Source organism: Cydia fagiglandana, chromosome 23 (assembly GCF_963556715.1).
Source record: "Cydia fagiglandana chromosome 23, ilCydFagi1.1, whole genome shotgun sequence".
In the NCBI taxonomy this organism is placed as follows: domain Eukaryota; kingdom Metazoa; phylum Arthropoda; class Insecta; order Lepidoptera; family Tortricidae; genus Cydia; species Cydia fagiglandana.
In genome coordinates, this window is record NC_085954.1 from 12012275 (window position 1) to 13165707 (window position 1153433).

The 1153433-nt window shown below is 38.2% G+C and overlaps 14 protein-coding genes, 6 long non-coding RNA genes and 3 other non-coding genes across 33 annotated transcripts; 14 read left to right on the plus strand and 9 right to left on the minus strand.

The window, feature by feature from the left end:
• Positions 1-69784: 69784 nt before the first annotated feature.
• LOC134675781 (superoxide-generating NADPH oxidase heavy chain subunit C-like) lies at positions 69785-82694 on the plus strand. The gene is made up of 5 exons (XM_063534086.1): positions 69785-69926; positions 73416-73569; positions 80040-80138; positions 80836-80916; positions 81529-82694. Exons 1-5 carry the CDS (start codon positions 69793-69795, stop codon positions 82609-82611), a joined length of 1551 nt encoding a protein of 516 aa, XP_063390156.1. The 5' UTR covers positions 69785-69792; the 3' UTR covers positions 82612-82694.
• Positions 82695-95766: 13072 nt separating this feature from the next.
• Positions 95767-96496, plus strand: LOC134676033 (uncharacterized). Its single transcript, XM_063534345.1, has one exon. It carries the CDS (start codon positions 95910-95912, stop codon positions 96477-96479), a length of 570 nt encoding a protein of 189 aa, XP_063390415.1. The 5' UTR covers positions 95767-95909; the 3' UTR covers positions 96480-96496.
• Positions 96497-103873: 7377 nt separating this feature from the next.
• On the plus strand, positions 103874-106028 carry LOC134675827 (uncharacterized). The gene is made up of 2 exons (XM_063534122.1): positions 103874-104990; positions 105266-106028. The coding sequence occupies exons 1-2, from the start codon at positions 103911-103913 to the stop codon at positions 106004-106006; spliced, it is 1821 nt and encodes a 606-aa protein (XP_063390192.1). The 5' UTR covers positions 103874-103910; the 3' UTR covers positions 106007-106028.
• Positions 106029-106515: 487 nt separating this feature from the next.
• On the plus strand, positions 106516-109325 carry LOC134675826 (probable serine/threonine-protein kinase clkA). The gene is made up of 2 exons (XM_063534121.1): positions 106516-106637; positions 107079-109325. Exons 1-2 carry the CDS (start codon positions 106581-106583, stop codon positions 109203-109205), a joined length of 2184 nt encoding a protein of 727 aa, XP_063390191.1. The 5' UTR covers positions 106516-106580; the 3' UTR covers positions 109206-109325.
• Positions 109326-113307: 3982 nt separating this feature from the next.
• LOC134675869 (probable ATP-dependent RNA helicase DHX35) lies at positions 113308-181972 on the plus strand. The gene is made up of 16 exons (XM_063534193.1): positions 113308-113509; positions 113832-114097; positions 129968-130132; positions 132030-132110; positions 133062-133121; positions 133583-133748; positions 135122-135219; positions 136684-136930; positions 163176-163317; positions 165769-165888; positions 167130-167296; positions 177964-178091; positions 178965-179111; positions 180134-180224; positions 181066-181216; positions 181845-181972. The coding sequence occupies exons 1-16, from the start codon at positions 113476-113478 to the stop codon at positions 181957-181959; spliced, it is 2178 nt and encodes a 725-aa protein (XP_063390263.1). The 5' UTR covers positions 113308-113475; the 3' UTR covers positions 181960-181972.
• LOC134675890 (ceramide phosphoethanolamine synthase) lies at positions 115371-120354 on the plus strand. The gene has a single exon (XM_063534225.1). It carries the CDS (start codon positions 115942-115944, stop codon positions 117061-117063), a length of 1122 nt encoding a protein of 373 aa, XP_063390295.1. The 5' UTR covers positions 115371-115941; the 3' UTR covers positions 117064-120354.
• Positions 181973-188676: 6704 nt separating the features above from the next.
• On the plus strand, positions 188677-190489 carry LOC134675990 (uncharacterized). Its single transcript, XR_010099855.1, has 3 exons — positions 188677-188814; positions 189322-189332; positions 190409-190489. It is a non-coding gene; the product is annotated as an uncharacterized LOC134675990 (long non-coding RNA).
• Positions 190490-226645: 36156 nt separating this feature from the next.
• Positions 226646-226718, minus strand: Trnak-cuu (transfer RNA lysine (anticodon CUU)). Its single transcript has one exon. It is a non-coding gene; the product is annotated as a tRNA-Lys (tRNA).
• Positions 226719-244797: 18079 nt separating this feature from the next.
• LOC134675913 (uncharacterized) lies at positions 244798-261822 on the plus strand. The gene is made up of 4 exons (XM_063534258.1): positions 244798-244915; positions 253148-253273; positions 258558-258682; positions 261697-261822. The coding sequence occupies exons 1-4, from the start codon at positions 244889-244891 to the stop codon at positions 261701-261703; spliced, it is 285 nt and encodes a 94-aa protein (XP_063390328.1). The 5' UTR covers positions 244798-244888; the 3' UTR covers positions 261704-261822.
• An 8000-nt stretch (positions 261823-269822) lies between these two features.
• On the minus strand, positions 269823-934828 carry LOC134675839 (hemicentin-2). Of its 8 annotated transcripts, none has more exons than XM_063534133.1 (28): positions 934671-934828; positions 864992-865096; positions 603822-603993; positions 502923-503077; positions 400904-401083; positions 359437-359586; positions 340945-341102; positions 297693-297843; positions 296853-296964; positions 293266-293444; positions 292176-292352; positions 288877-289017; positions 288308-288416; positions 287620-287777; positions 287073-287131; positions 286482-286664; positions 285760-285892; positions 284665-284749; positions 283954-284159; positions 283315-283397; positions 281935-282112; positions 281177-281194; positions 280467-280601; positions 279585-279618; positions 277429-278180; positions 276534-276632; positions 275882-275991; positions 269823-271287 (listed from the first exon to the last, which is right to left on the minus strand). In XM_063534133.1, exons 2-28 carry the CDS (start codon positions 865047-865049, stop codon positions 271126-271128), a joined length of 4137 nt encoding a protein of 1378 aa, XP_063390203.1. In that variant the 5' UTR covers positions 865050-865096; positions 934671-934828; the 3' UTR covers positions 269823-271125. The 8 variants fall into 8 exon arrangements, 5 of the variants coding, with proteins under 5 accessions (XP_063390203.1, XP_063390204.1, XP_063390205.1 ...); XR_010099811.1 differs by lacking the exons at positions 276534-276632; positions 277429-278180; positions 279585-279618 and adding exons at positions 272378-272428; positions 273086-273820; positions 273931-275121 and having other exon boundaries at positions 271215-271287; XR_010099812.1 differs by lacking the exons at positions 276534-276632; positions 277429-278180; positions 279585-279618; positions 280467-280601 and adding exons at positions 272378-272428; positions 273086-273820; positions 273931-275121 and having other exon boundaries at positions 271215-271287.
• On the plus strand, positions 369427-371604 carry LOC134675957 (uncharacterized). The gene is made up of 3 exons (XR_010099829.1): positions 369427-369619; positions 371377-371433; positions 371531-371604. It is a non-coding gene; the product is annotated as an uncharacterized LOC134675957 (long non-coding RNA).
• On the plus strand, positions 467828-469188 carry LOC134676005 (uncharacterized). Its single transcript, XR_010099860.1, has 3 exons — positions 467828-467982; positions 468659-468716; positions 469063-469188. It is a non-coding gene; the product is annotated as an uncharacterized LOC134676005 (long non-coding RNA).
• Trnad-auc (transfer RNA aspartic acid (anticodon AUC)) lies at positions 600277-600349 on the minus strand. The gene has a single exon. It is a non-coding gene; the product is annotated as a tRNA-Asp (tRNA).
• LOC134675979 (uncharacterized) lies at positions 719086-730078 on the plus strand. The gene is made up of 2 exons (XR_010099850.1): positions 719086-719225; positions 729915-730078. It is a non-coding gene; the product is annotated as an uncharacterized LOC134675979 (long non-coding RNA).
• LOC134675970 (uncharacterized) lies at positions 762281-905236 on the plus strand. Its single transcript, XR_010099841.1, has 2 exons — positions 762281-762528; positions 905165-905236. It is a non-coding gene; the product is annotated as an uncharacterized LOC134675970 (long non-coding RNA).
• Positions 805937-806009, minus strand: Trnag-acc (transfer RNA glycine (anticodon ACC)). Its single transcript has one exon. It is a non-coding gene; the product is annotated as a tRNA-Gly (tRNA).
• On the minus strand, positions 841623-843677 carry LOC134675822 (uncharacterized). The gene is made up of 2 exons (XM_063534119.1): positions 842246-843677; positions 841623-841725 (listed from the first exon to the last, which is right to left on the minus strand). The coding sequence occupies exons 1-2, from the start codon at positions 843428-843430 to the stop codon at positions 841645-841647; spliced, it is 1266 nt and encodes a 421-aa protein (XP_063390189.1). The 5' UTR covers positions 843431-843677; the 3' UTR covers positions 841623-841644.
• LOC134675823 (uncharacterized) lies at positions 843729-845587 on the minus strand. Its single transcript, XM_063534120.1, has 2 exons — positions 844735-845587; positions 843729-844315 (listed from the first exon to the last, which is right to left on the minus strand). Exons 1-2 carry the CDS (start codon positions 845036-845038, stop codon positions 844014-844016), a joined length of 606 nt encoding a protein of 201 aa, XP_063390190.1. The 5' UTR covers positions 845039-845587; the 3' UTR covers positions 843729-844013.
• A 61393-nt stretch (positions 934829-996221) lies between the features above and the next one.
• Positions 996222-1000353, minus strand: LOC134675998 (uncharacterized). The gene is made up of 3 exons (XM_063534308.1): positions 1000238-1000353; positions 996875-997464; positions 996222-996372 (listed from the first exon to the last, which is right to left on the minus strand). The coding sequence occupies exons 1-3, from the start codon at positions 1000238-1000240 to the stop codon at positions 996222-996224; spliced, it is 744 nt and encodes a 247-aa protein (XP_063390378.1). The 5' UTR covers positions 1000241-1000353.
• A 57880-nt stretch (positions 1000354-1058233) lies between these two features.
• On the plus strand, positions 1058234-1064463 carry LOC134675731 (uncharacterized). Its single transcript, XM_063534041.1, has 5 exons — positions 1058234-1058487; positions 1058765-1059432; positions 1060391-1060516; positions 1063994-1064083; positions 1064296-1064463. The coding sequence occupies exons 1-5, from the start codon at positions 1058439-1058441 to the stop codon at positions 1064461-1064463; spliced, it is 1101 nt and encodes a 366-aa protein (XP_063390111.1). The 5' UTR covers positions 1058234-1058438.
• A 728-nt stretch (positions 1064464-1065191) lies between these two features.
• LOC134675953 (uncharacterized) lies at positions 1065192-1065893 on the minus strand. The gene is made up of 2 exons (XR_010099825.1): positions 1065544-1065893; positions 1065192-1065435 (listed from the first exon to the last, which is right to left on the minus strand). It is a non-coding gene; the product is annotated as an uncharacterized LOC134675953 (long non-coding RNA).
• A 5604-nt stretch (positions 1065894-1071497) lies between these two features.
• LOC134676010 (serine/arginine-rich splicing factor 4) lies at positions 1071498-1083028 on the minus strand. 2 transcript variants are annotated; one of them, XM_063534321.1, is made up of 12 exons: positions 1082850-1083028; positions 1082257-1082288; positions 1080123-1080945; positions 1079676-1080036; positions 1079199-1079266; positions 1078440-1078590; positions 1076110-1076311; positions 1075674-1075841; positions 1075117-1075279; positions 1074394-1074538; positions 1074003-1074114; positions 1071498-1073616 (listed from the first exon to the last, which is right to left on the minus strand). In XM_063534321.1, exons 1-12 carry the CDS (start codon positions 1082863-1082865, stop codon positions 1073491-1073493), a joined length of 2367 nt encoding a protein of 788 aa, XP_063390391.1. In that variant the 5' UTR covers positions 1082866-1083028; the 3' UTR covers positions 1071498-1073490. The 2 variants fall into 2 exon arrangements, with proteins under 2 accessions (XP_063390391.1, XP_063390390.1); XM_063534320.1 differs by having other exon boundaries at positions 1071498-1073612; positions 1073999-1074114; positions 1082850-1083027.
• Positions 1083029-1083426: 398 nt separating this feature from the next.
• On the plus strand, positions 1083427-1093129 carry LOC134675812 (syntaxin-17). 3 transcript variants are annotated; one of them, XM_063534107.1, is made up of 7 exons: positions 1083427-1083660; positions 1084278-1084473; positions 1085988-1086041; positions 1086480-1086661; positions 1087101-1087303; positions 1087745-1087922; positions 1091034-1093129. In XM_063534107.1, exons 1-7 carry the CDS (start codon positions 1083541-1083543, stop codon positions 1091079-1091081), a joined length of 981 nt encoding a protein of 326 aa, XP_063390177.1. In that variant the 5' UTR covers positions 1083427-1083540; the 3' UTR covers positions 1091082-1093129. The 3 variants fall into 3 exon arrangements, with proteins under 3 accessions (XP_063390177.1, XP_063390178.1, XP_063390179.1); XM_063534108.1 differs by having other exon boundaries at positions 1087104-1087303; XM_063534109.1 differs by lacking the exon at positions 1085988-1086041.
• Positions 1093130-1153433: the final 60304 nt, after the last annotated feature.

A 1153433-nucleotide genomic window follows, 5' to 3' on the forward strand; every position in this document is an offset into this window, starting at 1 on the left:
AACGTACAAAATTGGAAACTATCTCTCCGCCAAATAGTATCGAAACCTGACAAAAAAAAAGTCGTCCGAAAAATGCCCCGATAACGAAAACAAAATTATGACTACTGTTACATTTTACTGTAATACCCATCCCATGTCCGGTGCTTCTGTGCCCTATGAAATAAATTATTTTCTTCTAAAATTTAAAAGTTGACATACTTATTTCGTGTAAACTCGGCATAAAGCACATGGACGCATAAAGCTCGGTATTCACGTAAAACGGAGGTGACATAAACCCGCGGATGCGTCGCGAAAATGCATACTGAATGGATGGGGAATGTCAATGCATTGCCATTTTGTTGATGCAAGTATTTGCATTTAAACTTACACTGGAGGCGTGTTCTGATTGTAATAAGGGGATATGAATTTGGTTAGGATCTTTGTCATAGAATCTTCTTCTTGATCGGGACACTCTTGACAGAGCGGTCGTGGTCATCATTGGAAGTCTCCCTTTGTGACACGTTTGACGGCTCGCCTCCACTCCTCCCTGACGGCTGCGCGTTATGTGTGTGTCATAGAATATGCCAGTGTTAAAAAACCGGGCAAGTGCGAGTCGGACTCGCGCACGAAGGGTTCCGTACCACAATGCAAAAAAAAACAATAAAAAAAGCAAAACAAAAACGGTCACCCATCCAAGTACTGACCACGCCCGACGTTGCTTAACTTTGGTCAAAAATCACGTTTGTTGTATGGGAGCCCCATTTAAATCTTTATTTTATTCTGTTTTTAGTATTTGTTGTTATAGCGGCAACAGAAATACATCATCTCTGAAAATTTCAACTGTCTAGCTATCACGGTTCGTGAGATACAGCCTTATGACAGACGGACGGACGGACGGACGGACGGACAGCGAAGTCTTAGTAATAGGGTCCCGTTTTACCCTTTGGGTACGGAACCCTAAAAATGGCATTTGTGTTGTGTCGCGTGTGTGGCCGTGTCCGAACCAGAGCATCCGGCGCATCTTTTTCTATGGTAAGCATCACGTCATCACCTGTCATGTCACAGAAAAGTAAGCGCCGGAAGCTCCGGCCCGGACGCGGCCCGGTCTAACGTGAGTCATCCTTTGCTGCCACGATTATGACGTACATTCCGTCACTAATTTTATTTCATTTATTTAATCTTTATTTCACATAATAAAACACATTGCTCAAAAGGCGAACTTAATGCCATAAGGCATTATCTACCAGTCAACCTATGGGCAAAGCAAGCAATTTTTCAAGGAAATGGACAGATACAACGGCCGCAACAGTAAAGGTCCATTTCCGACGACAGCAGCACTACCATTCATTTTACTATGGAAATTGACAATAACACCGACGCGCTCGTGCTACTAGTGCAGCTGCGGTCAGAAATGGAATGTTACCTTTATGCAGCAGTTGCAGTCGACATCCGAACGTCACCTTTACGTGTAGAACGTTAAAAATAATTTATTTAATTACATACAATATTTATACAGTGGTACTACTAAACGAAATTAATAACTAGCTTATCTAATGGCTCCTCTACACGATGGGCCAGCGCCGGCCACTCCAAGGGACGCATTTATGCGTTAGAGGGAGCAAGTGATATTGCTATCTCATTCTACCGCATGGCTGCGTCCCTTGGAGTGGCCGGCGTTGGCCCATCGTGTAGAGGAGCCATAAAGTATATCCCTGAGGTATTGCACCAAGAATGCTGACGGCATTTCCTCGCTGTATCGTGTAGATATATCTGCTACCCATGTCCCTAACGTTTGCAGAACAAAACACACTTAATCCTTTCCCAACTCTCCCGTGACAATTGTCCAGTAAGAATTAGAACAAATAACTAACTTATATCCAACTTTCAATACTTTTCCAATAAGTTCCCTTTATCTGGAAACTCGCAGGCGATTTTTGCACAGAGAACGTAACATTACAGAAGCGGGACTTGAAATATGGTATTATGAATTATGATAACTCTTTTAAACGATAGACCCAACTGCTTTGGGCAATTTTTATGCCATAAAGGATGACTCACACAAGAACCGTCCGGGTTCGAGCCGACGCGTCCGTCACATCGGTTCTATAACGGGTGGAAGTGATCCATAACAGTTTCTATAGAAAACGAAGAGTCGGTCGACTTGGCCCGGACCCGGATCGTTCTTGAGTGAGTCATCTTTAATCCTGACAATCCAGATACTAGTTGTGTTTGAGATTGAGAAAAAAGAAAGGTCAAATAAACATCAAGTTGTTAAAGTGAGTTAGAAAACGAGTAGAGTTATACTAAGAAAAGACTGCAGCGATTTTAATAGCCCACTCAGTGCAAGTGTTATTTGCATGTCATAATTTCATAGAAGTTTGACGTTTAAAATGACACTTGCACTGCGTGGGCTATCAAAATCACTGCAGACTTTTCTCAGATTCTAAGATTAACGTGAGAAGGTGTCAATCATACGTCCACAAACGCCAAATGAAAAGAATAAATTATGCATATTATCGGGCGATTCGTCTATTATATTCAAACAGTCCCACTTCTGTAGACCTACCTTTTCTGTGGCCATCCAGAACATCCAGAATAATTATATTAATGTTAGTTTTATTGCGTCTACGTGCCACGACCCTCTAAGTGTAGCTATGTCTGCTTTTCATTCATAGAGTACAAGCCAACTTGGTAGCGACGAAGTGTGGCAGCGCCACTAAACGTAATATTATTCAAAATTAATTGTTGACACAATTTCTAGTTCTACAGTTTTTTACTAAACGTAATTACTTTTAACTTCATCGGAAACCGGAAAGTAGCTATACGGCTACCATCAGTTTGGCATTAACATAAACGCTATCGTGAACGTAATTTACTTTCTATATATCTCTTTCGCACTAATATGTCAGTACGAGCGAGATGCATAGAAAGTAAATTACGTTCACGATAGCGTTTATGTCAATGCCAAACTGATGGTAGCCGTAAATAAAAGCTTGTAATTAAGACCTTTCTTGCAAAACTTAACGTAGGTCAAAATTGCGCATTTCTATTTAAAGTTGTATTAAAGATTAAGAAAGATAGTTTAAAGGATGACTCACGCTAGACCGGGCCGTGCCCGGGCCGAGGCGTTCGACATATCATCTATGACGGCTGATCGGCGATCACGTGGTACTTTCCATAGAAAACGAAGCCCCGGCCCGGTCTAGCGTGACTAGGGTTGCCATACGTCCGGATTTGTTCGGACATGTCCGGATTTTAGACCCTTTGTCCGGATTGCGGCCGGACCTGGCAACTGTCCGGATTTTTAGGAATGACCTTATAAAAAAATATGTTTACGTGATATACTGCGTAACGAATGCGATGCGGGTCGGGCGGAGGGAAAGGTAGATCCACGATACAGTACACCGCAGAAAGCAGCGCGCCGCCGCCGGGGCGTCGTTAAAGCTACGCCAAATCACTGCTACAAGAAATGTCCGGATTTTTTGGGTGATGTCCGGATTTTTATCAGGACATTTAATTCTTCCATATGGCAACCCTAAGCGTGAGTCGTCCTAAAGTATAGAACTAGGCAATTTGCTCAAAGCTATCTTTTTATTTAGAGAACGAGCCGACGTTTCGCCGTGCCGTGGTAAGACAGACGTGAATGAGAAATGGCGATGCGTTTACACTGTCCGACACGATTTAGCCCGACAATGGCATAAATATTACTGCAATGTTCTGCCGCCAGAGTGCAGCACTAAGCTAGCTAGTAAACCATTGAGTAACTTATACATACTGTGCCTTAAACTGTTTTTTCCCTATTATTTTTACAAGCTTTTATTTAGTTTCACCTGACCGTTGTCTGTCTGTGTGTAATCAAATCTTGCAAGTTAAATTTGATCCACTTCCCGGTTTCCGATTGAGCTGAAATTTTGCATACATACGTAAGTCGAGTGACAATGCAATATTATGGTGTCATCGAGCTGATCTGATCATGGAGACCGGAGGTGGCCATAGGAACTATGTGATAAAACAACGAAACCTAATTGTGTTTGGGGTTTTTAGAATTGTCTAGATGAGTATTAGTTTGTCATAAGAAAAGTACAGTCAGCGATAAAAGCTTGTACCAAAAATGAAATATTTGCCAAAAAACTTGTTTATACTCATAATTTTCCTAAAAAATAATCGTCGTGTCGTGGAATCTAAAGGCGCACCAACATTAGGCAGATTAAAATTGCCTTTTTTCGCTGACAGAGCTCTGATGTGCAGATAACAATATTGCTGTTCGGGAAAATAAGCTGTATAAAAACAACAACGAAATAATAAAGGATTCAAATTGTTAGACACCCTAAAATTCATATTGCGTTGAGTTTGCTAAACAAATGTTGGTTTTTTTTCACGTGATATTTGCTTTTTAACATCAAGAAGGAAATTTCATGACATTTACCAAGATTGCTAAGCGTTATAACTATTTAATTGTGCAAGTAATTATAGAATTAAAAGAAAATATTGTGGTGGGTTGGTGTCATTGGTAGCACCAAAGAGAATAGATAGTATAGAGGGGTCCAAGCGCACATATTATTTTCAAAGAACTGTGCAAAATGCTGGTCGATACCACCGGTGACCAGAGAGCTGGCAGCTTTCACTCGCAGCGCATCAGTATTGCGATTCAGCGAGAGAATGCTGCCAGCATATTTGGCACAATGCCGCGGGGGCCTTTTTTAGATTTATTTTAATTTAGATTAGTTTAGTTTTTAATTTTAGATAGTAGGTAATTAGGTCAGGAAATGAATGCTCAAAAAACGTTGTAGAGGGAAATGCTAGGAACACAATTTTTGACTCCGTAACTTTGTTTAGACTAGTTAGGAGGTGAACATATCAAAAGTCCCCGGCTGTAGCCCCGGTGCTGCGGGGTAGAGGGGGGTAAGAAGGTCGAATTTTTCGGTTTTTCATTGATATCTTGGAAACTTTGCATCTTAGCGACATGACTAGTAAGACAAACTGAAAGCTCATAAAATTAGTTACAAGTTTTATCTAGTCAAGTTTTTCGATATCTTGAAAAGTTTTTGAGATACCCGCTCGTGAAAGTTTATTTAGGGATTTTAATTTTATCTTGATATCTACATCAGTGATGCTGTTAGGCCATGTTTGGTATCATTTTCGTATAAATCGGGGGTGCTGAATTCATTTATGGTATCACATTGACACTATTCCGAAGTAAAACCAAAATTAAAAAAAAATATATTTTAAAAAATCCCACTTCACGCTTAAACCGCTGAACCAATTTCGTTGAAATTTTGTATAGAAATAGTTTCAGTCTCGACACAGGACATAGGATGGTTTTTAAAACCAAAAGCATCTTTTGAGGATGTGAAAAGTGGGGTGGAAGTTTGTATGAGGAGTCAATAACCGCTGAACCGGTTTAGGTGAAATTTAGGATGGTATACATCTGTTATTTAGATGAAAATGATACCTAACATGACTTCAAACTTTACCTTAAGCAGTATTTACCTCGGGAATTCAGTTTCGTCGACGAAGTTGATTTCCCCCCATACTCCATTTCACAACTTTAAAGGATGATTATTGAGATAAAAAGTATCTTATGTCCTATCTTGGGACTCGAAATATCTGTATACCAAATTACAATTAAATCGGTTGAGCGGTTTAAGCGTGAAGAGGAATTTAAAAAAAAAGGTATTTGTTTAAAGTTTATATGTTTTTTCTAAGGAATGGTGTCAATGTGATACCAAAAATGAATTCAGCACCCCCGATTTATACGAAAATGATACCAAACACGGCCTAGCAGCTTCACTAATGTAGATATCAAGATAAAATTTGAAAGCCCTAAATAAACTTTCAAGAGCGGATATCTCAAAAACTATTCAAGATATCGAAAATCTTGACTGAATAAAACTTGTAACAAATTTTATCAGCTTTTGGTTTGTCTCAGTAGTCATGTCGCTAAGACGCAAAGTTTCCAAGATATTAGTGAAAAACCGAAAAATGAGACCTTCTTTCCCCCCTCTCCCCCCTAGCACCGGGGCTACGGCCGGGGACTTTTGATATGTTCACCTCCTAACTAGTCCAAACAAAGTTACGGAGTCAAAAATTGTGTTCCTAGCATTTCCCTCTATAACTTCTTATTTCTTGGCCTAAATGTAGTTTACAATTTTGTTTAATTTATTGTGTTATAATAAAATTATACATTTTTCTTTAGGTAATAAACAAACTAATGATAACGTTAAAAAAAATTGTTTTATTAAAATGTAAAACCGTGCACACCTCATTTATTAGATAGGATAAGGAAATAGATATACTCCATTGTTAACTCTTTGTTACCTAAATAAAACCGATAGGGGTGGAAGAAAATAAATCGTAAGGGCAATAAGGGAGCAATAATCCCCCTACCGAGAAAAAAACATTTTAGATACAAATCACTTGCTTTGTTCCGTTTGGGGATGTAGAGGTGTCGATAGTTCAAAAGTTCATCTATATCGACATTGTTTACATGGTAAGTAATATGAAGCTGTAGGTTGTAGGTTCATCCATAACTCAAAAAGTTCAACATTAAATAAATGTAGGTATTTCTTCTGCTTCTTCTCAAAAACAAATATCCATGATAACATTAATATATAACACACTAAGTATATGCCTTTACCGTAATTCGGACCATAGACCTCCAAAACCCCGAGCGTGACGAGCGTTCGCGTTTTTAGGGTTCCGTACCCAAAGGGTAAAAACGGGACCCTATTACTAAGACTCCGCTGTCCGTCCGTCCGTCCGTCCGTCTGTCACCAGGCTGTATCTCACGAACCGTGATAGCTAGACAGTTGAAATTTTCACAGATGATGTATTTCTGTTGGCGCTATAACGACAAATACTAAAAACAAAATAAAATAGTTATTTACGATACAAGTGCGAAAAAGAGTAAATTCGAAACGAGTGGCGATAAATTAAAACACGACCGAAGGGAGTGTTTTAAATCGACACGAGTTGCGAATTACCTATTCGCACGTGTATCGTACAACGTTTTACAGTACATATGGCCCTTTAAACTTTTGACATACACACGAAAAGTGCTATTTTACGCACTAGTGCGGGAAAATAGGGCCATATGTACTGTAATAAATATTTAAGAGGGGCCATACAACAAACGTGATTTTTTTGTCGTTTTTTGCGTAATGGTACGGAAAACTTCGTGCGCGAGTCCGACTCGCACTTGGCCGGTTTTTATTATCGATATCGTTGGACCACTGCTCGAATCTATGCAGCGCAGGTAGCTGACGCTGCTGATTACTACAATATTTATTACACCCACACATGTAGGTATAAATATGTTGGCAACCGATCGTAAAATCTGCCAGATTACACCGTAAAGGGGCCCACTGATTAACAGTCCGCCGGACGGTATCGGCCTGTCAGTTATTCGGAACTGTCTAAAGTGTCTAACTGACAGGCCGATATCGTCCGGCGTACTGTAAATCAATGGGCCCCTTCACGTTTGACGCCAAATTCTGTCTGCGTGTCTGTCTGTGGCATTGTAGCTTGTGGCGTTTTTACGTGAGTTTCCTTGCGGTGGTTCTTAATAGCTATGTTCGATAAAAATTGATGCAGTAGTTTGAAGAATATCAGCTCTTTTCCAAAATTAGGTAAAATTGTTTTATTTTAGTTATCTTATGCCAGTGGTTCCTAACCTGGGGGTAATTACCTTCGTGGGGGTAAAACTGGTATTTTGCGGGGGTAATAAGCTGACCTAATATAACAATACAACAAACGTACATGTTTTATTTTTTATTACCATTGGGAGGAGGGGTAAAATCAGGTTCCCTAACTAGTCATAGGGGTGACCGGACTGAAAAGGTTAGGAACCACTGTCTTAGGCGATAATTCTCTACTGCAATCAATAACACGTATACTAGACATAAAAAACCGGCCAAGTGCGAGTCGGACTCAACGTTCCAAGGGTTCCGTACATTACCCAATTATTAACAGTGCCTATTATTATTAGAGATGCAACGGATAGTTGTTTGGCCGGATACCGGATACCGGATATTCGGCCTGACCATCAGCCGAATATCCGGTATCCGGCCGCCGGATATTCGACCAGCGGAACTATACCTACATTTCGGTTTTTCAGGTGCGCATTCTGCAGGTTTGACCTGTTTCCTAGTGAACGTTCGCGCGGACTCATTTCTAGGTTCGAAATGAGTGCGCGTGCAAAACAATGGATTTATTAAATTGTTTCAAAATAATAAACAAGTACGATTAGGACCGTGTCTGTTTCTTAAATCCAATTTGTTTACTCCGAAATCAAGTAAATTTACTAACCGGTATCCGGCCGGATAGTAGGTCACTATCCGGTATCCGGCCGGATAGTAGGTCACTATCCGGTATCCGGCCGGATAGTAGGTCACTATCCGGTATCCGGCCGGATAGTAAAATAATGGCCGGATAGGCCGGATACCGGATAGTAACCGGATATCCGGTGCATCTCTAATTATTATAGAAGACATAAAATAAGCGCCTACAAAAAGCTAAATAGCAAAAGTTTCCAACAACAGCGCGAACATTTCTCGGATGCACGCTCAAAGGACAAAGATGATCGAGTCGAGGGAGCGTCGGCAAAAAAACCTCAGTCCTCGTGCTACGGGACCTACCAACAACGCAGGGTCAGCAGAGTCATCCTAGATAATAAATGAGACGTTCCACGGCAAAAGGTACCTTATGGCGGCTTGCGCTTACGTCGCATAGCGCCGCAATAATATTGGAGCTGCGTTAAAAAAACGTAAGCGCCAACCCCCATAAGGTACCTTTACCCGTGGGACGTCACAAATGTCCTTAGAGAAAATATTTTTGTTTAAACCTCGTGCTTTGAAACCCTCGCAACACTCAAGATTCCATTTTTCAACCACTCGTTACGCTCGTAATCCAATTTTAGAATCTTTCGCTAGCTCGGGTATCAATATTAGCACGAGCGGTTAAACAACAACTTTGCCCCCTTGAAAACAAATAACTATTATTTAGGCATTCACAATTACTTAGCAGTGGCGCTAGTGTGCACGTTGATGGGCTCTTAAGTTTCCAATCATCTTTCCGCGTCTATTTGCAATGGTGTTAGGATAGTTTTCCTTTCATTCACTCTTTTTAGCACCTCATTCATTATCCTGTCTCTCCAACTAATGCCTTCCATACGCCTCCAGCACCACATTTCAAATGCCTCCATTACTACTACTACTACTAGACTTCAACAAGGTACGATACGGATAATTTAAAGATATTTGTAAGATAGATATGTCAAATTTGACGTTTCCGTGATTCTGGAGGTCCTCTTGAACGATTTCGACAAGTTATGACTTAGATATCGAAGTCACATCTAGTCGATATCTAATGTGGATCTAGTTGATCTCTAAATCGTCTCAAGATCTTGTGATTATCTCGAAATCCGAATAGGCCTATCTTTCTATGAAATGTGTATACTTATTTATAAACGGTGTTGAAAATCTTCAAGAAAGAAACTTTTTCTTTATTTCAGTGTTAAAACACATTTCTGCTGACGCTTCAACAAATATTGTCGATATTGTCTCGTGTCAGACAAATATTAGTTCGTTAGGTTCGTTAGTGCATCCGGTCTTGGACACGACGTCTATACACGTCGTCAATATACGTCATATGACGTCCGTGTTTTATCACTTTTGTTGTTGTAATTGAGAAAAGTGTAAAAAAATAGTCACTTGTTGCACAAGGGGGTAAAGTTGTTGTTTAACCCCTCGTGCTAATACAGTGAAACTTGGTTATGTGGGACCTGGATAAGAGGGAAACCTCCATAGCTGGGACTCATGGTTTCACTGTATATACACAAGCAAGCGAAAGATTCCAAAATTGAACCAAGTGTAATACTTAAGGGGCCCACAGATTACCAGTTCGCCGGACGATATCAGCCTGTCAGTTGTTCGGAGCTGTCAAATTTTTCTTCTAACTGACAGGCCGATATCGTCCGGCGGACTGGCAATCAGTGGGCCCCTTTAGCGAGTGGTTTATGAGTGAAATATTTCAAATGAGCGTTACAATGGTTAAACAAACTTTGTTATGAAAAAAAATGTGAACAGTCAGCAGCAGAAGTTGCTAAGCGGGCGAGGTTTTCAAAATTATACCTTGACACACTCATAAAAGAATAATCTCTTAGCCATAAAGTTGCGTCAAGATCATTTTGAACAACTCGCCCGCTTAGCAACTTCTGCCGCTAACTGGACCAACGCGAGGAAAATGATAACTATAAAACATCAAATCAAATCCAAATGAACGGTATTAAATATTTATCATTCAAAATCATAACTTAAAAAGTTTAAAGTCAATTCAAACAGCAAACACGAGAAAACAACTGAAGATCAAATTACTTTGCCCCTCTTGTGAATAAAATGCAACTTTCTCTTCAATTTTTGAATTATAAAGAGAGCCTTTCCGAGCTGGTGTGGAGAAAAACATTTTTTTTGTTTTTCGCTTCCCTCAGACGGGCCGTGTGCTTCTTTGCCACCGATGTGGTATAAAAAAGGTAAAACTGACTGCCCGATTCGAACTTTAAGATACGTCAATTAATAGATTTAGAAACGATATGGAGTAGATGTGTCAGTGTCAAAAGTGACGTTTGTTGTTTGAAGAAACGTCACATTTGACACTGACATATCTAATCCATATCGTTTCTAGTTCTATTAACTGACGTATCTTAAAGTTCGTATCGGTCCGTGAGATGCTTCAAATACCTCGTTTGACTCCAACTTACTATTTTTAACGTCAGCAAATCTGTAAATATAAAGCCGACCACTGACTAACAGGCTGCCGGACGGTATCGGCCTGTCAGTTAGAACAAAAATTTGACAGTTCCGAACAACTGACCGGCCGATATCGTCCGGCGGACTGTTAGTCAGTGGTCGGCTTAAGGAAACTCATCATTTTCCTCGGGTTGTCCCGGCATTTTTGCCACGGCTCATGGGAGCCTGGGGTCCACTGGACAACTAATCCCGAGAATTGGCGTAGGCACTAGTTTTTACGAAAGCGACAGTGCCATCTAACCTTCCAACCCAGAGGGTAAACTAGGCCTTATTGGGATTAGTCCGGTTTCCTCACGATGTTTTCCTTCACCGAAAAGCGACTGGTAAATATCAAATGATATTTCGTACAATAAGTTCCGAAAAGCTCATTGGTACGAGCCGGGGCCGGGGTTTGAACCCGCGACCTCCGGATTGAAAGTCGCTCGCTCTGACCGCTAGGCCACCAGCGCTTTGTAAATATAAGGAACCTACAGCCAACATTCTAGGTCTGAAAAGACAATATTTCAGCGATTATGTGATTGCGAACAATATGGTTTTGAGCTGAGTCTTACACGAGATCGCACTTAGCTCGCGATTGAAAAGGGTTTGAGATTAGATGGGAATTATTATAGATACGGCACAGTATCGTAAATAGAGACGCACCGGATATCCGGTTACTATCCGGTATCCGGCCATTATGTTACTATCCGGCCGGATACCGGATAGTGACCTACTATCCGGCAGGATACCGGATAGTAACATTGCTTGATTTCGGAGTAAACAAATTCGATTTAAGAAACAGACACGGTCATAATCGTACTTGTTTATTATTTTAAAACAATTTAATAATTCCAATGACTGCATGCGCACTCATTTTGAACCTAGAAAAACCGAAATGTAGGTATAGTTCCGCTGGCCGAATATCCGGCGGCCGGATACCGGGTATTCGGCAGATGATCTAGCCGAATATCCGGTATCCGGCCAAATAACTATCCGTTGGGTCTCTAATCGTAAAACGAGGTGGCTTTAGGAAAATTTGGGGTTACTTAGATAGTTTTAAAACCGCCATAAAATTACCATTATTCATTATGTACTGAAACTGTTCATTTAACTAGTTAGATTACTATATATTAATATTCACCTACTGTCAAAAACGTCGCATAAAAATTATATTATGGCTTAAAAAAATTTCAAATCGCCCTTACATTTGAAAGCCACCCAGTTTTACGGTAGGTATGTTAGTTTTAGCGCTAACTTAGTTTTAAAATGAGGCTGGTATTTGGAATTTTAATACGTTTTTATCAATGTAAACGCCGTAAGAAATTCATACAGCAATTTATTATCAAGTGAGACTAAAGCCCATCGTTGGTCGATCTCTATAGTTCGTTTTTTTAGCATTAGAAAGAACTTGCAAGAAGATAAGCAATCATGACATGTCTTTTAATTGAAAAACGCTTCTTAAAAATCAGTAACTATGACTAACGAAAGCAAAAGAATATAAATCGTATTAGATTAATAATTGTTACATATTTGCCGTGAGTTATTTTTTAAACGTGTTTTTCAATGAAAAGACACATCAAGAATGTTTACCTAATTTCTAATGCTAAAAAAAAAACAAAGTATAAAACAAGGCCCTAGCCGCATCTAACCCTTAACTCCATCTACCGCTGGTAAAGAAATCATGAATTTCCAATAAGCGTCCACATGCACTTATGGACCTACCACAGTCATAAATATGTACACACATCTCCACATTATTACACTGACATAAAGCATAAGGGTGTATATATGTTTTTGATCGTGTGTGTCCGAAATCGACAAGACGGAAGTGAACTTGACAGGTTCAGATATGGGTTGACGGTCAAAATGTCATATTATTGTAAGGGTCTATTTGATATGTAAGCAAGAGCAATGTAAATTTGTATAGAAATATCCTAAAAGAGCGTTTCTTTTATTTTTTGCCATTTTTAGGGTTCCGTACCTCAAAAGGAAAAAACGGAACCCTTATAGGATCCTTCGTGCGTCTGTCTGTCCGTCCGTCTGTCACAGCCAATTTGCTCCGAAACTACTAGACCAATTTAGTTGAAATTTGGTACACATATGTAAGTCCGTGACCCAAAGACGGATATGTAACGTCAACAAATGAATTTTAAACATAGGGGCTACTTTTGGGGGATAAACCATAAAATTAAAAATCAAAGTTTTGCAAACTATGTCGTGTTACATATCAAACGAAAGAGCTCATTGTGAGAATCTCAAATATATTTTTTTTATAAATTTACGATAAAAATTCTAGAAGTTATTCAAGAAAATAGACAAAAAATGACCATTCCCCCCCCTCTATCTCCGAAACTACTAAGTCTAAAACTCTGAAAAAAATACACAAAATAGTCCTTTTCCTAAAGATGACAGGAAAACCTATTAGAAATCTAGAGTCAAGCGTGAGTCGGATTTAAGAACAAAAATGCGGTTTAGGTTTTTTAGGGACACAGCCGCAATGGTTTAAGTGAAACGTGATGTATTAGAGTTCTAGACAGCTATTGCGAAGGCCCTAGGCCAAAATCCGCATAAGGCCGAAGACCCGAAGCGTCCCGAAGAGACGTGCCTTTAGCTTCAAGCGTGAGTCGGACTTAAGATAAAAAATGCGACTAAGCTGTATCTGGCACACAGCCGCAATGTTACTTGTAGTACTGATTGATTAGGTTACTAGGTATTGTCACGTGTTTTAAAAAGCACTATACATGGTGGCCAAAAAATAAACTAAGTGTATTTCCGTTGCCGACGTGCAACCCCGAAATCGCAAAGAAAAATTTGGCTGTTTCATACGTTTTGACTGGTCCGTTTTCTATGGGAGGATACATTTCTTTTCGCGATTTCGGGTCCCATAGTAAATGTTGCTCAGTAGGTAGGTATAATCCCAATACCTCCCTGGTTACGGCAATGTACTTATTTTTTGGCCACCCTGTAGGTATTATCTCTCTTCGGCCTTTGCTTTTAAAACACTTGCGGAAGTTGTAGGAAACGCGACCCATTGGACGCTCCGAGTTTCAGCCCTACGCGAAGCTCGGTCTTCAGTCTTCGCATTTAGACACTTGTACTATTGTTCGGCATTTAATTTCCTATCTAGAAGCTACTTTGCATATTTGCAGAGATATAAGCCACCACGCCAGAAAACTTCATGTTACATGTGTTGAAAACTTGATTGACTCATTCGGGTTTTTCAAGGCGTTTTACTGACGTCACGTTACACGTACAAAAATTTTTTTGAAAATTGTGTGATGTACGGAACCCTTGAAACGCGAGTCCGACTCGCACTTGACCAGTTTTTATATATTGTGCCCTTTTTTGCCACTTTTGTGTTATTTCTAGTCAGGATCGCGAGCCCTTTTTCATCCTTATAGGAGAAAAAAACTTTCCTAAAATTTCCATACATTTTTCAAACTTTCCTTTTTGTTACCGCCGTACAAAGTATATGTGGATATGGTAACACAATAGGAAAAAACCCTGGGACATTTTTATCCCATCAGGATCGAAAGAGCTCGTGATTCTGAGTAGAAATAACACAAAAGTGGCAAAAAAAGTCACATTATATAAAAATGGCAAAAAAATAAAAGAAACGCTCAAAATGTCGTTGCTTATCATGAAAAGTGGTATAAAACAAAATGCAATGCCATTCGATTTTAAATCTTACCAGTAAAAGATAGAATATTAAATGCAATAGCATTTCATTTTGAGTTGTGCCACTATTCATGATAAGCAACGATGTGTCTATTCTATTGAATATCAATAGCACGAGGAGGTAAACAATCCCTTGTAAACATATCTATAATAACTATTAACTCATAATACCGCCAACCGCAAAATATATAGGTTAGTTTTCCGTAAAGTATAGAGTCGGATCAAAAAAAGTTTGCAGTGTATTTGATAGCCCACGCAGTGCAAGTGTCATAATTTCATAGAAATTTGGTGCTTAAAATACACGTGCACTGCGTGGGCTATCAAATCCGCTGCAGACTTTTCATGGAGTGACTCTACCTAAATTATATTATATCTATATATATAAATGCAAGTGTCCTGACTGACTGATTCATCAACGCAGAGCCGAAACTACAAAAGTTAGAAAGTTGAAATTTTCACACCAGATTACGTTTATAAAGTGTACAAGAGATAAGAAGCGATTTTGAGAAATTCAACCCCTAGGGGGGTAAAAAAGGGGATGAAAGTTTGTATGGGGTTCAAGTTTTATATTAAGCTAGGAATTTGAAACTTCGTAAAAAGATATATTATTAAAATACAAGAAAACTAATTTCAGCGTTTTTGAAATTTCATCCCCTAAGGTGGTGAAAAGGGGTTGAAAGTTTGTATGGATATCAAATATTTTTTCGAACGCGGGACTTGAATCTTTGTATTTGGGAATATTATTAGAAGACAGGAAAAGTAATTTCAGCGTTTTGTAAAATTCATCCCCTAACAGGGTTAAAAAGGGGTTGAAAATTTTAATCCATTACAAATGCTTTGAAACTTCGTAGAAAGGCATAATAGCCGATTACAAAAAAAAGTGATTGCAACGTTTTTGGAAATTCAACCCCTAAGGGGGTTAAAAAGGGGATGAAATTTCGTCTTCGGGTGCAAATTTTATTTTAAGCTAGGATCTTGAAACTTTGTAAAAAAAGTATCAAATTCAAATACAAGAAAACTAATTTCAGCGTTTTAGAAAATTCATCCCCCAAGGTGGTGAAAAAGGGGTTGAAAGTTTGTATGGATATCAAATAATTTTTCGAGCGCAGGACTTGAATCTTTGTATTTAGGGATATTATTAGAAGACAATAAAAGTAATTTCAGCGTTTTGTAAAATTCATCCCCTAGCAGGGTTAAAAAGGGGATGAAAGTTTGTATGGGGTTAAAGTTTTCTTTTGAGCTACGAATTTGAAAACTTCGTAAAAAGATGTATTATTAAAATACAAGAAAACTAATTTTAGCGTTTTTGAAAATTCAACCCCTAAGGTGGGGAAAAAGGGGTTGAAAGTTTGTATGGATATCAAACATTTTTTCGAGTGGTGGACTTGAATCTTTGTATTTAGAGATATTTATTTTATTTTTTTATTTATTTAGAAATTTAATTCAGGCAACAAGGCCCATATTACAAATACCTTACAGACTAACATACATAATGTATTTTATAAACTTAAAACTAAACACTATTTAGTCGACAAAACGGCGTGGCTCCGTTGCATCGGCTGCTCTTGTGTCGGATTCGGCAGTTTGCCCCGGAACCTCCGAAACACGACACCTTTCGGCCAGAAGTCGGCGCACCCGATGGTCCCCTGCAATGGTCGCGGCACGCGCACCACAAAAGAGTTGAAGTGCACGTAGTGGCGCGATCGAAGCTGGAACACCCTCAGCGTGTAGCCGGTCTTCTGGTGTACATACTCCACCACTTCAGCAGCCGTGGCGGTGTAATGCAAGCGCGATACGTACAGCGCCTTACTCGGTGTAGCAATCCGCAAGCCAGAATTAGCCGGTTCGGCGGTACCACACTGAGTCTTACGAGGCGCCGTGTGCGCCTTCTTCTTTCTTGATACCAGTGTGAAATCCTCCTCATCCATACTGGCAACAGGGAGCTTCTCCTTGGGAGCCGCTCGATCAGTACCCTTTACAGGTACACTAACCCAGTTCGATGCGACTTTCGGACCGGCGACGACATCCGCGTAAACACGATGACGTGATTTGGAGGAGGCGGGGGGAGGGCGCGCGCGCGGGAGGCTCGCGGGCGGCAACACAGCTGATGCGACACATTTTACAGTGTCAGCAACATGCAAACTGACTGACTCGGCGCTCGTGGCTTGCCGGTCATCGCACTTGAAATTCGACGCCGCCGACCGAGTAAGGGCACTGTTTCGCAAACTGATGACTTCGTTGCGTAACTCGGTTATAGTGACCTGGGCCGCATCAAACCTCAAAATGACATCTGCTAGACTTGTTTTAAGGGCCACGATTTCCTTCAACAAGCAGCTAACGTCGACATGATCCGGAATATAGGACGGCAGGCTGGAGGCACCCGTCGTCGCAAACTCCGGAATCCGGTCTTCATTCTCCCTCAGAACGTTTATGATGTTCTCTAGGGTCGGGTAGGTAGGTAGGTAGGGGGTAGGGTATATTATTAGAAGACAGGCAAAGTAATTTTAGCGTTTTGTAAAATTCATCCCCTAACAGGGTTAAAAAGGGGTTGAAAGTTTGAATCCATTACAAATGGTTTTGAAACTTCTTAGAAAGGCATAATAGCCGATTACAAAAAAAAGCGATTGCAACGTTTTTGGAGTTTCAACCCCTAAGGGGGTTAAAAAGGGGATGGAAGTTCGTCTGCGGGTGCAAATTTTATTTTAAGCAAGGAACTTGAAACTTTGTACAAACGTTTTAAATTAAAATACAAGAAAACTCATTTCAGCGTTTTTGAAAATCCATCCCCTAAGGTGGTGAAAAAGGGGTTGAAAGTTTGTATGGATATCAAACATTTTTTCGAGCGCGGGACTTGAATCTTTGTATTTGGGGATACTATTAGAAGACAATAAAAGTAATTTCAGCGTTTTGTAAAATTCATCCCCTAACAGGGTTAAAATGGGTTTAAAAGTTTAAATCCATTACAAATGCTTTGAAAATTCTTAGAAAGGCATAATAGCCGATTACAGAAAAAAAGTAATTGCAACGTTCTTGGAAATTCAACCCCTAAGGGGGTTAAAAAGGGGATGAAAGTTCGTCTTCAGGTGCAAATTTTATTTGAAGCTAGGAACTTGAAACTTTGTAAAAAGGTATTATATTAAAATACAAGAAAACTAATTTCAGCGTTTTTGAAAATTCATCCCTATGGTGGTGAAAACGGGGTTGAAAGTTTGTATGGATATTATGCATTTTTTCGAGCGCGGGATTTGAATCTTTGTATTTGGGGATATTATTAGAAGACAATAAAAGTGATTTCAGTGATTTGTAAAATTCATCCCCTAACAGGGTTAAAATGGGGTTCAAAGTTTGAATCCATTACAAATGCTTTGAAACTTCTTAGAAAGTCATAATAGCCGATTACAAAAAAAAGTAATTGTAACGTTTTTGGACATTCAATCCCTAAGGGGGCTAAAAAGGGGATGAAAATTCGTCTTGGGGTGTAAATTTAATTTTAATCTAGGAACTTTGACTTTTTGGAAAAAAAGGTAATAAATTAAAAAACATGAAAACTAATTCAAGCATTTTTGAAAATCATCCCCCAAGGTGGTGAGAAAGGGGTTGAAAGTTTGTATGGAGATCAGATATTTTGTGAGTGCGGAATGCGGAACTTGAATCTTTGTATAAGGGCATAGGTACCTATTATGAGAATACAAGAAAAGTAATTTCAGCAACCAACATCAAAATCCACTTGACTTAAAACTTCATACAACTTGCTAAAAAAGAAAAGTACTTAATTTCCTTAATTTCAACATTGCTTGGATATGAAAATTATAGGTACTAAAGATGTAAAATGTTGAAGATAAGATTCCACGCGGACGAAGTCGCGGGCAACAGCTAGTAGGTATTATATGGTTAGTGTTTGTTTATATTTTATTTACCGGTCGGTACATTCAATGTCATTATTATACGGATTATCATCATTCTGAGTGTAATCAAGGCCCTTGTCCGCATTGCTGCAATTTCCCTAGGGTCTCTATTTGACAATCACAAACTATCACAAATGGACAAATGGGATTAAACTGGGATAACCAGATGCACGTACCAAATAGATATACAGGGTGGCTAAAAAATAATGCATTCCTGTTGCCAGGGAGGTTTTGGGATTATACTGAGCAACTTTTACTATAGGACCAACCCTGAAATCGAGAAAAAACAATTTGGCTGTTTCATACATTTTGGCTGGTCCATTTTCTATGGGAGGGTAATTTTCATTCGCGATTTTGTTGTTGGTCCCATAGTAAAAGTTACTCAGTATAATCCCAAAGCCTCCCTGGCAACGGGAATGCAGTTATTTTTTAGCCACCTGCCCACCGTGTACAGAAAACGAAGTGTCCTCTCGGACCCGGGCCGTACTAACGCGAGTCATCCTTTAAGGACCCCCCCACATCTAGCGTCTTTCGAGCGTCGGCGTCTACAACTCTATGGCCGCTGCTCGACGCAACGTCGACGCAACTGCGCAGCGACGTCATTTTCCATAGCGCTGACCAGACGCCGACACTCGAAAGACGCCAGATGTGGGGGGGCCCTAAATGGTAAACCAATAATCCATATATTTCAAGTCAGTTGACAAGTAATAGCCCATTCCTGCACAAGTATAATAATAAAGCTGATTACGCGAATAAAAAAAGAATTATACCTGACAAGTATTCACGTAAGGCCATTCCATTTCATTTGCGACCATATTTCATTGAAATTGCAGGAAATAGTCCTGAAATAATAGGGCAGTGGGCCGTAAAATGGCCTATTCCTAATAGTAATCCTTTATTTTCTTTTGAAAGGACGCTATTTATAAGCTTACATTGATTAATCAGTGTGAAGATAATTCGTAAGTTTGATTCATTAGAATCAAAGCGCTTATGGCCTAGCGGCCCTAGCGGTAAGAGCGTGCGACTTTTAATCCGGAGGTCGCGGGTTCAAACCCCGGCTCGTACTAATGAGTTTCTCGGAACTTATGTACGAAATATTTTATCATTTGATACTTACCAGTTGCTTTTCGGTGAAGGAAAAAAATCGTGAAGAAACCGTATCAATAAGGCCTAGTTTCCGCTCAGGGTTGGAAGGTCAGCTTTCGTAAAAACTAGTGCCTAACGTCAAATCATGAGATTAGTTGTCAAGCGGACCCCAGGCTCCCATAAGCCGTGGCAAAATACCGGAATAACGCGAGGAAGAAGAAAAAGATATATGTAGAATTAATGTACCTACCTAAAGATAAATTAATTAAAAAACGCAACTTTTCCGACGCTTGTGTAACCGACTGTACTTTCCCTGCATGTCTCGCATTAAGTGGTTGACGGCTATAAACGAGAGGGAAATATGTGCTTGCTCGTTCCCACATGCCATAATAAAATTATTTAGGGAGGGTACAGATTACTTTCGTACATGTAGATTCACCAGTTTGACAAGAATAAAAATAGGACTAATGAAATTTTGATAGATATGTTTTGGGGTTTATAAGGGTGTGTTATCAGTTATAAGGGAGGTGAAACAACGGCGTATTCCCATTTATCCCCACCTCATGTATGACGGCGGTCACGCGAGGGGACAAATGGACATACACCAAACAAACTGGTAATTACGGGTAGAAGAATAAAATTGAGGAGAAAATATACCTACATTTTTCCTCACGCTTGGGGTGTAAGCTCTAACGCTACGTCTTACGTAGGCGAACAACGCGCGAACGCGGCGCGGCGCGGCGCGGCGAAAGCGGCCGCCGCCGCGCCGCGCCGCGCCGCGCCGCCTGACATTCGCGTGCAAATCGCGCCGCGCCGCGTTCGCAACGAGATCGCTTACGTAGGACACTTCTATGGGCATCAAAGGATTGATTTCGCCGCGCCGCGCCGCGCCGCGTTCGCGCGTTGTTCGCCTACGTAAGACGTAGCGTAACTGCCTAAAACTTCTTCAAGTATCTGAATGGCGAAGACCAAAAGCCGACTTTTCTTGAAAATAGTACTTTGAAGAAAATATCGTGCAGAAAGAGAATTAGGTGTTTACACTTTTCTCATATTTTGTTTCTCTAAAGGGGCCCACTGATTAACAGTCGGCCGGACGGTATCGGCCTGTCAGTTAGAACAAAATTTTGACAGTTCCGAACAACTGACAGGCCGATACCGTCCGGCGGACTGTTAATCAGTGGGCCCCTTAAGTATACAATGAAAAAAAATATGTTGTTGTCGTGTTTTTATTAATTAACAACAGAGAATTAAACAAACATAAAACTTAGTGCGAAAACCTAAATAAGGCCCAATTCGCCGTCAACAGGCAAGATGCCATAAGGCTGGCCGTATCTCCTTACTACCTAAATGGCGATACTTACGCGCTGTGCGAACTATAGACCGACCGCTTAAATGAGTCCTCGCCTGCGCGGTACGGGGGCGACGGGGTAGGACGACTAAGGGTGGCGGTAAAGGTGCGGGCGGGCGCCATCCCATTGGCCGCCAGAAGGCTGTATTAGACGCGTCGACAAATCTTTATACAGCCCACCTGTTTTTCAAGAGTGGCATATCTTTCCTAGCCTAATTAATCTACGCTAGCAGTTTTTATTTGTTTGCCAAGTCTCCAAGTATACTTGGCGACGATGCCAACTGTTAATGTCCTATTCTGTTAGCACATGCTTTTGAGTGTCCTACAATGGTGTAAAGGGAATAACGAGGGTAGCGAAGAATTCTAGTCTGAGAGCAGCGCGTCACTACTGTCAAATGTAAATAATTCTGGATAAAATGCTTGATGTTTCCAGCAGCAATGCAGTTAGCAATAATGCAGGTGTAGTCAGAATTCGAACAGTACCTTTAATTAGGTTGTCCATCGCAATCCAACGCGGCAACTCAGCGAGCGCGATGGGCACCTTTGCGTCGGGGGCAGCCCGGGACGAGCTTCAGTAGGCAATTTATTTTATACTTATTAGTTAGTTTAGTTTTTAATTAGTTTTATGTTTAGTTTACCTTTAAGTCCATATATCTAAAGGCGACTGCACAAATGTAGGTAAGTACTCTTATTCAACTAAAGCTCTTAAGGAGCTTTTCACTGCACTGTTTTTGTTTCAGTTCCTTAAGCTTATTACTACTAAGTAGTACAAGTGCGGATAGAGTCCCTCGCTTCGTTTGAGATTCAATTTGAGAACGCTTTTCTGTTTTATATATACTGTATCTTTAGGTATTTAAATAAAAGTAAACAAACAATTTGTACATTCGGGTAGTTAGTAGTTAGTACATTTAGCGCCACTTGCATTCCACTAACCCCGGGTTAACCGGTTAAACCTAAACATGGTTACCAGTACAATTTGACACTAAAGCCCACTTGCACCATTCCACTGATCCGGGGTTAACCGGTTAAACCTGGAATTACCATGGTTACCAGTACAAATTGACATTAGGTTATCGGTTTAACCGATTAACCCCGGGTTAGTAGGATGGTGCAAGTGGGCCTAAGTTAACGGTTTAACCGCTTAACCTCGGGTTAGTGGGATGGTGTAAATTGCCCTTACTCGTATTGTTTAACTAACTAAATACAAAATCGCCTGAATTAATGACTGAAAAACCTGACTTTAACCTACATTATTTGATCATGTAATGTTTTCATCTACCCTCAACTGGCTTAAGGAACCATTTGAGGGTAGATTTTGTTTACTTTTATTTAAATACCTCGAGATACAGAGATAGAAACAGCATGGCGCTAATACTTACCCTTAAGGCTTCGTCGCACAGGCGCGTTTACCGGGCAGGGCGTGAGCAGGGCGCGCCGCTTTTCATACCGGGTGTGGCCTGTAATATGAGCAATAACTTTAAATATTGGCTGTACTCTTCATACTGAGCAACATTCGTTCAGCGAGTTTTAAAAATCATTTTTAAAACTTGTTAAACAAAAGTGTCACCGTTTGAGGAGTACAATCTATGTTTTAATTATTTATTTATTTTTTTTTTATTTTTTTTTTATTTATTCAGAAAACGCTTAAATTTAGGTATTACATGAGACAACAGAACTAATTTATTATTAAACGTCACTGAAAAGGTCTCCACTCAGCGTAATGTCAAGATACCATCTAAAGATCTCGACGCTGGTCTTCCGTGGAAACCCTTACGAGAGAGCGCAACTATATGCTAAAGTACAAATTTTATATAAGTGTAAAGTAAATTTATTAAAGCTCTAATTATTATTCAATTAAAAACTAAAGTAAAACTAAAATAACAACCTACGGTACCTAAACAGTCATTCATTTGGTTTCGTTTATCTGGCATACAAGGTGAAATAAATTATTTAGCAGGCGTTCGTTCTAGTAGGGATGTCACAGTAGTAATAGGAGTATATATACCCAATAATTATATTTTTTGTAAGATTAAAATGTGTTTTTTGAATTTACATTTAAATGAACCAATTGATGGCGAGTTCCTTATAGGTGGAGGTATATTGTTCCAGCACTTCGTGGCAGAGTATTTAAAACTGCCACGAAATGCTGCGGTGCAATGTCTAGGGCAAAGAAGACGTATGGCTCCCCTAATATGGCGTTGTGAAAAAGTTAACTTTTCATAGAGGTAGGGGGGCGTCATGGATTTTATAATGCCAAAGAGCATGCAAGCAAAATGCAGCGACCGCCGCGATTCCATATTCATTAACCCACTATTATTTAAATAAGGAGTTACATGGGTTCGAGGTGGGATATTAAAACAAAAACGTGCACATGCGTTCTGCACCCGCTGCAATAGCTTTTTTGTTTGGTACAATAGACATCCACCTATAACAATATCAGCATAGTTAAGTTTTGACAGAATCAAAGATTCACATAGAGATATTCTTACGTCAGTACTTAAATATCTACGTACACTATATAATATCTTAAGTCTATAAAAACATACTCTAGAGATCTCCAATACGTGGTTGTGAAATCTAAGTTTGCCGTCCATGAGCACACCCAAATTCCTTGCTTCCGTTACATGCTCAATACAGTCAGCTCCAATTTTAATCAGAGGGTTGTGGTTGCACATTTTACGCCTTTGCTGCTCAGCACCAAGCACAAGGAATTTTGACTTTGCTGGGTTTAAGACTAGACTGTTTTTGGTGGACCACTGAACTATTCGTCTCAAATCGTCATTGATTTTTTCCACTGCACATGAAGTATCATTTGGCTTACAAGATAAGTATAATTGAATATCGTCAGCATAAATGTGATACGCACAGTTTTTAATAACTTTCACTATATCCGCGCTATACAGTATATACAGAATAGGACCCAATATTGAACCTTGCGGCACGCCACGGGAGACTAAAGAAGCATCAGACACTTGAAAGTTACCATTCTCACTAATTAATTGTACTCTCTGCCCGCGACCGCTTAAATAACTGGAAAACCATTGTAGTGCCTTGATGTCAAAGCCATAATAGGCTAACTTGGAAATAAGTAAATTGTGATCGATGGTGTCGAACGCACGTGAAAAATCGAGCAAAACCATGAATGATCCTTTTCCAGCGTCAACATCAGTCAAGATGTCATCCACAACGTCAAGCAAGGCAGTTGATGTACTACGCCCAGCTCTAAAACCAGATTGCTTCGATGGCAATATAGAGTTAGCTTCTAGAAACTCAGTCACTTGTTGGCTAACTACTTTTTCTATAATTTTCGACAAGTAAGGAAGAATACTAATTGGCCGGAGATCTTTGTAGTCGGTTGGATTGCTAATTTTAGGAATGGGTTTAATAAGAGCTTCCTTCCAGGCTTCAGGAAATATTCCTGATTGTATCGATTGATTTATTATGGCTGTGATGACTGAAAGGGTGCGTGGAAGCGTCAACAGAATCATGTCACGCGTGATGCCGTCAGATCCCTGGGAGTTAGAAGAGATTTTGAGAATAATTTTTGACACTATGTTTTCATCCACTGGCTTTAGACTAAGCTAAAACGGTTATATTCAAAAAATGTGAGGTCTGAAATTGTGACATTTGTAGTCGGAGTATTAAGAAAATGATTATTGATTGAATTAGGATCATTAAACTGACTAGAGAAGCTGTAGTCTTTTTTGTTAAAGTCAACAATACTTTGCTTTATATTTTTCCATAACTTACGAGAGTCTTTACTTTGTGCATTAATTTTGCTATTAAAATATGCTTGTTTCTCTGTAAACATGGCATGGTTAACAATACTTTTTAATTCTTTGTAATATAACTTGTGTGATTCCTGACCAGTGGCGCGGCATCTAGCGTGTGCTTTATCTCTAAGTTTTATCATATCCTTCACTGTGTGCGTTATCCAAGGATAGCTATTATTTTTTAAATGAATCTTTTTGACAGGAGCAAATATATCAAATATGTGCCTAAGATATACGTTAAAAGATTCAAGTGATTCATTAACATTATCACATATAAGTCGTTCCCAAGCAATTGAGACGACAAGCGCATTAAAATCGTCGAGCGGGATATGTTTTAGTGGCCGACAAAAGATCCAAGTGGGAGATGGCTTAGGTTTTTTGACTTGCAAGTTGCATGTGATGAATGCGTGAGCACTTAAATCAGGGACATGATCAATACACACATTAGACAGCTTGTAATTACTACATATAACATCTATAAGGGTCTCCGAGTGGTCAGTAATGTGAGTAGGGTGAGTGACATATTGATTGAAATTAAAGTAATGCAGAAATTCCGAGAGTTTTTTAGTATTTGTATCATTAGGCGAGAGCACATCGATATTAAAATCACCCATTATAATTATATGATCAAATTCGTAGAAAGCACCAACAGACTCTGTCATGGCGTCGAAGAACGTGTCTACGTTGAGCCAAGGCGGGCGGTACGCAGTACCTATGGCAAACCTAAGTCCATTAAGTTTTATACTTAACCACATTTGTTCTACTAAAGGTGCGTGGGGATGATCAAGTTTACGCGCATAGATACCGCGACGAATGTAAAAGCCGACTCCGCCGCCGCGCGAGCGCACCTCGGCCGGGCGCGGCACGTGCCGCAACCGGTACCCCGCGGGGGCAGGCGCGCGGGCCTCCTCACCTGCCCGCAACCAGGTCTCGTTGATCGCCATTATATCCACTGAGTGTCGTTCAAGAGCTACAATAAACTCCTCATGGCGTGTCCCAAGTGAGCCAGGGTTTAATAAGCCAATGGTCACATATTTATTGTTGATTATGAATTGCAGAACAAATGCGAACGAAATCTCAATGTACTTACAATTTATTAATTTCTTTTTTAATACGCTTAAATGATGACTGTTTAGGAAAACCTTTTGAATTATGTTGGTAACATTCATATTAACATGCAGCTTCAATAAAACATTATAAGTGCAAAAATAAAAATCAACATGAACTAAATATTTCATTAGATATGCTGTTTGAAACATGTGAATATTACTAAACAAAAACATTTGTCTACGAAATATTATTTTAACAGATTGTACACATCTTAACAGATTTAAATAATTTATAGAAATTTTATTAATAAACAAACGCAGCTTCATGTAAACATAATTAAGAATACATAACCCATTTATAAAAACATCATATAAATAATTCATTAGGCATAAGATTAAGTCAAAACAATACTGAAACATTGCAACTGAAATCAGGAAAGATAATGCAAACATTATTGTATTTATGTAACTATTATTTATCTTTCTGGGAACAATAAAGCCATAAATGCTACACAATGGGGTTGTTGGATGGTATCGAAAAAACACGGTCCAAATCACTCTCAGTCCGAATCCGATACACTCTCGACGATTCAGACTTTCTTACATAGATCCTCCCATCTTTACTCCAAATGAAGCGCCACTGCTCGGAGCGCCCTCTCTCACGAGCCTTGCCAAATAAAATCCGGTTTTTCCTGGTAAGACGGTCATGCACATTAAACTTTGATGCAGTGTGGTCAGGTAGGCCGATTCCCTCGGTGGTAGCACCGCGCCGTACTCGCGCAGCCTTGAGTAGCGCGTCCCGGACCGCGCGGCGCGCCAGCCGCACCACGAGCGGGCGCGGGCGCGGGCGCGCTGACTCCGGGCCCGCCGCCTGCGCCGCGTCCCGTACCGGGCCGGCCCTCTCCACACTCACTACATCACACTCCTCCAATGGGACCCCGATCTTTTTCGCAGTAGCCAAGACAATGTGCACGGCCGACTCTTCCTTAAACTCCGGGATTCCAGAAATCTCGAGGTCATTAGAGAGTGCAGCCTGGTCCCTATCGTTTAATTCAGTCTCCAGCCGGGTGACTGAATCTTGCAGCGCTTGAATACCGGGGCTTTGATTTGATTCACATTTTGCCAGTTTAGACTTTAGGTCTACATTCTCCAATTCAAGGGCTTTCACTTTTTCATTGACACAATTGATATTTTGTTGTAGCCCTTTTATTTCAACCGTTAATGAGTTAACGTCTGACCTTAAACTATCAATTTTAATATTAAAATTACTATTGAGCTCCTTTCTAAACTCTGCAAATTTGAGTTCCAAAAGTGCCGCAAAAGCACTGTATGGAATATTATTTTCGACATCCCCATCGTGACGCTGTACCACTTCACGATTTCCAAACGCGAATGAGTCATTTCCAAGATCCAACAATGACGCGTCGCACGACATGTCTGCCTGCTGGGACTCCGAAAGCAGCTCGTTGCGGATTTGGGGACCAAACTGATTAAGGGCCCGAACTGGTGTGTGGTCTGCGCCCCTTCTACGAGATGTGACATTATTGCAAGAAGGGCACTCCATTCCCTTTTCAACTGTACTTGTTTCTCCCTATATTCCGCGCTTGTAATGTTTACGCATTTATAATGATAATTGCTTTTACAGAAAATGCACACAATAAGTTCCGTATCACTAACAGCGAAAGGGCAGGCTGAGCAATTCATTGTATAAGTTTATTTGAAATTTAGACGAAATCAAAAAAAGCAAAACAAATGTTGGTAGATGTTAATGTTCACTGGTAAATGTTAGCACAGTAAACTCGACGTTAAAACTATTAGGAAAATGTTCATTACTGGACTAGGCCACTAATAGAACAACTTTAGCGGGTGTTATCACAAAGGTCTTAAGAGCCGCGGCAGTTCATACAACCATCCGCGTTTGAGTCACTGATGCATATGTTACCAACACTTTCTTGAATGCAAACCGTTTTTTTACCACAATCCTTTATTTATTTGCCTTATAGCACTATTATTCACTGTTCTGTCTTTAACTTTATATGATAACTAAGTAACAAAGTGTTCCCTTTAGAGTTTGACCACAAATATATCACCAAAACTTAAGTAATTACATTTTAATTAATTTAAAATCGCACAGCAATTCATAAACAGTATTGAGCGTTGCGCGCCCTCTCGCGGATGTATTTGCTCATGTTACAGGCCAGACCCGGTATAAAACGCTAACGCCCCGGAATACGCGCCTGTGTGACGGAACCTTAACCCACATTCTTCTATAAAATAACATAAAAATTAAATAACAACATAATAAATAACATAAATTTGACGTTTGGAAAGCATTTACACCTCCAAATCTGATTATTGTTTTCTGATTTCTGATATTGGGGACCGTTCACATCTCCAAATTTAATGTATTATTACTCTAAAGACTATAATATGAAAGAGGTCGCTATACAACGACAATTGTTATTTATTTAGTAAACGATAGAGTTTTTTAATTAAATATCTGGGAGACCAAGTGTTCCTCGGGAAACATAAAAAAACTCAAAAATGCGCGTTTTCTCAGAGATAAGACCTAACTAGATCGATTTATCGCCCCCGAAAACCACCCTATAGCAAATTTCATCGAAATCGTTAGAGCCGTTTCCGAGATACCCGAGTGGTAGACCACTTTCTTGGCTGACCGTACTACGGGCCTACAGTACTGCCGGTAGCCGATGACCTTGGGAAAATATTAGTTATCTATAAATTCTCGTGTTTATCCAACGTGCAGGAAGGAAAACAAGACCATAATTAAATTATAAACTGAAATAAATGTCATATACTAAGAAAAAGTGACCAAGGCCTCCAGTGCTCCAGGCTGGAATCGAACCAGCGTCTTCTGCTATCGCGGCAGGTGCCTGAACCACTCGGCCACCGGGCCACAGCGGCATCAGTCAAATTTTTCCAAGTATATGCACTTCTTACTGAAGGCTTGTGGCGCCCCCTGGCCATCTCTAAGGTGGAACAGCCACGATAGCAGATTGGAGTTGGAAGGGGTACACCTCGACGGACTTTCTCTGATCAGATCGGGGAAATCCTGAAGAAAGGCCAGGTCAAGAGCACGCTAAACCGGCGAGCGTAAATGAGGAATGTTATGAAAGTGAAGGAAGCGAAAGAGGTATGTCAGGATCGTAGCAAGTGGAAATCCGTGGTCTCTACCCCTCCGGGAAATAGGCGTGATTATATATTATGTAGGTATGTATGTAGATAGATAGATTATACAGTTGTACTTCATGTAATACTAACTATTTAACGCAGAATATCGGTACGGATACGGTACGGGGTGGTACAGTCTACCAGAAAATGGTTTTAATCAGAATTACAGCTCACAAAGCAAATCTAATTTCGGAAGCGCCGCGACTTCCACAAAATGCGGTTTGCCGAGCAAGCGGTCGGGGCGCGAGCAGGGTGATAAGCGGAGCGGGAGCGGTTTCACAAGCGGAGCGGAAGCGATTTTATTTTGTTTCTCCAATGGATTACACGGGCTTATTAATCCCGGTCTTTTGATAGGCTTGCGTGGGGTTATAGATCCAACACGTAGAGCCCCTTTTGAGAGCTTTAATGTCATGTAGAACTCGATTTTATTTTATTTTATTTATTTTAAACATACCACCACTTTTGTACCACTCGCCTTCGAGATAACGGCGTGTTGGGGGTCTGACGCCATAGCTTTTATAAGGGAGGTGGGACGTAGAATTAGGGAGAGGACCTCTGATGCTCGCGCGGGTTCGTACCTGGTGCAAAGGCTGGCCATCGCTATCCAACGTGGTAACGCGGCAAGTATCATGGGCACCTTTGCACCCGGTACAACTTGCGGAGGTCTTTTAGATTAAATTTTTTCAATATTTAGATATATTTAAGTTATATTTGTATGATTTTATGTACCATTAACCTTTTGTATAATAAATAAATTATTATGTTAAACATTATTGCATATAAAAAAGTACAAAGGACGGACTTAATGCCTTGTGGCATTCTCTACCAGTCAACCATAGGGCCAAACAGAAGAATGTCAAGGTGGTTGCAGTGATTTTAAGAAGCTTTTTATAGATTTCGGACTCTTTAATAAATTATGAATATTATTCGGTAACTGTTTCTTTATAATTTCTCAAAAAAACTCTTACACGAGGTAATTCGAACACATACTCGTTGCTTATCATGAATAATGACACAAAACAAAATGAAATGCCATTCGATTTTAAATCTTACCAGTAAAAGATAGAATATTAAATGCAATAGCATTTAATTTTGAGTTGTGCCACTGTTAATGATAAGCGTCGAATTACATTATGATATCTCGGTGTCAAATTAATGAAAATTTTACTAACAAACTTAATACAAACTTGTATAGAGACGTGATGACAGAAGGGGAGAGATAATAAGATAATTTATGGGGTCGTGACGTCACACAACCACAGGGCGACTATCTACGTTTGAGTTACAGATATAGTGCATAATTATTTTCCATCGTATTTTCACGGAAACGTACGAACGTGTATTGCTATTTCAGTCAGTCTCGGTACAAAAAGTACTGAGGTTGACTGAACTAGCATGACAAATACGGACGTTTCCGATAAAATCCTCCTTCTTCAACCTAGTGTTTTCCCGGCCTAGCGCCAGGGTCTGCTTTCCTGTTCAATCTTCTCCCCTTCTCGAGAAAATACGATGGAAATAGTACATTGTGCAACGTGGGGGGGAAAGTGAATTTTTGGAGACGAGGGTTTTCATTCCCGACAGCCTCCGGCTGCCTTCAGTACACCTGCATGAAATAAGATAGATATAGATATTCCGCCAATTCGCACTAAGCGCTTTGCTTCTACTTTCCTTATGCGCACTGCCAAGGAATGGAATTCCTTGCCGGCGTCTATATTTCCGTGCTCTTATAACCCGGCAACCTTCAAATCAAGAGTGAACAGGCACCTTCTGGGCGAGCTCGCTCCATCGTAGGCCACGTCTACGCCTCGGCTAGTCTGTGGCCATGAGTAAACCCATGCATAATAATAAAAAAAAAAAAAGGTCTTTTTCGAGCAAGTATGATGGAAACAATCATGCACTACATCAGTACCATTAATTCGCTCCGCTCATGAGTACAGTCGCACCCATAATGTTGTCCTTACATTTCTTATTCAATGTCGATGAAGTTGAATATTACATTTATTTAAATCATTTTGTAATTTGCATAGGGAAACACTCGCTTTAACAGGGTGTCTTTAAAGTGAACCGTGAACTAGTAGTAGTTTAGTTTGTTATAGCTTTTCTTGTTAACTGTAATAAGATATTAAGGATATATGGCAAGGATTACATCGAGTACCAATATTATCGTGGGATCCACGCATACCGCGACCCATACCACGAAATATTGACGCGTATCGTGGCAAGGATTATAATTAAGTACCAATATAATCGTGGGATCCACGCATACCGCGACCCATATCACGAAATATTGACGCGTATCGTGGCAAGGATCATCAAGTACCAATATTATCGTGGGATCCGTCTATCGCGATCCATATCACGACATATTGATGCATATCACAGCAAAACCTATTTTAAATCTCATGGATGGTTTCTATGTATTTAAATGTTTGTATATTAAAATATTCAATAGCATAATTTGATTTGTTCCCAAAACTAAGTCTTATCGACAACATCGACATGTCCCATCCCTAGTTAAAGCAAAGACGGGACGAGTTAGATCTCAAAGTGCGGAATTTTGACTCGCTGCAAACCTAATATTACTCGCAGTTGGGACTTGAAGGACCTTATAAGATAGGATATACTTACATGTGTCAGGTCTGACTGGCAGATGTGTCTGACAAGGTAAGCAAAACCCCTCTCTTTCTCTTATGTACAGTCAGCGTCGTATAGTAGGTAGCATCCAAAGTATTCAAATAGTTCGGTACAACATATAATTTGTATGGCGTACCGAACTATTTGAATACTTTGGATGCTACCTACTATATACCTACTATTTGAATACTTTGGATGCTACCTACTATATAGTAGGTAGCATCCATAGTATTCAAATAGTACAACAACACTTACTTACTTACTTAGTACTTTGGATGCTACCTACTAATATATACCTACTATTTGAATACTTTGGATGCTACCTACTATATAGTAGGTAGCATCCATAGTATTCAAATAGTACAACAACACTTACTTACTTACTTAGTACTTTGGATGCTACCTACTAATATATACCTACTATTTGAATACTATGGATGCTACCTACTATATAGTAGGTATATAGAAGGTAGCATCCAAAGTATTCAAATAGTTCGGTACAACATATAATTTGTATGGCGTACCGAACTATTTGAATACTTTGGATGCCACCTACCTACTATATGACGCTGACTGTACGGTCGAAAGTATTACGGCGCGATTCGGGAAATGAATTAGAGATTCAATAGATTATGTGTCGTTCCACGACAAAAGGTACCTTACGGCGGCCGCAATAATATTGAAGTTAATAATAGCGTAAGCGCCAACCGCCATAAGGTACCTTTTGCCGTGGAACGTCACACATCTTTACTATTTCATATCTAGTGAATCTCTAATTCATTTCCCGTATCGCGCCGTTAATTTATGATCCATTTCGTACCTTGTCACAGTGACAATCAACATGAAAGTCGCTAGACCTCATTACGTTAGAGACAATTAAGGGGCCACTGATGTTCAGTCCGTCGAACGGTATCGGCCTGTCAGTTGTTCGGAACTGTCAAAATTTTGTTCTAACTGACAGGCCGATACCGTCCGGCGGACAGTTAATCGGTGGGCCCCTAGTGTAGGTGTAGGCACTACTAAAACCTTCCTCGCGTTATCCCGGCATTTAGCTACGGCTCTTGGGAGCCTGGGGTCCGCTTGACAACTAATCCCAAGAATTGACGTAGGCGCTAGTTTTTACGAAAGCCATTGCCATCTGATCTTTCAACCCAGAGGGGATAGGCCTTATCGGGATTAGTCCGGTTTCCTCACGATGTTTTCCTTCACCGAAAAGCAACATAAAATAATATCAAATGATATTTCGTACATAAGTTCCGAAAAACTCATGGGTTTGAACCCGCGACCTTCGGATTGAAAGTCGCACGCTCTTACCACTTTAGGCCACCAGCGCTTCACTCTACCAAAGAGAATAGAGTGTATAGAGACGGATTGGTAAAGTAAATTGTGTAGCCACTGTAAATTTACTGCCATCTTTCGACAGAAGATAAAACTGTTAGAACGCCAATTGACTTTGATCCTTATTATTTCACTGATGTATTAACTTATTAAATATTAATATTAACGCCATCTACTCGACTATAGGCCAAAGGTATGGTGCAATCTTTTCGAGCGATATATGGCATCATAACCTTCAGCCTACTCTCTAGTAGATGGCGTTAATATTAATATTTAACAAGCTAACCCATATCAGTGAAAGAATAATGGTCAAAGTCAAATGGCGTTCTAACGGTTATACTTGTCTGTCGAAAGATGGCAGTAAATGTACTGTAGCTGTAATTTACCATGACCACAGAATAATTAATAGTACTACCGTACAGAAAGGAAACTTCCTACAAAAACGAAGTTTGACAGCGGTTCAGGGTCGAATCATGCTGTCCCTTTCTAATATATGGCACTATCCCTTTCGGCTATCTAGGGTTGTCAAAAATCAAGTGATTATCTTATCTGTGGTCGTGCACGCATAAGGAAGTCAAGTGGTGCCAACCCTAATAATTGCTTGGAGCAATGCTGAGCCGAGCGGAGCCGAGTTTGACCGAAGTCAGGAGTTTCGCACCCCTGCCATGACAGTAACTCTCTGTTTCAAATTCTCTTTGACCCTACTTTGTAAACGCACGAAATAAATTTTATCTCCGACGACAAGAAAAAAGGGTGGCATCAATCTTAAAAAGACATTACTTAGTGAACTGTCCCATTAGGCGGACTTAAGGATGTCCGGCGATTTGTTACGGCACACTTTAATTCTATTGCCCAAATTAATGGGGGGGAATTAACTCGACGGTGATGACTGTACTTAGCTTTCACTTAACTGAGCCAAATATCTAAGTGATATTATAAACGCGAAAGTTACTTAATTTCATTTTATTTTTTTCTTTAACAAAAATACATTGTGTTAGAAAACTTATGAACTAATTACATACTTATAATTTAATTACACTAAGTAATTGTGGGACATGTCAGCAAATAAATAAATATGTTTTCAAAAATAAAATTAAACAATCAAATAACAAGTGAAAACATATATATGGTGCAAAAACATGCCAAAAAACAATAAATAAAAATAACTTAAAATTACAAATATACTAAATACAAATTATTCTAAAATAAAATAAAACTAAACTAAACTAAATCTAAAAAAGGCCACTGCGACAAGGTCCCCAACATGCTAGCTGCGTTACCCCGCTGAACTGCCAGACTAAAGCGTTGAGCGAGGTAACTGCCAGCTCTTGGGTCCCTAGTTGCGTCCCTGAGTCTCTTTGAAAGGTCTCCAAAGAGACTCACGGCTCGATTCGGAAAATGAAATAGATCTCTACTAGACGTCAACGAGTTACGATATGGGTAATTTAAAGATATTTGTGAGATAGATATGTCAAATTTGACGTTTCCGCGATTCTGGAGGTCCTCTTGAACGATTTCGACAAGTTATGACTTAGATATCCAAGTCACATCTAGTCGATATCTAATGTAAATCTAGTTGATCTCTATATCGTTTCTAGATCTTGTGATTATCTCGTTTCCCGAATACGCGTGTCAGAGCGCTAGGACCCCACGGACCCAGGTTTTGATTTAGGAAATCATCATTCTACGCACAGTATTTGAGAATTTATCAGTACTGCTAATTGACAATAGATGTCTCCGTTTGTCTTGTAAAGAACGCAGGAAACAATCTGCAGAAAAGACAAGCCGGAAATAACTTCCTTCCCGGCCGGTTAAACTCAGATTCAGTTTAATACTTTCCTAATGCTGTTGGAACCCTTTGTTCGGAGTTGTGTTGCTTATGAGATAAACTGGCAAAGGAAAGGTTTAAATGAGGTTATAGTTTGACGTAACACGTGTTTACAGGAACAAAGTACAGTCAGCAGCAGAAGTTGCTAGGCGGGCGAGGTGTTCTAAATTACCTTGACACGCTCTTATTCTCTTAACAATGAAGTCGCGTCAAGATCATTTTGAACACCTGGCCCGCTTAGAAACTTCTGCTACTGACGGTACAGCCTCAAAGAACCTAGTAATCCTTGAAGTGGCAGAAACCTGCGATCATATATAACTAAGGATACCGCCTTTAGGAACATTACCGTTCAAATTCTCGGGCCAAATTAGCACACATACACAATTACGCCTACATTCAAATAAGACGACGCGTTTACAGAGCCTGTAATCAAAGCTGGTAAACGAAATAATAGTCATCTTTATTACACTAATGGTACATAGCTAAGTGTAGATGAAATGCATATAATGTCAATAACTACCAATCAGCGACATTAATCCGCTAATAACCTTCTTGCTGTACGTACTGGCCGCTTAGAGTTCGCGGTTCATATTTGATTAGAATATGACTTGGACAGGGATAGGTTTATGCCATACAGTGAAGAACCAGTCAAATAATTCACGTATAATAATTTAATGCAGATTAAAATATAACTAAGGTTGCCTCCAGAAACTCGCGAACTAAATTGACAGGTCAATGTGCACAAATGATACCACAGTTTGGCCAGTGCTGTTCGTATCGATATCTTCAAAAAAGTTTGAATTAGAGAATATCGCGAGAATTCACCGCTAGCGGCGCTACTGTTGCGCGGTCAGTTAAAATGTATCTGTAAGTAATTTAAATTATTTTACAAATGTTACTTGGTATTTCGAAAATTGTGCAATTTTATAGTAATAAATACAGGAATATTGGATAAACATATTGTAGGTAACTAAATAAATATTTTATTATATTTATTTTATTTTATTTGTTAGGAAAACTTACAGCTAGAGTAACAAGTTGTAGGTGATAACATAGAAACAGTGATTTTGGCTCAAAATACAAATAAGGCCGACCCAGAAGGGAAAATAAGATTAGATCAGAATTTAAATACAGTTAGATCAAAAAAGTCTGCAGCGATTTTAATAGCCCACGCAGTGTAAGTATTGTTTTAAACTTCTATTAAAATTATGACGTATTAAATAACAGTTGCACTGCGTGGGCTATCAAAATCGCTGCAGACTTTTCTTGGTCTAACTTTAATTATCGATCAATCTCATCTACCGGTCACATTGTATAAAATTAAATCACCAATTTTAGATTTATGGCGACAACCGCGAGCTCTTGATATAAACAACTTGCCCCCAAACCTGCATATTAAGAGCCAACAGGAGTGGTCATATCTCCATACAAACGTACTCGACTGTTTCCTCCGTGGGTTTTGATGCTAGACCAATGATTTGTCGGACCGTTTTGCTTTTTTTGTTTTTTAAGGCGCTAGAGCCTTTCAAAAATGAACTCTTTGACTATGCCGCAATGAGAGACGTAGTATTCAAAACGGATATCAATTAGCCAAAAAAGTAAATAATTTCATAATCATTTAGATTTCCAAATTTGGTTATGATTGGTTAAGTTTTGGAGGAGGAAACAGTCGAGTACAAAGCCTCGATTTTAGAGATTTTTAAGCAGGATTTTTCGCCTTGTCCTTATCGCACTAGTTATAGGAGCCGCTTCCGTTAGCGAGATGTGTATATTTACCTAAAATCAGCTCCTGTTTCGTCTTAACATTGGAATTTGTCAGTTTCACATCCGCACCTCCTGATTTGATTGGTAACGACACAATCTTACAATCGAATCAACCACTTTTCTCGTCACATTCATACAAGTCGAAATCGTTTGTGACCCCTTTATAATTAATTATCACATGGGTAGTAAGTGCATCTTACTTATCGATATCATTTTATCGACATATACCCCTGACTATTTTTTCTTTACTATTCCTGGTATCATTTTATTTGTCAAACTTATGTCAATTTAGTTCGCGAGTTTCTGGAGGCAACTGTAGTTAAAATGTTGTTATGACATGAAAGACTAACTCAACATAAGTAAATATATCATTGTTGTATAAATGTATTCCGCTATGATAAGTATTTTGTATATTTTATTATCAATCTGCATGGCAGTGCGAAGTCACGTTCAGGTATAGTCTGTCCGTTTTTCTAAGATCAAGTACGCCAAAGTAAATGTATGGCGAGCTTGATCTTAGAAATAGGACTGGCTATACATGGGTACACGAATCGGGTCAAAAATATTTGAACGGGCGGAGGCCCAATAAATCCCCACTTTCAGTTCAGAATATTTTATATGTATATAGCCGGTCAAGCAAGTTTGTCAGTAGAAAAAGGTGCAAAATTAAAATTTTGTATAGGACCACATCCGTTCGCGCGCTTACATTTTCTAAATTTGCCGCTCTTATAATATTTTAAACTTTCGCGTTTTGAACACATATTAACTCACATTATACGAAACGAAACTGATATACGTCGGTAAATCAAGGTAATTGAATATAATTCGCGTTAGACCCGTCTATAATGTGAGTTAATATGTTTGCCGCTCTTTTCTACTGACGGAAATGGCTTGAGAGAGAACCTACATAAATGTGACAGTAAAGGGTGGATTCAAATGATCAACATGTTCAGATAATGTGTGTATTTGTTAAATTAATTCAGTGAAAGCATGATAGGAAAAATGTATCTACATATAGGAGACCGGGTATGATTATCTCACGGGTTATATCTCATGAATAGAACATATTCTAGATATCTTGCCAGGCATCCGCTCAATTTCATGTCTCTCTAATTGGACAGCTTTTTTCCATAGTTCTCTGCGAATAGCATCTTGTGGGAATCTGAATGGAAAGTAATGTAAAATGACAATACCAAATTTGATTATTAATTTGAAATAACTAGGTAGTTTTTTTATAGCTCCATCTCATGAAATAAAAAAGGAAAATACAAATCTGTAAGAAGGAATTTATTACTACATTTATAATTATATAGAAAATACCTAAACCAAACACAAGTTAATAAAATAGTCTACTTCATTTAGCATAACACCATCCCTATTATCCTCGCAATTTAAAAAGTCGTATGTTGTTATGAAAGTCGTATGCAGTTGTTACGTTTTAGCTTAGCACGGTAGTATTGAAAACAAATCGTCATGTTTTTTCCGAATTCTACTGAAGTTATCTGTTTACTACAAGTGAAAAGTGATTCCACTGGCCTTGGTATGAACTAAAATAACTTCTGCACCACTTCACGACACATGAATATATTTTTAATTACAAAAAAACGTTGTTTTTATAAATCAATTTAGCCATTTGTCACGGACTGTCATCTCGGTCGTACTGAGATTGCCAATCGAGCAGTTTGTAAGTACCGCCTATCGCGGGGTAGTTTGCGTTGGGTCATAATTGAGCGGACAGAATACTTCCATGTATAGCATTTCGCTGGCAGAAACGGGGTACCGGACAATTTACGTCATTTAAATATGCAATTTGATTAATTAAAATAAAGTCGAAATTCCAACAACTCAAAAATGACGTATGCCACTTGAAAAGAGCCACATGACCCTAGCCGCTTCCATACAATCGATGTTACCCTACGACATTTTGATATAACATGAAATTTAATAACTAACATAGGTACCTATACAGTGTGGAAAGATAAGTCAGACCCTGGAGGGAAACTACCTTAAATCCTTAAGCTGGCTCATTTTACTTAAAGGAGACATTCCATTATTTTTTAAAAGTAACAATACTAGGTACATTCAAAGATTTTTCTTTTTTTCTTCAATTTGGCTTGTCTGAAAAATCTTGAGTACTAAATATTAGATTTTATGGATATTTTATACGACAGCCGAGTGTAAGACCTAATGTTTCTTGGAGAATTGTTGCCATTAACATTAACTGGATCGACTAGTAGAATATAATTGTAAATGTTTATTTTTTGGAATTTTTACTCGGTTCGAGTCCCGGGCGAGGCAAGCGAGTTTTAGAAAATCTTTGAATGCACATTTGTTTCTTTTTAAAAATAAAGGAATGTCTCCTTAAAGTAAAATGAGCCAGCTTAAGGATTTAAGGTAGTTTCCCTCCAGGGCCCGACTTATCTTTCCACACTGTATATCTGTCTGGTATTAGTTGCTGGATGCAAAGAAATTAGAACGACTTTTAGAGCATTTTAATAAACGGAGGCGCCTTTAAGAGCTTAGGTACCCCTCTGCCGAAAACCTAGCACAATTGTGCAAACTTTTGTACTGAAGTTTATATGACATGGTTATTTGTACGTTACGTACAAGCTCCAAACGTACAAATCATGTACAAATAGCCATACATTTGACGTGTCCCTCCGCCGCAAAAATCGGCAGACTGTTTTATACAGAAAATGACAGCCAAGGCGTCTCCAGTTACTAAATGCTCTAAGGTCAAGTTACGTCAAACAGACGCTTCGCAAGTACCTAATATTATTACTTAAACCAAAAAGAATAAATAGTATAGAGGGGTCCTGTCTTAGTAAATTTTGTAGTCACAGTAAATTTACTGCCATCTATCGACACATGACTAAAACTCAAAATGACACGTATAAAATTATCAAAAAAATGTATAAATATGGATAAATGATTTAATTATTTTTATATCATTTTGATCCATGTTCATTCACTGATATCTACGTGTTAAAATTGTTAAATATGAAACGGTGTCGTCACGCCATCTAGCCGAGCATAGGCTAATGATGTGTGCGACATCTATTGGGAACGACTTTTTCTTGATTTCCGAGGCACGTTTTTTCTTTAGACTTTATTCGTCTTATACGAAGTTACATATATCTTTGCTTAAACGTAATAAAGGTATTCACGTCTGGCCCACAACTGAAAATAGTTACTGTTGCTACTTAAGTATGGAAAGCGCAACGTTCCGCCATTTTGTAACAGGTAAGAGAAATTCAAGATGGCAGCTTATTTCGGAAGATTGCGGCTCCATAACCATAGTGCTTAAGTCAAAAGGAAGGAATGCCTGGATAAAATCTAGCCTTTGAAATATACCAGCTAACACGGCGCGCATACATATACATAAATATAGTATATCTTGCAGGATACGACAGTAAATGTTGAAAGAACAGTAGTGCAATCGTAACTTAATTTAGTACAGTCACAATCTAAATTGCTCTACATACAGAGTTATACAGAGTGGCCAAAAATAAGTGCATTCCCGTTGCCAGTGTTTTGGGATTATACTAAGCAACTTTTGCTATAGGACTAACCCCGAATCGCGAAAAATACCCTCCCATAGAAAATGGACCAGCCAAAACGTATGAAACCGTACAAACTTTTATTGCGCTCTCAGGATTGGTCCCATAGTAAAAGTTGCTCAGTATAATCCCAAAACCTCCTGGCAACCCGGTGTCAAATTGTACCGGTAACCATGGGAATTTGGTAACTCCAGGTTTAACCGGTTAACCTGGATTAGTGGGTTGGTACAAGTCGCCCTAAGGGATGTAGCCAAGTTGACTATCGTATATCGACAAGCTCCAATGAAAAGTTAGAAAAAAATTATCGGGATATCAGAAAACGAAAAAACGGGTTCATTGCCTCCTAGCCTATAGTCAGTAGGTAATTCGCCAGTAACTGGCCACCTGTTAGTAACTGACCACCCTACACTACAAATGAATTCTATTCACCTATAAACAGAATTCATTTTTGGATAATAAATTAATTCTGTTTATATGTGAATAGAATTTGTTTTTAGTTTAGGGTGGCCTGTTATTGACCAGTGGCCAGTTACTGGTGAATTACCCTACTATAATGTGTATCTGGTGTAAATACCAAAAATATCGTTCAAAATGTCGTCTCTTGAAGTACATTTTCCTACTGTTTACATGCTTTACACTGCACCACAGTTCGGGCGTCAAGTGCATATATTAACTCGCTCGGTTCACATGCAGAGCTTGTTGCCCCCCCCCCCCTTTCCCCCACAGCTTGGGGGGATAGCTCCCAGTTTTAGGTGCTAGGTGAATCATATGCCAACCTACTGAAAATATCTCTCAAGGACAATCGAAATATCCATATTAAAATATTAAGTAACTCTTTTAATACGTTGCCTTTGAATTTATTTCGTTTTAAAAATGTAATATAAACAAAAAAACAATTATAAACTAAAATTAAAAACTACAATAAATCTACAGCTAAAATAACTACTAAACTAAAATAACCTATAAATAAAAAACTGGCTCCAACTCTGTGCCTTGGGGCAGGGTGCCAAGAAGGCTGGCGGCATTGCCGCGCTGGACGGCAATGCCAATGCGTTGCGCAAGGTAGGAGCCGGCCCTCTTGTCACCCGTTGCCTCCACAAGGCGCTTCGCCAGCTCGGCGAATATTATGCCGTGGGCGCCAGAGCCCCACGGCCCTAGGGTTTCCACCCCAAACGGCATATTTGCGCCGCTTGAGGTGTTCAGCCGCGTTGGCGGCCGCACCAGCTCTGTTAGATGTTCCTGGAAGATGGGACTGCGCAAGGGTATCCACGCATGTGGCATCCCAAACCAAAGGCCGTCCCATCTTCCAGGGCACGAGGGTCATGCCGTCCGGTCTTTTCCCATCATCGCGAGCCAAACCAGACGGTTCCAGAACCGCCGGCACCCCCGCCGTGACAAGAGCTCGGCGGAGGATGTCGTTTAGGCTCGCGTGTCGTGAAAGACGGCCGACACTTCTCGCACAAGACAGACCGTGGACACCAAAACGCGTCACGTTTGCACCACACTGGCACAGATGAGGAGCCACACAAGCCACCCCCAAGCGCAAACACAAAGAAATCCTGAAGGTGTTCGTAGAGAGAAGTGTGCCCAGGTTCTTTGATGGCAGGGCCTGCAACCATGAGCCTGATTCCCATTTCGTCGCAGCTAGGAGACGAGCGCGCTCTGGGGTGCTGGTAGACGTTTCGTACAGATTATCCCGTACCAGCAGACAGAGCGGCTCGTCCCATTGGTGTTGCGAATGGCGAGTGATGGGCAAGTCTGCGTTAGGGCAGGCCGTTTTCCAGCTGTCGATAGCCTCCGGCAGGAAAGGGACGTCGAAATTTATAAGGGGGTCAGTTTTTAGGATTTTTATATTTTTATTTACTCTTTTAATTGTTTTTGACTGTATGTGTATGTGTTTCTCTTCTTCTTTTTGAGTTTCCAAAAGTCCCGCTTGGCGCGCTTCAAAATCACATAACAAAATACACATCGACGAACGCCCGTCACGCTATCGAATGAAATTTACACTAGGGGTTCTGAAAGGGAAATATTACTTTAAGCTTTTAATTAGGAAAGTGAAATAGAAATCAAAATAAATATTTTACACAATCATCATAATACGTGTTATAGTTGCACCAAACAAAGTCTGCAGCGGATTTGATAGCCCACGCAGCGTAAGTGTTATTTATACGTCATAATTTCATAGAAGTTTGACGTTTAAAATGACACTTGTACAGCGTGGCCTATTCAAAATCGCTGCAGACTTTTTACGGTCTGACTTTATCAATTTTACTTATCTAACGCATGCGATTTGAGTTTGTTGTGGGACTAAACAAATTGATTTGTGTCAACTTGTCCCATGATATTTATTAATGTAATGAATTATTTTGCCTCACTATCAGGACAAGAAGTATATTTCCGGAACGGAATAGATTCCCTCCTTGTCTGTAGGGGTCAAACAGATCACTGTGTTGACCCGTAGCCACCCTTTACTACAAAAATATGCATGCTTTTACCAAAATATATTATTATACCTGCATTTTTATAGTAGGAGGAAAGTTGTTCCTACATATATTCAGACTTTAAGTGCTACTACTACTAGTACTATTATAAAAGTTTTTATTTAGGACCGTGCGCGTTGGAGGGTCTGCCATCTTGTGGCCTGAATCGGAAACTTATGTGCACATGTACATTGCCGAAGCAAGTGCTACCATCTACCGTTCTCGTCGGTACGTTTCCTTGTGCATAGGTTCTGTCATCTTGTGGGCTACATCGGAAGCATAAACAACACATTTACGCCTCGCGCCTAAAATCTGACGGCCCCTATGCTGCCCCCTATAGTTCATGCACGGGGCCTATAGCGGATCAGATCAAACGTCCGATTTTCAAGCCGGAGGTCGCGGGTTCAAATCCTGGCGGGTTCAAATGTACGGAATATCATTTGATACTTATTTACCACTAGCTTTTCAGTGAAGGAAAGCATCGTGAAGAAACTGCATGAGATGTGCGCCAATCGTGCGTGATGATGGCTCCTCTACACGATGGGCCAACGCCGGCCACTCCAAGGGAAGCAGCCATGCGGTAGAATGAGATAGCAATATCACTTGCTCCCTCTAACACATAAATGCGTCCCTTGGAGTGGCCGGCGCTGGGCCATCGTGTAGAAGATGTGCGCCAATTGTGCGTGATATGCACGCCAATCACCAATACGATCGTCAAGATCTTTTCATTTCTCATGCTCTGAAAGAGGGTAATTGTTGTTCTAAAAGCTGTCAGAAAGTGATACGTTCCTGCACTAGAACATTTTAGGTTCCAAGTACGATTTTGTTATTTTTTTACGATAAGCAATTGAAATTTGGGTAGCGCTGTTGGTTTTCCATGTACTAAAATAAAATAAATAAATGGATTTGTTATATATTTAACTCCCCATTCCATAAATAACAATACTTTTGCCTAAATTGTTAATTGAAAATACCCTCAAAAATACTATAAAAATGTATATACCTACTTAGTCATGTTTTTAATAAAACACATCCATTTTACTTTCCTCGCATTCGAAATGAAAAGTAGAGTGTTTAACTCGGGTGAAAGGCATCATTTGATCCATTGGTTAACAATCTACTATATCAAAATCAATTCAAAACTACAATAAGTTGTCAAGTCGAAATCTGGCTCGAGCAAATATTTGATAATTATATAAAGTTGGCAACTTCGGCGCTTAGCGAAGTTAGACTAAGTACTAGTGCTTAGAGCTGAAAATAGGTTTTACTAGCGTGCAAATGTACTTGGTAAATAGCTTAACGTTGTAGTTTAACGGGGCGGTTGATTTTAGCAATAATAATCCCCTTTGTCAGTATAGAAACGGTATTAGAAACTTTATTATTTAGTTTGATTCATCTGCTTGTTATCAAAGAGAATAGATAGTATAGAGGGCTATTGCCATAGTAAATTTTGTAGCCACGGTACATTTACTGCCATCTATCGACACACGATTAAAACTTAAAATAAAATTGCAAATGTATAGATTAATCAAAATATGTATACGGATAAATGATTTTTGATTTTTATTGTTCCATACTGACCTTTCTTTCTCTGATATGTGTTAAAATTGTTAAATATCAAACGGTGTCGTCAACGCCATCTAGCCGAGAATAGGCCAAAGGTAATGGCGCCATCTATTCGAGAATGACTTTTTCTTGATTTCCGAGGCACGTTTTTTTCTTAGACTTTATTTATTTTATACGGAGTTACATATATCTTTGTTGTTATAATAAGTATACATATATGGGAGCTTCTTGCTCAGAAAACATAAAAAAACTCAGAATGCGCGTTTTCCCAGAGATAAGACCTAGTCTCGTAGATCGAATTTTCGCCCCCGAAAACCCCCATATAGCTTTCATCGAAATCATTAAATCCGTTTCCGAGATCCCCGAAATATATAAATGAATATATATTATTATGTGTACAAGAATTGTTCCTTTAAAGGTATAAGATATTAAGTATAATAATATTTACTTTCCTAGCCTAGACGGACTAGACTAGAGTTTATCGTGAACATACAAACACACAAACAGACAAACGCGGCGGGGGACTTTGTTTCATAAGGTCAAAGAGAATAGATAGTATAGAGGGCTATTGCCAAAGTAAATTTTGTAGTCACGGTACATTTACTGCCATCTATCGACACACGATTAAAACTTGAAATCAAATAAAAAATGTATAAATTAATCAAAATATGTTTACGGATAAATGATTTTTAATTTTTATTGTTCCATACTGACCCATGTTCTTTCACTGATATGTGTTAAAATTGTTAAATATCAAACGGTGTCGTCAACGCCATCTAGCCGAGAATAGGCCAAAGATGTGTGCGCCATCTATTCGAGAACGACTTTTTCTTGATTTCCGAGGCACTTTTTTTTCTTAGACTTTATCTATCTTATACGGAGTTATATATATCTCTGATAAGGTGTAGTGATAGTGATATGTCGACTATGTCCATCATTGTTTTTGTCCACGATCGTAAACACAGGTCGTATCTTTACCTCATTTACCTCAACTTTACACAAATGACTAAACCGTAAGGCGGTACTCACATTCTGCCCTGCTTATCGCATGTGCAGTACTTGCACGAAAAACATCGTTTAAATAAAGAACTTATTCAAAGAGAACAAGATAAACAATTGCATGTCTTTTCAACTGCGATTACTGCATATGTTGTTAGCACGGCAGCATTGGAATGTTGAATAACTTCCTATGGGCACAGAATAAATAACAGTACCTATATGTAAGGGAAACGTTAACCACAAATACTGGAAAACAAGTATTTAAACACTTGCAAAATTTTTAATTTTTACCATAAATAGGTATATATATAGTATCAACATATATTTACAATATTTACATAGGTAGGTAATTAATAAGTTTTCGACAAACCCTAATGTCACCTGCATAGTCCCTAGGATGGCTGCATTTCTACGCTGTATGGTTACGCAAATATCAAAAATACCAAAATCGCCATAATCCAAATTTTTCTTCTTCCTCGCGTTATCCCGGCATTTTGCCACGGCTCATGGGAGCCTGGGGTCCCTTTACAACTAATCCCAAGAATTGACGTAGGCGCTAGTTTTTACTAAAGCGACTGCCATCTGACCTTCCAACCCGGATGGGAAACTAGGCCTTGTTGGGGTTAGTCCGGTTTCCTCACGATATTATCTCCACCGAAGAGCAACTGGTAAATATCAAATGATATTTCGTACATAAGTTCCGATAAACTCATTGGTACGAGCTGAGGTTAGAATTGAACCCGCGACCTCCGAATTGAATGTCGCACGCTCTTACCACTAGGCCACCATAATCCAAATCATCTCCTAAAAGTCTCAAGAATGGTGCCGTTAAAAAAAATACGGTCGAATTGATAACCTCCTCCTTTTTTTTGAAGTCGGTCAATTATTAGGTAAGTACGCGAGCGTAGGTAACGGGCGAAAAGGTTGAGGGAGGCAACGGGCGACCCCCGCGCGGGCAGCTTTCTCGCGTAGAGAATTGCCATCGCAATCCAGCGCGGGAACGCTGCCTGCGTGTTGGGCACCCTCCCGAAGGCACCAAATTTTGATAGGTATTTTTAATTTTTAGTTTTAGTTATTTTAATTGTAGTTAGTTTTAGTTTTATATTCCTGTGTTTATGTATTTTACTAATTTAAATTTAAGTAAGGACCTGCATATTGTTGTCCTGCCAATGTGAAGAGTGTGAAGGCGTCTTTAAATTAAAACATGTAAACAACTTCACATTATATGAAGTAAAATTCACTCATTAAAAAGGACAATGGTCAAAGTTTGGAATTTACGACGGGACGGAATCATAAGCAGTTAAAATATTTACTGTGCTGTTAAGTTGCAATCTGATCGGGACCAACAATATATTTACAACAATAGACCTCCAGAGCTCCAAAAGAGCTTATCTGGGGCGACCAATTGAGAGACGTCCGGTCGGAAGGCCTAGGTACAGATGGATCGACGAGGTCCAGAAAGACCTGTTGGCATGCAAGCGGCTGAATCGCGTCAGATCGCACAGGAAAGGAATGGCGCAATCTAGTGTCGGAGGCCAAGATCCACTTCGGGTCCCTGAGCCAGCGAAGTAAGTAAGTAAGTAAGTAATAGACCTCTAGAGATTCAAGTTATTTTTCACCACACCAGCTGGTAAAAGCCCTCTTGACTGTTCAAAAACTGGGTGAGAAAGTTGCATTTAATCTAATGGCTCCTCTACACGATGGGCCAACGCCGGCCACTCCAAGGGACGCAGCCATGCGGTAGAATGAGATAGCAATATCACTTGCTCCCTCTAACGCATAAATGCGTCCCTTGGAGTGGCCGGCGTTGGCCCATCGTGTAGAGGAGCCATAAAATACCCAAATTATTACGGCGCCCTGTGGACGACCTCTGCCCTATTTATTTATGGGACATAGGACAATAAATCAAGTAAGTCAACTGTATAGTGTCCAAAGCTTTATTAAAATTCGAAATGCGTCACATACTTCAAATATTACATATAAGTACCATCAATACAACTAATCCTATTAGAAATTAAAACTTATACTTAATCATTCAATTAATAAATTACATTAAAATTAACTTGAAACGAAACTAAATTAAAACTAAGTTACCAACGTCACAACTAAGAACTTATCCAACAAACAGTCCCGGCACACCAACACTCGGACGGCTTCCAAAGTAGATCCCAAGCTGGATTAAACCAGTAACACCCAGTTGCATTGACATTTAACCAGCGCCTCGCGGCGAGTGTAAACACGGGGAAATTATTTAAATTATTGTTTATTCGATACGCTGCAGCATTTCTTATATAAGCTGGAAGTGGCTTCAGTTGCAATGTAAACCGTAGTTGTTATGCAAAAGGGGTGCGGATTACTTGGTGGCCGGGCAGGAACAGGAGAGTAATGTGCCTAGGTGAGTAATACCACGCGTGTAGTCTTGTATAGTAATCAATCACCTTTATTTCATAATGCATCCTTTTATACACGTAGTTTGTCGCTGATACAAGCAATATGCGTTAATGTCGCAGTAAACCAAAACGTTACTGTTAAACACGGAAAGTGGACATTTGCCACATTACACAGTGAATACATGTTTTCTATACAGTTTTTAACGTGTAGCCATTTTAGTACTATGCAACTTTTACTAACTCCAAAAATGTTTTCAGACTCACACGTTACACAGTCTGGTTCATCGAATTCACTGCGTGATGATTGATTTGAAAAATCGGCAAAGTTGCAGGCGGAGCGAAATCAGTCTAAATGACACGTCGAACAGGCAATCTTGTGCGTGTATTTCCTTCAATTATTACTTGTTTGACGCCAACTGGTACTAGAAATGTGAGTTATGTTAGGTTAGAAGAACTGCGACCTTCAAAGAAACCAACTGCTACTAGAAAAGTGGGTTAGGTTAGGTTAGAACTGCGACCTTCACAGAAAACAACTGCTACTAGATAAGTAGATTAGGTTAGGTTAGAAGAACTGCGACCTTTATAAAAACAAACTGCTATCTATACAAGCGGGTTAGGTTAGGTTAGAACTGCGACCTGCACTAGACAAGTGAACTGCAAATGAATTTTCAAATCAAATGAACTTTTTTTCTCCTATGAGGATGAAAAGGGCTCGCAATTCTGACTAGAGTCGGTCCAAAACTAGAGTCAGACTCTAGAAATAAAACAAAAGTGGCAAAAAAGGTCACGAAAAAATTGCAAATAATAATATGGTTGTCTGTAATGTCGGTTTACGGACGATAATTTTGCGTGATAACGACATAACAAAACATTACCATTACATTACGTATCTGGAGGCGATTCTGGAGATACTCTTGACCGATTTCCACAGGATATCTTACTCTATCTAACATAAAAGTGACATTGGTTGCCTGTATTGCGCTGCAAAAGAGAACTAGTTGATATCTAAACTATAACGTATCTAGAATGGATCTAGTACGTGTCGTCTCTTGTGAATATCTTGAAGTTCGAATACGGCAGGTTATCACGTCAAAACGCTCACTTTTGGCTAATAAACATGAAGCCACATCCAGTAAAACACCTTTAGGTTGTCATTATGCGGCGCCACGCGCGCCTCCTAAACAGTATCTCGCGGATATTTTTGCAGCTCTTTATACGATACACGCGAAACGGCGTGTACCTAATAACAAAAGAATCTTTACTGTACTTACATTATGTATAGAACCCAGATGGGTAGACGAGTTGTTCAAAAACATCTAAGTACGTAAGAGCCCATCCATATGTAAACTAATTACAGACATAGATATACCTCATGTCATTGTATGTACAATAGGGTAAAAATAAAGCACCAGATAATTATTAGAAAAAAGGCAGACAGGAGTTATTTTTAAACACAAGTTCTATTTATTAAATCGTATAGAAATATAAAAAGTAGGTGAGTTGACCGTGACGTCACGATGTAATGTTTCATATATTAAATTCCATATTAGCCAATCGTTTTGACAGTTTGACTAGTATAATTGAGTCATTCTATGTAATCAATGTATGGGAAAATGAAACAAATTAATATAGTTTTCAAACCTGTGTGACGTGATACATCTAGGTGTACTGTTTAAAATTCACCACTCTCCCCCCCCCTCCACCTGACGCTCGACCCCCCCCCACCTTGAAATGTGTCCCCGTTGGTAGTTTTTTGGCATTCTCACGAAAGCTATAATAGATATCAAAAAAGTGTCAAGGACAGAATTAATCCTCATTAAATTTAGAACAAAAATGGTCTTATGTGTTTTATTATAAGTTGGACGGTATTCAAGCTATAAGTACTTGTATAACCTTAAAATAACAAAATAACCATACTAGTATGACGAAATGCAGAATATCTTCAAAACGGCTAGACCGATTTTAATAAAATATACCAAAAAAGTCACCGCAGTGAAGCCAGCTATCAAACAAAAGAAACTACATCAAAATCGGTTCATCCGTTTCGGCGTTACGAAGTCACAGGTAAACACAGAAATACAATTTTTTTTTAACTGCACCCAATAATTTTGTAAACCGATTAATTTTGATCAATTATTTTAATGAGATCATGTCCCTTGAAGTTTTAGCTTTACGAAAAGTTAAAAAACATGGAAAACGGCCCAGTATTTTTCAAATTATCGGCATTTTCCCGATTTGTGAGTGGTTTCGTGTTATCACGCGCACGAGTTGCCCTTGACCCCTATAAAACGGGGGGTAAGGGAGGGGTTGTTATCAGTCACTTATCAGAAGTTGACCGGTACACATATCCGCATATTTTCCCGTAAAGAAGACCTGTGAAAAATGGAAACCACTGAAGCTGAAGTCCGCCAAGTCGTCCAGCTCAGCTCCTGCAAGAGGGGCGTAGCCAACGTTCAGTAGCCGCCACGCTGAATTTAAGTCAATCTACAGTTTGCAGAGTTTACCAGAGGTTCCAACGGACTGGATCCTTTACTTCAAGACCAAGAAGCGGCCGCAAAAAGTGTACATCAGAGAGGGACGACCGCTTCATTGTCACAACATCTCTCCGAGATCGACACCTGACAAGCGTTGCCATCCAGCAGCGTCTGCGTGAGATACGAGGAGTGGCTGCAGTGGCTGAGTGGACAATAAGAAGAAGACTTGAGAAAGCGAACTTGACACCCAGGAGGCCTGCAACGGGGCCCAGATTGCTGGCGCGACACCGTACAGCCCGAAGAGAGTTTGCAGAAAATCATATGGACTGGACCATTGAGCAATGGACCGCAGTTCTCTTCTCGGACGTGTGCAGAATATGCTTGAATGGATGTGACCGAAGAGGAAGAGTCTACAGAAGGCCAGAAGAACGGTTCGCCCAATGTTGCTTCTCCAAAAGTCGCGCCACGGCCCCCGCCAGGCACGAAAACTAGCTCTGTTCGCGCGTCGTAGGAAGTTCGTCCCAGAACATCACGGATCCACCGCCATAGGCGACCCTTTCGGAGTAGCAACATTGGGCGAACCGTTCTTCTGGCCTTCTGTAGACTCTTCCTCTTCGGTCACATCCATTCAAGCATATTCTGCACACGTCCGAGAAGAGAACTGGGGTCCATTGCTCAATGGTCCAGTCCATATGATTTTCTGCAAACTCTCTTCGGGCTGTACGGTGTCGCGCCAGCAATCTGGGCCCCGTTGCAGGCCTCCTGGGTGTCAAGTTCGCTTTCTTAAGTCTTCTTCTTATTGTCCACTCACTGGCAGCCACTCCTCGTATCTCACGCAGACGCTGCTGGATGGCAACGCTTGTCAGGTGTCGATCTCGGAGAGATGTTGTGACAATGAAGCGGTCGTCCCTCTCTGATGTACACTTTTTGCGGCCGCTTCTTGGTCTTGAAGTAAAGGATCCAGTCCGTTGGAATCTCTGGTAAACTCTGCAAACTGAAGATTGACTTAAATTCAGCGTGGCGGCTACTGAACGTTGGCTACGCCCCTCTTGCAGGAGCTGAGCTGGACGACTTGGCGGACTTCAGCTTCAGTGGTTTCCATTTTTCACAGGTCTTCTTTACGGGAAAATATGCGGATATGTGTACCGGTCAACTTCTGATAAGTGACTGATAACAACCCCTCCCTTACCCCCCGTTCTATAGGGGTCAAGGGCAACTTGTGCGCGTGATAACACGAAACCACTCACAAATCGGGAAAATGCCGATAATTTGAAAAATACTGGGCCGTTTTCCATGTTTTTTAACTTTTCGTAAAGCTAAAACTTCAAGGGACATGATCTCATTAAAATAATTGATCAAAATTATTCGGTTTACAAAATTATTGGGTGCAGTTGAAAAAAAATTGTATTTCTGTGTTTACCTGTGACTTCGTAACGCCGAAACGGATGAACCGATTTTGATGTAGTTTCTTTTGTTTGATAGCTGGCTTCACTGCGGTGACTTTTTTGGTATATTTTATTAAAATCGGTCTAGCCGTTTTGAAGATATTCTGCATTTCGTCATACTAGTATGGTTATTTTGTTATTTTAAGGTTATACAAGTACTTATAGCTTGAATACCGTCCAACTTATAATAAAACACATAAGACCATTTTTGTTCTAAATTTAATGAGGATTAATTCTGTCCTTGACACTTTTTTGATATCTATTATAGTTTTCGTGAGAATGCCAAAAAACTACCAACGGGGACACATTTCAAGGTGGGGGGGGGTCGAGCGTCAGGTGGAGGGGGGGGAGAGTGGTGCATTTTAAACAGTACACCTAGACGTATCACGTCACACAGGTTTGAAAACTATATTAATTTGTTTGTCTCAAAACATATAATGACTGTATTAAGTAGGAAAATACCCTCTTGTACACTATGAACAGTCACCACACGGGATTGTTAGGTATGTCATTTAGGGTTCATGCTAAATTGTAAATCCTATAATTTGTATACCATACAGTCTTATGTAAAACAATTCGTATATAATATAATATCTTTCTTTAAAAATGTAGTTCATAATAAAAATCTATTACCCAACTGACAAGTCATGAACTCGTGACTCGTGACTACGCTACCCCGGTTCCAGTTCCGGACGCCATCTTTTGTTACGATAACTTACAAAACCATCTCAACTCTATACAAACCTAGTACTGACTTAGGACTTTTTGAAAATTAGTTATGCTTCATTGTTTTACTTTTGAAAGGACGTAAGTGCGGCGGTTTGAACAAGATTATAGGATGTTTTGAAAATGAACTAGTTTATTGTTCACTGCGGAAATTGGTTATTATTGAGTTTTCACGATTTTGACGGATTTGCAGTGTTTTTGGGAAAGGATGTCAACGAGACGTAATCTTGCTGATCTAGAGTGAATAAACTTTTATACAGGATGTAAATTTAGTCACCTGAAATAATTGAATATATAGGTCATACTGGGCAACTTTTACTATGAGACCAACCCCGAAATCGCGGAAAAAATATTTACCCACCCGTAGAAAATGGACCAGCCAAAATGTATGAAGCAGTCAAAATTTTTTTCGCAAATCGGGGTTGGTTCCCTGGACAGATTTAGAGGAAAGCAAAAAAACGGTTTAATTACTGGATTACAGCACCTAAAGTAATTTCAATATTAGTGGGTAATTAAACTTTTTTTTGCGTAAGTATAGTCAGCCAAGAAAGTGGTCTACCACTTTTTGACTCTATCAATCAGATGATAGAGTCGAAAAGTGGTAGACCACTTTCTTGGCTGACTGTACCTCTAAATTTGTCCATGAGTGTAGTTCTTATAGTTCGTTTTTTTAGCATTAGAAATAAGGTAAACAATCTTGATGGGTCTTTTAATTGAAAAACAAAGTTTAAAAATAAGTTACGGCAAATATGTAACATTTATGAATCTAATACGATCGTTTAATATTCTTCTGCTTTCATAAGTAATAGCTTTGATTTTAAAAAAACGTTTTCTCAATTAAAAGTCATGTCAACATCGCTTACCTTCTTGCAAGTTCTTTCTAATGCTAAAAAAACGAACTATAGTGCCTAAAAAATAACTGCATTCCCGTTACCAGGGAGGGATTATACTTACTGAGCAACTTTTCCTATGGGACCAACCCCGAAATAGCGGGTAAAAAGTTTGGGTGATTCATACTTTTTGGCTGGTCCAATTTCTATGGGAGGGTCAATTATTTTTCACGATTTCGGGGTTGGTCCCATAGTAAAAGTTGCTCAGTATAATCCCAATACCTCTCTGGCAACGGGAATATGCCTACTGAAATACCGGGTGTGGCCTGTAACATGAGCAAAAAATTAAACTGTAGGCTGTACTCCTCATACTGACCAACATTTGTTCAGCAACTTTTAAAAATAACTTGTGGTTTGATTTTTAATACACTTTTAAGTTTATTCTAAGACGCAATGTATTGCGAATTTTGTTATGTTTAAGGTGTGACAAGTAACGTCAATCACAATGATATGGCGTGGCGATGGCGTCCATTGAAGATAATATTTATTTTGTATGAAAAATAGGGAGTCTAAATAATTCATAATTTTTAAAAGTTGTTGAACAAAAGTGTCACCGTTTGAGGAGTACAATCTATGTTTTAATTATTTGCTCGTGTTACAGGCCACACCCGGTATAATAATAAAAACTCACACCTATGTTCTTAAATTAGTGCAGACATAATTTAATAACTATACCATTACGAAAAGAAATCGCACAAAGAACCTAACAAAGTAACTTATAGAACTTTGTCAAACTTATCCCGCATTCGCGGTCGAACTATTGCGACGACAATAAGCGAGAATTTAATACGACACGGTTCCAAAAGTTATAATGGGTCTCACTTTCTATGAAAACATTGTGATAAAATAAGTTGTGGGGAGCGTTGGACGTCATTTCCTTAGTAACCGTACGGCTTAGGACTTGTGTTCTTAAAAAAAATAGTTCTATTTTTGAATTTGACTATCGATTAAAAGTTAGTTCTATTTTTGAATTTGACAGTTGTTCGATTGCATAGTGTTGTGAAGTTATGTGATTTGAACTGTTATCGGTTTTTTGACTCGGTGATTGAACTTTTTTTGGTAAGTGTTTTGAGTTTTTGTTACTTAGTTACTGTGCTGCAAAATAAATAAATAAAATAACTTTTATAATTCTTAATTAAAGAAAAACTTATTGTGTCAAAAGGAGCCTTACTGATATAGGTAAATAATGCATTTTTAACTCATAGGTGTAAACCTTCGGTCACAGCAAATAAAAACACCTCTACACTGAAAAGTAGGTCCAAAACTTAAACTTACCATTTATTTACCAATTTATTCATAAAACATTAGAAGACTCAATAGAGTAGAATTTAGTTCAATTGTATTTTTCTTTCCTAAAAATACATAAGTCAAAATGACTGACTAAGACAAACAATTAATTGTTTGCTATTAATAGCTAATTTTATTAAGGTTAGTTATTAGTATATACTTTATTTATAGATAACATCCATGATACAGAAAAAATTTTTTTTGATAAACACGCAAATAAATGCCCTTACCAGGATTCGAACCCTGAAACCTCCTGCTTCGTAAGGCACGGTCACTACCGATTAAATAGACTAGGAGTCTAGGTTTTTAAAATCTAACTAGCAGTTTGCTATTATGTTTAATACTATTAATTACCTAGCATGACCTAGATAGAGCTTCATTGAATATTAACTTTAACTTAATAAAGGTAATTAAATTTTCTCACGGGTTTGACAGCATAATAAAGTTTTGCAAGCTATGTGAACTATGTCTAATTTAATAACCTTATGTATATTATTTCACACTTAGCTTATGTAAGCTGCGATTTGATCCGTAGTCGTTTTTGTGTTTGTCATGTCGTTAAAAAGTGAAAATGAAGACTATATTATAAAAAAATATTATAAATAAGTTTTTGGCAAAAATGACATTTTTGGTACAAGCTTTTATCGCTGACTGTACTTTTCTTACGACAGACAACTAATACTCATCGAGACAATTCTAAAAACCCCAAACACAATTAGGTTGCGTTGTTTCATCACAGAGTTCCTATGGCCGACTCCTGTCTCCATCATCAGATCAGCTCGATGCTACCATAATATTGCATTGTCATGCGATTTATACATGCATGCAAAATTTCAGCTCAATCGGAAACCAGGAAGTGGATCAAATTTAACTTGCAAGATTTGATTACACATAGACAGACAGACAACGGTCACGTGAAACTAAAAAAAAGTTTGTAATAAAATATTATTGCCTTATTTTTTTCATTAACTTCAAAAAGACCACGATTCAACTTATAACTTCTTGAGAGCACTCGTACAATTTTTTTACAATGTTGCTTCTAGGTCTCAGAAGGATAGAACTCCCGTGAGAGTCATTTATATGTTGACACTATTTAAAAGCGGTATGAAGAAAATCTTCGAGTTTGGTTTTAAAACAGTTTTAATATTATAGGCCCAACATTCCTAGGGTTGCAAATAGAAACCAAAACAACATTTTCATATTTATGGAAAAAAAACATGAAAAAAAACCTGGCACCATGGTTTTTTTTCTCAATTACGTTTTTTTTTCAGATGAACAAAAATATGCCACAATAACGGTTTTTTCGTGATTTATTTATATAATATTTATATATATACAAAAAAATTTTGGGGAATCCCTGAATTCCCCGATGCGGCGACGAAAGGCGTTGGCGTTGCCAACAGTAAATTGCGATAACTACCACTACAGATTTCATTTATGTTGTTATTAATCAAAGTTGTTAAATAAATTGGTTTAATGGTTAACATAAAGTCTAAAACAAGTAAAAGAACCGTATAAAAGTATTAACTGCCTTGAAAATTTTGAGATTTCATACTTTTGAAAAAAACGTACTCCAGAAAAAAAACGGTTATTTTCACGGTTTTCTTTCATGTTTTTTTTTTCAATTCAGAAAAAAAATCGTTTTCATTTACAACCCTAAACATTCCACATATTACATTGGAATTGCTGCAACCCACCAAATGCATAAAAAAAAATTTTAAAAACCTTAATAATATAAGCGTTATGGTTTATAAGCGCGTTACAATCATCAATTAGCTGTTGACCGTTAGTCTCAATCTGTCATTTTGACTTACGTATTTATAGGAAAGGGATCAAACCTTATTGAGACTTGTAAAGTTTTATTAATAAAAGGGTAAAATGTCTTCATGGTTCTTATACACAATGGGCCCGATTCGGATTTTGAAATAGACATCTATTACATATATTTTAGACATCACCAAGATACGATAACGATATGTTTAAGACCTAATCTGTCAAATTTGACATTTGCGCGATTCTGGAGATACTCTTGAACGATTTCCACAGGATATGACTTAGAGATCCAATTCACATCTAATAGATACCTTACTCTACCTAACGTAAAAGTGACATTGGTTGCCAGAATTGCGCTGCCAAAGAGAACTAGTTGATATCTAAACTATAACGTATCTAGAATGGATCTAGTACGTGTCGTCTTTTGTGAATATCTTGAAGTTCGAATACGGCAGAATGCCAGTTTCTTCTCACGTTTAAGTGTGATGTAACTAAGTATTATTATGTTAATTTACAAAGTAGTATTTAGCTGGTTCTCACAATTAATTACTAGTAAACGAACAATACCGTGAGCATGCATTCATTTTGATTTAATTTATCGCTACAAGATAATTAATTGCGTGTTGTTGACCATACTTTAGCTTTACTTTTGTCAATAATTAGCTTAAATAAGTATTTTTTTATTTTATTTTAATATTTATAGGTTATTTGTTTATCCTACTATTACTCTCGTCAAGTTAAAGACCTCGCGAACCCTTATGGCTCTGCCATTGTGAATAATTTTCAAGCTTTAATCGACAATAATTTTCACATTTACCCCCCAAAAGTGGCCCCTATGTTTAAAATTTATTTATTTACGTTACATGTGCGTCTTTGGGTCACAATTGGGTTTTGGCTTGGATATGTGTACCAAATTTCAACTTAATTGGTCTATTAGTTTCGGAGAAAATAGGCTGTGACATACGGACAGACAGACAGACAGACAAACAGACGCACGAGTGATCCTATAAGGGTTCCGTTTTTTTTCCTTTTGAGGTACGGAACCCTAAAAAACACATAATAATTATCGAACCTGTTTACAAAATTTCACGAGCATCGGTTGATAGCCAGACAGACATACTTGTGGCTACTTTCTCCACATATCTAAAAAATTCACCTTAGTCCGTTTATTATAAGACACAGGCGGTTTTTAACAAAAAAAACCGATATCAGCTAAAACCGCAGTGTCCCATCACTATCACTAATGATAAACCGAACTACCGCGTGCCGGCCGCATGTTTGACAACCAACTCGAAACCACTGGACCGATTTCGATGCGGTTTTCATTGACGTGCAGTTTTGTTAAACCTACACTTAGTTTGGGGATGAATGTAGTAAATTGTTTAATTAAAGTGTGGTAGAAGCCGTAATGTGTTTTTTTTTCTATGAACTTTTTATCGTGTAGGTATCCATACTCTACAGATGTGTCGGATTCGGACGGACAAAATTTCGGAATCATCGCATATTTTTAAATAGGAATCGAATTTTTCCATTTCTAAAAAGAATGCTTCCATTGCTTCCTGTGAAATTTTCGTGGAATTCCCGTAGACTTTTCCTACTTTTTGGAAAAGTTTGTGCTACTTGCACATTTCTAATCCATACAATAGCAGTGTCACTTGTTTGACTTGACCATGGGCAGCTTTGAACTTAGGGTCTCTATTGTTTCCCATAAAGTTTTAAGTCATCATGTTTGTCCGCATTTTCGTTAGTCATAATTTGGTTTTTCTCAGAAACTTTTCAGGATTGCCATAAAACAAACCTAACCTAACCTACCTTAGGATAACCTTAAAATCCTGGTAAGTTAACGGTATCAGTTTTAGGGCTAATGATAATCGGACAATCATTACATTATCCTTTGTCCTTCTTTCTCGCGTTATCCCGGCGTTAGCTTGACAACTAATCCCATGATTTGACGTAGGCACTAGTTTTTACGAAAGCGACTGCCATCTGACCTTCCAACCCAGAGGGGAAACTAGGCCTTATTGGGATTAGTCCGGTTTCCTTCACCGAAAAGTGACTGGCAAATATCAAATGATATTTCGTACATAAGTTCCGAAAAACTCATTGGTACGAGCCGGGGTTTGAACCCGCGACCTCCGGATTGCAAGTCGCACGCTCTTACCGCTAGGCCACCAGCGCTTCTCATTACATTATAACTTTCAATAATTATGTCAAACAAAGGGATCCCTTTAACTTATCATGAAATAAAGTAATCAAATCAGCAATCAGCAATTAATACAGTAAAATGTGATTACCTACAAGAAAATTAGTAGGTAGGTACTAGTTACAATCAACACACAATCAAGACAGGTCACCATTAAATTTGAGGTTACCCCATGACCCAAGTTTTCACACGATAACAATTACACGGTGTATGCTCGGTGTATAGATATATGGCACAGATAGGGAAATTTGTTTTGCAACGGTGATGCAAGTGGAAAGCACGGTGTATATTGAATGAGCAGTATTTTGACTTTATTAATACTTGACATAAGTATTAGACAGACGTACTTATTAATAAATACTTACTTTTACTTTTCCTAGTCGATTTGAGTGTCCCACTGCGGGGCTCTCTCCTTAATTTTCACGACTCCCGATTTGGTGCTTCCTCCGGCCAGTTGTTCAGGAAGCTGACCAGGTCATCTCGCCATTTCTGTTTTGGCCTACCGCGGCCACGTTAATATAGTCACACCAATAAAAGTCTGCAGCGGATCTGATAGCCCACGCAGTGTAAGTGTTATTTATACGTCATAATTTCATAGAAGTTTGACGTTTAAAATGACACTTACACTGTGTGGGCTATCAAAATCGCTGCAGACTTTTTACGGTCTAACTATAAATACATTTCTTGATATTGTTTGAGGTATACGGGAATGAGGGGGGTTATGTTGTGAGGAATGATAAAACGTGTTTTTAATTTTGTCGCATTGCGTAGTTATGTTTGTCCCTTGTTGTTAAAATGACCTTAGAGACGGACGACTCGGATGTCGGACCAAGCTATCTTTGCATGCTATTTCCTATGACAAAGAGTGGCGATGTCATCATTAATGTCAAAATGGCTATGAAAATATAACGTGGCACTACCTCACTTGGTTCTGTTCAAATCCGTGCAAATTTAGCTTCAATTCTAAGGTATCTAAAAGATTTCGAAACGTAGTTGTTTTTCTATTATACACTTATACAGGATACAGATCTTTATTCATAAAAGCAAATTTTACAGGTCACATTTTAATCATTTTATACATATTTAGAAAAAAAAAAACATATGTTCGCTAATTAAATTAATTATGTCATAACATTATTTTAAACAAAAACATTAAGTACTTATTAATAAAATGTACTTTGATCTAGGTAGGTAGATTTTGTTTTATTATTTTTAGTGGGCCTAGTCATAATACTGCATACAATTACATTGACTGTCACTGTGTAGTAGTGGAGTGGCTTGCCCCGCGGCGATGCATGGGTTGTGCTTTTGTGTTGTATTGTTACGGGGTACGGACAGACATACAGACGCACAAACGGATATCGCATTGGTCATGATTAAAAGGTGTTCGTAAATGTGTGTGAGACAAGTTGTGTTAGAAATTTGACATTAGATTTTGTTCGTTCCTAGTGTGGCGCCTAGGTATAGATTTAGATAGGTAAGTACCTACACTACACTAGCTTTAAACGTCAGTAATTTAAAACGTAAAAAAACCGGCCAAGTGCGAGTCGGACTCGCGTTTCCAGGGTTCCGTACATAAGTCCGACTCACGCTTGACTGCACATTTCTAATAGGTTTTCCTGTCATGTATAGGTAAAGAACTATTATGTGTATTTTTTTCATAATTTTAGACCCAGTAGTTTCGGAGATAAAGGGGGGGAATGGTAATTTTTTGGCTATTTTCTTAAATAACTTCGAATCTATGTATATTAAAATTATAAAAAAAATATGTCCATCTTTGGGTCACTAATTTACATATGTGTACCAAATTTCAACTTAATTGGTCCAGTAGTTTCCGAGAAAATAGGCTGTGACAGACGGACAGACAGACAGACGCACGAGTGATCCTATAAGGGTTCCGTTTTTTCCTTTTGAGGTACGGAACCCTAATTAAGAAGTGAAAAGTAACTTCCTTTTAAAACCGGCTTCTTTTTCAACTCGTACAGTCGCCATCAATATTATCGGAGCGGCCAACGTGTTCACAATATCTGACCACGTAACGCCCTGACAATAAAGGCATGTTCAGATATCTGTGAGCGCCTTAGCCGCTCCGATATATCTGACGATGGCCTAAATTACAATCCCATACTTTTTATATAATTATTACGCTGATTTCCGGCACCTACCAATGAAAATATAGTCTGGCAAACCAATTTGTCAGGAGAATGAGACGCAAATACAACATGTGTTTTTCGATCGACCCTTCGCGCTTGCAATCGTCGAATGTGTCGCTTCTTTCTTTTACAGAAAAATAGCTTAAAAAAAATTAATGTTTTAACTCTCTGAAAAGTCCATGGATTCTCTCTCACTAATTTTTACTTTTATTATAGCTATAATAATTTATGTTGGATTCCTAACACAGATTCCTGGACAGTCGCCATCAGATATATCGGAGCGGCCAAGGTGCTCACAAATATCTGAACACGCCTCTATTGTCAGGGCGTTAGAGTGCGTGTTCAGATATTGTGAACACCTTGGCCGCTCCGATATATCTGATGGCGACTGTACATAATTTTAACACCCTGTATCTATAGGTATACTCGTATATAATAATGTACACAATAAACATGAGTAGTATTACAGATATTAGATCTGACATTTCACTGACGGACCTTATAAAGGGCCGACCTCGGGCTAGGTCACAGATCATTCGCCTACTAGATGAAACATGTAATACTCGCGGTTACCACGCGTTGACACTCCCTAAGGTACCCATGAGAGCTTCCACCACTAATAGGGAATAGTACGCAAAACTGCGTAGGGGGCGCCATTACAATCCATCACAATCTGGGGGTCTACCGCGAAACAAGAAAATCGAAATTTCGTTATCTAACCTCTCTAGAACTCTTGCATATTCGACCGATAAAGAGGCAGATAACTAAATTTCGATTTTCGCGTTTCTCGGTGGGCCCTTGTTTCAAACCGCCTTGATGCATCAATGTCATATTTTATTGTCTATGAAAATTTGTCAAAAAACAGTTTAAGGCACAGTATGTACAAAAGTTACTCTATAGTTTACTAGCCAGTTTAGTGCTGCACATTAAGGCTCTATGACCCTAATACTATTTTTCAAAATTATATTACTCGGCGTGCAACTCGCGCATAGATACTTATACAATTTACAGAAAAGTTAAGTCTCAATCTCTGACAGGATAGGTTATTGCAAATCGTACATAAAACTGCTGTGAAACAATTTAATTAATCTTTATGTACAATACAATTTAATTAACCCTGTTCTACATTATTATAATATTTACATATTCAATACAATAAAATAATAACAATTTTATGTGCAAAAGTACCCATCACACTAGCCGCGTTGCCACGTTGAACAACCTTTGTACCACAATATACAACTAAAATAATGCCTATGTTTTATGAAACGGAGTCTACGGGTGATGTTCTAAAGTCTATGGTCTAAGTTTATGGTGTTAGCCCGGATAGAACATTTGACCTTTTTGACATGGGTCACTTTAGCAATCTAATAGGTAATTCTTACACAACACAGTCAAGAGTTTGGAACTACTTAGGTAGGTAGGTACCTACCTAACACATTTTTAACATGTTTAAGCTGAACTGGAGACCTTCGCTCTTGCTCGAGCAAATAGTTATTTACGATTCAAGTGCCGAAAAGAGGAAATTCGAAACGAATGGCGATAAATTAAAACACGACCGAAAGTGTTTTAAATCGACACGAGTTGCGAATTACCTATTCGCACGTGTATCGTACAACGTTTTACAGTACATGTGGCCCTTTAAACTCTTGACATACGCACGAAAAGTGCTATTTTACGCACTAGTGCGGGAAAATAGGACCATAATGTACTGTAAAAGATTTTTTTTAAATATGTAGGTAATCCCTCCCTCGGGTCTAAAAAATGTCTCCTCTTTTTAGAGCTCCATACCCAAAGGTTAAAAACGGGACCGTTTGTCTGTCACCAGCCGGTATCTCATGAACCGTGATAGCTAGACAGTTAAAATTTTCACAGATGATGTATTTCTGTTGCCGCTATAACAACAACTACTAAAAAGTACGGAACCCACGGTGGGCGAGTCTGACTTGCCCTTGACCGGTTTTTTTAGTTTTACCTACAGCTCTCAGAGCCGCTAGACTTAGACCAAAAAAAGTCTGCAGCGATTTTGATACCCCACGCAGTGCAAGTTATTTTAAACGTCAAACTTCTATGAAATTATGACGTGCACTTGTGTAAATAATTTTAAACGTCAAACTTCTATGAAATGATGACGTGTAAATAACACTTGTGTAAATAATTTTAAACGTCAAACTTCTATGAAATTATGACATGTAAATAACACTTACACTGCGTGGGCTATCGAAATCGCTGCAGACTTTTCTTGGTCTAACTCTAGTGTTTAAATGTTTATCCAGAATAAAACAGCTAAACAAAAGCTTCTCTAGCAGCTTGTTCAGAACAATGTTAAGCAACTTTTAACTCCGGTGGAGTTATTCGAAGCAACTCGCAGGTAAGGCTTGTAACTATTTAAACTTTTATATGAATTAGCTAGGTATTTACTTGACTTATATAAAGGTGCTTATATAAAGGAGCGCTGGTGGCCTAGCGGTAAGAGCGTGCGACTTGCAATCCGGAGGTCGCGGGTTCAAACACTTCAAACCCCGGCTCGTACCAATGAGTTTTTCGGAACTTATGTACGAAATATCATTTGATATTTTACCAGTCGCTTTTCGGTGAAGGAAAACATCGTGAGGAAACCTGCATACATCTGCGAAGAAATTCAAAGGTGTATGTGAAGTCCCCAATCCGCATTGGGCTAGCGTGGGGACTATAGCCCAAGCCCTCTCGCGCTCGAGAGGAGGCCTGTGCCCAGCAGTGGGACGTATATAGGCTGAGATGATGATGATGATATAAAGGTGTTTCGTAAAAGATAAGGATGCATTTATGTTGAAGTAGAATATTGTATATATAGATATAAGATGACATGTAAAAGAATTTACAGAATAAACGTTTTGATTGATTGATTTGGTAGGTATTTTATTATACTTATAGCTATATAATATGTAGCTCATAACGAGGACCTTACACGAGAGCACGCGTTGGCGGACCGATGCAGACAATCTTAGACTTGAAGTATTTTACTTACAACCTACTTGGTTCGTATGAATTAGTGACATAATTAGAAGAAAGCTATAACTCCCTAGGGAAAAAAGCCATAACTCCCCAGGGAGTTATAGTTTTTTTTCACAATCCATAACTCCCGCGGGATCAATGCCTTTGGCCTTCAGTACACCTGCATGAAATAAGATTTTTCTCGAGCAAATGTGCTGAAAACAATTTTTTTTATACCTCTACTCAACTTATTGTGTGCGTGACCTCTCCTTACAGTATCAAAGGTATCTCTAGTAAAACACAAAAGCATCAGCCGTAATGTTTGACCCCAAATCCATAGACTACAAAAAATGGGTCACGCAAATCCACCATTTCCCAAGAGACAATAGCGCGAGCAAGATGTACATAGACTACCTCCGATACACTCCGCATTATGAATTAAAAGAACCGGGTATTTAGCAGAGTCACAGAATAAATAATAGTACTAGGTACAGAAGACTCACTCTCTAACAAAACGCGTCTGTCACGATCAGCACAGATATGGCCGGTAGGTGGCGACAGCGCCACGCGCGGCTTATGGCAAACCCCAAAATTGGGGTCGAACCGATGTACTTTTAGCTATCTGTAGCAAAGCGACGAAATCGCGGAGTGAGGCACGCCTGGCAGAGTTACTGGAGTCTGATAGTTAAAACACTATTTTTCGCGCTGAATATTATTATTCATCATATTATTAATGCAAGTGACACAGAAATATGTACAAAAATATAAACATCCCGTTAATATACTATTTAAAAATTAAATTAAAGGTACAAAAAGGTTATTTTATGGCTGGAGGCATTCTTTACCGTTCAACAAATATGCAATACAGAGATTTAAAGTAACGGTTTATACAACACCCGGGAAAATTAAGAACTACAAGCTATTTACATACAGTCCACTGTCCAGTAATTGTTGGACAACATTCTAACCATCGACGGCACTTTATGTCTACACGATGGGCCAACGCCGGCCACTCCAAGGGACGCATTTATGCGTTAGAGAGAGCAAGTGATATTGCTATCTCATTCTACCGCATGGCTGCGTCCCTTGGAGTGGCCGGCGTTAGCCCATCGTGTAGAGGAGCCATTAGGGTCTATAAAATGGATAGGTTTAGTAACAGTTTTGTGGTTTTCGAGATATGTAATCGAAATTTTCATGGCACCTCATTTAACTTGAATAACCGACTTGTTTGTAGAAACCACCACCACTACGTGTTTGGCCACCATAAAGCTCGAATACATTATTATTTTGCTTGTATTAGAGCTTTATGGTGGCCAAAATATTTTTTCAATCACATCATATTTTTTTTGTAGGAGCGCCTATACAATATGCAATGATCGAACCATTTTACATGCACCGTCTACCGTACAAGTGATCTGTCGTGTGCTACTCTGCAGCGGCGCCACCATAATGAATACCAATGAATTATATGGTGAAATGATGTACCTAAGAGGTACATCACGTACCTATAATGTGTATGACTGTACCTGTGATAGAAAACGAAATAATCGGCATTGAAAGTGGCGCCGCTGGGGAGCATACTCCCCAGCGGCGCCACACAGTACTCATAGATAGAAATGATATTAGCTATTTTTTTCTTATGTAAATTGATGTACTAATGCTGTTTATTACGTACCTATTGAAAAAAATAATTATTTTGCATTGATTAGTGATTTTATTTACATTTTAATTCCGCGTTCCGCCTAAACGGTATGAGTTGTAAGAGAGGCGCGCGGGTGAGCGAGATGGAGATAGAAATTCTTCCCGCGGGACCGCGCTCCCGCGGCCCGCTCCGATTTTCTATACTAAAATTTTTTTTTATTGCTTTCTACTTCTGTATTACGTTGTATTTTTTTATATTTAAAAGTATATAATTAAATTACATTTTCTGTATGATATTTGCAGATAAAAATTCTATGTTGTTTCATTGCGATTTTCAGTAGTCGGATTTTAGTTTTTTTGAACTTATTTTTATCAATAATATTTAGATGTTTGCTTTCGTTATGTTTATGTGTCTGTAAAAAGAAAAGTAGTTATTTGTTTTACGAGGGGGTAAAGTTGTTGTTTAACCTCTCGCGCTAATATTGGTAGGTACCCGAGCAAGCGAAAGGTTCCAAAAGTATACAGGGTGATCAATCCAAATGGGTCAGTATGGAGAAGTCAGAAACTATGAGAGATAGCGAAATCTATTCTTAGGAACCATGGCTTCGATTTTAGATTTAATAATAATGGCATTCAATTTTTTTTTAAATCTATCATAGATAACCGGGATTCGAACCAGGGGCCGATTTTTGAATTTCGACCGCACGACTTCGTGTATTTCGTTCAATAATATCTCCGCTACTAGGCATTTAAATTCTACTAATCGAATTGAAAATGAGTGGTCAATACCACTTGATTCCGAATTTCTATCGCTCGTATTTCAAAAATTAGCGTTTCACCGTTTTCCACAGATTTTCGAGTGACGAAATCGAACGATCGGAATTCAAAAATCGCCTTCCTGGTCAATATTCTTTATGTAATCGCGTGTAGTATTAGTTTGTATGGCACCTTTTAAACGATGCGTGACAGGTGGGGGTAGGGTTACCAGATGACAGGAATTTTCCTGACATGTCAGGAATTTTGGCCTTTTGTCAGGAATGGGGACGGAACACGAAAATTTCAGGATTTTTTTGAATTGGTAGACTTTTTTAACAAGCTTTTATTAGGTCGACCTGTATGTAACTAACTATGTAATGGAATCTAAGGTAACTAATTTAACCATCTTCCAAGGATCGTAGCGTCATGAAAATTGGCAGCTGTATGTAGTTGTGATGACAATACAATAATATGGTACTGTCGAACTGATCTGATGATGGAGACAGGAGGTGGCCATAGGAACTCTCGACCTGTATGTAACTATGTAATGGAATCTAAGGTAACTAATTTAACCATCTTCCAAGGGTCGTAGCGTCATGAAAATTGGCAGCTGTATGTAGTTCTGATCACAATACAATATTATGGTACTGTCGAACAGATCTGATGATGGAGACAGGAGGTGGCCATAGGAACTCTGTGATGAAACAATGCAACCTAATTGTGTTAGGGGTTTTCAGAATTGTCTCGATGAGTATTAGTTGTCGGTCGTAAGAAAAGTACAGTCAGCGAAAAAAGCTTGTACCAAAAATAAATTTTTTGCCAAAAACTTATTTATAAAGTACCTTATAAAGTACCAAAAATAATAAATGAGATCCATTCAACTTATCAATAAATACGTAATTATGAATTAACAAATCTTTACTCAAGCATATAGGTACATACATATATGTTTTAGAATATTCGCATTTGCATCTTAAAGATAGTAAGAAGTATCCTCTGTCTCTATGATTTAAAATAATGTAGGTAAAATACCTTGTTTAGACCCCCCCCCCTCCGTCGTTGTTGTCAAAAATATGAATGTCAGGAAAAATATTCGGAAATCAGGAATTTTGTCAGGAAATTCTAAATTTGTATCTGGTAACCCTAGGTGGGGGGTGCTCGACCAAATATCATAGAGGGCCCCGAGACAAAACAAACTACATTAAAAAAAATCAAAATGGCTGACTTTTTTTAATTTTTTTAAGTTGTTCCGAGCGCGCTGAGATTTGGCATGCCGCGAGCCTGGGGGCCCAAGATTACCAAGTAAAAACATTTTTTTGGAAAAATGTAAAATGGCGGCGGACACGGGCTAAGCTAAATTTCCAAGTAGGTTAAGCGAGCCCGAAGGGCGAGCTTCAGGCCGGGAGGCCGAAGGCCGACCCCGGCAGAAGGCCGAAGGCCCGGAGCCTCCACCCCGACTCCCAAAACGCGACTCCCAATAGGAAAAGTGTTGGGTCGTGTTTAAGCTCCAACTTCCCCCTCTCGTGTGACGCTTCGAGCCTTCGGCCCTACGCGGAGCTCGGCCTTCGGCCTTCGCAAGCCTCGACGCTTCGCCGTTGGGCATTCGGCCCGCCGGCTTCGCTCATCAAGACAGTTGACTTGGTAGAACGCTTGGAAGCACCGCATTCACGCAGCTCGGCCTTCGGCCTCGCGTTTTGGGAGTCGGGGTGGAGGCTCCGGGCCTTCGGCCTTCTGCCGGGGTCGGCCTTCGGCCTCCCGGCCTGAAGCTCGCCCTTCGGGCTCGCTTAACCTACTTGGAAATTTAGCTTAGCCCGTGTGCGCCGCCATTTTACATTTTTCCAAAAAAATGTTTTTACTTGGTAATCTTGGGCCCCCCGGCTCGCCGCATGCCAAATCTCAGCGCGCTCGGACCAACTTGAAAAAATTCAAAAAGTCGGCCATTTTGAATTTTTTACAATGTAGTTTGTTTTGTCTCGGGGCCCTCTATGATATTTGGTCGAGCACTCCCCACCTGTCACGCATCGTTTAAAAGTTGCCATACAAACAAACAACAAGAATATTGACCAGGTTCGAATCCCGGTTATCTATGATAGATTTAAAAAAAATTGAATGCCATTATTATTAAATCTAAAATCGAAGCCATGGTTCCTAAGAACAGATTTCGCTATCTCTCATAGTTTCTGACTTCTCCATACTGACCCATTTGAATTGATCACCCTGTATACTTTTGGAACCTTTCGCTTGCTCGGGTACCTACCAATATTAGCGCGAGAGGTTAAACAACAACTTTGCCCCCTCGTAAAACAAATAACTACTTTTCTTTTTACAGACACATAAACATAACGAAAGCAAACATCTAAATATTATTGATAAAAATAAGTTCAAAAAAACTAAAATCCGACTACTGAAAATCGCAATGAAACAACATAGAATTTTTATCTGCAAATATCATACAGAAAATGTAATTTAATTATATACTTTTAAATATAAAAAAATACAACGTAATACAGAAGTAGAAAGCAATAAAAAAAAATTTTAGTATAGAAAATCGGAGCGGGCCGCGGGAGCGCGGTCCCGCGGGAAGAATTTCTATCTCCATCTCGCTCACCCGCGCGCCTCTCTTACAACTCATACCGTTTAGGCGGAACGCGGAATTAAAATGTAAATAAAATCACTAATCAATGCAAAATAATTATTTTTTTCAATAGGTACGTAATAAACAGCATTAGTACATCAATTTACATAAGAAAAAAATAGCTAATATCATTTCTATCTATGAGTACTGTGTGGCGCCGCTGGGGAGCATACTCCCCAGCGGCGCCACTTTCAATGCCGATTATTTCGTTTTCTATCACTGGTACAGTCATACACATTATAGGTACCTGATGTACCTCTTAGGTACATCATTTCACCATATAATTCATTGGTATTCATTATGGTGGCGCCGCTGCAGAGTAGCACACGATCTGTCGGCAATGTCGGCCAACTAGACAATGGATGCAATCAAGATATAAAGAATTTTAATTTTTATTGGGCGCCGGCGTTTTTGATTGGGTATTGAAAATCTGCCTGTATTGTTTTTTTAACTCTGTAAAAAAAAAGGAGGAATTGATTCAGTGATATTTTTACCCCTAACAGGAAGATTTTTTGACCGACTTCAAAATTCTTAAAGTAATGTTTGCGAAGAAATGCATTTCTTATTTCTCTCAATCCCATTTTCCCCCATTGTAAGGCAGACTTCCTGTGTGACGTAGTCTGCCTGTGACCGCGAACGTAACGTCACGTTCGAAACGTCAGGCCATAAATGTGACGTTATCCATTAAAAGACTGGCAGAAGACCTCAAACGCCGCAAATATCCCCTTGGCAGTAGTTATATTTTTGAGGCGTTTGGGGTCGAAACGCTGGGGCCTTGGGGGCCAAGCGCGCGCCGTATATACAGGGCCTTAGCGGAGCGCCTTATAGATGCCGCAGGAGACCAGAGGGCTGGCCAGTATTTTGCTCAACGCATAAGTATTGCCATACAACGTGGCAATGCGGCCAGCCTTCTGGGCACACTGCCCATCGGCAGTGACCTGGGGGACGTTTTTTATTTATAGGCTTTTTATTTTAAGTTTATTTAGTTTAGAGATAGTTTGTATTATTATTTGTAAGCTAATTTAATGTTTTATATTTACTTAATTATTTGTGAATTAAAATTCGAGGTAATTAAAAGCATAGATGTAAGTAAATTGAGGTAGATATGGTACCAGGCGCACGATCGTGAGCCATTAAATATAGGTTCCGGAACCTATATTTAGTTAGTCGTATGGGTGACGCCAACCTGTCAAGTTGTCAAAATCGTTGGATCAAATTTTAGTTTTGTCAACTATGAACGTCACCCGTCTACATAAATAAAAGGTCATTGATTAAAAGGGACCTTATTGTCGATGGCGCTTACGCCATTATTATCGATGCTCCGATATAAATACAATACCGCGCGACGCTGTGCGGCGTAAGCACCATCGACAATAAGGTCCCTTTTCATGGATAATGCCCCAAATAAACGTAAGTTCTACGCGATTAAGTCCCGTATTAGTTATAAAAGTATACATGAAATATGAACTTTTTTTTTCAGAACATGTCCCGTCTTCTCCTCCTCGCCCTACTGTCGAGAGTAGGTGCGGAGGTCTCCACGCCGTCCAGCCTGCTTGGACCCCGGCACTTCAATTATCACCCTTTTGAACAGTACCTCAAAGAGGTCAAGCCTACCAAGTAAGTACGTAGGTACTGGCAGGCGTGGCTCACTCCGCGATTTCGTCGCTTTGCTACAGGTAGCTAAAAGTACATCCGTTCCTAATTTTGGGGAAAGCCATAAGCCGCGCGTGGCGCTGTCGCCACCTAGCCATATCTGTGATGATCGTGACAGACGCGTTTTGTTAGAGAGTGAGAGTGAGTCTTCTGTACCTAGTCATCATCATCATCATCATCTCAGCCATAAGACGTCCACTGCTGAACATAGGCCTCCCCCTTGGACCTCCATTCGTACCGGTTAGAAGCCACCCGCATCCAGCGTCTTCCGGCGGCTTTAACAAGGTCGTCCGTCCATCTTGTGGGTGGACGTCCTACGCTGCGTTTGCTAGTCCGTGGTCTCCACTCGAGCACTTTTCGACCCCATCGGCCATCTTCTCTGCGCGCAATGTGGCCTGCCCATTGCCACTTCAGCTTGCTAATCCGGTGAGCTGTACCTAGTACTATTATTTATTCTGTACTGGTAGTAAAATGCTCTAGTGCAGAATCGTATAATTTTCTGTTCACTTCTTAGAACGACCCACTTTCAAAGCATGAGAAATGAAAAAAGAAACCCGGCCAAGTGCGAATCGGGCTCGCGCACAAAGGGTTCCGTACGAAAAATTGGCAAAAAAAATCACTTTGGTTGTATGTGAGCCCAACTTTAATATTTATTTTATTTTGTTTTTAGTATTTGTTGTTATAACGGCAACAGAAATACATCGTCTGTGAAAATTTCAACTACCTAGCTACAACGGTTCATGAGATACAGCTTGGTGACAGACAGACGGACAGACGGACAGCCGAGTCTTAGTAATAGGGTCCCGTTTTGACCCTTTGGGTACGGAACCCTAAAAACCGTCCAAAATAGACAAAACATTTTTATTCTAAATGACCATCTGCCGTATTCAAACTTCAAGATATTCACAAGACACGTACTAGATCCATTCTAGATACGTTATAGTTTAGATATCAATTAGTTCTCTTTTGCAGCGCAATTCGGGCAACCAATGTCACTTTTACGTTAGATAGAGTAAGATATCTATTAGATGTCAATTGGATCTCTAAGTCATATCCTGTGGAAATCGTTCAAGACTATCTCCAGAATCGCGCAAATATCAAATTTGACAGGTTAGATCTTAAATATATCGTTATCGTATCTTGGTGATGTCTAAAAGATGTCTAATCGATGTCTATTTTAAAATCCGAATCGGGCCCCATATCACAAGTATTACCCTAACGATAACTGCAAATATTTGAGATGCAAACTATTACATCCGACTGCGAAAAGGAGGTTAATGTCAGTGACAGCGTAAAATCTTAATTTAGCCTGTAACCGCCCATACGTCAAACCTTGCCAAGCAAAATGGAATTTTATTTTGTCAACACAAAGTTCAAATTAGAATGGAACAGGAGACCTTTTTATAGGTCTCTGGGCGGCTAGAGGTTAATTCAAAATGGCGATCATATGTAGACCAAGTATTATTGTTATATCTTTTCGTCACGGGTATATAATAATAATTTGTATGTCTGTAGAATGCGGATGTAATAATTTTTAAGAAGTATAATTTCAAGCTTTAATTTTTAAGGTCAAAAAAGTTGTAGTTACGTTAGAACTTTTCTTCACTATGTAGGGTAATTCGCCAGTAACTGGCCACCCGTTAGTAACTGGCCACCCTAAACTAAAAATTAATTGTATTCACCTATAAACAGAATTAATGTTAGTATAAGGTGACTAGTTATTGAAGGCTGGCCAGATTGAAACCGTATACTAAAATTAATTATGTTTATAGGTGAATAGCTATGCAATGTTTATGTTATGTTAGGCTATGGTTGACTGGTAGAGAATGCCATTTGGCAATAAGTCCGCCATTTGCACATTGTTGTATAAATTTTGTGCAATAACGTTTAAATAAATAAACAGCATTCATTTTTAGTTTAGACTGGCCAGTTATTGGCCGGTGGCTAGTTACTGGCGAATTACCCTATAATTTGATTGAGTTTAACAACAACATTACCCCCTTGTAAAACAAATAACTGTTTTTTGCCTTTCGTTAATGTTCTACAATTATAAATAACAAAACCCCTAGTGTAAATTTCATTCGATAGCGTGACGAGCGTTCGCGTTTGCGTTATGTCTATTTTTATATGGGAATTTGAACAGCGCGCCCAGCGGGACGTTTTGGAAACTCAAAATCCCATACAAAATGACGTAACGCAAACGAGTACGTCACGTCACGCTATCAAATCTAAAAGCAAAGTTCAAAAAAAAACCGGGCAAGTGCGAGTCGGACTCGTGCACGAAGGGTTCCGTACCATAATGCAAAAAAAAAAAAAAAGAAGCAAAAAAAACGGTCACCCATCCAAGTATTGACCACTCCCGACGTTGCTTAACTTTGGTCAAAAATCACGTTTGTTGTATGGGAGCCCCATTAAAATCTTTATTTTATTCTGTTTTTAGTATTTGTTGTTATAGTTAGCGGCAACAGAAATACATCATCTGTGAAAATTTCAACTGTCTAGCTATCACGGTTCGTGAGATACAGCCTGGTGACAGACAGACGGACAGACGGACGGACAGCGAAGTCTTAGTAATAGGGTCCCGTTTTACCCTTTGGGTACGGAACTCTAAAAAAGAACTGACGACGCAACATCCATGTGTAACCATTTCGAGCTATGAAATTCACCCTAGGAGCACAGTTCTTAATGTATTCGTCACATCTCATATTGTACAATAAGTGCAACCTCCTTTGAGATGTCAATAAAGTCCAAATTGCCACATTTAAACACATAACAGAATACAATAGTGGTAAACTTGAGTTTGCCTCAGGCCTCAGGCGTACTTAGACAAAGGCTACATAGTTTAAGTTAAACCGGGGCTTAACCTACCGTTTACTAGGAACACAGCATCCCTACTAGGTATATATATACTGACGAGCTAGCGTAGTCAGTAGAAAAAGATGCGAAATTCAAAATTTGTATGAAGCTTCCTCTACACGATGGGCCATCATACTGGCCCACTAAGATGAGCCAGCGTGTAGAGAGGGTAATGGCGTCGGATGGCTTATGGCGTGGCCGGATGGCGATAGGATGACCACGGTGTTGGTTTTTCGTCCGCACATCACATGGTAGTGGGCCAGCGATGGTTCGTACACTTCGTACGCATCTATATACACGTGGCCCATTCCATAGTGCGTGCTCTTAACTATCGCATGGCTATTTCGCTGGTCCGGCGCTGGGCCATCGTGTAGAGGAGCAATAACCATCGCATGGCCATCTCGCTGGTCCAGGGCTGGGCCATTGTGTAGTAAAGAACGTAGCTGCTATTGACGGAGTGAAGCGCGCTGTCAATGATTTGATTTTTTTTTTTATTGTGGCGCCATCTATTTAAAGATTTTTGACGGACACTTTTTGATACATGGAGATTGTTCTCCATCTCTAGCCTCCATACTTCTAACTACATTTCTTCCACAGACAAGGCCCAGTCGTCTTCCCCAACGACGCCCCCCCACCCCCGCGGCCCCCCCTGATCGTGACGTCACGGCCGATCACCGAGTCCATAGCCAGAAGCGAGCTGAACAACTCTGTGGCCGAGCAAAGCCGGGTGCATTACCAATATGACTACGAGGTAAGACCTTAAAAGTCATTTTAATACCAAGCCTCTGTCAGGCGTGGCTCACTCAGCGATTTCGTCGCTTTGCTACAGGTAGCTAAAAGTACATCCATTCCACACCAATTTTGGTGGGTAGCCATAAGCCGCGAGTGGCGCTGTCGCCACCTAGCGGCCCTGATCGTAACAAAAGCGCTTTGTTAGAGAGTGAGTCTTCTGTACCTAGTACTTACTATTATTTATTCTGTGCCTCTGCCATACAGTCAAACGTCACTTTTGACACTGACAGGTCGGTATCGTACCGCTGTGACTTCTTATAAGGATTATTCGAATCGGGCCGAAAGTTACGCTCTCATTTAAAATCATCATCATCATCATCATCATCATCAGGCTATATTAGTCCACTGCTGGACATAGCCCTCCCCTAAAGAGCGCCATAGCGCCCTGTCTTCAGCTTGCCGCATCCAGCATCTGCCTGCAGTCTTTCGCAGATCGTCATCCCACCTGGCCGAAGGGCGTCCTACACTACGTTTGCCGAGTCGCGGTCTCCACTCAAGAACACGTTTCCCCCAGCGGTTGTCGGTTCTTCGTGCGATATGGCCAGCCCACTGCCACTTCAGCTTGCTAATTCTTTGAGCTATGTCGATAACTTTGGTTCTCTGTCGAATGTATTCGTTACGAATCTTATCCTTCAGAGAAACTCCGAGCATAGCTCTCTCCATAGCTCGCTGAGCGACTTTGAACTGGTGGACCAACCCTACCGTGAGTGTCCATGTCTCGGCTCCGTAGGTCATGACGGGTAGGACGCACTGATTGAAAACTTTTGTTTTCAAGCATTGCGGTATGGATGACGAGAAGACTCGGCGTAGTTTCCCAAACGCTGCCCAGCCCAGCTGGATCCTCCTCTTGGCCTCCTTCTCGAAATTGTTTTTACCTAACTGTAGAATCTGCCCGAGGTAAGTATATTCCGAAACGATTTCGAGAAGGTGGCCATTTACGACTATCGGTATTGGATCAATGTGGCCATTGATCATGACTTTAGTTTTATCCAAATTCATGCCAAGACCGATGCGTCGCGAGGCCGCAGCTAGGCTGTCCAGCATCCGGTTCAGCTCCTCTAGCGACTCCGCCACTATGACTATGTCATCTGCGAATCGTAGGTGTGAGATGTAGTCGCCGTTTATGTTAATGACCTTACCTTTCCAGTCCAGCGTCTTAAACATATCTTCCAACGCGCTTGTGAACAGTTTCGGGGATATAACATCCCCCTGTCTCACCCCTCTGCGCAATTGGATAGGTTTAGACTGCTGACCCTGTACTTGGACACTCATGGTGGCGGCTTCGTAGAGACATCTCAACACCTCGATATAACGATAGTCTATTTGGCATCGCTGTAAGGATTCCAGAACAGCCCAGGTCTCGACAGAGTCAAAGGCCTTCTCATAGTCCACAAAGGCTAGACACAGGGGCTGATTATATTCTTCGCGCTTTTGTATAATCTGCCTCACTGTGTGAATGTGGTCTATGGTGCCATATCCTCCGCGAAACCCTGCCTGCTCTGGCGGCTGGAACTCGTCGAGTCTCCTGGCGAGACGGTTTGTGACCACTCGTGAGAACAGCTTATAGACGTGACTCAGGAGCGAGATGGGTCTGTAATTTTTAAGGAGGGTTTTGTCCCCCTTCTTAAAAAAGAGCACCACCAAACTCCCGCTCCACGCCTTTGGAGTTCTCCCACTGTGAAGGACGGCGTTGAAGAGGTTCTGTAATTCCTGTATAACAGGGGTTCCTCCAGCTTTCAAAAGCTCTGATGTTATTCCGTCCTCACCGGGGGCTTTTCCATTTTTAAGCTGCCTCAGAGCTAACACGATCTCGTCTTGACTGATGTCTGGCAGTTCGTCGGTGTAATGGCGTGTCAGGGTGGCTCTGGAATCATGATCGTCTCGTTGGGAATGAGGGGCATGTGCAGCATATAACCGGCCATAGAAATCCTCAATCTCGGCGGAGATCTCCGGCTTCGACAATACGGTCCTCCCGTCGCGAGTTTTAAGCTTCGTCAGGTGGCTCCTGCCAAGCTGCTGAGTGAATACTTTGGACCCTCGGTTTTGCTCTATCGCCTCTTCAATGAGGCGTGTATTGGAGCTCCGAAGGTCGCGCCGTACCATCTTCGCTATTCGCTTGTTCAGCTCTGACGTCTCCGACGAAGTCGCTTGGGTAGTTTCCCGTCTTTTTGTCATCAATCCGAGGGTCTCAGCCGAGAGTTTGGATTACTTGCCAGTCTGCTGCGTTCTGCAGAATTTGACGCCCTCGTCCCTCAGAGTTTCGATCAGATTATGTAGGGTCTCGTCTCATTTAAAAACGATATATTATTTTCAAATGGCATGTAATTGGACATGAACATTCAAGACATTCAAGTACTTTCTCCTCCTCCCCTCCTTAAGTCGTTCCCTGATTGCTGAGGATCGTGGATTGAAAGATTGAGGAAGGAAGGTGGATTCAAGTACTTAAGTAACATAATTAATAGAGATGCACCGGATATTCGATTACTATCCGGTATCCGGCCTATCCGGCCACCATTTTAACATCCGACCGAAAAAACTGTGACGGTCATAATCGTACTCGTTTATTATTTTAGAACAATTTAAACATTCCACTCACTTACACGCGCACTCATTTCGAACCGAAAAATGAGTTCGCGCGAACTTTCACTACGAAACAGGTCAAAAACTGCACAATGTGCCCCTGAAAAACCGAAATGTATTTGAAATACTTCCGCCGGCCGAATATTCGGCGGCCGGGATACCGAAATATTCGGCCGATGGTCAGGCCGAATATCCGGTAGGTATCCGGCCAAAGCTTTGTACCAGACAAAGATATTTGTTACGTAAATGTGTATGCTAAACTTCATGGATCTACCCAATTTAAGCATGTCGTCTTAAAATAAGTGCGTAACTTCGATTGTATGAGAGCGGCATTTTGGCGGCGGGTTCGTGTGACTCTTAACTTAAAACCAATGAAGACGTAATAGCCATGTCCTGGCTGTCAAATTGAGGAGTTAAATCGGCCCCTTGATTTCACGTGGCAAATGAGATTACTTACTTACTGCCGTGGCGCAGCGACCCGAAGTGGATCTTGGCCTCTGACACTAAGAAACGCCATGCTTCTCTGTCTAGCGCCGTTTCTGTCCAATCGACGGCACCGAGCTCGTTCAGATCTTTCACGACCTCATCGCACCAGCGATACCTAGGACGCCCAACCGGTCGTCGACCATCCGGACGGCCCGAGTACGCTCTCCAAACCGCTCGATCTTCACCCATACAGACCACGTGCCCGAGCCATCGGAGTCTTGAGGCAAATGAGATTGAACCAACTAATCCTAATACGCAAAGAAATCGCAACAAATGTAACGTTCAGCGCTTGATCGATAGCATTTGTAATTACAAACAATGGCGTTAATACAAGCAGGTGCGTACAATGCGAGGCGATCAATCATTGAGCAGATGGAAAAAACACACGAAACTCTCCTTGGGTGGGGCCATAAACTTAGAGGGCAGCGGGGCGGGGAGACGAGCGGAGTGGGAGCACGAAAGGTAGTGTGAAAAGTTGCAAACTGACAAGGACACTTTTTTGACATTTGACAGCTAGTGTGGAGGGCAATGTACGCCTTCGTACATTATGCAGTAGAGTCTGTAGAGAAGAGTCGTGAAATATAAGGGAACCAATACATTCTATGACTCATACGCACAGACTCTAACACAGGTTTTCAAAAATTGAAATTAGACAATGCGAGGCGATCAATCATTGAGCAGATGGAAAAAAGAAAAAACACACGAAACGCTCCTTGGGTGGGGCCACCAAAGCGGAGAGGAGAGTAGCGGAAGCACGAAGAATAGTGTGCAAACTCAGGAGAACAACTTTTTCTATGGGACCAACCCCCCGAAATCCCAAATAAAATTGGCCTTCACATAGAAAACGTCGACATCCACTCGACCAAAATGTATGAAACAACCAAAAAATGTTTGTGATTTTGGAGTTGGTCCCATAGAAAAAATTGTTCAGTACGGCTTATACCTAATCACCTCGCACAATATGGCTAACGGTCCAAAAATTACCCTGTATAAATGTTAGTTTGTGAGGTATGTATCTTTGGGCCTTCTTCTTCTCTGTCGTATCGCTCTTGACAGAGCGGTCGTGGTCACGTTGAGGCGTCCGCATCGGTAGTAGAGGCGGACACAGCTCTTCGCACGATCTCCCGCCATCTCTCCCTGTTGGCAGACTGTCTGGCACAGTCAGATACGCGGTTTCCCACTGCGGATTTTATTTTGGTCAGTCCAGCGCATAGGTGACCTTTGGGCCTTAGTTGCCTGAAAATAAATGCTTTGATTGATTGGTTGATAATTCCCGAATCTCTTCCCGCTGGCCTCGTGGCCCGACACAGCCTCTTGCTAAGCAGCAAGTCACCATGAACGGCCCACATCACAAGCATTGTTCCGTAAAACACACGTTTTTGTGCGCCTGGGAACCGGGCTAAGATACGTGAGATATTGTGCTTATGTACATACATGTATATTTTTATTTTTCTGGGTATATAAATAAGTAGTGGCGAACATGGACACAAATATACTTAGGCCCACTTGCACCATTCCGCTAACCCGGGATTAACCATTTAAACCATTAACCCAGTGTCAAATTGTACTGTATTCCTGTAGACCTCATTTTATTAAGCACCAGATCCTCACCCTTGCCTCGATGTACATCTTTGAAACAAGCAAATTTGTCAGAAAACACATCAATCTTTATACACCACTAATAGACAATAGAAGAAACAACCGCAATTTACACAAACTAGAATTGCCTTTTTCCTCATTAAACCTTGTCACGTCTAGCCCTCATTTTATGTGTATCAAAATTTATAATAAACCCGAATTCTCTGAAAAACTTAGAAAATCACAAATTATTCAATAACAAGTTAAAAATCTTCCTTATCAATAAGTGCTTTTATAGTCTAAAAGATTACTTTAATGAAAAATATGATTAAAATGATCTCATAATATGTAACGAAAATTGTTAAGCCAGTAGTTTTAAGTTAACTCTATTCTAGGTATAAATATGTTGCTGTGTCCTTACAGGGCGTCACTTAAACTAACCCAATAATATGTACCACCTTTATATATGGTTTGTGATATGCAATAAATGATTCTATTCTATTCTATTCTACTGGTAACCATGGTAGCTTCAGGTTTAACCGGTTAACCCGGGTTAGTGAATGGTGCAAGTGGCCTTTAAGTATTAAAATTTTTAATACGTAATAGAATCGGATCCCTTACCACCTTGCAATTCGTCTGCCAATTTCGGTCAAACTCAAAACCATGTTCAAGTCGTTCCTGTGGACATACCCAAAAGTTAAGGGCTGTAAAGGTTAATTTTCTTGTTTAACCCTTATCTGCGTGAAAGGGTAGGTACTCCTTTTGTTTGGATAAGTATGATAAAATCATTACTTACATACCCACAAGTTGTTAACTATTGCCCACAGGAAAAATATACAATTCGGATGAACTCACAAGTTCCCTTAACTTTTGGGTATGTCCACATGAAATACCAGAACATGGTTTTGGGTTTCACCCACTGGGGGTCTCAATGTAAAGGCAAGCTTCACGTATCTTTATGCCACATTTAACCGTATTCAGTTTACTGCATTTAATAGAGAAAACAACTTACTTACCTACTTGGCTGGCGCGATGACCCATAAATGTCTTGGCCTCCGACAAAAGAGCACGCCACTTTGCTCGGTCCAGAGCGGTATCACACCAGCTTTCACCGACGTCGAGCTCACGGAGATCGGCCTCCACTCTATCTGCCCAACGATATTTGGGATGACCAACAGGACGGCGTCCAGGTGGTCGACCCAGGGACCCAAGTAGTTTTGTTTGCCCGATCTTTACCTATTCTTTTCCATACTCTAAGCGACCCGAATCTTGCCATACAATTTAATAAAAAAAAAACCTCGAGGCGGCCAAGCCAGCGGAGACGATGCGCTTTAGTCTCACCTATTATATTCGGCTCGGCTTTTAGATACAACAAAAGTACAAAAAAACCGGGCAAGTGCGAGTCGGACTCGCGCACGAAGGGTTCCATACCATAATGCAAAATAAAAAGCAAAAAAAAACGGTCACCCATCCAAGTACTGACCACTCCCGACGTTGCTTAACTTTGGTCAAAAATCACGTTTGTTGTATGGGAGCCCCATTTAAATCTTTATTTTATTCTGTTTTTAGTATTTGTTGTTATAGCGGCAACAGAAATACATCATCTGTGATCAACTGTCTAGGTATCACGGTTCGTGAGATACAGCCTGGTGAGAGACGGACGGACGCACGGACGGACGGACGGACAGCGAAGTCTTAGTAATAGGGTCCCGTTTTACCCTTTGGGTACGGAACCCTAAAAATTAAACTAAATTAAGATAATAATTTTTATTTATTTTTCATTAGGAGCAACCCACCCTGCCGCCAATCTACAGGGCGATATCAGACCACGCCAACAAGAATCTACGACAGCTACAGAAAATACCTTCTCACAGTAATTACAAGGTATCTTATCTTATCTTATTTTACCTTATGATTTCCGGGGGTCCTTACGGATACACTTCGACCCATAAGGAATTACAGAGTTTATCATTGCAGTTGGATATTGACATAATGGAAAATATTTTTGCATAATTTGATGTATATTTAACTATAGCTATTTTGAGCCCCTACGTTTGACTTTTTCAATTTTTTTATTATTGTAAAAATTAAGAGCGAAAAACATATTTCATATACAATTTTTTAAATACTCCTAACTGTCATATTACTCAAAAATTCGAAAAACAACAAACGTAGGGGCATAGTTGTGGTTGATATAGAGTCAGACCAAGAAAAGTCTGCAGATAGCCCACGCAGTGCAAGTATTACTTTAAACGTCAAACTTCTATGAAATTATGACGTATAAATAACACTGGCACTGCGAGGGCTATCAAAATCGCTGCAGACTTTTCGTGACTTAACTCTACAACCAATTGTGTCAAAATATTTAAAAAAATGTTTATATCCAGAGAGGGAAATGAGGACTACGTTTCTGAAAAAGCGATTTCGCGCGGGCCCTCCACTTTCGTTCCACTAGCCGCCCAGACATCAAAACTGGCCAATACAAATGCAATTTTTATTTGTCAAAATAAAGATTAATTAGACAGACCTTTTTATAGGCCTCTTGGCGTCTAGAGGTTAAGTCGGTTAAAATCATGATAATTTTCAGATCAAGGAACCGGATTACTCGAGACAATACGAAAGCAATAACGTGAACGATGACGACAACAATGATTATAATCAAGTAAGTTTCAAATTCTGGATTTCTGTAATAGTTATTTTGTTACTGATGGACAAAGACCTCCCCTGCCAAGAAACTATGGACCTTATGGGCTATAATGCCCGCGCTAAATACAAACACCTTTTAAATTTATTTGCAGATTTATGTAGGTTTCCGCGTGATATTTATATAGTTATACATATAAGTTACAACCACGACCAGTATTTTGCAATCAATATAATTGTAAAACAGAAATAACAAAAAGTTTTACATGAGTAGTAGTAAAAGGCTCAAAAACAACACTTTATAGGTATCACAATAAAACATAGGAAAGCCTTATGTAAGGCTGAATTCATAGTATTTCCTCCCATTTATAATATTTCCTACCACAATTTTAATTAGACCTAATTTCTTCATAATTTTTGGAAAAAGATATAGCAATTCAATTTTTTTGTTAATTTAACACTTAACGATACTTATCGATAAAATATGTAGTACGTACGTGTCGAAACGATGGAATTAAAGGGAAAGAAATTAAATACAATGGAGTTTCTATACATAGGTACTATTTGTAGAACTGGAATTCTTCACTTAATCAACTAATTCTATATTAAATCATGATTTCATCGGTTCCAGGCTCAAAACTACGCGTTCTCCTACATAGTACGAGATCATAAAACCGGAGATGACTTCTCCCATTCACAACAGAGCAGCGGTTCAGCCACCAACGGAGAGTACCGGGTTCGACTCCCCGACGGGCGCATGCAAATCGTCTCATACACGGCCGATGAAAACGGGTACAAAGCTGATGTTAGATACGACGATGAAAAAAATGGAAACATGGATTATAGAAATTATAACGGCAATCCTAAATCCAATCATGATTATGTCAGCAATCAGAAACCTATTGGAAATAGTGATTATATAAATTATAACAATCATGATCAAAAACATAATTATGCAAACAATCAGAGACATTATGATAGTAAAAATGATTTCGACAGGAATTATATTGATAATTATATTAATAATGTAGATTATAACGCTCATTATGATGTCAATAATGTTAAAAGAGTTAATGATATAGATAATAATTATAATGTAGATACAAAACCAGTGACAGAAAATCATGAATCTAAAGAAGATTATCAATATAATGATCCACAATCTAAAGAGTATTATGCTAATGATTATTCATTAGAATATGATGATAAGTATAACAACTACGATCCTCATAAAAGCAAATTCACTGCTTTTTCTGGACCTAAAAATCCCAAATTTGTACCTAAAAAGACTTACAGCACTGCATCTACAGTCGTACCTTCATATGAAGAATTAAAACCACTTTTCATTCAAAAAAAGCCATTTAAATCACCGTCAAATAATGAGTATTTATACTCGAAAATACCTATTGAAATTAGCGTACCGTCCACAACACCTAGTCCGTACTTCGACGCAACAACAGAAAGAGTAGTAATAATAGGTACAACGAAACCTAATTTGTACACAAATATTAGGAGTAGTATAGCTCCAAGTTTTATACCTGTTACTCCTATTCCAAAATACGCGAGTCCTGTAGTGACAACGCCTAAAGGCTTTTTGGCGTCTACCATCGCTTCTTTTGTGAATTTGAAGAAGAATATTGACTTTACGGGAGCGAAACCAGTTTTGACTAATACTTTTATTGATAAGATTAATAGGTATTTAAGTTATAAGTAACTAAGCGTTTGAAATTGTGACGTTAGGTACCTATGAAAAGGGACCTTATTGTCGATGGCGCTTATGCCATTATTAACGATTCTCCGATATCCGCGTAACGCTGTGCGGCGTAAGCGCCATCGACAATTTGGTCCCTTTTCATAGATAAGTCCCCAAATAATTATGTTGAGAGTTAAACTAAAAAGTATTTATACTTAGTATTTTTACAAAAATACTTGATGGTTTTTACCACTGAAGCTTTCAGTATTACCAAATAAAAATAATTCATCAATGTCATCAAAAAAAGCTAAGTTACCATTTTCTAAGTCTATATTTTATACTGTAAATAAATTATAACTATTTTAAGAGATAAAATAAAATGAATGAACAAAACATTGTTGTCATTTACTCACCTGTGTCAAAAGGTAAAATATTGTTAAGTATATTATTAATTATGCAAATTGATGGCATATCATATACAACAGTCATTTGTTTTACAAGGGGGCAAAGTAAAATTGCTGTTTAACTCCGCTCTCTGCTCGCGTATAATATATATTGATACGAGTACCTACCCGAGTAAGCGAAAAATTCCAAAATTGAACCACGAGCATAGTGATTCGAAAAGTGGAACCTTAAAGGGTTGCCATACGTCCCGGTACGCCGGGACATGTACGGGATGTGACGCATTTACTGCCATGGGGCGTGGCCTAGGAACAAACTTGTATGACGGTGGACGCACATGTGCGTCGGGGGCAGTGAATGTGTTAAGTTAGGCTTTCAACTTTGCTACCAAATGAAACTAATAATTTTTCACCACAAACGCAATTAAAATATTAGCTATAAAACATTACAAAGCAAACCCATATGATCGCTTGTAAATATTTATCAATCAAAATCATCATTTCATAGTCTATTCTACCAGCCACCGCGTGGAAACAACCACAATTTGCATCAGATTACTTTACCACTCATGTGGATAAAATACAACTTTATCATTTTTTGAAGTTAGCCTTTAGAGTTAGCCCAAGAAAAATCCCCAAATCAAAAAATGTCTTGTTGTTATTCTAGAATACTGGGTGGTGTTTTTTGGGTTACCTCTTTTAAATACCTTGGGCACTTGGTAACCGACGATTTCCGTGATGACGCTGATATCGAGAGGGAGCGGAGGGCCTTGGCCGTGAGGGCCAATATGATAGCTCGCAGGTTCAGCCGGTGTACAGCGCAAGTAAAAATAACATTATTTCGAGCGTTCTGTACATCGCTGTACACCTGCAGCCTGTGGACTCGATACACGCAAAGGGCTTTTAATGCCATGCGCGTACAATATAATGACGCGTTCAGGGTACTGTTGCGGCTGCCTCGGTACTGCAGTGCGTCCGGCATGTTCGCTGATGCTCATGTGGACGGATTCCACGCGACACTGCGCAAGCGCTGCGCCGCGACGCTCCGCAGGGTGCGCGACAGCCGCCACAGTCTCCTGGCCGTCGTGGCTGGCAGATGGGACAGTGGCCTGATAAGGCACTGGTCCTCTCTGCATTTGTCTTTAGTACCTAAGATAGTCATTTAAGTTATTATTTTTAAGTTAACCTTAGCTATAAGTTTTAAATTGTTAAGATGTACTAACAAAATATGGACCATGTTTGTCTGAAATAAACGCATTTTATTTTATTTATTTATTTTAATAGCTGTAATTTAATAGTTTTTAATTCAAGATATATACTAAATATACTAAATATTATACTAAAAAGTAAGGAAAGTTCTCCCCGTTACGTCGTGAGGCACGAAGCTCTATGTCAGATAAGACGCGGCTGTCGATTATTGCCTACGATTCTTTAGAGCTGCCCCTGTATCGATAACTTAATAATACAGGGTCACATTATTGAGAACGTGCGAAGTTGGTGGCGCTGATCGTCACAAACAGAGGTAATCTTATGGAATGTCCGACATTAGTACTAGCGACAGCCGCTTGAACTAATTTTACTCCATAAGATTTAACGTAGAAATTCCGACAAAATGAGGGCAGCACCAGTCTTGCACATAGCGAATAGATCAGCAGTACAACACATTTTGAAAAAAATATGTGGTAAGGATACTGGTGCTCGACGCGGTCCCCTGCAGTACATGTCATATTGAAACTTAAGTCATTGTAAATAGAGGTGACAGCAAGGTGTCATCTATTGGGCATTAGCATGTCGAGCACTAGTGCGTTTATGTTACTCTTTTTTGATTTTTTTTTGTTTGTATGTAAATTCTACGATAAGGTGTAAAAGTGCCCATGTGGCCTATTTGCTGAATAAATATTGATGTTTGATGTTATGTGCGCCGTCTGACTGCAAATTCACGCACGTCTGCGATGGCACAATATGCCACTGTTTGCGTTCACTTGCCTCGCAACTCACCGAGCAAAACTATCGATAATTTGAAGACACAGTGCGCAGAGGCCACGAAAGTTTGGAAAAACGATTGGAAACACCGAAGCCAGAAGATCACGCGGTCGTTCACCAATAAGATGGACCGATCAAGTTAAAGACTCGTCATCCTCTGCTTTCTACACGGTCGTCAAAGGCGCGTTGGACAGAAACCGGTGGAGACAGATCATCCGCTCCAGATGCAACCCTGATACTGACCACGATCCTCAGACATGAGGGGCCGATTTTAAAGATATTTCATTCATGTTCCGCATAAAAAAATACATTATTAAATAGGTATTGAGTAATGTACGGAATCCTTGAAACGAGAGTCCGACTCGCACTTGACCGGTTTTTAGGATTCCTGGGAGAGTGTTTTTACCAACAAGGTAAATATCGATATCGATAGTTTGCATGTCCCCAGGGGAGCGAGGGCCTCGCTACTGCTGCATCTCGAGTACTGCTGAATCTGCTGGCCGCGAGCCAACGACGGTAGCAGTGGGACAGTGTTTTTTTATTTACAGAGTATATCGATATCGATAGTTTGCATGTCCCCTCCCTACTGCTGCATCTCGTGTACTGCTGAGTCTGCTGGCCGCGAGCCAACGACGGTAGTACCTAGTGGGACAGTGTGTTTTTTCAACAAAGGGGTTTTATAATCAACTAGCTATGATAATGGTAGAAAATAACGAAGTTATGCTTGTTTTGAATTAAGAAAGTAGAGTCAGACCAAGTTAAGTCTGCAACGATTTTGATAGAACACGCAGTGCAAGTGTTATTTTAAACGTCAAACTTCTATGAAATTATGGCGAACAAGATGAGCCGGCGAACTTTGTTTCACCTATATCTATCTATTTTTTTCGCAGTCTAGATTTTTTGAACTGACACTCCTCCTGACAATAACAAATACAATAAAAAAAAGAATTGCCGAAATTGCTGAAATAGAAGATAAATAACATTTGCACAGCGTGTGCTATCAAAATCGTAATAAAATTAATTCGTATTTTCCTAGCGATGGTTATTTTTTTCAAATTTCAAAAATTCAAAATTACACTAATTTAAAACTTTCACGATTATTAAACATTATCAAACTGCACAACGGGACTTAATCGCGTATTTAAGTTTTAAGACTTCGGAGAAGACTCCGAGACCACGGGGACAACGCCGTCCTGGAAACGTCTGAGGTAAATCTTAAAACTTAAATACGCGATTAAGTCCCGTTGTGCAGTTTGATAATTCAAAATTATTTATTTGGTATCTAGGTGGATTTATACATACAATAATTTGTGGTGGATACCTCCTGTTAAGTATGCAATACTTGTGTTAGGAGATACCGCTCCTTCCAAACGGATGGTGGTGACTAATAATTTTAAGTCCCACTCAGTAGCAAAGATTGTTTTAATCGTCATTACCAGAGAAACGATCCTCTACTATCCTCTTAATATCGCACATTACATTGAAAAAAGGTGGTTCTGGCGGTCGGCATAAATATTATTGAGCGCTTCGTTGTACCAGATATTATTGCAGACTGTAGGTACAAATTGGAATAGAACGAATATACCCCCAAATCATATACAGCCCATCTTGAGCATATTCTGAATTACGTAGTCCGCATACGAACTAAGCTGTCCAAGTTAACTACAGGGTGTTTCAAATTAGATAAATAAATATTATAGGACAATTTTACACAGATCAACCTAGTCTCACAGTAAGCTCAATAAGGCTTGTGTTGTGGGTATAGACGTATACGTATATGCATAGAAAACATCCATAACTCAGGAGCAAATACTTTAATATTAAAAATGTGAATCAGAATTAACTTACTTTTCGGTTCAACGTGGCAACGCGGCGAGCGTGATGGGCTCCTTTGCATCTGGAGGGACTCGGAACGAATTGTGTGAATAGTTTTGTTAGTTATTAGTTTAGGTTAAGAACTTACTTTTACTGATCGAACAAAAGCGAACGTATTCCTTTTTAGCTTGGACATAAATGCTTTCGTATAATATATCCTTTTCCGTTGTTCTCCTCTAAAAGTCGTACCTATTATTCAAACAATTCACGTGAAATTTGGTGACAGGTTTGTTAATTACTTACATAGATATTAATGTCCGACCTCCGGATTGAAGGTCGCGCTCTCGCCGCTAGGCGCTAAGCCACAAGCGCTTAGGGGTCATCCATTAATTACATCACACGTTTAGGGGGAGGGAGGGGGTCAAGAAAATGTGACATATTGTGACATGGGGGACCCCCCGGAGACACAAACTTTATGACGTCACTTTAACTTAATCAGTAACCGAAAATTTATTTATTTTATTCGCTGTACATTTATTTAAATAACAAGTTTTTAAAACGATAATCGTTTTTATTCGTTTAATTTTCTTTCCTAAGCAGTTTTGGGTTATAAAATTACTAATATTTGTATCGTCAAAAATATTTTGATAAAATGTTAATAATACTTAGGTACTTACTTAATTCGATTTGGCGATTTCGTAGAAAAAATGTGACGTCACACGGGGGAGGGGTTTGCCAAATGTGACCAAGTGTGACAAGGAGGGGGGGAGGGGTCAAAAAACCTAGAAATTCGTGTGACGTAATTAATGGATGACCCCTTATAATAAAATGTGAATAATAATAATTTAGGTAATTTATTTTCCTTCAGGATCGTTCTTGGCGCACCCCGTACAGTGGTGCTGTAGGTATACATGCAGGAAATTGCAGTTGCACCGACTTTGATCTAAGTTGGCCGGACTCGCGAGCCGAGCTAAATATCCTAAACTAATGCGGGACACATTGCCTGTTAAAACACATAACATACCTATGAAGAATGCCACAGAATAAATAATAGTACAAGGTACATAAGACTCACTCTCTAACAAAACGCGTCTGTTATACGGTCAGGACAGGTATGGCCGCTAGGTGGCGACAGCGCTACGCGCGGCTTATGGCTAGCCACCAAAATTGGTGTAGAACGGATGTACTTTTAGCTACCTGTAGCAAAGCGACGAAATCGCGGAGGCTCCCATGAGCCGTGGCAAAGCCGGTATTTTTTACATAGCTTGTATACAGTGACAGCTGTCATAATTTTTTTTTGTGAACTATATTATAACGCATTAAAATGTAGAACATAATCCTATAAAATGACTGTACTTACCAGGATCTTCATTTCCTCTTGATTAAGAGTGCTGTCCGTCCGTCTGTCCGTGTGTCCGTCACCGGCTCCTGAAGTTTAACTTGCTCTACAAAAACGTTAGGAATATGCAGTTTTACACTCAACTTTAACAATTTACAGCCACTTAGAGTTTAGAAGTTAAAAGTAAGACAGCCATCGTCTTTACTAACCTGAAAAATCTTTAGGACCTCGGAGCCTTGGGTTCATAATGAGGTCTACAAAAAAAATATATTACTTAAGTAAATTTTTATACAGTGTGGAAAAAGTTATGGGCCCTGGAGGGAAAGTGCCTTAAAACCTTAAGTTAGCTCATTTTACTTAAACGAAACATTCTTTTATTTTAAAAAAGAAATAAAACTGCATTAAATGAGTTTTTGTTTCGCTTGTTTCTCCCGGGAATCGAACCGACTAAACATTCCAAAAAATAAACACTCGCAATTTCAATCTACTAGTAGAAACATTAGGTCTTACACTCGTCTGTCGTACAAAATATTTTTTACAAGCAAAATAGAAAAAAAATAGAACAAATAAATATAAATAAATAAATATGAATGCAGTTTTGTTTCTTTTTAAAAATACAATAATGTTTCCTTTAAGTAAAATGAGGTACCTAACTTAAGATTTTAAGGCGTGCCCCTTTTTTTTCACCCTGTATAAAAAATAAGAACATGGGCACTTAATTCAATAAGTAATTATTTCCCAAAGTAATTATTTTAATAATTACTACTTCACTACTATTACTACTAATTTACAATTATTAATATTAAGTATAACGAGCCATTTTTAATTTCAAAAGTCACGTTTTCGCTAAAGGCAAGTGGCCATTTTACTTTTCAAAATGGCTGCCCGTGAATATAACCGTTATTTCTTATAAGACAAGGCGTCGTTATGCGAATTAACTCTTTCTTATAATGGTATGATTAAACTTAATGTTATTAAAGTTTTTAAAACTATGTAGGTAAACAGTTCGCTGCAGAGATAGTTAACCGCCAAACAAACAAACTGTGCATAAGTTGTTTTTTAGGGTTCCGTACCCAAAGGGTAAAACGGGACCCTATTACTAAGACTTCGCTGTCCGTCCGTCCGTCCATCCGTCCGTCCGTCCGTCCGTCCGTCTGTCACCAGGCTGTATCTCACGAACCGTGATAGCTAGACAGTTGAAATTTTCACAGATGATATATTTCTGTTGCCGCTATAACAACAAATACTAAAAACAGAATAAAATAAAGATTTAAATGGGGCTCCCATACAACAAACGTGATTTTTGACCAAAGTTAAGCAACGTCGGGAGTGGTCAGTACTTGGATGGGTGACCGTTTTTTTTTTTGCTTTTTTTTTGTTTTTTTTTGCATTGCGGTACGGAACCCCTCGTGCGCGATTCCGACTCGCACTTGCCCGGTTTTTTTTAAGTTGAGAATTTATTTCTTTCACCGGGATCTTTGGAGCCTAATGAGTACTATAAGCCAAAATAACCCGAGAGTGTTTCTATAGGTTCGAATCCCAGTGATTTATTAAGTAGACTTCCTAGATGGATATTATTGATATATATATTCAATTTAATAAATATCCTACGTGTTTACTTACCTGCGTACACATACACCTACACATTAAGTACTTCTGTGTATATAAAAGGTAAGTACCTACGTTAGTTTTTTTTTAAGCTAAATTAACAAAAAGGTAGTTCAGACATTTGAAGAGAGACAATAGGTAGGTACATATTAACTTCACTCTCCAACGTCAGGCGTGGCTCACTCCGCGATTTCGTCGCTTTGCTACAGGTAGCTAAAAGTACATCCGTTCGACCACAATTTTGGGGTTTGCCATAAGCCGTGCGTGGCGCTGTCGCCACCTAGCGGCCATATCTGTGCTGATCGTGACAGACGCGTTTTGTTAGAGAGTGAGTCTTCTGTACCTAGGACTATTATTTATTCTGTGCCAACGTTCTATTTAAATTGAAGCATATTAGGCAAGCATAGAGATACCTGATAGAAAGGGAATACTGGAATACAATAGTGTACCTACATATCTTTTTCACCATCAAAATCCTTTCCATCTGGTAGCAATAAACTGGTTGTAATGTGGATGTCGTGGTCATGGCCAAATCTAGAAATTGATCCTTAATGAAATGCCATTATAGAATTATCATGATAAATTATGATTTATTTACGTTAGGTTTGCCTTTTTCATGATGCAAAAAACACATCATTTCATGAAATCATTGCCACATCATGAAACGCATTGTAAGATATGGCCACGGCATGGTGGACATAAATAGTTATTTGTTTTACAAGGGGTAAAGTTGTTGTTTAACCGCTCGTGCTAATATTGATACTCGAGGAAGCGAAAGATTCGAAAAATGGAATCTTGAGCGTTGCGAGGGTTTCAAAGCACGAAGATTAAACAATATTTGCCCCCGAGTGAAACACAACATTTTTCACCACGCCAGCCTGAAGCAAATATTAAATGTAAAATATCAATCAAAATCAAACCTAATCAAATCCAAATGAATGGTATTAAATAGTTATCATCCAAAATCATAATTTAAAAGTAAATTCTACCAGCAAACATAAGAAAACAACTCAAAATTTGCATTTGATTACTTTACCTCACATGTGAATAAAATGCAACTTTGCTATCAGGTTTTGAAGTGCAAAGTAAGCCTTTCCAAGCTGGTGTGGTGAAAATAAAATTAAAACATAACATCAGCGCCTGCCAAAATCCTCATAGCAATAACGCCGTCCTGAGAATTTGCCCGCGGGCCGCGTCAAAATCATAATTAACACAAATGAACCGATCCGGAACAAGCTAAAACTTTGATCCGTTTACTTACGTTTACATCGGTTAAGGACAGATCGATAATCACTAATTATCAACTAATTATCAAGTAACGCGAATTTGGAGAGGTTTAAATTAAATTGTTACTTTGAGCACAGATAAACAATAGTAGGTACTTACTAGGTACTTACAGAGGGGATACCGCCAAAACCGAAATTCGCAAATTGCGGGGATCTTTCTCTTTTACTCCAATGAAGGCGTAGTTAGCGCGACAGAGAAAAATGCCCGCAATTTGCGAACTTCGATTTTCGCGGTTATAGCCCAGAAGATTCACTCTCTAACAAAACGCGTCTGAAACGATTAGGACAGATATGACCGCTAGGTGGCGACAGCGCCACGCGCGGCTTATGGCTAGCCACCAAAATTGGTGTAGGACGGATGTACTTGTCGGTAACTACCTGTTGTAAAGCTACGAAATCGCGGAGTGAGCCACGACTGCTTTGAGGAACCTATATTGACCGTGCGCCTGATTCCAGTCCAGTTTAACTGTAATATGTAATGTAACTTTAAATGTAACGAGTTTAAATACGATAGCATCTTCCAAACTAAAAGTCATACGAACCCGCCGCCGAAAAGCCGCTCCCATACAATCGCACATACGCTCAATTAAAACGACATGCTTAAATTCAAAATTACACGAATTAACATTATAAGAAACTTGGTATAAACATTAATGTAAAATACACGTACGTAGTTTGGTAATATGATAGAAATATGATTACATATGAATCTGTGTCTGTGTCTCACGGAAGTTTTGTTATTAAAATATGATTACATACTCATATTTAATTACACAAACGGGTCTACCGCGATATACTTTCATTATTTTACCTGTAATCCCGAATACGTCTTTCCGTGAGCAGCACAGCTGGTGCGATTCAGCTGAAACGTCGGAATTTAAGGTCAAAACAATGAAAGTATATCGCGGTAGACCCGTTTGTGCAATTAAATATGTGTACAAAACGCGAGAGTTTAAAGTGTTACATATAGTCAGACCGTAAAAAGTCTGCAGCGATTTTGATAGCACGCAGTGCAAGTGTCATTTTAAACGTCAAACTTCTATGAAATTATGACGCATACATAACACTTACACTGCGCGTGGGCTATCAAATCCGCTGCAGATTTTGTTTGGTTTGTCGTTTACTAAAGAAGAGCAACAAAAGTTTATATGACAGGTCTCACAGGTAATACTACTTATGCAACTCAACGGAGTAAACTTCCTATAATGTTTAGTTTCCAATTTTTTTGTCAAGTTGGCATCATTAGCAGAATACAACTAAAAGCCGTAACAGACTACCGCACCGAACCGCGACCTTGATATGTATAGATGGTCAAGCCAATCTTGTCAGTAGAAAAAGGCGCGAAATTCAAATTTTCTATGAGACGCTATCCCTTCGCGCCTACATTTTTCAAATTTGCCGCCTTTTTCTACTGACAAGATCTGCTTGACCAAGTATATATCGATAGTGTGTAAGGTGGTCGCCGTACATGCGTTAAGGACGCAGCTATAAGCTAGAGCGAGAAAGAGATATTTTAATCGCACCAAGTCTGTTACGGCTTTTAGAACACCTTATAAGTCTTCTAAAGACGTTGCAACAATAAGTTTGCCGCTTTTACCTACTGAAGGAAATAGGTTTAAACTAAGTATACCGTTAAAAGTAAAATGAAATAAAATCACGCCAATTTAGTATGCTAATTGCAAGAGAGTATTAGACTAACAAAAAACATTGCCCGTACCTTTAAGTCCTAACGGGCTATTTTTAGGACAAAGTTTCAGTAATTACGGCCTAGCGTCTTTCTTATCTTCTAATTAGTTTTGGACCCCATTCCTGGATCAGAAATTTTAAATTGGATTGGTTCTAGATTTTTATCATAGATTTAGGCAGACGTTATCCCTTGAACGTAGAAAAAAATCACAATCACATTCTTTATTAAGACCGCTCCACACTCGAGTTCGCGCCTTCGCGCGGCGATTCGCGCACGAGTGTGAAGCGGGCTTTAGGTACATTAATAGCCTGTCAAACGCATCCGATTTTGACAGTTTGGGAACGTATCAAAATCGCATACAATTATCTGTAAAGTCTATATTCCCATTATCTAACATCCAAATTTGAACTCAAACAGACGTGTGGCTCTATTACCTACCAGGCCAATTCGAGTTTCGTTTATTCGATCCGTTTCCGTTATGATATTGATTTATCAGTATTTCTTTAACAAAACTGTCCCTTTTGACACGGACAGTTCATAATCATATCGGAAACAGATCGAATAACTGGAACTCGAATTGGCCCACGTCAATGACAGCCGGAAACAAACGGATGCTAACATCGAATTGTATTTGTTTGTAATTACCATGCCTTTGTGCCGCGCAATTGCGAATTTGACAAATTAAGTACGTTGAGAACGTTTATTACTGATTGGGTGTATGCGCGACAGTGCTCGCTTGGCTGCTATGAAAATTAATATACGGCCTGAAAGTAAGCAAATGCTGTTGCTCATGGATACCTGCAACACCAAAGGGCTTGCAAGTACGCTGCTGTCCTCTAGATGGGAGATATGGAGTAGAGGAGATATTATCTTAGGTTTAAAAAGTCAAATAAGTAATAATAGGTATATTCGCTTTAAGTTCCCCTACCACAGTTCACATAGTTAACAAAGCGTTTAAAATAGATTTTAATCATCATATTATTATGACAGACCATACATATCCATAACAAACTACTTATCTTACTTATCTATTTAGTTATCTCCGAAACTACTGGGCCTAAAATTTAAAACACACAAAATAGTTCTTTACCTATAGATAACAGGAAAACCTATTACAAATGTGCAGACAAGCGTGACTCGGGCTTATGTACGGAACTTAGAAACGCGAGTCCGACTAGCACTTGGCCGATTTTTTTGTTTTACACGCCTCATAAGGGAAATACTTCTACAGACAAAGTTGACTTGCCATACTACAAATACAGAGTTCAGACAGTGAGAATGTATACATATTATTATCTATTCTGTGGAAGGGACGTGTGCGGTGGGTATCGAACGCGGCAATTATGCAAACTGTCTGCCCTCGCTTATTTGTCGAGTGTTTTCTTGAGTGCCTAGGGGTGGCTGTGTCGATATCGCTCTAATTAGATGTTATCGATATTTTCAATTCAAGGTTGTCTTTTTTTCGATGTGGCGCGCGCACAGCTCTTGTGAGCAAGGACCCCGCTAAGGATACGGGCGAGCCTTGCTCATATGCATATCTGTCGCCAGTTTTCCCTTAGTCGCCATACACGACACCCACGGGACGAGATGGGGTGGTGCTATTATTTTCTGATGCCGGCACCACACGGCACTTTCAATTCAAGGTGCCTGACGAAGCCTGCGTTGCGGATGTAAAATAATTATAGTTACTGATTCACTCTCTAACAAACGCGTCTGTTACGATCACGACAGATATCGCCGCTAGGTGGCGACAGCGCCACGCGCGGCTTATGGCTAGCCACCAAAATTGGTGTGGAATGGATGTACTTGTAGCTACCTGTTGCAAAGAGACAAAATCGCGGAGTGAGCCAAGCCTGTTAGAGTGAATAAAAGTATGTAAGTCAAAATAACGAGTTGTCAATCAACATTGTTTAGACTATACTGAACTGTTGCCATATAAATTATAAATGAGAATATTAGCGCCCTCTTGACAATGATCATGTTATTCCTGGTCAGGCTGGTTGCTTTATATTAGCAAAATAAATAAATAGAAATTATAGAAAAACATCGCTTCAAAGAGTGCCCGGGATTTTTAATCATGGCAACCAAGTCGTCAAGAATGTAATTCTCCGTTATCAATTCCACAGCCGCATTTTTAAAGCTCTCAGTTACAAGAAGTAGTAGTAGAATCAAACCAAACTAACTCTGCATTGCATCTGCACACGGCGATTTGGACAAAGTGTGGCAGTGTCATAATTAATGGGAAAATATGAAATTTATTATGAGATTATGACACTCGGTACTCCTTCGCTTTATTCTGTTCAAATTCGGTGTAAATTTGTAAAGTTAGCTTAGACTGACTCTAATCGCCTGTCGCTATTTCTCAAGTGCGTGTCGAACGCTTTTTTGCCAACTTTTAACATGTATAAACTTTATAAAATGGGTTCAGATATCGACAAAGTCCCCTCACTACAGTTCGATGGGGCCGCATCGGAACGGCCGCTGTTCTAAGACTCGTTATCTCATCTCATTGTGATCGCGATCGCTTGTTTCTCTTAACAAGATCCATGAATTACTTCCTTAGACGCGTATCCTATTCAATCATGTTTCTTTATGTTGCGCCTTATTCCAAGTAGATACAGTTGAAATTTCAATGTTGTAAACATGACGTATTCTGCCAGGAATACATTTTTCGTTATAAATAATTGGAGTAAAATGTAAGAAGTGATCATTTTAATTAGGATAGGAATAATAGTTATACATTTGGTACTTGGCATTTATTGCCCAAGTTGTAAAAACAATGGCAAAACGAAACCTAATAAAAGAAATGGCAAATGTAATGATTTATCAATACATCTGACAATGACGTAGCTATAGTAAAATAGAATACAACTCATGTTAACTTGTAACTTTATACTTTGTGCATTTCCGACTGACCAATGATTTCTCACATATCGTTTGACAGATCGCAATGATAAATTGTAGTCATCTGTAAACCGCTTAAGTCATGTCAAGACTGCCAACATTATTGATTTTTATCGATCAGGCCTTGGGCCTTATTATGGTTACGTTATCTGTGGTAAACTCAATTTTGACGTTTGAGGCAGGCAAAACTTTCAATTTTAAAATAAATTTTAAATGTAAATATGCCGGTTTTCAGATGTTATGAGTGATTAATAGTGTTATTCTAGTTATAAATAATTTATTTGTTGAATATTATCATGGCTGCAGCTATTATAAATGGTGTAAACGAGCTGCAACGAAACCCGTTAAAGTTATACATACAAGACATCTATCGGGCCTCAAGATCTGAGCACAACAAGTATATATACGAAATTTTCGGGTTAAAATTCAAGAACGTGATGCTACATGGAGTTGTGACTGCTGTTTATAATACTAACGCTTCAAAAACGACCACTAACTTCGATTTAACCGATCCGACAGGCTGCGTTTCGGTGTATTACGATAGCACGAAGAATAATTTGAATATACCTTTGCCGTCATATAAAAAGTTGATACAGGACTTCGCAGATGCTTCGAGAAGGGGAGACGACAATACTATGGTTATGGGTAGATTATTAAATAGCATAGAGAAGAAAAAAACTAGTCCAATATTTTTTTCAACAGGAGACTGTATTAGTGTTGTCGGTGATATTTTTCTTGATGATTTAAAGAACACTAGAATGATTTCAGCGTATGAATGTAGATTAACTTCCATGGAACGGGATCTAGTGTGGTTAGAAGAACTTAGGTATTTGTATGAGAAGTTTTATTTATGGAAAAATGAATAAAAGTGTTTGTATGAAAATGTATTTCATTTACATATTAACTGACATTTTACTTGTACAGCTACTGGATGATATAAACAAACCCCATTATCAATGCTGCAATTCATTGAAAATCAAACTGTTGCCACAGAATACTAATAGAAATAGAAATAGAAACAGAAATAGGTTAATAGTATGTACTATGGTATAAAAAGGAAACTTCCTACAAAACCAAAGTTTGACAGTGGGTCAGGGTCGAATCATGCGGTCCCTTTCTTATGTATGGTACTATCCCTTTCAGCTATTTAAGGTTGGTTCAAGTAATTATCTTATCTGTGATCGTACACTCAAAGGGATGTCAAGTTGTATCAACCCTAAATAAGTTAATAACTGCTCGGAGCAATGCTGAGCTGAACGGATCCAAAAATGCCCGATAGGAAGAGTTTTGAAGAGACTGCTGTCACTGCAACAATCACCTGTCAAGATGCTGTGGCCAATGGTGATGATGAAGTATCTACCGTCGGGAACCCTATTTTCACCGTTGGTTGGTTATGCCAGTACCTCTAGCATTCCACAGTCTCAATACTAGTACAAAAAACCTTTAAATCATTATTATATGGAAAAGATATACTTTTGCTTACTTTACTTTTTAGAAGAAAACTTTCTGCCACCCTTTTATAAATAAATATTATAGGACATTATTACACAAATTGACTTAAGTCATAAAGTGACACAAATTGTCATAAGTAAGTTAATTGATCCTTTGTTGGTCTTAAATTAATTTAATTTAAGTAATCCACATCCACAACTCAAGCTCAATAAGGCTGTTGTAGGTACCATCACCCACACTGTTAACTGTACAATGAAATTATAAACGTTAGGACCGCTAGGTTCATATTTTGAAGGCAAAACTCATTTTGTACCTTGACTTTTAACAAGTATTTTACTCAGAACCTAATTGGTCCTTTAGAGTTAGTATAAAAATACTACATAAACCAATACAGTCTGTGTTGGAACATCGTTAACCAGTTTACCGACGGTACAGCGCCATCTAGCACAGAATTTGAACAACGAATAGTAGAAACATCCTTTAGTTTACTACCGACATCTGGCTCACGATTTGGCAACTCAGAACAGGACAGAGGGCCTGCGGACACCGAAGTTTGCAAATTGCGGGCATCTTTCACTTTTACCAAAGCTTTTACTCCAATAGGGAGTATTACTGCAATGTTCTGTCGCCAGAGCGCAGCACTAGTGCACATACTAAACCATAGAGTAACGTAATCATGTAATCATATAGGCCTTAACTTAAAGTGGTATTCACACTATCGCACCGCACCGCGACCTTGGTGCGTCGCATCCATAGGTGAGAGCGAGAAATAAAGATCTCTTCCTCGCTCTCATTTATGGGTGCGACGCACCAAGGTCGCGGTGCGGTGCTATCGCACTACCACCAGTGTGTTACCACTTTTAAGGCCCCATTCGCACGGCAGCTTTTTCAACGCGCGTTAAAAAAGCATTTGTATGACACAAATGGATAGCCATGTATGTAAGTATTCACACAACAGCGGTGGCGCTTTTTATCAAGCGTTTTAAGTCGAATTTAGAGTAGGGTTGCCATAAGTGTGGGGGCTCAGACCGGGACATTTAAAGAAAACCGGCCAAGTGCGAGTCGGACTCGCCTTCCACGGAACCCTTACATTACACAATTTTCAACAATGTATATGTGACGTCCCACGGTCAAAGGTACCTTATGGCGGGTATGGAGTTATGCATACCCCAGTAATCTACAATAAATAAGCTATCGATAACACAAAAGATCAACCTCCTAAGTTGCGTAGTTACAGAGATATGATTTTTTGAAAATAATGTTGTGAAATGAGCAACTTTACGATAGAGAAGTTTTAAGTTTAGCCGCCTAAAAAACTATGTTCCTGAAGTAAGTTACATAGTTGACTACAAATAATAATACCTTATATATCTGAGATTTAAAAAATGTTGCGACTTGTTCTGTAATGCAAATAGAAACCTTTGATATCGACTGATTTATGTGTATACTAACCAGTCTCTTGAAAATAAAGTTTTATTTCATTTTCACGATTGATTGCAATGAGCTCTCAAGATTTAAATTTTATCTATTAGAAAACGACACTGAGAGACAGTTTAAGCAAAAAACAATACCGATTTAGAGGTGAAAATGTATTTTCTGACTTTTTCATGTAAAATCAGAAAATTGAATATTTTTACTTTTAATGTAACACACAATCAATTTTTCTGAGCACATATGAAAGAAATTCTATCATTCGAATGAAATAAATCCTAAAACCCCAACTAAATACTATATTTAACCCCTTATGCCACTTTAAACTTACATAACAATAACAGTATTTGCTCCATACATTTACGAAAAGGTACCTTATGGAAATAAATCTAATAATACATCACTACAAAACATCAATCACATTGAAGCTTTTATCTTTTATGAATAGAAAATATTAATTTACATTAAACTGCCACAAATTTAATTGGTTCTTCGTCATAATAATCTTAAAAAAGACCAATAATTTGTATGTAATGAAAAGGTACCTTGTGGTTAAGTTACATGATGAGGCATGATGATGATGGAACAGTTAGGATAAACTAATAATATTTTGGGGTAAAGATGTTATTAATCGTCTATTTCTTATCAATAATATATTTTGGTTGCCATTGAAGACAAGCGGCATTGAGGTTCAATGACCTTAGATATTCCATAAGGTAATGCGTCGGGTATTGGCATTTTTCAGCAAACCAATGGCTGATTTATTGCATGCGACTAAACCAAATGAAGATTATTCTAGTTAAGAAAGACTTGACGAGAGTAACTTTAGTATAATAGCAGGCTACTTGGATTTATAATGTCGGTCGATGTACGGTTATAATATTTGCTAGGCGCCCCAACCAGAACTGAAATTATCAAATTAGTTTTGCAGAATGCTAATACAGTTCTCTACCAAACTTCTTTTCCCGTATTGACTAGTTTTTTTGGAAATTTTCAACCTTTTTTCCATAAGGTACCTTTTTACTAAACTCTGAGAAGACGTTACTAGGCTTATAACTAACTTATAACAAAAATAAAAACAGGTAAACAAACGTTACGCATTAAGGTTTGAGATCACACAATAAAAAAAAATTGAGCATTTTTTCACCTCTTTACAAAACATTTCATATCTCCGAAACTAGAAACCCTCATAAGGTACCTTTTCCCGTGGAACGTCACATATTTTGATGTGAAACGTGAGTGAAATGTTAAAAAAAGACCCGTAAGGGACGATCAAAAACTAAGTAATAAGTCCGACGCACGCTTGACTGCATATTTCTAATAGGTTTTTCTGTCATCTACTTATAGGTAAGGAACTATTTAGTATTTTTTTTTAATTTTAGTAGTTTCGGAGATAAAGAGGGGAAGTGGTCATTTTTTGTCTATTTACTTAAATTACTTCTAAACTATTAATCTTAAAATTTTTAATAAAATACATATGTTTGAGATTCCCACAGCTCTATCACTTGATATACAGTGAAACCTGGTTAATTGGCACCTGGATAAATGGAAAACCTCTATAATTGCAACCAAAAGTCCGGTCCCGGTCCCTTGAGACCAAAAGGCCTCTATAATTGAAATTTTGGAACCTCTATAATTGCAATTTAGATTTTAGTGCTTTTCGTAATTTTGCCTCCGTAATTGACCACATCGCAACTTAAGACCTCTATAATTGACACTGTGCTAAAATATCAGTTATTTTGGCTCTTGTTTTTACCTCTATTATTGAAACGAGTCTTACTTATTACCTCTGTAATTGAAATAATGTAGTTGTAGACAGCAGAAACAATATTTTAATAGCAATGATCATTTTATTTATATCTCCATCCAGAATTTAATTTATTTATTGCGTATCTATCACAGCCTGTAGTAGGTGAAATAGATTTTATCAATAAAAAACAAAGTATTCTTTTTACATTCTAATAAAACTTTCTTCTACAATTCAAGGGAATTTTTTAAACTCAAATAATAAGAAAATATAGTGGTAATTAATATAGTGTAAAAGTGCAAGTATAGACAGAAGTAATATAGGTATAGACCAGAAACCCAGAACGTAAGCGTGTAAATATACTTTAAATGGTCATTTGCGCCTCCATAAAAGAAATTTGTCAGAACGCAACCTCTATTAATGAAAACCTCTATAATTGACACAACGATTTTTTGAACCTCGTTAATTGACACGACCTGCTTAAATGAAAAACCTGGTTAATTGACAAAAACTGGCCGGTCCCTTGAGATTGCAATTATCCAGGTTCCACTGTATAACACCATATAGTTTGCAATACTTTGTTTATTAACTGTCTCATTTACCCCCCAATAAGTGCCCCCTATGTTTAAAATTCATTTTATTTACGTTACATGTCCGTCTTCGGGTTATAGATTGACATAATATATGTGTACCAAATTAAACATTAACTGTCACAAATAATGTAGGTACCTAAATGAAAACGCGAGCGAAGCGAGCGCGAAATTTTTTCGAGATAATAGTAGGTAGATATTTAGGATTTCGTACTTCAAAAGGAAAAAAACGGTGCCCATATAGGATCACTTTGTTGACCGTCCGGCCGTCTGTCTGTCTCAATGCCCCCTACTAAATAACTATGATTTTATAAACCGGGACAATTTGCTTATGGGCCGGGACACCGGGACATCATGCTTCAAACCAGGACATGTCCCGGCGTACCGGGACGTATGGCAACCCTAATTTAGAGTGTGGACAGATTAAAGCGCTTTTTTAACGCGCGTTGAAGAAGCTATCGTGCGAATGGGGGCTAAACAGTTCTTTGACAAGTTTTTACTATGACGGGCCTTTACAGGTGGCCTACCGCGAAACGCGAAAATCGAAATTTCGTTATCTGCCTCTCTATCGATCCAATAGACCAGAGTAAAAGAGATAGAGAGGCAAAAACTGAACTTTCGATTGTCTTGTTTCACGGTACGCCATGTGATTGAGCTAGTGACGCTCTCTACGCAGAGTTTTGCTTAATATTCCCTATTACGGCGTAACTAGAGTGACAGAGAAAGATGCCCGCAATAAGGGACCGTGCGCGTTGGAGGGTCTGCAATCTTGTGGCCTGAATCGGAAACATATGTGCACATGTACATTACGAAAGCAAGTGCTTCCATCTACCGTTTGCCCGATGTGAGGAGTGCCCCACTGACGATACACACATGCACTTGCATGCACGATAGTCATGGCGTTCAAATGGTTAAAAACTAATAGTATTTTCTTTAGCCTCCCGCCGCCCATACGTCAAACCTTGCCAAGCAAAATGAAATTTTATTTTGTCAACACAAAGTTCAAATTAGAATGGAACAGGAGACCTATAAAAAGGTCTCTGGGCGGCTAGAGGTTAGTAGGTAACTACATCTTATTTTATTATAATTTACCGTTATAATACGGGTCATAGGCGTCATTGATTACGCTTTACGCAGTTTATTCAATTTAACCGCTAAATCGATTTAAAATACGGATTTTATGGATTCGCACCCTGAAGGTAAAAGAGAATTTTTAGTTATCATTATCCTTAAAAGTCTAAATATTTTTTTGTACTCCATATAATTATGCTAAGCTCCATTACATAGCTTTTTGTGCTTAGAGTCGGACCAAGAAAATTCTGCAGCGGATTTGATAGCTTGCGCAGTGCAAGTATCATTTACTTATGCTGCTTATGCATCACAATTTCATAGAAGTTTGACGTTTACTGGCACTGCGTGTGCTGTCAAAATCTCTGTAGACTTTTCTTGGTCTAACTCTATTTTGATTTCGATAAACTTGAATTTTGATGTTCACGAAAAATGCTTAGTGACAAGACAAGTGTATGATCTATGATAATGTACCGTTAGCAGAAAAACCTTTGTGAATAACTTTTTTATTCATTTATTTTTTTACTGTCTTGCATATGTAAGTAATGTAAGTATGGTAGTAGCTAAATATATTTTCGGGTTAATGTTCACAATAGTTACAATACTTACTACAATAATTTTAATATTTAACACACAAATAAATAGTCTAAAACGACTAAGGGCCACTTCCACTAAACCACTGCAATTAGCCACTGGAGTTAACCGTTAACACAGGGTTATATTGTACTGGTAAATCCGGGTTTAACCGGTTAACCCCGAGTTACGCTGCGTCTTACGTAAGCGAACAACTGGCAAGTTTATCTTCAGGTAAATATTAAAATAAAACAATATATTATTATTTTTTATGGTCTATATAAATATTGTTTTAAATATCATTTCACTGACACGATTTAACGCTATAAGGGCATGTTTTTATCAAATTGGAAATAATCTAGATTCCATGGTTTCTGTACTAGAACGAATCGCACAGATCTATAAAGCTATAAATACATTGTGTATAGTTCAGTTCTGAGTTTTTAAAACCAGATTTATATATATTGCTTCACACAAATATATTTAAAATGAAGGCGATATTCTTTATCTTAGTCGCTGTTCTGTGGTATAGCGTGGAGGTAATTTTGATCATGATTTTATACTAAATTATAAAATTTAAGTCAACTCTGAGTTAAATGCGTCACTTGAGGTAAATGCGTTTTTTAAAGATATTTTGTAAATGGAATATTTTAGAGCTATTGCAACCCTTTATGTTCGAAGAACGATCACTGAACTTTTAATGTAGATGGCTATAATAGTCATAAAATGTTCCGTTTAGAAACTTTAGAAGATATCGTATATTTATCGCATTTCCCCCAAGTGACGTATTTACCCCGGTAGACTTAGTGTTCAATTCGCCGATATTTTGTTTTTGATATCTTGTTTTTTTTTGTACCTACAAATTAGCAGACTGTTATATGGTTTGGATTTTTTGGTTTTAAAGGTAGACTAATATAGTAAGAGGCCTTTTGTAAAAAGTAATTAAATAGTGCATCTGCATTTACACTTGAATAAGATGAAAATATAATCTGGTCTAGAGTTAAACCAAGAAAAGTCTGCAACGATTTTATAGCACACGCAGTGCAAGTGTTATTTTAAACGTCAAACTTCTATGACATTATGACGTATAAATAACATTTGCACTGCGTACGCTATCAAAATCGACTTTTCTGGGTCTTACTCTATAAAGTATTCGGTTGTTATTTAAATTGTTTTGTATTATTCAGAGCGCCAAGATCCGGGCAACTCGCAGGCAATGGATCCAATATCAGCCACCGAACCAAAATATTATTCCTGTCCAAAACCAATACAACTGGAAGTATTCGAACCAAAAATTCCCGCATAACCAGAACAGTAACCTCGTATCCAGCTATGTTGACCCGCTTGGTGATCGATTTAATATGTATGGAGTTGACAAAGGAAATATTGAAGCATATAACGCTTATTTAAACAGACTATTAGCGAATCGAGGACAAATGTATCAAATTGGGCCTGGCTCTGCCCAGGCAGCTTGGTGGATAACTAGACCTGGTGGAATAATTGGACAATCTGGATATCAAAACAAGCTAAATTCTTTTGGAACACCTACTGTTTACAAAAACATGGTGGGAACACGTACTTTTTATAAAAACTTGGTCAATGGAGAACATGATCTCAATCTATCTATTAATCAAAATGATAACTCTGAAGGTAGGGGACAAGATGGTTACGATATTGGCATGCGCGTCAATAGTGCACCAAACACTGAACAAGTTCACTATTCAGTAAATCACAATATCCAAAATGATGATAATGGTAATACTTTTTTAGCCAAAAGTGGTGTAGATGGGAACCAAAAAGCTCAATTTAATATCAAAAACGAAGAAAGTGGCTCAATATCTTCAGTTCCTGATCATGATGCGATGACTTTAACTGATGTAGATGTTATAGATCAAAATAATTTAGACGTTGCTCACGAAGCTTCACTACAAGATGTTGTGAGTGAAGTTAGTACTGATAACGTAGAAAATACCAGTAACAATATTTTAACTGAAGATCAAACCCTAAACTGGGCTGACGAAACACACAGTGACCATACAGTGACGGTTAGTGGCTGGAACAGTGATAATGTCAAAAATGATTTGACTTCTCTCGATAATGAAGATATTATCACAGATGTTGAGGCCGACATCAAAGACAATACTGACACAGAGAGTATGATGACTGAAAAGCTTATTTCAACAGGCGACAAGAGTCCTGATAGAAGTGGACTTAACGTGGCCGATGCTCGTCTTCAAAAACAATTGAAAGAAGTTAGTACAAACATAGACGTCGCCACTCAATTAAATTATGGGAGTCCTCTTCCTTCTCGGAACTTATATCCTGTAAATCAAAATAATCTTAACTGGGAAACCAAATCATCTTTCCTTGTGAACGGACCGAAACCTCGCGTCTATCCCAGTGGTTTTCCCACAATGAATCTAAAACCTAATGTCTATCCCTCCGGCTTGCCACCAAACCAACAACATATGATTGGATACAATATGCCATGGATTGGTTTTTACGGAAATTATCAAGTAAGTATTTGAAAAGAAGATTTTAGTCATTTAATGTTCAAAGACACACTTGGTCTATTAATAATTACGAATACATACGATGTTTAAACATTTCAAAATTTTCAAGGTTAAGTATTTGTTTATTTTAGCGAGTGTTTTTTTGACCAATGGTTAAGTGTTTTATCATAATATATTGTCAGGCCCTGGTTACTACCTTTAATCTATCTGGCTTGGCAATAAATGTCTGGTATATCGTGGGTATATCTATATATAAAACATGAATTACCTTTTTTCAGCGACCACACCCTACTTATCCATACTTTACACCAAGGAATGTTGAATGGATTATACCTTCACGAGAAAATATTGCAACAGAACAAGTATATAACCTTGTTTCACGTATATGCTTAAATCCAAATACAAATGTTAAACCAGGATATGAAATATTTACACGCAACTTACCTCGAAATATGTACGAAAACATACCACCTCAGAATTTGGATATCGAATACAAACTGTATGAAAGACGTCCCGTTGATTATGATTATGCCGACGGTGCTTTACAACCAAACCTTTACAAAAAGTTCCCATTTTTATATCAAAGACCACTAAAAGTTATTAATTTTCCGGGACAATTTAATAGATACATACAAAGGCCTTATGGTACACGAGAGCTAAAAATCGAATCAACAATTTTGAGACCAAATGAAGCTGCATCAAATGATCCTAACATGATAGACTTTACACACCCCGAACTCCAAATTGTGAAAAACAATTATGTTGCTAAACATGATTTTGATACAACAAATCAAATTGAATCTTTGCTAACAATGAATTCCAAAAATATGGTGCGGGATGGAGATAACACTCCAGAGGCTTCGGAAAAGTATGTTAGTCAAATGATAGTAGATATAGCAACTGACTTGGTAAAATTCCCTTCATCTAAATGTCACAGTGAAAATGTGGCAAAATTATTAGAAGGAATAAAATATATTGTTGATGCCTTAAAAGTAGAGCAGTGTGAAATAACACATTAATGATTACTGGAGCAGAAGAATAAATCTTTACTTTCGTCGCAGATAAAATTTAAGGACATATATATAATTATTTTTCTTAAGAAAATTATAATAAAGGAGTATTTTTAGTCTACTTTTTATTGCCTGTAAAATAATATTTAAAAATCATTTGAAGTTTCATTGCATTAAATAAAAAATAAAATACTTTTATTTTCATTTTAAATTTAGCGCACTGGATAAATTGTGTAGATTATTACTCTTCAAAATGTTCATGTAGCAATATAGTTATATAAATCGATTATATAGAATTCTGAGAATAATTAATACAGTAAATTATAATATATTTACAGGAAATGATAATCAAACCGACGCAATTCAAAACTTACGTTTAGAACTGAACTATGATTTTCGGCATTAAAGTTCCTATTTGAGTAATCGCTTAATTTTTTATAAACACTTACTGTTAACTGTTCCTAAGTGCTACAATATTGACCGTAAAATCCGATTTCACGGCATATAATGTGACATTGTGTTTCTATTAATTCTCGCCTGAAGTATTTATACGGCTGAGGTGTAAGGATGCAGTATTTGCAATATGTGGCTTTGGGTAGGTTTCTATTTGATATCAGCAGTTGTGACAGCTCAGAATACCGTAAGTATTTAAACTAATTTTCATCAAGTATATGTATACGATACTACAAGTTTTAAAGTGGTGAATTTTTCCTTTAAATGGACAAATTACTGTAAGTATCTAAATACCATATATTAAAAAGTCAATCTTATGCCTACGGCAATTCTTATGGCCCCTCTATACGATGGACCAGCGCCGACCACTCCAAGGGACGCATTTATGTCCCAGTTGAACACGTCTCATGTTCCTGCATAGAAGGATATAGGTATCATAAGCAGGGGGAGGGGAACAAATGTATCAGACTATTCAGACTTTATATTAGTCTACTATATATAGTCGTCTATCTATCATATAAGTATTATAAAATATATAAACCATATTTGTGTAAGATTATCCCATAATTATTATTTACTAGTTACCTCAGCATCTAAAGTGATTATGACAGTACATTTTATTCCACAGGTTCTTTCTGCTAAAGAAAACAAATTGCCAAATAATACCAAATGTGATGAGGTGTTACTTAAACTCTGGACGATATTTGCTAACCAGTTATATGAAAATGGAGGTGCTGTGATAGTTCCAAGTCGAGATCATATAATATACGCTTTAACATTGATCAAGAAATCTATATTAGATAAAGAAGACGGTGAAAATGTAGATGTTAAAGAAAAATTGTTTCTTCGTGAAGCAGAACTAGCGAAATACAAAGGAGTTTACTTATACGACAATCGGCCTTTACAAGCTTTGCTTGATCAAGAATTGATTACAAATGCGAATCAAAATGTTGGAGTCCAATCGTCGCAGTATAATCTTAACAGTCCTGTATATACTAATCAATTAATTGGATTAAATCCTATCGTGAAAGATTCTACCAGAAATCGTGATGAAAATTTTGCCAATACGATAGGTCAGCAGTCTGACCTAAATACGATTGACTCAAATAAAATACTTCACGCAGTTCAACTCACGAAGGAGACAAATCATCTTCTTGGGAGCGATTATACAGCTGACTTAGATCATGTAAAGGGGGTTGCTGATAAAATGAACAAATTATACGAATCAAGCAATGAGTATAAATATAGTTTGAAGTCTCAGCAACCTCTTCGTAATCTTAATGAGAATTATGTAGCCGCCAGCGTAGGGGTAGTGGATACTCCTTGGGTGTCATCTTTTTATTCTAAGCCTGCTGTCGTGCAAGCTAGCTATGTAGCACAAAGTCACTCACATACAAATAACATCAATCATGATCGCGATATTAGCCAGCCGAATATCTTGTATAATATACCGACACAAGACAGGCACAATAACGCTGTTAACCAATCCTATACATTAATCGCGAATGCAATGCAATCGAATGCAAATGGATTTAAAAACGCTATACTAAACCCAGAATCTACAAATCAATTCAATTTTGTCAATGCTAAATACCACCCTAATCCTGCTCATTTTGGTGAAGCAACGAAAAAAGTATTACCAAGTAATCCTCTTATAACTAGTAAGGCATATGCCCAAACGTTTGTTGCCCCTATGCTAAAATATAACATGCATAAATATCCTTATTACCAAAATAAAAATGTAGGACAAATCCTGCAATATACACCTCAAAACATGGCTCAATTTTCAGACGTCATTCCAATAAAAACAAATGTAAACCAACGACTGTATGTACCAAATAACCGTTTAAATTACAATGTCTACTCTTCACTAAACCCTTACTCTTCGAAAAACCGGAATTATCTTCTAAGTAATGCATATAAACAAAGTCAAAATCAACCCTACATTTATATTCCCTATACTAATAAATATAACCCTGTAGTTGCAGTAAGGCCAAATAATACAAACGTGAATAATGTCTTTCAACAATCAGGTATGAATACACAGAATAGTATCTATACAATGCAAAACTACTTAAAACAGAACTCTCCCAACAGTGCTTTAAGTAATACAATCATACATAACATTCCACACCTTCAAACTGTCAATGAAAACGCAGTTAATAGACCTTCACCACTCTACACGTATATCACGAGGTATTTTAATAATAACAAACTTAACACACAACAAACTTTAAATTACTACAACGATCAAATGGTTATCGATAAGCTGGCAAATTGGATTAGTGGAACGAATTCAGCGAAATTAAATTCAAATATCGACGCTGATGCTGAGATAGAACTGACGTACAAAGTGAATAATCCACCTCCTTCATACCGCCCATCGGTTTACTACGTTAAATTCCGAATGCCATACAATGCATTTGCTAAACACTTAGCTGAATTATTAAAAATGCAGAACTTAAGATCAGCTTCAACAAACACAGATTTGTACAATGATTTGGCGTCACAATACAATGCTACAGTAATACCAACAGATATTGGAATGGATGGAATTCCCGAAGATACAAAAACTCCGGAAGAAAAGTTTTTAGTTAGAGCGAGATACATCCAACCGGATGAATCAGGTAATGACAATTCAAACTCAGTAGATATTATTAATTTGGTCAGAGAAGCAGAACCGATTAATGCAAATGTTGAGAATCCTATTAACAATGTAGAAAGTAATGACCAAATGCCATTGCAAGGTGTGTAATGCCAGTTATGCAGAAAAGAACTAGTGCGATTGTCTCGATTCCTATAGTTATTGAAGAAATTGTCAACGAATTGAATAAAATACGCCATGCTGACTAATAATTTATAGATATCGTGTTTACGGACATGGACACCTGTATATCGTCATCTGTATAATGTCTCGAAGATGATGTTATTCTTCTCAATATTACGTATTTATACTATTTATTTTGTTTTATTATTAAAATACATAAATTAACGATGTATTTATTTTTTACATGCTTATTTTCACTTCCAATATGTTACCCCTAATCCTGAGTTATGCTACATTTACACGCTTGGCAAGTTTCGACAAGCATCCTCAATCACAAGCGTGTGAACGGGGTGTTTGGCTTGGCTTACGTGAGCTTGTCGCCGATCCTCGGGGCCAATGTCAGTTTTTGATGGCTCCTCTACACGATGGGCTAGTGCCGGCCACTCCAAGGGACACAGCCATGCGATAGAATGAGATAGCAATATCACTTGCTCCCTCTAACGTATACATGCGTCCCTTGGAGTGGCCGGCGTTGGCCCGTTGTGTAGTGGAGCCCTGAAACAGATCACGTTGTCCGGAATACAAAAACGCATTTGCAAGCGTGTACAATTGTAAATAGCATTCAAGCGTTTGTGCTGGCTTGAGGTGAGTATTAAAGCCGTAACAGACTACCGCACCGCACCGCGACCTTGGTGTGCAAGGTGGTCGCCGTACATGCGTTAAGGAGTTAGTTATAATTTAGAGCGAGAAAGAGATATTTTGTGCGGTAGTCTGTTCATCATCATCATCATCTCAGCCATAAGACGTCGACTGCTGAACATAGGCCTCCCCCTTGGGGGGGGGTGAATGCCATAATCGCCACGCTTGGCAGGCGGGTTGGCGATCGCAGTCGAGTACACCGAATTTGAGGGACGCTGCTGCCCGTCCACCGGTGGTCTTGGACGTGGTTTAAGGACATACCCTGGTCCTGGACGCAGTTTAAGGACATACCCGGGTCCGGGGGTTGGTAGTCTGTTATGGCTTTTATATTCTTTAACTTAGGTAAACGTTTGCCAAATCTCGGCAAGAGTCAGACCTAGATAACTCTAACAATTTTTTTTACAGCCCAGACTTTGCAATTTGACGTAACCCTTGAACAGTCATTATCAAAATCTCTACAGACTTATTTTATTTAGTGTAACTCTAACGCTACGTCTTACGTAGGCGAACAACGCGCGAACGCGGCGCGGCGCGGCGCGGCGAAATCAATCCTTTGATGCCCATAGAAGTGTCCTACGTAAGCGATCTCGTTGCGAACGCGGTGCGGCGCGATTTGCACGCGAATGTCAGGCGGCGCGGCGCGGCGCGGCTAGGGCATGCTCCCGGGAATTCCCGGTTCTCATATTCCCGGGAATTCCCGGTTCTCATATTCCCGGGAATTCCCGGTTCTCATATTCCCGGGAATTCCCGGGAATTTTATGGTGTCAAAAGAACCGGTACTGAAGACCCGGTACCGGTACTTCCCGGTTCTCATCATATGACTATTTATTCCCATTTCAATAGTAGTAATGTTTTAGTACTTTAGCTCAGGACATTATATAACATTTAATAATGGTGCTATGAAATGGGGGACCCAAATAACCCGACAACTAACCTAGTAAAGTAGGCATTCGTGCCGTCATAGTGCTGAGTGCATCGACTACGCTACGGCCGTGTGGCTCGGCCCAGGCGGAGGCAATGTGTGCCGGTAATTTCGTAAAATAGGTTGAAACGCCAATTAAGTCTTTGTTTATAATAAAATAAGTCATTTATTAATTCTTACGCAATTATTCATATGAAAATAAGTCATTCATAAAGATTGTACGCTAACAGAAACAATTTCTTAAAAGTAATCAAAAGATGCCTTGAGAACCGGGAAGAACCGGGAATCCCGGTTCCGGCAATGCCCAGAACCGGGAAATGAAATTCTTGGTACCGGGACCGGTACTGCATGCCCTAGGCGCGGCGCGGCGGCGGCCGCTTTCGCCGCGCCGCGCCGCGCCGCGTTCGCGCGTTGTTCGCCTACGTAAGACGTAGCGTAAATGTAGCATCAAGGGTTTCATGTATATTCGATCCCACCAAAAACATAAATGTAAAAAAGGAGAGCCAAGTTCAATACAAAAATTATGCTTGGCTGTGGGGCTCGCCGCAAAAAGAATGGAGATCTAAATGAGTGCCACTGCCAAGTTCTATGCAAATTTCAAATATGTATTTATAGGAACAAAATAACATTATAAACAAGTATTAAACTCTATTTCTTTGCTTTATTGGATACCTATAACAATTGCTGTTATTTAAAAAATGTGAGATCTTAAAGTAGGTTAGATTTGACTTGGCCAGTTTTCATTATATCAATCATTTTATATATATTGTAATTCTGATAAAACCTCGCCAAGCCAAATCTAACCTACTTTAAGATCTCACATTTTTTTAAATAACAGCAATTGTTATAGGTATCCAATAAAGCAAAGAAATAGAGTTTAATACTTGTTTATAATGTTATTTTGTTCCTATAAATACATATTTGAAATTTGCATAGAACTTGGCAGTGGCACTCATTTAGATCTCCATTCTTTTTGCGGCGAGCCCCACAGCCAAGCATAATTTTTGTATTGAACTTGGCTCTCCTTTTTTACATTTATGTTTTTGGTGGGATATCAATACTTTTTGTAAAGAAAACTAGGCAGGTATTGAGATTTAATGTTTTTTCTTGTGTTTCCGCTGTATGGTTTTTACTTCTGTTCTTTGTATAATTATGTGGTGCCGCGCGCCGCCGACGACACACCGTTGGCCGGTTGTTTAGAGCGTATTACAAGTTTTTTGTATGGGGACACCACTTATTTTTTGACTAAACTTTATTTTAATATAGCAAATATAATAATACATATATTGGGGTAGTTTCAAATATCTGCTTGTAGGTAACGGTTCCAACGCTACAATAAAAAAATATTTTTTTGTATGGGGACCCCCCCTATTTTTTAACTTTTTTTTATTTTTAGATTTTTTCCTACGCTTACACACAATAACCGAGCTGGATTCCAAATTTCATCCTTCTAGGTCATCTGGAAGTAGGTTAGGTTTAGGTACTTATATGTCAGTCCCAATAAAAAATGTTTTTTTTGTATGGGGACCCCCCCTATTTTTAAACTTTATTTTATTTTTGGATTTTTTCCTACGGTTACACATAATAACCGAGCTGGATTCCAAATGTCATCCTTCTAGGTCATCTGGAAGTAGGTTAGGTTTAGGTACTTATATGTCAGTCCCAATAAAAAGTGGTTTTTTTGTATGGGGACCCCCCCTATTTTTTAACTTTGTTTTATTTTTAGATTTTTTCCTACGGTTACACACAATAACCAAGCTGGATTCCAAATTTCATCCTTCTAGGTCATCTGGAAGTAGGTTAGGTTTAGGTACTATAAGTCATAAGTCAGTCTTAAAATTTACGACTTTTTGACCTTCATACCTTTATAACCGTTTGAGCTAGCTTCATGAAATTTGGGCTTCTAGATATCCTTATGGATATAATTAAACACACGTAGTTTTATGTGTTTACGTCAAAGATGTTTTGAGTTATAGAAGGGTCAAAAGTGGCACCAAGTGGTTCGTGTAATATTACACTCGGCGCTGGCTAGCCAGTTCCTTTGCTTGAACTTGGCTTGACACGCTGCCGCGTGTCTAGATTTAATTTAAGATTCACATTTTTGTTGACGCTACTATACTATAAAAATATCCCTCCGCCAATCAAATGTCATTGATCTATTTGTACAATTGAAAAAAAAAGTAAAGCGTTCCGATGTATGGCATTTTTCTAATATTATTTATCAATTTATGCTTTTATTTATGCTTAAGATATCTAGCACTATTTTTTAAAGACTTTTTGCTTTTATGTATCTTACCAATACTTCAATACCATTGTATTGAATCACAATTTGATTGCAATTCATATGAATTTGATATGAATCTTCAAGCTTCAAGTTTTAGTGCATTGCGTAAAGTGAAACTTACGTAGCTACTGACATTATTGACATTGACAGTTGCTTGGCTTCGTGATCGTGACATTCGTGACAGCGTCATAGCGTCCGAAAGATAACCAGATTGTGATCATTATGAATTGTTTTCAATCTCAATGAACAAACTGTGTTATTTATGTGTTAAAATACAATTAGAAACGTAATAACTAAGTAACTAAATAAAGTGTTCATACTCACAAGTTATAAATCTAACGTTCATCTTAAAAATGTTGTCTGGTAGACCTCGATTCATAAAACCGGGTAAGTAATTGTATTTTAGTGTTATTTTAATCATAACTATCATATAATTTGCCAGTGTACACGAAACCGATTACGTTTAACATGATTTTTGCAAATCGTGCCAATTTTTTTGGTTTTAATCTATGATTCAAAACATCACATTTTAGTCTTTCCAACTCAAAATGAGTCTTAGAACAACGCGTTAAATAGGTTTTCTGTAAATCAAAATCAGACTTTAATCTCTAAAGACACTAAAACACTATAGTAGACTGAGAAACAAAATTTTTTAACAAAACAACAGTCACTTTGAGGTTATGTTTACTTTTTAATTTTCGAATTCCAGGCAATGACCCGCTCTATCCAGCCAGAAACAAAGATGGCGGAGTAGAAATACTGATAAACCCAAACACAGACTCTGCTCTGACCACAGATAGTGATGCGAAGACTAATTTTGTGTATAACCGGTATCATCATCTACCGTTGACCAGTCAGAGGCAGAAGCTGCCGGTGTTCCAGTATAGGAACCACATATTGTATTTGTTGGAGAAGTATCAGACTTTGATACTTATCGGAGAAACTGGTTGTGGGAAGTCAACACAAGTGCCGCAGGTAAGTGATTTAAATATTTTTCTTGCAATGATGTATATAGTTTTTTGGTTGCTATCACTGGAGCATAGACAGTGGCGGATTTGCAGTGTTGGCAGCCTTAGGCCCAGGCCCTGTAGTAAGTACTAGCGGCCTCTTTCTTAGTACCCACCATACTTAGAGCATTTAATGACTGGAGTCGCCTTTAAGAGCTTACCCCTCTGCCGAAAACTTTGCACAATTGTGTAAACTTTTGTATGGACTGACATGGCTATGGCTATTTGTATGTTACGTAGAAATCATGTAGAAATAGCAATACATTTGATGTCCCATCCCCCGCAAAAATCGGCAGACTGTTTTGAACAGAAAATGACAGCCATGACGTCTTCAGTTACTAAATGCTCTAAGCCACCTATCTTCTCTTCTTCCTGGCGTTATCCCGGCATTTTGCCACGGCTCATGGGAGCCTGGGGTCCGCTTGACAACTAATCCCATGATTTGACGTAGGCACTAGTTTTTACGAAAGCGACTGCCATTTGACCTTCCAACCCAGAGGGGAAACTAGGCCTTGTTGGGATTAGTCCGGTTTACTCACGATGTTTTCCTTCACCGAAAAGCGACTGGCAAATATCAAATGATATTTCGTACATAAGTTCCGAAAAACTCATTGGTACGAGCCGGGGTTTGAACCCGCGACCTCCGGATTGAAAGTCGAACGCTCTTACCGCTAGGCCACCAGCACTTCTCTAAGCCACCTATACGTAGATAAATTGCCGAGTGTCACCCCTTAAATCTTGTCGCTCTAGGCTTGGGCCTACTAACTAAAATTTTCATCATAATACACTAGAACTTTATAATAAATGGCCCTAAATACTACCACAATTTTTTGAGGTTAATTAATAAAATTAAGCAAGTCTATAAAAATGTTGCGCTTCATTACTTAAATTAATTAACTCGGCAATCTTCCATCACGTCAACTTATCTAAACAAAAATGTTAATTTAATTAACTTTTCTTTAATTTATAGCACCAGCACCATCAACATTAATAATTATCAACTGTACTCTTATTAATTACATTGGTTATGAGTTGATAGCATAACCATAACATCTGTAACACAAATACAATAATGACATAAGTAATTGAAAAACATTTGTTAGTAATTATTAATATTCCAATTGTTATTAAGAACCGCCAGTTGCTTCAAGCTCATCCATATAAATGTGAACTATTCTTAGATATAATTATTATTAACATCGAGGTCTCTCTATACTGGTATTGCGCTCAGATAGAGGAATTCAGGGTCTACGCTCGATAAAAACTAGCCAATGCAAAATACACTCTATCCCGTTCTAAATGAGTTCAGTTTCCCAATGACACGCATAACAAAAACAGGCATAAAAGCTCGTCAAGTCAAACTGCGTTCTATTCCGTTTTAACAAGGTTCATTTTAAATGTTGGTAATAAATTTTGGCGGGAACGCTCGATGGCCGCCATGTTTGTTTTCACGTCATTCCGCCTAGCGGTACCGCTGCGCGCGCACGACGCACGGATCCCATAAAAACGGGAACGCGAAATATCGCGATGTCGATTTTAAAAACAAAGTAATTAGAAACGCGGTGATGGAACGTTTGTGTTTCTTAAAAACAATGCTTGCTTGATAAACAAAGATCGTGTTCTTTAGTGGGAGACTTAAAAAATGTGCAGTGATGTAAACATGTGTGGAAATCGATATTTTCGATAAGTTTTAAGGCGGAATTTTAACAGTTCTCATGCAGATGTTTTGAATTCGGACTCCGAAATAGCTGACCCGATTAACGCCAACGCGTGATGTTATAGCGAAGCTATATTATAAAATTGACATTGAAAATGATGTGGCCTTCTTCAACAGCCAGCAAAGTGCTCACTTTGCTCCTCCTAGTGACTTTTATATACTGCATCTGTATGGACACGTTCCTGTTTCTACGCATACAGAATTATAGGCTAGATATTTTTGGAAATGTACCGGAGAACAGCAGTGAGAGCTCGACGTTTAAATCGATATTAAAGGATGCGAATTATGAAGATGTTCTATGGGTTCCATGCAGTATAAATCCATTATGTCACCCAACGGTCAAAGCGTTGATGATAGATCATATAAACCATTATATCTACGGACCTTTTTGTTCTCTAGTCGACATAGCGCTTGGGATCTCAAAACGCTGGCTATTCCTGACTCCGAACATGATTTCGTTTTTCCACGTTTTCGTGGCTTTGATCGGAGCGAAACTTTTAACCTGCCAGAGTTTAGCTGCACGACGATTCGCAGTTGTTTTATTCCAAATTCGAATGTTTTTAGACGACCTTGACGGTCATGTAGCTAGAGAAAGAAAGAATATAAAAGGAGAGCGGACTGAGGTTGGGACTGCCGGTTTCTGGATCGACGGAATCTGTGATTTATTAGGAGTTATCGCTATGATGGTCGGTATATTGGTGTTTCTTAAAAATAATCCACCTAGAAGAGGTTACAGAGACACTCCTGTAAGCACATTGCCTTACCACCAGCTAAAAGAGATAAACACAAGCGAAGATTTAGAAAAGGATCATACGGCGGAGATCGGAATTTCATATAAAACAAAAGTGACTTATCAAAGGATAATTCAAGTTATTGGACTGTTTTCTGGTCAAATGCTGCTATCGTCTCTCGCTTGGAACCGTTATATAGACATTTATCAAGAATTATTGGAGAATAATGCTGAATATGACTTGATAAGACGAGAAACTATGTTCAGATCTGGCTTGTTCTTCTTCGCGACAAGTTTATGGCGGATTGTGAACCCGCATAGCTATCTACATCTCCTTTCTTTAGCTGTTTTCTGTGATAAAACTTGGCCTTTTCTAAAAGTGGTACACTACAGTGGCTACGTCTGTCTGGTGGTGGCTGTGGGTACTTCAGAATACTTGGTCGACACCATACAGTCTTTCGTGCTCAATGGAGCAGATGGGTTATGAATGTTATGATTGATTAGGATTTAAGGTTAACGTGATTGCCAAATATGTAATTAAGGTTAGTTAGAGATCGCTGTTTGATCTATTGAATATATTTGAAAAGTATTGTTTAAGCAAAGGGTACGACTTATTTGGTTGTCAACAATACGCAATAGATCGCTTCGGGTCGATATCGATAAGCTTTTAATTATTCTTGGAAGAGTCTCGAAGAAACAGTGTCCTACTGGGAAAATACTCTTTTTGTCCACTTAGTCCGATATTGAGAAATCTCCTTATGAGAGTTCACCAAAAATTTAGTATATCGTCATTTTTGACAACTGACAGTGGTACCCTTTTTTCTGAGAACAACACGTTTCTTTGAAACTGGCGAAAAAACGCTTCTTCACAAAGGTTTCTCTTTAAAATTATATCTATAGATTTCCTCATGTACTTAGGTATTATAACACTTTCATGACAAAATACTTATATTAGACACAAGTGTCAATCATCAGTCATCACAATGAAATTCAATTAATAATAATCAGGAAAAAAATACTGTATCCATCCTGTCATGGTTAAGGAATCGGAGAGTCTATCGCGAAAACGAACAAACGAAATTTCGTTATACTCATTTGCCTCTACCGCTCGAATATGCAAGAGTGTCTAAGGGCCGACAGTCGCTATCGGAGGGGCCAAGGTTCTCAGAAATATCGGAACATTCACTCTAACGTCTTGACAATAGAGGCGTGATCAGATATTTGTGAGCACCCTGGCCGCCCCGATATATCCGATGGCGAATGTACAGATGGACTGCAACCCAATTGCAACTTGTATTGGAACTGCACGGCAACTGCAACGTCGGCGTTATTCCCATACAAGTTGCAGTCGGGTTGCAGTTCGTAGCCCTTATCTGACCATCTGTTTTGTGAACTTTACTTCTTTGCGATAAGATTTACAAATTATCAGTTATATTAACGGTGGTACCTACATATGTAAGTAGTGCATAATCATTTTCCTTCGTATTTTCACGGAAACGTACGAACGTGTCTTGCTATATCAGTCAGTCTCGGTACCAAAAGTACTGAGGTTGACTGAAGTAGCATGACAAATACGCACGTTTCTGAGAAAATACGAAGGAAAACAATAATGCACTATATCTGTATTTGTATTGATAACTGCATTATAATCGCTGATAATTATAATCTTTTATTTTCGGAAATCAACGATTTCGGGTATTATTATCATCGATAAAAATCGCGTTTAACATTAGGACTTGCAAAACCAATTTCAGATTGTGGTGTAGTGTATAAAAGGTGTAGCAATAACGGAGCAGTTTGTTTTATGCGATCTATACCTGTGTTACCATCAGAAATCGTAAATTTTATAGCATTTTCGGTCAACGGAGTGGTATAAGTATAAACTATTTCAGCCCTAATGATTAATCATAGTCTAATAAAACATGGTCTGCTCTTCCCAGAGTGACACAAGCCTACGTCACAATAACATTGCCACTTTATATAGAAACGAAACTCTGCGTAGGGGGCGCCACTACCACAATCGATCACAATCTGCGGGTCTACCGCGAAACAATAAAATCGAAAATTCGTTATCTGACCTCTCTATCACGCTTGCATATTTGAGCGATTAAGAGGCAGATAACTGAATTTTGATTTTCGCGTTTTCCCGTAGGTCCATGTCAACAAACCGCCTTGAAGCGTCAATTTCATATTTTATTGTCTGTGAAAACTTATCTAAAACAGTTTAAGGCACAGTACGTATAAGTTACTCTACTATGGTTTACTAACTTAGTGCTGCACTCTGGCGGCACAACATTGCAGTAATACCCCCTATTCCACTCCACCACTCCGCTGCACCAAAAATGCTATCAAATTTACGATGTCTGATGGTTATCATACGAGTATAAATCTCTGTCGCTTCTTTCCGCCGTCGTTCTATGCGACATTTCCATGTTCACCACTTGGATGCTTGGCAGTCCTCAACTGTGCATTTCTAGCAAAAACTTCCTCACATATAGCGCCTTGACAATAGAGGCTCAGATATTTATGATAACCTCGGCCGCTCCGATATATCTGAATGCGACTGTGCAATAAATATTTCAACTTCCTTATTCCTCCATAATAAATAAATCAAATAAATAAATAAAAAGTAATTTATTTTCGCAAAACATAGAGTAACAGAAAAAAACAAGGATAAAAAAAAAAGACACAATAAGCACATAAGTCCAATAATAATAGTTCCGTTTGACCAACTTTACCGATAGTTGATCAGGTACCGTGACCGATGTGGCCTTAAGATAGTCACGTTGGGACGTCTGGTTTTTATCAGCCCTTGACCGATTGACATTTTGTTGTGACAATGGAACAATTTACACTATCCGTTCAGTCTTATTCACACTTTGTTCCTAAATTCCGGTCTAAATTTATAGTTCGTTTTTAGGGTTCCGTACCCAAAGGGTAAAACGGGACCCTATTACTAAGACTCTGCTGTCCGTCCGTCCGTCAGTCTGTCACCAGGCTGTATCTCACGAACCGTTGAAATTTTACAGATGATGTATTTCTGTTGCCGCTATAACAACAAATACTAAAAACAGAATACAATAAAGATTTAAGTGATACTGATCCCATACAACGAACGTGATTTTTGACCGAGTTAAGCAACGTCGGGGCGGGGTCAGTACTTGGATGGGTGACCGTTTTTTTTTTGCATTGTGGTACGGAACCCTTCATGCGCGAGTCCGACTCGCACTTGCCCGGTTTTTTTTTAGCATTAGAAAGAGCTTGAAAGAAGGTAAGCGATCTTGACATGTCTTTTTACTATTGTAGAGAACTAGCCAACCGCCCCGGCTCGGCTTCGCACGGGTCCCTAACAAATTAAACACCTAAACCTTCCTCATGAATCACTCTATTTATGTAGGTGAAACATGAAAATCCGTTCAGCAGTTTTCGAGTTTAACGCGAACATATAAACAGACAGACGCGGCGGGGCACTATGTTTCATAAGGTGTAGTGATAGGCCCTGACTCTAAATGACTGACCATCGATGAACCTTAACGTCTTAACGATAAGGTTGAATTGTGTTAACAATGGACGTACCATGAACGTGTAGGCATTAGTTGTTGCAATCAAGTGTTATCTGCAACACCCGACACCCACTTTTACGTTCCATTGTCATTTATCGCTTCCTCTGATTTCATACATACATACATACATTTAAAACGCTCATAAAGGCTTTGTGGCGCCTTATTACAAAAGGCATAAGGGCTATCGATGTACAGTTAATAGTGTGGGCCATAGTACATACTAGAGATGCACCGGATATCCGGTTACTATCCGGTACCGGCCTATCCGGCCATTATTTTACTATCCGGCCGGATACCGGATAGTGACCTGCTATCCGGCCGGATACCGGATAGTAACATTGCTTGATTTCGGAGTAAACAAATTGGATTTAAGAAACGGACATGGTCATAATCGTACGTGTTTATTATTTTAAAACAATTTAATCATTCCACTGACTTGCACGCGCACTCATTTCGAACCTAGAAATGAGTCCGCGCGAACGTTTACTAGGTAACAGGTCAAACCTGCGAATGCGCACCTGAAAAACCGAAATGTAGGTATAGTTCCGCCGGCCGAATATCCGGCGGCCGGATACCGGACAATCGGCCAGTGTCCAGGCCGGATATCCGGTATCCGGTATCCGGCCAAACAACTATCCGTTGCATCTCTAGTACATACAGTGAGCATCAAGAGTAGCGAACGATATATTATGCAATTTAGAGCTTTAGGCCTCATTTAGACGGTGCGAGAACTCGCATGCGAGTTTCATTACATAGCGGTTTTTGGTCGGTCGGTTGAATTGGACGTAACCAACAGTCCGCAATGTAACTAAAATCGCATGCGGGTTCGCGCGCCGTCTAAATCAGCCCTTAGAGAGGCAGGTAACGAAATGTTGAATTTCGTTTTTTGCGGTAGGCCCTCCAAATACAAATACTTATTTACTTATATCTCTACAGTTTGCGTACAAAACAGTTGCACAATCTAAATTGTTTTACATCTAGGAACAAGATTTATAGAGACACATCTCTTTGTATGGTAAATTATTAGATAAATGATTACTATTGATACATTTATTACTCATTGAATTAATTACTCTAGTCCAAAAGTTCTATTTTTTTATACAAATGACTTATATCCACTTAATCTCGTAAGGGGTCATCCATTAATTACGTCACACCAATTTCTAGGTTTTTTGAAATAAATTTTCGGCTACTGATGAAGTTAAAGTGACGTCACAAAGTTTGTGTTTTCACCCCTCCCCCATGTCACAATATGTCACATTTTCTTGACCCCCTCCCACCCCCTAAACGTGTGACGTAGTTAATGGATGACCCCTAATAACATCACGCGATATCTAAAAATATCGATTCAGATAACTCCGTGTGTGGGCGATACTTTATTTTAATAGATTGATACATTTATTGCTAAATATAAAACAGTTCCGTTGTAGTTTCGTTATAGGAATGGATCTGTAGCCACTGTAGATGGCGCGAGAGCATGCGATTTTAATTATATTGCGGTATTTGATCGGTCACTAATGTCACGAGAATGTCACTATATAATGTACCACTAATATAGTCCGCAATGTAACTAAAATCGCAAGACGGGAATCGCAATCGCGCGCCGTTTAAAAGATCCTTTAAGGGGCCCACTGATTAACAGTCCGCCGGAGGGTTTCGGCCTGTCAGTTAGAAAAATTTTGACAGTTCCGAACAATTGACAGGCTGATACCGTCCGGCGGACTGTTAATCAGTGGGCCTCTTTAGTGTAGGTACCATCGCCCACACTGTTAACTGTCCGTCTATAAACCTTATTACAAAAGGCATAAAGTCCACCGATGGACAGTTTTGAGCGTTGCTGTGTGTAGGCGAGGGGACGCCCCTAAACTCAAGGTGTAGCGTTTCTTCATAAAACAAATAACGCAGAAACGTGACTAAGGTTGGCCGGTTCCATGAATTCACTTCACAGTATTTGCTCTGTTGGTCTCATGATGCCTGTTTAGTCATTTTACCTACTGTCAATAACCTTTTGTTCGACGTAACGAGGAACCTTATTTAACTAGGAGCGATGTGTCCATAACTGGTACCTGTCAGATTAGACTGTCCGCTACTGGTGCCGACAACTTAGTTTAAGAACGGAAGAAATTTTGTCCCGTTCCGATAAGTTTCTCTTAAAAATGTATTTACCTACGGCAATAATGCAAAAACAAAAATGTCCACATTATTTTGAGTGCCAGTTACCTATTCCGCACACGTGTACAACTTTTAAAACATGTCAAGCGATATTACATACTTTAATTATTAGGTATCTACATGAAGGCGGAAATATAATTATTTTTATCATATTAATTCGGCTGACATCTGCGCGTTTGTCTAGTAATTTGGGTCGATCATGAAAAAAATGTAGGTACTGTAAGTCAATAGAATAAAGAATCTTAAACATTCAGTTTCTGACCCTGAAAATATAAACAATAACCCGCTTATTCATAAAAGTTCACGGGCCTGAAAGCGAATCTTCGGACGAAACATGATTTGTATGCCGAAACCGCGGACGCACGCTACCGAAAACAGGGCTGCCAGTACATAAATCTTGATTATGCGATCCTGTGCCCGCAATTATACGAAATTCGATTGCATTATACGAGTACAAAAAAAAACTATTATTTTAAATCGATTTTTTAATAAATGGTGAATTTCGGTTTTTGGGGTAAGCCCCCAAATTGCGGGGATCTTTCTCTTTTACTCCAATGAGAGCGTAATAAGAGTGACAGAGAAAGATGCCCGCAATTTGCGCACTTGGATTTTCGCGGTTATAGCCCGCGTTGACGTGTATTTAAGTAGTTGCCGTTCCATTAAATCGTATAACAGTATTGGCACACTGTTTTTTGAAGCATTGACAGTAGTTTAACATCGGTGTTTTTTTCGTATCCAATTATACCGATTGACCAACTATACGACATGTATACGAAAATAATTTCATTATACGAATTTCGTAGCCTATTATACGATCTGCCAGCCCTGCCGAAAACACAGTTTCAGTGCGGCCGAAATGTTCGGCAGTTTTTTTGACCGAAATCGAGCCTTGAGCTGAAACATGATATTTAAGTAGAAACTTCAATCGAACACTACTTCAAATGTTGCTGTTATAAATGTGAATTGTGAGTGAGTCAGGAACGCTAGTGATATTCGACTGATTTTGGCGTAATTAGGGAATGTTAAGAAAGTTATGTTGAAAAGCAGTTAGAAATGTGCTGAAAAGAAATAATATAGATAGACGAATAGCTAGGAATACAGAGCAGCCCAAAAATCTGTTGACAAAGATGATTAATTGTGCATAATTGCATATTGTTGATGATTTTAACAAACGTTAGCGTTTGTTTATTAAAATACGATTAAAACCAAAGAAGAATATTTTGGAGATAGGGTATCGTCGTCCTCCCATTGGGTCGTCCCATTAGTTTTTCGTGAAGTTCTTAAATTAAATAGTCGCTATTCTGCTTTTGTCACCTATTCTACGTTCGTCACAATCGCCGGTGGCTTTCAATGTAGAATGCGTGACGAAAGCAGAATAGGACTAATTTAAGAACTTGACGAAAAACGAATGGGACGACCCAAGACGATACCGGAGATATAGTACAGTCATTATAGATTTTGACCCGTGAATAATTAGTTCTTGGATTTTTTTTTCGTAGGTCCCTCGGGGGGGTCACTGGGAGTGTAAATTCAAAAAGTAGGCTGAATCAGGCTCCTGCGTATATTCGAAAAATGGTTTTTTTTCCAAAAAAACGGTTTTTCTTCAATAACTCGGTCATTTTTGATTTTACAGTAAAACCGTAAGGACAAAAATTGTAGGAAATTTGATTCTCTACAAGTTAGTCCAGTCATTATATCCAAAAAACCGACCCTTCCCGTGAATAATCAGTTCTTGGATTTTTTTCGTACGTCCCTCGGGGGAATCGCTGGGAGTGTAAATTCAAAAAGTAGACTGAATCAGAGTCCTGTGTATATTCGAAAAACGGTTTTTCTTGAATAACTCGGGTCATTTTGATTTTACAGTAAAACCGTGAGGACAAAAATTTTAGAAAATTTGATTCTCTACAAGTTTGTTTCCCTTCATTTATGCCGTAAAGCATGGAACATAGGAGATAATGATAATATTTTGAATTTGTCGCGTTTTTCAGGTTTAATTTCTAAAATATAGATTTCGGGGGAAAAAACGTGTGAACCAAAATTGTTCAGAATTTGATTCTCTACAAGTTTAGTCCTCTTCATTTATGTCGTAAAGTTGAAAATAAACGAGATGTTGAAAATATTTTGAATTTGTCGCTTTTTTCAAATTTTATTTCCAAACTATCGATTCTAGAAGAAAAATTGTGAGGACCAAACTTGTAGAGAATCAAATTTTCTAAAATTGTTGTCCTCACGGTTTTACTGTAAAATCAAAAATGATCCGAGTTATTCAAGAAAAACCGTTTTTCGAATATACACAGGACCCTGATTCAGTCTACTTTTTGAATTTACACTCCCAGTGATTCCCCCGAGGGACGTACGAAAAAAATCCAAGAACTGATTATTCACGGGAAGGGACGGTTTTTGGATATAATGACTGGACTCACTTGTAGAGAATCAAATTTCCTACAATTTTTGTCCTTACGGTTTTACTGTAAAATCAAAAATGACCGAGTTATTGAAGAAAAACCGTTTTTTTGGAAAAAAAAACCATTTTTCGAATATACGCAGGAGCCTGATTCAGCCTACTTTTTGAATTTACACTCCCAGTGAACCCCCCGAGGGACCTACGAAAAAAAAATCCAAGAACTAATTATTCACGGGTAGGGTCGGTTTTTTGGATATAATGACTGTACTAATAGGTAATAGGTGCTTACGCGCGTTTTGGTTCAGTTAAATGATCGTAGTTTTTATTTTTTCAATTACTTTTAGTAAAATACGTGTAGGGTAAGAAATAGTACATTTCGATGCTAGTGCGGAAGGTATGTCATTACTTCACGAGTACCGAGATATCGGGACTAAGACTCGGGACGAGTGAAGAATGACATTTCCGCACGTGTATCGAACGACGTTTTTTAATACAGTTGCGAAAAAATAAGAAAAACATTGTTAATCGTACACTAAACAAAAATGGTAACAGTGACAGCTCGGTTAGACGTCGTCTTTAAGTATAATTATTATATCTATGGGCGTTTGGCAGCTATTCCGTTCCATTCAGTCAACTTATTAAGAACGGAATTTTCAATATTGAATATTAAAAAATAAACGTGTTATAATGATGAAGAGGTAAGTAATTAAATATGAAATATGTAATATTTTTCGTATTCTTACATTAACGGTAGGTTTTTATGCTGATTACGACGTTTAAAGGAAACTAATATTAACACTCATCAATAAGTAGTCGTGAATTGGAACAGTATAAATTTAAAAAAATTGGAAATGTAAAAAGCACTAGTTCGAGATAACCAACTTTCCGCACGCTAAACAGCTACGTAAAGTAGCACTTTTTGAGCAACTGTATTAAAAAATACCATTAAAAAAAATTTGACAATATATTTTCGGGCCAACGTCTATACACTCTAAACCCAAACATTGAGATGTTGGTTTTATGAGTTATGACTTATGAGTGAATGATATTTTGTTAGACATTTTTTCCTGCATTCGTATATTCTAAACTAAACGCAGTATTTCAAGTTTTTAAACTTATCTTAACGGTTCAGAACATAATGTTAAGTTAAAATAAAATAATATATATGTCCAAAAACAATTCTATTAGATAGACATACCTAGGGTAATTCGTCAATTACTGGCCATTGTTTAATGACTGGCCACCTCATACTAAAACTGAATTCATTAAAGTATAAGGTGGCTAGTTATTTAGGGGTTGATGCCAATTAATTCAGTTTATAGGTGAATAGAATTAATTTTAATTTAATATATAATAAGGTGGCCAGTTGTTAGCCGGTGGCCAGTAATTGACGAATTACTCTATATACTATAAAAATCATATTATTTAAGATGTTAAAATAGCTAGACTATGATGGATGGTTGTGTATGGCAAATTCTAAAAATTAAATTTTGGGTTAATTTGTTACATGTTATAAAAAAATATTCTTCAAATTGCATATTTATTTTATATGTATAAATAAATTTATCCTGGAAATTTAGGACACTGATTTTTGTTATGTTGATTGTATAAGTCATTTCTGCTAATCTATTGCTGACTGTACTATTATTTTTTATAATAAATAATATACTTATGAATATGAATGTTGCCCAAAAATGTTTGTAAATATAAATGTTTATTAACTGTTAGCATTTTTAAATGAATAACAAAATTATTTCAAATCATTTGTCAATTTATTAATTATATCAAATTATATCTCATCGTCGTTATAAAATATTGAGACTTATTACTTTTAAGTTAGTTTTTATGACATAATTAATTATTTGTATGTTACCCTGTGATTTAATTGATGTTTTCAAGCAGTTTAAATTTATAAATAGTGTTGATTTATAAAAAGTAAATTTGTCTGATGCTTCAAACATGTTGTTTAATTCATTATTTGTGACGTTATCTATTAAAAGGGACCTTGTTGTCGATGGCGCTTACGCCATTATTATCGATGCTCTGATATAAATACAATGCCGCGCGACGCTGTGCGGCGTAAGCGCCATCGACAATAAGGTCCCTTTTCATGGACAGAGATGGGCATTAATCGATTAACTTTTTAGTTAACTAATCAATCGATTAAAAATATCAATCGTCATTTTTTAATCGCGATTAATTTAGTTGCGATTAAATTAGTTGTGAGAATGTACAACTAACAACTAAATTAGTTTTAGTTTCAATCGACTAAATTTCACGGTTAAATCTATATTAAAACTATGTCACTACCCTTGCCATCTTCAGCATCTGTCGAGAGAGTTTTTTCATATGCCACAATGATGAATCTCCCTAAATAAAATAGGCTCTCAGATCATCTATTTGAAGAAAGAGTAGTATTGAAAACGAACTTAAAAAAGTAAACATATTCTATAGATTATTTTACTCGTGTTGTATTTGTTGTGAGTACTCTAATTTTTAAGTACATTTATATGATTATATTTATGAGCAAATTTTGATTATGTAGTTTATTATATGCAGAGCTTGATATATTGTATTGAATGTTATACTTTATATATAATGGGTAAAGAAAGTACATAGTAAAAAAATATTTACCAATGATTATATCCTTTATTTTTAAACCTATCACAATATTGGAAATGTGTCTGTTTTATTAATTATAAACATTTTTTTTATATTACTCACTGATTAAATTTATATTACTTATATTACTCACTGATTAAATAATAAGTAAATGTCACAAATGCAAAACATACTTCGCAAATTTTAATTGAGCATGCATAATGTTATGATGTATGTACAAACATGTTGATTATTTATAAGCTTTTTTGATTTTTTGATACTTTTTGCTTTGAATGTTTCATATACAAAGTTTGATTTATTATAACTGTGTTTTTTAATGTTTTATATCATAACATATGATATGAACATTTTATCGTATATAGAACGTTGATTTGATATTTTTTTTATTTTAATTATTATTTTTACGATTGACATTGATTAACAACAAAATACAAAGTTTTATTTATAAAATTGTGTTTTAAGTGTCAATGCACAAAGTACCCAATCTTTATTTACCCTTAGATAAGAGAAATTTTACACTCCATAAAAATGGTCAAAATATCGCAAGTAACACATGTGCTATTTCATTTTTATACATGCGTTAATAAGTCCTAATCTGCTGGCTGTCAACATAGCCATACCGAGGTTTTCCATTTAATTTGCTTCTAACATTAGTCGCGGAAAAAATAGTCTAACTAATTAGTCGATTACAAAAATTAGTTGTCCGTAATCAATCGGCAACTAATTTAGTTGCAACTAAATTAGTTGCACTCTATACAACTACGATTGATCAGTCGTCGTTTTCAATCGTCAGTCGCAATTAATTCTTTTAGTCTTAATCGTAAATCGTTAGTCGATTACATTTTGCCCATCTCTGTTCATGGATAATGCCCCATTTCTTCTTCCTCGCGTTATCCTGGCATTTTCCCACGGCTCATGGGAGCCGCTTGACAACTAATCCCAAGAATTGACTTAGGAATTAGTTTTTACGAAAGTGACTGCCATCTGACGTTCAAACCCAGAGGGGAAACTAGGCCGGTTTCTTCACGATGATGCTTTCCTTCATCGAAAAGCAATTGGTAAATATCAAATGATATTTCGTATAGGTATAAGTCCGAAAAACTCATTGGTACGAGCCGGGGTTTGAACCCGACATAATCTTATTATTTAGGGTTCCGTACCCAAAGGGTAAAACGGGACCCTATTACAAAGACTCTGCTGTCCGTCCGTCCGTCCGTCCGTCTGTCACCAGGCTGTATCTCACGAACCGTGATAGCTAGACAGTTGAAATTTTCACAGATGATGTATTTCTGTTGCCGCTATAACAACAAATACTAAAATCAGAATAAAATAAAGATTTAAGTGGGGCTCCCATACAACAAACGTGATTTTTCACCGAAGTTAAGCAACGTCGGGCGGGGTCAGTAACGTACTTGGATGGGTGACCGTTTTTTCTTTTGCCTTTTTTTGCATTATGGCACGGAACCCTACGTGCGCGAGTCCGACTCGCACTTTCCCGGTTTTTACTGTCACTGTCTATTTGATTTCGCGTCAAGATTCAAATCCGCGACCTCAGAAAAGTCGAACGCCTAAATCAGTCGGCCACGACGCCGACGTTTATTACGCAACTATAATCATGGGAAATAAACACAATACCACCCACAATGTTAAGGTTGGTATTCCATGCACCTGTCCAATATCTCAACCGATTCGTTGCGTGTTCTATTTTCGAAAACTTGGCTGTGGCGCGGAACAATCATTTCGTGATGGCTCTTCTACACGATGGGCCAGCGCCGGCCACTCCTAGGGACGCATTTATGCGTTAGAGGGAGCAAGTGATATTGCTATCTCATTCTACCGCATGGCTGCGTCTCTTGGAGTGGCCGGCGTTGGCCCATCGTGTAGAGGAGCCGTGACACGGCATCCATGCCATGCGCCAAAGAATAAATATGATGACACTCCTCCCGTGTCATACCTACGCCACACGTAAAAAACAATTGATGACTCGGCAGGCGTGTCATCAGCACCGAATCGATTTCCAATGTGCATTGAGTCTCACTCTCTCACTAAGCAAAATGTGAGATGCAAATGCAAATACACATTGGACAAAGAAATTGGATAGGTGGAATACCACCTAAAATACCTGTCCGCCCTCGGAATACCCAACTGGCGTGAAGTGGCGCAGAATAGGGCAGAATGGCGCTCTCTTGTGTCAGAGGCCAAGGTCCTCTTAGGGTCACTGAGCCTTTGAAGTGTTAGCAGTTCTAGTCTATGTCTATAGAAATTATTCAGCATGGGAAAATGGACACGCGACACTATTAAACTTTTATGTGACATTTGACAGCGGGCATGCTTGATAATATCTAAATTATATGCTTTACATTGCATGGTAGTATTAACGAAATTAATGGGTTGTGGTTTGCGGTATCCGTGACCTTGGAAGAGAATTGTTTATTTTATTAGAAATATATGGTTGGTTGGTGTACCTAATACAGTCAGCAGCAATAGTTGCTAAGCGGGCCAGGTGTTCATAATGATCTTGACACTTTTGACTTTATTATTAAGAGAATAAGAGCGTGTCAAGCTCATTTTGAACAACTCGCCCGCTTAGGACCTTCTGCTGCTGACTGTACCATTTTTTTATGTGACAGTACCTCCACGAGATCGGTCATAAAGTGGTAGTAACGCAACCACGGGTAGCGGCCGCGGCGTCACTCGCGGCCAGGGTGGCAGAAGAAGTTGGCGAGCCGCTGGGCGAGTCCGTCGGGTATGCGGCCGGCATGACTAGTCTGCGCTCATCACATTCTGGCATTATGGTAAGTTTATTCGAGGCCTTTTAAAGGCCGAGGCCGACGGTCGAGTTTCGACGGTCGGGCTCAAGGCCCGGGGCGTCCTTGCGTCCAGCGCTAAAGTGTGCGAGAGCTACCTATGTAGGGGAAAAATCGAGTTCTAACTTCGTCTCAGATCACTGTCAGATGCTCTGCGTTCGCAATTTGACTGTCTGTATTAAAATGTAATGTCGGTTGTAGCGTCGGGGGCTAATCCAGTAGTCTAGCGCAAAATGTGTCACTGAAAAGAAAAGATTGATGTGCATCTTTCGTACGCTGTGAAATACTTCACTCGTTTAGTTCACTAGCTTAGTTTAGTTCAGTAGCTCAACACAAATCCATCTATATCAACTGTACTGGTTTCATTTCCCTCATTCGCGGATATATTGAGCTGAATGAAGAATTTGATAGATAATTTCATTCAATATGAATCAGTGGAGGTACTGTATCCTCCACGAGATCGGTCATAAAGTGGTTGTAACGCAACCACGGGTAGCGGCCGCGGCGTCACTCGCGGCCAGGGTGGCAGAAGAAATTGGCGAGCCGCTGGGCGAGTCCGTCGGGTATGCGGCCGGCATGACTAGTCTGCGCTCACCACATTCTGGCATTGTGGTAAGTTTATTCGAGGCCTTTTAAAGGCCGAGGCCGACGGTCGAATAAGTCGAGTTTCGACGGTCGGGCTCAAGGCCCGGTGCGTCCTTGCGTCCAGCGCTAAAGTGTGCGAGGCCCAAGACCGAACTACTTATGTAGGGGAAAAATCGAGTTCTAACTTCGTCTCAGACCACAGTCAGATGCGCTGCGTTCGCAATTTGACTGTCTGTATTAAAATGTAATATCGGTTGTAGCGTTGGGGGCTAATCCAGTAGTCTTGCGCAAAATGTGTCACTGAAAAGAAAAGATTGATGTGTATCTTTCGTACGCTGTGAAATACTTCACTCTTTTAGTTCACTAGCTTAGTTTGGTTCAGTAGCTCAACACAAATCCATCTATATCAACTGTACTGGTTTCATTTCCCTCATTCGCGGATATATTGAGCTGAATGAAGAATTTGATAGATAATTTCATTCAATATGAATCAGTGGAGGTACTGTAACCTCCACGAGATCGGACATAAAGTGGTTGTAACGCAACCACGGGTAGCGGCCGCGGCGTCACTCGCGGCCAGGGTGGCAGAAGAAATTGGCGAGCCGCTGGGCGAGTCCGTCGGGTATGCGGCCGGCATGACTAGTCTGCGCTCACCACATTCTGGCATTGTGGTAAGGTTTATTCGAGGCCTTTTAAAGGCCGAGGCCACGGTCGAGTTTCGACGGTCGGGCTCAAGGCCCGGGGCGTCCTTGCGTCCAGCGCTAAAGTGTGCGAGGCCCAAGACCGAACTACTTATGTAGGGGAAAAATCGAGTTCTAACTTCGTCTCAGACCACAGTCAGATGCGCTGCGTTCGCAATTTGACTGTCTGTATTAAAATGTAATGTCGGTTGTAGCGTTGGGGGCTAATCCAGTAGTCTAGCGCAAAATGTGTCACTGAAAAGAAATGATTGATGTGCGTCTTTCGTACGCTGTGAAGTTTGTATGTATGTATGTCACTTTATTACATATAAACAGGTTTACATAAAACGGACAAAAACAAAACAAAGATAAAAATGTTATGTACAAAGGCGAATTTATAGGGATAAATTCCTCCATAAATCCCTTTTAGGGAAAAGGGATCTCTCTAAAGAAGAGAGAAGTACTAAGAAAGGAAAAAAGGAAGGAAGAGGGAAGTACTTCACTCTTTTAGTTCACTAGTTCAGTTTAGTTCAGTAGCTCAACAGATCCATCAACTGTAGGTACTGGTTTCATTTCTCTCATTCGCATTTGATTCATTCATTTTCATATCTTGTTTTCAGTTCATGACAGAGGGTGTGCTGCTTCGAGAAATGTTCGCGTCTCCACTTTTGATGCAGTATTCAGTTGTTGTTTTGGACGAGGTAAGACATATATGTCGGCGGCCGATCGTAAGATCAGGCATATCGTGAAACGTGAAAATCTTTGACTCATTCTCTGAATCGACGGAGCCCCGCGCGGGGCTCCTATTTCTGGGCAGTTTGCCCTTCGGGCATATGAAGCAACCTAACGAAATTGGTTTAATGTGACTATCGTCAAAACATTACACAGGAACATAACGATCTGCCTAATCTTAAAGATCGGCCGCCGACATGTACATACATACGGACTTGTACAGATAGTCACCTGCAATAATACGTTAAGGTAACAGTCCATTTCCAACGACAGCTGGACTACTGTTGCGACGTTACTGACATTAATTGTCTTGTCATTCATTTTACTATATGGAAATTGACAATAACATCGACGTGTCGGAGCAGTAATGCAGCTGCGGTCAGAAATGGAATGTTACCTTTACTCTGCGACGGCTGAAACGGTCGTGTTTGAAAATTCGCCACTATTTTTCGCACTTGTACCGTAAATAACAATTATACGACTGTTTATAAAAAACTTATCATAATATTCATGACAAAGCATAATAATATTATTATTATAGTTATTATATGAGATCATCTATTATAACGATGAATTGATCAATTTAATAATATTATTTTAATTGCCTTCTCATAGACACAAACTTAATTGAAGTGCGCACATAGAGTTAAGCCAAGAAAAGTCTGCAGCGATTTTGATAGCCCACGCAGTGCAAGTGTTATTTTAAACGTCAAATTTCTATGACGTATAAATAACACTGGCACTGCGAGGGCTATCAAAATCGCTGCAGACTTTTCTTGGTCTAACTCTAGCCTCGTAAGGACCGGAGCAATGTTGTGCATTTGAATTACGCTTTTTTAAATACACACCTAAAGATATAGACTATATAGTCCTACATACATACATACATTTATTTCAGTACCATTTTCTATGATTTTCAGGTCCACGAAAGATCGCAAATGACAGACGTGCTGATGGGACTGCTCAAGAAAATAGCCAAAGTAAGTTTTTGGTAATTTTTAAAAATTTAATGGGTGTCCATTAATTACGTGAAATGTTCAATGGGGTTAGGAGAGGGGGGTCTCGGCAAATATCACGTAATTTTTGGGGTTCCGTACCCAAAAGGTATTGTCTATAAAGGGTATATTTTTAGGGTTCCGTACATCAAAAGGAAAACACGGAACCCTTATAGGATCACTTGTGCGTCTGTCTGTCCGACCATTATCTCTGAAACTACTGGTTCTAAAATTTTGAAAAAATACGCAAAATAGTTCTTTACCTATAGATGACAGGAAAACCTATTAGAAATGTGCAGTTAAGCGTGAGTCGGACTTAATGTACGGAACCCTTGAAACGCGATTCCGACTCGCACTTGGCCGGTTTTCTATTATTTTATTGCCAAAAATTATTCTCTAATCGTCGAAAAACGGGAATAATCCCAACGCGCGTAAATATTTTTCAGAAACGGAGAAACCTGAAGATCGTCGTGTCATCCGCCACCATGGATGCTGAATTCCTGAAGGATTTCTTCAATCTGACAGACAAGAGAGAGAGGGAGAAACCTTCCACATCTGTCATCATGTCTATGCAGGGCCGGACGCACCCTATTGACGTGTTTTATACTCAAGGTAAAATAGAGTTAGACCAAGAAAAGTCTGCAGCGATTTTGATAGCCTACGCAGTGCAAGTGTTATTTATACGTAATAATGTCATAGAAGCTTGACATTTAAAATAACACTTGCACTGCGTGGTATTTATACGAGGCAGTGCTAGTGTTATTTATACGAAGCAGTGCAAGTGTTATTTATACGTCATAATTTCATAGAAGTTTGACGTTTGAAATAACACTTGCACCGCGTGTTATTTATACGAGGCAGTGCAAGCAAGTGTTATTTATGCGTCATAATATCATGGAAGTTTGACGTTTAAAATAACACTTGCACTGCTGACAATCTGCTGAAAATCGCTGCAGACTTTTCTTGGTCTAACTCTGACAAGCTAAACCTGTGGCGTCTCTGTCACTGGCATCGTCGTACCACAAGATTCTACCAGATGGCGTTAGCATTTCATACGTCGCGCTTAAAGTTTGACGTTAAAATAACACTTGCACTGAGTGTGCTATCAAAATCGTGGCAGACTTGTCTTGGTCTCATTCTACGATCTCCTTCGAAAAAAAATTACCCGCTTGATTAAAGAAGATACAGAGTGAAAAGGACAACCACTTCTCCATACAAACGTACGTAAAATATTTTTACATATAATATAATAATAATATAATAATTCAGCCTATATACGTCCCACTGCTGGGCACAGGCCTCCTCTCGAGCGCGAGAGGGCTTGGGCTATAGTCCCCACGCTAGCCCAATGCGGATTGGGGACTTCACATACACCTTTGAATTTCTTCGCAGATGTAAGCAGGTTTCCTCACGATGTTTTCCTTCACCGAAAAGCTAGTGGTAAATTTCAAATGATATTTCGTACATAAGTTCCGAAAAACTCATTGGTACGAGCCAGGGTTTGAACCCGCGACCTCCAGATTGCAAGTCGCACGCTCTTACCGCTAGGCCATCCGCGCTTTTTTACATAATTTGATGTAAATTATCCACAGCTTTGCCCCTTCGTCTTTTTTTCCATTTATAGGGTTCCGTAGCCAAAGGGTAAAAACTGGACCCTATTACTAAGACTCCACCGTCAGTCTGTTTGTCTGCCTGTCTGTTTGTCACCAGGCTGTATCTCACGAACCGTGATAGCTAGGCAGTTGAAATTTTCACAGATGATGTATTTCTGTTGCCGCTATAACAACAAATACTAAAAATAGAATAAAATAAATAGGTAAATAAGTGGGGCTCACGGCTCACATACAACAAACGTGATTTTTTTGCCGTTTTTTGCGTACCTAATGGTACGGAACCCTTCGTGCGCGAGTCCGACTCGCACTTGGCCGGTTTTTTTTAATATAATTGGGAATTTTTACTTTAAATCTAAACCTGTAACGTTTCAGATCCGGTACCAGACTACGTGAAAGCCACAGTAGATACGGTCATCAAGATACACGAAAACGAACCTTTTGGTGATATACTAGCATTTCTCACTTCACAGGTAAATAAATATTATCATCAATTCATAACTTCTTCCGTAGTCAAGTAAAACTTTGCGGAAATCCATACTAATATTATACATTTGTATCTGTCTGTCTGTTACCTCTTCACGCTTAAACCGCTGAACGGATTTAGTTTAAGTTTGGCATAGTGATAGATTGAGTCCCGGGGAAGGACATAGGATAGTTTTCAAAGCGGAAATCATCCCTAAAGAGAGTGTAATTGAGAGAGTTAATACATTGCCTGATAATTGGTGTAGGCAATTAAGCTTATCAAATTGAATGATTGCTATTACACTTTATCCAGGCGCTATACTTTAGCTTCTGTTACTGATTCTACGTAGACGAAGTCGCGGGCAAAAGCTAGTTTCGATAAATTATCCTATACCAGACGTGGCACTTTCCGTGATTTCGTCGCGTCGCTACAAGTACATGCGGCCCACACCAATGTTGGTGTCTAGCAGTAGTAGTTGCCGCGCACCGCTACGGAACGGACGCCTCCTCGCGCTTGCGCCACCTAGCGGTCACATCTGTCGTAATAGACGCGTTTTGTTAGAGAGTAAACCTTCTGTACCTAGCATTAAATGTACTTTGACGATATTCCTCTAGTTTAAATTCTCTTTGAACTCTAGTGACTGTGATCTGTAGACCTAGCGCCATTTCGTAAAAAATCTAAAAACTATCGTGAAAATTTCTCGAGAATCGGTTGAGAAATGCTGTAGAGGAGAACAGACGGACAGACAAGCAATAGTTATTTGTACAACAAGAGATCAAAGTTTGATATTTCTTCGAGTGCTTATTTTGAGTCCCGTGCAAGCGAAAGATTCTATAATAGATTCACGAGCGTAGCGAGTGAATCTAATTTAGAATCTTGAGCGTAGTAAGGGATTCAAAAGCGCACGAGATGTAAATAACTTTGATCTCGTGTAGTACACAAAATTTTTCACCCTAAGCAGTGAGAACATACCTAGAGGGACAGAGATAATAGAACCCAAGTATATCGAACTTGTATTAGACCCCGCATGTTGAAATGACATTTGACTATAAAAGTCACTTGAATGACATTTTGTCTCACTCAGTGAGCAAAATGCGATTTTGCTCACTCATACTGTCCCACTAAGTGAGCAAAATACGATTTTGCTCACTGAGTGAGACAAAATGACTCAGTGAGCAAAATCGCATTTTGCTCACTGTTTTTAAGAAGCAAAGTACCCTTGTTCGAGCTGCTGAGGTGAAAACAATTTTGCCCAAACCGAAACAGAGACCTTTTTGAAAACTGAAATAAATGTCATATACTAAGAAATAGTGACCAATGCCTCCAGTGCCCCTGGCTGGAATCGAACCAGCGTCCTCTGCTATAGCGGCAGGTGCCTGTGCCATTCGGCCACCGGGCCACAGACAGACAGACAGACCGGTGTAGAGACCGTTTTGCTTGGTCAATTAATGTGATTCCTTTAAAATTCCAGGAAGAAATACTAACAGCATTAGAAACATTACAACTATACGCAGAACAGAACAACGAGAAAAACAAATACAGGAAACAGTTCCCGAGCGGCGTACAGGCGGCGAATTTATCCGTTCTACCAATGTACGGCAGTCTGCCACACTACAGGCAGATCAAAGTGTTTCAAATGGCAGACAAGAATGTTAGAAAAGTGGTCTTAGCGACTAATATAGCGGAAACTAGCGTCACTATACCCGGGATTGTTTACGGTGAGTTTTACATTAATTCTGTATTAAATAGAATTTATCCGTTCTACCAATGTACGGCAGTCTGCCACGCTACAGGCAGATCAAAGTGTTTCAAATGGCAGACAAGAATGTCAGAAAAGTGGTCTTAGCGACTAATATAGCGGAAACTAGCGTCACTATACCCGGGATTGTTTACGGTGAGTTTTACATTAATTCTGTATTAAATAGAATTTATCCGTTCTACCAATGTATGACAGTCTGCCACACTACAGGCAGATCAAAGTGTTTCAAATGGCAGACAAGAATGTCAGAAAAGTGGTCTTAGCGACTAACATAGCGGAAACTAGCGTCACTATACCCGGGATTGTTTATGGTGAGTTTTACATTAATTCTGTATTAAATAGAATTTATCAGTACTACCAATGTATGGCAGTCTGCCACACTACAGGCAGATCAAAGTGTTTCAAATGGCGGACAAAAATGTTAGAAAAGTGGTCTTAGCGACTAATATAGCGGAAACTAGCGTCACTATACCCGGGATTGTTTACGGTGAGTTTTACATTAATTCTGTATTAAATAGAATTTATCCGTTCTACCAATGTACGGCAGTCTGCCACACTACAGGCAGATCAAAGTGTTTCAAATGGCAGACAAGAATGACAGAAAAGTGGTCTTAGCGACTAATATAGCGGAAACTAGCGTCACTATACCCGGGATCGTTTATGGTGAGTTTTACATTAATTCTGTATTAAATAGAATTTATCCGTTCTACCAATGTACGGCAGTCTGCCACACTACAGGCAGATCAAAGTGTTTCAAATGGCGGACAAGAATGTCAGAAAAGTGGTCTTAGCGACTAACATAGCGGAAACCAGCGTCACTATACCCGGGATCGTTTACGGTGAGTTTTACATTAATTCTGTATTAAATAGAATTGATCCATTCTACCAATGTATGGCAGTCTGCCACACTACAGGCAGATCAAAGTGTTTCAAATGGCAGACAAGAATGTCAGAAAAGTGGTCTTAGCGACTAACATAGCGGAAACCAGCGTCACTATACCCGGGATTGTTTACGGTGAGTTTTACATTAATTCTGTATTAAATAGAATTTATCAGTACTACCAATGTATGGCAGTCTGCCGCACTACAGGCAGATCAAAGTGTTTCAAATGGTGGACAAGAATGTTAGAAAAGTTGTCTTAGCGACTAATATAGCGGAAACTAGCGTCACTATACCCGGGATTGTTTACGGTGAGTTTTACATTAATTCTGTATTAAATAGAATTTATCCGTTCTACCAATGTATGGCAGTCTGCCACACTACAGGCAGATCAAAGTGTTTCAAATGGCAGAAAACAATGTCAGAAAAGTGGTCTTAGCGACTAATATAGCGGAAACTAGCGTCACTATACCCGGGATCGTTTACGGTGAGTTTTACATTAATTCTGTATTAAATAGAATTTATCCGTTCTACCAATGTACGGCAGTCTGCCACACTACAGGCAGATCAAAGTGTTTCAAATGGCAGACAAAAACGTTAGAAAAATGGTCTTAGGGTGGTATTCCATCTGTTCAATATTTCGACTGGGGCCTCAAAACAGAAACGGCCGTTTTAACTTTGGAGGCATAGATTGACGAATCCAGCAACATAAAAACTAGTTTGATGTATTCAAAAGGTACTGAAATACACAATACAGAACTTAGCGGCCCCATTTTTAGGGTTCCGTACCCAAAGGTTAAACGGGACCCTATTACTAAGACTTCGCTGTCCGTCCGTCCGTCCGTCCGTCCGTCCGTCCGTCTGTCTGTCTGTCACCAGGCTGTATTTCACGAACCGTGATAGCTAGACAGTTGAAATTTTCACAGATGATGTATTTCTGTTGCCGCTATAACAACAAATACTAAAAACAGAATAAAATGAAGATTTAAGTGGGGCTCCCATACAACAAACGTGATTTTTGACCAAAGTTAAGCAACGTCGGGCGTGGTCAGTACTTGGATGGGTGACCGTTTTCTTTTTGCATTTTTTTCCGTTTTTTTTTTTGCTTTATGGTACGGAACCTTTTGTGCGCGAGTCCGACTCGCACTTGCCCGGTTTTTTAAATACATGTTGTAAAATTTAAATAATCACGATTAATTAGCAGTGGCGCTAGTGTGCACGTTGATGGGCTCTTAAGACGAAAGACGAAAGTGGACGGTTTTCCATACAAACGTATTTAATCCTCATTTTCCTCTCTGGATATGCATGCAAATTTTCAGCTTCATTGGAAACCGGGAAGTGGGTCAAATTTAACTTGCAAGATTTGACCCGTACAAACATAGTTAGATAGTTACAGTCAGCAGCAGAAATTGATAGGCGGGCGAGGTGTTCAAAATTATCTTGACACGCCCGTATACTCTTAACAATAAAGTCACGTCAAGATCATTTTGAACACCTGGCCCGCTTAGCAACTTCTGCTGCTGACTGTACATACGTTGCAAATTATTAAAGCTTGTAAAAACACTTAGCCATAACACAGATATATATAACTTCGTATAAGATAAATAAAGTCTAAGAAAAAAACGTGCCTCGGATGTGGAGAAAAAGTCATTCTCGAATAGATGGCGCCATTATAATTTATACCTTTGGCCTATTCTCGGCTAGATGGCGTTGACGACACCGTTTGATATTTAACAATTTTAACACATATCAGTGAAAGAACATGGGTCAGTATGGAACAATAAAAATTAAAAATAATTTATCCGTAAACATATTTTGGTTAATTTATACATTTTCAATTTTATTTTAAGTTTTAATCGTGTGGCGATAGATGGCAGTAAATGTACCGTGACTACAATATTGACAATGACAGGACCCCTCTATACTATCTATTCTTTTTGGCCATACTATAATAAACAACATCAAATTGACATTGTTTCCAAAAATTTAAAGATCTTAATCATAGCATTAATTTAGGTTAAACAAAATAAACTACAAACAATACATTTCTGTGGTGATAACTTGTTCGCTAGTTTGTTTTCGGTACAGCGACATCTAACGGCAGAGTGGTGAAACAGTAATAACAAAATATTTTGGATAATTTATGATTAAGAGGAATGGCGACGCTTCTCCATACACACGTAGTCCCCATTTATTCACTTTTTGTAAGCGACGCCCCTTTTTTGGTACTCGCCATTATTTAATTATAACACAGGGTACAGAAATCTCCGCTAGATGTCGCTGTATCGTCGTGAAACTAGCGAACGATGAGACTACACAGACTTTACTAGTTCTATAGGAGCCAAGATAGTTGTATCTATCATTTATCCGCTTTTAAATGTCATTAATTCACTTTTTGTAAGCGACGTCCCTTTTTTGGTACTCGCCATTATTTAACTATAACACTAGGGCAGGGGGCCGATTTTTGAAATTCGACCGCTCGATTTCGTGTATTTCGTTCAATAATATCTCCAATAGTAGGCATTTAAATTCTACTAATAGAATCGAAAACGAGTGGTCAATACCACTCGATTCCCAAATTCTATTCTATCGGTCGTATTTCAAAAATTAGTATTTCGCCGTTTTCGACCGATTGTCGAGTGACGAAATCGAGTGATCGAAATTCAAAAATCGGCCCCCAGGCGTGACTCACTCCGCGATTTCGGATTTCGTCGCTTTGCTACAGGTAGCTAAAAGTGCATCCGTTCGGCCCCAATTTTGGGGTTTGCCATAAGCCGCGCGTGGCGCTGTCGCCACCTAGCGGCCATATCTGTGCTGATCGTAACAGACGCGTTTTGTTAGAGTGAGTCTTCTGTACCTAGTACTATTATTTATTCTATGACTAGGGGTACAGAAATCTCCGCTAGATGTCGCTGTATCGGCGTGAAACTAGCGAACGATGGGTCGACACAGACTGTACCAGTTATATAGGAGCCAAGCTAGTTGTATCTATCCGCTTTTGAATGTCATAAATCCACTTTTTGTAAGCGATGTCCCTTTTTTGGTGCACGCCTACATTTAACTAATATTAGGGTTCCGTATCCAAAGGGTGAAACGGGACCCTATTACTAAGACTGCTGTCCGTCGGTCCGTCCGTCCGTCAGTCCGTCTGTCACCAGGCTGTATCTCACGAACCGTGATAGACAGTTGAAATTTTCACAGATGATGTATTTCTGTTGCCGCTATAACAACAAATACTAAAAACAGAATAAAATAAAGATTTAAGTGGGGCTCCCATACAACAAACGTGATTTTTGACCGAAGTTAAGCAACGTCGGGCGGGGTCAGTACTTGGATGGGTGACCTTTTTTTTTTTTGCATTATGGTACGGAACCCTTCGTGCGCGAGTCCGACTCGCGCTTGCCCGGTTATTAAGGAGAAGCGGTGGTGGCCGAGTGGATATGATGTCCGACTTTCGATCCCGAAGTCGCGGGTTCAAATCCTGGCTCGTACTAATGAGTTTTTCGGAACTTATGTACAAATATCATTTGATATTTACCACTAGCTTTTCGGTGAAGGAAAACTTCGTGAGGAAACTTGCATACGTCTGCGAAGAAATTCAAAAGGTGTATAAGTCCCCAATCCGCATTGAGATAGCGTGGGGACTACTAGGGACAGGCGTGGCTCACTCCGCGATTTCGTCGCTTTGCAGCAGGTAGCTACAAGTACATCCGTTCCTCACCAATTGTGGTGGCTAGCCATAAGCCGCGCGTGGCGCTGTCGCCACCTAGCGGCCATATCTGTGCTAATCGTAACAGACGCGTTTTGTTAGAGAGTGAGTCTTCTGTACCTAGTAGGTACAGAAAGCTCCGCTAGATGTCGCTATACCGGCGGGAAACTAGCGAACAATGGGTCGACACAGATCATACTAGTTTTAGTAAAAGTATAGTTACTGATGTTGCATAACTAATACATAAAGTAAAATAAAGTATTTTTGTAAGCGTAGCAATGTTTTTGCGTTCGCCTTTTATTTAAAAATGCATATTATAACGATTAAAATTAACATTTTCACCACACCAGCTCGGAAAGTCTTACAATGCACTTCAAAAACTAATAGCAAAGTTGCATTTTATTCACACGTGAGGCAAAGTAATCAAATGCAAATTTTGAGTTGTTTTCTTATGTTTGCTTGAAGAATTGACTTTTAAATGATGACTTTGGATGATAAATATTTAATAACATTTATTTGGATTTGATTTTGTTTGATATTTTACATTCAATATTTGCTTCGGATTGGTGTGGTGAAAATTTTTGTGTTTCACTCGGGGCAAATTTTGTTTAACCCTCGTGCTTTGAAACCCTCACAACGCTCAAGATTCCATTTTTCAAACCACTCGCTACGCTCGTGGTTCAATTTTGGAATCTTTCGCTTGCTCGGGTATCAATATTAGCACGAGCGGTTAAACAACAACTTTGCCCCCGAGTGAAACAAATAACTATTATATCTGTCGTTCACGACATTATTCGCTTCGAGTGCGATAATGTTAAATAATTACATAGAGTTAGACCAAGAAAAGTGTACATTGACAATAGAGGCGTGTTCAGATATTTATGACGGCCTTGGCCGATCCGATGTATCTGATGGCGACCATATCATGCCGACAGTTGCCGCTGGGCCGGATAGATGTCGCTGTATCGGCGGGAAACTAGCGAACGATGGAACAATATAGATTAAACTAGATCCACAGGAGTTTGGTTTACAATTGATATCCCGCTTCTGAATTGTTAAGAATTTTTGAAAGCGACGCCCTTTTTGGCGTTCGCGTGAATCGGATATAATAATAATAGTTTTTTTGATTTTACAAGGGGGCAAAATTGTTTAACCGCTCGTGCTAATATTGATACCCGAGCAAGCGAAATATTTCAAAATTTCTGCCATCTTGTGGGCTACTTAGGAAGCATAAACGACACATTTACGCCTCGCGTCAAAAATCTGACGGCTTCTGTGCTGCCCCCTATAGTTCATGCACGATTGCACGCCCCCTACTTATCACAATTTGCGTTCGCTTGGTCAATTAATTCAGAAGCCACCGCTAGATGTCGCTGTACGAGCGGGAAACTAGCTAACGATGGGTCCACACAGATTTTACTAGTTCTGTAGGAGGTCGATTTCCTTTAGGGTTTACATCCCGCTTTTAAAGTTTTTTGAAAATTTTTGATAGCGGCGCTAAATTAATCTAAAAACATCTACCCGAGCGTTGAATAGGGTCTCCTTGCCTGTTGCAGCTCTGAAAAATTTGATGTTTTCAACCAAAAGGTACCACAGTGTCGTGTCGGTTGTTAAAGGCCTGTGCACATCAACTTGCGTGTGCGTGACGTGCGCGTGCGCTAAAATGTTGGAGCCGCTCACGCAAGCGGTGTGCCGTCTCTCATAAGGATCTGTATACTACAACGCTGCACGCGCACGTGCACGTCACGCACACGCAGCCGGTGTGCACAGATCTTTATCCACAATCGGTTGTTGATTCCAAATTGAGGCCATAATGGAAATAGCGCCTTATTGACAACCGAAAGTACCCTTTTGGTTGAGAATGACACAACTGCTTTGTATGTCCGGATATACTCCTCTGCAGGTCATTTCTACTACGAAAATAATAGTCGTTTTGGTACTAAAACTGATGGAGTGAGCACTCTATGTATTTTTTCTCTATGGTTATACATAAACTAGTGATTAGTGTAGTTTGTTATTGATTTCAGAAACCTCCGCTAGATGGCGCCGTACCAGCGACAAACTAGCGAACGATGTTTGCACATAGATTGCACTAGTTCTATAGGTCAGTTTGCTTTGCGGGTTTCTTACCACTTCTGATATATAAGGATTTTTGGAAGCTGCATCCTTTTTTATGCTAGCTATCACAGAATAAAAATAATGGTACTACAGGGTGTAGTGACCATGGGACTTTAAATCCACTCGATTCTACTGGTTAAACTGAGCTACTTTTATTATGGCACCAATCCAGAAATCCCGAATTTCCTTTTTAATTTTTCATACATGTTAGCTGATCAGATGTCGACGTTTTCTATGGAAAAGCCAAAAAAAATCCCGATTTTAGGGTTAGTCCCATAGTAAAAGTAGCTCAGTTTAGCGAGTAAAATCAAGCCCTGGATTTAAAGCCCTATGGTCAGATACATACTGTATAGGTACAGAAGTCTCACTCTAACATAACGCGTCTGCTACGATCAGGATAGCAGCATACGAGTTTGTTATTGATTTCAGAAACCTCCGCTAGATGGCGCTGTACCAGCGACAAACTAGCGAACGCTGGTTGTACATAGATTGCACTAGTTCTGTAGGAGGTCAGCTTGCTTTGCGGGTTCTATCCCACTTCTGATTTGTAAGGATTTTTGGAAGCTGCATCCTTTCTGATGCTAGCTGATATCACAATAAATAATAGCAGAAATATATATAACTCCGTATAAGATAAATAAAGTCTAAGAAAAAAACGTGCCTCGGACGGCCAAGAAAAAGTCATTTTCGAATAGATGGCGCCATTACTTTTGGGCAATTCTCGGCTAGCTGGCGGTAACGACACCGTTTGGTATTTAACAATTTTAACACATATCAGTGAAAGAACATGGGTCAGTATGGAACAATAAAAATTAAGAATCATTTATCCGTAAACATATTTTGATTATTTTATACATTTTCAATTTTATTTTAAGTTTTAATCGTGTGTCGATACGTGGCAGTAAATGTACCGTGACTACAAAATTGACAATGACAGGACCCCTCTATACTATCTATTCTTTTTGATAATAGTACTAGGTACAGAAGACTCACTATCTAATAAAACGCGTCTGTTACGATCGGATAGATATGGCCGCTAGGTGGCGACAGCACCACGCGCGGCTTACGGCACATTCTCTCATTTTACGGTACATCCGTTCCACACCAAAAATGGTGTGATCGTGTGGAACGGATGTACCCACAGAACATATTAAAGAGGTTAGAATGGCTATCGCGCGCGGTTAGTATCGGAACCGTTCCTCTCCACATTTACTAACACTCGCGCAACGGTAGTCAAAACTAACTAGCGCCTTGTGTGCGTGGTGAATGGATACGCCTTTTTAGGGTTCCGTAGCCAAATGGCAAAAAACGGAACCCTTATAGATTCATTATCAAACTGCACAACGGGACTTAATCGCGTATTTAAGTTTTAAGATTTACCTCCGACGTTTCGAGGACGGCCTTATAGATTCGTCATGTCTGTCTGTCTGTCTGTCTGTCTGTCTGTCCGTCCGTTTGTCACAGCCACTTATTTCCGAAACTATAAGCACTATACTATTAAAACTTGGTAAGTATATGTATTCTGTGAACCGCATACGGAATACTAAATTTAAGCTATGATATGCATGTTAATATTTAAAAACACAGTGTATAATGCCATACGATAAATAAATAACCGCATTAAGATTTTCATATAGAAATAGAAAAAGACACTTAAATTTTTAGGGTTCCCCATATATAGAACTGAAACTCGAAATTTTTTTTTTCATCAAACCCATACGTGTGGGGTATCTATGGATAGGTCTTCAAAAATGATATTGAGGTTTCTAATATCATTTTCTTCTAAACTGAATAGTTTGCGCGAGAGACACTTCCAAAGTGATAAAATGTGTGTCCCCCCTGTAATTTCTAAAATAAGAGAATGATAAAACTAAAAAAAATATATGATGTACATTACCATGCAAACTTCCACCGAAAATTGGTTTGAACAAGATTTGGTAAGTAATTTTTTTTTTAATACGTCATAAACCGTAAACCGCAATTTTATTATGTTACTTGCTGTTACGGAACCCTTCATGGGCGAGTCCGACTCGCACTTGGCCGATTTTTAGACAGATTTGATGTCTGGCTTCTTAATCTGAAGGTTATTGTGGCGCAGAAAGGCATGTTTACTTCGTTTTCGGTCAGCGCGGGCGGGTAGCGTGCGAGCGTTTGCTCAAAACCGGCGGCGACACGCACCCTGCTCGCATCGCCATTCTAACTTGTTCTGTGGATGTTACAAAGCGATGAAATCGCGGAGTGAGCCACGCCTGCTGTAGCTACATAATTTACCATGACAGTAACTCTCTATTTCAAATTCTCTTTGCTAGTGTTTAGTGTAGTTTGTTAATCCATTGATTTCAGAATCCTTCGCTAGATGGCGCTGTACCAGCGACAAACTAGCGAACGATGGTTGTACATAGATTGTACTAGTTCTGTAGGAGGTCAGTTTGGTTTATGGATGAAATCCTATTGTTTAGGAGTTTTTGGAAGCTGCGTCCTTTTTGATGCTAGCTAATATCAAAGAGAATTTGAAATAGAGGCGGATTGTCAAAGTACATTATGTAGCCACAGTAAATTTACTGCCATCTATCTACAGAAGATTATAACTGTTAGAACGCCATTCGACTTTGATCCTTATTCTTTCACTGATGTTTGTGTTCATTTGTTAAATATTTAAATTAACGCCATCTACCCGACACTAAGCCAAAAGTATGGTGCAATATTTTCGAGCGATGACGCCATAACTCTCTCTCGAGTAGATGGCGTTAATATTAAAATTTAACAAGTTAACACGGATCAGTGAAAGAATAATGATCAAAGTCAAAAGGCGTTCTAACAGTCTGTCTTCTGTCGAAAGATGGCAGTAAATGTACTGTAGCTACATAATTTACCATAACAGTAACTTTCTATTTCAAATTCTTTTTGCTAGTGTTTATCAAAAAGAATAGATAGTATAGAGGGGTCCTGTCATTGTCAATTTTGTAGTCACGGTACATTTACTGCCATCTATAGACACACGATTAAAACTTAAAATAAAATTGAAAATGTATAAATTAATCAAAATATGTTTACGGATAAATGATTCTTAACTTTTATTGTTCCATACTGACCCATGTTCTTTCACTGATATGTGTTAAAATTGTTAAATACCAAACGGTGTCGTTAACGCCATCTAGCCGAGAATAGGCCAAAGGTAATGACGCCATCTATTCAAGAATGACTTTTCCTTGGCCGTCGAGGCACGTTTTTTTCTTAGACTTTATTTATCTTATACGGCTGTGTTTAGTGTAGTTTGTTATAGATTTCAGAAACCTCCGCTAGATGGCGCTGTACCAGCGACAAACTAGCGAACGATGGTTGCACATAGATTGCACTAGTTCTATAGGAGGTCAGTTTGCTTTATGGGTTCAATCCCACTTCTGATTATGTATGATATTTATGTATAGGGACCGTGCGAGTTGGAGGGTCTGCCGTCTGCCATCTTGTGGCCTGAATCGGAAACAATGTACATATGTACATTGCCAAAGCAAGTGCTACCATCTACCGCGTATTTTCAATGAAAATTGAATGCAAATACCGCTTTTTAGGGTTCCGTACCCAAAGGGTAAAACGGGACCCTATTACTAAGACTTCGCTGTCTGTCACCAGGCTGTATCTCACGAACCGTGATAGCAAGACAGTTGAAATTTTCACAGATGATGTATTTCTGTTGCCGCTATAACAACAAATACTAAAAACAGAATAAAATAAAGATTTAAATGGGGCTCCCATACAAGAAACGTGATTTTTGACCAAAGTTAAGCAACGTCGGGAGTGGTCAGTACTTGGATGGGTGACCGTTTTTTTTTTTGCTTTTTTTTGTTTTTTTTTTGCATTATGGTACGGAACCCTTCGTGCGCGAGTCCGACTCGCACTTGCCCGGTTTTTTAGCTTAGGAGGGCAGCTCTAGTCGGTACTTTACTTGTGCATAGTAGGTTCTGCCATCTTGTGGGCTACATCGGAAGCATAAACGACACATTTACGCTTCGCGCCAGAAATCTGACAGCTATGCCTTTATCATTCTCAATCTTTCATCGTCGCTCGGTTAATTAGTTTAGAATGATCCGTTAGATGGCGCTGTACCAGCGGGAAACTAGCGAACGATGGTTGTACATAGATAGTACTAGTTCTGTAGGAGGTCAATTTACTTTGTTCGTGAGGATTGTTATCCCACTTCTTATGAAAGAAAAATTTTTTGAATGCGACGTCCTTTCTGATGCTCGCTTAATTTTTAACAGAACGTTTAATTTTTAGGGTTCCGTACCCAAAGGGTAAAACGGGACCCTATTACTAAGACTCTGCTGTCCGTCTGTCACCAGGCTGTATCTCACGAACCGTGATAGCTAGACAGTTGAAATTTTCACAGATGATGTATTTCTGTTGCCGCTAGAACAACAAATACTAAAACCAGAATAAAATAAAGATTTTCATCCTCAAGCCTTCATCATCGCTCGGTTAATAGTCTAGATTTGTAGAATGATCCGTTAGATGTCGCTGTACGAGCGACAAACTAGCGAACGATGGTTGTACATAGATTGTATTAGTTCTGTAGGAGGTCAGTTTAGTTTTGAAGATTCCACTTCAGCACCTCTAGCACATCTTGCATCCGCGACTTAGACCGCGACTCGAGTCGCCATTCCCGCGGCTGTCAAATCTGTCGATTTCCGTAGCATGACTTGTACCCGCGACTGCAACAGCCGCGTAGAGAACTCAAAGTCGCGGCGCGACTCGTCAGTGTTACCCGGCGAAATCAAAGTCTAAACAAATCGATATTTGCAAGTGGCAACACTGAATCGGAAACCAGGGATGCGCTAAATCATTCGTTCTTTGGTGGTAAAAAATCTGGTTTTTTGTCGATGGTTAAGTTTTTCCTGTCAAAGTCAAGGAACTTCCAAATTTTGTCAACATTTAATTACGGGAAAAATATGAAAAAAAGGTAAGTAATAGAGCCTTGTATACTTAATATTGATAATATTCCTTAAAATATATATTGTTTAAAAATTTCTGTTTAATAAACTTTTGAAATAAAATATTTTTGTAAGTAACTGTACTTAATGGAATTGCTATTATTGGTTTTGTTCTCATATTCCTGTTGTAAATAGTGTTTTTTTTTTCAGAATAAGTTCAGCATTATCCTAGAGTTCCTAGACACGATTGATATCCCAGCACCCAAAGGAAAATATTGTTAACAGGAACGTGTCAACGGGACCCGAAGTGGCGAGTCAGGAAAAGAAACACACTAGGCAAGCTTGTAGGTTTCAAACGCGGAGCTGTCTCCTTTTCTAAATTAACTAAGATCTGAGAAGCGCTTTCTTAGCTTTAAGAACACCACCGAGGAAGTGAACTATTAATAATAACCCTAATGGTTATGGCATACCTATCTAAGCTGCCGCAGTAACTCTCAAATAAGTTTCATATAGTTTTTCTTGTGCCAATAATGGATGGCATGTGTGTGTACTGTGTAACTGTTTATGATTTGACAAATTGATATGAAAAGCTTATTTCATAGTTCTCGATGAAGTCATGACCATATTTTATTGTTTTGTTTACAATACAAACCAATTTTCTTTCCAGGGTGATATTTAATTACGCCGCATGTCGAAGAAAAAGGAAGAGAGAAAATACTTTTCAAGGGTAATAAAGAAGATTCTTACAATTTCTCTATTGTGGTTCTAGATGTTAATTAGGTTTAATAATAAGAAGTCGAATATTGCAAGAATATATAAGGCAAATCAATATACTATTAATTTTAATATTGTATTTTCTCTCCTGTATTTTTACCTGAAAAGAAACAAAAATAAAGTAGGCAGGTACCTAGAACTCCTAGAAGCCATGATTAGCTCCCCAAGGCCTACTTCATACCTAATGCTGACAACAACGTATCGTATCATGATCGTATCAGGCCCTGTCAAACATGAAGAGAAACATCTAGAACACGGGTATGATCTAGAGGAGTTTCAATATGGTAGACCATATGATAACCGTACCTATGCTACGCAGACTATGACATGAGCGTAACGACTCCTTCAAAATATTGTTGGTCGGCTCGGTCCAGTCACGTCACGGTATGGTGTTGGCAGGGGATGGAATGGTTTAGCGGGTGATGACTGATAATATTTCATACAAAGCATGATTTTGAGCCGGACATGATCCTGTTATAGCCACGTATTACATCATTCTGTTACAGTACGATGCTGCGGGCACAGGCCACATGTAGGTATTTTTTGTTGAAGTCGAGGAAGGTTCCAAACGGTAAGAGATTTACCTAAATAGTAAGAGATTGTTGAAATTAGACATCTAACCGTGATCCTAAATATTACTACTAAGACTAAGGCTTACTTAATAAGTTGGATAGTTTGTTTTGAACATTTGTACCTACCCACCTCATCGGCTTCGTTTATGTACAAGCAAGCGGGCTCCGTTGTTAGGTTGATGAAAGTTTTGTATAAGGAAGTCTTAGGATTACTTTTATAAACTTACGAACATGAATTGAAATTTAAAAATCCTACATATGTAGCTATTTACTTAATTGAGTACCTACAAGCTAGCTGTTTGAAATTAAAGTTGTAAACATGATGGGTGTGTTGTGGTACTTGTAGGTATCACCGTGCATAATCATCGATATAAGAGTGCGTAAAGCGCATTTAGTGATTGTTCCACACTTCCTTATTCCTTAGGGCAATAAGTAATTATACAAATTACATTATTACATAATATATGAAACTTGTTTTTAAGTTATAATTATCATGAGTTTAGTTAAAAAAGTACAAGCAAACCACCCGCGAGAGCGAGTCGCGTTATAAAGTCGCGTAGACTTCGACTCGCGGATTGACATAAAGACGAGAGAATATTTTGTCTCTAAATAGGCAGTTGTGCTACGGATTTTAGTTCAAAGTCGCGATCGTTGTCATTTTCTGACAGTGACACCTGATCGCGAGTTTGTCGCGGCTCTCGCGCGTGAGTTGTGCTGCCAACACGCGACAAGCCGCCAAGTCGCGCCGATCTGTCACTTCTCGCGCCTGTCGCGGCCAGTTGTGCTAGAGGTGCTGATGTCGGAAAAATTTTTTGAATGCGACGTCCTTTCTGATGCTCGCTATCATATGAAAAAAATAGTTTTCACCACACCGGCTCGGAAAGGCTTACTTTGCACTTCAAAAAGTGATAGCAAAGTTGCATTTTATTCACATTTTTTTTTCTTATGTTTGCTGGTAGTATTGACTTTTAAATGATGATTTTGGATGATAAATATTTAATAACATTCATTTGGATTTGATTTTGTTTGATATTTTACATTTAATATTTGCTTCGGGTTGGTGTGGTGAAAAAAATTGTGTTTGACTCGGGGGCACATTTTGTTTAACCCTCGTGCTTTGAAACGCTCGCAACGCTCAAGATTCCATTTTTCGAACCACTCGCTACGCTCGTGGTTCAATTTTGGAATCTTTCGCTTGCTCGGGTATCAATATTAGCACGAGCGACTAAACAACAACTTTGCCCCCTTGTAAAACAAATAACTATTATTTTTGCCCTTTTCGACGATTTTATTAATATATTTATAACTTCTGCCCGCGACTTAATTTGAGTAAAATGATGATGATCATCATCATCATTCTCGCGTTGTCCCGGCATTTTGCCGCGGCTCATGGGAGCCTTGGGGTCTGTCTGAAATTAATCCCAGGAATTGGCGTAAGCACTAGTTTTTATGAAAGTGACTGCCATTTGACTTTCCAACGCGAGGGTAAATTAGACCTAGGGATTAGTCTGGTTTCCTCAGAAATTGGCGTAGGCACTAGTTTTTACGAAAGTGAGTAAAGTGATGATGATCATCATCATCATTCTCGCATTGTCCCGGCATTTTGCCGCGGCTCATGGGAGCCTTGGGGTCTGTCTGAAACTAATCCCAGGAAATGGCGTAGGCACTAGTTTTTACGAAAGTGACTGTCATCTGACTTTCCAACGCGAGGGTAAACTAGGCCTAGGGCTTAGTCTGGTTTCCTGACGGTGTTTTCCTTCGCCGAAAAGTGACTGGTAACTATCAAATGATATTTCGTACATAGGGTAATTCGCCAGTAATTGGCCATCGGCCAATAACTAGCCACCCTAAACTAAAAATGAATTCTATTCACTTATAAACATAATTCATTTTAGTATAACGTTTCACTAACTAGCCAGCTTTTTTGTGTTGTTAGGTTATATTTAATTCGACTTTTCATATTCTTTCTTTGCGCCGCCTACCGTATATTCTTATTCTTTGTTTGCTTTGTCTCCGATACCCCAAAGGTTCTCTGAAAGAGATCCCTCTTAAGCGATAAGACCGCCTGTTGTTACCTCTATTGTATTTGTTTATGTTATTGTACATTTATTGTAAACCACGTGTATGTGAGGTGTGCAATAATACTACATTGTGCAACATGAGGCGTAAGTTATTGCAAACGAGAGTAAGTTAAATCGCGACGGCTTGCCGGAGCGATTTATAGACTCGAGTTTGCAATATTATTACGCCCCGAGTTACACACAATGTTATTCATCACACTTGCGATACAAAAATTAAGTATAAAGACAAAAAACTGTTAATTATGGCACTAGAAACTTCGTAACTCCCTAGGGAGAACGCTTTTTCTATAACTCCCGCTAAACCTGCGTGCAATTCCACATTTACTGAGCGAGTGTGATGAAATAGTACATTGTGCAACATGGGGCGTAAGTTGAATATTGCAAACGAGAGTAAGTTAAATCGCGACGGCTTGCTGGAGCGATTTATAGACTCGAGTTTGCAATATTGTTACGCCCCGAGTTACACACAATGTTTTTCATCACACTTGCGATACAAAAATTAAGTATAAAGACAAAAAACAGTTAATTATGGCACTAGAAACTTCATAACTCGCTAGGGAGAACGCTTTTTCTATAACTCCCGCTAAACCTGCGTGCAATTTCACATTTGTGTTGTATTGTATTGTATTGATAAAAACATAAAAAAATTATCCTATGTCTGTCTCGGGCTTCATATCAGCCAACTTTCACCAAAATCGGTTTAGCTGTTTAAATGTTACCAAAATTTAGTTAGAATATTACCTCTCTTAAAGTATTTGATATAGTTCGTGCAATACCTACTCTTTTTGATTGATCAAAACCAAACTTGAAAAACCTAGACCACTTTGCCTAACTTACAGGCCTTTCAAAAACATTGACCTTGATAAGCTAGATGCGGACTTGGGGTGTGTGAGGTGGGACTTGGTGTCGCAATTAGATGATATTCATGCGATGGTTGCAGCCAATCTGTCATTTTTGTTTTTGACTGCCATGCTCCTTTTAAGTCTATTATTGTTAAAGGGTCTTCTTACCCCTGGATCACTGATACGATTAAGCTCATGATGCGGTTAAGAGACAGGGCAGCAGCTGATTACCACAAAAACCGGACTGAGAGTAAAAAGAAGTATTACAAGGACCTTAAATCGATTCTAAACAAAGCTTTATTCAATGAGAAGTTAACATACATAAATCATAACATAAATAAATAAATAAATAAATAAATATTATAGGACATTTTTACACAAATTGACTAAGCCCCACGGTAAGCTAAAGAAGGCTTGTGTTGTGGGTACTCAGACAACGATATTTTTAATATATAAATACTTAAATACATAGAAAACAACCATGACTCAGGAACAAATATCTGTATCATAATATACAAATAAATGCCCTTACCAGGATTCGAACCCGGGACCATCGGCTTCATAGGCAGGGTCACTACCCACTAGGCCAGACCGGTCGTCAAATAAATAATAAAATTCATAATTCCAAGATACTATGGAAAAGTCTAAAATCTACCCTGCTACCAATTAAAAACACAGAAATACCTTCATACTTCAATGATCCTACCACTATAAACAAACATTTTTTAACATTACCAAGTACATCAAGATTGCCCATATCTATATTGACTTACCTTGAGTACCACAGGTTTTGTGACTCTATTTTCCATTTAGAAACTATTAGCTCAGAGCAAATGTTAAAAATTGTTCGAAATTTAAAGTCGAATGCCGAGGGATCTGACGGTGTTAACCTAAAAATGCTTGTTTTGACTCTACCACACACTACTGATTTGCTTACTAAAATAATTAATACCTCAATTTTGACATCTACATTTCCTAATGTCTGGAAGCTGGCTATTGTGCAACCACTGCCAAAAACCTCTAATCCGTCTGAGCTTAGAGACCTTAGACCAATCAGCATTTTACCCTGCATATCAAAAATATTGGAAAAGGCTGTGTGCACTCAGCTCACTAAGTATCTTGAGGCCAACAATATACTTCCAGATGTTCAGTCAGGTTTCCGAAGGGGTAGAAGTACAACTACAGCTTTACTGGATGTTACAGATAGTATACTGTGCTCGCAAGATAAGGGCATGTGCACTCTGTTGGTTCTACTTGATTTTTCTAGGGCTTTTGACAGCCTAAATATTGATCTTCTTCTGTCAAAATTGACATATTATGGTTTTGATAGCAAAACTGTAAGATGGTTTGATAGTTACCTTAATATGCGCAGCCAATATGTAAAAATTAAATGTGATGGTTCTACATCCACCTCAGATCCTATTGAATTAACAAGGGGAGTCCCCCAAGGCTCTATCCTTGGCCCGATCCTATTTATTTTATACTCTGCTGACATCTCTGTACATCTCATGCAAACCACCTTATATTGATGATGCTATAGCTAAACTCAACTCTGATCTCAGTAATATTGCATCATGGGCTTCAGATAACTGCCTGCTACTTAACCCGAACAAAACGAAATATCTAATCTTTGGAAGCAAACACCAGTTGGCTGGTTTAACTCCTACTTTGAAAGTCACATTATTAGACGAGCCGATCGAGCAAGTCTATGAGGCTCGGAACCTGGGTCTTTTGATGGATAGTGGCCTTCGCTTTGAGAAGCATACTTCTGATGTAGTAAGGAGGTGTTTTTACAAACTAAAAGTGTTGTACAAAATTAGACCTTTCATCAATGAAATACTGCGTGTTAGGTTAGTTGAGTCACTTATTTTATCAAAATTAAATTATTTGGATGCGGTATTTGGTATTTGCGGTTTTTGCGGTAAGGCGCGAGTAGGGTCCAACCTGAAATATGCGGCAGATTCCTGCAGCTGACCTGTCTCCACACGTATTGGCTCGCCTTTCCTGTGGCATAAGACAATGAAGCCGAGAGGGTAATGCAGGTGCTGGGCATCCCTGCGTTTCCTTAATTCCGTCCCAGGCGGTGTAATGTATGTTACACCATAAATCGTCTGCAATAGACGTAAAGGCCAATGATGTGATTTGGACCAAGACTTCTTTGTAAATCCAAAAGACTTATACAACGTGTCCAAAACGCCTGTGCTCGCTTCTGTTTCTGCATTCCATTGCGGGGCCACGTATCACCTTTCCTTTATCAGCACAACATTCTAAAAATGCACCACCGCCGTAAGCTGCACCTTGCTTCTTTGCTCTTTGGTGTAATAAACCTTCAGGCTCCTACTTATTTGTACGAGAAGCTGTCCATTTCCGAGTCACGCGGGGGTCGGCGATCTGCGACTCAACTTCTAACTCATAGACACACATCAGCAGCCTTCCGCGGCAGTTTTCGTTACGCAGCCACTAAGTGTTGGAACAACATCCCTCCTCCTATTAGGAACCTGCAAAGCATTCACAGTTTTAAATCAACTTTAAAAAAGTTTATGCTCGAACACCAATTAAACGAAGAGTGCCTCAAACTTGAGACTAGCTACATTTAAGCACCCTTGACGCATTCCTAGTATTACTGCTTTTCGTCTCTTCTACAACCGCCACTCATTTTAACTGTCATATTAACTGTAATTTTAGTTTTATTATATAATATTATAGTCATAATGTGTTCTTTTATAATTTAGACGTAATAGTCCATGGCCCCGACGGAAGACCAGCGCTAGCCTTTAGGCTAGCACCTGCTGAGTCGGGACCATTTCGTGACCATGGTAGTATTACCTGTTGTTTTATCTATAAGTTTTGTCAAGAATAAAAACATTCTATTCTATTCTAAAATATTACTTTGCTAATCCGCGAAAAGATAACGTGCTAGTCAATCAGTGCTAACCCGTTATACTTACTTGCGTAGTTTTTACATGCAATTGATTAAAATATGAATATTAATTTCTTTTTGATTAAATTATCTGTTTGAAAGATATACTTGGTCAAGCAGATCGTGTCAATAGAAAAAGGCGGCAAATATGAAAAATGTAGGCGCGAAGGGATATCGTCTCATACAAAATTTTCGCGCCTTTTTCTACTGACAAGATTTGCTTAACCATCTGTATATTCTGAATAAAGTTCATTTTATTTAGCGAGTATCCAAGGATGTCGCTTACAAAAATTATTCAATTTGTTGGTTGACATTCTTTTTAAGACGCTCTTGTTTAATAAGTCGCTTACACTAGTACGATCTGTGTCCGCACATCGTTAGCCAGTTTCCCGCCGTTACAGCGACATCTAGCGCTAAGTTTGGACAATGTTTTTCAGATTAGGGTATATTATTGCAATGTTTTGCCGCCAGATTGCAGCACTACCGAGTCTAGTAAATTCTGTACGGTGAAATTGTACAGAATAGGCAGAGATATATATAACTCCGTATAAGATAAATAAAGTCTAAGATAAAAACGTGCCTTGGACGGCCAAAAAAAAGTCATTCTCGAATAGATGGCGCCATTACCTTTGGCCTATTCTCGGCTAAATGGCGGTAACGACACCGTTTGGTATTTAACAATTTTAACACATATCAGTGAAAGAACATGGGTCAGCATGGAACAATAAAAATTAAGAATCATTTATCCGTACACATATTTTGATTATTTTATACATTTTCATTTTTATTTTAAGTTTTAATCGTGTGTCGATAGATGGCAGTAAATGTACCGTGACTACAAAATTGACAATGACAGGACCCCTCTATACTATCTATTCTTTTTGGAATAGGGAATTATGTATGTATGTATAGTTATCCACCGTTTATCAAAATCTGTCAAAAAATTGAAAAATTACAGTAATAATAATATAGCCGGTCAAACGGTTTGTCAAAGGTACGAAATTAAAATTTTGTATGGGACGATTACCCTTCGCGCCTACATTTGCCGCTTTTTAGGGTTCCGTACCCAAAGGGTAAAACGGGACCCTATTACTAAGACTTCGCTGTCCGTCCGTCCGTCCGTCCGTCCGTCTGTCCGTCTGTCTGTCACCAGGCTGTATCTCACGAACCGTAATAGCTAGACAGTTGAAATTTTCACAGATGATGTATTTCTGTTGCCGCTATAACAACAAATACTAAAAACAGAATAAAACAAAGATTTAAATGGGGCTCCCATACAACAAACGTGATTTTTGACCAAAGTTAAGCAACGTCGGGAGTGGTCAGTACTTGGATGGGTGACCGTTTTTTTTTGCATTAATTATGGTACGGAACCCTTCGTGCGCGAGTCCGACTCGTACTTGCCCGGTTTTTTCTACTGACGGTAAGGTAGAAGACTAGAAGTACTAGTGCTCGACGCTGCACTAGTATTCGACATGGGCACTTTATGTCAAAGTAGTAAATGTTAAATTTGAACGGCGAAGATTTTTCTGTAAGTATTCAAATTTAATCCTTGTTAAAATGGCTTGGCAGACTATAAATAAGGGTTGGCAATATCGAAAAGAATAGATAGTATAGAGGAGTCCTGTCATTGTAAACTTTGTAGTCACTGTAAATTTACTGCCATCTATCGACACACGACTATAACTCAAAATAAACACGTATAAAATTATCAAAAAAAAAATATATATGGATAAATGATTTTATTATTTTTATATTGTTTTGACCCATGCTCATTCACTGATATCTATGTGTTAAAATTGTTAAATATGAAACGGTGTCGTCACGCCATCTAGCCGAGAATAGGCTAAACTAAAGGTGTGTGCGCCATCTATCCGAGAATGACTATTTCTTGATTTCCGAGCCACGTTTTTTCCTTAGACTTTATTCATCTTATACGAAGTTACATAGAGTCAGACCGTGAAAAGTCTGCAGCGATTTTGATAGCCCACGCAGTGCAAGTGTTATTTTAAACGTCAAACTTCTATGAAATGATGACGTATAAATAACACTTACACTGCGTGGGCTATCAAATCCGCTGTAGACTTTTCTTGATGCGACTATAATAGGCATGTTGACATGAATCGCGAATATATAACATGTTATGTTTTTACCATAGCAGGGAATATTAGAATGCTGAAAATCATATTTTGCAAGTGTAACTATGCTTAATAAATTAATTAAAAATAATCAAAAGTATTTAAAATAATGCCCAGTATCACGTGACTGCAAACGCCAATCGGAGCGCGTGACGTAATGACATGAGAATCACCACAGACTAGTCGTCAAACCTGACCGTAATCCATATGACACCGCCAAAGAGTTTGGATGTTCAAAAACTGTATGTATTTTTTATTTCGACAATAGACATTTATTACGTACAAAAAATATTATTACATGATATAAAAATATATATTTATAGCGATGGGCGAGTCGAGTTATCTGATTCGAATAATCCGAATCAACCTACAGATGAGTTGATTCGAATCAAGACTATTGGCAATCCGAATCAACTCGGCCACTAAACTGACTGGTAACTTGGTATCCGATCCGCTGACTCGGCGAATGAATCGCCAATTCACCAACTCTCCGAGCCGAGTCAACGCTACGCTAAGGCCATTCAAAAATAAATCTTAATTCGATAGCCCGAAGGTTCTTTTTACAACAACTGCCGCTTGATTCGCCGTTTCAATCCGAGTTGACTGGTACTGTGACCATTCAAAAATAAACCTTAATTCCGTAGCCCGAAGGTTCTTTTTACAACAACTGCCGCTTGATTCGCCATCCCGAGTCGAGTTCACTGGTAGTATGGCCATTGAAAAATAAACCTTAATTCGGTGTCCTGAAGGTTCTGTTTACAACAACTGCCGCTTGACTCGTTTGCGGCTCCGCGGCCCGTGACCTTGTCGCGAACCACGCAAACCGTCGAGTCGAGTCAGTTCGAATTTCAACTCGGATCAGTGGCCGAATCGATTCGAATGATTCGAATCGAAAAAAAGTGGACTCGTCACATCGCTATATATTTATTTGTTATTAAATAAATATAATGTTATATAATATGATATTTCACCAAAATCTTTTTAATTATTTGGCTGAATGGAACTATCATCGCCATGTTGGCTGTCGGAAACAAAAAAAATAAAATTTAAAAAGTTATATCTGGGCCCACTATATTTGCGCTCACAATTTTAGTTGTATCATAATAATTCATTTTAAATTGTAACCGTAAGTGTTTTTGTGTGAAATCAGTTATTGTGATTCATTTTTGAAATGGTTTTATCATCGCTGAACGTAATATGTATACATATAGTTCGCAAGTAACAATATCATTCAAGTCAAAATCCGTAACTGCAACGTAAGTATCATGTAACAAATATTTGTTTTATACTCTAGGGTCTTGATTGTTGTTCTTTTACACATAGGCACTGCATAAGACATGTACAACTTGTTATTCATAATTTTAGCTTATATATTTACGTAATAGTGAACTTTTGGAAAGAGAGATAAATTAAATACTACAGCTTTTGTTCTACGCTAGGACTGACATTTTCGCAGCAGTTTGTTTATTTATCTGTCCGTGACGTCACGTGACAACTTGGAGCGTTCAGGCTCAAACTTTAAACACTAAACTAATTGAGCTCTATTTAGTCTATTTAGTATTTAAAATTAATATATAAAAATTTTAATTTTTTTTTGTAATATTTACGTGTCTCTATAAAATGAATACAGTTCTAGAAACTTGTCAACATGCCTATTATGTCTTTGATTCTTGTTAAAATGGCTTGGCGGACTATAAATAAGAGCGATCATAAAAAAAAAAATGTCGCTTTCAAAAATATTTTGCGTCGAAGACGCCTTATGGCATTCAGTCGGTGAACTGAATGCTGAGAAATTCTTGGCTCACTAGGTACATTCTGTGTCTACACATCGTTGGCTAGTTTCCCGCCGTTACAGCGACATCTAGCGTGGGATTTGGACAACAACCCCCTTTGAACGCAGACAATGATGAGAGCTTATGGGCTCCTCTACACGATCGGCCAGCGCCGGCCACTCCCAGCTACGCATTTATGCGTTAGAGGGAGCAAGTGATATTGCTATCTGATTCTACCGCATGTCTGCGTCCCTTGGAGTGGCGAGCGCTGGCCCATCGTGTAGAGGAGCCATTAGGGTTGTACTGGTACTGGTATTCCACCTGTCCAATAATATATTTGTCCAATGTGTATTTGGGGCAATTTTTATATTTCCCTACTTTTCGTTTTTACGCGCTTACACGCGCATTACTTTTCCACACATTTGGTCTACCGTATTACGGCGAGATTCGGGAAATGAATTAGAGGTTCACAAGATATGACTGAATTAGAGGTTCACTTGCTCCCTCTAACGCATAAATGTGGTAACCTCTGACTTGAAAGATGATGCCGATATTGAGCGAGAACGGAGGGCGTTGTCTGTTAGGGCAAACATGGTGGCCCGCAGGTTCGCTCGTTGCTCTGCTGAAGTTAAGGTAACTCTCTTTAGAGCCTTTTGTACAACTTTTTACACGAGCAGCCTGTGGATCTCTTATACGCAGAAACAGTACAACGCCCTCCGTGTACAGTACAACAATGCCTTCAGGATGATGATGGGGCTGTCTCGCTACTGCAGCGCATCGGGGATGTTTGCTGAAGCTAGGGTAGACTGTTTCTACACCACAATGCGGAAGCGGTGCACATCCCTGTCGCGTAGGGTGCGGGACGGCTCTAACATTATCCTGAGGGCATTTGCGTCAAGGTTTGACTGTCAGTACATAAACCATTGTAATATGATACATGTACTGACAGGCAAGCCAATATACTGTATGTAGAAAGTCTGTGATGTCCTGTATATATACTAACCTTAGTTGTAGGAACATTAATTTAATGATTTCACACTGTTACTAACACATGTAATGTATTAATGTAATGTAATGTTATAATTTAATTTAATTTTAATTTTAATTTTAATTTTAATTTTAATTTTGATTATGATTTTAATGTTAATTTTGATTTTATTTATTTTAATTTTAATTTTATATGGACCTGGTCTGAAATAAAGAATATTCATTCATTCATTCATTCAATAAATGCGTCCCCCAGACTGGCCCACGCTGACCCATTGTGTACAGGGGCCTTAATATTGTTTGCGCTCAAAGGGCGTTGTTGTCCAAATCCCACGCTAGATGTCGCTGTACCGGCGGGAAACTAGCCAACGATGTGTAAACACAGAATGTACCTACTGAGCCACGAATTTCTTACCAACTGCCATAAGGCGTCTACGACGCTGAATATTTTTTTAAAAAGCGACGCCTATTTAATTAAGCTCGCTTTTATCTACCGTCGGCAAAGAGAATAAAGTCTATAAAGACGCGGATTGTCAAAGTAGATTATGTAGCATCTGTAAATTTACTGCCATCTTTCGACAGAAGATTAAAACTCTTAGAACGCTATTTGACTTTGATCCTTATTCTTTCGCTGATATGTGTTAACTTATTAAATATTGATATTCACGCCATCTACTCGACTATATGCCAAAGGTATAGTTCCATGTTTTCGAGCGATGGCGCCACAACCTTCAGCCTATGCTCGAGTAGATGGCGTGATAATTAAAATTTAAAAAGTTAACACATATCAGTTAAACAATAAGGATCGAAGTCAAATGGCGTTCAAACAGTGTTAATCTTCTGTCGAAAGATGGCAGTAAATGTACTGTAGCTCCATTGGTTTGAAAGGGACGACACTAAAAAGTTGCCACTTTTTAATTTCTACTCTTTTTAGGGTTCCGTACCCAAAGGGTAAAACGGGACCCTATTACTAAGACTTCGCTGTCCGTCCGTCCGTCCGTCCGTCCGTCTGTCACCAGGCTGTATCTCACGAACCGTGATGGCTAGACTGTTGAAATTTTCACAGATGATGTATTTCTGTTGCCGCAATAACAACAAATACTAAAACAGAATAAAATAAAGATTTAAATGGGTCTCCCATACAACAAACGTGATTTTTGACCAAAGTTAAGCAAGTTAAGCAAAGTTGGTCAGTACTTGGATGGGTGACCGTTTTCTTTTTGCTTTTTTTTGTTTTTTTTTTTGCATTATGGTACGGAACCCTTCGTGCGCGAGTCCGACTCGCACTTGCCCGGTTTTTTCCAAGCTGTAGATGAGATGTGATATGAATAGGGAGAGAGATGAGTACGTTTTTCATACGAAACGTATACTCGCTGTATTTCCTTTGTATTAAAATATTTAGCAAGAAAAGCAACAGGGGGTATTATTGCTATGTTCTGCCGCCAGAGTGCAGCTCTAAGTTATTTAGTAAACCATAGAGTAACTTATACATACTGTGCCTTAAACTGTATTCTGACAAAATTTCACAGACAATAAAATATGACATGATAGTTAACAAGGGTATCGTCTTGGGTCGTCCCATTCGTTTTTCGTCAAATTCTTAAATTAGTCCTATTCTGCTTTTATTACTCATTCTACATTCGTCACAATCGTCGGTGGCTTTCAATGTAGAATGAGTGACGAAAGCAGAATAGGACTAATTTAAGAACTTGACGAAAAACGAATGGGACGACCCAAGACGATACCTTAACAAGGGCCTACCCGCAAACGCGAAAATCTAAATTTAGTTATCTGCCTCTTTATCGCTCGAATCTGCAAGAGTAATCGAGAGGTTAGATAACGAAGTTCGATTTTCGCGTTTCCCGACAGACCCCCAGATTGTGATGGATTGTGGCAGTAGCGCCCCCTACGCAGATAATCGCGCAATATTCCCTATTGGGCCGTGTGTTGTTTTCGCATAATAAATATTTGATTGTTAATTTGACGACCGGTCTGGCCTAGTGGGTAGTGACCCTGCCTGTGAAGCCGATGGTCCCGGGTTCGAATCCTGTTAAGGGCATTTATTTGTGTGATGACACAGATATTTGTTTCTGAGTCATGGTTGTTTTCTATTATGTATTTATACATTATATAGGTATATATCGTTGTCTGAGTACCCACAACACAAGCCTTCTTGAGCTTACTGTTGGACTTAGTCAATCTGTGTAAGAATGTCCTAAAATATTTGTTTCAACATCATCATCATCATCTCAGCCATAAGACGTCCACTGCTGAACATAAGCCTCCCCCTTTTTTGGGGGGTGAATGCCATAATCGCCACGCTTGGCAGGCGGGTTGGCGATCGCAGTCGAGTACACCGAATTTGAGGGACGCTGCTGCCCGTCCACCGGTGGTCTTGGACGTAGTTTAAGGACATACCCGGGTCCACATACCCGTTACATAAATATTTACGTATATAAATATTTATTTATTGTTAATTTCAGTGATCGACTGCGGTTTCCACAAGCTGCCATACTTCGACCCGTCGGTCGGCGTCGAGAGTCTGTGCGTTTGTCCGTTGTCGCGCGACAATGCGCGACAACGCGCCGGCCGCGCGGGGCGCACGCAGAGGGGCAAGTGTTATAGGTAGGCAATAAATAGTGATAGTGACCATTCTTGGACCAAAACTTATGATTTTTTTGAGTAAGTTTATGGACCCAAAGAAAGTAACAACCTGACAAAAGTACTGATACTGCAAGCATTCAAAAAAATATCTATGTTTCATTATATCTTATAAAATTTTATATCTCGCTATCTCGGCATTATGCCACGGCTCATGGGAGCCTGGGGTCCGCTTGACATCTAATCCCAAGAATTGACGTAAGCACTAGTTTTTACGAAAGTGACTGCCATCTGACCTTTCAACCCAGAGGGGAAAGTAAGCCTTATTTGGATAGCCCGGTTTCCTCATCATGTTTTCCTTCACCGAAAAGCTACTGGTAAATATCAAGTGATATTTCGTACATAAGTTCCGAGAAACTAATTTTTATTTTTATAAAAGTAAATTATTAACTTATGGTTTTCGACTCGATCACAAAACTCCCAACTCGCCCGAGAATTGCTAAAACTCCATTATTTATTTATCGTATGGCGGTTACACACTGGTTAAAATATATACAAATATTACAGGAAGTATTCAAAATTTACAATTATGCAGATATAGACTCGCATTCTTCGTTAGATTTTTGAAATCTTCAGCGGGTCCGTTGTATTTGGTGATGGGGCACTCGAACACCATGTGGTGTATAGTCTGTTCCGCATTTCCACACTCGCACGCCGCCGACTCGCTCCATCCCCACTTGTGCCAAAGGTACGAACAATTGCCGAACCCAGTCCTCAGGCGGTTCAGTTTGCACCATATTTGTCGGCTTTCATTAAACCCAAAGGGCCGCTCATCTGTGCTAAATTCATAGAGGATGTTGTTTAATTTGGCTTGCTGGGCTTCCCATTCCTTCAACCACGCTTGGCTATCTTTCCATGTCGGGCTATGTGTGTGAAAGGATTTAGCTGGAGGGTTTCGGGACTTAAGTCGGGTGTTTTTGAGGCCACTTAGGTCTTCATGGATGGGCAGCAGAGTGTTACCGGACATTTTAGTGAATTCCCGTGCTAGACATTTTTGACGGCGGATGTCCGGTGGTGCAATGTTGCTGAGGGCCGGTAACCAGCAGGTGGGTGTTGGTATGATGCAGCCCGTGATAATCCTCATTGTGTGATTCAGCTCAACGTCTATTCTGGCCACGTGTGCGCTGTTCAGCCATACGGGTGCACAGTATTCCGCCGTCGAGTAAACGAGGGCCATGGCAGTAGTCTTTAGGCAGGCAGCGCTGGCACCCCATGTTGTTCCCGTAAGCTTCTGGACTATGTTGTTTCTAGTCTTCAGTTTTCCAGACAGCTTATCAAGGTGGTTTTTGAACGTCAAACTTCTGTCGAAGGTTATGCCGAGATATTTTGGACAAAAAAACTCTCTCTCACTCCATTAGGGCCGATTTACTAGACGGCGCGCGAACTTGCGATTTTAGTTTCATTGACGACTATTGGTTACGATATATATATGGATGGTGTTTAGCAAAAATGAGTCATCCCACATCCATTTTGCAATGAAATGTCAACTTTAAGCGTCAGTATTTTAGGTTGACATCTTATTGAAAAATTAATGTGGGTTGACACATTATTGCGTATCAGCATCCATATATGTATATATCAATGTAATCATACTCGCATGCGAGTTCTCGCACCGTCTAAATGAGCCCTTAAACTCCTAATTAGGGTTCCGTACCCAAAAGGTAAAACGGGACCCTATTACTAAGACTTCGCTGTCCGTCCATCCGTCCGTCCGTCCGTCCGTCCGTCTGTCTGTCACCAGGCTGTATCTCACGAACCGTGATAGCTAGACAGTTGAAATTTTCACAGATGATGTATTTCTGTTGCCGCTATAACAACAAATACTAAAAACAGAATAAAATAAAGATTTAAATGGGGCTCCCATACAACAAACGTGATTTTTGACCAAAGTTAAGCAAGTTAAGCAAAGTTGGTCAGTACTTGGATGGGTGACCGTGTTTTTTAGGGTTCCGTACCCAAAGGGTAAAACGGGACCCTATTACTAAGACTTCGCTGTCCGTCCGTCCGTCCGTCCGTCCGTCTGTCACCAGGCTGTATCTCACGAACCGTGATAGCTAGACAGTTGAAATTTTCACAGATGATGTATTTCTGTTGCCGCTATAACAACAAATACTAAAAACAGAATAAAATAAAGATTTAAATGGGGCTCCCATACAACAAACGTGATTTATGACCAAAGTTAAGCAACGTCGGGAGGGGTCAGTACTTGGATGGGTGACCGTTTTTTATTTTGCTTTTTTTTCGTTTTTTTTTTTGCATTATGGTACGGAACCCTTCGTGCGCGAGTCCGACTCGCACTTGCCCGGTTTTATTGCATTTTTTTCCGTTTTTGTTTCCATTGTGGTACGGAACCCTTCGTGCGCGAGTCCGACTCGCACTTGCCCGGTTTTTTATTTTATTTTATTTTCTTTTAAGATTATACACAGAGGCGGAATTTGATAAGCTACCTGCCAGCGTTCCACCGGAGATATCAAGAAGTGATCTGTCATCCGTACTGCTGCAGCTTAAAGCTCTCGGCATACATAATTTACTCAGGTACATAATATACTAGCTTTTGCCCGCGACTTCGTCTGCGTGGAGTTAGTAATTTGGGTAGCTTTAGCTTTTATACAATCTGCTTTCTATCGATTCACCATACAAACTTCCACCCCCCTTTTCACCCCCTTAAAGGGTGATATCTGTGATAAAAACTACCCTATGGGGTTATTCATAAATTACGTCATTTTCGATTAGGGGGGAGGTCAAAAATCGTCAGAAATCGATGACGTAATTTATGGACAGCCCCTATGTCCTTCCTCGGGACTCAAACTATCCCCATACCAAATTTCAACTAAATCGGTTCAGCGGTTTAAGCGTGAAGAAGTAACAGACAGACTTCCTTTTACAATAGTAGTATGGATTACATTACATATAATTGACAGCCGAGGCGAAGTCGAGGTCTCCAAGCATGTGAGCTGAGGCTTTCTTATTTACCGAGGTGTGTATACTATATTTCGGCTCGTGGAAAATCTATCTGTATATTGTCTACGGTTACGATTAGTTGTCCAGGGGAATAATAACACTTAAATTCCTGAATGCGATTTAAATTTGATAAACTACCTGCCAGCGTTCCACCGGAGATATCGAGAAGTGATCTGTCATCCGTACTGTTGCAGCTTAAAGCTCTCGGCATACATAATTTACTCAGGTTTACAACAATAGTTATTTACGATACAAGTGCGGAAAAGAGGATATTCGAATTGTTGATCGAATTGCGAATTACATATTCGAAAATGTATCGTACAACGTAGGGTCCTTTAAACTTTTGACATACGCACGGAAAGTGGTCTTTCCCGCTCTACTGCGGGAAAATAGGACCATGTGTACAGTAATAGTATTAGGTACTTATATTTCATACCTAGGGCAGTATAGTAAGAAATGTCTAAGATCGGTTTTGTTTGACATAAAGTTATGACTTTTAACTTTTTGGGAAACAATAGAGACCCGTCTCAGATCATGTAATTGAGAGCCGAGGCGAAGTCGAGGTCAACAAACATGTGAGGCTTTCTTATTTATTGGCCGTGTCGTGTATATGTAATATATTTCTGCTATTAGAAGCATGTATTAGAACTATTAAGAAGTATTAGAGAGTAAATAACGGTAATTTTTATTTATAAATAATAAGTTTTTTAAGCGTTTTTCAATAAAAAGTGTCAAGATCGTGTAGTATTCACTAATACCAACACTTACCCTTTTATTTATTCATACAATTTATAACCTTAACTCCTTGTTTTAAGGTTCACATTCCCAACGCCGCCGCCAGCTAAAAGTCTACTCTCCGGTCTAGAAACACTCTACGCTTTAAAAGCAATAGACCAAGATGGGAACCTGACACCTTCGCTAGGAGAGAATATGGCGGAGTTACCATTAAGACCCATGTGCGCTAAAATGCTGTGTAATAGCGGTAAGTTACCCACTGTAACAGCAGTAAGTTACAAGAGCAATAGATAAAGATGGGAACCTGACACCTTCGCTAGGAGAGAATATGGCAGAGTTACCATTAAGACCCATGTGCACTAAAATGCTGTGTAATAGTGGTAAGTTACCCACTGTAACAGCAGTAAGTTACAAGAGCAATAGACAAAGATGGGAACCTGACACCTTCGCTAGGAGAGAATATGGCAGAGTTACGATTAAGACCCATGTGCGCTAAAATGCTGTGTAACAGCGGTAAGTTACCCACTGTGATAGCAGTAGGTTACAAGAGCAATAGACAAAGATGGGAACTTAACACCTTCGCTAGGAGAGAATATGGCCGAGTTACCATTAAGACCCATGTGCGCTATGATGCTGTGTAATAGCGGTAAGTTACCCACTGTAACAGCAGTAAGTTACAAGAGCAATGGATAAAGATGGGAACCTGACACGTTCGCTAGGAGAGAATATGGCAGAGTTACCATTAAGACCCATGTGCGCTAAGATGCTGTGTAACAGCGGTAAGTTACCCACTGTAACAGCAGTAAGTTACAAGAGCAATAGATAAAGATGGGAACCTGACACCTTCGGTAGGAGAGAATATGGCAGAGTTACCATTAAGACCCATGTGCGCTAAGATGCTGTGTAACAGCGGTAAGTTACCCACTGTAACAGCAGTAAGTTACAAGAGCAATAGATAAAGATGGGAACCTGACACCTTCGCTAGGAGAGAATATGGCAGAGTTACCATTAAGACCCATGTGCGCTAAGATGCTGTGTAACAGCGGTAAGTTACCCACTGTAACAGCAGTAAGTTACAAGAGCAATAGATAAAGATGGGAACCTGACACCTTCGGTAGGAGAGAATATGGCAGAGTTACCATTAAGACCCATGTGCGCTAAAATGCTGTGTAATAGCGGTAAGTTACCCACTGTAACAGCAGTAAGTTACAAGAGCAATAGACAAAGATGGGAACTTAACACCTTCGCTAGGAGAGAATATGGCAGAGTTACCAATAAGACCCATGTGCGCTAAAATGCTGTGTAACAGCGGTAAGTTACCCACTGTAACAGCAGTAAGTTACAAGAGCAACAGACAAAGATGGGAACTTAACACCTTCGCTAGGAGAGAATATGGCAGAGTTACCATTAAGACCCATGTGCGCTAAAATGCTGTGTAACAGCGGTAAGTTACCCACTGTAACAGCAGTAAGTTACAAGAGCAATGGACAAAGATGGGAACTTAACACCTTCGCTAGGAGAGAATATGGCAGAGTTATCATTAAGACCCATGTGCGCTATGATGCTGTGTAATAGCGGTAAGTTTTATATTGTAACAGCAGTAAGTTACAAGAGCAATAGATAAAGATGGGAACCTGACACCTTCGCTAGGAGAGAATATGGCAGAGTTACCATTAAGACCGATGTGCGCTAAGATGCTGTGTAATAGCGGTAAGTTACCCACTGTAACAGCGGTAAGTTACAAGAGCAATAGATAAAGATGGGAACCTGACACCTTCGGTAGGAGAGAATATGGCAGAGTTACCATTAAGACCCATGTGCGCTAAAATGCTGTGTAATAGCGGTAAGTTACCCACTGTAACAGCAGTAAGTTACAAGAGCAATAGATAAAGATGGGAACCTGACACCTTCGGTAGGGGATAATATGGCGGACTTACCATTAAGACCCAAATGCGTTGAGATGAGATGATGTGTAACAACGGTAAGTTGCATATTGTAACAGTGATGAATTACACAATGTAACAGCAGTAAGTTACAAACTAACAGAGAGGGTATGTTGCTAACTGTAACAACGGCAAGACCAATATTACAGGGTTCTATATTTTATTGTTTTGATATTTCGACAATATCTAGGTTTGCCCTAGCTAAGTATACTTACATTGACATTTTTTTTTGTGACATTGTTTTATTTATTTATTGTATGTTCTTTTATGTTTTTATCGAACAGAAATATGAACATTGTCATAGTGCCATTTAAGTTGAATTTCAACTATGTTGAAAATGTAATGGCTCCTCTACACGATGGGCCAGCGCCGGCCACTCCAAGGGACGCAGCCATGCGGTAGAATGAGATAGCAATATCACTTGCTCCTTATGCGTTCTTTGGAGTGGCCTGCGTTGGCCCATCGTGTAGAGGAGCCATTACATAGAACCCTGTAATATTGTGAAAGCGATTAGCTAAAAACTAATAGAGATAAACATAGTAAGTCCGTCCAATGGCGCCCAACGCTATATTTTATATGACGTCAAAGGACATATACAAAAATGAACATAATAACTTAATAACAATTTTATAGGATGGAAACTTAGATTGTCTCTATATACTAGTACATTATATATAAAATATATAATGAAATATATAATGACGTCAAAAAAGACATCATTCGCAAAAATTAAAAAAAAAACGATGTACTGTCAGACTATCATTCACGGAATTGTCAATTAAAGCGAGTTTTCTCCTTACAACTAGTACATTCTGCAGAGCAACATCGTTCGCCAGTTTCCCGGTGGTACAGCGACATCTAGCGAGACATTGGTACAAGAGTTTATTAGATTTGATGGGCTGATGGCGCGAAAAATAAAGCACCACACAAGTCGTATAGGGAACGTCGGTCAATTCTCCAACAACGCAAAATTAACTCTATTTCCTAAGACATTAGGTTCAAATTTTGGATTTTTCATTTGTATGGCTGGGCCTTGGCGGGATACAGTGAGTCCGTCCATGTCGTCCGATTATATGACGTCAAAGGACATCATATATACAAAAATTTTACATAGAAATAAATTTATCGAATTAAAAATGAATACTGTCTCTATACACTAGTATATTCCATAGAGTAACATCGTTCGCCAGTTTCCTTGGTGTACAGCGACATCTAGCGAGACATTGGTACAAGAGTTTATTAGATCTGATGGCGCGAATGCTAAAGCCACAGAATAAAATAGTACTATAGTTCGTTTTTTTAGCATTAGAAAGAACTTGAAAGAAGGTAAGCGATCTTGGCATGTCTTTTAATTGAAAAACGCTTTTTAAAAATCAATAACTATTACTTATGAAAGCAGAAGAATATAAACGATCGTATTAGATTCATAATTGTTACATATTTGCCGTAACTTAGTTTTAAAATGTGTTTTTCAATTAAAAGACACATCAAGATTGTTTACCTAATTTCTAATGCTAAAAAAACGAAGTATAGGTACAGAAGACTTACTCTCTAACAAAACGCGTCTGTTACGATCAGCACAGATATGGCCGCTAGGTGGCGACAGCGCAACGCGCGGCTTATGGCTAGCCACCAAAATTGGTGTGGAATGAATGTACTTGTAGCTACCTGTAGCAAAGCGACGAAATCGCGAAGTAAGCCACGCCTGCTAAAGCGCACAAGTTGTATAGGGACCATAGAAGGTAGGATCCTATAGAAGTGGTATACGCGTGCCTCCGTGAGGGACAAAACATACGCAACGCGACAATATTAAAAACACGTTTAAAAAACAATCTACTTAATTCGGTCGGGTTATTGGTTGCCCACCATAAACCATACTAAATTTATGGTGAGGAACAAACAAAAGCGAGACTGTGACAAAGACAAGCAATAATACGGCTTTCTCTGCTACTCCTACTGAAAGTTCCGTAAGTGCATCTCGTTCGGTCGTTTGGCCCCTCCCCCGTGTCATCTCTATATTATTGTACCTCTATGATAGGGACCGTGCGCGTTGGAGAGTCTGCCATCTTGTGGCGTGAATCGGAAACATATGGGCATTGCCAAAGCAAGTGCTGCCATCTACCGTTCTCGTACGTTTTTTGTGTGCATAGTAGGTTCTGCCATCTTGTGATTATTGATAAGGCCGTGTTGTACAGTCAGCAGCAGAAGTTGCTAAGCGGGCCAGGTGTTCAAAATGATCTTGACGCGACTTTATTGTTAAGAGAATAAGAGTGTGTCAAGGTAATTTTGAACACCTCGCCCGCTTAGCAACTTCTGCTGCTGACTGTACGGTTGCGTTCGTGGCCCACAAATTATGCGTGGCCCAGAAAATATATACTTTTTGTAATACGTGTGTATGAAATGTAGTTTTTGTTTGCCATGAATAAATGAAAATTCTTATTCTTATTATGCCTCATATGGCCTCGCGCCAAAAATGTGAAGGCTCCTGTGCTGCCCCCTATAGTTCATGCGCGCTCTCTCTGTAGGAGGGTGTAAAAAATAAGCTGTGTTACTAAAAGCAAAGAGAATAGATAGTATAGAGGGCTATTGCCAAAGTAAATTTTGTAGTCACGGTACATTTACTGCCATCTATCGACACACGATTAAAACTTAAAATAAAATTGAAAATGTATAAATTAATCAAAATATGTTTACGGATAAATGATTTTTAATTTTTATTGTTCCATACTGACCCATGTTCTTTCACTGATATGTGTTAAAATTAATAAATATCAAACGGTGTCGTCAACGCCATCTAGCCGAGAATAGGCCAACGGTGTGTGCGCCATCTATTCGAGAATGACTTTTTCTTGATTTCCGAGGCACGTTTATTTCTTAGTCTTTATTTATCTTAAAGTGACATTCCATTTCCAACTGCAGCTGAAATACTGTTCATTTTCTATGGAAATTGACACTGACAGCGACGCGTTTCCATAGTAAAATGAACAGTATTGCAGCTGCAGTTGGAAATGGAATGTCACTCTTATACGGAGTTAAATATATCCCTGCTAAAAGTGAAAAATAAATATTCTAATGTTTTACATGTATTAATGTCAGTAAGGGTGGTATTCCATCTGTCAAATATCTTGGTCTATTTATTTTTAAACACTTGTCAAATGATGATATTTACTGAAAAACTACTTTTTGCAGCCTATTTCCATTGCAAGTTATAAAAAACGAAGCAATTTTTATTCGCGGTCCACCCACCTAGTAAACTCTTGTTGTACCAATGTCTCGCTAGATGTCGCTGTACCAACGGGAAACTAGCGAACGGATGTAGACAGAATATACTTGATGACCACAGAATATACTTGTTGTTAGGTAACAATTGAAAGGCAGTTTAGCTATTCTAACAGTATTTTTGGATATGATGTCATTGGTTTTTTTGACGTCATGTTAAATATAAGCACAGATAATAGGGTATTTTCCTACTAGTCAAATCAGTTACTTTTTTAGAACTGTCAAATATATGAAACATTACATCGTGACGTCACGGTCAACTCACCTGGCCTATTCATAAATTCACGGAAATTGAGGAAGTAGAGCATTTCAAATTCCTAGTTGTTATTCTAGATAACTATATCAACTGGAAAACTCACATCGCATGCGTTAAAACTAAAATATCTCAGTTTAATGTTCAGTCTCAGTCAAAAAAGTTAATAAATAGGGGGGTCCCCATACAAATTTCTTTTTTATTGTGACTGACATATAGTACCTAAATCTAACCTACTTCCAGATGACCTAGAAAGATGAAATTTGGAATCCAGCTCGGTAATTGTGTGTAAGCGTAGGAAAAAATCTGAAAATAAAAAAAGTTAAAAAATAGGGGGGGGGTCCCCATACAAAAAACCCGTAATACGCGCTAAACAACCGGCCAACAGTGTGTCGTTGGCGGCGCGCGGCACCACATAATTAATACAAAGAACAGAAGTAAAAAACATGCAGCGGAAACACAAGAAAAAACATTAAATCTCAATACCTGCCTAGTTTTCTTTACAAAAAGTATTGATATCCCATCAAAAACATAAATGTAAAAAAGGAGAGCCAAGTTCGATACAAAAATTATGCTTGGCTGTGGGGTTCGCCGCAAAAAGAATGGAGATCTAAATGAGTGCCAAGTTCTATGCAAAATCCAAATATGTATTTATAGGAACAAAATAACATTATAAACAAGTATTAAATTCTATTTCTTTGCTTTATTGGATACCTATAACAATTGCTGTTATTTTAAAGGAAATGTGAGATCTTAAAGTAGGTTAGATTTGGCTTGGCCAGTTTTGATCAGAATTACAAAATATATATGTTGAATAACTTTATAAAATGACTGATGTAATGAAAACTGGCCAAGTCAAATCTAACCTGCTTTAAGATCTCGCATTTTTTTTAAATAACAGCAATTGTTATAGGTATCCAATAAAGCAAAGAAATAGAGTTTAATACTTGTTTATAATGTTATTTTGTTCCTATAAATACATATTTGGATTTTGCATAGAACTTGGCACTCATTTAGATCTCCATTCTTTTTGCGGCGAACCCCACAGCCAAGCATAATTTTTGTATCGAACTTGGCTCTCCTTTTTTACATTTATGTTTTTGATGGGATGTAAATATTATAAATCTTAGTTTAAGGAAATGTTTGTCATACCCTTTTAGGGTCCATGAGGTACTTACTTGTATAAATGTTGTAACATCTCTTGTTGTAATCATGGTGCAATAATAAATGATTGATTGATTGATTGATTGATACGTCATTTCAAATTGGGGGGGGGGGGAGAGAACTGGACATCGGATGATGGTATGGTAGCATGACGTAGGAGGAAACGGGGTCATTCGACGCATGATGTTTGCATGATTTTAGGGGGTGGGGGGTCAAAAATCGTGTTGAGTAGCTGAATTACATTGGCGTTGGGCGAGCGTTGTAAGATAATTAGGATATTTATTAAGTTGAGAATAAAAACGCGATTTCCCCTAAATGAAATACTTTTCCGAAAATTTTCACTTAAATTGTCTACGATCCGAAAAAAAGTTTCACTTGCATCGTGGTTTCATAAAACCACACAATTAGGTACTTTTTAGGGTTCCGTACCCAAAGGGTAAAACGGGACCCTATTACTAAAACTCCGCTGTCCGTCCATCCGTCCGTCTGTCACCAGGCTGTATCACACGAACCGTGATAGCTAGACAGTTGAAATTTTCACAGATGTATTTCTGTTGCCGCTATAACAACAAATACTAAAAAGTACGGAACCCTCGGTGGGCGAGTCCGACTCGCACTTGTCCGGTTTTTTTACACCCATTCTATACACATAACTTGTTTGGTACGCGCCGAACCCACCTAATAAACTCTTGTACCAATGTCTCGCTAGATGTCGCTGTACCAACAGGAAACTGGCGAACGATGTTACTCTACAGTATGTACATACTAGTTGTAAGGAGTAAACTCGCTTTAGTTGACAGTCCGCTGAATGCCAGAACGTCGTTTTTTTTTTAATTTTTGCAAATGATGTCCTTTTTTGACGTCATTAAATATTTCGTATGAATAGAGTCGCCCCAAGAAAAGTCTGCAGTGGATTTGACAGCCCACGCAGTGCAAGTGTTATTTATACGTCATAATTTTATAGAAGTTTGACGTTTAAAATAAGACCTGCACTGCGTGGGCTATCAAATCCGCTGCAGACTCTTCTTGGTCTGACTCTATAAATGCGCGTGTCCTGACCTGACAGACTGACTCATCAACGCAGAGCCGAAACTACATTAGCCAGAAAGTTGAAAGGAGTTCATCGATTTTGGGTCCGGAGGAAAATCCATCGCGTATACAGTACAGACTAATACAGTAGTTATACAGGGTGATTCATGAGACGTGAGCAGGACTAATGCTGCACACTCAGTAACTGATAATTGATCGATCACCGTCGTATTTAGGTGAAACAACCACACTTTTTCCTATTTTTCAACTTTTTGGTGAGGGCAAATTTAATTCTCTACAATTATGGTCACCCTACAAGACCTAATTAATAAACATAAAACCTCTTTTACGAAGAAAATAAAATGTCAAACCTGAGTGAGATAAGAGTTTTCAAAAGTAACCAGGCCCCTGTTTCACCAACGCGACAGGTGCGACGAATTGTAAAATCACTGTTGCTGACGTCACAGGCATCCATGGGCCACGGTTACCGCTTACCACCGGGCGGGCCGTATTCCTGTTTGCCACCATCATTGTATAATTAAAAAAAACTTTATGATATCGGAAAAAAACAGATATTTCTCTTGCTAAGTTTATGACAATTGTCACAAGAAACACTACAATTGTCACGATATTCCGACATATAACTCATTACCTGTCAAGAATTACCTACAATTCTTCTAAATCTTTGACAATTGTCAGAAACTTCGCAGGAGAAATATCTGTTTTTTTCCGATAGAATAAAGTTTTTTTACATAATACAATGATGGTGGCAAACAGGAATACGGCCCGCCCGATGATAAGTGGTAATCGTAGCCCATGGATGCCTGTGACGTCAGCAACAGTGATTTTACAATTCGCCGCACCTGTCACCGATGTGAAATTGGGGCCTGACCGTGATGATAGTGATGACATTCAATTTGACACAGAATATCGATAGTTTAGTATTCTAATGTTAGGGTGACCATCCATGTCGTAAAGAAATTATTAACTTTTTTTTTCAACACGATTAGAAAATTAACGTTATCCTCACTAATACTGATAGGAAACAGTTGCTTATAATTTACGAAATGCGCAGTATAAGTCCTGCTCACGTCTCCTGAATCACCCTGTATATGTCGCAGTCAAAAGTGTGAACTGGTCAAAAGAACTTTTAACCGACAAAAACAGGCAAAACTGCTTTTGACTGAGCATGTTGGTCAAAAGTAGTTTTACCTGAAAATCATTGGTTAATAGTAATCCCACCAAAAACATTCTGTAAAAAACTAGCCAAGTCTCGATGGAGCTGCTTGTTTATCTCTAAAAAGTAATGAAATCTAGACAAAGTCGTGCCAAGTCTAAGGTTCCTTACTGCGATTTCTTTATTATTATAGTTAATGTTGTGTGACTTGGCCGTTGAAGGGTACACAAGGGTACAAAACCAGGTGCTCCATGACACCATTGCACCAATCTGCCATTGCACCAAAAAGAAGTGTTTGTTTCAGGCTCGCCCATACATAAGTATTATTGAAATACGCAGCTTTATCAAGCCTACAATTGACTGGTTATTGAATCAACGTTTTCCAAGTGGCAATTTTCCATCGTCAATGGGTAGCGGTTCTGGCGACAGATTGGTGCAATGGTGTCATGGAGCACCTGGTTTTGTACCCTTGTGTACCCTTCAACGGCCAAGTCACACAACATTAACTATAATAATAAAGAAATCGCAGTAAGGAACCTTAGACTTGGCACGACTTTGTCTAGATTTCATTACTTTTTAGAGATAAACAAGCAGCTCCATCGAGACTTGGCTAGTTTTTTACAGAATGTTTTTGGTGGGATTTCACTTCTTTTTGTAGAAACCCCCTGGCACTGATTAAAATAACCGACTTGGTTTCACATTACATCTCAAAACTTTTTTGTAGTAAAAGCGTTGCGAGACTTGCACCTTTTTACATGTAATGTTTTTGATGGGATCTCATCTCTTTTTGTAGGCAGTCCTTCTTTTCGGGTACTCATACCCATACTATGTATACACATATCATAACTAAACATATCTTCATTCATACTCACATCGTACATCGTAGTGTACCTTTACTTTACTTTACCTACTATTTGTAGGAACTGCAACAGTAACTTTGTAATATCATATATTTATATGGGATTACAAACTTACTTATGCAGTTCTTAGATCTTTAAAACGTGACTGATATTGTAATATTTTTAGGTTTTCCCTTTATGTGGCCATTAAACCCTAACTCTGTACCAAATTTCAGCTCTCTGAGTTTATGGGAAGTACTAGTTCTATTCTGATGATCATGAGTGAGTTTCATAAATGCGAAACTTTGCTTTCGCTTAACTTCGGAACTAAATGACCTACAGACTTGAAATTTTGGATTTTAAGTATGTGATTATAGCTTACTGGATGACCAAAATTTCTGCGTTCTGGTCTTATCCAGAGGTTCTCAAATAGGGGCCTGAAAATGCGGCGAAATGGTTCCAGTAAAGGATGGTACGGCAGTGTTTGCTTCGCGCTCGACTTGGCGGGGGCACTGCCGTGCCCCCCGATTGTGACTGTTACTATCAGTCAAAAGTACTCGCAGAGATAGGTAGGTTAGGGTTATTTTTTTTGCTACGCCCAAAAAACGAAACTGTTCCCAGAGATAGGTAGGTTAGGGTTATTTTTTTTTGCTACGCCTTAAAAACTAAACTGTTGCCAGAAATAGGTATGATTTTCAGGTAAAACTACTTTTGACCTACATGCTCAGTCAAAAGCAGTTTTGCCTGTTTTTGTCGTTTAAAAGTTCTTTTGACCAGTTCACACTTTTGACTGCAACATATACAATTATACATAGGTACGCATTTTATTACGGAAAAATATATAATATTGGGTGAGGAGGTCTTTGTAGTTCAGATGGCAGACTGGGCTAGCGATCCAGTGGTCGCGGGTTCAAGTCCCAACCAAGACAGTGATTGTTAGGGTTCCGTACCCAAAGGGTAAAACGGCTCCCTATTATTAGGGTTCCGTACCCAAAGGGTAAAACGGCTCCCTATTACTAAGACTCCGCTGTCCGTCCTTCCGTCCGTCTGTCACTAGGCTGTATCTCACGAACCGTGATAGCTAGACAGTTGAGATTTTCACAGATTATGTATTTCTGTTGCCGCTATAACAACAAATACTGAAAAGTACGGAACCCTCGGTGGGCGAGTCCGACTCGCACTTGTCCGGTTTTTTTTAAATTTAATTTTGTTTAATGTATTCCCTTTCAGGTGAATACGGTTGCGTTGAGGAGGCGTTGTCGATCGCTTGCATGCTTCAAGTAGAGGGCGTCTTGACGAAGAGTGCGACGGGCAAGGACAACATTGCGGCTAGGATGTCTAGGAGAAATAACTTCGAGGTGCGGATTATTGTTTAATACAGGATCATTTTTGGATCGTTAGCTATATGAATACGGTTGCGTTGAGGAGGCGTTGTAGATCGCTTGCATGCTTCAAGTAGATGGCGTCTTCACGAAGAGTGCGACGGGCAAGGACAACATTGCGGCTAGGATGTCTAGGAGAAATAACTTTGAGGTGCGTATTATCTACAGCCTAGGAACTAATACGAGCCCGAGAAAGGCAAAGGACGAGATGTGGTGCTGGAGGCGTATGTTGAGGATACCTTGAACCGCCATGCGCACCAAACTATCGATCCTTTCACATCTTCGTGTCCGAACTCGCCTATCCACAGTCTGCCAGCAGCGCATACTGTCCTACTTCGGCCACATAATGAGGAGGGGAGATGAAAGCCTTGAAAAGATCATTGTTGGAAACACGGAGGGCAAACGAAGCCGAGGACGATCTCCAACAAGATGGAGCGATCAATTAAAAGGGGCCCCGGCTGTAACCAACTTGCTCGGTTGTCAGAGACGCGATGAACAGGCACCGTTGGAGGCAGATCATAAAAACCAGGTGTGGAGCATCCACATCCACCGATGACCACGATCCTCAGTCATGAGGGAGCGACCACAGAGAGAGAGAGTAACTAATATGGCTCAGCGACCCAAAGAGGGTCTTGGCTAGGGAATGCAAATCGGTTATTTTTGTATGGAAATAATCGGTTTTTAACCGAAACCGCGGTTATTTCCATACAAAAAATAACCGATTTGCATTCCTTAGTCTTGGCCTCCGAAACGAGAGCACGCCACTTTTTCCGATACCGCGCCGTTTCCTGCCAATTGATCAATTTAATTAACTTTTTCAATAATCGGCATTTTTTTCCGCTATTTCAGGTAGCCGAGGGCGATATAATAATGTACTTAAACGTTTTCGATTCTTACATGAAAGTGAAAAGCTCGATACAAGACGAGAAACGGTCGAAAAAGGCGTGCAGAGAATGGTGTCAAAAGATGTATGTCAACCACCGCGTTATGGAGAAGGTACGCAAACATTACCATACTTATAGTTCGTTTTTTGTAGCATTAGAAATAAGGTAAACAATCTTGATGATGATGAGTCTTTTAATTGAAAAACACATTTTAAAAATAAGTTACATCAAATGTGTAACAATTATGAACCTAATACGATCATTTATATTCTTCTGCTTTCATAAGTAATAGTTTTTGATTTTTAAAAAAGCGTTTTTCAATTAAAAGACATTTCAAGATCGCTCACCTTCTTGCAAGTTCTTTCTAATGCTAAAAAAAACGAACTATAGTTGGTTTAAAAACTCGCTTACAGAATATAAAGGAGAAAGTGTGTCTGTCTGTCTGTTACCTCTTCACGCTTAAGCCGCTGAACGGATTTAGTTGAAATTTGGTATAGAGATAGTTTGAGTCCCGGGGAAGGACATAGGATAGTTTTTATGTCTGAAATCATCCCTGAAGAGAGTGCAAAGGGGGGTGCAATTGAAAGAGTGAATGCATTGCCTAATAATTGAAGTAAGCATTGCTATTAGCATAGCAGACGAAGTCGCGGGCAAAAGCTAGTATAGTATATTACCTACACGCCTAAAGGCTCGGCCACTGCGCGACTAGCGGTGGCGGCAACCAAAGGTCCGATGGCTGTGTCTCGCTCCAACCTAAGGCTACCGGGCGCTACCAGGCGATTTGTCAAAAAACTGATTAATATTCTGTTATAAACTGAAATAAATGTGTATATGAACTAAGAAAAAGTGACCAAGGCCTCCAGTGCCCCAGGCTGGAATCGAACCAACGTCCTCTGCTATCGCGGCAGGTGCCTGTGTATAAAATATTTTCTGAAAATAATTTAATTTGGGGTTATCTATATAGGAAAAGGGACCTTATTAACGACCTTACGCCATTATTAACGGTGCTCCGATATAAATACAATGCCGCGCGATGCTGTGCGGCGTAAGCGCCATCGACAATAAGGTCCCTTTTCCTAGATAACATCACATTTGTTCTTATGGTATAATATACTGTTGTTTATATATTTTCAGGCCTGCGACATTAGAGACAGCTTGGAAAAAATAATAAAGAGAAAGTTTGAGATTCAAAATAAAACGTTCGATGGACCAGACTTAGGAACAGGTGTGATTTTTTTTTTCTTTATTTTAATTGGAAACTGATCATTGTGAACCAAGCGACAACAAAGAAGCGCTGATGGCCTAGCGGTAAGAGCGTGTGTGAACTTTCAATCCGGAGGTCGCGGGTTCAAACCCCGGCTCGTACCAATGAGTTTTTCGGAACTTATGTACGAAATATCATTTGATATTTGCCAGTCGCTTTTCGGTGAAGGGAAACATCGTGAGGAAACCAGACTAATTCTAATAATGCCTAGTTTCCCCTCTGGGTTGGAAGGTCAGATGGCAGTCGCTTTCTTAAAAACTAGTGCCTACGTCAAATCTTGGGATTAGTTGTCAAGCGGACCCCAGGCTCCCATGAGCCGTGCCAAAATGCCGGGATAACGCGAGGAAGAAGAAGATCATTGTCAACCATTGAGAAATATAAGTAAGGAAAGAGTGGGAACTCCATACCTATCTACTCCTCTCATACCTCATACCTAGGGTTACCAGATGACAGTAATTTTCCTGACATGTCAGGAATTTTGGCCTTTTGTCAGGAATGGGGACGGAACACGAAAATGTCAGGAATTGTTTGAATTGATAGATAAGTACGTTTTTATGTACTTAAATAAATACAAATAATAAATTTAATAAAACTTTAATTAATAAAACGCGGCTATCGGCACAATCGGGTGGCCATGGCTAGTGGCTAGATCCCCCCCCCCCCGCCACCCGTCGTCAAAAAATATGAATGTCAGGAAGAATATTCGGAAATCCGGTATTTTGTCAGGAAATTCTGAATTTGTATCTGGTAACCCTACTCAAACCTCAATACTCCTCACTATGATCGCAAATTTTTTTTCCAGGGAAATGTCAAAGGATAATGAAGTGCATGCTATCCGGATTCTTCCCCCAGGCGGCGCACCTGAGCACAGACTCCACATACAGAGGTGTCAGAGGCGCTACATTACACATCAGCCCAGACAGCTGTCTGTTCAGAGTGCAGCAGCCGTCGTGGTGAGTGCTGTGACCATACTGTACTTTCATACAAATAAGTTTACCAAATATCACGTTAGATGGCGTTGTAACGGGCGCGGCGATTGCTACATCGCGCTTACGACATTTTTATTAGGATTGTATATAAGGGTTGGGAATTATTTTCATTACATTGGGTTGGTGACTGGTGTTCATAGTCATTCGTCAGTCGTATAAAGGAACCTTCTAGAAGCTACAGGGGGGGTACAGTAAGTGACTCATTACTGAAGTAACAGCTATAGGAACCGTGCGCGTTAAAGGGTCTGCCATCTTGTGGCCTGAATCGGAAACTTATGGACATTGCCAAAGCAAGTGCCGTCATCTACCGTTCTCGTCAGTACGTTTCCTTGTGCATAGTAGGTTCTGCCAGCAAGTGGGCTACATCGGAAGCATAAACGTCACATTTACGCCTCGCGTCAAAAATTTGACGTCTCCTATGCTGCCCCCTATAGTTCATGCACGGGGCCTAATAGTTCACTTGAATGTCATTTTGTCTCACTCGGTAAGCAAAATCACATTTTGCTCACTGTTTCTAAGCATTAAAGTAACCTTACTCAAGCTGCTGAGGTAAAACAGTGATTTTTCTCACAAAATACTTGTTTGTATACAGGGTGGTGATTGCAAGCGTCCAGAGCACGGGCGACAAGACATACATGCGAGATATGATGACGATAAACAAGGACTGGCTGATAGAAACAGCCCCGCATTATTATAAACAAACGTAATATTATTATACTATATTATAAATAAATAAATAATAATTATGCGACATTTTTTTTACACAATTTGACTAAGCCCAACGGTAAGCTCAAGAAGGCTTGTGTTGTGGGTACTCAGACAACGATATATATAATAATATATAAATACTTAAATAAAATACATAGAAAAACAACCATGACTCAGGGACAAATATCTGTGTCATCACACAAATAAATGCCCTTGCCGGGATTCGAACCCGGGACCATCGGCTTCATAGGCAGGGTCACTACCCACTAGGCCAGACCGGCCGTCAATATAAGAATATGTACATAGTTTTATTACGACTATCTGGGAGACCGAACTTGGCTCGGCAAACATAAAAACCGGGCATGTGCGAGTCGGACTCGCGCACGAAGGGTTCCGTACCATAATGAAAAAAAAAAACAAAAAAAAAACGGCAAGTACTGACCACTCCCGACGTTGCTTTACTTTGGTCAAAAATCACGTTTGTTGTATGGGAGCCCCATTTAAATCTTTATTTTATTCTGTTTTTAGTATTTGTTGTTATAGCAGCAACATACATCATCTGTGAAAATTTCAACTGTCTAGCTATCACGGTTCGTGAGATACAGCCTGGTGACAGACGGACAGCGAAGTCTTAGTAATAGGGTCCCGTTTTACCCTTTGGGTACGGAACCCCAAAAAACGTTTTCCCAGAGATAAGACCTTGCTAGATCGATTTTTTGCCATTTAACAAATTTAACACATATCAGTGAAAAAATAAGGATCAAAGTCAAATGGCGTACTAAAAGTGTTAAACAATTGTCTCGTTAGATGGCAGTAAATGTGCTGACTACATAATACTTTGACAATATTCACCTATTTCAGATTCTCTTTGGATATAGGGGTGGTATTCCACCTACCCGATTTCTTTGTCCAATGTCATTGCGTCCCGCTCTCTCATTGAGCAAAATTGTGAGACGCATACACATTGGACAAATATATTGGACAATTGGAATATCACCCTAAGTCTGAAATAATTATTTATTTTACTATGCAAATGGCGCTGTAGGTAATTCTAGCGTATGGTAACTAAAATAAGGATACGTTATTTTACTTCTTACGTCACGCAGGCCTATTCGAACGTAAAATGATATCAGAATGGTACCTATCTAACTGATGTCATTCAGTTATCGTGGATTTTGTTCGTACTCGGGCCGCACGATAACTTAAATAACATGATTTTATTTGATAACGAAACAAAATGGTTCAAATTCTGATGTCGTGTACGTTCGAAATTCGAATTGGGTACTTTCCTCTACTTAAAATAAATTATTTCACACCGTGCACGAAATAAAGCACCAGATAATTATTAGAAAAACATAGATAACAGTTATTTTTAAACATATAGGTATGAAAAGTAGGTTAGTTGACTGTGACGTCACTACGCTCACTACACAAGTTTTCATATAAATTCCATAATTAGCAAATCGTTTTGACAGTTCTAAAAAAGAAGCTGATTTGACTACTCGGAGAGTAGCCAATAGACTTGTTAGACTGAACTAGACGGCACTCATTTTGTTCTCTGACAATCAAAAAGAATAGATAGTATAGAGGGGTCCTGTCATTGTCAATTTTGTAGTCACGGTACATTTACTGCCATCTATCGACACACGACTAAAGCTTAAAATAAAATTGAAGATGTATAAAATAATCAAAATATGTTTACGGATAAATGATTCTTAATTTTTATTGTTCCATACTGACCCATGTTCTTTCACTGATATGTGTTAAAATTGTTAAATACCAAACGGTGTCGTTAACGCCATCTAGCCGACAATAGGCCAAAGGTAATGGCGCCATCTATTCGAGAATGACTTTTTCTTGGCCGTCCGAGGCACGTTTTTTTCTTAGACTTTATTTATCTTATACGGAGTTATATATATCTCTGCTGACAATCCACCTAATAAACTCTTGTACCAATATCTCGCTAGATGTCGCTGTACCGCCGGGAAACTAGCGAACGATGTTACTCTACAGAATGTACATCCTTTAGAAGGAGACAAAGCTGTTCTAGTAATTAACAAAATTAAGTTTTTTTTTATAAATTTTTGAATCACGACGTCATTGTTTTGTTTTGACGTCGTGTCGGAAAAGTAAGTGCTGATGTCAAACGTCAAGATTTGACAACTAAGGCATGCCAATGGGGTTGGCCGGTCAAACTGTTTAGCAGATGGCGCTAGCATAGTTTGCCCTGCCAATCCCTAGAACTGTGTCAGTTTTTTTAATGGAATTGTATGCCCTGGATGCCCTTTAAGCTAAATCTCAAGAAAAAGGGGCAAGCTATGATGGCGCCATCTATGCAAACCTTTGACAGTCAACCCCATTCGAAATTTTGTTTGAAAAAGTTCGCCACACGCGAGTTTTTAAAAAATTGATTTATTTATTTTTTCACCCTAATTTTCAAGTAAAATAAAAAAACAGGTCACAAAATGCTGTTCCTCATTGAAATTTAGCTTATAATTTTCGAGTAAAATGGCTGTGATGTTACATACTGCTGTCCGTGTGTTACGGAGACACGGGCAGACAGACGGACATGGTGAAATTATAGGGGTTCCAGTTTTACCGTTTTGGAACCCTAAAAACAGCTTATAGCTAACACCCTTCCATATGACTTGACAAATTTATTTGTCCAATATTGCGTCTCACATTTTACTTAATGAGAGAGTGAGACGCAATGACATTGGACAGGTGGAATACCACCCATAGCTTTCGCGTCATCACCCAATAAACTCTTGTACCAATGTCTCGCTAGATGGCGCTGTACTACGGAGAAACTAGCGAACGATGTTACTCTAAAGGAGTACATCATTTATAGTAAGGAGACAAGACCATATCGTTAGTTATTTATTTACCTTGAATAATTATTGAATCCCGATGTCATTTTTGACGTCGTGTTGTAAAAGTGCTGATGTCAAACGTCAAGATTTGACAACTAAAACTTGCCAATAGCGACCCTATCGTATCGTCGGTCAAAGTGTTTAGCAGATGGCGCCAGCATAGCTTGCCTGCCAATCCCTAGAACTGTGTCAGTTTTTTAAATGGAATTTTATGCCCTGGATGGATGTTCTTTAAGCAAAATCTCATAGAAAGAGGGGCAAGCTATGATGGCGCCATCTATGCAAACCTTTGCCAGTAAACACATCCGATATTTTGTTTTATAAAAAAATTTGCCACACGTTAATTTAAAAAAAATTGGATATTAAATATAAATATTACTTTTTTTACCTTAATTTTTAAGTGAAATAACTTTTAACTTAGTAGCAGGTCACAAAATGCAATTTCTTATAATTTTCGAGTAAAATGGTTGTGATGTGACATACGGCTATCCGTATGTCACGGACAGACAGACGGAGATGATAAAATTATAGGGGTTCCATTTTTACCATTTTGGAACCCTAAACCAGCTTATAGCTAACACCCTTTCTCTATTCATGTAACTTGACAAATTTCTTTGTCCAATATTGCGTCTCACATTTTGCTTAATGAGAGAGTGAGACGCAATGACATTGGACAGGTGGAATACGACCCATAGCTCTCACGCCAACGTCACCTAATAAACTCTTGTACCAATGTCCCGCTAGATGTCGCTGTACTACGGAGAAACTAGCGAACGATGTTACTCTACAGAATGTACTAGTTGTAAGGAGAAATCTCGTTTTATTTAGTACTGACAGTACGTCGTTTTTTTTTCAATTTTTGCGAATGATGTCCATTTTGACGTCGTTATTAGAGATGCAACGGATACTACGATGGCAACGTCACCTAATAAAATCTTGTACCAATGTCTCGCTAGATGGCGCTGTGCTACGGAGAAACTAGCGAACGATATTACTCTACAGAATATACTAGTTGTATAGAGACACAACATGACTTATGGATATTAATATTACTTACTATTTTTTGGAATACGATGCCATATTGATGGACGTCGTAATAGAGTCACACCAAGGAAGTCTGAAGCGGATTTGATAGCCCACGCAGTAAGTGTTATTTTAAATGTCAAACTTAATAAAATTATGACATTTATGACGTGTTAATAAAATTTGCACTGCGTGGGCTATCAAATCCGCTGCAGAGTTTTCTTGGTCCGACTCTATAATGAAAGCTATGTCACAGAATAAATAATAGTATAGTCGTTCGATTTGTAGCTGGCCCCGAATACTAGGTACAGAAGGTTCACTCTCTAATAAAACGCATCTATTACGACAGATGTGACCGCTAGGTGGCGCAAGCGTGAGCAGGCGTACGTTCCGTAGCGGTGGCGGTGCGCGGCAACTACTGGTGTGGCCAGGCGTGGCTCACTCCGCGATTTCGTCGCTTTACAACAGGTAGTTACAAGTACATCCGTTCCACCCCAATTTTGGTGGCTAGCCATAAGCCGCGTGTGGCGCTGTCGCCACCTAGCGGCCATACCTGTCCTGGGGGGCGATTTTTGAATTTCGACCGCTTGATTTCGTGTTTTTCATTTAATAATATCTCTAAGGCTTTTAAATTCTAGGCATTTAAAATTCTACTAATAGAATTGAAAACGAGTGGTCAATACCACTCGATTCCCAATTTATATCGCTCGGATTTCAAAAATTAGCATTTTACCGGTTTCGACCGATTTTCGAGTGACGAAATCGAACGATCGAAATTCAAAAATCGGCCTCCTGATCGTAACACGCCATGTCAATCGTCCAGATGTTATTTAAAAATCGAATTAGACCCTTAAACCACTTAGAGTCAGGCCAATCTAACTCTGCGGCGATTTTGATAGCGGTTGTTTAAAATGTCATAATTCCATAGAAATCTGACATTTAACACTCGCACAGTCTGTGATATCATGATAGATAGATAGATAGATAGATAAAAACTTTATTCCAAAACATTATCGTGACAAAAAAAAAATTGAACTTATGATAAGAATAAAACTAAAACTTATGTCTAAGTACTATACTAAACTAATTACTAACTACATACTAGAATTTTTTTTTTGTCACGACTGTGTAGTCGCGAAAAGGCGCCGACTCAGCATGTGCTGTAGCATTGCTGCCACAGCGCTGGTATTCTGCCGGAACCTAGCAGTGCGCGCGATGATGCAGAGTTAGCTCGGTCTGACTCCATAATAATTATTTAACATTATTATTATAACGAATGAAGCGCGTTGTTGTCCAAATCATTCACTAGATGTCGCTGTACCGACAGGAAACTAGCGAACGAGTTAACATCATAAAATGTACTACTAGATTCCGATAACTATTGTGAGGCAGACGAAAGTTTTGCGTTTTGTTAATAATTTTTGGAAACGACAATATTGACGTCGTTTTAGTGGTGCTGTTGTGTTGTAAGATGTTATATTGTTTGACAAGGATAACATGATAAACACTGTCATGTTGTCCCTGTCACACAATGTTTTTATAACACAGCCGATGTGGGAGCACCATTAGAGTTTAATGGTGAGATGAGTTTTAATTAGTTATTTTGTCTCACTCGGGGGCAAAGTTGTTGTTTAACCGCTCGTGCTAATATTGATACCCGAGCAAGCTAAGGATTCCAAAATTGAAAAATGGAATCTGGAGCGTTGCGAGGGTTTCAAAGCACGAGGGTTAATCGAAATTTGCCTCAGAGTGAAACAAAATTTTTCACCACACCAACACGAAGAAAATATTAAATGTAAAATATAAAGTCCTAATTTAGGAACGCAAACTGTCTAATTTTCCGAAAAACAAAAAGAATTATTAGGTAATTGGTCATTAAATGTACCGTTCTGTCATAATTTCATAATTAAGTACCTACACAAGCCAATATGAATCGTTAATGTTTTCAAATTGATTTGATATGGTTTGCGTTAAATCAATAACCAATTAATAGGAAATTAGCGGTACACGACATATGCTTTCCATACATACAAACAATTTGATATGGCTATACAATTCATTAATGAATCAGAATTGTGACGTTTTCGGAAAAACATAGAGCATATTTGGTTGTATTATAAAGATTATAATAATAAATATATGGGGACATCTTACACAGATCATCCTAGCCCCAAACTAAGCAAATCTTGTACTATGGCTGCTAGGCGACGATAAACATAATTATATAGATAAATGCATACTTATATACATAGAAAACACCCATGACTCACGAACAAATATTTGTGCGGACATACCTTTTCATGTATGATGCGTGAATGTACAAATTATTCTGAGAAAAATGAGCCCAAGAAGTCAATATGTGACGTCCCACGGGAAAAGGTAGCTTATGGCGGTTGGCGCTTACGCTATTATTAACGCCGCTCCAATATTATTGCGGCGCTATGCGACGTAAGCGCCAGCCACCATAAGGTACCTTTTGTCGTGGAACGTCACATATTTTGAAGACACGAATGAAATGTACATTTTTGGAAAACGCTCATTGTACGAAATATCATTTGATATATACCAGTCGCTTTTCAGTGAAGGAAAACATTGTGAGGAAACTGGACTAATCCCAATAAGGTCTAGTTTACCCTCTGGGTTGGAAGGTCAGATGACGATGAGTCGCTTTCGTAAAAACTGCCTACGCCAATTCTTGGGATTAATTGCCAAGCGGACCCCAGGCTCGCATGAGCCGTGGCAAAATGCCGGGATAACGCGAGGAAGAAGAAGAGATAATTAACCGAATACAATATAACACCTACATTTATTTTCAGTTTCCGAATAAATCTTCAGATTATGTGCGTGCTTATATAAATCAAACATGGCCGCTGTACGCCATTTTGGATTAAACTATCGCTCGCAATGCGTCGAGCTATAGTCGTCGCCATGGCGCTGGCGGTTGTCGCGGTAGTACGGGTGTGTACATTGACTATTAAGGGCGGTAAACAAGAATTTACGAACGAGTGTGAATTGAAGTCCGAAGGCGAGGACTTAATTAACACGATTCCTGCACCGCCCGTGATATTCACGTTTTTCATCAATTGTGAGGAGAAAAAGGAAAAATAAAACTTCTGCCTAATTTAGGACGTACATTACAGCCCTAGGTAATTTAGGATTTGTGAACCGTATTGCCTACGTGTATAACACCTTTTGCGGACAAGTGTGATGCAAATTTCATTTAAGTATGTTCAGGTTAAGTTGAAAGTGGGACGAAGGGCATGCATTTCGGAATACACCGGTATTCCGAAATGCATGCTCGAAAGGTATGCTCGAACCGATTTTACGATATTTTAATACGTCGAAATATCGGAATTCCATAATTAAAAAAAGAGTAGAAATATGTTTTAACATTTTAATAGTCCAGTATTGGTCTAAATAAATAATATTGTTACATAATATAATATACCATTTTTTTCATTGTAGTGTGCAGATTCGTAAGTTACATTAATATTTTTTTACACTTATATATACCTACTTATAAATATCTGTGTCGGACCGTTTGCTTTTTCTGATATTTTTGTTTTTTAAAGCGCTAGAGCCCTTCAAAAATGGCCAAAATGGCCTCATTGACTATGCCGCAATGAGAGGCGTAGTATTCAAAACTGATATCAATTCGCCAAAAAAAGCAAAACGGTTCGACACAGATAATTTCATAATCATTTAGATTTCCAAATTTGGTTACGATTGGATAAGTTTTGGAGGAGGAAACAGTCGAATACGAAACCTCGATTTTTGAGATTTTTACGCAGGGTTTTTCGCCTTGTCCTTATCGCACTAGTTTTAGGAGCCGCTTTCGTTAGCGAAACGGGTATATTTATCTAAAATATTTAAAACTCAGCTCCTGTTTCGTCTTAAGAATTAGAATAAAAAAGCTCGTTTGTGAAAAGTTTTTGTTTTTTACTAAAAGTCACTGACTTATCAAACCGCCCTCGTATGTTGAAATTATTTAGGTACAAACAAGATATACAACAGTGGTATTACTGAAATAAATTAATAACTAGCTTAAATCTAAAAGAGGTCCGTAAAGCATTGTTCCAAGGATGATGGCGTTTCCTCGCTGTATCGCAATGCTTCGCCCGATTCGAACTTTAAGATACGTCAATTAATAGATCTAGAAACGATGTGTCAGTGTCAAAAGTGACGTTTTTGATTGAAGAAACGCCACATTTGACACTGACATATCTAATCCATATCGTTTCTAGATCTATTAATTGACGTATCTTAAAGTTGGAATCTAGCCGTGATACGTTGTGCGAGGTAAGCCAGCCGCCAGCTCTTCGGTCACCGTTACGTCAACCAGAGCGGCTACCGCGAAAACCGAAATTCGCAAATTGCGGAGATCTTTCTCTTTTACTCCAACGAAGGCGTAATTAGAGTGACAGAGAAAAATCCCCGCAATTTGCGAACTTCGATTTTCGCGGTTATAGCCCAGACGCTTCGCGATTTCTGCGAACAACTTATGCGCGCTGGGACCCCATGTTAAAATTAATGTGTAATTGATTGTTCACAGGCCCCAGAAAGATGCGAATATGACACTATCTGACTCAAAAATCATAAAATCTGGTAGTAGAAACAAACGGTAAGTTTTCGAGGATGTTTATGTGCAATAAAGTGACATACATACATACATACATTTTGAAAGAGAATGTTTTAAAATGCACTGTTTTCATACAATACTGATGCATAGCTTTTTTAGTTATAAATTAGTATTACGTAACAGTATACACATCACAAAAAAAAAACTAAAAACAGATGCTTCTATAGATCTATTAACTAAGTCCTAATATATGACTTACCCTCGTATTCATAAAACTTTACGGGCCCGATTTAGGTAGTTATTATTTATCGTATGGCATATGTATATTATGTATGTCACTGGATTATCCAACGTTTAATTTTATAGTATGTAATCAATTTTGTATTTTTAGAGTTCCGTACAGTCAGCAGCAATATTTGCTAAGCGGGCGAGGTGTTCAATATGATCTTTTGGATCTTCTTTTCGATTTTGAACACCTCGCCCGCTTTGCAACTTCTGCTGCTGACTGTACCTCAAAAGGAAAAAACGGAACCCTTAAAGGATCACTCGTTCGTCTGTCTATCTGTGCATCAGTCACAGCCTATAGAAAATAAATAGCCAAAAAATGACCATCTCCCCCCCTTTATTTCCGAAACTACTGGGTCTAAAATAAAAAAAAATACACAAAATAGTTCTTTACCTATGGATGTCAGGAAAACCTATTAGAAATGTGCAGTCAAGCGTGAATCGTTCTTAATGTACGGAACCTTTGAGACGCGAGTCCAACTCGCACTTGGCCTGTTTTGTATTTTGTATTTGTACTTAATGTTTTTTTGTTAAAGACAAATAGTGCAGCCCTATGAGGACTCCTTTAAATGGTGAGTAGTAATAATAACCTCTAATATTAATACTTAACAGTGGCACTATTATTACCAGAGGGATTTACAAGTGTCACAGAGAGGCAACACGTTGAACGTGGTTCGCGGTAGACACTCAGGCGTGGCTCACTCCGCGATTTCGTCGAGTCGCTACAAGTACATGCGGCCCACACCAATGTTGGTGTCTAGCAGTAGTAGTTGCCGCGCGCCGCCACGGAACGGGCGCCTGCTCGCGCTTGCGCCACCTAGCGGTCATATCTGTCGTAATAGACGCGTTTTGTTAGAGAGTGAACCTTCTGTACCTATGACAGTACCTGCATTGAATAAATGATTATGATTACTATTATTTATTCTGTGATATTACTAGGCCGGGAAATAGGCAATTGCTGGCCGGGTTTGATATGAAGGACCGAGCGAGCGAGGCCATCTTATGACCACAAGGCCATAAGGCCAATAATTCCTATCCCGGCCGAGGTATTTATTATGTACAATGCGTTTCTAAAAAAATGCACAAGAATACAACCTAAAAATCAATAACAACCACGGCGCTCGCTTATGGTCATTTATTTTTGCCGGCCTAAGAATATTGTTCGAAAATCCATTGACGGCGGGCCTCGTTCAAGCGTACGCAATCGTTGTTTCGCAGTCTAGCATACTGTTTGAGAAAGTAAAAATTAATATTTAAAATATAATTATAATATAATTTTTCAGGCTTCTAAAGTAAGTATTACAACGTACATTATTGTAATTCAACAACTAAGTTATTTCTTGTCATATAGCTATGAACAATTAGATTTTTTATATACCAAATACCTAACGAGAGCCAATATGAATCTGAGGGCCTACCGCGAACATCGAACTTCGTAAATTGCGGGCATCTTTCTCTGTCACTCTAATTTATACACTCCATATTTTATTGTAATGTATGAAGAAAAGAGTTTTTTGTAAATTAAAAATAAGTTTTTTTTTGTTACAGAGAAAAGGAGTAAGTACCTACTTCCAACAAATCTAATTTCCCGGCCTAATAATTTATATATTTACCAGCAAAATTTTCTTATTTTGTTTCTTGATAAAATTCGTTTTATATAATCTTAATAAACTGTTAACAGTTGTTTTTATAATTTACAGGAAGTAAGTATAGACATGAGATAAAGTTTATATTTCAGGTTTAAATAAGAAAGAAAATAACTGTATTTTTTGGAACAGGCGAACCAAACGATCTTTTTTTTTATTATGAATGGGCTTACTCATGGCTACAGACTAGCCGAGCGTAGCGAGCGTAGTGAGGCGTAGACGTGGCCTACGATGGAGCGAGCTCGCCCAATCTTATTTAAATCTCCTCCTGCAAGGCAAGAGAGAGTGAGATGATAACAACCGCCTATATTACTCTCTCACTCTAGCAGATTATAAATACCTTCTTCTTCTGGACTCTCTATTAAGGTTTTAAACTAAACGACATTTTTACTGTTACAGGGAAAATCAGTAAGTACAAAATGTAAACAAAAATACTTTGGGGGCTCTATATTTATTCTAAAGGGTCCCACAGATTACCAGTTCGCCGGACGATATCAGCCTGTCAGTTGTTCGGAACTGTCACCTTTTGCGTTTAACTGACTGGCTGATATCGTCCGGCGAACGGGTAATCTGTGGGCCCTTTTACGTCTTGATGTATGTATCTTCCTAAGGCCCAGCGATACATATGAAAAATCCAAAATTTGAACCTTAAGTGTAGGAAATAGAGTGAATTCAAATCATTTATTTACAAACAAAATATATATACAGTGGTACAACTAAACGAAATTAATAACTAGCTTAAATCTAAAATAGGCCCCTGAGGCATTGTACCAAGGATGCTGGCGGCATTTCCCCGCTGTATCGCAATACAGCCGGCCTAGCCAAGGTTACAATCGCTATCGCTTCGACAACGAAAAGTATAATGTCTCTCTATCACTCATCCATAGTAGTGCGACAGTGACAGTTGCATTTCGATCGCTATGGAGCGTAAGCGCGATCGGCATCTTGGCTACGCGGCCTGATACGTTGTGCGAGGTAGTCGCCAGCTCTTCGGTCACCAGTTACGTCAACCAGACGCTTCGCGATTTCTGCGAACAACTTACGCGCGCTGGGACCCCATGGACCTAGAGTTTCAACTCCAAATGGTTGATTGATGAAATAGAGTTGATTTTGCGTTGTTGGAAAATATAACGAAACAAAGCAAAAGCGATTCTGTTCCAATTGAATAGGATTTAAATTTCATCGAACTGAAGAGGTACTATACTTAGGTAGGACGTTGGGCCTTGGGAGGGTATGATTGTATTTCTCAAACATGCATGGAAATGTCATTATGTTCGAGATATCTACTACGACAGGTGAAGTTTTGAGAGCTTTAGTAAGACATGCAGGCAATAGATTTTCATACAACATGGCAAGGTGGATTCGAGGTGTGTGTCACGTAAACTAGCGTCATACAGACTTATCTAGGTGTATAGTTTGTTTATAGCATTTTTAGCATTAAAAAGAACTTCGCAGAAGTAAGCTTGTGGCTCCAAATCCGACACTTATAGCGGTAATAATACATATAATAGTAAATTATATGTATTGACCATGCTACATTAGATAATTCAATAATTATTAACAATTAAAGAGCCTGATAAAAACTGCACGCTTGCTTCTGTGGAGTTCTTTCTAATGCTAAAAAAACGAACTATAATACCAACCCGTTAAGATTGGTGTATCTCCTGCAGTTAAAAAAATACTAAATATTTCTTGAATAATTACCACATAACTAATATAACTACCTACATATGTAATTGATAATCTTATAGAAATTTTAAAATCCTAATTTTTTTTATGTATATTTTACAGACAGTGAGTATTTTTTATAGTATGTTTTAGTAGTAAATCGTCCTTTTACAGGATGTACCTATAGAAAATCTAATAAAGGTTTTTTTAAACGATTTAATATCACATTCATTCCTGCTAAGTTAAAACTATTTTTTACTGTTGCAGACAAAAAAAGTACGTACACCAAAAAATAAAGTTTTCTTAAAAAATAGTTTGAAATGCAATGTAAATAATTACCACGTAACTATAGGTATGAACCTACCTAATTATAGTTTTATTTGAATTAATGATTATAAACTATAGCATTATCTACGTTTTACAGGCAGCTGTAAGTACTATTTCTTGTTATAATAACAGTGTTTTATAGGTATATTAGTAGTTTAAAATACTTTATACGTGAGAAAAAAATGTTTTTTTTTATTTTTTGCCGAGTGTCCCACATCACATGTTTGTGAAAATGTTTTTTATGAATTTATTTTTTCTAATAAATTTACCCAAAGGTTGAGAATTTATTTCACTTTGTCAAATAAATAAGATCAATCATAAATCTTTTTCATTTTCCAGGAAACTATGTCTGCGCAATAGCCCAAAGGATTACTGCCTGTAAGTGCATCATATTGCTTAACAGGCCAGAAAGTAAGGCATTACCGGCCGAGTAGGTTTTACAGGCCACTCAGGCCAGAAAGTAAGACATAGCTGGCCGAGTTTTAAATGGGCAAGCGTAAGCGAGGCCAATTAGTAATAAGAGGCTGGCAGTATCAAATTTATACCTTTTTTTGCTTCTCGTACATATTACTTATCTTTTTTAATTATATTTACAGGAAAAAAATGTAAGGACATTTATATGTATATTTATGAGGTTTTGGTGGGTTGGGCAATTAGCCTGTAATTTTAGTATAAAATACGAATAAAACTGCGTAAAATGTGGTTATTCAATATTATCCATATAGTTAGATACATATTTAATTTATAATTATATTTACAGGCGTAACAAGTGAGGACCTATATGTATAATTGCATATTTTCATAATATTAAGTACACCTCACCACCACTCACCACCAATCGCTTACCATCAGGTGATCCGTCTGCTTGTTTGCCTCCTAAGTATATGATAAAGAAAAACCTTTTGTCAGTTTGTGGAATCACTACACGCTTCTATACAAATTTCAATTTCTATCATTTAAAGGTTTTATTTTTATCCAAACGGTTTTTTGCTGAAATCGAAGGTTCGGTTTTGCTCTAGTTTCAGCCGTAACAGACCTGTTTTATTTTCCCAGTAGTTACAAGTGGTAAAAGGTGGGAAAAAATCCCAGTAGTTACCACTGGTAACAACTTGGTGGTAAGTGGGAATAACCTGAGGTTTCTCAATTTATTGACCGAGCGAACGCGAAGCGTCTGTTATATTCATCATCAGTGACATCTTTTGATATTGATCTATTTTTCACATCGTCCTATGTTAACTGTAAAGTTAGTTCCTGTATTGCATTAAAATTAAACACATTTATGTAATTATTTAACATTATGGTACTCGAACCGAATAATGTCGTATACGAAAAATATGAATATTAATATACAATTATAAATATACAATTTTCGAATTTACTGATAATATTAATATACAATTATTATATAATATACAATTTATATTTAAAGGCGAGCCAAAAAATTGCGTCGCTCACAATAGTTTTTCGGACTATTCGTGCAATTTTCATAAACTATACTTATTACTAAAACTAGAATGTTCTATGTCGACCCATCGCTCGCTAGTTTCCCGCCGGTATAGCGACATCTAGCGGAGCTTCCTGTACCCCTAGTGTAAATTTCATTCGATAGCGTGACGTGACGTACGCGTTTGCGTTTAGTGTCATTTTGTATGGGATTTTGAGTTTCCGAAACGTCCCGCTGGGGGCGCTGTTCAAATTCTCATACAAAAATAGACATAACGCAAACGCGAACGCTCGTCACGATATCGAATGAAATGTACACTGTTCAGGGGGCCGATTTTTGAATTTAGATCACTCAGATTTCGTCACTCGAAAATCGGTCACGGCGAAATGCTAACTTTTGAAATACGAACGATCGAAATTTGGAATCTAGTGGTATTGACCACTCGATTTCAATTCTATTAGTAGAATTTAAACGCCTAGTAGTGAAGATGTCATTTCACGAAATACACTAAATCGAGTGGTCGAATTTCAAAATCGGCCCCTTGGCTAGCATAGCAGTTTACGCAGTACCGTCTTTACCATAAGGGCACACGGGGCCCGTGCCCAGAGCCCCCATCCTCGGGGGGCCCCGAAGGACAGACAGTAACAGTATATTTGAATACCCATAATAAATAGAAGATCATAGTAGAAAAATCTTAGTTTAATTAGCTTTCTTTACTTTCCAAAAGGGCCCCAAATTCTTATGTGCCCAGGGGCCCCAGCATATTTAAGGCGACCCTGAGTTTACGTAATTGCAATTGAGGCATCTCTAACCAAGGGCGCTACACAAAGTACCATCGCCCACACTGTTAACTGTACATCGGTGGACCTTATGCCTTTTGTAATAAGGTTCACCGGTTAGGAGTGTTGCTGGTTGTACCGCAAAACGTGCACACTAGCGCCACAGCTAAATAATCGTGGTTATTTAAATTTAACGAAAGATATTAAAATAAAGCCGACCACTGACCAACAGGCCGCTGGACGATATCGGCCTGTCAGTTAGAACAAAAATTTGGCAACTCCGATCAACTGACCGGCCGATATCGTCCGGCGGCCTGTTGGTCAGTGGTCGGCTTAAGGGGGCCGCTACGTCCTGTATTTTGTATTTAAGTACCTTTTGAATACATCAAACTAGTTTTTATGTTGCTAAATTCGTCAAATGCGTCCAAAGATATAGGAGTTCATAGATCGACGAATCCAGCAACATAAAAACTAGTTTGATGTATTCAAAAGTTACTTACTTAAATACAAAATACACTCCGTAACGGCCCCCTTTTTTATTATCATTCGTTAAATTTAAATAATCACGATTATTTAGCAGTGGCGCTAGGGTGCACGTTGATGGGCTCTTAAACTACCCAGTAGTGAGCAATATAGGCATATTTTACGATATACAAACATTTGAGTTTAGTACAACTTTGACATTATCTTTACAGAAAAAAATTGTAAGTACACCGGTTCCGAGTATTGTATTATGTAGCAGTCTAATTTTAATTGGTAGAAACACTTATCGATTATAATATACATATGTATATTTGATCCACAGAAATATTTTCGTTCTTAACATATTAATCAAGGAATGGTGGGAGTAAGTAAGTATTAAGGCCAGAGCACACCGGCTGCGTGCCGCAAGCGGTGTGCCGTCTCTCATAAGAGTTTGTATATTACAACGCGCCGATGCACGTGCAAGTCTACGCACACGCATCCGGTGTGCACAGGCCTTTATTCATTTGATCATGTGTTATTGGCCTATGGGGCATTAATATTTAAACATGTATACATAATATGTTCAATTGTTCAATATATACGAGTATCATGTATATTCAGTAATATTCACGTCAAAATAACATCCTGTATTTAATAATGCAAATAACATTATCATACCAACCACAACAATGACAAAATTATAATCGAGAAAAATATTTTTGTGGGTCAAATATAAAATATTCGAAATAGTAAATTAGGTATTTGCCGTGATATATTTTTGCACATTGATTTATTAAAGTAAAGGATTCTTTTGCAGGAATATTTCAAAAATAATTGAAATAAATTTTGTTTAGTGACTTGTACAGACGCCTATCGCGAAAAATGAAAACCAAAATTTTGGTTAATTAAGCCAGGTGGCCGATTTTTGAAATTCGACTACTCGATTTCGTGTATTTCGTGTAATAATATCTCCACTACTAGGCGTTTAAATTCTACTAATAGAGTTGAAATCGAGTGGTCAATACCATTACATTCCAAATTTCTATCGCTCGCATTTCGAAAATTAGCATTTCGCCGTTTTCCACCGATTTTCGAGTGACGAAATCGAGCGATCGAAATTCAAAAATCGGCCCCCAGGGGCTCGGAACCGATAGCCCAATATTTTGAATTATTTTTTGCGTTTTTAGGACTGATTCATGTATTTAGGTAACAACCTCGTATTATTAGATTGTTCCATTAAAAAATGAAATAATAAACCAAAGAACAAAAACGAACGTAATAATACTTTTTTATCATTTAATCTTTTTTTTTAAAGATATGATAAGATAAGATAAACTGCCTCCCTAGTCAGTAGGATGCGGAGCAGCTCCAACGGCATCCTAAGGGTGTTTGTAGAGAAGCCTGATTCTCCCATGCTCGTACACATTAATAAGTTAATGATCATGGATAATAGTTAACTGTGTAAATTTTATTTTAATATTTGATTTTATTTATTGTGAATTTTAATTTAATTGATTTTATTTATTGTGAATTTTAATTTAATTGATTTTATGTATTGTGCATTTACATTTTATTAATTTTATTTATTTAGTTTTTTAAATATTAACAATAGATTTTAAGTCACTATGTACCTAACCCATTATGGATCCTAGTTATCTAAATAAATAAATAAATTATTATTATTATAATGATTTATTTGCTTAAACATGGTACATAAGTTGACATAATTGGTATATGGTAGTAGAAAAATGTTTACCTATATTAAATTTGGTTCACAGGGTTCTTATTGCGTACATCTTACTTCCTGATAATGATGTTTGGTGATTTATGTTGTGGGTGAGTATGTAATGTTATTTGCATTAAGAGAGACCCCATCCTAGCGTCAGTAACGTCTCCCGAGCGTCGGCGTCTAGTCAACTCTGTGGCTGCTCGACGCAACGGTGGCGCAACTGCGCAGCGACGCCATTTTCCTAGCGCCACAATATAAATAATAGTACTAGGTACAGAAGATTCACTCTCTAACAAAACGCGTCTGTTACGATCAGGACAGATATGGCCGCTAGGTGGTGACAGCGCCACGCGCGGTTTGGCTAGCCACCAAAGTTGGTGTGGGACGGATGTACTTGTAGCTACCTGTTGAAAAGCGACGAAATCGCGGAGTGAGCCACGCCTGCTAGCGCTGACTAGACGTTGACGCTCAGACGCTAGTGTGGGGTGGCCCCAAACATCGTAAGGTCTATATAAAATAACTTTGCACCGTCTAGAAAATCGTTTCAATGTTAGAACCAAGAAAAGTCTGCAGCGATTTTGATAGCCCACACAGTGCAAGTGTTATTAAACACGTCATAATTTCATAGAAGTTTGACGTTTAAAATAGTAGTGACACTGCGTGGGCTATCTTAATCGCTGCAGAGTTTTCTTGGTCTATCTCTAATAAACTTTGGATATAAGAAATTGAGGGAGTGTCCACTGTCATTATAAACGTATTTTTTTCATAGAAATTTGACATGGAAGATGTCATTAGAGTCAGACCAAAAAACTCTGCTGCGGATTTGATAGCCCACGCAGTGCAAGTATTATTTTAAACGTCAAAATTCTATGAAGTTATGACGTATAAAGGCCGAGACACACCGGCTTGCGTGTGCGTGACGTGCGTGTATACTTACGTGCGCTAAAATGTTGGAGCCGCACACGCACACGTCACGCAAGCGGTGTGCCATCTCTCATAAGGACCTGTATACTACAACGCCGCATGCGCACGTGCACGTCACGCACACGCAGCCGGTGTGCACAGGCCTTAAATAACACTGGCACTGCGTAGGCTATCAAAATCGCTGCAGACTTTTCGTGACTTAACTCTATTACACTTTGTCATTGAATTTGCCATATAATTTACAATTTGCAATACAATTATTAGCAACGAAAATTAGTACAGTCAGCAGCAGAAGGTCCTAAGCGGGCAGTTGTTCAGAATGACCTAGACACGCTCTTATTATCTTAACAATAACGTCGCGTTCTGGAGCATCGCTTTAATATGCGTGCGAGACGTGGACGCTAACACAACGGGACAGAGAGCGATTGGAGGCCTTTGAAATGTGGTGTTGGCGGAGGATGCTAAGGATTAGCTGGACAGAAAGGAAGACGAACGAAGAGGTCCTGAGCATGGCAGGAGAGAAGAGATGCCTGTTAGACACAATAGCTAGAAGGGGCAAGATGGTTGGCCACTTGATACGGCACGACAGATTCTTTTTAAACATGCTGGAGGGCAAGATTGAGGGGAAAAGAGGCAGAGGAAGGCCCAGGCTCACATATCTCATCCAAATAAAAGAAAAAGTTTCTGTCGTGTCGTTCGAGGGAGTTAAAAGGCTGGCGCAGCAAAAAGAAGAGTGGCGGTTACTCCACCGACAAGAGCATAGCTCTTAAATACTGATGATGATGAACGTCGCGTCAAGATCATTTTGAACACCTCGCCCGCTTAGCAACTTCTGCTGCTGACTGTACCAAAAAGCCCCTAGTGTAAATTTCATTCGATAGCGTGACGTGACGTAAGCGTTTGCGTTAAGTGTTATTTTGTATGGGACTTTGAGTTTCCAAAACGTCCCGCTTGGCGCGCTGTTTAAGATCCCATACAAAAAAAAACGCAAAAGCTCGTCACGCTTTCCTACTTGCTTTCCTCCACTTTGCGCGATCCTGGGCGTCGTCTCGTGTGAGCCCGTTCACGCTCATAAATATCTGCTTTCACGACATCAAGCCATCGCTTTTTTGGTCTGCCGCGTGACTCTAGGAATTTAAATAATGGTTAGGTTAGGTCAGTAAATTTATTATGATTTTATTTGATTTTCAGATAAATCGAGCAAAGGAAAGAAATTCGACTAATCGACTAACTTTTGCTATTATACGCTCCTAAATAATAATTGTATTTTAATTTATCAGTGTCATACAGAAATCCCTTAGAGCTTGACTCACGCTAGAACGCCCCGGGCCTGGGTCGTGGCGTTCGACACTCCGTTTTCTATGATTCGTGATCGGTGATCACGTAATGGTTTCTAATTTCTATAGAAAACAAGTTAGAGGCCTATATGTATAGGCCCGGATCCGGACCGTTCCAGTAACTCATAGTTTAGTTGAGAGTAATATGAGCATATACACGTTGACAGTGACACTGTAGGGTATTTTATACTGTATTTAAATTAAATTATTTTACACCATGCATGAAATAAAGCACCAGATAATTATTACAAAAACACAGCAGGTAGGAGTTATTTTTAAACACAGGTTCTATTGATCGGATATAAAAAGTGGGTGAGTTGACCGTGACGTCACGATGTGATGTTTCATATATAAATTCGATAATAAAAAGCAAATCGTATTGACAGTTCTAAAAAAGTAACTGATTTGACTAGTAGGAAAATACCCTATTATAATAATATAGATACCTACAATAACATATAATTAAAATAGATACATATTGAATTGAACAACAAAAACATCTTAAAGATATTGGTAATCAATACATCGTAATCATCCATATGAACCACGCAGTAGATTGTCTCATTAATAAACTAATTAATTAAGTACACGTGTATAACTTCAAGATCCGTCCACACCTGGCGAATGCCTTACAAGCTCGAAATTCGCTCACCACTCGCGCACTGTACCCTCACGGAAGTGTCCTCTCTGTACGGTAGTACTATTCTTCTTCTGTGGCGAGGCGTAAATGTGTCGTTTATGCTTCCGATGTAGCCCACAAGTTGGCAGAACCTACTATGCACAAGGAAACGTACCGACGAGAACAGTAGAGCACTTGCTTTGGCAATGTACTCATACATGTGCACAAGGTTTCCGATTCAAGCCACAAGATGGCAGACCCTCCAACGCGCACGGTCCCTACTGAATGTTACACTATAGGGGCTCTGGTGTGTTGCGGAAGAGTACTTCGGCGTTCCTGGGACCTCGCCATATAGCAGCGAGGCGGCAACAGAGGGGTTTTAGTGGGTAAACCTGGGGTCCTCATTAGCCCACAACAGGGAGTCCCACTCCATCCCGGCCCGTCCCCGCGCCGGGTGGTATGCGTAAAGCATTACCCCTCTTAAAAAAAAAGGGGTTCTGGTGTGGACGCACCATGCACAACGAGAGGCCGTGACAGCCTTGGACTTGAAGTCAAAAGTCTAGTATTATAATTAGGATTCACCTGGATAATGATAACCTATGCTTCTGGGCTATCTGTTCATTTAATTGTTTACATGATTCCAATGTTAAAAGATCAATTAAATGTAATTAGGAATCTTCTATAGTACCCCTAGTGTACATTTCATTCGATAGCGTGACGTGACGTACGCGTTTGCGTTAAGTGTCATTTTGAGTCTCCAAAACGTCCCGCTTGGCGCGCTGTTCAAAATCCCATACAAAATAGACTTAAGGCAAACGCTCGTCACGCTATCGGATGAAATATAGACTAGGGGTTCTGGGCTGGGGAATGTTGGTTATAATTTTAAAAAACGTTTACGTTTATGTGTCACAACTAATAAGAATATTTTGAAGATATTACGTTTTGTTTTTTAACCGACTTCCAAATCCCAAAGGAGGAGGTTATCAATTCGGTTGTATGTTTTTATTTTTTATTTTTTTTATTTTTTATGTTTGTTACTTCATATCTCCGTCATTACTGGACCGATTTTGAAAATTATTTTTTTGATTGAATGTATATGCATACAGATTGGTCCCGTTTCTGTCAAAACCCAGTTCTGATGATGGGTTCCATGAGGAATCGAGGGAAGTCCTCAAATCTTAAAGGCATACATATAGTGATTTTTGGGTTTTTATCATCAAATCAAGCATATACATCCAAAAGAGTGACATTTGATGAAGTGGAACTGCTGATGATGATCAGAACGGAACTCCTCAACGACGCATAGTTCACGGTTGGCGATTTGTCCTCTTCGTTATGTTTGTTAAGCAAGTTAAGTTTTTAATGCACATTTTTGTCAAGCTCGAGTTCTGATGATGGGATCCATAAGGAATCGAGGGAACTCCTCAAATATTAAAGGCATGCGTATAGAGATTTTTGTATTTACATCAGAAAATTAAGCATTTTCATTAAAAACTGTCGCATTTAATGAAGTGGAACTGCTGATGATGATCAGAACAGAACTCTTCAACGACGCATAGTTCACGTTTGGCGATTTTTCCTCTTCGTTATGTTTGTTAAGCAAGTTAAGTTTTTAAGCCACATTTTTGTCAAGCTCGAGTTTTGATGATGGGATCCATAAGGAATCGAGGGAACTCCTCAAATATTAAAGGCATACGCATAGTTTTTTTTGTATTTTCATCATAAAATCAAGCATTTACATTAAAAACTGTCGCATTTGATGAAATGGAACTGCTGATGATGACCAGAATAGAACTCTTCAACAACGCATAGTACACATTTGGTGATTACGAATTTCGATTTTGACTTGGACTCATGGACTGGGTCCCGGACTCGGACCCAGAACCGGACTCATACCCGGATCCGGTTCGGACCCGGACCCGGACCTGGACTCGAACCCGGGCTCGGACCCGGACTCGGACCCGGACTCAGACCCGGACTCGGACCCGGACCTTGACCCGGAAAACCACTAGGATGCCTTAACTAAATAAATCACTATGATTACCTACCATAAAATGTGTAAGTATATAAGTATGATGATGCCAATCTTACTAGCCCCTCCCGCTTAAACCCCCGTACACCGCACCGCATGGGCCGTTAAGTGGGTTAGGTTAGGTTTGAACTGCGATCCTCACAGAACTGAACTGCTATCAGAGAAGTGGCTTAGGTTAGGCTAGAACTACGACCCTTACAGAAGCGAAATGCTAGTAGAAAAGTGGGTGGTTTTACCTCCTTTTCTACATAGTGTACCATCTACAATAATCTTTCACCGGCCCCCATAGAAGTCGGTTTTTTTTTCTTAAAAATTATATGATTGTAATTTTCAAGTATCAACTGTAAGAAGGTTTGGCAAATAAACGTGCAGGAAAAACATCCGAGAGTATTAAATACGTAATTTTCATATGAAATTTTCATTGGAACTTTGCAATTTTAGAAAATTCTCTTTTGCACATTACTAATTATATGGGCTATCCCACACTAGCGTCTCCTGAGCGTCGGCGTCTAGTCAACTCTATGGCTGCTGCTTGACGCAACATTGACGCAACTGCACAGCGACGCCATTTTCCATAGCGCTCACTAGACGCTGACGCTCAAAAACGCTAGAGTGGGGTGGCCACATCACCAAAATACGATAACGATATGTTTAAGATCTAACCTGTCAAATTTGACATTTTCGCGATTCTGGAGATACTCTTGAACGATTTCCACAGGATATGACTTAGAGATCCAATTCACATCTAATAGATATCTTACTCTATCTAACGTAAAAGTGACATTGGTTGCCCGAATTGCGCTGCAAAAGAGAACTAGTTGATATCTAAACTATAACGTATCTAGAATGGATCTAGTACGTGTCGTCTCTTGTGAATGAATATCTTGAAATTCGAATACGGCACTATAAGATGCTTAAGATAGTCATTCATCACAACGTAAACAGGAAATCTAATTCATGCTTTACGCTACAATACGTAGTAAATAATATTTACTATACAACATAATGCAATTTCTTGCTGACACAAACAATATAATATTGTAGTTAAACTCCATTCTAGTATTACTATGTTTCTAATGATTCATTCTATCGTTATGTTAATTATCCAGTAGTAACTTATTAAAATCATTAGCGTTCAGAGGTTATCGTGGGTTCGAACCCGGACTTAGTTTAATTATGAAAAAGTAATTAATATGATTGAGGCGTAGAAATTTAAATTAATTGATCACGTTACGGTTTTAACACTTCTAATCTCTGTAGTTGATCCATCAAAACTTGCTGAGGCAAAATGATGATTTGTCAAAATAATTATTCAAAATCGAATAGAATTGGTGACCTTTTGATAGGCCTAAAAACAAGCTTTTATTATTAATTTACTTAATAACACCTCCACGCAGTCTTTGCCGCCCTAGGCCCCAGGTCTAACAACTATTAGGGCCCCACATCTGGCGTCTTTCGAGCGTCGGCGTCTACAATTCTATGGCCGCTGCTCGACGCAACGTCGACGCAGTGTCGACGCAACTGCGCAGCGACGTTATTTTCCATAGCGCTGACCCGACGCCGACAGACGCCGACGCTCGAAAGACGCTAGATGTGGGGGGGCCCTTAGCCCTTTCTCAGCACCCATCGCATAGACTGCCGCCCCTGATGTCTTGCAGCTCTAGGCCCTGGCCTACTGGGTCTTGGGCAAATCCGCCACTGCCTCCAGGGCCGACTTCGGCTACTGCGGCTGCTGTCAGCTCCGTTGCTGTTATTTAATACCCCTTAATAAAAAAGTTTAGGAGCTATGTACACTCTAAGCTGAATAACATTTTTTTCAAGACAAGAACACGAAAATCCTTTTTTGGATAAGATCGGACTAATACGAATTTAAGTACTTATAGCTACATAATTCCAACTCTAAAGCAATGGGAATAATGTAGCATACGTAGAAAAAGTCCTGTTATTTTGTCATTAAAATTAACTTTATACACTTTTTTAAAACGTTACAAAATGGCAGGGGGCGGGGTGAAATGACGTCATTATTTGCCTGCACACTTTGTTGACATATCTAGACCATAATTTTCCGATCAGATGTAGACTAGGAACTTACCTAATACTTATAGCCTCCTAAGGCCTAAGGTCCTACCTATAGTAGGTACTTATTCAGTTCGATGAAATTTAAATCGTATTCAATTGGAACAGAGTCGCATTTATTTTGTTTCGTTCAATTTTCAAACAAAACCAAAATCAACTCTATTCGCTGCACTAAAGGTTCAAATTTCAGTGGCAAAATCAGGATTTATGTATGGCTGGGCCTCAGGAGGATATATTACACAGCAAAGGAGTCAGAGATATCAGTCCTTGACAACCAGCTGTGTCTCCGGTGCGAGGTCGAAAGCCGACGCCGCGCCTTCTCCGTACAGTCACAGAATAAATAATAGTACTAGGTACAGAAGACTCACTCTCTAACAAAACGCGTCTGTCACAGATATGGCCGCTAGGTGACGACAGCGCCGCGCGCGGCTTATGGCAAACCCCAAAATTGGGGTCGAACGGATGTACTTTTAGCTACCTGTAGCAAAGCGACGAAATCGCGGAGTGAGTCACGCCTGGTACAGTCAAGGACTTTAACTGAAGGTGTGTGTAGGTGTGAAGGTGTGTGTAGGTGTGAAGGTGTGTGTAGGTGTGAAGGTGTAGGAAGGGAAAGAACATGTCTAGACACTTTGACAATATTTTGAGTTATCGCGGTTTGAAAGGAACGATGTACAAATTAACTATTTTTGTTTTTAAAGTGAGAAGAAAAGGAGTTAAAATATTTATGATTACAGAGATAACAGAAGCGACGACCGGCGACCGGTCTGTCCTAGTGGGTAGTGACCCTGCCGGCGAAGCCGATGGTCCTGGGTTCGAATCGCAGTAAGGGCATTTATTTGTATGATGATACAGATATTTGTTCCTGGGTCATGGGTGTTTTCTATGTATTTAAGTATTTGTATATTATATATATTGTTGTCTGAGTACCCACAACACAAGCCTTCTTGATCTTACTGTGGGACTTAGTCAATCTGTGTAAGAATGTCCTATAAATATTAAAAAAAAGAAGCTGTTACCACAGAAAACCTAATAGTACATAGTACTGTTACGAATAGTTCATTGAGAGCTCTAATTCTTTGCGTGTACCCTTCAATTGTTGGGTTATTTAGGGTTTACTTTACATTGGACATTCCATACCGTTAGTATCATATTGGTAACCAAATATAATGAGGAGGGATGAATATATAGGCAAAAGAGAGTTAGGGATGAATGTTGATGGATGGAGAGCGGATGGTAGACCCAAGAAACGACGGATGGATTGTGTGAAAGAGGATATGAGAAAGAAAGGAGTGAGTGCTAAGGTGATGAAAGACAGAGGAGAATGGAAGAGAAAAACATGCTGTGCCGACCCCACATAAGGTGGGATAGGGGAAGGGAGGAGAAGGAAGAGTATTGACAACCAAATTAGCTTAAATGGCTCAACAATTAACGTCCGTGACTGTACAGTCGCCAGATATATAAACACGCCTTTATTGTCAAGGCGTTACAGTGCGTGTTCTGATATTAAACACCTTGGCCGCTCCGATGTATCTGATGGCGAGTGTACCGCGCGGTGCAGCGGTGTCCCACCACTACGTGGGTTCTTCGCCTTAGTGTTTTCAATACAATATAGTCATAATTTCAATACAGATTGCTATAATCGGTAGACACAACCGTCTGGCCGTTGCTCTTGTTATTTTCCTCTCGTTAATATGTGAGATAGCTGCAGGGAGCAATATACATAAGTATACAATATGTGTCTAGCTTGCAGATAACCCTGAATCTAAAAATAAATATTTTTGGTGACTAACTGACTATCTCACACAGGGCGACCTAGCCCCAAACTAAGCAAAGTACTCTTCGATCGGCGACGATATCGTCGGGTGACAAGCAAGTCACTAACCAACACCATTGAAATTATTGGACAATAAACCGTGTTACAAGTGTAATAAAGTGCATCGTTACTTTAATTTTTTGATAGTACATAGTGACTTTTGCTCGTCAACCGCTTGACAATTAATCCCAAGAATTGACGTAGGCACTACTTTTTTACCAAACCGACTGCCATCTGACCTTCCAACCCAGAGGGAAAACTAGGGCTTTACATTGGGATTAGTCCGGTTTCCTCACGATGTTTTCCTTCACCGATAAGCAATTGGTAAATATCAAATGATATTTCGTACATAGTTAAGTTCCGAAAAACTCTTTCGTACGAGCCGGGGTTTGAACCCACGACCTCCGGATTGAAAGTCGCATGCTCTTCCAACAAATATTCGAGACGAACACAAATAAATGCCCTTACCAGGATTCGAACCCGAGACCTCTAGCAGAGTCACTACCGACTAGGTTAGGAGATCGTGGAACATATGTTTGGATATAGTTTTGACGTAAAAATTTCTTTTTTACAAGATTAATTATATTATTAAAAAAACCTAATTAAATTATTCACAGATTGTTTTTGTATCTCGTGATATCTTATTTTGTGTTGAGCGTAACGTGTTTACTTCACCTGATTTACTCTTAAAACACTGATAATGATGGCATTTGATGTTTTGACTAGTGTCGCTGTAAACAAGTTTGGTTCCGGTTAAAAGGTTGGTTTAAATATATTTATGACAGCAGCGTGATCGTTATCATTTGGTATAACAGCCAAAAGACTTAGGTTATAAACTGAAATAAATGTCATCATCATCATCATCTCAGCCATAAGACGTCCACTGCCCACTGCGTCTGCTGCCTTGGACCTCCATACGTGCCGTTTGGAAGCAACCCAACCGCATCCAGCGTCTTCCGGCGACCTTAACACGGTCGCCGGAAGTCGCCTTAACACGCTGCGCTTGCTAGTCCGTGGTCTCCACTCGAGCACTTTTCGACCCCATCGGCCATCTTCTCTGCGCGCAATGTGGCCTGCCCATTGCCACTTCAGCTTGCTAATCTGGTGGGCTATGTTGGTGACTTTAGTTTGTCTACGGATCTCCTCATTTCTGTTTCGATCACGTATAGAAACTCCAAAAATCGACCAAGGCCTCCAGTGCCCCAGGCTGGAATCGAACCAGCGTCCTCTGCTATCGCGGCAGGTGCCTGTGCCATTCGGCCACCGGGCCACAGCGGCATAGGTCAAATTTTTCCAAGTATACTTGGTCACTTTTTCTTAGTAGGTACATATATGACATTTATTTCAGTTTATTATTTATATAGTAGTGTTTCTACTTGAAATAAAAATAAATTTAAATAATTTCATTTGTTCTAATATACTTCTAATAGTATAGAATTTAGGTTTTCCTTCAGGATGTCCACAACTACCGGTCGAGGGCCTGCGTCCAACGGATCATTAAATTAATATTATTATAGGACATTCTTACACAGATTGACTAAGTCCCACAGTAAGCTTAAGTAGGCGTTTGTTGTAGTACTCAGACAACGATATATGTAATATACAAATACATACGAGTAAATACATAGAGAATACCCAAGACTCAGGAACAAATAACTGTGTTCAGTCATCACACAAATAAATGCCCTTACCGGGACGGCTTCACAGGCAGGGTCACTACCCACTAGGCCAGACCACTAGTTAAAATCATTCATCGGTCATTGTGGTTCAGGACCGGTATTTCGATTTTGAAGTTCGTTAAGGTTTTGATATTTGTGACACGATCGCTCGCGCTGATTGGTGCGAGATGTACAAAGAAAAGTTAAGATTAGCAAAGAGTCGCGTTATTAGGTATCAAGGCCGCACTTGAATACGAAACACATTCAATGTAAATTAATTAACCATGGAAAAGCGAAAAGCGCTGGCCTTCAGGAGTAATGTTTTAAATTATTTCATAAAGCAATAACAAGTAATATAAACAAAAAAGTCTTAAGGTAAAAAATATAAAACGAATTAAAAGCTACAACTAACTACAACTACCACGGTGCCACTTGCACCATCCTTCTAACTCGGGGTTAAGCGGTTGAACCGTTAACCCAGTGTCAAATTGTACTGGTAACCAATGTAACGCCAAGTTTAGGTTAACGGTTTAACCGCTTAACCCGGGGTTAGTGGGACGGTGCACGTGTGCCTATCTGTTCAGTTACCACGTGATCCGATAGCTTATAATAAAAAAAACCTTTGAAATCGTGACTGATATGATATTGTCTGCGTGACATTCTGGAGAATAGCTAATTAATTACATTCTATTTTTAATTTAGATTTGATAAAGTTTATTTTTAATCTGCGATTTATGAATTTAAAATTGAGCCTAATTACTTTGTAAATAAGACATAATTTCGATTAGCAAATGGTACAGATATAGCTTTATGACAAGTCACGCCCATTGTATCATTTACCAATCGAAGAGACAAACAAAATGCAAATGAAATTAAGACATCCGACGTAGGAAATACGGTACAGAATTCAATGACTATTTGACCTTTAATACCTATACGTTTGACAACGCCTTGTTACCTACTTTATTTAAGTTTTTTTCCACAGTTACCAGTATAAGCGCTTGCACCAACCCACTAACCCGGGGTTTAGCGGTTAATCCGTTAACCCAGTGTCAATTTGTACTGGTAACCATGGTAACTCCAGGTTTAACCGGTTAACCCTGGGTTAGTGTATGATGCAAGTGGCTCTAAGACTTTCAGCCGAATTTCACCTTCCCATACAAATGGAGTTTCGTTCTCTTTTTAAAACTACGTGTTGGATTGTAATAAAACTTTGCACATAGAGTCGGACCAAAAAATGTCTGCAGCGGATTTGATAGCCCACGCAGTGCAAGTGTCATTTATACGTCATAATTTCATAGAAGTTTGACGTTTAAAATAACACTTTCACTGCGTGGGCTATCAAATCCGCTGCAGACTATTCTTGGTCTGACTCTACAATGACATGAGGTACTTATATATATTTCTGAAATTAGATGATTTAAAAAAAGTTATATAGATCCAGTTTATAAAAAAAATACTTTACTTGAAAATTTTTCAATTAAGATCAGTAGCCTTACCACGACTGCCTTAACATGCAGTGGCGGCGCGTCAAACATATCCATAGACAAGCCGGGGCTAATTTGGCTTACATATTTCCTTTACAACTCTGCTCAAATATCCAAAACCAGGCAAGCCGATGGGAATCGGCTTTTATGGACGAGTCGCCACTGCTTAGCAGTGTCAAACTGACATTCGCTGACCCTTTTAAAACCTATAGAGTCTGAATATAGAGAAGAGTCGTGGAATGTATTGAGATTTGAGCTCCATACATTCCACGACTCTTCTCTTTCAGCACAGACTCTATGTAGAGAAAGGAATGTTCCTTTGTTGAAGAATCCCATGCTGTAGTCCCACGAGATTAGAAAACTTCAGCATGAGCTCATTCCACAGCTATGCGTATGGGGGAAGAAATTCCTCTTAAACCGCACAGTGTGTGACCGGGCCTCTGTTTCCCAAAAAGTTTTAATTCATAATGTATTGTTTGCCCGCGTTTTCGTTGGTCATTATTTATTACCCGACTACGGCAACGCAAAAGGAGGGTTATGATTTTGACCGGTATGTATGTGGGTATGTATGTATGTATGTATGTATGTATGTTCATCTGTTCCCTCATAACTTCTAAAGTACTTATTATATTTTAATAAACGATGTGTCATTCGAATGGTCTTAATCGTCCGCTGGTCATAGGCTATATGGCGTCACAAAAAAATGAACAATGCGCCCTCTAGAGGTCATAAAGTCACGAACCAAAAAACTAAAATTAAGTAATGATGATGTGTTTGTTATACATCATTGGAAAGAGCTCAATTAGCACATTTCAAATATATAAATATTGTTAGCTTTTGCACCCGGCTTTGCTTGCATGCGCCAGATAAAACATTAATTTATCGGTTAGGTGATTCGAACTATGAATCTACAAGCGCTCTGGATTCTATCCGCGTGTTACGCGACTACGGCGATACAAGAAGGTTTTTGCAAAAGAAATTTGTTTGGCTGCTATACATGGTGTTTTTTTAATGTCCTGCAACATTTTATAACGTGAATAGGTATAGAAGTCCTGATCAGCCAAAATGTACGAGTATGAAACGGTAAATTTTTTTTTACAAGATACGTACGCGTTCCGAAGCCAGGCGCCTTCGGCGCCCTCATACTAAACGTGTCGGGCGGAGCCCGACGTACGCGTTGCAAAGCCGGACGCCTTCGGCGCCCTCATATTAAAAGTGTCGGGCGTAGCCCGACGTACGCGTTCCAAAGCTGGGCGCCTTCGGCGCCCCCATACTAAAAGAGCCGGGCGTAGCTCGACAAACGCGTTCCAAAACCAGGCGCCTTTGGCGCCCTCATACTAAAAGTGTCGGGCGTAACCCGACGTACGCGTCCCAAAGCCGGGCGCCTTCGGCGCCCTCATACTAAAAGAGTCGGGCGGAGCCCGACGTACGCGTTGCAAAGCCGGGCGCCTTCGGCGCCCTCATACTAAAAGTGTCGGGCGTAGCCCGACGTACGCGTTCCAAAGCCGGGCGCCCTCGGCGCCCTCATACTAAAAGAGTCGGGCGGAGCCCGACGTACGCGTTGCAAAGCCGGGCGCCTTCAGCGCCCTCATACTAAAAGAGTCGGGCGGAGCCCGAAGTACGCGTTGCAAAGCCGGGCGCCTTCGGCGCCCTCATACTAAAAGAGTCGGGCGTAGCCCGATATACGCGTTCCAAAGCCGGGCGCCTTCGGCGCCCTCATATTAAAAGTGTCGGGCGTAGCCCGACGTACGCGTTCCAAAGCCGGGCGCCTTCGGCGCCCCCATACTAAGAGTCGGGCGTAGCCCGACAAACGCGTTCCAAAACCGGGCGCCTTTGGCGCCCTCATACTAAAAGTGTCGGGCGTAGCCCGACGTACGCGTCCCAAAGCCGGGCGCCTTCGGCGCCCTCATACTAAAAGAGTCGGGCGGAGCCCGACGTACGCGTTGCAAAGCCGGGCGCCTTCGGCGCCCTCATACTAAAAGTGTTGGGCGTAGCCCGACGTACGCGTTCCAAAGCCGGGCGCCTTCGGCGCCCTCATACTAAAAGTGTCGGGCGTAGCCCGACGTACGCGTTGCAAAGCCGGGCGCCTTCGGCGCCCTCATACTAAAAGAGTCGGGCGTAGCCCGATATACGCGTTCCAAAGCCGGGCGCCTTCGGCGCCCTCATACTAAAAGAGTCGGGCGGAGCCTGAAGTACGCGTTGCAAAGCCGGGCGCCTTCGGCGCCCTCATACTAAAAGAGTCGGGCGTAGCCCGATATACGCGTTCCAAAACCGGGCGCCTTTGGCACCCTCATACTAAAAGTGTCGGGCGTAGCCCGACGTACGCGTTCCAAAGCCGGGCGCCTTCGGTGTCCTCATACTAAAAGAGTCGGGCGGAGCCCGACGTACGCGTTGCAAAGCCGGGCGCCTTCGGCGCCCTCATACTAAAAGAGTCGGGCAGAGCCCGACGTACGCGTTGCTAAGCCGGGCGCCTTCGGCGCCCTCATACTAAAAGTGTCGGGCGTAGCTCGACATACGCGTTCCAAAGCCGGGCGCCTTCGGCGCCCTCATACTAAAAGAGTCGGGCGTAGCCCGACGTACGCGTTCCAAAGCCGGGCACCGAAGGCACCCTCATACTAAAAGTGTCGAGCGTAACCCGACGTACGCGTTCCAAAGCCGGGTGCCTTCGGCGCCCTCATACTAAAAGAGTCGGGCGTAGCCCGACGTACGCGTTTCAAATCCGGGCGCCTTCGGCGCCGTCATACTAAAAGAGTCGGGCGTAGCCCGACGTACGCGTTCCAAATCCGGGCGCCTTCGGCACCGTCATACTAAAAGAGTCGGGCGTAGCCCGACGTACGCGTTCCAAAACCGGGCGCCTTCGGCGCCCTCATAGGCACTAAAGGGCGTAGCCCGATATAGGCGGCGCTCTGCGTGCATTTCTGTACTGAGGACGCCCTCGCAAAAGTAATATAAAGTGACTTCAAAAAGTTAGTAACGAAATCATGACCCCAAAATTAATTAAATAAAAAATAAGTTCAAAAACTAAAACCCGACTACTACAAATCGCGCTCTAAAAAGTATGAAACAAGATAGAATTCTTATCTAAAATTATCAAGCAGGAAATATTATAAATGTTACCTTTTTTTATATAAAAATACAACGTAATATAATTTACTGATTTTTATATATTTACAGAGATTTTTATATAAAAAAAGGTAACATTTATAATATTTCCTGCTTGATAATTTTAGATAAGAATTCTATCTTGTTTCATACTTTTTAGAGCGCGATTTGCAGTAGTCGGGTTTTAGTTTTTGAACTTATTTTTTATTTGGTTCAGAAACGCGTCACTTTTCAGGATTACCATAATATTTTATGGTAATCCTACCTATCTATAGGAACCTAACCTAACCTGTCTATAGGATAACCTTACGAAAAGCGTGAAAAGTTAACGGTTTCAGTTTTATTTATTACATAAATCATAAATCAGATATTTATTTGTAAACATAGGTTTTTACAGATATAATTGTACACTTAATAAGAGTATCACTATGTTTAGCCATTAGACATACAAATATTTTTCAGATGGTGCATGCATATTTACAAACTTAATCTATAAAAATAAAAATATAATTTAGTAATTTAAAACAAAATGACATTGACATGACTAACGAAAATATGACAAAAAATACATTATAACTTAAAACTTTATGGGAAACAAAGGGGTCGTGCGTGTCCATTTAGGTTCTAGGGTTCTTTAAATTGTTATTAAGAGACTCTTTAATGTCAGCCATATTCGAACTTTAAGATACGTCAAATAATAGATATGAAAACGATATAGATTAGATATGTCAGTGTCAAACAAGTGTCAAAAGTGACGTTTTTGTTTGAGGAAACGTCGCTTTTGTCACTTGTTTGACACTGACATATCTAATCCATATCTTTTCTAGATCTATTAACTGACGTATCTTAAAGTTCGAATTGGGCCGTGTGTGTCGTTAAAGTGCCTCTACGTTTTAGCTTCAACTCTTAAACACGCCTTCTTTCATTTGCACAATTGTCACGCTAATCATCTCTGTGCTCATATTAATAAAGACCTCCCAGTTAATTATTTCATTGTTATTTATATAGATAACTATAATTGTTCGTTCATTAACTCGTGAAAAACATGTGTGTTGTTCATGATAGGAGGAATACCCTAATGAGTCATTACATAGTGCTAAATATTAATTTTAAGTCGTAGGTAATACCTAGAATTTGTGATCATAATATTATTGTTTTCATTCGGAAAGGCCAGTGAGCAAAATTGTATTGTATTCTCTAAAGTTTAGAGTGAAAAGTCACAAATTATGAGGTGTTTCTTCACACAGACCACAGCTTAACTACTAGACGGATCATTTAAGGCAGCGGTCGGCAACCTGAGGCCCGCGGGCCGCATGCGGCTCGTGAACCTGTCACTTGCGGCCCGAGTGCCGCCTTGTGAGGTCACCATCAGATAATCGCTTCCCATAGATATAATGATCTTCCTTCTTCCTCGCGTTATCCCGGCATTTCGCTACGGCTCCTGAAAGCCTGAGGTCCTCTTGACAACTAATCCCATGATTTGACGTAGGCACTAGTTTTTACGAAAGCGACTGCCATCTGACCTTCCAACCCAGAGGGTAAACTAGGCCTTATTGGGATTAGTCCGGTTTCCTCACGATGTTTTCCTTCACCGAAAAGCGATTGGTAAATATCAAATGATATTTCGTACATATTGTAAGTTCCGAAAACCTCATTGCTACGAGCCGGGGTTTGAACCCGCAACCTCCAGATTGCAAGTCGCACGCTCTCACCGCTAGCCGCTAGGCTACCAGCGCTTCTAGATAATATAATGATCTTAGGCGCTCCTAAGTGGCAAGCGCTTATTTCAGTTGTGACCACAATTATGACCTAGGTACACGTATAAATTTAAAATGTTGAAAAAAAAAATATGGGAGTGTAACTTGACTATTATAGTATAAAAACCCCCTACCCAAAAAAGGCTAATATGATAAAATACAACCCTTAAAAAGTAAAAAAGTAATATTTTTTCAGTAGTTACACATCTAAAGGCCACTTGCACCATCCTTATAACCCGGGGTTAAGCGGCTACACCGTTAACCCAGTGTAAAATTGTATTGGTAGCCAACCCCGTTAACTGTAACCGTAGTTAACCCCGGGATGCCTCGGGTTAGTAGAATGGATAAGTGGCGCTAAAGGAACAAATGTTGGCTATTTTTATTTTTCTGTTTTATTTATTAGTCCAAATTCGATAAAATTTATACCTATACTTCCCTATTCAGCCGTTAAATAAAAATACTTGGGACATACGCATTTTATAGCAAACTCGTTGTCGTCTTTCCTGTAGATATCGCTTTAAGGAAATCTAAAGCAAATTTTTACGCGGCATCTTTACAGGCGGGATAATTTTTTTCAGTACTTAAGACTCAAATAAGGAAAGCGGGATATCTATGTACCAGAGTCGTTAACTTTTATTGTATTGTCCACAGAAGTGACCTTTTTCTGACGACCGGTCTGGCCTAGTGCTGCCGTATCACGCGCATCTCATGTAACTTTAAAAGTTGAGTTTCGAGATAATTTATTTTGTAAATAGTAGTAGTAGTTTTGTGATTATCGCTTTAACTTTTCTATTATAAAACCTGCACCTAACAACCGTCTCTTTTTGGCCCAGTGGTGGACTGGTAGAGAATGCCTTATGGCATTAAGTCCGCCATTTGTACTTATAATTTTATGTGCAATAAAGTTTAAATAAATAAAAAAATAATAATTAGGTACGTTTAAAGTTTTAAAGATTCAAATGCTGTTATCGTTGACGTTTCATCGTATTAGTGGTCACACGAAGTCATGTAAGTCAAGTTACATGACATACGCGTGATCAAACGTGGCATGTATTACTTTACCAATATTGTTGTCGTATAATCCAAGCGGTCGGCCAGTCATGCCTAACTCCGGTAACTTAAGAAACGATGGTGATATTTTGGTTCTGTCAGTCATGCAACTCAAGTTAACTGAGTTGTGCCTGACGCCATCGGCAAAAAAATGAAGTTACATGAGTTAGTCATATGCTTATCTCGGTAAATAATGAAGATTTTCTTTTAGAAGATATTTATATTTAATGGAATATAAGACAATTTAGAGTTTATCCGTAACTCATGTAACTCGAGTTAACGGAGTCTGGCGTGACACGGCAGAGTGGGTAGTGACCCTGCCTGCGAAGCCGATGTTCCTTGGGTTCGAATCCCGGTAAAGGCATTTGTGTGATAACACAGATATTTGTTCCTGAGTCAAGTTCTTGTAATCCATGTATATAAGTATGTATTTATTTATATAAGTAGGTATATTTATATCGTCGCCTAGCACCCATAGTATATACAAGCTTTGTTTAGTTTGGGGCTAAGTTGATCTGTGTGTGATGTCCCCTAACATTTATTTATTTTTCTAAAATGTGTTTGACCCACTGAATTTTCTGTACTGCCCCATTTAGTTCGATTAAACATCGCAATGTAAACATGAATAAACTCATAACTCGGTTAATTAATAAAATCCCACTTTAAATTATCAAATGCGCAGTTGATCTATAAGAACAAAAGGTCGGTATGTCGGGTATTGTGATCAATTGATACGTAGATCTTGATATCCTAATTAACCGTGTTAGGTTAGGTTACACGCGTTAAGCGGGTGGTAGATACGAGTGTGCCTGATAAAGTTTTGAACAAAGCGTTCTGTTAAGTTTACTTAATCTGATTTAAGGATTATCTAAGATGAGGCCGGTAACGATTTTAGAGCAGAAATGTAAAATTGATAGTTTTAGTCGTTGAAATTGTACACCTTTTGTTACGTAATATCTAAATAACTAGTACTGGTTTCTTGTCTATTAGCACGTCTTCTCATCTTGCCTTTTAATAATGAGGTCGCGAGCGTGCGTCAGTGCGTCATATATGACGAGAAGGGGCAGTTTAAAAAACCGGCCAAGTGCGAGTAGGACCCGCGTTTATAGGGTTCCGTACATAAGTCCGACTCACGCTTGACTGCACATTTCTAATAGGGTTTCCTGTCATCTATAGGTAAAGAACTATTTTGAGTTTTTTTTCAAAATTTTAGACCTAGCAGTTTCGGAGATAAAGGGGGGGGGGAATGGTAATTTTTTGTCTATTTTCTTAAATAACTTCGAATATATGTATTTTAAAATTATAAAAAAATATGTCCATCTTTGGGTTACTAATTTACATATGTGTACCTTTCAACTTAATTGGTCCAGTAGTTTCCGAGAAAATAGGCTGTGACAGACGGACAGACAGACAGACGCACGAGTGATCTTATAAGGGTTCCGTTTTATCCTTTTGAGGTACGGAACCCTAAAAATATATATATGACGGTGACGTATAAGAACAGTTTCAGGAAATGTTGTAGATTGTTTAAGCATCAAAGTTACGTTGAATATAGTCGATTTTCCGAGACATTGACACTTGTTTTGAAGTAATTTCTGGAGAGAATTGATTTCGTCTAAATTTCATTTACACTACTTCAAAGTCATAAAATAACAAAACTGTAGTCTATTAAAAAATAGAGTACATACAGGTACATATGTGTAAATTAAAATTACCATTTTTAGTAGTCCGAACTTTACGAATTTTACAAATAAGGTCGACAAAATCAGTGCTTTTACCTAACCGTCCATCAGAAAATAAATCATTCCTAATTTAGTGAGTCTGTTTTCAAAAAATTGATCTACTAAACGGCAAGATAAGAAGATGTACTAATAGAAACCAGTGCTAAATCCTTCCCAATTTTTAAAAATCCTTTGAAATTACATTGTTGACTAATTTGTGTATGTATGTCTATGTGTATAATTTATTGTATGTATTTGTATGTATATAATTATTACCTACATTAAGATAGGTAATTAAAGGATAGAGTTAGATAATAGGCACTTTCTGACGTCGCTTATCATATCACCAAAACCCGGATCCGGATACTTTAGTGAAATTGCGATAATTTTGATGGATTTCAGGAAAATTTCGCGATAACCAAAATATTTGTGACGTTTTCGACCAAAAGCTACCACATTGTCGGTTGTCGATAAGGTTTATTTCAAATGGAATCTATATAGAAATGGCGTCTTATTGTCAACCGACAATAAGTACCCTTTTCTTTCAAAATGCCATATTTATCAATAAGGCCATAGGTTAATAATGTCTAATCGTTCAATCTTTCAACGTCAGTGTCTGGTGAGGCAAAAAAATGTTGCATTTATAAATGATTTTTATAGGCCAAATACTATTTATTTAAAAAAAATTGGGCCGGGCTTAAAATACACTTTTAAGCCGGCTACGGTCCGAGTTGGGGACATTTTAATTTAGTAAAGACTAGTTTTAGTGTCACGCGGACCGTCCGTGCGGTCCGTGCGGATCGCTCCGCACCGCCAAATTGTATGAGAAAGCTGTCCGCGCGGACCCGTTAAGCCGACCACGGACTAACAGTCCGCCGGACGATATAGGCCGGTCAGTTGTTCGGAACAGTCAATTTTTTGTTCTAACTGACAGGCCGATATCGTCCGGCGGCCTGTTAGTCAGTGGTCGGCGGTTCCGCGGCCGGCTCCCTGACACTGCGGGGTTGCGAACTGCGTCGCAACCATAATTGTGTTTTTAGTTTTAAGATATATTTTGTAATAATATGTATGCTAGTTTTAAGGTATTTATCTATGGGCCAATAGTTGCCTGAAAATAAATGTTTTCATTTTCATTTCATTTTTTTTTAGCTCTCTGTAACGCTCCCTGAACTTATTAAATATTGGTCCGGTGCAGAGCAATCCGCACGGACGGTCCGCGCGACATAAAAACCAGCCTTAATATTGACAAAGCCTGTTGCGGACTACATATTACATTTGTTAGTAATAGGTGACGAAACCTGTATCTAATTTGTTTTTGTAAACACTTGACGAAGCTTGCTTACATATTGTTTCCTTTATTCAATTAAGGTCTTAGGTTAGGATTTTACAATGTGAGTATACTTAAAAGTAAAATATAAAAACACTTACAAAACATTACAAAAATATATAAACACATTATAAAAAACCTCATGGCGGTTATCTCGTGAGCTAAGTCTAGGTACTTGCTGGACTTGTCCTTCTCGGCCTTCACGAGATTCTCATCATGGGGGATGGTGACGTCGACGAGCACGGTCCGGCGCTGCGATCGATCTTTCAGCACATATTGTTTATTATTTATTATTGATAATTAGGTGTGAAAACGAAGACCGGATTCATCCTGAGGGTCGCGAAGTTGGAATCTCGACACAATGCGAATTTTAATTCGTTTGTGGTGAGCGTTCAGACTGATTATCTAGAAAATAAAAAATTTCATTTCATTACATTGAACTTTAGACTTCGATTAGTCTATAGGTAGTAGTCTGTAGTTCTTGAGGAAATCCTGATCCTGAATGATTCACTTCACATCATGATAAACAACACCTGGTTGATATGTAAATTAATATAGGTATTGTGTATTTGGTGTTCACATGTAAGATCTGATATTAAATCCCAAGATCCCTTCTTGGGATTTAATTTTGTTATGTTTTACAGCGGTGAAAAATGTTGTTTCACTCGATAGCAAAGTTTAACTTTCGTGCCTTTAAACCCTCGCAACGCTCAAGATCCTACTTTTCGTAGCACTCGCTACGCTCGTGGTTGAATTTTGATCTTTCGCTTGCTCGGGTATTATTATTAGCACTAGGGTTAAGCAAAATTTGCTACTGAGAACATTTTTTACCACACAAACGCGAGGAAAATCCTTACTAACTACTCAATACGTCTATAGTAGTTTATGTGACTGCTACATAATGAAAGGCATTAAAATACGAGTGCGAGATTAAGAATCGAACGAAGTGAGTTTCATAAAAGGATCACACTAGTGTTTTAACGCCTAATTATGTACAATTACATACCTACATGTAACTTACATCGTTGAAAATCAACAATTAAAAGTCACTTCTACCAGTCAACATGCAGAAACTCCATTAATGTATACTTTGCCAACCTTGTGGATTAAATAAAACTATGGAGAATCCTCTAGCTGTCACTGCCAACGTCGTGCCATAATAGACTAACATATGGCGTTAGGGAGCTAGAACGTAACTAGTAAGAGACCTACATCGCGCTTACGGAGTTTTAAATGTCAGTTGCTATATACCCGGTGTGGCCTGTAACACGAGCAAATAATTAAAACATAGATTGTACTTCTCAAACGGTGACACTTTTGTTCAACAACTTTTAAAAATTATGAAGTATTTAGACTCCCTATTTTTCATACAAAATAAATATTATCTTCAATGGACGCCATCGCCACGCCATTATCATTGTGACTGACGTTACTTGCCATGCCTTAAATATAACAAAATTCGCAATACATTGCGTCCTAGAATAAGCTTCAGTAGATCAAAAATCAAACTACAAATTATTTTTAATAGTCGTTGAACTAATGTTGGTCGTATGGGGAGTACAGCCTACAGTTTATTTTTTTGCTCATATAACAGGCCACACCCGGTATAAAACTTCCGGTTCCGACCATCTCTCAGTGAACTTCGGTCCCCAGGCATGAACCCTCCTGGAGAGAGTACTCTCTATTGCCTCTCTATCTTCTACAAAACTATATAAGTACGTATTTTTAAACTTTAATAAGGTGTAGGATGCAACTACTTAGTGACCTATATTCGTAAAAGCCTAAAAATACTGTGTAACTATGCCAATTCGTATACTTAATATCCATGAAATATCAAGTGTGCGGTCAAGCGTAACGGTCAATCATGACCTCTGAGATAAATATTGTTTACATCATCAGCCATGGCCATTGGCCGCACAATTCCATGCGTGTTAACTATCCCCCCAAGACCCAAGGTCCTACCTATAGTACTTCTTCAGTTCGGTGAAATTTAAACCGTATTCAATTGGAACAGAGTAGCAGTTCTTTTGTTCTGTTAAAATTTTCAATCAAATAAAAATCAACCCTATTCCTTGCACCATAGGTTCAAATTTCATTGGCAAGTTTTGGGTTTCGCATTTGGTGGGTGGGCCTTGAGGGAATGATAATTTCAGAACCTAATTAACCTTTTACCCGTCCATCGTTACCGTGTGTGATTTAAGAGGCTGTCAATGCTTAATGGCTCCTCTACACGATTGGCCAACACCGGCCACTCCAAGGGAAGCAGCTATGCGGTAGAATGAGATAGCAATATCACTTGCTCACTCTAACGCATAAACGCCTCCCTTGGACTGGCCGGCATTGGCCCATCGTGTAGAGGAGTCATAAATCGCGCACACTGTCTATTTGTATCGGAGTAAATGAGATAATGTTTGACCAAGATAAATCTGCAACGATTTTGGTGGCACACGCAGTTCTAAGTGTGAGTGTATATGTCGCAGTAAGATAGATATAGCCGTTATATAGTTATAACCCTAGGGATATAATTATATGACGTAACATAGTTATACGAAAGCGATTCATTACTATCTTACTAGGTATATAACTATAATACGGCTTTAGTTTAGTGATATAGTTATATTACTGGATTAAGTTTAGTGAAATAATTGTAAGTAGGAGTGCAGCGGTGCGGCGGAGGTATAGTTAATATATCCCTAGGGATATAGTTATATGCCGTATAGTACGTAACTACGTATTATAATCATATTCCTAGTAAGATAGTCATTGTAGGTATTAGGAGTACGGCAGTGAGGCGGAGGTTTAGTTATATCCCTAGGGATATAGTTATATGCCGTATAGTACGTAACTACGTATTATAATCATATTCCTAGTAAGATAGTCATTGTAGGTATTAGGAGTACGGCAGTGAGGCGGAGGTTTAGTTATATCCCTAGGGATATAGTTATATGCCGTATAGTACGTAACTACGTATTATAATCATATTCCTAGTAAGATAGTCATTGTAGGTATTAGGAGTACGGCAGTGAGGCGGAGGTTTAGTTATATCCCTAGGGATATAGTTATATGCCGTATAATACTTTTTAGCAATATTACGTAAAAGTACAGGTCGATTCACTAGGGATATAACTATACCTCCGCCGCACCGCTGCACTCCTACCTACAATTATTTCACTAAACTTAATCCAGTAATATAACTATATCACTAAACTAAAGCCGTATTATAGTTATATACCTAGTAAGATAGTAATGAATCGCTTTCATATAACTATGTTACGTCATATAATTATATCCCTAGAGTTATAACTATATAACGGCTTTATCTATCTTACTGCGACATATAGATCTTTTCTCCAAAATCGTTAATTCCGCGTAGCAAATTGTCCATCCGCATTTTTTCCCACCCGAATTTCTACCCTTTTTTGTTCCTGTGTATTGTTTTGAGGATAGTCACATTAAACCAATATATAGGTAAGATACGTTTGTTAGGTTGCTTCAGATGCCCAAAGGGCAAATTGCCCAGAAATGTAGCGGGGCTCCATCGACTCAGGGAACGAGTTAAAGATTTTCACGTTTCACGATATGCCTAGGAATTTCACGACATGCCTGATCTTACGATCGGCCGCCGACATATATATATTGTATGTAAATAAAGAGTTTTAATTTGTAAAAAAAAAAGAAATTATATGACATTCTTACACAGATTGACTAGTCCCACAGTAAGCTCAAGAAGGCTTGTGTTGTGAGTACTTAGACAACGATATTAGTGTCATCACACAAATAAATGCCCTTACTGGGATTCGAACCCGGGACCATCGGCTTCACAGGCAGGGTCACTACCCACTAGGCCAGACCGGTCGTCATAATGAATATTAACATATATTTTTTTGGTAATCTGTCCCGAAATAGGAGCCCCATGTAGCGATAATAATATTCACGATTCACGATATGCCTAGGAATTTTATGATCTACCCGATTTTACGATCGGCCACCAACATAATATATTTCTTCATTAATCCCTGTCAGTTTACGTGACTGTTATCATAATGTCTGCCGTATATTATCTTTTCAATGTCTAGACTCATATCCACATGTATCCAAGGTTCATTTTCCTCGTGTTTTCGATCTGATAATGGTTTGAATTTGTAAAGCGCCCTCCACACTCATGCGCGAATCACGGAGCGAATCGGCGATCGTAAGTGTGGCGTCGCTTTCGCAGATAAGCGAATACCTCGCGACGCGAAAGCGACGCGGCGCGGCGCGGCGGGCCCAAGGCGTTCGCGTTTGCAACGAGATAGCCCACGTAGGAGACTTCTTCTATAGGTATCAAAGGATTGATTCACCCCGCGCCGCTTCGCTTCGTTTCGCGTTCGCGTGTTGTTCGCTTACGTAGTACGCTTCGTTATTCACTTCGCGTCTTGTTCTCCGTTTTTTGGCGGTTTTCTGGTCACAGGAGGTGCGAGTCTCCAGTCCAGACCATTTTGACGTTTGGGGACCTCGAGGAACCGCCGCCATCTTGGAAAATGAGTTTCATCCTGAAGAAAATCGCCTTTTACTCTGGATTTAGGCACTCTATATAATAAATAGAAAGCCTGTGACACGGCACTTTGTATGGTTAGCCCAGTTTAACGTTTTTAGGATTGTCTCGAATATAGGATAGTTTTGTTCTATGGCAAGGAAGTCTTTGATGTAGCAACAATATAAATGACAGGCATTCAGCCAATAAGAAACAAATTGAAGCTGATGGTGTTGCTACTTCAAATTAAATCCTAAATTTATGGAATATTATTAATAAATATTTAAATCAAAAACTTAATTTATAAATACAAAATAGGTTGAAATATGTTTAAATAATTAAACATGATAGCGGAAGCAGTTATAAAGTTGACCCAAAAATTTTTTATTAAGCTATGAGCTTCATCACATATGTTCCTTGAGTAATTCTAAGCATTTCAAGCCTGGGAGGCAATAAGAAATGTGTGTCTACTCGGATTTGTAATGGATTCAAACTTTCAACCCCTTTTTAACCCTGTTAGGGGATGAATTTTACAAAACGCTGAAATTACTTTTCCTGTCTTTTAATAATATCCCCAAATACAAAGATTCAAGTCCCGCGTTCGAAAATTTTTTTGATATCCATACAAACTTTCAACTCCTTTTTCACCACCTTAGGGGATGAATTTTCAAAAACGCTGAAATTAGTTTTCTTGTATTTTAATAATATATCGTTTTACGAAGTTTCAAATTCCTAGCTTAAAATAAAACTTGAACCCCATACAAACTTTCATCCCCTTTTTAACCCCCTTAGGGGTTGAATTTCTCAAAATCGCTTCTTATCTCTTGTACACTTTATAAATGTAATCTAGTGTGCAAATTTCAACTTTCTATCTTTTGTAGTTTCGGCTCCGCGTAGCAAAAATCTCCAACCAAATTTTTCACCTTTTTACGTTTTTCTTGTAAAATTACTATGAAATTGAAAAAACAAATATCAGCAATGAATTCTACGTCTTTGGTTTATACGAAAATGATACCAAACTTGCCCTAGTACCCACCAGGATCAGAGTAGATTTTTTTTAAAGATGACGGATGGCGGCCGTCTTTGTACCCCACCCTCCCCCCCACTTCAGGCTAGAAATGCTTAGAATTACTCAAATATCAGATGTGATGAAGCTCATAGCTTAATAAAAATTTTTTGGGTCATGTATGGCAGCGTTACATAACTGACTCCAGTATGATTTATTTCTTTAAGTTATACTTACATACAAAAATATTCCTTGAATTTCATTAGTTACTGTTATTTTAATTGTGTCATCCCAGGGATAGTTAGGCTTGAGATCATTTCCTGGTTGGTTTTCGCCCTGGATGGGCATCTTTGATACATAGAACAGTGAAGCGAAATACATCATGCTCTGGTAGCATCAATCAGAGGCTTGGTTATGCAGTAGCCGCTGCATCCATGAGCTAGGGAGCTCATGCTGTTGTTATTTTGCCACAAACAGTAAGTAGAATATGATAATATATAGATGTCCTCAGGTGTAACTCCTTGTTGAATCTCTGTTTGACCATTTCGCTTTGTTTCCAGTCTGCTGGTAAAACAATGTGGTTGGGAGGGAGTATCAGAGCTGTGAGATGAGTCCATTCTAGGAATTTCCAGCTGGTGAGAAACTTAGATCATATAATGTCTCTTAGATTGGCAGAGCACATGCTTCTAGTTATTAATCTTGAAATGTTTCTTTCAGCTGACGGGGTTTTAGTTTTCATGTTATTACAAATGTGAATTCAGTCACATATCAGAGTATGGAAGTCTGCCCATACTCCTAAAACTTCAAGTGTGTCTGGTGAGCAGTTCGCCGTGAAGATTTCGCTCTTCTGCTGGGTGGAGAAGACGTCACCTGCAAACTGAGACCTTAGTCCTTCGGTGGCGCTCTGCAGTGTCGGGTCAGATTCCTGCTGCTGCAAATCGGCTCCGGCACAGCAGAGGATGACACGTCGGGTTTGAACTGGTGGAACATTTGTTATGAGGTTGGTGTACGCTTTCCTTCCATCCTAGAAGCAATTTTTCCAAATTTAAAGTTAAAGAATTTAGTAGAATCATATGTGATGGCAAATGATAATTTAGGGACTAACAAATTTAGATAGGTCTGCTTGTAAATCATTTTAGAACCATTTCTGGCACGACCCAGCTCTATCGCCTGACATATATTAATATAAGGTGCTTATGCTAGCTTGATGATTTACATGTAGAATAACTGCCGTGTCTCAAATTAGTAATAAATGATGTGTCACAAAAACTAACGTTTCATTTAATATCCTTTATTGCCCTGAATAGTTGATGGAAATAAGTTTAGCACCTGTTTGAGCTTTTGGTAAGTTTCAGTGTTTATTTAATTTAGTAACCTTAATTGTCCGTGAGTTTCCTCAGGGTGAAGCCCACAGCCGGGCTAGGAATATTCACGTGACAATTTGGCGCCCAACGTGGGGCCCGAACCCACGACCCTGAGATTAAGAGTCTCATGCTCTACCGACTGAGCTAGCCGGGCTCTCACAGACTATTGATGGCCAGGAGCATCCTATTGCGTACGTTAGTCGTTCTCTGAACAAGTGTGAACGTAATTACAGCGCGACGGAAAGAGAGGCTCTTGCGGTTTTGTTTTCGGTTGAGAAGTTCCAAGCGTATTTAGGCTCGCGTCGGTTTAAGGTGATTACGGATCACGCGTCACTAAAGTGGTTCATGAACCTGGAAAATCCATCGGGAAGGTTGGCACGTTGGGGTTGCAGACTGTCTCAATTTGATTTTGATATTGAGCACAGGAAGGGCTCCGACAATGTCGTACCTGATGCGCTGTCCAGGCTCATGAAGGTTGACGCCGTGGACCAAGTGAATCCTAACGACGTGACTGACGAATGGTATGACAGGACGTTTAAAGGTTGTGAAACTTTGCCGGCCAATTTCCCAAACTATAGTATTAAGGGAGGGAAATTGTACCGGTTGAGTAAAAACAAGTATAATCTTTTGCGAGAGTTTGATTGGAAGGAGGTAGTGCGTAAGGGTGATAGAAACGCTGTTTTACACGCGAATCATTGCGAACCAACCGCGGCACATTTTGGAGTGTTTAAAACTCATAGGCGGTTGTCGTTGACATACTACTGGCCAGGGATGTACAAAGACGTTGTCGATTTCGTGAAGGCTTGCGATACCTGTGCAGCCTATAAGCATTCACAGAAAGCGACTCCAGGTCTGATGGGACAGCCAAAAGTACGTGATCGACCGATGTTAGCGTTAAGTATTGATTTGGTAGGTCCCCTTCCGCGCTCTCGTGCAGGATTTACGTTTTTGTTTGTGGTTACGTGTTGCTTTTCAAAGTATACGCTTCTTTTTCCGCTTCGCCGCGCAACCAGCGCGTTGGTGGCGAAGACTTTTGAGCACCATGTCATTTTGAAGCACGGTGTACCCGAAACCGTAATTACTGATAACGGAGTTCAGTTTACGGGATCGGAATTTAGACAGTTAATGAAGCGTTATAACGTACCTAAAGTTTTTTACGGACCTCGATATACTCCACAGGTAAACCTGGTTGAACGATACAATAAAACGGAAGAATCATAGGACTTGGGACGAAAAATTGCACCAAATTCAGTTTGCAATAAACAGTGCAGTAAATGAAACCACAAATGAGTCTCCTTTCTTTTTAGTTCATGCTAGAGAGCCAGTTATCAATGGGTCGTTTTATAAGGACACAGATAGGGACTACGAGCCAGGTATACCTAGGGAGGAATATGCGGGTAATTTCGGGATTTTAAAGGATATTTTTCATCAGGTTAGGTTACGTTTATTGAGAGCACACGAAACAAATGCTAGGAATTATAATTTGAGAAGACGTCCAGAACAATTTGCAGTAAGGCGATTTAGTATGGAAACGTAATTATGTGCAGAGTGACGCACAAAATTTTAGGATGGCGAAACTCGCCCCAAAATATGTTAAGTGTAGAGTAAAGGCAGTGTTGTCGCCTTTAGTCTACGAGTTAGAAACTGAAGATGGTCACTGTATAGGATCATGGCACATTAAAGACTTGAAAGGAAAGGTAGCAGCTGCTGGGGTTATCCCCTCAGCTGTGGGAGATGAATATGGCAGCTCCCCCTCATCTGTGGCAGCCTAAGGGGTCTGCTCCACAGACAGGGTTTCTAGGTCCACGTGCAAGTGGAAAATTGCGATTTATTCCGTTTTTTACAATGATACAGTCTATAGTTTGAATTTTTTCTACTCTTTATTTAATTATCTAACTGCTACTTAAAATTACGACCATTAAACTAACATAAAATAACTGTACAGTCGAATTCAAATTATAGGTACCGAAATGTGTCTTTCATTTTCTATTGTAATAAAAAAATAATCAGTTTTTAGGCGTATCTGTATCTGTTACTCTAATTATGTACATAATGTAATCATACACATCAAAAAAACATAAAATGTCAGGCTTATCAATTAAATACATGATATATACCATTTGAAAACTTTATTGAAATTATGTCTGCCCTAGAAATGGCGCACGTAAATAAGTTTCTAATTACATGCATTGTGGAGTCCTACCACACCCTATGTAATAATTTTATACATAAATAAGAAATTTAAGTTGTAAACTATCTGTGGCCAAAGTAATAGTAATGCAGGTGCAGTAGTTATATGGTAAGAAATGTTTAAAAAATGCTTTTATTTATTCATGCACCATTGATAGCCCACAAAATGTTGAAAAATCACAGCAACCAGCAGCCAAAAAAATCCCGTTCCAAAGAAATCCCGTTTCTCAGGGTATTAATGAAACAATATTTAATAATAAATAATCGCACTTGTTCTTATTAAACAAAAAACATCTAAAAACTTGATCTGAAAACAAGACAAATATAGACCAAATCACATCTATATGGTTTGATTAATATGGACATACCTAGACCGTAAGAGCAATAAAGGGATATTTCAGAATGTGTGAAGAGTAACACCTAAAATCTTAGTAGCAAACCCCACCACCATCATTATTATTATCATCATCATCATCATTGTCGCCAAGTACCCATATTAAAACCCTTGCATAATTAATTTATATTATTTTTTTTATACTCGTCAATCTCAGTATAAAGACTTCATGGACCAAACTATAATCTTACAAATCAAAATGTCCAGCCCTTGCTCTCACTCATTACAGTTGCGCTGAGCTGTGTTATTATAGCCTATGTGGAAAGAGAAGTATAGTAGAATTAGTTAGTAAGTGGAATGTCCATGCTATGCAAACGTGCGTTAGTAACATGACAGCGCCGTCTGTGGCGACAGCCTGGCAGGTGCTAGTCCAGTCTGTTGCGACAGCCCGAGAGGTTATGTGCCGACCGTTATTTAGTTTGATAGCTATTATTCACTTTAAACAGATTTTAAACTAATTTCATTGTATTTAATATAATCTATATGAACTGCGACATATTATGATTGTTTTGAGACATAGTAAAACTTATACATATATAGCTCAATAGTGGGACCGGATTTTTGCACTAAAAGTTTTGATAATTCTAAAGTTGAAAAAGTGATACTTATCTGATATGGGACATATTTTTAAGCATATTTGCAATATATGATGAAAAGTTAGAACGAGCGTTAGATATAAATTAGGTATTTATATATTTTTAGTAATGATTTTTTAATATTGAATTAAAGTGCAATGTTTAAGTTCCATTGTTTATAATATGTATGACGCTATATAATGTAAAATTATTAGATTTTTTTTAACGTGCTTCTTTGTCAAACTACAATTAGCTTATTATTTTGTCGATATTGAATTAAAGTTTAATAAATCCACAACAACATATCTAAATTTTTAAGTTAATAGGCAAGCTAAAAAGCTAGAAGAATAAGATATATGCTTTAGAATTAATATGCGTTTTTTGTCCTATAAGATCTAATATTGAATTAGAGTCTGTAAAAATAAGTCTATTACTATAAAATAATATACGCAGCCATATTATGGAAAGTAAGAAATTTCTGTGTGTAGCTTGCATTGTAATAGTAAAATCTAGTTAAAAAGGCGCGAAATTCATACATACGCCGCGCAGCCGGCCTAGCCAAGGTTACAATCGCTATCGCTTCGACAACGAAAACCATTATGTCTCTCTATCACACTTCCATATTAGTGCGACAGTGACAGTTGCGTTTCGATCGCTACGGAGCGTAAGCGATCGGCATCTTGGCTACGCGGCCTGGTCCGTCAGTCGCCGGCGCGGCGCTCGAGAGCCTATCATAGCCTACCTATACCTCGCCCCTCGCCCCACCTCCCGCTCAGTAACACTGTCTGTCTTTTCTTATCATTCATTTGTTTGTTTACCGTGCACATATACAAATTAGATGCGGACATTACGTGAAATTAAAATATCTTATTACGTAAAAATACCTACAGCTGGTCAATCAGATCTTGTCAGTAGAAAGAGGCGGCAAATTTGAAAAATGTATTCGCGAAGGGATATCGTCCCATAGAAAATTTGAATTTCACGCCTTTTTTTAGTGACAAGATTTGCTTGGCCAGCTATATTTCATTATCTTCACTAATATTGTAATAAAAATGTACAAGATATTCACAACTATTTTTTACTATACATAGTTTGTCAAAGGACTGTCTCATTTAAAACATAGACAGAGAGAATCATCATACTATCTTTGACTTACACTAGTACTAGCACCCAAAAGGATGAATATAGTTTTTTGTTTTTATTTACTGACAAATTGGTTTGACCAACTATACCTACTTCTGGTTCCTATTGTCATGTCCTGTCCTATTCAACGTCAATATCATAATATGTATATTATAAACCAACTGCTCAATATTACACGGTATACATCCTGAATATACAATAAGGTAAGTGGCCTCACTTACCTTATTGTATTATCCGTGTGGGCCGTATATGCCTATATACAGCCCACCTTAAATTAAAATGTTTTTTTTTTAATGAACAGGATATGAAGTATGAAAAACTCACTCAAATAGGTTTCTCATTTATTTAAGTTTCTTCATTATACCAAAATAGTTATAAAAATATTACGATACTCTTGGAAAATAAACCTTTTATAAAAGTCCTATTATCGGCCTTATTGAACTGCACTTATTGGCAGTGTATTACTTAATCCCGCAAAAAATAATCATTTTGACAGTAGGTAATAACAGATTTTATTGTTTTTAACTTAAGAGTTATACATATACAAATAACAATATTTGATACTTCATATCAGGAGGATTTATTTATAATAAGTGAAAATAATTATTTTGGGCCTTAATAACTAAAGATTTAAATATTGTCTAGTTTACGCGAAAATAGTAGGTAACTAAACATAAATCTTTATTAGTTACAGTAGTATCATCTTTTAACATCTGGGGGCACGGAAGTGCCCCCGCCAAGACGAGCAAACCGCACGGGCACTATCTACCTTTTCTCGAAGCGCTTCGTCGTTTTTTGGAACCCTCATAACTTGGGGTTGGATTATACCAGATAAACAAAGTTCTCGGACTTATTAAGCATATCAATTGCATAGCTCTTATACTTTAGATTTTATTCATATCTAAAAACTTTGATTTCGTCACTGACTCACTCACTTGATGATCATCAATACCGGGTACTTCCTGAAGTCCTCTAAGAAGCTGAAATTTGGTATGTAAGATAGTTTTAGTACACAAACAACAAATAAATTCAAAAACTTGAAATTTTTTATCCCTAAGGGGATGAAGAGGGGGTTTAATTTTATATGGGGAATCAATAATCGCTGAACCGATTTAGTTGAAATTTGGTATGTAGATAGGTATTGTTATGGGGAAGGATATAGAATAGATTTCAACCTCAAAGTTTACCCTTACGGGGTGAAGGCAGATTTCAACCCCAAAGTTTACCCTTACGGAGTGAAGGGTTTATATGGGGAATCAGTAAGAAGTACATTGTGTAACAGATGCCCCCAGATACTTATTTCAGGATTTTTAATAGTAAATCACCCCGACCCTTTAAATTAGGGGATGGAAGATTGTCATATGCAACTTACAAAAAGACGTGAAATCCCACCAAAAACATTTTGATGTAAAATGTTGCCCAAACGAAACCATAAGGCTCGCACTGTCAAAAAGTTATCAGATCTCTTGCCAAGCTTCTAACTCTACAAGCCCTCTAACTTTACTAGCTCTACACCAAAAGTATGTGGCTTGGCCGTTTCGTTTCTACAAGAACTATTGTATGTAAGTATAACACAAAAACCGCCCAAATGCGAGTCGGACTCCAAGGGGTCCAAGGGTTCCGTACATTACACAATTTTTAACAATATATTTTTTTTTAGAGAAAAGTGAGTAAAATGTCTTTAAAAAACCCGTAGGGATCGGAAAACTAGGTACTTAAGTCCGACTCGCGCTTGACTGCACATTTCTAATAGGTTTTCCTGTCATCTATAGGAAAAAAGCTAATATGTGTATTTTTTTCATAATTTTAGACCCAGTAGTTTCGGAGATAAGGGGGGGGGATGGTCATTTTTTGTATTTTCTTAAATAACTTCTAAACTATTTATTTTAAAATTATGAAAAAATATATCTAAGATTCTCACAATGCGCCCCTTCATTTGATATATAACAAGATATAATTTTTTTTCTTCTATTTATCATTCATCTCAAAAGTGACCCCTTTATTTGAATTTCTGTTATTTACTTTACATGTATGCCCTTGGGTTATAGACTTACATGTGTATACCAAATTTCAACTTATTGGTGCAGTAGTTTCGGAGCAAATAGGCTGTGACAGACGGACAGCCAGACACACGAGTGATCCTATAAGGGTTCAGTATTTTTCCTTTTGAGGTACGGAACCCTAAAAATAATGAATTAGATAAATTTTTCACCTTATGCCCATGTGGCGGTAGCGAAACAGCCAAGCCACATATTTTGACTAAGGTGTAGAGTTAGTGAAGTTAGGGCTTGTAGAGTTTGAAGCTTGGCTCGACAAGACTGTGCCTCCAGTGTAAAAGGGTAAACTCAAAAAATGAAATTTTTCAGTATGGCCGAAAAACGTTTCATACCGTGTTTTCTCTGCATTGTTTCTAAAAAATTAGGTTTTTGTTTTTAGTTTAGATAGTTTAGGTCGTGAATTATAATTTGTCATTTAAATTAACCTGACTTATGTGAAAGTAACGGAAATATTGGCTTTCAAAAACAACTTAAATCCCTTTTCACAAAAATTATGAATGTGTGAAAAGGTTAAACTGCACTTTCTCTAGTGTTGCTAAAATCTTTTTGAACTTTTGTATTGTGTAAAGAAACCATTTTGGGAACTAAATATTGCATTTTTTGTAGATTGATGGTAAAAAAGACAAACCAAAAAGAATAATATCAATGTAATTAAAGAGTGACTTAATATATTTAATTACTCTGTTGAAATTGTTAATGGTTACTGAACCATTCACAATTTCAACAAAGTAATGTTGTACTATAGTAGTGTTGTACTGACAACAGGGCAGTTGTACTTGTTTGTCTTACTTTACTAACAAAGATGGGGCTTTGTTTTTTTTTTATTGTTGCACAATTATTTTATAATCAGCCTTTTAGATGTCTTTACTTCTACAGGACTTTCTTTTTGTTATTTGACTTCCACCGTTTTGCACAACATTGACCAACTAAAAAAAATATATGGAAAGGAATCTAAGTGAACATTAACCATCATCATTAACTCAATTTAGCGAAACTAGATGGTGAAAAACGGTCAAAGTAAATTATTTATACCCCTTTACACATAATGACGTCTTAAAAAATGTTTGTGAATAATAAAAAAACTTAAGTTTTACCGTCATTCACGAACTAGACTCGGTAGTTGAGATAGATCTAAGTGAATTTTGATTTTTTTACACCTAATGTTTCTTGAAATGTATTTTATTCACTAAGATTAAACTTTACTTTAACCATCGTTCGTAACACGATTCTTAAGTTACAAATTTTTTAAACGAGATTATATAAAAATAAATCGTTTTGAACATAATGGTTGTGATTTTTGGAAAAGTTTAATCGTTTTGCACAATCGATATCTCAGCAATTAGAAGTCATAGGGCAGTGGGTGTCAGCACAAAAGATGTAGTTTCATGAAATAAACCTTTTACTGGCAAAATTTGTAATTTGGCCAAACTCGAGTTTAACCCTTTTACACTGGAGGCACAGATTAGAGATCTGACAACTTTTTGATAGTGCGAGTCTTATGGCGTCTTGGCAACAATTTACATGAAAATGTGTTTGGTGGGATAATTTTTTACAGTATAAATATTTATTCGTAACAGTAAGTATTATCTTTTAACATAATTTTTACAGTACATCTGGTGCTACATTACGACACCGGTGCTATAATAAGCACATTAAAACACTCCCGTTGGCCGTGTTTTAAAATTCGTCACTCGTTGCAAAATATCTATTTTTCGCACTTCTATCGTAAATACCTACCTATGTATTAACAAAAAAAAGTCACTTGTAAATAGTACAAGGCAGTACCTTTAAAAAGTATAAGTGCCTCAATGTTATTAGACTTTTTGATTCTTTAAAACGTCTTTAGGTCAATAAAGCAAGTGAAACATTATTAGAGTTAGACCAAGAAAAGTCTGCAGCAATTTTGACAGCCCACGCAGTGCAAGTATTATTTATAAGTCATAATTTCATAGAAGTTTCTTCAAATCGACCTTATTAATAAGAGATTAAAAATATTCAAAATTTACTTAAAATATTTTAATCTAATATTTCATCTCATACGTTCAATAAGGCCCGGGACTGGACCTTTTTACCTGCACTGACAGTGGGCCTTCTAAGCAACAAGTAGAAATTCAGAATAATTGGGAATAATAGGGAGCAACTGCTACTTTTGAATGCTGGGCCTTGTTACCCGCCGGGCCTCATATGCCTGCACCTCACCTACTTTATTTATTTGTTTTACAAGGGGAAAAGTTGTTTATTAACCGCTCGTGCATTTTTTTATTAAATAGGAGGCAAACGAGCAGGTGGATCACCTGGTGGTTACCGATTACCGCCGGCCATGGACACCCGCAACACCAGAAGGGTTGCCAGCGCGTTGCCGACCTTTAAGATGGGGGTCTTTGAAGGTTTGAAGGTCGTATCGGACAGTTCATTCCACAGTTTGGCTGTGCGAGGCAGGAAATACATTCACAAATTCAAACATTCTAAAATTGAACCACGAGCGTAGCGAGTCGTTCGTAAAGTTGAACCTTGAGGGTAGTGAAGGTTTCAAGGGACGAAGGTTAAATAAAATTTTCACCACATCAGCTCGTAAAGGCCCTCTTGATTGTTCGAAACGGATAAGAAAAGTGGCATTTAATTTGATGCAAATTTTGAGTTGTTTCCGTAGGTAAATAGGATCAGTTGGTTGGTAATATTGACGTTAAAATGATAAATATTGAATAACGTTAGTTTGAAATTGATTTTATAATAAAGTAAATATTATCGGAGATGATCGCTCTTAAAAAATATATGTCGCTAGTCATTTATAACCTAAAAGCGCCAAATTACGCAAAATTATATTGAAATGACACCTGTGTATTGAATTTGAAGAATATTTTACAAGGGTAGTTACCTGTATGACAATGCACATAAAATAATTTTCAAATGTATCTATTATTTCATTTATTTCTATACTTAACACGATAACGAATTCTACGTATACGAAACCGCGGGCAATCCCTAGTACATATAGAAATAAATAAGGGAAGGTAAGTTTCCATTAGTGTACTGTGTTAAATAACTATTTACCATTGATAATAATTTTATAAACGCTTTGCGTATTTTTAAGGGCACCGCGCTAACCGCTAGCCCGCGACCGTCGATCGCTGCCTCCTGCCACGGCGCACAGCGCGGCGCGCGCAAACGCCGTGCGTTTGAAATGTAACTTAATATAAGCTCGGAATGCATACTTACGTATCAGTATTTAGTGTCGCCGTGATTTTATATTTCTAATCTTTTGTGTGAGAAGTAAGATCTTTATTATGACCGTGTAATATTAACTCTACAAACTTTAATTCAATATTGGCTATACTGCTTAACCAGAAATCAATATCTAGACAAGCACATTGTCTACATTTCTAACTTTTTACATGTATACTAAGTTGATAGATAATATCGTAATTTTGCAATATCAGCTACTCTAATTCTGTATTTGCATAATAATTCGTGTTTTTACGTTCACCAGAAAGCAGCTGTTCCAGATTTCTAAAAACCGAATATTGTGAATAAATTAAAGTGTTATTGAATATGTTAAAGTTTTTTGTAACTTTAATTTTATATTTACCTAGTTATTTAGCAAAAATTGAAATATTTAAATATGGCCGAACGCTCCACCTAAAATTTTCTAACTTTTTACATGAATGTTATTTAACATGCTTACAATAACATATCAAAAAAGAAAAAACTTTAATGTTATCAAAACCCATTTTTGTTCCACCGCTGGTCTAATAATAAGAAACCGAGTAAGAAAATTTCGGCTATGACTTGGCATGTCATTTCTTCACACCTTTAGCACTTATATTATTCTAAAAACACACCCAAACATAATATTAACAAAAGTTTACTGACATTTCCTCAGCTTTTTAACGGTTTCACCATAAAAATCCACAATTTTACTATAAAAACACGTAACATCCTACTCGTCACAGTGGCTGTTTTTGACTGACGAAAGTTAACGACTTTTTCAACCGTTGATCATTCAAATGTTCGCTTGCTAGCTGTCTTGCTTCATTCACTCCACGATTAAATATGTCAGAGCGAGTTAAACATATGTTTCACTGATATTTTACCTTAAGTTTAGGCGCAAATTATGCGAACCTGGCAGGTTGAGCCACAGATAAACCGCCAATTTTATGACCGCCTGAAAGGCGCTCCCACAGTTGAGGGGTTATGAACGGCGGACGCGCGGCCCGCGTACAGGGTACTGCTCGCCGCACCGCCACCGTTGACTGAACAACAGAGCTGGTACGCGTTGTTTGTTTTGGTGAACGGTGGACGTGCGGCCCGCATACCTACAGGATACTGCTCGCCGCGCCGCCACCGTTGATTAGACAGAGCTGATACACATATTATGGTTGTTGTTTAGCAACAGTGTTAAATATTGCAAAGTCATATTTAATCACCAATTGTCAGAGAAGTGGCGAACAGGCATAACTGTTTCACCACACAGTATGAACGTGGAAGGATGCTACGAACTGGAAGGGATGAATGTATGGAGCGGCGCAACCATAGCTCAATTTACGTCAAGAGCGTTGTCTTTAATGTGAAATTTTTTTGCTGTCGTGCGAGGTCACGCAGAATTTTGGGTGTTATGGTGCTGATGGTTTTAGCCAATACGTTGCGGGATTCCGTGCATGTGTGGATTGGCGTTGTTTTTGGTGTGAGAAGGAGAGGCTTTATTTTGTGAGGTATCGCAGGGCGCGCACTGCATACCGCGGACGTTGTTTTCGGTTTGGTTATGTAGTTCGTTTATTTTTTCTCTCAGCACACGTTCTCAGGCACATAACACGTAATTATAATTTAGCTAACTAATGGTTAGTAATTTTGGATATTTAGAATGTTGTTTGGAATGCAATTTCGTATTAAGCTACTCTAGTTTATATAGGTAAACTTAGCAGTAGGATTGGTTTAATTTTAATTTTGCCCGGTCTAGCGGAGAATAATTTTGAGTATGCTGAACATCGGTCCTGGCAGTTGGGTTGGTTTTGCCAGCGCAACTGGATAAAGTTGAGCTGGTAGAACCAAGGGATGGTTTACTGGTTAGTTGGATATTGCGGTGTGGATTTTTCCGGCTGTTCGGATACCACATTTTTTTTTTGTATTTAGGTTGTGTGGGTTCGAGATAAAAAATTCAAAATTCATTGGTTTAGCGGTTTTGGTACGTGTAGTTGTGTGGTAGGTGGTTTACTTTGGCTTTTCTGTTGGATAAGGATCTCGTTCCTGCGACAATCATTTGGTGGTGGTTTTGTTTTGGGTTCTCCCATACTAAGTATGGTTGAGGTTGTTTTGTTTGTGTTTTTTTTCGTTTCTTGTGACACATGATTTAGATCTAGATAGTCGCTGAGGACAGCGAGCGTTTTACCCTTGGTAAAACGCAACAGCGGGGAGAGGGGTATTGTGACACGGCACTTTGTATGGTTAGCCCAGTTTAACGTTTTTAGGATTGTCTCGAATATAGGATAGTTTTGTTCTATGGCAAGGAAGTCTTTGATGTAGCAACAATATAAATGACAGGCATTCAGCCAATAAGAAACAAATTGAAGCTGATGGTGTTGCTACTTCAAATAAAATCCTAAATTTATGGAATATTATTAATAAATATTTAATAATAATAATAATAGACCGACCGGTTCACGGGTGTCTATTGTTGCACCTGTGAACGGGTTCCAGCAGGCGTTCTACATGACATAAAAGCTCTCCAAGGGGCCTCTACGTGTTGGATCTGTGTCCCCACGCAAGCCTATCAAAAAACCGGGATTATAGGCCCGTGATATCCAAGGAGATAATAATAATAAATTTCATTTATTCGAGTAACATGACTCATACAATTTGTTAGTATACAATATTATAAATTCTTATGTCTAATGTTAGTACAAACTTAACTACTTACACAAATTAAATATAATATGGGCAGCAAGAAACATGCTTCTCACAGCAGTGCCTCAAGTATGGACAGTCGAACCTGTCCGCGATAGAACGCAGGATGGGGTTGGGGCTGGCCCGCACCCGGCGCACCAGGGATGAGCATCGCTTGCGTATGGTCGCATAAAAGCAATCCATGCGCGCCTCCGCAAACATCCCAGATGCGCTACAGAAGCGGGGCAGCCCCACCAGCACCCGGAACGCGTTGTTATATTGGATTCGGAGGGCTCCATATGCTCGCTGCGTATAATCCTTCCATAAGCTGCATGTGTATAAGGATGTACAAAAGGCTCTAAACAATGTGACTTTAACTTCTCTTGTACATCGAGCAAACTTACGGGCGATCATGTTAGCCCTCACAGATAGGGCCCTCCGTTCCCGCTCTATATCCATATTATCCCGCATATCGGATGTCACAATATGGCCTAAATATTTAAAACTATTCACCCTCTCCAGTGGTGTGCCATTTAATTGTATTGGAGGTACCTCCTCTATCCTGTATCCTCTCGGCTCAAACACCATGTACTGCGTTTTGGTGACATTGTATTTAAGGCCATGCGCAGTCGCATACTTCTCACATACTAGAAGTAATTTACGTAGTCCGCAAGCCGACGCGCTGAGCAGAACCATGTCGTCTGCGTAGCTTATGTTATTCACACATACTGAGTCAATATGACAGCCGACATGCATTCCGCTCAGCGCCTCGAGAAGCCCATTTATATACAGGTTAAAGAGTGTGGGCGAGGACAACCCTCCCTGCCTCACTCCACACTCCAACCTATACGGACTCGAGAGAGTACCTGACCACCTAACGCGGTTGACCTGGTTTCCATACCAGTACCTTAGAATACGAACGGTTTCGGGTGGTATATTCGTCGCTCCTAATTTTTCCCACAAGATATTGTAGGAAACCAGGTCAAACGCCTTAGATAAATCTAAAAAGCAAGCGTAAACCGGGGTTCTCCTATCTACATAGTACTTGACAGTATGCTTAAGGCACAGTATGGCGCTTTCAGTGGATAACCCAGGTCGAAAACCAAACTGGTTATGATTAATACACACATACCTATTTAACTGCGCATTAAGGACACTGTCAAGAACCTTCGCCACTATAGTCGCAAGAGAGATGGGCCTATAGTTGCTAGAGTCCGATAGGTCTCCCGTTTTACTCTTGACTACAGGTATAACAATGGTTTTCATTAAGTCCTCGGGCAAATAACAATGTCTAACACATAGTGTATAGAACATTGCTAGCACCCTTGAGATGTGTGGCCCCGCATTCTGAAGATGCTCAATGCTGAGACCATCATGCCCCGGTGACTTGCCTCTCGACATAGACCGTATAGTGGAGGTTATTTGCTTAGCCGTGTATCCAGGCTCCACCCGGTCATTTTTGATCTCAGCATTGCTCACCTCAGCCTGCGATGGTCCTAAAGGGGACTTCACAAAGAAATGGTCTTTGAAGTGGTTAGCTATTTCGTACACATTACTCTTGCCATCAACGCTCACTGGGTCTCCAGGTCTAAGATTCATGTTATTAGTAGATTTCCAGAACGACCGAAAATCTTTCTTGGAATGCTGTGACGCTAAAATATCCATTTTAATTTGTGTTTGATGGTCTTGACACCACTTAAGGCGGGACTTAAAAATTTTTCGCGTTTCACACATTTCCTTAAATATATCACCATACGCTGGTCTGCCCTGGAGCGTCCATTCTTGAAACTTAGACCTAGCCACCCTATGGGAGTCTTGGACATGCCTGTTCCACCCTGCTATTGGTTTTCTAGGCTTACGTTTAGTGCCTTTAGTACTCGCAATAGCGGCCGCGCATAGTACTGATATAATATTATTGTACAGGCTATCTAGTATGTACCTATGCTTAGCATCACTGCAGTACCTATCAGAACAAAGTCTTAGCTCCTGTGGAAAATCAATGCATTTTAAGCCTTCGTGACATTCCTTCGTATATCGGGCAACCTGCTCCGTCCCCCTTTCCCCCCATATTACATGTTTATTTTGTATGTTAGGTATACTATTATTTGATCTAGGTGTCAATAGATTTAAATCACATTTTAACACAAGGGGAAAGTGGTCGGACCAAGTAACGTCGTAATTAACATATACATCTCGTACCGAAGACACTATGGATTTTGTTATTAGGCAATGATCCAACCAGCGTGTACACTGATGCGCGTCACTAATAAAAGTATACGTTTCTGAGTTCATACCTAATTTTTGTACATCCACACAGCACAAATCCAGTTCTTCGCAATAATTTAAAAGCTCATTATAGAAAAGTTCATTAGGGTGGGCGTTAAAATCTCCCAATATATAAACCGATTCTATGCCGTACTCGTCAACAATAGCACTCACCGCACCGATGCAGTCCGCGAAGTCCGCCAGGTTGTCCGCACTATTAGTTGGCATATAAACACTCATCACTATAATGGGGCGATCGTTCGTTGTTACCTTTATTGCGCACACTCGCGGGTTGTCACATGGGATCACCGACACATCGCTGAATATCGCACTCCTCCACAGCAAGGCGGTACCTCCGTACGGACGACCACGCAACACTCCCGACGACGTGTCCACTGCAGATGTCCCAGTCGCACCGAAGTTGTCATCGATACTGTTTAAAAACGCTATATCGTGCGGTAGTAACCACGTCTCCTGTAGGGCCACTAAGTCACAGGTTTTACACAAATCCCTCACACCATCAATGCAGCGCTTAATATTTTTACAATTAAAGCTCGCAAATGTATATGTACGTGAACTCGTTGCCATAAAATATGTACTACTTATATATAGGTATATTGCCGTTTCCAGAGCTTACTCTGTCCGACTGTCTGTCTTTATAGTGCACAAACTTACGGAATATGATATCTTTAGGCCATACTTTACTATTCAAAAACAGCGAAACCTTCGATTCATTTACAAAAAACTTATATGCACTGTAAAAATGTTCATTTCTAATCTTTAATTTTTCCAGTTTAACCGACTCTTGAGTATTTTCAAAAATGTGTTTTGTAATGTCCTGTTCTTTCGCATCTTTGTTTATTTTAGTAATAAATATTGGGATTCTACGTTCCGCCGCTCTAAAGTTGCCGTGTGTTATACTCGCGGTCCCAAACTGCCCTCCGTGCCGCGTATTAGGTTTCTTTTTACGTTCCACGGTGACCCAATCATTATTGCAAGCCTCGCCATCATGCGTTGTTTCTTTATTATTACTTACAAGCGCATCAGCAAACGATAACTCGCGCGTAGACAGGTTTTTTCCTATGCACTGTTCCGTAGTAGCAATAGAAGTCAGCTGTTCGGCGCGATGACTCACCTCGCTCGTTGACTTAGTAACGGCCTGCGGTGTCGGTGATAATTTCGCATTATTGTCAGCGGTAGTTTGACCACCCGAACACAAAATCGTACGATATTTCAAATTATCATTTGAATTATTCGCTATTGGGGGGGACATCACATCTTTCGTAGTGGTATTATGCATCACATCTTTCGTAGTGGTATATTTAAATCAAAAACTTAATTTATAAATACAAAATAGGTTGAAATATGTTTAAATAATTAAACATGATTTATTTCTTTAAGTTATACTTACATACAAAAATATTCCTTGAATTTCATTAGTTACTGTTATTTTAATTGTGTCATCCCAGGGATAGTTAGGCTTGAGATTATTTCCTGGTTGGTTTTCGCCCTGGATGGGCATCTTTGATACATAGAACAGTGAAGCGAAATACATCATGCTCTGGTAGCATCAATCAGAGGCTTGGTTATGCAGTAGCCGCTGCATCCATGAGCTAGGGAGCTCATGCTGTTGTTATTTTGCCACAAACAGTAAGTAGAATATGATAATATATAGATGTCCTCAGGTGTAACTCCTTGTTGAATCTCTGTTTGACCATTTCGCTTTGTTTCCAGTCTGCTGGTAAAACAATGTGGTTGGGAGGGAGTATCAGAGCTGTGAGATGAGTCCATTCTAGGAATTTCCAGCTGGTGAGAAACTTAGATCATATAATGTCTCTTAGATTGGCAGAGCACATGCTTCTAGTTATTAATCTTGAAATGTTTCTTTCAGCTGACGGGGTTTTAGTTTTCATGTTATTACAAATGTGAATTCAGTCACATATCAGAGTATGGAAGTCTGCCCATACTCCTAAAACTTCAAGTGTGTCTGGTGAGCAGTTCGCCGTGAAGATTTCGCTCTTCTGCTGGGTGGAGAAGACGTCACCTGCAAACTGAGACCTTAGTCCTTCGGTGGCGCTCTGCAGTGTCGGGTCAGATTCCTGCTGCTGCAAATCGGCTCCGGCACAGCAGAGGATGACACGTCGGGTTTGAACTGGTGGAACATTTGTTATGAGGTTGGTGTACGCTTTCCTTCCATCCTAGAAGCAATTTTTCCAAATTTAAAGTTAAAGAATTTAGTAGAATCATATGTGATGGCAAATGATAATTTAGGGACTAACAAATTTAGATAGGTCTGCTTGTAAATCATTTTAGAACCATTTCTGGCACGACCCAGCTCTATCGCCTGACATATATTAATATAAGGTGCTTATGCTAGCTTGATGATTTACATGTAGAATAACTGCCGTGTCTCAAATTAGTAATAAATGATGTGTCACAAAAACTAACGTTTCATTTAATATCCTTTATTGCCCTGAATAGTTGATGGAAATAAGTTTAGCACCTGTTTGAGCTTTTGGTAAGTTTCAGTGTTTATTTAATTTAGTAACCTTAATTGTCCGTGAGTTTCCTCAGGGTGAAGCCCACAGCCGGGCTAGGAATATTCACGTGACAAGCCTTCTTCTATAGGTATCAAAGGATTGATTCACCCCGCGCCGCTTCGCTTCGTTTCGCGTTCGCGTGTTGTTCGCTTACGTAGTACGCTTCGTTATTCACTTCGCGTCTTGTTCTCCGTTTTTTTGGCGGTTTTCTGGTCACAGGAGGTGCGAAGCTCGAACTTGAAAGTCTCCAGTCCAGACCATTTTGACGTTTGGGGACCTCGAGGAACCGCCGCCATCTTGGAAAATGAGTTTCATCCTGAAGAAAATCGCCTTTTACTCTGGATTTAGGCACTCTATATAATAAATAGTACTAATACTAATACCAATACCAATGTGTGTGTGTGGGTAGTTGTACTAATGACCAATGTTATTTTTCCTGTTTTGTTTTGATTTTTGTACAATAAAGTGTTTTACTACTACTACTAAATAGAAAGCCGTATTTAATTGATTTATTTAAAGTATTTAAACATTATTGTAAAATACATGAAAGTAAAAATGGTGGACTTAATGGCAGAAAGTATACATAGATAGGTAATACTTTATCAATCTACCAAGGGTTAAACCAAAGATTAAGGACTGGTGCATTTTAACACAAAACTATACATTATAATCATGATATCTACGTAAGTATGTAATACTCGTATATGTATACAGAGTATATAAATATACATACATAGGTACATAATTATAAATCTATTGAGGAACATTATGAAGACGAACCTTGAACCTTGTCAAACAAACATGCGCAACATGCGCTTGAAAGTGAATTTATTCTGAGCCTGCCCAATGGAGACAAGAAGCATTCCACAGGCGGATTGCCTGGACAGTGAAGAAAAGTCCATTTTGCTCATTGATAGAAAACCCGGACATACAAAGATCTAAATCTCAATAAGCCCCAATTCTTACATCACGAAACAATCGTTCACCACCTTCCTTATCTTTATCACTAGAAGAGCACGCGCCGAATAGGTGTATGATAACAACCAGCTGAGTAACCAGTATAAGAAGACCTCTATACAACCAACCATTACACGTAATCGTAGCTCTTATCTATACTGGTTGGTACACATGGCAGTTGGAACAGTACTCCTGGTTATATCATTAATACCCCAGCTTTACATTATAGCCGCCAAACGGTAGTAAAACGCGGGATCGAACGAACCGGAGATTGGTTTGCAAAAGTTCTATTGATTTGCAAAGAAAATTAGTGAGAATTAGTGAAAATGGTGGCGTTAGTGTTTTGTCTATTGGTGAGTTTGTTTTGTTATGTGATCGGCTGTTGAACTTATTGTTTGGGTTTTGCTTTTATTTAAAATAAAGTGCGGATGTTAAAGAGATAGTTTTGTTTAGAGAAATTCGCGTGTTAAAAGCTAGTTTTTGAGCGTTCATAAAAAAGTTTGCACACAATTAAGGCTTTCATAAAATTTTCAGTAGTTTCTTATTGTTTTACTAAGTTTTAACTGAAATACTATTTTTAGTATGTTTGAATTTATAAATATGAGTGAATTGCAAAAAAAAAATGTACGTGTAATTAAGCAAAGTTAAGAAGCTGTGATTAGTCTTAACTTAATTGATTCATTTGTGTTACGCAAATTAACTATGTAAATTGTATTGTATTTATTGTAAATACTTAATTCGTACACATATAAGTCTATAGCATACGCTAACATACTCTCATGCATCTAACTTAAACAGAAATGGCTTAACTATGGTAACACAATTGAATCAATTAACTTTAGACTAATTACAGGTGCTTAACTATATACACATTTATTGCAATAATCTTTAATCATTTTTAAAAATGATTTTCGTTCGTCTCGTTGGATTTCTAGGATAACTATTAAATAAACCTCAGTCAATAAGTTAATTCTACGCATATTTTTCCAACTAAAACCAAACAGGCTTATGGGTCAAACAGATCACTGTGTTACGTTCTTTCCTGTAGACATACACAAGAGTTAAGGGCTATAAAGGTTAATTTTCTTATTTAACCCTTACCCACGTCAAAAGGTCCTCCTTTTATTTACAGAACTATGATGAAATCATTACTTACATGCCCACAAGCTGTTAACTATTGCCCACAGGAGAGAAAAATGTACAGTTCGCGCGAACACGCTATTTTTCTCTCCTGTGGGCAATAGTTAACAGCTTGTGGGCATGTAAGTAATGATTTTATCATAGTTATCTAAATAAAAGGAGGACCTTTTTACGTGGATAAGGGTTAAATAAGAAAATTAATCTTTATAGCCCTTAACTCTTGTGTATGTCTATAGGAAAGAACGTAACACAGTGATCTGTTTGACCCTTATATCGACCGGGATATGAACGTTGATTACCTTTTGTATTGTTTTCGAGCTTCCAATCGATATTATAATAGCTAAACTAACCGTGAATGCAAAACTGTTAAATCCAAACCGTTCAATACCTATATTTGGGCATCTTTTTTTCGAGCCTATAAGGTGTCCCACTGCTGGACAAAAGCCTCCCCCCTAGACCTCCAATCCTCCAGATTAAGTGCAGCATCCGTCCAGTTGCTGAGAAATGCGTCCAGGTCGTCCCGCCGTCTCCTCTTAGGCCGACCTTGCCGGCGTTTACATTGTGGCACCCACTCCGTGCCACATATTTGGGCATAGTTAAACAAAATCTAACGATAAATGATAACGGCGTAATAACTGCAAGTATTTGAAAACGAGGACAGAACCTACATTTAATTCGGCACAACAAACGTATCACGGTACGTCACGGCATACGCAGTACAGCCATAGTACCTTAGTTTAAGAGTCCCCTGTAGTCCAAAGGACTCGAGCCTTTTAGCTCTTTTTAGGGCCTCGTCTATTGACGCCTAAAAGGCTAAAAGCCTATTTTACTAATTAAATAGAAATAGGGCCCGTATCTAACGTAAAAGTGACATTGGTTGCCCGAATTGCGCTGCAAAAGAGAACTAGTTGCTATCTAAACTATAACGTATCTAGAATGGATCTAGTATGTGTCGTTTCTTATGAATATATTGAACTTCGAATACGGCAGTTAGGCTTTTAGCCTTTTAGGCGTCAAGAGATGAGGCGAGCCCTAAAAAAAGAGCTAAAAGGCTTGAGTCTTTTGGATCACTAAGTCCCCAGCAAGCTCGGTTCTCCATAAAAATGTAGTTATGCTCTCATTTTAAAACGACTAGCTAGATTTCTGAAACTTTGTACTTACAACAGGATAAAGGGATCTCTATGCCTGTAATTAGTTTATGTAGCTTCATATACCATAGTAAAAACGAAACGAAACGAAAACATAGTTAAAACGAAATAAATATCTCATATAAAGTCTATTTCAATAGAACTTGCTAACTATGTAAACAAACAACGTAATTTTGTTTTATCACTGTTTCTCTTTGAATTTTCCCACCATCACATCAAATACCATTGAAACCATACACATATACACTATTGAAACGGTCCGTTCCGTAAAATACATAAATATGTAACTGTATCTTGGATATTTAATTTTTTTTTTATCTACGTATTTAGAAGGAGCCTTTATCTATGGGACATGTCGGCTCCGTTGGGCCTCTTTACAACAACATTACATTACTCTACATTACATTCGTGTTGCTAGATATCAAAGATATTTAATTAAAAGTTTAAAATGGTTTCATAAGTTAGGTTATTAGGACCTGATGGAATGGCGGTTTTGTTTCTTTTAAATTCTACAATTGTCTATGATGGGTAGCGTTGTGACTAAATTTTGTAATATAAACCCGCTACACACTACCCAACCCACGTTCTGTACCTACCGCCGCGGTTATAAAATACATCAATACATCATTCTTAAGTACTAATTTGTCTTCTGATCGTGATTAAACAAATTAAAAATAAGTAACTACTTGTTTTTTACTTTTGGTATTTTATTATTCGACATGGTTTGACATTAGTAAAGTATAGTAAGTAGGAGTCTTGCCCATCACTAGTAAATTGATCATTCAGAGACAATTTCAATATGGCGGTTTGTTTACATAGTTAGCAAGTTCTATTGAAATAGGCTTTAAAACTAGTTTCTGCTCTACTTTCGTTTGTTTTATAAACTAGTTTATAACCTGTATAAACTGATTACAGAACTAGATATAGGTACCTCATGTTATTATTGGTGCAAACTTTTACTACAACCCAACACGTAGTTTTAAAATGAGAACGTAACTATTTTTATACGAAGGTGAAATTTCGCTGAAGACTCTTAACACATTCACTGCCTCCGACGCACAATCGCACATGTGCGTTCACTGACATACAAGTTTGTTCCTAGGCCACGCCCCGGGCAGTGAATGCGTTAAGTTCTGATTTAAATTATCCGTGACAAAAACTTACACACAATATAAAAGATGACTCACGCTAGACCGGGTCAATGGCTTAAAGGACTCGCATCCAGGCCATAATTGTTTAAAAAAAAAAAGACCGGGTCAAAAACTTCAAATTACTCAGTACATATAAATTAGCATAAGATGATTCTTGTAACTGGTGTGCTTGTTGCTAGGCCTACGCACTTATTTGAATAAAGAATATTTTCAGTTCGTAGTCTCACATAAGTAGCAAATTTAAGATAACTGTTTGGGGTTAAAGCTATAATCTCAAGATTGAGAGCTAAGTTACATACCGGGTGTGGCCTGCAACACGAGCAAATAATTAAAACATAGATTGTACTCCTTAAACGGTGACACTTTTGTTCAACAACTTTTAAAAATTATGAAGGATTTAGACTCCCTATTTTTCATACAAAATAAATAGTATCTCCAATGGACGCCATCGCTAGGTCATATCATTGTGATTGACGTTGCTTGTCACTCCTTAAACATACCAGAATTCGCAATACATTGCGTCTTAGAATAAACTTCAAAGTGTATTAAAAATCAAAACAAAAGTTATTTTTAAAAGTCGCTGAACAAATGTTTGTCAGTATGAGGAGTACAGCTTAATTTTTTGCTTATATTACAGGCCACACCCGGTATATCCTGTGATACATTTGGCTTTATTATGTATTAAGGATCACACTGTCTTCCCAGCGATACCCGCGGGCCGACCCACAGGACGGCTACCAGTCGGTCGTCCCAAGAACGCCCTCTTGACAGCCCGATCCTCTCCCATTCAGAGGGCCTACCGCGAACGACGTTCAACATGTCGCCTCTCTGTCGCACTTGTAAATTCGTACGTAAGTGTGACAGGGTGGCAACACGTCGAACACGGTTCGCGATAGGCCCTCTGAGTAGGTGACTAAACCAGCGATTGCGCAGGATCGGGACAGGTGACACGCTCTCGTTTCGGAGGCCAAGATTATTTTTGGACCACTGAGCCAAAATAAATGGCTCTGGGTCATACACCGTGTTTTATTGTATGCTTAAAACCGCTTTCACACTGACGTCCAGTTTTTCGTGGGTACGGTTTTTTGCAGGATCCCGTTTTAGTAGTATACCTATACTACTTACTAGTAATATAGTAACTTTCACACGAGCATTCTGTTTGCGGGATCCTGCATGCATACTACAGAAAACTGGATCCTACAAAAAATCGTACCCGCAAAAAACTGCTCGTCAGTGGGAAACAGCTCTAACTTGTTCGCGTCTTTCTTATAGACATCGCATTAAAGGCTATAATTATTAATCAGAAATTTATAAGGTTAAATTAGAATGAGCCTTCATAGCGCAAGGGCTTAAAGTCAAGAAGGAATTGTCATCTGAAGAGTCGTAGGTACTTAAACCTTATTGCTGTTGAGCCACGTAGCGTCAATATTTACTTCTTAGGGGGCCCATTGATCAACAGTCCGCCGGGCGGTATCGGCCTGTCAGTTAGAACTGATAGACCGATACCGTTTGGCGGACTGTTAATCAGTGGGCCCCTTTAAACCAGCATTTTTTTTTTTTAATTTTTTTTTTTATTGGTAAAAGAAATATATACATTTACACGTCATTTTGTTACTTAATTACTATTTACATTTTACTTATTATAGGTACTTATGTGTATACAATTTACAATATAGTTAATATAATATTTGGTACAGCGCTGGGTCAATGAACGATGGATTGTCATTGTCAGCTGACAATAAATAATTCTCAGCGTGGTGATATAAAGCCGAGTTGTCCCATTAGAAGTTGACTTAAAAAATATCCATAACACACAAATAAAAGCTCGTACTAGGATTCAAACCCTAAAAAAAAACGCTGCGCTGCTTAAAAAGCGCTTGTGGCTTAGCTGTAAGAGCGTGCGACTTGCAATCCGGAGGTCGCGGGTTCAAACCCCGGCTCGTACCCAATGAGTTTTTCGGAACTTATGTGCGAAATATCATTTGATATTTACCAGTCGCTCTCCGGTGAAGGAAAACATCGTGAGGAAACCGGACTAATCCCAATAAGGCCTAGTTTCCCCTCTGGGTTGGAAGGTCAGATGGCAGTAGCTTTCGTAAAAACTAGTGCAAACGTTAATTCTTGGGATTAGTTGTCAAGCGGACCCCACGCTCCCATGAGCCGTGGCCAAATGCCGGGACAACGCGAAGAAGAAGACTACATAGGATTCAAACCCTCGCTGCGTATTCTGCGTAGTCGTATATAGAGGGCGCCGCGCCAAGAATAGAGAACTAATATGCAATAGTCTAGTATACGTTCAAAGTCTATAATCAACATATAATAATATGCTGCTATCTCACTAATTGCTATTATAAATAGACGGAGAAAGCCAATTATTAAAGGTGTTGAAGTAACCTTGTTTACTGTCTTCTTGTAAACATCTCACGCATTGTATCGGTGCAAAAATAGGTAGCTTATCTTAAATATGAACTCACTATCGTACATATGCCTATAAACTTACCTGAGTTATTACCATTGTTCGTATTTTTAGCGATGGTTCGTATTTTTAAAAGTAGGCGGAGGTGTAGGTACAGTCAGCAGCAGAAGTTGCTAAGCGGGCGAGGTGTTCAAACTTACCTTGACACGCCCTTATTCTCAAATAAAGTCACGTCAAGGTAATTTTGAACACCTGGCCCGCTTAGCAACTTCTGCTGCTGACTGTAGGAGGGAGGAGTAGGTAGGTGGATGGTGTAAATCCAGGAAATACGAAACTTTCGTCACAAGTTTTGGTACTTGTGAGGGACTTTTCATCTTAGCAAAAAGAAATAAAAGAATAGATAGTATAGAGGGGTCCTGTCATAGTAAATGTTGTAGTCACTGTAAATTTACTGCCATCTATCGACACACGACTATACTCAAAATAAACACGTAATAATTATCAAAAAAATGAATAAAATGGATAAATGATTTTATTATTTTTATATCATTTTGACCCATGTTCATTCGCTGATATCTATGTGTTATGTAATATGAAACGGTGTCGTCACGCCATCTAGCCGAGAATGGGCTAAAGGTGTGTGCGCCATCTATTCGAGAATGACTTTTTCTTGATTTACGAGGCACGTTTTTTTCTTAGACTTCATTCATCTTATACGAAGTTACATATGTCTTTGATCTTAGGATGCGATCCAGCCCCTTAAAAACTTTTTCCTCTACATAGACAACTTAGATAATTAGGTCTTTAATTAATATCGATTATTTATAGAAGTCTTATCTCACCCATCGATTATATTCAAATAAATTTAATTGCTAATTGGTCGGAAAGATAACAGTCAGTGGTAGATTAAAACTTCCGGCGTCCCTAGTTACTTATTATGATGGAAACACGAATCAGTCCGTAGGACAAAGCCATACATATTTATCTCTTCACCTTACACGAGTTTTACTTATCTTACTCAATTAAAAAATACTTATCTTACTTACAAGCCAATTTGAGTTTTAATTATTCGATCAGTTTGCGTTATAGTACCTACTGGCCGCGTGTCCAACATGCCAATAGCTTACGCTCCGTAGCGATCGAAACGCTTTCGCACTAATATGGAATTGTTGTGCATTAATGCCATGATTTGCAGACTATCGTAATAGATAACAGACTAGACGGATGTAAGATAAAAACGAAGGTTCCATGAACCCGACTTCTGAATCTCTTTTTAACGACATATGCAGGTTTCGATCTTATTCCCACTTCCAGTTTTATCCTCTCCATGATACCTATATTGCGACTAAGATGATTAGCGATCTCGAATGACATGACAACTAGAAACCGGGTCAATCCCTATCTATTAATAAGTAATTATATATCCAATAAGCGTAGATATTATATATTTTATTGATATAGATGATAATCTCAGGAATTAGGGCACATTGTTATTGATGTTAAAGGTCGCGTGTTAATCAATCAATATTGATGTAAACGCATAGATTTAACCAGGTTAATCTGTTGAAAGAGTAAATAGAACTATCTTGGATAAAATAATACAATATCGTTGTAAACATTATAGAATGAGAACAGTGTGATAAGGGAAAAGTGTCGACTGAACGAAGATGTAGTGACAAAAATTGAGAATAATTGAGATGGTTTGGACACGTGGAAAGAATGAGTGAAAGAAGGCTAACAAAGAAAGTATAAGTATAAGGGCCCCCCCACATCTGGCGTCTTTCGAGCATCGGCGTCTGTCGGCGTCGGTCCAGCGCTATGGAAAATGACGTCGCTGCACAGTTGCGTCGACGCTGCGTCGACGTTGCGTCGACGGCGGCCATAGAATTGTAGACGCCGACGCTCGAAAGACGCCAGATGTGGGGGGGGCCTAAGGGAGAAGTAGAAGTGGGAGTTGGAAGGGGTAGACCTCGGCGGACTTTCTCGATCAGATCAGGGAAATCGTGAAGAAAGGCCAGGTCAAGAGCACAGGAGGAATGTAATGTAAGTGAAGGAAGCGAAAGAGGTATGACAGGATCGTAGCAAGTGGAAATCCGTGGTCTTTGCCTACGGGAAATAGGCGTAATAGGATCCAAAACCAATAAGTGTGAGTCGTTTCAAGGCTGTATGATAAAAACGTTATCATTTTGCAAAATTAGACATGTTAGTTATCAGATCAATGAGAAAGCAAGCGCTAGCCGGGAAAATTGTGCGTGCAGCCTTCAAACTGAAATAAATTATCGTATCGAAATAACCTGCTAATAAATTAAATATTCTTAATTTTTTATCTATTACGACCTGTCTGGCTAGCCTAGTGTGACTCTGCCTTTGAAGCCGATGGTCCCAGGTTCAAACCCTGGAAGGTTTATTTGTGTGATGAGCACGGATATTTGTTCCTGAGTCATGGGTGTTTTCTATGTATTTAAGTATTCATAAATATTTATACATTTATGATTATTTTATTTCTCTGAAAATAATATAATAACAATATACCTATATAAATTAAATAATTTATTTAAACAAATAAATATATATATTTAGCAGGCAGTTCTATACATTATATTATCGTTGTCTAAATACCCACAACACAAGCCTTATTGAGCATACTGTGGGACTTAGTCAATTTGTGTTTATGTCCTTTAATATTTGTTGTTATATATTTATTATTAAATATCCTTTTATCTTTTTCAGAAACACTCAATAGCCTTGCTGCTTCTAAGCATGTGTCTTGCGATGCTGATCCGGGATTCGAACGCGCGACCCCCCGGAAACCAGGCGACTGGCATCTTCTCCGAGACCGCTCAGTGTAAAACAGACGTAAGTGCCCTTATATTTTTGAAAGATACAGCGGCGGTATCAACGCGGCTGCAGGAAGTGACAGAGTGGCTGACAGTCCATTTCCAACGACAGCAGCACTACCATTCATTTTACTATGGAAATTGACATAACTCCGACGTGTTCGTACTAGTAGTGCAGCTGCGGTCAGAAATGGAATGTTACCATAATGCGGTGCCAGTTGCCATCCGAACGTCTCCTTAAAGATATTCGGCGGGAGACTGCGGCTGCATAAAGGTAACATTCCATTTCTGACAGCAACTGCACTATTGCTCCGACACGTTGATGTTATTGTCAATTTTCACAGTAAAATAAATGACAAAGCTGCACGAAGCATGGTGATTTTTGCGTATTTGGCGTATGGTCTGCAGCGCTGCGGCTGTAGACCGCACGCCAAATCTGTCATCTTTAAAACTGAATTCTTCTACTCCCTGCCCTTATCCCACGTCCTGTGGGGTCGGCACAACATGATTTTCTCTTCCATTCTCCTCTGTCTTTCGTCACCTCAGCACTCACTCCTTTCTTTCTCATATCCTCTTTCAATCAATCTTTAAAACTGAATTCGCACCCAAAAATGAAGATAGTTTATTTTACAAGTAGACATGTTATAATTACGATGCGCTTATGAACGTCAAATAAAGCTACGCCGGCTCTAATCTTACTCCTCAGACCAGAGAAGATTTAAATCGCTCCTAAATTGTAAGTACACCAATATGGGACCGGCAAGAAACTCAAAACAAACCGGCAAAACATAAACTGTGCTATTTTTTCACGATTATTTATCAATGGTTCCGGCAACATTCAACAAATGTATAATAATTATGTCAAATGACAAACGGTATCTATGCAGTGATAACGATAACTTAAGTATATATATTATGTATATACAGTGAAACCTGGATAAGTGGGATCTCAAGGGACGAGCAAATTTGTCTCACTTAAAGAGGTTTTCCACTTACACAGGCTCCCAGTTAGCCAGGTACAAATAAATTTCTGTCTCATTTACAGAGGGTCCCATTAATAGAGGTGAGAATAGAGGATATATCTCAGTTATAGAGGTGGTTAATAAGGTATTTTGTAATTATCTTTAAATGTATAGGTAAAATAATCCTTTAGTAATTTAGGGAAAATATTTTTTAAGTCGGTTTAAATATTTCTTTGAATTTATTTTGAATGATTTTCCATAGGATACATTTTTTCAATTAAATTTGATACGGACTTCATTACGTCTTAGAAATTTATTAAATGAAAATTTGTTTATTCTTGTTACTTATCAAGATTTCAGCTCTCGTTTCAATAGTTTTAACTACATAAAGTAACTAAATGACTTGAAGTCGTTTAGACACAATTAGAGGATTGGATAGACTAAGAGTTAGTAAGAATACCGAAATAGATCAATAAAGTACAAGTTAGAGAGGTCATCGATTGACGTTATCTCAGATACAGAGGTAATTCGTATAAAATTCTAAAAAAACAATTAGGAAAATGTAATCTTATAAATATAGTCTCAGTTAAAGAGGTAAAATAAACTCAGTGTCTCAATTATAGAGGTAAATGTGACTAATCACAACAACTAATCTCAGTTATAGAGGTTCGTTTTTTCTCACTAACAGAGGTAATTCAGTGCTAAAGTGTCGGGACCGCACCATGAGTCCCAGCTATAGAGGTTTCTCACTTATCCAGGTCCCACTTAACCAGGTTTCACTGTATAAACATTACGTCACGGTCCCGTGACTGGACGGCATTGATGAGATAAACTATCGTTTTTTAATAATTATGGGATAAGTTTTATCACCTATTGTTACGTGACAGTTGATACACAATTGAAAAATATAAGATCATAAAATAACGATAAGTACTTATTAAACAATAAACTTATGAGTAAAACTAAATTAAATGACACAGATTATTTGAATACACATGCTGTAATTGTCACCTAGTATTGAGTAGCTGGCTAGCTGGTCCTTAAAAAAATTATAAAAACCTTTAAATAAAGATAAAATTCCGATCAGGACTGAACAATGGATTTTGTCTTGTTGTCTAAAAAGATAGTTCGGTTATAACACTCCAAATCCCGGGCAATTAATATATAATAACATCAGACAGGGGAGGCCTTTGCCCAGCAGTGGGACACAATATGAGAAATGATAATGTGACAATATGATAATGTGAGAAGCATGTTTCTTGCTGCCCATATTATATTTAATTTGTGTAAGTAGTTAAGTTTGTACTAACATTAGACATAAGAATTTATAATATTGTATACTAACAAATTGTATGAGTCATGTTACTCGAATAAATGAAATTTATTATTTATTATATTATTAATATAGGCTAGAAAAGAAAAAAAACATCAAATCAAACAATCTGTGTCATTTAATAGTTAATAATCTTATCACCATTAAATTTCAATGTTATTATGAGTATCATGTCATATTTATGTACCTATAGATATTGCTGATAGACAATATAGGAAAACCTTGAGGCTCATTCTATTTCACTGAAAACTATTGGATTTTTACATACATAAATTACTTTTCAGAGCTGTTTCTCAGTTTTCTCACTGACGTCCAGTTTTTTGCGGGTACGGTTTTTTGCAGGATCCAGATTTCTGTAGTATGCATGCAGGATCCCGCAAACAGAATCCTCGTGTGAAAGTTACTATATTAACACCTATCGGGATCCTACCTATCTAAATCGGGATCCTGCAAAAAACCGTACCCGCAAAAAAACTGGACGTCTGTGGGAAACAGCTTTCAGGGTCTTATTTTACTCGCAGTTGCGCTCGAAACATTTTGAAATATGAATTCATATTAAAATATATGACAGGCACTCAAACATTTAAACCTTTTATTTTTAATAATGGGTGTTTTATATTATGGCTGTCGAAAATCGTGGGTTCAAACCTCGATAATGCAGATAGAGAAGAAAAAAATCGTTCTCGAAAAAAATCCGAGGAGATGGTTTAAAATAAATAGGCAGACTATTTTGTACCGAAAATTACAGACGAGGCGTCTCCGTTTGGTTATATCATCTAAGTTTGATATCAACAATAAGACATAACACGGGCAAGTAAAGAATAATACAAATTATTGTATATTTTGTCCTCTGGAGTCATAAATTTCTCATTATCTTCGTTTGATATCCTTAAGACCTTACTAAATACCAGTTGATATCCAGCCTGGTAACTCTGGCTGGTCATCCACCCGGCTTCATTTGTTTATTTGTATTTAGATTTATTACTCAGATTATTGTTGCCATTTGCGTATCTAAGAGAGACTAATGGTAACATTCCATTTCTGACCGCAGCTGCACTACTGGTACTGAACGCGTCGGTGTTATTGTCAATTTCCATACTAAAATGAACAGTAGCGCAGCTGTCGTTGGAAATGGACTGTCACCTTTAAGATGATTATAGTGATAGACGCTAAGATTTTAAGTTATAAAATTGCGTGAACTTAGCATTGGAATTTACCTTATGTTGGAAAATACCCTAATTACTATAAACTTGCTATCGTTTTCGAATTATTTTTGCCGAATTTCCTTTATATCGGTGCCTAATTGAATTGGTTTATGTGTTTTTCGATTTATTACCTCAACCGAGGTTTTAACACACGATTTTTGACCATCTACTAGGGTTTTAGGTTAAAAGATTGCGTGAACTTTCTTTTGGACTTTTGGCATTTTTAATATGGTAAAGTTTTCTAAATCTTTTCTGTGTGAATGTATGTTCTATTTTGAAGATTTTTGTTCCTTTATCTGAGATTGTAAATATATACGAAATACGCAAAATATAATAAATATAACCTAGTGACAGTGGTGACCTAAAAATGTTATCGTAAGATTACGCACATATTTTCACGGCGATAATTTTGAGGGTTAGATTATTAATCAACTACGTTAATGTTTTTATATCAACAAAAGTAGATAATTATCTCTAATAATATGATTGTGAATTGACATTTTTGCTATAATCTGTTAGCTATTGTGTAGACCGCTCTAACATCTAGCCGCCCATACGTCAAACTTTGCCAAGCAAAATGAAATTTTATTTTGTCAACGCAAAGTTCAAATTAGAATGGAACAGGAGACCTTTTTATAGGTCTCTGGGCGGCTAGAGGTTATGATAAGCACCTGTTGTTACTTGTACCTAAGTCCTAAATTAATAATACCCCTGTATCTATTAAAACGTTTAAATAGATTAGATTTGTTTATATTTCGAAGAAAATGACACTCATATTATAAGGTATTCAGTGTTACTAAGTCAAAATTGTACCAGATGGTACTAACAATAATTATACTCGTACTCATGGACAAATTCAGAGGAAAGCAAAAAAAACGGGCAAGTGCGAGTCGGACTCGCGCACGAAGGGTTCCGTACCATAAAGCAAAAAAAAACGGAAAAAAATGCAAAAAGAAAACGGTCACCCATCCAAGTACTGACCACGCCCGACGTTGCTTAACTTTGGTCAAAAATCACGTTTGCTGTATGGGAGCCCCACTTAAATCTTTATTTTATTCTGTTTTTAGTATTTGTTGTTATAGCGGCAACAGAAATACATCATCTGTGAAAATTTCAACTGTCTAGCTATCACGACAGACGTGACAGACGGACGGACGGACAGCGAAGTCTTAGTAATAGGGTCCCGTTTTACCCTTTGGGTACGGAACCCTAAAAAGATTTAATTACTACATTACAGCACCTTAAGTAATTTCAAAATTAATAATTAAACTTTTCTTTACATCCCTCAAAATTAGTCCATGAGGTATATTACTTTGTGTACAATAATATGTTACTAATATGTTAATAATATGTTGTTGCAATAATATGTTACTGTTCGAAGGCCGCAAAAATATGTGACGCGCTCTTATGACTCTATACATATATAAGATCGTGTCAGATATTTATGCGACCTCTGAAGAGTAACGTATTATTGCAGGTGACTGTACTGACAAACGTTTTGCTTACTTTTTGGGCCTACTCGTGAATGACTTTAAGGTAACAAAAACGTTACTTTTGACACTGACTTATCTAATGCATATCCATTATATCATATCGTATCTAGACCTAATATTTGACGTATCTTAAAGTTCGAATCGGGTCGAGGTCGCAGGAAAGGAAATGTGAACAAAAAAAAATGTACAGTAACTTTTTTGTCATGTAAGAATACTTGTGTAAGGTACAATAGGGCTGACATAATCATGTAACTGATTTAAGTCCCTAAATATAATAAAATAGATATAAATAAAACTTTTTTGTCCCCAGGACGAGCTAGTGGACTTATGCCAGCGCTGCGCCAAGCTAACAAAAGGGAAAGACGCCTACAAGACCTGCTGCTCGGCAGACCTGAACGCCAGGAAGTGGTGTTATGACTACGTCTACTTCGGAAGGTGGGTAAGAGCCAACAGGAGTGGTTCATTTCTCCATACAAACGTACTCGACTGTTTCCTCCGTGGGTTTTGATGCTAGAGCAATGATCTTTGCAACACAGATTAATATTGTCAATACCTGTGTCGGACCGTTTTGCTTTTTTTGATATTTTCGTTTTTTAGAGCGCTAGAGCCTTTCAAAAATGGCCAAAATGGCCTAATTGACTATGCTGCAATGAGAGGCATAGTATTCAAAAGTGATATCAATTAGCCAAAAAAGCAAAACGGTTCGACACAGATAATTTCATAATCATTTAGATTTCCAAGTTTGGTTAGGATTGGTTAAGTTTTGGAGGAGGAAAGGGTCGAGTACGAAACCTCGATTTTTGAAATTTTTACGCGGGATTTTTCGCCTTGTCCTTATCGCACTACCCAACTAGCAAATCTATGTGCTATAAAAGTTGAGAGCACGTTTTTATTTTCGCTTTTTGGTGCTATAAACGGTGTAAAAACAGTCGAATAAAAGTCCTGTAAGCGTTTACTCAACGCGAAAAGGCGCACTTATACAGACTAGAAGTGTTATAAAAATAGAGTAAGCGCTGTATAAGAAGCAAATCGATGCTGTAAGAGTTGAGTAAAAGTTGATATAAAGCGCTTCTAGTGTTTTAATAGCAACGATAGTGCTTTTATTCGATTATTTGTTCTATAAACATTATCAATTTGCTATTACTCAGTGAAAGTGTTCTATAAAAGCAACCGCACTGCTTTTTCTCAGCAAAAATGTTTCGTAAAAGTAGCCGAATTGCTTTTACTCGGCATTTTAAATGTGTAAGAGTGCAGTAAATGCTTTTATTCAACAAATATGTGCTAAAAACGATCTCAGGTAAGCGATTATATTTCAATTATTTGATTAAGTTTGAGGCCTAATCGTCTTCACGTATCTAATAAAACAAAAAGGTACTTAAGTATTTTTTTACTGCTGTCATCCATGACATTTATTTTTACCGTGATTGTGTACATACGTTTTTACTGTCTGTAAGTACACGTAATACAGTAAAACCTAGCGCGAAAAATACTTTATTGATAAAACCAAAGGCACTGGTTCATATATATTCATGGGCCGCCTATTTTCTTAAATTTCAATAAAAAAATATTAATTAAAATAAGTAAAAATTTGCTTACACGATCTAGTTTCTGTTATATCTCATTCATTCGACTATAAGTCGAGTAACTGCGTTTACTGCTACACTTATAGCACATGTTGTCGCCATGTTTATGGATTTATAGTCCGGTGGCCGACTGCATGAAACCCTACCTGATAAAAAAATAGAATAATCGTACTCTGTGGGGGTAGCTGACTTTTAGCAGCTTCAACTGCTCTTGGTCGGCCGTGGCTTAACTTGGCAAATTTTGCGCAAATGGCAAAAAAGTGGTACAAATATTCATCAAAAAAACAAAAGTGGTCAGCTACATCCTGTGTTGGCAGGTTCCTGTGTCCGACCGAATTTGTGGTACCACGTGAGCTACAATTTACTTCATCGAAAAATAGAATGTCACTTGTATGGTAGGATTGCTGCCATTCACGTTTTTTTTAATGGGGACGGACTGCAAAAGCTATCAGGCTAAGGTGAGGCCGACCAAGACATACGTCAACAAATTTAATGTAGGTATTACAATCAGTTTTTTTCATTCTATTTTTCGATGAGGTAAATTGTAGTTGTCACGTGGTACCACAAATTCGGTCGAACACAGAAACCTGCCAACACAGGATGTAGCTGACCACTTTTGTTTTGCTGTCCTCAAAGGCAGCTATCCTACCCTGCAAGTTTCATTCTATTATACGATGGGGTTTTTTTTTTTGATGAATTTTTGTGCCACTATTTTGCCATTTACGCAAAATTTGCGAAATTAAGCCGCGGCCGACCAAGAGCAGTTGATGCTACTAAAAGTCAGCTACCCCTACAGAGTAGGATTTTCTATTTTTTTATCAGGTAGGGTTTCATGCAGTTGGCCACCGGACTATATTGAAACGTACAACATGGCTGACTTGTGCTGTTAATGTAGTTCAAAACTCTTTAAAAGTACTCTAAGCTGAATACATTTTGAATAAAACCTGTAAATACACTTCAGCTCCTATAACAGCGGTTTGAGCCCCATTACCCAAATTATGATATAAGCGCGCTGTTACAGCAGCATTGTTGCCAAATGGTTATTGGATTGCTTTTAATAGGCTTTTATAGCAACAGAGAAGAGAGTTGAGTAACAGTTGTATTAAAGCGCCTTATTCAGACAATTAGCTATTCTATAGCTGTTATATGATTTTAATAGAACAATTATGCTGAATAAAAGTGATTTAGTAGCGCTAATTCAGCATTTATTAAAAGGTGGAATAAAAGTGCTAAAAGATAGTGCTATAAACGTTTATACGACAATACATGATTATAGCACTAATTAGCGAAAATTGCTAAATAGTCGAGTTAACCGCTATTATACGATATATTGGTGTTTCAACAACCGTAACTCGGCTGTTATACGATTACAGGCTGAGTAAATCAATTCTTATACGACGCCGTTAGCGAGACGAGTATATTTACCTAAAATATTTAAAATTCAGCTCCTGTTTCGTCTTAAACCAACTTTAACTTTTTGACCGCCAAAGACGTCAACAGGTACAGCCCAATATCAACCTTCGTGCATTCCAGCAAGGTTCACGATGACGCGCCGTTCAAAAGGTTAAATAAAACTATGTCGAACTTAATACATACTTGGCTGGCGCGATGACCCAAAATGAGTCTTGGCCTCCAACACAAGACCACGCCACTTTGCTCGGCCCAGAGCGGCATCACGCCAGCTTTCGCCGATGCCGAGCTCACACGGAGATCTGCCTCCACTCTATCCAACGATATTTCTTAGGACGACCAACAGGATGGCGTCCAGTTGGTCGACCCAAGTAGGCCCTTTTGGCTGCCCGATCATCACCCATCCTTTTGAACACTGAATACAATATAATCTAAAATATTTTTTTGTATTTTCAGGGAATGAATAAATGCCGAAAGAGGAACCATGACTAATTGTGGCTGAAAAAATTACAACAAAAGAAAAACGAATCAGTAGGTAATATGAAAGACACAACGTAAAAGACTTAGTGTACAACCTCAGTGCAAGCGGCCAGCGGCGAGGGTAATGTTTCGTCGAGCGTCAAGACATGGCGTCATTCGTAAACGCTTGTCCTTAACTGTCATTTTGACATTTACGTTTGTTAGAAAGGGACACAACTCAAAGATTTGCTAAGTTTTTTGAATAAGGGGGTTAGTGGCGAACGGGTAGCAGAGCGTGCAACGTTGCGTCGAGCGTCAAAGAGATTTGAGCAGCGTGTAATGTGGCCACTCGCATATGTTTTCATTTATTTAATATGGACGCTACGTTAGATGCCCCGCTCGGGCGTTTTTTTTGCGACGCAGTATCGGGCCTTTAATAGCTATGAATGAATCAGCTGTTTAACGTATTGTAAAGCGTCGCGGGACCACTAAGGCCAGAGCACACCGGCTGCGTGTGCGTACGCTAAAATATTAGAGCCGTGCATGCACACGTCACGCTTGCGGTGTGCCGCTTGTCATAAGGATCTATACATTACAACGCGCTAGTACACGTGCACGTCTGCGCACAGGCCTTTAACGATAATGTATATCAAGTATAAATGTGCTATGATTGGAACGGGCGATAAAATCCCAACTATACCGAAAAAGAGAAGAATTTTGACGCAATAAATAAAAACTTACGTAAGACAAATCAAATATACTAAAACGGGCCACTCATGTTTTCGGTCGACAATTCAGTCAACTCCAACTTCAGTTGAAGATATGAAATATGTAGAGCAATTTTTGACTTGAAAAACGAGAGTGACCCTATGTACCTATATTTAAGACTTATTTGGGTCATTCTCTGAGAATATGTCTGCGGTGGCGTCTAATTGCCACTCTTCTTTAATTAAATGTATGACATTTTGTATGGGCGTAGACATATTTTAAGAGAATGATCCATTTTTGTTATGCTAAAATGTCGGATTTATGTAAATATATGATGACTCTCGTTAGACCGGGCCGTCTCCAGTCCGGAGTTTCCGGCGCATCGTTTTATATAGAAAGCATCACGTGATCATCTGTCATAGAAAAGTAAGCGCCGGAAGCTCCGGCCCGGACACGGCCCGGTCTAACGTGACTCTTAACTCGCATATTCGGGTAAAACTTTTAGTTTCTAACACTTGTTGTATCGAACTCAGAAATAACTTGACATAGGTACCTTTTTGTATTCAACTTGTAGAATGAGGTTTTTTGTATATCCGCTTTGTATGCGATAAAGTTACTTCTGTGTTCGATGTTAAGGTAAACTACCTATTGCTGGTGTTCCTCTAAATACTAGAACCACAATCTATCAAATGAGATATGAGAGAGAGCCATACTAGTGCCAATTTTTAGTTTATCATCCGATTTCTTTTTTCGTCTGATTTAGGTTAAATTTGGTTATCGTCGGGTGAGAATACGTTTGTGCCATACGCCACTTACATGGTTTGCAGGAGAGCGAAAAGAAGCAAAAAAAAAGTTTTTTTGGAATGTTTTACATTTAGGAAATATTGAACATATACATATATCATTTAGGCATATATGTTTACTATTTATAGTACCTTACAAATATTGTGAATACAGTGGTAATCATGAAATAAAAGCATATTTATTTTTGCCATATCCGTTTTGATGAGTAAATGTTAAATGTATAATGTATGACATGACACAAAAGTTGTGGATATGTCACACTTTTGTGATAATTTTCTGTTGACAGAGTGTAATTATCCTATAGTAAATTCCGGATATGGCACAACATTTTTCAAAAATGGATTTTTTCAAAATCCGATTAGTGTCAATTATAGCATATTTTTTTGTATTTTAGTAATAATTAAAAAACGATTTAACAAACGTATTCTCAGCCGACGTTATAGGTAAAGGATGACTCACGTTAGACCGGGCCGTGTCCGGGCCGGAGCTTCCAGCGCATCATTTTCTATGGAAAGCATCACGTGATGCCTTGCCATGTGATAGAAAAGTAAGCGCCGGATGCTCCGGCCCGGACATGGCCCAGTCTAACGTCATCCTTAAACCTGGCCTTTTTATGTCTAGATTATATTTTGGTTTCCAGAAAATAGGTGGATTTCCTTACTTTGTACTATAAGACATGACCATGACAATTATAGTGAGAATAGTATCGTCACAAAGTCTCCTCTTAGGCTACGTTTCCACCAGAGATGTGCGAGGATGTGCAGCGATGGATGTGTTTGTTAAGAACTAATAGAATTAATTTGTTTTCATAGCTCAGCGTGTAGTGATTCTAATGGTTTTTAATAAGCACGTACATCTCTCGCTACGCATCCTTGCACATCTCTGGTGGAATTGCAGTTTTATGGTAATCATCGGTGCTATATTGAAGTATGTTAGTAAAAGTAAAATGTATTCAAAATTTTATGGATGACTCACGCCAGCATACTAATCGAGGTTAGCAATGTACAAATTGCAGAAATTGCAGAAAAGGTCTCGGAAATTTCAGAGAAATTACATGAAAGAAACTTAGAAAGTTCTCTGTGAGAATGTTCCCATGAGAACTTTAGTATTTTGTGTAATATATAATATTACACGCCACATAACAGTAAAGCGGGCAGGCGAAATATTTAAAATGTGTCTACGTCGGTCTTGACACGATTAGATTGTTTATTAAATTTAAGTTCCAGAGAATATTCTTCATAGAAGTTTCGCAACTTAAGAAACTTCTCCTTGGTGCATTGCTAGTCGAGGCATACTTCGTTTTCTATGACGGATGATCGATGATCACGTGATGATTTGTATAGAAAACGAAGTGTCGGACGCCTAACGCCCGGACCTGAATCGATCTAGTGCGTCATCCTTTATTCATTTTATTATACCGGGTGTGGCCTGTAATATGAGCAAAAAATTAAACCGTAGGCTGTACTGCTCATATTGACCAACATTTGTTCAGCGACTTTTAAAAATTACTTGTGGTTTGATTTTTAATACACTTTAAAGTTTATTCTAAGACGCAATGTATTGTGAATTTTGTTATGTTTAAGGCGTGACAAGCAACGTCAATCACAATGATATGGCGTGGCGATGGCGTCCATTGAAGACAATATTTATTTTGTATGAAAAATAGGGAGTCTAAATACCTACTTCATAATTTTTAAAAGTTGTTGAAAAAACTGTCACCGTTCTCAAACGGTGACAGTTTTGTTCAACAGAGTACAATGTATGTTTTAATTATTTGCTCATGTTACAGGCCATACCCGGTATTAACACCGATGATAATCATTAGAGAAAAATGTGCTATAGTATAAGTTGTGATAATTAAGTATGTATTTAGTATTAAGCTGTATTTGTGATATTAAGTCATAGCTTTGCATTGATATTATTTGCACAGATGTAGGACACCGTTTAGAATTATAAAGAAACGTTAAAGTGAGAAACAATTGTGAGATTATTGTAATTATTTTCGTTAATGTGACAATATGAAAAGGTTACTTACGGAAGCCAGAACATTTCACTGTGGTTTAAAAAAAAACCGGGCAAGTGCGAGTCGGACTCGTGCACGAAGGGTTCCGTACCATAATGAAAAAAAAAGGAAAAAAAAAGAAAAAAAAAACGGTCACCCATCCAAGTACTGACCACGCCCGACGTTGCTTAACTTTGGTCAAAAATCACGTTTGTTGTATGGGAGCCCCATTTAAATCTTTATTTTATTCTGTTTTTAGTATTTGTTGTTATAGCGGCAACAGAAATATATCCTGGTAAGATACAGCCTGGTGACAGACAGACGGACGGACGGACAGCGAAGTCTTAGTAATAGGGTCCCGTTTTACCTTTTGGGTACGGAACCCTAAAAAGTAGTTTGTGTCATGTCATTATTGAACAATTTAAATTAAAACCAAATTATTACTTTGCTAATCTGCGAAAAGATAACGTGCTAGTCAATCAGTGCTAACCCGTTATACTTACTTGCGGATTTTTTACATGCAATTACAATGTAACAACGTAAGTAGAGTAGGTACTACAATTGATAATATTTAAAGTTTTCTTTATACACTTTTTGTCACTATTGACTAATATTTTTTACATTGTTTGCTAAAACTTAAAAGTCCCATTCCATAAACGAAAGGATATTACCTTTACAGTACATATGGTCCTATTTTCCCGCACTAGTGCGAGAAATAGCACTTTTCGTGCGTATGTCAAAAGTTTAAAGGGCCATACCTATGTACTGTAAAACGTTGTACGATATACGTGCGAATATTATTACGAAATTCCTCTTTTCCGCACTTGTATCGTAAATAACTGTTTTCAGGCTTGTTATTGGGTATCTTTTTATATTGTCATATGTATTAGTTAAGAATTCTAAAAACCCTCGACTGCTTGTTTTTATATTTCGTCAGTAATTGAATAAGTAATTCAGATTATTCATTTTTATTTGTTTATCGATTTATTAGGTCGCTAAAAGGCATGCAGATATGCAAATATGCAGCAAAGATGCTCTTATGTTTCCTTAGCAAATAAAGAAATGTATCAGATCTGTAACATTTTTTTTTATACAAAACTGAAGATGTAAAACGAAAACCTTAAGACTTTCATACAAAACTTACTTTTTTTTTTCAAATAAATTATTATGAATTATGAATATATAATAATAATAATCTGATACATTTCTATAAAAAGCTAATGCAATTTATGCTATATTTCACCCTTTAATTAATTGGTTTTGACTAAGCAGTCGAGAAAAAGTAAGTGCCTATGGTGCAAAAAATGTGTCTTAAGTCTGCCTCAAAAATGGCTGTGATAATTTTATTTAACGTTAAAATTATGAACCATAAATTTGATAAAAATTTATAATAAAATAAGTGTTTATATAACCTTTGTTTTATTTAGTGTTAAACTAAAAGGGGTAATAAAAAAGTCAATAAAAATCCATAAATTAATTTATTAACACTATTTGACAATATTATAACAAGTCACTTTATGTACAAAATCTCTAGTTACATTAACCATCCTATGTATTTAAATTTCAATATATAACCGCGGAATGAAGTGTTACATATTATTTATAAGTAGCCTGTATTTACTAAAGTGACATTATTCATTTTAACACATCGGTTTATTACAAAATGTTGAAATAAAAAAGAATCTTTGGACTTTACTGACCTTGTGACATATATACACATTTTATTTATTTACTTCAATTAATAAAAAAAGCCATTGGCGAAATAATTTTACTTTACTCAAATAAGTCTCATCATTTAGGAGTAAATAAATATAAATAACCTGCTAAGTATTGAGTAATAATTTTTAAAAAACATCAATATTCGGCACCAAATGAGCAGCAAAAAATAAAGTTTTTTTGGCAAAGACTTTTATTTAAGTACATTAGTATGACAATAAATTTACGGGTTTAGTCTCACAAACAAGAATAATTCATTATTCGTTAATTATTTAACGACGAAAATAATTCAAATATTTTGCAATGGCGTTTACAAATATATAATGATTAATCAAAACGCCAGAAAACAATTAATTTGGTATTTTCATTTTAAACAATTGAAATGTGTTAATAACTTATAAGTACCAAATATTATTTAAAATAACCGCTTTTCGTTAATGTTTAGTACATTTTCTAGTTATTAACAATAATAGTTCGTTACAAGTACTATTATCACAAGTAACAGCAGTATACCTTAAAGCGATGTTAAAATATAAATTAAGTACATTAAAATTCGTATTTCGTTGCATTCATAAATAAAAAATCGGTACAAAATATATGAATTAAAAGTATAAAATAAATGCCGTTATACTACGGGCCCCAAATGTATGAACACTAAATCATGTATCCACACAATATGTATATTTTAAATATACCACGTGTCCCAAAATTCAACGATAAGCTGGCACCAGAAGATGGGCCTGCTCATGACTACTCCAGGAAAAAAAATAAAAAAAATATCTCAATTTATTATACAGGGTGATTCATGAGACGTGAGCAGGACTAATCCTGCACACTCAGTAACTGATAATTGATCGATCACCGTCGTATTTATGTGAAACAACCACACTTTTTCCTATTTTTTAACTTTTTGGCGAGGGCAAATTTAATTCTCAACAATCATGGTCACCCTACAAGACCTAATTAATAAACATAAAACCTCTTTAACCTTAATGACAGCATTATGATTACGAAGAAAATAAACTGTCAAACTTGAGTGACATACGAGTTCTCAAAAGTAACCAGACCGTGATGACACTGATGACATTCAATTTGACACAAAATATCGGTAGTTTAGTATTCTAATTGTAGGGTGACCATGCATGTCGTAAATAAATTATAACTTTTTTTTTCCAACACGACTTTAAAATTAACGTTAACCTCACTAATACTGATACGAAACAGTTGCTTATAATTTACGAAATGCGCAGTGTTAGTGCTGCTCACGTCTCCTGAATCACCCTGTAGAATTACAAGAAAAAATAAAAATCGACAATACAATTCCTTCCAATTCCATGTCTACAATTTTTTTTTTCAAAATTTTTTTATTATGTTTCCTCGAGTAGTCATGAGCAGGTCCATCTTCTGGTGCCAGCTTATCGTTCAATTTTGGGACACGTTGTATAATCCATTGACAGTTCTACAATCGATATAAATAATTACTTTAAATAATAAACAATTCAATTACTTCATTATTATTCACGATTACTTTTTGATACATTTAATGTAATCCACTTCAGATCTTAGAAGTGTTCGTAATTCTCAAATATGTACTAATTTACAATCTATCTTTGTTCATTCGACTAAAATCTGTCTAAGTTAACTTTGCATCCATTTGAGCACAAAGTGAGAGAGTGTCATTATCAACGTCATATTTCATAGAAATTAGACACTGATGATGACATCGCCACATTTTGTCATTGCAAATGCGGTGCAGAGTTAGCTTGGTTCGATTCTATGGTTTTACTTTTAATTTCATACAGCTTAGCGTATTTTACACTAATTACAATTTTACCTAGAAATGGGTTTTAGCTAAATTCAACTAATTTTGTAGACTCACCCGTTTGGACGGATAATAAAATCTAACGTGTTGTTACCCTACAAAAACAGGAATAAAATAAAAATAACATTAGTCACAGGATCTCTCAAAAGCCCATGTCGGTTCAAGTTACAAAAAAATGTTAATAATTAGTCTTCAATTTTATTTTTTATTTTGCTTTGTAATGAATACAATTAATAAAAATAAAATCAAAAAGCTTTTTATGCATGTAAATATGAAAAGCATTACAAATAGTTATGGGGCCTTAAATAATTCCTAGAATCAAATTATTTTCATTTCAATCAAACGTTTTTATCAAATAAATGAAAGTAATAAAAGCCAATGCTATAGTGTCAAGAGGAATAAATACATTTGCTCTAAAACACCATTAATTAATTTATAACAATATGAAATAGTATTATTTAAACGAAGGCCCAGAGCTAGTTTATTCGCTATTTTATTTACAAACCTTTAAATACGTCTGTTTTCTTTCATATTCAGCCAAATACCCTGTTTATGAAAGATTGTAACAAAAGTAAAAATCTAAGTGTACAAAAAACAGTATAACTATTACATTACTGCCTTATTTTTATCCAGAAATGTATGTACAAGGAAATTTCAGGACATTCAGTTTTAATACACGATGGTATAGTCAGGAAATTGACAATGTAATTTAGGCGTTTTGGCAATTAGTTGTATACCTATGCCATAGGTCGTATTATCATGCCGCGATCAGAAAGGGATTAGAAATAACAGATTTCCATACACTTACGTCAAAATCAATATGGATTGACAGCTATCTCAATCCCTTTCTAATCGCGATTCAGTAATACACGCTAGCGAAAAAAAAATGTAATGCAGCGTACTACGTAAATAGGCGAACAACACGCGAACGCGAAGCGAAGCGATGCGGCGCGGGGAAAATCAATCTTTTGATACCTATAGAAGTGTCCTACGTGGGCGATCTCGTTGCGAACGCGAACACCTGGGGCCCGACGCGCCGCGTCGCGTCGCGTTCGCGAGTTGTTCGCTTATGTAAGACGCAGCGCAAGTGCCGATTACTTCAAGGCTATGATTTTTTTATTATATTTTGCTGCGGACGCCTTTTTAACTTATCCTTTATCCAGAGAAGAGTACAGTTCGATTGAAAAACTTACATCATAGTCTTTATTTCACAGTTGTATGCGGAAGTGAAAATAATTTATTTACATAGGCAATAATTACGCTAATCTGTACATTTTAGGCTAATCGTCACAATTGGGGTTGTTTGTCAGTCCAGAGTATTTTACAGATTGTTATATCGTGTAGAGAAAGTTCTAACGTATAATATTGATGCCATTAGAGTCGATTAGCGTAAGCGACATAATTATGTATGTCTTTTACGTTAATGAAGTCTAAAAGTATCGATATTGTAGGAAGTATCGACCATTTTACCTTACTATTTTAACAGCTACGACACAGCAACAGCAGGTTCTATAAATAAGCATATTTATAATAAAAAAATACATGATTCTTATATAAAATCAGAGGCGTATTCTGATTGTAATGACAGGTTTTGTATTTGATCTCGATTTATTACAAATGTAATCTGTCAACCGAAACGCCACTTTTGTAACTGACACTACTGACAGATTATATCCAGATTAAAAAACCTGTTACTACATTCAGAATACGAGTACGCCTATTCAAATAAAGGGTTGCACTTATGAACGAAAGGTAATAAGAATAAGCTAAAAATGTACAGGTGCAGTCAGCAGCAAAAGTTGCAAAGCGGACGACGTGTTCAAAATCATCTTGACGCGACTTTATTGTTAAGAGAATAAGAGCGCGTCAAGGTAATTTTGAACACCTCGCCCGCTTAGCAACTTTTGCTGCTGATTGTACACCTTAATTTTGGCATTCTTCAAGTAGTCTTGAAGGAGTTCAGCTTATTGTTTCTCTTTCTAAGATCCCTTTCCCGAGTTGAAATAACTGTATTAAAATAAACTACGTTTTATCAAGCAGATACGTCTGCAAACGATATAAATAATTTGCGTCTCAAAAAGAAGGAATAAATGGAAAAATTCACAAACTTCTGGTAAGATTCGTTAGCTCAGAGGGCCTAGCCAGCGAAATCGTTTGCGCCGTAGCAAACAAAACGGTAATCTCTCTCTATCACTCTTCCATATTAGTGCGACAGAGAGACATAAGCGTATCGTTACGGCGTGAACAATTGGCATCTTGGCCAGCTTCAGTTGGTTAAGAGAAATTGAATCGATGTTCCAAAAACTTGCTAGTTCGAATCTTGCCAGAAGCGGTGAAGTTTTCCATCTTCCTTTAGTAAAGTTTTGCATCGAAATCACAACATATCGTCCTGTTGCTTGTCGTATATCTCCTGCAGCCGCTGTTGCTCCTTAACCCTCTTCATCTGCGAGTAGATGGAGGCCTGCTTGTAGTTGATCGGCCCGTAGTCCTTCAGGTCGGCGTCGGCGTAAATGAACATGTCGTCCGGTTTGAACGGCTGGAAAAATACATATTTTTGAAATTTATGGTAAGTTCAGACGACAGTAGTTATGTGGGGTAAGAGAGGGGCCCACTGATTCCACCGGACGGTATCGACCTGTCAGTTAGAACAACATTTTGACAGTTCCGAACAACTGACAGGCCGATACCGTCCGGCGGACTGCTAATCAGTGGGCCCCTTAACATCAGTTTAATTGGCTCGGGGTTAGAAGATAGTATGAGGATTCCCTGCAAGTGTTTGTGCCCCAATGTTTCTCTTACTGGTTTTTAATGGGTTTGAATGGCTGGAAATATATTTATTATTGAAATATAAGATAAGTTCAGTAAAATACTATAGTTATAAGGTCATGTGAAGTAAGAGGAACATCAGTTTATTTTGCTCAGGACAGTAGAAACAATATGAGAATGTTTACACGTGTTTCTCTTGCCCCAAGTTGCTATCGAATTTATTTGTTTAGTTTTAGGTACATGTTTCTTTGTTATTTTTATTTTAGTTTTATGTTCTTAATAAAATTTTATAACTTAAGGTCTGACAATGTTAGCAAATTTTACAAAATTTTGTAAAATTTGCTAATGTCAATGTTAAGCCAAGCCATGGAATAAAATAAATAAAATTGACCATTTCATAATTATCAAAAGTATTAAAATTGTTGCGTTTAAAACGACACTCCGGTAGATTTCTCCTTTAGATATTTTTAAATAAGATTGTTATGCAACCATCTTATTAAAATAGTTGAATGTATAAAATCGACTGTAATTTTGTTTGGTAATATGTGTTAAGTGGTGCATTAAAAGTTATGATGAGGATTGGATTATAAACAGGTGATATATAACTACGGTGAGAATGTGAAGACAATAATAATTGTTTTACCATTATTGTTTATCATAATGAAACTTACAAAAAAAAAGGAAAAAATATGATAAGTATTAAAGTCAGTAAGATACTTAAAAGTTAGGAAGTTATTATTTGTTTTTCTAACTTATAACCGAAAATTGAATACTATTTAGTCATGTTAGTGCCAATGTTAGTTTTAAAATCAAAAAGCGTTCTAATTATAAAAGCAAGTGCGTAAAATTTGGAAAATTACCTCTTTTTAATAAATGTACGTGTCACTCTTGGTAAATAGCTTTTTGCGGCCCTAGAACAAGACAAAACGTCACAACGGCACACATGCTATAAGCATAGACTCAAAAGCATTGAAATATGATTTTTTATTGCTAGTTTTTTGTGTAATATGGACCTATTTCATTGCTCTTGACTGTTTCGGGAGTCATGCTATGAAGCATTCACTTTACCACATATTACCAATTGGAAAAAATAGATATTTAATAATTATATATTTTTATATTGACTTAATTGACTTATAATAATTAAATCTTATTTTCTATAAAGTGAAAATCATTTAAATAATTATTTTAATGAATAATGATTAACCTGCAGAACAAATAGCATCTTATTTGGTTATATACTGTTAGTTTAGAAAAAGAAAAATAATTAAACTATTATAAGCATTCACGCAACAGGAGAATTTACCCAGATCTCATTTCTTAAAACCTATGTGATTTAATTTCATTATTCTCGCAAATGAAATCTGGATAATTTGCACCTCAAAATTGTGTCAATAAACTAGTTACTATAGTGTTTTATTTTTAATAATATACAAAACTTCCAATTAGGTTAACATTTAATTGAAAATTCAAGTTATCAAGAATTATGATATCTGAATCAGTTTTTGTTCATTGACACAATTAAAGATGATCATAATGATGGTTATAAATGTTTTAATATCTCTTACCTTTCAGACATCGATTTCGTTAAATTTAAGCGTAGCGTAGTCACTACGTTGCTGGCTGTGAGTTCCTTTTCGACTACTGGCTACATTACTATGACTACTATTAGTCTCCTTGTTAGTACTATCATGGTTACCTATAGAGTACGTATCGTACAAGTGTCTTTTAGAATTGACAGTGTTCTTAAATTTCAAGTTATGATTACCTAAAGCTAAATCTGCATATACTAGTTTTTTATGCTTAGGTTTTTCATCTTTGGGGCCCATTGTATTAAAATTTGTATTATAGTTGTGCTCGGGGCCTAAATTTCTCGTTGAGTTTGATATGTAATTGCCTTTTAGGAGTTGTAGGTACGATCTTCTTTCTGAATCATTGTACTCTGGTTCAGGATAGTTTGGTTTCTCGTAATTATCGTATACGCCTACACATGAAAGCTTTTCTCTTAGGCTTTCGGATTTCTTCAGCCGGTTCAGTTTATGGCTGTTTTTTTCTCTGCTTCTGTTAAGGGTTTTTGTATAATATTGTGCTTCTGCTGGTTGGTAGATCATAGGTCCTATAGTGTTGTTATATGATCTCTCTTGATCTACTGGTATGCGTTTGTCTACTCTTATAGGCTGGAAGTAACAGAAACTGTGATGTTTTTGCAATGGAATTTGGAAATTTTTCTTATTCTTGCCTTTACTATTTAAATTTACAAAATTACGTTTTTGAAGGTATTGTTGTTGAAGTATGTTAGTATTCTGAAATGGAAAATGTTAGTAATTTAGTAAAAGAGCTTTAAGATAGTTTTAAGAGTGGGGATGTTAAAACAAAGGATGATAGAAAAGAAAAACATAAAGAAGCGTTATACCTGAGCATCATTCAAAGTAATACTACTTTGAACAGAGTTACTACGTTTAATAAGGTTCCTCTTTGGTATAGGTTTTTCGGTAAGCTTTGGTATTTGTAATGTTTTATTTGGCGATATCACTTGCTTTTTTGGTAGTCCAACTTTGTTCATTCCTTGGTCATTTAGCTTACTTACTGCTGATTTTACTAAAGACGCTGATGGTAGTATTATAGAGGTATTTCTTTTAGGCGTCGCTCCAATGATATTTGGTTTCGATGTATCTTTCTTTTCGTCAGGATTTTCCATATTCCCATCATCATCACTATCACCAGTATCAACTTTGTCAATATTTACTCGTGGTTTAGGGAGTAATGCTGGCTTTTCAACATTTTTACTGGCACTTTGATGTTTTTTCGACACATCTTCAGCAGATCTACTAGGTCTAATCGGTGCGTCCACCACATCGTATGACATAAACTTTGTGTTTATCAAAGGCATTGACAGATTAACATACACATGATCAGTCTTCTGTGGCGACGACATTGGTGTCAATTTTGTTCTAGGTGCCGGCACTGGTTTCAATGATCCAGTAGAAGCATTGATATTTTCGTTGCTTTCTTCATACACTTGTATTGAATCGGTTAGATTCTCAAACTCTTCTACACCGCTTATATCAGATTTAATTTTGAGCAAAGAAGGATAGTTTGCATATATAATATTTTCATGTTCATTTTTATCCGAGTTAACACTCCCTTTGTTATTATTAATTTCAGCAAAATTTTCTCCATATTCCGTATTAGGGTAGAATCTTTCGATGTTTCTCTTTCTCAGTGCTCTCATTGATTGAAACTGTGGTAATCTTCTTGGGTTTCTTGTATTTAATGAGGAAAATTTTCTAGTATCAGTTTCTAATACTTCTTCGTCAATTGTTGGAAATTGTTTAAGAAAAGACGTTTGCATTGGAGGAAGATACGGATTTAGTAGTACCGTTTGGTGTAATGGATACATTTGCTGAATGGGTGATAGTAATGGGATTCCATATTGGTATTGGGAATTAGATCCTGTTGTCATTGGATAAGGTATATTTTGCACAAACGGCGGACATACGATTCTCGGTGTAAATGATGGGTTTGTAGTTAATTGTTTTTGAAGTGCTTCTATGCCTTTCGCCGTTTTACTCGTATCGATTCGTGGTTGTATAGCCTGTACGGGCTGTCATGCAAACAAACATGAAATGAATGAAACAAAAAAACAGCAAATTAGTAGGTGAAGCAAACAAAACATTAAATGATTTAATTCAACATGATTATGTGAAAAAAATTACGGTTATTGTCAGTACCTATTTTAAGAGGAATGGGTACAATATAAAATTTAGGTTGTACTAATAGGTACTATTTAATTAATTATAATCAGTGATCGTACATTTTCCAGCATGTTAAATAATATCCAGTGGTGTTAATGGAATTGGTATAAATAATTTCTACCCTATTGATTAATTAGCGTTAATTACGTTAATATTAACCTTAATTTACCATTTCAGTTGAAATTATCTATACCAATTCCGTTAACACCACTCTGCTGCACCAAAAATGCTAGAAAATGTACGATCACTGTTTATTATTATAAATAAAATATTAAATTTCTACATTAACCAAATATATTTCAACACAATTATTAAAGTTAATGCAAGTTTCGATCAAAACAACTTGGTTTCTTTTTAAATTTCTAAGTGTCCATAATTCACCGCATCGAGCACTATTCGTAACCTTTTGGAATACTGTGATGAATTTGTGACATTTTTATTAAATTCTATAAACTTAAAAAAACGCTAGCAGCAAACGCCTCTGCATTATCCAAAAATTGACTTATGTGCTTGTATGTTATGAGTCACATCTGCCCCAAAATTATTTTGATCGATATCTTTATTGTTAAATAGCTCAACATTATCATTAGTTATAACATCTTTATTTACCTTATTAGGTGCTTGTTGGAGCCCATGGAACGGCAGATTCTCGTACAGGCCGGGACTGTCCGCTCCTAAGTTGCCGTTTGCTGCATTATCTACGCCATTCATAGGTGGGCCTGGAAAATATAATCAAGTTCTTAATACTTTTTTGAACACACTTACTTGTACGAACAAATATGGCGAAAAACTTACGTTTCGCAGGTTTTAAGAAATTAATAACATGTAAATGAAGAATATAGGTAACTATTAATCATTATAAATATTAGAAATATGATTCTGAGATAAATGTTATGAATAAAAACCAAAGATACTTTAATACTATCGTTTACAATGATGTGAAAATGTATAACATCATAAGATCTGTTGAAGGAATGTATAATGGTTTACTTTACATTAAAACATTCTTTCTTTCTTTCTTTACAAGAAGTGAAAATCGTTTGGATTCATAAGTACGTATCTATATATCCAGTTAAGAATTCAACTTGATAAAATAATCATGTACAGTCGAAAATCAGATGATGGAGTCGAAAATTGGTAGACCACTTTCTTAGCTGACTATACAAATCTATTTACTGGTAGTACTTACTAGTTTGATTAAATAAAGCACTTACTTAAAGCAGTAGATAAATTATAAAATAGCAAATCGTGCAGTACTCACTGTCTCCTGGAGCTTTCCTTTTTCTAGTGCCTTTAGCATTATCATCGCTTAAAGGTTTCACACTAGCGGCAATTCTATCAGGCCTCTTAAACGACACAACTAAAACATGCAAACAAACATACATGCAAGCTGAATTGATAAAAGGGAACGTAACATTGTGTATGGTAAGGTAAGTGTATATTTGTGATTATGATTGACAGATTTGATAAAATTTAAGCAATAGTTAATCATGAGGATGAAGACAAAGAATTTGATACCGTAAAACGGGGTGAGTAGGTTTCGCGGGGAGAGTTGGGTTATGAATGGGGAGAGAAGGTTTGAGAGGGGGGTGAGAAGGGATTTTAAGGCTACAGCTACAAAAATAATGTATTCCAATTTAAAATGGGGCTATACGCATAATAAAAACAAATCGATCCAACAATCTTCCAAAATCACCTTTGTATGAAAAACCCTCTCACGCCAAATACAAGGCACTACGGGGTGAGGTGGGTTTTCCTCTTTATCGTCAAAGTTATAAAATGGAACTATCCAAAATAAAATACAAACTAAAATAAAAACGTCCGAACCACTAATTATATACACCATTCAGTTTTCACATGTAAAATTCAAATTTTATTGAGGTTTGAAAGTCAAATTTCACCCAACTCACCCCATTTTACGGTATCAAATTATAGAGTAAATTGTTTCTCGTAGATAGTTTATCTTCTCTTGTTAAATCTTGGGTGAATTAAAAAAATATAAGCAGAGAAGATTTGATCACAAAACGAACCCACATCGTTTTCAAATGAAGAATGTTGCATATACAGCCAATAAATAGTAGGGTATAAAGAGTTAAATGATAATTTTGTGATCAAATTTAATAAAATAAATGATTTCAGAATAATCTGACAACTACCTCCTTCAGTAACAATGACATTAGGCGCTTCACTTTGGAAAAATGAACGTATTCTGCTCTTTGGTAAACTATAGCCTGGCTTATTCAAATTAACTAAAGACACAGCCCTTTTATTAGTCTTATTTATCTTCTTATATTTACCACTGTCATCATCAGAATCATTATCACTCTTCCTTCTCAAATTTTTGAATATTCCTGACACTACATTTTGAGTATGTCTTCTTGGTTTACCATTCTTTTTTGAATACTCAGATTTGGTTGGTGATCTTTCATCATCACTTTTAACTCTGTTTCTTTCAAGTAGTCCCAAAGTAGCATCTTCTTCCTTATCATTATTTTGGGACACATTCGCAGCCATTCTTGCTTGATTTTTAGGGCTCAGTGTGTGATTTGAATTCACATGAACTAAAACACCAGGTTTGAGCGGCCATTTGCTTGGGGTTACTACAGTTTGAACCTTATCACTGTGAACTCTAGGTTCATTTTTCGGGGTCTGCGTTTCGTTAGCTTCATTGTCTCTTATTGGTGATTTACTTGCATTGATAGTAGCTTCTAATTGTGATAGATTAGCTTGTAAGCTGCTGCGTGTTTCTTTAGTTTTGTTGTCAGGGTAGTTTTGAGAGTCAACCAGTCTAGTTCTATCAGATGTTTTAGGACTGAAGGTCAAGTTAAGGCGCGGCGATAAAGCAGGCAAAGCTTGCGATATGATTGACTGAGCGATCGACATTTCATTAAGGCAGCTACCATCCGGACTGAGTGAACAAAACATGAAAACAAATGAAACTATGTTAGGGACATGCAAAATAGAAAACAATTAACCTAAATCTGTAATGACCCTATTCTTGTAATTCAAATAGATAATGGACAAATAAATGACAAAATACTTAGTTATATTACATGAAAATTACATATATAATGACCCGTAAAATATCAAGCTAGAAGAATGCTTTCCACTTTGCTTTTTACATGCATATAAATTTAAAATTTTTAAACAATCATAAAATATCTACTTAATTTAAATTTGCGGCTACCGTAAAATTATCACACGTTTACCATACAAAACCACTCTTAAGCAAAATTAGGCTTTAAATAGCTCGAAAGACTTATTTTTATCAAGTTTCATGGTCGTTTATAAGCTTTTTATATTGACATATAAAATACCATAAGTAAGTCTGTCGTGAAATAAAAGCCTTCTGCAACAATCAAATACGCTGACTCTAAGAATGTGTGTTTTTCTAAATTCAAATACAGAACAGCGTGATAACAAGAAAGCATTCTCCATCTATATAGAAAATGTTATGATTGTTAGTAAATTGATACCTGAGGTATTAATTGTAGTCAGTCTTAGAACATCTGGAGTTAGTGCTGTTAGGAACCTAGGCAACAATAAGATATTTAGCAAAAAATATATACAAATATTATAAAAAACTTCAAAACCCGTGTTAAGGAGGGACAAAAGTGCTCATCCTACCACTATAAAATAAAATCTTTTTGGCTATAAAACGTTAGATAAAACCAAAACTGGCCATTGGTCCAAGCATGTACAGGCAAAAACGCAAACTCAGTGACCTTGGAGATTGCCCTTGACCTTTTGGAGGCCTAGTATCTCTGCGTGGGTACCACAAGAGGTGACCTTGAGGGCGGCATTGACAAAGTGTGCCAAGAATCTGCTCGGACCAAGGGCGTCGCTGAAAATTATCATTTTATAACATTTACTCCTAGGAAAAGTAATAAATCAAGTAGAAACACGTAATGATGTTCTTGAAGTTAGTCGAGATAAAATAATAACTATAACCGAATAAGGAAATATATCAGAGAGACCATCACCTATTTTTAATAAATAGTTATAAAAGGTATAATACTATAAAATGGAAAAATAATCCTGCAAATTAATTTGCAAGTGACTAAAAAGTAAATTTGATGTAAAATAAAGTTAGCAGTCATATGCTATGTAGGCATTCCCAATACCTACTAAGCAAATCGCAAATTATATAAAAATAGTTAAAATTGAAACTTAATTCAAAACTAATGCGACTATTCTATAAACTTATCATTGGAGATCATTTACAACAAATAATAGTAAAGATTCAATCAAATAATCTAAACGATTAATCATTCCCTAGTAGATCTATGAAAAAAAAAAAAATTAAACTTACTTTTCTCTCTCCTCTAATTCCACTGGATTATTGTCTATGGTATCGAATAATTTTAGTCGTGTTAAGTGTGGTTTAGTAGGCAGCGTCCCAAAAAAAGAAAATAACAATTAGTTCTACATTCAACACTAAATTAAAACCAATTAGATCGTGATCATCGTTGATCTATAAGATCATACTCAAATTTGATTAAAAACATGCTACAAGTCAAAACTTTTGAAATATGATGTGAAACATTAAGTTTAGTAATAGCAGTAACATGTTATGGAATTTTGACAATGAACAATAAGCTCACATCTTTGACAATGTGTTTTCACAACATCACAATGAAATGGGGCATTATCTATGAAAAGGGACCTTATTGTGGTAGGCGCTTACGCCGCACAGCGTCGCGCGGCATAGTATTCATCGGTTTATCGGAGCTTCGTTAATAATGGCGTAAGCGCTATCGAAAATAAGGTCCCTTTTCATAGATAACGTTACAAATAAGCAAATTACCTACTGTAAAAAACAAAACACTTGAGGCGAAAGTGGAGGACCCGCGCGAAATAGCCTTTTCATACAAACGTAGTCCTCTTTTTCCTCTCTGGATATGAACATTATTGAAAATCCAAGCAGTGGGACACACTAATAGGCTATTAAAAAAAAGGAGTATGTACAAAATTATATGAAATTTTTTTATAGCTTCTAATTTTTACATAAATAAAAAAAATTAAAAAGCCAAACGTTAGCATAGCTATAGTTTAAATACAGCAAATTGTGTCAAAAAAATTTCAATAATGTTAATTTTAATCCAGAGAGGAAAATGAGGACTTCGTTTGTATGGAGATTGGAGAATCGGCTCTCCCCTTTCCTCTTAAATGGTGCTTAAAAACGACCACTTACATTTGGATTTCGCTCTCATCCGCCTGCATATGCAGATGATGATGATGCAGAGGATAACGGTGATGACTAAGATAGCGAGCGCAATGCAACCAATCAGGATGAGTTGCTGTCGATCCCGCCACCAAACTGCCGAAGCTAATAAAAAATGGGGTTCATTACTTAAACGTGTAAATTTTGAATTTAGAGTCATACTTAAACGTGTAAGTTTTGAATTTAGAGTCATGCCATTTGGACTAAAATATGCTCCAGGACGGTCCGAAAGATTTTAACGTTTCGTTTGTACGAAACTACATATTTATTTACTTCGATCAGTTTTTCAGGTTAAAGTTAATAAGCCAATTATAAATTTTACAAACAGTGACATCAATCTAATAGCGGTGCTGAAAAACCTTTTACATTTTTTGTCAGTACTGCCAATGCTTAATTTGGACATACATATTGCGAAGCTCTAGACAGTATTAGAGTGGAGCACGAGTCTTATGATACTGCCATTTCTTTTGTATTCCCAATCCTTCTCATCATTTTAGCGGCCAAATGTTATCCCTTCTGACATGAGACTGAGTAGTACATAATATCGGGTTTTACTTACAAGAAATTTTTGAATAAGTATCTATTACTTAAGTATTTTTGAAGAATGTTTAAAGACTCATGTTTCAAACTATGACTTATTTAAGGACATGGACAGTCTACACAATAAACACATTACTCACTGAGGCTTTCCAGGTTGGCTAGAAAACATAATTTAATGTTACGTCACACGTGAAACCAATTAAAGTCAAATTTCGTTTTTATTTAATTTTGTAATTTATAAAATTGTCAAAAAAAAACTATAATTTTCAGTGCATTAAATTATAATCTTAATGAAAATAATGCAAAATACAAATTAACTTTACGTGATTCTGAAATCGGAGGAGTAGAAAACTAAGTTTTTTTCTCTTAAATATATTTTGCATTATTTTGTATTATGTTGCACTTAATCACAAATTATTAAGTAAGAAATCTTGAAAACCGTTTACAGGTGCAATATTAAAAAAAAAACCATGGGAACCAAAAACAATGAAAACGTTTTCGTAACGCGTGACACCATTCGTTTTTTTACATATAATAGAGGCAGATTCATTACAATAAAATGTGATCAATGAAAACTAATGACAATCATACTTATGTTTGCACTCATCAAAGATTTAATGGAATGACACCTAATTTGGACTACTGGTGAAATTCTGTACACTTTAAGGTAGGTACTTGCGCCTAAGAAGGTCCATCGTTTTTTATTATATTTAATTTTTAATGTAAATTTGCAATTTCGTCTATGCTACTAGCAAACATGAGCGCAAAATTTAAATTCATTCACACTTATAAAAGTATGAAATTATGAAAGAAGGCTAGTTCAAGAACCAGGCCTTTTTAGGTGCACAAACTGTTAACGTCAACCTTATTGCGAAGACATAAGGTTCACAATACTCACCTTGCACATCGCGCTCGCACTCTCTACTCCTGCCCACAGAGTTGTTAGCGTAACAGAGATACGTCCTGTGCACCTCAACGCCTGGGTGCAGGCGGAGGTAGCTCTGCTGGCCGACTTGCCAGATCTTCTCGTCGGAGAGAGAGTCGTTGTCGTTCTTCAGTTTCCAGAAGAAGGTTACCTGAAAAGTTGTTGAATATTTACTTAGCATCTTTTGATGTTATTAAATTCGAGAATCATAATAACAGTGTTTCAAATATGTTGCTGTTATTACTTTGATACTTACACGCCTCTCCCCCCCCTTGACTTTTGACATGTTCACCTCCTAACTTGTTCAAACAAAATTAGGGAGTCAAAAATTGTGTTCCTAGCATTTCCCTCTACAACTTTTTTTGAGCATTCGTTGCCTGACCCATGGTACGTGCTGAACTTGAGGACCATAGTTATAGTCATCATCATCATCTCAGCCATAAGACGTCCACTGCTGAACATAGGCCTCCCCCTTTGCATGATGGGGGGTGAATGCCATACGTGCCGCGGCCGCTGCTGGAAACCATCGCGAGCGCGGACTTCTGGCCTAAGAGTGTGGTGTTTCGGCGGTTCCGTGGTAATCTGCCAAATCCTACACCGGAACATGCGACACAACTGAAAACCGCCGTGTCGCCGAAATAATTTTTTAGCTTGTAAGATTTTACTATTGTATGTATGTTAGTTTGTAAGGTATGTATCTATGGGCCTTAGTTGCCTGATAATAAATGATATTTGATTTGATTTGATTTGATAATCGCCACGCTTGGCAGGCGGGTTGGCGATCGCAGTCGGGTACACCGAATTTGAGGGACGCTGCTGCCCGTCCACCGGTGGCCTTGTACGTAGTTTAAGGACATACCCGGGTCATAGTTATAGTACTGGACTATTATAGTTGGATGATTTTAAGGTAGCATTTTTAGGGCCATTCTCTTCAAACCCTAAGTTTGAATGAACTTGGAATTTTGGCAGACACACTATTTAATAAGCAAAAAACCGGGCAAGTGCGAGTCGGACTCGCGCACGAAGGGTTCCGTACCATAATGCAAAAAAGGCAAAAAAAAAACGGTCACCCATCCAAGTACTGACCCCGCCCGACGTTGCTTAACTTCGGTCAAAAATCACGTTTGTTGTATGGGAGCCCCACTTAAATCTTTATTTTATTCTGTTTTTGTATTTGTTGTTATAGCGGCAACAGAAATACATCATCTGTGAAAATTTCAACTGTCTACTTGTCACTGTTCGTGAGATACAGCCTGGTGACAGACGAACGGACGGATGGACGGGCGGACGAACAGCAGTCTTAGTAATAGGGTCCCGTTTTACCCTATGGGTACGGAACCCTAATAAGCATACCTCGCTAGGGTTAGCGTGCGCTGTGCAGATCAGGACTTGTTCTCCATCTACTTCCGCTTGCTTAATGCCGCACTCCGGAACAACTGAAAATTTTCACAACACACATTCGTTCCTCAATTTAATTATAAATTAACGTCCGTTAAAAGTCTAGTTGCTCTTATGTGAGTAAAAATTATTGAAGAACACCCACACTGAGCTGTCTATTAAATCCTTCACACAACTGACACAACTAAAGGGGGACCGATTACCAGTCCGCCGGACGATATCGACCTGTCAGTTAAAGCAAAAGATGACAGTTGCGAACATCTGACAGGCTGATATCGTCCGGCGAACTGGTAATCTGTGGGCCCCTTAATACTCGTACTAGAGTATACAGGAGAGTTGAGTTCTTGGTGTTGGGTGTTGATTATAAGTTAGAAAAAAAAGGATACTAAATTTATTTCCGATTTCGCTAGGTGAGAGTCATGTTATGTATGATATCAAGTTTGGTACCGATCCCTCTGTTTTGCGTCCTGGCTATTTTTTCCTCGGGTTTCATCAAATTGTGTTGGAAACACTTCTTGTGTTGGATGGAAGGATGAGAAAATTGTTTATGTTGTAAAGACAAGGTTGGAGACATTTAACAAAAATGATACTCACACATGACATCCAAGTACGCTGTAGCAGAAACAGCGCCATGTCGGTTATGAGCCTCACAAAGATAGTGCCCTGCGTCTTTTCTCTGCACCGGGCCCAGCAGAAGAGTGTTGGAAGATGAGAGGACGAGAGAGGTGTTGGTGTGGTCCTTGGCTAAAGATTTGCTGGCGTTCTCTCGACGCCACGAGTAGGATGGGACGGGGAAACCTCTGTAAAGGTGAATTAAATAAGTGCTGCCATCTGTTAGTGACATCCTAAACCTCATTCCAGTGGTGTGCCAATGAAAAGTTTATTATTCGTATTATGTTATAGTTCGTTTTTTTTTAGCATTAGAAAGAACTTCGCAGAAGTATAAGCTTGTGGTTCCTAATCCGGCACTTTAAGCGGTAATAATTTGAAGTAAATTATATGTATTGACCGTGCTACATTAGATAATTCAATAATTATTAACAATTAAAGAGCCTGATAAAAACTGTACGCTTACTTCTGTGGAGTTCTTTCTAATGCTAAAAAAAACGAACTATAGATCAAGAGGTATACTTAGATACTTTACAGATGTCCGAATTGAAGGAACTTATAAGTAACATCTGACACCGTAAAAAACCAGATCTTATATGTCTTATGATCTGACAATGAATTATTACTTACTTACTGTTATTTTATATTTTAATAAGTTATTTTAGTATTTATAATACTTACTTAATAGTATCTTACCTAGCGGAACAGACGACTTTTCCGGGTATTTCTCCTTCGATCACTGGAACTATTCCCGGAGTCACTGTGATGTTTTCTGGTTCATCTGACAAATACATAATTACCTATTTAGGTACAACTTGTGAGGCTTAAAGTTTTATTTTGTCAATGTTCATTCAATCATACAGGGTTCCGTATCATCGATCCGTTTTACAGTAACACAAACAGATCCTTAAATATTTTTTATTTTAGTTTAATTGAATGCAAATACTAAAAATAATCTCTAACCTAACCTAGGTATCAAAATAAGTCGATTTTAGAGTTTCGTTCTTCAAAGGGACCAAGGAAGGAGTAAGGGAAGGGGAAGGCGGTAGGGTACCCTTAGGAGAAAGTTGGTTTCAAAACTTTTTTACCCGAAAGCCATGAACACTGAACATACAGGCTTTCGTTTTCGGCTAAATTCGTCTTACTGCTCCTATTGGAGGACCCTGTATAAAAGGATCACGTATTTACATTACGTCAAACTATCTGCTTGAGAATTAACTTACATTCTAACTCACATTATAGACGGGTCTAACGCGAATTATATTCAATTACCTTTATTTACCGACGTTTCGACACAGGTTTCACTGGTCGTGGTCGCGGCTGACTGATGTCCCAGCAAAATGTCAAAACAGAGATTTGTTCATCTACCCGACGAGAAGTGTATGGAAAAGTTTGGGGTAGACATCACATTTTCAAACCACCCACCACACATAATGTTAATTATTGTCAATAGTCCGACACGCAACACTCACAATATCCACGCACCCGTCCGAAGATAGATCCTTTGGTTTTAGCTTCTGTATCACTGGTTCCCAAGTTGGCGATAAGTTGAAACCATCATGGTGGTGGATGTCTACCCCAAACTTTTCCATACACTTTTCGTCGGGTAGATGCACAAATCTCTGTTTTGACATTTTGCTGGGACATCAGTCAGCCGCGACCACGACCAGTGAAACCTGTGTCGAAACGTCGGTAAATAAAGGTAATTGAATATAATTCGCGTTAGACCCGTCTATAATGTGAGTTAATATGTATTCAAAACGCGAAAGTTTAAAATATTATATAACTTACATTCCACAGCAAAATGTGTAGTACTGTTGACAGCAGGCCCGGCGTCGTTTCGCGAAGACCGACACATGTATTTGGTGATGCGAGGGTCCGTGCGGTCCAGAACGCCTCCAGCCCAAGCAGACATGTTCCAGTACTGAAAGAAACAAAGAAAAGTGAGAAAGAAGAAGAAGAGTGAGTGAGTGTGAATCGCAATGCTCAAGATTCCATTTTTAGAACCACTCGCTACGCTCGTTGTTCAATTTTGGAATCTTTCGTTTGCTCGAACCCTTACGATCTTGCTCGGTTATTAAAATTAGCACGAGTGGTCAAACAACAACTTTGCCCCCTTGTGAAACAAATGTCTACATGAGTTTTAAACTAGTGCTTGTGAATATTTTGTGATTAAGACTGGTAAGCCCAATTAGTATAATGCCTGTCTCCGTGTCAAAACACTAGGCTTTATTCCTCAAATGAAAATAAGCAACTCGAAAGCTGAGCAATGGATGATTGAAACCTGATAAGTGTTTAAGCCATTCACCTCTCAGATGCATGCTAAGATGCATGCAAAATCGGTTTGATAAAAAATCAATGTTCTGCCATAACCTCTACCCGCCCAGAGGCCTATAAAAAGGTCTCCCGTTCCATTCTAATATGAATCTTTATTCTGAAAAATAAAATTGCATTTGTATCGGCAAGTTTTGATGTCTGGGCGGCTAGAGGTTATCAGCTAAAAACCAACTCACCAAAGTACTCTCCGTAGCTTCAAAATCGTTCCTGTTGACCTCGGGCCCGATCTCTCTTTCCACGATGTAGTACCGATCCGTCTTGTTGGGGTCAATGACCTGCATCTCCTCGTTGTCCTTCATCATGAGCCATTGCACGCTGCACCGGGGGGCGCATTCCACGGTGCATTTGAGGGATATGTTCTGAAAGTAGGTTTGAGTAGAATTAAAATACCTAATAAAGTAGAGGAAGACAGATAAAAGAATGGTGCTGTAGCCACTCATATCAAGAAGTAAAAACGAAGCAGCGACAGAAGGCCAGGCCCTCTTAATATAAATTAATAAATAAAGTAAGTTGTCAAAGAAGAAATAAATAAGTTAAAGTACTAACGTACTTTAAAATATGTGAAAAAAGAATAAGACAATTATAGTGTGGAAAAATAAATAAAAGAAGGAGTAGCAGATTGAAAAAATCATGTGCAAAAATGGTATATCCATAAAGTAAGAGTTCCTATTCCTCATGCTTTTATCATAAGAACAAGAAAATCAGTAAGCTCGTAAATGATGTCTATTATTAAATATTTATGAGACAGGTAAATAAATCAAACTTACTTGAGATTTGTACAAAGCTCCGCTGTAGTAGTTCATAGCGTACTTGAAGCTTGGAGGAGCTGAAAATATAAAAGATGACTAATACAGTCACAAGCTAAATAAACTAGACAATAGGACAAGTTAAGTAAATCCATGGATACATGCTCAGACTAGATTATCTGAGTAGTAAAAAAAAACGTAAAACTTACTGTAGCGAACGCAACCTTTTATTTGTATAAAATCTTTATTCCTAATGCAGTAGCTAAACGCAGCCGTCGGGCTCGGCTAGTATTCGGAAGCCTTTTCTAAAGCACCAATAGGAGCGCTCCACATACCCTGTATGTCAGCCAATTAGAGGCACCTAAATCTAAACCGCCATTTTGTACTGTTTAAATTATGCAAATCACTCTTTCATCAGCCTCCATACAATTACCACCACTTCTGTATTTAACCGTTTAGTCAAGATACCCTTGTAATCAGTACTTTGGAAAATTATATCAGTTCACAAAGAATTTAAGCTTTTTATTTGAGTCGTCGAGATCCTGACCTGCACGGCGGCTACACTTACCAAGTACATTAATGAAGGTAGTTGCAGGCGGCCCCTCGCCACCAGCGTTGAATCCGCGACACGAGAAGTTGGTCCTGTGGTCGAGACTGATTGGGTCTATGGTCCAGTTGGCGGACACTATGTCCGGGACGAGGCGACCGCCTCGGTGCCAGCGGAATCTAAGAATGGTAAAAGTGAATATTATAATTTTCATTCAATGACATTGATAAAATAATCTAAATACTTGTTTGTCTGTCTTTAACTAATAAAAGAAAATAATTAGTCAGTGCGGAAAGAGAAGAGTCGTGAAATTTATGGGATCCAATACATTCTACGACTCTTCTATTTCCGCACAGACTATCAGATAAATTACCCCATTTAGTATTTTGGTTTATTTTCTTACGTGTGATTTTGACGATCAGTCACATTTACAATTAACAGCGAATCAGAAAAACAGTAAATAAATAAAATAGAAGTAAGTAAACCAGAAATTGATTGAAGGAAAAGGACCTTAAAAACTGACAGAAGATAAGCAAGAGTAATAAATAATAAGTAAGGAAGGAAATGATTCCGCCTGAAATTCAAATATCGGGTTGAAGTACAGTCGGGTTTCTACAGGATAAATGTTATTTAATGGCATTTATGGTTCTGTGGCCAATTCTTCAACAAATTTCACTTACGGAAGGATTAAAGTAAAAATAATTAATACCTCTGAGCTTCAGGTCTGCCTTTCTCTTCGATGCTGCACGTCAGGATGAGGGATTTCTGTTTGACCACTCGCCACGGGGAGTACACCAGCTTCGCTGGCCCAGGGGGATCTGTAAACATTTCCAAAAATTTTTTGAATCGATCATCAACAAAAACAAAAAAGTAGTTTATTACACGTCTAGCGCAGAAGAATTATTTTTGCCTTTGATTTAGTACTTCTTATTCTTACAAGCTAAACATTTAGCTTTTCAACTTTTCGAAAGTACATTTTACGCAGAATTACTTTGGGTATATCAAGGTTTGAGGTCGTGTTAGTTTTTTACTAGTATTGGTATATTTTTTTACTTAGTTTTTTTAGTGGTGACGATGTTTGAGTACCAGTGGTATTGTTTTCTTTTTTCTTTACTTTCTTTAGCTAAGCAAAAACGTAATCTACTTTTTATTAAATTTGATCAAAATTTTGCTAAGTAAAGTTTAAGAGAAATTACACAACACAATATCATATTGTTATAGAAATAAATAAATGAAAAATGAATGAATGATTGATTGTTTGGTTGGTTTTATACTCACAATTGACAACCAACTCGGTCTGCGGACTCCTTTCTCCTTCTCCCGCGGCGTTCTTGCCCTGACAGGAGTAGTTGCCATGGAAACTTCTCGTCGTGTCCTGGAGGAGCAGCATTGAGGGATCCACTTCATCACACAGGGCCGCTGGAAAGGAAGGTTGTTTAAAAATCGGTGGTATTGAGTTAGTATTAGTACAGATCTTTGAATTGTAAATTATTTAATACTAGCTTTTGCCCGCGACCTCGTCTGCGTGGAATTAGTGACAGCATCTAAGGTATAGCGCCTGGATAATGCTCATAGCAATCATTCAATTCGCGCAATGCTTACTTCAATTATTAGGCAATGCATTAACTCTTTCAATTCCACCCCCTTTGCATTATCTTCAGGGATGACTTCCGACATAAAAACTATCCTGTGTCCCCGGGACTGAAACTATCTTCTATGCCAAATTTAAACTAAATTCGTTCAGCAGTTAAAGCGTGAAGAGGTAACAGACAGACAGACACAATTTCGCATTTATAAATATTACTAGCTGTGCCCGCGGCTCCGCCCGCGTGGAATTCGGTCTGTTCTATTTCTCTCCCTCTCCCCTGGAGGCGGAACTTGAAGTAAAGTTGACAGATGGATATGCTAGAGGACTGTAGTCCAGATAAAATATTTAACAATTAGGTACCACTAATTAAAACTACACTCCAAAATCAATAGCTTTTTGCGCCCTTATACAAATTTTACACGTGATTTAAACGACAGAGTAGTAGGTGTATATCGGACGATACAGTAAAGTATACGCGCGCGAGCAAAAGCGAAGCGGCTTGCCTGGCTAAAGCGCCACTCACCGTGGTCTTCTTCAGACTCCTGAGGAAAACCACGTGCTCTTTGTAACCTCAATGCGTTGCGAGACTTTCGCGAATCATTCGATTTTTTTGGGGAAGGCATGGTAATGCGTATAAAATTCGAGTCCCAAATCGTTTGACTTCGCAAACGACCAATGCCGGATTAAGATATGTATTTTGATGCCCTATGCATTTCTAGACCATGGTGCCCCCCTCCCTAGGGTCGTCAAGATTATATTGAAATTTTTTTTGGTCAATTGAGTGACGTTCATTGCCGCTTTAGAACTGGATATGGAAATCAGTCACATCATTTTATCACGAAAATTGACAGTCCTGCAGCAATAACGTTGCAACAGAGTAATGCTGCTGCAGTCGCCACCTGAATATCACCTTTATCATATCTAATTTTTTTCGATATAAATACGCAATTTAATAGACAATGGTCATTTTTACTTTTAGTATGGAAATCAGTCACATCATTTTTGCACAAAAATTGACAGTGCTGCAACAGTAACGTTGAAACACAGTAATGCTGCTGCAGTTGCCACCCGAATACATATTTAAGAATGTGATTGAAAACGCGAGCGAAGCGAGCGCGAAAATTTTTCGATATAAAAACGCAATTTGATAGACAGTTGTACGTTTTTACTTTTAGTATAGAAATCAGACACATCATTTTATCACGAAAATTGACAGTACTGCAGCAGTAACGTTGCAACAGAGTACTATTTTCGATGTAAAAAACGCAATTTGATAGACAGTTGCACATTTTTACTTTTAGTCCCAACCAGGCGCGAATCCAGGATTTCATACAGAGAATTGATGTGACAGTTTTCTATCAGCCTAGCTTGGCATAGGGCTCGATATTTAAGGGTCTCAGCGACGTTGTTTTCATACAGAAAAGATGCAAGAAAGCAGAGCCTGGAATTGACCAAGTGAATTGTATTGGCGAAATGTGAGCAAGGCAGAAGGCCCAGCTGCGAAAGAGGAAAGCTTGGATTTGGATCCACGCCCAAGTGTAATTAAGGCAGAAGATCAACTTTGCCGTAAGGGAGAATGCCTTGCATAAGACCTGACGCCGAACTGCAAAAGAGTGGCTTGAAATCGAATCTATGCATGTAATCACGACTCTTCTACTGCTCGCTCTTTGGCTTCACTCGAAAGCGCTTGATAGGATGCTTTTAGTTTTCGGCTTTCGCGGGGCCCCTGAGACCTAACTGCCAAAGTGTTATCACTTTGACAGGATCGCGGCTAAGTAGCAACTCGCCTTGGCCGACAAATCTGCCGTGCAAGAGAGCAAAATTCGCTATAAAATCGGTAACCTATGTCGAAAAAATCGGCTGGCCGCAAGCCCGCAAGCAAGATTCTTTCCATGACTTTAAGGGCGTCCGCGTAAGGTCAAATCGAATGCCTACGTTGGAAATTTTCATACGTACCCTCACTCTCTTACTTTTAGTATGGAAATCAGTCACATCATTTTATGACGAAAATTGACAGTAACGTTGCAACAGAGTAATGCTGCTGCAGTTGCCAACCGAATATCACCTTTATCATATCATAGAATGGTGAAAACGCGAGCGAAGCGAGCGCGAAAATTTTTCGATATAAAAAACGCCATTTGTTAGACAGTTGTACACTTTTAGGGTTTTCCGTACCCAAAAGGTAAAACGGGACCCTATTACTAATACTTCGCTGTCCGTCCGTCCGTCTGTCACCAGGCTGTATCTCACGAACCGTGATAGCTAGACAGTAGAAATTTTCACAGATGATGTATGTCTGTTGCCGCTATAACAACAAATACTAAAAACTGAATAAAATAAAGATTTAAGTGGGGCTCCCATACAACAAACGTGATTTTAGACCGTAGTTAAGCAACGTCGGGCGGGGTCAAGTACATACTTGGATGGGGGACCGTTTTATTTTTGCCTGTTTTTGCATTATGGTACGGAACCCTTCGTGCGCGAGTCCGACTCGCACTTGCCCGGTTTTTTTACTTTTAGTTCCAACCAGGCGCGAAAAAGTTTGCCCCTCCTTCCTAAGTAGCGCCATAAGATTCAGGGGCAAACTTAAATCAAGCGAGTATTGTGGCTACCCCCCCCTTATATCGGTTGAATTTTTATAGCCTATAACCTGGCCGGAGATTTTCTCGACAGATTAGTAAAGTTTTCATCAAAATCCGTTCAGCCGTTTTCACGTGATGCGCGTTCAAATAAACAGACAAACAGATAAACAGATAAACAGATAAACAGACAAACAGACAAAAATTCTAAAAACTGTTGGAACGTGTTCTGTTATCGATTCTAAGTATCCCCAGCCAACTTTTTTTCAAATATCTTCCATGTACAGACTTTCGACCGTCTACAGCTTTATTATATGTATAGATTAATATGGATATAGAAAGGTTCTTTTACGTAGATACCTAACATAACATTACGACAAAAGTTCAAAATTTTCAACAATGAATCTTACGATCAGTTCCATTGCACTCCGGAAGCTTCTTCAGCACCTCATTATCCAGATACCAGGTGACCTCGTCCAGGGTCCTCGGGTTCCCGTCGATGGCCTCGCATATCAGCGTCACGTTCTTATGGTCCAGCTCGTTAATAGGGCTGGGGTCCGACATTACTAGACGAACTGTGGGTTTGTCTGGAATTGGGATAATTTTGATTAGTCTTTCATACGTCAAATATCGTTTACCGAAAATGAAATGAGTGGGGTGAGAAACAAAAGTGACGTAAAAGTCTAATCTCAGATGAAGTAGGTAATTCTTATATTCATAAAAACTTATATTCATATCATATTCTTTATTTGTATTGATCAAGAATCACAGATGCGTAATTTACAAAATAATAAAATAAAAATAATAAATTTTTTGAGGCTTCGACATTAGTTAATGATAATGATATAGTAGGTGGTTGGATCAAGGGACAGATGCAGAAGGCGGTGATCTTGGACACGGCGCGGATAGTACGTCGGTTCCTCTCTCTGCAGCCCTGACCACCGGTAGCTTGGGCCTTGCCCCGCTGCTGGCGGCACCCTAGGTTAGGTTTTTTATAATGTGTTTATATGTATTTTTATTGTTTTGTAAGTGTTTTTATATTTTACTTTTATATTCATATTATAAAAATACCTAACCTAAGACGATAAATAAATAAAGATGATATAGTAATAATTAATAATGATAATGCGTCACTTACAAAGCAGAATAATATCGTAAGCTTTGCAACTAATGCCGTTATCGACGTTTATATAAATTTAATAAATAAATAAATATTAGGGGACATCTTACACAGATCAATCTAGCTCCAATCTAAGCAAAGCTTGTACTATACGACGATATACATACTTATACCTTAACACCCATGACTCAGGAACAAATATTTGTTTTCATCATACAAATAACTGTCCTAACCGGGATCCGAACCGGCACCATATCGGTTTTACAGGCAGGATCACTACCCACTATGCCAGAACGGTCGTCAAAACATAAATATACATAAAAAGGTGACGTTAACCTATTATATTATTATATTATAAAAAATGATGGTGCAATACTCACACAAAACATTAACGTCGATAGCGTTGTCACTAGTGCTGTTTCCAACGTCATTTTTGAGCTGACAGGTATAGTTGCCACTGTCACTCCCAGTGACGTTGTGGATGATGAGCGCTGGTTGGTTGACGTTGCCGCCCTGGTAGTGGGAGGAGTCCACGTCGATCTTTTCGTCATCCTTGTACCTGGAAATAGTTTTAAATATATAAAGAAAGTGCATAAGGAATATGCTTGCTTATCCATATGTTTAAAATTTAAATAAGTGGTATTACTGTTTGGATAATCGTTAGTACGACTAACAATATTGGCTAACATTAAAATTTCGACGGGAAAACGACATCTTTTTTTATGTAGATAGTGTTTAAAAAAAATACATCTTTACGATTAGAGTTTATTTTTCTCAACTTAAATCTGCAATCGGCTGTTCTAGCCATAATCAGATGGTTTGTTTTTTTTTTAGTTGCTATTTAGGGTGGTGTTCCACTGAGTACCATCACCAGTTTACGTGGGGGCTTATTGTCTCTGGTCTAGCCCTAGGATGTGCCATCTTTTTAGCCTTGGTATGTAGTCTTGTGCGTTTAACAGGTTTCTGGTTAATTCTATAATAATAATAACAGTTAGAGTTAGATCAAGAAAAGTCTGCAATGATTTTGATAGCACACGCAGTGCAAGGGTTATTTATATCAGTCGCGTGGTACCGGGTCACTCAGTTGTTTACATCAAGTGATTGTTACTGCCATGGGGCCTCCTCTAAGACCTAGGAATGCTAAATTGTGTTCTGGATGTCAAAATTCCATCGCAAGAGGCTCAGAAAACAACATAGTCACCTGCAAAATTACGGGATGTGGGAAATTATATCGTAATCTTTGTATTAGTGCGGCTACACTTTCCCCAGCACAACTAACAACCTGGGCATGCCCGGACTGCAGGGCCACCGTAAAACGAGGTGGCGATAACTCCTCCACGCCGGTACGCGCTTCACCATCAGTAGAGAATATTACTCTTCCTACAAATTCTACAAAAGCGGGACAGCCTCTGCCGGACGGTGAGCCGGTGCACTCAGAAATTGCAGAACTAACCGCTGAAATAAAGCACCTTCGCAGTGATTTTTCGGCAATGAAAACCCAGATAGAGGAAGTCTTGTCATCTATTCGAATTTGCAATCAACGATTGGACACCGTTACGATTCAAGTAAGTAAATGTGAAGACAGAATAAAAACACTAGAGCAATGCCAAAGTGAAAATGTTTACTTAAAAGACACTGTCACCGAGCTAAAGGAGCGGTTAAACGCGCAGTCGCAATCAGCCCTGCGGACTGAGTTGGAAGTTATTGGGTGCCCCGAAAAAAACAATGAGAACCTGCAGCACATTGTTTGCATAGTTGCTACTAAAATTGGAATCAAGCTGACGGAATATGATGTGGACGGTGTATGGAGGGCAGGGCCTCGTCCGGCGGGCCTAAGCAGTGCGTCCGCAGCCGTTGAAAACCTGCAATCAACGTTAGACGGTGAAAAGGGCCCTCAAAGTGAAATCAACAACCCATCTGTTTCTCCTGTTTCACGCTATAGCGGCCGTAACACTCCACGGGCTATAGTGGTGCGCTTTACCAGGAGGAAATCCAGAGACGAGTTCCTGAAGGCTGCAAAATCTCGACGTCTTGACACCGCTGATGTTGCTCCAGATGCTCCCCCACACAAAATCTACGTTAATGAGCGTCTGACGCGTGAAAATCGACTGTTATTTCGTAGCGCCAGAACATTTGCGAGCGCTAATAACTACAAGCATTGCTGGGTTCATAATGGTTCAATTTTTATCAGGAAACGTGATGCTAATAATGGAAGTCCAGCCATCCGCATCCACTCCGAGGAAGCCCTCTACCGGCTATTACCACCTGCAGAGGCCAATACACCCGTCGACTAGTTACAAAATAGCTAATGTTCCCTTTTCCCTCTGTGGTGTTAATAACTGTAATGTAGAGATTAATAGCTTTAAGATTAGTATAAGCTTAGATTATGTCATACTATACAAAAAAAACACATATTACAAAAATACTCATAACAGTGCGCTTAAATTAAAAAATACAGATGATTATATGAGTCTCAGGTTTTCTATTTTACCTAGTGTGGCTACTACCTGTCCCCAGTATAACAAAGCATATTTTCCAAATATATATCCGTGGTTCCCTTAAATATTTTACAGGATATTGATGGAACATTTAATGTGAAATGCCACACTATATCTCAACCTGAAAAATGTCGAAATATATTATCAAAATATACAATTAAAATTCTTAATGTAAATATAAGAAGTGTCAATAAGAATTTTGACAACTTTCTTGTCTTATGGGAAAGGTTAGCCATTAAATTTGATGTTATTGTATTTACTGAATGCTGGATCAATGAGAACTCAACCATTAATCATTTGCAGGGTTACACATCGTTTAATTCAAAAAAATACATAAATCGATCCGGAGGAGTTATTGCATACGTAAATGACAAATGGAATCCTCAGTTTTCGGAACTTGATATAGATGATGCCAATTGTATTCTAGTTGAAATTCCAAATTGCTTTAAAGTAGTTGCAATTTACAGGTCACCCAGTTTTTATAATCCCGATGCGTTCATTTCCTCGCTCGATTTGGCTCTTGGAGCAATCCCCTCTGGCCCCTGTCTAATTGTCACTGGAGATTTAAACATAGATATCTTGGACAGTAATGATACTGGTTCTCATGCTGGAGACTATCTCTGCGTCCTCGCGGAATCCGGTCTTATTTCGTGTATCAACTCTGTAACACACAGTAAATCTTGTCTGGACCATATTTTTGTATCGAACAATTGCCCGTCAGAATCAGTAGTATGCTCTTCAGATCTTACAGACCATGACATCACCATGGCCGGTGTCACTCTCCAGTCACATAAACCAGGTAAGCAGACCCGTACTAAAACAAAAATTGATTTCTGTTCACTGAAGGACGAATTGAAGACCGTCGATTGGACACGGGTCACAGACTGCTCTAACGTTGATCGTGCCGTGGAGATTTTCTCCAATATAGTTAGTCCAAAATGCCCTTTCTAAACACTTTAAAACAGTAAAAATAAAACGGTCGGTTCACATTATTCAACCTTGGATGACTCCAGGATTGTTGAGATGCTCTAGACATAGGGACAAATTACACCAGGAGGTACGTAAAGATCCCAATAATGCAACTAAAAAGCTAATATACTCGCGTTACAGAAATTATTACATTACTCTTTTAAGAAATTTAAAATCAGAATATGACAGTAAAGAGTTGAAACAAAATAAGGACGCGCCGAAAAAGCTCTGGAGCACGATAAAGCGGATAACCCACAAGGCTCCTCCCGTGTCTTCAGCTGATAACTTATTAAAAACTAAACCATCAATTAAAGAGTCTGTAGATCATTGCAATGCTTATTTTTCCTCTGTGGGATCAAATCTGGCCAGCTCTATACTGTCAAAAATCAATGAAAGTGAAAAATCGTTAGCACTCAAGGTACAAGACAATTTCAATGGAAATGCGTACTCCAATTCCGCCTGCCTTATAAAGACCTACAGATGCAGAAATAAGAACTTACCATGCAACGTCTATGAGGAGTGAGGGGTTGCTCTCATACTCGCACTTGAGGAGGATCTTCGTATCCTGCAGAACGGTGAAGTTGGGGGGATTCACGTGGACTATTGGACGATCTGAAATAGAAGATGATGTTGTTAGTAGAATGACAAGTAGCTACTATTTCGTAAAGAACTAATGTTGGGCGAGGAGATCCTAGTCTCCTCCTTATCTCAAAGAGCGCTTCAAGTATCTCTCTTCTATCACATGTTCGCAGATTGGTATTCTTGCTCCTTCCTCATCTACTAAATTTTATAACAACTCTTTTACTTTCGGGACTTTGCGGTTGTGGACTTTGCCAGTAGAAATAATATTAACTAAATCTCTTCCAACTTTCAAAAACGTATTTAACTGATTTGCAAGACCGAAGTGATCCCATAAGTGTTCCGTAAACAAAGTTTTGTACGGAACACTAAAAATCAGGTGAAACTTCTCTGTCTTGCCTTAAGTTACCATTTTATATACTATAATATATGCTGCATTTTATATAAGTACTGTGCATGAATTGAAGTATCATCTTTTTTCACAGCGTAGAGCAAGGGCATTTAATCAGTAGGTACATAGTGTGTTTCTGCTTCTTATAGTCACATCGCATACTTCCAAACTAAGCCATTTAATCAAGAAATTTAGCAACAAAATCTTTTGTACTTGACACTAAAGGTGACCGTCCATTTCCAACGACAGCTGCTGCACTACTGTTCATTTTACTATGGAAATTGACAATGACAGCGACGCGTTCAGTACCGGTAGTGCAGCTGCGGTTAGAAATGGAATGTTACCATAAAGCAAGTAAAAGGCTACGTACACCAAACCTCCATCTCCTTAGTCCTAACGAGCGGCTCCTCACTGATTATCTTGTTAACTTCATTCTCGCTTTTGCACGTGAATTTCCGTCCGTTTTCGAACCGCGTCACCGTGAACGTGAGATTCGCCATCGTTTCGTATGTCGAGTCGCTCTGGAATTAAAAATGGTTGATTTAATCTATTGTTAATATTTAACAAACCATGGAAGGGAGTAAGGTGGTGGTACTGGTGCTCGACGCGGTCCCAGTACATTTCATCTTGAAACTTAAGTCATTGTCAATGAAGGTGTCTTGTATTGGGCATTAGCATGTCGAGCATTAGTACCACCACCTTACATAGGCCATTATTTATTCTGTGATATAGGGTTGTAAAACAATTCACATTAGCTACCATACGTAGGGTGCCAAACATTGCTTGGACAAGCCTAAGCAATTTTGGTCGGATTTTTTATTGGGGAACTTTTTTTTATACGGCCAATTTGTGGCACACAAGTTCTATGGTCAGCTCCTCAAGCTGATAGCTATAATAAGAATTAGTGACTAAAATGGGGAACATAATCCTTTAAAGTCTCTGGAGCCGCCATTAACAGGCGTTCCCCTCTGTCGAAAATAGGCGGCCAATGGTCAACCTCATGTCAACCATATGTATGGACTGACGTTTATCTGACATGACGTACCTATACATTTGATGTGCCCCTCCCCCGCAAAAAACGGCAGACTATTTTGTACCGAAAATTATAGACATGGCGTCTCCGTTGGTTATATCCTCCAAGTTTAAAGTGTCTTCCTGAGCACCAGACAATAATATTTCTGTCAATAATATTTGGACTATTTTTGTACTTTATTAAACGATGTCAAAGATTACAATACAATTCAATGCAAATCCACTACTAGACTAGACACCTTAGACTAGATACCTTTAATCCCAAATACCAAAAATTCACTCGGTACTGATAGATTTTAGCTCTTTCCAATATTGGAATTTAAACTTTTCAATATTTCATTTCAGCTCTTTTAGTCTCTTTTAGTTTTTGGTTTTAGTTTTTTAAGATATCTTGATATAATTACTCAAACGGTTCTTCTCTGATGTAATTAATAATGGAACCAGTCTTTTCGTTAAATTAAATTTTGACGGTCTGACGTAGTTGAATAATACAAGTAGCTATAGCTACACATAGGCAGATATTAGGTATAAAAACCTGACGTGAACAATCTTATAAAAAAATCATACGATTAACGCACCATTTTGCTTCAAAAAAACCTCTCCCCTATATCACTTTAATTTTTCATCAACCTAAATCGCTTTCACAACTTCGACCTTCCAATAAAACTTGGCAGATTTTTCCGTAAATTTATTACTTTACGTAAGAGGGTGTAATAGGCAGTGATAGGTCCAAGGGCGCAGTAAAATTTTAATTTCTCCCCTTGGGGGTGAACTGACAGTGTCTTTGAGAGTTAGAGCGAAGAGCTAAAGTATGTGGATGGGGCAAGTTGGAAGTTTGATAATATTTTGAGGGTACCTAATGGGATTTGGAAATTTGAGAGCGTTTGGGTTAGTTTTAATCTGGCGTGAAAGTTTATGCTTTATCAGATTCAGATCGAGGTTTTTCTATTTCACAACAAATGTAGAGTGACGGTACTTACAAATCGTCGGGTGACAAGCAAAAGTCACTAAGTACTATCAAAAAATTTAAGTAACAATGCACTTTATTACACTTGTAACACGGTTTATTGTCCAATAATTTCAATGGTGTTAGTTAATGACTTTTGCTTCTCACTCGATGAAATTACATTATGCTATGGCAATACCTATCAACCCTAGTCTGTAGGTACAATAGGTACATTTGTAAATTTCTATAATATTACTTTTTACGTTTATATTTTTTATTATATAAATAAATTATATATCATAATATAAATGAATTTAAAACAAATAAATAAATTACTTACTGACGCTTCAAATATCGATGGACAGACCCTTTAATTTGGAATCATGTAATCATCTCAAACATTTTGATACAAATTGGCCTAATTCCTAAATGTTTGTGCTACCTAGGGTACCTGCCACTAGTCACTACATAGTAATTAGCCACTCTTAAGGGGCCCACTTATTAACAGTCCGCCGGACGGTATCGGCCTGTCAGTTAGAACAAAATTTTGACAGTTCCGAACAACTGACAGGCCGATACCGTCCGGCGGACTGTTAATCAGTGGGCCCCTTTAACAACAAGGCTTTAATTGGCTTGTTTCTTTCTGATTTGTTCGGAGTGGCCAATTACTATGTAGTCGCCAATAACTACCTAATAGCAGTCACCCTACCTGTAGTAAAATATCATATATATATTATATGTATGGATATTATTGAATGAAAGCTTGTCTAATATATTCCGGGCCTTGTTCCAAACTGGAGACCAAGATCCTATGACATAGGTGCTTGCTAACCGCATTTCACGTTTCTCTTCCAGCCGATATACGGAACATCCAAACTTCCAAAGTATTTGCAATGTAAATCACCATTAATTAGATATGCATGGAAAATAACAGACCGGGTTCGGGACATGTGTATCGCTTAATATGAAGCAATTTATTTAATACGTACACATTATTGCGTTAACATTGTAATGAAATTATAGGGCTTAAGGCAAGAGTTTAAAGGTGGAGTTGTAAGAGGGGATTGAGTTGAGTTGACAGTCATGAATATTTACATTTTGGTGCCGGGGACCAGGATAATTTAAAAGGTGTATTTTCAACCGACCTCCGAAAAAGAGGATATAGTTTTGCGTTGGGGGTTAAACAGTTAATCCAAATAAATAGGTAGTGCTTCTCGGACATTCGCATTGCGATTGAAACAGCGTTTATGCTGCGTTGTTGATGATGTTAATTGATGATTCAAAATGTCACCTTAAAGCTGGAAACAAATTATCGGACGCGGCTGACGGACGCGGCTCACAGCCGCGACTTATAGGTATCTAGATAATGAATATTACTGAACTGTGCAAACTATCGGAGGTAAGCCGTGGACGTAACCTTGTGCTGACCTTGAGCCTTCGGACGTCCGACAGAAATCTGGCGCGCTGGATGTTCCTGTCAGCCGAAAACGTCCGCGGACGGTATGCAGTAGTATGCACGGGGTGCGGGACGCGTCACTGCGCCAGAAGGACGCGGACTACGCGAGAGCTTGGACGTGCGTACGGTAAAAATGGAAGAAAGAATTATCGAGTGTGTTCGCAACAAGGAATTACTGTATAATCTCAAATTAAAGGATTACAAAAATAAGCGTTGTTGCGCGTCCGCAAGCCACGTCCCGAACACTGTGCACACTTTTATGTCGCGCCCGTCAGCCGCGTCCGATAATTTGTTTCCAGCTTAAGGGTGCACGCACGCGGGTGCCATTGTAGGTAAAATCTGTCGCACACAGCCGCTCCAGTTAGCGGACGCCCTTAGCTACACTACTTATATAATTGGAAATGAAATAAATCATTCTTATAAACTTACCACTCGCACTGTTTCATTCTGTAGCGGGCGTGAAACAAAAGAAATTGAGTTTACTAATTACTGCAGAATAAAAAACTTTTTTATATAGGTAACTAGTGGGTCTGTGAGCTTTATATGTATAGTCCAAATCTGCCATTTTGAAAGATTTTCAAAATCTACGTCGATTAATAAATCCTTATAATTACCGAATCTGTTTAAAATATTTAATAATATTTTGACAGTCATTTTGCTCTGACGAAGTAAAAAAAGTGTTTCTATATTTAACTTCCATTCAACCGTAAAATCTCTTTGAAATTGGTTAAGTGCGTTTTGATACCAATTAGTACGCAAGCCGTATCGTGGGCTTAGTATTCATTAATGCGTAATTTACGATATTTAAATAGGACGAAACGAAATAAGCCACCGGGCGGCCGTTTTTAAAAATAAGCTAATTAATATGTACGGCAGAATAAAGAACGGCTGGTCAAGAGAGGTGCGGTATTTATCGATATTTATTAGGTAGGCAGCATTTAATTACTTTGAATTATCTGAAAATAAGTTTTTTATTAAATTAATGTGGAGGTGTGTAGATAATTTTGAACACTACAAACCCTTAGCTACTTATGCTGCTTACCTACTACCTACTGTACAACAAAATTATAGTATTATGTCAATACTACGCGCAGTGTCAGAAAGTGACGTATGCTGTATGGGGTGTACTGAATGATATTGGTTACTTCTGTGTCAATATAAAATTATGACTTAAAGAAAAATAAAACATTTTTTTGGTAGCTAGTCTTAAAGTGACGGTCTTAAACTATTAAACAGGAGCTTTGAAAATGTAAGGGCAAATTCTATATTCGATATTTAAGATCGAAACGTAATACCCTTAATTGATACTTAAGTGCCTATACAGCGTGATCAATCTAAATGGGTCAGTATGGAGAAGTCAGAAACTATAAGAGATAGCGAAATCTGTTCTTAGGAACCATGGCTCCGATTTTAGATTTAATAATAATGGCATTCAATTTTTTTTTTAAATTTATCATACATAACCGGGATTCGAACATGATCAACAGGGGTCGGACAAAAAGTGCGGATGACGTCAAACCACTTATAGGATGATTTCAAATAGTATTTTTGATTTTCATAAACAATTATCACTTATCATTTATCAACCTCTTTATTAAACGATATCGCCACTTGAAATGAGTAAGTACGTTTTTGACTGACACATTGTCAATCAGATGAACAATAAATTGACTTCGTTATTGTTTAGCTTCACGATTATATATTTTAGCTAAAATGTATATTTACTAATGTATAAGAAAACGCTCTAAAATGTCATCTTTACTCGAATATTGTGGCAATTTTCCGTTTTTGGAGGTACGTGACAAACACGTATACTGCTCTTGCTGTAATCAAGATATACCAACGAAGGTAAGCAATATTAAAAGACATTTTATTCGTGAAATTTATTTTATTCACTACATCGCCCTACCACCTGTATTATTAATTCCATGGATTTATTTACGATTATTTTGTTACTTCATTAATACTACTTTGTTACTACATGTCACACGGAAGTTTAAATACAAACTCAAACATCATCCTGTGTGCAAGATTACGTCATATTTACGTCATCCGCACTTTTTGTCCGACCCCTGATGATCAATATTCTTGTTGTTTGTTTGTATGGAAACTTTTAAACGATGCGTGATAGGTGGGGGGTGCTCGACCAAATATCATAGAGGGCCCCGAGACAAAACAAAGTACGTAAAAAAATCAAAATGGCCGACTTTTTTTTTAATTTTTTCAAGTTGGTCCGAGCGCGCTGAGAATTGGCATGCGGCGAGCCTGAAGGCCCAAGATTACAATGTAAAAAAAATATTTTTGGAAAAATCCAAAATGGCGGCGGACACGGGCAAAGACAAATTTCCAAGTAGGTTAAGCGAGCCTGAAGGGCGAGCTTCAGGCCGGGAGGCCGAAGGCCGACCCCGGTGGAGGGCCGAAGGCCCGAAGCCTCCACCCCGACGCCCAAAAAGCGACTCCCAATAGGAAAAGTGTTGGGTCGTGTTTAAGCTCCAACTTCCCCCTCTCGTGTGACGCTTCGGGCCTTCGGCCCTACGCAGAGCTCGGCCTTCGGCCTTCGCAAGCCTCGACGCTTCGCCGTGGGGCATTCGGCCTGCCGGCTTCGGTCATCAATACAGTTGACTTGTTAGAACGCTTGGAAGCACCGAATTCACGCAGTTCGGCCTTCGGCCTCGCGTTTTGGGAGTAGGGGTGGAGGCTCAGGGCATTCGGCCTTCCACCGGGGTCGGCCTTCGGCCTCCCGGCATGAAGCTCGCCCTTCGGGCTCGCTTAACCTACTTGAAAATTTTACTTTGCCCGTGTCCGCCGCCATTTTGAATTTTTCCAAAAATATTTTTTTGACATTGTAATCTTGGGCCCCCAGGATCGCCGCATGCCGAATCTCAGCGCGCTCGGACCAACTTGAAAAATTTAAAAAAAAGTCGGCCATTTTGATTTTTTTTAATGTACTTTGTTTTGTCTCGGGCCCTCTATGATATTTGGTTGAGCACCCCCCACCTATCACGCATCGTTTAAAAGTTGCCATACAAACAAACAACAAGAATATTGACCATGTTCGAATCCCGGTTATGTATGATAGATTAAAAAAAAAATTGAATGCCATTATTATTAAATCTAAAATCGAAGCCATGGTTCCTAAGAACAGATTTTGCTATCTCTCATAGTTTCTGACTTCTCCATACTGACCCATTTGGATTGATCACCCTGTATAGTAACATCATTACTTATTCTGTGTACAGTGGAGAAAACGAATGAAATCATGCAATTTGATTTTGCTATTTTTAAATAAAGAGTAACCAAACAGTATTTTCCACAGTTGTTGGTAATGATACCATCTCTTACAATTTCTCTTCATGAACATTTTATGATACCTAACCTTCCAGTTTTCGCCCGAATTAATCAAAAAATTCACCAACTCCATTTACACCAACCAAATAGAAAACGGGTCCGTGTCCGAATTCGCGATCTCGAGTCCGGGTCCGCGTCCGGGTCCAGGTTCAGGTAGAAGTCGAATTCAAAATCTTGCTTGTTTTGCCAGTGGGGTAACTATCAATTAGAAAAAGACAAGTCGTCGAGGAGTTCCGTTCTGATCACCATCAGCAATACCACTTCATCAAATGCCACTGTTCTTAATGTAAATCCTTGTTTGCCTGATGAAAATACAAAAGTCACTATACAATGCCATTCAGATTTGTAGAGTTCCCTCGATTCCTTATGGATCCCATCATTAGAACTTGAGCTTGACGAAAATGTGACTTAAAAACCTAACGTGCTTAACAAACATAACGAAGAGAACAAATCCCCAAACATGAGCTATGCGTCGTTGAAGAGTTCCATTCTGATCATCATCAGCAGTTTCACTTCATCAAATGTCACAATTTTGAATGTAAAAGCTTGGTTTGTTTATAAAAACACCAGTATCACTATATGTTAGGGTGGTTAAAAAACATTTTTTTTCCTAAGGGGCCCTTATTTAGTTACACTTATTATGCTGATAAAATACACCAAGTTTCGTAATTTATCTCAACTACAAGGGGGTGCTTCACCTCGTTGAAATTTTGTATGTTGTTTGAAACCCAAAAAAAAGAGTATTATTCAGAATTTTATTTAAATATCTGGTTTCACACTATTTGCACATGTGATGTATAAGTTTTGAAGTAGAAAAACATTTTCTTTCAAAATAATACCTTTTGAATCACACTTTCAAATAATGTGAAAACTACTACTTACATAAAAATCTAAAATATAGTAACTTATTTTTTTTGGATTTCATACAATTTGAAAATTTCTAAGTGTTTGAGCACCCCCTTGTAGTTAAGATAAGATTACAAACTTGGTGTATTTTGTCAACATAATAAATGTAACAAAATAAGGGGGTGCCGCTTCTTCTAGCTAGAGTTTGAATTTTTCCCATACAAACGTGAACCACCCTACTACTATATGCAGCACAACGTCCTGAGTGGCGCAGCAGGCTGGTGCATGACAAAGTGCGCGATTTCGAGAAGCAACGTAAAGTTGACCTCGACACTAAACGCGATGATCTGAAAGCGCGCCAGCCTGCTTCCATTCACTACCACTATGTGGCTGGTGTTCTCACGTGCCCTCAATGTGCGCGGAGGTTCACCTCCAAGATCGGCTATGTCAGCCATATTCGGGCGCACGAGCGCCGAGCTAACTAGGAGTCGAAGTGGTCGCCATGGTCGAAATCGGCCGGAAGGATCATCATCATCATTTCATTCACCTAGAAGATTTGAAGAGTGCCCTCGATTCCTCATAAATCTCACCATCAGAACTGGGTTTTGACAAAGACGGAACCAATCTGTATGTATATACTTACAAGTTACAACTCAACTAAAAAAGAATTTTCAAAATCGATCCCGAAATGACGGAGATATCAAACATTAAAAAAAACCGAATTAATACCTCCTTTTTAGGGTTCCGTAGCCAAATTGCAAAAAACGGAACTCTTATAGATTCGTCATGTCTGTCTGTGCGTCTGTCCGTCCGTATGTCACAGCCACTTTTTTCCGAAACTATAAGAACTGTTGAAACTTGGTAGTTAAGTAGATGTATTCTGTGAAACGCATTAAGATTTTAACACAAAAATAGAAAAAAAACAATAAATTTTGGGGGTCCCCCATACTTAGAACTGAAACTTAAAATTTCTTTTTCATTAAACCCATACGTGTGGGGTATCTATGGATAGGTCTTCAAAACAAAAATGATATTGAGGTTTGTAATATAATTTTTTTCTAAACTGAATAGTTTGCGCGAGAGACACTTCCAAAGTGGTAAATTGTGTGCACACCCCCCCCCCTTCAACTTCTAAAATAAGAGAATGACAAAACTAAAAAATATATACAGGGTGATCAATCTAAATGGGTCAGTATGGAGAAGTCAGAAACTATAAGAGATAGCGAAATCTGTTCTTAGGAACCATGGCTCCGATTTTGGATTTAATAATAATGGCATTCAATTTTTTTTTAAATCTATCATACATAACCGGGATTCGAACATGGACAATATTCTTGTTGTTTATTTGTATGGAAACTTTTAAACGATGCGTGATAGGTGGGGGGTGCTCGACCAAATATCATAGAGGGCCCCGAGACAAAACAAAGTACATTAAAAAAAATCAAAATGGCCGACTTTTTTTTTAATGTTTTCAAGTTGGTCCGAGCGCGCTGAGAATTGGCATGCGGCGAGCCTGAAGGCCCAAGATTACAATGTCAAAAAAATATTATTGGAAAAATCAAAAATGGCGGCGGACACGGGCAAAGACAAATTTCCAAGTAGGTTAAGCGAGCCCGAAGGGCGAGCTTCAGGCCGGGAAGCCGAAGGCCGACCCCGGTGGAGGGCCGAAGGGCGTCGGGGTGGAGCCGACGCCCAAAAATTGACTCCCAATAGGAAAAGTGTTGGGTCGTGTTTAAGCTCCAACTTCCCCCTCTCGTGTGGCGCTTCGGGCCTTCGGCCCTACGCAGAGCTCGGCCTTCGGCCTTTGCAAGCCTCGACGCTTCGCCGTGGGGCATTCGGCCCGCCGGCTTCGGTCATCAAGACAGTTGACTTTGTAGAACGCTTGGAAGCACCGAATTCACGCAGTTCGGCCTTCGGCCTCGCGTTTTGGGAGTCGGGGTGGAGGCTCAGGGCATTCGGCCTTCCACCGGGGTCGGCCTTCGGCCTCCCGACATGAAGCTCGCCCTTCGGGCTCGCTTAACCTACTTGAAAATTTTACTTTGCCCGTGTCCGCCGCCATTTTGAATTTTTCCAAAAATATTTTTTTGATATTGTAATCTTGGGCCCCCAGGTTCGCTGCATGCCGAATCTCAGCGCGCTCGGACCAACTTGAAAAAATTAAAAAAAAAGTCGGCCATTTTGATTTTTTTAATGTACTTTGTTTTGTCTTGGGGCCCTCTATGATATTTGGTCGAGCACCCCCCACCTATCACGCATCGTTTAAAAGTTGCCATACAAACAAACAACAAGAATATTGACCATGTTCGAATCCCGGTTATGTATGATAGATTTAAAAAAAAAAATTAATGCCATTATTATTAAATCTAAAATCGAAGCCATGGTTCCTAAGAACAGATTTTGCTATCTCTCATAGTTTCTGACTTCTCCATACTGACCCATTTGGATTGATCACCCTGTATAGCGGTACAGACACCAATGACAGAGTTAGACAAAGACCTGTAATTGTTAGTAGTAAAATGAGGCGAACGGTAAAAAACAAAAACAGCAAAGTCTATATTCCTTTTTCTTTCAAAATAGATATTACCCAAAACATACTTAAATGTAACAATCTCAAGAGCTTTCAACAATAAATGATACAAAACACCACGTTCTCAACCGCGTTACAATAATCCTTACCCCGAAAACAACGGTAAGCCGCCATATTTTTTACTTTTTAATTCCGCGACAGATGTAACAACATTTTTCAAAATGGTATTATCCACATTGAATTTTCTTGTCACTTAAGACCTTTTAAACAAACGGACACCAAGAGTTAGAAGCTTATAACGTACGGGAATTTTTCCAACTTTTCCATGAATTAATTGCTCGAAATTTCACTTTGCAAAGTTTCGTGAATTCTCGCACTAGTGTTGCGATGCTTATCGATAAATTTTGGCGCTTCACTTGCTGGAAGGAAGCCAAATGGTTATCAGTTTGTTTGTATTTTGTTTGGGATGTTAAATTTATTGGCAGGTGGACGTTTTGAGCAACTAGAAATGCAACTTTTGGGCAACAGTTTCGCTTTAGTGAATTTATGTACCTAGTGTTTATTTTGTAGATGTACAATTCTTCAATCTTATTATTTGAAATGATTTATTATTGTGTGAGTGTCTACACAGTCTGTATACACAGACAAAACATCCTCCAGACTTAGCATAGTCGCGCTATCCCCTCTGCCACGCATACGGTAATTTTACTGCATGTTCGAGTCGAAAGTATCTTTGTGTGACGTCCGTGACTTTGGACGGACCAATCACGGCACGGGATTTCGCTCACCTCGTTCTACGCACCCCCGTATTTTTGGCATCATCGGTTGCATGAAATAATTGCTCTAAACTCGGTCTAGAGGATTCCTAGTCTATGCCCTCTTCCATGTATGTTTTCTTGTGCATTGTAGACTCTGCCATCTTGTGGGTTACATCGGAAGCATAAACTTGATATTTACCACAGAATAACTAATAGTACTACCGTACATTTACTCTTTGCGCTAATAAACAGCACTTGTGCTGCCCTCTATAGTTTATGAACGTTTCCTATAATGGTCCATCATTGTTTCTTTCAGCGCTAATTTTAAAAAGTTCTACTTTACAAACTAAGAAGAGTACTTTCGTATTTTTTTACATTATTAACTGAATTGCAAATGTTCCAAGCATTCGCATAGCCTAAGAGGGCAATACGCTTGTTTACCAACATCATAGTGAAACAAAAAGTGATTATTAACGTTTGAATATTATTTGTTACCAAACTATTACCCGGAAGGAATATACTAGTAAACATTGTTCCTGATCAATCAATCTATCAACTCTAAAATAACTTAATCTTGAGGATAATTATTTAATTATTCATATTATGTGGTACAAAAACAAGTCAAAAAACAACAAATAAAAATAACTTAAAATTAAATTAAATACAAACTATTCTAAAATAAAATAAAACTAATCTAAACTAAATCTAAAATAGGCCCCTGTGGCAAGGTCCCCAAGATGCTGGCTGCGTTACCCCGCTGAACTGCCAGACTGAAGCGTTGAGCGAGGTAACTGCCAGCTCTTGGGTCCCCAGTTGCATCCCTTAAGAGTTAAGTTATATTTTAAGATTTGTCACGCCCTAGTAGTATCCATGCTGTACTTTATAATGTTATTATTATAATATTATGTAAACACCTTATAATACCATGGTTGGCATTCAATAAATGAAATGAAATGAAATAACTAATGAGTCCCCAGTCGCTGAGCTTCTGAAAAGTTTTTAAAAATATTCCAATATAATTTATTATAAAAGTTCGTATTAAATTATGTACAGTCAACGGTAAAAATATGGGTGTAGACAACTTACTCAAAAATATGTCCCATAGTTCTTAATTCACTGACATAAGAGTTATGGGACATATTTTTGAAATGATTTGTACACCTATATTTTTACCGTTGACTGTAAGTACCTACAGATTTTTTACACTGCTGCCAAATATATATAAGTAAATAATGGAATACAATCATTATATCTGTTATCGATAAATTTAAAACCAGTGCCTCACATCACTAAACTTAATGCGATTACAGCAGAGCGGGCATTAAAGATATTTCCCTTCGCGATTGTTTTTTCAGCCGGTGTCCTGAAACTTTAGTTTTGCAGGTATTTTCAGGGTTCATTAGAATGGGCGGCAATTTAAACAGCTTGATTTAAAATTCTTATACCTACCGATCGAGTTATAAAATCCTTTTTTATATTTCAATAAGGTGGAGAACAAGCAAACAATCTGCCGTATTCGAACTTCAAGATATTCACAAGAGACGACACGTACTAGATACGTTATAGTTTAGATATCAACTAGTTCTCTTTTGCAGCGCAATTCGGGCAACCAATGTCACTTTTACGTTAGATAGAGTAAGATATCTATTAGACGTGAATCGGATCTTTAAGTCATATCCTGTGGAAATCGTTCAAAAGTATCTCCAGAATCGCGCAAATGTAAAATTTGACAGGTTAGATCTTAAACATATCGTTATCGTATCTTGGTGATGACTAAAAGATATCTAATAGATGTTTATTTCAAAATCCTAATCGGGCCCAATATATCTGATTGTAACGAGTTACTCAAGCCACCTAACCTAGTCGGTAGTGACCCTCTAGTAGGAGGTACTGGGTTCATTTATTAAGGTTTTTATCACAAGGACAGTACCTAAGTTCCGAAAAATTCATTGGACGTGGATTTGAACCCGCAACCTCCGGATTGAAAGTTAGACGTCAAATCCACTCCACCACCGCTTTCAAATCAAATGAAATATAAACTTATTTAAATAGTAACGGAACACTTCCTTGCAAAGTTTTCTTTTTACACAGTTCCAATATTGAACGATACTCGCAGACAAGCGGCTTAGGCCGTTCACTTAGTTACAAAAGAACAAATTGTCGTCGAATTGAAAAATTAACAACCTTTCTATGGTAACGAACTTTTTATAAAAACCTGTCTGCGAAGCCGATTGTCTTGGGTTCAAATCCCGGTAAGGGCATTTATTTGTGTGATGAGCACAGATATTTGTTTTTAAGTATTTGTATATTATATTTATCCTTGTCTGAGTACCCACAACACAAGCCTTCTTGAGCTTATCGTGGGATTTAGTCAATCTGTGTAAGAATGTCCTATAATATTTATTTATTTATTTTATACTCTGGCACAGCTTTTTGTCCATGACCATGGTAATAATAATCACATCCTACTAAGTTACTAGTAGGTAGGTAGTTGCTTACTAAACAAAGTTTCCTACTAAGTATAGATATTAAATTCTATGAAAAATGCAATTTTAGGCATAAATTAATTTTTTGACAAAGTCGTAAAGGCTCTCTTTGTTCTTCAAAAACAGATGCGAAAATTAGGTTTTATCCACAAGAGTGGCAAAGTAATTTTTATGCTAAAAATTATAAGATTTAACTTTTACCAATTTTGTATACCTACGTGTAAACAAACTAAATAAATACGTATAGTAGGTACTCATACTAGACATAATCAGTTATATAATACTCGTCCCTCGCAAGGTACCTTTAATGAAGTGTCCATTATTTACGGACCCTCAGTAATTTCATTTACTCCTTAATTAGAAATTAGGCGGGCGACCCACGAAAATATCCATTAAGTATGACTTATTAGGCGTACTTTTATTTTAGGTAATCTTTAAATATTTGAGAGTTACAAATTAATTTAGTACTGAGCAGAGTTTGCTATCGTTTTTTAGGGTTCCGTACCCAAAGGGTAAAACGGGACCCTATTACTAAGACTTTGCTGCCCGTCCGTCCGTCCGTACGTCCGTCCGTCACCAGGCTGTATCTCACGAACCGTGATAGCTAGACAGTTGAAATTTTCACAGATGATGTATTTCTGTTGCCGCTATAACAACAAATACTAAAAACAGAATAAAATAAAGATTTAAATGGGGCTCCCATACAACAAACGTGATTATTGACCAAAGTTAAGCAACGTCGGGAGTGGTCAGTACTTGGATGGGTGACCGTTTTTTTTTTTTGCTTTTTTTTTGTTTTTTTTTTTTGCATTACCGTAACATCGGGGTACTTTGTCCCAAAATCAAGATACTTTTTACTTTTCGTTTGAGCACTTCAATTTTAATCGCATTATGACACTTTTATAGTCATAGGTATTTAATTGTGGGTATAATCGACTCATGCACATACGTAAAACTTAATAAATCAACCTCTAAATATTTTTTAATTTTTCGCAAAGTTTGAGCCAAAGTTGCGCTTTCAAGCGGGTTTCTTTGGCCATCGATTTTTCATTGAGTACAACGTAACGGTTTGGAATAAAAGCGCAAAGAAAGCTGTTTAAATTTATTACACAATACACATGTATATCAAATAAGGATAGTAGTAAGATTCATTTGTTTTTATTACACTAAAAAAGCAAACTAATCAACACAAAGTAATAAATCTATTAAACATGGTTTTTTTAATAAAAACTTTGCCAAAACAATCAGAAAAACCTTCTAAACTGATCGATCATAATCATTAGAAATAGTTAACGTGTATAACTATAATTATCATATGAAAAATTAGTTTTCCTATAGACTTATTTTACTAGGTAGGCACCTAGTTAACAGTCGACTGTAACTAATCAGTCTTAAAAATTGATAATCATTTTATAAGATATTAAACTTATGCGGCAGATGTTCTTTATCTTTGTTTTCATTAATTCCATTACAATCTAGAGAATCTGTCTTTGAAACCTGAGCCTGTGGTTCATCCAGTGCTCCAGCACAGGACGAACCACTGGCTGCTGTTCCTGGGATCGCGATTTATAACCTGCGTCAATAGTAAATTGTCTTCTTAGTTAGCAGATTGATCTCGTGCCGTTATGAGAGCTTCAGTAAATGAAGCGAGACTATATCTGCGTCGCTGTTCTCTCTGAAGGAAATGTTTTCCCATGGGTCAAAGAAACCCGAAAACGATAGCCAAAGAATACTTTGATTTTCAATAACATATACTTCTCACAATAATGTCTTAAATTCTATGATTTATATCACATTAGGATCCTAGATACATATCTGTTACGATTAATAACAATCAAACACTTAAACTTATTTGCTTTCTTTGTTTCGAGAAAAAGTTTGCACATTATAGAATCGCGTAGTTTATAGGTAACAACTTGTGACCGAAATTATGGACTGACCAATCAGCGTTGTTAACGTGAAACTGTTTCTACCCACCGCCCCATACGGTCATCTATCGATGAATAGCGCGAAATACATCGATAGGTCCTGACGTGCAGCGTGACGGGAAGTTCAATCTTTTTTTCGTTTTGGGACAAAGTAACCCCCATGGGCTAAAGTACCCCGATGTTACGGTATGTTACGGAACCCTTCGTGCGCGAGTCCGACTCGCACTTGCCCGGTTTTTTTAATATTCACCGTTGTTGGACACGTTTCGGTAGCTTAGTTGGTTAGAACTATTGGACCTATTGGAGACTATTAAATAAAAAATAATAAATATTAGGGGACATCTTACACAAATCAACCTAGCCCCAAACTAAGCAAAGCTTGTACTATGGGTGCTAGGCGACGATATCCTACTTATAATAGATAAATATATATCTATATACATAGAATATATATAGATAGTTTATCTTTTAATTATTTTGTTTTGTTGTTTATGAACTATGGCATGACTGAATACATCATAGAGAGCTTGCTTATAATAATATGTGTGTTGATAAAACAGTGTAAGTATATATATATATATATTATAGGACATTTTTACACAAATTGACTAAGCCCCACGGTAAGCTCAAGAAGGCTTGTGTTGTGGGTACTCAGACAATGATATATGTAAAATATAAATACTTAAATACATAGAAAACAACCATGACTCAGGAACAAATATTTGTATCATCATACAAATAAATGTCCTTACCAGGATTCGAATCTGGGACCATCGGCTTCATAGGCAGGGTCACTAGGCCCACTAGGCCAGACCGGTCGTCATATAAATAATAAAGCATTAAAACACTCGTATGATCCTTTCATGAAACACACTTCGTTCGTTTCATAAACCCACACTCGTATTTTAATGCCTTTCATTATGTAGCAGTCACATAAACTACCTACTATAACCGTTATCAAGATACAGTTTGTTAAACTTCAGTGCAAAAACTGCACCTCATGCTTTATGAAGCAAAAGTTCAAATATCCCGTAATACCTTAAGCCAGTGTTCGGACTCGGCTCGTTCGTGTTTATTTTTAATATTCCCGCCAGAGTCCAGACTGGCGTGATTCCAGCACCTGCTGGAGAACAGGGGATGGTGGGAGTCGAATTTAAATTTAAAACTATAAAATTTAATAATTTATCTTTTTGAACGCTTTACGTCATAAACAAACACGTCACTGATACGCCAAGGTCCTGAGCGCAAGTGAGCTAATGTAAACCTTACTTGAAAGTGTGGTGACTTTGACAGCGTCCACCATGGCACTGAGCCCTTTAAGATCTAACCTGTCAAATTTGACATTTGCGCGATTCTGGAGATACTCTTGAACGATTTCCACAGGATATGACTTAGATATCCAATTCACATCTAATAGATATCTTACTCTATCTAACGCAAAAGTGACATTGGTTGCCTGAATTGCGCTGCTAAAGAGAACTAGTTGATATCTAAACTATAACGTATCTATAATTTATTTATTTATTTAGATATTTAATTCAGGCAACAAGGCCCATATTACAAATACCTTACAGACTAACATACATATGTATTTTATAATGGATCTAGTACGTGTCGTTTCTTGTGAATATCTTGAAGTTCGAATTTGGCAGACTGTCTATGGCGCTCTGTGGACACGACTAGTTACGACACCTTTAGGTGTTCTTGGTGTTCCAAAGGTTAAGGTCCGATCTTTATTTGTTATCGTCTCTTCTTTTTCTTCAGCTTTCGATAACAGTTGGTGGATGAATAGAGACAGTAATGTCGCGCTGCAATACTGCTGCAGTAATGCTGGTTTAATCTGGATCCAAATGGTACCTTAACAATTTTGAGCTTTTCGTTGCGCAAGATATTACAGTGACTACATGTTTTATTTCTAAAATATCTCGCTTTCCAACCGCGAACTTAAACGAACTAAATCAACTCCACCCCGCCCCTGTCCGCCGTTCCAATAAGTCAAATTCAATAATGTCCCCAAATGAAACGTCACATCGTCCGATTTTATATTTCCCCGACTCCCTTAATATTGTTTCAAAGAATTTTCTCGAATCAGCAACTTTAAGGTGAATTTTACCGGGGGTTTGAAGTTTTAGATTTAAGTTGGCGAAAGGTTTTGGCTTTCTTTTAATATAATTTTGATTTATTATATCCGTTTGTGAGTCGGGATTTACTTCTAAAAAGATTAATGTTGGTTTTATGAATTTTTAGACTATGTAATTCCAGTTTTTAATTTACTAGGTATATTTGGCTTATGTCCAATTAGAGCCCGTCTTTTGGTTAATTTAATGAATCTGGAGATCATTAATTTTTAGTAGGTAGTCCATTTAGTAAATATTTCTGCTTTTATATATTTAACGGCTTTCTAACTTAGTCTGTAGTTGCTCTGCCTACGAAGTTGAAGGTCCCGAGTTCGAAGCATAGTAATGGCACAGTCTATAAAACAATTCAAGGCCCGATTCGGATTTTGAAATAGACATCTATTAGATATCTTTTAGACATCACCAAGATACGATAATAGGATATGTTTAAGATCTAACCTGTCAAATTTGACATTTGCGCGATTCTGGAGATACTCTTGACCGATTTCCACAGGATATGACTTAGAGATCCAATTCACATCTAATAGATATCTTACTCTATTTAACGTAAAAGTGACATTGGTTGCCCGAATTGCGCTGTAAAAGAGAACTATTTGATATCTAATCTATAACGTATCTAGAATGGATCTAGTACGTGTCGTCTCTTGTGAATATCTTGAAGTTCGAATACGGCAGTCAGTCATTCGACGAAGCTGTCTAGACAGCTTACCTAGGTTAAGGCAATCGAGCGGGGTGCGAGGGGCGAGGGGTGGGTCGCGCGCACCCGAGCTGCATACATCGCCCGATACTACTAACCGTACCGGTACCGGTACCGGTACCGGTGGTATCGGTGGTATTTATTATTAGTAATTAACGACTATACTTTTGCGGTTAATATAACTATGGGTTTGAATGGCAAGGTTCAGTCGCCATCAGATATTTCAGAGCGGCCTAGGTGGTCAAAAGTATCTGAACACGCACTCTAGCGCCTTTACAATAGAGACGTGTTCAGATATTAGTGAGTATATTGGCCGTCCCAATATATCTGATGGCGACAGTCACCTGTATGTTACTCTTCGAAGGCCGCAAAAATATGTGACACGCTGTTATGGCTCTACAAATAAGATCGTGTCAGATATTTTTGCGGCCTTCGTTGTGTAACATATTATTGCAGGTGACTGTACAAACTTCAATGGTATAAACTGTCGTCATAAATAACGAAACTGTTTTACTAATACCAATATATTTAACAGTACACACCTATACGTATTCCTGTTAATGTGTCTGTTTGTATGTCCCATTTAAGCGTCGCAATACCGAAGGACATCAATCGTATGTACTCTAATTAAAACATGCCTCCTCAGAAGGAAATTGAATTTTGTGCAGGAGCACGGCCTACACGGATACTGAACGCTAGATGGGACATGTTAGCCTGTAGCTCTAGCCTTTTAGTAGCATTTTAGCCTGCAGCTCTAGCCTTTTAGTAGCATTTTAGCATGCAGCTCTAGCCTTTTAGTAGTATTTTAGCCTGTAGCTCTAGCCTATTAGTAGCATTTTAGCCTGTAGCTGTAGCCTTATAGTAACGTTTTAGCCTGTCTGCCGTATTCGAACTTCAAGATATTCACAAGAGACGACACGTACTAGATCCATTCTAGATACGTTATAGTTTAGATATCAACTAGTTTTCTTTTGCAGCGCAATTCGGGCAACCAATGTCACTTTTACGTTAGATAGAGTAAAATATGTATTAGATGTGAATTGAATCTCTATGTCATATCCTGTGGAAATCGTTCAAAAGTATCTGCAGAATCGCGCAAATGTCAATTTGACAGGTTAGATCATAAACATATCGTTATCGTATCTTGGTGATGTCTAAAAGATATCTAATAGATGTCTATTTCAAAATCCGAATCGGGCCCATGTAGGCTACATGCATGAAGTAGCCTTACCAAAAGTTTGACACTAACGTATTCGCAAACGCGTAACTTACTTTGTATGCATCTCGCTCGTACTGGCATATTATGGAGAGCGAGATGTGTAGAAAGTAAGTTACGCAGACGTTTGAGAATATTTCAGTGTCAAACTCGTGGTAAGGCTACTGAGGCCCTGGTCAAAATGACGATAGTTGATAAAAAACGCCAATTGCAATTGGAATAATGAGAGAAAATAGTCACGTAACTTTACGCATCTATCATTGGGCACTGAAAATGTCAAACGAAAGTCAAAAAAGTCAAACGCACCTGCCGCGATAGCAGACAGGACGCTGGTTCAATTCCAGCCTGGGGCACTGGAGGCCTTGGTCACTTTTTACAAGCTTTTATTTAGTTTCGCCTGACCGTTGTCTGTCTGTCTGTCTGTCTGTGTGTAATCAAATCTTGCAAGTTAAATTTGATCCACTTGCCGGTTTCCGATTGAGCTGATGACAATGCACTATTATGGTACCATCGAGCTGATCTGATGATGGAGACAGGAGGTGGCCATGGGAACTCTGTGATGAAACAACGCAACCTAATTGTGTTAGGGTTTTTTAGAATTGTCTCGATGAGTATTAGTTGTATGTCGTAAGAAAAGTACAGTCAGTGATAAAAGCTTGTACCAAAAATGAAATTTTTGCCAAAATCTTATTCTTAAATAAAAAAAAATACATTTATTTCAGTTTTTGAAAATCTAAATTTGTCTTCTCAACGGAATCCATACTGTTTCTGAGCGCTGTTCATGTCTTTAGATCCTTGTGCCCTAATAGGTGACGGAATTAGGTCGCTGATGGCAATTTTTCACTGTGCCACTGCTCTGTCTGTACTTATCTCTTAGCGCTCTTCGAGAAGCCCCCCCCCCCTCCCCCTTCATTGGTATCTCCTAAGCGTTGGCGTCTATTATACGATGGCTGTTGCTCGAACCGACGCTTTAAGAGCTAACACACTAGCGTCTTTTGAGCGTCAGCGTCTGGAAAATGGCGTCACTGCGCAGTTGCGTCAACGCTGCGTCGAGCAGCAGTCATTGAGTTGACTACACGCCGACGCTCATGAGACGCTAGGGGGGGTCTCTCTTAAAGTCTTTACATCCTTGTGCGCTAATGGGTGATGGAATTAGGTTGCGGATGGCAATTTTTCATTCTGTCAGTGCTCGCTTTAATAAGACGGCTCTAGTTCTTGGTATTACTTAGGATATTGCATCGCATGAGATGGGAGAGGGATGGGAATATTCCCAGGTACCGGGAATTATTTCCTGAGAAAGAATACTCGAGTAAACAAAGGAAATGAAGAAGACGGATCTAGTTTTTGCGATGCATGCGATGGGAAAGAGATGGGAATATTCCCAGGCACCGGGAATTATTTCCAGAGAAATACACTAATCATTATTTAAAAAAAACAAAGGAGATTAATAAGGCAGCTCTATTTCTTGGTATTATTATTATTTATTATTATTATTTCGTTTTAGACAGGCAGCTGATGCTGGTGCGTCTAAATCATAGTTCACTTAGCACGATTTCACTGTTTAGATAGTTTATCGAGTCTATTTTTAAATTGATTCACACTTGTAGAGTTCACAACTTCTGAGGGTAATTTGTTCCAAGCATTTACTATTCGGTTTGCAATGAAAATATTACTTAGGATATTGCATGCGATGATAGTCATGGAAGTCTTGGGTTCCGGGAAATGTTTTCCGAGATACAGAAGAGATGCTTAAAAATTGTGCTTTGGTTCTTCTGTAATGCTGTGTTACTTATTTAAGTAAAATAAAAAAAAAATGAAAATTAGATAAGATTACTTTTTTAAATAAATAGTTGCCCACCTCTTTCTTAAAATATTGTCACGGTAAAGAACATAAGATTAATTTTTGTTTCTTGTGTCCTTAAAAATTTCATTACCGGTAACATCCCCTAAATAAGCACATCACTAGATGGGTGTAACGCGTTACACGCCTATAAAATTTAATGAGAGAGTTTACGTTTTGACGTGGATTACTTACTAAACATACGATCTTAGATAAACATCGGAGGTAAAATGCTTACGCGGCGTTTGCGAATGTGTTTCTAAGTTCACGTCTTACCGGTGTTTATACTTACCTACACTAACAACGGCCTAATGGTAACATTCCATTTATAACCGCAGCTGCATTACCGGTACTGAATGCGCCGCTGTCATTGTCAGTTTTCATAGTAAAATGAACAGTAGTGCAGCTGTAGTTGGAAATGGAATGTTACCCTTATTTTAATTTTAATAAACGTCAAAAATTAGATCTCGATACGATATGGATCGGATCTGTCAGTGTCAAAATTGACATTTCTTGACGCCTATATTTAATTTTAGTTTTATATAAAACATCCTTCTAGCATAGTCAGTACTGACCCTGTCTAAGAAGCAGAAGGTCCCGGGTTCAAATCCGGGTAAGTATTTATTTGTGTGAGGATCTCGGATAATTTGTTCCTTTCCTGACATGGATGTTTTCTGTGTATTTACGTATTTATATATAATATAAATATAATTGTAGTTAGTTTTAGTTTTATATTCCTGTTTATGCCTTTTAGTAATTTATGTAATTTAATATTTTGTCAGTGCAATAAATGTTTAGATATATAAATATATCGTTGCCTAAGTTCCCACAACACAAGCCTTATTGAGCTTACTATGGGACTTAGTCAATTTCTGTAATAATATATGCCACTTACTAATAGACAGATACATAATAATATATTGCAATAGGTATGCAGTTTTGTTTCTTTTTAAAAATAAAGGAATGTCTCCTTTAAGTAAAATGAGCCAGCTTAAGGATTTAAGGTAGTTTCCCTCCAGGGCCCGATTTATCTTTCCACCCTGTATAAATCATGAAAATATCGAACTAAATAGAATTATTTACTAAAACCAGGCCATGGCCAGCTAATTGTACCTATGTAAAATATTGAATATGAAATATGGACTATCCCAATTCGAAGCATACGCTTTGCATCATGTTTCTCGCATTGCATCCCTAGTGATTCGGTCAAATTGTGTTTTTTGAAAAACTAATTATAGCCAGCATTCTATGAATGTAGTATGATACCTTTGGGTATGGTGCTTTACGCAGGCTAGCGTCCCGTCCCCTCCCCCTGACGCAACCCCCCCCTTTTAGCATAAATATGTCCCGGTTGGGGGTTTTTTTTGTTTTTTGGGGAAAGTATACAATATAGGAAAAAAGTGTCAATGAAAGAAATGTTCCCTATTAAATTCTAAACAAAAAAGGTTATATTAATTTTTTTGATACGACGCACCATATTCATGTTATGGCTAGATGAACTTCGACAAAATTTAACCGTTGAAAAACTTGCAGAAGATCAATATAACATAGTACGTGATAGTACTAAAAGAAATCATACAGGACAATAACCTTGCAAGCTTATTTTCCGTATAAGATTTTTTTCAGTACTATCACGTACTAACTTATAATGAACTTCAACAAGTTAATATATGAATATGGTGAGTCTTACTAAAAAGTTGTATATAACCTTTTTTGTTTAAAATTTATTAAGGATTATTTCTTACCTTGACACTTATTTCCTAACTCTAATACTTTTCTCAAAAATAAAAAAAAACCGTAAACCGGGACATATTTCATGCTAAAAGGGGGGGTTGCGTCAGGGGGAGGGGGAGGGACGCTAGTGTGCGTAAAGCACCATACCCAAAGGTATCATACTACATTCATAGAATGCTGGCTATAATTAGTTTTTCTTGCTCATACATTAGAACATAATTTAACCGAATCATAGGGCCTAAAGTGGTACATTATTTATCATGTGACATCCTTTTTCGGTAGACAATTTAAAAGAAATATTGCCTCGATCTTATATTTGTTGGCGAAATATGTATTGAGGTATTTGACTGAATAAATATAGATTAATGGATACCTTAGTCTATAATAATAGTTTCTTTAGATTTATGTATATATCGGATAATTATGTCAATGTAAAAAGTGACGTATTTGTTTGAAGAAACATATCTTTAGCAAAGTTTTGACGTAATTATCTTTAAGTTCGAATCAGCCCGACAGTTTCACATTAAGCTTAATAATAAACTCGTTTTAATAAAATGCAATGGGCTTTTTGAAATAGGTATTTAATCGGGAGGAATTAAGTTATAGTCGCACCAATAAAAGTCTGCAGCGGATTTGATAGCCCACGCAGTGTAAGTGTTATTTATACGGCATAATTTCATAGAAGTTTGACGTTTAAATGATACTTGCACTGCGTGGGCTATCAAAATCGCTGCAGACTTTTTACCGTCTAACTATAATTTCCTTATCTAATTTAAAATAAACGTTAAAGTGGCTTTTAAGAATTATTTATAGTACATATATATCTAAATAATTATAGGTAATACAATTTCTGACGTTTCCATATTTATTTATCGGTAAAAAATCATAGCATTAATTATATTATGTCAATTTATTAACATCTGATTTCTGTTTGATAACTGTTTTATTGGCATTAACATTTCCAAGGAAAAATTAACCTCATAAATTTTTTATGTTTTTCATTAAACTTTAATTTGAAAAATCATAAAAAATTACTAAAATCGACTATTAACATTTCCGCAGAATTCATAATTTATACAGAAGACATATAATTATTTTAACAATACCTAGTTTAGTCGACTATAATTATAATCAATTTAATTTATATTGTATGCCGAACTTGCAGAATTAATTTTAAATAAAAGTTTAGAGTAGTAACTTTAATGCTGCTTTGATGAAGCTTTAAGCATCGCAAAAAGTACAAAATAAACCAAAGAACTCCAATCAATAAGCCTTTGCCGTACAAATCGGCTGAAGCTTAAAGCTTGTTTTCAAGCTCCCATAGCTAGCAACAAAAGCTTTGAGCTTCAGAAATTAGTTGGGAGTCGTGAATCATTTAGGTACTTGATAGCGGCAAATGTGAGTGTATTCAAGATGAAGGGTTCCTTATTTTTCATCATAGATTTATCACGGTAGCATCTTCAGCTCGACACCTTTGAAATTATCATCATCATCATCATCATTGGCCTTTACGTCTATTGCAGACGATTTATGGTGTAACATACATTACACCGCCTGGGACGGAATTAAGGAAACGCAGGGATGCCCAGCACCTGCATTACCCTCTCGGCTTCCTTGTCTTATGCCACAGGAAAGGCGAGCCAATACGTGTGGAGACAGGTCAGCTGCAGGAATCTGCCGCATATTTCAGGTTGGACCCTACTCGCGCCTTACGGATACTCCATTCCGGGTTTTATTTTGGAGTATCCTTCTCCTAGATGGATTGCAAAACAATGCTAAGAGGACCATCTCCCCTGTGACAAAATAGCTTCTTACTTCGTTTGTGGACTTAGTCGCCTCGTACAACACCCTATCCTATGTGAAGGTTGGCGCTATTCTAAAGCCGGCCACCACACGGCACAAATTATAATAAAAGTTGAAATTATAATAGTAGGCATATTAACGGTGTGCTGAATACTCGTTTGCCAATGACGTGTTGTCTTAAAAGAGTCCGCTTTCCGCCTTTTTCTCTTCAACCGCGCACGGTCTTCGACATTCTTTTTTGTACGACCATTAGCATATCATCTTTCGCAACGTTAAGACTTTTTCCCCCTCTCTAAGAACGGAAAAAGCGGAATTCTTAAGGATTGAAGTCTCTGTTTCTATATGTCACGGTAGATATGCTCCTAAACTACTTTTTTAGCAACGAGTTGAAATTTACCTACTTACATGCCTCTAATCCTCTATGTCTGCTTTTCCTACGAAACTACAGTACTGCTACTCCAAAACAATATAAATCTTTATGTCTTTGCTGGATGACCCAATTCGAATAATGCTTAAAAATGAGACAGCGATACGATACCGATCTGTCAGTGTCAAAAGTGGCATTTCTTCAACCAAAAATGACATTTTTGACACTGACGGATCGGTAATTCGGTATCGTATCGCTGTCACATCTTCTAAACATTTTTCAAATTGCCCGGTAATCTTGCACACGCGACACTCGACACTCGTAACGTTGTCGCGAACACACGGAACCCTAAAAACTGCAAACTTGAAGAAAAACTAAAGTAAGCGATAAAATGTTGCCTTTTGTTGCACGCTGCAATGTGATCACATTAAGGATAGGGATGGGCACTATAGATGAATTATCGATATCGATAAAATGCGAAAACTTTAGTATTTTCATGAATTATGTAGGTATGGGTGTTTAAGATTTTTACGTGGCCAGTAAAATACAGAACAATACATTTAATGACCAATTAAAACAATTTTCTAGACAAGGTAGTGTTTCATCTTATTTTTATACAAATTAACCTTGGTCCATCAAAAAAGTACAATGTACCTACCTACCTAATACATGATATACATGATTGTAAAATATATTGTGTTTATTCACCTATAACTATCTGTATGCTGTAATAGTCATCTACATAACTGTTTCCCTCAGTCCTTATTTTACAAAGCGAGGCAGTACATACTTAAAATCGGTGAAATACTACATAACAGTAGCCCAAAAATATATCGATAAAGATTTTTTTAGGGAATTCTTAAGATTTAATTATTACAGAAATTTGTAAGTAAAGAAAATATTCAAATTTTTTTCTAAACGTAATTTATGGGTCAACCTGTAAAATAATAGTTTTATAAGTTAATTTTAAGAATTTCAAATGGAATGGAATATAATATAAATAATTTATTCGTTTGCACAGACATAAAATGGAAAATTACACAAAACATAAAAAGAGAAAGTCATGAATGGTCTCAACTCAGCATGTTGCTGGCGACTTCCAGCTCTCTCCAGCATCTTCCAGTGAGAGCATCCGGTGAAACAACGCACTGATTTACTCAGTACCGTCTTTACCATAAGCGCACATGAGTCCCGTGCCCGTGCCCGGGGCCCCGAGCGAAGGGCAGACAGTAACAGTATATTTGATTACCCATAATAATTAGAAGATCATAGTAAAAAATATACTTTAATTTTCAAAAGGGCCCCAAATGCTTATGTGCCCAAGGGCCCCGGCTTACTGCAGCATAGTTAAAGAGGGCCTTGGATTTACGCTGTTATCGATAATTATCTGTCCCATCCCTATCTTTGTTTACGGGAACTTTAGCTCAATTATTTTAATAGAGGACATCTTGGGCGCCGCGTATCCCATCTTTTCATTTTATGCACGCCATGTTCAAGCTACCGGCCTATATTAATATTAAAATAGTAATAACATGTAGCTGTAAGACACGGCATTTTGTGCTCATATGTTACATAAAAAGACAGTAATATAGCTTCACATAATTACTAGCCTAAGTTGACTTAGAGATGTAAAGGTCTCTAAGTGTCAGAAACATTAAAAATATAGGTAAGTATGTACAATCAAAAATAAAAATCAAATAAATAAATATGTACTTAGAGATGTATAAGGTCTCCAAGTGTCCAAAACTAAAATTAAATTAAACAATATAATCAAGCGAGAACATCATTGTCTCATGTGTCAATTCTACTGGACACTAGCATATTTAATTCACAATGTAAAAAAAAACAATATTTATTTAATTCTTATTATACTAATGAAATCAAGCTACCGGCTTAAAAGCATCTCTATCGTTTATAAAATCATTTACAGTGTAGTACGCCTTACGTAACAAGGAGTGCTTAATGTGCGACTTAAATTTATGAAGTGGTAAATTCACTACATCAGTGGGGACTTTGTTATAAAAACGTGTACAGTTCCCGACGAAAGACGTACTAACCTTACGGAGGCGGTGGGCGGGCACAGCAAGTTTATGTTTGTTTCTAGTGTTATAGTTATGGATATCACTGTTAACCTTGAATTCGTGGATGTTTTTCCGAACATACATAATATTCTCTAGTATGTATTGAGATGCAACGGTAAGAATGTTAACTTCTTTGAATTTCTCTCTTAAGGATACTCGAGCGCCCAGTCCATAGATGGAACGTACAGCTCGTTTTTGCAGCACAAATATTGTCTGAATATCTGCCGCTTTTCCCCACAACAGAATTCCATAAGACATAACACTATGGAAGTAACTAAAGTATACCAGCCTGGCCGTCTCTACGTTTGTCAGCTGTTTGATTCTCCTCACTGCATAGGCTGCTGAACTAAGTTTTCCGGCTAGAGTGCCTATATGTGCATGCCATTGCAGTTTGGAGTCTAGAGTGACTCCCAGGAAAACAGTTCGGTCCTCAAATTCCAGCGTATCACCTTTTATTTTAATCTTGCTGTTATTTACCTGCTTGACGTTAGGTAGCGTAAACTTGATGCATTTGGTTTTCTTGGCGTTCAAAAGCAAATTGTTTGCCGTAAACCAGTTTACAATGGTAGATAGCGCGTCATTAATGCTCTCGAAGCTATTTTCCTTTCTGTCCACTTTAAATATAAGGGAAGTGTCATCTGCAAATAACACTATATCATGTCTATCTTGCACAACTTTTGGTAAGTCATTAATGTATACCAAGAACAGGAAGGGACCAAGAATTGAACCTTGAGGCACTCCGAGGGCTACCGGGGACCCCGCCGATTGAGTTCCATTAATAACTACTCGCTGAGTTCTATCCGAAAGGTACGATGAGACCAGGTCAAGGGCACTAGCTTTTATCCCATAGCGGCTTAATTTTCTCTTTAAATTTTCGTGATCAACGCAATCAAATGCCTTTGACAGATCACAGAAAATTCCAACAGCATCTTGAGCTTTTTCCCAAGCATCAAAGATGTGTTTTAGAAGTACCGCACCGGCGTCAGTAGTTGATCGACCTTTGGTGAAACCAAATTGATTGCTGTCAAGCAGTTTGTTTCTGTTGAAATGTGACAATAGTTGATTCAGAATAAGTTTCTCGAACACTTTGCTTAATGCCGGTAGTATTGAAATCGGTCTAAAGTTCGTGGGATCTGTTCTCGTTCCTGATTTAAACAGAGGGATAATTTTGCTATGTTTCATAATATCTGGAAAAATTCCAGCATCAATGCATCTGTTGAAAATCTCAGCTAAGTATGGTGTAATTGACTCAATGATGGAATCTAATACTTTGACAGACAGGCCCCAAAGATCTTCTGTTTTCTTTAAATTTAAAGACCTAAAAGTCTTAAGAACTATATTCGATGAGACATACGAAAATTTGAAGATTTCTGTACATTCTGCCACATTTGTCTTCAAAATTTCTTCAGCGACGTCTGGCGATGAATTAAGGGATCTTGTTGTTTCTACCGGGATATTCGAGAAAAACCGCTCAAAATGATCTGCCACTTCACGGTCGGAACTTACTAAAGTGTCAGCAATTCGTAGGTTGTTGATCGGGTCGCCACTTTCCCGAATGAAGGTTGAGGGAGGCGATGGCTGAGATACGCGTCATACTCGTGAACGGGTGCTGTTTGTGGAGACTGGTCTGTTAAGCTAACACGAGCTATTAGCTATATATACTATACTTAGTAACTTTTATTAATTAATTACAGTGAGACGCCTCATTCTGTTCTCGTATGTTTCTTTTATTTTAATGAATGTATTAATTATACAGGATATTGACTCTTGGAGACCTTATACATCTCTAAGGATAACTTGATAAACTATATAATCTTATAGTTCTGACACCTAGAGACATTTACACCTCTAAATATTATAGATTTTTTTTGTGTGTGTTTTTTTATCTGTATTTTGTATGTAATTCGACATTAAGAGACCATATACATCTCTTAGTAATTGTAATACGTTAGATTGAATTGTTAGTTTTATTTTATAAAATTGTTGATGTTATTATTTTTGCTTTTATGTAAATTCAATGTTGACGTGTAAAAGTGCCCTTGTGGCCTATTTGCTGAATAAATGTTGATGTTTGGCGTTTACTCGTGTCGGAGGCCAAGACTCATTTTGGGTCGTTGCGCCATTAAGTAAGTGTGTAGATAAATCTTGCATAAAACTTATGTTTTATGCAAGATTTATCTATTTATTTAAGATTTATTTATTTATTTAAGAGTAAAAAGTTAAAATTTAAAAGAAGTTTAATAATAAACTAAAAACGCAAGTAAGTATAACGGGTTAGCACTGATTGACTAGCACGTTATCTTTTTACGCGGATTAGCAAAGTAATATTTTGGTTTTACTTCTTTTAAATTTTAACTTTTTACTTGCAAAGAAAATAATTTAAATGACAGTCCAGTCATTTTGAAAATTATCCTTAAGGAACAAAATATCTACCAGCACGTAAAATTTGACAGATAAGTATTAACTATATTTTAAATATATATTATAAGTATTAATACTGTGGAAGAGGATAAAGAAAGGAGCGAGTGCTGAGGTGACGACAGATAGACGAGAAGAGGAAAAGATGTCGTACCGACCCCACATAACGCGGGATAAGAGCGGGAAGAAGAAGATATATATAAGTAATAATAATAATAATAATAATAAGGGTCCGATCACTGCTCACCACACATCGCATGCTACACCCACGCTCGTCAGTTATGAGATTGTACATCCCACGGAAGTGTGGAGGCCGAGGCTTCCTAAACGCCAAGGATCTCCACAACCGCGAGGTGTACAATCTCAGGAACTATTTCCTTAACAACGAGTGTGGGATGCATCGTGATGTGGTGGCAGTAGATAGGAACCTCACGCCGCTTTCCTTGGCAAACGAGAACTGGCGCAAACCTGTGGTACTAAGTACTGCGGATCGCAAGGCGGCATGGGAGAGTAAGGTGCTACACGGGCGGTTCTACAAGGCCCTCACGGGACCCGATGTGGACCTGCTCGCGTCGGTGAACTGGTTACGATTCGGGGACCTCTTCGGAGAAACCGAGGGTTTTGCCTGTGCAATTGCAGACGAAGTGATGATGACGAACAACTATCGGAAATATATCCTGAAGGACGGTACGGTCGACATTTGTCGGGCATGCCGCCGTCCCGGAGAGTCACTCAGGCATATCATTTCCGGTTGTTCTCATCTTGCTAACGGCGAGTACTTGCACAGACATAATCTCGTAGCCAGGATTATTCACCAGCAACTTGCTCTTCTATATGGCCTTGTGGACTGCGAAGTACCGTACTACAAGTACTCACCTGCGCCTGTTCTCGAGAATGGTCGTGCCACGCTCTATTGGGATCGATCTATCATCACTGACAGGACTATTGTAGCCAATAAGCCTGATATTGTGATAATAGATCGATCGCAACGTCGGGCCATGCTCGTTGACATCACCATCCCCCATGATGAGAATCTCGTGAAGGCCGAGAAGGACAAGTCCAGTAAGTACCTAGACTTGGCTCACGAGATAACCGCCATGTGGGATGTTGATTCGACGATCATTGTCCCGATAGTCGTTTCAGTGAACGGTTTAATAGCGAAGAGTCTCGACCAACATCTCGAGAGACTCTCGCTAGGTGGTTGGATCAAGGGACAGATGCAGAAGGCGGTGATCTTGGACACGGCGCGGATAGTACGTCGGTTCCTCTCTCTGCAGCCCTGACCACCGGTAGCTTGGGCCTTGCCCCGCTGCTGGCGGCACCCTAGGTTAGGTTTTTTATAATGTGTTTATATGTATTTTTATTGTTTTGTAAGTGTTTTTATATTTTACTTTTATATTCATATTATAAAAATACCTAACCTAAGACGATAAATAAATAAAGAGAATATAATAATAAAATGCTTTATTGCACACTACAAAAGAAATGGTACAAAAGTATGAACAGGTACAAATATGTAGGTAACAACAGGCGGACTTATCGCTAAACAGCGATCTCTTCCAGACAACCTTCAGATAGTGAGAAGGCGAAACAAATTCAAGTTAACGGGTGGTGCGAAAATAAAACAAATAATAAAAATAAAATAAAATACATATACTACAAATATAAGAAATAAAAATATACTACATTTATTACTATAGACGGTCAAGCAAATCTAAGTATGTATTTATATTAGTTTTTTGTCACAACTGTGAACAACTTTATCATGGAACGAACCTCATACTCATAACCCCGAAATTGCAGACTAGTCGAAATATTCTATACCATCTTTCTCGAAACTATGCCAATGTCAAAGTCAGTAGTCCTAATAGGGGGCGATGTCACTTTATTCATATGGTATTAAATAATAAATAAAAACATATTGGGGACAATCTTACGACAGATCGTCCTGGCCCCAAACTAAGCAAAGATAAGATATTAGATCGCTACCGCTTATAACTCAAAGCCCCTCTCTCAAGAAAAAGGCTCTTGCCTTAGACAAAATAATTGCTTCTCGTTTGCTCTGATCTATTCGATACGGCTACTTATATTTTAACACTAACTTCACTATAAATTCACTATAAAAAATGTATTAAGTAGGGTTAAGTAGAACTATTTTCCAAGTTTTTTTTTATAATTTCATCATCATCATCATATCAGCCCTTTATCGCCCACTGCTGAGCATAGGCCTCTCTTCTAGTACGCCACTTGTCCCGGTCCTGAGCTAATCTCATCCAGAAGTGACCCGCAATTTTCCGGATGTCGTCCACCCAACGAGCCAACGGACGCCAGGCGCTTCTTTCATTTATAAATCAATAATGTTTTTAAATGGGGCAGTCTATGACACTCGTTTATTTTGTATAAATCATAATATACTAATTAAGGTTGATTGTCATGATCTCCCTCGCGTTATCCCGGCTTTATAGCCACGGATCATCGGAGCCTGGGGTCCGCTTGACAACTAATCCCAAGAATTGACGTATAGGCACTAGGTTTAACGAAAACGACAGCCATTTGACCTTCCAACCCAGAGGGGAAACTATGCCTTATCGAAACTAGATAGGCCTTATGTTTGATTGTCGTTGTCTTGAAAACAAAAATTGTCCGCTACGAGAAGGGCAATTACAATTGCAATTACTTTGCAATTTATTTTCCATAGAGTTTAGTGTTAGAATTTGACAGTAAAAACACTAAAATACACAACCAACACAAATCATCCTCAAAAAATCAGTTCGATTTTCAAAACAACCGACAAACGACCGTTTTGACAAACCGAAGACCATTAAAGGCATTGCGGGCCGATAAAACTTTCGCCCAAGTAAAACAATCGTTTTTCGTAATGTAATTAATTTACGCACCCCTTTCGGGGGTCGATTCTGGGCCCTTCGATAATTTGTCGCGCACTTTAGGTCTCGATTCTAACATCGTCGATAATGTTATCAAATTTCTTAATAGAGATTAGTAGTTAAGTTTGTAAATATGCATGCTTTTTTATGAAATAAACAGATTAAATTTTAAATTTTTATTTTTTTTTGTGTTTTCTGGCATTTTTGCCATGGCTCACTTAGGGAGCCTAAGGTCCACTTGGCACCTTGGCAATCACTAGAATTGGCACAGGTACTAATTTTACTTATCTGACCGTCTAACCCAGAGGGAAATCTTGGACTTATTGGGATTAGTTCGGTTTCCTCACAATATTTTCACCGATATCCGATACCTACCTAAGCGATATGAAAATATCACATCATATTTTGTAGGTAAATAAATTACAAGAAACTCATTGGTTTACTTAACATTAACCCGCGACCTTTCGCTTATCTCGCCCGGATTCTGACGGGCTACCGCGAAAACCGAAATTAGCAATTGCGGGAATCTTACTCTTTTACTCCAATGAAGGCGTAATTCAGTGACAGGGAAAGATACCTGCAATTTGCGAACTTCGATTATAGCCTACATCAGTTATTGCAGCGCGATATTACCGACTGCATGCTGCCGCTAATGTCAGAAATTCAGGCAACATCGACAATACTGCAGCAGTAATGCTGACGTAGTCAGAATATGAACGGTACCTTAAACAGTAACACCGTCAATAATTTGTCACACCCTTAGGGGGTCTATTCCGGCTTCGATAATTTGTCGCACCCTGTCGGTATCGATCTCGTAGATAATTTGTCGCTCCCTTCGGGGTTTAACCTCGTAGATAATTTGTCGTTATCTGATTGATGTTTCGACATAGTTGTAGAAGTCCAATTCCCGATATTGTCAGGCCAATTCGAACGTACACTGATATCAAAATGATTATTTGAATCATGTTAATTTTTGATGTTATGGGTCGGTCGACCTAGGTATCAATGGGCGGATGTGGTGAAGCTCCGGGTTGAAAACTGGCGAGAGACTGCACAGGACCGGGATCAGTGGCGAGCAGTCGTGTCGGAGGCCAAAACACACTTTGGGTCGCTGCGCCAGACGAGTAAGTAAGTAGTATGTGTTAAATGAAAGAAGCGCCTGGCGTCCGTTGGCTCGTTGGGTGGACGACATCCGGAAAATTGCGGGTCACTGCTGGATGAGATTAGCTCAGGACCGGGACAAGTGGCTTACTAGAAGAGAGGCCTATGCTCAACAGTGGGCGATAAAGGGCTGATATGATGATGTTATTTAGCGAATGTACGACTGTAACTGAATGATATCAGTAGACGTCATTCTGATATAAGTGTACGTTCAAATTGGCCTGATAGTTGTGGAAGTCTTATTCCCCATGTTGTATTCGTTACGGTATTGGAAAATATAAATTAGATTTAGACGTACCAAAATAGATATCTAGAAATGAAAAGGAGATTGCTGTTTGTTTGAGGGATATCTCTAACAATCAATGTGAAATCTAATAAATTATTATTTCAAAATAAAGTTGAAAATTTAAGAGGAAACTTATTATATGTATTGATTTTACAGTTTAAGAGTTACATTTTTCTGTTGATAGATTAAATTTAAAGATCATAATTATTATATTATTTGTGATATTGATATCCTAAGTATATAAATGTGACGTCCCACGGGTAAAGGTACCTTATGGCGGTTGGCGCTTACGCTATTATTAACGCCGCTCCAATATTATTGCGGCGCTATGCGACGTAAGCGCCAGCCGCCATAAGGTACCTTTTGCCGTGGAACGTCACAAATACTCAGTAACATAATTAAGTATCTACCAGAATTAGCAATTACCTAAGTAGTAGTACATTTAAAAACCAAATGAACATTTCAATTGGCCAATGCAAAACTGACTCTGTCTGTCTGTCACCAGGGGCCAAATTCGACATGTACAACTGTCAGATTTCGCATCCACGTCAAATCAACAGTTGATTTTATTGCATACTGAGTGTTGATTCCATCAACGGTGGATAATATCATTTGGTACAACCAAAACTCAACTCTAAACTAAGGGTGGTTCGGTTTGGTTTGCTTGTCAACCTAACTGTGGATTGTTAATGTCAAATTTTGACATTGTACGTATTCGAGAACTTATGATTTTTCCCACATCAACGGGAGATCAACACGATACGTCGAACGTCGCTTGTCGAATAGGGGTCCAATTCACGCTTGTAATCACAACTAGACTTTTATGAATTTTGGTAGGTATGTAGATAGTTAGAAGTCAGGGGAGAGACATAGGATCGTTATTACCGATCATCATTATCATTTGAAGCAGACAGTCATGGGAAAAAGTTAGTATTTCAAATATATTTCATTTTGTCACTCAACTTAGAATAGCCGCCTGTCAATATTAGCGAACAGAATAATCCCCTGAATCAGGATCAATTTGAGTTTGTAATATTTTAAAAAGTTCCGAAATGTGCTGATTTCTTTATTCTTCGTTAATGAAGTCGATTTAAGGTACTTTTAAAGGCTTTTAAAAGTTAAGGCCTTTGTTAAGACTAATATTGGGAGACGGATTTCGGAGGGCTTTTGGATAATAAAGGAAATTTGGATAATTTTATAAGATTGCTTGATACAGGGTACATTGGGGTTGTTCGGTTAATTATTTGAGCGAGGTGAGAGAGCATATATTATTTCAGCTTGGGAATCACATCATACCTACCTATGAATTAAAGTATTATAAAAAAATCATTGAGTACAAAAAATAATTTATTTACCAACCGACCAACTTATGATTATTTATTATAAATAAATAAAATAAATATCATACACAGATCAACCTAGCCTTAAACCAAGCAAAGCTTGTACTATGGCTGCTAGGCGACGATATGCATACTTATACAGGGTGATTCATGAGACGTGAGCAGGAATAATCCTGCATAGTCAGTAAGTGATAATTGATCGATCACCGTCGTATTTAGGTGAAACGACCACACTTCTTCCTATTTTTTAACTTTTTGGTGAGGGCAAATTTAATTCTCTAGAACAATGGTCACCCTACAAGACCTAATTAATAAACATAAAACCTCTTTAACCGTAATGACAGCATTTTGATTACGAAGAAAATAAACTGTCTACTTGAGTGAGATACGAGTTTTCAAAAGTAACCAGACCGTGATGACAGTGTTGACATTCAATTTGACACAGATTATCGGTAGTTTAGTATTCTAATTTTAGGGTCACCATGCATGTGGTAAATAAATTAATTACCTTTTTTTCAACACGACTAGAAAATTAACGTTTACCTCACTAATACTGATACGAAACAGTTGCTTATAATTTACGAAATGCGCAGTGTTAGTCCTGCTCACGTCTCCTGAATCACCCTGTATATACATAGAAAACACCCAATAAATATGAAAGTGTTACATAAATTGAATATAATTTAATAAATAAATAAATAAATATTATAGGACATTTTTAGGGTTCCGTACCCAAAGGGTAAAACGGGACCCTATTAATAAGACTTCGCTGTCCGTCCGTCCGTCCGTCCGTCCGTCCGTCCGTCCGTCTGTCACCAGGCTGTATCTCACGAACCGTGATAGCTAGACAGTTGAAATTTTCACAGATGATGTATTTCTGTTGCCGCTATAACAACAAATACTAAAAACAGAATAAAATAAAGATTTAAATGGGGCTCCCATACAACAAACGTGATTTTTGACCAAAGTTAAGCAACGTCGGGAGGGGTCAGTACTTGGATGGGCGACCGTTTTTATTTTGCTTTTTTTTGTTTTTTTTTTGCTTTATGGTACGGAACCCTTCGTGCGCGAGTCAGACTCGCACTTGCCCGGTTTTTATACAAATTGCCCTAAGCCCCACGGTAAGCTCAAGAAGGCTTGTGTTGTGGGTACTCAGACAACGATAAATATAATATATAAATACTTACATATGTATATAGAAAACAACCACGACTCGGGTACAAATATTTGTATCATCATCATCATCATCATTCTCTTGCCCTTGTCCCATTCACTTGGGGTCGGCGCAGCATGTCTTTCTCTTCCACACCTCTCTGTCGCCCGTCATTTCATCATTCACTTGCATTCGTTTCATATCATCTCTCACACAGTCCATCCACCTTTTCCTCAAATATTTGTATCATCATACAAATAAATGCCCTTACCAGGATTCGAACCCGGAACCATCGGCTTCATAGGCAGGGTCACTACCCTTTAGGCCAGACTGGTCGTCAATATATGGTGGTTGGGTGGTGGTGTGGTATATACACGGTGTAACATGAGTAAACCGAATAATTTTAACAGCGTATTCCTGATCATATTTAGAGACAAAAATGTCCTATAAACTTTTTTGAAATTCGCCTAGTTTCAGAGATATTATTAATTAAAAAAAAAACAAGTTTTTATTGTTACATAGTGTAAAAGGCCATTTTGATGGTGATGTTACTGCTATGGGACGTAGTCTAAATATCCTTATTGATAGATGTCAAAAAGTGACAAGTAACACTTTGCAAAAAGTAGGTTCTACGAAAAAAAAATGTAAAAATCAATTTTAAGTGACAAGTTTACCAATAACATTTATTATTTATGTGCAAATACATTCAAAAATTTAAAAAAACAAAACAACAAAAAAAAATTTTTTTGGCGTAATTGATCTAAACTCATATTACATTTTTTGCTTCTTTTGACCTCAGAAATGCGTGGTTAAAATTATTCGGTTTCCTAATGTTACACCGTGTATATGGTGGTTGGATATTTTAAGGCAATCTTTCACAGATTTAAACCCAAGCTAAGCAAAGTATGGGTACTATGCGACGATATATACATATTATTTATATAGACTAATAACTAAATACGTAGAAAAAATCCATAGCTCAGAAGTAAATATTTGTGATAAACATTAGTAGAAGCCCTCACCAGGATTCGAACCCGGGACCTCCTGTTTCGTAGGCAGAGACACAGAATAAAAAATTGTACTAGGTACAGAAGACTCTCTAACAAAACGCGTCTGTCACGATCAGCACAGATATGGCCGCTAGGTGGCGACAGCGCCACGCGCGGCTTATGGCAAACCTCAAAATTGGGGTCGAACGGATGGAGTTTTAGCTACCTATAGTAAAGCGACGAAATCGCGGAGTGAGCCACGTCTGGCAGAGTCACTACCAACTAGGCTAGGAGGCCTTCAAATAATTTGCTTTTTATTTTTACAAGGCTTTTTTAAATTAGCAAGAAACCTCCCAAGACATTTGGCAACGAAAGGCCGCGTCACCTTTCCGGCCTACTTTAAACATTTCCTGATCACTGAATTTCGGTCACAGATCACACACACTAGATGATGCCAGCAAGAAGACTCACGCTTACCGCTGATGCCAGGCCAGCCATTGCCAGGTATTGTTAAGGCCTCGTTCACGACTTATAGAGTGATTTTAAACTCGTGTAACTTAATATATTTGTAGAATTTTCTTTTTAACTAAATTTTGTATATTTTATTTGAATCACGTTAAAGTTTGTCGTTAATTTTGCAAGCTTATTTATATATTAAGTCTACATTCACAGGCGTAAGACCGCCTATTATTATCATTATTATCAATAGTATTTTAAACGTGTACAACTTTCACAGAAAGACCGATTTGGACGTAATTACTCATAAAATAGTCAAAATTTTAAATAAGACAAATAATAACTTTTATCGCGAAATGGTTCCCCAATACAGTGAAAAAGGGTTTACTAAAACCAAAATATTACTTTGCTAATCCGCGAAAAGATAACGTGCTAGTCAATCAGCAAATTTGCGGATTAGCAAAGTAATATTTTGGTTTCAATTAATATGGATTTCCGCGAAGTAACGCCTGATTCTGTTCACTATTTGAAAAAGGGGTTGAAAACGAGATTGAATTAAATTTGTACACAAGCATTTTTTATGGCAATCTCGTTTTCAACCCCTTTTTCAAATAGTAATAATAGTTTTACAATTATTAAGTTTGAATTAAATTTGTACACAAGCATTTTTTATGGCAAACTTAATAATACGGCAGTCGTGTTGGAGGCCAAGATACAGTTTGGGTCGCTGCGCCATAGGAGTCAGTAAGTAAGTAATAACACGGAGTCTACACGAGAAAGTCTATGCCCCAGTATTATTCCAACTTAAACCAAGATGACAGTGAAGAATGGTCGGATTAATTCTTTTTTTTTTGTCCAAGAATTTTCCGCCGGAATAATACGGCTGCGGGGCCGAGATAATGTTCCCGAGAAATAATAGTTCCGAGTGAGATGTCAGCTTTTCCAGTAATTAAAGGTTATTATGGGGGTTAGGGAAAAAATTAGGGCGAATTTTTAGGTTTTGCCTGAGGAAATTATTTTGGAGAGTGTGATGACTGATGAGATTACCTAAATTGTACGCGTGTCGCACTGTAATGCAGTAAGTCACCTGACTTACGTTAGACCGGGCCGGAGCTTCCGGGACTTACTCTTTAGGGTTCCGTACCCAAAGGGTAAAACGGGACCCTATTACTATGACTTCGCTGTCCGTCCGTCCGTCTGTCCGTCTGTCTGTCACCAGGCTGTATCTCACGAACCGTGATAGCTAGACAGTTGAAATTTTCACAGATGATGTATTTCTGTTGCCGCTATAACAACAAATACTAAAAACAGAATAAAATAAAGATTTAAGTGGGGCTCCCATACAGCAAACGTGATTTTTTACCAAAGTTAAGCAACGTCGGGCGTGGTCAGTACTTGGATGGGTGACCGTTTTCTTTTTGCATTTTTTTCCGTTTTTTTTTTTGCTTTATGGTACGGAACACTTCGTGCGCGAGTCCGACTCGCACTTGCCCGGTTTTTTTTATGACATGACATGTGATCACAAAACGATGCGCCGGAAGCTCCGGCCCGGACACGGCCCTGTCTAACGAGAGTCATCCTTAATGCTGGTGTGATTTTACTCCGACCGACAGTCACGGACTTTAATTGTTGAGCCATTTAGGGTTTACTAGGTGGAGATTTCATGCGCCCTGTAGCCCGGGCGTAAGAATACGGCTACGGTATCCCCTGCCTGTCGTAAAAGGCGACTAAAAGGGGTTCTCGGGGTCTGAGACGGTCGCAGCTAATAGGGACTGCGACAAAAAAAAAAAGAGAGGACCCTCAAAGGGGCATAGCGCTAGGACGGCACTGGCGCGTTCATTGGAGATCCCAAAGCCGTCCGACATGCGCCGAGGAGGACAACTGGGAGGTTTTTAGTCGGTGAAAGTCCGACATAACCTCCGCGCTGTCCCTGCGGTGCGGAGGTATCCATAACGGATTTTCCTCCCAAAAAAAAAAAGGTGGAGATTTCATACCGTTAGTTTTGACAACCAAATTAGCTTGAACCCTAAATGGATCATCACTCAAAGTCTGTGACCGTACCTTTAGGCGTTCACACTCTTTACCGCTGAAGGTGCCTAATAATCGTATTTTCACGGATACGTACGAACGTGTCTTGCTATTTCAGTCAGTCTCGGTACAAAAAGTACTGAAGTCGACTGAAAGTCACCAGAAAATTCATTATTTAGTTGTCCGTGTCTCCGCTTGAACCACATAATATGATAACATATTAACCCAGCCCTAATTGATTGGAATCCTCAACTAGCGGCGCCATCTATCGCGCCATTCAACTAATGTCGTGGGTGCTAGCGCTAAAGATGTCTCAATAATATGCGTTTTAACCAGAGATATATATAACTCCGTATAAAATAAATAAAGTCGTAAACATATTTTGATTAATTTATACATTTTCAATTTTATTTTAAGTTTTAATCGTGTGTCGATAGATGGCAGTAAATGTACCGTGACTACAAAATTGACAATGACAGGACAGGATCTATACTATCTATTCTTTTTGGTTTTAACTCTTAGTATTAATATTCCGTGGTTTCTGTGATAGTCCGGTATATTAATATTGGTCGCACGTAACCGTCAGGCACCTTCGCTTTGATTATCGCAAGGAAGTCGCCAGAAAATTCGTTATTCTACGTGCTCGAGGCATTCGGTGAAGATGTGTATGCGGTACCGGCGGTCATACAAATATTTAAAACTTGCATATAATTTTATGCAATGCAATTTAAAATGGTCTTGAAACGTGCTAAAACTTCAGACGGTGACCTAAAAACCCTAAAGCAAGGATCTATGAGAATATGTTGTCATGTTTGTGTGGTTTTACAGCGATCAACCTTTCGTAAGCAAAAACGCAAAATGTGAGTTTAGCGTTATCCTGTCTAAAGTAGAATAACTATATTTTAAGACGCACGGATTACGGAGGTTGCGGGTTCAAGTCCTGCCGAAAACGTAAATTTTTAAATATTTTCCTTTTATATAAAATTTGGAATATTTTAAGAGTCAATAATGGCATTTCATTCTCTGTGATAATACATTAGCAGTAGTAGGAACTCATAAAAGTTATCTCCACTTCTTAATTTTAAAATTGCCAAGCGCTGGGCTCCCATGAGCCGTGGCAAAATGCCGGGACAACGCGATGAAGAACACATAAAATAATAATACAAACTATCTCTAAACTAAATACACTTAAAATAAAAAGCCTATAAATAAAAAAATTGAGTTTGAATTATCTAGGTTTCAAGTAGAATTAATTTTGTATAGTTACAAAATTAATTCTACTTTTATTTTAAGTGTATTTAGTTTAGAGATAGTTTGTATTATTATTTTTAAGTTAATTTAATGTTTTATATTAACTTAATTGTATTGTAATAAATATTCCTTAAGTAAAACTCAAATCAATTATCGTTATTGACGCTAAAATTAACACCAAACAATTTCACAGACTGAAACCATTTGTGTGACAGCCGCCTAAAACAGTTTCCTTCTTAATGAAGACGAATTCGCGACCGTCTTTAAGTTAAATTAAGTGAAGTCTCACATTAGGGCAGATAACCCCCGGGAGCCGATTCGGACTTGCAATTGATTCGTTTTTATTTCATTTTGACATTACTTAGGGCATACTGAAAATTCTTGGACTGGTCACACAAAATAAGTCTTCTCATTTTTAGGGTTCCGTACCCAAAGGGTAAAACGGGACCCTATTACTAAGACTTCGCTGTCCGTCCGTCCGTCCGTCCGTCTGTCACCAGGCTGTATCTCACGAACCGTGATAGCTAGACAGTTGAAATTTTCACAGATGATGTATTTCTGTTGCCGCTATAACAACAAATACTAAAAACAGAATATAATAAAGATTTAAATGGGGCTCCCATACAACAAACGTGATTTTTGACCAAAGTTAAGCAACGTCGGGAGTGGTCAGTACTTGGATGGGTGACCGTTTTTTTTTGTTTTTTTTTTGCATTATGGTACGGAACCCTTCGTGCGCGAGTCCGACTCGCACTTGCCCGGTTTTTTTTTCCAGACAGAATCCAGAAACTTTCAGTATGGCCCACGTATACGTCTTTGCATCTCGCTCGTGTCTCACGGTGTGGCTGTCAGTATGGATTTAATGAATAATTTAAGTAATACCGTAATACCGATTGAACCCTCGTGAATTTTCATATAAAAATAATGGTTTCGAAGAAATCATCAGTTTCGTATTCCGTGCCTTCCGTGTTACCTTAATTTTGTTACTTGATTAAATATTTAATTTCAAAATTGATTCAGTCACGTTATGTTCTAATGTACGGGGAAGACAAACAAATCATAGCCAGCTTTAAATGAATGTAGTATGATACCTTAGAGCAGTGTTTTTCAAACTGTGGGTCGTGACCCCCAGGGGGGTCTCGGCACTTGTCCAGGGGGGTCGCGAAGCTCAGCGTTGAAAGAAACTTATTGAAAGCAGATTTCATTTTTTTTTACTTAAAAATAATCCAATCTTGTAAAATTTAATGATTGTTAACGTACATAGTTAATATATCAATAAAACAAAACATTATTAGATAGGTAAACTGTATTTAATAAACAGTTAAACAAGTTAAGCTAACAGAGGCCCGTGAAATTAGATTATTTCCAGGAATTAATCCCCAGCAAGCTGGAAATCGTCTTAATACCTTCATTTGGTTCTAAATTAGTGTAATCCGAGTTTGCTACATTTCAGGAGTTGTGGAAAAATTGCTGCCCTTTTTCAGTTTTTTGCTTGTAGTTCAAAAACGGTACGTCCGACGGAAAATTTGCTCTAATCATGATAAAAATTGATAACTGAGGATCCGAAAAGTACCTTAATATGAATTACTACCTAGTCAAACATTGTAAAAAGTGGCCGCCACTTTGAATTTATTTTATTTTTGGTAAAATCGTGTTAAAATCCGAATAATTTTTACCAGTGTCTGATCCAAAACAACTTAGTAACATTAATTTTGACGGTGGGTTCCTTCTATTTCGAGTGGTTTTGTCAATCCAAGATAAAATGTATCTCCCAAGGCTTCCAAAATTTATCCACACCTCCTGGGAGCAAACCCAGATTATTCGCATTTAGGACCAAATGAAGGTATTAGATTTCCAGCTTGCTGGGAATTAATTCCTCGCTTTTTTGGATCTGATGAACCGTGATAGACAGTTGAAATTTTCACAGATAATGTAATTCTGTTGCCGCTATAACAACAAATACTAAAAACAGAATATATTTAATTAATATTTAAGTGGGGCTCCCATACGACAAACGTGATTTTTTTGCCAGCCCGACTCGCAATTGGCCGGCTTTTTTTTTAAATATCGACCATTGATGGACTGTGCGGAAAGATAAGAGCCGTAGAATGTATGGGATCCCATACATTTCACGACTGTTCTCTTTCCGCACAGACTATATAGATAGAAAAACGTAGAAACGGGGCTAGGGGGTCGCGAAAAAAATTTAGTGGTCATAAAGGGCCGTGACACCAAAAAGTTTGAAAATCACTGCCTTAGGGTATGGTGCTTTACGCACACTAGTGTCCCATCCCCTCCCCCTGACGCAATCCCCCCTTACGCATGAAATATCCCGGTTGACGGTTTTCAAAATAATATTGGAGAAATAATCGAAATTTTAGGGGCCACGTTCACTATGGCCAGATCGTACTCTGCCTAGTTTTACACTTTCGCATATAAAAAAATGTCTTACCTTAACTTCTTGCTGCCTAGAATCAAGCAGCGTGGTACCATTGTACCACTGAACGACGGCTGGTGGGTTAGCCCCCTTGACTACGCAGGTCATGGTCAGGGTGGTACCCTGGGTCACGTGGTCTCCGACGCCGAGGATCTCCACTTTCGATGGAGGGACTGGAAAGAAAATTGAGGGTTAGATGAGGAAAAATTAACTTTTGCCTAGTACCAGGCGTGATTCACTCCGCGATTTCGTCGTTTCGCAACAAGTAGCTACATGTACATCCATTCCACACCAATTTTGGTGGCTAGCCATAGCCGTGTGTGGCGCTGTCGCCACCTAGCGGTCATATCTGTCCTGATCATAACATAAGCGTTTTGTTAGAGAGTGAGTCTTCTGTACGTAGTACTATTATTTAGTTATGATTGACTAGCACGTTATCTTTTCACGGATTGGCAAAGTATTATTTTGGTTTTAATCAATATGGATTTCCGCAAAGTAACGCCTGACTGCCGGATTCGAACTTTAAGATACGTCAATTAATAGATCTGGAAATGATATGGATTAGATGTGTCAATGTCAAAAGTGACGTATTTGTTTGAAGAAACGTCACATTTGACACTGACATATCTAATTCATATCGTTTCTAGAACTATTAGTTGACGTATCTTAAAGTTAGAATTGGGCCGTGATTCTATTCATTATCGATAACCGATTTATCGATGTTTCATTTTCTCAAACCCTCGTTTATGCCACAAAAACTTATATGTTTGTATATCGCCTATCTTTTGAATGCCTACATTCACGCTTCATATTTCAGATAGACCCAATCTTTATTGGAAACGACTAGAACTGCCGGATTCGAACTATATTCACAAGAGACGACACGTACTAGATCCATTCTAGATACGTTATAGTTTAGATATCAACTAGTTCTCTTTTGCAGCCCAATTCGGGCAACCAATGTCACTTTTACGTTAGATAGAGTAAGATATCTATTAGATGTGAATTGGATCTCTAAATCATATCCTGTGGAAATCGTTCAAGAGTACCTCCAGAATCGCGCAAATGTCAAATCTGACAGGTTAGATCTTAAACATATCGTTATCGTATCTTGGTGATGTCTAAAAGATGTCTATTTCATAATCGGAATCGGGCCCGAAGTCTATAACAATAGCAAATCTGTCGGCCACTTCGTATCTAATACGAAATGAAAAGTTCACTTCGCTCTAGTGCGTTCCCAGAAGTACAATCCCATCCGAACTTACTCCGAGTTACAGAAGGGTCATAATGTATCCAGCCTCGTTCAAACAGTTCAGTCGAGCGGTTGAATTGAACTGTTTAGTCAAGTTACTTGCTTGTTTTTTGGGAGTTAAAAACTGTGCCAGTTACAAAAGAGCCATAAAATGGGACTACCTATCAAGAATCACCTAGATACCAAACAAAAAAATTACTATCATGAAAATAAATTCACGATTGGCGGAGTAATAGCATAACATACATAGAAAAATCTGGCGAATCGATAACCTCCTCCTCATTTTTTGAAGCCGGTTAAAAATACACGTAAAATAAAACATCTACAAGGTAACACCAGGTAGTATTATCGCTATAAATCTCCTCCAACCTTTGAGTACCAGAAGTCTAGAATTTACAACATTAAGGTGCCTACAAAACTATAGCCGAGCAAGCGCTTGTTTTTTGACTGGAGTTTCTTAAAGGCGGATTTTATTTTTAGAATTTCTTAAGTGGTGTTAATCTGGCGTCTAGCTTCTCAGACTTTTTAAGTGTGGCCTGTTTATGAAAGTTTTTGTTTACCTTTAAATTATGCAGTGATTGAGTTGAGAGTTTTATTTTTATAGACTTCAAAGTGTATTTCAGAATAATCCAAGTACCTATTTCCTATGTAAGGTTAAACTGTTTGTCATGTTTCATGCCAAGTTAATAAATCTAGACAATATTTTCAACGCAATAATGTTTTATGTCGTTTTAATAGGAACTCATTTAAGGACTGATTTAAATATTTGTGAGTTTGGGCTAGTCTTTTTTACACAGTCAATTTTAAAAAATACCCTTCAATTAAAAAAAATTGTTACAAATTTTCATTGAAAGCATAGTTACAAGTCGATATTATATAATGATTTAATGAGTAATTAATTTGGTACCATCACTCCTAGAGTCCTAGCTAAATTGGTTGTTTAATACTGATGCTATAGAACTTCCAATTTAGCAAGAACCCTAAATGGCATAACGACATGTGGTGACTGTGCATAGATTGAACACTTATATCAATGTACGATCGGTCTGGCCTAGCGGATATCGACCCTGCCTGCGAAGCCGATGGTCCTGGGTTCGAATCTCGCTAAGGGCATTTATTTGTGTAAGAGCTTGTTCCTGAGTCAAGGATGTTTTCTATGTATTTAAGTACCTATTTGTATATTATATAATAATATATCGTTGTCTGAGTACCCACAACACAAGCCTTCTTGAGTTTACCGTGGGGCTTTGTCAATTTGTGTAAGAATGTCCCTATAATATAATGTCCCTAAAAAAATGTAACTATATCCCACTACTGGAACACATGCAAACGCAGCACCACACATCTCGCAGCCGAAAGACATAAAATAGTTACTGATCTAGCATTTTTTCCGTCCCCCGGGATCCCGGGCAATAGACGCGATATCCCGCCCGGGTATAGGACAATAGACGTGATATCCCGCCCGGGTATAGGACAATAATCTAGCCGGGAAAATACAATAAGTGCGTGTGGAAGTGTTTTCGAGTAAGCTTTTACTATAGGTTGGTTTATGAGGCTAGCGGCCCAACTCAAACAATGCTTATAAGATGTCACAGCGATACGATACTGATTTGTCAGTGTCATATGTGTAAAAAAATGAACGAATTGGGCTGTAGGAGACGTGTTGAGATTTAAAATGTAACTAGACACTATTGAAACTTTATCGCGCTTTTTAATTTCACTATTTTAGAACATACAAGTATCTGTCAAAGAATACGTTAAAAGTAAATTTAATTATTAAATTACATGAAAAACAAGACAATATACTTCATTTAAAAAAGATAATAAGACCTGAAGATCAAATAAACAAAATAAAATACAAATTTATTTCTCTGAAGCAAGAAAATAAATGTAACGCGTCATGATTAAATTTCCCAATTATCTCACATTTATTTAAAGAGTATCTTTAAGCTAATAATATAATAAAACTAAAGATATTATCTCAAATAGAAAGTCAGACACTTTCTTTGTGTAGTTTGTCATAAAGTTCAACTTAATAGACTATTACTTTTTCGGAGAGTTTGCTCGTTTTTTCAATATGTGGGACCGATGGCCACTTAAAAGGGTGCCTGCTGAATTTTAAAACGTAGTAACGCGTTTTGATAAGAGCTGAAGGGCGAATAGTTTTTTTGAGGTTGAATCGTTAATATAAGTTATGTGAAATTTAAAAAAAATATGTAGCTACTCATTTAAAAAATATTTCTAGTTTACGCTGGTTACTTGCTAATGTCGGTGTACATGCCAATTTCGTCTAGGAACAATAAATTTTTCATCTCTCCTGTTCGGAAAGTTCACCTTTCATAGGCTGATAACCGTTTTTTTTAATTTTTACTTCGAGCAACAGCACAATTATTATTCAGTTAAAAGCTCTCATATTAGCTTCCGCATAGCTGAAATTGGCGCCGTTAACATTTTGATCAAAAAAAAAATCGAAAACCATAGACAATCCGATCGTAAATTGGGATGTATGAAACGGCCTTAATGTATACGCGCCTAAGTGAAAATGAATTAATGTAATGTAATCACTGAATGTAATGATAATATTACCAATAATCAACCTACATTTCTTGTGTTTGACTTTCCTGATAGTCGAAATGAAAAGTAGAGTGTTTAACTCGGGTAAAAGTAACCATCTCACCCTCGAACTATGTATATTTTGTGTCATTGTAATTTAACCTGTCATATGTACAATAAAGTGTTTACATACATACGTACTTTTTTTAAGTTAAGCCATAGAATATCACGGAAATCGACATATTCCAAAAGTTCTTAATCCGTCAAACCGTCTTCGAGATGTTTACCAAGAATAGAATTGTATAAATTGCCAAAAATTACATTATAAATTTAAAATAAAAAATAATAAAATTAATTGTGTCTCCCAATAGGAATCGTCATTTACAAAGAATAATAAAAACTGGGCAAGTGCGAGTCGGACTCGCGCACGAAGGGTTCCGTACCATAAAGCAAAAAAAAACCGAAAAAAATGCAAAAAGAAAACGGTCACCCATCCAAGTACTGACCACGCCCGACGTTGCTTAACTTTGGTCAAAAATCACGTTTGCTGTATGGGAGCCCCACTTAAATCTTTATTTTATTCTGTTTTTAGTATTTGTTGTTATAGCGGCAACAGAAATACATCATCTGTGAAAATTTCAACTGTCTAGCTATCACGGTTCGTGAGATACAGCCTGGTGACAGACAGACGGACAGACGGACGGACAGCGAAGTCTTAGTAATAGGGTCCCGTTTTACCCTTTGGGTACGGAACCCTAAAAACATGTCAAACAATTGAATATAATTGAATTTAATGTACGTTTATTCACAAGAACATATGGTACAGTGGATGTTATAAATTTACAATAATATGTTCTGCCATAAGACATGTGAAAATTGTTTTCCCATGACATGACAAAGCCATGTATGTGAAAATTAGCTGCGTATAAGTGACACTGGTGAAATGTCCTTTACAAGACGATTAGAACAAATTAAATTGTTTTTAGAAAATACTTTAATTTGTTTTTATCAAGTAGAAACACTACAATATAAATTATAAACGTACAACGTATCAGCATTGCGATACAGCGGGGAAATGCCGCCAGCATCCTTGGTACAATGCCTCAGGGGCCTATTTTAGATTTAAGCTAGTTATTAATTTCGTTTAGTAGTACCACTGTATATATTATATATATATGGAGCTGTCATCGCCCACGCGATTGCAAAAAATTAAAACTGAGATAAATGTCGTATACTTTTTCTTAGTATATATGACATTTATGTGACCTTTACGAGGTTTTGAAAGAAGCCAATCGCGTGGGCGTTGACAGCACCAATAAATATGTATGGGCCCGAAATAGAAAGCCTTTTGCCGTCGCCAAATAAAGGACGTAAAGCATTGTCTCTTACTAGCTTTATGACGGTGACATTGGAAGTCAGAATAAGTATACACTGTTTTATTTTTGAAAGAAAATAGGTCTTTTACCCTCTGCGATAATGCTGTAGATAGTTTCTGTGTGTGATTTTATTAGAAAACTATAACATTATATGGGGACTTACCTATGAAAAGGGACCTTATTGTCGATGGCGCTTACGCCGCACAGCGTCACGCGGCATTGTATTTGTATCGGAGAATCGTTAATAATGGCAATGGCATAAGCGCCATCGACAATAAGGTCCCTTTTCATAGATAACGTCACATATTTTTAAATTGCGAAAAAATTAACAAATATTTAAAAAGTACAGAATAAAAAACCGAATGTACTATAAAGCGTGAACGACTTTGTTGTTGTAAAAAGAAATTCTATGACAGTATACATAGTTTAAGACTTACCTAATAGGTGGTATACTCTAGGGAGTGCTCCCGGTACTGGTTTTCTATACAAATACAGTACCGGAACCGGGAATTTCCGGTTCTCGCCATACAAACTCAGAACCGGGAGCATTCCCTAATACTCGTATACCTTAAAGCATTAAGAACAAGACGTAACTATCCTTAATAGATCCTCTAATACACAATCATGATATCCCAATTCTGATAACGACTCAATCCCAGCCTAAATAACCAATAGACGAATCATCACCCCGTCACCGTATACATCAAAACAGGAAAATAATTTCAATTAGTGGGATCACTAAAGCGGTAGCCGGCCGACCCGGCTAGCCAATCAGCGCGCTGTAATTGCCCCGCCCACGCCATTATTTACGGGTAATGTTTACAAATTGGGAGCGAATAGTTTTTGCGATTTTTCCGGTAGTCAGCAGTTTTGGAGCATGATTAAAAGGATTCGATTAATTTATTTCTTAATGAAAAAGACATAAATAATAGAAATTAAATAAAATGGAATTAAAAAAGGAGGATGGGCAGATTTGTATGGACACTGCTGGCCTATGAACCAATAAGAATAAGCGACATACCATTGGAAAGGCTTTTTTATATACTCCATTTTTTTGTATGGCGAGACTTGTCAAATCTCTGTTTAAAAAAATATGACACAAAAAAACATAAGAAAACGGATAAATAGCTAAAATATCGTGACACCAAATCATCTACAATAACAAAACCTTAAAGATCTGCGACACAGGAACTTAGTATCGAAAAAATCTATACAGCTACGTTTAAACTCATACTACTTTTTGCGGTGATACTTAACTTTTTTCACACACAGATTTGGGACTACCTGCCATAGTAAAAGTAGTAGAGCTTAGAATAAGCTATCCAGTGACATATTGCTTGTCCTTATTGGTCTTATAGACCAATTTGCCCACCCTCCTTTCCATACTAAGTTGTTTCCATGTTTAAGCAGTTTACGTCAAAAATGTGACAGTTACGTAGAAAGTGGCGGATCTATATTTGAATCCCTAAAGTCTTTTCTCCTATCATTGCATTCCCTAATATTGTTTGTCATAATGATCAGTTGTCCTAACACTCGTATACCCTAATTTTGGTTTCCCTATTATCGACTGGTCAATTTTTTTTGTCCTAATATGTTTTTCCCTAATGGCACTTTCCATATTGGGTATTTATCCTAATGCTATGTAGCATAATTCTTTTTTTGCCGAATTATTGTTAGGCCTAAATATTATATATTATCCTAATCGTCATGTTACCTAATTTTACTTAGCCTATCGTTTCTTGACCTAAATACTCGTATGTCCTAATTTAAATTTCCCTCCTAACAGTCCTAACCTAACCAATGGCAGCCTTAGAGGATATAACCAACGGAGACGCCATGTCTAAAATTTTCGGTACAAAATAGTCTGCCGTTTTTTGCGGGGGAGGGGCACATCAAATGTATAGGTACGTCATGTCAGATAAACGTCAGTCCATACATATGGTTGACATGTGGTTGACCATTGGCTGCCTATTTTCGACAGAGGGGAACGCCTGTTAATGGCGGCTCCATTGTTAATTACTCCGAGATGGCAGCACTTCATTTTTGTGAGGATCGCAGTTCTAACCTAACCTAACCCACTTTTGTGACAGCAGTTCGTTTTTTCGAGGGTCACAGTTCTAACCTAACCTAACCCATTTTTGTGGCAACAGTTCGTTACCATTCATTATGGAAAATAATTGTTATGATAATTGATCAATAGGAAAAGTAACTGTTATGATAATATATCATTAGGGCAATAGCCATTAGGTCAAAACAGTTAGAGCATGTTATTTTATGCCAAACATTGTTAGGGATTTCGAAAATATGGTAAAAAACTTTAGGGATCTTGATAGTTATGGTATAAATGATTAGGTCAAATGATTCTTAGGCTAACCATTACATTATGGAAAATAATCGTTATGACAATTGATCGTTAGGGCATGTGCCCATTAGGACAAACCAGTTAGAGCAAGTGACTTTAGGACAAACGTTGTTAGGGATTCAGAATGACACCCGAAAGTGGCGCCCTCATTTAATTTCTATTTTATGTCGGACTGTAGTACTTTACACAAAAGGATAAAATAAAATGCTTTCACTAAAACATCGTAAATTAAAAATTAAAAAAAAAGCTTGGCTATGACTAGCTTGTTAGGTTTGATGTTTTAGATCCCTTGAGATCTTCATTTCTCTATTTTAATCGTTTCAATCGGTAATATTGTCTTAAGTCGGTATAGTTAGACCGTAAAAAGTCTGCAGCGATTTTGATAGCCCACGCAGTGCAAGTGTCTTTTTAAACGTCAAGCTTCTATGAAATTATGACGTATAAATAACACTTACACTGCCTGGGCTATCAAATCTGCTGCAGACTTTTATTGGTGCGACTATAGTAGTTTAAGTGAATGACCAAAGCAAGGACGCCACGCACGAAGAATTTGGTACATTGACGCGCCCGTTCCTATATCTATTGCCAGCGCGAAATTATATTGCTATCCCGCCCAAGTGCCGGCGATCAATGCCACTGTGCGAGCGGGACAGCGACGTAAAAATACGCAACTTGCAACGCATCTGATGGAAACGCAGAACTATAATTCTTTGCAGCTTTCCACATCAAAAGGTACCTTAATTTATAGTATCCATTTTGGTGCTAGCTTTTGTCCCGCTCACACTTATGCTTTGCCCCATATCCTCATCTCAAACGTGATGATTGCTCTGTTACCTATAACCATCGATATATTCCTCTGTTTATGCCTTATTCCTCCCTATTCGAACGATGAAGGGTTAGGGTCCGATATTGCGCCGCGGAAGGGTTATGATGTGATTTTGTAAGCCTTAATTTGAAAACTTTTTGTAGTCCGCGGTATATTTTAGGGTGAAATAGGAATGCACTTTGACATCAGTATGACAAGTCTTTGTGGTAAAATGTGTTCTTTTGATCAAATTTCGGGTTCCGTACCTTACAAGGAAAATAGGGATCCCTTATTTTTGAACATCCCATAGAGCATTTAGTAACTGGACACGCCATCGCCATGGCTGTCATATTCTGTACAAAATAGTCTGCCGATTTTTGCGGGGGAGGGGACGTCAAATGTATTGCTATTTCCACGTGATTTGTACGTAACGTATAAAATAGCCATGTCAGATAAACGTCCATACAAAAGTTTGCGGTTTTCGGCAGAGGGGTAAGCTCTTAAAGGCGACTCCGGTTATTAAATGCTCTAAGGATCACCCGTGTGTCTGTAAAATGTCAAAATTACGAGCAGCAACATCAATTTTGACATTTGCCGCAGTAATGCTGATGCAGTCTGAATCCGGACGTGACATAAAAGTAACATTCTATTTCTGACCGCAGCTGCACTACTAAGGTTGCCTCCAGAATCTCGCGAACTAAATTGACAAGTCAATGTGCACAAATGATACCACAGTTTGGCCAGTGCTGTTCATATCGATATTTTCAAAAAAGTTTGAATTAGAGAATATCGCGAGAATTCAGCGCTAGGGGCGCTACTGTTGCGCGGTCAGTTAAAATGTATCTTTAAGTAATTTAAGTTATTTTACAAATGTTACTTGGTATTTCGAAAATTGTGCAATTTTATAGTAAGTAATATTAGAGACAAGGATATGGGATATCAGGTTGGAAGGTCAGATGGTAGTCGCTTTCGTAAAAACTAGTGATTACGTCAATTGATGGGATTAGTTGTCAAGCGGACCCCAGGCTCCCATGAGTCATGTCAAAATGCCGGGATAACGCGAGGAAGAAGAGACCTTTAAAGGCTCCTCTTCACGTTAGGCCAACGCCAACGCCAACGAGGGACGCAGCCATGCGGTAGAATGAGATAGCAATATCACTTGCTCCCTCTAACGCATAAATGCGTCCCTCGTTGGCGTTGGCGTTGGCCCAACGTGAAGAGAAGCCTTAAGGATGACTCACGTTAGACCGGGCCGTGTCCGGGCCGGAGCTTCCGGCGCATCGTTTTCTATGGAAAGTATCACGTGATCATCTGTCATGTCATAGAAAAGTGAGCGCCGGAAGCTCCGGCCCGGACACCGCCCGGTCTAACGTGAGTCATCCCGTGGGTGTTTCTCTCTCTGATAGTTTACGCCATCGTCATAGCTCTGCGTGTAATATCTTGAGAGATTTGTTGGTTAACGTGAGGATGTTGCCGAGATTCGCCCAATCTTGCTCCAATCTCTCACCTAAGAGCACATTCATTACGGAAGTACGGTGCTTTGGGGTTATTCCGAACGAGGTTGTGTCGAAATTAAAATAACTGATTTGCAAGACCGAAGTGATCCCATAAGTGTTCCGTAAACAAAGTTTTGTACGGAACACTAAAAATGTCCCAATTTAAGAAATACTTACGTCATATTTCATATTTTCATAGTGGCATTAATCTTGACATTGCCACAATTTGTCATTCCAAATAACTTCCAGATAACTTGGTTGGACTTAGATCGTAATTATGTCGTATATCGACTAAAATTACATAAGAATAATTTTTATTGACTTTAAAAATTACCTTAAAAACGCGGCCATTTTGTAGCACGAGTACATATTTTTCACTTAATAAATAATATCTTTAAAATGGGCTATAGACTTAGATAAAAAATATTGTATGACTGTATAAGCATAAGTGATAGTTAATACGGAATAAATTAGTCTAAGTTAATCAACCAAAGGCAACTTTATTCATAATGCCACTGCCTCAAATAACCTCAATGCACCTACTAGTTAGTGCTCTAACTTGTCCTGAATTGGTAAACGTCTGTTCAATACATCAGCATCAGTAAGACGTAGCCTTCAAACAATTACAGTTATTAATTACACAAACTGGTCTACCGCGATATAATTTCATTGTTTTTACCTTAAATTCCGACGTTTCAGCTGAGTTGCACCAGCTGTTGTCACGGAAAGACAACTCAACGAAACTCAGCCGCAACTCAACTCAACAACTCAAAACTGCAACGTCGCAACTCAACTCAAACGTTGGAATTTAAGGTAAAAACAATGAAATTTTATCCCACCAAAAACATAAATGTAAAAAAGGAGAGCCAAGTTCAATACAAAAATTATGCTTGGCTGTGGGGCTCGCCGCAAAAAGAATGGAGATCTAAATGAGTGCCACTGCCAAGTTCTATGCAAAATCCAAATATGTATTATTAGGAACAAAATAACATTATAAACAAGTATTAAACTCTATTTCTTTGCTTTATTGGATATCTATAACAATTGCTGTTATTTAAAAAAATGTGAGATCTTAAAGTAGGTTAGATTTGACTTGGCCAGTTTTCATTATATCAATCATTTTATATATATTGTAATTCTGATAAAACCTGGCCAAGCCAAATCTAACATACTTTAAGATCTCACATTTTTTAAAATAACAGCAATTGTTATAGGTATCCAATAAAGCAAAGAAATAGAGTTTAATACTTGTTTATAATGTTATTTTGTTCCTAATAATACATATTTGGATTTTGCATAGAACTTGGCAGTGGCACTCATTTAGATCTCCATTCTTTTTGCGGCGAGCCCCACAGCCAAGCATAATTTTTGTATTGAACTTGGCTCTCCTTTTTTACATTTATGTTTTTGGTGGGATATCAATACTTTTTGTAAAGAAAACTAGGCAGGTATTGAGATTTAATGTTTTTTCTTGTGTTTCCGCTGTATGGTTTTTACTTCTGTTCTTTGTATAATTATGTAGTACCGCGCGCCGCCGACGACACACCGTTGGCCGGTTGTTTAGAGCGTATTAAAAGTTTTTTGTATGAGGACACCACTTATTTTTTGACTTAACTTTATTTTAATATAGCAAATATAATAATACATATATTGGGGTAGTTTCAAATATCTGCTTGTAACGGTTCCAACGCTACAATAAAAAAATATTTTTTTGTATGGGGACCCCCCCTATTTATTAACTTTTTTTTATTTTTAGATTTTTTCCTACGTTTACACACAATAACCGAGCTGGATTCCAAATTTCATCCTTCTAGGTCATCTGGAAGTAGGTTAGGTTTAGGTACTTATATCAGTCCCAATAAAAAATGGTTTTTTTGTATGGGGACCCCCCCTATTTTTAAACTTTATTTTATTTTTAGATTTTTTCCTACGGTTACACACAATAACCGAGCTGGATTCCAAATTTCATCCTTCTAGGTCATCTGGAAGTAGGTTAGGTTTAGGTACTTATATGTCAGTCCCAATAAAAAGTGGTTTTTTTGTATGGGGACCCCCCCTATTTTTAAATTTTATTTTATTTTTAGATTTTTTCCTACGGTTACACACAATAACCGAGCTGGATTCCAAATTTCATCCTTCTAGGTCATCTGGAAGTAGGTTAGGTTTAGGTACTTATATGTCAGTCCCAATAAAAAGTGGTTTTTTTGTATGGGGACCCCCCCTATTTTTTAACTTTATTTTATTTTTAGATTTTTTCCTACGGTTACACACAATAACCAAGCTGGATTCCAAATTTCATCCTTCTAGGTCATCTGGAAGTAGGTTAGGTTTAGGTACTATAAGTCATAAGTCAGTCTTAAAATTTACGACTTTTTGACCTTCATACCTTTATAACCGTTTGAGCTAGCTTCATGAAATTTGGGCTTCTAGATATCCTTATGGATATAATCAAACACACGTAGTTTTATGTGTTTACGTCAAAGATGTTTTGAGTTATAGAAGGGTCAAAAGTGGCACCAAGTGGTTCGTGTAATATTACACTCGGCGCTGGCTAGCCAGTTCCTTTGCTTGAACTTGGCTTGACACGCTGCCGCGTGTCTAGATTGCGGTAGACCCGTTTGTGTAATAAAATATATGTACAAACCGCGAGAGTTTAAAGGGGCCCACTGATTAACAGTCCGCCGGACGGTATCGGCCTCTCAGTTGTTTGGAACTGTCAAAATTTTGTTCTAACTGCCGATACCGTCCGGCGGACTGTTAATCAGTGGGCCCCTTAAAGTGTTAAATTACAGTTATTGGCAAATTTGAGCGTTGATTTGAGCAATAAATTCACAAGCCATAATAGCAAGATGGCGTCGCTAAAATTGTAAACAATATTGTTAAGTTCCGGCGCCTTCCCTCGGCGCTTGTAAACTGACACCCGATACAGTAATAAACCAACCTATTAATGTAGATCGTTTGCCCTTAGGGAAGTGTATAACATAACTTTGTGATGTTATTGGTTATGGTTTTGGGTAAAGTAAAAATAAGTTTTTGGCAAAAAATTCATTTTTGGTACAAGGTTTTGTTACGACTGCTGCTGACTGTACTTTCTTACGACAGACAACTAATACTCATCGAGACAATTCTAAAAACCCCTAACACAATTAGGTTGCGCTGTTTCATCTCAGAGTTCCTATGGCCACCTCCTGTCTCCATCATCAGATCAGCTCGATGGTACCATAATATTGCATTGTCATCCGATTTATACATGCATGCAAAATTTCAGCACAATCGGAAACCGGGAAGTGGATCAAATTTAACTTGCAAGATGTAATTACACACGTACAACGGTCAGGTGAAATTAAATAAAAGCTTGTAAAAACATTTTAGCTAACATAATAAATCGTTATTTACGCTATAAATGATAAATGCCCTCATATAATGATGATCGCTTAAAAAAATTAACATGGTAAATTTTCAATATTTTCTCGTTTCGGTGTTAATATTTAATTTATAATTTCCCACTAGACAGTGCAGCCCTCTATCAAACACCATTAACTACAGATTAGTTCAGGAACTAACATTGAAATCTAAAATCGGGCAAGTTCCGACAGTAACTATCACTTTATTGGGCACTGTAGTATATTGCAGGGGAGCTGGGCAGGGGCGGACTGTAAATGAAACAGTAATAAATAAATTACACTAATTAATTCATTATTTAATTTACACTGTTTAATTTAACTGAATAAAATGATACGAGTATTTTTTTATATAATAAAAAAAAATAACGGCCTCCTAGCCTAGTCGGTAGTGACCCTGCCTACGAAGCAGGAGGTCCCGGGTTCGAATCCTGGTAAGGGCATTTATTTTTGTGTTCATCGCAAATATTTGTTCCTGAGTTATGGACGTTTTCTATGTATATAAGTTTTACTATTATTTTCTAAGCATTATTATGATCCTCTAGCAAAAAAAGAGACAAATCTGGCGCTAATTTAAGCCATTCGTAAAAAAATGCTTTTTTAACAAGCTACCGTGTGAATTTCATCGCATGTCTTTCGGTCTAACAACTGCACCAATTTATAAATCTCGATAATGTCACAAGAAAAGTATTCTTGAAGCTGTCAACGCCGGCCCTTCTTGCATGACACTACACCATCACTTAGGCGCTCGGACCATTAAGACACCAACTCGTAATAAAATGTCAAAATATCCTCTGGCAATGAACGAAACAAATCTGGCGCTAATTTTAAGTCATTCGTAAAAAAATGCTTTTTACGGCACATACATTTGGCTCTAAAACTAGATCAATTTATGATTTTGATAAAATCTTAATAAAAGTATACTTGAAGCTGTCAACGCCGGCCCTGCTGGCACGGCATTACACCATCACTTAGGCGCCCGGGCCAATTTTCAGCCACCCGATAAATTGCCAGAATGTATAGCTAATAAGTGGCGAGATAGTGGGCCAGGGCGGGCCACGTATCGATAATAGGGCGATTAAAAATAATAGTATCGATGTTATTTGACAAGACTGTGAATATGCATGTTGTAAGAGTTAGATCAAGAAAAGTCTGCAGCGATTTTGATAGCCCACTCAGTGCCAGTGTTATTTTAAACGTCAAAATTCTACTAAATTATGACGTATAAATAACACTTGCACCGCGTGGGCTCTCAAATTCGCCGCAAACTTTTCTTGGACTGGTTCTAGCAGGTTTTGATGATAAATATATGTGGTCTGCCCTGTTCGATGTATCCGTTGCTTCGTTACAATTATTAATCTATGAAACACAAAGACATAAAGTAATGAATTATCTTCTAGAAACCATGCAGTAAATCGAAGTGCTTGTTGGAATATTTATTAATGAAGTAATAAAATGATCACTGTTTGCGTCGGTGCGGAAAATAATGTGCATAAGTCAGTGATAACCCCAAACTGCTCAAATACTTTACTTTGCTCAAATTGTTTTTCTTGACGATATTTTCTGCTGACTGTATACATTATATAACTTATTGTTTTGTGAAATTTTAAACAGATAATTTATTTATTACTGATTTGCCTAAATAATTAGTTTTAAGAAATGAAACACTCGAATACCTACACCGCCATTCAAAGTGTAACAAAAAATACGTAAAATAAATCTTAATTGGATGGCATTCACATGAATAGCTCTATCCTTATTGCTCAAGAGACTAACCGGTAGAACCGTAAAAATCCGATCATAAACCCAACAAACCCATATCTTGTTTCTACGTAAATCTACGAGCCATACAAAATCAAGTCCGGTTTTATGTAAGCACGATCCATCGATAACCATTGTCCCAGCACTAAACCTAATGGAGGTCGAGAGTTTTACCACCTTGCAATATCGGGGGTCGATACATTGTAGAGAGGGATCGGAGAATGTACTTTGTAACATGTCGATTAAATTGAGAATTACTTTGCAAGTCTGGGGTTCATTGTAATTAAGTCTTTTTGTGTTTAACTTATTAATTTTGTGTTTAACTTCCTAGTCTTTACTTTGTTGGAAATTCTATACTAAGTACCTATTAATCTGTCTGTATTTCTCTTTTAGTTCAAAGTTCAGATAGGTAATTATTTAATTCGAATGGTTTACATAGCGCCAAAATGGAAATATTCTTAATGTAAGCTCTGTTACGTTAAATTTGTAATATAATATTAATATCCCAACAAAAACATAAATGTGAAATGAGAGCCAAAGTTCAATATTAAGAATATGTGTCGTTGTTGACTTGCTAACAAAAGAATTGAGATCTATATGGGTGCCAAGTTCTGTGCTGTGTAGAAAATCCTGAAATTATAAAGGATTTGCCCGGGCGAGGGGACATCAGATGTATTGCTATTTCTACATGATTTGTACGTAACGTACAAATAGCCATGTCAGTCCATGCAAAAGTTTGCACAATGTGCAAGTTTTTCGGCAGAGGGGTAAGCTCTTAATAGCCACTCCAGTTAAATGCTCTAAGTACCTACCGAATGGAATCCATGTTGTTATTGTTACCTATTTACCTTTGAAAAACAAGCGCATCAAAATATTTCCAAAAAACACTTACAATTTCTAAAGCTTCGTAATATAAAGAAAATTCAAAAACCTTCCTCTCGCGAGATAAAACAGAATTAATCGTGACAAAATAATTATCAAAAAAAAAAACAGAACAAAGCAACGGAGCACAAAAGAAAAAAATATTATCAGCAATCATAAAGTAAATTCTACAAAGAGAAATGTTAACATCGTTGAGGCCGAGATTTTATAAAATTGGGGAGAAGGGGCTCCGAAAGGAGTTGTTGGCAATGATCTGTAGGAATGATAATTTCGGTGGATGGGGGCCATTTGTTGCAGTGTTCGTGAAATAAAATGTAATTATTTGCACTCCATTGGCTTCATTATCTGTTAGGTTGTACGTCTTAGATTAAACGGTTAAGGGAGAGGGGGGAAAAGAGATAACGTATGTAGTTTTGTTGCCATTTACGTGTGTAACTTTTGTTTTCATACATTAAGTTCAATTTTTCTTTAAGGTAACAATGTCGATGGCGGCGCGTCATACATATCCATAGACAAGCCGGGGCTAATTTGGCTTACATATTTCCTTTACAACTCTGCTCAAACGTCCAAAAACAGGCAAGCCGGTGGGAATCGGCTTTTATCGGCCGCCACTGTAAGGTAATGAGTAAAGGGTCTCGGTCCTAGAATGTTCTCTTAGTTATAGTAGTCTTAATTATAATTAAAAGTCTACTTATTTATATTACTACATGGTGTCAGAAGTGGGATACGAACCCACGCCCTCAGAAAGGACCAGGACTTGAGTCTGGGATTTGTCTAACTTTGTCTTGAGGTTGAGACTGATGTAATCAAGACTACATTAATTGCATCGTTTTGTCTATTTTATCATGTCTCGGTCCTAGAATGTTCTCTTGATTAAAGTCTTATATTATAATTTATAATTAAAAGTCTACTTATTCATCCTACATAAAGAACTAACATTTACTTTCAAATATTTCTCAATAATGTTTTAATCAATTGGCTATCTAATAATTTTAGACGGTACGAGTTATTTCCAAAAAGAATTGTCATCATACAATTTAAACCAGAATAATGTTTCAAATCCATTGCCGAAAACATTAAGATTGGATGCTAATAAATTTTTGGTATTTTCTGGTTTTTACACTAGGTATTGAACATTGTTACATAAAAGAGTTCCGTTACTTAGATACCAAATTAAAATGGAAACTTGAAATTCTTCAAATTTAGTGAAAGTCCACTAAGAAAGGATTCTTTGAAACATAAATAATCTTCTAAGGAAATAAAAATGGGATTAAATTAGTTTTTTAACATCTTTAGGCCGAAATGGCGGGTGGATGAAGAATGATTTATTAATTAAAATAGAAAAATTATATTCTAAGACGTTATGACGTAGATATGACCCGACTGCTCCTTAACCTCGACTTTTTCCAGTTTAATTTAGCAACGGAATAAATTTTCATTAAGAGAGATACGGGGTTATTAATGGTCGCAATTATCCGGATAAGGAAAAACTCATTTAATTCAGCTAATACCTATTAGGAACTAGCTGGTGATTTAGGAACGAAGTTGGGAGTGAGATTTGTGATGTGTGAGCTAATTCGCGGCTGGATTCTGCAGAACATAATCAAATTCAAATCTATACAGGGTGTGTACATCGTTTGCCAAATTAAAACGGCAGATTGGTTGAGTCATTTGCTATCTGCTCATGTATACAAAAAAAAATTGGCCATGTTTTTTTTACTGCTCAAGTAAAAATTAGAAATTTACAAAAAACTGTCATAGAAGTGAAATAGTTATTTGTACAACAAGAGATCAAAGTTTGATATTTCTTCGAGTGCTTATTTTGAGTCCCGTGCAAGCGAAAGATTCTATAATAATATTCTAATTTAGAATCTTGAGCGTAGTAAGGGATTCAAAAGCGCACGAGATGTAAATAACTTTGATCTCGTGTAGTACACAAAATTTTTCACCCTAAGCAGTGAGAACATACCTAGAGGGACAGAGATAATAGAACCCAAGTATATCGAACTTGTATTAGACCCCGCATGTTGAAATTACATTTGTCTATAAAGGTCACTTGAATGACATTTTGTCTCACTCTGCAAAGTACCCTTGTTCGAGCTGCGGAGGTAAAAAATTTTTTTAAGCACCACATTAAAAATTTCTAGGCCTGAGAAGATAGAAAATGACTCACTCAACCTACCTATCTGTACCAAATGTACCAAACACCCTGTATACTACTGATGCAATTAGATCATAGGTACTATATAAATTATTGTATACTTGTGGGCTTATAATAATACCTCTCAGATGGCTCAACCAGATACACAATTACGTACACAAATAAAGGGGTGACATCTTCGCAACAATCAGTTTGCATACTTTATCCAAGGACTTAATTTAATTTAAAATTTTCAGAATCACTCTTTTGTTGCTCTTTTCGACCACACATTTCCAAAACCTCCGTTTGAAAACTCATTCTCTTCGAATGAGTTTACTGTACCATGATGTCGCCAGTATGATTTTCTCTATTCGTAGGCGTTATTCGCTACGAATGGGAAAAGCCGGTGTTATCGGCTAAGCTCGTAGCTCGGCCTGGCACTGGCAGGCTGTTAATAATTAGTAAACTAATTGGCTTACCTCTAACATCAAGCTTGACTCGTCTCACGATCGGTTCGTCCAAAGCATCTGATGAGACGGAGCATTTCAGTTCACCACCAAGCTCCTCTCGAGATATCGTCAGAGCCAAGCTTTGCTGGACCGTCGTGTTGTCCGGTGTAGTGCGTTGAGCTGCAACAAAGAAATTGTCTAATTAGGAAACGCGGCCGTAGTTATAGTTTGTAGCTATTGCCGGCGGGCGGCCGTACGGTGGGAAACTGACGACTCGTCTGTAGTCGCAGAGGTGGCAGCAGACCATTGCCGGCCGGCAATAATCGCCGATAAGGGGGAGGCCTATGTTCAGCAGTGGACGTCTTATGGCTGAGATGATGATGATGATGAATAATCGCTTATGATTGTGGACGTTATTGGTGTAGGACGGCAGGCCGCCCGATAAGGTCAGAGACTGCAGGCGGACTGGTAATCAGTGGGCCCCTTAATAGACCCCGGCTAATCCTTTGTCTATTATGTCTTTGTTTATACAAGAAGTTAAAGTGTCATTCTATGGAACTTGCTAACTATGTAAACAAAGGTCTCTAGTAAATTCATCATTCAGAGACAATTTCAATATGGCGGTTTGTTTACATAGTTAGCAAGTTCCATAGAATGACACTCTACTAGACGTACGTAGTTACGAGAGGTACGTAGTTACGAGAGGTACGTAGTTACGAGAGGTACGTAGTTACGAGAGGTACGTAGTTACGAGAGGTACGTAGTTACGAGAGGTACGTAGTTACGTTATCAACCTTGAAAAGCGCATGATGGTTGGCATAGTGGATGGAGGACGCGGTAGTGGACATCCACCAACCCGCTGGGTGGACACTGTAACGAAGGCCTGCCAGGGATCTACAGGCGCCTATCAGGAAGGCGGAAAATCGTGCAGAATGGAGAGCCTTGGTGGTGACAACGACCTCATTATCAACAAGTGACCTACAGGTTGTTCAAGTCAATGCGAAATGATATCCCACCAAAAACGTTTCCATTTAAAATTTTGCCAAGACGAGACCGTACCTATGGCTACGCTAATACTATAGCACTCTCAAAAAGTTATCAGATCTCATGTACAGCCAAGTTTCTAACTCTAAATGCCCTAACTCTACAAACTCTAACTTCACAAACTCTACACTTTAGTATGTACAGTCGAAAATTTTAATTTATGACCCATTTTCTACCTTCATAGTGACAATTTTCACAGTGACAATTGTATGAGGTCTCTAGCGACATTCATATTGATTGTCACTGTGACAAGGCAAAAAATGGGTTATAATTTAATCTTTTCGACCGTACCTACACCCAAATTGTGGTATGGCCGTTTCGTCCCTACAAAAACTATTGTACCTATTCCAGAAAAGTAATGAACAGTAAATACATTTTTCATAGTAATTTAAATTGTATTTTTCTTAATTAATCGTAATGCATGTTAATTATAAGATGTAATAATGTTTTGAAAAGATGTGTCCCGCCGAGTTTATTGCCGGTCCCATATTGGGATACCCTCCTCCAATTGAGGGGGGATTTAAATCTTCTCGGGGCAGAGGTGTACGGTTGGAGCCGGTAAAGGTTTATTTAATGTTCATAAGCGCATTGTAATATGCCTACTTGAATAAACTATTTTTTATCTTTATCTTTATCACCTTACGCCCATAATGTAACGGTAACACGATGATCCGATACATATGATTAACTATCTACTGTAGCATCCATAATATATTTATATTTTCCCAAGGACCTCTAAAAAGCATTATCACATTATTCACATTACCGAGTCCATTTCTAAAAGCGTTTCTCTGAACAAAGGCATTACACATTTTACACATTACACATTCTCTTTAATTGAAAAGCACAAAGCAAATTCATGCACCACTTAAACATTCTCAATTAACTTAAACATTTTTTACCTTTAATCTTTATTCTTTAGACCGTAAAGTTCAAAATTAAACGCGTTTCCTATTCTCAGTGTGAAAAGGTTGTATGTTGATGGATTTTATATAGTATTTGTTACTTTCTAAAGGTGATTGGATATAGATTGATGGACTGTTCGTACGATTGATCCGGTGTGTGCTCAACTGTATAGTGAAGTGAAATAAGGTTATTCTGGGTAACCGGTGAAACGAAAACGCAACGCAAAAGTAACGCGGACGATGCCGATTGGCCGAAGCGGCGGAAGCAAACAAATTTATTGAACAGATTTTTTGAAGTGAAAACTTCTTTAGTGGCGCTGTGCACTTTTTGTGATGGGGAAAAAATGTTTAATTCGCGTCAGGTCACGTGACCGTAAGATTCGTAAGACGTACGTAAGACGGACACGTGACCTGATCGAAAAACTGTTACAATGTCATTGAGTTTTCACTTCTGCCGGCACTCCCGGAGGGCAACCCGTTGTTTTTAGGGTTCCGTACCTCAAAAGGAAAAAACGGAACCCTTATAGGATCACTCGTGCGTCTGTCTGTCTGTCTGTCTGTCTGTCCGTCTGTCACAGCCTATTTTCTCCAAAACTACTGGACCAATTAAGTTGAAATTTGGTACAAATATGTAAGATTGTAACCCAAAGACGAACATGTAACGTAAACAAATGAATTTTAAACATGGGGGCCACTTTTGGGGGGTAAATGAGAAAATGGAAAAATAAAGTATTTCAAACTATATCGTGTTACATATCAAATGAAAGAGCCTAATGTGAGAATTTTAAATATATTTTTTTTATAATTTAAGAATATACAGTTTAGAAGTAATTCAAGAAAATAGGCAAAAAATTACCACCCTTTATCTCCGAAACTACTGGGTCTAAAATTTTGAAAAAGATACATTAAATAGGTCTTTATGTATAGATGACAGGAAAACCTATTAGAAATATGTAGTCAAGCGTGAGTCGGACTAATTACTTAGTATTTGATCAGACCCCTACGGGTTTTTTAATGGCAATTCACTCGCGTTTCACGTATAAAAATACATTGTAAAAATTGAGTAATATACGGAACCCTTGGAACGCGAGTCCGACTCGCACTTGGCCGGTTTTTTTTAACTACTCAGTTAATTACGCTGCAAGCGCGTGACTGCTGCAAATCCCAACGTAAGTAAGATCTTTGAAAGTAAGATCAATGTTAAGAAGATCGGATAAAGATGAAGATAGTTTATTATTCAGGCATATTACAATGCGCTTATGAACGTCAAATAAAGCTAATACACCGGCTCCAACCCTACACCTCTGCCTCGAGAAGATTTAAATCTAGGGGGGATTTAATTCTTATAAGTGAAGTAGGTACATGAATAAATGAAAATCTTTATTTCAGGCAACTAGTGGCCCATACATAAATACACACACACAGCACAGCAGCAGCAGCAGTATATGCACAGTAGCCATCAGATACATCGGAGCGGCCAAGGTGCTCACAAATATCTGAACACGCATCTATTGTCAAGGCGTTATAGAGTGGGAGTTCAGATATTTTTGAACACATCGGCCGCTACGATATATCTGATGGCGATTGTACAAACGTATGAGATAAAGCTTGTAGATGGTCTTCCCTTACAGACAGTTTTCTCCAAATTGACTTTAGTAATTCAATTACTATCTACTTCTTGGTCGTAGCTTGTAATTCCCTCACCAGGGGCCCATCTCTCAAAATCTTGTAACTTGTAATACAAGCGGATGACACCTTTTGGTAGCTTTTGTTAGAAAGGGACTTCCACTTGTATCACATGTTACAAGCTTTTGAGAAACGGGCCCCAGTTTGCATATAGCCAGCAGTCGAAATTGGATACACAATTCCGTCAATGACGCAAGCTCTAAATAGCTTAATGTCCGGATTGTCCGGTTTAAACTGGAACGTTCCGGATTGAACCGAATTGATCCGGATTAGGAATGCGCGGATCAAACATAGAGAGCTAAACACAGTTTAAGTTAGAAAGTGAAAATCCCTTTGAGGACTAGTCTCATTTGAATCGCTCGCAGTCGCTAAGTATCGTAAAACTCTAGTTACCTACTAAAATGAAAGCGAAGTGCCATTTGACTTTTCCGTGCCAATTCTTGGGGTTAGGCTACCTAGAAGACCTCAGGATCCCTTAATACTTAACCATTGATTTCTGGCCTAAGGGTGATGTATTTCGGCGGTTCCGTGGGAATCTGCCGAATCCTACACCAGAATTAGGTGACGCATCAAAAAACTGTGGTGTCGCTAAAATTATTTTAGTTTTTAAGATCATAATTATTGTCTGTATGTTAGTCAGTCCATCTATGGGCCTTTATGATTTTAGATTCTTTTATTTTTAGTAAGCTGCCGCAAAATACTATAAAGATGGTAGAAAGTCAAATGGGAATTGAAATAATTGAATTGTAGTTGTCCAAAGGCTACGTTGACCGTATACCATAACATAAGCCTGTATGCTTATCAATTTGCCACCCACATATTATAAAAACTACGAAACTCCAAAATTATTTACTTGAACTAACTAACCCTAAACTATTTGAAAACCGCTTATGGAGTAATAACGAAATAAACTCTCAACAAACTCTCTTCATAAAATTACCCGAACTATAAATCACCTCCAATAACCCTTATACTATCGGGTAGTTTACCCCGACCAGGGGTAGTTTACCCCGATTAGGGGTAATTTGACCCGCAGTGTTAACACGATTGTTGATGTTAATGTTGTTTTCTGTGGAATGGGTTTTCGAAGTGCGTGTGATGTGCACAGTCAAATGTAAAAATATGGATGCACACAACATACTCAAAAATATGTCCCATAGCCAATACATTAAGCTAATGAAAATAATTAGGTACTTAAGTAAAATAATACATTTTCACACCACTTTTTCGGAAAAGAGCTTTTTCTTCCCTGCTAGGAGGCATCAAAGTGGCACTTTTTGTCCCTGCTAGGAGGGATCAAAGTAACACTTTTCAGTTCTATTACACTATTTTTACATTTTTTTGCACTTTATATTTTTAGCTTTAATAATCTGTTTAAGCATCACAGATTGTGTCAACACAAAGATTTTTTTCCTCATAGTTGATGTGAAAAGCAGTAGGTATGTGTCACATGGTATCAAAATTATTTCGTCTTGGGCGTTAACACTTGAATCTCTCACTACGTTCGGAATTCTATTGTAGAATCCGTCGCTTCATTCAGGATTCAATGTACGCCCTTGACGGAAAACACAATCTACTAATATTTACTTCCCGTGCGAAGCCGCCAGTTAAATACCTATAAAAATGACTACATATTTCTGACCACTCGGTTTACTTACATATATTTAAGCCGAACAAACAAACCAACCTCAATCGCCATGGGACGAACCTCAAAGTTTTTCCAACTAAAAGGCTCAAACAAATTTAATTAGGGGAAGTAATTCCTAATATATTTCCAATGATACATGTAAGAAAATGAGGTATTTTGAACCTTAATGTAATGTAATACGGGTTATAATATAAATGCCCAATGTGTTGTATAGTTTGATGCTTGTATAGATGAACCTTAATGCTAGCTTTATAAAGTTGAAAATTGGTAAGATATTTTTGGTTTAGTGATTTTATAATTGTGTGGTTAATCCACCGTTTAGTGGGTTCACTAAATTTAAAGTGTTTTTTACGCAGGTGGTTGTGGCACGTGGCACGAGCGGTTTTACTTAACAATAGACAATAGGATTAGCCGTCGAGCTCTATTTGAAAGCTACACACTATAAACAAATTAAACCAACTCCAAAACCACCAAATTCCAGTCAAACCCAAAATTTTACCTGCGCAATCCGTTCAAACCAATAAGATTTAAAGGGGGCTATTCCGAGCTGTGATTTCGATCAAATTAACGGGAATAAATAAACTGAATCGCTCGACCCTTCTCTACTCGAGTACCAAAAGGTCGTAAGGGGTGGTATTATGTGTGGGAATTTTGTCGTTTTCTGAAAATTAGGTTAATCTGATGTTATAAAATTGGACGTGTAGGGTTGGTACCAATGAGGAAATACCTATACTTTGTTGTATTTTTGTGTACAGTCGACTACAAAGAGATGCGAGTTTTCACTTTATTAGTTACAATGCAGTAAGGTGAAAAAGTGGACACATCTCTTTGTATTATAGTCGACTGTACAGATTTGGCACTGTTTATTACAGTTTTGTAGGTGCTAAGCTAATCGTTTTGTTGAGTGTAACCGATAAAATTGTGCTAACACATTGTATAGAAAAATATGAACATTGAAGATCAAAGAATACTCTTAGGTAGGTATTTAACATATTTAAAACCATATTATTCTGGATTTTCGTTTAAAAAAGAAATGAATTTAAAAATCAAAACGCACCAACCACTGTTTGCGGCCGTATATCCTGATTCTGGCAGATTTAACATATTTCACTTAAAAATAAAGGATTATCGAAAAAGGTTCAAATAGGTGAGGCCGAAATTAAAATAAATAAAGGATTCACGTTCTAAAAAATTTTATCCGTAAATTTCTCTGCTGATGACATAATTTTATAATAAAATTTTATTAAAAACCGGTCAAGTCAAAACACGTGTATTTGAGTTTTCCGTACCTACTCGTACATACATTAGAATAATTCATACAAGTTTATTTTAACCACTAAATTTAACTCAAGATCACAATCACGTTTTTACTTCTATTTTTAGGGTTCCGTAGCCAAAATGCCAAGAACGAAAACCTAATAGTTTCTTCACGTCCGTGTGTCTGTTCGTATATCACAACCATTTTATTGGTTATTTCAGCTGTAATGTCGTTTTTAGAGTTCCGTAACCAAAGGGTAAAAACGGGACCCTATTACTAAGACTCCACTGTCCGTCTGTTAGTCTGTCTGCAGCCTGTTATCTCATGAACCGTTATAGCTAGATAGTTAAAATGTATACAGATGTACAGTCAGCAGCAGAAGTTGCTAAGCGGGCGAGGTGTTCAAAATTACTTTGACACGCTCTTATTCTCTTAACAATAAAGTCGCGTCAAGATCATTTTGAACACATCGCCCGCGCTTAGCAACTTCTGCTGCTGACTGTTCTTCTGTTGCCGCTTTAACAACAAATACTAAAAACAGAATATAATAAATATATAAGTGGGGCTCCCATACAACAAAAGTGACTTTTTTGCCGTTTTTTCCGCAATGGTACGGAACCCTTCGTGCGCGAGTCCGACTCGCACTTGTCCGTTTTATTAACTTCAAGAACGTTAATATATTTGGTCCGACTTTCCAAATTCCCCATTCCTACACGTTACCTTTCCACAGGTGCTACAGTCCTCACAGAGAACGTAAAGCAGTAGCCCGACTCAATGAAGCGAATACTACAGTCCTCACAGAGAACGTAAAGCAGTAGCCCGACTCAATGAAGCGAACACTCCCACCATCTGTGCCGGGTTCGCCTCATGAAATATGGATGTGTAGAATGAGATATTTTCTTTGTTATTTTAAAGCGGGTAGGTGAAAACTTGGAGTTTGGGGTTTATTTGTGTTAATGTGTGCGCGGGGAACGATGTACTCGTAGTTAATAACTGGAAAAGTCATTAGTTAAAAAATTAAATTTTGATACAAGCTTGTATCGCTGACTGTACTTTTCTTTCAACAGGTAACTAATACTCATCGAGACGATCCTAACAAACTTAATCACAAAATTAGGTTGTGCTATTTTATCACAGAGTTTCTATGGCCGCCTCCTGTGGCTATTATCAGATCAGCTCGATGGTACCATAACATTGCATTGTCATCTAACTTGCATAATGTAGCTAAATGTAATAGGTCTAATTTAAGTTGCAAGATTTAACCCCAACATACATACAAACATTGCTATTTAAATAAAAGCTTGTAAAATAGAACACTAGTGAAACCTATAGAATATATAAAAAAAATTGAACTTGACTTTCGGCCGAAAATTAGATTTTTTACCACACCAGCAAGCCTATTATGGATCGCTTTATCCACATTTATCCACATGATAAAACAACTGTCATTTTTTAACTCTGCGGGATAGAAAGAGACGGACACCGTTTTATCACGCTGTCACGTAGACAAATACGACCATCATATCCGTACTGCTCACAAAAGTTCCTTTTAATCTTTAAAAAGTTGCATTTTAAGGATAATTCACGTTAGACCGGGCCGTGTCCGGCGCTTACTTTTCTATGAAATGACAAGTGATCACGACCGTGATGCTTTCCATAGAAGACGATTCGCCGGAAACTCCGGCCCGGCCACGGCCCAGTTTAACGTGAGTCATCCTTTATCCACAAGAGAAATCATGACAGTTTTGAGTTGTTTCCTCACGATGGCTGACTTTTAATTGATGATTTTGAATCTTAAATATTTGATAGTGTTCATTTGAATTTGTTTTCTAATGTTTTACAGTTAACTTTCTCGCGTTGGTGTGGAAAAAAATTTGCTTTTTAGGGTTCCGTACCCAAAGGGTAAAACGGGACCCTATTACTAAGACTTCGCTGTCCGTCCGTCCGTCCGTCTGTCCGTCCGTCCGTCTGTCACCAGGCTGTATCTCACGAACCGTGATAGCTAGACAGTTGAAATTTTCACAGATGATGTATTTCTGTTGCCGCTATAACAACAAATACTAAAAACAGAATAAAATAAAGATTTAAATGGGGCTCCCATACAACAAACGTGATTTTTGACCAAAGTTAAGCAACGTCGGGAGGGGTCAGTACTTGGATGGGTGGCCGTTTTTTTTGCTCTTTTTTTTTTTGCTTTGTGGTACGGAACCCTTCGTGCGCGAGTCAGACTCGCACTTGCCCGGTTTTTTATTTATGCAATTTTGTTGCGTAAAATTATATTATATTCTGGTCTTTTAACATCGAAAGCACTTAGCTAATTCATAGTAGGAATACGATATAAAAACTAAATCACGTCGACCCTTTAATGAAAGGCCTTCATTATAAGGCCGCTATTAATTGACCCCATAAATTAACCCCGAGTAATAGACTCCCTATCCCTAGTTTATTCCATCAAGGGAAAGGTATACAAGGCATGGAAGGCATATATTAGGTCAAATGTAGGTATGAAAGTACGGAGAAGTGGTATGAAGGAGCGAGATTATAAATACATCGTGCCTGTACCCTCTGGATATAAATGAATAGGACGTGTCGATTAGGGTATTTTTAACCTACCAATGTCTATCAATGTCTTCTACCAGGTTTTGAAGGCATGTGGATAATTTTGGTAGTTTTGTAAACAAAGCAAGGTACTAGTGCTCGACATGCTAATGCCCAATATATGACACCTTGCTGTCGCCTGTATTGACAATGACTTAAGTTTCAAGATGACATGTACTGGGACTGCGTCGAGCACCTACGCTTACCTCATGTGAAAATAATAAAAAAACGGATAGACTAAAAGACAAAATATCCTTTAAAATCGAAAATGTTTCACTTCATAATATCACTTTCGCTCATTTGTTTCAATTAATTCCGTGACAAATCAATTTCATGATTTTTACTGCTATTTAAGTACTTTTATCTACATGTATAGACATGAATAAAAATGTAACTACCTAATTAAAGTGTATTCGATTATTTATCGCAATCTACGAGTATGTAGTCGTAACGAATTATTTCAGGATAGACATATCGTCTCTAAAATGGTAAGCAATTTTGAGAATGTTATGAACCCATATTTATTTTTACCACGTCAGCTCGTAAAGGCTCTCTTTATTCTTTAAAAACTGATGAGAAAATTGCATTTTATCAACAAGAGTGTCAAAGTGAGGTGATGCAAATTTTGAGTGGTTTCCGTGATTTGATGCACAGTCGCTTATACTTTTCTTAAGGTGACAGTCCATTTCCAACGACAGCTGCATTACTATTCAGTTTACTATGGAAATTGACAATGACAGCGACGCGTTCAGTACCGGTAGTGCAGCTGCGGTTAGAAATGGAATGTTACCATTATACTTATACTTTTCAACCAAAAACGTCATCGTCACTCTAGACACTGACAGATCAGTATCGTATCGCTGTGACATCTTATAACCATTGTTCGAATCGGGCCGGCAATTTCTGTTTGTTTCAGATCAACCAACTGTCAATATTTTTATTTCTTAGTTTAGCTGGTTTTACATTTGGAGTGAATTTCCTCTACAACTGTCGTGGATTACATGTCCAACCTTCTAGCAGAGATAATATGCAACTAGATATAAAGAAATTATCGTTTTGGGCCAAATACTTTGGGTAAGTTATTGGTTATTGTTAAATCATGGATTAATCCATATCATTCATTCGTGAGATACAGCAACTTGTAAAATATTATAAGACATCGGTTACACGTTAATTCTGGCGTCAGTTCAGTCCATCATTCTGGTCAGAATGACCAGAAAATTATCGTGTAACACTCGGACTGACAGACTTATGGCCTGGACTGAAGAAAATTAAATATTTTAGATAATATTCGTCAGCCCATTTTGAATGACAGAAAACTGATAGGAGACTGATCGTGTAACCTGTTTGTGTCATTCTCACGTCAGTCACCATATTAGACTACAAGACTATTAGACTACAAAATTAAATGACTGTGTTGCGTTCTGTGTCCAAACGGCGACGTGTCGTAATTATCAGTCTGTTGTCAGTCTGGACATTTTCCATCATTCTGGTATCAGTCAAAACTCGAAAGCGTGTAACCGATTTCTAACCAGTCACTCCTGCTGGGTTATCCGCAGATGGTCTAGAACGCAAAATGACTATAGTGGTGTTCTGCCTTTTCGCAGAACTATTTTTGGCGGAATTTCATTTGCCAACCAACATTTCGCCGACGTTTCACTTTGACAACTAACGATTAGCAAATTTTTGTATGGCAACGTTTCAATTGGTAGAATTATTGTAAAGCAGATTATTATAACGCCTCTAAACTTTTGGGAGATTTATCATTTGTCAAATATTTCACTTGGTCGAACAACTCTTGGACGAATAACGTTTCGTTGGAGCTACAGTTCGCTTTTCATACACTAGGCAAGTTACAAAATAAGAAAAAGATACATACCAAACAATCAAAAATGGCCGAGTTGTTGTACTTTTTATAATGTATATTTTAATATTTGAAGCCAGTGGCAGCGAGCGAGCGAAGCGAGCGAGCAAGACCTTCCTGGGCAGAGCCGACTTGGATATGGTTAGGTTAGAAGACTAAGGCGGGAGCTTTGCTCCCGCCTTAGTCTTCGAGGTTATTTTTTTTTCAACAACCCAAAAAACGTAATTACACAGCAACTTTCGGGTCAAATATCTCGGCCATTTTTGATTTTAGAGGAAAGATTATTAAGAAAAAAGTGATTATTTCAACAAAATCTTGTAAATTATTCTAAGTGTTTTGAAACCCCTATGTTTATTTCATTTTCTCAAAAAAAAATCTAAGTTCCAGAAACGGCCCCCCTTTGGTACAGTACAGTCTGACCAAATGAAACAATTGGTAAACAATAAACAACTAAGTGTATATTATGCCAACTAAAACATTCTACGACATGAAAGTTGGCATTTTGAAAATTGGCATTATAAAACACAGACCAAACGTTTAGTTGGTAAGTGTGCGGTTGGGAAATGAAAAAAACGGATTTGAAAAGTTCGGAAGTGAAAATTCGGCGAAATAAAAATCCGCCAAACGTGAGTTGGGAAGTGATAATCGGCCATACCATTTTCGGCGATAAATAAGAGAACCGACTATAGTGTGTTGTTTTTCCTAAATCGCAACCTAACGAACTTAACCTAACTATGTAAAATGTGGTGATATAAAAAGTGGGCATTTTGCGTTCTAGACCGTTTGCGATGTAGACTAATTGCGATTTAAACAAAACAACACACTAGTCATTTTGCGTTCTAGACCATCTGCGGATAACCCCCTCATGCTGATAAAGTTGAAAATTACTAGACATTTTTCGCACCGAAACGAGGTATTTAAACAGCCGCCACACGCATTGGTAGACAAATGTTTTTTATTTTTGCAGTTTTACTTGCGATTTTGACACATAAAGAAATGCGCATAAGTTTCACACATGGAACGGGTGAGTCAAACACTGATTTAATTATTTGTAGCATTAAATATATGCTTTATAATTAGGTGGTGTCCAGTTTTAATTTCATATATGTGTTTGTTTTTAGGACACCATCCCATCAATTAGCTTAATGAATCTGTGATTAAAATATTCTTGGTAAAGGTATCTTTAATTTATCCAATCTATATTAATTTTAGCTACAAATTTTAATTAATTTAATTGTAGCTTGATTTGTGTATAATGATAACCGTCATAAAACCATCCTAGATATTTCATGGGACTCTAAATATCTCCATGCCAAATTACATCAAAATCGGTTCATCGGTTTAAGCGTGAAGTAACCGGCAGAACAGACAGAGTTACCTTACCTGAGCAATTATATTAAAAGTATTTGAAATGGAATCTAAATGAGATTAGTGGCGTTCTATTGGTCATATATTACTATTTTTAAAGATGTATGTGTGTAAACGTTGAATTGTGTAGAACCAATTGAGCAAGGAACCCTTTTTAGGGTAAGGGCCATTGCAGGTCGACACTTGGGAAGGATTGGGTTTAGATGATGTTATGCAACAAATTTTAATACAAGTCACTCGTAAAAAAATATTTATTACTTATACAAAGATGTTGTTACATACCTACCAACAAATTTCGTTTATTTTGATCTTTTAAGATTTTTAAGAAAAGCAATATCCGTAAACACAGTATTCCTGAAAAATATGCATTTATTACAACCGACAAAAATATAAACTGAAAGCTAATTCCATCATAATTGGATTACATTAAAGGAAATTTAAGATTTAGGTAGGTATGATACTGGTATGTTTTAGCCATCGAAATTTCGATTCTCTCCGGCTTGCCTCTTATTCTTTTCTGAAAGCTAAGCACATTTTCTACAACTCATCAAAAATTTCTTTTTCGAAACTTCTTGCCACTAATCTCATTTATAACTTGTACTTTGTTCTACTTCAAATATTTTGTAAGCATCGCTACTAGAAGATTTAAGAAAGAATATAAAGATTGTTTTCGTTAAACAGCTTTCATGTTGCATAACATCATCCAGATCCAACAAAAAGTCCCGGTCCTTTCGATAAGTAGCAAGTTTTACGAATTCACTTTTCTATTGTCATCTTTCTATCTAAGGTTCGGCAGAAAGTTAAGCAACATTCATCAATGTAATGGTACAACATTTTTTTTTATACCAAATTTTCTACGCTTACGATTTTCTATAAAGATTAAATTTAAATAACGTGCATTTCGTTGCGTATCTAATCCTTTAAATAATATTTAGCACTGAAAAGTACTAAATAAATAAAATAATTATGGAAAATAGTCGTAATACAAATTAATTTCTTAATATTAAATACTTTGATTTGTATTAATTAAGTCACGTTATCGATACCCTGCATTAATTCGTATAGGTAATTTAAATACAAAATAAGTGTAGCTAGTAACGAAGTATTCTTTTGTACCATTTCTTTTGTAGTGTGCAATAAAGCATTTTATTATTATTATTTGTTTCTCCATTTTGGAATTCACGGGCCTACAAATCCCGGTCCTTTGGTAGGCTTGCGTGGGGATACAGATCCAACACGTAGAGGCCCCTTGGAGAGCTTTAATTATTATTATTATTGCGAAGCGAATTGACTAGCAAAATTAAAAAAATAATATTACTCATGTCTTCCGTCGTAACGCAAGTTTCGTGATGGTAACATTCCATTTCTAACCGCAGCTGCAATACTGTCAATTTTACTATGGAAATTGACAATGACAGCGACGCGTTCAGTGCCGGTAGTGCAGCTGCGGTTAGAAATGGAATGTTACCATGAGGCGCGCCATTTCTATTGTTTTCTTATTTTCTAGCTTTATGTTATAGGTACATATATTATATCGAAGTAGGTATTTCAGTGTACAGTCGGTAATTTGTTTATTGTTTGCAGTAAACAGTAAGTAAGCCGGCTTCGTTAGTGCGCGGTGACCACAGAATTTGTCCGCCACGGAAGCCCAATAATAACCGAGACGCCCAAACTTCAGTCTAGATAGTTAACTTTGAGGACCAGGTCATAAGCGATAGCGGATTTAAAATGTGTATTGACATATCTATTATGAAATGATATTATAACTGTAACACGTTCGAAATTATATCTATTTCGCGTGGCCGCAAAATCACATAGCATTACAGATTACAGGCTACAGTAAAAGCTATAGGGATCGTACGCGTTGGAGGGTCTGCCATCTTGTGGCCTGAATCAGAAACATATGTGCAAGGCAAGTGCTACCATCTACCGTTCTTGTCGGTACGTTTCCTTGTGCATAGTAGGTTCTGTCATCTTGTGGGCTACATCGGAAGCGTAAACGACACATTTACGCCTCGCGCCAAAAATCTGACGGCTCCTATGCTGCCCTCTATAGTTCATGCACGGGGCCTATTGTTGTAAGTTGTAACGTTACTGCTACAGAGTTGGAGCGGACAATGTCACTGTAAACTTTATTGTTATTTTATGAAGTCGATTTATTTCTGTATAATAAAGGTTGTTACTTATTTTAAAATTCTGGTTCCACCCTTACATTGTTATACTGCCGCTGATTCGCACTAAACGCTTTGATATGCGAACAGCTAAGGAGTGGGATTCAGTTTCTGCAAATTTATTCCCAACGCACTATAAAGCATGACACACTAAACCGGGTCGGGGCCGGGCAGGAGCTTCCGGCGCTTCGTTTCCTATGGAAAGCACCACGTGATCACAGACCAGCATAGAAAATGACATGTCAGACGCCTCGGCCCGGCCACAGCCGTGTCATCCTTAACAAATATATTTATCTAATAAAAAATAAAATTTTCAAATACATTTATCCAATAAAAAATAAAACTAAATAAACTTGCCTATATCGCAAATTGGTCCCCACTTAGACCAGCCCCTAAACTAGTGCCCTAGTATAACTTGTAAAGCAGGCATCCAGTGACAAAGGCCCCACACAAGCCGAGTTCACAACTAAATCACTAGTTCGGTTCGCGACGCCATGGTGGAGTTTACAAAGACCATTCAATTGTTTATTTAGAAATATATATAAAAATGACAGTTTTCAGAACATTTTCTTTCATTTGCTCATGGCTTTTCAAATGCCCAAACCTGAATTAGCTACAAACAACTTTCTGATTCTGGACAGATATGGAATCATTGATTAAATATTTCGAATTTGACGCTGATTGTAATTATAGTACAATCTCACTAATCCAGAATTTTAGTGCCGGATTACTGGGTATAATGGACCCTCGAAGTGCCGGATCATCGAGATTTCACTGTATTTCCAAAATCTGAAGAAGATAGGTAAGGCCTGTTTAGATAATTTTGGCGTAGCCAGCATGTGCCCACGTAAATGCCTTCATGCTTCACGAAAAAAACATATTGTGTGTTTAAGTATGTATTAAATTTTTCTTCCCGTATTTTTAGTAGGTACATACCTACCTAGCACGCCTTTATTAGGCTGTTGTTGTAACGCTGGTGATGTAATGTGCATAAACTGTGTAAAATGTGCATATTTAGTTTGTATTTATCAATATCGCGATGTTGTCCTCACATAGACCAGCCCCTAAACTAGTGCCCTAGTATAACTTGTAAAGCAGGCATCCAATGACAAAGGCCCCACACAAGCCGAGTTCACAACTAAATCACTAGTTCGGTTCACGGCGCCATGGTGGAGTTTACAAAGACCACTTATTAGGGAGAAGAAAACAATAAACCACGTAATCACAGTGTAAAAAGTAACAGTGGACCGACGCCTTTGATGTTTGCGTAAATACACCGACACCGCAGTAGGGGTGTCACAGACTTACACAACTGCCCCAAAGTATGTGACAATTAATAAGACACGCTAGCCATGTAAGTAGTACCGAGTTGTTAACAATGGCGATTTATGCAGCTCGGGTGCGCGCGACTCACCTCGCCGCTGGCACCCCGCACGATTGCCCTATCTATACGGCCTCGAATGACTATATGGATGGACTGTGACGTAGGTAAGTACAAAGTCTTAACGGTCCATCGGTGGACCTTATGACTTTTGTAATAAGGTTTACGAAATGTCTTTTAACAGTGTGGGTGATCGTACATCTAGTAAGTAACAATAACTTTTTTTAGCAGATGATCAGACGTTTAGCCTGATGGTAAGCAATTACTGTCCCCCAGGGACACATACATAGAACACCCCTCTTTTCTTGAAGGTTGGAGAAAGAAAGAAAAATATCATAATCTTCATCAGCAGTTCCGCTTTTTTAGATGATGTTTCTGACAGCAAATTAACCAATTCCTATAAAATTCTCATACCTCCTATAAGCCTGCCTGTATTATTATAGACTATTCTCGATATTTTCAGATCCTCAGAGCCTGATCTTGCAAACAAAACAGAGCGAACAGTACTCCAGAAATCAGGGAGCGCATAAAAACCGACAAATTTACCCCTCATTTATAACAGCCATTGAAAATTGAGAAGCTCTTTCGAAATTTTGACGTCGCTTTAAAAATATGCTGTAAGAATATGCAATTTCCAACGCTGTTCTCACCCTGTCAAACCTAACTTCACATCCGATAATTCAGACTATCGAGCATATTCTCGAGACTAAACATAGTGCATAATACTCTTGAGTCGAGGAGGCCGATTTTATTTTCCGATCTTGATATGGTTTTCATCCAGGAATCCAGACTTAAGTGGTTCGGACGTCGTGATGCGTAGACCCAAAAATCACATTGTGAAGAAGTGCCTTTCCATGGATGCAAAGGGAGGTAGGCCACTAAAGACTTGGCTGACGAATGTCCAGGGTTAGGCCTGTCCAAGTGACAACGCTTATCAGCGAACAAAGTGGCGCCTCAACATTAGGAACCCGCGTAGCGGCAAGGAGCTAGGATGAAGAAGAAGATAATGGTTTGGTTTTCATTTTTTTTTTATACGAACGTGAGCATCAATCAAAATAAGATCAACATTTGCGGCTCCCGCTGATTGATGCGTACTTATGCAAGGTCGTATCAAAACAAGAGTAAAGCCTTGACAAATTGGTAACTCAGAATTGGCTTCCAGTTATTAGGTGCATAATTTTGTACGGCAGAGTGCACTCAGCGATTTGAATTTATAAAGCGTTGTCATACGGTGATCGAATTTGTGACTTAAGCACTATGATTTAACTTCGTTGAATAGAGGGAAATGGGAAGTCTATTTTAATATGATTGCATTACCAAGAAACTCAACTAACCTAGTTAAGATGGTGAATTAGACTTGACAGTAGGCTTAAGAGTAAATTTTGAATACAAAGAGCCGTACTTCGTGGCATAATTTGTCGTAAACAGATCAGAAAACAAGTTGGTATCATCAGCAATATAAAATATATTTAGATTACATATACTGATACAATATTTGAGATAATGTAGCAAGTTAATTGTGTATAAAATGTAAAGCACAGGGCCCAAAACAGAACCCTGAGGCACTCCACTGTATAAAGTGTGTATTGACAATTATAACTGTTTTGGGTTGGTTTCATGTGACGATTCTTGTATAAATGTATCTATCAAATAAATGAAAAATGCACTGTGTTTCCCAAATGATCTAAGTTCTAATTTGTAAAATATTTAGTCTTGCGATTCATCTCAAAATGTTATACAAATTACTATTCTATAATTTACCCAGAACTTTCAATATTCTTTCCATTTCGAATTAAACGGGTATCACGTCACATACTTCACGAAGAATTCATTTAATCAAGGATTTTAATTAGGTTACGGTCCGATTTCCCTCGAGCTGTAGTTTAATACCATCGTCGTCAGCTGAGCGAACCTAAACCTTATTTCAAGGATATACGGTCTATGGTCATGGTGTGTGATGATAAGTTTAAATTGTGTTGCGTACTACTTATAGTTATGGGAGCCTGGGAGCCTAGTCGGGCGATATATGACGTTTGACGTTGAAAATGGTACTTATAATGACGAGCGTACCGTAAACTTTGACTTTGCTCCAAAATTCAAAAGTTATATATCCCTTCGGGTGGCAGCACCTCCGGTTGAACGGCAGGAGAAATAAATGGAGCAGTCATTTTTATAAATATGCCTTTGCGTGGCAGATGCATTCGTCAATAAACAAGGATAGTATTCCCTAACGGTCGAATTCCCGCGTAAAACAAAGTCACGCGCCAAATTCGCGATAATCACCCGTTGAGGCCCCGCCACTTGACGTATATTTTTCCAAAATGGCTGCGCCACTCAACCGGCTTGTTATGTCTGTCCGTCTCGCGGCCACCGCCACTTACCGTAGAGACCTCGAGGAGGACAATGCCTCTCGAAGGGATATAGCTTTCCAACCGGTACGAATGGAGGTCCAAGGGGGAGGCCTATGTTCAGCAGTGGACGTCTTATGGCTGAGATGATGATGATGATGATATATAGCTTGGAAGAGAGAGATAGAAAAGTAGTTTTGCTTTTAATTTAGCAAAAATAAGCCAGACAAGTTTTACAACTTTCCGCAAAGTGTAATAACTTCACGTCCGTTCTGTATACTGCTTTAAACTATCTCCAGCAGTAATTCCTAATAAATGGTACATAAAAGGAGCATGAAATAACTGCGAATGGCGGCAAAGTTACTGACCGGAACGAAGCTAATTAAAGAAAGCTGAAGAAATTAAACGGCCAAGTGTACGATGGAAATGGTTTTCAGAGTCTTTGTGTAGTTGTGTATAGTCTTTTATAGTAGGAAGCTAGAAATATATTTAAAATATAAAGCTTATTGCCACTTAGGCGGGCTGCAGTGTTTTGTTCTAAATAGTATGTCTATTAAAATTATTTGCTTTAGGTATATGTTTGAGTATGAAATTAGTTTTCTTGGATCTTGAACAATTTTATTTTAAGCTCCGTTCTTTGCCACATACTGGCATACTTGCTGTCACAGCTTTTCCATCTAGAATTATACTTTTACTATCGTCTTTTATATTCAATGCATGTTTTCTATTGATCTGCCTGCTGCCTTGAGCTAAACTACCAACCAAGCTGGAAAATCGATCGCCTTACAATTTTTGGTTTATATTGTAGGTGCCTTAAGTGTATTTACAAAATATTGCAAATATCGAAGGACATTACATAATACTAGATAGTTACTGCCACTTTGTATACAGTATGAAATTGTAACCATCAGAGATACTTTAGTCTGCGTAGTGACTTAATAAGTCACACTGAACAACTTTTATTATAGGACCACAGAATAAATAATAGTACTAGGTACAGAAGACTCACTCTCTAACAAAACGCGTCTGTCACGATCAGCACAGATATGTCCGCTAGGTGGCGACAGCGCCACGCGCGGCTTATGGCAAATCCCAAAATTGGGATCGAACGGATGGACTTTTAGCTACCTGTAGCAAAGCGACGAAATCGCGGAGTGAGCCACGCCTGATAGGACTAATGCCGAAATCGCAAAAAAAATTTGGCTGTTTCATACATTCCAGCTGTATGAAACAGCTTCCGCAGATTTCTATGAGACAGCCACATTCTTTTTCACGATTTCGGCATTAGTCCCATAGTAAAAGTTGTTCAGTGTGACCTTTAAAGTCACTACGCAGAGCATGGCTTGCGGTTATAATTTCACCCTGTATTGTTTATAGTGCGTCATAATGGTACAGTTTTTAAACCCAGTGGTATACTGCGGAACTCATATTAACCATTTCTCTAAAGACAAACCGGCGTAAGAATCTGGAGCAAGTTAACTGAACTTCACTCAAGTTATGATGCCATAAACTGCTGGCTTCACTGAACCACTCGCCTGAGCACAGATTAAATAAAGCTACAGTCAGACATGCCACTGTTGAATGAAAATAAATACATTTAATTTTTGGAGATACAAATGCGGAGTTTATAGATTTGCTGCTGCGGAACTCATTATATTGACCATATTTATAATGAGAAAGCAGAATAATCTGGAGCAAGTAAAGTGAATTTCACTTCAGTTATGATACAATAAATAAACTGCTGGCTTCACTGAACCTGAGCGATTAAATAAATAAAGCTACAGTCAGATATGCCACTATTAGCTAACAATCTTTATAAAATGTAGATTATTCTAAGTAGATGTAGTTAATTGTACTTTTGTAAAAATAAACAGTTAATGATTGGAAAATAAAAGTACCTACCTAAGACCTAGACTCTCCGTAATATGTCGCGCGAGTGACTTAAAACAAGTGAGTCTAAACCGTAAAATTATTCAAGGATAACGTCTATACTTGAGTCAACCACTAAACTTGTTTCTTGTCATGCGGATGGAATATTTAGATAAATAAATAAATAGACTATACAAATACTATTAAACAGTTTTCTATTAAGTAAAAATGAAAACAGAAAATAGTACATTTCGATGCTAGTGCGGAAGGTATGTCATTACTCCACGAGTACCGAGATATCTTGCCACGAGCCGCAGGCGAGTGGCAAGACTCGGGACGAGTGAAGAATGACATTTCCGCACGTGTATCGAACGACGTTTTTTAATACAGTTGCGAAAAAATAATAAAAACATTGTTAATCGTACACTAAACAAAAGTGGTAACAGTGACAGCTCGGTTAGACGTCGTCTTTAAGTATATTATATCTATGGGCGTTTGGCAGCTATTCCGTTCCATTCAGTCAACTTATTAAGAACGGAATTTTCAATATTGAATATTAAAAAATAAACGTGTTATAATGATGAAGAGGTAAGTAATTAAATATGAAATATGTAATATTTTTCGTATTCTTACATTAACGGTAGGTTTTTATGCTGATTACGACGTTTAAAGGAAACTAATATTAACACTCATCAATAAGTAGTCGTGAAATGGAACAAGTATAAATTTAAAAAAATTGGAAAAGTAAAAAGCACTAGTTCGAGATAACCAACTTTCCGCACGCTAAACAGCTACGTAAAGTAGCACTTTTTGAGCAACTGTATTAAAAAAATGTTTATTCTTTGAAGTGTAGTTCTATTTAATCTAGACTAGAGCTGCAAGTCTGGTCTGACACTAAGCGATATTACCGCCTAGAATATTTTCTAATAAAACCACCGTTTTAAATGAGCGCAGTTAATTCCGGGTCTAGGGGACACTATTGTAAGAAATAAATTTTGTCCAGAGTTCTTTGTGGCTATTGCTGCAAAATGTAAAGGATCAACCACACTGACGCAGCGCCTTAGCCACGAAACACACTCCGAGCGTGGGTTCCGTGGCTCTCAGGTTACTATACACTCTTGGGGTTTAAATAACACTTGCATTGTCTGGGCTACGAAAATCACTGCCGACTCATTCTAAAAATGACATTCCATTTCCAACTGCAGCTGCAATACTGTTCATTTTACTATGGAAACGCGTCGCTGTCACTGTCAATTTCCATAGAAAATGAACAGTATTGCAGCTGCAGTTAGAAATGGAATGTCACTCTAACTCTAGTTCATAACAACCATGAAATTTTCTTGAATCAATTACTTAGGCCCACTTGCACCATTCCACTAACCCGGGGTTAACCGGTTAAACTGTTAACGTAGTGTCAAATTGTATGGCTAACCATGGCAACTCCTGGTTAAACCGGTTAACCCCGGGTTAGTGGAATGGTGCAAGTGGGCCTTAGCTATACAAGTACTCTAAGAACATTCAAACTTCCATCTTCAAAAGACAACTGTGTACGTCAGCTGAAACTCGTCAAGTGTAAAATTCCTGTAAAACTACGAATAGAACCTGTCTCGGGCCGGCTTAATTAAAATTCTAATTTAAACCAGCCCTGGACCCTCCGGCGATTTAATGTTGTAGAGCTACTGGAAATGGCTTTGAAACACCGAACATTTTGTGCTGAATGATGAGAGATTTAAATTTCTTTGTCTTGATGTAGGTACGTTTACATTTGGATTGTTTGTCTTTAAAAGCTAGGCCTCTTTGACCATACTCTTTTAACACTGCGAGGTTGCGTAATGCATAGTAACCATAATGTGATATGTAGTGTTTAGTTTTAAAATATATTTTTATATAATAATTATATATACTAGGTTTAAGGTATTTATCAATTAATCAATCAATATGTATATATTTATTTCAGACCAAAATTACAGTCCATATTTGTTACTTATGTACTACAGTACTATTTACTTATATCTATGTTAGTTTATCCTAGTCCTATCCTAATAAAAACATACAGATTACTATGAAATGATTACTATGAGATTTGTATATATGGGTCACTAGTTGCCTGAAATAAAAATGTTCATTCATTAATTCATTCTAAGGGCGATCATTACGTGCTAGCACTAACTTAGTGTTAAAAGTAATGTTAGCTTTTCTTATTATGTCCAGTGATAACATTTTGTTGGATATACATATTATACAAGTATTAGGTGTATATACTCGTAGTTCCATACAAATATAAACCCAATTTTACTGTAATGTAAACGTACTGGTGCTCGACGCGGTCCCGGTACATCTCATCTTGAAACTGAAGTAATTGTCAATAGAGATGACAGTAAGGTGCCGTCTAATATTGGGTATTAGCATGTCGAGCACTAGTACGTTTTCCTTATCCTTTTTCTTTTTCTTTATTTATTTGCCTTTTAAGAATTTGATGTTTTCGAAAAGAGCTACGTATTTGTATAAAGTTATGTACTCACTGAGTATAATTGCATGAATTCTATAGTAATTTAAATTGTATTTTTCTTAATTACTCGTAATGCATGTTAATTATAAGATGTAATGTTTTGAAAAGATGTGTCCCGCCGAGTTTGTTGCCGGTCCCATATTGGGATACCCTCCTCCAATTGAGGGGGGATTTAAATCTTCTCGGGGCAGAGGTGTACGCTTGGAGCCGGTAAAGGTTTATTTGACGTTCATAAGCGCATTGTAATATGCCTACTTGAATAAACTATTTTTTATCTTTATCTTTTATCTTTATCTTATGTCTTACAAAATCTTCCTCTTAGCTACAAAAACGTTTGGTGTTTTTGTAACTCGACAAAAAACATTACATACATTTTACATTCACATTTTTACAACTTACGTTATTGTATTAAAATCTGATGAAAAAAGAACTAAAACAAAATTTAAATCATTGCCACTTCCAGCGCACTTAAGTCATGCCCAAAATTCAAAATTAACGCGCCATTTGTCAACTCATTCTAGTTTATAATAGTGACAGTGTCAAACACCAGTCCCTGTTTTGATTAGTTTGCGTTTAATGTTGTCAGCGTTTCGGTTTGGCTATTCAATCATTAAACTGTGAAATAATTAATGAGCATCAATAATTTCCCTGTTGGTGACATAACATCACTAGTCTTCCAATCATCACTGAGTAAATAACCTGTATATTAAAACACAGCAAAATGAGATGAATTTCGTGCGGCTACTCGGATCGATTCGGGAAATGAATTAGAGACTCACTATATATAAAATAGTAAATGTATGTGTCGTTCCACTGAAAAAGGTACCTTATGGGGGCTGGCGCCGCGATTCGGGAGATGACGGCTCGATTCCGGAAATTAATTAGAGATTAACTAGATACGATATAGTAAAGATATGTGACGTTCCACGACAAAAGGTACCTTATGGCGGCTGGCGTCGCGATTCGGGAAATAAATTAGAGATTTACTAAATATGAAATAATAAAGATAATTGTGACGTTCCACGGAAAAAGGTACATTCTGGCGCCTGGCGGTTACGTCGCATAGCGCCGCAATAATATTGAAGCGGCGTTAATAGTATCGTAGCCGCCAACCGCCATAAGGTACCTTTAACCGTGGGACGTCACATATCTTTACTATATCGTATCTAGTTCATATCTATTTCATTTCTCGAATCGCGCCGACTGTCAACATAAAATCAATCAACACTTTAAATGAAAACGTTAAAAGTTAAAGTTTATTTAATATCAAAGGCAGAATTTTCAATATTTCAGTAAGAACAAGTTATATCTGGTTACGACGAGTTTGGGCTGGGTTTAACTTGTTTGAACTGGTTTGAGATTTTGACAGCGAATTGAGTTTGCTGACCTTTTAAATTATACTTGTAAATATTTTAGGAATTTAGGTGCTTTAAGATATTTTACAAATTAATTTAGACAACATAGATAGTAGGCCTTATATCTATTACAGTTTTTTCCCATACATTGGAGGTTTATTAATTATTATTACAATAAATCAGAGTCGATTTAAGTATCGTCTATGGGCCCGATTCGGATTTTGAAATAGATATCTATTAGATATCTTTAGACATCACCTAGATACGATAACGATATGTTTAAGATCTAACCTGTGAAATTTGACATTTGCGCGATTCTGGAGGTACTCTTGAACGATTTCCACAGGATATGACTTAGTGGAGGATGTTTTGGCTGTGGTACTACTGTGTGTGGTAATACTAAATGTATACTTTCAGGTACGGAACCCTAGAGAGATGCACTCGTAAAGCAGTATGCAAACATCACAAGCAATAGACCCGGAACACCTACTTTGAAGGCTCAACTCAACATTCAGTATTCAAAGACAACATTCAGACACGAAAATATAATATTGGGTCATTTTATTTTGCGTCAGATTTCAATAAAATTTGGTGTATAGATAATGTTCTCTATTCTATACAGTATTAGCGTAATTTCAACATTTGTGTCCTAAACAAATCCACAGATTTTTTACTGTTTTGTAGAAACTATACCATTTCGTAAATACTTTTATTTAGTTTAGAGATAGTTTGTATTATTATTTTTAAGTTAATTTAATGTTTTATATTTTCTTAATAGTGTTGTGAATTAATTTTTCGTAAATCGTAACTCAATGAAAAGTTATATATTTTTTTGTATTTTGGATATGTGATTAGATCCAAACTGAGAGGCTCTTCAAAATTACAAAATTTTAACAAAATGTGTCAAAATAAAAGATTAAAAGGAAACAGTACCTACCGCATATGTTAATGATAAATATCTCTTATTAATACCTATGTAAGTACCTCAGCATCTCGCTCTCAACAAATGTATTAATTATAATCTTGCAAACAATATGCACAACTGAGCGGCTACCGCGAAAACCGAAATTCGCAAATTGCGGGGATCTTTCTCTTTTACTCCAATGAAGGCGTAATTAGAGTGACTGAGGAAAATCCCCGCAATTTGCGAACTTCGATTTTCGCGGTTACAGCCCTGAATCACCTCAAAATACAATAAAATATACATTAATTTGTATATTTGAATTGGTCTCGAAGTTCTTGCCTTCTAGCGCACAAACCAATACGTTTCCCATATAATTTCGTTACGTCATTTCCAATAAAGCTTTAGGAAAACAGTATTCAAGCCAGCAACACCTAAGCCTGTATTTAAGAATACTCCAATATTCCGGGAATATTTCCGACGCTTGCAGGGGATACGGGAGCGAGTTAAAATATTTCTGGGAAATTTTAAAGGATCGACGTTGCAGAAAATGTAGATGTCCTCCGATAGATTTCGCGTTTTTGAAAAGGGAGTGTAATATTTAATTCGAAAAATTAAACTAGGTATAATTAGTTATATTGTAAATACAATCACACATTCACTAATTCATTCGAGCCCCTTTTTAACATCACGGATGTGAAAGTTGTGAGTTGTGTTGTGAAACAGTAATGTCAACTTAATTAGGTACTATGTAGGTAGGTATGAAAATTGTTAAGTAGATTTTAAGATTGACCTCAAATGTAGGTCTCTTAGGTTAATAATGTTTTTGCTGTTAAATAAAATTTCTCTTTCTCTGTCTCTCTTTTTCTCTCGCTCCATCTCTATAAATTCCAAATTCCAGTTGCTGTACGGATATATCTAACAAGACAGACTTGTGTACAACCAAATCTTTAACTTTAAGCAACGCACGCCCTCTAGTGGATACAGCGTGAGCTTTAACCTATGGCGACTTAAAGCCAGCAGAGCTTTCGTGCCTCAGAAATTCTGGATAAAGCTGTTTGCGTCAAAGAAGTCTGGAAGTCTAGGCTTAGGTCTTCTTTGTAGGAGTCTGGTCTGTGATGTGTTGAAAATGCATTTGAAAGTAGATTGGTATGTATGTATTTAGTTACATCTGGAATATTTTCACCTTAAGTTGTTTATGTTAGTTAGTTATTTTATGTAGGTACAGTTGACGTCAAAGATATGTTTACATTTTTCTCCTTATTACAAAGGAATAAGGTGCAAAAGTGTAAACATTTTTGACGTCGACTGTACCTATGTCCTATGTATGTATGTATACATAGGTCAAATCTTGCAAGTTAAATTTGACCCACTTCCCAACTTCTATTGAAGCTGAAATTTGCATACCTACATATGTACCTAAGTCGGTTGACTATGCAATATTATGGTACCATCGAGCTGATCTGATGATGGAGACAGGATAGGTTGTCATGGGAACTCTGTGATAAAATATTGCAACCTAATTGTGTTTGGGGTTTTTAGAAAAGTACAATCAGCGATAAAAGCTTGTACCAAAAATTATTCTTTTGCCAAAATCTTATTATGTTAGCCTAGTTGGTGGTAACTTTGCCTACGAAGCTGGTAATGGTAATGGGTTCCAATCCTGGTAATGTCTATTATCTAACGTTTAGATTTATTGGTGAGTGTCAAAATAAACGCCAGAAACAATCACAAGGCACAAACTCACACATACTTTCAAAACTAAACTATGTTAAACGTTCACAAGTTCATATCCATACATAAACTTTAATACAAAATATTAACCCGTGCGAGGCTTGGGAAGTCAAAAGATAACCATAGACTACCTATAATAGACTGTGCATTGTAATGATTCGTAATCGCCAGGCACACTAACTTGTTTATTTGTCAACTCAGAGCATTTGGTAACTGGAGGCTCTCATTTTCTGTACGAAACAGTCTGCCGATTTTTGCGGGGAGGGGACATCAAATGTATCGCTATTTCTACATGATTGTACATAAGCTACAAATAACCATGTCAGTCCATGCAAAAGTTTGCACAATTGTGCAAGTTTTTCGGCAGAGGGCTAAGCTCCCGAAGGCGACTCCAGTTATTAAATGCTCTAAGCTTGTCAGCTACATGTGTTGCAACTAGCACGTAAATGAGTATTTGAAGAAAAAAAGGGTACCATCATGGTTCGTTACAAAACTGACACCCAAAATGTATGAAAGAATTGGGACACTTTTTTTTCGTTTTAATCTATAAATAGTCCTCGTGGATTTGAGTCGAAATGACCTAAGTTTTTTTTTGTTTTTAGAAAAGAGTAAAACATGGTAATGTTAAACCATTTTTACTGAAAGCCCCCAAATATCAATATTTATTACTTTTTAAAATGTTTATACCTAGTTTAGATTATAAAATATTATGATATTGACACTATTTTTATGTCACAAACTGTTTAATGCTCCATCTAGTATTCAAGGTGATCTACGTTGAAAGATAACCCACTTGCTTGATTTAATTTCGCAGATTCCGTCGCGTACGATTTGGTCCCAACTTTGCTTTGATGAGAACATGTTTCGTGAAAAGTTAGTGAATTTAATCTCACGTTGAAGTCAAAACTCGGTTAACTCGGTTTGGTTTTGAGGTTATTATTCTAGTATATGACGTTTATTAAAACGGGTTATTTCCTGTAATCTTAACCTATAGGTACATACATACCTAATACATTTTTATTTTCCTTCGTATTTTCACGGAAACGTACGAACGTGTCTTGCTATCTCAGTCAGTCTCGGTACAAACAGTACTGAGGTCGACTGAAGCAGCATGACAAATATTAACGTTTCCGAGAAAATACGATGGAAAACAATTATGCACTACATTTGTATTTGCCTGTTGAAAGAAAAATATAGTCAGCGATTTATTTTATAACAAAAACCGGGCAAGCGCGAGTCGGACTCGCGCACGAAGGGTTCCGCACCACAATGCAAAAAAAAAAGCTAAAAGATACAGCCTGGTGACAGACGGACGGACGGACGGACGGACGGACGGACGGACAGCGAAGTCTTAGTAATAGGGTCCCGTTTTACCCTTTGGGTACGGAACCCTAAAAATGAAATTGTTTTGTAAAGGGACCACAAGTATAACTTTGACCAATAAATATTTGTATTGCTTTTAACAGTGTCAATACACTCCTCACCCTTAATTTGCGAAGGGTTAACCATCAGATAAATTAAATAAGGGCACGCGAAAGTGCCATTCGCTGTACGCAACCAAATAAGTAATCTGATTGATTGAATAAATATTGTTCGTCTGAAAATTGGAATGGTCAGTAATGGATGAGATGTTGCTGAAATTTGGGGTTTTCCTTCGTTTTACTATACAATTTGTATTGACAAATATGTACTTTTAATGTCTTATATCTCAATAGAAGAAAAAAATCAAGAAAGAAAAAGGAGAAAAATATAAAAAAGATTCAATACGCTCGTGGCGCAACTTTGAAAATTCCGCTTGCCCGGATATTAATATTTAGCACAAGGAGATAAACAAAAAAATTTCGCATTGTAAAACAAATAACTATTTTAAATTCAGCAATGCCCCTTAGGCCAGAAGCCCTAAGTAGTGTAAATTTCATTCGATAACGTGACGTGACGTACGCGTTTGCGTTAAGTCTCATTTTGTATGGGATTTTGAACAGCGCGCCAAGCGGCAAGTTTTGGAAACTCAAAATCCTACGCAAACGTGTACGTCACGTCACGCTATCGAATGAAATTTACACTGGGGGTACAGATTTCTTTTAAGTATACTTTTCTATACAATGCCCTAAACTATAGCGGTCGTATTTCATTCATGTTTTAGTAAAATCACAGTAAAATAAACGTTTCCAACCGCAGAAATATAAAATCAAAAGTTTACCTAACGTTTTTCAATTACGGCAGGAATATTTCGACAATGTTTACACGAGAGAATCTCCGAGCTATCACAGTTGCATTGGCCAGGCTTTGACAAAACCATGTATGTTCTGATGCAGTGTTTTTGAGCTCGCAGGAAAAAAAATCGTCCAACGACTACTGATGTTATTCACAAACGTCTGTCAAATCTAAAAAGCCATAAATGATTTTCTCTATCCCTCATTTAGACTAAAACCGTCTAATCGTTATTACGCGTTACGCTGTCTCGAGTTTATCATTTTTTCCCCACCTCAAAAAGTGCTCAGCGCCGCTAAAGGAGTTTTCACTTCAAATATCTAAAACTAAAATCAAATCTAAATCTAAATTGAAAATCTAAATTAGAGATACATTGTTTTGTCACAGCACGGCAGAAATATCCCATTCAAACAAAAAAGCCTATCAGATTCGGCAGTCGAATATTTTTCCAGTTTACTTTTCAGGTATGTAGGTTTAAAAAAAGAATAGAACTAGATCGTGGAACTATAATTGGTTTGGAGAAGTCTTGCAGATTTTTAGATGGATAAAAAATTAAAAAAAGCCATAGGTACCTTTTGTTTCTATTAACTTCCTAAAAAAAAATTCTGTGAGCATTTTGTTAGCTTATTAATTATTTGTGTTGGCTCCTCTACTGTTAGACCAAGGTTTTTTTTCCTCCACAAAATTAGTTAAAAATATTTTACCGCTATTAAAATGTTTTACCGATTAGTATTTTGTTTTACGTTATGTTAAATTGACAAAAAAATCATTGATACAAAAGAAATGTAAGTAATTTTTCGTTAAGTTGCGAAAATTGGCTACAGAATAGGGAACTTTATATATTCACAAAAATTTATCGAAATCTGACGAAAAAAAACCGGACAAGTGCGAGTTGGACTCGCCCACCGAGGGTTGCGTACTTGTTAGTATTTGTTGTTACAGCGGTAACAAAAATACATCATCTGTGAAAATTTCTAATGCTAACGCTACCACGGTTCATGAGATACAGCCTGGTGATAGACAAGCGGACATACGCACAGTGGAGTCTTAGTAATAGGGTCCCGTTTTACCCTTTGGGTACGGAACCGTAAACAAACGAAAAATACAATAAAAATCGGTCTAAATGCTTGAAAAAATCGACCGGCATGGAATCGATGACAGATAGACACGCATCTTGTTTGCCTAGCTAAGGGTTTTCAAACTGTGGGCACGTTGCCGAGCTAAGGGTTTTCAAACTGTGGGCAGGTCCGCGTCAGCATTGTCAGTAAATCCAGACAGTGACCGCGCGGCCTAACAAGTTGCAACAATGCGTGTATTTTTACGGAGAGAAAAACTATGAATTGATAACGTTTTTTTGTGTTTAAGTATGTAATGTTGTAGAATGAGGGATAAAAATATGTTTAGTATGTCAGAATATTTTAAAATGTAAAACTAGCAATATCATAGTATCATATTTGATATGATTAGCTGTATTTGATATGTATGTCCAAATATATTCAGTAATAACCTCATTTTGTAAACTGATTAGTTAATTTTTTAAGAAATTAAAATCAAATCAAATCAAGAAATCAAGAGTGAACAGGCACCTTCTGGGCGAGCTCGCTCTATCGTAGGCCACGTCTACGCCTCGGCTAGTCTATGGCCATGAGTAAGCCCATTCATAAAAAAAGGGACAAAATTAGTTCACTTTATTGAATATGTCATTATTCTATTAGGTGAAATCCATAATTTTGACATGTATGTAAAAAAATAAACTAGCTGTTTGTTTTTAGCGATATAAACAAATACGAAATCAATTTAAATCAATTTAAAATTGTATAAGACGAAATAAATTAAAATACATTGCAACAAAACTGTAGCAGAACGTTCAGCTTTATTTATTGTTTCCAAATTCTATTTTTATACTCCGCACTAGATATGAATGAATCAAAATCATTTGAAATGATAACATACCTAAAAAAACTTTGAGCGCCGCCCGCTCAATCATTCATTGTTTCGGAAGCCGACCAATCACGCGGTCGCGCTGGCCGCGGCAGACATCCCCAAACTTTTTACAGCTTATTTGATTCATCGGAGCGTTGACAGGTTTTAAAGGTGATTTAATTATGGATATGTCAAACTCATGTGGAGGATTTCATTTGCTGGGACTTTTTAATCAAACCGATTTATTTGGAGCTTCGGTTTATAAATTGAGGGAGAAATATGGAACTGGCAAGCCACTATAAACTATTATTGGAATAATTATACATGATTATCAATTTACCTGTTGGATGCGGTGTTCTTGTTTTGATAGGGGTTCTGTAGATAAGTTACATTTTTAGATACTATGTTTTACTTTAGTTTTAGATTTAATTATTATTGCTCAATAACTAATTGTACCTACGTGTGACTTATAGTTGAATAAAGGGGCCCACTGATTAACAGTCCGCCGGACGGTATCGGCCTGTCAGTTGTTCGGAACTGTCAAAATTTTGTTCTAACTGACAGGCCCAGACCGTCTTAAAGAATGAAACGTTAAGAATAAAAAAATGCATGAAGTTTTATATACTTTTTAGATCACAATGAAACCATTAGAATGTAAGTAACTTATTCAAATTAAATGTAAATCCATTGATTACAAGTGAAAGCCTATGCGACATTTGCTAAAATCGATCAAACTATGAACTAAAATAGATGTTACATATATACCTACCAGTGGCGGCGTACCTACCATATCCATAGGCAAGCCGGGGCTAATTTGGCTTACATATTTCCCTTACATCTCTGCTCAAACGTCCAAAAACAGGCAAGCCGGTGGGAATCGGCTTTTATGGATGCGCCGCCACTGATGCCTACTAAAGAAAGTGTCCAAGCCCTCCGGTGGTCGAAGCCGGAATCGAACCCTGGCACGCCCTGGCACCCAGCCACGGCGATACCTGTCCTAAATTCTTTAGCATATACAATATTTGAACGGCTATGCGTTTTTGATCCAAAAAACTGTCATGAAACAGTAATGGCCGAGCCACACCGGCTTGCGTGTGCGTGACGTACGCATGTGCGTGCGCTAAAATGTTGGAGCCGCACCGCACACGTCACGCAAGCGATGTGCCATCTCTCATAAGGATCTGTATATTATAATACAACGCCGCACGCGCACGTGCAGGTCACGCACACGCAGCCGGTGTGCACAGGCCTTAAATGTCAACAAAATACGTAGGAATATTCCTTCTTTTAGTTTTATACAAAGCTTCAATATGCACCAAAGCTACGTCAGGCGAATTAATTCTCAAATCCCTTTCAAAACAAATAAGGACGGAAAAAAATTAAAACTACTAGAAAAGCCTATTCGGACTTTAGAAATCGAAACACGACTTAATATTATTATGAATTGTATGCTATAAATACGTACGCTATAAATACAGGCCGATACCGTCCGGCGGACTGTTAATCAGTGGGCCCCTTAAGGGGCCCACAGATTCCCAGTTCGCCGGACTATATCAGCCTGTCCGTAGTTTGGAGCTGTAAATTTTTTTTTTCGTTTTTTTCGTTTAACTGACATGACAGGCCGATATCATCCGGCAGACTGGTAATCAGTGGGCCCCTTTAAGCACGAGCGAACTTAGGAGCACGAGCGACCATTGGTAGCCTAGCGATAAGGGCGTGCAAGTTCAAATCCCGGCTCGTCCCAAAAAGTTAAAAAAAATAAAAAATAAAGTTATTTATTTTTTGGAACATGTACATACAGCAACACTCTTAACTGTCTATCGGTGGTCCTTCTGGCTATTGTAATAAGGTTAACGAACTGTCAGTTAATAGTGTGGGTTACGGGTATTACGATATATCATTTGTATCAGACTAATCCGAATAAGACTTAGACTACCTTCTTTGGGCTGAAAGGTCAGATGGCAGGCGGTTTCATGAAAACTAGTGCCGACGCCAATTCTTGAGGTTAGCTGCCAAGCGGAGCCCAGGGAAAGCCGTGACAACACCAAGAAGATGATAAGATTGGCTAAAATCTAAATCAAAATGAAGTGAGAGTTATGCGAGTACGAGTTAATTTTAAAACAAGTTGATATTTTTATAGTTCGGACATGTCTCTATCGTGCTAGGGTTGGCAGGTAACGTAATTAATAAAGTCCGGTACCAAAAGTGGTTCCGTGTGGACATATTTCACCCGCACACGGTATTTTTGTAGAGTCGGTGTGTTTCCATTGCTTCATTTGACGGATTACTAACCCCCTTATTCATAAACTCACTACAAACCTTTAGCTAATAATTGTTTGTCCTTATCATTTTGACTAAGGTAAGAAAGGGATAAAACATAATTTTACTAAATCAGGCCCGTACAGTTTTATGAATAAGGGGGTAAGGTTTTACATAGGTAGTTAGGAAGAGCTCCCAAGTATGTCTTGTGTTGAGGGTGTGGCATTTTTATTTTGATGTGATAGTCAGCAAAAGAGCAGAAGAGTCGCCTGATGGGAAGCGGTCACTGTCGCCTATGGACATAAGCAACTTTGCAAGAGCCACTTATGCGTTGCCGACTCTTGGGAACCCTGAATAACCCGCTTCTTGAAGAGCCTCTCCCATACCTCTTTCGTTTATTAAAAAAAAAGAAAAGATATAAACTGAAAAATAATATATTTCATAACATACTAAACAAAAAAGTGACCAACTCCACCGGTGGCCAAGGCCGAAATCGAGCCGGCGGTTTAGAAAGAAACAAGTATATGTGTCCATAATTTTGCCTACAATACTTAATAAGATTTTTTCCCGCTTAGATTGAAATTAATACGGCCTGAAAAACAGTTTGTAGACGTATTTGTAGCTTAATTCTATCGCTTTTAACTTATTTAAAACGCATACCGCTTAAAAGATTTATTTCACAGAAAAACCGTACCTACGTCAAACTGTATCACTCACGTAGTCAACCGTGTGATAATGGAAACACGCCCAACAAATACTACCGTCCACATAATAAATTAGTTTCGACTGTTGGCCATTCCAGGGCACTGCGCTTCGAATGCATGAAACTGACGATGCGTAGTGACAACCCTAGCTTAACTGCCAATCCAATTTCAACTCTATAGTTACAACATAAAGTTGAGATTTAACTGAGGGCTAGCGAAGCGTTTGATGGTTTTAAGTAAGATTTCAAAGTATTTTAAAACGTGTTGTTGTGTAAATAAGGTCGGTTTTAGACTGTTTTAGAATTGTGATTTTAAAGTTTGATAGAGTTACAAGTAATGAGCTATTTTGAACGTTATTTGCGAGTGCCAAAGTTTGTTTTTAAATTTTGCGGGTAGGGTTGTCGCAAAGTTTGGTTAATTTTGTTATTGCCAGGTGCATAGTTTGAAATTTATTTTTAATTCAATGTTGTTAATTTAGTTGTTATTGGTGTAGTTGTAGTTTCGTAATTGTGTTTGAAACTGATAAAGCCTTTGCTAAAACAGCAACGTTTCAAATTTTGCCTCCGTAAAGTTATTATTGATGATAGTTTACAAATGTTTTTATCATATACGTTTATTTATATACCTACGGAATTTCACGTGCTTTTTAGGGTTCTGTACCCAGCGGGTAAAAACGGGATCCTATAACTAAGACTCCACCGTTCGTCTGTCTGTCTGTCACCAGGCTGTATCTCAAGAACCGTAATACAGTTGTGACAGTTGACAGTTGAACCGTGTGACACTTGAAATTTTCACAGATTACGTATTTCTGTTACCGCTATTACAACAAATACTAAGAAGTACGGAACCCCCGGTGGGCGAGTCCGAATCGCACACCGGGTTTTTTACCTATACGCGGATCTGTAAGTTTTATTTATTCTGGTCTAAGCTTTTCGTTACGAAGCAAAACTAATACTCAACCAAATCCAACCGGACCTCCTCAGCAATTCATAGGTGCAATTCTAGATAACTGGCTAACGCCTGTAGAATATATTAACCAAATCTTAACACACCCCCAAACGACCCTCAACTCTAACCCCTTCATGTAAAGTCCAATTCTCAATGACACAAGTTGAAGAGGAAATCTTAAATAACACTTACAGTCAAGAATGAATCGTATTGCAGCAGCAATGAGTGGAAATTCGATTGAAAATTGAATCTTCCTTTTCAACAATGAAATTTCAAGGTGCTAGTTTGATTGGTTATCGGAAATTGGCGCTTATAATAAGTGCTTAAGGTTGAAATTTTAATGGAGTGTGTGATGCATTCGGTGCATAGGAAAGGTCACGGTAGAATAATTTATTAAGACGATATTTTAGTTTATAAAAGGCGTAAGTAAGTGGTATGTTTCAGGCGCTTATGTTGTTATGTATATAGAAAGTATAGTTAAGTTAGGTTTTCTAGTTTTTTTGTCTACTGGCCAGTTAAATTGAATAAATTATAGACCGAAGGAATGCAGGAACAAAGGAAGAATTACACATTTGCACTTTTGCATGTCTAAATAATCACTTATTTCCTTAATGTAAAAAGAGGTCTACACACACACACACACACACGGGCGTTTTCGGAAAAAAATATTTGGGTAAAATATCACTGTCCTACGACTTTGGTATACTTTTTTACCGTCAAATACTGTTTTAAAGTGTACTACATGTATACAAAAATTGTAAAGTGATTTATTATCTCAGTATTTATGGTAAAAAAACTGATTAAATGGTACTTTAAAGTAAAGAAAATGTACAAAAACTGAAGAAAGGGAGATGATTTTTGAGTGTCCCATGCACACTTTGCATACTTTGGATCCAAATATTATATATCTGCCTCCTTCTAGGCCCGAACCTGGTTGTTGTGTGATAAGATCGTACCAGCCAAAATCTATTAAAAACCTTATTTTTTAGCACCTAAAGTAAAAATATGCATTAAAGTTTAATTTATTGTTGTCCTTCAATATCGACGTAGTGGAAATTTCCACCAACGTCACGGAGTTTTTACCAACTTAGTAGCAAAAATCTACTAATATCATACGGATTTTTACATGATCGTAACATTATGTTCCTATAATTACCCGGTGTTTAGGTTTTACAAGGCAATTGGGCTCGAAAAAAGCTAGTGTAGGTTGTGCGTCACGATGTGCAGAAATTTGTTTTCCACAACGAACTGAATTAAACTGAAGATAAGGAGTCAATTATTGACTAAATATTTATGAATTACGTTAGATTACTATGTGTTGTATGATATCAAATAATTATAATTAAGAAAATTCAAACGATCAGACCGCTATTTCGCTTTATTAACCAACCGGCATGCCTACGTCACATCCAAAACGTTACGTGATGTATTAGTGGAACAAAAAAACGTGACGTATGGAATGAAAATGCACGGTTTACATGCCGTCAGTTTAAGTTGCCAAAATATAGTAGGTAGAGTGATATTAAAAACACACAAATAATTTTATTCTAGCTATATTCTTCTAACTACTCGACCTACTAGTAATTACTTAGCACCAGTGGCGGCTCGACCTAAGAAACGCTGGCAGGCGCAGGTTATGCTTTAGACTGCAGCAGTATTGCAGTACGACAATACTGCTAACTGTAAATGTCAAAAAACTGGGCAGCAACATCTATTTTGATTTTGTAGCAGTAATGCAGTCGGCAGTATTATCGTGCTGCAATACTGCTGCAGTCGAAAGCATAATTACTGCAGGAATTTTCAAAATCTGTTAAGTTAAACTATAATAATAGGTATTAATTACTAAATTATTTAATTTAGTACAACATTAAGTAGGTATTAAATTAAGTAGCTATTTTCCGCACATGTAAACCCTTCATGTAGTTCCTAAACGCGATATTATGGTCCATAACGTCACTTTGTCCTACTGTGGCTGTGATTGATTTTATTAGAATTTATATTAATTTTTAGGATAATTGATACTGATTTCGATCTCATTTGCAAGAATAATATATGATAATTATTAAAAATATCTTTTTATAATACCTTTACCTTACGTTTTTTATAACAAAATGATTGCAAAGCAACAATTAAAACGAAAAATGTGACGTATTGGAAAGACTTCTTTAAATAACTTTATTGTAATACTTAGTATTGCAGTTGTTATTCGTTTTTAGAAAATTAATATTGTTTTGTATTTCAATAAATAAAAACTGGTTCACTTAAAACACTCCGATCTTCACTTAAAACCTGCCTAAAACTTGTAACGTAATGGATCGTCACATTGGCTGTCATTCAGTTTAAAGTGATTTATTAGGAATATAAATAATTTATATAGAAAGAAAGTAACATTTTCATAAAATATATAAATAGTAGATTTAATTCAACCCATTTTTAGTCAAAAAAAATTTTTTTTTGGTGTGTGGAATTCCATTACGTGACGGACTCTAATTCTAAAAACGCCCACACACACACACACACAACACACACAGCTGTATTTCATGAATGCATTTCAATATATGCCTTTGTAGGGCGTCCGCTAGGTGGCGCGGGTGCACGGAGCGGACGCACGCACGCGGGTGCCATTGTAGGTAAAATCCGTCGCACACGTCCGCGTTGCACGTTGCACATAACATTATATTTTTCGTTAACCCGCTCACCCGCTCCGTGCAGCCGCGCCAGCTAGCTCTAAATAGATACCTGATATTGTACAATCGGTTATCATTTCCCGTATAACCGGGCCGATACCATAATTTATCACGTGCACGCCGCCCGCATACCAAATGCGGCTGACGAAAACCCATGAATATTACACGATACGTACACTCGGGTAGAAAAGATATGCTATTAAAAATAACTTATAATATTTTGTCCAAAAAAAGAGCCCATCAACGTGCACACTATCGCCATTGTATTTAAGCACAGAATAAATAATAGTACTAGGTACAGAACGCTCACTCTCTAACAAAACGCGTCTGTTACGATCAGCACAGATATGGCCGCTAGGTGGCGACAGCACCACGCGCGGCTTATGGCAAACCCCAAAATTGGGGTCGAACGGATGTACTTTTCGCTACCTGTAGCAAAGCGACGAAATCGCGGAGTGAGCCACGCCTGATTTAAGTACCTTTTGAATACATCTAACTAGTTTTTATGTTGGTGTTGCATAGTACCAAGGAGAACTACCTTTGCTCGGAAAACATTTAAAAACTCAAAATAGCGCGTTTTTCCAGTAATTAGAATTAGCTAGATTGATTTTTTGCCCAATTTTTCAAGATCCCCCTGATATAATGAAGAATATATAAATTATAAAAAAAAACACCTATTGCACAATATATAAACGAATAGAAAGGAATAAATATTTATTTAACAAAATCAACATTCAATTGCAATGTTACATTTTCTCTTACTCTAAAAGTAATAGCGCGGGCGACTGTACTCAGATCCTGATGTCTTTGAGCTAAGAATGATAGCTTTGCGTCCTGAGGCGCAGCGAAATATCCGCAAAATATAGGTACTACAGGTATATCATACAGATCTATATACTAGGAAGGTATATGGAAAATTGAGAATTGATCCGCGATTTCGTCGCTTTGCTACAGGTAGCTAAAAGTACATCTGTTCCACACCAATTTTGGTGACTAGCCATAAGCCGCGCGTGGCGCTGTCGCCACCTAGCGGCCATAAATGTCCTGATCGTAACAGACGCGTTTTGTTAGAGAGTGAGTCTTCTGTACCTAGTACTATTATTTATTTCGTGGTATGGCATTTAAAACGGAGGCTGACTAAGTTTACTGTGGGTTCAAACCATAGATGTTTTCGGGACATAAGTATCTATGAATACCATTTGATTTTCGGTGAAGGAAAACTTCTTGAGAAAACTTGCATGAATAGCAAAATTATGAGTGAAGTGCAATACGCATACTTAGTAGAAATAACCCTGAATCCTCTTGTAAAATGGGAGAATGCTAGGAGTGGGACGTCATATAGCTAATAGGCTGATGAAGGTATAGTTCGGTCAAGTTATGTTCTAATGTATGGGAAAGACAAACAAATTATAGCCAGCATTCAATGAATGTAGTTACATACTTCTGTACTGTACTGTATGCTGTCTATAATTTGTTTCTCAAAAAACACCATTTGACCGAATTAAGAAGTTCTTTGATTTTATATTAAACTGTTTTTCTTAACAGTGCGAGTCAGCAGATTGAACAGCGACATCTACCATGAAATTGGGTAACTAAAACCTGGATACGATATTACTTCCAATTATCCCTCTGTATGCCGGTCGCGTACGGCGTATATCTCAGAATACCGAGTGCCTATGAATATTGCCGTTTATATATCGCCTTTGTACAGTTAAGCATTACGATGGCTGAATTACTTGTAATCTTGTTTCTTGTTAGAATTGTTGGGTGTTTAACATGGCTTCGTATTAAAACGTATTTAAATATACCGGTACTTTACTTACTTGTACTTTGCGGCATTAGACGCGATAAATCTGCTGCTTGCTGATGCTTTCAAAAAATACTTAAAGAACATTATTTGGGCCAGATTCGGATTTTGAAATAGACATATCTTTTAGACATCACCAAGATACGATAACGATATGTTTAAGATCTAACCTGTCAAATTTGACATTTGTGCGATTCTGGAGATACCTACTCTTGAACGATTTTCACAGGATATGACTTGGAGATCCAATTCACATCTAATAGATATGCCCGAATAGCGCTGCAAAAGAGAACTAGCTGATATCTAAACTATAACGTATCTAGAATGGATCTAGTAGGTACGTGTCGTCTCTTGTGAATATCTTGAAGTTCGAATATGGCAGTTCATCTCTCCCCTAGTGGTTGTTTTGTATACATACATAGTTATTGTTACTATGTGCATGGCTGCCATGTGGCTGTCATGTTTTTAGTTATATCCCGGTTTATTATATGAAAATCTTTATTTCAGGCAACTAGTGGCCCATACATAAATACCTTAAAACTAGCATACATATTATAAAAATATATTTTAAAACTAAACACTACAAATCACATTATGGCTGTTATATATATATATGTTACTGTAAAAGCCCGAAGTAAGGCAAAACCTAGGATTTACCGGTAAATATATATGTATCTTTATGTAACTATGTCTATTTGTATTTCGTATATGTATATGTTTATTCAATGATGTTATTGTGTGTGTAAACGTAGGCTCCATAATGTTTATGCAACACCTACTTTTTCGATTATTTATCTGTTTCCGCTACCCAAAGGTTGTCTGGAAGAGATCGCTCTTTAGCGATAAGACCCCCTGTTGTCTGCATCAAGATTTAAACAATTGTTCTTTTCTTTTGTATCTTTTTACTGAGGTGTGCCAATAAAGAGTATTCTATCTATCTATCTATCTACTTTAACAAAAACGGTTAACTTCTCCGCTATGCTACCTTTAAAAAGGTATTCATCATGTACAGCCACGGAATTAATTGTTGAGCCATTTAGGTTTGAAATGTCCAATGTAAAGTAAACCATATAACTCAACAATTTACGTCCATGATTGTACATAAATAAGCACGATCCAATAAAATGTAATCCCACAGGATTTAGTCTAAACAATGTACACACAGGGCCTTAATTTGACTAATCGCATCAAAAACACAAAAACTTAAACTCCCTTTTAAACGTACACGAATATAAACTCTATTCCCAACGACAAAAGATTCAAATTACAACGGTTTATAAAATATATAGTGATGTTATTATACGTCATCTGTAGCGACTGAATCGAAACGATACGGTATGGAATTTGTTATGGTATTTAATATTATGGCATAGGTTGCAATGTTGCATATACTGCGTGAATATCAGCGTGCCTGTTAACTGTTCATCAGTGGACCTTATGCCTTTTGTAATAAGGTCCCCCGATGTAGAATTAAGTGTTGATGTTTGTACTTGAGGATTTTAGTGAAATTGGATAGTGGTTTTAATATTATTTATCTGCAACATGGTGAACACGCATTAATATGACAGATTTTACTGTACAGCACATAATTATAATTGGTGCAGGTATGTATGTACTGGTATGGTTGGCAAATATGCCAGTCATACCTACATAGATTACCATTTGGTAAAATTTTACGCTGTTAAGTTGCCTCGCTTTTAGATTAGTGTGGTACAAAAATTGTAATCATAAATATCATAATTGATAATTAACGGGTCAAAACTGAATCTGTTTTTCGACAGGTGAATTTTAAAAATAGCTCATTCACAATATTTGATTAACCATCTCAACTTAGTCCCAAAAATATCTCAATCAAATCTGTACCTTTTCACCAATCAATAAAGTTAAAAGTCACTCACCGTCACTCCTCTATTAAAGTACCACGTCACTTTAGGATGGGTTTTCCCTTTCTTCACCAGACAAGCTAAGGATCTGCTTGTAGATCACGTGTGGTCCCAATGTGGTCACAAGTGGTCCCATGTAGATCATAAGGGATCACAAGTGGTCCCAAAGGGACACCGTGTTTGAAATCTTCCTTCAATTAAGCTAATATGATTCGAGATGCTGACATTTATTGTAGTCGTCCTAATTCGTACACTTAAGTCATTGTTAGACAAAAATTGCAATTGCTGATTGACGACTCAAATCGAAATCCATTTACCTACAAATGAAGTCTTAAAATGGCTCTTTCATTATTACTAACCATCTCAACATAGTCATAAAAGTACCCCGTTCAAATCTGTACCCTTTCACCCATCGATAAAGTTTAAAATCACTTACCATCCGTCCTCTCCTTCCCATTGAAGTACCACGTCACTTTAGGCTGGGGTTTCCCCTCCTTCACCAGACATGCCACGGTGATCTGCTTATAGATCACGAGTGGTCCCAAGGTGGTCCCGTCTTGTATGGAGGTGGAGTTGGTGCCGTCGATGGCCAGTAGCTCTACTGTTTTTGGTTTTACTGTGGACAAAGGAGATTGGAGTTAGATATTTAGAATCAGATTTTTTTTCTGTGTAGTCTAAATCATAGTAATTCGTAGCTATATTTTGTGAAATCGAATACTAAGTAAGAAAAATTTATTTTTTTTTGCATAATTTTTGAGTAGGTACATATTTAATTTGGTCTACTTTTTGATTTTATTTTAAGTAGAAACACTACTACCTATATAAATTATAAACTGAAATAAATATCATATAGGTACTAAGAAAAAGTGACAAAGGCGAAAATGACCAAGGCAAGAAAAAGTGCGGCGCCTGCCGCGATAGCAGAGGACGCTGGTTCGATTCCAGCCTGAGGCACTGGAGGCCTTGGTCACTTTTTATTAGTACATGACATGTATTTCAGTTTATAGCTTTTTAAATATTTACAAAGCCTGAAAGCAGGTATATATATATATATATATATATATATATATATATATATATATATATATATTTATTTATTTATTTATTAATATATATTATATTATATGTACACATATGTATATTAGTATATTATGTATGTATAAGTAAGTAGGTATATTATAGCAATATGTATATTTGAAATTGTATGTTGTTCAACATAAAAATGTATGCTTAATAGTTAATTTTTCGTACTTTTAATTTTTCTTGCACCTATTACCACTTGTTCTCTGTTTGGCCCAAGGGTTAACTGGTAGAGAATGCCTTCTGGCATTAAGTTCGCCTTTTGTACAACTTTTACTGTGCAAAAAAGTTTAAATAAATAAAAAGCCTAATAGAAGGTTGATCACACACGATTTGACAGCGTATACCTCACAGTCAAATTGGCAGCCGAGCGATATATTAGTGTTAGCCGCGGTTAGGCTCCGAGCATAAATCCAGGCACAAACAACAGATCCAGATTTATTAGCAACACTAATGTACTGGAATTATGGTGAGCATATGTGTTTACATACACACAGATACCTGAGTGCCAAAGTACATTTATTGGACAAAAACGAAGTTAGGTACCTATTTTTAACCGACTTCCAAATCCCAAAGGAGGAGGTTATCAATTCGGTTGTATGTTTTTTATTTTTTTTATTTTTTTTATTTTTTATTTTATTTTTTATGTTTGTTACTCCATATCTCCGTCAATACTGGACCGATTTTGAAAATTCTTTTTTTGATTGAATGTATATGCATACAGATTGGTCCCGTTTTTGTCAAAACCCAGTTCTGATGATGGGATCCATGAGGAATCAAGGGAACTCCTCAAATCTTAAAGGCATACATATAGTGATTTTTGGGTTTTTATCAACAAATCAAGTATATACATCCAAAAAAGTGACATATGATGAAGTGGAACTGCTGATGATGATCAGAACGGAACTCTTCAACGACGCATAGTTCACGTTTGGCGATTTGTCCTCTTCGTTATGTTTGTTAAGCAAGTTAAGTTTTTAAGCCACATTTTTGTCAAGCTCGAGTTCTGATGATGGGATCCATGAGGAATCGAGGGAACTCTTCAAATCTTAAAGGCATGCGTATAGAGATTTTTGTATTTACATCAGAAAATCAAGCATTTTCATTAAAAACTCTCGCATTTGATGAAGTGGAACTGCTGATGATGATCAGAACGGAACTCTTCAACGACGCATAGTTCACGTTTGGCGATTTGTCCTCTTCGTTATGTTTGTTAAGCAAGTTTAGTTTTTAAGCCACATTTTTGTCAAGCTCGAGTTCTGATGATGGGATCCATAAGGAATCGAGGGAGCTCCTCATATCTTAAAGGCATACGTATAGAATTTTTTGTATTTTCATCATAAAATCAAGCATTTACATTAAAAACTGTCGCATTTGATGAAGTGGAACTGCTGATGATGATCAGAACAGAACTCTTCAACGACGCATAGTTCACGTTTGGCGATTTGTCCTCTTCGTTATGTTTGTTAAGCAAGTTTAGTTTTTAAGCCACATTTCTGTCAAGCTCGAGTTCTGATGATGGGATCCATGAGAAATCGAGGGAACTCCTCAAATTTTAAAGGCATGCGTATAGAGATTTTTGTATTTTCATCAGAAAATCAAGCATTTTCATTAAAAACTGTCGCATTTGATGAAGTGGAACTGCTGATGATGATCAGAACGGAACTCTTCAACGACGCATAGTTCACGTATGGCGATTTGTCCTCTTCGTTATGTTTGTTAAGCAAGTTTAGTTTTTAAGCCACATTTCTGTCAAGCTCGAGTTCTGATGTTGGGATCCATAAGGAATCGAGGGAACTCCTCAAATCTTAAAGGCATACGTATAGAATTTTTTGTATTTTCATCATAAAATCAAGCATTTACATTAAAAACTGTCGCATTTGATGAAGTGGAACTGCTGATGATGATCAGAACAGAACTCTTCAACGACGCATAGAACATGTTTGGTGATTTCGAATTTCGGTTTTGACTTGGACTGGGACCCGGACTCATACCCGGATCCGGTTCGGACCCGGACTCGGACTCGGACTCGGACTCGGACCCGGACTCGGACCCGGACTCGGATCCGGACTCGGACCCGGACTCGGACCCGGACTCGGACCCGGACTCGGACCCGGACTCGGACCGGGACTCGGACCCGGACTCTGACTCAGAGACCCGGACCTTGACCCGGAAAACCACTATGATACCTAAACTAAATAAACCACTATGATTACCTACCATAAAATGTGGGTATGATGATGCCAAACCCCTCCCGCTCAAACTCCCGTACACCGCACCGCATGCGCCGTTAAGTGGGTTAGGTTAGGTTTGAACTGCGATCCTCACAGAACCGAACAAAAGTGGGTTAGGTTTGGTTAGAACTGCGAGTCTTACAGAAACGAAATGCTACTAGAATAGTGGGTTTGATTAGGTTCGAACTGCGATCCTCACAGAACCGAACTGCTATCAGAGAAGTGGGTTCGGTTAGGCTAGAACTGACCCTTACGGAAACGAAATGCTACTAGAAAGTACTCGTTTTACCTCCTTTTCTACATAGTGCACCATCTACCATAATCTTTCACCGGGCCCCATAGAAGTCGGTTTTTTTTCTTAAAAATTATATGAAAATAGTTTGATGTATGTGTTATTTCAAGCAGAAAATACTATACAGCGTGGCTAAAAAATAAGTGCATTCCCGTTGCCATGGAGGTTTTGGGATTATACTGAGTAACTTTTACTACGGGACCAACCCCGAAATCGCGAAAAAAGAATTTGGCTGTTTTGTACATTTTGGATGGTATATTTTCTATGGAAGGCCAATTTTTTTTTTGGATTTCGGGGTTGGTCCCATAGAAAAAATCGTTCATTATGGCCTACATAATCACCTCGCACAATATGGCTAACAGTTAAATTTTTTTTTATATATTACCATAAAAAGTAAATTAGCTACGTCCTTAATTATTAGATTATTAGTGCGTTGATTGGAGTGCCTATTTAACAAAATTAATAGCCAAAAGTACCTTTAATTACAGAAAATGTAATAATGAGCCTAATTTAAATACTAATTAGGCTTCAATAATTCGAATTAGGTATTCATTACGTTGGGTTCAACATTTTGATGAAGTATTTTTACAGTGAGGGGCCTTCATCAATATGATGGCCCCCAAATTGGGCCTGTTTACACTTTGATTATTATTTAATGCGAGTTCATACATTTGCCACTACAACAAGTCATCATCATCATCTCAGCCATAAGACGTCCACTGCTGAACATAGGCCTCCCCCTTGGACCTCCATTCGTACCGGTTGGAAGCGACCCGCAGCCTTAACAAGGTCGTCTGTCCATCTTACTATTTTGTATAGACACGGCCGCTATATGACATCACCGCTATCCTAGGAAACCAGAGCTTCTGACGTCATGGGTGACGGACAATGTTATTCACCAAAGAACTTTAGTCATAACGTATCCTAATCAGGTCAATTATTTAAAACTGGACATTTATATTGAGCAATAAAGCTCAATGTTCTAAGTAATCTTGTACGGGCTGAAATACGAGGATCTCACAGTTACATTCTAACTTTATATCAGTCCAATATAATTCAATAAAGCTACATCTTGATGAAATAAAAGTGAACTCTAGTACTGGTGAATAAAACTCGAAATATCATGACCAAATATATTTAGATGCGAGGTCTGCAAGGTAACTTTACAATTTCTATTCGAATTTTAAACAACGCTACAAATTTAAGCTCACTGGCCAGCAATTTCGGAACTAAAGTTTTTCAATAGAAAGGAGGATGGGTCAATAAAATTATACATAGTGCTGCAGACATTTTAGACTAGTCATTGAGTTTTCACTTCTGTCGGCACTCCCGGAGTGCAACCCGTTGTTTTTTTTCTTTTCAGGTACAGTACAACATGTAAACTTCCATACAACTTGTATATGCATATTATGTGATGTTATCTGTGAAAAGGGACCTTGACAAGGGCGCTTACGCCATTATTAACGTGCGGCGTAAGCGTCATCGACAATAAGGTCCCTTTTCATAGATAATGCCCCATACTTAGTTCCACACTAAGCTCAATAAAGTTCGCTCAGCCCTATCCTATATTCCAGGTTTTTAAAGTTAATTAAACTTTTTGTGTTCATTATCTTAGACATATAAATTAGTAGGCCATGTTTTAGTAAGATAATTATATTCTGTTCTAACAGTATTTAGTATGCCGAAACTCTAGATAATTTATACAGGAGGCTGATTATGATTTATCAATTTGATATGGTTTTTATTTTGATATAAACTTGAGTGGTCTATCATCATCTCACGCGCACCAATAATAGGGGGTATTACTGCAATATTCTGCCGCCAGAGTGCAGCACTGGCACCCATCGTAAACCATAGAGTAACTTATACATATTACATACTACTGGCGCGATTCGGGAAATGAATTAGAGATTAACTAGATACGATATAGTAAAAATATGTGACGTCCCACGGGTAAAGATAATACTTTATGGTGGATGGCGCTTACGCTATTATTAACGCCGGTCCAATATTATTGCGGCGCTATGCAACGTAAGCGCCGGCCGCCATAAGGTACCTTTTTCCGTGGAACGTCACATATCTTCACTATTTCATATCTAATGCATCTCTAATTCATTTCCCGAATCGCGCCGAGTGACAGTGGGCCCGATTCGGATTTTGAAAATAAACATCTATTAGATATCTTTTAGACATCACAAAGATACTATAACGATATGTTTAAGATTTAACCTGTCAAATTTGACATTTGCGCGAATCTGGGGATACTCTTGAACGATTTCCACAGGATATGACATAGAGATCCAATTGACATCTAATAGATATCTTACTCTATGTAACGTAAAAGTGACATTGGTTGCCCGAATTGCGCTGCAAAAGAGAACTAGTTGATATCTACGAGTAAACTATAACGTATCTAGGATGGATCTAGTACGTGTCGTCTCTTGTGAATATCTTGATGTTCGAATACGGCAGAGTTGCGTTTTGTACGCTACTTAGCGTTAGCGATTGGCATATTATCTACGGAGCCAGTTGCCCTTTCGAACGACACCTTCACTACAGCGGCTCACACTGATCAAATCGTATCGAAATAAGGTGAGAACCATATCAAATTAGTAAAGCAGAATAGGCACAGTTTTGTTGTTTTGCGTAAGTTGTTCTTTAAGTAATTATACGAGTGAAACGTTCATGTATAACATTATACGTGTTTAAAATTACACTCTAAGTATATTGTGCTGTTCATCTGGCTTGTGTTTTATTGTTATGTTAATTTATTCTTGTTGATGATCACAATAGGGTATATTTGACTGTATTTAAAATAAACTACTTTACACCATGTACCTATGAAATAAAGCACCAGAAGATTAATAGAGAAACGTAGACAACAGTTATTTATAGACATAAAACTCGTAAAAAACTATATCGGCCCGACTCGGATTTTGAAAATAACGATATGTTTAAGATCTAACCTGTCTTTGACATTTGCGCGATTATTATGCTATTATTATGTTTTTTTGTGGGTCAATAAAATTTTGCGCGATTCTGGAGATACTTTTGAACGATTTTCACAGGATATGACTTAGAGATCCAATTCACATCTAATAGATAATTATCTTACTCTATCTAACGTAAAAGTGACATTCGGCTCGACTCCGAAAATGAATTACAGTTGAGTAGAAAGTATTCCCCGATTCTGGCCCCGCCTCTCAGTGGTCAAAAAAAAAAAAAAAAAAAAAAAAAAAAAAAAAAAAAAAAAAAAAAAAAAAAAAAAAAAAAAAAAAAAAAAAAAAAAAAAAAAAAAAAAAAAAAAAAAAAAAAAAAAAAAAAAAAAAAAAAAAAAAAAAAAACAAATAGCCCCCCATTTGAATTGATTGCGCTAGGTCTCAGCAGTGCCCGGCGCCTCCTTCAGGGACTTACGAAATACGCTAATTAAACAATACACCTTGTTCACCACGGTAACAATAGGCTTATCGACCCTTTTCTATTGTTCGATCTCGACTCGGGCGCGCTATTGTGTTACCGAGCATACTACCTGCCTGGACCCTTTCCTTAACCCACCGACGTCTCCATTCATGCCTTCTTTATGTGTGTATACTGTAGGTGTTTGTGATAGGTATTAGCGACAGACAGGTATTAGGTATTAGCGATAGGTACTTATTTGTGATGCATAGGTACTCTAACTATCAACTCTAATAACCCGCATTATCTTATTACCTCTTGGAGCTATTTCGATTTATAAGGAATACAGTTCTAACCTTCTTCTGACGTAGAATTTACACTAGTAATCCTTTGGCAGCCTAAACTAACCTTAACCTTTTACCAAACCTAACTTATTCTTCGAAAACCTAACCTAAACCTAACTTGACCAAACCTAACTAAAATCAACCTAACTCATTTCAAACTAACCTGCTTTCACCTAGTCTTCCGATATAAAGTAAACTCGTAGTTACTTGTTTCTTTCTATTATTTAAAAAAATAACGAGGCGTGTGAGGCATTTCTTGTGCACTTGTGTTCATTGTTATAATAGCTTAATTGTTTTATTGATAGACGTCTATTATATTTTATACTGACAATGGATTTATTGTTTCCTATACCTATTCTTTTATAATTTGGGTTTGAGTAAAGAGAACGTCTGTTTAGATGAACTTGTTGATACATGTTACTTTGTGTGATTTAAAAAAAAGAACGAGACATGTCAACTGGTTTCAACATGATTTAGTCTAATACATCAACATTTCTTGTGCGTTGCTATTCATTGTTATAACAGCATAATTGCTTTATTAATAGACGTCTATTATATTTTATGCTGACAATGGATTTATTGTTTCCTATACCTATTCTTTTATAATTTGGGTTTGAGTAAAGAGAACGTCTGTTTAGATGAACTTGTTGAGACATGTTACTTTGTGTGATTAAAAAAAGGAACGAGACGTGTCAACTGGTTTCAACATGATTTAGTCTAATACGTCAACATTTCTTGTGCGTTGCTATTCATTGTTATAACAGCATAATTGCTTTATTGGTAGACATCTATTATATTTTATACCGACAATGGATTTATTGTTTCCTATTATGCTTTTGAATTTGGGTTTTAGTAAAGAGAGCGTATGTATTAGATGAACTTGTTGAGACATGATTTTAACGGTACTGTACCCTGGTCATAGTGACACAGTATAAAAGCCGAAGAGAAATGAGTTTGAGTAAGTATTACCGTCGTGGCAGTCCACTGTATCAGAGCTCCTTGTATCTATTGCAGTATATAGAAATATAGTGTTAATTCAACAGTGAAGTGTTTAAGTGTTTATAGAAAGACCCAACAATGGATGTAAGTATGTCTTTTATTACCGTAACTTACTTTGTTTTGTTTTCACTTGTGTTCTTTGTGTTTTAATTATCAAGATTGTAGACAGTGTGTAAATTATTGTTTTATATTGTTTCAGTTCACTGAAAATACTTTCAAGAACTATTACTACCCGGATAATAATAAAGACGAATCAAGCGATGAAGAGGGTACGCTTGGTTTCAAAGTTAAACAAGCCATCGCAAAGAAACGTTCAGGAAACAATATCGATAGTTTCTTTGAACGACCTAAAAAGCAACCCAAAATTGTGAAACGGTCTTCGAATGTGAGCAAAAGTTCACCAGACGGTGTTGCAAACTTATCATCCGGACAAGACGACGGGGCGTATGCATCACATTTGATTAAAATCGAGATATATGATATGCAAACAATTAAAAACGTCCCACCCATGGAACACTGGAAGCATGCGGACTTCAGATTGAAATATTTTGCGTTGGAAGACGATTTGGAGCTACAAAATACGCGAAATATTATTTATAACATAACAAAGCAATTAGCTTCTAAGGACAGTAGTGTGAAATATTTTATAGATAATAAGAAACAGTGATAGTTATAATTATTAATGATAGTAGTAGCTTAATGATTGTGTTAACGTATTTCTCATTTTTTACCTCTCCTTAAGTACATTTTCCATGTAACAGATTATTTTTATTGTATAACATTACAACAAGTTTTAATTTAAACTTCTCACTTGTAAAGGTCACAGTCCCCACTCTTAGAAATCTTATACGTGTAGTCAACTATTTAAATGAAAGAAAGCACTGTATGATTTCTCATTTCATAATGGACTCTTTGAGCTGTGATGTCTACGATCTTGAACTTATCAGACTCTGTGAAGAAATAGAAGAAAATGAAGATCTATGCGAGGCTGCCCGTCTTGTGAGCCAACTTCATCGAGAGGCGTAAGTAAAAATATTCCTGTTCATACATGTTTATAACTCTTAACCGGTACCTGTTTAACAAAGGATGGGTCCGTAACTTGTTGTGACCTGAACTAATTGTTAGGATAAACGTGGGGTGGGAGAGGACTGGTTATATAAGCGGGGTATCTCGAGTTCATATCATTCAGTGTTTTGGTGCCGTGCTTGTATTGTGATATCCTTTTCCATAATGGTGTTTACTTATTATCATATTGGTCTCACCTTACCTCGTGATAAGATTGAGGAATTAAGTAAAGAATTTATTGTATCATATTTTCATAGAAATATTCGAATGTGGTACATTTCAAACAAATTACCTCACACGTTACTGGAAGATTCTGATATTATACCGTATTATACACCATGTGATGGGCATATAAAAAATTCCAAGGGGAATACTGAGTCATCAGATGTGATTGATGGAGTTTTGATGATGCAGGCCTATTGTCAGCAGTGTCGAAAAGACTTACGTTAGTATATACAACCAACCATTTTAGTAATTATTTTTATTTTATCTCACATTAAGATATTTATGTTTATTTTGTATTGTTATAGATCTTCTCAAATAGGACGGGGAGTAAAAAGGACAGCTGCAGTTTTGGAGACTGAAGAATTCTTGTTGAAGAAAAACCGTCCAGCAGCTGCTGAACCTGTCACATCAACATCACCCGAACCAGTTCCCGATGTCATTGTGAGTACAAATAATAATCATGAAATTGAATGTTCTGTGTGTAATAAGTTTGTCTCTAAAAGATATTTTAAAAATCATTTAAATAGTAATCTTCACAAAAATAATGTTTTAAGGGCTGACATTGAATGGGTTAATGTTCAGTTAATTGAAAATGCTTTTAAGAATAGGGTGGCCACTTACAGAATACTATTAAATGAAAATGTTCACCAACCATTTACTCCCGAATCTATTTTACTAGGAAATAAAGATAAAATCTTTGCATTATTGGATCGTTCCCTCACTGATCACCATGCTTTAAAAGTAAACTTTATTTTAAATGCGGATTTTACTCAAGAGAGCAAACAAGTAAATAATACATTTGATTTCCAATTATGTAACAATGTAGTTGATGTTAGCAGCGACAAAGATGAGATTTTCGAGTCAGTTGTTAAAGATATATTAACAAAATTATTTAACTTTGAGAGAAAAGATAGTGGATGGAGTTTAGTAAAATTTAACTATCTAGATGTCAATGTAAACAAATTTAATCCATTGCGTGGTTCTTCCTATATCGAATTACCACGTGATATTCAGAACAGAAAAGCAGTTATTAATGTAAAAAATAGTGATCATGAATGTTTTAGATGGGCTGTATTGTCAGGCTTGTATCCACCTACAAGTCATCGTTCAAACACTACGAAATCGTATATAGCGCATAAAAATAAATTAAATTTTGGAAATTTAACTTTCCCACTTAAAGTTGGAGATATTCAGAAATTTGAAAAAATGAATGATATAAGTATAAACGTTTTTGGTCTTGAATACAATTCGAAAAGTAAAATACATGATGTAGTAGGCCCATTACACTTAACAAAGTGCAAAAAAGCTACCCACTTGAACTTATTGTACATATCCAAAGACAGTAAGGGGCATTATTGCTATATCAAAAATTTATCTAGGTTAGTATCCAAACAATTATCAAATACACAGCATGCCGCACATATTTGTGATGGTTGTTTGTCGAACTTTACAACTCGTGACAATTTAATGAATCATCAAAGAAACGATTGTTTCCATGTTTGTACACATTTACCTTCAGAACAGGATAAAAAGAAAAACTGGTTCAATGAAAACGTTTCCTCCAATATACTTACTTTCGATAATTATGAACGTAAATTAAGGGTACCTTTTGTTATTTATGCTGATTTCGAGGCCTTTCTAAACCCGATTCAAACAGGTAAAATTAATCCTACTACATCCTCAACAACAAATATACAAAAACATGAGGTATATAGTTTTGGATACTATATTAAATGTTCTTATAATGATAAATTGTCAGTGTACAGAACATATAAAGGCAAAAATTGCACCCAGGAATTTATGAAGTATATGGAACAAGACTTAAAGGCCATTTGTAGGAGAAATACTTTTGTAAAAACTCCATTGCCTTTATCTAATGCAAATAATGTGCATATTTCTCAGAGTAGTACATGTTATATTTGTGATAAAAATTTAAACGAGGATTCAGTCATTTCCTATAATTACCATACTGGTCTTTATGAAGGAGTGGCACATAAATTTTGTTCTGAAAAATACAGGGCACCTAATTTTGTACCTGTATTTTTCCATAATTTGTGTAACTATGATAGTCATTTTATAGTGCATGGGCTTGGTTTGATGGAAGGCGACATTGAACTGATTCCAGAGAACAAAGAGAAATACATTTCATTTTCTAAGAACTTGCAAATAAATAATCGCACAGTTAAATTGAGATTTGTTGATTCACTTAAATTTATGTCCAGTAGTCTTGACAAATTGGCAAAAAACTTGTTGCCTGAACAATTTCATGAATTAAAATTGAATTTTTCATGCGAGGAGGATTTTAAACGCTTATTACGAAAGGGTGTATATCCCTATGAACACATGTCATCATACGATTCTTTAAACTTAACAGCTCTTCCCTCTAAAGATGATTTCTTTAGTTCCTTGTCTGATAGTCACATCTCAGAGGAGGATTATGATCACGCAAAAGATGTTTGGTCTCATTTTCAATGCAAAAATATGGGTGATTATTCTGATTTATATTTAAAAACTGATGTTTTATTACTAACTGATATATTTGAAAATTTTAGAAACCTTTGTCTTAAGACGTATGGATTAGACCCCGCTCATTATTATACTGCTCCGGGATTAAGTTGGGATGCAATGTTAAGAACTACAAAAATAAAACTAGAACTCCTAACTGATATCGATAAAATAGCTTTTATAGCGAAAAATATTCGAGGTGGCATATCACAATGTAGTAATAGATATGCGAAGGCTAATAATATTTTTTTGTCAGATTATAATCAAAATATCCCATCGTCATTTCTTATGTACTTTGATGCAAATAACCTTTACGGGTGGGCTATGTCTCAATGTCTTCCTACCGGTAAATTTGAATGGGTAAATACAGATACTGACTTTAATATATCTGATGACGCTGATCATGGCTTAATTTTAGAAGTTGATCTCGAATACCCTAACGAGTTGCATGACTCTCATTCAGATTTGCCATTCTGTCCTGAAAACGTTTGTTTGGGTAATTCCAAAGAAAAAAAATTAATTCCTAATTTAAATAAAAAAACGAATTATGTCATTCACTATAGAAATCTAAAACAGTGTTTAAAAAATGGTTTGAAATTGAGTAAAATCCATCGCATTCTTAAATTTCAGCAGTCTATGTGGTTAAAAAGTTACATAGATTTGAACACCCACATGCGATCACAGGCATCATCCGATTTTGAAAAAGATTTCTTTAAACTAATGAATAATTCAGTGTTCGGTAAGACCATGGAAAATGTTGCAAAACGTGTAAATGTCAAATTATTAAATAACTGGGAAAATCGAGGAAAAACGCAGGGGGTTCAATCTTTGATAGCGAAACCCGAGTTCCATAGTTTATCCATATTCTCTGAGAATTTAGTGGCCGTTCAGTTGAATAAAACTAGAATATTTTATAATAAACCGATTTATTTGGGATTTTGCGTATTAGATATATCAAAAACTTTGATGTATGACTTTCACTACAGCTACATGAAAACCAAATATCCAGACAATCTTAAGCTTCTTTATACAGATACTGATAGCTTAGTATATCAAATTTTCACGGAAAATTATTACGCAGATATAAAATCAGACCTTAATTTATATTTTGATACATCTGACTATCCTCCTAACAATAAATATGATTTGCCGTTAATTAATAAAAAGCGATTAGGGTTTTTCAAAGATGAAAATAATGGTAGAATTTTAAAAGAATTCGTAGGTCTGAGATCTAAAATGTATACCTTAGATGTTGAAAAATATGACGAGAATGATGAGAAAACTGAAAAATACGGTGTTTTATCAAAAGCCAAAGGAGTCAATAAATGTGTTACAAAAAAATTTACTCTTGACAATTACAAAACGTGTTTATTTAATAAAAATTTGCAACGCGCTCAAATGCTAAGATTTAAGTCTATAAAACATATAATATTCACTCAAAAAATAAATAAAATATCATTATCGCATGAAGATACAAAACGATACTTATTAGAAAACTCTTCTGACACTCTTGCGTGGGGTCATTATAAAATACCGCAATAATTAAAAAGTTTTTTAAGTTGTAATTTAATCACACAGAACATTCGAATTCCAAATTATTGTTTGTACATTGTATATTTTTAAGATATTACTTGTAAACATGTAAAAAAAAAATGTATGAATTTTATTTTATTATATCTTTTAAGAAAGTTTTGTAAATAAGAAACAAAAAAATTAATGTTAAAAGTGTGATCATATATAATAAATTTATTTTTTTACGTAATCCTTTTGTTTTTTTCTACTATATCTGAGTTGTTTAAATAGTAATCTTCTTTCTGAATATTACCATTTAAAGTCCATCCGTTAACATATCAACACTCACCCACACACACACACATACACATAGATTACGATATTTAATAATGATTCACTTTTATCATCCTTTCACCACCATTGTCGCAGGTCCTAGTGGCTGTGGTAAAACTCAATTTGTCACAAACTTTTTGAATAACTCCAAAGAGATATGTAATGTTGAATTTGATGAAATTATTTGGTGTTATGATGAAATGCAACCTCTCTACAATCTGGAAAATGTAAATTATAGTCAAGGAATACCAGATTTTTCAATTTTTGATGGGAAGAAACCTAAACTTCTTATTATAGATGATTTGATGAGAGAATCAGATGGACGAATCGTTGACATTTTTACGAAAGGTAGTCATCATAGAAACTTAAGTGTTTTTTATATTACACAAAACATATTTCATCAAGGTCGAGGTCAACGTGATATTTCATTGAATACAAGCTACATTGTATTTTTTAAAAATCCCAGGGATAAAACTCAAATACGCTACCTGTCACGACAAGTTTACCCAGAAAACTCAAAGTTTGTGGACGAAGCCTACAAAGATGCTACAAAGGAGGCTCATGGTTACCTCATGATTGACCTGAAACAAAATACAAATGACATATGCCGTTTCAAAACAAAAATATTTCCGTTCGATGGGCATTGCACAGTGTATGTACCTAAAAAGGGGTTTAAATATGATAAAAATCAGCATATTTTAGTCAGTTCTACATGATGCATGCAAGAGTAAACACATATAAACATTTACTTGAAGCATTGCAGTTGCTTAAACCCAAATATCGTACTGCGTTACTTAAATCTTGTGACGATGAAGAGATCAACATTATTTGTGAGTGTATTTATAACGTCCTAAATGGAAAAATTCCATTAGAAAAAAAAGAAAAGACGAAACTAAAAAAATATAAAGATATTTTAAGAAAATTAGTTTCGAAAGGGAAACAAAAAATAAGAAAAACTGTTATAGTTCAAAAAGGAGGCGCATTTCTACCTATTATTTTAGGTGCAGTTTTAAGTGCTTTAGTGAACTCTTTATCATAAGCAAAATGGAAAACACAAAAAAAATGTTATTAGTAGAATCAGATTTTATTGAAAGACTGAAACGGAATGAGAGTCCACCCGAAAATTCCTCATCTCGGCTAGATGGAGAGATGCAAAAGATCCTTAAAAGTAAAATGAATGATCGCGAAAAGTGGACGTTATATTCTCAAGCATTACAAAGATTTCTACATTTTATTGAAACAGATCGAAAACCGTTTAGAATACCCATCGTGATGGAGGGGCTAGATCAAGTCATCAACGAAAGTAATGATATTATAAAAACAAAAGTGAACAAAAAGGAGGAGAATGAAAATAATGAGTCAGTTACAGATAATATAACTGAAGCAGCCACACCGTCATCGTTTAATACACCACCTGGTGAAATAAATCAAGAACTAATGCCAATCAGTCCATCAAAAATTATAAACATATTACCTAAATCTTATGAAAGAAAAGCTCGAACGTTGTTAGATTACATTGTTTCAAGTAAACCGAAAATTTGGTGGAAACAGACTGGTGAAGTTGTTATAAATAACCAAACCATTCAAAATAGTAATATTACTGATTTGGTAAGCGACACCGTTAGATGTCTTAAACGTCCTAAGCCAATTGGATGGGAAGTGTTTGCTTTACTTTTAAAAGATATCGAAGTTCCTAGGTCATGCATAGGTAATCCTACAAATTTAGCATTTATTAAAGGTACTCCTTTGATTGAACCCTTTACCCCCTCCACATCTGTGAAGACGAGAGCCTCAACAGATAAAGATAATAATACTTCTACACCTCTTGCTACACGGGAGCAAAAGAGATCCGGAAAGAAAATAGAGTGGGAAAGATGGACTCCTTATTAGACATTAACAGAATCTACTATGATGTCTCTAATCCAGCTGGCTATAGCAGTTTAAATAATTTATCAAAGGAAATGAAAGGTCAAATGAACAAAGAGGAAGTGAAAAAATGGTTACAATCTCAAGATACGTACACGCTGCATAAACCTACTCATAGACGATTTACTAGAAATAAATACATTCTCTCGAACTTTAATGAACTTTGGCAAGCCGATTTAAGTGATATGAGTACTTATAGTCAATATAATGATGGGTACAAATATATTCTTTGTGTTATTGATGTATTCAGTAAATATGCTTTTGCAAGAGCCATGAAGAAGAAGGATTCAGCAACTGTTAAACAATGTTTTGAAAGCATATTTACTGAAGCCAACTCTGTTCCCCGTCACATCCAATCTGATAAAGGTACAGAATTTGTTTCAAGGGCGGTTAGAGATTACTTTAAGAGCAAAAATATTAATTATTATACCACTAATAACCCCGACATTAAAGCAAGTATAGTAGAAAGGTTTCAAAGAACACTTAAAATGAAAATGTGGCGTTACTTCACTCATAAGAATACATATAACTACACAAATATATTACAAGATCTTTTACATTCTTACAACCATAGCTATCATTCTAGCATTAAAATGCGCCCAGTTGATGTTAGCTCTAATAATATTATGACTGTTTGGTGTAATTTATATGATCGCAAAAAAGATAGGCAAATTTCATCAGAAACTAAAAAACTAAATGTAGGTGATCATGTTAGAATCACTAAATATAAGCATGTGTTTCAAAAAGGTTATGAAAGTAATTGGAGTGATGAAATATTTATTATTGATTCGATTATTAATAGATCGCCACGAGTTGTTTATACAATAAAGGATTTAGAAGGTGAACCCATCATTGGTACATTTTATTCTAAAGAATTACAAAAAGTAACTTACCTCCCCTCCAACGAGTATAAAATTGATAAAATAATACGCTCGCGTCGAGTTGCTGGCAGAAAGGAAATACTAGTTAAGTGGCAAGGTTATCCTAATAAATTTAATTCTTGGATACCTGAATCAAACTTAAAGAAAATATGAGTGAAAATAGTTTTTATCTAACTTTGTTAAGTAATAGTTCATCAGATTACTACACGGATAACACGACTGCACATTTCTTAACTAAATTACCAAAGACCATTAAATTGGATGGAGAATGGGTAGTTGGGTTGGTGGAATTTCAATACCCTTGTTCCATGTATAATGTTCAAGAGCACGAAAACATCATTTATTTAAAGAAAACGGTGTTATCACCCACCGATAAAACTACAAAAATAGTGGATATAAAAACTCATATACCAGCCACTACATATGATAATATAGATCATTTTCTTCAAGCGTTTAATGAAAACCCACAGTTAAAAAATAACGTAAAATTTCGATATGATGGATTAACAAAACTGGTTGGAATAGCAACAACAAATAAAGAAATAACATCTATCATAACAACTCCGATACTAAGTCTGCAATTGGGTTTTAAACCGAGAACAAATTTAAAACAAAATACATTAGGAAAAAACCCTGCAAATTTATATTTAGGTTTACCATCTCAAATATTTGTTTATACTGATATAATACATCCACAAGTAGTCGGAGATGTTATTACTTCATTACTCAGAATAATACCTTTAGATCCAACTAAGTTCATTTATGGAGCTTATAAAACTCACATCTTCTCACCCGCTCATTATGTACCAGTTTTACGAAGAGAGTTCGATACAATTGAAATAGATATAAGAACAACGACTGGTGTCAGAGTACCATTTCAATTTGGATCTTCTTGCGTGAAGCTACACTTTCAACGAGTAAAATGATTTACAACAGATCGTCAGTCTCTTGTCCTTACGAACATTATTATTCACACCAAGCCGGCTCTGGGATAGGTATTGTCTATAAGGGAGTTCCATACCAACGAGGACATGGTATAGGCAGTTTTTTGGGTGGACTATTTAGATCAGTGCTCCCTTTGTTATCTAGCGGTTTAAAAACCATTGGAAAAGAAACCTTAGGGGCAGGGGTTGGTCTGTTATCTGATATGGTAAATTCTCGTCCTATGGATAGTTCCATTCGATCACGATTTAAGGAAGCGAGCGCTAACCTAAAAAGAAAGGCTGATGAAAAAATTGATTCTCTCATGTCAGGATCTGGGTATAAAATGTCGAATAAAAGAAGAGAACCGCTCATTACTCGAAAAGCATCGCGACGAAGAGGAAGTAAAAATAATAATAAAAATAACGATATATTTTCAAGTTAAATAATGTCATTTCTACACAATCATTCATGTGAATGTGCAAAATCAGAATTAGATATATTTGCCCTTCCATCAACTCAAACAAGTATTGAAAGCGGACATTGGATTCATTACAAACCAATTTCATCTTTAAGTGATGATGGCCCCATTGAATTTCAAGTACCTGGATCAGGAGATGACTACATTGATCTATCACACACAATGTTACATATTACTGCTAAAGTGTTGAATCAAGATGGGACAAAATTAAAAGCAGATGCCGGAGTTGGACCCACCAATAACTGGCTACATTCCCTTTTCAACCAACTTGATGTATATTTAAATCAAAAACTCATATCACCCCCAAACAATACATATGCTTACCGTGCTTATATGGAAAATCTTCTCAACTATGGACCGGCAGCCAAAAAAACCCATCTTACTTGTGGGTTATGGTATGAGGATACCCCAGATTTTATGGATACCGTTGACGCCAACAACAAAGGATTTCAGAAAAGACTAGAATTTATCAAAGAGAGTAAGCAAGTGGAAATGATTGGACATTTGCATGGCGATATATTTAACCAAGAGAAATTCTTGATAAATGGCGTTGAATTGCGTATTAAGTTAGTCCGATCAAAAGAATCGTTTAATTTAATTTGTCATCAAGATAAAAAATTTAAAGTACAAATAACAGATGCTAGTCTCATTGTTAGAAGAACAAAAATTAATCCTAGCGTTTTGTTAGCCCATCAAAAAGTATTGGCAACAACGACTGCGAAGTACCCCATTACGAGAGCAGAAGTTAAGGTTCTCACAATACCATCAGGGGTCCAGGGTAAAACATTGGATAATATATTTCTCGGACAAATTCCTAAACGGTGTATTATTGGATTTGTATCAAATTCAGGTTTTAATGGAAATTTAGCTTTGAATCCATTTAATTTTCAAAACTATAATATGAATTCATTTAGTTTGTTTGTAGATGGTCATGAAATTCCTTCTAAAACATTACAACCGTCATTTAGTTCTGGTTTAATAGCGGCGGCATATCACACCTTATTTTCCGGAACTGGCATTCATTTTCACAACGAAGGTAATGGAATAAGTAGAACAGATTATGGTGGAGGTTATTGTTTGTTATGTTTTGATTTAACCCCAGATTTATCTGCTAGTTCAACTTCACATTGGAATCTTGTTAGACATGGAAGTGTTCGGATAGAAGTACGCTTTGATTCGGCTCTAACTAGCACCATTAATTGTATCGTTTATGCAGAATTTGATAACATTATTGAAATAAACAAAAACCGTGATGTATCTGTAGATTATAATAGTTGAAAAACATAATTATATAAATACAATGTTTTCTTTCGTTTACTTTATTTTGTTGTAGACATTGTTTGCAGCATCATCAAGACAAAATTGTTATTAATTAAGTAATTATGGATACTAATGAGATACAATTTTGTATGAAGAAATTAAACCCACTTTTTGAAACAAATGTTTTTGCTGCTAACAAAATACCTATTTGGGTCGATCTACCTGTCTTTATTGTTAGTAATTTGGACCCTGACACGAAACCAGGCTCCCACTGGGTTGCCATACACATTGATGTTACTGGTATAGGAGAATATTTTGATTCCTTCGGAAAGAAGCCTTCAGGTTACCATAACTTATTTTTAAAAAGAAACACCAGACAGTGGTTTTATAACAATAAACCTCTTCAAAACCATTTTACTTCAGTTTGTGGTGAATATTGTTTAGTTTATTTGTATTTTAAATATCATGGAAAAACTATGAAAGATATGCTAAGTTTGTTTTCTGACAATTCTGTATGTAATGACCTTATATTAAGGAATATGTTTAAAACATTTTTTGTGAAATAAAATAATACGTGTACTTAAATAAGATTTTTTATTTTTTCATATAATACAAAGACCATTCTAAAGTATACTTTTTTTTTTTAAATTTTATTATTTACAAAATATTTCTTAACATTCTTTGTTACTTAAAAACGAGACGACACAAAAAAATCTGTTACATGGAAAATGTACTTAAGGAGAGGTAAAAAATGAGAAATACGTTAACACAATCATTAAGCTACTACTATCATTAATAATTATAACTATCACTGTTTCTTATTATCTATAAAATATTTCACACTACTGTCCTTAGAAGCTAATTGCTTTGTTATGTTATAAATAATATTTCGCGTATTTTGTAGCTCCAAATCGTCTTCCAACGCAAAATATTTCAATCTGAAGTCCGCATGCTTCCAGTGTTCCATGGGTGGGACGTTTTTAATTGTTTGCATATCATATATCTCGATTTTAATCAAATGTGATGCATACGCCCCGTCGTCTTGTCCGGATGATAAGTTTGCAACACCGTCTGGTGAACTTTTGCTCACATTCGAAGACCGTTTCACAATTTTGGGTTGCTTTTTAGGTCGTTCAAAGAAACTATCGATATTGTTTCCTGAACGTTTCTTTGCGATGGCTTGTTTAACTTTGAAACCAAGCGTACCCTCTTCATCGCTTGATTCGTCTTTATTATTATCCGGGTAGTAATAGTTCTTGAAAGTATTTTCAGTGAACTGAAACAATATAAAACAATAATTTACACACTGTCTACAATCTTGATAATTAAAACACAAAGAACACAAGTGAAAACAAAACAAAGTAAGTTACGGTAATAAAAGACATACTTACATCCATTGTTGGGTCTTTCTATAAACACTTAAACACTTCACTGTTGAATTAACACTATATTTCTATATACTGCAATAGATACAAGGAGCTCTGATACAGTGGACTGCCACGACGGTAATACTTACTCAAACTCATTTCTCTTCGGCTTTTATACTGTGTCACTATGACCAGGGTACAGTACCGTTAAAATCATGTCTCAACAAGTTCATCTAATACATACGCTCTCTTTACTAAAACCCAAATTCAAAAGCATAATAGGAAACAATAAATCCATTGTCGGTATAAAATATAATAGATGTCTACCAATAAAGCAATTATGCTGTTATAACAATGAATAGCAACGCACAAGAAATGTTGACGTATTAGACTAAATCATGTTGAAACCAGTTGACACGTCTCGTTCCTTTTTTTAATCACACAAAGTAACATGTCTCAACAAGTTCATCTAAACAGACGTTCTCTTTACTCAAACCCAAATTATAAAAGAATAGGTATAGGAAACAATAAATCCATTGTCAGCATAAAATATAATAGACGTCTATTAATAAAGCAATTATGCTGTTATAACAATGAATAGCAACGCACAAGAAATGTTGATGTATTAGACTAAATCATGTTGAAACCAGTTGACATGTCTCGTTCTTTTTTTTAAATCACACAAAGTAACATGTATCAACAAGTTCATCTAAACAGACGTTCTCTTTACTCAAACCCAAATTATAAAAGAATAGGTATAGGAAACAATAAATCCATTGTCAGTATAAAATATAATAGACGTCTATCAATAAAACAATTAAGCTATTATAACAATGAACACAAGTGCACAAGAAATGCCTCACACGCCTCGTTATTTTTTTAAATAATAGAAAGAAACAAGTAACTACGAGTTTACTTTATATCGGAAGACTAGGTGAAAGCAGGTTAGTTTGAAATGAGTTAGGTTGATTTTAGTTAGGTTTGGTCAAGTTAGGTTTAGGTTAGGTTTTCGAAGAATAAGTTAGGTTTGGTAAAAGGTTAAGGTTAGTTTAGGCTGCCAAAGGATTACTAGTGTAAATTCTACGTCAGAAGAAGGTTAGAACTGTATTCCTTATAAATCGAAATAGCTCCAAGAGGTAATAAGATAATGCGGGTTATTAGAGTTGATAGTTAGAGTACCTATGCATCACAAATAAGTACCTATCGCTAATACCTAATACCTTGGGGTCAGGATCGGGGACCACTGAGAGGCGGGGCCAGAATCGGGGAATACTTTCTACTCAGTTGCCTCCAGAAACTCGCGAACTAAATTGACACGAGTTTGACAAATAAAATGATACCAGGAATAGCAAAGAAAAAATAGTCAGGGGTATATGTCGATAAAATGATATCGATAAGTAAGATATTGCACTTACTACCCATGTCATAATTATAAAGGGGTCACAACCGATTTCGATTTGTATGAACACAGTGATTTCGATTTGTATGATTTGTATGAATGTGACGAGAAAAGTAGTTGATTCGATTGTAAGATTGTGACGTTACCGATCAAATCAGGAGGGCGGATGCGAAAATGACAAAGGACCCCGCAGCAAACATAGGGAAAAAGTGGTTTCAGTTAAATCTCACGAAATTTTAGTATGATGTTAATTTGGCTCTCCTGATCATTTTTTTGTATGGGCACAACTCTCTCAGAAGTATACTTTCAGAAATAATCAAGAATATAATTTTCTATTTACGCGACATGTTTTCTAAAATCAAGATATTGTTATGACACGCACTGACAGTTATTGACGTTATAAGGTGCAGCCAACAACTGTCAGGACGAGGTATTACGTAAAAATGGTTAACAAATACATATTTTGTATCAAACAATTACATTGATTATTTCTGAAAGTATACGTCTGAGAGAGTTCTGCCCATACAAAACAATAATCAGGAGAGCCAAATTAACATCATACTAAAATTTCGTGAAATTTAACTGAAACCACTTTTTCCCTATATTTGCTGCGGGGTCCTTTCAATGTTAGTTTGCAGGTTTGGGGGCAAGTTGTTTATTTCAAGAGCTCGTGGTTGTCGCCATAAATCTAATATTGGTGTTTTAATTTTATTTTTATTTATTGGTGTTTTTTTTTATTTTTTTGTGGCCATGAGTAAGCCCATTCATAATAAAAAAAAAAAAAAAAACAATACAATATGGCCGGTAGATGAGATTAATCGATAATTAAAGTTAGACCAAGAAAAGTCTGCAGCGATTTTGATAGTCCACGCAGTGCAACTGTTATTTAATACGTCATACTCATAGAAGTTTGACGTTTAAAATAGTACTTGGTTACTTTGCTCTAACTGTACGAGTATTTAAATTCTGACCTAATTGTCAACTTGAATGTCCAGTTTAGGGACTGGTCTTTACAATCGAAGCAATAGGGATCACCGAGACGATTTAATTTTTACGTCCACACCACACAAATTAAATGAGAAATCGTATCTTATCTTAGTTCTCCGTCTGGGTCGGCCTTTTTTGTATTTTGAGCCAAAATCGCTGTTTCTATGTTGTGCCTACAACTTATTACTCTAGCTCTAAGTTTTTCTAACAAATAAAATAAAATAAATGTAATGAAATATTTATTTAATTACCTACAATATGTTTATCCAATATGGGTCTCTATTGTTTCCCAAATAGTTTTAAGTCATAATGTACTGTTTGTCCGAATTTTCGTTAGTCATAATTGGTTTTTCTCAGAAACGCGTAACTTTTCAGGATTGCCATAAAACAAACCTAACCTAACCTAACCTAACCTATCTATAGAATGACCTTAGGAAAATCTTGAAAAGTTAACGGTTTCAGTTTTATGACTAACGATAATATGACAAACAATACATTATGACTTAAAACTTTATGGGAAACAAAGGGACCCCATCCAATATATCTATTACTATAAAATTGCACAATTTTCGAAATACCAAGTAACATTTGTAAAATAACTTAAATTACTTAAAGATACATTTTAACTGACCGCGCAACAGTAGCGCCGCTAGCGGTGAATTTTCGCGATATTCTCTAATTCAAACTTTTTTGAAATTATCGATATGAACAGCACTGGCCAAACTGTGGTATCATTTGTGCACATTGACCTGTCAATTTAGTTCGCGAGATTATGGAGGCAACCTTAGATCTCTACTAGACTTCAACAAGTTACGATATGGATAATTTAAAGATATTTGTAAGATAGATATGTCAAATTTGACGTTTCCGCGATTCTGGAGGTCCTCTTGAACGATTTCGACAAGTTATGACTTAGATATCCAAGTCACATCTAGTCGATATCTAATGTAGATCTAGTTGATCTCTAAATCGTCTCTAGATCTTGTGATTATCTCGAAATCCGAATAGGCCTGATTGGTTGCCCGAATTGCGCTGCAAAAGAGAACTAGTTGATATCTAAACTAGAACGTAATATCTACGTTATAGTTTAGTAACGTTAATTAATTTTTTCTACACGTACTAACGTGTCGTCTCTTGTAAATATCTTGAAGTTCGAATACGGCAGTATAAAGAGTAGGTAATTTTAATAGTGACGTCAGTATAAATCTTATGAAGCTGATTTAACTCTGCACTTAATTCGGTCGCAATCAAGTAATAATGTTAAGCACAGCGCATTGGCGATTGGCTCGGACAATTGGTACAGTCGCAGACAGAAGAACACGAAAAGGTACTAGGGAAAAAATATTACTAATCCGCTAAATAATAAATAACGTGCTAGTCAATCAAGGGGCTTAGAGATGCGCAAAACGCTTTACTGAGTTGAAAAGATTGATTCATATCTTTCGCTCGCGGTGATGTATATATCACTCAATTTGCTCACTTCACTCAGTGGGTCTGTAGACTATATTGTTCAAGAGTGAGTGAGCTCAATCAACAGATGTAGATCAAAATGAAGAATGATGAAATGATGAGTGATGAAGATGTAGTTCATTTAAATCACTTAGTCCTGAACGACACGTGTCTACTTAGGGTCAAAATAAATGAAAAGTGAAAATAAATCGGAACGTCAGATGCTGGGAAAAGTCACGTGAATATTTCCATACATTATTTAAATTTCGATTGGCATTTTTTATTATCATCAAAGATTGTTATCATGGGAACACCCTCAGTGCTAGCGCGTTATACTTAAATACACGTATTTGCTTACTTTTTGCAAGCAGTTTAATGTTCGACCCTCTTACCACGGAAAATATACGCTGATAAAAGTTATAACAAGTATAAGTTTTTTAGATGAATTATAGAAAAGCAATGCCTTATTTTATTAATTATTACGAAGAGGTTAAGAAAAATCTTTATATTAAAAAGACACATAAAAATTAAGAGGTATAGAATGAGACATCTTATTAAGAGGTATACGTTAATTCATCCTGTGTCAGAAATGTTCTCTAACCAAGCATTTTTCTCGACGACTGTACCAATATCGAGAGAAACGAAGGTGTACAGTGAAGCTCGTTAGCAGTAAATATTTGTTTGTCTGTCAGTCCTGCCGTAATGAGAGAACGGGAACAGTGCGATGTACTATAAGTAGGTTAAAATATACAGAATGAATTCTGGGACGTGATCCAGAACCACTTTTTCAGACTGTGTAACTGGATCAACATTATCATATGGCAGTGTTTACTTTTGGTCTAAAGATAATTCGCTTATTTTTTCTTACTCTTCAAGTAAAATTAATCTTATACTAAGTAATCATGGTCACCCTCGCTGTATGTGTCGGCGGCCGATCGTAAGATCAGGCATATGTTAATTATAAGATGTAATAATGTTTCGAAAAGATGTGTCCCGCCGAGTTTGTTGCCGGTCCCATATTGGGATACCCTCCTCGAATTGAGGGGGGATTAAAATCTTCTCGGGGCAGAGGTGTACGGTTGGAGCTGGTAAAGACTTATTTGACGTTCATAAGCGCATTGTAATATGCCTACTTGAATAAACTATTTTTTATCTTTTTATCGTGAAATTCCTAGGCATATCGTGAAACGTGAAAATCTTTGACTCGTTCCCTGACTACGCGGGGCTCCTATTTCTGGGCAGTTTGCCCTTCGGGCATCTGATGCAACCTAACGATCCTATCCTACCTATATGTATATTGGATTAACGTTACTATCGTCAAAACATTACACAGGAACATTACTATCTGCCTGATCTTACGATCGGCCGCCGATACAAAGCGACAAGATAAGCAAAAAAATTACTTATGTAGGGTAACCACATTATTATCTGAAAAATAATCATCAATATTGGTGATAAATAATAATTAACAACATCATTAGGATTATCTTTGACCCCGAAATCAACCTGTGTATTTCGGTAGCACTTTTATTATGAAAATTGATCCCGTTTTTATTCACCTACATTTCATTTGATTAATTATGATAAGTTTACAATAAATGTCACTATCAATTGTTATGCAGGGTAGGACCACACCTCGGACACTGGCGATCAAACGTATGAAACAAACGCGTTCCTACGCACACAGTCTAAGCGCGTGTAGGTGAACGCGTACCATGCTTGCATGAGTGAGATAAGACGTGCTAGGGTTCTCGCCATTTTGTTGTCAAGTTCGATGACCTCAATGACTCAAACTCATTGCGCGAATAAGGAAGAAATAAGAATCGTATTATGCTGTAAGGTGGGTATCTAAGCTCGATTTATACAATAGTTTCCTATTTTGAATCAGTATAAACGAAGTAACAAAATTTTTGTAAGGAAATTCAGGCCACCAAAATATTACGTAAGTTGAAAACATGATTTTTTGTTCATATAGATATTGTGTTGTTTTCAGTGTGATCTGATAGGTTTTGTAAATATTTGAATATTTTACGTGGCCCCCGCTCTGCGCACCGCGTCGTCGCGTCCTTGCCAGCCGGTAACTGTGAGGTAACCGAGAGCGAGTGGGCGGCACTTTCAACGGGAGGCAGGGAGTGTCCATACTGTACGTTAGTACTCTTTATTATAGTGTGGAAGGACAGAACCAATTTACTTACCTACTGCTCTAAACTAATTCCCAAAAAGTGTCCCAAAAAATGTCAGTACCAGATTCTTAACTAAATTTCCAACTCCATATGCGGCCAAAACGTGATCTCAAACTAACATTTGTAACACTGCATAATATTTAATTCTATTGGCTACGTGGCGTAGCACGTCTACGGTGCTACGGCGTAGCTGGCTACGAATGTAAATAGGTTTCACATTTGTTTTAAAGCTTCTTGCTACGAATTAACATTTTAAAAAGAGGAAAGGAAAACATTAATTCCTGAGTTTAAATAACGAAAAATTGAATTTTGACAAAATATTTTCTTTTATTGTTATTTGATTTTGTTTTTGTATTATTCCTTAATCGTCTACAAACGATACAATAAAGCTTTAAATTTTTTTACTCCAAAATACACAGTTCCTTTAAAGCATAGTCATGTTTTAAATGTTTAAGTATCTACTCCTCTTAAATTGTTATACAACTTATACAACTTTGCCCGCGGCGTCAAAATATCTCCGTCTGAACCTGAAATGAACCCCAAAACAATAACAAGAGGCCTTCTGACAGCCTTGTCAGTCGTACGCCAATCTAAGGTGCCAAAACTGTGGTGAGGACAGATACTTCACTGTTTATTAATAAAATTTTACTGTTTATCTGTAATAAATAAGTGTTATTTATACATAATTAATTGCACGCTCACTATTTCTCTCTCTCTCTCTCTCTGTTCAGTAGAAAATGAACCCCAAATAAAGAGCCTCCTGACAGCCTTCGTTTCTTCAAACGGAAATGTCACTTTTGACTATGGGCCCGAGTCGGATTTTGAAATAGACATCTATTAGATATCTTTTAGACATCACCAAGATACGATAACGATATGTTTAAGATCTAACCTGTCAAATTTGCCATTTGCGCGATTCTGGAGATACTCTTGAACGATTTCCACAGGATATGACTTAGAGATCCAATTCACATCTAATAGATATCTTACTCTATCTAACGTAAAAGTGACATTCAGCCGTATTCGAACAATGAGATACGTCAGATACTAGATATTGAAACGATATGGATTGGATATGTCAGTGTCAAACAAGTGTCAAAAGTGACATTTTTGTTTGAAGAAACGTCAATTTTGACACTTGTTTGACACTGACATATCTAATGCATATCGTTTCTAGATCTATTAATTGACGTATCTCAAAGTTAGAATTGGGCCGATTGGTTGCCCGTATTGCGCTGCAAAAGAGAACTAGTTGATATGATATCTAAACTATAACGTATCTAGAATGGATCTAGTACGTGTCGTCCCTTGTGAATATCTTGAAGTTCGAATACCTACAGCAGTATCTGACGATAATACTACAACTGACTCAGCTGTTCTGTGGAACCTGCGTGTGTTATGACGGCGGTTGACGGTGACAGATAATTTTAACGCCCCGTTATACAACTGACGTCTGTTAGCGGTGACATGTGAAATGGAACACGTCGCCTATTCCATATTAAACGTTGAGGTGTCACAGGTTCATATGTTTTCATCACACTTGCCGAAAAATACCTTATTTCATGCGTACTGAAGGACAAACGGCCGAATTCGAATTTTAAGATACGTCAATTATTAGAACTAGAAACGATAGGGATTGGATGTGTCAGTGTCAAATGTGACGTTTCTTTAAACAAAAACGTCACTTTTGACACTGACAAATATAATCCATATCGTTTCTACGAGTAGATCTATTAATTGACGTATCTTAAAGTTAGAATTAGAGAGGGTAGTAGAGGTCCTTAATATGCCTTAGAGAAGGCAGTCAGGTACTTAGTATGCCATGCGTTCTTCAAACAAAAACGTCACTTTTAACGTTTCTATATCTATTAATTGACGTATCTTAAAGTTAGAATTAGAGAGGGCAGTAGAGGTTCTTAGTATGCCTACCATCATATTTTAAACCATTTACTACAACTGACTCAGCTGTTCTGTGGAGCCTGCGTGTGTTATGACGGCGGTTGACGGTGACAGATAATTTTAACGCCCCGTTATACAACTGACGTCTGTTAGCGGTGACAACTGAAATGGAACACGTCTGCTATTCCATATTAAACGTACAGGTGTCACAGGTTCATATGTTTTTTGTCTAAATATACACATATCATCTTCTATTTTGCGACCGCAAACTATTTTATTAGAACATATTTTTTATTTGTGAAAATGTTGATTTGTCTCATGCTGTACTCTATAATGTTTAAATATGTAAAATACCTTGTATATAATACCACGGCTGGCATTGAATACCAAATGATATGATATGATCTATTTAAAAATTACATTTAAATTCTCTTAAAGAAACAAAGGATTGATTTGCCATGGATTTGCCCTCATTTTTAGTATCAGTCAAAATGCTTTGTTTTAAATGAAATGTCAATCGCAAACATTCAATAAAACCCGGACAAGTGCGAGTCAGACTCGCCCACCGAGGGTTCCGTACTCTTTAGTATTTGTTGTTATAGCGGCAAGCGGAAATACATCATCTGTAAAAATTTCAACTGTCTAGCTAGCTTTGATCTTACCTAGATACGCTGTGTTAATTTTATTTATCGGCGCAATAAAAACCCCATGAAAACAACGAGAATCATTATGATCACATAAAATCCCACATTTCAGTAATTAAACTGTGAATGTTTTTAATTAACCAACCCACGTCAATCCCTCGTCAAAATGGAGTCGGTTATGACAGATATTACGCCGCTGTGACAGCCCGCTTTACGACTTGACAGAGATGAGGATGAGTGTGTACTGTCTCTTCCGAAAATCGTTTTTTCCATATTTATACTTTTGCCATTCGCAATTTTTACCATTTTACTTTTTCTCGATAGCATCCTTTTCCGGAAGCATTTCTAACCATTCGCATATTTTCCCATTAATTTTATTTTCCAGTACCATACTTTCCTAATAGGTTTTCTAACCATTCGCATAATTTGGATATGTATTCTTATTATAAAATTCGAGAGACTAACTAAAATATAACTTCTTTTTGTAAATCAATATCGTACAATATAATTAGTCGGTTCTGGTTTGCTCGCAGTTCACCTAACACACTCCTCCTCGCTTCGCTCGTCGTCGCACCTATCTATTCTGTGATTGTAAACAAATAAAATAATGTGGGAAATTATGTGAATGGTTAGAAAACCTATTAGAAAAAAAGAGAGGCAAGCTAATTTTTTGAAGGCATCGCTTGTGTTGAAAATGTGCCTCGTAGTAAGTTGTCGATTGGGATTATTAATACAGTCTTAATTAATTATAATAATTAATACACAAACTGAGCCTACACAAAAAAATGTTACAAAAAGGTTTCTGTTTAAAAAAAATACGATTTTTAAGACAACCCTCCCTTCCTTACAGGGATAAGTTCGCCTTTGTACATTATATATATATTTTTTGATTCATTGTAATTTAACCTGTCTTATGTACTTGTACAATAAAGTGTTTACATACATACAACATTTGGATAGTCACATATTTATATATGGAGAAAACGGGAACAAAATTGACAGGCAGACAAACGGACGGACAGACAGACGGACGGACAGACGGACGGATAACAAAGTTGATCCTATAAGGGTTCCGTTTTTTCCTTTTCAGGTGCGGAACCCTAAAAACAACAAAAATAAGATAAGATAGGTACTCTTATGTATTAATTCCGCTACTCGATGCTAGATGTCGACTGCGAAAATAATAGTCGTTTTAGTACCAAAACTGGGTATCGTCTTGGGTCGTCCCATTCGTTTTTCGTCAAGTTCTTAAATTAGTCCTATTCTGCTTTCGTCACTCATTCTACATCGAAAGCCACCGACGATTGGAACGAATGTAGAATGAGTGACGAAAGCAGAATAGGACTAATTTAAGAACTTGAGGAAAAACTAATGGGACGACCCAAGACGATACCCAAAACTGTTGTATGGAGTGAGCACTCTATTCTTACTATATTCCTCTATGGCTCATTGTAACTTTTCGTAAATAAATAAATGGATCATAATGATTATAGTGATGGAGAAATGAATCAACAATCAGTGAATTTTAAAATATATTTTTTCCTTTATCACACATGGTATTTGCGGAATCACGAAGGCGGGAAATAACCGCAAAAAGAACCGCATCGCATTTCAATTAACTTCGGGCGCTGGACTTAATTAAACAGAATTAATTAAATCTGATATTTCACGGTGCGATTTCTGAGGAATATTGAATTTATTTGTTGATAGTTTCTGCTATTTTGTGTAATGATTGATGACAGTACCACAGAATAAATTATAGTACTATGTACAGAACACTCACTCTCACTCACTCAGGACAGATATGGCCGCAAGGTGGCGACAGCGCCACGCGCGGCTTATGGCCAGCCACCAAAATTGGTGTGGAACGGATGTACTTTTAGCTACCTGTAGCAAAGCGCGGAGTGAGTGAGACAGTACTTATTGTGCAGGTGTTTGTCTGTCCAGATGTTGGTCTAGCTAGTTTTGTATGTAGGATACTGGTATGGTATGATGGGTTCGGGTCCTTGTGGCGGTGTTTCTGAACCTTTCCTGGCCAGTTCATCCTCTGCGTTTCCTCTTGATCCACTATGCCCCTTTATCCATTGTAAGGGAGACCGAGGTAAGTTATGACAGGGGACAGTTGTGACTTCGTCGATTTTTTGGAATCTATTAACTATTAGAAACTAGGTCGCAACAGTGTGCGTTTGTTAGCTCGTAACTTGAACTAACAAACGCGCGCTACTGCGACCTAGTTTCTAGTTAATAGATTCCAAAAAATCGACGATGTCCCAACTCTCCTCTGTCACAACTCACCTCGGTCTCTCCTACTTTGTTGCCTTCTTTGCTCACTTCAGTGAGGCCTCGATGACATTCAAGTATGAATTCCGATGCAAGTTTGTTTCTGCCTAGTGCTTATAGTACCGATTTAGTGTCTGTCAGTATTAGTATTTTTACTTGTTTTACTTGCCGTCTTTTTATCGCATTGCAAGATTCTAATATTATTCACCGAACAGCCTGTATTTATAAATGAAAACAATTAACCCATTTCCAAGCTTCCTTTAAAAACCATTCAAAACAGCGCCCAACAAAGGATCCCGAATAAACGATTATCCAACTTTTCCCAAAAAATAAAACACAAAGAAAAATCTTGAGATATAGTTTTCAGACAATTTCACAACATTTTATTTTCCCCTGGGCAATTTTCCAAATGCAAATACGGTTTAAAATAAAAACTCCAAAACCGTCCAAAAGAATTCCAACTTTAACATCCAAGTGATAAAGTATATTTTCCTTTGGATTGAACACGTCTGTTTTGAATGTACGTACACTATATTTCATTCCGAAAGGAGAACTCGACAAAAGTTAAATTTTGTCGAATTTCGAATGTTTCGAAGTTGTCGAATATCGAAAAGTGGAGTTTTAAGATTTATGCGGCAAGTTTGGGGGAAATATGGCCTGAATTACCGGTACCTTGAATTCGATAAGAGCGCTTGCTACCAGGGCGTCGAGATGTGACGTTTGAAATAAATAATTTGTTATTTTCATGTCTGGTTACCGTTCTGACATATGAAATTCAAATTTAAAAGGATCAGCCACACCGCTGCTCCTTAGCACATACGGAATCGCAATGACGTACCGTTAACGTCACGATCGCATGCCCTCCAAGTAAAGTCGTGACGTTTAAGGCATGGCCGTTGGGGCGGAAAGGTTCTCGAGTGGCGACCACGTACCGGGAGGCGCAGCGTGGGTAGACCCCCCACAAGGTGGACTGATGACCTGGTGAAGGTCGCGGGAGTCCGCTGGATGCGGGTGGCGCAAGACCGGTCATTGTCGCACTCTTTGCATTAGACGTCCTCTGGCTGATATGATGATGATGATGATGTTTAAGGCACTGTGATTCAATACCGTCAGCGTATTTTGAGCAGCAATATCGAAATGCGAACAAATCGTGACGCTTACGGCACGTCAATGCGATTCCGTAACGTCACCGTTTTTGAGCAGCGGTGTGGCCGATCCTTAATGGACGGTTTGGGTGCACATTATAAATCTTAGTCATCGACTAGAAGAATGCTAGTGCTTAAAATTATCTCACAGTTTCCTACTGATTTCACTTATTTTAATAAAAATTTCAGTCCTTTTTAACTCCTTTTAAAAATCTTGAAGGTAAGCATCATTCTTTTCGACCTTAACCCCTCAACTGTGGGAGCGCCTTTCAGGCGGTCATAAAATTGGCGGTTTATCTGTGGCTCAACCTGCCAGGTTCGCATAATTCGCGCCTAAACTTAAGGTAAAATATCAGTGAAACATATGTTTAACTCGCTCTGACATATTTAATCGTGGAGTGAATGAAGCAAGACAGCTAGCAAGCGAACATTTGAATGTTCAACGGTTGAAAAAGTCGTTAACTTTCGTCAGTCAAAAACAGCCACTGTTACGAGTAGGATGTTACGTGTTTTTATAGTAAAATTGTGGATTTTTATGGTGAAATCGTTAAAAAGCTGAGGAAATGTCAGTAAACTTTTGTTAATATTATGTTTGGATGTGTTTTTAGAATAATATAAGTGCTAAATGTGTGAAGAAATGACATGCCAAGTCATAGCCGAAATTTTCTTACTCGGTTTCTTATTATTTGTATAAGTTTTACGATGTCTCAAAACAATCATAATATGTCGTAGTTCATATAGATTATATTAAATACAATGAAATTAGCTTAAAATCTGTTTAAAGTGAATAATAGCTATCAAAATAAATAACGGTCGGCACATAACCTCTCGGGCTGTCGCAACAGACTGGACGAGCACCTGCCAGGCTGTCGCCACAGACGGCGCTGTCATGTTACTGACGCACGTTTGCATAGCATGGACATTCCACTTACTAACTAATTCTACGATACTTCTCTTTCCACATAGGCTATAATGACAAAGCTCAGCGCAACTGTAATGAGTGAGAGCAAGGGCTGGACATTTAATTTGTAAGATTATAGTTTGGTCCATGAAGTCTTTATACTGAGATTGACGAGCATAAAAAAATTAATATAAATTAATTATGCAAGGCTTTTAATATGGGTACTAGGCGACGATGATGGTGATGAGGTGATGATGATGATGATGATGATAATAATAATGATGGTGGTGGGGTTTGCTACTAAGATTTTAGGTGTTACTCTTCACACATTCTGAAATATCCCTTTATTGCTCTTACGGTCTAGGTATGTCCATATTAATCAAACCTTATACAGGGTGATTCATGAGACGTGAGCAGGACTAATCCAGCACACTCAGTAACTGATAATTGATCGATCACCGTCGTATTTAGGTGAAACAACCACACTTTTTCCTATTTTTCAACTTTTTGGTGAGGGCAAATTTAATTCTCTACAATCATGGTCACCCTACAAGACCTAATTAATAAACATAAAACCTCTTTTACGAAGAAAATAAAATGTCAAACCTGAGTGAGATACGAGTTTTCAAAAGTAACCAGACCGTGATGACAGTGATGACATTCAATTTGACACAGAATATCGATAGCTTAGTATTCTAATGTTAGGGTGACCATCCATGTCGTAAATAAATTAATAACTTTTTTTTTCAACACGACTAGAAAATTAACTTTAACCTCACTAATACTGATAGGAAACAGTTGCTTATAATTTACGAAATGCGCAGTGTTAGTCCTGCTCACGTCTCCTGAATCACCCTGTAGATGTGATTTGGTCTATATTTGTCTTGTTTTCAGATCAAGTTTTTAGATGTTTTTGTTTAATAAGAACAAGTGCGATTATTTATTATTAAATATTGTTTCATTAATACCCTGAGAAACGGAATTTCTTTGGATTAAGGCTGCTGGTTGCTGTGATTTTTCAACATTTTGTGGGCTATCAATGGTGCATGAATAAATAAAAGCATTTTTTAAACATTTCTTACCATATAACTACTGCACCTGCATTACTATTACTTTGGCCACAGATAGTTTACAACTTAAATTTCTTATTTATGTATAAAATTATTACATAGGGTGTGGTAGGACTCCACAATGCATGTAATTAGAAACTTATTTACGTGCGCCATTTCTAGGGCAGACATAATTTCAATAAAGTTTGCAAATGGTATATATCATGTATTTAATTGATAAGCCTGACATTTTATGTTTTTTTGATGTGTATAATTACATTATGTACATAATTAGAGTAACAGATACGCCTAAAAACTGTTTATTTTTTTATTACAATAGAAAATGAAAGATACATTTCGGTACCTATTATTTGAATTCGACTGTACAGTTATTTTATGTTAGTTTAATGGTCGTAATTTTAAGTAGCAGTTAGATAATTAAATAAAGGCCAGAAAAAATACAAACTATAGACTGTATCATTGTAAAAAACGGAATAAATCGCAATTTTCCACTTGCACGTGGACCTAGAAATCCTGTCTGTGGAGCAGACCCCTTAGGCTGCCACAGATGAGGGGGAGCGGCCATATTCATCTCCCACAGCTGAGGGGTTAAAGAAAGTAAGATACTTACTTAAAAATCGTTAAGTAAGACATGAAAGCCACGTGCGAACAATAAAAGCCTGCGACATGTGTTAGGGCACTTTATTTTGTTAAAACACTTCATTTGATAAAGTTACAGGCGTGACTATTGGGTACGGTCAAACCCAAAGTCGTAGTAAAAGAAAATTTACTTAAAGTTGGTCACTTATGGTTCCTCTACACCATGGGCCAACAACGCCGGCCACTCCAAGGGACGCATTTACGCGTTAGAGGGAGCAAGTGATATTGCTATCTCATTCAATCGCATGGCTGCGTCCCTTGGAGTGGCCGGCGTTGGCCCATCATGTAGAGGAGCCATTAACCTTGTATGATTTACTTAGAAACATTTTTTTAAGTTGCTTACTTTTATTTATTTTTCTATTTTTCATGTCACTAATTTCTGTTTATTTTTTACAATGACATTGTTTAAAAAAAAATATTTTTTGGTAGGTACTCTGTAGGACTATGTTAAAATTGTTTTCACAACACCAGCTCAGAAAGGTTTACTTTGCACTTCAGAAACGGATAGCAAAGTTGCACAGTGCATCAGCTCACAGAGACATTAACAATACCCATTTATACGTATGTATAGGTATATAGGTATATTATATATTATCTTTTAAGGGGCCCACAGATTACCAGTTCGCTGGACGGTTACAGCCTGGTAGTTCATCGAAAAATGTGACAGTTCCAAACAACTGACAGGCTGATATCGTCCGGCGAACTGGTCATCTGTGGCCTCTTTATACAAGTGACACAAACATAACGAAATGACTCATGTGAACCCGTATATTCCGTATATCCTTGCTGAACGAAAATAAATCAAAACCATTTATTATGCAACCTTTTTTGCCGAGTGATGGTGCAAATAATTCACGCATGTAAATAAAATAGGCGTTGCCTGCCTCGGAATACACCAAAAGGATACAGATAAGATACAGATTGGATTTGTCATGCCACAAAATGCAAATCGGACTACAGAGCTATCTATTTATTTCTGCTACGTTATTTTGTACTAGCGTTTGCCCGCGCTGGCGTGTAATTAGTAAGGAATGCAAATCGGTTATTTTTTGTATGGAAATAACCGCGGTTTCGGTTAAAAACCGATTATTTTCATACAAAAAATAACCGATTTGCATTCCCTAGTAATTAGTGACAGCAGCTAAAGTAGGTATAGCGCCTGGATAATGCTAATAGCAATCATTCAATTCGCGCATTGCTTACTTCAATTATTAGGCAATTCGTTAACTCTTTCAACTCCACCCCTCATCGGGGATTATTTCCGACATAAAAACTATCCTATGTCCTTCTCCGGGACTCAAACTATCGCAATACCAAATTTTAACTAAAACGGTTCAGCGGCTTAAGGCGTGCTTTTTCCGTAGGAGCTAAGCGAACCAGTTTTTTGAATCCATTGGAAATATAAGAAACAATGTTTTAAAATTGTGAAAAAAATATATCTTATACTTAAGGATCTGACAGATACGTTTTGGATCTCAAAAACATGATTAGATAAACTTTGCTTGATAGAAAAAAATTCCAAAGTTACGCCTTTTTTTAACAATAAATCAAAACCAGAGCTACAATACAAACTTTTTTGACTTGTTTTTTACATAAATGTATAGGTAATAAGATAATCTAGATGTTTTGGATCACTTTGTCTCGGTAACATCATTAAAATAATTTCTATGTTTCAATACCTACTAAATCCGCAAGCGCCATCACTCGCGAACGCACTTACGCCCTCTTCAGTCGCGCGGCAGCGCTTGTAGAGGACGGACCTGCGTCAGTGTGTTCCGCGCGGTCACGTGATTTTACCATTTACAAACAATGGGAAACAAAGCATATGAAACGTAAGAAAAAGTCACTAAGTGCTATAAAAACACACTTTCTGATAACAGAAGCATCTAATACTTTACGAGGTGTTTGAAAGCGCCTAGCTTTACTACATCAACAGTTAAAATATTTCAGTATTTTCACTAGGTCAGCAACCAATTTCAATGTAGGTAAATAATATTATATTCCTAGATAATATAATTGTGAGTATGTAAGTATGATATATTTACAATATTTCACCTTTACTGATATACCTACGTCAGATCTGCAAAATGATTATATTCCTTCGTGCTCTTTGACTCCTTTGAAAATCAGAAATTATTTATTTGGATTGACACAGTATGGGGATGTATAGTGTTACGCTTTTAGTATGAGGGTGCCGAAGGCGCCCGGCTTTGGATCGCATGCAACGTGCCAGGCCCGTCAAGCGTGCAAATTCATCATCATAATCATAAATTTATATAAATATAAAATGTCAAATTGAAATAATTGAAAAAAATACCATAATAGGCATATCGCAATACAATTATTTAAGAACTAAATACATATCACTAATTTTAATATTTGACCACGGTCGACATGAATTAAATATAATTGAGAGTTCAAGGTGCCTACAGGCAGTTCATCTTGCGCTTGGTTGTATTAGTCTTGTTCGAGAAACTGAACACGGTGAAAAATAGAGATTAGAGAAAGATAGAAAAAAATTCCAAAGTTACGCCTTTTTTTAACAATAAATCAAAACCAGAGCTACAATACAAACTTAAAGTGATTGTTAAATAATTAGACTGTTTCTGTTCTTTGTGTTTTCTTTTGTAGGTTTCTATACCCACGGGTGCCAAACGTTACAAATATGTTATAAATACTAAGCCTATAGAGTTAGACCAAATCAAAATCGTTGCAGACTTATCTTTGTCTAGCGCTACCAATCAATTAAATTCCATCATCCGCTCCTCCATCTGACCTTTAACTGAGTTTTCCCTAAACCCCATAATTTTTTTTTTTAAATATTTTTTTTGTGAGTACCTCTTATAATGAAGAATATTTTTGCTGAGTATCAACATCCTACTAGTAACAGTTTTTGACTTATGATTTTAATATTATTTTTCTTTAATGTATTGTTTTTCGGGATGTATTCAAGCGATTTGCTGAAATTTATTGAATAGTGTTCTTTATTTAGGTATGCCTCGACACTCAAAAACCGAATACCATTTGTCATATAAAAAAAATTACTCTCTACTCAACCGGTGTTTTACAATGTAGTATACAAACTCTTCGATTATGTTTGCGTTTTCTTATCAGGTTGTCGTATTTAAGAGTAAAATGCTTATCTCTCACCCCGATTGATTAAGGTTCTACCTACCTACCTACCTACCTACCTACCTACCTACCTACCTTACCTACCTACCTACCTACCTACCTACCTACCTACCTACCTACCTACCTACCTACCTACCTACCTACCTACCTACCTACCTACCTACCTACCTACCTACCTACCTACCTACCTACCTACCTACCTACCTACCTACCTACCTACCTTACCTACCTACCTACCTACCTACCTACCTACCTACCTACCTCCTACCTTACCTACCTACCTACCTACCTACCTTACCTACCTACCTACCTACCTACCTACCTACCTACCTACCTACCTACCTACCTACCTACCTACCTACCTACCTACCTACCTACCTACCTACCTACCTACCTTACCTACCTACCTACCTACCTACCTACCTACCTACCTACCTACCTACCTACCTACCTACCTACCTACCTTACCTACCTACCTACCTACCTACCTACCTTACCTACCTACCTACCTACCTTACCTACCTACCTACCTACCTACCTACCTTACCTACCTACCTAACTACCTACCTTACCTACCTACCTACCTACCTACCTACCTACCTACCTACCTACCTACCTTACCTACCTACCTACCTACCTACCTACCTACCTACCTACCTACCTACCTACCTACCTTACCTACCTACCTACCTACCTACCTACCTACCTACCTACCTACCTACCTACCTACCTACCTACCTTACCTACCTACCTACCTACCTACCTACCTACCTTACCTACCTACCTACCTACCTTACCTACCTACCTACCTACCTACCTACCTTACCTACCTACCTAACTACCTACCTTACCTACCTACCTACCTACCTACCTACCTACCTACCTACCTACCTACCTTACCTACCTACCTACCTACCTACCTACCTACCTACCTACCTTACCTACCTACCTACCTACCTACCTATACCTTACCTTTATATGAACAATACCTTACCTTAATTGACCGTCACCTTAAAAATGTTTATTTCCTTTCGGTACTTTAATTCTACTACGCTGCCATTAAATTAAAACGTTGTTACCGATCACTAAATAATAAGTGCACATGGCTCTGTAAAAATAATAATTCTAAATATAATGATCAGAAACACGTAATGAAAAAAATACATACATATACAATAAAAACTATAAAAACGTGACCCTTGCACGGTAGGGTTAAAATACTGCCATCATAAGATCCTTATACCCGTTTGCTATCGCCGCCGCGCACAGCGCGCGCTCACGAGCTCGTCGAGCGGGTCGGGACGCGCGGGCGGGGCTTCACGGTTTGCCGCGCACCTCACCCCCTCAGATTCGTTGATGAGTCGAATCATATCGCCTTAAGCGTGAAGAAGTAACAGACAGGCAGACACACTTTCGCCTTTATAATATTTATATTCATTTATAATATTTGTATATTTATAGTACACAGTAGTATGGAGAACGGATTACTTGTGCCGTGCTCGTGCAGTGGAACCGCTTACTAAGCACCATACTGGGGTGGCTGAAATGCAGGATCAGTATCGCCGTTATACGCGCCACCAGCATGTGCATCCGAGGCACACGCCACCGCTTTAACGACTCGGCCACGACATTGAGCGCCTTGCGACGGTGGCAGCGATAACCATAGGTTGGAGCGAGACACAGCGATCGGACGTTTCATTCCCACGTATGGTTGTCGCTACCGCCGTCGCCAGTCGCGTAATGTCGTGGCCCTCGTAAATCCACTGCCAGGTGGCTTGGGCTCGACGACGTTGCCGCCCTTCCACACATCGATTGAAACCCATTCTGGTCCCCTAAATTTTTCAATGTATATTTATTTAACCCTTTAACCGCCAGAGTCTGATAAATGAGACATTACATATCCAGCTCATTTCGCCACAGTCTGATAAAGAAGACAAAGATCTGATTTGGTTTTTACAGCACATTTATAACTCCCGTAACTATGCCGCTCTCTGCGTGGTACAATTACTGTCGGTGGCGACACGAGCACGCTCGATCAAAAATTGCTGGCAGTTAAAAGGTTAATTATTAATAAAGTTGTATGTATTTCAGTTTTGTATTTCTTTCCTCACACCCTTAATCCGTGGTTTTAATAACAATTAATGTAACACCTACTAAACTTGTTTCCCAACTGCTTATTTCTTTACCAACTCAGAAAAGCGTGACAAAACATAAATACCTCTCACTTATATTACGAAACTTATCGCAATTAGTAAATTACTTCTCAACGCATTCTCTACTTTATATTCAATTATATAGAGCTCGTTTTATATCAAGCACCCGGAATTCGGCTTAAACAGTTACTGAGGAGTTTAGGAACAAGTTATAATGCACTTAAGTTCCTATTTGTTTTATTGTGAGTTACGAAAGTTACGTTTGTAAGTTACGTTTGTACGTAACTTTGGATGGAGCGTTTCGTACAATTTCGCTGTTTAGTTGGGTATGTGTTTTATTAAGGTGACATTTGCGTTAACAGTTAGTTATTTCAGTAAGTAATTACTCTAATAATACTTCGGCTGCCGTATTTGAACTTCAAGATATTCACAAGAGACGACACGTACTAGATCCATTCTAGATACGTTATAGTTTAGATATCAATTAGTTATCTTTTGCAACACAATTCGGGCAACCAATGTCACTTTTACGTTAGATAGAGTAAGATATCTATTTGATGTGAATTTGATCTCTAAGTCATATCCTGTGGAAATCGTTCAAGAGTATCTCCATAATCGTCAAAGACAGGTTAGAGCCTATATAAACATATCGTTATCGTATCTTGGCGATGTCTATTAGATGTCTATTTCAAAATCCGAATCGGGACCCAGATATAAGTTCTATATTACCACAGCTAAGGCAGACTGCAGAGATCAATATTTGATGTACATTTCTTTTCAGATGTTGATTCTAATTTAATAATTTGTTATTGTTTTGAACTGGTTTTGATACCTTTTGTGGAACGTCACATATATTTACTAATTCATATCTAGTGAATCTCTAATTCATTTCCCGAATCGCGCCGTTAAGGTGTTAGCCCAAGCTGAAACAGAGACCTTCGCTCGGTCAATTAGGTACATTTTAAATATCCAAACTGTATAAAATAAATAAATGTACTTATTTAAGATCCTCTATGTTAACTGCTCTAAAATTCGGGGGCCACAAATTAGGCCGGGCCATAATAAAAGCGCCTTAATTACGGCGATAACGCATGTTGTGTGGTCTAAGATACGAATATACATTTTATGTTTTCATGCGCGGGTTACAAATTAGGTCATTTAAGTTTTTAGGTTAGAGTGCCCTATACAGTTTATACAGTTATTTATAATACGTATTACGTATACCCTATATTCGTATAGCCAACCACACAACATTCGTTATCGCCGAAATTAAGGCGCTTTTAACTATGGCCCAGCTTAAATTGTCGACCGCGATATGTGACAGCCCACGGGTAAAGGTACCTTATGGCGGTTGGCGCTTACGCTATTATTAACGCCAGCGAACTGATATACGTGGAAGTATTCTGTCCGCTCAGTTATGACCCAACGTAAACTATTCGATTGTAGGCGGTGCTTACAAACTATTCGATTCGCAACATCAGTTCGTCCGAGATGACAGTCAGTGACGGATGGCTAAATTGATTTATAAAAACAACGTTTTTTTGTAATTAAAAATGTCTTCATGTGTCGTGAAGTAGTGAAGAAGTTATTTTAGTTTATACCAAGGATAGTGGAATCACTTTTCACTTGTAGTAAACAGATAACTTCAGTAAAATTTGGAATCAACATGACGATTTGTTTTCAATACCGTGCTAAGCTAAAACGTAACAACTGCATACGACTTTCATAACAACATACGACTTTTTAAATTGCGAGGATAATAGGGATGGTGTTATGCCAAATGAAGTAGACTATTTTATTAACTTGTGCTTGGTTTAGGTATTTTCTATATAATTATAAATGTAGTAATGAATTATTTCTTACAGATTTGTATTTTCCTTTTTTATTTCATGAGATGGAGCTGTAAAAAAACTACCTAATTATTTCAAATTAATAATCAAATTTGATATTATCATTTTACATTACTTTCCATTCAGATTCCCACAAGATGCCATTCGCAGAGAACTATGGAAAAAAGCTGTCCAATTAGAGAGACATGAAATTAAGTGGAGGCCTGGAAAGATATCTAGAATATGTTCTATTCATGAGATATAACTCGTGAGATAATCATACCCGGTCTCCTATATGTAGATACACTTCCACTGAATTAATTTAATAAATACACACATTATCTGAAAATGTTGATCATTCGAATCCACCCTCTACCGTCACATATATGTAGGTTCTCTCTCAAGCCATTTCCGTCAGTAGAAAAGAGCGGCAAATTTAGAAAATGTAAGCGCGCGAACGGGCGTTGTCCCATACAAAATTTTAATTTTGCACCTTTTTCTACTGACAAACTTGCTTGACCGGCTATATAAAATATTTCCATTGGAACTGAAAGTGGGGATTTATTGTGACTCCGCCTATTCAAATATTTTTGACCCGATTCGTGTACCCATGTAAATTTTGCAGGTTGTATAGCCAGTCCGAATTCTAAGATCAAGTTTACCATACATTTACAATGGCGTACTTGATCTTAGAAAAACGGACAGACTATACCTGAACGTGACTTCGCACTGCCATACAAATTGATAATAAAATATACAAAATACTTATTATAGCGGAATACATTTATACAACAATGATATATTTACTTATGTTGAGTTAGTCTGTCATTTCATAACAACATTTTAACTAGTTATCTTTTAATCTGCATTAAATTATTATACGTGAATTATTTGACTAGTTCTTCAATGTATGGCATAAACCTATCCCTGTCCAAGTCATATTCTAATCAAATATGAACCGCAAACTCTCAGCGGCCAGTACGTACAGCAAGAAGGTTATTAGCGGATTAATGTCGCTGATTGGTAGTTATTGACATTATATGCATTTCATCTACACTTAGCTATGTACCATTAGTGTAATAAAGATGACTATTATTTTGTTTACCAGCTTTGATTACAGGCTCTGTAAACGCGTCGTCTTATTTAAATGTAGGCGTAATTTTGTATGTGTGCTAATTCGGCCCGAGAATTTGAACGGTAATGTTCCTAAAGGCGGTTTCCATACTAAATATATGCGTTCACTGATTAACGCCGCTCCAATATTATTGCGGCGCTATGCGACGTAAGCGCCAGGCGCTAGAAGGTACCTTTTTTCGTGGAACGTCACATATTATCGTCGCCTAGCGCCCATAGATAGTACAAACTTTGCTTAGTTTGGGGCTAGGTTGATCCGTGTTAGATGTCCCCTAATTAATATTTTAAGTAAGTTAAAAACAGTAGGTATCGATTGAGGCCACGAAAATTTATTATATCGTCACCAAATCTAGAATTAATGACATCATAACTCATTGTCTATCAAAGGTGAAAAGTTATTTAATATTAACAATTAACTTGAAATGCCAACACTCAGTAATAACACCAAGGCCTATAAAAGGGCTTTGAAGTAATTCGGAAACGTAAAATGCAGTGTGCATTAACAAATTATAAAGGTACGAGGGTAACACTGAAAGTTTTCAGAATATTAATAATTTTATTTAAGTATTGATTGTAAATCTCAAGTAGATGGAATGTTAACCGTACGATGCACCACTAATCACCTTGTTTTGTGTGTCGGCAGATTTTTAGATTTTTATTTTACTGTATGTTTAAATACCCTCCATGTTATTATTTAGTTCTTTCGCTAATTTCATGCTAAATAAATGTATTTGTGTAGTTTTAAGTTCTCATATAAGTGAATTGTCAAATTCTTAATGAGAATAAAGAATCTTAAATAAACCTAAACTTGAAATGCCAACACTCAGTAATAACACCAAGGCCTACAAAAGGGCTTTGAAGTAATTCGGAAACGATAAATGCAGTGTCCATTAACAAATTATAAAGGTACGAGGGTGACACTGAAAGTTTTCAGAATATTAATAATTTTATTTAAGTATTGATTATAAAATTCATTTTGCAACGCCGTTCTTTTCTTTCCTCTTTTTTACTCAAAATCCTCTTTTACTCAAAACATAATATCAAATATCGTAATAATATATGAACTTTTTGGTTTGGTTTTGGTGATTATAAGACCTTTGAGAATCTGAGAATCTGTTGCTATATCTTTTCTTCCATATAGGTACCCTACCTACGGTCGCTAATATACAAATAAAGTAACTTACTAGGTACCTCTAGTATTTAATTGTTATTATATCAGCATAGAATAGCATATTTCGGAATGTCGTCAAGAGCGTCGAATATTGAACATCCCCTATTCTCTCAAGTTAATGAAAGGCTATAACAGTTTGTCTAATTACTGGGAAGGGTTGAAACTTCCGATATAGGCAGGGTTAAGTGTTTGGAGACAAATTGATAATAAGGACTGTTAACTACTATTTACCATCCCGGTATATACATTTTTAGGGTTTCGTACATCAAAAGGAAAAACGGAACCCTTATAGGATCACTCGTGCGTCTGTCTGTCCGACCATCCCCCCCCCCCTTTATCTCTGAAACTACTGGGCCTAAAATTTTGAAAAAAATACACAAAATAGTACTTTACCTATAGATGACAGGAAAACCTATTAGAAATGTGCAGTCAAGTGTGAGTCGGACTTATGTAAGGAACCCTCGCAGTCCGACTCGCATTTGACCGGTTTTTTTTTCGTTAGTCGATGTACGGTTGTCGTATTGGCTAGGCCAAATATCAAATGTAAGTAGGTCGACTCGCGCTTGACCGTTTTATAATACACACTGTAAAACCGTCGGTACACAATGTGAAGAACAAGTGCCTCTTAAACTCGAGAGGCTACAAAATATAACATAAACACAGTATGGATATTGCTAATGTTGGTACACCGCAATAATATAGCTGGTTTGTTAGTGTACGAGTGCATTGTTTTTGTTCTAAAAATAGATTCCTCATCCTCAATTTATCCGAGAATGATATATTACATGCCCTAATAGGTATAGCTTTAGAAAAATGTTGCTCCAAGTGAAACGCGGCAGCGTCGAACTTCCCCCCCTCCCCCCACTAAATGAGAGGTGGCTCTCGACGTCTCCGGGTCTGTTTCTGCTCAAGACCAGCTAACAATCAACTGTGCCAAGTTTCAGCGCATAGTCTCAAAGTGCAAGGTCCCCATACAACGGTGTGCACTAACAAACTAATATGCTACTCTTCGAAGGCCGCAAAAATAATTATGTGAACCGTTCTTATGGCTCTACGAATAAGGTCGTGTCAGACATTATTTCAACTATTTATGTCATGCTTAGGGTTTGCACGACGGATCCGAAATGTATGGGAAGATCCGCGGATCCGGATCCAGATCCGGATAATTTCATACATTTCGGATCCGGATTGCAAACCCTAGTCATGCTATGTCCTTAAGCTCTTAAAACTCGTAACATGTAAAATATTGACCTATTGATACCTCCTAACGGCGCAATTCGGGAAATGAATAAGAGATGCACTAGATATGAAATAGTAAAGATATGTGACGTTCCACGGCAAAAGGTACCTTAAGGCAGATGGCGCTTACGCTATTATTAACGCCGTTCCATTATTCAGCCGGGGAAATGGTACCTTTTACTGTGGAACGTCACATATCTTTACTATTTCATATCTAGTTGGTCTCTAATTCATTTCCCGAATCGCGCCGTAAGAGTCCTAAGTATAATGAGGCAAGTGAAATATCAGGACCTTGCAGGAGATCGGTTCAAAGGTAACGGAATAGAGCCAACAAGCACTTTGTCCGGTATAGCTCAATATTCAAACAAATACAGTATAATCTAATCTACTTTACCTACTGTCCCATCTTATACTGTGATGTAACTTAATCGCCCGATGTTATTGCTCGCTCACCAACTCGCTGTTTTGCTTACTGCTCCAATATTGCAGTATTTAATTAAGTATTCCGTCCCGCTCGCACTTATAACGACTTCCGAGAAAGCAGAGTGAGACCTGGATAAATGGAAACTAAAACGGTAATTTTGGGTCAAGAACGAACGTCGGACAATGTCGTAGGTCTTTTTGCTTTTATTTAGTGATGGTCACCACACAGCTGTGAATAACTCTTTGAAACCTAAACCTGTATGTGCGAGTTTGGACTCGATTCTTTCCGAGAATTGTGAATTTGAAGTCTATCTACAGGTTGAAATTTTAATCACGAGCTATACTCCGCGTACCGCAAAACGGGGTGAGTAGGTTTCGCGGGGAGAGTTGGGTTATGAATGGGGAGAGAAGGTTTGAGAGGGGGGTGAGAAGGGATTTTAAGGCTACTGCTACAAAAATAATGTATTCCAATTAAAAAAAGGGCTATAGTAATACGCATAATAATAAAAAATCGATCCATCAATCTTCCAAAATCACCTTTGTATGAAAAACCCTCTCACCCCAAATACGAGGCACTACGGGCTGAGGTGAATTTTTCTCTTTATCGTCAAAGTTATGAAATGGAACTACCCAAAATAAAATACACACATCCGAACCACTTATTATATATACACCATTCAGTTTGTACATGTAAAAATAAATTTTTATCGAGGTTTGAAAGTCAAATTTCACCCAACTCACCCCATTTTACGGTAGTGACTTTATATGCTTTGGTCCCGTAATAAAAGTTGTTCATTATGATCTGTAAAGCCACGTGGCATTTGGATTTATTTAAATGTCTTATTTATTATTTACTTATTTATTTAATAATAAATAAGTACCTATTTAAATAAATATTTTTAGGTAGTTTTAGTTTAGTCTGTTTAGTTCTTAGTTTAATTTATTTTTGTTAGTCCTAATTTGAATAATTTAATATAACATTTTTTTTATTGTGAATGGGCTTACTCATGGCCACAGACTAGCCGAGGCGTAGACGTGGCCTACGATGGAGCGAGCTCGCCCGGAAGGTGCCTGTTCCTGTTCCTGTTCAAAAGGACAAATAGCGGATTAAGTGTCATTATCTTACAGTATATTCGTTCTATTAAATATTAGTATTAAAAGTATGACAGGGTCTCGTTTACCGAGGTTCCACATTATTAAATTTATGTGTGCAAAGTTGTAAAGTTCCTCAAGTCGTAAGAACGGGCGCCAGAAATTTGAACACTTGAGGAGTCTGCTCAAGTTGGTCAGTTCGTTAGGTGTTTCAGTTCATCATCATCATCACCCGCTTATCTAAGATGGATTTCGATCCTAGATGCGATCAATTTACGCGGCAGCGTGTCAAGCCAAGTTTTAAGGGCCACCCCACATCTAGCGTCTTTCGAGCGTCGGCGTCTGGTCAGCGCTATGGAAAATGACGTCGCTGCGCAGTTGCGTCGACGTTGCGTCGAGCAGCGGCCATAGAGTTGTAGACGCCGACGCTCGAAAGACGCTAGATGTGGGGTGGCCCTAAGCAAAGGAACTAGCTAGCCAGCACCGAGTGTAATATTACACGAACCACTTGTTTATTTATTTATGTGAGGGTGTATGGGTAATCCCCTGATGGGTAATAACCCTATGAAAACTTTATAATACTAATACTGAGGTGGTATATTGGTATTAGATACCCAGTAGGTGTTAATAATTTAAGAGCGTCACCCCAGCATCATGAGGAAGCAATAAATTTAAAATAGTTAGACGGACAAAAACAGCAGGCTTAAATAAATAACAATAAGTTCAAGCGAAACCATAGAAACAAGTGCAAGGGTAATTTATAGTTTCGAAGAAACTACAAAAAGCTACGCAATTCAACGTTTATACTAGCTTTCACTGGGAGAGATAAAGGGCCGTCACTGTACACAACGGTAAACTAATCTAGAACCTCAACACATGACCCTAAGGTCTACAATACGATACGCAGCAGTATCTACCGTGGTTTATTCGAATGTTTCAGACGACATGTGCGAAACATCCCCTGGCCTGCGCTTGCGTCGCCTACGAGGCACTTTGACATTCTTATGCGGGTGCGAGATAGAGCAACGCTGGCTCCATGTGCGGGAGGAAGACAACAAATCCTGAGCGATCAACTTCGGACGGGACGTCGCGACAAACGGGATGTGCAGACACTTGTAGCGAGAATGTATTTTATTTACTGTTAATAAAGTCGACCCTAGTTTAAGTAGAGATAAGCTATTATTGTAAAGGTTATTCGCTAAGATTAGGGGATGAAGGAAGGAACACTTAGATTCCAGACACCAAAGAGGACGGCGCGACCATTAGATTTGCTCTTGCTATGAAATATCGCCAAGTGTTATCTAACTTTGTAAAGTAAATTATATTTAATTCTGTATAAAATCAGATCTAGAATCAGTGGTTCCGGTTGGGCAGTATAATCCAGTTAAGTACCTAACATTAGGCCAAGAGTTAATAATGCTATCTATAGCCTGCCAAACTATATTACGAGTATTTAAAGGTGACATTCTGTAATTATATATAATGAGTTCGACTCTCATTATTGTTACATAATAAATATGGATAATTACATTTATAGAATCAGGGATTCAAGTTCCAACAGATAATTGTATGTATTTAAATGAATTGTCGATGGAAATATGTACTGATATTGTATTATACAATTGAGTATTACAGACTAATCTTAACATGTAGTCAAGGGTTAATAATGTCACATTACCCCGATATCTGTTAGCTATATTGCAAGAATTAGAAGGCGAATTCTATAATTATATACAATGAGTTCGACTCTCATTATTGTTAATACATATGGTTAAATACATCTATAGAGTCAGGGATTCAAGTTCCCGCAGATAATTTAATGTGAACGAATTGTCAATGGAAATATGTACTGATATTGTATTATGCAGTTGAGTATTACAGACTAATTTTAACATGTGCATGTTAAACCGTCATCCGCAATTATGCTGTGTATACTGTTTTGGAAATTTCGAGTAGATTGTTAATTGTTATTGTTAGACAACTAAAACTTGTAAGCACCAATGTATCTAGACATTACAATTTTGATTATTAAGGGTCGAGCCAAGGTTTTACTGGGTTTTTCCTGGTTCGACGAGTTTACATACATATTGTTCCCAGGATGGTATGTGCGTTAGTTATTGTCATTGTTTAAAGACTTCATCAAATTCTGGTAATAGTTCGAGCAATAAAAGGCATAGGTTGCACTTCACATTTGTATTACCACAGTGTAAATATTACTTATGGAGTTTAGATCCAAACACAAATAATTAACTTCTAGGCACCTAATGCCTTATATAACTTTTCATAGGAACGCACTATACCATACAAATTTGCGATAATAAATTCAAGTATATAAATCGCCATGCGCATTTTCCTTACAAACACCCCAAAGTAGTTCAGACCGTTTATATGACAGTAATTGCATCTAGTTTCTCTCTCTATGATCCAACGATTTGGAATGGTACATTTAATCAACCCCCAAATACCATCTCAATACTTAGCGCCATTTACACCACTCACTAACACGGGGTTAACAGGTTAAATCTGTAGTTACCATGGTTCATCATCATCATCATCATCATCTCAGCCATAAGACGTCCACTGCTGAACATAGGCCTCCCCCTTATGGGGGGTGAATGCCATAATCGCCACGCTTGGCAGGCGGGTTGGCGATCGCAGTCGAGTACACCGAATTTGAGGGACGCTGCTGCCCGTCCACCGGTGGTCTTGGACGTAGTTTAAGGACATACCCGGGTTACCGTGGTTGCCAGTACAATTTGACACTAGGTCGACGGTTAAACCGCTTAATCCCGGGTTAGTGGGATGGTGCAAGTGGCCCTTATAGTTCGTTTTTAGGGTTCCGTACCCAAAGGGTAAAACGGGACCCTATTACTAAGACTTCGCTGTCCGTCCGTCCGTCCGTCTGTCACCAGGCTGTATCTCACGAACCGTGATAGCTAGACAGTTGAAATGTTCACAGATGATGTATTTCTGTTGCCGCTATAACAACAAATACCAAAAACAGAATAAAATAAAGATTTAAATGGTGCTCCCATACAACAAACGTGATTTTTGACCAAAGTTAAGCAACGTCGGGAGGGGTCAGTACTTGGATGGGTGACCGTTTTTTTTTTTCCTTTTTTGTTTTTGTTTTTTTTTCATTATGGTACGACACCCTTCGTGCGCGAGTCCGACTCGCACTTGCCCGGTTTTTTTAGCATTAGAAATAAGGTAAACAATCTTGATGTGTCTTTTAATTGAAAAACACATTTTAAAAATAAGTTACGGCAAATGTGTAACAGTTATGAATCTAATACCATCATTTATATTCTTCTGCTTTCATAAGTAATAGTTTTTGATTTGCAAAAAGCGTTTTTCAATTAAAAGACATGTCAAGATCGCTTACCTTCTTGCAAGTTCTTTCTAATGCTAAAAAAAACGAACTATAGATACCCAAACGCGCAACATGGCCCCAATATGGGAAATATCAACTCCCAATAATTGCGTAAATGGCTGCCATAGCCTTTCATTACCTCGAAGACAATGGGTATGGGGTGAATAAGTAGTGGTTAATATTACATGTCGGTCTTGATTAATTCCGAAACTAAAATTAGACGTTGAATGTAATGCCAATTCTATTCCAAGGCAAAAGTTATTTTTTATCAAAGCTACACGACGTGCGGCTTCGCGGTCTAGGATAGAAGCATTTTTTTTGTATTATATGTCTATTTTTAACTTAATAAATGTGATAAAGCATGTTTAATAGATTATTATTATACTTGTATATCCGTTTTAAAACTCTCTGGTCTTTCGAGCCCGGTCATTTATAAGGCGTGCGTGGGGATATGGATTATTATTAAATTTAATATTAAAGATATGATATTAAGGAAGTATGCCTATTTGTACTTATAAATAAATAAAATTATGTTTAATAGATTACATTTACATAATAAAGAACCAGAGGTATAGATAGTACAAATGTAAGTATAAAACAAAACCGTTAAAACTTATAAAAGTTAATAATAATAACAAAATGGTGCAACTCCTCTGACACTGGCAACTGACACTCCTCGTGTAACAAGATCTAATAGATGGCGTTAGTAGAGTTATACGTACTTTATAAACATAGAGTGCAACTTTCCATAAAGCGCCATCATAACCTTAACGGAGTTCTGAATTTCAGTTGCAGTCCTAACCGACCCTCATTGGACTTTGGTCCCCAAGCATAACATCCGCCTGGAGCACAGAATAAATAATAATACTCTAGATACAGAAGAATCACTCTCTAACAAAACGCGTCTGTTACGATCAGCACAGATATGGCCGCTAGGTGGCGACAGCGCCACGCGCGGCTTATGGCAAACCCCAAAATTGGGGTGGAACGGATGTACTTTTAGCTACCTGTACCAAAGCGATGAAATCGCGGAGTGAGCCACGTCTGCCTGGAGACAGTACTCTCTTTTTCGCCTCTCTACTTTTCTACAAATTCACAAAAGCCATAATAAATTAACAACGTGCCGCTCCGGAGCTAAGTTCGCACTTCAAACAATGTATTTCCAATAGCATTTTGATGCAACACATATCTAACTACAGAATAGCCTCTTCACGTTTAATGTTAAGGTGTTGGCATTTCAAGTTTAATGTCACTAGAATGTTCAATATTAATCATGCGATTGACAACTGTACCCCCAGGGTATTGGATTTTGAGTTTCCAAAGTCCCGCTTGGCGCGCTGTTCAAAATCTCATACAAAATGAGACTTAACGTAAAAAGCGTACGTCACGTCACGCTATGGAATGAAATTTACACTAGGGGCTTAAACAAGCATAAAACTATTTCGTAAGTTACGGCCCGGCCGAAAGGTTCGGCCAATTTCTGGCCGAAACATGATTTATTAACCGAAACTGGCCGAAATCGAAACTTCGGTCGGACACTAAAAATCACTAACACCTTATAAAACAAAGCCCCCGCCGCGTCTGTCTGTTTATGTATATGTATGTTCGCGATAAACTCAAAAACTACTGAACGGATTTTCATGCGGTTTTCACCTTTCAATAGAGTGATTATTGAGGAAGGTTTAGGTGTATAATTTGTTAAGGTTTTGTGTAACCCGCGCGAAGCCGGGACGGGTCGCTAGTTCAAGTATAAAACTTTGTCTTATCTCATTACCAAAGAGAATAGTAAAACTTAATTATTATTTGAATCTAAGGATAGTTACGTATTCATTAAAGCCTAGACCTACTGCCGTATTCGAACTTCAAGATATTCACAAGAGACGACACGTACTAGATCCATTCTAGATACGTTATAGTTTAGATATCAACTAGTTCTCTTTTGCAGCGCAATTCGGGCAACCAACGTCACCTTTACGTTAGATAGAGTAAGATATCTAACTATTAGATGTGAATTGGATCTCTAAGTCGTATCCTGTGGAAATCGTTCAAGAGTATCTCCAGAATCGCGCAAATGTCAAAATTGACAGGTTAAATCTTAAACATATCGTTATCGTATCTTGGTGATGTCTAAAAGATATCTAATAGATATCTATTTCAAAATCCGAATCGGGCCCCTAGACCTAAGTGTGTTAAGTGACAATAAATCTAAACTTAGCTTAGACATTTCGTACGTTGAGGCTTAGGACATGGCTAGAAGCCAAATGAGAAATTACTAGATTAGGAGTTCGGTTACTAGGTTAGGGTACTAACTTGCAATGCAACTTGCAATATTAGGATTCCTAATTCCTAATTTAGGAATGTGCTGAAATTCTAGACTAGTCGAAGTAGATAAGTAAGTACCTAAGTATCTACTTCGACGCGACGTATTCCAATTTTTTTAGACTTTTGATTTTATAATAAACTAACGACCCTTCGCACGGGTTAAACAAAACCACTCAAAAATCACTCTATTATTGATAGGTCAAAACCGCATGAAAATCCGTAACATTACCTATATAAAAAAAATGTTTATTTAAATTTTATTGAAATATATATTACCTTTTTTCTTACCCTCTATGAAAACTAAACTTGGTCCTTTAATTATTTACGATACAAGTGCAAATCACCTATTCGCACGTGTATCGTACAACGTTTTATATATGGCCCTTTAAATTTTCGACGTAGTTACGTGATGTGCTTATTATAGCACATGTTGTCGTAATGTACATATATTATCACCAGTTGTAATTGTAAAAACATATTTTACTCAGCAATAAATAAAACAACTCCAACAATAATTACATAAATTGTCAACATAAACAGCGCATTAAACATAGCATAGAGGCGGTTGTACGGGGTGTTGCAAATGTGTTTTATTACAGAGCAGCTGAGCGCGGGCGATAGCATCGCATTTGAATACAGGGTGCTCCCATACAGCGCTGGATGTGGCTTGCTTTGAAACAAATGTAAAGCCATAAAAAATCAAACAAGTGTGAAAACATATTTGTGAATGATTTAATGTTTTTTTGGAGGCAAACGAGAATTCGAATGCCTGATAGTAAGCAATTACCGTCGCTCTTGGTCACCTGCAATGTTTACGGTAGATGTCGCTAGGGTCCCCTAGACCCATATGGTTGAAAGATTTGCTGGCTATGGATGAGCTCTTGGTGGCTTAGATGGCAGAGCGCTGGAGTATCGATCCAGAGGACGTGAGTTCAAGTCTCACCCAAGACAGTAGTTTTCCCACTTTTAAATATCACGCAATTCGTCTGCACGTTTACCTTCTACTTATATATCATAAAAAGTAAACCGTAAAGTATTATAATCCTTCTAATAGAACAAATGTATTTGAGCAAATCAGCAGACGGGCAGATAGACGAATATATTTGATTATAAGACTTTAAAACTTTTGGTACAAACTATAAGTACATAACGCCGTGTGCCTGCTATACGGCCACAATTCAAAATTTTTAATTTTCCGGATTATTGCAGATTCGTATTCAAAATTGTTCAATTTACGACCTTATTTCGAGAGCCATAGCAAAAAAGGTCTTTAAGAGCCTTTTTCTCACAAGTGGCCTTATGCATTTGACCATAAATTGTCAGACGATTCCCTGCAATACAGACACTTACCAGTCTGCCGCCTGCTCCCGCGGCGTTCGCACATGAACTAAGGGACTACCGCGAACCACGTTCGACGTGTTGCCTTCCTGTCACACTTACCTACGAATTTACAAGTGCGACAAAGAGGCAACACGTCGAACGTGGTTCGCGGTAGGCCCTCAGACGGCCCTTTTGAGTTGTGGCTATATAGCACACGTTTTAAATGAAGCTTTTGAGTTGCGTCCTAGAAAATAATAATTAGTTGAGTTACACATATTATCGCGTACAGTGATCTTGTTCCTATCAAAATTGATAAAATAAAGGGATTTTAACTATTTTGGTGTTTTTATTTATATTTGCATGGTAACCTTTATCCAATAATTTTGTGTTTAAATTTGGCCGCATCCCAAAATCTTTAAAAAACGTTTCTGCAATACGGCCACAACTCTAAATACCTGTCTTTAGGGCCTTGTGTCTTAAAAAATATACATTTCTTTTAAAAAGTGGCGTGGTCATAAGGAGGGTTATATCATTCCGAGTAAAAAAAGGTAAATTTTAAATTCATAGACCTAAAACTAAAGGAGTAAGATCCTATTAAACACCCTGAACTATACTCTCACAACTTTGAGACGCGATTTCTCGAAAAAACGGTTTTTTGAGATGTGGCAGTGTAGCAGGCACACGGCGATAATATCAAAATTATAATCGAGACATTTCCTGTTTTTAAACATCCGTGTAGGGTAGCTGCACCAGTTGTTGTCCGTTGATAGTGCCGCGATCATTTTGCTTAAATTAGCACATTTTGTGTATTTTATGTCGGCCGGCGGCCATTTTAGTTTATTTAGCGTTTTTAGTAATAATGAACTGGCACTAATTGTGTTGGTTTTGCTTAATTGAGTGAGTTCTGGTTTATACCTAGGTCTCTATTTTTGTTAGTGAAACTGTTTTCGTGATATTTTAGTGGAACGTATTGTTTGATATCAATTTTCAAGCGTAAAATCTACATATCATTTGTGATAAAGGAAATAGGTATAACAACATACATGAAGTGAAACTAAAACATTTGAATTTATATTTTTATACTCCGAATACCGCAAGCATTTCTCAAAAGGAAGCCATCGGAATGGAAGCAATACATACCGGAAATAGTTCAATTTCTCGCTTGACACGCGTGCAGATGACACTTCCGGTCTGACAGTGCAATTGATTTGGAGTCCGATTCGAATTTTAAGATACGTCAATTAATAGATCTAGAAACGATATGAATTAGATAATTATATCAGTGTCAGATTTCACATTTCTTCAGATAAAAACTTCACTTTTGATATTGAGTCATCTTATCTATATCGTTTCTAGATCTATTAATTGACGTATTTTAAAGTTCGAATCGGGTATGTGTCAGTGTTGAAAGGATATTGGTTAACTTTTTGTATGAAGTAAGTTTTTTCTTTGGTGAGGTTTGTGAAGGGATGTGGATTTGGAGCTTTTTATTTTCTTTGGGATTTCTTTTTTTAGAAACTAGCAAATGAACGTAGATAGGTATATGATATGGAGATATTTGGTGCCCGGGGAAGGACATAAGGTAGCTTTTCTAGAGTTTTGTACCCAGAGGCTAAAAACGGGACCCTAATACTAAGACTCCGCTGTCCGTCCGTCTGTCCCTCTGTCACCAGACTTTCACGCGTATTCGGGAAACGAGATAATCACAAGTACTAAAGTATGTACTTATGATTGTTTTAATGTAATAAATTTTTGTTAATACTATTGATAATCACAAGATCTAGAGACGATATAGAGATCAACTAGATTTACATTAGATATCGACTAGATGTGACTTGGATATCTAAGTCATAACTTGTCGAAATCGTTCAAGAGGACCTCCAGAATCGCGGAAACGTCAAACTTGACATATCTATCTTACCAATATCTTTAAATTATACATATCGTAACTTGTTGAGGTCTAGTAGAGATCTAATTCATTTTCCGAATCGAGCCGTGTATCTCATGAAGCGTGATAGCAAACAGTTGAAATTTTCACAGATGTTGTATTTCTGTTGCCGCTATAACAACAAATACTAAAAAGTACGGAACTTTCGGTGGGCGAGTCCGACTCGCACTTGTCCGGTTTTTTTTAATCATCATCATAATTCCACGCAGACGGAGTCACGGGCAGTAGCCAGTTCAATTATTTTCCAATTAAATTCTGCAAGTGCCGCCTCAAGTTTTCTTACACAATTTATAATAAACAAAATTATCAAATTTCATCAAAAGCGAATAAAAATTGAAAAGTTACCCAAAGAAAAACACCATAAAAACTTCGAAGAGGGAAACTGGCATTCGCAATATAATAAAGTGGTCAGAAACCGTCTCCTTTACCCCAAATTAATCGTTAATAGGGCGCCATTAAAAATAACGACGAGATATTTCAAAAACTAATTTTCTTGGGAATTTTCGAATCGTTTTTGAGATAAATTTTCTTTCCTAATTTGTTGGGGGTATCAGATTGAATTGTGAAATTAAAAATCGATATCTTTTGAGATTTGAGATTTTTTGCCCGATTCGAACTTTAGATACGTCAATTAATAGATCTAGAAACGATATGGATTACATGTGTCAGTGTCAAAAGTAAAGTTTTTGTATGAAGAAATGTCACGTTTGACACTGACATATCTAATCCATATCGTTTCTAGCAAAGAATTATATGACAAAGAACAACTCTCAATCTTCAAAAGTGTGACCAAAAATGAAATGCAAGTGTGTGCGTAAATTGTCTATGTGAGATCAAAAATAGTGATGTCATGTTACAACATATTAAGAATCTGTCGATGTTTGATTGCTTTATCGACTACTTTTTCAAATGTGTTATTTTAAACACTAAAATTCTATGACATTATGACGTATAAATAACACTTGCACTGCGTTTGCCATAAAAATCGTTGCAGACTTATCGTAATGTAACTCTTACTGTGTTGGAAAGTGAAGTTATCATGACACGCTAAACATGAACACCTTCAAAAAAGTATAACAATTGTTATTATTTGAAGTCGGTTATAAAAGATAATATCTTAATGATGTCTTGTGAAGAAATAATTACATAGCTATTAATATACCGACAAGTTATCGATACTGTCACATGAACATTTTGTCAAGCCCTAGCGTAAACTAACAGTTTATGTTTTTACACAAAATATTCTAAATTATTGACTAATATGATTAAATATTAGCACGGAACGGAAGAAAAACTTATAATGAACTGTATAAATCGGCTTCTTACACTTTTTACGCTGTTAATTTGACAAAATATCGCTATGAAAATTTCGCTCGGAATATCATAAATCCTCTGAAATGAGTATTTGCTTGGATTATTTGGCCCTGTGACACTGCAATCCGGCACACTACAAGACACCATCTTCACTGAATTACTTTATTTAATACTTTTCGTCCTAATCCGTGTATATTTTTCAATTTGAAAATTACCGTGATACGCTCTTGGCCGTCCGCGGCCGTCGTCAAACTCAAAAGTGGTTACGTTTTCTCATTGTTAGTCTGACTCTTTCGCACTTATGGGATGTTCATATACGTGATGGCTTCCCTTTCGCACACTTAAGCTGTCTGTCAAGCGCAAGCAAATCCTAGGTCTATGGTTTCTAGACATTTTAACTGAAGTATATTAAAGTTAGAATCGGGCCATTTATAGCGATTCATATTTGTCTGTCGAATCTGACAAACCGTTGATATTCGTTTGTCTATCCGTCAGACTGACATGTATGTTTGTTACAGACAAAATTTAACACGTTCTTAGCGGGAGGGAGTCGAAAGACCCCTTACAAAAGGGGTCTAAAGACCCCATACAAAGTATGGTAATTGGTTGATTACGAGTTACACTAATTGTTGGAGCAAAGGTGAGGTTTGTAAGAGGTTGCTAAATTTTATTAATAAGGGGTTAATATTTAAAACGTTTAGTACTGCATTCTAAAACTAGTAGATATTCTTCATAAAAATACTTACTAATTTTCAATATTTTGATTTGTATTTTGCTATATTTCAATCCTACCTAACATTACTTGATTATACTCATCCTTTCTTAAATGTTGTTTGTGTCAAATTGGCACTGCCACAGCAACTTACCTGTAAAGAAAGAGAAATAATTAGAATAAATTATAAAACTAAGTAATGAAGTGATACATTGGATATTAGGTGCAACAATTTCAGTTCATTGAGGTAGCCACTGACGAGTCCAAATAGCGTGGCTGCAATTCAAAATTGGTCCGTGAATGTCAAAAACGTATAAGGTTTAATATTAGGATGCTGTCCATTTGGATGAATCCATAACGGCATCCATTCGGAAGGCTCGTCTGTGGTCTACTTTAAGCCCGATTTAGACGATGCGAGAACTCGCATGCGAGTTTCATACTATTGCGGGTTTTGATTGGTGAATTGAATTGGACGTAATCCACAGTCCGCAATGTAACTAAAATCGCATGCGAGTGCGCGCACTGTCTAAATCAGCCCTTATAAAGGCAGCTTAGTATTTAAGATTACGCCAGCATCACTGCAGCAGAATTACAGCTGTAGTAATCATGTTGACTGCATTACTGCAATTCTGCTGCAGTAAACATAAAATTTAATGCAATTATTGACGTTTCTGCAGTATTGCAATCTGCAGCAGTATTGCAGCACGACATTACTGCCAATTGCATTATGGTAACATTCCATTTCTAACCGCAGCTGCACTACCGGTACTGAACGCGTCGCTGTCATTGTCATTTCCATAGTTAAATGAACAGTAATGCAGCTGTCGTTGGAAATGGAATGTCACCTTTACTCTCATACATGTCAAAAGCGATGTTACTGCTCGGATTTTTGACATTTACGGCAGTAATGCAGTGCAACTTGGATTTTCTATTTAAACTATATTTATAGTGTAGGAACAATGCCACAGATTAGCCAAATTCCGTAGAGCAGCTCGCAATCTGCAGATAGCACACAATGCAGTAAGATACCGCCACGCCTGCCTCTGACGTTTTGTGTCGTTGCCAACTAGGGAGGGGGCTGAGCGTGAAAATATTCTAGTATTAGTGTTTGGAAGAATTCCTTATTTTAATTTCGGCGCCTGATGAAAAATAATAGCAAAGATCTTTTGTGATGATCATTCAGCAAAAGAAACTTTTGCATTTTTTTTTGATACGGCGCTTGAATTATAAAGCATTTTCCATAGCTTTCATTCATTTTGTTTTAAGTTTAAACTCTCTTCTTGAGTTATTTAAAATCAAAAATTTCCCCTACGAAATTAACTGAAATTTTCAGATAAAAGACACTTTTAAATAAACAAATATATCGTTCCAAACTCTTAACCCGATAAAATATAACTCCCTACAAAACCCAGTCATTTCTTTAACTTTAAACCGTTGCTATCAAAAGCAGTAACATAAATTATTATTTGCTGAAAATATTTCTACCGTTCGTTGCAAGGGCGATGGATCAATGTAAGCTTTGCTTCGGTGCTATTTATTCTAAGGAGTACCTGTATTTGGTTTACCGAAGATTTCTATTTAGTAAGTAAAAGCAGAATCATAAATTGCGCGTGACGTAATAAATAGCTTTTGGTCCTTCTTATTAGAGCTCTTACTTTTTATCTATATTTTCTGATCTAAAGTACATAAAAAGGCAACTTTATCAATGCACGCTATTTAATGTTCCTAATGTCTTGAAACTCTGGTTTAAAAGCTCAGTCAACTGTGTCATATTGTAAAGAGGCTGTATCTGATCAACTGTTCCAGATGATGATGGATTGACAAAACCCTAAAAGACCTATCCGCCGCGCGCTATTATTTATTCTCGGATAAATTATTCGGGAATGAGTCATTCTTGAATAAAAAAAATCTTGAATTATTATTTATTCGAATGATTTATTTGCTAATAATTTATCCGAAAATCTTTGAAAAATTTATTTGAATAATGCCCATCTCTGGGCAGAGTGGCGTTCTCCTGTATCAGAGGCCAAGATTATTTTTGAGTCACTTTTTTTAATTTTCATATTAATTATAATCATTCAAGAAATTATGATAGCGAACAAGAAGCGAAGAAGAAGAATTTGCCAGTAAAATCAATTTGACCTTGATGAAAAATATATAAGTTTCTGATTCTCCTTGTCTTAAGATTATTTTACCAGCACTAGTATAGCCGAGTCATAACTCAGGGTATCGATAAACATGGCCCAAAGGCGCATTAGCGGAGTGGAGATATGGCGGCCCGCCAACGACACTATGTGGTTACCAGTATGCGCATCTTTGTGAATCAGTGCAAAGATTTTACGAAAAATTTTTTTGATCTAAGGTCTTGAAGCAAACATATTATAGTCAGACCAAGACAATTCTGCAACGAACTTGATAGCCCACGCAGTGCAAGTGTTATTTTAAACTTCAAACTTGTATAAAATTATGACGTAAAAACATTTGCACTTGGGCTATCAAAATAGTTGCAGACTTTTCTTGGTCAAAATCTACATGTTCACTAGAAAGTCCGTTTTTTATGTGTACACGAAAGTATAAAAAGGTGCTTTTATTTTATCGTACATACCCAGTTTCCTAAATACCTACCTATAATGTTGAATATAACTGAATAATAAATATACCTACGCATACATTATTAATGGGACACTAGTTTTGAAGTCAAAGGTTTAGGTACTTAGATAATCATCATCATCATCATCAGCTCAGCCTATATACGTCCCACTGCTGGACACAGGCCTCCTCTCGAGCGCGAGAGGGCTTAGATAATACCTATGTATAATTATGTTTACAATGAATATATATTATGCAATTCAAAAAACATTTCTTTATTGACAAAATATGAACTAGCGACCTCTTTTATAGTAATTTAAACAAACATAACCCAACCACGTTGGGCAGAATACCTTTATTTTAGAAAATCGCTTTAAAATGTAGCTTTTATAAGACAGGTTATTAAGACAATACAGAGACCTCAATCCTCATGCACATTCATACATAGACTGCTAAAACCATAATCCTATGTTTATTGTACTCTGATAACCAAACCCGTCATTCTAACTGTCAACATGTCTGCATCGATTTGAATTAATAATAGCGTAGTCTGTATGCAAATGATCTTCAGATCGAGTCTTGGCGACATAATTATTTCCTAGTGCACTTACCGCGTCTGGGGGCATCTCATTATGGGAAACTTTCTTTTATAGCACACGGCGCGGAGCCGATACGATTTTAATTATTTTATGGAAAGACTCAAATCGCTACTTTGTAATTTTAGTTGATTTTTAGGGTTTCGTAGTCAAAGGGTAGATATGGGACCTATTACTAAGACTCCGCTGTCCGTCTGTCCGTCTGTCATCAGGCTATAACTTGTGAACCGTTAGACAGTTGAAATTTTCACAGATGATATATTTCTGTTGCCGCTATAACAACACATACTAAAAACAAAATAAAATGAATATTTAAATGTGCCTCCCATAAAACAAACGTGATTTTGCGTAATGCTACGGAAGCATTCGTGCGCGAGTCTGACTCGCACTTGGCCGCGAAAAATCGATCTAGCTAGGTCTTGGAAAAGGCGCATTTTTGAGTTTTTGTGTTTTCCGAACAATGCTCGGTCTCCCAGATATTATTGGTTTCTTAACGACACCAAGCCATATCTTGTAGATGTTGCATTCGAGTCGTATTATGTAAAGGGGTTTCAATGTATCCTACACAATGGTTCGAATCATTACGATAAGTGCCCATACTTAAGTTAACGACAACCTACCAGCCCAAGCTTTATTTATTGTACTTGTAGCTAAGATCATGGAAAAAAATACAAGCGCCTGATAGCTAAACCAGGCAATTGTACTTTCATAAACATTTGCTATTTTATTTTGACAGGCGTTTTTTTTTAAACAGTCGTACGTTATAAATGATACATTCAATGTATCGTACACAAACGGATCGAATCATTACGATAAGTAACGAGACACTTCAGTTAACGACAACCTAACAGCGATCGCTTCGTTAACCCGTTCCGTGCCGGCGTTGCGTTCTAACCCTCTTTTTGCTGTCTGGATTGCTGAGTTATTTCTAAGTCGTCGTTTATACAGTCGTCTTCGTGAAATTGTGTAGATCAAAGATATTTTTTAGTGAGTTATGGATGTTTTCTATGTATTTAAATATTTATCTTTACCTGTCGTCTAGTACTCACGATACTTAAACCTTTAGTGAGGCTACTTCTGAGTGAGTAAGTATAGTGAGGCTACTTCTATTTTGTGTAAGATTGTCCCATACATACCTAACAGTTATCTATTTATTTTTCATTATAAAATATTTCATAGCCAGATCATAGAATTTCATCATTTCATTAATAAAAAACCGAATACCGATGAATCGTAAATTTTCTTGAAGTTCGATAAAAACTAATTTACTAAAACGTACCTAATAAAGTAATTTATTTGCACCACTTTTGAAGATTACGTTTTAGATTACGTTTTACCTATTATCTTTTTATGCTGTTCTGGCTATTTCGATTTGCGTTTGAAAGAATTCAAATATTTAATTAACAAAAATCTTTTATCAAAAAGTTCTTTGTGTTAAAAAGATTTAATACATATCAAAACTCCACATTTTAAGTAATTACCTTAATTTCACAAGATATTAACTAGAAAACTAAGGGAGATATACTGACTTTCTTGAAAGAATTCAAATATTTAATTAACAAAAATCTTTTATCAAAAAGTTCTTTGTGTTAAAAAGATTTAATACATATCAAAACTCCACATTTTAAGTAATTACCTTGATTTCAAGATATTAACTAAGGGAGATATACTGACTTTCTTTCGAAAATAAATTAAAATAAAATCTACAAGCATTGCGTGCGTACAGAAAATAAATTTTCATCACAAAAGAAAATGTGAGTAACGTATTCTTTTCGAAATAAAATATGTTATTTTGTTCACTTTAACATCTTACTTTTTTTTTCGTATGGCTTGTTACTTTTAGGTTTTCGTTTGAGAATATTTATTTGGGGGATTAAATAGGTATTTGTATAAATAAATACTGTTACAGTTAACGTAACAGATAACATTTAACGTACGTATTCTGCTTCGGATGCTTATCAAAATAACACTTTTTCTATCATCTACATTTAAAATGCATTATTTATTTATTAGCATGTAAACACTAACTATTTTATTTAAGTAGGTACCTACTTTTAATATTGTAAGAACAAATTAAATTAAAATTTCTTAATACGAAAATATTTTCATCAGTGTTATTTTAAGTAGACACACTACTTTTTAAACTATAAACCGATATGGCATTTATTTCAGTTTATACTTGTAATACTCACAATTTTATGGTCCCATGCATTCTGAATCATATATATTTAAATTGAAATTGAAATTAGTCATGGCTATAAAAAATAATGGGTCACAGACAATAAATCAAGTCATACATAAAATAAATGGTTAGGTATATGCATTCTATAACAAAAAGCGGAAAACTAAAAATATAAATAAAATTACGATTTGAATTCCATATTTTATTTTCGATGTATATCTAAATAACAATGAAATACAAACCAACTATTCATAAAATCTTACTTACATCATTAATACGGACTTTTGTGTGTGTTACATGAAATGTTTAATGTAACATTATTTTATTTTTATTTATTTTATTTATTTTTATTGAAATCATAGATAATAAAATCATTTAAGATAATTAAATGTGTAGGATTATATTAATACATTATGGAAATATTACAAATCACAAAAAATATGTCCATAACAATTTAGATTTCACCCTAAACTTCCGTAGTAAATCAATTTTGTTTAATTAAAAAAATATTTACGTCAAATTAATTAAGTTCAAGTGATAAGAAAATTAAAAACAGTAATTAAAAATAAGGTACATGACATTGTTAGGCAATGAGTACCTATTAAAATAGTTTTTTTTCTGTTGTCTTTATAATTGAAGTCATTTATTATCTAAGAATAATAGGTTGATTTGTTGTAATACGAATCAATTCATTTTATAAAGTAAACTAATTAATAATTATTCGAATTTTATTTAGATTTATATAACTATCGCCAGTGTAATAAATATTATTTTAAATGTTTAACAGTAAAACACAAATCTCTTTTACTTTTTTTTTTTTTTTTTTTCCTAGCCTATTTCAGTGTCCCACTGCTGGGCAAAGGCCTCTCCCCTTAATTTCCACGACTCCCGATTTGGTGCTTCCTCCGGCCAGTTGTTCAGGAAGCTGTCCAGGTCATCTCGCCATCTCCGTTTGGGCCTGCCGCGGCCACGTCCCTCTACCGGCATCCACTTGGTGGCTAAGCTAGCCCACCTCTCCGGATGCATGCGGTAGACGTGACCGGCCCAGTCCCATTTGAGCCTAGCGGTTTTCTCGCCTACGTCAGCAATGCGGGTTTTGAAGCGCAGCGTGGTGTTTCTTATGTGATCAGTTAGTTTAACACCTAGAATACTGCGCTCCATGGCGCGTTGGCAAACCTTCAGTTTGGACTTCTGAATCTCTGTGAGTGACCAAGTTTGAGCGCCGTAGGTTAGAACAGGCAGAATACATATGTCAACGAGTTTGCGCTTCAGTGACATAGGAAGGTCGCCCTTCATCAGCTCCTTCATGGACCAGTAGCTCTTCCAGGCATTTTGAACACGGCGCTCAACTTCCTTGTCTTGCCTGTTACTGAAAGAGACTAGCTGGCCCAAGTAGATGTACTCGTCAACATAGTGTATGATCTGCCCGTCCACCTCGACACTACTACGTTCCTTGCTATTGGTCATCACTTGAGTCTTTGCGCGATTCATTTGAAGTCCAACCTGAAGGCTTGCGTTGCTCAGATCTTGGAGCATTTGCTGTAGTTCTGCTGCAGAAGGGGCAAAGAGAACAATGTCGTCGGCGAAACGAAGATTTGATAGCCTTCTGTCACCGACGACTATTCCCTTAGCCTCCCAGGAAACCGCCAGGCTCTTGAAAACTTCTTCGAGGGTGCTTGTGAATAGTTTAGGAGACAGCGGATCACCCTGTTTAACACCTCGTTGTATAGGGAACGACGGACCGGAGTACTGAAGTTTTATATCGGCGGTGCTATTGCTGTATATATTTTTGATTAAGTTTATATAGGTGGGATGAATATTTTGATTTATTAGTGCGGTTACTATGGCAGAATGGGTTATGCTATCAAATGCTTTTCTGTAATCAACAAATGCTAAATACAGGGGGATCTTAAATTCATTATGCTTTTCAATGATTTGGTTGAGTGTGTGGAGGTGGTCGGTGGTGGAAAATCCGGGACGAAAGCCAGCCTGTTCGGGGGGTTGATGTCGATCGAGTTGCCCAGCAATGCGACACTCGATGACTTTAATAAATATTTTATAAATATGAGACACCAGACTGATAGGTCGATAGTTGCCTATGTCGAACTTATCGCCTTTCTTGTACAAGAGTATCATATTAGAATGAAGCAGTTTTTGGGGGAATTTTCCTGTTTTTAAGATGTTGTTGAATAATTTGGTGAGGGGAAGTGAAAGGTTGGTCTTTCCGAAAACTAGTTCTTCCGTGCTAATCCCGTCCACTCCAGGGCTTTTGTCGAACTTCATCGTGGACATGGCTTTACCCACTTCCTCGCTTGTGATGGGAGAGATAGTTTCAGCGCAGTAATACTCTGGTGTGCTATTTGCGTTGGATGGATCCGAATATAGGGATGAATAGAATTGTGTGCAGATGTCCATAATTTTGCTCCTGTCACTATGCTTTTGACCGTTTTCATCCTTTAAGCTGGTGATCCATGATTTGCCTTTCGTTATTCCATTTTTTGCGGTTCTAAGTGATCTGTTATTGATAAGTGCTGTTGCGACTAGATTAGTGTTGTGGTTGCGAAGGTCTTTTACTATAAAATAATATTATTGTTGTTGTGAAAACTAACAAATAAAATAAGGTTCATTTGATTTCATTTTCATTTGGAATAATTTATAAGAAGTAATTTCACTATAGATGCATTTACCCTGCTAAACACGTGCAAGGTTATATATAAATCAGAAACGACACTAATAAATTCAGTGTAACTGATAAGACGAAAATGGTAAGTATTAACTAACGAATTAAAAATGTTACTTTTTAAATTCATTAATTAAAAATTGACGAGATATATTATTTTATCTAAAATTTTGACGTAAAGACGGAAGTGGGTTTTTATTTGCTGTAATTAACGAGTGAGATAAAATTTACATAAGTAATATTTTTATAAAATTGATTGAGTTAATTTGGTGATACAATTGTCATCGATTTATCATTGTTTTATTTATGCACGACAACGATAAGACCGCCAATTCTGTTATCTCTTACTTTTATATTTTTGATTTATACCTACCTTTTTTTATCGAATTATGAATTTAATTGTATTGTTCAAATAAGTTGAGCACCATTGATTTTGCATAGAAAACTAATATGGGAGACAGAAACCAAGGTGAGTTAAAACAGCGGTTTTTATAATTGTCTTGAGGAGGACCCATATTGAGGGACCAGAGGACCGTGAGACCATCATGACTTTTATGGGTGGCTTTATCGACGTGACAAAATAATCGTCACTTCTTAACAGAGCGCTATTAAAAGTGACGGATACCGTTTTATCACGCTGTCACGTAGACAAAAACGACCATCATATCCGGCTAAAAATGTCTCAAAATTTTCCTTGTTTCAACCTACCTCTGTTTGAATTCACCCCGGTCTCCCGTACCTTAGTTAAAGTATTATTTATATGTTTCCAGCGCTTTCAACTATTTATATTATTCATATGCCTGATCGGGGCCTTTGCAATGCCCGCCGATGAAGAGTCCAAGAGTGCACCCAAACCTGATATTGATATCGCTGCGTTAACTCTAAAACCGTGAGTTTTTACATTCATTTATTATTTTAACGAACCTTTCTGACCTGCTAGCATGAGTTGTGTTCTCGCGCGACTCCATACATCAAGCGCGACTTCAAATATGGACACGCGCGCGAGAACGCAATTCATGCTAGACCGCGCGTCTAGTTGTAGTGAACTTGAAACTTAAGTCATTATCAATATCCACAGGTCACAGACAGCAGGGTGTCATCTATTGGGCATTAGCATGTCGAGCACTATTATATATAATATCACTACCTTACCCAATTGTTTCGTTGACGGTTTTTTTTTATTGAGAAACAAACGGTCATATACAAAAATGTATACAAAAATATGTTGTAACCAACAGTTACAAGACCTACAGTTTCCTTAAATTGTAACTGTGCTAAATACTATATAACTACAAATACATTTTCACTACGAATACAAGTTAAAAAAATGAATGAAAAAAGGTTTGAGAAGTTACACATTATGTCATAAACATTAATATAAATTATAATGTACCTAATCTAAAGGTTTAGAACAGTGGCGAATTGTAGTGCTAATCAATGGAACATTTTCTTCAAAGATATTATGCTACTATTAAAAATATAAATATAATTACTATTAAAAATTAAAAAAAAATTGTTTTAGCCTTTCTGTAGGCGTTGTATAATTGTTATTGTTATGTTTACAGCCTAGCTCGTAGCGCCGAAGAGATGAGTAAAGCTGCTAAAGATACTCTAAAGACTGGGGTAAGGAAATACAGATTTTTTACTTATTAATATGGCGAATAGGTATCGTCTTGGGTAGTCCCATTCGTTTTTCGTCAAGTTCTTAAATTAGTCCCATTCTGTTTTCGTCACCCATTCTACATTCATCACAATCGTCGGTGGCTTTCAATGTAGAATGAGTGACGAAAGCAGAATAGGACTAATTTAAGAACTTGACGAAAAACGAATGGGACGAACCAAGACGATACCGGCGAATATCTTCACTCATAGACGAATTTAAAGGAACACATAAAAAGATTAATTACTAATTTTGAAATTACTTTATGTGCTGTAATCCAGTAACCTAATCGAATATTTGGTTTTTCAGGGCGATATGCTGGCAACTATGCTAGGATGAATGGATTTGGCATACCCATGAATATAATGCAGTGGCGACTTACAATAATTAATGTAAGGAATATTTAACAACCGCATAATAAAATGTGACTAATAAGTTATGATTTTCATTATTTGATTTCATCTTTTCTACGCGGAAAGTATCATTAAAGTAATATAAATTGTTTGTGTTTAAAAAAAATAACCTACTTTATTAGTAATTACAGCTTAGGTTCAGCATTTAGGTTTTAAATTTCATCTTAAATGGGTTTAGCGATTAAAGCGTGAAGATGTAAAGACAGAGAGACAACAGAGACAGACAATAAATAACAGACAAACAGAGAGGCAGACTAGGTACATACATAGAACTATAGAACCTGCTTACAAAATTTTCATGAGAATCAGTTGAAAAATGTGACCTGTAGTTCTCTACATCATCCGAGCATACGAAAAAAATTTTGCCCGATTTTTCTAGATTTTTTTTCTTTTACCTGTAACGGAGACCTTCACTTCGCTTCGGTTAAAACTTTACCGTCTACTGCAAATACGGACGTTTTCACAGTAGGTACCCGAATAGATAAGTGTCCTCTGACACAAACAAAATACATAGTGTTTTGTATATTCAAATGGCTATCGATGGCTGGCGCGGCTCCAGCAGGATGTTTGTCTGTCTATCCGCCCGGTGTCCGGAACTAGGGATGGGAACATGGTACAACACCTTGGTAGGTATTTTTTCAATAACATTCCCGGTAAAGTTTCCCGCTTAATTTACAAGTTTTTTTAGTTCGCTTAGTCTATTGCTTAATTACAAGTTTTTATTTAACTTGCAATTTTTGTATATAAGTAAATAGGTTTAAGATTCTTTATTCTCATTTTGAATTTGACAATTCACTTATATGAGAAGTTAAAACTACACAAATACATATTACCTTACATTACCTACATACATAGGTAGGTAATATCGATGTTAGAGACAAATATTGCAAGCTAAATTAGATCCACTTCCCATTATTCGATTGCGTTGAAACCTCACATACAAATGTAATTTGAGTGCCAATTCAATATTATAGTCGAGCTGATCTGATGATGGACACAGGAGATAGCCATAGGAAATCTATGACCAGTTGACCACCAACAACCTAATTGTGTTTGGGTTTATTAGAATTGTCTCGATGATATGCGTTACTTGATGAAAGAAAAGTACATCTAATTTATTAATTTGCAATAAAAGCTTGTGTCAAAAATGAATTATATATATTATGTAAAGTTATATTCAATATAGATTATGAGTATGAGTTTCAGCTCAATCGAATAATGAGACGTGGCTATAATTTAGCTTGCAAGATTTTACCTGCATATACGTAGAAAGTTATTTAAAAGCTTGTAAAAAAAGATAACATGATAATATTCCCGGGAATGAAAACACTTTAGTGGCCCATCACTACCCGGAACCGACGAATTGGCACCACACTGTATTGAAACTTTAAAGATTACTGGTGCCAACCATTTTTAAGAGCAAAACTGCTGTTGCCCGTTTCTTATTGTCAACATTGTAGCTGGCGTTTTAAAATTCGAGTGAGACAGGATTCTTGGGAAGAGAGAATGAAACGGTAGCAGTTAATGGTTTTCTCTTAGAAAAACTGTATCAATAGATATTTAAGAGTAAAGAAAAGGAAAGGAAGGAAGGAAAGAAGAAGATGGTAAGGGGAGGAAGGAATGAAGGAGGAGTAAGGGTAAATTACGCTCTCGTTTTAAATTTGACATGAACATTCAAGTAATTGGCATATAACTATCTGGTAACCTACTAGTTTTCGTTGCTAGAATTGTAGTAAATACTAACCCCCTTATTCATAAACGATTACTAAAGTTGACAAGCCGATAATAATCGTTTGTCCCTTTCCGACGTATTGGTATGATGGAAAGGGACAAACGATTATTATCGGCTTGTCAACTTTAGTAAACGTTTATGAATAAGGGGGTAAGACATTAGACCGAGTAGAAGTTTTAGAAACTTATACTTTCACAGTCACTTTACACTTAAAAGGTCTTATTATTATTGTCATATCACGATTTATCATTAATACAAATTAGATTTGTCTAGATTTGCATTCATACACTTCAATCCTTCATCATTAATTTTATCAACCTTTTCGTTATTCATCCAAGAGAAGCATTCAGATTTAAATATATGTAATGGAATTGATATTCTCAATGATTACTACTGTTATTTTTTCTCGATTCACTCTTGATAGATCAGTCGTGGTCACAAGCTTCACAAAACGCCATTCATACGACTACGGGCTTCTTCTCCATTCTTTGCTTTTCTCTATCCTATTTCTCTTCTCTATTCTTTGCTTGCTTTATTTTGTAAATTTCCTTTCCCTTTCTTCCTTGGTGGTGACGTGGCCCTTTCGGCCACGACACCAATCTCTTCACACAAAAAGCAGTCGCTGGTCACTGTGTCGACCACACTGTGTAACCACTTTAAAAAAAACGACTACGGGCCTAGTCAAGAACCCCTGTTATTCTCATTTTGTATAAGATTTTGAACAGCGCGCTAAGCGAGGCGTTTTGGAACGTCACGCTATCGAATGAAATCGTCGGGTGACAAGCAAAAGTCACTAACTAATATCATTGAAATTATTGGACAATAAACCGTGTTACAAGTGTAATAAAGTGCATTGTTACTTTAATTTTTTGATAGTACTTGTGACTTTTGCTTGTCACCCGACGAAATTTACACTAGGGATACAGATGACAATCTTTGATAGACAACGCTAATCAAAACTAAAATAAGAATATAAATAAGCACGTGAATTTTCATAGCGTAGGTCATCCTAATTCATTTTTATTTTTTGTTTAGCTTCTACGTACGATTGTAACTTTGGATAGATCCACTACTTTCAACTCTTTTTCTATCATTTTTTGGTACGAGCGCGATGTAAGACAGGAATGACGTATAAATATCAAATCAATACACAATTATGAAAATCCAAATGCCACTTCAGTTCAAACAGCGCGAGTAAATAGGCTCTGTGTACTTAATATCGGATTTATTACCCTATTTGAGCCAATATTAACATTTATTACAAACATATCGTAATAATTGGGATTAAATTCCATACAAATGTTAGCAGTTGAAATTTTAAACGGGCTATTGGATTTTACGATAATATTTACTGTTTACTGTTGAATCTCATAATAATATTGTGTTTATTCAATACACATTATTGATTTCTCGAAATATATTAATTATAATTTTATGCAGTCCTGCCGGCCTACTGCCGTATTCGAACTTCAAGATATTCACAAGAGACGCCACATACTAGATCCATTCTAGATACGTTATAGTTTAGATATCAATTAGTTCTCTTTTGCAGCGGAATTCGAGCAAACAATGACACTTTTACGTTAGATAGAGTAAGATATCTATTGGATGTGAATTGGATCTCTAAGTCATATCCTGTGGAAATCGTTCAAGAGTATCTCCAGAATCGCGCAAATGTCAAATTTGACAGGTTAGATTTTAAACATATCGTTATCGTATCTTGGTGATGTCTAAAAGATATCTAATGGATATCTATTTCAAAATCCGAATCGGGCCCATATTATGGATGGTTTTATTCATGTGATATGAAGAAATAAAATACTTATTATACTAACAAATACAAAATAAACTTTTCTTATTATGGCCGGATTGACCTGTCCCTCAAAACTACACGATACAAACAATTTAAAATCCTATATCCCGGAACTAAAACTCATATTCCATTGACATTACATTTGAATGAATATATTTGTAAATAAAGCATCATCTTATCTTGATTTCCCGTGCAATATAAAAATGAACTCTATGTTATATGATTAAGGTTTAAAATTGATTGTAGATATAAATCATGAGGAGAGGTTTGGATGTCTTGAGATATTCTATTGACATTAAATTTCAATTTATCACAAGCTTTCAAGTGAAGATGAATCGAGGCGGCAATGAGATATAGATTTGGAAGAGAAATATTGAATTTATGGATTTTTAAATGTTATATTTCAATAATTTACAGTCTTACAATAAATACGTGCCATTAAAATGATATATGGAAGTATCATTGGAATATTGAAGGATTTATTTAAGCTAAATTTCTTGAACAAATTTGGAAAATATGTGTTTCCTGTTGCATGAAATTTCGACAATATTTCATTTAAATATATTTTTATTTTTCAGATATAACTGTGATTTTCAGTGGGAAAAACCTTCTGATTTCTGAGTGTCCTATTGTATTTTTCAAACCGGAAGGGTACTATGAAAGATGTCAGATCAATACAATTTTGCGACATTTGGCATTTTTAGGTTATAAATTGTATGGAGTTGACATCTATCACCTTACTCTTACAGTTAGAGAAATAGTATCAGAAAAAAAACGCGAAGTACCATTTTCAGATATTCTTAAAGGTTCTATTTTATTTGCCTGTTGAAAAATAACACTTAATACTAAAACGTGACCTTTAAAGCCTTAAAACCATTATCTTTTTTCTTAACACTTGAAACACTGCCACAAAACACAAACCGAGTAACATCCATCTCAAAATTTTAATTCCGACTCAAACTAAGATCTCATTTTGAATAATTTTATAACACCCAGTCCATTGCAAACTAGACCTTACAATTTATAACATAAAGTCCAGATTCGTAAAAAATTAAGTGTGAGTTATGATGTTTCGTAAGCCGTAACGCTGCATTTCAAAAGTGCATGTCTTACACGTGCGGTTCTGAAAGACATGAGCGTGTTAAGTTTTCATAGTATGAAATGCCGTATTTTAAGGGGAGTGCACACGGACTAAACATTTCAATTGAAAATACAAGGAAAGGGTTGACGTTGACGATAAAAAATCGGCCAAGTGCGAGTCAGACTCGCGTTTCTAGGGTTCCGTACATAAGTCCGACTCTCGCTTGACTGCGCATTTCTAATAGGTTTTCCTGTCATCTGTAGGTAAAGAACTATTTTGTGTGTTTTTTTTAAATTTGAAGACCCTGTAGTTTCGGAGTAAAGGGGGGGGGGGGGGGGTAATTTTTTGGCTATTTTCTTGAATAACTTCGAACCTACCTATGTATTTTTTTTAATTATACAAAAAACATGTGCATCTTTGGGTCACTAATTTACATTTGTGTACCAAATTTTAACTTAATTGGTCCAGTAGTTTCAGAGAAAATAGACTGTGACAGTCGGACAGACAGACAGACGCACGAGTGATCCTATAAGGGTTCCGTTTTTTCCTTTTGAGGTACGGAACTTCAAAAAGATAAAGCTTCACATGCAGTTGTGTACAGTTTACAAAAACGCTTGTATAATGATCAGTACGGATATGATGGTCGTTCTTGTCTACGTGACAGCGTGATAAAACGGTGTCCGTCATTTTCCTTAAAAAGTGACGGATATTTTACCATATCCATCACAATCCAACGCGGCAACGCAGGACAAAGAGCGTGATGGGCACCTTTGCGTCGGGGGCAGCCCTGGACGGATTTCAGTAGGTAATTTTTTTATACATATTTAGTTTATATATAAAACTAATCAATTCTTTATTAATGTCAAAAAAATTGTTACCCAAAAATACATTTTAACGCATCTAAATCTAACCTTATAAAATAACTTACAATTAAATAAAAACTAAATTAAAACTAACACAAATAGTCCCCCAGATCCGATCCCTGCGGAAGGGTGCCCATAATGCTGGCCACATGCCCCCGCTACCTTCCCCGCGTTTATATTTATATTTAATTTTAAATATAGACTGGTGAAATGTTAAATAGGCTTCGTCGTTTCTTTAACAAGTATACCAAGACACTTAGGGTCTCCCCAAATATATCGACGCGCATTCGGCAAAAGCCGATAGGAAAAAGCTTTATGTCCGCGCAATAAGAGCGAAAAAGTCGTCGTTCGGCTCGGCTCGCATCGGCCGGCGCCGGCCGACGCGTCGTCGGCTTCTTCGCTCTTATTGCGTGGACATAAAGCTTTTTCCTATCGGCTTTTGCCGAATGCGCGTCGATATATTTGGGGAGACCCTTATGATTTCAAACATGGTTGATGCAACTCTCGTGTGTACACAGCCTTAATGCGGCCTACCTAAACATGCAACCTTTACGTTACTCCGTAGTGTAAATAATGCAAGTGCATACACTGGGCTCGACCTGCATATTGCAATGGAGATATTGCATGAGTGAATAATGTACTCCTGATATATAATTATAAAGGCTGTATTTATAGGTTTGAGCTCTCCAAGCGTTGAAATGATTCTATTTCTCCTTCGTTACACTCTTAACATACTGGAAATAGTATTAAGCTTATGTGTAAGACTATCTACAAATATTTTTACAGTACATATGGTCCTATTTTCCCGCACTCGTGCGTAAAATAGCACTTTTCGTGCGATGTCAAAAGTTTAAAGGGCCATATGTACTGTAAAACGTTGTACGATACACGTGCGAATAGGTAATTCGCAACTTGTGTCGATTTAAAACACTTCCTTCGGTCGTGTTTTAATTTATCGCCACTCGTTTCGAATTTCCTCTTTTTCGCACTTGTATCGTAAATAACTATTGTATTTTTATTATTCGTTTAAACTTTGCCACACTGTTAATTTCAATAACTATTTCACGTTCAACATTAACGAAACAATATTGTTTACTAACTACAAACTAAAATTTACGCCATAACTTATATTACAGCGCGCGAATTGTTCTAATCGTGCTTTTATTAAAAGATTTGCGCACACAACAACCGTTCTAATGCCTGTTGGAATACGGGTGGAAATCGCACAAGTTTAAATGTTATTACTTTAGTAAAACACGGAGTTTAGCGTAAATTGTAAGTGTGTGAGCAATTACATGGAATGGCGGTTTGACTTCGCTTTGGGTTATGCTAACTGAAAATGTAACTGTTACGTTTTCAGTTACATTTTGAGTTGGGATTTATCTTGACTGTTTTCTAAATAGGGGCGAGGGGGGAATGGTCGGACAGGCAGACAGACGCACGATCTGTCCTGCGTCTGTCTGCCTGTCCGACCATGTGATCCTATAAGGGTTCCGTTTTTTTCTTTTGAAGCCGGAACCCTAAAAAGCATATCAATCTACCACCGAACGGTATCGTCTTGGGTCGTCCCATTCGTTTTTCGTCAAGTTCTTAAATTAGTCCTATTCTGCTTTCGTCACTCATTCTACATTCATCACAATCGTCGGTGGCTTTCAATGTAGAATGAGTGACGAAAGCAGAATAGGACTAATTTAAGAACTTGACGAAAAACGAATGGGACGACCCAAGACGATACCCACCGAACAACGATTGAATCTTTTCATCTTTTCAATCGACTGTTTCTAGAATGTTAAGACCTCAACACAATAATACACCTGTTATCTGCTATCAACATCCGTAACAAAGACATACCCTCCCTTTACCCCTCGGAAAAGTCATAACGACCTTCGCAATTAAGCCTTTTCTGCCAAGTCGAGTTTAAAACTGAATGGACTTATAAGTAAACATGGGGGGGGGGTCATTTCCTACTCCGTTAAGCGGAGGGGGGGGGGGGAGCAGATGTGGCCGGACATTTCACAACGCATTACCTGGTAGTGATGGGGAGTGTCGATACATGTTATCGATGTTTTTTGTCGATAGCGATTTTAGCTGAACTTCAAATTGTTTTGTCTATTTCGCTTAGTAACAGTTTTTGTGAATTGACACAAAACGAGATACTTAGTGCAGTACGAAAAAATTATAACAAATAACATAAAGTTATGTGTTATCAATGTTCAGGTAGCATTCTATTTACTTATTTATTAATTTAAGACAAAACTGAGCTTAATAAAAAGTGGAAAAGTAATATCACTGTGTCACTGCACAGGATAGATGCAAAGGATCTATTGCAGACGTATGCAAATGCATTGTTGTTTAGACACCGGGTTTGGTGACTGTGGAGGCCGATGCGTGAGCGGTACGCACTGGCTTATATCACTGTGTAGGTAAGTATTATTTGTAATTATTGGTTTGCGACGAATATTATTTTCTTTTCTTATTTCCCATTCTATAAGTAAAACACGGAAAAAACGGCATAATATAATCTACAAATGTTTTGCACATCATCGCCTACAATTTGTCGATAATGATGACATCACTAGCAAATCAAAAAGGTCCTCCATCCTCCAAGAGTCATTTCACGTGACATTAGATGAGGCGACCCACGCCCTACACTAGCGTCCTTTCTGCGGTGTGTTGCATAAGCGGCAGCGAGAGCGGAACGCGATTTAATACGCTTCAACTAATTGAGTATGAAGCCACGCACAAGATAACGTGTTCTCGCAGGTAGTGGAAATGTGAGGGATAATTCATATGAACGACACTACTCATAATATAATAAAATTAAAGTCAAACTACGTTTATTAAAAACAACTTAGTCCTTTAACATAAATATTTATATCACATGACGTTAATAGGTATTTGTGAGATGTAATTGCAATTTTTTTTATACCACATCGGTGGCAAACAAGCATACGGCCCGCCTGATGGTAAGCAGTCACCGCAGCCTATGGACGCCTGCAACTCCAGAGGTATTACATGCGCGTTGCCAACCTTTTAAAAACCTGTACACTCCTTTTTTGAAGAACCCCATACTGTAGACCCTCGGGAAAACCTCTATTGAGTTACAATACCATTAATTTTATCACCAACGACGGCGCGGCGCGCAGACCGTGTAGTTGTATATGCGTGTAGGGTGTGAGACTGTTAGTGACTCTTAGTTTTGTAGTTCTATTACATTGCAATAGATTTATGTTTTAAGATACCAGCCAGTTTTAAGATATAATAGAGCGCTGTTAACTTTGTTTGGAGAAGGTTATTACAAAAGCGCTTTTCGCTCATAACTTACACCAGCCTTAATGCGTCCGATTCTTCAATGGCCGTTGGAGTAATATCACCGTCTATTATTGTAACTGATATTGTACGTTTCTTAAACCGTTTCCTAGTGGGGCGTAACAAACCGGAAGTAACATTCTAATTCTATTACGTATTTTCAGAAATAAATTATAAGTTCAAACTGATTTTCTAATCTCACTTAAGTTATTTAGGCACTGGTCCCACCGCGAGCTAGTACGCTATGAGCTATCGGCTATAAACACGAACAAAATATAAGCACTCCTGTGTAAATAAAACAGACACGGCGATATTTATAGCTCACCGCTGGGCGAGTAACTATAAATATCGCCGTGTCTCTTTTATTTACACGGGAGTGCTTATCTTTTGTTCGTGTTTATAGCCGATAGCTCATAGCTTACTAGCTCGCGGTGGGACCAGTGCCTTAGGTTGTTATTTCTGACGTGCATACAACGAACACCGACTTTGGCGTGCGCGGTAGGCCCGCTGGTGGGAGTGGTGGGACAGATTATGACACACGAGATAACGTAATATTTATACTGTTTAAATCAGAAAGTGAACCATTACAATATCTTTAGTATAAGTTAATATCTTAGGTGAAGCCTCATTTCCCGTCAAGATTTTAATTCTTCTTCTTCGTCGTTATCCTCACAGCTGAGGGTCGTGACCACCATAAGTAGCTCTGTCTATAAGAAGTCTCCAGGCTGCTCTGTTCTGAGCCTGATGAAGTGCGGACTGTGTGCCACTATTAATTGCCTCCAGGAGTGGATCCGTCCAGCGAGTTGGAGCTCTGCCTCTACTTCTTGTTCCCTCGACACGGCCAATCATTATGATTTTAATTATCAGACTACTTATTAAAAGTACCTACCTTTTTCTTCAAGCTTAACAACAAAAGATATGACTACATCTATGCAGAACAATTAAGTTGTACAGATACTTTTGAAAACTATTTCAGGGTAGCAGTTTGTTTTGGTGCGTTGTTTAATCCGTTCTATTGATATTCGGCCCGATTCGAACTTTAAGATATGTCATTTAGGTAGTTCTGTGTAATAAGTTAATTAATAAAAATATTTTGATAGCAATAAATAAACAGTACATTCTAAGATAAAAAATAAATTAATAGAGTTCGTTTCTCTATTTAACCCTATGAATATGAATGTAGATATAAGTTCTTCTAAATATTGAAAACATAACCTTGGCTTTTTACCCTTGGTTTGAGACACTCCTACTTACCAGACGAGTTTTTGAAAACGGTTGTTGTACCGATAATAAAAAATAGAACCGGTGATGTGTCTGACATTAATAATTATAGGCCAATCTCTTTGGCCACAATTGCAGCGAAGGTTCTTGACGGTGTGCTTGAACGTCACCTCAGTAGACATGCAGTGTTAGATGATAGACAATTTGGTTTTCGTGCGGGTCTGTCTACTGAGAGTGCTATTTTGGTTCTGAAGCACACCGTCAGGTACTACACTGACAGGAAGACCCCCGTGTGCGCTGCTTTTCTCGATCTTTCGAAAGCATTCGACCTAGTGTCGTATGAAAAACTATGGGAGAAGCTGCAGAAGGCGGGTCTTCCTCAAGAACTGATAAGGCTGTTAAAATATTGGTACAACAATCAGTATAACTTTGTGAGGTGGGGGATGTCGGTCTCGGAAGGTTATAGAGCTCAGTGCGGAGTAAGGCAAGGGGGACTTACATCTCCACTACTGTTTAACATTTATGTTAATCAGCTGATTGTCGAGCTCAACAGCACTATGGTTGGCTGTTCGATCGGTGGCAAAATGGTAAACAACATAAGTTACGCCGACGACATGGTGCTGTTGAGCCCGTCGATCAGTGCTATGAATAAATTGTTAAAGGTGTGTGACACGTATGCGGAGTCTCACGGGCTCATCTATAATATTAAAAAAAGCGAGATACTCATCTTTCGAGCTGGTAATAAGACCCTACCTATAGTTGAGCCGGTGACACTCGGAGGTGTTGCCTTGAACAGAGTGTCCAGTTTTTAAACACCTGGGACATGTAATTACCGAGACTCTAAAGGACGACGCGGATGTTGAAAGGGAACGCAGGGCACTGGCAGTAAGAGCTAATATGTTGATTCGCAGGTTTGCACGTTGTACAGTGGAGGTCAAGAAAACATTGTTCATGTCGTATTTATTGCCAATCATTCTACACGTGCAGCCTGTGGATCAATTATACGAAGCGCGCTTACAGTGCTCTGCGTGTCCAGTTCAATAACGGCTTCAGGATGCTGTTGGGGCTACCACGCTTTTGCAGTGCGTCAGGCATGTTTGCGCAAGCACGAATGGACGATTTTCATGCCATAATGAGGAAAAGGATCGCCTCTCAAATGTATCGCCTGCGGGGTAGCACCAACAGCTTGCTGGTAGATATAGCGGAGAGATGGGACTGTCCGTTTTTTAGTCACTGGGCGTCTGCTCATCGTCCGGTATACCAGGACCCCAAATGAGTCAATTTTAATATATGTGAGACCTAGGTTAAGATCTACTAACACTAGTAATGTAAGTCTGTACATAACTAACAATTTATGGGCAAATTGGCCTGAAATAAAGAATTTTATTATTTATTTGTTTGTCCTTTCCATATCTCGGGCCCATGGGGTCCCGGACCTTTAGGAGGCGTTCGTGGGGCCGAAGCCAACAGCGCAGAGGCCCTTTAAGACAGACTTATTTATTTTATTATTATAATGCGTGATGGCACGTGGGCGTAGGTCGGAGGATATTGAGGGAGTCGGAGACAAACCAGCGTGTGCTTCTTATGGTGTATATTCGGAAAGTGATATGAGTACATCGCAGATTAACTAGCCTAAAATAATAAAATCTAATTACAGCGCCACCTATGCACTTTGTAGGGAACTAAGTAGGTACGTTATATAGATCATTAAGCCATCTAGTGATTCTAGACTTCGATAAAGTACGTAAGAGGTGAGATAGATGGCGCTGTTAAATATAGAATTTAACAATGCGCCAAAAAACAATAATAAAGTTTAATAACTCGAAATGGCTTCTCTAAATGCGATCACTCATTGCATCATTGGTTTTATGACTGAATTTGATTTCAATTCTAAATGCGTCAACTCTCCCCACAGTCCAGATTACCCTAACTCCCCCTACGTAAAGAAAATGGCGAATGAATCTTGAGGAAGAAATGTATTATTTATTTAGACAGACAGAAAAAGATGAAATTCTCGTTAGGTCTGCATTCTCGACGTTAAGGTCGTCGTCCAGCAAATGATAAACGGAAAAGATAATATTTCGAATACCAAGCACTGTTTTATTTACCAAACTCGTGTAGATCGTAGGTATTATAATATACCCCTCCTATAAGCTCCCTGGCAACGGAAATGCACTTCCCAGGATTCGAACCCAGGACCTGCAGTTTTTTTAGGCAGGAGTAACGACTAGGCTACGAGGCCGTTAAATCTTTCTTTTCTAATTCATAACCTTTATAAAAATAAGTTTATGGCAAAAGTTTCATTTTTGGTATAAGCTTTTAAATATCATTAGCTGTGCTTTTCATTCCACAGACAACTAATACTCATCGATACAATTCTAAAAACCCCAAACACAATTAGGTTGGGTTGTTTTATCACAGAGTTCCTAAGGCCACCTCCTGTCTCCCTCATCAGATCAGTTCGATGGTAACATAATATTGCATTGTCACCCGACTTACGTGTGCGAATTATCAGCTTCATCGGAAACAGGGAAGTGGGTCAAATTTAACATACAATGCAAGTTAAGTAAAAGAGTAACAATTGTCTAGTAAATAGGTAACGTACAAAATATGCCACATTAAAAATAAGTCACTGAACTTCTTCACAAAAGCTCCAAAGGCCAAAAAGAGCCCACATATAGAAACCATTAAAAAGGCAATAACTTTGAACAAATCGAACCATACATTACTAATGTTGCACTCAAAACTACTTTATTCTAAAAGGTCCTACATCCATTGAAACCTAAAGGATATATGCCGTTTTAAAATAAGAAGACCGAGCTGCGACCATCCGTCTTTTACTAGTAACCGCAAAGAATGGGTCGCATACTTTTAAGTCTTGTTCACATTGCTCTTTGTAGAATCTAGGTTCAGAGTGGTCGCTATACTTATGCATCAGGGATGTTGCGGCAGATTTTTTGACATCCGCGGATGCGGATGCCGGATATTGAAAGGCTCACATGCGCGGATGCTGTCGGATTTTTGGTGGTAGTTTAAATAACAGTATGTATAGAGGGCTGGCTTAGACTTACTTTAGGACTTATCTCATTGACACCGAGAGGTATGTTTGGCGAGTTTTTAGTCACATTTTAGTTTATTGATAATTTTTACTTTCTGAACGCATCATTTATAAAATTATCAATATTTTCTTTCTTAAAGATTAAAGATATTCTTAATGAATACCAAGTTATATTCATGTCTTCTGAATAGGTCTTCCAATCTACAAATACCTCGTTGACAATTTGGCGAAAATGTAGCTTCAGTTCAATTTAGATTAATAAATAAATAATTTATTCATAATTGGTCTCTGGTAACAAAGTCTTCCACCAATAGCAATTATCTGCATAATATATGGAAGTGTAAAATTTTGGAATTGTCCTAGACAGGTGAATAAAAATTAAAAAGCCGATAAGAGTAAACTTTTAAAATTTGGCTGGTTAATATCCGTTCAATTTAAAATGTTCACAGGAAAGCATAACCGTAACTCATAGGTATACCAAAAAAGATTTTGACTAAGTTGGCTTGAGACAATAGCTTGGTAGGTAATGACAATGAGACTACAGTAACTATCGTGGGATTCTTGAGTTTCAACTCGGACAGTCGCCGGCTAAAGTCTAAACTCTAAAGACTTTGTTTTAAACATTTCTTAACTTTACACTCGTTGTGGAGGAGCTAAGTTGTGTGTTTTTGGCGAGAAACCTGCTTATTTGCAGATATTTAAAAAAAAAAACGTTTTAGGTTAACTGCGACTATACGATGAATTCAGTACGGATATGCTGGTCGTTCTTGTCTACGTGACAGCGTGATAAAATTGTTTTCGTCACTTTTTATCCCACGGTATTAAAAAGTGACAGTTATTTTATCACGTGGATAAAGATGCATAAAGCTATCGTATCGTATTATACGCCGGCAGGCAATTATGAGATTTTATTGACTAGGTACCTTTTATTTTTATTAGTTACGAAGCGAAGCGAATAAAATCTTTACTGGACTGTAGCCCTAACAGAAATAATACAGCCCGATTTGTAATGGAAATCATTCGTTCAATATTCAAACACAGGTGCGAGAAATAATTACAATTTGCCGCCATTTTTACGTTTTAAGACCGACGAAGATTTGGGGAAAAAGAAAATTGCATGTTTATGGAAATTGATTGTATGGTTCTATCAATGGCTGTTAAGTGGAAATACCGAAAATTTGTTGATGAACATTTTAATTATTGTCTTTTTAATGGTTCTGAGACGAGCTTGTCATTCGACCTTCACTTTTTAAAGGGTCTAGCAGGCTAAGCGAACAAGAAGTGCCCCCAACGACGGATTTGGTCATTCTTTCAGGTGGTGTACTGGCAGGTCCTAAGAACTCTCTATGCTTAATATCAGTCCTCGATCTTCTTTTGTTTTTGAGTTATTCAGGATAATGTAAAATCATCAGTGTATCATTGAAAGTGTCATATTTTGTAAAACGTTCAAGTTAGATTAACCAAACAAAATTATATTTGACAACAATAAAATAGACTACAAAATGAATATGTTTAACCTGCATCATGTCCTTATACTTCATTATAAAAAAAAAACATTTTATTTTTCTTCTCATTATTTTTTATACTATTCGCGGAGGTACACCTACAAAAAAAATATGCATGAGTAGCCACTAATACCCACTATATACACATATAAAAATATTTGCATAAATCTTCGTGCGTCATGTCAAAAAAAAAAAAACATTATCGACAAGGATCTCGGAAACGGCTCTAACGATTTCGATGAAATTTGCTATATGGGTGTTTTCGGGGGCGATAAATTGATTTAGCTAGGTCTTATCTCTGGGAAAACGCGCATTTTTGAGTTTTTTTATGTTTAGAGCCGTTTCCGAGATCCTTGTTCGATAATGTTTTTTTTTGACATGACGCACGAAGATTTATGCAAATATTTTTATATGTGTATATGCACACCTCAGTAAAAAGATATCTACATGTTTATTTTACTTTCGATTGCCTTTTCTAAGAATAGTTTATCTTTTATATATAACCCAAATAGAATAGAAACCTACTTATACAACGTATATATATAGTCGCACTAAGTGGATACCTTACCTTGAAACCAATTCTGCTTTAAGAACTTGATATAGTATTTATCTTATTTTGATACGACCAAGACAACGTACGCTGTTTAGTCCCGTTAAGAAACAATTCACATGACTTGAATAAATTATTTTAATTTTATTTCAGGTAAAAACACTAGGTACTATACAAAAAAAAAAATTGCTGCCTCCCTGTGCTGAGCAAGATCCCGCCAATCCCGCTGGAATGGATCCAACTCGTCCTGCCATCTCTTTCTCGATCTGCCTCTACCACGACTACACTGGGGATGCCAGCTAGCCACTATACAAAATAAACTGAAATAATACAAAAGAAAAAGTGACCGAGGCCTCTGAACCAGCGTCCTCTGCATTCGAGGTAACCTAAAACCGCTCGACCATCCGGGTCAAGGCGGAATTGGTTCTCACGGGCAATCAGGAGTCGTCTTTAAGGAATCTCGCTCGCACTTATAGGTTGTGTCTCAAAACAACACAACACAGGAACAAAAAGTTAAATTGTATTTGTTACAAAATGTTACTGGCAACACTTTTTTCCATCAACGTTCTTCTTGGATAATCTTAGTCATTGCATGTTGTTCGTGTTGCAAATATTTGTGTTATAAGTATGAAAAGTTCATTCCGCGTATTATTTCTAATACATGAATTGTGGTCCTTCGAGCCGGATACTAACCAGCGACCTATGGATCAAAACCACAACAAATTATTAAGTCAGAATCAGCCTTTCTTATCTCACAAAAGCTCGGATTTTGTTAAGCTCTGATTTCATTTCGACTTCCGATAAACCAAACCAAGCTAACCTAGACCTCCACATCTGTACAAACTATACGTAGTCGCAGACCAGCTTATAATGGTTCATGGAGAATGAAGAACAGATTTCATTGGACTTAGATAAGCTGAATGCCCTCATTCCGATAGATCCATTTTTCTACTTTGGATAGAAATCTTTGGAAAAATGGGGTTTTAGTGGAATCGGTTAGCTAGTTTATGGTTTAGGCTTGAATTTGGAGCGGAAAGTTAAAACTTAGACCCGATTTTACCATTATTTATACTCGATATTAAACTTTCGTGAGACATATTTTAAATTGTTTAGTTGCAGCCGCCGCGAGCACTCGAGCCTGAGGAAGGACCCCCGACGGGCCCGAAACATGTCGCCAATAGCGACTAAAAATTCAAGTGAGTGAAACCGTTGTCGTATAAACAATTATTTATACTTATTATGAACTTTTCTCTGTTATCAATTTTAGGATAAGACTGGGTATATTTACAACTCATTTGAGTTTATTTCGTTTGACACGCGCGTCTTTATTTAGGTGTTGACGTCAAAAATATGTTTACATTTATCGCCTTATTACTACGGAATAAGGTACAAAAGTGTTAACATATCTTTGACGTCGACTGCACCTAGTGTACCTTACACTATTGTTAAAATGAAACATACCTGCGTACCTTTATTTAAAAAAAAAATACAGTATTATTTTGAATGCTATTCCGATATTTTAACTTTTTAGCTTTTGGTTTTAAAGTACCTATATCCTGGTTAAACTGTGTACCTATTATCTATAAAAAAATAAGTTTTTGTGAAATTAAATTTACAGTGGCTATATTATTTACTTTTCACCACACCAGCTCGGAAAGGCTTACTTTGCACTTCAAAAACGGATAGCAAAGTTGCTTCACATGTGAGGCACAGTAATCAAATGCAAATTTTGAGTTGTTTTGTTATGTTTGCTGGTAGAATTGACTTTTAAATGATGATTTTGGATGATACATATTTAATAACATTCATTTGGATTTGATTTGGTTTGATTTTGTTTGATATTTTACATTTAATATTTGCTTCAGGTTGGTATGGTGAAAATTGTTGTTTCACTCGGGGGCAAATTCTGTTTAACCCTCTTGCTTTGAAACCCTCGCAACGCCCAAGATTCCATTTTGGAATCTTTCGCTTGCTCGGGTATCAATATTAGCATGAGCAGGCCCCAATTTCACATCGGTGACAGGTGCGACGAATTGTAAAATCACTGTTGCTGACGTTACAGGCATCCATGGGCTACGATTACCACTTACCACCGGGCGGGCCGTATTCCTGTTTGCCACCATCATTGTATTATTTAAAAAAACTTTATTATATCGGAAAAAATCAGATATTTCTCCTGCGAAGTTTCTGACAATTGTCAAAGATTTAGAAGAATTGTAGGTAGGTACCTATATTATTAACAGGTAATAATGAGTTATATGTCGGAATTTCGTGACAATTGTAGTGTTTCTTGTGACAATTGTCATAAACTTAACAAGAGAAATATCTGTTTTTTTCCGATATCATAAAGTTTTTTTAAATAATACAATGATGGTGGCAAACAGGAATACGGCCCGCCCGATTGTAAGCGATAACCGTAGCCCATGGATGCCTGTGACGTCATCAACAGTGATTTTACAATTCGTCGCACCTGTCACGTTGGTGAAACAGGGGCCAGTTAAACAACAACTTTGCCCCCTTGTAAAACAAATAACTATTGACCATCCGCCTCTACGCCCTCTATACACTCTATTCTCTTTGCCAAATCTAACTGCTCTATCAACTACACTACCGAAGCTTGTCCCAGCATAAATGTATGTATGTAATAATGATTACCAAGCTCCCACTATCCAAACCCACTGTCAAAGTTGCCTTCTGTTTTTGTTTACATGTTTATGCGACCTGCCAGTCCGTTAGTTCGCCCGGAGCTCTCAAACTTCGGGGTTTCACTGGAATATTCTAAGTTAGATTAAACTGGGTAAGTTAGCTCTTAGTCAGGGCAAGGCATATTGCTGCTTATCTTTAGTGACAAATTGAATATCATTTCCATAGGTGACTGCTTACCATCAGACGGCCCGTACGCTTGTTTGTTATGGTGTCATCGAGCTGATCTGATAATGGACATAAAAATAAAAGATAAACTTGACTGAATTGGTTTGTTTCCTTTTATATTATCGTCATAGTCCCACGATTAAATAGATATCCTCCTGAGTCCTGGTGTTCTTTTAAAAGGACAAATCTTAATCAAATTTTGAACTAAACACATAAACGAACGTTCCTAAGTCAAAACTGCACAAATGAATCCAGATAATAAACCAGATCACATCACAGTCCTTATTACATCCTTCACTATTAAAATTCAATGTTATGGGAAAAACATTATTGTCTAGCGACTTCTTCTTCTTCCTCGCGTTATCCCGGCATTTTGCCACGGCTCATGGGAGCCTGGGTTCCGCTTGACAACTAATCCCATCATTTGACGTAGGCACTAGTTTTTACGAAAGCGATTGCCATCTGACCTTCTAACCCAGAGGGAAAACTATTGGGATTAGTCCGGTTTCCTCACGATGTTTTCCTTCACCGAAAAGCGACTGGCAAATATCAAATGATATTTCGTGCAAAAGTTCCGAAAAACTCATTGGTACGAGCCGGGGTTTGAACCCGCAACCTCCGGATTGAAAGTCACACGCTCTTACCGCTAAGCCACCAGCGCTATTATCTAGCGACTTGAAAACGGAATTAAAGTTATCCATGAAATGACAGTCGGCGCCATTTTGATTTAATTTCTGTTGATGTAACACCCTACGTACTAGACCATGAGTTGTAAAAGCTGCCGGTCGATGAGGCACCGTTTACGACTAGGGAGAGAAATACGGAACCCAACACGTAATGAGTTTTTAAGAACTGTTTTATGGTATAATAAAGTCGTTTATTTTTAGGACAAATAACTTTTGAGCTTTTGACACATTTGAAAACTATCCGTTATTATCAGTTTTAGATTATTCTAAAAACACACATTTGGGGCGGCGAAATTTTTAAATACTACTTGATTTAAAACTCAGTAAAAGATACAGCTTAAAGAAAATCAACTGATTAAAGATAGAGGTAGACAACAGGCGTTCTAATCGCTAGAGAGCGATCTCTTTCAGACAATCTTTGGGTAGTGGAAACAAAACTAATTGGACAGGTGGTATTTCACCTGTCCAATTGCTTTGTCGAATGTCATTGCCTCTCACTCTCTCATTAAAAATGTGAGACTCATTAGAAATTGGATAGAAACAAAACTCCCGTGAGACACAGGCATATTAATATATTACGGATGGGTCTACTCCTCGCATAAGAAAATGCCTCGCACTTTTAGACGCACGGCCGGTTTCCATCCTTACTTGGTAGATATTCCACCAATTCGCACGAAGCGCTTTGCTTCTACTTTCCTTATGCGCACTGCCAAGGAATGGAATTCCTTGCCGGCGTCTATATTTCCGTGTTCTTATAACCCGGCAACCTTCAAATCAAGAGTGAACAGGCACCTTCTGGGCGCGCTCGCTCCATCGTAGGCCACGTCTACGCCTCGGCTAGTCTGTGGCCATGAGTAAGCCCATTCATAATTAAAAAAAAAAATGCCAATAAAAGTAAAAGGGAAAATCTATAAAAGTGCAATAAGACCCGCTCTCTTATACGGCTCGGAATGCTGGGCAACATGTAAACAACAAATAAATAAAATGCATGTTACAGAAATGCGTATGCATGTTACGTTGGTCAGGAGGAGTCACACTGTTGGATAAAATCCGTAACGACTTTATTAAAGAGAGTTTCAAAGTCGCACCAATATCTGATAAACTTAAAGAAAATCGTCTCCGGTGGTACGGGCATATTCTACGTCGCCCAGAAGATCATATGCTTAAGATAGCCCTAAATATGCCGACACAAAAACGAGGAAAAGGAAGACCACCTGCCACCTGGCTGACGACAGTCTAAAAAGACATGAAAGATGTAAATACAGACGCTGAAATAGCTAAAAATCGTGGATTATGGAGGAAAAGGACAAGAAAGGCCGACCCCAAGTAAATGGGAAAAGGTCAAGGAGGAAGAAGAAGGGTCTACTCCTCGCATGTCATGTTTCACTCCTCGGTACGGAGTGAAACATGTCGAGCGTTTTTCAACTTAAAATATGTGAGTAACCCGTTCTTAATAAGAAATTGGATAGATAGCCGAGCCGAACATAATAGGTGAGACCAAAGCGCATCGTCTCCGCTGGCTTGGCTATCTCGAAAGAATGGGTGAAGATTGGGCAGCTAAAAGGGCCTACTTGGGTCGACCTAAACTGGGCGCCGTCCTGTTGGTAGTCCTAATTACCGTTGGGCAGATAAAGTGAAGGCAGATCTCCGTGAGCTCGGCGTCGGCGAAAGCTGGAGGGATACCGCTCTGGACCGATCAAAGTGGCGTGCTCTTGTGTTGGAGGCCAAGACCCATTTTGGGTAACCGCGCCAACCAAGTAAGTAGTAAGTAAGTAAATTGGATATGTGGAAGACCACTCTTATGACTTTACTTTTATTTATTCTCCACTAGGGAATGCAAATCGGTTATTTTTTGTATGGAAATAACCGCGGTTTCGGTTAAAAACCGATTATTTCCATACAAAAAATAACCGATTTGCATTCCCTATTCTCCACAGACACGCACGAAGTTCTAATAATATTATAGTAATAATATGACAAAGCCATTTCCACTTAATAACAAAGTGGCGCGTCATATTGTCCGAGGCATTGGAACAGTAACACGGCACCCATCCACGTCTACACTGTTATTATGTACCTTGTAATCTTGAATAGAACCCCTTGCTAGGGTTGGGATGATAGCGAGTCTTTAGAGACACTTTAAAGACTGCCCTGTGTTTCAGAGTCTAGGTTCATGACGAGGTTTTAGTTATTTTAAAGTTAAAGACTTGAATTAATATATAATTTTACCGGAATCAGTATAAACCAGACAGATCTGGGGGACCTCAGGTAGGTGGGTAAGTTTTATTTATTTATTTTATTAGTTTTAGTTTTAATTTATTTAGTTTATACTTAAGCACCATTTTATTGATGTCACAGTCCAATGAATGGAATGAATCAGTACTCGTACAACGGGTCACTGACAGTGTCACTGGCATTAAAATCCTAAAGAAGCGCATGACACAGCAAATCAATTCTTCAAGTTTGTTTCTTTTGTGTCATTTTTAAAAAGACGTCAAAGTTTTTCAGCTCAAAGTTAGACTCGAGTTCTTCAAAATGAGTAGCTAGATCAGTGCCCCAAACGCGTTAGTTCCGCGTAGCATTATTCCCGGTCGCATTTTTCCCCACTAGCGTTAGTTCCGCGTAGCATTATTCCCGGTCGCATTTATAGATGGAGCCCCGCGAACTCCTATTTCTGGGCGGTTTGCCCTTCGGGCATCTGAAGCTACCTAACGAACCTACCTACACTTTTTTCCCCAAAGTGTAATGTTTTCATGGACGTCAGACTAAATTAATAGGTTAGGTAAGTAGGTTAGGTTCGTTAGGTAGCTTCAGATGCCCGAAGGGCAAACCGCCTAGAAATAGGAACCCCGCGAAGCTCCGTCTAGCAAAGTTGTGAACTAAATATGAACGAAAACAAACTCTAGTGGGGAAAAATGCGACCGGGAATAATGCTACGCGGAACTAATGCTAGTGGGGAAAAATGCGACCGGGAATAATACTACGCGGAACTAACGCGTTTGAGGCGCTGATCTAGCTACTCTTCAAAGTCTTACGGCCCTATTCGAACTTTAAGATACGTCAGCTAATAGATCTTGAAGCGATATGATATGTCAGTGTCAAATGTGACGCTTTTTCAAAGAAAAATGTCACTTTTGACACTGACACATCTAATCCATATCGTTTCAAGATCTATTAGCTGACGTATCTCAAAGTTCGAATAGGGCAGTCAGTCTCATAAGACTCGTTCATACCAACACTAGTCGCTCCGCCTCCTCGTTCCGTATGCGAGAATGGACATTTTACACTGGAATTGACAAATGATAGAGAAATTGATGGAGGGGCCAGGAATAAAACGTTATACAGACATTCCTTGTTTAAAGAAATTGCATGTCAAAATGCTACCGTAAAAAATGGTGTGCCATTTATTTGCGTGGCTGAACATTTTATTTTCAATTATTTATGTTATTCTGGTACCTTTAAACGAGCAATTCTTGTATATTTATTTATTTATATATACATTTCGGGGATTTCGGAAGCGGTTCTAATCATTTCGATGAAATTTGCTATATGGGGGTTTTCGGGGACGATAAATCGATCTAGCTAGGTTTTATCTCTGGGAAAACGCGCATTTTGGAGTTTTTATATGTTTTCCGAGCAAAAGTAGGTCTCCCAAATATTATCATAAGAAATGTATAAGCATGAATATAGGTAGGTATATAATCAGTCGGTTGCGCATTTTCTGTTTAATACATAATGATTTTATCAAGAATCCCTATTGCGAAAAAGTAGGTATACTTTTCAAAAATGATTTAGACCAAACGACGAATACTTCCCAACTAGCAAATCTATGTGCTATAAAAGTTGAGAGCACGTTTTTATTTTCGCTTTTTGGTGCTATAAACGGTGTAAAAACAGTCGAATAAAAGTCCTGTAAGCGTTTACTCAACGCGAAAAGGCGCACTTATACAGACTAGAAGTGTTATAAAAATAGAGTAAGCGCTGTATAAGAAGCAAATCGATGCTGTAAGAGTTGAGTAAAAGTTGATATAAAGCGCTTCTAGTGTTTTAATAGCAACGATAGTGCTTTTATTCGATTATTTGTTCTATAAACATTATCAATTTGCTATTACTCAGTGAAAGTGTTCTATAAAAGCAGCCGCACTGCTTTTTCTCGGCAAAAATGTTTCGTAAAAGTAGCCGAATTGCTTTTACTCGGCATTTTAAATGTGTAAGAGTGCAGTAAATGCTTTTATTCAACAAATATGTGCTAAAAACGATCTCAGGTAAGCGATTATATTTCAATTATTTGATTAAGTTTGAGGCCTAATCGTCTTCACGTATCTAATAAAACAAAAAGGTACTTAAGTATTTTTTTACTGCTGTCATCCATGACATTTATTTTTACCGTGATTGTGTACATAAGTTTTTACTGTCTGTAAGTACACGTAATACAGTAAAACCTAGCGCGAAAAATACTTTATTGATAAAACCAAAGGCACTGGTTCATATATATTCATGGGCCGCCTATTTTCTTAAATTTCAATAAAAAAATATTAATTAAAATAAGTAAAAATTTGCTTACACGATCTAGTTTCTGTTATATCTCATTAATTCGACTATAAGTCGAGTAACTGCGTTTACTGCTACACTTATAGCACATGTTGTCGCCATGTTTATGGATTTATAGTCCGGTGGCCGACTGCATGAAACCCTACCTGATAAAAAAATAGAATAATCCTACTCTGTGGGGGTAGCTGACTTTTAGCAGCTTCAACTGCTCTTGGTCGGCCGTGGCTTAACTTGGCAAATTTTGCGCAAATGGCAAAAAAGTGGTACAAATATTCATCAAAAAAACAAAAGTGGTCAGCTACATCCTGTGTTGGCAGGTTCCTGTGTCCGACCGAATTTGTGGTACCACGTGAGCTACAATTTACTTCATCGAAAAATAGAATGTCACTTTTATGGTAGGATTGCTGCCATTCACATTTTTTTTAATGCGGACGGACTGCAAAAGCTATCAGGCTAAGGTGAGGCCGACCAAGACATACGTCAACAAATTTAATGTAGGTATTACAATCAGTTTTTTTCATTCTATTTTTCGATGAGGTAAATTGTAGTTGTCACGTGGTACCACAAATTCGGTCGAACACAGGAACCTGCCAACACAGGATGTAGCTAACCACTTTTGTTTTGCTGTCCTCAAAGGCAGCTATCCTACCCTGCAAGTTTCATTCTATTATACGATGGGGTTTTTTTTTTTGATGAATTTTTGTGCCACTATTTTGCCATTTACGCAAAATTTGCGAAATTAAGCCGCGGCCGACCAAGAGCAGTTGATGCTACTAAAAGTCAGCTACCCCTACAGAGTAGGATTTTCTATTTTTTTATCAGGTAGGGTTTCATGCAGTTGGCCACCGGACTATATTGAAACGTACAACATGGCTGACTTGTGCTGTTAATGTAGTTCAAAACTCTTTAAAAGTACTCTAAGCTGAATACATTTTGAATAAAACCTGTAAATACACTTCAGCTCCTATAACAGCGGTTTGAGCCCCATTACCCGAATTATGATATAAGCGCGCTGTTACAGCAGCATTGTTGCCAAATGGTTATTGGATTGCTTTTAATAGGCTTTTATAGCAACAGAGAAGAGAGTTGAGTAACAGTTGTATTAAAGCGCCTTATTCAGACAATTAGCTATTCTATAGCTGTTATATGATTTTAATAGAACAATTATGCTGAATAAAAGTGATTTAGTAGCGCTAATTCAGCATTTATTAAAAGGTGGAATAAAAGTGCTAAAAGATAGTGCTATAAACGTTTATACGACATGATTATAGCACTAATTAGCGAAAATTGCTAAATAGTCGAGTTAACCGCTATTATACGATATATTGGTGTTTCAACAACCGTAACTCGGCTGTTATACGATTACAGGCTGAGTAAATCAATTCTTATACGACTATTTTGCTAGTTGGGTTTAGACGCAAATGGTACGGAACGGGACTAAAATTTTTTACGACTCTTTTGTCAGTCAAATTTACTTTTGAATGGCATACGTTTTTCGGAAAAGGGAACAACCATTTGCAAGTTAAATACAACTGCGAAAAAGATATTAAGTTAAAACAAAATAAATATGTATAAAACTTATTTTGATTAAAATGCCTCCAGTACCTACCTAACTTTTCCAATTTAAAACACAACATTTCTTAAAACCGAATATTATTTATTTACCGCCAATCTAACGTAGGAAGGAAACGCCACACTTCTCAAGCCTTTTATCCAAACGATTTATTTCTCTGTACACTACTGCTTTGCCTCCAAAAACATCTACACAATATTCAACCTTACGAAGAACATAATAAGGTTGATATTGATAACTGTTTTCATGTACGCAGGGGAAGTAACACCGGAACAGAACGCTCAGTGTATGTGATGCATTTTGTTTCAAGCGCGATAAAGTTAACTATGACGAATGGCTTGTACCAAGCAAAATGCCGAAGCGAAAGGTCGTAAATGTATATTAAAATAATGGTTGTTACGTTATTTTTCTTTTGATATTGTAATTGTGAGAAGATAGTGTTGTTTACGTGAAATATGAGCGCGAAAAGAAATATTCTTTGTTGTAAATGTAGCGAGAGAGATTGGGTATTATTGTTTGAAAGTTTTTTTTGTGGCTTTTGGTTATGTCGTTTAAATAGGGATGCAAAGGAACAATTTTTGGAGGGAAAGAATTTGGTACTAAAATGTTATGACATCTCATTTTTCAATTGAAATTGCATGAGAGATATTTTTATAAGTTTTTTGAGGTAGTAGGTACTAGGTGCTATAGAAATATTTATTGTTGAAAAAACCCTAAAATCGAAAAAAAAATCAGTTTAAAAATTCTTAGCTAACATGTTTCATTAGGTTTTGTAAGTTAATCCCTACAAAATCAACTCAAATCCAAACAATCGCTAGCTGATATAACCTTAAAAATTCAATAAGATCTTTGTAGAAATAACTCAAACTACGCCGTAAAATCTAGAAGATATTTTAAGGCCAGATCTTAATCAAATCTTAAAAAACCCCTTTGAGCTTCCAGTGAGTAATCCGCAAAGACATATTTTAGACTGAAAAGAGGTTTTTAATCTTGGTCTTTGGAAACTTTCCGGTATCTTCGCTTGGAACGGGGGGATTTATATGCGACGATTTTCACTGAGTTTCGATAAGGATGAATTTGGAAATTGCATGGGAATTTACGGATTTTTAGCTGGCGCGGTTGCACAGAGCGAGAGACCGGGTTAGCGAAAAATAGTAAGAGCGGGAAACAATTTATTATTATTTATTTGTTAGCCTGTTGTGTTCCACTGCTGGGCAAAGGCCTCCCTCTCTTTCTTCCCCGCGTCTCGTTCTATGGCAATATTAGGCAAATCTTTCCGAAAGACGTCAAGATCGTGCCGCTCTTTCGAGGTCTGCCGTGACGCCGCACTATGTTTGGTGTCCTCGATAGTTTTCTTGGCCCACAAGGCATGCCGCAGATATGTCCGACCTAGGGCAGGGCTACGTCGGCTACTTTGGTTTTGGAGCGCAAGATGGAATTTCTGATTTTGTCAGTAAATTTGACACCAAGAATACTTCGCTCCATCGCTCTCTGGCAAACTTGTAGGGAAAGCTTTTGAGCAAAATATTTTTGAGGAAAATATACGACTTTCAAATATTTCAAAGTGAGACAAAATAACCTCCGCTAGGTTTTATCCATTCAAGTACTCAAACAACGATTTATTACAAATATCGTATCGCACACGTGTCGTGAATCATAACTGAGTTCCTTCACAGGAAATATGAAGTCCGTATTTACTGAAGAGAAATTGAATAAAGTTAAACATATTTTGCGCCGATGCATGCTGCAGATATTGCTTTCAAAACAGGGCGCTCTATCAATTTTGCATATTACATTTTAACGAAGACCTGTTTATAGGAAACAAAGTGTTTGGGTTACAACACGGTATATGGTTCTAACAGCGACGGTATATGTGTAGACGACACTCTCAATACATTTTTATTTTCCAATAAATGACACTTAAATGAAGATATTTCTAAGCATGTTTGAGAAAATAATTACTTTAATATTAATATTATATCAAGGACAACACAGTTATAAAATATAAGACTTATTAAGGTCGAGCCACACCGGCTTGCGTGTGCGTGACGTGCGTGTGTGCGTGCGCTAAAATGTTGGAGCCGCACACGCACACGCCACGCAAGCGGTGTGCCATCTCTCATAAGGATCTGTATACTACAACTCCGCACGCGCACGTGCACGTCACGCACACGCAGCCGGTGTGCACAGGCCTTTAACCTTGACTACAAGTATATAATAAATAAATAACGTAACCTCACTAATATTAATGAAAATTCCATCATCATTACTTAAAGAGCTTAACCATTTCAATCCGTGACTGACATCTTAAATGGATGGTGACGGCATTTACATTTAGATCTAAATTTGGCAGTTTTCCTTGAAAGAAGGGGACGAAGCGAAGATAATTTTTTTTGTAGATACTATATATTCTGTTATGCCTCTTAATCTTATTCACTTTATGTTCAACAACTTGAACAAGTAACTGTCAAAAAATGTTTTTATGAGACACATTTTTATTCTTAACTGTATTTCTCATTTTGCCTATTAATTACTTCTTGAGACCTTTTTAATGAGCCTAAGCTCATTGTGTTTGTGTTCTTCCATCGAGGAGTTCCTTTGGCTACCTTCCGACTGCGTCATCAGATCACCTCCATGTTAGCATATTATTGCATTGTCATCAGAATTACGGAAGTACTCCAAATTTCATCTGAATCAAAACCTCTAGTGTAAATTTAATTCAATAGAGTGACGTGACGTAGGTGTTACATAGGTCTCATTTGTATGCGATTTTGAACAGCGCACCAACGCGGGACTTTTTAGAAACTTAAAATCCCATACAAAATGACAATTAAATTAAAGTAAACGCGTACGTAACGTCACGCTATCGAATTAATTTTACATTAGGGGTACAGATATCAGGAAGTGGTTCAAATTTAAGAAACGAGATTTGAATCAAATATACAAAAAAAAATATACGAGCTAAATAAAAAATGTAAAAACTGTACTGTAATGCAACGCTTTTCCACCTAGCGACTTTAAAAGGCTGTTCACATTAAAACCATGTCAACTTACGTCACGCTTGGCATAATCTGAAAGCCCAAAAGGGCTAAAATCTAAGGGTTGTTAAGAGGAAAGGGGAAGGCTGCGTCCATACAAACGTAGTCCTCATTTTCCTCTATATATCAACACTATAGAAATAATGTTTATATATTTGATATATATTATTATTGACCATAGCTGGATAAGCAATAATGTATTAACCCACATAAATTTTTGCGATAAGATGTCAACTTAATTTTTTTTATTGCAAAATTAATGTATGTTGACACATTTTTGCTAAACAGTATCCGCTATGCATTCCCATTTGTCATTTTTGTATTTTTCGATAAGAGTTAAGAGCAAAAACCAAATCTTATGCAAGTTTTGAATGGTCATAACTCTTACAATAAAAATAAGTTTATGGCAAAAATTTCATTTTTGGTGCAAGCTTTTATCGCTGACTGTACTTTTCTTACGACAGATAACAACTAATACTCATCGAGACAATTCTAAAAACCCCTAACACAATTAGGTTGCGTTGTTTCATCACGGAGTTCCTATGGCCACCTCCTGTCTCCATCATCAGATCAGTTCGACAGTACCATATTATTGTATTGTCATCAGAACTACATACAGCTGCCAATTTTCATGACGGTACGATCCTTGGAAGTTGGTTAAATTAGTTACCTTAGATACCATTACATAGTTAGTTACATACAGGTCGACCTAATAAAAGCTTGTTAAAAATTGAAAAAAAAAATCAAACAAACGGGCTGTGGTTGAGATCCATCAAATAGTATCAAAATATTTTCAACAATTTTACTGTCCAAAGAGGAAAATTGGGACAACGTTTGTGTGAACAGGCGGTTTCGGGGGGATCTTTCGTCTAAAGCAGCCCCGTAGGCGTCGCTAAATGACAGCCTCATTTGAATAATTGCTGTATTGCTAAAGCAAATCTAATAGATCGATAGATTGACGGCCGGGAACAATCGGTGACGTATTGACGTTTTAATAGATGAAGGAAGGGGAGTTGGAAGTTTTAAATTAAATTGCTTTTAAGAGTTGCGTATTGCTTTATCTGATTGGAAAGAAAATGAAATGCAAATTTTTGCTCATAATTTTCGCTTTGATTCACTACTACCTATCGGTGATTCGGTGATAGAGATTCACTAGATATGAAATAGTAAAGATATATTATATATGTGACGTTCCACTGCAAAAGGTACCTTATGGTGGCTGGCGCTTACGTTATTACATATAATATTAATGCCGCTCTAATATTCAGTCGGGATAATGGTACCTTTTGCCGAAGAACGTCACATATCTTTACTATTTGATATCTAGTGAATCTCTAATTAATTTCCCAAATCGCGCCGTTAGCCAATTCTTAGGATAAGGTAGCCAAGTGGGTATCGTCTTGGGTCGTCCCATTCGTTTTTCGTCAAGTTCTTAAATTAGTCCTATTCTGCTTTCGTCACTCATTCTAAATTGAAAGCCACCGACGATTGGAACGAATGTAGAATGAGTGACGAAAGCAGAATAGGACTAATTTAAGAACTTGACGAAAAACGAATGGGACGACCCAAGACGATACCGCCAAGTGCAACCTGTGTGGTTTTCAGAGGCAATCAAGGAAGCACTACATAAAAGAAGAAGAAATAAAATGTATTCAGAACGCCCACGGTATTGCTTAAATCTAATACAAGACTTATTAATATAAAACATTAACTTTACTCAAAATGTCTCCCAGCTTAACGTTAAGTTACCTTTCAGGTATCTTGACGCTGGTCTTCCTACGGCCGACGGCATTGCTGTCCGAAATGTTAAAATCAGCCAAGAGCATATCGGGCCATGCTCAGTATAGAGTATCGTAGTTTCCATTCTGTCAAAACAAGTCAAACGGGGGCACATATTTTTTCTTTCGGAGCGATTACTTCCGAAAATATTATGTTATCCAAAAGCTGGTTTGTGGAAAACCCATATTCGTTTTGAAAGACGAATCCAACGATACCCCACACTATTGGATCAAAGCAAAAAAAAAAAACATTTTGTATGGGAGGTATTGGGAGGGAGGAAGAGGAGGAGGACATTTTGTAAAAACTTTTTGTGTAGTATTTATTTTATCGTTCTGTCGCCATGCATTATTTATGTATCGATGCCAAATTGCAGCTTTCTAGCATTTATAATCACGGAGCAAAGCTGCGAACGGACAGACCGACATGGCGAAACTATAAGGTTTTCTAGGTGACTACGAAACCCTAAAAATACGGGCATTAACGTTTATTTTGACTTGGAACTAGACTCGCTGCTCGATTCGGGAAATGAATAAGAGACTAGATATGAAATAGTAAAGATATGTGTCGTTCCACTGCAAAAGGTACCTTATGGCGGCTGGCGCCGCGGTTCGGGAAATTAATCAGAGATTCACTAGATATGAAATAGTGAAGATATGTGACGTTCCACGGAAAAAGGTACTTTATGGCGGTCGGCGCTTACGCATAGCGGCGTTAATAATAGCGTAAGCGCCAACCACCATAACGTACCTTTTTGCGTGGGACGTCACATATCTTTACTATATCGTATCTATTTAGTCTCTAATTCATTTTCCGAATCGCGCCGCTAGACTCGGCCTAGAACTATCTGCAACGTAGATAAAACCCGTTTTTACGAGGGAATTAACCCTAAACCTGATAATTTGTCGGGCACATCTTTATGGGCCGTTTTTCTTTATGGCGGAATTGACTTCGTCATAAAAAGGGTAAAAAATAATCGCGTCATATTATGGGGGTTGCTCGCTTTATTTCATTTTACATTTTTACGTTAGAGTCACGTAAAGTCGCTTCCATACAATCGCAGTTACGCGCTCATTTTATAATGACATGAACATTTCGGTAACATTTATTTTCTCATTTATTCCCCAAAAGTGTGTTTAAATTAGGCTTTGTATGTGTGTGTGTGTGTGTGTGTGTGTGTGTGTGTTTTTATTTCGGATAAAATATCGGCATTAGATAGGTACAGACAGGCGTGGTTCACTCCGCGATTTCGTCGCTTTGCTACAGGTAGGTTGCTAAAACTACATCCGTTCGACCCCAATTTTGGGGTTTGCCATAAGCCGCGCGTGGCGCTGTCGCCACCTAGCGGCCATATCTGTGCTGATCGTGACAGACGCTTTTTGTTAGAGAGTGAGTCTTCTGTACCTAGTACTATTATTTATTCTGTGGTACAGGTAAGGTCACGCACACAACAACAACTTATCGTGTAATTATAATTACTAATCACAGCGGGATTTTGAAATTAGTGTATTTTTAGGGTTCTGTAACTCAAAATAAAAGAAGAGGAACCCTTATAGGATCACTCGTAAATGAATGTATTTACGTTACATGTCTTTGGGTCACCAACTTATATGACCAAATTTCAACTTAATTCGTCACCTAGTTTCAGAGTAGGTAAATAGTTTGTGATAGATTGACAGTCAGATACACGTACGAGTGATCCTATAAGGGTGCCTCTTTTTTCATTTTGAGTTACAGAACCTTAAAAATACACTTATTTCAAAATTCCGCTGTAATTACACAATAACGCTACGTCTTACGTAGGCGAACAACGCGCGAACGCGGCGCGGCGCGGCGCGGCGAAAGCGGCCGCCGCCGCGCCGCGCCGCGCCGCGCCGCCTGACATTCGCGTGCAAATCGCGCCGCACCGCGTTCGCAACGAGATCGCTTACGTAGGACACTTCTATGGGCATCAAAGGATTGATTTCGCCGCGCCGCGCCGCGCCGCGTTCGCGCGTTGTTCGCCTACGTAAGACGTAGCGTTAGTTGTTGTTGTGTACGTGACCTCAACAACTGTACCTACCTAATGCCGATATTTAATACCTAAAAGACACACACACACACACACACACACACAAATACACTCACACGCACACACACATACACACACACAAAGCCAAGGCACTTGCCTTGTCAATATATAATGCTATTCTCCCTTTATGGCCAAAATAACGTTTCAAATAAAATATCCCGCATTCATTTTATTCCACACTAAAGCTTTTTCCCAAGACTAAAAGAGACACAAGATAGGTTTAGTGGCGTGTTGGAGGGGGATGGAACGTGGCACCTCTGAATAGGATAGCTCGAGGCAGGACAAACACAATATCGTAGAAGATGGTGGTAGTGATGGGATGTGCCGATTTTATCGACATCAGATAAAATCCTAAATGGAGACGAAATTTATATTTTACAGTTAAATAAATTTGTAATTTAAGTTGGAGTTTAAGTATTTAATGAATAGGCATTGTTCCATTTATTTGAAAATCTGGTTGAATGGAAGACATTATCAACAAGCATAATTTTACACCCTTTTAACTTTTAATAGACCAAATAATACCGAATTGAAAAGTTCGTTAGTTCCAACAGATACTTGTCTAGAATTTTATTTATGTGAGATAACACATAAGTAAAACACACACACACACACACACATTCACATTCTTTCTTTGTCTAAACACTAACTCTTCGAAAATGTACTTTGGCAATCTAACCACTATGATTAAGATAATATATGTTATCTTTTGAGCTTATAGTTTTCTATTAGTTATAGTTCTTACTAGTAAAACATATTGTTCGACTTTATGTTTGTTTCTATCGAACTTTAAAACCATAATATATTTAGCTCATATTTTTATAAGGTTAAACCTAAACTATCGACATGCAACGCGTTTCACATCCCTACCAGGATTTGTTTCGCCGTGATTGGTTATTGACACAACTTGCGATATATCGGTTAATCCGGATAAGACACCCAAAACGGATTAGACTCGAGCAGCGTCAAATATATCTACACATTTTCCGCCTTATTACAACGGAATAAGGAATAAACCATGTTTAGTTATATTTGGTGTAGTTTTTCGGCAGTAATAGGTACAGATATAGACGTTTTTTGTAAATGATAAAGCTAAGAAGATAGTGGACGACCGCTTTTCTATACAAGGGTACCCTATTTTCCTCTCTGGATATTTACAAGATGGAAAATATTTCAAGACACTTTATATGGACTATAACTCTATGCCCTTTCGTTTGACTTTTTTAAATTTTTGATTATTATAACTTTATAACACTTAGGAGCGTAAAATAATTTCCATACAATTTTTTAGAAGCTCCCAACTCTTAAATATTCAAAAATTGAAAAACAAAATGAAACTAGGGGCATAGCTACGGTTAATATACAAAAAATTGCGTAAAAATATTTTCCATAATGTCTAAATCCAGGGAACAAAATGGGGACTACGTTGGAATGAAGAAACGGTCGTCCCCTTTCCTCTTAAAGCAAAAGTAAGGTTATATCAATTCCTATCTTAATCAAAGGAATTTAAGGTAGCGCTTCCTATATTTTATTTAACTTACTGAAGCTTGGCGATCTTTAAATTTGCATTGGCAAGCGGAAACTTTAAGATGATATTCTTGGGTTATACCGAATTGGTCCCATTCATTTGGAAATAATTTTATAAAATGGGACCTAAAATAGAGCCTTGTGGCAAACTGCTCTGTTTACTTTTGCTTTAAGCTTTGTAATTTTTTGTTACATTCAAATGCAACAATTTCAATAACCACTAAATAAAATAAATCGTTATTTGACTTAAAGGATTATTCACTTTTTTTAGGTATGTTGTTATAAATTATAAAAAAACAATATCAAAAGCTCATCCCGAGCCATGTCATTTAGTGCTCAAAGGCAATTTCTTCGAAACCTTCCTTCAGTTCGGTTCCAGACTGCTCTAACGTCCTTCATTCCCCGTCTGGTGAGGACCTGACATTCACACATTAGGTGTACTCGTATTACTGTCTTTTCCTATTCGCCACATCCGAGCATCCCTATTATCAGAGTGCCCCATTTTGACCAAGATTTTATTCTATAACTTACTGTATGTGTTGAAGTGAGACAGCTGCACGGTGTTGCAGTCGTCTCCTACTTGCAGATACGTGATCTCGCAGCGGTACAGGCCCTCGTCTGAGGCCTGGACGCTGTTGATGACCAGCTCAGCGAAGGTCGAGTTGGGGACGTGGCTGATCGACATTCTGGGGACAAAAGGAAAGTAGTTTTTATTCATGATTCGTGACATAATGTAGTAAAATTTTTAGTGAAATAGTAGTGTCACGCACTACCAGGAGACCGAGCTTTGCTCGGAAAACATTTAAAAACTCAAAAATGCATGTGTTCCCAGAGATAAAAACCTAGCTATGTAGATCGATTTTTCGACCCCGAAACCCCCCATATACCAAATTTCATCGAAATCGTTAGAGCCGTTTCCGAGATCCCCGAAAAAAATATATAAATAAATAAATATACAAGAATTGCTCGTTTAAAGGTATAAGATTAGGACCACTTAAAATTCCTGCAACATGGCGAAGGCCACTTATAATCTTGTCAGAGTATGACAGATAACAAAAGTTGTCAATATGTCTCTCGTTCAAAGCAAGAAAATGTCCAAGATTTTGCAAAAAGAAACTCAGAACTCGTAAACTTCAGACACGGCAGCCGATAATTAAAAATGTCCACCTTGCCGCTGAAACTAATTCTACTTCGGTGTTCCACGTCAGCTACCACAAGATTTATACTCTATCGTTACAAACATATATGACCAAATGGGATAGTTCTCGTGACTTTTCCTAGCATCTGTCATCTTGATACATTTTTTTCTTTTCGTTTGGCGTTTGTTAATGTACGATTGTCATCTTCGCTAAGCCCCCTGTATATTAATAAGTGGTTCTGATTCTGAGAGCTGTAGACCTCGTGGTTGCACTATTTTTGATAAAAATATCAAAAATTTTATCGGAAAAAATTATAGAACCTACTCACAAAATTTCACGAGAATCGATGGAGAAATGCGACTTGTAGAGGAAAACAGCAGTCTTCGTGTTCGCTCGATCAATAAAGCAGGATGAATAAAAAAAACTGTTATAAAAACTCGTAAAAATACGGTTTTTTCAATTGTTTTAAATACAGAAGCAAAGCTCTAAGGTTTTTCGAAAAAGCACGTACCATCGTCCACACTGTTAACTGAACATCGATGGACCTTATGCCTTTTGTAATAAGGTCCACATATGTACAGTTAGGAGCGTTGCTGTTTGTGCGTTGCGAACTCAGAGATGAGTAGCGGAAAAACCTAATCCCATTCCGTGTTGCATTATACAGTGATTTACATGCAAAAACAATTCCTGCCAAAATTACAATGCATGCATTAAACGAGCCATTCGGGAGGCGTGGACATTAAATGATGTATAAAGAAATACATTGAGTTTTTAATATGTTGATTCACATATAATAATATGTATATGCATTGTTCTTTATTTTACGCGTGAAAAAAAATATGCTTGGATTAAAAATACTTTCGTAACTGGGGGGTTCGCCAAGATTACGCCAAACGAAAAGAAAAAATCTATTGGAATGACAAATGCCACGAAAAGTCATGTGGTTATTTCCATACATTATTTAAGTTTAGATGGGCGTTTACTATCAACGATTGTCGGCCCGATTCGAACTTTAAGATACGTCAATTAATAGATCTAGAAACGATATGGATTAGATGTGTCAGTGTCAAATGTGACGTTTTTTGGCCGGATTCGGTCTTTTAGTCATCACCAAGATACGATAACGATATGTTTAAGATCTAACCTGTCTTTGACATTTGCGCGATTCTGGAGATACTCTTGAACGTTTTTCACAGGATATGACTAAGAGATCCAATTCACATCTAATAGATATCTTACTCTATCTAACGTAAAAGTGACATTGGTTGCCCGAATTGCGCTGCAAAAGAGAACTAGTTGATATTTAAACTATAACGTATCTAGAATGGATCTAGTACGTATCGTCTCTTGTGAATATCTTGAAGTTCGAATACGGCAGTTTGAAGAAACGTCACATTTGACACTGACAGTGTGTAGTTCTTAACCGATTCACGTGAAATTTTGTGAACAAGAGCTGATTCTATACTGGTATAGAATTTTATATGTCAATTCAGATAATAAAAAAAACTTAGTTTTTATTGGAAAATGCATTTATATCGCTCCAATTTTAAAATACATTTAATTAACTGCTTTTTATTGCATAAAACTTTGAAGACCTAGAAAGCATTTGCTTTTCAAGGAATAAACATTATTTTAAAGCAATAACTCAGCAATAAAATATCAAACGATCACGAAAGAAAGCAGTAAAATTTTAACGAGTTACTATTTCACTTAAAATATTTACAATTGCTTGAAAGTTTTCTACAAGCTTTGAATTGATAAAAAAATATGTTAATAGTGCTCGATAACTTCAAACAAAATTCAATTTGAAAATAAAATTATAGTTATTATCTGAAGCAAAATTCAGTGAGCAATATTTTGAAGAATCTATCAGGCATAACCATTCTTTCTTTTGTAATTATTAACTTTGTCTCATGCTATTTTCTAAACATTCTTCAAAATAACGAAACCATATTAACGTAAAAGTATATATTTCTAAATTTTAACTTCTAAACTGAGTCGCGGCTTACAAAATACACCTGCGTTCTAAATTTCATTAAAATATTTCTTATAGTTGCTGAGTAAAATATTTGTGACATACGGACAGACAGACGGACGGACACGCGGATATGATGAAACTATAGGCACAGAATAAATAATAGTACTAGGTAGTACTAGGTACAGAAGACTCACTCTCTAACAAAACGCGTCTGTTACGATTTGGACAGATATGGCCGCTAGGTGACGACAGCCAGCGGCGCCACCAACCACCAAAATTGGTGTGGGATGTACGCGGAGTAAGCCACGCCTGCTATACTTAGGCAAGGGTTCCGTGTTCCACGGAACCACAAAAACTTTATCAAGAAAAACAAGTCACGCAAAATTAATCAAGGAAAAAACGAAGGTTTTCAAACAAAGGCTAATAGTTCGGCCGTGAGTACGCGCTTTGCTCTAATCAAGTGGACTCCACGAGATTGATAGCTCTATGTATTTGACATAACGTTTAATCGAATTCTGTGCGGTCAGCTTCACTCTTATACTTTACAGGATTAGGTTGGGATTGGAATGAGTTGAGGTTTTTGGTTATTTGGTGGTAAAAATTGCGGCGGCTATAATTGTTAGTAGGAGGTTGTGATTGGTTTAGTTGTGTAATTTGACGATTTTTTTGTTTGTGAATTTGGAAATTCAGTTTTTTTTTAAGTTTAAATATGGCCTAGGGGGTAGTGACCCTGCATGTGAAGCCGATGGTCCTGGGTTCGAATCCCGGTAAGGGCATTTATTTGTGTGATGACACATATAGGTATCTGTTCCTGAGAATCCTGAGTCATGGTTGTTTTCTATTATGTATATACATTATATATATCGTTGTCTGAGTACCCACAACACAAGCCTTCTTGAGCTTACTGTGGGACTTAGTCAATCTGTGTGAGAATGTGCTATAATATTTATTTATTTATTTATATTTATGGTAGCAATTATATTAGAGCTTAGCAGATAGACGTATTCCAAATACAATTTTTATACTTATTAAGTTGTCAATCGCATTTTTTCTACAACGGTAAAAGTAGTAAAAATAAGAGTTCAGCAGGGTCACATTGCCAAGAAATTGCATTGAGAAGATGGCCGATGGGGTCAAAAAGTGCGCGAGTGGATGGAGACCCCGGACTAGCAAGCGCAGCGTAGGACGTCCACCCACAAGATGGACGGACGACCTTATTAAGGCCGCCGGAGGACGCTGGATGCGGGTCGCTTTCAACCGGTACGAATGGAGGTCCAAAGGGGAGGCCTAGGTTCAGCAGTGGACGTCTTATGGCTGAGATGATGATGATGATGACATTGCCGAATAAATTATTGTGTGCAAAGGGATTAATGCGAGAATACTTCACGGATTAACATTTTAGTTAGCAGCTAAAATAGCTAGTTTAGTGCTAATAAAACTAGCGTTAATAGCGTTCCATTACGGAGGGTATAAATTAGAGAGCGGCTTAAGGAACTTCTGATTCTGACTACACCAGTTTTACTGCAGCAGTATTGCAGCGCGACATATCGACTGCATTGTTTCCGCAGATGTCAATAATCCGGACAGAAATAACGATTTTGATATTTGTGGCAGTAATGTAGTCGGCAGTGACGTCTCGCTGCAATACTGCTGCAGTAATGGAGCAGATTGCAAGGCTGAACGATACGCCTACAAGGTAATTGTCTCAAAACATTTACATAAAATCTGACGTTTCTTGCAGTAATACAGTTGGCTGAATTACATTACCGCCGCAAATGTAAAAATCGATGTTCCTGCCCAGATTTTCAACATTTGCACTACAATGCAGTCGGCAGTAATGCCGCGCTGCAATATTGCTGCAGTAATGCTGACCTGCTTGCATATGTTGCTTTCTCGCGCGCGACTCCATTCATCTAATAGCTCGACTTCAAGTATGGACTCGCGCGCGAGTACACAAGTTATGCTAGACCGCCTCGCCGTGTAGTTTGAATTCGAACAGTACCTTAAGTAGGGTATAAATTAGCAAGTGGCTTAGTTGAGCCGCCATATTTAATCGTGGGACCTCCATTACACTGCACAATAAAGGTAGTTGTAAAAACTTCCAAGGTTTGTATATACAATGAAATGTAACGTTAGTATTTAAATATTAAATACTATATTATTATTAAGTTTAAGTTACATATAAATAAACTACCTAATACTTACATAAACTAATCATAATAGGAGCCTCGTCTGCCAACAAACCGCTCTGTGGTTTGGCAGAAGAATGTTATGTATGTAGATGTAAGTAAGGTTGAGATTAAACGCTTTTTTTTATTACTACAGTAAATACGGAAAAATTCACTTCGGGCAAGACTCGAAATTGCGACCTTAAGGTGGTTCGCCTAGGTTACTCAAAACTTAACTCTCGCTAGATGGCACCACTTTTGCAAAATTTCAGATTTTATTTTTTTGTGAAATGGTCTTGGTATTTGTATACTTAAAAGTATATTTCGCGCACTCTTTAAGTAAATATTGAACTATTAAAATAAACATTGAATACTTCATTGTGCAAAAACCACCTTTTTAATTCGACGGAGTGTTGCTGTCACGCTTTTTCCTACTATTACTCACACATGCAAACAGTGTTTCCGTGATCCTTGTAGTAGACAATTTCACACAACGTAAGTATGTTGCAATAGCGTAACGGTATGTTCGTGGAAATACGTGCAAGAGGATTGGGGTTCAAGACTGGTGCGAGTAGGTAATTTCTTTTTGTTTCTCCTTTGTGTTATCTTACCTTTAAACGAGCAATTATTAGATATATAATTATTTATTTATATATTTGGATGGTATCAGAAACGGCTCTAACGATTTCGATGAAATTTGCTATAAGGGGTTTGATCTCTTAGCTAGGTCTATGAGAAAACGCGCATTTTTGAGTTTTTATGTTTTCTAAGCTTGGGTCGGTCTCCCAGATATTCAATCTCCGCTTGGCAACTAATCCCAGAATTGGCATGCGCACTAGTTTTTACGAAAGCGACTGCCCTGACCTTCCAACCCAGAGAGTAAACTTATTTTGATTAGTCCGGTTTCCTCACATTGTTTTCTTTCACCGAAAAATAGGTATCGGTGTATAAATAGGTAGGTATCAAATGCTATTTCGTACAAAAGTTCGAAAAATCATTGGTACGAGCCGGGGTTAGAACCCGCGACCTCCGAATTGCTTTCCGCTAGGCCAGCAGCGCTTCCCCCACATAATCAGTGTTATCAGGTTTTTTAAAAATCAAAAACGATTACTTATGAAAGCAGAAGAATATAAATGATCGTATTAGATTTATAATTGTTACATATTTGCCGTAACTTATTTTTAAAATGTGTTTTTCAATTAAAAGACACGTCAAGATTGTTTACCTTATTTCTAATGCTAAAAAAACAAACTATAGTAATAATTGTGTTTTTCATTTATAGACAAAATCCATTATTTTTAACCACAGGAAATTTTATACACTTCTTTTTAGGGTTCCGTACCCAAAGGGTAAAACGGGACCCTATTACTAAGACTTCGCTGTCCGTCCGTCCGTCCGTCCGTCCGTCCGTCTGTCACCAGGCTGTATCTCACGAACCGTGATAGCTAGACAGTTGAAATTTTCACAGATGATGTATTTCTGTTGCCGCTATAACAACAAATACTAAAAATAGAATAAAATAAAGATTTGAATGGGGCTCCCATACAACAAACGTGATTTTTAGGGTTCCGTACCCAAAGGGTAAAACGGGACCCTATTACTAAGACTTCGCTGTCCGTCCGTCCGTCCGTCCGTCCGTCCGTCTGTCACCAGGCTGTATCTCACGAACCGTGATAGCTAGACAGTTGAAATTTTCACAGATGATGTATTTCTGTTGCCGCTATAACAACAAATACTAAAAACAGAATAAAATAAAGATTTAAATGGGGCTCCCATACAACAAACGTGATTTTTGACCAAAGTTAAGCAACGTCGGGCGGGGTCAGTACTTGGATGGGTGACCGTTTTTTTTTGCTTTTTTTTGTTTTTTGTTTTTTTGCATTGTGGTGCGGAACCCTTCGTGCGCGAGTCCGACTCGCACTTGCCCGGTTTTTTGACCGAAGTTAAGCAACGTCGGGAGTGGTCAGTACTTGGATGGGTGACCGTTTTTTTTTGCTTTTTTTTGTTTTTTTTTTTGCATTATGGCACGGAACTTTTCGTGCGCGAGTCCGACTCGCACTTGCCCGGTTTTTATTGAAGTGAGGATGTCCTGATTGTAAAAATCAGAGAGATTAGGTAGTATAGTATAATTTCTAATTATCTTTGTAAAAATAAAAGAATACGTGTAGCCCATACTTAATAATCGATTTATGATAATAAGAAAAATTAAATAAAAATAAAAAAACAATACGAAATTTAGGTGTAACAAAAATACAAAAAGTTATTTTCCAGCATACAATGACTGGGGATCGAACCGGGAATCTTCCGTTTGCAAGCAAAAAAGTGACTGTTTGCATAACACGCCATGATAGTTCTTAGCTAAGCTGACGAACTTCTCGCTTAGGTCAATTAACTACCTGTCAAATATCAGTGTCAACAAAATTGCACTAAACATGACGGCACTCCAAATTCGAGCCGTGGTCAGCCCGGCAACGTCGGAAATGGTATGGCAACGTCGCAAATGTATCTGTACACGACATTTGTGACACACACATACGTAAAATTGATGAAAAGCTAACTATGATTTTTGCATGATTTCTGTATGAAACATTGTTTTCCTGTTAATTTCGCGCAAACGAATATTCGAAAGAAGATAAATGCGGAAATATTTGTGTACTAATAGTGTGTAGTTACTTAATGAGCTTTGATTGAATTTTGTATGAAAAGCGAACGACCTTAAGACCAACTGATTAGTTCAGTAGCTTGTGAATCTTCGGTAGCTCAGTTGGTTAAGAGCGATCGGACCTTATATTCATTTCATGTTATTATTTTGTAGCAATTGTAGGTAGAAATATTGATAATTATAAACTGAATTTAAAATCGTTTTAATCTGTGAATGTTTGCGTGAATAATAGGGGATATTACTGCAATGTTCTGCCGGCAGAGTGCAGCACTACCGACTCAGTAAATTCATAGACTAACTTATACATACTGTGCCTTAAACTGTTTTTTGACAAGTTTTCGCAGACAATAAAATATGACATTGATACATCAAGGCGGTTTGTTAACAAGGGCCTACCTGTAAACGGTGCCATCTACGCAGAGCTTTGCCTAATATTCCCTATAAAGTATTATTTTTTTTCAAGCTTTTATTTACTTTCACTGTCCCGTTGTCTGTCTGTAATAAAATCTTATAAGATAAATTTTACCCTCCTCTCGGTTTTAAAGCTGAAAATTTTCATACACATGTACCTAAGTCGGGTGACAATGCAATATTATGGTACTATCGAGCTAATCTGATGATGGAGACAGGAGGTGGCCATAGGAGCTCTGTGATAAAACAGCGCAACCTTATTGTGTTTGTGTTCGCTAGAATTTTCTCGATGAGTATTAGTTGCATGTGGAAAGAAAAGTACAGTCAGCGAAAACATTGCCAAATTTTTTGAAGTGATAACGTCTTATAAATCGATAAACACCGGTAGCATGCACGAAAAAGTGTCATGTTGTGGACAAATCTCCATGGTAACGTTGTGGACAGATCTCCATGGTAACGTTACGTAATGTAATGGTAATGTTTTTTTATGACGTTATAACGCAAAATTATCGTCCGTAAACCGACTTTACAGACAACCATTTTTTTAATGTTACGCTGCGGTGTAACAATAGGCCAACATAAAACTCGGGCAACAATAAGGGTGCTTGTAAACGGCATTACTCACTATAATGCATGCAGTGCTTGCCCCGAGTGGGTTCAACTTGTTGTGCTGAATAGACGCGTTTTTCACGATAGATGGCGGTATAAAAACGAAGAGAGTTTTGCCAATATAAAGTTAAATTAGAAAATGTGTAATTATACCTTGAGAAGATTTGATTTGGTCTAACGGCGCGATTCGGGAAATGAATTAGAGATTCACCAGATATGAAATAGTAAAGATATGTGACGTTCCACGGCAAAAGGTACCTTATGGCGGCCGCAATAATATTGGAGCGGCGTTAATAATAGCGTAAGCGATAACCGCCATATGCCTTTTGCAGTGGAACGTCACATGTCTTTACTATTTCATATCTAGTGAATCTCTAATTAGTTTCCCGAATCGCGCCGTAAGTCATGTTGCGGAGTTTAGTAGTTAAATCTTAAGTTAAATCATTTGTATTTCACATTTCCTAAAATTATTTTTATAATAAAACTGAAAATATCTTTATCCTTTTTTCCCGGAAATGAAAGCGACCTCCATCCTTATCTTTAGCCATAAACCATTCAACTAAACATCCGATATAAAAATACACTTATCTGGAAGCTGACTCTGATTTAAAAATTCGTTAAGGTTTTGATCATTCAATTACATTCATAAGTCGGCAGTAATGTCACGCTGCAATACTTAAGCAATCGGCTGCATTAGCGCTGCAAATGTTAAAAACTACATTTGCAGTACTGCAGCATTAATGGCTGGGGCATGTGCACCGGATGGAACCCTCTAGAATACCTCGATGTGTCTTGCTTGGTGCAAAGGGAACGTGGGAAGACCGATGCAGCGCTTAAGCGAGTTAAAGACTGCTAAGCGAGGCATGTCTGCATTTGAAATCAACCACCATGCCTGGGAAGCCTTAGCTGAAGACCGAGATGGATGGCGCAAGCATGTTGTGGAGGGGAGAAGGCTATGCGACCAAGCCTGGTTTAATGCTTTAGATAGCAGAAGGTGTCGCAGAAAGCAAATCGGGACTGGAACCTCATGAGCATGGCATGGCATGAGCTTTCTCTGCCCAAAATGTGGCAGGTCGTACCGCTCACGCGTCGGCCTCTACAGTCACCAAACCCGTTGTCTAAACAGCAATGCATAATTCGTCTGCAATAGACGGAAAGGCGTGTGATAATGATGATGCATGGAACAGAATCCAGTATTCAGATTCCGAACGGTACAGTCGTCATTAGATATATCGGAGCGGCCAAGGTGTTCACAAAATCTGAACACGCACTCTAACGCCCTGACAATAGAGGCGTGGTCAAATATTTGTGAGCGCCTTGGCCGCTCCGATATATCTGATGGTGACTGTACATTAACGCTGATTGGTGCTCACGGACAACGACATATCAAAACAAGTTGAAAACCGTAAAAAAATATTAAAGCACAATCGACTTCCCGATATAAACTCCCAAGGCCCAGAAAAATGCAAAATTTGCCACAGAAATTTGAACCTACAATGTAGGAAATAGTGTTGATTTTGCGGTGTCCAAAAACTGAACGAAACAAGGCAAAATCAACTCTGTTCCAATAGAATATGATTTCAATTTCATGAACTGAATAAGTACTATAGGAAGGACCGTGGGCCTTAGTAGGATAAATATACAGTTATCTGCGCCGCGGTTCCGCATTCTGATGGTTTTGTTTTTATTGCGAATTTCATTGCTCGTCGTAAAACCGTTTTGATGACGGATAAAACAACGTGACAACATTTGAAAAGGGTGTTCACATTAATGTTGAAATGCGTCAAAATACGTATAAAGCGATATAGTTCTTAAGTATGTATAGTTCGTAGCGACTACGCGCTCCATACGGCAAAACCATGGCTACGCGCTACAAGTGTAACCCGTAGCACTTAGTGGCAATGAGTTAAAACACGGTGCGATTCGGGAAATGAATTAGAGATTCACTAGATATGAAATAGTAAAGATAAATATAGATAGATAAATATCTATACTATTCCATATCTAGTGAACCTCTATTTTTCACGAATCGCGCCTTGTGTTAAGGTGGCCACTGACGAGCCTTCCAACAGTCCAAATAGCGTGGCTGCAATCCAAAATCGGTCCGTGAATGTCAAAAACGTTTAATACAATCGTACAATGTTTAATATTAGGATGCCGTCCATTTGGATGAATCCATTGTAACGGCATCCATTTGGAAGGTTCGTCAGTGGCCTGCTTTAAATATACGCGATATACTCCGTTCACATATCTTTATTTCATAAATATAACTAAGCAGTACCTAACCAAATAGCCGTATTCGAACTTCAAGATATTCACAAGAGACGACACGTACTAGATCCATTCTAGATACGTTATAGTTTAGATATCATATGTTCTCTTTTGCAGCGCAATTCGGGCAACCGATGTCACTTTTACGTTAGATAGAGTAAGATATCTATTAGATGTGAATTCGATCTCTCAGTCATATCCTGTGGAAAACGTTCAAGAGTATCTTCAGAATCGCGCAAATGTCAAATTTGACAGATTAGATCTTAAACATATCGTTATCGTATTTTGTTGATGACTAAAATATATCTTATAAACAGGGGTCGTACAAAAAGTGCGGATGACGTCAAACTACTCGTACTTATAGGATGATTTCAAATAGTATTTTTGATTTTCATAAACAATTATCACTTATCATTTATCAACCTCTTTATTAAACTATAACGAGTAAGTACGTTTTTGACTGACACATTGTCAATCGGATGAACAATAAATTGACTTCGTTATTGTTTAGCTATTGTATCTTCACGATTATATTTAGCTAAAATTTATATTTACTAATGTATAAGAAAACGCTCTAAAATGTCATCTTTACTCGAATATTGTGGCAATTTTCCGTTTTTGGAGGTACGTGACAAACACGTCTATACTGCTCTTGCTGTAATCAAGATATACCAACGAAGGTAAGCAATATTAAAAGACATTTATTCGTGAAATTTATTTTATTCACTACATCACCCTACCACCTGTATTATTAATTCCATGGATTTATTTACGATTATTTTGTTACTTCATTAATACTACTTTGTTACTACATGTCACACGGAAGTTTAAATACAAACATCATCCTGTGTGCAAGATTACGTCATTTTTACGTCATCCGCACTTTTTGTCCGACCCCTGCTTATAAAGATGTCTTTTTCAAAATCCGAATCGGGCCCAAAACAGTATTATATAAACCAGACAAATACATAACTCTCTTTTTACGCTACACCGCAGTCGGATAATAAAAGTTTTACTGCTGTAACCGCTACACCCCGTACATAGTTTACAAAGCCAGCATGTTACAAACGTGGAAAAAGGTGAAACTCCCAAAGAATTAAAGGAACTTGTAATCAAAGTTGGAGTGATATAGGGGCGGACTTACGGCCCGCGGGCGATTTCCCGCCTCATCGGAGCGGAAACACCACTCTATCCGGCATTTGACCGACTTTGCGGAGGTCAGAAGTTTCATTGGGAATAAAAGTATTTTAGCAATTTCACTTCCGATGTTTAGTTAGATTAAAAAACCGGCCAAGTGCGAGTCGGACTCGCGCACGAAGGGTTCCGTACCACCTCCGCAAAAAACGGCAAAAAAATCACGTTTGTGTTATGAGAGCCCCACTTCAGTATTTAATATATTCTGTTTTTAATATTTTTTGTTATAGCGGCAACAGAAATACATCATTTGTGAAAATTTCAACTGCCTAATTATCACATTTCATGAGATGCAGCCAGGTAACAGGTAAATGTAACGTACAACAGTTAAATGTAACAATACAATACAATACAAATACTCTTTATTGCACACCTCATTACAGAAAACAAATCCAACGTACAACAGGTAAATGTAACGTAAAACAGGTAAATGTAATGTAACGTTTCTTCAAACAAAAAGGTCACTGTTGAAACTGACATCTAATCTATATCGTTTCTAGATCTATTAATTGACGTATCTTAAAGTTCGAATCGGGCCGTTAGACCCTTATGTCAGATCTTTGTTTCAACTTTTGAACTTACAAATTAAGATCTATGACCCCGATTGATATTCGTTGGCAAAAGGCCGTTTTGCAAGGCAAATTCCTGGGCGTTACCTTTAAAACGTCTCGTTAAAAACGTCTTCGTTTTATTGAAAAGATGGCAGGTGTTTTTAAAGGTAAAATATTGAAGACGTTTTACTTTTACCAAAGACATATGTAACTTCGTATAAGATGAATAAAGTCTAAGGAAAAAACGTGCCTCGGAAATCAAGAAAAAGTCATTCTCGGATAGATGCCGCACCCACCTTAAGCCTATGCTCGGCTAGATGGCGTAACGACACCGTTTCATATGTATAATATTTTTAACTTTTAGGGCAGCAATGCAGTTGCGCTGCAGTACTGCTAAAGTAAATATGCTGCCGAATGCATTGCTGTAGGAAACGTCAATTTTAATATAAAACATTTCGATAAAATTATTTTTTTGTTTTTTTTCGGTTCTGATTTGTCAAACAAAAAAAAAGGTTTAAAACCAATGAAGGTAGAACAATCACTGCTCAAAACGTTTTTTCAATAAAAACACCCCAAGTAATCCGCTATACTCATTTATTCGCATTTCTAATATTATTCCAGAAAAATGTAATCCCCGCTTTTTGAATATTTTACCAATCGTTTGATGTTCCGATTTCCCTCACATTTTCGATTTGTTTAAGTGTTTTTGTTCCATTCCGACTCGTTATTTTTCAATTCTAATACGGATTTTGAATAAACAGGCTCGACGCCGTCTGAAAGTGTTTCGTTTTTGTTTTTACTACGATATCTGTACCCCTAAGGCCCACTTGCACCATTCCACTAACCCGAGGTTAAGCGGTTAAACTATTAGCCTAGTGTCAAATTGTATAGCTAACCGTGGCAACTCCTGGTTGAACCGGTTTTGGATCTAATTGGATCTCTTTAAATCAAGAGTGAATAGACATCTCTTAGGTAAGCATGTTCCATCCCAGACTGCATCGGCACTTACCATCACGTGAGATTGTGGTCAAATGTTTACCTTTCTTTCTCCAATAAAAAAAAATGGTGCAAGTGGGCCTAATTAACCTAATTAACGGCTCGATTCGGGAAATGATTTAGAGACTCACTAGATATGAAATAGTAAAGATATGTGACGTTCCACTGCAAAAGGTACCTTATGGCGGCTGATGCCGCGATTCGGGAAGTGAATTAGAGATCCATTAGATATGAAATAGGGAAGATATGTGATGTTCCTCGGAAAAAGGTACCTTATGGCGGCTGACGCTTACGTCACATAGCGCCGCAATAATATTGAAGCGACGTTAATAATAGCGTAAGCGCTAATCGCCATAAGGTACCTATACCAGTGGGACGTCACATATCTTTACTATATCGTATCTAGTTAATCTCTAATTCATTCCCAAATCGCGCCGTAGGTACCGCAGTTGCCACTATTTAATATCGTGGTTTTCAAAATAGCGTGCCTAAAATAGATATTTCCTAAAACACGACTAGAATAAATCTAAGAAATAAGTTAAATGATGGCGGTATTTATAAACAAGCTCAGCACGACTCTATTCTATTGCGCAATAAATTCTATTGCTAAATAAATTCTATTGCCAAATAAATCTGTAGCAAACGTAGCATTCGTAGCACGCCTACGAAACCCCCGTAGCCCGATTTACGGCCGTATTCGAACAATGCTTATAAGATGTCACAGCGATACGATACCGATCTGTTAGTGTCAAAAGTGACGTTATTGGTTGTCTAATACCAGGGTCGTATCAAAACAAATTTAAAACTATCCATCCGTCTGTCACCAGGCTGTATCTCACGAACCGTGATAGCTAGACAGTTGAAATTCTCACAGATGATGTATTTCTGTTGCCGCTACAACAACAAATACAGAATAAAATAAAGATATAAGTGAGGCTCTCATACAACAAACGTGATTTTTGACCGAAGTTAAGCAACGTCAGGCGGGGTCAGGTGACTGTTTTTTTTGCCTTTTTTTGCATTATGGTACGGAACCCTTCGAGTCCGACTCGCACTTGTCCGGTTTTCACATGCATTTTATCCAGTACCGAAGGCAATAAAGATTGAATTAATGAAAGCAGCGTTAACGGCACGTATATTATTTCTTTACGTTTACGGTTTTACGGTCGTAGGCACGGTCAGTAAGTGTCTGGAGACCGTAAATTTTTAGGGTTACGTTGGGGTTGGGGTGACCAGACGAATCCCGAATTTTCCAAGGAGGTTCTGATTTTTAGGTGCGAAATTTAGGGATTCCTTTTCTGGTCAGTTGCGTTGAAATTTTTCCACTTTTTTTTTCCAGCAGCAAAAATATAGGTACCTAATATAAGAATTCTTAATATTTGTATGAATATATTTTTCTTTCTTGTAAAGTTCTTGGATATTTTTTCCTTGCATACGTAACATACGTTATTTTATAAGGCATTTAAATATTAAGTTTGCATTATTTACGTTAAATAAACACATTTAACATACATTTGTAACACAACACTAACATATAAGTTTTGTTGAGCCTTGTACTAACAATGATATGGATTTTTTTATTCGAAATAAAAATAGGTATACCTGGTGTCGTGTTGTAAAGTTTATACTATGCTGGCTTCAAATAAATACTAGACAATTATAATATTGGGGACATGTTATATTTCAACCATGAGTCCCTAATTTTATTATGGTTGTCCTGATAAATGGGAATGTGTCCTGGTAACCCTAATATGTAACGTAGACCTTTGAATATGGGCCTTAAGGGAGGTCTAAAGTAGAGTTAACTGCTTTTGTCTTTATTGTCATGGCATACACTGAGTTTAATCCATTTCGTCCCTTATTTTGTATTTCTCGCTTGCATTCTAAAAGAGCCTGAAGGTCGGTGATATATTTTCATACATTATTTTGTGGAAGTATCGATGGTATACATTTCGATGTTTATATATAGAAATAGAAATAGAATAGAAATACATTTATTTATGACAAACAAACACAGATGACAAAAACATGTTGACAAATATACAATGTATAACATTTAGTGAAAAATGTCATAAAAGGTTCACAACTCAGCATGTTGCTGGCAAAGCCAGCGCTGGTCTCATCTATACGTATCATCGATACGTTAATAATTTTTTTTTAAGTAATATTTTTGTAGTTACCTTCTTACAAAATGTCCCCCTGCCCCAACCCAAATGAAAACCCCCGTATAGCAAATTTCATCGAAATCGTTAGAGCCGCTTCAGAGATCCCAAAATATATAGGTATATAAACAAGAATTGCTCGTTTAACGGTATTAAGTAGATTAATATTTATAACGGAATCCTCATCGTTGCCGACTCACGCTTGACGCCTGGTTTACAGCACCCGGCCGTTAATCCACTTTACGTGCTCCCGGATTATTAAATAGTTTTTATTGTTGTATTTTTTACGGAAAAGCCTTTTTGCGGTCCTTTATTGCGTGCTACGTGGATTTTCAATATGGCGGCCCTGTGGTTGTGCGAGTGACGAATGTTTACTACTTCAACAACATTCCACCAGATTGCGTTTTAATATCGCGAAACCGCCCAACAACAGTCCAAAACCTCTTATTTTTGAAGTGAAACTTCTTTTTTAATACAGTTGCTCAAAAAGTGCTACTTTACGTAGCTGTTTAGCGTGCGGAAAGTTGGTTATCTCGAACTAGTGCTTTTTACTTTTCCAATTTTTTTAAATTTATACTTGTTCCAATTCACGACTACTTATTGATGAGTGTTAATATTAGTTTCCTTTAAACGTCGTAATCAGCATAAAAACCTACCGTTCATGTAAGAATACGAAAAATATTACATATTTCATATTTAATTACTTACCTCTTCATCATTATAACACGTTTATTTTTTAATATTCAATATTGAAAATTCCGTTCTTAATAAGTTGACTGAATGGAACGGAATAGCTGCCAAACGCCCATAGATATAATATACTTAAAGACGACGTCTAACCGAGCTGTCACTGTTACCACTTTTGTTTAGTGTACGATTAACAATGTTTTTCTTATTTTTTCGCAACTGTATTAAAAAACGTCGTTCGATACACGTGCGGAAATGTCATTCTTCAAGTAATGACATACCTTCCGCACTAGCATCGAAATGTACTATTACAGTACATATGGTCCTATTTTTCCGCACTAGTGCGTAAAATAGCACTTTTCGTGCGATGTCAAAAGTTTAAAGGGCCATATGTACTGTAAAATGTTGTACGTGCGAATAGATAATTCGCAACTCGTGTCGATTTAAAACACTCCCTTCGGTCGTGTAAATTTATCGCCACTCGTTTCGAATTTTCTCTTTAACGCACTTGTATCGTAAATAACTATAGCGGCGCTGAGCACTTTTAGAGGTGGGAAAAACAATGTTTATCACCAAAGAACTTTAGTCATAACCAGAGATATATATAACTCCGTATAAGATAAATAAAGTCTAAGAAAAAAACGTGCCTCGGACGGCCAAGGAAAAGTCGTTCTCGAATAGATGGCGCCATTACCTTTTTACTATTCTCGGCTAGATGGCGTTAACGACACCGTTTGGTATTTAACAATTTTAACACATATCAGTGAAAGAACATGGGTCAGTAGGGAACAATAAAAATTAAGAATCATTTATCCGTAAACATATTTTGATTATTTTATACATTTTCAATTTTATTTTAAGTTTTAATCGTGTGTCGATAGATGGCAGTAAATGTACCGTGACTACAAAATTGACAATGACAGGACCCCTCTATACTATCTATTCTTTTTGTCATAACGTATCATAATCAGGTCAATTATTTAAAACTGGACTTTTATATTAAGCAATAAAGCTCAATGTTCTAATCTTGTACGGGCTGAAATACGAGGATCTCACAGTTACATTCTAACTTTATATCACTCCAATATAATTCAATAAAGCTATTACATCTTGATGAAATCGCAAATAAAAGTGAACTCTAGTACTGGTGAATAAAACTCAAAATATCATGACCAAATATATTTAGATGCGAGGTCTGCAAGGTAACTCTACAATTTCTATTCGAATTTTAAACAATCAACGCTACAAATATAAGCTCACTGGCCAGCAATTTCGGAACTAAAGTTTTTCAATAGAAAGGAGGATGGGTCAATTATACATAGTGCTGCAGACATTTTGGACTAGTGATTGAGTTTTCACTTCTGTCGGCACTCCCGGAGTGTTTTTTTTTTAATTTTACTACGTTATGCGTTACGGGTCCTTGTTTTAATAGGTATCACAAGTTAGTCGTATGCCTGGGCAAAAAATAACATCTATTTTTTACCTCTAACTTCCCAAATTTTCACGACACCGGATCATTTAAGTACAAAAAAGTTGTTGCAAAAAGATCCTACCGCTTCAAATTTTCGAGAATCAAACGGCGATTCGAGCCTCTGTGGACGTGGAATTGAGAATGACACTCTGTATGAAAAAAAAACTTTGACAAAGAAGAGACCGGTTAGTGGCTGGTTTTAAAATACAGGATGGAAAAAGGCAATTGGGAGACAGGACATACCTCGTGGAGAGAGGAATATTTTATTATTTAGAAAACAAGAATACTTTAGCTTACATCCACTTACTTTTTTAGGGTTCCGTACCCGTAAAGAGTAAAAACGGGACCCTATTACTAAGACTCCACTGTCCGTCTGTCTGTCTATCTGTCACCAGGATGTATCTCATGAACCGTATCACTAGACACTCCCGGTCTAAAGCCGACCACTGACTAACAGGCCGCCGGACGATATTGGCCTGTCAGTTAGAACAAAAATTTGACAGTTCCAAACAACTGACCGGCCGATATCGTCCGGTGGACTGTTAGTCAGTGGTCGGTTTAACGTGAGTCATCTTTAATACCTGGGGGTTGCAAGTGCTTTGTCGGCCTTTAAGAAGAGACCCTCTTTTTTTAAGTTACCTATACGACGGTCCTTAAATACTGTGGGCAACACTTTCCGCAGTTTAGCTGTGCGAAGCAGGAAGTACTAAACTTGTATGCAAACTACGTAGTCCAGTGTTTTTCAAGCTTTAGTACGACCCCCTTAGTACGAACAAAATTTTTCGCTAATGTATTGTTTTAAGGCTGGCAGAGGCTTCAACACACAGTTTCAAAAGCACTGATGTAGTCTATAGTGACCATAAAATACCAACTAAAACACTAAAACAATACGTCTGCCTCAACAGCAAACCGACACCAAATAAATCTCAAGGCGAAGACGATTAATGACTGAACCAGTTCAGCAAGCGTCGTGGTGGCGGAGTTATGTGCGGTATCCAGTCTAGAGCATATGCTTAGTGAACTGCTTCCTGGAGAATATACAATTACTAGCTGAGAAATTTTTGAATTAAAGAATAAGTGAAAAAAATACCGCTTCGGGCAAGAATCTTGCTTTGCATGACTTTTGAAATTTTTTCCATAAATCTCATAAATTTTCGTATTTGCTTTTTACTTAATATTCTCTCTCTGCACCCATTGTAGGCTGTTTGGCCCCTTTACTGGTAGAGAATGCCATTTAGCATTAAGTCCGCCAATGTACATTATTGTATATATTTTGTGCAATAAAGTTTAAATAAATAAATAAAGAAAATATTCTCCGTTTTATTTTATCGGACATGTTTCGTATGTCTGTCTGGCTGCTGTCCTTTACAGTATTTTTCGACTTATTCCAGTGTTTGGCAAGTTCGATAATGACAAAGAAATGTATTGTCTATTCTGTTTTTGGACGATTAATGACTCAACCAGTGAGTTGCAAGCCTCGTGGTGGCGGAGTTATGTGCGATATCCAGTCTAGAGCATATGCTTAGTGAACTGCTTCCGTGTGTCGCTACCACCAGTTTGGCACTGGCTTAAACGCTATCGAGAACGTAACTTACTTTCTATGCATCTCTATTTCTAAATTTCAGTTTTGACTCATGGCACGGGTACTGGAGAATAACAATTACTGACTGAGAGAAAGCAAAGGTCTCTAGATTCAAAATTTTAAATTAAAGAAATGTAAATAAATACCTTTTCGGGCAAAAATCTTGCATCGGGGTGAATTTTAAAATTCTTTCATAAATTTTAAAAATTGTAGTATCGCTTGCAGGTGTATCTGCTTGATAAAAAAAACCGGACAAGTGCGAGAAAGACTCGCACACCGAGGGCTCCATACTATTTAGTATTTGTTGTTACAGAGGCAACAGAAACACCATAACACCACCACCACACCATAACACCATAACACCATATTGTAACATCCCCATACTGTATCAATGCAAATAAATAATTTCTGATTTCTGATTTCATCTTATATGTAAATTTCAACTGTCTCTAATACGTCTACGTTTAACAAACGTAACCTCACCTAACTCGCAGTCAAAGCATTTACAAGCTTGAACAAACTTTTTCAATCGTCCCCATGCAAATGGTGCTCTCGCACGAATGTCAACAACGTGAACACACAGGGACAACTTACGGCCGCGGCGGGGACTAAACAACACTAGTTTACAGGCTGGTTGTGATGCTGCAAATCTTAAATGGCCGCAGATATTTTGAAACAGAATCTAGCCGAAACTTAATTCGCTCACATTTTTAAATAAATTTGGGATAACAAATTTGGCCTAGTGGGTAGTGACCCTGCCTGTGAAGCCGATGGTCCTGGGTTCGAATCCCAGTAAGGGCATTTATTTGTGTGATGACACAGATATATACAAATATCTGAGTCATGGTTATTTTCTACATGTATTTAAGTATTTTTATATTATAATATATCGTTGTCTAAGTACCCGCAACACAAGCCTTCTTGAGCTTACTGTGGGGCTTGGTCAATCTGTGTAAGAATGTCCTATAATATTTATTTATTTATTTATTTATTTATCGATGGGGTAAATTTGAAAATCGCGAATATCATATCATACACGGTGGTTAAAAATAACTGCATTCCCGTTGCCAGGGAGGTTTTGGGATTATACTGAGCAGCTTTTACTAGGGGACCAACCCCGAAATCGTGAAAAAAATTACCTTCCTATAGAAAATATGGACCACCCAAAATATATGGAACGACCAAATTTTTTTAAGTGATTTCGGGGTTGGTCCCATAATCCAAGTTGCTTAGTATAATCCCAAAACTTCCCTGGCAACGGGAATGCAGTTATTTTTTAGCTACCTTGTTTAAAAAACATAGTCCCTCGCCACGTCTATCATTGTCAGTATGTCAGTATGTTTGATTTCGTCGTCATTCGTCGTCAGATTTTTATGACAGGCTATATTATATCAGCAATGCACGGCTCTAGACTAGTTTATATATTTCTTTAAAAACTTAAAAATCACATCTTTCATATGACTCTTTTATAAAACTCCATAAAAATTAACAACTACAAAAGGTCTGAGAAAGCTTTTAAAGTATTAAAGCTAGCGATAAAGCTTCGCCATGAATCTAGAACGGTTAACCGTTTACGAGTTGTTACAAGCTACGGGTCTAGTCAATTTTCAAAGCTTGTCACAGTCATAAGAAACAGTATCACAACTTATCGTAAATACTTACTTAGGGGCATATGCGTGAGAAATATCAGGTGATTGTCGGAGCTTCTAACCTCCGCCTCCGTGGTGACCTGAGGGCTTACAGCGAACACCGAAGTTCCCAAATTCCGGATATCCTTCTCTGTCACTCTAATAATGCTTCAATTCGAGTAAAAGAGAAAGATGCCCGTAATTTGCGAACCTCGGTGTTCACGGTAGGCCATCTGACATCGACCGACTGGCCGAATGATAGGTACACTTATATTAGGACATTTTACATTTTAATTCAAATTCGAAATCGGCTCGATAAGGCAAAATCATTTCAGTTTACGACAAATAACGACGACAGACCGTTCGTTGACGTAATGCTCATTTTTAAGAGTCGGAAAATTTGATATGGAAATTTCTTATTTACCATAAGGCCTAGGCTTTATATACCTATACTTACACTTGGATATATCGTTCTGTCCCTAAACGCAAGCTATCTATATTTACTACAGTTTGATCGCGGGAATCCAAATGAATGATGGTGAATTTATTTAACTGTTGAAAGCGCCATGATTCTCACGGCCCAATTCGAACTTTAAGATACGTGAATAGATCTAGAAACGATATGGATTAGATATGTCAGTGTCAAAAGTGCGTTTTGAAGAAACGTCACATCTAATCCATATTGTTTCTAGATCTATTCATTGACGTATCTTAAAGTTCGAAACGGGCAATCCGTTCCTCTCTCTCATTGAGACTGTACGTTCAAGTTAAGATACTGCATTTTAACTGTGTTTAGCTCGTGCAGCTCACACTTTGATACAAGGCTTATAGCACGACGACGTCAATGCGAGCGAAAAAGCTTAACTTTAGTTTTAAACCGGGGGCACATTCAGATTGTAAAAACACGATATCAACCCAACCCAATATAACGAACCCATATGAAGTGGAACCCAATCCCAATAAAGTTTAAAAGGCCAATTGCTTCTTTGGCCTTTTAAATTCCCCGCTGATTTAAAATCAAATGAAGTATTTGGCTTTTTAAACTTCATTTAATTTTAATCTCAGTATATCTCGCTCGCACTAGGTACCTACTGCAAAAAGGATGTAGGTACTTACTGGTTTATACCAGGTCACCTGCAATAATATGTTATTCTTCGAAGGCCGCAAAAATATGTGACACTCTGTAATGGCTCTACAAAGAAGATCGTGTCAGATAGTTTTGCGGCCTTCGTTGTGTAACATGTTATTGCAGGTAACTGTACATCCTATTATATTTGTATATAATATTGACATCAAAATTTGAAAAACCGGAATAAGCCCTTCGTAGTTTATAACTGGATTTTCTTATAACGTTTAACTTTGTAGTTTTGCCATGTTTCCAGTTTTCGAATATGTCGCTTTAAAGGTTTTTAAATTTAATCTCGTTTACGGCGGTTAACTTTAACGGCGATGTTTTTACTCAGATTTAGTTGAAAAAGCAACAATTTAACGAAGTGTTAATGTACCGTTCGGATTCTGACGGCACCAGCGTTACCGCCTGCAGTATTGCGGCAGCAATGTAATCACAGCTACAAATAACAGAATTAAATTTGAATGTCTGATTTTTGACCTTTACGGTTTTGATAACTGTCATGAATAGAATGGAACTTTGAATAAAATGATATGTTGATGTGTATGATACTATGATACATGCTATAATTAAATGAAACTTATTAATTTGCCAGTATAATAAATGAATAATAAATAAATAAATTTAACTCGCACTGTTAAGGCACGGGATACCTACCTATTCTACCTAATATAAAATAAGTTAAGTTAATGTAGATATATATTATGTTTCTAGTTTAAGGACAATAATACTCGTATTGTGTGCCCTTACAGGGTGTCAAGTACCTACCATTTTATATACTTGTAACACCTTACTGTATTATGAACATGACTACAGTGAAATAAAGAATAAAGAATAAAGGGCGGCTGTACTTTTACGTATTGTGTAATGTGTAAAGGTAACAGTCCATTTCCAACACAGCTGCACTACTGTTGCGACGTTACTGTCATTCATTGTCTTGTCATTCATTTTACTATGGAAATTGAGAATAAGAGTGACATTCCATTTCCAAGTCACTTTTAAAGTGCCATTCCATTTCAAACTGCAGCTGCAATACTGTTCATTTTCTATGGAAATTGACAATGACAGCGACGCGTTTCCATAGTAAAATGAACAGTATTGCAGCTGCAGTTGGAAATGGAATGTCACTCTAACATCGACGTGTCGGAGCAGTAGTGCAGCTGCGGTTAGAAATGGAATGTTACCGTAATCCACGTCGCTTTTGATGATGGCGACCGTAGAACTAACAATTAACATTTAAATTATCATCTCATAAAGTTTCAATCGAAATACGATGACTAAATTAAATTGTTTACCTGTTTGGGTGGCTGCCGTTCCTCAACCCAACAACGGAGCGGCAGATGATGTCCACGAGGGTTCATTACATTTCGCCCTTAACCACTTTACGAGTTATCGGGATGGTATTGATCATAGAAATCTGTTCATGGGTTGCGGTCTATTTGTTTTTGCTCCATTAGACGTGTAACACCTCGTGTATAATTTGAGTTAAGGTTTTCTTTCCGTATTTAATCTCCATTACACATAATTAAATAAGCCTTAACCGGATAACCGGGCAAATTACGGGCATGGACCGGAAGTGACGTCATCCATCATGCGCCGGAAGCGGCTCTCATTAGGGTAATGGCGGACAAAGACACTCGATAGGGAAATTTCTCAAGTGCTCGGATGATTAAACTTATATTAATGGTACAGTCATCAAAACTATTAGCTGAGGGAACCGCGAACCACGTTCTACGTCCCTCTTTGTTGTACTTGTAAATTCGTACGTAAGTGTGACAGGGAGGCAACACGTCGAACGTAGTTCGCGGTAGGCCCACTGATCATTCCAGAACCCCTAGTGTTAAATTTAATTCGATAGTGTGACGTTTTGCGTTTACGTTATGTCTATTATTCTATCATTTTGAACAGCGCCCCAAGCGGGACGTTTTGGAAACTTAACATCCCATACAAAATGACACTTAACGCAAACGACTACGTCACGTCACGGATACTTAAGAGTATATATAAATTATAAACTTGAGTAAAAACCAATATTTTACCACGCCACGTTCGTCGGTGGATACGTCATGTAAATGTGGTTTACGATCGTTCGTCGGTGTGTACGTCATGTACGGACATGTACATTTACTGAATACATATTGTGCGAAAATAATGTTAACCATAATACCTACTCTTTTCTCAAGTGTGTTCGCAAAAAGCATAAAAGTTTGCGAATCCGCGAAGCTTAAGTCGCGAATTCTTTTTTTTAATAAAAAAGGATTTAACATATGACAAGCGCGGGATATTTGGCGGCGTTACTCTTACGGAGATAATCCTTGAATAAAGCCTCTTATATTTTCGTGAGGCCATTAAAACAGCGTTTCGTTTAAGTTTTATTTTACGTTATGATATTTCATATTCTGTACTTTACTCTGTATCTTTAGGTATTTAATTAAAAGTAAACAAAATCTACCCTCAAATGGCTCCTTAATCCAGTTGAGGGTAGATGAAAACATTACACGATCAAATAATGTAAGTTAAAGTCAGGTTGTTCCACAGTGACTGATCCATTGGCTGATTTTGTAATTGGTCGGTTAACCGGACGGATAAAACAAAATGCACTTTAATAAAGTCACCTTATCTCACGTATCGATTCGATCCATTTTCTTGTTTCGCCGTAGACCCCCAGATTGTGAAGGATAGTGGTAGTGGCGCCCACTACGCAGAGTTTCACGTAATATTCCCTATTTATTACGGTTTTGAAGGAAACTTCTTTACCAGAATTATATTTCCTTTATCGTATTGTCGGTATACTTCTAAAACATGATAACTACCTGCAACATAGTTTCGAGAAAACGCGAGTTGAAACTTTGATCCTCAAATGTAGGAATTTAGAAACGCGTTTTCACAAAATGTCTCTGGAACTGTATTGAAATTTTCATGCAAAATTTTCATACGATATGACTTAGAAGGAGGTGGCGGCACGATCTTGACGTCTTTCGGAAAGATTGGCCCAATATTGCCATAGAACGAGACGCGTGGAAGAAAGAGAGGGAGGCCTTTGCCCAGCAGTGGGACACAACAGGCTAACAAATAATAATAAATAATAATAATGACTTAGAGATCCAATTCACATCTAATAGATATCTTACTCTATCTAACGTAAAAGTGACATTGATTGCCCGAATTGCGATGCACAAGAAAACTAGTTGATATCTAAACTATAACGTATCTAGAATGGATCTAGTACGTGTCGTCTCTTGTGAATATCTTGAAATTCGAATACGGCAGGTAGTCAAAATCCCCCCCGCCCGTTCCGTGGCCACAATCGCAAGAGGTTAATCTCCAACCGCGCGATAAGTGGCGCCGAGGGTGAATCTTTAAAAATGGCGCCCCCGTGCCTGCTTGTACAAGCTGCCAGAATTTTAACCAGGAAACCTGTTTGTTTGGGCTATACTATAACGTTTCCTTATGACAGTACTCCTGTCTTGGGGCCCGATTCGAATTTTGAAATAGACATCTATGGCACCATAACAAACGAAGGTAACCTGGGGAGAATTTATTACCTATAGGCTATAAGTTAATTTCATCATCATCATCATCTCAGCCATAAGACGTCCACTGCTGAACATAGGCCTCCCCCTTGTTATGGGGGGTGAATGCCATAATCGCCACGCTTGGCAGGCGGGTTGGCGATCGCAGTCGAGTACACCGAATTTGAGGGACGCTGCTGCCCGTCCACCGGTGGTCTTGGACGTAGTTTAAGGACATACCCGGGTCCGTTAATTTAAGTTCTGTTAAATTTTAGTTTTAATTTTAATGTTGTTTTTATTATCATTTTGTTTGTTATTGGTAAATAAACTTATTATCCATCTATTAGATATCTTTTAGACATTACCAAGATACGATAACGATATGTTTAAGATCTAACCTGTCAAATTTGACATTTGCGCGATTCTGGAGATACTCTTAAACGATTTCCACAGGATATGACTTAGAGATCCAATTCATATGTAATATATCTTACTCTATCTAACGTAAAAGTGACATTGGTTTCCCGAATTGCGCTACAAAAGTGAACTAGTTGATATCTAAACTATAACGTAACTAGAATGGATCTAGTACGTGTCGTCTCTTGTGAATATCTTGAAGTTCGAATACGGCAGTTGATCGTTGTAGAGCCAGAATCATCTCTAGGCACAGAATAAATAATAGTACCAGGCAGAAGGTTCACTCTCTAACAAGACGCGTCTATTACGAAAGATATGACCGCTAGGTGGCGCAAGCCCGAGCAGGCGTCCGTTCCATAGCGGTGCGCGGCAACTACTACTGCTAGACACCAAAACTGGTGTGGGCGGCATGTACTTGTAGCGGCGCGACGAAATCGCGGAGTGAGCCACGTCTGCTCTAGCGGCTCGATTCGGGAAATGAATTAAAAATTAACTAGATATGAAATAGTAAAAATATGTGACGTTCCACGGCAAAAGGTACCTAATGGCGGCTGGCGCCGCGATTAGAGAAATGAATTAGAGATTCACTAGATAATATCAAAAAGAATAGATAGTATAGAGGGGTCCTGTCATTGTCAATTTTGTAGTCACGGTACATTTACTGCCATCTATCGACACACGATTAAAACTTAAAATAAAATTGAAAATGTATAAAATAATCAAAATATGTTTACGGATAAATGATTCTTAATTTTTATTGTTCCCTACTGACCCATGTTCTTTCACTGATATGTGTTAAAATTGTTAAATACCAAACGGTGTCGTTAACGCCATCTAGCCGAGAATAGTAAAAAGGTAATGGCGCCATCTATTCGAGAACGACTTTTCCTTGGCCGTCCGAGGCACGTTTTTTTCTTAGACTTTATTTATCTTATACGGAGTTATATATATCTCTGATAATATGAAATAGTAAAGATAATATCCACGGGAAAAGGTACCTTATGGCGGCTGGCGCTTACGTCGCATAGCGCCGCATTAATATTGGAGCGGCGTTAATAATAGCGTAAGCGCCAACCGCTATAAGGTACCTTTATCTGTTGGACGTCAATTATCTTTTTTTTTTTAATTTATTGTTATATAAAAACACAAACATATACAGTAACAAAAATTTCGCCAAACTGTACAACAGTTTGTTGGCGGTGCGCTCTTATATTTTATCTAAAATCTTAAATCTTTACTGTAATATATCGTATCTAGTTAATATCTAATTAATGTCCCGAATCGCGTCGTAGGTTCTTTTGTATAGTGTATACGTGTTAATAATATGACATAAATTACATATGTCGTACGCACGTGGGTCAGTAGCTACGAAGTGGCTACGCCGTAACCCGTACTATGCAAATATCGTAGCCTATACGCTCATGTGCATCAAGTAATTGACCAAGCGCTAGCGAAGGTCTCCGTTTTAGCGTGGGCAAAATGCTTTCGAATGTTCTCTGCATAATACAGTCACATTTCTCGACCGATTTTCTTGAAATTTTGTTAGAGGGTTCGGTAGTTACACAGAGTTTTTTTGTCGTTTCGTTTTTTGAAAAGTTCAAAATGTTAGGAATAGCGGGATTTAAGTACCAGTAGGGTCTATGTCACTTAAGACTATTGTGTGTTCGCTATAATAATGTCTCAACGAAGTATTTATGTTTTTTTTTTACATTTTAAAGCTTATGAAGCTTGTCGCGAGATCCACAGCTCACAGAGTCAGTTAGAGTAGAGTAGTTATGCTTTTCGTAGTCTGTCAAGAGCGGTGCTAGTCATTCGGCCCGATTCCAACGGGAACACCCAAATATTCCGAAATACGTTTTTCCGACTTTCATAACCTCGATTTTCATAATCCCGATTTTTTACATGACCGAAATATCGAAATGACGACTTTGAAAACCACGAAAGAACAAAATCACGACTGTGTTATTTCCGAAAACTTTAAATCCGATTTTCATATGGACGAAAGCTTAAAATTCCGATTTAGAAAAAATCCGAAAATATTTTTCCCGAATTTGTCTTTTCCGAAAAATCATTGACCGATCGGAATAAAGTAACTCGGTATTCAGAAATTCGATCTTTTGTGAATTCGGAATAATGAGATTCGTGATTATCAAAATAAGATTTAAACGCGCTTTTTTAAGTCTCACTAACCAAAATCCGAATCGGAACACCCCAATATCCACGTCGTCTTGTCTGTCCTACCCCTAGAGTGTATGTAAAAAGCCAGAGGCGCGGAGGGGAAGCACGCCAGCCGTAGCAAAGCGCAGAGCAGCCGAAGCGGTTGAGGCGAGCATTAGTGCCTGCGCTTTGCTACGCAAAGGCCAAGAGGCTGCTATGCCCGTAGCGCCGGAGCAGTTGCGGAGCAACTGTTGCCAGAAAAGTGGCTCAGGTTAGGTTAGAACTGCAACCCGACGAAATCAAACTGTTGCCAGAAAATTGGGTTAGGTTAGGTTAGAACTCCGACCTCACGAAAACAAACTGTTGCCAGAAAAGTGGGTTAAGTTAAGTTAAAACTGCGTCCCCCAAGAAAACGAACTGTTGTCTGTAAAGTGGGTTAGGTTAGGTTAGAACTGCAACCCCCAAGAAAACGAATTGTTGCCAGAAAAGTGGGTTAGGTTAGGTTAGAACTGCGACCTTTACAGAAACCAATTGCTACTGGAAAAGTGGGTTCGGTTAGGTTAGAAATGCGACATTTACAGAAACCAACTACTACTAGAAAAATGGGTAAGTTTAGAACTGCGACCTTTACAGAAACCAACTGCTACTGGAAAACTGGGTTAGGTTAGGTTAGAACTGCGACCTTTACAGAAACCAACTGCTGCTGGAAAAGTGGGTTAGGTTAGGTTAGAACTGCAACCTTTACAGAAACCAACTGTTGCTAGAAAAGTGGGTTAGGTTAGGTTAGAACTGCGACCTTCACAGAAACCAACTGCTTCTAGAAAAATCGGTTAGGTTAGAACTGCGACCTTTACAGAAACCAAATGCTACTATAAGTTTAGAACTGCGACCTTTACAGAAACCAACTGCTACTGGAAAAGTGGGTTAGGTTAGGTTAGAACTGCGACCTTTACAGAAACCAACTGCTACTAGAAAAATGGGTTAGGTTAGGTTTGAACTGCGACCCTTGCAGAAAAAAATGCTACTAGAAAAGTAGGTTAGGTTAGGTTTGAACTGCGACCCTTACAGAAACGAAATGCTACTAGAAAAGTGGGTTAGGTTAGGTTAGAACTGCGACCTTTACAGAAACCAACTGTTGCTAGAAAAGTGGGTTAGGTTAGGTTAGAACTGCGACATTCACAGAAACTAGCTGCTACTTGAAAAATGGGTTAGATTAGGTTAGAACTGCGACCTTCACAGAAACCAACTGCTACTAGAAAAGTGGGTTCAGTTAGGTTAGAACTGCGACCTTCACGGAAGCCCACTGCTACTAGATAAATGGGTTAGGTTAGGTTAGAACTGCGACCTTTACAGAAACCAACTGTTGCTAGAAAAGTGGGTTAGGTTAGGTTAGAACTGTGACCTTTACAGAAACCAGCTGCTACTAGAAAAATGGGTTAGGTTAGGTTTGAACTGCGACCCTTACAGAAACGAAATGCTACTAGAAAAGTGGGTTAGGTTAGGTTAGAACTGCGACCTTCACAGAAACCAACTGCTACTAGAAAAGTGGGTTAGGTTAGGTTAGAACTGCGCCTCCAGCCGGACCTCCTGGAACGAGTCGTCGGTACTCTGTTTCCAGAGAGGGGCGAATTTGTGCCGCCAGCTATGGCGCCCAACATAGGACCGCCGGACGTAGCAGGAGAGGTCCCACCGATAACGGAGGTTGAGCTCAATGTTGCCGTCCGAAAACTCTCGCAGTCGGTCGCAGTTCTAACCTAACCTAACCCACTTTTCTAGTAGCATTTCGTTTCTGTAAGGGTCGCAGTTCAAACCTAACCTAACCCATTTTTCTAGTAGCAGCTGGTTTCTGTAAAGGTCACAGTTCTAACCTAACCTAACCCACTTTTCTAGCAACAGTTGGTTTCTGTAAAGGTCGCAGTTCTAACCTAACCTAACCCATTTATCTAGTAGCAGTGGGCTTCCGTGAAGGTCGCAGTTCTAACCTAATCTAACCCATTTTTCAAGTAGCAGCTAGTTTCTGTGAATGTCGCAGTTCTAACCTAATCTAACCCATTTTTCAAGTAGCAGCTAGTTTCTGTGAATGTCGCAGTTCTAACCTAACCTAACCCACTTTTCTAGCAACAGTTGGTTTCTGTAAAGGTCGCAGTTCTAACCTAACCTAACCCACTTTTCTAGTAGCATTTCGTTTCTGTAAGGGTCGCAGTTCAAACCTAACCTAACCTACTTTTCTAGTAGCATTTTTTTCTGCAAGGGTCGCAGTTCAAACCTAACCTAACCCATTTTTCTAGTAGCAGTTGGTTTCTGTAAAGGTCGCAGTTCTAACCTAACCTAACCCACTTTTCCAGTAGCAGTTGGTTTCTGTAAAGGTCGCAGTTCTAAACTTATAGTAGCATTTGGTTTCTGTAAAGGTCGCAGTTCTAACCTAACCGATTTTTCTAGAAGCAGTTGGTTTCTGTGAAGGTCGCAGTTCTAACCTAACCTAACCCACTTTTCTAGCAACAGTTGGTTTCTGTAAAGGTTGCAGTTCTAACCTAACCTAACCCACTTTTCCAGCAGCAGTTGGTTTCTGTAAAGGTCGCAGTTCTAACCTAACCTAACCCAGTTTTCCAGTAGCAGTTGGTTTCTGTAAAGGTCGCAGTTCTAAACTTACCCATTTTTCTAGTAGTAGTTGGTTTCTGTAAATGTCGCATTTCTAACCTAACCGAACCCACTTTTCCAGTAGCAATTGGTTTCTGTAAAGGTCGCAGTTCTAACCTAACCTAACCCACTTTTCTGGCAACAATTCGTTTTCTTGGGGGTTGCAGTTCTAACCTAACCTAACCCACTTTACAGACAACAGTTCGTTTTCTTGGGGGACGCAGTTTTAACTTAACTTAACCCACTTTTCTGGCAACAGTTTGTTTTCGTGAGGTCGGAGTTCTAACCTAACCTAACCCAATTTTCTGGCAACAGTTTGATTTCGTCGGGTTGCAGTTCTAACCTAACCTGAGCCACTTTTCTGGCAACAGTTGCTCCGCAACTGCTCCGGCGCTACGGGCATAGCAGCCTCTTGGCCTTTGCGTAGCAAAGCGCAGGCACTAATGCTCGCCTCAACCGCTTCGGCTGCTCTGCGCTTTGCTACGGCTGGCGTGCTTCCCCTCCGCGCCTCTGGCTTTTTACATACACTCTAGGGGTAGGACAGACAAGACGACGTGGATATTGGGGTGTTCCGATTCGGATTTTGGTTAGTGAGACTTAAAAAAGCGCGTTTAAATCTTATTTTGATAATCACGAATCTCATTATTCCGAATTCACAAAAGATCGAATTTCTGAATACCGAGTTACTTTATTCCGATCGGTCAATGATTTTTCGGAAAAGACAAATTCGGGAAAAATATTTTCGGATTTTTTCTAAATCGGAATTTTAAGCTTTCGTCCATATGAAAATCGGATTTAAAGTTTTCGGAAATAACACAGTCGTGATTTTGTTCTTTCGTGGTTTTCAAAGTCGTCATTTCGATATTTCGGTCATGTAAAAAATCGGGATTATGAAAATCGAGGTTATGAAAGTCGGAAAAACGTATTTCGGAATATTTGGGTGTTCCCGTTGGAATCGGGCCGAATGACTAGCACCGCTCTTGACAGACTACGAAAAGCATAACTACTCTACTCTAACTGACTCTGTGAGCTGTGGATCTCGCGACAAGCTTCATAAGCTTTAAAATGTAAAAAAAAAACATAAATACTTCGTTGAGACATTATTATAGCGAACACACAATAGTCTTAAGTGACATAGACCCTACTGGTACTTAAATCCCGCTATTCCTAACATTTTGAACTTTTCAAAAAACGAAACGACAAAAAAACTCTGTGTAACTACCGAACCCTCTAACAAAATTTCAAGAAAATCGGTCGAGAAATGTGACTGTATTATGCAGAGAACATTCGAAAGCATTTTGCCCACGCTAAAACGGAGACCTTCGCTAGCGCTTGGTCAATTACTTGATGCACATGAGCGTATAGGCTACGATATTTGCATAGTACGGGTTACGGCGTAGCCACTTCGTAGCTACTGACCCACGTGCGTACGACATATGTAATTTATGTCATATTATTAACACGTATACACTATACAAAAGAACCTACGACGCGATTCGGGACATTAATTAGATATTAACTAGATACGATATATTACAGTAAAGATTTAAGATTTTAGATAAAATATAAGAGCGCACCGCCAACAAACTGTTGTACAGTTTGGCGAAATTTTTGTTACTGTATATGTTTGTGTTTTTATATAACAATAAATAAAAAAAAAAAAGATAATTGACGTCCAACAGATAAAGGTACCTTATAGCGGTTGGCGCTTACGCTATTATTAACGCCGCTCCAATATTAATGCGGCGCTATGCGACGTAAGCGCCAGCCGCCATAAGGTACCTTTTCCCGTGGATATTATCTTTACTATTTCATATTATCAGAGATATATATAACTCCGTATAAGATAAATAAAGTCTAAGAAAAAAACGTGCCTCGGACGGCCAAGGAAAAGTCGTTCTCGAATAGATGGCGCCATTACCTTTTTACTATTCTCGGCTAGATGGCGTTAACGACACCGTTTGGTATTTAACAATTTTAACACATATCAGTGAAAGAACATGGGTCAGTAGGGAACAATAAAAATTAAGAATCATTTATCCGTAAACATATTTTGATTATTTTATACATTTTCAATTTTATTTTAAGTTTTAATCGTGTGTCGATAGATGGCAGTAAATGTACCGTGACTACAAAATTGACAATGACAGGACCCCTCTATACTATCTATTCTTTTTGATATTATCTAGTGAATCTCTAATTCATTTCTCTAATCGCGGCGCCAGCCGCCATTAGGTACCTTTTGCCGTGGAACGTCACATATTTTTACTATTTCATATCTAGTTAATTTTTAATTCATTTCCCGAATCGAGCCGCTAGAGCAGACGTGGCTCACTCCGCGATTTCGTCGCGCCGCTACAAGTACATGCCGCCCACACCAGTTTTGGTGTCTAGCAGTAGTAGTTGCCGCGCACCGCTATGGAACGGACGCCTGCTCGGGCTTGCGCCACCTAGCGGTCATATCTTTCGTAATAGACGCGTCTTGTTAGAGAGTGAACCTTCTGCCTGGTACTATTATTTATTCTGTGCCTAGAGATGATTCTGGCTCTACAACGATCAACTGCCGTATTCGAACTTCAAGATATTCACAAGAGACGACACGTACTAGATCCATTCTAGTTACGTTATAGTTTAGATATCAACTAGTTCACTTTTGTAGCGCAATTCGGGAAACCAATGTCACTTTTACGTTAGATAGAGTAAGATATATTACATATGAATTGGATCTCTAAGTCATATCCTGTGGAAATCGTTTAAGAGTATCTCCAGAATCGCGCAAATGTCAAATTTGACAGGTTAGATCTTAAACATATCGTTATCGTATCTTGGTAATGTCTAAAAGATATCTAATAGATGGATAATAAGTTTATTTACCAATAACAAACAAAATGATAATAAAAACAACATTAAAATTAAAACTAAAATTTAACAGAACTTAAATTAACGGACCCGGGTATGTCCTTAAACTACGTCCAAGACCACCGGTGGACGGGCAGCAGCGTCCCTCAAATTCGGTGTACTCGACTGCGATCGCCAACCCGCCTGCCAAGCGTGGCGATTATGGCATTCACCCCCCATAAGAAGGGGGAGGCCTATGTTCAGCAGTGGACGTCTTATGGCTGAGATGATGATGATGATGAAATTAACTTATAGCCTATAGGTAATAAATTCTCCCCAGGTTACCTTCGTTTGTTATGGTGCCATAGATGTCTATTTCAAAATTCGAATCGGGCCCCAAGACAGGAGTACTGTCATAAGGAAACGTTATAGTATAGCCCAAACAAACAGGTTTCCTGGTTAAAATTCTGGCAGCTTGTACAAGCAGGCACGGGGGCGCCATTTTTAAAGATTCACCCTCGGCGCCACTTATCGCGCGGTTGGAGATTAACCTCTTGCGATTGTGGCCACGGAACGGGCGGGGGGGATTTTGACTACCTGCCGTATTCGAATTTCAAGATATTCACAAGAGACGACACGTACTAGATCCATTCTAGATACGTTATAGTTTAGATATCAACTAGTTTTCTTGTGCATCGCAATTCGGGCAATCAATGTCACTTTTACGTTAGATAGAGTAAGATATCTATTAGATGTGAATTGGATCTCTAAGTCATATCGTATGAAAATTTTGCATGAAAATTTCAATACAGTTCCAGAGACATTTTGTGAAAACCCGTTTCTAAATTCCTATATTTGAGGATCAAACTTTCAGCTCGTGTTTTCTCGAAACTATGCTTCAGGTAGTTATCATGTTTTAGAAGTATACCGATAATACGATAAAGGAAATATAATTCTGGTAAAGAAGTATACTTCAAAACCGTAATAAATAGGGAATATTACGCGAAACTTTGCGTAGTGGGCGCCACTACCACTATCCTTCACAATCTGGGGGTCTACGGCGAAACAAGAAAATGGATCGAATCGATACATGAGATAAGGTGACTTTATTAACGTGCATTTTGTTTTATCCGTCCGGTTAACCGACCAATTACAAAATCAGCCACTGTATCAGTCACTGTGGAACAACCTGACTTCAACTTACATTATTTGATCGTGTAATGTTTTCATCTACCCTCAACTGGATTAAGGAGCCATTTGAGGGTAGATTTTGTTTACTTTTATTTAAATACCTAAAGATACAGAGTAAAGTAACAGAATATGTAGTATCAAAACGTAAAATAAAACTTAAACGAAACGCTGTTTTAATGGCCTCACGAAAATATAAGAGGCTTTATTCAAGGATTATCTCCGTAAGAGTAACGCCGCCAAATATCCCCCGCTTGTCATATGTTAAATCCTTTTTTATTAAAAAAAAAGAATTCGCGACTTAAGCTTCGCGGATTCGCAAACTTTTATGCTTTTTGCGAACACACTTGAGAAAAGAGTATTATGGTTTACATTATATTCGCACAATATGTATTCTGCAGATGTACATGTCCGTACATGAAGTACGAACGATCATAAACCGTATTTTTCTACTCCCGTACCTTTATTTGTCATTTAAAGGGTTGTGCACATACCTTTAAACCCCTATCTTATAGTTGTCAAGACAAGTCTTAAGTCTATTCCCAAAAAAAGTATTTGTGCATACACGCAGTATATTTTTGGCACTTTTACGATACTTCGTGTAATCACCACTTAAAAAATATTCTATGAAATACATTGTTGCCAACCTAATTTTAATTGTCACCTTTGACAGAAGAGTGAACCATAGGCTTGTTTTTTTTTATTTCATTCATTCTTTTCCCGCACGTACCCTTCATTCTTATCTATTTCTTGAATGAAAAATATTCGTTAAATTTATAATTTTATTTCAAAGTAAGTGATTTGTCGTAGAAAAAGTATTGTATGCAACGTTGTTTAGCTGAGTCAAAAAATACTCGTGGCGTCTTCATTAACAATTTTCGGCTTCGCCTCAAATTGTTACTCACGCCACTTGCCTTTATTGACCTCTCTTAAACAACGGTTGCATAAAATAAGTACTATTACGAGTACCTACAACTAGTTCCGCGGTTCCCTCAGCTAATAGTTTTGATGACTGTACCATTAATATAAGTTTAATCATCCGAGCACTTGAGAAATTTCCCTATCGAGTGTCTTTGTCCGCCATTACCCTAATGAGAGCCGCTTCCGGCGCATGATGGATGATGTCACTTCCGGTCCATGCCCGTAATTTGCCCGGTTATCCGGTTAAGGCTTATTTAATTGTGTGTTATGGAGATTAAATACGGAAAGAAAACCTTAACTCAAATTATACACGAGCTGTTACACGTCTAATGGAGCAAAAACAAATAGACCGCAAACCATCAACAGTGATTCTATGATCAATAGCATCCCGATAACTCGTGTAAAGTGGTTAAGAGGGAAATGTAATGAACCCTCGTGGTAGTCATCTGCCGCTCCGTTGTTGGGTTGAGGAACGGCAGCAACCCAAATAGGTACACAATTTAATTTAGTCATCGTACTTCGATTGAAACTTTATGAGATGATAATTTAACTGTTAATTGTTAGTTATACGGTCGCCATCATCAAAAGCAACGTGGATTAAGGTAACATTCCATTTCTGACCGCAGCTGCACTACTGCTCCGACACGTCGACGTTATTGTCAATTTCCATAGTAAAATGAATGACAGTAACGTCGCAACAGTAGTGCAGCTGTGATGGAAATGGACTGTCACCTAAAGATGTGTAAAATGTTACCATAAATGGGTAAAAAATAGGTAAAAGTACAGCTGCCCTAAAGGTAAAAAATCAGACCTTCAAATTTATTTTTGTCATTTGTAGCTGTAATTACATTGCCGCCGCAATACTGCAGGCGGTAACGCTGGTGCCGTCAGAATCCGAACGGTACCTTAACACTTCGTTAAATTGTTGCTTTTTCAACTAAATCTGAGTAAAAATATCGCCGTTAAAGTTAACCGCTGTAAACGGGATTAAATTTAAAAACCTTTAAAGCAACATATTCGAAAACTGGAAACATGGCAAAACTACAAAGTTAAACGTTATAAGAAAATCCAGTTATAAACTACGAAGGGCATATTCCGATTTTTCAAATTTTGATGTCAATATTATATACAAATATAATAGGATGTACAGTCACCTGCAATAACGTGTTACACAATAAAGGCCGCAAAAATATCTGATACAATCGTAGGACAAATAATTGTAGAGCCATTACAGGGTGTCACATATTATGCGGCCTTCGAAGAGTAACATATTATTGCAGGTAACTGTACTTCCCTTTTGCAGTAGGTACCTAGTGCGAGCGAGATATACCTACTGAGATTAAAATTGAATGAAGTTTGAAAAGCCAATCGTTTCATTTGACTTTTTATACCGGCGGGGAATTTAAAAGGTTAAATGAAGCAATTGGCCTTTTAATTGGCTTTTTGGCTTTTTTTGGCTGCTGTATAAATGTTATTATGATTTAAATGAATATTTTTTGTAATTTAGACTGACTTTATTTAAGTATTTCTTAGACATTGAATTTAGTTATATAAGATTTATTGTACGCTCGAAATGGGCAAAATTGTTGATACCTTTATAATTTATAACATGTTATACTTTTTACACAATTTTGACAATAAAACATTATCTTATCTTATCTTATCTTATCTTATCTTATCTTAACTTTATTGGGATTGGGTTCCACTTCATTGATATCGTGTTTTTACAATCTGAATGTGCCCCTGGTTTAAAACTAAAGTTAAGCTTTTTCGCTCGCATTGACGTCGTCGTGCTATAAGCCTTGTATCAAAGTGTGAGCTGCACGAGCTAAACACAGTTAAAATGCAGTATCTTAACTTGAACGTACAGTCTCAATGAGAGAGAGGAACGGATTGCCCGTTTCGAACTTTAAGATACGTCAATGAATAGATCTAGAAACAATATGGATTAGATGTGACGTTTCTTCAAAACGCACTTTTGACACTGACATATCTAATCCATATCGTTTCTAGATCTATTCACGTATCTTAAAGTTCGAATTGGGCCGTGAGAATCATGGCGCTTTCAACAGTTAAATAAATTCACCATCATTCATTTGGATTCCCGCGATCAAACTGTAGTAAATATAGATAGCTTGCGTTTAGGGACAGAACGATATATCCAAGTGTAAGTATATATAAAGCCTAGGTCTTATGGTAAATAAGAAATTTCCATATCAAATTTTCCGACTCTTAAAAATGAGCATTACGTCAACGAACGGTCTGTCGTCGTTATTTGTCGTAAACTGAAATGATTTTGCCTTATCGAGCCGATTTCGAATTTGAATTAAAATGTAAAATGTCCTAATATAAGTGTACCTATCATTCGGCCAGTCGGTCGATGTCAGATGGCCTACCGTGAACACCGAGGTTCGCAAATTACGGGCATCTTTCTCTTTTACTCGAATTGAAGCATTATTAGAGTGACAGAGAAGGATATCCGGAATTTGGGAACTTCGGTGTTCGCTGTAAGCCCTCAGGTCACCACGGAGGCGGAGGTTAGAAGCTCCGACAATCACCTGATATTTCTCACGCATATGCCCCTAAGTAAGTATTTACGATAAGTTGTGATACTGTTTCTTATGACTGTGACAAGCTTTGAAAATTGACTAGACCCGTAGCTTGTAACAACTCGTAAACGGTTAACCGTTCTAGATTCATGGCGAAGCTTTATCGCTAGCTTTAATACTTTAAAAGCTTTCTCAGACCTTTTGTAGTTGTTAATTTTTATGGAGTTTTATAAAAGAGTCATATGAAAGATGTGATTTTTAAGTTTTTAAAGAAATATATAAACTAGTCTAGAGCCGTGCATTGCTGATATAATATAGCCTGTCATAAAAATCGGACGACGACGAAATCAAACATACTGACAATGACAGACGTGGCGAGGAACTATGTTTTTTATACAGGGTAGCTAAAAATAACTGCATTCCCGTTGCCAGGGAGGTTTTGGGTTTATACTGAGCAACTTTTACTTAATGGGGCCAACACCGAAATCGCGAAAAAAAATTTGGTTGTTCCATACATTTTGGCTGCATATTTCATTTCATTTCATTTCATTTATTTAAACCACATGCAAGTTTACAGTGCAGAACCAAAACACTTACACATTAATTACATTTTTAACATTAAAAAATTTAAAAATTATATACAATCAATAAAAATTATACTTAAAGAAACAAAATGTCATCACATCAAGCTTATTCTAATATAAATGTCATTTGATAAATAAAGATAAAAGTCAACAAAGAAATAAAAAATAAATAAAAAAATAGTCAAATACAATTAGCGAATAAATAATTAAATACTATAATCATAATACAATAAATACCATTCTATGTAGAGCAATATCAATATACCATTCTATGTATTCTAAAAATCTGAGCGAATTAAGTTGCGGCTATATTCTGTTTCAAAACATCTGCGGCCATTTAAGATTTACAGCATCACAGTTGTATGCGTTAGTACAGGACAACAGTATTGAAAATATTTATATACTAGGTGACATAAATGCGCATCCTACAGCGTCCTTCGGAGGGGAACTACTCAATTTTTGTAGTGAAAATGATTGGGTCTGTGCGGATCTTGTGAAATTAGGTATTGCGTCTAATACTTATACCTACGTAAGCGAGGCGCATGGATGTGAGAGATGGCTCGACCACTGTATAGTTAGCAAATCAGCGTGGAGAACAATAAAAAATATCGAAGTCTTGTATGACGTATATTGGTCGGACCATTTCCCAATGCGGGTTGAGTGTGATTTAGGTCATATCGCAAGTAAGTTACAAATAAGCACTGACAACTGTAATAAATATGTTATCTGGGGCCTGAGAAGTCCCGACGAAATTGAAAAATATAGCAACATATGTGATAATAAACTAAAATTAATAGATTTTCCTTCTGAGTTTCAATTGTGTGCCGATAAACTTTGTAAGGATGATACACATAAGATAATTATAGAAAAATATTATGAGAATATTATTAATACTCTGAGGCAGGCGGCTATAGAGTCATGTACTAAAAAACTTGTTCGAGTAGGGAATAGAAATAGATGTCTGCGGGGTTGGAATAGACATGTGTCACAGGCGCATAAGCAGGCTAGGCTGGATTTTTGCACATATGTTTTGCATAATAGACCACGGTGCGGGCCTGTTTATGAGGCTATGTGCCGTAGTAGAAAAATATTTAAATCTAGGCTTAAGTTTTGTCAAGTCAATCAAGAACAAATCGACATGGATATTCTTGCCTCGCAACATGCGTCTAAGCAATTCAGTAAGTTTTGGAAAAACACAAAAAAGTTGAATGGGAAAGTATCTCTGCCTGTTAGTGTTGATGGTACTTGCGATCCCGTGAACATTGCCAATATGTTTGGGCAATTTTTTAAGGTAGACTCACCCCTAAAGTCATGTGCGGTGCTCAATCCATTGGACACTACAACGAGTCCGGTTTTTGAAATAACAAGTACAATGGTGGGCCGGGTTATAAAGTGCATGAAGAGGGGTAAGTCTCCAGGACACGATGGGCTAAGTATAGAACATCTACAGCACGCAGGTCCGCATCTATGCAGAGTTTTATCTATGTTGTTTACATTTTGTTTACGCCACTCATATTTACCATGTGACCTTATGAAAACTGTTGTGATACCGCTGATAAAAAACTCGACAGGTGACATTTCCGACAAAGCGAACTATCGCCCCATCTCGCTTGCTACAGTGGTTGCTAAAGTGTTGGATAAAATACTGGACGTTCATCTTAGCCAACATATAAAACTATGCAATGCACAGTTTGGTTTTCAAGAAGGATTAGGTACTGAATGCGCAATCCTAACACTGAAGCACACTGTTGATTACTATATCAATAGAAAATCGCCTATATACGCATGTTTCCTTGACTTGTCCAAAGCTTTTGATCTCGTGTCTTATGATCTACTTTGGAACAAGTTAAGGGAGACAGGCGTGGCACCTGAGGTTGTCAGTCTTTTTTCATATTGGTATGGTAATCAAAAGAACAAAGTGAGGTGGGCAAATGTGTATTCTGACGAGTATTCACTCAGCTGTGGGGTAAGACAGGGAGGGTTAACATCGCCAAGGTTATTTAACCTATATGTTGATCAGCTGATTGGCGAGCTGAGTAGCATGCATATCGGGTGCCGCCTGGATAATATCAGCGTAAATAATATAAGTTATGCGGACGATATGGTGCTGCTCAGTCCGTCTTTCTATGGACTGCAAAAGCTGATAAATATATGTGAAAGGTATGCGGATACTCATGGCTTAAGGTATAACGTGAAAAAAAGCGAGTTCATGATTTTCAAAGGTAGAAACAGGTTGCCACAATACATTCCACCGCTTCTTTTAAACAGTGTACCGTTAAAACGAGTGACAGAATTTAAATATCTGGGCCATGTGCTATCCGAAGACCTTAAAGATGATAAGGATATAGAACGTGAGCGAAGGTCATTGTCCGTTCGCGGCAATATGCTGGCTCATAGATTCACTCGCTGTAGTATGCCTGTAAAACTATCTCTTTTTAGAGCGTACTGCCAAAGTTTTTACACGAGTGGTCTATGGGTCAGCTTTACGAAGCGGGCGTACAATGCACTAAGAGTGCAATACAATAACGCATTCAGGGCCCTGTTGCGGCTCCCTCGCTATTGCAGCGCGTCGGGCATGTTTGCCGACGCGGCCGTCGACGATTTTTATGCGATAATACGCAAAAAGTCGGCGTCCGTCATACGACGTGTGCGAGGGAGCGGCAACAGCATCCTGCAGATGATCGCGGACAGGTTGGATTCGCCCGTCCTCGGCCGCTTCATGGATCTGCATGTTATGAGGAGGCCATGGGATGCATGAGGCGACAGAGGGGGGTGGTCGCGTGTATTTTTGTGTTGTTAGGTACTTGTTATTTTATAATTTAATTTTAGTTCTATTTTTATGTGCTCTTTCTCTCCTGTCTTTTTACAAATAAACTAACATAGTTGTTAAGTTAAGAGTTACTAACCATATTATGGAACTTGTTTTCTGAAATAAATGATTTTTATTTTTATTTTTATTTTTTATTTTTATTTATTTATTTATCACAACCAGCCTGTAAACTAGTCTAGTTTAGTCCCCGCCGCGGCCGTAAGTTGTCCCTGTGTGTTCACGTTGTTGACGTTCGTGCGGGAGCACCATTTGCATGGGGACGATTGAAAAAGTTTGTTCAAGCTTGTAAATGCTTTGACTGCGAGTTAGGTGAGGTTACGTTTGTTAAACGTAGACGTATTAGAGATTTATGTTGCCGCTATAACAACAAATACTAAATAGTATGGAGCCCTCGGTGAGCGAGTCCGACTCACACTTGTCCAGTTTTTTTTATCAAGCAGATACATCTGAGAGTGATACTAAAATTTTGAAAATTTATGGAAATTTTATAAAATTCACTCCGAAACAGTATTTTATTCATTTTTTCCTTAATTTCAAAATTTGAATCAGTGACCTTTGCTTTCTCTCAGTCAGTAATTGTGATTTTCCAGTACCAGTACCATGAGTTAAAATTGAAGTATCGGTACGCTAACGTCTATTTAATTTACTTTCTATACATCTCGTTCGCACTAATATGCGAGTACAAGCGAGATGCATAGAAAGTATCTTACGTTTAAGTCAGTGCCAAACTGGTGGTAGCCACATAGGAAGCAGTTCACTAAGCATATGCTCTAGACTGGATACCGCACATAACTCCGCCACCACGACGCTTGCAACTGAACTGGTACAGTCATTAATCGTCCAAAAACAGAATAGACAATACATTTCTTTGTCATTATCGAACTTGCCAAACACTGGAATAAGTCGAGAAATACTGTAAAGGACAACAGCCAGACAGACATACGAAACATGTTCGATAAAATAAAACGGAGAATATTTTCTTTATTTATTTATTTAAACTTTATTGCACAAAATATATACAATAATGTACATTGGCGGACTTAATGCTAAATCGCATTCTCTACCAGTCAAGGGGCCAAACAGCCTACAATGGGTGCAGAGAGAGAATATTAAGTAAAAAGCAAATACGAAAATTTATGAGATTTATGGAAAAAATTTCAAAAGTCATTCCGAAGCAAGATTCTTGCCCGAAGCGGTATTTTTTTACTTATTCTTTAATTCAAAAATTTCTCAGCTAGTAATTGTATATTCTCCAGGAAGCAGTTCACTAAGCATATGCTCTAGACTGGATACCGCACATAACTCCGCCACCACGACGCTTGCTGAACTGGTTCAGTCATTAATCGTCTTCGCCTTGAGATTTATTTGGTGCCGGTTTACTGTTGAGGCAGACGTATTGCTTTGGTGTTGCAGTTAGTATTTTGTGGACAAAATAGACTAGAGTCGGACCAAGAAAAGTCTGCAGCGGATTTGATAGTCCACGCAGTGCAAGTGTTATTTATACGTCATAATTTCATAGAAGTTTGAAGTTTAAAATAACATTTGCACTGCGTGGGCTATCAAATCCGCTGCAGACTTTTCTTGGTCCGACTCTACAAGATTAGTAGTTTGCATACAAGTGTAGTACTTCCTGCCTCGCACAGCTAAATTGTGGAATGAAGTGTTGCCCACAGTATTTCAGGACCGACGTATGCCCTGAAATAAATGTCATAGAAATAGAAACAATTATATTTATTTGCCATTAAATGTGGTATACATACAATGGTGTTACATTATTATTTATAGAGCCATATACATTTAGGCTTTAAAATCACAAATATATAGGAAAAGCCCCCTTTATGCAGCAGCTAAATGCTACAATCATATCCCGGACTTTATAAAGGCAGAGGAAAGAGAGACAACATATGCAAAAAGATTGAAATGGTTCCTTGCGAGAGAAGTATATTATTCTATTAATGATTTCTTTGCAGATAGCTTTAATATGTAATTTATTAGTTCTTTTATATAATTTAATAGGATGCTACTTTTTGTAAATAAATAAATAAATAAATAAATATTATAGGACATGTTTACACAAATTGTTTGTGCTTTATTGCATGACATACGTAAATATTATAAATCTTAGTTTAAGGAAATGTTTGTCCATACCCTTTTAGGGTCCATGAGGTACTTACTTGTATAAATGTTGTAACATCTCTTGTTGTAACCGTGATGCAGTAAATGATTGATTGATTGAAAAGGCCATGCCAATACTATACTAAGTAAAAGTGAAAGAAGGCCTCCAGTGCCCCAGGCTGGAATCGAATCAGCGTCCTCTGATATCGCGGCAGGTGGCGGGTCGTACCTATACCTTCAAAGGAGAGCGTCTCTTTTTAAAGGCCGACAACGCACTGGCAACCCCCACGTATTACAGGCGTCCATGTTCGACAGTAATTGCTAACGATGATTGGTAACTAATACGAACTGTGCATAAAGCTACGGAAATAAACCGGCCAAGTGCGAGTCGGACTCGCGCACGAAGGGTTCTATTACGCGAAAAACGACAAAAGAAGCACATTTGTTATTTAAGTATTTTATTCTGTTTTTAGTATTCGTTGTTATAGCGGCTACAGATATACATCATCTGTGAAAATTTCAACTGTCTAACTATCACGGTTCATGAGATATATCCTGGTGACAGATAGACAGGCAGTCGAACAGTGCAGTCTTAGTAATATGGTCCCGTTTTTACCCTTTGGGTACAAAACCCTAAACAGGTAAAGCTTACATGCTAAAGTATTCTTGTTTCAAAATAATAAAATGATACAGCTCCCGGGCCGGACGGCGTACCTGGACGTGCTTTGGTGGTAGCACTCGGCGAACTGGAAGAAGAAGTCAGAGGCCTCTTTACCTCTTGTCTGACTCAAGGGCGGTTCCCCGATAGGTGGAAAACAGGCATGCTGGTACTCCTCCGGAAGGATGGGCGCCCATCTGATCAGCCATCAGCCTACCGCCCAATAGTGTTACTCGACGAGACGAGTAAGCTCTTTGAGCGTATAATCGCAACTCGTCTCGTCAGGAGCTTGCAGCCGGGTCTGAGCGACTGCCAATATGGATTCCGCCCACTGCGCTCGACGCTGGACGCGATTGCCCGAGTAAGGGACTTAGCCAAGGAGGAGGTCTCTCAGGGTGGGGTTGTGATGTCTGTGTCACTAGATAAGACATCTCCAACGCCTTCAACACCCTGCCCTGGGAAACAATTAAGGCGGCTCTAAAATACCACAACGTGCCCGAATACTTGCAAAAAATCGTGGCAGATTATTTTGCAGGCCGCGTTGTGATATTTCCAACCAAGAACGGCTGGGGGAGGCGGGAGATGTCGTGTGGTGTTCCCCAGGGCTCGGTGCTGGGGCCGCTCCTGTGGAACATTGGGTATGACTGGGTCCTACGCGGGGACACTCTGCAGGGAACCAGTGTCACGTGTTACGCTGATGACACTCTCGTGTCGGCCCGTGGCAGGACCCACAGGGAGGCCGCTTACCTGGCCACAGCCGGAGTCGCACTCGTGGTCCACAGGATTCGAGCTATAGGTCTGGAAGTGGCTCTGCATAAATCCGAGGTTCTGGTTTTCCATGGGCCTCGAAATAAACCACCAGAGGGGACTCAGATAACTGTGGGAGGAACTTCCATCGCCGCCGGGTCAACGATGAAGTACCTTGGACTCGTTCTCGACGGTAGGTGGAAGTTTGAGGAGCACTTCAGACGCCTGGCTCCAAAACTGCTGGCTGCAGCCGGAGCGCTTGGGCGGATCCTTCCAAATCTGGGCGGTCCAGGAGGAGCCTGCAGGAGGCTATATTTGAATGTGGTGCGCTCAATGGCGCTCTACGGGGCGCCAATATGGGCGGATACCCTGAGTCCTCGGAGTGCAGCCCTTCTGCGCCGTCCGCAGCGGGCCATAGCTCTCAGGGTGGCTCGAGCGTACCGCGACAACTCGCACGCAGCAGCCGGCCTGCTAGCAGGGAGCCCGCCATGGGACCTTGAAGCCAAGGTTCATTCCGCGGTCTTTTGGCGGGTGCTAGCAGCAAGGAGGGAGGAGAACTGGCCCGCCCCTCGTGAGGTCCGCCAGTGGCGTGAAAAGGCGCAAGACGTCCTCTACCAGCAGTGGTCAGAGCGTCTGGAAATCCCGGGAGCTAGCCGGGACCTAGTGGCTGCCGTGCGGCCTGTTCTAAAAGAATGGGTCGAACGCAAACATGGCGCACCCTCCTTTCATCTTACGCAGCTTCTGACGGGGCACGGCTGCTTCGGTTGGTACCTGTGTGAGAGATTAGGCAGAGAACCGACGACGGCGTGTCACCACTGTACCGGAGGAGCCGTGGATACGGCCCAACACACACGCGAAGAGTGCCCTGCGTGGGCGGAGCCTCGCACCGCCCTGTCCGCAGCTGTGGGAGTAGACCTCTCACTGCCGGCGCTAATACGCCGCATGCTCAGCAGTGAGGAGGCATGGGCGGCAGTGGCCACCTTTAGCGTCACCGTCCTGACACAAAAGGAGGCTGCAGAAAGAATACGCGAGGACGATGCAAATTCGCTCCCTCAGCGCCGTAGGAGGCCGGGCCGGCGGCGAAGGGCCTACGCAGCCCGAATGATGCCGCCTTAACGGGAACCTGCGGGTGATGGGCCGGGAGTCTCATCACTCGCCTGAAGAGGTTCCGAGCTGGAAGGCCTTTCAAGTGTTCCGAGGTGCCTTCAGCGGAGTAGGCTGCTAGAGCAGCCCCAAAAGATGAGCCCGCAAGGGCAACGCCGGCGGGGTATCGGAGGTCTACATTGGAGTTCCCGAAACCCCGTCCATAAAGCGCGCGGCGGAACACCCCAGGGGTTTTAGTCCGTGGGAGTCGGACATACCCACTTTGCTGCTCCCGGGCCAGTGGGATCCATAACGGATTTCCCCTGGGTAACAAAAAAAAAAAAAGGTTAGAACTGCGACCTTTACAGAAACCAACTGCTACTAGAAAAATGGGTTGGGTTATGTTAGAACTGCGACCTTTACAGAAACTAACCGCTACTAGAAAAGCGGGTTAGGTTAGGTTAGAACTGTAACCCCCCACAGAAAAGAAGTGTTTTTAGAAACAGAACGAACTACATACACAATTATGTAGAAACATACATAATACATAATTATGTTGAAAAATTGTGCTTGTGAATAACTCTTATAATATTATGTAAAATAGGAAATTTTAACAGGCATTTCTGCTTACTTTAACGACGTAGGTACCATTATTTATTATGAACAAATTCGGAATTTAAAAAATCGGAATCACGTCAAATCGGAATTCAAAATTTCGGAATAATGACAATTCGGAATTCGTGATTTCAACAATCGTTAATGTTAAATTCGGTATTTTTCACTATCGGATTTGTAATATTCGGAATTATGTGGTTCGGAATTTTTAAAAATCGGCGGGTTTGCTATTCGGAAATATAAAACTTCGTGATTTTCATCGTTCGGTAATTACGACATTCGGAATTATGATGGGTCGAGCATTTAAAAATCGGAATAATAAAATTCGATATTTTAAAATTCGGCATAAAATATTTCGGAATTATGTAGTGTACCCGATTCCAACTTCATATTACGTTAAATATTACATTTAGATACGATATGGATTAGATATGCCATAATTACCTATCAAATAAAAATAAATTCTTGGACGCTTCTAAGACTACTTCTGAACACTTTATATTCATCATCATCTCAGCCTATATACGTCCCACTGCTGGGCACAGGCCTCCTCTCATGCGCGAGAGGGCTTGGGCTATAGTCCCCACGCTAGCCCAATGCGGATTGGGGACTTCACATACACCTTTGAATTTCTTCGCAGATGCATGCAGGTTTCCTCACTTCACTTCACTTCACTCATTACACTTCACTTTATATTATCTATGGATATTTCTAACTCACCTTAACCATGAATGCCATTTATTTTGCATGCAAAACCAAAGCAATCTTGTGAAAAATTACTTAAACTTCCTTTTCCGCACTTGTACAAAAAATGTGTTCATATCATATCATATTTCAGAGCAAATTTCACCTGACGTCCAAAGCAAAGCCGCATGTCACGGCTACCTTCTATTTTACAGAGGCGTAATCATGAATACCCAATGGGATACGTGACTTTCCACTACCAGCTAAAAACAACACTAATACTAAAACCATCCTTATCACAAGAGACTAAGAGTCATGTTGACTGCATTGTTAAATTTGTAGAAGTGAGACATGACTTGATATACCAGTATATCTTGAGCTTTGTCATTTTAACGCGCTTGGAAAATTAATGGAGTTACCAACGTTTGTATGAAGAAGGACGGGCCAAGTTATAATGGTTGATGTGCATAGACGAACTCGCGTACTTTTAGTATGTAAATCATAATCAAAGTGACGTTTATTGTTGTGTAAATGCGACTGTTATGTGACAGAAGGGCATTCGGGAATTTTGTCGGAATTGCTAAAAGATAACTGAAGGTAATAAAGAATACGGGGAATAAATTGTAAAATATGCTGTCTTTTGTGAGTTAAAGTCATATTGTATATGAATTATGTAATATGAGTCTCATTTTTTTATTAAGAAACAACTTAAGGTTAAATAAATATTATCAATTCTTAATAATATATGACCTTTACTTTCTTTAATACGTCAATGGACCCTCTAATTTCAGTGGAACATCTTACGTTAAATATATTTAAAAGAATCTGACTTTTGCTATCAACATAAAAACCAAACATAAAAAAAATATTAGAGCCTATGGTGTGTCACAGGTAAGGTAAACTGACTAGTGCTCGACATACTAATGCCCAATAGATGATACCTTGCTGTCATCTCTATTGACAATGTCTTAAGTTTCGAGATGACATGTACTGGGACCGCGTCGAGCACAAATACATTGAGCACCTTACAATATGTAAAAAAATACCATTACATGATATAATATTAACAGATGGACAAAAACAAACTACTCTATGAATATTACTACAAAATTACGCCTCAAATATTCTTCTATAGATGTATATAATATAAGAAAAATAGTTTATTTCAGACCATGAGATCCATATTTTTGTTAGCTAACCAGAAAAACTTACATCCTATGTTAGTACTTACATAAAAACACCACATGCATACCTATACCTACCAGTGGCGGCGCGTCCATAAAAGCCGATTCCCACCGGCTTACCTGTTTTTGGACGTTTGAGAGGAGTTGTAAAGGAAATATTATGTAAGCCAAATTAGGCGGCTTGCCTATGGAGATGTTTGACGCTCCGCCACTGATACCTACACACCTACCTACATACAGATACATACATATTATACCTATGTACCCTATTCCAATTTAAAAAACGCAGTAGCCCAACATTATCACCCACGCAAGTTATCACCATACATTCTTCAAGGATCCCATTTATCAGTCACATTTGGCCCAAAAAGCGGAATAAATCAATCGGACGGAACCCATCGGGAAAGTGTCACACGTGGTCGGAAAAAATAAAATTTATACGCAATCCGACCGCAAATAACCCAAGGGAGGAGGGGGGAGAAACGAGCCTTTTTTACGTTCGGTTCAACCGCTCAGTTTCTCCATTTGTCTGGGTGATACTGACAGGGCGGAGTAGCTGTATTCATTTACATAAGTGGTAAGTAATGGTAAAGTAGGTACTCGTAGAATCGGGAACCATTTTGTAGGATTGAGGAGGTACTATTACAGAATAAATAATAGTACTACTTAGGTACAGAAGACTTACTTTCTAACAAAACGCGTCTGTTACGATCAGCACCGATATGGCCGCTAGGTGGCGACAGTGCCACGCGCGGCTTATGGCTGTCCCCAAAATTCGGGTAGGAACGGATGTACTTTTAGCTACCTGTAGCAAAGCGATGAAATCGCGGAGTGAGCCACGCCTGCTATTAGTGACAAAAAGTCGATAAGTTGTGTGGTAAATGAATACCGCGGTTAGAAAAAAATAAAATAAATGGTGGTATAATCACAATTGATTTGTTTATCGATTAGGATGGTTTGGAAAAGATACAAGACTTGTCATTCTTAAAAAGGAACAGATTAATAGTGTAGTCCTTTTAATAAATATACATAACAAAAAGATATGTATATGAAAATAATTTATTGTACTCAAATTCCAGGATATGAAAAAGTATAGGACAATATTCCACAAATCGACCCAGACCTTAATTCTTGGGTAATTTACCAGAAACTTCCGAGAATATTCCTACAGCGTGCACATTGCTTATGCCAATCGGCGCGATTTGGAAAGTGAATTAGAGATTAACTAGATACGATATAGTAAAGATATGTGACGTCTCACGGATAAAGGTACCTTATGGCGGTTGGCGATTACGATTATTAACGTCGCTCCAATATTATTGCGGCGCTATGCGACGTAAGCGCCAGCCGCCATACCTAAGTACCTTTTGTCGTGGAACGTCACATAACTTTACTATTTCATATCTTGTGAATCTCCAATTAACTTCCTGAATCGCGGCGCGAGCCGCCATAAGGTACCTTTTGCCGTGGAACGTCACATATGTTTACTATTTCATATCTAGTGCATCTCTTATTCATTTCCCGAATCGAGCCGAATGCAAGTTGTCAACATTTTCAGATTCTCATGGTACAGTCAACTGTAAAAATATGGTTGTATAGCCAACTTATTAAAAAATATGTCCTATAGTTCTTAAGTCGCTGACATAAGAGCTATGGGACATATTTTTGAGATGATTTGTGCACCCATATTTTTACAGTTGCCTGTATATAAACATTTTTTTTTTTATTACGCATGGGTTTACTCATGGCCACAGACTAGCCGAGGCGTAGACGTGGCCTACGATGGAGCGAGCTCGCCCAGAAGATGCCTGTTCACTCTTGAACATAAACATAATCCCGGCTCCCTTCGTTTCGCCTCAAAGGCCTTCTATAAATCTCCGTGGGTGTATGTAGATCGGCCCAATATCGATGACTTATTGCACTATTAAGTAGAGATGCCAGGAGATTCGGCAACTATTCGGTATTCGGCCTATTCGGCCACTTTGCCGAATATTCGGTATTCGGCCGAATGTTGCCTACTATTCGCTCTGATATCTGTAGCACCTACCTAAAAAGAGAAATTACACAAAAAAAATAACCAAAGACTAGGTATGTTTAATAGTTAAAATGTATTCTTGGAATAAAGTTAAATAAGAAGGCACGTTTTTGAGCATTTGTTGATAAAAAATAAAGATTTTATTTTTACCATTGATTATGTTCAACATAAAAATATATCTTAGCAAACGTTGTGCTTTGTTGGCGAACAGTTTTCATAATAATTGTGACTCAAAATGATCACACGTCATGCCAAATATTCGGTAGCTGAAGATTCGGTATTCGGCCAAATTCAGTATTCCCCATCTCTACTATTAAGGGTCAGGATTCGATTCCTGTCCGGGTTCTATTAGTCAAATATGTGTTTGGGTTGATAGTGAATGCTTTTTGATGGGAAAGTCAAAGCTAAAGGATGATATTGGTTTAGTAGAGATTAGCCCAAAAACGTGAAACGGGGTAAAACAAGGACACGGCAGTATGGCTACTTAGATCAGCGGTTCTCAAACTTTTTTGGTGATGGAACCCTTTTGGCAAGCGAAATATTAGTAGTAGTAGTAATCACTTTATTGTACACAACACAGGTTTACAAAAATAAATTACAGTAATGGAAGTACAAAGGCGTTCCAGGTTACCTTCGATTAGACGAATAGAATATTTGACGGAACCCCAAATTTTCTTTGAAAATTTTCGTTCATTACTGTGGACCAGATATACCTATAGAACAGCTGGTTTTTTTTCTTATTATTACAAGTATATTTTCGCGGAGCTCCAACAGAGGCTTTGCGGAACCCTAGGGTTCCGCGGAACACACTTTGAGAATGGCTGACTTAGATAGTTTCAGACTGATGCACGCTTTGATCACTGCTGTACGTCTATCATCTTGGTAAGTTTATCAACATAAATCCACAACCTTATTGTTTAAGTGTTACAACATGATAATTTTAATAATGTAAATTAAGAGTCAAATTATAGAGCAAAGTTTTACTTACTGCATTTTACGGTAACTCATGTAATTTTTATTAAAGGAAATTGTCTCAGAAAATCTTGCTGAATATTTTGAATAGCGATTGAGAGACGAAAATAATTTAATAGAAATTCTGATCAATCAGAAAATTAACAAACGATTGAAGATAAAAAGCAAACAGTGAGCGGTCTTATCGCTAGAAAACGATCTTCCAAATAACAAAACAATGTTCTTGCGCACAACAACCAAAGATATCATATAATATTAACTATCAATATCTTAATATTAAAATCAGAACACTATGCCACAATAACGCCCCGATTCAGACTTTAAGATACGTCAAATATTATTTCTAGATACGATATGGATTAAATATTATGTCAGTGTCAAAAGTGACGATTCTTCAAACAAAAACTCATTGGTATACGAGTCGGGGTTCGAACCATCGACCTCCGGATAGAAAGTCGCATGCTCTTACCGCCAAATTACAGTACAGCGCTTCAAATTACAGTAAAAACAACAAATAATAAAAAGATATAATAGCAGGCGTGGCTCACTCCGCGATTTCGTCGCTTTGCTACAGGTAGCTAAAAGTCCATCCGTTCGGCCCCAATTTTGGGGTTTGCCATAAGCCGCGCGTGGCGATATCGCCACCTAGCGGCCATATCTGTGCTGACCGTGATAGACGCGTTTTGTTAATGAGTGAGTCTTCTGTACCTAGTACTATTATTTATTCTGTGATAATAGTAAGTATAATTGTACAGCTGTTTGTTATCCCTGGTATAATTTATGCAAAGCTAAAAATAAAATATAATTGTATTTAAGTTTTCAATTAGTTTTCCACATTAAAAAAAAACAACGATAGTATTTATGCCAACAGAAGCCTGTTAAGCTGTCAGAGATAAGTACACTTAAGCGCAATCAAACCGGGTCCCTTTGCACCGACATTTCCATACAATATATCCCCTTTTTATTGCACTTGGGTGTACAATATTTCATACTGGAATGAATTTACCGAAACAGCGAGAGTTAATTAACTTTATCTCATCGGATAGCGAATTAAACTTGTTAAATCGAGGCCGAAACTTGTGCGCTATGGAATATTTAAAAAGTTATATTCATTTTTTTAAATTGTGAATATTAAGTACTGATTATAGTTATGTTAACGGAAAAAGGAGCTAAAATAAATTAAATAATTAATAATTAGGTCTTCAAAATGGAATAATACTTTTTATTAAACATCAAACAAGTATTAAGGATGACTCACGTTAAACCGGGCCGTGTCCGGGCCGGAGCTTGCGGCGCTTACTTTTCTATGACATGACGTGATGCTTTCCATAGATAACGATACGCCGGAAGCTCCGGCCCGGATACGGCCCGGTCTAACGTGAGTCATGCTTTATTCACATTTTAATTTTCGTGGTAGAAATGAGATTTTGATCTGGGTGTTTATTGATTTTTTCCAGATATTCTAGCTTATCCGTTTCTTTACACACTTGTCCCGTTGAGATTCAGGTATTAATAAATTCACTTACTTGATCAAAGTTATAGGCAAATGTTAGAACTAGTACCTAAAGTATTAAAATATTAATAGAGCACCAGCCTACTAAATTGTTTACGACTTGTAAACATTGCAGTTTTACGTTATATAACGCTTCACGTCGACTTCGTACATTGTCGTTTTTTTTATAGACTAACAAGAAAACCAAGCCTATTAAGCAAAAAGTAGGTAACTATAAATATAAATGTAACCTCTAATGAATGTTTATTTTATCCTTTTGGTTATTTTTAGGCACTATGGAGTGCTTCAAAGAAATTACAAAAATATTTCTGAAATGGTACCCCCAAGGCAGACAAAATTAGTTTTTGGCAAAAATTTCATTTTTGGTACAAGTTTTTATCGCCGACTGTACTTTTCTTTCCACAGGCAACTAATACTCATCGAGACAATTCTAAAAACCCAAACACAATTAGGTTTCGTTGTTTTATCACAGAGTTCCTATGGCCACCTCCGGTCTCCATCATCAGATCAGCTCGATGACACCATAATATTGCATTGTCACCCGACTTACGACGTATACAAAATTTCAGCTCAATCGGAAACCGGGAACTGGGTCAAATTTAACTTGCAAGATTTGATTACACACAGACAGACAGACAGACAGACAACGGTCAGGTGAAACTAAATAAAAGCTTGTAAAAAGCGATGGCTGATGTCGTCAAAGCAGATATGAGCGTGAACGGGCTCACACGAGACGACGCCCAGGATCGTGCAAAGTGGAAGAAAGCAAGTAGGAAAACGGACCCTGGCAAAGGCCGGGATAACGCTAGGTAGAAGAAGAAGATTTCTAAAATGGCACCGATTCATCTTGCTTAAACTTTTTAAATAATCCCTAATCTCCTCCAATTATCGCATTATGGGGAAACAGGGGAGAATCCGAAGAAATGAATAAAATTCTAAATTGAAGGGGGAACTCTTAAACTTTCAGGTCTGTGAAATACGTTATTGAAAATTCAAATCTGAAAGGGGCATCTTGTTGCACCGTGGAAGTTTGTATTTCATATAATTCATCTTGAATGATTCATTACTAGAATATTTTTGCAGTAAAAATACACGCGTATTTTCATTTTAATTACCTACAGGATATGAATTCAATCCGGATCATGGTATAATAATATACTCCGCCTGGTACCCTCTTCCCGTCTTTTCGTGGTCACGTGACTGACACAAGCCTACGTCATTATGCGACAGCGCTATATGATAATATGCGATAGCGCTATATATAGCGGCCATGTTATTGTTACGTAGGCTTGTGTCACTCTGGGAAGAGAAGACAATGTTTTATTAGACTAGGATCCGGATCAGATGTGGATCGGATCAGTCAGTGTCAAAAGTGACATTTCTTCAACCGTTAACGTCACTTTTGACACGGACAGATTTAATCCAGATGAAATACATCGATCTAAAAGATCAAAACCGTAACGAATTGTCAAATTAGAATCTACCTCCACGTTAGCTTGAAAAGGCATCTGCACATACAAAAATCATCATCATCATCTCAGCCTATATACGTCCCACTGCTGGGCACAGGCCTCCTCTCGAGCGCGAGAGGGCTTGGGCTATAGTCCCCACGCTAGAAGATACAAAAATACAAATACAAATCATGTATTGTAATAAAGTGATCAAGTAATGTATAGCTACTAATTTTAGGCTGCGTTTCCATCAGAGATGCACGAGGATGCGTAGCAAGGAATGTGTTTGCTAAGAGCCAATAAGGAAAAATATTGTCCACTAAACTAGAGCTGTGCTGAGCTAGGATAGGTATTGATTCTATTTGTTCTTAACAGACATATTCTTCGCTAGCCCGCTACGCGTCGTCGTACACCTCTGGTGGAATCGCAGCTGTTTTGAACAATCCTAAATTCAACCGCTTTTAATTTTCTAAGTATTCTTACACTTCTGTGTAACCACCCCTTAGGAAAAGACAGGGAAACATGAAACTTAGCAGTATTAAACTTTCTTTAATGGATTTTTTGTGTCTCCGAGATTCGCTTCTGAGGAGTTTCGAGAAAAAATATCCTCCTGACTACTGTATTTTTTACTACTATTTAGAACTTGGACATGGAAACCGTTTTAAAAAGAACTGAGGTACCGAATCTTAGAAGAAGGATTTGTATTTTTATACCCCGTTGTACAGTGAACTTCAAAAGTATCTGATGAGAGTACGCGTCAAAAACATCTACCATTCTCTAATAGCTTTACTAACAGATATGTATCTATATGTACCTAGTATTGATGCGGACTATACCTACCTACCTACAACAAGAGTACGGGCTGACTGATGGTAAGTGGTAACCGTAGCCTATAACCTGCGCGGTGACTAGAATACTGACTGAATACTGTACTGGGGCCAAATTCGACATGTACAACTGTCAGATTGCGCATCCACGTCAAATCAACAGTTGATTTTATTGCATACTCAGTGTTGATTCCATCAACGGTGGATAATATCATTTGGTACAACCAAAACTCAACACTATACTAAGGGTGGTTCGGTTTGGTTTGCTTGTCACCCTAACTGTGGATTGTTAATGTCAAATTTTGACATTGTACGTATTCGAGAACTTATGATTTTTCCCACATCAACGGGAGATCAACACGATACGTCAAACGTCGCTTGTCGAATAGGGGTCCTGAACACATGTTTCAAATCGGCAAGAAACAAGATGCGACATGCAGGTTCTGTCAGGAGTCAGAGGAGACTGCAATGCACATTCTCTGTTCCTGTGGCCCACTCATCTCAAAAAGAAGTATCTACTTAGGGCGGCACGTATTGTATAACAAAAATTCGGACAAACAATACATTATGACTCAAAACTTTATGGGAAACAAAGGGATCTGTAATTTTCTGGTTGCAACGGGCATTAGTAAGGAACTTTAAATCGCACACACACATACACATTTGTACACACTTGTTAGACAAAGGCAAGAAGCCGAGACAAATTCTAGGAAGATGTCAATTTTCTTTACTACTTTTGATAACTTTATGAGAACTTTGATCAGTACCAAAGTTAAAGTTTACATTTCAGCCACACTACATTGGCAAGCATGTCCTCATTATAAAGTTAGCGTGGCCCGTGGCTCTACATAGCGTTACCTTGTTAATTATGAGCTTGTACATTGTACATTAGTACAAGCTAATATACGCTACCTGATAATTATTATATCAGGTAGAGCATATTGGGAGAGTATGAGAGGTTGTACGGATAATGTTAACTAGTGATCTGTGGGAAATGTAATAGAAAAAGCGAGTTTTTGATATTTTGATATTATGTATAAATAATAACCGTAATTAATGCAAACTTTAAGATACGTCAAATATTACGGCTATGTACGATTAGATTATATATGTCGGTGTCAAAAGTGACGTTATGTTTGAAGAAAAGTCACTTTTGACAGCGACACGTCTAATCCACGTATCTAGTGGTAATATTTGACGTGTCCTAAAGTTCGAATCGGGCCGCAAGTATCCAATAAATGTTCTTCTAAGTCTTCCACTAGTGGCCCGATACGAATAATGCGTATAAGAACTCACAGCGGGACGATACCGATCTGTCAGTGTCAAAAGTGATATTTCTTCAACCAAAAAACTCTGCATTAAATACTTTAAATTAAGCTTTTGCATTCTAAATATTCAGGAAAATTGTTTTTTTTTTAATGTTTATATAAAAATGCCACTTTGAACCTAGTCACAGTAAGAAACAATAAATGGAAGCCGCTACACAGATAGAGATAGATCAAGATAAGTTTGCAACGATTGTGATAGCACACGCAGTGCAAATGTTATTTTAAACGTCAGATTTCTATGAAATTATGACGTATAAATAACACTTGCACTGAATGCACTGCGTATGCTATCAAAATCGTTGCAGACTTTTCTTGGTGTGTTATGTTATGTGTTTAAATATATCTTGTTTTATATAAATAAACTTTTTAGTTTTTAACTACTTTTTAAGACAGCTACACCCTTGTATCAAAACTTTATGTAACACCTTATATATTCATGGCTTTTCGCATGAAATAAATAAATAAAAAATAAAATAAATAATGTCACTGTGACAATTTATGAGTGAAATTCTTTGATCGCAGCTATCTCATTACCTGTTCCTCGTGAACAAATTATCTTATAATACTCGTAACAACAAAGATACAAAACCGCTCCTGATTTCATAATTAACGCATCGGTAAACTTTTGTTAGACAACACCTTGTTTTCTTTACTTCTAGCTCCAGGAATAATTAACTTCTTGAAATTAACTTCAGTGTACCTGGAACAAAGAAAATTAACATCATTACAGATTTTCTTTAGTTTTGACAGGTTCTTGCGGAAATCTAATAAAAGTTTATACAGTTTTGCTTATAGTAAATATAGTGATACAAAAGCATATATAAGAGGCAAACGAGGAGACGAATCGCCAGATGGAAAGCAATTACCGGCTCTCATGGACACCTAGTGATACAAAAGTTAGATATGCAAGCGAGAAGATGCGTCACTTGGTGGACAGCCATTTTCGGCTTCCATGGAAAACCTCAATAACACGTGCGTTACCGACCTTTAAGATGGGCATGCTATTTGCATAAAGGTGTGGAGTTCGTAGCGGTCCAGAAATATCGCAAATTTTTCCACCTTCTAAATCAAGCAATACATTTGTGTAAATGCGTAACTTAGATAGGTATCCAAGCAAAAATCTCGTTGTCCTACTACCATTACTTCGCCTTTTTAAAGCCATGAATATACCATCACTTTAATTTAGGAAACAAGGCACTTAAACCAAACCTTTAAGGTTTATTTTCGCTTGTATTCCGCTTAGAAGTAATCACGTCTCTTATAAACTAAAAAGCCTTACAAGCCAAGTCTATAAGATGCATTTTCGCTTGTATCTCAAAAGTATTAATGACACGAAGAATTGCCACTCACGGGAAAGTTGGCAAGCCGCTTAGCCGGCTAAGCCGACTTCGATACAGTTTGCGATAGCGAGCATTAGAGTTTGGTTCGCAACTCGTTGGGAATTAAGATTGGACGTGTAGGAAAACAAAAGGTTTAAGGGGAAAGTACGTAAATAACCTAAAAGTTTTTCGATTATATTTAAGAGGAAATTGGTTAACTCTTAATATAATCATGCTTGAAATAATAGGCTATCAGAAAATGGAGTGATAAAAGTTTCTAGTGTAAATTTCATTAGATAGCGTGACGTGTCGTACTCGTTGGCGTTAAGTGTCATTTTTTAAGGGATTTAGAGTTACCAAAACGTCCCGCTTGGTGCGCTGTTCAAAATCCTATACAAAAATAGACATAATGCAATCGCGGTATTGGAAATCGTAGCAAATCTAGGGTAAAGCAGAGTTCTCTTTCCTAAGATAAGATAAAGATATTTTCGATATACATTAGCGCAAAGTCTCGTGATTTTAAATATATGCTTTGGGAAGATTAGTTTTCTTATGAAATATATTTAATTTTAAATAATTCTGGTTTGGTTTGCGCGAATAACTATCCTACACAATAATAAAAGCGATCAAAACATATATTTTGATTATTGAAAGTAACTTTATTGAGGCGTTTGTTCTAGGCTCTAAAACATCTAGAATTCCAGAGATGACACTGGAAAATGTCAGGAACAAATAATAATCTGAGCTCATAAAATGTAATTTCCTAATTGCGACTGCAGCAGCGCGGCGTTACCGCTGTCATGTGTCGTGCACGCCGACTGCGCGCCAACTGTAACCCGACTGCAATTTGTATGGGAATTGCACGCCAACTGCAGTTCCCATACAAGTAGCAGTCGGGTTGCAGTTTGTCTGTACCGGCCCTAACCTGGGTATGAACCAAGAACAGTTACAGAACAACGCGGAAACGCGGCTAGCGTGATGGGCACCTTTTCGCCGGGAACGACGCGGGGTGGGTTGTTCGAGAAGATAGTTAGTAGGCTTAGTAGGTTAGTTTGGTTGGGTTTAGTTTTACTTATAGTTCTTTATAGTATAGGCTTATAAGTATTATAAATTGTTTCTTATCTGATAGATATTGACTAAAATTAATACGATTATTTAAGACATATAAAAGAACAGTAACAACAGACAAGTAAGTTATATGGTTAAGTCGTAACATGTACTTGTGGTCGTTTCTCAAAAAGTTGGCACCGCCACCTGTAAATAGGTTTATGTTAGAACTTTTTTTTCGTTATGTACAATTTTTATATATAAAAAATTAATACATATTTAGAGAGACTTTTTACACAGAGGCCTAATACTTTGAAAAAAATTTTAATAAATATTGATTACAAAAAAAAATATTGTAACTACGTTTATCCGTTAACCTGCCGTGTCCCAACGCGAGGTACTGATGTTCCGAGCTATGAAAACCACACAAAATATTAACTTAATTTAACGGCATTACCGTATTTTATTAACATATATCCTTAAGTTTTAAAGTATTACTATCGCATAACAATATTATACTTATATTTTAAGTTATTCGGCTTCAAAGTTTGTCCAAGGCAATTCTTAACAGTCACCTGGCGCGTCACATTCACGACGATTGTATAACCCCCACCGCACCTTTCCCGTCTCACTCCGCACGAGCTGAAGCCGTCACTCATCAGCTATCACCTGGTAGGACGAAGACGTGGTTATTGTGCTTCGCAAATAAAACACAAACGACAAAGTATCGGAAATTGGAGTTTGTAATGGGTAAGTACTCTTTATCCTGGAGTCGATATCTTGCAAATTATGTAACCTATCGCATTACTATCAAGATATGTAACGTAAGCAATAGTTTAGTTTTATATGCCTAAGTATGGAGTTCATCAAGCTAATACATTTTGTGTATTCGCGATATAACTGCCATTTTCCCCATCACCTGCATATCGTCCACCTGGCTAAAACTGCCAGGTGGCTGAGATTTTGCGGCAGGTTAATGTCACTGATACCACAACTAATACTCGTAACTATATAATTATATAGCGGTTATATCGCTTTTGTGTGTTAATTTAGGAATAAAAACTATCCTGTCTGTTAAAGCTGCATATTATTGAAATTTTTGTACTTTTGTCTTAAGTCTCGTTAACCTGTCCAAAAAAGTCAGGTGAATGATGCAATGGCAGGTGAACGAAGCGTCCTTCACCTGCCATATGACAGGTGATCGATAATTATTTAAAATCCACGTTACATATACTCAAACTAGATTTGTGACGTCCCACGGGAAAAGGTACCTTATGAGGGTTTTTAGTTTTAGACATATATTAAAATGTTTTGTAAAAAGTATAAGTATATGCAGATTAGTCCCGTTCTTGTCAAAACCCAGTTCTGATGATGGGATCTATGAAGAATCGAGGGAACTCCTCAAATCTTAAAGGCATACATATAGTGATTTTTGTGTTTTTATTTACAAATCAAGCATATACATTCACAAAAGTGACATTGGATGAAGTGGAACTGCTGATGAAGATCAGAACGAAACTCTTCAACGACGCGTAGTTCACGTTTGGCGATTTGTCCTCTTCGTTATGTTTGTTAAGCAAAATAAGTTTATAAGCTGCATTTTTGTCAATCTCGAGTTCTGATGATGGGATCCATGAGGAATCGAGGGAACTCCTCAAATCTTAAAGGCATACATATAGTGATTTTTGTGTTTTTATTTACAAATCAAGCATATACATTCACAAAAGTGACATTGGATGAAGTGGAACTGCTGATGAAGATCAGAACGGAACTCTTCAACGATGCATAGTTCACGTTTGGCGATTTGTCCTCTTCGTTATGTTTGTTAAGCAAGATAAGTTTATAAGCTGCATTTTTGTCAATCTCGAGTTCTGATGATGGGATCCATGAGGAATCGAGGGAACTCCTCAAACCTTAAAGGCATGCGTATAGTGACTTTTGGATTTACATCAGAAAATCAAGCATTTTGATTAAAAACTGTCGCATTTGATGAAGTGGAACTGCTGATGATGATTAGAACAGAACTCTTCAATGATGCATAGTACACGTTTGGCGATTTAGATTTTGACTTGGATTGGGACTGGGGCTGGGACCCGGACGCAGACTCGGGCCCGGACTCGGACCCGGACTGTGACTCGGACCCGGACCTAGACTCAAACCCGGAGTCGGACCTGGACCTGGATCCCGGCTCTTATCTGAACCTGAACCCGGACCTAACCTGACCTGACCTTGCACCAAACCTGAGTTCCACTAGGTACTGCGAGGGTTCAGCATCAGCTCTATCTTGGGTACTGCTCTCCCAAGTCCTCATCGAGACGTGTCGAATGACCAAAACAGCGTGTGTCTATGTTGCACCAAACCTGAGTTCCACTAGGTGCTGCGAGGGTTCAGCATCAGCTCTATCTTGGGTACTGCCCTCCCAAGTCCTCATCAAAACGTGTCGAATGACCAAAACAGCGTGTGTCTATGTTGCACCAAACCTGAGTTCCACTAGGTGTTGCGAGGGTTCAGCATCAGCTGTATCTTGGGTACTGCCCTCCTAAGTCCTCATCAAGACGTGTCGAATGACCAAAACAGCGTGTGTCTATGTTGTACCAAACCTGAGTTCCACTAGGTACTGCGAGGGTTCAGCATCAGCTCTATCTTGGGTACTGCTTTTCCAAGTGCTCATCATGACGTGTTGGATGACCAAAACAGCGTGTGTCTATGTTGCACCAAACCTGAGTTCCACTACGTGCTGCGAGGGTTCAGCATCAGCTCTATCTTGGGTACTGCCCTCCCAAGTCCTCATCAAAACGTGTCGAATGACCAAAACAGCGTGTGTCTATGTTGCACCAAACCTGAGTTCCACTAGGTGCTGCGAGGGTTCAGCATCAGCTGTATTCTTGGGTACTGCCCTCCCAAGTCCTCATCAAGACGTGTCGAATGACCAGAACAGCGTGTGTCTATGTTGCACCAAAACTGAGTTCCACTAGGTACTGCGAGGGTTCAGCATCAGCTCTATCTGGGGTACTGCTCTCTCAAGTGCTCATCAAGACGTGTTGGATGACCAAAACAGTGTGTGTCTATGTTGCACCAAACCTGAGTTCCACTAGGTGCTGCGAGGGTTCAGCATCAGCTCTATCTTGGGTACTGCTCTTCCAAGTGCTCATCAAGACGTGTTGGATGACCAAAACAGCATATGTCTATGTTGCACCAAACCTGAGTTCCACTAGGTGCTGCGAGGGTTCAGCATCAGCTCTATCTTGGGTACTGCCCTCCCAAGTCCTCATCAAAACGTGTCGAATGACCAAAACAGCGTGTGTCTATGTTGCACCAAACCTGAGTTCCACTAGTTACTGCGAGGGTTCAGCATCAGCTCTATCTTGGGTACTGCTCTTCCAAGTGCTCATCAAGACGTGTTGGATGACCAAAACAGCGTGTGTCTATGTTGCACCAAACCTGAGTTCCACTAGGTGCTGCGAGGGTTCAGCATCAGCTCGATCTTGGGTACTGCCCTCCCAAGTCCTCATCAAAACGTGTCGAATGACCAAAACAGCGTGTGTCTATGTTGCACCAAACCTGAGTTCCACTAGGTGCTGCGAGGGTTCAGCATCAGCTGTATCTTGGGTACTGCCCTCCCAAGTCCTCATCAAGACGTGTCGAATGACCAAAACAGCGTGAGTCTATGTTGCACCAAACCTGAGTTCCACTAGGTACTGCGAGGGTTCGGCATCAGCTCTATCTTGGGTACTGCCCTCCCAAGTCCTCATGAAGACGTGTCGAATGACCAAAACAGCGTGTGTCTATGTTGCATCAAACCTGAGTTCCACTAGGTACTGCGATGGTCCAGCATCAGCTCTATCTTGAGTTCTGCTCTCCCAAGTGCTCACCAAGACGAGTTGGATGACCAAAACTGCATGTGCCTATGTTGCACCAAACCTGAGTTCCACTAGGTACTGCCAGGGTGAATAGACAGTAAGATTGTATGTTTACTTATTCACAGAAACTTGTTGTTAAATTGGGAATCGAATCGAAGGTGAGGTGGGTCAGAATCCAAAATTTTAATCATCATGGTGGACAATAAGGTCCCTTTTTACAGAAGATGACACATTTTTCGATTATTTTGAGAAGGCATTGAAAATGATGTGGTGGACAGGTGGATGACACTCATTACAGGTGAACGATGACAAGAAACCAGGTTAACGGCAACGGACACAGGTTAATGACGCCTCTCGATAACCTGTCAATATTTTCATTGGAATTTGTACTTATTTCTCGATAACCTGCTTCTACTATCGATAACCTGGAGACAAAATATCTTTCACCTGTCCTTGATATCATTAACCTGAATTTCAAACGCCTATATCTCCTAAACTAATTGAAGGAATTGCTTCCCTTCCACATATTCTAATAGTTAAAGTTGCCTTTTAACGATCCCAATAAAAAAAAAATGCGAAAATGCAAAATTTTTGAAAAACGTTAACGTTAACCTGGCGGTGCCAACTTTTTGAGAAACGACCTTGTAGTTTCCTGGCACAGAACCGAAACTCCGCAAATGTGTCAAGGTTTAATAAATGGGAAACAAAAAGGAATCTCGGCCGCACCACGTGCTGCGACTTTAAACGAGTCTCGACTATTGACTGTCTCCTTTAGACTACTCCTACTCCTACTAGTGGCTCTGTGAGCTGTCGACCTTGTGATAAGCTTTAAAAAAATTTAAAACAAAAAATTACTCTGGCACAGCCCCTCTGTTAGTGAAAAAATATAAAATAAATAAAGGCGCAAAGGGTTGATCTCCCCTGAAAAATTTGAATTTCGCGTCTTTTTCTACTGACAAGTTGGGTGTGTTTGAGTATACTCAGGTATTGTTGACGACCGGTCTGGACTAGTGGGTAGTGACCCTGCCTATGAAGCCGATGGTACCGGGTTCGAATCCTGGTAAGGGCATTTATTTGTATGATGATACAGATATTTGTTTCTGAGTCATGGTTGTTTTCTATGTATTTTAGTATTTATATATTATATATATCGTTGTCCGAGTACCCACAACACAAGCCTTCTTGAGCTTACCGTGGGGCTTAGTCAATTTGTGTAAAAAATGTCCTAATATAATATTTATTTATTTATTCATATTTATTTATTTATACCTACTTACTTCGTTGAGTCATGATCACAGCGAACTCACAATGGTCATAAGTGCTATAAACCCTACTGGCGCTTATGTCTTTTAGGCCCATTTTCGCCATTTTTCCAAAAAACCAAACGACATAAAAATGTTAAGATAACAAATCTGCTCACAAAAAACGAGAATCGGTTACGAAATGCGACCTGCAGATGAGAACATCCGGACATACGAAAGAATTTTTGCCCAAACTGAAACGAAGACCTTCGCTAACCTCCTAAAGGGCCTAAAAAGGCCGGGTAAAAGTGAATTATTATTAGTGGGTATTTGGTTGAAGAAATGTCATTTTTGACTAAATTAGCGCAGAAAGTATTTTCTAGGGTTCCGTACCCAAAGGGTAGAAACGGGACCCTATTACTAAGACTCCACTTGCACTGTCCATCTGTCTATCTGTCAACAGGCTGTATCTTATGAACCGTGATATGCCGCTATAACAAATACTAAAAAGTACGGAAACCTCGGTGGGCGAGTCCGACTCGCACTTGTCCGGTTTTTTGTTGCTTCTACTGGGAATGTAGTCTGTGTTGGTCGACGACACGTAACTTGTAATCACTGGGACACAAGTGTGTAGCTGTTCAGACACAAAACGACGTATGTCACAACAGAAATATATGAGAACAAGACGTTTTGAAAGGAAGTAGTCTTAGTGAGGGGTGAAACTTTAACAAAATTACTGGGAGACAGTGTATTCGTTATGAATCGGTTAAGGTTCACCTGGACTGTTGTCTTCGAGTCAGGTAAAATATTGGTATGATTGGCAAAAATGATTGCTCTGATATATTTTGTAATAACGCAGGAACACCCCAAGTTCCTGTCAACCACAACAAGCCATTTAGGTTTCAAGCAAAATATAATTTTGACAACCTACAATGATTTGCAGGAAATCGTCACATGCTATGATAAAATGAAAATCATTTTGCGACTTATCAAATTTACCAAAGTTCTAAAATATACAACCATAATACCTATTTTAAAATTTACAAATATTTTTTATCAACATTATGGCATAAATACTTTAGCTAAATAAATTAGATTAAAACTAGAGACAGAAACCTAGACTTTACAGTACTTGTAATCGTATAATAGACATCAATGGTTAAACTAATTGAAATCTAATTTCAATTCCATTTCAATAGCACTACAGCAATTCCACCTATCAGGTCCTTAATCAACCGCCTCACCAAATAGACAGTTTGACAAGACTAATGTAGGATACCTGCATTAATACACCTCCTAATAAATTACTAACGGCATCGGTTGGGAGAATGAAGGAACTACCGAGCGCTTTCTATAGACATACGCTGTTATATTTTTAATGCTGTGGTATTTAAAATTAAACCTTAATAATCTTGCATTAAAGTTGGTTTTACAATGTCAATTATAACTTTTCCTAAACATTTCATGTTTTATATGGTCCTTAAGAACATAGCGATAGGGTTGAAATTGGAGTAAATAGAATAGCTTCGAGCTGAAAACCTGAATTAGGCAGACAATGGATTTTTTTGGGCATAGCCCCAATTAGGCGAGGGGATCAATTGCTGCATGATGCAGGTGTAGGGTTAGAAAAAATGGTGGAGAGAAATATTAAACTTTAAAAAGGTTTTTTGTTAAAAAGTGATGGCTCGCTTTCGTGGGAAAAATACTGTTATTATACGGGCGAAAGTTGTGTAGCTTGAAAGAAATTCAATATTTTAAGTGCAAATACACGAGAGGAGTATACTCTTTCACTCTGTAATTATTTTATAATGTACACACCTGACGGTTATAAATTCCGAAAAAAAGCATAGGAGCTGTTTAAAATTTCATTGCTGAATTTTATAAAAACTTTAAACGTGTTTACCTATACTAAAGATAAAAAGCTTTTTAAAATATTTTAGATTTACAAAAAAAAGGAGGCTGTCTATCTCGATCTCGATTCTCTCATTCGGTGTGTATATCTCGATTCGGAGTGGCAACGTGGCGAGCGTGATGGGCAACTTTGCATCCGGAACGGCGCGGCACTAGCGGACGCTGAGGACGCTAAGGGCCAGTTGCACCATTATAGGTGTACGCACGGTGGGGCAAGTGGGGCAACTTGCCCCACCCTGGTCTGTGGTCTGACGAGAAGCTAAAATTGTCTATGTGCACCAACCACATTTGACAGACTAATCAACGCCAGCCGGCGCGCCCCGGCGATTTACTATGAAACTTTCCATACATAAAAATTTTGCGAACTCTTTAACGATACGAAAAATTTGATGCAACCGACCCTAAGAGTATTTCCGCAGTGAATAAGTTAAAATATTAGCCGCTATTATATTATACTTATTTGAACAATTTTGCAGACGTTACTGCCGACATATTACTAATTGCAGTAACGAATGTCTGGCTAATGAACGCAGATAGAATATTCTAGAACCAACGAAACTAAAACCCCGAAAAGGATTATTTGCTAAGTTTGCTAATGGGCCGCTATTTGCAGTGTGTTAAATTGATAAGTGCTGAATTTTAGATAATAATTTTAAATGTTATTTTGGTTCAATGAAAGCTAGTGCGGATTTCATTATGTGATATTTACAGTTCTCAGTTCTTAATACAGTTCAAAAATTTTGCAACGGCTCTTAATGAATTAACTTTTTTATAAGTATACCTACCTAAGTATAACGGGGTGAATGGGGAGAGCTTCGAGGAATTGGTTGGACTAATCGCTGGATGCATCCGGAGAGGTAGGCTAGCTTAGCCACCAAGTGGATGCCGGTAGAAGGACGTGGCCGCGGCAGGACCAAACGGAGATGGCGAGATGACCCGGACAGCTTCCTGAATAACTGGCCGGAGGAAGCACCAAATCGGGAGTCGTGGAAATTAAGGGGAGAGGCTTTTGCCCAGCAGTGGGACACCCAACCCTTCGTTCAATCTGAGGTGCCGCCATTCAACGGCTTGATATGTCTGTCCGTCTCGCGGCCACCGCCACTTACTGTAGAGACCTCGAGGCGGACAATGCCACTCGAAGAGATAGGTTAGAAAAAAAAATCGCTGCTGCTTCTTTCCACCGTCATTCTATGCGACAACAGTTCCATTTTCACCATTTAGATGGTTGGATTGGTTGGCAGTCCTCAACTGTGCATTTCTCCAGAAACTTTCTGCCTTGCAAAGCTAAATTGTGAGATGAACTGTCACTGTCACCCGCGGTATTTTTGGATGGATACAAGCAGAGTTAATTTCATACAATATTATTAGGGATATCTACAGGGTGGCTAAAAAATAAGTGCATTCCCGTTGTCAAGGAGGTTTTGGGATTATACTGAGCCACTTTTACGGTGGGACCAACCCCGATATCGTGAAAAAAAATTTTGGCTAATTCATACACTTTGGCTAGTCCATTTTCTATGGGAGGATTTTTTTTCGCGATTTCAGGGTTGGTCCCATAGTAAAAATTGCTCAGTACATACAATCCCAAAACCTCCCTGGTAACGGGAATTGGAAGTTATTTTTTAGCCACCGTGTATAGTGTAAATGGTATGGATAAAATTTTTAAGCTGTTATTTTTCTACTGACGGTACAAAAAAGACTGGACAGGTACGGTCAGAACAATAGCTGCTACCATTCTTCCATTATATCCAACGTAGAGACGAAAATCCAGTTGTAAGGGGACAAGGGGAGCCTATGAAAGGTCAATTTTAGGGTTCCATTTATAAAAGGCCGTCAGACTATAGGCACAGAATAAGTTTTTTTTTATGATATAAAATGCTTCAAACGAGCAGACGAATGGCCTGATGGTAAGCAAAAAAGCAAAAAAAACCGGGCAAGTGCGAGTCAGACTCGCGCACGAAGAGTTCCGTACCATAATGCAAAAAAAGGCAAAAAAAAAACGGTCTCCCATCCAAGTACTGACCCCACCCGACGTTGCTTAACACGTTCGCGGACGCGGATTGCATAGCATCCGTTTTTGCACTACTCCTGGTGACGCGTATGCTATAGCATCCGTTATTCGTTTTAAATTTCTGCGTTGAAATGCTTATCAATCCGCTTTACCACAGTATAATATTATTCACCAACTTTTCCTCTACCAGTCACCAGAATCAAAGTTTGCATACTGCCATATTACATAGTTTTATCGAAGTTAAAAATTATCCTGTGACGTCTCCAATTGGGCCCCCCTTTCTGTGACGCACCTGCTATTGCATTCGTCTTTGTATGGGAGCTCCCTTAGTAGCCCGGCAGGTGCGTCTGGGAGTGGACACATGAAATTTGGGTGATTTTCGTGCGCGATAGCGATTTTGACGGATTTTTATAAAATCGTAACTAATGTTTTTCTTGCAATTTCTTTAAGTTTTTCAATGTGTTTTAATAAACGAACATGTTTACTAGTGGTTTATTGTGCTACAATCAAATTTTGATAACGGTGAATGTGAAAAAGTGAGGCATGAATGTGTATACCTATCATTCAAGTAATTACGTTACTAGTCATAGTTTTGATGGTATAATTGTGAATTATAAGCCTGCTGGCGCTCGATCATCACCTCTTACAAGGTAAGAACCTTTATGACAAGTATTGTGGCATAATTCTTGTATATTTCACGCCTTATGTTTGGTGCAGATGCATTCGAAAAATAATATAAAGTTGGGTGAGTCATCGCCTGACAGGAAAAGTGGTGGACGCTTTACGTCCAGAACTTAACGCGGCGGTGCGTTACAGGGAACTCTAAAAGTGTAATGCGGACGAGACTGACGCTTTTGAGAAGTGGTGTTGGCGTAAATGCTGCGTATACCTTGAACAGCTAGAAAAACAAACCACTCTATTTTAGAGAGCTCAACATTGCCCTTTCGGCTCTCTGCAATATGCCATGAGTGGGCCGTTAGATTCTTCAGACATATGATGCGGTCTCCAACGCAGGATGTGTAGTATCACATAATTTTAGGTCGAATGAATGGCGAACGTGCTTGGGATGGGGCATGTATGAGATGGACACAATATGACAATGATGCAGCAATGAGGGAACAAAACAGAAGTAGAAACATGTTTGAAGACGCCAGCAATGAGTCTTTAGAGCAAAGATCTTGACTCTAGGCAGTCAGAATTCTCAGCCATCAAGTTCATCGACCACGATGAATGAATGCTATAACATGCGATGTCATATAAGATCACATCTTGACTACGTCATGTGACAGAGATGCTTATGCATCCGAATTGTAGAGCATTTGTTGTCATATAGCGTATACAAAATATACTTCATATTGACGCGGATTGCATAGCATTCGCCTTGCATAGCATTACACGTCATATACAAACCTAAAATATATATTTGCAGTGACAGGAATGCTATAACAGTCCCAAAATCTCCATACAAAATGTAGGTGTCCAAACGGTGTGACTGAGCGTCCGCGAACGTGTTAACTTCGGTCAAAAATCACGTTTGTTGTATGGGAGCCCCACTTAAATCTTTATTATATTCTGTTTTTAGTATTTTGTTGTTATAGCGGCAACAGAAATACATCATCTGTGAAAATTTCTACTGTCTATCTATCACGGTTCGTGAGATACAGCCTGGTGACAGACAGACGGACGGACGGACGGACGCACGCATAGCAGAGTCTTAGTAATAGGGTCCCGTTTTACCCTTTGGGTATGGAACCCTAATTACCTCCGAAGTTTCGAATGTGGCATTGTGTCCGGAAGAAAAAGTGGCTAAAGTTAGTAGTGTGCTCTACCTGAGTGAGATTTTCGAACTACCCGCACTTTGTATTGTTTATCTAGATGATAGTTAGAAAATCTTGAAATTATAAAGGATTTGGCTAGGTTTTACGTATTGGTCATTGTATTAGTCTACGTCACTTTTCTAAAATGTGGTTTGTTGGTAAAAACTAGCGTAGACAAATCCTTTATAAGTTCAAGATTTTCTACACAGCACAAGACTCAGACCCATATAGATCTCATTTTTTGTCGGCGAGTCAATAATGACACATTATACTTGGCTCTCATTTTACATTTATGTTTTTGTTGGGTCAACTTGAAACTTAATTATACACAATTTACAGGCGTATTCAGGAAACGAGATAATTGCAAGATTAGAGACGAACTAGAGATTTTTGGGATCTACATTAGATATCGACTAGATGTGACCTGGATATCTAAATCATAACTTGTGGAAATCGTTCAAGAAGACGTCCAGAATCGCGGAAACGTCAAATTTGACATAATCTACGTTACAAATATCTTTAAATTATCCATATCGTAACTTCTTGATGTCTAATAGATATCTAATTCATTTTCCGAATCGAGCCGTTAGTCCCGTTTTCGTAAATAATAATATATCTATAATACCAAAGCCAGACGGACGTCGGTAAGACCGTTTCTAATTTATTCTACTGATCATATATTCCGTCAAAATCCTTCAAACTATCGTGGTAATCCTATTTCTTGTTCGCAATTTCCATACGTTTAATTAATTTAAGAGATGGTGGAAGGATTAAATCATGAAGCCGGACTACATCTTAATGAGGATCTGATGTATGAGAGACAGGCACCTACAGTAGGTCTGCATTTTGTGATGTATGTATTTATGTAGCTAGGTATAAAAATGTGTATATGTACCCGACGTCATTATCTATAATACGTACCTAAAGGGTAAAAACGGGACCCTATTACTAAAACTCCGCTGTCCATCTGTCCGTTTAGTAAACATTTTTAGTTTTATTTCAGTTCATAATTTATATAGTAGTGTTTCTATGTATTTTGATAAAAACAAATTAAAATATTTTGTGAAAAATAATTTAATTTTTTCAAATACTTCTAATAGTATTTAATATTTTCTATACAAAATAGTGCCGATTTTTGCGGGGAAGGGGACGTCCAATGTTTTGATATTTCTACATGATTTGTACGTAACGTACAAGTAGCCATGTTAGTCCATACAAAAGTTTGCACAATTTGTGCGAGGTTTTCGGTAGAGGGGTAAGCTCTTAAAGGCGACTCCGGTTATTAAACTCTTTCTAAGCTTTCAGAGTTATAGCCATACCAACAATTGTCACCTTATCTAAGCCCTCAGTTCTCGAAAGTTCCAACAATTGTAAATCTGGTTGTTTTGGACAAACGTTCATATATAAAAAAATTGCTATGTCCTACTGTATATTTGTATGTTACATTCACAGTATCAGCTTTCTGTCTGAGCGAGCACAGAGCCATCTAGATTTAAAACAGATAACCATCACTAGGGAAATGTGTACCTACAGTCGTCCCTCTTAATGCTGTCTTATTAATGTTAATATCTTAAAATAACTAAAGGTATGTGTAGGTGAGTTTGAAGTGAGTTTTTTATAACTAAAATATTTTAGATGGTTGGCAGTCTTTAACTGTGCGTTTCTCCAGAAACTTCCGGCCTCGCACAGCTTTTTTTTTATAGCTCAACTGTGGACTGAACTGTCGCCTACAGTATTTCCGGACCGATACGACTTTCAAACCTTCTAGAACTCACGTACTCCCATCTCAAATGGCGGCAACGCACTTACAACCCCTCTGGGTGTCCATGAACGACGGTAATCGCTTACCATCAGGCGATCCGTCTCTTTGTTTGCCTCCTATATCATTATAAAAATATAAGTATAATCGCTTTATGATTTTGAAAATTTTTATACAAAGTAACCTAATTTATTGCTGAGTGTATTTGATCCCCATGCAATATATAACATATCTTGAAGATTTATAGTCTTCTTATCTTTCCTTAAAGATATACGATTGAACAAATCCCTAATATGAGTAATGTAATGGAAGTAATAATGCCATTTTGTTCTGTTTCTTATTTTACCAATATATTATGATTTAACATACAGGTTCAAAACCCCTGGGGATGGTTAAATTTATACAACGTGTAAATAAATTGCCGCAAAATCTGTCTTTTGACTTATTAAGGGCCAGTTGCACCAACCACATTTGACAGACTGATCAAAGCCAGCCGGCGCGCGCCCCGGCGCTTTACTATGAAACTTTTCATACATAAAAATTTTGCGAACTCTTAACGATACGAACAGTTTGGTGCAACCGACCCTATGGCTTATAGGTTAAGAACGCACAGCGAAACTGTAAAAAGTCGTCCGCGGTATTTAAACTGATACGACCTTCATCCTTAAAAAAAAGCGTATACTCTCATCTTAAAAGCCGGCAATGCACTTCCAACCCCTCTGGTTTTGCCGGTGTCCATGAACCACGGTAATAGCTTACCATCGGGCGATTCGTCTACTTGGTTGCCTCCTATACTATAAAAAAAATAAAGGTTTTTTAAGTTATTATAATTCTATTATTGGTATTATGGTATTTGATTTAATTTAAACCATAATAACTCTCAAATATTGTTGTCTTATCCCGTAAAATGTGACCTTTGGAGGGTAGAGGTAAGGAAAAACTCTTTTTTCTACTCCCGTACCTTTATTTGTCATTTGAAGGGTTGTGCACACACCTTTAAAACCCTCCCTTATAGTTGTCAAGACAAATCTTTAGTCTATTCCCCAAAAAATTATTTGTGCATACACGCTTTTTCTTTTTGGCGATTTTACGAAACTTCGTGTAATGACCACTTAAAAAATATTGAATGAAATACAATGTTGCCAACCTTATTTTAAATGTCATCTCTGAGAAATAAGTGAACCATAGACATGTATTTTTAAATTTCATTCATTCAATCATTTCCCGCCCGTACCCTCCATTTTGTCTACTTCTTGAATTAAAAAGATTTATTAAATATTCAATTTTATTTCAAAGTAAGTGCTTGGTCGTAGAAAAAGTATTCTATGGAACGTTGTTTAACTGAGTCAAAAAATACTCGTGGCGTCTTTATTAACAATTTTCGGCTTTGCCTCAAATTATTACTCACGCCACTCGCCTTTTTTGATCTCTCTTAAACAACGGTTGCATAAAATACTATTATAAGAGAACATTTGCAAAAATATCCAGCTGTCAGCTATAAATGACAGTTCCAAATCTCTCCAAAGTAGCGCTACAGTACAGGTGACAGTTCATTTCCAACGACAGCAGAACTAACATTCATTTTACAATGGAAATTGACAGTAACACCGACGCGTTCATACTAGTAGTAGTGCAGCTGCGGTCAGAAATGGAATGTTACCCTAACTAAGAACGTAGGCCCTATTGACGGAGCTGCCAATGACTTGCAAGTTTTTATCAAATATTCTAAATATTGTGGCGCCACCTATCCATAATGTGACCCATCGATTGACAATTTTATTACAACAACGTACACATTGTATAGATATGAGTAAATAAAATGAATAAAGTATTCCTTAACACTAAACCTTTTTTCCCCACAATACGCAACAAAGAAAATTTCACCACATTTTCTTTATACAAGTTAAGGCTATTTACTACATTATTATTTATTTTCTTTTCACCTATAACATAATAAACTCTAACGCTTTATGCGACAAGAATAGTCAAGTGGCGGTCAAATTTACAACACTAAAGCACAAAAGGTCGTAAGTGCTCTTCACATTAAATAAACATACGCCCTTTCGTAGACTACCTATCAAAAGATTGCTTAATTTAAGAAAGGCTTAAGTGCATGGGTGTTATATAGAAGTTAATTCGTTTTATTTGTATGAAATGAGCTAGATTTGGGCCCACGTTTTCGATGTCGTATAGCATTACGATATTTTTCTTGTAATAATGGGCCATATTTCGGTGGGTTGGGCCAATGTTTGGGGTTGGTGGTAATTTTTAGGTTACTTTATGAAGGCTGGAACTAAAATGTGTTCTGGGAATATTATAAATAAGCTTCAAATGTTATTTTCGTAATGCTTAAAGTTTTTAATATTCGATAGGTGAAAAAGAAAGTAAGTGTGTTTGTTACCTACTCTTTAACGTATACTTTTTGAATTACTTAGATTAACATAGTAAAACCATTTTTTCTGAAATTCATCTTTTAACGAAACAAGTTTTAGGATTTAGTAAAACAATGATAAATAAATACAATGACATAAAAATCACACATAGAAATATCATAAATACTATGATTATTTATGTTATGTATGTATTATTATTATATGTTATTCTTCAGCTTCCTAAAAAAAGAGAATAATAGACGATTCATCTTTTTCAAAGGTTAACATTGATCCCACTCCGTCTGTCCGTCCGTCTGTCTGTCACCGGGCTATATCTCATGAACCATGATAGCTAATAGTGAGTTGAAATTTTCATAGATGATGTATTTCTATTGCCGCTATAACAACAAATACTAAAAAGTAGCTCCTCGGTGGGCGAGTCCGACAGTTAAAAGAGTGAACAATTTTCTAAAATTATTACTGTGGTCTTGGTCTATGTACATATGTAAAATTGTCCTATAATATTTATATCTTCATGCACATTGGCCTTTTGACGTCCTTTCCGAAATAATAATGTTCCCAACATTGGCCCGGGGGCCAATGTTTCCCGCGGCCGGAACTACATAAAAACAGTACGTGACCTCCGGAAGCAGGTGAATTTGAGATTTAGGGTCCATCTTTGTTTCGGCCACTTCAGCTATTTTTATTGAAAGCTAGGGCTTTTGTGTTCGAACGTACAGTCACCTACAATAATATGTTACTCTTCGAAGGCCGCAAAAATATCTCACACGATCTTATTTGTTGAGCGTTTCAGATATTTTTGCGGCCTTCGTAGAGTAACATAATTATTATTGCAAGTGACAGATGTACACTGCCATCAGAATGACATTTGAATCATGTCATCTAGTTATCGCGCATATCGCTCGTACTTGTCTGTACCTACCTGTCTTGTAGGGCTAAGATATGGTCGGATTTTTATCATTTGTCGTCATGCCTGTTACGTTTTAACATGAATGTAAGTGCGAAAGTGACGCACGACATGACAAGTGATAAAAAAGCGACCATGATAGCGCCGCTAGAGGCGAGGCGTACTATAACTAAATGACATAAGTAATTCAAGTATAATTCTGATGTCAGTCTACGTTCGAATAGGCCTATGCCAGGCGTGGCTCACTCCGCGATTTCGTCGCTTTGCTACAGGTAGCTAAAAGTACATCCGTTCCACCCCAATTTTGAGAAAGCCATAAGCCGCACGTGGCGCTGTCGCCACCTAGCGGCCATATCTGTGCTGATCGTAACAGACGCGTTTTGTTAGAGAGTGAGTCTTCTGTACCTAGTACTATTATTTATTCTGTGCTATAACTTCTTCTTTTTCCGGGCGTTATCCCGGCATTTTGCCACGGCTCATGGGAGCCTGGGGTCCGCTTGACAACTAATCCCATGATTTGACGTAGGCACTAGTTTTTACGAAAGCGACTGCCATCTGACCTTCCAACCCAGAGGGGAAACTAGGCCTTATTGGGATTAGTCCGGTTTCCTCACGATGTTTTCCTTCACCGGAAAGCGACTGGCAAATATCAAATGATATTTCGTACATAAGTTCCGAAAAACTCATTGGTACGAGCCGGGGTTTGAACCCGCGACCTCCGGATTGAAAGTCGCACGCTCTTACCGCTAGGCCACCAGCGCTTTTTTCTGTGCTATAACTAAATGACATAATTCAAGTATAATTCTGATGTCAGTGTACGTTCGAATAGGCCTATGCCAAAAACATTAATTAGGCTGACACTTATAAATCACCTATTTATTTTTAGGGTTCCGTACCCAAAGGGTAAAAACGGGACCCTATTACTAAGACTCCGCTGTCCGTTCGTCTGTCCAGTGTCCGTCTGTCTGTCACCAGGCTGTAACTCGAGAACCGTGATAGTTAGACAGATTAAATTCTCACAGATGATGTATTTCTATTGCCACTATAACAACAAATACTAAAAACAAAATGAAATAAATATTTAAGTGCGGCTCCTATACAAAAAACGTGATTTTATTGTGGTTTTTTGTGTAAAGGTACGGAACCCTTCGTGCGCGAGTCTGACTCGCACTTGGCCGGATTTCTTCATAAAAACCATGATCAAAGGAACCTTAATCATAAATATCTACGAAAAACTCTACGAACTCTACGAAACTCCTGAAAGTTCTGAAACATCCACCTCCATAGAAAGTTAATAAAAAGTTATAATGTGCTAAATTGAAAAACTTCGCTAAAGAAACTCATACATAACTTACAAGTTTAATAGATATCGAGAAGGACTAGTTTCGCTTGAGGGTATCGATTTCTCTGGTCCATTCTGTATGCACTACGGGTGAAATTGCATACGATTCTGCGCTTAAAGGACTTTTGGTCAATAGTGCAATGGTGAAGTTTCGGACGTTTTATTTGTGTTAACTAGTGATGGGAAATATAATAGCTTTTTCTGAAATATTCCCTTAAAAAATATTACATGTAAAATTTACTGTCATCCTTTCATAGTAAAAACTTTAAATCTTTCCACATATCGCCGTGTGCCTGCTATACGGCCACAATTCAAAATTTTTAATTTTCCGGATTATTGCAGATTCGTATTCAAAATTGTTCAATTTACGACCTTATTTCGAGAGCCATAGCAAAAAAGGTCTTTAAGAGCCTTTTTCTCACAAGTGGCCTTATGCATTTGACCATAAATTGTCAGACGATTCCCTGCAATACAGACACTTACCAGTCTGCCGCCTGCTCCCGCGGCGTTCGCACATGAACTAAGGGACTACCGCGAACCACGTTCGACGTGTTGCCTTCCTGTCACACTTACCTACGAATTTACAAGTGCGACAAAGAGGCAACACGTCGAACGTGGTTCGCGGTAGGCCCTCAGACGGCCCTTTTGAGTTGTGGCTATATAGCACACGTTTTAAATGAAGCTTTTGAGTTGCGTCCTAGAAAATAATAATTAGTTGAGTTACACATATTATCGCGTACAGTGATCTTGTTCCTATCAAAATTGATAAAATAAAGGGATTTTAACTATTTTGGTGTTTTTATTTATATTTGCATGGTAACCTTTATCCAATAATTTTGTGTTTAAATTTGGCCGCATCCCAAAATCTTTAAAAAACGTTTCTGCAATACGGCCACAACTCTAAATACCTGTCTTTAGGGCCTTGTGTCTTAAAAAATATACATTTCTTTTAAAAAGTGGCGTGGTCATAAGGAGGGTTATATCATTCCGAGTAAAAAAAGGTAAATTTTAAATTCATAGACCTAAAACTAAAGGAGTAAGATCCTATTAAACACCCTGAACTATACTCTCACAACTTTGAGACGCGATTTCTCGAAAAAACGGTTTTTTGAGATGTGGCAGTGTAGCAGGCACACGGCGATATGTACCTAAAGATATTTTTTTTACGGTAAAATATAAATTTGGAGATGAAAGAAATAAATTCTGCATTTTGTTTTATTATGGAGCCATTTGAATAAAAAGAGATAAAAAAATCGTCTTCAGACCGAGTAAAAAAAATTAATACCGACTACCTTAATGGTAACACAGAGAAAAAACCCTGTATTATGTATTATGTAAGTTAGGGGTGATGACCTGAATATGACTGCGTTATGAGCTCTCATGACTGTCAATATAGTGAACCTTATTATACTCGTAGTTCGTTTTTTAGGGTTCCGTACCCAAAGGGTAAAACGGGACCCTATTACTAAGACTTCGCTGTCCGTCCGTCCGTCCGTCCGTCCGTCCGTCTGTCACCAGGCTGTATCTCACGAACCGTGATAGCTAGACAGTTGAAATTTTCACAGATGATGTATTTCTGTTGCCGCTATAACAACAAATACTAAAAACAGAATAAAATAAAGATTTAAATGGGGCTCCCATACAACAAACGTGATTTTTGACCAAAGTTAAGCAACGTCTGGAGTGGTCAGTACTTGGATGGGTGACCGTTTTTTTTTTGCTTTTTTTTTGTTTTTTTTTTTTGCATTATGGTACGGAACCCTTCGTGCGCGAGTCCGACTCGCACTTGCCCGGTTTTTTTAGGGTTCCGTACCCAAATAGCAAAAACGGGACCCTATTACTAAAACTCCACTGCCCGTCCGTCTGTTTGTTACCAGGCTGTATCTCATAAACCGTGATAGCTAGAAAATTGAAATTTTCACAGATGTAACGTATTTCTGTTGCCGCTATAAGAACAAATACTAAAAAGTACGGAACCCTCGGTGGGCGAGTCCGACTCGCACTTGTCCGGTTTTTTAGCATTAGAAAGAACTCCACAGAAGTAAACGTGCAGTTTTACCAGGCTCTTTAATTGTTAATAATTATTAAATTATCTAATGTAGCATGTTCAGTTGTTCAATACATATTATAATTTACTTCAAATTATTACCGCTAAAAGTGCCGGATTTGGAACCACAAGCTTACTTCTGCGAAGTTCTTTCTAATGCTAAAAAACGGACTGTAAGTCAACAACGCCATGTGACATCTAGTTTCAAGCTCCCAAGCCTCCATCCGCTTTCCAGTCCACTCCACTTCTTGACCTTTTCCTAAAAAAAATATCTTTATAGGAAAATAAATAATAATAATACCTATCTGAGAAATATTTCCGTATTTCTCATCACTACCGACAAACGGTCAAAGCCTTTTATTGAGTCTGAGTAAGGATATGCAGGACGGAGTTTCTTTAAACCGTCTGTAATTGTGAGTTACATCTGTGAACTGACTGGATGGGGAGTTGGAGTTTTTCAATAACAGATGGAGCCACTTTAAGTTTGTTTACTCTTTTATAGGAGAATACTTGGTGAATTGACATTTAAAAAACCGGACAAGTGCGAGTTGGACTTGCCCACCGAGGGCTCCGTACTGTTAATACTAGTTGTTATAGAATACATCATCTTTAAAAATTTCAACTGGCTAGCTAGCTTTGATCGTACCTAGTACGCTGTGTTGTGTATTTTGTTTCGTCTTGTCCATGTTCATTTTCAAGCCGACCCGTTGTGAAACTCGGTTGAGGTCATCGAGCATCATGCTGAGTTCCTCCAACGACTTTGACTACGATATCGTCGGCAAACCGAAGGTGAGTGATGTATTCGCCGTTGATGTTGAGGCCAAATGATGATGATGGGTACCAATACAATACTTACTTATTGCTGTGGCGCAACGACCCGAAGTGGATCTTGGCCTCCGACACCAAAGACCGCCATGCTACTCTGTCCAAAGCCGTTTCTGTCCAGTCGACGGCGCCGAGTTCGCTAAGGTCTTTCTGCACTTCGTCTCTCCAGCGGTACCTAGGGCGCCCAGACGGCCTTCGGCCACTAGGTACTCCAGAGTACGCCCTCCAGACTGCGCGATCTTCCCCTATCCGGAGCCATCGGAGTCTAGCGGCTTTCGATTCTCCAATGATGTTCGGCTCGGACACCAGATCTTCAAACTCCTGGTTCTTGCGGAGTCTCCAAGTTCCGTTCTCTCGACGTGTGGGTGCCAGTATCTTGCGGTAGATCTTCCGCTCAGCTACCAGCAGTGCGCGCTCCTCTTTTTGTGTTGGTGTCCAGACTTCGCATCCGTACATAAGAATTGGCCTTATAACCGTTTTATATATTCAAAGTTTCGTGTTCCTGGACATTAGTTTGGATACTAACACTTTGTGCAGGGCAGCAGCAAGCGTAGAGCATATATTCTGGTATTCCCAAATATTTTGGAAACAAAATCCTTCTCCACCTCTCCACATTTACAAATTTCCTTTGTATTTTTAATCCCAACAAAGCGAAATAAAACCATGCCAACGGCAGCCGGCTTCGAATATACAAATACCAAATATATAAACAACAAATATATAAATATACGGCAAACATATCCGATATCGACAATATTTATAAGCCACAGCAAACGTGTATTTATGTAAAAGCCCGTATTTCAGGACGCACCTCACGGCCGGCTATTTATTTAGGTTCGTTGTGTGGCTCAAAGAGGGAATCGAACGGTTTCTGAATTTGAAATATTATTTTTAAAAGATGTAATCGTCTTTCGGTAGATGTCACTATACGACACCTCAAAGGCGTGTATACAAATGGGAAGGAATGGAAAGATTCGCGAGTTTCTGGTAGGCTTCCGTAGCTCAATTGGTTAAAACCAAACGTAGGGATTGCGTAGGTTCGGGTCCTGCCGGAAGCACAAATTTTTCAATTTTTTCTTCTATGTAGAATTTATTTGGAAAAGGTACGGTTGACTTGACAGCTTATTTTCATCTTCACCACTAAGATGGTTGGTAGTACTTGGTACGCCTCAACAGTGTATTTCCCCCAGAAACTTCGTGCCTTGCACAGCTAAACTGTGGAATGAACTATCGCCCGCGGTATTTCTGACCTTCAATCCTTCAAGAAAAACGCGTACTCCCATCTTAAAGGCAGGCAGCGCACTTGCAACCACTCTAGTGTTGCAGGTAGTCATGCACGACGGTAATTGCTTACTATCAGATGATTTGTCATCTCGTTTACCTCTTATATGATAAAAAAATCTAACAAAAGAAATACATAAAATGAAGAGGCAGTAAGGGCTATGACCACACGATCAACTAAAACTGTGGGACATTCTCTCTCCCGATCCTCACTTGTCCCACCCCCGCATTTATTTAGGTGTGCCCCTAGGGTGACAATAAACAGGACTGTCCGCCCCTAACCAAACTGTTTGGAGAACGCTCCCTGCATAGCCAACGACTTTTAATACGTCCTACGATGTGTGGATACCCTGTTCGGATTAATAGGTATCTTTTTTGAAGCCATACTTATCATGATATTGATGATTTTATTAGGAACATTATCAGTACCTAGAATGGTCGCTAGAGCATAAAAGTTTGGGTCTCTATTGCTTCCCATAAAGTTTTAAGTCATAAAGCATTGTTTGTCCGCATTTTCGTTGGTCATAATTTAGTTTTTCTCAGAAACGCGTAACTTTTCGGGATTGCCATAAAATAAACCTAACCTATAGATATACACCTTACGAAAATCCTGAAAAGTTAAAAAACTTGAGCGTTGCGAGTATTTCAAGGTACGAGGGTTAAAAGAACCTTGCTACCGAGGGAAACATCAGCGTGGAGAAAGTACTGACAAAAAAAAATACAAATAAAATCCATGTGACCACTATTTAAATATCTATCGTTCAAAATCTTCACTTAAAAGTCAATTCCACCAGGCAACATGAAAAAATTTGCATCAAATTATTTTGACACTCTTGTGGATAAAACGCAAATTTCTCATCATTTATTGATTTTTCAAAAACTGAAAAAGTTGAAAGTAGAAAAAGTTGAAACAATTTTTCAACAGCTCAGAAGAAATAAAGTTTCCAAAATATCAGCTTTAACAAAACATGGTCCGGGAACCTGAAACCCCAATGTAACCTTTCAACTGTATTTATTATCCCTGTGTTGCTGAAACTTAACCCCCCCACTGCCTAATACCGGCCTAAAGCCGCGTCCGAACGTCCGTGCAGTACACGGGTTAGCCTAATCCAAACTGGCTTTGCTAAAATCAATATAGTTCGAAAAGAGTTAGATAAAATACTTAGGAAATGCCAGAAACAATTTAACACTATATTATGTTATTTTAGGTTAAGACTAGTACAAAATTGTTGTTTTCTTTATTATTTTTTTTACACATTTTAATGAAAGCCTTAAAACTTCATCATCATCATCATCATCTCAGCCATAAGACGTCCACTGTTGAACATAGGCCTCCCCCTTTTGGGGGGTGTATGCCATAATCACCACGCTTGACAGGCGGGTTGGCGATCGCAGTGAGTACACCGAATTTGAGGGACGCTGCTGCCCGTCCACCGGTGGTCTTAAAACTTAAAACTTAAAGAGATTAAAATTGGCTCGATAGAAGAAAATCACGAAAACCTGTCTTATTATCATTTATATTTAAGTGTATAAGTAATTGTACGTCGTTATTTTGTATCTTTCTACTTTTTTTGGCTTCCCACCCCCTGTCAAATGATAGACCTATTAATGAAGTTTCTGACTGTACATAGAACGTCAAATTTCATAAACATCTGGGACTGAAACAGTAGCAATTCAACATTTAATAATCTCCATTTTAGCAAGAATGCGGGTCAAAGGAGTTGTTTTGAGCTCCGGGCCTGGCAACAAACGTGATCTTAAAGAGGTATGGAAGTCTTGGGAGGTGACTTCAGGTACTCATAGTATTCACACTATACTTTTATACAAATTTTATATAAATTTCTCGGTAGCATGACGTTTTAACGGAGGTATTAAGAGTCTTGAGAAGTGGCCATTATGGTAGTTTGGTAAGTTGGCCCAAAAATACATTTAATTGACAAAGTTTTTTTTTATATCTGTCTTACACTTATACAAAATGTCATTAACATTATAACTACAATAATTTAACTATAAAAAAACGCATATCTTCGAAATATTCTATGTGTTAAAATGATCAACAATATGCACAGTAAAAAATATTTGTCAACAAGGGCTACCCTTTGGGAAAATTTCTCAGGATTTATTTATTTCATACCTAACAAATATGAAGATAATATTCTTAATTATCTATCCTTTTTACCATGAAATATGTTTATGTAATGTGTGGAACCGAAATTCAAGATTATGATTATAGTAAAATGAAAAAATAAAAAGTTTTTATTGATATGTCATCTCCAACCTATTCCGTCTCGTGCAACAATATGATATGAAACTGACGGCAAAGAAATATGCGATATTGGATCTTTCGTGATATGAATGCACTATTGCACTGGAAATATTATGTAACTGACATACATAACAATACATATGGACCTATAATGTCATGATCATCATATAGCCTATACAGGGTGGCTAAAAAATAACTGCATTTCCGTTGCCAGGGAGGTTTTGGGATTAAACTGAGCAACTTTTACTATGGGACAAACCCCGAAATCACGAAACAAAAATTTGGCTGTTGCATACATTTTGGCTAGTCCATTTTCTGTGGGAGGATATTTTTTTTTTCGCGATAAAGTATACACTTAAAAAAACTCACAAAGTATTGAAATCAACCAAATAACCACAGTAAAATATAATTTCTAATAAGAGAAGAAGGCGCCGGTCGCTGCAGCTGCAAAGGCGGCATTCAGCTTATGATAGGGCCGTGTCGTACGGCTGCTGCGTTCGTGGCCCACAAATGGTCTCGCCGGAAGATCAGCGCTGACCTTCGGGTCAGTATTATACTGAGGCGAGCCCATTTCGTGGCAAACTTTAACGCTTACCAATCTTATTAATATTTGTAGTTTTTTAATTATACTCTTGTATGTAACCTTATTTTTAAGTTTATCACGAATAAAATCCTTGATTCTGATTTTCACTAATAATACCAGTAACGAACGGATCACCTCAAAAACATCTGACATTACGATGTCTAGGTTTTCTATGGATATGAATTTTGTTTGTTTACATGATAAGACACGTAAGGATGAATAATATACTTTTCACATCAGCTAATCAGAAAATGGATTTTTCTTACCTGCTAGGAGGGATCAAAGTGGCACTTTTCTGCTCAACGACATTTCATTGCCAGTATAAAATATTATCAATAAAATTAACTATGAACATCGTATGTACAGCCTGGCAAAAAAGAGTAGAAATTAAAAAGTGGCAACACTGTAGTGTCAACACTAAGATTTTTTATTTTCCTCATAGTTGATGTGAAAAGCAGTATGTGTCACATGGTATCAAAATTATTTCGTCTTGGGCGTTAACACTTGAATTCGTAATGAGGAATTCAAAGCTCTGGATTCAATGTACGCCCTAGACGGAAATATATCATTTTGATCCCTTGTAACGCAAACTACTATTATCGGCTCTGAAAATGAGTTAGATCTCTACTAGACCTCAACAAGTTACGATATGGATAATTTAAAGATATTTGTAAGATAGATATGTCAAATTTGACGTTTCCGCGATTCTGGAGGTCCTCTTAAACGATTTCGACAAGTTATGACTTAGATATCCAAGTCACATCTAGTCGATATCTAATGTAAATCTAGTTGATCTCTATATCGTCTCTAGATCTTGTGATTATCTCGTTTCCCGAATACGCGTGTATGTATCTATGTTACTTGAATTTGAGTTTGAGTAGAGTTTTATGAACTTTTTACCGGAAAAGTCCCGAGCTAAACAAATCACATTTATCCCGAACACTAAATAAGCAAGCGCCGCAAGTGAACCGGATAAATCCGGTTTAAACCGGACTAGTTCAATTGCGCGTGCTGATATTATTTTTGTTTTACTTTCACAATTTTATTTGTTAATATTGTTAAGGTTGTGTCCTAGTTAAATATGATACGACCGCGCGGGCAGTTTTCTCGCGCATGAAGAAAATTTCAATCGCAATCCAGCGCGGGAACGCTGCCTGCGTGTTGGGCACCCTCCCGAGGGCACCAAATTTTGATAGGTATTTTTAGTTTTAGTTATTTTAATTGTAGTTAGTTTTAGTTCTATATTCCTGTTTATGTCTTTTAGTAATTTATATTAATTAATGCTTAATGATCCGTTTCTCTTGCGTATTAATTGATATGCGCGAAATAAAATAACTTTCGGATTCTGCCAACACCAGCATTAATGCTGCAATATATTATATCAATATAAAAAACCGGACAAGTGCGAGTCGGACTCGCCCACCAAGGTTTCCGTACTTTTTATTATTTGTTGTTATAGCGGCAACAGAAATACATCATCTGTGAAAATTTCAACTGTTTAGCTATCACGGTTCATAAGATACAGCCTGGTGACAGGCAGACGGACAGACGGACGGACAGTGGAGTCAGTAATAGGGTCCCGTTTTTACCCTTTGGGTACCGAACCCTAAAAAATATCAAAATTTTAACACCTTGTAAACTCAGAATACCGTTCCTTTTAGCACTCAGAAGATAGACTTTGGCTCTCCAACCATGAGGCCAATTCAAACACACCTACTTACATTTTAATATCAACATGATGTCAATATGTTATTTACAAGTGCATTCCGTTCGTACTTGTTCGTATACATGTACCAAAATGCAATATCAACATGATGTCAATATGTTATTTACAAGTGCATTCCGTTCGTACTTGTTCGTATACATGTACCAATATGCAACAAAATGACACCATTTTAACATCAAGATGGTACGTAGCATCTTGATGTTAAAATGGATTGGCCTCTTTGATAACTAGGAAACCAATTGGAACGTACATTTTACTACTGTACCTACTATAGGTACTAGCCACTATGCTAGTAGTAACCTAAAAGCCCAATTACAGTGCAGCGTGGCCGGCGCATTATTTATGAACTCATATCCCGGGGGACGGGAGCGCTACATTGACAGATATGGTAGACTATTTAGTCAAGTGTTAAACGCACGTTTTTTTTTGTAAGATACACGAATTTCCTTACAATTTGAATGACATTCGAAGATTACTTGCAACAAAATATGAATATTGATAATATCTTGTGTTTGTCCAATTAAGTTCCGTATAATCACACAACTACCGTCCGTCCATTACTACCAAATGGTTCACAAGTTTAACAAGAAATTACCTAAGTCTCAATACCAACGCATTTTTGTCGTTTGTCTGAGTTGATTCTTCCTTTCAGAAAATATTTTGCTTCAGAACTGGAACAATCAAATATATTCCCTAACATTTTAAGTTAGGTACCACTTTTTTATACAACGAAATTAAACTTGTGTACCTACTTAAGTTTTGGGGCACCAACCGTACTCACACCTGAACAAAGATATTCGAAATAGTATTGAGCCTGGGAGCTATTGGTCTATTTTTGGGTGGCTTCAGGTTTTAACTATAAAATTATCACTATAATTTAATAAAACTACCTTGATGCGAGCTGTACACACACGTCGAGAGACCCCGATACAGGCCGAGAACGAGTGTGTACTTACATGCTGCTCCCTTCTCGTCTCGCTCTTCCTTTATCTCGTCTCGCGATTCTCCGATTGGATGGGAGCGGTGCCGAGACTGCCGGCGAGAGGCTCTCGACGTGTACAACCGACATGATTTTGAAAACGAGAGGGCTGTTCCCTCCGGCTTTAAAACGGCTGATCCAACTGGAAATACAGTTTTCGGCGAGTAATGTCGGTCAGGGGGGTGGGGGGGGGGGTCCTGATGGAATTAACGTTCCACTAACTGCCGATTGAAACTGGGTTTATTGGTACGGTACTTGAATATTTGGTTCAACCTGTGGCATATTATGATTTTACTTTATTAGTACCCTTACCAGTCTTACCACGAATGTCTTAGCATTGTCAAACTGACAAGTTCGATAACGTCTGCGTAACTTGCTTTCTATAATACCTACATCTCGCTCGCATTAATCTTTTTCTTCTCACTCACGTTGTATCGGCATTTTGTCACGGCTCATGGGAGTTTGGGGTTAAACTAATCCCAAGAATTGGCTTAGGCACTAGTTTTTACGAAAGCGACTGCCATCTGACCTTCCAACCCAGAGGGGAAACTAAGCATTATTGGAATTAGTCCGGTTTCCTCACGATGTTTTCCTTCACCGAAAAGCAACTGGTAAATATCAAATGATATTTCGTACATAAGTTCCGAAAAACTCATTGGTACGAGCCGGGGTTCGAACCCGCGACCTCCGGATTGAAAGTCGCACGCTCTTACCGCTAGGCCACCAGCGCTTTCTATTTACTACATCTACCTACACCTACACCTACATCGACGCCTCCAGAAATATAAATTATATTTTACATAACGCCCGCCCCTATTATCAATAATTTTCTCTTATTAATATTAACCTGAAGGAATTGTATTTCACAATACTCAACAAAGCCTGCTTTTACTCCTACACAAACCAAAATAAACACTTATTTAAATTGTAGTAGGTACCTATCTCAAATACGGTCTTTTAGGATTCCCGAAGCGTAAAACTGAAAACAGATTTCCGTCACAAGCGATGTATTTAACTCCCACACAGCGAATACGTAGTAACCGTAACGGTCCAACTCGAACAATATTTATAAGATGTAACAGCGATCCAAAACGCTTGGAAGAGCTATTGGTCTCTTAAGGAGCTACTGAAGGGAGACCTTCCATTAGCTCTTAAGCGTAGACTCGTCGACATGTGCATTTTGCCAATCCTCACTTACGGTGCTCAAACGTGGTCTCTTACCGAGTTACAAAAGACCAAACTGAAGGTTTGCCAAAGAGCGATGGAGCGCAACATGCTTGGGGTGAGAAGGATTGACCGGATCCGGAACACTACGTTGCGCACCAAAACAGGCATCGTCGACGTTGGGGTAAAAACCGCCAGGCTAATGTGGGACTGGGCAGGCCATGTACGACGTATGCACCCACAGAGGTGGGCTAAACTAGCCACGGAGTGGGTGCCACAATGTAAACGCCGGCAAGGTCGGCCTAAGAGGAGATGGCGGGACGACCTGGACACATTTCTCAGCAACTGGACAGAGGCTGCACTTAATCGGGAGGATTGGAGGTCTAGGGGGGAGGCCTTTGCCCAGCAGTGGGACACCTTATAGGCTTTATAAAAAAAAAAACAGCGATACGATACCAATCTGTGACAAAAGTCACAGACCCGAGAGAGAGAGGTAGTCGTTAGACCCATCTATAAATGTGAGTTAATATGTGTTCAAAACGCGAAAGTTTTAAATATTATAGGTGACAAAAGTGACATTTCTACCAAAATCGTCATGATACTGACAGATCAGTATCGTATCACTATGACATCTTATAAGCTTTGTTCGAATTATACCATAAGACCTTTCGGTAAAGTTCGTTCTCGAAACTAAGATATCCAAACTTAAATTATGCAATTCACTCGGACAAATAAGCCGTATGTTAGCTTAGCTAGGCATGCCCTAGTTTTCTGAACGTGTGACCTACATTTCTGGACTTAAAAATTAAGTTTTACTGGACTTTGGGCTTAGTCCAGCCATATTAAATTTGAGCCGAGTGACTACCGAGGTTATTTTGTATCGCATATGCAAACTTCTCTGTAGCGAGGGTTTTTTTTAATGACAGCTTGTACCTAGTTTTTAATTATGTCTGTTACATGATTTAGGTATGTGATGCTACTATTATGAATTATGAATAAAATATATTCATATATTATAATTATACACATTACTCAAAAGCAAAAGCACTTTCTAGAACAGATAACACAAACAAATATAAATCAGTATATCCAATCCAATCCAAAATATTAGTAATACGTAATTACTTACCCCCAAGCAAGCAATTAAACTAAATCATTTCACTACACCTAATGACTTCTAAAGCCGCCCACAAACGAGATCAAAGATACCCCAGCCCCCAGCGCAATTTGGACCCTGATTCGTATGTAATAAGCGTCGTTTTCGCTAATGTCGCCACAAATCAAAGTCAGGTAGATCTTACAGACCCTGGATTTGCAGGATTCAACCTGATTTATGTACGCCGGCAGTTCTACAAATGTGGGTCACGGGTTTATAATATGCAATCGACTGTCGCAGGTAATTTTCCTAAGTGCTTTAGAAAGAATAATGTATAAAATTGTGCTGGTACCCTCAGGGGATTAAATTTCCATTTGAATTTTTTTATTAAGGCATCACGTTAAATTTATCTAAAAATGAATAGTAAGGACTTTCAGAATTCCAATAAGGTACTTAACGGAATTGCAAGAATAATGTCGAAAAAAATTTCAAATTGCTTTATAGAATAAAATAATTGTCTTGATTTTTCATAAAATTTTATTTAACGTAGGTAGGTACTTATAGTTTCACTGGTTGATTGGAACAATTAAATAAAATAGGAACTTTCTACCTCCGAAATTCCGGTGACGATGACGCTAGAAAACATAACTCTTTCAGCAGTCACGTAAAAAATTAACGAAAGTAAAATCAAGTCTTAAATTTGTGTGGTAGTCGGCCACACAAACTATATTGCGTGCTTTACGAATATCAAGGATAAACTTCGGACACATTCGGGAACTTGAAAGGATCTTTGTTTCTATAGGAATGGGAGCCTATTTTCGTCTTGCCAATGGAAAATCGACTCTAAAGCAATTAACTCTTACGTCATTATTAAAAAGAATACTGTATAAATTCGACGACTTTTGACGTAAGCGACTGCAGTGTTAAGGTAAAGTTTGCTTGGCAATGTGTATTTGGAGGTTTCTAGTGAAACAGTTTTTTGTTTACTTATTTCAAGTTTTCTTATTATGTGAAGTTCGGTGATTTCACGTCTAGCTGTCTTTCAAGTGATGAATTTAATCCACGTTGTGTGAATAGTTATATCCAAACCATTTTTAGGATTAAATAAATATCAAGAGACAACCTTTTGGTTCGTAACCAAGATTCGAAGAGACGCACTGCCGAGGCTTTCTCGAGAGACTAAAGCATGAATTTGCAGGGCTCCATAGGCTACGGTGACTGCTTGTGTTTACTATCAGGCGTACCGTATGCTTATTTGCCATTGACGTGGTATTAGAAAAAGAAATTGTAAAATAAAGGATAATAATTAGGTATTTTTAACTTAAGGGGCCCACTGATTACCAGTCCGCCGGACGATATCAGCCTGTCAGTTGACCGCAAAAGGCCACACACTAACAGTTTTCTGTCAGTTTTCGGCCTGACGACTTACACGAACTGATCGTTTGTGGCCGCCTGACGATTCCAGTCAGCGCCGACAGATATCCGCCGGACAGTCCGTGGCCTCGAGTCCAGTCAAACACACATCATGAGGTAGCCGGCCGGCGATCGACACACGTTACAGAATTAGTAAATTCTATTTTATTCCTAATACTTAAGAGTTCATAGTCCCTAATAAGCAATATAAGCATACGACTTTTTGTCTTCGAACATCACGGATCCAATACTTAATTCTTTGAGGCTGATATTTGCTTGTAATTTCATACACAATTTACGGCCAGTACACCTTATTAATCTTAAATACGGTAGGGCGTCTGTCAAATTGAAATAAAATTATTCCGAATGTGCAAACTACGTCACCAGATGTCAGTATAAAATTTATACAATTTTAAGGCCTGAATACAACAATGCGAAGGTTGCATGTATCTAGTTTGTCAAGACTTTTCTTTATTTATCATGTTGTTACCTCGTAACTGTTGTTTACTGTCAGTCAAAAATAAATGTCGTAAAGAGAATTATGACATAAACCTTATTTTTTCTCTATTAATTTTAAATGTGACATATTGTATTTGCGTGGCTTATATATTCGAAAATACAGACATGATTATTGATTGCTGAAAGTGTAACCGAGTAAAAAAGGAGCATGCATTCAAAGATTCAAATAAGTAAATTACTTAGCCTCCCAATATTACCTACAACACTGGTTAAAATTTTAATAGTTCTCAAGACAACGGCGGGAGGTACACCATCGTTGGCGTTCACGGCAGCTAGCAATGAAAAGACTAGCTATGAAAAATACCTTTATAAGTAAATCGAAAATATAATATCACAATTTTAATTATTTTTCACGACTGACATTCTGCAAAAATTGTGCGATTTGATTCCGCTATAAAGACACGAGGTAGGAACATTAGCGCAAGTATGGAGGTACCTGCTTAGACAAGAGATAAGATCTATGCCTGAAATTCTTCAGCTACAAGTTGGATCCGAATTATGACAACATTAATTCATTCCGTTTTTACTTAAGAGAATATCTGGAGCAAACTGTATTCGGAGTTACAGAGCGTGGCGAGGCGATATTACCTACCCGAAATTCTCCTACTATGTGACAATTATTACAAAAAAAGGATGTGAAGTCAAAAGCTGCAAGCGGTGGATTCAACCTACTTTTAATTACACCGGCTCTTATTTAGGTGCTATCTTTGTAAATCAAATTGAAAGAAATAAAAATACTTTTACTGTTATGTATTTGTTTTATTCATTCTACTCTTTATAAACTTTTCTACATACTATTAGGTCTACTTGGGCGGTTTACGGGTGATTTTTTTGTTTGATACCTTGTAATAAAAGATTTTTATAATTTACAAGAAATCAAACAAAAAAATTACGTAAATCACCAGATATAGTAATCCACTTCGTCACCTTTTTCTGGTAGTATTTCGTTTCTGTAACGGTCTGGCGCCCCCTACGCAGAGTTTCGCGTAATATTCCCTATTGATAACCTCCGTCCGGCCTTTTCAGATTTGAAAGTCAGTTAGGTAATAAAAGCTTGTAAAATAGTTTCTGGTTGGGCCAGTAGTTGACTGGTAAAGAATTATAACTTAAAACATTAAGTCCACCTTTTGTACCTTTAACTTGTTTTGTGCAATAAAGTTTAAAATAATAAAATAAATAAATATACAAAGTATATCCTATCTTACTAGTAGAAATAATAAATAGGACCAAACAGTGGAACTATTTGAAACTGTTACAATTATAGAGTAGGTATCTACTTTATGCAATCTGTTTAATTACGGAGGCAAACATAAAAAAACCGGGCAAGTGCGAGTCGGACTCGCGCACGAAGGGTTCCATACCATAATGCAAAAAAAAACGGAAAAAAAGCAAAAAGAAAACGGTCACCCATCCAAGTACTGACCACGCCCGACGTTGCTTAACTTTGATCAAAATTCACGTTTGCTGTATGGGAGCCCCACTTAAATCTTTATTTTATTCTGTTTTTAGTATTTGTTGTTATAGCGGCAACAGAAATACATCATCTGTGTAAATTTCAACTGTCTAGCTATCACGGTTCGTGAGATACAGCCTGGTGACAGACGGACGGACGGACGGACGGACGGAATAGGGTCCCGTTTTACCCTTTGGGTACGGAACCCTAAAAAAACATCAAAATCAAATTTCATGTAACTAATATAATGACTAAAAAAGTTTCATTATTTCAATTATAGAGGACCTTTGGTTCCAAAGGACCAGAACCAGAGCTTTGGTTGTAACTATTGAGGTTTTCCATTTATCCAAGTAACCAATTAACCAGATTTCACTGTAGTAGTCAAAAATGTTTACATTTTTTGCCTTATTACAACGGAATAAGGTCCACAAGTGTAAACATTATCTTTGACGTCGACTGTCCATTTTGCTGAAAAAATTAAACTAGTTGAAAAACGTGAAACTGAAGGCCGTCGACTGACAGCAGATGACGGCCGACAGGCCACCGGCCGGCTATCTGATAATGTGTGTGTAAATTGGCCTGCAGGCCACGGACTGTCCGGCAGATATCTGTCGACGCTGACCGGAATCGACGAGCCGTATTTTGAATAGCCGTCAGTCCAAAATCTGAAATAGAACTGTTAATGTGTGGCCTTTTACGGCCAACTGACAGGCTGATATCGTCCGGCGAACTGTCAATTTGTAGGGACCTGTCAAAATTATATCAGACTATTGCCGGCGGGCGGCCGTACGGTGGGAAAGTGACGACTCGTCTGTAGTCGCAGAGGTGGCAGCAGACCATTGCCGGCCGGCAATAATCGCTTATGTTTGTGGACGTTATTGGTCTAGGACGGCAGGCCGCCCGATAAGGCCAGAGACTGCAGGCGGACTGGTAATCAGTGGGCCCCTTTAGAGATTCCTAGCGCTATTTACTACCTAATGTAGGTATTTGCCGTCAATACATTTCAAACCCAGTCCAAAATAGCGACAATTTCAGTTAATTAACAAATTAAAGCGCTCAAAGCCTCTAATACCGTCCATTCCCTGTTTATTGTGCCTAGCGCCATTGTTTTCGATCACCGAACTAACAAATGCTATGCACAACCCTAAATGGTTCAACCTCGAACGCTGTCATTCAAAACTCAACCTAAATGCACAGCCAATACAGTTCAGTTTAGACGAACATGTTGTAAAGAGTTAAGTAACTGGGTATGTATGGGCATAGATGAGTCTCTCGTGTTAGCGCAGTGTTTTGTTTTTAAAGCGATCAGCTCTGTTGGTCCCTTGAGGATACAAATGCGTTAGGGTTGTGCCAAATTACTAATGTTGTGCTTGGGATGGGTATTTAAGTTTGGTTCAAATGCATAAGTACTATTTTTTTGGTGATATAGGAGGCGAATGAGCAGATGAATCGCCTGATGGTAAGAAATTAGTGTCGCCCGTGGTTGGCAGCCTTTGATATGTGAGCACGCGTTTTTCTTGAAGGTTTGAATATTGTATCGGTCCGGAAATACCGAAGACGACAGAGCTGGTACGATCCCGCCATGTTCTCCCGACAGCGACACCCTCCGAATTCTTCCGAACCGTTTCGAAACATATTCCCATCGTGTCACTCGCTCGTCACGCTCGGCCAGTTCATTCGAATCATGAGTGGGAATGAGCGAGCGAGGAACAATGAGATAGATGAGTTACTGAGCGAGTTAAATCATCAGTGAGGTAAAAAAGTGTGAGTGAGTTCAATCAAAAGACAATTATAGTACATTTAAATCACTCGTGAACTCTCGTGAACGACACATGTCTACTGCCTTATAAAGCTGTAGTAGTGAAGATGGAAATGTCATGTAGAGATGAACATTGTAGTCGATTACTCGCCTTTGTTATATAGCGTTGGGAACAGCAGAATGAGGATCGGAGCTGTATAGAGGTAATTGTGGGAGTAATTGCTCTGGACGTGTTACACAGGAGCGGTAATTTAGAGGCTGTGTAAACGGGGCCAGTTAGCCCTGTTACAATGCCCTGCAATTCTAGTTTTAACGGGTAAACGCGTCACTCTTTAACAGGACAATTCGAACGTACGCTGTTATCAGAATGATCGAAATGATGTCATTCAGATACCGTGCATTTCACTCGTACTTGACATATGTAACACCTTTTATGTATACCTATAGACACAATAAATATATTATGGGCCCGATTCGGATTTTGAAATAGACATCTATTAGATATCTTTTAGACATCACCAAGATAACGATATGTTTAAGATCTAACCTGTCAAATTTTACATTTGCGCGATTCTGGAGATACTCTTGAACGATTTCCACAGGTTCAATTCACATCTAATACATACATATCTTACTCTATCTAACGTAAAAGTGACATTGGTTGCCCGAATTGCGCTGCAAAAGAGAACTAGTTGGTATCTAAACTATAACGTATCTAGAATGGATCTAGTACGTGTCGTCTCTTGTGAATATCTTGTTCTAAGTCTAAGTTCGAATACGGTAGTATGATTATGATTATGTAATGACGCAAGCGGGGCGTACGATAACTAAATCCGAAGTCAGTTTACGCGAAAATACGCCATTTTCTTAATACGGTAATCGTTATTTACTGGTCATCTGTTAACAATAACTGGCCACCTGAATTCTATTCACCTATAAACAGAATTCATTTTAATATAAGGAATAACTGGCCGCCCTTCAATAACTAGTCACCTTATACTGAAATTAATTCTGTTTATAGGTGAATAGAACACATTAATAGTAGATATAAGGTGACCAGTTATTAAGCAGTCGCCAGTAATTGACGAATCACCTACCCTATTTATATTAAATACTAGAGTAATTACTAAACACATAAGTACTTAGACATTACACATACATTTATGGTTTTATTAAATTTTGAACTAACCTAAAACAAGAAATAAAGAGGTGAGGAGAGGACGTCATATTTTATTCCCACAAGCTGTTTAAACCCAAAATGAAGCCTTAACTTCCACAATAACTATATCCTGCAAACTGCTTCCTTAACGGGCTAATTAGCTTTAACTGCCGTTTAAAACTCGCCTAAACGACGGTTAAGGTTATTTTATTCCTTAGTCTTAATTGTGGCAAGTTAAGGTAGCTTTAACAAGACTTTACAGTATTGTACCGGAAAAACCATTACTATAGGGTTATATCCTTACCCAAGAACGTTAAGAAACTTGCGAATTTATGATTTATTTATTTATTTATTCATTTAATCTATATTGCACAATACACAAGTACAAATGGCAGACTTAATACCTTAAGGCATTCTCTACCAGTCAACCAATGGGTCAAACCAGGAAGATTTAAAGTTAACATTTCTAATGATAACTCATCTTCCTCGCGTTGTCTCGGCATTTTGCCACGGCTCATGGGAGCCTGGGGTCCGCTTGACAAACTAATTCTAGGAATTGGCGTAGGCACTAGTTTTTACGAAAACGACTGCCATCTGACCTTCCAACCCAGAGGGGAAACTAGTCCTTATTGAGATTAGTCCGGTCCGGACGAGCCAACGGACGCCAGGCGCTTCTTTCATCCGAAAGCGGCCACCAATCCGTCAACATTGTGGTCCACCTGCCATCACTCTATCATCACCTGTCATCCAGCAAAGTGGACGGATCTCATGAAGTCCACGACGAAATGTTCCCTGACTGAGTGTGCTCGGAGTGCCACAAACAGGGAGAGATGGAGGAGTATCGCAACAGCCGCAATAAACATAGGAAAGGACAACCCATAACCACGACCAGTCCGACAAGAGTGTACGACTAAGGAGGAGGCCATTACTCTGCCTAGCAACATGTCCCGCCCAACTCCATATTCATACAAACATACTCGACGGTTTCCTCCGTGGTTTTTGATGCTAGAGTAGCAATGTACAAATTGCAGAACATTCCCAAAAAGCGGAAACGTTCTCGAGAATGTTCTCAGAACATTCCTGCAACATGGAAATTATTGTTTAAACAAGAGAATATACTTGAAATAAAGTTTAAATAGGCATAACTTAAAACTTAATGTTATTATGCATATATTATTGTCTATTACAGTTAGCTATTTTGTTGATGTGATAAGTTTACCAATAAGTTGCTTAAATTGTCACTGTATTTCAGAGAACATTTCGACTTTCGACAATTCCATTTTACCAAAATTTTTTTTTTGTTTCATTAGAATCTAGAGGCCTCTGTCTCTCGCCATGCCAAATCTCAGCGCGCTCGGACCAACTTGAAAAAATTAAAAAAAACAATCGGCCATTTTGATTTTTTTTAATGCAGTTTATTTTGTCTCGGGGCCCTCTATGACATTTGGTCGAGCACTCCCCACCTATCACGCACCGTTTAAAAGTTGCCATACAAAATAAAAGTGGCCAGTTTTCCCGCAATTGTAGCATTTTTCCAAAAAAAAATTTTTCATAGGTATCTAGGGGACCCCGAGATTCCGTGACCAAAATTTCAGCGCACTAGGACAAAATTAAAAAAGTAAAAAAAAAGTCGGCCATATTGAAAAAAGAAATGGCGGAATCAAAAACTGCCAGGGTCCGTCTATGACATTTGGTCGAGCACCCCCCACCTAAGTCTGACCGTTTGGCCGGGCCGTCATACATTTTTCTGACCGGAAGCGGACGACCAAAAGTCGGAATTTTCTGGGGGTAAGGACTACACCTAAACTATCGTGAATATTCATGGTATAAACTACGATAAATAAATAAATTCTCGTTCTCGAGAACATTCTCAGAAGTTACCGAGAATTTCTCATGTGGAAAGTTTCGCAACTTTGGAAAGTTCTCGTGCGTGCATTGCTATGCTAGAGCAATGATTTTTTCAACACAGATTAATATTGTCAATATCTGTGTCGGACCTTTTTGCTTTTTTGATATTGTTGTTTTTTAAGGCGCTAGAGCCCTTCAAAAATTGCCAAAATGGCCTAGGTAATTGTCTATGCCGCAATGAGAGGCGTAGCATTCAAAACTGGTATCAATTAGCCAAAAAAGCAAAACGGTCCGACACAGATAATTTCATAATCATTTACATTTCCAAGTTTGGTTAGGATTGGTTAAGTTTTGGAGGAGGAAACAGTCGAGTACGAAACCTAGATTTTTGAGATTTTTACGCAGGATTTTCGCCTTGTCACTAGTTTTAGGAGCCGCTTCCGTTAGCGAGACGGGTATATTTACCTAAAATATTCAAATCTCAGCTCCTGTTTTGTTTTAAGATTGGTGATGACGTCACCCACGTCTCGCACCTTGGCTCGGCTTAGTTGTGGTTTATTTATTTATTTATTTAATTATAATTGCTTACATGTATGTATATTTTAATTTTTAACAAGCAGAAACGTCTGCGAACGATGCTATTAAGCTTAGAATAAATTTAAAAGTGGAAAAATTACTGTCTTGGGTGAGACTTGAACTCACGGCCTCTGGATCGATACTCCAGCGCTCTGCCATCTGAGCCACCAAGACCTCATCCCTAGCCAGCAAATCTTTCCACCATATATTATAGGTCAAGGGGACCCTTAGCGACATCTACCGTAAGAGTGTTATACTTCTTAAACGGCTACCGGAGTTCCAAGTCATATTGGAAATTCACCAGTTACGATGTGCTACCCATACTAATTTTAATTTTTAACAAGCAGAAACGTCTGCGAACGATGCTATTAAGCTTAGAATAAATTTAAAAGTGGAAAAATTACTGTCTTGGGTGAGACTTGAACTCACGGCCTCTGGATCGATACTCTGTATGTATATGTCGTCAAGTCTTCAAGTAATAATAGTTTCAATACATATCGGGTGTGGCATTGACAGATGGTTATAAAAAAAGTAAGGTACGCATTTTGATAACATACGCAGCGCAAGTGTTACTTTAAACGTCAAACTTCTATGAAATTATGACCTATAAATAACACTTACACTGCGTATGCTATCAAAGTCGTTGCAGACTTTTCTTGGTCCAACTCTCTATATATAGATATATAGACAAGTAGATAAATTATCCCATGAAGTAAACAATACAACCTAATTTGCACTTATTCACTAACGAGATTACCCGCCGCCGCTCGCTCCTCGGTGACCCAACTACAATAAGTTGATTAACTAAACTCACTGATAATGTTGCTACGTGCTAGTGTAGCGAGCACGTAGGCGATTGAGACAAGGGATAGGAGGGCGCGGGAGCGGAAGCGGGAGCGATCGACAGCTATAGTGTATACACTAACGAGACCCGCCGCCGCTCGCTCCTCGGTGACCCAACTACAATAAGTTGATTAACTAAACTCACTGATAATGTTGCTACGTGCTAGTGTAGCGAGCACGTAGGCGATTGAGACAAGGGATAGGAGGGCGCGGGAGCGGAAGCGGGAGCGATCGACAGCTATAGTGTATACACTAACGAGACCCGCCGCCGCTCGCTCCTCGGTGACCCAACTACAATAAGTTGATTAACTAAACTCACTGATAATGTTGCTACGTGCTAGTGTTGCGAGCACGTAGGCGATTGGGGCAAGAGATAGGAGGGCGCGGGAGCGGAAGCGGGAGCGATCGACAGCTATAGTGTATATACTAACGAGACCCGCCGTCGCTCGCTCCTCGGTGACCCAACTACAATAAGTTGATTAACTAAACTCACTGATAATGTTGCTACGTGCTAGTGTAGCGAGCACGTAGGCGATTGAGACAAGGGATAGGAGGGCGCGGGAGCGGAAGCGGGAGCGATCGACAGCTATAGTGTATATACTAACGAGACCCGCCGTCGCTCGCTCCTCGGTGACCCAACTACAATAAGTTGATTACCTAACTAAACTCACTCATAATGTTGCTACGTGCTAGTGTTGCGAGCACTACGCGACTCGCGCACGTAGGTGACTCGAGCGAAGGATTGGAGGGAGCGGGAGCAGAAGCGGGAGCGATCGACAGCTATAGTGTATATACTAACGAGACCCGCCGTCGCTCGCTCCTCGGTGACCCAACTACAATAAGTTGATTAACTAAACTCACTGATAATGTTGCTACGTGCTAGTGTTGCGAGCACGTAGGCGATTGAGACAAGGGATAGGAGGGCGCGGGAGCGGAAGCGGGAGCGATCGACAGCTATAGTGTATATACTAACGAGACCCGCCGTCGCTCGCTCCTCGGTGACCCAACTACAATAAGTTGATTAACTAAACTCACTGATAATGTTGCTACGTGCTAGTGTTGCGAGCACGTAGGCGATTGGGGCAAGAGATAGGAGGGAGCGGGAGCGGAAGCGGGAGCGGGAGCGATCGACAGCTATAATGTATACACTAACGAGACCCGCCGTCGCTCGCTCCTCGGTGACCCAACTACAATAAGTTGATTACCTAACTAAACTCACTCATAATGTTGCTACGTGCTAGTTGCGAGCACTACGCGACTCGCGCACGTAGGTGACTCGAGCGAAGGATTGGAGGGAGCGGGAGCAGAAGCGGGAGCGATCGACAGCTATAGTGTATACACTAACGAGACCCGCCGTCGCTCGCTCCTCGGTGACCCAACTACAATAAGTTGATTAACTAAACTCACTGATAATGTTGCTAGTTACGTACTAGTGTTGCGAGCACGTAGGCGATTAGTAGAGCGAGCGAAGGCGGTAGCCGGAGCGATTTATTCGCGATATAGCGATTCTATTAGCACTAGAAATAGAAATTTTGAGGTACGGAAGCCGGATGGGTTGGACGACTCTCTGAAGAAAACGTTTAACAGGCTGTTAAACAATAATAGGTTTATCTAATAAACTTTTGCCCTGTCTGTCAATCACCAGCACAAATATGAGAGATAAGGAAATATGCAATTTGTATGACTGAAATGAAAATGCGATCAAAATCACAGTTGCTCGAAAATATCTTATTTCATGCAGGTGTACTGAACAGAAGGACAAAGGCCTATAAAGGCAATCCCGCGGGAATTATGGATTGTGAAAAAAAGCTATAACTCACTAGGCAGTTGAACTATCTTTCAAATGTGATATTTTTATTCCGCTCTAAGCTTATGAATTGTAACGCATTAATGTTGGATATTGTATTTCGATCAGTGCGATATTTACGCGATCATCTCGCAGCGATACAGGATTTATGATCATCATTAACAGCAGTTTACAGTTTCATTGCGATTTGGTTATTATTTGTAACTTTATAATATATTATGTAAGTACATAACCTAATCTAACCTACTGCCGGATTCGAACTTTAAGATACGTCAATTAATAGATCTACAAACGATATTGATTAGATGTGTCAGTGTCAAAAGTGACGTATGTGTTTGAAGAAACGTCACATTTGACACTGACATATCTAATCCATATCGTTTCTAAATCTATTAATTGAAGTATCTTAAAGTAAGAATCGAGCCGCTGGGATATTGAGCTGTATTCAGATTTTATGGCTTCAGTTTTGATATTGCTATTAATTAAATAATACCATGACACGATACCTACTGTATCTACAAGGGCGCTGAAACAGTCTCGCAAGGAAAGTATTGTGTACATTTTGACGACCGGTCTGGCCTAGTGGGTAATGACCTTGACCCTGCCTGTGAAGCCGATGGTCCTGGGTTCGAATCACAGTTAAGGGCATTTGTTTGTGTGATGACCACAAATATTTGTTCCTGGATTCATGGGTGTTTTTCTATGTGTATAAATAAATAGTAAATAAATAAAAAAATAAACAACGGGTTGCACTCCGGGAGTGCCGGCAGAAGTGAAAACTCAATGACATTGTAACAGTTTTTCGACCAGGTCACGTGTCCGTCTTACGAAGCGTGTTACGTCTTACGCTCTCGTGAGTTTAACATTTTTTCCCCATCACAAGAAGTGCACAGGGCCGCTAAAGAAGTTGCACTTCAAAAATTTGCTTTGCTTAGTTTAGGGCTGGGTTGATTTGTGTAAGATGTTCCCTAATATATAAAAAAATCGACAACTTACCTGGTCATCATATCGCCCTCCGGCCTGTTGATAGCTGCGCCTTTAGACGCCGAGAACACATATATCCTGACATCGTCCTTGTACCATTTCACGCTATGCATCTCTCCACAGGAGGCGCTGTCGATCCGGCATTTTATACGTGCGGTCTCGCCTACTAGCGCTGCGGTTGTTTCTGTAAACAAAAACATAGATTGATTTGCGTGCCAACGTGTTAAGAAAGATTCTGGGACCGGTGAAAAGAGACGATGGCAGTTGGAGGATCCGAAAGAATGCCGAAATAAAACATCTGATAGCCGAGCTGAATATAATAGGTGAGACCGAATCGCATCGTCTCCGCTGGCTTGGCCATCTCGAAGGGATATTAATAGATGTTAAAAACACGGTGAGTTAAAAAATATAAACGAAACAGGAATTTTATTAAACTGCTCACGTACAACATTACACCTACAATTTCATAGAAGTCGTGTGAAAAAAGTTTAGTTTAGTTGAATTTTAGTAAAAGTTTTTAATTTTAATCCTGGTCACGGCACCAAACTGTAAACATGCTTTACTAATATGAACCTTTTCTTTTGCATTTTAAGATACATTTTGAAATGAATTTGAAATGGTGTAATGGAATTCTTACTGAGCAATCGTATTAAAAAGTTTTCTTGGGAATGTTCGTTAAAGTATTTTATTACAGAGCCTTCTACTGCAATAAGTGATACGATTCTGTGTCACGAGCAATATAAACTGAATACTATAAAAACGAAATTACTGCGGTAAAAACCCAGCTCATGCATTTGAGAGTGGTCATTTAAGCTAAGGCAAGGCTAAAATTTAAATGTTAAAAAAATAACCTTTTACTAGTTTTCATAAAAAGGCTTAGTGTCATATACTATAGGTAAGTAAAGATGAAATTAAAAATAACGATATATAGACAAAGGTGCAAGGCAAAAATTAATTTGTGTATAGCCAGGCGTGGCTCACTCCGCAATTTTGTCGCTTTGCAACAGGTAGCTACAAGTACACATGCGTTCCACACCAATTTTGGTGGCTAGCCATAAGCCGCGCGTGGCGCTGTCGCCACCTAGCGGCCATATCTGTCCTGATTGTAACAGACGCGTATGTATGTAATATTTAGGAGAACACTATCCATTCATCTGTCAAACTAGGGAAGGGAACAGGATTTTATTTACAACCAATAACTCTTTGATATTAGGTAGGCGCAGAGCAAGAACATTATGATGTATAAAATCTATTTTAAGAGATTCGTGTAACAATTTCATCTTAAATGCAAAAATGTTACCGTAAAATGGGGTGAGTTGGGTGAAATTTGACTTTCAAACCTCGATAAAATTTTATTTTTACATGTGAAAACTGAATGGTATATATAATAAGTGGTTCGGACGTTTGTATTTTATTTTGGGTAGTTCCATTTCATAACTTTGACGATAAAGAGGAAAACTCACCTCACGCCGTAGTGCCTCGTATTTGGGGTGAGAGGGTTTTTCATACAAAGGTGATGTTGGATCGATTTTTTTTATTATGTGTATTACTATAGCCCCATTTTAAATTGGAATACATTATTTTTGTAGCAGTAGCCTTAAAATCCCTTCCCACCCCCCTCTCAAACCTTCTCTCCCCATTCATAACCCAACTCTCCCCGCGAAACTTACTCACCCCGTTTTACGGTACTAAAACTGCAATTTTTTACCGGAATTACACTAAGCGTTTATTTACAAGTGAGATAATAAGCGCTCCCGGGGATTACAGTCGCATTTACCTTCTTTCCTGCTTGGAACACAAAAGAAATAATTTCGAAACAAAACAAATAGAGGACCTTACTCCATTGTAATAAGATTCAACACTTTCTGCAAACGGTTTTCCGGTTTTTGCTTGTTTCGACTGACTTAAACTTAAAAATATGTTAAGCTTTATCAAAGTAATAATGATCCAAATGAGGTGTTTCTTCAAGTTTTGTAAGAATATTACTTTATTTTTTATATCTAGGTACTGTTTTAGGCCATGACTGCACGATAATGGAAGACCAATTCAAATTTACATTTAACGTAAAAATTATGGGTACAGTCGACGTCAAAGATTTGTTTACAGTTTTGCACCTTACGCCTTTGTAATAAGGCGAAGAGTGTAAACATATCTTTGACGTGACGTCGACTATACCTAAATGATCTAAATGATGTCATTTTGTCGTGACCGAAAGACGAGTTCGACTGATAACTAAATGACATCGTTGAAATATTATTTTGATGTCAAACGATTGGCATCTTGGCTAGACCCCCAGATCGTCGATTATTCTTTTTTTGAGCTTTTATAAACTTAACCCTTTCACAGCCAAATCAGAAGCAAAATTGTGCACTATAACGAAATCTGCAGCAATATGATGTAGGTATATTTTTTAATTGTTGATAAGGTCTAACACATTTACACACGGTATGTTTTGTGGATCCCGTTTTTATTACTTGAGCCTCCAATACAGTCACCTGCAATAATATGTTACTCTTCGAAGGCCGCAAAAATATGCTCTTAAGGCTCTATAAATAAGATCGTGTCAGATATTTTTGCGGCTTTCCATGTGTAACATAGGTATTATTGCAGGGTTACCTACTCTAAACATTGTATGCTGCTTGTAATGGGCATCGGTAAAAATTTGCTTTAAATTTCCTTTTGTGATGACTACAGAAAAGAAGCGAAGTGTTTAGCATATTATAAAATCTGTAAGTACAGAGAGTTAGACCAAGAAAAGTCTGCAGTGATTTTGATAGCCCACGCAGTGCAAGTGTCATTTTAAACGACAAACTTTTATGAAATTATGATGTAAATAACACTTGCACTGTGTGGGCTATCAAAATCGCTGCATACTTTTCTTGGTCTAACTCTACCTAAGTATGACCCATATTTAAAATGGCTTAAAATTATTCTTTCATAAGGAAAGCAACAACTAATCTAGCTACACTAGTCACTGTCATTCTTATTAATTAATTCTCTAACACATAATTTGATAAACCCACATTAATTAAGAATTTTCTTCATCAACCTCTGAAAATTGCAAGCTGTAATTAATCAAGTCTCGGTCGGTGCGAGCCATTTCACGATAACAAAGAAAGTGCTTGATTGAAGACAGTTTCCATTTAAGTTGTATAAACAAGTAAACTTGATAATTAAATAAATATTATGACATAATCTCACGCACATCAGCCTAGTCCCGCGACAGTAAGCTAAAGTAGGCTTGTGTCAGGTTATATCAATACAAAATTGGTGTCGAAACTTTGGGACCGTGGGGGCCAAGTGCGCGTCGACTGTACCACTTGTCTTGTCGGCGCGCCTAATAGAGGCTTCTGGTGACCAGGACGGCTGGCCATTATTTCGCCCAGCGTATTAGCATCGCTATACAGCGGGGAAAGACGGCCAGCCTTCTGTGCACCTTGCCCGTTGATGGTGATCTGGGGCATATTTTTTATCTATAGATTTTTAAGTTTTATTATGTTTGTTTATTTCTTTCTTTGTTTTTAAGGATATAACTTTTTACAAGACATACAAAATAAAATTATGTTTGAGATTGCCAAAAGATAAGGCCACTTTAAATTTTTTTTTTATATTTAAGCTTTAGCTAAAACACGACGTTGTCGCTGTAACTGGGTGTTATATCACTGATATTATTATTATCGACAAATATAAAAAGTTATCAATTTTTCTGAAGAAAAAGTGTAAAAATTCTAAAAATCTGTAATACCCTATTATACCTAAGGACCTGTAATTTGCCATTTTTTATTCTTCAAAACGCTCTTCATTAAATACGAGTAATTAAACTTCAGAAAAGGTCAACCTTGATAAAAATAAAAATGTTTTTATAAAGTATTTAAAAAAACCTAATCCAGAAGCCAACTAAATTAGGCCTTATTAAATATCCTAAAGCACTAAATATTAGACTGCCTCCTTGAAAACAGACAGGCCAAGAACGTAATACTATACAACTTTCCCGGACACTTTTGTAATTAAACTACCTAAGTGAAATATGTCAAATGAAAGGAACTAGAGTAATCAGGACCGTTTTCTTCCTGACGTTGACGGGCTATCCAATTAGAATGGAATGAGACAAACAGACAGAAAAGAATTAAAGTCCAAATGGGATGAGATTTTTGTGCAGCCTCTGAACAGGCGTTAATAAAATAGGTATGTAGAAACTTTCTGGTCAGTCTTGCAGTTGGCTGTTCAAATTATTAATCACAAAACTGACAGCGGGATTTTGATATTATTTAGTATGTATTCCCAAAAAAGCAGCGTGTAGTGGTAAAATGCGCACTACGTTTGCCTTTGAAGCGAAAAACTAGTTCTATAACTTGTACCTAACGAATGTAGACAAAAACTAACGGTGCACTTGATTAATTTCTGAAGGCATAAAATAGTAGGAAAGTGCAGAATTCTTACTATGACACCTAACAAATTGTGCTTGCATGTAGGTACTTACGGATAAATGTAGTGCATATTATTTTCCATCGTATTTTCACGAAAACAGTCTCGATACAAGAAGTACTGAGGTTGACTGAAGTAGCATGGCCAATACGAACGTTTCCGAAAAAATACGTTGAGAATAAATGCACATCTGTATGCCTGCCAAATATAAAATTAATATACATATTTAACTGTACATTTTCCTACATACCTAAAGACAAATTAAGTAAAATAACAGGGTTAATTTATGCATATCAGACGAAATAAAAAGGAACGGCAAGTAAAATGAAAAGATATGTAGAAACTCACGAGAGAGACAAATAGTGTTTATACTCTGTTTCTATATGGTTTGTGTTCTCTTTACAACCTCAACTGAAAGGCAACAACTTTACTTATTAGTGAAGAAACTTCTAGAACAGCGGCCATCTTTACTTCTGTTTTTGAAACTCCATACTACGACTTGCAATATTTCTGTGAGGCGTATTCGAATTTCTGTCACTCGATCTTTTTCATCAAAGGCAAAAGTAGGCTTGGAAGATAAAATTAAACGTGTTTTAAAAGGCGGTTAGCTAAAATTTCAAGTAGGCGGATAGTAATTTGATTTAAAGCTGTTTATGAATCTTCTTCCTGGCGCTATCCCGGCATTTTGCCACGGATCATGGGAGCCTGGGGTCCGCTTGACAACTAATCCCATGATTTGACGCAGGCACTAGTTTTTACGAAAGCGACTGCCATTTGACCTTCCAACCCAGAGGGGAAACTAGGCCTTATTGGGATTAGTCCGGTTTCCTCACGATATTTTCCTTCACCGAAAAGCGACTGGCAAATATCAAATGATATTTCGTAAGTACATAACTTCCGAAAAACTCATTGGTACGAGCCGAGGTTTGAACCCGCGACCTCCGGATTGAAAGTCGCAGGCTCTTACCGCTAGGTCACCAGCGTAAAGCTGTTTATGAATGACCTGCAAAAATAATGGGTATTATATCTCTCATTACATAACTTTATATTGATAAATCAAAGCATAATGATAAAATCGATAAATCATTGATGAGATACATAATATTTTGGTCTAATTTTTCTATTGTAAACTTGAGGTTACTTGAAAATATCCGTTATGAATGTCAATGGCAAATAATGTAAAACAACAAATGTAAAGGAAGCATTTATGCGGTAGAAGGAGATGGATGTATGGATGTAATGTCTGTTTGATGTCATGTTTTGTCTGTCAAAGCTCGGCGGAGACGCCCTCAATAAAAAAAAATGGTCTGTATCTTTCAAATTTCATGACGGTTTACTAGGTATTGTTTTCATACATTCTTGACACGGCTCGTAGTGAGCGAGCGAGTGATCCTATCATAACAAAATAATTTTAAAAATCTGAATACAGCTCATGGTCCTTCGATCTGGATATACTTAGCAGGGGTCGCCAAAACGATTACTTAAAGTACCAGTAAGGGCCCAAAACTCATTTATTCTCACCCTGAAAACCGTATTACTTCCTCTCCAACCGCCAATTTGATTTTCATCAGCTTGCATATCATAAAACGATTTAACCCGAATATGGTGCGTAATAACGACCCCTTACACTTACGCTATTTTAAAATGGACCTCGTTTGTTTTCAAATGAGACAGCCTTAAATTTTGATGGAATTTGGGAGACTTGCATAGGTGGCAGACTTTAATTATTCTACATCCGGTGCGCCATTACGACACCATTTGCTATAATAAGCACATTACATTTAAAGAACCATTAACGTACTGTAAAACGTTGAACGATACAGGTGCGAATAGGTAATTCGCCACTCGTTGCAAAACTATTTTTCGTACTTAAATCGTAATTAACTATTATACGAGTCTTAGAAGAGTGAAAGAGAAGAGGATGATATTGAACACCATCAACAACAGACGGGAAAAAATGATTGGACATTTGTTATGGCACGACAACTTCTTTAAAACCATCATAGAAGGCAAGATAGAAGGAAAGAGAGACAGGGGCACACCAAGACCAAATAAAAGAAAAAGCTGGTGTCGTGTAGTATCAGGAGGTCAAAGCCATGGCTTATGAGAGGGAGAAATGGAAAATACTCCACCGATAAGAGGATACCTCTTAAATTGAAGACGAAGAAGAAACTGTCAAGAACCAATTAACAATACACATTATAATAGTGGCTAATATTTCTAACAACCTATGAAAAAATACCTTCTTTCTCTTTTTATGTAAGTAGTAGCTATTAAGTAAAATACCAATTCACCAAATAAAATTAACTTTCAGCTTGATATACATCTTAACAACTCATAAACTAAAAGGTACGGTACAATAACACTTCGTAATAAAATATTTAGGGCAGTTTTATAAACAACTATATTACTAACATAGAAAAGGTCGTCTACAAAAGGTTTAGCACTAGGGTCATAAAGTAAACTTTTATCAGATTAGGCTTAGTTCGGCTTTTTCGTGCTTATATCGAATAAATTAACGTACAACTCAACGGATCCTCGTGAAATTTTGATACTTAAATATATAGGTTATTTCGTGCCAAATGTCAAATACAAGCGATATCAATTATGTAACCCAGGTATCGCTGGTGCGACATGATGGAGTCAAAAATTGGTGAGAGATCGCACAGGACCGAGGAAAGTGGCGCTGTCTTGTGTAGGAGGCCAAGTCTCATTTTGAGTCGCCGAGCCAACGGAGTAAGTATCAATTAAGTATAAAATTTAATTAAGTTTTGAAAGATCAAATCGGCTTCCGAAGTTACGGATTGTAATTCTGTTAAACGTCCTTTTGCAATTAGGACCGGATTTATAACTTTTTTTCAACAGAGGGTTCAGGGGTCCGATATTTTATTAAAATCGGTAGAGAAGGTAACTGGACCTTTGAAATCAGGTTAGGTTGGGGGTAAAGTTTAGAATGTTGTTTATAAAGAAATTATCAATGCTAAGATGACCTATCCATGTCACAATCTACAATTATACTAAGTCAAATAACGTCGCTGTCTTAAGTAGGTATAACGTCTCCGTTCCCTAAAATATGGGCCCGATTCGGATTTTGGAATAGACATCTATTAGATATCTTTTAGACATCACCAAGATACGATAATGATATGTTTAAGATCTAACCTGTCAAATTTGACATTAGCGCGATTCTTGAACGATTTCCACAGGATATGACTTAGAGATCCAATTCACATCTAATAGATATCTTACTCTATCTAACGTAAAAGTGACATTGGTTGACCGAATTGCGCTGCAAAAGAGAACTAGTTGATATCTAAACTATAACATATCTAGAATGGATCTAGTACGTGTCGTCTCTTGTGAATATCTTGAAGTTTGAATACGGCAGTTTATCTCCTTTCGCCTGTCATTTTGATTTAGTCAAGTGCTTCGCTTGTCAGCTTATCGACTGTCAAAAGTCAATAACTACATTATTGCTTCCAAGCAATAATGTAGTTATTGCTTGGAATAATTGTTGTTGGAATTGGAATATTGTTATTGGTTATGTAATAATGGAACCATTATGGCTCATTGATTAACTTAAATCTTCTTCTATACATATAATAAAGCTGTAGAGGGTCGAAAGTCTGTACATGGAAGATATTTGAAAAAAAGTTGGCTGGGGATACTTAGAATCGATAACAGAACACGTTCCAACCGTTTTTAGAATTTTTGTCTGTTTGTCTGTTTGTCTGTTTATCTGTTTGTCTGTTTATTTTAACGCGCATCACGTGAAAACGGCTAAACGGATTTTGATGCAAACTTTACTAATCGGTCGAAGACATCTTCGGCCAGGTTATAGGCTATAAAAATTCAACCCTTAAAAGGGGGGGTAGCCACAATCCTCGCTTGATTTAAGTTTGCCCCTGAATCTTATGGCGCTACTTAGGAAGGAGGGGCAAACTTTTTTCAAATATGTGCTACCACTATTGAGTATCCTGGTAAACTAACAGATGGCGCTGAATTTAATACGTATTGACATGAATAGCCACCGAGAAAGGTTTTTGCCAAATTAACTCTAAGTTTAGATGAGGGGGTACGGACATCAACAAATTTAATTGAATAATTATGTCGAATTAATAATATACAACAAAATTAAACGACAGTAAATTAATTACCCCTCATTGCACAGTGCCATCTTTTTCACGACTACCCAGAAAAAAGAGAGAGAGAGAGAGTGTATTGTGTTTCAGCGTTCGTGTTTGTATGTAGGTATATATTTATTTCTGAGTTTCTTTATAACACCTTAACTTCTGAATGCCTTAATCTTAGCCCGACTAGGGAATGCAAATCGGTTATTTTTGTATGGAATTAATTCTTAATTCTTTGGGAAACAATCGGTAGCAGTAGAAGAGTCGTGATTACATGCATAGATTCGATTTCAATCCACTCTTTTGCGGTTCGGCGTTAGGTCTTATGCGAAGCCTTCTGCCTTACGGCAAAGTTGATCTTCTGCCTTAATTACACTTGGGCGTGGATCCAAATCCAAGCTTTCCTCTTTCGCAGCTGGGCCTACTGCCTTGCTCACACTTCGCCAATTCAATTCACTTGGTCAATTCCAAGCTCTGCTTTCTTGCATCTTTTATGCATGAAAATAGCCTTAAATATCGAGCCCTATGCGAAGCTAGGCTGATAGAGAACTGTCCCATCCCTTCTTTGTATGAAATCCTGGATTCGCGCCTGATTGGGACTAAAAGTAAAATTGCGTTTTTTATATCGAAAAATGACTTTCTAAAATATGATAAAGGTGATATTCGGGTGGCGACTGCAGCAGCATTACTCTGTTACAACGTTACTGCTGTAGCACTGTCAATTTTCGTCATAAAATGATGTGACTGATTTCCATACTAAAAGTAAAAATGTACAACTGTCTATCATATTGCGTTTTTATATCGAAAAATTTTCGCGCTCGCTACGCTCGCGTTTTCAATTACATTCTAACCTGAAATATGATAAAGGTGACATTCGGGTGGCGACTGCAGCAGCATTAGGTACTCTGTTGCAACACTACTACTACGGCACTGTCAGTTTTCGTGATAAAATGATGTGACTGATTTCCATACTATAAGCAAAAATGTACAGCTGTCTATCATATTGTGTTTTTATATCGAAAAATTTGTTCGGCGCCCTCATACTAAAAGAGTCTGGCGTAGCCCGACAACTTGGCGCACTGCACGCGGTTCAAAGCCAGGCGACTTCGACTTTCTCATACTAAAAGAGACGTACGTGACACGCTGTATGGTTACCAAAGCCGGGCGCCTTCGGCGCCCTCATACTCAAAGGGTCGGGCGTAGACCGACGTACGTGACACGCTGTACGCATTCCAAAGCCGGGCGCCTCCGGCGCCCTCATACTCAGAGCGTCGGGCGTAACGTACGCGTTTCACAGCTGGGCGTCTTCTGCGCCCTCATACTAAAAGTGTCGGGCGTAGACCGACGTACGTGACACGCTGGACGCTTGCCAAAGTTGGGCGCCGAAGGCACCCTCATACTCAAAGCGTCGGGCTACGCCCGACGCACGTGGCACGCTGTACGCGCTCCGAAGCCGGGCGCCTTCGACGCCCTCATACTCAAAGCGTCGGGCGTAACCCGACGTACGTGACACGCTGTACGCTCGCCAAAGTTGGGAGCCGAAGGCACCCTCATACTCAAAGCGTCGGGTTACGCCCGACGCACGTGGCGCGCTGAATGCGTTCCAAAGCCGGGCGCCTTCGGCGCCCTCATACTAAAAGAGTCGGGAATTTCCCGACGTATGTGGCACACTGCACGCGGTCCAAAGCTATAGGCGACTTCGACTTTCTTATACTAAAAGAGTCGGGCGTAGTCGGACTACTACAAATCGCGCTTTAAAAAGTATGAAACAATAAGATAGAATTATTTTAAGAAATTATCATGCAGGAAATTATAAATGTTATAATTTTTTGAATAAAAAAATACAGCGTAATGTAATTTACTATTTTTTATATATTTAGCAGCTTACTGACACAAACCGAATTCCACGCGGGCGTAGCCGCGGGCACAGCTAGTAAGTAATATTTGCAACAATTTGAGGTCAATGAGACTCCCCCTGACGCAACCCTCCCTTTTAACATGAAATATGTCCCGGTTGACACTTTATTCCCAACTCTTACTTGTCTTCAAAATTAAAAAAGAAAGTCAACCGGGACATATTTCATGCTAAAAGAGGGAGTTGCATCAGGGGGAGGGGATGGGACACTAGTGCGCGTAAAGCACCATCCCCAAAGGTAACATACTACATTCATTTAACGCTGGCTATAATTTGTTTGTCTTTCCCATACAACTTGACCGAATCAGGCGGGCAATAATGATTTTACTGCATTCCTAACGCGAATGAATTACTTAATTATAGGTACCTACCTACTACTGCGAGCAGCGAGCCAGCGAGCTATGGAAAGGGCTATGCTCAGAGTCTCTCTGAGGGATCGTATTCGAAATGAAGTCATCAGTCAGAGAACTAAAGTCGTCGACTTAGCCCACCGGATTAGCAAGCTGAAGTGGCAGTGGGCCGGTCATATTAGCCGTAGAACCGATAACCGTTGGGGTAGACGAGTTCTCGAGTGGAGACCGCGCATCGGCAAGCGTAGCGTAGGACGCCCTCAGACTAGATGGAGCGATGACCTTCGCAAGGCGGCTGGTAAGAGCTGAATCAGAGTTGCCGCAAATCGTGCTCAATGGCGTGCAATAGGAGAGGCCTATGTCCAGCAGTGAACGAGAGTAGGCTGATGATGATGATGATGACCTCCTACTACCTATTATACAACCCACGCAAAACCGAGTGTATTCGCTACTAACAGGCATATGTTAAGTGTAAAGAGAATAAATAATAAAGCGGTAACCACGTCCGTAAACACCCGTAACTCACATACCTTCGTTAATCTCAGTTAATTAAAAAATTAGCTGCTAATTAAAAGGGATATATTAAAGGGAGCATTCGTTTGAATTAATTACGCATTAGGACTAATTATGATTATTTAGGGCCGGGGGAGGTTATTAAAAAGTCCTTTGGAAATCCCTTGATATTTTACACATTTAAGGGTGTTATGTTTGTAAGGCTAAACCGAGAGATTAGATATGAGACTTGAAACTGAAAGTGATAACTGAACAATGTTCAAATAATTACTCATTCCGGAGGTCGCGGGTTCAAACCCCGGCTTGTACCAATGAGTTTTCAGAACTTATGTACGAAATATCATTTGATATTTACGTGTTGCTTTTCAGTGGTATGTGCTGTAGTATTTGATGCGGAGGGATGAAAGTCATGTGACGAGCGAATGAATGTGCAGGGAATTACGAGGAAAGGAAAACCGAGGAAAAGGTGGATGAACTGTGTCATGATATGAAACGAACGCAAGTGAATGATGAGATGACAGGCGACAGAGAGGTGTGGAAGAGAAAGACATGCTGCGCCGACCCCAATTGGATGGGACAAGAATGATGAGGATTTACCAGTTGCTTTTCGGTGAAGGAAAACATCGTGGGGAAACGGACTAATCCCAATAAGGCCTAGTTTCCCCTCTGGGTTGGAAGGTTAGACGGCAGTCGCTTTCGTAAAAATTAGTGCCTACGTCGTATCATGGAATTATATAGTCGTCAAGAGGACTCCAGGCTCCCAATGAGCCGTGGCAAAATGCCGGGATAGCACGAGGAAGAAGATATCTACAGACAAGAGGAAAATGTCCTTAAGGCCCACTTTCACCATTCCACTAACCCGGGTTAACCGGTTAAACCTAGAGTCACCATGGTTACCAGTACAATTTGACACTGGGTTAATTGTTTAACCGCTAAAACCCGAGTTAGTACCTAGGATGGTGCAAGTGTCCCTAAATAAAAGACATACCATTCGACACTTTAAATAGATCCCAACGAACTAACAATCACAAACTAACATTAGTTTCGACAGCCGGATGTGCTCGTAAATAACCAGTTTTTAACCTTTTAAAACTATGGCAATAAAAAAGAAATATTCCGGGAACTTGCGCGATAAATGTGCAGTTCTGTAATTGGCCTACAATTTATGTGGCGGAGGTGCAGGTGTGTTTACATTAGGCCAGTAACTTGGGTTAGTATTAGTACTGGCATGGAAAGTCACCGAGAAACTGTGTAAGTGACTTAATTGGATGGTTATTAAGAAGGTATAGAACATCACTTCTCCTGTCATTTGAAACTTATAGCCTTTTACAGAAAGCTCATTCTTTAAAAATAAATAAACGCTAATACCTACACATTCTAATTGTATCAGAGCTAAGCTATTGTCTACCAAACTTTATCTCACAGTCTCCCAAAGGTTAATAAAATGTCTGCAATATTATGCGCTGATGCGTCGATGGACGCAGCTCCATCGGCGCGATTCGGGAAATGAATTAGAGATTCACTAGATATAAAATAGTAAAGATATGTGACGTTCCATGGTAAAAGGTAACTGGACTCTAACATAATATGGGACATGTCCGGAAAAATATGTTATTAATTTATTCATTATAGACTTACAATTTTAAATTGTAAAATTGTATTTCTCACTCACAACGACCGGCGACTTATATGCAGTTACAATATGCCCCAATAAAGTATTTTGGTCAACTTGACGGAATAAGTTTAAACTAGCAAATATTCATAGTATTAATACCCATTGGTTGGGAGAATAATTTAGTCACTGGCAAGAAAACTGGCGCAAGTAGCTCTCCCGTTCAAACACGTTTAGTCCTAAGGCGAGCTCAAAAAGTTCCCGTTTTTATGTCTCAGTCAAAAGTTCGGGATCGACTCCTCGCTACCCGCCGGCTTTACGATGTTTAGGTGTTACGGAGGATGAGACGGATAGACGAACACCGCAGATAGGGCAGGTTAATATTATTGATTACTACATGTATTCTTTTACATATGATGATTACATATGATGAGAGCAAACATGATAGCGCGCAGGTTCAGCCGATGTACAGCCCAAGTAAAGATAACCTTATTTAAAGCGTAGTGTACATCGCTGTACACCTGTAGCCTATGGACAAGATACACTCAGCGATCGTTAAACGCTCTGCGAGTCCAGTTTAATGACGCTTTCAGGGTCCTGTTGCGGCTGCCGCGGCACTGTAGCGCGTCCGGAATGTTTGCGGACGCGAGCGTGGACGGTTTCCACGCCACGCTCCGCAAGCGTTGCGCCGCGATGCTAAGCAGAGTGCGTGACAGCCGCCACAGCCTCCTGGCTATTGTGGGTAACAGGTGGGACAGTGGCTTGCTAAAGCACTGGTCCTCCCTACATGTTAGTCTTAATAATTGTAAATTTAATTTAATCTAATGTTATTTATGAATGTTAATAGTAATTTCAAATTTAAATTGTATTTTAATTATGTGTAAGTTGTTTGTTAATTTTAATTTTTAATCTTTAATTTAATTGTAATTTTAATTTTATTTCATTTAAAATATGGACTGTCAACTGTCTGAAATAAATTATTTTTATTTTATTTTTATTTTATTTATTTATTATTTACTATATGCAAGTTAGGGCCTTTTCGTGAGTAACGATACCCTTATGTGGAAATGGGTAAAGGGGTAGTTGCACACGATGAAGCGTGGTTTAGCCTTCTTCACACTAGGTGAGAACTGAGACACCAGCGCGCCGCTCTCCCACCTTCGTCACCGGGCACGGCATTCTCCTGCCAGCTATGCGGTCGCGGCTGCCGCTCTGGCATTGGACTTACTGGCCATTTGCGGAAGTGCCGCACTCTTATGGACGCTGTTTAAACCATCATCTTATTGACATTACAGGCCAATGATTTGGAGATAAATAAATATTATAGGACTATTTTATACCGATCGACCTAGTCCCACAGTAAGCTCAATAAAGCTTGTGGAGCATTCCATGAAATTATCTACCGTTTGTCCCGTACAAACGCGAATTTTCTGAAGATTTGCAGGTATAATAGTTTCCTTTTCCGTGACAAATGTTCAAAAATATGCACAGGAATATAATCGCCGTTTGTACGGGACAGCCCGTGGAATACTTCTTGTGTAAATACTGGGTACTAGACGACGGTGTATAAACGTCGGTGACAGAGCCTAGAGAGTCTGTAGGTCCGCCAACACGTTCTCCAGGTGTAGCTCCTCGTTATTAAGTCCATGTCGAGCAATCTTCGACTTAAAATACATGAGCGACTCATTTCAATATATTACTACCGTATTATTTCTAGCTGTCACAATATGAAAACAATTTAATTAAATACCCGAAATGAATCGTACTAATTACGCATTCCGGGAATCGTTATCAGTCATCAGGGCTTTTCATTATTAATATAATTATTAAATTCACCACATTGACATGTTAGCGATGATAATTAATTGGTATAAGTACAGTCAGTTACAGTAGCAACATTTTTTTAAATGATTCAAAAGTAAGATCGGTGAAGGTCAAAGGGCGGACAGCGGATGCAATACGGTGACGAAAGCATAAGATGGATAGGACTTTTATTAAATTATGATGTTAAGCGCTGGTGCATGGCCTTAGCGGTAAGAGCGTGCGACTTTCAATCCGGAGGTCGCGGGTTCATCGTGAGGAAACCGGACTAATCCCAATAAGGTCATTTTCCTCTCTGGGTTTGAAGGTCAGATGTCAGTCGCTTTCGTAAAAACTAGTGCCTACGTCAAATCATGGGATGAGTTGTCAAGCGGACCCCAGGTTCCCATGAGCCGTAGCAAAATGCCGGGATAACGCCAGGAAGAAGGGGGTGATAATTATGATGTTACTAATAATAAAGGTTTTTCACATAAACCTTGAGCGAAAATTCGATTTTGTGATTATCCATCTGAGCATTCCACGCTTTAAAATGGTTTTAACGGGTTTTACCACTCAACCATAAAAATCACAATTTCTGTTTTTTTTATAGACTAATTTATGGGTAAATGTAATAAAAAAAATCTTTGTGTGGATTTTTCCGTCGAGTTACGAAAACACCACACCTACTTTTCGTAACTCAGTGAAAGATTTTGTAGGGCATGCAATAAATTGCACATGTTGTACTCTATAGGTCTTCTTCTCTTCTCCGTCGAATTACTCTTGGCAGAGCAGTCGTGGTCACGTTGAACGACGAACGATTCTACGTTCTCTATAGGTATATCCACCAAATTTGATGTTTTAATGTTTATTTGGGCACAAACGGTATAATAATACTTACAGATATTAATATTATTCAATACATGAACCAGTGAAGTTGCCGTAAGTTATCGAATGCTGACCAAATAAATAAAAATACTACGAAAAGGTCGGCCCTTAAAAATAACAACTGCTATTTTATTATATTTAGGGTACCAAAAAGGTACAAAAGGAACCCTTATGATGCGACTCTGTCCGTCTGTTACATCGCTAAATATTTCGAGAACTACTGAAGCTATCGATTTCAAAATTTGGAATGTTTTCATAACAACAAACACATTTAAATTGTAATTTAATTATTTATATAATAACCCTCCGTTTGCGTTGCCTTAGTCGGGTAAAAATAGATACCAACTTCTGTAACTAACTGTACCTGCAACAAATGTAATCCAACATCCTGCATGTGATTTAAAATTTTAAACTCAATTTCATTTAAAATTCATAAAGTCCACGAGCTTTTTTATTAGGAAAGTTTGTCTGTCTGTTTGTACTGAACTCCTAAACAAGCGGGAAATGTTGGACTTCGTTACAAGGATTTTGTTCTAAGCTTATAAATACCAGTATATATTGAACTAGAGATACATAATAACTGTATGATATTGGAGACCAAGCTAATCTTGGTATCGTGGGATAATAATTACAGCATATTTTTAGCTGAATTGTAAAAATAGTCTGTTTGTATTCTATAATTGTAAATATTGTACCTTTTGGATGTAAATTTTATTAACATTTGTTAGGATTACATTTTGTATGACTAGGCAACAAATCTATAATTTTATTGTTTGACTAAGTGTTTTTTTTTTTATTTGTGTTTTTAGTACTCAAACTAGTACATTATAATCTGAAATTGATGTCAAAACTACAAAACTACCCGTCATGGCGGTAGTTACACATCAAAAATCATCATCATCATTCGCTTGCCCTTATCCCATTCATTTGGGGTCGGCGCAGCATGTCTTTTTGTTCCATACCTTTCTCTCGCCCGTCATTACATAAAAAAATAAAAAAAATAATAATAATTTGATTTGTTCCCTAGATTATGTATGGAATGATGGCAGCACCATCTCTCTCCCTGTGCCGAATATCACGGGCTGTCATCAAAAAACTAAGCCTCTGTTTTGTATCAGTAGTTTATCATAATTTATTAAGTAGTTTGTTGACAACATACTTCCCTAGGTCAAAAGAAACTTCATATTTCCCCATAAAAAGGGTAATCTCCCCATAACGGGGAGTTTCCGGTCCCCGAATCGTCTCGAATATTACACGCAACATTAACATTTTTACCGCCACATAAATTCAGCTAATTTGAGAAGTTACTCACTTATTCTCACACATTTTAGAAGTTTCAATTTAACCACTGTATCTTGATCTCTAGATCCTTCATTACTGTTTGTAAACGAAGGTCAGGTTTAGACTGGTTTGTTCTTATAGGGTAAGTGTAGTGAATACAGACCTGGCACCCACTACTGGTGTTACTGTCAAACTTTTAAGACATTCATAAAATTGACTCTGCATATAAATTTGCACTTTAATACAATGGGAGTAAAGTTAATTTTTGAAGAAAAGATTACTAGAAATTGGGCGTCTTTGAAGTAAAAGAGCGTAGGAAACATCGTTATTGATGAGAAATGATGAATAAAAATAATTTTAGGAGGGATAGCCAGATGATATAAGAAAATTCGATGTGTTGCGGCTTACATAGCCCAAAAATTAAGCTGTAAAACAATTATAATATAATAATTATATTATCTGCTTACGTACACATTTGTAACGGTAAAACAAAGGGATATTATGTATCTAGTAAGCACTATAACTGTATGAAATTTAAAGGCCGCTAAATAGGGTTGGAAAATGTCAAATGTTTCTATAGATGGTGCCAGTATACTTTGCCACTTTCTAGTTTTGTTCTTTGAAATACTTAAAACATCCAAGTCATAAAATTCTAAAATAAAGTATAATTTGACACTACTCGTAAGATTGACAGGTAAATCCTTACTGGCGCCATCTGTAAAGTACTTCGACCGCCCATTTACTTGACTATTATTGGTTGAATATAGTTTAGGTACTTAAAAAACTTAGGTAAGGTAGGTAATTAACTACAATTTCTGCCTTTATCGAAAATTAAAGTCTAAGCAACAAGTAAGTACATATTACATAATGTTTTAGATTTTAAGGGCCCGATTCGGATTTTGAAACAGACATCTATTAGATATCTTTTAGACATCACCAAGATAAGATAACGATATGTTTAAGATCTAACCTGTCAAATTTGACATTTGCGCGATTCTGGAGATACTCTTGAACGATTTCCGCAGGATATGACTTAGTAATCTAATTCACATCTAATAGATATCTTACTCTATCTAACGTAAAAGTGACATTGGTTGCCCGAATTGCGCTGCAAAAGAGAACTAGTTGATATCTAAACTATAACAGGCACCCTCTCGAAGGCACCGAATTTTGATAGGTAAGTTTAATTTTTGGTTTTAGTTATTTTAATTGTAGTTAATTTTAGTTTTATATTTCTGTTTATGTCTTTTAGGGCAACTTGCAACATTTACTAACCCGGGGTTAACCGGTTAAATCTGGAGTAACCATGTTTTCCAGTACAATTTGACACTGGATTAACGGTTTAATTGCTTCGCCCTGGGTTTATGGGGGTGTACTGCCATCTCGCCGAAATATTTTTCGCCTAATTTCACTTCCCAACCAACTTATTGCAGTACTTTTAGTTGGCAAACCAATGCTTAGCATATTATTATTTAGCATAATTTTTATTTGACTACAATTTTATTTAGCAGATGTTCATTTTACCACGATTTATTTAGAAAAATAGTCACTAAGCAAATGTTTTATTATACCTAACTATTTATTGTTACATAACGTTTGCCAAAATTGAAACTTCGCATACTTTTTATTTGATCACAATTTTATTTAGTAGATGTTCATTTTACCAAAATTCATTAAGACAAATAGTCACTGAGCAAATGTTTCAACTTAGCTAACTCTTAATTGTCAAAAAACGTTTGCTTTATTTATACTTACTTTTCATAATATATTTTGATGGCTATTTGACCTGTTGGTGGCTTTTTTTTTAACAAACGTATCTACATATTTCCATGGACGGGTGCCACTACGCTAATAGATTTGATGACTGTACCAACATGTTTTAGGTTAGATGACTGCAATCCCCAAGAAAACGAACTGTTGCCAGAAAAGTGGGTTAGGTTAGGTTAGAACTGCGACCCCACGAAAACAAACTGTTGCCTCAAAGGTGGGTTAGGTTAGAACTGCGACCCCCGAGAAAACGAACTGTTGCCAGAAAAGTGGGTTAGGTTACGTTAGAACTGCGATCCCACGAAAACAAACTGTTGCCAGAAAAGTGGGTTAGGTTAGGTTAGAACTGCGACCCCACGAAAACAAACTGTTACCTGAAAGGTGGGTTAGGTTAGGTTAGAACTGCGACCCCCGAGAAAACGAACTGTTGCCAGAAAAGTGGGTTAGGTTAGGTTAGAACTGCGACCCCACGAAAACAAACTGTTGCCTGAAAGGTGGGTTAGGTTAGAACTGCGACCCCCAAGAAAACGAACTGTTGCCAGAAAAGTGGGTTAGGTTAGGTTAGAACTGCAACCCCGAAGAAAACGAACTGTTGCCAGAAAAGTGGCTTAGGTTAGTTTAGAACTGCGTCCCCACGAAAACAAACTGTTGCCTGAAAGGTGGGTTAGGTTAGATTAGAACTGCGACCCCCAAGAAAACGAACTGTTGGCAGAAAAGTGGGTTAGGTTAGGTTAGAACTGCGACCCTACGAAAACAAACTGTTGCCTGAAAGGTGGGTTAGGTTAGGTTAGAACTGCCACCCCCAAGAAAACGAACTGTTGCCAGAAAAGTGGGTTAGGTTAGATTAGAACTGCAACCCCCAAGAAAACGAACTGTTGCCAGAAAAGTGGGTTAGGTTAGGTTAGAACAGCAACCCCCAAGAAAATGAGCTGTTGCCAGAAAAGTGGGTTAGGTTAGGTCAGAACTGCGACCCCACGAAAACAAACTGTTGCCTGAAAGGTGGGTTAGGTTAGGTTAGAACTGCGACCCCCAAGAAAACGAACTGTTGCCAGAAAAGTGGGTTAGGTTAGGTAAGAATTGCGACCCCACGAAAACAAACTGTTGCCAGAAATGTAGTAAACAAAATTACTACCTCCATCATTGAACTGCACATCTCGAAAAAACTACCTACGTAACGAAATAAAATGCTACTGTAATTTGTACCATGAGTAGTTGAGTACTATATTATTAGGGTATTTAGTAGTATGCATCACAATATTAGGCGAAAAATAATTTATGCCTATCAATACATTCGACATAACAATAAAAGACATTTTGAAACATGACCAACTAAATATTTTGCCATACAATAATATTGTAAATAATCATTTGCGACATGTTATATATGCGAAACATTGGTTTGCCATCTGATAGTTTTGCCAAATGATACTATGGGAAAAATAGTTTGGGAAGTGATAATTTGCCATACAATTTTCGGCCACATATTAGTAAACCGTTTATGGGATGGTGCAAGTGGCCCTTAGTAATTCATGTAATAATATTTTGTCAGTGCAATAAAGAAAGTAGGTATTTCTAAACTATAACGTATCTAGAATGGATCTAGTACGTGTCGTCTCTTGTGAATATCTTGAAGTTCGAATACGGCAGTAAGACCTTAAAGGTCCCATAATTTTTTTTAGATACCCACAGTCGATAAAATATAAATAGGCATGTTTATAGCTTCCCGCAAAAATGGATATATTTTCGACGTCGAAAATATAGTTTAAAAGGCTTTTTCAACCCCAATACTTGACCGGAACCCTTCCCATATAAAACCGGTTTCTTTCAATGACCCACGCTAAGTGTTATTCCGTGTACGCAAGTGCGGCATTAATGTTGCATAGATTAAGCGGACCAGTGTGACCCAACCTTTATATGATGGTGTAAAAAATAGTGAAATACGTTTGGAAAATATTTGATAATTTTTCACAGCGAAATGTGTTTTAGGTTATATTTTTTATGGTTATTAAATTGTTTGCTATTTTAGTATTGATTTTTTTAATAATAGTCTGTAGGTATGATCGATAGTTGTTTTTTATTGATTTGTACCTTACTTTTTTACTATGATTTCGCATCAGTAGGCAAAAATCACGTCATAATAAACTCGTATTAAATTAAATAAGCATTCCGTAGTTTTCTGATAAAGAGAAAAGTAAATACTAAATAATGTGATTAATGTTACTTTTAAAAATCATTGCTTTTTAATTATTTCCTAAAGGTGGCCACTGACGAGCCTTCCAACAGTCCAAATAGCGTGGCTGCGATCCAAAATCGGTCCGTAAATGTCAAAAACGTACAATGTTTAATATTAGGATGCCGTCCATTTGGATGAATCCATTATTGTAACGGCATCCATTTGGAAGGCTCGGCAGTGGCCTGTTTTATTTAATTATTATTTCCTAGTTCTTTAACCGTCAAGAAGAAAATCATTTTAAATTTCACTTGCTGTTTTAGACATTAAAACCCTTTGAAAGTAAGTATCATTTCAATGTATAATAATATTTATTAAAAAGGAAGTTTATTTTATTATGCATTTATGACATTTACGTCATACGTTAGAAAATGCTTTACAAAATCTACCCCGCAACTAACGGATTTGCTCTTGGCAACAATTTTTCAAAAATAAATATGCATTTCCTGCCAAGAATGTTTTTTATGGACACTTCATAGGGTGAAAACGATCTTAGCTAACATGGCGGAACGCACAAGGTCCTCTATTTGGTGACTTTACCCTACTTAACGCTGCTATATAATTTTATAAGGTCGTATGTCCTTAGTAGTTGTTATAGTGACTTGTGATATTTTGGTATTAGGCGGTATGAAAAATGTTTTCTGTCGTAAAATCAAGCAGTTTCGATATAACTTATCGTTAGGTACACATATCTACCATAATCTTAGTTCATCCGGATGTCTTATTGTAATCTATTATTATATTATTTCGAATAATGTGTACCTATATTAATAAGGTAATAAATAGTATAACTAGTTTAATATTTAGTAATCTAGTGTAGACATTTAATTACTTATATTTATGTTTGTAAACTCGTTTTTAGGGTTCCGTAGACAAATGGCAAAAAACGGAACCCTTATGGCTTCCTCATGTCTGTCCGTCTGTCCGTGTATGTCACAGCCACTTTTTCCCGAAACTATAAGAACTATACTGTTGAAACTTGGTAAGTAGATGTATTCTGTGAACCGCATTAAGATTTTTACATAAAAATAGAAAAAAAAACGATAAATTTTGGGGGTCCCCCATACTTAGAACTGAAACTCAAATTTTTTTTTTTCATCAAAACCATACGTGTGGGGTATCATATGGATAGGTCTTCAAAAACGATATTGAGGTTTCTAATATCATTTTTTTCTAAACTGAATACTTTGCGCGAGAGACACTTCCAAAGTGGTAAAATGTGTCCCCCCCCCCCTATAACTTCTAAAATAAGGGAATGATAAAACTAAAAAAAATATATGATGTACATTACCATGCAAACTTCCACTGAAAATTGGTTTGAACCAGATCTAGTAAGTAGTTTGTTTTAATACGACATAAATCGTAAACCGCAATTTTATTGTTACTGTTACGGAACCCTTCATAGGCGAGTCCGACTCGCACTTGGCCGCTTTTTATTTGTATTTTTTTTGCATCAGCTTATTGATAAATCTACTGGAATTTCCTAGAGTCCTCACGACACAGGCTTGTCCTAGTGTGAGGGCTAATGCTAACCAAATTGTAATATTTTAACTGAAACTGTTTTGTTTTAGCCTATGTGTCATCTATGCCTGGTAACGAAATATTTTTTTTGTAAGTATTTGTATTGTTTCTATTTTTACATACGAATAAATAAATAAAATTGACGTATTTGTGTAAAGTTTTGACAAAATAAAATAGTACTTCGGCAAGAAAATAAACATTATTTTCTCCGAAACTACATATTGTGTACGTATTTTTTAATCAGCTACTCGTTATCGTAAAACTGATTATTTTATCTTCTTACAAAATACATAGTAAATATATAAGTATAAGGTAAACGTACTAGTGCTCGACATGCTAATGCTCAATAGATGACACCTTGCTGTCACCTATATTGACAATGACTTAAGTTTCAAGATGATGTACTGGAACTGGGACCGCGTCGAGGACAAGTACGTTTACCCTAGTTGAGCTCGTACGAAGTTAGCACCATAAATAAATGCTTGTAAAAGGCGAAATTAATCACAAAGTCCGCGCAAACATAAAAATCCTGGTCCCTTGTCCCTGTTTGTTTGTTTGCTGCCCTAATTGTCGACAAACATTACACGATGCCTTAGACGCTAATCCTAATAGGGATGGGAAAAGTCGACGTTTTATTCGAATATTAAACGTTTATTTTAAAAAGAGCTACTGGCCTAGCAGTGAGAGCCCGCGACTTGCAATCCGGACGTCGCGGGTTCAAACCCCGGCTCGTACCAATGAGTTTTCGGAATTTTTGATATTTACCAGTCGCTTTTTGGTGAAGGAAAACATCGTGAGGAAACCAGATGTAGCCGCCGTGCAGGTCCGGATCTCGACAACTCAAATAAAAAGCTTCGATTTCGAGCCCATATTGTAGTAGAGTAAGTGCTAGGTGACTCCTCGATGGTGCGTCATCAAGCCGTCGAGATAGTAAATGCGATTGAAGACAAAAAAGGACCGTCCTTACGCCCAAAACATAGGATCGGAACCTGGAACGTCAGGGGGCTTTTAAAACCTGAAAAACTGTCAGTTATCGAGAAGGAGATGAGCGAACAAAAACTCGCGATCCTCGGACTATGTGAAACACATATGAAAGGTGCAGGGCATTTTACAACAAGGAACGGCTACAAGATGTTCTTCTCTGGCCACGAAGCGGAGAGCAGAAATGGAGTAGGCTTTTTAATATATCCCCAGATGGCACCATTTGCCACGGGGTATAACACTGTTACTGATAGAATAATATGTATTCGGATAAGCTGTAGCCCTCTGCCACTTAATATTATTCAGGTTTATGCACCAACTGCTCAATCAACACAGGACGACATTGACAATTTTTATGGCACGCTGGAAACTACTATATCGACCATTTCAAAACGGGAAATCCTAATCGTCCAGGGTGACTGGAATGCCAAGGTGGGAAATACTGTCAACGACGACCACATCCGTCACATACTCGGAAGATATGGATTGGGAGTCCGAAACGAAAGAGGGGAGAAGTTCATTGACTTCTGTGTTAGTCACAACTTGACAATTACCAACACTTGCTTTAAACATCACAAGCGCAGGCTATATACGTGGATATCTCCCGGTGACCGCTATCGCAACCAGATTGACTATATTACAGTGGCAGGTCGATGGAAGTCATCTGTAACGAATGTGAGAACCTTCCCCGGGGCAGACTGTGGTAGTGACCACCAGTTGTTAGTTGCAGACCTGCGCCTGAGACTGAAGTCATTTCGCCACAAGTCAAAACGAGCAAGAAGACTATCAACACAGGAATATGATTACTTCCAGAAACATCTAGAACCAAAACTCATAGACAGCGTCGAAGTTTTGGACCCTGGGGAACAATGGGTACATTTAAAATTAAAAATCAATGAAGTGTTGGACTCCATGGTAATCAATACTGATACGAGGAAGGATTGGATGTCGAATGAAGTTTGGGAAACCATACAAGGGAGGAAAGAGCTCAAGAGTGGTCCAAAGAGCGAACATTTTGAGGAAGAATACGCGCGGTTGACTAAACTAATTCGAAACCTGTGCAGAAGGGACAAGAACAAGTATTTGGAGGACATCTGCATAGAAATCGAAGCTCACGCTGACAAGTACCAATCTGCCGACCTGTTCAAAAAGATCCGCCACATTACAAACAAGTTTAAGCCGACCTCTTGGATAATCGATGACAAAGACGGGAAACCAATACACGACCTCTGTCAAGTGGTAGAGAGATGGAGAGAGTATTGTGAGCAACTCTATCAGGATCGGCAGAATATACTAACACGGCACCTTGAAATGACAAACGACCCAGAACCCAACATACTACGTTCCGAAATTGAAGACTCAATACGAAAGCTAAAAACAAATAAGGCTCCTGGACCGGACAACATCACAGCGGAAGTACTTAAAGCTCTAGGGCCTAAAGGAGTCACCTGTTTGCATAACATCTGCAACGCAATTTGGAAAACCGGTATGTGGCCCTCTGACTGGATACACTCCTCTATACTTACCCTACATAAAAAGGGATCGGTACGCGACTGCAACAACTATCGTACAATAGCATTAATTTCTCATGCCAGCAAAATTCTCCTTCACGTCATTAATGCAAGGCTAAGATCATATCTTGACTGGCAAATACCGCAAGAACAAGCCGGTTTCGTTAAGGGGAAAGGGACTCGCGAGCAAATTCTAAACCTTCGGCTCATAATAGAAAAATGCTATGAATTCAACATCCCAATGTACATGTGCTTTGTCGACTATCAGAAGGCTTTCGACTGCGTAAGGTGGGAAAAGCTGTGGGAGATACTAGCTGAAGTTGGAGTCCCAAGCCACCTTATAGCTCTACTGCAAAGTCTCTATGGTTCTGGTTATGGAACGGTGACCATTGGAGGCGTCACGTCCAAGAGCTTTAAGTTCCAGAAGGGGGTACGACAGGGATGCATTATATCTCCCATACTATTTAATATATATGGGGAGTATATAATGCGACACACCCTTGAAGGTTGGGAGGGCGGTGTGAAAGTCGGAGGAAAACTTATTTCGAACCTTCGCTACGCGGACGACACCCTCCTTGCATCGTCCGAAATGGAAATGGCGGAAATTCTCAAACGACTTGAAGAAACCAGCCGCAGAATGGGGCTCGAGATAAATGCAAGAAAGACAAAACTGATGATAGTGGACCGTTTCGGTGTTGAGCAGCGTACAGATGCACTAAACGCTTTTGAAACCGTGGATCATTTTCAGTACCTTGGGTCGGTGATCACGAATAAAGGGACATGTGAACCGGAGATACGCAGACGTATCGGCATGGCTAAGACAGCAATGACCCAACTCGGCAAAGTATGGAGAGACAGGAACATTTCGAACCGCACTAAAATACATCTCGTCCGCACACTTGTCTTCTCCATATTTCTGTATGGGGCCGAAACCTGGACGCTGAAAGCCGCTGATAGGCAGAGGATCGATGCTTTCGAAATGTGGTGCTGGCGCCGTATGTTAAGGATTCCTTGGACAGCCCACCGCACAAACGCTTCGATCCTCAAAGAACTCAGAATGGAGAACACCCAACGTCTGTCCTCTATATGTCTACACCGTGTTGTTACCTACTTTGGCCATATCGCACGAAGAGGGGCCAACAATTTAGAAAAACTAGTGGTGACGGGAAAGGTCGAGGGTAAAAGACCTAGAGGACGAAGTCCAAAGAAATGGTCGGACCAGATCTCCGAACAGCTGGAGCTACCTGTTACCACCGCCTTCCATCAAGCATCAGACCGCAACAGTTGGAGGCAATTTATAAATCGCAAGTGGAGTCACGATCCTCAGCAATGGGGGAGCGATTAAGAAGAAGAAGTGCTAGGTGAAATATAGAGGAAAAATATCGATCAAAAGCACAAACAAATCACATTATCGTGATTCGAACCCAGGCCCTTAAATATCGACAACGTTGCACGTGTCCAGACGTCCCCTCCCTACTGTCCCGGCTTAACAAAGATCCAAATACGGCTTAGTTCTAACTCCCACACACACAAAGGAATGTATGATGCTCACATTCTGCTTTTAAACGGCTTCGAATGTTACTCGATGAACAATGCTCACAATTCATCCCTTAACATACTGCCGTATTCGAACTTCAAGATATTCACTAGAGACGACACGTACTATGTAGATCCATTCTAGATACGTTATAGTTTCGACATCAACTAGTTCTCTTTTGCAGCGCAATTGGGGCAACCAATGTCACTTTTACGTTAGATAGAGTAAGATATCTATTAGGTGTGAATTGGATCTCTAAGTCATATCCTGTGGAAATCGTTCAAGAGTATCTCCAGAATCGTGCAAATGTCAAATTTGACAGGTTAGATCTTAAACATATCGTTATCGTATCTCGGTGATGTCTAAAATATATCTATTTCAAAATCCGAATCGGGCCCATAGTGTAAAAAGTAACAGTGGTCCGGCCTTTCACATCTCGGAGTAAATATCTATGGAGCGGCCATTAACAGGCGTTCCCCTCTGCAAAAAGATCGCGGCCGCCGGTCAAGGAGGTTATATAAAACTAGTTGCCACACGTCATACGCCATTCAGCAAACGTCAGTCTAAGCGGAATGATAGGAGCCGAAAATGCCGAATTGCAGCGTTTTCTCGTGCAAAATGAGATAGGAAACGTCTAGTCTACAAAAAGAACACGTTTCTTATCATATTTAAGTACTATTTCATCTAAATATTATCAAATAGTGCATTAACTTTGCAAATAACTAAAAAACATTGTCAATCTGACAGTGATACCAGTGATATGATATTAGATCTAAATTAGGGTAATTCTAAAGAAGACTTTCTAAATATTAATTAGGTACGAGTAGAATTTCTAATAGGAAATATTATGCGAAACTCTGCGTAGGGGGCGCGACTACCACAATCCATCACAATCTGGGGGTCCGCCGCGGAACAAGAAAATTTAAATTTCGTTATCTAACCTCTCTATCACTATTGCATATTTGAGCGATAAAGAGAAAAGAGAAAATTTACTAGCTAGCTTAGTGCTACACTCTGGCGGCAGAACATTGCAGTAATATGCCCTATTTGATATGCTTTTTGTTATATTATAATTTATGTCACACATTATTTTTATATAACACCTTAGTTTCATATCAACCTAATCTATTTAATCAAATTAATAGATCTATAAGAATAAAGAAAAGGGGGACGGGGATCAAAAAGTAGTCGAAAACATCTCGCGTGATTTGTGCACAACCCCTAAATAATGTAAAATTACCGATAGACTATTTTTTGAAAATTAATTTTTCCTTTAGTTTCTACATAATATATAGCTGGTCAAGCAGATCTTGTCAGTAGAAAAAGGCGGCATATTTGAAAAATGTAGGCGGGAAGGGATATCGTCCCATAGAAAATTAGAATTTCGCGCCTTTTTTACTGACGATGTTTGCTTGACCAGCTATATATTTTTATTTAAAATGTCAAATATTTTATTAATTTAAGGTATTTACGGCTGTCACTTTCCATAAATAGGCACTTTTAATTTATTACTCTGGTATCACCGTACCAATATTAGTGATGGGACACCATAAAAACCAATATCGGTAAAATCGATATAAACATAATGAATAATATACAGATGGTCATGATGCCTAGCAAACACCAGCCATATCGTACAAACCTCAAGGTGTGATATTCCTAGGCAGATGATGATCTGCCTAGTGACCACCAGCCATATCGTGCTAACTTCAAGGTGTGATATTCCTAAGCAGATCATGAAACGCCGGCATGTCATGATCTGACTAGTGACCACCAGCCATACCGTTCAAACCTCAACATTTAGGCATATCGAATAAGTAGGATGTCCTAAATTTTAGCAAATGATAACCATTGAAATGGCTTGACAGCCTACTTGTAGTACGTGTTTGGGTAGCGTATGATTTTAGTACCTACCTAGTACCTACGCATTCTGCTCCAAATGCCACATAGAATGCAGCACTAGCAGTGGCAAAAAATGCAAAAGGCAGATAATTAAATGGCGGCGTTTCATGATATGCCTAGGATTATCTCGATATGCCCGATTTTACGATCTACCGCCGATATATATACTAATTATCCCCTACTCAATATCCCTTAAATGACATCCTATGGCCGCGTTCCATCTCTGTCATCAGATCTGTATGCTCGATAGTATATTGCATTGCTTTCAGAAGTAAACCAACACGTAAAATATTAACTAATGAACTGATAATAAAAAATCATTCTATATCAGCTTGCAAGATTCGCCCTAAACAAATTGACAAAACTATTAGAAATAACATCTAAACAATACAAAAATTTAAAGTTAGTAAAATGCTGGTACAAAGACTTGATATTGTATTATTATTATAATTGATAAAAGCAGAAATTAAAATTCATTGTCAATTTTATCGACAATATTATCGACGCGTCCCTCGCACTATCTAGGTTTACTTAGAACTGACGTCATCTCGTTCACGGACAGGGTTGTCTGTGTTTGTTCTTGTACTTGTGTGAATATAGTTTTTGCTAGTGTTTGATAATTTTGTCGTGTGCGTGTGTAGCGACGTATGCTAAAAATGCATTAGTGTTAACATTATTTGTGTGCGTTACCTCGTCCCCCGCGCCAAAAACGACAGAATTTTTCAGATAGAAATTAGTGCGCGTCTCTACTCCATAGATATTTACTCCGAGTTTCACATGTACCGAGCTACTAACATATGGTCCACCGATGGACAGTTAAGACAAAACAGGAGTTGAGTTTTAAATATTTTAGATAAATATACCCGTCTCGCTAACGGAAGCGGCTCCTAAAACTAGTGCGATAAAGACAAGGTGAAAAATCCTGCGTAAAAATCTCAAAAATCGAGGTGTCGTACTCGACTGTTTCCTCCTCCAAAACTTAACCAATCGTAAACAAATTTGGAAATCTAAATGGTTATAAAATTGTCTGTGTCGGACCGATTAGCTTTTTTGGCTGATTGATATAAGTTTTGAATACTATGCCTCTCATTTCCGCATAGTCAATTAGGCCATTTTGGCCATTTTTGAAGGGCTCTAGCGCCTTAAAAAATAAAAATATCGAAAAAAGCAAAACGGTCCGACACAGATATTGGCAATATTAATCTGTGTTGAAAAAATCATTGCTCTAGCATCAAAACCCACGGAGGAAACAGTCGAGTACGTTTTTATGGAGAAATGACCACTCCTGTTGGCTCTTAAGAGTGTGGGCGATGGTACTTATAGTAAACCAGCCTTCTAATAGTACTAGTAGCCGCCAAGGTGTTCACAATATCTGACCACGCACTCTAATGCATTGACAATAGAGGCGTGTTCAGATATTTGTGAACACCTTGACCGCTCCGATATATCTGATGGCGACTGTACTAATGTATTAACCATTCGCTAAAATGTTGGAATTAACCGTTGACAGTACCAACAATAGAGTCAGTGGCATGTTTCGAATACAAAGCTCTAACTGGAGTGTTTGGTCGCGAGTGTCATGTGCGCGAAATGCGACGCGGAACTATCCAGGCTGATTTGATGGACAGGACGATAGGGTTGCCACTTAAGCCGTTAAAATTTTTGACGTGATAACGTGTCATAAAACGATGAACGAGAAGAGTAGCATGGACGAGAAAGTGTCACGTTGTGGACGGATCTCCATGGTAACGTTGAGGACGGGTCTCCATGGTAATGTTACGTAATGTAATGGTAATGTTTTCTTATGACGTTATCACGCACAATAAAATTATCGTCCGCAAACCGACTTTACAGACAACCATTTTTTTTTTGGTATACCTATGTAACAATTTTTTCGTATAAACTATTTTTTTCGTCTTAGGATGGATATATTTATTCTTTAAGAGACAATCTGAGTTATCATATCATTTTCGTAGATATTTACTCACCTAATTAGTATTAAAAGTTGTGCGTCCGCATTGAAAATATTTTTTTTATTTGCAGACACGGAGACAGATAATATATCTACTACCTACAGGGTCTCCGCTGGCATGCGGCCGGCAGTAGACGGTCGGGGAGGCCTTGTACTACATGGAGGCGATCAGTTGAGAAAGCTGGCTCAACTGGATTCAGCTAGAAAGAACTGGAAGAAGCCGCTCAAGATCGCGACAAATGGAGGATTCTTCGCCCTATGTTCCTAATGAGGGATAACAGGATTGCATCGTCATCATCATCACATATATTTAACATGGCTAAGAAAACATAAAAAAAAGTTTTTGAAAGTTTTTGTCAATAAAACTCGAGGGTATCGTCTTGGGTCGTCCCATTCGTTTTTCGTCAAGTTCTTAAATTAGTCCTATTCTGCTTTCGTCACTCATTCTACATTGAACGAATGTAGAATGGGTGACGAAAGCAGAATAGGACTAATTTAAGAATTTGACGACGACCCAAGACGATACCAACTCGAGCATTAGGATTTCGCGTGTGTCCACAGCATAGCAGAGCGATGACATTATTGAGTGGTTTCGCTGTTTCAAATACAAAGCTAACTGGAGTGTTTGGTCGCGAGTGTCATGTGCGCGAAATGCGACGCGGAACTATCCAGGCTGATTTGATGGACAGCGCGATAGGGTTGCCACTTCGGAGGGCTACACATATTTTACTGTTTTATTTTCACTGTGGGATTAATTCGATCTGTGTAATATTTGATGTTGTCCTGTAATATTTTTAATGGTTTGATTTTTAGCTCTGTTGTTTGGAAATTTGTAGTTGAATCAAGTAAAACGAATGAACAAACTTGGATGAAATTTGGCATACCCAAACCATCCTAAAGTGTTAAACCTAAATCATCATCATCTACAGGCATCATATATTATTGTTTCCTCTGTACCTTTACTAACTTTTATTTTATTTATTCCCATTACCTCGAATAACATTGAGTTGTATTGCCATTTGATTCAGCATATATAGCTTCTTTTCTTTTCGTACCTGCAACAAAAAATATAAGATATTAAAACATTATTAAATTTAGACATTAGGTTACTTAAAAGATACCACAGATAAATATTCCGTGGTAACACAATAAAATATTATGATTTAATAGTAAGAATATGATTATAGAAGATTGTTTTAAGCGTAGGTGGTGTCTACTTGTTATTATGGTGTTAAATAAATAAAATTACGTTTGATGTATGGTGCGACATAAAATAGTAGAAATTTAATAAAATGGAACTAAAACATACTAAACTGTTGCCATGTTTAAGCATTTTAAGTCAAAAATGTGACAGTTACCTAGGAAGTGGCGCCCTCTTTTTCTCTACAATTTCTTGTCGGATAATAATTGTGTGTAAACATATTTTTTAATTTGTGGCTGTGACAGCCCTGGCTAGTTCGTAAATCAATCACATGATTCGTCCGCGGAACGTATCATCCTGATTGGCTGTCAGATTCAGTTGCCTAATCCAGCCATATGTCTTTATTAACCATATAAAGATATGTTTCGTAAATATAAATGTATAAAAATGTGGAACTAGATTTTTTTACTACTTTATGTTTCGAACTTCCCATCATAAATACTTAAAAGTCTTAAAACACAGACAAAACATCCTCCAGACTGAGCATAGTCGCGCTACCCCCTCTGCCACGCATACGGTAATTTTACTCCATGTTCGAGTCGAAAGTGTCTTTGTGTGACGTCCGTGTCTTTGAACGGACCAATCACGGCACGGAACTTCGCTAACCTCGTCCCGCGCACCCCCGCATTTTTGGCATCATCGGTTGCATGAAATAATTGGTTAAAGGGTTAAGAACTCATTCGGGGCGACACATATACATCAACAAAACTTCTCCTTAGAAAAATGAATGATATTTTCCGGCAAATTACGGAAATTCTATGTTTTCGTAAACAGACAGTTTTTTAGGACATACGGTGAAATTGCACAATTTTTTTTTAATCTGACGAAAAATAATTTCGACCACAAAGTACATTGTCAGAAGAAAGTTCTTGGATCTACTTTTAAAAGTCAATTTCGTTACTGCTCGAGTACAGTCACCAACAGAAGTTACTAAGCGTTAAAATTACCTTGGCACGCTCTTATTCTCTTAACAATAATGTGAGTGTTAGGCCCTATCCTCATACGTCGCAGCGGGGTGCGCAGGGGGGGGGGGAAGGAGCGGCGAGTTCGCATTAACGCATTCCCACTCCGTCAAAAAAAAAAGGGGGGGCAGGTACGTAATGAAAGACAATAGGAGGATATTTTATATTTTATTATTCACAAACTTTGGCTTATCTAAATTATATCTTATTTACTTTACTATCTAATTACATTCGTGGAGTTCACGCACGTCGTGTACAATAAAGTCGCGACAAATCATTTTTAGCACCTGGCCCGCTTAGCAACTTCTGCTGCTGACTGTACGTGTGTATTTGTTATGTGTGAGTATATGTCGAGTATGTATAGTTATTTGTATATGTATGAGACTAATTTAGTTAGCAAATGGGTATTTAATCCTCTCGGTTTCGATGGAGCATGAAAACTAATTTCAGATCTAATATCGAACTAAATTGAAAATGACCGACATACATCGATATTTTCCGCAATAATATTTAGTTAGGTATTAATAGGATTTCTAATTTAATGATCGAATAATAATTCAGATACTAAGCCTTATGTTATGAAACCTGATACTTCTCGTTCATGCAATGTAATTTTCTTTGATATAATAATTAAAAATAAGTGTTCCGTAAACAAAGTTTTGTACGCAACACTAAAAATGGTAGGCAAGTAATAAATATTTTTCTACAAAAAAAAATATATTTTGTAAATACACTTTTTAATATCTTAGAGGTCAAAAAACACCTACTCTATAGAAAACATTGACATAATAATATGACTGCCGAATTTATAAGCGATTTATTGCATTTTCGAAGTCGGCCCAACAGAAAAAGTGGTTTAGTACGTCATAGATATTCACCTCTCCGAATTTAGTCACACATAACAAAATTACCTTGTATGTTTTGCAAAATTGTCTGTTTTACGTTCATTCTACTTTTATCCGTGTGTGTAATTCCATTCATTCATCATTCGTTCCATTTACTTCTTTTAAAATCCAAAAAAAAAATATAAACCAACATTTTTGTCATTTATTTATAGGTCAGTAAAAATCCTACCACGACCGAGTTCTTTTTTATAAATTCAATTAAACGCATACAAGTGTCAAATCATTACTGACAGCAAAAACAATCCCCATAAAAATCAACCTTATCCCGAAGCAACAAGGTTCTATTTCCTTTTTGCAATCCAACAGTAATTGCACAGTGAATCGCAAGTGCATGAAAAACTGGACAAAACAAAAAACGTTCGAAGCGCCTTCCGCTTAAAGGAATTTCGACTTTGTACAAAGCGTTTTAGGCTGAAATTTGAGTAAGTTGAAGTTTTTATGTTTTTTTTTATTTACTGGTCAAGTGTGACATGACAAGTGTCGCGTGGACGTTCGAGAATGATGCTTCGGGCTTTCCGGTTGGACTTTTATTGAGCTTTTTTCAACTCACATGACAGTTGACGAGTGTAGTGCAGTTTTAAGTTCATTTTGGTGACACAGATTTTATGAGCGGCTTAAAAGCGATACAGTTAGGCCAATCACATGACACAGACTACCCGTCTTTTACTAACTGTATTAATTAAAAAGGGATGGGTAGTTTATCTCGTGGAGAGATACTGTCGCGCCAATCATGTGCTAGTCCGGATGGGGAAGATATTGTAAACGGCTGTAATGTGCAATAATATGCAAATGTTATTTTATGCAGAGCTGACACCCAACTGAACTACAAGGGAATTTAATTAGGTATCTTATTCATCATCATAAGTACATTTAGCATGCATTGATCTACTTTTTACGTCATATTATGTTAATATACAACTAATAATTATAAAGGCCGATACAAGCGGACTGCAATCCGACTGCAATAATTTGTATAGTAACTGCACGCCAACTGCAACGTCGGCGTGCAGTTCCCATACAGTTGCAGTCGAGTTGCAGTCCGTTTGTACCGGCCCTAAAACTTGATGAATTTGCCATTTCATTTTAGGTGCTCTGTAATTAATTTAAAACAGCACGATTAGATATTTAGTAACTTAACTAATAATTTCAGTTAGTAATCATTTGGTATTTAAACCAATTGTTAACATTTTTTAGTGTTAGCTCACTGGTTAGCTTTCAATTCAATACATTTATTTTTTTTCCAAATTCGGACGTTGTTTTACTTTCCCCAAGGATCAAAATCGCTTAAAATAACATATCCCACAAATTCAATAAGCACGTACATCAAATAGAGACTCTCTCACATCGTAATAAAGTTCCAAATGGCCTAAACTTTTTTTTACTTATAAAAACATGTTTGCACGACAGTCACGTTCTAACAGGCGACGTGACATGACGTACGTGACAAAAACGTGACAAAAGGCTTAACCGCGGTTATGACAAGTTGGTAATGATTTTGACGTGAAAGGAAAACTAAATGACGGCTGACGTCACTATGAGGTATGTCTTGGAGTCTAGAGACCTTGCTCCGAGTAAAGGATGACAATTTTAACAGTACATATGTATGGCTCTACTTGTTGCACTAGTGCGTGAAATAGCACTTTTCGTGCGTATGTCAAATGTTTAAAGTGCCATTTGTACTGTAAAAAGTTGTACGCTACACGTGCGAATAAGTAATTCGCAACTCGTGTCGATTTAAAACACTCCCTTCAGTTGTGTTATAATTTAACGCCACTCGTTTCGAATTTCCTCTTTTCCGCACTTGTATGGTAAATAACTATTACAGTACATTATGGTGCTACTTTACCTTCCTAGTGCGTACTGTAAAATGTATAATGCACGTGCGAAAAGGTAATTCGCAACTTGTGTCTATTTAAAACACTTTCTTCGGTCGTGTTTCAATTTATCGCATTATGTCTTTGCGAAATGTAGCCATACTCTCATACAGATCATAAGTACAAGTATATCAAAATTTTGACATACTTATTGCAAAGTTAACACCGCTCTAGTTCCCCCGTATCTATGAATACATACATGTATATACATTAATAAACACTTTTAGCAGCTTAGCCGAATCGCGAGACGCACAAACAGCCGGTTCGGTTAATAAAACCGTGGGATTAAAACGGAATAATCCTCTCGGTTACTGGATTATGAGTGAATATGGCGCACGTGGAGGTTGAATGTACTGGATGTGACTACAGAATGCCGTATTCGAACTTCAAGATATTCACAAGGGACGACACGTACTAGATCCATTCTAGATACGTTATAGTTTAGATATCAACTAGTTCTCTTTTGCAGCGCAATTCGGTCAACCAATGTCACTTTTACGTTGGATAGAGTAAGATATCTCATCATTTGAGCCTATTTACGTCCCACTACTGAGCACAGGCCTCCTCTCATGCGCGAGAGGGTTTTATCAGACAGAGGGTTTTATAAGATATCTATTAGATGTGAATTGGATCTCTAAGTCATATCCTGTGGAAATCGTCTAATAAGAGTATCTCCAAAATCGCGCAAATGTCAAATTTGACAGGTTAGATCTTAAACATATCGTTATCGTATCTTGGTGATGCCTAAAATATATCTAATAGATGTCTATTTCAAAATCCGAATCGGGCCCAGAATAGTAGGTAGATAAGTTTTTGGAAAAAATATTTTTGGTACAAGCTTGTACAAGCTAAAAGCTTGTACTCTATACATACATTACTGGCTCAGAGAGCGCAACTATGCCCTATTCTGCGGCACTTCACGCCAGTTGGGTATTCCGAGAGCGGATAGATGTTTTTGGGCTTCGTCACTCCAGCAGTATCCGGGGCGTCCAGTGACCTCATGACCTCGTGACCTCACTCGTTTCAGCAAATTGTTAAGACCAACCAAGAGTGAAATAGATGGCATTATGACCTGACTCGCAAAGTAGCAAACGTCAGTTGCGTCCACATAGAGTGACGTCATCAGTTCTCATATTAACTCACATTTATAGCCGGGTCTAACGCGAATTTTATCCAAGACCAGTGAAACCTGCGTCGAAACGTCGGTGAATCAAGGTAATTGAATAAAATTCGCGTTAGACCCGTCTATAAATGTGAGTTAAAGTGTTCAAAACGCGAAAGTTTAAAATATTATGTCATCAGTTCTGCCGAATTCGTGCCAAAAATTACAGTTTAAATATTTTTTAATAATGATTATCATGGGAAGGTTTATGAAAGTATTTTTATTCTTGGTGTTCAAACGATATAAAAAATAAAGATTAATAGTCATGCATGAGGCTAATTTTAACAACCTCGTGGAAAACTAAATGTAGCAGGGGTCGGAAACCGGTATTTGGTCCATACAAAAATACCGTTATTATTACGTTCTTTTGCGTTCTTTGGTTTATTATTTCATTTTTAATGGAAAACTCTAATAATACAAAGTTGTTACTGAAATACATGATTCAGTCCTACGTAACGAGCGTGAAATAAATAATGGGCTAATTCGGGGTTAAAAAATACCGGTTCCAAGCCCTGAAATGTAGTATTTTTCATGTTACACGACTATTTTCGCTTCCACAACTTTAGCTCTTTGTGAGCGCTAAGTCTCATACCGTTATTAAATCTAAGCACTCATCCTTTGTGAACAATGTGTACATCTTATGTGAACGAGTTACCCAGTTTGGATGGAATTACTAAAGATATACCCGAGAGGGCTAGTGTTACACCGTGGTATTTTGACTTTACAATTTGTTAGAGCTGCCGTTAAAAAGCCGCTCCCATACAAATCTAAGCACTCATCCTTTGTGAACATCTTATGTGAACGAGTTACCCAGTTTGGATGGAATTACTAAAGATATACTCGAGAGGGCTAGTGTTACACCGTGGTATTTTGACTTTACAATTTGTTAGAGCTGCCGTTAAAAAGCCGCTCCCATACAAATCTAAGCACTCATCCTTTGTGAACATCTTATGTGAACGAGTTACCCAGTTTGGATGGAATTACTAAAGATATACTCGAGAGGGCTAGTGTTACACCGTGGTATTTTGACTTTACATTTGTTAGAGCTGCCGTCTAAAAGCCGCTCCCATACAAATTTAAGCACTCGTCCTTTGTGTACATCTTATGTGAACGAGTTACCCAGTTTGGATGGAGTTACTAAACATATACTCGAGAGGGCTAGTGTTACACCGTGGTATTTTGATTTTACAATTTGTTAGATCTGCCGTCAAAAAGCCGCTCTCATACAAATCTAAGCAGTCATCCTTTGTATAAATAGGTACTTACACCTAATGTAAACGATTTAGGTACAAAGTTTGGATGATATTACTTACTGTTCAACATATACGTAGTTACTTAAGAGGACACAGGTGTTACACTGTGAGTTTTAATTTTAGACTTTTTAAAGAGTCACTCGAAAAGACGCTCCCATACAATCGAAGTTACGTTCTCAAGGTCATAAAGGTTATACTGATCAACTTCTAGTATGGGACCAACCCCAAAACACAAAAAAAATTGGCTGATCCATACATTTTGGCTACTCAGGTGTTGATCGTTTCTATAGTAGAGGATTTTTTTTTGCGTTTTTGTGGTAGGTGATGAAGGAAATGAGACAAAATATAGCCCAAAAGAAAATATCCACGAAACGTTTAGCCATTTATTTTAGAGTGACATATTATGATGTAAAGAATCATAAAAAATACAAATTTAAATATTTGTCAAAAAACTAAAGAGTTCGCAACATCCTCCCACCTTTTGGGCAAGAGGCCCAAAACTCTTCTCTAGATCTCGGTAGAGTCCTGTGTTTCAAGCGGGTTCAGGCGTTGAACGGCTCGTGTGAATTATTGCCCATCTGCTGTGCGCACCTTAGCCACTCTTACACAATTATCTCTTAAAGACCACTTTATAATCTACATCACCTACCCTTAAATACGATTCCCTCTCCTTGCCCTGCTGGATGAGCCTCTCCACGTACTCGTTCCTGAACCATTTTCATTTTCGCGGAAGTTAGTGCTGCTGATGTTATCCGTGATGTACTTTGCGCCAACTCTTCCACGTCTTGTGAAAAATGTTCGTACGTCCATAAGAAAGGCTTTGGTCGTTAGCGACATGGTCAATTTAGTCAGATGCACGACTTGGTAAATTACACACGTGCATAAAATGATCCATATCATCCCTCCGAACCGCAGGAAAAGAGTACCGGTTAGGTTTATAATGTATTTATAGAAGTAAATAAGTGTACACAGAAACGTACTATAATCTGCAGTATTGTTAGCGAGCAGTACTTTCTTAGTTTCTATGTTGACTTCTCTGTCATAAACTGTCAACTTAGTTTCATTTTCCAATACTACGTTCATTAGGACACTGCATGTGTTCATGATAGGTCCTTGAAGCGTCCATCCAAATTTATTCTTTATTGCCACGAGGTTATTGTTCAGTTCCACGAAACTCTCCGTGAGCAACACGCCTGCGTGATCTGCGCCGATCAAAAGCCCGATGTCAGGTGCGGTCGCATCGCCGACGTCGCTCAGGGTGATATTATGTTTCTGCAACTCTTTGAACATCTCATGATTTACATTTAAACGAGGAACATATCCGCAGAGCTTAGACTTGTCGCGCGCGGTCATTCTACATTGATACTTCTTATCCAAACTTGCGACAGTGAACTCGTAGGTATGAAACAGTTCCTTTTTAGTTTCGATCCCACCAAAAAGACAATTCGACACGATTTCTTTGCCAACAGGCTTCAAATTTAAACTTTCTATTATATCGCGACGTAAATAAGTCTTCTGTGCTCCCGAATCAATAAAGCATCGTACCGGTATACATTTCTTATCGCTTATAATATTCGCCATAAACGTTTGCAATAGTATAGTACTAGCCTTATTTTGAGTTACGTTGTTATTTAAGTCTGACGTTTCAATATCTGAAGTTTTATCATTTTCATTTTGACTTGACGTTTTAACGTCAGGGCACATCAATATAGAATGACGTTTGGAGCAGAAAAGGCATTTTGTGAAATTTTTGCATCTTTTCGTATTATGTCCCGTTTTTAAACAAATATGGCATGCTCCTTTTTTATTTAGCACATCCTTCCTAGCTTCATACGACATCTTGTTAGCTTTGTAGCACTCGAAGCTGGTATGCGATGCCTTTTCACACCAAACGCAACAAATCTTCTTACCTGCGTCTTCCGTTGATACCAAGCATGCCGCGGTAGGTTGAGTAGAAACGCTATGCAAACTGTCACCCGATGCTATTCCGCTACGCGCAAGCTGGATCCGCTCCTCCGACTCCACCTCGCGTTTCAGGAACTGCATAAGCCGGTTCAGATGATCGTCGCTCTTCTCCTCGAGTACGTGGGATCTCTGCCATGCTCGTAAAACAGATTCGGGCAAGGCGGACTCAACTAAAGGGAAAAGTAAAGCAGCGTATTTATCTATAGTGACACCTAAGCTTTGTAGTGCTTGTAATTGCGTATTTAATTTATCGTATAAGTGGCCTAATTTATAGGAAGTATTACCTTTGGCTTGTGCTAATACAAGATTAAGCAGTTCACGCACATAAATGTCGATCAACATTTCGTCACGTGCAAACCTGGACTTCAATTGCTCAACAGCCTTCTTATAGTTAGCTCCCGACGGCGGAAAGCTCTCGACGATCTCTCGCGCTGGAGTATCTGGAACAGTGCATTGGTATAAATACTGAAACTTATCTCCGTCGTCTATAGATTCGTCGTCGTCGATTTTCTGAAATTGACACCAAAAACCAATCCAGTTTTTCGTATTGCCGTCAAACTTCCGTAACTCAAATTTCGGTAGACGGAATCGTCTTGAATGACATGCAGAACTACACGCCGACTTCTCACAACATTGATGAGATTTGTCCATATTATTCGACTCATCGCAGCCGCTAGACTTGCGAGACCTCTTCTTGCGTTCGTTCTTCCGGGAAACGTTGTCGTACATGACTTTTATACGCTCCCAGTCGCTTTCATACTTATCGCTGGTCATGCAGTCTTCATAAATTTCATCTTCAGTCATCTCGTCCGTTTTTAGCCATTGTTCTTTTATACGTTGGTCGACGTTGAACAAGGAATCGGCTCGAAGCTGGAGCTTGTTAAACTTAGCCACAATATCGTTTTTTGCGGTTGCGAATAGCCTCCTGGCTATACTTCGTTCTTTTCGTAACATTTCCATTATATTTAACGGTCGCCAGATGAAGGAAATGAGAGAAAATATAGCTCGAATCAAAATACACCCGAAACGTTTAGCCATTTATTTTAATCGCTGCATAAAAGAAGGTACGTACCCGGACCCGCTTAAAATAAGTAAGGTTGCACCTATCTTCAAAGGAAAGGGTAGCAGAGGAGACATGGATGGCTATAGACCGGTATCGATTATTCCGGCGATAGCAAAAATTTTTGAGCATGGCCTAAGTGCCCGTCTCTCACAGTTCCTAAAATCAACAAATAGTCTATCTGACAGACAGTATGCGTACCGTGAGGGCAGATCCACCACGTCGCTATCCCGTGAACTGATACGGCGTATTGTAGCAGCTAGAGAGAGTCAGCAGGAGGTCGCAGTCTTGTGTTGTGACCTCTCAAAGGCTTTTGATGTTGCCGACCATGCAGTGCTCATAGGTAAGCTGCGCCATTACGGCATCCTCGATACATCATTGTCCCTTTTCTCAAGCCTACTTCAAAATAGGACACAAGTTGTGGTTAGTGATGGTGGGAAAGTGAGGTCTGATCCACAGGGAGGACGTATGGGCGTGGCGCAGGGATCATCAGTTTCAAATTTGCTCTTTTCACTGCTTTTAAACGACCTGCCTGATGCCATAAAAGCCGGTGAGGTACTAATGTATGCTGATGACGTTGCTGCGATTGTTACTGCTCCGAATGGAGATGGCGTTGAGAAGGCGTTGAACGAGGCAGCGGCGCAGCTTGCTTATTGGTTCAGAACCAATGGCTTAGCTCTCAACCTTAAGAAAACGCACTTCATGCAATTTAATTTATCTGGTCGCCAAGCAGCGCCGCTGGCTGTTGAAATTGATGGAACGCTGCTGGAACAAACCACTGCTACAGCTTTTCTGGGTTTTGAGATAGACTCGGGCTTGAAGTGGGATCGGCATGTAGACAAACTGTGCAGCAGAGTAGCAAGCGCGTGCTTTGCCCTTAGTAGAGTAGTCGGGTCTGTGACTTCGGAGGTGGCCCGCGCGTGTTATTTTGCTACAGTTCACTCCCTAATACAGTACGGGGCGGAACTCTGGGGACGCTGTGCCGAGTGGGAAAGAGTTTTTCGCCTCCAGAAACGCGCCATACGAACCATCTCACGAGTACCGCTAGATACTCCGGCAAAGCAACTGTTCACAAAACTGGGCATTCTCACATTACCCGCAGTAGTAATAATGCAGGTCGCAGTGTATGTGCGTGAACACCTTACATCCTACAAAACGAACGCAATGGTACACGAGTACAATACGCGAAACGCTAACAAGCTTGTAGGTATTAGCCGCAAACTTGTGAAGTCGTCCAAGTTAACTCACGTTATGGGCCCCACGGTCTACAACAAGTTACCAAGCATTGTTACTGAGGCCACAAGTCTGCATAGGTTTAAGTGCCGTCTAAAACACTGGCTTATTGAGCGCTCGTTCTATAGCTATGATGAATTTTTAATGTATAAAGACAGTTAGTCCATATACCAACATCCTTTTTAAGTGTGATTATTTATTTATTACTTCGGTACTGACTTCAATAGTAGGTACTGTTATTGGGTATGTGTTATAATTTATTCGGATGAATCCGTGAAGTGACTAATTATGGTTGTATAATTGTACATTTTTACTAATATTTTATTTTTATCATATTGTGATCTAATGTTAACTCAATCATTTTACAATACTGTAATCTGTTGGGAATCATTATAATTATTATCTTTGACATGTAAACCGGTTTTATCAAATAAATGACTATGACTATGACTATGACTATTTTAGAGTGACATATTATGATGTAAAGAATCATAAAAAATACAAATTTAAATATTTGTCAAAAAACTAAAGAGTTCGCAACAGGTCCCATAGTGAAACTCGTTCAGTATGATCTATATTATATCCACATCGCAAAAAATTGCTGGTAATTAAAAAGCATAATTATATACAGGCTGTATTTTGGGCATCCTGTATACTTTCACATTTTTGTATAAGTTCTTTATTTAACATAATGTATTAAAAGGTAATTACTAAATCTAGTGTACGTTTGCAAATAGATACTTTCACATTAAAACTTATAGTACCAACACCTCATCGCCATACAGATAAACAGACGGACATGTTAAACAACGTATAAGAGTTCCCTGATGACTACGTAACCCTAAAACATATTGGAATTACCCCACATTGTCGAGGTCAGGCCTCCATCACTTATGCATGCAACCACTTACGATATTGCTACGTATTTATATGGTAAACGACGTAAAATATTCAAAAAGCACGATTTTAGGTCAAAACAAAGGACATGAACCATGAAAGTGTTTACCGTAAAGGTTACACCTCTATACGTAAAATTACTCTTTAGCTAGGTTCATAAAATAAATGTTACCTAATGGCGAGAAGTGTTGAGATCATGCTAACATATAAGACAAGACAAGTTGGACCTTAAAAGTTAAATAACTTCCTAATAATCTTACACTATCACCACACCCCGGACACTGGCGATCAAATGTATGAAACAAACGCGTTCCTACGCGCACAGCTAAGCTCGTGTAGGTGAACGCGTACTATGCGTGTGTGAGTGAGATAAGACGCGCGAGGGTTCTCGCCATTTTGTTGTCAAGTTCGATGACCTCAGTGACTCAAAACTCATTGCACGAATTATTAATAAATAAGAATCGTATTATGCTGTGAGGTGGGTATCAAAGCTCGATTTTTACAATAGTTTCCTATTTAGAATCAGTATAAACGAAGTAACAAAATTTTTGTAAGGAAATCAGGCCACCAAAATATTACGTAAGTTGAAAACATGATTTTTTTGTTCATATAGATATTGTGTTGTTTTCAGTGTAATCTGATAGGTTTTGTAAATATTTGTTTAATATTTGAATATTTTACGTGGCCTCCGCACTGCGCATCGCGTCGTCGCGTCCTTGCCAGCCGGTAACTGTGAGGTAACCGAGAGCGGGTGGGCGGCACTTTCAACGGGAGGCAGGGAGTGTCCATACTGTACGTTAGTACTCTTTATTATACTGTGCTATCACTTAACCTCAAAAGCAAATCTTTACACTAAAAATCCGAACCTCAGAATATCTAGAGAGCCTTAAAGCCTATTCTCGCCGATTCTCAGTGTCCGAGCACGTAACCCATTATTCCTGGTTACTGCTCGCTGAATAAATACGTGTGACGAATGGAAGCAATACTGTTCGGTGTTGGTGACGTTTTGGTTCTTAAATACATCATCTTAGGGGTGTTTTCGACCCTTAGCTGGGTTAGTGGGTTAGGTCAACATGAACTTATTTATATACACAATATTTGACTTCAACGGCCGAGACATCAGTAATACATCTTAAGAGGACTTAAGTGCGTCAATCTATTTTTGTGGTAACAGATAGTCCACAAAAATAGAGATATGTACATGCCTTCATAAACTTTGAAATGCTCCAGAAAACGTCATATCATATTCAGTAGAGCGATAGATATGACTGGAAATAGCTGGAAGAGATGAAATAAAAGGTTTCATTGGAAATTTTATTAAGTTTCCAACTTCCAGTTCGGTTCGTTGAATTTTTGATAAAGCCGCGCTTCAGACTATGTATAGTTTTATAGGTCTTGATATTTTTATGGTCTTTGATTGTTCTATATTTGTTATTGGCTAGTTCATCAATTTCAAAATAAAATCCAGTGCTGTATAAAATATATAAGTAAAAATGGACTTTTGATTTTTTTGTAAAATATGCTATAGGATAGGTTGAATCTCGCCTGTATACATAGTATTTAAATAGTACTGTAGTTACTGTACTTTTAATGTAAAATTTGTTGAAATATGCTGCTGACAAAAAAATTGAAAATATAGCCTACCAATATGTTTCTATACGTTTATAGTAAAAAAATGATTTTGATACAAAAGTTCAATGCCATCTTATTTTGATTTTCTATGTACAGTCAAGGAATTTAAATTCCGACCCATTTCGTACTTTGTCACAGTGACAACCGTATGACGTCTCTAGCGGCTTCGGGCTAGCGGGGTCGGAATTTAAATTCCTTGACTGTATGATAGTTATATGTAATGAAGTACTCTTTATTACACACCCTTAAAATAAATATACAAACTTAAAGCAGGCGTGGCTCACTCCGCCATTTCGTCGCTTTGCTACAGGTAGCTAAAAGTACATCCGTTCCATACCAATTTTGGGGAAAGCCATAAGCCGCGCGTGGCGCTGTCGCCACCTAACTGCCATCTGTCCTGATCGTAACAGACGCGTTTTGTTAGAGAGTGAGTCTTCTGTACCTAGTACCATTACTAGTCTTCTGTACAATTATTTATTATGTGCTTAAAGTAATAAAATTGTCTTTAATTAAATGAATCACTGTTATCTAATCTTCGCCATATTTCTTTGACATATACTCGTATGAGTACTACTTAGGATATATACGACAACGTAGCGTTAAGGGGCCCACTGATTAACAGTCCGCCGGACGGTATCGGCCTGTCAGTTAGAACAAAATTTTGACAGTTCCAAACAACCGACAGGCCGATACCATCCGGCGGACTGTTAATCAGTGGACCCCTTTACTCTACGGTTCCGTGCCGTGCTATAAACTCCTTACGTAACATACTCGCATATGTGACACTCCTAACATAAAGTCCACACAATAAAGGCCTCTGCCGGCGACTGGAGAGAGTGGAGAGTCCTTACAAATATTAATTAGGTTTCAAGCGATATTGGCATAGTTTCGAGTAGCTTTAAAATGGAGCGGGGTATTGGATTTTTAATTAACTCATGAGAAGTAACTAGTTAGGGAACGGATATAATAGGCACTATTAGGTATTATCCACGCCATGGCACGGCAGTCAAGTGGGTGTTATTTTAACTAAAATTATACTTATTCGAGTGTAAATAAACTTGAACACTACCTCCGACGTGTTGAAGAGTCTTTCTTAATTTTTTTCTGGAACCACGAAGACTAAATTGTCATTCTATGGAACTTGCTAACTATGTAAACAAACTGCCATATTCATAGAATGACACTTTAAAGACAGGAACAAACATTCGTGACATACAATTAAATCGTCGGGTGACAAGCAAAAGTCACTAAGTATTATCAAAAAATTAAAGTAACAATGCACTTTATTACGCTTGGAACACGGTTTATTGTCCAATAATTTCAATGGTGTTAGTTAGTGACTTTTACTTGTCACCCGACGAAATGCTCTTGCCAGGATTCGAACCCGGGATCTCTTGCTACGTAGCCAGGGTCACTACCGACTAGGCTAGGAGGCCGTTACCGAGTTTGAGTCTCTAAAAAGTTACAAGCTTTTCTTTACTTTCACCTGTCCCGTTGTCTGTAGTCAAATCTTGCAAGTTAAATTTGACCCACTTCCCGGTTTCCGATTGAGCTGAAATATTGCATGCATGTATAAATCGGATGACAATGCGATATTATGGTACCATCGAGCTGATCTGATGATGGAGACAGGAGGTGGCCATAGGAACTCTGTGATGAAACGCAACCTAATTGTGTTAGGGGTTTTAAGAATTGTCTCGATGAGTATTTTGTCTGTTGTAAGTACAGACAGCGATAAAAGCTTGTACCAAAAATGAAATTATGCCAAAAACTTATTTTATAGTTGAGAAGTAGCAAATATATGTAGGTAATAGGTAACTGATTCAATTCGACATTCATCTAAAAAAAAAACTAAATTGATTTACTTTAATATTATACACATAGATTTAAGATTAGATCCTAAGCATGTAATATTGCTATGCCTTCACAGGGTCCATGTGAAACTACCCAGACATTGTAATATCTATAGTAATACCATAGTTGCAATAAATAAATATGAATATGAATCTGTGTCACCATATTCTTCGGCCAAAAACGTCACTTATCACACTGAGACATCAGATTCATAACTAATCCAGATCTAGTTTATTTTTATAACCAGAATACGCTTGTAAGTCCAAAATCTTGGTTTTCTAGCGGTTTTGAGTTGAATGCTATGTTTGGTAAGAACCCCGTCTTGCCCCGCTCTGCGCTGACCCCGCCTAACCCCACTGCACTTAACCTAAACATGTTAACGTAAGGGCACACTCGTCACCGGAGCGAACACGCTCGCCTTTCATCAAAGTACCGCATGTATTCAAATTAATGAGAATGTTTTGATTTTAGTGTTATTTTGAAACGTAGTTGGAAGTGTTTTACAAATGTTATTGCAATATTTTTCGTTATGCGACTTTCGAAAGGCGCTGAAAAGTGCTAAGTACATTTTTCAGCGCAGTTAAATACTTTCATTATTATCTTATGAGTAAAACATACTGCGCGATTCGGGAAATGAATTAGAGATTCACTAGATATGAAATAGTAAAGATATGTGACGTTCCACGGCAAAAGGTACCTTATCGCAGCTGGCGCTTACGCTATTATTAACGCCGCTCCAATATTCAGCCGGGGCAATGATACCTTTTGCAGTGGAGCGTCACATATCTTTACTATTTCATATCTAGTGTATCTCTAATTCATTTCCCGAATCGCGCCGATACTCTCAAGTTAATTCAAATTATTAATCGAGAAAAAGTTGTGCTCCACGACGCAATAAAACTGTAAGTGCCATTCGAATACCCATTTTAATCATCAGTAATTGTCGTGTAACAAATTTTTAAATTAAAGAAACCTCCGAAAGAAAGCTTCGATGCGTTGAATTTTCCCATTTTTCCTGTTAATTAAAAATGTGTTGGTAATATTGCTCGCAGACCTATCTGCTTTATAAAAAACTAGTTCAGTTATCGCCTGTCTTGGTGAATGCTCACCTGCGAACAAATAAATAGGTAGGGTAATAATTCGCCAGTAACTGGCCACCAGCCAATAACTTGCCACCCTTAACTAAAAAAACTGAATTCTATTCACCTATAAACAGAATTCATGTTAGTATAAGGTTTCAATAACTGGCCAGTCTTCAATAAATAGCCACCTTATACTTAAATGAATTATGTTTAAATGTGAATAAAATTGTTATTTTTGTTTAGGGTGGCCAGTTACTAACAGTGGCCAGTTAGTGCTGAATTACCCTACGTAGGTACTTAATTCGGGCACGTCACACGAAACCAAAACTCCATGGAACGTCTCGTTGTCCAAGGACGAGTGGAAGGCAAGCAGTCACGAGGTCGGTCACCAACGCGCTGGACAGACCTGATAAAATCTGCGACACAAACCACCATAGTCCAATGTTCCCGTAACGCCGAAGACCGTGGCAAATGGAGGCGCATTGCGAGGGCTGCGTTATCCACGATAGATACGTCTCATCATACAACCACGACCACTCTGTCAAGAGTGAACGACTGAGGAGGAGGAGGTACTTAATAAGTGACTATTACAAAATTTAAAAATATAAATCACCGCATGAAACTACTGTAAACTAGCAACTAAGCCCATTATTCTTCTTTTGTAAGTCAAATGACAAAATACTTTCAAAGTCTCAGGAATGCAAATTCTGGCTGAAATGTAGTGTCCTCTGCATAATGCGGCGGCCATTTTTAAAAGTAAACAGATACGAGAGCAAGTACTACAGATTACACCTACTAGATGGAGCATTTAAGATGACTCGCGCTAGCAAATGTGTTACCCTCGTGAGTTCCAGAAGCAATTGTTTTGTTTTTGAAATTGGAACCCTTAGAAGTACGCAATAAAATTCAAAATAGATTTTGGAATATGTACAAAAAAATGTACGCAGGGGCTTAGGAGGTTAAAGAAAAATAAACTTTAGGTACAAAAACACTTACTTATAGAGTAAGATACGAGTAATATACTGTTGTGTTACTAAGCGCCATTTGTACCATCTCACAAACCCGGGGTTAATCGGTGAAACCTAGAGTTATCATAATTACCAGTACAGTTTGACACTGGGTTAACGGTTTAACCAGTTAACCCCGGCTTAGTGGGATGGCGCAAGTGGACCTAACTCTCTGATATGAATTCTGAATATCCTGATGGATATTTGGAACTAATAATTACTTATTGATTGATTGCTAACCCAAACCCTTTCGGCCGGCTTAGCCCATTGTATTTTATCTGGATTTGTTATAAATATGATCTGTCAGTGTCAATAGTGACGTTTCTGGTCTAAAAAAAAAGTTTATTGTGTACTTATTTTTAAAATGGTTGATGATTTTCTTATAGGCTAATAACAAAACCTTGGGTTAGTTCCCTGGCTCAAAGCATTTCAAGTATAAAAGTATAAAACAGCTTATAAAAAAGTGCATCCATTGAAAAAACTGTTATGCGGAGTCTAGGGAAGGAAGTCAATGAAGTGCGCTTTAAAAATGAAATGATGGCAACATTTTACTAAAGTGAAATTTGTTCTTGCTTCTTTAGAATCTTTTGTGACTGAGGCGTTTTCATAAGGTACTCTAGTGAAATTGATAACAGTTTTACAGCAAGAAATTTTTATCAGTACGGATATGATGGTCGTATTTGTCTACGTGACAGCGTGATAAAACGGTGTCCGTCTCTTTCTATCCCGCAGAGTTAAAAAGTGACAATTGTTTTATCACGTGGATAAATGTGGATAAAGCGATCCATAATAGGCTTGCAGATCCTTCTAAAAGAATTGTAAGTTCTAGAATGTATGATAAAAATGTTAATTTCTTAATAGTGTATTTTGTTTTAAGTCTAGAGAGTTATTACAAGACCCATAGCGTAAGCAAAACCTTGAGGAGGTGAGCTTGAGCGCTACATTACTACACACCTCTATCCTCTAGCCGCCTATACGTCAAACCTTGCCAAGCAAAATGAAATTTTATTTTGTCCACACAAAGTTCAAATTAGAATGGAACAGGAGACCTTTTTAAAGGTCTCTGGGCGGCTAGAGGCTATGTAAAACCCTTTTTATGGGCAAATAAATGATTATGATTACTGCTCACTACCTTACTGTCGTTGATGTCAAACCCCCTGTTCGAACTTCAAGATATTCACAAGAGACGACGCGTACTAGAACCATTCTAGATACGTTATATTTTAGATAACAACTTGTTCTCTTTTACAGCGCAATTCGGGCAACCAATGTTACTTTTACGTTAGATAGAGTAAGATATCTATTAGATGTGAATTGGGTCTCTAAGTCATATCCTGTGGAAATCGTTCAAGAGTATCTCCAGAATCGCGCAAATGTAAAATTTGACATGTTAGATCTTAAACATATCGTTATTGTATCTTGGTGATGCCTGGGCCATTTTATTTAAAGTTGTCCCCTACACTTTTTTTTCAAATTTGGAATTTTTTATGTTATTTCTACTCAGAATAACGAGCTCTTTCTATCACATTAGGAGAAAAAAAGTGTCCCAAGGTTTTTTCCCCATTCCGTCACCATTTTTTCATAGACTTTGTATGGCGGTTTCGGAATGGAAAGATCGAAAAATGTATGGAAATCTTGGGACACTTTTTTCTCCTATTAGGATCAAAAAAGCTCATGATTCTAAATAGAAATTACATAAAAAATCCCAATTTCGAAAAAAAAGTGTAGGGGACAATTTTACATAAAATGGCCCGTCTAATAGATGTCTCATTCAAAATCCGAATCGGGCCCAAAATCAATGTTAGCTGCCCGGATTTTTGCACGATCATGCTCTTTAGTACGACCTTTGGCGCACATGTCAAGCAAAATCTGGGGATGGTTTTTTTTTAGAAAATAATGCTGTTGTTATTTATTTACTACAGACGTACGTTGTTATCAGGTGAGCGTGTAGAATATAGGGTCGGTTACCTGTAAAAAAAAAATATTAAATAAAATTCTCAGTAAATTTATTGAAATTTCCAAAACATGTCGTTCCACATGTCGAAAAAATTAAAAAAATAAACATTAACGAAATAAGGTACTAGCGCCAAAGAAGGCCCATCGTAAAAAAAAATCTAATACCTATGGACGGAAAATTAGAAACTATTGCCATAAAATTATTAAATTTTATTATTGTTCATAAAATTATGTAACATAGCAATATTTAAACTCGAATCAATGTTACTGGACCATTATGTACACCCTGTGCAAAAGGTAATCCATAAATAAGTATCTTATGTATTGCGTCACACAAAATTGTCGCCATAAAGGATGACTTACGCTAGAATGGGCCGTGCCCGGGCCGGAGCTTTCGGAGCTTCATTTTCTATCGAAAACACCACGACTCTGATCGCCGATCAGCCGTCATAGATGAAAATGACATGTCGGACGCCTCAGCCCGGGCGCGGCCCGGTCTAGCGTGGGTCATCCCTAATACTTCAGTGTTTTGAAACAAAGATCCCATCTCCATTTTAACAAAATCGTTTGTAAGAAATACAAAAACGCAATCGCAACGAAAGGAAATAACTATTAAGAGGACCAGTAATAAAAAGCCTGATTAAAATCTCCCTTTAAAAGCACAATTAATAAAAATAAAAGCAATCTTTTATTTATCTTTCTCATCTAAAACTCAAATTTAATTTTTAAACGACGATTCTACTTTTAATTTTCTTGATATTTACACCCTTTTGGAAGTGAGATATAAACGGCGTAGCGCGACGGCAAAAATTCAAATCGACAATTTTGTATGAATTTGCTATGTAATTAAGACCTTTTGGAGCTGAAGTGTGAAAGTCGTAGCGCTACGCCGTAACCGTGCTACGAACAAAAGGCGTAGCAAGATAAGGAATTCTTTGGCTGAGAAGTTTTGTAAGAAATTTTATTTTTGTGAGTTTTTGTTTGAGTCTCTGTTGAACATTTAGAAGACACTTAGAATATACGAGTATGAAAAAAAGTGTCTTATTTTATGTAAGTTTAAAAATATAAAATTATATACAAAATTATTTTGACCTCTAGCCATGTTCCACAAAACCTTCAAACAGCAGAGTTTCGCTTACATTTTATTGCTGTATTAATTTCGAATGTCGTAAATATATAATTAATATGTGTGTTCATCATCATCATCATCTCAGCCATAAGACGTCCACTGCTGAACATAGGCCTCCCCCTTTTTATGGGGGGTGAATGCCATAATCGCCACGCTTGGCAGGCGGGTTGGCAATCGCAGTCGAGTACACCGAATTTGAGGGACGCTGCTGCCCGTCCACCGGTGGTCTTGGACGTAGTTTAAGGACATATGTGTGTTATGGAGATAAAATATTAAAATATTTGTTTGTTAATTTAATTATAGCTATATTTGATTTGAATGCGAATTCAGAATTTGTTTTCCAATGTTAATTAAAAACTATAAAATAAGTATTTTTTACCAAATACGCATATTATTTAATATAAAAATCCTCATAAAAATCAACAGTGGCCATATTGGGATTAAATATTATTTGCCAATTTTATTTTGATTAAATATTAGTTTACTCAACCGAAGCAAATAGGCAGAAAGCATCAAATGGAAACAAAATTCGTTATTTTCCATTCCATTTTCTAGTTTCACGGCAGTTTTAGATTTTGGAGTTCGACAAACAATTTTTTGCGTAAAAGCTTACAAATATGTTAGCGGCATTCGAAATTCAAACATTTGATTTTGGCATGTCGTATTTTCTAATTCTTCTCATATTTTTAATTCCAACCTCAAAAAATGTATTTTCGTGAATTATATTAATTACTTATTTATTCAATAAACGTCAATACAAAACTATAAATAAAAAAAACAACAAAAACTTAAGAATAGCTTAAGCCTAGTCAAATAGTACCCATCACACTAGCTGCGTTACCGCGTTGAATGGCGATGGACATGGGTGGATTAACTAATACATTTCTCGAATATTGGATAAAGAAAACATATAGTCAAACATGGAATATACAGTCATGCAAACAGAAAAACTGCACACCAAATTACCTCTAGCCATGATAATCTTCAGTGTCACAACTCCCCTCTGTCACAACCCACCTTAGTCTCCCCTATTTAAGTTTCGATAGATAGACGAATAGATAACACCGTTATCTATCTTAGATTGTCAGACTAGGCGCCCTAAGATCTTAATTCACTCGGTCAATAAATACAACCGTGATCAAAATTACATCAATTTGCTATTTCGAATCGACCACTGAGGCTTTTGCTAACATTGGAAACGAATGGATGACTTTTATTTGTTATTCGATATGTTGTTATTAATCATTCACAGTGTTTTTATTGAATGAGACAGAGTCCAGAACTATGTAGGGTTTTTCTGCTGCTATGGAATATTGGAAAAATAAGTTTTTTTTTTGTTATTAGGTTTCATACATAGGTATGATTCAATATTATTCTGACGTCACTGTACTGTAGCATGGGTTGCGTTCTGAGCGTCGCGCGTCGTTTCTCTTGCGAGTTCATACTTGAAGTCGTGCTAGATGTATGTTGTCGCGCGCGACAGCCCAACTCATACTAGCCAGTCAGGAGTAAAAAGCTTATAGATGATAATAAGTTAGCTATAAGACTAAATATTTGTACACCTATATCACTTTACTACTTATTTTCGAAATAACTTAATCAGCTCCAAAAGCTCCCATATAACTCAGCTTGCAAGTAAAGTGGTTCAACTGCAAAACTCGAATAACAAGACTTGAACTCGAGTGAAACTTGCAAATTTAAAACTTACAAGTTTCGAGTGACACTTGTCTTGAATTTTTCAGTTAACCCCTTTGGTTAAATTTGTGCTGTGGACTGTACTTGGTTCAGAAAAAGTTCCCTTTTGTGACACAAGCAAAGCCTATGATTTTTATATGGAAACATTTATATCTAACTGCATTTGATACTACATCTAATCTAATACCTTTAAACGAGCAATTCTTGTTTATTTATATTTATATTTAGGGAACTCGGAATCGGCTGTAACGATTTCGATGAAATTTGCTATGAGTATGGAGGTTTTCGGGGACGAAAAATCGATCTAGCTAGGCCTTGTCTCTGCGAAATCGCGCATTTTTGAGTTAAGTGGGTTAGGTTAGCACTGCGACCCTTACAGAAACGAAATGGTACTAGAGAAGTAGGTTAGATTAGGTTTGAACTGCGACCTTTACAGAAACGAAATGGTACTATAAAAGTGGCTTAGGTTAGGTTAGAACTGAGATCCTCACAGAACCGAAATGCTACTAGAAAAGTGGGTTAAGTTCGGTTTCAACTGCGACTCATACAGAAACGAAATGCTACTAGAAAAGTGGATTAAATTAGGTTTGAAATGCGACCCTTACAGAACCAAACTGCTATCAGAAAAGTGGGTTAGGTTAGGGTTGAACTGCCACCCATACATAAAATAAAAGCTACTAGAAAAGTGGGTTAGGTAAGCTTTGAACTGCGACCCATACAGAAAATAAATGCTACTAGAAAAGTGGCTTACGTAAGGTTTGAACTGCGACCCTTACAGAAAAGAAATGCTACTAGAAAAGTAAGTTAGGTTAGGTTTGAACTGCGACCCATACAGAAAATAAATGCTACTAGAAAAGTAGGTTAGGTTAGGTTTGAACTGCGACCCTTACAGAAAAGAAATGCTACTAGAAAAGTCGGTTAGGTAAGGTTTGAACTGCGACCCTTACAGAAAAGAAATGCTACTAGAAAAGTGGGTTAGGTTAGGTTTGAACTGCGACCCTTACAGATAGTTTAAGTTTTTATATATGCTTTCCGACCAAAGCTTGGTCTTCAAGATATTATTCTTTATTGTGCACCATAAACATTTTTTCGCGATGTCTGGCTCCTTTCCTCTACAAGAGTTAGACCTGTAATAATATACGCCGCGTCACCCCATTATGATGATAATTCCGTGCCACCACCATTAGTATGATTTATTATGTTTTTTATTGGACGTCGAGAATGATGGAGTTACTGTAATATATGGGTTTTGTGTGCTGAAACTGAAATCGCAATGTTTTGATACGATTAATGACGATCACAAAACATGTACGAACGAATATTTACATTTATATCTATTGATAAATTAGCAGCTTAACTTTCACTTGCGTTTTGGTCGTGGAATAACTCGACCCAAGTCTTAAAATCAAATTTAAAAAATTCCAAGTACCTATATTGAAGTGTTTTCAATTGACAATTTGTAAACAATAAGAAACGCATTACATTTCGCGAAAAAACTCAATCCGTCCAGAATTATTTCCCCACTTACAGCCATCAAAAATACAGACATCCCATTTTCTGATAAAAAAAAATTACTAACGCGCTCACTCTGACAAAAACACTCAATCCTTGCTGAAACGCCCTGACAAAAACATACCCGTCCTTCTTCTTCTTGTTAAAAATATATATTGCCGTCTCGCTCGGAGGGGAATTCGGCAACAAATGAGGTGTAACCGCGAGTACGATTTGACTAAAAGCAACGATTTATTTTGTCGCAAGTGGATCCAACGCTTTTGCAGATGGGGCCCTCGGGTTACGGGATAATTTTAAGGAAAAATGGACAAATCGTTTGTTATAAATCTTTATGGTCATTTAATGTGTTTTGATCTGTTTTTATTAACTATAGCATGTATTTTTGATAGGATTACATATATTCTAAGGGTAGTTATAATCTTAGACCAAAAAAAGTAATTTTTATTTTATATTTTTCAAAAAAATACGTATTTTTCTTTTTAATATAATTCAACAGAGCATTTAATAACCGGAGTCGCCTTTAAGAGCTTACCCCTCTACCGAAAACCTTGACATTTTTTTGACACACAACATCATAGAGGTTGCAAGGTAAAGCAAGGTAAGCAAGGTTAAGAGAAACGCACAGACCAATTCCAGTTTTAGTTATTCCAGGTTAAGTTACTATAAGTTTTATTTAAGTGAAGAAAAAACACAGTGTTCTTTTTATAGTTTGGTTTTTTTGTAGGTAAGTATATTTTATAGTTCGTATTTTTATTTTATTTCTAGTTTTAACTTTAGTTTTAATATTGTATCTGTTGTATGTTATTCAAGATGTTCCCAATAGATATTGATCTGTCAGTGGGAAAAGTGACGTTTTTGGTTGAAGAAAAGTAACTTTCCACACTGACAGATCAATATCATATTGAAAATAGATCGAAAAACTAACACTCGAATTGGCCTGTTTTACGAATGAACGTGTAGATAGATATCACCCGCTAAATCACTCTTCTTCGTTACTCATTTATGAAATCACCAAATAACGGATCCATTACGCAACCGTTTCAAAATGCCTATTTACTTGATCGTCCACAATCCTCGCTCGTGAAACATTTCTCACGCGAACCGTACAAAAAATCCATCATCACCCGTTTACAAAACATTCTATATCAAATACATACGATTATCGCCTTTATTGCGTTGGTATAAAGTGCAAGATTTTTGGGGTAGGCTGTACCTTTTATTATAACACGGCCTGGGCGTTATTAAAAGACATCATTCTAAACGGGCTATAATAAACAACCCATTACTCCGCGCGACTAGTGATGTGGGAAAACTTCCCTGGTATGGGGACTTTTCCCTGATTTCGGGAACATTTTCTTGCTAACGGGCTAACATTTTTTTATTAAATACAAAATTATGTATTAAATACAAAACTGTACCAAGACTTTGATTTTCATTAAAATTATTAATGTACCATTTTAAATGAATGAATGAAATATTTTTATAGCAGGCTCATTAATCTCAAAACTAACATACATATTATAAAAAATATATTTTAAAATTACAAATAGTATGACCTACATATTCACTCCTTTGATTATTGTCAGAGTATCGTACAAAAAAAGAATGTTTACTTATTATTGTCAATTTTTTTGAAAAACAAAAATCATACGACATTTTTTTCGTGGCATTTAATATACAATATGGCAGCGCTTTTTGTTTATAGTGACCCTGCCTACAAAGTTCATGCTGGAGCATTCGCGAGTTTTGAGACATGTTTAAAATTAATACACGAAATTTTTTCCCGGGAAATTTTCTAGATTGCCCCAACACTAAGCGCGACTAAACAAAACTCACAAATAAACGGTGATCTCTCTCCAACGTGTACATATAAATATATGTTCATCTCGTACATTAACGGTGCTCCAAATTTAATTTCGGTAAAAGCAACAATTTATAATGTTGGTTGTCATGGCGTTTGCGTATAATGCGTGCTTTATTGCGTTCAGATATCCGCGTGTTTTCCTTTAATTTTGTTCGGTTAAGTGGAAAAACTGGCCAAGTGCGAGTCGGACTCGCGTTTCTAGGGTTCCGTACATAAGTCCGACTCACGCTTGGCTGCATATTTCTAATAGGTTTTCCTGTCATCTACAGGTAAAGAACTATTTTGTGTATTTTTTTTTTCACAATTTTAGACCTAGTGGTTTCGGAGATAAATGGGGGGGGGATGATCATTTATTGGCTATTTTATTAAATAACTTCGAACCTATGTATTTTTAAATTATAATTATCTTTGGGTCACTAATTTACATATGTGTACCAAATGTCAACTTAATTGGTCTAGTAGTTTCCGAGAAAATATGCTATGACAGACGGACGGACAGACAGACAGACGCACGAGTGATGCTATAAGGGTTCCGTTTTTTCCTTTTGAGGTACAGAACCCTAAAAACGGTGCGGTGGGAATATTTTGGGAACGGGGTAATATCAAAAATTATAATGAGTTTTAAATTACAACTTTTTAATATACAAGTAGGTTGGTGTGACATATTACTTTGTAAAATATTTCATTTTAGCATTTCAGCGAAACTGAAAATAGTATTCACCTTTCGGCAACAAAGTAAATAATGATGGAAGTTTTCAGGTGAAAATTTCAGCGTAGTTGGAACTTTTCAGCACGAGTAGGTAACGAACCACCATTCAAAAAATAGTCAATGTAACCAGTATTGTGACTACTAAACGCGCTTATATATTAACTCTCAGGTAGATGTAGCACAAAGTACCGCAGAATATAGAGGTAATATAATTAAATAACTGCTAATAATTTCTAATTATCTATAAATATATAGGTAATACAAATAATGGAATAAATAATAAATCTGACAATATAAAGAACAGCCAAACGTTGTAAGAATATGAGTCGCAAAATATTTATTACAACACTATTAAGTAAAAGAGGGCTGGCCAGTATTTTGCTCAACGCATTAGTATTGCCATACAACGTGGCAATGCGGCCAGCCCACTGCACACTGCCCATCGGCAGTGACTTGGGGGACGTTTTTTATTTATAGGATTTTTATTTTAAGTTTATTTAGTTTAGAGATAGTTTCTATTATTATTTTTAAGCTAATTTAATGTTTTATATTTACGTAATAGTGTTGTAAGAATATTCATCGTAGTTTTTATTGTTATCATAAATTAAATGTAACATAAACATGTGTGATAGGTACTGTTCGTAATGTATCAATTTAAATGTACTTGTGTAGAAATTGATTTTTAAACTCCGAACATTTTTCTAGTTACCTATAATATTGTATTACAACATTTATCTAGTTAATACCTACCTATACTACATTTTTGTTTTTATCTATAGTTTTTTTCTCATGAAATTTAATAATTTATTTAATTTAATTTATGTAATTCATTTTTAACGGTGTATAATATATTGCATGGCTGTTTAGAAATAACTAAAGATGTTAACAACAAATTGCACATTTAACCTAATACACATTATTGTACGAAGCAGTGGTGGCCGAGTGGATATGACGTCTGACTTTCAATCCGGAGGTCGCGGGTTCAAATCCTGGCTCGTACCAATGAGTTTTTCGGAACTTATGTACGAAATATCATTTGATATTTACCACTAGCTTTTCGGTGAAGGAAAACATCGTGAGGAAACCTGCATACATCTGCGAAGAAATTCAAAGGTGTATGTGAAGTCCCCAATCCGCATTGGGCTAGCGTGGGGACTATAGCCCAAGCCCTCTCGCGCATGAGAGGAGGCCTGTGCTCAGCAGTGGGACGTATATAGGCTGAAATGATGATGATGATGATGACTTATTGTACCCTTTTTGTAAATATTTTTTGTCTATAAAATATCTTCTATTTAGTTAAGTCAAAATACTGATTTTCAATATTATATTGTTAGCAATCCAAGCTGTTAGTTTATCTATTAAAAGTTTGGTTACAGGCTAATAATACTTGCTGCAGCAGCGCTTTGAAAAAGTTATTCAGACGCTTTTTGAAACTAGGACAGCCTGATAATCTTAACAAAAGCTAAATATACATATAACATAATTATAGTTAGTCAAACCAAATTTGTCACTAAATGAGAACAAAAAACTATACAATACAATTTTTAGTGACAAAAACTAGCACCAGACAGATATTTGTCGCGTTAATATTCATGTTGCGAAAAGTATTTTATAGCCTGACAACAGTTTATTTGACCCTCGCCATTTTGCGGATTTTCAATGGTACTAATTTCTTTTACTGGCAACAAGTACTCTTTGACAACGAACGTTGGATGTCATCGAATGTCACCGATGTAAACAAACGGAAAATATCTACGAATATATTCAAATATTACAAAAATGCCAAAGAAAATTACCAAAGATGCGAAAAAAATTGTAATGCATGCAATACTTACAGCTTAAAAAAGACGAAGGATTACATAGCATTCCAATAAACAATGTTTTAAAGTTGGTTGTTGACATGACCGGTGTTGACATTTTATAGTGCGGTTTTATTGAACTGGTTAGTTGTTTGGTTTAAACTTGAATATTTCATTTTAGGTTTATGTAGATCGACGATAAAAATCCTATAATCGAATTGGAGACTGAACGTTTTATCATCGAGGTTGGTGGTCCTGAAAGCGACACAACATTGAAATTGAAAGAACCGAATTCTCTGTAAGCAATGTTTTGACTTTATACGAGTATCAACATGAAGCCAATGCCCACTACCCCAACTATACATGACATACGCACATTATTGCCATACGTAAGCTATTTGCAGCGACACTATCTCAGGGTTAAATAAACTGTTGTCAGGCTTTAACTAGAAAATACGCGTTTTCACTAAACACGGGTTTTACGGTAACATATAAATACCTAAATGATAGCCTAAGGGCTGATGCTGGAAATATGTAAATAAGGCATAAAAGGCTTTAGCTTAGAGGCAAAAATGATTACTTAGCATAAAACCCGAGTTAAATATTTAGTTTACCTCGACGTTTTACAACGCTACGCGCGCTAATTGCGCTTATTTAAATATTCATTAAATTTAATGGCCTCATAAGTCAGGAGCTCATAATATATCTTGTTTTGAATAGTTAATTAAAAGTGTTGCAATCCGTAGGTACTTAATATTATAAAACCTCTACGCAAAAACATTTTCATCTTAAGTTTGACTTACGCTAGACCGGGCCGTTCCCGGACCGAAGCGTCCGACATGTCATTTTCACTGATCATGTCATTTTCGGTGACCACGTGGTGCTTTTTTACAATTTTTACTAAGTATTCTTTTTTCCACTAAATCTAATTGTTGCGCAGTTTTTCCGAATCAAACATTAAAACTGCCAACGAAACGCCAATCGGAATTTTAAAAGCTTTCAATTCGATTTTTGAACAGTCACCGTTGTCAACGTATTTTCGAATTCTAAATTTGAATAAACGAAACTTTTGTCATGCCAACTGTTGCTAAAATTCGTTTTTCGACACTCGATATATTTTGTAATTCGATTGTCTGTTAGAACTTTTATATTTTTAAATTCAGTCTGTGTTTATAACGAATATTTATTTATATTGTTTAGACCTTTTTTACACTCTATTTAGTTAGTGATAATTGAGAATGTTTTTACTTACCTATTTTAAGTTTAGCTATTTCTAAATTGGTAAAATTTACGAGTAGGCTGGCGTGGCTCACTCCGCGATCTCGTCGCATTGCTACAGGTAGCTAAAAGTACATCCGTTCGACCCCAATTTTGGGGTTTGCCATAAGCCGCGCGTGGCGCTGCCGCCACCTGGCGGCCATATCTGTGCTGATCGTGACAGACGCGTTTTGTTAGAGAGTGAGTCTTCTGTACCTAGTAATAATAATAAGCCCGCAGGGCAGCTTGTGGCGAGCTGCTGGGGAGTAACGACCCCACGGACCCGAGTGCTCCCGAGAGTCGGTCAGGGTCTCCGTCTCCGGCGTGTCTTCGTCGGTCGGAGTGGACCCCAAGGGGACCCATAGGACTCTGAGCTCTGGCTTGCCTTCATTGGCCGTCCAGAGAGGAGTCGCTAGAGCTATATGCTCCAGGGGTGGAAGTGAAAGATGCATAAGACGCGAGTTGGCACAGTGGTTGTTAACAGTCACTGGGTAGAAAGTGGCGCACACCTCTCGACACCCCTGAGCCGCTCACACCGATGTTGCTCCTGGTCGTCTTCGCGACGGCAGTTTCAGGGGCCCATCTAGTCAGCGGCGAGTCACCGCCTGCCTCGATGACGGTGTTAACATTGTTATGGCAGGTGTCCGGACCTCTTTTACAATAGCCCAGTCTCATTGTCCACCCAAACATCAATCCATAGACCGGAATACTGTTCACTTTTTCTACAATAGTCCCAATGCCTGCTGCGACCGGTTCATGGGTGTCTATTGTTGCGCCTGTGAACGGGTTCCAGCAGGCGTTCTACATGACATTAAAGCTCTCCAAGGGGCCTCTACGTGTTGGATCTATATCCCCACGCAAGCCTATCAAAAGACCGGGATTTATAGGCCCGTGAAATCCAAAAGGAGACACAAAATAATAATAATAAAATACTTTATTGCACACTACAAAACAAAAGATACAGAAAAAACATCTATATCTATCTAGTACTATTATTTATTCTGTGGAGTAGGTAACATATTTATATTTTATTTCTTATACTCTTTTAGAAAATTTCATTCCCAATTATGTTTCAAGCAAGTATATTTTCGGATATTATTATTTGAAATAAAATTTTAGCACTTGTATACACCTACTAATTTGCAGCAATTTTTAAATTAAAAATACCTGAGGGTCGTTTTAACATATTTGTGAAGTTTTGTTATTAAATCTAAAACTAGTTCTAAAACACGTACATCCAAATACACCTAAGTTCACCGGCTCTCGTTCCACTCCCCAGCGTTTCACCGACGTTATTTATAAGAAACTTTGTATTGAACCTCGTTATAACAAACTTACCATATTCTCGACGTAAACAGCGAGTTTAAAACTTTACCTTAAACACCTCGACGTTGCGATCTGCATCTACTTACAGGGCACGTGAGAACATAGAGTAATTCAGCGAGGGCGTTATTAAAATAAACGCGGTGTCATTTTTGTTGACATTGTCTAATAAGATAATCATCTCCAGGGTCAAAAGGTTGATTAGTTTAGTAGACGGTTTAGTGCCAGGTGTGCGTCCTTGCTCTCTCTAAGTAGGTAGCAGGTCGTCTCCCGCATCCTTACACCGTCGCAAGCATCGGTAAGGCTACTTTGACTATATGTTCAAGAGGTCGTCTCTGAATGGGCCCGTACCGCAGTAGACGTTTTTTGATAAGCTTATCTGTTATCGGTGTGACTTTGAAACTGCCCCTGATGTACTGGTTTGTATTCTTAACCAGCAGTGACGCCTGCAGAAGAATGCAGCATGCGCAATGCAATATTTGGCCGATCAACTGAATTCATTGTAGGTATTCTTTAGTTAGCAATACATATATCGAACTAGCGACGCGCCCCGGCTTCGCACGGGTTAACAAATTATACTTTTAAACCTTTCTCAAGAATAATCGATAGGTGAATACTGCATAAAAATCCGTTCAGTAGTTTTTGAGTTTATTGCGAATATACATACACACAAACAGACAGACGCTGCGGAGTACTTTGTTTTATAAGGTGTAGTGATATGCAAGTTCTTGAACCGTCTAAATGAGGCTTAAGACCAAACGAGCGTAATGCAAAGTGACTTCGCCGTTTTACTCTGTGCGGTTAAACTTCGATCATTTAGCATGCTACAGCAACAAAGGCTTTCGAATCTTCGCTATTGGCTCAGTTGGTTAAAAACATGTTTGAGCATTACGTTTAAACTAGCTTGGGAAGTTTTAAGTTAGGTTCTTGTGTTTTTTAAGTATGTTTTTCATTTGTGCTACAAATCTGCTGTAACTGAAATAAGGGTACCTATCCTATTCTTATTTTGATATTCATCGTTAACTGTTAGCAGGCGCGTCTCGCTCCGCGAATTCGGCGCGTCGCGTCGCAACAAGTACGTCCGTCCCACACCAATTTTGGTAGCTAGCCATAGGCCGCGGGTGGCGCTTGCTAGCGGTCATATTTGTCCTAATGGTAACAGACGCGTTTTGTTAGAGAGTGAATCTTCTGTACCTAGTGCTATTATTTATTCTGTGCTGTTAGGGCCCCCCACATCTAGCGTCTTTCGAGCGTCGGCGTCTGTCGGCGTCTGGTCAGCGCTATGGAAAATGACGTCGCTGCGCAGTTGCGTCGACGCTGCGTCAACGTTGCGTCGAGCAGCGGCCATAGAATTGTAGACGCCGACGCTCGAAAGACGCCAGATTTGGGGGGGCCCTAAGGTCAATAATTCTCTTGTGGGTACTACGATGATATAACGCACGGTAGCTTATATTATAACAACTTGTCTTTTTAAAAATAGCAACTCATTTAACTATAGTTACTTTTAACATCGTTAGATAATAATTTAAAAAAATGAACAACAGAACTGTTAGTGTTAAATTAAAAGAAAAAAACACAAAATAATACTATTTTATTCTTCTAAAAAGTATCAATCTGAACGTAAAAACATAAAATTATATTTTATTTTCCAGAGAAGCTTTTAAAATTTAAATAAATAACCATAACCAAGCTACTGCATACTGTTTGTACTCCAATCAAGGAAGTCAATATTTGTGTAAATATTTGGGAAATAATGTGTGAATAAAGAGGGTAAATTAAGGGTAGGGTAATTTTGTAAATGTTTGTAGCGTAGGTACCTAGTTTGTAAATGTATTTAATTTAATTTAATTTAATTATTTTATTTTTTGTAAATGTAATATGGGTCCTGAAACCTGAACTAAATGTTTTTTTTATTAATTTTTTTAAGGCAACGGCTTATAATGTATTATGTTAAGTTGTTAAAGTGAAGTCGAAATATTGTCTCACTTCACTATAAATGTAAATAGATGAAAATATTAATAGTTCTTATTTTAACTATAATTCTAACTTTAACTTCATTTATAGTTTTCTTTGAGTTTTCAACGTTTATTGAGTCTTCCGTAAAAAAAATAATCACACAAAAGACGTTTAAAATCGTAAAAGACTTTAAAGCCAATATTATTTTCATTGGAATGAAAATAAATGTCTACATGTACAATTTGGTCTCACTTGAAACTCATAAATTTAATGTGGAAATTTCCATTTTATAATTCCATAAATCTTTCGAAAATCTTAGAGAAAACAGTGATTAGAGACGCTCGTCGTATTCGAAACATAAATTTACTGAGACAGTATGTTGAGTTTTTGACTGGACTACAATATGCTGTGTTGCCATGAAAATTCAAATTTAACGGCCCAGTGTTGCCAAACTTATAACAAATGCCGTTAATGCCAGCCTCCATTGCATTTGGGGTAAAAATTAACAAGTTGAGAGGATGTTTTGAGGGAGTAATGTTTTTAGATCGTTCGATTTTACTGGCAACACTCGTATTTAAATGAATGGTTTGTTTGTATAATAAAAGGAGTAGGTATAGTCTGTGCGGAAAGAGAACAGCCGTATTCGAACAATGAGATACGTCAAATACTAGATATTGATTGAAACGATATGGATTAGATATGTCAGTGTCAAACAAATGTCAATGTAAATTTTGACATTTGCGCGATTCTGGAGATACCCTTGAACGATTTCCACTAGATATGACTTAGAAATCCAATTCACATCTAATAGATATCTTACTGTATCTAACTTAAAAGTGACATTGGTTGCCCGAATTGCGCTGCAAAAGAGAACTAGTTGATATCTAAACGAATATCTTGAATCTCTTGAATGTCTCTTGTGAATATCTTGAAGTTCGAATATGGCAGTATATCCTACACTTTCGCACTTACATACATGTTAGAACGTAGTAGTAGTAGTAGTAGTAATCACTTTATTGTACACAACACAGGTTTACATAATATTTTGCAGAAATAAAGGTACAAAGGCGAACTTATCCCTGTAAGAACGTGACGGGCATGGTGTCAATGCGACCATGCTACCATCGCAGATTTAACATGCATAAATTAATACCAATAGCCAAGAACCAATTTCTTTTATTGGCCACTCAATTCTAAAAATACACAAAATGCAAAGTTATTTCGTGCCATCGAAAAACCAGTTTGAATTTCAACTTAGATACATTGGATTACGGTTGAAAATTGAATGTGTTTTCCAATGTCGGTTACGGCTTTTATGTAGGTAGGTATTGGCAATCGCGAGCATCAAATTAGAATAAGTGTTGGTTGTTTTAACACGGATTTGGAGTTATTGCTAGTTGGCACGAATACTTGACGCCTCGCGATGTTATTAACTATGATAACTATCAGTGGCACAGAATAAGTAATAGTACTCATCATCAACATCATCATCTCAGCCATAAGACGTCCACTGCTGAACATAGGCCTCCCCCTTTTTTGGGGGGTGAATGTCTTAATCGCCACGATTGGCAGGCGGGTTGGCGATCGCAGTCGAGTACACCGAATTTGAGGGACGCTGCTGCCCGTCCACCGGTGATCTTGGACGTGGTTTAAGGACATACCCGGGTCCTGGACGTAGTTTAAGGACATGCCCGGGTCCAGGACATACCCGGGTCCTAGTAATAATAGTACTAGGTACAGAAGATTCACTCTCGAACAAAACGCGTCTGTGACGATCAGGACACTTCGCTACGCTACGCTTCGCGCCACGCGCGGCTTATGACTAGCCACCAAAATTGGTGTGGGACGGGTGTATTTTTAGGTACCTGTAGCAAAGCGACGAATTCGCGGAGTGAGCCACGCCTGGTAGTGGTTGCTTCATGACAGAAACACGGAAATAAAACAGCTATGGAAACATGTAAGAAACAGATAAAAAAAAACAACGGGTTGCACTCCGGGAGTGCCGGCAGAAGTGAAAACTCAATGACATTGTAACAGTTTTTCGATCAGATCACGTGTCCGTCTTACGAATTTTCAATCTGTCGAATCTGTCAGTCACGTGACCTGTCGCGAGTTTAACATTTTTTCCCCATCACAAAAAAAGCACAGCGCCGCTAAAGAAGTTTTCACTTCAAAATATCTCCTGAAAAATTTATGACAAAATCTATGACAGGATCAGGGGCCGGGGCTACCGCGAACACCGACATACGCAAATTGCGGGGATCTTTCTATTTTACTCCAATGAAGGCGTAATTAGAGTGACAGAAAAAGATGCCCGCAATTCGCGAACTTCGATTTTCGCGGTTATACCCCAGAGTACGCGTCAAAAAGTACATATTTCTTTTCTAATAACCTAACAAAAACAGATATGTCTGTAGGAACAATTATTAGGATAATTATGACCACGATATGGCAGAGATACTTTTGGAGGTTTGTTTCATTTCATCTACTACTTTAGATTCTGATGCTACTACTTATAGGGAATCTATTCAATGAAAAATAATTATGGAACTAGATTATAGTGAATTGTACAGTCAACAACCAGAGCTATGAATACAGGCAAAATGCCAAAAATATGTATACACGACCTTAATGTACAGGCAATAAAGTACTGTATACATATTTTTGACACTTTGCCTGTATTCATAGCTCTGTTGTTGACTGTACGAATTTCACAATTTTTTTCGTTAACATTAAATTGCAGCTAATACACGACAAATACAGTCAGCCAGGTAAAAGTATCATTTGTAAAGTAATTGTTGGTTGTTTTGCTACAGTTTCGTATTTATTGTGTGTTGGCACGAACACTTTACGCCTTGTTGTTACGATACCATCAGCACATTCAATCCATTGCAGCTAATGTAGAGATGTAGCCTCGCTCTACATTATCTATCGCATGTATAACGAAAACTGTTCGGATTAATGGCTCACGTTAGACCGGGCCGAGTCCGGGCCGGGGTTTCCGGCGCTTCGTTTTCTATGGAAAGCATCACGTGATCACCAGTCATCTGTCATAGAAAGTGAGTTTAAAAAATATAACTTGGGATCAAAACATCCAAGCAGATCATCACATCAATATAAACAGAAGAAAAGCAATCCCCAAAACCAGAGTTCCCGTAACAAGTACGCCATATTGCTTTCTTCCTCGTAGTAATCAAATTTGTCGAGGGGCTCGCTATAATTCTTCAATTACCCGAGTGACGGTAAACGTTGTGGGCCGAGTGAAGAGCTTATAGCGTTTTACTGATAAGCACTATTTGAACGCATCTTCCTCTTCAACCTAGCGTTTTCCCGGCCTAGCGCCAGGGTCTGCTTTCATGCCCAATTTTCTCCACTTTGCCCGGCCTTCGGCATCCTCAGATGTGAAATATTTATTCAGCCGCGTTTGCCTTCCATATCATAAAAAATGCGTTTTGCGGATAGCGTCTTTAGGTTGGCAAACAAGATTCGTTTTGCGTGACAAAAATCAGGAATAGTAACCAATTGCCGCTAGCGACCTCCAAAAAAGTAACGCTCATGTAACTCAGTATATTGGGGGGAGTTAGAGAAGTGAGTATGCATATTTATTTCAGGCTATGCCCCTTGGCATGATTGTTCCTTGAAATCAATTATTATAATTCTTTTTATAGGCGTTTTTGCCCAGTTATTGTAGTCATACAAACTTTCAACCCCCTCAAAAATTAATAACTATAAGCTAGGAAAAGAAGATTCAATAGTAAAGATTTTGGAGCAGGAATAAAAATGGGTTTCTTCCTTTATCGTATACAGTAACTAAACTAGAGGATCATTCGTTAGCCGCTCCCGCCCCCGCTACCTCCTGTCCCAAACTGTCAGTGAGAGTGACTCCCCAGTTAACGATTTATGACTTACCCAAGGTTACTGGAGTAGATTACCGACTCGTATTAAGTCCGGGGTCCTGATGGATATAATTATTTGAGGAAACCTTACTACAGTTCTGGTAAGATATTAATAAGACCGTTAATTATATTATTATCTACCTTTCATTAAGTAAAGCTCTGGTTTCCTAGGATAGCTAAGCGGTGCCGTACTAACCATATTTATTTGTATAGAGACGGCCGCTATAGGGAAACGGAGCTTAAGCATTAAACCTTGGAGCACTATTCTGATTTTACGATTTGTTAGTTGATCTTGTTACGATACGACCTCCAAAGAGGGAGGAAGTCATGCGGTCATCGCCTAGCATCACCTTATAATATATTTTTTTTATTTATATTTTTTAATAATATTTTTTTAGTGAAACCTGTGTCAAAACGTCGGTAAATCAAGGTAAGTAATGGAATATAATTCGCGTTAGACCCGTCTATAATGTGAGTTAATATGTAGCATCGCCTTGTTCGCATTTATTTCTATACATTTTTTTTTGTAAAGTCATGTACATAGTAAATCCATGTTATACAATAAAATACAAGTCAAACCATGACACCCTGTAAGGGCACACAACATTAACTTAAAACTAAACTAAAGTTTGGGGTTATAAAATAACAATATTACAACAAAATAGATGTTGTAAACTATCGTCATTAAGAAAATCCTTAACCGAATAATTTTGTAATTTGTTTTATACACAGCGTTTAGAGTTTCTAGCTTAATATAGTTGAGAATTTTATTTGTGATTAAAATACATGTATGTTGGGGACTATTTTTACACATCTCTAGGTTAGTTATTGGTGGGCCTAACTAAGGGTAACCCTATATACTTATGTACCTAAGTGTATAGCTATATACATATCTTATTTAGTCCGTGGCTGCGCAGGGCCTTGTAGCGTAGTTGTTCTGCCACCGATAAATAAAATGACTACCGCCCTCTGAATACTAACCAAATTGTTCTACACAGCTTACAGAGACAGAGGGTTCGGTTCATACAAGTAGAACCTATAGTTTGGCTAGTGAATATGGCCGTACATTTGCTGCTAAAATCGGTTATGCAGCCACCTGAGACCTCGCGAACGGCGCTCTCAATACTCGTAATCACTGTAATCAGCACTAAACAGTCGCCGTGTTCGAAACTGGCCAGGATGGTATGATGATGATAATGATGAGTTTAGTAAAGGCCCTAAAACAGTCAGAAAAAACAATGCTGTTTTTATTCTGAAGTTAGTAACATCAGACAAAACAGGTTTAGATTTCTACTAGGTACATATTAAGTACTGTCCTTTCAGGTTTAATTGACTGACTGACTGATAATGGGTGGATCAACTTTTGTGACCTTTATTTATTTATTTACCTAAACTAGTGGCTCGTAAGTTCTAACCTCGCGCGACCCCATGGCCCCGTCATTTTGTGATATTTCCGAAAACTTAACAATAAATCTTTATTAAGTAGTTATCGAAACTGAGGGCGTACCGCGAACCACGTTCGACGTGTTGCATCTGTCTCGCACTTGTAAATTCGTACGTAAATGTGACAGGGAGGCAACACGTCGAACTTGGTTCTCGAACGAGGCCCTCTACTCACAATCCCGAGAACCGATTGAGAAATGCGAGCTGTGCACACAGTCGTACAAACAATTTTTCTAACCAAATTTAAACGCAGGCCTTCATTTCGCTCTGTCAAAAATTTTCACTATTCTGGTATGCCGCCATTTTGCCACAGATAACTTAAGCCAGTAAACACCATTCGTTACTCTGTCCCAATTACAGTGTTAGTGATCTATCTGTCCGTGTAAGCTGCGGTCTCTGGTGTAAAGGGAGATTTATGATTCTGATCTTTACTCCTAAGCCCGGTCTTAGATGTTTCGGTAAACAAGTACAGCTGTATAGCTTAAGGTGCTGTTCGGATTCAGACTTCATTACTGCCGACTGCATTGCTGCCACAATTGTCAAAAATCTGGACGGAAACATCGATTTTGATATTCGCAAATACTGCTGCTTAGGTACTGCAGGAATCGTTAAAAAGATAATTTTACCGAGAAATTGATATGAAATTTGACGTTCCTTGGAATATTGTCGAGCTGAAATATACTTACATTATTGCCAGCTGCATATTGCATCAATGTCGAAATCGATATTAATCTCTGGTTTGTGGAATTTGAATACCTATTTTAAAACCTTAAAAATGTTCGTCTTTCTACCATTTTGATTTCAATACACAGTAAAATAACAATTGCACCTAACGTCATTCACAACGAAGTGAGCACGAAATTGCGTTGTAAGAAATTGAATTGCGACAACAAACTGCAGTCGTCTTTTAAACGCTGGCAAATTGAATTTTATTAAAAAACGTACAGTTAGTCTTATTCCTGACTCTGGGTAAATACAGTGTGACTTCAACGGAGTTTTTCTAGTGAATTCATCTTGGTTTTGCGTTGTTCATTTATTTTTGTATACGCAGTTAAAGTTAATTCGGATTTCAACTTCACCAGTATTGAAGCGCGATATTACTACCGACTGCAAGGTCATAATTTAGAAAAGAAACATATAATTATTTTAACATTTGCGGCAGTGTTGATGTTGAAGCACTGCAGCCGACTGCATTTATGCAGAAAACGTAAAAATCTAATTTTAAGAAAAAATATCACGCGCTGTTTTTTTCTGATTGTCTATTTTTCAAGTCTACCTATTTCTTTCGCTTGACTAAAATTTTTGTTAGAATTTTTATGATCTCTGATTATTTTGATATTTCTCAGAATTTTATTCACAATTTCGCCACCAAAATTCATCCCAGTCATCGTTATTTTCAACACAACAAAGTTATATGGAGAACCATATTATACTTAGTCAAGCATGCAAAATTTCTCAATTGTACAAACAAAATAAAAGCGCTATTTAGCGAAGAACACTCACTATATTTTACAAAAATCCTAAACTCCACTTTGAAGAAAATAAAACGAGTCGGCGACAGTGAGAGAACTATAAAAGAGCAACGCCATTATTTATATTTGCTGATAGCGCGTTGGATATGGGCATGATGGGGAGTTAGCTACACGAGTGTCGCAGTGATGGGGAGTTAGATACTTAGATATAGATACGAGATTCGTAATAATGTACACGAAGGATATACAAAAGCGAATGGAAATTATAATAAACGGTTCCGTACCTACTCGTATTAAATATATTAAGAACGGGTCACTCACGTATTTTATCGAAAAACGCACCTTCCAGTAGGCACTGGAAAGCACTAGTAGCATGGCAGGTTACTAGGCAGTAGTAGTAGTTAGTAGTAGTATTAGTGCCTTCTAGTGCAGTGCTGGCTCCGTACCTTTCAGTGATAAGGTGCATTGGGATAACTACAACTACGAGGTAACCTTGAAAATCTCTAATAGAGTCCGCTACCGTCTAAGCTAACTCTGCACCGTACGCGCCGTGCACCCTGTCACAGCGTGTGGAAGTGTTATCATAACCGTCATATTTTTTTGATATTAAAAGAGATTTAACGGCTAACGTTAAATTTTTCTTTGTGTAAGGAAATGTGGGGAAGAGAAACATAGTTATTTTACTCGGGATAAGTAACAGTATAAGGATTCCCTACAAGTGTTACTCTTACCACAGTGTTTGTCTTACCCCATCTGACCTTCTATCTAGTCGCACTCTGCACTAACCTATAAGGTATGTAAGATCCAGTACTATGTTAACCGTTTTCCATTAGACGGAATATAGGTAATATTAGGTATCCTTGTTTGCCAAATGTAGGTAAATAAAAATACCCTGGACCCCAGAGCCAGTAAAAAAATAAAAGCGACCCCTAAGGACTCGACCTTTGGGGGGAGTAAGGAATGACACTATCAAAAATGTTGTTTCAAGAGAAAGTAACGCTCGCGGCGTTTGCTGATGTGTTTGTGACATACTGACGAAGAAACTGACGCACTTAATTTATTTTTCAACACGCCAACTCGATAATGCTCTCTTTTTTCTTCTAAAACTGACAGGAAAGTTGCATTTTATCCACAAAACTGGTAAAGTTCGATGAAAGTTTTGAGTTCTTTCCCTATTTTGACACATATAGTTTTGTAATTTAGGATTTTGAGTTAGCGTTCATTGGGATTTAATTTTCTGCGCGTTGATGTAGTGATTTTTTATGTTTCACTCGGTAGCAATGTTTGTTCAATCCTTGGGCCTTTAAACCCTCGCAATGCTCAAGATTACACATTCGAACCACTCACTACGTTTTGAATCTTTTGCTTGCTCGAGTATCAATATTAGCACGAGGAGTTAAAGGATTTGGCCACTTTTAAAACAAATAACTTACAAGTATAAGGTAAGTACCCCTATTAACGAGGGGGTTAAGCAACTTTTACAAAGACAGCCAAAAATGAAACATAAGCTGGCTCTGTATGGACAATGACATGTTTTTTTATGATAGTTTGTATATCGAAATGTATATTTCATTCGTTTTTGGACTTGTTTTGGCCAGTTATATAGAAAAAAATCATTATTAAACCTAAAACGTCGAAATCGCCTATTACCGTGGTAATTGATCATTGCTACCCAAATACCGCGGATAAGGGTTCCTTTTTACGAGGGTAAATAAACCCATCGCATTTTTAGTTCCTTCTTATATTTATTTGACAATAGTAGTTAAATAAATAGTAGTGTATTATATTTAATCAGATTTCCAATCATAAGATTCAATTAATATTTTTTTTGGTTTTTCTATAAGGAAAAATAAGAGAATTTTTAGTAAAACATAATTACTTGAGTCTACTTACACCTACTAACTACACTTAGATAATAATATATATGTGGTCGTATCAAAAATGCATGCTGTATATAAATATTTACATAAATCAATATTAAATAACTAAATATAAGGGGACATTTTACACAGATCGACATAGCCCCAAACTATGCAAAGCTTCTACTATGGATACTAGGCGACGATATACATACTTATATATATAGATGAATAGAAATTTATAAAATAAAAATAATAATTCAGCCTATACACGTCCCACTGCTGGGCATATTTATATACCTACATAGAAATCACCCATGACTTAGAAACAAATATCTGCGTTCATCAAACAAATAAATGCCCATCAACATCAAATTGATCCAATAATACTAGATATGTGAAATCAAATATTAAAATAAATTAATTTTGGATGTACTGCACCCATTATTAATAACACATAATCCAAACATAATTTTAAATTAATTAAAAACGAAACTTAAATATAAACTAAATATGTATAAAATAAACAACCTACTGAAACCCGTCCCGGGCTGCCCCCGATGCAAAGGTGCCCATCACGCTCGCTGCGTTACCGCATTGGATTGCGATTGTATGTTGGTGTATTATATGTTCTAATTAAAATAATAGAATAGGTGTTATAATAATTATATTATGAACCTATTTATTTCCTACCAAAGTTGTAGGTGGGTCGGTATTGGGTTCCCATACATGTTATTACCGATTGATGTCTTTTGTAACCATCGCTAAACGGTTTAATTCACATTATTGTAAAACTCATTTACGAGTAATAAAATTAAATAAAGATCGCGTATATTTTGAACACAATCAAAATGGAAGATACTAAATATTACGAAACATTGTATAAAACAGACTTGACAGCCATGCTTTTGTTTTTATATCAATATTTAAACAAGATTCTCATATAATGGTTTCTAAGGAAACCTCCAGTTAAGTGCTTAAAACTGTAGTCAAAATTAAGAGTTCTTGAATAGATTTCATACCACGTTAATAGCTCTTTAGCTTTATAGATGGTTAAATATTTCAATAAAATCAACAGTTAAGGAAATATGTATTTACATATGAATATATAACCCTTCGAACTTAAAATACCGTTTCCGCTATTACCGAGGTATACCTCGAAATTAGGAACCACACCAAAAAATGGAACTCAACACCGAGGTTTTTAATTTCCTGTTTTTTACTATTGGTAAGCAAATATTTACAAATTGAGGATTAGGGAACCATAAATATCATAATTAAGATTTGATATAAAGTCTTAATCTTTCTATAATATTCACCATTACTATGAAAATCACTGAATAAAATACGCGTTTGCTTACTTGAGGTGTGGCGCGTTAGTATGGAGCATTCAAATCCTGCGCCCCCGATGAGTTAGTTTACGGTTTTCGAATTATTTACTTTGTGTTTCTTTACTAGTGCTATACTTATTCGACAGTCAATAGAGAAGGCTTTATTTGTGTGTACTTCAATTTAAAAATATTCAATAGGCGTTCTTATAAAACGCTTTTTGTACATACCGCGGTAATCAGTGCCGATTTTAATGGGCTCGTTAATAGGGGTACTTACCTTACTTAAGTTATCATCGTCTAGTCTTATATTCATAAAAAAGCTATGCTTAGTTTAAGATTAGGTTTATTAAGGCTAGATTGATGTGTGTGATACCTATTTACCTTAAAGTTATTTGTAAGAAATTCTATCCACCCGTGTGTCCCTATTTAACTCAAGGCGAGACGCACGGAAAATGTCCGTGTACCGCTATTTGCTCACCTTACAAATGTGGACAAACGAGATACCAACTCAAAACGCATTTTATTTTCTGAAGACACGGACGCGTGGATAACAGAGTCAAAGGATAATTTTACGGTATATGTCGCTACGGGCCTCACTAAGGCTTATAAACAAAATGCGCTGGTGAAAGTGCTGGTGGCCTAGCGGTAAGAGAGTGCGACTTTCAATCCGGAGGTCGCGGGTTCAAACCCCGGCTCGTACCAATGAGTTTTTCAGAACTTTTGTACGAAATATCATTTGATATTTACCAGTTGCTTTTCGGTAAAGAAAAACATCGTGAGGAAACCGGACTAATCCCAATAAGACCTAGTTTCCCCTCTGGGTTCAGGTTCAGATGGCAGTCGTCGCTTTCGTAAAAACTAGTACCTACATCAATTCTTAGGATTAATGGTCAAGTGGACCCCAGGCTCCCATGAGCCGTGGCAAAATGCCGAGATAACGCGAGGAAGAAGAAGGCTTATAAACAGATTAAGTAGAAGCACGAAGGACATACAATCTTCGTGATAGATCGCGCATAGAAACACCAAAAGTATTAGAGGATTATCGGCGCGATTCGGGAAATTAATTAGAGATGCACTAGATATGAAATAGTAAAGATATGTGACGTTCCACGGCAAAAGGTACCATTGCCCCGGCTGAATATTGGAGCGGCGTTATTAATAGTGTAAGCGCAAGCTGCCATAAGGTGGCAGCCATGGCTACCTTTTTGCGTGGAACGTCACATATCTTTACTATTTCATATCGAATGCATCTCTAATTCATTTCCCGAATCGCGCCGTAAGTTTTGGCAGCTATAGTATGAATATCGATAACGAAACAGAACTAATTAAATGTTGTAAAGGTTTTGTGTAGCCGTGCGAAGTGAACTAGCCGAGCGAAGCCGGAGCGGGTCGATAGTCATAAAAAATCTGCATCTGACTGTACAAACACGCTCATAACCTACTTCCCTACTTCGTGTTATCGTTATAAATGTGCTGCGAAAGTTTCCCTGGATTGTTCCCGTTCCATACAAATTCAATTATTGTGTGGAAAGTTTGCAATTGAAATTGTAACTTTTCCACACGTAGAGTAGTTTTTAGTGCCATCGAAGTGTTTACGGCAAAGTAATGTCATTGAAAAATAAAGCTGTTAATTTTAGTTTTGAAATAAAATTAAAGGGGGAAAAATGCTGAAGTCAATATTGAGTAATATTAGCACTGGGTATAGCATAGGGACACCTGTTCACATAGACTAGGAATCCTCTAGACCGACTTTATGAGATGATGCCAAAAACGTGGGAGTGCGCGGGACGAGGTGAGTGAAGTCCGTTCAAAGACACGGACGTCACACAAAGACACTTTTGACTCGAACATGGAGTAAAATTACCGTATGCGTGGCAGAGGGGGTAGCGCGTCTATGCTCAGTCTGGAGGATGTTTTGTCTGTGCCTTTTCATGATTATTCTAGATAAAATGGTCGTACTTTAGGGAAAAGGATCCCATTTAAATGACTATCTTTTAAGGATTAATCTTTTTATTCCATATAATTGTTGTATTGTTATTATTTTTGCTTGTATGTAAATTCAGTGCTGTCGTGTAAAAGTGCCCTTGTGGCCTATTTGCTGAATAAATGTTGAAGTTTGAAAGTTTGAAGTTTTACGCAAAACTACATCCAAGTTTCCGATAAAAATCGTTAGGTACGCGGAGATTTTTCTTTTTCTAAGACTAAGAGAACGTCCATGACTTCTTTAGGAAAACCGTGTCAATTAAAAAAAAACGATAGGATTAAAATATTTTAAAGTATAATTAGGACTAAGGTATCTTAAACTAAGGGCAAATGCATAATAGTGAAAGCGACTACAGCGACAGAGGTCAACAATTTCATTATAACAATTTAACAATAAGGTATACGTAGTGGTTCAAGCGTAAATCCGTGACCCTCGGTAACTTCACTAAAATCAGGCGTATTATTTACGTACTTTTGTATTTATTATGCAAAACCCGAAACCCAGGAACAGACTCGTACCTGAAACAAAAGAACAACAATTAAGTACAATTCCTCAATTTGTAAAAGGCCATAATGACCGCCTCATCTGAATTTAAATGTCGCGATTTACATTTGAATTAACACCGGCGCTTTTCATTCGTTCAGTCATTCCATTCGTTTTGTGAACAAGATTTAGTGGAAGGTTACGGTGGGTTGTTTTCCATTCACTTAAATGTTTATTTAATTTTTGAGAGGCGGTTTGGTATTTTTTTTAAATTTCAAAACAAAAGAGAGTTGAAAACTTTTACAGGTTTTATACTGAAATAAACATAGTAAATCGTCGGGTGACAAGCAAAAGTCACTAACTAGCACCACTGAAATTATTGGACAATAAACTGTGTTACAAGTATAATAAAGTGCATGGTTACTTTAATTTTTTGATGTACTAAGTGACTTTTGCTTGTCACCCGAAGAAATATCGTCGGGTGACAAGCAAAACTCAGTAAGTTCTATCAAAAAATTTGAATAACAATGCACTTTACTACACTTGTAACACGGTTTATTGTACAATAATTTCAAAGATGTTAGTGACTTTTACTTGTCACTCGACGATATAGGTTAGGTACAAACAGCTACACTCTAAACTGCCCATCGGTGGACCTTATGCCTGTTGTAATAAGGCTTACGTGAGTTAACAGTCTGGGTGATGAAAAAGTGACCAAGTCAAAAGTGGCCGAGACCGAAGTCTTCAGCTGTCGCGGCCAACGCAACACCCTATTTCATAAACATTTTTGTGGTATAACTACTTAAAATAATACTAAACAAAATATCTATGACTTACCTACCATTTAGTTGCAAATTACAATATTTCATACATCAACACCCAAAAAGAACAGTTGATATATATAAATGAAATAATTAGTCTCATTAAATTAGTATGGAATACTTTGAATACCTACGCTGGTTATAATATACTTAAGAGAGGAACAACGCTTTGTAGTAAAATAAATGCCACCATTTTACCATTCACACGAAATACAATATTTTTGAAATGAAACGTTCGTTATCACATAATAAAAACGAGTAGCAAATATATGTATGTTTTGACGAGCATTTTCATACCTGTTGAATTTCACAAAATATAATGCGAAAACCTATTTGACTATATTATTTGGACTTTCAAATTATAAAACGGCGAATGTATATTTTGCTATATTTGCCTAAAATTTAAATGTATTTTAAATAACATTTTTTGAAATAGAAGAGCCCTTAATAATGCGTAAAACGTTCAAGCCTACTCAGACGCATCTTTTAATTTTAATTAATCTAAAATAAACGGTTAAAACGGCCAAAATACGAATTTTAAATTCAACATTCATAAGACTTGGCTCAGTCTATCCAAAAACTTCTTATAAAACCTTTGTAAAATTGAACTCTAAAGCTACGAAACAAAGTCTAATTTTGAGTAAACAGGACTGAAGATGAGATATTCTGTAAAATATTAACTCAAGTGCCACTTTTGTACGAAAAGTGCTCGCGAAACCCACGGAAAGCATGTAACTTGGCATTCACAAAAAATGTGCGTATTTTTCTAGTTGGAAAGTGCTTTTTTTCGAGTTACTTTTCTAAATAGGATTTGTTTTTTAATTATAACCTTTTGAAAAGTATAAGTCCTTACGTGATTCATGGAACGTTTTTTTACCTTATTTTAAAGTGGAATAGTTTTAGTCATATTTGCGGTGAAAGTTTAAAATAATAACGACTTGAATTAAAAAAGGTAATAGCTAGGTTCAGTAACAGTTTAATTAAGCTAGGCATTTACGAGAAATTATTTATTCATGCCTAGTTTAAACACAATTTTCGTGTGTGAATAGTTTTTTGTTTAAGATAATTGAAAAATTGCTTGCCTACCATACCATACAGTGTTTTTTGAATCATATTGATTAATCATACTTTTAGAGACCAACCCCGATATCGTGAAAAAAAATTGACTGTACATTTTGTTTAATAACGTGTGGATGTTTTCCATCAGAGAACTATTTTTTTTTTTTCTGGGCCGAAACCATAGTAAAAGTTGATCAGTATTGATGGTCAGTGAATCTAGATATATTTTAGGCAAAAGAACCATTTGTCAATGAAACATCATTAAGGATGACACACGTTAGACCGGGCCGGGGCTGGGCCGGAGCTTTCTGAGCTTCGTTTTCTATGGAAATCACCACGTGATCACCGATCAGCCGTCATAGAAAATGACATGTCGGATGCCTGGGCCCGGACACGGTCCGGCTTAGCGCGAGTCATCCTTTAGTTGTAAAGGTATTTTTGTAGAAACTGAGTAATTGCACCTATTTATCAAAGTATTATAATCATTTACTACACAACTTTTTGTAATTTAAAAGTGAGTTACATATATTTATTGGTTAAAACGCGATTCTTTTTTTAGTTTTTTTTATTGTATTTGAAATGTAGAATAAAAATTATGTTTAGGAGTAAAGAATCTGTATCAAATTGTGAATTCATTTGTGTAATTATTGAAGTATTAAAAACTGTTAATTTTGAAGAAAAAAGCGTGTTTCTATTGTTCAAGTACTTTTTACATACTTAATATTGTCTTCAGTTACCGCGATAGTTACTCTTGAAATAAAAATATTAAAATTCAACATTTAAGTACACTGTGTCATTTAAGAACTCATATATGTCAAAGTCGAATCAAAGTTCACAATTTCAACAGAAGTCCAAACCTAAGCCACATTTAGTACCTAAAACTAAACTTTGGCACTACTTATACTAATATGATTCTACGGAACTTTATCAAAGTTATACTTCAGCCCAAACTGATGCATTATTTATGACTATTTGTCAATATGACATGGTTCTACTGAATTTTGCTGAATGTACGTTATTAGTCAAACAAAAGAGTCACTGGAGTAGCTCAAATACTACGACACCTTCCAAAAAATAACAAAAGAATCGTCGAATTCTTTATTCAAAAACTCCACCACAAACTCCAAATAGTCTTAAATGCCATATTCTTCTCGTAAAAATGAACTATAACGCTTACAAATTAAGGTACACTTTTGAATTACTTAGACTAGTCTATATGACTTTTGAATTGAGATTAAAAAGAGAACGTTTCCGTGTTAATATGTCTTGAATATTTTTGAGAAAGGACTTTAAATCAACGCGTTAAGGTTTTATTTCCAATAGTGTCAGTCCCAAGGGTAGTTCATGGAAATCTTACCACGAAAACCGAAGTGAATCAAGTGGTTTTATTTTCACGCTGATTAAGGGCTTATTGTCAAAGCAATTAGAAGTGCAATCGCGTGCAGTTTGTATGGATTTAGGTCGTTTTGGGTTGGAAATGAACAGAAATAGCCAGTGGCCAGTACGTTATGAATAACTTAGTTTCGCAAACGAGGGTGCGATTGATTAAACGACATATGAACACTGATTGCAAGGAAATGGTATACTTAGAGGAAATAATGACGTGTTAGAAAGGTGTTTGAAAACAAAATGAAGATAACAAGATTCAGCCGTATTCGAACAATGAGATACGTCAAATACTAGATATTGAAAAGATATGGATTAGATATGTCAGTGTTAAACAAGTGTCAAAATTGACATTTCTTCAAACAAAAACGTCACTTTTGACACTTGTTTGACACTGACATATCTAATCCATATCGTTTCAATATCTAGTATATGACATATCTCATTGTTCGAATACGGCTGATTATCTACCCAGTGTCATAAATGACGTTTTTGCTTGAAGAAACGTCACATTTGACACTGACATATCTACTCCATGTCGTTTCTAGATCTATCAATTGACGTATGTTAGAGTTTGAATCGGGGCCTAGACGATTTTATGTTTAATATTTATTTGGAAAAATCAAAGCGACCACTTTAATAATCCTGAAACGTAAAAATAAGCTCCTGAGCATATTGAGGGATTCAAGTGTAACGCTAAATATGACAATAATGTTGTTGCCATGTGACTCAGTCTGCCATAGTCCAGAAATGCACATTAATTTATTGCAACAGCCAGCATCAAATATTGAATAAAAAAAAAACTGTACAAATATTAGAATAACATAATATTCGAATACCTAACTCTTCTTATTCCCTCAACAAAACTTTCATAGCAAACTAACTTAGTTAAACCATCCCATCTAAGCACTCTAAACTAACCTAACACCCAGAATACAAACTACGAGTACCTACACTCTCAATAAACTCAATTGGAAAATTGCAATATTTCAAACAGTTGTGCGACTCCATTGGAGCGGGAAATTCTCAATATTTTAACGCTTTATTTACTTGTTAAACTCGGGTATTTTCAAAATGTACAGTGGAACCTCGATGGTATGAATCTGATGGGTGACGCCAAAGATTAATTTTAACGAGTATTCGTCTAATTGATTCGGTCAAATTGTGTTTTTTGAAAAAACAAATTATAGCCAGCATTCAATGAATGTAGTATGATACCTTTGGGTATGGTGCTTTACGCACACTAGTGTCCAATCCCTCCCATCAGGACATATTTCATGCTAAAAGGGGGGGTTGCGTCAGGGGGAGGGCGAGGGACGCTAGTGTGCGTAAAGCACCATACCCAAAGGTGTCATACTACATTCATTGAATGCTGGCTATAATTTGTTTGTCTTCCCCATACATTAGAACATAATTTAACCGAAACATAATAGAAGATATTGCAGATTTTTAGGTTTCTGTTCTTTTCTTTTTGGAGTTACAGAGATAAACAATATATTTTTAGAGGTAATTTTACAAACCTTTAAAGTACTTACAGGCTTAATTATGTTCTTCTAGTAACAGAATTTTATTATTAAACAAGTTCGACCAATAGGAGTATAAATGCCTCTATGTTTTCGTGTTATGGAGGTAAAATTTGTACTGGATTGCCGTAGAAGGAATTCTTGTTGATTCATCTTAATCAGATATTTTGAGTTTTGAAAGTTTTTGGTCAAGGGAAGTGAATACAGAATTTAATTTCGTATTAAAGAGTATTTCGTCGTATCAAAGTTCGAGTTAGCGAGGTTCCACTGTACCATTCAGATGATATGCTAGATGTAAATTGGATTTCAAGAGGGCTTAGGGATGAGGGTAAATTTGTGTATGCGAGAATGAGTATAATTATTTTAAAGTTTAGTAAAAAGTGCAATAATTTTAACAAGTTTGAAATGAAATGATTAAATGAATTTTGAAACTTTGATTTATCTTGATTAAAGTAGAAGGACAAATCAAAAATGTATTTTTCATGAGGTATTTTGTAGCGTATTTCAAGATTCTTGCTTGTTAATAAAAATGTCAAAACCAAAACATCTGAAGATTTTAAATCGGTGATAATTTTTTTGGTTGTACGGTCAGCCAAGAAAGTGGGCTACCACTTTTCGACTCTATCAATCAGATGATAGAATCGAAAAGTGGTAGACCACTTTCTTGGCTATATCATCACGTTCCGCGATAATTACGCCATTTAGGGTCCTGACTAAATTGGTTGTTCCATACTTACGCGATGGATGTCCAATTTAGCTAGAACCCTAAATGGCGTAACAAAAATATGTTATGGGGATCCGTTTAACGGCATATCTGGTAAGTTTCGTGTTCTGATTAGGAAGAAATAAAAAAAACTTATAACGCAAAAAAAAACAAATCTATGTGGCAGGTCCTTCAAATCGGCCATCCCGGCATTCTAAGGTCAAAAACATTACGCATCAAAAAAAAAATATTTTTTTTTTTTTTTGTTAGCCTGATTAAGTGTCCCACTGCTGGGCAAAGGCCTCCCCTCGCTTCCTCCACTCAACCCTGTCTTTTGTAGTCTCCCGCCAATCCGGAGAAAATACGTCCAAGTCGTCCCGCCATCTCCTTTTCGGTCTGCCTGCACTCCGGCTAGCACCATCTATGGTGTTCCGTGGGTCCCACTCCGTAACCATTTTGGCCCACCTTTCAGGGTGCATACGACAGACATGTCCAGCCCAGTCCCACTTAAGCTTAGCGGTCTTGACACCTACATCTACAACTCTAGTTCTGGAGCGCAGTTCCGTGTTTCTGATTCTATCAGTCCTGCGAACACCCAGTATACTGCGCTCCATCGCTCGCTGGCAAACCTTGAGTTTGGACTTCAAAGCCTCAGTCAATGACCATGTCTGAGCACCATAGGTTAGGATAGGCAGGATACACATGTCGATGAGTTTGCGCTTGAGAGACAGGGGAAGGTCACCCTTCAATAGCGCCTTCATGGACCAGAAGCTCTTCCAGGCGTTATCGATACGTCTATTGACTTCTATGGTTTGCCTGTTTTCGAAGGAAGCTATCTGGCCCAAGTAAATGTACTCATCAACATATTGTATATCCTGCCCATCTACCGTGACCCTATGTTTTGCTCTGTTGGTCATCAACTTGGTCTTCGCTCTGTTCATTGTGAGTCCAACTTCAAGGCTCGCAGTGCTCAGGTCTTGTAGCATGAGTTGCAGTTGAGATGCAGTGTGGGAGAAAAGGACAATGTCGTCGGCAAACCGCAGGTTAGTTAACCGTTTATTACCGACGACAATGCCCAACCCCTCCCACGAGACCGCCAGCTTTTTGAATATCTCCTCTAGGCAACTGGTGAACAGTTTAGGAGACAGCGGATCGCCCTGTTTAACGCCTTTCTCTATTTTGAATACAGGACCAGGTGCGTGTAATTTAATGTTGGCTGTGCTGTTATTATAGATTGTTCCAACGAGTTCAACATACGTCGGATCTATACCTTGGCTTTGCATGGCGGAAAATATAGCGGAGTGTTTAACGCTGTCAAATGCTTTGCTATAGTCTACAAAAGCAAGGTATAGAGGCACGTTGAACTCGTTGGACTTTTCTATCAATTGATCTAAAGTATGAAGGTGGTCTGTTGTGGAGAAACTAGGGCGAAAACCAGCTTGCTCGGGTGGTTGATGTTTATCCAGCAGTGGGGCAATTCTATTATCTATTACCTTTATGAACAATTTGTAAATATGAGAGATTAAACTAATGGGCCTGTAATTATTTATATCTGACTTATCGCCTTTTTTGTGCAGAAGTACTATATTTGAGTGGCATAATTTAGGAGGGATTTTACCGCTGTATAAAATTGAATTGAAAAAGTTCGTTAAATATGGTAACAATGTAATCTTTCCTGTTTGAAGTGCTTCGGTTGTGACACCGTCATCCCCAGGGCTTTTCTGGTACTTCATGCTCTTGAGGGCGGCGTTGACTTCACAACCGGTTATAGGAGGGATATTATCTGGACAAGAGTGGCTATTATTGAGTGTCGATTGCAAAGTGTCGGAAGAATAAAGGTTTTTGTAATATTTAGTGCAAAGATCTGTAATTTGGTCCCTACTGCTGCATTTTATCCCGTTTTCGTCTCTTAGGTTTGTTATCCAGGGTTTTTCTTTATTTATGCCTTGCTTGGGTGTTCGAAGAGACGATTGTGTTGCTAATGCTATTTCAACGAGTTTCGTGTTGAAGTTACGTATATCACGCCGGATACTTCTTTTTACCTGTTTATCTATGGTATTATATTGTTCCCTGTTATGTTTGTAGTGTTCTCGGTCCTCTATCAACTGTAATGTGTCCTTTGTTAGTTTATTGTTATTTTTTCTGGTTGGTTTGATTTTGTTGCTAGCTGATTTAATACTGTTTATAATGGCGTCGTATTGTAGTTGAACATCGGGATTTATTTATTTAATCGTATGGCGATATGGTCACATAGGCAAAAATTGTATACATAGTATTTTTATTTATAAGGCAACATCCAAGTTTTGCAACCACTGCACAGCATCGGGCGTCAAGTCTAGTAGATCATCCGGGCCACCCGGGTATGCGCGGAGTGGGCACCGCTGGATGATGTGCTCCATGGTCTGGTCCTCGATGCCGCAGTCGCATAGCGCGGAGTCACTCCAACCCCACTTATGCCGGAAGAAGTTGCATCGTCCGTGCCCGGTTCTTAGGCGATTTAAGCGACACCATAGTTTCCTAGGAAGGTCGGTCCCCTTGTTCATTATAGTCGGGTCGATATTCGCGGCCGGGGTACCGTCAGCTTGCCTCATCCATTCTTGTTTCCAGAGCTGCTGTACGTCGAAGGAACTTTGTGTGAGTGTTTCAGCAGCTGCGTATGCCGGGCGACGGGACTTAAGTCTCGCCACAGGCGGGTTGGTAAACTCTTGATGCATTGGGAGAGACGGACATGCTCTAATTTTGTTAGTCTCTCTTAGCAGCGCCTGTTTCCTTCTCAAATGTGGAGGTGGGATTCGACTGAGCGCAGGAAGCCAGTGGCAAGGTGTAGATTTCACTGTCCCAGTAATGCATCGCATGGTGACATTGAGCTTGGAATCCACCAATTGCGTGTGTGCACTTTGTAGCCAAATTGGAGCACAGTACTCTGCAGTGGGATATACGAGCCCCAGAGCCGTTGAACGGAGACAGTCCGCAGATGCACCCCATGAGGTGCCAGATAGCTTGTGCAGTATGTTGTTCCGGGTCGATATTTTAAGCGAGAGCTTGGAAAGGTGTTTTTTATAGCTTAGAGTCCTATCTAAAGTAATACCAAGGTATGTTGGGAAAGGATTGTATGGTAATCTTACACCACCTAAAGTGACAGTTGGCTCGTGTTTAGCGAGGTGGTTGCTTAGGTGAAAGCAGGACACTTCTGTTTTTCTGGCACTCGGTATGAGTCTCCACTCTCGAAAATACGATTCCAAGATCTTCAAATCCGTAGTAAGCTGGCTCTCGCCTTCCCCAAATGTACGGCTCTGAGCTACTAGGGCAATATCGTCCGCATAAATGAACCTTCTGGCTGTGGTTTGTGGCAGATCATGGATATAAAGGTTGAACAGCTGTGGTGCAAGGACAGAGCCCTGAGGGAGCCCGTTGTTCAATTTCCTCCTCCTACTCTTCTGGTCACCGAGGAAGACCTCGAACTCCCTTTCACTAAGCATGTTGCACAGCAGATCTGCGATTTCTCGGCTCGGGATCACTGACAGAACCTTGTATATCATGCCGTGTTTCCAGACTGTATCGTAAGCAGCTGTTAGGTCTATAAAGACGGCGGTGGACTTCAACTTATTCTGGAAACCAGCTTCGATATGGGTGGTGAGAGCAAGAACTTGATCGGTGCAGCTGCGTCCACATCTGAATCCAGCCTGTTCCGGCGGAGTGGCGGCCTCTATGTACGGAGTAATCCTTGTGAGAATTAGACGCTCAAGTAACTTATAAACACAGCTAAGAAGAGACACAGGTCTGAAATTTTCTGGGATGTGTTCGGTCTTTCCAGGTTTCAGTAGAGCTATGACATTCGATTTCTTGAACTCTTTCGGAATATGGTTCTTTACCAGAATATCCGAGAACAAAGCAGCAAGCCAGCTGACACTGGTTGGACCCAGGTTCCGGATAAATTCATTATAAATTTTATCTGGTCCAGCCGCCTTGCCAGGTTTCAGCTGCTTTATTGCGGAGGCTACCTCATATATGGAAAACGTTTTAGAGAGTTCGCTATTTCTTGGCATCGAACGTCTGAGTTCCGTCAGCTTGTGCTTAATTTTCTTTGTTACTAGCTTATCTCTCTTTGCCCGTGTTAGTTCAACCATGCGACTTGCAATAGCGTTGGGGTGTACTTTATGCTGGTTAGTTCTAGGTGACGACTTTTTCCCTGTCAGTTTGTGCAACGTATGCCATGCTTTCCTACTAGATTTTTTAAAGTCCATTTTCTCCACCAATGACTCCCACTTCTCCTTTCTGTTCAGATCTAGTGATTGCAGAAGTTTTGTGCCCACTTCATGGTCTCCTGTGGCTTGGTACGACCTATATAGAAGTTCACTTTGTGTGTTCCAACCTGGGACATACTCCTTTCTATACCCTCGGGGAATGGTGTTTTTTGCGACTTTGATGACCAAATCAGAGAAAGCCTTATAGTTCCGCGCGCATGGGGTTAGGTCTGCTGCCAAAAGCTCTGCATCAAGTTGGGTTTTGAATCTACCCCAGTTTGCTCGGCCAAAATTCCACCTTGGCAAGGGCATAGAGTTTACAAGAGGTATTTTTAAGCCCAATTCTAGTTGTACAGGCCTGTGTTGACTATTTGGAAAACAAGGCAAAATGGTCCGGGTAGTAGGAAGAGGCTGGTCGAGACAGTCCTTTGTAACGAAAGCGAGGTCTGGGTTGTAATCCTTGTGCCACCGCGCAGAGTGGAAAGTACCCGGGTCCTTTGCATCGAAAACTAGATGTAGATCGGCCATCTCTGCCCACTGGACAAGTGCTTCTCCGTTCTCATCACTTTTGCTGTATTTCCAGTTCGTGTGGTGACTGTTAAAATCCCCCGCGTAGATACATGGGTGGTCGTGCGTGGGGAGTAGCCCAGGCCCCCATCCGACTCTGGGAGGTTTGTACACATTTACGATCTTCAGGTCGTTTACTTGGACAGTGATAGTGAAGATGTTTTCGTCATTGCTGGCAGACACTAGGGCCACTTCAGTAAGGTTATCTCTGGCATATGTAGCTAATCCATACTGAGGATGATGGAGCGCCTTAATGAGAGTATATCCAGGTATGCGTCCTCTTCTGTGCAGGTCTTGCTCGTCTTTACTGTGTGTCTCTTGGATGTTGACTATGTCGATGTCATAGTCCCGCAGTTGTTTTTGCAGGTAGTCACATTTGGCTTGACTGATGCCTTCGATATTTAACTGCCAGATGCGTACTGAAGGTTTCACATCTTTGGTCCTGGGATCCCTGGATCCTCGAGAGCATTATTCAAATATAACATCGGGATGAGTATTTGTGTTATTATTAAATGCGTCAAAACTGTTTTTTAACTCTAGGTTGAATTGATCGTGATTACAAATGAGCGTATCTTTGTTTAATCGTCTTATCTTTTTCAGAAAGAGCTGTTTGCGATGAATTTTGATATTAAATTTTAATTTTGCTCTTACTGGCCTATGGTCGGAACTAAATTTGAATTGGTTGATAGTGGATATGTCTGTTATTAAACTCTTGTCGGAAGAAAGGATATAATCAATTTCGTTTTTAACGTTTCCATTTGGCGCGATCCAGGTCCAGCGACGTTGAGGTTTTTTGAGATAGAAGGTATTACTAATGCTCATGCTTTGTCCAAAGGCGAATTGAATAAGCCGAGCGCCACGGTCATTTCTGCTACCAAGGCCGTGTGGTCCAACTATGTCGGTGTTATCCAATTCATCCCTTACTCCGACTTTGGCGTTGAAATCACCGAGAACCATGGTCCATGTTCCTCGGTGCTCGTCGCAAGCTTTGTTTAGGAGATCGTAATACTCTTCTATCTCGTCATCACTATGGGAAGATGTTGGTGCGTAGGCCTGGATTAGCGTCAGAGTGTGATTTTGGGATAGACTTAACTTCAACACAGCTACCCTTTCGGAGTAACCTAAGAATTCGACAATGTTGTTCTTCCACTTCTTTTTAACGAGGAAACCGACCCCGTACAGACCGTGCGTAGTATTTTTTATTTCTTGTATATTTTACAGACCCCACCAGATGAATATAGAACCTTTCAGTCCCCGCCCTATGTATAGGCAAGTTCAGAAGTTTTCGATTCCGTAAGAGGGAAGTTAGGCGAGAATTCTTCAGTTTAATCCGAGATTTACAAGATTTCTGGAAGCTTCTGTTTCTTTGTTGGCTTCATTTGTTTCTATTGATATTCGGTAATTCGCTTAAAAGTGAATTGGTATTGTTAAAATGTTTTAGGTTGAAACATTTTTACGTTTTCTAAACAGAAGGCGGTGATATTGAAAATAATTTTAAGATTTAAGCTTATTTGGTTTTCTATGTAAATTGATGCAAAATTAATAAAAACGTTGATATTGATTGTCTTTTATAAATAACGTTGTTAAGAAATGTTAGTGTCGTATAGTATTAAGTATAGCATTTTATTATTTAAGTTAAGCATTACATACATTAAATTTGTACATGCGCATTTGTGGATAAATCATAGTTATCGAAATGTATTTAAAAGTACCACCTGTATGATATACAAATTAATTCTGATTCTGACGATTTTTTTTTTATTTCAGTAGGTATGATTTTTTTCAATACAATTGAAGTTTTTTGAGACTCGTGTATAACAACATTCAATTTTGCTCACTAAATGAGACAAAATGACAATTAAGTGACATAACTTGCGACATCTAAATTTTGCTATTTAATTTGTAAAACTATAGGTTGCAGATACTTTTGCCGCGTTTTCCGTACTATTACGCAGACTGTACAAAACCTGAAAAGGAACCATTTCCACGTACAACATAATACATTGTTGAACAAATTACCCACCGCTGAGACCGGGGAATTTCCATTTTTCTCCATCTTGAAATTGTAAAACCTCTTTTAAAATAATAGAATGGGGGACCAAGGGTACTTGGTGGAGGACTATTCAGCCCGTTGAATGAGGAGTGCCCTCTAAATGGGGATATCTACTGAGTGGGCGCCATTTTTAAAAAAATAACTGTCTTCGTAATTGACAATATTTGTTTTGGATATGCGTAATTTGATGTGACGTTTTATTTGGTTTTAAGGAAATACAAGCAAAAATTTAATAAGAAATTCAAATGTTTTTTTACTAGTTTATTACGGCGCGGCGTATTTTGAAATGTATATTTTGCCAGTTTGATTTAGATGTTTGTTTGTAATTTTTTATTACAATTTTCATGATTTATTAGTTCGTTCTTTTGTCTGAAACTTGAGACCTTGGCTCTCCGAACTAACTACCGTATTCGAACTTCAAGATATTCACAAGAAACGACACGTGCTAAATCCATTCTAGTTACGTTATAGTTTAGATATCAACTAGTCCTCTTTTGCAGCGCAATTCGGGCAACCAATGTACCTTTACATTAGATAGAGTAAGATATCAATTAGATGTGAATTGGATCTCTAAGTGATATCTTGTGGAAATCGTTCAAAAGTATCGGGCAAATTTCAAATTTGACAGGTTAGATCTTAAACATATCGTTATCGTATCTTGGTTATGTCTGTCTATTTCAAAATCCGAATCGGGCCCTAAGAATTGTTTGGTTTAACCTCATCAAGATTCGGTTGAAAAAAAAAAACAAGTCAAGTGCGAGTCGGACTCGCGTTCCAAGGTTTCCGTATATTACTCAATTTTCAACATTGTATTTATTTATGTGGGACGTGAATGAAATGTCTTTAAAAATCCCGTAGGGGTTGGATCAAAAAGTCTGACTCACGCTTGACTGCACATTTCTAATAGGTTTTCCTGTCATCTATAGGTAAAGAACTATTTATTTTTATTTTTTTTTCAAAATTTTAGACCGTGTAGTTTCGGAGAGGGGGTGGTATGGTCGGACAGACATACAGACAAACGCACGAGTGAAGGGCTTTGATTTTCCTTTTGAGGTACGGAACCCTAAAAATGAGACTTGTAGATAGGAACAGCTAGACTGACATAAAAGCATATTTGCCCAAGCTGAAACGGAGACCCTTCGGTCACACGTCGCGCTCGCTCGGTCAATTATCATTTCTTAAAATGGGAAAACCTGAGGCTTATAAGAGCCTGATTCAAATTTAAGAACTTTGTTACGGTTTTGTCTTATTTTGATACGACCTTTACGGCTACCACCAGATTTGCCACTGTTGACATTGACATATTAGCTCGCGTGTACGTAAATTATTTTCTTTACATCTCGCTTGCACTAATAAGCGAGTACGAGCGAGATGCACAGAAAGTAAGTTGGCGTGAGTGAATATGTCAATGTCAAAACTGGTGGCATTACCACCAGGCATGCCTGCATAGTCTAATAAAACATGGTCTTCTCTTCTCAGAGTGACACAAGCCTACGTCACAACAACATGGCCGCTATATATAGCGCTATCGCATATTATCATATAGCGCTGTCACATGATGACGTAGGCTTATGTCAGTCACGTGACCACGAAAAGACGGAAAGAGAGTACCAGGCGGAGTATATTATTACACCATGGTGCATGCGAAATGAAGTGAAAGTCGTGCGTGAAATACGCCAATCACCAAGACGATCGACAAGCTCGCATCAAAACCATAACAAGATGTTAAAACTTAATCGGGTTAAAATATAAACTCCACGAAAAAAAAACGAAAAAATGTAGTGTTTCGTTTTTATTTCAGTACCTATTTCAGGATATTCAGCGAAGGTTTCCTTAATTAATTAACACTCAGGATTTTTCCTAATTAACTACATGTTTTTCCTTTAAAAGTTTTGTGTTTTTTATGGAATTCCTAATTAGACTGTTTCTTTGTTTACTGTTTTGATTTAAGAAATAAATAAGGAATATATAAGTGGACAAAGGTGGACTTTATTGAATTTATTTTAATGAACTTTCGTTCTTTGTTTCTTTTTTTATCTTATACAAATTGACCTAGTGCCACCGTAAGCTTAATAAGGTATGTCTTGTGGGTACTAAAGACTGTGGGCCCGATTCGGATTTTGAAATAGACATCTATTAGACATCACCAAGATACGATAACGATATGTTTAAGATCTAACCCGTCAAATTTGACATTTGCGCGATTCTAAAGATACTCTTGAATGATTTCCACAGGATATGACTTAGAGATCCATTCACATCTAATAGATATCTTACTCTATCTAACGTAAAAGTGACATTGGTTGCCCGAATTGAGCTGCAAAAGAGAACTAGTTGATATCTAAACTATAACGTATCTAGAATGGGTCTAGTACGTGTCGTCTCTTGTGAATATCTTGAAGTTCGAATACGGCAGTGTATCATTAAGTACAGGGACAGATTAAACCTGGCCTAACTGTTGGCATGTGTATTATTTTGTATTACTATGTTCTAAGAGTTTGATCTGGGGGTATTTTTAAGCTATATCTGATTTAAGAAGGTTTGACATTTTTTTTATTTTAGGGACTTTATGATGATTTTAATACCGTATATTTAAAATTTTGAAGTTTGAAATTTTACAGTTCAGTTTAAGTGAGGACTATCGGCTCGATTCGGAAAATGAATTAGATTTCTACTAGACTTCAACAAGTTACCATATGGATAATTTAAAGATATTTGTAAGATAGATATGTCAAATTTGACGTTTCCGCGATTCTAGAGGTCCTCTTGAACGATTTCAACAAGTTATGACTTAGATATCCAAGTCACATCTAGTCGATATCTAATATAGATCTAGTTGATCTCTAGATCGTCTCTAGATCTTGTGATTATCTCGAAATCCGAATGCCATTGCCACTATGTATGTTACCTCAGAGCAGACTCCAACGTATTACTCACAAACTAAAACCAATCATAACCCAAATAATAACATTGATTTAGAGAACGGGCAGCCCCCAAATTCATTTCAGTTTGCCCATAAGATACCCATTGTATTTAACTTAGGCTATGGTAATCCCACCCCCCTCTCAATAGACAATACCCGTGTTACCATTGTTTACGATTTAACCCCCCAAATGTTTTTGGACAAGTTTGGACGGGAGTTTTCCTTTCAATATCGGTTGGTTGGCCGAATCAATTGTAATTTACTAAAGATAGATACAGCAAAGTTGCGCAAAAATTAGTTTGATTGAATCCAAGATGATTAACCAAGATTAAAAATGGTAAGTTTATTCTCAATCATATCAACTTTAAAACCGAATTCAATCATGAGCTTACCAATCAGATTGAATTATTTATTCACAAAACAAATATTGTTAATAACGTAATATCTAATCAGATTGAATTAGGTACTTAAAATTATTTTGAGGGTTGGGTAAGTTTTTCTTTAGTTTATGCTGACATCTATTTTAGTTTTAGAAGATACTAGGTGTACCAGAATTTATTATCCTAAGAGTCCCCATTTCTTTGATCCTGATTCAATAAAGATTTCACAGAATTTTTCGATATTCCTTTCTTGAAGATAATTAAAGCAGTCTACAGTATTTAAAAGCACTCTCATTACCCTCAAAATGCCTGTGTTTTTAGTAAATGAGTGCTTATTTTCTGTTACACGCCATAATTAGGTGCAAGATGTAAAACCCGCCAAGTAAAATATCGTAGGAACAGTGTAACTATCTCATGCATGGTTAGCGGTGCTCACAGACATTTAATTAAGTAGACCACGCAAAAAGCACTTGATTTCTTATTCTCAAATGTTTTATGGGGATGGGCACGCAGACAATGGTTTTGGGTTTGATAAAATTATATGTTTGCTGTCATTGTATAACGATTAGTTTACAGGTACCGTTCGGATATAGACTACACCAACATTCATTACGACTTTAAAATCTTGACAGGTGATTTATGCAGCGTCTGTATTCGAGGGACAACGTCTCTCGTGACTGCCAATGCGGGAGCGGCATGGGCATTTGCAGTATTATAGCAGTGCGACATTGCTGGCGACTGCATTACTGCCACTAATGGCAGCATAATCGCTTGGTTGTAAGTGTAGGACAGTGGCAGTGGATTTCACAAACATCATTGCACATCAACGTTCGATAAATATATTCACACGCGTCTGACACTGACAAATAGGTGGTGTCAATGTATGTATAGAAAGTTGGATTGTAAAGATGTTTATGGACTCGACCGTACCAGGCGTGTCTCACTCCGCGTTTTCGTCACTTTGCTACAAGTAGCTAAAAGTACATCCGTTCGACCCCAATTTTGGGGTTTGCCATAAGCCGCACGTGGCGCTATCGCCACCTAGCGGCCATATCTATCCTGATCGTTACAGACGCGTTTTGTTAGAGTGAGTCTTTTGTACCTAGTACTATTATTTATTCTGTGACCATACGTACGAGATGTCTATGCAGGCAATATGTCTATGGCAGCATTGCTCGCCGCAACCGCATATCCGCATAATTGCGCTTTATATCAAGACTGCTCGTTGCCAAAACAATACTTACGTTGTTTTGTTTCGGCCGAGTGGTTGCAACTTGCAAGCAATACTGGCAACACTAGAATGTGTCTGTTTTAGTCACATTGCGTACCACAAAACCACACAACTAAAGTCCTGTATTACTATTAACTATGGTCCAGAAATTGATCACATAACGTAATATAAGGTAACTTTAGTCCATAATTTACAAATATGGTCCAAATTCAAGTTCCAGAAAAATATGTATAAGTGTTTTTCTAATTATAATATTACTATCTAAAATAGGAGTACAAATCATAAAGACTCAGAATTAACATTAAAAACTGGACCATAGTTGTACTTAAGGATATTATAGTAACCTGATTTTAGGATAATTAAGTCTAAATACTTGTTCTTCTTGGTTTTATTTTAGTTTATTATTTTATTTATAAATATATTTTGCCACAGAAATACGACATTAAAGTAATAGTCTCATTTGAACGAAGATATTGGAGTTAATTTTGGACGTAGTTTCCTAACTATTGTGCCGATATTTATACCAATAACATAGGTACGAGATATCAATATTAGATAAAATTTACATACATTTCTAAGTTCATTTCAGCCTCAACATCTAGACCTAACCATTTCAGTCAATTTGTGTATAAAAGTAGCATCTGGCAGCATTACGAAACCAAAGCTTTCAAGTAAATTGATTGGTCGGTTGAAAAATTCCCGAATTATCGGAATGCTGAGTTCCTGAGGTGAATGTGTTTTGATTCTTCTGGGAGTGGTGTTTGTAAAAATACAATGAGAAAATGGATTAATCAAGGATATTTGGGACTGTTTTTAACTGAATTAAAAATATGCTATTATTTAACCAAGTATCATTTCATCACGCTATTATGTATGTTATCTACGTAAAAATGCAGACACAGTTTAAATATGTGACGTCCCACAGGTAAAGGTACCTTATGACGTGTACCAGCGTATTCGTATAGGAGCGTTGTGAATAACAGCGTGAGCGCCTGCCGCCATAAGGTATGTTTTCCCGTGGAACGTCACATATGAGTACCTATATTGTAAAAATGTTCATAATTATACCTACCAATGACCACCGTGATTTTATATATACAATAGGGTGGGTCACTCGTGTATGGAGAAAAAAAAAGTATTAGTTATCCTTCGGGCACAGTTACAAAAACTTGCGTAATAATGCCAATAAACAGTATTTCAAATTATTCTGTAATCAGAATTCAATTTCTGCCTCCGGATCGATTTCAAAGTTTTCATATAAATATTGTTATATTTTGTATGGTCTGCTGAGTATATTTATGTATCGTCTCTTTATTCAAACTTTAGCTAAAAAGTTATACCATTTTTAGCTCGAAATAGCATGGTAAAGGTTCAGAGCCAATAAATATACCAAAAAAGTACTCAAAAAGAAACATTTTTTTTCATAATGTCCATACATTTAGCAAAAACTTTGACTAAAATCCGGAGGCAGTAAAATTAAAGCTAAAAATAAAATAAAAATATGTGCAATAATTAATCACCAAATGGCACCTTTTTTTAACTGTGCCCCCTATGAAATAACAAAAAAGGAAAAATGACCCACCCTAATATACAATCTTCACACTGTTAGGAGAATTTTTAAAGTACCTGTAACAAAATAACAATAATAATAATAATAACCCCGCGGGGGCAGCTTGTGGCGAGCTGACGGTGAGTGGCGACACCGCGGACCCCTATTCCAGAGGGCCCTGTCATCTGGCCCTCGCCTCTGTGCTTGCCTTGATTGGCCGGCCAGAGTGGAGTCGCAAGAGCGGGACCTATGCTCCAGGTTGGAAGTGTAAAATGTCATAACGCCGGCGGCCCTTGAACGGATTACCGGGATCTGGCTACCGCAGACTCACCTCTCGACAACCTCACAGCCACTCCAAAGTGTTGCCCTGTTGTCGCACCGTGCGTGCGGCCATTGCGGGGCCCACTCAATGAGTTGGCGAGTCACCACCTGTCTGATACAATTTTGAGACTGATTGTCACGGCAGGTGTCCGCTAGTCTCTCCCATAGCCCATTATCCAGTCCATCCAACTTTCAAATCTATAGCCCATGACCTTAGTTCCCATCGCAGCACAAAAGTGCTGCACTGCAATAGTCTTTGCACCTGGCGGGGACCATCTCCGGATGTATCACATTGTGCGTTCGGGGATGGTATCTGCCACGTGTATCCCTTGCTTTTAGATTAAAGTGTCTTAAAGGGCCTCTGCGCTGTTGGCTTCGGCCCCACGTACGCCTCCCAAAGGTCCGGGACCCCATGGTCCCGAGATATGGAAAAGACATACAAATAATAATAATAATAATGTTCTCTTTTTCTACAATAGTCCCAATGCCTGCTGAGACCGGTTCACGGGTGTCTATTGTTGCACCTGTGAACGGGTTCCAGCAGGCGTTCTACATGACATTAAAGCTCTCCAAAGGGCCTCTACGTGTTGGATCTATATCCCCACGCAAGCCTATCAAAAGACCGGGATTTACAGGCCCGTGATTCCAAAAAAAGGAGATACAAATAATAATAATAAAATGCTTTATTGCACACTACAAAAGAAATGGTACAAAAGTATGGACAGGTACAAATATGTAGGTAACAACAGGCGGACTTATCGCTAAACAGCGATCTCTTCCAGACAACCTTCAGATAGTGAGAAGGCGAAACAAATTCAAGTCAACGGGTGGTGCGAAAATAAAACAAATAATAAAAATAAAAATAAAATAAAATACATATACTACAAATATAAGAAATAAAAATATACTACATTTATTACTATATAAACATTATATAAATAACAAATAAATATATAGATGACAAAGGAGGCTATAAAACAATAAGGAGTTTAAAACAAAATTTGAAAAATTTATGAAAGAGACAAATAATGATTTTTTAAGAGGCTTTTAAAAATAGAGAGTGATTTAGCACGTTTGATATCAATAGGCAGAGCATTCCACAGCCGGACAGCGCGAAAACTGAAAGAGTTAATGTAAAATTTTGAAGAAGAAGGAGGGGGAACCAGTAGCAGATTTTGCGAGCAACGAATGGAGGAAAGAAATTTAAACTGAGTTTTGAGATAAAAAGGAGTATTGGGATGAAACAGCGTTACATACAGGAGGGAAAGAATATGTATGTTGCGACGGAAACGGATAGGCAACCACTTAAGCTGCGAACGAAAGCTTGATATATGATCGAATTTGCGCAACCCGAAAATAAACCTAATGCAAACATTTTGAAGTCGCTCGAGTTTGTTCAATTGCTCTTCAGTAATGTCTAAATAACAAATATCTGCATAGTCTAAAATTGGCAGGAGGAGAGACTGAGCAAGCGCAATTTTAGTGGCGAGGGGCAAGAAGTTTCGAATTCGACGTAGGGAACCAACCGTAGCAAAGATCTTTCTGCTCACCTCACTGATCTGCGGAATCCAAGAAAGAGTTTGATCTATGATCACGCCCAGATTTTTAACATGGTTAGAAAAAGGAATAAGTACCCCATCGAATAAAACACGAGGTAAATTTTCGAAGTCGACCCTTGCTATGTTTCTCGGGCTGCCGATGATAATAGCTTGAGTTTTGGACGGATTAACCTTTAAACCATAGCAAGAGCTCCATTCAGATATGCGTTCTAAGTCGGTGTTAGTGGAATTGATAAGATGGGGTAAATCGTCCAGCGGGCCTTGGGAGTAGATTTGGAGGTCGTCGGCATAGAGATGATAAGAAGATAGGAGATTTGAAGTAATGGAATTTATGAAAATAGAAAAAAGTAAAGGGGACAGCACGCCGCCCTGCGGAACGCCAGCCAGCGTACTGCACCAAGATGAAAATAAAGAATTATCAGCTTTAACCCGTTGCCGACGACCATCCAAGTAGCTGTGAAACCACGTTACTGCTGCAGGAGAAACATTGAGAGAGCGCAATATCCCCAACAAGATGTCGAAATCAACGGTATTGAAAGCGTTGCTAAAATCTAGCAACGTCAATACCGTTAGCATTCGGTTATCCATGCCGCATCGGATATCGTCGGAAATCTTCACCAGTGCGGTGACCGTGCTGTGACCGGAACGAAACCCTGACTGGAGAGGATTTAGGAGAGAGTTTTTATTTAGAAAAGAAGTTAATTGCAACTGCACAAGACAATGTATTTAATATAAAATTATAATTAATAAGTTAAAATCTTTTCTAAATATGCACCATTTCTATAACGTTCCTTAATAACCATAGTGGAATTATACAAAAATTAGAATCATTCAAATATTGCCTAAAGTTGTTCGATTTTTAAAAGTTTATTTTTGAGTTTCAAATTATTTTGTATTATTATATTGGGAGCAAATTGTTTGTTTATCCCTATACATAGTTGACTGATACGTAAACAATGATAATTGGCATTAAATTCGCTATTAATTATTTATGAAATCATTCTATTTTGTGAAAAAGCGTACGAACTTTGCGGCTAAAAGAAAGTGGTCATATTGCAAAGTAACTATATCCAGCGGAGCGTGTCACTGCCATCAAAAGGGTGCCACCGGAACTTCGCTTCGACACGCAAATGGTAACACTTATGTTCGGGAATGAAATTCGATACCTGGTATTCGATACCTTGCTGCTTTGGGACATTGCCAATTTAGTGGCAAAAGTGTTACATAATCATTTCAACTCGCTGCCTAATATTTTCATATATATTCAATACATATATGAATGCTGTAGAATATAGTTTTAAGAATAATTTGCATGCTGTCATGAGATAGCGGATTAAGGTGGATCATTACTAACCTAAAGTTAAGACCTGTAACTGACCCTTTTTCTGCAAATAAATATGAATCTGAATCTGAATCAATAATTTGTTAATGTTACTAGATATATGTATTTCACTTAGAGCTCCTTGCACCATTCACTAGCCCGGGGTTAACTTGTTAACCCTGAAGTTACTATGGTTACCAGCACAATTTGACACTGGGTTAACGGTTAATCCGGTTAACTCCGGGTTAGTGGGATGATCAAGTGGCCCTTAACATAGTAATAATAAACTAATACCAAATGAGTACCTGTATAAAAACTTTTTACAAAAAAAAGATAACCGACTTCAAAAAGAATGAAATAAAATATTGTCCTTTTTAAGTCTATGCGTTACCAACTGATATGTTTGAAGTCGGTGCCAAGCCAACTTTTGAAGCATACCATGATTTTGGTGCGATTCGATAAGGACGTACGTTGGATTGCCTTACACGACGACAATGAACGTACTTTCTGTAGGTACAGTGGACGTTAAAAATATGTTTACACTTTTCGTCTTATTACAAAGGAGTAAGGTGCAAAAGTGTAAACATATCTTTGACGTCGGTTGTACCTAAGAACATACCTCAGAACACACAATCAAAGCTTCTTGGCACAATCCGTACCATGTTTGTCGGCACGCAAGCGTGGGATTGGGACTGAAGTTATTTCCCGTCCCTTATTCAGATATAAAACAATTCAAGGAATTTACTTTCTTGTCAAATTTCACCTAAAGCGGTTCAGTTGTTTAGCCATGAAAAGGCGACAAAGAGGCAGACAGAATTACTTACACATTTATAATAGTTATTAGTACAGTTCCAATGGGATTTATAGTCATAATGCTGATTATTTTTGACGGGTATTGTTAATACTTGGCTTGGCACCGACTTCAAACATATCAGTTGGTAACGCATAGACTTAAAAAGGACAATATTTTATTTCATTCTTTTTGAAGTCGGTTATCTTTTTTTTGTAAAAAGTTTTTATTTTTCCATTTTTAGTTTTAACGCATTGTTAAGAGCGCGATACATGAATGAAAAACAACATCATGATTAATACTAAATTCGTGTACCTACTTTAATAAATATGTAATCAGGAATTTTCTCGAGTCCGTCTGGGAAATCATAATTCACTACACTAAATCCATCCTCCGCCCCGCCACTGACCCAATCCCTCAACCCCCCGATCAATCTACCTCACAGCGAATCAGCCGCTGATCCATGTACTACCCCTTAACTCCTAACCCTAACCCCCGATCCGACCAGCCTACCAGCTTACCAAGAGTTTGACATTGATTTATTCGCTAGCGTGTAACTTACTTTCTTTGCATCTCGCTCGTACTGGCATATTAGTGCGAGCGAGATGCATACAAAGTAAGTTACGAAGACTTTAACCTCGCTAACTTAGCGAATATGTCAATGTCAAACTCGTGGTAAGGCTACACTTGCACTACATCAAATTGGCGGTGTTCGGAAGCAAATGCTCGAGTTACTTTAGAAAACACCGAAATCACTTTACACGTTCCTTTAAAAACTGAGGAGTTCCCTCAATTCCTCCTGGATTCCATGATCAGACCAGAACCAAAAATAATACGGAAACACTTTGGACGCAACTCCTTCCAAACAAAAAAAGAATTACTCAAATCGGATCACAGGTGCCAGAGTAATCGCTGAACATACTACATTTAAAAAATCATCATCATTATCATCAAAACAATCATCATCATCAGGTCTACTTCATCAAAATGGTGGTTTTCGGGAGAAAATGCTCGAGTTGCTTAAGAAAACACCCAAATCACCATGCATGTGCCTTTAAAAATTGAGGAGTTCCCTCAATTCCTCATGGATCCCATCATCAGACCAGAACCAAATTAAAATGGGACCAACTCGGAGGTACCTCCTTTCAACCAAAAAAAGAATTACTCAAATCGGACTACGGATGTCGGAGTAATCGGTGAACGTACATAGAAAAAAAAAAAAAATAGCCACAACCGAATACAGAACCTCCTCCTTCTATGAAATGGAAGTCGGTTAATAAATAGGCTTTATTGATATTAATATCTACATTTCCACGTAGGTATTTATACTAGGTACACTAAATCGACGTTATCACATTACATCCGACACAATATACCTAATAAAGATATATCCAACGCATGATTACACACACATGACCCAAAGTGGTTATCACTCAAGAAACACAGTTTTTACGGCCCCTGTGAGCTTAGCGGCGTTCCCTTTGCTTGCCGAGGCGGGCGAGTCCGTTTAATCAAACGAGGATAACAAAAGCTACCTGATTATTAGTAACAGATTTTGTAACATGCTAGCTTCTGCATCCGACTTCGTCCGCGTAGTTTCTTAAATGATAACCCAAATGGGTTATCATTCAGACAAAAAAAAGACAAAAACGTTAATTTATCTTTATTTCATCCAATTATCTTTCACTTATAAGTAGCAGGCGTGGCTCACTCCGAGATTTCATCGCTTTGCTACAGGTAGCTAAAAGTACATCCGTTCGACCCCAATTTTGGGGTTTGCCATAAGCCGCGCGTGGCACTGTCGCCACCTAGCGGCCATATCTGTGCTGATCGTGACAGATGCGTTTTGTAAGAGAGTGAGTCTTCTGTACCTAGTACTATTATTCATTCTGTGCTTATAGGTATATTTATAATTCAGTCAAACATAATTTTTGTACCATTCATTCATTCAACATTCATTCGTTCACGTCTTCATTCGTTCAATTTTTACGGAGCTACAGGTACACTGGTTAGCCCAAGAAACTCGTCCTCAACGGGAACACGTCACGGACCCGCAGGGAACCCTCGCTCGGTACGACCTTGGGCCGATAGCAGGATTTACGCTTGGCTGCGCGCTCCTTGAGATCGTTTGTAGGGTGCGATACGGGAACGATACGACGTGGCTACGACACGATATATCTTTGGCACTTAGTTTCAAATAATTCTTTAAAAAGGAGACGGATTTAAGGAATGGTCCGGATCCGTGCCAAGGCTTTCGACACTTCATTTTCAATGGGTGATCGGTGATCATGTGATGCTTTTAGCCCGGACCCGGATCGTTCTGGCGTGAAGCGTTATAGAGAATACTATATTCTCTACTCAATAATTGCTACGAACATAAAAAGGAGGTGTTTTACCTAATCATCGATTAAAGAACGCTTCACGCCAGAACGATCCGCATTAAGTTCATTTTAAAAATAATACCTTCTCCTTGACGGTATAAAAATGCCGTTATTAGAAACAACGAAATATCAAAACAGATTCCGGATAAAATAGAACTACGAGTAGTAAATAAATATGAAACAAGTACTGCGTAACGTTACGTAATACTACGTAACGTACGTACGTAGTAAGTTGCGTACGTAATGTTACGTACGTAAGTAGTACGTGACATTTATTAATAACCGACTTCAAAATTCTAATAAACAACTTTCTTCAAGACATTAGTAAACAAACCATCACCGATATATCCGTCCTTTGACAAATTGTGGACGTATCTTAAAGTCTGAATCAGGTAGTAAGACCCCTACGACTATTTCACTTCCATACAAAACTTTGTAAACGAATCAGATTCGGTGAAACCGAAATACAATTAATTAAAACATTGCCCTAGGCTTAAAGTGATGATAATGCAGAATGGAACTGTACTGCTTTATATATTGTAAAAGCTCTTACATAATTGAAAATTCGTGTAATTCAGTTGCTCAAGCTGAAATATAGTAGTGAGTAAAATATATTTTAATTACATAACACAATAGGTACGAGTAGTAGCAGTAGTAATTATACACTTTATTGAGTTTATTGTACAAAAATAGGATCACATGAGATTAATATAGGTACATTTAGGTACAAAGGCGAACTTATCCATTTATGGAGTATAAGGGATCTATATCATTTAAATCATGGTAAATAACAGACGCTGTTACTTCTAAAAGCGATATTTTTATACAATACGATAATTATGTATATTATAATATTTGAAAAACTAAGCTAACAAACTGTCCAGAAAGTAAAGAATGTAGACAAACAAAATACGTGTCCAAATTCAATGAAGCTACTTTGTTTTGTTAAATTACTAAAGTAATTGACGTGGTACTTCGAAAGAACACTGACATAAGAATTACATATATTTAACTGATACATAAATACGCATACATATAATTACGCCTATTTCCCGGAGGTAGGCAGAGACCAAGGATTTCCACTTGCTACGATCCTGACATACCTCTTTCGCTTTCATAACATTCCTCAGTCTCTTCACCTGGCCTTTCTTCTTACTCCGATCTGATCAGAGAAAGTCCGCCAAGGTCTACGCCTTCCAACTCCCACTTCATTCCATCTAACTGATGTTATTCAATTATCGTGCATTTCTGTACTAACTAGTGTACCTACTTGTCTGTAGTCTGTACATATTGTATTGGAGCGAGTAAGACACACGAGAATTCAGATATCATTCTGATGTCAGTGTATGTTCGAATTGGCCTGTCCAAGCTTACCTATACACCATCAAACATTGTACGATTTTGAGCATGTGAAAAAACGAAATATCGTATTGTATAAAGGTTCCCAAACGATAGCGGGTAACCACGTTAAGGATACTCGCTTCGCTGCCCCCTCCTTTGTGTTTTTAACGTTTTTTACCTAATTACCTCCCTCCCCCTACTCTGTTCTTAACCGACACCAAATTTTGACACAACGTACCTTAACATATTGCATAAAATTGAGCATAATTATGTATCTTTTTTTTAACGACGTTTTTTTTGCCTAAGCGTTACTTGCACCAAACCATTAACCCGGAGTTAACCGGTTAAACCTGGTGTTACCATGATTACCAGTACAATTTGGCAATGGGTTAACGGTTTAACCGCTTAACCCCGGGCTAGTGGAGTGGTCCAAGTCAAGTGGGTCTAATGTGGGTAATTAAGTAAAAAATGTACCCTGATACCTAATAAAATTGACACCAAAGTTATAAAATTACATAGTTTTTTGAAATAACTATAATTTCCAGCAATGAAAACTAATACCTGACATAGATCATATATAGTCCCACGGGTAAAGGTACCGTATGGCGGTTGGCGCTTACGCTATTATTAACGCCGCTCCAATATTATTGCGGCGCTATGCGACGTAAGCACCAGCCGCCATAACTAAGGTACTTTATGCCGTGGAACGTTACATATACTCGTATATGTTACGTAAATGTCCATGCCGAGTTTTATGTCATTTAAGCATGTCGTATTGAGCATAACTTCGATTGTATGGGAGCCGCTTTTTGATCGCGGGTTCGTGTACCTAGCTTAAGAACTTTGCATAGTTACGTTAAAAATGAATCTCACGCGTATTCGGGAAACGAGATAATCACAAGATCTAGAAACGATATAGAGATCAACTAGATTTACATTAGATATCGACTAGATGTGACTTGGATATCTAAGTCATAACTTGTCGAAATCGTTCAAGAGGGCCTCCAGAATCGCGGAAACGTCAAATTTGACATACTTACCTATCTTACAAATATCTTTAAATTATCCATATCGTAACTTGTTGAGGTCTAGTAGAGATCTAATACATTTTCAGAATCGAGCCGTCTCAAACCGGCAGGCCTTACGCTATAGGAAGGTTTACTGCCATCGTATAAAAAATGATTGAGCAAAGTTAAATCAAAATTGGCTGGTACCTTTTTTATATAGCCTTAATGATCCCTTTTTGTGGTGAAGGCGAAACGTCATAATGAATTTCGTTTCACGGATGATTCGGTTTGTTGGGGCTTTCTTCGGTATCTTTTTAAGTGACTCGTAAAAAAGTCAGAGACATAGATTATAATTATACTCATACAATATCAATATCATGAGGAGTACTAGGTTAGCGTGGTTGGGCATGTAATGCGGAGGGATGAATGCCATATAGGCAAAAGAATGTTAGGAATGAATGTTGATGGACGGAGAGGGTATGGTAGACCCAAAACACGATGGATGGATTGTGTGAAAGAGGATATGAGAAAGAAAGGAGTGAGTGCTGAGGACACGAAAGACAGAGGAGACTGGAAGAGAAAAACATGTTGTGCCGACCCCACATAACGTGGGATAAGGGCAGGGGAAAGAAGAAGAGGCTTTTAGTACAATATAGCTGAAGCACGTAATAATATTTTTTTTTCTCTTTGTTAGCTAAATACATAAAAAACAAGCGATTTTGTGATAAAACCTGACAAAACTTCATCATCATCTCCTTAGTGCTGTCGCGGCTCATTAGAGTCTGTGGTCCGCTCTGCAACAATTTTTATACGCAACAGTAGCATATCTATAGCACTGTTACTTAATCTATATCACTAATGTAGCCTGTCAAGCATATTTCTGTTAGAGGATATCTCTCGGCTTGTGGCGGATATCCTTTCCTTTTTGCTGGGATGGATACTGGATCACTGACCGTGTATTGTTGGCGTGTCAAGTTGTAACCTTAGTAGTACCTCCATAGCTCACGTTTGGCTCTTTTAGGTTTCTTAGGTACCCTGATGGATCCCTGGAGTAGCAGCGTCCATCAGATAGGTCGTATGCTTCTTTGTCACCGATGTTGATGAGCGGCCTTATTTTTGATGCATTTATAATTTATTACTTTATTGTTTCTTGTGTGGGTACATAAGTTTGTAAAGCATATTTTTATTATATTTTAATACCTATCATTTACTAGCTTCCACTTTGTTTGAATATGGCTAAGGTTCTAAAAACTTTGCCTTTTTTACATACGTGAGTTAATTTCAACAAATTCTTTTGTGACTATAGAGTTCTAAATGTTTTAATACCTACATGTTTAAAACTTTAATGTCCTATTGGCTTAAGCTGTTTATTGTATGCCACTATCTATAAGTATATAACGATATTTTTTATATACTTAGGTATTTTAATTAAGCCGGTTATACTAGTATTCATGTTTATTAAATACCAAATCACTCGGGTAGCTAACAAGTATAGCAATAATTTTAAAATAAGAACCAATAAATATTATATTAATATCAATAACCCATCTATTTCCACCCACGCTTACAAAACGACTTCGACAAGTCCTTTGGGGTTCACTTGATATATGAACATGATATATGAGTAAATAATAAATATACCAGTTTCATGCATACGTTAATATGTAGATTAAATGTACCTATGTAAAAAAACTAACATAATATGGAGGGTTCTATTTGATTTGAATAATCAGATGTATCAATTCCTGAGGCTAAATATGTAATTTTCTGTACAAAACAGTCTGCCCATTTTTGCGGGGGAGGGGCACGTCAAATGTATACGTAAGGTAAAAATAGCCATGTCAGATAAAGGCCAACCTGACCAACATGCTCAGTCAAAAGCAGTTTTGCCTGTTTTTGTCGGTTAAAAGTTCTTTTGATCAGTTCACACTTTTGACTGCAACATATACATTATTGAAGTTTTGTCATCTTGGCCAGCATCACCAGTTTCGCACTGACATAAGATAACATAGTATAAGATAGTTATTTATTGTACATAAACGCTATCGAGACCGTAATTTACTTTCTATGCATCTTGCTCGTACTTGCATATTCGTGCGAGCGAGATGTATACAAAGTAAATTACGTAAACGTTAGCCTATGTCAGTTTTAACACCGTCACTGACTCATGGTACGGGTGCAGGTACGAGTATGTAGGACCTTTTTCTAAGCAAGGATGACAGCCGTTCCCACGGGCGTGTTATGATCAAGTTTCGTTCCGCATGGGATCCCCCGGCAAATTACTCGCTCTATGACTTTTATCGTTTTTAGACTTGGTTATTTTTACTCGATTGCTGGTAAAAAATCCTCTCATCTACTCAAAGGTTAACTGGAAGAGATCTCTCAAAGGGATTAGTTCGCCTTTGTACTTTTTACTAATTTTATGTTGTTTTTAGTATGTATTTTTGTACAATAAAGAGATTTACTACTACTACTAAAAATCAGTATCTTTCTGAGTGTTTGTTTGTTTGTATGTAACATGTAGGAATATTTATTGGTAAACTCAGCAGCCAAATGTGGTATAAAAAAACACTACCCGAGTTTTTTTTATTTTTTGTGCTGGGTCTTCATAGGACAGAGGTTTTATAATTGCAGTTTTTAACATTCATAAGTACTTTTAAATATGCCTGAATTGAAGAAAAATATCCTCGTCCAAGTCCTATAGCCAGTCTATTATACTGAATGAATCTATCTACTATTGGCAAATAAAAAAGTTGTTTACGTATTTTTTGCGATGTAGGAAACTACAGGTTTTTTAAATTTAGTAGTAAGTAATGGTTTGTGCTTTACACAAGTAAAATAAAGTCGATATTATAAAAACAATCTGTAAAAACTAAAAATTTGACTTTGAATACAAGATAGTTCTAAATTTAATAACTTTACCCATTAGGCAACAGAAGGCCTTTTTGTTAAAAAATCTCAACTGTCTACCTGATACTCTATAAGGCTTCACATATTACATTACGACCACAACGCGCTGACCTCTCAGCACCCAACTAATGCACCAAACATTCCATCACGCAGGCAGCCACCAGGGGTCTCTGTGGCTGGACGGCAAAATGCAACATGGCGGATGCAGATGGCGAAAAAAAACAGGTAAGTGAAGTAATTTTTAAAATTACATTTTTAATACTAGACGCGACATGTTAAAATGCTCGAGTTGATGAAAAATTCGTCATTTTGAAGGAACTTTTTTATTACGACGGAGCAAATTAAACGAATGATGGCGAAGGGAAGAGAACAGTGTAGCCCAAGGACAATCATAATTGAACGCTGGAGATATTAGGTAAAGACAGGAAGATGGATATAAATACATATCCACTTGCATCAATTTACTTTGCTCCTCTTGTGGATAAAATGTAACTTTTCGTTTTTGAATAATAAAGAGAGCTTTTTCGACCTAGTTTAGTGAAAATAAGTTTTAAATACAAAATGACAGCGCAGTAGTCTCTCTCTTGTGTTAAAAATATTGACGTTATTATGTCTTTTTTGGGTTTTTATATATCCCTGAACAAATAGTTTGAGACACTTGTCCAAGAAATGTAACCGTAGCAAAATTTTTAAATAAACAATAGGTTGTTAAAGAACCCCATTTATAGTTATATCTCATAAACCCAGTTTCAATAACATTCATTGTTAAAATTCACATGCGACAATTTCGCATCCCAAAGCAAACGTTGACATTGAAAACCACCAATTTCTATAGCAAATACCGCGTCCAAAGAATCACTCTTAATACGAACATTTAAACACAAGCGGACAAATTCGTTCGCGAATTTACACTCAAATTTTCGTCCATTCCCGCCTTAATAACCGGCAAATTCAAGCCAAATTGCACTTTAACTACTGGTGATAGAATCTAAAATTCAATGCGGCATTTAAGTGCAACATTACGAGGATATCTGCATTTGAAATTGCACTTTGAAATCATGGAGTTACAGTTCAATTTTGAATGGGAAATAATTTCGAAAGGAGGGCAATGGAATTTGAGATTTCCGGGTTGGAAGTTAAGGTTGAATTTTCTTTACCCAAGTATAGAATGATATTACTTGGTCTAGTACAGTTTGGTGTAATATTGTTATTGTATATTTTCACGGATTTTACGCTGCAGTGGGAGTCGGGTGCGAAATTTGTATGTTATTTGTGAGTTGGGAGTGAAATTTCAAGTTTCTTCGCTATCGATAGTGATGCTTTTGTTTTGGTAAAAGTTTTGCGGTTCTTGAAATGTAAATGAGATAAAAATCTACAATTTAACTTTAGAGATCGGAAATTGGTTCCTAGAATGGTAATTTTCTCGAAATGCGAGGAAAGTTTTTAACTTACGAATAGTGGTACTTACTAGTTCTAGTTTATTAAAATGGAACGAAAACGACGACAATGACTCGCGGTAGACCGGGCCATGCCTGGGCCGAGGCATCCGACATGTAATTTTCTATGACAGCCGGCCCCTGTTTCACCAACGTGACAGGTGCGACGAATTGTAAAATCACTGTTGCTGACGTCACAGGCATCCATGGGCTACGGTTACCGCTTACCATCGGGCGGGCCGTATTCCTGTTTGCCACCATCATTGTTTTATTAAAAAAAACTTTATGATATCGGAAAAAAACAGATATTTCTCTTGCTAAGTTTATGACAATTGTCACAAGAAACACTACAATTGTCACGAAATTCCGACATATAACTCATTACCTGTCAAGAATTACCTACAATTCTTCTAAATCTTTGACAATTGTCAGAAACTTCGTAGGAGAAATATCAGTTTTTTTTCGATATAATAAAGTTTTTTTAAATAATACAATGATGGTGGCAAACAGGAATACGGCCCGCCCGATGGTAAGTGGTAATCGTAGCCCATGGATGCCTGTGACGTCAGAAACAGTGATTTTACAATTAGTCGCACCTGTCACCGATGTGAAATTGGGGCCAGTGATGACGTTTAGGCATTTTGTGAAATAAAATTAGGCATTTGGAGATTCAGGCATTTTGATAATATTAAGTTTTGAGGTCTAGGAACACGCTAGGAATTTTGGTAAATGGGTAAAATTAAATCAAGGTGCAACGGAACCAAAGCGTTTGGTTTCGCGGTATAAATCCGTCGGGCTCGCGTCAAATTGTGGGACGAACGTTTCAACTGCGGTTACCTTCGTGCCTATTTAATTAAGGCTGATGACGTCATTAACGTTAAGTCCTTTTGTATTGTAGGTACATACAATATATGTTAAGGTGGCTACTGACGAGCCTTCCAACAGTCCAAATAGCGTGGCTGCAATCCAAAATCGGTCCGTGAATGTCAAAAACTTACAAAGTTTAATATTAGGATGCCGTCCATCTGGATGAATCCATTGTAACGGCATCTATTTGGAAGGCTCATTAGTGGCCTGTTTTATATGTTGCTGTCTTGACACATGTCTTTATAGGTACATACATACTAGTACATTATTGTCGAGGCTCGGAAGTAGCTACTTGCAGGCTGCGGATTCGTTTTAAACGGACGGCCTTGGGAGTCCGTTTAATTGAATCCGAAGCCAGCAAGTAGCCTTCCAGCCGAGTCATATATATAGTCCGTTTTTTTTAGCATTAGAAAGAACTCCACAGAAGCAAGCGTGCAGTTTTTATCAGGCTCTTTAGTTGTTAATAATTATTGAATTATTTATTTATTTATTTATTTATTTAATCTTTATTGCACAAAAGAAAAATCTTATAGTACAAAAGGCGGACTTAATGCCACAAGGCATTCTCTACCAGTCAACCTTACAAAACAATTATCTAATGTAGCATGGTCAATGCATATAAAATACTTCAATTTATTACCGCTAAAAGTGCCGGATTTGGAACCACAAGCTTACTTCTGCGAAGTTCTTTCTAATGCTAAAAAAAACGGACTATAGTGCTTTTCTCAATTTAAATTTAAATAAAAAAAAAAAAATTGAAGTGTATTTTTCTGCCGAAAATACGCCAACCTATTTGAGACAACTAAATAGTCGCGGTACTAATCATCTGTTTGGCTGTTTAATGGGCCTGTGCCTTCATTTGATAGGGCCATTTGAACTTTTAAAAAGTTTGGAACTCGACAAATAATGGAATTTGTATGCAACATTGCAGTCCCAAAATCGAGACTGCAATGTTTTTAACTTTTTAATTTTTGACTGACCATAAACTCCGCGCTTCGCGACCTATTTTTTAGACGGCAAAGTCGACTTTGCCGTCTATTTTTGAGAAAAATAATGTTACTGTCTTGTCACACACATGTCTGACTAGAGTTTGTTTGCTGTTTCAAGCTACCTACAATTTTTTTAACTCATATCCTGAGTGAGTACAAATATTCTTTATTGCACACCCCAAATCACAAAAGTTCATTTTTTAAACAAATTATAGTTAATTAAATTAAATATAAAATAAGCAGTTTGTCACATTAAATTACAATAAAGAAAAAAAATAGAAAACCCCAAAATGGATAAACGAAATGGTACCGACATCTGACCCTTAAAACAAACCGCATTGACTGATATTTCTTATTAAAAAACTTGTCATCAACCTATAACAAGCAGTAAAATTAAAATTGGGGTAGGGGTGTATTTTATTTATTTTATAATTTTTCCTCCTTTTTAGGGTTCCGTACCCAAAGGGTAAAACGGAACCCTATTACTAAGACTCCGCTGTCCGTCCGTCCGTTCGTCTGTCACCGGTTCGTATCTCACGAACCGTGATAGACACTTGAAATTTTCACAGATGATGTATTTCTGTTGCCGCTATTGTATATACTTAGTAAAGCACGGAACCCTCGGTGGGCGAGTCCAACTCGCACTTGTCCGGTTTTTTATAGTCGGACTGCGGGCATATGTGTAAATGTGTACTATAAGTGCTATGAATGTATGAATTGGTGGACATACTTAAAGCCCCGCTTGTATGAGCAGGTAGGGAATGGATCGAAAATTCCGCACATTGTGATCGGTGCACGACCCAGTTGCCTAGGGTTGTCACTTGTCACGTTAACAACAAAATTGAAGCTTTTATCGGTGTCTGTGCTTTCCTTGCAACAGGCTACTCAAACACGATTATATTGCGTTGTTATATCACGGAGTTACTATAGCTTCTGCGTCCATCATTAGATCAGTCAGATGATTTTATTGATGACAGCTTGAGGATTTTAGCTCAATCCGATACTTGGAAATGTTTTTTTTAATTATATTTCGCTGGTAGCTCACTCGGTAGAGCGGCGGGCTGGTATCCCGAAGTCGCGAGTTCCAGTCTCGCCTGACACAGTGTGAGTTTTCCAACTTTACCTTTATTTCTAAGTACCTATTGTGCAATCGTTCGCACTGCCAAGGAATGGAATTCCCTGCCGGCGTCTATATTTCCGTGTTCTTATAACCCGGCAACCTTCAAATCAAGAGTGAACAGGCACCTTCTGGGCGAGCTCGCTCCATCGTAGGCCACGTCTACGCCTCGGCTAGTCTGTGGCCATGAGTAAGCCCATTCATAATAAAAAAAAATAAAAAAAAAAATCGTTCGCAGACGTTTCTGTATTGTAATTTTAATTATACTTTCTACTAACACACCTAATATCTTACTTATTACTAACATAACATGGATGTATTTGTATCCGAAATAAATGCTTTCACTTCATTTCATTTCTGCTTAATCACAGAATAAATCATAGTACTAGGTACATAAGGTTCACTCTCTATCAAAACGCGTCTATATGGCCGCTAGTTGGTGCAAGCGCGCGCAGGCGTTCGTTCCATAGCGGTGCGCGGCAACTACGAGTACTGCTAGACACCAAAATTGGTGTGGGCCGCATGTACTTGTAGCGACGAGACGAAATCGTGGAATGAGCCATGCCTGGCTTAATCATCATCATCATTATTCTTAAGAGCCTAGCTCGTGTCGGTGGAGTAATCGCCATTCCTTTCTTCTCTCTGCCACTGTTTCGAGCTCCTGATATGTCACTACGTTAATTTTTTCTCCTGGCTTAATACAAAATTAAATTTCTCCGAAGTGCCAACCCTAGTAACGAGGGTGAAACTACCCACAATAATAACGGGGTTGCGCCGCATCCCCCGTAATGCAGCGTAATTTGCAACCCGATGGGAATAACTTCGGTCTCCATGTATATACACTCGAGTGTAAAAATATGGGTGCACACATCATACTCAAAATTTGTCCCATAGCTCTTATGTCAGCGAAGTATGAACTATGGGACATATTTTTGAGTAAGTTACATGCATGCACCCATATTTCTATACTTGACTGTATTAATTTAGCTGTATTTTTTTAGGAACAAGTTATAGTCTCCTATCCTGTATGTTCTTTAGTTAATAATTAAATTAAATTAACCTAAGCTTGGCTGATTTCAAAATTTCAAACTGTTATAATTTTGAATGGGTTCAAATTTTGCGTCCATGTTCGCTAGTAAATACTATAAACAGCAGCTCAAATTAAAATATAAGAAAAAAAAAACATTGGTTCATCATCATAGGCCTAAGTACCTTTTTTTGCCTTATTACACTAAGGTTCAAAATTGTAAACATAATAACGTCGACGTAGGTACAATACAAGCAGGTACCACGCCCACCCTGTTAACATACCACCGATGTACACCTTATGCCTTTTGTGATAAGGTCCACCGATGTACAGTTAACACTGTTGCTGTTTGTACAAGTTGAGCCCCACGATCAGTCAAATGTGGTGACAGCCCTAATAGGCAGCAAAAACTAATGAGTAATGTCCGCAGTTCCGCAGATATATCAGCTGTCATCGTGTTAGAGGTTTCTACACAGAACAAATAATAGTACTAGGTACAGAAGGATCACTCTGTATCAAAACGCGTCTATTACGACAGATATGACCGCTAGGTGGCGCAAGCGCGAGCAGGCGTCCATCCCGTAGCAGTGCGCGGCAACTATAGTTCCTTTTTTTAGCATTCGAATAAAACTACGCGACCTTGACGTGTCTTTTAAATGAAAAATCGTGCTTTTTAAAAATCAGTATTAGGTACTTACAAAAGCAAAACAATGTACCGTAAAAAGGGGTGAGTAGGTTTCGAGGGGAGAGTTGGGTTATGAATAGGGAGAGAAGGTTTGAGAGGGGGGTGAGAAGGGATTTTAAGGTAACTGCTACAAAAACAATGTATTCCAATTTAAAATGGGGCTATAGTAATACGCATAATAATAAAAAAAATCGATCCAACAATCTTCCAAAATCACCTAATTGTATGAAAAACCCTCTCACCCCAAACACGAGGCACTACGGGGTGAGGTGGGTTTTCCTATTTATCGTCAAACTTATGAAATGGAACTACCCAAAATAAAATACAAACATCCGAACCACCTATTATATACACCATTCAGTTTTCCCATGTAAAAATAAAATTTTATCGAGGTTTGAAAGTCAAATTTCACCCAACTCACCCCATTTTACGGTACATAAATAATAGCCCCCTTTCAAAATACTCAATTTGAAACTGTACCCATAGTGTAAAACTGTAAATTTCATTCGATACCGTGACGTGACGTAAACGTTTGCGTTAAGCGTCATTTTGTATAGGATTTAGAGTTTCCAAAACGTCCCGCTTGGCGCGCTGTTCAAAATCCCATACAAAAATAGACAACGCAAACGCGAACGCTCGTCACGCTATAAAATATACACTAGGGGTTCTGACAGCAAATCATGTTTTACTATCAAAGTTTCATCGAAACAACCGTTAACCCTAACCAACCCAATAGTCTTTATTATTCATAACATAAGAAAACTTCAGCCCATACGGCCACGATCCGAAACTCTCAATAAAGACGGTTAGCACCTTCGTAAACAACAAACATTAGAAGGATTTGCTCACCGTACTATATGTATACTGGCTTCCTATTATATGTATTATATGTTATGGCTTTTATATGTGTACCTGCGACATCGTTTGCCTGGATTAATGATGCTAATTGATAAAAAAACCGGGCAAGTGCGAGACGAACTCGCGCACGAAGGGTTCCGTACCATAATGCAAAAAAAAAACAAAAAGAAGCAAAAATAGAACGGTCACCCATCCAAGTACTGACCACTCCCGACGTTGCTTAACTTTGGTCAAAAATCACGTTTGCTGTATGGGAGCCCCACTTAAATCTTTATTTTATTCTGTTTTTAGTATTTGTTATTATAGCGGCAACAGAAATACATCATCTGTGAAAATTTCAACTGTCTAGCTATCACGGTTCGTGAGATACAGCCTGGTGACAGACGGACGGACGGACGGACGGACAGCGAAGTCTTAGTAATAGGGTCCCATTTTACCCTTTGGGTACGGAACCCTAAAAAACTATGTACATTCTCGGGCCACAAACTATCTTCCATTCTCCATCATCATCATCATCGTTTCAGCCTATAATTATACGTCCCACTGCTGAGCACAGGCCTCCTCTCATGCGCGAGAGGGCTTGGGCTATAGTCCCCACGCTAGCCTAATGCGGATTGGGGACTTCACATACACCTACGAATTTCTTCGCAGATGTATGCAGGTTTCCTCACGATGTTTTCCTTCACCGAAAAGCTAGTGGTAAATATCAAATGATATTTCGTACATAAGTTCCGAAAAACTCATTGGTACGAGCCAGGATTTGAACCCGCGACCTCCGGATTGAAAGTCGGGCGTCATATCCACTCGGCCACCACTGCTTGCTTGCCATTCTCCATACCAAATATCATCCAAATCGATGCAGCGGTTTATGTGTGAATAGGTAACAGACTGACACACACAGTTACTTTCACTGTTAGATTATTATTGATATAAGATAAATTATAGTATTATAGATAAAATATAGATTAAGATTAAGTAAATAACTACTTCCAATATTTGAAATTATTGCACACAACAACCAATTTTTTTACAACTACATGACAGGCTCTATAATTGAGCTGATTTCCGCTTTAATATTTATGTACTTTCTTCATGTCTATGTAGCAAAATAATTTAAATAAATAGCCATATACAGTAACGCTAATTTTAACCCTTACACTACCTTCCTTGTACCATCTTACCCCCTAAAGGGGGTGCCGTAATATATTAGTGTTCGGAACTAACTCCAAGTTGTTTAATTTGAGACAGGTGCTCGCATGATGTACGGCGATGGGTGGAAGGGGGGTGAAAAATGGCCCCAATGTTTAGTTATTAAGGCAGGAGAGGGTTAAGTGCCATGTTTTTAACTATTAACTATGAGCTCTATACATCTCTGTTATATTGTATTAATAGCATACTGCCGTATTCTAACTTCAAGATATTCATAAGAGGCGACACGTACTAGATCCATTCTAGATACGTTATAGTTTAGATGTCAACTAGTTCTCTTTTGCAGCGCAATTCGGGCAACCAATGTCACTTTTACGTTAGATAGAGTAAGATATCTATTAAATGTGAATTGGATCTCTAAGTCATATCCTGAGGAAATCGTTCAAGAGTATCTCCAGATTCACGCAAATGTCAAATTTGACAGTTTAGATCTTAAACATATCGTTATCGTATCTTGGTGATGTCTAAAAGATATCTAATAGATGTTTATTTCAAAATCCGAATCGGGCCCATACTATTTTGTGAATTTCGGTTCGGTTCGGCTATTTTGGGAGTATCGGTTCTTTCCTATAATCTCACATTATTTAATAGATTCAATATAATATTTACAATATTTACAAATGACATCAGTTTTAGACAAAACCTAATGTCACCTGGGGCATTGTCCCCAGGATACTGACCGCATTTCCCCGCTGTATATAGGTAGTTAAACTTAGCCTTTGGGCAAAATATGATGCTGCTCGTATATAGGTCGCCAGCCACCCCAACAAGTTTTCGGGAAATATGTTTTGTATTAATTAATTATTTTCATTATTATAATGTATGTAGAGAGCTGGTGGCATAGCGGTAAGAGCATGCGACTTTCAATTCGGAGGTCGCGGGTTCAAACTCCGGCCTACCTATGAGTTTTTCGGAATTTACGTACGATATTTACCAGTAGCTTTTCGGAGAAGGAAAACATCGTGAGGAAACCGGACTAATCCTAATAAGGCCTAGTTTACCCTCTGGGTTGGAAGGTCAGATGGCAGTCGCTTTCTTAAAAACTAGTGCCTATGCCTATTATATGAGATTAGTTGTCAAGCAGACCCGAGGCTCCCATGAGCCGTGACAATATGCCGCGATAACGCGAGGAAGAAGAAGACTATGATATAATGTACTGTTTACCCAGGTATACAATACAATACAGTACAATACAATATAGTACAATACAATACAGTACAGTACAGTACAGTACAGTACAATACAATACAATACAATACAATACAATACAATACAATACAATACAATACAATACAATACAATACAATACAATACAATACAATACAATACAATACAATACAATACAATACAATACAATACAATACAATACAATACAATACAATACAATACAATACAATACAATACTCTTTATTGCACACCTCACATACTCATAGTTATGTATATTTTATAAGGTTCAAGGAGGACTCACGTTAGACCGGGCCGTGTCCGGGCCGGAGCTTCCGGCAGCGGCACATCGCTTCTATGGAAAGCATCACGTGATCGCATGTCATGTCATAAAAAAGTAAATGCTGGAAGCTCCGGCCCGGATACGGCCCGGTCTAAAGTGAATCATCCTTTAATCCGAACATACATAGCTACCTACCCACCTACAAATACCTAATAATAAAGAACCTACCTATTTTTATAAAGTGTTTATACTTATTTTTTGTTGTTTTTTATGTGTTTTTGTATTTTACTTTTATATTCATGTTATAAATGACCTAGCCTAAGAAGAAAAATAAATAAATGATAAGCTTACCTAAAAGCTTAAAACATCTTTTATTGTAGATCAAGCGCAGGTTGTACTAGTAAAAGTAGGTATAAGTTTTTAATTCCTAATAGGCATACCGTGCTATAAAAGTTTATGCGTGAACAATTTCAATACAAACTCCCTACAATACCCGTTCAAATTAAACCTTGAAACCAATAACGTTTGAAATTTACGGCGGACGTAAAGCGAAGTGATTTGCGGTCAACGGGAGCTCTAAATCAACCGTATGCTACTCCCATTGCCAAAGGACGAGAGTTTGGTTCTCGAACTAATATAACGTGGTCTCGGGGACACCGAAAGTTTTCAGAATATCTATCGGAAACTCTCTTCTAGCGGCCGTATTTTGATGTGTCAATATAAAAATTCAAATTCAGATTATACCACTTCGGTGGAGTAAATAACGTGGCCTCGGGAATACTGAAAGTTTTTAGAATATCGGAGACTTGTCTTCTAGACGCCAAGACTTCAAAACTTGCGCAGACAAATGCAATTTTGATATGTCAAAATAAAATCGATTTAAATTTCAAAAATAATAATAAGATTTTGGCAAAAATGTCATTTCCATCGAGACAATTCTAAAAAACCCCAAATAGGTACAATTAGGTTTCTTTAGTTTATCACAGAGTTCCTATGGCAACCTCCTATCTCCATCCTCAGATCAGTTCGATAATACAAACATACAATCATACAAACATAGTTACGTTCATTGCAAGTTAATAAAAAGCTTATAAAATGCATCAAATTACAACTGTAATAAGAATAAAATAACTAACAAAAATGGTCAAAGAATATACCTCCCCCTCCTTGCGTCGTTATCCTCAGTAATGAGGGTCGTGACCTCCCTTCAGAATCACCTTCTCTTTCACAATTCCTCTCCATCTGGTTCTGTCCTTGGAAAGAATATACAAGGGGTTTTTTTTTAAACTCTCTCTTCTATTTATTGTACAATATCTGTGACCCATTCCAAATATTTTCAGTGTAACCCATGTATGTGAATGTGTCCGGAGAGACTTATACTGGATGTGGGAGTCCTCAATTCGGCCTCGGTCGCGCGTTCTAAATCAACCCGCACCCGTGGGGTTCTTTGATGGAATACACCGAATACTGGGAGTATTCGGTGTATTGCTTATAGAGATATATATACCTACATTATATACATAGGAACCTACAAAATATAGTCAATAATAAACTGAACACGTAAGATTGATTTAAAGATCGAATTTCTTAAGAGTTATAATCCTTCAAGATATTCACAAGAGACGACACGTACTAGATCCATTCTAGATACGTTATAGTTTAGATATCAACTAGTTCTCTTTTGCAGCGCAATTCGGGCAACCAATGTCACTTTTACGTTAGATAGAGTAAGATATCTATTAGATGTGAATTGGATCTCTAAGTCATATCCTGAGGAAATCGTTCAAGAGTATCTCCAGAATCGCGCAAATGTCAAATTTGACAGGTTAGATCTTAAACATATCGTTATCGTATCTTGGTGATTTCTAAAAGATATCTAATAGATGTCTATTTCAAAATCCGAATCGGGCCCTAAGTCTCATTTTGAACTAGATAACGGAAAAAATGACAACAAAATTTTTGTTTTAGCTAATTAGTACGAGTGTGAACTAGGGTATCGATATCATACGATACATACCTAGATATTGTAATATAAAAAACAAGATCGGTGTTATCTCCTCAATAAATAAATAAATACATAAATAAATAAATAATGAGCGAATAGAAGTTTAACAAAAAAAAACTTTTCTCTAAACGATTTTCGACAGATTTTTTTTCAAATTTTCGTTAAATTTAAGCCCTGCCGATTAAATTCACGTTTAAAATCCCCATATCACTTTAAAAATAATAAAACGAAGACAAAAATAATTTACTGATCTAATTCTGCCGCGATTTTTCATAATACAAACAAACTACCCGTTTCAACGCGACCGCCACAAAGGACGAAAACCAACAATTACTTCACACAATACATTTAACATAAACAAAAAACGGTTTTCAGCGAATCCCGGTCCGAAATGTACAAATGTACAATAAAAAGTACATTCAGTACTGCGTACAATAGTACCTTTTCACGTACAGCGATGCGCGAGAGTGTTATCGGTACAACGGCGCTCATCCGGCGCTTATCGTGAATACATTTTTGTGCGCGACGATATCACAGTGATTTTGAAGCAGTATTTTAACTTTTACGACTTTCAAGGGGTTTTATTGTATTTTATTTAGGTATGAGGTACACAAAACAGATAACATTTATTACATGAAATAATTATTTTCAGTACAGACCTGGCGTTGGCTGGAAATGCCATCCAAAGAAGAAGAAACCAAAAAAAAGTTTTTGAAGCTGTCATTGTGAATTCTTATTTTACAAGCTTTTATTTCACGTTCAATGTAAGTACAGAAAGCTGCAGAGAGAGACCTCCCTGCATATAATGAGTCTCAAATCAATCAATCAGTCTTAATTCAATCAGTTCAGGTCAAATCTTTCAAGTTAAATTAGATCCACGTCCCATTCGATTGAGCTGAAACTTCCCAAACGTATTATTTATGTTGAGTGACAATGAAATATTAATGATGGACACGTTGGCCATAAGAACACTGTGATAATATAACGCAACCTAATTGTGTATGGGTTTTTTAGAATTTTCTCAATGAGTACTCGTATTTGCATGTTAAAAATGAAATGTTTGATAAAAATCTTTTTAAACTACTTAAATTACTGTTTTTATGTTAACTGTGACCACAGTAGCCCGAACCATCAATTCACTTGTAACTGCCGCAATCAAATTTCACAGCGACACTCGCAAACGATGTATTCCATGCCACGCCATTATACTCCTAATGGCTATTAACTTATATCCTATATTAGCTTTAATGTAAACGTTGACTTACGACCTTTTTATCTTGAGGTGTCGATGTCGGCGGCTGATCATAAAATCAGGCGGATCGTAATGTTTTGAAGGTAGTCACATTAAACCAATAAATAGGTAGGATATATTCGTTAGGTTGCTTCAGATGCCCGAAGGGAAAACTGCCCAGAAACAGAACCCCCGCGTAGCGGGGCTCCGTCGACTCAGAGACAATGATTTTCACTATTTCACGATTAGATATGTGTAGGAATTTCATGATCAGCCTGATTTTACGATCGGCCGCCGACATCGATACGATGACTCTTCGTTACTACTGCTGATTGCAAACAAAATGTCCTATAATGGCTTAAAAATTACCGTTGATTAATGCCCTTTTAATTTCAAGGTATCGGTATGTCAATAAATAAATATATATTCATGGACATCTTATGTAGACAGATCAACCTAGCCCAAAACTAAGTAAAGCTTGTACTATGGGTGCTAGACGACGATATTTATATTTATATAGATAAATACATAGATTATAACCATGACTCAGGAACAAAAATATCACCACAAATAAATGCCCTTACCGGGATTCGAACCCAGGACCAAACCCAGGACCATCGGCTTCGCAGGCAGGGTCACTACCCACAAGGCCAGACCGGTCGTCAACACAACAACAACAACACAGACAATGTATCTAACATAAAGCTACAAAATATTTTATTGTCGCTGCTATCTTTAGGTCTAAAGCTGTATAACATACAATGTTGTTTTTACTAAGAAAATGTAGTTTATGTGACTTGTGTGGAAAGTAAAATGAAAACTGAGCGTGCCTTTTTCAAGAGTCATACATACCGAAATAACATGAAAGGCATGAATATTTATGTAATGGTATCTGCGAGTATGTCTGGACGTCTGGTGCTACTTTTCATTGATACATAATAGACCTTATTGGGACTCTTAATTACCTCATTTAGTCGATTCAGTGGTTTATATTTTTATAAGTAATAAGTTTTTGGCAAAAATTTCATTTTTGGTACAAGCTTTTATCGCTGACTGTACTTTTCTTACAACAGACACTAATACTCATCGAGAAAATCTAAAAACCTTTAACACAATTAGGTTGCGTTGTCTCATCACAGAGTTCCTATGACCACCTCCTGTCTCCATCATCAGACCAGCTCGATGGTACCATAATATTGCATTGTCATCTGATTTGTACATGCATGCAAAATTTCGGTCAGGTGAAACTAAATAATAATAATAAAAGCTTGTAATAAAAAGGTAACAGGCATACAGCGTTTTAACCTCCTTCTAATATCGGAAAAGATTACAAACAAGACTTTTTGTTAGTCCGAGTATGACCCAGATACAATAATATCCTGTTACATTAACACAGATCACTTATTAGACGAAGCATCGATTCGCAGTCGCCACATTGGCGCTTGCATGCAAATTTAATCTGGGAGCGGCATTGTAGTGGGGAATCATGTTAATTATAAATATGTAAGTGTTTGGCAAAAAAAAAAATTTTAGATACAAGCTTTTATTGCTGACTGTACTTAGCAATTTTTATTCAACATGCAACTAATTCTCATTAAGACAAAATCCTAACAAACCCAAACTCAATTAGGTAGCGTTGTTTTATAACAGAGTTGCTATGGCCACTTCATGTATCCATCATCAGATCAGATCGATTGCACCCTTCATATGTATCTGAAGGTTTTAGCTCAATTGAATAATCTAATCGGGTCTAATTTAGCTTGTCATGTTTGGGACAAGCTGAATTAGACCCGATTAGATTATGGCTCATGCCTAGAAAAACAAAATTGGCCAAGGTTTTTTTTACTACTACGCAAGTAAAAATTTGTAATTTACGAAAAACTGGTATAGAAGTGAAAAAAAAATGTGCGCCAAATTAAAAATTTCTAGGCCTGAGGAGATAGCAAATGAGTCAACCTATCTGCCGTTTTAATTTGGCAAACGATGTACCAAACCCCCTGTATAAATTACAAGTGAAAGAAAAGCTTGTAAAATTACGAAAAAAAAAGCCAAATTCAATTGATCCTCAAATATTAGTTGCAGAAGTTAATCGAGTGATAAAGTAAAATGGGAAGTAGGTGACCTCGGGTTAATCCTCCATACAGCGTAGTCTACGTGTCGTAGTCAATGGTACCCACACAAAAACGGTCCATTTTCCTGCTGACCCGTCTTCCCATGAATATAGCTAATTAGCCGTGCCGACAGCGATCCATGGGGGAAGGATTTCATGTTAGTCATACATAGCTAAGGATATAGGATCATCATCATCATCTCAGCCATAAGACGTCCACTGCTGAACATAGGCCTCCCCCTTTTTTGGTGGGCGAATGCCATAATCGCCACGCTTGGCAGGCGGATTGGCGATCGCAGTCGAGTACACCGAATTTGAGGGACGCTGCTGCCCGTCCACCGGTGGTCTTGGACGTGGTTTAAGGACATACCCGGGTCCTGGACGTAGTTTAAGGACATACCCGGGTCCACAATATAAATAATATAAGGATATAGGATAAGTATAGCGAAATCCGGGAAAAATAAGTATGTGATCATCGTCACAACAATAATATGTGGTCAAATACACGTTTAAAAAATGGCTGTACAATGATCTGGTCATTTTTAATACTTACCCAATAATTATATTCCAAATCATGTGTGTATTTTTTTGTAAGTGGTCACACTACTTCACAGGTTAATAGTACAGAAGAAAGTCTGTATGTGGATTAAGGATGGCTCGCTTTAGAACGGTCCGGGCCCGGGCCGAGGCGTCCGATACTTATTGCTGGTGACGGATTATCGGGGATCACGTGATTGTCACGGGGCCCGGACCTGAACCGTCCTTAAGTCATCCTTTACGGTCCAATCGGAAAATTAGTTTTTTTTAGTATGTGCATAGAAGAGACGTGTAGATAGTGTCGTGAATAAAAAAATAAATTTAAAGTAGCGTGGCATTGTCGTGAATAAAAAAATAATAAGTTAAAGTAACGTGACATTGTAGTGTATAAAAAATAATAAGGTTTTAAATGTTTAAATAATTAATGGGAGTAATGCCTCGGATAAGATCCGCAGTAAAACATTGGACTATTGGAGTACAAGGGTCCTCTTGTTATTCTAACCTGGTTAAGGGGAACTTGGTAGGATATTGAAAAGATAAAACCAAATATATGACATGCAATTTAATATACCCCGCTAAATAATTACAAGGCACTCCGCTTTAGGGCGGGCGCTACTCAAAATACAATTTGTTTCTATAAGCCGTTGGCGGCTGTGGGGTGACACTATGGCAATCCTTAATCTACGATCGCGAGACGGGCGAAACGCGGAGTTTTGGCCAAAACCTAAAACGAAAGTCTAGTGCACTCACGGATACCGGGTGTAGCTTTCATCCTGGAACTTAGCGTAGCAGACAGATCGACGTAGATCAGCGGCGGGCGTTCATCGAGCCCCAGCTGTGACAAGCTAAGGCGAGAACAACCCGCGGCGCTCGGACTTTCACGGGAAGGAACCGCACGAAGACACCTTGGAGTCGTCGGACGGCGGCATAGCCATCCGACACACGGCCTGCAGGTCAAGGCCGCGTCCTACGGCGTAGAAGCAGCGTCAGCATGACGCTCAGCAAAATCGGGGACGCGCAACAGCGCGCCAGGGAACACGATCACCAACCGTGCTCATGTCCATCGGCGACACGGGACGCACTAGATACATAACGCGCACAATTCACGCACAGCGATATACGCTTTTTACAAATCGGTCTCCCACCAGCCGGACCAGGCGGCGGAAGGAGACGAGGCGATTCCTCTTAATCTTTAATTAGAAACCATCTACATCCTAGCGTATTCCCATTCCAAGTGTAAGTGACAGTGACAGTTCGGAATCTTCTCCTACCGGTCACGTTGCGTTTCGATTCACATCAACACATTAAACGTCAAACCAACTTAAATCTTTTCTAAATCAAATGATTCTCGAAAAATGTCAATGCTCATTAATACTTGTAATATTTTAAGTGGTTAATAATAATTACTAATAATTATATTTTTATCGTACGTTTCTACTTTGTTTCCTTTGGAATATATCCTTGCTTATGCCTGAACAAAACGCCTATATTCTTAGCTGTCACCGGGCTGTCACACTTACGACTACCCAACGAAAGTCTTTTTTATGTTTTTATATAATTTCATAAATGATTCTAAAATACAAATTAAATTAGGATGTGACCTACTTGAGCAGTTAGGGTGGATCACGAGGATCATTTTGATATGCGTGAAGCCAGGTTTGGTTCAACAACCTCTGCACAATCTGGGTGACAAGTTCCGTTCGAGTGGCATGCTCTTTAGACTTGTTTCTTCGAAACCAGTTAGCCAGGAAGCAGGATATGCTAATCAACCTACAGCTGAGAAGGTACATTACAGTTTTACATAAGTGTCATACTCTGGTGTATGTTATTCTGTCGAAAATGCGACACTAATGTTGTATAGGTCACGTTGTATGAGGAAGTATATGTTTGGTATAGGAAATTATGTAGCATCGCTACAATAGGTACCTAAACAGGTTATAAGTCTTTTAACAACATTTTAAAAACATTTTCTATATTACGTAAATCCCTTTAGAACCCCTAAGGTACGAGTGGAAAGTGATCTTTGAAAAGACTGAAATCGGCACAGATGTATTTTCCTTACATATTCGCAGAACTTTGGTCGCCCGGCTCCGTCAAAATATTTACATAATAAAACACAATATCCCAAAGGCAACGCCCGATATTTCTTCTTCACTCGTAATACATATTAAGCAGATCCAAATATATCGAAAGTCCGTTGCACCCTCGTCATCTATGACGGACTCGTATTACACGGCCTGTATGTTTACTCACAAAATATGCAGATTGGGGTCGTGATAAAAATCATACTGTATGATGTTGTAGTGGCTCAAGTCAAGTATTATTTTTTAGTAAATATAAACTAATACTTGTGAGGACAAGTCGAAATGATCGCATATGGCAACTAACGGCCCGATTCGAACTTTAAGATACATCAATTAATAGATCTAGAAACGATATGGATTAGATATGTCAGTGTCAAAAGAGATGTTTTTTTTGAGGAAAGGTCACTTTTGACACTGACATATTTAGGGCAAGTTACACCAACCACATTTGGACGTAGTTACGCGAAAACGTTCCAACCCACAAGTCACTCGAAAATGAGTTACCATAACCAGGGTACTATTTTTGACATATTACATCATGTGCACACAAAGATGCTAGTATTTTTAGGTTAGTTTCATCAATAAAGTTTGACCCAAATGTTCCAACCCACCATTATACCAAGGACGTGTACTCAAAATAAAGTAAAAACATTACATGCATACTGAAACATATTGTTAAAAACTCCTTATAGAATAACATATCGTTATAATGTTCCACTTGTCTTGAAACATTATACTAAATTCATAAAACGCACATTTAATTTTTTCTTAAATGATCCATGTAGGTTGGAACGTTTTTGCAAAATCTTTATACATTTTTTATTTCTGCAAAAATGTTCCATGTAATTTGAAACCTTTTAGATTAATCCATACTGTTTTTTTAAGCCGCGAAGACTGTTCTAAATAAATTGGAACATTTTATTAGAATATATTATTTTCTAATTTTTTGCTATGCTATAAACGATCCACATATACTTGATCAATTTTTGCTATTAAATATGTTCGAGAGAAAAAATTTTTTTTTACCAAAATAAATAACTATGGTATATTTAAGTTTATGTATTTAGTCAAAACAATCAATGGACTATTTACAATAAAGGTGGCAACATTATTACTCTTTGCTCCCGTAAAATGACAGCACCAACGAAACGCACATGTGAAACGAAACGCCGCCGCGGACCTACCTGTCATTAAATGTCATGTAGCTGGTTTGTTAGCGCACACCGTTGTATGGGGACCTTGCACTTTGTGACTATGCGCTGAAACTTGGCACAGTTGATTCTTAGCTGGTCTTGAGCAGATACAGACCGGGGAGACATCGAGAGCCACCTCTCAATTAGTGGTGGGGGGGGGGGAAGTTCAACACTGCCGCGCTTTACTTGGAGCTGCATTTCTCTAAAACTATACCTATTAGGGCATGTAATATATTATTTTCGGATAAATTAAGGACAAGGAATCTATTTTTAGAACAAAAAATGCCCTTTCGAACAAAAAAGTGAGTAAAGTAGAAAAGACTAAATAACGTATTTTACATTTTTTTATATAGCTGGTCAAGCAAATCTTGTCAGTAAAAAAAGGCGCGAAATTCAAATTTTCTATGGGACGATATCGCTTCGCGCCTACATTTTTCAAATTTGCCGCCTTTTTCTACTGACAAGATCTGCTTGACCAAGTATAGTTACAATTTTTTTAAAAAAAGAGTAGCAGGAATCTGAAAAAAAAATATGCCGATATTGCCGATGTGCCGCCGACATATTTATGAATATGGAATTCTTAGAGATTTTTGATTAAAATAACTCATTTTTAGTTACTTTGTCAAATTCGATCTCGTCGAGATATTAATCTCGATCTCGAAAGTGTGACTCTCGAGATATCGAAACACCCAACCTCAAAAAAAACAAAAAATTTAAATATTATATACCCAATCTCTATTCGGATATTTCGTGCGAGATTTCGAATCGCCAATCTTGTACCTAAAGAATTTTGTAAACCCATGACCATGCAATAAAATAAATTTCATATCAATTTCAATTTTGAAATATTAGAATCAAAAAGTTCAAAATAGATTTTATAGGTACATGACTTCAAAAATGTGTTCCCTCTCAACCCAAAACCCCTTGTCTCTCAGGATGATCTAGATATTTTCACACAAGACGGTTTATCGATAACTTCTTACATCACTAGATTCTTCTTCCTCGCGTTATCCCGGCATTTCGCCACGGCTCATGAGAACCTGGGGTCCACTTGACAACTAATCCCATGATTTGACGTAGGAACTAGTTTTTACGTAAGCGACTGCCATCTGACCTTCTAACCCAGAGGATAAACTAGGCCTTATTGCGATTAGTCCGGTTTCCTCACGATGTTTTCCTTCACCGAAAAGAGACTGGTAAATATCAAATGATATTTCGTACATAAGTTCCGAAAAACTCATTGGTACGAGCCGGGGTTTGAACCCGCGACCTCCAGATTGCAAGTCGCACGCTCTCACCGCTAGGCCACCAGCGCTTCTTACATCACTAGATTATCGACATTAAATGTCGACGATTGCCCATCACTTTTCTGTCTGTGTACTTACTTATTTAGAAACTTGACTCCGCCCTTAAAATTAGTGCGATAAGTACAACTGCAGCACAGGCGAAACATACTTACTTACTTACTTACTTACTGCCGTGGCGCAGTGACCCGAAGTGGATCTTGGCCTCTGACACTAAGGAACGCCATGCTTCTCTGTCAAGCGCCGTTTCTGTCCAATCGACGGCACCGAGCTCGTTCAGATCTTTCACGACCTCATCGCTCCAGCGATACCTAGGACGCCCAACCGGTCGTCGACCATCCGGACGGCCCGAGTACGCTCTCCAAACCGCTCGATCTTCACCCATACGGACCACGTGCCCGAGCCATCGGAGTCTTGAGGCTTTCGTTTCTCCGACTATATTGGGCTCGGCCACTAGATCTTCGATTTCCTGGTTCCTGCGTAGGTATCCTCCATGAGCCATCTTCTCCGCGAGTGGGTCCAAGTATCTTCTGGTAGATCCTCCGTTCAGCCACCAGCAGTGCGTATTCCTCTCTTTGTGTCAGGGTCCAGGCTTCGCATCCGTACATCAAGATCGGTCTGATTATAGTCTTTTATATACGGAGTTTCGTCTTTCTGGTCATTAGCCTGGACACCAACACTTTAAGAAGAGCAGCTGTGCACCGGAGCGCGTTCTGAATTCGGATTTGGATCTCCTCTTCCCTCCGATTGCTGTCTGTGACGATACACCCAAGATATTTAAATTTCTCTACACCTTTGTAAGAGGTTTGTCCTATAGTGAGATCTTTCCTACGAATAGAGTTATTTCTGTATCGCTTCATACGAAGGTACTCAGTTTTCTCCCGACTAATTCGTAGGTCAACCTTCACTGCCTCTTCCTCAACGAGCAAAATGACGGTGAAAACGGGAGTCGGCCTAACAGACCAGTTTGATGTCGGTACGGGTCTCAAGCAAGGGGATGCTCTCTCTCCCATACTTTTCAACTTGGTGGCGGAGTAGAGTTGAACGGTAGCCACCGAATTATTGGGTATGCAGACGACCTAGCCCTCCTGGGGGAAAACGAGGCGGATGTCCGTAGGGCTGCTCAGAGCCTAGAGGACAGGCGAAACATCCTGCGTAAAAATCTCAAAAATCGAGGTTTCGTACTCGACTGTTTCCTCCTCCAAAACTTAACCAATCAAACTTAAATAACCAAAAAGAAGAAAACAATGTTATATGCTTTAGGTCAATTTAAATTCATTACATACACTTAAATTCGTTTTGGAACGTTTATGCATAATTGCTATTTAACAAGTTTCATACAAAATTAAATTTAGCAAAAACGTTTCAAACTCGTTTTACCTATTTATATGCCCCTTGTATTATGTATTTACAAAAAATATGCATATCAATCAATAACCAGTTTGGCATTCCACAGTAAAACCAATAGTATTTGCCTGAAATAATTACAGGGAAAAAGTGTACCGCTAAAACACAAAATTGCGTTTATCTCAAAATGGGGTCGCTGTGGGTTGGAACGTTTTCGCGTAACTACGTCCATTTGACAGACTGATCAACGTTAGCCGGCGCGCCCCGGCGCGCCACTATGAAACATTCCATACATAAAAATTTAACGAACTCTTTAACGATACGAACAGTTTGGTGCAACCGATCCTTATAATCCATATCGTTCATATAATAATATACAGGGTGTTACTGACCATCGGGCTTTAAATCCAGGGCTCGATTCTACTCGCTAAACTGAGCTACTTTTATTATGGCACCAACCCCGGAATCCCGAATTTTATTTTTACTTTTTCATACATTTTGGCTGATCAAATTATTGTCGACGTCTTCTATGGAAAAGTCATAAATTTTTTCCCGATTTTAGGGTTGGTCCCATAGTAAAAGTAGCTCAGTTTAGCGAGTAAAATCAAGCCCCATGGTCAGACACATACTGTAGAATATTTTGTTTGTTCAAGAAGCCGTAAATTGTACCCACATCAAACACTCAAGACAGATGACATCTGTGCACATATTACACTTTTTATACCTATTTACTCACAAAATATGCATAAGATCGGAATGTGTTTAAGTATTCATTCTATACATCTGACCCACCACCAGTTTTGACATTGACAGATACGCTCGCGTCTAAGTAACTTACTTTATATGCATCTCGCTCGTACTCGCATATTATAGCAAACGAGATGTATAGAAAGTAATTTACATAGACGCGAGCGTATCTGTCAATGTTAAAACTGGTGGTAGCCGTACTGGACTGATGGTTGTACTGGGGGTACTTACCTACGGACTTGATGCCCATATTTCTCTACGAGACAGCGTAATAATGACATTTGGCCCGCTTTGAACTACAAGATATGTCAAATAGGTACTACGTCTAGATACGATATGGATTAGATTTGTCAGTGTTATAAGTGACGTTTTTGTTTGAAGAAACGTCACTTTAGACACTGACATATCTAGTCCATATCGTATCTACACGTAATATTTGACGTACCTCTCTTGAAGTTCGAATCGAGCGCTTTCAAAGCGCTGGTGGCCTAGCGGTAAGAGCGTGCGACTTGCAATCCGGAGGTTGCGGGTTCAAACCCCGGTTCGTACTAATGATTTTTCGAAACTTATGTACGAAATATCATTTGATATTTACGAGTCGCTTTTCGGTGAAGGAAAACATCGTGGGGAAACCGAACTAATAAGGCCTCGGTTACCCTCTGGATTGGAAGGTCCTGATGGCAGTCGCTTTCGTAAAAACTAGTGTGCCCACGCCAATTCTTGTGATTAGTTGCCAAGCGGACCCCAGGCTCCCATGAGCCGTGGCAAAAATGCCGGGATAACGCGAGGAAGATGCTCTTTCAATTGCGTATAGACCGTAGTATTTTGTCGTGTGGATAAAGCTATCCAATAACACGCCTGCAGGATTGTATGCACTTTGCGATACGAGAAAGCTCATACGAATAATAAATTTACGTGAAAAACAACAGTTTCAAGTATCAATTAATCAAGCTGCAAACAATTAAAAAATTAACGAATCCTCACTACAGTCGCGGACAAAATAAAGGCGCGCCAATTAATTATGAATTACTCTTTTTCGATATCAAAAAACGTAACAGTAATACTCTTAACTACCCGATAATTGACCTTATGTAATTGAAATAAGGTTCAAATTGTCAGTTAACAGTATTGACGATGGTGTTTACCACTTGAAATAATTCTATGCAGATACGACTTTTTTATAATGAAACATCAATTAAAGTTTCGTAGTGAAGCGTTGGATTCGACGAGATTGTGTCGAATTAAGAATTCCTTTTTGGATTACGGATGATGAAAGACTGTTAATGGCATACTTTAACAATATATTTGTAATTAATTGTTTTGTAATTTTGTTTTTAGGGTTCCGTACCCAAAGGGTAAAACAGGACCCTATTACTAAGACTCCGCTGTCCGTCCGTCCGTCCGTCTGTCACCAGGCTGTATCTCACGAATCGTGATAGCTAGATAGTTAAAATTTTCACAGATGATGTATTTCTTTTGCGGCTATAACAACAAATACTAAAAAACCGGGCAAGTGCGAGTCGGACTCGCGCACGAAGGGTTCCGTACCATAAAGCAAAAAAAAAAACGGAAAAAAATGCAAAAAGAAAACGGTCACCCATCCAAGTACTGACCACGCCCGACGTTGCTTAAATTTGCTCAAAAATCACGTTTGCTGTATGGGAGCCCCACTTAAATCTTTATTTTATTCTGTTTTTAGTATTTGTTGTTATAGCGGCAACAGAATACATCATCTGTGAAAATTCAACTGCCTAGTTCAACGTTTTTCCTATCACGGTTCGTGAGATACAGCCTGGTGACAGACAGACGGACAGACGGACAGACGGACGGACAGCGAAGTCTTAGTAATAGGGTCCCGTTTTACCCTTTTGGTACGGAACCCTAAAAACAGAATAAAATAAAGATTTAAGTGGGGCTCCCATACAACAAACGTGATTTTTGACCGAAGTTAAGCAACGTCGGGCGGGGGTACTTGGATGGGTGGCTGTTTTTATAAATAATGGTACGGAACCCTTCGTATGCGAGTCCGACTCACACTTGGCCGGGTTTTTTAGTACATATTTTAACTAAATGTAAATTGGAGTGTCGAATTTTAATTTGACCTGTAATAAGGTTTAATATTTATAATTATGCTGATTTCTGGGCATCTAGTGTCTAAGGAACGTTGAAACGAAAGGAGAAGAACTATATTATAAAGGAGACCATTGAAACTACGCCAATTTTGAAACATCTATAAATGTTATCAAGTTGAAAAAACCGCCCCACCGTCCGAGGCGCGCCGGTCCCTCAATATGCATCTTTGCCTCAAGAAGATAAAATATCGTGAGATTGACGTTATTTTAACTTACCTCGGTTTCAATTAACCTTGGTATCCTCTACATTTTAAAAACTACACAAATCAAATTTACTTTTGTAACTAAGCAGCGGTTGCTTCAAAATATGAATGGTTACCATTGATATTTTAATCACACTAGTGCATATTTAATATGTGAACCTACCTATGTTCCTCGTGTAAATTGACCCTACTTTTAATTGAAACTAATTTTAAAACTTATCCACAACCTCATAATTAAAGTACAACACTGTAAGTAAAATTAACCGTCGGATCCCCGCGTTTCAACTTTTAATTGACAGTTGCATAATTAATTACGCTTCGACAGCTTTCAGTGGCCGCATTTGTATCTCTTGTAGGATTTACATGTCAGTGAAATGACTTACAAAGACTCAATTAAAATGTTGGTAAATTAATATTTTATTAATTATTTATCTTTCGAATGGCTGAAAACAGATGAAATGATAAACTATTTTGTAATTAATACTATTTAAACAAAAGTAAAAATGAAGGTAAAGAGGTAAATTATGATAACAATTTCACACTTTGCCAATTAAAAATCTGTGCAGAGTTAGTTTGGGATTTCTATCTCCGTACCATGAGGTCCATAAGTCGTACCTATTAAAGACCTATCTTTTTCCTATGAAAATGGTGACAAAAAGTGTTATAAAAATTGATATTTTTGTAATGTAATTAATGGACGTCCCCTTGGCGAACTTATCATTAATTATAATTATGAAGAAGAAGTGGAAGAAGAAGTCTAGCTTTCATATTTTTTTACAGATGGATTAAAACGTCAGCCACCTTTGTCCACGAAAAAGTCACGAAACACAATACAACCAGTAAGCTCAGATATACTTCCCTGTTTCAACCTGCCCCTGAATGGAAACCAAACTTCTAGCTATCGGGTACTATTGTCTAGTTTCTAGTTTGACAGCTCGCTAACCCAATTCAGATTTCGCAATTGGTAAATATTTTGAACTGGTTTCGATACGACGGTGACGATGATCTTGGTAATTGGCGAGATGCGCGCCCTACGAATTTCACGTCTGGATTTCCGAATTATTGATGTAAAGTTATAATTTCTGTTAATTTTCATCTCCTCATTGACTGATATTATATTGCACACAGCTGTATCCTCAAATGCTGCACAATGTTTTCACAACTGAAATATAACCTTTAATATTTCCACAAAGGATGCTACAACCGACAGATCCGTATAACGCATGTGATTTATATTCCCACTTTGTTTCGTATTTCAAAAGAGTTGGAGAAACTTTCCCCTGTGCCCAACATTGCCCCAACAGGCGAAGTTGTGCAAAACATTTATTTTTATGCTAATGCCTTAATAGTTTGGATATAAATCATAGTTCGGGAAATGCTTAAAAGCTGGGGCAGTCATAAATTATGTTAGAATGTATTATATAAAAGAATTATGGCATTTTGTATTTTGGAAGGTATTGCACACTAAACATATTTAAACACAAGTATAGTAAAGTTGTACTTATGCCATAAATATTAGCTCATCCATATGTTCGATCAGGTATTTCAAAGATCTTTGACGACATTTATTTCGTGATAATAGGCCTGGTTGTTAGTCGGTTACTTTAAGGATTACGGGTGCCTTAACACTAGGACCTAAAATGTCACTTCTTTGGACAACACGATAAAAGTTAACGGTAGGTACATATATATACATATACAGTATGGAAAGATAAGCCGGGCCCTGGAGGGAAACTCCCTTAAATCCTTAAGCTGGCTCATTTTGCTTAAAGGAAACATTCCTTTATTTTTAAAAAGTAACAAAACTGTATTCAAAGATTTTCTAAAACTCGCTTGCCCCGCCCGGGACTCGAACGGAATAAAAATTCCAAAAAATAAACACTCGCAATTTTATTCTATTAGTCGATACAGTTAATGTTAATGTAACATTTCTCCAAGAAACATTAGATCTTACACTCGTCTGTCATACAAAATATCATACAATCTAATATTTAGTACCGTAAAATTTTTCACCCTTCGTTTTACGGTAAGTAAATACTCAAGATTTTTTTAGACAAGCCAAATTGAAGAAGAAAAGAAAAATATTTGAATGCAGTTTTGTTTCTTTTTAAAAATAAAGGAATGTCTCCTTTAAGTAAAATTTAATGAGCCAGCTTAAAGATTTAAGGTAGTTTCCCTCCGGGGCCCGACTTGTCTTTCCACACTGTATGTCCCGTTTTTCTTAAATGCGTCCAAAATACCGAAAAACAATAATTATACCGCTTAGCAATGTGCAAGTTGCAAAACTTTCTCGAAAAATGCAGGAACATTTTCGAAAGTTTCTGATAACATACACGAGAATTTAAACAAGTTTCCATTGTGAAAGATTCTTGTGGGTTGTGGCAGTTCTTCTGTAGGTACCTAGTACCTACCTATTTATTAAGTTCTTGACATTTGTTTGCTATATTTAAATTTCTGAGAAGTATTCCTATATAAATCTGGCAAATTTGGAAACATTTCCTGGATATAATGCTAATCCCACCTGTAATTGCTGTAGCATATAAATTAGCTTTCGATTCCCTAATAGACTGCCCGATTCGAACTTTAAGATACATCATTTAATAGATCTAAAAACGATATGGATTAGATGTGTCAGTGTCAAAAGTGACGTTTTTGTTAGGGTTCCGTACCCAAAGGGTAAAACGGGACCCTATTACTAAGACTTCACTGTCCGTCCGTCCGTCCGTCCGTCCGTCCGTCCGTCCGTCCGTCCGTCCGTCCGTCCGTCTGTCACCAGGCTGTATCTCACGAACCGTGATAGCTAGACAGTTGAAATTTTCACAGATAATGTATTTCTGTTGCCGCTATAACAACAAATATTAAAAACGGAATAAAATAAAGATTTAAATGGGGCTCCCATACAACAAACGTGATTTTTGACCAAAGTTAAGCAACGTCGGGAGGGGTCAGTACTTGGATGGGTGACCGTTTTTTTTTTGCTTTTTTTGTTTTTTTTTTGCATTATGGTACGGAACCCTTCGTGCGCGAGTCAGAGTCGCACTTGCCCGGTTTTTTGAAGAAACGTCACATTTGACACTGACATATCTAATCCATATCGTTTCCAGATCTATTAAATGACGTATCTTAAAGTTCGAATCGGGCCGAGAAAGTCTAGCATACCTACTGTAAAATATGTGACCCCGTTATCCAATTCAGTCAACTCTCTACTCGCTGGGCGCTTTAGCAACTTATGGCACCTAAATATAAGGATAAAATAAAATTGAAGGCCCTGATCATACTTGCTTAATATTATGTAAAAAAAACATCAGGTCTGGTAATGGCCATCAGCGAGTACCTGAAACAGAAAATGGTCACGTCAATATATCTTTAAGCTATTGACAAAATGATGCTCTTTACCCATGGTGCAGATGGAAATATCTTTTCACCACATAAACTTGGGTATGCATTTTTTTTTTAATTTCTTACCCACTACGCCAAATTATATTCTAAGATCATAAGGAATAAGATCATATAAGAAGGAAAAAATGGCAGAGCAATTTTCCGATGAAAATGAGCGTCAAAAAAAGAATTATCATAAAATATTCTCATGTTTGACAAAAGTTTTACATTTTTTTCTAGTATCACAAACTGATACAAATAACTTATTTGGTAAAATAATTTTGGTCGGAGGAATTACTCAGTTCAATATATAAAACAGTAAAATTATACATTTTGCGTTTGCGTCAAATCCGGTAGTTCTGATTTTTTGCAGGCTTGTTTATGATGTTGGCCCAATGAATAATCCAAGTTTGTGACCTCGAGCGCCGAACGCAACTTTGTCAAAAATCGAATAAAACGCAATTTATTTTAGATTTAGGCGATTATAACCCTAAAGTACTAGTTATTGATAGTAACTTCCTAGGGCGTTTTTAAAGTAGACTAAAATTGCTACAATAAGACACTAGAATTGTCTCTGTACACCTAATATTTTCCGAGATAAAGCCGACCGAGATAATAACAACGAGCGAAACGAGGAGGAGTGTGTTAGGTGAACTGCGAGCAAAACAGTGCGCGAAGCCGAGCGAGCGAAGCGAGCGTGCCGCGGCAGCCGCCGGGGAGCGCCAGAATCGACTAATTATATTGTACGATATTTATTTACAAAAAGAAGTTATTTTTTAGTTAGTTTCTCGTATATTATAATAAGAATACATATCCAAATTATGCGAATGGTTAGAAAACCTATTAGAAAATTAAGCTATTGGAAAATTAAAATAACAGGAAAATATGCGAATGGTTAGAAATGCTTCCGGGAAAGGAAGCTATCGAGAAAAAATGAAATGGTAAAAATTGCGAATGGCAAAAATATCAATCTGGAAAAAACGATTTTCGGAAGAGACAGTACACACTCGCAGAAATATCGGTTTTGACATTTGCGGCAAATCATTGTTTAACTTATTAATAACAATTGCTTTGCAATATGTTTTAATTAAGTAAAAAGTACAATAAAATATATAGACCTTCTGATACATATTTTTACATGTAAAAGTAAATGCGCATGAATTATTCAAAGAGCTGGGTCAATTTATTGTTCCTAATTTCTAGGATAGAGTAGAGTGTAAAAAAAATGTAAACTTTATGGTGACACAACATTATTCTCCATGCATTTCATAAATGCTGACCAAAAGCCGCAAAGGTTTCATAACGTGAAAAATTATCTCAATCCCTTAATCCAAGTCTCGTGTCTTCCCATTTCAAAACTTTCCACATTTGGCAGCCATTTTTGACAATTAACCTTTTAAAATGCTCTCTGTTATAGGTTTAAGCCAGAATTTGCATCCATTGCAAACTTTACCTTATGCCCTTTAGTTTTGAGTACATTTTGGGTTGAGGAAGGTTTTTAGGTGGGCATTGAAACTGATACTTATGGCTTTTATCTTTTGTAAACTGTGGATGTTGGAAAATTCTTTGCTGATGTTCGGTCTGACATCTCGTTAGGAATTAAAGAGGAGGATTTGGGTAAGTATTTAAAAGTATATACCATTTAAAAAACCGGCCAAGTGCGAGGGTTCCGTACATATGTCCGACTCATGCTTGACTGCACATTTCTAATAGGTTTTCCTGTCATCTATAGGTAAAGAACTATTTTGAGTATTTTTTTCAAAACTTTAGACCTAGTAGTTTCGGAGATAAAGGGGGGGAATGGTAATTTTTTGGCTATTTTCTTAAACTTCGAACCTATGTATTTTAAAATTACATAAAAATATGTCCATCTTTGGGTCACTAATTTACACATGTGTACCAAATTTCAACTTAATTGGTCCAGTAGTTTCCGAGAAAATAGGCTGTGACAGACGGACAGACAGACAGACACAGATCCTATAAGGGTTCCGTTTTTTGGTACGGAACCCTAAAAAGCAGTATTGCAGCGCGACTTTACTGCCGACTGCATAGTAATGCGGCAGTAGCTGAAAATATGAATCAGATCCATAACTAATCCAGTACGGATATGATTGTCGTTCTTGTCTACGTGATAGCGTGATAAAAAGGTGTTTGTCACTTTCCACTGTGTTAAAAAGTGACGGTTATTTTATCACGTGGATAAATCCATCTATAACAGGTACGCAGATCTAAATTATAACCTGTTATTAAAACCAAAATACGCTTGTTAGTCGACAATGCCCGAATTTTTGACATGTGCAGAGGCGATGTAGTCAGCAGTAATATTGCACTGCAATTACTGCTACAGTAACGCTGGACAACACATTGACAGAAAATATTCTTAACTCAATTTCGTACAACATTAGGGGAGACCGAGGTGAGTTGTGACAGAGGAGGTTGTGACATTGTCGATTTTTTGGAATCTAATAACTGTTAGAGAGCTCGCAACAACAGTGTGCGTTTGTTAGCTCGCAACTTGAACTAACAAACGCGCGCTATTGCGACCTAGTTTTTAGATGATAGATTCCATAAAAACGACAATGTTACAACTCTCCTCTGTCACAACTCATTTCGGTCTCCCCTATTATACCCGACTCACGAAGAACATCGGTTAATGCTTTCAACGTCGACCGAGCCCGAGGCGTGGCTGCGCATACATTTCGCCCGCAAGCGTTTTGACGTGTTTAGTGACACTCCATCATAAATTGTGACAGAATGTCAACCACAGCGACACTGGAAGTGCTGGGACTGGTGACGAAAGGGTTCATTTTATGCTTTAGTGAGAAAATATTACATTTATAAATCGAAAAAAGTAGATACTGATAGGTTATGTTCCAAAAATTCATTTTAAACTTTAATTTTTTAATTGAAATGAAAATGTAGGCAAAAAATTGCGTCCAAAAAGTTGGAAGAATAACATTTGACACGGGTACATTAAATGAATTAAACACTTCATAAAAGATTTTAAAATACTACTACAACTTTTAAAAATCTCTACAAATTAGTATAGCCTATCTGATTTCAGTTCGCCATACATTTACTATGGCGTACTTGATCTTAGAAAAACGGACAGACTATACCTCCTTAGGTACCTACTAAAGCAACCACGCTAAACATTAAGAATTTCGTTCATTGACCCGCTCCTTTCTCCTTTCAACAGTCTATACTACTGTGCAAGCGGTCCTTATTAAGTAAATATTTACAATATAGCTTTTCCAAAAAGGCGTAATTTTCTACACCGCACAATAACTATATGCAAAGCGCATTTACACCAATTTAGTACCAGCCAATCATGCGAAATGTTTGCACTCTATAAACAACTCATTATACGCTGTGACCCGCATTGTGGTAGATACCTAAATACGTTACAATGCGAATATGGCTATTTTAAATGCACTGAGCGAGGTGTTTACACGAGGATAGTACTTGGGTAAGTTGCTTGTAATATTACGAATTTCAAATTATGATATGTTACAGGACCTTCGCTGCTACATTTAAAAGAAGATTTACCTAAGTTCTTTAGGCTGCCTTTCCACTGAGGCGGAGATGAGAGATGTGCGGGAATCAACAATCAAACAAGCATTGGGTGTAAGACAACATAGCAAAGCTTTAATCCCTTAAAACATTTACCTGCCATTGCTGCTTGAATTGCGAACTAAAAGGCGTTATTTGGTATTATATTAATAATAATGTTTGTGTTTTATATCAAGGTTAATATATTTGTGTCGTTGGCTTACGTGTCGCCATGAACTCTAGTTCCCTAGAAAAGTTGGGTCCCTACAGAAAACCAGCTCCACGGATTGCCGCGGCTCGAGTGGGGAACCTATTTTATCTTAGGTAAATGTTTCTTTATGTCTGCATGCCTTTCTTTTTTATGTTCTATGTTGTGGCGTTAAAGAAATGTATTTTCTTTCTTTGTATTTGCTACACCGCATGATGTAGGTGTGTTTGCTCATTTACACCAAGTGGTCAAAGAAGCCTGAAAATAATGGCGGTTTTAGATATCTAGGGGTGTGCTGCTAAGTTTACTATGCAATCATCACGTGACTAGTTAGTAGAATAGGCAAGTAGGTTAGTGATATAAACGGGCATCAAATTAATAAATCAGCATGCATAATGTAGCGATGCTACATATTTGCCTAGGATAAATACATGCTTTTCCATACAAGATAACCGGTACAACATGACTGTCGCATTTCCAACAAAATAACATACACCAGAGTATGACACTTATGTAAAACTATAATGTACCTCCTCAGCTGTAGGTTGAGTAGCATATCCTGCCTCCTGGTTAACTGGTTTCGAAGAAACAAGTCTAAAGAGTATGCCACTTGAACGGAACTTGTCACCCAGATTGCGCGGAGATTGGTGAACCAAACCTGGCTTCATGCATATCAAAATGATCCTCCTAGTCTACCTAAACTGCCCAAATAGGTCACTTCCTAATTTAATTAGTATTTTAGAATCATTTTCGGAATTTTTATGAAACATAAATAGTGAATATGAAGGTGTGAAAAGGTTGAAATTTTGACAGGAGAACTGTCAGAGAGTAGACTATGCGTTTAGTTACCGCATCGGAAAGAAGGTATTCTGAATGAAACAAGGTAGAAAACGTACGATAAAAATATAATTATTAGTAATTATTATTAACCACTTAAAATATTACAAGTATTATTGAGCATTGATATTTTTTCGAGAGTCATATGATTTGGAAAAGGTTTAAGTTGGTTTGACGTTTGATGCGTCGATATGGATCGAAACGGAGGGCTGTGGATTTTGCTAGAATCAACAATGGATGGGGAGTTGGTACTGGGGCACGCTAGCATTTATACAGTTCCTAATTGAATATCGAAATAAACCGCCTCGCCCCCTTCCGCCGCCTGCCCTGGCCGGTGGAAGATTGGGATATATGTAAAGTGCGCCGTGTGTGTGTGTGTTGTGCGCGAAAAGGGCGTAGCCTACCGAGTGCTTTCCGTGCCGCCGGCGAGCGCAAGCATGGCCGACGGTCGTGTGGCTCCGAGCGCCGTCGCGCGCTCCCTGATGTGCTGAGCGTCGTGGGGACGCTGGTTTTCACCGCAGGGCGCAGTTTCCAGGGCCTGTGGACTGCGTGCCGCTTGGCGATCCCGAGGTGCTTCACACAGGCCTCCCCTTCACTTGCGTGGCCTGTCGACTCCGAGGCGCGACACGTTGGCGCCACCATCAAGCCGTAGGGCACGGCCTCGACCCGCGAGCCGTGTGTCGGACAGCCTTGCCGCGGTCCGACGACCCCAAGGTCTCATCGCGCGGGTTCTTCTTGTGGAACTCCTGAGCGCCGCGGGTTGTTCTCGCCCGGGCTTGCCAAAGCCGGAGCTTGAGGAACGCCCGTCGCCCACCGTCAGCGATCCGCCTGCTGCGTTAAATACCAGCGGGCCTGTGGATGATAGCTACGTTCGGTACCCGTGAGTGCACTAGACTTTTATCCCAGGTTTTGGCCAAAACCCCGCGTCTCGTCCCTCTCGCGATCGTAGATTAAGGTTTACTATAGTGTCATCCCATAACCGCCGACAGTTTAGAGAGACCGATTGTATTCTGAGCAGCGCCCGCCCTAAAGCGGAGTGCATTGTAGTAGTTAGCGAATTGTATTAAATTGCATGTCATATATTTGGTCTTATCTTTTCAATATCCTATCAAGTTCCCATTAACCAGGTTAGAGTAACAAGAGGACCCTTGCACTCCAAAGGTGAAATGTTTTACTGCGGATCTTATCCGGGGCATCACTTCCATTAATCATTTAGACATCTTAAAAACCTTATTATTTCTTATACACAACAATATTATTTTTTATATACGACAATGGCGCCCGAACAGGGACCCTTGCACTCCAAAGGTGAAATGTTTTACTGCGGATCTTATCCGGGGCATCACTTCCATTAATCATTTAGACATCTTAAAAACCTTATTATTTCTTATACACAACAATATTATTTTTTATATACGACAATGCCGCACTATTCCAGGCATTGTTTGCTTTCAGTGCGGTCAGAAAAATGTGCTTACAAGCACTTGCCACAAATGTAATCCTGCCAAGGGCAGACCAGCGCCGGAAGCAGACAATGTCCAAAAAAACTAGATAGACCAGGAGCCATCAAAACAATATCAAACACACTATATTTAGGTGCGGTGACTCCTGGTGTAAAGGCGGTTGAAGGAGATAACCGAATTTACATTGATTTTGAGGTACGAGAACGAATATATACAGGTCTAATGGACTCAGGAGCAAATTTAAGTATAATAGGGAACAATTACCATAAACATTTCTTAAATTTAGGATTTAATTTAATAGATTACACTACAACTGCGACTTGTGCAAACCGTTCTGTCGTTGAGGTCATAGGTAAAATCCTATTACCAATCAATTTCAGAGGGATGCTTTATAATATCATGTTTATGGTAATCCCAGAAGTATCTGATGACTTCATTTTTGGCATGGATTCTATATTAACACTAGAATTAATAGATATTTTTAAATTAAAAGATATTCACCTTCTAAAAAGGAAAACATCACTTAGGCCGGAGTCACTAAAAACATTATGTGCCATAGTGCCAAAACATGATCTCTCTCCTCTCGAATCAATTCAATTGGACAAAGTAATAAATGAATTTAAGTCAATCAGTACAGAGGAGCGAGGTCTGGGTAAAACATCTCTAGTAGAGCACAAGATCACAACAACGGGGCCACCAATAAAACAACGATATTATCCGCTTTCACCGGTTAAACTGAAGGCTTTAAATGACGAAGTAGACCGGATGCTTCAGCTGGGCGTGATAGCACCATCTAAATCACCATGGTCTAACCCCGTTGTTATGACCCCAAAAAAAGACGGTTCCTGGAGATTTTGTTTAGACGCCAGAAAACTTAACGACGTCACAGTCAAGGACTCATATCCTGTACCATACATTAATTCAATTTTAGATAATTTACGTGGCACACGTTATTTAAGCTCAATCGACTTGTCGGCGGCTTACTGGCAAATTTCTTTATGTGACTCCGACAACGTCGACGGCTCCGGCACGTCATGTCAAAAATGTGCGTTTGTGGTACCAAACCGCGGACTATTTGAATTTAAACGCGTCCCGTTCGGTATCTCGAACGCGGGCTGTGAATTACAACGTTTGGTAGACTCTCTTTTTCACCATAAATACGGCGAGAAGATATTTGCATATTGTGACGACCTTCTCATAGCCACCAATTCGTTTGAAGAGCATATCGTTATTTTAAATGACGTTTTTCAAGCTTTAAGCAAGGCAGGTCTAACTATAAATTTTAGTAAGTGCGAATTTTGTAAATCAGAGCTTAGGTACCTTGGATACATAGTCGGTTCACAAGGTCTACTAACAGATCCACAAAAGCTAGATAGCATTAAAAATTTCCCGCGCCCAACAACCGCTAAGCAATTACGCGCATTTATAGGGCTCTGTTCTTATTACCGACGATTCGTGGCAAATTTTTCAACTATCATAGCCCCGATGACAGCTTTAATTGGCAAGAAAAAGGGTAGAGACACCGTAGACTGGACCGTAGACAGTGGAAGCAGAGAGGTCATTCCTAGCGCTTAAAGAAGCCCTCACCCAGGCTCCGGTGCTCGCCTGCCCTGATTTTTCCAAACCATTCCAGATCCATTCAGATGCATCAAGCGTCGGCATCGGGAGCGTACTTATTCAGGAATTGAGCGGTATAGAACACCCTGTAGCTTTTTATTCTAGGTTGCTTAAGAAAACCGAACGAAATTACAGCACAACCGAACGTGAACTCCTAGCATTAGTGGACTCAATAAATCATTTTAGACCGTACATAGAAGGTAGCCGCTTTGTGGTGGTCACCGACCATATGTCGCTAAAATGGCTCAAAACGCTAAACAACCCTTCAGGTCGTTTGGCGCGATGGGCAATGCAGTTATCTTGTTTTGACTTTGAAATTAGACATAAAAAAGGCTCCATGCACGTAGTACCAGACGTTTTGTCACGTATTGAGGCAGTAATATTCGAAGGAGGTTGCAGTTCTAAAGATAATTGGTATAATAAATTATTTAAAAATGTAGAAACAAACCCAGTATTTCATAAAAACTATCAAATAAAAAATAAAGTACTATTTAGATATTCAAAACCAATATCAAATTTACAAACCGAAAATAATTGGAAAATAGTTTTGCCTAGAGAATTAATACCAGAATGCATTAAAGAAAATCATGAAAAACTAACAGTACATCCTGGCACATTTAAAACTTTATCAAAAATTAAAGAAAACTATTTTTGGAAAGGCATGTATGCAGACGTGAAAAATTATGTGGCCACGTGTGAGAAGTGTAAAGCATACAAACACTCAAATCAGCCTCCACATGGGCACATGACAAACCAGAAAAAGGTTAATAAACCTATACACACTCTATCTATCGACCTAATAGGTCCTTTAGTACAATCATATTCTGGTCACGTCTATATACTATCTATAGTTGATGTATTTACAAAATATTGTTGGATTCACCCACTTAGAACTGCAACAACTAAAACAGTAACTACATTTATAGAATCAGAAATTTTAAATAAAGAGGGAATCCCATGTGTTTTAATCTGCGACAACGCAACAATATTCCAAAGTAAACAATTTAAAGATTTTTGTGCCACACACTCAATACCAAGGATATTTTATAACGCATATTACGCACCTCAATCTAATACAGTAGAACGCTTTAATCAAACTATTGAGACCTGCCTAGCTATTTTAGTAGGACAAGACCAAAGGAACTGGTCCAAGTACCTACCGCAAATCCAGCTATCTTTGAATAGCACTATTAATATTGTAACGGGGCATACACCATTCTTGTTGGCAAAGGGGCGAGAGATGATGACGGATGGCATGCTGCATTCTATTAGGGGCGGTATTCCAAATTCGTTAGACGACCTCCAAATTTCCAACCGGTCCGACAGAGCAACTGCTCTCAACGAGATGGCAGATATCTTCCAGCGCGTCACTGATGCTTTGACCAAAGCGTACAAACAAAACGCGGTACGATATAACCTGCGCCGTAAGGAACTTCGGCTAAGCGTAGGCGATATCGTATGGAGGCGTAATTTTGTACAGTCAAATGCAGCACACTTCTTCTCCGCAAAATTGGCACCGCGCTTCCTGAAATGCAAAGTCATTAAGAAGCATTCGGATGTCGTATATGATCTTCAGGAGATAGACACGGGTAAAATTGGAAAATATCATGTCAAGGACATAATTAAAGTCCCACAAGGTGTATGTCACACGTAACAATTTATTTTATATTATTAGGGCATACTAATATTTAGCCCATTCTTTTTTTTCAAGCATACATGCTTCTTTGACCCAACTGGTCAACATTTGTTCCAAGCATTTCCTAGGAAATCAAATTTTATAAGTAACTACATACCCTAAGGGCCCAGGGTGACTCAATTATGGTGGATATAATACACTAAGTAGGACATGGAAAAGGAAACCAAGTTTTTTCTTTTTCAATTAATGCAAGCCCATTGGCTGCATATTGGAGTTTGATTTAAGTGCGGGTTACAAGTAACTTCCACTATTGCTAGTATAAGTAATAAATAAAAACTACCAACTAGTAACCACATTATATTAGGGTACTAGTGGCTTTGTATTTGTAGGAATATAGGCATAGCAGAGCATGCTATAGTAAAACATAACTATTAGTATATCAATAGGTAGCATTACATTAGGAATAGAAATACATGTAATATACAAATTAATTAGAATAAATTAGCCTAATCAAAGATAACTAATATTTTTGTTAGCATTAAAAGATATCAATTAGCCTCAAAATGAGAGTTAGCTCATTATTAGCTATAGCGACTACATTATACAACTTAAGACTATTTCAAAGGAAATCTAGGTTATATTTTTTAGTTGAGTAACAGAAACCACAGTGTGGTGGCCACACGCTGTGATTTCTAATGTGAAACACGTGATAGTCATGATCTGACCACAGCATAGTGTTAAGAGGTATACGTCTACGTTATAGTTCTAGAACATAATATAGGTAAATTAAAGATAAATATTAAGTAGCATACTAAATAAATAAATATAGGTTTAGTGTCAAACGATAATAAATATGGAGCGCATGTATATGTCCGCATGTATAGTTAACGTCCTACTGGACCAGATGATTTTTTGGGAAAAGATTTTTTTTTCTCCGGTTACCCCGGCTGCCTCGGTTAAGCGGCGCTTAACCTCTTTGCCGAGAGAGGGGATATTGTAGCGATGCTACATATTTGCCTAGGATAAATACATGCTTTTCCATACAAGATAACCGGTACAACATGACTGTCGCATTTCCAACAAAATAACATACACCAGAGTATGACACTTATGTAAAACTATAATGTACCTCCTCAGCTGTAGGTTGAGTAGCATATCCTGCCTCCTGGTTAACTGGTTTCGAAGAAACAAGTCTAAAGAGTATGCCACTTGAACGGAACTTGTCACCCAGATTGCGCGGAGATTGGTGAACCAAACCTGGCTTCATGCATATCAAAATGATCCTCCTAGTCTACCTAAACTGCCCAAATAGGTCACTTCCTAATTTAATTAGTATTTTAGAATCATTTTCGGAATTTTTATGAAACATAAATAGTGAATATGAAGGTGTGAAAAGGTTGAAATTTTGACAGGAGAACTGTCAGAGAGTAGACTATGCGTTTAGTTACCGCATCGGAAAGAAGGTATTCTGAATGAAACAAGGTAGAAAACGTACGATAAAAATATAATTATTAGTAATTATTATTAACCACTTAAAATATTACAAGTATTATTGAGCATTGATATTTTTTCGAGAGTCATATGATTTGGAAAAGGTTTAAGTTGGTTTGACGTTTGATGCGTCGATATGGATCGAAACGGAGGGCTGTGGATTTTGCTAGAATCAACAATGGATGGGGAGTTGGTACTGGGGCACGCTAGCATTTATACAGTTCCTAATTGAATATCGAAATAAACCGCCTCGCCCCCTTCCGCCGCCTGCCCTGGCCGGTGGAAGATTGGGATATATGTAAAGTGCGCCGTGTGTGTGTGTGTTGTGCGCGAAAAGGGCGTAGCCTACCGAGTGCTTTCCGTGCCGCCGGCGAGCGCAAGCATGGCCGACGGTCGTGTGGCTCCGAGCGCCGTCGCGCGCTCCCTGATGTGCTGAGCGTCGTGGGGACGCTGGTTTTCACCGCAGGGCGCAGTTTCCAGGGCCTGTGGACTGCGTGCCGCTTGGCGATCCCGAGGTGCTTCACACAGGCCTCCCCTTCACTTGCGTGGCCTGTCGACTCCGAGGCGCGACACGTTGGCGCCACCATCAAGCCGTAGGGCACGGCCTCGACCCGCGAGCCGTGTGTCGGACAGCCTTGCCGCGGTCCGACGACCCCAAGGTCTCATCGCGCGGGTTCTTCTTGTGGAACTCCTGAGCGCCGCGGGTTGTTCTCGCCCGGGCTTGCCAAAGCCGGAGCTTGAGGAACGCCCGTCGCCCACCGTCAGCGATCCGCCTGCTGCGTTAAATACCAGCGGGCCTGTGGATGATAGCTACGTTCGGTACCCGTGAGTGCACTAGACTTTTATCCCAGGTTTTGGCCAAAACCCCGCGTCTCGTCCCTCTCGCGATCGTAGATTAAGGTTTACTATAGTGTCATCCCATAACCGCCGACAGTTTAGAGAGACCGATTGTATTCTGAGCAGCGCCCGCCCTAAAGCGGAGTGCATTGTAGTAGTTAGCGAATTGTATTAAATTGCATGTCATATATTTGGTCTTATCTTTTCAATATCCTATCAAGTTCCCATTAACCAGGTTAGAGTAACAAGAGGACCCTTGCACTCCAAAGGTGAAATGTTTTACTGCGGATCTTATCCGGGGCATCACTTCCATTAATCATTTAGACATCTTAAAAACCTTATTATTTCTTATACACAACAATATTATTTTTTATATACGACAATAAATCCAAATAAAACATGCGGTTTTGTGATTACTGTAATAATTGCAGCGGCGATGGATCCGCAGTTCACATTTAGATATCTGGCTTATTGCATTTGTTTTACGATGGCTCTACATGGATTTTGTAATAGGTTTATTAGGTTATGGGGTTGGCAACTGTCAAAGATTTGCATAGCATTTGGCTCCTTTGTCTATGAGATTTGGCTTAAAGGTCTGGCATCCAGGGCATACAATTGAACACATTTCTAGGGATTGACGGGGCAAGCTACGCTGGCGCCATCTGCTAAATACTTCGACCGGCTAACCCAATGGGGTTGGGGTTGGGGTTGGTGGGGGAACTGGGCTTCAGTGGAGAGGCCCAATAAGATCAGCGCTGGAAGTCGCCAGCAACATGCTGAGGTGAGACCATTTCGTGGCACTTTCTCTTTTTTATGTTTCTCTGTTTAGTATAAGTTTTTATTTTGTGTTTGTGCTTACGAATAAAATTATTTCTATTTCTTTCTATTCTATTCAATAATAATAACCCATTGGTTATTATTATTGTATTAGGCTGCCTCTCCACTGAGGCCCAGTTCAGCGGAAATGAGAGGACACGTGCGGGAACCAATCGCACTGGATGTAATTCCCATCACTATTCCACTCCGCTGGATTACAATCAATGCTATTGGTCGATTTCCGCACGACTCCTTTCATCTTCACCTCTGGAAAAGCAGCCTTACCTAATTTTCACTGCCCAATAAAATCATACGAGGTACGAGGTGTCGTACGAGGGAGTTAAAAGGCTGGCCCAGCAAAAGAAGAGTGGCGATTACTCCACCGACAAGAGCTTAGCTCTTAAATATTGATGATGATGAATAAAATTCATGTTTGTAAATGAAAAGTCACGAATAACATAAAAAAACATTCCAAAGGAGTTATTATATTTCATTGTTGATGTAGATATCAAGAGGACTACCTATCGAATAACGCGAAGTGTAATGTTATCGAGCAATTAGACAACAATTTACTAAATTGTTGCCTAATTAATGAACTGTCACCACAAACCAATCGCACTAAAATGCCAATTGAAATACATACAATTAACAACAACAACAAAACCTCAAAATCAGCGCCAACTGATGTAACCGCTGTTACCTATTATGTGAAAATTCATCATCATTTGATAGTATGTATATGAAATGGCAGATAGGTATTTTTTTATACTTTTTATTTTACCGTTAAGTCGCAATGCATGATTAATGTATCCCATTGGGATGGATATGCCAAATTGCAGCTTTCTAGCACTAACGATCACGGAGCAAAGCCTCGGACAGACAGACAGACAGACCTGGCGAACTATAAGGGTTTCTAGGTGACTACGCAACTCTAAAAAACAAATAATGGACCGATCTTCATTTTATTGTAGATTTTTTTTTCATTTGTTTTCGTTATTATTTCGTGATGGTTCCCTATTCTGTTCAATATAACCGCAATTATAAGTACAAAAAAGCGGTCAAGTGCGAGTCGGACTCGCCCATGAAGGGTTCCGTAGCAGCAAGTAACATAATAAAATTGCGATTGACGATTTATGACGTATTAAAAAAAACTACCTACTATCTAGTAGTACTCATTTAAACCAATTTTCAGTGGAAGTTTACATGGTAATGTACATCATATATTTTTTTTAGTTTTATCATTCTCTTATTTTAGAAGTTACAGGGGGGTTACACACATTTTACCACTTTGGAAGTGTCTCTCGCGCAAACTATTCAGTTTAGAAAAAAATGATATCAGAAACCTCAATATTACTTTTTAAGACCAAGATCCATAAATACCCCACACGTATGGGTTTGATGAGATTTTTTTTTTAATTTCAGTTCTAAATATGGGGAACCCACAAAATTAATTGTTTCTTTTTCCTATTTTTCTATGAAAATCCTAATGCGGTTCACCGAATCTCTTCTTCTTCTTCTCCCTCAGCGAGTATGCGCCCACTGTTGGGCATACGCCTCTCCAAATCTCCTCCAAGCAGCCCTATTTGCTGCTTCTCTCCTCCAGAGCGGGCCTGCAATCTTTTTAATGTCGTCCTCCCATCTTGTTGGTTCACAGAATACATCTACTTATCAAGTTTCAACAGTATAGTTCTTATAGTTTCGGAAAAAAGTGGCTGTGACATACACGGACAGACAGACAGACAGACAGACATGACGAATCCATAAGGGTTCCGTTTTTTGCCATTTGGCTACGGAACCCTAAAAATCTGCCTCTGCGTTATGAAAATGTAACTACAAATGTACAAATTACATAGCGCCTACATTTTTACGGGCCAAGTTTTGGTTTCGTATTTATTCCGCCCAGAATGTCTTCAAATTGGCCAAATTTCATCCAAATCTAAAAATCGTAAACAAAATAAAAAAAATATAGGTACGAGCATCAGTAATTGACCATGCGAAGCGTCACCGTTTCGGATTGGTTAAAAATGATTTTGTATTCACCTTAAAATTTACACTCGTACGTAAGTTTTTATAACGTCTTTTAATTCTCCTTAATGCTCCATATTGGCCTAGGTTTTCCTAAAACCACGATATATATTATTTTGTAATAATACAAGTACAAACTACCTTTTGCATTTCCTACACTTATACCCAATCTCGAAAAACCTCGTTCTGTCTTTATCATATGAAAAGAACCTACACGCGTTTAAGGAAAAATATCACCTTTCTCCAGATATCGGTAGAAGGATATCAGAGGACTGACAGGCCCTATCCTACTTGATAAATGATCCTAACCATACTCTACACCCTACGACTAAAATACAACCTTATAGTCATAGACATACAGCTCAAATTCACTTGTAACAAATACGTTAAAATCTGTCGATCGAAATTCAACTTTGAAACAACCGTTGGACATTCTTTTTTCAAACGACGCAGCTTTTTAAATGCAAACGTAAGAGTCAAGCAAATTGGAACTGTATTTATTAATGGTTAAGATTGAATTTTAGTTGGAAATTTTCCAATCTGTATTAGGGTAAGAGAGTGCGTAGTTGACACCCAGATAATTTATATTAGGGACATCGGGTTTTTTCGTTCGTTAGGTATAAGATTTGGTGCCTTTCTCAGCGTTTTTAATAAGTTTAAGAGCTGACAGAGATAATTGAAAATTGACGGTGAATATCGAGTTTATCAAATAAGATTGTCTTTTATGCAAATCATAGCCCAATAAAATAACCAACATATATTTAACCGAGCGTTAGCGAAGGACTTCATTTCAGTCATGTATGTCCAGATGTTCTCCTCTACAGGTTGCAATTCTCAACCAGTTCTCATGAAATTTTGTGAGCAAGATCGTTGATTACCATATAGAGTTTTTTTTCTTTTAGAAAATTTTCAAAATGGCGAAGCTATTTGTTCAGTTTAAAGTTATCCTCACGTGGTCTTCAGCTCGCAGAGCCACTGGTGTAAAAGTAACAAAAAAATGAAATAAGTGTTATGAGCGGAATAAAAGAGACAGCTATGACTATGAAATATAATTATAAGTATAATTATTATTAACACGGGCCACTCATTTTTTAAGTCGATTGGACAAAACGAATGACTCTCAATAAGTAAATTTCCTCGAAATATGTATATCGAGCAATTTTCGACTAAGATACATCACTAGTTTTATGTAACATTATTATTTTTCTTGTTTTACGAAATATACAAAATGTAAATATCTGATATTATTATTGTGTGTCCCACTGCTGGGCAAAGGCCTCCCCCCTCTTCCTCCACTCGTCTCTATTTAGTGCAATATCTATATAAAATATCTGATAAGTACTAGTAATTATTCTTATCTTACAATAATTAAATTACTTATAAGATAAGTATAAATAGTCATTAATTGATTTCTTTATCATTAATATTACCAAAACAACACTTAAACAATAAAACACAAGAACACAAGACGAAACCAAAACTAAACCTTAACTGTATTTCTTTAAAATCCAATTTAAATTAAAAGCGCTGCATAAAATTTGTGGCAAATATATATTTGCCACTTTGAAGATCATTGTTTATCAAAAAGGAACTTTAATTAGATAGAAATAAGATCGTGGGCGGTATTAAATGACAGCAATTATAAGGTGTAAATCACAGAATAGGTTTAATTGAAATTTCGCGTGCCGAGATTCATTACAATCATTAGGTACTAGCGATTGATTGGCTGAATGATTTGACTATCACTACTTCCAACATAAATCAATGTGAAATGAACCATAAACACATAACTATTAAGTGTATTTCAGAATAGCAAGTTATTGGAAGAAAATTACCAACTTATTTCCATGACCCGAATTTTTCACACTCAAAGTTGAGTCGTATTCTATATGATTAAGGTTGTATTTTGTTTGGTGATTTTATATAGGGCAATTATAATAAAAGGAAATTCGGACAAGAGAAAAACTGAATTTTGATGTATGGTTCGTTAACATTCTTTGGGCAAGTTTCGGAATGAAGGTAAAATATGGAAGTTATTATTTAATATTACAATGCTTTATTTACATATTATAATATTACAATTTTACTGATGCTATTATTATTTGACAGAATATACATATTATTATTACTGTACGGATTGTACCCATTTATTTTCTTTACGTATATGAACCGTAGATTGAGAAAAAAATTAGGTCATCCTCACACAAATTAACTAAGCCCCACGGTAAAACACACACACACACACACACACACACACGCACGCACGCACGCCTGTGCAGATATGATGGCCGTTCTTGTCTACGTGATAGCGTGATAAATCGGTTTCCGTCACTTATTTTATCACGTGGATAAAATCATCCATAATACGCCGGCAGGTATACTCTTTGGGCGTGTCTTTTTATCGTGTTTTATTAGTATCATCTAAAGTCGATTGTGTTCTTAAAAAACTTTGTATTCCTGTAATACGTAAGTTGACAATTAAATTCGGTATTAAATCAAATGTTACTTAAGCGACTTGTGCTCATAATTACGGCAATACTTTTAGCTACAATTATGCCTAATTAATAACGGTTTTTGTTAAAAAAGACTGCATGAAAAAACTAACCGCTTTCATGGAATGCTCCTTTTGTGAAATTCCTGTACGAAAATTAACCGACAATTTCCTAACGCAATAAAATGACATGTCATCGTGACGTCACAAACCAAAACAATACCCAAATCATGGAGAATTAATTTTGACAGCGATTTCGGGCGGACTGTCAATTTCAATTATTTTGGGCCGGTGGGGGGGCGTTTAAAATGGGGCTCAATAACAGATTGGTTTGACAGATGGCACAGTCGAGGAAATGCAGTATGGAAACAAAACAAGGACTAAAAAAAGTTTTTCGTCTCATTTTATTGGTATGGAATTGGACCAAGCTACTCGTTATAACGACTATTTCAATGACGAAGTGTCGTAATGTCATCATTAATGTAAAATTTTTATGAAAATATGTCGTTTATACGCTGACTGCCCGATTCGAACTTTAAGATACGTCAATTAATAGATCTAGAAACGATATGGATTAGATGTCAGTGTCAAAAGTGACGTTTATGTTTGAAGAAACGTCACTTTTGACTCGGAACGTTGAAACGTCACGTCATCGTTTCTATATCTATTATTTGACGTATCTTAAAGTTCGAATTGGGCCGTGTCTCACTTTCAGGTGTATTCTAATTTGAACTATACTACAGGATAGATTCAATCTGGATTAGATATGGATCCGATCTGTCAGTGTCGAAAGTGACATTTCTTCAACCAAAAACGTCACTTTTGACACTGACAGGTTCAATCCGTATCTTATCCAGATCTAATTCACATCATCATCATCGGCCTTCGAGTCTATTACAGACTATACAAACAGTGTCAGGTAGGGAGACAACGTTTTTCGTGGCTGTGTAAGCCAATACGGGAGCGGCAAACACGCCCACAGGCCTGGCAGGTGTAATGTGCCCGTGGTGAACATGTGTTGGGCTGATGTCGCTTGGCTCGCTTACTTGCGAGTGTCTTAAACCAAGCGTCATCGTGAATTTTACGCCCGTCAAAAACTAGTTTGCGCCACTTGACTCTGTCCTCGGCAAGTTCCTCCCATTTGTGTACCGGGATGTTGAAGGCGAGCATGTCTCGCTTGGCGCAATCCTTATGTCGTAACATTGGCCGACCGACGCTTCTCTTGGCATCAGCTATGGCACCAAGCAAAACACGCCGCGGTAAACGAGAAGGTTGCATTCGATGCACATGCCCCAGCCAACGTAAGCGTCTCTGCTTTAGCAGCGCAAAGAGGCTGGGCAGCTGAGCAATCTCAAGCACCCTCTCGTTTGTGACCCTATCCTTCCAGTGTATGCCCAAAATGTTCCGGATGCAGCGCATGTGGAAAGCGTTAAGACGACGTTCGTGCTTGGCATACGAGGTCCAGGTCTCAGCCCCGTACAAGAGTATGCTCAGGATGCACGTTTGATAAACAACCATCTGGGTTTTCCTGGTAAGATGTTTATTTTGCCATACTCTTGTACTCAACTTCCCAAACATCGTAGCCGCTTTCCCGATTCGAACGTCAATTTCTGCATCCGGCGAGAGATTGTTAGTCACCGTCGACCCGAGGTAGCAAAACTTGTCGACTGACTCGAGCGGGGCGCCATCCAACAGGATTGTCGGTGTTTCCGCACACCCTTGAGCCAGTACGACAGTTTTCCGGGGATTTATGGACATAGAGAATAGAGCACAGGCACGCGAAAACTTGTCCATAATGGTCTGAAGCTCATGCTGCGATGTGGCGATGAAGGCTGCGTCGTCGGCAAAAAGCAAACTGTCAACGAATAAATCGTCTCGTTTTTGCTTAGACTTTAATAGAGACACATTGTATAGTTTTCCGTCAGCCCTCGTATGAAGATGGATACCCTGTTGGTCGTCACCGAACGCAGTTTTCAGCAGTAACGAGAAGAAAATACCAAACAGGGTAGGCGCCAGTACGCAGCCTTGCCGAACACCTCGACGCATAGAGAACGGGTCAGACACGGTACCGTCAAATACCACTGCACCTTGCATACCCTCGTGAAACGACTTCACTAGACTCGATAGTTTTGGGGGGCATCCAATGTGTTCTAGTACGGAGTAAAGCCCTTCCCTGCTGACGGTGTCGAAGGCCTTATTCAGGTCAACGAACGCGACAACAAGGGGTGTTCTCTGCTCTCTACACTTTTCTTGAATCTGCCGAAGTGTAAAGATCATATCCGTTGTAGAACGCTGGGCACGGAATCCACACTGGCTTTCGGGATATACGCGATTTGCAAGTTGCTGTAGCCTTGAAAGAACTACCCGACCGAATAACTTGCCCACAATACTAAGGAGGGAAATGCCCCGGTAATTGTTGCAATCACCGCGGTCACCCTTCCCTTTGTACAATGTGATGATGTTCGCATCGCGCATATCCTGTGGGAATTTTCCTTCCTCCCAGCATTTCCACAACAGACTATGCAGAATTGGACCCATACACTCGAGCTTTATGATGTCTGCTTGAGTACCATCACTGCCAGGACTCTTTCCGCGTTTCAGCTGCTGCACAGCCTTATGAAATTCCTCTATAGAAGGTGGCGCCTCTAGTTCGACCCAAGTTGCTAGTTTTGGCGTGTGTGCTAGGGCCTCTGGGTCAATAGCAATTGGGTTCGAATAAAGTTTGGTGTAATGTTCCACCCATCGTCCGAGTTGGCGGCAGCTATCAGTTATGACAGTACCGTCCACTTCTTTAAGAGGGGCTGTCTTTTTAGTTACAGGACCCAGGACCTGCTTGATGCCTGAGTAAACACCGCTGAAGTTACCGACGTCAGCGCACTTTTGAATATTTGTGCACAGGTTCGTCCAGTACACATTTGCAAAGTATCGTGCATTTCGCTGTAGAGTTGACGTGGCGTTTTTAAGGTCTTCCCGTGTTTCAAGAGTGGGCTTCATGCGGTGTTTCAATGCAGCTTCACGCTTGGAGTCAAGAAGAGGTTTTAGATGCTCTGAGTTTTCGGCGAACCAATCCTTGGTTTTAGTTTCCTGGTAACCGAAAATTGAGCAGGCAGTGTCTGTTAGCAACGTTCTGACGCTCCTCCACATGTCATCTACTTGTGCATTCTCACTCCAGGTTGATTGCGCGCTTTTTACCAACTCCCCAAATTCACTGACCATCTCGTCATTCCTAGTATTCAGAACGTTGACTTTCTTCTTACCAGGAGGTCTGGACGAATGGATTTTCTTCTGAGTGAAGGCAACGCGCGCCACCACCAAGGAGTGATCGGTGTCACATTCTGCACTGTGAAAGGTTCTGGTGTGGAGTGTCTCCCGGAGGTCTTTCTTTCTGGAGAGGATCATATCCAGCTGATGCCAATGACCCGAGCGAGGATGTTTCCATGAAACTTTGCGCGATAATTTTCCCTTAAAGTATGTATTGGTGACGCACAGTAGGTTTCTAGAACAAAACTCTAGCAGACGCTGGCCATTTTCGTTTTGTTTACCGATACCATGTTCACCAATACAGTTCTGCCACGCATCACGGTCTTGACCAATTCTAGCGTTAAAATCGCCTAGAATATACAGGCGATCGGAAGATTTTACACCGCGCACTGTTTCATGGAGCTGGTCGTAAAATTGGTCCTTGGCCTCGTCCGTTGATGGTAGTGTTGGAGCGTACGCGGAGATGAGTGTAATGTAGCCGCTGGTTGTGTTAACTCGCAACACCATTATGCGCTCAGAGACCCCATGAGGTTTTTCGATTGCTTTAAGCAAATCATTGCGAACGGCGAAGCCAACACCATGCTCACGAACAGCATCAGGCCCCTTACCTCTCCAGAAGAACGTGTATTGTGCCTCGCGCAGTGAGCCTTCATCAGGTAGCCTGGTTTCTTGTAGGGCTGCTATTGATATGTTAAGCCTATCTAATTCCATGCTGATTACAGCCGTCTTACGCAGGTCGCATGCGTTGCTGTTACTTGAGCCTCCCACGGTGTCCGGGAGGCCTGTCCTCATAGTACGGACATTCCATGTCGCAATGCGCATGGATAAGCGGGTTGTGTTATTATTTCTTTTTGACTGTCTTTCAGCAGGTGAAGTACGTTACGACGCCGGTCGTCTAGTTGAAGGCTAGTGCTCCCTACACCCAAAAGGAACAGACCGGCACCGAGGCGGATCAGTACCTAACTGACCGGGGGCTGCCCGGCTTAAGCGGGCGGTAACTGATCAGTGGGCCTACGAAGGACCCTCCCACTGTCAGGAGTGACCCCTAGCGTCCTAACTTACGCCTATCTGTTTGGACTTATTACTGGTCACTGCCACTCCCCGTGTTGTTTTCCACGCGGCAAACCGTCGTGGGTGAAGTTTCCTCTCCACAGACACAGCATCGCCTGGGACACAAACGAAGAGACACAGGGTTGCCCAAGACCCGTGGCTCTCTCTCGGCCTCACCGACTAGATCCGCGGGAAAGACAAGTCAATACGCGCGGAGTCGGATCGGCTGCAGGTGCATGACGGCTGGCACCGAGCCGGGTTTGTTTCAAGTTTTCCTTCTCTGTTGCTATCTCTTCCGTTAAACAGCAGGAGGACCACGTGCAGGCGAGATAACCCGGGGCACAAAGATATTATTCGTGCCCCTTCCTCCCTCGATTAAAATCGGAATACGCCTGTTAAAATATGAAATATCAACTAAGATAAGTAACCTATTATATTAATTCAAATTTTAGTACAGTCAAGTGTAAAAATATGGATGTAGACAATTTACTCAAAAACATGTCCCATAGTTCTTAATTCGCTGACATAAGGGGGTATGGGACATATTTTTGAGTAGATTTGTGCACCCATATTTTTACACTTGAGTATACGTAAACAACAAGTATTTTTAGTAAGAAAACCAAATAAATAGATACTAAACCAAGAATAAAGCATGTTTACGAGACCATCGGAACTTGAAGTTTGTAAATCATTAAAAATAATAACCTTTATATTAAGTCAACAAGTATTTTATTCGACGGTCGCAGATAAAGAATATTTCTTCGAAACACTAATTGTATACTTCAAAGTTGTTTTCATGTTTGCTTTCAAATATTTATATAGAATCACAAAAAGATTTCGTAATAATTGAATAGACCAGCGGAATTTCGAAAACATCTGCTAGTACGTACTAGCCACCCGCCCCAGTCTCGCACAGGTAACATAAAACCTTATCAAATTATACCTATCACTGTGTACTAATCGGTGAAAACCGTATCAAAATCCGTTTAGTAGTTTTTGAGTTTATCGCGAACATACCTACATACGTACACACACACAGAGAAACGCGTCGGCGGACTTTGGTGTTATAAGGTGTAGTAATAATAGTTAAGTATTGAATATTTTTATAAGAAATATACAGTTCAATTTTTTTAATATATATTGCGCAGTGTAGAAAATAGTATGTTATACTCGTAAAATAGTTAAGTGCAGAAGATATGGATAAGAATCCATATTTCAAGTGATTTAATTAATTAACGTGAAATGTACCTCTATTTTATGTTCTAATTAATTTCCTTTTTTCTTAATTCTGTCTTCTTTTGTTATACTACGTATTTCGTAAATGGGTTCCATTTTCCTTTTGTTATTCTTAATTCTGTCTTTTCTTGTTGTATAACTTACAGCGACCACATAGGATAAACTGTGTGACATAACGCAATTTACTATCCCTAGAATTGTATTTTCATTTCTATTTATTTGCCTTGTCATCTTAAATTCCATTAGCCTTACTGTTTGACTTCTACTGTGCCTCTATTACGAATTTACTTGAGGCCTCCATTGTGGCCTGATTTGCTTTTTGTGCGGCACTCTTTACGATGCCATTACTGTGGACCTATTACTTCGTTCTACAACTCCATTTGGTGAGGGGTGTAAGAATAATGAGTTTGTAGTAGGTATATCAAAAGAAAAAGCGAAGCGCTGGTGGCCTAGCGGTGAGAGAGTGCAACTTGCAATCTGTAGGTCGCGGGTTCAAACCCCGGCTCCCCGGCTCTGGGTTGGAAGGTCAGATGGCAGTTGCTTTCGTAAAAACTAGTGCCTACGTCAAATCATGGGATTAGATGTCAAGCGGACCCCAGGCTCTCATGAGCCGTGGCGAAATGCCGGGATAACGCGAGGAAGAAGATATCAAAGGAAAAAGGTCAGGTAAGGTAGGTAGAAAGGAGTGAGTGCTGAGGTGACGAAAGACAGAGGAGAATGGAAGAGAAAAACATGTTGTGCCGACCCCACATAACGAGGGATAAGGGCAGGGAAAAGAAGAAGAATTAAAATTTATGGTTTTTTTTAAGATTCCATTAAACATTCATTCGTATAATAAAGCTAATATTGACAGCAATGTGGTACAGTCAATTGTAATAATATGGGTGTAGCCACAACTTATTCAAAAATATGTCCCATAGTTCTTAATTCGCTGTCATAAGAGCTATGGGACATATTTATGAGAAGATTTGTGCACCCATATTTTTACAGTTGACTGCACCATACCATTCTATGGTGACACGTGTACATAATTTTTGTACCCACAATTAATTCGGTTCTAAGAAAGTTTGACAACACGCCGGTTTATAATTAAAACAATTCGAAAATACTCATGTACCTTTTAAATGACATTTTTTTTATCGGTTGCGAATTTTGTCAAATCCTATTGAGTCATTTGAGTCCAATAAAAATCTTTTTTTTGTTAACTTATAGGAGTGTCCCACTGCTGGGCAAAGGCCTCCCCTCTTTCCCGCCATTTGGTCCTATCCGATGCACACTCCCGCCACTCTTTACAAAATGTGTAAAGGTCGTCCCGCCATCTCCGTTTTGGTCTTCCTCTGCCCCGAGATCCGTCCTGTGGGACCCAGTCTGTAGCTAGTTTGGTCCGGAGCGCTGGATGTTGGGTGGATGGGTGCAAAAAAAAATCTAAAATAAATTATTTTTTTATTAAATTTCTTATCACATAAAAAGAAGTACCTTGCATTCTAGTTGTAATAGTTTTCTTGAAATGAAATTGACGTTTTCAAACCCCATTATACATTCTTATGACATTTAGAACTACTTAGCTTTAATGAACTTAGTTAAACAAGTCTCGTACTAAATCCGACTTTAAAAACCTAAACTAGCAAAATGAACGAAATTGAATGAAATACTTCTGCATAATTGATTTCTATTCATCCGCGAACGAAACGAAGCGGGTTCCTATTAGATATTCCAATGACCGAGTGAACGAGCAGGTCATTTGTTCATTCAGCAGGAGGTCAATGAAACACTGTGATTTCCATAAAGGAGCAGGAGCAGGGACAATTTTTTTAGTCTCAAACAAAAGCGGCCAAGTGCGAGTCGGACTCGCCCATGAAGGGTTCCGTAACAGCCAGTAACATAATAAAATAGCGGTTTACGATTTATGACGTATTAAAAAAAACTACTTACTAGATCTCATTCAAACCAATTTTCGGTGGAAGTTTGCATGGTAATGTACATCATATATTTTTTTTTAGTTTTATCATTCTCTTATTTTAGAAGTTACAGGGGGGGGACGCACATTTTACCACGTTGGAAGTGTCTCTCGCGCAAACTATTCAGTATAGAAAAAAATGATATTAGAAACCTCAATATCACTTTTGAAGACCTATCTGTATACCCCATATCTATATACCCCACACGTATGGGTTTGATGAAAAAAAAATTTTTTGAGTTTCAGTTCTAAGTATGGGGGACCCCCAAATTTATCGTTTTTTTTCTATTTTTGTGTAAAAATCTTAATGTGGTTCACAGAATACATCTACTTACCAAGTTTCAACAGTATATGTAGTTCTTATAGTTTCGGAAAAAAGTGGCTGTGACATACACGGACAGACAGACGTACAGACATGACGAATCCATAAGGGTTCCGTTTTTTGCCATTTGGCTACAGAACCCTAAAAAGTGTAGTATAGCAAATTGTAGAAAATTATCGAAGGTGCCACTTCCTACGTAACCACTTGTAACATTTTTGACAACAATTGGTATTGTCACATTTTCAACATTAAACATGGCAACAGTTTAATATTGAATTTTTAGTCCCATTTGAATTTTATTTAATTTCAGTTCTACTGTTTTATGTCGCACTATATGTATAGGCAACTAAAAAACCTTTTTTTTTTTCTTAAAAAAAAACTATGTATTGTGTGCATTTTTCGTTATGCGCCAAGAATTTAAATTTACAACTAGATCGTTAACCTATTTTAATTCAACTTTTATAGCCTTTATCATTTTATAAACATTTAATTAAAAGTTTTGCATTTAAACACCGGATCCCTTTGAAATTGTTTTCGATCAGGAGCCAGTCGCGTTGTCGCGACTCGCGTTACAGTAATATCTCCTAACAGGCGAGCGTGTATTACATCTCCATATATTTCATCTGATACCCAGCTCATTTATATAGAGCGCAGCGGAGCCACTTGTGTATAAAAACGCTGTTCTTGATATGACTGTGACGAACAAGACGAAGTTTGAACAAGAGCCCATTTTGTTATTTTATATTTCGTCAACTTTAACTGTAGGTAATTGCATGTCAAATGGCAAATGTGAGTAGCATCATATTTATGTGCAACAAATTAGTCGGTACGATTCAATTGACTTGAATTGAATTATAACTTAACATGGCGCAGTCGGTAGGATACATTAAGATGAAATTAAACATATTTTATTAAGAAAAAAACAAATATAAAATATATTGTATAGAAATTTAAAAACTAAACTTAAGTAAAATTATAACCTAAATTATAAAATAAAAAAATCACCCTTAGGCCAGGTGCCGTACTTTTTGTAATACTGATGCACTGGGCGAGGAAGCTGCCAGCCCTGCGGTCCCCATCGTCGCATCCACCAGCAGCTTCTTAATATGGTTTATCGATTATTTGTGTTAGAAAACTAAAACTACTCAGGATTTTTTCAAGAAGTACGAGAAAAAAAACCGGGCAAGTGCGAGTCGGACTCGCGCACGAAGGGTTCCGTACCATAATGCAAAAAAAAAAACAAAAAAAAACGGTCACCCATCCAAGTACTGACCACTCCCGACGTTGCTTAACTTTGGTCAAAAATCACGTTTGTTGTATGGGAGCCCCACTTAAATCTTTATTTTATTCTGTTTTTACTATTTGTTGTTATAGCGGCAACAGAAGTACATCATCTGTGAAAATTTCAACTGTCTAGCTATCACGGTTCGTGAGATACAGCCTGGTGACAGACGGACGGACGGACGGACAGCGAAGTCTTAGTAATAGGGTCCCGTTTTACCCGTTGGGTACGGAACCCTAAAAAAACTGAAGTTTTTAGAATTATTGCGAATCTATCACACAAATTTAAAGGAGAGTCAACCCAAACACATGGACGCCCCAAAACAGCAATTTTGTTTTACAAATTTTTTATTGTTTTAAGTACCGCCGCGTCTTAATCCGCTTAGATGCCCTTTAAAACTTACAACCACATTTCTACCCCCTCATAGGTTTAATTTAAGATTTTTTTTCGTAATAGAACTCTTTAATCTACATAATCAGGTACAGGCTGTGCGTTGTCTTTCAAAATCAATGTAATGGGACTATTAAAATTCATGATTGGCCTTCGAGTCTAACAGACTGTACAAACAGCATAAAGTAGGGCGACAACGTTTTTCGTGGCTGTGTAAGCCAATACGGGAGCGATAAACACGACCCGTGGCGAACTGGTGTCGGGTTAAATGTATGTATGTCACTTTATTGCACATAAACAGATTTACATAAAACGGACAAAAACAAAACAAAAATGAAAATGTTATATACAAAGGCGAACTTATCCTTAAAAAGGATCTCTTCCAGCTAGCCTTTGAGAAAATGCGAAATGTAGTTGTAAAACTAAAAGAAGCGTTTTATCATTAAATACCTCTATCTGTTCTACGCTGTGCCTGGACTGTTGTCTCCCCTGACATAACTCTAGGTACTCGCATTATTAAGTGTTCACATTCACACGAGAAACACCTGTTTTTGTCCACGAATATAATGCCTCTTTTAACAGATTTCGTCGCTTTCGTTGAGTGTTTATTTCAATTGCGAGTTTCGCGACGTATATTGTTGTATTGCGTAACCAAATAAGGAACAGAATCAGGCGTTACTATGCAGAAATCCATATTAATTAATACCAAAATATTACTTTAAAGCTTATCCAACCAAGCTAGATTTTACTATGTTTATAAAATGCAAGTCAAAACAACCAGCCGTTGTCGGCCGGAAAAGACTTAAAGTAAATAACATTAGACTGAACATTTTAAAAACAAATACCAAAAAACAAAACAAATGAGTAAACATTTCTAAGAACCACTGCCAAATTGTGTGTAACAAAACCACATCCATTTTGGTTTATCCGTGTAAGAACTACGGTGCCACAGACAGACACACATACACACACAGTGAAAATGTCTAATTCAACATGTCAACATGTTTATTTTTATGCAAGCTACAAAATACAAGACCTAGAAATTAAAATACGTTGGTTGTTATGCTTCCTATGGTTCTGATCTAAAAACAATAACAATCAAAAGTTTCTCATTAGATCTAAACAATATTTCTCTTCTACAAAAAAACTAAAAAAATTGGCTAAAATAGGTCTCTGTTCTGAAGTGCACCCATATGTCATAAAATTTCAGATCTGTATCTACTAACGACACGATTCGGGAAATGATTTAAAGATTCATTTCCTATTTCATATCTAGATATGAAATAGTAAAGACGTGTGACGTTCCACGGCAAAAGGTATCATTGCACCGTCTGAATATTGGAGCGGTGTTAATAATAGCGCAAGCGCCAACCACTACAAGGTACCTTTTACCGTGGAACGTCACATATCTTTACTATTTCATATCTAGTGAATGTCTAATTCATTTCCCGAATCGCGCCGTAAAAAAATTGGCTAAAATAGGTCTCTGTTCTGAAGTGCACCCATATGTCATAAAATTTTAGATCTGTATCTACTAAGAGACCTACGGCTACGCCTACCTCGTGCTCTCGAGTGGAGACTGGAGAGTCTATAACTCGCAGCGAGCGACGAATTATTCTAAGCGAGAGGTTGAGTGGATCTGGCTCACTATCACACCGGCAAGTGACACTTTTGCAATAGATTCTGGCACTTTTTACCGTATCCAAAGGGTTAAAATGGGACCCTATTACTAAGACTCCACTGTCCGTCTATCTGTCCGTCTGTCTGTCTGTCCGTCTGTCTGTCTGTCTGGACCTTTATAACCTGAGTGGATAACAATGCAAGGAAATTTTTCAAACGCTTAGCTATATTTTGCAAGGTGAATGGAGCTCCTGGTTTACTTCTACACCACCTCCAAGTGCTATTTTCAGAATTTCTACGATATCTACCTACTAAGAACTCAGTGTTATGTTTGACCTTATATTATATAGTTACTGGTAATAGTATTATATAGTTGCATTCAATGAAATAAAGGCTTTACTATTATTGTAGGTATCATTTTTGTATGACCCCTTTTTATACATGTATTACAACTTCTAATGTTATTTGAATTGAAAATCTCCCTAGGTTAAATACCTGGTAGAAAAATGGTTTATCTCGATAAAAGCTTAAGTATAAACGATGTATAAAAGTAACCGCAAGAACGTGTTAAAAGGTATGTTACGCGCCTATGTGACACACATCCTAACACGCATTCAACCGATTTCTCTTAGAAAGAAATACAAAAACGCGGACAATTGCGCCCGAGAGCGGAAAATGTCGCATTACTGTCGAGGATGTGCTTAAAATAATGTGCCCCTGTAAATTATTGCCGTAATGTAAATTTTAATACAAGCACTCTACTTGACATGCACGGAAGGTGTATGTGGCGCTTTTGTTCTTTGGTTCATAATTTTCTCCTAGAGCCTGGTTCATTTTAGTTACGGTTTTGAAATTGTTTTGATACGTCCTTGATGACTGTCTTTGTGATTGGCGTGCATTTAATGCATCTTACACACGACTTGCTATTTATTTTGGCTGCTATTTAACTGATTACCAGATTTAATAAAATTTAATACCAAAAAAATCTATTTTACCACCCTAAAATAATGAATGATCACCAAAATTATAACACCATTTTAATGTGAAATGATTACCAATTTTATTACATTTTACTATCCTTTTAAAGGAAATGACACCAAACTAATCATTATTAACCCAAAAATAGTAAATGATTACCAAATTTCAAACCCCATTTTAATGTGAAATGATAACCAAATTTTTACATCTTGCTATCCTATTAAAGCAAATGACTCCAAAATAATCACTGTAAACCCAAAAATAGTAAATGACCACCATAATTGTAACCACATTTTAATTAAAAATATTTAATATATCGTTATCCTATCAAATTGATTAATCCACTTCGTCACCTTTTTCTAGTAGCATTTTATTTCTGTAACATTCGCAGTTCTAACCTAACCTAACCCACTTTTCTAGTAGCATTTCGTTTCTGTAAGGGCCGCAGTTCAAACCTAACCTAACCCACTTTTCTAGTAGCATTTCTTTTCTGCAAGGGTCGCAGTTCAAACCTAACCTAACCCACTTTTCTAGTAGCATTTCGTTTCTGTAAAGGTCACAGTTCAAACCTAACCTAACCCACTTTTCTAGTAACATTTCTTTTCTGTGAGGGTCGCAGTTCAAATCTAACCTAACCCACTTTTCTAGTAGCATTTCTTTTCTGCAAGGGTCGCAGTTCAAACCTAACCTAACCCACTTTTCTAGTAGCATTTCGTTTCTGTAAAGGTCACAGTTCAAACCTAACCTAACCCACTTTTCTAGTAACATTTCTTTTCTGTGAGGGTCGCAGTTCAAATCTAACCTAACCCAATTTTCTAGTAGCATTTCTTTTCTGCAAGAGTCGCAGTTCAAACCTAACCTAACCCACTTTTCTAGTAGCATTTCGTTTCTGTAAAGGTCGCAGTTCAAACCTAACCTAACCCACTTTTCTAGTAGCATTTCGTATCTGTATGGGTAGCAGTTGAAACTTAACCTAACCTACCTTTCTAGTACCATTTCGTTTCTGTAAGGGTCGCAGTGCTAACCTAACCTAACCCACTTAACTGATAGCAATTTAACTTACTTTTCTAGCAGCATAACGAAATGCTACTAGAAAAGCAGATTAGGATCAGGTATGCGGTGCGGGCTACGGGGGGGTTGAGCGGGAGGGGCTAGTAATTTTGGCATCAGTTTACTTTATTTGGTAATATGTATAAATTTTTTGGTAATCATAGTGGTTTATTTAGGTGAAAATATAGCATTAATTTGGTCTTCAAGATTTGGTGATCATTAATGATTTTTGGTGATCATTCAATATATTTAGTATTTGAATACAATTTGAAGTGCAGTCGTAATTAAAATGGTGGTACTTTTGTATTTTTAGGGCTTATTTTTTTGGTGTTCAAAAATTTTTTTTGGTAAGCATAATTTTTTTATTTAGGGTACCGAAGTATTTTTTGGTGGTCATTATATTTGTAGCCATTTATTTTGCGTGCACCAAACAGCGTGAGTGATCTTTAAGGTCGCAACTTACAAATACTCGTAATATACAACATACAGTTACAATTACAGTTACATCTTACACCTTTAAACGAGCAATTCTTGTATATTTATTTATTTATGTATATATTTCGGGGATCTCGGAAACGGCTGTAACGATTTCGATGAAATTTACTATGTGGGGGTGTTCGGAGGCGAAAAATTTATCTAGCTAGGTCTTATCTCTGGGAAAACGCGTATTTTTGAGTCCTTATATGTTTTCTGAGCAAAGCTCGGTCGCCCAGGGGGCCGATTTTTGTATTCCGATCGCTCGATGTCTGCACTCGAGAATCGGTGGAAAACGGAGAAATGCTAATTTTTTTTAATACGAGCGATTGAAAGTCGGAATCGAGTGGTATTGACCACTCGTTTTCAATTCTATTAGTAGAATTTAAATGCCTAGTAGTGGAGATATTATTGAACGAAATACAAGAAATTGAGCGGTCGAAATTCGAAAATCGGGCCCCTGATATTAATAATACACAGTCACAAAATCGAAGCTGGGGCGATCACTAATATCAGGAAAAGTATCGATAATTTAATTTATCGATAGGCACACGCACTCCTTACCTGTTATTACATTTTGTCACCTAGAATCCGATGTTTGCTAATGTAGTGTTCAGATATTATTAATGTAATCTGCAACGTTCATGTAAATCTCTTGGCTATTCTACAAACCTGCATGTTCTTTCACAATCGAAACTTCCAACTCCCAAACAGTTCCGGATTACCAGCAAAAGTCAAAAGTCAAAGTAGCTAATTAAAAACACCCCTCTTCAAACTCGGTTAAAGTCAAAAACACGAGAACAAACTTCCTTAAGCAAAAAAAAACTAAAGTATTTCAATATTTCCTTCTAATTGCCTTCGGGAGAACAATTTGCAGCTCTTTAACTAAAATACATTCAAAAATCGTTCTTATTCTTTTGCGTTTAAATGCTATTTAGATTTAAAGAGCCACGATTTTAACCGCCATTGATTGCCAACAATTTCTTTTTCGTTTTTTTTCTTACAAACTTTTAACTGCCTCTAACTCACCCTAAATACATAACGTTTAAGGTTCGTTTTTGTTTGAGTTTTAACTTTGCAAGCTTTGTATAAGTTCTTTTAGGTAATTTTCTACTAACTGGGTTTAAAGTAATTAATTACATAGTCAATGTTACGGAACATATTAGGGTGCTTTTCGTTTTAAGTGAGGTAATTAAGTTTTGTAAACGTTTGCTGTGATATATGGGAATGTCATCAATCATGATCATTAAATTTATTATGAGCCACTTTATATTTGGGATTTATATTCATGTATAGAATAGATGTGGGATACTACGAAATCAAATATCAGCCTAAATCCAAAAAAGTTCAACTGCTTAAACTTACTACCCAAACATTTTTATTGACATCTACGTGGCATTTTCTTCAGCAAAAACCGAAAAAATAAATCAGCCTTCGTCCATCGAATATTTTTCCAGAATGATTTACGACATGTCAGACTTTGTTAATTTTCCGAAAGCTTTCTAATGAATCCCAAAAGTGTTTACAAGTTCTTTCTTTAAGTTGGCGATTTTTCCTTATAATCTTACTAATTTTACACTTGCCAAATAATATCTGAGAAAACTGTGAGGATGGATTTATGGGTTTTTTATAGTCATTCTCACAGATAATTAGGTAAATATTTTTATGATATAGGAGATGACAGAGCAGATTAATCGTCGTCTATGGACACATGCAATGAATTAAAATATTTAGATGGTTTTGATGGTTTTGGTGGTACAGATGGATCGACGAGGTCCAGAAAGACCAAGCGGCTGAATGGCTTCAGATCGCACAGGAAAGGAACGAATGGCGCAATCCAGTGTCGGAGGCCAAGATCCACTTCGGGTCGCTGAGCAAGCGAAGTAAGTAAGTAAGATGGTTTAAAGCAAATTTTATAATTACGATGAAGTCCGTCTACCTTACAACTTTCCGATACCATCCGAAGGTGATAGGGGTTTCATGCGGAAAAGACTGGTTTCTCATCATATCAATAAATTATCAAATGCCATAAGTTGCGATCTTTACTGATACGAGTCAGTAGGTACACAAAGCCTTTTGTTTTAAACCGCAAGTTTAAATTTAAACTACCCGTCAAGAGCAAACAGCTAAAAGAAAAAAAGGCCAGTTAATTCCGACATTGACACAAACATAACCAATTTAAAAGAACATCCATAGCTCGGTTAAGGCGATTTCCACAATGCCTAACAAACGAGCTACAAGCAGGGGTACCAAATGGCACATTTTCAAAGAAATATAACAGCAATAACAACCATAAAGCCGAAATCTTTTGTAAAATTATGCCTGAGGTTTGCGACCGCTTTTAAACTTGCCCAGTATAAGATGGGACGTGAATACATCTGGATAAGACATTTAGAAGGCTCAGCTTATGCTGGTCATTTTGAAGGTAACTATTATAAAAGTGAGCTCCGCAATAGGTCAGTATTCCCCTATTTTAGCCTATATTTTGTGTTTTCTAGCAAGGAGAGAGGGGTCTTCCTAAATTGGGCAGTGCCCATACATTGAGTTAGAGGAATGAAATTGTTCCCTTTGGACTGTGAGCAAAATGCATTTTTATTTCGTTTGGATTTTTGATGCCTGTTTTATCTTGGTCTTGTGGGAACGGGGCAAGATTTGTGTGGCGATATGAACAACTTGCAGCGCAAAAGTTTACATTTTTGAATTTGTCTCCTATTTTCTTTTGCTGCTACGACGGATTTTTCTAATTGGTACTTAGCCAACACCTAGATTTATATAAGCAAAATGTAGGTACAAATATTAGTTTCATTCGGTCTAACAAGTTATAATATTAAAAAGTATCATATTTTTCCACCTTTCTAGACATAAGCATATAACAACAAGTAGGTTAACTACATCTGTCTGAATGATGTACAAAAGACGAGCTTAACTGTAACGTTCACAAATTGCGATATAATATTTTAGTGCTCGTAATATTATATTTAGGTGGTCACAGAAATTGTTAAGCAGAAATATAACTTTCATGTTTATATTGGTTATATCGAAAGGTCGTTTTCATTTTTATAGTCAACTTCAACTGTGTTTTAGTGTATTGAGTGAACAATGTACTAAGCAATGCGCTGTTATCAATCAACGACATAAGAAAGACAGAAAATATGGTTTTTTTGTTATAACTAGCTATCCCGGTGAATTTCATACCGCCAGTCTTACTTAATTAAATTCTCTGAAATTTATACTTACCCACTCAAAATATACACGTCGGCCATCTTGAATTGTAAAAATGTCAGTTATTTCCAAAACCATCACCCCTAAGAACCTAGTAAACGAATCATAATTACTTTAATGAAATAATTTCACGAAAAAGTCTGCTTATAGGTGCCAGCAATTTTTTTTTAACAATATTTATGTGATATTTCTTAGATGTTTTAGGTAAAGTCAGTATACTTACTTTATATCACAACACAAGCACGTCATATTTTATCACCACTTTTAAACTCTAAGTCCTACTCCTGCATTGTTAAAATTTGTGCCCGGTTTATCGCTGGACCAGCCATAAAGTAAATACGACAGATTTCCCCCCGGCACGGAAACTGCAACATTTCCCAATGAAAACTACATTAAAATCTAGGTACATTTTGCTATCAGACGAATGAAGCTCACAAACCACGGACGGGCAGGTATAATAAAATACAATATTGTTTATTGCTAATAAAGGAAAAGGGAATAAGTTCATTTTTGGTACAAGCATTTATCGCTGACTGTACTTTTCTTACGACAGACAGCTAATACTCATCGAGACAATTATAAAAACCCCTAACACAATAGGTTGCGTTGTTTCATCACAGAGTTCCTATGGCCACCTCCTGTCTCCATCATCAGATCAGTTCGACAGTACCATATTATTGTATTGTCATCAGAACTACATGCAGCTGCCAATTTTTATGACGCTACGATCCTTGGAAGATGGTTAAATTAGTTACCTTAGATTCCATTACATAGGTAGTTAGTTACATACAGGTCGAGAGTTCATGGCCACCTCTTGTCTCCATCATCAGATCAGTTCGACAGTACCATATTATTGTATTGTCATCAGAACTACATACAGCTGCCAATTTTTATGACGCTACGATCCATGGAAGATGGTTAAATTAGTTACCTTAGATTCCATTACATAGGTAGTTAGTTACATACAGGTCGAGAGTTCATGGCCACCTTCTGTCTCCATCATCAGATCAGTTCGACAGTACCATATTATTGTATTGTTATCAGAACTACATACAGCTGCCAATTTTTATGACGCTACGATCCTTGGAAGATGGTTAAATTTGTTACCTTAGATTCCATTACATAGTTAGTTACGTCAAGTCGACCTAATAAAATCTTGTTAAAAAGGGTGGAAGTTCCTAAATAAATACTTATTCTACACAGATTTCGTGGTCATAAGCTTGTAATGATTAAAAAACAAATATACTTAAACTAAAAACTGGAAAAATGCGAGTCGGACTCGCCCACCGAGGGTTCCGTACTGTATTAATACCGAAATCAAGTACTTATTCTTATCAAAATATGTGGTTTAATAAAAATAGTAATTTCTTGCCGCGATCTCCCCTGTTTGTTGTTATAGCGGCAACAGAAATACATCATCTGTGAAAAATTCAAGAGTCTTAGATATCACGGTTCATGAGATACAGCCTGGTGACAGACATACGGAGAGACATACAGTGGTCCAGCCTTAGGGATAGGGTCCCGTTTTTACCCTCTGGGTATCCGTACCTAAGGTTCCGACCTTAGAAATGAGACAATTACAAATATGCCGCTCTGGGAAGCAGCTACATATTTGCGGCGTTTGGTGTCGAAACTTTGGGGCCGTGGGGGCCAAGTGCGCGTCGACTGTACAAAGACTTGTCGGCGCGCTTAATAGAGGCTTCTGGTGACCGGAGGGCTGGCCACTATTTCGCCCAGCGTATTAGCATCGCTATACAGCGGGGAAATACGGCCAGCCTTCTGGGCACCTTGCCCGTTGACGGCGATCTGGGGCAAATTTTTTACCTATAGTTTTTGTAAGTTTTATTATGTTTGTTAATTTATTTCTTTGTTTCTATCAATAAAGAACCCGACTTTATTACACATTACACTACACGATATAGAGTTTTAACACTTGATTCGACTCACAATATAGAAGGTGGTGAGTTCAACCTCGTTGGCGCTTAATAATAATGCAAAAAGAAGGTAAAAGAACGTCCAGTGTTTTTGACATTATCAAATTAAGGTTTATAAAATACCACAGGTTTTTAAAGTTCAGGGAAAGGACCCCATGGTATTTATTTATTAATTATTTCAGCCTTAGTTCTTCAGGTATATATGAGGCAGCTGGCAGCTTACCAACATTTTATTCTTTTACTGAGATTTCGTTATTAAGGCCTTAACTTTATATCCGTGTAGTAAAGGTACCAATTACAATGTCCAAATTACGACCAGACAAATGACTCAAAAGGGCCGATTCGACTTGTTTTCAAGACGAGCTAAATCGTTAGGTATAGCAACTTATTCTAAATTGTCATAATCAACAATGAGTTGGCGAAAATCAATCCTGAGTTTCTACAGATAATTATATATTATAATTCAATAACTATTTTGAAAAGCCTAAAAAAAAACTGGTATAAAAACAACTGCACCTATATGTATGTATGTTTAAAACATCGAAGCTGCTCACAAAATGAGAAGCTAATTCAGATTTTACTATTTGTTACGGTTTTGATGTTATTTTGATACCACTTTGAAGATCTCCCACGTGAATTTGTCTCATGCAAAATGAATATGCGCCAATTACCAAAACGATCCTCAAGTATCAAAATCACTTCGAAACTATAACGGATCGTTAAGTATATTACAATCGATCTCCTGTAGAGATGAACAGCCGGACAAACATAATGATAGAATGTTTGCCTAAGCTGACACGTAGACCTTATTTTCACTTATCAATAATTGTGTCGCTTAAATTCAAACTCGGGTAAATCCATTCGACACTCTCAGCAAATTACCTTTATTTAATACCTAAATCGCATAATCTGACAGATGGATTTACCCGAGTTTGAAGTTAAGTGGCTCAATTATACTTGGTCAAGCAGATCTTGTCAGTAGAAAAAGGCGGCAAATTTGAAAAATATAGGCGCGAAAGGATAGCGGCTCATAGAAAATTTGAATTTCGCGCCTTTTTCTACTGACAAGGTTTGCTTGACCATCTATAGATTCGCAATGTCATGAGCAGCGGAACGGCAATGTAGAGTTGTAGCCTTGACCAAATGACTCATACTCATAGATTATTTTGTCTGACTCAATGTCGTGGGATTATTCCACTATTATTGTCTCCAAAAATACGACTTTCACACGAATGTTTCTGTTATTCTTTAAAGAATGTTAGGTATCTTTTATTCTAGAATTGCAGATTTAAGACGAAACAGGAGCTGAGATTTAAATATTTTAGGTAAATATACCCGTCTCGCTAACGGAAGCGGCTCCTAAAACTAGTGCGATAAGGACAAGGCGAAAAATCCTGCGTAAAAATCTCAAAAATCGAGGTTTCGTCCTCCAAAACTTAACCAATCGTAACCAAATTTCTCAAAACCACGCCTCTCATTGCGGCATAGTCAATTAAAGTGACATTCCATTTCCAACTGCAGCTGCAATACTGTTCATTTTCTATGGCAATTGACAATGACAGCGACGCGTTTCCATAGTAAAATGAACAGTATTTTGAAGGACTCTAGCGCCTTAATAAACAAAAATATCAAAAAAAAGCTAAACGGGCCGATACAGATATTATCATTAATCTGTGTTGAAAAAAATCCTTGCTCTAGCTTCAAAACCCACGGAGGAAACAGTCGAGAAAGGAGGAATGACCACTCCTGTTGGCTCTTAAGGTCATTGCAAGTTCTTTTATTGATGTGTAGGGTTATAATACTAAGCGAAGTGGTATGCAGAATCATACAGAGGATCCAGCAGCAGATTCCGGATTTCAAAATTTGATTAAAAAACTGAAACAGATAAAGTAAAATTAGTTATTTATAAGAAAAGAAGATGAATGCTGTATAAGTACGCTTATAGGATGGACTTTTAGGAGATTTTTTTTTGCTCAATGTCTAAACATATTAATTTTGAGTGGATTTGGATTAGAATTAGACCATCTGCAGAGATTTTATAGCCCACGCAGTGGAAGTGTTATTTTTAACATCAAACTTCTATGAAATTACAACATATATATAACACTTGCACTGATTCGGTTAAATTATGTTCTAATGTATGGGCAAGAAAAACAAATTATAGCCAGCATTCAATGAATGTAGTATGATACCTTTGGGTATGGTGCTTTACGCACACTAGCGTCCCTCCCCCTCCCCCTGACGCAACCCCCCCTTTTAGCTTGAAATATGTCCCGGTTTACGGTTTTTTTTTTTATTTTTGAGAAAAGTATTAGAGTTAGGAAAAAAGTGACAAGGTAAGAAATAATCCTTAATAAATTTTAAACAAAAAAGGTTATACACAACTTTTTGGTAAGACTCACCATATTCATGTATTAACTTGTTGAAGTTCAATATAAGTTAGTACGTAAAAGTACTGAAATAAAACTAATACGGAGAATAAGCTTGCAAGCTTATTCTTCGTGAAGATTTCTTTCAGTACTGTCACGTACTAATGTTATATTGAACTTCAACAAGTTTTTCAACGGTAAAATTTTGTCGAAGTTCATCTAGCTAAAACATCAATATGGTGCGTCGTATCAAAAAAATGAATATAACCTTTTTTGTTAAGAATTTAATAGGAAACATTTCTTTCATTGACACTTTTTTCCTATATTGTATACTTTCCCCAAAAAACAAAAAACACTCTCAACCAAATATGTCCCTATTTCAAAAAAGCTAAAAGGGGGGGTTGCGTCGGGGGGAGGGGGAGGGACGCTAGTGTGCGTAAAGCACCATACCCAAAGGTATCATACAACATTCATAGAATGCTGGCTATAATTAGTTTTTCAAAAAACACAATTTGACCGAATCATGTGTGTCACGAGGCAAAATATGAGACGGGAAAGTGAGTATTATATTCTTTGGACGGGAAGCTGTCACGCCAGCCTAAGGGTGACATTCCATTTCTGACCGCAGCTGCACTACGAACCCGTAGGTGTTACTGTATATTTTCAATGTTCATTGCTGACTGTCGTTGGAAATGGACTGTCACCTTAAATGTCACGTTTTCATTGTTTATGAATACAGTTTCTCAAGTGCCTAACTCAAGCTATTAGATATATACCTTCGTAAACAAGAGCCATAAACAAGTTTTTAATGCGATGCATAGTTACGGTAAATGAGGGTAGTTTTTCACGTTTTCATCCGACGAGAGATGTGACTCATAAATTCTGGGTTTAAGCTGGCAGGTAGGTAAGTGGGTGAATAAATGGGCAGGGTTCCGTACCATTTAGATAAACCTTTGAAAACAATTTTTAAATTCTAAATTAAACTGTTGTGAGTCATACTAACATTGAGTGACTTTTTACAGAGCTAGTACATAATGTTATTCATTATTATTGTTATTGAGTCTATCTCGCGTAGTTTATTGTTAAAAGTGTTATTAAAGTGTAAAATTGTATTTAGTTCTAAGATAACTTACCAATATTGTACGCCTTTGTAAGGCAGGATATGGAGAACATCAATAAGTTGTACCACTTTTGTAAACCCCACCCATAACCATAAAATAAATATTTTTTGATTTAGATTTTTTGAATAGGTTTACGGTTTAGACTCACTTGTTTGACTTGTTTGTTTGCATTATTTGAATTATACAATTTTTTAATTATTCGCTACTCTCAATTCTCTTTCTTCTAAGAAGGGGAGAAGGTTCTCAACACTCTGTTTAACTCCACTAGTAAGCTATATATTATAATGAATTATTAAATATGCGATATATTCTGCAAGTAATTTTTAGGCTACAAGTAGACACGACACATCGATATAAAACTTAATTAAAACACACTCGTGTGATGTCTTTAAGAAACTCGCTTTTTGCTCGTTTCATAAACTGATACTCCTACTATAATGCCATTCATTATGTAGCCGTCACATAAACTACTATCATTTGCTGACCTAAACGAGAATATATATTGCTGACATATCAACCTTTTGACTACGGAACCCTAACCATAAAAATACGCGAAGGGTGCGAACATAAATGTCACCCGAGTTAATATGTTACGTGGTGAGTGTGAAAGAGACATACAACAAAAAATATATTTAAGCTGGTTTCACAATTATTAACCTTCTCAATTTAATTGACAATTCATTATAAAACTGGCATAAGAATAAAACGGTTTAGGAGAATAAAGTGACTAATAGGTTCATCATCATTTCAGCCTATATACGTCCCACTGCTGAGCACAGGCCTCCTCTCATGCGCGAGAGGGCTTGGGCTATAGTCCCCACGCTAGCCCAATGCGGATTGGGGACTTCACATACACCTTTGAATTTCTTCGCAGATGTATGCAGGTTTCCTCACGATGTTTTCCTTTACCGAAAAGCTAGTGGTAAATATCAAATGATATTTCGTACATAAGTTCCGAAAAACTCATTGGTACGAGCCGGGATTTGAACCCGCGACCTCCGGATTGAAAGTCGGGCGTCATATCCACTCGGCCACCACTGCGACTAATAGGTTACTATGTACTTATATGTATTCTAGATTTTGATTTTAAAATTAAACGTTGAAAATTACGAATAAATTACGATAAAGTTTAAACTATGTTTAAATTTAAACAGCCTGTTCACATTGCGACGCTTCTTGATGAAAATGCCAATTTCCATTGAAAGTTTTGTTGACATTATTTATGTCAAACGGCTCGATTCGGGAAATGAATTAGAGATTAACTAGATACGATATAATAAAGATATGTGACGTCCCACGGGAAAAGGTACCTTATGGCGGTACAGTAGAATCAGCACTCTAATGTTTACACACTGATTGTGTTTAGTGCATGTTCATACATTTTCCATTAAAAGCAAGTAGCAAATGTAAGAACCCGCATTTATAAATACATCAACATTTTCAAACCAACTGTACTGTAACGAGTTTTGTTTTAAAAATAAAAACAGAAACAACAACAAATCAAACATATTCAATCTCCCCAAAAAATTGTTGATTAAATTTTAATTGGGAAATACGGCGTGACTGTTGACAGTTACGGCTTTTTTGCCTGATTTATATGATTTGTGTTGTTTGTTCAAATGACTGGAATATTTTCTATATTTGGAGCCTAAGGATAATAAAATTAATAAAATTCTAAAACAATGCGTAATGGTCCTGTTTTAGCTGAAATAATTTTATATGCTTAAACACTAAGAGGTTTACCACTAATAGTCTAAAAATACATGAGCTTTATACCTAGGTATTTGTTATATTTATGGAATTGAAAGATTCACGCTTAAACCCACCATCATTTAAGGTAAATGTCCCTGTGAATGACACTATTAGGAGGAAATTAAGATATTTACTCGGAAAACTACTTAACTATGACCCATACTGACTATTGGTGTATGCAGATTTATGAACCAGTTCTTCCTTAATATCAGCGGAACAATACATTGTATAATAGTAATAACATTTATTAATTATTTCAGTTTTCCTCGACATCTGATATTGTACCAGTGGATAACTGGCGAAATTTCGAATGTCCCATTGTATGACTATGAAAAAAAAAAGTCGTTGACCCAGTGTTTGACATGGAGGTGCATCAAGTTTACATGATAGCTGTAACCAATGTATGACACTAGATATGACCCAATGAATGACACCTCAATACGTAACTGTCATTCACTCCACCACCATAGTAAAACAGTGTATGACAGTCATGTCAGATACTACTCACATGATCGAAAAATTATTGGTTTTTACAGAGTATATTAAAAGTATGTCTTACTTCCTTACAACATGGTCAATATTAAATTTCATAAAATAGTAATTTGTGCGAGTGAATGACATAGATGTCATACACTACTAAACGCTAAATTTTTTTCCCAGTGTATGACATGTCTTCAAAATACTAAGGTAAGGAAAATAATCTACTTTTAATATACAATATCAATCGTTTGATTTATTATGTAACAATATGAATAAGCACTTACTAATTACTCATAAATTCCTGTTTTTTATTTACACTTTTAAGATGCAAAGTCTAAACAGATTTACTAAGAAACCAGACGCACAACTGAATCGATGCACCTCCTAACAAAAACTACCTCACAAAGTGAAAAATATTTAACGTATTAATGACAGCTTCGGAACAAAATTCATAGATAACACATACAATCGATTAAGCCCTGTTTTATGTTTATATTAAAAACCGTTTTCTTATTTTTCTAAATAAACTGCGTAAAAGTCATACATTAGGTCAGTGTCATCCATACGGACGTTTACCTTATTGCACTAAGGGTCTGTTTACACATTGATTAGTGTTAAGTAGGTATGAGTTTTACATTTACTATAAAAAGCAAGCAGCAAGTGCAATACTGCACTTGCTGCTTGCTGCAATACTGCACTTGCTGCTTGCTGCAATACTGCACTTGCTGCTTGCTGCAATACTACACTTGCTGCTTGTGGGGTTTTATGTCTGAAATAAATGATTGATTGTTGGATTGATTGAATACTTGCTGGTGGCCTGGCAGGGTGGTGGGTTTAAGCATGAATCTTTTAATTATATTCCAACCTTTAAATAAAAAAACCGGGCAAGTGCGAGTCGGACTCGCGCACGAAGGGTTCCGTGCCATAATGCAAAAAAAAAACAAAAAAAAGCAAAAAAAAAACCCATCCAAGTACTGACCCCGCCCGACGTTGCTTAACTTCGGTTAAAAATCACGTTTGTTGTATGGGAGCCCATTTAAATCTTTATTTTATTCTGTTTTTTTTTAATTCTGTTTTTAGTATTTGTTGTTATAGCGGCAACAGAAATACATCATCTGTGAAAATTTCAACTATCTAGCTATCACGGTTCGTGAGATACAGCCTGGTGACAGACGGACGGACGGACGGACGGACGGACGGACGGACAGCGAAGTCTTAGTAATAGGGTCCCGTTTTACCCTTTGGGTACGGAACCCTAAAAACTATTTTTTTTAACATTCTTTTGCCAAAGACGATTTCTTCATACGAAGACTTAAGCTGCTGTTACTACCCAAATAAGTAGGTTAACTGAAACTGAAAAGCATGGTCCCATAAATACTATTTTTGTGAAAAACTGAAGTAGTTATTTACGATACAAGTGCGGAAAAGAGAATTTTCGCATTACCTATTCGCACGAGTATCATACAACGTTTTACAGTATATATGGCCCTTTAAACTTTTCACATACGCAATAAAAATGCTATTTTACGCACTAGTGCGAGAAAATAGGACCATAATGTACTGTAAAATACCTATTCCAGTAAAAACAACTGTAACAAAATTTAAGAGCTATGCTCTTGTTGGTGGAGTAATCGCCACCACCAAATAAAAACACGAGATGATTTTATATGAATATCTTCCTATTATAACTACTTTGTTAACATCGATATAATATATTGGCACCCGTCATTTCCGGGAATCAGAACTTGAATATTTTTCTACTAAACGTCCATGGTCCGATGTCCAAAAGGTCTATTATTCAAGGTCATTTCTCTCACGTTCTCGCACGTGTGACTTTTCTCGGCCGTATGATAATGTTTCCACTTAACTTTTTGTTCCCTTTTTCCTTGTTTTCATGAAATTTTAACAGATGAATACACTCAAAAAGACCCTCTCGTTGGTAAGATCAATACGGATAAATCTGGCCTGTTTAGTCTTCATTGAGGGTTGCTTACACATTTATTATAACCAAAATATTGCTTTGATAATCCTCGAAAAGATAACGTGCTAGTCCAGGGGTCTCCAAACTTTTTTACCCGAGGGCCATATTGCCCCTCCGGCCGTTTTGGCAACCAAGTTTCGTAACCAGTTGTCAATGCGCCTCAGAATTTTCGCGTGGGCCACCGTCGGGCGGGGGTCTGCTGAACTGATACTGATAGGGCTGAACACCTGGAGCCTGGCTCCCGCGGACCGGATTGGGCCGCTGTCGGCGGGCCGGATTGGAACGCTTCGCGGGCCGGATTTGGCCCAAGGGCCGGGGTTTGGAAAGCCCTGTGCTAGTCAATCAGAGCTAACCCGTTACACTGCACCCCGCCGCACCGCTGCACCGCTCTGCCGTGGGGTTGGCACTGATTGACTAGCACGTTATCTTTTCGCGGATTAGCAAAGTAATACGAAGTACACCTAGCACTTAAGAAAATGAAGTACAGCAAGAGCGCGGGTGAGGATGGCGTCACTACAGAAGCTTTGAGAGTTGGAGAGCAATCACTCATCCCCTATATACATACACTTTTTAATAATATTATAAAAACCTACACATTTCCTAAAGAAATGTGTCATTCAAATATAATATTGCTTCATAAAAAGGGAGATAAGGCTGATATAGGCAACTACCGCCCTATCAGCCTTGTATCCCATCTCTACAAAATTTTCATTAAAATCATAGAGAACCGCATCTCAGGACAGCTTGACCTCCACCAACCCCCCGAGCAAGCTGGATTCCGCCCCGGCTTGTCTACCACTGACCATCTGCATGCACTAAATCAAGTGATCGAAAAATGCACAGAGCACAATCTCCCCCTGTACCTCGCCTTCGTCGATTACTCGAAGGCATTCGATAGTATATCACACCATTCCATATTCGAAGCTCTACAACACCAAGAAATAGCACCGAACTATATAAAACTCCTACAAACCATATATTCCAATAGCACAGCCGCCATAAAACTTCAATCTTCTGGCCCCCCCTTCCATGTACAAAGAGGAGTTAAACAGGGAGATCCGCTATCGCCGAAGCTCTTCACCAGCACTTTAGAGCACGTGTTCCAAAAACTTGCACCGCGTTGGGGAGAGAAGGGCTTGATTGTCGGGGAGAGGAGGCTGACCAACCTTCGCTTCGCCGATGATATAGTCTTGTTTTCCTCAACTTCATCCGAGTTACGTCATATGCTAGAAGACCTTAGCAACGCAAGCCTCGAGGTTGGACTGAAGATGAATATGTCAAAGACCAAGGTCATGACAAACAGCACAAAACGTAGGATCGAGATAAACGGAGAACACATCGCATATGTCCAAGAATACCTTTATCTTGGCCAAATAGTCTCTTTCCAGGCGCGACAGGAGAAAGAAGTCCAAAGACGCACCGAAAACGCCTGGAAGAGCTATTGGTCAATGAAACACCTGATGAAGGGAGACCTACCTCTATCACTCAAGCGTAGGCTCATGGACATGTGCGTACTTCCAGTTCTCACCTACGGTGCTCAGACCTGGTCATTGACGGAAGCTCAGAAGTCCAAACTCGGGGTTTGCCAGAGAGCTATGGAGCGCAGCATATTAGGTGTAAAATTAAGGGATCGAGTCCGAAACACCACGCTGCGCTCTAAAACTCGAATAATAGACGTAGCTCGGAAAGCGGCCAAGTTAAAATGGGACTGGGCTGGTCATGTCTGCCGAATGCCGGACGACTTGTGGGCCAAGTTAACCACAGAGTGGGAGCCCCACGAGTCTAACCGGGGAGCCGGCAGGCCTCGTCGGCGATGGCGGGATAACTTGGACTCCTTCTTGAGAGGCTGGCCAGATATTGCACTAAATAGAGACGAGTGGAGAAAGAGGGGGGAGGCCTTTGCCCAGCAGTGGGACACAGTGGGCTCTGAATAATATAATAATAATTATTATTATTATAAATTTCCGCAAAGCAACGCCTGATTCTATTTATAGGCCAAGCAATAAGAAGTTATAGAGGGAAATGCTAGGAACACAATTTTTGACTCCGTCGCTTTGTTTGGACTAGTTAGGAGGTGAAAATATCAAAAGTCCCCGGCCGTAGCCCCGGTGGTGGAGTAGAGGGGGGAAAGAAGGTCTCATTTTTCGGTTTTTCACTTTTATCTTGGAAACTTTGCGTCTTAACGACAAGACTACTAAGACAAACCAAAAGCTAATAAAATTTGTTACAAGTTTTATTCAGTCAAGTTTTTCGATATCTTTAATAGTTTTTGAGATTTCCGCTCTTGAAAGTTTATTTAAGGCTTTCAATTTTATCTTGATATCTACATTAGTGAAGCTCTTAGGCCGTGTTTGGTATCATTTTCGTATAAGTCGGGGGTGCTGAATTCATTTTTGGTATCACATTGACACTATTCTTAAGAAAAAACATGTACACTTTAAACGAATATCTTTTTTTTTAAATTCCTCTTCACGCTTAAACCGCTGAACCGATTTAATTGAAATTTGGTGTACAGATATTTCGAGTCCCAAGACAGGACATAAGATACTTTTTATTTCAATAATCATCCTTTAAAGTTGTGAAATGGAGTATGGGGGGCATTCAACTTCGTCGACGAAACTGAATTCCTGAGGTTAATACTGCTTAAGGTAAGGTTTGAAGTCATGTTTGGTATCATTTTCATCTAAATCACAGATGTATACCACCCCAAATTTCATCTAAACCGGTTCAGCGGTTATTGACTCTCCATACAAACTTCCACCCCACTTTTCACACCCTCAAAAGATGTTTTTGGTTATAAAAACTATCTTATGTCCTTTGTCAAGACCGAAACTATTTCTATACCAAATTTCAACGAAATTGGTTCAGCTGTTTAAGCATGAAGACGGAATTAAAAAAATATGTTTATTTAAATTTTGGTTTTACTTCGAAATAGTGTCAATGTGATACCATAAATGAATTCAGCACCCCCGATTTATACGAAAATGATACTAAACATGGCTTACAGCTTCACTGATGTAGATATCAAGATAAAATTAAAATCCCTAAATAAACTTTCAAGAGCGGGTATCTCAAAAACTATTCAAGATATCGAAAAACTTGACTGGATAAAACTTGTAACTAATTTTATCAGCTTTCGGTTTGTCTTAGTAGTCATGTCGCTAAGACGCAAAGTTTCCAAGATATCAATGAAAAACCGAAAAATTCGACCTTCTTACCCCCCTCTACCCCCCAGCACCGGGGCTACAGCCGGGGACTTTTGATATGTTCACCTCCTAATTAGTCCAAACAAAGTTACGGAGTCAAAAATTGTGTTCCCTCTACAACGTTTTTTGAGCATTCATTTCCTGACCTATGACACATTGATTAGTGTTTATTGTGAGATCATCCATTTACTACTTGTGTTTAGTGACAAATGTATGAACTCGCACTACACACTAATCAATGTGTAAACAGGTTAAGGCAAGTTACACTTATCCCGCAGCCACACTTGGCCGTATTCAACATTATCATAAAAATAAATACGACACTTAAGTAATTAAGAACGGTTCCATTTCCTCTTTGTCTAAAACTGGAACGAAATTAAATTAAATCCAATCATAAAAAGGAATCAATTGAATTAAAAATGTACGGCAATCAACTCGAATCGATATTAAAGTTATTTCCTAAGTTCCCCGTTGGGAAATCAATCAAAATCGTTTCAATTGAAACATCCTATTATGTACACGCTATAAAAACAACAGGCGTGGTATTCTGACCTTTAAATCTGCTTTTAAAGCCCACTGCTAAGCAAAGGCCTCTTCTCTCATTTTGCTTTTCATCACGGTTTTTTACAGTGGCGGTCAAAAGTGCATGGACATGTTTCAACCGTAATATTAAGGCATTACGGTCGACATCTATGCGTGCACTTTTGAACGCCTTAAAGTGACAGTCCATATCCAACGACAGCTGCAATACTGTTCATTTTACTATGGAAATTGACAATGACAGCGACGCGTTCAGTACCCGGGAGTGGAGCTGCGGTTAGAAATGGAATGTTACCAAATATACTACCGCCAGTTGCCGCAAAATGAGTCCGAGTCTCGCCATCTCCTTTGACTTTTTGGAAAATATGTCAAGGTTTTGATATTGTTTTGACACCTATAGGTACATACATGTTGCGATTGCTCGTACTGTTGTATAATTACATATATGTATAACAAAACTTTTATCAAAACTTTACCAAAATTTCCAATTACAATATATTTGTTTTGCTTGAATAATGTAAGACTTAACTTACTTTTCTACATTCACTACTCGTACAGTCTCCTTCTAAGTAATTACCTGTAAACAAATTATATAAGTTAGCACAGAATAATAAACATAGCTTTATAGAGTGTTCGAAACTTCATAACGACAATTTTGCTAAAATAAAAAAAAATTGCCGAGACTCGATAAAGTTATACAACTTTTTTTCTGCTTGAAACATTGGAGGCGACAGAGAGTACAAAAAGCTTCTTAAGTTATAACAGAACTATGGGCCCGATTCGGATTTTGAAATAGACATCTATTAGACATCACCAAGATACGATAACGATATGTTTAAGATCTAACCTGTTAAATTTAACATTTGCGCGATTCTGGAGATACTCTTGAACGATTTCCACAGGATATGACTTAGAGATCCAATTCACATCTAATAGATATCTTACTCTATCTAACGTAAAAGTGACATTGGTTGCCCGAATTGCGCTGCAAAAGAGAACTAGTTGATATCTAAACTATAACGTATCTAGAATGGATCTAGTACGTGTCGTCTCTTGTGAATATCTTGAAGCTCGAATACGGCAGTATATACTTATAACATTATATTGAAACGAGTTTTGTTATTTATTTTTGCCTTTGGACACAAAAATGTAAAAAAATACAAATATTAGTGTTAAATATGTACTTTGGTTTTTATAAGGCTGAACCTGACTAAACTAAAACTGAGTTGATACACAGAAGAGCAATAAAACAGGTCCTTTATACAGGAGGCAAACGGGCAAATGAATCTCCTGATGGCAAGGCAAGCGATCACCGTCGCCTATGGACACCCGCAATACCAGACTAGAGGGGTTGTAACTGCGTTGCCGGCCTTGCTTTCCTATAATATAGCAAGTAAGTAATCATAGCTTTTATGTGTCTTCTTATGGTGTTACTTTTTTTATTGGAAAAGGGTGGGTGGGTGTGGTCATTTGACCACAATTTATTATTTGATGATAAGGGTAATATTCCGACCGCAGCTGCACTACTAGTATACGAACGCGTCGGTGTTATTGTCAATTTCCATAGTAAAATGAATGGCAGTGCTGCTGTCGTTGGAAATGGACTGTCACCTTAAGTGTTAATGCAGTCTAGGATGATGTTTACCTAAAGATGTATTTTATGGAAAGTTCCATATTTGTCACCATGCCTGTCACGTTCTAATAAGAATGTAAGTGCGAAAGCGACGGGCATAGTGACAGGCGATAAAAATGGAACCATGCTGCCACCGCAGTGTCAGAGAGGACAAATCGTCAGGTGACAAGCAAAAGTCACTAATTACTAAAAAAGATTAAACAAAAATTTACCTTCTTTTAGTACTAATATGGTTCACTATGGCTATGAACTTGTGGTGGTACTAGTGACTTTTGCTTGTCACCCGACGAAATACGAAGTTTCCTGAAGTTCTCTAACCATATTACTTGGATATTCTTGAAACTATAGTATACCTACGTGAGTAATTACATTATTGGAACTAAGATATAGTGCTTTTTAAACTTAGTTTGGGTTTTATGTAAGCCTAAAGTTAGGCTTTTTGTGAAAGTTGCTCAGTGGTGTAAAGGTCAATTTACTCTACCATTGTAAGATTTAGTATATTATTATCAGAGCTCGGCAGGGGTGAGCCATTTTGACGTCACTTATGTCAAGTGTTGATATTAATATAGATAAACCTTAGAAAGAAATATTAAAATAAAACTTTATTAATTATAATTAAACTAAAATGATGAATAATAAAAAAAATGAATGCATTATGTACAAATAAACTTTAATAGTAGCATATGGATGGATATACATATTATTGAAGAGGTTTTCTAAAAAAGCTTGCTATAAAATTCATTTGTTTTAATGGCGACGTAAAGATCGTAGCGGAAAGGCAGCCTAAATAAAATATTTTCTTTAGTTATTAAATTACACCACATATACCATCGAAAAACAAGGCATGTCCATGTTGTGCAAACTCTGAAAACGGTCACCCCCGCCGAGCTCTGATTATTATTTATTTATTTATTAATCTTTATTGCACAAAAAAACTTATCTCAGAAAAGGCACATTTAATGCCAAAAGCTTTCCCTACCCTTTAAGGCATCATCATTATCATTATTACCATTGCAATATACGAAATTTTAATGGTGCCTTTCAGTATAGTCAGACCCTAAAAAGTCTGCAGCGATTTTAATAGCCCACGCAGTGCAAGTGTCATTTCAAACGTCAAACTTCTATGACATTATGACGTATACATAACACTTACACTGCGTGGGATATCAAATCCGCTGCAGACTTTGTTTGGTGCGACTATATAAACCTATTATTCGTGATTTTTTTTATATAAGTCAAAAGTTGTTCAATCCGGCTTCGAATCAATGAAGTTACTTTAAGTTTATTTAGTTTAGAGATAGTTTGTATTATTATTTGTAAGCTAATTTAATGTTTTATATTTACTTAATTATTAATGTTATTAAATTATAAAATAAGTTACCCATATTTTTATACTTGACTGTACAAGTGTAGGTTCACCATTTCACTCAATCACCTATCTAACGGCTCGATTCGGAAAATGAATAAGATTTCTACTAGACTTCAACAAGTGACGATATGGATAATTTAAAGATATTTAATTTAATTTATTTATTTAAGAAACAAACAGTCTTTCATAGTTATATATAACACTGGAACTTTTCTTAAAACTAGACTTACAGTTTCCTTAATGAGAATATTTGAACATCATGTTTATTAAGTTGTTTCTACATAGTAAAACAGAGCTATTTGTGCGTGCAAAAACAAAACACAAAAAAGAAAACAGATGAAAATAAAAATAAGAGTATTATAGCAACCTTATGGTATTTGTTACCAATTTTTACAAGCTGAATCTTGAAAAGGTTTTGTTACTTATTAATAAAGAAATTATAAAAAGCAATAACATCTAATACTGAGATATTTGTAAGATAGATATGTCAAATTTGACGTTTCTGCGATTCTGGAGGTCCTCTTGAACGATTTCGACAAGTTATGACTTATTAGATATCAAAGTCACATCTAGTTGATATCTAATGTAGATCTAGTTGATCTCTAAATCGTCTCTAGATCTTGTGATTATATCGAAATCCGAATAGGCCTGGAAGTCGCTCCAACACCACAGCAGCCAATAACTTCTCGCTTTTGACTGTCAATTAAAGCCCAGTTAGCCGTCCCGCCGGCCCGGCGATCAATTATGCCGTCTTCATCGAACGGGTTAACTTGACTTTGATCATTGTCTGACTGTTGGTTAGTGATGTGTCGGTAGTAAATTCGCGCTCTCGATCGATAATAGAGACGATACATGATAATAGGCTATGATGGTCGATCTTGTCTACGTGACAGCGTGATAAGACGGTATCCGTCACTTTCAATCGCGCTCTGTTAAAAAGTGACGGATATTATGTCACGTGGATAAAGCCATCCATAATAGGCCTGCGTAGGTAACACAGATGGTGCGGTCGCTGCTTCAGATGAAGATCCTCAAAAACGGATCGAAACATTGTCAAGTGTTTATTCAACTTAATAATATGTGTGTAACCCATTTAATATAATTTTATATAAATTATGTGGTCGCTCAATAAAGGATGAATCACGTTAGACTGGGCCGTGGCCTGACCGGAGCTTCGTTTTCTATGGAAAGTACCACGTGATCCGGTGATCACGTCATAGAAAATCAGTCGTCATAAAACCCCTAATCCGAAAGATAATTTTCTAAGTGGAAATTTTTTTTCGTGTAAGTTTCTGGGAATTTCCGGCAATTTTGAAAATGCAGAACGTTTTACCTTACGATTTGCTATGAATGCTTATACCTATAACTTTTAAAACTCATAAAATTTTATCCAATTATTCAGAATATATAATTTCAATTCAATAATTTCCAATCGTTTCTATTATTGGTAGGTACAAATATCGGTTTGATATAGGTACCTAGTTAAAAAAAATATATATTATAGGACATTCTTACACAGATTGACTCAGTCCCACAGTAAGCTCAAGAAGGCTTGTATTGTAGACAACGATATATATAATATATAAATATTTACTTAAATACATATAAAACAACCATGACTCAGGAACAAATATCTGTGTCATCACACAAATAAATGCCCTTACTGGGATTCGAACCCAAGACCATCGGCTTCACAGGCAGGGTCACTACCCACTAGGCCAGACTGGTCGTCAAATAAAAATAAATAAATAATGAATAATAAACAATAAATAATGAATAATAAATAATGATTAGCAAAGTAATATTTTGTTTTTTTTTAATATGGATTTCCGCAAAGTAACGCTTGATTCTACTCACTATTTGATATAGGTAGGTCAAGGCGGTTAAAAAGGGTCCATTGTATTTGGAAACTATGTTATGAGGTCGGCTGCCCTAAGCAGAAAACAAGTAACTCAGTTTTGACAAATTTTTGAGGAGAGCAAAAAAACGTAATTTGTCTGTTTTGTTAGGTATTTGGTCTAAAATATAACATCTTTTTATACCATTATGTTAAGGGCGATAAAATTAAGCTTATACAGACTTTATTTTTTTATATTCTTGTATATAAAACTTTGTACAAGCATAAAATGTTTTCTGTGTAGTTTACTGCTCGAAAATCTCAGAACCATTCTACACAAATTCAAGTATCTCGTGTTTAGCTTTGAAATAGCAAGCACTTTAGCTTCTTAAATACTAAACATATTTGGCTCTCCGCTCAATAACTTTTCAAATTTTCATGTAATTCTGAAGGAAATGGTATCAAATGAAAGCTAATGACATAAGCTACCGATAACTCATTTTTGTTTCTTTCTGGTTTGTCGACTTCAAAATTTCTGTTACATAATAAAACGCTTGAAAGAATTATATTTTTATTATATATATATTTAAAACTCATTTTCTCCTGGAAAATATACTTTTTTTTATTAGTAATTGATGTTGCCATCCTCAGACCTTCTGACACATGGTTATTGGTAGCTATTTCATCGATTTTATTTATTGCCAGCGATTTTATTTATATCCTATTCCTTCAACAAACCCTCTGTGTTCGTGGATGGGTGGTTTCAAACTTCTAAATTAACGTAAAAAAAGATACGGTCGTTTATGTCAAAATACGTAAGTTTTCGACAGTATTTAAAACTGGTAGGTAGTAGGTAGCTTACCTACTACCTACCAGTTTTAAATTTTGATTCATTTGAGACTGTCGAATACTAAAGGAAGTCCCGTTGACCTAGAACTATGAAATGTAGCAAGTAATATTGTCTTACACTATAAGTAGAGGGAATATTCTGAAAACTATAAAGTACCGACAAAAAAAGAAATAATTTAAATTTGTAAGGTGGGCGAGTTCGACTTGCATTTTTTATAGTCCTATTTGACAGATGTCTTTGATAGGAATGAGGCTGGTGCATGGCATGGTGAGAGCTGGTGAGTCCATAAAAATCAATATTTGGGGACAATCTTTCACTCGTTGACCTAGCCCCAAATTAAGCAAAGTTTGTATTATGAGTACTAGGCGACGATGCCGACGATATACATACTTGCATAGATAAATACTTAGGTACATAGTTACTTTATTTACTATTTAACTTTACTTATGTAACAAAGTAAAAATCTAATTAAATCCTTCAAGTCAGTTTTCCCTATTTCTTATAAAGCAATATCGATTCTTGGCTATGTTACCTATTAATATGGTAAGTAATCGGTGGTTCTCTTTATTGGCTAGAGTTAAACCAAAAACTGCAGAGATTTTGACAGCACACGCAGTGCAGGTGTTATTTTAAACGTCAAACTTCTATGAAATTATGATATAAATAACACTGGCACTGAGTGTGCTCTCAACATCTCTACAGACTTTTCTTGGTCTAACTCAGTAGAGGGGAGGGGTAGGTTTGATCTATTAGTAAATAGACTCCTCGAAATTGATCTTAGATGATTCACTTAACAACATAATATATTTCTTTATAAAAAATCAATTTCTGGATTAAAATAAATATTTCCCTTTTGGTCAATTGAATCCAGTCAGTTATTGTTTGTTTCTATTTTTTTCCAAAACCTTTGGCATGGATGCGGCATGATTATGATTTCCTCTTTCTTTGGCGTAGGCGTCTATCTTATGCATTCTAGTGTTCTGTTTTCATTACTCTAGACAATACAGATAATTTTAATTGTTTTAACAACACTTTTTCTTTATACTTAAATGTCACAGACCCTTCACGTGTTAGGTTTTGACACGAATATTGCTAAGCAAATTAGTTCTCTATGTACAAGGTACCTTCTGTATAACTATGTAACTAATTTCTAACCTAAATTGCAGATTGTGTTGGGAGATACTTGTTTTACCATTGTAATAAACTGATTCGCAGTTACGAACATCTACGCTAAGCTCAAGTATCTCTGTCATCTATATGAATTACAAGTATCTCTGTTTAGTTACTTGAATTTAGCGTAGAAATGGGACATATACTTGAATTCAGCGTAGAATACAGGGTCAAAAAAAGATACTTGGATTTTAAAAACATGAATATTTTAAAAACTACGCATTATTTTACAATTATTTTTTTGGTGAAAGATGCACCTAAAATTGTAGATTCCGAAAATCCAAAAATCCCGTTTTTGAAAATTTCCGAGATACTTGTTTTCTGCTTAGGGCAGCCGAGGTTACCGGGTTAATCTTAAATCCGTGCCCGGTTCAAGTACCGGAACCGGTATAGCCGGGCGACCTAAGCTTGTTTACGTTATTGCTTGCTTATTATTTGACAAAGGGTTTTGTTTACATGTTGACGATGACTGTTTTCATTTCTCTTGCATGCTCTGAAAGAGGGTTATTGTTGTTTTAAAAGGTATGCAGAAAATGATACGTTTCTGCACTAGAGCATTTTATTAAGTTTCAAGTACGATTTCATTAATTTTAATTTGGATATAAATGGATTTGTTGGACAACGCGAAAGTTTTAAATGTTATACTCGTAATTTCTCGATAAAATGGCCTATTTGACATTTTCTGCAGAAATGCAGTCAGCTGTATAGAAAATAACTAATCCTCCTTTTAGGGTTTCGTACCCAGAGGGTAAAAACGGAACCTTCCTACTAAGACTCCCCCCTGTCCATCTGTCTGTCCGTCACCAGGCTGTATCTCATGGACCGTGATAGCTAGACAATTGAAATTTTACCAGATGATGTATTTTTGTTGCCGCTATAATAACAAATACTAAAAGGTACGGAACCCTCGGTGGGCGAGTCTGACTCGCACTTGGCCGGTTTTAAATTTGTAGCCTGTGATAACTAAACAGCTTTATCTGTATTTCTCACAAACTATTTACCCCCTTATTCATAAACGTTTACTAAAGTTGACAAGCCGATAATAATCGTTTGTCTCTTTCCATCATACCAATACGTCGGAAGGGGACAAACGATTATTATCGGCGTGTTAACTTTAGTAAACGTTTATGAATAAGGGGGTTAGTCCATAATAGCGCTTGTAGGACCCGAGGAGCAAGATTGTCGACATTTCTGTGTTAAGAAGGGGGAATTATCTTAAGGCGAAGACAGAATTATGATGAGAAACGCTATTATGCTCCATAAATAGCAAATGAAATATAATGGCGCATCCACTGCTTGTTTTATTTCATAAAAACATTAAGATATATGATCTAATCCACTCCACTCCACTGGCGCAATCCACTTTCTGATCTGATTTCATAAAAACATTAAGATTTAGATATATAATCTAAAGACGGGCCTTACGGGCACTAAAAAAGGTGCTAGTTCAGCGGTGTGACTCACTAATTCCAGCCAATCGTGCAGTCTAATTAGTTGCGACCAATAGCGCGCGTGATGCGAACTCATCAACCAATCACGTTGTGGCGTTACACTGCACGATTGGCTCGAATTCGTGTGCGTGACACCGCTGCACTGGCCCCATTCTTGTTGCCCGTAAGGACCATCCTTAGATGTCAACGTATTAAAAACGTATAGGTTTATCTTTGTTGAAATCAGTAAGAAATACTTGCTTAAGTTATCAAATTTTTTCGGCATGAATAATGTTAGTCTAATTTGATGATTGCAATGACTTTAGGGTTAGCATTATCAATCAATCAATCAATCAAATTTATTTCAGGCAAAAAATATACCCATACACAATACTAATAATAATATTATACTGAGGCGGGACCATTTCGTGGTAAATTACCCATATACCTTGTCTAAATACATTCTATTCATTACATAAGTTGACATTAATAAATGATTTAACACCAAAAAAAAAATACATTCTTATTTGTAACACAATACGCTTGTATGAAATGTGGTTTGCCATGAATAGGTAAATGATTCTTGATTCTTGAATTTTTATTCTTTTTTCGTTCTGTTTCTTAAGCATAATATAAAATATTTGTGTTGTAAATGTCATATCATCACTTCAAACAGCTTCCCCTTAAACTCCGCCTTAACAGCTTTAACCACGGCACCTTAATGACCACGATATTCGACTGAAGCTAACGCTTTCGCTAAAGCTTATCGATATAAAGTGGCGTTGGAATAGCTTGTACACGGCAAAGCTTGGACGCTAATGGAACGTGGGACCTTGGCTTTGACTACCTATGACGTAAGACCGGGATACATGCATGGAATATTACATAAAGTGTCATTCTATAGAATTTGCTATGTAAACAAACCGCCATATTGAAACATTTGAAACTGTCACTGAATGATGATTTGTTTACATAGTGAAACAACTATTATTTAGGGGTACTAATATGGAATATTTTCTTAATTAATTAAGGAAACTAGACAATATGAATAAAACATTTATTTAAATAATTTCAAAACTAACCCGGAGAGCCTTAAGGGCCTTAATGACAGGAACTTAAGGTAAACTAGCTCTTATCTAAATAACATGAGCATCAGACTCTTATTTAAGTGTTGAGGGAACAGTTATGGGTATAGCGAACTCTTTTTAAAAATGTTTTGGTAGAAGCGGCCTACTGACGGACAAATTAAAAGGTACTAAGGGTATGAGGGCGCCAGAACCAGCATCTCTGGTTCAGTAATAAATATTAAATAAAGGGTCGATCTAACCTCCCAAACTTCGGAAGACCGTAAATAATATAACCGCCACGTTGGCCAGGAACCTCTGCGTGGAAGTATGGAAATGCCTGGCACAGCTCCTTGCCACTCGTAGCTCGGCTTGCAGAAGCTGGCATCTTGAGGCCACCCGTAAACTTGTAATAAAGACGGTAAATCTTGAAACCCTGAAATTTATAAAACTACTAAGTAACGGAACAGACATTCACAGAATCGAATAAATATACTGGACTGCGAGTAGGTCGCTGCTTACCCGGGGCAGACAATAAGCGGGCGTAGGAAAGGACTTGCATAATTTCAATGCACCCGGGGCTTCAATTTCCAGGACGATTCACATCCAACGAGGATTAGGCGGCTTAAACCGCGATATAGGTAGAAGCCATCAGACAGCACCAGGCCGCTGGGCAAAGGAAACGAACCACCTTGCTACGATCTCTTCCAAATCCAAAAAAAACGGCTAGCTACGTGGCGAGCCATCGGTGACAGATCAAACGACGGGGTTACCAGAGTCCGAACGGGGCTCGGCCGAACACCACATGACTTGACAAAAAAACGCTTTCTTTCCTATTTAGTTTGCTTAGAATAATATTGAATACAACGCGCCGACGAATAAAAAAAATATTTGAAGACAATTTTAATTTACAACGACCTGCGATTAAAAAACCAAAAATGTAGGAAGGCACCGAAATTATTTTTAATCTAGCAACCCGGACCATGTTGTTATCGACTGAGCTCGCTAGAGCCATCTAAAGTCGACCCGCAAATCAAAGTAACCCCGGTTTACGGAATGTACTTATTTTTTGGCCACCCTGTAGGTATTATCTCTCTTCGGCCTTCGCTTTTAAAACACTTGCGGAAGTTGTAGGAAGCGCGACCCATTGGACGCTCCGAGTTTCAGCCCTACGCGGAGCTCGGTCTTCAGTCTTCGCATTTAGACACTTGTACTATTGTTCGGCATTTAATTTCCTATCTAGAAGCTACTTTGCATATTTGCAGAGATATAAGCCACCACGCCAGAAAACTTCATGTTACATGTGTTGAAAACTTGATTGACTCATTCGGGTTTTTCAAGGCGTTTCACTCACGTCACGTTACACGTACAAAAAATTTTTTTGAAAATTGTGTGATGTACCCTTGAAACGCGAGTCCGACTCGCACTTGACCAGTTTTTTTGTTATTCTGTCCCGTCAGCCAGACGACGATAATAGCATAGTTTGTTAGAAGACATTTTATACATCCTACGTTCTACTAATAGGCTAAATAGTTATAGTAGTAGTAGTCACTTCATTGTACTCAACAAAGGTGAACAAAAAGGCGAACTTAGCCCTATAAGGGATCTCCTTCCAACTAACCTTCGAGCAGACGAGTGGAAAACAGAGATGGGATAGACAAACTTACTAAGGCCCACTTGCACCATCTCAATAACCCGCGGCTAAGCGGTTAAACCGTTAACCCAGTTTCAAATTGTACTGGTAATCATGGTAACTCCAGGTTTAGCCGGTTAACCCCAGGTTAGTGGAACGGTGCAAGTGGAACGGTGCATTAGAGTTAAGGGTATCAAACGAATATGGGTCAGGGTCACATACTGTTCAATATTGAAAAAAAAAAAATGAAGAATTAAAATTTTGTTGTTACAATAGTAAGTAAGTAAATACACTTTATTGCACCACAAAGAAAAATACAATAACAGATTTACAGTGTAAATACTGGTAGCAACAGGCGGTCTTATCACTGTAAGCGATCTCTTCCAGACAACCTTGGGGAAGCAGGATATAAAGAATACAAAACTTTTAAAACAGGTAGTGCACGAAATAAATTACAGGAATAAGAAGATTATACATACGATCATGTACAATTATATAAATATGTACAGAGGGACAAACAAACATATACACATACATACATATACATATGATACATAGTTAGCAAGTTCCATAGAGTGACACTTTACATACATACATAATTATAATCATGCCTATTTCCCGGAGGGGTAGGTAGGAAGAAACTACGGATGTCTTATTGCTACGATCCTGACATAGGTACATCTTTCGCTCCCTTCACTTTCATAAAATTAAATATGAATTTCTGATTTGTATGGAATATATCGGATATCCTTGAGATACGGTTAATTTCGTACATGTCTATGTTTCAGATTCAGGCCACAAGATGGCAGACTCTCCAACGCGCACGGTCCCCTAATCCAAAGCTAACTTCCACAAGCAATCAAAATAATATAAAAACATTTAGAACGTACAAAAACTGTAAATGGTTCGCAGAGCGAATGAAACGCATAAAACAACAGTCTATTTAACCGACTGTGCAAGCAGTAATGGCACCACAATGCCCTTAACGAGCAGAGGGTAGGTTAGTGTGGAGACGGACATACAGATGGACCGATAAGGGCTCGGAACCGGTTTTTTAAATCCCAAATTAGCGCAATATTTTTGAAGTGAAAACTTCTTTAGCGGCGCTGTGCACTTTTTGTGATAGGGAAAAAATGTTAAACTCGCGAGAGCGTAAGACGTAAGACGCTTCGTAAGACGGACACGTGACCTGATCGAAAAACTGTTACAATGTCATTGAATTTTCTCTTCTGCCGGCACTCCCGGAGTGCAACCCGTTATTAATTATTTTATGCTCTTCAATTGGGACTGAATCATGTATTTAGGTAACAACTTTTATTAGATTGTTCCATTAAAAAATTAAATAATAAACCACAGAACCTAATAATACCGGTATTTTTTGTATGAAGAAAAAACCGGTTCCGAGCTTCGGACCGGTTTTGGTAGAGCATAGCATGTGTGACTAGCGCTAGAAAACCAGCAATACAAGCATCCAAAAAAATCCGCATCGAAACACAAAATAGGGATCAAACTTATCCCCCTTTTTGCGTCGGGAGTTAAAGAGTATAATCGGGCCAATCGGTGCTTAAAAAGTAAAATAATGAAAAATAAATTACTACAATAGGAACACAATTTATAATTAATTATATCATGTAGTATAATAATAATAATAAATAATTTCTTTATTCAGACAAATACAGTCCACATTTGTTAGTCTGTTGCTTATAAACTAGGTTAATTGTACTTACATATGTAAATATACAGGGCGTCCCACGGCGATGCCACATGGAGGGAAAGTACCTTAAATATCATAGATAGCATATTTTGCTGAAAGAAGACTTCATTTTATTTTTAAAACTTAGTAAAGTTGCATTCATACTTTTTTAATTTTTTTTGAAAAAAAATGTATGCAAAAAAATTATCGCGTCATTGGAGGAAAAGTACCTTAATTATTGTAAATGAACATCTTACTGAAAGAAGACATTATTTCGATTTAAAAAAACAAGTTGAATTGCATTTTAAATAATTTCATGGTTAAACCGGGAATCGAACCCGCTACACGAGAAAAAAAATACCTTGTACCAAAAAAATAATTCTCACATTGAAGCCTTTCGATCGGTATGACAAAGCTACAAGCTACAAGGTATTTTTTTTTTTCGTGTAGCGGGTTCGATTCCCGGTTTAACCATGAAATTATTTAAAATGCAATTCAACTTGTTTTTTTAAATCGAAATAATGTCTTCTTTCAGTAAGATGTTCATTTACAATAATTAAGGTACTTTTCCTCCAATGACGCGATAATTTTTTTCCATACATTTTTTTTCAAAAAAAAATAAAAAAGTATGAATGCAATTTAACTAAGTTTTAAAAATAAAATGAAGTCTTCTTTCAGCAAAATATGCTATCTATGATATTTAAGGTACTTTCCCTCCATGTGGCATCGCCGTGGGACGCCCTGTATATATGTATATAGTATGCCTTAATATTTTTGATATTTATCTCTCTATTTGTGATAACTGTATCAAAAAAAAACAAAACGTCACATTGTGTAGAGTGACCAAAATGAAAGCAAAAATGATTTTTTTTTACTTGTCTTTTGAAAAATAATCATCGTTATTGGTGATAAACAATAATTACCAACATCATTAAGATTTGAATGTTGTATGATGTCTTGATCTCTTGCTCCACGACCCCGAAATCACCATGTATAGTAAAATTATATCATTTGTTTCCTAGTTATTTTATATAGACTTGTATTATGTTTGCAATTAATAAAGCCATATATAATTTTTAATAACTACAATTTACGACGAAAAAGCGTGCCACGCAAACGTAAAACTGTTGAGAACCTCGAGTTTTTACAAGACTTTTACCACCTTCGCGTTTATGTGAGTTCATTAAGGAACTTCCTAGCTGTGCTGTACCTAGTTAGAATATAAAGTAGTTAGAAAACACCTTAACTAGTTAAAGTTGTGATGTTTTGAAAATGTTGAGGAACAAATCCTTAAAGTTACAAGTATTTAACACCAAATACAGAACCCCTATGCTACCATCAGTTTGGCATTGACATAAACGGTATCGTGAACGTAATTTACTTTCTATATTTGCTCACTGTGCTATGTATTATGTACTTTTTGTATTGCTGTTGATGCCCCAAATAAATAAAATAAAATAAAATAAAATAAATATATCTTTTTCCCACTAATATGTCAGTACGAGCGAGATGCATAGAAAGTAAGTTACGTTCACGATAGCGTTTATGTCAGTGCCAAACTGATGGTAGCATTACTAGTGTAAATTTCATTCGATAGCGTGACGAGCGTTCGCGTTTGCGTTATGTCTAGCCAAGCGGGACGTTTTGGAAACTCAAACCTAGGTATACAAAATGATACTTAACGCAAACGCGTACGTCACGTCACGCTAGCGAATGAAATGTACTTACACTGTTAAATGTACATGGGTGGACCTTATGCCTTTTGTAATAAGGTCCACATACTCGTATGTACAGTTAGGAGTGTTGCTGTTTGTACAGAGCGGCCAAAAAATACATTTCCAAAGATTTACTTTCTATGCATCTCGCTCGCACTAATATGTCAGTTCGAGCGAGATGCATTGACAGTAAGTTACGTAAGTTGTATATGAAAAAAAGGTAATTTATTTTAATCATTTACCATACTAATCCATCTAACATCCATTAATTTTTCTATTGACTGGTCTACCTAATAGTCCAGTCAATGAAGCCGTTAAACCCGGGGATGTTTGCCATTAGATAATGAGACATGGCGACGCTTTTGCCGGTTACCCAGGGGACACTCGGGGAACATGGTGACCTATTTACTCGCTTTGAGGGGATTATGAGATTTATCGCGGATTTGGACAACCTTTGCTGGTAAGAGGTTAAGTAATCAGTTTTAACTTGGACTTAAATGCTTTGAATGTATAATTATGGATGATGTTTAATTTTGTAGGGTTATGGAGTTTATAAAAAATTTATCATCATCATCATATCAGCCAGAGGACGTCCACTGCTGGACATAGGCCTAAAAAAAGATAGGTGTAAAGGTTTAAATTTAGTAAAATATAAACTAGACATTTTAGTAAATATTTTATATAATTTATTTTACTTTCTATGTAAAATATTGCTGAGTTTTTAAATGGGAAGTGAATTTTTTTAAACATGGCAAAAACATAAAAAAAAAAACTTTTTACATTTTTAGGCAAGACTGTGCCTACATAGTACGTACACAACAGTTACCTATTCCTGTAGTAAATAGCCTTTATTTTTCTAAAATGGTTTCTCTTATCCATACTATACTACTTAAAAATGATAAAAGTAACTACTTATAGCTCTTTTTTGCTCGTCACCCAACACACACCCAATACACACCCAAAAATCCTACCCAAGTTTTTTACGAAAGGTATACTTTAGGTACTTAAATAAACCTAACCAAATGAAAACATTGCATGATCAAATAATGTTGGTTAAAGTTAGGTCGTTCAGTGACTGATCCAGGCGGTTTTGTATTTGGTCGGTTAACCAATAAATGGTATAACTACCCGAAAATATACAAATTGTTTGTTTACTTTTATTTAAATACCTAAAGATACAGACTATAGTATAAAAAGTCCGCCTCTATACTTAGCGAGTCCGTTTTGCCCCAAATGACTCTCAATACAAAATCAATGACTTTTTACGGAATCAGAGCTCCCTAGCTCCCGGTTCGCGTTTGGTGCAAGTCGAATGATGGAAGCGATTATTATTTAAACTAGCTGTTGCCCGCGACTTCGTCCGCGTGGAATCTTATCTTCAACATTTTACAACTTTAGTACCTATAATTTTCATATCCAAGCAATGTTGAAATTAAGTACTTTTCTTTTTTAGCAAGTTGTATGAAGTTTTAAGTCAAGTGGATTTTGATGTTGGTTGCAGAAATTACTTTTCTTGTATTCTCATCAGTGGCGTGCAGTGGAGATAAGACTTAAATCGGGCTCTAGAAGAGTCATTCTTGAAGGAATGTAACGCAAACTATAAAAATCGGCAACTTTTTTTTTGGTCATTTTGTATGGACTGCCTACCCTAGTGCCTACCTTTTTTTGTATGCACTGCACGCCACTGATTCTCATAATAGGTACCTATGCCCTTATACAAAGATTCAAGTTCCGCATTCCGCACTCACAAAATATCTGATCTCCATGCAAACTTTCAACCCCTTTCTCACCACCTTGGGGGATGATTTTCAAAAAGGCTTGAATTAGTTTTCATGTTTTTTAATTTATTACCTTTTTTTCCAAAAAATTAGTTCCTAGCTTAATATTAAATTTACACCCCATGACGAATTTTCATCCCCTTTTTAGCCCCCTTAGGGATTGAATTTCCAAAAACGTTGCAATTACTTTTTTTTGTAATCCGCTATTATGTCTTTCTAAGAAGTTTCAAAGCATTTGTAATGGATTCAAACTTTGAACCCCATTTTAACCCAGTTAGGGGATGAATTTTACAAATCGCTGAAATCACTTTTATTGTCTTCTAATAATATACCCAAATACAAAGATTCAAATCCCGCGCTCGAAAAAATGCATGATATCCATACAAACTTTCAACCCCGTTTTCACCACCATAGGGATGAATTTTCAAAAACGCTGAAATTAGTTTTCTTGTATTTTAATATAATACCTTTTTACAAAGTTTCAAGTTCCTAGCTTCAAATAAAAATTGCACCTGAAGACGAACTTTCATCCCCTTTTTAACCCCCTTAGGGGTTGAATTTCCAAGAACGTTGCAATTACTTTTTTTTGTAATCGGCTATTATGCCTTTCTAAGAATTTTCAAAGTATTTGTAATGGATTTAAAATTTGAAACCCTGTTAGGGAATGAATTTTACAAAACGCTGAAATTACTTTTCCTGTCTTCTAATAATATCCCTAAATACAGTCCCACACTCGAAAAAATGTTTGATATCCATACAAACTTTCAACCCCTTTTTCACTACCTTAGGGGTTGAATTTTCAAAAACGCTGAAATTAGTTTTCTTGTATTTTAATAATATATCTTTTAACGAAGTTTCAAATTCGTAGCTCAAAAGAAAACTTTAACCCCATACAAACTTTCATCCCCTTTTTAACCCTGTTAGGCGATGAATTTTACAAAACGCTAAAATTACTTTTATTGTCTTCTAATAGTATCCCCAAATAAAAAGATTCAAGTCCCGCGCTCGAAAAAATGTTTGATATCCATACAAACTTTCAACCCCTTTTTCACCACCTTGGGGGATGAATTTTCTAAAACGCTGAAATTAGTTTTCTTGTATTTGAATTTGATACTTTTTTACAAAGTTTCAAGTTCCTAACTTAAAATAAAATTTGCACCCGAAGACGAACTTTCATCCCCTTTTTAACCCCCTTAGGGGTTGAATTTCCAAAAACGTTACAATCACTTTTTTTGTAATCGGCTATTATGCCTTTCTACGACGTTTCAAAGCATTTGTAATGGATTAAAATTTTCAACCCCTTTTTAACGTTGTTAGGGGATGAATTTTACAAAACGCTGAAATTACTTTTCCTGTCTTCTAATAATATCCCTAAATACAGAGATTCAAGTCCACCACTTGAAAATTTTTTTGATATCCATACAAACTTTCAACCCCTTTTTCACCACCTTAGGGGATGAATTTTCAAAAACACTGAAATTAGTTTTCTTGTATTTTAATAATATATCTTTTTACGAAGTTTCAAATTCCTAGCTTAAAAGAAAACGTTAACCCCATACAAACTTTCATCCCCTTTTTAACCCCCTTAGGGGTTGAATTTCTCAAAATCGCTTCTTATCTCTTGTACACTTTATAAATGCAATCTGGTGTGCAAATTTCAACTTTCTGGCTTTTGTAGTTTCGGCTCTGCGTTGATGAATCAGTCAGTCAGTCAGTCAGTCAGTCAGGACACTTGCATTTATATATATAGAAGATTAAATTGATTTCGATCGCATAATTTCATACGAAATACATACGAAATTACGAAACAATTAAATACTAGGGCTTGGACAAAACCGGTGAAATAAAAAATATTAGATGATCTTACCTAGTCCTACAGTGCTAGTAAGCTCAATAAGGCTTGACGAAGAAACATCCAACTTAGGAACAAATATCTGTGATAAGCTCGCAAATAAATAAATGCCTTTACCATAATTTGCCACCGGGACCACCCTGTTTTGTAGTTAGGTAGGGTTACTATTAACAAGACTAGGAGGCCGTTAAGAGGCCGGTGAACTTACTGCCGACTGCATTGATGCAGCAAATTTCAAAAATCTGGGCAGCAATATCAATTTTGACATTTACGGCAGCAATGCAGTCTCTCTGAATCCAACGGTAACTTAAAACTTCAAAGTACTTTCGAAACGTCACAAATCACAAATAATATTTAAAAAACGCTTCAGCTTATGCCTCAACCCTAAAATCTCAGCGCTTCCTGTCACCAAATGAGAGACATTCAGAGCGCTTTCAGTCTTAAGGAAATCGATTTACCTTATTTGTAACGTCAATATTACCTCGAGTAATTGGCGAGGGTTTTAAATGACGTAAGAGTCACACAAAGACACGTTTACCCTTATAGAATGAATACAACATAGAAAATAGGGGTTCTTCAAGACGCGGGTATTCAAGGTTCTCTAGTCTGCAACGCATAGAAATTGCTATAATGTTCATGAGCGACGGTGACCGCTTTTACCGCGTTTACTCGTTTGATTATATAATAAAGTATAAATTTGTATGGAGTGTTTTTGTTGCATTCCGTGGATATATTTGAAAAAACGAAAGCGTTGGTTATTGTTTAATAAATATCTACAAATAACACCTTACCTAAATAAAATTTGGATGTACTTATCTACACAGTTTTTGAGAACTCAAAATACAAGTATAGAATATTAAATTATACAAAATTTGCCTGATCTGAAGGATTTGTTCCTAGATTCTAATTATTAGTTAACTTTTTCCATCAACCTTATAAAAACCAACCAAAATTGCTTCATTTAAAAACCATCCTATTTACACTTAGAGCATTTAGTAACTGGATATCGCTGTCATTTTCTTTACGAAACTGCCGATTTTTGCGGGGGAGGGGACGTCAAATGTATTGTTATTTCTACATGATTTGTACGTAACGTACAAATACCCATGTCAGTCCATACAAAAGTTTGCACAATTGTGTAAGTTTATCGGCAGAGCTACCATTAGTTTGGCATTGACATAAACGCTATCGTGAACGTAATTTACTTTCGATAGGTAATTTACCGTTTACTCGTACTAATTGAATAATAATTCTTGCTCTTTTTTTTAGTTTAGTTACAAAGGGACAGTATCGCTTGGAGTGGAGTGAAGTTAGGCACATAAGACCGTAAAGAAACATAAAACGTGACTCACGGCACGTTTATTCACTGAAAGTAAGTGAAAAATACTCTGGCAACTGATGGTAGAGGCTCAGTTATTAAATGCTAAAAGTATTTACATGACATATTTTCATAATCGTTGTGTACATATTCGTTGAGCTTTTAACGCCGTTTGCCTTACCGATGTGATTTTGCGAATGTTTGTGAAATACATACGAAAATGGGAAAACATCCAGAAGGAAAACGGAGAGCTTTTTTTCAGGAATACATTACGCTTCGGGTAAATTCAATTATTCGTAAAACAATCTGGCTATTTTTGTACCCACGTGAGATAAAAGGAGTGATTTCAAACCTAGGTAAGTTAAATATTAGAAAGAAAAGCATTCGGCGACGTAAAGCTTTTATTATTGCTTAAAGGTTGTCTGACCTACCCATCACAAACTATTTTTCCAAAAAAACCGGCCAAGTGCGAGTAGGAGTCGCGTTTCTAGAATTCCGTACATAAGTCCGACTGCACACTTGACTGCACATTTCTAATAAGTTTTCCTGTCGTCTATAGGAAAATAACCAATTTGAGTATTTTTTTCAAAATTTTAGACCCAGTCACTTTCGGAAATAAAGGGCCGAATGGTCATTTTTTGGCTATTTTCTTAAATAACTTCGAACCTATGTATTTTAAAATTATAACAAAAAACGTGTCCATTTTTGGGTCACTAATTTACATATGTGTACCAAATTTCAACTTAATTGATCCAGTAGTTTCCGAGAAAATAGCCTGTGACAGACGGACAGACAGACACGCACGAGTGATCCTATAAGGGTTCCGTTTTTTCCTTTTGAGGTACGGAACCCTAAGAATAACAAACTTATCTCAAAATTCTAACCGATCATCCTACTAAAAACGTTAAATCATTTACCCTGTCACATTATCATTTATCCTGTCAAAATGCCAGGGTAATGAAAAATTACTTGTCGTTCTGCCGATCTTCGCTAAGCCTATGTCGGGTCTAGCATACCCTACTCAAGTTTGATATCTAAATCTCCAAGGATTCATAGTTCATCTGAGTTATGGGTTTGGTAAGAATATTTGCGTTATTACATATCAACTTTGATAATGATACTGTTCTTTAAAATTGATTTATTGAACAGAGAGAATAAAATGCTTGATTGATTGATTGATTGAGTTAAGGTCATTTTGTTCTATGTTTCACTGGTTAATTAAATTATACTTATAAACATAATTTGTTACTAGTAATGGACAATAATTGCAAAAAGGTTGGGATGACACGGTTTTGGCATTTACCTAATTATTAAAATATTTTGCGCCATAATTTTAATTTTTGTTATATAATATTCATCATAACTATTACTTGTTCACATTCATGCACACATTTTCATTTTAACAACTTTACTTATAAACAATTTCTTAACTTAGTAAAGTAGTAAACATTAAGGTATACCCAATTGTAACTTTTAACAAGCAGAAACGTCTGCGGACGATGCTATTAAGCTTAGAATAAATTACTGTCTTGGGTGAGACTTGAACTCACGGCCTCTGGATCGGTACTCCAGCGCTCTGCCATCTGAGCCACCAAGACCTCATCCATAGCCAGCAAAATTAAGCTTAATTATTAAGGTATACCTTGTGACAAAAATATTTTTTTTATTTACAACGCCCCGTTAACTTATTAACGTTATTTTGATCCACAACATTCTCATTACTTAACAGTAACATAATGAATCATTTATTCACTTGAAAATTGTGCACGATATATCACGTTAATGAGTATTATGAATTATTGCATCAAGTTACATAAGCCATAGTAAAAACCGAAGCATACCTCCACACAGTGAAGTCACACAAACAAAAACTTTTCACACGTTCGTCACGCCCTCTGCGTACCCCCAACCTTTAGATAGCTTACTTGACGCGCTTCGTTGACTATGTTTTATACAGTGCTAGCAATTATAAGGATCTTAAATTACTGATTTCTAACGTTTGCTGTAATTAAAGAATAGATTGGGTGTAAGATGGTACCTTTCGGCAGCAGGAAACGTCAAGTTTTATATTCATTTCTCAATATAAAGATCTTTTCCCCACACCAACTGGTAAAGGCTCTCTTGATTGTTCAAAAACTCACAATAAAGTTGAATTTTATCCACATGTGAGGCAAAGTAATCAAATGCAAATTTTGAGTTGTTTCCTTATGTTGGCTGCTAGAATTGACTTTTAAATAATGATTTTGTATGATAAATATTTGAAAACTTTCATTTTGAATTGATCTTCTTTAATTCTGTTTGATATTTTAGAGTTAGTTTTTTCCTTGTGTTAGTGTGGTGAATTTACGATACAAGTGCGGACATCATCAACATCAACATCAAAATCAACATCAACATTTATTCAGCAAATAGGCCGCAAGGGCTCTTTTACACGTCAACATTGAATTTACATACAAGCAAAAATAATAACAAAACATCAACAATTTTATAAAATACAACTAACAATTAGTGCGGAAAAGAAGAATTACCGAATTACCTATTCGCGCGTGTATCGTACAACGTTTGACAGTACATAATACGCACAAAAAGTGCTATTTTACGTAATAGTGCGGAAAAATAGGACTATGATTTTAGCCGTAAAATATCAAGTTTCATTTAAAAATAATTATATTCAAAATCCCATCGGCGGAAAGTCGCCAGCCTGTCGGTATTCTACAGGCTGCACTTCGGGGAGTGTGCCCAAGAGTTACACGAGCTTATTCCACCGTCCCCATTCTACCATCGGACTTTTAGACGCATAGCCCGTTTCCATCCTTACATGGTAGATATTCCACCAATTCGCACGAAGCGCTTTGCTTCTACTTTCCTTATGCGCACTGCCAAGGAATGGAATTCCCTGCCGGCGTCTATATTTCCGTGTTCTTATAACCCGGCAACCTTCAAATCAAGAGTGAACAGGCACCTTCTGGGCGAGCTCGCTCCATCGTAGGCCACGACTACGCCTCGGCTAGTCTGTGGCCATGAGTAAGCCCATTCATAATAAAAAAAAAAAAAAAAATTCAAATTATGTAGCTTAGGAACATTTTAATTCAACTTGAATTTCGCTCTCGACACTTTTCGATCCGATATAAGGATCCTCTAAACTTGAGATGCTTTAAATGGTTGGAAATAGCGTATTTCTCCGTAAATTCTACTTCATATGTTCATAATATTTACTTACGATTCTGTTAGATACTTAATTAATATAATCTTCTTTGCAGTAATATGAAACGTCCCAAATTAACTACACAATCAATTAAACCAGAGGGTCTAATAGGTAAGATGATAAACACCGACAAATATGATGGCTTACCTACATCGACAATACAAACACATGCAAAGAAAAAAATATCGGGATGACAGAAGTTACGAAAAATTACAAGACTTTTTCCATTATTTAAGTTTCGATTGGGGTTTTCTTTCAACGACTGTCATCTTGCCAAGGTGCTTAAAGTACCTGGCGAAGATAACAATCGTTTGGAGAGAAACGAATCGAAACGCTGTTTCTATCGCACTAATATGGAAGAGTGATAGAGAGACAAAGCGTTTCTTTTGTTGATTTACACCTTGGCTAGGCCCCCAGGAATCTTTAGCAATTAATAACTCCTCATTTCACCTATCCGCAGTCGGTTCGGTTCATTGAACTTACGAAGGTCATAGAGAGTGGAAAAACAATGGAACTGGCATTTCCCACGATCATTGCTTCAGGGCAACTTCATTACCAACTTTCAATCAATTTTGATCCTTATTTATTAGAACTAAAGTCCAAATTTCAATGGCAAATGGTAGTAAAATTCTTGTAAAATAGTATAGATCTTATTGAAAGGTAATAAGGTTGGTGTTTGATTGTATTTTTGTTACAAAAGCGAGGTTAAGTAGGTTCCCATAAGAACCGCGTCAATAAGTACGTTTTGCATTTTGTCGATATTTCGCGGAATGATATAAGATTTGTCTTTTTATCAAGTTAAGAGTAAATTACAACACTAGGGTGGTAATAATATATAGCATACATAAGCCCTAGGTTAATAAAGTAAGAAATATGTCAGATGTAAAATGATGCATTTGCTAACTTAGCTGGAAAGCGGCAACTTCGTTTAGCGAAGGGGGCCGAAAGTTGACATTTTCCCACCACCGGACGGCAGAAAAATCGATTCCGTACGATGATCGTAAATATCCATACATCATGTTTTTTATCTCCGTTAAATTCAAGGGTGCATTCCTGAGTTTAAGTCAATATCTCAAAGATACCGGTAGTCTAAGTAATTTACTCCATTTTTCACTCTATAACTATATGTACTTTTCACTTAAAACAGTCATATAAATGAGGTCTATAACCACCCAATATAACGAAAGCCGTAAGGGGTCGAACCCGTAAATCCTATTATACAGGGTGTTACGAACTTGGCGCCAAACTTGCGGCAAACATGCGGGGATTACCCTAAACTTTAGAATGGCTCTTAAGTAGGTAACATACAGTATGTTACATGATTAGTACGTGTTCTGATACAGTATGGATATAAAGAAACCTCTCGTTCGTATTTTATTAATAACAAATTAAGCTGGGACCTTTGTCAATTTCTTACAGTTAGTTTCGATTTCTGTGACATATAAAATAGACATAATTATTAACTCACATTTATAGACGGATCTAACGCGAATTTTATTCAATTACCTTGATTTACCGACGTTTCGACACAGGTTTCACTGGTCGACTGGTGGTGGAAACGTCGGTAAATCAAGGTAATTGAATAAAATTCGCGTTAGACCCGTCTATAAATGTGAGTTACCTAATATGACTGTGTTCGAAACGCGAAAGTTTAAAATATTATATATGAAATAGACGCCAATGACTCCTATGAGTGACGTATCTAATTGTTAAAGGAATCGTTAACAGTTAAGGGGCTCCCCCACGCCAATGACCTTCGATCTGAAACCCTTAGTTTTCTTATGTTTTTTGTAGCGTATCATATTAACAGCATCGGCTTTAAGCAATATGTTATTTCATATTTACTTCAAAGTTCATTGTCATTTTAGGCCAAAAAACTAGTTTTCTGGTCATAACTTTTTTCTTAATTGATTTCAAATAAAAATCCTAGACACGTTTTTCGGAACGTCAAAGACGAACCCAAATATGTAGATTTCGTATATTTAAAATCCTTCACAGCAATCTAGTTACAAAAATGTGTTTTAGACAATATTAAAAAAATCATAAAAAATTAAAGTATTAATTTCTTTCAAAATTCGGAAGACAAAAATTGAGATAAAAGATTGGAGAACCGTTTGTCTTATAATTCTACCTGTAGAGCAAAAGTAGGTACGATTAGAAACTTGTCAAAATCGAAAAACCTCGGGTAGCCCCTTAAGAATATTGAGTCATAATCCCTGATCTGAACGGAAACTTTCTAAGTGGGAACTTGTATTGACAATTTTCTCATGAAAGTTTCCATAAATAGCGGAAATTTTGAGAATGTTCTGAAACTTGCACATTGCTACGAGTGAGTCTTCCAATCGCCATCCGGTATACTTATATACTTTACATAGATATACCAAGCATGTTCGCTCCTTCAAATATAGGGTAAGTTGACACAAAGCTCCTCCTATGTAAACGTGAGGTAAAAGCCCCTGTTGCGGAAAAGTGGTCGATAAAGTGGCAGCTTTAAGTGTTATCTGTTATTGTAGGTGTCGTGTTAAAACAAGGCAAAAAAAGAACTATTTTTTACATTCAAGTGTGTTGTTAAATGTTATGTGGTAAATACAAAAAATTGTAAATGTATAAATATATACTGTCAATAACAATTAAAAATGATGGACAAAAGGTGTAATTATTTAATGTAAATTTTATAAATTAATAATGAAATTGAAATTAAAATTGTTGCGATATCTAGCAAAAAAAAAATAGAAGATACAACTTGCTTGTTAAAAAAATTGCAATACATTTTTAATTTAAAATACCTTTGTAAGATTTCGATATTAAATTTCCCCTTAATGAATAAGTCTTTAAATATATATTATTCAAATATTTCCCGAAGAATACATTAGGTATATATTCTTAAAACGTTGGATTTCTAAGAAATCTTTTTAAATTATTTACCATAATAGGTAAGTAATTTGATTTGTAGACCTGTCACTAGAAGACAGTGCCTTAAGCAATCCTTAAATCTCTAAATTTAAAAGTTTACGAAATTAGTTTTGGACCCGATTTACATGCATACATAACATGCAAACATATTAATCTTAATAAGATTTATTATTGTCGAATTAAAAGAGAATACGTAGAAAATTATTTTGTATAGGAAATTTCATAGGAGGCAAACAGGTTTTAGCCTACTAGTTATATATTCCCTTCAAAAAATATTCTGATTATTATTAAATAAAAAAATATATGTTTTCAAGTTTTATTCAACAGTTTTTTATGCTGTTCTACAGGAATTTTCTATAAAAATTCTATTACAACTTTTATGTTTCAATATAGGATAAAATTCCTAAAAACCCCTCCGAAACCTTTAATTAAATTCAGAAGTTTATTAAAAATCAACACAACCCAAGCTTATGGAATCGATTCCATTATCAAGAGAAATGGCCGATTCTTTTTTGTTTAGTCAAAATAATATGAAAATGTACTGCTTTTACCAAGATTTTTTAGCCATCAGATTGTCTTAAAGCTGTAGGAATAAGGTCGGTATTGTTAATTTGGGGGTTTGGTGGGGTTGGTAAAAAGATGGGTAAACAAAAGGCAGTTGTGCGAATCAGTTTTCAATGCGGGGCTTTGAAAAATAACAAAAAGGAAATGGGAAAGCCGGCGGCGAGTACGGAGATGGCTTTTGTTAAACATGTTTTTTGATTAAAAATACTGGGTAATGTTTTGGATAATCCAACACAGTGCCTAACTGATCAATTAACAAAATTCCTAGACATCAATTTTGAAGAGATAAAGACTAAAGATGAACATAAAAAAAATTGTGGCTCTTGTGGCTAAGGAATGCAATTCGGTTATTTTTTGTATGGAAATAACCGCGGTTTCGGTTAAAAACCGATTATTTCCATACAAATAATAACCGATTTGCATTTCCTACTTGTGGCTAAGGTGTTTCTAATGAAACTGTTGATTCTAGTGTTAGTCTTTCTTCAAAATTGAAACATACTAGTTGCACTGACTGGTCATACGGTGCAGTGGCTCTGTGATCTGTGATCCCTGTGACTTCGCGATTGTAAAAAATCTATAAACTGAATCGACAAAAAACCCTATAATTGAAAGTAATGAAACTGCTAACAAAATTTCACGAGGATACGAAACAGACATGCGAAGGTGTTTTTATTCAAGTTGAAACGGAGATCTTTGATTCGCTTTTTTAATTAACTATTTCATTTAAATTACTAATTTAAACTAATTTCATCACATTGCATGACTGTGCTCGGTTCCTAGTGTGCCATACGTACCTACTTACACATAAACGTACCGAGGTATTTAAGGATTTATAAAATAGAAGCCTCTTCCTTATTTACTTAGCCGCCAGTTAACCGGCGGTTAAATAATGAAAAACAGACCCATAAATTATACTAAACCCAACATACACCGATTCAAATTCAATTCCGTTCTTTAACGGCCCAAAAGTATGGCCGAAAAAGTAAAATGGCGGCTACGCTAAGGATAACAATAATTGGCCGTTAAAAGCATGTTTTAAACTATTTGCACAGTACCTATTAAACAGTTTTTCAAATCGATATCGCAAAATAGTTTGCGATGTTTTTCATTCATAATGTATCGCCTCGATTATTGACAATTTGGTAAAGCTTTTGTCTTGGCAGAGGGCTTAGTCATTCTTTCTTTCGTATGGCATTTTCCTTAAAAACAACAAAAATCTAAATCTTTAATTTTTATCTGAGTAGAGGTTTCTAAAAATTGTTCTAGTATCTCTTTTTATAGGGTCAAAGATAAAATTTCTTTCTCCGGGTAGATACAACCACAAATACCACAGTATAGTCATTATATCTTTTCATCTATCTATCTATCTATACATATAATAAAGCTGTAGAGGGTCGAAAGTCTGTACATGGAAGATATTTGAAAAAAAGTTGGCTGGGGATACTTAGAATCGATAACAGAACACGTTCCAACAGTTTTTAGAATTTTTGTCTGTTTGTCTGTTTATCTGTTTGTCTGTTTATTTGAACGCGCATCACGTGAAAACGGCTGAACGGATTTTGATGCAAACTTTACTAATCTGTCGAGAAAATCTTCGGCCAGGTTATAGGCTATAAAAATTCAACCCTTAAAAGGGGGGGTAGCCACAACACTCGCTTGATTTAAGTTTGCCCCTGAATCTTATGGCGCTACGTAGGAAGGAGGGGCAAACTTTTTTCAAATATGTGCTACCACTATTGAGTACCCTGGTAAACTAACAGATGGCGCTGAATTTAATACGTAGTGACATGAATAGCCACCGAGGAAGGTTTTTGCCAAATTAACTCTAAGTTTAGATGAGGGGGTACGGACATCAACAAATTTAACTGAATAATTATGTCGATTTAATAATATACAACAAAATTAAACGACAGTAAATTAATAAGCCCTCATTGCACAGTGTCATCTTTTTCACGACTACCCGAAAAAAAGAGAGAGAGAGTGTATTGTGTTTTCAGCGTTCGTGTTTGTATGTAGGTATATATTTATTTATATGTGTTTCTTTATTACACCTTAACTTCTGAATGCCTTAACCTTAGCCCGACGTACGTGACACGCCGTACGCTTACCAAAGCCGTAGCCATAGTCAAACCTTCGGACCAGTGCCGGATTAACCAATAAGCAAAACAAGCACGTGCTTAGGCACCATCGTTCAGGGGGGGCACCAAAATGCCAGGTTGAAAAAGTAGAACAAATTTTAAAATTAGGGACGGACACATCGTTTTTACCACACGATTTTTTTTTAGCTGACCAAAAGTAATTTGCAAAAATAATGGCGCGTAATTCTTTGGGAAACAATCGGTAGCAGAAGAGTCGTGATTACATGCATAGATTCGATTTCAACCCACTCTTTTGCGGTTCGGCGTTAGGTCTTATGCGCGTAATTATACGTACACTTGGGCGTGGATCCAAATCCAAGCTTTCCTCTTTCGCAGCTGGGCCTACTGCCTTGCTCACACTTCGCCAATTCAATTCACATGGTCAATTCCAAGCTCTGCTTTCTTGCATCTTTTATGCATGAAACCAACCTCGCTGAGACCCTTAAATATAGAGCCCTATGCGAAACTAGGCTAATAGAAAACTGTCCCATCCCTTCTTTGTATGAAATCCTGGATTCGCGCCTGGTTGGGACTAAAAGTAAAATTGCGTTTTTTATATCGAAAAATTTTCGCGCTCGCTTCGCTCGCGTTTTTAATAACTTTCTAAGGTATGATAAAAGTGACATTCGGGTGCCGACTGCAGCAGCATTACTCTGTTGCAACGTTACTGCTGCGGTACTGTCAATTTTCGTCATAAAATGATGTGACTGATTTCCATACTAAAAGTAAAAATGTACAACTGTCTATCATATTGCGTTTTTATATGGAAAAATTTTCGCGCTCGCTTCGCTCGCGTATTAGATCACTTTCTAGGAAATGATAAAGGTGACATTCGGGTGGCGACTGCAGCAGCATTACTCTGTTACAACGTTACTGCTGCAGCACTGTCAATTTTCGTGATAAAATGATGTGACTGATTTCCATACTAAAAGTAAAAATGTATATATAACTGTCTATCAAATTGCGTTTTTATATCGAAAAATTTTCCCGCTCGCCTCGCTTACGTTTTCAATTACATTCTCGCCTAAGATATGATAAAGGTAACATTCGGGTGGCGAATGCAGCAGCATTAGGTACTCTGTCGCAACATTACTGCTGCGGCACTGTCAATTTTCGTGTTAAAATTATGTGACTGATTTCCATTCTCAGCTGTAATGTTGCAATGAACTTCACTCAATTTACCAAAAAAAAAAATGTAAACTAAAGACCCTAGGGAGAGGAGGCACCATGGTCTAGAAATGCTTAGGGCATCAAAATATCTTAATCCGGCACTGCTTCGGACTTAACCCGACGTACGTGTCGCGCTGTACGCGTTCCAAAGCCGAGCGCCTACGGCACCCTCATACTAAAAGTGTCGGGCGTAGATCGACGTACGTGACACGCTGTACGCGTTCCAAAGCAGAGCGCCTTCGGCGCCCTCATACTAAAAGTCAGGCGTGGACCGACGTACGTGACACGCTGTACGCATTCCAAAGCCGGGCGCCTCCGGCGCCCTCATACTCATAGCGTCGGGCGTAACGTACGCGTTTCAAAGCTGGGCGTCTTCGGCGCCCTCATACTAAAAGAGTCAGGCGTAGACCGACGTACGTGACACGCTGTACGCTTGCCAAAGTTGGGCGCCAAAGGCACCCTCATACTCAAAGCGTCGGGCTACGCCCGACGCACGTGGCACGCTGTACGCGTTCCAAAGCCGGGCACCTTTGGCGCCCTTATACTAAAAGTGTCGGGCGTAGACCGACGTACGTGATACGTTGTACACGTTCCAAAGCCGAGCGCCTCCCTCATACTCAAAGCGTCGGGCGTAACCCGACGTACGTGACACGCTGTACGCTTGCCAAAGTTGGGAGCCGAAGGCACCCTCATACTCAAAGCGTCGGGCTAAGCCCAACGCACGTGGCGCGCTGAATGAGTTCCAAAGCCGGGCTCCTTCGGCGCCCTCATACTAAAAGAGTCGGGAATTGCCCGACGTATGTGGCGCACTGCACGCGGTCCAAAGCTAGGCGACTTCGACTTTCTCATACTAAAAGAGTCGGGCGTAGTCAGACTACTACAAACCGCGCTCTAAAAAGTATGAAACAATAAGATTATCATGCAGGAAATTATAAATGTTACAATTTTTTGAATAAAAAAATACAGCGTAATGTAATTTACTATTTTTTATATATTTAGCGGCTTACTGACACAAACCGAATTCCACGCGGGTGGAGCCGCGGGCACAGCTAGTTATAAATATTTAGGAATGCCAGGACGATTCATTTTAACAACCAAACTTAAACTACTAACTTTTAACTACCACTTTAAAGTACCTAGTATTTCAAAGTGTATAACAAAGCTAGCACCTTATTTTAATCACTAACTCTGCCATGTCAAATAAACGGAAGTCCGTAATATTGTGAATATGCCTTCCTTATCACACTTATATTTGCCTTTTAACAAAACTAACGTATTGGATTTTCAATTCTATTATTTATGTGGTAAGAACCAAACCCTAGTTTACCAACTTTTCAATAATTTGGGATTGCACAAACCACAAATACGGCTAATAAATAAAAGTTTTTTTATATAAACAACTCTATTACATTAGTATAAGGCCCATTGACTATTTTGCCAACACTTTAAAAGTTTTGGCAATGTGAAACATTACATCTGAGAAGCATAGACTCATTATAATATCAACCCTAAATTAACAGCGTTAAGAACTACAAAGAATTTTAGGAGCTTCGCGGTAAATTGGTGATTATAATTTACTAAGTGTTTTGTTAATTATTGATTTATTTATTTATTTAATCTTTATTGCACAAAAGAAAAATCTTATAGTACAAAAGGCGGACTGATTGATTGATACGTCTTAACTGGCTCAAACGTGTTAAACGAAAATGAACTTTATCTTAACTGCTATAAGGTTCCAACAGAAACTGTTTTAAAATTAGAGTTATACCTTTTTGTGAGTTTAAAGTTTGTTGGCAGTAAGGTTTGTATGAAACTTTCAGCTGATAGTTTAGTTTAGGTTTCACTATTAAAACAAAACAACTAAGTAAATTACAGAAGAACAATTGTTTATTTATCTAAAACTAAATTCGTTTATTTGTGAAAATTCAAATTTAGTGTTACAAGTTTCATTTAATTTAATTTGCCTTTTAAGTAAATATTTATTTCTGTTTTAATTATAATTGTACCTATCCGCAGGAAAAATAGTGACCAAAATAACATTTTACCCTTTTAGAAAATCTTTTTATTATATAATCAATTTAATAATATGAAAGAATTACTCAAATTCCTGAATTACTCATAATATACTGGGCATTTTTTTAACAACTAGTCATATAATTATTGTGCGAGGTGATTAGGTAGGCCATACTAAACAACTTTTTATACGTATAAGACCAACTCCGAAATCACAAAAAAAAATATTGTCGTTTCATACATTTTGGTCGAGTGGATGTCGCCGTTTTCAATTGGAAGGCCAAATTTTTTTTGGGATTTCGTGGTTAGTCCCATATGAAAGTTGTTCTAGGTATGACCTACATAATCACCTTGCACAATACCTATGGCTAGTTGTTCAAAATATAACGTCTCATTTCATTTTATTTCATTTATTTATTTATTGCATTCCATCTCCATCTTATTTCTGTCTAAAGTGACATTGTTGATTGACATCCATAAAAAAATCCCTGTTATCAATATTATAGTTATTAATATAAAATATCAAATAACCTGTTATCACAGTCAGAATAAGCCTCCTGGTCTCAATTCTAGTGGCCTACTTCCCAATATTTCTGTACAATATAGAATAATGGGGTAAACGTGCGCGGAATGGACGAGTCTATTTTTCTCGAATGCAAATGAGCTCGCCCGAAATTTGACCCGAGGGAAGTTTTGATTGACCGACGGTTACGTAAATAACATTTATGTTATAAGTAGAACTAGTTTAATATGTTAAACTTTAGTAAGTATAAAGTTTGGAAAAAACGTAATATTTAACAAAATATTTATTTATGATACAAGTGCGGAAAAGAGGAAATTCGAAACGAGTGGCGATAAATTAAAACACGACCGAAGGGAGTGTTTAAATCGTCACGAGTTGCGAATTACCTATTCGCACGTGTATCGTACAACGTTTTACAGTACATATGGCCCTTTAAACTTTTGACATCACACGAACAGTGCTATTTTACGCACTAGTGCGGGAAAATAGGACCATATGTACTGTAAAAAATGTTATCTGTTTAAAGATTCTTTATTCTCATAAGAATTTGTACAATTCACTTAAAATGATTTATAATTATAATACAAAGGTATACAGGGTGAATTATCAGGTATAGAATAAATAACTTTTCTATGTTTCTGTTTTTCGTATTTTTTGTCGGTCACAACAAAATTTTAGGAAGATATGTGTAGTTTAAGTGTTTCTATAGCACAATAAACAAAATATATTGAATCTACAATGAAATATTATGATTATTACCTTCCACTTACTGATTATACTATACAACTCACGGTTTGATGAGTTGTTAATTATACCTGAAACAAAAACATAAAACGATACAGCAATTTGAAAAACGTTAATTGTTTAACTTCTGCAAACAAATTAATTATTAACGCGAAGAAAACTAGTATTTTTTAATAAACAGTAATTTATTTATTTATTAACATTTTTGTAAAATAATAAAAACACTAAAATAATAAATAAAAAAATTACCTAAGCCGTAGTCGCTCAGTGGGGTGCCCAGAAGGCTTGATATTTAAATTTGATAAGTACGTATTTTTGTAAATTGTAATGACTTGAAAATATACAGGGTGGTCCAAAATACGAGTACATTGTAATTTTTTTACTAGGGCATATAATTTTTGTTAATTCTAACAAGAGTTGACGTCTGTAATCAAAGCTAAGGGAGAAGATTTTGAAGATGATAATTATGTTTCGTTTTAGTTAAATGATTGTAGTTTTAATTTCTTATAACATTTTGTAAAAGACGTATAAGAGAAATATACCTAAAAATCTGTTTCAGTATATTTTGGGCTAACCTGTATTATTATGATTACCCATAGAAGCAATTTGTCCATTTGTTTTTGATTTTTTTCACTCGCTTTAAAGTAAGTATTTTAGTTCATTTCATTTCATTTATTTCATGCGAAAAACCATGGATATAAAGGTGTTAAGGTGGCCACTGACGAGCCTTCCAACAGTCCAAATAGCGTGGCTGCAATCCAAAATCGGTCCGTGAATGTCAAAAACGTACAATGTTTAATATTAGGATGCCGTCCATTTGGATGAATCCATTGTAACGGCATCCATTTGGAAGTCTCGTCAGTGCTTTACATAAAGGTTTGGTACGCGGTTCAGTTGTTTTAGAATACCTACTCTAACTTTGGGGCTAGGTCGATCTGTGTAAAATATCTCCAATATTTATTTATTTATTACTATTATTTATTTAAAACAAACTACTTCACTACTTAATTTAAAAATAAAAACAACTAAGCATATTTAAGGACTAATTGTTCGACTAATGGAGGGAATAGTTGTGGAAATATGCGTCACCTTAAATGTGGGTAGGGAAATAATTTGGACCCTTTGCAGGTCAAAGCATACCTTAGGGTTATTGAGGTCGGGGTCAAAAAGACAATTGAGACGTGTATTTTAAATAGTTTAGTTTTAATGGCTTGAATAATTTTAACACAATTTTTCCACTTTGGCAAAACGTTAAAAAACACTTGAATGGCCTTGGTATATATTATATATGTATGTCGCAGGGAAATGATCAAAACAGAAATTTGAACAAATCTCTAAGGGATATGATCAAATCACGCAGGATGTCAAAATGGCGAATGCATATCATCATTTTCCTAGAAATATTCAGTCATTTGACCAAATCACTGACTCTGTTTCGTGAAAAGTTGACTTTTTGAGTTCGTTTCGACAACTTACTGTCGTGGTTAGGGATTTTGTCAAATTTCTAAACAAATCTAGTGAAATGAAAAAGCGTATTAAATATATTAAACGGCGTATAACGCCGTATGGCGTTTTAACGGTGTATTAAAAGCGTATTAAATAATATTTAATATGTCTGTGGCTCACGGAAGTTTTGTTATTTAAAATGAAAAAGCGTTTCGCGTTTATTGGCCGATTTTGTCTTTTCACTAAACAGAGTCAGTGATTTGGACAAATGACTGAATTTTTCTGGGGAAATAATGATATGGATTCGCCATTTTAACATCCTGCGTGATTTTATCATATCCCTTAAAGATTTGTTCAAATCTCTGTATTATAACCTACCTTTGTAATTTTAATGTAATGGGTTAATGCCTTAACATATAACATTTTTATTTATTTAAAAGAATATGCCACAATGCATTCATTATCTTACAAAATCAAATCGGATTTTTAAAACCGAATCTAATTTAAATTGAAAGAATAGCTAATTTAAATGTGGTTGAAGGGGAATAATTCGGACCCTTTGCAGGTCAAAACCTTTAAGGTTATTAAGGTCAGGGTTTAAAGGGCATTTCAGACGAGCATTTAAAATAATATTTAGCTAAACGAAAACAGATAAGTCTCTCTATATTGAACAATTAAACTATAATTTGTAGATACTGCTGTGGGCTACTTTCCCACTTACACTTATACCTACACTTACACGTACACTTATACTTACACTACACTTAACTAATATTAATACTCTTATATAAAACGTAATATTAATATATACACATATTTATTTACATACATTTTATACATTTATTTACATTTACACAATAATAATATACACGTTATATTTACATATCATCCGTCAATTCTTGACGTTGCCAACAAGTCGGGTGCAATGCACACGCGCACCGCGATAGCATTCCTTTGTTCGGAGCGCCCGGTTCTGAGACCCGCTCCGTGCCGGCCGGCCATCGCCGCTCCCCGCCTCAGTCTATGCACTGTACTGACGCGAAACGCATGTCGCTTGTGACCGCTAGACGCATTACGTTCGCTATCGCTTATGCTTTTCTTCCGTACTGTTACCTTCTGTGTTTCTATCTTCCGAACTTTGGACATTCCTTCTGTGTTGTATATATTCTTGACATTATAATATTTATTGGAGAAAGTGGACGTTTGGATTACTGTGGCTGAGATACGTCACGCACCCTATCTACATCCCCATACTGGTGACCCCTGAAGAACACAGTACCAAGAGGATAACATCAGAAAACCGTACGTAGAAGTGTCGAGCAAAATAGACAAAGGGAATACCATTATGTCGCCCATCACACAAGTACCGGCGGCAGTGCCTGTTCCCACTGCACCATCCGTCACAACTGCGCCGCTCGGTTCCACTACAACAACGACTCCGTCATCCGAAGTTTTTAGAGTCGGAGTACGACTTCCACCTTTTTGGCCAGAGGTCGTACCAATAGCGGACATCACGGCAGAGACGGTGGCCAAGGCATTATTGGCTGGCTGGATATCCAGGTTTGGGTGTCCTGTAGATATTGTCACAGATCGTGGTCGACAATTTGAGTCCACACTGTTTCAATATCTATCTAAGACCATCGGCTTCCAGCATAGACGCACGACCGCGTACCATCCAGCGTGCAATGGCATTGTGGAACGCTTCCACAGGCAGCTCAAGGCCGCCATTACATGCCATGCTGACGCCAATTGGTCCGAGGTATTGCCTCAAGTGCTTCTCGGCATACGCAGTGCTTTTAAAGAGGACTTACAAGCGTCCTCAGCCGAAATGCTTTACGGCGAGCCGCTGCGACTTCCAGGCGAATTTTTTGACCCAAGCGTACCCGGTACCACAGATATCACCGATTTTACCGCACGGTTACGCTCATTCGCCTCGAAGTTGAAGCCTACGCCAGCTTCACGCCACAGCAAGGACAGGATCTTTGTGTTTAAAGAGTTAGCGACAGCTGAATACGTCTTCCTCCGCGAAGACGCTTCACGCGCTCCTCTAACGCCTGTATACTCAGGCCCGCACAAAGTCCTGGAGAGGACTGATAAAGTTTTTAAACTCCTCATTAAAGGCAAACCGGTTACCGTGAGCATCGACCGATTAAAACCAGCGCATTACCTGTCCGAGGACTTGAAGCTCGCTGATCAGGGGCCGACCACACCTGCCGCACCAGAAAACATCCTGCGCGGGAGGCAGCATAGTGACCCTGGGCCAAGTCAGGCTAACGTACCTAAAACTACTCGTTCGGGGAGGCAAGTACGTTTCCCAGATTATTATCGCCCTTAACCAGGTCTCTGGGGGGGAGTGATGTGGGCTACTTTCCCACTTACACTTATACCTACACTTACACGTACACTTATACTTACACTACACTTAACTAATATTAATACTCTTATATAAAACGTAATATTAATATATACACATATTTATTTACATACATTTTATACATTTATTTACATTTACACAATAATAATATACACGTTATATTTACATATCATCCGTCAATTCTTGACGTTGCCAACAAGTCGGGTGCAATGCACACGCGCACCGCGATAGCATTCCTTTGTTCGGAGCGCCCGGTTCTGAGACCCGCTCCGTGCCGGCCGGCCATCGCCGCTCCCCGCCTCAGTCTATGCACTGTACTGACGCGAAACGCATGTCGCTTGTGACCGCTAGACGCATTACGTTCGCTATCGCTTATGCTTTTGTTGACGCTTAATTTCTATTTCTATATTTCTTCCGTACTGTTACCTTCTGTGTTTCTATCTTCCGAACTTTGGACATTCCTTCTGTGTTGTATATATTCTTGACATTATAATATTTATTGGAGAAAGTGGACGTTTGGATTACTGTGGCTGAGATACGTCACGCACCCTATCTACATCCCCATACTGCTATTTACCTACATTTTCCTTGAATACGCCATGAAATGAAAGTGTTGAGATGATTTTGCCCACTTCGTCCGCGTTACCTGGTTCGGTTCGGATCGTGAATATTCTCTCCTAAATAATGTAAAAACCCGCACTCCAGGGAAATACTCGAATTGCCTTAATTGTGTGAAATATTCCCAGACAGCGGAAAATATTTCATGTTTGTTTAGAAGAAAAATGCTTTTTGTAATACCTAAGAGTTTTAGGTTATTTTTATGAGATGAGTTAGGGAGTTTGGATGTCTTAGGTAATTTCGAAGATATTTTATTCTGTAGCTCATTTTCGCTTATGTTATAAGAATATTTTCGTTTCTGGGATACAATTTCATTTGTTAATGATATTTTACTTGCTTTATGACTGTTTTGTGTATGTGAACATACATAAGTATTTTGTTACATGGCGATCAATGGTGATGTATTCACTTGTCATATTTAATTTAAAAAAATATGATGTCTTCATCACATCTAAAAGAAAGCAGTGAAAATGGGTCCGCTTATTTGAATTTTTATAATAACTAATCTGCTTTAATTGCTCTTGAATGTAATTATGTGAAAAACGTTAAAGGCTAAATTATAAAACAAACTAATCATATAAGCTAGTATTTAGTAATTCGTTTTAATAATGAATATCAAAAATATTTTATTTATTTTTAAATGGCAACAATAATAACATAAAAAGTCATGATAAAACTTTTCTTTCACTAACCCTCAAAAATAAGGGATTCTTTGAAAAGGTCACTGGTCTAAAAACCGAACGGGTTAGCCCTTTGTTTTCAACCCAGTCAAGTGAAAACATTCATTAACACCCTGTATATTTTGCGGACGCAGACATATTTTTGAATAGAAGCCTTAGTCGGGATTTGAGAATGAGGACTTTTGTGGAATTATTTGGAATGTCAGTCCTGTTGATTTTTTAACAATATAAGGCCACTTCTACAAAAAGATTTTTAACCCAAAATAAGTTTTTGGCAAAAATTTCATTTTTGGTACAAGCTTTTATCGCCGACTGTACTTTTCTTAGGACAGACAACTAATACTCATTGAGACATTTCGAAAAACCCCTAACACAATTAGGTTGTTTGATTACAGACCGACAGACAACGGTCAGGTGAAAGTAAATAAAAGCTTGTAAAATAGTACATTATTGCAGAGGCCGGCAAAGGGAAAACCGTGGATGAGCTTTGATTTTGTCGGACGGTTTTTTGTTCTATCTGATGAACCCGTATTCCTCTCTTCCGTACAATAGAGTGTTACTTACTTAGATTTTCAACGATCTAAATGTATGACTCAAAAATAAAAGTACGAGTGCGTTGGTCTACATAGAATGTCTGTGTTCGCGACCCAAAAAACAGTTCTGTTATAAATAGCCTAAACAAAAGGATCGATCCCATTGTCGGCCCGGCCGGGAAGGACTGGAATAATAGGCTTATTACACCATTATCTTATTCTGTGTGTTATTTAATATTCTGATAGGTTTTGCGTGTTGGTGTTGCTAAGCATAATATTATTAATTTTAATTTAACACGCGTAGTATGTTGATGTTTTGATGCGTATTTTTCCGGTCTAATAATTAAAATTATTAAAAAACCCTACGCATTGGGTACCTATGCCAAAAAAACAATATTTTATACCCAAAATAAATACCTTACATTATTTTTGAAAGAGCTGATACTCTTCAAACTGCTGGATCGATTTTTATTAAACATAGCTAAGAACCACTGCAAGGAAACACTCACGTAAAAAAACTACATCGAAATCGGTCCATCAGTTTGAGAGCTGCGATGCCACAGAAAGACATTGGCGTCTAACATATAATAAAACCCCTCTTTTTCGGGTCGGGGGTTAAAAAGGGCGTCGGCACGTACAAAAAACCTGTTTTCTCGATTACCTATACCTACCTAATGTAATAATGTACGTTAGTCTGTATTTCTGTAAGGTATATATCTACCAATAAATTATTTTTGATTTCATTTGTTAGCATGGGACTTAAGGAGTATATTGAGATAAATTTTGCTTAGAAATACAAACGTGGTCGACTTACAAATAACTAAATTCTAGGTTTCTAGTTGAACAAGGTCCCTACTAATCCCAAATTCCTTAACACCCCCTAATGCCCCTCAGGATTTAGGGACCGGGAGATAAGGAGGAATTAGTGGATAATAGAAACATTCGGCCCTAGGGCTGAAACAATAGTTGGTTGGACAAAAGGAGCAAATGGAAATATTTTACAGGCATATTCTGATTTTAATTACAGGTTATGAATTAGAAAGGTGACATTTCTTCAACCAGCAACATCAAAAGTGTCAGAATTTATCAAAATTATCCATAACTAGTTAATTCAGAGCAGATCTAGTTCATAACATGTTATTAAAATCAGAATACGCATGTAAGTGAGGGTTAGATATAGGCTAACGTATTGGATATTTAAAATCAGAAATCAGAAATTTTCATCCAGTTGAACATAAATAAGAACTCACCCGATATCTTTCTTATCTTTTGATTGTATATAATTTCTTTGCATTTTTTTCTAGAAAGTTTTTTTTTCTGCTCTATATTACCTACAGCACAACCAAGGTTTGGACCAACGGTGTTTGACCACTACACGCTGAAAGATTAAATAAACTGACGTCTCACTAGGTTTTTAATCTAATTCTTTGAACAAAACTGTATTGACATTAAAAGTATCAAAGCTGATAATACCCCCTAATCCACGGCGCTCGATCGAGCACATTCAGCTTTTTAATAGGGGGTAATAATACTGTGACACCTCCTGACTCGGCGTTCCGTCTCGCTCGCGCTTGAGGTGGAGAGATAAGAAGGATGTAGTGCTGTTACATAGTTGGGATAGAACAGTAAGATATGTTTAAGAAAGAACTAAGTTTTTAATAGGGTTTACGAGACCACGGACTAGCAAGCGCAGCGTAGGACGTCCACCCACAAGATGGACGGACGACCTTGTTAAGGCCGCCGGAAGATGCTGGATGCGGGTCGCTTCCAACCGGTACGAATGGAGATCTAAGGGGGAGGCCTATGTTCAGCAGTGAACGTCTTATGGCTGAGATGATGATGATGATGATGATTACGCAAAACTCTGCGCAGAGGGTGTCACTAACTCAATCACATCGCCTATCGTAAAACACGAGAGTCGAAAGTTCGGTTTCTGCCTCTCTATCACTCTTGCTTATTCGATTGATAGAGAGGCAGATAAAGAAATCTCGATTGTCGTGATTCGCGGTAGGCCACCTGTAAACAAACTGCCTTGATGCATCAATGTCATAGTAAAAACTTGTCAAAAAACTGTTTAAGGCCTATTATGTATAAGTTACTCTATGGTTTACTGAACAAATGAGCAGGGCTCTGAACCGGTTTTTTTGAAAAACCCAAAGTAGCCCAATATTTTTAATTATTTTATGCTCTTTACGTAGGACTGTATCATGTATTTAGGTAAAAACTTCGTATTATGAGATTGTCCCATTAAAAATGAAATAATAAACCAAAGAACGACAAAGAACTTAATAATACCGGTATTTTTTGTATTAAGTAAAAACCGGTTCTGAGCCTTGCAAATGAGTGCTGCACTCTGGCGGCAGAACATTGCAGTAATACTCCTTATTGGGGGTAATAATACTGTGACACTCCTCCTGATAAACTCCACACTTCTGTTTTTTAGGTGACATTGCGCTTATAGGGGGAAGTCCCGCAATGGCGGTCGCCTAAGCTTTTTTGAACAAAACAAAAAAATAGGTATTGTACAGAATAGTGAACTCTTATATTATCCTACAAATTTCATTGAAATTTCAATCTTTTCGTGACTGTAGCTGGTGCAACTCAGCTGAAACGTCAGAATTTAAGGTAAAAACAAAGAAATTATATCGCGGTAGACCCGTTTGTGTATCTGACGAAAAAAAAATTCACAACATAAAAAAAATCGACCCACTTAGTTTACTGTTCTCGTTCTACTGCGACCGCCACTCAACCTCAAGCACATCAATCTCCAGCAGGGATTAGGCTCGGTAAAAAAATTGCCAAGTTCGGCCGTTTTTCCTCATTTCACAAAGTACCCGTCATTTTCTACCATTGTAGGTAGTTCGCTAGATATCTTTAGTTTGATAAATTATATTTATGTCAGCTAATCTACAGCTATGATATATGCTTCTTATTGATGCTAGGCCAAAAGAAAGAGTTATGATTCTAGCAGTATATTGATTATGTTATTGTATTCATATTCATATTCATAAATTGTACTTTATTTATTTATGTTTAGGAAGTTTTTGGCAATTATGAGCAAGACGATATAAATCAATAGGTTGCTTATCATGGCAGAGTCCAAAAAAAAAGCGAACGCATGAGTTATTATAAGAATCAAAGCTATTAGGTAAGTCTAGGTTTTCCTAAAACAGGATTTCATCATCAAATCAGATACTAACCTGATGATAATGACTAATCTACGCAGCCTATTTATAAGAAAAAATAAAATTTCTAAATAGATTATAATAAAACCATCTTCTGAATATTATGGATTATGGAACATAAAACAAAAATAAATAAAATTTTAATATCCTAACGAATAAAGAACCTTGAATGACGAGAAATCTCGGAGTCAGGTAAAATTAGATTAGAAATACATGTTTGACAACATGCCCAAAGGCAGGGGAGTGCAGGGACTTAAAAAGAGATTTACTCGCTATAGATGTCTTGCGAAAGTTTTCTCATCCACTCTCAGTCCCTAAATGCATTTGAAAAACCGTGTTTTCGCCCCTTGGCGTCTAAGTAGGCGTTGAGGGGAAACAGGGGAGGTTTATGACAAATAGTTTGAGATGATTAATCAGTCGCATTATGTCAATCTAAGTGTGGGGAAGATTTCGTTTAGACTTAAGTGAAGATTGAACGAGGGGGGTTTTTTTCGTGAGGTTTTTAGAAATATCAGAGATTCTTACTAAGATGAGAGGCAGATAAATGAAATGTAACAGAAAATAGCCCCAACAAGTTGGTCAAGGGTGTGTAATGTTTTTCATAACAACTATTTTCGAATTTTCATTTTGCATAATTCGAATTGCATAATTTTGAATGCAGAAATGATTATTTAGTATAAAGTAGTAGTAGTAGTAGTAGTAATCACTTTATTGTACACAACACAGGTTTACATAATATACAACACAGGTGACAGGTCTACATAGTATAAAAACAAAATGAATAAGAACAAATTGCATAATTTCAGAAATAATAATAATGGAGTTGCATAGTAATGTATTTGCATAACAGGCAATCAGTATAATGATCACTTTGTATACTATTTAATGCTCATAACGTTCTTTTTCCATAAAAAACTCGCACGCCTTCCAAAAGTCCGGGACCCCATGGTCCCGAGAATTTGTAAGAGACAGACAAAATAATAATAACAATACACGCCTATACACGCCCCACTGCTGGGCACAGGCATCCTCTCATGATCGAGAGGGTAATAAAATGTGTACTATGTATTATAAAATAAGTCGGTTCTGGCGCTTCGCCGGTCGCTACCGCGGCACGCTCGCTTCGCTCGCTCGGCTCGCGCGCTGTAGGGTCACAGTTCTACCTAACATTCCTCCTCGCTTCGCTCGTCGTCGTACCTAACGGCGACCTGCCTTAAGGTAGAATATGTAAGTAAGTTGTATTATGACACCTGAACATTCTTTAAAATATAATTCTACATTTTAATCTTAATACTAACTGTATGTTATAACAAGTAAAATTATTCCAAATGATCGTTATAAACAACGTTTTTATGATTATAGAACATTATGTAATTTAATTATTATAACGAATAATATTATGGATTTTGTTTCTATACATTATGTTTATTATGAGATTTATGAGTTTTAAAAGTAGTTAAATGTAATTATGCAAAATGTTTGTATTAAAATTGAACGGCACCCGTTGGTCAACACACATGATCGTAGAAAAGAATAAACTAAGTTTAGAAAAAGTATTACTTTAGGAATAAAATTCATAACTTTCTGTGTTAGGCCTCTCTTCTAGTACGCCACTTGTCCCGGTCCTGAGCTAATCTCATCCCAAGTGACCCGCACTCTTCAGAAATCAAGGACCGCTTAAGTCTATTAAGTAGGTAATTAGTCAATTGTTGTAAAAATCTGCTCTCTAAATCTACTCAGGTATGTAATGGAATCCCACAAGGATCAAACCTCAGACCAACATTTATCAGTTTATTATCAAGTGAATAACAAACTTCATTGTACAAAATGAAATGCTTTTAGCGGCTGTTGTGTTTAACAATACAATAATTTATAACATGATAATCACTCTATTCAAGCCATGTCCTATAGAAACTTTCGTAAAGTAATAAATACTAAATCTTCCTCAACTTACTACTATTACCGCTTACACAGCTGTTATAGCGTTATTAGTTGCAAATCGGCTTTCAACCCTTTCCGATCACGCAAGGCCGTATTTAACACCCTTGTTTACTCAGCACTTTGTCTTGGAGGGTGAATTTCGATTTTATTGTACGTGGAGTGTTTAAGGTGCTTTAATTTTTATGCCTATCGTCTATTATTACTACAGATACAGACCTACATTCTAAGAGACATTGAAATATTTTGACGTATAAAATTCTGCATGTAAAAACTTCTAGACACATTGTATTGCAGATTTGAATGGAAGGAAAATAACAGACTGAATTCCATACAGACGGAGCAATAAGGAGACGGTTATTTCTAAGATACATATTATTTTGTCCAAAGTCACCGTGTTTAGTTTTTTGTGTAAAATTCATGTAAAATAATTAACGATTTGAATGATCTTGGCGTACACATAACAGGTAACTGATATGACTGCCTTGCTACGTAAAGTTAGTTAAGAATCTCAATCCCACGCATGAGATTGAGTTTGACCATGAAAATTGAATTGATTTTGTGCGAATTTCGTCTAACATGAGTGAACAAACATGTTTCCGCGAAATGATTCACCTACTTTTAAGCTCATTTACCTACCAATTTAAAATATTTGATCCCAAATTTCATGTAATTGACAATTAGACAAAACTAATAGTCGGTATAATGTAAAATTTGAAATGTTGTCGATAAAGTGATATTTGGGTAGAAACGTTTGTCGACGGTTTATCCTTGAAGCCCCTTTTGCACTGTTCTCAATAGAAAAACAAACTGTATTTCCAAACCGAATGTGTTTGCAGAAACATCCCTAAACCGCAACCATTTGCCGAAGTACACTCCACGACATTTCAATTCGTAAGTAAATTCTACGATTTCGCTGACTGTACTGTCGCGAAATGTATCGCCTGGAGATTTACACTATACGGCATTCGCTTACACCGAATAGAAAAAAAAAATAGGTAACTAAAAAAATTACTGAATTCCAATGGGCATTCTTATGGTTAAGAAAGGAGTGCCATAAGGTTCTGCGTTAGGTGCCGTATAGCTTGTAAAAAGTAATACTCATCGTCTACCTACACTGTTAATTTACAATTCAAAAACTTTATTGTAAACACATAAGGACTACCCATATTTAGTCAATTAAGAGTGTTACTGTAGTACCTAGTAAATTAGGTAAATATAGTTACATATGTACCTACCTAGTGCAAATGTTCTTCGTCGGTGTGATGGCAGCCAAGGGGAAGCTGCCTAAGGGGCATTATCGTACAAAACGCTATCCGCGACGCCCTCTAATGTAGGCGACCTTGTTACACTCTCTTTTGTACCGAATACATTGCTGGTTCTATTCGAAAGCCTTCAATACGTCCTTACCCATATATAAAACAAGGAATGTGACTTAACCAACTTCATAATATTTTTTTTCTGATAGGTCTAAAGCCTTTGATAATAACAATATGATAATATCTCGTTTAGTATGGAGAGTACCACAAGGAGCAGTATAAGGTCCGGTGTTTTAATTCCACTAATTATTTTTTTTGATAGCTGAATGGGCAAGCCGGTAAATCTGAAGCCGCAATGTACAGCAACCCGGGGCAGCGCTGACTTGGCACGATTCGGCACTATTCGACGCGGGCGGGCTTTTATTTTCAGTGCGGTTAATATTACTGTTTGCTGGTGAGGGTTATTGAAAAAAGGAGTTTGTTAAGCACTACCACACTGTAAAAGAGTGAAGTTGTACAATAAAAACTTTTTTATTTGTACCGATTATAGGTAGCTGCAAAAAAGCAGGATTAAACAAATAAAATTACACGGTACATACAGACTGAAAGAAATGGTTCGAATTTTATTATAAAAATCATTTACCTAGTTACAGTTTCATGCGTGTGTGGCTTCTTTATGCAATACTGTCGATATATACTGTAAGTGTATTTCATCTTTTTTCTGTGCAATAATACAATTAATAGTGATCTTAAATCAATATACCTACCGGCATGAAAATAGGGAATTTTTCTTTTATCTTTGACTAAAGATTATGTGGATTTTCTTGGTCAGTTATAGATAGTGGATACCGTGGCAAAACAAAGTTCAAGGCAAAACTTCGAATATTCCTTCCTTTAAGTACTCGCCTACTTACATAGTCATATGTATAATTTGCAAAGTAGAAGGCTTAATAAAATATTTATTCATTCAGTTTTTGAAGGACGTCCTTAACGACAAGATTTTCTTGACATCATACATTATACATACACTTCAATCTCACAAGTTTGTTCAAGTACAGAATTACTCACGCAAAACTGAACTTCAAAGCGCTTTGCCAAGCGAAACTCGACTTTGAAAACACACTAGCAACTAAAGTCTCTTTAACATTACACATTAAAGTGGTCCTCGTGTCTTTATAAGACTTTAGGGGTCTTTTCTACCCCTAAGTATAAGTCACTATCGAATTGGTATTGAGATAAGCTTTTTTAACATTAGGGGTACATAAACATCGTATGCTAAAAATATGTAACTGGCTATAGGATTTATATGAAGTTGGGCTGTTTTGGAGTTAGAGGCCTTCTGCATCTTCCCCCGCAACGATCAAATCAAATTGTCTCAGTCTGCTTCATCCGTAGTCGAATCTGCACCCTCGTGTTCAGATATTGCAGACTATTTATTTGGTTGAAAAAGCTCGGTTTTTATTTTAGAAGAGAACACTACTATGTAACGCTTTGGCACAAGCTGTAATGTTCAGTGATCGTACATTTTCCAGCAGTTTTGGTACAGCAGAGTGGTATCAACGGAATTGGTATAGATAATTTCAACTGAAATGGTAAATTAAGGTTTATATTAACGTAATTAACGCTAAATTATCATTAGGGTTGAAATTATTTATACCAATTCCGTTAACACCACTTTGCTGCACAAAAAATTATGGAAAATGAACGATCACTGGCAATGTTATATAACTTGATTCAATAAATAAATACTGTTTTACTTACTATCTATCAGCAAGTTTGGGTTTTTGTTCAATTTGTACATTTATTCTGGCTTACCTGTAAAAGAAAATTTTGTCATTATTGTGATGTAATAAAAAAGCGATTTGATTTGCGTATAAAACAGCAAATATTTTACAACAGAAAGTTTTATACAACAGACAAATTTAATGTTAAAGAAATGTCAGATGATGTCACAAAGTTGACTAAAATGTTAAGAAGACTATAATAGTAAAAGTGTATGAATCGAAGAAGGTAAGTATGTCAAAATTGTAGCAACCGGAAGTCTGAAACCTGACCTAGTTAAATATTTTCCGTTTTAGTAAATAAAAATGTGTGTAAAATCGTGTTTCCATCGAGAAAAAGTAATAAGTGTGAAGATAATACATTAAGTTAATGTCTATTACTATGTATATTAAATGTGAAAATTTAAGTTTTTAAACCACCTTACGACCAGTTTCTTCTTTTCTGTCTCCAACTAAATTGTGCGAAATGGAATATTGTATCCATCTATTTATCTTGTGTTACTTGTTTATAAGTGAGCAGTCTGTTCTCTCTGGCGCTAACAGGCAAGTGTTATTGTTTCATGTCATTATTTGGGGTCCGAATCCGCCCCTAACGAGTTCAGGGTAACAGGTTCATCTCTGCGATGTCAGCGGATATTTACATGATTACTTCGGTGATCAGGCGCATCCGTTATGGGGCCTTTTAGAACGTAAAATGACTTTAAAAACCGAACCAAAGTTTTTAATGGTTTTGAAGAATGTAAGAACAACATTATGTACAACACGATCGGATTGCGACAGTTACGACATATATATTACCTATATAATTATGTACTCCTAGCTGACAATTATGTAAGTACCTAAATAAAACGGTGTTTTCTTCTTTTTTTAGTTATACTTCTAAAACAAGTATTTTTTACTTCATTAATTAGCAAGCATTTAATTCGCTAGGAAAGTATTTTATTAAATTGTACATGATTTTTCAAGCTTTTTTTTTAACAATAACCAACTGATTTTAACTTTGCAAGAGCGTTCTTTTTGAAATAGAAACTAGATATCAATTCTAACTAGTTACTCTCCAAAGCAAACGCAGCAAAACCCGCAATTCCTGAAAAACTAGAGCCTTTACGGCTTTGTCCGGATCGACACGTGAAACATCCGGACAATGGATGAAAAATAGCTAGGGCTGTCAGCTGGATCCGGTTGCGCAGCTAGGGTTGCCACTGGTCAAATGTGAAGATTCCAAGTCATTTTGTCACATTAAAATGTGACAGTTGTTCAACTTCCACGTGGCAATACGAAACTTTCAAGGAAAGGGAGCGAAGTCACATGACTGTTCTTATAAATCTTAATTTCTACAATACTATACAGTCACTGGTTTTATGTATGTACAATAAATGGTTAAGTGGACCAAAACAGGCATCGTCGACGTTGGGGTCAAAACCGCCAGGCTAAAGTGGGACTGGGCAAGCCATGTACAACCTAATCACTAAGTTTAGGACTTTTCGTAGCATACCGTGGTTCTAAAATCCTTGGAGCCGCCATTATGTAAGGTAAGGTCAAAGTCAAAAAGTATGATGTCATATTAAATATAATGATTTATACATCCTGTCACATCGTTACTGAGTTCATTTTAATTAATTTATCATAAACCTATATAATAATACTAATTACTGATCACATGTGATGCTACAATATTATTTATCTAGTTATAGATCCTCTTTAATACCGTGTTTAGTGAGTAGTGCAAATCCATTCGCAATTTAAAATTAAAAAACATTGCTATAATTAGTTGACACTTTTGATAAGAGACCTTCAAATTTTTGACTTTGACTTTGACTTCGAAAATTTCACATAATGGCGGCTCCAAGGATTTTAGAACCACGGTATGCTACAAAATGTCCTAAACCTAGTGATCACCCACAGAGGTGGATTAAACTAGCCATGGAGTAGGTGCCACAATGTAAACGCCGGCTGGGTCGGCCTAACAGGAGATGGCGGGACGACCTGGACGGATGCTGCGGTTAATCGGGAGGATTGGAAGTCTAGGGGGGGAGGTCTTTGCACAGCGTGAGACACCTTATAGGCTTGTTAAAAAAAGTGCTTACAGCTAAGTAGTTGAGGACCTCAATCGCTAAAGTCGGCTAAACACCAACTCCTGACATCCCTAGCAAACCGATAAAAAGTTCCATTGTCCAAAATAATGGCGCCCGTAAAATATCTCGAAACAGATAGATGGGAACGGAGAGGGTATAATAATAAAGTTTATTTATCGAGAGGCAAGTGCCATAATCTGTGACGTTATGTAAGATGGCAATTTGTCAGTAGTAACGATAATGGTGAGAGTGTTTTGTACAGCGAAAGGTTTACAAAATGGATACTTATTGGAAGAAGAATTTGTTTTCGAATTATGTTATTTTTAACCCGCGACGCAAAAAGACGCGTGTTGTTTGTGCGAGTTTTCTTGCAATTCTTAGCTATATTTGATAGACAAGATTTTGCAGTTTGAAGAGTATCAGCTCTTTTTAAAATTATGTAAAGCATTTTTGGTATTAATTTGATTTAGCGTAGGGGTTTTTTTTTTTAATAGTTAGTTATATATTTGTATACAGGATAGTAAAAAGTTTGCATTGTAACGTATTACTTTGTATACAAGGTGGTGAGGTAATTTTATAGAAATACTAAGAGCCTGTTGGGTCATTCACACTTCCATAGTAGCTCGTCCGTCACAATCATTGAACTATTATTAAGTACTACGTATAGAACCGGCACAGAGGCCCAGTATTTTGCACCATAACTTGTTGTTGTTTTGACAACAAACCATAGAAGCGAAGCGTGAATCTCGCAACCTAATCGCGTAATGCGACAAATTCATTGTTTAGCATGGATATATCAAGCAATAAGGAATATTTGTACAGCACTTACTTTCTTTGAAAATACTTTAACTATTGCGACTTTTATCGTTTTCTTTTGTTGTATTATAATATTTACAATTTGGGAAATCAACCAATCTTCGAAAAATGATCGCGAAATATGCACAAACTTTACATGCAATTTTTATACATAGTTGGTTGTTATGTCAAAGGTCACATTGTGATAAATTTATATGGGTAAAGAAGTAATCTTTTAAGGCAAAATTTATCATGTAACTAAATGATCCATGCACCTTTCAAAATCACATTTCTAATATTTATACCCGCAATAATTCTCGACTCCTAAAAATACCGATAAAGAAAAGGGGAGTGTGGGGCAATAAAGGCTCTATCTTTATTACTGACAACGTGCGTCCCCTATCTCCTCTTTTATTGGGTTTAATAGTGTATTTAATATCACATGTTGTGGACATATTGCCACTGTTGTGATATGATTTGACGAGCGTATGAGGCATATGAGTGTTAAACATACAAAAATTCACCAAATATCAAATCTGAAATTCGACCCATATATTATTATTATAAAATACCACCACATTAATGAAAAACCAAAAGTATTAATTAAGCAATTCCCAAGTTGCAATTAACGTGTCATTGCAAATAAATCACAAATACATTACCAACATTAAAATAAGCCAACATAAGGCACCAGCAAAAATAATTTTCATTCATAACTTTATGTACATTAAAATATACATTTCATTAAAATCAAGACATTTCATTCGAATGCACCCCACGACATTTTAATTCCAAGTAATCTCTATTTCAAGTATTTAAATCATCCCTTGAAGGGGTGAGTTAAGACAAGGGTGACAAAATCATTAAGTATTAAATAATTTACAATCACAAATGATCCCCTAAATGTAACAAATTTAAATGGGGTTATAAAAATACCGCGAATAGAAAATAGTTATTTGTACAACAAGAGATCAAAGTTTGATATTTGTTCGAGTGCTTATTTTGAGTCCCGTGCAAGCGAAAGATTCTATAATAGATTCACGAGCGTAGCGAGTGAATCTAATTTAGAATCTTGAGCGTAGTAAGGGATTCAAAAGCGCACGAGATGTAAATAACTTTGATCTCGTGTAGTACACAAAATTTTTCACCCTAAGTAGTGAGAACTAGACATGCGTAAGTAATGCTCGTAATATCACAAATGAGATATCTCTCGTACACGTAATATGGCATTACGTATCTCTCCGCGAAATCAACCAGTACTTCAAACATCACGCATCACGCGAGCTGCACCGAGCGCGCGAGCGCCAACGACCGGCCGAAGCGCGCGAAATGGATTCAATTCCAAATACATTGACTCGCCGATATGAACGGTCAGTTCAAGTCTACGCACGGAGCGCGTAATGTGTAATGTCACTTGTGATAGTGTCATGTTTGTTCGCCATGCCATGCCATCATTGCTTTGTTATCTCGCTCGCACTCGCACTCAGTGCTCGCTCGCTCTCGCTCTGCGATGCTTTCGGCTATCTTCGGAACCATTCGGATAGGTCCGCTCGGCCGATCGCCGCGGTTTAAGTTGTCACTCACTCATATTTTTACGAATATGATTTTCTGCAATAGATTTAAAACTCTAATGCGTCCGCGTAGAGCTTAAATGTTTTCATATAATACAAGAAGGACGCGGTCAAATGGAGTAATTTATTTGCGATTTTGAATTTGACGAAAACCGTTTATTATTTATTATTGTTGTGAAATGTTTGATAGTTTGCTTGACTTTCGCGGTTCGCGGCAAACTAAGTACGAGTTAATACTTGTTTATCCTTTAATTTAATTGTGAATTAGTGCATATCGAGACTGACTGTAGAAATTCGAGATGTTTATAAAGACTGATTGAACTAAGTTGCAAATACGAGTATAGTTAAATTAAATTGTGAAAAGTGTAAATAATAGTTTCGTTATGGCAACATTCTGATAATGTATTAGTGCTGGTGAGTAATCGCTTTTTTACGGACTCTAAGCGACTTTAACTTGATTGACCTATTTAAAAAAAATGGCTATAAACGAACTACTTTACAGAGACAGACCCAAAGCGAGCAAAATGTACGCATTGTTATAGAATACTCGCCATATCGGGAACCTCCATAGGCAATTATCTACCTCCGAAACTTACATACATATTACATAATTACATTATTTTATAATTTATAAGAACTAACACAAAATCTTTCACATAAAGGTGACAAAACACAACGCGTAATAAATAGATCGATCGCCGATACGGATACGAGACGCCCTAGCATCACTAGAGTGCTGTATGCGCTGTAAGAGATAGCTGTAATGTGGCCGTCTCGCGCGCGCCCGAGCGCTGTTTCACGTTCGGGTCATGTTTCGAGTGATGAGTGATGTGATATCTCATTGCGTCATTACGTGTTCGGAAAAGTGATGTGATATAGCATCACTTTTCGAAGCACTGTTTCGCGCATGTCTAGTGAGAACATACCGGACAGAGATAATAGAACCCAATTATATCGAACTTGTATTAGACCCCGCATGTTGAAATTACATTTGGCTATAAAGGTCACTTGAATGACATTTTGTCTCACTCAGTGAGCAAAATGCGATTTTGCTCACTCATTTTGTATCAATCAGTGAGCAAAATGCGATTTTGCTCACTGAGTGAGACAAAATGACTCAGTGAGCAAAATCTCATTTTGCTCACTGTTTTTAAGAAGCAAAGTACTCTTGTTCGAGCTGCTGAGGTGAAAATTCAATTATTAAAATATGCATAACTGTATACGACATAAAATGTATCTGTCTATTTGATTTGTTGTTCAATTTACCACTTTATTCCATATACAATTAGGTCGTTTATCTCTTGTACTCGCTTGAAAAAGTTGAATCTCAATATTTGTACGCAATTTACCAATATTAAGAAGTTGATTCTGATACAGGGCGCAAAATTATACTTTGCTCACAAAGGACACGTGCAAGATTTGATAAGGAGTTTTTTCTCCTTAAAAGGAACAGTTAATAGCATTTTTATATTGAAAAATGCCACAAGATTTACGTTTTAAATAAATTTTTGATACTATTGAAAATATTTAGATTCAACAATTCTATTGCGCAATATGAAGTAAAGATTCTTGAAATAATCAATTTTAAAATCTACACCAAAATATAGACGGTCAAGCAAATCTTGTCAGTAGAAAAAGGCTCGAAATTCAAATTTTCTATGAGATGATATCCCTTCGCGCCTACAATTTTCAAATTTGCCGCCTTTTTCTACTGACAAGATCTGCTTGACCAAGTATAACTGATATCTATGTCAAATTTTTTTTTTTTGTCCTTTTCCGAGTACTTATAAAAAACCCGGGCAAGTGCGAGTCGGTGCGGTCGAAGGGTTCCGTACCATAATGAAAAAAAAAATAAATAAATAAAGCAAAAAAAAACGGTCACCCATCCAAGTACTGACCACTCCCGACGTTGCTTAACTTTGGTCAAACATCACGTTTGTTGTATGGGAGCCCCATTTAAATCTTTATTTTATTCTGTTTTTAGTATTTGTTGTTATAGCGGCAACAGAAATACATCATCTGTGAAAATTTCAACTGTCTATAGCTATCACGGTTCGTGAGATACAGCCTGGTGACAGACGGACGGACGGACGGACGGACGGACAGCGAAGTCTTAGTAATAGGGTCCCGTTTTACCCTTTGGTTACGGAACCCTAAAAATAGGGCACTTTTGGCAAATAATATCAATTCCTTTTTACAACTTCATCTAGAGTGAGTAAAATTAATACCAAACCTCAAAACCAACAACACAATGGCATAATACTGGCTTCCGACCGACAATTAATATCTCGTATTTATTTCCACGAAAATACGGGTTATTTTTCCTAAAAACGTTTTCCCGTTTACACGGGATTGACTGTTAATGTAAATAAATGAAAAATAAATTGAATTTGCCAATAAATTTGGCGTTTGGAGTGTATTTGGTCCCATTTCGAGAGAATCGACATCGCCCAATATTTATGTATTATTGCATTTGTAAATAATTTTAAAGTTTTTTTGATTCTTTATCTTTAAATTTTATGAGTTTTAGAGACTACCTATTTTAGCAGGAAAATTTACTGTTTTTTTTAATTAGTCATTCGTTTAAACTTAGGCTAGGTTCAAACGGCATTAATTTTTCCGTAGTGAGAGAAAAATTTGTATGGCAACTTTCAAAATTGTTTATACGGTTAAGCAGGCCACTGACGAGCCTTCCGAATGGATGCCTTTACAATGGATTCATCCAAATGGACGGCATCCTAATATTAAGTGTCTACGTCACAAGGCGGTTAGCCCGGACTCCCGTGGTCGCGTTCCTATACTTCTCTTTCCTTTGGTGCTCGTTGCTGATGAGGAGCGCCTCCACCGCTCCGGTGTGACGCCTCGCGTGGTCCGGTAGGAGCTAGGCCTTCCAAAGCCTGCTGTGATGCCGCTGAGGACCCTGGCCGTTCCGGCCTGGGTGGTTCGGGTAGGTGTGGCGATGAAAAGAAACTCAATGTTTCATATGCACGTATATTTTACGTTAATCTACACTTATTCGTTCGTACACTGACGCCTGATGCGTGACAATCGTGACACGACAACTACTATTCTTAGAAAATAACTATACTGAAAACACACGCGGCGTGGTCAATGGCTGCGGCCAAGTCTAGCTTCAAACCCGGCAGGAATGCAACCTACGTGCGTTCGCTACAACGCTCCGAATCGTCCTCGTCCGGAAATAGAATCCATCGATATGAAGTTTTACCATAATGAATGTAGTGACATACCATTTAAGTTACGCTTGAGCCTCTAGGAAATTGGCCTACGATTATTGCACACGGCACATGTGAAAGGTGCTTGCACTTGGCGTAAACATTCCTGCGGGGGGGAGGCCAGAGTTGAGCTGATACCTTGAAGCACAATGGATTAGCTAGTCTAACTTACAGCACTATCAAACATTGACCACAGCAAAGTGGTGACATGAAAGAACAAGTAACCAACTAAATACTTATAAAGAAACAGTACCTAGTACAGTTGCAATTAGAAATCAGTGAGTCATCTTGATATAAATAAATTCAATTTAAACAGTAGGTACCATAAGTTGTTAACATGTGACAATACCAAAACATAACTTATAAATTAATACAGTTAAGTACACTCTACTGGTAATTTACACAATTTGACAACGGGCCGGATTAAGTCGCCGCCCTGAGTTTTTAATTTAACTGATCGTACAATATCATCTGCACCTTTAAATAATTGAATCACTCTACCTCTACGCCAGTGGAGAGGGGGTGCAGTTTCATCCTTGATTAATACTAAATCATTTAAAGCCATGTTAGGAACATGATTGTACCATTTGAGTCTGGTTTGCAAATTATTAAGGTAAGTAATATGCCATTTAGCCCAAAAGTTTTGTGAAATCTTTTGTAAAGACTGGAAATGTGATAAACATGCTACATTAGTGTCTTTCCACGGGTACTCAGGTACCGATAGCAATGGTTGCCCTATAAGAAAGTGGCCCGGAGTGAGTACTTCCAAGTCACATGGGTCCTCGGATAAAGGAACCAGAGGCCGTGAGTTAAGCACCGATTCTACTTTGGTAAATACGGTTGAAAGACCCTCGAAGGTCAGTATGCGGTCCCCTAACTCACGCTTGAGTAGGTTCTTACTACTCTTGACTGCGGCTTCTACCAAGCCTGACATGTGAGGGGCACCAGGAGGATTGAACTCCCAGCGGACACCTTGGCGACGAAATTCCTCCTGGAGGACAATTTCGTTGTCAAGTAAGAACTGACTAACCTCCTTGAGGTATGAGCTAGCACCTTTGAAATTTGTACCTTGATCGCTCCTGACTAAGGCGGGCAGCCCTCGTCGACTGACAAACCGTGTGAACGCCGCAATGAAGGCCTCGGTGCTCAGCGACGAGACGAGTTCAAGATGTACGGCTTTCGTTCCTAAACATACGAAAACACACAGATAAGCTTTGAGTGATTTAGCATTTCTGAGGTGACTACTTTTGACCCAGTAGGGACCGGCAAAATCGGTTGCTACTCCTGAAAAGGCACGAGCCGCCGTGACTCGGTCCGCTGGCAAATCTGCCATAAACGGGGCCTGCGTTGAAGCGTTGAATCTGAAACACGACATACAGCTATTGATTACGCGGGATACCACACGTCGCGCCGACGGGATCCAGTAACGTTGTCGGAGTATATTGATGAGTGCGCTCGTTGAAGCGTGACAATAGGTACGGTGATAATGCTGCATCAACATTTGAGTCCATTTATGGTCTTTAGGTAGAAGGTATGGGTGCTTAGCATCGTAACGTAAGCATGAATGCCGCAGTCGACCTCCGACGCGAATGAAGTGATTCTCATCTACGAAAACGCTGAGTTTTTGAAGTGACTTGCAAACAATCTTGCCTCCTTTCAATAACACGATTTCATCTCTGTAAGCATCCAGTTGAACGTACTTAATCCAGTGGTTCATTGCCTCACGATTTTCGTCGATCGTTAGCGTAGGGCGAACGTTCCGTTGCGCTTTCGGCAAACGAACGTTCTTACAAAATCGCAATACGTATGACGTCACATTGATAAGCTTGTTGAACGAACTGACTCGTGATAACAGAAACTCCTCCCATGACTTCTCGGCCGGCGTAATGTGATGTAACTGTTTGAATCCGGGTAAATCTGGTGACATGGTGACCGGCATCGTCGGCCACTGTGACTCATTCGTCATTAACCATTCTGGGTTCCACCAAAGATGAAACCCGATGAGGTCCTTCGCCGTAGCCCCCCGCGATGCGACATCGGCAGGGTTCGACTCCGATCTGACATACCTCCATGTCATAGGTCGGGTTGACTGTTGAATATCTTGAACACGGTTACCTTCAAAAGTCTGTAGCACATGAGGCTTTGTGTTCAACCAACATAGCACAATTCTGGAATCTGACCAAGCATTTATGCTGTCAATCTGAACTGATTCCTCGTATGCCGCTGCGACGTGGTTTAATAACTTATAAACCAGGTGAGCTGCATTTAACTCGCTCTTCGGAATGGTTTGTTTGACTCTCCTTGACGCTACGCGAGTCTTAGCTATCACTAACCGTACTAGTACATTCCCTGACGCGTCCTCAGTCCGGAGGTACACGCAGGCTCCGTAGCCGAGCTCCGACGCATCTCCAAAGCCGTGGAGGGAGTGTGACACCGCACCGGGCAGAGTGACGCACCGCGGAATCTGTAGCTGACTCAAGTGATGTAGATCTTGAATGAGTTCATTCCATTGAAGGTCTTGAGTATGGGACAGTGGCTCATCCCACTGTAATCCATCTGTGAACAGTGATTGTAAAAACAGTTTGAATCTAAATATGATTGGTGCGCAATAGCCACACGGGTCATACAGTCTAGCTATGGTACTCAATATGCTACGTTTCGTCGTTGGTTGGCCCAACGGTATGTTGAGTTGATACGACATGGAATCTGACATGGGGTTCCACTGTATCCCTAATACCTTTATGAAACTCTTGTCGTCAGTGTCAAACTGACGAGGCATCTCACAATGCTCCTGCGGAAGATCCTGTAATAATTCTCTGCGGTTAGACGACCATTTGCGTAACTCATATCCAGCGCTCCGCATGAGTTCTATGAGTTCTGATTTGAGTTCTTGGGCCTCGGTGAGTGAATCAGCCCCAGTGAGGATGTCGTCAACATATACATCTCTGCGCATGATATGAGCAGCCGGTGAGTCTGGATGCTGGGCTTCCCAGTCATCAGCTAATCGAAGTAAGGTCCTTATCGCGATGAAAGGACTGGAGCGTAGTCCGTATGTATTGGTATTTAACTCATATACCTGTACATCCTGCGACGGATCCTCGCGCCACAGAATCAGCTGATAGCGCCTATCGCTGGGGTGTATCCACGTTTGCCGGAACATCATTCTGATGTCGGTCGTGAAGACAACTTGATGACGTCTGAAATTTAACAATATTTGAGTGATATCATTTTGAAGCGGTTTGCCTGAGTGAAGGCATTGATTGAGCGATACTCCGGTGCTTGAGTTAGCTGCAGCGTTATATACGACGCGGATCTTTTCGGATCCCTTTTTGAAAATTCCGTGGTGGGGTATTACATAGTGTTCGCTCTCGAAATTAAAGTCTGATTTGGACATATGACCAAGTGCCTCATAGTCCCTCATGAATTCCTTATATTTTTCAGCAAATACTGGATTTTTGGCCAGCCTGGCCTCCAACGAAATCAGTCTACGCATGGCTAGAGCCCTAGACTCGCCCAGCTTGGGTCGGTCTGCCCGCAGCGGCAACCGCACCATGAATTGGCCATTATCTAAACGTTGAGTAGTGGAGGTATACAACCTTTCACATTCGAGGTGTTCTGGGTGTTGCGGCCGCTCCTCGGGGGGCTGCTCCACTCTCCAAAACCTTTCTAGGACGTCCTCGAGCCGAGTAGCATGGATGCCGTAGTCCTCTACTGATGTCCCGGCGGTCGGTGTTGTTAATGATGATGGGTAATTCCAAGTTGCCCCCATCAGCACGTGACCGAAGCAGGTGCCGTACGCCTCAACACCTGGAATGTTAGTGAGTATCTTTGAACCAGTGTATATATAATTGAGCACATCCGTTCCTAGAATGATGTCCACATCCTGCGATTTATCCAAGGCAGGGTCAGCTAATTCAAGTTTTGATGAATCCAAATGAGTCCTGATCTCAGTATCATAATAAGGTATGTTTCCCGTAACCCTGTACATGACTGTAGCTACTACACTGATGATAGGCACTGTTTTCCCGCGTGGTTTGAATACAAGCTTAGCAATCGTGCCTGGCACATTTACCTTTATGTCACCTACTCCAAAAATATTATTCCCAGTAAACTGTTGGTGTACTTTGAATCTTTCTACAAATGATTTCTTCACTACGGAGCACCCCGCTCCCGAGTCAAGCAAAGCCCTAGCTTTAACATAAGACCCATTGCCTGATCTGACCATGATCACAGCTGTAGGAGAGACACGAATTGGCGCCATTCGTAGTCTTTCCTCCGGTGCACCAACAGTGGCCTGATCTCATTGTTCAGGCTCAGGACTGCTCCGAGTCCCGAAGCGCAATGAGTGAAATGACTGCTGCGCCGCTTGAACACGCGCGCCTACCTTAGCCCTCGGTATATGACCGGTGGGAATCAGCTGAGCCGGCTGAAGCGCACTATGAGGTGACCCTGTCTCCCTCCTTTGGGGTTGGTCTGGTACTGACGGCTTGGGAGACTGCGGCTTCGCAGCCCTCGGCGGAGATGTAGTCCGTCGCTGGGGAGACGGCCACCGCTCCGGCAGCGTGACTGCTCTCGACGTGCTTGGCGTGGCAAGCGGCATGACCCTTACCCGATGGACAGCTGCTTCAACTGCCATGGGTGGGGCTCTCCCCGCTGCACCACCATCGCACAGCAGTGAGTTGTGTGCGGACGACTCACACTGTGCGCACCAGTTGCGCTGCATGCACTCGCGTGCATAGTGACTGCGCAGGCATCTGAAGCATGCGCCTGACTTCCTAGCCCAGGTCTTCCGCTCCGAAATCGCCAGGTTAAGGAACTTCGGGCATTTGTACAAGCTGTGCTGGTCACTCGAGCAGTATGAGCAAAGAACAGGGGGTGAATTCACCTGATTGGTCTCTTGTTCGATGGCGAAGACCCTCGCTGGCGGTCCCGGTTTCCTGGTAGCTTGACCCGACGGCCCCGCTCTTCCTCGTGCAGGTGCGGAACCACGCTGCGCAGTTGGTTGCTCCACCGCTGCTGGCGAGACCGCTTGCTGAACCCGGCACTGCTCCTCCAACAGCGCCAGTAGCTGCGTGAGAGTGGGCAACACCTCCGGATTGCCACCGTACCTCTCCTCGTATAAGGTCTTGATTCTGTTCGGTAGTTTCTGCAAAATTATAAAAACCAATAAGTATGACCACTCCGTGATTGGCTGCTTGAGCTTCTCAAGCGCCTGGACTGACTCCCGGAGCGGGTCATAGAAAGCTGAGCGTGACCCTGCACTCCAGTGCGCCACTGAAGGCAGGTTCATGATTCGGCTAATGAATGTATCCAACAGCAGCCTGTTATTCTGATACCGGGGCCGCAATAACTGTAAAGCTACCGCGTAGTTGGGTCCGTCCATCGGAAGGTGCTGTATAATGGACAGCGCCTCCCCTTGCAACGACGACCGAAGATAGTAATGTTTCTCCGCGTCGGAGATGTCCCTACTATTGACTAACGACATAAAGAGATCATAGAAGGAGAGCCACTCTGGCAGGTTGCCACTGAAGGTGGGCAGCTGCACAGAGGGCAATTTGACTTTACCTGCCTGTCCACGGGGTGTGTGTGACTGGCCAGCCTCTCCAGCCGACGCCTCGTCTAGCTGGATCAGCAGCCGGTTAACCTCGCTGAAGCACTCCTGGTATTGAAGTCGTTCCTCCTCCTCGAGCTCACCTTCGTAGGCCAGCAGTGACTCGTGGGCCTTGACGTACTCAGTATAAATAAGATCAAAGTGCCGCTTCGCCACCGACGCGGCCATGCTGTCAGGTCGTGATGTGACCGTGCCAGCATAGTCGGTCAACATTTGGTACTTGGTGCGCAGCTGCACCTTGATTGACTTTAACGACATGACGTGAATTTACTTTACGATTAATGAAAGACACTAATTTGTGACACTATTCGACTAACAGTTTACAAGTTAGGTGGCTTTGGCTTTACCTTAAAGTTGGATTTTATATTGACGATAACCTAATTAATCTATTGGCGACACTTGACGTTGACAGATAATTCTAACCTAAATGTCCCAAACTGACGTTTGCCGCGAACCGGAAATGTCCTTATGCTAAAGATGGCCGCACTCCGCACTGTACGGTCCCCGTCCGTTGCCTACGCAAGAAAATGGCGGCCGACGCCTTCCCTTTTATTACGATTTGATTTGATTTTTTCGCACTATGCCCAACCGCACCGGGCTCCGTTTCCACTGAATTTAACGGCAAAAATGAATAATGCTGACACGATGAGTACTTGAAGCGATGATTACGCTACCAATGCGATGTACCGCTGCGGTGCTCGCGTTGATGACGATGGCTTTCAATAATATCGTGCTGTAATTCCTCCCCTCTGATGGGAACACCAAAAATGTCTACGTCACAAGGCGGTTAGCCCGGACTCCCGTGGTCGCGTTCCTATACTTCTCTTTCCTTTGGTGCTCGTTGCTGATGAGGAGCGCCTCCACCGCTCCGGTGTGACGCCTCGCGTGGTCCGGTAGGAGCTAGGCCTTCCAAAGCCTGCTGTGATGCCGCTGAGGACCCTGGCCGTTCCGGCCTGGGTGGTTCGGGTAGGTGTGGCGATGAAAAGAAACTCAATGTTTCATATGCACGTATATTTTACGTTAATCTACACTTATTCGTTCGTACACTGACGCCTGATGCGTGACAATCGTGACACGACAACTACTATTCTTAGAAAATAACTATACTGAAAACACACGCGGCGTGGTCAATGGCTGCGGCCAAGTCTAGCTTCAAACCCGGCAGGAATGCAACCTACGTGCGTTCGCTACAACGCTCCGAATCGTCCTCGTCCGGAAATAGAATCCATCGATATGAAGTTTTACCATAATGAATGTAGTGACATACCATTTAAGTTACGCTTGAGCCTCTAGGAAATTGGCCTACGATTATTGCACACGGCACATGTGAAAGGTGCTTGCACTTGGCGTAAACATTAAGCATTGTACGTTTTTGACATTCACGGACCGATTTTGGATTACAGCCACGCTATTTGGACTGTTGGAAGGCTCGTCAGTGGCCACCTTTAGACGACTTTCCCGCATAGACGCCATGTGAACTATTTTGAAAGTTGCCATACAAATTTTTCTACTACGGAAAAATAGATGTAATAGGGTCCCGTTTTTACCCTTCGGGTACGGAACCCTAATAACAGTATCGAAACATAAATCTCTACAGCACAGCATACTCAGCACTTTTCCCAGCTTCAATTCTCGCAAGCAAGGAAAGCAAGGAGCGATAAAAGCCACTCTATCGCCGCCATCTTTTCTTTATCTTTATTAAATGAACCCTTGTTTAGCCCACTAATGGCTCGGGGTGCTATTCGATCCCCTATAGTGTTGTAGTCTCGAGGAGACCAGTTAAACGTGGATACGAATCGTTTTGGATAATTAATTCTTATTACCTTCTAGCGTTCCGGCTTCGCACGGGTTGACAAATTATTCACCTATACCTTCCTCAAACATCACTCTATTGATAACTAGGTAAAAACCGCATAAAAATCCGTTCAATAGTTTTTGAGTTTATCGCGAACAAACATACAAACAGAGACGCGGCGGGGGACTTTTATAAGGTGTAGTGATAACATAACATAAGTAAAGTCCGACCACGCTAAGTTTGCACCGACTTAACACTTTTAGCAGTGACCATTTGACCAAGACTGTATGACCCTACTTTGCGTTTTCTGACTTTCAAACGTTCAAGAATAGAGTGCAGGTACTTCCCTCTTAGAGTTCGGCAACGCACTTGCAACCCCTCTGGTGGTATCCAATCCATGCGCAACCGGTAATTGCTTACCATCAAGCGATTCATCTGCTTGTTTGCCTCCATTGTAAAAAAAAAACTTAACGCGGACGACTTAGCGTGGACTGATTGAAGTAAATTTTCGAATTGAATGAAATTGTTTTGTGTTTATGCTTTTTTCTTTTCTATATTATTATATTTTATAATTAGGTATATTGACCCGTTGTAGAAATTCCATTATTCCTATTCTCTCAGCATCCGAAGCCGAGCCTCCCCTATCGAGTCGTTATCAGGATGATTCATTTCGACACGTCTCCGCCTACAGCCCACAAATGATTGCACAGTGTTCTATTATAATTATATTTTTCAAGAACGCCTATTGTTTATTACCCATCTATTTTCTAACTATCATCAATATTATCATCTTCCTCGCGTTGCCCCGGCATTTTGCCACGGCTCATGGGAGCCTGAGGTCCGTATAGCAACTAATCCCTGAAATTGGCGTCGGCGGCGCTAGTTTTTACGAAAGCAACTGCAATCTGACCTTCCAATCCAAAGGGGAAATTAGGCTTTATTGGGGTTAGTCTGGTTTCCTCACGATGTTCTCCTTCACCGAAAAGTGACTGACAAATATCAAGTGATATTTCGAACATGTTCCGAAAAACTCATTGGTTTGTTACGAGCCGGGGTTTGAACCCGCGACCTCCAGAGGCCCCTGAGGCATTGTACCAAGGATGCTGGCGGCATTTTCTCACTGTATCGCAATGCTGATACGTTGTGCGAGGTAGCCGTCAGCTCTTCGGTCACCAGTTACGTCAACCAGACGCTTCACGATTTCTGCGAACAACTTGTGCGCGCTGGGACCCCATGGACCCCCTATTACAATTAATTTTTCAAGAACACCTATTGTTTTTACCACCCATCTCTTTTCTATATGTTTCATAATTGCATCGACTCTAAATCCCTATTCCCTCAGTCCCAATGTCCGAACAGCTTCCCCTATCCTGTTATCTGAGGATAGTGGGGATGATTTATTTGGACACGTCGCCACCTACTGAACGTAGTCCACAAAGAGTGAGCTACGCGCTATGAGCGGAGCCGAAAACACGTATTTTCCGTTTTGTAGCGATAAACTAGTCACTGACGACGAAACGAGTTCCCATTATTTCTTTCAAGGAGGTTATTATAAATACAAAATCTGGAAGTTTTACTTTAAGCTTAATTTTAGTTTGTGATTTTAAGTCTAAGGTTTTTTTTAATTTTTAAATATGAAATCCATTTAAATATTTTCCATCTTTATTCTACAAATATTAAAACGCCCTACACTTCTGCACTTTTCATTGCAATATAACATCTGCGCTCACTGAGCTATGCTAATCTCTTTATACAACTCGAATCGCAGTCGACCTACACGTAGGGGAGGAGAGGATACACGTAGGGGAGAATAATTGTTGCTGCGTTGACATTGTTAAGTCTGTGACGCGTGAAACCATAGTGTGTCAAGAAGGACAAGGACAAGACATTTGTATTTAAGTCCGCCTTGTTAAACTCTGATTTAAATCGACCTGTAATGGTCACTTGCAAAAAAAAGTTGTTTCAAAGCAGTCGAAAACAGGTAAGTAACTACACGGAAAATATACGAGTAAAATATAACATGTTTTGGCACATCCAATTATTGGAGATTTGAACGATTAAAAGTCATATTAGGAAAAAGATGAATTTATCACACTATATTGTGACGTCATGGGATACGTCTCTCTTACAAAGCCATAGAAAAATTATTTTGAATGTTTGTGAATGAGTTGCTAATTAGACTTTTAATAAAGTAGCCTATAAGTATTATAATAAATGCTTTTAGTAAATCGTTTAATTACTAACAATTAAAAAAAATATGGTTGTCTGTAAAGTCGGTTTTTTTAATTAGCCTGTTATAGTGTCCCACCGCTGGGCAAAGGCCTCTCCCTTTGATTTCCACAACTCCCGCTGTAGTGCCTTCTCCGGCCAGCTACTGATGAAGGCGTCTAAGTCATCCCGCCATCTCCGTCTGGGCCTGCCACTTCCGCGCTTCTTTTGGGGTATCCACTTGGTAGCTATACTAAAGTCGGTTTACGGACGATAATAAGAAGAAATTACCATTACGTTACGTAACGTTACCATGGAGATCTGTCCACAACGTTACCATGGAAATCTGTCCATAACGTGACACTTTTTTGTGCATGCTCCGGTGTTCATCGATTTATAAGACGTTATCACGTCAAAAATATCACGGTACATTTATTTGCTATGTTTCCAAACTTTCTACCACAACACAAAAAGTATAAAAGCAGCACTTATATAGCTTTTAAAGCATTTTCCACAAGTCAACCATTCTAACTTTCCTGCAACATCTGTGTGTATTGGACTGTGTCCTAATCTCTTTATCGCGGGGTCACCCCGGGACTTATCCCGCCCGTGAATTATAGGATGTGCACCTTATTCGATAGTTTCGTTTTTTATAGCTGACGTCATTATTACGGCCCCTATTTGACACGCACGAGGTTTATTGTTAACAATGCCTGTTAGCACGTCTTTATTTATACCTAGCGTTTACAAGAATGCAATAGGCAGATTTGATATTAAATTTTAGGAACCCGGTTCAAATACAACTAGTTACAGTTTTGATTTTATTTTGATACGATCTTGAAGATCGCTCGTGCTGAAATAAATACAAATAAAATAAATTAAATAAATTTGTATATATTTGTGCAATAAAGTTTAACCCCCTTATTCATAAACGTTTACTAAAGTTAACAAGCCGATAATAATCATTTGTCCCTTTCCGACGTATTGGTATGATGGAAAGGGACAAACGATTATTATAATAAATTAATAAAGCAATAGTAAAGTGAAAGTCGTGCGTGAGATGCGCGCCAATCACCGAGACGCGATCGTCTTATTAAAACTATATAGATAATACAAATTTGAATCCGGTGACCGTGTCGCAACTAGAAACAACACGTCGGGGCGACACGACTTATTATATAGCGACACAAAGTCAACGACACGTCGCTCGACCGTAGATCAGTTGCATCATCATCATCATCATCTCAGCCTATATACGTCCCACTGCTGGGCACAGGCCTCCTCTCGAGCGCGAGAGGGCTTGGGCTATAGTCCCCACGCTAGCCCAATGCGGATTGGGGACTTCACATGCACCTCATAGATCAGTTGCATGGCTATCAATTTTATTGTCCTCTGCAGTCGCGACACGTCGCCAGATTCCAACATGTACATGTCTTTACGATGCAAGGCAGTAGGAATTAAATTGAATAAATGTAACTAATATTTGTAAGGCACATTTATCGTCTTTTTTCTATTGAATTACGAAAATTCCGGCCAAAAATAAACGAGCAATGACCGAATAAAACTTGCCCCATTACGTAACAATATCGGCAAAACATTTACCACAAATCTACGAATCCTCATAACATAACAAACGCCCCAACGTTATCCAAACCGTTTTTCCTTACGAATAAAACTCACCTAAGTCACAATCCAATAGCATCGTATCAAGTTATGTATTGATAGAGACTTGTGATTTTTTGAAAGTGAACGTAAAGGATTAACATAATTGTCAGAAGAAAAGTGACGAAGATTGGGAAGTGTCCAGAAATGGCAGTGTCACATTTCCAATGATTGAAACCAAAGGCCTCTATCCTTAACACACTAAATAACACTTAATTACAAAGGAAGTAAAGTTCCTTTTAAAGTGACGATAAATTTTTCAGTGCAAAAGCGTACAAATTTATTCTGGCCCGTTGAAATGCTTTTTATGTCAACGCTAAAAGGTTTATGTTTGGCTGGCTCAGCTGTATTGGCTTTGTTCTTCTTGTTCCCTTTCCCGCGCACATCTTTGCTGACATCTTGAACTGTGTTGTATAAGATTTAAAACTCATTTTCATTTGTGAAAGCTCCGAGATAAGATTGTAAAGCGAAATGGTTTTGTTTTTTGAAAATTAGGTCACGTCTCTAAGGCGTGCATGCCTCTCAACTAATGTATTTACTAGTATATTGATTTGTCCACGAAAATCCTCTGCTACCCTATTTTCCCTGTTTGGTATTATTGTTTTATTTGGGCTGATACAATTTGTGTCCTTTATATGTTCCATAGTCAAGATAGATTGGGTACCGTGATTCGTTTATGAACCTATGACGGTACTCGTATATTACGAGTATAACTTGAGAATTTTTGTAATGTTTTGTGTAAAAGTCTTAGAGCATATAATACCTGGAGTCGCTTTTAAGAGCTTACCCCTCTGCTGAAAACCTTGCACATTTGTGCAAACTTTTGTATGGACTGACGTTAGGTACAAATCATGTACAAATAGCCATACATTTGACGTGCCCCTCCCCCGCAAAAACGGCAGATTGTTTTGCACAGAAAATGACAGGCCAGGGCGTCTCCAGTAAAAAGCTCTAAGGTAAAAGTACATTGCCAGCCTTTAAAATGAAAGTTAAAGGTCGTATTGGTCCGGAAATACTGTGTACGACAGTTCATTCCGTAGCTTAACTTTCTGTTCTCCTCGTCATGTTCCTTTCATTCACTTTCCATTCTTTACTTAGTTCAAATTGTATTTCACAAGATTTATTGTGCTTCCAACTCATACAAAACGCCACTCAATATTACTTCAATAATAAATGCCGATCGGCGCCGTCTTATTTGACTTATGAATGAGAAATATATTATATTTAGGTACCTATAGGAAGATTCTGGAGGCTTACGAATTGCTAAATACATTGAAAGGGTATTTGCAAAATTTTGTTCACTTTGATGCTATCATTACTTTACCGTGATTTAATACTTTTCCTTATAGAACACGATTCCATTTAGATTTTTAGTGGAAATCTTAAACGTTTAGGTATTTATTTAGTCGCAACAAGGCGTTATTACAAAGCATCGCATTACGATTTTACAAATTAATTTTTAGGTTCTTTACCCAATGAGAAATGTTTTCATTCATCGCAAAAGTATAAACATACCTACAAATTTTCTTGCAATGCTTACTTCTTCCATATAATAATAATAATATAGAATCAAATAAACTCGTGATTTGCGCGTAAAACAACACGTACTTATAAATGTTTCTTTGCTGTTTGGTTTGTGTTAATAAATGATGCTCTGGTGGTTGGTTCCCATATTTACACTTGTTGGATCCTGTTTGAACAAATGTTTACTATTGGACATATTTCTCGGATAGAATCACGTGGAAATATACTCTTCCTCTGATATTATAGTGTCTGAAATGAACCAGAAAAATATCTTCGTCGTCTCGGCATCCTTAAAGACTTTTCATCAACAGTCGTTACATCTACATACAAACGTACCTGCCTATGAAAAAACTGTCAAGAACTTTTCGTAACTACCCAGGTCCTTTCTGAAGGCCTTTTAGACGTAATAAATACCTACCCTTTTATGATTATAGTTAATCCTAACCTAATTATATGTAATGAGGACTGATTTCCAAACGAATTTTGTTGCTAAATATATGATCGCATAATATTTTGAAAGCAACACATACTGATGTTCCACCAGGAACGGTTTTAAGGAAAGTGTTAAAAACCAAAAAAAAATAAACATTAACGCAAATCAAAATGCACCCCCACACTTGGCGGGGCTACTAAAAATTACGTAATATTGCGAACGGTACATTTAATGCGTATAATATAACACATAGCCCCGCGGGATTATGAGCAATAACGTTACAAATAGCGTCGGCAGAAACGATTAAAACGCTGTTTTATGTTTCAGGCCAATTCGATCATACACTGACATCAGAATGATATCTGAATTATGTTACCTATTTAGTTATATATAAAAATGGACGGAGAAGATAACGAACGAAGAGGTATTACGAAGAGTGAAAGAGAAGAGGATGATATTGAACACCATCAACAACAGACGGGGAAAAATGTTTGGACATTTGTTACGGCACGACAACTTCTTTAAAACCATCATAGAAGGCAAGATAGAAGGAAAGAGAGGCAGGGGCAGACCAAGACGTAGCTATATAGACCAAATAAAAGAAATAGCTGGTGTCGTGTCGTATCAAGAGGTCAAAGCTATGGCTTATGAGAGGGAGAAATGGAAAATACTCCACCGACAAGAGGATACCTCTTAAATTGAAGAAGAAGATTTAGTTATAGTGCGTCCAGCGCTAATACTTGTACGGATAAGTACGAACGAAATGCACGATAACTGAGTGACATCAGTTAGATGTCATTCTGATATCAGTGTAAGTATACCTACGTTAGATTTGGCTACGTTACGTTAGCTACGTTGTTGTTACCAAACAGGCCGTTTCTTCTGCGTGAGATTTCAGGATTGGTGGCTACGTGAGTTGAGGTTATGAATGCGAACAATTTTTAAAATATTTAAATTTTCTGGGGTTTTTATTCGCGTTTCCGCTATGTTATGATAATGTTTTACTGTTTTTGATGGTGCTGCTTTTACAAAGTTTTAATATAAACTAATATAATCAAGTGACACGTTTTAATTTAATTTTATTCGACTGGATTATTTATATTTTTTACTAAATTTACTGTAGGTAATATGTCGTTAAATTCAACTTTTTGCAGCTACCGTTTGAAACCGTGACGTATCGGAAGACAGCAAAAATATAATCACCTCAACAAAAGATCAACATTTACAAAATTTAAATTTATCTAGGCACGTATACATATCGTGCCTAAAAATAAACACGCTAACCCAAACACCCAACAACTCAAAACCACTCACCGCATCACAATATTAAATCAACGTAATTTAACTCGTCGTTTCTGCTACCACTCCCCCGTAGGTAAATTCGGAAGCAAAATTGGGTAGTCATTTCATAAATTGCATTTGACCCGCGAAAATATATTAAATTTATATTTCCATATATTTATATTATACGATCTTCTGGTCGATTATATTTCGGTGGAATTAAAAGGCAATTCCATTTTATTGAAGTGACGTAATTCTGTAATCCAAGGGATTGGTTCTGGGGATTCAATTATGTGAAATGATTTGGCCTCAATTTGCGTATATTTATAATCTCCGCCAAATCGCTTTTCTGACTTGAGCATTTTTAACACTTTAAACTCTCGCGTTTTGTACACACATATTTAATTACACGAACGGGTCTACCGCGAAAAACAATAAAGTCATATCGCGGTAGACCTGATCGTGTAATTAAATATTTGAGCATTTTTGTATGCTTCGGTAAAACACTTGAGAAGGTGATAGTTATTTAAATAAAACTTAGTCTTATTAAAATTTATTCTGACTTTTTGAACGTAAAATTACGCTTTTTATGGTAGTTCATTGACTGATCTATTGTTAAGTGGTATTTATTAGTTTAAATATTTATAGCAAACTAACACTAAATTTTTAAATCATTTATTTACATATAATATATATACAGTGGTACAACTAAACGAAATTAATAACTAGCTTAAATCTAAAATAGGCCCCTGAGGCATTGTACACTAAATTAAACAAATAGGTAGGTGCCTACGTCAAAACCAAGACGACATATTATTCATAGGTACAGTCACCTGCAATAAAATGTTACTCTTCGAAAGCCGCAAAAATACGTGACACACTGCTAATGCTCTACAAATAAGATCGTGTCACTGCCGTATTCGAACTTCAAGATATCCACAAGAGACGACACGTACTAGATCCATTCTAGATACGTTATAGTTTACATATCAACTAGTTCTCTTTTGCAGCGCAATTCGGGCAACCTTAGATAGAGTAAGATATCTATTAGATGTGAATTGGATCTCTAAGTCATATCTTGTGGAAATCGTTCAAGAGTATCTCCAGAATCGCGCAAATGTCAAATTTGATAGGTTAGATCTTAAACATATCGTTATCGTATCTCGGTGATGTCTAAAAGATATCTAATAGATGTCTATTTCAAAATCCGAATCGGGCCCTCAAATATTTTTACGGCCTTCGAAGAGTAACATATTACTGCAGGTGACTGTACATTTTGTAGAAAAATATAAAAGTCTCAAACCTAGATACCCCCTATTTCTCTTTTCTAAGTTAAATAACGTCACAAGTTTAATGATACTTGTTTCAAAGATTGTACGTGCAAAAAGATGAAGAGAAAATAATGATGTTCTTTTTACGATAAACTTTTATCTATAGAAAATAGCACGCTACAGATTTCTGAAATTCTACACTGTATATTAGTTTGACTATTACTCTCTTTCTATCTTTAATAAACTTTTAATAATTTTATTAATTATTTATTAATCTTATTAGGATGACGCCGATGACGCCTCAAACTGTGAAATTGAATTCGAACATTATTTTTAATTAACGATTGAGTGTAGATAAAATAACAAAGTATCTGAATGGATCATTAATTAATATCACTACACCTTATAAAAACAAAGCCCCCCGCCGCATCTGTCTATTTGTGTGTTTGTTCGCGATAAACTCCAAAACCACTGAACGGATTTTCATGCGGTTTTCACCTATCGATAGACTGATTCTTGAGGAAGGTTTAAGTGTTTAATAATTATGCTAACCCGTGCGAAGCCGGGGCGGGTCGCTAGTATTTTATATAATTAACAAACCATTAAGTTACATTTGGGAATGTAGCCAGCCTTATGGGCACCCCTCCTCCGCAGGGGACAGATCTGGGGGACCTAAGGTAAGTGGGTAAGTTTTATTTATTTATTTTATTTTATACTTAATTTTAATAATAGTAGTTATATTTTAACTAATAATGAATGTAATTCGATTTGAATAAAACATTGACCTAATTCTTGCCAAAATCAATGCAATTAATTTTCCTAGAAGTTAATAATGGCAGTTCAATATCAATTCCTAGAACTAGCATAATTACGATCCAATTAACTCAAATAAATCAATGTTATATAGGATAATCAAAGTCTTTTATAATTATCATAGTTTAACTTGCAGTTTTAAGTTGTCACGCACACTTAAATTTGTAACCTGAAAGAGATATATTATAATAGGTAGGTAACCTATATTTCTTTCGCGGCTGTCGCTATCACCTCTAGGCCACCTTCTATTATTATAATCCTCGCTTTATTTTAATTCATTGCTATAGATTCATTATTTAAAAATAACCTTAAAATCACACACACAAACAAAAATAGCAAACTTTATTATTATTTATTGCTTTTAACGAAAACACATCATCAAGCAAACGTGGGAAAAACGAAAAAAAGAAAAACGGTTTCACCGTCACATGCGGCTCGGATTTTCGTTAAAACTATTAAAGTGGCAGAATGCTACGAATCCTATGTATAGGTATTACTGCTTGTAAAAAATAGTCCAAGTACGTTATCTACGTGTACAAATTTTTGTACTTGTTTGTATTTGAATGACCTTTTATTTATTTATAAATATGTGTTATACACTAAGATAAATATGTCATATACTAAGAAAAAGTGAGCAAGGCCTCGAGTGCCCCAGGCTGTGTGAACGTGGCAAACGCAATTGGCATTGACAGTAACATACATATAATATACGCGTAAGATACTTTGAACTAGCCGAAAAAGGTGTACTTGCACAGAAGAAATAATAGTACTAGGTATAGAAGACTCACTCTCTAACAAAACACGTCTGTTACGATCAGCACAGATATGGCCGCTAGGTGGCGACAGCGCCAAGCGCGGCTTATGGCTTTCCCCAAAATTGGGGTAGGAACGGATGTACTTTTAGCTACTTGTAGCAAAGCGACGAATTCGCGGAGTGAGACACGCCCGGTACTGTGAAGTATACCTACCTACAGGTCAGTAAGTTGTTAGATAAAAATAATGCTTTCCTGTCGTTTACTTTTACTTCTTAAGTATATTTAAGCATGTTTAATTAAAGGTATATTAAGCATTCGTTACGTTTATTCAACGTTCGCATTTTAATAGATATTCGTAGCTATGTTCTTTAACATCAGTGGTAAACAATAATACATATACTCGTAGTACGCCTAATGGTAATCGACTACCGCAGACTGTAAAAGCTTATTTATGGCTTTGCCTCAGAGAAGGATTAATTATGCTTATGCATAAGGACCTTTTTCCAATGGAAAGCCACATTTTACTCCCCACACACACACACACACATGCGGTATCTGCCCTTTAAAAATTATACCTCATTGTTTACAGTAGTGTCATATAAAAATATGAGGTAACGATATAAAAAATTGGACTTGGACGTTATTTTAGTGCAGGTTTCCTATTCCACCGAAAGTATTTTTTTTGTCGTTCTGTCCATAGGTCGAGTAAAGGCCGAGTACACACATGCTCTTTGACTGCGTTTGTGAGCTTCGGTTGTGCCATCATCCACTCTGTTAAGAGGATAGTGGGCGCCCGCATTTCCATACAAACATAGGCCCTGTTTTCCTCCCTGGATATTTTGTTATGCAAATTTATCTTGATGAGATAAAATTGCAATTATTCATAAAAAAAATTATGCCGATATTTCATAACTTATTAAAACAGAAATCCTTACTCATAATTATACTGGCCAATTCGAACGTACCTATACCAATTGTATTTTTATTAATATTAAGTATATTTTTGCTGACATACTTGAATTATTTCTATTAATGTTTTAATTATTTACATACGTGATGCTAGTCAATTTTTTTAAATTAAATGTCGGTAAAAAAAAAGGTTTGTGTATGTACGGCTCACCCGGTATTGTATTGTCTTAGCTCTAAGTAGGTAATATATTGTCTTCCATGGTAGGTTTTAATGAAATTTGTACTCTAGTAACATTAGTATTTACGTCCTGTTACTAACACCTTATGGGTTTTGCCTGAATTAAATGACTATTTAATTTAATTTTAATTTAATATAACACTACTGATCAGAATGATATCAGAATCATGTTATTTAGCTGTCGTGCATTTCCCTCATACTTGTCCGTACAAGTATTGGCGCGGCGAGACACAAGATAACTATCAGATGATTCAAAATATCATTCTGATCTCAGTGTACGTTCGAAATGGCCTGATAGTCCAGCCAATCTTATATTGATCTCTATGGTAACAATATAAGGTGCAAATTCCTTTCATTGTTAAAACGAACATAATATTTATTGTGTGTTACGTAACAGGAAAACTGCTTACGTCACTAAGGTAATTAAAATGGCAGGCAGAAAGTGATGACGTCACTATACGTGTGTGTTGGGAACGGTGAAGGTAAAGCTTTGGTTATGTGACCCACAGGGGCACAGGCCAATTCGAAGGTATATCCACTGATATCAGACACTGATAGACTGATATCTAACTGACGTTATTTGCATTTTGCTCGTACTTGTATTATCGGCGTGGGTGAGACGCACGATAACGAAATAGTATGAACCTAATATAATTCTGATATCAGTATTATCAGTTAGGCCTGAACATGATCATCATGCAGAGGGCCCGATTCAATAAATGCTTATCTGCTATTCGAACATTTTTTTTTAAATCTACATATTTAAAAGCAGCCTTTATTGATGAGACATATCGGCTCCGTTAGGCCTCTACATTACAGACAGCCGTATTCGAACAATAATATACGTCAAATATTAGATATCGAAACGATATGGATGGGATATGTCAGTGTCAAACTAGATATCCAAAAAACTATACACGAATTTCGCAATTTCAGACAGGGGTTCTGCCTATATCGAGTGAAAAACCCCAATATCAGTTACTGCATAACCGTTTGTCAGTGCCAAAAGTGATTTTTTTGTTTGAAGAAACGTCACATTTGTCACTGATATATCTAATTCATATCGTTTCTAGATCTATTAATTGACGTAGGTATCTTGAAGTTCGAATCGGGCCGAATAAGAAGTCACAGCGGTACGTACCGCTATGATTTCTTACAAGCATTGTTCGAATTGGGCCGTAACAAACATCACTGGAGTTAAATTAAAGCTTTAAAAAGAGACAATGTAACTTCCATCCTTTTCAAATGAATACGTCGACGTTGCGAAATGACACTTTAAATCGGAACGCATGCTCATGCTCAATCCAGAACAAAACGAGTAAGTAACAATGTGACGGTTCTGTAATTAAATTCTCTATTCTCTGAGTTGTGCGCTTTTGCCCTCTTGCCGCATTATGTGAGGCTGAGGACGAACTTTTTTTAATTTGTGGGTTACGTGTTTGAATGCTGAGTTTTTATCTGGATTTTCAAAGTGAAACGTAGTTGGAAACCATTTTTAATCTGTTATTAAAATTAATAATTATTTCGTTATTGAAACAAAGCTATATTTTACGATTTCGAAGTCAATACATTTTTAATATATTATTTGTAACGTAAAGATTAAATATTATTTGAACATGTTTCAGTTTCATGAAGAATTCATAGTTTAATTTTTGCCCATAACATATGGCGATGATTCAAATGAGTTTTAAATTTTAAAATAAAATGATCTCTGAGTAATTGACGTGAAAATCAGGATTTAAATATATAAATATTTGGGGACAAGCTTACACATATATCAGCCTAGCTCCACACTAAGCAAAGCCTAAAGGTACCTCTAGATAAATATATATTATACTTAAATACATACATACATAAAATCCATAACTCAGGATTTCAGGAAAAAATATTCGTGATGAACACACAAACAAATGGCCGCAAACCTTGCCAGGATTTGAACCCGGGACCTCCTGCTTCGTAGGCAAGGTCACTACCAACTAGGCTAGAAGGACGTTACTATGGGCCCGATTCGGATTGTGAAATAGACATCTATTAGATATCACCAAGATATGTTTACGATCTAACCTGTCAAATTTTATATTTGTGCGATTCTAGAGATACCCTTAAACGATTTCATCAGGATATGACTTAGAGATCCAAGTCACATTTAATATATATCTTACGCTATCTAACGTAAAATTGACATTGGTTGCCCGAATTGCGCTGCAAAAGAGAACTAGTTGATATCTAAACTATAAAGTATCTAGAATGGATCTAGAACGTGTCGTCTCTTGTGAATATCTTGAAGTTCGAACACGGCAGTAAGTTAGAAGGACGTTCCTATGTATAAAGCACTTCAACGCATTGAAACCATTATTCTAAGAGGCTTGTAAAGATCGTTTTCAGCCGTAAACACAATCAGTCACTGTCGAACGACCCCTGATTTTATCAATAATTGCCCTAATGTATTACCGTCCGGATTATTGTGTCACGGCTGTTTACAGACTGATCCTTACAATATTCAAACATTTTAAATGATTACTTCCAATTATTTTCCCTAAATAAAACTTCTGCCTAATTTCAGACGTACATGACAGCCTTAGGTCGAAATTTAGGACCGCATCGCCTACGTTTAATAAATAAATAATAAATAAATAAATATTATAGGACATTTTTTACACAAATTGACTAAGCCCCACGGTAAGCTCAAGAAGGCTTGTGTTGTGGGTACTCAGACAACGATATATATAATATATAAATACTTAAATACATAGAAAACAACCATGACTCAGGAACAAATATCTGTATCATCAAACATCAAACAAACATCAAACATCAACATTTATTCAGCAAATAGGCCACAAGGGCACTTTTACACGTCAACATTGAATTTACATAAAAGCAAAAATAATAACATCAACAATTTTATAAAATAAAACTAACAATTCAATCTAACGTATTACAATTACTAAGAGATGTATATGGTCTCTTAATGTCATCATACAAATAAATGCCCTTACCAGGATTCGAACCCGGGACCATCGGCTTCATAGGCAGGGTCACTACCCACTAGGCCAGAGTGGTCGTCAAAATACGTTTAATAACACCTTTAACGAGCAAGTGTGATGAAAAATAAATTTAACACTACATGTACCTATTGTATGCTAATATTGATATAACAATAAAGATTGAAATGTAAATAAAATGGGCTAGACACTTTATTTAGTTCGCCAACAAAGTTGTTGATGCTGTAAACAGAGCCGCCATTATTTTTATAAAACGCAAACAGATCAACTAATTGTATAATATTGGCTATTCAGACCTAAACCAATATTGGATGGAAAAATAAATCTTTTGTAATAATATTGCGCCTAGAGTCCGTCTAACCTAACTTTGCACCGAATAGAATAGGACAGAATAGGGAGAGGCATTATAAACATTATAATATCATAGAAATTTGACACTATAATGATGATATTACCGCACTTTGTCGTTGCAAAAATTTATTGTGTCTCAATTCAGTTAGAACTAACAGGCCGATTCGAGGGCCTGTATGTCTTATAAGTTCCGGAACTGCTAAGGAAACTACTCGTTTCACTCTGGCGAACATGCAGAGTTAGTATAATAAGCGCACTATATCATAGCGTTATTAAAACTTTAGGCAAATTCCGCGAGTTGTGGGTAGTTCGCGCGTGCTCTCCAACAACGGATACAATAACAGTAGGTCTGCTTTTTAGGGTTCCGTGCCCAAAGGGTAAAACGGGAACCTATTACTAAGACTTCGCTGTCCGTCCGTCCGTCCGTCCGTCCGTCCGTCTGTCCGTCTGTCTGTCACCAGGCTGTATCTCACGAACCGTGATAGGTAGACAGTTGAAATTTTCACAGATGATGTATTTCTGTTGCCGCTATAACAACAAAAACTAAAAACAGAATAAAATAAAGATTTAAGTAGGGCTCCCATACAGTAAACGTGATTTTTGACCAAAGTTAAGCAACGTCGGGCGTGGTCAGTACTTGGATGGGTGACCGTTTTCTTTTTGCATTTTTTTTCCGTTTTTTTTTGCTTTATGGTACGGAACCCTTCGTGCGCGAGTCCGACTCGCACTTGCCCGGTTTTTATCCACTTATTTAAGGACTTTTAAAATAAAGGTTACCGTAATAAAAGTGCTCGATAAAAATATTTAAGATGGCAGGGGCTGTTTTTAAACCTAACAATATTCTGGTAAACTCATAATGTCCATTTGTTTTCAAACTATTTTTGCAGTCCAGCATCTACCTACGTTCTTAGTAATAATTTTAATAACGAATATTTTCAGCGTTTAGTCATACTCTATGAGGAAAATAAGAGATATAGGAAATATTTTTCCACCAACGTGGTATTAGATAAATATCACCTGTTTTCTTTGTAACTAGGTAACCTTAAAATCTGTTAGTCACAAAACCATTATAACGATCATCATCATCATTAAGAGGGCCTGGCCCTCTGTCGCTGTAGCATTTTCCATTCCAGCCTATTCTGGGCTTTCGTTTTTACTTCCTGATATGAGTGGCTACAGCACCATTCTTTTATCTGTGTCATGTATGATATTCTGGGTCTTCCTCTTCCTCTTTTTTCTTCAATTCTGCCCTCCAGTATTATTTTGTTTAACCCTTCATGTCGGAGTATATCATTATAACGAATACGAATAAAATCTGTATATATTATCTAAACGAAACAAAGCCAAGGAACTATGGAGGAATTTCATTGAATGTTATTTATATTGCAATTTTTTACGAATTTTTCATATTATTAAAAATAAACGGAACCAAAATGGCGTAATAATTGCACTTAAGTAATTTAAGTATGTTTAAATTAAAAGATCTATAAACATTGAGAACATAATTATATTATTATTGTTTAAAATTAACATAATATATCCCATCGTTTTTCGTGAAGAACTTAAAATCAACCTTTTTCATCTTACATGTTAATTGATTCATCAATGTGTATAATTACATAGATGTGTACTATGTAGTTGATAAAATATTGCACCATTACATTATCTAAAAATCAGTTCATTTGATAATCAATTTGTTCATTTGTTTCAAACGTCTCATCAAATGTCTTTTCACGTAAATCCGTTATTACCGTCCACAAAGTTCCAAAACTTAACTAAATCCGTCCAGTTGGTTCCAGCAAGTCCTCGCGCCAGCACTATCCTAAATTGCACCTGCAAGTCAACTTGCAAGTCCTCCAACTATATCGATTGTAGTTGCAGTTAATTAATTTCGAGCCCTGAATGACTTGATTGGATAACTTTAACATGTAAGCTTGGTTTATTAGTTTTAGTTTTAATTTGAATATAAAGCTAAGGTTAATGCTGTTAAAAGTTGAATGTTTTGGGTGAAATTACCTTTACGAGTGTTGTTTACAACAAGTCGTTGTTTTGGATCCTGCAATAAAAGGAATTTTCTAATTTTGGAACCTCGCTTTTTGTTTTTATTTGTCTAGACGTCATTATTTTTTCAAGTCAATGAGCAACAATGAAACATTGTTGCAGCAAAATTACTGTCATTATAAATATGACGACAGTTTTGAAATAATTATTCATGCGAACTTGAGGGTCATTCTGTGGGTGGTATAAAACGAAATTGTTTGTGCCTTTAAATTAATTGTAATTGTGCCGGAGGGATATTTTAATAGAGTTATTTTTGTTGAGGAATGCGAGTATTCTTAATCTTTAATCACGATGTGCTGTGTTTTACATTATGCTCTATTCCATAATTTTATATCGTTTTTTTATCAGTTAGGTGCATTCCTATAATTTGTTAAGTGAAAATAGATATTTTCATATAAATCATTCCTTTTTGTCCCCGGCGCATAGATGGCGGTGATCATGTAAGACGGGGACAAATGGGAATACACCATCAATCTCATTATATCTGTTTCTGAATATCGATATTTCAAATAAATTAAGTCAAGTGTAAGAGAAGATAGAAAACGATGTGCCGGAAGCTCCGGCCCGGACACGGCCCGGTCTAACGTGAGGCATCCTTTTTAGTTTGAAGGGTAGAATATTATGGATGAGATGATAATAATGGTGACAAGAGATGTAATACCTCAAACCTTTTTTCTAAATTGTATCCGTCACAAACTTCTATTTTCTTGTCAGGCCTGCGGTAGAACATGTTTCTACCTAATATTTCACTATCGGCGCGATTCGAGAAATGATTTAGAAATTCACAAGATATGAAATAATAACGATATGTGACGTTCCACGGCAAAAGGTACCATTGCCCCGGCTGAATATTGGAGTGGCGTAAACGCCAGCCGCCATAAGGTACCTTTTGTCGTGGAACGTCACATATCTTTACTATTTCATAATATATCTAGTGAGTCTCTAATTCATTTCCCGAATCGCGCCGTATAAATCGTTAAGACTTGACGAAAAGGAAAGAGATTACAGTTGCCCTGCTGTAGCACACTCCACTGTGACCCAAGTGTTTAGAAAATTGAGAAAGCCGGATCTGCGTAAAATTGAATTTGTGCTCAATCCAAAGCTTATAATAAGAAGCTTTCGTAGAGCTTATTTCAATGGAATAAGATTCATATTCGCACAGCTTTTCACATGTTATATAATGATATAATGTGTGATTTCCAAACGTAGCTCGCATAATAAGGGGGTGGTGTATAGGAATGGAAAGATGATTGCTACACTCAGATTTGATGGATTAATGTGGTTTCTATAAGTTACCCCTTTCAAATATGTTATTGTGAATTCGTGACAATTTCAATTTAGTTTACGTTTTCAATATGGATTTAATGTAAGAAGGAGTGTTTCAATAAACTTCGCAATAACAATATTACAAAACACTGATTTAAACGTCGGAGGTAAGTAAATCTTAAAACTTAAATACGCTATTAAGTCCCATTGTGCAATTTAATGACAATATTACAGATTGTGATGAGAGCCAAGTTCAAAATCATGATAACTATGGTGTGTTTTTTTTTTATTTATTTGGGCAGACAAATTATTTACAGAAAGCAAAACAACTTAGGTTCTTTGAATCTCAACAGGATGGCCAAGTTGTTGATGTAAGTATTATACTTCTTTCCTTCTATAATAGAACACTGAGCTGCAAAAAAATATTGTCAGGCGCACACAGAACTGCACTAGCACATCGATACAATGACTCTGTAGATCGGTAATTTAGTTTAGATTGATTAATTGTTGTTTTGTTGCCTAATAGTGTTTAGTTTTAAGTTTATAAAACACATATGTACTCGTATGTAAGTAAGGTATTTGTATTTGGGCCTTGTTGCCTGAATTAAATTTCTAAATAAATAAATAAAGAGCTCTTACCTTTTTCAGCCAAAGCGCCGACGCAGCCCAGCAAGAACACGAGCAACACGGCGGCCATCTTGTATTACTTCACGCGCACATAGCACTGCACTAGCACATCGTCACCTGGAACAGACAAATATCGGGTGTAATCCATGGTAAACTGCCGTATTCGAACTTCAAGATATTCATAAGAGACGACACGTACTAGATCCATTCTAGATACGTTATAGTTTAGATATCAACTAGTTCTCTTTTGCAGCGCAATTCGGGCAACCAATGATGATGATGATGATGATGATGATGGGATCTCTAAGTCATATCCTGAGGAAATCGTTCAAGAGTATCTCCAGAATCGCGCAAATGTCAAATTTGACAGGTTAGATCTTAAACATATCGTTATCGTATCTTGGTGATGTCTAAAAGATATCTAATTTTCAAAATCCGAATCGGGCCCAAATTATATCATACTATATAGTTCCTGACGAAAGGCCAGGTCAAGAGCACCCTAAAGCGGCAAGCGTGTATGAGGAATGTTATGAAAGTGAAGGAAGCGAAAGAGGTATGTCAGGATCGTAGCAAGTGCAAATCCGTGGTCTCTGCCTACCCCTCCGGGAAATAGGCGTGATTATATGTATGTATGTACATACTCGATTTGCCTCCGTTTGGGTATCCCGGTGTGTGCCCCTCATCGTTGCCCCTGCGGTGCGGACGTAGACCAGTTAGGCCACCACGGTCTCTCCTGCCAGCGGAGCGCGGGCCGCTTCTCCAGGCATGCCGCCCTTAACGACATCATCCGTCGGTCTCTTGCGTCGGTCAATGTGCCTGCTCTATTGGAGCCGACCGGCATATTGAGAAGTGACGGCAAGAGACCTGATGGGATGTCCTTGATTCCGTGGAGTATGGGGCGGGTGCTAGTGTGGGACGCAACCTGCGTAGACACGCTGGCCCCGTCACATCTCCACGGAACCTCTGCGAGGGCGGCAGCTGCTGCGGAGGCGGCCGAAAACGCAAAGGTTGGGAAGTATCGCGGTCTCGGCGCCGAATACATTTTCATTCCTTTCGGCGTCGAGACCCTGGGTCCGTGGGGTCCTGGCGCCCTGAGTCTCTTTGGAAACCTTTCAAAGAGACTCAGGGACGCAACTGGGGACCCGAGAGCTGGCAGTTACCTCGCTCAACGCTTTAGTCTGGCAGTTCAGCGGGGTAACGCAGCCAGCATCTTGGGGACCTTGCCACAGGGGCCTTTTTTAGATTTAGTTTAGTTTAGATTAGTTTTATTTTATTTTAGAATAGTTTGTATTTAGTTTAATTTTAAGTTATTTTTATTTATTGTTTTTTGACTTGTTTTTGTACCATATATATGAATAAATAAATACTTAGTAAATATGTAAATCATATATGAACATAATCGTTTAACTAAAGTAATGTGGTATTATGGGATAGTCTTAAACATAACAACAAAAGATGTATTCGTCTGTACCTGGAGTAGACACCTACATGAATACGTAAATGGGACTGGTGGCAGCTGTTACTCCATAGAGATCTGCCAAACTTTTTCATACAAGCAATTTTTAACGAACACTTTTATCAACTCGTCTGTAGGTAGTCGTAGTTTAGCTCTTTATTTTAGTTCTCTAAAGATCTGACAGGATTCAAGTAAATCCGGAAACATTATAGTTATAAAAAGCTTGTATGACGCGCGCGCTAAATTTACCAAATCGATCTGTTTGCGCGCTTTGCGGATATAATTACATTCTGACGAACGCAGGCGCATCCAGACTGGGTTTTGCGAAATACTCATGATGAATGAAACGGGGTCATTTATTTTTTATTCTATGACTAGTTATTTTATTGATCTTGAGCTGAAAGTGGTGGGTTTTGTCAGCGATGGTAAAGGGGTTTATGTGTATTATAATCACTTTTTCTTAAATACAGTAGTTTTTATTTCTTCATTTGGTTCGCAGTAATCTCGGTAATTAATTAGGAGTATGCAAGATAAAAAAAATTAGAAGCACTGATGTATATTTAAGGTATTTCATAATAGGAGCAATTATACAAAAAACTAAAAGATTGAAGTAATAAATGTCCGTATTGAAAATAATTAATATACCTAAGCCGAATGGATGTTTAATGTTTCTTTATTAGGTAGCTATTTAATGTTGCGGGTATTTTTTTATACATGCTGATATCTTAAAGGGATTGAGGTGTACGACGAGTCAGCATCAGAAGTTGTTAAGCGGATGAGGTGTTCAAAATGATCTTGAAGCGATTTTATTGTTAAGAGAATAAGAGCGTCTCAAAGTAATTTTAAACACCTCGCCCGCTTAGCAACTTCTGCTGCTGACTGTACCTACCTAGACGTTTTACGTGGTTGCATCAGCCGTTGCTGTCAAAATTCAGCATCTCGTCTGTTGTTGATTCGTTGGCTTTAAGAATGAATTATATTTTCATATTCACAATTGAGTAGAAAACTATTAGCAATACCATAGACGATCCAGCCACAACTTCGTTGATGATAGATCTATTATATCTCCGTGCATCGGCCCGATTCGAACTATAAGATACATCAATTTCTTTGTTATTCTATACTTGTGTATGTTATAGTTTATTACGAATAAATACGATGATTCTGACTGATTCAATTAATAGATCTAGAAACTATATATGGATTAGATATGTCAGTGTCAAATATGACGTTTCTTCAAAAAAACGTCACTTTTGACACTGACACGTCTAATCCATATCGTTTCTAGATCTATTAATTGACGTATCTTAAATCTCGAATCGGGCAGTATATCAGTTATAGTCTATGGTCGAATAAAGAATGCGCGCAGTTATTCTTGTCTGTTGCTGCGCGTATTCCGGCCGCGGCTTGCAGACAAATATTACAACACGTCTGAATGTTGGGTTATTTGCCGGTGGCAAAATTAAACTGAGGACATGAGACTTTCTACGAATTATAATTTCAGATGCAATTGGAAGCATGACTTCTTAGGTAAGTTTGAGTGTACTCAGTAGCTTTAATAGGACAGACAGATAGTCAAATGACAAACGTATAAATTATACAAAACTTATCTTAAATAATTTATAGAAGTGGTCACATATATCAAATTTTCTTTCCGAATGTGACCGAAGAGTTGGCGGCTACGTCGCACAACGTAACAGCATTGCGATACAACGAGGAAATGCCGCCAGCATCCTTGGTACATGCCTCAAGGGCCTATTTTAGATTATAAGCTAGTTATTAATTTATTTTAGTAATACCACTGTAAGTACCTATATATCTTGTTAGTAAATAAATGGATTTTATTAAGCTGATATATTCGATTCGAATTTTGTATAAACCACTGTTAATTTGGCTACGCTCCGGCCTCTGAGGACTCTCACGTGTCTTACTATTTCGTCTGAAAATCTTAGTTTAAAACCAATACACACGCCCCATTACTAAGCTCCTTGTAAGCCAAAGTCAAAGTAAAATTGTCAAAGCGTAAATTTTCTCTGGTCACTTCTATAAATATTCACACGATTCTCAAGCTTATCCCTTGGTCATAAGACGCAAAGCTTGTTTATCCAATGGGATAGCCACTCAAATTAGGCCATGTTTGCTGAAATATAGCGTAAGATGCAGCGGTGCGGATTGCACGCATGCATGCGTCTCTGTGTTGCATAAATAAATGTTCCATGCAAATACACCTTGTATGCAGTAGTTGTTAATATTAGCCGAGACATATTTCATGCTAAAAGGGAGAGGGTGGGGGACGGTAGTGTGCGTAAAGCACCATACCCAAATGTATTAAGTATATTACACATATTTAATTACACAAACGGGTCTACCGCGATATAATTTCATTGTGACCACAGCTGGTGCAACTCAGCTGAAACGTCGGAATTAAAGGTAAAAACAATGAGATTATATCGCGGTAGACCCGTAAGTGTAATTAAATATGTGTACAAAACGTGTATGTGTTTAAAGTGTTGTATTATATTGCATTCGTTTCAAAAATGTTTAGGGAAGACATACCTCTTCCCTGTATATTGGAACATAATTTGATCGAAATTCGGTGGCGGAAGGTAATGAATTGCTTTAACACCTTCAAGGCCTACGTTCTCGTAGCGCTACGCTTGTAGCCGATCCTAACGTTTTCCCGCTTTGTAGAGGAAAGCGACTACCAACAGTGAATCCGCCGAGCGGTTTGCCGGCACTCAATGTGTTAAGCAAACCATGACAGATTTTATGATGTGACATGGCTTCAAGCAAATCACGTCAAGGTCGTATCATAACAAAAACATTACGAATTTATATAGTTACACTATTTACTATTTCATATTTATCAGCAAGTTATTTGGGGCATTATCTATGAAAAGGTATTGTCTTGTCCTTATTGTCGATGGCGCTTACGCCGCACAGCGTCGCGCGGCATTGTGTTTATATCGGAGTATCGTTAATAATGGCGTAAGCGCCATCGCCAATAAGGTTCCTTAGTTATTTTATCTTCAAATTAGATCTAAACAAAAGCTCCAAATGATCTCCAGTCCAATTACGAATTAACTTGAGCTCATAATGCTCCCTAATGAGCACAAATCGGATCGTAGTCTTCGCCGAAGGACCCACGGTCAGGGGGCCTACCGCGAACCGTGCTCGAAGTGTTGCCTTCCTGTCACACTTACGTACGAATTTACAAGTGCGACAGAGAGGCAACACGTCGAAAGTGGTTCGCGGATCAGATGTCCGTCGAATATTCGGAAACGAGAGCCATGATTTCCTATTTCAGAGACTTCCTTGTCAGATTGAATTAAAGAAATTGAATTAACAATATTAAACGCTCTAATTAAATGACCTGTTTCATTGAAATAAACGAATACATATTTATATTTAAATTGTTTTAGCAAAATCAATTTATTTTATTTTGATATTGAAAAAAGAATGTTTATGTAAATCGTAAGAAACATGTCTGTGAAAAGCGTTTAACATGTTTCATTTTAAATTGTCGTCTTTCTTTAAAAAGTTTATAAAAATTTTCTTAAAACAGTTAATTCCATCCTTTCATTAACTATAATACCTACATATTATGCTTCCAGTGAAACAAATTGTGTTATAATTATATATTGTTTTAAAGCCATTTTAAGTACCAATTTTTTTTTTTTGCAAAAATTTATTTTTGCCAGATTTGTTAAAATAATCCTACGTTTCTATTTCTAGAAAAGAATAGCATTTACTTCATTTTATCACATAGAAAGACATACTTTTATGACTTCGATAAGAATTCGCAGCCAATCCTAATACATACGACAAATATGTAAGACAAGTTGCGTATAATAAAACATTTTGGCTTCGACATTGACTCAAGGCTGTGATACGGTTTACTACATTTTTATTAGATATCTGCCAAGGTAAATATAATAAAGATATTTGCTCAGAAACATGCCCCAAAATGGTATATTTTCCTTGATTAGCTTATTCAAAGTAAATGTCTATTTGGACATTTCTTTTACCCAATATTCTCAATAGAGAATATGCCTAATGAAATCACGCGAAGTAGAATATGTGGCTCTTTTATGAGTCCTTGATGAGTTAGGTAACATCTCAACTAAGTTTTTCGATCAAATACTTTGGTAATTGCTATATATTCGTAATTTATTTTCATACTTACTAACGGTCCGGTTCGAACTTTGGGAAGAAGTTAAATATTACGGCTAGATACGATTATGCGGTATGTCGATGGATTAGATATGTCAGTGTCAAATATGACTTTTCTTCAAACAAAAACATCGCTTTTGACATTGAGATATCTAATCTAGTTATCTAGACAAATATTTAGACAAATATTTGACGTAACTTAAACTTCGAATCGAACGTAACAGTAAACTGTTACCTAAAATTTTTATGTAAATTTCTACCATAGAATAACGTATTTTACCTTAAAACTTTGAAAGGGTGTTGGTTGGGAGTTTGTATTGGTACAGTGCAATATTTAAAAGTACCTAGAGTTTAACCAAGAAAATTTTGCAGCGATTTTGATAGCACACGCAGTGCAAGTGTTATTTAATACGTCATAATTTCATAGAAGTTGACGTTTAAATCAAAATCGTTGCAGACTCTTCTTGGTCTAACTCTATCACCAGTATAACTGTTTTTGAAGTTAAGTACATTAAAGTGTTAAAAGGAAAGTTTATAGAATTATCACTAAGATATTAAATATTCCGCTCAATTACTAGTTATTATAATTTTGGATTTCACGGGCCTATTATAATAATTATTAAACTATTATTATCGATAATTATCCTTTCAAACCCTGTCCCGACTTACGATACATGTAAATTAATTAAATCCAACAAAGTCTCAAAGCGATTTAATTAATCGAGGGAACCTAGTTTCAACTTGTTTGATAATTTATATATCTGTCAAATACACCAAAGAGTTGATTATAATTTACTTATAACAGTGTTATTACACGATGTCAGTCGCAAAAAGGTTTTAGCATCAAAATATATGCTGACTATGCTGTGATCTTTGCTTTGTGAACTGGGTTTCGATTCGACTTTGCTTTGTGATAGTTTGAGACATACGGCGCGATTTGGGAAATGAATTAGAGATTCACTAGATATGAAATAGTACGAGATATGTGACGTTCCACGGCAAAATGTACCTTATGGCGGAGGGGCTTACGCTACTATTAACGCCGCTCCAATATTCAGCCGGGGCAATGGTACCTTTTGTCGCGGCACGTCACATATCTTTACTATTTCATATCTAGTTAATCTCTAATTCATTTCCCGAATCGCGCCGATAGTGTATTGTAAGTATCACTAATATAATCTAACAACTTTCTGGTAATGATGGCAAATTGGTTAGTACAGTCGACATCAAAATAAATATCGTACCTATACATTATTTGGCTTATTAGAAAAGAGGTCCATGAGGTAATTATAGGTATGGTATCGACTTTTTTTTACATTTAAATACATGAATGAATACTACACTAACACAAATCGATGTAGTCTCATGGTAAGCTCAAACAAAGCTTTACAATAAATTATTCAGATGGTGACAGTGACTCTCACTTTTCTATCGCTATAATAGCTTCAAACATCTAAATAAATTAGCCATAAATGTGATCCGTATAAAATAATGGCATTTTGAATAATATCTTAATTATGATTAATTCTATCTCATCTCGTGTTTACGGGCTATCTTCTGGGGCTCGTAAACTGAGACCTTTTCCTATGACCTTATACCCTTAGCTTCAACTATATAATTGTTGTGTCGAAAAAATTTGAAATTTAAAATTCATGGTTATAAATGTGAGACATTGCTTTTTGTGTGATAACTATATAGCAAGTTTTGAAATAAAAGAAAATTTGAGTCTTATCTTGAACGATTTATATTTCATTTCAAAAATATTATATTTAATACTAAAAAATTAGGTTATAATAACATAGAATTGTTTGCAGTGCTAAAACTATACAAGTGCCTAACAGATTTGAAAAGTCACAGGAAAATGGAAATACTCTCTGTCTTAACGAGCTCTCTCGATCCCCTGTAGAAAAAAGTGTCCCAAAATTTCCATAAATTTTTCATTTGCCATCGCACACAGTCTATGAAAAATGGTAACGCAATAGGAATAGAAAATTTGAGACACTACTTCCTTCTGTTAGAATGGAAAGAAGAGATAACATCAACAGATCTCTAAAGGGGCCCACTGATTAACAGTCTTCCGGACGGTATCGGCCTGTCAGTTGTTCGGAACTGTCAAAATTTTGTTCTAACTGACAGGTCGATACCGTCCGGCGGACTGATAATCAGTGGGCCCCTTAGTAGTTTACAACTTCAATTAAATGGCCGGTGAGAATAGTTTTCTTTTGTGACATTTCTGATGGTTACTGCACTTCTTAAATAAAAATAAATGTCCCCACTTATATTAAATTAAACGACGCATTTTGCAAGATCCCAGGAAAATAAATTCGTTTTAAGACTCGGAGCGAGAAATGCTCATTTTTCTGCACTTGTGTTTTATTATCACATTCCCGTTTTATTCACTATATTGTTATATCCTGGTAACTTCATTACCCTCAAGGAAGGGGTGTTATTTCTAGGGCTCCCGATATCCGTGCTACACGCCACCCCGTGTATCCGTGTTCTTAGCCCCGGCGGTGCTAAGCCTCCGAATTACACGAACCCGTCAAGATCCGTTCCCGTGTAGTGCGTTCGGCTCCGGATCTACGCTCGGCTCCGGAGCCGCGGACTTCGGCTTCGTTCGGGTATTGAATACACGGCGCCGGCGGACCGACTCCCCCGGCCGGTTCGAGTTTAAACAATATTTAAGAGGTGGTATTCTACTGGTGGATAATGTCTTGATTTATTTTGTGAAATATGGAGGTGTTGCTGAAATATAATTTAGTCGGATTATATTAAATGAGACACCAATTGTATATTAGATGTTACTGCTTGTAAAAATGATTAAATAATGAGCTTTGTAGGTTTATAATAAATATTAAGATACTAGAGTCAGACCAAGAATAGTCTGCAGCGCTGCAGACTTTTTTTATCCGACTCTAGTTTTTTCTCACATTCCCACTTATTACTTAGATAATTTTTATTTCGTGCGAAGTTCATAGAAATGTACACGTGTAGATTAAGATAATAATGGTTTGCGGGCGGCACATGCAATAAAATAGCCGTGGCAATTTTGACACAGGTATTTTACCCGGCATACCTTTTGTTTGGAAAGTTAAAGAAGTAGCCGTGCTGTTTTACAAACAAGAATTGGATTTTTTTCTGTTATGGATTTTTAAAGATTTTAGTTTGCCACTCAGTAGGTCAAAGTTTCTAATCTTAGTTCAGCAGCACCTCTAGCACATCTTGCATCCGCGACTTAGACCGCGACTCGAGTCGCTATTCCCGCGGCTGTCAAATCTGTCGATTTCCGTAGCATAACTTGTACCCGCGACTGCAACAGCCGCGTAGAGAACTCAAAGTCGCGGCGCGACTCGTCAGTGTTACCCGGCGAAATCAAAGTCTAAACAAATCGATATTTGCAAGTGGCAACACTGAATCGGAAACCAGGGATGCGCTAAATCATTCGTTCTTTGGTGGTAAAAAATCTAGTTTTTTGTCGATGGTTAAGTTTTTCCTGTCAAAGTCAAGGAACTTTCAAATTTTGTCAACATTTAATTACGGGAAAAAATATGAAAAAATGTAAGTAATAGAGCCTTATATAATTAATATTGATAATATTCCTTAAAATATATATTGTTTAAAAATTTCTGTTTAATAAACCTTTTAAATAAAATATTTTTGTAAGTAACTAAAATAATGGAATTGCTATTATTGGGTTTGTTCTCATATTCCTGTTGTAAATAGTGTTTTTTTTTTCAGAATAAGTTCAGCATTATCCTAGACACGATTGATATCCCAGCACCCAAAGGAAAATATTATTAACAGGAACGTGCCAACGGGACCCGAAGTGGAGATTCAGGAAAAGAAATACACTAGGCAAGCTTGTAGGTTTCAAACGCGGAGCTGTCCCCTTTTCTAAATTAACTAAGATGTGAGAAGCGCTTTAGCTTTAAGAACACCACCGACGAAGTGAACTATTAATAATAACCCCAATGGTTATGGCATACCTATCTAAGCTTCCACAGTAACTCTCAAATAAGTTTCATATAATAGTTTTTCTTGTGCCAATAATGGATGGCATGTGTGTGTACTGTGTACCTAACTGTTTATGATTTGACAAATTGATATGAGAAGCTTATTTCATAGTCCTCGATGAAGTCATGACCATATTTTATTGTCTTGTTTATAAACCAATTTTCTTTCCAGGGTGATATTTAATTGTCCTACGCCGCATGTCGAAGAAAAAGGAAGAGAGAAAATACTTTTCAAGGGTAATAAAGAAGATTCTTACAATTTCTCTATAGTGGTTCTAGATGTTAGGCCTGAGTTACACTTGTAAGTTTTACTTACGTAATTAGGGACACGGCTATACTACAGAATGAGAGATGAATATCGTTATCTCATTCTAACAAATAGCTTTGTCCCTACTTACGTAAGTAAAACTTACAAGTGTAACTCAGGCCTTAATATATATTAGGTTTAATAATAAGAAGTCGAATATTGCAAGAATATATAAGGCAAAGCAATATACTATTAATTTAAATATTGTTTTTTTTCTCTCCTGTATTTTTACCTGAAAAGAAACAAAAATAAAGTAGGTAGGTCCCTAGAACTCCTAGAAGCCATGATTAATTAGCTCCCCAAGGCCCAATTCATACCTAATGCTGACAGCAACGTATCATAGCATGATCGTATCAGGCCCTGTCAAACATGAAGTGAAACATCTAGAACACGGGTTTGATCTAGAGGAGTTTCAATATGGTAGACCATATGATAACCGTACCTATGCTACCTACGCAGACTATGACATGAGCGTAATAACTCCTTCAAAATATTGTTGGTCGGCTCGGTCCAGTCACGTCACGGTATGGTGTTGGCAGGGGACGGAATGGTTTAGTGGGTGATGACTGATAATATTTCATACAAAGCATGATTTTGAGCCGGACATGATCCTGTTATAGCCACGTATTACATCATTATGTTACAGTACGATGCAGCGGGCACAGGCCACATGTAGGTATGTTTTGTTGAAGTCGAGGAAGGTTCCAAACGGTACCTAAATAGTAAGAGATTGTTGAAATTAGACATCTAACCGTGATCCTAAATATTACTACTAAGACTATGGCTTACTTAATAAGTTGGATAGTTTGTTTTGAACATTTGTACCTACCCACCTCATCGGCTTCATTTATGTACAAGCAAGCGGGCTCCGTTGTTAGGTTGATGAAAGTTTTGTGTAAGGAAGTCTTAGGATTACTTTTACAAACTTACGAACCTGAATTGAAATTTAAAAATCCTACATATGTACCTAATTACTTAATTGAGTACCTACAAACTAGCTGTTTGAAATTAAAGTTGTAAACATGATGGGTGTGTTGTGGTACTTGTAGGTATCACCGTGCATAATCAATATAAGAGTGCGTAAAACGCATTTAGTGATTGTTCCATACTTCCTTATTCCTTAGGGCAATAAGTAATTATACAAATTGTATTATTACATAATATATGAAACTTGTTTTTAAGTTATAATTATCATGAGTTTAGTTAAAAAAGTACAAGCAAACCACCCGCGAGAGCGAGTCGCGTTATAAAGTCGCGTAGACTTCGACTCGCGGATTGACATAAAGACGAGAGAATATTTTGTCTCAAAATAGGCAGTTGTGCTACGGATTTTAGTTCAAAGTCGCGATCGTTGTCATTTTCTGACAGTGACACCTGAACGCGAGTTTGTCGCGGCTCTCGCACGTGAGTTGTGCTGCCAACACGCGACAAGCCGCCAAGTCGCGCCGATCTGTCACTTCTCACGCCTGTCGCGGCCAGTTGTGCTAGAGGTGCTGGTTTCATTTAGTCATACCTAGTTGTTGCCGTTCTGTTTTTTTTCGTTTTGTTCCCCCCGCCCAGCAAATTTTATCGAAACCGTTAGAGCCATTTCCGAGATGCTCGAAAAATAGAAATTGAAAAAATGAAAATGAAAAGTTTATTGGTAACAATGGTTAGAAGTCTGTTTAGTTAAATAGTACATTTAGTATTTGAATATAATGGAATTGCTCGTTTAAAGGTATAAGATTCTTTGCTTTTATAAAGAACGTGACCGATCGTCATCGAAAACGGGCCGGACCCGTGTGTAATTAATATCCGTGGATCCGGACACACGGGTAACACGGGTACACGGATCTTAATTACACGGATCCTAATTATCCGTTCCGAACGGGCCACAAATCCGGTTTCGTGTAGCACGAGAACGGGGCCCCGGCAACGGGTACCCGAAACCCGGACCCGACCGCGAGCCCTAGTTATTTCATCCCCCAGGAGATCACAGACAAATAGAAGGGTTTGTGGTGAGAGAATTGTTTATTTTGCTACGCGTGTTATGTTGAGGCATGTAATAAAACTGTAATAACATTTCTAGGTAGGTACATATAGTTAATACAATAATCTACACAGTCCAATTCGAAGTATGTTAATATCATAATGATATTTGAATGATGTCATTTAAAATCGTGCGTCTCACCCGCGCCAATGCATGTACGGACAAGTATGACTAGCACGCTAATTCAAATGTACACTGGTTTCAGAATGACATCTAACTGATTTCCCGAATCGAGCCGTAGGTGCTGAATGATATCAGTTAGATGTCATTCTGATAACAGTGTACCTACATTCGAATTGGCCTACTAGTAAGGCCATGTGGGGTAAGCAAACATAGTTATTAGTGTTTAGGCCAAGAGAAACAGTATGAGGATTCCCTACAAGTGTTCCTATTATCCTATATAACCCTAAAGGTTTAAGTGACAGGTGTATTTTAGAATTAACATAAAAAGGTCCCGCAAAATGTTGAAAGGTAATATCTACTAAGCGATGTACAAACAGATCACCTCAAATCTAGATAATTGAATTTCCTGACTCTTTTCCAATGTAAAGGTTCAGGGCTCTCGTCCTTTCCTGGAATCCATTAGGGCTCGTTTTACCTAACTATAGCTTATTTAGGGTCCCTCACGCAAACAGAAAAAATCTTACCTTGAATTAATAATTTATTTTAACAACTCTTGATCTTGCGGGCTTATCTCAATTACTCTGATTAATACCTGGGAGACCGAGCTTTGCTCTGAAAACATATAAAAACTCAATAATGCGCGTTTTCCCAGAAATAAGACCTACCTAGATCGACTTATTGCCCCCGATAACCTAGCAAATTTCGTTTGCACCGTTTCCGAGATTCCCGAAATATATATATATCCCACCAAAAACATTCTGTAAAAAACTAGCCAAGTCTCGATGGAGCTGCTTGTATCTCTAAAAAGTAATGAAATCTAGACAAAGTCGTGCCAAGTCTAAGGTTCCTTACTGCGATTTCTTTATTATTATAGTTAATGTTGTGTGACTTGGCCGTTGAAGGGTACACAAGGGTACAAAACCAGGTGCTCCATGACACCATTGCACCAATCTGTCGCCAGAACCGCTACCCATTGACGATGGAAAATTGCACTTGGAAAACGTTGATTCAATAACCATGTCAAATGTAGGCTTGATAAAGCTGCGTATTTCAATAATACTTATGTATGGGCGAGCCTGAAATAAACACTTCTTTTTAGTGCAATGGCAGATTGGTGCAATGGTGTCATGGAGCACCTGGTTTTGTACCCTTGTGTACCCTTCAACGGCCAAGTCACACAACATTAACTATAATAATAAAGAAATCGCAGTAAGGAACCTTAGACTTGGCACGACTTTGTCTAGATTTCATTACTTTTTAGAGATAAACAAGCAGCTCCATCGAGACTTGGCTAGTTTTTTACAGAATGTTTTTGGTGGGATTTCACTTCTTTTTGTAGAAACGTGGGCATATTGATTTATTTTATTAGATTTTCTTATTTAACACTTTTTTTTTCTTTTTAGGAGTAGTTTTTTTATTATTACAAATCTTTCTTTTCTTTTTTTCCGGTTCTGATTCTTGTACAGTAGCAACAGTTTTTCTTATTGCCCATTCATTAAATCTAATAATTAAATAATAATCAGTAATCCGTCACTAATCATCATATAATGACTTGGCAATCGCACATAATGCTTTACTCGTACCGTACTCGTAAATATGTGTAATGCTCAAACTGCAATTAGCGCTAGCGTTCGTTGTGTTCAATTAGAATTATTTTTAATAGGTGACGATGAGCCTTTTGTCATTATGCAGCCGTGCGATGGCCAAGTCATTATACGTATTACAAATTAAAGATATCTTATTGATACGGTTTTAACACCCCCGGCACTGATTAAAATAACCGACTTGGTTTCACATTACATCTCAAAACTTTTTTGTAGTAAAAGCGTTGCGAGACTTGCACCTTTTTACATGTAATGTTTTTGATGGGATCTCATCTCTTTTTGTAGGCAGTCCTTCTTTTCGGGTACTCATACCCATACTATGTATACACATATCATAACTAAACATATCTTCATTCATACTCACATCGTACATCGTATTGTACCTTTACTTTACTTTACCTACTATTTGTAGGAACTGCAACAGTAACTTTGTAATATCATATATTTATATGGGATTACAAACTTACTTATGCAGTTTCTAGATCTTTAAAACGTGACTGATATTGCAATATTTTTAGGTTTTCCCTTTATGTGGCCATTAAACCCTAACTCTGTACCAAATTTCAGCTCTCTGAGTTTATGGGAAGTACTAGTTCTATTCTGATGATCATGAGTGAGTTTCATAAATGCGAAACTTTGCTTTCGCTTAATTTCGGAACTAAATGACCTACAGACTTGAAATTTTGGATTTTAAGTATGTGATTATAGCTTACTGGATGACCAAAATTTCTGCGTTCTGGTCTTATCCAGAGGTTCTCAAATAGGGGCCTGAAAATGCGGCGAAATGGTTCCAGTAAAGGATGGTACGGCAGTGTTTGCTTCGCGCTCGACTTGGCGGGGGCACTGCCGTGCCCCCCGATATATATATATATATATAAATAAATAAACAATAATTGGTCGTTTAAAGGTATAATTAATTAGATTAGACATACTCCTGTTTTAGATTTTGCTCTTCAGTACCCCTGGCATGAGTCGCTGATAGTGTCAACACTGACATAAACGCCAACGTATAAGTAGTCTATACACCTCGCTTGCACTAATATGACAGTACGAGCGAGATGCAGTATAGAAAGTAGGGTAACATTCCATTTCCAACGACAACAACTGCACTACTGTCAATTTTACTATGGAAATTGACAATGACAGCGACGCGTTCAGTACCGGTAGTGCAGCTGCGGTTAGAAATGGAATGTTACCACGTTCACGCTAGCGTTTATGTCAGTGCCAAACTAAATGCACGGATCCCTCGGGTATATATCACTAGCTATTTTATACTAAAGTAATACTGTTATTTTAGGAGTAACAATACAATACAATACAAATACTCTTTATTGCACACCTCATTACAGAAAAGAATACAAATAATACACAAAGAAGAGGTTAAACAACAGGCGGTCTTATCGCTAAAAAGCCTACCTTATAAACCTGAAAAAAAAACTAAAGTTAGACACGTTTCCGTGAATTTCTTGAGTCAAATTTAACCTTCTAAGGATTTTCGTGTCCATGGCCTTTTGTTTTTATTGAAACATGTTAAAAAGTCAATATAAAGTACAATATTGAGTTAGATCCCTCTAAACTATGTTACCACGTTCACGCTAGCGTTTATGTCAGTGCCAAACTAAATGCACGGATCCCTCGGGTATATATCACTAGCTATTTTATACTAAAGTAATACTGTTATTTTAGGAGTAACAATACAATACAATACAAATACTCTTTATTGCACACCTCATTACAGAAAAGAATACAAATAATACACAAAGAAGAGGTTAAACAACAGGCGGTCTTATCGCTAAAAAGCCTACCTTATAAACCTGAAAAAAAAACTAAAGTTAGACACGTTTCCGTGAATTTCTTGAGTCAAATTTAACCTTCTAAGGATTTTCGTGTCCATGGCCTTTTGTTTTTATTGAAACATGTTAAAAAGTCAATATAAAGTACAATATTGAGTTAGATCCCTCTAAACTATTTTGACGGCAGCTACGGAACCTTGGTTGCTAGGACTAACCCTTTCCAACGTTTTTATATTTAGGATTTAGGGCACGGACCGACGCGTTTAGCCAAATGAAAAGACCCAATAAGCATTGAAGAGCACTCGAGGTTGTAATGTTTGTTAGTACTTTTTTGAATGCCTTTTCGTGGAATTTCAGTAAGGTAAAATATTTATGATGGAAGTAAAGTAGAAAAATATACTGTATAATTTGCGTCTATTTCTCGGATAGATTTTAAAGTGAATCTTTGTTAGGAGTAAAAGCCGGATTCAAGTTGTTTAATTATCTATTGTATTTATAAGTAAATAATAAAATCTTGTTTAAATAGGTACTTACAGTATTACTTATTACGGTAATAATAAGTAGGTACTTACTGTATTTGTTACACATTTGTATTACTCGCGCATTTGTATTACATTTGTATTATTTGTATTAGCGCTTTGCTTCTACTTTCCTTATGCGCACTGCCAAGGAATGGAATTCCTTGCCGGCGTCTATATTTCCGTGCTCTTATAACCCGGCAACCTTCAAATCAAGAGTGAACAGGCACCTTCTGGGCGAGCTCGCTCCATCGTAGGCCACGTCTACGCCTCGGCTAGTCTGTGGCCATGAGTAAACCCATGCATAATAAAAAAAAAAAAAAAAACTTAGTTATTTTGATGAAAAAACATACAAGAGTTTTTAAATATTATACCCTTTGTGGAATTTGATGCGAAATTATAAATACCTACCTACCTACGTTATTCCGTCTTTACAAAAATCACTAATACAAACTCTATTACGGAACATTTAGATAACGGGAAAAAATGCCTGGGGGTGTTTCTCGATTTACAAAAGGCTTTTGATACCGTATCAATCCCAATTCTATTAGCTCGATTAGAGAATATTGGAATAAGGGGTCTTGCACTTGATTTTTTCACAGATTATCTGACAGGGAGAATGCAATGTACATGCATAAACAGAATCAATAGTGAATGGATTCCTATTGAGTACGGCGTCCCACAGGGCAGTACCCTAGCTCCAACACTTTTTCTTATTTACGTGAATGGCCTTTGCAATAACAAAATAGCTGGTTGCGAAACCCTCATGTTTGCAGACGACACAGTGCTTTTATTCCATGATAAGAGTTGGGGCGGAGTACGTGCGCTTGCAGAAAATGGCCTTAGACTAGTCACCTCTTGGTTGGAAGATTCTTTGCTCTCACTCAATATAACCAAAACAAATTACATTTGTTTTAGTAAAACAGCAGCCACCAAACCTGGGAACGATTTTAAAGTGACTATACACACTTACCCATGCAACAGAAATATCTCCATGGACTGCAACTGTGCACTATTGAAACGTACTGATCACCTCAAATACCTAGGAGTACAGATCGATGCGCATCTCAAATGGAATCATCACATTACTGTTGTTGCTTCTAGAGTTCGGAAACTTATATATGCTTTCAGAAACTTACGAAGCGTGGCAAGCAAGCAACTGTTAATTAAAACATATAAAGCACTAGGTGAATGCATAGTGAGCTACTGTATTTGCTCTTGGGGTGCTGCTGCTAAGACTCATATGATTGAGGCAGAAAGAGCCCAGCGAGCTCTTTTAAAGGTCATGCTATACCTACCTTTCCGCTATCCCACTACCGAACTATATAACATAGCTATGGTTCCCACAGTTCGTAAATTGTATATCATGCAATGTCTAAAAAGATATCACCACAAAGTAGCCCCAACGTTATCGCTATGCCACAAGCGTATTGAGCGCTGTCCTCTTCCGAAATGCAAAACTAAATTTGCCAGACGTAATATCAATTATAGCGCCCCCTTAATGTATAATAAAATAAAAATAGAACTTAAAACTATAAAAACATTATCTAATCATGCTTTTAAAAAGACAATTTGGACATGGTTGTGTAATTTGAATTATGATGAGACTGAGAAACTATTAAGCCAGGGATTATTTGGGTGTTAGGATTAGTACACACGCACGCGCACACATACACACTCACACTTAACACACACACACGCGCACACACACACACACACACACACACGCACACACTCACACACACACACACACACACACAAATGCATGCAAGTTTTTGAATAGCCTTTCCCGCTATATTGTTATTGTTGGTACCTAAACTAGATATTATATAAAAAAGTTTATTTGTCCCTACTTTCTATGTTACAATTTAAGTCAAATTTTTCTTCAAAATTCTAGCTGATTATGTAATACGGGCAACCACTGGGGCTGCAACACAGTGTAAACTAACGCAGTCTCCAGGGCTCCAACTTCATATAAATCATGTATGTGTTTTTGATCAATAAAGACTTATTTATTATTATTATTATTATTACTAATGTTTTTTTTTCTTTTATGGCAACATTTTCAGTTTACCGACTCACGCTTGACCGGAAAAGACAATACAAACGCACCTGTCACCACTCGGCGTTGTTTGCCCTTTTATACTGTGGTCTAAAAAACTGTAAGCTTATTGGGTCTGCAAGCCTATTATGGATCGCTTTATCCATATTTATCCACGTGATAAAACAACTGTCACTTTTTAACTCTGCGGGATAGAAAGAGACGGACACCGTTTTATCACGCTGTCACGTAGACAAATACGACCATCATATCCGTACAGGTCACATAAAAATACGTACCCTGTAAAATGGGGTTACTTTGAATCGTCGGGTACCTACCTAACATTGATCTTACCCATACAACCATTTCCAGTCGCCGTTACGACGCGGTGTAGACACATCTTGTGTCGACACCGTCTGTTTCGGTCACAATTCCAGTCGCAGAGTCGTCGCCGTGTCGACACAGTTACCAGAAATGGGGAAGGGTCGACACATGACACAAAGTGACATAAAGTGTGGTCGCCGTGTGCACACATTGTTTCGGGTTTGCGACTACTTTATGCCAAAATCATTCGTTCATTCGTTCATTTTGTTCCTGTCAAATGGAAACTGTCAGATGGAAAAATACTTAAATAAAAATAAGTGACATTAATACGCCATCCCTAAAACGGATTACAAGACGTAATTATATATTGTTTGCATTTATATTACAATAGGACTTAAATTATTATGGGGAATTAAACTGCTCGAGTGATTTGATAAACTAAGTGTAATATAATCAACGCGCCACCACATTGTTTTAGTTTAGCCGGAAATGAAATTGTTTACTTCTCAGTGCCTGTGTTCATAAATATATTATTTGATGCATTTTTAGTACTTCGATGCGTATACTATACTTAAATAACAGAAATAACGCTTTACATACTACGAAACTTGTTAATTATGATGTATAAATATGGTTCAAGGCTGAGAAATATTGCAGTCACAAAGTAGTCGCAAATGTTTCGACTTTGTGTCGACTCTGTGTTGACACATGACACGCGCTGTCAAAAGTAATAACAAAGTTACTGGATTTGCAAAATGGCTCCTTGTGTTCATTTGTTTTCAGATATTCTCAAAGTGTAAAAATGCCGTGGTCACATTTTAATCGCGATTAGTTTAGTCGACCTAACATAGATTGAAATTGAATTAATCTGAATATTAATCGAATAAATTCTCGATTAAATCTCGATTGAAAGTTGACAGGGGGACATTTTTGTACGTAAATGGAATAGGATGTGCATGTAAATATTTCCCACCTTTTCGGGGCGGGGACAAATTTTGGATGTATTCCCATTTATTCCCGCAGGGAACAGATGGAATAGGATTTTCATGTAAATATTTCCCAATTTTCCCACCTTTTCTGGGTGGGCACAAATGGGAACACACAATTTTCAGATGTAATCCCATTTATCCCCGCAGGGAACAGATGGAATAGAATTTGCATGTAAATATTTCCGATTTTTCCCACCTTATCGGGGTGGGGACAAATGGGAACACACAATTTTCGGATGTATTCCCATTTATCCCCGTAGCGAACAGATGGAATAGGATTTGCATGTAAATATTTCCCATTTTTTCCACCTTATCGGGGTGGGGACAAATGGGAACACACAATTTTCAGATGTATTCCCAATTATCCCCGTAGGGAACAGATGGAATAGGATTTGCATGTAAATATTTCCCAATTTACCACCTTTTCGGGGTGGGGACAAATGGGAACACAATTTTCGGATGTAATCCCATTTATCCTCGCAGGGAACAAATGGAATAGGATTTGCATGTAAATATTTCCCATTTTTTCCACCTTATCGGGGTGGGGACAAATGGGAACACACAATTTTCGGATGTATTCCCATTTATCTCCGTAGGGAACAGATGGAATAGGATTTTCATGTAAATATTTCCTATTTTTTCCCACCTTATCGGAATGGGGACAAATGGGAACACACAATTTTCAGATGTACTCCCTGGCGTGACAATGTGACGTAACCTGACAGGTGCGAAATTTCGACAAGTCTCATTGTTGCTGACGTCACAGGCATCCATGGGCTACGGTTATCGCTTACCATCGGGCGGGCCGTATTCCTGTTTGTCACCATCATTGTATTATTTTTAAAAACTTTATTATATCGGCAAAAACAGGTATTTCTTTTGCGATGTTTATGATGATAATGAAGAAATTTTCACAAGATTTCAAAGAACTTTCGGTAATTCTTGAGTTCTGTGTCGGAATTTCGTGACAATTCCCAAGTAGCACAGATAGCTCTATAACTACTCACTTTTAGTTCTATCTAACGCTCTGTGCGTATTAAGACACTTATAACAGCACACTCGTGGTCCTACAGCTGTATAATAGATTTCAGTGATATTTATATAGCTTAGGGCTGATTAAAAGCTGCATTACGGCTCTGAAAACTACCATTAATACGCAAAGAGTGATATAAAGGTATATTTGCTACGAACCTATACAGCTTTAAGGGTTATCAAATGCTTTAACCGTTATAAGGTCTGTTTAGTGGATAAAATTACGCCATGTGCTGTATAAGGAGGTAATTGTGGACTTTTATTACGTTGACTTATTAAGGGAGCACAAGTGAACTATTATGAAGCTAATAGATGTATAATGGAAAACATGTGGCACATTATACAGCTTTTCGCTTAACATGTTTACCGCTAAGCAGCTTTTATTACGCTGACTTTTAAGGGACCACGAGTGAACTAATATGAAGCCAATAGACGCATAATGGAACACCTGTGGCGCATAATACAGCTTATCGCTGAACGTGTTTACCGCTAAGCAGCTTTTATTACGCTGACTTTTTAAGGAAGCACGAATGAACTATTATGAAGCCAATAGACGTATAATGGAACATACGTGGCGCATAATACAGCTTATCGCTGAACATGTTTACCGCTAAGCAGCTTTTATTACGCTGACTTTTAAGGGAGCACGAGTGAACTAATATGAAGCCAATAGACCTATAAATGAAACACATGTGGCGCATAATACTGCTTATCACTGAAGATGTTTACCGCTAAAGCAGCTTTTATTTTGCTGACTTATTATAAGGGAGAACGAGTGAACTGTTATGAAACCAATAGACGTATAATCGAACACATGTGGCGCATAATACGGCTTAGCGCTGAACATGTTTACCGCTAAGCAGCCTATTATACTACCATTGAGACTGTGTGTATAGCGGCTATTTAAACGTTCACAAGATGCCTTATAACTGTTTAGAGGTTCACTAGTGTATCGAAAGAACGACTTGGACTTTATAGTGGTTCACTTAAGTATCTTAATCAGATATATAACAGTCGTATGCTGCATATTAGAATTTTAACGGTTCACGTTGCTTTTTAACATTGACCGCCATTTTATTGTATATAACCTACAAAATTTAAATTACTTTTCCAACTTTTAAGGGCAACAATAACGTTTTGTGCATGAGTTCTTAACCTAAATCACTAGTTTAGCACTTCCTATAACGTATTATTAACTTTTTATCTCATAATTCCGTCCAAACCACTAAAGTAGTTTTTACACAATAGCTTATTTATATCATTAATTTAAATAAATCCTGATTATTCTCGTGGCGCATTGAAATTTTCTTAGATAATGTATATATATAATGTCAATAAACTTGCATTCCCAAACATCTTTCTCACATTAATATATAAAAGATCATGTACTAACATTTAACTAAACACTTTAACAAAATGACTTATGGTGTTGTTGCGCTAAAGGTTTTTGCTTCAATATAAATATGTTTTTTAAGGCAGAAGTGTAAAAGTATGTTAATAATTATCTTTTATTCAGCCCAACGTCAATCTTTCCCGGTATTAGGGCGCACATGTGACATATTAACTGAATAAAGGGTAACTGGTGGTCTCTTACCCAGTCAATATACACCTCTTATAACTCCTGTTACCCCTTATAATTCCATTAAATTGCTGCTACACTGCTCTTAAACAGCTATGTGAACTTAAGGCTGCATAATTTGTGCCCATTTAAGAGTTATAAAAGCTGAAAAGAGGCTTATACAGCTCTTATGCAGCTTTTTTATTCCAGCTTCAAGCGTATTCGTACTTCATTATGCGGCTGCTATACAGCTAATCTGTGCTACTTGGGTTGTCGTATTTCTTGTGACAAATGTCATTAGCTTCGCAAAATAAGTACTTATTAACTGGCGTTTGGAGGATGGCGGTGGAGTTTTTTTTAAATTAACATGATGGTGGCAAACAACCACACCGCCCGTCTGATGGTAAGCGATTACCGTAGCCCATGGAGGCTTGTGACGTCAATTACAGTGATGTAGACAATTGTTGGACCTGTCACGTCCTAAAACCTATAAAACGATATTCATGACGACTTTTATGATAAAATACGTAGCCGCCATCTTAGATTATAAAATGGTCATCATTTTCGAATTCTGCACTCCCTAAAACCTATAAATCGACATCCGTGACGACGCAAGTTATCTTTATTTTCAGATCTAACCAATTGCTACAGAATACAAAGGACAAAAAAAGAAGCAAGGAGGTAATGAAACAAGCAAAAATACTGATGATTCCTCGACGCAATTGGATGATTCTTAAATTGTGTCCAGATTTTCTTGTCGTAAAAGTTTTTATTTTTCACATATAACTCACACAAGCTCCGTGACATTTCGACCTTGTAATTTTTTTAATGTTTTTGTTTATATATGCGTATCTCACTAGAATAATATAATCAAGGTATGTTTATGTTTGATGATTGAAATAGTAACTCTAAAAATTATATTTGTGTCTTATATTCCTGCCGAAGACTTTTATTTTTCCTTTTCCTTCTACACAAGTTAGGCCAAGTAATAAGAATTTAGGGCTCTCAATTTTATCTTGACTTCTACATCAGTAAAGCTACGAGGCCATGTTTGGTATCGTTTTCGTATAAATTCACAGTACCAAATTTAGTTATGGTATCACATTGACACCATTCCGAAGTAAAAACATATAAACTTATTAAAATACTTTCTTTTAAACTCCTCTTCACGCTTAAACTGCTGAACAGTTTTAATTTAAAGGTACACATATATTTTGAGTCCCGAGACAGGACATAAGTAATAAGTTACCTCAAAAATCATCCTTTAAAGGTGTGAAATGTGGTGCAGGGGGGAATTCAGAATTGAATTCTTGAAGTTGATACTTACTGTTTAAGTTTAGGTTTGAAGTCATGTTTTTTATCATTTTCAACTAAATCAAAGATGTAGAATTGTAGACCATCCCAAATTTCATATAAATCGGTTCAGCGGTTATTGATTTTCCGTACAAATTTTCACGCCACTTTTCACACCTTCAAAAGATGATTTTGGTTATAAGATCTATCCTATGTCCTGTTCCGGGACGCAAACTATTTCTATACCAAATTTCAACGAAATCGGTTCAGCGGTTAAGCGTCAAGAGGAGTTTAAAAAATACCGGCCAAGTGCGAGCCGGACTCGCGTATTAAGGGTTCCGTACATTAAGTCCGCCTCGCGCTTGGCTGCACATGTCTAATAGGTTTTCCTGTCATCTTAATAATCGTGATAGGTAAAGGACTATTTTGTGTATTATAACACTTTAAACTCTCGCGTTTTGTACACATATTCAATTACACAAACGGGTCTACCGCGATATAATTTCATTGTTTTTACCTTTAATTCCGACGTTTCAGCTGAGTTGCATCAGCTGTGGTCACGGAAAGACCGGTGTGGCCACCGGTGTGGTCTTTCCGTGACCACAGCTGATGCAACTCAGCTGAAACGTCGGAATTAAAGGTAAAAACAATGAAATTATATCGCGGTAGACCCGTTTGTGTAATTGAATATTTTGTGTATTTTTTTCAAAATTTAAGACCTAGTAATTTCGGAGATAAAGGGGGGGGGGGGCAATGGTCATTTTTTGGGTATAAAATCAATTTGTTTACGTTACATGTCCGTCTTTGGGTCCCTAATTTACATATATGTACCAAATTTCAACTTAATTGGTCCAGTAGTTTCCGAGAAAATAGGCTGTGACAGACGGACAGACATACAGACGCACGAGTGACCCTATAAGGGTTCCATTTTTTCCTTTTGAGGTACGGAACCCTAAAAAAATTGTTGTTAAATTTTGTGGAACACGGCCTAGCACCTTCACTGATGTAGAAATCAAGATAAAATTGAGAGCCCTAAGTAAAGTTTCAAGAGCGGATATCTCAAAAACTATTCAATATATGGAAAAAATTGACTAAATAAACTTGTAACAAATTAAATTGACTTTCATTTTGTATAAGTGGCCATGTCGCTACGATGCATAGTTTCCGAGATATAATCGAAAAACCGGAAAATGGGACCTTCAAAGCCCTCTCTCTCCCCCCCGCTCAAAGGCTACGGGCGAGGACTTTTGATATGTTCACCTCCTAACTTGTCCAAACCAAGTTAAGGAGTCAAAAATTGTGTTCCGAGCATTTCCCTCTACAACTTTATTGAGCATTCGTTGCCTGACCTAGTAGCGTATTGCATTTCTTTAAAAACTTTTCTGTAAAAGGTTGACGGGTGTTGGATGTTTATATGGTTTTGGTCGATTTTAATCATTCGCATCGCCCATGATGACTTACTAGAATTACTTACGAGCACACGAGACACTAATAGTAGTTTGACAAACCTTGGTTTTCAAGAGGTATTTTATATTGACATTTGCTGTCACAAATTTGCTGTCAGATTTAGTCGCAAACCGCACGCAAAGTGCACACAAATGTGTCGACACCTTGTTACGGAAAAGTGTAGACACGGCGACGACACTTTGTTTCGAAACAATTCTAGACACATTGTGTGGACTCTGTTACGACACATCTGACATTTAGTTACCACTTTGATGATTCTGCGACTGGAATGGTTATATGGGTAGATTTCTAAAGTAAGTACTCGTATAAGGAATTCGTTTCAGAACACCACGACATAAAATTTCTCGTTAAAAACCTCAGTTTGTCAAAAGTTGACTATTGTCAATTCAGTAACTACAGATTTTACGGCTTCGTACAGCGCCATCTACATCAACTGTCAAAATCGGAATCAATATTTTTTGTGAAAGTGAAAACTTCTTCAGCGGCGCTGTGCACTTTTTCTGATGGGGAAAAAATGTTAAACTCGCGAGAGCGTAAGACGTAAGACGCTTCGTAAGACGGACACGTGACCTGATCGAAAAACTGTTACAATGTCATTGAGTTTTCACTTCTGCCGGCACTCCCAGAGTGCAACCCGTTGTTTTTTTTATTTTACACTTTACAATCAACTCTTTGCTGTGCATAAAAAAGTGTAAAAACCGGTCCGTTTTCATTGTAATCAAGTGTAGAAGCTATCAGCTCCTGGCCTGCGCCACAAAGGCGGTTAATATCTCGATATCCTTTTGTCGCACTGTCACTGCCACCATGTTTTCATTCCCTGTTTGACTTCGGCTTTTTTTCGGAGATGTCGCCTTCTAGATAGAGTATACGCAACGGCACATTCGGGAAATTTGGTTTTAGTTGTCCACGCCACGTCCTATTAAGATCGAAAGAATGAATAGGTACCTACGTAGAATCTGGCATTACTTTGCGCAAATCCATATTGGAACAGAAATATCTAGGTGCTAGTCAATCAGTGCCAACCAGTTAAAATATGGTCAACATTTCCAGTATCTCCTGACGATGCCTCGTAGGGAGGCGAAAAGAGTGTAGTTTTATACTTTTAGTGGTGGTGCTTTGTGGGTCGGTGAGAACATGAATTACATGAAAAAAGATTTAGAGTATAAATTACTGTTGTCACCTGTTGTGGTTTATGTGTATTGAGGTGTAATTATGCATATTCCTATAAGTAACGTATACAGTTACAGTACGTACAACGTACATATATGTAGTTTACGACACTTTCACTAGAATACTTTGCTTATGATCGAAACAGCTCACAAAAATAACACAAATCAAAGGAGCATTGATAATTACTAACTTTTCAAAACATTTCCCATGTATACATATACGTCGTGACTGCACGTTTTCGTACGTAGTTGTTATGCGGAATCTATTTGAGGTAGTCTACACTTTTTTTGACGACCTGCAAATTGGAAATCCTCGGTCGTCTGCAGTTTGAATTGCTATTTGTTCCAAGATCTATAATACACGCAAAAACAATTAAAAACGGATCATCTGGTATGGCAAATGTAATTGAAAGTACCCATTTTAATTGTTTTCGAACGAATATTTTTTTTTATTTTGTACGTCGATTAGTATGAGATTAATTGACCTGTCCTTTTTGATTGAATTGAAATTGCGTAGTTGACATGTCATTTGTGTAAGTGGTCTGTTGTGTAATTAATTTTCTTTTTGACGTTATTATTCTAATAGCCGTTTCCCGCGACTTTGTATGTACACTTTGTACGTGAATTTGACGCTGGTGGTTAAAAGAACGTTGAAATAACTTTTTTGTAATCTTTCTAAGATGTTTCAAAGCGTTTAGCGTCAATGCATTTTTGTTGGAGCAATGGACGGTGAATTGTCAATATAAGCCCAAGTCTTCTATAGAAAGCATCACGTGATCACCGATCACCTGTGAGTGAATGTAGTGTCGGTTGCCTCGGCCCGGACCCGGCCCGTTCTAGCGTGAGTCATCCTTTATGGTAACGTTCCATTTCTAACCGCAGCTGCACTACCAGTACTGAACGCGTCGCTGTCATTGTCAATTTCCATAGTAAAATGAACAGTAGTGCAGCTGTCGTTGGAAATGGACTGTCACCTTTAGGGTGGCGAAACCCCTGTTTCACATTCATGGCAGCAACATCGATTTTGATATTTGCGGCAGTAATGTCGCGCTACAATACTGCTGCAGTAATGCTTGTGAAGCCCGAATCTGAACGGTACTTTCAGTGTGGCAGCCGCGTTCCAAGCAAAACATGACGAATACCATACAGGCGTATTCTAATTTTAATTATAAATTTGTGACGTCCCACGGCAAAAGGTACCTTTTAGTATGTTTTCTATGGAAATAGGTTAGTGTTGACTTCTTAAACCAATTTTCATTTTTGAACAATTGGTAGCGTTTATTATGGAATGACCCTTATGGCGGTTGGCGCTTACGCTATTATTAACGCCGCTCGAATATTATTGCGGCGCTATGCAACGTAAGCGCCAACCGCCATAAGGTACCTTTTGCCGTGGAACGTCACATATGGTTCCGATCTGGATTAGATATGGATCGGATCTGTCAGTGACAAAAGTAACTTTATTGAAGTAATGTCACTTTTGACTCTGACGGATCTTATTAATATATCTAATCCAGATCGAATTCATATCCTATACCTAATTAAAATTAGGATTCGCCTGAAAGCGTTCGTGGGTCAACCTTGACTGTGGTTCGGGGAAGCGGCGTATTTATATCTGACCCAGTTGCCGGTTCGAATCCCGGCTCCCGACCTAGCGTCATCTTCTATTATACGCGTGCGTGACTACGAGTGGCTAGCATGCGGTTACCGTAGTAGGTTATGGACATCTTTTCATTTCCTTTATCTTTTCTGGTACCTTGTCACCCATTGCTTGTCATTTTGCTGCATATGTCACCCTCTTTTCAATGTCTCCTCTCATCTACTCAGAAGTTAACTGGAAGAGGTCCCTCAAAGGGTTCGCCTTTGTACTTCTTAATAATTGTATGTTATTTTTAATATGTATTTTTGTACAATAAATAGTTTACTATTACTACATCCTAACGCAAGTAAACATTATGAAATGTGCTTCACTCAACATTTTTGTAAATGATTGAACTTTTTTGTTCTAGACGTAAATATACTTTTGTATCTACGTAAAGTGTCATTCAATGGAACTTGCTAACTATGTAAACAAACCGCCATATTGAAATTGTCAAAGAATGATGAATTTACTTCATTTACTTGTGACTTGTGTTTACATATTTAGCAAGTTCCATAGAATGACACGTTGCCGTTGTTGTCGCTCGTATTTTATCAGTTTTTACTATGGAATTTGCAAAAAAATATATTTCTCCTACTCAGATGTCGAAGTTTTCTATGCCAGAACCAATTTTTTTGCAGTGGTCCTTCGAACCGGATCGCCGACTATTCTGACTACATAATTATTGAATATAGAAATTTGATATTAGCTGATTTGGTTGCTGTCATAGACAGCGCTTTAGTTTTTATGTTTAGTTCTCAAACTTGCCATGTGGCGCTAGAAGTACGATTGTAGACGTTCGGTCGTACACGTTTACTTACCGGTGTTGTTTGATTTAATATAATATTATTATAAACGAAAGTCTTCTTGTTTTTCTTATATCGCCAAGTAATTCTGGGCCTATAACTACTAACTACACTATTCTGACTACATAATAACCATAAAAAACTAAGGAATAACAGGCTATCAAACTATAAGCGCCGAGTGACATTATTATAACCTTCACTCTGTATAGACACTTTTATCCCCAAAAATTAGCAAAACGTTGGTAAATTTTATCTCTTATGTTAGAAACATGACAAAAGTTAAATGACAGATAGGAAACGATTACCAACGACTTTATCTGTCAACAACCTGTCTGTCTTTAACATTCTGTCATCCGCTTTCCGCTCTTTATCACTAATGTTGGTAGGTACTATGCCAATTGTGTCATGGCATGTGTTTGTCTGTGATGTCCATAATAATTTGTTTGTTTTAGGTTCACAGTCAATCCTTCCACAAAAATAAAAATTTTACGGAACATTCTCATCTCAAAAGTTAAAAGTCTACACCTCGACATTGGCAGAATCCACCTTGTTACATTTAGCGAGGAGTAAAAGCCATTACTTTTTTTTTTTAAACCGGCTTTATACTTAGGTACCGTAAAATAGGGTGAGTTGGGTGAAATTTGACTTTCGAACCTCGATAAAATTTTATTTTTACATGTGAAAACTGAATGGTGTATATAATAAGTGGTTAGGACGTTTGTATTTTAGTTTGTATTTTTTTTTGGATAGTTCCATTTCATAACTTTGACGATAGAGAGGAAAACCCACCTCACCACATAGTGCCTCGTATTTGGGGTGAGAGGGTTTTTCATACAAAGGTGATTTTGGAAGATTATTGGATCGATTTTTTTTTATTATGCGTATTACTATAGCCCCATTTTAAATTGGAATACATTATTTTTGTAGCAGTAGCCTTAAAATCCCTTCTCACCCCCTCTCAAACCTTCTCTCCCCATTCATAACCCAACTCTCCCCGAGAAACCTACTCACCCCGTTTTACGGTACCTACGTTTATGAATAACCCTATTAATGAATAACGAACTTCCAAATCGGAACCCTATCGTTCATTGACAGCCATAATTGCCGGCGGACTCACAACCGTAGCACGTAACTAACCTCCGACCGAAATATCTGTGCGTAATGAATGAAAATTGACTGAATCGTGGAAATATCGTTGGCGGTACGCCAGTGCGGGACATTCATATTCAAAAAGCTTTGAATACATTGTTTAAACCAACCAATTACCAACCAACCAACTCTACTTATTTATCTGTACATACTTAATGTTAAGCAAAATAAAGACATTAGTGATACTAAGGGGGCCCACTGATTAACAGTCCGCCGGACGGTATCGGCCTGTCAGTTAGAACAATATTTTGACAGTTCCGAACAACTGCCAGGCCGATACCGTCCGGCGGACTGTTAGTCAGTATTCAAAAATGAACATTATCTGTTCTGTTTTATTCTAATAGGTAATCGTTTTATCTCTCGGCTTCATTCAGATCAGCGTAGGTAGAGCTAAGAGAGACAGATCTGTAGGTCCGTCAAGTATTTTACAGATACAGATCTGTGAAATACTCTGTAAAAAAAGTAATTACGTAGAGTAGATAAACATGTACTACAGTACGGCTACCATCAGTTTGGCATTGACATAAACACTATCGTGAACGTAATTTACTTTCTATGCATCTTGCTCGTACTGTCATATTAGTGCGAAAGAGATATATAGAAAGTAAATTACGTTCACGATAGCGTTTATGTCAATGCAAAACTGATGGTAGCCGTACTGCAAACACTTAAGTGACAATTGCATGCATGCAAGTGTCACTTAAGTGCTTATATTAAACATAATAATATTAAATAATAATTAAGTATAATAATATACGTGTATGTAGAGATTCTTACCTGCAGGCAAACTGTAAATACAGTTTTGCAGGGATCTGTATTAATTTAAGCTCTGTACTGTGTATTAATAAATAAATAAAAACGTACGTATGTAACCTTTCACATGACTGTGTGAGGTGGTAAAAATCATGAGTTCAAACCTTATTTGTGCTGAGCAGAACAAATTTAATGCAAAAAGATCCAAAATTCGGTCACGGTCCTTTATTATAGATGGACAAGAGGTTTAGTTTTCGTCCTCGGGAACGATGATGGTCATTAATTTTAAAGGTCAGCTTATAGTGGCCATATGATCAAATGTGAGTAAAAGCTATTATGAATCAACTCTTTCACACAGTGCGCTTTGGGGTGTGGCGTCATCGTCATAATGATACATACGTATAGGCGTTAGAAAAATGATTCCCGGGCGTCCTTCTGACATACCGAATCGAGGTCATAACATAAATATATTGTACGACTATTTACCTACGTTCAAGAGGATATATTATTCCAAGTTTAAATCAACAAAATGCACTGAAATACAAACATTTTAATTTTAAACTGCCTTTGCACTGAGGTGGATGAGAGAAGACACGCGAGAATCAGCCAATAGCAGCGGTTTTTTGCTCCGCTCCGCTAGATTACAACCAATAGCATTAGTTTATTCACACACGTTCCTCTCATCTTTCCGTCAGTAAAAAGCCAGCCTTAGGAAGGACAGACCGGGGTAACTCCACTTCTGAAGTAACCACTTATCTTCTATTCTATATTAACGCAATTAACCACTTTGTCGGCACACAGTATGTGTTCCGTTTTCGGAACATGCATTAGCTGCGCTTGGCGTTACGCCAAACGATCATACATTACTTCAGTTCGTTAGGAAATTAAACTGTTGACTTAGGGCCACTTGTACTATTCACTAACCCGGGGTTAACCGGTTAAAGCTGGAGTTACCATGGTTACCAGTAAAATTTGACACTGGATTAACGGTTTAACCGGTTAACCCCGGGTAAGAGGGATGGTGCAAGTGGTGTTAGTATCAGAGACGTACATACTAAAGATAACCTATAGATAACCTATAGGTCAGTTATTCGGAACAAAATTTTGTTCTAACTGACAGGCTCATACCGTCCGGTGGACTGTTAATCAGTGGGCCCCTTTACGAAAACGACTGTGACATTTCACCACAGAGAGGAATCTATTAGGCCTTATAGGGATCAGTTCGGTTTCCTCAAGATGTTTTCATTCACCTAAAAGCGACTGGTAAATATCAAATGATCCTCCGATAGCACGTTCTTAGCGCTAGGCTACCAGCTACCAGCATTACAGCATTAATACATAATACGCGTTAAAACCATAGTCTTACGTACCTTACTGTAAGCATAATAATAAGCCCCCCAAAACTTGACTAATCGCTTTAACGAAGACGAAAATGGCTTCCAATTGGTTCAGTAATGTGATCGCTTGTGTAGCTTGAGTACTTTTCGACATTAAAGCATTAAAGCACCTAATCCGCTTGTTGGTTCAATTTGATGTCATACAATTTTTTTTTTCTGCGGGCGATATAAAAAATATATATTACATACATCACTGGCCCAGTGACCCAAAAAGGATCTTGGCCTCTGACACAAGAGAGCGCCATTCTGCCCTATTCTGCGCCACTTCGCGCCAGTTGGGTATTCCGAGGGCGGACAGGTCTTTTTGGGCTACAAAAAAAAAAATATTAAAATAACGAATTGTAAGAATCGGTGAAATGGTTTAATATAACACAGTGCCTACACTCTGGTTGAACGTATATTATTGAATCTGAATAAATGTAAATGATACGAAATGAAATGATAATTTATTTGCAACACATGTGAATGGAGGTTCCATTATTCATTCGGAATTTTGACGCGCTCCGATGTAGGTTAACACGGACCTTAAAATGTTTTTACCAGTCCAATATCGGTTTCACATTTAGCTCGTACACATAGGTAATTTATTTACATGCCTTATTTTGGTAAGTTTAATTACTTAAAATAACTTATACAAATAAACACAATATAATTACACGACGTAACTATTTAGTCAAACCAACGGGTTTATGGCACGAGCATTATGGGCACTTTTGCACTGGAAGCGATAAGGCGTTCCTTATCGCTTCCAGTGCAAAAGTGCCCATAATGCTCACGGCATTACCCCGCTGGATGGCTATGGACAGCCTCTGCACCAGAAACGATTCGGAGCGGGGATCCTCTCCCTTTTGTCTTTTCGTGGTAATTTAATTAACAAATCGAATAATTATTATTAATCAAGCAAACAACGAAATTATTCAATAAATGATCGGTTTGGCGGTACATAGTCTCGGCAACGTGCATGTTACAACCCTGGAGTTGCATGACTGTGTGCATTGCCTACGGTTACTGCTTATTATCAGGCGAGCCGTATGCTGGTCTGCGACTAAAATGTATTAAAAAAAATACTTGGCTTCAAACGTGTTACATGTGTGTGTAAAGCGTAATTCTATGAAACTTATTAACTATGTAAACACACCGCCTTATTGAAAATGTCAAAGAACGATGAATTTACATGTGACTTTTGTTTACATAGTTAGCAAGTTCCATAGAATGACATTTTACCTAAACTAAGCAAAGAAAATTTAACATTATTGGCAGCGAAAATAAGTCACCTAGTAAAAAAATTTGCTCCAAATCCCTATTAAACAAACCCATATCTGCAAAATGCGATATTAAAAGAGACGAATGTTTGTCGCAAAAGACATAAACCAAATATGCCACCAAAATGAACCTTGGAAAGAAATGAAAATTCCCCGTCCGCACACAAAATCTAACTTTATGACCTACGTGTTATGGTACAAATTAGATGTGGAATGTTGCGGATGCAAGGCGATTTACTTTTCAATAAAGTGAAATGATACTTTTAATTTCGGAGTTTGTGGGAAACAGTCGGTATTAAAACGTAGGTTAGGGAATAGGTGTTTTGGTGAAAATTTAATATTACTTCTTAGGTACCCTAATTTTGAAGTGTTATTTAGGTAAATTTCAAGCATTATTGCAAGTTTTGCAGGTTTTTTTTTATTTCCTATATTTTGCCATTTTGATAACATGTTCGACTATAGGAAATAATACCTAAATATGGAAACATTTCCGTTTGGTGTTTTTATTTTTTAAACTTATGTTTCACATGAAACGCATTAAAGATGGAATTTCTAAAACATGCTTGTGTATAAGCATACATACATCAAAAATATAACAAATATACTATATAATAACAGCAAAAAATACATCAAAAATATAACAAATATACTATATAATAGTCTATTTCGTTGTCTAACACGTAACATTTTTATACATTTCTCCGATTACGTTAATCCGATTTATATTGTAAAAAAATGTGTCACAGTCCACTTCTAACACATTTTTCAAAAATTTGTAAAAAGGTTTGATCCATTCCAATGCAACGATATTCATTCGAAAAAACTCCACACTCGATGCTCCGACCGAATATATCGACTAGAAAAAAGTTTATTTTTTCTTTTTCATCGAAACCGAAACGGTCGTCCGTTTTGGCCAGACTTCAAATCGCTACCAAAATAACTCTGCACCTTCATTGAATCTTACTCCCCTTAAATAAAAGCTAGTTTCACTTGACTGTTATGTTATTTTTAATTTGTTAACTGCGGGGCTACCGCGAACACCGAATTTCGCAAATCTTTCTCTGTCAGACTAATTACGCCTTCATTGAAGTAAAAGAGAAAAATGCCCGGAATTTATAAACTCCGGTGCTCGCGGTAGGCCCTCTGCTGTCCACTACTACGTTATAAATGCATTTCATATGATTCTTATGAATTGGGTTTAAGGTTGAATGTAGCTTGCGTTGATGGTATTTTCCGCTGACAGTTTGACCGTGTAAGCGATGGCATCACTCGAGCGAATAGCAACTGTCATAATCGCATCAGAATCCGTAAATACACATGTATAAAAGCTTTTTTGAATAACAGCTCAATGAATTCGGATAATGGGTTATTCATATCAATAATAGATACAAGTAGTTAATAGAACTTTTCAGTGGTTAAATTTACTTTGCCTGGGAGTTTATCATAGGTATAAATCCCCTACTACTTTCGTATTTAATTTAATTTTCATCACACTCGAAAAATACCTTATTTCATGCAGGTGTACCACATGTGTAGTGAAGGACAAAGGGCTTTATTGTTCCCGCGGGAGTTATGGATTGTGAAAAAAGCTATAACTCCCTAGGGGCCTATGGCTACCGTGAATATAATAGATTCTCGTACTATGTTCCACTTACCCCCCACGTTGCACAATATAACTATTTCGTACGGAATTATTTTTTCAATCCGATATGATAAAAAGAATACCCACATTGTTAGGTTAAAATGCTATACATAGTATGCAAAGAAGAAATGCGTAGAAGAAAAACAAACAAACGCCCAAACAATAAAAACTTTAATATTTGTACTAAAAGTATACTCATTTAGTAGAATTGGTACACGTGCTTATTTTCTATTATATCTTGCGCATAAAATCACATTATATCAGATATCACATTTCTCATTTCTATATCTGAAATGTACAATTATTTTACCGTACGTTTCTACATTCTATCTATTAGGCTACTTATAAAATTAGAAACTTTGGAAGAATTCCTTAACTTTCTAATTTTTCTGTTTTTAATTAGAAAGCTTTTGTGTTAAGTACCTTTCGGCAAATAACGGTTAAAGTGAATTTAGAAGTTAGAGATAAATTGTAATAACAATTGATACCGGTTTTATTTCAATTAACAATTAGGTTAAAAGAAATTAGAATTTTAATCAAATATATTATTTTAAATGTTACTTCCAAAACGATCGATTGAAACAAAATTACATAATAGATCAAGTTATCAAAATTACATATATAGGTCAAGCAAATCTTTTCAGTAGAAAAAGGCGCGAAATTCAAATTTTCTATGAGGCGATATCACTTCGCATTATCAAACTGCACAACTGATAATCGCGTATTTAAGTTTTAAGATTTACCTCCGACGTTCTCCGAGACCACGGGGACAACGCCGTCCTCGAACCGTCGGAGGTAAATCTTAAAACTTAAATACGCGATTAAGTCCCGTTGTGCAGTTTGATAATGTTTAATAATCGTGAAAGTTTAAATCAATGATATCACTTCGCGCCTACATTTTTCAAATTCGCCGCCTTTTTCTACTGACAAGATCTGCTTGACCAAGTATATTCATAACAATATTATAAACTGAAATAGATGGTATGTAAAATGTCATTCTATGGAAGTTGCTAAATATGTAAACAAACTGCAATATTGAATTTGTCAAAGAATGATGAATTTACTAGTGACTTCTTTACATAGTTAGTAAGTTCCATAGAATGACACTTTACACCGAGCTTCATAATTGTATGGATACATTATGAATGGAATTCTTTTATAAAGTGTCTATGCACTTTTGCAGTTCGGCGTACACATAAAATCATGCATCTTCACAGTATTGGTCTTGGTCAGTCATAACATAATCACCCTGTCTATTAAATGTTACAATACTTATATACTTAGTTATCAAAATTCCATAAAAATGCGTTTAGTTTAACTGCGGAGTCAGGTTTTCATTTCTACTTTCCTCTTATTACGATAAAATGGTTAGAATAGAATAGAATTTATTCCTAAGCACAAACAAACAATACAAAAGAAAACACAAAATAAGTTTACAGTGGCACGAAATGGCCCCATCTCAGCATGTTGCTGTGGTGGCTCCCAGCGCTGATCTTCCGATGAGAGCATCAAATTTTGTTGCCTTCAAATCAGCTTGAAAGTCAAACATTTCTGAAATATCTGGCCAAATCACACATCGTCAACAAAACGGCGAATAGCCCCCGCCTGGCCTAACCATAAACAGTTAACTGTAAAGGCAGTTGGGGAACATACAACATACAAACACGTCTTAACGAGGGAAGTTAAATGACGAGCCTCGGCCAACCAGCTAATGTGGGATCTCCGAATACGTATGTGTGACATCCACGGGTAAAGGTACCCTATGGCGGACGTTCCAATGCTAAATGCGGTGCTACGTGACGTAAGTGCCGACCGCCATAAAGTACCTTTTCCCGTGGAAAGTCACATATTGGCCTTGTAGCACCATATAGACAGTGCGGGTTGAGGACTTCACAGGTTCCCTCACTATATTTTCCTTCACCGAATTGAATTTGAGCCCGCGACCAAGGCTCGGAACCGGTTTTTTCTTCAAATAAAAAATACCTGGTTGTGGATTTGCAGAAAATGCCCAGCTAAACTAACTAACCAGTAGATTCGTTCGCTGTTCATTGAGTTTATTTCCTCTAGCATTCGGTAAGCGTCGCGAACACCCGGGTAGCTTAACGAGCGAACTTGCCCAGGTGCCTTAATTACCAACCTTAGGGGAGCAACTCCATGTTTTATACCCATTCTTATACTTACCTAGCTACTACCGGGCAGCAATAAATAATACAATGTGTTCGGTATATATTAATTAATTGCTCATAGAAAAAGGTAGAACATAAAACCAAATTCTGATTAAATGATTTGCTACGGTTTTGAACTAGTTTTGATACGACCTGGACGATCGATTTGATGATTCTTTCGCACGGCTGTCGATCGGATTGGGATCCTGATTTATAAATAAGGTGCTTATAATACCTTAGGAGACCAACTCGACGTTTTGATACCCATTCTAAGGCAGGTATTCGAACTTCAAGATATTCACAAGAGACGACACGTACTAGATCCATTCTAGATACGTTATAGTTTAGATATCAACTAGTTCTCTTTTGCAGCGCAATTCGAGCAACCAAATGTCACTTTTACGTTAGATAGAGTAAGATATCTATTAGATGTGAATTGGATCTCATAGTCATATCCCGTGGAAATCGTTCAAGACTATCTCTAGAATCGCGCAAATGTCAAATTTGACAGGTTAGATCTTGAACATATCGTTATCGTATCTTGGTGATGTCTAAAAGATATCTAATAGATGTTTATTTCAAAATCCGAATCGGGCCATAAGGCCCCGTACGCACTAGCGATTGGCCACTTAGCCACCGACCCCCAGGTAGGTAAATGTAGTAAATGACAATACTGCGTTCGGTATATAATATACCTTCAAGCGACATACTCGTATAAGTAAATATAACCATTTAAACGTTATACTGGTAAGAAAACAACAGGTGTCTAAGGACCAGGGCCCTATTTCACCAACGTGACAGGTCCGACAATTGTCGACATCACCGTTACTGACGTCACAGGCCTCCATAGGCAGCCTGGCCCCTATTTCACCAACGTGACAGGTGCGACAATTCGACAAGTCTAATTGTTGCTGACGTCACAGGCATCCATGGGCTACGGTTATCGCTTACCATCGGGCGGGCCGTATTCCTATTTGTCACCATCATTGTATTATTTAAAAAAACTTTATTATATAGGCAAAAAACAGGTATGGTATTTTCAAATGCTAAATAGGTCACTTTTGACATACTTAGCAAAATATGTAAAATACTAAGACAATACAAGAAAATACAGGACATTGTCGTGGAACAAAGGCGCCGGTAATTCAGGAGTGCTGCAGTGAAGGGTTGAGGTGGGCTTAGCGGTGACACTGACAAACGAGAGGGTTAGCTATTTATTGCTATCGGCGTTTCACGTATTTTGAATTTAAGAAATAACAGCCTGTATGTAGAAATTATAACATTAAAAAGGTTTTGACACAAAAACTACACAGACTTATAACTAGACCAAAAACTTTAGTTACAACAAATTTTTATAAAAATTGTATTAATTAATAATATTTAATAACAACTTCGATGTCGATTTAAACATGCCATTCTAACGAACATTTATGAAAAATAATGGGGTTTGATTTGATCGCATTTCTAGTAGGTATCAGTCGAGATGTTTTATTGAGTATGCTATTTATGAGTATTAATTCTACAATGGCGGTCGTAACATGCGGTGCCAGAACAAATTCATAGCGAGCTAATAATATATTCTCACTTCATAAACTATTAAACTAGTGTTCTCTGTCAAACGGCTCATAGGGTTAAAATGATTGGCCTACATTAACTCGGTTCTGACTAACGTGTCATATTCACCCCTGATTCTGACGGGTTGAGTGTTGGCGGCCGAGTTCCATTATAATTAATAATAGATCAATTTATCGAGGCAGGTAAACCTTTAATTAAGGATAGGCTATTAACAGACTATAGTTAATATAAAAGCAGTGTAATTAAATAGAGGGTGTTGGAAGCAATGTATGGATGACTGCAATATTCAGATTAAACAGACAATATTTTTACTGTAGCATATTGTTGGCAATATTGGGTCTATCAACTATTTCTTGTTGTTATTCTGTCCCACTAGGAGACAATAGTAGCATAGTTTCTTAAGAAAGGCCTTATAACTACCAAAAATTTCAAGTTTGGTTCATTTAAATTTTAAATAACTAGTATTTTAAGAGTGACCCAGCAGATCGTAACCATGGCAACTTGTGACAAGAAAAAGTTGAGTCACCCTATTAACAAACGTTTGCTTTTTTGTATTAAAAGATTTTGAACATTAATAAGTTTTGTTTTCGTTAAAAGATTGCAGGTTTAAGTTTTCATGTAATTGAATAATATTTTAATAATATTTATCTTACAATAATTACGTACGTACTTAACAAACACAGGCAGGGACTTTCAATTCGAGTCAAGTGTCTCTCGGCACCCTTAAAGTACCAACTGTCAGAAACAACCCCAAACAATTATAGACCTAACCCTCTTCACAATAAGCTATATTTAGGTATGAAATTATGCGGAAACAATTATGTAATAATTCGGTGACAGTAAGCAGACTCGAGAGTGTATTTTCGAGATCGTCCTATTTGGTAACATTAAGCTCCGTTTACACGTATCGCCAGGTGAGAATACGTTTGTGCCGTACGCCACTTACATTGGTTTTCAGGAGATCGAAAAAAAGCAAAAAAAATGTTTTACAAAAAGGTTTACATTTAGGAAATAATGAACTTTGTTGGCGCAACTTATGTACTCGTACGAAGACCGGTTGACGACACATGACGTCACACACATACGTCACGGCTCCCCGTTCCGCGTACCTACCTATATTAGACTGCACCTTACAGCCGAAGCGGCTACACATATTTACATATTTATATAACGTTACCTAGTTATTAAGTTAATAAATCAAGAAGATAATACTATCCTGAAGTTCTCATTATTCACCACATAAACTTAAATTAAGGAGTACATCGAACATCATTTTCGATTCATCATTTTCGCATAATGTTCGATTTTCGATTTATCATTTAGGCACATATGTTTACTATTTATAGTACCATACAAATATTTTGAATATAGTGGTAATCATGAAATAAAAGCATTTTTATTATTGCCATATCCGTTTTTGATGAGTAAATGTTAAACGTTCAATAAGTATATGACATGACACAAATGTTGGATATGTCACACTTTTCTGTTAACAGAGTGTAGTCATCCTATAGTAAAATACGGATATGGTACAACATTTTTCAAAAGCCGATATTTTTTGTTCCTATTTTATGAATAATTAAAAAAGCGGCCAAGTGCGAGTCGGACTCGCCCATGAAGGGTTCCGTAGCAGCAAGTAACATAATAAAATTGCGGTTTACGATTTATGACGTATTAAAAAAAACTACTTACTAGATCTCGTTCAAACCAATTTTCGGTGGAAGTTTGCATGGTAATGTACAATATGTACATCATATATTTGTTTTAGTTTTATCATTCTCTTATTTTAGAAGTTACAGGGGGGGGGGACACATTTAACCACTTTGGAAGTGTCTCTCGCGCAAACTGTTCAGTTTAGAAAAAAATATATTTGAAACCTCAATATCATTTTTGAAGACCTATCCATAGATAGCCCACACGTATGGGTTTGACGAAAAAAAAATTTTTGAGTTTCAGTTCTAAGTATGGTGACCCCCAAAATTTATATTTTTATTCTATTTTTGTGTGAAAACCTTAATGCGGTTCACAGAATACATCTACTTACCAAGTTTCAACAGTATAGTTCTAATAGTTTCGGAAAAAAGTGGATGTGACATACGGACGGACAGACAGACAGACATGACGAATCCATAAGGGTTCCGTTTTTTTGCTATTTGGCTGCGGAACCCTGAAAACGATCTTCTCAAAAATGGATATGGCACAAACTTCTTCTCATCTGGCGGTATAGTTCGTTTGCGTTAAAAATGCAGTAAAATCATCACATTCATCACTGTCCGCCGGCCTAGCCACGCCTGTCACCAATCAATTCGTTCATAATTAGAAAGTATTAATTAAGCCTTCAATTGGTCACTTTAAATTAAACTTCACTTTCTAATTACGAACGATTCGATATTTTTAGTCAGGGCACAGAATAAATAATAGTACTATAGTTCGTTTTTTTTAGCATTAGAAAGAACTTGCAAGAAGGTAAGCGATCTTGACATGTCTTTTAATTGAAAAACGCTTTTTAAAAATCAATAACTATTACTTATGAAAGCAGAAGAATATAAAAGATTCATAATTGTTGTATATTTACCGTAACTTATTTTTAAAATGTGTTTTTCAATTAAAAGACACATCAAGATTGTTTACCTTATTTCTAATGCTAAAAAAAACGAACTAATAGTAAGTATCTTCACTGAACTATTGTAAACCCGGCATTACTGACATAAGACATTTTGGTTTTAGTACAAGTATTTCTGGTTAGTGTTATTTTCCATTATCATTATCTGAATTGGATAATGTTCGCGAATTGCGAGAACGGCAGCGAAACAGGCCAAGTTCAGTATTTATCGTTCTGTAACAATGGAAGCCTGGTTTATTTTGGCGTCGATTTATTGTAAGATTGTAAGTATAAGTTAAGTATTATTTGTAATTTATTTATGAAAACGAACATTTAGGTATTTTTTATTGCAAAGACACAAAAATTGTATATGAAATACATCAGGTACTATTTCATATATTGAAATACGAGTATAGTAGTATCTGATGTAGATACTATTTCATATTATACACTATTTACGACCCTCTTGCGCATGAGAGGAGGCCTGTGCCCAGCAGTGCGACGATATTTTTTTTTATTAAGAATGGGCTTACTTCTTATATAGGCTGAATTATTTTATTATTAGGTACCTGTATCGACAGATAATGAGCGCATTTACTAGGTGTTTTTATTAAAACCACTGCCATCATTGCTGTCATCTGATTTTGCATTATCATTGAGGAGAGATTAGTCCTTCGGATTCGGATTTAGTTTTCTTACAATATTTTCATTCATCAAGAACCTCAATAATGAGCGTCGAAATTAAAATATTGTAAAAAATATATACAACAATGTACAAATGGCGGACTTAATGCCAAATGGCATTCTCTACCGGTCAACCAAAGGGCCAAACAGAAATACCTATAATTATATAGTGCAGAGAAAATATGGCGAGATACTACCTTCCAAATACTAGGTACTCAACAAAAATAACAATCCAAATTGTGTTATTTTAGTAAATACAAATTTTGAAATATTTCATATGGTATTAGGAGGGCAAGGGAGGCGAGGGTTGAGGCAAATCTCGTGACTTCTCACCAGAGTGGGGGTCAAAACACCTGACGCAACTAATGGACGCCTATAGTTCGTTTTTTTAGCATTAGAAAGAACTTGCAAGAAGGTAAGTGATCTTGACATGTCTTTTAATTGAAAAACGCTTTTTAAAAATAAAAAACTATTACTTATGAAAGCAGAAGAATATAAATGATCGTATTAGATTCATAATTGTTACATATTTGCAGTAACTTATTTTTAAAATGTGTTTTTCAATTAAAGATTGTTTACCTTTTTTCTAATGCTAAAAAAAACGAGGTACTTATAATACGAGTCGGGATCTGAAATTGCGACCTTTGGATTTACAGTCGCACGACTTTTATCAGGGGCCCGTCTCTCAAAAGCTTGTAACTTGTACACTTATGTTAATAGCTGATGTCACTTTTTGACAGATTTTATTAGAAAAGGACTTCCACTTCCACGCGCCCTCACACGCGCCCCAGAGCTTACATTTTTATTTGTTGATGAATAAATAAAATTATTAGTTGAAACGAAACGTCGTGAGTCATACCACAGAATAAATAATAGTACCTACTAGGTACAGAAGACTCACTCTCTAACAAAACGCGTCTGTTACGATCAGGACAGATATGGCCGCTAGGTGGCGACAGCGCCACGCGCGGTTTAAGGCAAACCCCAAAATTGGGGTCGAGCGGATGTACTTTTAGCTACCTTTAGCAAAGCGATGAAATCGCGGAGTGAGGCACGCCTGGTCGTACTAACATTACGCAAATTTTATAGTTAAACTCACGTATTTCTAGTTACTCGCGCGACATGAGTGACTAGAAATACGAGAGTGAAACCGACCGTAAAACTAGCTTAGTTATCTAGTTGTTATTACCCTACTATTAACTTTAACACTGAGCAATGAAAGTATAAAACACCCGCAGCGCACGCAATTATACCTTAGTTTACGAGCGCGACACCAGGTGGCGCTGTTGATTGTCCGTTAACGCGCCGGCAATATGTTATTGCCGGTCGTAAAGCGATAAATAAGCAAAATATAGACTACGTCTTAAGTGTTTTTTTAATGGTAAGCTGTCTCTCTCTATTTATGTCATAACTTTATAGAAGTTTGACATTTAAAATAAGTAAAATAACAGACTTTTCTTGGTTTAACTCACAGACAAAACATCCTCCAGACTTAGCATAGTCGCGCTACGCCCTCTGCCAAGCATACGGTAATAATTTTACTCCATGTTCGAGTCGAAAGTGTCTTTGTGTGACGTCCGTGTCTTTGAACGGACCAATCACGGCACGGGACTTCGCTCATCTCGTCCCGCGCACCCCCCCATTTTTGGCAGCATCGGTTGCATGAAATAATTGCTCTAAACTCGTTCTAGAGGATTCCTAGTCTATGGTACTTGAATGTTCATGTAAAATATAATGTTATATTATTTAAACGTGTAAGTGCGATTGTATGGCGGCGGCTAGATTTGTGCGACTCAACATGTTTTAAGTTCTGCTGTGGATGTCTTTTGGCTGATATGCAATATTAATAACATATTTCTTCTTCTTCCTTGCGTGATCCCGTCATTTTGCCACGGCTCGTGGGAGCCTGGGGTCCGCTTGACAACTAATCCCATGATTTGACATAGGCACTAGTTTTTACGAAAACGACTGCCATCTGACCTTTCAACCCAGAGAGGAAACTAGGCCTTATTGGGATTAGTCCGGTTTTGATGTTTTCCTTCATCGAAAAGAAACTGTTAAATATCAAATAATATTTCGTACATAAGTTCCGAAAAACTTATTGGTATACGGGCCGGGGTTTGAACCCGCGACCTCCGGATTGAAAGTTACACGCTCTTGCCGCTAGGCCACCAGGGCTAAACTGGTTTGATGCTTTCTGTTCAAGTCTCAAAGGTCACCCCGTATTGATTGAATTCGAAGGCGCCTTACGCTACTTCCGAACTAAGTAAGATATATGGTTCCTCGAAATCCATAGGGACTGCGCCAGTAAGACCAAGACATGCAATCTTAAGGGTGACTAGTTGTCAACCTTACTGCCTTGAGTCAAAGTCTATAGTTGGCTAGTTATGTGTACTGTTGTTAGAAAAGTGGCACGTCAGTTTACATTTAGTTTCAACAAAATTTAAAGATAAAAGTTTGTTCCATTGAAAAAAACACGAAAACATGTCCTAAATAATTTATTTATTTTCAGCTGTATACCCTGTATACTGTATACGGTATAATTTTTGTATGCTAAATAGCTAATAATAGGTAAAGCCGAGAGATCTGACGAGCAACATTTTAAACAAGAATACATTTTCAGAGCAATTGGGATAAATGTAAAAACCCGCGCGACGGCCACACGTCTTCCGTCGCCGGCGCGTCATAACTTTTGTTTTTTTCTAATTTCCTGATTTTACGCCTCATCTTATAGCATTTACTGCCCACCTTTAGGCCTATTCTCTCTTCGTAGTCGCTTTTCACTACATACGGTTTTTCCCATGTTATCGGCTACGTTCGTAGCGCGTAGCTTAGACTGGCATTGTATGTTTACAGTGTGAACAATGCACCACTTTAATTTTTGAATTTATTTCAGTCGCGACATTTTGACACCTGAAGGCTTATTTTTACAGCTTTTGCATAATTTCGAATAATCAGACGGCTGAATGAAGGACAGTCTGACATGTGAAACGGGTATATTTTATTATTGCACAAAATATTTCTGAAATATTTATTTTGAATACTTTGCAGATACTGTTACTTTTCATATCAAAGCCTTTATGAATCTCATAATAATAATTGAAGTGCAATTGCGGACGAAGTGATGATGACGAACAACTATCGGAAATATATCCTGAAGGACGGTACGGTCGACATTTGTCGGGCATGCCGCCGTCCCGGAGAATCACTCAGGCATATCATTTCCGGTTGTTCTCATCTTGCTAACGGTGAGTACTTGCACAGACATAATCTCGTAGCCAGGATTATTCACCAGCAACTTGCTCTTCTATACGGCCTTGTGGACCGCGAAGTACCGTACTACAAGTACTTACCTGCGCCTGTTCTCGAGAATGGTCGTGCCACGCTCTATTGGGATCGATCTATCATCACTGACAGGACTATTGTAGCCAATAAGCCTGACATCGTGATAATAGATCGATCGCAACGTCGGGCCGTGCTGGTTGACATCACCATCCCCCATTATGAGAATCTCGTGAAAGCCGAGAAGGACAAGTCCAGTAAGTACCTAGACTTGGCTCACGAGATAACCGCCATGTGGGATGTTGATTCGACGATCATTGTCCCGATAGTCGTTTCAGTGAACGGTCTAATAGCGAAGAGTCTCGACCGACATCTTGAGAGACTCTCGCTAGGTGGTTGGATCAAGGGTCAGATGCAGAAGGCGGTGATCTTGGACACGGCGCGGATAGTCCGCCGGTTCCTCTCTCTGCGGCCCTGACCACCGGCAGCTTGGGCCCTGCCCCGCTGCTGGCGGCACCCTAGGTTAGGTTTTTTATAATGTGTTTACGATACGATACGATACGATACGATACGATCATTTATTGATAAAAAATATTTTACATGTCATAATATCTTAATACTAGGTACTTAAAAATCTATTGCAATGTCCATTTTAATTTGCTAATTGGTTAACTTACCAGTTGCTATTTCTTACGAATGTCAATTTAATGTCACATAATATTTATATTATTTATATTTATAGGTCAAGGCCTCCAAGATCGGCTATGTCAGCCATATTCGGGCGCACGAGCGCCGAGCGAACTAGGAGTCGAAGTGGTCGCCATGGTCGAAATCGGCCGGAAGGATCATCATCATCATCATCATTTATAGGTACATACATATTGGTTAGTCTGGCACTCGAAAATAGGCGTCTAACGAGTAGTAGGCCTCAGCCTCTAGTTTATTTTTTAGTTTATTTTTAAACGATTTATATTTATACTTATTTTTTGTTGTTTTTTATGTGTTTTTGTATTTTACTTTTATATTCATGTTATAAATGACCTAGCCTAAGAAGAAAAATAAATAAATAGTAATTGAAGTAATAATTCGGGCCATAATAGCCCTTGAGTTAAATTTATAAAATTATTTGATAAACGATATTTTAAAATCTTCTCTTCTTCTTTATCGTCACACTCTTGTCAGAGTGGTCGTGGTCGTCATGTCAGGGCCGGTGGCAAGCTTCACAATCCGTCGCCATTCCTCCCGTACTGTAGCCCTTCTTGTACATTCATGGAGTGGTTCATTGAATGCACTTTTGACTAGGTCTGACCAACGCATTGGTGACCTACCGCGCCTTGTGCCTTCGACTTTTCCCTGCACTACAAGTCGTTCCACAGATGTATCATCTCGACGCGTAATATGTCCAAAGAAAGTGAGAATACGACACTGGACGATGGAAGAAAGACGTTGTTTAATACCAAGTTGGTTCAGAACTTTAAAATAGAATTTTAAAATAGAACGAAGTAAACATCTTGAACAATTATCACCGTCCTTGACTTCAAAATCTCAGATTAAATCCTTAAAATCGTAATCGTTCTTTGCGAATTCTGATACAATTATTAATTGGTGGATTAATCATCGGAATCCTGAAGGAACTCAAAAATGTCAATTATTGAGATCAAAGAATCGCTTCCGACTCGAAATCTTTGGGAAGCATCTTGATTAGGGTGAGGGGGTTACGAGGGATGATCCTTTTATTATTGTTTCTTTGAAGATTTAGGAAGAGAATATCTTTTTTGACGAGAATTGTGTTGGCGTGTCTTTGTCTTATTTTACTCGGTACAGGATGTCCAGCGAGGGATTTCATTCACAATTTGATTTTACAAACTAAAATAGATAAAATAATTTATTTTTATGAGAAGAAGATGATTGCGGTCTTCATTTATGGGAAAATCTGATTTTCTAAATGACGACTTTCGCTTTAATGCATATTCCGAATATAATGCAAACCTTACGCCTTACAGTAGGTAATACTAATACTAAGTGAAGAACCTTTAGTACGATACACCTCAATAGCATGCCCGATCAGCTGGCCATCGATCGACATGTTATAATTTTAGGTACTAATCTAAATAAACAATTATATTTTTTTAGCAGCACAGCATACATTGTATGGACTCATGGATACTTTTCTAGGAATGATAATAGATTTTGTTGAAGTTTTAAGTTCAGGGAATTGCTGGAAATTTCACCCGAATATATTAACGCCAAGCGTATCGCTGAGTCGGCACCCTTTTGATGTTGCTGCAATGCACACAGTGTAACCACTGCCCCTATTCCTGTCGTTCATATATGTCTCTAATATTTGTAAGATTTTGTGTTTTGTCTTAATCGATTGTGTATTTTGTTAATTGTGTAATCTTCTGTCTGCCTATATATACTGGAATCAGTTATGTAACGCTGCCATTCATGACCCAAAAATTTTTTATTAAGCTATGAGCTTCATCACATCTGATATTTGAGTAATTCTAAGCATTTCTAGCCTGAAGTGGGGGGGAGGGTGGGGTACAAAGACGGCCGCCACCCGTCATCTTTAAAAAAAATCTATTTTGATCCTGGTGGGTACTAGGGCAAGTTTGGTATCATTTTCGTATAAACCAAAGACGTAGAATTCATTGCTGATATTTGTTTTTTTCAGTTTCATAGTAATTTTTCAAGAAAAACGTAAAAAGGTGAAAAAATTGGTTGGAGATTTTTGCTACGCGGAGCCGAAACTACAAAAGATAGAAAGTTGAAATTTGCACACTAGATTACATTTATAAAGTGTACAAGAGATAAGAAGCGATTTTGAGAAATTCAACCCCTAAGGGGGTTAAAAAGGGGATGAAAGTTTGTATGGGGTTCAAGTTTTATTTTAAGCTAGGAATTTGAAACTTCGTAAAACGATATATTATTAAAATATAAGAAAACTAATTTCAGCGTTTTTGAAAATTCATCCTCTAAGGTGGTGAAAAAGGGGTTGAAAGTTTGTATGGATATCAAAAAATTTTTCGAACGCGGGACTTGAATCTTTGTATTTGGGGATATTATTAAAAGACAGGAAAAGTAATTTCAGCGTTTTGTAAAATTCATCCCCTAACAGGGTTAAAAAGGGGTTGAAAGTTTGAATCCATTACAAATCCGAGTAGACACACATTTCTTATTGCATCCCAGGCTTGAAATGCTTAGAATTACTCAAGGAACATATGTGATGAAGCTCATAGCTTAATAAAAAATTTTTGGGTCAACTTTACTTTATAACTGCTTCCGCTATATAGTTTCTAAATTGTGTGTAGTTGCAGCAATCAAATAAACGCTTTATTTATTTATCTATCATATGTCTCTTTCTAACGTTACATATTTCCAATTCAGCTAATGTACCTAATGTAGCTAAGGCACCTTCAATTCCTATCAAACTGTCCACCTAATCGAAGCTGATTACCGCTATAACCATGACTAGTTCCGGTGATCGAGATCATGATACAAGATATAGATTTAGGTCAAGTGGTACAGCCTAACTGCCGTATTCGAACTTCAAGATATTCACAAGAGACGAGATCTAGAATGGATCTAGTACGTCTCGTCTCTTGTGAATATCTTGACAAACGACTTGACGATAACGATATGTTTAAGATCTAACCTGACCAATTTGACATTTGCGTGATTCTGGAGATACTCTTGAACGATTTCCACAGGATATGACTTAGAGATCCAATTCACATCTAATAGATATCTTACTCTGTCTAAGGTAAAAGTGACATTGGTTCCTGTGGAAATCGTTCAAGAGTATCTCCAGAATCACGCAAATGTCAAATTGGTCAGGTTAGATCTTAAACATATCGTTATCGTATCTTGGTGATGTCTAAAAGATGTCTAATAGATGTCTATTTCATAATCCGAATCGGGCCCACAGCCTACAGCGGTTTGCTGCCTTCAGGTACCTATTAGTGTAGAATATATGGCGTATGTGTAATGTGTAGTGTAATATGGTGTATGTGTAGGTAATAGCCGGTGTCTTACCGGTGATATAAGATCGGACCTTATAGATGAAGCATTTTTTGCACTAATTAAAACTTGGATGATTCCTATTACTACCTTCTAACCTTAATCAAGTTTGTAATAATGTATGTAGAAAAAAGGAATATTGATGAAGAAAGGACGTTTATAGCACAAAAAAATTTGTAAATAGATCCGCCTGGTCCTATCTCAATCGCACGCGCATACCTAATTATATTTTTGTCCTTCTCGCACAGTGTCATTGACAACCGGCATCATAGGCGGGCCAGCAATATAATTACGCGTACGCAATAGAGCTAGGAACAGGCAGGTCAATGTACGAGATTCCTTGTGCTAAGGTCTTTAGAAAAAGTTTACAAAAACAAAATAGATAGAAAAACCAACCATAATTGCTAAACGTCCCGTAATCTACCAATGAATTACAAATTCCAAGATAGAATTACAATTAAGCGACAGAATAAAACAATTGAACGACAATACTCAGACACAAAGGAGGATTAAGTTGAAACGCAAAAAAGCAAAATGGCGGAAAATCATTAGAAATTTTAAATGGTTTAAGTCGTTTTTAAATTGAAGTGTCTCCTTTAATGAATCCGCTAAAACTCGAAATAAAACAAGATTAATGATCGCAAATATAATAATTGGAAAATAGAAACTTCCCGATTAAGTAATTAAGGAGTTGACAAACAACGTTGGTTCGTACTTACTGTACAACTTCGCGAATGCTTTACTCTAATTAACTTTATGCATTTGACTGTTATAAAAGACAGGACTGTTGTAATTCAAATTCAAATTTAATTAAAAATTATTTATTAATGTGGTTGAAATTTTTTACTGAGATGTGATTGTGAAAAATTTTAATATGCTGTAAATATGTTGTTTAATCTCTGTTCCAGTTGACCACTAATGTCAAAAAGAAGTATCTACTTAGGGCGACACGAAGTGCAATCCTGTGAGGTATACATATAGTACAGAGCATTACGGCCCAAAGATTCTGGAATTTCCTGGATTCAACGGGCCTTAGTAGTGAACTTTAAAGGGCCGTCACAATAGATCACTGCTTGGTCGACGTGGTACTCAAAGGCCTACCGCACCCCAATAATATATAATAAATATATTGATCAACGCCCTCCTAGCCTAGTTACCTAGCGGTAGTGGCCCTGCCTACAAAGCTGGAGGTCCCGGGTTCAATTCCTGGTTACGGTTAATAAAGACGTATTATTAAAATACAAGAAAAGTAATTACAACTTTTGAAAAAAATTTCCCCATATTATTATAATATAATTATTATCTACGTTGTAAATCACAGATACTTATTCGAACATAATCAATAGGTAACATAATACAGTCTACTCATTATATAGCTGTGATCAGAGATGGGCAAAATGTAATCGACTAACGATTAAGACTAAAAGAATTAATTGCGACTGACGATTGAAAACGACGACTGATCAATCGTAGTTGTATAGAGTGCAACTAATTTAGTTGCAACTAAATTAGTTGCCGATTGATTACGGACAACTAATTTTTGTAATCGACTAATTAGTTAGACTATTTTTTTTCCGCGACTAATGTTAGAAGCAAATTAAATGGAAAACCTCGGTATGGCTATGTTGACAGCCAGCAGATTAGGACATCTTAACGCATGTATAAAAATGAAGCACATGTGTTACTTGCGATATTTTGACCATTTTTATGGAGTGTATCATTTCTCTTATCTAAGGGTAAATAAAAATTGGGTACTTTGTGCATTGACACTTAAAACACAATTTTATAAATAAAACTTTGTATTTTGTTGTTAATCAATGTCAATCGTAAAAATAATAAAAAAAAATCAAGTCAAACGTTCTATATACGATAAAATGTTCATATCATATGTTATATGTAATATAAAACATTAAAAAACACAGTTATAATAAATCAAACTTTGTATATGAAACATTCAAAGCAAAAAGTATCAAAAAATCAAAAAAGCTTATAAAAAATCAACATGTTTGTATATACATCATAACATTGCATGCTCAGAAATTAAAATTTGCGAAGTATGTTTTGCATTTGTGACATTTACTTATTATTTAATCAGTGAGTAATATAAAAAAAATGTTTAAATTAATAAAACAGACACATTTCCAATATTGTGATAGGTTTAAAAACAAGGACATATTCATTGGTAAATATTTTTTTACTATGTAATCTATAGAATATTTTTACTTTTTTAAGTTCGTTTTCAATACTACTCTCTCTTCAAATAGATGATCTGAGAGCCTATTTGATTTAGGGAGATTCATCATTGTGGTATATGAAAAAACTCTCTCGACAGATGCTTAAGATGGCAAGGGTAGTGACATAGTTTTAATATAGATTTAACCGTGAAATTTAGTCGATTGAAACTAAAACTAATTTAGTTGTTAGTTGTACATTCTCACAACTAATTTAATCGCAACTAAATTAATCGCGATTAAAAAATGACGATTGATATTTTTAATCGATTGATTAGTTAACTAAAAAATTAATCGATTAATGCCCATCTCTGGCTGTGATTGGTGTTATAATTACGTGTCTATACGTCTGCGGTGGCGTGTATTGTATAGGTGCTTAATTATAAACACAATTAGGAATCTGATACTGTTACTCAAAATCAATCGACTTCATTAAGTCTAATTAATAATGGTATGTGACGTTCCATGGAAAAAGGTACCTTATGGCGGCTGGCGCTTACGTCGCATAGAGCCGCAATAATAACCGCCAACCGCCATAAGGTACCTTTACCCGTGGGACGCCACATATAAAACTACGTATTTCGGCGTTGATTTGGGTAGCCTTATTTTGAAGTTAAGATGAAATTCAAATGAACAAGCACTGGAAAACGTATAAAATGAAATATACCATTTCCTTTACAATATGCCTTAATATTAATAAGCAAGCATATCGTATGGTTGATGTCGTGGCTTCCGACCTCCGTGGTGACCTGACATAGACCGATTGACTGACTGGCTGACTGACATACATATTTGGAACTTTGGAACTCGGACTTTTAAATTCAAAATTAGACATGACAGCCACAAGACAAAACCAGACCAGTTCACGACAGATAGCCGACCAAGACGGACGACAAGACAGACACAACAGTTCATATTTACCTAATGTTAATTATACAGATACAGACCAATGACAGACAGATATAAATAGTGTGGTGAAATCATCCGCCGAAGCTCGCGGTCATATTTGAAAATAGTTGTTACTTCACCATTTCTAATAGGTTACGGAGGACAGGAAATATGAAGCTCCTGCTCGTGTATCTAGTAGGTATAACAGATGACGAAGAAATCATAGCTTCTTGGTGAACAAATTTATTTATTTATTTATTTTATTTATTTATTAGTCAAATAAGTAACACAGCATTACAGTAAAACCAAGGCACTGTGAAACTACAAAACAAAATACAATAAGTACAAAGAAACTACAAATAAAAACCAAAGACAAATTAAACATTAGATTTGGGCGACGACGTAACAGCGTGGCTCCGTTGCGTCGTCTGACTTGGTGTAGGATTCGGCAGGTTGCCCCGGTACCGCCGAAACACCACACCCTTCGGCCAGAAGTCTCCGCTTCAAATAACAAAACAGTACAGATATGATGGTCGTTCTTATCTACGTGACAGCGTGAAAAAACGGTGTCCGTCACTTTCAAATCCACGATGTTAAAAAGTGACAGTTATTTTATCACGTGGATAAAGATGGATAAAGCCATCCATAATACGCCGGCAGGCTTTATCCACGTAATAAAATTAACGTCACTTTTTAACGCCGTGGGATTAAAAACACACATACATTACATACACATAGCATTACAATTGTACATAGACTGTTATCTGTAGACTCCTATTTATGATGCTTTTATGAGGAGCACGTGGTCATTTGGTAACATTTGTAATTAAAGGTCATAAAACGTGGATCAAATCATGACCTGTCTTTCACATTATTAAATTTGATTAAGAGTACTGCAAGTTGTCTATACCTATGCTCCGTCTACTATAGTTCGTTTTTTTTAGCATTAGAAAAAACTTGCAAGAAGGTAAGCGATCTTTACATGTCTTTTAATTGAAAAACGCTTTTTAAAAACCAAAAACGATTACTTATGAAAGCAGAAGAATATAAATGAACGTATTAGATTCATAATTATTACATATTTGCCGTAACTTATTTTTAAAATGTGTTTTTCCATTAAAAGACACATCAAGATTGTTTACCTTTTTTCTAATGCTAAAAAAACGAGGTATAGTAAGTGGTCTGTGGTAGAAGCGTAGTGTGCCAGTGTATTTAGTATTCCTAGGATGACTAGTATAAACTATAGCTGGCGAGTGGCGGCTGTGGTAGCGGATAGCGGATTATAAATTAAGTATCTGATATTATAGATAGATAGATAATTAATTTAGTAATTAATCCCCATTAACTATTATCGCACAGAAGCGCCACGCCTCAAACTCGACCTACATTTCTGGAACTATAAAAATACTTTATCAAATAAATAAAAAATGCGGTCTATTAAATACTACCTATATCAGCTGCCTACAATGGGTCAATTTCTTTAATGTAGAGATTGATTCGTTAATTCGTACAACATTTTTTTGAGTGTACCTGTTTTTTAAAGTAACGCAACATCAAACCTTGAAAAAGTTTTATTTAAGATGCTCTCAAAAGAGGTTCCATTAAATTATACTTAGGCTTTGTTCCATAATTCCTTTATAGGTAAACCTTCACCTATAGCTAAACCTCATCGCTATTCCTTGCATGACAACCGCGTCCCATCTCCGGTACGGTAACCGGTTCCCGGATTTTTCCGGTTACCGGAACGCGGTAGCGTCCGGCAAATACCTGACGTTTGTACGAGTAATGTGGAAGTGTAGGATTTGTGCTATTTCTAGAAATAAGATTTTGTGGACATTTTTATTTTCGTGAGTGCAAGAGCCTGATTCTGATTTTAATTTGTTGTTTTGTGACTGATATGGATCTGATCTTTATAACAGTTTCAGAACAAGAAATTGAAATCAGAATCGGACTCAAGGTAATAACGAATATTTCGAGATTACATTCAACGAGAATCAAGTCAATAAGTATTATAGTAAGTAATAAAAAATGTTAAAAAATATTGTTGAAAAGGTTAAGTTTTATTTCGGAGGTTTTTATTGGAGAATTACTCTTAGTGCTTAAACCACAACAAGATGGTTTTTTTCTTTGCAGAAATGAAATACAAACCCAATTTAGGTACTCTTTTAGACATATCAGCATAAAAGTAACGCATGTCGGAATATTCATTCAGACAATATGGTATTCATTCCTCGAGAATGAGTTCAGAACTCGTTACTCTCGGTTGGCCAGCGCGAGTGCAGTTCACGGGCAGACAAGTCTCACATGACCTCCAGATTTGCGGTAACTATATATAAAAAATAAAGGATCATTGCTCGCTTATCCTCTAGCCGTCTAGACGCTAATTAATAATAGGTCTCACATTTCATTCTGGTTTGAATGTTCATTTTTTTTTTCAATAGCCTAGTTTGTGTCCCACTGCTGGGCAAAGGCCTCCCCCTTCTTCCGCCACTCGTCACGGTTTTGTGCATGTTCCCGCCAGTCGCTGCAAAAAGCGTCAAGGTCATCCCGCCATCTCTTTTTTGGTCTACCTTTTGAATGTTCATTATCAATCTTAAAATCAGAATTGCATTTGTCTTTCAGTCCGCTTTTATCGCTGACTGTACTAAAGTTTTCTTTCAACAGGCAACGAATACCTACTCGTCGATATAATTCTAACAAGCTGCTTTTATCACAGAATTCCTATGACCACCTCTTATCTGAGTGTACAAATCATACTCAAAATATGTCCCATATGTCCAAATAGCTCTTATGGTGAGAAATTTATTAAGAACTATTTGTCATATTTTTGAGTAAATTGTCTACTCTACACCCATATTTTTACACTTGATTTATTATATTGCATTGTCAACCGACTTTCATTATGTAATATGTGAAGTTTCAGCTCAATTGAATAATGGGAAGTGGGTCTAATTTAGCTTGCAATATTACAAGGGATCAAACAATATATTACAAACACACAAACAAACATTGCAAGTAAAGTACAAATTTAAAGCTTGTAACATTAACAGGTACTTCACCGTTATTAACTAGCTCTTAATTCATAACGTTGAAGACGTTGTGTGAATATTCTTCAGAATGCGGTGGTTTTAGTGAATTCTGTGGCAAATGCTCTTCAAGCTACTATAATAATTCTCAGAACTCGGTTCCATACACTTCGTTATTACGAAGCCCATTGTGTTCGCCATTTGCAAGCACGGCAACTTTTACTGAAGCTACAACTTTGTGAAACAGGGGACGTTATGAAGTGTTGGGTAATTTCGGAAATGAGATGATTTTTTAAATTAATAAATGTTTAAATTGTAGAATCGTTATTGAAATTAATATTTACAACGGGTTACCCATATACCTACTGAGACACTGACATACCTAATTGTAATCAAAGTAGAATTCCTTTATTACGTCAGTGACCGGTCAGAACTATAGGTATTATAATTATGTCGGAATAGTAGTTATTGAACTCTCAACGTCCAATATAGCCGACGATAGCAGTTGGAGAAGGTAACTGGTCTACTGGCGCCTCGCTCGAAACCGTAGCCGGCCCAGACTCTGATGCACCGTAATGCGAAGCCCTCGACGAATGTCTTCGACCGCCCGCGACGATTAATTAAAAGATTCCGAGTATAAAAAACTGACTTTTATTATTCGCGTTCTACATATAAAAATACTCCTATAACGATTAGGCGGTACAGCTTCGGATCCCTCAGGTTTTCTTCGGTTTTCTTCCTTTTTCCTTTTTCCTTTTAGGCTGCTGCTGGATAACTGTACGATCCGAAGCGATACCGTCTTGCTTTTATACGAAAAATCATGAAAGAGAGTCACCTTCGATAGGGAGATAAAATCATATCTTAATTCGCGGTTTTACTCGGCCTCTGATTGGCTAATTACTTAATACGGTCATTTTCGGGTGAATTTTCACTACCTCCATATCGTTTCGTGACACATATTACAAATATCTAATTAATTATCGCCTTAAAACTACTACAAATAGTTAAATGCGTTACTTAGCTAGAAAAACAAACAATAACGAGTTCGATAATCCCTACAACTTGACCTACAAGCGATAACAAAGGCTTACGGAACACGCACAATAGACGTTTTATTGCCCCTTCGCTCGCTCGCAGGGCTTTGTTTACCTGTTTCGCCTTACGATTCTTATCTTACTGGGTAACTAGGCTAATGATCTACAATATTTACAAACATTGTCATGATGTAACTCTAACGGATAATGAGCTATTAAGAGATACATGTAAGTTTCATAGTGAAAATTGCGCTATACTGTTGCGCTGAGCCCGAATTTGATCGACCAATAGCAAGGCATCATGCTGTCCCTTTCATTTCGCGACTTCCTTGTCATGACCCGCCCACTTTGGTTAACCAATGGCAGTGTCTACATTAATTTGCCTAGTTTATAGGGATTACTTGGGAATCGAAAATAAGTTTAGCCATTTTTTACCTATCGTACTAGGTGACCTAGAACTTAATACGAGTTTACGACTTAACTAACGAATATTACAAATACTTATGACTACTAACAATCTAATCGCGGTTTTCCCTACCTAACAGTAAATCTTTATTTCGAATACAGCCTTAATCGAATTTATTTTAAATCTAGCTTAAACTAATCCGCGCCTTGTCGTAGCGTCGCTAACAGTAGTAGGTATGACATTCTTACGCGAAAGATTAGTTTCTCTCAAAATATTAACATTGGCTGGGCACTGGGGGTCTCATTTTCTTTCATTTAGATAAGTAGATAACTATTTAAATTATTTTAAATCCAAATTGAGTTTCTTTAGAGAAATGTACTACTTATTGGTCAGGTATGCAAAAAAGTCAGCAATTCAAGCACAAATATATAAGTCTAAAAACTCTTCAAAGGGGATATGGGACATTGTAAATAAGCGAAGAAGTAAATTTCCAAAGAGCAAACAGAGTAATATATCGGTTAAATTTAATTGCAAAGTGATACAGAGCCCCCAAGATGTTGCGGATATTTTCTCGGCCCAATTCGATTCTAGTAATGTCCCGGGAACAGGTGACTTGGGCTCTGCAACTCAGTGTTTAGAGAATTCGCACAGGAAATGTTTTGCGGATTTATGCTGGCAGCCAATTTCACAGTCAGAAATATTTAGTATTGTTAGATGCATGGAAAACAAAACATCTTATGGGTATGACGAGATCCCAATAACAGTTATTAAAAGGTGCAATGACATACTCATGGGCCCACTTACTTACCTATTCAATAAATGCTCTGACCACGGCGTGTTTCCAGATCAGTTGAAAGTGGCCAGAGTTTTGCCAGTTCATAAGAAAGGTAGTAAATCTGACCCAAAAAATTATCGGCCCATATCTCTTCTACCAACTTTATCAAAAATCTTTGAAAAGCTAATAAATTCCCGCCTTTTGAAACATCTGAAAGAAAATACTATTATCAACCCTAGGCAGTTTGGGTTTCAGAAAAATAAGTCCACCACAGACGCAGTCGATTGCTTTGTGGATGACGTTATATTAAAGCTTCACAACAAAAAAAGAGTTGCAGGCCTCTTCCTCGATCTCAGCTCCGCATTTGATACGGTGGACCATGACATTCTTTTAAAAAAATTAGAATTCTACGGTGTAAGGGGTAATGTTGCTAGACTGCTAAATAGTTATCTCAAAAACCGTAAGCAATTTGTAGAGATAAAAAACCTTGAGAACAACCTTGAGAGTGCGGTTAGATCTCATTATGTTAGTGTTAAGAGGGGCATCCCGCAGGGTTCGATTTTAGGGCCTCTGCTGTTCATTTTGTTTACAAATGACCTAGTTGACTATATGGACAGCAGAGTGCCTGATTGCAAATTAACTTTATTTGCCGATGACACTAGTGGAGTTGTATCTTCCGATAGTATGAATGAGCTTAGCGAATTAATAAATGAGACCTTTGCGGCATTCCAGTACTGGTTCAATGTAAATAATTTAAGTCTTAACGCTAGGAAAACAAATGTAATGCTGTTCAAAAACAACACAAAAAAAACTGACAAGCTAGAAGTTATCATAGATGGAATAACAGTAGATATTGTGGATGTTGTTAAATTTCTTGGTATTCGTATTGATGCTGAACTAAACTGGAAACCGGAGTTAGAGGTTGTAGAAAACACAATCCTATCAGCTTGCTACGCGCTTAGAAGTCTAAGGGAAGAACTCTCGATTGAACAGCTAAAAGTAGTGTACTATGCGCTAGTGGAGTCCAGGCTGAGGTACAGCATCAAACTTTGGGGGAACAGCTTCAAATACAATATAAATAAAGCCATTGTAGTACAAAAAAGAGCAATTCGAACAATAATGCGCATACCACAATGGGTATCTTGCCGTGATCACTTCTCAAGTTTAGATATCCTGACAGCTCCTTCGTTATACGTCCTCGTTTTATTAACTGACTTTGTGAAAAATATCGCTAACTTTGAGTCTTCTGCGGAGCAGGAGTTGCGCCTTCAATCACGAACAAAAAACATAAAGCACTCTTTCTGCCCTAAACAACAAGTAGCAAGGCAATGTGTAAGGTATCAGGCTGTCCGGATTTTTAACCAACTACCTACAAATCTAAAAGCCATTACAGATTATAAGACATTTAATAAGCACTTGAAGATATTTTTATTGAGGGGGTGTTTTTACAGTATTGACGAGATCTTTGCAAATTAAACTGATTTTTACAAAATTATCATGCATGTAACTTTACACTTTTAATGATGACATTTTTATTACTTTATTTGTACCTACTTTTTTTGTTGGTTTAAGTGTGTTTTTGGAATTATAATTATTGACATGTCCGGTCCTGCTGTTATTGTATAATTTTAATTATGTGCATGTATTAGTTTGTAAGATTTTTCTAACACAATATCATATTGTTATAGAAATAAATAAATGAAATGAAATGAAATATTAGGTTCCATATTTCCATTTCATTCCATCCAAGTAAATTTTTGCATTCTCGAAAACAATAGCATTTTCGCGCACTATGAATGTCACCAACTGTTGCAAAGCACTCTGGAATTGTGATTGAACGTCGAAATTTTTCCGCGCACCAACAATGTCACCAGCTGCCATAAGGCTCAGTGGAATTGAGATTGAACGTCTAAATTTTTCCGCGTACCAACAATGTCACCAGCTGCAACAAGCCACAGTTAAATTGTGGTTAACGTCTACATTTTTCCGCGCACCAACAATGTCACCACCCGCCACAAGGCACAGTGGAATTGTGGTTGAACGTCTACATTTCTGCGCCTGGTAGCTGGTATGCAGTCTGCATTTAAATTCGGAATCTTTATTAACTGCTCGAAAAGCTATGCGGAATCTTTGCGGGCTGAAACAGGCATAATACAAATTATTTGCTTATTCTTAATAAGAAGAATAAGCAACGAGCACAGCCTTACAGAATAATTTAAATAATTCGAAAGTTTCTCATTAAAAAAAAGTCAGCTTGAGGTAACTGTTAACAACATCTACGAAAGTAGGTACTTACATGTTTTCGTACAGAAGAAATTATCCTCGAGAAGAAATTTTATTTAATAATTTACCACGTCAATTTATGCAATAGGTAGGTACCTACGACAAAACTATATTAACTGTAAACACCTCAACGAAAATATTTTCTTTATGTTTTTAGGGTTCCGTACGCAAAGGGTAAAACGGGACCCTATTATTAAGACTCTGCTGTTCGTCCGTCCGTCCGTCTGTCACCAGGCTGTATCTCACGAACCGTGATAGCTAGACAGTTGAAATTTTCACAGATGATGTATTTCTGTTGCCGCTCTAACAACAAATACTAAAAACAGAATAAAATAAAGATTTAAGTTGGGCTCCCATACAACAAACGTGATTTTTAACCGAAGTTAAGCAACGTCGGGCGGGGTCAGTACTTGGATGGGTGACCGTTTTTTTTTTGCATTATGGTACGGTACCCTTCGTGCGCGAGTCCGACTAGCACTTGCCCGGTTTTTTTTAATTCTCCTTAGAAAATATTTTTAGTCTGCTGAAAACCATCACTAAAAGTTCTATTTTTGTTTTCTATAAATAGCAACATTTACAGTATCTAGGTCAGAGCATCAACAAAACTTGTATTTTTACTCAAGATGTCGCACAGAAGCGCGGTTCGAACTTGCATATTGATGTGAATCTGAATTTGATCACCTTTATTCCATGCATCTCGCCCGTACTTTAGTTATATCTGAATGGTCAGAAATATAGGTTAGTTATATCTCAATGGTCAGAAGTACGAGCGAGATACATGGGCAATATAGACTTTGAGGGGTAGATAGGGGAATATACCTACGTATCTTTGAATTAGTTTACGGTTTAGACTCACTTGTTTTTAGTCACACGCACGAAATGTTTCGGAGAGCCTAGGTCTCCTTTCTCAAGCACTAAACCGTAAAATTATTCAATGTTAGTATGTAATCCAGTAAATTTGTCGAATTTTGTAACCTGGCTATTTTGCGTCAAATCCGGTAGTTCTGATTTTTTGCAGGCTTGCTTATGATGATGGCCCAATGAATAATCCAAGTTTGTGACCTCGAGCGCCGAACGCAACTTTGTCAAAAATCGAATAAACCGAAATTTTTTTTAGATTTGGGCGATTATAATCCTAAAGTACTAGTTTTTGATAGTAACTTCCTAGAGCGTTTTTAAAGTAGACTAAATTTGCTATAATAAGACACTAGAATTGTCTCTGTATAGTTGAATCATCGAGAGCGTGGAATTGCATATGTAGTAGTATTGTTTGTTTACAGGCATTCTATATTCGAATTTTCTATTTTCTTGTACTATCAGCATACAAAGAGGTTGTTATATATATATCGAAGAACTAAAAACAAAAATAATGTCAGTGTGAAATTGTCAATATTATTTACGTTGTGCGTATATTTTTAACTCTGATTTGATTGTATTCTCAATTAATTATTGTGTCCGCCCGTACGACTACGAATAATTTTTATATTTAAAAAAAATATGGCTGTAAGTAATTTTGGTCCTATTGAGAGTCAAAGTAAGCAAATAATTTTTAACTGTTATAAATATTTTGAACTTGAACTGACGAAAAATTTAAACTTGCCTTACACCGCTGCCCAGTTAGTTGAAAAAGCTACAGGTGTTTGTCTCTCTACTGTTTATAACATTGTGACTGAGAGCAACAGCGAGAAATTCGCAACAACAAAGAAATTCACCTCCCCGAAGAATAAAAAGTTGCGTCCTTGTCCGTCATCAGCAGTAGACGATTTTGATCAGGAAGTCATCCGGAGAACTATATACAATTTTCATCTGTCCCATAAGCAATTTCCAACCTTAAAGGGACTCCACTCTGTGTTAAAATCCGATATAGATTACAAATTTGGCATTTCCACCTTACGAAAACAAATACAAAAATTAGGATTTAAATGGCAAAAGACCGAGGACAACCAAAAATATTAATGGAAAAACACAACATACGACTGCTAAGAATAAATTACCTTACCAAAATTGCGGAATATCGATCTCAAGATAGACCACTAGTTTATACTGATGAAACCTACATCCACACTTCACATGTGTCCGGAGAAGCTTGGACCGATGGAACAGAATTTGGTGTAAAAAAACAAATCAGTACAGGCCAGTGGTTAATAATAGTGCACGCAGGAGGAAAAGATGGTTTTATTCCCAACGATTTGTTAATGTTTAAGGCAAACCAAAAAACGGGAGATTACCATGACCAGATGAACTTTGTCAACTACGAAAAATGGTTAAAAGAAAAATTAATACCGAACCTCACCGAATAGCGTACTTATCGTGGATAATGCGTCCTATCACAACAAACTTTTGAATCGTGCTCCAACGTCAAATTCTAATAAACAAGAAATGATGGATTGGTTGACAGAACACAACATTTCGTATAACTGGTTGATGTACAAAACCAGTTTGTATGAATTAATTAAACAAAATAAAGAGCGGTTTCGCGAGTACCACATAGATGCAATTTTAAAAGAACATGGCCACTCCGTATTACGATTGCCACCGTATCACCCGACATTCAATCCGATCGAAAATATTTGGTCCATGGTAAAAGGATATGTAGCAAAAAGAAACGTTTCATTAAACATGCAAGGCATTATGAGTTTAGCAACTGAACGAATGAATACCATCACTGCTGAGGACTGGGAAAATATTTGTCACCACGTCGAAAGTGAAGAAAATAAATATCGATGTCAGGAAGGAGAAATGGATCAAATAACAGACAATTTTATTATCAATATTTGTGACAGCTCAGATGAAGAACATGATAGCGAATAAAAGAAAAAAACAGAGGACTACTACTTATTCCACTTCTTGGGTATGTCATTTTATTAAGTTAAGAGAAAATTATTCTCCTTTTGTTGCAAACGGTACAACCACTACAAATGCAATTCCATCTTCTCGATAATTCAACTATACATCTAATATTTTCCGAGATAAAGCCTTTCAAATTTTTTTAATTTTACATCAGTTCTTAGCTATAATATAAGGGTTAGGTAGGTAATTTATATGGAATTCATCACCGCCACGTTCTACAAAATATTTATTTTCAATAATTTTTTTTTTCAAAATAGGCACTCATAATTTTTTTTATGGAATATAAATATTTTGTAGAACGTGGCGGTGATGAATTCCATATAAATTACCTACCTAACCCTTATATTATAGCTAAGAACTGATGTAAAATTATAAAATTTTGAAAGGCTTTATCTCGGAAAATATTAGATGTACAGAGACAATTCTAGTGTCATATTGTAGCAAATTTAGTCTACTTTAAAAACGCCCTAGGAAGTTACTATCAAAAACTAGTACTTTAGGGTTATAATCGCCCAAATCTAAAAAAAAATGCGGTTTATTCGATTTTTGACAAAGTTGCGTTCGGCGCTCGAGGTCACAAACTTGGATTATTCATTCATTGGGCCAACATCATAATAAACAAGCCTGCAAAAAATCAGAACTACCGGATTTGACGCAAACGCAAAATGTATAATTTTACTGTATTAATGTTCTACAACAGTTTAAATTCGATTACATACGCATCTCATACAAATCCATGTCTCATACAAAAAGTAAAAATTTAACCCGTGGGTGCCCGTGGTTTAGAGACTGAAGTGATAAATATATTTTTTCCCAATATGTAAATTACGTGTTAAGATGTTATGCGGGGCTATAGGAGGGGGGAGGGGGCTTACAAATAAAAACATAATTGATGACAGTATAATCGTAACACATGAAGAATAAATCAATATCGTATTTTCACGTTCGAAAGCCTCTCGAGGAAACTCTTGAATATTTGAATGGGAAAGAGTTAGCATCAAGATAAATGAGTTTGCAGCGTTTGATAAACGAGGCCTGGTTAATTATATCACTTGAGGGGGGTTTAAGGAGGAGTGTGAAACTGAGGAGGGGGGAGTGTGAAATTGAGGGAGGGTGAAGAACGTTGAGTGAGTTTTTTGTGTGTTGGTTACGATAGATTTTGATGCAAAGTTTCATGGTTCCCAGACCGTTTCGGATTGCTCCGTTGCCAGACGTCAGACCGTCTATCGGCCCGATTTGAGAAATGAATAAGAGATGCACTAGATATGAAATAATAAAGATATGTGACGTTCCACGAAAAAAGGTACCTTATGGGTACCTGTGGGACGTCACATATCCTTACTATATCGTATCTAGTTAATCTCTAATTCGTTTCTCGAATCGCGCCGTATATCTCCAATTCTCCAGCATCTCCTGGCGGTCTAGCATAAGTTGCATTCTCGCGCGCCAGTCCATACTTGAAGTCGCGTTAGATGTATGCGAGAACGCAACTCATACTGATGCTGGCAGGTCTGATGATGCCGCGAGTCGAATTTTATACTTTTGGTGGTAGTTTGTTACACATATTTATTTTCGCGAAGGGTATTAGCACGACATTGAATATTTCGATTATCGTTTTAATTGTATGAATTCCGACAAAGTAACGCCTGATTATATTAATTACGCTGTATAAACACAGTTGAAAAGCAGCCTCCGGTAAATACAATAAAAATCTAATCCTACATCTTTTTCACTGCTTTACTTATCTCTGGCCTACATTGATGAACTCTTTACCGCCTACGTATAATTTGTACGGAGCCAGGCACAATATCGCCGAAATGGGTCGCCCTGAAAGGCTATTCTGCTGTATTAATTGCTCTTAGTAATAACAGAGATGAATGAACTAGCTATTTGGAAAAATGGGTCATACATAAACAGAAAACACACAGACCATATCAACTAGGTACTAACTATACGGGATTAGACTATATATCTATATTTCCCGTTACATTTTGACTAAATTTGGCTGGTTTGAAGAACTTACAACGAGAAAGAGTGGATTAAGGACAATAAAATATACTTATGTAATTTTACATTGAGTTTAAAAATCATACGTTTTCTTAAATCAGTGAAAGATTTTTTTTAGAACATATGGTAAAATCTCGTCACATTTTAATCGAAATACATACATCCACCAAAGTTTAATCGAAATCTCACGGAAAACTCGACTCGGTAAGTCCCGTTCAGGTGAATAAAGATGTCTTGTAATGAAATAATGATGTCTTGACGGAAAGTTTAAATAAGTAAAAATTAATATCAAATTACGTCAGATTTTTAAGTTCTGAATAAGCCTCCAGTATTCTTCTAAAGGGTGGGACTTGACAAAGTGCTTTAAAAAACGCGCCTAAAAAAAGATTATAATAGATGATGAGTTTTTAAAGTCAGTACAGAAGCTAAATGAATTAATTACAAGTGAACCTATTTTAAACTATCCAGATTTTGACCAACAATTTATTACTACCACAGATGCTAGTGACATAGCGTTAGGAGCGGTTTTGTCTCAGAAAGAAGATAATGTCGAAAAACCAATCGCTTATGCATCTAGAACTTTATCTGACACAGAATCTAAATATTCTACAACGGAAAGAGGGTCGGTGGGGGTAGAGGGGGGGGGGGTGATTCATGACAAATAATTACGCTCTCGACCTTCCGCGAGTAATTGAATATTTACATAAGGGTACGGTAAAAGGTAGCAATTTGCCGTAAGTAGGTATGTAGGCACATACATATTTATTTATGTGATCTCTCAAGATAGGTGTGACAGAAAAATATTAAAACATCCTAATTGTTGTTGTTGTAGGACGGATCTCGGGGCAGAGGAAGACCAAAACGGAGATGGCGGGACGACCTTGACACATTTTGTAAAGAGTGGTGGGAGTGTGCATCGGATAGGACCAAATGGCGGGAAAGAGCAGAGGCCTTTGCCCTGCAGTGGGACACTCCTAAAGGCTAATAAAAAATAAAAATAAATGTTGCCTGAAATACTTAAAGATAAACTTTGATATGTAAATGTTTAATAACAAAACTTTCGCGATACACAGACATATATCTAAGTACAACAGGTATATGCCTTTAGCTCATGCAGGATACAGGCAAAAAGCAATATTTTGCATGTTATGTTTTCGCTAATTCATGACTCATCTAAGCAATATGGCTTTCCTTTTTTTTGCTAAATAAAGATCAAGAAAATATACTTCGCATGTACTTTATTGTATTTGCGAATATATGACTCTATTCTACTTATCTACATATACATATGTGTATCTATACATATGTATTTGCGAATATATGACTCTATTCTACATATATATACATTCTATATTACTTTGCTGGGTACTAAATAGAGGAAAAGAAGTCATATTTTGCACGTATTTCAGTAACAGCAAATACATATCTCCATTCAAGCTATATGCCTTTGCTGTGTGCTAAATAAAGCTGAAAAAGTGCTTTTGCACGTATTTCAGTGTATTCTCAAATACATGACTCCATTGTGGCTCTCTGCCGGATTCGAACTTTAAGATATGTCAATTAATGGATCTAGAAATGATATGGAAATATGTCAGTGTCAAATGTGACGTTTCTTAAAACAAAACCGTCACTCGAGCCGTTTATGCCTTATAATAAAAGGCGAAGAAGTGATATTTCGCACGTACGTGGGTATCAGTCTATTTTGGTACTTTCACGAATATTGGCTGTGGGCGGTGCAGGGCGCTCTACTTTGATGAAAGAATGAAAAAAGGGGTACGTGATGAAATTGAAGTTCTTTTTACATCGGGACTATATTCCAGGCATCGAGCTTTGCTCAGCAAATACATATTTACATATTATTTTGATTTGACAACTCGTTTTGTTACTCGTTCGAAAAAACCTTTATTCTTTCAGGTTTTGGCCACCTATAAAATGCAAAATAAATATGACAATAAAAATGGGTGCAATGAGAAGCGGTTTATAAATATAGAATTTATAGTTAAATATTATAAGTAATAGGAGCGATGAAGAATTACAACCATTCTCGTCTAGTAAAAAAGTAAAATGTGCGTAAAAACTATTGTAAACCTAATGTATTCATTTGTAAGTAATTACTTTGTTTGTAACACAGTTTTCCCAGGGGCTACCGAGCAGCTCGTAGCAGGATAGAAATATCTTGTTTGCATTTTAAATTAGAATAATCTACTCATTGTATTTGCTTGTGAGCAACGGACCATACAGGTTAGTATTTAAATAACCTTTAAAACGAATCATTCTGTGAGCTGTAGACTTCGCGAAGCCCCATGGCTCCACCATCTTGAAACACTTAAAACATCCTTAATATATAGGTAGGTAATTATTAAATCTGCAACGTCAAATTTCACGAGAATCGAAAAATGCGACCTATAGAAGAAAACAGCCAGACAGACATACAAAAATATTTTTGCCTGAGCTAAAAAAGAGACCATCACTATCGCTCGGTGTATGAACAGACTTCAAAAAACTGCATTCCATCACTTTATGGTCTTCATATACCTATTATTTTCATTCACCAAATATCACCTTTCAAAAGGAAATGCACGAGTTTTTATAAAATATGTGGGAGATCCAGCTTTTCTCGGAAAACATATAAAAACACAAAAATGTGTGTTTTCCCAGAGATAATAGACCTAGCCCTGCACTAGCTAGATCGATTTTTCGCCCCCGAAAACCCCATATAGCAATTTTCTTCCAAATCGTCAGAGCCGTTTCACTCGTTTCAGAGATCCCCGAAATACTATATAATTATATACGAGTACCTATATAATACAAGAATTGCTCATTTAAAGCAATAAGATAATAGGACCCAATTAACTTATTGTGCCTATAATATTTGAAGAATTTCCTTGATTTCTTCAGGATCTCATCATCAGATCTCAATCTTGAACGACCTGATGAAAATCTTTGAATCAAAAATATATATTTTCAAAATGGTCCACAATTCTTCGATAAAATTCGAAATAAAAAATTCAAAATCAAAAACCAAGTATAACAAAGATCTCGATGAATTGAGAACATTATGGGAACCTCCTCCTTTCTAAATTTGTTTAAATTATGACACCTGACGCGATTCGGGAAATGAGTTAGAGATTCACGAGATATGAAATAGTAAAGATATGTGACGTTTCACGGCAAAAGGTACCTTATGGCGGTTGGCGCTAACGCTATTATTAACGCTGCTCCAATATTAATGCGCCCGCTATGGCGGGCCTACCTACCTACCCATAGTACCTATAGTACCTTTTGCCATGAAACGTCACATATCTTTACTATTTCGTATTGTAATGAATCTCTAATTCATTTCCCGAATTGCGCCGACCGTCCTATAAAAGTAGGTACCTACGTCTTAAGACGTCTTTAAACTGTCCTAATTTCATTGTTAAAAGGAAATAAGACATCAAAAAATTTCCCACGCCTATAATTTATACCTTCTATTAAAAATAATTGTTTTAAAATAACCGATTATTACTTTCATCCATTATAAAGTAGGTAATCGGAAAAGTCGCGTGGGTGGGAAAGGTAAAAGTTATTTATAATTGTGGCCAGTCTTTACAACACAATATTTTAAGCCCACTTAAGAAAAGTAGTTAATTTTTGCTTTAAAAAAGATTTTTTTCGGTTACAATTAGGGGCTGCAAAAAATAATTGCGTTTAATCCCTATAATTTGAATTATGGTAGCATACCCACACACCATAGCGATCTACTTTTTTTCTTTCTTTATCTTTTTATTTTATTTTATCAACAGTTTTGAATGATTCACGGTTAGTTTGACTTATTTATAACTATTCTCATTTATTTATTTTTCTTCTTAGGCTAGGTCATTTATAACATGAATATAATAGTAAAATACAAAAACACATAAAAAACAACAAAAAATAAGTATAAACACATTATAAAAAACCTAACCTATTATTATTATATTTTTATTTGTTTATTCTCTTTTTTAAAATAGTAGTTGTAATGTAAATAGCCATGCACGTTAGCTTGTAAACGAATATTTCCCCTACCCCTACTTTGGGCATACAAGCCCGCAAATCAACCTATATTTACGATTATCTACTTTTGTATCACCAATACAAATAAAGTATACGTGAATATATATATTTTAGTTATGAGCTTCCTTAAACCTCTAGAAGATTTTTATTTTAGCGAACTTTCTTAACCCCTAGAAGCCTTTTCCATACGAGTATAAGCTCTCAAATCTGTCAAGCTTATCTGCACGATTATCTGATTTTGTTGACCGACCGCTTTACTATAGGCGTGCTATAAGCAATCATATTGTGTTCCTATGTCTCCCACAATATCTAATCAAGAAAAGTATACAAAAAAATAAAGAGTGAAAATTTTTATTGAAACATATAAATTACTTATAAATTAAATAAAACGAAATGACACGATAAATAAATAAAATACAATAATACCTATAAGCTTCCTTTAAACACGATATGTTTTTTTCATATAAGCTCTCAAATCTGCCAAGTTTCAAACTTTACGATTATCTAATTCTGTGTTGACCGCCCGCTGCCAAACTCAAACTAATGTTTATGTTCTGTATTACGAGCCATAACCCGCTGAAGGTTGACTGGAATAGATTTTTCGTAGAACATAAGGTTAGTTAAAGGGTGAAAAATTACAGAATTTATTTACATTTATCGGTGATAAATATTTTCCTATTAATGTTATGTTTGTGTTTGACATGTAGAGTATTCATTCGATTAATAAATAAATATAATATAATCAGTATTTTCTAACTAAATAATTTATATTAATTCAGTCTATTTTGTAATGAAATACATTATATTATATTGTAACCGATCAATATAATAATATTTAAATACAAAATTAAGACTGAAAATTAATTTATTACAGAGACATCGAACATATATACCTTATTTCTTTTTTTTTCTATTTCCTAGAATACTCGCTGTTTGATTCATCTCAAGTAAGCATAATGATTTTATCAATATTAACTAGGAACAGATGATTACTTATATGTTATAGACATAGTTATAACATCTTAATTCATAAATCATAATATCTTTTCATGTAACATATGTTTTTAAATCAATTCCGGTCACTTGTGACAGTAAATTTATTACATCGTATAATCCCGCCGCTAAATTTCCCATTGCCCTGTAAAACGTGGTTGAAATTTTCCCGAGAAAATAGCACATCTAAATAAAACGTTACAGATGACTGTCATCCATACAAATAGATTAATATACCGCGGTGTATTAATCTATCACTTTATATAAAAATCAGTAAATCTAAAAATAAACTTACAATTCGCTCAGTATCCAAAAATCCACACAGATAGAGCACTAAATCTTTAAAATTCACAACACAGCACACCACATTGCATTCACTACGAATTCGTTCGCGAAGATTCGTTCGACACGCCCGGGCGCGACGGAGTCTCAACCGACACTGATGGTGAACCCCGGGATCTGTCGCTGTGTGGGTGTATTATACACAAGATTGACTATTTTTAAACCTTATTTGAAGACAATAAGGGTTACGGTGAGTCAGTTAAATGTTGGTGTAAGCGTAAGGGTGGTTTTGCGTATGTGTGCCAGGTCACAAGTAAGAACTGGCACATTTCGGTTAGGCTTTTTGTATTGGGAATTTTAAGTGTTACGTATTAGTGTTTGGGTCAAGTGGACTATTCTCTTTAGTGATGCGTTACGGGAAAATTTCACGGAATTTTCTTGTGAAATCCCTGGCATTAAATAAAGCGCTTGCAGGGTTATTTCTGGGAACATGGTTAGATATTTTCGGTGTATTTTTTAGAGTTTCTGGGAATATTGAAAATACATACAATTACCTAGGTACACTTTATGGGATCTCGGGAAAAAGTGGCAATGTTTCTTGGTTTGCTGAATACAGGGTGTTTGGTACATCGTTTGCCAAATTAAAACGGCGGATAGCTTGAGTCATTTGCTATGTTCTCGTGCCTAGAAAAACAAAATTGGCCATGGTTATAAGTATATAAGTATATAAGTAATATAAGTAGTACATATTAGTAGTAGTTAGTAGTGTATTTTACTTTTAAGTAAGTATCAGACCTGTATCCTACGCATCTTGTTGGTAAATCTTATGTTCAATGCCCCACAGTCCTCACGACACAGGCTCGACCTAGTGTGAGGGCTATTGTTTGTTCTAATTAAGAAGCTGTTGTACATATTCTATAGTTAATTTTAATTTAATTACTAAGGTTTCAAGTCATGTCAATTTGGAAAATAAATATATTTGTATATTTGTATATTTGTATTTGGTTTTTTTTTACCACTACGCAAGTAAAAATTTGAAATTTACGAAAAACTGTCATAGAAGGGAAGAATTTTTTTGTACCAAATTAAAAATTTCTAGGCCTGAGAAGATAGCAAATGACTCAACCTATCTGCCGTTTTAATTTGGCAAACGATGTACCAAACACCCTGTATTAAATTTGGTTACAATCGTTTGTAGAAAACGTCGAAAATGAAATATAGAAATAAATAAGAAAATTTGGTGCATTTATAATAAATAAGATAGCTGATATAACCAAGAAAGCTTTGTTGGATTCTAAGTCATAATCATAACATACATAATACAGTAAATAAAATTATGCATGTACTTAATAAATTTAATTTAAGCAAACCTACTCGTCTTAGCTAAGAATCTAAAATAAATATAGATTAAGCTATGTACTTCAAGCATGTATTGAATATTTTTTGTAAGAAATAAGGTAAACGTACTGGTGCTCGACGCGGTCCCAGTACATGTCATCTTAAAACTTAAGTCATTGTCAATAAAGGTGTCATCTATTGGGCATTAGCATGTCGAGCACTAATACGTTTACTTTATACAGTTCAAATGTTTTTTTTAAAATGGTTATGTTCCTTTTCATAGCATTTGTCATCCCGATACATTTGAATATTTGATTTGCGTAAAATATTACTTATTATGGTTAGGTATGTCATCATTAATGTCAAATTTCTATGAAAACATTACGTTTATTATGTTAATACACCTCCACATCTTTTTCTGTTCTAAAGTAGGTACAAAGTTAGCTAAGATGGACTCCAGGTATATAATAGTCATCTAGCCCACGGTCCCTATCCCTAGACTTAATCGAATCCTTAATAACTAAATATACATAGCAACACTCGTGTGACCTAGAATCCTACATAATCTAGCTAACAGCCCTATTTCACCCTCGGGGCGCCATATATTATAATTGCAAATTGTGTTAAAATTGTTAGAACTTTCTCTACGAACTATATTGGCTTCAGTTACCGCGATAGTTATTCATAAAATGAAATAATTAGAAAGGGTAATATGGCTTATAATTAATTAACCTTTCATATGTGTGTGGTAGTCAAAAATCATGGTTTTTAACCTCGGTTGTGCGATATATGTATAAGTAGGTAGAAAATATTGTTCTCGAAAATAAATCAATTATTTGAGTACTATAAATAAAAAATAAATGATAATAAATGATTTCATTGATATTCCAATTGTATTAAACAAAGTTGACCTTAAATAAATATAAATAATAGAAATAAATAATAATTTTAAATTATGTTTTAAAATTCGAGCATCGTGGTCGACGGGTAGGTACACTTAGAAAACGTAATAGGTAGGTACCTATTGTTGGTTATACATGGCATATATATTTTATATAATTTTTTATTTTGTTTCATGCACTGACGTTTGTGCTTGTCATCAAAATTACCTTTCAGTCGTGAGACATGTGTGTGACATTTATGACATCACTAGGGGGAGACCGGGACGGGGACGGGTGACAGTTACATCAAAATTGACTATTTTACGTCACTTTCCATCCTTACAACATGGGTAATCATAATGATGAAATAGGCAGAGTATTATTTAAACATAAAAATGTGAAAAAATATTTTCATTGGGTTTAGTTTTATAATACGCAAAAACGTTGAAACTTAAGAAACGTTTATGTTAGTTAAAGTATACATTCATTACATTCCTTATAATTATTTATTATTTTCATTGAATCGAACTTGCAAATCAAATTAAATGCTTTAAAAAAATGTTTAAACAGTTATTGGAATTAGTTTGAATAGAATACAATTTAGCCCGATTGTCGTAAACACAAAAACAACTAGGCTACACAAACCTGTGTCTTTTCCAATATACTTAATATAATATTTTATCAATTATTGTGAATAAAAAAAAGAGTTTAAACTACATAATATATTTCCTTCAAATCTTCTACACGGACGAAATAGTGGGCGGCGGTTAATACTTAATGTATGCTAGGAGTTCATTGCAGTAAGTAGTACCCCTTATATGTTCTGACCAGTTACCACCTACTTGTGATGAAAGAATAAAAATGTTATAGATTGACACGAGTACAGTCCGATCCCCTATAATAGGCAAATGTTATTTTGCGCATTTTTTTCTGTAGATGACTGCCGTCTATATTACAAGACGTGACGTTAATGACGTCATAGGGGAGCCAGCGGTGACACTTGTATTAAAATGGACAGTTTTACATCACGGCCCTCACCCCTACTCCCCGTGGGACCGAGTTTGGCCCCCGACAGTTACGGTTGAGCGGTCTACGCCTGTGCTCTCTTTGGCCTAATACTTTATACAAAGTAGATGCTTATCAGTTTATAAGTACTTAGTTGAATGACTGTATAACTCATTAACCTACTTGTCAAAATTATTTTCCATTCCGTAACAGCTTAACAAAAATAGATTAGTAAGAGAAGAGCCTCTTTATGTACAGTCGACGTTAAAGATATGTTTACATTTTTCGCCTTATTACAAAGGAGTAAGGTGCAAAAGTGTAAACATATCTTTGACGTCGACTGTACGTTGACAAACTGGCTATCAGAGCGTTGCTTTTACAGCGTTAAGTCGTATCTCGAATACCAGCAATATTCAAATTAGTGGTGTTTGGTTATTAATTGTATCGTGATATGCCTATTATGTTAAATTTTTCAATTATTTAAATTTGACATTTTATTATTTATATGATTATGATGATGAATTTGTTATTGTTATTGTTTTTATTTCATATATTTATATTAAATATATGATTATGATGATGTTTTGCGTTTCATGATTGAGAGGGGATTAGACGAGTAACCCACACCACCACCACCAACCACGTAACCATAACCACGTAACCACGAGGGAAAGCTTTTGACTAATGCTCAAAAGCTTTCCCTCAAGGTTTGCCAGAGAGCGATGGAGCGCAGTATTCTTGGTGTCAAATTGACTGACAGAATTAGAAATTCCATCTTGCGCTCCAAAACCAAAGTAGCCGACGTAGCCCTGACAGCCGCCAAGCTTAAATGGGACTGGGCCGGACACATCTGCCGTATGCCAAACGACTTGTGGGCCAAGAAAACTACCGAGTGGACACCAAACATAGTGCGGCGTCACGGCAGACCTAGAAGGAGGTGGCGGCACGATCTTGACGTCTTTCGGAAAGATTGGCCCAATATTGCCATAGAACGAGACGCGTGGAAGAAAGAGAGGGAGGCCTTTGCCCAGCAGTGGGACACAACAGGCTAACAAATAATAATAATAAATAATATGATGATGAATTTGTTATTGTTATTGTTTTTATTTAATATATTTATATTAAATATATGATTATGATGATGAATTTGCAAGTTGCATGCAATAAATAATTTGTATTAATGCAACTGTAGAACCTTTGGGTTGTAATAAATACTTTTAAACGTCAACCCTAGAGATTTGTCTCTATTCGGAAAATGTATCCACGGTGACAGATATACTTTTGGCGCGTTGTTTGTTGGGATCGCATCCGCATAAATCGCATAAATGTGATTCCACCCTCATCCGCTACTATAGATGGCGAGTGTACAAGGTATGCCTGTTCTAATTGCTTGTGGTCCTGCGACGGGGCCAGCCGGACCTCTGTCTGTCGGCCGAATCGACTGCGATCGTCGCGGTCGCCCGACTGACACTTCCATTTGCTACTCGTATGCTATTCCGAGCACTAGTGAGAGTCGAAACCATTAACGTATAAACATCAAACAAACATCAAACATCAACATTTATTCAGCAAATAGGCCACAAGGGCACTTTTACACGTCAACATTGAATTTACATAAAAGCAAAAATAATAACATCAACAATTTTATAAAATAAAACTAACAATTCAATCTAACGTATTACAATTACTAAGAGATGTATATGGTCTCTTAATGTCGAATTACATACAAAATACAGATAAAAAAACACACAAAAAAAATCTATAATATTTAGAGGTGTAAATGTCTCTAGGTGTCAGAACTATAAGATTATATAGTTTATCAAGTTATCCTTAGAGATGTATAAGGTCTCCAAGAGTCAATATCCTGTATAATTAATACATTCATTAAAAGAAAAGAAACATACGAGAACAGAATGAGGCGTCTCACTGTAATTAATTAATAAAAGTTACTAAGTATAATAGCTCGTGTTAGCTTAACAGACCAGTCTCCACAAACAGCACCCGTTCACGAGTATGACGCGTATCTCAGCCATCGCCTCCCTCAACCTTCATTCGGGAAAGTGGCGACCCGATCAACAACGCCACCGTAAGCAAAGACTTTTAAGCGAGCATGACATGTTCAAGCTACCGGCCTATATTAATATTAAAATAGTAATAACATGTAGTAACATATACCTATGGACTGGCCTTACGGGCACTAAAAATGGTACCAGTTCAGTGGTACTACTCACGAATCCCAGCCAATCGTGCATTCTTAACGCAACTGGTTGCGACCAATAGCGCGCGTGATGCGAACTCGTCAACCAATCGCGCGCGTGATGCGAACTCATCAACCAATCACGTTGTAGCGGTGTCACACCGCTGTACTGGCCCCTGTCATATCTCATTATTATTGCCCGTAAAGCCAGTCCCTAGATATCTATGTCAATGGTCGAAACTGTATAATAGGTACCGTCGGTAAGGTAAACGTACTGGTGCTCGACGCGGTCCCAGTACATCATCTTGAAACTTAAGTCATTGTCAATAGAGGTCACAGCAAGGTGTCATCTATTGAGCATTAGCATGTCGAGCACTAGTAAATTGGTAAATAAAGATATATGAACCGTCTATAAACGTGAGTTAATATAAGTATCCTCTAGCAACCCACTATACAAGAAAATTAGGCAGTCAATTTTAGTTTTTTAATGGCAGGAGGCAAACGAGCAGACAAATCGCCTGATGATACATTAGTGATAACCATCGCCTATGCACACCCGCAACATGGAGTTGTAAGTGCGTTGCCGACCTTAGGAGAGGCGTACGTTCTTTTATAGTGCCAGTCTTTTTAAATTGAAAGCTTTTCGCGAACGAAGTCGCGGGTTGAGGGTAGTCAGCTAGTCACTAAGCCTTTGGAATTACGAGGCCTAAGGCCTAGATGTAACAGACATATGCCAGGATAGAAACAGTTCGGAATTAGTGATATAAACGATGTACCTAAACTGGTTTCTATGTATAGCAGGCGCTCACTAAACGTTACTGTCGTTATCGTTATCCCACAAGGACCTAGCCCCAAACGAAGTACTTAAAGCTTATACTAAATATGGGTACTAGGGATATGTGTATACTTACATATAATACATATTTACATGTAAATATTTATATATAACATCATCAGCATATTGCGAGAATTTGCAGTACAGTTGGCAGTAATGTTGCGTTGAGGATGTGATGTAATCAGAATCAGAACGGTACATTTATTAATTTTATTATAATTGTATCACAAACTAGCTTTCGTTAAAATAAATTCACAGCTCGAAATGTGGTTAAACATTAATTATTAATTATAAACTGCAAACAAACATATGTATAAATATCCACTTCAAAAGTTTACTCCAAACTCAACACACCATTACAAAGGCTATATCTAGATTAAATCTAGCCTAGATTCTGAGCCATAAGTCTAATTCTGCAAATGTCATTACAAGTTGTTTAGAAGTCCCCGCTTGCTCAGACTTGGGTTAGGTACTCAATAGTACAACTTGTTTAATTTGTTACGAAGTTTCAAAGTCGTCGGTGTTCAAACATGTTCTATTGATTCATTGAATGTATTGAAAGGTAACTAAGCGTTAATAATAAAGGTGACATTCGAATAACTACAGCGATAAAGGTGACGTTCAGATGTCGACTGCGCAGCTGCGTTACTGTTGCGGTATCATTTTTTCCGCCTTTTTATATTCTATCTTATCAATTTCTTACATAAAATTTGATGGAATGAACGTCATAATCGCGGCAGTAATATGGCAGCGAACGTCACTGTTCATTAAGGGGCCCACTGATTACCAGTTCGCCGGACGATATCAGCCTCTCAGTTAAAAGTGACCAACTGACAGGCTGATATAGTCCGGCGAACTACATAGTAATCAGTGGGCCCCTTTACTTTTTATTTATACAATAATTCTTGTATTTAGTTGGTATTGGTAACGAAGGCATATATTTTAATTACTAAGGTGTAGAGTTTGTGAAGTCAGGGTATGTAGAGTTAAAAACTTGGCTCTACAAGAGATCTGATCTGATACCTTTTTGACAGTAGGATGCATATGGTATCGCCTTGGCAACATTTTACATAAAAATGTTTTTAGCGGGATTAATTATTTCGCGCTAACAAAGCGACATTTTTGTTTTAATTAATATGGAATTCCATAAAATAGGTACCTATTACCTGATTCTATTCATTATATCCGGTTTTAGAAAAGTCAATCAACTTTTCATTCCACACGTTTTTAACACAACCGTAAAATTAGAAATCAAAATCCTTTTTTATTTTACACATTGTTCTGTACGGGGAAGTATTTTTAATGTAGCTTAATTTTAGTGAAATCCGTTACAAAAAAACTTTTGAGGACAAGAGAGTGGTGCAAAAAAATTGCTAAACAAAATAATAACATTTTCAAGCCAGGCAATGAAAAATATTATTTAGTTTCGCCTGATGGTAAGCGATTACCATCGCTCATGGACACCCATTATACCAAAGTGCGTTACCGTCATTTAATACCGAAGTACACTCTTTTCTTGGAATTTTGAGGGTCGTATTGGTCCGGAAATACCGCAGACGGCCTTTACAGCTTTTGGTTCTTCCTCGTTGCCCCAATTGCATGAAATACCCTGTATACCTCACAAGCTACGTTTCGTGGCCTAGCCTCGCAACTGGTATAATTTGTTTAATGTGTATTTTAGCAGATTGGACGTACATTTTTGCGACGTGACGCGCGCGCGGCGGAGCGGAGACAACGCCGCTAAAATGTCGCTAGGTAAATTGTTGACTAGATTTTCTTCGCACATCATCTCAGCCATAAGACGTCCACTGCTGAACGTAGGGACTCCCTTTTTTGGGAGGTGAATGCCATAATAGCCACGCTTGAGTACACCGAATTTGAGGGACGCTGCTGCCCGTCCACCGGTGGTCTTGGACGTAGTTTAAGGACATACCCGGGTCCAGAGGGTTCTTCGCACACTGATTTACATTTTTAAGGTTTTTAGCCGTTTTAAATGAAACGCGACTTAGTTATATGGTATGGCACTTTGATATGGTAGGTTTAAATAGCTAATTAAATATAAATTAGCATTTTTTCTTTTTACGATTAAATATGTGACACATTAACTTGTAACATATACTTATTTATCCTGAATCTGAACGGAAGTTTGAAATATGAAAGTAAATTATGGTCTTGTAATTTAGACTGTCTGCGATTAAATCCCGTTATATTTTACATTTTATTTTTCTCCGGTATCGGACGACTTCGATGAAATATACAATATAGGTACGTAGAACTTAAAAAAATAGTTTTAAGAAATTGTGGCGTTATTCATTAACATATAACACATAACTGTAACATAACTGTAACATAACATATAACTGTCACATATAACAAATCATAAAAAAAATATTTGATATCTTACCTACGTCTTTTGACATTTCTATTTGTTATAAACGGACAAAAACTAACAGATTTGTACAACGTTACTACCTTATATGAATAAGGGGGTTAGTCACATAAACAACAATATAACGTCATGAGTTACCCGAAACAGCTACAACTTAGCTATATACTCGTAGTTTTTTTCATTCCTCCATTCCATTATTTAAATCCCGGTCTGGCGCGCTCTTATCGCCAGATCTCCAAATCTGTCCCTTGGTATTGACACTTCCATTTTCCGCGCCAAACAATGCGCCATTTGTAATCATTACCGTCTTGAACAAACCACCAAACTCGCCCCTATCACGACTGATCAAAGTTTATTTTGTTTAAAAGAACTGCAGTTTAAAGTTTGCGGTTTCGCGTTGGCATAGATTTTTCTCGAAGGAAAATTCCAGTGGCATAATTCGGCTTGATTTTTATGAGGTTTTGGATTGTTTTATTTGGGTGTTGGCTATTTTCTATTTATTTTGCTATTTTTGGGATTAAGACGCTCTTTTAGGGGTTGGGGTTGGCCCAGGGTAGATCTAGGCAGTGAAAAGGTATTAAGGTACTTGTCTAGTTAGTGCCTATGTATAAAGGGTTGATAAAAACACAAGGTTAACCTTAAGGAGCTAGAATGTACAGTCGCCATCAGATATATCGGAGCGGCCAAGGTGTTCACAATATCTGAACATGCACTCTAACGCCTTGACAATAGAGGCGCGTTCAGATATCTGATGGCGACTGTACCTATTTAATTTTCAAATTGAATACTTACTACTTACTCCTCCGGCACAGCGACTCAAAGAGCGTCTTGGCCTCCACCACGAGCCACGACTGCTCGCCACTGATCCCGGTCCTGTGCCGTTTCTCGCCATTCAAATTTAATACCTACATTTAAATCTTCATGTACAGTCGACATCACAGATATGAATAGAATATAATAGAATAGAACAGATTTATTCGTAAGCACAAACAATCGGTACAACACATAATAAAAAACCAGGCAAGTGCGAGTCGGACTCGCGCACAAAGGGTTCCGTAGCATAATGCAAAAAAAAAAAAACAAAAAAAAGCAAAAAACAAAACGGTCAAAAATTACGTTTGTTGTATCGGAGCCCCATTTAAATCTTTATTTTATTCTGTTTTTAGTATTTGTTGTTATAGCGGCAACAGAAATACATCATCTGTGAAAATTTCAACAGTCTAGCTATCACGGTTCGTGAGATACAGCCTGGTGACAGACGGACGGACGGACGGACGGACAGCGAAGTCTTAGTAATAGGGTCCCGTTTTACCCTTTGGGTACGGAACCCTAAAAAGAAACACAAAATAAGATTAAAGTGCCACGAAATGGCCCCATCTCAGCATGTTGCTGGTGGCTTCCAGCGCTGATCTTCCGATGATTCTTTACACTTTTGCACCTTACTCTTTTGTAAAAAGGCGATAAATGTAAACATATCTTGACGTCCACTGTCGGTACTTGTAGTGCCTACAAAGCTAGCTTTAGTTTGTGACTAGCGCCAACTAATACATATTTATGTCCCTAAAACCGTCTCAAAAGCGATCTCCATTATATCTAGTATTACTATCCATTATATAATAGGATTGAAGTGATTTAGGTATTATTCACTCGTAAAGTAATTAGTCATTTATCAAAAGGACTGAATGGGGATTAGCTGGAAACTAGCTCAAATGTAAATTAGCTGAAACTACGTGTCGACACGAAATACGGTGAGTTATTTGATCCCATTATGTAAGTACATACGAGTATACATACCTATCTATGGTAGTACCCATCATAAGCTTTTCTATGTTTGAAAGCAGGGGTCGCAAACCGGTATTTGCTCTATACAAAAATACCGGTATTATTAAGTTCGTTTTCGTTCTTTGGTTTATTATTTCATTTTTAATGGGATAATCTATACATTATTCAGTCCTATCTAAAGAGCATAAAATAATTCAAAATATTGGGCTATTTCGGGGTTTTTAAAAAATACCGGTTCCGAGCCCTGTTTGAAAGTATATTAAATACATATATACCTACGAGTAAGATATATGCAGTGGTATTACTAAAAGAAATTAATAATTAAAGATAGATGTGTCCTATAGGTACTATCAAAATACGTCGTAAACATTTTATTAGGAATATTTTTCGTGCTTCCCTTGACAATAGAGGCGTGTTCAGATATTTGTGAGCACCTTGACCGCTCCAATAAATTTGATGACGACAAGGCTATCAATTCATATTATGACCAAGATCTGTTTGGTGCTCTTTGCTCCAATGCGGCTTTAGTAATAACGTTTAAGTGAGAAAATTATTAGAAAAAGAAAATTATTTGGTAAAATGATTTACCTCGTACCATCGAAAACCTAATTTAAATTAAGCCTTAACAACATTGTAAGAAGAGTATCTATTGTTTACTGAAAATGGGCTACTACGGGTTTTAGAATATTTAAATATAAAAGTTAAGAATGCTTAAGTAATTAATTATTATACTTTATATACTGAAAAAGAGGTTCATTAAGGGTTAAGAGGAAAAGTTTACTACGCTAATAGGCCGTTCCATGGTACCGTTTTAAACTTCTAACATATTCTCGCAAGATAAGGCAAACACAATATAGCTAAGGCAAAGTTTATAGGGCCTTAGACACCTTCCAACCTTTTTTACACTTGAGCGCACGCGCCGACCATCTGTCCTATAAAAAACCCTTTAAAAACTTCATACAACCAGCCCTTAAAACCGGCAGTATGTAAAATCATTAGTGTGTTAAAAATTACTCTGTGGCATTCCTATCGTCTAACCTTCTGTCCTTTAAAAAAATCTTAAAAAAGCTTCATACAACCAACTTTCAAAACTTGCAGTATCTAAAACCTTCTACATATCTAAATTTACTCTGTGGCATTCCTTTACATTACATCGCCACAATCTTAATTGCGGTTTACTTCAACCGCTTGTTTTATCAATAAGGTCCATATTGGCTTGGCTGGGTGAAAAAAGGGATAACATATTAACGGTCGCAAGCACCTGTCATGCCATCGTGTCAGGTGGTGTATTGCTATCTCTTTCGCTCGCACCTGTGGGGTCGTCACCCGACCTCTCTAGGGTTTTTATAGACAAGTGTTTGTCTAGGTTTAGATAATAGTCTGACATAAAATGTTGTAATTTATTTAATTAAAACGCAGAAGTCTCCGTGTCATGTGTAGGTATGTGCGTATCCAGGTCTTTACGAAACGATATTTGCTTTTAAACAGCACAAGACGTAGGCAAACGAGGAAAGGATAATATGCTTGTCTGGTCTCACCGAGGACCGAGGATCGAAGAATTTATCATAATTTCGACGGTCTGACGTCTGCCGATAACTTTATCGTCTCTGTACAACGCATTATGACAAACAATACAGACGTTTGACTGTGACTGTTTTAATATTACATCCCATCTTAAATGTATTGCCCTTCGGGCATCTGAAGCTACCTAACGAACATAACCTACCTACACTTTTTTCCCCAAAGTGTAATGTTTTCATGGATGTCACACTAAGGTAGGTTAGGTTCGTTAGGTAGCTTCAGATGCCCGAAGGACAAACCGCCCAGAAATAGAAGCCCCGCTTTGCGAGGCTCCGTTTAGCTAAGTTGTGAACTAAATATTTTTTGAAAAGAAACAGTGCGGTGGGACTGCATGGTAATATTATCGCCTAAGAAATAAAAAGAATGCGATGAAAATGACTTGGAAAGTATTAATTATAAGAAAATTAAGTATAGCGTAAAGGGGCCCACTGATTAACAGTCCGCCGGACGGTATCGGCCTGTCAGTTAGAACAAAATTTTGACAGTTCCGAACAACTGACAGGCCGATACCGTCCGGCGGACTGTTAATCAGTGGGCCCCTTAAAAAATAAAAATGTTGCGATAATTTGAGAATTGAGAAACAAGCGTATGACAAAAATACGGTATGGGTAGAAATTCGGGTGGGAAAAAATGCGAATGGAAAATTTGCTACGCGGAATTAACGATTTTGGGGAAAAGATCTATACATTCACTCGGTCAATAATAGATTAAATAATTATATAAATAATAGTTACCAGCATTCAAACCCAAAACCTCCAGCTTCGTAAGCAGGGATAGTCAAAAAAGACAAAAAATCTGAGAGGTAAAATGTCATTCCAAAAACATTAACTAAGTTAAAAACTTATGTCACAAATCCCTATAGGAGCAGTTAAAACCCTGCATTCATAATTCCTTGTGCCTCTGGCTACCCCCCTATTACAAAGGTATTATGCACCGATATTCCCACCACTCGGTATTCCGGCTGGCGATCCAATTTAAGGAGCCCTCTGGTCCCAAAGAACTTCGATCTGTAACGCTCAGTTTTCGTGTTTAAATCCTTCATAATTCTATTTTTTTAATACACCTATTCAGTTCGGCGATTTTAGACCACAAAACAATTATTTTTGTATTAGGTAGTTTGGTTTACTTGTGCAAAGATGTCGAGTCTTTGCACTTGAACGACTATCTACTCAATACTCAATACCTACTCTAATTCCCTACCAAGAAGTAACTAGCTTCGCATAAATGTTCCAACCCGACAGCTTTTATTATTGTTGAGAATTTACGACACTACTTTAAAAAACATCATCATCATTATCCATCGTCATTCAACTCAATGACGGATTTTTGACAAAAATGTAACCATGTCTAGTTTCGTTTAGATATTAATTGAAAATACATTTACGATAATACCTATAATATACATGTATTTTTCACCACACTTTCGTCATACTTCAAAAACGGATGAGAAAGTTTCATTTTAACCATTTAAGTGGCAAAGTCATCTAGTGCTTCATCGTTAGCAAAGTTGTTTTACACTTGTGCCTTGAAATTCTCGCAATGCTCAAGATTCCACATTTCGATCCACTCACTTAGCTCGTAGTTCAATTTTAGAATCTTTCGCTTGCTAGTGTATCAATAATAGCACAAGGGGTTAATTAATAACTGGTTCTCACAAAGCTAATAACTCTGTAAGCTATGATAACAACACTTCAGTTCCACCGCTGCATATTCATGACGATGCCCGTTGGCGACGCCATCTTCCAAAATGGCGTAAGCGCCGGCCATCTTGTTTACGCGTCCACCATTTTGTGTTCCAACATGGAGGCGAGGGAGTCTAAGAATTATTCCCGTTTTAAAATCGCATTACGCTATTGTCACTTTTGGCGGTCGTTGTATGAATAGTATGGAGATTATGATTATTTTATTGCTATGGAAAAAATATAGAACCATTCAACATAGGTAAATATTTCATCATTATAATTGGCAATTTAATTATTTTAAATCTATAGGGAAGTAAACAACAGGTGAATTTCTTTGGTTTTTTTGTAAAATTACACGAACCAAATCAAATAGGTACGGCATACCTCTTTAAGGACGACTTACGCTACAACGGTCTGGGTCCGGGCCGAGGCGACCAAGATTTCGTTGTCTTTAGAAAACATCACGTGATTCGCCGAATACTCTTCCTGGAAAACGAAGTGTCGGACGCCCGGACCGGACCGTTCTAACGTGGGTGCTTTATCCTAACGAAAAGGTTTAAATTGTATTCAAATACCTAATGATCGAATCCCTATCGTTGTAGGTGTAGGTCTTGCCGTCATGTACATTATTATCTTAGTTCGACTACCATTTCATATGTATCTCTCTCAGTTGCTTAAAGGTTAGCTGGAAGACATCCCTTAAGAGGATTAAGTTCGCCTCTGTTGTACACATTTACTGTAAGTATTTCCTGTATTATGTACTTCTTTTGTGCAAAAAAGTGTTAACATGTGCTTTAGCGATAATATACGAGTATAACGACTGCGTTAAATCTAAAAAGAGTATTTAATGAACAAAGTTTTAATGCCTAATTTCATTAATTATTATTAGTGTCTGCAGATATAAACGTACTTTCAAAGTTTGGCATAAGTTCAGCATTAAACGCTTTAACTTTCAAAAGTTTTCTGCTTTAGACGTACAATTATTTTCGATGTTTTGATGACACTTATTGAGATATAGTTTTATTTGTAACAGGCATTTAAAATAATTGGTGCAAGATAAAACTTTTCAGTTGAGTTTATTTTTGAATAAAAGTTATTTGAACATTTATTAAGGTCCATAACCGAAAGTATGTATTTGAAAAATAATTTGTGTCATTTGAATGGCTACAAATATAATGACCACCAAAAAATACTTATGTACCCTAAATAAAAAAATCATGCTTACCAAAAAAAAATACTGAACACCAAAAAAATAAGGCCTAAAAATACGAAAGTACCACCGTTTTAATTACGACTGCCCTTCAAATTGTATTCAAATACCAAATATATTGAATGACCACCAAAAATCATTAATGATCACCAAATCTTGAAGGCCAAATTAATGCGATATTTTCACCTAAATAAACCACTATGATTACCAAAAAATGTATACATATTACCAAATAAAGTAAACTGATGCCAAAATTACTAGCCCCTCCCGCTCAACCCCCCGTACCTCGCACCGCATACCTACCTAACTTAACCTACTTTTCTAGTAGCATTTCGTTATGCTACTAGAAAAGTAAGTTAAACTGCTATCAGTTAAGTGGGTTAGGTAAGGTTAGCACTGCGACCCTTACAAAAACGAAATGCTACTAGAAAAGTGGGTTAGGTTAGGTTTGAACTGCGACCCATACAGAAACGAAATGCTACTAGAAAAGTGGGTTAGGTTAGGTTTGAACTGCGACCCTTACAGAAACTATCAGAAAAGTGGGTTAGGTTAGGTTTGAATTGCGACCCTTACAGAAACCAAATGCTACTATAAAAATGGGTTAGGTTAGGTTTGAACTGCGACCCTTACAGAAAAGTAATGCTACTGGAAAAGTGGGTTAGGTTAGGTTTGAACTGCGACCCTTACAGAAAAGAAATGCTACTGGAAAAGTGGGTTAGGTTAGGTTTGAACTGCGACCCATACAGAAAATAAATGCTACTAGAAAACTACAATTTTGGTGGTCATTTACTATTTTTGGGTTTACAATGATTATTTTGGAGTAATTTGCTTTAATAGGATAGCAAGATTTAAAAATTTGGTTATAATTTTACATTAAAATGGAGTTCTAATTTTGGTGGTCATTTACTATTTTTGGGTTTACAATGATTATTTTTGTGTCATTTTCTTTAATAGGATAGCAAGATTTAAAAATTTGGTTATAATTTTACATTAAAATGGAGTTCTAATTTTGGTGGTCATTTACTATTTTTGGGTTTACAATGATTATTTTTGTGTCATTTTCTTTAATAGGATAGCAAGATGTAAAAATTTGGTTATCATTTCACATTAAAATGGGGTTTGAAATTTGGTAATCATTTACTATTTATGAGTTAATAATGATTACTTTGGTGTCATTTCCTTTAAAAGGATAGTAAAATGTAATAAAATTGGTAATCATTTGACATTAAAATGGTGTTATAATTTTGGTGATCATTCATTATTTTAGGGTGGTAAAATATATTTTTTTGGTATTAAATTTTACTAAATCTGGTGATCAGTTAAATAGCAGCCCATTTGAATCACAAACGATTTAGGTATATTATAACGGTAGACTCTTAGCTACAGTCAACTACCCTATACTCGTGCCGCCCAATGTCCATTAGAATGTACACTCAGTGTCGATGGAATGTCAACCTTCATTAAAAACAAAGTAGGACGCATTTCATTGGCCTCGTAAATATTTTGAAAAAATTGAATTCAACCCAATCAAAAATAAAACAAGATTCTAACTTCCTTGGCTATATAATTTTGTATTGGTTACAATACAATTGGTTTATGTGGCATAAGGCTATATGATGTTCTAGCATTCACGAATAGGTATAGGTATAGGTATATATATCAAGGTCAAAGAAGAACGTTCATTCATACGAATGGGCCCGATATGAGCAAGATGGATGCCGCGTACGTGCCAGCGTTCATAATAAGGCAGATTTTAATAACATCCAGCTGGTATGTAGAGAACAGCTAAATGCATGTTAGACGCCTTTAAATGCATGTTAGAAGACTTTAAATGCATGTTAGAAGACTTTAAAGAAAGTCATGTATTTTGTTTTAAAAATTCCCTGGGTCGCCTTTCCATTATGTTTGATCTACGTTGGCTCAATGCGGGCTGGGAACTGCGCAAACACCTTCGAATTTAAATTTTAACTCGAATCATACACGCGTTCCCGAGATAAAGGGTCTTCACAGACAGACGGACAAACAGACGGACGGATAACAAAGTGATTATATCGACGCCCGAAAGCAAACACGTAGTAACCCACAAAAACCAAATTGTTCACCAGAGACGAAAAACTTTTCGAGTTTTGAAAAAAAAAATCATAACTACGTTGTTTATGAACATAACTAACTCAAAATTGGATGCAACATTCAAAATTTTTTGGACTTTAAATTCATTTAAATAAATTTAACCGCAAGTTATTACAAGACCATATTTTGTGGGTTACCATACGTTTTGATCTTTTTTAGACAGTGCGCAAACTCGTAGTAAACGCCAGTACCAAATGTATGGGATAGCATTTCCTTAAAATTTGTATGGACAGCAAAAACGCAGTAATCCACCTGAATATGACAAAAGATATCCGTAATAAGGTTTTAAACGTTGTAGTTTAGAAATTTTAAGTGAACAAAATGCTGTAACAGTATTTTTTTTCTTTTTGTAAGAAATAAAGAATGCATTAAATGTATTAACAAAAAAAATTACCACACCCTTAAAAATTACTTTAATGGCATCATAAAGTAAATTGCACGACATTTCAAATGTATACTTATAAAATTTAAAGATGTTTTCGGGATTCATAAACGAAAATAACACATCTATTATGATGATTTAAACTATTAAAATCAATATAAGCAATATTTTATTTGTAGGTTTTTTACTTTTTAGGTACTTTTAGTTAATTAGGTTAATTCTTTTTTCTTTGTCTATATTATTTTGCTTATATTTATATTTAAGTTTAGTTTTTAATTAGATTTATGTTTAGATTATGTAGTGTATTTTTAATTGTATTATTGTTTATGAATAAATATTTCCATATAAGCATTCTTAAGACCAAACAAAACACATACTTTTGTTTAATTTTCAAGAACATAATTAAATCTTACAAAATCTGTTATTGTAAAACCAACTAAAAAATAAGAAGTCCACTTTGGAAAAGACAACGTAATGGGAGATCAAAATCTAACCAAAGTATAACAACGACGTTTGATTAAAAAAAAAGTGGTTTCTACATCCTCTTATAAAATAAGAGTCCACTTTAGACAAAACAAAAATCAGATACCATAAGACCAAATTTTATTTAAGTACCATAAAACCATAAAATCGATACACACACCGTAAATATTGCAATTTTACATGCTTACAATTAAAAAAAAATCCTTTCTTAAATAAAAATAATCACTTTATCCAAAATCCCCGTAATATTTTACTTGATTACAAACACGTCGCCTCACTTTCACCCCCCGAACCGCACTGAGCGACGTCGCAAACGTTCAAGTAATGGCCGCGATAGCCGCGTTAAAACGAAATAAGGCGCAGAAGTTTAAACCTTACGCCCTACAACAGTGAAATAATTATTATGAGGTAGTTTTACTTGATCCTTGAAAACGTAGTAAAAGACATGTCTCTCATATTTTAATAGTGTGTGAATTTGTGTTAAACCACTACTCGACTAAACATTATTTCCCACCAAATAGCGTAACTGCAAGACATTCACATTCATGAGCGGCGAACACGTAGTAACCTACACTTGCGTCAGACCAACGGAGGTTGTAAATGCTGTAAATACAATTATTTCAATTTTTGACCTTTTTTTTGCTATTTACTGCGTGTTTGCCGAGTACATTTCAAGAAAAAGGAGAAAATTTTGTGTTCCTATTTTCCCCATTTTTCATCGTATTGGCACATGGATTCGACCTATCGACGCAGAAAAAATTGGAGATTCCAAACTTGCAATAAAAAAAATTTTGGCCTTGAGTGGGTTACCACGTGTTTGCTTTCCGGCGTCGATATAAGGGTTCCTTTTTCTTTTGGCGTAATACGGAACCTTAATTAACTAAACAATATACCTACATATGTATAAACTACATACAAACAAGTCTTTCACTAAAATCAATAGTATGCAAAACAGTTCAAACTCAGTTTCAAGTTTACTTTGTGATGCAAACGATGCAAACTATTATATTAGGATGAACAAAATTATAACCTGTTTATGATATGACAACGCCATCTAGTTAAAGAGTGTGATATCTAATACGAGCAGAGTAACTCTGAGCGAAAACTACAGATGGCAATATGGCAATAAGCGTGCTGTATTAATGACTAATATTACAAAGATAACGATTTACAAAATGGTTATTTTTCTAAAAATAAATAAGTTAAGACAAGTAAGGGTACTAATATCTTAACGAGGAGACTTATGTAATCGCAACTTACCTAAAGAGTAAAAAAATTCAAGCAAGTGACATCAAAATCGTAGCAAGTGGTTAAATCTGAATGGGGCTCCTATTTGTTCCAAAGAACAGTAAACCCCCTAAACAGAGTTCAAACTCAGGAAAAGTGCGTTCTATGGAACTACCTTCTAGAAAGCTTACAGCTTTGCCATTTTAGCTGATTGTCTGCTGAAACTACGAGTAGGTAGTTATTTAATTCTGTTATTGCTATATACAAGTCCATTAAAATTTTGTTTATCAAAATTAGAATTTACATAAATCATAAAAGAATGTAGTCTCGAAGGCAGCGCTCGCGCCGCTCTCCCAACCAATTACAGCGCTCGGCGGTAATGACGAGTTCTGATTGGCTGCTCGCTGACAATCACTTGAGAGGATAGCCAATCAGGTGTTCAGAGGTCTGGAGAGTAGGTAGTATCTTGATTTGTATTCTGGCTGGACCACTTTCATTGCATTGTGTTAGTGTTAGTGACAATATTTCCCAAGGGGCAAGGTGCGCTTATAGTTGTTAGTGTTCCGTATTTTTTAATTATTCCCGACCCGAAATTGCTTTTGTTGCCTAATATACAATAATTGTAAATGAACGATAATCATTTTAAGCCGTTAATATTTAGATCATACTGAGCAACTTTTACTATGGGACCAACCCCGAAATCACGAAACCAAATTTTATCATTGTAACTGATGCATGTTTAAAAGCATGCAAAAATCCGTACCTACCTAACTTCCATTTATGTCTGGTAATATCATCGCCCACACTGTTAACTGCACATCGGTGGACCTTATGCCTTTTGTAATAAGGTCCACATATGTACAGTTAGGAGTGTTGCTGTTTGTATACCTAATACCTGCTACCAAAGAGAATAGATAGTATAGAGGGATCCTGTCATAGTAAATTTTGTAGTCACAGTAAATTTACTGCCATCTATCGACACAGGAGTAAAACTCAAAATGAAAACGTATCAAATTATCAAAAAAAAAAATTATACATAAACATGGGTCGTTCATTCACTCATATCGATGTGTTAAAATTGTTAAATATGAAACGGTGTCGTCACGCCATCTAGCCGAGCATAGGCCAAAGCTGTGTGCGCCATCTATCCGGGAATGATTTTTTCTTGATTTCCGAGGCACGTTTTTTCCTTAGACTTTAGGTATTCATCTTATACGAAGTTACATATAGGTATCTATGCTACTACTTTTTGTTTAGCAAATATTACCTTGCGTCCGTTCCGTTAGTTTTTAGTAAACGAAACTTAATTCAAAGAAAAAATTGTTGTAGTTTCTAAATAGGTGACTATATTACTTACCTTCTATATAAAACGTAGTTTCAAAACAAGTAATATTTATGCACACGTGACCGTTTGCGACCCTCAAAGCAGGCGTTCGTTATTTTTCCGCCCCGTTTTACTTTTATAATGGCCTCCTTTGCTCTATTTACATGAAATAGGCGCAAGTTTGCAGTTCGCTTTTATAGATTAAAGGTTGCATACGGGTTGTGGCAGCGGCGTTGGCTGCTGCAGCGTTGTCACACTTGTCACTAACAATTTGCTTGAAAAAATGTGTTGTCATTGCCGCACTACTGCCTCAATACCATCGGCGTTATTGTCAATTTCTATAGTAAAATCAAAGAGAATAGATAGTATAGAGGGGCCTATCATAGTAAATTTTGTAGTCGCTGTAAATTTACTGCCATCTATCGACACACGACTAAAACTCAAAATAAACTCGAATAAAATTATCAAAAAAATGGATAAATGTATATGGATAAATGATTTTATTATTTTTATATTGTTTTGACCCATGCTCATTCACTGATACTTATCTATTTATTAAAATTGTGAAATATGAAACGGTGTCGTCACGCCATCTAGCCGAGCACAGGCCAAAGGTGTGTGCGCCATCTATGCGAGAATGACTAAGTATTTCTTGATTTCCGAGGCACTTTTTTTCCTTAGACCTTATTCATCTTATACGAAGTTACATATGTCTTTGGTAAAATGAATGGTAGTGCTGTGAATGAAAATGGACTGTCACCTTAAGACGTTCAATACCTACGTCACATCACACGTCACGTTATAGTCATTATAGGCTGCATTTCCACTGGGGCGGAGTTGAGATGTATGTGATTCAACCAATAGGTACCTAGCACCCAGCGGAGTGGAAAAGAGAACCAATGTTTTTGGTTGATTCTCTCATCTCCGCCTCAGTGGAAAGACAGCCTTATGAAGAAGATTGAAAGTGATATCGTCTGCGTCAACGCCGCTGCAGTCACCATCCGACTCGATCTATAATTTATACCTACAGCCACAAATTTTTCCGTCAGTAGAAAGAAGCGAAGTTGTTTGACCGGCTAAGCTGTGTTATACCCCCATTTAAAATAAAAAAATTAAACTTTTATTGAATAAGGTACGCTATAAAATAAAAGACTCCATATTCAAATTCAAAAACATAGCTATAACTTCCGGAACTCTAATCATCATTTTCCTAAATATTCCTGTAGGCAATTAAATTTTAAATCCTTACATATTACCTAAATACATTTTCTACATTTGCGGTCGAAGGTCGAAATATCCACGTGACGAAACCTGAATAAAATCTTATTCGTAACATATCTGTTTTATTTCAAGTTAAACAAAAGCCTTTGTGAGTCAAGAATCGTGAATAATAAGTCACATTGAATAAAGATTTCGTAATTTATTGTCGAGTGCCCGTGGAAGGGTTGCGCCTCGAGTTACGTCTTCATGCGTACCTACGCTTAAAGAAGCTAATTCTGATTTAATAACTTGATATGGTTTTCAATTGATTTTGAAAGAAGAAAGGAATAGATTTATTAAACGCCACAACATGGGACATTAAATACAAAATTTACAATACAATACAATACAAATACTCTTTATTGCACACCTCATTACAGAAAACAATACAAATAATACAGGAAAAAGAGGTTAAACAGCAGGCGATCTCTTCGAGACAACCTTTAGGTAGCGGATATAATATAATGAAGCAAAAACAATAACATTGGACTCTAAAATAGAATCTCTGCTCAGCCCATTTACAACGACAGCTGCACTACTGTTCATTTTACTATGGAAATTGACAATAACAGCGACGCGTTCAGTACCGGGAGTGCAGCTGCGGTTAGAAATGGAATGTTACCATAATGCCGCGTGGCGCTGATTTTAGGTGGCGACCTGACTTATAAACTACGTATTAGTAATACGCCGGGTCATTCCCTGATCTTATTCCCCTGGCCATATCTATTTGCAAATTCCCAGGAGATTCCGATTTATTTGCAATTAATTTTTGGTGATTTTTGGTGATTGTACGTAACCCGTGCCAAGTTAATTCTACAATCAAAACTGCTTAGCGGAATCTTCTGATGAGAATTTGCGAATAGGTAAAGCCAGGGGTATGAGGTTATTGAGAAATGACCCGCCACAGAAATGAATAATAGTAGACACATAAAATGAAAGAGGACAAAATAATATGTTAGTTTGTGAAAGCCACTAGAGTTATGTTAGAGACGTGTTAAGTACCTGTAACTTAATTGAATTATCTGTGTTTGCTACACCCTGTTCAGGGTCCATGTGATACATACTACCATAAGAAATGTAAATAGGTAAATACTTACTACCCAAAAATTTACCATGGAAGCAAGAAATAAATACTGAATAATGATATAATATCATTAAAATACTAAACAAAAAACATAATAATCACTGATTGCATTTCGCCAGCCGCTAACGCAGATTGGTGTGCACGGTGCAATTTCGTATCAAAACGAGAATAAACCATATCAAATTGTTGAAACAAAATCGGCCTCTTTAAGTGTCACTTAGCGATTATATGTTGTTTAGGTTGAATGCTCAAAAGGTTTTACATTTTTTATCCCAATTGTATAGATATATGTGTGTTAGATCTAGAAGTATTTCACACAAAAAAAAGCTAGGTAATATCAATAATTATTTCACTATAGAGATCTCTCCCTATATATATATAAGTATGTAAAACGTAAAAATTATTTGTTATTGATATTTTTATACCATTTTATTTGCCCGTATATACAGCCTATTTATTGTAAAATCTGTATACTTATAGCGTACAAATTTATGTAAATAAATCAAAATCATTACGAGTTAATTAATCCAATTAATTAGCGCATCATAATTAAATTTATTGATAAATTTGAAGGCAGACTTCCGCCTTTTACGTGTAATAACGGATTACCGGTGAAGTATCGGTCGGAAATAGACAAAATCAAATCCAATTTTCATTGAAAGACGATCACTTTATTGGCATCTCGGCAGCAGGCACACGTGTAGGTATTTAATTAAAATAACGGTAAAACCATTGAACGTACCTGGAGAGCAGATTTTTATTTTTATTCGTTAGATTTGCCCGACGTAGTTTAAAAGTAACACTTTAAAAAAATTGATTTGATTTGATTGATTTTATCTATAAATAATCTTAAAATAAAGACCCTTTAAATAAAACACATCCCCCAAGTCGCTGCCGATGGGCAGTGTGCCCAGAAGGCTGGCCGCATTGCCACGTTGAATGGCAATGCTGATGCGTTGAGCAAAATTACTGGGCAGCAGTCTGTGGCGTTCAAAAGTTGTTGAGAAATACAGGGTGAAATTTAAATCACTGGCCATATTCATTCCCGGCACTAGGTTACACTTAAGGAATCTATTTAGCGAAAAAAAAGAGTACTTACATTTTTTTTTAATTTTCATTTTTCAATTTTTTAATATTTTCCACGAGTCGTGGTCACCCTATTACCACAAATGTAAACAAACCTAATAGTAGGTTTTAACAACAACATCAGCAAAACCCTTATCTGACCTTCACTAAACCTTATAATCGTTGCAATAGGGTCCACCCAGTTAGTGTTGGCGATGGTAGGCATGTTTATCAATTTCGAGGGTAGTCTAAACCATTCCGCGCCAGCGGTAAACATAACGGTAAGCATAAAAAAATGATTAGTCACTCGTCACTCGCCAACCTTAAAATAATAATCGCGCCTGTACTAAGGTTCAAAAAAATGTTTTCGAACCGGGAATATTACGAAAAGGTACGGTGTTATTTATTAATTGGTAAGTGTTTACGTGGTGCACAAAGATTATACGAAATGGAATCAGTTCCACGCCTTCGCAGACAAGGATTGAATCCAAGAGTACCATCTCGTGGGACTTTCGTTAATTGCGTCGATTTTTAATCAAATGTACGTAAGTTGATTCAATTTTTTAAATACGCCTGAATGCAAAGATTCCTAACCTAGTTTTTACTCATTGTTTTTAAGCCACGGACGTTTTGTTAATAATCATTAGTCAGAAATAACATTTTAGATTAAAAATGGGTTGCCTTTGCATTTTGACGGTTCTAAGCCCGTTAAAGTATGAAGGAAAAATTAGCAACTTATGTAGGTAAGCGTTTTATCTCGCTGCAATAGGGTTCATAATTGGAGACGCGATTGCAAACAGCGGGAGGGGCGGGGTGTCAATGACCTTAACTGATAAGAGAGAAGCGGGTGTAGTGGGTAGTTGTCGGTTCACCATAACGTACGAGGTTTTTAGGACAACTTGATGATGAGTTATTTGGAAAAAAATGTACTGAGCGGTATTAAAAGAAAAAACACGTGTTAAATATTTTTTCGAGTTCTTTCGGGTGTTTCAATTTGGCCAGTGAATTAAATTTCACCCTGTATAAGTCATATGACATACTATTAGAGGAGATAAATTGAGCAAAATTGTAACACTTTGGCACTCTAGAGGGCATAAAAGAAACAAGGTATGCAATTTAAAAGATGGTCCGATGAAATCGAAGAAATGGCTGGAAGGACTAAAACATGGACCAGATGAGTGCCAAATGAGGAAGAGTGGAGATTGGGGGAGGCCTTTGCCCAAAGGCACGAATCGGTTATCGATCGTAGATTAAGGAAAACTGGGGATATACCTATAGTATAAAAATATATTTCTGATATAAGGCTATAAATAAATAAATAAAAATAAGTAATATGACTTGATTCGCCCTTAATTCGATCAAATCATTCAAAGACTCAGCTACAAATACATGAATATATTTTATTTAAATGAGCTCCATTTAGGCCTAGACCTAGACATCTAAATGTAATCTAGGGCTTGATAAACCAAGACACGCGCGGCCTATAAAAACACCGTTCGCCATATCGTATGAATTATCCCCGGAATATTAATCAGAGGGTGTATTCAGAAACGTATTTTTACCTAAATACACAAGATTCTCAAGAGACAAAATTCAAAACTGTATTCTGTAAGTAGGCCTCAATGATTCTTACACAGGTCAATACAACTTTAGAGTGACATCATATAAATAAATAATTACTATAATATAACAGAGATGTAGGTATACTTGTATAGTCTATATATCTCTAGAGCTACTAATACATTAAATTTTGATAAAAGATCCCCAATTTCAGAATAAATTCTATAAATATGCAGTCGGCAATAATACCGAGCTGTAGTACGGCAGCAGTAACACTGACGCAGTCTGAATTCGAACGGTACTTTAACAGCCATTCGAAATGTTTACCGTATTCTTGAGCTTTAAATTACAATTTTAAATTAGTTTTCCAATTATAGCTGATAAGATACTTATGCGTAGAAAGGCAGTATACCGGTAATATTAAACTGGTATCATATTTTATGTTCCCAAATGAGCCACTACACATTTGGTTAACATATGTTTAATGATATGTACGTGGGAGACGAAGGATATTAATTTAGACATTTTAGACAAGACTATAGTTTAATAAAGTAGGCACTTAACCATATACATTACAGGTCTCAAAATGTATTTAATATTATGTATTGTATATTCTAACATGATCTAAATTAAACTTTCATGAGACATATTTTAAAATAGGTACTTAGAACACGACGCCAATAGCGACTAACCCCATTATATATAAAACTTTACGGGCCTATTTAGGTAAATTATCTTTTATCCCTTTCTTACAAATACATAAGTCAAAATTACAGATAAAGACAAACGATTATTAGCAAATTGAGGTTTGTAGCGCGTTTATGGATAAGGGGGTAAAAATACATTGTGAGTTATGTTCTATAAATATGACGATTTGATAAAATATGTGTCATAAAAAATATTGCAAAGGGCATTCATCAGAGAGTATAATATGCTCGTATATATACATAGGCTAAGCTAATATTATTGGCTTAGTGGCTAAGCTAATAATATTAGGCCATAGGCTAAGCCTTAGCCTATGGCCTATAGCTTTTTCTTAGTACCTAACGGTAAAACCTGATTTAGTTATAAGCATTTATTTCCCAAGTGGTTCAATTAATCCCTGTCTGCCCTACATTACGTTACGAGGTAACAACATAATAAAATTGTGATCCGTTTCTAGGGTTCCGTACAAAAAGAGTAAAAACGGGACCCTATTACTGAGACTCCGCTGTCTGTCCGTCTCTCTGTCTGTCACCATGTTGTATCTCATTAACCGTGATTTCTAAGCTGGCGCCGCTATAACAAGAAATACTAAAAACAGAATATAAAAAAATTAAGTGGGGCTCCCATAATACAAACATCATTTTTGATAATGGTATGGAACCCTCCGTGAGCGAGTCCGACTCGCACTTGCCTTTTTTGAAGTAAGTTAAAATCGAGCAGACAAGATTATATTCAAACTAAATTTCATGAAGTTATTATGATTATGGTTTAAACGGCCATAGATACTCATCAAGCGAAATCCACTTTGCTTTAATGATTATTTTTATCTTACAAGCTCATTACATCTACCTTTATGGGATATTTTACGTGATATCTCGTGAATAACTGTTATAAAGCTCTTTTTAGTTGCGGTTTTGGGAGACAAAATATAATCACATAACATGTAAGGTGATGCCAAGTTTAAATTGGTAACATAATTTACATACCTAATATGTACGTAAAGTAAGTACATTTTTGCATTAATTTTATGCTGCCGAACCTGTTTGTTAGACAAACATACGGTGCTATTCGGGAAATTCACTAGATATGAAGCAGTAAAGATATGTGACGTTCCACGGCAAAAGCTATCTTATGGCGGCTGGCGCTTACGTCGCTTAGTGCATAATATTGGAGCGGCGTTAATAATCGCCAACCGCTGTAAGGTACCCGTGGTAACCGTGGGACCCGTTAACCGTGGGACCCATGGCAACCGTGGGACGTCACATATCTTTACTATTTCATATCTAGTGAATCTCTTATTCATTTCCCGAATCGCGCCGATGTTTCATGCACGTTCCTAATTCCTCTGAACGTCGTGAACATATTTTACCACTCATATTCCCTTGACCTCTCGTTTGGTCAAGATTGCATATCGTTTTATTCATCTATAACGTAGAACATTTTATTACGCTCCTATTCTGATTGTGATACATTGACTAAAACGTCTTATATCCATTGAAATAATATGATTCTTACGACATTTTGTATTCGGAAATCTGGACAATGTAATTTTATATGACTTTAACAATGTATAGTTATTTATGGCGTGTAAAACAACAGTGTAGAGGCGACGGACGCAATGTGCGCATAAAGTCAGGTTACGACTGTTAATTCTAAAGTAGGCATGTGTCCCGGCTGAGCTGAGCAACACTGTCTTGTATTGGTGACAAAGAAGATACTTAAAGAATCAAGACGGAAATCTATACTATTATTATATATAATTTTAATGTTATAAATGCGAAAGTGTGTCTGTCTGTCTGTTACCTCTTTACTCTTAAACCACTGAACGGATTTAGTTTAAATTTGGCATAGAGATAGTTTAAGTCCCGGGGAAGGTCATAGGATAGTTTTTATGTCAGAAGTCATCCCTCAAGAGGGTGAAAAGGGGGATGGAAATGAGAAAAATTAATGAAGTGCCTGTTAATTGGTGTAAACAATTAAGCATATTATGCTCGAATTGCTATTCGATTTTATCCAGGTGCTGTACTTACTCTAGCTGCTGGTATGTACCAAGTCCACGCAGATGAAGTCGCGGGCAAAAGCTAGTTTTATATAATGTGAATAAGCAAAGCCAATGTAGGTACAAATATACCTACTTGTACCTAGGGCATACTGAACTGGACTGGCCTGGCCACTTAGAAAAAATAATATATGTCGTCTCATATATCAGAATCCAGATATTTTCATTATGGCCCACGCACAGTAGGTAAGTACTTTTTTTACATTAATATATCATCATCATCATCTCAGCCATAAGACGTCCACTGCTGAACATAGGCCTCCCCCTTATGGGGGGTGAATGCCATAATCGCCACACTTGGCAGGCGGGTTGGCGATCGCAGTCCAGTACACCGAATTTGAGGGACGCTGCTGCCCGTCCACCGGTGGTCTTGGACGTAGTTTAAAGACATGCCCGGGTCCATTTCTATATTATATGTACCTACATATCGTTGTCTAAGTTCCCACAACACAAGCTTAATTGAGCACTAATTATCTATAATTATTCAGGAATTTAACTTTGAGCCGGCTTGAGCTTGATTGTGACGTCACGATGAAATCCAATACTGTTTAGTAAGGGGTGTTACGATTGTCAGACTTACTAGACTTAGGGCCAGTTGCACCAACCACATTTGACAGACTCGTCAACGTCAGCCGGCGCGCCCCGGCACTTTACTATGAAACTTTCTATATATAAAAAATTAGCGAACTCTTCAACGAAGTTTGGTGCAACTGATCCTTAAGGCGCGATTCGGAAAATGAATTAGAGATTCAATAGATATGAAATAGTAAAGATATGTGACGTTCCACGGCAAAAGGTACCTTATGGTTCCGCAATAACATTATAGTTGCGCTATGTGACGTAAGCGCCAGCCGACAACAAGGTACCTTTTGTCACGGAATGTCACATATCTTTACTATTTAATATCTAGTGAATCTCTAATTCATTTCCTGAATCGCGCCGTTAGACTGTAATTTCTGACTTTTATATTGCTTTAATGCAATGGGATGAGTCCCATACGCAGACATTTGAGTTTCAAAATAAACCTGCAGGCGTATTATGGATAGCTTTATCCAAGTGATAAAATAACTGTCACTTTTTAACACCGCGGGATAGCAAGTGACGGACACCATTTTATCACACTGTCACGTACACAAGAACGGCCTGCTATCGTGCACGGATATCATTAATAAAAACTTGTCATCTAGCCTATTGTATATACCAAAGAGAATAGATAGTATAGAGGGCTATTACCAAAGTAAATTTTGTAGGCACGGTACATTTACTGCCATCTATCGACACACGATTAAAATGTATAAATTAATCAAAATATGTTTACGGATAAATGATTTTTATTTTTTATTGTTCCATACTGACCCATGTTATTTCACTGACATGTGTTAAAATTGTTAAATATCAAACGGTGTCGTCAACGACATCTAACCGAGAATAGGCCAAAGGTGTGTGCGCCATCTATTCTTGATAGAATGACTTTTCTTGATTTCCGAGGCACGTTTCTTTCTTAGACTTTATTTATCTTATACGAAGTTATACATATATATCTCTGGTACGAGTATATACTGATAGATAGGCAGCCATACTCGTACATAGGCAATATACTTCATTTCATATATCGGCAGTTTGCACGTCCCGACTGGAATGCGTAGCAATATTGCTCCTTTATGGGCGTTGCATCGCCACAAGCAGCGTTGTCGAGTTATGTCAGTTATGTTTTATTTACTAACTTAAAACATAATCATAATTCTTAACTAATCTTCTAAAATTTATGAACGTTTATGAAAAAAAGTAATTACGGACGGACATAATGAAACTTCCTGCCATTTTGGATACGGAAACCTTAAAGTTAGATGCCTACTCGTTCCTTCCACAAGGATCATCGCAAAATTAAGAAATTTAAGATAGTCAACATCTAATTTTTACGCTGCATCCTTACATCAGATGGGTAAATTTTTTTCAGTACTTGTGAGACTCAAAAGCTAGTCTGTGGCCATAAGTAAGCCCATTCATAATAAAAAAAAATGTAACGTGATATACACGTACCCGAATCATTATATTGTATAGATAGTATTGTTCATAGAAGACCTTTTCCTGAAATGATTCCGACCCACCAAGACTTTATGTTATTTCAGAGTTATGATACCATAAACACAGTGTTACTTTTGTATGTTTTATGACATAAGTGATAAATCTATTGAACTCCGCGAATCAACGGACGTGAACTGAATGCGCTCGTGTTGGTTGTTGCCTGCGATCCGGGTCGTGCTGAATATGGGTCAGGGCGCTCCGTGATGATTACTATAAAAATACTACATCTTTGCATCTTTACTACAATAGGTATGTTTGTGTTTAATGCAAAGCTCAAGAGGAGGAAAGAGTGTGCATGCTCGGGCTTGGTGGTAAGCGGCCCGATTCTAACTTTAAGATACGTCAATTAATAGATCTGGAAACGATATGGATTAGATGTGTCAGTGTCAAATGTGACGTTTCTTCAACGTTACTTTTAACACCATATCGTTTCCAGATCTATTAATTGACGTATCTTAAAGTTCGAATCCGGCAGAAGGCCTTGAGAGTGGAGCCGCAAGATTTTGACAAGCACGCCTGACATGAAGGGGCGAGTCACTAACTACACGGTCGAACTTGCCTCGTTACTCGCTCACTTGCCGGTCGACTTCAAGTCTGACTTAACTGTTACATTCTACGTTATGTTCTCTTCATGAAAGCCATTAAATGATACATTTACCTACATAAATCAATATTTTGCAAAACTTTTCAAGATAATAGGACTGATTTGGTCAAAAACGTTCAAAGAAATCGGTGTCTTCTTTGTTGACATTACAATTGGAGACAATTTTTCTACGATTTTTATCAGACAAATTTTAAGAAGTAGGTTTTATGTCTAGAAGGAAAAAGTTTGAAAATTTGACTTTAAATTCCATTTATTTCATGATGTCCACAGGAGAGTCGCTTATTATATTAACCTTGACATAATTACTTTAAATTTATATTTGTCTTTATTTTCATAACACGCCTCTATATACAACAATGTTAAAACAATATATACTTACACAAAACCTAAGTTTTTATTTTTATTTAATTTGTAATGTGAATTTTAAATTTTAATAATTTAATTTTAATGTTATTATGACGTGAGTGTTAATTTAATGAATTTGTGATTTATGATTTATTTTTAATTCTTTTTGTATTTTTATGTATATGGGCTGTTTGTCAGAAATAAACGTTACATTACATTAACCTATTTGAACAGTAGCTTTATTTTTCAATCTTTTTAAAACATTTGAAATTACGAACGATCAAAATCAAAGGGTATTTAAGAGCAAGTATGGCCTGGCCGGCCACATAAGAACTCACGAGAGGAAAAATCGTTGATTGCTGAGGTGAGGTCGCCGTCCGTAGCAAAGTATAAATTGCAGAAATTGCAGAAATGTTCTCGAAATTTCATAGAAATTACATTAAGGAAACTTAGAAAGTTCTCTGTGAGAATATTTCCATGAGAATTTTAACGTTTAGTGTAATATATAATATTACACGCCACATAACAGTAGGTAAAGCGGGCAGGCGAAATATTTAAAATGGCATGTGTCTACGTCGGTCTTGACACGAGAGAGAGATTGTTTATTAAATTTAAGTTCCGGGAATATTCTTCATAGAAGTTTCGCAACTTCAGAAACTTCTCCACGGTGCATTGCTAGGTCTCCGTCATCGAAATCGATGTGGAGTACTATAATATTATATCGACCTACATATATATGAAAAACAATCCAAAATCAGAACCCAAGTATAACCCAATATCGTCCGTTTGCTAACAGGAGCTATAGTTCCCAGCGTTATTATTGTGAGCTTGTTGCACATAACTGCAGCAAGATGCAATCAATTTGTACAATATCGTGGAGCACCCTGCATGCTCCTGTGCTCCAGCTGATTCACAAAGCACTTTGTCAATTTTACATGAATGTCTAAGGAATCTGACTGAACGCGCAATACAAAACTATAAAACATAGCAAAGAACCATTCATTGGCATTAAGTCCGCCTTTCGTACGATAAGTTTTCTTTTGTGCAATAAAGTTTTAATAAGAATAAAAAGAATAAACTCCCACAATACAGTTAGTTAATCCCTTAATTTGTACTGTCTCAACTGATTTCAAATCGCATTAATCCTAATTTAAAACTGTAACGCTAGTGTAAATTTCATTCGATAGCGTGGCGTGACTTACGCGTGTTGTTCAAAATAGACATACCTAACGTTTATTCATTACTTTTAACATAACTAATGTTTATTTTGGCCACTTATTTTGGCCCATACTGTTGGGTGAAGACACAGCTAAGGACTGTAGGGTGCCGGTATAAGGTAGGCTAAATAAAATAGACGATATCGATTAATAGCCAAGGGCAAAAAAGAGAAAAAAAGCGTGAGTCGAGAACCCAAAGAGTTCCATGGAGGCTTGCCTTAACGTGAGGCCAAACAACACAGAAGAAGGCACTGAACTAAGTCAAAGGTCACGTAATTGCTATAGTTATGATGGGGAGATAAAAATAAGAAGCTTTGTGAACTACAGTCTAGTTACCAGGAGCCCTGGAGTTATTGACTTGATTATCAAAAAGAATTTCACAATAGCAGCTTTATTCGAATAACAACGTTTTTTCATTAAAAATGTTCGAATTATATGGAGGTTTCAACGCATCTCAGTAATTTTACTTTTTCATATCTTATACTCTGAAATTGTGACAAAGAAACAGGTCCAAAATGAAGCATTTCTACCCTAGAGTTTCACTTTTAAAATATTTATCGTCCCCTCTTTTGAATTTCAAATTGTTTCATTCTAGATCTGTCAAAACTTTGATTCAAAACTTCCAAAACATCGAAGTAAAATTAAAAATTTTTTTTTTATTTGACATACTTTGAAAGTGGGTCATTATTTATGTAAGAAGCAGATTAAAAAGGAATACTAAAAAGGAATACAAGCAGATTACAAAGAGCCTTATTTCAAAGTTGTACATTAAACTTTTTTTTGGATATTTTAAAATATTTATGTTATGTATAATGTTACATAAATAGGTAATTATCCTACCAAAGACAGTTACCAAGCCCTGCGGTGGCCGAGGCCGACGCTAACGCTACGCGGCTAACGTCCTGACCATTACACCACGTACTAATCACATATTAATTCTGAATTCAGTACTTCCAATATTGACATCATTACGATTTTGGTCACACTTGATATTTGGCAGGTAATCTTGTACATTATAGACCCTGTGCTTGGTACTACGAATGAAGGTGGCACCTATTGGGACAGTTCCATTATATAAAGCTGTTTTACATAGATAAAAGATTGTCCCCACATTTCTCTATTCATCAAGTATATGAAAGGATAATTCCTTCAAGTATACCTACCTATAAGTACCTATAGGATACGATACGTATCCAATTACCAGCAGGACATTCATTGCAAGCAATTATCTCGGCTTTGGGCCACAATGGGTTCCAACCCGGGCTTCTTGAGGTATTGTATTATGGTATACAGGGTGACTTTGGAGACGGGGAAGTTGATTTTAGTAGGGTAGGAATTGATGCTTTCCTCTAGGTGCTTTCCTCGAGCTTAAAAAATTAATGAATTGGCTAAATTATATCGTTTTTGCTAACTTGTTAATTTGTCATCATTTTAACTAGTAATAAAATACCAAAGATAGACCAAATTACTACAACCACTTCCTGAAATTATAGTCATTTCAAACTCAATCATATCCTTACGTTTAATTAGACTTAAATTACAACTACAATGTAGTTTTAGCTGGTTTTAATATTTTTAATATGTCTCAGTTTCACAGAAGTGTTGTCCCACTATCCACTACCCATATTACACAATGTTGCGGGTCTATCCTGAATTTCGTCTGTGTAATCGATATCTCCGGATATATGTCGGTGTCTGTCCATAATCATTAGTATAACAATGCGTTTCATACCAGACAGGAACCAAACAGATCGACGGTATCGACATGCATCTATAATTACTAACTTGGCAAATTAGGTGTTAAAATATGTTTTCACAAATATAATAATACAGTAATTTTATACATTTCGCGTTTGCGTTAAATCCGGTAGTTCTGATTTCTTGCAGACGTGTTTATGATGTTGACATCATAAATAAGTCTGCAAAAAATCAGAACTAACGGTTTTGACGCAAAAAAAAGCCAGGTTACAAAATTCGACAAAATTACTGGATTATAAATTATAAAGATTCTGATTCTGATTCTGGAAATAAGCAATTTACTACCCAAATTTTACAATTGAATAATTAGTTATTTTTGGAATCATTTCGCTTTCAAAATTGACAATTTTTTTCATAGAGTTAGCATAAAATCCGTAGGTACACATTAAACAACTTTTCGTATGCAGTCTAGCATCATTCAACTTCCGATTGGTTAATTTCAATAAAGACCTTGACTTCAGTAGTGATATCTATACATTTTACATCTTGGTAAAGTTACAAAACTAGTAACTTAACCCATGGAGCGCCCCAGTATCACAGTAATATGGAGTTAGTATCACACGTGTGATACTAGGGCGCCCCACGGGTTAAATAAGTGTTTTATTCATTAACAGCTTGTGACCAAATTTGCCTACGGATCCGCAAACAGCTCAGGTGTCATATGAAAGCTGACCTCATACTCGTAGTTTTCTGAACTATCATATTCCTTTTGACTTAAGTACATAACAATGGAAAAAAACTAAAAAAATATGTATGAAAATGTAAAAAAAGGAGGACTGATACAAAAGGTTTTCCTTAGTATATTTTGTCCAGCGAGATTTTATTTTATTACCAGTATTTAATCACGGGCTTTGGATTCATCATATTTTGTTGACGTGTAAACGTTTTTCATTCCATCACCCAACACAATATTAAGTAAATACACGGGCGCCTGTCGACTTACGTCTCATAAAAGCGGGCTTTTATTAATTAACTTGATATTTTTAACACAAACACCGAGCTCACCGCGCATGATCGATCAACACTGTACAAATAAAACCTTCTGTACACGAGTAGATAATGGGTAGGATATCCAAGTATTTACAAAGTGATTTCGGGCAGACCAATATGACCTCAATGTTAAAGACACTAGTGACTTTGGTGATGGCGCCAAATTCTGCTACATTTTCATGAAGCAACTCATCTTGTCATCTGGCAATATCAAACATCAAACATTTATTCAGCAAATAGGACACAGGGACAGTTATGTTATAGATGTAAATTTTTTACAAGCAATAAAAACAACCAAAAGCAACTGTCAACATTATTTCTTGGCAGTATTTTAAAGGCCAAGTTGGCAGCACTGATATCAACAACACCTTAAAGAATTTTTTCTAGTAGATAAAAAGTGTGCAAAATTGGCTAGTTTCGCAAAGTCAGAGCGCACCGCGCAATGATCGATCACGCGCACTATAAAAACAATACCTTCAGTACACCAGTGGACAAATTGTACCTACACATGTATCCGAGTATTAAGATTGCTGCGCGAGCACGAGCGAGTGTTTTCAATTTCCAGTCCATTCCAATCCATGATAACCATACTACGTGTTATTTGATTGCACAATGCGCAATGGGGTGGTCTAAAATAATAAGTAGATAAAACAATGACAGCATAAAACAACTTGCTTGCAGCAGGCTTGTATTGCTTTGTGTTGATTAAATGTAGGTACATATAGCTGCAGGAATCGTCAAAAAGGTAAATATTATAGAGAAATATAATAAAATTTTAAGTTCCTTGCAGTAACTCAGTCGATTGCATCACTGCAGCAGTATGTAGCGCCACTTTACTATTGCAAATGTTAAAATAAAATCTGAGTGAGAACGGTAGGTAGTTTTAAGACACGCCTTCGCTCGGTAAGCGGTAGAATATCACTGTACGGCTGTCGGACGTAAGAACAAAAGCCAAGAGTTATGGAGTGACGCGACATAAATCGCTCCACGTTGGCCAGTTTGCAGCTAGAGGTGTATTACGAGCGGAAGCGGAAGCGGGAGCGGAGACAGAGGTGATTTGAACGTAAGAACAAAAGCCAAGAGTTATGGAGTGACGCGACATAAATCGCTCCACGTTGGCCAGTTTGTACCTAGAGGTGTATTACGAGCGGGAGCGGAGGCGGGAGCGGAGACAGAGGTGATTTGAACGTAAGAACAAAAGCCAAGAGTTATGGAGTGACGCGACATAAATCGCTCCACGTTGGCCAGTTTGCAGCTAGAGGTGTATTACGAGCGGAAGCGGAAGCGGGAGCGGAGACAGAGGTGATTTGAACGTAAGAACAAAAGCCAAGAGTTATGGAGTGACGCGACATAAATCGCTCCACGTTGGCCAGTTTGCAGCTAGAGGTGTATTACGAGCGGAAGCGGAAGCGGGAGCGGAGACAGAGGTGATTTGAACGTAAGAACAAAAGCCAAGAGTTATGGAGTGACGCGACATAAATCGCTCCACGTTGGCCAGTTTGTACCTAGAGGTGTATTACGAGCGGGAGCGGAGGCGGGAGCGGAGACAGAGGTGATTTGAACGTAAGAACAAAAGCCAAGAGTTATGGAGTGACGCGACATAAATCGCTCCACGTTGGCCAGTTTGCAGCTAGAGGTGTATTACGAGCGGAAGCGGAAGCGGGAGCGGAGACAGAGGTGATTTGAACGTAAGAACAAAAGCCAAGAGTTATGGAGTGACGCGACATAAATCGCTCCACGTTGGCCAGTTTGTAACTAGAGGTGTATTACGAGCGGCAGCGGAGGCGGGAGCGGAGACAGAGGTGATTTGAACGTAAGAACAAAAGCCAAGAGTTATGGAGTGACGCGACATAAATCGCTCCACGTTGGCCAGTTTGCAGCTAGAGGTGTATTACGAGCGGAAGCGGAAGCGGGAGCGGAGACAGAGGTGATTTGAACGTAAGAACAAAAGCCAAGAGTTATGGAGTGACGCGACATAAATCGCTCCACGTTGGCCAGTTTGTAACTAGAGGTGTATTACGAGCGGCAGCGGAGGCGGGAGCGGAGACAGAGGTGATTTGAACGTAAGAACAAAAGCCAAGAGTTATGGAGTGACTCGACATAAATCGCTCCACGTTGGCTAGTTTGTAGCTAGAGGTGTGTTATGAGCGGGAGCGGGAGCAGGAGCGATTTGAACGTAAAAACAAAAGCCAAGAGTTATGGAGTGACGCGACATAAATCGCTCCACGTTGGCCAGTTTGTAGCTAGAGGTGTGTTACGAGCGGCAGCGGAGGCGGGAGCGGAGACAGAGGTGATTTGAACGTAAAAACAAAAGCCAAGAGTCAAGAGTATGGAGTGACGCGACATAATTAAATCGTTCCGCGCCGGGCAGTTTGTCGCTAAGAGTAGCGTAGGTACACAAGTGGAAGCGGGAGCGGAGACAGATGCGATTAGATCGTAAGAACAAATGGCAAGAGTTATGGAGTGACGCGACATAAATCGCTCCTCGTTGGCCACTTTGTAGCTAGAGGTGTATTACAAGCGGAAGCGGGAGCGAGAGCGGGAACAGAAGCGATTTGAACGTAAGAACAAAAGCCAAGAGTTAAAAGCATGGAGTGACGCGACATAATTAAATCGCTCCGCGCCGGGCAGTTCGTCGCTAAGAGTAGCGTAGGTACACAAGTGGAAGCGGGAGCGGATACAGATGCGATTAGAACGTAAGAACAAATGGCAAGAGTTATGGAATGACGTGACATAAATCGCTCCGCGTCGCACAGTTTGTCGCACTAACGAAAGCAAAGCTAAAATGGATACCATCGCTTTGTTGGCTCAAATCATGTACATACAATAGCTATTGCAAATCGCTCTCGCTACCGCCTATGCGCGTAATCACGCCCCTTCCCTTAATAACTGCTTGACCGAACGTCCTTTTGATATGTTCACGCTATGTTCACAGCCCACAGGGGCGACAACTTGAGGCAAGCAATGCACAATGTTCAGTTTCAGTAAAAAACTGACACGTTTAAAGTTGACAAGCATGATAGAGTTATAGCGAAGTTGTTTTTACAAGCTAACAAATGGCCTGATGGTAAGCAATAGCCCTCCCACATGGTCATGGACACCTAGCTGCAACACCAGAAAGGATTGCATGTGTGTTGCCGGCCTTTAATATGGGGGTACGCTCTCTTTTTGGACATTTGAAAAGTCGTATCTGTCCTAAAATACCGCATGCGACAGTTCATACAGCTTACGTATGCGACGCAGACATTTATTTATTTAATCTTTATTGCACAAAAGAAAAAATCTTATAGTACAAAAGGCGGACTTAATGCCATAAGGCATTCTCTACCAGTCAACCTTACAAGAAGCAACATTCAAAGAAGCAAGCACAGATTTTTATACAAATGCCAAATTATTGCTGTATTAAGTAAGAAAGGAATAAAACATAAATTAACTAATTGAGTCTTATAGAGTTTTAGAAAAATCTTTTTGTTGTAACGTACCTAAGTACAGGTCACGTGTGCAATACCACAACCTATAGTTAACTTAATTATATCTGATATATTAATTATAATCATACCGCGACCAATCAAGATTAATTATAATACTGTACACACGTACAAGTGCATTTTAATTAATACGTAGCACTAATCAGATTTAGGTTTAGGTTAGGTAGGTAGGAAAGGTCGTAAGGGACAAAAGTGTGAAAGCTAGTTATGAACCGGATCTATTCTCTCGTTGTTTGAATGGTATTTTAAACGTCTCGTTGCCTATCTTTAGTAAAAAGAAATATGTACCTATGGAGATATTGAACTAATTGATAAATTCCTGTACCGCCCATGGCACACACAATGTTCCTAATCACTTTTGAAATGAATAATACCTCCTTCTGTTCTGCCTAATTCCGTACATACATACATTAGGTACAGCCATAGGTGGAAATTTTGGACCACCTAGCAAGTGTGATGAAAAAAACATTACAGCCCAAGGTCGTTAGGATTTACGGACCGCATCGCCTACGTGTAATAACACCTTTTACGAGCAAGTGTGATGTACCATTACAACCAACGAAAAATCTGCGCCTGATTTCAATTTTCCAACTAGTTTTGTAGTATTACACACTTTTTCCCCTCGAAAAGGAATACCTACCTTCTTTACAGTAGGTACTTCTTTACAGTTTCGGGTTGCTCATTATTTTAACATTAACATTTCCAACTAGAGTAAATATTGTTATGATGGCGTGCTTTACGCAGTCAATGTAAACGCGATGCATTGTTAATTTGGTTTCTGTATCAGGTATGCAAGGCTGACTTCGGTTTCAGGCCTATTCCAACTTCAAAAATCTTATCTGATTACCAATACAATGTACCAACCTGTATAACCTATGAAAGCAATAAATACACTGATACACTGATACACTGATTATTTTTTATACATTCAATGTTTCCATGGGACGATAACCCTTCGCGCCTACTTTTTTTTTAATTTGCGTGCCTTTTTCTACTGACAAGATTTACTTGACCGAGTAATATTTATTTCTATGCTCGAACCCGTAAATTTAATAGTAGTTCGCTCTGAAAAGCGACCTGGCTAGGCGACATATATGGACATGTACGGACAAGTACGAGCGAAACGCACAATAACTAAATGACATCATTTAATGTCAAAATTCTGGGCAGCAACATCGACTTTGACATTTTCGACAGTAATGCAGTAATGCGGGTGCACCCGCACCGTCTGAATCCGAACAAGCAGTAATATGTGACGTTCTACGGCAAAAGGTACCTTATGGCGGCTGGCGCTTACGTCGCCGTCGCATAGCGCCGCAATAATATTGGAGCGGCGTTAATAATAGCGTAAACACCAACCGCCATAAGGTACCGTTTACCCGTGGGACGTCACATATTATATTTGAATAACAAATCAAGATGGAATTTAATAGTTCGCATTGGCCTCCAGGTACCCATGCAACGCTGGTTTCGTCAGAAATGCGTGTAAACGCTGAATGGAGGTGCTTCGCGTTCAATTATTGAAATGTTTTAGTGATGGCACCATGTAAAATCACTCGATTACATTTTTGAGTTACGTAAATGATAAATAAATAGGGGCTCGATTCGGATTTTGAAATAGATATCTATTAGATATCTTTTAGACATCACCAAGATACGATAACGATATGTTTAAGATCTAATAACCTGTCAAATTTGACATTTGCGCGATTCTGGAGATACTCTTGAACGATTTCCACAGGATAGCACTTAGAGATCCAATTCACATCTAATAGATATCTTACTCTATCGTACTCTCTCTATCTAACGTAAAAGTGACACTGGTTGCCCGAATTGCGCTGCAAAAGAGAACTAGTTGATATCTACACTATAACGTATCTAGAATGGATCTAGTACGTCTCGTCTCTTGTGAATATCTTGAAGTTCGAATACGGCAGTAGGTAGGTACATAAGGACATCGAGAGGAACGCAAAAAGTTAAATATAATTAGGTAAACATATTTTGGTTTTCAGCAGAATTGAAGGGGTGTTTACAAAAACAACATAACTGCTTAGAGCGATTGACACTTTTTCAGGTGTTAACCAGTGTAGTCAGTTATGTTGTTTTTGTAAACACCCCTTCAATTATTTCTCCTCGAACTTCAATTAATGAATGAATTTAATTTTTTCAGAAAATATTTCCATATTACATAAAATTTGTGCTTATATCTGTATCTTTCTTCAAGTTATTACATTAGATTTTTGTAAGGTTATGAGTTTCAATTTGGAACAGCTGTCAAAGCTCAAGTGGGTGTCTATTCTAGTATAATTTTTTTCCTTTCCACTTTCTAGAAATTCTTACATGGATCTCCCTTGCAACACAGAATAAATAATAGTACTAGGTACAGAAGACTCACTCTCTAACAAAACGCGTCTGTTCGGATCAGCACAGATATGGCCGCTAGGTGGCGACAGCGCCACGCGCGGCTTATGGCTTTCCCCAAAATTGGGGTAGGAACGGATGTACTTTTAGCTACCTGTAGCAAAGCGACGAAATCGCGGAGTGAGCCACGCCTGCTTGCGGTACCGTAACTACCGTGAGTAACATTTTATCGATATGCCAGCAAATTGACATCCCTATTACCTAAAGCAGCTCAAAATGCGTCCCATTTGCAAATAGACAGCATTACAAATAGTTAAAGCCAACAAACACTGAGTGCGACTCAGGGGCATGACACACTGCGCCCGATTCGCTCGGTCGGGATGTTGCTATAATACGCGCATTAGGACTCATTTAGACGATGCGAGAACTCGCATACGAGTTTTATTACATTGCGGTTTTTGATCGGTCGGTTGAATTCGACGTAACCAACAGTCCGCAATGTAACTAAAATCGCATGCGAGTTCGCGCGCCGTCTAAATCAGCCCTTACGCGCATAGCATTGTCTCGCTCAAACTTCGGAGCGACGAGCGAATCGGACGCAATGTGCCATGACCCTTAGTGCATCTAAGTTTACTTATTGCAGTTAAGTAGGTACCTACCTGTAGTGGGAAGGAGATAAAACTCGTATCTCAAAGGCTTGCGTAATGGCTCCTCTACACGATGGGCCAACGCCGACCACTCCATGGGACGCTGCCATGCGGTAGATTGAGATAGCAATATCACTTGCTCCCTCTAACGCATAAATGCATCCCTTGGAGTGGCCGGCGTTGGCCCATCGTGTAGAGGAGCCATAATGTTGAGAAATTTAAAATATATTTAGACGCGCCGCCAGTGATTCGGTGACGCCACGACACAAGTAGGTACATTTATGGATACAAGCAACCTATTACCTACAGTTTTTTTTTTAATCTGACCCTAGGTAGATTCTGAATCGAATTCCAATAGTATAAATGTTGTATACGTATGTAAATTCAGTAAATCTAATCATTGAACAGCATCAATAATATCGGCGCCGATAACGAGTCGCTCTAGCATGCATCGTATTTGAGCTTTAATACTTAATACGCTGTTTTGACCTGGCGCAGAGTAAAAGTAGTAGTTCATCTGCCGCAGCGATTTATGATAGAAACATTTTTTATATCTTTTCACCGCCACGTTCAATGAAGTAATAAAATATCATCCACGACATGTCATAAATTGGAAGTAAACAACCCGTATACCTAATACATATATCAGGTCGTGGCGTGTGGGGCACGAAATTTACTGACTTTATATCATGTCAATGGTGGCGAAATAGTTAACATATTATGTATGTTATAAGTGTTGTTCTCATCTCAACTTATTAATACAATCTACTAATATAAATAATATTTCTAACAGGAATATCAAAGCACAGCTATTATATTGATAGTAATAGATAAATCAAGTATGGTGTCATTTTATCAAAACGATTAACATAGTCGTATTTATGTATAATTATGATCATTTGTTTGTGTTGTCGATTTAGCTTTTTCGTCAGATTTTGATGAAATTTGATGAATAGATAGTTTCCTATTCTGTATAATATAAACGCAATTTCACCGTATGACCCACAAAATCTTAACGGAAAATTACATAGCTGAATTTTTCCCCAAATTGTGAACCCGTATTTATTACAGTATGAGGAAATCTTTCATACTTAGGTACCAAAAAAAGGATTGAATTCTGAACCTAGCTGAGTTTGCTGACAAACGCTCTTCAAAAATCAAGTCCTCTTAACATAAAGTGAAGCTACTCTTTTCACTGTGTTTTTAATCCACCCCGCGGTACAGGTTTAATTGTGATTTGATTTTGATGGAGCCGTTTACAGGAAATCTAATATTTGATGTTCGCGGTTGCACAATATTCATCGCTCGAAGCTCCATAGTGTTAAACACACGTTGATTGGAAGCAATCACAATTTTAATAAGTATTCAAAATTCGAATCCTGCCATACCTACGAACTTTAGTGGGGTAGAGTAGACCGAGGTCAATTGAACCAAATATGAAATAACGACTTTTAATTCCAAATTTTTAGATATCAAATCAAAACAGATAAGACGAAGACATGATATGGTTATTAAAAATAACTTAATATTTGTCAAAAGGAAACTGTGACCTTCAATTTGACTTTTTTTGATTAGTACAATAAGCCACAAAATTGCATTGTATCTTACTTATCAATCATATAAGATTGGATTTTATTCATAATGTGTCCATTTACTTTTGCTGCTTGCTGTGACTTTTCTTAGATCATGATCAGATTTAAACGAACATGATATTTCTCATATTAAAAAGGTACGGTAGGTGCTCTAAACACGTACTTACATAATTTGGTGGACTTACTGTACGAGTAGGTACATATAATTACTTATTCAAAAGTATTAAGGGGCTACCCCACGGCAATGACCTACGATCTGAATCCCTTAGTTTTCTAATGTTTTTTGTAGCCTATTATATTAACAGCAACGGCGTTAAGCAATATAGTATCCCATATTTACTTCAAATTTCATTGTCTTCGAGATATTTGGCATCAAAGTTGAACAATTTTAGGCTAAAAGACTGGTTTTCTGGCCATAACTTTTGTGTTAATTAGTTTATAATTAAAACCTTGGACACGTTTTTCGAGACGGCAAGGACGAACCTAAATATGTAGATTTAGTACATATAAGATCCTTCACTGCGAACTAGATACGAAAAAAGTGTTATTTTAGACAACGTTTAAAAAATTCATAAATAAATAAGTATTAATTTTTTTTTAATCCGGTGGACAAAACCGGAGATAAAAGATTGAAAAAGCGATAACCGTTTGTCTTCTAAGTCTATCTGTGTTGCAAAAAAAGGAGGTACGATTCAAAACTTGTCAAAAATCGATGAAAACCTCAGGTAGCCCCTTAAGTACCCATTACTCATGACAAATGAAATTAGATTTTTTTGATTAAAAAATATATTCCATGTGACCTAATTTCTCTCGAGTGTAGCCTATATTTGAGGCTTGTTAGAAGTTTGTTTTGAGGCGTATGATTGACGTAGAAACTTAACGCGGTTCACGTTCTGAACTCGCGAACTTTACCGTCATAACTAATGGCAAAAGTCGAAGTCTCCATTATAAACACGCGTATGTAATAAGGGAAGCTGACTAATTGCTATTAAAATTAGGTCTGTAAACTTGTAAAACAAGTGCAAAGGTTTCTATGAGATGGAAAAGTATGGTTTCGAAATGTTATGCAACGTTATTCTTTCATATTATACGAGTATGTGTGTGGTAGTCAAAACTGTTGTATCACCATTTTTTTTATTTTCTAATGTTATAATTATTGTGTGTCTGTAAGGTATGTATTTATCTATGGGCCTTTGTTGCCTGACAATAAATGATTTTTGATTTGTTTTGATCGTCCAAAAGCTCAATACTATGGTCCAAAATTAACTCGAGCATAAAAATGTTTTCATAAATAAAAAGAAACATTAGCCAATATGAAAAATTACTATATAATAAATTAATTACATAATTACTGATTGAACTTGTGGGCCATACTCGTAGTTGTAGTAAAGGAATATAATTGGATTTAGGGTAGTGAAGTTTGTGAATAACAGCAGTCTACGAGCAAACATAGCTGTCACTAATTATATCGGTACCTACCTACACTATGGGGACGAATATTGAGCAATCTTCACTCAAAATGCTTCCTTTAATTATACCTGCCAAAACGGTATTGTGACGACTGTATAAAAAGACCTGACAGCCCTCGGAATACCCAACTGGCGTGAAGTGGCGCAGAATAGGGCAGAATGGCGCTCTCTTGTGTCAGAGGCCAAGATCCTCTTTGGGTCACTGAGCCAGGGATGTATGTATGTATAATGTATGTGTAAAACGGTATTAGTTTTTATGTCGACTAAACTATTAAGCAGCGCTACCTAAAATAAACATTATTATCGATAATATTTTCATCTGAAGGCGTATTTTGATTATAAACAACAGGTTATGAGTTTGATCTACATTTGGTAGGAATATAATTATTCATTGTCAAAGGTGACGTTTCTGGTTAAAGAAATGTAGCTTTTAACACTGACAAATCATATAATATATTATAATACCTTGATGCCTACTGTGGAGTCTAAAGTGTCTTTAAAACCTACTCGCAGTATACAATTTTTTTTTTTTTATAATTTTAAAACCACAATTTGTGTACCACTTTACACCACACGGAAGCGAATAACATCGAAACAAAAGCCAATCGAGAACAAATTGACGTACAGCGCTGTCACTGTTGTTCCCGTCTCTGTCCCACACGTGCGGCTTCGCGGGTTAGAGGGAGACAGCCGCGATGACACTCGGAATGGAAGTGAGGTGCATTTGTAAAATGCTGCAGCTATTCAGAAAGCTCAACAAGTCTTGCACCATTCCACTAACCCGGGATTAAGCGGTTAAACCGTTAACCTAATGTCAAATTGTATTAATAACCATGGTAACTCCAGCGTTAACCGGGTAACCCCGGGTTAGTAGGATGGTGCAAGTGGGAATAAGTGAAGTTGGTTTGGGGATAGATAGATAGATAGATAGATAGATAGATAGATAGCTTATTCCATAACAATTTTACAATCATGTCGGAAATATCACAAGTGAAATTTAACTTACGAGCTACTAAATTAATCACAATTTTATAAACAACATGCATTTAACTTAAACTAAGTATACAAAATAATAATAATTACAGTTTTTATGTCAGTTCAGTCACGTTATGAATATTATGCAAACATATTGAAAAATAACTTATAAATTACAGATAAAGTCATTAACATCTATAGGCTTATAGGCTTTGGTTTGCATTAAAACTTTGGAGTTATGACACAAACAAATCTTAGGAATATTTACCTGAGGATGACTTATCTATCTCAAAAATAGTTCAATTAAGCCCAGTCTACCCTAGACATAAAATTAACAATTCTAAATATCTTTCACTATCAAAGTCATTTGAAATGAAAACAACCAGGGTCGTTGACATAACTTATCTAGAGTCCACAATATATCAAACTAAGGAGTCCGGTTCTGATTCAAATATTTGTACTTATCGGTTGTGAACTGGTTTTGACACGATGATTGTGTTGGTGACTAGCGCGCACCTCACACACGTCTCTCACCTTGATAGCCCACGCAGTGCAAGTGTTATTTATACGTCCTAATTTCATAGAAGTTTGAAGTTTAAAATAACACTTGCACTGCGTGGGCTATCAAATCCGCTGCAGACTTTTCTTGGTCCGACTCTATTTCGTTTTTAGTGTTTTTTTTTTACTTCATGTTGCTCAATATAAAATATTTACCTACTTACTTTACTTACTTATATAGTCCAAAATATACCAAACCAAGGTTCGCAAGCGTTTTTAACAGTTTTTGTGAACAAAGCGCCGTTGTTTGTTCTTGTTACCTTGTTAAGCACTTTGTTGTAGCATTTTTGAGTGGCTGCATCCTGGCTTGATTCGTCGACCTTAATAAAACGAGTTCTGTACGAAACGTCATTTGCCTGGCCGGTTTTTGCGACTGCCGCTAAAATGTATAATACCAGACCTGCTCTGTGTGTTAATCTGCATGATGTATTTGTCAATACTTACATAAAGTATTAACAAAATAAGTGAAAGTTTAATTTTTTTTAGAAAGTATCAAACGTCACCTACTATTACCATTTTTTTAATTCAGGAGACTAATGAGCCGACTAATCACCTGATGCTAAGCATTGCCCATGGACACCTGCAACACCAAGGTGCGTAGCCAACATGCCAATCGCTTACTATCCGTAGCAAACGAAATGCTGTCACTGTCGCACTAATATGGAAGAGAGATGACTACGCTACGGAGCGTTAAAAATTAGCATGTTGGCTAAGCACCCAGAATGCTTGTACACGTGCATTGCCGGTATTTAGAATGGGAGTGCGCTCTTTTCTTGTTTTGAACGTCGTTTCGGTCTGGAACTTTCTCTTTATACGAACTCCGGTCTTTTGACGAACATAACCACCCGAAGACTACAAGTGGACCTTAATAAGAACATCTCACGCCTGTGTTGGAATTTTTCATTTCCTATTCCGAGACGCCACGAACACTGAGGACTTGAGACAAAAAAGAAAGAAAAAGAGAAAAGAATGGCTAATCAATCTGAATTCTGCCAAATGTACTATACTTCACATAGGAAATCGGAACCCCCGCCTAACTTACAACTTGGATGGCACTCCACTAACGGCTGTAAAAACACAAACTGACCTAGGCGTTAAGATCTCAGAGGATCTAAAGTGGGAAGAGCACATCTCTACAATGGTAAAGAAAGCCAGAAGCCTGATTTACCTCATTAGAAAAGCTTTCAAAACCTTGACACCAGAAATGATGTTAAAAATTTACAAAACCTATGTCAGACCCATACTGGAATATGCTTTTCAAGCCTGGAGTCCTTACTTTGCCAAGGACATAGATATGCTGGAGAAGGTTCAACGGAGTTTCACAAAACTACCAAGGCAACTTAAGAACAAGCCGTATGAGGAGAGACTGAAGGAACTGAAGCTCACTACTCTTAAGCACCGCAGAGAACGTGGAGACCTAATAGAAACATACAAAATACTGTCTGGGCACTATGACCTCAAGGATTTTCATGAGATGTTCAAGCGCAACAACAACACCCGTCTGAGAGGTCATCACTTAAAGTTAGAAAGGCATAGGTCCCACAGTAACCCATACAAACACTTTCTGAGCAACCGAGTAGTGAGGGCTTGGAACAAACTCCCCGAAGATGTGGTTTCAGCACAAAATGTGAACCAATTTAAAAATAAATTAGACAGACACATCAATACATCTACTTGTCAACGATAACTATTAATGATTACTGGATACAGGCAATATCAGTTGTCACAACTGCCTGCCTGCTTACACAATAATAATAATAATAACCCCGCGGGGGCAGCTTGTGGCGAGCTGACGGTGAGTGGCGACACCGCGGACCCCTATTCCAGAGGGCCCTGTCATCTGGCCCTCGCCTCTGTGCTTGCCTTGATTGGCCGGCCAGAGTGGAGTCGCAAGAGCGCGACCTATGCTCCAGGTTGGAAGTGTAAAATGTCATAACGCCGGCGGCCTGCTGAACGGATCACCGGGATCTGGCTACCGCAGACTCACCTCTCGACAACCTTACAGCCGCTCCGAAGTGTTGCCCTATTGTCGCACTGTGCGTGCGGCCGTTGTAGGGCCCACTAAATGAGTAGGCGAGTCACCACCTGTCTTACACAATTTTGAGACTGATTGTCACGGCAGGTGTCCGCTAGTCTCTCCCATAGCCCATTATCCAGTCCATCCAACTTTCAAATCTATAGCCCATGACCTTAGTTCCCATCGCAGCACAATAGTGCTGCACTCCAATAGTCTTTGCACCTGGCGGAGACCATCTCCGGATGTATCACATTGTGCGTTCGGGGATAGTATCCGCCACGTGTATCCCTTGCCTTTAGATTAAATTGTCTTAAAGGGCCTCTGCGCTGTTGGCTTCGGCCCCACGCACGCCTCCCAAAAGTCCGGGATCCCATGGTCCCGAGATGTGGAAAGGACAAACAAATAATAATAATAAAAAATATCAAAGCCATTTTTAAAAGAGGATATGTAAATGTGACTTTCTTCCATACACCTTGTGACGTTTCGCGTCACATGTAGGTAGAGATAGATAGGTTAGAAATGAAAGTTTAATGTAAAAAAAGTATTTAATATTATTTATAATTACAGGAAGTTAACTAGGGTCGTGAGTCCGTAAAACTGAGCTGACACAGAAAGAAATATAGAAACATGTCCTTAAAAGGCACTTTCCTGAGGCTCTACATCGCGGGCGTCGCAGTTGTAGATGGCGCCGCTGTACAGCGCAGGAGCCCCAGTTGGTCCAGAGTAGACTAGGATGGCTTCCCGCTGTGGTTCAGGATCCTCAGCTCGGAACGGAAACCTTCCAGATAGCAGAGCTTGCGCATAGCGCAACCCGGGGTAGTGCAGAATAGAGGGTTTCAGGCAGGGTGTAGGCAATTTCAATCCCAGACTTGATCCCCGATCCGGGGAAATGTACACAGCATAATACCAATAAGACACGATCTAGATAGATTAAGTTAGGTAAATTATATTATTTTAGAGATATTTAGTATCTTATTTGCAAGAAATTGTCGTAAATGTTCATCAATTTTCTTCAAGTCACAGATTCCAGAAAACTATTTAAAAAAATGTTTTTATTTTTTTTTTACAACCGGCCAGCACAAAACGCTTAGCGCAAACGAGGTTTTAAGCAAACCGTTACAACCTAGTAATATTAATTGATCCAAATATATACAAATAATCTATGGTTTGAGGTTATTCAATAAGGGCTGTATAACTAGGTTTTTAAAAATTTAGTAGGACTGCAGATAATTACCTATGGTCATATTTAAATATACTTACCTACCTACTGTATGCATGTTTGAATATTTAAATGAAATAATGATTTAAATGACATTAGAATAACAGTTTATAACCTGAAATATTACGTAGGATATTTGTACCTGGAATCCCATAAATTACTAAAATGAGGGGTAAAAGTAGGAGAGTTGTTTCAGTTTTATTGTTCGATGTATTTTAAGCAAATTAAATTACCAGCAACTCGGGTGGATTATAATAATATTAATATTATAATATTATTGCTCTTAAATATCTTTGTTTCGTTTCTAAGCCCTGTTTCGTGTTTTAAATAAAATAGCGTGAAAGTTTCCGAGCTCCACATTATACAGATTTCTAACACAACAAGTCCCATTACTCAATTTCCGATCGGCACCCAAACCGAGGTCTTTGTCCGTCTGTCTGTCGCGTAGTCTGCAAATTGGATGAAACCCAAATTTAAAACTCTATTGAGGAAATTGAGTGATTTTCGGGCGTCAATTGTTTTCAGGGGCCTTCTTCAAATCAAATTGTGTAGGTGCCTGTAAGAATGGAAAGAGGCTTTTGTATGTACATCGTAGTACGTAGAAATGTAGAAAGTAGAAAATAATAATTTGGCATAAAACATCACACATAAAAACAAAAAACAACAAAAAAGAGTACTGAAGTGTTCGGACAGACAATTAAATGTTTTGTATGATAGCGTAAAGTTTGCAGACACAATTATGTACCTAAAGAAGTTTAACAATTAAATTAATTACTATCCTATGCACTTAAATTTTCGTGTCAATCAATAACTGATGTGGTCTGCTCTTTCTCAATAATGTCTATTTAGTAATTTCTAGTGCCTTATCTCTGCATGGTGCGAAATAATGAAGGTATTTAAAATACAGCCAACAACTCTATATACCTATAAGTAGGCATACATAAACTTACTCACCTTACATCCGCTTACATATGTAATCCCGTAACTCAATACCGATTAATCCAAATAATCCAATTAAATTCCAAAAAGTCCTAACTTCATACTCATTACGATTATTTAAGCCTCTTTCATTTAAAGCATGGATTTAGAATCCCCATGGATTTGAGTTGATTGACCGGGTAGCATTTACCTACTGTTCACCGAGCAATCATAAACCTTATCCCAAAGACATAAGAGTCATACGAATATAGTAAGTCATACATGTTTATTTAGCAGTGCTCATATTGGATGAAAGTAGGATGAACATTTACGTCACATATATGACCTATATATATATATACCTATATATGTATATCTGGTACTAGTTTTCATTGCTTGAAATTATGATAAAAACTTTTAGAGCGAATAGATATTTTACATAGAAAACTTCTACTTAAAGTTAAATACAATATATATTTATAATATTTACATAGGTACTTAATCAATTTTCGACGATCCCTAATTTCACCCGGGGCATAGTCCCAGGACACTGGCCGCATTTTCCCGCTGTATGGTTAAGCTGAGCCTTGTACTTTGCTCTAATTTCTTTATATACATTTTTTTTTTGTAATGATAACTATAAGTACCAGACATAGATGTATGGGATTGTATGGCTACGTAAATGCTCTTGCCAAGTTTCATATAATTTAAAAGATATAGTTCAATCTTGCGATGTACAATGTTGATTCCTAACCACTCACTTACTTAAATAAAATACTCGTTCAGATAAATTCATTAAATAAGTACTTAACTACAATTATACTTACTTACTTACTCCTCTGGCGCAGCGACCCAAAGTGTGTCTTGGCCTCCGACACGACTGCTCGCCACTGATCCACTGTAGCCACTGATCACTACAATTGTACATAGTTATATCTCCACTCCACAAATCTAAAGTTCTTTTTATACAAGATACGAGCTTACAAACGAGTACAACTCTATCAATAGCTCAGCTGATACCACAGTCAAAGAATCCTCGAGATAAGGCCCCGATAGCGAAGGGTTGGATTTAAACCCCTTAACCTAAAGATTTCCGCACAATAATATTTTCGGGGACTTTGGTCAAGTGTGAAGATAGGGGTCCACTATATTATTTATTCGGAAAGGTTTTTTGGTTAGTTGAGGGCAATATTGTTGTTAGGAAAGGCATAAGTTTTAAATTTTCGTATTTTGAGTACTCGAGTCTGAAGAAGGACCTGCAATGGGTCCGAAACATGTCGCCAGTAGCGACAAATAATTGACGTGAGTTTCCACCAGAGATGTGCGAGTAGGTAGCGAGGGGTGTAATGAATATTAAATAAATAAATAAATGATAAAAACAGCCTTTTATATCATGTCCAAGTTAATTACATTAAATAAGTGATTTTTGTTATAGTAATCCCACCAAAAACATAAATGTAAAAAAGGAGAGCCAAGTTCAATACAAAAATTATGCTTGGCTGTGGGGCTCGCCGCAAAAAGAATGGAGATCTAAATGAGTGCCACTGCCAAGTTCTATGCAAAATCCAAATATGTATTTATAGGAACAAAATAACATTATAAACAAGTATTAAACTCTATTTCTTTGCTTTATTGGATACCTATAACAATTGCTGTTATTTAAAAAAATGTGAGATCTTAAAGTAGGTTAGATTTGACTTGGCCAGTTTTCATTACATCAATCATTTTATATATATTGTAATTCTGATAAAATCTGGCCAAGCCAAATCTAACCTACTTTAAGATCTCACAATACTATACTTAGGTTTAGGTCATAAGTCAGTCTTAAAATTTACGACTTTTTGACCTTCATACCTTTATAACCGTTTGAGCTAGCTTCATGAAATTTGGGCTCTAGATATCCTTATGGATATAATTAAACACACGTAGTTTTATGTGTTTACGTCAAAGATGTTTTGAGTTATAGAAGGGTCAAAAGTGGCACCAAGTGGTTCGTGTAATATTACACTCGGCGCTGGCTAGCCAGTTCCTTTGCTTGAACTTGGCTTGACACGCTGCCGCGTGTCTAGATCCATTTATATAATTTAAGTAGGTGTCTATTTTAATTATATCAATTTATTTTACTAATTATTATGTGTTAAGTCAATGTTTAACCTAGTAATTTATAATAACAAAATATTAACTATTTGTGAAGGATAAGAACCCCTCATCGGGTGAAGGCCTCCTTCAGGGACTTCCATCAATCCTTGGTCTGTTTGCAGTTATATGTCTCCAGTTTGAACCGGCTGTTTTATTTATGTCATCAGTCCAACGGCTGTTTGGCACAGACGGTAATTTTACTCCATGTTCGAGTCGAAAGTGTCTTTGTGAGACGTCCGTGTCTTCGAACGGACCAATCACGGCACGGGACTTCGCTGACCTCGTCCCGCGCACCCCCGCATTTTTGGCATCATCGGTTGCATGAAATAATTGCTCTAAACTCGGTCTAGAGAATTTCTAGTTTATGCTGGAGGTCCTATCCAAGCTTGCAACGATAAATATTAGTGAGCGCGAATCATACTGCGATCTAGTCAAGTAAGTGCTGTCACGGTCGAATCATAACAATATCGAAACTTAAACAAATTGTAAAATGTGTTTACCATCCTAGGAACACATAACAGGCAAGTCTCGGCTCGGGTAAGTGCTCGTACGAGCTACTTGCATAATAGAATCACTTGATACTATCACTTGCATACATTTGCATTTTACTACATTTCCTGCGAAAATAGGTTAAGTGCAATTAAATGCAGATTTACTGTTGGATGAAAATAATCTTTAACCACGAGAGGTTAAGACATAAAATATTTTATTTTTGAGATATGTGATAATATTTTAAAGGAGGCGTTATTATTAAGAACTATAATAAAATTTTACGTTCTCGGTCGTGTTGTACCACTCTGAACTAGGTCAGAGTAATAGTCCGTCAATAAATTGTAGAAAATTTTTGAGGGCGCCACTGCCTACGTAACTGTCACATTTTTGACGTAAAATGCTTAAACATGGCAACAACACCGACATTGGCAAATTCACCCTGTGCATAATTGCAGGGAGCCAGAAAAAAAACATGACAACAAGTTAGCATGGATTTTTTTTAGTTCCATTTTGCATTTTATTTAAATTTCTTCTATTTTATGTCGCACTATAGGTCACACGAATCAAGCCGCCGCCAATGCCGCCATACAATCAAAGTTACACTCAGTAAGTGTTAGTTTTAAGACGACATTTTTTAATAGCGGCATATTATGGATTACCTGCCTACCCAACTGGATTTAATTATATGCACGTATACAGTATTGATATATTATGTTTTTTTCTACACTTTTCAATATTTCATACCATCTATTCCAACAACACAAAAATGCAAACCATTACATATTCAGTGCCGCCGGTATCCGCAAACAGTTTAGGCCGCTGTTTACTTTTAGACCGCGTTTCTCACACGTCGCGCGAGTCGTGGTCTGTGCTAACTAATGTAATATGACCTCTTCCTGTCTTTTTAGGGTTCCGTAGTCAATGAGTAGTATAATTATTATATATTATGACCTGGATCATGACCGGGATCTAACCTAAGATATACATATTAGTACCGCCACCATGCTGTTTTATTTATTTTTTAAGTATTAGTTTTAGTTTTGTAGGTAGTTATAATTTTAGGTTATCTTTTATTGTAAGTTTGATTTTAATTTATTTATTGTTATTGGTTTTAAATAAAAAACACATTATAATATTTTTATGCAGAAATAATTTTATATTGATTTTACAATAAATAGAGCTACGTAAAAATGGTTTTAAAACATACAAAAAAATCTAAAATACCCTAACTTCGCCACCTGTCCCCAACTTCGCCTAATAATTTTTTATATTATTAAAACTTGTTTAAACGCCCACAATATAGGACAAGTAATAGTGTAATTATGATTTAATGCTAGTAAAGGCGAAGATATGTATTAAAGGGGAAATTAGGATACGTATTTTTACCAATTCTTATTTTCACGGTGTTTGGTTATTTTTATAGTTTTGTGATTTTACGACAATCGCAAATACCTTACTTAATTTTGTCTATTATTCTCTTCGTAAATATCGTTATATGCTGGTGTGTGTGAAGTATCAACTCGCTTGCACACTTGCAATAGCTGCAGAGTTGTTTGTTCCCGAGATGGTTGCATCTAAACACGTCGGTGAAAAACCGTGCATCGATCACCCTGTATTGGAAATATTTAGCCTACATAAATACAGGGTGTTTTTTTATTTCGATAACTGCCTCTCTATTCGAAGTCTAGTGAGCCTGCAGTGTGAGAGGTCCTAGATTCAAACCCGGCAAGGGTATTCAAATGAATATTATACAGGGTGATTCAGGAGACGTGAGCAGGACTAACACTGCGCATTTTGTAAATTATAAGCAACTGTTTCGTATCAGTATTAGTGAGATTTACGTTAATTTTCTATTTGTGTTAAAAAAAAATATTTACGACATGCATAGTCACCCTAAAATTAGAATACTAAACTGATATTCTGTGTCAAATTGAATGTCATCTCTGTCATCACGGCCTGGTTACTTTTGAAAACTCGTATCTCACTCAAGTTTGACAGTTTATTTTCTTTGTAATCAAAATACTGTCATTACGGTTAAAGAGGTTTTATGTTTATTAATTAGGTCTTGTAGGGTAACCACGATTGTGGAGCGTTAAATTTGCCCTCACCAAAAAGTTAGAAATAGGAAAAAGTGTCGTTATTTCACCTAAATACGACGGTGATCGATCAATTATCAGTTACTGAGTGTGCAGGATTAGTCCTGCTCACGTCTCATGAATCACCCTGTATTGGTTTGTAATAAATATTATAACGTCGTTTAGTACCGATAACACAAGGTTTACTGAGCTTACAATAATGTTATTTATTCATCAATCTTAGAATTATTAATTTATTAATGTAAATATTCTCAATAAATACGTTCTAGAAAGATTACCTACAGGCAAATTACAAGTACATATGAGCAGGCCAATTCGGCACTGCACCTGATATCAAACCAATATTTGAAACATATCAGTTAGCTGGATGATTTATGGACGAAAATGTATCTTTCTCTTTTATAGACATATGTCTCTTTTAGTCTCAGAGTCTTGTTAATAAAATTGAGAAATAACAACAACATCCAATTTACAAAAACTCACAACAAACCCGCCATAAGATCAACACACAGCCTAAGTAAACCATAACATATAGCCTCAGCCATGCAAATTCCCCGGTCATACTCGTATCGAGGGTCCGATGTCAACTCTCATTTATAAAACGTCATATGTGTTGTATTGAGTGTTTTTGTACGATTCTCATAAGTTGAAGGAAACATTCTTGAGATAAGTATTTTTTTACAAACATATTAGTTTTTTTAACACACAAAACATCCGTTTTCTTACTTAGATACTGGCAGAAAACGCACTAACGTCAGCAAAACTTTTCTTCAAGAGCATCAACTTTTGAAGAAAAATTTTGTTAAATTTTCGGACTTTACCCAAAAGGTTCAGGGTAGTTATTTTAGGGTAAACTTGAGTTCAATTTACCCTAAAACTTTACCCGTAACATTAAACACAATACAATAAATAAAATGTACATCAGTTCATTGTGACAGTTTCTCAGAATTTATTTTAAAGTTATGGCGGTTATGCTCTGCCTCAACTGAGCTTTCGGCGATTGTCCTTTGACCCTCTCGCCTTTGATCCCCAAGGTTTATTTGTATAGATATTCTTGGGTAAGAAAGGAAATTATTATTGTACGCGTAGATAGATAGGGTGTTTATAAGGGCTTGGTTGCTACGAGTAACTAGTTTGTGTTGTGGGATGGGATGGTTTAAATAGGGTAAACAATTATTGTGAGGTTTATCTTTATTTAACAATTTTTGCAAATTATAAACTGAAATAGTATTCCTAGTAGGTGGTATATAGTAGTGTGACTTAACTTAAAAAAAAAAATTACTGAAATAATTTGATTTGTTCCCAAAGTTTAGAAAACTTGTGGGCCTTGTACAGATTTAAACAAAAATTGTCTCTCCTGTGTACAATTAACGGAGTGTTAATAGTGGCGGACCTTACATGACTTAGACGGCAAGCTTGCAAAAAAAAACTTACAGTCAAGTAGGGGTTCCAATAATCGAACCCTTATGCCTACGGAACCCTCCTAGGGTGTCGATCTCGTTAAAAAGGAACAATATTTACACGCGGAACAACACGAACCAATTATTTCATCCCTACACTACGTATTTGGAGTACTTTTCCATAATTTTCTCATTTGGGGTTCTTTCGTACTCATTCATGTGGACTAAATGCTGTGAAAATTGTTGTTATACGCGGAGCGGAACCCTCTTTTTATGAAGCCTGTCGCGTCTGTAAAACCAAATTGAAATTAATTATGAATTACGTTGGTAGACTTTCTTAGGTACCTTAAGGTATGTACCTACCACAGAAATATGAATATATAAGGTACCTACCTCTGCGGGGAGTAATGGTTTATGACAGGTCCCGTCAAGTCTCTTTTGGTTTCGCTTAGTTATGTTTGTAAGAGTCTATCGCAAATTTATTTCGTTACCTTTATTTCCGACGATTCGACACAAGTTTTACTGGTGTTTGCGGTTAACTGATGTCTGGGACAGGTACACGGTATGAGTACCTATAGGTAATATAAACATGAATTATCAAATATGTGTTTAAAATGCGAAAGTTTTAAACATGGACGGTAATTTTATAACTTAGTTACACGCGACAAAGTCCCGTTAACGTAAATTGCAATGTGTAAAACTGGTGAAATCTTAAACAAAAACATGTGAATTTGTAGGGATTACGTTTGGCTCTAATTTGGAAGGTTTAATTAAATTAAACAGTTGGAAGGACTCAAGCAAGTATTATGTAATGTAATCAACTAATCAGGGAGAATCAGGGAACATCAGGGAGCTAATTATTATAATTGCTTCCTAGTGTTGGGCGCGGGGTCCTTTTATCTGATAAATATATTATGCAACTCAGCTAGCTTGCTCAGCTGAACCGTCGGAATTTAAGGTAATAAGGTAAAAAAAAATACAATGAAATCCTATCGCGCTAGACCCGTTCGTGTATTTTTATAGCAGTCTACCTACTTACTTGTCTTATTTTATATTGTATATTAAAATCGTATACTTATGGAAATAATTCGACACTGATATAGTAAAATTTATCGACGCGCTTAATAAAGATTGAAAATATACAATAAGAGACAATGCTTTTGTGAATTTCACAGGTAATGAAACACGACAGTTTCTAGTTGAATGGACAAATTGACACGCTCGTTTTCTAGTATATTATTAATACTATAACTAGGTAGTAACTAATTAACTGTTAATGCCGTTTACAGTATTAACAATACTAGTGACTAATGAGCGGTTGACGGATACAAACGATGCTATTAATGTCAATAGGTATTGTAATTTAGCCCGCGACTTCGTCTGCTAATTTGGGAAGCTTATTTTTTATCCAGTCTGCTTTTTATTGAATAACCTATCCATGGAAGTTTATTATGAGCAGTTAGCATGAAGAGATTGTAGAGGTTTGTTTCAGCATCAATATAAGTGGATGAAACAACGCGTCAAAAGTATCTGCCACCCTGGAATTAGGTTCAAAGTAATACGGCGCGATTCGGGAAATGAGATTCATTAGACATGAAATAGTAAAGATATGTGACGTTCCAGGGCAAAAGGTATCATTACCCCGGCTGAATATTGGAGCGGCGTTAATAATAGCGTAAACGCCAACCGCCATAAGGTATCTTTTGCCGTGGAACGTCACATATCTTTACTATTTCATGTCTAATGAATCTCTAATTCATTTTCCAAATCGCGCCGAAAGTTTGGATTGTTCTACATAAGTTATTAGATAGCCGTTAGTTAAATTATTAGGTAATGGCAAATACTTTTGACACGTAGTCTGATCCGCTACTTTTAATGCTGACTTGGTACCTTTCCCACCAATGAAAGTAGACAAATGTAACTTTTTTACTTCAATCTTTGGTTAACCTGGGTTATTTCACTCTGTATCAACCTGTAAGTTCCGGCCTCTAGAGGCCTGTAGACGTAAAAAGCGGCCGCCGCGGCCAATTAGCGAGAGTGTTAATATTTGATGACCCTCTCCGAGACTTACCGTCATATAGAATGTTATAGGCCTCGCGATTTAAAATTGGTGCCCTTTGGATTCAGACTACACCAGCGTTACTGCAGCAGTAATGCAGTCGGCAGTAATGTCACGCTGCTATACTGAAGCAGTAATGTAGGTGACTCTATTAAATTACTTTAGAAACGTAATTTTTTATAAAAAATATCTTATCTATTTACTGCGGAAAAGTAAATAAATAACTTATATAATTTGTACCTCGGTAAATCATCCTAAGGCCATCATTGTTTTTTTATTTTTTTTTACCAGTTCAACACCATGAATTATAAAAAGGTATAACAAAAAGCCTCCTCTCCCCAACAGTGTGTATTGCAAATAGGCATTTTAAGATATTAAAGGCAGATTATTCTGATGTTTTTAAGGATTCCCTCAGACACGCAACGGGACGATAAGGAATAAGAAATAAAAGAATTGCGCGGAGGCACTTCGACAAATGACCGACGAAATTATTTTACCGACTAAAGTTTAGAATACCTTTAAAGCTAGAATAGCTTTACACACGGATATTAATGAAAAAGGAATGAAAGTGTTGTGTTGAGACAGACACATTGGCAATTGACCCACAAAAATGTTTTACCGACTAATCTTACGAATAGTTTCAAAATTATTTAAACACTCAGATGTTAAATCATTGAGAAGTCGAATACCCGACCAACCACCGATTAGACGCATTTAGAAACATTTTAAGGTATTTTATTGATTTTCAGGCCAGTAAAATAATTATTCTATGACCGCTTACAAAAAATTTACAGTTAAATTAGCTTTAATAAAAACTTGATAAGAATATTTAGAATCAATCGATCGTCGACAAAACACGTACGAAGCGCGATTCTTGTTATGGCTTCGAACTGGTTTTGATACAACCTTGATCGAACTTCACTTCATTTTTTTCGCATGCTCCAATCAGCATGAGCGATCTTCAAGGTCATATCACAATAAGATCAAAATCGTAGCATGTTGCCAAATCTGAATTAGGCTCAAGTCTGCTGATTAATAATAATGAAAATATACTACGTACTACATTACATTATTAATATAAAAGTCACTTATACAATTTTCAAATTGAAAATACCTATATTATTAAGAAATTATAACCTAAGCCGAAATTCTCGCTACTTAATTACAAATTTAAATTAAAACGAAGCACGTGTAGCATCTTAATAACAATTCTGATTACCTAATCAATTTCTGCTCTAATGTTATAGTTTAGCTACAGGTTTGACCTACGGCTTCGCCCCCAAGGTATAGTCAACACAATTTATTTATGTACAGTAAGTTGCAGAGTTAAGTGAGACCTGCTTAGAACTTTGTTTGCAGCTCACTTGACTCTGTAGCTTACTGTACCATTTCGCACGTTGTCACCAAACCCGTGAAAGGTCGTCAATGCGCATGTAACACCTCTGGAGTTGCTATGTGCTACGGTTGCCTATGGGCTACGGTGACTGCTTACCATTCGGCTGTCCTTATGCTTGGTGACACAAAATAAACCAACCATGAATCCCAATATACAATTTATAGCGGACTTATGATTTAATGCTAGTTAAAGTGAACTAAAGGCGAATTTAGGGAACATACGTATTTTAATGACCCTTATTTTCCAATTTATTACAACGTAATACAGTCTTATACTCACAAATAAATAATATAGTATGATTAAAACGATCAAACAGGATTATGCTAATTAATAACTGTTAATTCCATGTACGCACGGTTCCCCAAATATTCGATAACAGAAATATGAGTTTCCCAGAACGTAGAATTACCAAAATGTATACCTGGAACCAATAATACGAAATTGGCTTTCAAATTAGTTTACATAATAATATTGTGTGTAATAAGTTTTCGGCAGAAATTTAATTTTGGTACAAGCTTTTTGGAATGTACCTGTATTTTTCTTTCCTCGGGCAAAGAATATTCATCGGGACCAATTCTAAAAAACCCAAACACTATTAGTTGTTATTAGGTTGTCTATTTTTATCATTATTACAGAATTCTTATGGCCACCTACTGTCTCCGTCATCAGATCAGCTCGATTGTACTATACTAGGTATAATAGTGATTGTCACTTTATCTAATTATAATTTGCTTCCCAAAACGCCTTGGTGAAAACTAGTTTTCATGAATTGTTAAAACTTTAGTTAAAACTTTAAAAAAATATTGAATATTTTTCGCAAAGATCATCTCTTAACAATAGCATAAATAAAATTAAAGAAATAAATAATACTTAAACTTTTTTCTATAACCTACCAGACAAAGATGGTCTCACATAAATATGTATGTAATGTCACGCATATCATTTACGTACTGTGAGCCGCAAAATTCCATATCCACCTAATGTTTGTCTTTGTTTGTTACTGTACAAAGTTAACTGCACCACCGACAAATCTTAACATTTTGGTCGGTCCCAATTCCCACCCCTACCATGACAAGTAATACAACGCGTAGCTTTATTCCACGTTTTATACGTTTATTTTACGATTAATAACACTTTACAGCGCTGCGGATCACCGACAAAACAACTTCCGTGTACCTACAGTTTTAATAACTTAGCATGCGTGCTGAAAGAAAAACAATTATTAGTATATTTTATTCATGTCTTTATGTATTAATACTTAAAGTGATTCGGTCTGAGACTTTAGTGGTAACTAGGTAATTTACACGCAGATAAGAAAATTGGACTTTTTCATTTTTGTCATTTCAAATGATATTTAGCAAAGTGGATCCTGGATCAACAAAAAACATAATGAATGTTTGGTGTATTCAATGTTGAGACAGGTTGCTCGGCTAAAGGTGACGATCGTATGTCAACTGCAGATGATACTCGTAGACACAACAAGGACGCCGCAACAGTACCAAATGTTGCAGTTGACATACAAACATCACCTTTAGGATAACTCCTACAAGTATACTTGGTTTATAAGCAGCCGAGGTATGACTTCTTGCAACACTTTCTGCAGCAAGGGAAATAGTTGGCCTTGCGGAACTTGCTGCTCGAGCCTTTTTTCTTCTTGTCTTTGCCACGTCCGAAGTCGGGGCAGCGCTCGTAGGCCATTTTGAACTTTAGTCTAAAAATATAGGCTTATAGACGAATTGAACTTTAGTTAAAAAAAAGACGATGAAGAAACATGGAACTGCCAGAGAACTTTTGGCATTAAATTGGCCTTTCTGGTTTTAGGCCAGGCAGCGAATGCTCAACAAAATCTGTAGTAGAGGAAAATGCTAGGGACACAGTTTTTTACCCCATAACTTTGTTTGGACTATTTAAAAGAGGTGAACATAGAGGGGGTAAGAAGGTCCCATTTTTGGGTTGTTCATTAATATTTCGGAACATTGCGTCTTAGCGATATGGCTACTTAGACAAAACGAAAGCCGATTAAAGGTACACGTTTTATTAAGTCAAGTTTTTCGATATCTTGAATAATTTTTGAGATATCCGCTCCTGAATGTTCATTTTGGGCTCTATTTATCTTGATACCTACATCAATTAAACTGCTAGGCGGTGTTTGGTATCGTTTTCTACTCTTATATAAGATTTATTAGTAATCAGTCAATGATGTCCATACTTACTGCATTTCCCTTTTCTTCTTCTTTTCCTCCTGTTGTTTGAGCAGCCACATCTGTATCTGCTGCGCTATCCTCTGCCGGTCCAAGACCCGCGGTATACTAGTATACTTCGTATCTTTACTCTTTAACAATTTTTCGTAAAACTCGTTTTTCTTCTGCTTTCTTAACCAATCATCTTTCCCTATAATCCCTATATTATTACCAAATCTTAATGATATCTTTCGCCTGAAATCAGTATTACCATCCCTGGACTTTGTATCATCATCACTATCACTGGCTTCGTGTATTTCTTTTATCTGATTTTTCAAAATTTTCAAATCTGCTAGACCAGCGATTGCGTCAGTGTCATTACTTTTCTCGAGTTCTGGTATAGCTTCGTCGATAGCTTTATTAATTTTGATGTATAGATCGTCTTTTTCTTTCTGCAGTATTTCGATTTGTATTGCCGTCTCGTTTTTATGATCGATTTCTTCTACTGTTTCTATTGTATGTGTTTCGTTTACATTTGTGACGTTTAAGTTGGTGACGTTGATAAGCGCCGTTTTTGATGGCAACAAGGAACCCAGTACAATTGTATAATAAAATAGGAGATGCTGCAAAACAAAATTGAATAGTTTATTATTTAAATAAAAAAAACTACAGATTGACGATACAAGCTACCACGCGGTCCAAATTTTCCCAAGTTTTTATGAATTGCCTTCTCTCTCTCTCTCTCTCTCTCTCTCTCTATCTCTCTCTCGGGCAAAACAAACGTCACCATCAGCGCGTCATTAATTGCAACAATAATATCGAGTAAAATATACCTACGGCCCGATTCTAACTTTAAGACAGGTCAATTAATAGATCTAGAAACGATATATGGATTAGATATGTCAGTGTCAAAAGTGACGTTTCTTCAAACAAAACCCCCTTGCCCCGTTCATCCCTACATGTTTAATTCAAACAATAGAGCAGGCAAAGAATCTTACGACATAATTAAGTATAAAATATATGAATATCAAAGAAATATCACGTTACAAAGCATTGTTTCATGAATGTGTCTGTCGGTCCCCGGCCCGGGCTCATACGGGCGGGACGACGTGTAGTAGCCAGCCATACAACGTTAATTAAATTATATCAAATGTAATCGTCCCTCAAAAAAACTAATTTCGAAAAATTCTGAATTGCACAGCAGAATGCTATTTTGCCATGTCATTCCATTTTTTTTTTCATGACTAAAATATCATTTTAAAAATTGAATGAACCAGAAATTATAGTAAACTATACACAATAACATAACAATTTATAGGTAGTCGAAAGGTTTTTTATTGCAACATTAGAATGACTGATACATAAACGTGGTGTCATGTCTTAATATCATTTATAATAGTAAGATGCGATACAGACTTATAAATGTTTCTTCGTGATGGCTTATCGTAACTCAAAAACTTTAAAATTACCTAGAGTTTAAGCTTTGCTTATTCAGTTACTTATTTAGGACTCCAATAACTCACAAACCTATGTATTTAAGTTTAAGCTTAGGTACCTGTACTTAAACATTGATGAAACTCTCCATAAAGAGCCAATAGTGTTTAAAACAGTATTACTTCTTTTAAAATGAAATTATCTTTCGTAAGGCTACCTGTTTAAGAACATTCTTCAAGTGGCGAAAATATGAAAATTTGTTCAACGCTGAAGAGTCCGTACTGAAGTATATTTACTTTCCACTGAAAATGCTAAGAATACCTTTAACTTTTATATCGTCTTATCGCACACTACCGTCATTTTAAAAGCAACCATAAGACGCAGAAACTAAAGTTTACAACGAAATTAACTTTAACACAATAAAAGTGATTTTGAGAGTATTTTGATAGAGCGCTAGTTCATAGAACTATAAAGATGTAAAACCGTTTGAGATGCTAAATTTATAAGACAATTTTCTTCTTAAGGTGCAGAATAGAGACTTATTCATTATTGTGGTTTCAATTAAATATTATGAGGGCTCGTAAAACATTTAAGAGAATATCGCCTTCAAAGAACATTAATAGTTCCAAGTACTATCGAATGAAATCAAGTATTATGTTATCAATTTAAGTGTGACGGGTTAAAATCGTACTGGAAAACAGAGAAAAGTGGCGCTGTCTTGTGTCAGAGGCCAAGTCTCATTTTGGGTCTCTGAGCCAACGGAGTAAGTAAGTCATGAAAAATAGATAGTAACATTTATAAAGACAACAGTCAAACCTTCGGGAAACATTAGATTTTTCCATCTTCAAATGTGATGGTATTATTACATTTAAAGATGAAAAAGTCCCCAAAATATAAAAGAAGAAGATTATATAATTTAAACGCACTAAAACAGAATGAAACCAGTTTTAATATTTTACATTAACAAAAATCTAAATAAATACTAATAGCTGCTTTTAAAAAAACACAAAAATTTTACGGCCATGACCTTACAATAAAGAAAACGACTTAGGATATAAACTATAATTATTCCAAATCGTTTAATTACTTTCAATCGCTTTTCAAGTGAAAAATTTACTGGTAATTAATTACACAGTAATGTTTGTGGCGTTTCCTTTTTTAATTTTCTTTTCCAACTCACGTAATTAAAGATAATAACCAAAGCGTTAGAAAAATTAACACGGCTACGACATTTGGTAAAGGTAGCCACTGACGAGCCTTCCTACAGTCCAAATAGCGTGGCTGCAATCCAAAATCGGTCCGTGAATGTCAAAAACGTACAATGTTTAATATTAGGATGCCGTCCATTTGGATGAATCCATTGTAACGGCATCCATTTGGAAGGCTCGTCAGTGGCCTGCTTAAGAATAAATACCCAATTACCCATATTTTGACAATTACCTATTTCGAAAGATGCACGTATATTGTATATTTGTACCTATATACGCGTGAAGATTGAATATACGATTTGCTTAGCAGGTAGTCAGCAGGTCGGTGCTAATAGATATGCCTCGGCCAAGCCTCGTTTTTTTAACTAGCATTAGAATTGACTACACGATCTTATCATTGAACAACTTTTAAAAATGACTTTCGAAGGCAAAATAATGTAAATGAACATGTTTAATTATTACATATTTGCTGTGACTTGTTTTAAAAAGGTGATTTTCAATAAAGATACACGTCAAGATCGCGTAGTTTTTTCTAATGCTAGAAAAACGAGGTATAGATAATGCTCCTCATCATAGAACAATATTATACACGGCTAGCCATTTCGCCTAAAAAAAGTGAGTGACTCGTTTTGAAATTATTTGAAAAGAGCTAGATGAAAATTTTAGTTTACCAAGTGATCTTCTTAAAATACCTAGGTGGAAAACAATACAGGCGATTCAAGTTTTAATAGTGTAAAGTTTTAAGCTGGCTCACCATATCAGAGACGTGTTTCGTACTGTGGAAGTAATTTCGCTCGTGTTTACGAGTCGAAATAAAACGAATGGTTATAATAAAACCCTGGACTATTGTGCAATGTGCAACGCAGCTACTTATTTTATAAATGCGCAAATTTCACGATTAGGTACCTACTGAATGATTTTGCAACGGCTACTTATCTTGATTGGTCTCTAATTAAAACCAAAATATTACTTTGCTAATCCGCGAGAAGATACTTTTTTTTGTTTATTTTTCGCGGATTAGAAAAGTAATATTCCGATCGTATTTTTCTTAGTGTCAGTTTCGTAACAATTGTCTTTTTCCGTGGGAGGGGTGTTAGGGGTGGGGGGTTGAATTGTGTGGGTGGACAGAAACGGCGCTGGACAGAGAAGCATGGCGTTCCTTAGTGTCAGAGGCCAAGATCCACTTGGGTCGCTGCGCCACGGCAGTAAGTAAGTAGTAAGAAAAGTAATATTTTGGTTTTAATTAGACACTTTTTTTTCGCGTATCTATTAGCAAAGTAATATTTAGGTTTTAATGAATTTGGATTTCCGCAAAGTAACGCCTGAATCTATTCATGATTTGTCCCTGATTCTGTTAGGTACACAAAGGTTGTCTGGCCGAACACTAGTAGCGATTGATCTGCGTCTATGTTCAATCAACTATTTTTTTCTGAATCGATTTCTTTTATCGGTTTGCGAAAGATTTTCAATGGGAAGCCGGTTCTAATTGTAATATTTCAACTTGATCTGTTGTTATGATACGGTATTGACACGACTCGTATATGATATAAATGCCTCCTGAGTTACCTACTTAAATCACTTAGTACCTAATTAATTTGAAACTCAATGAGGACGATGAACCTTTCGTATGTGGTGGTCAAAACTTATGAGTTCAAACCTCGGTTGTGCTGTAATAAAGCAGAAGAAATCGTTCTCAAAATATGACTACAAATTCGGTCAGATTCCTTATCACGCACAGACAAGAGGTTAAAGCTGAGATCATCTCTCGGACCACAAGGGGCCTAAAGCGGCCTAACAACATGCGTAGGGCTTATCTTTTATCACTCGGAACACTCGCCAGCACATTCACAAAACATTTTGTACTCAACTTGACCCACAAAGACTGAACCCTTTAACGCACGGTCCCTAAGGTAATTAGGGTCAGACAAATATTGGTCCTAAGTAAAATAATGAAGTGTTGTAAGCTTTGTGAACGGCTGGACTGAAGTAAGAACGTGCGATATTATTTTGTTAGGGATTTCTACATTGCATTCATCATCAGCAATGTATAGTGTATGATATAGGTCTTACTTACTGCTGGGCACAGAGAACCTACCACGAACAACAAAAATCTAACTTTTTATTTATTTATGATATACTCGTAAGTAGTTAAACGAGCAGACAAGGCAAGCCAAAAGACAAAATGTATCGGTATAACAGAAGCAACGAAAAGTCACGTGATCATTTCCATACAGTATTTACTTTCGATTGGCATATTCTAACGAGGAGCGTCTCATTTGGTTAGGCCTCCTGGGCACCTTATAAGGTGTGTTCACCATTTGTTTTCATGATGGATGCTTTGACCACTGCCTTGGGCGCAGTGCTGCATTAGGTGGTGGAAAGCCAACGAAATTTTATTATCACCAGCGCTAAATACTACTATGTTGTAACGTAGACATTTTCTTAGATTTTAAATTAATATTTTTGGGTTGAATTCCTTTTCTTATTTCAACGATTTTAACAATATCCCAAACTAACTCGATTGATTGCACTTCTTTGCATAATCTGTTGCATTCAGATGCACCTTTTGATGCTTATCTGTTGTCGGGGTTGTCATATGAGTAAAAATAATTAAAACTTGAGATATTTATGTTGTCACTCCAGGAAAACTTTGTATGATTTAGGTATGATTTTTATAGATAGAAAATAAGTTTGATGTAAAACAAAACATATAAATTACAGACTTACAAAGTGGCTCTGAAATGAAACCTTATTAGATTTAATGATAAAAATATATTTCTTAGGCTCATGAGTGAATTTGTCTAAATAATCAGTTCAGAATTTTCGAAGAATTTGTGTCTTCAGGGGATTGGCACCCTACTTTTGTTTTTTTGCCTTTTGTTCTCAACATATGAGAAGGTCATTCTGAGGTGACATGCACTTTTGATGTGTGGACCCCTCCGGGGACGCACGCTCGCATGAGCCCTATTTTGTGATAAGACCACACATTCCACATGGTGGTCAAAATGGTGGAAGCAGTTCGAGTCCTTCGGTGTGTTCCACTGAGTAAGTATAAATGGAATTTAGCTGTGATCAATTCCACAATGGCGCGAAACATTGTGGGTTTGTTCTTAACCAAGTTTTGGTTCTTTACAGAGTTGACTCCTGCTCGAGGGAAGGGAGCGCTCCGCCAGAAGTCCTAACAGCTTCCAGTGCGGTGAGCTAAATTTCCAATTGTTTCATTTTTTCTCTAGCGGCCATAAAGGGCATCGGCTAATATATCCTTTTCTCGCTTTGCAGGAGCCGGGATGTTTCTAGAATGTTTCTAGATGTTTCTAGATGTTTCTAGAAGCTTTTGATGTTTCTAGAAGTTTCAAGATGTTTCGAATTTGAAGTTTTAAAATGATGCTGTGGGATCTGCCCCACGTCATCTGCACTGGCCGGCTCCAACCAGGTTAGCAGTCAGCTTCCCGGGGATAGGCGAGGTCACTCCCCGCTGCTCCAGGTCCGGTAGCAGTTTTTGAGGTCGGTCCGATGCATCTTTAATTTTTAAATTGCGTCTCCGCTCGGCTACAAATTTAAAATGTGATTTAGAGCAATAGTTATTTTAATTTAAAGTTTTGAAAGTTCTGGTGCATAAAACTTAGGTATTTCGAAATTTAGTCTTTAGTAATTAATTAATTGGTGTAAACCTTATGACATGAACCTGTGAAGCGACCCAGCTATACCACTGAGCTTTTACACTATAACTTTAGGTTAATAAAGTTTGTTAGATTTAAATTTGTTTAATTGTTTCTCCTCCTAGCTTTCCTACAGCAAGGTTTCCATTTAGTTTATTTTATTTAATTTTATTTTGTTAACATGGCTGTTTTTATTTTTGACAAGCCGGAGCTTTCCATTCATTTATTTTACCCCCTTTCAAAACACCCGTGTTACAATGGCGCCCAAGAATTTTCAGGTTTCTAAATAATTACTTGCTGCAGGAAAAGTCTAGACTTACACTTACTTAGAGTATTGTAACACGGGTGTTTTGAAAGGGGGTAAAATAAATGAATGGAAAGCTCCGGCTTGTCAAAAATAAAAACAGCCATGTTAACAAAATAAAATTAAATAAAATAAACTAAATGGAAACCTTGCTGTAGGAAAGCTAGGAGGAGAAACAATTAAACAAATTTAAATCTAACAAACTTTATTAACCTAAAGTTATAGTGTAAAAGCTCAGTGGTATAGCTGGGTCGCTTCACAGGTTCATGTCATAAGGTTTACACCAATTAATTAATTACTAAAGACTAAATTTCGAAATACCTAAGTTTTATGCACCAGAACTTTCAAAACTTTAAATTAAAATAACTATTGCTCTAAATCACATTTTAAATTTGTAGCCGAGCGGAGACGCAATTTAAAAATTAAAGATGCATCGGACCGACCTCAAAAACTGCTACCGGACCTGGAGCAGCGGGGAGTGACCTCGCCTATCCCCGGGAAGCTGACTGCTAACCTGGTTGGAGCCGGCCAGTGCAGATGACGTGGGGCAGATCCCACAGCATCATTTTAAAACTTCAAATTCGAAACATCTTGAAACTTCTAGAAACATCAAAAGCTTCTAGAAACATCTAGAAACATCTAGAAACATTCTAGAAACATCCCGGCTCCTGCAAAGCGAGAAAAGGATATATTAGCCGATGCCCTTTATGGCCGCTAGAGAAAAAATGAAACAATTGGAAATTTAGCTCACCGCACTGGAAGCTGTTAGGACTTCTGGCGGAGCGCTCCCTTCCCTCGAGCAGGAGTCAACTCTGTAAAGAACCAAAACTTGGTTAAGAACAAACCCACAATGTTTCGCGCCATTGTGGAATTGATCACAGCTAAATTCCATTTATACTTACTCAGTGGAACACACCGAAGGACTCGAACTGCTTCCACCATTTTGACCACCATGTGGAATGTGTGGTCTTATCACAAAATAGGGCTCATGCGAGCGTGCGTCCCCGGAGGGGTCCACACATCAAAAGTGCATGTCACCTCAGAATGACCTTCTCATATGTTGAGAACAAAAGGCAAAAAAACAAAAGTAGGGTGCCAATCCCCTGAAGACACAAATTCTTCGAAAATTCTGAACTGATTATTTAGACAAATTCACTCATGAGCCTAAGAAATATATTTTTATCATTAAATCTAATAAGGTTTCATTTCAGAGCCACTTTGTAAGTCTGTAATTTATATGTTTTGTTTTACATCAAACTTATTTTCTATCTATAAAAATCATACCTAAATCATACAAAGTTTTCCTGGAGTGACAACATAAATATCTCAAGTTTTAATTATTTTTACTCATATGACAACCCCGACAACAGATAAGCATCAAAAGGTGCATCTGAATGCAACAGATTATGCAAAGAAGTGCAATCAATCGAGTTAGTTTGGGATATTGTTAAAATCGTTGAAATAAGAAAAGGAATTCAACCCAAAAATATTAATTTAAAATCTAAGAAAATGTCTACGTTACAATGTAATTATTCTCATCTAGAGGTTTTATTTTATTTGTATTTAATAGGTAAAACTAGGACTTCTTTGGAGTCATTTCTACATAATCTGCTGAAAAACTAAACCGCATTTAATATTCAACGCCAGGAAACTGCAACTTCAAACGAGTTCAGACATTTTCACCGACTCTGCACAAGATGTTGCGAAATGTAGCGAGATTCTCGAGACATTCCTGATCTCCGCTCTCGCTATTACCGTGATGACCGCTTATCGCGCGAAAGTAAGGCTGTACCCGAGGAATAGTGGATAGCGGAAGATAGTGCGAGGTGGTAGCGATAAGACCGCCTGTTGCTACCTTTATTTACATTGTAAATTTGTTTTTAAATTTTGTTATCTTTTGTGGTGCAATAAAGAATATTTATTTATTTTATTTATTTATTTATGGTATAAATTCTTGAACCGATTCTTGATTGGGATATTTATGTATTGACATATCCCTAGAGGAAGAGGCAGAAGACCAGCAACCTGGTGGTCCAATGTTAAAGAGATGAGGATACAAAACCTGACCACACAGACAACCCAGGATAGATTGTCCTGGCGCCGACGTACGAGGAGGCCCGACCCCAGCTGAACTGGGAAATGGGCTGGACAAAGAAGAAGAAGAAGACATATCCCTAGGGTGCCCAGTAATTAATGAATAACCTTCTAACTATAGGTCTAGTAAAAGTTTCGTGGTTTTTGAGATAATCGAAATTTTTTAAGCTAGTTCCTTAGATACTTCCCTTTAATCACCATCTAGGCTATATCTTTGTTTGTAAAGATGTAAATATACCATTTAAGAAACAGTGTTAGATAAATTATTTTTTAGAAAGTTGGTCCCTCTATATGTATAGGTACTAACTCTCTATATATAACTATGTAAACTCTCACAATTTGCGGGAAAGTTAATCATCAGACCGACATTGTGAGTATATTATTTTTAAAATGTCACATTTCCCCACGATCACTTCTAATGGCTTGAATAATAAGTTATTCACCCTCTCAATCTACATAAGCGACCTACTCTGCAATCCGCTACCGCTTTCCGCTTATAACTGACTACAGCCTCATCGCCGAGTCCTCTTCTTTGCTCACATAGTGCTGTAAATGTAAGTATCTTCAATTATTGGAATTATTTTTGACACCCCACCAGATTAGGGAATTTTTTACTATATTCATCTCTAAATGCAAATTATGTTACTGCGTTAATAACTCGCTCCCCGCTCCGCTCGTGACGGGCCACAGCCTTTCCCCTGTCCTCGTATTTGCTCACGTAATGCCTTCCGCCTCACCCGCAGATAGTGTAGCAAATGTATTTGTATAAAAGTTACATACGTTCTCTCTCTGCTACGAACATTTCCTTCCTAATTTCTCTAAGTAGGGTGTAACTTATATACCTACTGAATTGTTTCAGGTATTTCATTTACAAAATTAATTATACAATATTCGTTTACAGTAGTTAAATGTAAATGGTGACAGAATAGTTAGAAATTTGAATATTAATTAACTGTTACATAAAGGGCATTCAAATACGAGTGTGGGCTTTTGAAACAAGCTGAAAGCAAGGGTTATTTTATCGAAAGGGTTATTTTAAATTTGACGTTTCCTACAGTAATGCAGTCGGTAGCATTACTGCAGCAGTATTTCAGCGCGACATCATCATCAGTGCAGCGCGACATCACTACTAGTCATTGCTGTCACAAATGTCAAAATCGATGTTGCTGCCTGGATTTTTGACATTTGTAGCAAGAATGCAGTCGGCAGTAATGTCGAGATGCAATACTGCTGTACTGGTGTAGTCTCAATACGAACGGTACCTTAACTGTACCAACTGTGTTATCCCCCTGAATGTAAAAGCGGTTCGTTAGAAAATCTTTAATTTCGCGTGCAAATCTGCTTCGTTGAGAGACGAGATTGCGTGGCCACGAGACCAGCGATTATGCGAGAGTTCTCTGATGAAAGAACTTAACTATCTACGCATTGAAGTAACTAACGTAAAAACGTACAGCTGTCTTTCTGTACATTTCAAATCAATTCATGAACTGTTACGCTAATAGTAGCGTCAGCTTTTATTAGCGTGAGTCATCCTTTACGGACTTTGCGGAGGTAGCGCAAAAAAGTCACGATTACAGTCGCGATGCAAAACAGTTAGTACAAAGTGTCCACTATAAATAAAATAAAAAAATAAAAATAATGCCAATAAATAATGCCATAAATTTGTGTTTTGTGTTTTGTACAATAAAGAGTTTATACATACATACATACATACATAATGTAAAGATAAAAGATAAGATAAAAAATAGTTTATTCAAGTAGGCATATTACAATGCGCTTATGAACGTCAAATAAACCTTTACCGGCTCCAACCGTACACCTCTGCCCCGAGAAGATTTAAATCCCCCCTCAATTGGAGGAGGCTATCCCAATATGGGACCGGCAACAAACTCGGCGGGACAAATCTTTTCAAAACATTATTACATCTTATAATTAACATGCATTACGAGTAATTAAGAAAAATACAATTTAAATTACTATAGAATTTATGCAATTATACTCAGTGAGTACATAACTTTATAGAATTTGATATAAAAAATAAACATATATGTACATGAAATCACAAATACGTAGCTCTTTCAGAAAACATATCAAATCTTACAAAAGGAAAAGAAATTAAAATCAATAAAAGAAATGAGAATACATATTATATGAATCTGACTGATTGTTATGAGATGCTTTCATACAATTTGATGTGCTTTCTTACCTGAGCTGAGTCACCTTTAACTCTACACATAATACAATATTTTTAATTGCTACTTGTCGTTATTACAGTTTCTGGTTTGGACCATGCATGTTTGTCTGTCAAGTAGTCCTCGACTCTGTAATAAGCCTTCAACATCAATGACTTTTTTTAGTAATTCTTAAGAGCTGGAAAGGGTAATCTTAAAGCATCCTCAGGTAACTTGTTATAAAAATGAATGCATTGCCCAACGAATGACTTCTGTACTTTACGAACACGAAACTTTCTGATAGCAAGCTTATTTTTATTTCTAGTATTATAGTTATGGACATCAGAATTCTTAGTGAAGGAGTCTAGATTCTTAACAACATAAATAATACTATCATATATGTATTGGGAAGCTACAGTTAAAATATTAATTTCTTTAAAAAGTTCTCTTAATGATTCACGCACCCTTAAATTATATATAGAACGAATGGCTCTCTTTTGTAAGACAAATATAGTCTGTATGTCAGCTGCTTTGCCCCAAACCAGAATACCATATGACATTACACTATGAAAATAACTATAATAAACAAGGCGAGCTGTCTCAACATTAGTCAATTGTCTAATTCTCCTCACAGCGTAAGCGGCCGAACTTAATTTGTTTGCTAGTGTTCTTATATGAGGACTCCATTGTAGATTTTTGTCCAATGTTAAACCAAGAAACAGTGCTTTATCTACCATATCTAAGCATTCATTATTCAAAAGTATCTTAGTATCGACTGGTTTAACATTCGGCAAAGAAAATCGAATGCATTTAGTTTTCTTAGCATTAAGAAGCAAATTGTTCATAGTAAACCAGTTTAGTACATTAACGAGTGTGCTGTTAATTACATTGTAATCGGTAGATTTACGATCAACCTTAAAAAGTAATGATGTGTCATCAGCAAAAAGAACAATTTCACAAAGATTTTCTACTACACATGGCAAATCATTTATATAAACCAAAAACAGGAATGGACCCAAAATAGAACCTTGTGGCACTCCTAATTGGACTACAGTACCGCTAGACCGGGTTTTGTTTACAACAACTGTTTGTGTTCTGTTGCTAAGGTAAGAAGACATAAAGTTTAGGGCATTTACTGACAGACCATAGTGTTCTAATTTCAAAATGAGCGTTCCATGATCCACACAATCAAATGCTTTAGAAAGATCACAAAATATGCCAATTGCATCACAAGAATTTTCCCAAATATCATAAATATGTTTAATAAGTACCGAAGCAGCATCGGTCGTGGAACGGCCCTTTGTGAAACCAAACTGATTGCTTGTAAGTAAAGTATGTCTGTTGAAGTGACCCAGTAGATCATTTAACATTAACTTTTCAAAAACTTTACTTAGTACAGGAAGTATTGATATTGGACGGTAATTAGCCATATCACTCGAATCACCCGATTTAAAAAGAGGTATGACTTTGCTATATTTCATAAGATCTGGAAAGACGCCTTGTGAAATTGAAATATTATAAATTACGGCTAAGTAAGGCGCTATTACGTCCAAGACATGACTAATGACTCTAACAGATGTTCCCCATAAGTCTTCCGTTTTCTTTAAATTGAGTGACTTAAATGTTTTAACAATAATTGCTGAATCTACTAGACTAAACTCAAAGTTAATATTACATTTCTTAACATTAGCACAAAGTAAGGAATGAGCTCGAGACGAAGATGAATGTAGACATTTCGTGGTATTAATAGCTATTTTAGAAAAATAATCTTCGAATGCCGAGGCAACATCGTTGTTTGACATGGTCAGTTGTTTATCCGAGACAATGTTGACTTGACAATCGCGTGATTTACATTTACCAGCTTCCCTATTTATAATATTCCATGTTGTCTTCACTTTGTTGTCCGACACTTTCAGTTTAGAACTTGTATAGTTTGCTTTGGCTGTTAAACACACTCTCTTGAAGATTTTTGAGTAGTTCCTCACATAGTCCAGGAAATCTGTATTTTTGTTCAGCTCTCTCTCACCATAAAGTTCATAAAGCCTTTTTCTACTTTTATAAATGCCTGCAGTAGCCCATTCACTAAACTTTGTTTTAGTTTTTGACCCACTAATAGTTTTCATACTGAAATTTTGATTAAAATGATAAAGAATTACGTTAAAAACAACTTCATACAAATTATTACAGTTGTAATCTAACAATCTATGGATTCTGAAAATACAGTTGTAATGTATTTTCAGAATCCATAGATTGTTAGTTACAAGACACTTATAAAACTACATTAGTATACTACCTACCTACCACCTACCTACCTATAGTACCTACTTAAACTGTTAACCAGTAGTTTACCTTTCCTCCTAATATTCACAATTTTAAACGTAGTTGTTGGCCGCTCACGAATTTCATGGCCCCAAAATCAAAAAGCTGTGACAATCAAAGTCAATCCTGTCACCTCACTAATCGAATCACATCACTAATCGATCGTCCGTCCCTATCGATAGAGGGTAAACTTGTTACCATTTTAATACACCATTCTAACGCCAGAGACTAATCAATGTTAAAGACTTGACGCTTTTGGGCAATGGAACCGTCACTTTAATATATTTAGGCACAAGATTGACGCGACAGTATGTCGCACGTGAAATATGTAGGCTACCCATCTCTCTCGCTGTACTAATTAGAGTAACGGGTAGTATATCTCGTGGTCGAGATTCACTCCTATAGGATATAAAAAGTTTTGTCGGCTCTTATTATTAAAGCAATTAATTTTCATGCCTACAATTATATCAAAGTGAGACTAGAAGGTTAACAGTCACTATAGTTAACTCGTCTCGGTCTTCACCGACCTTTTGGTTAATTCAATTTGTCGATAATATATTCCATCAAGCGCAACACTAATCGAAAGTGTTGCGACATTTATCGATAAAGGAATTTTATTCAAATTGAGCGTTTTAAATAGCGTTTTAATTTCGTTATTTTAATGGGGTTATGTTTTAGACTAAAGCGGATGAAAATGCTTTTAGAAATTTAAATTGAAGAGTAATATCGTCTTTCGTTATTAAAAATAACCCTCGGGTTATTTTTAAATCTTACTTATTTTATAATGCTCTGAGATATTTCAGTACACCTATCGGATTATTCGTCAACCTTAAAATATTTACTGGTTTTATTTTGCATAGTCAGAAAATGATATTAATATATTTCCATTCCAATGTAGATTGAAAAAAATATAAATATACTGTAGGAAAAATGTAGTAAATAACAAAAACTATAAATAGTCTAGAACTTAGGTATGATATAGTACAGGTTTATATTAAATTAGAATAACAAACTGAAATCCAGAAGACCAAAACGTAATACCTACCGTAAAACGGGGTGAGTAGGTTTCGCGGGGAGAGTTGGGTTATGAATGGGGAGAGAAAGTTTGAGAGGGGGTGAGAAGGGATTTTAAGGCTACTGCTACAAAAATAATGTATTCCAATTTAAAATGGGGCTATAGTAATACGCATAATAAAAAAAATCGATCCAACAATCTTCCAAAATCATCTTTGTATGAAAAACCCTCTCACCCCAAATACGAGGCACTACAGGGTGAGGTGGGTTTTCCTCTTTATCGTCAAAGTTATGAAATGGAACTACCCAAAATAAAATACAAACGTCCGAACCACTTATTATATACACCATTCAGTTTTCACCTGTAAAAATAAATTTTTATCGAGGTTTGAAAGTCAAATTTCACCCAACTCACCCCATTTTACGGTACCTGAGAACACATGTCCCCTCCCTCTGCAGAGAGGGGGAGATGCAATTAAAGGGACTGCAATTAGAATGGACGGACCGTCTCCGAGTCGTTTGTTATGTATCTGGCTTGGTTCCGTTTGTGTACAATTATGGGGTTACACTGAGGACTGAGGTTTAGAAGTCCAGTCGAGAAAATTGTGCTCCTTGCTACGGTTTGAACCTGAGACCTCCTGCTTCGTGCAGGGTCACTACCGACTAGGGTAGGAATGCTTAAAAATTGAAACAACAAATTAAGTTAGCAAGGGTCGTCCAACTGACTGCGCCAGATAAAGGGAACTCTTTTATCAAATAATCCGGCCTACTGGACTTTATCTACTCGCGTACTCAAACTTTATCAACATTACCTACCATGCTAAATGTTGGCAGGCTTGATAAAAACTGTTATAATTTACCAAACACCTGTCTAAGTATACCTAATTCCTTATAGTGCAGAGAGCGCAGGAGGCGGCATTCTACATTCAAAATAGAGAAATTCTCTGGTCTGGATGTCTATTTGTGTTAACAACAATTCATTTCGACAACACATTTGTACGTTCATTTTAGTTGTACGTGCATTACGTTGTTTTATTGCATAAACTGTTTCCAGCACATACAGCCGCATATTCCTGCTTATTGAGACGGTAGCCCGCAAGCAGAGCTATTGCGTAACACTTACCAAATATACTAAAGGTAAACCAATTTACATGTGGTCTCCAAACTAAGGCTTAGAACGCACTGCGATTAATTTCTTGCGGTTTCAGAACCGCAAAAAGTGTAACGTGCGGCATGCTTCATAAGCGCACGCGCTTGCAAGACTAAAACCGCAAGAAATGCATGAGACTGGAACCGCAAGAAATGAGACTTAAACCCCGAGAAATGAGACTGGAACCGTAAGAAATGAATCGTAGTGCGTTCTAAGCCCAAAGTAGATGAAGAATCAAACGCCTTGTTTCTCTAAAGATGACATTCGTATGTCAACTGCAGCTGCATTACTGTTGCGGCGTTGTTTTTGCTGTCGCTGTAGCTATCAATTTCTTAGAACGAGTGACGAGAGAGTTCATTCGAACGTCATAATCGTGGCAATCCAGTGGCGAATGAACAGTAAGTAATGCAGCGGACTGCATCGCTGTAGGAACTAGGAAAAGTCAAAGAGCTCGTTTGCAGCAGTATTTCAGCCCGACAATACTGCTGACGCATTGCTGCCGCAAATGTCAATATGGATGTTGCTATTACAGTCGGCAGTATTGTCACATGTAGTCTGACTGAACCCGAACGTACCGTACCGATTATTAGAAAATTATTTAATACGGGTTTCGGGGATCAAGTAATACTAGAAACAGAAAGTCTAAATTAAGTCATTTGTGAACAATGAATCCTGCATGGGCGAAACATCTGCGGTTTGGTCTTCATTCGCTGCACTAGCCTCGATATGCTGCATTCCTAATTAGGGATGGACGGTATACATGATAACATTACTTATCGATAAAAAAATATTATCGATAAAATTAGCGTTCCTAAAAACCTTTCGAAAAATCTTTCTTTATTTTCGTTGTCTTATGTGTTGGTGTTGTTACTTGCGACGGTGTACTTTTTTGTATTAGGAGAAGTAGCATTTTTTTAGTTTTTAGAAGTAAACAGCCCCTAGCATAGTCGGTAATGACTCTGCCTACGTAGCTGGAGGTTCCTGGTTCGAATTTTGGTAACGGCATTCTATGTATATGTCGTATCTAGGTATAAGTCGTGGCCAGAGCATAGAATTGGATAATTTTATCGTATAAGTAGGTGATTGTACATACAAAGCTGGTGGATCTGGGTACGATCTTGGTGAAAGCATTTATTATATGTATTTATTATCATCTAATCACAATGAATGACACATAGCTCTTGTTATAATATATAACCTTAATCGAATGCAGAAAAGGTGAAGTATTAGCATAAAAAAACCTTATGAATCTATTGATTTATTATTACTACTGTCTATGCTGATTAATCAATTATGCGTCTTAATATGTCGATCAGTGTTAGATTATCCCATTTATTTCATAAGTATTTTCTTATCCCTGGATGAGAGAATAATGTTTAAAATGTAACCTATTCAAAATGAATGCTCACTGAGTGCATTGCAGTCATAATAAATTCCTTCCGATACAATCAATGTTGGGATAAACGCACGCAAATATTTGCAACGCTAGCCAGTGTTGCCGCGAGTATCGATATCGATATTAAATATTAATATTATAGGACGCCCTTGTACAAATTTTACAGTACGCTTTATATTACGAGTATAACTACATATATTACTAGTACAAACAGCAACACTCTTTGGATCTTATAATATGCCTTTTGGTTAATGAGGTTTACAAAATGTCAGTTAACAGTGCGGGCGATGGTACTTGCAGTTATGTACCTTAGCAAGTCAGCATTCTATGGCTAATATTTGAAACCTATCATTAGAGTGGTTCCCGTTTGTATGTGGGAACAATTCAACTTCTATCCCAAGCCTAATAATATTTTCAGGAATCTTATAAAATATGGCTAACAGGAAAATCGAAGTAAAACGCAGTGACAATTTATCAAAGTTCCAATTCATTTAAAATTAGGGAGCAAAACTATTTACCGTAGGGAACCCTATCTTCACCGTTGGTACCCAAAATTTCCGCCATACCTTTAAAAATTGATTTGCCTCTAGGAGGCCTCCTGGTTACTTTTTCGTATATATAGCAACAACACCAACACGGACCTAAACAAACACGCCGTAATTAGTCTTTGTCTTCCACACAAACAACCGAGCGATGCGGCCGCCGTTTGTACACAATGTACACATGCGTTTGACGATTTTAATACGTAGTCCCCATAGATATAGGATTTTTTTATAGATGGGCATTCGCGTGTGCCTGCGTGGGGAACAGAGAGGCAATACGTCGAACGTGGTTCGCGGTAGGCCCTCAGAGCCTAGCCTACGCGACGAAATTTTAAAAACATGTAGCTGTACTTAACAATAGACAAAGGATTAGCCGTCGGGGTCTATTAGAAAGCTACAAACTATACACGTTTATCGTTTAGGAATTTCGTACATTAGACATTTAGATTTTCGATGTTCTGTTTTTAGGAATTTTGTACTTACGATATTAGATTTTAGAAATTATGCTAGTGAGACTAGTTATGCAAGGGCAAACAATAATAGCGCTTTCTCTGCTTCTATTGAAAATTCCATAAGACCATCCCGTTCGGTCGTATCTACACCCCCAATGTCATATGAGTCATATCCAGTAGATCTTATATTGATGTATTTACGTGGCGCTAAGCTTCAGATTTATTACTTGTCACAATATAAACTGAAATAGATGTCACAATATACTAACAAGTATCCCTAGACTACGATAGTCACTTATACCTACCGGTACAGGGTATTTTACTGTATTTAAAATAAATTATTTTACACCATGCATGAAACGAAAGAGCAAACGAGACAATCATAGACAGCAGTTATTTTCCGACACAATTTCTATTTTAAACTGCCACTGCCAATAACGAGCACAACAAAATTAGTCAGTAGGAAGCGGTATATTAAAAACCAATGGACAAATTGGCCGGTAAAAGGCCGGACGACCGGAACCGGCCGGAACGCGAGTATTCTCTACGGTTGACGCGTTCGGGCTTCTCTCACAAGTCGAATTTAACCTCTCTTCTTCTTATTACTTATTAGTCATTTCAATCTTGACAGATTGGTTGTGGTCATTATCGCATAGTGACGAGATTATAAGATTTTAACAAAATCTTAACTAATAATAGCTCTCTTTCTTCTTTCATTTTCTACTGAGGACGTGGCCTCACTCCGATGGTCGCTGAAGAATCTATCTGTTTCTTGCTGCCACTAAATTCTAGCAACACTCTAAGCTATGTGAACGACTGTTTTACGGGTCGCCTGATTTTTAACACGATCTCGCAGAGCCAAATTCCTTATATTTTCTCGCTCACTTCTTCAAAACTCTCGCTCGGCCATCGGAACGACATCCGAGGCTGGATGAGTGTCCGGCTTCCGGTCGGATCTAATTACCAGCCCTTATTGTTTTAAGGGTCTTTGGGTTCCGGAATAATGTTCACATAAATATATACATTATACATAATTACGCGCCATGTTGCGGAATTTCACTATAACTATTTTTTTCATACTACCTATACTGAATTGTTACCCTCTACACGAAAATAACAGCGCCCTCTTGACAATGATCGTGGTCAGGCTTTATTGTGTACGTATCTTATTTAAGAGGGAATTTACTGATATGCTTAGTAATTAATTGATTTGGAGGTTGATAAGCCCAGATTTTGCAATAACAAAGGGTCATTATAATTACACATTCTGTTCTTTCAAATCGGTGTAGATGTAGATGCTTCGAGCAACACCGGCTTCCGACACGTCGGAAGGGAGGGGCCCAAGCGATATCTCACCGTACAAATCATTCTGCCATTTTTCGCGGGGGGAAGGTGCACACAGTCGCACTTCTCACACACTTACATACAAAATCCAATCAAAGGCCCTACCGCGAACCACGTTCGACGTGTTGCCTCTCTATGGCACTTGTAAATTCATACGTAAGTGTGACAGGGAGGCAACACGTCGAACGTGGTTTGCGGTAGGCCCTCTGTAATGACGACACAAATACATAGAAAATGACACACGTCAAAGACAAATCTTGCAAACCTCGATCTCTTTTTGTGTACGGACGAGTGACTAGTGTCACAACACGTACACTAACACATTTTCTTTGAAGTATGTCATTGTATTCTGAGAGATGAGAAGTCGGATTTGTCGCTCGACCGATCCGCAATTTGTACTGAGCGAGTAAAATCGATAAATCCAACAATTACTTGAGACTAAAATATAATAATTGTATTTAAATGTAATTAAACGTATGATATGTAAAAAAAAATATTACATGTGAAATGTAACACTTTCTTTTTGTAAATTTGATGTCCCCGACCTCTTTTTATAACAAAAAACCGAGCAAACAGGCATTTTTGTGCAGCAGTGTTCACGCGCGCGTCTGGACTCAGTCTAGTGAAAAATCCAAGTGCAACTAGTTTTATTACCCGCGCTAGATTTTATTGACGCGCTAATCTTGTACCTCGGCAGAGGGGAAATAGTGCGAATGCCGCCTCCCTTCCGTGTTGCTCGAAGTGTAGATGTAAGTAAGACGAAATCTATTACAATATTTTTAATAAAGAATATTTTAATACGAAAGGGATTGTCAAAGCATATAAAATCGCAAATAAATTGAAACCGGGTTTATTTGTTGAAGAGGAAAACTCGTGTATAATAATTGATTCAACGTTCCCGCTTGTATGTTTAGCTGTAGAATGCTATCTCGGGCCCGAGTGCCTGTTACAGTGCCTACAGTTACTGACAGTATTTTGACTAGCAATAAAAATAAAATTAAAAATAAATTACATTTTCATGGTCGTCTGTCGCCCGGAAGAGATATCTTTTAACTGTAAAATTGTGCCTCCTAATTGTAATAAATTGTATTTTATGTGGCTAACTCGTTCGAATCTATGTAGGCTAACGATGTTTATGATATTGGCATAAAATTAGGATGATATGATAATATAATTTGATATCTAAGTATCTAGATCATTTTGTAGCGGTAAAACCGCCAGTTTTTGTCTGCCTTCTATATTTTAATCACTTGCTTTTTTTAGAAAAGAGATATAATAAAATGGATTCTATTGTATTTTAGCCAATATCTAACAGCAGCGTTTATTCTATACACAAAATACTGTCACACACTTTAACTGCACAAAGCTCTACAAAGTTGCACAAGTTAACAAGTAAAAATAGTGGTGTCCGCAACAAGTTCTCTTGTACTAGTTTTACGGTGGGGGGAGGGGGGGGAGATAAGGGTTCTATTCGCGTTTGTCCGAGTGAACGGCTTCATGTACCTAACTATAGTCGCTGAGGAAAGTTTCTGCATGTTTATTAAAAACGAGGCAATTTTTAACACATGTAGAAAACGGTATGCAAATAAACACAAAATAGGAATATGCCCGAATTGCAGGCATTTATAGCTCTGCAACAATAGGGTGACTGGGACGTACTCCTCGTAGTATATGCGTTGATTCTCGAAGTTGGTTTTGTTTCATTTTATTATTGCTGTAAAGGTGTTTTGGGTTTCAGCCTAAACTAAACTAAAGCATTGTACATAATGACAACGTCAACTTTCCCCATCAATCTAAATAGGGTGTATAAACTGTATGTCAACGTCAAATTAAGTGTAAACTTTCACAGTTCGTTATATGAAAACAGCTGTGTTCACCACATTTGACGTTGATCAGTTCTTTAATCAAGCGTGAAACCTTCCTCCTTCTTTCTATCTCAAATTAAATAATCTGTAACAAATAAGAACCTGTGTAAAAAGCAACTCCTAATCACTTTAAACTCCCCTTTAAGTTTCCTCAGGCATCCCAAACTAAAACTGTACAATAGCTGCAACTTTAACTTTACAATCGTGTCATTCGAGAATAAACCTTATGTGTTAGAGATAGAGTTCATGAGTAGTGGGGGAGAGGGGTCACAGCATACGGGCAGTTAGCTCTTTGACAAACTAAGTTCGAGTATTTACTGTGGAGCCGTTTAAAATATAGATTTACTGCCAACTTCAAAGTATAGCTTTAACTCTCTAACAAGGTGTTTTCCCGTTCTTGTTTTCAACCGAAAATTTGAAAGGGAGATTATCGAGTTATCGTGATTTTAACCTCTAACGGTCAACGGTACAAGAAAAATTGGCAGTCAGTTTTGAATCAATGGTATTAGAAAATAGAATTGAAGCGCTGGTGGCCTAGCGGTGAGAGCGTGCGACTTGCAATCTGGAAGTCGCGGGTTCAAACCCCGGCTCGTACCAATGAGTTTTTCGGAACTTATGTACGAAATATCATTTGATATTTACCAGTCGCTTTTCGGTGATGGAAAACATCGTGAGGAAACCGGACTAGTCCCAATAAGGCCTACTTTTCCCTCTGGGTTGGAAGGTCAGATGGCAGTCGCTTTCGTGAAAACTAGTTGCCTACGTCAAATCATGGGATTAGTTGACAAGCGGACCCCAGGCTCTTATGAGCCGTGGCGAAATGCCGGGATAACGCGAGGAAGAAGAAGGTATTAGAAAATAGAATTAAAGTTTCGATCGATTGATACAAAACATAAGCAGCTATGTTCCATTTAATAATTATTTGTACTAGTATTAGGATCGTGGAACGCTAGAGGACAAATACTTAATTTATGCCGTGCTACATTAAAAAATTAGTGATCTAAGTTTTTTGTGGACCCGGGTATGTCCTTAAAGGACCCGGGTATGTCCTTAAACTACGTCCAGGACCCGGATATGTCCTGAAACTACGTCCAAGACCACCGGTGGACGGGCAGCAGCGTCCCTCAAATTCGGTGTACTCGACTGCGATCGCCAACCCGCCTGCCAAGCGTGGCGATTATGGTATTCACCCCCCATCATGCAGAGCACAATCAAACCACGGCCCCGAGGTTCCGGCGACCCCCGGTGCTCTGGCTATGGTAGCGGTCAGGGCATTAGCGGGGTCAGGGGTGCTAAGAATCTCCGGCAAAGATCCGGCTACCCACCCCGACGACGACTGGCCCTGGTAACACACAACATACGCACTATGAGGACTGACGAAAAGATCTGCGAGCTGGAAGAGGAACTGAGCAGGTTACACTGGGACATTGTAGGGTTATGCGAAGTCCGTAGAGAGGGGGAGGACACGACAACCCTGAAGTCTGGTAACTTGCTCTACCACCGGGAGGGCGACCAACAGTCCCAAGGTGGTGTCGGGTTTCTCGTTCACAAGTCCCTCATAAACAACATAATAACCATCGACAGTGTGTCGAGCAGGGTCGTATACCTAATACTCAGAATATCCAAAAGATATTCGCTGAAGGTCATTCAGGTATACGCACCGACCTCGTCACACTCCGATGATGAAGTAGAGGCTATGTATGAGGACGTAAGTAGGGCCATACATACTTCTAAAACCTACTTTACTGTTGTTATGGGAGACTTCAACGCAAAGTTGGGCAAGAGAAGCGGTGATGAGTTGAGAGTGGGGCAATTTGAGTATGGGCAACGGAACCCTAGGGGTCAGAGGCTGGCCGACTTTCTGGAGAGAGAGGAACTCTTCGTGATGAACTCTTTCTTCCAGAAAGACTCACACCCTCACAGGAAATGGACCTGGATGAGTCCTGACGGTTCCACGAGAAACGAGATAGACTTCATCATGACCGACAAGAAACGGATATTCAGCGATGTCTCTGTGATCAACAGGGTAAAGACCGGTAGTGATCACCGAATCGTAAGAGGCTCACTGAATATCAATATTAAACTTGAAAGGTCCAGCCTGATGAAGTCTACGCTCCGACCTACTCGAGCCCATGTTCAAAACCCCGAAAGCTTTCAACTCGAGCTCTCTAACCGCTTTGCTTGCTAGCCGCTAGAGAGCTTGGCTTCAGTGAACGAAATCAACGACGGGCTAGTGGAAACTGTCCACACAGTAGGGTCTAAGTTTTTTAGACCCCGACGTAAAGATAGACCTCAGAAATTGACCGAGCAAACCTTAAACCTCATGGCTGAACGACGCTCGCTACAGTTGCAGTCTCCCGATGACGCGAAGTCATATAGGCAACTCAATAGACGTATATCTAAGTCCTTGCGATATGATCTTTCTCTTAAATACTAACCGTATTAAAGAGACTATTGAGCGAAACCAAGGCTCCAAAGTGTTCGCAAAGGACAAGTCTATTGGGCAAAGCCAGCTGACGAAGCTGAAACGGGAAGATGGCAGCATAGCGTCGAGCAAAGCGGAGGTTTTAGGCGAGATCGAGAGGTTCTATGGACAGTTATACACTTCGATCGCAAAGCCCGTCGACAGCTTGGTCCAAGAGCCAAGCTGTCCCGACATTATACCGAAGATATCCCGGACATCAGTCTGTACGAGATTAGGATGGCCCTGAAGCAGCTTAAGAACAACAAGGCGCCGGGCAAAGACGGAATCACTTCAGAGCTTCTGAGAGCGGGTGGAACACCGGTACTTAAAGTCCTCCAGAAGCTCTTTAATTCCGTCTTGTTCGAGGGCAAAACGCCTGAAACATGGAATAGAGGCGAGGTGGTGCTGTTTTTCAAAAAAGGTGATAACAGCCTATTGAAGAACTACAGACCCATCACGCTTCTGAGCCATGTCTATAAGCTGTTTTCAAGGGTCATCACGAACCGTCTCGAACACAGACTTGATGACTTCCAGCCTCCCGAACAAGCCGGGTTTTGAAAAGGCTATAGTACCATCGACCACATCCATACGCTGCGGCAAGTTATACAGAAGACCGAAGAGTATAACTTACCATTATGCTTAGCGTTTGTGGACTATGAGAAAGCCTTCGATTCGGTGGAAACATGGGCGGTGCTTGAGTCTCTTCAGCGATGCCATATTGACTATCGGTACATCGAAGTGTTGAAGTATTTGTATAGTAACGCCACCATGTCGGTCCGAGTACAGGAGCAGAGCACGAAGGCGATTCCATTGCAAAGAGGCGTAAGGCAGGGAGACGTTATCTCTCCGAAACTGTTTACTGCCGTAATGGAAGACGCCTTCAAGCTCCTGGAATGGCAAGGACTTGGCATCAACATCAACGGCGAATACATCACTCACCTTCGGTTTGCCGACGATATCGTAGTCATGGCAAAGTCGATGGAGGAACTCAGCATGATGCTCGATGACCTCAACCGAGTTTCACAACGGGTGGGCTTGAAAATGAACATGGACAAGACGAAACTTATGTCAAATGCCAATGTTGTGCCCATCCCAGTCTCTGTTGGGAACTCGGTACTCGAAGTTGTTGACTCGTACATCTACCTAGGACAAGTAGTCCAATTAGGTAGGTCCAACTTCGAGAAGGAGGTCAACCGCCGAATCCAACTCGGTTGGGCAGCGTTCGGGAAACTACGTAATGTCTTTTCGTCCGACATACCTCAGTGCCTCAAGACGAAAGTCTTTAATTAATGTGTGTTACCAGTGATGACTTACGGCTCCGAAACGTGGTCTTTAACTATCGGCCTCATCTCAAAATTCAAAGTCGCTCAACGAGCTATGGAGAGGGCTATGCTCGGAGTTTCTCTGCGTGATCGAATCAGAAATGAGGAGATCCGTAGACGAACTAAAGTCACCGACATAGCTCACCGGATTAGCAAGCTGAAGTGGCAATGGGCAGGCCACATTGCGCGCAGAGAAGATGGCCGATGGGGTCGAAAAGTGCTCGAGTGGAGACCACGGACTAGCAAACGCAGCGTAGGACGTCCACCCACAAGATGGACGGACGACCTTGTTAAAGCCGCCGGAAGACGCTGGATGCGGGTGGCTTCCAACCGGTACGAATGGAGGTCCAAGGGGGAGGCCTATGTTCAGCAGTGGACGTCTTATGGCTGAGATGATGATGATGATGAACTTTTTTGTATTTTTGACGTAAAAATGATAGGTAAGTAATTTTAAAATTGTATAGTGCCCAATTTTCCTATGACTCAGGAAAATCAAGCCGAAAAAGGAGGTGAACCGTGAAACTCGCAAAACTCGGAAAACTCGCATACTGTATTGTACGTACATCTATTTTAAGATATGTAGGTAGGTTCAAGACTAAATTGCATTGACTTGGACCTTGAATCTTTAGAAGGCCATAATGTAACATAGGTGGTACCTATCTTAAAATAGATAGGTAGGTACAGTATGTCATCACTGAAAAATTGAATGTAGGATATGAATGTATGGGAGCAACGATTACGGTAACGCGTGCCGAATACAAATCCGCGACGGAAATGGAACAATAGTCCCGGCTAGTGCTGCTACTGTCGATACCCATGTCGATATCGATAGACACGGATATAAAGGAGACAAAACTTTTTTTAAGTCAAGTAAAAACATTTTGAAATTGTCATAATGAAACACTCTTGATAGTGTACAATGTTGGTGGTATTTTAACCTGAATCTATTCATACAAAAAAAAAACATTTGTATTGTTACAAGCACATCACCCTCAATTTTATAAAACTACAACTTACAAAAGTGCGAACAGGCAACACTGGTCAAATCACCTCGAAATTAGATAGCCGCTTCTTTATCGTCTATCACTAAGTGTGCACTGAGGGCATACTGTGAACCACGTTTGACGTGTTGCCTTGCTGTCACACTTAAGTACGAATTCACAAGTGCAACAGAGAGGCGACACGTCGGACGTGGTTTGCGGTTGCAGTTGCTAAGCTAAGCTGTGGAATTAATTTTATTCTCCCCCGCGGTTCGGACCTATACTACTTTCAAACCTTCAAGAAAAGAGCGGTCGTAAAGTAATTAATTAACTCTCTAACACGGTGTTTTCCCGTTCTTGTTTTCAACCGAAAATTTGGAAGGGAGGTTATCGACTTACCGTGATTTTAACCTCTATCCCCTCTGGTCTTGCGGGTGGCCATGAGCGACCGTAATTGCTTACCATAAGGCAATTCGTCTGCTCGTTAGCATAAAAAGTCGACAAAATCACAACCATAATTATTCCTGATGCCCCACACTAGTAACAACTTTACCGATAGGTATTCCTCGGAAATCAAACAATCGCCGACGCGGTCGCCCCTCCTTACCAGCTAGACAGGGACAGAGCGAGAGCCTCTCACATGCTAGACAGGGATAGAATGAGATTATTTGTAATTGTTTCTTGTAGGTACGGAATTTGCGTGCTGATTGGATTTGTTCGGAGGACGCTTCAATTTGTTATTGTGAGGTAAAACCAGGTAGATGATATTACAAATTAAATAAAGAAATGCGGCTTAAATCTATGAGATCAGCAATACTATCGTATAATGTCACCTGCAATAATATGTTACACAACGAAGGCCGCAAATATATCTGACATGATCTTATTTGTAGAGCCATAAGAGCGTGTCACATACATATTTTTGCGGCCTTCAAAGAGTAACATATTATTGCAGATGACTGTAGTACCATACAAGCTATGATGTTTCCCTACAATCAAGACGCAATATTCTTGTTAAACTATCGTTGTCCTGAACAATTGTTACAGATATTCTTGATCCTACCGACCGCGCCATTTAATATGTATACAACACAATACTCTTTATTGCACACCTCAATAAAAGTTACGATACAAATCACAATCACAATCTTAAAAGCTTTTTTTATTATCACTTAGCAACAGTAAACAATCTCTCTCACACACACACACACACACACACGCCAACAACAAACACAAACAAACAGTACATACAAGGGCGCTCTTTTAACAGTAACGACACACGTTACACGCAATAGAAACCTATCACAAGCTTTTAAATTTTTGTACTTTTTTGAATCGATACGTTATTTTCAAAACCCATCCAGTTTTGAACAAGCATCCTGTAACAAATTAATGTTAGGTTGGATTTATAAATCTTTAGAAATTTAACTACACAAATGCACATTATTTCATAACTATTTAAAATAACACATAATCTAAACATAAAACTAAATAAAAACTAAACTTAAATATAAACTAAATATGTATACAATAAATTACCTACTGAAGTCTAGGGCTGCCCTCGACCCAATGGTGCCCATCACGCACGCTGCGTTGCCGCGTTTGATTACGATGGACAACCTTTGCAACAGGACAAATCCGGAGCGGGGGTCAATTGTGTTACATAATGTGTTATTTATTATGTTCATAAATCAAAATTTGGCAATTAAATAATCGGACAAACATTGTTCAAGGTTGTGATTACCTTACACAGGTACAAAAGTATTTTTTCACCACACCAGCTCGGAAAGGCTTACTTTGCACTTCGAAAACGAATAGCAAAGTTGCATTTTATCTACATGTGAGGCAAAGTAATCAAATGCAAATTTTGAGTTGTTTTCTTATATTTGCTGGTAGAATTGACTTTTAAATGATGATTTTGGATGATAAATATTTAATATCATTAATCTTGATTTGATTTGGTTTGATTTTGTTTGATATTTTACATTTAATATTGGCTTCGGGTTGGTGTGGTGAAAAATTTTGTGTTTCACTCGGGGGCAAATTTTGTTTAACCCTCGTGCTTGGAAACCCTTGCAACGCTCAAGATTCCATTTTTCGAACCACTCGCTACGCTCGTGGTTCAATTTTGGAATCTTTCGCTTGCTCGGGTATCAATATTAGCACGAGCGGTTAAACAACAACTTTGCCCCCTTGTAAAACAAATAACTATTAATTCGCCATTTGTCGGGTTTTAGTGAGTCAGTGACTTAATAGTAATAGGGTTTTGGTTGGCATTTAGTTATTTGTGTATTTGTTTTTCGGTCGAGACCAGGGCATAAAGTCAACAACCAAAGTAACACGCATGATCAGAGTAAAACAGTCCTTAATGTCTTGGCAATAAAGTCGTGATTAGTTTGCTATGGCGGTTACTTATGTTGCTTACTTTGTTGTTTAATCGACTGTTTGTACACATTTTACGTTGTTTGTGATCTTTGCGGTTTTCATTCAGGTTTTCAGATCAACATTTGTATTGTGTTACATAATGTATATGTATGTGTCTACATATACACTTGACAATCTTACTATTTAGTCATGTCTACATTGTTATTGTACTTGAAACAGTAGGTATCCCTAATTATAATATGAATGATACAACACTTTCCCCAAAACATAAAGACGTACATCATTGTCATCATCATTATCTTAATAACATAAACATAATTAGCAGTTTCAACATATTTTTTAAAACAATCATTATACACGATGATTTTTAATCGGTGATCAGGAACTAATTTTTCTAATTCAGTCATCACACCATTATACAACCAAGAGAAATTAATACGAGTGCCTGCCATTGTATGGAAGTGATCATACAAAATGATCCGTTGCCATGGTTCTTGAATTTACTTACCTACAAAACTAATTAACCTACTTTCTTGACCTAATTACTATTAAAGCCTATAAATAGAAGTCCAATCGTTGCAAGTTCTCCTCAGTTAAGTAGGAGCCCCAAATGAACCGTAAGTATACCGTGAGTATATCGTAAGTACCGTAACCGTACGAACTAACACGTAACTGACCATCACTAGACCTTATCTTTTGCAGTAAGGTGTGGTTTTGGTGTATACAGGGTGGCTTTTGAAACGTGATTAAGAATTAAATTAAAATATAAATAGATCTGACTGGTTATGAGTTTAGAAATTAATCAATGTAACCCTATATAATTTAGTCAATGCCACACGCACACAATACCTAAACAAATAATCTTATTCTTGCTCAGTGCCACTCAGTGGCATTGATCGCCGGCATCATCGGCGAAACAGCTATATAATTATGCGCGTCCGATAGAGATAGGAACAGGCGGCGGGTCAATGTACAATATTCTTCGTGCTGAAAGTCCTTACTTTAGACAATATGTACTAGTTCTATGAAACCAGACAACAATTTTTGAAACCCCTGGACTGTTCGTTACTAGGCATTGGCATAACATCGTGAAGTTTAGGGTACCTAACTGTAAAGCTACGATAGGCAGGAACAATAGGTTTTAGTTTGTGATTTAAATATACCTAATATTACATTTATTTATTAAATTAAAACCTCAGTTTAATTAGGTGTTGCCATGCGCCCCGTTCCTTGCCACCCTGTATGGGAGTCGGTCAGCGATGGTTCGAGAGATAGCAAGCGATACGATCACCGTAACGGCCACCCACACAAACCTTAACTAACCCAATGCGATGCATTTACGATCGTGATAAGTTACTTAGAGCACCACATACAATAGACGAATTGATTAAGAGATGACTCACGCTAGACCGGGCCGTGTCCGGGCCGGAGCTTCCGGCGCATCGTTTTCTATGGAAAGCATTACATGATATCACCTGTCATGTGACAGAAAAGTAAGAGCCGGAAGCTCCGGCCCGGACACGGCACGGACCGTCTAACAGTGAGTCATCCATAACTTACGTATTACGTATTAATTAAACCCACTGATTACCAGTCCGCCGGACGGTATCGGCCTGTCAGTTGTACTGGGAAACTGTTAAAATTTAGTTCTAACTGACAGGCCGATACCGTCCGGCGGACTGGTAATCAGTGGGCCCTTTTAGTGCGGATATCGAATGAAATTATACTCCGATAAACTATTAAGTATCTACAGATCATCATCATCATCATCATCTCAGCCATAAGACGTCCACTGCTGAACATAGGCCTCCCCCTTCCATAAGACGTCCACTGCTGAACATAGGCCTCCCCATCTACAGATACTAATAATCTACTCTGTTGCTACGGCTGTTATGTTGTGAGGCACAAACACTTTAGGCATGCTTTAGGTTATCCACCGTGTAACAGAAACTATAAATAACTGCTAATGACATGCAAGCTCGCACTGATAGCATCGCTTATCAAGATCTCGACTCACTTGCTTTTTGTAGTGTTAGACCTTATGGCCTAGGGCATAGAGCTCAAGGAAAAATATCAAGGAACGGTTAACACAGGTCGCAGTTTAAATAACCAGTAGATTAACTCAAGAAAGTAACCGCACAAAATGGAGACAAATTACATGTAGTCGCGATACTCGGCAATGAGGGAGCGAAGAAGAATAGACAGTAACTCAATGGATGAGCGTCGTTGTGCAGAAACTTGTGGAAGGATATTATCCTGCTTATCAAGACAATGTTATGTTAGCCTTGCACGCAGTCAAATACTAAAATCACTGATACAGGACTGGAGTGGATGAGAGTCGAATAGTGATCAGTGTATACTTGTATAGGCGAATTCACAAACATCTTTACAAGCCATCGTTCATCGTCACATTGACAAGAAGGTCGTGTAAATATTATTTTGAAAGTTGTTTGTGAACTCGACCGCAGTGATCCTTGAGCAAGGTTTTTGCTATTGGATAATGCTTATCAAGAGCCCATTAACTTGTTGGATGTCAATCTTATGAAGCTCTGAAAATGCATTGTCAACATACGAAACGCTAAGATATATAGAATTCCCGTGTGAGAGAGGCAGTAGATTAACCAATGATGATGATATACAATTTTGTGCTAAATTCATCATTATTCTATATAATAATGCATAGGTTAAAATCTTCTTCTTAGTCGGTACACTCTTGCCAGAGTGGTCGTGGTCATCATTGTAAATCTCGATGAGTGATGATCTTGCTAATACGGCGCCATTCGTCGCGGACTGCAGCTTTCCGGGTACATTCGTAAACCGAGCACTTAGTTAGGTTAAAATACTGCATAGTATATTTAGATTGCGGTTGGAATTAATTAATTAACTAAGTCTAGTAAATGTTACCGCTGAGGAACTTGAACTAAATAATACATTATACTGAACAAAACTGTAACGTTTGTTTATTTGTTTATGTCTGCTTGACCTACATACATATACTTAAATAATAAAGATACTACCACTGTGAATAGTTTCATTGTCAAGGTAGGAGGAAGAAGGAAGTATAGGTGTAGGTGTAACAATAATAAAACAAAATGAGATTTTAAACTTAAATCTCAACAGCATTCTGACCGCTTTCTTTATAATAAAAGAACCGCTTGGCGTCCATCAGCTAGTATGGTGGACGACATTCGGATTACTGTGGGTCACTTCTGGATGACAATAGCTGAAAACTGAGACAAGTGGCGCACTAGAAGAGAGGCCTATGCTCAGCAATGTGCGATAAAGGGCCAACATGACAATGATGTTGATGACTCACAAAAACACACATAAAACATTGCATTAAATGCTTTAACTAGTTCGTAAACTGCAATAACATCGCAACATTGCTTACCGGAAACATACAGGAAACCAGTAAACTCAGGACAAACATAATCCCAACAAATTCATTATCGGCTATCGTCCATCTTCTATTCCGAGGGTCCAGCGAAGGCTGCGACTCCACCGCATATCTGATCTGCAGACAGATTACAACTTTTAAAATAGTAGCTTGATATTTCTTTCTTACTTTTCTTTCAGGTCTTCATACGCTCCGTGCCTTAATCATTAATCTTAAGCATAGATTTATTAATAAGGATCATCTAGCTCTTTGAAAAACGGTTAAAATAGATGATGACTTTTGATAGATGATACTCTTGACTATTTGACTCACAAGACAAGCACATAGTGACGTATTAGTTGCGCTGGGACTAAAGGCAACATTCCATTTCTAATCACAGTAACGTCGCAACAGTAGTGCAGCTGTCGTTGAAAATGGACTGTCACCTTAATGAATAATAATCGATATCAAATCAGATTAGATTTGGAAAGTTGGAATAGAACTGTAAAAAAGGCAACGACCCTGGCGGGACACGTATCTGATGAGCTATGTACTACATAATCTTCTTGAAGGGTTGCATGAGGATTTTGAAAACTCAAACATCAAGTCTAATGAAGTTGGGTGGTGAAAATGGGTCAGTGATGTTAAATGTTTATACGTAGTCCATATAAGTTTACGGTTAAAAAGCTACATTCGAATTCACTTAAGCGGTATCATTTTGAGTTTTTTTGTGAATTATATAAGTACTTAACATGATTTTAAGTCGTTGGTAAAAACGGATTTTTACTTAAATTAAAAAGCTTAAAACCTAATGTCATGAAGCCCAGCTTGTTTAAAAGTGTATCCATTTCTTTTGTTATTGCAATATATGGATGCAATAATTAACATGGCTTCTGTCTTGCTTCTGTACAGTCGCCGGTAGGTATAGATTTGTACTTACAGACTTACACCGTTGATTAATAATTTCTGTTTACACTTTTTCTTCTCCACAAACCTTTTAAATATTCGAGGACTGAATAGCCACAGATTGCCCCTATAAAGCAGCATTTTTATTAAAGTTAACCGCGTCGTAACCCTTAACCTACGAATAACCGTAAATTCTCATCAAAAACAACCGACAATACGACTTCTGATTTTCCTTCTAAGGTGGTTATCACACTGGATGCAATCCGCTTGTCGTTTCAATGTCACATCCAGTGTGATATTTAACCGCCTAAATGAGATTTCAGTGGCGCGCGATTATCAATTATCACCCGATGATGTTAAAATACAGATTCGTTTATGGAACGTTGGGTTCACTAAAGGTCTTGTCTCAAATGTGTGTCTGGGATTAAACGAAAAAAATATTATGAAAACAAATCTATAGATACAGAATATTGGTTAGAATGAATGGTCAGATAGCAATCATCACCTATCTCCAAGATTTAAAACAAGAGCTGAAAATCTCACTTCTCCCCTACGTCAAGACGAAGATTGTCTTAGTATCTCGACAACTATTAAATTTCGTATTGTTTGGCAGCCTAATTAGTATAGTGTAGTGTAGTGGTACAGTTGACCGCCCGTTTGTCATCAACCCTATTGCTTGGAATTAAGATTGAACGTGGTAACTATTGGAACAGTGCCCAGCACTGGGATATTTGCTTTAGCTATGGGATCGTAACTTGATATACTGCAAAAGCCCACTTATAGTTCTGGATTATAGGAACTTACCGACCGAAAAACTGTCTTAATTAATCTTACTATTATCTCCTGCCGGTGCGTGGTGTAGCATGCGCCTTATAGCGACGGCGCGAAGACGGCAGTGATACATAACACGTTAACAAATTGAGTATTCAAAGGGGATTGTTACGGTTTTTATTGCCAGGGGGTTGTTGTTAGGGGTCAGATAGGGGATTACTTAGTGGGAGATATAGCGTTGTTTTAATGTATTAGATATTCAGCTATTATTCACATTTTCTGATCCTGAAAGTTATAAAAATGGCTATTATACAAATACATTCTCACGCGCGATAGCGTATTTTATTTGCCTGACTGTTAGTAGTCAAATCAGTATCTTTTTTTGAACCGTCAATATTATTGGCCATTATAGAATTTATATGATAATTATGAAACACAGAACAAGTTAGGTATGTGATGGTTAAAAAATCAATTCATATTATTGTCTGATTCATTAAATTGTGTCAAAAAATTTCGGTTATCTACCTACGTTTTTCTAATAATTTTCTGGTCCTTTGTGTCGTTCATTACGGAGTTTTTGTTAAATACCGACAACATTCCTCTTGTGGATCACCTGAAAATAGTTACCATAAGTAGAAACAAGACTCAAAGCAAAGAGGAAGAAGAGGACAGCAAGAAGAGACTATTGATAGGTACTGACTGTTACCTATCCCATCAGACGGGCTCTGTGTTTATTGGCCACCATCGCCAAAAATAACTTTTATAAGAACTTCTTTTGTTATATTGCTGTTGCTAAGCCCGACCCTAAACAACCAAACCGCGATATAAACTCATATAAAAAGAAACAGCACTCTAAACTTACAACTAAAACAAACCTGTACCTACAGGAGGGTCTGTCCATTTACAAACAAATCTGTACGCAATTGTATTCCCATCATAACTTGACCTTTACGCGCGTAATGGTAACATTCCATTTCTAACCGCAGCTGCACTACCGGTACTGAACGCGTCGCTGTCATTGTCAATTTTCATAGTAAAATTGACAGTAATGCAGCTGCGGTTAGAAATTGAATGTTACCTTAACAAACAAACCCCGCTGTCAATGTTGCAATTCATTGAAAATCAGACAATCTGACTTTTACCAACTTTTACAGAGTTGCTTTTATTGCGATAAAGAGCAATTAATTATTACCTCTGTCGTTGTTGTGTCTCTGTCCTCGTAAGCATGACATCAAAGGCTGTTGTTACGTGATTTCAGACAAGGAAGGGGGAAAAGGCACTTCAGCACAGCAAAGGAAGGATTATATATCATCATTATGTGAACATGAACATAATGAACAGTCCTGTTGACAATTATTGTGGTGTTTAGTAATAGTAAAGACAGTGGGATGAGGATTTGAGGATGATACTGGATCTTTTGGGCGCTCTCGGCCCCGTTCGGCCAGCTCGGCTCAGCGTTGCAACGAGCAATTATTAGGGTTTGTAAAACTTGACGTTCCTTTGCGTGTAGAAAAATGAAAATTCCTCCCTTTGCTCTGTTCAAATCTGTGCAAAGTTGGCTAAGATTGACTCTATGTTTAGAATCCATATTTTGTTGACATTATCTCGATATGGTGACGTTATAATATAAATACTGAAAAGATTTCCGTAGATGGCGCTTTCACCCCGTGGTGAAACTTAAAATGGTCGATTGTGAATGTTTGCGAACAGCTACGGGGGTTGAAGACTCTGCTTGTTTAGGGCCGGGGTTCGATCGCCGTGCGAAGCCTTTTATGAGTTTTGTTGATGGCAGTTTGAAGAGGCTCATCCAGTGGTTCGGTTTGATATACCTACTGTATGCTTATTTATGTTTCCTTGATGGCTACGTGTAAAATTTACATTTTATAATTTAAAAATTGAAATCGTATTGAATATAATAACTCTTTTTAGTTACCAAAGCACTATTGAATTCTGCAAAGATTGAATATCAATATCAAAAATATATAATTCTTGTCATGACTTTTTAATACATTACAATACAATACCTTTATTTCGGAGTACCAGGACTCCATGGGGTGAGATGTTCGTTATAAACATATTATGATATTATTGTAATAAAATATATGAAATCGATGTCTTATGTCTCCCAATAAGAATCGTCGTTGTGAAATATTATAAGTATGAATTAAATAGAAACTTTTAAATTTTAAACTGAATGTCAAGGATAATCATTTCAGAAATCTCCTATTAGGGATCGGGATAACACTAAAATACACAAAAGAATTAAGGAAATGTCAAGAACAGGCAAACAATTATTAATAGAAGACAAAATTAAATTACAACCGATTTACGAAGGCAAAAAACGGTTTTTAAAATAAACGTAAACAAACAGAAAGTATATAACCCTATTATCTTTTTATATGTTAACCAAGATCCGATGTTTCACACTGTGTTCAAATTAAAAGTCTGGTCGAAAAGGTGTACGGTGCCATTTGTTGTCACGACGGATGCATCCACCATTTTATTAGGCGGTAGAAATTACTGTAGTAACGACTTAATACAAATTTAAATCAATCTGAAATGTACCTATTTAGAATTAGTTAGAACATTAGCTCGGTTCAAATAGATCTTATCCGAGATGTTGACGGTGAACAGCGATGCCGATGGCCGCTCGACCACCGACTCGCGGCTGCTTCATTAATTCAGTGCGGTCGCTGTTACACCTCCTATTGTGGTTCACCCGAATTCAGGCACTAGTTTAATTGGCTCAAATCAATGTCTATAGCGGACGAGAGAACTATGTAATTGCATCTAATAGGTACTCCAACTTTTTTTTTTTTAATTTATTGAGATAACCAAACAGTCATATAAACATATCAAAAATACAATACAAAATGTACTGCAACAAAAGATACAATAAAAAAGACCTGGAGGTTCATAAATTATAAATTATGTTAACTGTGTAAGTACAATTATAACTACTGCATATTAATACCAGATAGAATAAACTGCTATCAGTACTTAGGTACTAAAACAACTTACGTTTAACTATGGTTTTTAGACTAGATATCGAATTTTGAAAGCAATCTATTTCGGAGAGATGTTTATTATAGTAACTAGGAACTTGACAATGATCCGATGTGTCTAAATTCTGGTCGAAAAAATGTACTGTGCACGTCCATGTCCCGTGACTCCGTTACGAGCCACTTATTTTCGTGACAGATACTTTGATCACTTTCTTGGGTGCACTCGTATAGTATCTGCGATGCGAGGCGCATATCTACTTGCTTACGTTTCGAAGAAAATAACTTGATTCTGTACATCCTTGTGGATATCCATCGGTATGTGGCGCGGTGTGGTGATACACCTCCTATTGTGGTTCGATCAGTGCCGGCGTTCGTTTAAATGGCTTAAGTTATGGCCTATAGCGGACTAAGGAATTATCCAATTATATTGTAAGTTTACAGTAAAATACCGTGCATTGGATCCAAACGAGACAATTATCAAAGTTGAGAGTTATGAATTGTGCTAAAATTTGGTCAAAAAGTTAGCACAGGCTCATTTTTCGTCAGACATTCCGGTAGCCAATTACTATTTACTGACCAATAACTATAACAGTCACCCTAATAGACTATGGTTGACTTTGAATTGTGCGTGTTTTACAGACACGCTAACTCCTGGAAGTTCCGCTCCCCGCCTCCGCTTATGTTTTGCGCCTGATGCTATCTCCGCTAATGAAGAGCCGTGGAGTTATTTATGCTCACTATCCGCGCGGCGCCATCTCATCCGATACACTTGTTCGCTCGGACCGACTAATTCCGACTAATGTTATTACTTCGGCATTCCATTTTGTCTGGACCCCATTCGATTATAGCATACCTCAGGAGAGGCAGGCATTAGGATTTTGAAATGAGATGAATGAAATATTTTTGTTTCCGACAACTAATAGCCCTCTCGCGCATGAGAGGAGGCCTGTGCTCAGCAGTGGGACGTATATAGGCTGAAATGATGAAGATGATGAATGTTTTCCATCCAACATTATTTAATAGACACAAATGATATACTTAATTACTCGTATATAATTAGGCATCCAGTAACAAGTATGGTGCCATATCTACGAGTATACCTATACGGCTACTGGTATGTGTCACACAGGCATTAAACACAAAGGCCAGCAGCAGGGTCAGTCAGATGAACCTCCTCGTCTGACTGAAGTCTAACCAAGACATCATATTCTAACTCAAAGCTAAGCGCAGATTCGGTAACAACTCACACCCGGCATTTGACTCCGTAAGCAAATTGCCATAAATTGCTGTAGGCAGTGCAATGGCATGGAGTGACGTCACAATGTGGTCGCTCGGCCGTGGGACCGGGACAGATAGAACAAACTATACACTGGGCAATAACTGTGCGATAATTGTACCCACCCACACTTCAGGGCTTTAGGGTAAACTAGGAATGACGTCACAGTGTGGTCACGCGGTCGTGAATAGGTATAATAGAACAGATATAACAGGCAAAGCAATGGTCATTGAACCGTGCGATTATATATAAATTGCTATTGGCTGTGCAATGGTAAGGAGTGCCATCACAAAGAGATCGCTCGACCGTATGCTAGGATACAAAGGGCAGACCTAGCTAATGATCGCTATAGACTGGCTAATGATCGCGTTGTACAGTCACGGAACATAAAATACGTCGGTATTAATAAAGAACGGTTATCATATCAAACTTTTTTCAGAAATCGAATTAGCCTTCGTTTATAAATTTTGTTTCAGGTCTCTACTTATAATCGTTTCAACTTTGCCTCACCTGCTGAGGATTTGTGACTCCTTTAGATCATGTTGGCTGTCTCCATCAGCTGCAAAGTACGATGTTGAATAAACTGTTCCGGGTATGAAACTGACAGCCAGGTTTCTAAGCGTAGCCTGAGCTAAAAGTGCTATTATTCTTCTGGGCTATTAAAATTCCTAACCGTACCTAGATTCAGTCTGATCGTTCTCATGTAAGTATTTAACAAAAAATCTTTACGCAAAATCCCAACGCTTTTACTTTTATTAGTTATTATCTCTTTTATTAGTTGGTACTCAATTTTTTATCTGTATACGAACAACTTACCCAATAAAGTATTCGATATCAACTTCAAAACGCATCTGTTTTAGCAGCTGTTTAAATAGTTGGCCCTACCTGGCATCTACTATTGTTGTTATATATCATAGCTTGCGGTTCGGTCCGAGGCGCGGCTCATGTGATGTCTATTCAATAATCAGCCTACTACACTTGAGAGGGGATATATAATGGGTTATTTTGTATAGATATTTAACCTTGAAAGGTAACCCATTTTCATTGTCTTGTATATAGTTTGAACAGTAAACGATTCTTAAAAAGCGTCGGTCCCATGTCGGTCCACTAAAACAAGAGATTAATCAAAATTCATTCAGTTTGGAAGGCGGATGACGATGACGTGACAATGGTGACACGATGCATTATGTGCATTCATATTGTGCGCGTCTGAAATAGAGCCTGAATATACGGTGCTAGTTACAGTCACGTTGTTTCAGCTACATTAATAACACTGCCACCTCCTAGTCCTAGTCTTAAGCTTGTATGTATTTTTTTAAATTAATGGAGCACAATAAATAATATTTACTTACTGCCATTTAGAGGGACCAAGATTTCAAGGACGTACCTATAAAATCTTTGTTATTTTTATGTTCGCTAGTCGCGACGTGAACATAAAAACACCAAGAGTTTAAATCAACTATACTTGGTAATAATAACAAAATATGCGCAAGTGCGAACTGCATGGTATTGTAAAGCGATCGTTTTAAACCATTTCATATATTATATATATGTAAAACGGGGCGTAACTATGGCCAGCTATGGCTCAAAGCCACGCAAAGATATTCATCGAGGCGTTCTATCGACTAGTCAGTCAAATGGTTGGCGACGACGCGCGACGAACGCACTTCCAACTGATGCATGTCATATTTATTCATATCTGTCAGTTACGGACCGAGAATAGAGAGTTTATTTCGAAATACTCGAAATACACGGTGTCGCTTTTAGTTTGGTATAGATCAAACAAAAGTTCTAAAGAGCTATATTATAACCTGCCCATTAAGCTCAATAAGGCTTGTGTAGAGGGTACTAGACGACGATGTAATATAATTATAATTTATTGTTTTACATATACATAACAATACTTATACATATACCTAAAAAAATCCAGGCACTTTTGCGGAGTGAGGCAAAAACGAGCTACGTCATAAAGTTATATATTCGACATGCACCCAAGCGCTACGACTGATCTTGTGAGTCTTCATATGTAAAATGTGTAGAAAAACATTTTCGACTTGTGTATTAATTTAACGTAAAGTAATTACAAATCCGCAATTTTCCTGTTCTTTCATGTCTTATCTTTAAAGTACTGTTTGTGGCTCGTGAAATATTCTTTGTTTTACCAACGTTTTGGGAGATAATAAGATTATAAAATTGCGGTTGCTTTTAGAAATATAAGTAAATAAGTACCTATTTACTTATATTTCTATATTTCTATGTGTGAGATTTGTTATCCTGTCTAAACTTTTTAGCTTTTTTTCAATCTGTGCATTCCAGCGACCTTACGCGGTCATACCGTGCGTAACTGAATGACGTTAAGGGACATTTACCTCGCCTCAAGCCCTTAAACCTCTTTGTCTATGTGTAGGCACTGCGCAAAAGGCAACGTCACACTGAAGCGATCAACGTCAAACACCCCACTTCAAAGGTGCACTTTGTGTAACACTTACACAGCTTCAAATCGAACAAAGGCGGGTTCGAACCTGCGTCACTTTTAGTCACTAATTAGTGGATTTCAGACATGTCATAAGTATAAGGGTATAAGGGTGTTAATGCCGTAACTTGCCTGGGCATTCTGTCACTAGACCAATTCAAGCTAACACTGTGACATCAAAACGATATCTAAATGATGCGATGCCAGTCGCGCGTGCTTCTCGCTCGCGCCAATACTCGTGCATGTAGGTACGAGCGAAATGCACGCGCGACATCAACAATAGATATCATCATCATCATCATTGGATATATCATTTTGATGTCACAATGTAAGTCTGAATTGGCCTCTTAGACACGCAGTACAACGGCCATGTTGCATGAGTTCGGTTGAACGCGCTTGCACTCAAAGTTATAAGGCTCACAATTAGGGGCGACTTCTCTTTGTGCTGAGGCCCTGCCGAGATGTAGGTACTAATATTATTGTACAGTGTGGCCATCAGATAAATGGCCACTCCGATTCACCTGATGGCGACTCTACAACGAATCCAGAGGGGTTACCGCGAAAACCGAAATTCGCAAATTGCGCGGATCTTTCTCTTTTACTCCAATGAAGGCGTAATTAGAGTGACAGAGAAAAATGCCCGCAATTTGCGAACTTCGATATTTGCGGTTATAGGTCAGCAATCATTTCTGGTAGAATGTTTGATGATTTGGGAAGTTAAACCCTTAAAAATATTTTAGCAATTTAACTACTGAACTAAGTTGTTGTCTGCAGTTAAAATAATTCTCACAACAATAAAAGATGTGTTCAGACCATTTTGGCTTAGGTACGTCCTTTTTGAGTTTTTAAATACGGACAGAAATTATTTTTTAGGTAGATAATTAGCACTTTAGACAGCAATAATGCCCATAATAATATTATTTTCATTTCGTTTTAAAAGAACATATGTAAATATGTACCTATAAATTTCTGTGTTACTTAACACTTTACCTAACTAGGTACTTGCCTACATAAAATATTGCGTCTCATTTCCACTAAGCCCACATAATACCTCCTTCAATTACGAAACAAAAAACTTTTTCACATTCCTAATATATTACTCGAATCTCCGCTGTAAGCCCGATATTCCTTCGCCTCTCATTTAGATAGAGTCCCTTCATTGCTCCCATAATGAGCGCAGAAGTGGGCGCAAATTATCTTCAACTAAAGCCTTTTTATCTCTCTCTAACACGCGGAGTAGAAAGAGAGATGGGGTATTTTTTGGCCCCGTTAAAATAATCTGTCGTGGTAAGTAACGTGGCTCGTAATAAAGCAAGATGGACGCCTGAAAGCCGTCGTTTGGTTTTTATGTTTGGACATTAGCGTCAGATATTTTGACGGAATCGTGGAGAATGATCGAGATCAATTTAGATGGTGACGGAGTTGATTCGACAGCATCGCTTTTAGGGTGTTTTGGTTGACTAAATTACTAATTATTACCTATGTAGGTATTACTCATTTTGTATTATTGGCAAAAAGATAATTACATTTAAGATATTACACCTGTAACACCAAGGGCCGCAAGTGCGTTGCAGGCCTTTCAGATGGGAGTACGCACTTTTCTTTAAGGTTTAAAGGTAGTATTTGTTCAGAAATACCACGGGCGGCAGTTCACTCCACAGTTTAAATATTTTTTGTCAAAAAATCATTTTTGGTACAAGCTTTTATCGCTGACTGTAGGTACTCTTCTTTCCACGAGAAACTAATTAAAATAAACATGCGTGGACAGCTGGACACATCAAGCAAGTCAGTAAAATCCAGTTTTATCTAAAATCTTACCATCTAGGCACATCAAATGCAGCTTAGATTACATGAAACGTCATTCCGCTCCTACCCACGCGTAATCCCGTATGTAGGAGCGAGATGCAATCTAATCATACTCGAGCATTAGTGGCGTCGCGTTGCGGATTAGGTTAGTGCAGCTAGATTTACATTCGGGACATGTTTTCTGGTTTATCTCAAGGTATGAGACATTACCGTGCAAATAGGTACTCAAACTTATGAAATGACGTGTGGCATTAAAAACTATTTGTGAATTCCACTATGTTCTAGTCACTTATACTATAAAAAAATGCATATAATATAAGTATGTAAGTCTGCAAGGTAGGTAGGTATTTGTAATATGGGCCTTAGCTTGTTGCCTGATTTAAAATGTTAAATTAATTAATTAACACTTGCAAAGACAAATGCAACTTTGTTTTTAATAAAAAAGGATAATAATAACAAAGAATAGATTTAAATTAGAATGGAACGGGAGACCTTCTTATAAGCCTCTGGGCGGCTAGAAGCCACAGAAACACTTTATTATCAGGTTTATTCACAACTGTACAAGACTTGAAGCCAAAAGGCGGGATATATGTACCTACCATAGCCACGTATGTTCGTGACGTGGCACCGCTTCGTCGGCACTACGTGACGTGCTGCCCAGCGCAGCGCCCGCTGCTCCGTGTGTCCGATATCGTTACACAGAATATTGATACAGCAATTTAGAGCCGTACTTGAACTTTATAAAGTCGATCTTGACTTGAAATTCATATCAAATTAGGTACTCACATCAGCAAAAGAATTAAAGCAATGTAGCTTCAGCGTTTTGCTTAAGGGCAGTATCCATCTTGAAGACGCTAAGAAAAATCGTTATCATAGTTACGCTTTACAGGTAACTACCTACCTACATAATTGATTAAGCTTTAAATTAGGTTTTTAAAAATATACATTTGTGTTGCTTGTTAAGAAAAAAAAACGTGTAAAGAGGCTCTTTTCTCAGCATATGTACAGTCATCAGCAATAGTATCTTACACAACTAGGGCCGCAAAAATATATGACGTGCTCTTATTGCGCTCCAAATAAGAACGTGTCACATATTTTTGCGGCCCTAGTTGTGTAAGATACTATTGCTGATGACTGTACATACAGCATACAGCACATGTAGAAGGTACTAGTGTAGTGCTGTTTTTTAGACATATATTCGTAGTTTATCCTACTCTCGCTAGTCACCGGTAACAGTTGTAGTCACAGTCCCCTCATTTTACATAAATCTTCAGATAAACAGGTTAAGAAATCGGCCTCGATTTGAATAAATTTGTAGGATAACACTATCCTGATACCGATACCTACAGGGCCTTCGATAAGGGTGCGCCCATTTATCCCAGTTTGGGTAGAAATACTGTTACAACGATAGCGAGGGTAAAAAACATTATTGCATAAAACAAGTAAATAATAAACTGAAAATACAAACCCACATACGACGCCGCGTGTTTCATCATTTAAATGTAGATGGCGCTATTGTAAGTAATCTAACAACTGCAAAAAATATATACGCACAAAGAGAGAATAAACCTAAAATTATAATAAACTGCTCCCACAACAATTATGTGACATGCGGCGCTGTATGGAATCAGAAAGTTGAATTATGATCCCCTTTCTTTTGATGGGAAATGAATCAGGGGGCCGATTTTTGAAATTCGATCACTCGATTTCGTGTATTTCGTTAAATGATATCTCCACTACTAGGCGTTTAAATTCTACTAATAGAATTGAAATCGAGTGATCAATACCACTAGATTCCAAATTTCGATCGCTCGTTTTTCAAAAATTAGCATTTCGCCGTTTTCCACCTATTTTCGAGTGACGAAATCGAGTGATCGAAATTCAAAAATCGGCCCCCAGCTCGAAAATAATTTACTAAAGCGGATGCAATTACAATTTTTGTATGTATAATTTTTATTAACGATTTGTACACAGACAAAATCGCACGCAAAAGCTAGCCAGGATAAATCTAAAGATAAAGACCAAACGTCCACAATTTGTACATGTTGTGTTTGTGTCCCGATAGGCCATTTCGGCCGAGATAAGAGCGCGCCATCTATCCACGCACGCCGGCATTAGTAACGAACGTACGTGGGCTGGGCTATTAGTTAGGATCGGGGGAACAGGTTTTGAAGGTGAAGGAAGAAAATGTAATGTGACCTTACTCCTAATAGATTTTGTAAATTTAGGGCGATTTAAATGTCATGAAAAAATGCACACTGAAACTAGACGATGCAGTTTCCAAGGACAGACTCTAACCAAAACCTTAAAAGGTTGAAGTTAGCTCGATAGAAATCGATAGACACCAAACCATGTCTACTTTACCGTCTGATTTATGTCTAATTTATGTCTATTGTTACCCTTATGCCACAGCACTATAATTTTAGTAGGTAAGTATAAAACAGCCACTCAGACGAGCAAAATTGTAAACAGAAGTATAAGTACCCAATTGCGAAAAAAAATGTTATAATGTCTCTATTAAAGTTCATTAAATATATGTTGTAAGAGGTTTTCAGGTTTAAGGTGGCTTTAGGTAATATGATATATTCGGCGGCTATATTCCGTTGACAGATGCGTATTTGCCGACATGCTTGAGGTTACACAAACATCGTCGTTATTCCATTCGACCCGCTCGCTCGCGAGTTAATCACTCGCGCGATATAAGAATAAGAATAAGAATAAGAAACCATTTATTGCAACACAAAAAGCACACTGGTTACATAATATAATAAGAGGTAGATATAACAGTAGGTACCTATGAAGTATGCTGGAATGTACGGGTCAGCACTTGGGTAGGTATACTTATAATGTCAATGTCAAGCTAAAGCATCCATGTCAAATTAGAATGTTAATGTTTTGAGATGAGAGCGTAATTTCGAACTACCATACATGGGTTCGCGTGACTCTTAAGATGAGAAAGGGAAAGTTACGGTGGTGACTGTGGTGAGCGGTTCATGCTATTTAATATTTTGAATTGAAATGTAGATATGTTACGCTGGTTGTCGAGTAGCTCTGTCAGCTGATAGGAACACGGGTACAAACACGCTAACACGCAAACAACCGCAGGTGCGGTTGATCGCATATTGCATTAGGTGGCCCGCGGCCGCAGCGCTCCAGCCGCATAAGCTTATTGTTCATCCAGATGATTTTCGTTTATTGACATTCTTTCTACGCTGGTGCTTTGCCTTACTGCCGAGGAATAGATTTCCACACTAAGTAAAACCAACAACTACATTTGCTGCGGGATATATCAAACTTGATGTTAGTGCCTTGATTTTTAAAGTATGCTGCAGCAATGTAGTCATTAGCAATTTTTCAGTAGTTCTGGTGTAGAATAGCATTGAATAGAATGGCATTCTTACCTTATATTTTAGTATTTGTGGGAATCAAACTAAGAAGGTCGTTTCTCAAAAAGTTGGCACCGCCAGGTTAAAATTTATGTTTTTCAAAAATTTTGCATTTTCGCATGTTTTTTTATTGGGATCGTTCAAAGGCAACTTAAACTATTAGAAAATGTGGAAGGGAAGCAATTCCTTCAATTAGTTTAGAAGATATAGGCGTTTGAAATTCAGGTGAATGATATCAACGGCAGGTGAAAGATATTTTGTCTCCAGGTTATCGATAGTAGAAGCAGGTTATCGAGAAATAAGTACAAATTCCAATGAAAATATTGACAGGTTATCGAGAGGCGTCATTAACCTGTGTCCGTTGCCGTTAACCTGGTTTCTTGTCATCATTCACCTGTAATGAGTGTCATCCACCTGTCCACCACATCATTTCAATGCCTTCTAAAAATAATCGAAAAATGTGTCATCTTCAATAAAAAGGGAACTTATTGTCCACCACGATGATTAAAATTTTGGATTCTGACCCACCTCACCTTCGATTCGATTCCCAATTTAACAACAAGTTTCTGTGAATAAGTAAACATTCAATCTTGCTGTCTATTCACCCTGGCAGTACCTAGTGGAACTCAGGTTTGGTGCAACATAGACACACGCTGTTTTGGTCATCCAACACGTCTTGATGAGCACTTGGAAGTGCAGTACCCAAGATAGAGCTGATGCTGAGCCCTCGCAGTACCTACTGGAACTCAGGTTTGATGCAACATAGACACACGCTGTTTTGGTCAGTCGACACGTCTTGATAAGGACTTGGGAGGGCAGTACCCAAGATAGAGCTGATGCTGAACCCTCGCAGTACCTAGTGGAACTCAGGTTTGGTGCAACATAGACACACGCTGTTTTGGTCATTCGACACGTCTTGATGAGGACTTGGGAGAGCAGTACCCAAGATAGAGCTGATGCTGAACCCTCGCAGTACCTAGTGGAACTCAGGTTTGGTGCAACATAGACACACGCTGTTTTGGTCATTCGACACGTCTTGATGAGGACTTGGGAGAGCAGTACCCAAGATAGAGCTGATGCTGAACCCTCGCAGCACCTAGTGGAACTCAGGTTTGGTGCAACATAGACACACGCTGTTTTGGTCATCCAACTCGTCTTGATGAAGACTTGGAAAAGTGGTTACTAAGATAGAGCTGATGCTGAACCCTCGCAGCACCTAGTGGAACTCAGGTTTGGTGCAACATAGACACACGCTGTTTTGGTCATTCGACACGTCTTGATGAGCACTTGGGAAAGCAGTACCCAAGATAGAGCTGATGCTGAACTCTCGCAGTACCTACTGGAACTCAGGTTTGATGCAACATAGACACATGCTGTTTTGGTCATTCGACACGTCTTGATGAGCACTTGGGAGCGCAGTACCCAAGATAGAGCTGATGTTGAACCCTCGCAGTACCTAGTGGAACTCAGGTTTGGTGCAAGGTCAGGTCTGGTTAGGTCCGGGTTCAGGTTCAGATAAGAGCCGGGATCCAGGTCCAGGTCCGACTCCGGGTTTGAGTCTAGGCCCGGGTCCGAGTCACAGTCCGGGTCCGAGTCCGGGCCCGAGTCTGGGTCCGGGTCCCAGCCCCAGTCCCAATCCAAGTCAAAATCTAAATCGCCAAACGTGTACTATGCATCGTTGAAGAGTTCTGTTCTATCATCAGCAGTTCCACTTCATCAAATGCGACAGTTTTTAATAAAAATGCTTGATTTTCTGATGAAAATCCAATTGCCTTTAAGATTTGAGGAATTCCCTCGATTCCTCATGGATCCCATCATCAGAACTCGAGATTGACAAAAATGCAGCTTATAAACTTATCTTGCTTAACAAACATAACGAAGAGAACAAATCGCCAAACGTGAACTATGCGTCGTTGAAGAGTTCCGTTCTGATCTTCATCAGCAGTTCCACTTCATCCAATGTCACTTTTGTGAATGTATATGCTTGATTTGTAAATAAAAACACAAAAATCACTATATGTATGCCTTTAAGATTTGAGGACTTCCCTCGATTCCTCATGGATCCCATCATCAGAACTCGAGATTGACAAAAATGCAGCTTATAAACTTATCTTGCTTAACAAACATAACGAAGAGGACAAATCGCCAAACGTGAACTATGCGTCGTTGAAGAGTTCCGTTCTGATCTTCATCAGCAGTTCCACTTCATCCAATGTCACTTATGTGAATGTATATGCTTGATTTGTAAATAAAAACACAAAAATCACTATATGTATGCCTTTAAGATTTGAGGAGTTCCCTCGATTCCTCATGGATCCCATCATCAGAACTCGAGATTGACAAAAATGCAGCTTATAAACTTATCTTGCTTAACAAACATAACGAAGAGGACAAATCGCCAAACGTGAACTATGCGTCGTTGAAGAGTTCCGTTCTGATCTTCATCAGCAGTTCCACTTCATCCAATGTCACTTTTGTGAATGTATATGCTTGATTTGTAAATAAAAACACAAAAATCACTATATGTATGCCTTTAAGATTTGAGGAGTTCCCTCGATTCCTCATGGATCCCATCATCAGAACTCGAGATTGACAAAAATGCAGCTTATAAACTTATCTTGCTTAACAAACATAACGAAGAGAACAAATCGCCAAACGTGAACTATGCGTCGTTGAAGAGTTCCGTTCTGATCTTCATCAGCAGTTCCACTTCATCCAATGTCACTTTTGTGAATGTATATGCTTGATTTGTAAATAAAAACACAAAAATCACTATATGTATGCCTTTAAGATTTGAGGAGTTCCCTCGATTCCTCATGGATCCCATCATCAGAACTCGAGATTGACAAAAATGCAGCTTATAAACTTATCTTGCTTCACAAACATAACGAAGAGGACAAATCGCCAAACGTGAACTATGCGTCGTTGAAGAGTTTCGTTCTGATCTTCATCAGCAGTTCCACTTCATCCAATGTCACTTTTGTGAATGTATATGCTTGATTTGTAAATAAAAACACAAAAATCACTATATGTATGCCTTTAAGATTTGAGGAATTCCCTCGATTCTTCATAGATCCCATCATCAGAACTGGGTTTTGACAAGAACGGGACTAATCTGCATATACTTATACTTTTTACAAAACATTTTAATATATGTCTAAAACTAAAAACCCTCATAAGGTACCTTTTCCCGTGGGACGTCACAAATCTAGTTTGAGTATATGTAACGTGGATTTTAAATAATTATCGATCACCTGTCATATGGCAGGTGAATGACGCTTCGTTCACCTGCCATTGCATCATTCACCTGACTTTTTTGGACAGGTTAACGAGACTTAAGACAAAAGTACAAAAATTTCAATAATATGCAGCTTTAACAGACAGGATAGTTTTTATTCCTAAATTAACACACAAAAGCGATATAACCGCTATATAATTATATAGTTACGAGTATTAGTTGTGGTATCAGTGACATTAACCTGCCGCAAAATCTCATCCACCTGGCAGTTTTAGCCAGGTGGACGATATGCAGGTGATGGGGAAAATGGCAGTTATATCGCGAATACACAAAATGTATTAGCTTGATGAACTCCATACTTAGGCATATAAAACTAAACTATTGTTTACGTTACATATCTTGATAGTAATGCGATAGGTTACATAATTAGCAAGATATCGACTCCAGGATAAAGAGTACTTACCCATTACAAACTCCAATTTCCGATACTTTGTCGTTTGTGTTTTATTTGCGAAGCACAATAACCACGTCTTCGTCCTACCAGGTGATAGCTGATGAGTGACGGCTTCAGCTCGTGCGGAGTGAGACGGGAAAGGTGCGGTGGGGGTTATACAATCGTCGTGAACGTGACGCGCCAGGTGACTGTTAAGAATTGCCTTGGACAAACTTTGAAGCCGAATAACTTAAAATATAAGTATAATATTGTTATGCGATAGTAATACTTTAAAAGTTAAGGATATATGTTAATAAAATACGGTAATGCCGTTAAATTAAGTTAATATTTTGTGTGGTTTTCATAGCTCGGAACATCAGTACCTCGCGTTGGGACACGGCAGGTTAACGGATAAACGTAGTTACAATATTTTTTTTTGTAATCAATATTTATTAAATCTTTTTCAAAGTATTAGGCCTCTGTGTAAAAAGTCTCTCTAAATATGTATTAATTTTTTATATATAAAAATAGTACATAACGAAAAAAAAGTTCTAACATAAACCTATTTACAGGTGGCGGTGCCAACTTTTTGAGAAACGACCAGAAACAATTGACGACGTTAACTATAGGCAAAGAGAACAGATAGTATTGAGGGCTATTGCCAAAGTAAATTTTGTAGTCACGGTACATTTACTGCCATCTATCGACACACGATTAAAACTTAAAAAAAAAAATCAAAATATGTTTACGGATAAATGATTTTTAATTTTTATTGTTCCATACTGACCCATGTTCTTTCATATGTGTTTCATGTGTTTTCATATGTGTTAAAATTGTTAAATATCAAACGGTGTCGTCAACGCCATCTAGCCGAGAATAGGCTAAAGGTGTGTGCGCCATCTATTCGAGAATGACTTTATCTTGATTTCCGAGGCACGTTATTTTCTTAGACTTTATTTATCTTATACGGAGTTATATCTCTGCTATAGGTAAGTACCTGCCTACTATTCACAATTTAAAGAATTAAAGGTACCATCAGCTATGTATTGTATATTGATGTAAATGTAAGTTGTGGACCTTCTCAAGATTCTCTCTGAATACAATTTATATAGAAATTACATACAGATTGTGACCAATTTCATGGTTATTTGGTATTGTCTACATGTACTTTCATTTTATTTCGTTCTTAGCTCTTCACTAACTTGAAGCCAAATTACCGAAAAATGTTCTGTCCATAAATAAATAATAAAATAACTGCCCCGTTAACTCGTACTCAATCACCTGAACTATGCCACAACGAAACTTTTACAATTAACCGAAATAGAACATAATCTGTCACGACATTTACTACTGTCACTCGGGGGCACAAAAAATGGGTAACGTTGTATGGAAACCCCTATACATATTTTTTCCCGCCTTTAAATAGCAATACTCTGAGAGATGTGATATTTTATAATATAGGAATGTAGATCATACTGGACAACTTTTGCTTTTTGCTGGCTTAATTGCTGGACCAACTCAGAATTAAGGAAAATATTGGCTGATCACCCTGAATCTGATCATCTTAAAAAAGATTTTCAACGTGTGATTTTAGAATTAGACTCATCTAGTTCATAAGTTATGTATTTGTCTTTCTACTGTCTTTTTCCTATGAAATAAATGTTTTTTTATTGATTAAAAAAATAGGTCCACAAAACATAAAATTATACTTCACCTATTCCGTGTGTTACTCATCTTAATAATCTTAATAGATATGCGTAAAATTTTTAAAACAATCTGCATAGAGTAATCCGATTTCATTGCTCTCTAGTGTAATAAACAAGAGTGATTCCTATAATTATTGTAATTACCCCACGGGACGGGCGTTGGGGTAATTTTTCAAATTGCCTTCGAACGTTGATTGTGCTAACATTGTACCCAAGGGCAGGAGGGGGAGGGGGGGGGGGGGGCACTCAAATCATCGCGAGAAAACAGGGAAGGATAGAAAAACATTATTGTTATGGAACGGAAACATTTTATAATAATCAAATATCAAATATCAACATTTATTCAGCAAATAGGCCACAAGGGCACTTTTACACGTCAACATTGAATTTACATAAAAGCAAAAATAATAACATCAACAATTTTATAAATTAAAACTAACAATTCAATCTAACGTATTACAATTACTAAGAGATGTATATGGTCTCTTAATGTCGAATTACATACAAAATACAGATAAAAAAACACACACAAAAAATCTATAATATTTAGAGGTGTAAATGTCTCTAGGTGTCAGAACTATAAGATTATATAGTTTATCAAGTTATCCTTAGAGATGTATAGGGTCTCCAAGAGTCAATATCCTGTATAATTAATACATTCATTAAAAGAAAAGAAACATACGAGAACAGAATGAGGCGTCTCACTGTAATTAATTAATAAAAGTTACTAAGTATAATAGCTCGTGTTAGCTTAACAGACCAGTCTCCACAAACAGCACCCGTTCACGAGTATGACGCGTATCTCAGCCATCGCCTCCCTCAACCTTCATTCGGGAAAGTGGCGACCCGATCAACAACGCCACCGTAAGCAAAGACTTTTAAGCGAGCATGACATGTTCAAGCTACCGGCCTATATTAATATTAAAATAGTAATAACATGTAGCTGTAAGACACGGCATTTTGTGCTCATATGTTACATAAAAAGACAGTAATATAGCTTCACATAATTACTAGCCTAAGTTGACTTAGAGATGTAAAGGTCTCTAAGTGTCAGAAACATTAAAAATATAGGTAAGTATGTACAATCAAAAATAAAAATCAAATAAATAAATATGTACTTAGAGATGTATAAGGTCTCCAAGTGTCCAAAACTAAAATTAAATTAAACAATATAATCAAGCGAGAACATCATTGTCTCATGTGTCAATTCTACTGGACACTAGCATATTTAATTCAGTGTAAAAAAAAAAAACAATATTTATTTAATTCTTATTATACTAATGAAACCAATCAAGCTACCGGCTTAAAAGCATCTCTATCGTTTATAAAATCATTTACAGTGTAGTACGCCTTACATAACAAGGAGTGCTTAATGTGCGACTTAAATTTGTGAAGTGGTAAATTCACTACATCAGTGGGGACTTTGTTATAAAAACGTGTACAGTTCCCGACGAAAGACGTACTAACCTTACGGAGGCGGTGGGCGGGCACGGCAAGTTTATGTTTGTTTCTAGTGTTATAGTTATGGATATCACTGTTAACCTTGAATTCGTGGATGTTTTTCCGAACATACATAATATTCTCTAGTATGTATTGAGATGCAACGGTAAGAATGTTAACTTCTTTGAATTTCTCTCTTAGGGATACTCGAGCGCCCAGTCCATAGATGGAACGTACAGCTCGTTTTTGCAGCACAAATATTGTCTGAATATCTGCCGCTTTTCCCCACAACAGAATTCCATAAGACATAACACTATGGAAGTAACTATAGTATACCAGCCTGGCCGTCTCTACGTTTGTCAGCTGTTTGATTCTCCTCACTGCATAGGCTGCTGAACTAAGTTTTCCGGCTAGAGTGCCTATATGTGCATGCCATTGCAGTTTGGAGTCTAAAGTGACTCCCAGGAAAACAGTTCGGTCCTCAAATTCCAGCGTATCACCTTTTATTTTAATCTTGCCGTTATTTACCTGCTTGACGTTAGGTAGCGTAAACTTGATGCATTTGGTTTTCTTGGCGTTCAAAAGCAAATTGTTTGCCGTAAACCAGTTTACAATGGTAGATAGCGCGTCATTAATGCTCTCGAAGCTATTTTCCTTTCTGTCCACTTTAAATATAAGGGAAGTGTCATCTGCAAATAACACTATATCATGTCTATCTTGCACAACTTTTGGTAAGTCATTAATGTATACCAAAAACAGGAAGGGACCAAGAATTGAACCTTGAGGCACTCCGAGGGCTACCGGGGACCCCGCCGATTGAGTTCCATTAATAACTACTCGCTGAGTTCTATCCGAAAGGTACGATGAGACCAGGTCAAGGGCACTAGCTTTTATCCCATAGCGGCTTAATTTTCTCTTTAAATTTTCGTGATCAACGCAATCAAATGCCTTTGACAGATCACAGAAAATTCCAACAGCATCTTGAGCTTTTTCCCAAGCATCAAAGATGTGTTTTAGAAGTACCGCACCGGCGTCAGTAGTTGATCGACCTTTGGTGAAACCAAATTGATTGCTATCAAGCAGTTTGTTTCTGTTGAAATGTGACAATAGTTGATTCAGAATAAGTTTCTCGAACACTTTGCTTAATGCCGGTAGTATTGAAATCGGTCTAAAGTTCGTGGGATCTGTTCTCGTTCCTGATTTAAACAGAGGGATAATTTTGCTATGTTTCATAATATCTGGAAAAATTCCAGCATCAATGCATCTGTTGAAAATCTCAGCTAAGTATGGTGTAATTGACTCAATGATGGAATCTAATACTTTGACAGACAGGCCCCAAAGATCTTCTGTTTTCTTTAAATTTAAAGACCTAAAAGTCTTAAGAACTATATTCGATGAGACATACGAAAATTTGAAGATTTCTGTACATTCTGCCACATTTGTCTTCAAAATTTCTTTAGCGACGTCTGGCGATGAATTAAGGGATCTTGTTGTTTCTACCGGGATATTCGAGAAAAACCGCTCAAAATGATCTGCTACTTCACGGTCGGAACTTACTAAAGTGTCAGCAATCAAGGGTGGTTTTCCACTGCCCCACGGTGTGGCCCACACCATAGGTACAGTCAGCAGCACGGTGATTGTACTTGCATATTACATATTCCTTAAAGAAGCCAGCCATGTTTTGTGTATACCTTCCTAAATAAAGTGTCTTCCATAACCATTTATTTACAAAAATAAATAGGTAGAGGAACGCCCTATCTTTACGATTTAAATATGAGAATATTTTTTATTTAATATTTAGGTATGGGTGATTAAGAAGTGTACCTAACTACTTAACCTACATCCTATAATATGTACCTGTAAACCAACCCTTTTTATTACAAATTAAACATTGATTGATAGACTAAAGAAGTTTCTCTGAAAATCCCAACGAATTTGTCTATCCTTTATTCGTCTAACTATTCTATACAGCTAAATTGCCTATTTGGAATAGGTACCATAAAAGAGTTACACAATAAATCAATAACGTAAACGTCTAAACCGTCGCAGCGACATTTCAAACCGCAGTATTTCGCGTCATGACATCTCCTGGGAATCACCTGCCACGGAACTGTCGACCGTCTGTGGGTGCGATAAGGTTGAGTTTAGCGAGGCAGTGCGGTCGGGATGTGTTTATATTGGAGCGTCAAACTGGCAGACGGCGTCAAAACAAATGCAGACCTGAGGGAACCCTGCAGGGTTGGCACCCAAAGGTATTTTATTAGTTTTTACCTACTTAGGTAATTCTGTCTAAACTTGGTCATTAACGGAAGTCCAGAAGTTTCGACTAAAGATTTGCAGCAAGCAATAAAGCGCAGCATACCTTGGAGGCCACTGAACTGATCGGGTTAGTACCTAACTGCGGTCTAAAACTGGTATCTTGGATGTGGGTGTTCAGGCCGCCAAGCGTAAGAAGGATTGGGCCGAACAAATTCTGACGGAAGAGGATTTGAAGGATGTAGCGATAAATTGTCACAAACATGTTTAAGATAAGTTTCAAACAAGACCAACATTCGCGATGTTGGTATTTTTTAAAACTTATCTTTTATTTGGTGTTGCACAGCCCTACCAGCGGTATAAGAGCGTTCCCGTGTCGCGCCGCCGCCGCGACAGCTGCGCCAAATCGCGGAAATCATCGCGCTCGCGTCACTTCACTATGCCTAATTACCGTCCCGAGAGACGGGAGATGATTTGAAGGATATGGCGATAAATTGTCATGTGTAAGCCTGGAGCCAAGATGAACATCGACAAACGCTGAAAGTGAAACTGAACGAGATGACAGAAAAGTGACGTGACCGTTCCCAAGATATTATACTGCTAGAGATACGTTTTAATAAAGCGATACAATCATATTTGTAGTAGGCATTCACTATTTGAAATACGCTTGACCCGCGCCAAGTAAAAGCCATTCGGAACGTAATCGACTGTTGGTTGCAGGTTGCAGCAAATGGCGTGCGTGCGATCGCGATCGCTGGTGATCGGCCATTCGCGGAACACGAGCTATTAGCTCTGTTGACTTGACGTACGTACCTGCAATATGTGTACCAAAACAAACGTGGCAACGTTACCTTCTGTAAGTACCTTAATACATATACATATCACGTTTTTTGACGTGATACCGTCTTATAAATCGATGAAAACCGGTAGTATGCACGAAAAAAAGTGTCACGTTGTGGGCAGATCTTCATGGTAACGTTGTGCACGGATCTACATGGTAACATTACGTAATATAATGGTAATGTTTTTTTATGACGTTATCACGCAAAATTGTCGTCCGTAAAACAACTTTACAGACAATCATATTTTTTTGCATTAGAAAAGACTACTTGAAGACTATTGTTTGTCAATAAAAATAGTAGGCAAGTATTACTTATGAATACCGGTGCTGGTGAAAGACATTTTAGCGTAAAATAACAGCTTAAAATAACGGTCTTTTTTTAGAAATTGCGGAATAATAACATCTAACCGCCCATAGGTCAAACCTTGCCAAGCAAAATGAAATTTTATTTTGTCAACACAAAGTTCAAATTAGACTAGAACAGGAGACTTTTTTATAGGTCTCTGGGCGGCTAAAGGATAAAGCTAAATTTGTTTGTCCTCACTATTTATATTTCTATCGGTTCAGGCTATTACCTACATCATGTTTCATATAGATAGGTAGAACTTTGACGTTCCACGTGTCTTTTCAGACGTGCTAATAACACGCCTACACGTGTAAGAGCGGCGCCGGAGGCTCGTCTGAGCTCAAAGCTACCCTACTTATTGCTGTTTGATGGACTGCTCAATACCTATGTACTCTGAGGGCCTACCGCGAAATACGATAACCGAAATTTTGTTACCTGTCTCTCTATTGCTCTTACACATTCTAGTGATAGAGAACCAGAGTAAAATCGATTTTCGTTTTTTTGCGGTAGAACCTTTGGTAATGTATCAGTAACATCAGTATGCATGTTCACTTTGCAGAGAGACCGAACTTGTCAATTTCACAACAATCAATCGGCAAGCGCACTCGACGCCCCTTCCCGCCATCGCTCTATAAGCGACAACGTGTTCATCTTCACCGCTTAGATAGTTGGAAGTCTTCAACTGTGCGTTACTCCAGAGACTTCATGACTAAAATGTGGAATGGACTGCCCGCGGTATTTCCGGACCGTTACGACCTTTAATCCTTATTATAAAAATAACATTATTATAGAACAATCCTTCACATATTAACCTAGCTCCTTAACGCACGTAAGTTCTAAAACGGTATGTGCATTTGAATTTACCCGTTTAATAATAAGTAGGTACCCGCGATATGGAAGAGCGGTGCCGGTGGTTCCTCTGTGTCTCGCAGGCGCCGGTGACCTACATATCGCTGTTTACCTGCGGCCCATCTGCCAAGCCGACAGCTAGAGTGCAGGCAAATTCTATAAGAAAGTAGGGAGACACATAGATAACTCAGTGGCTTCAACACTCAACTGTCTGTAATATAGACAAGTCATGGGATACCTCAGTGGCATCAATCATCAACTGTCTGCAATATACTTATTTAGGCAAGTCACTGGGATTCGAATTGTTTTAATGCCCGGCCATATCCTTAAATCCTTGTATTTTTGTAAATGATATTTTTAATCGTGCATCTAGACTAGAGCCACAAAGATCACTTATAGTAAATAAATACTCGTTCTGTTGTCGCCACCAGTTGCGTAGCGCCGCTACGCCGTAGACCCACTACGGTGCTACGTGCTTCGTAATCCAGAATTTTACTGTATTTGTTATACCTACTGTAATTTTAGTAGTAGTAACCACTTTATTGTACACAACACAGGTACAATTTCAAACTGTACTAGTTAACAATTAGCCGTTATTTCAATGTTATTCTTGTCTAACACTAAAGCTAACTTCTAAACAAATAGTTTAGTAAAAAGAAGCCACAAACCTCCTACAGTCTGTCTAGCTATTCAAAAACAACATGAATTTATAAGTGCAAAATTCACGAAGATTTCTTCGAGGTTTTTAATAAGAATTGTGAGTACCTAACTAGCCTCAAGTCTGCCCGTGACTCTGTATGGGTATAAGTCGTAAAACTACCTTTGACTCTCTGTATCTTTATTATTTCCGTATTATTCAACCCCTATTTGACCCCATACATACAGGGTGTAACAAAAATAGTGTGGATCCCTTTTTTTAAAGGCATATGCGGTATCGTGTTCTGATTGGGAAAAAGTAGAGAAAAAAACTAATACGCGAAAAAGTTTTTTTTTTTCCTTGTACAAAGACCAAAAATTTTTTGTGTGATTTTTTTTTCTCTTATTTATATCATTAGAACACGATACCTACCGATCATGCCCTTAAACGAATCTCCGCTATTTTTATTAGATATACCTTGTGTATACAAGTAAGCGTAAGCATAGTTGGTATATATCTTATATAAAATATTTCAAGAATTCAAAATTAAACTGGTCTACCTTCTTGAGCTTAGCTTCGTGAACCGCCTTTACCCCACCACCATTAACTCTCCACTCCAAACTATTTACTTTTAAAAAGTTCCACCTTAAGGCGAGGTTTTGTTTGACCCAATTTCCACCCACGTCAGTAGGTGCGAGGATCGAGTTAGGAAGCGAGCTGGTGAGGTACAACCTTCACGAACATAAACAAACTCGGAAACTGTTTAAGACTTGGGGCTCGGTGCTGGGTGGGGATGGCCGTTACTTTATACATGTTTTTGACGAAGCTTTGTTGGAGTAATTATGGTTTGTTTTAGTATTAATCTATATCTCTACAGTTCGCGATATCTCTCACAAGTTAAGCTAATATTAGAGCATGGAACAGATACTTTTAATGCGTAGTGAATCACACCTCACATCAATTCAATTCAATACCATTAATGTCAAAAACACATGTCAAAATATACAATAGGAACAGGTACACAATAAAAATAGTCATCTCTTAAAGTCAGTCTCTCTCACATCTATATATATAAATGCAAGTGTCCTGACTGACTGACTGACTGATTCATCAACGCACAGCCGAAACTACAAAAGCCAGAAAGTTGAAATTTGCACACCAGATTGCATTTATAAAGTGTACAAGAGATAAGAAGCGATTTTGAGAAATTCAACCCCTAAGGGGGTTAAAAAGGGGATGAAAATTTGTATGGGGTTAAAGTTTTCTTTTAAGCTAGGAATTTGAAACTTCGTAAAAAGATATATTATTAAAATACAAGAAAACTAATTTCAGCGTTTTTGAAAATTCATCCCCTGAGGTGGTGAAAAAGGGGTTGAAAGTTTGTATGGATATCAAAATTTTTTCCGAGTGGTGGACTTGAATCTTTGTATTTAGGGATATTATTAGAAGACAGGAAAAGTAATTTCAGCGTTTTGTAAAATTCATCCCCAACAGGGTTAAAAAGGGGTTGAAAATTTTAATCCATTACAAATGCTTTGAAACTTCGTAGAAAGGCATAATAGCCGATAAGAAAAAAAGTAATTGCAACGTTTTTGGAAATTCAACCCCTAAGGGGGTTAAAAAGGGGATGAAAGTTCGTCTTCGGGTGCAAATTTTATTTTAAGCTAGGAACTTGAAACTTTGTAAAAACGTATCAAATTCAAAAAAAGAAAACTAATTTCAGCGTTTTAGAAAATTCATCAAGGTGAAAAAGGGGTTTGTAAATTTGTATGGATATCAAAAATTTTTTCTAGCGCGGGACTTGAATCTTTGTATTTGGGGATATTATAGGAAGACAATAAAAGTAATTTCAACGTTTTGTAAAATTCATCCCCTAACAGGGTTAAAAAGGGGATGAAAGTTTGTATGGGGTTAAAGTTTTCTTTTGAGCTAGGAATTTGAAACTTCGTTAAAAGATATATTATTAAAATACAAGAAAACTAATTTCAGCGTTTTTGAAAATTCATCCCCTGAGGTGGTGAAAAAGGGGTTGAAAGTTTGTATGGATATCAAACATTTTTTCGAGTGTGGGACTTGAATCTTTGTATTTAGGGATATTATTAGAAGACAGGAAAAGTAATTTCAGCGTTTTGTAAATTTCATCCCCTAACATGGTTAAAAAGGGGTTGAAAGTTTGAATCCATTACAAATGATTTTGAAACTTCTTAGAAAGACATAATAGCCGATTACAAAAAAAAGTAATTGCAACGTTTTTGGAATTTCAACCCCTAAGGCGGCTAAAAAGGGGATGAAAGTTCGTCTGCGGGTGCAAATTTTATTTTAAGCAAGGAACTTGAAACTTCGTAAAAACGTTTTAAATTAAAATGCAAGAAAACTAATATCAGCGTTTTTAAAAATTCATCCCCTATGGTGGTGAAAACGGGGTTGAAAGTTTGTATGGATATCATACATTTTTTCGAGCGCGGGATTTGAATCTTTGTATTTGGGGATATTATTAGATGACAATAAAAGTGATTTCAGCGATTTGTAAAATTCATCCCCTAGCAGGGTCAAAATGGGGTTCAAAGTTTGAATCCATTACAAATACTTTGAAACTTCTTAGAAAGACATATTAGCCGATTACAAAAAAAGTAATTGCAACGTTTTTTGGAAATTCAAGCCCTAAGGGGATTAAAAAGGGGATGAAAGTTCGTCTTGGGGTGTAACTTTAATTTTAAGCTAGGAACTTGAACATTTTGCAAAAAAAAGGTATTAAATTAAAAAACATGAAAACTAATTCAAGCATTTTTGAAAATCATCCCCCAAGGTGGTGAGAAAGGGGTTGAAAGTTTGCATGGAGATCAGATATTTTGTGAGTGCCGAACTTGAATCTTTGTATAAGGGCATAGGTACCTATTATGAGAATACAAAAAAAGTAATTTCAGCAACCAACATCAAAATCCACTTGACTTAAAACTTCATACAACTTGCTAAAAAAGAAAAGTACTTAATTTCAACATTGCTTGGATATGAAAATCATAGGTACTAAAGATGTAAAATGTTGAAGATAAGATTCCACGCGGACGAAGTCGCGGGCGACAGCTAGTCGCCTATAATTGCAGGACACTCTGGTCCCGCGTCCACAGCGCAGCGAGCGGCAAATGCGGCGCATTGAGCTCATTCAACCAGTCTAACTGCATCGGAGCATTCGGAGCGGCGCGCGGTAATGAGGATTCCGCTGCTGTCCCCGTCGATGTGGCGCTTACGCTATTTCGTATTCAATGCCAGCGCCCTGGAGGTGGAGGGCTGGAAGTCGATTCTGGTTTAACCATTTGTTATGGTTTATGATATGAGCTTGACAATCGTCTAAGTGATTGACGACACACACGATTTTCACCTCATTTCGCATATTGGTGCATCAAGCGTGAGCGATCTTCAAGGTACTAGGGTGGTATGTGCCTACTTTTTTTCTAGGCGCTTTTCGCTAGTTTAGTGACTAGATTAAATAGAGATTTCGATAAAATAATATAGCCCACCCCCTATCACGCGTCTGACATTTTTGAATCAAGTTATTAAGATCTTTTCTTATGACATTATCTAAATGTATCGATAATGAGAAGAATCCAAGGATCTAAAGCGACATTAACAATATCAACCATTAAATATCTAATTCAAAGGTAAGAAGATTGCTCCGGTTCTCTGCGTTCCCGATTTTAATGACGGAGCCAGATATAGCCATGAAATAATGGGATCTTGTTATAATTTACATTTCAACTCGTCTTTGATGTTTGTGATTAAAAGAATTTTACGGACTTCAAAGGTTATAGAAGCGTAATAATAAGAGCTGCTGAGTACCTGCTGTAACATCTTGCAAAAATATATAGGTACTAACACTACTATTTAACTCGCTGTTACATCCCTACCCTACAAATACCTAACAGGATGTTCAAAATTCTTGCACACTTTTTCAGTGAAAGTAAAATATTAATTTATTGTCAGTGACTGTACTTGCGACATGGAACCCAATTTAACTTGTACCGGTTTTGATCTTATTTTGATATGACCTTAAAGAACGCACACGCTGATTGGTCCGTGTAAAATGAAGTGAAAGTCGTGTGTGCGTGTGTGCTGTGCGCGCCAATGACGATCGTATAATGTCGTATCAAAAGGGTTCAAAGCCAAAACAAATTGTAAAACGTGAACAGGATTCCTTTATGCAACACATATTATACTTTGTATGCAACAAACATTAGCTAAGTAGATATTTAAAACGAGCGTAAGTTCAGCGGCGCGTATTGCGTTTTTAACTATCAGAACATCAAATAATAAGGCCATTACAAATTCGGCCTAAATGCAGACCAATATAATTATTCATCCAATGGCGTGTTTGAAATGAAATGGCAAATGGCGGCTGATCTCCATACCATATTTCAACGGTGTAAGCGTGAAGAGGCAACAGACAGAAATACAGAGTTAGCAAATATAATATTGCAGGTAGGGATTTTAATAAGGACTGCTTATTGTTTACCGCCTTGATAGCGCGTTTACGACTTGCAGAGCGTTTGGCAAACTAACATTTGGCAACAACGCAAATTATTTTCTTTCATACTTGTCGTCGCGGTAATTTCTTGAACGACGCAAGAACGTCGCATCCCCGGCAATCCGGTGGCAGTTCTCATGTTACACCGGTGCCAGATGGCATGGCCTTTACCAACGAACTAGGTTGAAGTTGTAAAATAATTTTAAAAAGTTGTAGTGTTGGTTTGGTGAATGTTCTGGTCAATGCTGATTCTTGCGGCCGCTGCTGACGCCTGCTGCGGTAAAGATTTCTTTAAATAGTACTCAGGTCAATTACAGTGTGTTCAGAATTTTTGTTTGTGAGAAAAAGTCTGTTGCAATTCATCATCATCATCTCAGCCATAAGACGTCCACTGCTGAACATAGGCCTCCCCCTTGGACCTCCATTCATACCGGTTGGAAGCGACTCGCATCCAGCGTCCTCCGGCGACCTTAACAAAGGTCGTCTGTCCATCTTATGGGTGGACGTCCTACGCTGTGCTTGCTAGTTTTTTTCTTTGAAAACGTTTTGCTTTCAGACAATGCTTCTCGACCTCGCCCGGAGGCCGAGGAGCCACCAGCCCGGGACCTACCACACGGGATCCAACTACCTACAGCCCCATACCCAGCAAGAAGGAACCCGGCATTTCAGGCCCGCAGAGCTTACTTTGAACTTCCACCGGCCAAAGACTCTCAAGAGACAAAAAGAAATGAAGATTTATTCGGACAGGACCCTCCCCTGGGACCCTATCCACCGCTATCGGACCTAAAAGGGTACAATTTGCCACCACCTCCAATACCAAGATACCAAGGTCAAGAATTTCCCAGAGAAGAAAGTTTGGAATATCTGACACCGCGTGGACAAGGCATTCTAGATGGTTTAGCTTATTATTTAAAATCCCACGCGTTAGAACCAAATAGACCAAGGATGCAGAACTCCGATCTCTATCCAGGGTTGCAACAAAACGGGGGGTACAGACCCATGAACCCATGGTATGGACTACCAGTACCAACTGAACCCAGCTATCTGCCGGGGCTTCAGCAAGGGATAAGACCACTGAACGTGGCGTATGGAGAGCCAGCAGTGCCAACCGCTATGGGCCCGTATTCTCAGCGAAGGCTGAAGCCGATGCAATTCTTTCCAACGCAAGGTCAAACGCAGCTCGCACCGCTGCGAGATATCGAGTCCCCTAAAAAGAGAAACAAGGTAGGGTACCTAATCTGACACAACTGACTTCCTAATATTAACTATTTAATTATAATATTATATTAAGTACTGTAATAATTGTATGAATACTTGGTGGTTTTTAGGAAAGTATGGTTGATACGAGCCCCGATGCACATGTTTTCGTCTAGTGAGACCATTTTTTGAGGTTCTGGCGTTTGTTCAAAAATAATGTTTTAGTTTAAAAATTACTCATATTTAATGCTTATACTAATGTAATTTAATTTTATATGGTAATACTCTGCAATAACTAAATCCAAATACAAGAAATACTGTTTGTACTGAAAGAAAAAACATAACGATTTTTTATTTTTTTATTGACGGGTAGGATTACAACATATGTGAAAAGGGCTATTACTAGGGAAAGCCACAGGGCTCTGCCAATGTACTCACAATTTTGTTTCGAGCCCATGCATGCAGCAGTGCTGTAGGAGAGGACAATATGATTTGGACAACGTTTTTGAAAAGTACGTTTTTTCAGCAATAAAAGTCTCATGCAATTTTATTATACGATCAAAATAAACTACATTAAACATTACTATTATGGTTCCCATTACTGGGTCATTTTATGTTCATGTGTAAAATTTATTAGAATAAACAAAATTGTTGGGTGGAACTAGACGAAATAATTTGCATCGGGGCTCGTATTACCTAGGCCCGTTACGTTGCCCTACAATTTAGAGTATTTCTATTTCGAAAATTATTTTTGAACATGACATAATTTTCCGAAAATATTTCCTAATTTCTCTTCTTGTTGTCATTTTTGTATATTTTAATGTACGTCGGTTATGTAGAAACCTCATTGCGTCACTAGCGCAGTATTCTTAGACGATTTTTGAAACCATCGCTAAATGTTCGCGCCCTGCATGCACCGGCGCCACGTTCGTCAGAACCTCTAAAAACCCCTTAACCCCTAACCCCTTGACCTGATTGTTTCCAGCCACGTTTCCACAGCTGGGCGCTGAGTGCTCCAGGACGCGGCCGCGGCCAACCGCTGTCGCTAGAGCAGTTCGGGCCGCTCGTGCCGCCGCAGTTACGCAGCGGGAACGACCCTTATCAGGCCCGGGTACACCTTTTATATGAACTATTATCACACACACATAGCGGAAGCCCTCTGGAGCTCAAAGAGAAACAGATAGAGAGAGAGAGAGAGTATAGAGTTCAAAGGCCTCAGAAATACCTATTCATTTATTATCACACCTTACGGATATAGCGCAAAAGAACTTGCACATGGTGTTCGTGGACTTGGAAAAGGCATACGATAGAGTCCCCCGTAAGGTTCTGTGGTGGTCTATGAGAGAGAAAGGAATGCCAGAGAAGTATGTACGGCTTCTTCAGGCGATGTATGACAGAGCCAGTACTCACGTCAGGTCGGAAGCAGGAGTAACCGACAAGTTCAATGTGGCGGTAGGTTTACACCAGGGGTCGGCCTTAAGCCCGTATTTGTTCCTCCTGGTTATGGATGCTCTGACATCGAACATACAGGAGGAGGCACCTTGGTGTATGCTGTTTGCCGACGACATTGTTCTTGTCGGAGAAAATGCACTTGAGGTCCAGAGCAGGCTGGGAAAATGGCAAGAAAAGCTGGAAAGTGTGGGACTCAAAATTAGCAGAACCAAAACGACGGAGCACATGTTCTGTGATTTCGGTGGTCCATCCAGTTTTTCCCATATTGCCTTAGATGGTGTATCCCTACCAGTCTGCTCTGGCTTCCGGTACCTTGGGTCACTGATCCAAAGTGACGGAAACATCGACCGAGACGTGAAAAATAGAATAAATCCGGGATGGATGAAATGGCGACAGGTCTCTGGAACAACTTGCGATCCACGAATGCCCCTTAAACTTGAGGGGAAAATATACAGAACGATCGTGAGACCTGTTGTAATGTATGGATCAGAATGCTGGGCGACGAAAGTAGCGGATGAAAGAAGAGTGCCTGCAGCGGAAATGAGAATGCTGAGATGGATGTGTGGAGTGACGAGAAAGGATCGGATTAAGAATGAGTATATAAGAGGAAGTAGCGTGGTATCCCAAGTAGCACAGATAGCTCTATAACTACTCACTTTTAGTTCTATCTAACGCTCTGTGCGTATTAAGACACTTATAACAGCACACTCGTGGTCCTACAGCTGTATAATAGATTTCAGTGATATTTATATAGCTTAGGGCTGATTAAAAGCTGCATTACGGCTCTGAAAACTACCATTAATACGCAAAGAGTGATATAAAGGTATATTTGCTACGAACCTATACAGCTTTAAGGGTTATCAAATGCTTTAACCGTTATAAGGTCTGTTTAGTGGATAAAATTACGCCATGTGCTGTATAAGGAGGTAATTGTGGACTTTTATTACGTTGACTTATTAAGGGAGCACAAGTGAACTATTATGAAGCTAATAGATGTATAATGGAAAACATGTGGCACATTATACAGCTTTTCGCTTAACATGTTTACCGCTAAGCAGCTTTTATTACGCTGACTTTTAAGGGACCACGAGTGAACTAATATGAAGCCAATAGACGCATAATGGAACACCTGTGGCGCATAATACAGCTTATCGCTGAACGTGTTTACCGCTAAGCAGCTTTTATTACGCTGACTTTTTAAGGAAGCACGAATGAACTATTATGAAGCCAATAGACGTATAATGGAACATACGTGGGGCATAATACAGCTTATCGCTGAACATGTTTACCGCTAAGCAGCTTTTATTACGCTGACTTTTAAGGGAGCACGAGTGAACTAATATGAAGCCAATAGACCTATAAATGAAACACATGTGGCGCATAATACTGCTTATCACTGAAGATGTTTACCGCTAAAGCAGCTTTTATTTTGCTGACTTATTATAAGGGAGAACGAGTGAACTGTTATGAAACCAATAGACGTATAATCGAACACATGTGGCGCATAATACGGCTTAGCGCTGAACATGTTTACCGCTAAGCAGCCTATTATACTACCATTGAGACTGTGTGTATAGCGGCTATTTAAACGTTCACAAGATGCCTTATAACTGTTTAGAGGTTCACTAGTGTATCGAAAGAACGACTTGGACTTTATAGTGGTTCACTTAAGTATCTTAATCAGATATATAACAGTCGTATGCTGCATATTAGAATTTTAACGGTTCACGTTGCTTTTTAACATTGACCGCCATTTTATTGTATATAACCTACAAAATTTAAATTACTTTTCCAACTTTTAAGGGCAACAATAACGTTTTGTGCATGAGTTCTTAACCTAAATCACTAGTTTAGCACTTCCTATAACGTATTATGTGTTTCTTTTTATCTCATAATTCCGTCCAAACCACTAAAGTAGTTTTTACACAATAGCTTATTTATATCATTAATTTAAATAAATCCTGATTATTCTCGTGGCGCATTGAAATTTTCTTAGATAATGTATATATATAATGTCAATAAACTTGCATTCCCAAACATCTTTCTCACATTAATATATAAAAGATCATGTACTAACATTTAACTAAACACTTTAACAAAAAGACTTATGGTGTTGTTGCGCTAAAGGTTTTTGCTTCAATATAAATATGTTTTTTAAGGCAGAGGTGTAAAAGTATGTTAATAATTATCTTTTATTCAGCCCAACGTCAATCTTTCCCGGTATTAGGGCGCACATGTGACATATTAACTGAATAAAGGGTAACTGGTGGTCTCTTACCCAGTCAATATACACCTCTTATAACTCCTGTTACCCCTTATAATTCCATTAAATTGCTGCTACAATGCTCTTAAACAGCTATGTGAACTTAAGGCTGCATAATTTGTGCCCATTTAAGAGTTATAAAAGCTGAAAAGAGGCTTATACAGCTCTTATGCAGCTTTTTTATTCCAGCTTCAAGCGTATTCGTACTTCATTATGCGGCTGCTATACAGCTAATCTGTGCTACTTGGGATGGGCATGTAATGCGGAGGGATGAATGCCATATAGGCAAAAGAATGTTAGGAATGAATGTTCATGGACGGAGAGGGTATGGTAGACCCAAAAAACGATGGATGGATTGTGTGAAAGAGGATATGAGAAAGAAAGGAGTGAGTGCTGAGGACACGAAAGACAGAGGAGACTGGAAGAAAAAAACATGTTGTGCCGACCCCACATAACGTGGGATAAGGGCAGGGGAAAGAAGAGATCTTACGGATATAGCGCTCCCGTACTTATTGATTATTTTATTTATTATAATTAAATTTACAATTTAACAAAGCTCCACTAAACTGTACTTATATTTAGTTTGTGAAGTCAAGTACCTATCAATCTCGTATTATACGTAGTTCCATTATTATATTAATACTTGGTCTAGTATTGTACCTAATCCTAGAATAAATATTTAAGTTTAAGTGCGGGTAGTTCGAAAAACCTAGCTCGAAAGTAATAGAAATAATAAAAATCCCCTCCAGACTTACAAGTGAACGTGATTCTGATTAATCTCCATTTAGTTCAAATGAGATCAATAATATTAAATTTTCTACATGACAAGGATTTGGAAATTGCTGTTAAAATGTTTCTGATACCTACACATAGGTGACAACAGAGTACTCCGAGGAGAAGATCTACGTGAGGCCGGTCACACGAGGGACATTCGTGACGCATGGCCTGTTATGGCATTTAACCGTAAGTTCAGCTGACTGCAGACTTATATGTCCTGACCACAAATATCCCGTTAGTGAACGAACTGTTCTCAGCGAACGCCTTTGCCCTAACGGCATTCGCTTCTTGAGCACATTATACTATTAAACCTTAACTCATCGTCCATTTAATTTCTTAATTTAAAAACAAAAATATAATAACTTGTATGTTTGTTAACTGTTGCATTAAACAAACAGGAAACGACGACACGATCTCCGCCCCCGTTGTTGAGAGAGGACGACGGATTGGTGGCGCAGTTTGCCCCCGAATCGGATGACGGGTCGATTTCCAGTGAGGAGCGCAAACAACTGCCGAAGCTCCCACCAGGCCTGCCAAACACATTCGACAATATATTTGAACATTAACATGTGTATCATTCATTGAAAGACGAAAGACAAAATTTATAGTGAAAATTACCTTAAAAGGGTTTGTCACAGTATGATTTAGTCATATAAACGCTCGGCATGTTTTTTTTTTTTTTATGAATGGGCTTACTCATGGCCACAGACTAGCCGAGGCGTAGACGTGGCCTACGATGGAGCGAGCTCGCCCAGAAGGTGCCTGTTCACTCTTGATTTGAAGGTTGCCGGGTTATAAGAACACGGAAATATAGACGCCGGCAAGGAATTCCATTCCTTGGCAGTGCGCATAAGGAAAGTAGAAGCAAAGCGCTTCGTGCGAATTGGTGGAATATCTACCAAGTAAGGATGGAAACCGGCCGTGCGTCTAAAAGTCCGATGGTAGAATGGGGATGGGGATGGGGGATGTTTCGATCCCTTTCAAAGAACAACGAGAGTTTATAATGAATAAATTGGTTGTAAATATTAATAATAATTCAGCCTCTATATTTACGTCCCACCAGCTGAAGACATTCCCTGCTCTCTTATGCACGTGAAATTGGTTTCAATTTTAATATGCAAAAATGAGACTATTCATAAACACGTTTTACATTAATAGGAGAACTAATATAAAATCCCATATCCCAGTAACCTGAGCCCAGTCCTGAGTGAGCCCTAGGCCTAGGTATCAAATGTCAGGAAGTTCTAAGATTTGTCCTACAGGGCAGTATAATAAAAGTCAGTAAAACAATATACAAAATCAACTTGTCAATTGTTCATATCTCAGGCACGAGGGAGTGTTCCGACTGGCAGCTGCAGGGTTTGCTCGAGGACATCCCGTCCGCGAGCAGCTCCTCGTCGCGCCGCGCCGCGAACCGCTCGCCGTACCCCCCTCCTGCACTCCTCCTCCTATCCACCAAGTACCGCGACCGCATCTCCCGCTTACTCTCTGAGACATCTCGTTCTTCAGTTTCCGAACTAGCGCTTTCATCAGAACTGCTAGTAGTGCTAGTACTCGAACCGCCCTGCTGTTGTTCGATGTTTATACCTTGTACATTTTTAGATCCAAACTGCGTACCGTCAACAACGTCACTGTACTTAATCAACCTATTTTCATCCTCATTTCTTGAAAGTCTATCGTTTCTCTTGTTTTCATAATTACCCTGGTTATACGGTATTCTATCTACATATCGATACGTGTCTTCAATTTGTTCATTAATATCATGTTGTCTATTTTTACCATCTGAAGCGCCTACATGCGTTTCTTCTTGAGGATTTATAATGCCCCGTTCTTCAGCTAGCCTTGGAAAGGCACCAACTAATTTATTTCGATACCTCTCTTTAGAGTTCGTATGCACTTTGTACCGTTTTATTCCATTTTCTTCAAAATAACGTGGTATGACTTGCTCAGTGTTGTGTTGATTCCACCTTTTTCTGCTTTCCTGTAAAGGATCAATGCCACTGCTATGCTTGTCGGAGCGGACGTAGACGGGTTTGAGTTGATCCTCCAACTCGTACAGAGTATCTAGAAAAGCTCTCCGTGGCGAGTTTGGGCTGTCTAGCTGGAAAGACGAAATATTCAACATCAAACATCAACATCAACATTTATTCAGCAAATAGGCCACAAGGGCACTTTTACACGTCAACATTGAATTTACATAAAAGCAAAAATAATAACATCAACAATTTTATAAAATAAAACTAACAGTTCAATCTAACGTATTACATTATTCATTTTATTATATTATATAAGACTAGCTGTTGCCCGCGACTTCGTCCGCGTGGAATCTTATCTTCAACATTTTACATCTTTAGTACCTATATTTTTCATATCCAAGCAATGTTGAAATTAAGCACTTTTCTTTTTTAGCAAGTTGTATGAAGTTTTAAGTCAAGTGGATTTATATGTTGGTTGCTGAAATTACTTTTCTTGTATTCTCATAATAGGTACCTATGTCCTTATACAAAGATTCAAGTTCCGCACTCACAAAATATTTGATCTCCATACAAACTTTCAACCCCATTCTCACCACCTTGGGGGATGATTTTCAAAAATGCTTGAATTCGTTTTCATGTTTTTTAATTTAATACCTTTTTTTGCAAAAAGTTCAAGTTCCTAGCTTAAAATAAAATTTGCACCCGCAGACGAACTTTCATCCCCTTTTTAACCCCCTTAGGGGTTGAAATTCCAAAAACGTTGCAATTACTTTTTATTGTAATCGGTTATTATTCTTCTTAGAAAAGAAGTTTCAAAACCATTTGTAATGGATTCAAACTTTCAACCCCTTTTTAACCCTATTAGGGGATGAATTTACAAAACGCTGAAATTACTTTTCCTGTCTTCTAATAATATCCCTAAATACAAAGATTCAAGTCCCACACTCGAAAAAATGTTTGATATCCATACAAACTTTCAACCCCTTTTTCGCCACCTTAGGGGATGAATTGTCAAAAACGCTGAAATTAGTTTTCTTGTATTTTAATAATATATCTTTTAACGAAGTTTCAAATTCCTAGCTCAACAGAAAACTTTAACTCCATACAAATTTTCATCCCCTTTTTAACCCTGTTAGGGGATGAATTTTACAAAACGCTGAAGTCACTTTTATCGTCTTCTAATAATATCCCTAAATACAAAGATTAAAGGCCCGCGCTCGAAAAATTTTTTGATATCCATAAAAATTTTCAACCCCTTTTTCACCACCTTGGGGGATGAATTTTCTAAAACGCTGAAATTCGTTTTCTTGTATTTGAATTTGATACTTTTTTACAAAGTTTCAAGTTCCTAGCTTAAAATAAAATTTGCACCCGAAGACGAACTTTCATCCCCTTTTTAACCCCCTTAGGGGTTGAATTTCCAAAAACTTTGCAATCATTTGCTATTATGCCTTTGTAAGAAGTTTCAAAGCATTTGTAATGGATTAAAAATGTCAACCCCTTTTTAACCCTGTTAGGGGAAGAATTTTACAAAACGCTGAAATTACTTTTCCAGTCTTCTAATAATATCCCTAAATACAAAGACTCAAGTCCACCTCTCGAAAAAAATTTTCGTATCCATACAAACGTTCAACCCCTTTTTCGCCACTTTAGGGGATGAATTTTCAAAAACGCTGAAATTAGTTTTCTTGTACTTTAATAATATATCTTTTAACGAAGTTTTAAATTCCTAGCTCAAAATAAAACTTTAACCCTATACCAACTTTCATCCCCTTTTTAACCCTATAAGGGGATGAATTTAACAAAACGCTGAAATTACTTTTATTGACTTCTAATAATATCCCTAAATACAAAGATTCAAGTCCTGCACTCGAAAAAATTTTTGATATCCATTCAAACTTTCAACCCCTTTTTCACCACCTTGGGGGATGAATTTTGTAAAACGCTGAAATTCGTTGTCTTGTTTTTGAATTTGATACTTTTTTACAAAGTTTCAAGTTCCTAGGTTAAAATAAAATTTGCACCCGCAGACGAACCTTCATCCCCTTTTTAACCCCCTTAGGGGTTGAATTTCCAAAAACGTTGCAATCACTTTTTTTGTAATCGGCTATTATGCCTTTGTAAGAAGTTTCAAAGCATTTGTAATGGAATAAAAATTTCAACCCCTTTTTAACCCTGTTAGGGGATGAATTTTACAAAACGCTGAAATTACTTTTCCTGTCTTCTAATAATATCCCTAAATACAAAGACTCAAGTCCACCACTCGAAAAATTTTTTGATATCGATAAAAACTTTCAACCCCTTTTTCGCCACTTTAGGGGATGAATTTTCAAAAACGCTGAAATTAGTTTTCTTCTATTTTAATAATATATCTTTTTACGGAGTTTCAAATTCCTAGCTTAAAAGAAAACTTTAACCCCATACAAACTTTCATCCCCTTTTTAACCCCCTTAGGAGTTGAATTTCTCAAAATCGCTTCTTATCTCTTGTACACTTTATAAATGCAATCTGGTGTGCAAATTTCAACTTTCTGGCTTTTGTAGTTTCGGCTCTGCGTTGATGAATCAGTCAGTCAGTCAGTCAGGACACTTGCATTTATATATATAGATAGATAGATAATTTAGGATGATAAGATAGGAGAAAAAGGTTATATTAAATACTGTACTATAAAAAAAATTGTTTTAACAAGTTACCTCAGCATCAGTAATAACGTCTCCATAAGGCTTCGGTCCTCGCAGATCCCGCCGAGAGATGCCCAGCTCACGCGACGCGACCGCGTCCTCGGAAGCATTCTGTCTGCTTGTAACGGAACTGGTTGTGCTGGCCGGGACAGCGGAAGTGTTCTGTCCGCTTGTAGCTGAGCCGGCTCTACTGCTCGGGGCGGCGGGAGCGGGCCCGTAGTCGTAGCTGTCGCGGAGTAGATTTCGACGGAAGTCTTCGAGCCACTTTGCGTTGACGTCTACATATATATGGAATGGATGTAACAAAAGACGGAGCCTAAGGCACTGGTCCCACCGCGAGCTAGTAAGCTATGAGTTATCGGCTATAAACACGAACAAAAGAGACACGGCGATATTTATAGCTCACCGCTGGGCGAGTAACTATAAATATCGCCGTGTCTCTTTTATTTACACGGGAGTGCTTATCTTTTGTTCGTGTTTATAGCCGATAGCTCATAGCTTACTAGCTCGCGGTGGGACCAGTGCCTAAGCGTAGAGGTATAAATCAGTGCGATGTTGTGCGCCGCGAACTTTACCTGACGCTACCTGGCACGCGCTGACTTAATGTGTGAATGTTACAAGGAACTATTTTAAACATGTACCTACCTAAGTATAAAATTTTTGTTTTAGTATTAATATTTTTTTGCGAACGGTACCTACTCTAAACTATGAACCTAAATGTTACCATTGTACCTAATCCAAAAATGTACTTGGCTGCAAATAAAGATCTCTATCTCAATATGTGGGGTAATTTATTGTTTTGCATCAAATTATAACGTTATTTAAATGTTGCTACAATTCAGTACCCATGTCTAGTTTGGACCCTTAGGTAGCCTAAAAACTAAGATTGAAATACCTACTTAAGTAATAAACAGGTAATTAATATTATCAAACTGCACAACGGGACTTAATCGCGTATTTAAGTTTTAAGATTTACCCCCCGTTCCCGTCCCGTTGTGCAGTTTGATAATGTTTAATAATCGTGAAAGTTTAAATCAGGTAATTAATATGTTTGGTTGTTTCCTTACCATGCGTGGCCGGCACGATCGCGGTCGTCGCAATGTCCGCTTTAACGGGGAACACACACATCACCAGAAGAACCCACTCGCCTTGCATCGCATACACTATTTATTTGCTAAATTTGGCAAATATGATGCTACCATAGACCAAAAGAAGGATATGATGTCACGATCCTCAGTATTGAGGGACCGACTGAAGAAGAAGAAGAATAGACCAAAATCTGCCACTTAGCAGCTTTTTTCCGTAGATTTGCCAATTTAGCAAGCTTGGAGCCACCTAGCACCCAGATATCTCACCTATAACAAGGTACTTTTCTTTCATTTATTTTAGCAATGTTTGCATGCCTGCCGTCTGGCAATGTTTAAAATTCAAAGTTAGGTGATACTCGTAAAGGTGATAAGCCACGGTAGTAAATCTAACTTGTTAAAAGTCAATTCCACTAGCCAGCATAAGGAAACAACTCGAAATTTGCAGCATTATACTTTGCCACACTTGTGAATAAAATATAATTTTCTCGTCAGTTTTTGAAGAATAAAGAGTGCCTTCAAGAGCAGAGATGCGAAAAATACTTTATAAAAAGTATTTAAATACAAAATACAAATACTTCCTTGATATTACTATTTCAAATGCAAAATACAAAATAGTTTTTGAATTTGTATTTAAATACAAAATACGAAATAGGTATTTTCAAAATGCTTTTTAAAAATACAAATACTTTGCGATAAAAGGTACTCTGAATAGTGAATACTTAGTCTGAATTAAAAAGTATTACTCGGAATTTCCGAGTTGAAAAGACTCTCGTTATTGTTTGAAATCAATCCTCTTCTTCAATCAAATCAAATCTATAAAGTGCAAATTTCTAGTTGTTTTTAAACGGTAGGATGTATGGATGATGGTTTTTAACGGCCAACTTTTAAAGCATTAATTTGTAATGTTTTACAGCTAGTATAATACCTCTCGTTAGTGTGATGAAAACGTCTCGTTTGTGTTTCACCAGGGCAGAAAAATTTGCCCTCCTCTCGTGCCTTGAAACCCTCGCAACACTCAAGATTCCACTTTTTTAACCACTCGCTACGCTTGGGGTCATGTGCGACGTTACTAAACAGATTCAACAGTTCCATGTTAAAAGAATGAGAGAGTTGCCAGAATCAGAAGAGATTGTAACTTCTACCTACATTACCTACCTACTATAAAGTATTTTGTATTTTGAAAATAGAAAATAGGTCCCAAAAACTATTTCAAATAAAATACAAAATGGTTTTCTTCAAAAGGTATTTAAATACAAAATACTAAATAGGTATTTTGCATTTTGTATTTGCATTTTAAATACAAGTATTTCAAATAAGTCGCATCTCTGTTCAAGAGCTGGTGTGATGAAAATTAAGTTTTGCTTTTGTTAACTTTATAAAATCGATAATGTCGTGTATTGTTCTGGGTTCCGCTTGTCGAGTCATATTTTTGCATGTCGTACATACTATTTGTTACCATAGAAATAAGGATATTTGGTCACTTTAGCCTTCGCTATAATTATATTTTATTGTACTGTACAATGTAAAAGTCACATAATATCAACCATGCGGACAGTTAGAAATAAAACGACGCTTACAACTTACGAGTCATTTATTTATATAAGCCTTATATTATATATTATACTTTACACGCGTCTCCGGAGCGCGCCGCGCGCCGCGGGGCCAACTTACTCTATCACACCCCTTCTTACGTCTTTCATTAATCGGTAGGTACGTTTCTAACCTCTAAATAATTATATTGGCCAGAGATAAATCAATTTAAACTTCTTATATATATCGCCGCCTGCCTGATTATTTATAGATATAATTCTTGATTACGATGTTTATTGAGTAAACCCCTATATTCATGAATTTATCTGTTTCGGCGTGAAATTATTTTTAGAATCCACGAAGGAATCATCAAAGACAAAAATAACGTTATTTTGAGGTTAGAAAGTAATAGCCGTGCGAGCAACTCGCAATAATGTAGTCCTAACTTACTGACCTCTCCTCAATCCTGGCGGCCAAGCCAAGGTGACAATCGCTTACGCTTCGCCATCGAATCGCTTTGTGTCTGCCATCACTCTACCATATATGTAGTAGTGTGACGGTGACAGTTGCTTTTCGTTCGCTAAGGAGCGTTAGCGACTGGCATGTTGTCTACGGGACCTGTTGCAAAGATGTGAGGTCTACAAATAGTCATACATATACCAAACTACCAGTTCCATATAAATGGAACAGTCCAAACATTGCACGCGTCTCTATAAACAAAAGTTCCATTTTGCAACAAATATTTCGTTTTGTAACATGTCCATGGAAGAGACATTTTTATTACAAATACTAGAAGTATCATTTCGCCAAACTCGTAGAAAAGGGTAATTCGGAAATATCAAAAAGCAAGTACAAACTCGATTGTAAATTTGACCACTGCACACATACGCCATCCTACTATAATATAATAAAATCAAACACTCGCTGCTCGCGAATACGTAGTGTGTTCTCTGTCACACCTACTATACCCGCCGTAGGGAAGTAGGTATCACGCGATACAATGAGTTTTTGATTAAACTATTATCGCGGCTGAAGAAATAACTCTAATGTCCTGCATTTTACGCAGTGGATTTTTATGCAGAAACAATTTTTAGAGCATTTCCCAAGAAGTTTTATACACCTTCTCATTTTGGTGCCAGAGGAATTTATAAAAAATCACTATTTTAAACTCTATAGCAACGTCCGTAGGCGTACTTTTGTGTGCGTGTCATTTCATACTATATCATATACGTAATATTGCTAAAAAGTTTTTCGTGATTACATATTTCTCATAATCACTACCATGACAAAAATAACTAAACAATGAGGTAACAAAATAAAAGTTATCCGTAAATTCACGTTGTTTTTTAGAAATGTCGATTTAAGTATTTTTTTTGTTAAAATATGCCTAAATAAAACCAAACTAGAATCAGAAGCTCACAGTGCCGACCCGAACTTGTCAACATCTATGTGACTTGGATGGTGTTTACCAAAAATGAGTCATCCCACATCCAGTTTGCAATAAACTTTAAGCGTCAATTTTTTGAGTTGACATCTCATTGCAAAATTAATGTGGGTTGACACATCGACGCTTATCATTAACAGTGGCACAACTCAAAATGAAATGCTATTGCATTTAATATTCTATCTTTTACTGGTAAGATTTAAAATCGAATGGCATTTCATTTTGTTTTGTGTCACTATTCATGATAAGCAACGACATTATTGCTTATCAGCATCCACTTGTGCTTATTTACAATCGTCACCAGACATATTATTGTGTACTTACATGGTACTTATCTCGAAATATTGAAACATACATTAACGCCTTGAGAGTAGAGGCGTGTTCAGATATTTGTGGACACCTTAGCCGCTCTGATCGTTATGGTGGCGACTATAGGTAATTATATATAATCGCACCACACGAGTATATCACCGAGACTAAGGGAATCTGGGGACATTTGGTTCTACTACGGTACGGTACAACAATCTACTTAACAAAATTACAAAATGTGCAATGCAAGTATGCAATACAAATTATAACAACTTTACGGAATATGACAAATAATCGAATTTAAAGTGTCGTTAGCCATTGTAGCATGAAGCTAATTTTATGATTTAACTTAGTATTTTATTCGGAGAGTCACTAGGTCTCCATTTCCACGCACTAACAGTGCATGAGTAGCGGTCACGACATCCGCGCACCGCGTACCTACTGTCAATTTACCTGTTAAACCTTAAAATTAGCTTAATGTTATTATGACAAATAGTTGAAAAAACAACTTGTACAAGTATAGGGTTAAATGTCTCCAGTCTCCGTACAGCGTACGTGTTTACATTCACAGCGCCATCTTGCGGCCCTCGATGGAGATCTCGACGGCGCGCCGCGCGCCGCTGCGCAGCCGCTTCTGGTCGATGAACCGCTTCATCTGCTTCTCGTATCGCGTCATCTTCTTCTTTGCTACCTGTACACGCGACAAAATAATGCTAAATTACGTTGAGTGGGGGTCCTATTTAACGTATATGTCTCGATATACAATTTGTAATTTAACTGGTCTGTTGACGTAAATAAATGTATTTTCTTTCTTCTTTCTTTCATATTTATTACTTCGACAATGAAATAAGAGATATAAACAATTTCATCATTTCACAAAAATAAATTTGATTTAGAACTTATATAATAAGTTGAAAAATTCTGAAAAACTAATTTGAAGCGTGACAGGCCTTCCTCAAGGTGAAACGACGATCTCGTCACGTGTACCCATGGTTCAACTCCTAGTTTCGCGAACTCGGTCAGTCAAGTGAATATTGATAATATTGTAATGGTGTGCATGTGGTTGTATATACTGACGGTGGACATGTCGACCTCGCTGGTGGACTTGGGCCGCACCACGTAGTCCTTGCTGGAGGGCGTCGGGACTCGCGCGCGCGCCACCCAGCCCGGGTCGCCCGGCCGCAGCGGCCTGCAACATTCATCTCGTTAACTTACCTCCACCGGAACATTATCAAGATCGTGGAACTTTACGAGGGATTCTCAAAACGTTTTCATCGACTCTCGTACATTTTTTCAATAAAATCCAAAAAAAATCACCCTATGTAAAATTTCTGCAATTTACACATAACGAGGCCCGAACGGACGACTTCTATGCGATCGTGCGCACAAAAGGGCTTCTACGTCGATCGGATGTGGGATATGGGACGTGGGATCCCACAGCCGACATGGGATCGGAGAGAGTACGTACTTGTCAGCGCGGTCGTCGTTGCGCGGGCGCTTGGCGGAGGGCCCCGGCTCGTCCCCCCCGCCCGCGCGCCTCCCCCCGCCGCCCCCGCCCCCCCGCGCGCCCGCCATGGCCTCGTCGCGCGCCTGCCGCTCCTCGCGCGTCATCGCTGCAGCACATAGAACATATAAGCACCAAACATTCAGGCGAGGTTGCACCGAACATGTATGTTATCGTTAAAGAGTTCGCTCAATTTTATTCCATGGAAAGTTTCATAGTGAACCGCCGCGGCGCGCCGATTGGCCCTGACCCCTCTCCGGGCGGGGCGAGCCCCTCCGTCGATTTCGTTTCGACGTTAGCGATCCGATTTAATGTTCGAATTAGATTGGTATCTCGGAAAATGTGACTCGTCTTCGAAGGAGTCACCGAAACGCCCGCTCGGAAAGGGGTCGACGCGGGTGACGCCGTGATTGAAGACGACCCGACTTAAGAATTCGCCCGCCGGAAAGAGATCTCGACCTCCGCTCCGGGTCGCGGTGCCACGCAGCAAGCACGATGGACACTTATGCATCGGAAGCGATACGGAGGCGGAGTGGATTGTTCGAGTAGTTAAGTACATTTTATAGTTTAGTTTAAATATATTTCGTCTCAATTATAGTTCTATAGACCTATATTCGGTTTTAGTTATATTTAAAAACATATTCGTCAACTATACGCATCATAACTAAATACAATACGACGACTGACCTTTAAAGTCTGTCGACAAGTTAAAAATAGGTCGGGCCCACTCTGAGATGAGCCTCCCGGCGCGCTCCCTGTTGGCCTTGGTCTCCTTGGGGTGCTTGTACAGGTACATCACCGCCTTGCCGATGCCCGACTGCTTTAGAAGGGACTTGTCTATCGACGGGAACTGAACACACACAAAACAAACGTTATGGTGAGAAGACAAAAATCAAATTAAAGATAAAATATAATTTTATTAAGATGATATGGGAGAATTCTTACGTGTTCTTATCTTTTAATTTATCATGAGAAACAGAAAACTTTGTTTTTCAATTCAATTCAATATTTTTAATATGCCCCGGATAATAAAAATGGGTGGCACCCAATATAGGATATAATAAAAATATTAGCTGCTCTATTTCCGGCATTATTTAGCCGAATTTTTTTTTCTAGGCTTATAATGGGTATGCGCAAAGCATTTTCAGGTACGGCGTTATAATTTGGGGAAAATGTGATTTGTGTTTATCTGTTTTGTTTGCCATGCGATGCGTATGTGCCAAGTTGTTTGTATATATACTTACGTCCTGTAGCAGCTTTAGTATAGAATCCCTTATCAGCAGACAGGGTAAAGCCCTGTTGGGCATGGGGGCCAGCCAATCACAGAGCACGTTGAGAGCGTTGTGCTCGAGGAAGGCCAGTTGCAGGTCCTTCTTGATCAGCTGGGACATGGCCGCTTTTAGCATCGACACCTGCACGGAAGTTGCGATTAGTCAATGTTAAGTACTTACAAATATAATCACAAAAAATGTTAATTGAAACTTCAACATTTTATTAAGTAGGCCTTTATATTTTAGTTTTTCTGTTCACGTTGGAAATTGGAGACATAGGAATCTTTACTGATGAGAGAATCAATTGAAAAACGAATTAGAGACAGTTGAGCACCTCTTATAACAGGTTTTAAAGAAAAAGTAACCAAATTACTTTGCCCATGAGGTATGTAAGTTTGCGGTAATCTACCTTCCTGACAGCAGGTTGATTTTTTCTGTTAAGCTCCCTGTCCTGCTCGGCGGCCTGTCTCATCTGCTGCAGCAGCGCCGCTATGAGGTCGTCGTTGTCGTTGATGATGTCGATGTCGCGGCGGCGCCGCCGGCCCTTGCGCTCCTCCCGCTTGCGCGCCAACATTATCTCGAAGTCCGACATGCCGCCCGTCATCTCCTCCCTACAACATACATCATACATTGAGTCACTTCAAACTTGGGATTTTGGTATTAAGGAAAGGTAATAGGGTAGATATTTCCTAAGAGGGTAGAGTGCAATTAAACTCCGAATGCGACCTTCAGGACGAATCCGGACTTTACTCTTACATACTCTATGATGTCATCGATCTTCGTAAGTTCGTAAGGTAATGTAGAAAAGACACATACAGCAGCGTCGACGGTGATGCAGGACGCAGCGAATGGTTGGGTCCAGTCGATGCGGTGCCGCACCCATTCTGACGCGCCGCTTTCCTTCTCTTCTTCACCTTCTTGAAACCGCATGCGATGAGGATGCATCGCGACTCCCTTCGAGTCATCTGTGATTGGTCCTTGTGAACGTGTTCACGAAGGCTCTGCACCCCTTTCTTCGGCCGCTGATTAGGCTTGGACACAGCAGGCGGGTTAGAGGCGGTGGCGACGTAGGAACGTTGCGGAACCGACGTACTCTCGCGTGACGTGCGCGTGTCCGGTGCGGTGGCCGGGCGCGCGTCGGCGGTCGCCTGCTCAACACTCGCCGACACAACCAGATTCGCGGATCCAAAACCGCCGATGGACGCATTCACCGCAACGTGGCACGCGGCGATGTTGGAGTTATCTGGCCTACATGGAGGTATATGGCCCGATGGTGCGCTACGTAATAACGCCATTTCGGAACGTAGTTGACTGATGGTATTATTAGATACCTCTAACTTAGCCTGCATTTCTGCCAGACTCGTTTTCAGGAATGTCATGTCCTTCAGCAGATCTGCTGCTGCTGATGTCTGTAGATGTTCGTACATGTTTGTGACTACTACGAAGAAATGTATTGTATCTTAATGCTTCAAAAAGCAGTCCATTGAAATGTTTTGTGAGCAATAAAAAGTTTATATATGTATTTTTACTATGACCGGAAAGACGATTGGAATGTGAATTGAATAATGCAACGGACATTATCAGTTTTCTGGCAAAATTAAAATCAATTTTAACCGAAGCAATACTTAAATTCATGAGTAAAATTGGAAATAATAATGTTCATCAAATATTGAGCACACTAAGATTAAGTTAAGGTTCATTTTGCATTGTTGGTTATTCTTATCTATTATTTTATGGCAAGCAATAAAAATCTGTGAGTTATCAAGAAAACAGAATAGTAGTATCATATTCGCGTTTCGTATATTTCTACAACCCGAACGTGATTCTGAATTCTGAGCCATTTACATAAAGTTGTACACTACACATTTTTTTTAGATTTGGGAATTCTATGAGCTGAGCTCTATCGATCCTAATATGAGAAAAAAAACCGGGCAAGTGCGAGTCGGACTCGCGCACGAAGGGTTCCGTACCATAATGCAAAAAAAAACGGTCACCCATCCAAGTACTGACCACTCCCGACGTTGCTTAACTTTGGTCAAAAATCACGTTTGTTGTATGGGAGCCCCATTTAAATCTTTATTTTATTCTATTTTTAGTATTTGTTGTTATAGCGGCAACAGAAATACATCATCTGTGAAAATTTCAACTGTCTAGTTATCACGGTTCGTGAGATACAGCCTGGTGACGGACGGACGGACGGACGGACGGACAGCGAAGTCTTAGTAATAGGGTCCCGTTTTACCCTTTGGGTGCGGAACCCTAAAAAGTGTCCCTAAATTTCCATTTCATTTTAATTCTTTTCATTTTGTTGCCGTTATACAAAGTATATGGAAAACGGTAACGAAAAGGAATAAAAATCTTAGGACACTTATTCTTCTAATACTCGTAGAATCGAAAGAACTTGTGAGTCGGAGTAGTTTGTCAATTAGTCTTAGTTATAATTTATTATGCTTAGCCAAATGTAATGTAATTATGTTATTATTATGATATTTATGATTATGATTAGAAGTAACATAAAAATTGCCAAATCAAGAAAAAGTTTAGTGTACGGTCAAATGTAAAATATGGGTTCACTCATCATACTCAATAGTAGATTGTTAACCGAGGGATGAAAGGCACTAATTTCTGCCGAGGTGGTGTGGCGCTCGACCACAGCGAGAGCCCCCCTGGGAGCGGGGCCCGTCGTCAGCGGACATTAAACCTTGTAGCAAGGCCGTAAGGTCGACAGTCAGTACTCACGTCTTGGAGTCGGGTGCGATCTCGTCATCCGAGGAGTCGTCCTGCGCGGGCGGCGGCATCTGCCCCTTGTCCCCCTCCCCCTCGGGCCGCGGCCCATCGTCGTCGCCCTCGTCGTCGCTCGCCAGACGGACTATACGCCGCTTCTTGGCGTCTGTACAACAAACACCATTTGAAATAGACTATTTTACATTTTTTTATATTTATAAATGTTCGTGAAGCTTCAATAGCCAATTAGTATTATTATTTCATGAAAATAATATCGCTATGTGCAAAGAAAATTTTATTAAAACTTGAACGGTAAATGTTTGCGCCAAAAAGGCAATCGTGACGTCAGAAAAGCACAGCAGTAACAATGAAACATTAAATGTGCAGTGCATACTTTTCGCCCTTGTTACCAATTAAACACTCGTTTCTGCCACAGTGACGTCACTCACGTCACGATGTAAAAAATGAGGTCAGCGTTTTCGGTCACGTGACATGGGCTTGACAGATAATAAAACTACAATTTTAATTTTGAAATTTAAAGGAAATAATTTAAATTTAAATTCTTATTTATTTTCACAATTTAATTTAGCTAGAATTCAGCGGTCGGCAACCTTTTAGCAGCCAAGAGCCACATAGTAGTTAACGAAGATGACGCGGGCCGCACTTTGGTGATATTTGTGACCTTAGCAGACATTTTGTCGTTCGTCAGTGTTACATACAAAATAATGAGTAAAGTGAGTGAAAGTGTTAAGTTGTTATTGTTGTAAATGTTACCTGCGCGCGGGGACCCGGAGCCGGAGCGCGAGCGCGAGCGGCTGCCCGAGCGCGAGCGCGAGCGGGACCTGAGAACATAGTCACTCATACCAATATAGGTACAGTCCACGAAATATATGAGTACACTTTTGCACCTTAACTACTCCTTTGTAATAAGGCGAAAAGTGTAAACATCTCTTTGACGTCGACTGTACCCTGACTGACTGGACTGTACTCAACCAGTTTCATTTCTGTGCCACTTTGTTCTTTGTCACAGCGACAACAAGAAAGCCTCTCGGGATCATGTCATGTGTTGTCACAAAATAAGTAACCCGCGGCACTAAACTGATAGTCCATTTAAGAGCTTTTATACACACTCTAGTAATAATAATAACACACCGTAATTGAAAATATACACTTTTACTTTTGTATTTTCTATGGACCTTCATATATTATTAGAACAAGAGAACTCTTAAAATTAAAATCAAAATTACTCACCTAGATTTGGATTTGGCAGAGCCCGAGCGAGATCCCGACTTCGACCTCGATCTCGACTTAGATCTTGACCTGGACTTGGATCTTGACCTTGACTTGGATCTCGATCCTGATCGCGAGCGCGAGCGGCTGCCAGAACGTGAACGGGACCGGGACTTGGAACGGGAACGGGATTTAGAGCGAGAACGGGACTTTGAGCGCGAACCGGACTTGGAGCGGGAACGAGATTTAGAACGGGATTTGGATCGAGATTTGGAACGGGATTTGGATCGGGATTTAGAGCGAGATTTGGAACGGGACTTAGAGCGGGATGCTGACTTGCGGCCCGCTGATTTGGATCGTGATCGGCTTTTTCTTTCGACCTCTGGAAAACAAAATAAATTTGATGTTGACTTCTATGTTTTTCGCCCATTTTAAAGTTAAATGTATGTAATCTTAGGTTAAGCTTACGTGTAAAGGTAGGCGACTCCGGCCTGTCGCCCGCCTCATCAATCTCCATGCGCTCCGGCGACCCCGAGCGACTTCTCGACCCGGACTTAGGCCTCGATCCACTGCGAGATCGCGACTTCCGCGGCGAGCCGCTACGGGACCGGGACTTCTTTGGCGAACCGCTACCGGACTTCGCCCTGGACCCACTTCGCGAACGTGACTTCCGGGAACCACTACGAGAGCGAGATTTAGCCGGCGAAGCACTTCTAGATTTAGCCCGAGATCCGCTTCTAGAACGGGATTTAGCTCTAGAGCCGCTTCGGGAGCGAGATTTATCCATTGGCGATCCACTGCGCGAACGACTCTTAGCCGGAGATCGGCTCCTCGAACGCGACTTGGCAGGTGAACCGCTTCTGGAGCGCGGTTTACGAGGCGAGCCACTCTGATCCATCGGGGAACCACTTCTAGACCTAGATTTAGCTGGAGACCCGCTCCTCGACCGCGACTTGCGATCTCCGGCATCAGAACGCACTGCGGAACCGCTGCGGGAACGCGACGAGCGCGAGGAACGTGAACGACTCCTGGACTTCGACTTGCGGCTAGCAGCGGACCCACTACGGCTTCGGGACTTGGATTTGCGGCTAGCAGCGGACCCACTACGGCTACGAGACTTGGATTTGCGGCTAGCGGCGGACCCGCTGCGACTGCGAGACTTGGACTTGCGGTCGGCAGCAGATCCACTACGGCTTCTGGACTTGGATTTGCGGCTCGCGGCGGAACCGCTGCGGCTGGAGGATGATGATGCGGAGCGCGAGCCCGAGCGGGACTTCGCCGCGGACTCCACCTGGCAAGGTTACGTTTACATTACATATTGGTCCACATATTATTTCAAGTAAAAACTTGTCTTAGTGCCATTATTTTAAAACCACATGGAACATAAATAAAGTATTGTGCATTTCTGTCAGTGCGATCCTTAGCGCAGTTAGTAACTGGAGACACCTTGGCTGTCATTTTCTGTACAAACAGTCTGCCGATTTTTGCGGGGGAGGGGCACGTCAATGTATGGCTATTTGTACATAATTTGTATGTAGCTTACAAATAGCCATGTCAGATAAACCTCAGTCCATACAAAAGTTTGCACAATTGTGTTCTTCAAAAAAAAAAATCAAAATCAAAATATACTTTATTCATGTAGGCCTAGCAACAAGCTCTTATGAATCGTAATTAATCTTAATCTAATTATCAGAGCAATTTATTGATGTTAATATTATTCCATAATAAAATTGGATTATTATACATGTCAAATTTAACACTAAGAATTTCACAAAAGGATCGTCAAACATTAAAAAAAAAATTGTATAAAAAAATACTAGTCTAGAATTTCTAGAATAAAATCTAAATGTCAAAAAAAGCATAAGTAACAAACAAGTAGATAGTATTACATCGGAATATCAATTTCCTCATCAATAATCAAATATACCTAATAAATAAATAATCATTTCGAATAACAATTAATCCCACGTTGTATTATCATTCATGTAGTCCTGTGTGGTATAATAAGCTTTGGAAATAAGTTTACGCTTTACATAATTCTTAAATTTATTAATAGATAATTCAGTAATATGGTTTGGAAGTTTATTATAAAATCTTACACAATTACCCATGAATGATTTTTTAATTTGTATGTTCATTTGCACATGTGATTTTTATGTAGAGTGTGAATGAAATGTCTTTAAAAACCCATAGGGGTCAGATCTAAAACTAAGTACTTAATTAATTAAGTCCGACTCACGCTTGACTGCACATTTCTAATAGGTTTTCCTGTCATCTATACTATCTATAGGTAAAGAACTATTTGTGTATTTTTTTCAAAATTTTAGACCCAGTAGTTTGAGGGATAAAGTGATGTATACAGCTTGGATGCACACGACCCCCCCTGACTGTGACAAGAATGATATGTTATATATATAACTGTGTCAGGGTCTACTGTACATGTTTAGCAACACCTTTAACATTGGACAGAGGTACCTTTAGGAAATTGCAATTTATAAAGTCAGGCAATGCAATGCAACTGAAGATTCCACTGAGGTGTTCCACTGAAAAATGCATTAGTGATATTATGAAGAAGCATGTGTATGTGGAGGAAGATACTCACGGACTTGCTGCGGGAGCGCGAGCTGCGGCCGCCTGCAACAACACCATACACTGCTAACATTTATCAACCTGACCATCACAACAAGAATGTTTACTAACATGACAATCACAACTCTCATTTACTGGCCTCACCTCACCATGCAGACCTCAATGTGTCATAATGATCAAGTACGCATGGTTTTATTATTAGCTGTTGCAGCTGTTTCAGTAAGTAGTGAATTCTAAGCGGCAGCACTGTGTGACCCTGTCTTAAACAGCATTGCTCCAAACATTTCAATAATTTCATCATGGTTTGTAATCATTTCGAGACTATATTTTTAGACACGCTTTACAAAGAGGTCCCTGTTTGTGAATATCTTTGTTTTCAAACAGCATTATCTAACAAAAGGTTGGAGTGCACAAAACTAGCACTTGTCTTGAGAAAAGCTCATGAAATACTTGGTGGTACTTCAGGAAAAGGTTTCCAATATTCACACGATTATTTGTGGATAATACATCGCCTTCTAGTTAAGTTAAGTAAAACTAATGCATTGTTTAACATTAAAGAGATACAAGAGAGGTTATCTCCCTACCGCAAATAAAACAATAACATACCCGTATCCACGTCCATTGTCGATTAAACTATTATCACTCGTCAATAACTGGTTATGTTACGGAAATTATACCATTTAATAGTAATTTCACACGTTTGTATAATAAAAACGAAGCATTTTTAGCTTTTACGTTAACGAGTTTGACATGTAAAAAAATAACGCCGAGCCCGATTGCCAATTTACATGTCAATCGAGTCTTATATAAAGCCGCCGTTAGTTAACGGCGTTTTTTAAACTATGCTGAGCGATTCCCGGGATTCCCAATGATTTTCCCACAGCCTTGAATAGCTTGACTCACAAATGTCAGTGTGACATTGATCACATATGAATTATCATTCTGAAATTCAATGTGGTTTGCTCCGAACAATGCAAAATTTTACGTATATCAGTTTTAAATTATTAAATTAAACTAAAATATTGACACATTTAATTATATTTTTTCATTGTTACAATATTTTGATATATTTGAGGAAAATTCTTGAAACATGCAACATCTTAAGTTTTGCTTGTGACACTCAATTTTTGTTTCCGAACACTGCTGGAGTATATTGACATATGATTGACATCTACGACTTTGACAGAACTTGACTTGCCCTGTCTCACAATCAGGAAATCTTTGTTATTGTTGTTCCTATTGTAGTTCAGTATTTCTGAAATGTAACAGAATTAAAAAGAAGCTTACTAACAAAATAATGGAGGATGAGAACCAGTTACCGCTGAAGCGGGTGGAGCTGTCGTTGTCCAAGTTCAACGACGTCGCGATTCCACACCACCTGGAGCTACTCCGACAACACAAGGCTAACATTATCAAGGTATACTTCGACCTTAATTCGACACATTTTAGGTCAGACGCAGTGTCTACAACGCAATATCGACGGTCTAGTATCTATTAAAATATAAAGTAAACTTTCATCAAGTCATTTTCGTTAGCGTCAAGTGCGTAATATTTTTTGTACTGTGACGTCGTTTGTGTAAAAATAAACTGATTTACAAAACTATTCGCCTAGAGTTACCCGAGCTTTTGATAGACTCGTGTATTACACAATCTGTTGGCTTTGTTTGTATTTAAACAGTCCATACTGTAAATGTTGAAAGTGTTTATATTTAGTACACTTGAGTTGAACATACTTTAGTCAAGGTCACTTACTGGGCTTCTTGTTTAATTAAAGAAAGTTACGATCAGCAAATGGTCGCAGCTAATTCTTTTATTTTCGTTGAAGAAGAGTGTCAAATTGGTCTTTAGGTCTTCTATCATTGATCCATATTGTACATATGTAAATTTTGTAACACCCGGTGTTAAGGGTTGGCTCTAGAGTTGGACCATGCTAAGTTTTGAAGCCAAGTGCTACATCAAGTATTTACGGGGATATGTGTTAAGTTTGTGCAAAGTTAACATGGCCAGAGTTGGACTTTAACCAAACCTGTGCAGCATGAAGAGGCGGGCCAGTATGCACAAGTTCGTCGCGAGCAGGCGGGCGCCGGTCGTGCTGCAGCACGCCTACGGTCCCTTCTTGCTGAACTCTCTGCGCTGAGGGGGCGTGTGCGGGAGCCGGACCGCCAAGCCTTTGACACCCGGACACAGCGGTCAAGGGACCTGACCCTGCAAGCTATTATGGACTACCTTGGTTGGTACTCTTTATTTAAACTTAAACAGACTCATCACAAGCACTTTCTTTTATTACCTACCAAAGTATTGAAACTGGTTTTACATTATTGGTAGCCTGCAGATCTTGGGTAAGAATAATGTAATGTTGTGTTCAAACGCAAGGTAAAATGAATGAGTAAATATTGTAATAATTCTGAAATCTAAATGAATATTTTGTAAAAGTTATTATTTTGTTGTTTTTGTTGCAACAGGATGGGTCATATTAAGTCATATACCCGCATATTTTTCATTTTGAGAACCATTAGGCCCCTCACCTATCGACGCAGAATCGGAAATAGCCGATAGGAAAAAAGCTTTACGATGTGACGACGTCTTTTTGGCACTGATTGCATAGATATTAGGGCTCGCGGTCGTGTCCGGGTTTCGTGTACACGTGTTCGGTACCCGTTTCCGAACTACACATTTTCTAACCCGTTCTACACGTGTAGTCGGGCACACGTCTAATTAAGACCCGTGTATCCGTGTACCCGTGTATGCGGCGAAACGGACCTTAAATACACGCGGGCCTAACCTGTCCTTGGTGTGTAGCGGAGATTGAAGTAACGTATAAAGCAGGGCTCGGAACCGGTATTTTTAAAAAACCCCCAAATAGACCAATATTTTTAATTATTTTATGCTCTTTACGTAAGACTGAATCATGTATTTAGGTAACGAATTTGTGTTATCAGATTGTCCAATTAAAAAAGAAATAATAAACCAAAGAACGAAAAAGAACGTAATAATACCGGTATTTTTGTATGGAGCAAAAACCGGTTTCCGAGCCCTGGTATAAAGTTTTATTTTTAGTTTTATACTATGTAAGGAAAAATAAAGGCTTAAATAAATAAATAAAACAACAGTTCAGGAGCTCCGATTGTTTAGCAGTTTTATGTTATCGGATGTTCAATGTGATTGATATGTGTTGTACCAATTTAATTGATTTTTCACCTCAGGGGCTATTCATAAATTACGTCACTTCAAATTGGGGGAGGAGGGGGGGTCTGGACATTGAATGATGGTAGCATGGCGTAGGAGGAAACGGGGTCATTCGAAGCATGATTTTGGGGGGGGGGGGGGGTTAAAAACGTAATTTATGGACAGCCCGTTACAGCATTCGTAAATGTATAAACTAGGTAAACTAAGTATCGTCCTAGATTTAAAATATGGATGGCAACTTTCTCTATGATGGAGATTATAAATAGCTCTAATACAGCGCTTTTGGGCTTTAAACATTTTATCTTTATAGGTTGAGGTTGTAAACGTTTCCGAAACCGGGCGGGTTCGTGTAGTTCGGATTCTTAAGCCCAGCGGGCTTAAGAACACGGGTACCCGAGTCATCGTGTAACACGTGTATCGGGAGCTCTAATTCCCAATCCGAACCTGACGATTGAAACCCTGATAACAATCCAAATATGCACCTTTTCATGTGTTGTTGACTATTGTTTTATACTAATAATACATATAATAGGTTTCTCTTTTCTGATGCCAATGTAGGGTTGATAGAGCGAAGTTGCACAGGCCTGGCGAAGCCCCGATCTCGCCCCTACGGTGAGCTGTGTTCTCCTATCGTTACTAAAATACTAACTTTTGTTGTGCTGTTCCTGACTTTGTCTAGAAAGTTATACTAACAGTTAAATTTAAATGACAATGATATACAAAGATGCAATAAGATAGCATTGTTGAGTGACTGTTTGCTATTAATTAGGTAATTAATAACCAGGGTGCTAATGCACTGATTAAATGCATAGAATGCGTACCTTGAGGTACCTACATGATGCCTTAGCTTAGAACGTCCTAACTATTGTCATCATGTGTGATTGGGTGTTGTCATGCGACTAATGTTCGTGATGTTATCGTATTATCTATGACTGTTGCTATTTTCACGAACCCACGACAAATGCTTGGTTGTATAGGAAGAAGAATGGTAGGTACCTACAGTACATGCAGCAGGCTTTGTATAAGAGGCTGTTTTTTAACTATTTACAGAATCATCACCAATGAGCATAAGTCGGTCAGACCGAAGCATGACAGCGGTAGCTGGTAGTGCGGTGTCTACTGACTCGGTGGGCGTGGTCGCGCACGCCAGAGAGAGCGCGGAGACAAGTCAGAGTGAGATAGAAGACGACTGCGATGTACCGGTGCTGCAGCTTCAGGTTGATGACCATCAGGTGCGTGTGCGCACACGAGTAGCCTAAATTACCCAATTCCAATCTAATGAGTTAAAGAATGTACTTAATGGAGTTCAGGTATCCAAAGCTTTTGGGTTATAAAATCCGTATTTTCTGTATTTTTTGTGTCATTTTATTTAGCTTTACTTTTGGATAGTTAATCTTAAAAAGTGTAAAAAGAACCAAATGTCGCTTATTTAATTTTGGATACCCACTTGTGTATGCAATGCAAAATTTTAGGTGCCATTTTGATGACATCATTACTAGGGAGATTCTCACCTGAAAAGTTACACATCAAAAGTTAGTAAACGGCTACCGGATTTGAACTATCTCTTTGACAGTTTGTAATGAGAGTCATGAGACACACTCAAAAATTCCACGTGTCACATCAATGTTGAAAATCGTGTTTTACGATTATAAATATTGGTTGTATTCACAGGAGTTGGCTCTCGCAGAGCGCGAAGCCGCGTTACGAGGATGGACGGAACTACAAGCGGAGCTAAGAGCTCTACACGGAGTATGGGCGGCGACACACGCGGCCGCGCGCGCGCAGCGGGAACAAGTGCTAGAGGCGGCGAGTCATGTGGAGGTAGCAGCTGATAATGTGGAAGCAGCTAAAGCGCACCTGTCTACTGCAGAAAAGTAAGAAATTTTGTTGAAAAGAGTGCTGTGATAAACAAGTCACCCAACCAAATGACAAGTCACAACGCAACTCATGAGAACATTATAGTTAAAAATAATTATGTATGTATGTATAGCTGTTTTATGTTTCAATTATTTACTTATTGACCAGTTCAACTCATCATTTACTCGCTCGCGGCGCGCGGTCAGGGCGTACATTTGTTACTTGTTGATTAATAAATAACATATTTTATTTTTGCCTGTTATATTATAGGCTTTATAATACTTTTCGACTCTATCAATCAGATGATAGAGTCGAAAACTGGTAGACCTCTTTCTTGGCTGACTGTACCTACCTAAATGTGTCGCTATTAGTACATGGCGACCCTGCCAATATGATGACTTCCACATTTTTTGCTCTCAAGCTGGGTTTTAAGGTTTAATAAATTGTGTTGTGTACAGACTACGCGCTGGCGCGTGGGGTGCCGGTGGAGCTTGTGTAGGAGCTCTAGTGGGAGGCCCCGTGGGGCTGCTGGTGGGCGCCAAGGCGGGCGCCGCCGCGCTGCTGGCCGGCTCGGCGCTGGGCTACGTGGGCGCCAGGCTGCTGGGCCACAAGAGGCAGGAGCAGCTCGCTATACAGGTACACTGGTGGGCGCTGCTGGCCGGCTCGGCGCTGGGCTACGTGGGCGCCAGGCTGCTGGGCCACAAGAGGCAGGAGCAGCTCGCTATACAGGTACACTGGTGGGCGCTGCTGGCCGGCTCGGCGCTGGGCTACGTGGGCGCCAGGCTGCTGGGGCACAAGAGGCAGGAGCAGCTCGCTATACAGGTACACTGGTTTCTGCTGGTGGGCGCTGCTGGCCGGCTCGGCGCTGGGCTACGTGGGCGCCAGGCTGCTGGGGCACAAGAGGCAGGAGCAGCTCGCTATACAGGTACACTGGTTTCTGCTGGTGGGCGCTGCTGGCCGGCTCGGTGCTGGGTTACGTGGGCGCCAGGCTGCTGGGCCACAAGAGGCAAGAGCAGCGCGCTGTATATGTGGGTACACGCTACACACTGTCAGAATAGGATGTGGGGCACCGGTGGGCGTCAATCATCATCATCATCATCTCAGCCATAAGACGTCCACTGCTGAACATAGGCCTCCCCCTTGGACCTCCATTCGTACCGGTTGGAAGCGACCCGCATCCAGCGTCTTCCGGCGGCCTTAACAAGGTCGTCCGTCTATCTTGTGGCAAGGTGGTCCTACGCTGCGCTTGCTAGTCCGTGGTCTCCAATCGAGCACTTTTCGACCCCATCGGCCATCTCTGCGCGCAATGTGGCCTGCCCATTGCCACTTCAGCTTGCTAATCCGGTGGGCTATGTCGGTGACTTTAGTTCGTTTACGGATCTCCTCATTTCTGATTCGATCACGCAGAGAAACTCCGAGCATAGCCCTCTCCATAGCTCGTTGAGCGACTTCGCCCGCCGGGCTTAAGAACCCGAAATACACGAACCAGCCCGGATTCGAAAACGTTTATATGGGTACCCGTGTACACGGGCGGGGGTAATTGGGGTCTGGTTCGTAGCGCTCACGACAAAAAAAGTGTGATATACGGCAAATGATGATGATGGAATTTCCTGTTGCAGAGTTGCTCCTTTAGACTCACACATTGATTTAGGAAGAAGGAAGGAAGGAAGGGGGGTGCCCTTAAGTCAAAATTTTGAATGAAAAATCCGGTTGGCTCCCCTTCCTAAATGAATGTGTGAGTCTAAAGGAGCAACTCTGCAACACGAAATTTCTAAAAAAATTTGGCTATGTGCGCAAGTTTAGTGTTGTTATCGAGTAAATCAAGGATGCTAAATTCCTTTCTGATATTTAATTTACACAATTTCATATAAATAATGTGATAAAAAAGGAAAAATAAAATTTTTCTATCTCATTTTTTTTCGAATAAATGCCAAAATTTTTCTTATTTTTGCGGCATCCACTTGGTGGCAATACTAGCCCACCTATCCGGATGCATGCGGCAGATATGACCCGCCCAGTCCCACTTCAGCCTGGCGGTCTTCTTCCCCACGTCAGTTATGCGAGTTTTGGAGCGCAATGTGGTGTTTCGGATGCGATCCGTCCTTGTGACACCGAGAATACTGCGGTCCATTGCATTTAACATTAACGTGAACAAAAAAAATTAAATGTAGATCTACTTTCGACTACTAACTGAACTAGATACAATGATGTGAGCTACAGCTAAGCTATTTACGGCGCTTGGTGATGATGACGTAGGAATGATGATGAAAACTTTATACATTACTTCAATCTCCGCTACAGCCAAGGACGGGTTATGCCTGCGTGTCTTTAAGGTCCGTTACCCCGTGTACACGGGTACACGGATACACGGATCTTATTTACATGTGTGCCCGACTACACGTGTAGAACGGGTTAGAAAACCGTGTACGTGTAGTTCGGAAACGGGTACCGAACACGTGTACACGAAACCCGGACACGACCGCGAGCCCTAGTCACAGGGCGGACACGCCATACATCGAAAATCATTTGCGTTTATATGTGTGCACGGCACGTCTGTACACGCGTCATTGTGTGAGTAAGTGGCTTAGGGCTGACTCGTGCGGCGCGCGGGGAAGGCGAAGCCGAGGCTTGCCGAGGCCGGCCGAAGGACACGACGAGCGGCGTTGCATAATTCGACCGAAATACGTAAAAAAACAAAATATAGGTTTATGTTTTATTTCGCTCCCATTGTTGAATTGTCTTTGTCAGTTTATAGTCCCGCACGTACTTTGACTTTCAACACGCCATTATTAAATGTACCTTATTGTTGATGCCTATTGATTATTTTATATAACATACATAATTAATTCTTAAATTATTAAAATTAAATTCAAAATCAAACGCGAATGTCCCGCGACCAACAAGTTCTTTTTTGTGAAAAGAGTGTTAAACTAAAAATAAAACATTTACGAGGAATATCTGTGTAGAAGGTCTAGTTACCTTAGGTACTTTAAATATTAAATGTTGGCTTAACATTCACAAATTCAACGAACGGGTTTTAATTCATATGATATTATTATTTTTACGCAAAAGTATAGCCTTATTTACTGATACATATTTCGTCTCTTTGGAAAACTATATTATTATTCATTTCTACAATAAGTAGGTACCCGTACATCGCACAATACACCGGCATTTTGAACGTTGCGTCATCGCGTCGCGGCGTCGCTAGCCGAACTGAGCGTACGTCAGGAGTCCGTCAGAACTCAGTCGCGGGGCGAGGTAATCCGAGTCGGGGCGGGGCGGTGCGTGTCCGTTCTGTATGATAATACTATTACTTATTCTGTGCCCTAGTTCTGATATTTTTGATGTTAGAAAGAAAATACATCTATTCAACATCATTATTTGGAAAACTATTTTGACAATACTATAAACTAAACACACACAACACAAACTAGATGCTAAACAGGGTCCCCACTCCTATTGTCACGGCAAGCCATGGCGCTTATTTTCAGTGAATACCTGACTTATAACAGTTATAACTAAACTAAAAGTTTTTGTTAAATGTTAAATGATACTGAAAAGTGACAATACGGTTGTATAAGTATACTAAATTCTTATAATTGTAATACCGAGCATTACACCAGAAAGCTCATACTTATGACACGGCAAGTAAGACTGCATGAATCAGATATTTTTCCATGATTTGTTGTATTTAACAGGTTTTGTTAGATATACCTATTAACTATTGTATGTATAAATCGCCAGGGTCGTCCGGCAAACGAGGAGCCCCCTCAGGAGAAGAAAGCGCAATAGCGGCTGCAGTGCGTCTGCTGCTAGGCGACGCACTCCCCTCCATGCAACACTCGCCCCCGAGTGAGATTTACTAGAGTTGGTAAACATTCGTTCGACGCTTAGTCTAAATTACATTGAACTCGACTGTTTTACAAAACTCCGCGCTACTCTTGAGTCTAGAGAGTAGAGTTGAATCCAGTCCTTTCGGAGCAATATTAAAAAGGAGTCGAGCCTTGGGAATGCTACCGGTACTGAGTTTGTATGGCGAGAACCGGGAATTCCCGGTTCCGGTACTGTATTTGTATAGAAAACCAGTACCGGGAGCACTCCCTAGCCGAGTCCGAAAATCATTTTCAATGTAATAGGGACCATCATTCGACGCGAGAGGTTTAAACAAAATGTGTGTATACATATTATTGTCCTTATTGGATTACTTTCTTCTGTTTTGTATGTCAAGCCTTATTCTTAAACAAACCTTAATCGATGCTTGATCAGCGCTTATTTCTAGAATGAATTCGAGCTGCTACAAAAGGCGCAACTCTTACAATCGAAATGAAGCCAGTTTCAAAATAAAGAATAATAAAGTCTAGACAACCGACTCAACCGAGGCAGGTCTGACAGGTCCGACAGGGTCTCAAAATGAGGATCTTAAAAGACTCGAGTCTTTACCAACACTAGCTACTAGCTAGGTTCATGTCTAGTCGTAAGATCACAACGGGTTCACAAAGTACTCGCTGCTATTGTATATAAAATAAATAAGGAATTGTAAATGTAAATAGTCTAGAAGCTTGAGAAGCTGAAAGCTTTTAATCAGACATTTTTAATATATTTATGTATTTGTTTAATGATTGTATAAACAATTTTATTTGTTAGCGGCTGTCCATAAATTACGTCATCGATTTTTGACGATGGTAGCATGACTCCTACGTCATGCTACCATCATCCGATGTCCAGAACCCCCTTCCCCCAATTTGAAATGACGTAATTTATGAATAGCCCCTTATAATAAATATATTTTTGCCACATAATTTTAATAGAAAGATCTCTCTCGATATATGCACAAATGAAAGCTGACCAAAACGAAATAAATTTACTTATGATAGATCTTCTTATGAACTAGGTATAGTCTGACAAGAAATTGTAGAAAATTATTGAGGAGGCCACTCTCTACGTAACTGTCACATTTTTGACGTAAAATGCTTTAGTAAGTACTTATGGATTTTTTTGTAGTTCCATTTTATTTATTTTTTTCCACTTTATGTCGCACTATAAGTAATAAATTTACACGCTAGCGTGTGGGGTGGCCCATAAGATAATAGTTTTAGATTAGACATAGGTCAACCTAATAATAATATATTCACTCTTTGACATGGATAGTCAGTCGCATGTGCTGTGATATATATACTTAGTGTGCATAATATAGCATAAAAGCATACCTATTCTAATGATATGATGATCCTTTTTAAAAAAGATTATCAGGTGATTTGAATAGATGTAGACGACCACATCCCTTCTAAACTTAGGTACCTAAACGCCAACTAATAAGGCGTAGATTGCGTAGGAATTATTAAGCTGTTTTCTCATGCTCGGCGAACCTACCTACAGGACGCACTTGTGCACAAAAATGGGATCAAGTAAGGAACCTAAGTACCAAGAATTTATTCGTACATTTATTGACTCACCGTTTCCCATCTCTATTGCACGCGCATTGCTATTCACCATCACCTAAAATGCGGAACCGTCAATGCCACAGTGCGAGCGAACCAGCAATATAATTATAGAGATAGGAAATGGCAGGTCAATGTACGAAATTCTTCGTGCTTAACGTTCATACTTTAGATGTACAGTCGGCAGCAGGAGTTGCTAATCCGCGGATGTCAAAAAATCTGCATCCGCAACATTCCTGGTTTAGATGTAGAGTTTGCCGGACGAGTTCCGTGCAATGAATACAAATGTAAATAATGACGTGGTGCTTTATTTAAACAAGTGCTAGTGTCGTGTGACATTTATACTCAATTAGAGGTCATTTGTGTGGTTCAGCAGTAATAAAGTATAATTTGAGGATGTTGTATTATTGTACCTACTTTTATCATATTACACTAGAGACCTAGAGACACTAGAGTTAGACCAAAAGGCCTAGCTTCATACGTTCATACGATTTGTTAGGACCGTTGTCTGTCTGTCGGTCTGTAATCAAATCTTGCAAGATAAATTTGATCCACTTCCGGTTTCCGATTGAGCTGAAATAATTTTGCATGCATGTATAAATCGGATGACAATGCAATATTATGGTACCATCGACCTGATCTGATGATGGAGACAGGAGGAACACTGTGATGAAACAACGCAACCTAATTGTGTTAGGGATTTTTAGAATTGTCTCGATGACGATGAGTATTAGTTGCCTCACTTGTCTGTCGTAAGAAAAGTACAGTCAGCGATAAAAGCTTGTAGCAAAAATGAAATTTAAGCCAAAAACCCTACCGCGAATCTCGTTCGAAGTGTTGCCTCTCTGTCGCACTTTTAAATTCGTACGTAGTGTGACTAGGAGGCAAGACGTTGAACGTGTTTCGCGGTAGACTGAGCGGCTACCGCGAAAACCGAAATTCGCAAATTGCGGGGATCTTTCCCTTTTACTCCAACGAAGGCGTAATTAGAGTGACAGAGAAAAATCCCCGCAATTTGCGAACTTCGATTTTCGCGGTTATAGCCCTGTTCTGTTCAACTTGTTCAGTTTAAATATCGATAAAAGCTATAACACACTACCGCACCGCGACCACAGAATAATTAATAGTACTACCGTACAGAAAGGAAACTTCCTACAAAACCGAAGTTTGACAGCGGTTCAGGGTCGAATCATGCTGTCCCTTTCTAATATATGGCACTATCCCTTGCGGCTATCTAGGGTTGTCAAAAATCAAGTGATTATCTTATCTGTGGTCGTGCACGCAAATCGAAGTCAAGTGGTGCCAACCCTAATAATTGCTCGGAGCAATGCTGAGCCGAGCGGAGCCGAGTTTAACCGAAGTCAGGAGCTTCGCACCCCTGCCGCGACCTTGGTCCGATGTATCTAGTAGTGTGTTACGACTATAAAGTAGCTAACACACTGTCGCACCGCACCAAGGTCGTTGAGGGACGCACCCAAAGAATATAATACTCACTAGGAGAAGAACGGTAACTCCATACAAAAAAATGTCCCCAACCGTTTATACGTTTTCACTAGTGGCGCCGTCTTTGTGTACCAATAGAACTAAAGTTGACAACCGGTTTAGCCTGGCGGGTATTGGTAGGTAGTAATTCTGTTGATAAACATATTTGTTATCTTCATATCACGAAATATATGCAAGATGCAAATATTACCCCTTGTTTGTGGTATTATCAATTGATTTAAATAAAAGGCATGTTTATGTTTATAACATCATATATATTATTTATTAAAAAATGTTTTACATATAAAAATATACACTGAAAACTGGCAACTGGCAACTTAATAAAAAAATAGACATTAATAAAGCGCATTCACTAAGTTTTCAGTACCTTTTATACAAATAACATTAGGCATGCCTACCTATTACACTTTACACACAGATACACTACACTTTACACACGGCATTTTACACAGATTTCCAACTTGTATTCATACATTTCTTCACGGTTAATTAATACGCTTTCCAGATGCGTTATGACTCGGTTCCTTCTGAACCCACTAAAGTTGTAAATTTCACTCTGGCTGCTTCAACAGCCGTTGCTCCGCATTTAGCACATTTTCTATGTGCATTGCTGTAATCCATGTAGGTACAGACTTACAGTCTTAAGTGGTACGTAGCGGTACACGTTGTATGTATTATTTAAAGAGTTAATAAATAAAATTTTCGTTATGAACTTTAACCACAGCAGTTGGACAGAGTCATTGACAAATATATTTTTTATTATGGTGGGTAGACGTACCTACCCTCCATATATTTTATGAACATTGATAAAGACAGTTGGAAGCAAATATTCATTATAAAACTTAATCGCATGTAATTAAGTTTTAAGCGTTTTAAGTCCCGTTTTATGATTAATATTGTATAAAATTCGTGATAATTTAAATCAGAGTTGGGAGCAATGTTGCTGTAGAAAAATGTTTTTATTTTTATTACTCGCAACTTTTTCCCGGAGGCCAACGCACACATAGAAGCTTAAGGCGCACACATGCGCAATTATTTGGGGACATAACTTTCTTAGGAAGTGAACAGGCCTTGGACGCACCCATAAGTAAGAGGAAGAAAGCGATATCTCTTTCTCCCTCTTACTTATGGGTGCGTCCCTCAATGACCTTGGTGCGGTGCGATAGTGTGTCAAGCCAAGCGCGCACCACGATTTTTTGTCGCGCGATAATTTAGTCGCAGAAATGTAACGTATGGGTTTATAATTATGGCGGTGCGCGCATATGCGACAAAAAATCGCAACGATTTTAAAATTGTGATTTGTTACATTTTTCCGCGACAGCGCGCGACGCGATTGTCGCAAAGTGAATAGCAGCATACGAAACTGTATGGCCCCGCGCGCACTGCGATAATAAAATCGCAGCCGGGACTTCAGTCGGCATTTCGCTCTCCAAGCGTCAACATATCGGAACCTGCTTCTCCAATGGAGTGAGACGCTAGATGTTGACCGTTTAATTATAGAAATAGAAGGAGATCACCTTTGTGGTATAAATACTCAGTCATACAGCGATTGCATATTGTTTCACGACAAGCGACTGTTACGACATCCATGTCGAGAATGAACAAATCGTCGACTTTTTCATCGCAGTGCGCGCACTGAATTTTCTGCGATAAATTACAGCGCGATTCTAAAATCGTGTCGCAAAAATTAAAATCGTGGTGCTCGCTTGGCGTTAGCTACCTAAAATGAAATACTTGCTGTTTGAGTCAATAGTAAATCTGTGGCCCATTTTATAAAGCTACAAGTTACAATTTACAAGCGGAAGTCTCTTTCTAACCCTATGTGTTAGAACGTGACTTTCGCTTGTAAATTGTAACTTGTAGCTTTATAAAATAGGCCACTGATTGTCCCATTTTGTAACGGCATTTTGATGGCATTTTGTTATTATCTGTGGAAGGTTTGATCTGAGAAAAAATATGGCCGCCTATTTGCTAATCGCGGTGGCTCATTACTGAATTAAAAAATATTAATTATTAGCGTGGTAAACGACGCTGAGTAACGTTAAAGTCAGTGATATTACGAAATAATACACCACGAATTGATATAGTGCAGGATATAAAAGTCGAATGTGTTATTAGTGTTAAGTGGGTGTCGGTTTTGTATTGTCTGTGTAGGGCATGTCGTTTCCGCCGCGGCCGCCCCTCGTGCCGTACGGGCACGGGTTGCCGCCGGGCGTCGTCACCATGCCGATGGCAACGCACGTGAGTACCGATCCCCCGACTAAGCGCCATCCGGGCTTTGCGCCTGCTATCTAACCTAACTGTCAGTAGTTGCCCCGTATTCGATCTGTCCCGATGACATGAGATCCTTGTATTTAATCCTGCTTCAAGGCTGCTTCGATTCCAGGCACCATGGAAACTATGATTCAAGTCAAGTCACTGATTCATAGATCAAACATTCAAACCTCAGTCAGTGACCTCTGCTGTCATGCTGGGGTGTTGTAAAGTTTATCCGTAGCCTGAGGCTGATAGTAGTTTGTAGTTCTGATGTAGTTTTGGGACTCTACTTAAGGAAGATGTAAACTACTGCAACACTTAGAAACTTCTTTGTGGTATTACACTTATAGTTTATTACTGATATATTGAGCTTGATGTATAATCGCAGTGTCAATCATTTCTAGTCGGCATCGACGGCACCATCGGTATATCTTGACCACATACATAGAGACATAGACATTGGACAAATTTTGTCTCTATTCCATTTTCTACACGGTCTATCTGTCTAATGCGGGGCTGAGAAATAAGTCTAATTCCGCCAACTACTAGTATTAAATCCCAAAGCACTATTATACACAAGGAAAACAGTCTGAATACATGTAATGAAATATGCTTTCTCTTTGTTGCTTATATTCTAACTACTATTCTTTTATGAATACATTTTCGTCACATGTACAACACTTTTTTCATCCTTACTGGAAACCTTGAGTTTGTCTAAGTTATCTTACTAATTTCTCTCAGTCACTTAACCCTTCAGGGGCATAATACTTCATTTTAAAGTTGTTGGAATCAAATCACATTATAGACATACCCACTGCGGGAGTTTACCAGATGTAGGGTTAAACGCTTGTGTAATAAAGTGTTTTACTACTACTATTACATGACAGACAATAATTCAAATGCAATGTTCAGCAAAACAGAAGCTTTGTTTTGTTGCCAGATTAACAACTATGTTACTGCAACCTGAGGAATACCAAAATTGTAGGCAACCCTTTGGTAATGTGATTTAATCCTGCACTAAATTTAGTTGTTGTGTATTCCAGGTGATGGTCGGCGCGTACGGCGGCGTGGGCGCGCGCGCGGCGCTGCTGCAGGCGCCGGCGCCAGCCACCAGCGTGGCCAACAGCTCCAGCAAGGCGGTCATCTCCCGCCCACCCACCAGGGCCAATGGGGCCCGCGAGAATGATCCCCCACCCATCACTGTCTTTATAGGTCAGTGTTTCATGTCTCACCTAATTTTAAAGACGATCAACTCACTGCCTCAGTGGAATCAGCGAGACCATCATCTCCCACCTGCTCAACAGGGCCAATGGGGCCCGCGAGGATGCCCTGCGCATAACTGTCTTTATTGGTCAGTGTTTCTTGTCTGATGCAATATTAAAGCCTGCCAACTCAAACTTAATTATTTCTAATTCTAACATAGTAGCAATAAAACACTAAGCGCCAAATGGTTATCAGTAAAATATGTCACTGGGTTAACAGTTTAACCGCTTAACCCTGGGTTAGTTTTATAGTGCAAGTGGGCCTAGGTGTCGTAACTTGACGGAATTGAACAGAACATGTAGTCATAACCATAACATAAAAAGTTTGAGTGTAACTTCCAGGTAACATCACAACGCGCGCCCCGGACGCGATGATGCGCGCGCTGCTGGGCGCCTGCGGGCCCGTGCTGTCCTGGAAGCGAGTCGGCACCTTCGGCTTCTGCGAGTTTGCGTCGCCTGAGGCGGCCTTGCGGTGTGTGAGGCTGCTGCACGAGCGGCCGCTTGCTGAGAAGAAGTTACTGGCGAGGACTGATGGGAAGATGCAGACGCTCGTGGATAACTACAAGAGTGAGTAGATTCAAGGATTTCAGAATACCATGGAGAACCTAGTTAACCTCTGATTAAAGAGATTAATCTTGGCCTTAACAGGATTATAATTAGTGTCCGACCGAAACATGTTTTTTTGCCGAAACCGAAACCGAAACCGAATGTTCGGCTTTGGCTCTAGTTTCGGCCGAAACCGAAACCGAAACCGAAACTTTTGTAGACTTGTTAAAATCGTTGAAAAAATGTCATAAAACCTCTTTTATACACATATTATGGGGCTGTCAACACCCAATATCCTTGAAATTGATGTTACTTAAGCAGTTTTTTAAGAAAATTATTAGAGTTAGACCAAGATAATTCTGCAACGATTTTGATAACACACGCAGTGCAAGTGTTATTCTAAACGTCAAAACTTCTATGAAATTATGACGTATAAATAACATTTGCACTAGTTGCACTGCGTATGCTATCAAAATCATTGCAGAATTTTCTTGGTCTAACTCTATTCATTCACCATGCAGTCAAGTTAACATGTAGATACAGGGTCATCCAAAACAGCAACCAAAAACGCGAACGCAAAAGTTTTTGTTGACAATATCGCAAGGCCGGGTACCAATCTTCACCTGGGCCTAAAAGTCCGAAGTGCCCCAGTGAGGCAAACTTTCATGTGAAGTCAAAGCCGTGCTTCAGGCTTCAGGATAAGTAGTTGAGCACAGACTCCAACCAATGTCCATTGTATTAAAAAGCGAGACCGCAGGCCGAGCACGGCGCAGCGAGGCCAAAGGCTAAGCTGAAGTAGAGGACATGTGGAATTAACACAAACCAATAGTAAATTGAGATAAAATCACTCATTCGTTCCGAAACAATTAGACAGTGTGCGCGTTAAAGTTATTGACAGCCTCTTAAGACTGTGTCTACCGTCCAGTGGCGCCCTCATTAGTGGAATTGTGTTGTATAATAAACCAATTAATTTCTGTACCTACACATGAATCAGTATAATATGTAGGTATTAATATTGTTGTCCTACTTATTTTTTTCGTAAGTTTCGGCCCGGCCGAAAGGTTCGGCCGTTTTTTGGCCGAAACCGAAACTACAGCCGAAACATGATTTTTTGGCCGAAACTGGCCGAAACCGAAACCGAAACCGAACCTTCGGTCGGACACTAATTATAATTGATACGGAATTGTGCACAGGCATCATTCTAACATTAAAAGGGACTTTATTGTAATTTTTATTGGGAGAGTTGAATTTAGCTTCTGTATTAAGTCACTAAGATTTAGAGGCCACTTCACTCATACCCTTTTTATAGTACGGTCAATAAATGGACAGGCACGACACCAATCATGACACATTTAAGATGTAAGTGTAGCATACTGGGATTACTGGAGGTGATCGGTCGATGAAAACCATCATGCTGTACGAGATTTATGGCCCCACCATATCTGTCCAAGCACGTTGTGTAGAAACTGCCGCTTATATATTTTACAAGTTTATTATTCATTATATTTTTTACACGACTGCCCAAACAAAAAGAGTGTATTGTGTTCAGCGTCCATGTTTGTATGTATGTGAGTTTCTTTTTTCCACCATAACTTCTGAATGCCTTAACCGATTTAGATGTATGATATGTCATTAGAATCCTTACGTCATCTCGGGTGACATAGGCTATATGACGTCATTATAAAAACAATATGGCGGACGTAATACACAATATTGCGTGACGTTTAGAAAAAAAAATCTTGCAAACCTATCGAGTGGGGTCTCAAAATGAAGAGCTTTGAAAGGCGATTTAAAATATATATGCAACATACGCGCTTAAATCTTATTTTGGTTAAATAAGGATTTACAAAATGTGCTAAGAAAAATAAATTCTTCTATCTTATTTAGTGAGCTATCAAATAAAAGGGTATTTACCGCTGATCATAAAAATATATACAAATCATCCATATGACTTGTATATATTTTTACTAAATGAGTCGGGCATAGCACAACATACGTGGCGCGCTGCACGTGGTCCAAAACCAGGCGCCTTCGACCTTCTCATACTAAAAGAGTCGGGCGTAGCCCGACGTTGTGACACGTTTTACGCTTACCAAAGCCAGGCGCCTTCGGCGCCCTCATACTCAAAGCGTCGGGTGTAGCCCGACGTACGTGGCGCGCTGTACGCATACCAAAACCGGGCGCCTTCGGCGCCCTCATACTGAAAGAGTCGGGCGTAGCCTGACGTACGTCACACGCTGTAGGTACTCAAAGCGTCGGGCTTAGCCCGACGTATATGGCGCGCTGTACGCGTTCCAAAGTCGTGGCGCCCTCATACTAAGAGAGTTGGGCGTAGCCCGACGTACGTGACATGCTGTACGCTTACCATATCCGGGCGCCTTTGGCGCCCTCATACTTAAAGCGTGGGGCTTAGCCCGACGTATGTGGCGCGATGCACGCCTTCCAAAGTCGGGCGCCTTCGGCGCCCTCGTACAAAAAGAGTCGGGCATAGCCAGTGTTTAAATGCGAAGCCCGTAGATCGAACTCCGCGTAAAGCCGAAGGCCCGGAGCGTCCGACAGGTACGCGCTTTCTACAATTTCTCCTAGTATCATAATTGAGAAGTCGCAATTCCACGCAAGGCTGAAGACCGAGCTGCGGGAGGTTAGTACTCGCGGAACTTGGTCAGATATTTGAAGAAATTGCAGGAATTGCTAGAATCCCTAGCCCTTCAACTTACGCGGAGGTCGGTCTTCAGCTTATGTATTTTAACACATGTACCTACAGTGGTTTTGTGTTTCACCGCTAACGTCCCGCAGCTTAGCCTTCAGCCTCGCGTAGAAACTCGCTTCTCTTGGACGCTTTGGGTGTTCGGCCCTACGCAGAGCTCGGCATTCAGCCATCTAGTCTGTCAGGGCTACCTACTTTTATTTGGAAGTTCATCATTTGAATGTAGGTAGGTACCAGTGGCGGCGCGTCCATAAAAGCCGATTCCCACCAGCTTGCCTATTTTTGGACATTTGAGCAGAGTTGTAAAGGAAATATGTAAGCCTAATTAGCCCCGGCTTGCCTATGGATATGTTTGACGCGCCGCCACTGGTAGGTACTAACACTTAAAGATATTAGCGTCGAATAGGCCCTTTTACGTACGGTCTGTCATTATTGACCTTTGAATTGGTGCTATTTTGCCAAAAGCCATGTGTGCGTCGTCGTGCTGAAGTTGCGATGAAGATAATTGGATCAAAAACTTTTTTAGTGACAGTTAAAATTATGAGTCTTTATGGTGGACCTTCAAACCCTCATGGCCATTATAATTCAAAATTCCACTTCTTTTTAAGAAGTTAAGAAGCTATATTTATAAGTTTTAGTGATTTGTTATAAAGTTGTAAAAATGTTATTAAATAAAATGATTTATCAATAAAAAAAAAAAAGAGAAGCTATATTTAATATCAAATATCAAATGTCCCAAATTGTGAACACATTCACATATTATCCACAGAAAAGACGCCCGTAATAAGTGTGTCTCTGCCTTTAGAAGGTCCCAGTCCTAGGAGCTAATACCTATCCACATAAAAAGAACTTTGTTGACAAACTAAATGGCCGGGGGAAATCCTTATAAATGGTAGTTTTACTTAGTTTTTTCACTAAAATGTTTAAAATAAAATAAATTAATTAAAAAATTAAAAACACGACTGCTGCATTTTAAATCGAACTGAAAAGCTAAAAATAATATTAATATGTTAGTCACATAATTTTATGAATCTAAATTGGAATGTAAATATACACTCACGGTCATTCACAGTAAGTACAAAGGGCTATGTACATTAATGACCGGGACTGTAGGTATACGTGTACATTTAATTTCAATTGCAGTCGGGGGACCTTTTGATTGAGATGCACTTAGGTACATCAAGGTCCCCCGACTGTAATTGAAATTAAATGTACACGTACCTACAGTCACGGACATAAATGTGCATAGCTCTTTGTACTTACTGTGAATGACCGTGAGTGTATATTTACATTCCAATTTAGATTCATAAAATTATGTGACTAACATATTAATATTATTTTTAGCTTTTCAGTTCGATTTAAAATGCAGCAGTCGTGTTTTTAATTTTTTTATTAATTTATTTTTTTTGGGTATCGACAGCGGAGCAGCGTTCCCGGATCGGCGCGGCGGAGGGCGGCGAGTACCTGGACGCGCGGCAGCGCGCGCTGGACGAGGCGGCCGCCAGGAAGCTGGCGCAGGTCATGAAGGACTACCAGGAGGACATCGCCAACTACGAGCAGCTGCAGCAAGGTATACCTTTCATCCAACTATACTATGCTAATCGAGGACCGCTCCGCCCGGTGTCCCCTTCAAGGAATTTTGGACGAGTTTTTCGCAAAGCTTTGCTTACTTAATTGGTACCTCCTATAGACATAGACCCATCATTTAGGTTAGGGTAAGGGGTTAGAAAGCCATTGATGAAGGGGCCTCGTTTCAAGGTTTATGAAATTATTTTCCTTCTTATGATCTCTAAGATTCGATGTTGCAAATCTTCGTTCTTCTGTTAAGCACTTCTGATTAGCAGTGAGTCAGATTTGACTAGTATTTCGGCCAATCGACTCTGCATATCTGAGTGCGATGTAACGATGCGTATCGGTTTTCAGAGGAGGCGATCTCCAAGACGGCGCGTGCGCTCGAGGAGGCGGACATCTCGGAGGAGAAGCGTGACGTCATCCACCGCGAGATTGGCAAGTTCCGAGAGAGCATGAAGGTAGGCGGCCGCGCCCTGCGCACCGACGCGAGGCAAACAGGCTCGGCGCCGCGCCGGCGAGGAGACCGGGACTGATGTCGTCTTCGACTCGAGTTCTTAAGAAAAACGGCTCGTAATATGAACGGCGCGGCGTCTAGCCTCTTTAGATTCATTCGGGCGTTTAACGAAATTAATATAATTGCCCGTATATTGTGGTAGATTATTTGCTTAGTAGCGGAGTAAGTATTATGGTGAAATTTTCGGTACGAAGAGAAGCGAGGAGACGGGCCGCCTTGGGTCGTCGCTGCGCGGCCGCGTGTCGCGTGTCAGGGCCGGATGAGTGGTGAGTGTCTTGTTGTTCTGGCGGCCACCCCCGCCTCGAGGCGACTAATACGGCTACATGATATATCACTTAACTTTATTGACGAAATTCATGGCCAATTGCAAGGCCGGCTTCTTACCTAACAATCTACAAATATAACTCATGTATGACAACATGTGATGAACTAAAAATTTTAATTTGCATCATTCAGTGAGCAAGTTGGGAAAAAACCATTTGAGTGGGACTTTTATCGGGGGGCACGGCAGTGCCCCCGCCAAGTCGAGCGCGAAGCAAACACTGCCGTACCATCCTTTACTGGAACCATTTCGCCGCATTTTCAGGCCCCTATTTGAGAACCTCTGGATAAGACCAGAACGCAGAAATTTTGGTCATCCAGTAAGCTATAATCACATACTTAAAATCCAAAATTTCAAGTCTGTAGGTCATTTAGTTCCGAAGTTAAGCGAAAGCAAAGTTTCGCATTTATGAAACTCACTCATGATCATCAGAATAGAACTAGTACTTCCCATAAACTCAGAGAGCTGAAATTTGGTACAGAGTTAGGGTTTAATGGCCACATAAAGGGAAAACCTAAAAATATTGCAATATCAGTCACGTTTTAAAGATCTAAGAACTGCATAAGTAAGTTTGTAATCCCATATAAATATATGATATTACAAAGTTACTGTTGCAGTTCCTACAAATAGTAGGTAAAGTAAAGTAAAGGTACATTACGATGTACGATGTGAGTATGAATGAAGATATGTTTAGTTATGATATGTGTATACATAGTATGGGTATGAGTACCTGAAAAGAAGGACTGCCTACAAAAAGAGATGAGATCCCATCAAAAACATTACATGTAAAAAGGTGCAAGTCTCGCAACGCTTTTACTATACTACAAAAAAGTTTTGAGATGTAATGTGAAACCAAGTCGGTTATTTTAATCAGTGCCAGGGGGTGTTAAAACCGTATCAATAAGATATCTTTAATTTGTAATACGTATTATGACTTGGCCATCGCACGGCTGCATAATGACAAAAGGATCATCGTCACCTATTAAAAATAATTCTAACTGAACATAACGCTAGCACTAATTGCAGTTTGAGCATTACACATATTTACGAGTATGGTACGAGTAAAGCATTATGTGCGATTGCCAAGTCATTATATGATGATTAGTGACGGATTACTGATTATTATTTAATTATTAGATTTAATGAATGGGCAACATGACAAACTGTTGCTACTGTACAAGAATCAGAACCGGAAAAAAAGAAAAGAAAGATTTGTAATAATAAAAAAACTACTCCTAAAAAGAAAAAAAAATGTGTTAAATAAGAAAATCTAATAAAATAAATCAATATGCCCACGTTTCTACAAAAAGAAGTGAAATCCCACTAAAAACATTCTGTAAAAAACTAGCCAAGTCTCGATGGAGCTGCTTGTTTATCTCTAAAAAGTAATGAAATCTAGACAAAGTCGTGCCAAGTCTAAGGTTCCTTACTGCGATTTCTTTATTATTATAGTTAATGTTGTGTGACTTGGCCGTTGAAGGGTACACAAGGGTACAAAACCAGGTGCTCCATGACACCATTGCACCAATTTGCCATTGCACCAAAAAGAAGTGTTTGTTTCAGGCTCGCCCATACATAAGTATTATTGAAATACGCAGCTTTATCAAGCCTACATTGACTGGTTATTGAATCAACGTTTTCCAAGTGGCAATTTTCCATCGTCAATGGGTAGCGGTTCTGGCGACAGATTGGTGCAATGGTGTCATGGAGCACCTGGTTTTGTACCCTTCAACGGCCAAGTCACACAACATTAACTATAATAATAAAGAAATCGCAGTAAGGAACCTTAGACTTGGCACGACTTTGTCTAGATTTCATTACTTTTTAGAGATAAACAAGCAGCTCCATCGAGACTTGGCTAGTTTTTTACAGAATGTTTTTAGTGGGATTTAAAATTACCAATGTTAATCGAATTTAAACTGTTGTGACATACTATTAGAGCCTAGGTCTTCTTACTCAAGCACTAGGCTCTCCGAAACATGTCGCGCGAGTGACTAAAAACAAGTTAGTTTAAACCGTAAAATTATTAAATTACCAATTTTTCCGTGAATTAACAAAAATAGTATCGTAACATATAGATGTTATGATGTATGTTCTGGCGGGAATATAACTCGGTAAGTGCATACAAGATTAGGGGCACTCTAAACGAGAATCGGATGCTAGGGTCGCCTCGACGGCTGGGTGAAGTCGCCGCTTGCTATTTCCTTCTGTTAATATTAAAGTCGTCATGGAATATCAGCACAACCTGGAAATGTGCCATAGAAGCTCCGTTCATCATACGTGAACACACGAGTTGTAACTCCCGAGGAAACCGGTGCAACAGATCGCACTAATGGAACAATTCGTACAAGTCCAATCTCGACAGTTGCTGGCGAGCGTCTAGTTATTTTTATAATGTATTGATGTATTTATTGCACCTCATTTTAACATAAAACGAGCACTATCCAGTCAGAATTATAAGCCGCTTTCTGGTCGAAAAACTCAACGTTTTTTGTCCGTCAAAGCGAGCCCAGAGCTACCAGCTTAGCGGGCAGCGCTACAGCCATCTCAAGTGCTAATAGTGCGAAACTGCAGATTAAATCGACTAAAAATATTTTCTCCGTAGCATTTATCACATTTATGAAATGGCTCGTTTTCTCAGGAATATAGGTCGTAATTGTTATAATTCAGACTCGATGGTGCTCGCACCTTCTATTCTCCGAAGCGAATGCCACGCCGGTGCCACATTTAGAATATTCGTTCGCTAATTTCGCTATATTCGAACTTTCAATCGCACGAGAAAAATCATCAAAATTGTATAAACACGTAGGTGCGTTATAGGGAGCCACAGTGTAGCTGTCGCCTCGTATCCTAGTTGTGGCACGGGAGTGGTATTCTGTGGTGCCGGTGCCGGTGCCGGTGCCGGTGTACAAGGCCGTACTGTACCACACGGCCGCGCGCGCGCTCGGTGAGTGGCGCCGCGCGGCGCGCCCGCGCTCCCGCCCCGACCCACGCACACACACACACACACACACACACACACACACACACTACCCTGCGTACACCGACTCCCCGTCGGACTGTCTAGCGGCCCGTCACTATATCACAGATCTCCGGCAGATATACATGTGCCCGATTCCGCCAAATTACTGTCCGTCTACGTATTCATTGAATCCTCGCCGTCCTCGGCTCGAATGGCTAATGATTTTCTTTTGGGGCTCCAATTTTGGATGAATCGACTGTATATAAATAAGTAGTAGGTTAAAAGTAGATAATAATTACGATAAGCGGGTAAAACGAACCACGTTAGGCTTTTTTGTAAAACGTGTCAGTCGCTTAGTTTCTTTTATTTAATTTAAGCGTCGCATCTCATATTGCAGACATTAACTCCCGCCCCGCTTCTAAAATTCAATTTCCATACGATAATATAGTAACTAGTACTAGAATCGGGGCATAAAGTAAGACGGGCGCGAGCGCGGGCGCTCATCGGTTGGCGACTGCGAGGCGACGCGGCGGCGACTCTGCGACGACACGGCGGCGACAGCACCGCGGCGGCACCCGCGTAAGTGCGAGTGAGACGGACTGTGAGAGCGATATCGTTGCAGATGGCGGCGGCCGTACGCGCTGTTTCCGTATGATTCCGCTTTGTTTCCGCGGCTCCCACTCCTCCCCACACTGCCATCCCCGTTATCACAACACACTTAAACATGTAGGTCATTGTCATCCAGCAATACGACAATTATTACCCTTAATAAGGTTTTGACTACCTACCTAAAGTTCAGTTTTTTGGGACACTCAATTTCTACATTTTGTAATCAAGATTCATACCTAAATAAGTCTAATTAATTAAACATGAAGTCATAAATTATTATAGCGCGAATTATTTTGCGCCGAACACAAAAAAGTGTTCCTTAATAGTTCTTGAATACTATCTCAACTCATATGTACCTATTGTAATTAACAAGCATTTCCGTCCTTTTCCCGTTATTTCCTCGCATGTGTGAGTGGGTGCCGCGATACGTACTTCCACCAATCTTTGCGTGCCTCTGCCTTCACACTACATTTATCATGTTGAACCATGGCTATATTAGTTGTACACCTGAGCCAACAGTACAACAATGTTTAGTTGAACTAGGTTGTTATAATACGCCTTTACTTTCCACTCTCTGATTGATTGACACTCGACCAATCTCAGCGCACCAAGTTACTTAGGTGATTTATGGTAGGGCTTTTCGTCCTTGTAATATGAGAACGGTTGTTTGTAGGTTCAGAAACGCATAGTGTAGTGTAAGGCCGCGCACGGACTGACACGCAACAGCAAGAAAATTCACCAGATTTGAGTTTTCATGACAACAAATTAGCTCAACAGATTTTGATGTTTTACCCTTTTCTTACTTATTTGGCAATGCGAATGAAAAAAAACATTATATTTGAATAAACGTAAAGTCGTTTCGTTCGTCTTTTCAATATGTGGAAATTAAAACCCTGTAATCTAATATAGATATCCATTCCAGTTATTTTAATTGCTTTTCTTCATTATGTTTGGAGGCAGAGGCACTTAGTTTACAATATTTGTAGTGTTTACTTGTGAATATTTTTACTATTTTAACTTGGGCCCGCCACAATCTTAATAAATATATTTAATTTATTCCACAATTCCAATTTGCAATTTTTTTAAACAAGTATATGCACTGTTTTGCACTACTAATAGATATTAATCACAAAGTTGAACTTACACAAGTGTACAGAAGTCAAGTTTGCGGCGGGGCCAAGCTGAACAATTATCTTACTATTGTAAACATTATGTCGCGAATAAGATCTACTACTGGGGATAGTATCAGATGAGTACAACCGCTACTGATCATATGTGCGCTTTAGAGAAGCTTCCAATTACAAGTATCAGATAAGTAGAATATAGGTAGGTATATTTGTGTAAGTAAGTATAGTATCATAGTATGTACAGTTGCCTCCAGAAACTCGCGAACTAAATTGACATGCGTTTGACAAATAAAATGATACCAGGAATAGCAAAGAAAAAATAGTCAGGGGTATATGTCGATAAAATGATATCGATAAGTAAGATGCACTTACTACCCATGTGATAGTTATACGAGTAAAGGGGTTGTGACACGGCACTTTGTATGGTTAGCTCAGTTTAACGTTTTTAGGATTGTCTCGAATATAGGATAGTTTTGTTCTATGGCAAGGAAGTCTTTGATGTAGCAACAATATAAAGCGATTTTGAAAGCCCACGCAGTGCAACTGTTATTTAATACGTCATAATTTCATAGAATTTTGACGTTTAAAATAATACTTGCACTGCGTGGGCTAATAAAATCGCTGCAGACTTTTTTTGGTCTAACTGTATTGGTGTAACTGTATTTGTTCTAACTGTCTGACCTAATTGTTAACTTGAATGTCCAGTTTAGGGACTACATCTACATCTAGGGACTGGTCTTCTTTACAATTGAAGCAATAGGGATCACCGAGACGATTTAATTTTTACGTCCACACCACACAAAATAAATGAGAAATCTTATCTTATTTCCCCGTCTGGGTCGGCCTTATTTGTATTTTGAGCCAAAATCACTGTTTCTATGTTATCACCCACAACTTGTTACACTAGCTGTAAGTTTTCCTAACAAATAAAATAAAATAAATAGAATAAAATATTAACTTAATTACCTACAATATGTTTATCCAATATCCTTGTATCTATTATTATTAAATTGCACATTTTTCGAAATACCAAGTAACATTTGTAAAATAATATAAATTACTTAAAAATACATTTTAACTGACCGGGCAACAGTAGCGCCGCTAGCGGTGAATTCTCGCGTTATTCTCTAATTCAAACTTTTTTTAAAATATCGATATGAACAGCACTGGCCAAACTGTGGTATCATTTGTGCACATTGACCTGTCAATTTAGTTCGCGAGATTCTGGAGGCAACCTTAGTTTAAACTTGTGTCTATTCTCATATCGACTATTTACAATCCTGCACCAAATTAACTGTCTCTGTTTAGCCCAATGGTTGACTGGTGGATAATGCCTCAAGGCGATAAGTCCGCCATTTGTACTCTTTTTGTGTAAATTTGTGCAATAAAGTTTAAATAAATGAATATTAATTGGCACAACTCAGTAAAAGCTACAGCTTAAAGAAATACAATTGAAAAAAAACAAGAAAAACAGTATGGAACAGGTGTCTATGGTTGATTTTTTTCCGCTATTTGTTATGCGTTTTTAAATAATTGAAAACGCCCGCGCTAACAAAAAAACAAGCAGGTTTAATTTTGACAGATTTTTTCCTGTCACTCTATGTTAAATTTGTAATTCCATTAACAATAAGTTAGTTTCCGGATCGAACCTCACTAAATCTCACTTGGAACGTTCACTGCAGCGTCATCTTTCTACAAGTTTTCGTGTATCCTGAGCGCGTTTCTAGTCACCTGATACTAAACCCAATACTTTAGTACCTATGTTTTGGTATAGTGATGCAGGTATCTGATGTTCTCGTGGTGATATGTGCCGTTTGTCGCGTAGGACGAGGCGGAGGTGGTGGTGCGCCGCAAGCGCGACAAGGACCCCAAGGACGACAAGGACAAGGACAGGGACAAGGAGCGCGAGCCGCGCGACCGCGACAGAGAGCGGGACCGCGACCGCGAGCGGGAGCGGGACAGGGATAAGGATAAGGACAAGGACCGGCGCAGGAGGAGTTTGTCCAGGTCAGTTAAAGTTAACGTTATGCGAAAAGTCGCATAATATCACACGCACAGGAAAGCCTGTGGACATCATAAAGTAAACGGACTTAAAAGTCTAATTTTCATACTATTTCTTTATCGGTATGTTTAAAGTTTAAACCCTCGTCTTTAAATTCATATGAAAAAAATGTATCCGGTAATGAAGACGCCGGCTTTCGACCCATTTGAAGTTGTTGACCCACTGGTCCTTGACGTAGACCGTATAACTCGATGAAGTAGTTGAGCTAGAGACATTTAAATTTAAATGAAGTTGCTAGTTTTCTGTAAACAATGGAAATCTTTTCAAATAAAACAATTAAAATAGACGGAGGCAACAAACGTCTGTAACCTATTTACAGCACTGAATAAATTGTATAAGTATTCGGTAATCGGTACAGAAAGTTACGTAACTACTAACTACATAAAGTACTCTAACTAGATGAATGACCATGATCAGTTAAGGGAAGATCACTGCGGGATGAAAAGTCAAAGTTTTTTTTATCATGACACGATAAGTCATGACACGAAATGTCGTAAAAACTGAAAGTGAATATTTCGTAATTTTAAGGTTCCTTAATTGACAAATTCGAGCCCGTTAAGTCTTCATTTTATCATTTTCGACTCGTCTTAGAAGGTCTAATCTACAATCAAAGGAAGATACTTGAGGTCTCTCGGGTTTTGTAAATAAAATTTCCTAGTTTTAACGTTTCGTAAGTAACCAACTAGCGTAAGATACGGAGACCGCCCGCCGCGCCGCGCCGCGCCGTATCTTAACGCGTGAAGCAATTTCACACTTATTGAAACGACAGATTTTCTTATTTTCATGCTTCTGGTCACTAGCCTTTTGTAAGTATCGCGTAATTCCTAAACCTCAAAAATATGGCACATCTATGGCATACAAGTTAGGATGGCATAGTCTTTTATTATTTATTCCACTTGTATGTACATATATCATATATATACTATGTATTCAATTTTCATTTGTTACGATCCAGGCAGTCCAGACACCCTCATTGCTTTCATAGTTTTCAATAATCCTCTTAGCTTTATTTAGGATTCCTACCTTATCTCCACTGCCTTTTTATGAAATCTTCTGTCGTTCCATATATCTTTCTTACACTTAATAATTGTAACATTCTGTCTGGAATGATTGTAACATGTGTAACCATATATGCAACCCAGGAGCAAGGAGCGCCGCGACGACCGCGACAAGGAGCGCGAGCGCGAGCGGGACAAGGAGCGCGAGCGGGAGCGGGAGGAGCGCGAGCGGGACCGCGAGCGGGAGCGAGAGCGCGAGCGGGAACGGGAAAGGGAGAGGTACTACATGCATTCTATCAAACTCGACTCTTCTGTCTCCCTGCCCTTATCCCACGTTATGTGGGCTCGGCACAACGCGTTTTTGTGTTCCATTCTACTCTGTCTTTCGTCACCTCAGCATTATGCAAGTAGGTACATATGCAAACCTGTACACTGATCGTCGAACAAATTTGAACATAGCCATGTTTCCAGGGAGCTGCGCGAGCGAGAACGAGAGCGCGAGATCCGGGAGCGGGAACGCGAGAGGGAGCGGGACAGAGAAAGGTTTGTGCTTATTTGATATTTTACGATTTAGATAACGCGATATCGAATGGCGGCCGTGTTGGCGGGAATTGGAAATACGTACGGCATGATGGGACCGACATATTGCAGTGGGCAGGATGCAAGTAGGGCTGTGCTAACATGGAGTTGGTTTAAACGGCCGGGTATCGCCGCGTAAGGATAAGCTTAAGACGAAACGGGAGCTGAGCTCAATAAAGTAAAAGTCAATTTTGAGATTTCAAGCTGAATATACCCGTCGCTCTGACGGGGCGTAACCGCGGCGTGAGAGACTGTATTTGTGTGTGTAATGCACGCACACAGACGCTTGCGGTGCGCCCGCATTCGCGCTGGCGCGCACCTCACTGATTGCAATTTGCATTGTCACTTTTTGTTACTGCTACTACTAAGTAGGGTAATTCGCCAGTAACTGGCCACTTTTAATAACTGGCCGCCCTAAACTAAAAATGAATCCTATTCACCTTTAAACAGAATTCATTTTAGTATAAGGTTTCAATAACTTCAATAACTGGCCACCTTATACTAAAATTAATTATATTTATAGGTGAATATACTTAATTCATTTTTGGTTTGGGGTGGCCACTGACGAATTACCCTATTGCGATTGAACTTTTTTACTTACCTGGCTTACGTTTACGGAACTCGATATCGAATAGGGTAATTCGCCAGTAACTGGCCACGTTAAGTAACTGGCCGCCCTATACTAAAAATGAATTCTATTCACCTCTATACAGAATTCATTTTAGTAGGTATAAGGTTTCAATAACTGGCCACCTTATACTAAAATGAATTCTATTTATAGGTGAATAGAATTCATTTTTGGTTTGGCGTGGCCAGTTACTAATAGTGGCCTGTTACTGGCGAATTACTCTATTTATGTACTTAGTGGTTAATACTAGTATCAAGTAAGTATTTTTTTTTTCAATAATGCTCAGAAACGAAGTAAAGACATGACAAATATAAATATTAACGTCTTTGTAAGGCAGGATTGGACATTCTATAGAGTAAGAGTAAGTGTATGAAACAACCAATTCAGCTAGTAGACTGGTCATATTTTTCATAAAATTGATTTCGACTGGCAAAGCATATTACTTTCTGGCAACCGGGTTTTTTAACCTAATTAGACCCCGCTGAATCCGAATTTGCCGGTTGCTCGATCGAAATTTGGACTGGAAGTGAGATATTTGACATTAAAGTCCCTTTTTTTCGTTTTTCGTAAATAACTCTTAAACGGTGGCGCATAGCAAAAAATGTTCTATTACATAAGTATTCTGCATAAAATTGCCTATAAGAAAGGTTCAGTACAATTTTTCGCTAGGATCAATATTCAAAGAGATTTTAACGCGGGAAATTTAATTATAATCACTTCTAAGGTCCCGTTTTTTAGGTTTTCGTAAATAACTCATAAACGGTGGCCAATATCAAAAAATGTTGTAAGACGTTAATAATCTACATAAAATTTTGAATAAAAAGGTTAAGTACACTTTTCGCAGGGATCAATATTTAAAAAGATAATAAAGAGGGAAAGTTAATTATAATAAATTCTAAGGTTCCTTGTTTTTATTTTTTCGTTAATAATTTGAAAAGTATGACTCATAGCAAAAAAAATCTTATACATAAATAATAAACGTAAAATTTACTACAAGAAACAATCAGAACACTTTTCGCTAGGATCAATATTTAAAAAGACAAAGCAGCGGGTAAGTTAATTATAATCAATTTTAAAATCCCTTTTTAGTTGTTTGTAAATATCCTGTAAACGGTGTCCCATAGCAAAATAGGTTTTTAAGAATAAATTATCTACATAAAATTTCCTCTAAAAAACATCTAGAACACTTTTCTCTAGAATCAATATTTCAAGCGATATTAAAGGAAGAAAGTTAATTACAATCAGTTCAGAGGTCACTTTTTATTTAGTTTTTCGTAAATAACTCGTAAACGGTGGCCCGTTGCCAAACAATATTCTACATAAATATTAAACATAAAATTGTCCACAAAAAAGGTTATGTACATTTTTTCGCTACGATCAATATTTAAAGAGGTATTAAAGGGGGTAAGTTAATTATAATCAATTTCCAGGTCCCTATTTTTAGGTTTTCGTAAATGACTCTTAAAAGGCTCATAGCAAAATAAGTTCTTAATGTTCTTGTAAATAAATAATCGATATAAAATTTTCTACGAAAAACATATGGAACACTTTTCTCTTTTTAGGGTTCCGTACCTCAAAATTAAAAAAAAAACCGGCCAAGCGCGAGTCGGACTCGCGTTGCAAGGGTTCCGTACATTACCCAATTTTTAACAATGTATTTTATATATGTGAAACGCGACTGAATTGCCTTTAAAAAACCTAGGGATCGGTTCAAAAGCCAAGTAATGTCCGACTCGCGCTTGACTGCATAATTCTTATAGGTTTTCCTGTCATCTATAGGTTCTATTCTGTATATTTTTTCAAAATTTTAGACCCAGTAGTTTCGGAGATAAACCCCCCCCTCCCAAAAAAATAAAACATTAAAATACAAAAAAATACCATCCCCCCTTTATCTCCGAAACTACTGGGTCTACATTTTGAAAATAAAATAGTTCTTTACCTATATAGACGAAAACCTAAAAATAGGGACCTGGAAATTGATTAAATTAACTTACCCCCTTTAATACCTCTTTAAATATTGATCTTAGCGAAAAAGTGTACAGAACCTTTTTTGTGGACAATTTCATGTTTAATATTTATGTACAATATTGTTTGGCAACGGGCCACCGCACACAGGCGAAAAATCAATAAAAGTCGGACAAAACCTAAACATTCAGGATTATTATAGAAATCGTATTAATGCAGGTTTCCCAACTAATAAAAACAAAATTACAATTATATTATGACATTTTATTAAATTTTGATCATAATATCTTCTTCTAAAAGATTTAAAACATTTTGGCATAAGGGAAGCGACTTTTTACCACCCAATTTTCTTAGTCCTGTTATATAAGGATCGGAAGACACTAAAAGTCTTTTGAAAGTGTCTTCCATAGCCATTTGCCTAAAAAAAAATGTCGCTTAGTCACATTTTTGATTAAACTAGTCATCGATTAAAATGAAAATTTTGTTAAAATGTCGCGTAAGGTCGCATAAAATAGTGGTTGTAAGTTAAAACCCAAGTTCTGTAGTTTCTAAAATTGATAATATCAAAACCGGATCTATCAGGAAGTTGTACTTTTCTCCTTGGTGAAGTTGAACAATGTGCAAAAAATACAAGACATTACACTTATTTTTTTTTATAATAAACAAGCAAGCATATCTATCAAAAGTAACTATTAGTAATTAGGTTATTACCTCCTGGAAGGGTATCCATCATTAAATCACAACTTTCTGAAAGCAAACGATAAATAAGTAAGCACATAAGTAACACTCGCAGAGCACTAAAATATTCGCCTTTGAACAAGTCGAACTTTGGAATGAGAACGTGTCGCGTAGATGACTCTAACATGAAAATGATTATGCGAGTAACGTGCACTGTTTATTGGACTACCTGCTAAGATTGGTTTTTGCCTGTTGGGGCTACTTAGAAGTTTTTTGGTTTTGTCCGACTTTTATTGATTTTTCGCCTTTACGAGTTATTTACGAAAAACTAAAAAAAAGTGACCTCTGAACTGATTGTAATTAACTTTCTTCCTTTTATATCGCTTGAAATATTGATCCTAGAGAAAAGTGTTTTAGATGTTTTTTGGAGGAAATTTTATGTAGATAATTTATTCTTAAAAGCCTATTTTGCTATGGGACACCGTTTACGAGATATTTACAAACAACTAAAAAGGGACTTTAAAATTGATTATAATTAACTTACCCGCTGCTTTGTCTTTTTAAATATTGATCCTAGCGAAAAGTGTTCTGCATGTTTCTTGTAGTAAATTTTACGTTTATTATTTATGTATAAGATTTTTTTTGCTTATGAGTCATACTTTTCAAATTATTAACGAAAAAATAAAAACAAGGAACCTTAGAATTGATTATAATTAACTTTCCCTCTTTATTATCTTTTTAAATATTGATCTCTGCGAAAAGTGTACTTAAACTTTTTTATTCAAAATTTTATGTAGATTATTAACGTCTAACAACATTTTTTGATATTGGCCACCGTTTATGAGTTATTTACGAAAACCTAAAAAACGGGACCTTAGAAGTGATTATAATTAAATTTCCCGCGTTAAAATCTCTTTGAATATTAATCCTAGTGAAGTGTTCGGCGTTCAGGGGTTATAATGATAACACAAGAGTCGAGTAAATACTGAATATATTGGTAGAAAGCGCTCGCCTTATATACTAAGGTTTTAACAGGTTTAATCGAGTGGAAGTTATGGCAATGGTCATTAAACATTGTATAATAAATTACAGTAAGTCAAGGTTTATGGCATCGTTAACTTAATGTTCTATAAAGTAGTAAAATACATATATGGGAGATAGGCATCAAGTATCAGCTGTATCAGCTGATAGCAGCTGTGTATGATCTGACTACACTACAGCTTTCCCGTTTTTTTTTTTTTTTTTTTAAGACAAAAAATATATAACAAGTATTATTTTTTTGCTTAAGTGAACTTATATCTATGGTATACATATTGGTTCTTAAAATTATGAATGTAATAAAAATCTTAATGCTATTTGGATATGCAATTTGCTTACATGCTTATTTCTAAGATTACATGTTCCTTATATGGTTATGGAATACATTGTTACATTAACATGTGTTTACTTTTATTGAATCTGTTAATATGATATTTATTTGTTAGGCATTATTGATTAATTTTCTGTGTCATGGAGATAGTGGTTCCTTATATGGATGGTGGTATGCAATGGGATGGGTTTTTATTTCATCAGAATTCTTGCTCGTAAATTGTTTGTTATGGTAAAGAATTGATCGCCAATGAGCCATTTTGTAATGTCTGCATTGTGACCTAATAATGTAAGCTGACTTCGTGATACTTGTCACCTGTCTTTTTAAAAAGTACACAGCGCCTTTTAATAGCGCTCTGGTCGTTCGACCTTTTTTTACATACAACATATTTATTAAGGATACAAAATTTAATATTTATTATAGCGCCCAAGGACCGCTGCAATTGAGAGCTCGCTCGAATTGTTTTGGTTTCGAGGGTTATTGCCTGGTTGTATCCTGGTGTACCTTGCTTACATTATTTATTTCCACGAGCTATCCAGTTTTGAAAGGAAATCATCATTTTGAAAACTTAAAGCATATATAAAGTCATAATAACTTTTGGATATTGGTCATAATATTCTTATGAATTTAGATGGTACGGAAATATTCACTTTGCTTACAACAATATTTGAAATTGGTATAACACAGTTATGCTTAAATTGTACCTCTTAACATCGTATGGTCGTTGTTGGACACTGGGGGGGGGGGGTAGTAGCGACGGCTCTGGTGCTGGTGACGCGCTGCAGGTGCTGGCTAATGGCGGCGGGGTTGATAATATGCTCTTCCTAGACGCTGGCGCCGGCGGGCGGCGCGCGCATGCCGCACTCGTCCTGCCCTGTAGTCATCTGGTGGTTGCTGTTAGGCACAGGCGGTGTTGGTAGTGGCGGCGGGCCTGGTGCTGGGCTAGCTGGCTGGCTGGTTGGCTGGCTGGCTTACTGGCTTACTGACTGGCTGGGCGGCTGGGCGGCGTCTAAGCCGGGGCTGCCTCGAGCAGCCCGACTGGCAGGGTCGCCATGAAGTGTTCGGGCTAATCCTCGAGCAGCCCGCCTGGCAGGGTCGCCATGAAGTGTTCGGCGTTCAGGGGTTATAATGATAACACAAGAGTCGAGTAAATACTGAATATATTGGTAGAAAGCGCTCGCCTTATATACTAAGGTTTTAACAGGTTTAATCGAGTGGAAGTTATGGCAATGGTCATTAAACATTGTATAATAAATTACAGTAAGTCAAGGTTTATGGCATCGTTAACTTAATGTTCTATAAAGTAGTAAAATACATATATGGGAGATAGGCATCAAGTATCAGCTGTATCAGCTGATAGCAGCTGTGTATGATCTGACTACACTACACTAGCGAAAAATTGTACTGAATCTTTCTTGTAGGCAATTTTATGCAAAATACTTATGTAATAGAACATTTTTTGCTATGCGCCACCGTTTAAGAGTTATTTACGAAAAACGAAAAAAAGGGACCTTTAATGTCAAATATCTCACTTCCGGTCAAGATTTCGATCGAGCAACCGGCAAATTCGGATTCAGCGGGGTCTTATTAGGTTAAAAAACCCGGTTACTAAAAAGTAATATGATTTGCCAGTCGCATCAAGAAGGAGAGCGATTTTGAATATTTTTGCCTAGTCTATAGGACTAGGGAATGCAATCTATTAGATCTCGCAATTTTGCGATCTCGCTAGATCTCTTACGTATTTTCGAAATTTAACCTAGTTGACAGGAAATCTCGATATATGCAATCTCGGTCGAGATCTCAATTAATATTTTCGAGATCTCGAACAAGACTGAAAGTGAAATACTTTGTTTTAAGTAATATATGAACTTAGATTCATGTTGTTCAGGCAGTGCTATTATGTGTCCGGCTTTAGCTCTATTATTATTACGCAGTTTCTAAGTAAAGGTAAATAGTGGTTTAACATCGATAGCATTTCATAGAAGTAAAGTAAAATATAAAATTGGTTTTATGTTAAATGTCAATTTAATTTGTTGTTGTTATTTTCAAAATATAACATGAGGTACCTTAAATAAGTAGTATGTCGGCGGCATATCGTAAAATCGTAATCCTAGGCGTATCATGAAACGCCACTATTTAATGATCTAATATTAACCCAGGCATATCACGATCTTCCTTATGAAAGAGACGGCAGATCCATCAGAGCAATGCTTTCTTTGATATTCCTAGCTTCATAGCGGGCGCATTGTAAAATAATTGATCGAGAAATCATATAATTTCAATGATTTTGTAAATGACTACAGTTATGACTACGGTTATTAGAAACCAATTAAAGTATGTTTAATATTCTTTCTAATGGTATGTATCACCAATTGATCAGTAAAATAGAACCCGAGAAATAATGATCAGTTGAGGTCGGTCGCCCGCCATTTACGTGACGGAACAAAATTCATCATTACTTTGTTATATAATATCATACAGCAATAAAACTTATGTCTTTTGAAAAGCTAATGAAAGTTTTCGTATATTTTATAATAACATTAATTGCGATAAAGTTATAATTTATTGAGTTAGACGCATATTTTGTCAGTACTTATGCCATCCATGCACGGTAAAAAATCATTAATTTTAAATATTTTGTAAATGACTACAGTTATGACTACGGTTATTATAAAACAATAATTGCACGTTTACTTTTCTTTCAAACGACATCTCACACGAACCGATCGGTCCCATAGGACTAAAGATGTGAACAAATATCAATGCTGGTCGGCCGCCCTCTTTTACCTTCCTTTTTTTCGACACGTCCCCCCCCCCCCCCCTCCATAAAATAAAAACCGGTCTATTCATATTCTGGAGACCACGAGGAACACGTCCATACCAGTTTTAGGTATTTAGAAGAGATGTCGACGAAAATCGTGAAGGAGACGACTTTTGTTTAATTTGCCTATAGACTATAGGAATATCAGAATATCACACCTTGAGGTTTGCACAAAATGGCTGGTGTTCGCTAGGCAGATCATGAAATGTCGGCGTTTCATTATATTCCTAGGAATATCTCGATACGCCCGATTTTACGGTGTCGTGTGATGTCGTAAAATCGGGCGTTTCATTATATTCCTAGGAATATCTCGATACGCCCGATTTTACGATGTCTATATGTATGGAATTCTTAGAGATTTTTGATTAAAACACCTTTTTAGTTACTTTGTCAAATTCAATCTCGTCGAGATATTAATCTCGATCCCGAAAATCTGACTGTCGAGATCTCGAAACACCCAATCTCGATTCGGATTTTTCGTGCGAGATCTCGAATCGCCAATCTTGGTGCGAGATTGCATTCCCTACCTAGGACCTTAAATTGCTCGACAATTACGGAGCGTGACTGTACCTAAAAATTTTGTAAACCCATAACCATGCAATAAAATATTTTTGATTTTGATTTCTAATTTGAAATATTATTTGAATAATAATATTTGAAAAGTTCAAAATAGATTGTACCTAAGTAACTACAAAAATGTGTTCCCTCTCAACGCAAAACCTCTTGTGTCTTAGGAGGATCTAGATATTTTGACACAAGACGGTTTATCGATAACTTCTTACATCACTAGATTATCGACATTAAATGTCGACTATTGCCCATCACTTTTCTGGCTGTGTACGTATTTAGAAACTTGACTCCGCCCCTAAAATTAGTGCGATAGGGACAACTGCAGCTGAGGCGAAAAATCCTGCGTAAAAATGTCAAAAATCGAGGTTTCGTACTCCTCTTTTTCCTCCTCCAAAACTTAACCAATCGTAACCAAATTTGGAAATCTAAATGATTATGAAATTATCTGTGTCGGACCGTTTTGCTTTTTTGGCTAATTGATATCAGTTTTGAATACCACGCCTCTCATTGCGGCATAGTCAATTAGGCCATTTTGGCCATTTTTGAAGGGCTCTAGCGCCTTAAAAAAACAAAAATATCACAAAAAGCAAAACGGTCCGACACAGATACTGACAATATTAATCTGTGTTGAAAAAATCATTGTTCTAGCTTCAAAAACCACGGAGGAAAACGAGGAGTACGTTTGTATGGAGGAATGACCACTCCTGTTGGCTCTTAACATATAAGTTACCTCTCTAGTACAGACATGAAACTGTTCGCACCATTTTAATTTAGAAACTCATTGGACCTTTTAATCTGTGTATTTAATTATTATTATTTTCTTTTCTTTTCTCATAGATTTATTTCATTGAGTATCAAAAAATTAAAACAATCATAATACGCTTAAATAGTTAGGTACTTAAATATTATAATTTATAAATAACAATCACGGTTTAGAAAAGTAAACATAAAATAAAAGATCTTGTAAGCAAAACTTGTTACTGGCTCTAACATATTTTACTATCTGTAGGTAATATCTAAAAATGTATTTACATTAGAGCGCGAATCGCTCTTTATTTAAACTCATCATTCAACAGGAATACAGCAATGCCTGTTAACTCGAAAATGTCCAAATATCGAAATTATTCCAATGACACGAAGAAGCGGGCTATTTTTACGATTATAAATCTGCAACAAACCCAAAGTTGTTTGTAAACTCTCGATATGAAATTTGTAGTTTTATCTGAACAGATTAAAATCTTACGTTAAAATGTAAAGGTGCGCGCCCTGCGAGCTGCGCTGCGTTATCGCTGCCCGAGCAGTGTTGGCGACCGCGCCGGCCGCGACACCCGCCCACCTGCCCGCCTGCCCATATAAACGATTTACTTATACAAATAACTCGCTATTATTATACTAAACACGTGAAACACATGTGTATCAGTCATTGTGTAGGGCAATCGCGTTTGACAAATACCAAAAAAATCCTATAGAAATAGTAAAAACACTTTTATTATTTAGGTATTATTGCCGTAAAATCGAGGTAGAGAATGTTATTACACGGATTGTCGTAACTTGGTAATAGGCAATGTGATTGTTCAATCAAACTATAAATGAAATGTGTGCGATGCAATGACAGTACTAAAGTTTTATACACAGTGACTGTATTGAAGTTTGAAATTTTTTTGTCATGTTTGAAAGTTTGCCACCTATATCATAAAAAAAGTTTTTAATCGGTTATATACCTAGTGTGTATTGAAGATCGTGTTGTGAAGTAGACAGTGCAGCGATATACAGTGAAGTGAAGTGAAGAGTAAATAAACAACATGGGGCTGAAGCTGTACGTGCCGGGGCCGGGGCCGGGGCCGGTGGTGGCGCTGTGCCCGTACATACGCACGCGGTACGAGATCGCGCGCGACCTGCGCCGCCAGCTCGGCCTGTACGTGCACTAGCTCACAACACAACACTCCACTCATTAAACAACATGGGGCTGAAGCTGTACGTGCCGGGGCCGGGGCCGGTGGTGGCGCTGTGCCCGTACATACGCACGCGGTACGAGATCGCGCGCGACCTGCGCCGCCAGCTCGGCCTGTACGTGCACTAGCTCACAACACAACACTCCACTCATTAAACAACATGGGGCTGAAGCTGTACGTGCCGGGGCCGGGGCCGGTGGTGGCGCTGTGCCCGTACATACGCACGCGGTACGAGATCGCGCGCGACCTGCGCCGCCAGCTCGGCCTGTACGTGCACTAGCTCACAACACAACACTCCACTCATTAAACAACATGGGGCTGAAGCTGTACGTGCCGGGGCCGGGGCCGGTGGTGGCGCTGTGCCCGTACATACGCACGCGGTACGAGATCGCGCGCGACCTGCGCCGCCAGCTCGGCCTGTACGTGCACTAGCTCACAACACAACACTCCACTCATTAAACAACATGGGGCTGAAGCTGTACGTGCCGGGGCCGGGGCCGGTGGTGGCGCTGTGCCCGTACATACGCACGCGGTACGAGATCGCGCGCGACCTGCGCCGCCAGCTCGGCCTGTACGTGCACTAGCTCACAACACAACACTCCACTCATTAAACAACATGGGGCTGAAGCTGTACGTGCCGGGGCCGGGGCCGGTGGTGGCGCTGTGCCCGTACATACGCACGCGGTACGAGATCGCGCGCGACCTGCGCCGCCAGCTCGGCCTGTACGTGCACTAGCTCACAACACAACACTCCACTCATTAAACAACATGGGGCTGAAGCTGTACGTGCCGGGGCCGGGGCCGGTGGTGGCGCTGTGCCCGTACATACGCACGCGGTACGAGATCGCGCGCGACCTGCGCCGCCAGCTCGGCCTGTACGTGCACTAGCTCACAACACAACACTCCACTCATTAAACAACATGGGGCTGAAGCTGTACGTGCCGGGGCCGGGGCCGGTGGTGGCGCTGTGCCCGTACATACGCACGCGGTACGAGATCGCGCGCGACCTGCGCCGCCAGCTCGGCCTGTACGTGCACTAGCTCACAACACAACACTCCACTCATTAAACAACATGGGGCTGAAGCTGTACGTGCCGGGGCCGGGGCCGGTGGTGGCGCTGTGCCCGTACATACGCACGCGGTACGAGATCGCGCGCGACCTGCGCCGCCAGCTCGGCCTGTACGTGCACTAGCTCACAACACAACACTCCACTCATTAAACAACATGGGGCTGAAGCTGTACGTGCCGGGGCCGGGGCCGGTGGTGGCGCTGTGCCCGTACATACGCACGCGGTACGAGATCGCGCGCGACCTGCGCCGCCAGCTCGGCCTGTACGTGCACTAGCTCACAACACAACACTCCACTCATTAAACTGTTTTACTTTTGGGAGGGGTCCAATAAAGTAAGCTGGAATTCTCACACATAGATTTATTTTACAGAGAACGTGAACGCGACCGCGAGCGCTCCCGCGACCGCGACCGTGACCGGGACCGCGAGCGCTCGCGAGACCGAGGCCGCGGCGAGGCCGAGTCGCGTCGCTCCAGGGAGCTCGAGGAGGAGGCCAAGGAGAAGAAGCGGCTCGAGAAGAAGGCCAAGGAGAAGGAGGCCGCCTACCAGGAGAGGTGAGTCTTGTAAGGATAGGGGCGGGGCTTTGCAGAACAATAATGAATATTTACTAACCTATTAAATATCCTGTCGATATTTAGACCACCACAAAATATATGGTGTCTTTTAGCGATTGTGCTGTTTTATGGCACGATTCGTTCCTTGATCTTGCACGCCCGTAAGTTATACTGTTTATATGCATTGTAGGCTGCGGCTGTGGGAGGCGCGCGAGCGTCGCAAGCACGCCGAGTACGAGAAGGAGAAGGAGAGGGAACGATGCAAGGAGGAGGAGAGGGAGAGGGAGGCCAAGCGGCTCAAGGAGTTTCTAGAAGATTACGACGACGAGCGGCTCGACCACAAGTACTACCGCGGAAAGGTAACAGTTTCATACAATACCGCGATGGGGACAATCGGGATCGAATTACATTCCTTAAGATGATTTTGTTCGTGTTGATGTGTCAATAATAGTATAATTTGTATAACATTGTCAGGAGCTGCAGCGGCGGCTGGGCGCCCGCGTGCGCGAGGCGGAGGCGGACGCCCGCGAGCGCGCGCGCGAGCAGGACGAGCTCGCCGCGCTGCGCAAGGCCGTGTGGGGCGAGCGGCCCGCCGGCGACCCCGCCGCCGCCGCCGCCTTCGCCAAGGCCAAACAAGCGGTGAGCCCCTACACTACACCCACACTAGTCTAGTGGACAATACACAGGAGCGTGCGCGAGGCGGAGGCGGACGCCCGCGAGCGCGCGCGCGAGCAGGACGAGCTCGCCGCGCTGCGCAAGGCCGTGTGGGGCGAGCGGCCCGCCGGCGACCCCGCCGCCGCCGCCGCCTTCGCCAAGGCCAAACAAGCGGTGAGCCCCTACACTACACCCACACTAGTCTAGTGGACAATACACAGGAGCGTGCGCGAGGCGGAGGCGGACGCCCGCGAGCGCGCGCGCGAGCAGGACGAGCTCGCCGCGCTGCGCAAGGCCGTGTGGGGCGAGCGGCCCGCCGGCGACCCCGCCGCCGCCGCCGCCTTCGCCAAGGCCAAACAAGCGGTGAGCCCCTACACTACACCCACACTAGTCTAGTGGACAATACACAGGAGCGTGCGCGAGGCGGAGGCGGACGCCCGCGAGCGCGCGCGCGAGCAGGACGAGCTCGCCGCGCTGCGCAAGGCCGTGTGGGGCGAGCGGCCCGCCGGCGACCCCGCCGCCGCCGCCGCCTTCGCCAAGGCCAAACAAGCGGTGAGCCCCTACACTACACCCACACTAGTCTAGTGGACAATACACAGGAGCGTGCGCGAGGCGGAGGCGGACGCCCGCGAGCGCGCGCGCGAGCAGGACGAGCTCGCCGCGCTGCGCAAGGCCGTGTGGGGCGAGCGGCCCGCCGGCGACCCCGCCGCCGCCGCCGCCTTCGCCAAGGCCAAACAAGCGGTGAGCCCCTACACTACACCCACACTAGTCTAGTGGACAATACACAGGAGCGTGCGCGAGGCGGAGGCGGACGCCCGCGAGCGCGCGCGCGAGCAGGACGAGCTCGCCGCGCTGCGCAAGGCCGTGTGGGGCGAGCGGCCCGCCGGCGACCCCGCCGCCGCCGCCGCCTTCGCCAAGGCCAAACAAGCGGTGAGCCCCTACACTACACCCACACTAGTCTAGTGGACAATACACAGGAGCGTGCGCGAGGCGGAGGCGGACGCCCGCGAGCGCGCGCGCGAGCAGGACGAGCTCGCCGCGCTGCGCAAGGCCGTGTGGGGCGAGCGGCCCGCCGGCGACCCCGCCGCCGCCGCCGCCTTCGCCAAGGCCAAACAAGCGGTGAGCCCCTACACTACACCCACACTAGTCTAGTGGACAATACACAGGAGCGTGCGCGAGGCGGAGGCGGACGCCCGCGAGCGCGCGCGCGAGCAGGACGAGCTCGCCGCGCTGCGCAAGGCCGTGTGGGGCGAGCGGCCCGCCGGCGACCCCGCCGCCGCCGCCGCCTTCGCCAAGGCCAAACAAGCGGTGAGCCCCTACACTACACCCACACTAGTCTAGTGGACAATACACAGGAGCGTGCGCGAGGCGGAGGCGGACGCCCGCGAGCGCGCGCGCGAGCAGGACGAGCTCGCCGCGCTGCGCAAGGCCGTGTGGGGCGAGCGGCCCGCCGGCGACCCCGCCGCCGCCGCCGCCTTCGCCAAGGCCAAACAAGCGGTGAGCCCCTACACTACACCCACACTAGTCTAGTGGGGAACACTGAGCCGCGTCTCACCACCGGCGATACTCACATATGTGCGGGAGGAGAGACGGCTCGACGCCGACGCCCGAGAGCGCGCAAGGGAACGTGATCAATTTTTGGCGTAGTTAGGTATTAGTAGAAAGTGGAGTATGGAGGGAAAACTGTAAGCTTACTTATTCTTGAATGACAAATGTCGATAGAATGAAGTGTATTGTTTGTTGTTCAGGTGGACGAGCTGTACAAGCCGCGGCTGCTGGTGGACGTGTCGCTGCAGGCGCACCAGCAGCGGCAGCGCGAGGAGCAGCGCGCCCGCGAGCGGGAGGAGGCCAGGAAACAGGTACGAGTACGCATGTCACAGCTCTAATACAACTAATGTCATATTTATACATTTATTCCGATACTCACAATGTTAGGTCGGCGAAAGCACTCTGAAAGTGTACGTACATAAAATTGTAAGAGATTATGTAAGGTGTAATAATTGTTTTCACCACGCCAGCTCGGAAAGGCTTACTTTGCACTTCAAAAACTAATAGCAAAGTTGCATTTTATTCACATGTGAGGCAAAGTAATCAAATGCAAATTTTAAGTTGTTTTCTTATGTTTGCTGGTAGAATTCACTTTTAATTGATGATTTTGGATGTCAAATATTTAATAACATTCATTGGGATTGGATTTTGTTTGATATTCCACATTTAATATTTGCTTCGGGTTGGTGTGGTGAAAAAAATTGTGTTTCACTCGGGGGCAAATTTTGTTTAACCCTCCTGCTTTGAAACCCTCGCAACGCTCAAGATTCCATTTTTCGAACCACTCGCTACGCTCGTGGTTCAATTTTGGAATCTTTCGCTTTCTCGGGTATCAATATTAGCACGAGCGGTTAAACAACAACTTTGCCCCCTTGTAAAACAAATAACTATTGTGTCCCCGTGGCAGGCGCGCGAGAAGGCGGAGCGCGAGCGCGAGCGCTACCTGCGTGCCGCCGCCAGCCGCCAGCTGCCCACCGAGGCCGAGCCCATCGACTCCGACGACAGGTACACCACCACCACCACCACCACCACCCTCATTCATACAGGGGACAACACTCTATTGATGGAAGACTCTTTCATTTATCTCTTATAATATGTATAATATTGCACCGCGAGGAACACCAATCTACTTTTAGGTGCTAATAGATTTAAACATTTTTAGATGCTAAAAATTGGCAGTTTTTTCGACGCGTCCGTAAGCGGATTAGGCGAAGTGTTTGACCGACGTTAGTACAATCTTCCATTCGCGAGAATGCGAGTGAATGCCGAGTCTATCGACACCTTTAGTGGAAGTGGAATTCTAGTTTGAAATAGACTCCCCGGCCGGGAGGCTGGGCCGTTTGTTAGAGAGTTGTCGCATAATGGTTGTCGTTTCAGTGGCGGCGGGCTGGACGCGGCGCTGGCGGGCTCGCCGGACGGCTCCAGCACGCCGCCGCCGCCCGAGCCCGCCCCGCACCCCCCGCCGCGCCGCCACAAGCACCACCACCACCACCACGAACACCACCAGACACCTCAGGTAACACACCACACATATAATATGCGTTCACTAGAACTCATGTCGATATATCCAGATTAATTATCAAATACTTTTCTCCTGTTGGGTACAATTTTTAAATAGATTTCGTTAAAACAAATACTCCTGTTGTAAACGAACCCCGATTTGACGGAAGCAAAAGACAGAACATATCTACTATCTTTCATCGCTTCGCAACAGGTAGCTACAAGTACGTCCATCCCACACCAATTTTGGTGGGTAGCCATAAGGCGCGCGTGGCGCTGTCGCCACCTAGTGGCCATGTCTGTCTTAATCGTAACAGACGCGGTTTGTTAGAGAGTGAGTGTTCTGTACCTAGTTCTATTATTTATTCTGTGGTATCGGGTACAGTTTGTTTAACGTGTCGGTGTGTTGGCAGACGTCGGACGGAGGCACCACGCCGCCGCCGCCCGACCACGCACACCAGCACACCCACGCACACAACCACCAACGCAGACACGTGAGTATTACATATGTATTTTATTCTACGATGCCATCTGTCTGCCCGTCTTCCATTATTAGTCATTTAAAAGTCTATTTTAATTCTTTCCAGTTGCATACGATCTGTGCGAGGTGATTTTTGTCACAATTTATTATTCTGAAATGATATACCTTAAAATATACATATTACCAGTGACGAATTTGAAATCTTAGGGTGGAATCACATCTGTTGGCATCGAGTTGCATTTTATTTAAGAGAACTCGCTCGTTCGTATGAAGACGCATACGCATTTTTATTCTAACGAGCTTTTTTCATACATGTAAAAATATGGTTCGATGCTGAATGCTGATAGATGTATTCCATCGTAGATGGCATGTATCAAAATTTGATTTCTTTAATTACAAATATGTTTATTAGTTTTGGTTTGTATTGGTTAAAGAGTAAAATTTAAATACGGTTTTTATTTTTATTGTTGGCATGTTAAAGAAATGTTTATATTTAATGAATAATGAGTACAAGTACACAGATGAATGTTCAGCATGTGTGCGTGTGTTGTTGCAGGGCGAGACGTCGGCGGGCAGCTCGCCGATCACCATCAGCTTCAAGTCCGGCCGCGACGCGCACGACGCCCCTCGTAAGTATCCGGACATCGCGTATTAAGGGTGGGGAGTAATTCATTTACGAGCGAGTGGGAATCGAAGCCCGAAGCCGAAGGCGAGGACTTTATTAATACGAGGGCGTTATTCACGGGTCGCCCGGGGCACGCAAGGGGAGGGAAGGAAAAAAAGGTAAAATATATTATGTCTGATTAATTTCATACTTATATTACGGCCCTAGGTAGAAATTTAGGTTTCACGGACTGTATCGTTCGGGAAGTGTGACGGAATAATAAAACGGTCCCGGGTCGAAGTTTAGGATCTACAGACAGTTTTTCTCACGCGCGACGATACGTTTTACTCGCAAGTCGCTCTGCGACAAAATGACCACCACTAATATGGGTGGAAAGATAAGTCGGGTTCTGGAGGGAAATTACCTTAAATCCTTAAGCTGGCTCATTTTACTTAAAGGAGATGTTCCTTTATTTTTAAAAAGAAACAAAACTGCATTCAACGATTTTTTAAAACTCTCTTGCCTCGCCCGGGACTCGAACCGACTAAAAATTCTAAAAAATAAAAACTCGCAATTTTATTCTACTAGTCGATACTGTCAATGTCAATGATAACATTTCTCCAAGAAACATTAAGTCTTACACTCGTCTGTCGTACCAAATATTCATAAAATCTAATATTTAGTACTTAAGGTGGTTCGCTTTTCATACAAAATTCAATCAAAGCTCATTAAGTAACTACACACTATTAGTACACAAATATTTCCGCATTTATCTTCTTTCGAATATTCGTTTGCGCGAAATTAACAGGAAAACAATGTTTCATACAGAAATCATGCAAAAATCATAGTTAACTTTTCATCAATTTTACGTATGTATGTGTCACAAATGTCGTGTACAGATACATTTGCGACGTTGCCATACCATTTCCGACGTTGCCGGGCTGACCACGGCTCGAATTTGGAGTGCCGTCATGTTTAGTGCAATTTTGTTGACACTGATATTTGACAGGTAGTTAATTGACCTAAGCGAGAAGTTCGTCAGCTTAGCTAAGAACTATCACGGCGTGTTATGCAAACAGTCGCTTTTTTGCTTGCAAACGGAAGATTCCCGGTTCGATCCCCAGTCATTGTATGCTGGAACATAACTTTTTGTATTTTTGTTACACCTAAATTTGGTATTGTTTTTTTATTTTTATTTAATTTTTCTTATTATCATAAATATATTATTAAGTATGGGCTACACGTATTCTTTTATTTTTACAAAGATAATTAGAAATTATACTCTTCCTAATCTCTCTGATTTTTACAATCAGGACTTCCTCACTGCAATAAAAACCGGGCAAGTGCGAGTCGGACTCGCGCACGAAGGGTTCCGTGCCATAATGCAAAAAAAAAAACAAAAAAAAGCAAAAAAAACGGTCACCCATCCAAGTACTGACCACTCCCGACGTTGCTTAACTTTGGTCAAAAATCACGTTTGTTGTATGGGAGCCCCATTCAAATCTTTATTTTATTCTGTTTTTAGTATTTGTTAATTGTTATAGCGGCAACAGAAATACATCATCTGTGAAAATTTCAATTGTCTAGCTATTACGGTTCGTGAGATACAGCCTGGTGACAGACGGACGGACGGACGGACGGACAGCGAAGTCTTAGTAATAGGGTCCCGTTTTACCCTTTGGGTACGGAACCCTAAAAAGAAGTGTATAAAATTTCCTGTGGTTAAAAATAATGGATTTTGTCTATGAATGAAAAACACAATTATTACTATAGTTTGTTTTTTTTAGCATTAGAAATAAGGTAAACAATCTTGACGTGTCTTTTAATTGAAAAACACATTTTAAAAATAAGTTACGGCAAATATGTAACAATTATAAATCTAATACGATCATTTATATTCTTCTGCTTTCATAAGTAATCGTTTTTAGGGTTCCGTACCCAAAGTGTAAAACGGGACCCTATTACTAAGACTTCGCTGTCCGTCCGTCCGTCCGTCCGTCCGTCTGTCACCAGGCTGTATCTCACGAACCGTGCTTAGACAGTTGAAATTTTCACAGATGATGTATTTCTGTTGCCGCTATAACAACAAATACTAAAAACAGAATAAAATAAATATCTAAATGGGGCTCCCATACAACAAACGTGATTTTTGACCAAAGTTAAGCAACGTCGGGAGGGGTCAGTACTTGGATGGGTGACCGTTTTCTTTTTGCTTTTTTTTGTTGTTTTTTTTGCATTATGGTACGGAACCCTTCGTGCGCGAGTCCGACTCGCACTTGCCCGGTTTTTGATTTTTAAAAAACCTGATAACACTGAGTATGTGGGGGAAGCGCTGCTGGCCTAGCGGAAAGCAATTCGGAGGTCGCGGGTTCTAACCCCGGCTTGTACCAATGATTTTTCGAACTTTTGTACGAAATAGCATTTGATACCTACCTATTTATACACCGATACCTATTTTTCGGTGAAAGAAAACAATGTGAGGAAACCGGACTAATCCAAATAAGTTTACTCTCTGGGTTGGAAGGTCAGGGCAGTCGATTTCGTAAAAACTAGTGCGCATGCCAATTCTGGGATTAGTTGCCAAGCGGAGATTGAATATCTGGGAGACCGACCAAAGCTTACAAAACATAAAAACTCAAAAATGCGCGTTTTCTCATAGACCTAGCTAAGAGATCAAACCCCTTATAGCAAATTTCATCGAAATCGTTAGAGCCGTTTCTGATACCATCCAAATATATAAATAAATAATTATATATCTAATAATTGCTCGTTTAAAGCAGGGACCGTATAACCGGTTTTATTAAATACCTGTATAGAAACTGTCAAACGAATACCGGTTAAAATGTTATACCTATATTCGAATTAGAGGTATTGCTGTCATTCCGTTTTTGTCTTTATCGCTAAACTACACTAATTGACATAATGAAATACCGGTATTCATTAATACCTCAATAATAACAGGTATTCAGTATACCGGTAATGGTTATCGTATTTAATACCGGTATTCATTGCACTTGATCAAAGAGTAACCAAAAACTTTGCGACAAGAGGTTAAAGTTTTTGTTAAGTCCTCATGCTAATATTGATCGCTGTACAAGCGAAATATTTCATAATTTATGAGCGTAGCAAGTGGTTCGAAATTGCGACCGTTTCAAAGCACGAGGTTAATGAATGAATTAATGAAAAGAATTAACCCCAGAAAACATTTCCATATGAAATATGAGCGCCGCGCCGGCGCGCCGCCGCCGCCATCAAAATTTTCGCGCCGCCGCCGCCGCCAAAATTTTCGCGTCGCCGCTGCCGACACTGCGCTATCGCCGTGGCATCGGCGTGACCTTGTTAGATACTAGAGTCTGTCTAAGCTAACTTTGCACCGATTTGAACAGAACAAAGTGAGGGAGTGTTATTATAATATAAACGTCATATTTTCATAGAAATTTGACATTAACGATGTAAATATCATCGTTCATCGTTCACACGTTGTCGTTGCAAATGCTATGCAGATTAGTTTGATCGGGAATTTATTGCTTTTATATAAGGTGCTAACAAATTAGGTACCGATATTTTAAGAGATGGTACTTTATTATACAAAAACAATTAACTTTAAATAGAAATCAAGAAAACTTTTCATATCATATTTTTGTTTTATTTACCGAACAAAAAAATAAATTAGAATTATATTAAAAAAATTAATTAAAAATAATCATTACGTGCATTTAACCACATAAAGAAAAAATACATAGAGTGCTCATGCTCACTCCATACATCAGTTTTGGTACCAAAAATACTATTCTTTTCGTAGTCAACATCTAGTATCGAGTAACGGAATTATCAGTACTGCTACTTGACAATAGATGTTGCACCGACCGAAATGTCTAATGCTCAACAACTTTCAGCGAATATTAAACAAGGATTAACTGGAACTTATTTTCAACTCCTTCTGCTTTAATATTAGTTGTAAATAGTTGTTCAATACAATTTTCGTGAGTCGCGACATTTGAGACATCTAGTATCAAGTAGCGGTACTGATAATCCCGCTACTCGATGCTAAATGTCAACTACGAAAATAATAGTCTTTTTGGTACCAAAACTGATGTACGGAGTGAGCACTCTATGCTTACTATATTTGTCTATGATTTAACTGACAAGATGTTTAACACTTTCTGTTTTGTCAACAATTGTTTGTGTTAAATGTCATTATCATCAACGTGTCATTTCATTTATCAACGTGAAGTGGCCAGTTAAAAAGAGGACTAATTTAATTATCTCATTAACAGGGTGTTTTTACGTAGCAAATTTGTTTTCCAATTTTCTCAAAAAAACATAAAACCTAAATGTTTCATATTTAAATATATTCCAGGAGTCGAGTATTATCAGCTGTAAAAATATTGGTAGCTAATTTGTTAGCACCTTATATTAAGTTCGGATATATAAATTTTTTGGCTAATATATATTAGACTGCATGCTTTCTCTTGTCTATGCTTAAGCTAAACATGTGGCAGTAGTTAGCGATTCGGTGGCCAGGCAATGTCAATGAATAAGAAATAGGTGATATGGAGCCTAACCTACTACGTCTATTCCAGAACATATCCTCAACAATTGCATGTAAAGGTATGAGCACGATAGTTGAAGTCACGCACACAACAACAAAATCATGTAATGACAGTGAGATTTTGAAATTAATATTCTTTTTAGGGTTCCGTATTTCGTACCAATATCAAGTTGATATAGTCTGGCTACTGAAATTTTACCTACATTTTTGGCGGGAAATTCATAAAATCTTGGGCTGGTCACACTTTGTGTACTAGGAATTATAGTTTTGATACTAGATAGTATTTTTGATATTCTGTGTACAAGTAAGGTACCTAAGGAAATAAGTTAAATAAACGTTTACGTGCACTCTAAGTCAGCTCACATAATTTCTACCATTATTTAAAGTGCAGTCAACGACAAACACATATGTTTACGTTCCAATATTTAGATTTTATAGATATTTTTCAGGACTTTTAGTTTATCCGTTTCTTTATACATTTGTCCTATTTATGGGATTCAGGCATTAATAAATTCACGTAGTTAATCAAAGTAATAGGCAAATGTTAGAACTAGTACTTAAAGTATCAAAATATTTATAGAGCACCAACCTCCTAATTTGTTTACATTTGGTTAGGAGTTGTAAACATTGCAGTTTTTCGTTATACAACGCTACACGTCGACTTCGCACATTGTCGTAATTATTTACGAGCTTGAATAATAGTTTGCGAACCTCACTCAGTATAGAAATTATTAATATTATTTAAAAGAAACCCCTTATAAACCGCAAATAATTTGAATGAATGACATAAATTGTCAACTAACTTTTAGCTTTTTTTTAAATCATAGACAATTGGTGATACAACAACGAAATATCTGTCAACAAATTTTGGCTAGCCAGACTCTATCAACTGTAAAAAAGTTTCTTGAAGGTTTTTTTTATAGGCTTTTAATATCGTACGTTTAAGTCGCATTCACTCATTGATTCATTCATACTATTTTTGCGATTAGTAGGTACTCTGTGCGAGCAGTGTGTGTAATCATTCACCTCTCCTGGCGATACGTACATAACCCTAAATAACTATTATATTTGACTATAGCTACCCGCACTGACTTCGCACGGATAACACAAAACCTTAACAAATTGTACACCTAAACTAAAGCTTCCTCAAAAATCTTTCTATTGATAGCTGAAATCCGCATGAAAATCAGTTGAGTAGGTTTTGAGTTCATCGTGAACATACATTCATATAGTTACAGACAGACGCGGCGGGGGACTTTGTTTTATAAGGTGTAGTGAATTAGTGATAGATTCAATTAACAGTAACCTCACAATATAAAGATGTTCATTGTGCTGCTTATCTACAGTTCATGGCATGAAAAACTTTTTTCCTACCATAATTCAATAAATAATCCTTGAAATTAAAAGGTTTGAATTATCTTCGCATAAACCAAGTTTTCAAGGCTACGCCGCCGATTCGCCGCCACCGCCAACCAATTTTGACCGGCGAACCGTCGCCGGCTAAATGCCTATCGGGCGGCGCGGCGCTAGACGTGCGCGCCGGTCGAAAATAATTGGGCAACGGCGCGCCACCTAAAAATCCACGGCGGCGGCGTGGAATTTTTCAACTTTTCAATATTAAGTCGTATAATGAAAAGTCATGCTTAACCCTTAAATCGACAAGGGAAAAAAAAATCTTAAAAACTGTGTTAGTATCATTTTTTTGGTGTTATTATCTTATTAGGTATGTGGTTGTTTATTGTAGAAAAATCATGAAAAAAATCTATTTATAATAGTTTCGAAAAAAACATGGGTATGACAAATATGTTGGATGTTGCCAGGTTCGGTGTAAATAAAAAGATACGCCGCATAATGAAAAGACGTCTAGTATTTTGGACGTTGCCGAATATACAGTACTTTATATGCATGAGGTTTTTTTTGTCAATATCATGTTTTTTTAAAATTAATATAGAATAATTGCATTTTAATTATAAATACACTTACTGATAATGTCAACTTATAAACTAAAGTAAAACCTATTATTTTTATATTTTTCCAAAAAGTTTATAGCTCGTAGGTGGTAAAATTTTACCAGTCATTGGCGTCATTTTATTAACATTAAATCAAACTTAGCGGGGTATCGTAGGATGCAGCAACATCTGAACAATGGTATACAATAATGCATGTAATTTTATCAATATTTTCGTAAGAAATTTCTTAAATGAAATCGGGTCTGTCTCTTGATGTCTTGATGAACGCACAGGAAAAAAAATCCGTAATAATATTTTTTTATCTATTTGGTTCATTACGTTGTAATACGACAAATAATGACTTAGTATGGTGTTGGTGCGACATAAAATAGCAGAAATTCAATTATATAACCAGAAAAATTCCGTAAGTACGTAATTATTGCCATTTTTAAGTAAGTATTTTACGTCAATAATGTGAGAGTTACGTACGAGCCCTGATGCAAATGATTTCGTCTAGTTCCGCGCAACAATTTTGTTTATTTTAATAAATTTTACACATGAACATATAATGACCCAGTAATGGGAACCATAATAGCAATGTTTAATGTAGTTTATTTTGATCGTATAATAAAATTGCATGAGACTTTTATTGCTGAAAAAAAGGAGTTTTCAAAAACGTTGTCCAAATCATATTGTCCTCTCTTACAGCACTGCTGCATGCATGGGCTCGAAACAAAATTTTCAGTACATTGGCAGAGCCCTATTGCTTTCTCTGGTAATAGCCCTTTTCACATATGTTGTAATACTACCCGTCAAAAAAAAAATCATTATTTTTTTTCTTTCAGTACAAACGGTATTTCTTGTATTTGGATTTAGTTATTGCAGAGTATTACCATATAAAATTAAATTACATTAGTATAAGCATTAAATATTAGTAATTTTTAAACAAAAACATTATTTTTGAACAAACGCGTGTACCTCAAAAAGTGGGGTCACCTGACGAAAACATATGCATCGGGGCTCGTAGGAAGTGGCGCCCGCAATAATTTTCAACTATTTCTTATCGGACTATAACCTATTACATATTTTAACGCTGCATAATACTGTCTTATAAAAAAATATTCGGCGCGAATTTTAAACTACCGGCGGCGGCGGCGGCGCGCGGACTCCTTATGGCGGCGGCGCGCACGTCTAATCGGCGCTCATATCTTTGAGATTATAAACTACATACATAATAAAATACAATTAAATCAACAATAAAAAAACAATTAAAAGAATCAAATGAACGCTATTAAATATTTATCCATCAAAATCATCACCTAACAGCTAATTTCACCAGCAACATGAAAACGGGCATTCTAAGATCCGAATCTTAAGTATTTACAACTTTACAAGCGGGCCGGACAATGTCCTTGACGAGTAGCGAAGGAACGAATCGCGGTACTACTACAACCGGTATTGGGACTTACTTATTACCGGTAATAGCTTTAGGAGTAAACTATCAAATAGTGGTATTTGTTGTCAATTGGCTAAACCGATAACACTATTGAATACCGGTATTCGAATACCTCTATTCGGAGCTTAAGTGATATAAATACCCAAATTCAAATTACACCGGTTATACCTCAATAATAACCTGTAGTCAGAATACCGGTAACGGTCCCTGGTTTAAAGGTAAGATAACACAAAGGAGAAACAAAAAGAAATTACCTACTCGCACCAGTCTTGAACCCCAATCCTCTTGCACGTATTTCCACGAACATACCGTTACGCTATTGCAACATACTTACGTTGTGTGAAATTGTCTACTACAAGGATCACGGAAACACTGTTTGCATGTGTGAGTAATAGTAGGAAAAAGCGTGACAGCAACACTCCGTCGAATTAAAAAGGTGGTTTTTGCACAATGAAGTATTCAATGTTTATTTTAATAGTTCAATATTTACTTAAAGAGTGCGCGAAACATACTTTTAAGTATACAAATACCAAGACCATTTCACAAAAAAATAAAATCTGAAATTTTGCAAAAGTGGTGCCATCTAGCGAGAGTTAAGTTTTGAGTAACCTAGGCGAACCACCTTAAGATATTTTTAGACAAGCCAAATTGAAGAAAAAAAAGAAAAATACTTCGAATGCAGTTTTGTTTCTTTACAAAATAAAGGAACGTCTCCTTTATGTAAAATGAGCCAGCTTAAGGATTTAAGGTAGTTTCCCTCCAGGGCCCGACTTATCTTTCCACTCTGTATAGACAGAAAGAGAAAAGTTTGAAGGCTCCGTCCTCCGGGCGCGGGCGCGGGCGCGGGGGCGGGGGCAGGGAGAGCGCGCGCCGCGCCCGGAGCCCGCCCCCGCCCCCGCCCCCGCGCCGCTACTGGACGACGGGGCCGGGGACCGTCGTCCTGCACGCTCCCACCTCACCTCCGCGCGTAGCCCGCCGCCCGCCGGGCGCCCGCCCCGCGCGGCGTGTGCGCGGGGGCGCGGGCGCGGGGGCGGGGGCAGGGAGAGTGCCGGAGCCCGCCCCCGCCCCCGCCCCCGCCCCCGCGCCGCTACTGGACGACGGGGCCGGGGACCGTCGTCCTGCACGCTCCCACCTCACCTCCGCGCGTAGCCCGCCGCCCGCCGGGCGCCCGCCCCGCGCGGCGTGTGCGCGGGGGCGCGGGCGCGGGGGCGGGGGCAGGGAGAGTGCCGGAGCCCGCCCCCGCCCCCGCCCCCGCGCCCGCGCCGCTACTGGACGACGGGGCCGGGGACCGTCGTCCTGCACGCTCCCACCTCACCTCCGCGCGTAGCCCGCCGCCCGCCGGGCGCCCGCCCCGCGCGGCGTGTGCGCGGGGGGCGCGGGCGCGGGGGCGGGGGCAGGGAGAGTGCCGGAGCCCGCCCCCGCCCCCGCCCCCGCGCCCGCGCCGCTACTGGACGACGGGGCCGGGGACCGTCGTCCTGCACGCTCCCACCTCACCTCCGCGCGTAGCCCGCCGCCCGCCGGGCGCCCGCCCCGCGCGGCGTGTGCGCGGGGGCGCGGGCGCGGGGGCGGGGGCAGGGAGAGTGCCGGAGCCCGCCCCCGCCCCCGCCCCCGCCCCCGCGCCGCTACTGGACGACGGGGCCGGGGACCGTCGTCCTGCACGCTCCCACCTCACCTCCGCGCGTAGCCCGCCGCCCGCCGGGCGCCCGCCCCGCGCGGCGTGTGCGCGGGGGCGCGGGCGCGGGGGCGGGGGCAGGGAGAGTGCCGGAGCCCGCCCCCGCCCCCGCCCCCGCGCCCGCGCCGCTACTGGACGACGGGGCCGGGGACCGTCGTCCTGCACGCTCCCACCTCACCTCCGCGCGTAGCCCGCCGCCCGCCGGGCGCCCGCCCCGCGCGGCGTGTGCGCGGGGGCGCGGGCGCGGGGGCGGGGGCAGGGAGAGCGCGCGCCGCGCCCGGAGCCCGCCCCCGCCCCCGCCCCCGCGCCGCTACTGGACGACGGGGCCGGGGACCGTCGTCCTGCACGCTCCCACCTCACCTCCGCGCGTAGCCCGCCGCCCGCCGGGCGCCCGCCCCGCGCGGCGTGTGCGCGGGGGCGCGGGCGCGGGGGCGGGGGCAGGGAGAGTGCCGGAGCCCGCCCCCGCCCCCGCCCCCGCCCCCGCCCCCGCGCCGCTACTGGACGACGGGGCCGGGGACCGTCGTCCTGCACGCTCCCACCTCACCTCCGCGCGTAGCCCGCCGCCCGCCGGGCGCCCGCCCCGCGCGGCGTGTGCGCGGGGGCGCGGGCGCGGGGGCGGGGGCAGGGAGAGTGCCGGAGCCCGCCCCCGCCCCCGCCCCCGCCCCCGCCCCCGCGCCGCTACTGGACGACGGGGCCGGGGACCGTCGTCCTGCACGCTCCCACCTCACCTCCGCGCGTAGCCCGCCGCCCGCCGGGCGCCCGCCCCGCGCGGCGTGTGCGCGGGGGCGCGGGCGCGGGGGCGGGGGCAGGGAGAGTGCCGGAGCCCGCCCCCGCCCCCGCCCCCGCCCCCGCCCCCGCGCCGCTACTGGACGACGGGGCCGGGGACCGTCGTCCTGCACGCTCCCACCTCACCTCCGCGCGTAGCCCGCCGCCCGCCGGGCGCCCGCCCCGCGCGGCGTGTGCGCGGGGGCGCGGGCGCGGGGGCGGGGGCAGGGAGAGTGCCGGAGCCCGCCCCCGCCCCCGCCCCCGCCCCCGCGCCGCTACTGGACGACGGGGCCGGGGACCGTCGTCCTGCACGCTCCCACCTCACCTCCGCGCGTAGCCCGCCGCCCGCCGGGCGCCCGCCCCGCGCGGCGTGTGCGCGGGGGCGCGGGCGCGGGGGCGGGGGCAGGGAGAGTGCCGGAGCCCGCCCCCGCCCCCGCCCCCGCGCCGCTACTGGACGACGGGGCCGGGGACCGTCGTCCTGCACGCTCCCACCTCACCTCCGCGCGTAGCCCGCCGCCCGCCGGGCGCCCGCCCCGCGCGGCGTGTGCGCGGGGGCGCGGGCGCGGGGGCGGGGGCAGGGAGAGTGCCGGAGCCCGCCCCCGCCCCCGCCCCCGCCCCCGCGCCGCTACTGGACGACGGGGCCGGGGACCGTCGTCCTGCACGCTCCCACCTCACCTCCGCGCGTAGCCCGCCGCCCGCCGGGCGCCCGCCCCGCGCGGCGTGTGCGCGGGGGCGCGGGCGCGGGGGCGGGGGCAGGGAGAGTGCCGGAGCCCGCCCCCGCCCCCGCCCCCGCCCCCGCCCCCGCGCCGCTACTGGACGACGGGGCCGGGGACCGTCGTCCTGCACGCTCCCACCTCACCTCCGCGCGTAGCCCGCCGCCCGCCGGGCGCCCGCCCCGCGCGGCGTGTGCGCGGGGGCGCGGGCGCGGGGGCGGGGGCAGGGAGAGTGCCGGAGCCCGCCCCCGCCCCCGCCCCCGCCCCCGCCCCCGCGCCGCTACTGGACGACGGGGCCGGGGACCGTCGTCCTGCACGCTCCCACCTCACCTCCGCGCGTAGCCCGCCGCCCGCCGGGCGCCCGCCCCGCGCGGCGTGTGCGCGGGGGCGCGGGCGCGGGGGCGGGGGCAGGGAGAGTGCCGGAGCCCGCCCCCGCCCCCGCCCCCGCGCCGCTACTGGACGACGGGGCCGGGGACCGTCGTCCTGCACGCTCCCACCTCACCTCCGCGCGTAGCCCGCCGCCCGCCGGGCGCCCGCCCCGCGCGGCGTGTGCGCGGGGGCGCGGGCGCGGGGGCGGGGGCAGGGAGAGTGCCGGAGCCCGCCCCCGCCCCCGCCCCCGCCCCCGCCCCCGCGCCGCTACTGGACGACGGGGCCGGGGACCGTCGTCCTGCACGCTCCCACCTCACCTCCGCGCGTAGCCCGCCGCCCGCCGGGCGCCCGCCCCGCGCGGCGTGTGCGCGGGGGCGCGGGCGCGGGGGCGGGGGCAGGGAGAGTGCCGGAGCCCGCCCCCGCCCCCGCCCCCGCCCCCGCCCCCGCGCCGCTACTGGACGACGGGGCCGGGGACCGTCGTCCTGCACGCTCCCACCTCACCTCCGCGCGTAGCCCGCCGCCCGCCGGGCGCCCGCCCCGCGCGGCGTGTGCGCGGGGGCGCGGGCGCGGGGGCGGGGGCAGGGAGAGTGCCGGAGCCCGCCCCCGCCCCCGCCCCCGCCCCCGCCCCCGCGCCGCTACTGGACGACGGGGCCGGGGACCGTCGTCCTGCACGCTCCCACCTCACCTCCGCGCGTAGCCCGCCGCCCGCCGGGCGCCCGCCCCGCGCGGCGTGTGCGCGGGGGCGCGGGCGCGGGGGCGGGGGCAGGGAGAGTGCCGGAGCCCGCCCCCGCCCCCGCCCCCGCCCCCGCCCCCGCGCCGCTACTGGACGACGGGGCCGGGGACCGTCGTCCTGCACGCTCCCACCTCACCTCCGCGCGTAGCCCGCCGCCCGCCGGGCGCCCGCCCCGCGCGGCGTGTGCGCGGGGGCGCGGGCGCGGGGGCGGGGGCAGGGAGAGTGCCGGAGCCCGCCCCCGCCCCCGCCCCCGCCCCCGCCCCCGCGCCGCTACTGGACGACGGGGCCGGGGACCGTCGTCCTGCACGCTCCCACCTCACCTCCGCGCGTAGCCCGCCGCCCGCCGGGCGCCCGCCCCGCGCGGCGTGTGCGCGGGGGCGCGGGCGCGGGGGCGGGGGCAGGGAGAGTGCCGGAGCCCGCCCCCGCCCCCGCCCCCGCGCCGCTACTGGACGACGGGGCCGGGGACCGTCGTCCTGCACGCTCCCACCTCACCTCCGCGCGTAGCCCGCCGCCCGCCGGGCGCCCGCCCCGCGCGGCGTGTGCGCGGGGGCGCGGGCGCGGGGGCGGGGGCAGGGAGAGTGCCGGAGCCCGCCCCCGCCCCCGCCCCCGCGCCGCTACTGGACGACGGGGCCGGGGACCGTCGTCCTGCACGCTCCCACCTCACCTCCGCGCGTAGCCCGCCGCCCGCCGGGCGCCCGCCCCGCGCGGCGTGTGCGCGGGGGCGCGGGCGCGGGGGCGGGGGCAGGGAGAGTGCCGGAGCCCGCCCCCGCCCCCGCCCCCGCCCCCGCCCCCGCGCCGCTACTGGACGACGGGGCCGGGGACCGTCGTCCTGCACGCTCCCACCTCACCTCCGCGCGTAGCCCGCCGCCCGCCGGGCGCCCGCCCCGCGCGGCGTGTGCGCGGGGGCGCGGGCGCGGGGGCGGGGGCAGGGAGAGTGCCGGAGCCCGCCCCCGCCCCCGCCCCCGCCCCCGCCCCCGCGCCGCTACTGGACGACGGGGCCGGGGACCGTCGTCCTGCACGCTCCCACCTCACCTCCGCGCGTAGCCCGCCGCCCGCCGGGCGCCCGCCCCGCGCGGCGTGTGCGCGGGGGGCGCGGGCGCGGGGGCGGGGGCAGGGAGAGTGCCGGAGCCCGCCCCCGCCCCCGCCCCCGCCCCCGCCCCCGCGCCGCTACTGGACGACGGGGCCGGGGACCGTCGTCCTGCACGCTCCCACCTCACCTCCGCGCGTAGCCCGCCGCCCGCCGGGCGCCCGCCCCGCGCGGCGTGTGCGCGGGGGCGCGGGCGCGGGGGCGGGGGCAGGGAGAGTGCCGGAGCCCGCCCCCGCCCCCGCCCCCGCCCCCGCCCCCGCGCCGCTACTGGACGACGGGGCCGGGGACCGTCGTCCTGCACGCTCCCACCTCACCTCCGCGCGTAGCCCGCCGCCCGCCGGGCGCCCGCCCCGCGCGGCGTGTGCGCGGGGGCGCGGGCGCGGGGGCGGGGGCAGGGAGAGTGCCGGAGCCCGCCCCCGCCCCCGCCCCCGCCCCCGCCCCCGCGCCGCTACTGGACGACGGGGCCGGGGACCGTCGTCCTGCACGCTCCCACCTCACCTCCGCGCGTAGCCCGCCGCCCGCCGGGCGCCCGCCCCGCGCGGCGTGTGCGCGGGGGCGCGGGCGCGGGGGCGGGGGCAGGGAGAGTGCCGGAGCCCGCCCCCGCCCCCGCCCCCGCGCCGCTACTGGACGACGGGGCCGGGGACCGTCGTCCTGCACGCTCCCACCTCACCTCCGCGCGTAGCCCGCCGCCCGCCGGGCGCCCGCCGCCCGCATTATTGCCGCACCGAAACTCTAAAACCACGTTGCTGGCCACATTTTTAATACTAGGGTCAATAATTCGGTCGGCGGTGCCGCCGTGCCGCGATACTGCCGCGGTGTAGGCGCCGCCTACGTTCCCGCCGCAAATGTCAGAATCGATGTCGCCGCACTGAATTTCGCTACTTGCGACAGTGATGCGGACGAAAGTGATGTCACGCTACAGTAATGCCGGCCGCTACGCTCCTACCAAAATTTCTTAAAATAATTGGTTTTTCTATAATATGACCTGTAATACGATCGGCTGCAACAATTACATCCAAAAAGCTAGTTCTCTACTTAGAGTAAATAATAATTTATTCTGTAACTGAACTCTAAAAATGCTACTTACAATTAGCATTTGATAGATTCAAATGAAAAAAAAAACGGTTAAATTAAAAACTAATAGGGTGGATTGTGAACGCGTTGAGTCCGCAAGGCGCGATGCGGACGAGACGACTCTCATCGCGCCCCGCCTGCAACACGCGCCTGTGGAGCGCCTTCCGAGCGGAAAAAGATAAAGATATTTGACAAGGGGATAACTTTTAACGTGATGTGTGTTTACACTTACAGCAGCGGAAAGTGGGTCAGTAGGCGCGGGCGGTGGCATGCGGCGCGCCGTCCACGCCGCCTTCGCGCCCGACGACGACGAGCCCGACCCGCCCCCACCCCCGCCACCCTCGCACCCCCACCACCACCGCGGTACGTACACACACACACACGCCACACGCTACTTACTCACAACCCTACTACTTACTTACCTTCAAATATTTTACCTACCCCTCCTATCATATCTCTAATATTAATCTTTAACGATTGTTTTCCAGGTAAAGACAAAAAGGACAAGGAGAAGAGCAAAAAGGGTGATAAAGAGAAGGAGAAGGACAAAGATAAGGATAAGGGCGCGGGCGGCGAAGGTGGCCGGGAGGGAGGGGAGGACCGGGCCTCCGCCGAGGAGAAGCGGAAACACATCAAGAGCCTCATCGACAAGATCCCCACGCAGAAGGAGCAGCTCTTCCAGTACAAGCTGGACACCGCGCAGGTACACACACACACATACATCCGCACTACTTCAACTGAACATCTCACAAGTTGAATCCTATACCGAACCGTTACTGTTTCCAGATCGACAACGTGCTAATGGAGAAGAAGATCCGGCCGTGGATCAACAAGAAGATCATCGAGTACATCGGCGAGCCCGAGCCCACGCTGGTCGACTTCATATGCAGCAAGGTTCTAGCCGGCGCCGCCCCGCATCGCATACTAGATGACGTACAGATGGTTAGTAGTTGTACAGTCATGTAGATCCGGCCGTGGATCAACAACAAGATCATCGAGTACAGCGGCGAGCCCGAGCCCACGCTGGTCGACTCAACCTGAAAAGACCATTCAGTTGACACTAGTCTTGAATATTTACGTACTAACACAAAAGACCAGATGATGCAGAAGTTATAACGGTTATGTGACCAATTTGCATTATACCAGCGGTTGCTAAAATTCTGGAAAACGGGATAACATCTCGCATGACAGCCTTTCTGAACAAAACAGGGCAATTATCCGAAAGGCAATACGCTTACCGTGCAGGGAGATCTACCTCGATGATGGCCCGTGAAGTGATAAGTCAGATCCTTACCGCACGAGAGGAAAAAAGGGAGGTTGCGGTACTCTTCTGCGACCTTTCAAAAGCTTTCGATGTGGTGGACCACGGAGCCTTATCAGAAAAGCTACATAACTATGGCATACGAGGACAGGCTTTACATTTCATGGTGGAATTCCTGCATGAGAGACAACAATACGTTATGGGTCAAGGAGGTAACCTAAAATCGGATGGATTGTCCACGGAAATAGGTGTTCCCCAAGGCTCGTCTTTATCTAACCTGGCGTTTTCACTCATGCTGAACGACCTCCCAAACACCGTAAAGGTTGGCGAAGTCTTTATGTACGCGGACGACGTGGCGGCCGTTGTCACAGCCGAGAGCCTGGACGAGCTGGAATCTAAATTGAATACAACCGCACAACATATTTTAGATTGGTGCCGTTTGAACGGACTGCTATTGAACTTGACTAAAACGCAGTTCATGCAATTTGACTTATCGGGCAGACAACGCCGTACACTTAATATAAATCAGCAAGGCACTAGCATCCAACAAGTTTCAACTACCACATTCCTGGGGTTCCAGCTCGACCAAGGCCTTACGTGGGAACCTCATATCAGTGCGGTATGTGGCAAGCTGAGCAAGGCTTGCTTTGCGCTGGCGAGGCTAAGCCAAACATTACAATGTCAAGCAGTGCGGTCGTGTTACTTCGCGAGTATACAAGCCCTAATGCAATACGGGCTGGAGTTCTGGGGCCGAGCTGCTGAATGGGAACGCGTGTTCCGCTTGCAGAAGCGCGCTGTGCGAACCCTGGCACGCGCTAAGCACGACGACAGCGCCAAGCCCTATTTTATAGAACTAGGCATACTTACATTACCTTCACTTCTAATATTTCAGGCGGCGGTCTATGCGAGAGAGAACTTAGAACTGTATGGGAGACGAGGTGACGGAAATGCCTGGGTCACTCGAAATGCGCACAAAATAAAGACCATCCCTCACACACTCAAAAAGACGGCAAAGACTATCCATATTACAGCACCTGTAGTCTATAATAAGTTGCCAAAACTTATAACAGAGGCTGTAAGCGATCCAAGTTTTAAATATAAATTAAAAATATGGCTTATTGAAAAATGTTTCTACAGTTATAAAGAATTTATTGAACATAAAGAAATAACATTCAATAATGTGTATGAATATTAAATTATAACAATTAAATGATATATAAATAATTGCAATCTATTATCTTTATAAGTTGTGACTGTAATTAACAAATAAATTATATGTAAATAATGTCTTAGTTATAATAATTGAATAATATGTAAATTGTGACCTGTAATTTACCATTACCAATAAAGGATGTCTATGTCTATGTCTATGTGTAATATTTCCTAGTGTTGATATTAATGCATGTATAATGGCAGGTGCTGGACGAGGAGGCGGAGGTGTTCGTGGTGAAGATGTGGCGGCTGCTCATCTACGAGCTGGAGGCCAAGCGCGCCGGCCTCACGCACTCCAAGTGACCCGAGGCCAAGAGTGGCGGCCTCGCACACACCAAGTGACGGGAGGCCCACCCCCCGACCCGGTCCGAGCGGACGGCAAACGAATAGGGGCCGGTTTACAACGGTATTACACTAATATATTAGTCCCTTAACCCCTCGCTGTCTGGGCAGTTAACGATGGCAAAAACATATCCCGGGAGATTGTTGATTTTTTTAAATACCTAGATTTAGTATGAAATTGCGTCCACGAGGGTCGTTGCATGGGTTAAATTGGACCCGAATTAGGATGTATAAAATATCAGATTTTTGCTGATTTGATTGGCTTTTTCTGGCCAATGTTGGCCCGTTCTTATAGTAAAAGTCTGACATGACAGTCCCCGGTCAATGAAATAGTTAAGGGACTAATATTTATTTAATACCAGTTCTGGCGGAACGGCACGGGTAGTATTTTATTTGATCGAATGCATTTTTACTAAAATGTAAAAATAAAAAATATTTAAACGAATTTGTTACAAGCATATAAAAAAATTTGGACATACAACACGCATAAGATCAAATAGAGCATCAATAGTTGATTTGTGGAACTGTAAAGCAGCTGTTCGATACGATATTATGTTGATGATATCTGTAAATTGATTATTGATAGGGTCCGTCTAAGCCAACTTTGCACACTTGTATAGAACAAAGAGAGGACGTAAGGACCCTTTAGGCGTGGAACGGCACATATTTTCAAAGAAATTTGACATTAATGATGACATTATACCACACGTCGTTACAAATGCCATGCAGAGATAGCTTGGCCCGACTCTAAATAAAGGTCGTATCGTATCGAGCGCCGCTGTCCGCTGATTCTTACATTTTGTACCGAATCCCACGTGACGAGGCCGACAGGCCGGCGGAGGCCTCGGGGGCCGCTCAACTGTAAATTATAGCATATATGCGAGACTGAGAGCGACAGAGACGAGTGACAGGGACGCACGAACGAGTACGTTAAGCCTAATGATAATGATAACTTAGAGGATAATAAATATAATTATTACACAGCAAATTGCCTTTTGTTTTTTGACCCTCCACCTCCACCCAGCCATTTATCGCCAAATGAAATATAATCTGAAACACGCATCTGTCTAGGACATGGACTTACTAAATGATGAAGAACCTGAGGAACTCTGCACAAGTCTCAATTCGAAACTGATATGAATTACGTCTTTAGTAATGGGGTTGACAACTGTCAAGGTTTTGCGCCACCATACGTTTTACCAGTGTCGAGGTTCTCGAGGCCATAAAATAAAAAGATATGCTCTCGTCATCTGTAAAATACTTCGAACAGCCAACTCAATTACGACATTAACACATTCATTAGCACTAAGTGCTACGGGTTACGCTCGTAGCGCGTAGCCACGGTTTCGCCGTATGTAGCGCGTAGTCGCTACGAACAGTGTACCCGACAGTCGGGTTCTTGGTGTTGAATGTGTTAAATTTGTTTAGGAGACAACTTTAGGGACGAATATAACATAATTCAGACCAAATACATAACCCTCCTTTGTGAACTTCGCCGTAATCAGGTATATAAAACACGTAAACCATGTTAGTATATAGGTGTCATAATTTTGTGTTGTGTGATGCAATTTGAGCAAGAGCCTTCTCAGCACTAAACTTCTCGGTTTCATAAAATTCTGAAACCCGTACTGCCCTCTAGTGGCGAATAGGGAAACGAAATTAGTACCCTGCAGCGTTGATAGATGGCGTTAGTCTCCAAAAATTTTACTTAATAATTATGTGCATAAGAATACTGGTTTGTCAAAAGTTCAGCTGTCCAACTTAGGGGCACGATTTATTCTTTGACTGTACACATCTTCCACAATATATGTAACTAATTCCCCTACACAATATACCTCTATATCAAATACGGCAGCAGCCAATTAGCATGAAAATGTCGTCGTTTTAAACAACGTTGGCTCCTCTTTTATTTCCCTCGCCACCAACTTCGCACATAGCTACTAGCAGCAGCGAACAGAAATACGAATTTAAAAGGCCCCATGCAATCTTAGATACCGTTTGATATAATATTTTACGTAATCCGACTGGCCCGATTTCCATAAATAAGATACTGATTACAGGCTGGTTTGAAAGACTTTGGGGGACAGGTGAAATTCCACCCTTACCTATTTGATTCCCAAAAACTTGTCAGAAAATGCGATCGCAGACATCCGTTTTAAGGAAATTATTTTTTGCCCAAGCTGAAAAGGAAACCTTCGCTGGTGCTCGGTCAATGAATATTAACATTATAGCGATAATAGGAATAATTTTAAGGCTGTTATGTAAAAAAAAACAAAAAAAAATATACAATCAAGTAATGACTAGTAAGTAAAAAGAAAATAACAAAAACATAGGTATCAAATCTTATCATATGAGGCCGATAGATGGCGCTCACCAATAAATTATCGGAGATAGATCGCGGTATTAAAATTTTTCCACAAACTCCCTGGTCGTTTGGACAAAACATAGGTTAGGTAAGGTTCGGAGTTAGTTTAGGTTTTGAGTTAGGTTAGGTTTTGAGTTAGGTTAGGTTTTGAGTTAGGTTAGGTTTTGAGTTAGGTTAGGTTTTGAGTTAGGTTAGGTTTTGAGTTAGGTTAGGTTTTGAGTTAGGTTAGGTTTTGAGTTAGGTTAGGTTTTGAGTTAGGTTAGGTTTTGAGTTAGGTTAGGTTTTGAGTTAGGTTAGGTTTTGAGTTAGGTTAGGTTTTGAGTTAGGTTAGGTTTTGAGTTAGGTTAGGTTTTGAGTTAGGTTAGGTTTTGAGTTAGGTTAGGTTTTGAGTTAGGTTAGGTTTTGAGTTAGGTTAGGTTTTGAGTTAGGTTAGGTTTGGTTAGGTTTTGAGTTAGGTTAGGTTAGGTTAGGTTAGGTTAGGTTAGGTTAGGTTAGGTTAGGTTAGGTTAGGTTAGGTTAGGTTAGGTTTTTTTTTTTTTTTTTTTTTATTATTACGTCTTCTACCTCCAACATGATCGGAGCCTGTGTTCGTCTGTTTTACTCTTACATACCAGTTCTCGCTTTTCATGCCTCTCGTACTTTCATTCCACATACTTTGTCTTTCTGTCTTTCATCGCCTTTCATATCTTTTCAAGGTGGGAGTTCCTTGCTACAACTACTCTACTACTTATTTTGGGGTTGTAACTTTAATAAAAAACAACTTTTGATTTTTATTTCCCAATTTACAATGCTGGTTTCTTATAGGTATTTAAAAACTATAGGCCTACGCTCTTATACTTAGGGTATCACACAAATGGCGCAACGAGTTGGCGCACTGCACTTAACTGGACTAAGGCACATTAATGGCGCATTACATTGGCGCAGGAAACAGGGACATCAATCTATTACATTTTTCTAACAGTACAAGTTGTGCTTAATTCGGCTATTGTTATTTATGTTATTACTTTACTTAATGTTGTATGCTTATTTTAAAATATACCCATTATATTTAACAAGCATACTTTTAATACCTATTTTCATTTTTATTTATCAGTATACATGTAATCGTTTTCTTTTCTATGGCTAAATAAGTCGCAGTTCTCCCCACCACTGTGTCGCAGATGCGGTTTACGAGTTTCTCCATTTGATCGAGTTCAATAGACCACCATGTCATGTTTTGTGCTTTGCATTTGTATTCTTTTTTGTGTATCACTTGTGTGTTCAACAAAACCTGGTTCAGTTTTCCAAGAAACTGATCCCAGTTTGCATTAACTGTGCTTTGTCTGTTTGTTGTAAAATATCTATTACTCGTAATTAACTGCAATTTTTGAAGGTATGGTCTAATATTTTTGACAGAGTGGTCCAAGCTCGTAAGTTCTTGGCAGTGGGTCTTTGGGGTGCCTTTAACAGTATGACACGCTCGACCTCGCTATGTCGTCCCACTTCTTCCGCGTCGGGCAAGCCGAACTGAAGGAATTGTGTTCGGTGTCGTCTATGTCGGCCCTCACACAATTCCTACACTTCGGCGGCAACTTCGCGATGTAGTCTTCACATTCGTTGCGCAGGTGGGGACCACCGCAGTGGCTGCATAAGTCCGCCGGTGCAGTGCAGAACCGCCTGCCGTGGCCATAGCCCAGGCAGCGCGTACACTGCACTAGCGGTGTCTGGTCTTCGACCCTTACTCTTTGAAGGTCCACGTGGACGGTTCCCACCTCCATTGCCCTTTTCCAGATTTTTGGTGAGACGCATATTACGACATGACAGGTGTGCGGGTTCCGCGTCCTTCTCCTGTATTTGATCTCTACCTTACTGTCCTTTATGTCGAGGTCGCGGAAGATGCCCTTATTCTGGTTTCTTAGAGCCCTCTCTATATCCTCATCAGAGTTTATAGAAAGGACGCTCTTCAGGATCAGAAGCGGGTCCTTGTTTTGCGCGTCCTCGACGACTAGGTTCGTTCCCTCTTTCCTTAACCTTTCTTTTATCTTTTCTCTCTCTTCTATAGTCTCCAACCCCATAATAACTTTCCTGTCCTTCGCCTTCCTGACCCTCTCCACCTTTATCCAGCCGTCCTTTGCGTCTACTGCTTTTCTTATTTTGTTTAGGACCTCGTCTCCCGTTTCGAGTTCGTCCGTGGAGGTTACGACCACTGAGTGCAGTGTGCCTCTTCTTGAGGTCGAGGCCGCACCCTGCGTCGTCTTTGGGGACGCCGCCGCTACGCTCGCGTATGTCGCGGTCGTCGCCATCCTTTCTATGGTCTCCTTTTGGGTCTCCATCGAGGCTCTCAGCTCTTCCATTTTCCTGCCGTTCTCTTCTATGAGCTTGGTTTGTTCTTCGAGCTTTAACAGGAAGGTGTCAGTGTCCGCTCCAGCCGAGTTTTTGGAGGTCTGTTCAGTAGAACAGGGTTGTGGTTTCTCCAAGCGTTTCTTCTCCTGTTCCACTTCCTTCACAAGCCTGTATAATTTTTCTATTATTTCATTTACTGAGGCTTTTATTTCCCTTTTTATGTTTCCAGACTTGTCCATTTGACTCTTTGCTGTTTCCAGCAGTCGTCTGGCCTCCGCGGTTTTTGGGAACATGGCTGGTTTGATCTTCGGGGGGCCAGCCTGTGACTGTTTTTGTGCGCTATTTGTAGCCATGGTCGGCGCTGGGAGGGCCGCGGCGGCTGGCTTTGATGTCGCATCAGCACCTGCGGCCCCTCCCGTCGATGGGCTTGGTGAAAGCCGGAAGGTGCTGTCCAGCTTCGCCCGCTCCGCAGGACCTGCCCGCTTCGTTACTGTGGTTGGAGTGGTTTTGGGGGGTATGGGAATATGGCTCTTTCCCTGCTCCCACTCTCCGATACTGCGTCTTACGTTTGGGGCAGGTACCTCTTCCGTGAGCCCAGCGGCCGTCGGTGTTTGGTGTGAGGTGCCCTCCTCCTGCGTCTTTGGCGGTGACGACATTTTTGTTTCCAGGTCTACTTTGCCCTTCATGGGAGTCCTAAACATTGCCATGGAAGTTGTTCTTTATCTGAACCCCTGTAAAGGGGGGGTTGCAGTCAAATAGGGTTTGAAATAAACACAAATATTGTAAATGTAGATACACAAGAATAAAATAAAATATCGACTCTATGTAGAGTTGGTCTGACGACTATAGTGCCGGTGTACTGTAAGTTTAATATAAGTAAGTATTGAGTCGCAGACTCTGTCAGTTTACTATTTCTATTTTTATGCTCTATATAGAGCCGTAAAGAGTGCCTCTGTACAGGGGAGGCAGAAGTATCTTAATATCTAGGATAGGCAGAGTCCGTCTGCGCTTTCAGGAGCCGAAAACCCGGTTTCCCTGAGCTTATACAGGTGAACGAAATTTAGGCTCTATGTAGAGCCGTTTTCTCTGCACCAGCTGATAGCTCTCCCCGAGCCCTTTCCAACGAACCCAAACTCGGCCTGGTTATGTCCAGGGGCTCCAGAGCTATGGCGCCTCTAGTTTTACCGATATCCGAATCGGTAAAAGATCGGTTTACCGGAAGCTGTCGTATCTCCGGAACTACTGGGCCTACGAACCTGCGGTTTGGGCTGCTGTCCTCAGCTCCGCGAGAGCTATCTTCCGAGATGGTCAGTTGGCTCAAGTAGGGGCCCGAATTTTCAGCACCCGAAAAGTCCCGAAGTTTTTCCGAACCTCGGTTTTCGTGAAGGTCAGACTCCTCCCTTATTTCCAGTCCAAACCCCGTCTCTCTACGACCTACCGTTTGGAAGTTACGGCTGTTTGAAATTTTCCAATATGGCGGCGCAACTGTCAAAGTTCAATTTCAAATTGAATTTGCGCCGCTTCTGGTGGTCCCAGAACGACGGGATCTCCACTGTTTCGGGGAAGTATGACCCTCTCTACCTATTTGGATCACTTCCAGACGTCCAGAATTTGACGTCTCGGATTCGGTCTGGATGGTGGGGGGTGGGTGTATTTTGTCCCTCTAAGGCCTAAATCGAAATCCCCAAGTCGCTACGACAAACGGTTGTCCCGCTACGTCAAATTCAAGAAAACCAAGATGGCGGCCGAACTGTCAAAGTCGGGTTTTAAATTTTAATATCTCAGGTCCTATGCGTCCTAGAGGACTGCGGTTTTCTCTGGGCAGTTCGGCTTGACCTTGGCCTTAGTCTGCAAGTGGTCCGAATACAATTTTCGACCTTCAAGATTTTTTCCAAAATTTTTTGGAATTTTGTCGTTTTTAAACTTGGGGTCTACAGGTACTTATATTTACACAATTTTTCCGTTTCTCCGGTGTTCCTGAGACACAGGGTTCACGAGATATTTAATTTTGAATTTTACCTGAAAAATACCGGTTTTTTCAAAATTTTTGTTTTAAGACTTAGGAACCTGGTCCTTGGGCTTATTTAAGTCGAAAGGGGTGCTATGAAGTCAAATACAATGCCAAAAAGTATTATTTTCTATTTATTTTTGAATTTTTGCTATATTTCACAAAAAATTTAATATCTCGAGAACCGTACAAGATAAAATCAAGCAAAAAAACGTCATAAAATATCTTAAATATAAAACTATCTTATTCTAAACTAAGTTTAATTATTCTAATACAAAATTTTTTGGAAAACTCAAAAAATAAAAATTTTCACTAAAGTGTCCTTAAAGTGGTCCAAAAATTGTCCAAAAATCTGTGACTTCGTGAGTGTGTTCCTTGGTCGAGCGCGCAGCAGATTCTTCAATAAAAAATATAGGGTCTGCCTGAACTTTTCTCACTATTCACTCTTAAAGTTTGAGTTTTTAAAATGAAATATTTCCAAAACTAATTGTCCAAAAAATCTGTTTTAAATACCGTTTAGGTCCAGATGGTGTGCCGCTTCGTCCCACGTTGTCAAAAAATGCCGCTCGCGTCCGGATCTATGACCACGCCGCCACGTGGTTTTTGTTTTTCTGGCGATTGTACTTCAGCCGGTAGTTGTATTGCGGCGCTGAGGGTGTCGGCGTGTAGAGCTTAATGCGACGCTTCCAACGGTGTATTGCACTCGTGTGTTGCGACCTCCTGTCGCACTGCAAATAGCGTTTTGCTTCAACTTAACCTCACTTTTCACTGTTTTTAACACTTAGCGGTTTTTTGGGGCGTCCGCCACTTACACACTGCAATCCTTCGGATGGCGCGCACTGTCCCGCACACACTGGTTTTTGTTTGGAGCCAATCGGGCTAAAATTGCCACGTCCACGAATTTTTAAGAGCGGAGCTTTGCGAAAACGATGTTGCTACAACGCCCGGTGGCACGTGACTGGTTAGGTTAGGTTAGGTTAGGTTAGGTTAGGTTAGGTTAGGTTAGGTTAGGTTAGGTTAGGTTAGGTTAGGTTAGGTTAGGTTAGGTTAGGTTAGGTTAGGTTAGGTTAGGTTAGGTTAGGTTAGGTTAGGTTAGGTTAGGTTAGGTTAGGTTAGGTTAGGTTAGGTTAGGTTAGGTTAGGTTAGGTTAGGTTAGGTTAGGTTAGGTTAGGTTAGGTTAGGTTAGGTTAGGTTAGGTTAGGTTAGGTTAGGTTAGGTTAGGTTAGGTTAGGTTAGGTTAGGTTAGGTTAGGTTAGGTTAGGTTAGGTTAGGTTAGGTTAGGTTAGGTTAGGTTAGGTTAGGTTAGGTTAGGTTAGGTTAGGTTAGGTTAGGTTAGGTTAGGTTAGGTTAGGTTAGGTTAGGTTAGGTTAGGTTAGGTTAGGTTAGGTTAGGTTAGGTTAGGTTAGGTTAGGTTA

Bases quoted from the DNA above. Each gene is read 5' to 3' on its own strand.
- LOC134675781 (XM_063534086.1), top strand. From the start codon at position 69,793: ATGTCCCGTCTTCTCCTCCTCGCCCTACTGTCGAGAGTAGGTGCGGAG. The intron at 69,927-73,415 runs GTAAGTACGTAG...TTTCTTCCACAG, and splicing joins AAAGAGGTCAAGCCTACCAA to ACAAGGCCCAGTCGTCTTCC. The intron at 73,570-80,039 runs GTAAGACCTTAA...ATTTTTCATTAG, and splicing joins ATTACCAATATGACTACGAG to GAGCAACCCACCCTGCCGCC.
- LOC134676033 (XM_063534345.1), top strand. From the start codon at position 95,910: ATGGCTGCAGCTATTATAAATGGTGTAAACGAGCTGCAACGAAACCCG.
- LOC134675827 (XM_063534122.1), top strand. From the start codon at position 103,911: ATGTATCAAATTGGGCCTGGCTCTGCCCAGGCAGCTTGGTGGATAACT. The intron at 104,991-105,265 runs GTAAGTATTTGA...ACCTTTTTTCAG, and splicing joins GTTTTTACGGAAATTATCAA to CGACCACACCCTACTTATCC.
- LOC134675826 (XM_063534121.1), top strand. From the start codon at position 106,581: ATGTGGCTTTGGGTAGGTTTCTATTTGATATCAGCAGTTGTGACAGCT. The intron at 106,638-107,078 runs GTAAGTATTTAA...TTTATTCCACAG, and splicing joins TTGTGACAGCTCAGAATACC to GTTCTTTCTGCTAAAGAAAA.
- LOC134675869 (XM_063534193.1), top strand. From the start codon at position 113,476: ATGTTGTCTGGTAGACCTCGATTCATAAAACCGG. The intron at 132,111-133,061 runs GTAAGACATATA...TATGATTTTCAG, and splicing joins CAGTTGTTGTTTTGGACGAG to GTCCACGAAAGATCGCAAAT. The intron at 136,931-163,175 runs GTGAGTTTTACA...TGTTAATTTCAG, and splicing joins TATACCCGGGATTGTTTACG to TGATCGACTGCGGTTTCCAC.
- LOC134675890 (XM_063534225.1), top strand. From the start codon at position 115,942: ATGATGTGGCCTTCTTCAACAGCCAGCAAAGTGCTCACTTTGCTCCTC.
- LOC134675913 (XM_063534258.1), top strand. From the start codon at position 244,889: ATGGTGGCGTTAGTGTTTTGTCTATTG. The intron at 244,916-253,147 runs GTGAGTTTGTTT...TATCTTTTTCAG, and splicing joins CGTTAGTGTTTTGTCTATTG to AAACACTCAATAGCCTTGCT. The intron at 253,274-258,557 runs GTAAGTGCCCTT...TTTTGTCCCCAG, and splicing joins CCGCTCAGTGTAAAACAGAC to GACGAGCTAGTGGACTTATG.
- LOC134675822 (XM_063534119.1), bottom strand. From the start codon at position 843,430: ATGGCGCCAATTCGTGTCTCTCCTACAGCTGTGATCATGGTCAGATCA. The intron at 841,726-842,245 runs GTATATGAGTTA...CACTGTTCACAG, and splicing joins ATCCGTCGCAGGATGTACAG to ATGGATTACAGTGGGATGAG.
- LOC134675823 (XM_063534120.1), bottom strand. From the start codon at position 845,038: ATGTCGTTAAAGTCAATCAAGGTGCAGCTGCGCACCAAGTACCAAATG. The intron at 844,316-844,734 runs GTAAAGTCAAAT...ATAATTTTGCAG, and splicing joins CACACCCCGTGGACAGGCAG to AAACTACCGAACAGAATCAA.
- LOC134675839 (XM_063534133.1), bottom strand. From the start codon at position 865,049: ATGGCCGCCGTGTTGCTCGTGTTCTTGCTGGGCTGCGTCGGCGCTTTG. The intron at 287,778-288,307 runs GTATTAATTATT...TACCATTCTTAG, and splicing joins GGCAGACCTGAAGCTCAGAG to ATTCCGCTGGCACCGAGGCG. The intron at 271,288-275,881 runs GTAAATAAAGAT...GTATTTTTCCAG, and splicing joins TCCAACAAGCACCTAATAAG to CCGTTCAAACCGGACGACAT.
- LOC134675998 (XM_063534308.1), bottom strand. The intron at 996,373-996,874 runs GTAAGTATGGAC...CTATATTTTTAG, and splicing joins AAGAAGAAAAGGGAAATGCA to ACTAAAGTTCAAAATGGCCT.
- LOC134675731 (XM_063534041.1), top strand. From the start codon at position 1,058,439: ATGTTCTGGTCAATGCTGATTCTTGCGGCCGCTGCTGACGCCTGCTGC. The intron at 1,060,517-1,063,993 runs GTACACCTTTTA...ACCTACACATAG, and splicing joins ACGACCCTTATCAGGCCCGG to GTGACAACAGAGTACTCCGA. The intron at 1,064,084-1,064,295 runs GTAAGTTCAGCT...TTAAACAAACAG, and splicing joins GCCTGTTATGGCATTTAACC to GAAACGACGACACGATCTCC.
- LOC134676010 (XM_063534321.1), bottom strand. The intron at 1,078,591-1,079,198 runs GTAACATTTACA...TTTGTTGTACAG, and splicing joins CTCCGGGTCCCCGCGCGCAG to ACGCCAAGAAGCGGCGTATA. The intron at 1,074,115-1,074,393 runs GTACGTACTCTC...TGAATGTTGCAG, and splicing joins AACGACGACCGCGCTGACAA to GCCGCTGCGGCCGGGCGACC.
- LOC134675812 (XM_063534107.1), top strand. From the start codon at position 1,083,541: ATGGAGGATGAGAACCAGTTACCGCTGAAGCGGGTGGAGCTGTCGTTG. The intron at 1,084,474-1,085,987 runs GTTGGTACTCTT...ATGCCAATGTAG, and splicing joins AGCTATTATGGACTACCTTG to GGTTGATAGAGCGAAGTTGC. The intron at 1,086,042-1,086,479 runs GTGAGCTGTGTT...AACTATTTACAG, and splicing joins GCCCCGATCTCGCCCCTACG to AATCATCACCAATGAGCATA.